The 1,005,606-nt window shown below is 44.0% G+C and overlaps 22 protein-coding genes and 1 long non-coding RNA gene across 42 annotated transcripts; 9 read left to right on the top strand and 14 right to left on the bottom strand.

Moving 5' to 3' along the window:
* Positions 1-62,824: 62,824 nt before the first annotated feature.
* Positions 62,825-103,735, top strand: Tara (SERTA domain-containing protein 2 taranis). Of its 2 annotated transcripts, XR_013101815.1 has the most exons (3): positions 62,825-63,378; positions 100,204-101,862; positions 102,192-103,735. XR_013101815.1 is itself a non-coding variant. In XM_076894603.1 (2 exons), exons 1-2 carry the CDS (start codon positions 63,358-63,360, stop codon positions 101,479-101,481), a joined length of 1,299 nt encoding a protein of 432 aa, XP_076750718.1. In that variant the 5' UTR covers positions 62,825-63,357; the 3' UTR covers positions 101,482-101,922. The 2 variants fall into 2 exon arrangements, 1 of the variants encoding a protein (XP_076750718.1); XM_076894603.1 differs by lacking the exon at positions 102,192-103,735 and having other exon boundaries at positions 100,204-101,922.
* Positions 103,736-110,408: 6,673 nt separating this feature from the next.
* LOC143423062 (uncharacterized) lies at positions 110,409-113,596 on the bottom strand. The gene is made up of 5 exons (XM_076894127.1): positions 113,458-113,596; positions 112,856-113,378; positions 111,755-112,695; positions 111,434-111,659; positions 110,409-111,245 (listed from the first exon to the last, which is right to left on the bottom strand). Exons 1-5 carry the CDS (start codon positions 113,550-113,552, stop codon positions 110,466-110,468), a joined length of 2,565 nt encoding a protein of 854 aa, XP_076750242.1. The 5' UTR covers positions 113,553-113,596; the 3' UTR covers positions 110,409-110,465.
* A 1,756-nt stretch (positions 113,597-115,352) lies between these two features.
* Positions 115,353-118,298, bottom strand: LOC143422653 (fatty acyl-CoA reductase 1-like). Its single transcript, XM_076893455.1, has 6 exons — positions 118,012-118,298; positions 117,031-117,550; positions 116,627-116,819; positions 116,084-116,326; positions 115,547-115,878; positions 115,353-115,375 (listed from the first exon to the last, which is right to left on the bottom strand). The coding sequence occupies exons 1-6, from the start codon at positions 118,261-118,263 to the stop codon at positions 115,353-115,355; spliced, it is 1,563 nt and encodes a 520-aa protein (XP_076749570.1). The 5' UTR covers positions 118,264-118,298.
* Positions 118,299-119,910: 1,612 nt separating this feature from the next.
* LOC143423027 (fatty acyl-CoA reductase 1-like) lies at positions 119,911-122,149 on the bottom strand. The gene is made up of 5 exons (XM_076894070.1): positions 121,891-122,149; positions 121,117-121,636; positions 120,781-120,973; positions 120,371-120,613; positions 119,911-120,275 (listed from the first exon to the last, which is right to left on the bottom strand). The coding sequence occupies exons 1-5, from the start codon at positions 122,137-122,139 to the stop codon at positions 119,930-119,932; spliced, it is 1,551 nt and encodes a 516-aa protein (XP_076750185.1). The 5' UTR covers positions 122,140-122,149; the 3' UTR covers positions 119,911-119,929.
* Positions 122,150-124,376: 2,227 nt separating this feature from the next.
* LOC143422652 (fatty acyl-CoA reductase 1-like) lies at positions 124,377-126,916 on the bottom strand. The gene is made up of 6 exons (XM_076893454.1): positions 126,627-126,916; positions 125,853-126,372; positions 125,517-125,709; positions 125,107-125,349; positions 124,850-125,011; positions 124,377-124,407 (listed from the first exon to the last, which is right to left on the bottom strand). Exons 1-6 carry the CDS (start codon positions 126,873-126,875, stop codon positions 124,377-124,379), a joined length of 1,398 nt encoding a protein of 465 aa, XP_076749569.1. The 5' UTR covers positions 126,876-126,916.
* A 2,542-nt stretch (positions 126,917-129,458) lies between these two features.
* Positions 129,459-136,670, bottom strand: LOC143422651 (fatty acyl-CoA reductase 1-like). Its single transcript, XM_076893453.1, has 6 exons — positions 136,308-136,670; positions 135,534-136,053; positions 135,198-135,390; positions 129,938-130,180; positions 129,581-129,842; positions 129,459-129,470 (listed from the first exon to the last, which is right to left on the bottom strand). Exons 1-6 carry the CDS (start codon positions 136,554-136,556, stop codon positions 129,459-129,461), a joined length of 1,479 nt encoding a protein of 492 aa, XP_076749568.1. The 5' UTR covers positions 136,557-136,670.
* A 4,911-nt stretch (positions 136,671-141,581) lies between these two features.
* Rme-8 (receptor mediated endocytosis 8) lies at positions 141,582-153,870 on the bottom strand. Of its 2 annotated transcripts, none has more exons than XM_076893396.1 (18): positions 153,486-153,870; positions 152,686-152,953; positions 150,255-151,100; positions 149,405-149,845; positions 148,608-149,018; positions 147,944-148,509; positions 146,936-147,851; positions 146,498-146,854; positions 146,224-146,415; positions 145,619-146,131; positions 144,575-145,153; positions 143,903-144,332; positions 143,552-143,834; positions 142,987-143,200; positions 142,723-142,908; positions 142,500-142,640; positions 142,176-142,416; positions 141,582-141,942 (listed from the first exon to the last, which is right to left on the bottom strand). In XM_076893396.1, the coding sequence occupies exons 1-18, from the start codon at positions 153,551-153,553 to the stop codon at positions 141,827-141,829; spliced, it is 6,768 nt and encodes a 2,255-aa protein (XP_076749511.1). In that variant the 5' UTR covers positions 153,554-153,870; the 3' UTR covers positions 141,582-141,826. The 2 variants fall into 2 exon arrangements, with proteins under 2 accessions (XP_076749511.1, XP_076749512.1); XM_076893397.1 differs by having other exon boundaries at positions 149,405-149,773.
* A 151-nt stretch (positions 153,871-154,021) lies between these two features.
* LOC143422625 (angiogenic factor with G patch and FHA domains 1) lies at positions 154,022-182,851 on the top strand. Of its 2 annotated transcripts, none has more exons than XM_076893414.1 (9): positions 154,022-154,089; positions 154,842-155,040; positions 155,115-155,354; positions 155,694-155,846; positions 156,045-156,201; positions 156,426-156,586; positions 156,922-157,364; positions 157,554-157,653; positions 182,518-182,851. In XM_076893414.1, exons 2-9 carry the CDS (start codon positions 154,858-154,860, stop codon positions 182,665-182,667), a joined length of 1,587 nt encoding a protein of 528 aa, XP_076749529.1. In that variant the 5' UTR covers positions 154,022-154,089; positions 154,842-154,857; the 3' UTR covers positions 182,668-182,851. The 2 variants fall into 2 exon arrangements, with proteins under 2 accessions (XP_076749529.1, XP_076749530.1); XM_076893415.1 differs by lacking the exon at positions 156,045-156,201 and adding an exon at positions 155,924-155,999.
* LOC143422636 (uncharacterized) lies at positions 164,014-299,001 on the bottom strand. The gene is made up of 3 exons (XR_013101748.1): positions 298,957-299,001; positions 298,735-298,829; positions 164,014-164,176 (listed from the first exon to the last, which is right to left on the bottom strand). It is a non-coding gene; the product is annotated as an uncharacterized LOC143422636 (long non-coding RNA).
* Positions 232,105-287,923, top strand: LOC143422626 (follistatin-like). 3 transcript variants are annotated; one of them, XM_076893417.1, is made up of 7 exons: positions 232,105-232,214; positions 233,693-234,046; positions 261,662-261,850; positions 262,203-262,421; positions 263,150-263,386; positions 283,099-283,395; positions 287,730-287,923. In XM_076893417.1, exons 2-7 carry the CDS (start codon positions 233,836-233,838, stop codon positions 287,846-287,848), a joined length of 1,272 nt encoding a protein of 423 aa, XP_076749532.1. In that variant the 5' UTR covers positions 232,105-232,214; positions 233,693-233,835; the 3' UTR covers positions 287,849-287,923. The 3 variants fall into 3 exon arrangements, with proteins under 3 accessions (XP_076749532.1, XP_076749531.1, XP_076749533.1); XM_076893416.1 differs by lacking the exon at positions 232,105-232,214 and adding an exon at positions 232,502-232,761; XM_076893418.1 differs by lacking the exons at positions 232,105-232,214; positions 263,150-263,386 and having other exon boundaries at positions 233,064-234,046.
* Positions 296,744-298,349, top strand: LOC143423075 (putative GPI-anchor transamidase). The gene is made up of 4 exons (XM_076894141.1): positions 296,744-297,018; positions 297,122-297,727; positions 297,796-297,906; positions 297,989-298,349. Exons 1-4 carry the CDS (start codon positions 296,962-296,964, stop codon positions 298,265-298,267), a joined length of 1,053 nt encoding a protein of 350 aa, XP_076750256.1. The 5' UTR covers positions 296,744-296,961; the 3' UTR covers positions 298,268-298,349.
* A 21,175-nt stretch (positions 299,002-320,176) lies between the features above and the next one.
* On the bottom strand, positions 320,177-778,551 carry LOC143422621 (uncharacterized). Of its 8 annotated transcripts, none has more exons than XM_076893399.1 (19): positions 778,463-778,551; positions 690,907-691,007; positions 574,072-574,134; positions 510,694-510,952; positions 482,978-483,115; positions 432,704-432,813; positions 420,849-420,967; positions 411,821-412,124; positions 383,679-383,981; positions 341,078-341,359; positions 335,161-335,275; positions 328,461-328,732; positions 327,861-328,196; positions 325,317-326,844; positions 325,126-325,229; positions 324,635-325,015; positions 324,169-324,252; positions 322,720-322,886; positions 320,177-320,643 (listed from the first exon to the last, which is right to left on the bottom strand). In XM_076893399.1, the coding sequence occupies exons 2-19, from the start codon at positions 690,916-690,918 to the stop codon at positions 320,289-320,291; spliced, it is 4,932 nt and encodes a 1,643-aa protein (XP_076749514.1). In that variant the 5' UTR covers positions 690,919-691,007; positions 778,463-778,551; the 3' UTR covers positions 320,177-320,288. The 8 variants fall into 8 exon arrangements, with proteins under 8 accessions (XP_076749514.1, XP_076749513.1, XP_076749517.1 ...); XM_076893398.1 differs by lacking the exon at positions 778,463-778,551 and adding an exon at positions 709,019-709,072; XM_076893402.1 differs by lacking the exons at positions 690,907-691,007; positions 778,463-778,551 and adding an exon at positions 657,430-657,760.
* A 1,626-nt stretch (positions 778,552-780,177) lies between these two features.
* Positions 780,178-800,215, top strand: Atl (atlastin GTPase). Of its 4 annotated transcripts, none has more exons than XM_076893412.1 (8): positions 780,178-780,567; positions 791,114-791,194; positions 796,190-796,449; positions 796,616-797,395; positions 797,561-797,782; positions 797,885-798,099; positions 798,178-798,244; positions 799,736-800,215. In XM_076893412.1, the coding sequence occupies exons 1-8, from the start codon at positions 780,513-780,515 to the stop codon at positions 799,865-799,867; spliced, it is 1,812 nt and encodes a 603-aa protein (XP_076749527.1). In that variant the 5' UTR covers positions 780,178-780,512; the 3' UTR covers positions 799,868-800,215. The 4 variants fall into 4 exon arrangements, with proteins under 4 accessions (XP_076749527.1, XP_076749528.1, XP_076749526.1 ...); XM_076893413.1 differs by lacking the exon at positions 780,178-780,567 and adding an exon at positions 786,461-786,485; XM_076893411.1 differs by lacking the exon at positions 780,178-780,567 and adding an exon at positions 789,818-790,037.
* Positions 800,216-801,300: 1,085 nt separating this feature from the next.
* On the bottom strand, positions 801,301-802,915 carry LOC143422631 (tetratricopeptide repeat protein 9C). The gene is made up of 2 exons (XM_076893427.1): positions 801,929-802,915; positions 801,301-801,441 (listed from the first exon to the last, which is right to left on the bottom strand). The coding sequence occupies exon 1, from the start codon at positions 802,832-802,834 to the stop codon at positions 801,965-801,967; it is 870 nt and encodes a 289-aa protein (XP_076749542.1). The 5' UTR covers positions 802,835-802,915; the 3' UTR covers positions 801,301-801,441; positions 801,929-801,964.
* Positions 802,916-803,666: 751 nt separating this feature from the next.
* On the top strand, positions 803,667-908,304 carry Prosalpha5 (proteasome alpha5 subunit). Of its 2 annotated transcripts, none has more exons than XM_076893429.1 (3): positions 803,667-803,676; positions 907,333-907,917; positions 908,020-908,304. In XM_076893429.1, exons 2-3 carry the CDS (start codon positions 907,357-907,359, stop codon positions 908,185-908,187), a joined length of 729 nt encoding a protein of 242 aa, XP_076749544.1. In that variant the 5' UTR covers positions 803,667-803,676; positions 907,333-907,356; the 3' UTR covers positions 908,188-908,304. The 2 variants fall into 2 exon arrangements, with proteins under 2 accessions (XP_076749544.1, XP_076749543.1); XM_076893428.1 differs by lacking the exon at positions 803,667-803,676 and adding an exon at positions 906,868-906,994 and having other exon boundaries at positions 907,357-907,917.
* On the bottom strand, positions 803,740-805,502 carry LOC143422629 (retinol dehydrogenase 13). The gene is made up of 6 exons (XM_076893424.1): positions 805,297-805,502; positions 804,964-805,129; positions 804,738-804,846; positions 804,275-804,589; positions 803,907-804,114; positions 803,740-803,842 (listed from the first exon to the last, which is right to left on the bottom strand). Exons 1-6 carry the CDS (start codon positions 805,371-805,373, stop codon positions 803,740-803,742), a joined length of 978 nt encoding a protein of 325 aa, XP_076749539.1. The 5' UTR covers positions 805,374-805,502.
* LOC143422630 (regulator of microtubule dynamics protein 1) lies at positions 805,979-807,689 on the top strand. 2 transcript variants are annotated; one of them, XM_076893426.1, is made up of 4 exons: positions 805,979-806,021; positions 806,497-806,694; positions 806,770-807,018; positions 807,293-807,689. In XM_076893426.1, the coding sequence occupies exons 2-4, from the start codon at positions 806,554-806,556 to the stop codon at positions 807,638-807,640; spliced, it is 738 nt and encodes a 245-aa protein (XP_076749541.1). In that variant the 5' UTR covers positions 805,979-806,021; positions 806,497-806,553; the 3' UTR covers positions 807,641-807,689. The 2 variants fall into 2 exon arrangements, with proteins under 2 accessions (XP_076749541.1, XP_076749540.1); XM_076893425.1 differs by lacking the exon at positions 805,979-806,021 and adding an exon at positions 806,029-806,269.
* Positions 810,375-894,735, bottom strand: LOC143422627 (protein Wnt-7b). Of its 3 annotated transcripts, none has more exons than XM_076893422.1 (8): positions 894,418-894,735; positions 843,327-843,547; positions 814,370-814,484; positions 813,944-814,015; positions 813,711-813,798; positions 811,719-811,898; positions 810,874-811,189; positions 810,375-810,625 (listed from the first exon to the last, which is right to left on the bottom strand). In XM_076893422.1, exons 1-8 carry the CDS (start codon positions 894,444-894,446, stop codon positions 810,474-810,476), a joined length of 1,173 nt encoding a protein of 390 aa, XP_076749537.1. In that variant the 5' UTR covers positions 894,447-894,735; the 3' UTR covers positions 810,375-810,473. The 3 variants fall into 3 exon arrangements, with proteins under 3 accessions (XP_076749537.1, XP_076749534.1, XP_076749536.1); XM_076893419.1 differs by lacking the exon at positions 894,418-894,735 and adding an exon at positions 878,805-879,078; XM_076893421.1 differs by lacking the exon at positions 894,418-894,735 and adding an exon at positions 878,805-879,078 and having other exon boundaries at positions 813,711-813,786.
* LOC143422650 (ataxin-10) lies at positions 901,135-905,860 on the bottom strand. The gene is made up of 6 exons (XM_076893452.1): positions 905,745-905,860; positions 905,203-905,361; positions 904,616-905,127; positions 904,274-904,545; positions 901,461-901,524; positions 901,135-901,339 (listed from the first exon to the last, which is right to left on the bottom strand). The coding sequence occupies exons 1-6, from the start codon at positions 905,858-905,860 to the stop codon at positions 901,146-901,148; spliced, it is 1,317 nt and encodes a 438-aa protein (XP_076749567.1). The 3' UTR covers positions 901,135-901,145.
* A 7,376-nt stretch (positions 908,305-915,680) lies between the features above and the next one.
* Positions 915,681-917,713, bottom strand: Vajk4. The gene is made up of 2 exons (XM_076893423.1): positions 917,582-917,713; positions 915,681-916,875 (listed from the first exon to the last, which is right to left on the bottom strand). Exons 1-2 carry the CDS (start codon positions 917,591-917,593, stop codon positions 915,772-915,774), a joined length of 1,116 nt encoding a protein of 371 aa, XP_076749538.1. The 5' UTR covers positions 917,594-917,713; the 3' UTR covers positions 915,681-915,771.
* A 53,637-nt stretch (positions 917,714-971,350) lies between these two features.
* Positions 971,351-993,361, top strand: Poxn (paired box pox-neuro). The gene is made up of 6 exons (XM_076893854.1): positions 971,351-971,430; positions 978,228-978,266; positions 984,183-984,403; positions 991,310-991,556; positions 992,411-992,579; positions 992,819-993,361. Exons 2-6 carry the CDS (start codon positions 978,254-978,256, stop codon positions 993,333-993,335), a joined length of 1,167 nt encoding a protein of 388 aa, XP_076749969.1. The 5' UTR covers positions 971,351-971,430; positions 978,228-978,253; the 3' UTR covers positions 993,336-993,361.
* A 3,509-nt stretch (positions 993,362-996,870) lies between these two features.
* Positions 996,871-999,572, top strand: Ift54 (intraflagellar transport 54). Its single transcript, XM_076894092.1, has 10 exons — positions 996,871-997,039; positions 997,131-997,248; positions 997,330-997,442; positions 997,560-997,832; positions 997,904-998,313; positions 998,414-998,539; positions 998,626-998,869; positions 998,961-999,080; positions 999,147-999,232; positions 999,305-999,572. The coding sequence occupies exons 1-10, from the start codon at positions 996,905-996,907 to the stop codon at positions 999,453-999,455; spliced, it is 1,776 nt and encodes a 591-aa protein (XP_076750207.1). The 5' UTR covers positions 996,871-996,904; the 3' UTR covers positions 999,456-999,572.
* Positions 998,308-1,002,243, bottom strand: Spag (RNA polymerase II-associated protein spaghetti). The gene is made up of 9 exons (XM_076894091.1): positions 1,002,053-1,002,243; positions 1,001,854-1,001,985; positions 1,001,429-1,001,673; positions 1,001,031-1,001,241; positions 1,000,619-1,000,939; positions 1,000,239-1,000,511; positions 999,900-1,000,092; positions 999,672-999,818; positions 998,308-998,493 (listed from the first exon to the last, which is right to left on the bottom strand). Exons 1-8 carry the CDS (start codon positions 1,002,188-1,002,190, stop codon positions 999,730-999,732), a joined length of 1,602 nt encoding a protein of 533 aa, XP_076750206.1. The 5' UTR covers positions 1,002,191-1,002,243; the 3' UTR covers positions 998,308-998,493; positions 999,672-999,729.
* Between the last annotated feature and the right edge of the window lie 3,363 nt (positions 1,002,244-1,005,606).

Raw genomic sequence — 1,005,606 nt, 5'->3', positions numbered from 1 at the left:
TGCCCTATTAATTTCGAGTGTAAAGATGGGCTAGCAAGAATTCAACGTGAAAATGTTCTGCCATGCGCACGTTGCACCCCATAGTGTCCTACTCGCTACCATAAGATACTCTGTATATCGTCTCACCTTCAACCCTTACGCGTGATGAGGATTCGCTATTACATTGTCCAAAACATACTAAACTATATAACGAACCATGAACCTTGCTCTTTATGTCGCTTATAACTCGCACAAGCGGTTCCTAGAATATTGACACTAGAATTACCATAAATATAAAGAGAACTACCCCGAACGAACCCCTCGAATCTGTTCTATCGAACGCGAAAATAGTTATACCGCTGTCGAGCGAGCAGGAAAAGAGTTTGATCCGTCGAACGGCTAATGAAACAACGTTATTCATCGATCATTCTCGACGCGATGCGAAACAGATTTGCAAGGGCAAAAAGTTGGCGCGCGTCGAAGCGTCGCGGGGGTTGGGCGAGGAAACAAGAACAAAACGAGCGCGGCTGACCCGAATTTTCCCTCGTAAAGAGACAGATCGAAGTGACAGGTGCCACGAAACACCATCAAGGTCGACCATGACCCTCTCGAGGCGTTTACTTTCATCCATCGATCGCCCCGGGAAGTGTCGTGTTTTCGGGACGCTGATCGTCCGCGGATGCACGGCTGCGGGAGGAAAAATAGGTGAAGTGGAGGGTACGAGAGTGACGTTAAAGAAATAATTGGCAGCCAGCGAACGTATCGCGGTGCCGTTAAAGGTAAAAAGTGCGCGATTTATTCCCGTCGAATAATCCGGTTAATTCGATGAAATTAAAGGCGAACCGAATAAAAAAGAAGCTTATTCAGCTTTATAATCCGCGCCGGCCATTTTGCTTTCAATTTTGTTATATTTAAACCCGACTAGGGTAAACGAAGTGCGGGTTATTTTAAAAGTGAAACAGGTTTTAAATAACGCGATAGAGATTCGACCGAGCCACACGTAAATTGCTGCTCAAACGGAGTGTTCAGTATTAACATTGAAATCATTGCGGTCGTTCAGCGGGGTGAAATTTCGCTACCCCGTTGTTAAATCGAATTGAACTATGCACTTTCGACTCCCGATGACAGCGTCCGTGCGTGGCCTGTGATTTTTTAAAAAATTGCTAAAAGTAATCGCTTTCAAAAACCATTTATTATAAATTTGAAAAAATGGTACCTTTTCAAAGATTCTCCAACCTTTTCCGACGATCTTCCCCGCGACTAGACAAAATTAACGCCACATACGTGAAAGATTAACGCGCTGTACAATTTTGACAAGTCTCGAAAGCGAACTGGACGCGCGGCGTAGCGGCGCGTTCCTTCGAGCGATCAGAGGCGTGCGAAAAAAATGGCGCGTCGAGAGGAATCCCGTTGGAACGCGGAAAAAGCCAGGAGGATTAACAGAGCCGGAAAGTCGGTCGGTAATCTCGGATGGTAATTGAAATAAAGCTTCTGTTATCTGGACGACGCGAAGCGTTCTCGATGCGTTATTAATGCGCGACGTTTGCGCTGCGCTCACGCGGTTTCCATCCCGCATTATTTATCGCCGGGAATATTAATTTTCGCCGGACACCGCTGCCGCACCGTGCACCGATTAATCGATAACGCACGACGATAACGGCTGCCACGCGGAAGTCTCCTCGATTCTTTCGAATTATTGCCATCCCCAGTTTCACTTTTCATTTCCACCCCTCTCAGCTCTTAGGTAGGTACGCTTGATGGCCAAAGGCTCGCTTCCGCGACGACATTTTTTTCTACGCAATTTTTCTTCTCTTTGCTGTTTAAAGATTAGCGAAGTACGTTTAAGAAGCAGTTCTTGGTGCGATATTGGAAACTACTGTTTAAATGGTATCGTGCGAGGGTGAAAAATTCTTGAGTATCGATATGGACCGTCGATGTAGCTTTCTCTGATTCGTTGAGATAGAGTCATTTGTTCAGGATTAGAATTTCAATACTGAACTATATACATAATTATCTGATAATATATCTTCCTCTGCCATTCTATTTGAAATTGAGATATCGAAATGTTTGCTTTAATTATAATATTCCAATTGAACAAACTGTATTTTCGTATTGTTATTCCAGAGTTTTTCTCAAACTCATTTCTCTTTGCCTAAGATACATAACTGGAAATAGTATCCTTATTAAAAACACGAACAGATGTCTGTATTTCTAATACCTGTTAATAAATGCGAACGAATACTTGACAGAAATTGTGAGATCAAATTATTAGTAAAATCGCTGGATAATGGGACTACTGATAAGCATAATAAAAATATTAAGTTTCTCTTCATAGGATTTAAAAGGTACCACCTTTCGTATGAAAATTATCCAGAATATATTTCTGTTCAAACCACCATCAATCATAACTGCACAAATGTAATGAAAATCTGCCAAACTTCAGCCCCTGTCACTTGTAGATACATAAAGAACGACGATTACCGCTATTCTATAATTCTCCCTTATCGTCATAATGCGGTTATCGCGAATAATTAAAAGGAACATCGTTCGATGAACAGTTAAAGCTGCAAAGAGCTCGTGGCGAAAAGTCGATCGCGAGTAGTTGCAGGTTTTATTCGCGAGGAAGGAAAAGGCGGGCATCCGCGAGCGTCCCATCCGCGCGCGGTCCATTCATCAGGCATTTCCGATGCGATATTAAGCCGATAGCAAATGTTTGGATAACGCGACGCGTGCGCAGACATGATTCCCGTCGACGTAATTTATCCATAGTCCGCGGAATAATTTCGGTCGCGGCGGCTGAATTATGAAATTACTGGTCCCGGGGGTGGACGCGCGCGTTCTACCGCCATCGTCTCGCGGATTTCGCGCGACCCATCGCACCCCTGTGGAAAATGAAAAAAACGCGACATTTCGAAAATTGCCAACCATCCAGACTGCTCGAAAAAATAACATATCCCTCACGCTGGTTAATGAATAAGGGAGTAGAATTGCGAGGAAGCGGAGGGGTCGTAACTCTTAAGAAACGATCGTTCGAAGGAATAATTAGTAACAGAGGGAAGGGTGATAAGTCACGCGTTTAATTTGCTCGTATAGTTTTAATGATATGGGAGTAGTTGGAATTATGTTTTGAATTTAAATTGCTTTTTTACGCGAGGGACGATAAATGTCGCGCGCCGTGTTTTCCGGATCTAATAGAGTCGTAGATTTTATCTCGATTGATCTTTTTCTCGCTTCTATTATTTTTGCCGATTATACATTAACAAGTGGCTTCATCGTGGTTACGGAAAATAGCAGAAAAGTGAAGCTTAAATAATTCATGTATCCGTTGGCAAGTTTAAGAAACGCCGAGGCACAGCGAAGTACGTCTCGTAGCAATTCCTAAGGGTGGATCGTTCGCGTGACAGCTTGAAAAAGGGGAAACTTAGGGACTTTCTGTCGCGGAGAAGAATTCTTAAGATCCACTAGCTTCGCAGGAACGAAAATGTTCCAGGCATCCGTCATCCCGATAACCGCGAGATGTAAAATGAAATTCGGAAAAAATCGTCGAATTCTCGTGGAAAGGGGTGGGAGGGAAGTTTTGCGAACGGTCGGAAAGCCGCGCAATGTTGACGCGGGAATTCGATTAAGAGTAAGTAGCGATCGTCTGTGCGAAAAGGGAAAAGAATTTCGCCCCCGCTGTAGAGACTCGTCAGAGTCCGCCAGGCGGATGAAGACATCGGAGGATTTCACCCTCGTTCGAAATTCCAACGCTCTTAAAACACTTAACGCAGACAGTTCTGTTTCCATCGACGCGGGCCGCGTACACAATTGCCTTTCAACTTTGCGGTCGCTCGGAACGCGACCGGAAAGCACGACGCGGATTGGGTTTGATCCCGACCGTGCTTCCGGTGCCCTGGAACCGACCGCGGGCCTCCATGGAGACCGTGTATTAAATTTCAATGACGCATTGCTAGAAGAAATGACGATAATGCGTGGTAGACATGAATTCTCATTTTCAAAAAAAGAAATGGTATTACATACTAGAATTTTATATTTGAGGCTAGAAGATTGAAGCTACCCCATTCTATACCAAATCATCAATCCGACGATAATAGAACACAATAATACCATTGAATATAATTAATTTAAACGTCCATTTAAATATTATTTCTCGAATTAATCTCAAAACCACCAACTACTAACTACCATAATTAACCTTCCTGATACCACAGCGATTCTATAACAATAGACTACAATTATATAATGCTAGCAGAAACCTGAAACGAATCATAAAAGAGCCGCAGCGCCGTACAAATAAAGTCTTACAATCCCTTAGAAAAAGTTCAGGCGGTAAAGTATACAATTCACTCCCGCATCGTTTCACCCCGCGTAAGAATCCACCCCTTACACTCGCCGCCTCGACCGCACCAGCGTCGCAGCCATCGAAAAACAACAGACAACAAGTCGTGAAAAGTGAAAGCACCTCTTCTCACCTCGATTCTCCGCACGAGAAAAAAGAAAAAAAAACGAAGAGGAGGAGGAAAGAAGGGGAACAGGCCACGGGTTACGTTCGACGAAGAAGAGAGGGGGTGGGCGATACGTCTGAATAAATCCGACCGTGAGAGCGGCTGCATTGTCCGCGACGCGGACATTCTACTCGCGGTGCCGAGGGGTGGGTAAACAGCAGTTAGTTTTGAAACGACGACGCCACGAACGGGACGACGGCACGCGTGTTTGACGAATTACACGGCTGGACGAGATCGAAAGTGAAGTTCCCTCTCGGCCGTCCGTTCGATGGCCCCAATTTTCTTACCCTCCGCACCCACCAACGCCGCGACGTCCCATTTTTCTCCCAGCTGGCAGCTTCCTCCTTGTCGCGGAACTTTATCGACGAAGCTTTAATGGGAGATCCTGTGTACGGTCCGATAGTTGAGTTTAAAATTACGGATTACGTTCCATGGTGGTCGAGAATGTCTCCTGAGCAGCGTTCGACTAACTGTGTTATGGTCTCTGGGTTATTTTCAAGAGAATAGGGGGTTGGAAAATTGTGTGTATAGAAGTTTGATATTTAGAAATTCATATTTTTGCTATTTCCAAGTCGACAGGCTAGCGCAGCGAATTTCCGCGCGGCAGATACAAAAATTCCATGTGAAATTATTCGCGGAACCGGGAATGAAAGCGTGCACATAAAAACGCCAGGAGCACGGGTTTTCCCCGTTGCGCAGGTGGAATTTTTCGGCTGGATAGTACGTGCGGAAGGCGTGCGAAAGTTTGGTCCACGTGGCTGTCGGGTCGAGTGTCCCATTTTCAGGGTCCAACCGACGGGGTAGAATGAGTTACGCGCCGGTAACATGTGTTTATTTAGCCGCGCGAGCCACGTGGGCGGGTAAGATGAATGGCCGTACTCGGATGCGGCTGTCCACGATGCACTTGTGCAATAAGCACGGCCGATTATGCAAAAAATTGCTGGAGCCAACCGTGAAGCTGACTGTGTGTACCCGAGAGTCAGGCTTAACCGAGCCCAGTTTCTCTAAAATTGAGTTCTACGCGTGTGTATCGTCCTACTGTTGTCAAGGGGTTGATTCTAAACGCTTAAACAGGATTATTGGAAAGTGAGAATCTTGCAAATTTATCATTTTGTAATACGCTCAATATTAGCTATAATTTATTAATTTAAAACGAATACTAGCTCGACATTAATGGATATTTATTTTATAGTTCAATTCAGGAAGCTTCAAAAGTAATTATCACAAGCTCTTTTATTCCTACCCTAAATGATACTTAGCGAGTAACAATTTTGCAATAAAAATGTTCCACCTAATTTACAAAAAAAGAAGATCTTGAAACCATTCAACATTCACGAACTTCTCGCCAACAACTTAATCCTCTTACAGTCCTCTGACGGCCTCCAGCGTCATTTTTAATCCAATTGTGTTCTCTCTTTGAGAGACTTCCTAATTTCGAGACAAGCGAACAAAAATTGTCATCCACAATTATATGAATTAAACCACACGTTAATCCTTCTTTTAAGAATAGAATTCTTAAAAAGAAGAACTGAGGGACTGCATTAAAACCGGACAAATTTCAAGTGCCACGGGGGGGTTGAAGCAACCCCTGAAAAGGAACCAGAATATTAGCATTAAAAAAAAGAAAAAAAACTCAACGAACGTTGTCTCTGGCAACAGACATGTTTATCTGGACGTTTCTAACGGAGCATACTTCTAACGGCGCTTCCTGTGAATCGCACAGAGGTCTTGTCGAGACTTATCAATCGATCTGCGACTATTTATCAGCGCGGATAGCAGCTGCACGCGTCTAGAGATGTCAGTTGCCAGTCGGAGAAAGATTTAGAGAGAGGAAGAGACAGAGAGTGGCTGCAGGAGGGGGTTGGAGAGTAGTACGCAATAGTTGTTTTCGAAGTAGACAACATAGCTGGACCAGTCACGGGCATAATGAATCTATTCGAACGGGATGGCGGGGAGGGTTGATGGCAGCCTATCGCTGGTGTACCGTTGCTGGCCCTCGTGTCCTCGAAAATCGTCCATCGGACGAACGGACCACGTTGTATCGCTATATGCGACGTTCCCGACAAAACGTGATTGCTTGATCACTGACTACATACACCTCGCATTATATTGGACAGTGGTCACCCGTTTATTGGTATCGCGTGACAAAGTTTGTCTGCATGGGACATTTGATGATGATTTCTCGAGGAAATTTTAAGGATTCATCTTAGAGAATGAGCTTCATTTTGGAGGGACAGGGCTCTGAAAATTCGAATATGGTAATAACAAAAAAAATTAGTTAGGTAGTGGATAGGAGATATAAAATGAAATTTAATTCACTGCATTTGGTGGACAGAAATTTCTTGTAACATGGCTTACAATCATGTTCACCTGGAGACTGGAGAGTTAGCGAAGTTTCAAGTAGATGATTACCGTATGTAATCAGACGCGGACATTTTGTTGAAAATGTGAAATGTAGGTGTTAAGTGTGATTAATAGCAGCCGTATAATGTATTACGAACGAGTACAAAGCATGAACGAGTATGTAAAATGCGCGTAAGATAAAAGTAATCGATTACTTGCTCGACCTACGTACATTGAGAAAGGGGTAACGCTTATATTTCTTTAATATCACCGTTTAAAATCATAGCATTCTCAATTCGAAACCGTGGAAAATAGCTCACGATACACAATCGAAAGGAGCAATAAAATGATCGATACTCGAAAGAACCACTTTTAATCAAAGCTCCTTTCATCATCCGGGCGCGCGGAATGAATTTAAATACGCGGCGGGTAAAAAAAAAAAGGAAATGAACGAAACGCCCGGTTCGTTCCGGCAAACGCTCGACGGAAAACAAAGAAAGCCCATTTGCAAAATTCACCTTGCGTAGAGCCGAAATCAGCCCGCCTCCATTAGCCGCTTAATTACTTAACATCAAACACGCGCGTCGAGCATCAAACGAATTTAAACGCGGAACAGTCGAACGCACGGCATCGAACGAAAGCGATAGTATCGCGTTCCCTTTTATCCCGCGGCTGATTTTTATCGTCGACCAGTCGCGAATCTCTCCGTTCATGGATTACATTCGTTTTGACAGGACCGCGGGGGACAACGACGGGTGTCCCGCGAGCCGTTGATCGAACGGCCACCCCCAGCGTGCACCGTCCGCGCGAGAAAGTGACGGGAGGTCATTGCGCGGTGGGAGTCGACGAGGAACGGAGGGTGCACTCGAGGGTGGTGCACCCTTCTGTTTCTACCTGGCGTGGACACGCGTGCAACGTTAACAATTCGAACGCGACGTTTCCGCGTAGACGACGTTTCGTTTCGCCGCTGTAATTGCCACCCATTTTTCTCCCACGTGTACGCTTGCCTTATGGATTTATACTATTTCTTTAAATACCCGTGATATTCTCTTTGGAACGAATTGGTACATTTTAATCGTAGCCGTGTTCTAATGTTATATTCTTCGCATGAAATTTTCGACGGTCGACCTATCAAAATATCACTGAACACGCGATCCAGAGTGTTTCAGTTTACGCGGCACCCAGAAGTGCACATCTGACAGATATTACATTCCGTGTAATTAACAAGTTATAATAAGCGATTTAGGTTAAAATGCATCATAATGAATTTGTCGCATATGCATTCCATAATTCCGACGGTGCCTACAAAGAGAAACATATGGATCTAAATTTGGGGGAGTATTGAAATCAGGCGACTGATACATTCAGTTAAATTAGCAAGCTGTTGACAAGTAATTTTAGAAAATATTTGACAACCCAAAATGAAGAGAGAATTAGAAATAGTAATAAAATTGCATTGGAAGTTTCCCTTTTGAAAGAAATGGCTGGACGCTGGACTAGTACGCGTGTATTTATGGTAAACGTACATTACCAGTCCAATTCGCGATGAAGACCCTATATGGCTATGCGTACCCACTCGTAATTAACTCGCGCCATTAGCGAGCGTACGCTTGACGGATTTTCAAAATCCCTTTTCTAGAGAACAGAGAATTAAAGGCACTTTTGTTATTTTTGACTTTTCTGTCTCATATTCACCGTTATATAGGTTTCACAAAAGAGGATACACTTTTAGAGTCTGCACTTATATGGAAAAGTGTTTTACCACTAGTCTTTGAACATCCACACTCGTACAATCGAATCACCCGTTGCTACAAGCTATACATTCACAATTCTATCGCGTTCGTCCACACATAAATTACTATCTTCTCAACGTCCACCAACTTTTCGGGCCGGCCATCCCACGCCAAGCCATTTCCTCGCAGCCCCTAAAATCGAAACATCGACGAGACAGCGGCGTATCGCGATCAACGTGTCGGTAAAAATGGCCGACAACGGGTCCCGCAGAAATTAGATCCGGCTAGAAAATGCGACGCGTCGCTAATTAATCTCGTTTCATCGACAACGCTCGTCAACGGGCTGCTCGCACTTCCCGCCCCTGTTCCCAGCCCCCATCGCCATATATCCCCCTCGTTGCCCGGTGTATCCGTGTTGGCAGCGTTTTACATTTTTCGAGGCGCGCGCCGCGGCAATAATTACGCGCGGGATCTATTTAAAAGCAGAGCGCCGATATCGGCGCACGCACCCCCTGTCCCGTGCACAGTTTATGCACGCGCCGCATCGACGAGGAAATTGAACAATTCCCGTTACCGCAAGGCACACAACGCATTATTTATCCCGGATAATAATGAATTGGTTCGTCAACGGGAATACCTGCTTCCCAGCGCCGGCCACCCATTTGCGTCCCATCGCGTGTACTTCATCCCCCGTCCGACAACCGCGCCTCTACTCTCACTCTCCCTCTCTCTCTCTCTCTCTCTCTCTTTTGCGCGCACTGCTCGCCTGTCCGTCCATTCGTCTCTCCTCTCTCGCTTCGTCCGTCACCCCTTTCGTCCCCCTGTCTCGTTTCCACGCGGTATCGGGACAGCGTGGGTGCGGCAACCCTCGCGACAATTCACCCTCTACCTCCGTCCTCGTCGCTCCGGCTGCCGCGTCTGCGATTGTCAGTGTTTACCACGCGCATATTATCGCGATGACGTTGCGGCGTGATGGGGATCTGCGGAGGAGACCGAAAAATCCCGACGACTTGCGTCCGACTGTTTGCGCGTCTGAACCGACCGGACAACCCGGCTATCCAGCGGATTATAATTATTACTCGCGGGACGTTGCGGTGCACGGCCGCGCGATGAATAGGCGGTCCGTGACGGACCGCGGGAGACGCGGGACCGAATCTTTTGTTCGCGGTTTTCACCGATTTGGGCAATTAACATTCGATACTCGTCAAGTACGTAACGGGATGGGAATGGAATTGACGGACGACGCGGATAAGACCCGTAATGGGGCTGGTTTTGTTTCTTGTTCGGAGCGATTGTGTAATTACGGGGACAGGTGAAATTTACGGATGTGCGAATTTTCGGGTATGAAGCAAGGTTGTTTAATTACGCAAGGAATTTAATTATCCGGACAGCGTATGGTACGATTGCGTTGGACAAACAAGATTCCATCGCGCCTTTGCTTCTGACCTCACCAATAATAAAGAGACAGATAAATTGCAAATATTATATACACGATAGAGAAACCCTGGTAATCTTTCTTACAAAGCTGACTACTTGCTTAACTCTTAACTCGTACCTTCCTGAAAAAATAGTAGTCTTCCGCTCGATCAGCCCCCGTAACCTGCCACCCTAAATCTAAATCCACGTAACAACAGCCACCGTCCGCAATTGCAGTCTAACAAACTTAATTTCCGCGCTGTGCTCGCGAGGAACAGTCGGAAAAATAATGCACCCGCGGTGGAAGTTCGTATTAGGTTAACCAAAGAGAGAGAACAGGGGTGGGCGGTCGGGTGTTGCGGGTGTACGACGGGGAGGAAAGGGGGACGAGGACCGAGCGAAAGGGATGCGCAAAGGGACGGGGGCACAGCGGGAAACAAAAGCAAGACCAATAAACGTCAGAAATGGAATGTCAAAGAGAGGAGCCTGGGCGGCGAGAAAGAGCGGGGCGAGTTGAAAGCGGGCCTGGGCGACGTCTCTCGAATTCGATGCATAAGAACGAGACAGGGAAAGAGGGGATTATAATATAAATGAAGGCACCTTACCTTCGTTTCTACCTGCTCCGTCAGCCGGTTCAACGAGGCTGCCAACCGTGGTCGAACGAGGATATCGTTGGACGGCGAAGGAACGGCTCGAACGAGGGCTTGCGGAGGGGGTGCGGATGGAGAAACAGAGGGTGCGACCGGCGTAGAGTCGCTGGCAAGAAGAGGACCCGACGAAGAGGCGATCAAAGAGGACCGAGCGAGAGGAAACAGGAAAAGAATCGAGGCTAAAAGAGGGACCATGGTTACGAGGGGTGGGGCGAGGGAAATAAAGCCGGGTACACGCTGAACTAAAGAGTTGCTGGATCTCGATCAAATTGATCGATACTGTAGTTGATTCGTTGTTGAGTGCTGTGCGTTTAACTTGGATATATCTAGAAATGATATGGATCGAGAGCCACAGACAGTTGATTCTGCGAATATTTTGCTAACTATTCCGAAAAGTAGATACCGTGCGTTGCCATAGGTTGAAGTGGTTAAAATACGGGGGAGGGATGGAAAATGAACAAAGTTGGTCAAGTAATTTAATTACAGTTATGAGAGATTTTTGAGTTTCAGAGGGAGATATTATGCTCCTAATGAATTCTGCGAGCAATTATAAGTTCGGTAATTCTCGCGAACGATTGAGATAAAACGGGGAATAGAAGAAATTACGAATTGGCATTAGCGCGGTTAAGTGGACGAAAAATTTCATTCGCTCGAGGAAGTATTACTACCGCTGGATAATTTTCGTTTCACCTATCCACTTTTCCGATTGAAATAAATAATCGATAATTGAAGACGTTCTTGCTGGCATCGAGTCGAAGTGGCAGCAAGAAGAAGGTCGGTCTCTACCAACCAGGAATATCGATTTAACGAGTCGAAACGGTCAGACTAGAAGCCTCTCAAACAATGTTACCAATATTTATTACCGCCAATTAACACCCATTGCAAAAACACATTTTTGGATCTTCAATTCTCATTGAACGTTCCCGAAATTTTTCCTAATGTCGAGCACGATAAAGTAATTACCATCGTTCCCCAAAAATAAAAGAACCTACGTCCTCGTCCATACCCTCGTGACGATCCAACAAAGCTCGCAAAGCTCGTTCGATCGTTCGCAACGCGAACGGAGCTTAGAATCGACGTAGACGCGCGGGCATTAGCAAAACCGATACCCACGTCCATGGAGAAAGGAAAGAGAAAGGCCGGCGTCGACAGGCCGCGCGTGAAAGAGGAGCGGACAAAGCGTGGAATAAAGGACGACGCCAGAAAGTGGCATCTGCGAAACGAACCAACCCCTATGCGCGATAAAGGATTGAGCAAGCGGAACGATGGTAGAGAGAGGAACCAGAGGACGAAGGCGAGGAAGATCCACGGGGGTTGTGAACGGAAGAGGAGGAGGTGAAGGAGGACAGGCGAAAAACGCGGAAGGAAGGAAGGAAGGAAGGGAGGAAGGAAGGAAGGAAGGAAGGAAGAGACGACGAGGAGAGGGTTGCAAGCTGACACAGGAGGACGAGTGGTAGCCCAACCTTTGAAACAGGCTGAGGACGGCGAAGGTGGAGGTGGAGTAGGAGGGCAGAGAGAAAAGGGAGATGGTAGGGGTGCAGGTGGAATGGGTGGGTTGGCGAGCGTGGGAAGAGGAAGAAGAGAGAAGGACGGTGTACTGATGAATATGACAGATTATAATTTTACGCTGTGGGTGGTACAAGGTGGAGGCGGTGGTGCGCCGGTCTAGGTTGCCGGAGGAGGTGGTGGTCGTAGCCGATGGAGGTGACGCTGGAGGTGGAAGTCGCCAGGCGGAATGAAGGTGACTGCGAGAAGGAGGAGGGAGAAGGCGAGCAAATGCTGTCAAAGCAAAAAGGACGGGGGACGGAAGGGTGCGCGAGGGGTTAAGTCGCGCTCGTGACTCTCGACGTTTCGACGCCGCGGTGGTCCCCCGCGCCCGCCTTCGCGCGCGTCGCGAGCGTCGCGACGCTCGCCTGCTTCCGTGCCACCGAGCCGCCCGATCGACCTATCATTTTTTATCGCCCCGTAGCGGGAATAGCGACGATCGCGACTACGATACTGTTCCTTGGCTGGATGCTCCATAGAGTTCGGCAAAAATTGAAATTTTTTTACGCTTTCCTTCGGTCCCGTGCAAAGTGCATCAAATTTTCCGAATAGATATAACAGTCGATCGGTAGGAAGCTTTTAATCTAGATGCGACCGTGTACGTTTCGAAGAAATAGATTATCCTGGATATGTTTACGTACACGAATGAGAAACGAAAATTCGGCAGAACATTTTCTTACGCGGATATCAGAAGGAAGTCTGTTTTTCTTCCTTCTGTTTTACACAATGTCGACGAGGAACTTCGATCGCCTATATCCGGATAATTGATAATCTGAAACTCAATTAGAGATGCAGACAATCCACTTGGGATAATTGACGTTCTGCCGTGTACCATATTATGAATAAGTAATTGTTTGCTGTGGCAGTTCCATGCCACGTTCTAAGCGAGATACATCGAACTCTTCGCAGACCTGTATCGAGGCTGTCTCAACACCGTTTTAACCTCCCCACGACAGCCTCTATTACGGTTTCTCCAAAGTACACATAATTACACGTTTACTCTGCAGACATTATAATCGCGCTGGTATATGGAAGTTAATGACAGAAAAAACTTTGCGAATCTACAATTAATCATCCTCGAACTTTACAAATCCAAAATCAATAACGCATAACGTGTTCCTCTTTCGAAAACATCGACAAAAATCGAATACCTCTCACTGAACGATCGTATACGTCCACGACAGAATCGTCAGCCGAATTGAAACGAAGGCATCGCGTTAGAAGAATGAAAATTAAATCGAAACTAAACGTTAACTGTTGATAGTTTCGAGGGGAAATCGGTGGGAAATGGTAAATCGTAAATGCCTCGGTTTAACGACGCAAGGAAACCGGTGACTTCTGCAGCGGCCATTATCGCGGAAGGCCTGAACTGGACGTCTGGCTGGCGAGGAGAGTAGGGACGCCGCTCGAGGAGGGTACGGAGGTCGCGGTCGCGGTCGCGACTTCCGGTTCTTCGAGGCGCGTACGCGCCGGCCCGTAGACGCCGTGGGAACCGACTTCCTCCGCGGTATGCTCGTTTTTTTTTCACTCCCTCTCCCCTCTCTCTCTCTCTCTCTCTCTCCTTCCTGTGCGTGGTGAAAGTAAACCGGGCGAAGGCGTGCGCGCCTCCTCGGTCCCGTATTCTTATACGTGCACGCGAGCCTTCCGCTGGTCCGCTTCTTTCTCTCCTTCCTTTTCAGCGCTCTCGAATGCTACTTTTGCAACCGGAAATCGGCTCGCTTTTAATCCCATACGTTATACTGGATTCCGATCGAACCTCATTTAATCGGCCATACTTCTATCGCTGATTTTTTTCTTACTTATGAGAAGGTACGAGAAGGTACTTGCCGGACTTTTTTGCACTTTTGAGACTCGTCCATATATTTAACAGAGAAATATTTTGCCGAATGTGAGGAGAGAGATAGTTTTGTCACTTTCAGAGCTCGCTACTCTAACTTGGTGATCGTTCGAGATCGATACAGCAGGGTTTCCGAATTTGGATTCGAGTCCGGATAAAAAGTTAAGGGATTCAATGGTTTCTCTCAGAGATTTGTGTTCGATGTTTTATTTCATCATGCTTCCATTGATTAAGATTATTGATTGAATTAATGGTTCTATTTTCAATCTCTTTCAAACCGGTTTTCCCTTTAAATATTTGAACGTATCTAGAGTACCCATTCTTTATCCATATTTGATAATTAATACCAATAGTTATTGTATTTTTATCGCTTTACAAATAGCTCTATTTGTAATTGTTAAATTCTTTCTATATTTTACGAGGTAAAATATATTGTCCCGGTGTTTTAAATCAGCGATAATAGTAACAATAATAGCTACTTTACGCCCATTAACGATAATTTCTTGCCCGCGCTGTAATTAATAACAATCATAATAATATTAATAACGCCTTAAATTAGCTTCATCGACAATACCAGGCACGTTAAAAATCGATACTTCATTGAATGCTTAATGAAGGTGCATTATAATTAACAGGAACAAATGGTTCCTGACTGCTCGGGACTATTCGCCAGTTTGCCGATGAAATGATGGTTTCCATTCGCAAAATGCTGCCAATTCAACTGCTCGAGTTCTCATCGTGTATTTTTGCGGCTACTTGATCCCTGTATTTAGTAATAACAGTGATAACAATGATATTAATAACAATACCGTTCTGTTACGCGGTAACCGGTAGCACAGGATGTACGAATCAATAAACAAGAAAGAGAAACGAGAGAATATAATGACCGTCCAATATAAATAATCGTTGCAACGCGGAACTTTACACGATGAAAATTGCGAGCAATTGGTAGAAAAAAAAAAGAAAAAGAAAAAGGAGACGATCGCTCGGTGTTCTTCGTCCGTGTCGTTAACCGTTCGATACCGACGAAACAACGGAAGTAAACTTTTCAGCGATTACCATGTAAAATTAACCCGTTAATCGCGTTTTCTTAAATCTCGTTGCATGTAAAGCGCGTCAATTATTTTTAACGAGATGCAAATTAGACTCTTGTATACTTTAACTCCTCGCTTTGATTCCCGACGAGGATGAATTTTCATTTGCCCGCAACTCGAACAAATACGCAGCGCGGTCCGAACGGATTTTCAAAAGCGGAACGCAGACGCTGGACGAGAGGAAAGAGAAGATTTTACAATAAAACTGCGTTCTCCGCGAAGAAAATTAAACGGAAATCGAATATGCGACCGCAGAGAAGATGCGAGCATGAAAACGATTCGTTTTTGGTGAATCGACGCATGGTTTCTTTCGTACGCGAAACTGTTTTCATGCCTTCTTGCGCGTAGAATCTACTAATCAGTTGCGAGGGTTATTTCGTGACAGGAAAAGAAGAGAAGTAAACTTGTCGTTTAGATGCATGGTACCTTACTTACTTCGAGAAAGTTGTATGTGGTAGAAGGGTTAAATAAAATAGGGCAAAAGTCTTCACGATACTCAACGAAACCTGATGAAAATTTGAGGGCTGATTCTAGAATTCAAACTGAAGCAAAAATGAAAGATGACAAAATTACGTTCGAAGCTTCGAATTCGAGAAAAGCGGCAGTGAACATACAAGCCTGCGCGCACGCTAGCGGAACAGTGCAATGCACAGCCATAGTGGATCTCAGCATGCGTAGCAAAGTCGTATCGACCAACGTGCGCGCGTACTTAGATTTTCAAGCTCGTTTTTCTCGAAAACGGAGCTTCGAACCTAATTTTGTTCTTCACTATTCTTCTCTTGTTTTACCCTTTAGAATCATACGCTTGCATTTCAAACCACCTATATCTGACCACAACCCTTAAAAATACGCATCTTCTTGAACGAATATACAAAGACACGTAACATCTGGCATTTTTGGTATCCATACATCGTTATTATTAAAATGTTACTTTCCCAATTAGACGTTCTAATTCGTGAGACGGTTGAAACGAAAGATTGGTCGGTGTTCACGTGGCAGCCGTTGCTTAATTCAACCGAAACTCGAGGAACGGAGCCAGCAAATGGATCAATGATTTCCGTGAGAACGTCTGTGCCGGATTACCAACGCGATATCTCGAGTGAGAATATGGTTTTCGCTTAAAAAGACGCCGCCTTTTCCCCGTCGTGGCGTTTATTTTCAAGAACGACGTCGCGACGTTCGCCACGGGAGCGTCGTCACCGCCCTCGTTGCCGTCTACGTCGGGCGGAGGCATCGATTCGTGCAGAACGGCACGCGAAACCGAGGCAAAGCGAGCGCGTTTGAAAAGGCGAGGGAAAATAAAAGCGGCTGCGAGCATCGAGTCGAGCGATCGACGCCGACGCTTAGATCTACGGGGGATGATTAATGATGGAACGTCGCTTCGACCTGTACCGGGTAGTCATTGTCATCCGCTAGATCTACCGGGGCGATAAGCCGACTTTTGTTCTATAAAAGAAAGTACAAATGGAAAAATAGGAGAAGAAAAGGTTGCCCTCCTTTTTCTAACATTCACGATCGTATCAGGTTATTCCACGAGCAGTTTCGTCTGCCATCGCGTGTCGTATGTAGGGTAAAGGATGAAAGAGATCGCCAAGTATCCGTTTTTAGCAATTTTCTATCTTATTGCATAGTTACGTACCGATACAGACAACTATTCGCTACTTTCAACTGTTGCAAAGCAAGCTGCAACGCCTACGAAGTGTCGAACCAGTTCTTCCAAAAAATATAGCAGACGACACCCAAATACTCTGCCGTGGAAGTTAAAGAATTCCTCTAATTCCAAGTCCTACTGATCGTTAGGGGGGCGAACGAGGCGAAAAGAAATCGATGAACAAAGGGGAAACGAGAAAGAATTGCGATTGAAATTGTTCGAAGGTACCGCGGAGCTTTATTATGCGAGCGAAATTGTTTCGTTCATTATACCGGGATTCCGTCGGAATTGCGAGTTAATTAATACTAATTCGGGGCTGATTCGCGAAAATTCTCGCTTAATTGCACAAAGGGTTTTGGCTACTTTCTGCATAATGAATCCGCCAGTTTTGTGAAAAAGGAGGAGGAAAAATATTCGAGCGCCCCAGCGTTTGCTGAATGAATTTTTCTGCGGAAAAAGTACCCCCTTCACATCGGCCGTAACGCTGTTTAAATAATAACGCCTCCATGGGAACGTTCGGGTTATCAGATCGGCCGTTGTACTATCTTCCGGTCTGATTTCCGGTTCTGACTGTTTTCGCGTACTCCTCGCTCGAAAGGGATAATGAGCTTTCCCGTGCAAATATCTACGAATCTCACCCCGTTCGTTCTCCATTTTTGCTCGACCGCTCGACCACTGTATCGACTGTATCCTTCGTCGTGGAAACGTGAAAAGTATCGAATTGGAAATAAAACAACCCTAAACTTTAAAACAAAAAAGAAGGAAATACAATTAATAAAGTATGAACTTCACACTTTAATTTTCATTTAAATCACGCGTCAACGTAGTGGCGCCACCCCCAATCGCCCCACGCATTCTCAAACTGGAAACAACCCTGTTACGTACTTCGACTATCACAGTATCTGTCGAAAAATCTCGCCATAAAAACACTCGAATGATACAGCAACGGCGACGCGAACAAAATCCGCGTTTCGAACAACAGGAAGCGTGCGCGCTGGGATGCTGGCCGCTATGAATAAGGGTGAAACTGGAGCAGATGAAGCTGGAGTTCCGGAATCGCGAGGACGATTATCAATGCGTTGGCTGTAACAGAGAAGAATTACTCGACGATACAACGGCGCGAACATTGGGGGTGGCGTATGACCCAGCGATGAATCGGAAAACGAGCACCCCGGAAACCAAATCGGACAAGGCGCTTCGAGCCTCCGTTCGACGTCTGGATTAGACTGCGATCACATCGAACGACCGTGTTTTACTGCGTTGAAAGTATTCGAAAGGGTAGAAAAACGATTCGATTTTGTGTCTGAATTATTTTTTAAATTACGTTGATCGAGACAGACATCTATATGTGACAACAGCCTTAAAACTCACCCTAGCAGCTACCCTCGCGTCCCGTACGCTCTGAAATAAATATACGCTTACCTGGATCGCGAAACGCGTCGACGTAGAAAGGACGGGTTAATTAATGGAAATCGAGTCCGTCGAAGCTCGATGGGACTCGAAAGACAAACGTAAATCTTTTTCAACCCTCTCGCGTCCCACCCTGCCAGTTCTTTCCTCCGCGACAACGTCCTATTTCGCTACTGCCCCGATCGAATCGTGTTCTTCTCTCCCTTGTTTCATTCTGGTTCGCCCCGTCCCTTTCGAAGACACGCGGGAGATCCTTCCACCCTTCGAGGGAATGAAGGAATATGGAATGGAACGCGGATACGTAGGAATTTACATATTCGTTGATTTGCGCTAATACGAAGATTGACACGCGAATCTTTCGTTTTGATGCGAAACGGTGAAAGGTAATGCGGTTTGTCGATAGGGGTTGGGGTAAGATCGATCCTATGTCGCGATTAAGAGGATCCATTTTTATGAAGCTCGGGGAAGATTGTACGAGCAAATGACATTTCTGTTCGGTTTTGTTTCTCGTTTGATCGTCTGAGTAGAATAGAGGTTATGTATGCGAGACTATTAATTCTATTAAAATCGTAAGTGAAATTGCTGCGCGAAGAAGAAAATCTAGTAGCAAACGTAGGGAAGGTGCTACGATTTATTACCAAATTATCCGTGGAAATTAGCTCTACACTTTAACTTTGGCGGTTTCTCGATTGCTACGTTTGTATAATCGAGAATCAGGAAATTAGAGAGTTTCCCGTGAATCAATAATCCGATCAAATCTCGTCGAAACATTATTTATTTCGATACGCAGAGCCAAGACTGTTTCATCATAACCGAATAAATTTGGAACGATCGTCGAAACGAAAACGCTGGCGTAGATCCTGCGCGAAAATTACGCGGAGGATCCCGTCGGTAGATCGGTTGCGAATCCACTGTGCGGCATCCCCCCTAATCTCGAACCATTTACGCGCATCCCCAGTTTCGCACTCGATTCAACATCAGTCACGGTGTGACCAGCGGAAGGTTGAATTAAACGCGTGTAACAGAGACGGTGGAAAGGAAGAGTCGAAACGAACGGCGGCGCTCGCGGCGCGCACCCCTGCACCGATCGCCACGTGTGTATCGCGAGGACGGCCCTCCGCCACGCGCCGGATACACGTATTCCACGCGGGCACCGGCTCCGCATTAGTGAAATCTCCCTTGCCGCGTGGAATATAGTTGGCCAGGCTAGTACGGTGGCTGGTATACGTCGAAAGCGTTCTCTGACGGGCACGGGCACGTTTCCCGTGTGCACCACCACCACCACCCACGCACCGGTGCCATTAACGCTACGATCGAGTCGTAAAGCATCCCACACAGCGACGGGGCTACGATCCACACACACACACACACACACGCGCGCGCGCGCGCGCGCGCGACCTCTGCGTTCGACTGTACGCGTACACCAAGGGAACTAAATTTCCACGTTGCACGATGGTGCATTGCCCCTCGCGTCACATACACTCGTGTCGTGAAGCTACAGGGTAGACGAGGATGACCAGCTTCGAGGAAAGAGACAAAGTGGAGCAGTGGAGGGTGCGGAGGCAAAGGGGTGCGCGTATATAGAGGTACGTATAGGTGTGCCCGTGGTGCACGCGTACTGGTACCTCCACATGTACGTCTATGTGCTCGAGTATATATACTCTATGTACGTGTGCACATACTGGATGTATGTATATAGGTATATATGTATATATATATAGTAGCCGCGTTAACACGTACGACAACCCTCCCCTGTTTGCACCCGTAGAGGGGAGCCCTGCTAGCACCCCCACCAGCCTGAAATCTACTTGTGCCACCCCTTTGGCCCACCCTACTCTACTGTTCGCTGTCTCGTTCGTCTTGTCGCTCCGTCTCTGTTCACTGCCAGCTATATGGATCGTCTGTTCTCTTCTGGCTGGTGGAATATCGGCGAGCGCCGTCCTTGTCCCTCTTTACGATATCCAACCCTCCTGGCCAGCAGTTTCAATTTGTTATTTTTACATCATTTTGCCCCCTTCCTCTCCGTAGACCGCCGTCCCAACCCCCTCTCGGCTTGGAATCTTCTCTTTTCGTCCGTCTCACTCTTTTCCTCTGCCCTCTGTCCCTTTTTCTCGTACACCACCCACCCCATCACGCCCTCGCCGCGGCGTCCTTCTCCGTTCGCCACCGCCACGCTCGCCGCGTCTCTCTCCGTTTTTTAGAGCTCCCTCGAACCTCTATTCTCTCCTCGTTCCACGGCGTCCCTGACAAGGGAGCGTAGAGTCGGTGGGAGGGGCTTTAATTGTGTAGTTATTATGTTTTCTGGAAGTTTTAATTATGTCGGTCGGCGTGCTTAGATCGTCGACACTTTCCGCGTCCCGTCGATGGGTCGATTACCAAAGAAATCCCGCGCACCCCTGTCTGGCCGCGCTGGTGCACATGGGGGTCGTTTCCCAAAACGTGATTTCCTTCGATCCAATCGGTTGAACGTCCCAACGCGATAAACCACTTCTTCCTTCTTGCCTCGTGGACAACTTTCTCCATGTGACAATTAGTCGCGCGTATGTACAAGTATTTTATACCCGTGTACAACTTGTATCTACGCGTACTCGTGGATAATATTTTCAAAATTCCATGGTGCACGCTATTCCCAGCAATTCCCGGTTTCTACTTGGAGTAATTTTAACTTACCTGCACCATCCCCTAAATGCGACGGCAATTTTAACTCTTGTCCACCGTCCGAGGTAGTTTAAACCAGAACGAAAATTGAACGTGCAATAACTTCTTGATACCGTGCTAAACAGTCTCGATGTACAACATTATCAGAGCGTTGCGACGATGCAAGGATTACGTCAGGATTAAAAATCCATCGTACCCTCGCTCGGTGGTCGGTTTGATTTCTGTCGAAAAATGATCGTCGACACCGCGCGAACTTATTCATGGAATCTTCGCACGGCGTTGGGTCGCTGGACGGTGGAAACGAAGTTGAGGATCGGTCTACCGTTTTTGAAAAAGAAAAAACCGTGGAAAAGGGAGGCTGAAGGAAGCAATGGAGGAAGATAAAAAAAAGTCCGTAGAAATCCAATAGACGCCACCACCTCCCATCCCTTGGAGCACCTTAGGCAGCAGCAACCCTTACCGTACGGGCAGGAGCGAGCGAGCGAGCGAGCGAGCGAGCAAACGAACGAACGAGGGTGGGTTGCGCGCGCACGTATCGATCCATGGCCAGCAATCGATCGATCTATATATACACATGTATATATAACCTGGCGTGTACGTGCACTGGTAGGGCACACGTACACGTCGACGCACACCGTGACACGCGCACCCACGGGTCAGAACGTGGCCGTGCGTGTACGTGTGTGCACGGTGGTTCGAGCGTGTCACGTATATATCGTTAGTTCGATCGATAGTTGGTGCTCAGCCAGTAGCATGGTAGGTGCTAAAGGACGAAGCCAGCACGACCTACGCAAGGTCCTTCGAACACGTTCACTGGAATCATCAATCCTCTCGATCTTATTCCGATCGTTCGCCTCCTGCAGCGAATCGTAATAGCCGAGAGGCCTCGAGACCTGTCCCCCTTTCTCCTTACCTCTCCGTTTTTCCTCGCTGCTCCGGTTCTCTCGCGACTCGGCCCCCCATCCCCCTCATTTCGCCGCGAATTTTTCATCCCCTCCGTCCCATTTTATCGCGGCACCGTTCGTATCGTATTCTCTTTGCAAGGTCCCGCTGTTTTTTCACCCTTTCGTCCGATCCTATTGTTCCCCTAATCCTGTCCGCCGTTACGACTCTCCTTTTTCTCGTCTTCCGACCTTTCGTTTATCTCGATACTCTCCGCCACTTTGCTGAATTTTACATGCCCCCCTTTGGACGCGTTCCTCCTTTTTTTTTCGCCTTCCTTCATCCGCCTCTTCCTCGGACAAACCTCCTCTTTTTTTACCCACCCGCCTGGTCCGCTCTCTTCCGGTTCTCCGTTCGGTTCGGTCTCTCGCTTTAATCCACCCTCGTCCAGTTCGGCTCCTCTCGCTCGCCCTCGCGCCTGCCTTTTCTCCCGCGCAATTTTTCCACCCGCGTCTCTTTGATTCCTGTCGAGTCTTTCCGCGGCGCAGCTTTTCGACACAGACGTTTGTGAAACCCGCCCACCCCGTTCGCGCGTCCCTTTCCGCGTGCCCATCCGCCGTCGTTCTACGCTCTCACAATTAGCAAACCTGTCCCGTCTTTTCGTCGCAACTCTTTTCAACGCACGCCAACTTTCTCTACGGGAATCTTTACGGAATCTTGGCATCGCGATTTTATCCTCCGGATGACACTGGTTGACTTTCTTCGATGGTTCGCGCCATATGTGGTTTTTTATTTTTGGGATCCACTCGAGAATTTATCTTGTCTGCGTACATCCCTTTCAATTTTTACGCGAAGAATAAGTAGTCTCTAATTTTTGCTGAATTTCTCTGCGATCGTTTTAATTGGATTCCCTGGAAACGGTGAAATACACCCCCTCGCTTGATATTAAAGGGAGGGTGAAAATAAACGTTGCGTTGACACACGTCGTTTGCAATTCTTTTTTAAGCAGTTTACATTATTCAATTAAATGAAGTGTCACGTGAACACGAGCTTAACAGGTCGAGACATTTCTCGTCTCGTATGAAGCTGAAATTTCCAGCTTAAATTTCAATGTACTCTCAAGTTTGCGACGATAATCTGGAATTTTTTTGATAGCTTCGTACAGCATCACTCGCTGCGAGAAGCTCGAAATGTTGTCCGTGCGCGATGTCGGTTGTGTTAGTAGTCGAGGGCCTCGCAACATGTTAGCACACCAGGGTTAAACGTGGGCGTAGACGCGCGTAGAAGCGAACCTCCTGAAGGTGTACCGTCGAAAGAAGGACGAAGCAGAAGGCATTTTCCTGTCTCTTCCTCCTTCGAACTCTACTCTGACGACTCGCGCACCTTCTCCAAGCGTGCCCCACCTTCGGCTCCCAATTTAGACACGCTTCCACCGATGTCAAAGCGAGAAGGGGCTCCCACGTGTATTCACGGACATGCGTTTCTCAGCTCCGTTGGTGTAGAGCAACGTAGATTATACTCTACACTATATAGCGACGAGCAACCCGTGGCCCGCCAAACTTGTTTGCGCGACCCACATTCATCACACGTATGTGTGTATGAATCTGTAGAATAATTTTCGAAAAGACCTCGTATGCCTTCGCTGGGAACGATCTGGTAGACGACGTTGCCACCAAGTAAAATAGGATGAAAATCCAAATTTCTAACGACCTTAATAATTCAATTCGTACAGAGTGCACACGCGTGGATAGGAGTCCGCGAGTCGATTCAACGTGCGTACTCACGTGCGGGCACATAGGATTTTGTTACACGTTGCACTGTCTTATGGACGTTATACCATTGGCACACGTGTATTCGATGGGTTTTTAAAACCATCGTTTCGTAGAAGCAAGCATCGTAATTACATCGTGTTTCATTTTCATCTTACAACGACTTTCAAGAGTTCGCTCGCTCTGGAGTATTGACCCACCTGTAGCCGAACATTTTGGGCACGATAAAGTTTGCCTGAGAATTTGTTATGTGCCGCGAGCTTCGATTTCACTTCGAATTCGACAGCTGACGGAGTACCGCGTTAGAGTTCTAACGAGGTTACCGGAACCGCTATGATTCCAGCGTTTCCTGCATTACTCGCGCTTCTGAACGAACAATTATCAAATTCATATATTAGCTTTTCGCGGATTGCATTCGCAGCTGCTCGCGCGGATTATTGGGTTTTCAATTTGATCCGGTTGCAGAAAAAAAAAAAGAGAAATGCCCGTCGATGCTCTATACCATAGAGCTGACAACTAAAGCGCGCGAGCGTGTCACGCACGGTCATATATTTAAATGGATTTATAGGGGCACAGGTACGTGCGCGCGCACGTATTCCCCGCGTGAGTTGGTTGATTTACATCGCGCCGAAAATACACCTTGTCCATTATGGAGCCTCCGCGCGTTTCTGGATAAATACTTATCCGGCGAAATTAAAATCCCTCCGCGGAGTAGCGCGCGATGCACGCGGTGTACAGAGGAACGAAGGAGGAACGGCGTGGACGACGCGGCTAGAAAAGAGGGAAGGGTGAGCCGCGTTAATGCTTGGACACGATTTTGCGCCCTGCGCTCCCTCCGTTCCCTCTCTGTCTCCCTTTTTCACCGCGCCTGCGTTCGTTCCTCCTATCTTAGACTCACGCGGAGAGTATTCTCGCTCTCTCATCCCGGTTCCCTCTTCTTCGTCGCTTTTACCCTCTCACCCTCTCTTCGTCCGTTCGTTCCACCTCTATCTTCGTCCGCCTGTTTTTCCGTCTCCTGAAACCAGCTATTGCTGTACGCGCGCGCGCGCGCGCGCGCACGCGAGCGCGCACTCTCCGTGTGCACAGAGGTCGGAGAGAAATAACGGAGTAAGCGAGAGGGACGAGAAATATTACTGTTGGACCGGTGTGGAGCGACGCAGAGAGAGAAAGATAGAGAGAGAGAGAGAGGGAGAGGGAAGTTGAGGAGCGAGAAGAGCGAGTAATGGACGGGTCGAGGGTACGTGTGTTGGTGCGAGAGCCGAGGGAATGGGACTGGAAGAGGAAGCTTGACGTAAAAGCGGGACAAGGATGAGACGAGGGAGCGAGAGAGCGAGGGGGGTAGGTATTCGTGGCACGAACGATCAAGGAAGAGAGACGGAGCGAACGATCGAGCGAGATGGCCAGATGGAAGCAACGGGGTTGCCGTGGAAGAAGGACAGAGGGATCGTGGAAAACAGCCGGGCGAAAGAGAACGGAGAGAAATGACAGAGGCGAAATGAAGAAGGACAGAGGACATAAATAAACGAGTGGGCGGCGGTGCGAGAAAGATGGGGATAAACTGGATGGAATGGGACTCGATAGAGATAGGAAAGGGAGGAACTGGTTGGACGAGGATCGAGATCGTCCTCTTCTTCTTCGCCTCCTTCTCTTTCTTGCTGCATATTCGAGGCGCACACGAGGTAACTGTGCGTGTCTGTGTGCGCGCGCGCCCATTTTCTCTCTTCCTCTAACCTTCCAGCGTCGTTAGACAGGCTTCGCCGGAGTCCCTCTCTCTGAAATATCTCTCTGAGAATATTATAGAGACGGCGATGGCGGTGTTGCCTGGACTCGACGAGAACGATGCTCTCTCTACCATCGCATCTGTGGATTATTGTATTATACGACGGCTAGAACTTTTTTGGTGCTACGCGCTCCGCCGGCGCGCCTAGTGCCTTCCTAGGGTTTTTTCCTCCGGTTGTAACGGGCGCCACATACGCAATGGCCACGCTCCTCTCTCTCTCTCTCCCACGGATTTCCCTTAAAAGGTCGTCATTCCATGTTCAGCAGGGGAAAAAAGCAATTTCCGAGGCGCTGAAAAATAACTTGGAGACGATATCGAAGAAATGGAATAGCCGTTAAGTCGAGCCCTTACAATATGCACGCGATGAAACCAGGCCGTAACGTAGCGTAATATCAACCACGGCGTAACGTATGTTAAAAAACTTTTCCTCTCCTCTCGGACAGTCTGTGTGAAACATCAAGAGAAAAAATCTTCAAATCGCAAAGATTCAACGTGTTAAATGAAAATCTGAGGAGAAAATTTTGCGAGATGTGCATAGTATTTACGCGAGCGTCGAAAAAATCTGGCGACTCGCATTTTGAGAGGTCGGATTTTTCGCCGGGGATATTCCGTGTTAGAGCGATTGAAAACACGAGCGTTTATGAGAATCGAGGGGAATATCGTATACAGGAGAGAGCTAACGAGAACGCAAGGATACTTCTGGTTCGTGGTTCTTGTGGGGGTTGGTTTTCGTAGGATACGCTGGAAGCACCGAGTGCACCACCACGAGGAATGGACCAGCAGGGGAGCGGAGAGAAAGATAAAGAGAGAGATAGAGAAAGGAAAAGAGAGCCAAATGTATCCACCTAACCTACCTACCGCAGGGCAAGAACAGATGAGCGGAGATCCCTCTCTGCCAGCCATCAGGGAAAGGGAACGAGGCGAGGCTCTCTCCTCGAGTCTTCCTCTTCTCCCTTCAAAGCATCCTTTGTTCGCTTGTTCATGGTCCCGCGGGACCCCGCGTCCATCGCGTTCCCTTCTACCCAGTGCCGTACGTCAAGCCTAGTTACGGCCGATCCGAACTCTTTTTTTCACGTCGAACAATTTACCCCGAATCCAACTTATCAAGTGGTTCCATCTACCTAGGTACGCGCGCGTTTCGACGGTTAATTATTTTTCCTAATAAAATCGAGCGTTTATCATCGCCGATCAACGATGAATTTTATCGCTCGGAAGTAACCATTGTCATAGAACGAAACAAAATTGAATTCAAGGTTTCTCGAGCGGCGCACAGTTCCCGGTAACGAAGTAGCGGCGTCGTAGACGACGATTTCGTCCTGGCGCTCAATAACTTTCACGCCATTTACGTTTCAGTCGAGATAAAAATACATCCTCCGGTATCGACGGTCTCTCCTAATCAACTTCCGGATCCATCCGAGACCAGCCGTTTTTTCTTCGATCGCGACCCCCCCAACACCTTACGGCCCTGCGCTACACTGCTCTCCCTCTCTCTCCTTCTCTCTCTCCACTTTTCCCTCGTCCCGCTGGATTTCCTCCCCACCAGCAGTCCGCTTTCCACGCAGCATCCCTCTGACTGTGTTCCCCGCTCGGCGCGCCGACCAGGCACAGGGATTGGCCAGCCGACCGACCAATCGCGCGTCCCCGTTACGGACCTGGCGCATTCCCCACACACGTGGTTGACGTATGTCCATATATTCCTACAGGGTGGGTGCGCGAAAAACGTCAAAAAGTTTCGTGTCGGGCCGGATCGCGCGTCACGCGAGAGAAACGGCGACGCGTTGGCGAAAAAGGACGGAGCGAGAGAGAGACGGCCGGATCGGAGCCGGACAGGGACGGGTATATAAGTAGAAGAGCAAACGAGACGAACGCGCGCGCGCGCGAGCGCGAACGAAGCTTCGAGAGAGAACCGCGATGAGGAAAAAAGCGAAGGGTGAACCGGTGGTGGACTGTGGAACAGAGACGAGTGGCCGGACAATTACATCAGCGAGAGGAGGAGGAACGGTTAGGGGACGAGGAAAGAAATCGTTGGAAGACGGAGAGGGCGCGCGCTTCTGTTCGGTAGCTAGAAAGGGATGCTCTTATCGAACGTTGAATAGGTACGAGCGGGATCGAGGCAGAGAAAGACGAAGTGAGAATAAAAAGAGCAAGAAAGGAGGTAAAGAGAGACGAATAGGGGAGTGTTTCTCTTTCCTCTGTGTGCGACGACGTTGACGTGGACCGGCAACCACGTGGCTCTCTCCTTTCTCTCTCCCCGTCCGATTTCCACGTCTGTCTTCTTCCTACGGGCTCTGCCGCGTCCTTCTCCCACCGCTTGATTCCCGCGATCCTCTCGCGATGCATACGCCGCGTCCCCTCTGTCTCCTCGTTGAAAAGCGTCTCCCGCTCGCACTCAAGAGAGCTTTCAGGCCTCTGCGGCTGGCGAAACTTCCGACGCCACCTCGCCAGATGCGACGCCGTAGTCCCGCACTGCAGTTGCAGCGTGCCGGTGCACGTGCATCGTTGGCCGATACTCTCGCCGACCGGCGTCCAACGGATCGGTCGGTCAATCGCGACGAGAAGAGATGATCGTTTTCAGCCGGTGACGAGCACGCCTCCTCCTCCTCCTCCTCTTCTCTGCTAGTCACGTCTCTCTTGGTGAATTTTTCCGATGTGATTCAAGAAATAAAATGGAAATTAACCATTTCTTCGATTTCGAGAGAAACGATGAACTCTTATGAGCCATGGATGCGCTATACGATATGATAAGAGTTCGTAAACCAGTGCAACAGGGATGACTCCGGTTTGGGTTGTAGAATTTTGGACACAGAATCGTGTGCAGTCTTTTTCCTTTAGTATTTGCCTATTTAATAGATTGCTAAAGTTATTACTTCTTCCGAAGAGCTCTTCAAACGCCATTTTAGTGTCCTGAATTCTCGTATTTTGCCAGAAATCGTATGATTCTCGCCAATATTGTTCTACTCCATCAATGAGTTGAAATTAGGTCCTGCAAAAACATAACTTGCCGATTAGTATCTGCACTTACGATTGATACGATAAATTCATATTTCTCAACGGTGGTAATTGCATCCCCTCGATCCTAATAAGAGTAGTTTCTGGTCCTCGCGATTTACTTCATCATTAACCCTTTGGCCACTACGTACCATTATAATGTCTTCTTTCTAACCGATGTTACACGTATTGCAACACTCCGCCATGGCATTCTCATCTTTAACCTCGCATTTTTCTTACGATAACCCACTACAAGCCCCTCCATCTCCATTTCGTCATTATTTATTCGTTAAATATCATCACGTCTCTTATTACCGTGCAAACTCGAGGGGATGTCACTCGAATAGCCGACAGCCAATTGTAAGCACGAATCGCATCTAAACATTAGAGTAGACGGTAACAATTAAGTCGTGACTCAAAATTCTTCTGCCGCTGATTACGCATCGCGCGTTAATCAATGTCAATGGAGAGTCTGTAGTCCCTCACGACTTCATCGTATCGCGATCTTGGCTCCACGCGTGTTCATGCACGCGGAACATTCGCGGTGTGGAAACAGTCGCGTCTCGTTCCCTGGCGAACACGGTAGCGATCTATCCACGCGACCGTTCCACCGATCACCCCGGATAATTGCCCGCAATCAGGATGTTTCCTTAAAAAAAAACGTGACTTTTCCGCGATATAATCGCGGCCAATCAGCCCCGCGTCTCGCAATTTACCGCGTTCCTCCTAATCGGCCGTAGGAAAAGCTATGGAATTCGCTAATATCTCAAACGATAGCTACTTTGCCGCTGAATACTGGAGATCCGGCTAATTCTCCAGTTAGCCGGGACTTAACGCTTCTTCTGTGAGATGGCGGCTAACGGCACCGTTTGCGTGAAAAAGAAACGAATTTTTAGCAATTAGACTCGCAGCAAATTGACTCTAAATGAATTCGAAAGAGGGGTACACGTGTATTAATAGAGTATCAGCAGGAAGTACTGTGCAAATGTTTTTCGAGTAATACTGTACATTTAAACTGACCGTTTAACGTCACCGATTATAGCGGAAAAACGCAAGGTGGATCGTGTCTCTGTACACTGATCGAAGAGATTAAAGCGATATCTGTGCCGAGGAAGGGTCCAAAATCAACAGCACAATATTCGCCGCGTTTACTAGGGACATTAATTTGTCTGGCATAGCGTCAGCCCCGTTATTTAATTATCAGACCGCGTAGTATCGATAGGCTGAACAGATTGCGACTAGCCGACAATGCGGATCCATCGTGTTCATTGATACTTGGCCGACCGACAAATATATACGGAACCAATCCCCAAAGAACCGTATATAACCTAGCCACTGAACGACAACAAAAGAGATGTAAAAAAGATTAAATTATACGAGAAACCATTCAATAATGTTCTATGATTTCGAAGACGAAGCAATTTGTGTAGTCGCAAAACAATCGCTGAAGGCGGTATTTATTGCATAAAAAATGGAAAGAAACTTAATTCTAGCAAAATCTCAGACAAACACGATTATTCTGATCCACGGACACTTATAGGATAATATAAATATCAATATAATAGAAAGAAAAAGCTGTCCTAAAAGGAAACTATTAATTCCTTAAAAGCAGCCATTATGGATAACCTGCAGCAGTCCATAGCTATCGCAAAAACGGTGTAAAAAAAAGTCACGTTGTTTCCTCGTTTACTTTTCCCCTGTTGTCTTCGTTTTCTTTCCCTTTTTTTCTTTTTTATCCAACTGAGCATGCGAACTGAAACACTCATATATCATAAGATACCAGAGAGCCGTGCATCTGTGTGGACGTTCGATTAGCGTGGAGCGTATGTACGTACGAACTCGTGGCAGGGCTGACCACTGCCAGGATCGTTCTACTGACCGCGCTACGACCGCCACTAATCAAACGAGTTCCAAGCCGTAGAAGCTTTGCGCGGGAAACTCGTGGAAATTCTGCGATTCATCGTTCAACGACTCGCACGCGCTGCCACTAATGCCCTGCGAAATGAAAGCGCCTTTCGTCGAGTGTACGATCGCCGTTTCTAAACCTTCCGCCGATATTTCGTTGCATATTTTATTCCTAAGAACATGCTACTCTCGCTGAACTAGAAATAGTTCAGAAGAATAGCGTTAAAATAATTTTGTTCCAGCAATCTTCTTATATTCGTGTGGTCTATGAAATTGAAAAAGTTACCACTCTCCGGTACATCCTCGCGAGGCGCGTGAATCAATTAGAAGAACCGCATAGCATTCGTAGATCACCATCAGGTTCGAATATTATGTTTCTCTTAGAAAAGATATTTCTTCTTTTTCTGTATTGGCAATTTAAATGTAGATGTCTATTAGAATTGTCGATGTAAGCCAATTTTACTCCATTTTTATTGCAACTTTAACATTTCTTCCGCGATATCTAATGGCGATTGCAAGTTTACCGTAATCGAATCACGATATTTGTATAATCTTCGTCTCGTAGTGTAATACACACGCAGAAAGCCACGATACATCGACAGCTGTTAGTTACTTAATGAAAAAACAAATTGCCACCGTCCCAGCTGAACAACCGTTGGTGCTATTACGATTTTTCGTTCGAGAGATTAATATTGTAAAATCGATGCTGTTTTTCATCCATTGACTAATAAAAAACCATATTGCGCTCATCTGCATCGCGAGCATACATATTCTCTAATTTAACTCGGCAATAATTTATTTTCACTACTGGAAAGTGGATGCCGTGCAATTATATATATATATATAGAATTAATTCGTAATCAAATTAAATGGAAATAAGTTACATTTTTCCTTTCTACTAATTGTTGCTTCGCTACTACATTGTAGAACTACACATATTTCCAGCAGTTTGATCAGTCCCTTAGTAATCCATATTATTTGAAAATTACACATGTATCCGCACTCTGCGGTACCATTATCTTGTCTCGTTCAAAATACTTCGTTACTTGTTGAAAAAAGCCTCGCAGCTGTAACCTGTCGTGTAGCCTACGCCAAGAGCTCGCAGAAAATTCGTAACTAGTCGCACGATCGTACGACTACAAGGGTTGAAACATCGCGCGAACCCTTCCCCTCGATCACGCGTACCATTTCCACGGTCATTCACGAGAAGTCCGTTTGTATCGCAGCGAAAGCATGCCAGTTCGCGGAACGTGTTACGCAAATTCGAGTGCACGCGTGCAACTGTCCTCAGCAACCCTTCCTCCGACATTTTCAGTGTTCGATTATCAGAAACGTCCACCACGGCGTTGACCGATCCGAGCAGTGTACGAACCTACTTCCACAGCCCCTTCGACCGATCGTTTAATCCACTTTAATCCACTGATTGACCGCGTCCAGACGCAGATGCGAGAACGCTCGGTTCCGTCGAGTCGGGGCGCGGCTTCGATGGCACGGTTTCGAGATTTCGGGCGCGCCAGCCGTCCTTGGCTCGGCTTCGCCTCGTGCTCGCGACGACGACGGTCCTTGAGGCCGACGAAGGCTGCAGGATTACACGACGCCAAATGCTGACAGTCAATGGGACCTCCTCGCGGCGGGGAACGCCACGGGAATACGCAAGAAATCGCGGCACCGATCGTTTCGAGGGGAGGCGTCCTGGCGATCAGTCATCGAGTCCTTCATTAATGCCTGGCAAATGGCGCGCGTTTCGATTAGATCTCCTCTGTTTCATATCTGTCTTTACAAAGTTTTATTTTCAAATATTTGATCAAGTTCAGGTTGCTTTACGTGGACATTATGCAAATACCCGAGTAGTTTATGACATTAAGGCAATAGAAACGATAGACACTCGTTTACAAAAGAGAAATTATCGTATATATATATCTCCTCTAGATAATAAAATAATAAATCCAAATAACAGTAATAAAATTTTACTGCAATCCAATATTCTCACTATATCTCCATGGAGCATAAATAGCTGTTTCTTTGTAAATTGTATTTGTATAATACCTACGTGTATTTATATTACATTTATATTGCTGCGGAAATTGATCGATCCAACTCAGCGTGGTCACAAATAAAACAACAGAGACGCGAAAAAAGAAAAAAAGAAAAATATTCCAGGAAAACTGTCCGTCCACGAGCAATCTGCAATTTTGGAAACGCTCTCTGTTTACCATCAGCTATCCGCTGGAGTTTGCCGGTTATGCAACTTCGAATGATAATTCAGCAGGTTGGTTCCGTTCGCGGTGAACGCGTCGGGAGGCTAAACGGCCTTGCCCATGCCTAAATAGGTCACTGTGTAGAAAGAGGCTAAGAGAGAAAGGGAGAGCCACTAGCCAAGGTTAAAATATTCGCGCAGAATTCGTCGGGTCCTTCCGCGTTCCTCGACGAAAAAAGAACGTATATTTAACCCTAGAAAAAGAGCGCAGCCATAATTTAATCGTAGAACGCATATACGTTACTCGACGCTCTTTCGACACAGCGGGCTCTACGAATTTACGAGCCCCGCCGGACTTTATTTTTTCCACGCTGTATCGTAATCAGCCTCCCGCAGCCACGCTACACTTTTTTTATTTTCTATTTTCGACAGCGTTTCGGTCGCTGATTTTTATTACCCTTTCTGACGCGTTATCTTTGGACTACGAACTCCGAATCAAGCTATCCGTACGTATCCTTTGGGGCCTCTTGAACTTGACCATTTTTACCAAACTTTCGATTTGTCGCTATTCAAACACATATGATTTATTCTCAACCATTTATTCCATTGAGAAATAACAAATTCGTTGGAGGTAGTTACGACAGGTATGTCAGAAATTTGTATGCCAGGGGGATGTTTTATATCGCGAGAAGCACGAATCCAATCAACGAATCCGAAAATCGCTGTACGACCCTCGACCTCCCAGTGACCAGGCTAAGTTCCTGAAGAGTCAAGGTCGGACCAAGTTATCAGCAATGGTACGGTGTCCCTGGGATCCTAGGTATGCCGAGGCGATCCCCCGATCGCTCTGGCCCTGTCTGCGATCGAATTCCGGAAGTGCCGCGCACGAATTTCCCGCGATTTTCTCATCCCGTTAACCGGGGGCTGCTGACGCGCGTAAATCAAGCGATGTGTCTTTCTCAATTTTCAAAAGTAATCGTTCACGCAACGCAAATTATTTGAAGGAATTTCGATTCTGCTACCGATGGAAACTGGCATCGCTAGTCGTCGTACTTATTTAAACACACAAAGAAAAAGAAGTCTTCTAATGAATATTAATAGCATAGCATTATATATTGTACCACGACAATTTTACAGTATCCCCTTCAGAAAGTCTATTCGAATTTCTTTTTTTACAATTGCTCGATACAAACCCACGGACTGATTTCAAGTTCTGCGATTGCTAATTTGTCCCAGCCAAAAGCGTCCGATTGTCCAGACGACACTCGGACGGCGATCATCACCTCTGAAGATCATCAAACCCATCCCAATCCCGATTTCATTAAAATACCGCGGCCGTTCGACGCGGGAACAGCCAGTCATTTATCAAAGCGCAGACGGAAACTCGCGAGGCAAGACATTAATCGCAGGCACATATCTGCCTACCGATGCACAGCCACACCTCCGATCTCTCTCTCCGCTGGCGGCCTAGCGGACCGTGTCGCTGTCGCCTTTTTTTCCTTCTTTCCCCCCTTTCCTTCTCTTTTTTCTCCCCTCCTTTTTTTTTCCTTCCCCGCGAGTCTCGTCTTTTTTCATTCGAAAAATCGCGCCTGGCCTCTCGGTCGGACCCGCGATTGGTCGACGCGCGAAACGAGGATAAAGAAGAGGACCTCCGCGACGCGGCACGAGGAACAGAGGCGGAGAACGCCGGCTGGCACACTTACGCCGACCGTTCTGAGTCACGACTAGCGATGGGATCAAGTATATTGCAAGTTAGGTCGATTCTGACCGGACAGTTTCGAACGGTACATACGGAACGCTTTGAGAAAAACGACTCGAGCGATGCTTTTCGGGTAAGTGGTAATCTGTAAGCGAGATAAGTCTGCGTCGTTCTCTGTAACGAATAGAAAGCAGTACTTTCCAGGATGATAGAATTTTTTAGAGTTACTTCGAGTAGATTTCTTTTTATTTCATAATCCTCTGCGTTTAGTCTGTGGTTGCTTCTGTCCGCGATAACAGCGGAGTAAACTCGTGCGTAATGCGTGCGGATAGGTCTGGTTAGAGTATTACTTGTCGCAGTATCGCCTCGAAGTCAAGTGACTCGACTGATTCGAATAGCGTTGGGAATCATCGACGAAGCGAATGGTTTGTATCGAAATTGACTGTAATTCGCGAGAGTACGTGTCGAAGTTGCTCCCATCTCTAGTCGCGACGCAGCGTGTTGGATCGGCCGGCATCAGAAAGGAACGAAAGAGGCGGTCGACACACTTCGTCGAGAGAGCAACCGCTTGGCCACAAGGCACTCCCATCGTAAAACACGCTCTATCTTTGCCTCTCCCCACCTTTTTTTCAATTTCGCGTGCTGCTCCAGTGAGCCGGACAGTTTTCAGCCGGGTTTCTTTCGGCCTCCGCCCTTCCACGACTTTTCTCTCCGGGATCATTTGTATCGGTGATCGCTGAAGCTACGTAAGTCCGTGGCCTCTCCACGTTTCTGGGTCTATGGGAGATACCTCCTACGTGATAACGAAAAATTGAGGCAACGGTGTGTTCCACGACACGGCCAAAATGTATTAACAAAGTGGACACGTAATACAGGCTTATGCATTCGAGTTTATATTGCATCAAAAACGATATACCAAGGAATGAGATCTACCAGTTCGCAGTATTACCGCGTGAAATTATATTTCACGAAAATTGGACAATTTTATATAAAATTTGTTGCTCTGGTAGAAGTAAAAGCTTGCAGAAAATAAGCGGCTTCTACATTAAAAAAAAAAACGATTAACCTGGAAATTGAAAATAATTAATTTCTATAAACACAGACATAATGAAAAAACGTAGCAGAGCAATAATGAAGAAACGAAATAAGATTAAAGGACATAATTTCGAAGCGACAGAGAACACTACGTAAGAATCTCGTCATTCGCGAAACAATATAACGATAAAATCCGATAAATCTCTGAGGAATATTCTTCGCGTGCCACACTCCGTGATTTTTAACGATGCTCCTCTCACCGTTCCGTATCTTTTTTGTACAATTAAATTACTCGAGTCCCCGGTAATTCCATCGCAAAAACACAGCCACCACGCTCGTTACCATAATGGCGGTGGTGGTTGACAAACGAAACGCGGCGCCGTTCCGCAACTTTTCCCGCAATTTTCCACCACCACCCACGGCCACATCCAGCCAAGTTTCCCGCGGAACTTTCCTCCCCCGTCCCACCCTGTGTTCGACTATTTTTCTTCGTGGCCACTCCACCCCCTTTCTTTTTCCCCTCCGCGAGATTTCCTTTGTCTATTTGCCGATTCAATGCCACCGGCAGCAGGTGGGCCCGGTTGATAGATGGCGCGTTGTTGGAATCCCCCGTTGTCGCGCACACGTGGAACCGCCGCGTGTGCACGTACGCGACGCCGGCGTCTGTTCTGCATGCATACACGCAAAAACGAACTCTGGGTCAAGATCGGCCGAGTACGTAAATCAACTTTCCACTTCCAGCGTGCACTTCCTCGTGCGGTACGTCGCGCGCGCCTCGCTCGTCCTTTTTCTACCTACCAACCAGCCCTGCCTCGCCCGCGGCCTTTGTTTTCGGAGGCCCTCCCACACCCAGGCGCCAGAGGGACTCTCTTTCCCTCTGCCTCTCTCTCTCTCTCTCTTTTTCTCTCTCTCGCACAGCAGCACACCCTCTCACCCTCTGCATAACACATGCTCCGCAGGAGAGGGAATTCCCCTGCGTTTCCAGCGAGTTACGCCTGTGTAACCCGTTGCCATTGCTCTTCTTTTTTAAACGGACGCCGGATATTAAGGATTAAGGAATTACGCGATCGCTATCGCGAGGTTCGACTACGACGCTTCTAATTCGATTATAGAGATCATTTTCGTGGTGCTCGTAAGGGAGTTATTTTCTCGGATCTGGTTTATTGTTTCTTCTCTGGGGGCAGAAGTGGTTTTTGTGGCTGAGAAGCGTGTTTAAAGGGATGTTTATGATTTTCTGGATTTAGTATTGTTGTAATGAAATGCTTGGGGTGTTTGGACCGGTGACGCGAGAAATTTTAAGGAGCAATTACCTAGAGGCCACGAATAGAAAGTAAGGAGTTGAAGGAACAACGAGAAGTTGAGAAAAAACGACCTTGAAAATCCATTAAAGAACCGCGTGCTATTGTGAAAGTCCATGAGACTGGTACGCGAACCTTGTGACGAAATTCTGTGTGGCTACGCGCGAGCACCCACGTTGTACTGACTCCTGGGCTCTTACCATTAAAACAGGCATAAATCGAAGTAATCATGGGTTGTTTCGTAGATATTCAACTATTTTTTTAGCTGATATTCATCGTTTTTCTCTTAGCAGTATATTCGTATAAAAAATTAATTCGAGGTCCACTAATTATCCCTACAAGCTGATTAATGTTATCCTTCTCTCTTATGGCTTAAGCTTTTTCGTAACGTTCGTTATAACGACGCCATTTCAATCGGAAGACACATATATGAAAAACAATATGTTTTGAACGAAAATTCTGTGAAAAATAACAAGCATTGAAACGGAAGTTTCGATGGATATTTACCTTCGGTACACCTGCGTAAATATTTTTATGAACAATTTTTGAAATGAAATTTAAATAAAGATTCGTTCCACCTTTTTCAGTATCCCAACCTGTGGAACGTAACCCCCAAGGGGATCGCAAAATATTTGTTGGGATATCGATGTGGTATATACATATTTTGTACTTGCAATTACTTGCGCAAACATTTTTAAAGCTTTTCAGTTCAGTGTTCATTTATCGCAATATATGGTCAGACTATGATGAAACAGAACCTGCATTACATCAAATAAAAGAAGAATCAAATCCATCTCAACTTTCTTCAACGCTAAAGGAGTAGTTACATACACATGATATCCCTTCACTTCTTTAACTCTCCGCACACTTCAACCACTTCTCCACTCTCTCGTTCACCCTTAAAGTAACAGGATGTCAATCACCATAAAATGGTGTCTATCGATCGGTAAATCGACCAACCACGCGTCCTTCCAATCAATTCGCGAAGCTTCATCGCAAAGCGCACGGGAACGTGATTAGCGAGCAATTTCAAAGATGACGAAAGGTAACGAGGTTAGACTCGCAACGAGCGTTCGTAAACATCCCCGCGTGGCACTTGAGGGACGCGAGATTCGGCGCGCGCGTCGTCGTCAAACGACGGGGGTGGCTGGAGCGTAGCGCCCTCCGCGCGGGCAATTTTTCACGCGGACATGACCCGTTCGAGAAGACGTCGACACGCTTGCGCCAGGATCTTCGAAATAGCGCGAGCCACTTTGGCTCGATCCGACGTGGCGACGAAAACGTCGTTTACGTGCCGGCTACCACGAGGCATGGCCTACTTTGACCGTCGCCCAGGAACAACCAACCGGCGGGACCACCGATCGGAACGCGATGCGCGTCTCCTTTGTATCGTTCCACGCGATTCGATTACGGCCATCGACGGTCCGCGATCGAACTGTTCATAAACAAATTCTGGGCCATCGGGTGCCCCGGCAAAATGCAGTACGACAGAGCCCCGCCGTTTGACGTGATTACGGGAAATTTACGAGAAATAATGTTCCCCGTTGGTATACGGCCGCTGTTTGGGTTTGTTTGTACGGCGGACGGTTTAAATTGCCAATTTAACGGGGCATCGTATTTTAACGTGTCGTAGACGCCGCACGAACGTGGTGGTGAGCTTCGGCTGTCGAGTGGAGTGTTTTGATTTCGCGGTGCAGCGGCTGGTATCGCGAACGGATTCGAATGCTAGGATAAAGTTGGTTGAAGATTGAAGCACCCTGTGCTCTGTTCGTTGAAGAAAATGGAGATTACCGTTTAAGACACTTTTTTTTCATCAAATTTTATACTCTTGAGGTCACTCGATACTTTCGAAGGGGTAACACGAACTGCTGGGTATGCGCTTCAGGAATGTGACCGGCATCTGGAGGTTTGTCACTCGTATTTAAAGGCATATCTAATGTGCGATATCGTTGCCATTATTTAGAAAGCGAGAAGTAAGAATAAGTAAAATTGTTAAACATTTTTCTGTGCGAAGTATTACATGGTCGAGTAGCAGAAAATTTCGTTAGAAAAGAAGAAACTTTTCTCCGGATAGAAGCGGCAGGAATGTTACAAGTTCGACGCCCTGCCTCCCTCACCCTTCCAACCCTTTGACGTTGCACGCGATAGCGCAGAACTCTCGGTTGGTCATTCCCTGTTCGACCCATTTCCGTCCACCTTCGAGTAGAACGCAAAGGAACACACGCGGGAACGATAAGCGCCAGCCAATCCTCGGCTTCCATTGGCCCAGTTCCGGAAGCGGCTTACGTCCGGTGTTACGGAAAGCCACAGGCTCCGGAACCACACGCGTTCGCTAGAAAATCGTCAGGCTGGACGCACGTGCGCGTATCCGTTGCCTTCATTTCACGCTGTGATTCGAAATGCAAGCACAATTTTATACGGACCGCCCTGTAGGTAGGAGAAGCGAGAGAAAAGGGAAGTTAAGGGCGAGAAAATGATGTTCGCGAAATAACGAGTTTTATGATTCGCTAAATATGTGAGCATTGTTAGGGGAAGCTTGTGAGACGATGCAACGCTTGATGAAATTTTCCGTACAGGTGTGTCTGGTGTACAAGATGGTGCTTTCGTAGCACCCTTTCGCTTTAACATACCCTCGTAAAGTTTAAGAGTGAACTTCAGAAATAATATATATACCTAGCTTGTATTAGAGAATTTATAACGATTTTTTGTTGCTGAATTTACGCAACCAAATGAAAATATTAGATTTTTTTAAGGAAAGATTCTTTTAATAGCTTTTGGTAACTTGTGTAGTCCTCTGCTTCGTACAATGGATTCGTGCAATAACACGACACCCCTCTTAAATTTAACTACCCTCTTATACGAGAGACACTTGTAACTACTCGTAGACCACATTCTACTCTTTCACTTCTCTGTTTTGGACACCCACCGCTGTTTCTCTTCCAGAGAATGAAGCCTCGAACGCGACTTCGATCCTTCGATCGATACGATCATGCCTCTCGTTTCAACCCTCGAGTAAATATCCTCACACCCTTCTATATCGCACCTTGTCTTAATAAGAAGAAATGATCGTTGAAAGACACGAAAGCAAGGAACACAAAGCTCATCAACCCCCTGACACCCTCTGGAAGCCAGTTTCCGATCTAACAGCGGGTCGCAGGCGTCGATCGCGCGCGATGAAAAAGAAACGAACCGCGTGGGCGTACGGAAAGCAAAACAATGGACAGCTGAATGTCGCGGCGGTGGTCGGGGGTGGAGAACGGGCACGGTTCCGCGCCGGTACCTCGCGGCGAGGGTGGGTATGAGGACGAGGAAAAGCAGATTCAACAAGTAGAGGCGACAGCTGTTGATGAGAGTGGCCGAGAGTGGCCAGACTTTTATCTCCTCATTTCGCGGGTACGTGAGCCTCTGTGTTGAGCCCTCTGCGCGCGTGTGTGTATGGACGGCTGAGTGTGGATTTATGCTCTCACGTGTACTAGCCTGCCCGGCTTGGTGTACATAATATAATCTAGTGGCCTGCATCTGCGTGGCTGTACATGGGTGACGCTGTGTTACGTGTGTAGGAGGCCGTTCGTGTGTTTATTGGTAAGCGTGGCGATCCAAAGGTGCGCTGGGATTTGAGGCTGGTTTGGCGGTGGTTTGTTGTTCTTGCGACGTTGATTTCTGCTGGTCAAGTTGGATCGCTACTGATTCTTCGCTCTTAACGTTCGTCACGTGTTGGATCTAGCTATAGATCTCGTTTGATATGACAATCGTGACTTTTACCGTCCTGATAGTGATCTCTAGTGTGACACGACGATGGGAATCGTGTCTTCTCAACAACTTTGAAAGTAATTGCAACACGTCATTTAACAAATTAATAGATTCGTACATCATTAATCGAATAGCACATCAAATTAACTCTGCTCAAAACTCACAAACGAAGCTACAAACGATAACAATCATCGTAATTGACGATCAAATCCACTGTAATTAACCGACATAAAAGTCTATCAAAATCATGAAACACGATCGTATATATAAGACAAACAAAATGCTATTCGTGTTAAATTAATTTTTACAAGAATTCACGTTCCCCCGAACGTTCCCACAAAGACACCCCCTCGCGACGCAAAACCTAGCAAACCAAACACTCGTGTTCATAAAATAACGGGAGTCCCGAAATCTCGTACGAGAGAAACGCGAAAATCCTCGGAGAAGCCACTAATTGCACGTCCGTAGAATAAAACCAAAGGCAAAAAACGCGTCGTAACGTGGCAATAGGAATTAAGGGTGGAAACCAACCGGCGGCGTGGAATCGAATCCACAGACAGGTCGCATTAACTTCTTCCAGAAACCCGCAAGAAACACATTACCCGTGACATGATCCGATACAGAGGGCATGAATATGCACCGGCGTGCTCGCGCGCGCGTTTCACCTCCCACACACACACACGTGGAACATCCCCGCGCACACATGTCCTCCGTAATCCATCCGGGCATACGTCCATGGATACACGCGTACATACATAATATAACATAGCGAGGATACCACGTGTGCCAGGATCTACACGCACGCCGTATATCTACGATTATTGGGGTGTTGCGTCAGGGGTGCGCGCGCGCGGCCGCGTTAGGGTTTAATCCACCAAGACACGCGTCAGAGGATATATACGGCTGGATATAATGTAGCTGGGATGAGTATAATCGCGCATAGGTGTGGGTACGCGAGTATTCGAGCAGACTATAGCGACGAACTTGGTCAAAATTCTTAGTCCGTGGGATTCGCTTGTTTGCGGCGAACTTTGCCCGTTCGTTGGCTTACTGAAAAATCGATGGAAGGTTCGGTCTTAAGTTTTGATGAAGTGTATTTCATTATGATTTCGGCACAAATTTAGAGGGTCGCTCCTTGCGATGGTGTTCGAGTTTTCGCTTTTAGTTAGGAAACGTTTCTGAGAATTCTTTGCCTATGGATGCACCGATGATAAGAGCCTATGGACAAGTGTAACGCAGACAGCTGTGTTTGGTCAGATATGTAGAATTTGGTTTTGCGTCATACTGGCGTGGACTTTCGTCACTGGTGCGCGTGTATTTTATGAATTTCGAAGCCCTCTTCCTGGAAACCAAATTATTGAACCCAGCATCATTATTCAATTTCCTTAATCATCCTGTATATTTTAATATCTGATTATCTTGTATTTAATCCGTGTTGTTTTGTACTGCGAATTTTGTAGCTCGCAATGGCACGCAGTGCACATCTCGATGGTACGTAGTAGGCGTAACATCGTTAACTCTGTGTTACGCTATGTGACTTGCAAGTTACGCACGTGTACACCTGTTTGTAATTGAAATATTAAGCTCTGTTTGGTTATCACTGCGTGCTACTGTATTGTTTCTGACGGAACGTTCTTGTTTTTAAAGGACTGATTGCTAGAAACTTAGTATTTCTGAAAAGTGGATACACGATGAGTAACGAAACCAGAAAGAACATAGGGCCAGAGTAAGGGGTACACGCCGAGTCATCGAGGAGGGTAAATCCATGCACCAACTCTGAGTGACCCAAGAATAGCAAGATTCTCATTAGAGCCAAGCATAAATGCAAAGCTTACCTGGAAGACCTTCCTGTCCTTGTCGCATTTTTCGAAAAGTACTCATGACGCAAGCGTACACGTCATCCGACATAGCAGAGGACATCCCCATGACGCGTAACCGTGTACAATTGGAAAGTTAGGACCCAAACTCGTTTCCTCATCGAAATCAGAAAGACAATCAACATCGTAGATCGAACCAATGAATTCACCGCATTCTTCGAAGTTTTAAAATCGATACGCTGAAACGCGGCGGCGGGCGCGTGAGCCGCGGCTAGCGATATCGCGGCGTTTGAAAATGGCATACGTGAAATTATACGAATACCCCCGTTTGCCACTGTTCCATCGAGCGTGCCATTTTTTCGACTCTGCGGATTCACGCGATCGACGGTGAAAAGCGTGAAAAAAAATTGATCCGAGAGCCGCGTGAATGGGGGGTGGTGGTAGAGACGGTTGCGTGCGCTGCGTGTGCAAGAACGCGCGGTGTGTGCACGCGGACGTAGCAACGGGCAGGAGGGAAGTGACGCGGTTGGAAAAGTTGGAATGCGACCGAGAGCGGGCAGCCTTGAGCTGCCCAGTAGTGCGAGTCAACCTCCCGTATGTCTGAAGCCGGGTCCACATTGCGCTACGTGCCAGTCGAAACTCGCTGGACGGCCCTGTAGGAAATCGCGGTCACGCACGCTGGGGGGAAACTTTTCTTCTTCGAGGGTCGACGTTCTTCGTTTTCTCTGCTATCGAGCCGACTGAGCAGAGGTATTATCGCGTTAATTAAACAATCGTGATTATCCGGAATGACGACTTGATTACGATAATAGATAGGAGAATTCGGTAATTTATGAAATTAACAATAAATATCGTTACCAAAATTCTGTTGCATAATTAATGCACCAGGCTCCAAGCAATATTACGAGATTAATATTTCAATTAAAACATCTCGTTGCGAGCAATATTTCCCTGTTACTTGATACCATTCCACCCGTTATTTCCACTTAGAACTTTCCCATAAAAATCGAAACAGTAGCGGAAAGTAAAAAAAATAAATGATCCTACCTTGATACGAATTTCTCATTCTTGTACCAACTTGCTTCAAATCGCAAGGAAACGTCAGAGAGACACATTGCACGCGTTACATGCAAGTGTATAAATTTTACTTGTTAATAAAGGAAGGCTATACGTATTTCTTTTTATTCGGTGGGAGCACGCGAAGCGCTGATGTCGCCGTCGCGGCGCGATCGAAGTCCTCTTTCGAAGCGTCGGAAAAAGAAGGAGTCGGGTAGCGGCGCGGCGGAGCACGGAGGGATGAGCCGCGGCGAATTTGATCGATTCACTTGTCAGGTGAAAATGCAACGACCGCGAGTAACGCGGTTGTATTTTCGCGACATGCCCTCTGTCGGCAGGTACGCCAATCGAGGGCTCTTAAGTTCGATCGATACTCTGTCGGTCGATCGTTTTCGAGTCCTCCTCGTCCGTCAATCACGCCGTCGAAAAAAAAAGAACCGCGCGCGCGCGCGCGCCCGCCTCGTTCTCCACCCGGCGACTTCCGGTTCTCGAACCAGCCACGCGCCACGTGACGCGTCCGTGCGGTCGCTAATACAGTAAGCGTTCTAAATACGCTGAACCTTTCGATAATGCGTGTTAATTAGCTAATCTTCTCGTAATATATCTTTAGTTTTATCTAATTTTAATTATTATTATTTAACATTTATTATTAGTATCCATCCAATGTTATTTTATACGACAAATATACTAGATTTTTGTAATTATTCGAAAGAGTGACGAAAGAATAGAGAAACGTTCAATGCTGTCGATTTCAAGGTCGATTTCATGCCGATTTCAAAAGTCGACGAGAATCATACGTGGATAGAATATTGCGTAAATTAAAATTATTTAATTTTCCACTGTTTAGAAATCGAAAGTTTCAACGCATAAACTTTCTTGAATTTATAGAACTAAATAACATTGGAGCCGATATATTGTCTTTGTCGATCAACACCGTTCGATAGTTCAGTGATTTGGTCGTGTTTTATTCGATGTGCACTGCAAAAGGATTATAGTTTTTAATGTAAATTCTAATTATATATCGTGAAACTTTTGTTTTTTTAAATAACGCTGAAGTAACTGATGTGTAACCACAAAAAATCAATGCTTTGAAAGTGTGTTACAAGTGCAAAATTAAAAATAGTCTTAATGACATCGTCGGTGTCAGAGCTGTAATAAAAATTCTTTTATAACTAACGCAAGTTAAAAGTAATCAAGGCATACTTGTTGCCAATATCGTCCAACATTCTTCAATGTTTAATTGCAAACACCATCGAATAAAATTGGTTTTCCGACTCGGCGGGAAATTAATTTTATACTCTCATTAGATGTTGTTAGATATCATCTGTGATGTGTTAAGCGATGATGTTAGCGCGTATGAAATAAAGTTGTACTTTCAACTGAAAAACATTGAAATTTCGTGTGCTTGAACGTTGGATAAATATTAACAATTCCAGCATGAATAAATATTTACAATTTCTGTTAATTATATTTAATCTTCCGTGAATTCTCTATTCGTGCGCGGTGTAGTAATGTTTAAACTGAATCGAAGAGATAAATTACCGCGGAAATGATTAAATACAGAGCTTTTGTTATTCACCTTTCTACGTTTTCATTCACGCGCGCGTACATTAAACTATAAGTACCGTAAATAACATTTAAACGTCATTCAAGAAATCATATATAATTACGTATTTAAATAATTCAAAACCAATATATACAATGATTATAAAAATCGAACATAATTATAAAATCGGACATTATTTAAATATAAAAGTTCACGGAGTTGATGTCTACGAAGAAGCAAGCTTAAAGACCTTTTTACACCCTTGATATGCAGCTAACCTAATCCTGGTGCAATTAAAAAAAACTAGACGCGAGATGATGCGCACTAGTCGACTGGAATCTTGCATAGCCGTTTCGAGTAACGGGAACGCACAGATGTTAACAATTAAAAAAGATCTCAACGTATGTGCGTAACGGTGCCGTTCCCACGCAATACTGCAAGAGTTCTCCCTCTCTCGTGTCTTAAATAAGTATACCGAAGACGCAAAATAATAACGCGTTTCGAACTCTGAAAGGCGAGGCATTTGCACGTTTTAGCTGCAATTACATCTTCGCGGTGCTCGAAACGCGAGACCGTCCGTGCGGATCCGAAAACACAACCCTCTCCGCGAAGGGTGGCTGCCGTACGGTGAAATTACATTCCACGCGATGCATGAATTTAGTGGCATTAAGTTTGTTCCCTTTATTTTTGTGGCTCGCCGACAGAAGCTCCACGGCGGAACTCGCAAAAATCCTCTGTGCCTGTGGTACCGCGTGAAAAAGAGAGTGTTCTTGCTCAGTGTTTCGAAATGAAACACTGGATTTTCTGTATTATCCCTGGGAATGGCGAATTTTGATACGCCATTCTTGTTCATTCTCTAGTCGTTGTGCCATCGGCTGGCTAAAAGGAACTATTGGAAAAAACGATACGCATAATTGAAATGGTGGTAAATTAATTTACAAAAATCAAATACTAATTTCAGAATATATCCGAATATATGGTTATTTGGGAAATTAATTATTAACAGAGAGAAACGGTAACAACGGGTCTACTGTGTTTTATGAAAGCATCATGAGAATCGACAAGACGCAACTCTGATTACAATTTCCTCCATCACACTGAGATTGATCTAATCTGTTATATATTAATAACGAAAAGATACATTTTTTCATTACCATCGCCCGATTCCTGACCGTGTTTCGATACTAAATCCAATCGCAATATATCTCGAGTGGCGCGATTTAAAGTCCACGCAATGAGAGCTAATAGAAAAACCGCGTATCTCGAAAGCGTGCCGTATTATCTTGGCTGAAAAGAGAAATGAAACAAAATCGGCAGTATTCATTTCTTTAGAACGACGGCATTAAAATTACTCTATAGCTGTATTCAATATACTCTGTGAACGAAAACAATCCATCTAACGCTCAGACGCGATTGTACAATACATTTAACGGTATTGAAAAATTGTCGGCCGTGTTTGACGACACGATGCGTTTCGACTGGCCCATATCGAGTATGAAAAGGAAAATTGAATCGCGTCTCGTAAATAAACGCAGGTTCGTGTAGCCACACTTTTCATCGTTTTAACGTAGTTAACACGAGATTCAGGGAAACATTATACATATCTCGTAACGTCTGCCGTATTTGTTCTGGGAGAAGTGTAGCCGACAAACGTTTCAGCTAAATTACGCGAAATGTTAAATAATTTAGAATTTACACGCCCGGGAAATCTACTTTTCCTACTCTTTGCTTACTCTATTTTCTAACACCAGAAAATTAAGTATACGTAATAAAACTACTTGTTCAACGTACGTTATACAAAATATCTCGACTAGTATAACAAATTATTAAGTTATTTTGTAATGATTGCAGTAACTATTTTACATGTCATTTGACCAGAGATACGAGAAAACAAATACAGAGCGAAGTATATTTTTTTGTGGCCTAAATATTACATCTTTCCAAAATTTTTAAAACGCTATTTTCTAAAAAAATAACTAGGTGTCGATAACATCTTTTCGATCGAGTGGAAAAAAGAGCTTATTGATAATAAAAACAAATCGTAGCGTTGAAAGATTATGTGACTGAGATTAATGAGCTTCTTCCCCGGGTTGAAAGTGATTACGCGATTAAGGTTCATAGAGAGGGGTTCGTAGCAATCCAACGAGCGTGTTAATGGTTCTGCTAAAGAACCCGAAGGAGGCACTTTGGCCCTAATAAACGGGTAAACAAGTAGGTAATATCGACAGTAGTAACAGTTCAGCGTGTGGTCAGACGCACGCGTGACTGCAGCGGCATCGCGCTGCGCTAATTCGATGCGAATATAAATTGATCCCGCTCGTTGCCGTCGATCGATCACGCGACGAGAGAAAAAAAAACGACAGCCGTGTCCTTTAATCTGTACCTGTTCGCGATGTGTCACGCGCCAGGAAGAAAACAACGCGCGCAAATTGTTGCGTTAAACCACACGTGCCCTACATTTTTCCTGATTCTCTTCTCCGTTCCTCTTTCTTCGAGCTCTGTGCTTCACGCACAAATAACGAATCGTACTTGCTGTTATACGATAGAATTGGATTCTACGCCGAGAAACAACGGTGATTTCGCAATGATTCGATGAAAAGTCGTCAAGGTTCACCCCTCGAGCTTCCCTCGTCCGCGGCGCCATATTGGTACCGCCGCGCAACTGATTCGTAACGCAACTTCAGCGAGCGAAATCTCGGTTAAATCGGACGCGAGGAGTAAAATCGGAAATCGATCGAATCGGCAGGATCAGTGGACCAGGCGGTAGTGAGACGCATACATGCTTAGAACGTTCTGTCACCGCGGGAAACGCGTGTGCACGCACACGATCTCTACCGTGTGCGCGGTAGAAGGCATCGACCGAGTAACAGCCTCGGATGGTCCCTCTCCGTTGCTCGCGCGACGTCCTCTGTCTCAGTCGCCGATTGAATAAGGAACGCGAGATATTTGGAGATATTTATAATGCATGGACGCGCGCGACATCGGAGCAGAAGGAGAGGAAAGACCGTTGGGACGCGCGAGGATCGGACGGTCGAACCACGGGTTCGAGGGGAATCAGTAGGGAAAGAAGAGCGTGAGGGAAGTAGGGAGGCACAGCAAGAGACATTGAGGTAGGTCGCGGCGCAAACGTGCCGCCACGGAAGCTTGCACAGTGAGGAGGAGGAGGAGGAACGACGCGAAGATAAAGACGGAGGAAACGCGTGGAAACGGGAAGGCTGGTCCAGTAAAGGGTCGAGAAGGGAGCGAGGGAATGAGAAATGGCGGGATAGAGAGGCCTGGAGAGATTAGGTGATTTGTATCGAACACTTATAAGGCAGGGGACGCTTTACTCTCGGCTCGTTGGTGTCGTTGCTTTATCGTAATATATTTTCGTGCACGTCTATACGTTCGCACGATGAATGGGTACAGGGGGATACCTGTTTAATTGTAATACGAAAGTGATCGTGATGTCATCCGTGGATTGCATTAAATGTTTGGTACGTAACGTAGCTTATTGGAGAGCACGTTTAACCAATAACTCAGTAAATATCTGATCGCATTTAAAAACAATTATGTTACATTCGTACTGATTTATAGACTACGTGTGTGGATTGAATAACAATTATATAGATACGCGCCGCGGATGAAAATGAAAATATTGATTTCAATGAAATGTCAGAATTGTCTGATATTCCCTCGTCCGTTAACACTCTAATTTAAATTATTCAAATAGATACCCGTACGCGCGATTTTTATCGCGAGACGTGAGAGATCCATCAATACAAACCCGAGCGTGTACTTAATTCCCATCCGATATTTGATACTAGGCATTGTCATTCAAACACTCAGGCTGACACGAGAAATATATAATTAGTTAAAACATTTGATTAATCGATGACACTACTGACAGTACTACTTAATACTTCTGAACGAAACCGCGTTCTTAATACATTCTCTCTTCTCTTAAATCACCAGTAATTTTACCAAACTACTGCAAATTTATATGTTCCATGCGCGAAGCGCCGAAAATAACACGGTGCAACGTTTAGCGCGGCACTTTTAAATTCCGCCTGATCAATGGCGTCTAAAAATATAGATTCGCGGGTATAAATTTACACCCGCGGTCTACTAATTACCGAGCAGCGCCTTCGTTCTAAAACCGTAACAGAGGCCTCTCTTTATTCTAAATTTATTAAACGCCCCGACGTGTGTTACGTACGCGAAAGTAAAACGCGCGCGTATTGGTGGGATCGATCGCGCGGGCGATAAATAAGGGGCAGGCCATTGTGCAGCCGATTTGGTAATCGCCGTTTAAGGAAGGTGTTAATGCGTTCCAATTAATTGGTGACGTTGTTACACGGTGCGTGCGAACGCGGTATCGTGCAACGATCCGGACGCTGTTGCAGCCGCGGTACCAGCGCCCCGATGATTCGGCGGTTCGCCGCCGCGAGGCGCGAGGTGGTAGAAAAATGGTATTTTAAATGTCGCCGCTGGAAACCGCGTGCGACGCTCTCGTATCGGCGCGTTCGTGTCGGTGGGAAAAAGTGGAAAGGAACGGTGGAACCGTGGACGCGATGTGTCAGAGACGTGTCGCGCGGGAACGTCTAATTCGTACGTCCGCGGTGATATTTATCGGCGAAGGAGTGAGAGGCGTACAGAGGTCGTGACCAAGTGAGGTTAGGAGGGAAGAGAGAGAGGACTGACGGGCGAGGATTATGTAATTTGTATCTGAGAGATTAGTTTTACGACACTTCGGTTCCTGTTACCGGAGCGCCCCCACCAGCCGGGTCGACACACGCGCCTACGACCGCGTGGGCACGCGACGTGAATCATTGTTCGCCGGAATATATTAATGATCCAGTCTGATAGCGGCGCGTGAAGAGCCGCCGGGTATCGTCGAATTTGTCGTAGGTCGTGTTACGCGTCCTGGCGCCGCGCCGTTTAAACGACCGCGCCAAATCGCTCGGTTGTGCGGAATTGGTTTTTCCTTTTTCGGCCATTTTATTAACGAAAAGGCCGCGCGCCACGTGTTACGCGAAAGTTGAACGTCCGTGCGTGTTCGTAGTTTTTAAAGTTTACCCCGTTCGTTTACCACGCGGTAGTGTTGTGCTTCGTTATCGTATCTATAGACTTTGCGGCACCAGCTATTCCGCTCTCGGCAATTACCGATCGCTAACTGTGCTCAATTAAGGAGTTGAAACGGTGGATTGTACACGGTGGCTACGGAAAGTGCTGGCACACGATCCTGTCTTCTGGTAAGATGCTTTTGAATTAGATTCTACGATTTATCTTATAATGTCCAATATTTGCGATCACGCACAAATACTGTTGAGTAGTAGGGAAATTAATATTATGTATATAGGGTTTCTTGATAACTCTATTACAATGAGAATCAATATACACAAAAATGTGTATATATATATACACGTTTCTTAACGTTACTTTCTGAAGGTTGCATTTGGAGTTAAGGTTTCTTAACCCTCTTAGTAACTTTGAAGGGAAAATGAGTTCTACATTTTCAAAAAAATGGTAAAATTTCATTTATAGACTTAGCCATTGAATAATGAACTCTTTATACGAATATATTCATATCGAATAAAAATGGAGAGTAATTTCCATTCAAATATTTTCTTAACCTAAAAAGGCATATGAAAACAGGATCAGGTTCGTATTAAATGATACACACGTATGTATCAAAGAAATAAAATAAACAAAAAATATTTGGAACAAAAGTTAGAAACTTTCACAGCAACTTGTTGCATTTGTCACCATGGGAATTAAATAAACACGAGCGCTTTTCACCCGAATTTCATTACTCTAGTGTTAACTTTTTGTGGCTCGTGTTACTTTCGATATTTTATTTCAAATAATTCATATTTTAGTTACCTTCTCAAATGTGATTAATAATTTTGCTAGATACACTTTTATTAAATAAATAACGCGTTTTATCTTATATGCTAAAACTGAACAGAAGGATTGGAAAGGGTTAATGGGCAATCGTTGCTTTTTGTAGGAAACTTCGATAATAGTGAATAACGTAAATTACTCCTCGAATACCAAGCTACCTTTCTTTCCCTCTATGATTTTTTTAATATAAGGAAAAATGTTTGCAACGGGTAGTAGTAAATTCTTCCGACGATGGGACAAAAGATGAATCGCGTACAGAGCGAGTACAGTATTTAAACATTTTAATTGCTCGTGCACACCACGAGATTTACGCTCGAATTTTATAGAGTAATTAAAATGCACATGCCCTACAGAGTGACAAAAACGTATCTAACACTTTGAAGGTTTCCATAGTGTGTGCGTATATGTTTAAGGTATAGATAAGCTTTTGAATGATACGCAACGATGCAATGCTTGCTATTCTTATTGATATGCAACGATGATACGATAGAGGGATACGCAACAAGTGGAGATGTATTTTTATGCATTTCTTTACAATTTCTGCTCAATCTAAGGAACGCCAGTACATATACCATAGTTATCACCTAAAAATATCTCACGTTCTGACCACCTTCATCACTTTCTCAATACAATTGATCCGTACAAGAAGCACCCCTTTCTATCTGAAAAACAAAAAGATGCAACGACAAACTACACAAGCATCAGCAACGCCATAAAAGAATCCGTTTCCAAAAGTATACGTCGTCCACTTCGACTAGATCGGCTCTGTCTCCACTCTTGTTCCAATTCCAATCAGAAATGGAAGGCGTATGACTAGTCGCAGTCACGTGAGTCACCGTGTATACGCACAACGGCCGTGAAAAGAATCCGTGGAATCTGACGGTAACGACACGGCCCGTATAATTGGGGCCGACTTCTGCCATTAGACTTTTCTAGCGCCGCGACCCTGCTCGTACACGTGCGCGCGCGCTCGTACACGAGGAACGTGTCCGTGTTGTAGCGAGCACAGCAGCCTTGTCCATTGTTCGCGGTGGCATAACGATCCCAAGTGATAGTGCCGCGTGAACGAACTTCCCGTTTCGCGGCCGGCAACCGTGAAATTTGACGTAGGTCACGGCGGATCCTTGCGCGCTGACGCGGCTGAAAAACACACGCCCCCGGATTGAATTAAAACCGGGACGTGACGGTATTCCGCAAGACACCGAATACCTGGGACGCAAGAACGCGACTTCTTGTCCTTTCCTCCATCGCGCGCGTTTTTGTTCCTCCTTCTGCTTTTCTCGTGCCCACCCTCCCTTCTTCTCTCTCTCTCTCCCTTCTTGCTCCCTCTCCTTCACGCTTTTCGCTGGTATTCGAGTTTCGCGCCCGCGTAGAATGCACGGTTGGTATCGGGCGAGACGAGCCCGGGATATTGAATGAACAACGAGCACGAACGAGGCGGGACGGATACGGACGCGGGAATCTCGTGGACTCTCGCCCGTGGAAGGGGCTCCAGCCACGTGCTTACGAGTGTTTACAGGAATTCGTTTTCGAGGGATAAACCGACGCGTCGACACTGTGGAAATCGAAGTTTATGACCGACGATGCCTTCTGCCGTTAGCGGCGCCTCGCTTAGCCCACTTTCGCGGCACTTTAGCTGCGGAATGTGGGCAGAGAGTGGATTCTGGAAGTAGATGCGGTTTCTAGTTGCTCTTTAGAAGGATCCTCGGATAGAAAGTGCAACATAGTGGCGGGGGGCTTGCGACTTTGTCCGATGCGTCGAACGCGATCAGTTCTTTGGGGGATAATTAAGGGTAAATGGGAACGTTGCGTGATATTTCCCGAGGGTAGTCTTTCGCGCGATGACGCAGTGGAACGGTTGCAATTTTGTTCAGGGAGTGTGCGCTTGACGAGCGTAGTATAGAAAGTAACGAGTAAGGATAGTTGACAGATTCGTTCTTAAAAGTGACGGTAGAAAACTGTCGCGGCGCGGTCCCTCCAGCGGCGAACGTAAGATCGCTGTGATATTTTATTAACGCGCAGTGCTCGACTTTAAGCAATCTTTCCGGAGAAATGTTGGAAATAATCTGACAACACTAAACCCTGACTTTAAAAAATTCGCAATGTCCTGCGAGCGACTTAAGTCTAGATTAGAGTGCGCTCGAGACGCGAGACGTTGGGACCAAAATGGACGTCTCCAGAACATTTTGTGGTCTCTACGAACGCGGGAAAAAATTCTACCAACGATATACTAGATAAAATGAACAGGTCCACAGTAGCTACTCGTAATCATTCGAACGATAACACTACACTGAAAAGGGAAGATAAACGAGATATTCCATTTCTAAATACATTAAATATGTTCGTAGGTGTACGATCTATAAATAGAGTTTTGTATACGCGAAACAGTTTAATCGAAATCCGCTCCAAAATTGTCCCTCCCGGAAGAGGAGTGAATCATCGCGGCAAGGCATCGTTCGCCAATGTCGCATCTGGCGGGATAAAAGCGTCGCCGGTCCGTGGCGCATCTGCGGCGGGCACCAAAAGCGGCAAAGCCGGCGAAAGAGTGGCTCGAGACGGCGATAAAAGCAGCAGGTCGCGCGGCTCGTAAATAGAGCCTCGGGTCCATTCATGAGTTCGGCCAGCACGGCCGGCCCGCTCGTGCGTACACGTTGGAAAAGTCTTTTTCTCTGTGTATTTTACGGGAGGTCAGGGTTAAAGAGGCGGAAAGAGGAACGGAAGGAGGTAGGGGGGACGGCGACGGGGAGGAAGGTGCAGCCGTAGGAGGAAGAGGCGCAGCGAGACTCTGTTTTATGGGGTTACAATTCTCTCCTTCCGCGGCGCGTCGACCCCTTCTGCCGGCTGAGAATTAATTTGAAGTAGCATTTAGGTGAACCTGATCCATCTCACGCTCGCGCCGCGTTCCTGGCTATGTAAATTTCCATTCTCGTTCTCGGTATCCTCCCTGCTTTCCGGCTCGTGAAAAATCTCCTACCGCTAATTATGTCGTTTCGCTAACTTACTGATTCTTACGCGTTACTTCTATAATTTCACGATACGAATTATCGATGTACATTTTACTTTTCTCGTTAATCGACAGAAAATCGTACGATTTCACCGATTATATAATTGACATCATCGTTTCGCGAAAGGATTCGGCCCTCAAATTTGCATAATGAGTTTTAACGACGTGGATACGTTGTTAAACTGTCTCGTTGCGCGATTAAAATTATAGTGGTAGACGGGAAACAAGTGTCAATCGAAACAGTCGATATATTTTGCCATATGACAAATATAATTTGCAAACGTCCAATGACTATTATTAAATATACTGGAAGATCTTTATACATAAAATAATTCGTACTCGATATGTTTTATCCAAAACGCCTGATGAATCTTTCACGATTGGAACAAAAATTGCACTGTAGCGATTCTCTGGTGATAGTGAAGGAGAGAGTAAGCGGCGATATATTTAATATTTGAACGATGCAAAAGGTCTATGTAGCTCTATATATCAAAACAAAAGTATAAAGAGATATAGTACAGCTTAATCTTCTAGCTCTTGTGAAGATTGTTTTATATGTATATCGCGAATGACAGCTGCGACGATCTGCTAAATTATGCATACGTTTACTCTTTTGCTCACTGTTACTGCATTCTGCATATTAATCTTACGTGACTAGACAAAAAACTACGATTGCATTACGTGTCCATGATCTTGACCGTCATTATCCTTTTAAACGATTGCAAAGCTTATATTTTTATATCTTAGCCAATCATACCAAATTACTTGTTTGAGAACATTCTTCATGCAGTGGAATTATAATTTACCAAAACAATAGATGTTCTTGCAGAAGCATCGTTAAAAAGAAATTCTTACAAAAGCGTTGGATACATCCTGTATATTTGCAATATGCTTGGTTAAGAGTTTCGATAACGTTTGAGTGGATAATGGTTAAGTAATCTTTGCCTGATCAACATCAACGCGGGTAGATTGATAGAGTTCGCATCGAATGGCCGTCCTGTTAATACGGACAATGCGCTGATACTTAACCTTTTTGCTGGCGCTAGCTGTAGCCGTCAAATTATGCCAGGTCCACACTGCTGTTCGCAAACTACGTACGTTTGCCAGCAGTGTGGACACTTTTGCGAACAGTGGTACATCAAAGGATCTGTTCACGGACCCAAAGTTTCGAACAGTTTGGGATATCCTCGCAAACTGTTCGCCAGCTTCACTGTGGACGCGCTGCTGTTAAAAATCCTTGCGCGTGGTACCATCTATATAAAACAGGAAGACATTGTGCCGTCTTATTATTGGAGGCTTCTAAGTAGAGAGGCTCCCAGCAACTTTAATCCGTAACAATTTATACATAAATTGAATTTCATATTCTACGAGTTTGATTAGTTATTCCAACCGCTTATCGTAAATTCAACCCCTTGATAATAACACGAGAAGCAACCATTTCGCAGTGTAACGTCTTACGATCCATCAAGGAGGACATTACGAAGGTTTTCCGCGTACTAACTTAACACTTAACCTATTGCACGTTTCGCATGGAAACTTATGCGTGCAGCTGGCTACTAGTAAGATAAATCGTTACTTTCGTTCACGTACATTAATATGATCAAAACCGATTTGACTCGTAGCGCTAAAGCGCAGATTATAAGTTGGCTTGTTGAATTGTGCAAATTTCAAATTAGCAGATAACGACTGCAAACGTGAACTCAGGATAAGTTGAATAGGTGACAGAAATTGTAAACTCATTGGTAATGATTGTACATACTCGCGATCTTATGTCGTAAGAGTAGCAAGATGGAATGTTAACCCTTTGCCTTACGATCCGTTCATCCCCTTGAACGCTAACTTTTCTATACTTTCTCTCACTTCAAAATTCCATTTCGTTTATAGTTAAATGGAAATTCTATAAAAAATACGATTATTTTCTTCACTACTCCATACGACTATTTGTTGGAGGAACGTACATAGTGGAATCACAATCGTGCAATCATAGTATCTCATTCTTCTAAAATTTAAACGAGAGCAACCCTTTCGTTTCGACGCTCGAAACCCTTGATTAACCGGTATACTCGAAGGTACACGCATCGCCGCGTGGCCAATCGTTTCGTACGATCTGACGATCGGTTCGCGCGTTCAAACTTAAGATACCATCCGGTCGGATGACTCAGGGACAATCTTATCACCGATAAAGACCGGGCTTATCGTCTTCGTTACGACGATAACGAGCGATGGCCCGACCGCGGATGGAACGCGAGAGGAGGCGTTCCATCCGCGGTCGCGTACCTCATTAACGGGCCGGTGTAAAGAATTAATTAATCGCGGGGCCGTTGACAAGGTTACACAAGCGGCGGATCCGTAGCGGCGTTACGCAGCCGTCCGTGACAATGAGCGATTAATGAATAATAAGCCGCGCCGTTTTATCGACGCGTGTTACTTTGGCGAAACGTATGAATGAACGACGGGGCCGATCGCGGGCGCCTCCGCGAGCCGCGGCCCCCGCCGCGCGGCCCCTTTCAATCGCCATTACGCCGATCGTAAAGAATTAATAAATGTCTCCTATAATTACGTACAAGCCGTCGCTCGTTCACGTTCAATGACACGGTCCCGGCCGTATCGTTTCCGTTCTTCTTTTATTTCCCATTTATCACGCTGACTAATAATAGCGCCGCTCGCTTACGGACAAGCTTCGTCGATTTGCATAAATCTAACACGATCGGGAAACGATTAGCGACGGGATCGAGTACGCTGCCTGGGGTTAGGCCTGGAATCCGTGTGGATAGTTACGAGTGGCTCGCGTTGCGGCTCGATCAAACAATGGGGGACTTGATTGTTTTTTTGTTGTTTCGGATTTGTGTACGTAGGTTCGAGATCACAGGGTGGTTTTTAAGTATTATTTAAGTTTTGAATTTCTACGGTCTTTAATTCGTACCTGAGTTCATTCACGCAGTAATTATGTTTCTATTATGTTCTTGACACAAGTATATAGAAAGATGAGCTAGGATTGATCTATGATCAATTTGAAAGATTGTAACTTACTCTCGTGCCAATCGTAGCAACAATTTTAATACTTGGAAGGGTAGTTTAATTAAATGTAAACCGAATATAAAACTATAAATTAGAAGTCACTGTCTCGACTGAAAAATATGGATTCAATAAGAATGACGGTGGTAAAAAGAATAACGTTTCCGAGCAACTGAATACACAAAGATAACTTTGCACAAAAGTAAAAAGTAACCACAATGGATGGCGTCCCAGTGAAATTATAGTGTACCTTGTTCTTAACACAATTACTGCCACGTGTAACGCCTTGAATGCACACTGAATTTTATTTTCCGGTTAAGCCACAGTTTCATCTTCGATAGGAATAATACGATAAAGCAATTGTTGGTATCATTACTGCAAGCTCTATGATCGCGTTTGCAACTGTTTTGAAACTTCGCGCCGATAATGGTTCACGTGGCACAGCCATGAGTTCTCCGTTTGAGTAATACCATTCCAATTTTATACAGTTTTAAACTATTTCTTTGCCAGATTTTAGCTCCTTTTATTCTTTCGCATCAATATATTTTACTCTAGCGTGATACAATAAATTTGTATTATTTCTCGTGCACAGGAAAATAGTAAACACAGGATAATCCTCTGTTCCATTTCACAGTGCCTTCTCACTCGAGCCTTACTTTGCTTTTACTCACAAAATGAGTAAGCACCGAAGGCCCCTAGCCAAAACTCGAATACCCACACAGAATTGACTCATATACTTCGAGACACACTCACTATTGGACCCAGATCGGCGAGTACGTACTAAACTCGATCCTATCTCTAGAAATCGCAAGCTATCGCGGTTTGTTTACATGTCTCGCGTTCGTTGAACGAGCCTATTATGTAAACACGATATTTGCTGGGTCAGCAGCCGTGGCGAAATTGCCAGGCTTCTTACCGGGCTAATCCGTCGAGAAACGATTCGATCTAAATTAATTCGTGACACTTGCCCGTAAAGAGGCCGGGATACCCGCGTGAAGGATGGGGGATCTTATTGCCGATCTTTATCGTTGCCCACGATCGGAATCCATAATGAAGAACCCCATCGTCGCTGTCGGCGTGTACGCGCTTCTCTGCGGCGCCGCTACCATCGCCGCTCTTCCTCTTGCTTCCGTTCCATCCTTTCGTCTTTCAATCCGACCGGATACGGCCGTACGTAGGATTTATAATTCTTCTAGTGTGCAATTTGTTCGAGGACTTGATACAGCTTCGTAAAAATTTCGCACACAACATCTTCGACCATTACAGGCACGCGTAACGGGTGATTATAGTAGGCTTGGTCGTTAGACTTTCTGTATTTCGAAACCCCGCGAGGTTATGCGGGGAACCCTAGAAATCAATTAACCGCTAAACGGACGGAATAACGAAATGTGAAATGCTTTAGCCAGGTCGGTTTCGAATATTGTATTCGAACGGTAATGCCAGGTCTGCAATTAACGCCAGGCCTAACGACACAGCGGTCTATAGGAACTAAATTGGATAATTGTTTGTTGGTCTTAATGGAGGTCGACCAAGTACCGCGGACAGAATGAATCTGAAATTTTTATAGGTTTTAACGGGTCTGGTGTTAGAAAAGAGTAGGCACGCGAGTTTGAAATCACTGTAGCCTAGTGAAACAGGTAGCTGCGAATCTATTTCGGGAAAGTAAAGTATAACTTGGTTAGTCAGGAGTTGTAGATCTTACCAAGTGTAATAACCTTGGGATTAATCTCGAATGTACGACCGTGAAGCTTGAATCTTTCAAGACGCACTCGAACTTATCGATAATTAACGCGAATGCAGGACAAACGGAAGTCATGTGCACGCGCGAGTTGTCAAATTAGTTGATTAACTTACAGCACCTGTCGATGTCGTCCGGATGTCACTGTAGAACCGAGCACTGTGTTAACAGGTGCTTTTAATTCGGCCCTGCGAGGGACTTCCAGCTGCTGGCTCGCGCTATTGGATAACAACGTGAATTTGAAGGATTATCGATAGGTAGCGGGTGACAGTCTCAGTTGGTCAAACAAGGAGAACCAGAACTCGCAATGAATATAATTCTACGGTATGCAGCGATAAAGAACAATTCCCATTAAACGAAAATCTTCCGCAAACGTGTAAAAAGTAGTGTATATCATTTCCATCAGAAATAACAGTGATTTCTTTTACGATATATTTTACGTTTGACGCGTATCGAAAGGAAGAATTATTAAACGTGAGATGCGACAGAGGTATATAAGAAATACTACGGGGATAACGTCCTGAAAATAAAAGGAGAAATGCATGATTGGGAAAGAATCAAAGAATTTTGCAAAAGAGATTAAGGATGAGAGAAATGCGGGCGAAGAGCAACTTCCGGTTGCAAAGGAACTGCGAGAAAACTGGCTCGACTTTCCAAGCGTCTTCAGTTGCACTACCACCGAAGTAACACGGTTTCCTCGGACGGTTTTGTGAATTTATATCTACTTGGATATTTTCGTAGACTTTTAACGTAAACATCTTTAAGCTTGCGATTTCAGTCAATGTTATATGATAAATAGCGGAAAGGTCTACAAAAATATTAGTCGCTTAATCTGTGATTTCTAATTGCATGAAATTCACTATTTCCATGAAGTTAAACGTGCGAAAGATAAAAACGGAACATCCTATTCGTCGAATGTATAAGGATTATGTTATCACAGTCGGTAATGCGATTTGTAAATGCTTTGCGTGTGGTAACAAAGCAACGATTATTTTTTTAACAAATAATATCAGACAAATCGATGCACCAGGCGGATTATGTGCTGAACGCAGTCGAGATATTTTCAGCGGTTGCTGAATTATCTTTTCGCTTCCGCGAAAAGGAAACCGCCTGAAGGTGCTTCTAGAATCCAGGCCGGAAGTGCACAGGAGTCGCAGCTTTCGAAGACGATCGTAAAACGCCCCGCGAGTTCCTCGATGTTTCCTTATCCCCACCGCAAGTACCTTCGGTGTCTAGTTCCCATCCCGTTTCTAGATGAGAAAGTTTAGTAACCATATCAAACGAAAGTCTAAATCATTTTAACATCATTTCGTCGAAGGGAAATAAAAAAAGGATACAAAGACTAGGGAAGAGCAAAGTGCTCCACAATCGGCAAAAATAAAACAAATATCGCAATCTAGCGGTAGAAAAAAACTATGATACCGCAACAGGATTAAGGATATACGTGTATAGTTCCATAAAACCATATACTCTTCGCTATCAAAGCATCGCGAAGAAATACGAGCGTGATTCTTCTTAAAACATGCCGCGATCGAGCAAGAATCGCATTCTCGTAGATACGTATGCAAGCGATTCATAATGTTCGAATAAGGCTTGCTTACGTCGCCACGGCCTCGTCCAGAGAGCAAGGACATTCATTGGCCACAATTCATCTGTCGCGCAATGCTTAACCAATCGTAAACCCGACTGGCGCTTTACTTCCGTCGCGAAGCCACGCGTTCGTCTGTCCTCGTGTTTTGGTCCCGGTTCTCGCGGCACAGGTATTACGCTTACATATATTCGCATTCGGCTGTGCCCGCGGCTGAGCGGGTTAAATGTTTGGTGTACACGTTTGTTTCCGCTGTCAAAATCATTAGCGCATTCTCGCGTTGACATTATACGGCCAATTAATGCTATTACTTCTCGTTCTTATTCTCCTCTTACCTAACAATATGCAAACAACAGTGAAATTAATTCTCGATCAAATTTTTCTTACCATTATTTTACCTTTTTATTTCCTCTTTTTCTATCCTTTTTGTCCGCTGGAATAAATAGATTAAGTACACAGTCCACAGTTCGATCTCATTGAAAACAACGATCTCTACCTGACCGACACGGTCGTCCTCGTCGTGAATCGCGTAGCGCGAACGACGGGAACGAATTTCTCGAAGTTTGTCGACTTGGCGCTTCGAAAACTCGTGGCTCGATCCTCGCCTCGTATCGAGGGAATCGTGGATCGATCGAAATTCAAGTTATGGACGTAGGGACTTTCACGAGGCAGCAAGAAGCTGAGGTCCCCTCTTTCTCTGTCCAAAGCGCTGCGGACGATAGAATATATACGCACGTACGTATATACGTAAGTAGACACGGTGTGCAACAATGTACATGGAAAGAAGTTGCAAGTTGCCGAGGAGGAGGAAGAAATTTTCACCGCGCCTTCACGGAGAAAACGACTTCGTTTAGAACTGCCTCGCCGACGGCTGTGGCCGTCGCGCGCGATACGCCGCCTCGTACACGCTCCTCTCTCGGAGGCCTCGAGCACGCTCTCCCCTCGAGCTGGCTACGGAATGTCGCGCAAAATTCGCTAAATTAACCGGACTGCCGGCTAGCCACGATCAACGATCGATCCGTCGATTTGCGCGCTGTTGTTTCGCGATCGAAGCGTCCCGATGATGCGATCCGTTTATCCGTTACGGAATAAAAATGTTCGCGGTGAATTTTCTTAGGCTGCTTGCCGTATGGAAGGTGGCGCGCGGTGTATCCGTGCGCGCGGCGTTGTCTGCCGCTCGTTGCTGGCTCGCGAGAGCCGAGGCCTTCGAGCGCTCTTAAGCTGCCTGCCGTATACAGGCTGACAGTCAGTGGCGGGTTTCGAAGCTAACGGCGTTGGGCAGACTCCCTCGTACTCCGGGGGCCCTGGTGTCTACGAGTTCCCCGTTTCGTAGCCTCGAAATCGAAATCCAGTCGCAGTTTCGACCTCTACATCCAGCGCCTTATAATGTCCGTGCTAGGAATATCGCAGCCTTTTTTTTTCAATTTACATATTACGTAAAATGTCTTTCCCGTGTCTATATAATTTTTGTATTATCGTCTGCGATCATATCTCGAGTAGTAAATCGAGTAAGTTAAGTAACGTGGCGAAAAATTGTTAATTTTCAATAGGTCGATGATTTTTTGGTCCACCAAACATTTGTAGTTCAATACGTTATCACGGGTTAGAATGATAGGATAAAGTGTTTATAGTCTCGATTTTATAATATTTGATATGTTTAATTTGGTCGCACGGTGTGAGAAACTTGCTGATAAACGGTATGAGAAATGCGAGGTGCGCGAAATAGTTCTTGGTGGTATCTATCGAATGGCCTAAAGTCATTTTGAGTTTTTTCTGTTGGATCAAATTTTTCATCGTAGCTCCATCCATTCTCCCGCAACTTTCATCGAGCGGGACTAGACTATCGTGCACTTTCTCGCGTAGAACAATTTTTCACGTTGATGTTAGTACAAACACTTCTACGTGAAAAACAACATTGTCGCAACAAATCCTATATCGATGCATTAGTAAAGTGTAACATATCAAATTCGATAGAAAAATATTAAATAATTTAGTAGGATAGGTTTACCCATTTTGGTTAGGCTTTAAATACACGTGCTCTTTCCTAATCCCACGCCCTTTTCGCCTCGAATCCGCCCTATCTATGGTACTTATTTTTGCAGCTTTTTTTTAATGTCACATACGCAACATAAATCAACGTATAAGCCAAGTTGTATAAAAGCATTGATTACATTTCAAAATCATACATTTAAACAATGAATTTCCTTTCTATGAGCAACCTGAATGGCATAAACAATCCGAGGATATTCAATATCAATTATACAATTAATTTACGTGGCGTGAATAGAATTCACCCTTCCGCCCGTACGAAATCTACCACCGTTCGAATGTCGACAATATGCTGTTCGCTTTTCGATGTACAATGGCTTTTAAAAATAATTTATTGAATTTGAAATGCAATCGGTCGGCATAGTAAATCATTGAATCGCAGAACTATTTTAATTCTCACGCGCATGTTTTGATAGATATATAGAAACAATTTAGCTAACGGTCTAATGGATTCATATTGTCGGCGGCCTGTTCCATTACGCAAAAAATTATTCTGTCCAACATCTAAATCACCGGCATGATCGGGCGTCGATACTCATGAAACTAATATTTTTCATGATTTCGTATGAACAAAACGCACACCTCTCAATACCGACATGTTACACGCAGACAAACCGGTGGCGTACAAAAATAAATTCTGAAACTTTCCTGGTGAACATTAAAGTACCCGCCACGCGCCTGTTATTACAATTTTGCAAGCTGGAGAACACCCAGTACCCTTTAATTTACGTTAATTCTAGAAAGTTGAAATCAATCACGAAAGTTACAATGTATGAATTTATATTTAATTCGGCATTAATATAATATATATCATTATACGTAACAGATACGTTATATAACGAACGGTAGGAATAATAATATTCGTAATTTTCGATACGTTTGCGAGTGTTTATCTCGTTGGCAACACGTTTCGCGTAATTTCTAATCTACGCGGATGCAATTTGCTAAGCAGATATTTGAATTTTTCTGTGCGTAGGAAAAAGAAGAGTCTCATGGATGCGGGAAGATGATGGTAAACGATTCGAAGATAGAGGGAAGAGCGAAGGATAGGTTCGAAGTGGCGGTGGTACGGCACTGCGTGCCGTGCCGTCGTGCTAGAGTGCAGGTGGGCCGAGGTCCAACGGAAAGAGCCGAACGCCCGCTCGGGGGAAAACCGAGCGGCGGCACTCGACGAGTACTGTTGTCAGACTATTCAGTAATGCTTTGCATGGCCAGCCAGTCGCTAGTGGGCTCGTCGGTGAGAGTCGTGTCGTTCACTCGAAGTGATCGTGTGGTGTTACCCGACGAGGCAGTCAGGCGGTATTCCGAAACCCAAGGTACAACCATACAGCGACGAATGTACCCGCAATCGTGAGTGTTATTTCGTGAGACTGTGAGAGAGAAAACGAACAGACCGTTTTCACGGAGCGTACACCGTCGGTGGAGCTTCGATTTTACGTACTGTTTTTTCACTGAAAACAAAGAACCATTGCTCTACACTGTGTATGGTACACGAGCGATCCAAGATGCTGTCATCAGTGCCAGCGAAATAATAATGTGGTGCGACGTTAGTCAGGTGAGTGAAAAGTGCAACGTCAGTTTTTTTTTTTTTTTCTTCTTCTCCTCCATGCTTTTTTTTCCCCCTTTCGAAAACTGTGCTCGATCTGTGTTCGCCTGCTTCTCTAATGTTCCTGTACGGCCAGTCGAGAGAGCGTTACGTGAACGCACACCACGGCTACGAGACGGTTGTATGTCGTTTCCTGTGAAGAATAAAAGAGTCCTTTACTCTGGTTCTCGAGTTCGGTGTTCGTACGCGAAAGGACTCCGTCGTCGTTTCTTCCGACGATTTCTCTTACCCCATCGGACGATCGTGTATCTCTTAACCATCAATACGTATATCAAGTGCATCAGTGTGTGATTTTCTTTCTCGTCGACGGATATCTCTGATATACGATTGTTAACCTCACTTCTGACTGCCGAAGTAAACGTCTCGTTTCGAACGACGAGTACAGCTCGGCGATTGTAAGCCTTATCCTCTCGTAACGCCTTGAAAGGCTGGCATACACGAACGGTAGAGACGGCGACGAATCTCGTGGAGATTCCGATCATCTATCCTTTCCGACTCGTGGCGTTTATCGAGTCATCGTACAATCGAGCACGATCGTTGCGTCGACCAGTAAAACGGTGTCTCGAAACTGTACAACGCATCCGTCGGTTGGTCGCAGCCGAGCTCTTCTCTCCGATTGAAAAAATCGTAAACACGAGCTCGCTAATTCTTTCTCGCTCGATGCTCGGTTCGCACGAGCTGTTCGAAAAAGTGTCTTGAATTTTTCGTTGTATTTCGTCATCTATCTCTATCTCCCTTTCGTTCTCTCTGAATAGAGCAGTACCGTTAAAGATACGATAACCACCATCAGAAAACGAAAATTTGCGGAGATTTCGAGCCGCTTTCGCGAGGACGTACCCAACGCCGGCTAGAAAATGATACGGCGGCGAATCGAACGTCGTGGCGAAGTGTCAGATTTGACGCGTGGTAACCTCGTGTTCAGTAGTTTGAATTCGAAGCGATCCCGCGTTTCCTTGGGCTTGGTGACGAGCGGCGGTGGGAGGGGGAGGGCAGGGGCAGCAGCAGCAGCAGCAGGAGGAGGAGGAGGAGAAAGAGGAGGTAGGACCGTGGCCGCGGCTCGGTGGCGGAGTTGGCGAGGCAAGGGGGCGCTCGAGGTGGCTGTGGTAACGATGGTGGGTCGTGGGTCGCCGGTTGGAGGGGGATGGGTGAAACGAACGAGTGAGACGGAGAAAGAAGCAATGATATAGAAGGAGTACGAGTACAGAGGAGGGAGGTATACATGTATATATACGTATATATGTATATATATATATATATACGTATAAGTTTATATGTGTATATATATATATATATAAAATACGAGGGAGATAGAGTGCTTGATAAAGAGAGAGAGAGCGAGATAGAGAAAGGTGACCGAAGGCTCCGTGGCTGCCTCTTCTTTACTTGGCCAGCGCTGTAGAGGAAACCTAGCGTCGCCTGTGCGCCGCGAAGAACGAGGAGAAGGGGGTACGACGTTCACTAAGCGACGAGGAAGGGGCACGGTTATGACCAACCATCAAGGGGGCAACGTCGTCATGGTTACACCGACGACAACAACCCGATTCTGTTCTAAGGGATGTTTTTAAAAGTATATATTTACCTTTGCTCTTTTTCTTCTCGCCGATCGCGTGGACGCGATAGGAACGATTTTTTTGCCCTTCCACGCATTGAGCCGTTTGATGGCCCGGTTTTGTATAAGAACACCCGACTGCTTCCATCGAGTTGCTCGAACGTTTAATTGCTGGAACGGAAATTTAACGAGTATGCCACGATCGTAAGGAATTCGTGCGAAATTCGTACTTTTCACGCGAAGACACCTTCTCCTTCGGTTCTCCACTTATCGTACGGCTGTAGCTTGGAGCTACTTTAACGGGGGGGTATAGAGGGCTGTGCACCATCTTGGCGACGAACTTTCGTATGGTGGTTTCCTCGTTTATCCCGGGGCATCGAATACGCCCTAAAATGCTGCTCCATGTCAGTGAAATGCCAATGCGTGATAGCCGCGTTTTTGTGACGGCCTCAGCGAGCCGACGGTGACAGAGCCGTTCGAGTCTGCGACTCGAGAGTACTACTCTCGACACCTTTATCGTTTTATTATACGGGAAGAAATACGTCATGGACCGCAGGTATTTCTGCACTTCGGATCGCGCAGTGTACCTTTAGACACCTCCTCGGTAACGTGATTTTTTCGCGAATTTCTGTTGTTCATGATTGATATCTCTTACTATCCGAATAGAGAATCTTGCATGGGTTTCAATAATTTATCTATCACACAATTGAACATTTATGCGTAATGTGATAGGGTTTTACTTATTTCTCGCGCTAGTTCTTTTTGCATGCGCGATTTTCGCGTCAGCACAACGTGTACGTCGAATGCAAGCGTTCGAACATGTCCGACGGACAGTGATGCACAGGGGTTCGTGTTCACTTCCGTATTAAATTCGTCTATTTTCTACTGAATACACTGCATTCTTGGAAACATTCACATTTTGTATCGATTAATAATAATAGAAAGAAACCCCGTTCGCTTGTAGAACATGGTTAGAAGTATCTTGGCTAGTGACAGATAGTGCTTGGTACTGTTATGTAAGTGGGATATTTTCTTCCGATACGGCCGACCGATCGATCGACTAAAACCAACGCGTAATCCTATTGACGAACGTGGCCAAGAAATCAATCGATTATTTGCGTCAAAAAGCGACATTTTTATATAATTTTCGTGAATTTTACTCCGAACTAATTAATTTTAGTCGTCTTGCATGAGGTTCGGTGGATTAAAGACATATTTTATTTTAACTTATCTTCGCTCTACAAGTAGAAACGTCTAAATATATAGTTATCAGTTGTTCCAAAGTTATTAGCAGTACGAGTTGCTTCATTACTTATTCATTATACTATGATATTAGAATTCAATTGAATCTTCGAATATCTTTCCTTCAAATTCATAGAAATTAAATTCTCGCTCATCTTTTTATTCGAATACTCTATCTCTAATTCTTAATCTCTTCCGTATCCATGTATGTCTACTCTATAGAATTATTCCTGATCTCTTTTAAATAACTATATATTACAACATTTTTCTCCCTATTATCTTTCAACTATTAGATGAAATAGTTCATTCTTTAAATCGTATTTGAACAAATACTTCTCGCACAAACTCGGCAACTGTAACTCTTGCATTAACATCTAGTTCTGTTACGTCATATCGTAAGTTAAAGAAACGAAATGTATTCAATCTCGTTCTAATCTACCCTCACGAGAACGTCGCGAGCTTTCTCAGGAAGCAAGGTTTACCAAAAAAAAAAAGCATCGTCACACCACCGCGAACGAAGATTCATTTCGATCGGAGCGAGATAGACGGACAGGCGAAACCGTCGCGCGGCAAATTTGTCGAGCGGGCAAAGGACAAAAGAGTGGTTCGCAACGGCGATGGAAACGGCGTGTGCCGCGAGCACCGCCGACGTAAAGAGGAGTCCAAGTATATATCCCCCGTTACCCTCCTTGGCCGGTCTGGCCTCCGGCAGGGCTCTTTCTCCGCGCGCCTCCTCGTCCTCCTGCGGCGCATCGAGCCGCTCACCCACCATCACGGGCCATTAACGAGAGAGTTATCGACGCGCGATCTGTCAATAGGCTTCTCCCATTCATAAATTCGCCCGGCGTGTGGCTGCCGCATAGTTTTGCCGCGAAAACCACGTGGCGGCGGCGGCGCGCAACGTCCTCTCCGCCGTTGCACCGCAACGAGCCAGGCCGGAGCCTCCACTACGTGATTTACGGGCCGCGTCCCCGTTTTAAATGCATGCAGGGCAACCGTGCGTGTGTGCCTGTGTCTCGCTCGCTCTCACGCCGCTCACCCACCGTCTGTCTCTTTCTCTATCTCCGTCCCTCTGTTTCTCCCGCCGCGTCGCGCAACGTGTCGGTTCCTCGTTCTCCTACGTGTGTTACGCGTGTCCGTGCGGGGTACAGCGTGGGAGTCGAATGCCTACGGAGAACCCGGTCGCACGCATTTTTCCGGCCAACTGATAGGGGGTGCGCGATGACGAAAATGTCATCGTCAGCCAACGCGTAGCCTACCCGTTCCTCACTCCTCCACCTGTTTTTTAAACACTTCGGGGACTCCGTTTGAACCCTTTTAACCCTTCGCGGTTACATAAGTTTCTGTATAGTAAATCGTCTTGCAACCGAACTGAACTAATTCTATTCGTTTCTTCCGAATGCCCGAATATGTTACTTCAATTGTATTTCTCTCTATTGGTGGGGTGAAATATTAGTTATATAACCAATGAAGTAGGATCAATTTAGTATTTCGAATTGGTTATTCTAAGAGTATGATGACGGTGGTTGATAAGTGATTCGAGCGAATTATTGAGCGATACGATGAAACCACGCATTCACATCGATCCCCATTTGGTACACCGTTAATTTCACGCGATAAAATTTGGGAAAGTCTCTGAAGCTCGCGTGTAACTTAACGTGATAGGCTGAAATTAGGGACGACGTTAGTAAAAACGCGAGTACAAGAAGCGAGAGAACTGAATTCGAAACAGCGAGCATAAAGATAGTCAACGATCGAGTACACATTTGGAAAAGATACATCGACCTGGTATTCAATCAGACTTTCACGCGACGCGCACGCTTCCCGATGTATGTATGCAGGAAGCTTACGAAGGCCAGATAGAGGTACCCGACCTACGGCACTGTTTGGCGTTCGCTGATAACATCGGTGAATCACGAATTACGATTGTTACGTCGCGTCTGGCATCTCCCACTGTCCCCCTTTCGATGCAAAGACAACCGTAGCACGTGGTGCGTGGCCCGACGATCGCGTACCACGCGCAGAGACAAGCCTGCGTTGCACCCGTGTGTTCCCGTGTTTTGTTTACGTTTCAACGGCGCGCCTCCGGCCGATTGAAAAATTCGCAGCCACCGCGTGCGCCTCCACCCGCCGTAATTCACTCGTCGACACACGGTGAACTTGACGCGGTTTCACGCCGCTACAGACGGTAACTGAGAGACCAGCGTGATTTTTCTACGAATGGTAATTCGAATTCGACTCCAATTTCGCGCCAAGTCGCTCGCGCCGCCATTACTGAAACTCGCCAGTCAGTCTTAACTCGTACGCGCGATCGAGTACACGTTCCTACATTTTATTCCATGATTTTCTTTCGTTTCCTGACAAAAAGTGAGGCTCGAAGGTCTAAAGTATTGTGCAACGTTTTCTGGGAACTTGTGTTGTTTCTATATCCGAAATGTGTGGTACGTTGTTTCACCCTGGTCTCTCTCATGGAGTAGGAAGATGTACAACGAGAGTTGTTAGGTAATTTCAGTCCTTGCTGGTTTCCTATCGCAATTTTTCGTACTCCAAGCACTTCCGTTTGCGAGCTAACAGAAAGCTTAGCACGTTTACGTATCACAAAGGTGGTCCGATTTCCAAGTAACTCCTCGTACACTTTTCGTCGATGACCCTTTATTAACACGGTCCTCCTCTGAAACTTTTTCTACCGCGAATAGAACCCCGCCACGGACACGATAGGGAAAAGTATGATTTATGGAAGATACGGGGCCATAATTCAGAGCCGTCTAATTCGATTGCGCGTTGCGAGGCGTCGAAATAAATCCCGATACCGGCCGTTGCCCATACATAACGCCACGAGAATCAGCGTGCAGAGGAAAAAACCCAAAGCTTCTCCTAGCGGGTGGGCTAAGTTTCGAGGATTCCAGCCACGTGCCGTCTAACGGTATCGGCTAGTCGAAAGCGGCTAACCGACGGCGTTCACGAAAAGTAACCGTTACGAGGCGCCTATCCTCCTCCTTCTCCTCCTCCTCCTCCTCGTTCTCGTTCCCCTCGCGCGTATTAGCTATACACACATGCCCATTGAACCGATCTGTTAGCCCGATCGAAAAGGTGCATCGATAAAACCGTGCCGTACTATTCGAGTTGCACGTCAGGATGAGACAGCTTTGCGGTAGGTTAAGGTTAGACACGGGGAATGTCTTTCTCTCCCTGGATTCCTCCCGCGTCTCGCCCATCCCTACTTCCGCGGCAATGAAGCTTTTGTACGGGCAAATTTCACGCCCACCGCGTTGATGGTTTCGTAATTGCGAAGGGAATACACACCGATAGGCCGAACCGGCGAAGCAACAGTCTTTGCGAGACTTTCGCGTGGACAGGGACACGAGAGGCAATTCTCTCGTTCCTAATCGATCCTCGAGTCCTGTCCATCGTTTTCGTCGATTAGTCGTCCCGCTCGCGTCGAAAGGGTGGGTCGGATTAAACGTTGCTTTCACTGGTCAAAATGGAAATCTTTTATGGCCGTCAATTGGTGGACGAAATATTTAGCTACCGATTTAGTACTCTCGCATTTTATCGAGTAATCACATGCTCCGCGCAATGAGTTCTTTTTAGGTCTGAAACAAGACACAATGATAGTCTCGAAGCGCTAAGAATAAGAGAAGTGTACGTTACAACATATTTGATATACGAGTGATGCAACAAATACTTCCACTGTTGTGCAGGTATTAAATTTGAACCCGTTCGTGCCCGCGCCTAGATGTAGGGATTATATTATGAACAAAAAATAAAAGCTGCAGACTTGTTTCGCAATTGTTTTACCATCGTATCGAGTAATCGGATTGAACTTGGCGATGAGTAATGTCCAAGTACAACCAATCGTTATTTCCCCAGCTTCCAAATAAGTAGGAAAAATTATAAGTTCGATACTTTGGTATTCGATGATTCTATCAGTTATATTGTTCGGTGAACAAACAATTCTAATTCACCGATGAAATATATAACAGTCGAGGAGAGTTTGCGGTAGAGGGAGACATTCAACAGCCATTGAAAAATGTCTCCTTCCCTTTCTGGGTTGTTTAGATGGCACTACCGATATAATGAAAGAGGAATAATGCCACCTGTCCATCAGTGGCCGCACATTGCGGTTTCCTCATAGGATCCTCTCGTATATATGGCTCACGCGATAGCAGGTGTTGCTTTCGAGCCACCGTGACGCTTCTCGACCCTTGTTTCGCCGTCGGCTCTGAATTCTCCTCTCTGACTCCTCTGCGTTTCGTTCACCGAGTGATCTCTTTCTACCCCGCTGTTATTCGGCCTTGAACCTTTTAATCCTCGCTGCGTAACCCTCCGCTGCCTCACTTTTTCCGTCTCTCTTTCACCTTGCCTCTTTTCACTAACCGAGGCCCTTATATTGTACTTTTATTAGCCTTTACCGTTGCCTGCATTGTTTACTCGCCGTTCGAAATTATATCAACGACTCGACTCGTGCTTCCTTTATTGTTCTCCGGATGAATGAGACCCGTCTGCGCGGCGTTCACAGTTTTTACGTTCGCGAATGTTTGTTTCCTTTATGCTCTCGATCGACTTCTTTTCTCTTGTAACACGCGCATCTCTGTGTAGGAAACATCGACAACGCGTAAACGTGGCGCGTCCCTTTTTTACGCAGCTACATGTTGTTACCATTGGAGAACATCAGGGGAAATGAATGTTTCAATAATCGGTAGCGTTCGGTTACCTTCGAACGCGATACTCGAATTAGACGATCAATTGACTTTTCGTTGTTTAAAATGAAATTCTACTTGAATTCAAGCGATTCAAAAGTAAACTAAGTTGTGACTAATATGGGGAAAAGTTAAGCGAGCGTTCGCGCATCTAATTCTGGCGCGTACGCGTTCCAATTCGCAATAGCGTCCCGCGGTGAGCACGTGTCGCGCGCTCCGTTTTCGTATACGATACATTATGCGACGCACCGCTTTCTTCCCGCCAACCGGCCGAAACGAGTCGAGCGTCGTTGTACACACTCTGAATCGGGCACGCATTTAAAACAGAAACGGGTCGTGCGCGCGTCTCGACGCATGCATCGGCCACGATAAGCGTGTGTGCATTCGCACGTGAACCGGCGTGTCCCCGCGAGGCGATGCCGCGCGTGGCCATTTACACGCGGCCCCAAAGTAACCAAACGAAGAGTTTCCCGCGTGGTAAAAGGTACAGACACACGGACGGACGCTCCGCGTACAAGTTCACCGGCAACAGCGAAACGCGGCGCGTTATTTATCGACAGCGGAGCAACGGAACGTTCTGACTGGAAACTGTTCTCTAACTTAACAAGAGTAGAGGGAAACACCTGGACGAGCGTCGGTGCGGAGTACACGCGTGCAACGGTGTACGCAAGCAACAGAGGAAGCAACAGCTGACGATATCGACGAACGAGGACAGTTTATGTACTTTCTACGCGACGAGAGAGGCAGGGGATGGATGATCCACGTGTATGCGTGAGAGGTTCTCGCGTTACAGAGGGCCACGGTTCGCATATAGCGTAATGTACGATGTAAACACACGTGGGCGAGCGGGAGAAAGGGTAAGGGTGAGAGTAAGAGAGAAAGAGAGAGAGCGTGGCGACATACATACAATCTCGTCGGAGTATGCGTCGATGCATTGTGATATCGTCCTCTTCTACTACTATCCGTCGACTCTCCCCCTACACACCGGTACAGACAGTGTGTACCTCCTCCTTCCTCCAACCACTACCACCTCCTTCCATCCATCCCTTTCAACCGCACCGAGATCGCTGTGCACTTCGCCTCGCGCCCCTCGCCCTGTGCACCCTTCTTGTCGTGCAGCCAGCGATACACTTTGTCCTCGTCGACTCTTCGGTTGCTGATACATATTGATCTCTCTCTCTCCCTCTCTTCCTTCCTCCGATTCACTCAACTACAATAGATCACCATTGGACAAAGCGAATTTTCGGGTTTCACGAATAGGATTTTCATTGTCCCCTAATATGCTTAGAATCGTATGCACCGATTTCAATTTGACTATTACTTGATCCTAGAACTGTTGAATATAGAAAAGTGGTGTAATTGTATTGCGTATTAGTTCACGGTTAAATATTAAATAGCCACAACGGCAATAGAAAGTGCGTTCGGTATTATCGGTTTTAGAGTCAGATTTCATACCGATTCCAAAGGGCAATGTTTCTATTTAGAGAGATTAAAACAGAAACCAGAAACTGTTTATTTTCTACAAGATAAGAGGCTGAATGTTCCCCCGCATAGGTTTCCTTGAACCTATAACGCTAAATAAACAATTCTATCATCGATGCCTTATCTGCGTCTGGCTCGAGCCCCGTGCTGTGAAAGGGTTGATCGCATCTACAATTATTAGCTGATTACCTTAGATAGATCATTTTCATTTATCACTCTGTTCTTCTTGGTTTGAACTGTCTTAAACAGGAACGTGCTGAAGCGTACGTATTCAAAGGGTCGCGAAAAGAAATTGCGAAGTCGTCGATGATTGCTGTAGGCGGGCGCATTAGTAGAGCAACACGTGTATCGCGAGTGATCTCTCGGTAAAAATCGCCGGAACAATGTGCCCTTGGCAACTCGTGCCGTAAAGAACGAAACTTGCCACGGCGTTGAACTTGCAATATTTGAACTTGGTTACTCCCGGGCGCGGGGACGCGTGGAGGAAGACTTTCTGTGTCGCGGAGGGAAACTTTGGTGGTGTGTAGGTACGCGGCCACCGCCGCTCGAACTCTCGGGGTACACAATGGGCACGCGAGCGTGTATGAAGGTTGACCGTGAATGAAGCCTATTTGCGTACGAGCAATAACAGGTGACACTCTCCACGGTTGTTTACCTTCCCTATCGGCAAAAAGCCGGACGTGGAAATCCGTGGCGGTGAGGGAACGGCTGGCAGAGAAACAGAGAGAGAGCGAGAGAGAGCGCGAGCGAGAGAGAGGGAGTCGGGGACCCACGTGGGCTGTCGTATTTTAAAGAACGACCAGTCACATGCGCTTTCAATGAACTTGTGCACCGCGTATGATCGACTTTCGAACAGGTCGTTGCACTATCGTAAAGAATATATAGGATAAAGCCTGCGCATGCGAACACGGCTTGCTGCTCGTAAATGTTCTTTATGATCGCTCGATGTACGGTTCTATCGATTCCGATGATTATTAGTTGCATCAATGGGAGACGGTTAGGTCTGCGTGGAATGTCTGTGCTGGTTTACGCAAAAGTTTTCATGCTTCTTTGGTCACGAGTTTGAAAAAGATTCTAATACCAATTCGAGTCTTTCAATGAAAGAAATGGTGTCTCGTACCTTCGTCCGTGGTTCCTCCGTGTTGTCACAACCTTAAAGTATCGATAACGCGGGGGAGAAAGACGGCGAGATAAAAATTGATACTGCTACAATACTGCCAACAATAACAATAACAATTTATCCACGTGATACGGTAAAAATTGGTAAAAATCTCCGTGCGGTAGAAACTTTGAACGGGGATGTGCATTGATACAGATACGTCTCGTGGATCGTGTACCGGTACACGGAACGTGCGCCACGTATGTACGAATACGTATACAGTTTCACTCATTTACCAATACATTCGCATGGTTTACAAGTCCCTTAGACACGTTGCCAGTGTGTGTTTTCTCTTTGTCTCTGTCGCTCAGGTCGTGCACATACACATGCATACACGCGCATATGTACACAGCGAAAAGACGTGCAGGGGATGTGCGAACGTCCCCCCAACGAAGAAACGCTCGGACGGATCTCCGAAGATCACGTGCTGCGCATAACTTACATTCCCACCACTCCTTTCGGTAGCACGTGCCTTCACGGTTCTGTCTCTCCTTCTTTCTCTCTCTCTCTCTCTCTTTCTCTCTCTCTATACATATATATATGTATATATATATATCTCTATCTGCTCGTATCTCTGTCTCGCTTTTCAACGTGCCCTCTCCTCCCCGTCGTCCCACCGTTCGCGTTTGATTCCGCGATTCGGTTCAATCGAATGGTATACGATCTTAGACAGTCAGTCGCCTCCCGCGACGCCGCATCGACGGACTTGCTACCACGCTCCTTCGGTACGAACTGGAGGAAACTGGACTCTCACTGTGAAATCGCGTATGGGCGATATGCTTTCTTAAATAAATGTACTCGTTCGTTATGAAATTGTAATTTAGGTGGGATTCTGTGGGTATCTCTTTATAGAAACAACTGTGCATTTAAACAAATTTTTTTTGTTTGAGTTAATGGTTTAAACTTTTTGAAAATTGTATTCGTAGTGTTTAGTATCCTGGACCATTAGTAGAGATCTTTTAAAAGTCATTCAGATGAAATTTCTACACTAAATGAAGCTTCTTCCATTACGTTATTGTTGAGTTTTCGGTAGACCTCATTATTTTTATGGGTTTTTTAATTCGTGGACAATTGAAATTAGGTATATATCGGATGATACAAAAATCGTGCGCGCGATGTTTTTGCCAAACAGATGAAGATGCATCCGCGAGGTTAACTTGACCCGACGGTGGCTGCTTTCGCGTGACAAATAAATCGCCACGTGGTTCAGGTTATATCCTCCGTTCCCCCTGCGCATCCCTTCGCCACAGCTTCCCCCATCGACGTTCTGGCCAACTGTAAATTCACGCGCCTACACACAGGTGGCACCGCCCTCTTGCCAAGTGCACGTACGAATAGAAACGAGTACTCCCTTTGGAGATATAGATACGTCTCCTCTGTACGTGTAGCGCGCGCGACATAGAGGGGATAAGCGGGACTGAGAGAGAAAAAGAGAGGAAGAGAGGGCTCTGTCTGTTTATCATATGTAAATTTGAGGTGGCCGTGTGGGTGCGCGACGGAGATGGTAAAAAGAGACTGTGCACGGCCAGAGGAGATAGGAACTCTCCATTCAGCAATAAATGCATTCCAACGGGGGCCGTCGTGCCGGCAGCAACGAGCCTCCGCACGACTCTCCGTGCCTTTACGTATTTTACACTATGCAGTTGCGTTTTCTGTGTTAATAAACCACCCGATTTATCGAAATTGGATTTCAGATTAAATATTTTTATATCCGTTCTCAAAAGGACACGTTAGAAATTGTTGCTACTATCAGTATATAATCATTAGAAACGATAGTAAACATTAATTTTCGTGTGTCTGTCGCTGAAACTTCTTTACGTTCTACCGTTTAGGTAATGATTTCTGGTTTTCAAGACAGAAGTCAACTATTCCTATTGCGATACCAAAGATCGTGACCCTTATTGTTACGCGAAAACGAATTCTAATAAGCATGGCGGTACGACTTTCTTTCGTAAAAGGTATTTTCTACCATTACTGGTAGTAGTCTCCTTAATCTCATTGTTTCTGGGTTACGTGTATATATATATATACTCATATCGAAGGCTGTACCAGCAGGATTCGAAACAACCCCTCGCGTTGTAACGCACGCAACTGGATCGCTATCGCGTGCGAAAGGCCAGCCGCATGCGGCAGTTCACGCACTCCCGTGCAGGTGGCAGCACAGTACGGTACCTCGTCACTCACACACACGGCCGTACGTAGAGTCACGAAGCTCACTACCGATGCAGCACCGCGAGCTCTTGTCTCACGCGTAAATACCCGGATACTTGCGCAAGAATTCCTCTCGGCGCACGACTCACGCGCTTATGCTCTCTTTTTGTCTCCCGCGTGCATGCTTAACTACAGTTCCCTCCCTCTTTATTCCCCCGTGGCTTTCTCGCGTTCGCAATGAGACGTCTCAAAAGTCTGTCGCGCGACGTCCAACCACTCCCCTCCCCCCTGTCTCTATCGCGGTAGAATTCCGCCTAGAATTATAGTTAGTTTATATCTATCTAGAATCCATGTTAATAATATATCGGGAAGGGTGGAAATGAAAAATACCCTCCGCGTTACATCGAACATCGTCGAAACGAGCGATACTAAAAAACGATTCGTGGAACATTCCATCGGATATATCGCGAATCTAACCTCGTGCGGCTTCTGCCGAGACACAAAACGTAATCGCGTATATTGCTCGTCGTTTCACCCACACGAGGAACGCCTTATCGCGTAACGAGGCTACGTCCGCGTAGTTTGCGCCGAAGCGCGCCTAGTGGGGGACTATCACGAGCAACATTCTTTCAGCTGTGTGCTCGGAGGTTACGCAATCAGACTTTCCACTTCGCCGTTGACGTTGCCGACTGTACGTCGACGTCGACACGTACTCGTCTCCGTCAGTGTCGTTTTCGAAAGGGCGCTCGGGAGGCTGTCGCAGGTCACTCGTTCGATAACGCTCGGCGAATAGTCCCGCATCGATCCTCGAGGAAACCTGCTGCCACACGAAACGGTCTTTTTTCGAAGTTCGAGTAGCGTGAGCAGCAGTTACGTGGCAGAGGTAGACGGAGAGAGGCACGGGGGAAATGAGATTACGTAACGTCGTCGGACGTGCAAGTGCTTCGAGATTTTTGATGTAAAGGATATTTCTAGACGGTGAAAAATGATCCTAAGGGGTGGATTTGCACGATTGTAACATTTCAAAATTTAGATTTTATCGAACGACTAAGCAGCGTTCATTTCCGTTGTCCTTCACTTATTCAGAATCCCTATGATTTCAATTCTAGAGTTTACTATGAATAAAATTCCATCTGCAACATTCAACACTCAACAGGGACTCGTGTTATTACATTTTAGATTCTTAGCACAGAGATCTTGTGCCGAATCTAACGCCAATGACTATACGCGGACGATACTCCAGAATCCCATGTTAGTACTCGAGGGTTTTAAAAACATGGTATGGCGCATTTCGGGTTTATGTATTAGCAAGTAAAAGAGAAGATGAGTTTCACTTTTACTATGCGTATAGAAGTAGTAAAAAGCTGCGTGAAATTTGTGACGCACATCTTTACGTAATTTGTCTCGTTTTGTTTTTCACGTAATACGTCATACAGGAAGAAAACGCAATAAAATTGCATAATCTGTGCTCGCGGACCGCTGCTGCTTCCCTTCACCGACGAACGATTTATCTCGTTCGTTCGACGCGCGCGTCGCTCCCAATTTTATTCCCTTTCGTGAAACAACCCGCCAATTACTGATGCGCTCTCCTCGATCGTCCGAGTGGTTTACGTGAGCCACGTGTACCATCGATGGAAGGCTTTTCTATAGAAAGACGGCAGCTCCATAATTTGTTGAAATTGAATTACAGGTGGCATTGAACGTAGAAAAGATTCTGAAAACATAAATCGTTGCGGAAAAAGTAGCTCCGAATTCGCTCTTAACTTAAACAACTTTAAGACTTAAGGGTAAAATCGCCAAAGTATTATGAATATATATCTAAAAGTATTGTTTGTTTGTTGTTTCATTAGTCGTTCAAGATTCGGTACATTCGGAGCTGCCTCCTTCATGCTGCAAGCTCGTCGATTCTGCTGGAAAAATTACTCCGCCGGCAATCTACTCGAAACATAAAATCATCAAAATACGTTCATCCACCTTGAAAATGACCAGACATTCTCTCCCCCGGTTGGATGAAACTCTCCCGTAGTAGTACCTCCCGAAATTGTTCAGCGTTATTTTCGCTGATCTCCTCCCGAAAAAAACTGCCCACCCCCACCACAGGCCACCCCGGAGAGAGAGTCAGTGTCCTTTAAGTAAGTTAGACGCCTGCGCGAATCGAGGCTGGAAATTCTCGACCGGCAATGGGTGAGGGTGGCGCATGGTGGTGGTAGTTGGAGCCACGGTGGTGGGGTCGGAAGGAGACAGAAGGGTGTAGATGTCGGTGTGGGCCGCGTGGGCGGACGGGTGGAGGGTTAATAGGACATTGGCGCCACGACGGCGGCTGCGAGAAGCCCGGCCACGTGCGCTCGCTATCGAACGGCCGCCATCCCCAATCCACCCGTCCACTCAGCCCCATCCACCCCTTCTATACCGCACCCCTACCTCTTCCTTATCCGTCACAACCCTCTACACCCTTCTCTCTATTCGAGTCCACCCTCCCAGACCCCCTATTACCCCCATCGCTTCTCTTTCCCCTCTCTCTCTCTCTCCCCCTCTCCATACCACCACGCCCCTATCCCTTATACACGCCGTACCAAACTATGGCTACGTGCTACGTATATACGTACATATATAGAGCCGTGCACATATCTATAGAACGTATATCGTGCTGCATATACCGGGATATTCGTGTGCGCTTCTATGTACCGCGTATATACGTACACACATGAGTGGACTGGCTGCTGGCTATACTTGTGTAGGTGTAATACGTACGTTGCACGTATATACACCCGTCGTACAGCTGTATATTTCAGAATGAGCTGGATATATCGCGCGAGAGAAGTCGCTGAACATGAAGTATACAGTTTATGCCATTACCGACGCTTCAACGAATTTCAGTCTCTTTTCAGACGACAAGATAATCTGATAGGAAGGTCGCAGGGAGATGCGCTGATACGCCCCGCGCTGTCGTATTGTGTTTTCGAATTTTTCAACCAGCCAAACAATGCACCGTTTATCTGGCAACCGTTTTTCCATTGGTAAACACTTAATTCCGCGGTCTCTAATTTTCATCGTGGCCTGTCGACCTCTCAGTTGATCCTCGGCTAGGCTAAAACGGTAGCTTGTTTGCGCGTGTATCTTTCGCGACCTGGTTGCGCCGGTATCTCGGTAGTATGTTTTATGACTTGGATTCTTCGAAACGAACACACGATACGTGTATGCCTCGCATTCAACACCAGATAAGAATGTATTTGAGCAAGTGTACGTTGGCGCCTGAGAAAATCACTCTTCTTACTCGCTATCGCCACCTCGATTATCTATCTGGAATATTTCGGGAGTTTAAACGCTTCTAGTTCCCTCCAATTTTCCATTTTCCTCAATATCGTCGAAAATACGTTTTGCACCTTGAAATCATAATGCACACGAAATTTCAGTCATGACAGTTGTATTGTCACGATGCAAATCGTACGACGCAATCCTACGTGGCTTTTTAGAAATTCTATTTCGAGTATTACCTATCGCAAAAGTTGTACAATTGTAGCCACATTTGTATCCGAGGGTGTTAGTATTTGAAGAAGTATACATGAAAATGAGTCTTCTATAATAAGATCCTTGGAGGCTATTCCTCGTGTGCCAAAGGAATTTTCAAGGTGTACAATCGGCCACGGGTATGCGTGCGTGCGTACACGCGCGTCACATCCTTCCAAACCAGTTTCACACGGACGTAACTGATACCTTCGTCTTCCTCGTGGATCGGACGATCTCTCACTCTCCTCTTTCTCAGTCCCTTTGCCACCATCTTCTCTCTGTCCTTCTTTTTCTAGCCCTATCCCTTTCTCGCGCCCTACCACGCAAGGATATGCCGCGACTCTCTCGCGTTCTAAGGCCATTTTCGAAGTCCCGACTGGCGCGAATTATCGTTGAACTGACTTGGTCACCTCGAACGGGGGAGACGAAAGCGCTATAAGTTTCCGATCTTCTCGAACCTGCTCCCAAGCGTTCGATGATTCCGTCTTACCTCTGTGTCGAAATTCATCGTAGAAAATTTCCTTTCCCCCTTCTTTTTTTTTGCCAAAGTATTAGTTTACCGCAGCTTAGTACGTTTAGAAATTATATTTAGAGCACAATGTAGCTTTTCACCTCAGATTGAATTGTCCATAGAATCGTTACTAATAAAAATTTTGTGTCGAAGCACATGAGATACTTTCGATACGTGTAGAGTATGTTGAACAATTGTTGAATAACACGGGAGGCATAGATGGGACCACTGGAAGCTAAGAAAAGTAGCAGCGCAACAAAGTATGTATATACGTATCGTAGGGAGAGGTCTGCTGACAGTCGAACCGGCAAGTAACGGGTAGGTAACAGGTAGCCTCGCGGTTATTTGCTTAATGGCGCCTGCTGTAGGATCCACCGCGACTAGAGGTGGTCCCTCTAATTGCCGACATGATCCCTACACTTACCGGTAATAATTACCCTGAAGATATCGCGCGGCGCCGCGCCATTCATCTGAACATCAGCAACGTTTCTCCCGAACTAAAATTGTTTCCGAACTGGAACACTGTGGAAAATAGTAAAAGACCCTAATAGAAATTACGGCCGGCGAAATGAAGTGCAAGTTCCCCCGTTTATTGCGCGAAAGTGGAGTTTTAGAAAACGACGCGTGGTACGCCTCTTACCCTTTACATGTTCAAACCAGTTGAAAAGGACGCGTGGTTATTAACGTTATGTTATAAAATAAATTAACGCAGGAATTAGCAGCGTTCCGGGAAGAGTTCTTTAACGAGATTCAGTCCCCATTTATCCTACGGGTAAAGCAAACTTTTACGAAATACACCTACGCAACGCGTTACATGAGCGCCGCGCTCGCCTCTGCTCTCTCTCTCTCTTCTCCACCGCGGCTATCGGCGCCCGCTGTCTTTTTCACCATCGTGACGCGTCTTCTCGCCCTTTCCTAGCGTTCTGAAAGGTGCGGTTTCAGAAAGGTGCGTTTTTCAGGGCTCTCTCTCCCCTCTCCCCCGGCTGAAGTTCTCTGAAAACCCAACTGTGTGCTTCAGCCACAACGGAAAATCTATACGTCGAGGGGAACCCGGAGCGCAGCGCTGCCCTCTACCGCATCGTTCAAAACCTGTCGTTCCTGATCTTCCAAGTGTACTCGTTTGTTACATTGTGTCCGACGGACCACCAAAAATTGTACTCTGCCAATAATGGTGCAATATTAGTGAAAGAAAAGTGTCAAAGATATCTGTAGTTTAAATGTTGAATAAAGAAAAACTCCAGGATACGATAAATAATTTGTATATATATGTATGTGTATGTATATATACACGCACATGAGTATCATTACTGTGGCATTAAGAATTCTGATTAATTGTTATCTGTTTAAACGAAGCTACCAAAAAGAAATATTGCCACGCCCAGTTGATCGGCGAGGTAGAAAAGATCGTGGCCACAGATCGTTGTTATATCTTGCTATTGCGTTCGTTGCTATACAATCCATTAACATCCTTCTGTCATTTTCTGCAATTTTGCATGCGGCAACCGGCGACGATTTCGCCCATCGCGAAATCCTCGTTTCGAGAGCGCCCGTTATTCGTCCTCCTCGAGAAGCCTCGATATCGTACGGACTCTCGCCGGTCGTGTGTGAACGAACCTGTACGCAGAACGCGATAGAGCAACGAAGACGACGAAACTGTGCATGTACATCGAGTATGTGTGCCGTGTGCGTGTGTGTGTGGACGTACGCGCGCGCGCGCGTGTAGTAGAAGAGAGAAAATGAACGAAAGAAGGATGACGCGAGGTAGAGTGAGCGGTAGTCGCGCAACAGAGAGCGCGAGAGAGTCAGGGGAGAGTAAAGCTTGAAGGGAGAAGATAGATGCAGTATGTGTTGGATGAAGAGAGACGCATTGCTGGCGCGCATGGGGCGTTGCCATGGAAACGTCAGCTCAACCCACCCCCTCGTCGCCCTATTGGTGAGAAGGAGAGAGAAATAGAGTGAAAGAGCGAAGTAAAAGACTGACAGAGAGAAAGAGCGAGGGAAAAAGAAGGAATTACAGAAATAGAGGGAGTGAAAGGACGGTCAGAAGAGAGAGAGAGAGAGAGCGAGAGAGAGAGAGAGGGAGAGAGAGAGTGAGCGAGTGAGTGAGAGGGAGTAAAAGATAAAAACTGGAGTGAGATAGAGCGAGAAAGAAGGATAGAGCAGGGAGAACTAGGAGTGTGACGAAAAGAGGAAGAGAGAAAACGGGAGCGGGACCAGAGAGTAAAACAGGAAGGAATAGGGTAAGGGAAGTGAGAGGGTGATCATCGGTGGAAGAGGGAGAAATGAGCAAGGGAGAGAGCTGCCAAACGCGGGGCCGCCAGTGCAATCAACCCGTTGCCCGTCCGCGAGGGTAAAACTACCCCAAAGTCAAACGAGGATACGTATATTGCGGAAAGAGCACCATCGCTCTATGTTTGATACATACGTATAGCATGAAATGTATGCAGCAACGTATACATAGAGGGAGGGGAGAGATATAAAGAGGAAAGTTATAAAATGATAATATGTAAAAAAAGGAATGTTTTCCTATTAAACGCTTGATAATAGAGGAGAAACTCCGTCAGTAAAACAGTCGTATCTATTAAACTTGCTGTGGGGGGGCGATCTTAATTTATGTGCACCAGGATATCGTACTCGATGATTCCGAAAAAAATTTTCTAAAATATATCTATTTCTCAGGAGAATATAAATCTGTGCGGAATAACTCCGAAATTTAAATTTCATTACGAAGTGCTATGGGAAGAAAATCAACACCTATTTGTAATTTAATTTTTACACTGTTAACCAGTCGAGTCAATACCAACGGACATACAGCTTAAATATTTTGTTTGGAATTTGCCAATCGTTCCGGAGTTCAGAATATTTACTGCACACAATAAGTAATTATATAACGTGTTTCTTTCGCGAGACTGGGAACTCGAAATGAGAGAAACACCCAGAAGTAGCTGTTGCTAGGAAGTTCAGCTGCGACCCGTTGTTGAAAGGCACCTTGCGGTACGTCCTTGTAGACGTTCCAAATATTCACGAGTGGAAAGGATCATGGTATATACAGGTACGAGGTTAAACTCGCGCGCGAGGGTGTCGAGGCTTTCGTTCTTCGTACTGTTGCTGGTAAGGCGTAGTTGCTCTATTCTCCTGGAACCAGTTTTCCTCCACACGCTCGAAAGAGTATGCGCGCGCGCGGAGGAGAGAAAAAGGAACACATACTCAGACAGCGGACACGCATACACGATTCCACGCACATGTTCCTATATACAACCATGCAAACCGCACACGCGCGTACATACACATATGCGTCAGCTAAACTAGAAAGTTGCTCCAACCAACGTCGAAGAAACGACGGTACGCGCCGGGTTAGAATTTTCCAAATTTTAACTATACTCCTCGAGAACAGCATTATCATAGATTTTACAATATAAATTATGTTCAGGAGATGTAAAATTTGAAAATGGAAAATGTAAAAATTTGCCCAATCGGTTGCTTTTTACTAAAATAATGTTGGTAATACTTTAGTTAAGATATGCGTCTGAGACATGAGAAGTAGAAAATAAAACAGTATTAACGATATGTACAGTTTTGTCAAATTAGAAATTGTGCTTGAGTTTGCTCTTTAAATATTTTCAAATATTACTTCATCAATCTCTCCTTGGTTATTTGTACCAAATTGCAGCATTGGATTTTCTGCTAAATAGGAGGAAAAAATCCACCCTTGATACGTTGCACGATTGTTGCGCCGACAACCCCATTCTTGCGAGTAGAAAGTTCGTCTAGAGGTATTTTGCTCAGCGCAAGAGCGACATCGCGCGAGACCTCAGAGCGTGGGTATCAGTACGGAACCGAGTCTACAACGCATTGGTGCTGCGTTGCCACGTTTCGAGGTCTCTCTTTCTGGTCCCCTCTCTTTCTTGCCTGCTGTCGGTATCGCAACGTCTTCTTCTTTCTTGATTTTCTCTGGTTACGCGGCGTTGCCAGTTCGACTGGCGGGAAATCTGGGTTTCGAAACAGATTTTTCTTCATTTACAGCACTTTTATGTGTGGTAAATATTACTGAAACTTTTTCATTAAATTCTTTTGAACGTAGCTACTTTAGACGCTAATTCTCGTTATTGTATTTACATTATATTATGCGAATCAAGGAGTTGAGTGAAATCAATAACGAATACTCTTCGTACAGAGTATATATTCAAGTAGAAATTGTTCGAATAATTAGAATCGTTCAAAATGCAAGAACTTTGGTCGAAATAGAAATCAGTAGTATATTTTGTGCAACAGTTAACATCATTGTTCTAAACTTTGTGACTACGTAGTTGGGAGATAGAATTTAATCTGCGGTTCAATAATGGATTTTTCCACTAAATACTTGTTATTAGATACATGAATTTCCCTTAAAGATAGAAAATTCAGGATGATTAAAAATACCATTTGGAGCATCTACTCCACCGATCATTTCTATCTTATGGGTTAAGTAGAAGATGACGAAGAGGTAAGGAAGAGAAGCTCGTTGCTCGATCTGGCGGTGTATAGGGACGAAGGAGGGTAGACGGTTTTAGACTACGGACTCGACGCGTCGGCGTCGAGTTAAAAATAACAGTAACAGCAGCGGGACACAGCCAATCCTCGACGTCTACGTCGTCTACGTTGCTTGCTCGTTTACTGCTGCCTCTTTGTCGTTGCTGTTCTAGTGCTGGTCGGATCATCGAGTGTCGAGCTGCATCGGCGATATCGACAACGGCATAGCTCTCTTTCGATACAGCCTTGAGCGTAAACACTACTATCAAAAACTCGAGACTCGAGCGCAGATGTGATATCTGTGCGCGCTTCTTAGAATAATTCTACCACCATATGAATACGTATATTCGCCACGAATCAATGCTATTTAGATTTGCATTTGTATACTCTACTATCGATATTTCTTACTGACACGCCTTATTGCGCGATACTTCACCGTATCGATACGCAACATTATCGAGCACGATAAGAACCGGAGCACGGTATTCGTCGTGTGAACGTCGTGCCTAATTTTATTCTCGAAGCTACCCCTTCCGCTGCGAATGAAAATTAATTTTCCAACGATTATTAGAAAAGCGTAGAAATGAAACGTGCCTGATGAACGTTATATATCTCTGCAAAGATGTTCACCGCATAGACGCTGCAATAGATCGATATTGCCGCTAGAGACCGTTAATGTAAACAGTTAAATTCAACGTTTGACATGCGTTCATTATAGCATGCGGTACTTAACTATCGATCATCTATCAAGAATGAAAGCTCAAAGCGACTACTCCAACTCGGAAAGTAACTAGAAATTCCTATACCAGTCTCTAACCGGCGAATAAGTCTCGGCGTGGTACACAGAAATCACGCGATTTATGTTCCTGGCGTCACTCGTACGAGCTCCATCGCTAATTGCCATCCAGCGTTGGGATCGAGTAATCTGCAAGCAGCAGGCGAGAGACGAGACGTCAGCCGTAACGGTGCAGCCTTGAAGGAACGGCGGCGCGCGTTACTTGGTCGCATGGCGCGGCGTCGAAAAAACGAAGGTACGCTCACGGGCCGCCAGTTGGCGTACGCGTTCGCTCCAACAGAATGAGCACGCGCGCGCACGCTCGTTCTCATACGTTCTCTCGCGGTGTACACGCTTTACAAATTTGACTTTCACGAGGAGACTCGTTGTTCCGTCGCATGTAACCTTGGCTACGTCGTCGGAACGGGCAGCGGCGGGACGGATTTTATTTTTGTATCGCCGTCGCCTCGTTTTGCTTGCCCCCTAGTTTTTCGCCAGCGCGCGCACGCGTGCGCTCGCCTGACACTCGTCCATTCGGGATGCTCGATCGTCTCCTCTAATTCTGCCGATACGATCTTTCGACAATATTCGATGATGGATTTGACTGCGCGACTCGCCCGTCAAATGATATACCAATCGAGAGTAGCGAATGGCGCGCGGCTTGTTTCATAAAACCGGCGAAATCGGCCCTAAGGCGCGTCCGGCGCCGCTACTCTCGGTGAAAGCGATCGAGAGGGTAGCGCTGCTAGCTAGGATCTGCATTTCAGTAACGATTCTCGCTTCGCCAAGCAAAAAGTATTAACAACCGTTACGAATAAATATTTTAATTCGTTTATTATCATAATATTTATTAAACAACCGTGGTAGACTCTGCTACTAGTTAAATCCTATCGTTAAACACAGTCATTACATCAGTTTGACCCGATGTAGGGTATACGAAACTGCCTCGATACGCGAATTCCACTAGTAATTATGAAGCCTCTTTGGAAAAGACAATAGAAATTGTTTACTACAAATTATAAACCTCCTCCGATACACTCGTCGTTAAATGGCGCTAAAGCTGGAAAGTTTTAGAAATTCAATTCCGTAGAACGATCGCTCAGTCCGTCTGTCGGTCGTGCATTTCGGAGTCGCGCGCCGCGTTAACAAGCATCTTTTAATTCCCGCAACGACCATCAGTTTTTTGCACGACGTCCACCGGCTATTGTAGACATGCTGACAACGAACACTCGCCCGGGTGTCGTGTTCCTCGGCCCGCTCATGTCGAGTGTCCGCCTTATGCAAGCGATTTTAGCCGTAGTCGAGCTTCATTACATCGGTCTTCGGTCGATTCTGCACCGTCGGTCATTCGTCGTTGTAAAACGTGCAGCAGAAGCTTCGACATCCTATCTTGAACTTCAAACGCTATATTTCGTTTTTTTCTTTTCATTTTTGCGCACCGTCGACGAAACGTCCGAGAATGAAAGCGTACAACGCGCGACTACTGTGCGTCGTCAAGATGCTTTCTCTTCTGCTCGATGAAATTTTGACGAGACTCTATGAAACTTTGCGTTATTGACATATACGCTGTTATCTGTACGCCGATTCTTCACGCACGTCGTGACAGCACGTCGACGGCTTTGTGTACGCGTGCAAAGACAAGAACAGGCTTGTACACTTGTCGTAAATCAATATGCAGCGGGATCTGCTCGATCTGCCGCGATCGATCTTTATCTGAGATTTGTTGACTACTGCAGTTAGACAAATATTTATTTCTATAAAACAACATTTTGAATTAGGATATTTGTAATAGAGCTCGAGAAGGGAATCGTACAATTTTTGGTACCCTTTAAATTATTTGGCGTAATAGAATTATCGAATTTTTAAGTCATGCATTGTGCAGTCAGTTTCACCGTAATCTTGAATATCTCATAATTTCCTTAATGTGGCTGCTCGACACCGAGCCAGGAATATCCAAGACAGGATACAGGAACAGTTACGACTGGAGCCAGTATTGCCCGAGGCGATCGTGCAAGGACAGTACCGCTACAGGCGAATATCTTCCATTGCCGTTCTTCCTTCTTTCATAGAGATTTACCATGCGAAAAGCCCGCCTGTCTATAAAAGTGACGCACGGAGCAATATGAATCGTTCAAATATTTTCTTAAATTTGAACGTTGCCTACTTTTTGGAATAAGACACACAAATCATGTGTACCTTCAACACGTTCTAACATGCACCTAACCCTATATCAATATTCGAAACATACGTACATTCGTACAGTCAGGAATTCTTATGCATAGAAGAATACTCTGCTCTAATCAATCGAAACAAGTCGCTACCATATTAAAAGTATCATCGATACTTAACGCAACGACCATCCCCTCGGTACACCTCGCGAGGATAAGAGACCCAAACCAAGGGTATCCTCTCGCAAGGATCAACAGAATGACACTCGACCGTTTGTACACGGGCATGAGAGGTCGTTGAATCCCTTAAGCGGTACTCCTTGGATCGTTTTCGCCTCGACCACCTGTACGCCCACCCAATCGTTGTTCTTTTCAAGCAACGTATTTCCCAACCTGTCGTGCCGCAATCGGTTCCGTTTTTTTCTCCGTACGAGCCGTGTGCTCGAGCATCGACACCAAGAGAAGAGAGTAGCAGCAATCAGGCAAGCAGGATGAGAACGATTACACCCGTAGCCAGTCGGTTCTCCGTGTTTCTCCGGGCTGCGTATTTACCGGTGAATATCGTGTGTACGAGCAGCCCGGAATATTGCATTCTCGTTTTCTTGTGTAGCCAACGCGGCCACACCTTTCACCAACACCCAGCCGACTGCCGTTGGCCTAGCTCGCCTCCTAGCCTGGCGAACGCTGGCTGCGATGGCTGCTTCGCTGTGTGTTGCTGGTTGGTTGGCTGGCTGGGCCGCTCGTACGACCGGCTAGCACGCCGATATACATCCTGTACACAGCTTTTACGCTTAGACGCTAGTTTATGTATACGTGTACCGGCTAACAGTAAACTCTTCCACTTGGCTCCTTCAGCATCGGCCTCGGAGGAGACGCGGTGCGGCGTTGATGAGCCGCCGGCCGCGGGTTCGCGCCTTGTTTCACGTCCACCATTTTCTAAGATCTCTCCCTGCGTCCAAGTTACACTATTCTTCGCGCTCGCGGCTCTCTTGCGTAATCACGATTCGGACTTGCGAAGAGTACTTGGTTGCTACGCTACCAATAGTTTTACAGGCATACAATTTACATCCATTTACTATCTCAGAATTAAACTATGCGAAACCGCTGCTAAATTAAAATCCCCATTTCTTCTAAGCGATAGAGAGACAAGTATCTTAATTTCCAATCGTTCGTTCATCCCTCATAGCAACCCCTTCGTAGACCATCGAACAACCAGTTCTCAAAACTGGCACAATTACGGGATTTCTGTTCGGATCATTCCATTCTCCTATACCGACAGTCACTTCCTAGTAGCAAGGTCGGTAAAAGTTAGTTTCCGTTCGTCGAGGACACGAGATACTACGCGTTGGCCTGCTGTTGTCAGTCATAGGACGGGCAGGCAAGCAAGCAGGCAGGCAGGCAGGCAGGCAGGCAGGCAGGCATGCTGTACGGTTGTCCGTCTGCCTGACGAGGGGGATTTCTCCGTTGTCGCTTCGTCGAGCCAGACAAAAGGAACCGGGGCCGATAGCCGACTGGCGACCCTTCGCCTTATAAAAGGTTCCAACCCTCGTTTCTCTGCCAGCGAGGGTATATACGGGCTGTGCCTTACCCTGAACCTAACAATACGGGGCCGAAACCCCGTCTGCGGGACTCTCCCGGATAGACCCGGGGCCCCGAAGCCCCCCCTGACACGCTACGCTGAAGCTTTTATTTTATTGTTGAAACTGTCGCCGATCACATTTTCCTTTTTCTTTCCGTTTCTCTTTGGAAATTAACGCTCAGCGATTATTGGGTCCGCGGAAGCTTAAGCGAAAGGGTAGATTTTGTAACTGCTAATTATTTGCTTTTTATGGCCCCGAGGATGGTCGTTTAGTATATTCCTTCCCTTACCTACGTTTTATCAACGTTATTTGAGTAGTATTCATTTTTATTTTCCTTTAGAAATAGTTTGCATATCTAGAAAAATGGGGATTCAAAGTGTTTTTGAAATATTAGAGACACGAAGGGATTGTTAAAGGCTATGTAGGAATTAGTATCAAGGGAATCTAGCTTGTTTAAGGGTTGAAAACTATTCAGAAATGATTGTGAATACTTTGGATGGACGATAGGCTATCGCACAAGATGTTGGATAGATTATGAAGTTTCGCTTTCGTCAGGTTCTGCGAAGATAAAGTCATTGTTTGTATTTCGATGACGCGGTCGGTCATCGGTTCTTCGTTACCATGTGACGAATACGTGACTGGTCATGGTCCCAAGTTCTTAGAGCCCCGGTCTATTCACCGTTTCCGCGGCCTGTTATACCTACGGCTATAGCAATTCGTCTCAGACAGAAATGTAATAATCCAAACATAGTTTTAGAGCTCCAAATCGGGACCACGAAATTCGTGACGCACTCATTAACGAACCCCTGAATTGCATGCCTCCTCACCAGATCCTTTCGCAAAACCATTCTAGCTTATCGTACAGTAGCAACGCCATAAACCTCACCCGAAAACCACAGCAATAAAGCCATTATTTGGAAAACCTCTACCCCCTTTACCACCAAAGAATTCAACCAACTCGAACTAACATCAATGAACCACGCGAAGTCGGATCCCTTTTTCTCCACGCGTTACTAGACAACAGACAACAGAGTCAGCAGTAGTACCGTACCCGGACCGTGACTCATCCTCGCGTTATCAGCGAATTGAGTTACCTCTCAGGAGTCGTTGGCTTGCTCAGATGGATCGATAGGATTTCAAGGAAGAAAAAGCCGAATCCGCTCCTCTTCACGCGTTCGTTCCTCCTAAGAGGTTAAAGAACTCCATCCTCCCTCCCCTGTGGATAACCTAGCTGGGCATCGCGAAAAAGAAACAAAATCACGGTCTCAAATTATCGATCGTTTACGCGACCGTATTCTAATAGGCGGGCCAGACTGAGGATTTTGAGAATCACTGGGCTTCCCGGCGAAAGGTCGAAGCGGAGGAAGAACCCTTCGCGGAGCGGATTCGTCCCTACGTCCGACCCTCGTCAAGGAACAACGCCTGAGCCGCGCGCAGGACGAGGATCGGCCGTTTTCTACCTGGCCCCAGGTATCTACGGGTCCTCTCGCAAATGCCGGGACGTTCCCTGGGCGATGGACACATTTTTGTCGGGGTTTCTCGCAGGATCGCGTGTAACGGGGATGAAGAGGTGCCAGGAACGCCTCCTGGAAAGAGTTGCATCGCAAATTCCGGCAGGCTGTGCGGGGTACTCGAGGTTTTCGGGGTTACCAAGTTTCCTTATGGATTAAGAAGTCTTCGTGGGTGGGTGGGTTGTGCGCTCGATTAATATCGAACGTCGCCTGGCCAGCAACAGGTCCGATCGAGCCCTCGCTGTGAGCTATGCGTTCACGCGATCGAGGTGGTTTCCTTTAGGAGGAAGGTTGCGCAACGCGTCGTCTTTGTCGATCGGTCAGTTAGTCAGACCGAGATATTACAACAGAGAACGGATAAGCGGTGTGACTCAAGTCGAATTATGAACCGTATCTTATCGACGGATGGGTATTCGTTGACTTCCGCCACTTGCCTCTCGCACGAATTCTGCCGCGCTTCCATCTGATGGTAGAGAGGTAGTACGGGGTTAGTCGCGTGCTCTCGCGACGGTCAGAGGATTGGGACAATGGCGTTTGTTGCGCGATCATCGATGTATCCCTCGTCGGATCACGGGGCAAGGTGGATCGATCGAGGAATCAGGTGCTCCTTGCCACGTTGTAAACGGAATTCTCTTCGGTACCCAGCGTTTCCTAGCATGAAACATTGACGACGCGCCGACACCTGCTTCCAATGCCCGCGATAGCCTCGTTCGATAGAATTCTATGAACGTGATTGTTCTGTAATTTTATAGAAATTGTATCATATATAACTACCCTCGATTCAGACTTCTAAACACTTGAAGTGAATCTTTAAATTTGTCAGGCGTTTAAATCTCTTAAAGACTCACTAAGGACACCCTACTGCGTTACTTCGATTTAATTTAACGGCATAATTACTCAATGCTATATTTATTTATAATTGAATACTAAAAGCTGGCTGTAAACTGGTTGCATCAACGCAAATGTTGATACTTAGCACGGTAACTAATATAACGGGCAAACAAATAATAACAGCTTCCACCGCGCGTCCTCTCTTTCAACGAGTTCTTCCAACCCCTTAAGCTTTCGGTACATCCACGGCTTACATTTACAATGTGCACATATAGCGGCGTCCAAGCGCGTGTGTGCGTGCAGGATTCGTCACGCAAAACCTACCTGTTTGCCTCTCGAGTCGAATGCACCTTGCGACCGTCCCACTCGTCAGTGGTCCCGGATGCACGGCACAAGTCAGCACGCGTATTATTTAGCATGGCCTGCGGAGGCACCTGCGTCTCTGTAACCATCTCATTCTCTCCTCCTTCGACTGTCCTACGATGGCCACCTCGTAAACTTCACCGAACTCGCCCACTCGTCACCGCGAACAGGTTCCCACCCATGCCTCCTGCTTCTTCTCTACCAACAACCGCACACCTCGCCCTTATTTCGCCACGTCCGTATAATTATTGCCATTAGTTTCGACCGTGCGTCACACGCCCGCGTGGAAATCCGTTTGCGTTAATAAAATGCTTGTTAATAATAGAATGATTGCGAAAGGGTTGGTTTGCATCACCAGGGCATCGTCTTTTGCGGCAAGGGGATCGTGCCGCGTTGTAGTCTGGAAAATGACAAAGGAAAGCTTTGCAATACGGCACTCGAAACGAAATAGTTAGAACAAATTAAAGCATTAGAAATGAACGTTCAAGATATTCCATCTAAATGATCTTAATCATTAGAGCTCACGAAGGGTAAACGAAAATCAGACTTTCCAACTTCCAATTCGAAGCAATTATCTCGGTGCAGAATTTCACGTAAAAAGGGGAAAAAAGGCGATTTTTAAACGCGTGTCATACGTTCGACATCGCGTAAACGTGCATGTCACCCGTTTCGTATCGGCCGGAGAATGGAAAAGCGGCGCTGGACAATTGGCGATCAGTCAAGCGCCCTCGACGCCGCTGAAACTGATTAGGAACAAAACGAAACCCTGCGTACGCGGAAGGAAAATGTTCCGTTTCATCTCTTTGCATTCGATTTTCGTCGGTCGGAGCGATCGTTTGCACGCGGGAACCTCATTAATTTCCCATTTTTTAAGATGCAATCGAATATTGTATTTCAACCTTCTTCATTCGTCAAGCAAAGCTAGTTTGCCTTACGCGTAATAGAGATCTCATTAATTTTAATTTACTCTATCGATCTGTAAAAAAGTAGAGAATACACAAATACTTTAGACGAATACGATAGAATCGTCTCGACGCATAAAGGTATGACTTCGTGCAAAAATTTGCTGCCAAGTCGTGACAGTGCGTCGCATTGTTGCATCGCGTTGCGTACACGTGCAAGCCGGAAGATGCTGCGCGGTAAAAAAGCCTAGGAGAGGCGAAAAAAAAAAAATGAAGCGCATGAGAAAGGGAGGGCTCCCACACATAGGGGTGCCGTCCGTTGTCTGCCATATGGCCCCTCTTTTTTAGCTACCCCTGTACGGCTTTCTTCCCACACGACAAAGGTAGAGCCACCCACGTGTGCGTGCACGTGCGTGTTTACAGCTGTGCGCTTCCTCGAAAGTGAACAATCTTTTTGTTGCAACTTGTCAGAAAAGTGAGCAACGAGTCGGGGGTGATCATACCGCGGTTTCCTTCGCTGTCTCTCGGTGGCGTCTGGAGAAAAATCTAGCTCGATGTCTACTGTTGATCGGAGCAAGTTTAGCGTTCTCGAGTAATTTAAATTCGAGGCTGGTCCGAAAATTGCAATTTCAGCTTTTAGACACCGCGTTCGACGCTTCGATTTCTATTTCTGCCAGGCAAGGGGTTGTGCGGTTTCCACGGGGGGCGTCCGGGGTGATGGCCGCGCAATGGGAATAGTTTTGCCGATTTAAATGAAGTTCTGCGAACAGAACTCGGTGTCCGACTATATCGATTTATCGTGGACCTGTTTCGCGTGGAACCAGAAAACGTGCAATTCGAGTACTTTTATTTGACACGCAGAAATGAAGTACATAGGTACTTCATAGCTTACTTGCGAATTATTAAAATTATTTTAGAAAAGGAGAGCTGAAATATCGTATCTTGATTTCCTTTTATGTTCGCATTTAACATTGCAAATGCATTAAGCATCGGGGGAAGATTTTTAGAAGATTAAAACGTATGATCCTCTGGTAATTGAAATTGAAGATAAAATTTGTGTAATAAATATACAATGACTGGGCTCGTAGTGACTTAAAACAAAAATTCCCGGGGAATGCTCACTTCTCGACCGTCGAGGCCAGAGAAACCTCCCCTTAAGAAGCCAACTACATTTCCGCTTCTCCGTCCGTTCCTTCCCTCTCCCCTCTTTCTTCCAATTTACCACCCCTGATCCGCCCTCCATTCTCTCTTTTTTTCCCCTGACGATCCCTAGTGGAGTACTCGGGGTGCGGGACCCTTCGTTTAGGGCACCGCAGATGCCGCGCGCCCTACTAGATTACGTGCCAGTAGTTCTCAACCGAACCCTCGTCGAACGTGCCATATCAGCGAACCTCTCGCCTTTTAAAGCAGGAAATATCCCTCCGATTCCGTATGCCGTTGTTCCCGTGCGCGAGCTACAACTGGCAGAGGGTCCTGAGAACCGTTTTCTACCCGGGGGGAAGCGACCCTACCCGTTTCGGAAACCTTCCTTTATTCATCCCCTAATGTAGGACCGACCAGCGCGCGTAGATTCTCCTCGACAGGGTGGACGGGTATATAGGCTAGTGTATTTATCGTGAAAGTTGTACATCGCGCGAAATACGCGTACGTTTGTACAAAGGACACGCTGGATCTGCCGGCTGCGCGTACAAGTATGGCGACGCGTTTATTGCGCGTTTCTGCATGGCATACGAATACCCGTGGCGCGCTCGTTGCACTGCCACTCGTATTTTCGCGGTTGCAAATGTTGCACCGCGTGCCACGGAATTGGGTCGACAATCGCGGCCGTTTTCGTTTGGGTATCAATCCAGGGTACGAGGAAAGTTCCGTCGCGCCTGACCATGCGGGGGATATGGGTTGGCTGTGCGCATTGTTGTTCCGATAGAAAAAGATTTCCTTGTATTCGCTGGAAGATAGTCGTTAAACAATCATGTTTATCTGTGCATTAGCTCGATGGAAAAGCGAGTACAATTATATGGAGATCACAGACTCTTCGAGATATCGGTGTAGTAGCCAGGTACGCGAGTTACAATGGATACAAACAGTATTTGCAAATACTCGGTTATTTAACGATTAAGTGCATCTTTGCATTTGTTAACATATGCTACTGTCCTGTATATAAACTACATATAACACTGAACATTGTAGGAATTATTAATAAGGACTTACACGTCTTGAAACGAAGAACATGAACGTAAAACACGATTCACTATAAGTAGGTAACACGGTGTTAGCAGAAATGTATAATGTTTATGCATATATTTTATCGGAATTGTTCTGTCGCGTAAACATATGTATGTAAATCTTGTTCGAGTAAGGCCTTCAACCGTAGTTCCATTAAAATTTGTATTTGATGGGTGATAGGCGAATGAACGAAGCAGACCGTTGCTTATAGGTACAGACATGAATTAGGGGTTGGTTCTCATCTGTTCTTTTCTCTGATACGCTCTACTGTCTATGAATCGAATGCGTGGCCAAAGTAGTATAGATGTTTGCCCGTGCATGATCATTTTCACGAAGGATAACGTTCATTGGACGTTTTTTTTTTCAACAAGCTATTCAATAGCGTAATATAGATCGCCGGCTCTTGCGTTTGTTTCTTCGTTTAAAGGTCGTAAACACGCACTGACCCCTTACGTGGTCGGTTTCATTAGACTCGATACTAGCTTTCGGTTTTCCGTCTGTTGCGACACGCGAACGGATGTAAAATTTAATTCTTTCCTTTTCCTCTGCATTTTTAAATCGCTAATTTATTTGGTCTCACTATAATAGATTATTCTCACAATTTTATAAGTATAGTATGTTCATATTTATGTTGGTAATTGATAGTAATTGATATTATATAGAAATTTTAGATAGTGTACCCCATAATTGTTTGAAATGATTGAAAAAATTGTGCTCGCTTTAGGGAAGAAATAGCGCCACGGCAGGTTTTTGAAAGTTCGCGACGATGAGCGCGATTTACGAGTCCTTGAGACCTAAGTCTAACTGGCTGCTCCCCGGCAATCTTATCCGTTCGACGAGATAGCGCACCACACTAATCTGCCGCGGACTTTATACTGTTAATGCTAGCATTCAAACCAGCTTCCAGGATCGTAAGCGCGAAACTTGAAGTTAGATTCGAAGAAAAGTCGTTGTTCCATGACGATCTTACGTCATTACGTGAAACGAAATTCGACGGTTGCATAATTCATGGCCGAACTGGAAATATTTCTGGCCTTTGAGAAATTTTCTTGTCACGGCTGTGTTAGAGGAAAACCACGCGAAGTCAAACCGCACCCTTGAATCTCAAGGATAAAATATATTACGATTATCTTTACCTATTACTTTCAAAACGATATATTTTATCTAACGATCCTCAAGTTCGGAGCGCATAGAAAAATTTGTTTCGCCACGAACTGTGCAACGTGACATTGGGACTTTTTTCTAACTTTCCGTTTAATTTGAATTAATTCAAGAAATCGGTCGATTATATTTGTCGTGGAAAATTATCTAGGATATATCGTATCTATAAATAATACAGAACATTGCAGATAAATGGTCGGATAAAAATTGGACAATATCTGACGATAATATTATCTGTCGGAGAAACATATTTCTCAAGTGGAATTTCCGTGCGAAGGAACGAAAATTTTTTTATCCGTGAGAACGGTCGCCGGTTTCTCATTTATTTAAATATTCCCGACGGAATTGCGCTCAATAATCATAACACCGCAGACTGTATCGTGCGCGTTGTTATTTCTTGGCCTGATAGCGTAGCGCGCGACGCTGTTGTCGAGCTGTTTCCCGCAGTTGACGATCTCACCGCTATGCGGCGCGCCGCTCGAGTCCCCTTTCGAAAATAACACACGGCCGGTTGACGTCATGTTGTCATGACTGCAGACCGCCGGCACCAACGTCGCCTTGATGTCGTTCTTCTGGTGCCTGAGCAGCGCAGAAAATTCGCACTAACACGGCTCGATTGCATTTACCCACTGCGCAGTTTCGAGTTCGACGCGAAGTAAATTTCCATAGATTTCACGGCACAGAGTAGACTGTTGACCCATGAAATCGATACTGCTTAAACAAAACCTAAAGATAATATTACCGACTCGTTTCATTTTTTTTCCTTTTTTCTAACACTTTGCTCGTCTCATTATCTTTCTGCTTTTTGCATTCGAATTTATAATGCATTAAAGACCATTCAATTCTTTCCTTTTTTACACCTCCTCGAGACGTTCGCCGAGTCGAACGTGTTCTCATGTTGGTACCACTGAGTTATTGAGCTAACCTTCATAGGAGTAGCGGTTTAGGTATTTTCGGTTGCTGAATACGTAGAGTTCACGCTACCGAAAATACTGGAGTATTTGAATTCAAAAATGGATTCTAAAATTCGATGTTGTACAGCATTATGTCGACCTATCCGCGCATGCCCAGCACACATGCATATAGCTGAGGAATGTACGACGCCATACATTGGCTGGTTTTATCTACGGGGCTCCAACTGGCTCGGGCAGAACTTCGTGTGTGTTCGTTCTTTGGCTGACTAGATAGCTTTGACTCGTGTAGCAAACATTACCTCATCGTCAGGCATAGCCGGATCCACCACAAACCTTCTCTACTTTTGATTCTTCTCTCGCATCCTTCGAGCTCGCTACTGGTTCTAACGAATCAAATAGAACATGATTTCCTTTAAAATATTTTGCTATATATATATTTTTTTCTTTAATATTCGTGTACATTTATTGGTCAAATATGAATTAACATATTCCAATTGTTTTATGTATGCTTGAAATTGATTGAAAATTTCTTATATCATTAAGCAATTTTATGCTTTCACTTATCCTTTATTTCTGTTAGCCGTCATTTGTTCGTGCTAAATATAATTTCGTCTCATTTTGCACAAAGTGACGTAAAAGCTGAACATTATTAATCTTCTCATGCGTATGCTGTAGTATGTCTAGATAGGCCTCACGCGGTGAACATTATCTTATTGCGAGCATAGTCGTCATGAATCTTTTCTAGTTCTGCTACTTCTCTCACGTTTATTCCATTGACCCATATTTCTGATGATAAAACAGGAATTCGGGTAAATTTGTTTAGAGAAATTCGGTCAACAATTTTTTTGCACAACTTATCTTCTTAATGAAAATTGCTTTAACAAACACTAGTTTCATTTCTTTCGTCAAGTTAAATTAAATCTAAAAGATCGCATGCAATTTACTCGTACTTCTATAAATATTTTACTTAATAATATCAACACTAATACACTTCCAACTTTTTAACTTATCAAACGAAATATTAATACATCCATATAATATTTAATATCTAATACTCATGTATCCCCTGAAGACTAGCTTCGTTAGCGTAGCTTCATAGAATTCCGTTCTTTGTTAGTATGATTTATATAAAAGAAACGATAGCAATTTCTGAGCACTTCACCCCGGAATCAGTGTCAGGAGTCCCTAACTCAGATGAGGTTCAAGATTCGTCGGTTAAAAGAGTACCCGTGCGAGCCGCATCCCTCGAAGTTTTCGCGAGGGAAAGAGTGGGATGGGCATGCTTCTTGACTTTGATTTATGGGCAGTTAAGAGCCGTGCATTTCTGCCACACACAGCTAATCCGTTACGCGGTAACCCCCCGCAGCAACCATCCGGTGGCCGTCTCGATTCAACAAGTGCCCGGGCCATGTTTCGCAAACATTGCTTGTATGGATGCCCGCTGAATTCTCGAGCGCATTCACTGAAGTCTTCGCTTTAAGACTTCGATAAAACCGTCGCTGCTAGTTAGTCTTTTGATACTGGACTTAGGCATACGCGGAATTTGATAACAGCTTGGATAACTCGGTTGGTAAAGTAGAACTTGTTGAGTAAAACACGTATGCTCAAATTCTACAACGTTTCCTTTGTATATCTGACGTTGAATGGTGCCACAGTTTTATGTTAAGTCATTATAACGTATAAGGACAAGTATCGGGGAAACCGATATTGGCTGCTAAAACTAGAAGTACTTAGACAGTACTGAGAAAATGGTGTTTTCACCATGATGGAAGGCGAAATCAAGCTCGCGGATACGATCCGTCATTGTTTTCCCCGTAATTCCACGAATCGTCTCTCGAAGAGCTCCGGGACTGGTCGACCCTGTTGGAAGGAGAACCTTCGCGAGCGAGTCGTATTCCAAGTAGGCCGCTGCGGCGGATGTACACTGTCGAGTCGAGATTGAGTCGTTGGCTGCTGTTGCTGCTACCACCATAGCCACTATATAGTTACTCCTAGAGTAACTAAATCGCGTTTCTAAAAGCGCGTGCTTTCTATTCTTTTCAAGAACTCTTGTTGAAGTTGTATCGATAAAAGGTAATCTACTTGGATTGGCAACATTATCATTGACGAAAATATATATATATATATATATACGTGTAATTTCCACTTGAAATTTCAATTTTCCTTGGTGTTACCAGCTAAGTGGCAATCGCTTATTTTGCCACGCGACGGATATCATGAGGGCGCGGTATCGTCTCTGATGGCATTGCTCGTTTCCTCGAAACTTTTTTCCCCCCCTTTTCTCACCGTTCTTGCCACTTGCACACACGGCTCTTCGTATTGGTCGAACAACGTAACGCATCGATTATCTGTTAAATGACGTTCACGCCACTATACATCCCCTACCCGTAGTTTAGCTCCTCGCGCCTCCGGTTTCCTCCATTTCTGTTTTTTTCTTTTTTTTTTATGAAATTAAATGTCATGTGCAGACCACGTGGTTCCGAGAAAACGACGAACGCGTCGGTAATGACACCTCACGGCAAATCGCTCAACTATCTGTTGTGCCAATGATTCCCAACCGAATACGTATATTTTTGCCTTTCGATTTGTTCCTTTCTACCTTCTTTCTCTTTGCCCGTTTGGAAGCTTGCTCTGGCAAAGTAAAAGTTGGAGGGAGGCATGATTATTTACTTTCACTTGCACAGTCGTTGGATCGTACACGCACGGATGTAAATCATCGATGTCCACGTGTTTTATCATTTGTTTGGGTTTTCATCGCTTGGATCCAGTCACGTTTCATAATTGGTACCACTATGGGTCAAACAAACTATCGTTTGTGTATACAAATGCTGCATTTTATCTTAATTAAGAAAACAGGAAATGTAAATCTATGACCTCTTTAATATCGGAACACGTTAGTGCAAATTATTATTTCGTGTTTAATGCTAGAAGAAAGATCATTCCCAAAGTTTACGATAGTATGATTTTCGTGGATTCTAAGGTATAATTCCAAATGAAGAGAAGGGAAGAATAGAAAGGAAAATAAAGACAGAGGGAAAGATAAAATGGAGAGGAGTATTTTACAAGGGGCCCGCATGCTTGCTGATTGAACCCATGAGTAACAACACTCCTCTGTCCCCCTCGCCATTTGTGTCCCCCTTCTCTTCCATACCCACTCGATCATCCATTCCAACGATGACTTCTTCCAGGCTAGAGTAGGGAGACGCCTGACGTCATTCTCCAACGTCTGTCAGCGAGCCTACCCTCTGAGTCACGCCGTTTTGCGTACTCTGCTGTCCATGGCAGAGTATCGAGACTCTTTCACGACCATGTCGCTAAATCATCGTACAGAAAAGATTCCTAACTTATCGTACGAATCTTTCCTTATTCTCATAAATTTCGAAGTTTCGTTTTCATACCTCCTTGAACGAATCATATTTTGCACTAATCGTATACCAAATTTAAAAGCGAAATATAAAAATGCTTGATTTATCCTGCTGTAAGAGCGAATCTATAAAGAGAGTCTCTAACATATTGTGTATTCTATCAATTTTCAGAGTTGTGCAATGATGGGTCTGCAGGCCACGGCAGGAAAACGTAAATTGGAGGGAGGTGTGGGCTGCATGGAGTTCGACATGGATATGGGCGAGAGCCCAACGAAGTTAGGTCGGGTGGAGGGTAGCTGGTGGGCGATGGAGGATAGTTACACGGCCCCTTTGAGCCAGACGACAGCCTCTTATTATGATATGGAAGTGAGTTCGCCTTGCCTGCAGACAAATCCTTGTCAGCCGTCATCGACAAGTCCTCAGCAACAACAGCAGCAGCAGCAGCAGCAGCAACATCAGTCGGCGCAGCAGCAGCAGCAGCAGCAGCAACAGCAGCAGCAACAACAGCAGCAATCATCGGCGCCGACGTCATCACCGCCCTCGTCTACGGTGGCGCACCTGCATCATCATCCGCAGCACTACTACCATCACCAGCGTAGCCCTGTCGGTAACAACGGTTACAGTCAATTGTCGAGGCCGCAGCCGCAGTGGGGCGCTCCTCATCATTACGAGCCGCCAACGATACGGCGAGAGGAGAACGGAAAGAGTTATCTAGAACTCGGCTCGAGTTACCGAGCGAACGAGAGGTGCTGCGAGGGTTCGAGGTCAAGTTGGTGCCGGCGTGGCAGAGCCTGTTACAGGCAAAGGCGGCTAGCCGTTTTAAATATCTCGATGTGCAAACTGGCGAGGTACCGCCAATTTCCGGACCCGAGCCTTCACCGATCGGTCCTAATTTGCAATACGCTAAGGCACCTCGAACGCGAGATGGAGAGGGACAGAAGTCCACCGCCCATGGAGCCGGTTATACCGGCACCGATTGCTCAACTGCAACCTCCCGAGCAGGGCAGGCTAACGCCGTTCCCGATGCCACCAACGTCTTCGAACGAGACCGACGCTGATTCCGGGATCGGCGACAGCGACGACAGTCGTTCGATCAACTGGGGTAGCGTGCTGTCGCTCTCGAGTCAGTCGCCCCTAGACCCATTGAACAACAACGAGCTACTGGACGTCGATATAGGTCCGGACCTAGATTTAGACTTTATGCCTGGATGGAAGCTGACACCCCTGTCCGCGGATGATATCCTCAGGAGTACGACGGCGCAGGAGCAGCAGCATCAGCAACACCAACATCATCATCATCATCAGCAGCAACAGCAGCAGCAGCAGCAACAGCAGCAGCACTTGGCGGCAGCTAGCGGTAGTTGCGCTAGCAGCAACGTAGGCAGTGCCTGCGTTAGTACCGGAAGTAGCAGTAGTACGCACGAATCGTTGATGTGCGTTGGATCATAGCCCCCGTTCTTGACATCGTTGAGTCATCTCATCGATTTCTACCCGTTGATGCCGCAGAGCAAGTAAATGTGGCGGCACCCACCATGGACCGCAATGTCGGGACGCAGTGACGACACAGTCGCCCAGCTCTCGAATGCGCGCAACGCCTGGTCGGCGACTCTTCAGGAGGTCTTCTTTTTCTTATTTATTACCGTTCGTGTCAATTACGCACCGATCGATTATCTCGGTTACGTTCTGCTTCTCTACCGCACCTGGTAACCGGCACGGGTCTACTCCCTGCAGGAGTGAACGCGGGGTACGCATCGTGATACGCCGTGCTCGCAGGTGCAGACATTGCGGGATTCGCAGCGCATCGGAAGTATAGATTTCGAAGCAAGCGAGGTGATTACAACTTTCTGATCGACGAGTAAACCGAGTTCACGTTGCTTCAAAAATACGTTATTGATTGTAAACGATTCTATTCGATGTGATTACTTTTTAATTACATATTACGAAATTACTGGGAATCGTTTAGAAATTTCTACTTTATGTATATGCATACGCATATTTTTGCAATGCTTATACATATATATGCATGGGAGAGATCAACAAAATTCTCTGATCTTTATACAACGAACTACGTGAGACCGGGTTCTTCTGCGAATTATCATCCACGACCACCTCAATTTATGAACATGGCCATACTATATCGAAACGATCTGTTTTTGCAGCTGCACCTGCGAATTCAACGGCACACGTATAAGTTCCCAAGTTGCTCGAAAATGTCGCCACCGGCACGTCAGAAAAGAGATTGAGGGAGAAAGGGGAGGGGGGAGAGCTGGAAAGAGAGAGAGGGAGAGAGTGAGAGAGAGTCTCAGAGATTTCAACGTTCATGCCCCCGGGCCTGCGATACGGTAGATGAGTTATAGAATGTGTGTGTAGCCTCCTCCTCTTGAACTCACTAAAACAATGATGACAACGACATGAAACCTGACAGACCTACATATGTACGCATGTGGTATATTCGACAGAAAAGCGTTCCTCTTCTCCTTTCTACGTTTCTACGTCCTACCCCTCCTACTTCTTTTTTTTTTTTTTTTTTTTTTGTAATGTTATTCAATTAACACGGTATCGCTTGCCTAGCTGGCCGACGTTGAGAACTCTTCGGCGATGTCCCGGCGTCGATCGCGACAGCCAATCGAATCGGAAGTGTCCGTCATCATCGATCGATGTTTCCTCATTGGATTAAAATGAAGTATCCAGGCGGCAATTAAATAATGCCATACACCTTGACACATTTAACGATACACTACACGCGTAAGACATAACCGCCGTGGCCTATACTGTACAATGATACACGCGTACACATCCACACGAATGCATACATACCTACACTCGGACAATACACGCCCACGCATGTTACGTACATCAGAAATATAGGTTCGTGCACAGAAATGTCGATATGGTGCTAGGACGATCACACCCTGGTGCTTAATTCTGCATATACAGAGAGCCATGCGCGCAAATTCGCACGGATCGCCTGCAGTCTTCGTCGAGGAGTCTAGATACGTCCTGACGTCGTGAACAGGACACACCGCGGTCGAGCGTATTTCCATCGTTGCCACTCGATGCGACGAGGTGTTAGATGTAGATACGTATCATGCTCGTTCCCCCCGAGTTGGTGGATTTTAATGGGACGGTACCATCCCGAGAATCGCCGTAGGCCGGAGGATGTGCAGGGGAGGGGTGACGACACCATGTAATCGTGAATGGAAATACGTTGGACAAGACGCGTATCGTGTTCTGGCGCACGATGCTAACAAATGTACCTGCATTTTAGAGATCGGGATAAAATATCGGTCCCCCTTCGTGTCGTCGCACGGAGGCCACTGTGCGCTACTGATCTCCCGTTAATAATATGTACCATAATACTATTGTAAAATAGAGTGGCCGACGAGCAGAGAACGAAGGCGACCAATAATTCACTTGGGGTGTGAAACGGAGAGATAATCGAGGGAAAAGAAGAAAAAAAAAGAAAAAAAAGAAAGAAAGAAAAGAGAAGTAAAATAAAACTCGACGAGACGCACTTCACGAAGAGGAACGGCGATCCGGGCGCGATCTCGTCCTCAACGTCCATTTAACTGAACCCAAGAGAGCAGCTATACTTAAATCGAAGTTAAGCGTTTTAAATGCGAGTCTAACGAATGATAAAGCGATATAAATAATTTATAAATCGACTGATTACTTATGCGAGTGAAGGAAGCGAGGGGGAAAACGAGAAAAGGAAGCTCTACCGGTAATAATTCGAGTTCATTTAAACTATAATTAATTGAATGTTAAGCCGATATGTGTATACACGTACACTGACAAGCAAGCACACTGAGAGACAGACAACATACGTACATACACGTTGACATTTGTATACAGAGAAACAAATGATACGTTTGTATATCAGAGAATACACTAGATACTTCGATGTATATAGGTATACACTACGTGCTAAATCTAATAATTGTTAACGCGAACCATGAATTCTCTTGGTTGTTTTCATTTTGTTGTACCTCTCTCACATTTTTCTTTTCTCTATCGTCATACTAACAACTTCAGTGTCTCCGATTTTTCTCTCATCTACGCGCCATCATTCTTCTCGTGTTCGATTTGATGTCGTCGCACTCTTATTTCTGTTGCACTGGCCCCGCCTATAGTCTTTTCAATTTATATTCGTTCTTTCCTCATTTCGTACAAAACAACGAGCAATATTACTTTAAAGATGTGGAGAATTTAGGGAAAGTACGTATGTACATTGATCTTCGATGATCTGCGAGCCTTGAAACCATTACCAAGAACAGCTCCATTTTCTGAACAACGTATTTCACTACGTTTGATCACACGTTGCACTCTGTACGTTCCTTACTATTTTTAGTACGATTACGTTTCAGTAAAATGTTATTGGCGTAACATTAACGAAAGTTAATAGGAAACTGTTGCAACGAAAAAGATAGCAAAGTTTCATTTGATCAATCGTATAAAAGACAAAGGGAGACATTCTTACCGTGTTTCACAGGCGTGCATGTCATTCGAGTTCTATGTACGATTCTACCTATGGCCGCGCGAAAGTGTTAGAACACTGAACTCGAATCATACTCAAACATGGACACACATACACACACACACACACACAAACACACATACACGCGCACGAACGAAACGTTGTATAAAATATAATTATATACGCGCTCGATGCAAATGTACGGGGCGTTTTTAGAAAATTCAATGTTGTTTTCTTGCATGGTGTACCAATGAAACAGCGTGGAACGTTAAAGCACATGGCACACGCGAGGCGCACTCAGCGTACGTTAGATTGTTAAAAAATTCGTCCATCGCGTTGATGCGTCTCGCAAGTGTGCCATTTCGTGTTTTCCTGAATCGTGACACAGAGATGGCGGCCTCAAATTTTTTTTTTTTCTTTTCAATCAAATCAACTCGCCAATCGAGTTTTCAAATGGAAGAGAAAGTCTAATGACCGACGTATCGAATTTTCCTGATACAGAGAGGAAGGAACGTAACAGCGTATCTATAGAAAGAAATACTCATGTCCCACGGTCGATATTTTCCGTAAACAAAAATTGCTCGAGCCGTTTGTCAAATGGGATGTCGTACACCGTGTTCGCGACGATACAATTTCGTACTTTTTACACGAACGTACGTTCGCCTTGTTAAAACGCGTATTAGCACAGCAGAGGCGAAACGCCACGATGCACGCTCGTACACGCACGGTACCGACGAAGCACCTGCGAATTTGTATCGAGAGGAGGGCGAGTTCGTTGTTGGATCACGTGTGGATGCAATTTGGAAAACGTAACCGTGCGAGAGAACGACAGATGAGTTCTAGATACGCGTGTGCCTCGGCATTGCGCGCGTATTATAACGTAAACGTGAAAGAAAGAAATGGGTGTGTAATGAACACTTCTTCGGGGACTACGATTTAAACGAGGAAAATGAAAAAAAAAGAAAAGAAAGAAAAGATGGATGGATACATTGTAAATAGTATAAATAGCACACGCGCAGAAGTACGTTTAAGCGGAAATAAAAGATGATATAATAGGTATAATGTGAAGAAAATATACATATAAGATATTATTATATATTATATATAAACAAGAATTATATATATAAGATTATATATATAAATATAAATATATATATACATATATATATATATTTACCACGGTAAGTGATATACAAAGCGGTGGCGGGGACTCGCGCAATCTCGTTGCCGTACGGACGATGTCGCTGTGATTCGCGGCTGGCCCACAGAACGATTTCCATTCAAATTCCGTTTCTTAAAACCCGCAACACGCGATGTATCGCGGAGGATATCGCGTCCTTCTTGTCATTCTGTTACCGTCATCCGATTTCCATGTACGCTCTTCCAAGTTGCTTTCGTGTATACGCCATCGAATGTAGATAATCGTACGATCACCACAGACGCGTTCGCATTTGTTTTACACACGTAAAATTTTCCATCCTCGATGGAGGGATCGGTTGCGCGTAACAGAAATGAAGGACAACGCGAAGATGGAGGCGATAGTCCCGCAAGATCGCGTCTCTTAACTCCTTACGGGACAGAAGTTTGATAGGTGAAACGTTTTTTGTTTTTCCTTTCTTTTTTTTTTTACAAATTATTTATACTCACGGTCGGTCGAGAAGTTCGGCAATCCTTCAGCCCGCCCGTTCGTTAATTAGCGCGAAATAATTGAGCAATACGTACGTTTTTTGTTACATCTATTATAATTGATATTATTTCGAAGATAAACGAGGGAGAGAGAGAGAGAAAGAGAGAGTGTGTAAATTTTATTGTCCTATGAAGAGTTAATTGAATCGGGCTGCCGCGAAGATGTACGATTAAGTTCCTATTACCATGATAAATAACCAAGAATTAGAATTACAAGCAAGCTGAAACAAGGCTGGTACCGTAATTCCCGTATCATTCTAACGTTGCATATATAGCATTTTTCTTTTTTTTTTGTCTGCTAGAACGTTTACTTCCGATTGGCATTATCGATTTAATTGGTTGCGATCGATAGTTGACGTTAAAAAATTTCCCATCTTTCACTTTTTCTACTCCAAACTGTCTGAACGGTGCCACTTTTGCTCGGTCAAGCTGGAAGGAATCAGCGGCGACAGCACTCGCGTGGGCAGCCTGGCGAACGCAACAACGTCCTCGAATCTACAACCTTTTTTTCTTTTTTGTACGAATTACTATTATTACTATTAGCGTTATTATTATTATTAATATCGATGGTATTCAGTTGAACGCCTTAATGGACGCGTCCAGACGGTTCCGTTCATTCGACGAACGCGATTGAACGAGACCGTACAACCTCGTGTCGGGTGCGAGTAGTAGTATCATTGCCGGAAAACAAAACGAGAGGATACGAGGACGAGTGGCGAATGATTAGTTAGACCCGGAACTATCTCTCGGAGAGCTTACGGGAGTCCCGTCGTGACCGCGAACCTAGGACAGAAGGAAAGAACACACGACACTGTACATTGTAAATAGTAGCGCGGAGAAGACGGTTACAGAAAGACAGAGTTAATTAATTACAAAAAAAAAATGAAAAAAAGAAAAAAAAAGAAAAAAAAGAACATAAAAATGATGACACGCGAGAGAGAGAGGGAGAGAGAGAGAGAGCGAGAGAGAGAGAGAGGAAGGGAGAAAGAGAGAGAGAGAGAGAGAGAGAGAGAGAGAGAAAGAGATGAAGAAAACACGAAGTTGCATCGAAATCGCGCCGGGCACGTGAAGCGAATGCACGCTCCCGAGGGACGTACGATTCCGAGGCGAGTCGATAATAGAAAAACGATTATCGAGAGATCATCACCCACTCAGCCAGAAGCGATTTTATCAACAAATGTTTCTCTGCGATCGCGTCGATCGATAGCTTGCTCGAAATTAATTAGCCCCGCTGGTCGCCTTGAATCGATGCGTCTTCATGGGTTACGTTCGCCGTACGAGCCGCGTGTGCGGCAATTTTAATAGAGCTAGGACAAATTTTAAGATGCACGACTGTATCTACTAGGACGTGTGCCGATCACTCGACTGTAGTCCGTATCGTGTCGCAGGACCGCGTGTCTAAAACGAATGAAAATATGCTAAGGAATGAGAACCAGCGAAAATGTCTTATCGGAGAATGTCGGGGCAAAAGTTGTGCGTTGTCCAGGATCGATCGATTCGAAATGAAGTCGAAGAATAGGGCTCGGGACACGGTTGTCGATTTAACGCGCGTTTGCGACTCGTTAACCCCGCAGACGCATTTGCTAATTGGTATAAAAACAAACAGAAGCAAAATTAAAGAAAGAAAAGAAGCATGACTCGCAATTACTCTAGTCGTAAGTGGTCCGCGTATACGTACGTCACGAGAGATGCACGGTTCTCGAGTGGTTGGACACGTTTGCGTTCTCTTTTGTTTTTCTTCGTTTGTTTCTCGAGTTTTGTTTGAAAAAGTTGTGACGTTGTATCGCATACCGTTTTACCAAAATATCAAGCAGCAAAGAAAGAGCAAGCAGCAACAGAGAATGTGTGGAGGCAACAAATGCAGCGCAACAAAAAAAAAAACAATTAACCTGAGGAATCGTAAGAGAATAACGCACGATATGGACAACAACAACAACAAAAACTATCAAAAACAATAAAGAGTATTATTCTATATATAATAATAGTGTTGTGATATTTTCTATTCCATCAATCCTCTGGCCTGTGAGTCATACTCGTATGTTCCTACGAAAGTTATTGCAAAGTAAATGTTATTTGCAGAAAACATTTCAGAGAAAGTTGCACATTACTTCATAGAGAAGAAAAAGTGAAGGGAGTATAAATGAACCACAAACAGTGTAATGTAGAACCATTAATCTTCGATACTTCCTCTTTGCGGCAGGAACCGTGTCTGGTCTATGTTTCGAGTTGGATTCAGATGTAATGTCACGTGTTTACACCAATCGAGTTTTTCTAAGTCAAACTGAGATCCTTAAAAAATCGATATTGTTCATACGCTATAAGTGAAGTGATGTAACATACAGAAGCTTTCCCTGGTTTCAGCGATATACTTAGCGCACTATAAAAGGAAATGCACAATTTTTAAATATTCATTCGAATAATACTTGAAGGAATCTACTTTTAACTTAATTCGCCTTTTTCCTTTGGGCGATACGAATTAAATCGACGCCGAGCATAGCGGGATGGAACACGCGATACAGCGTGTGAAGAGTAACAAAAATGTAAAAGTTGTCGCTGTAGACCACGAAGGGGTACCAGACAATATCTATTGCTGGCAATTCACGGTTCACGGTTTATTATTCTCTACTGGTTTTACAAATTAGTCTTTTATAGCCAGGAGATAGCGTTTGCGAACAGAGCGCTACGCGTTTTGACTTCCTATCTTTTTTTCTTTTCTACGCATCCCTACATACACACATTTCGCATTTAATATCCTTGCATACATTGTTCTTCTTCTTAACTAAAATTCGTTACTCTTTCCTACATCTTCGTCAACCATTTCCTCCCTCTATTAGTCGCCTCTTACGACAAGCAGAGGATACTGTGGGTGTATTTTGATCCCCACCGCACAGGGATTGCTGGTAATTTGACAATTGCTCTTGAAAATGCATCTTACATTACTCCGAAGATAATGGAACTCCATTCGGATGATGCATAATTATATATCGGTGGTTTATTCGATTGTACTGAGTAGAATGATAAAACAACCGAAACTTCGTTAGGTTTCACTTGTATACCTATAAGCAGCACAAAACTAGATATGTTATTTCAATAACGATCATAAATCTGTACCTATCCCCCCAAAACGTAGTCCCAGATCACTGCCAGCAAATTGTTACCACAGAAATCAAACTGGAATTATATCTATACGGGTATTTCCGGATGACGTTACAAGATGCACATAAAAAAGTTCAACCCAGGGGACTTTGACTCCATTTCGAAAACGAGCGTCGAAGAGATCATGCTGCCTTAACAACAGTACATTCTGTCATGTTATCATGAAGCAATGCAACTTCGTGATGTTTTACGGCAGACACCTGGACGGCTGATATTAAATGCCGGACTTGAATAACTTAATTGTTGGATACAATTCTCCTATAAGTTTCTGACACGTCTGCATAAAATATAAAAATCCAACTAATGAATATCGAAAGAAAAATAGTATTTACTTTCCTGAAGATAAAGCAATCAAAGTTTAAGCTTATCTCGGGAGGCAAAATTAGTAAATTGCGAAAACTTTGATTTCCTATTTAGGTAATTATTTTTAGACGCGAAGGGCAGCAAATTTCACACAAAATTCATTATTCACTAAGCTTTCCGATGATATAATCAGTTTTTTATTTCGTCACACGGAAGCAAAGAAATTTTCTGTGAAATGTTGAAACTTGCTGGTGAACGGAGAAGTCGGATAAATTATATCTCCCGCATTAGAGGTAAGAGAGAGAAAGATATATAAGAAAGCTATAGGAAAGAGTGAGACAGATGTTGCCCACCCTGCTGTCGAACCCCTGGCGCCATCTCTGTGAAAAGTGCTCAAACTGGTCGCTCAGCGTTATCGACAGCGAAGTGAACTACTGAAACACTTGCGCCATCTCTGCGGAAAGTACTGAAACTAATGACCGAATAGTTTCAGCGCTCCTCCAAGAGATGATGCTAGTAGTTCTTGAGTATATGTTTCTCTCTCCTACATCTAATGCGGGAGATATAATTTATCCGACTTCTCCGTTCACCAGCAGATTTCAACATTTCACACAAAATTTCTTTGCTTCTGTGCGACGGAATAAAAATCTGATTATATCATCAGAAAGCTTAGTGAATAGAGAAGTTTTTGTGAAATTTGCTGCCCTCCACGTCTAAAAATAATTACCTATATAAGAGATCAAATTTACATATTTAATCGGATTTCTTTCATTTATTATCTAGCTATTATTTTCTTTTATGTAGAAAATAATTATTCAAATTGAGAACAGAGTATATCCATAGTGTACGGTGTGATTTCTTGTTGCACTTCTACATACTCCTGTGTCGTAGGATCGTTGAGTTCGTGGGACTCCATGTGCTTCAGGATATCTTTTTTCTTCGCGAAAACTTCGTCGCACTGTTCGCAACGCAATGATTTCGCGACGTGGGTTCTGGTGTGCTTGATCATGTCATTCTTCTGCGAGAATGTTCTGCCACAAGTTACACAGGTGAACGGTTTTTCACCGGTGTGTATCCTCTCGTGCACATTGAGGGCTCCTTTCCGCGTGAACCTTTTGTTGCAGTGGTTGCATCTATAAGGTTTAAGCCCTGAATGAGTCTTCGTGTGTTGGTTGAGATTGCTCGAGTACTTGTATCCCCTTTTGCATATTTTGCAAACGTAAGGGCGTTCTCCAGTGTGCACCCTTTCGTGTACCAGCCATGCCTCTTTGGACACGAACGACACTCCGCAGTATTGGCACATGTGCGGTCTCACTGATGAGTGAATCGAGTTTCGATGATACGTCAAGGAATTTTTGCCCGCCAATTTCTTTCCACAAATATTGCACTCAACGCCCAGTCTCTCTTCGTTATGTATGCGTTCATGATTTAGTAGCACAGATCGCGTAGAACATACTCGATTGCAGGTTTTACATTGCCATATCGTTTTGTTCAGGCTCTTCTTCCGTATGCTTTCGATAATGTCTTCCTCCGTGTGTACTTTCCTATGCAGCTTCAACTCGCTCATGGATTTACATTTATGCATGCACACCTAGAAATAGGAAGAACGGTTCGTACGTATTTTAACAGGGTTTTTCTTTTTAGGACTGAGGTTGTAATCGAGGATTTGACTCTTGAATGTAGTTTTTTGTAACGCACTGAGTAGGTTTCGGTCGGGAGGTGCAGTGTGCATCGATGGGATCCGAAGAATTAAATTGTTTGTTTCACTGTAACACTTACGCTACACGTGTACGCATCGTTTCCGTTGTTATGTCGTTTAAGGTGCGCGTTCATGTTTCCTTTACGATTAAAAGCGGTACTGCATATTGGGCAGACATGTTTATTCGAACCATGAGATAGTTTATGCTGTCTCAGTTGTATTCTTTTATAAAATGCTTTGCCACATGTCTCGCAGGAGTATGGTTTCCTTCCGTTGTGTTGGTTCATATGCTCTCCCAAATGAAATCTGAGTTACGTAGAAACAAAAGAAATATCTCTTTACTTATAAAAAACTTATACTTTCGTTGACTCGATCATAATTCACCGCCAAAAAGTGCCTACCTAGATCTGAACGCGGTTCCACAAATTTCGCAAACGTGCCGTTTCTTCCTCGAATCATCCAAGTGAGTTCTTTTATGACCGCGCAGATTATTTGAATGTTTGAAACTTTTCCCGCATAAATCGCACAAATAAGGCTTATCTATTCTGTGAGTGGCTTCGTGTACATCTAAACTAGACCACTTCTCGTAAGACTTATCGCACGTAATACACTTAAATAGGAGTTCACCTCTATGGCATTCTGTAATGTGATTTAGAAGTTCTTTTTTGGTATTATAAACTAAATCACAGTGACCGCATCTTTTATTACTCTCTGTTGGTGCAATATTATTGACGATGTGGGGATCTTTACAAACGTTACACGACTCTTCATTTTCAATTCTTTTATTAGAAACGTTTAAAAGTTGTTCTTGCCGAAACTTACAATGTGTAAGTTTATGCTCAGCAAAATGTTCCTCACTTCCAAAATGTTCATGACAAATACTACAAGATTTTGTAACAAATTGGAAGTTCAGTACTGTTACATTATTAGCCTCCTCACCACTCTTATTACTTTTGGTTTCACTTACTTTCTGTATTTTTATTTCCCCTTCATCACACAGTATTTTGTGAGCTTCAAATATTTCTTGAGTTTTAAATGTACCTTTGCAATGGATACATTGTATTTCATTATTTGTTAATTCATTAGCTGGATAATTCCTTGTTCTACTTGCTATATATTCATCTCCTTTACTTTCTTTACTAGGTGTTTCAATGAGATTCTCATGTGTATTTTCAAAGTGCCCAAATTTTTGAATCATTTCTTGATTTATAGAAATTTCTTCAGTTTTGTTAGATGATAACTCCGTGGATGTAGTTTTAGAAGCTTTGCTAATATTCATTATCTTATCTATTTCTCTGGAACATTTTTCCACCATATTACTATATCTCTCATCATAACTTAACTGAAAAAGAAAACATTAATTTACTTTTAGTATTAAGATGCATACCATTTGTCATATCTATGTTTTATTGTAAGTCTTTTATGTGAGTGTTGCTCTTTCATTACTCTTTAATGTTACCTATAATTTACTTTTATTTTAATTTTCTCTATACAATATTTACCTTATCATCAATGTTTAAAAATTTCTTCAGTCTCATGTCTGTCCTTAGAGAAATTATAGCCAGTGAATGAGCAATTTCTAATTTACTGTAACAATTAGTGCATAATTTTTTTGGCATTAAATCTTCCGCATCAATTGTGATTGGCAGATGTAAACTAATCTTTTCTTTTAGCTTTAATGTTACTCCTTTTGGTGAGAATATGTTTATGCTATTCAAAGGTGGCTCACCACATATTCTGCATGAATGTGAAAATTTATTATTGATACAATATGATGATACAACATTGTCATCTATTTCTGTACATTCATTTCTGTTATAGGTACTGTTTGAATTCTTTTCAATGATATTTTGCGAGTCAAATAATGTTGGGATCGCATTTTGATCAATCAGTACAGGATCTGTTTTACTAATATAATAACGATCCTCTATGTGATGAGAGCATATATAGTAATTTGAGTGTAGCTCTTCGTTAGATTTCATCAGAAGATCTGACCTGCCGCAGTGGTGTGCCCATATTTTTGAACTGTCATAGAATAAATGTTTTGTAAGTCAATAAAGATGAAATATTTAATCTTTGTAATATAAAATTTGTCATTACTTACAAATCATCGTTTGGAAAATTAATAAACATGATATGCTTCGAATCTTCGTTATCCGTGGAGTATTTACAATTTTTTACAGCGCACACTATTGTCATTTTTATGTTGAATATTTTAGTTCAGAATCTATAACAAGTCCTACTTCTTTACTCCTTTTTGTTTTATTCGTATGAATGTAGCTAGACATGAAGTAGAGGTCTTTCGAATAATTATAAATCGAGCAGAATAATAAATCTATTTTGTCCCCGTAATTACGAAAAGAAAATACGATCCAAACATTGATTAAACATGGAATTTGCAAGTAGAAAGAGTATGTTCGTCTCCAGGATTAAGTTGTCCCATGGCAAGTGCTGCACCATGCGATCATTTTTGACGAAAGTAGGGATCTACCTTGTTCAGTTTCACTCTAGCACATACAAAAACCTATTTAGTAGAGATCTACCCTATTTAGTTTCATTTCGTTTCAAACGATTCTGGTAGGTAGAGGATTATTTCTTTACGACGAATGGTAATTTGCTGTGTGGTCTTTTTAATTTTGTTTGAATTACTTCAAGAACTTTGGTTGTAGCGTGACCGCCACAAAATGCAAGATTAGATTAAACTCATCAATTTGATAAAAAATCTAATGTTTTATATTATACAATTTAGTCATGAGAATTGAACATTTTATCCAAATTATTTAATGAATTTTTTACAATTTCATTATAGATGATCGTGCTACGAGTATATAATTAAGATAGTATAAACCTTGCGCTTGTTTGAAAACAGAAACATCTGATGTGTTTAACGCTTATCCACGTGTTAATACACAGTATAAAAAACGATGATGGACATATTAGTGAACAATAGCAATTAAATTCTTAATTAATGTGTACATAATTATTATAAGATTTGCTTATCTTACTATCAAGTACTAGTTGCTTCCAGTTGCAATTATTTTAAACCTGTATCTGCGAATTAATGTCTTAATCGATTTACAATAAAATTTTGAAGCGATCAATAGCAAGCCCCTCAATACCAAAAATAAATGATAGAATGAATTCTCAAATCATGGAGTTATCGCCTAACGAAACCAAAGGGATCTCTAGGAATTAAGAGACCACAGTATAGGATCCACTTTGGAAAATATAAAATAATTGCAAAATTGTAAATCTCTAGATATTGGTTCTCTTATATTATAATCGCGGAACTACTGTCTTGAACTTCGTCCATTCATGATACCGAATTCACCATTATTGAACGTTTCTTCTATCAATAGGTCAATCGTAACCGATTTGCATTGAATAATACCATTGTTTAACGCTTCCTATAATTATAATTGTAAATAACGAACAGAGACTTTTACATGAGAAACTATACCTACAGTTAGGTATAAAGTTGTCGTGAAAATATAATTTGGATCGTGAACTCTTTTCATTTTGCCAACAGAATATGTATTAATGACCGTACCTCACGCGGATAATATATTCATTTCCTGGAAATATTAATTTAAAATTATTGTAAAATGTATTTGATGCGAGTATGAATTATTAAAATGAAGGTTGTAACGATGACTCTCGATTTCTGGACGAACATCTGCCATCGCGTTATCTTTATATTTCTTTAATGCTTCTATCTTTTTTTTTTAATAAAGTCAAGTCTGCGGTTAAAATCGAAGTTTATTTCATTTACATATGCATACAGTAGACCCTTCCATAACGCGATTTTCACATAGCGTATTATTAATGGGTCAATTGGATATTCTTATACATTTCTGCTTTCCGTATCGGTTATATTAAATAATCGACGCTCGTGAAAGACTTTGTTCAAAGTTAAGCTTAATTACCATAGAATTGTGGCAGCAGGTAATATAGCTTCAGCGGTGGGACGTAAAGAAACCATAAGATATGATTCTTTACCTAGTAAAATTCGACGCAACGACCTGTTTTTATCCATCAATTTAATTTTACAGGAGTGAAACAACGAATCGATTGTTCGCCGACATCGCGCCGACAGAACAGCAGACAGACTTGAAATCTCACAAGAGTGAGAAGAGATCGGTCTCAAGGAATCATCCAAACGATTCCTTAAACTGAAGTCGAGAAAATGTTACCTGTCAATCTGTAGAGATAGTACAAGAAAAGGATCACAATTAAACTGCAAGATGTGTAATGCGCTATCTTCAATCTTTGATACTTTCTCCTCGCGGCGGGGAGCGTCTCGATGGGATCCTTTACAGCCTCTCGACAAGTGATAAGCAAACCCCATCTTATCTCTTCGTACCAATTGATTAGGCCCAAATCAAGTAGGAATTGATTCGAGTCGGCGGCGGTCATATTATCTTTTATATGTCTTATTTTATCCGCTTTTATGGTCCAATCGCCGTTCATGAAGCGAAGTAGTACATGGTGGTTTTTCGCTAACGCGAATAGTACTTTCATTGCTCTGAAAAAGAAGAAAAAGAATATAAACTAGCAGCTACAAACAAAATTACGCGCAACTTGCTTCTGACTGATAATAATCCTCTCGGGCCAATCCAGTGTATCTTTAAGCACCTCGAGGGTATAATTGCATCGTTCGAAGTTGTCCAAATTAATACGAACTCTTACTTACTAATAATTATTTCATGTTTGTTTCTAAACGAACTTACACTGCGCTTTTCCCTTGGATGATAAGGTACAAATCAACGAGCATACCAGGAATAACGTGGAATAAGGTGTGAAGAACAACAAACACGAAGAAATTGGTTACGAAGAACGCAAATGGGTACCAGACTATTTTTTGCGACGGATACTTCTCTGCCACTGTCGAATATCCCTCGTATATCATCTTTAAGTTGACAGGATTCCAGTCGGACGATGCGTAATTGTATACCTGTGGCTCGTTCGATTCCCTGAGTGGAACGACACAATAATTATGCTCTGCTTTGAATGTTTTATTAGGCAAATTTAAAAACGGCGCAACGAAATATTGAAGTTCTTTAAAGAGGACGGATTCTACGGCGAACTTTGTTTCGGTTCGATGTCGCGCAATCAATAATTTGTAAATTTCCTTTCCGTTTTGGCTGAATTATAAATGTTAAAGCTGTGCTGCGATTTAAACGGTGCACACGAACAGTTTTCTCATTCATTCTACTATCAATAATATCTTCAGAATTTCGTTGCATACTTGATACGAAAGAGAATTAAGGTACCTATTCACGGCATAGTTGTGGATTATTGCCAATAGACTGTTAGTCGCCATGTCAACCGGAACCGTGTCTAGGCGACAGGTACTGCGGGCGTGCACAACGTGCAATATGCCCAGTGAGATTGATAGCATTATTTTTATGGGCCCGTTTTGGTTTCCGACCCATTGGGGAACCGGTTCTTTGTACGACGGTACAACTGTTTAAATAATTAATTTTTTATTAAAGTGAATCTCGATGACAGAGTAACTAACGATGTGCTGAAAAATAGCGGAAAATGGCAAAAAAGACAAACTTCTGTTAACTATTAAAGCACATCGTCTTTATCGCGTGTTAACAGAGTAACACGTGGAGGACGCGGCGAAAGTTTATTCAAATATTAAAATGTAAATGAAAGGTAATCAACGTACTTATCGAGGGCCTATAAACAATGCAAGGAAGCGATGTTTTCCTACTAAATCTTTCTACGACATGCTCGGCCATGGCTTTGCTGAAGGCGTATATGTTAGTCCATTTTCCAACGATTGCGTCGACCACTGTCTTGCTAAGCCCAGTTTCGTTCTCTTCGTCGGCTCGTATCATGTCCTCGATCACGTCCAAATAAACCGGTGGTGGATAAAAAATTTCCTCGATCGTCTTGACGTAGTGATGCGAGTATGCCGTCGAAACGTACGTGAATACCTCCAAATGAGAGCACTCCAATCCCAGCTCGAGCATCTTTTGCGTACCGATAACGTTTATCCGTAAAAGACAGGATATTTTCGCTTCGAAGTACACCATCGACGCGTTATGAATTATTATGTTCACGGTCTCAACTATATTCCGTCGAATCTCCGGCGAGAAGCCTAAATCGGCTTTTTGAAGATCACCGTAAATGGGCACTACTTTCTCCATAAAGTTTGGATTCGCTTCCCGCAATTTATCGAATATCTGAAAATGCGAATTTCAATTCGATAAGGAATCGTCCGATGAAATTTTACGATAGTAAGTTGCTGGTTTTAAATTCGAGGATTGACGTCCATTTAAAAGTATCGGAAATTCTAAATCTAAATACTCTTATACTAATTTTGTTTCGTGCAGTAACAGCTTAGAAAAGATATGCGGTACGTGTTTGTTTGCTTGATGATATCCACGTTCAACGAGAAGAGAATGGCTCTCGAGGTTTCAGAACATCCCTAATACTTAAGGGTTAAGAACGTGTTTAGTGAAATATCGTCGAGACTACGTTCTGATGGCGAAACATCTTTCAAAAACCTAATTCATTCGTGTAAACGGTATTTGAAAGGTACATCTTTCCTATAAATTTAAGGGATGATTTTTACTTGCATAGGAGGAGTTCTAATTTTCTACCGACTTCTGACGATTATGGTTCTTGATATTGCGATACGTACGGTATTTTTAAAGTATTTGCTCAGCCGTTCCTCGATTGCCATACCCCTCTTCTCCCGAATCATGACATAAATTCTGGTGACTTCGGTACACGTGCGTAGGAGTTTCTCCAAAATGATGGTGCCCAAAAAACCCGTGAACCCCGTCAGCAGTATTACTTTGCCGGCGTAATACTTTCGAATTTGACTATCTTCATTGTTTCCCAAATTACTACTCTCATCGGGGAATTTCAAATTCTTCTCCATCTCGTTCATTTTTAAATAGCTCCCTGTTCTTCCTTGTAACGATTATATAATACGATTACCTTCACTTGGTAGTTATTATACTTTCAATCAGTGTTTCATATTTTCGAATACAAACTTTCGTTATTTGTTTACACGAGCAACTATCGTACGAGTCAGTTTTCTTCGTCCGGCAAACTGAAGTTCAGCGCTAGGCTGACGCACCGATTCACATAGAACACAATTGTTCGACGGACACTTGTACACCGGCAAATGTAAATGTTCTAATTTATAAGCCGTTTATAAAGCACCGCTCGTCTAGAATTAAAAGAGTGTGACTTGTCGATGATTTTCACAAATTTATCCGCATAAATAAACCATTGCTGACGTTGGTAGAAAGACATCGACAATGTCTTGATTAACGTCAAGAACGGCTTATTTACGCAGGTAGATTGCGGAAATTGTATAAGTTCACATACGGGCAAAGTTCGCGGACACTATAATATATATGGTTTATACAAAAATACAGACGTATTGTTGCATTTGAGACAATGATTGCGCCACACTTGACTACCTTGAACTCAGATTTCTTTACATTCTTCCACGTTTCACGTTTGATGTGAAGAGGTACACAGAGATCTGTGCATTCAGATTCGCCACCCCTATGCAATCCGTGATCTAAAAATTACGATCTCTATCTCACTCATATTTATAGAGGTAATAAGCATTAACCCGGGATTCTTATAGTTGTTTTATATCAGTGGCGTGCTGTGACATTTTCTGATAGGAAAGTTGTGAGTCCATCAAAATGACAAAAATAAATAGTTTATTTATTTTTATTCTAAAATAAATACCACAAATATTCTGACAAAAATAATCGGACAATTTGCATTTATTATTTATGTTTTAGAAAATACAAGCGGTCGTTCCACAGCTTCCATGGACTGCATGCCACTGTTTTATACTTATTAATCGAAAAATTTTACGTTTCCTAAGTATGTTATTTCTTAAACGAAAGTAAATGCCTTAATTGGTTAATTATTAATTTGACCATAAAACTTTTCCCAACCGCAAGCATCACCTTAAGCTCTGAATGTATAAAAGCAATCGAATATATGTAAAAATTTGGATTTAAATTGCAAATAGTTGGTGCTAGTGGCACGTGTGGTTTATGTAATCACACGCCATAATTTAACCTTTGTAATTATTTACGAAATTCTATTTTGCATTATATGTCGAACATTGTTTTATACTTGCACTACAACTATACCTACGCAAGGTTAACGCTATGATCTTTGTAAGTTTATTAATTTTACTGTAATTTATTGTACACTTCAATAGTTTTATTGTAAGTTCGTGTATATTTCAGTAGTTCGTGTATATCACAGCAGTTTTATTTCAATTTCTAGTATATTTTCCGCTTTAGAGGTAAGAGAGAGAAAGATATATAAGAAAGCTATAGAGCAGGGTCGGCAACATCTGTTTCACTCTTTCTTATAACTCTTTTATATATCTTTCTCTCTCTCTTACCTATAATACGGTGAAAATACGACGAAAAAGAAGAAGCCGTTGATCGTTTTTGCTTTAATAGTTTGCTGATTAATAGGATTAAATAATAACGTGAACATAATTTTTACTCTTGAAAATTGAAAAGGAAGGTTTTTTGAGACAATTAATGCTAATTATTATTTTCTATTCATTAATTGAAAATAATATATGCTATTCTGTACAAAAAAAATAATATAAAAAATATAAAGACACCACAAACAATATAATGAAGCACCATGAATCTCTGATATTTTCTCCTTGCAGCAGGGATCGTCTCTAACGGATCGTGTAAAATTTGTCGGACAAGAATTATACATAATGTAGAAAATCTGTACCAGTCGACCGTTTTCAGATCAAAGGGAAATTCCTTCAAATCGGCAGCATTCATATAATTTTGGATGCTTTTGAGTTTATCCGTTTTTATGATCCAATTCCCATTTATGAACCGAAATAACGCATCGTAGTTTTTTACCAGCAGCAACAACATTTTCACCGCTCTATACCATGAAATGGATAATTTTAAACGATAATATAACGACATATCATTTCTCAAGCGATTCACTTGATTATCTATTTTTACGGTGAAACTTACAACGGCTTTTTCCTCCGAATAACAAGGATTAAATCCACGATAATAGCAGGAAGGACATGAAACAGCACGTGAAGGCCCAAAAACGCATAAAAATTGGTAACAAAGATCACGAACGGGTACCATACCATCTTCAATGGTGGCTGTTCCTTCCATGCTATTTGAAATGCCTCGTATCCTACTCTATAGCTATATGGATTCCAGTCGGACGATCCATAATTGAACACTTGTGGTTCTTTCGATTGCCTGAATGGAATGATAAAAATGATTAAAGTTTCGCATTGAACGTTTTGTCAGATAAGTGTCTTTGTGTCCGCTGTTTAATGTAACTTCTTAGTTACGTGATTCTAAAGCAATGAGAAACGAAGTTCATTTATTTCATTGCATTTTTGTAACGATTAGAACTATAATACCTATGTACGACATAATCCCAAATCAGTGCTAGAAGACCATTGGTCGCTAAATCAACTGGAATCACATCTATAACACCATCTATAGATGACGGTACTATGTGCATAAAACCCAACGTGCTTGACGTAACCATTTGCATAGGACCATTTTTATTTCCAACCCACCCTGGAATCGGTTCTTCCATCGACAACATAACTATTTCAGAAATAAAATTACACGTTTGCATCGTATATTCTATTCTAACAACGGTGTGACCAAGGCCATGGTTAAAAACGATATAACGCTAGTCATATCTCTAGCAACCAATAAGAATATAAATAAAATATAGAACGTCATACTTATGGAAGGTCTGTAGATTATACAAGGTAGCGATGTTTTTCTGCTGAAAGTTTCGACTAAACCCTCAGTGGTGGCTTTACTGAAGGCATACAAATTGGACCATTTTCCAACGATTTCGTTTGTCGCGGTTTGACTAAGGCCAGTTGCGTTCTCCTCATCAGCCTGTATCATGTCCTTAATCACTTTCAAATCAACCGGTGGTGGATAAAAATTTTCCTCGATCGTTTTGTTGTAGTGATGCGAGTACGCCGTCGAAACGTACACAAATGCTTCCAATCGGGGGCATTCCAACCCTAGTTCCAGCATCTTTTGCGTGCCAATAACGTTTGTTCGTAGGATTTTGGACACTTTTGCGTTAAAGTATACCATCGAGGCGTTGTGAATTATAATATTTACATTTTCTATCAAACAACGACGATCCTCTTTCGAGAGACCTAAGTCGATTTCTATAAGGTCACCGTGAAAAGGAACAACTTTCTGCATGAAATGTGGATTGGCATCGCGTAGTGTATTGAATATCTGAAAATAATGTATCAATTAATATTTTGCTTTAACGAGCGTCATACAGAAATTCTTTATTCTTAAACCTGGAAATCAACTATGCAGTAATTTAAAAAATCCATTTGTTTAAAATAGTATAGGTTTAGTACATTTTGTTGCAAATGTTAATTTTTACTTGAGAAATGTCTTAGATTTGAACAAGGCTATCATTTTTTAAATTCAAGTACTGATTTCATTTTCATTTCTATTACGCCTAATATTGTGATACTTACAGGATTTTCAAAGTACTTCTTTATACGTTCATCGATTTTTACACCCTTTTTCTCTCGAATCATGATATAGATTTTGCCAATTTCAGTACACGTACGCAATAGTTTCTCCAAAATGATGGTGCCCAAAAAACCCGTGAACCCCGTGAGCAATATTACTTTGCCGGCGTAGAACCTTTTAATTTGACTATTGTCATTGTTCTTTGAATTACTCTTACTGTCGAGTTTCAAACTTTCGCACACCTCGTTCATTTCTAAGTAGCTTTCTATTCGTCGTTGTAATAATTATACGTCTCTACTATTTCCACTTAGTTAATCACAAACTGGTATTCGTTTTTGTTAATATTCCATGTTGTGTTATATTTCTGCACAAACAACTTTGTTCGAATTACTGTTCCATGTACGACATGGCAAGCCATGAAGGTATTGTATAAGAGACTTATAATAACTAAGTCCAGCAATGATTTACATTCGAAAATGGTCAGTCTGCTTTTCGGTTCGCTTATAAAGTACCGTTGATTTATAATAATACCTATGTATGATATGATAATGATTTTCATTATTTAATTACATGTATAAGTATGTTGTTACTAATGTTGACAGAAAGACATGATATTGCTAAAATTGTACTAGTTTATGTGCAGTTAATGTTTTTGATCATTTTACTATACAGTCTACATAAAGATATTTCATTTTGTTTAAAATATGTTGTAGAAGATTTTATGCAATTAATAGGTAATACTTGTTTTATGATATTGAATATCTTTGGTAGGATTCCATAATCGTTTGTAATAGTTGTTATTATGTTCCTTCGGTGTGGACAGAATGTTCTTACAAGTGAACACTTATTAAATACATTTTGGAACAAAGAATAATTAAATAAATTGAAATAGTAACTTAGTAGGTGACGCGGTGAAATGCCAAATGAAGAAAATTTAACTTCCTAATTAAGAGATCAATTAAACGGGTCACGATTCATGATAAATATGCGTACTCATTTTTTGTTCTTGTTTCGGAACGATTTTACAGGATTTTCTGTGATAAATGAGTATTTCATATCTCATAATATTACTTATCATGATCTCTATATTTCGTGATCAACTATAACAAAATTTATTATAAATATTTTTTATATTTTAATTCGATAAACGATCTAAGCGAGTCTCAGTTTCTTTCTCTTAGCAATAAATGAACCTAATAGACTCTAATCAGACATAAATGCAGAACGTGCGCACAGAAAAATTCTGATCTGAATTTTAAGTGATAAATATATAAATAGTACATAAAAGAAGAGATAGAAACAAAAATAAAGATAACAATTTACATATTACAATAAAATAATGAATCTAAGTTATAAAATATAATTTCGAAATTAAGCAATTATTGTAACAACATATGTCGAGCAAGCAATTAAATGTGGTATGTAATTTCCATCATGCTAATTAAATTATTACTATTTATCCGACAAGTTTGAATTACAACCATTTCATTTCTATTTTCGGGAATTAATAAAGCCTTGGGACTAACGAAATATGACAATCTTCAGATTAATTCTGGGAACGTTTGCGTTAATTTTATATACAAATTCCGAAAAGCGTAACGAGAGATATATATTTGTACCTACTTTTCTTGATTAAAGAAATTAATATTTGTGTACTTTATAATGCAACTGTTTTCGCAAGAGTCCAAATTCAGCTTAAAACACTTTGCGAGTAATAACGGTCACGGAGTTCGATACGGTGGCCATTGGTTTTCTGAATTTATTTTATCACAAGTTTAAGATAAGAATGCTACAGCAGAGAGTGAAAAGTTATTTTACACAACGAATTACAACAGATTATTGGCGCACATGTAGTTCAATCATACGTTTTGACTAAACGTGCCAATGCTCGCTCGTTCTCCATTTCGACTATGTTCGTATTTGATAAACGAGCACATTTGATTTAAATACACGATAAGGAGCTGGGGGTTGATCGATCTAAACACGAAAATATTATTAAAAAATAGTATGATAATATCAATGATAACACTGTTCGTATTTTTTTAACACAATATTTCGTCAATTCTCTACCCTAGATTACCATGCAAGGTGTTTAAATATTTCGATGTAACTAAAATAAACTAGTATCTATTCTATCAAATTACTCAAATTCGATGGAGTTACAATTATAATGCCCGCATTAATTTAGTAAATATGATATCGAAGCGGAGTAAATGAACATTCGTTTGTTTCGTCTGGATGCATCATCAGTATATTTAGGTAAGCTGCTCAAAGTTTCTTGCAAGGTAATGAATTTTAGAAAAAAACAATAAAATTTGCCAGCCTTTGTAAAAGTTTGTTAATCGCAATGATATTTTTACATTTCAAGGGCAGCTTGGAATCGTTGCTTTGTTATTATTTTGATATTAATTATTATATAGAAAAGAGTTTTTAAGTGACACTTAAGAAAAGAGTCACACACTCGTAAAATACAACTTTTAAAAATTGGTCAATTAATTTTCGAGGACACTATAAGCAAGCTGAACAATAAACCTTATTTTACAGTTAAAGTCCGTTAATAATTAAACGTACAATAATCTGTGATATAATTTATTCCATATATATGCATATTTATGTACAATATCTTATCCTCGATCTATAACGTCAAAATTAACTACCAACAAAATGGAAAATTAAGAGAACCATTCCAACTGCTTTGTATTAATTGATGAGATAATTATTATCGAAATATCCTTTATACTACTGCGAAGCCTTTAAAAACATAATTTCCATTCTTAAAAATTGAAAATAATATACGCTATTCTGTACAAAAAAAATAATATAAAAGATATAAAGACACCGCAAACAGTATAATGAAGCACCATTAATCTCTGATATTTTCTCCTTGCAGCAGGGATCGTTTCTAACGGATCGTGTAAAAATTGTCGGATAGTAATAATAAACAATGAAGTGAGTCTGTACCAGTCGACTGTTTCCACATTAAAGGGAAATTCCTCCAAATCGGCAGCATTCATATAATTTTGGATGTTTTTGAGTTTATCCGTTTTTATGATCCATTTCTCATTTATGAACCGAAATAACGCATCGTAATGTTTTCCCAGTAGTAACAACATCTTCACCGCGCTATACCATGAAATGCATAATTTTAAACGATAATATAACGACATATCATTTCTCAAGCGATTCACTTAATTAACTATTTTTACGACAAAACTTACAACGGCTTTTTCCTCCGAATAACAAGGATTAAATCCACGATACTAGCAGGAAGGACATGAAACAGCACGTGAAGGCTGAGAAACGTATAAAAATTGGTAACAAAGATTATGAACGGGTACCATACCATCTTCAATGGTGGCTGTTCCTTCCATGCTATTCGAAATGCTTTGTATCCTTCTCCATAGTTGTATGGATACCAGTCGGATGATCCATAATTGTACACTTGTGGTTCTTTCGATTGCCTGAATGGAATGATAAAAATCATTAAAGTTTCGCTTTGAACGTTTTGTCAGATAAGTGTGTTTGTGTCGGCTGTTTAATGTAACTTCTTAGTTACGTGATTCTAAAACAATGAGAAACGAAGTTCATTTATTTCATTGCATATTTGTAACGATTAGAACTATAATACCTATGTACGACATAATCCCAAATCAGTGCTAGAAGTCCATTGGTCGTTAAATCAACTGGAATCACATCTAGAATACCATCTTTGGATGTCGGTAGTAAATGCATAAAACCCAACGTGCTTGACATAACCATTTGTAGAGGTCCATTTTTATTTCCAACCCACCCTGGAATCGGTTCTTCCATCGACAACGTAACTATTTCAGAAATAAAATTACACGTTTGCATTGTATATTCTATTCTAACAACGGTGTGACCAAGGCCATGGTTAAAAACGATGTAACACTAGCCATATTTCTAGCAGCCAATAAGAATATGAATAAAGTAATGAATGTCATACTTATGGAAGGTCTGTAGATTATACAAGGTAGCGATGTTTTTCTGCTGAAAGTTTCGACTAAACCCTCAGTGGTGGCTTTACTGAAGGCATACAAATTGGACCATTTTCCAACGATTTCGTTTGTCGCGGTTTGACTAAGGCCAGTTGCGTTCTCCTCATCAGCCTGTATCATGTCCTTAATCACATTCAAATCAACCGGTGGTGGATAAAAATTTTCCTCGATCGTTTTGTTGTAGTGATGCGAGTACGCCGTCGAAACGTACACAAATGCTTCCAATCGGGGGCATTCCAACCCTAGTTCCAGCATCTTTTGCGTGCCAATAACGTTTGTTCGTAGGATTTTGGACACTTTTGCGTTAAAGTATACCATCGAGGCGTTGTGAATTATAATATTTACATTTTCTATCAAACAACGACGATCCTCTTCCGAGAGACCTAAGTCGGTTTCTATAAGGTCACCGTGAAAAGGAACAACTTTCTGCATGAAATGTGGATTGGCATCGCGTAGTGTATTGAATATCTGAAAATAATGTATCAATTAATATTTTGCTTTAACGAGCGTCATACAGAAATTCTTTATTCTTAAACCTGGAAATCAACTATGCAGTAATTTAAAAAATCCATTTGTTTAAAATAGTATAGGTTTAGTACATTTTGTTGCAAATGTTAATTTTTACTTGAGAAATGTTTCAAATTTGAACAAGGCTATCATTTTTTAAATTCAAGTACTGACTTCATTTTCATTTCTATTACGCCTAATATTGTGATACTTACAGGATTTTCAAAGTACTTCTTTATCCGTTCATCAATTTTTACACCCTTTTTCTCTCGAATCATGATATAGATTTTGCCAATTTCAGTACACGTGCGCAATAGTTTCTCCAAAATGATGGTGCCCAAAAAACCCGTGAACCCCGTGAGCAATATTACTTTGCCGGCGTAGAACCTTCTAATTTGACTATTGTCATTGTTCTTTGAATTACTCTTACTGTCGAGTTTCAATCTTTCGCACACCTCGTTCATTTCTAAGTAGTTTTCTATTCTTCTTCGTAACAATTATACGTTTCTACTATTTCCACTTAGTTAAACAGAAAATGGTATTCGCATTTGTTAATGCTCTATATTTTTTTGTATTTCTGCCCAAACAACTTCATTCGGATTAATGTTTTACGACATGGCAAACCGTGAAGATATTATATAAGTAATTTGTATAATTACTTAGTCTAGCAATGATTTACATTCGAAAATGGTCAGTCTTCTTTTCGGGTCGCTTATAAAGTACCGTTGATTTATAATAATACCTATGTATGATATGATAATGATTTTCATTATTTAGTTACATGTATAAGTATGTTGTTACTTGTGTTGACAGAAAGACATGATATTGCTAAAATTGTACTAGTTTATGTGCAGTTAATGTTTTTGATAATTTTACTATACAGTCTACATAAAGATATTTCATTTTGTTTAAAATATGTTGTAGAAGATTTTATGCATTTAATAGGCAATACTTGTTTTATGATATTGAATATCTTTGGTAAGATTCCATAATCGTTTCTAATAGTTGTTATTATGTTCCTTCGGTGTGGACAGAATGTTCTTACAAGTGAACACTTATTAAATACATTTTGGAACAAAGAATAATTAAATAAATTGAAATAATAACTTAGTAGGTGACGCGGTGAAATGCCAAATGAAGAAAATTTAACTTCCTAATTAAGGGATCAATTAAGAGGGTCATAATTCATGATGAACATGCGTTCATTTTCTGTTCTTGTTTCGGAACGATTTCACAGGATTTTCTGTGACAAATGAGTATTTCATATCTAATAATATTACTTATCATGATCGCTATATTTCGTGATCAACTATAACAAAATTTATTATAAATATTTTTTATATTTTAATTCGATAAACGATCTAAGCGAGTCTCAGTTTCTTTCTCTTATTATAAATGAACCTAACAGACTCTAATCAGACATAAATGCAGAACGTGCGCACAGAAAAATTCTGATCTGAATTTTAAGTGATAAATATATAAACAGTACATAAAAGAAGAGATAGAAACAAAAATAAAGATAACAATTTACATATTACAGTAAAATAATAAATCTAAATTATAAAATTTACATTTCAAAATTAAGCAATTATTGTAACAACATAAGTCGAGCAGGCAGTTCTCACTCATTGCTACATCTGACATTAAGGTAAACTATGCTACGCAGTTGTAAATAGGGTATATCATTTCCACTATGCTAATTAACAAGACGATTATGATCCATATGTCTTTCATTATTTGTGTTGTATGCAAACTAATTACTATTTATCCGACAATCTTAAATCACAACCATTATATTTCTATTTTCAGGAATTAATAAAGCCTTGGGAGTAACGAAATATGACAATCTTCAGATTAATTGTGGGAACGTTTGCGTTAATTTTATATACAAATTCCGAAAAGCGTAACGAGAGATATATATTTGTACCTACTTTTCTTGATTAAAGAAATTAATATTTGTGTACTTTATAATGCAACTGTTTTCGCAAGAGTCGAAATTCAGCTTAAAACACTTTGCGAGTAATAACGGTCACGGAGTTCGATACGGTGGCCATTGGTTTTCTGAATTTGTTTTATCATAAGTTTAAGATAAGAATGCTACAGCAGAGAGTGAAAAGTTATTTTACACAACGAATTACAACAGATTATTGGCGCACATGTAGTTCAATCATACGTTTTGACTAAACGTGCCAATGCTCGCTCGTTCTCCATTTCGACTATATTCGTATTTGATAAACGAGCACATTTGATTTAAATACACGATAAGGAGCTGGGGGTTGATCGATCTAAACACGAAAATATTATTAAAAAATAGTATGATAATATCAATGATAACACTGTTCGTATTTTTTTAACACAATATTTCGTCAATTCTCTACCCTAGATTACCATGTAAGGTGTTTAAATATTTCGATGTAACTAAAATAAACTAGTATCTATTCTATCAAATTACTCAAATTCGATGGAGTTACAATTATAATGCCCGCATTAATTTAGTAAATATGATATCGGAGCGGAGTAAATGAACATTCGTTTGTTTCATCTGGATACATCATCAGTATATTTAGGTAAGCTGCTCAAAATTTCTTGCAAGGTAATGAATTTTAGAAAAATACAATAAAATTTGCCAGCCTTTGTAAAAGTTCGTTAATCGCAAAGATATTTTTACATTTCAAGGGCAGCTTGGAATCGTTGCTTTGTTATTATTTTAATATTAATTATTATATAGAAAAGAGTTTTTAAGTGACACTTAAGAAAAGAGTCACACACTCGTAAAATACAACTTTTAAAAATTGGTCAATTAATTTTCGAGGACACTATAAGCAAGCTGAACAATAAACCTTATTTTACAGTTAAAGTCCGTTAATAATTAAACGTACAATAATCTGTGATATAATTTATTCCATATATATGCATATTTATGTACAATATCTTACCCTCGATCTATAACGTCAAAATTAACTACCAACAAAATGGAAAATTAAGAGAACCATTCTAACTGCTTTGTATTAATTGATGAGATAATTATTTTCGAAATATCTTTTATACTACTGCGATGCCTTTAAAAACATAATTTCCATTCTTAAAAATTGAAAATAATGTACGCTATTCTGTACAAAAAAAATAATATAAAAGATATAAAGACACCGCAAACAGTATAATGAAGCACCTTTAATTTCTGATATTTTCTCCTTGCAGCAGGGATCGTTTCTAACGGATCGTGTAAAAATTGTCGGATAGCAATCTCATATAATGAACAAATTCTGAACCAGTCGACTGTTTTCAGATCAAAGGGAAATTCCTTCAAATCGGCAGCATTCATGTAATTTTGAATGCTTTTGAGTTTATCCGTTCTTATGATCCAACCTCCATTTATGAACCGATATAACGCATCATAGTTTTTTCCCACCAGCAACAACATCTTCACAGCTCTATACCATGAAATGGATAATTTTAAACGGTAATATAACGACATATTATTTCTCTAGTGATTCACTTGATTACCTATTTTTACGGCAGAACTTACAACGGCTTTTTCCTCCAAATAACAAGGATTAAATCCACGATGATAGCAGGAAGGACATGAAACAGCACGTGAAGGCAGAGAAATGCATAATAATTGGGAACAAAGATTCCGAACGGGTACCATACCATTTTTAATGGTGGCTGTTCTGTCCATGCTATTTGAAATGCTTTATATCCTATTCTATAGGTAAATGGATTCCAGTCGGACGATCCATAATTGTACACTTGTGGTTCTTTCGATTGCCTGAAGGGAATGATAAAAATCATTAAAGTTTCGCTTTGAACGATTTGTTAGACAGGTGTCTTTGTGCCGGCTGTTTAATATAACTTATTAGTTACGTGATTCTAAAACAATGAGAAACGAAATTTATTTATTTGGTTGCGTATTTGTAACGATTAGAACTACAATACCTATGAACGACATAATCCCAAATTAGTGCCAGAAGACTATTGGTCGTGAAATCAACTGGAATCACATCTAGAATACCATCTATAGATGCCGGTACTACGTGCATAAAACCCAACGTGCCTAACGTAACCATTTGTAAAGGTCCATTTTTATTTCCAACCCATCCTGGAATCGGTTCTTCAGTCGACGCCGCAACTATTTCAGAAATACAATTACATGTTTGCATCGTATATTGAATTCTAACAACAGTGTGGCGAAGCCATTGTTAAAAACGATGTAACACGAGCCATATTTCTAGGCGCCAATAAGAATATAAATAAAGTAATGAATGTCATACTTATGGAAGGTCTGTAGATTATACAAGGTAGCGATGTTCTTCTGCTGAAAGTTTCGACTAAACCCTCAGTGGTGGCTTTACTAAAGGCATACAAATTGGTCCATTTTCCAACGATTTCGTCTACCACGGTCTGACTAAGGCCAGTTGCATTCTCCTCATCGGCTTGTATCATGTCCTTAATCACTGTCAAATCAACAGGTGGTGGATAAAAATTTTCCTCGATCGTTTTGTTGTAATGATGCGAGTACGCCGTCGAAACGTACACGAATGCTTCCAATTGGGAGCATTCCGACCCTAGTTCCAGCATCTTTTGCGTGCCAATAACGTTTGCTCGTAGGATTTTGGACACTTTTGCTTTAAAGTATACCATTGAGGCGTTGTGAATTATAATATTTACATTTTCTATCAAACAACGACGATCCTCTTCCGAGAGACCTAAGTCGGTTTCTATAAGGTCACCGTGAAAAGGAACAACTTTCTGCATGAAATGTGGGTTCGCATCGCGTAGTGTATTGAATATCTGAAAATAATGTATCAATTAATATTTTGCTTTAACGAGCGTCATACAGAAATTCTTTATTCTTAAACCTGGAAATCAGCTATGCAGTAATTTAAAAAATCCATTTGTTTAAAACAGTATAGGTTTAGTACTTTTTGTTGCAAATGTTAATTTTTACTTGAGAAATGTCTTAGATTTGAACAAGGCTATCATTTTTTAAATTCAAGTACTGATTTCATTTTCATTTCTACTATGCTTAGTATTGTGGTACTTACAGGATTTTCAAAGTACTTCTTTATCCGTTCATCGATTTTCACACCCTTTTTCTCTCGAATCATGATATAGATTTTGCCAATTTCAGTACACGTGCGCAATAGTTTCTCCAAAATGATGGTGCCCAAAAAACCCGTGAACCCCGTGAGCAATATTACTTTGCCGGCGTAGAACCTTTTAATTTGACTATTGTCATTGTTCTTTGAATTACTCTTACCGTCGAGTTTCAAACTTTCGCACACCTCGTTCATTTCTAAGTAGCTTTCTATTCTTCTTCGTAACAATTATACGTTTCTACTATTTCCACTTAGTTAAACAGAAAATGGTATTCGCCTTTGTTAATATTCCATGTTGTGTTATATTTTTGCACAAACAACTTCATTCGGATTAATGTTTTACGATATGGCAAACCGTGAAGATATTGTATAAGTGGTTTGTATAATTACTTAGTCTAGCGATCATTAGATTCGAAAATGGCTGTTCTGCTTTCCGTGTCTCTTATAAAGTATTGTTGATTTACAATAATAACTATGTATGATATGTTAATGATTATCATTAGTTAATTACATGCAGAAGTACGTCGTTGCTAACGTTAGCAGAAAGAGGCAATATTGCGCAAATTGTACTACTTTATGTGCAGTTAATGTTTTTGATAATTTTACTATAGAGTCTTCATAAAAATATCTCATTTTGTTTAAAATATGTTATAGAAGATTTTATGCAATTAATAGGTAATATTTGTTTTATGATATTGAATATCTTTGGTGAGGTTGCATAATCGTTTGTAATAGTTGTTATTATGTTCCTTCGGTGTGGACAGAATGTTCTTACAAGTAAACACTTATTAAATACATTTTGGAACAAAGAATAATGAAATAAATTGCAATACTAAGTAGGTGACGCGATGACATACCACATGAAAAAAATTTAACTTCATAATTAAGAGACCAATTAAGAGGGTCATAATTCATGATGAACATGCGTACTCATTTTCTGTTCTTGTTTCGGAACGATTTTACAGGATTTTCTGTGACAAATAAGTATTTCATATCTAATAATATTACTTATCATGATCTCTATATTTTGTGATCAACTATAACAAAATTTATTATAAATATTTTTTATATTTTAATTCGATAAACGATCTAAGCGAGTCTCAGTTTCTTTCTCTTAGCAATAAATGAATCTAACAGACTCTAATCAGACATAAGTGAAAAACGGGCGCACAGAAAAATTCTGATCTGAATTTTAAGTGATAAATATATAAGCTTTGTACGCACGAGTGTGTAAACAGTACATAAAAGAAGAGATAGAAACAAAAATAAAGATAACAATTTACATATTACAGTAAAATAATAAATCTAAATTGTAAAATTTACATTTCAAAATTAAGCAATTATTGTAACAACATAAGTCGAGCAGGCAGTTCTCACTCTTTGCTACATCTGACATTAAGGTAAACTATGCTACGCAGTTGTAAATAGGGTATATCATTTCCACTATGCTAATTAACAAGACGATTATGATCCATATGTCTTTCATTACTTGTGTTGTATGCAAACTAATTACTATTTATCCGACAATCTTAAATCACAACCATTTTATTTCTATTTTCGGGAATTAATAAAGCCTTGGGAGTAACGAAATATGACAATCTTCAGATTAATTGTGTGAATGTTTGCGTTAATTTTATATACAAATTCCGAAAAGCGTAACGAGAGATATATATTTGTACCTACTTTTCTTGATTAAAAAAATTAATATTTGTGTACTTTATAATGCAACTGTTTTCGCAAGAGTCGAAATTCAGCTTAAAACACTTTGCAAGTAATAGCAGTCACGGAGTTCGATACGGTGGCCATTGGTTTTCTGAATTTGTTTTATCATAAGTTTAAGATAAGAATGCTACAGCAGAGAGTGAAAAGTTATTTTACACAACGAATTACAACAGATTATTGGCGCACATGTAGTTCAATCATACGTTTTGACTAAACGTGCCAATGCTCGCTCGTTCTCCATTTCGACTATATTCGTATTTGATAAACGAGCACATTTGATTTAAATACACGATAAGGAGCTGGGGGTTGATCGATCTAAACACGAAAATATTATTAAAAAATAGTATGATAATATCAATGATAACACTGTTCGTATTTTTTTAACACAATATTTCGTCAATTCTCTACCCTAGATTACCATGTAAGGTGTTTAAATATTTCGATGTAACTAAAATAAACTAGTATCTATTCTATCAAATTACTCAAATCCGCTCGAGTTACGATTATAATGCCGGCTTTAATTTAGTAAATATGATATCGGAGCGGAGTAAATGAACATTCGTTTGTTTCCTCTGGGTACATCATCAGTGTATTTAGGTAAGCTGCTCAGACAATTTTTTTTTTGCAAGATAATGAATTTTAGAAAAATACAAGGAAACTTGTCTGCCTCTATAAAAGTTTGTAGATTGTAATGATATTTTTACTGTTCAAGTCTGGACCCGTTATTTTGTTATTATTCTGATATTAATTAATGACGGTCAAGAGTTTGTAAGTGACACTTAAAAACAGAGTCACACACTCGTAAAATACAACTTTTAAAAATTGGTCAATTAATTTTCGAGGACACTATAAGCAAGCTGAACAATAAACCTTATTTTACAGTTAAAGTCCGTTAATAATTAAACGTACAATAATCTGTGATATAATTTATTCCATATATATGCATATTTATGTACAATATCTTACCCTCGATCTATAACGTCAAAATTAACTACCAACAAAATGGAAAATTAAGAGAACCATTCCAACTGCTTTGTATTAATTGATGAGATAATTATTTTCGAAGTATCTTTTATACTACTACGATGCCTTGAAAAACATAATTTCCATTCTTAAAAATTGAAAATAGTATACGCTATTCTGTACAAAAAAAGTAATATAAAAGATATAAAGACACCGCAAACAGCATAATGAAGCACCTTTAATCTCTGATATTTTCTCCTTGCAGCAGGGATCGTCTCTAACGGATCGCGTAAAAGTTGTCGAACAGGAATAATAAACAATGAAGAGTATCTGTACCAGTCAACCGTTTTCAGATCAAAGGGAAATTCCTCCAAATCGGCAGTATTCATATAATTTTGGATGTTTTTGAGTTTATTCGTTTTTATGATCCATTTCCCATTTATGAACCGAAATAACGCATCGTAGTGTTTTTCCAGCAGCAACAACATCTTCATCGCTCTATACCATGAAATGGATAATTTTAAACGATAATATAACGACATATCACTTCCCAAGCGGTTCACTTGATTATCTATTTTTACGGCAACACTTACAACGGCTTTTTCCTCCGAATAACAAAGATTAAATCCACGATGACAGCAGGAAGGACATGAAACAGCACGTGAAGGCCGTGAAACGCATAAAAATTGGAAACAAAAATTATGAACGGGTACCATACCATTTTCAATGGTGGCTGTTCTTTCCATCCCATTTGAGATCCTTTGTATGCTGCTTCATATCCACATGGATTCCATTCCGACGATCCGTAATTATACACTTGTGGTTCTTTCGATTGCCTGAATGGAATGATAAAAATCATTAAAGTTTCGCTTTGAACGTTTTGTCAAACAAGTGTCTTTGTGTCGACTGTTTAATGTAACTTCTTAGTTACGTGATTCTAAAACAATGAAACACGAAGTTCATTTATTTCATTGCATTTTTTAACGATTAGAACGATAATACCTATGTACGACATAATCCCAAATCAGTGCTAGAAGACCATTGGCCGTTAAATCAACTGGAATCATATCTATATTACCATCTATAGATGCCGGTACTACGTGCATGAAACCCAGCGCGTTTGCTGTAAGCAGGTGTATAGGTCCATTTTTATTTCCAACCCACCCTGGAATCGGTTCTTCCATCGACAACGTAACTATTTTAGAAATAAAATTACACGTTTGCATTGTATATTCTATTCTAACAACGGTGTGACCAAGGCCATGGTTAAAAACGATGTAACACTAGCCATATTTCTAGCAGCCAATAAGAATATAAATAAAGTAATGAATGTCATACTTATGGAAGGTCTGTAGATTATACAAGGTAGCGATGTTTTTCTGCTGAAAGTTTCGACTAAACCCTCAGTGGTGGCTTTACTGAAGGCATACAAATTGGACCATTTTCCAACGATTTCGTTTGTCGCGGTTTGACTAAGGCCAGTTGCGTTCTCCTCATCAGCCTGTATCATGTCCTTAATCACTTTCAAATCAACCGGTGGTGGATAAAAATTTTCCTCGATCGTTTTGTTGTAGTGATGCGAGTACGCCGTCGAAACGTACACAAATGCTTCCAATCGGGAGCATTCCAACCCTAGTTCCAGCATCTTTTGCGTGCCAATAACGTTTGTTCGTAGGATTTTGGACACTTTTGCGTTAAAGTATACCATCGAGGCGTTGTGAATTATAATATTTACATTTTCTATCAAACAACGACGATCCTCTTTCGAGAGACCTAAGTCGGTTTCTATAAGGTCACCGTGAAAAGGAACAACTTTCTGCATGAAATGTGGATTGGCATCGCGTAGTGTATTGAATATCTGAAAATAATGTATCAATTAATATTTTGCTTTAACGAGCGTCATACAGAAATTCTTTATTCTTAAACCTGGAAATCAACTATGCAGTAATTTAAAAAATCCATTTGTTTAAAATAGTATAGGTTTAGTACATTTTGTTGCAAATGTTAATTTTTACTTGAGAAATGTTTCAAATTTGAACAAGGCTATCATTTTTTAAATTCAAGTACTGACTTCATTTTCATTTCTATTACGCCTAATATTGTGATACTTACAGGATTTTCAAAGTACTTCTTTATCCGTTCATCAATTTTTACACCCTTTTTCTCTCGAATCATGATATAGATTTTGCCAATTTCAGTACACGTACGCAATAGTTTCTCCAAAATGATGGTGCCCAAAAAACCCGTGAACCCCGTGAGCAATATTACTTTGCCGGCGTAGAACCTTTTAATTTGACTATTTTCATTGTTCTTTGAATTACTCTTACCGTCGAGTTTCAAACTTTCGCACACCTCGTTCATTTCTAAGTAGCTTTCTATTCTTCTTCGTAACAATTATACGTTTCTACTATTTCCACTAAGTTAAACAGAAAATGGTATTCGCCTTTGTTAATGCTCGATATTTTTTTGTATTTCTGCACAAACAACTTCATTTGGATTAATGTTTTACGACATGGCAAGCCGTGAAGATATTGTATAAGTGATTTGTATAATTACTTAGTCTAGCGATCATTAGATTCGAAAGTGGCTGGTCTGCTTTCCGTGTCTCTTATAAAGTATTGTTGATTTACAATAATAACTATGTATGATATGTTAATGATTATCATTAGTTAATTACATGTAGAAGTACGTCGTTGCTAACGTTAGCAGAAAGAGACAATATTGCGCAAATTGTACTACTTTATGTGCAGTTAATGTTTTTGATAATTTTACTATAGAGTCTACATAAAGATATCTCATTTTGTTTAAAATATGTTGTAGAAGATTTTATGCAATTAATAGGTAATACTTGTTTTATGATATTGAATATCTTTGGTGAGGTTGCATAATCGTTTGTAATAGTTGTTATTATGTTCCTTCGGTGTGGACAGAATGTTCTTACAAGTAAACACTTATTAAATACATTTTGGAACAAAGAATAATGAAATAAATTGCAATACTAAGTAGGTGACGCGATGACATACCACATGAAAAAAATTTAACTTCATAATTAAGAGACCAATTAAGAGGGTCATAATTCATGATGAACATGCGTACTCATTTTCTGTTCTTGTTTCGGAACGATTTTACAGGATTTTCTGTGACAAATAAGTATTTCATATCTAATAATATTACTTATCATGATCTCTATATTTTGTGATCAACTATAACAAAATTTGTTATAAATATTTTTTATATTTTAATTCAGTTTCTTTCTCTTAGCAATAAATGAACCTAATAGACTCTAATCAGACATAAATGCAGAACGTGGGCACAGAAAAATTCTGATCTGAATTTTAAGTGATAAATATATAAGCTGCGTACGCACGAGTGGTGTACATTTGATTTCCGTAATGGAGAACGAAATTGTTGAAGCAGGCAAGTGTAAACAATATATGAAAGAAGAGATAGAAACAAAAATAAAGATAACAATTTACATATTACAATAAAATAATGAATCTAAGTTATAAAATATAATTTCGAAATTAAGCAATTATTGTAACAACGTATGTCGAGCAAGCAATTAAATGTGGTATGTAATTTCCATCATGCTAATTAAATTATTACTATTTATTCGACAAGTTTGAATCACAACCATTTCATTTCTATTTTCGGGAATTAGTAAAGCCTTGGGACTAACGAAATATGACAATCTTCAGATTAATTGAGGGAACGTTTGCGTTGATTTTATATAGAAATTCTGAAAAGCCTAACGAAAGATATATATTTGTACCTACTTTTCTTGATTAAAGAAATTAATATTTGTGTACTTTATAATGCAACTTTGTTCGCAAGAATCGAAATTCAGCTTAAATCACTTTGCAAGTAATAACAGTCACGGAGTTCGATACGGTGGCCATTGGTTTTCTGAATTTGTTTTATCACAAGTTTAAGATAAGAATGCTACAGCAGAGAGTGAAAAGTTATTTTACACAACGAATTACAACAGATTATTGGCGCACATGTAGTTCAATCATACGTTTTGACTAAACGTGCCAATGCTCGCTCGTTCTCCATTTCGACTATATTCGTATTTGATAAACGAGCACATTTGATTTAAATGCACGATAAGGAGCTGGGGGTTGATCGATCTAAACACGAAAATATTATTAAAAAATAGTATGATAATATCAATGATAACACTGTTCGTATTTTTTTAACACAATATTTCGTCAATTCTCTACCCTAGATTACCATGTAAGGTGTTTAAATATTTCGATGTAACTAAAATAAACTAGTATCTATTCTATCAAATTACTCAAATTCGATGGAGTTACAATTATAATGCCCGCTTTAATTTAGTAAATATGATTGGAGTGGAGTAAAAGAACATTCGTTTATCGCATCTGAATGCATCGTAAGTACATTTAAACTAAGTCGCTCTGACGATTACGATCTGCCTAGCTGTGCCTACTTACAGTTAGTTGAATAATGCGTACATCGATAATTTTGTATATTTGATACTATGGTCATAATTTTAGACTGGCTACAAATTAAAAAATGAAAATCAATTTTCTAATTGATATTGATTGACATTAATTTGCCACAAGTGCTTGAAATTTCTTGCGTATTTCTTCTATAAAAACATTTACTTCCTTACTCTTGAAACACTAAGTACATTAACACACACACAGATACTCATTTCTTTTCGTATCAGTGTCTGTTTCCGCATGAATTCTTATATGAAAATTCCACAATAGAATGGAATATCTTGTCACGGCAGGAAGTGATACTGCATCTTATATAATACACAGATTATTTTATAGAACAGGGGAAGTTATTTAATACTTTACTACCAACTTGATGTCAAAGAAACTGAGAGTTAAAAGTGTTTGGAATTAAATTGAATTGGGCTACTTTTACCTACCTTTGTAAAAGCTTGTAAATTATAATGGTGTTTTTACCTTTACTCAGTTTAAGGAGAGTTTGGACTGGATTTCTTATTATTCTGAAAATAATTATTTATGGACGAAATATTAAGTGGCACATAGAAACAGTCATACGTTCGAAAAATACGACTTTTAACAACTAGTCGATTAATTTTCGTGAACATGATAGATAAGTTAAACAATGAACGTTACTTTACAATCGACTCCCGTTAATTGTACCTTGTGCAAAATCGTTTATTTTCTAATTATACGTACAATAATCTGTGGTATAATTTCTTTCATATGTATATATATATATGTTTATGTACAATATCTTACTCTCAATCTTAAGAACTCAACCGCAAATACATAAAAATAACTAAGGCTCTCCCATATTTGTTCACATAGTTATTCTAGACTGTCGATAACAATATTTCACTCAGCATACCAAGATCATGGCAATTATTTCTCATTTTAGCTTTTGTATTTCGGTACGATCAACGATATGATCGTTTCTTTATTTCACTTTAACTAATCGATACGCTTTTCATTTCCTTCGTCGTGAAGAAAGTCCGACCAACGAGTCGAGCATATAATCGTTGACAAAGTGTGTCCACGTGAATTCTTCGTGCGAAGAATGTTAGAAACGAAGATTTGGAGTTTAAGAGGAACTCAGCCGGTCGCCTTTGCTATAGAATTTTAAGTATAGAAACATCTACACTACATCGAACAATCTGTAGACTAGCGTGGTCCTCATTTGTAAATGATCGACAAGTTTCTGTCCAACCTTTTTTACTTCAGCTAGTGAAATGAGTTATAAAAGCTCGCAAATTAACGAAATTCTTTAAGTATCAACTTGTTTCTTCTTGTACTTGTTAACAATTAGTGTAACTTTCAATATTATTATCAGTAAAGGTCAACGTTCAATTACAGTAGCCCTTGCAACCATTATTTAAAATCTCCTCCGAATCTGAATAGATCAATATAATATTCCTGATATGATCTGAAATATATTAGAATCTGTAGATATGAATACCCAAAAATGAAGTTTTATCCATTCTTTTGACAAAATTACTTTTTATTCGTCACCTTTTAATTGCAAAAATGTGTCTTTTTCATGTTCATAAAGTTTGCGACGATAGTTTCTTACAAAGTACACTGAAAACGAATAAATATTCAAGACAAAAATGCAAATAGTAGAATAGCTTGCAAAATTACTATTTCTCAGTATACGTTCGTGTTGATTGTTTTTTTACTTGTTTGACACAGCGAATGCTCGACTCGTCGATATCGAGCAACGATCCAGGGTAAAAGTGTATTACAATGTTGGTGAATGGTAAGTAATGAAGAACGGATAGCGTGTTTTCATGCCGTAAATTTTTGTTTCGTATCTCTAAATTCTACGGATGTTCGCTCGTACTCATTGAATTATCGCTTTGTTAGAATACTAGAAATTGATATGAAAAAGAGGAACTTATCTACCCATGGAACCTACTCCATACGATAGATCCTCGTGTAGTATCACCGAGAAGTTTTAGCGCTTTTTTCGGTCTTAAGCGTACATAAAACGACCTATATAACAAAGTACAATTGTATGTACAAAGTATAAAACAAAGTACAATATGTAACTACCAGAAGAAAGATGGTACATTACATCGAAATAATTAATTAATTACGTTTTAAAATATGCATTCAACACTTTAGTATCTCTTTAATAGGTGTTTTCTTTTTGTATAACTTATTCAGCGTAAAATTAGTACGAACAAATTGAATTAAATGATGAATTGCTTTTTACATTATGATTTCGTAATTTTTTAAATATGAAAGAAAACAGTAATGTATTGATGATGTTGTTATAAACTTAAACGTTCATGAACATCTTAATGTTACTGAAAAGAAAGTGAAAGCATCTTGCCATATCGTGAAATGCGATTAGTTCGCGAAGGTACATTATCAGGTATGCATTTAAGATTTTTATGTAAAAGTGATTGTGGCGTGTGAGATAATAAAACTTTGTTGATACACGAGTCTCTGAAAGGCCGAAAGTTGGACCAAGTATATGGTACATTTATTTGTATTTAAAAACCCTACCAAGCAATACTAATCACACTCACATACAGCAACAGTGCTAAACATCGAACATATTATTATCCCTTTGTTGTTCGTCAGGAATGTGAGTTCGTACCGTTATAATAATATGAAAAATGATGTATCAGAAGATTTTCCTTACAGTATAAAATGAAACTTTCCCTAGAAAAATCCTTTAGAATCGACGAGGGAGATCTTTGTTCGTAGGGGGACTTTTTCTAGAAAAATTTAGTTTAGTAATAGACTTTCATTGAATACTATCTTTTGCCACACTCTGACGTCGCTGTAAAGAATGACATACCTTACGTAATTATATATATATTTATATGTATGTATATATATATATATATATATATATATATATATATATATATATATATATATATATATATATATAATCTATATAGCATAATAAAAAGTATCATTGTATTGTGTGACATTCTTAATATAAATGTAAATTCAACAAAAAGACATTATTCAATTCATAAATTCCTTATTTTAAAGAGCCAAAAATCACAGGCAATGTAGTCTTTATATCGGTACTATGGGGTACCGACAAGAATTTTCAGAGTTGGCATTCTTGCTGCCTATCATCTTGTTTCATTTCTTTTTTATTTAATTATGATGCTACCTATATCAGATACTATCGTTCCTATTAATTAAACTATCTTCTTTGTCAACTGGTGGCGGGCCGGTGGTTAAAGTGGTACTCGGACCAGCCGTTAAATAACCAGCAGATACCGGCGTTCCAGCTGTGTTGCAATTAACATTACAGTGATTAGTTTCATTAAACGTTTAACACCAGAACAACCAGATTCGCTAAAATGACAGACTCTTAATTGGTTATTGGAAATATAGAAATTATGGAAGTGTGTAAAATGTGTTTACTTCTGACATATCAAGCGTTAATATGCTAAAGCTATTGGTTGTTCTAGTGTTAGTATAGAAATATTAGATAGTGAGTATATAATTATGTATATATTACCAGTAAGATAACCAGAATTATTTGTATTAGAAATAAATAGATCATGTCGTTGATCTTTGTATTCCGCCCACACACTTGATTTCTCCAGTATTGCATTTACTTTTTCACCTAATAATAAGCTCCTAGTCATTGCTTTTAGAGCTTTGACTATTTGAGCTTTGGTTGTTGCAGGATTTTCAATTATATCCAGTCGTCCTTCTAATATATTTAATAGATAAGGTACCATTTCAGCGTCCAGTGCCTATCCAGAGCAAATAACACACAGCTTAGTGGTATTTTTAATCTATAACGCTATTAGGATTAACATTCCTAAGTACCATTTACCTGTTTTATAAGTCTATCCTCGTTAGTTGAAAATAGCCTATTTAACGTTTCACACGCTACCGCTATCATATCTCGTCTAGATTGCATGGCATGTTTCAATGGACTTATACATTCTGTTTGACAGATAGATGATATACAAATCTGAAAGGCGTTACAGAATTTAGCATTAATAGCATTAAAGGCAAAATACTATTTTGTGTAAACGGAAGATCAATGAACTCACTTCACTTGTCGCTAATTGATGAAGGATTAATATCGCAGTTTTGTACACAGATGGTTGATTATTTTGCATCGCCATTTGCCGACAAAGTCTTGGTATGTGACCTAATGACGGAACTTGATCCGCTAAAGTGGGTTGTGCTTGGAGTAAACATACTAGTGCTTGTGTTGTTAATTCCAACATGTCCGGCTATTTACAAGTGTCACCAAGTAAACACAATAAGCTTTTTATTCGCAAACGAAAATGAAAAATAAATTTTACACTTACGTCAGTTTTTTCCTTGGACATAAGCGTTAATGTCGTATCCATAAGTTCGCTTAAAAATTCTTTAGGTTTCCGAAGAGCCCACGCAGGACTGGCTACGAATAATCTAAGATATACACCACCAACTACAGGTTCGTTTGTTGCGATATCGACATTAGTTTGAGTATCAGGTAATTTTAACGTTGCATTAGGATTTCGCCTTTGTAACGCGTAATACCTAAAGAAGATATTACATTTTCATAAGTAGACGTGATTTTAGAAAACCGTAAACATTTTGAAACAGGACTGTGCAACTGAAGGCGGCATGTTGTTAGGGCCTCGTAGTGGGACAATCTTTATCTACTAAATACATTTATAAAAGGCAACAGAGTCACGCATGCATGAGCTTTTCGTATCTAGAAAAGTAGCAATGTCTTATAGAGTGAATACTTGGAACCACAAACATTTTAAATCAGTCAAATATAACATATATCTGCAACGTACATCAATTCTACCAACGTTCTCGATAAAAAGCGTTCCGATGTAAGTACCAGTTGCAGAGACCTGTCCTAAAAACACATTTACATACTCATCTTTTAATTCTCCAATGATTCTCGACACCCTAGCTTTGGCCTCATCGTCCCAGATTAATTCGGGATTCTCGTGTTTCGTTTCAAACATATGCACGCATTGTTTCGGAGCATCTCTAATAGCCTCGCTAAATAATCTGGGAAGAAATTTCGACAAGTCCAGTTTCACCTTCGGCCCAGCTAGCTTGTCGGATGACATTTTGCCAAGTAACTCTGCAGCTGCCTCGCGTGTTTGAGTATTATTCGAATTACAAAATAGATCGAGAACGTATACAACAGCTCCTAAGATGCGCAGAATTTTTGTTTAAAAATGATAATGCGAATGATACATGGCTCAGTATTATCTTTACCTTTAGATAGGGCATCTTTTACAATTCTCGTGGAACTCATCAAAGCATACAAAGTTTCCAATATAAGTAGCTGACATTCTTTTAACGTATTCAGAGGTAATAACAAATGCACTATAACGTCATTCGCCGCGATATCGTCTACGCACTCCTGATTTTTAGTAACATTACTGATAACCTCAAGCGCGCTTTTCTGAATCGATTTGAAATAATTGCAATTCAAGAGACCAAATAATAATCTGAAGTATCCTATGCATTGTAGTTCGATTCCAGGGTTATTTTTAATCACATTCTTCAAAGCTTCTAAGGACATGACAATATGTTCCAATTTATCTTGGTCTTTCTTAACTAACGTTACATTCCCCACTGACGCCAAATACTTGGAGGATTCGGATAACGAGTCGAGTAAATTAATTGTAAAACTCTTGGGATTCTGTAAATGTTCAACTGCTTAATTTGTTGATAGCAAACAGATGTTAAGTGTTGATGCAAATCCATATTTCTATAGTCACAACTATGTGTAACAATATAGCTCGTGGACGAGACAATGACGTACGTTATACAATGTAATGTATATTATGTTGACCTTTCTTGAATATTCAAATTTCTTATGACTGTATAAACATCCGGAGCTTACTGATTACATTACAAAAATATAATACGGTATCAACTTACCTCGATAGGAAAATTAGGCTGTTCATTGTACACTTTTACAAATATCTCCCCAATGATAAGCTCACCGGCATGCGCGCTGTACTTAAAGTCACTGAAATCGTGCTCGAAACTATCGTTGCCGTTTAATCGTTCCTGTCGTTTGGCTTCCAAATATTCGATCAATTCAGCCCTCGTTCCGTTGTCCCAAATCAGGTACGGATTCGAGCAATTCGAGTTCAGAATTTTCAATATCTCTTCCGGCTTGTCCTTCGCCAGTTGACGGGAGAGATAAGGTGTTAATAAACTTTCTAACGCGGCAACGGTTACAGGATTGACAGGTGTTTCATTCTCCCCTGTCATGTAACCACCTAATCTGGCACAGGCTCTCACAGCCAGTTTCGCTAAATTATTCGCCACTTCTTGACGATTCTCGTCTTGATTTCTCTCAACGCCACCTTCTTCCAATGTATAATCGTAATTAAACATAAACAACAATAAATGCCATAACGCGCCGGACTGTAGCAATTGCATTTGTAGCACGCTGTCCGTGGCAAGAGAGGAAACACATTCTGTAGCCACTGAACATAACTTTGTTAAATGCTGTATGTGAATGTAAATCAGAATAATTTTATTGTTTACGATTTTTTTTAAATATCTTTGAAATAATTGAAAAATTTAGGCCTCCTTAAGCCACGGACGATCGTGACTGGGTTTGTATTGAAAAGTAAAAGTGGAGATTAAACCGATACGGAGGAGAAAGTAAGAGTGGAGATTAAGTGGATGAAGAAGGAAAAGTAAAAGTGAAAATATAATGAATTTACTTATATTTTGTTATATTGAGTTTCGAAATGTTAATTTAGATAGGAAAAAAGAATTATGATTTTATTTGGTGGAAGCAGAAGAGATAAATTATATATTTAAGTTTAAACTGATTCAGTCACGATCGCTAGAAACCTTTGGCCTTTCGAACGTTAATAACGTGCGATTATTATTTATAAATTTCAATTTCATTTTTACATTGAAAAATAAAACAAAATGTAAATAAAATTTGCAATATGCACTAACCTTGAAATGTAATATTCTACAGAGGTCCTTGACTAATTGCGGTAGTTCGATAATTCTGTCTTTACAGCCTCTGAATGATCCAGCAACGGAGAAACACCTAGTAATATGCATGCACACCTGCACGGCTATATCAATGGGTTTGCTTGATTTATTTAATACAGAAACGCATCGTGTGTAAGCCTCTAATAGAACGTCTAATCCTCCTTCTCTGCGAAGTTCCTCCGCGTTTAATGCAGAGCAATGTACCGTATGATACGCAAGCTCGCTAGCAGCAGCTAATAGTGGTGCAGATTTTGAGAATAACTGCTCATCATCCGTTTCTAATTTGATTGTTTTGATTAACTGCGGATATCCTGCGTACTTGTACGGTCTAAGTTCATCAGAATATCTATGGAAAAGAATGCTCTGCGTTCTCAAAATAAGCACTATATTATCCGGATTTGGACCGTCGGTCGACCAACAACTTCGACTGCACAAAAATTCGTACGCCTGATTGACAGCTTCGAATTTATCCTACGAGCAGAAAAGATTTTTGTTAACATTGAAGATATAAAGAAACACAAAGAACATATAAAATAGACGCGTGTAAGCAAAATTCAATTTACCCTGCCCTGCGGGTTTTTATCGGGGTGATACATTTGTGCGAGTTTGTAGTATGACTTTCTGACTTCAGCCTCATTATGTTGTTTCCCACTAGTTAATTGAAGAACTTTATAAGCTTCGTCTACTGTCATCAGCGGTGGTTTCTTTTCAACTTCTTTTTTCCATGCGTCTAACACATCTTTCAACAAACGTACCTGCGTATTAAATGTTACCATATCAGATGTAGCTGAGGAATTCACAAATAATTGTATTAAAGATATTCTTCAATTAACTTACTGGTTCAGGAATGGGCCACTGTGGAAATTTAACGGTATCACAAAGATGCCTCAAATAGAATATCTGACAGAACAACTCCTTCTCTAATTGCGGGTATCTTATGGCAGGTATAGCGATGTATTGATATCTAGCCATAGTGTGGCTTCTTAATTTCGGGGAGAAATCCGCAATATGTGTTGCTACTTTTTCGATAAGCATTCTTCTCATCTCAGCATTCCAAATTGCCTCTGGCGTATCGTAATCACCAAGAAATATTTGCGCAAATTTTTCTGCGCCATGATTTTCTAAGTAACTGACCATTGCGTCGGGTAATAGCTGTCCAAGAATGCTTCGTTGCATAATGTCGGACGATACATTCTGCAATATATTAAAATGTCATTATATAATGTAATTGTTTTATTTCGCTATTGAGCATAGGGATAAAAGTCTCACGCTTACATCGTCGCTTCTAAAAGCCTGCTTCGTGTGTGTTAATTGTAAAAATCTCGCTATCGGTAGAACGTTCGAACCAGTGTACATTAATATGAAATAAAAGACGCCAGTGAGATAAATTTTCGACACGTCCGCGTTATCCCGCATTATTTCGCACAATAAAGTAGCTACCTTCTCAACTAAAACCGGATCGAATGTTAATAAAAGTTGTACGATATGAGGTAGGCACTGGAGATCAGATAATAACCGCTTCATACGCGGCAGAGGTCTGATTACCGCGTCATCGACATCTCTACTTGGAAAATATTCGCACATTTTGATTAAAATATTTAGTATCAACGTCGCTAGTTCGCTCTCGTTTATTACTGGTGTCCCCCTTGCGACTAACGTCCATTTTAATTGCGGAACCTGCGAGATCATTCGCCAACCGTCTAATCCTTGCGCCCAAACTTTCGTTTTGTGCGTAATTTGATTTGTTAAATACAGCTCCTTTAAATCACTTAAGCTTATAGGGCCTTTTCGGTGATCTCCATCATTATAATACCATTCTTTCTCCATAATTTGTTGCTGTTGCGGTCCTGCCTCTATCACATTAGTCTGCGCAGGCACGACCGCTCTAGATGTGTGCAAGTGGGCTAAAGTTAAAAGATCGACTAATGCGCGTACTCCGTTTTGATCCATTATATCCTTTACGTTCCTTCTATGTAATATAAGTTTATTTATAAACATGACGAGCCTATCGCGTTCCATTCTATCCGTACAACGTTCCAGCATCCCTACAATATATTTTGTATCCGAAAATGGACCAATATCTTCATAATATCGCTCATATACTATAGTCATTGCTTGTAAGCAAAGGCACTTCATTTCAACTTTTGTAGTTAATATGAATCTATGGTACAAGTCGTTAAAAAATTCATACCTATGACAAAAATAACAATTTATCATTGAATAGGAATAATCCATTTATATAAGTGAAGAAAAGGAATCTGAACATTTTTGTATTATACATACGATTTTCTTATTGGACTGTCTGGACTATCTTTTTCTAATAGAAGTCTCAAGTAATAGTCGCCGATTTTCACTTCGTCTAACAGGCACTGGTACTGCACTTCAAATTCTCGATGATTCCAAGCGATCAGCGTTCCGCCTGCCAAATCTTTGTCAGAAGTGAATGCACGAATTTCGTTCTCGAGCGCGGTTCTCAATTCCTCCCGCGTTTTGTGGTTCCAAATTAAATTCGGCAGTGAATGGTCCTGGTTGAATTTATAATAAAACAAACTCCAATTTGCCTCCGACTTGATTCTCTCTCTGCGCTTTCTCAATACTATTGGACGCTCTTTGATCTTCTCTTTACGCTCGATCCCAATTCTAGCGCCCCAATGTTGTAGCGCGTGTTCGACGTGTTTCTCGACGACGCGCATTTGACGTTCGATTGCGATCCATTGCGGGCTTTTTCTGTTCCTCGACGCATGATCTATAGCTATCTTTAAATTGTCACGGTTGTTTAATTGTTCTTTCTCGAGAAACGACTCGGGTACTTTCTCGTCGGAGTCTAAGTAATTTAATAAACCAATTGGCTGTACAAACGCACAATGAACACAAACTTAGATACTTTCATTTTTTGCTAATTAAATGAAAATGATATTATAAGCTCAATCAATAATGTCAAATTTACCATAATCCTTTTCAATAAGCCCATTGCCGTAGGATATCCCGTCACCCAAAGTCCTACGAGGTGCCTGCATAATTGCCTGTGCGTTAACAGTCTACCATCGGTACCAATGGTAAAAAGACTGTTTAACAGATGTCTCGGTAAAGCTCCCTCAGCAAGTGCAAGTTCTTGCATTTTTGCTGCGATTTCCGGGGCACCTTCCTCAATAATCGCTCTCATTATTAACCCAGCACCCTTGACAATAGCTAGTGACGGATGTTGGAACAGTTTAAACAGTGACCTTCCTCTTGCCGCGACCATTTCTAAAAGATTGTCGAAATGTTTGCCGTCGGTCGTTTCACTATACGGTACGCACAGAGCGAAAGTTAAAAGGTCAAGCATGGCGGAAACCACTAGTGCACCTGTGCCATGATTCTGAAATGGTTATAATAACGATGGTATCTGATATTGATTTAACTACACGCATTGGTATACGAAATACACCATTTGCACTAAACATGGAACTTGTATTTTGGTTTCAATCAGTGCTTGTAACAAACAGTTATTATTTCTAACTGTTTCTGGAATGCTATTGATGATGATGCATAAAATCTACTATGTGCGTGTACTGAAAATATTTATTGCATTATCTAAATTGTTAAAGATACTGGTCTGTCACCTATCTCTTCTATTATTAATAGAATATATAATATAAATTGTAAAGCAATAAATATTTTCAATTGGTGTATGTTATAATTTAAGGCACGTATAGTTAAATGTTAAAAAACTGAAAATGCCGACATCATTTTTTGTTTACTTACGATATGGTTAATCCACATATCGAGTAAGCTTTCCAAAAACTTATTACTACTGAGAAGACTACTTTTATTTAACTGTTCCTGTCTTAGATCACAATCATCGTGCATCGGTTGCATGAGTGCGCAAATGCAATCTATAGCAGCTTGTGTCACGCCGTTATCCTGCCTTTTCAGAGCTTTCACAACTTTATGTCCGATAGCTTCTCTAAATCCCGGAAGAGTTGTAAACGCAGTGAAACCAATTTTGCTAGCAACCAATCTCCTCAGAGCATGGAACTGCGCTTCTATTTCCATGTTTGTCTCTAACTCTTTATTGACCAACGTGTTCAAGGCGCCAAGGATAATTTTATCTTTATTCTCAGTGAAAAGACCCTGTAAGTAGTTATTCATCACATGATACATTTGAAGCTGTAATGTTGTGACAGTCCATTCAAGCGATATATCCTGGACAAAAAAAAAAGAAATATCCATTCAGGTGATTATATTATCTATTCGTTACTATAAACAGATCTACAACTCAATTTTATAAAGTAAAACATATAGTCATTTTATGAAATGTTTAGCAATAAATGGAATAAAAAATACCAAACAAGATCCATGAAAATATAAAAAAATCTAGGAATATTTCTTTATGTAAATTAAAATAAGTAAAAGCGAGAGCGAATATAATATTAGAATATAATATATAATTTAATGTTAATTTCATGAATTATTACCGCTTCAATGTACTGTGTGTCAATGCTTATTTTTATACGTTAAATTTCCATATGATTAATTATATGCAAATTTAACATTGTATGCGTTCGTGTATGTATGTTATGTGTGTACATTATATAAATTGAATATATCTTACATCTTGTGTAACAGAATAATTAAGACCACTGTAGGGAATGTTTGCGTTAAATCTGTCCAAAATTTCGGCGAAGCTACGTCCGCTAGGTGGTTGCTGAAGAAACTTAACATGAGATGTTTCAACTTCTTCATCGACGGGTAAGTTAAGAGGTCCGAGTCTTTTCCCTCTAGCTATCGGATACATTCTAACATGTACATCTCTATTACCAGATGCTCTGACACCATCCAATAAAGAGGCTAATAATGAATCTCTATCCGTCGCAGTGTAACTACGCGTTTGACCATTAAGGTATTGTATCGTGAATAATTGCGGATTTTCATTATCACGAATCAAAGAGAAAATATCTGACAAAGGTCTAAGAGTACAAATATTATATGTCTGAGGGTCTCTCTCAAGGAGGCAAGTATCCGAGAGACAAAGAGTTCTTCTTTGAGGATCTATATGTCTAGATGAATATTTATGAACAGTGAATTCCGATACACTTGTTATATGTTCGTCGCCACTAAATTTGCCCAATCTCTGGGCAATGAAATCATCCAGTTTGATTGGTTCCTTTAAAACTTTTATGCTGATACCTAAATTGTTCATAGCTGATTCGAGCAGCTTTTTTTTAATCTCTTCCATATATGAAGAAGCAAAAAGATGTAAACGTCCGAATCCACCGCAGACAATTACAAATCCATTCGGATAATCTTTCATAGTAAGAATTCCCTCAAAGTCTTTATAACAATAGCTGGCTAATACCATATTGGTTGCTGGGTCTAGCTGATCGAGACTGCATGGTGTCACTTCCAATACAACAGGCAATCTCGTGTCAGACCAGTGATGCTTATAAGCTTGATATCTCTAGAGAAAATAAAAATATTAATTTAATGAAGGTAAAATACATCAAACTCAACTCCTCCCTCTATTTACAGCTATTTTCGCGTTTTACGTGATAACAATTTTACGCGGTCAGAAAATTATCCTCCTACAGCATTTTGTTTGAACTATTCAAGACCACTGTTGATTTAAATATTTCTATTAAGGAGGATAATGGCTTCGAGTAAATCGAAGAGACGAGCTCGATGGCTTTAGTCTACAAGTGAAGAGTGATAGGAAAGAAAATTTATTTTTGTGTTTCTATTACTATATTTTTATTCAAGTGTGTGAAATTAATAGTTTTGAAACATATAAGAGCCATTTAGCTTTCGTTACAAGAGGACTTGATAGCAGGGGAAACCGATAGACACTCGAGGGTATCAGATTATACTCTTCTCAGTAGTGGAGGCTCAACTATTTTATGATAGCGATGCTGAAATGTTCGCTATATGCATACTCGTCAACAGGAATGAATGTCTCCAGAATACATATATCGCTTATTTTCTTGGAAAATATAGAGTCTAAATAGTCATCGTCCCATAAGAGTATTATATCAATCTTTCAAACTTGTGTAATAAAATATAGAACAGATAACTTATAATTACTAATAACTTACAAAAATTGCAAAGGATGTAGCTAGATAAGGGAGTTAAAAGCGCTTATGAAAAATGTTTATATAAAGAAGCATTATTTATATTGTTATATCTAATTAAAAATTGAAAATACATAAATGTAGAAAATAATTAACCACGATGGGACTTGAATCCAATTACAGATCGGACTGGTTGAAGTTTAAAACTTTGATAAAAAATTTTATAAGGTTTTTCATTTTTTGCAAAAAACACTTTTAACGAAAGAATTTAAAAAAATTTCTAATCGTGTGACTGTATATTCCAGATATTCAGAATTTTGTTCAGAACTTCTTTCATTCGACTTAATAAACAAAATAGAAAAATTCGGAAATCGGAAATTCCTTTATAACTTCCTTCCTGATCATAAAACGTTGGAACTAGGTATAAAAAAATGTTTCTTTGATATCTTATTAAACGGTACAAATCAAATCTAATTTGATCTAAGGGCACTTTAAGGCTGGACTATAGTTGTTTCAATATTGTAGTAAACGAGCGATACTATCTCCAGTACACTTAACGTAACATTTAAATTATATTACACTTTCCTCCTGCATTTTTTTGTTCCGAGAAATTCTAGTTATGTGAAGTTCAACCGCGTGAAAAGAAAACACGCGAAACGCATTTCGCGTAAATTGAGGGACGAGTGTGTTTCACAGTATGAAGAAAATTGTATTTTATTTCTTATTTTAATTCGTAAAAGCTATTCTAATTTTAATTAAGCTATAATTCAATTGAAAGTAGTCGATAGGAAAATATGCTACTGTATTAATCATTATATAGATATACATGTATTAGTGGTTGGGTAACTAAGAATAGCCAACTACTAATACAATGCAAGCTATTACATATTGACCATATGGCTAGGTTGATAAGAGGTCTGATTAAACTGTACTAATATTAATTCTTCAAACCATTGTAGAAAGAAGTATGCAACTCACCAAAATTTCTTTAGGTTTCTCAAAGAATTGATTTCTATATTTAAGAGCCTCCGTTAATAGATGTGCTCTATATTCTGAACTAAATTTCATATTGTCAACTTTACGTTCTTTGCGCATTGTTATACTAAATTCATGCGATCCCAATTGATTTCTGTTCGTTGGTTGTACGCTTATAAAATCTGAGTACTCCCACCTGTTTGTCACTTCTAATGTAGTAGGATTATATGTTGTTATACCCATGGATCCAATTGAAAAGATACGTTTATACCTGTGTGCGTTATACAATTACAATTAAATAATATTCTCAATGGTAATTAACATTAATTAATAATACTGATATTTGTTTTAGACATGATATATGATACATTTTTGAAACATAAAAATATATTAAATTTGTATTAGATTTCACATGTAGCTATAAAACGTATATGTTTTTTAAACAAATAATCAATCTCGGTATTACATTAACTGTGTTGTTACAATTCATATAATTGAATATTTTAACATATAAGTTCAAGATAGGTTTGAAGGTATTTAGATCTTCTCGTGGGAAGATACAAGTACAGAAATAATTTTTGCTTTACGTATTAGCTTATGCAGTTTGCATGTATACACGAAACAAACATGTACATCTTATAATGGCCATTTATTGCTTTGTTATAAATATTCAACAATACTTCGAATTGTATGTAATTACTTGGTTGCTCATCGCGAGATTAATTGTGGGACCGTCGTATCGCGTTGTTCAAGTTTATGAAAAGTTCTTGACAAAGAACCAATACTAAAGAAATCGTACTTACTTTCCCTTCCACGAGTGTTTGGTGACCAGAAAGCATGCCACATCCTGGTTATCCTTTATCGGCATCATTGTAACATGTCCTGACAATACCACGTGCGTATTATTCTCAATAATGGTTTAACAAAACACTGGCTACTGTTTGTGAGAGACGTGCAGCGTAGGAGGAACATTCGCATGCGAATTTAAAATGAAAATCACACGAAAGTCATTTTCGATACGACAAACACGAGATACACGGATGTACGTTTCAGTCGCGTATGCAATGTTTACGTTCGACGTAGAAACCGATGATATTTAGGCACTGTTTGTCCGCGTTTCACCCGACAAATGTCATTTTCAACGGCTCCATTGGACTGGGAGCGGCCATGATGCACGGGGGTGTTAACAAACAGCTGTTTCCAGATGGCAGAATGATCAGTGTAGAGTACTTCACTTATTTTGTGTAGTTGTGGAATGTACACTATTACGTGCGTGTGTATTTTTGTGTTCAACTTGTGTGTTAAAATACTTTCTTCGCGAACAACTTTTGTGTTTACTACACAAAGGAAGGGTTATTTATCTCCGAACTGCGCGAACGGTGGAGTTGCAGCGTTTTAAGTGGAAATGTAAGTACAATCGTTAATATTGTTTATCGTTAATCTAACCTAACTAATATTTCGAACTGTAAGCTTGTTTCTAGATGAATTTGTGAATTTAATATTAATGTTTATGTGTATATAGCTACGTTGTAATTCGAAATATATGGAAAAACACTTGTTTGTAGGCGAATTTAAAGCGTGCTCGGTTCGTTTTAGAATCTGAAGTGAAATGAGTACTCCGTACCGCGTATACTTATATATGTATGCGTGTAATTGTATTTCATGTCATTCTTACTTTTATTTGTATAACACTGGACTACTGAACACCTTCGTTTTACTTTATTAATAAAATTGATAATTATGCTTAGATATACAAACTTCGTGCGTTAATCAGAGGTTACAAATTGAAGTTTAATTTGTTTGTTTATAAAATGTCAGAAGACATCAAAATTCATAATCTGCGTATACTTCATATTATTCAGGTTTTATTGTAAGAATAAAATATAAATTAATTTACCAGTAAATCGAATTTTGAAATTTTGTTAAATTAACCTTCAAATGACAATGTATAAGTGTTCGGAAAGATTTTATTCTTTTTCTTCAAAATATCTTAAACGTCGATAGCTTTTGTTATATCGATAGTTATTCCAAATAAATTATTAAAAAATCATCGCGGCAAAATTATGTAGCTATTGTAATATGGTGTTCCAAATAATATAGGAATATAAATAATTAATCTAAAAAGTAAATAATTTTGACTGTTACTTTATTAATTTCAGATTATAAAATTTTAAAATGATAGAAAATAATGTACCTAGTGAAAGTGATGAAGGAGAAATACAGTCAGACTTTGATGAGGATTTCCAACAAGATCTATATAATCTTCCTCATGTCTTAAAATTTATACAAAGAATGCGTGATCATATTAAGAAACAAAATAAAAAGATTACTAAACTACGAAATAAACTTAACAAACATGTAAGTGTTGCAACCAATACATTTTTTATTCAAATCTTTTTTATCTCTTATATCATGTCTTTATTTGTTTGCAGAAAGCTCAGTTATCACAAAATAAAATCTTAGTCGACTATGGAACCCAAACAAATCCTTTGGAGTACGAAAAAGACTTACATCTTTCACAAGATTGGAATGTTAATAATGATAAGGCATCAGTCAATATTATGCAACAAGTGAAAGAAGTAGCAGAATCTGCTTTATTGCAAACTGGTTTTGTTTACGAAGAAACCTCTGGTTTATATTATGATTATAATAGTGGATATTATTATGACGCAGTAAGTATTTATTAATTTAAATATATGTAAGTATCTATCTATAGAAGTTTTAGTATCTCTTCAGTGTTCTGATACAATCATACAAGGGAATCTCTTAGTCTAAAATTTTAAACAAAAATAATTCGTATATTTTTTTGGACTCTGATATTTTAAAAATATGTTTTTACAATATTCAAATTAAAAATACTGATATATTTATCTGATTTGAAGTTCTAATTTATTCTTACTTTCTTGAATTTTTCAAAGGTTAATTCATGAAAAAAAGACTAAAGCTTTTGCACGTTTAACTGATAACATTTATAACATAACGTTTACATAAAATATAAACATATATTTCAGAAACAAGGTTTATATTATGATGGTAATACAGGTACTTATTACTATTATGATGAAACTAGTGGGACGTATCAGTTTCATAGTCAGGCGCAAGTTACTGTGAATGAAGCAGCTGCACAAAGCAAGAAGGAGCAGAAGACTAGAAAGGCAATTAAGGTTGAAATTTAGATTATTTCCATGCAATATATATGTTTGATGAAAAAATGATCACAGAAGAGAATTTTTGATTGCAGGTTTCGGATGACATAAATGAATTAATAAATGGCCTTTCAAACATATCAATTGAAAAATACAGGCGTCAAGCATTAGGTAATTATCCTATGCTCTTAATATGCACACGTGTCTCTCTTGTAGGATGAGGGGAAAAAACGCAAACTCGCGAAAAGGGAAGAACAGTCGGAACATGAACTTGAGGAGGGTGAATGTTCAAGCAACGATAACGACAGCGATTCTAATGACATTACTCCAGAATTATGTACTAGTAGTGACAGTGACCATGAAGATGATCAAGGTTTATTTTTAGTTTGTTTTTCGCAATATTAATTTGCTGTAAAAAGAAAAATATATCCGGTTGACTAACAATACAGCATTGCATAAAAGAAATATGCAGTGATTGTTTATAGTACTTCATTATTTATCATGACTTGAATCATTATGAATAGTTTTGTCTTATAAAGAAATGATTGGGCGAATATTGGTTAATTTCCAATCATAACAGTACAATTTCTATTTCAGATTTAGCGAAAACTTATCCACCATGTATGAGAATCATAGTTAAAGAAACCAACTTGTCAAAATTGCGAAGGGGAAGCCTTTTTCTTATTGCGTATACAGGCGGTTCAGTTGGCCGAGAAGGTGATCATTCTGTGATTATACCGGATATAAACATTAGTAAAGTGAGTAATTTATAATTAATTTTAATTTATAAGTAATTTTTTCATACTTTTTTTTTATATAATTGACTACATTTCGATTGATTTACAAATTTACAAGAGACTACTTTAAATCTGCATAATATAGTTCATAAAATGCTTGGACTGTGAAAATTTTTGATCAAATGTAGTCGATTCTATGAGAGAAATATAAAAAAATATTGTTGAATATGTCCATTTAGGATTAGAAGAAAGGAACAAAAATGTAGAAAGCGGAACGTTATTAACGTGTCTGCAGTTATATCCTTTTAAAAAGAGTCATATATTAAAGGGGTTAATAAAACGTTTAAATGTTTTAGCATCACGCACGGTTTATGTATAACGAGGATAAGAAAGTGTACGAGATCACGGACATGGGATCAAGAAATGGTACGTTTCTGAATGGTAAAAGATTGTCCGTGGCTAAACAAGAATCCGACCCTCATGAAGTCTTGCACGGTTCGGTGGTACAAGTTGGTACCACGAAGTTGTTGTGTCACATTCATAACGGCAACGAAACTTGTGGTCATTGCGAGCCAGGACTTGTTCAACAAGGCAATAACGCGGAGGAGAGCAAAGCTACCAAAAAGGAGCAGCACAAACAAGAGTTAAAACGGTTGAAATATAAATTTGGCGTTGAGAAAGATAATGTTGCATTTGCTAGTCAGTTGGCATCTGGATATCAAGATAGAGCGCAGACTCGAAGACAATGCATTGGTTCTTTGAATCATCATGCTAAAACTCAACAAAGTTCAATCGATACGTGAGTAAGCTATTTGTTACATTACGTTTAAAAAAATTTTTTCATTGCAGATAAAAGCCGTCTTATATTTATATATTGTGATTTAATAACACTTTTTATTGTACATTTAATTTTTTCACTATGGTAAACAAAATTCTTCCACATTTTTTGGCAATGTTTATATTTACGTGTTACGTGTTATATTTATAGATCTATTGCAAAAGATAACAGGGGGTTCAAATTGTTGTCGAAAATGGGCTGGTCTGAAGGGCAATCGTTGGGAAAGGAAGGAGATGGACCGACAGAACCGGTAAGTCTTAGATTTTTTCAGCATTTTTACTTAATTTAATTACAAACAAGTTTTACTCCAATTAATAATTTTAGTTTATTATCGGTGGATGTATTATCATCCGCGAACCATTTTTGAATAGTTCGCGTTCGTAATAGTATAGATTCAGTATTAACCGAGAACGATAGAAGTCATTTTATAAATGTCATGTGGGATATGTTTTTTCTTTAATGAAGAATCTTTAAAATTTCTGTTCGATATAATAAAACTTGTACATGAAACGCGGATCTAAAACTGTTCAAAACAAGAAACGGGCATGTCCGTGACGATCAATTCGAAGTCTGTTCGCTTGCCGTCTTCTCGTTTTCATAGCTCGCACAAGTGGACGAGCAAACATCAATGCTGGTTGTATGTAAATGGTATGTCGACGGAAAACACTGGTCTCCGCATACGTACAATAATATGTTATAGTTAAATTAAATAGACGACTGGAGAACAGTACTATAACATATATCGTTCATTTGCTACAATAATGATTGACACTAAAATTACAATTTTCCGGAAAATAAGTTCCTATTTCTTTCCATAGGAATAATTAAAAACTGATAAAGTAACATTGTTACGTATTGTATAGCTGTAAAAATTTGTCACACGAGTAGTGATACACTCTGTATATATACATATTCTATATACAATCTACGATATTGAAAAGCTCCTACAAATGAATACGTACGTTAGCAAAATCTCTTAAGGAGAAACGCGACAGTTGTACTGTTAGGCGGAGGCACAACCCTCGGTGTGGTCGCGACGATGTGCACGGGACGTTCCTCGTTTCGTCGGACCGGGTCGGTCCGTCGCATCGGTCGAGTGCAGCACATGTGCCCAATGCAAGAGGTGCACACAGACGTGTAGCGCTCATTAGTCGAACAGTCGTGCCGCTGCGACTCGCAATTCGGCCTCGTTCGCCTTTTTCACGCGGCGTGCTAAAAACTACGAGCTACTGCTGTTGCTGCTGCTGTTGTTGCTCACCCTCTGGCGCGCTTCCTCCCTGTTGTGTCTACACTACTACCCTCTGACTGACCCGTCCGATCCAACTGTACTTCATCTCTCCCTCCCTTCCCCCCTCTCTCTCTCTCTCTTTCTCTCTCTTTCTATCTATCTATCTCTCTCTGTATATATGCGCGTATGTATATCTGCTACGTGTAGCATAAGCGTGCAAAAGCCAGACAAGGGGCAAGCTCTGGTCCTGGCTGCGGCCGGTGCTACTTACCCGTCCGGCCGCATCGCATTTCGACGGTGGCGATGAAACGAGCGCCGACGGCACGAGCAGAGCATTCGTATGATAACGAGCGTAACTCTGCGAGACATGAAACGGAATAGTAGAGGGGACGGCGTCGCGACGGGGCAGGGACGAAAACGGGAGCAGGCACCGGCCGAGGGGGAGCGACAGAAAGAGGTGGCCCCGGGTAATGAATGCAAATGTATTGAAATCCAAATCATTATTTTGTCTAGACGCATCGTATGCTCTATTGCACGCTCCGGAAGAGCTTAAGGAGGGGTCACATACCCCAGCTCCCCGTTGGGGGTGGATTAAGGGAGAAAGGGTAACGTAGAAGGGGTGGTATGGCCTGGGTGAGGCGGAGGTGAGGGACCGTTGTTTTCTCTCGTCTCTGTGTACCTTGACGCGCGTCTGCTAATTTTGCTTGTACCTTTATCCCTGTGATGTCCGACGTTTTTCTGGCGAATTTGTCTGCAATCCTCCCCCGCGTCGCGATCCTCGCCGTCCGCGGATGTCGTTTCTCTTCAGCGCCACGTTTTTTCTCCTTTCTTTTTTCTTTCCTTCTTTTTTTTTTGCTCGTAAAACACCTTCGACCCCCATCACTGTTGTACGATCGCGATGCATGCCGCGCCTCGCGCATATACGCGTACTGTGTATCAGAGACGGTGTTTCCGGCGTTAACGAGTGCGACGGAATTAATATATTTTACTGCGCCGGCCGGCTTTGTCTTTGCCGCTTGTAAATGCAGGAAGCAATTTTACTGATGGTAAACGTTGGTATTTACAGAGGTTCGTGACGCGGAAAAGGGAGTCGATTTTTATTGCACCATCGTTACGGGAGGAAATGTACAGTTTTAAGTATAGCTGTTGCGATTGCATGCGTTTACTTAATATTCGAGTGGTTACAAATACGTACGGTGTCTCGATTTTTTTCATCAAGTTATTTCTTTTATTTGCTTATGTTTTTCACATGGATATTGCAAAGATATAGGAATACTAATATAATAACAGATTAGAAGCAGGTTGGTTATTCACATATATATTATTTGGTTATTCTTATATATATTACAAGGAAATTAATAATATGTGTTAGGAAAGTGCAATGGCAAAAATGTTATGAATAATATTATAACAAGGTACTAACAAACACGTCTGAACGTTTATACCTTTTATGTTGCATCGTAAAATGATGGCAAAGCCCGTCAGTATTCCCTCGCTTTACGATACGCCAACGTTGCTCACCGAAAAAAAGCTGCATTCCCGTGGATAAAATAAAAAACGGAATCAAACTTGCGATTCGTTCTACCCTTCGTCTAGCCGTTTTACATCGCAGCCGGCTGTTACAATTTTACATCGACCGTCTGTGTTTACGCGCGCCTATATATCTTGCGGGCTCTCTTTGTCGGGTCTGTATGACCTACATCGTAAACTAGAAACACGCTCGCGATCCTGGAAGGGACGAAGAACGCGGGAGAAGAAAGGCGTAACGGAGACGGGGATGGCCCTACTCGAGGGTGGATCCGTGCGTTCGCTTCTACAGTCCGTAAACCAGACATTGTAAAGTCCTCGAATAGCGATTGCCAGTAAACCACGGGCATGCGATAAAGCATAAAATTGTCGCTAGGTATGAAACTGCCGTTAGCAGGTGTAGGCGGGTGCGTGTCCTATCTGACCGAATGAAATCTCGGTAGGTTCGTTTATTTGAGTGCTTCCACCGGTCGAGCCGCTACTTTTTATTATTAGCTCGTTCAGGGAGGGAACGAACTCGATTCCTAATAAGATATATTCGATAGAACGGGTAGATACACATTTTATTGCACTCCGTGTTTGACGTAGGATTTTAGTAGTTAGGCCAGGTTAAGTTTCATTATGGTGTCATTTGCATAAAGTTACTGTATTGGTATATATATTGGTACTGGGGGATTATTAGAGATGGTTTAACTCGTGCAATACCTAGTTCTTTTTTACGTGAACCATTGGAAATATTTTAATCTTTGCAGTATTTCTAGTTATTCTGGCGGGAATATTCCCACTGTTAATTTAATGGACTAATATTCAGTTTGTTTGAAGTTTCGTTTAATGGAAACTTCGCGATTTCTAGTAAGATAGTGATAAGTAAAATAGTTGAAATGCAACATTTTCTTTCTATCGGCTTTTTTCCAGAGGATTTGAGTGATCTGTCGAATACTTATAAATAATGCAGGAGGCTTACGATTTATTTGGAACTATAAAGTTCAGTCGTAACGGCGATCGTTAAGCAATTGCAACCGAAGCGCGATCGATGTAACGCGTTACAATTCGCGCGCTTCTGAGGGCACCCTTAAAGCGCATCCGGAGGCTGCAACAATTTCATTTTATGGACTTTCGCGTATACCGGCTGTTGCGAGCCATTTCACGGTTACAGCGTGAACATCCACCGGTAGTGCCTTTTACGATTTACATTCATTTCCATATTGCATCTGCTTGCGCTTTACAGTACCGTGTGGAAAAACCTGATTGATTAATGACGTAATAAATAATCCAACACAGTCTCGTGAGGGAACGAAGACTCGTGGTGCTTCCATAAAATCTTTCGTTGAAAGTGCTCACTACGATTTCTCTTTGAAAAGTATAAATATCCAGTCTGCACTAAAACAGCTCGTTTTTCTTTTTCTATTAAGATGTATCACGATTGCACGATTCTCGAAAGTAGCATTTACAAATATTTTGTACAAGTATCATTTTTTAAATAATCCAACTTATAAATAAGGCAATGTGTTGTATTATTAAAAGTAGAATGGTAGGGGTTGTTCACAGCATAGCTGTAATTTTTAGAAAATTATATGAAGGTCTTGCGACTAGATAAATTTGAGAATCACTGCTTCAATGTAACTAAATTCATTAGATTCAGAATTTAACAAATATTCTCGGCCAGCAAAAACTGTAGCAGTTCGATATCGACGTGTTTTCCATATCACTGTTCTTTATTTCTTAAATTCCTGAGTAGAAACTGTTACATAAAACCGGCAATGAAACCATGGATCACGATAAAACGGTTCGATCCAACGATAATGGAGGGTGTCGCATGAAAAGCACCCTAGGCTGCGACAAATATCCGCGCGTCACGCTGAAAGCAACTTTCTAAATGTGAATCAAAGATTTAGGTCGCCGTGGATAACGACGATCGCGTGACAGCGTGTATCGTTGATTAATTATATTTCCTGGATTGAAAATGTGCAGATTTCGAATTCTTTAAGCGGATTCCGGTTATTTCGATCCGGCCGTTATTCTGTCTGACAGAAATGTGCATATTTTGCCATCTTAACGGGCAGCAAATGCAGTACAGTTTGTTTCGCGTATAATAAATGCGATATGCCCGGTTAAATGGGCCGTGTCTTGCCAGAAAGGAACCAGTCCAAAAAGAAAAGTAAAAATTTCAAATTTGACGTATAGAATTGGTTTTTGCACACTTTGAACGAACGTTCGCTCGAAAATGTACGAAAAGCGTGCAGTATCCGTGAATTTTATTCCTCTATACCAAAGCTGTACTGCGTCCATGTCATTTCGTTTGATATGTGCAAATGTCGTTTACTTCCACTAATAAGATAAACGAATGAAAGTCCCCGAAACTTTAAACATAGCTCGTTTCTAAGTAATCCGGTTTTCGGTTCCGTTTTCAATTGGCGTCGATTCCCATCGCAAGGAATGTATCTCCGTCATCCAACAGCCTTCGTCCTTCCCCGCGATAATCGACTAGATCGAAAGTGTTTTGATTCGCGCCACGTCCAACAGTCGTCTGGAACAAAAAGTGAAAAAGAAAAAGAGGAACGGAGAGCCGGATAAAAGTGAATCGTAGGTCTTGACTCGCGACTCTCCCGTCTCTCCTGTTTGTCCGCCAAAACCTGTTGCTAGCGTCCTCCTCCAGCTCGTTCCGGTGCGCCGTGTGCGCGTCTTTTATTCATCCACCGGCCCCTTTTTCTCCTGGGCGAAAGCAAAAATAGTGGTAAAAGAAGGGAAAAGGTGGTACGGGGGCTGAATACCCGCGCGAGCGTGGAATGGAGACGGATACGGTGGAAAAGAAAGCGAAAGAGGTCCGCGGAACGTACGGGGCCGAGGGGGGTGGAGGAAGGACGGGGTGAGAGAAAGGGAGAGGGTTCCGAGCGGAAGTCGTGCACCAAGTGTACGTGTGCAGTCCTGCCGCAGGTGGTACGACGGAACGCAAGGTCGTTTCGATATTATGTAATGCAGGGAGGTAGCAGAGTGCAAGGATACGCCGAGGATCAGCCTCTCGACCTCCCTCGGTTGCCCCAGAGGGGCCCCATTGTCTTTGGAATTCGGAACAACGCATGGGAGATCATCGAGAACCGAGAGAAAAAAAGCTTCCCGGCTACGTCGGGGATGTTTCCTCGAACCCGTACTCCTTTTTATGCATTTACCACGGAAAAGATTGTTTTTTAAAGAAAAACTTGTAACGGCACTTTTAGCTTTCATTCTTTAATGTTTATACAGTTATATTTGTAGATTCAGATAGTATCGGGAAATAGCGTGCTTATGTGTAGATCTTTAAAAGTACGCGTCGAATACTAGATAGTAAGAAATTGTTATCGCTCTTTATCGCTGTTTTCTGCCTGATTAGATATGTACATGTTCATTTCTCCTTCGTCGCTTTCAGGCTTCACTTTTGATCGATTCATACTTGATAAATTACTACATGTCATTTCACTTTAAGTAGTGCACATTTAAAATGGCGGCGACATTTGGGCGCGTCACATTCTTTCATATCACGATCGTTATGCTTTATCTCAGACAAAATTTAATTTACATAGAACTGCGATAATTAATAAATGTGTTACGATGTGATAAATAATTTTTTTAGATCTCTTTAAGTTGTAGCCGTGGTTTCGAAGAATTCCGCCCCTTCAGGGGTGCCATGGTTAATTAATTTCAATTTCTTACAAAGTAGTTTCACCTCCTGCAATCCAAGATCTAAACGACTTTCCGCTACTTACCGAAGAGTAGCAAATAACCGACCTTCCAACCCGCCCCTTTCTCGATACCGTAGATTTCACCGCAAAGCGAGTCGTTTCTCCGCCATAAGCCATCGGTTTATCAGATGTTGCTCGGGGGGACTATTCAACGACCTGTAAATCGCTTCCACTCTTCATACTATGTGCAGGTCAAATATATTGACGGGTTAAAACTTTTTCTCCTTTGCTGCTTTTCGATTCCATCCTTTCTCTTGAGCAGTCAACAGTTGTGCCATAGAAGACGAGGGTTGAAACTATTACTGTAAAAGAAGAAAACAGTGCACTTTTGTGGTGAAATAGAGAGGACATTTTAATGTAAGATATAGAGGAAAGATTAGGTTATCAGAATAAGCATTTCTCATAAGCTGATGGTGTTAACGACGATTTTAAAAACATTCTGGTACAATTTCAGATATCGGTTGATTTAATGCACCACTTCTAGGATTGTACATTATCATAGTAACGAAAAATCACGAAAAACAGAAGATCTGATTATTATTTAAGCACTGACACACAATCCAACGACTTTATATAAAGCTTTTCGAAATGAAGCAAGGTATAAAGGGGAGTCGAACTCCATCTGTCGCGTAGAAATTCGTCCATCCACATCGATTTGTAGAAAAAGGAACGGATTCTCCTACTCGTCGTTGTCATCCTACATACTGGCCGCGTTGGCCACGGCTGAACGGTACAAAGTTATGCGAAAAAGTGCGTAATCTTTATCTACGATCTTCGTTCATTGCCATGCAGGTTTATGCAGATATGCCGATTTTTGCCGGCTCCGATCGGCCTCCGCCTGGCTTCAACGGCAACATGGCGTACTCATCTCCATGCTCGAGCGATCCTTAGGGCTCTCCTCCGCGTTCCGTTCGCGATCCAGGGAAAAAGTTATTCCGGCTCTCTTCACGCTTGTTCGCTCCTGGAAATTCTCGTTCACGCATTCGGACACTTTCATTACGCCCAGCTAATAAACCCCTCGGAGCGTGATGGCCCCCGATGCCCACGGATAAAGCGGCGGGAGAGCCTTCCACGCGATTATAAGTCACAAACGTGAGCAATTAATACATCAACCGCGATAGATTAAAAGTATTCGCGAGCCTGCCCGAGAGATCGAACGTTACACGCATTATCGTTTATGGCAAAGATCAACGGCGATAAATCCTGACCGTGTTCTGCTAACGTACGCGCTTATTCGCCAATTTTCTGACGGCTTTCCTAGTCTCTTTATAGGGTGGTTGTTATTCAGTCCTTTCGGTCCTTTTACGGGTCATTTAGTTGTTACGTAGTTTCTGCACCGCGTCTGAATGGTATCCGTTTTGTGCGTACTATAAGTGCATCGCCTTTAATCAGCGTATCTTTTTTTTCTTTTCGCGATGATATGTATTGCAAAAAATTAAATATCAATTTGTTTTCCTTTATCACGTGTATATTTACCTTGGGAAATATACATGACAGAAATAAACGCGAGGTACAAGGATAATTTCCCATCATGGTGTGTACCTTGACTTATTCTAATGCCCACAGCGTGATTTTCATTCAAAGTGCAATAAGATAGCACGAAGGAAGAACTACCTTCATTTTCGCGTCATGCTTTCTAGTTTACATAAAGGTATATTTGAGGGGAAAATGAATATAACGAGGTGATCGGATTATCGTCTTTACGAAGTTATAATAGTTGAATGACTGACAATTTTTTATTCAGGTGTCACTTATAATTACAAATTGGAAACATCTGATTATCTCTTGTACCCATTACTTGTAACCACGAGAGAGACATTAAAATGACGATTATTGATGGAGGGGGAAGACAAAAAAACAGTTTCATATTCTTGTCTGGTAGGGTATAAGATAGGTTCGGGTACCTGGTGGAAGCGGTGGTAAAAGACGAGCGAAAGAGCCGTCGCCAGTCACTTAGTGAAATTTATACATCGATCTGTGTCTACCCTGTAAATTATGAAAATTACGGGACAACATTTTTAACGCTCTTCCGTAACTTTAATGTTATACACTTGTGCCCATAAAGTTACTTCGGTTACCATTTTTAACGGGCTCGTAATTGTGCCTTTTTGTGTACGGAGTTCCTGGGCGTACACCGCGCCATATATCCGCAGCATTCTTTATATAAACTGGTTTTGTTTATTTCGTACCGTTAACATTAAGTATTAAACCGAGCCTATTATTTAGCTATCGCTGCCTTTTTGCCGTGATTTGTCGTGATTATAAATTTAAATCTGAAAGCAATATTTTACGACGGTTACGCCGTCCTGATATTTGTTTATAAGGGGTTATTTAATGTTAATTTAAAAGAAACTTTGATGAAAGAAACCCCCGTCCGACTATACAATTTATCCGTATTTGATTTACATCCAACCAGAAAATTGCCGATATCTATCATGCTCGCGGCGAAGGGAACGGAGTAAATTAAGTAATTCTGACGTACGCGGGGTCTCGGTAATTTTCTTCTTAGTAATCCGATTTCCTTCAATATTTTAACCCGAATCGATGGAAAAACGTCGCGTTCACCAATCAAACATAAATATCGGTACTTTTATAAAATAACTAAAATAGCAAAAATACCAAAGCGATGAAATCAATCGAAGGCAAGATCAGATCGTTCTTGAACGATCTAAGTTCAATAATTCACCAAGCGTGGACGCGTTTCGCAATCACGGCCGTTCAACGTGGCGAAAAATAATTGACCGACACGCACCGGATTTTTTCAATTACCTCTAAAAATAGGCATGATACACGGTTTTACATAGTACACGCAACTACGAGCGGAGCGAGCGCAAATAAAGGAACGGATCGAAAAAGAAAATAGGGTGTATCAAGGTCGGGCCTGGCTATCTCTCCACCCGACGGAACTAGCAAGAAAATGTACGTAACCGAGCCGCGGTGCAAAAGCTTCGTATTCTTTTAATTGCGAGAGTCCAGGCCATAAACACCGTGTAGACATCAAATCCAATTACTATCAACGGTGATAAAATCGATGAATGTGGTATGCCGAGCAACTCCCTTGAAAATTCAGCTCGATGATGAAAGAACGGATCAGCCGAGGACAAACGGATATAGGCTGTAAGAAGGAAAAATGAAAGGACCGGGGAGGACGAGCAGGCCACGGCGCCTTTGGCATTGGTTCTGGCTTTTTGTTATCTCATTGCGACGGGGCGCATCTAAACCATGGCCAGACTCAGCTCAGACAGAAGGCATCCGCGGCATGCACCAGCCCCGTGTACGCATGAACGCGCACGAACGCGTGCGTACGGGTTTTTAATCTGCGGACTCATTGCGCGGCGACTTATGCATGGGCGAAGGTATGACATCATCGAAATCAATCTTCCGCTAAGCCGGTGCCGATCGAGTCCAATGCTGCTGGCCGTGCACCCGAGATTCATGTTAAATTTATACATCGTAGCCGTAAAAATCGTAATGCGCTTGATTATAATTATCGTTCGCGATATGGGAGTAACGGTCAACGAGCGTGGAATATAAATTAGCATTATTAGATCGTAACGCATGAAAATGTCCGTATCGCGTGGTTGAAATAAATAGGTATCCGTTTCTGTCGTAATTAACATAACTTCATCAATCAACGTATACCACTTAGGTCGAGGTGTACAATAGCGTGGAAAAGTCACGGGCTACCGAGAAATAAGTCATTGATTTTCTGGTGACAGCTGAACGGTTCTCGTTCGGATCGGACCGCCGTGTAGACCTGGAAAGCTGACTGTTCGATGGAATGCGAGTTTAATTGATTCTGGGTATTATAGAGCCACTTTCCGTGGCGCAATTAAAAAGATCCGAGACGCGAGCATTATCATCGACCGCAGCATCCACCGGTCGAGTCGTACCCAGCATCGTTCATCCGACGAGGATCAAAGCAATGCCGCAGCATTGCCGTGCGCGTTGCAGAACTCGGGCAAATATTACGCGCGGTGTACAATTTGAAATCCCGTAGCTTAGTTCATTTCACGGATTTCGGAGAATCCTTTCGCGGGAATTCATTATAAACTCGAAAGATGCAAACGATTCCGAAGGAGACGTCGCTTTTCTGGTCCATGGTCTAGAATCGCCCCTTAAAATTAAATCCCGCTGCGTCAGTCAGACGTCGAAAATTTCCAAAGTCACTGACGAGGCATTCTTTAATCTCCCCGGGGCGAGCCTCCCCCTCACTGTTCCATAGTCTCTCCCCTTCTCTCCCTTTATCTCTTTTTTTTATTTATTTCCTTCTTCCCTTCTCTCTCTCTCTCTCTCTCTCTCTCTCTCTCTCTCTCTCTCGCGGTACAGGCTAATTCTCCGGGGCAGCATGAATGCGTGCCTCACCGTGACGGCTCAACGTGGGCGGCAGGGTAGAAGGGTGGGATATTCGACGAGGGGGAAGGAAACGGGTGTCCTCCTTTGCGCGCGTTGTTTTGTAACACGCGGAGGGAATGCTAGGCAGGACTGGCTGGAGTGAATGGAGAATGCATAGGATTTATGGTGCGCTAACGGATTCAGAATATGGAACGAGAAAGAGGGGGATGGCATCCTCCTTGTCCTCAATGCCATCAATAAACGATTCGTAATGCGCTTCGTCAAAGTGCACAATTGAACGTGTAACGTGATCAGGTAATTCTCGAGATAGAAATCGAGGTATAATCGGAGGGTATCGAGATTAGCGTTGAACTTAAATTCTGTTGCGAACTGTTATTTTGTTGTTGTAGCGTAAAGTTAGGGAGTGAAGATGCACGATCGCTTCCTTTTTCTTAAAATGGATTTACAGTCTTGGTACGTGGGGAATGGAAGAAAGGGGACGATGCTGAGTTGATAGGAAATTAGGGGATGATTTATACTTTCGTTTAATCGAGCAATTAATGGATGATAGGACGACAGAATACTTATAAACTATAACTATAATGGAATATAATAAGCCTCTATAATAGTGGAACATTACAAGGGAATATTATAACAAAGTACACGTAAATTCAAGAAAATGTGAATGGCGATCGATCATTTGCATAATGGCATATGGACAGAGGGACATGCGACAGCAAGTATGAAAATAGCGAGGGAAAGAGAAGGCGGCGAGGACGACGGGGAAGGTGAAAGAGAGGAGGAAGGAAAAAGGGCAAAAAGGGAAATTGTAGCGGTGCGTTTCGTAAGGGGCGCGGGAGGCAACAGGTGGGAACCCACTGTCACAAATAAATCCAACACAAACGTCCCTGCCGTCTAGACGCCGATCCGCTGACTAACCATGGGTACCCGATTATCGTGCAGCTCTCTCTCTCTTTCTCTCTCTTCCTCTCTCTAACCCCCTTTTTCACGGTCCCTTCGCCACTTCCCCTTTCTCTTTCCTTTTGCTCCTGTATCTCTTTTTCCTCGTGGTACCTCTGAGACAGTAGGCGATTGAGAAAGAGCAGAAGCGAGAGACCGCTGGGGATGATGATGCACGAACTTGCGTACGTAGAACAGCGATAGCAAGGGATGAGAGAAGCGTGAGAAAGATAAGAAAGCGGCGCGATAGGGGCGGACAGGGACGCCGCGTCCGCACTACGGGATCAGAGATTGTGCAGGTGTCGTTACACACGCTCTCGAACGTAAACTCTGCTAGTGATGGGATCAAGCATATTGCAAGTACGTAGACTCGAGTTTAGCTGGATTATTTCGAATTGTTTCGTAGTTCTAGAAGGGAAATCGATGGAGGAGAGATCAGGGATATGGGATATCTGTTCTGTTTCTTAATTCGAGACTAGGGAGCCTTGAAAAGCTAAAAGATGAATATTATTCTTGCTGTATTTGAAAGACCTCAGCAGTGTCGAAGTCTTGTAAATACATCTTAAACAAATTCGCAATGGTTACTAAATTCCTAATTTATTACAACCACCTCTTTAAATTTCTCCTGGAATTGATCGAATATCCCGTACAACCAGAGATGACCAAGTTTCATTTATGTTTGCCTACAATATTGAATTCAAATGAACATCGCAATCTAGATTATGAGCAACATCCACGATTATTTCAAATCTCGGCTCGATTGCCTTAAAGATATCCAATGCTCTCAAGCTTGATAGCACTCGGAGGTACAAATGCGAGTGATAAGCGATTACGTTTATTAGCCCTTCGGTATTTACCAGCGCAGACATCCGTTTAATGAGAAGTCAGTTTCAGTTGTACAGTCATGTTACGCGTTTCGCATTAGCGAGACAATTATTCTGGTATCCCCTGTTTTACGCTTTGGAAATACGTATGTTGAAGAACGTTATCTGTTACGAGTAGTAATGAAATATCATAAAATGAAACTTTTGTACTGGAATTGAACGTATTGAACTTGATCCCATCTCTGAAACGGCTCGCATATGACGCATCACTGCGCTGAGGAGATAGGTGCATCGCTTGGCATGCGGGCGCATCGTCAGATTGCTCAGCCATTGATGTCTGCTGTGTGTGCACAATGTTGTAAACCAATGAAAAAAGGGGCAGACATTCAAGAAACGATCGTGTGCTTAATATTTCTATTTTTACGGACTCTTTTCTTTTTTTTTTTTAAATAAGTTATACAGAAAAGTAATTATTTTGTTAGTTTTATTAAATTACATTCTTCGACAAAGAATTTCCTTGAAATTGAAATTTGTATTATTTTTGACGGGTTTTGGCCAGTGCGCATCTATTGTATAATGATTCCATTACACATGGTTTCCCATCGCCTTTGACGAATACACCAGCACATCCGGTTCCTCGCGAATTCACGCAAATCTGTCATTTTATTGGCTTTTGTTCGTGTTTGTATTCTGTTGCGTCGTTCGGTTGGAACGTGGAATTTAAGTAGATTGTGCATGTCCGATCAGTTCAGTGAGTATTTGTTCCAATACTAAAGTTTTATTTAATCAGCTGTTGAATATTATTTAGAAGAGATATCAGAATAATTAACCAGAAGGAATATCAAATAATTTTATTGTGACACAAATATTGAATTGAACAGAACGAAGATTAATATAAAATGACTAATCTAGCTTACTAAAACTAAGAATTACCGATACATTTGATATCCCACAGGTATTTAAAACAGTTAACATGATCTTTTATGCATAAAATCTTTGACATGGTTAAGAAGCATTGATCCATTGTACTTTGAAGCGCGCTCTTAATTGCAACGAACACGATACGTGCATCGCAAAAGATTCTGCACAGTGGAATTTCTGCAGCTTGATTTAACCGGCCTGTGAATGATTTTGTATAACTGAAACGTTTCCTGGTTATTGTTCGGTATTTAAATTCGTGGCGGGTATCGCGAAGGAGTTTTCCTGTTAGACGTGCATCGAATCCCCGTTCGGTACGTGAACGTAATGCAGCCCTAAGTGGTTGTGAAATGAACGGGGATCGTATCGCGTTATAACGCAATATTCTCACGTTGCAAATATTTTAATCGGAGCGGCGGAACGATACTGTCGAGCGAAACGTTCATTGCATTCTATGAATGGATTACGCCCGTGTAATTCAACGTATTTCCTGTGCGGAACGAAAGTACGTTCGTGAAACAGAAATGAAACTCGTGTCAAGCGAGACACGCGCACTCTCGGCTACGAAATTATCGGGACATTTATTTCCTGTCTTCGGAGAGGGCTTGTGAAAAAAAAATGCCACGAATTCCAACCGTATGAGAAATCCATTCTACGTGGAATCGAAGAAAATGCAATTGATGCTAATCACCCCATTGTCGTACTGCTAAGGTGCTAATAGAAAGTTCGCTGTACGATAATATGCACATTCTAAAGTGACTTACACCGTTAAATTTGGATAATCAAGTTCAGTTGTTGCATAAAATCATGTGTCACCATTGTAGTCAGTAATCGTAGTCGTTCGCAACCAACAGTCAATATCATTATCCTTGATCCTTTCACGCTCATTTATCAATACCAAACACCAATGAAAATTCCACGGTAACGATAATAAAATTCTATCAAGTACCCGTAACTACCCCTAAAGACGGACCAGAAGTCGAGGTCCAGAAAATCGTCACTCTAAACGGTTCCATAAAAATCCTGTCGGCAAGATCCGCGGCTCGCGCAGGACGACAGGCTGAAGACGCGGGCTGGATCCCGTTGGGGGCAAAAACCAGCGGAGATTAGCGAAGAAATGCGGGGGTAAAAAGCGAGTAATAGAGGAGCCGGGAGCCGCGAGTCCCGGAACGGAGCGCGGAGGGACGATACCCCAGGGAGACACGTAGAGACGGAACGAAATTAACCGGAGCTCAGCGAGGAGGAACCGGACGCGAGCGCATAATGCTGTGCACACAGGAGGGCCGGGCACACGTGCGCGCGTAACCACGTCGTCGGGTTTAACAGTCTCTGTACGATCTGTGTGTGTACAGGGCCGAGTGTTCTCTGTACGTGTGCGTGGATGCGTGCACGTGATACGTCCGTGTCGTCGGCTGTCCGTAACCGTTGCCCTGGCTAGGAATCCGGCAGCCAGGAGCGGTCGATCGGTCTAGACGAGGTGTGCGTCCACGCCGTCCGACGCAGAGCCGTACGCTGTCCGGACAATCGGCCCAGACACGACATACAAATATGTGCGACGAGAGATCTATTAATTACAACCAGCGGCAGCCGGCTCTGACTCGCATCGACGAGCGCGAACCGACCCGCCTCGTCGGCGATCCGGTGAAACGGGACGCAACCGGAACTCGGGGCCCCGGCAAGAAGAATGGGTTTCGCTGCGCGATCGAAAGTGCCTTTTCGCTTCTTTGATGGAATAATTGATTGAACGCCGCCGATGTTCACCGAGGGCAATTAGAGGGCGGGTTTCAGAGGCCGCCTTAAGTATTTCGTTGAGGATCAATGGGTCACCGAGGGGGATGTTATTTAATTCGCGGCGCTTAGTTGTGGGTGGTGTTGCGCTGTGGGAGGTGCGTGATTATTCGATTAATTGCCGGAGGAGAGTTTCTTCTTGAGGGTTACATGTGGATTATTGTTTTATATGTTTCTATAGGTTTGTCTGAGAGGCTTTAATGCGCTCGCGATGGGTAGATTCCTCTCATATGCTAAATTCTAGCACGGTATGAAAAATGGAGATAATGCGTAAGAATTTTTATATATAAGTAGCAATGGGTCGAGATAATTATTGAAGACTTGTGTCGTAGTTCTCTTTGAAAATATATTGAAGAGTGTTTAAATTTTTATAATACTGTACATTAAACTTTTGAGAATTTAAAATCAAGCTTCGACGCAACTCTATATATCACATTTGAATAATGCTTAAAAAATGTGGGAAGAACGCCTTTTCACGGCGATATCATAATAAACGAAGTCGTTCTTATGGAGTCCGTGCATGCAGCTCTGAACGAGGACTCGTTGTTAATAAATACTTTTATTGGGATACGTATCGATGAGGAATAAATTTGAATATTTATAGCGAGTTCAAATTAGCGAAACAGGAATCCTCGGTTAATCTGGATTTCCGATCATCCGGATCAGATACGGTCCCATTAAACCCCGGATATGAGTTTCCACTGTACATGCAAGATCCGCCGCGTGTCTCGACTTAACGAGCCTTCATACACAAAGTACATGGTCGAGCCTATTTTCGAACAAAAATCTCCGGATCAAACTAAAATATTTTATGTCGTGTACACAATTTTTTATAATACTTAATTGATGTAACAGAAGGTCAGAAATTGGGAACTGAAAGCTTGCTCCATTGCTTCCACAATCTTCCATTATCCAGATAATTTTTATAACTCCTCATTCCCCCCTAATTCTTACATTTCTTCGGCGTACTCAACGTGACGCGACAAAATCAACAAAACAGAACCCTAATTTCCACACTCTCCAACACCCTCTTCTCCGAATTCTCCCTCTTCCAGCGCGACAAATATGTAGCACATCGTTTTCTTCACCAGTGTAAGAACATCTCCACAAATCAGCTTTCCGTCAGCGTGTCCGCCTCCCAGACTGTCGGACGTAAAACACCGTGTACCCGTCGGTGCATCCCATCGCGCGGATGATCGTCGCGATCAATCAGATCGCAACCACGGGAAAAAGTGCCCGTCCTCTCCCTCTCTCTCTCTCTCTCTCTCTCTCTCTCTCTCTCTCTCTCTCTCTCTCTCTCTCTCTCTCTCACACTCTCCTCACCCCGTTGTCCGGGTCTGGTGCCGTCGCGATTATTCCCGGCTAGATACGCCGTTGAAACGCCGTCTCGTCGGAGGTGCATATCCTAGTGGTGGTCGAAGTAGAAGCGACGTATCGCCCGCACACACAGCACGCGATGGGTCGGTCCTCCTATCGCCGCCAGACGGCTTCCGTCTGGGTAAACACACCGACGTGGTGAGCAGCCTGGCTGGCAGGGCTTACCGACTACCTAGGGACATCCATCACAGGATTATCGCGCGACCATGCCCGCGCGCGGTCAGGACGTGCGGGCCTCTCCACTATACGCGTCCTCTCTCTCACCGTTTCACCCTCCGTGTTCCTCCCTTGCTCCTCGTCGAGCCGCCAAAGAGCGCGCGTGTGCGAGCGTCCGAGCGCAGGTATGTAAGACTACGTGTCCGCTCGTCTGTCTGTACGCCACCCTCGACGATTCCTCGGCGGTACGCGTCTAACTCGCCTGGAAATTGACCGATAAAGTGCTCGAAGAGCGATTCAGAGGAGAGAAGACGGGATGAGGGTAGCCGGGACGGTGCGAGGAGGGGAAGGAGTTGTAAAATTGTCGAAGAACGTGTACAGGTCAGGGGAGCAAGGGGTTAGTCGAGGGGGCGAAGTGGCGAGCGATGTAAATCCTAAAGTGAGGAGTTCTGGTGTAAACGATGAACATGTGGTTAGGGTCAGCCGCTTTGATGTGGAATGTACGGCTAAAATGGTACAGCATAATATTTGGGGCTTCTAATGTTGCCTATTGCCGTTTAACGGTTATTAGTGTAACGAGTTGCGTTACAGTTTCTTCTTTCTCGTTTGTAACAGAGGCGCGAAGAGGATGTGTTCGTTGGTAGTAAACGAATCTGATCGAGTTTTTATAGTGTCTGTCGCAATTAGTTGAATGTTTTATATTTAATAACAAAATTGTCCAAGAAAAGTTAAAAAGAAACAATTCTACAGGAAGGAATGAAACGGTAGAAATTTGGCTGACTACGGACGTCTGGATCGACTGCATTAGCAGTCGCGGTCATTTCAATTCACGCGTCTGTACAAGCATAAATTAATTAAACTTTCAGAGAGACGTAATACTATTTAACAAGTTACAATTATTTAAAATTGCATACATCTTTATAAAACGCATCACTAATAGTTACACGAATGCAGTTGACGCAAGAAATGTAATACGAATAGCAGATTAAAAAAATCGAATCTAGAGAAAAATAGAAGTGCAACGAGTACTGGAATAAAAATAATCGATTTGGAGAACGTAAGAAAGAGAGAAACGTGAAGAAGGACAGGACGGTGTGGCGGGAGGTGAAGTGGAGAGTAAAGAGGTAATAGGGCAGGACATCGCAGAAACGTCGCGTCGAGTTTGGTCAGGATATGCGGCATCCCTGTGTCTGCTCTCCATAAAGCCGCCGAAGTGTGTATGTGCAAGCGTCTGAATGCTGCATGTAAGACTACGTCTGGCCATTTGTCTATATGCTTGTCTAGGACGGATGCACATGCACGTGTATGCATTCTGCAAACGAGACATATGAACGAGCAAGCGACAGGCGACGATCTGTTACCTTGTTTCACGAGCGAAAGCTTCGGCTGTGGTTCCTTGTTCCGTGGCATTAATTCCGCATAGCTTCACTTTTTGAGATCAATATTAATTAGATTTACATATTATATTAACTGCATCGAGTTTGATCGTTTCATACGTTTTTTAGAAAATTTATTAGCGTACGATATTCACTTATAATAATACTTTAATTTTACTTTGTTTTGGTGCTTGTATTATGTTATACAATTACCAACATATTTTTTATTATAGTAGTATTAGATATTTCAGTCATGGTACATAAGTGAAATTAAGTTTTAAGTGACATAGTCTACGAAGTATAGCGTTAAAATTCTATTTGAACTCGTCAGAACGAAAATAATTAAGAATATCGAAAATCGTAATTTTTTGATTACCGTGTCGGAAAAATGCCGTCGAGTAATTCCATCATTTAAATGAGTCTTAACACGGATACGTACACGTACACGCGAGGTATACACGTACGTACGAATACACGAAGAAGTTGAAGCGCGACGAGAACCGGCGGTGGTGACGAGGACGAAGGTACCTGCGCCTTAGTTTATCTAGTTTAGTCTAGCAAGTCCAGAGTCTATAGACGACCAAACACTAATTAATTCTGTGCAAACATGCCGCGGCTCAGCGACCAAGAGATCGTTGGCTCCGATGGCTGCGCAAGAACGTTCCTCCAAGAGTGGAGGATTCGTGGAGTTCGTGCCGTTTCATTTTGGACTTGCTTTTCGAGTATTTGCCAGGGTAAACATTGACCGAAAGTAATTGGCCCACATTTTCCGAGTACACGGCTTCCGCTCCCGCTGCTTTAAGTTATTTCGGTGCACGCTTCACGATCAACGTCGCTTTTAATTCGATCTACTCGAGGGGGACCCCGGATATTCTCTTATTTCTTTTGTAGGCACAGCATCCTCCTTGAATAATTGCAGAGGAAGTAATTCCGATGAAGTTTCCATTCTTAGCATCACTTTCATGTATTTCAGTTTTTCATTTTAATATTACTTCTACAGTTTTTAATTATTTGCTATATGTAACATAAAATATTTTAAATGGCTAATATTTTATAGGCAATTTCGCTTGTTTCATAATCGTTTGAGATCGTAATATATGCCACAAAAATCGATACTGTTCCATTAACGATTTTCCATACATATGTACCTATATCGTTGCAAAAACTTTAGAGCGAGGGATGAAGGGGTTGAAATTATTCCACAAATCCTACCAATCGATCCCACCCCAAAAAATCCACGCTCTTACTATCGCGTCTGTCGCAGCTAATCCACTTGAAGCATTCCGCGAAGGAACAAGGTAATCAGAACACGGGGTGCACTCTTCCATAGTCGAGACACGTTCCCGCGTTGTTCATTCAATTTTCGCCGTTGTCGCTTCGACAGCCGCGCGTCAGACCGCGACTCTCAGGAGTAGGGGGTCCTCTCAGTGTAGGAAAAGAAAAGGGACGCCGTTTGAAAGCCGTCGTGGGAAAAGCGCGAAAAGACAGAGACAGAGAGAGGGTAGACGTGGGCCGCGACGTTTATTTCCACAGGTAACACAGAGCGTCGCCTCCACCACCGCCATCGACGCCGCCGCCGCCGCCGCCGCTGGCAGACATAGTGGCGACGTTGTAAACGAGCAAAGTTTCGAACCCAATATGCTGTCTCCGCGCTCCGTAGAGCCCATATTCAACCTGTCAAGGTGCGGTGCACGTGCGTCCGCGTCGCTTCCCGGCATGCCAGACGGGCAAACCGGGACAAACTTTCTGAACTGGCACAGACCGTCTGGCACCCTACCACCTACCGCCGGCGGACCCGCGAATTCTCAATATGTTATTGTACCACCGGCACCGTTTTATCTGGATGCCTCTCCCGACTAGCATCGAACGACCGACTGCTGCCGGTGTCTGGCTCTCCTCTAGCCCCGGAATTTCCTTCCGGAAAGTTCAAAGGTGCACATGCACCGCGCGCCGCCCCGATTTCGCTCGAGACGTCTCCTTTCTCTCTGGGGAACCCACCCCCTCCGTGTATTAACGTAATACGGATGAACGACGGCAGCCTTTTGTGTTTCGTTGCTTCTGATTAGTAGACGATGATTAAATGCTTTTCGATTTTTATCGTATTTTACAATTACTTTGTGGTTTGATGCGTATTTAAATTTTACATAAATCCACGTACATTTAGTGTTTGACAATTTGTTCATGGTACAATCGTCATTCGTGTGGAAAAGAAGAATTGTTGAACCATCGATGGTCGGGGAAAGGGTTCTTGTACCGCAGAGAGAAATGGGTGGAATGCGACGCGGCAGGGTAAATACAATAGAATGCAAAGCGTACGAGCTAAATGGAATGGCGTGCAGAGTACAAAAGCTGAGGGAAAGTATGTGGGTAGAAAAAATACGTAACAGGTCGTAGACATTCCAGACGCGACGACGAGTTTGTGTCGCCTAATTGGTAATCACGGTACATTGCCTCCGCTTGCCTGTGTCACTCATCCAACCGGTTTGACCTATTTGCCTATTTTCCACCCTCTTAGTTCGCGTCTCGGCTCTGCATAACGATTTTCCCGTGTCTATCCTCCCTAGACGGTTTATCATCCATTTTACGATGAGTTTTGTTACGAAATGGAGGAAGCTTGTTTATATCGGGAAAATTTTTACAAATTTTGTGTAACGAAATTATTAAATCAAGCTGTTATTTGAAGTGGCATAGTGTAAAAATAAGGTGGATAATTCTAACACTATTATAACATCACAATTGATCGATTTAGTTCAATTTAATCGATTGAGATTATCGATTGGAACGTTTTAACCCTGTTGAAGCCATTGGGTCATTTTCAACTTAGTCGTGTTCTCTTTTTTTTCTTTAAACAGCTGCATTGCTTCGACATTAATATAAAGAGGTTTTAAAGTGCACAATTTTATATTTTATCCTATATATGAATACTTTCAGTTTTGAATGAATTTTTGAGAATTAGTAAAATTGAAGGAAACTGATGTAATTTCAGGCACCTACGGTTGCATTTCGAGTGGTCGACGTTGAAGATTTGCATACGATTATTACAAGATCATTATATCATTACAAGCGTTGGTAAAATTTATTCCGCGATTTTTATTTTAATCACACAGACCGATTTGATCAATCTAATTACTTGAATATTTTACGTACACTCAAAGAGTCGGTGGAAAATAAATTCCGAGTTTCCATTAAATAATTGTCTGATCAGACTTATTTAAAGTCTCACGACCGACGTCGTCTGACGCGAGCTAAATTTTTTATTCATAAACCGAGCAGTTTTCCGACGAGGCAGCCGCGATATCTGGGTCGCGACATTCGAGTGACGATCGATCAGTCCCGATGGGAATAATTCAATGATCGAACGAATTGTTCGGCTCGCTTGGCCGTCTATAGTTGATATTGCCAGGCTGGTGCTCGGTTCAGCCACCGATTTATGTCCGTCTGCATCGTACATAAGAAAGCGGTCGCGCCGCACGATCTGCGTCTGCCCACAGACACTTTTAATCCGTTTTTAATAAGTAATCCGAGTATCATTGTCCCGACCATCTGTCCATTGTGAGGCAGCTGTGATAAGTTTAGATCGGCACGGTCGATGGCCCACGTACACTCTCCTCTTTGAAGGATCGGGCCGGGGCGCGCGATCGTCTCGTACTTTCTGCTCTCACGACGAGATCAACGAGAATTTTATTAATTTATGGTGAAAAATTGACAGGGACTTGTTGTTAATAGCAATTGCCGGTGATTTTCGAGCAATAGTAGTAATGTATGTATACACATACGTAATGTATAAGTACAAGTATATTCATATGTGTAATATATGAATGAATTTAATAATAATAATAATAATAAAAGGCAATATCTGTCTCTGAGAAGCAATAAAAGAGACGCGACTCGACTCGACGTGGCGTTATATCAACGTTAGGTAACCGTCAAAAATTCACCGTGCGATGACTCGACGATGAACCAACAGAAAAACTAACTCCGTTCCGCGATAACGTTTCGACCGAGAGAGATTAATCATGCTCGTGACATAAATCAGGTAAAATATGTATATTCGCGGGGTTTCATTGGCCGCGGCTGGAGCGTGAGGCCGTCGAGGGGAGGGATGGTAACCGGGAGGATGGAAAAGAAATAGAGACGAAGAGGAGAGGTCGTGGTGGTCGTCTTTTGCCAGCAACGGGATGAGAGGATGGACGAGCGAGCGCCAGTTATAATATATATAAGTGGTCTAGACAGGCCAGACGGATGCATCATCGCCATCATCGCCGAGCGAGAAAGCGAAACTCGAGTCGAGCCGTTTTGCTCCTGAACGTCTCGCGAGCTCGTCAATCGAGTAACGAGCGCTCATTTTACGCGCACGATAACGCGTCTGTCGCTCGATCATGGCCCGTTCTCGTCTTTCCATCGTCTTCGCTCTCTCTAACCCTTTTCCGCGGATTTCACTGTCGTCCGCCGTTGCTTTCTCGCCTCCTGCCTCGGGAGATCGAGCACGACGACGGGCTGAGCTGGAAAGCTGGCTAGGTACGGTCAATGGGTGAATTCCTTGGCTGCCTGTTCAAGTGGTTTCTCGAGCTGTTGCAAGGGTGCAATATTTAGGAACGTTGGGAATGCCTGATGGTAACTGAATTAGACGAATCGGATACGCCAGGTTGTTGGAAATAGAACCAATTAAGTTTCGCTTTATATCATTTTGGTTGACCAAAGTCGGTATGAAAAGGTACGCTGCCTTTAATCTCATTAAACTGTTCTGCTTTTGCAAATTTCGATAATCAACGCTGTTTTTATTCAATATTTTTACACGTAAGATATTAGAGTTCTGAAACTGTAAACATGTACACACATGTGCTGTAGTTAATCTATTTTTGCACTTTTTACGAGTACTTTACTGTGAGAATGGCCTCCGAGCCAGAAACGAAACAGTCTCATATATCGATCGGGAATTAATTCAGCAGAAATGTTCGAAAAATCTGTCGGTTATTAAAGCAACATTTTTGCGGCGACGAACAGTGAGAGATCGATGCAGCGACCCAATATTTATCAAAACCGTGTTAATTATTATATACTTCGTCATTCCTTACCTTACCGTTTCTTTAATGAGTTATTTCTGCCGGTTTTGCTGAATTCCACGTAGGCGAAAGTAAGAACACTCGACTTGGTTAAAGGCTGAAAACCATTCGCCTGTGTTGCATTTTGCAGCTACTTGAAACTTATAAACGAGGTTCTTTTAAGACACAGCAGATGAGCAAAGGAACTTTACGAAATGCATCTCGAGACTTTCCGCGGTACTTGGCTCTTCGTCAAACGACCGAAATTCCTCCCCTACTCCGGTTAATATTAAAATACAATAAATACTAGTTCTCTGCATTCTGAATAACCCGTACTTCGCCATTTTAAATACAAAAATCTGGCAATAATTATACGTACCTCGTTCAGTTCTGCTATCGCACAGAGTTAATTAATCTTGAATCCAACTTCTACAAGAGCATCTCGTTCGCACACGTCAGAGAAACCCCGGTCCACCTCTCGACTTCATCTTCTGCCTCGAACGACAAACCTCCATCGAACGTTCAGACGGTATCCATCCCCGTGTTATTTATCAATTTTATCGCCGTGTCGTTCGTCTCTCGGTAAGGCACGCTTTTCCCAGATATTTTTACCTCCGACCAGATCGGACGTTGTTTTCGCGTTCCAGAGCAGCCGGGACCCTTCCCCCGCGTTTCCTTTTTACGCTCTTTCCATTCTTTCGTTTTCGTCTCTTTTCCTTTCAACCAAGTAAGTCAAGTGTCGACGGAGCTAGATAGGGCCTCATTTACAAGCCAGACGGGGGAGTCCACTTGGCCCAAATACGAGCCGAGAGAGGGTGTTCCGCCCAGTTGGTCGCGACTCAAAACTTCAAGTAACCCTCCCCACCCGATAAGAGTTGCCAGCCGAATAATCTTTCGCCTCGTTCTTCGATCTTGTTTCTTCTTTCTTTTTTTTCTTTCTTTTTGCTTCTTTTTTTTCGGAGGGGGACAGAGATGTCGGGAATTAAGTATGCAGCGAACAATGCGACGATTCAGTGGGCAGACAATCGTATTTGAAAGTAGAATCGCTCCTTGTAATTGGAACGACGCGATTGTGTTTCTGATAACGGGGGCGAGGGGGATTAATTTACATTGTTGCTGACCAAACTAAAGTTCACCTGATACGCGAGCACGTTCCGTGTTTCAGTGGTTGATTAGCTTGTTTGGTAATTTGTTCTGTTATTTTAACGTTCACCGAGTGTATGGAAAATATTTCCTTTTTACAATCGTTGTATCATATTTGTCGTTTATTAGTCATCAACTTTCACTGTTACTCATGTTGGAATATTTCATCGTTCATCGTTCAGCTCTTCTCTCGATTCTCTTACACAGTCAGAATCCAAAGTTTCTTCTAAACTTTTAGGTAGATAAATTTTCCATCTCTGAAGTTTGTGAACCAAGTAACATACGATCTTCTCTTGAATTTGCGCTTTAACTTGGTGTCACACGAACGACACAATACTCAGAAGCGCATTAGACGCGTGACATTTGAAGCGCAGCACGGTGGCTGTTTTACATATTTCCTACCATTTTTAAACACCTTTCACAATACACATCTCGTAGGCGAAAACCGAGCGAATACATCAACGTTATTTATAATAGGGAACCAGTTTTTCTATCCACGTCTACCACAAAAATATCGCGTCAACGTACCAGCTACGCTACTTCGTAGTACGTCCGATCGCGCGACATACATTCATTTACCATAATTAAATGAATGGATAAGCAAACAGAAAAAAAGGGGAACGGGAATGGGGGGAAAAAAAGGCGCGTTTATGTAAAGCAGGGCGAAGCATTACGCTTGGGCAAAAATCTGCTTATCTCGTATTCATTTATGCTCTGCTTGCAGGTATCTTTGACGAATAATCCGTGCAAAACCGGTCTCGGGGCAACGAGCGAATTTCCTACAATCGAACTAGATTCAACGACGGAAAAGAAGCAGGCGTTGTGGCGAAAGACTCAGCTACGGTACAAAGAAATAACCGACCAAGCGAAATAATTGCACCGTGAACGGTCCGCCCGTGGAATAACGCTCGATTTGCATTGCACGCGCTTTTTCATCGGCCCGACACGGTAAGCGATGACAATTACGTTCTCCCGTAGGAATCTTATTACCGTGACACGGATACGACCATTTTCGCTAAACGCTACGTCGTTTATTGTACTGTTGGACGCAAGGGTGCTCCTCTGGCTCGCTTGGGTTACATTTTACCGAAACGCGAATGTCTAATTTCAAATCTCAACAAATTAATCGAAGCTCTTCCTTCGATTCGATGAATTTTACGGATTTTATCTCGATGGAAATTGAATAGAATGTAAGAGGGGAAGAAAGAAGTATTCTGAATGTTAATAAGAACATTGTTTTGCATATGTGATCAACATTTTTTTAATTGTTAGATATAATTTACTCACGGTTAGTTTCGTATGATACACATTTTTGTGTAATTCTCTTCTTCATATTGAACATCTATATTCGAATTGGTTAACATAAAGGAAATTTAAAAGAAAACTATTCTTTCTTCTTAAATAATGTCTTAATGTTACTCTAATTATTCTAGTTAATCAATTATACGTTTATGATTAGTTTTTAATAATATTCAGGTTTAGAAATAATAAAGAATTGTTGAACTTCGAATACGATCTGAAAAAGCTATAATTGAAATTGTTTTATTAATTCATTTTGCAAATTTTTAAAGGTAATAATGAAAATATACGAGAGAAGAATTTTAAATTTTTCATATCATAGATATTTTTAACTCACATTCGTGAATGTTTGGTGGCGTTTTTCTCAAAGCTTACTACTGGCAACGAAGCCCTTCTCGTATGCAACAGTACAATTGCTAGCAAACTGTAAGCAGCATAGAATCATCGCAACGTGCAGTTTTGCTTAAACTAATACATACAGGAATCGTGCGAGCTGTACGAATGGAGAAAAATTGTCTAGCTTCAAGTACAAACTAACGTAAGAATAAATAAGAGAATGTAAAAGTTCGGCGGTACACGCAGTTCATCTAATCATTGCAATTTAACTTCCCATATATTTATTCGTCATTTTCGTGTGCTATGAATTGTGAATATTTTTTCAATAAACAACCAACCTCCTATGTACTTCGTGTATGTAAACGAGCAAGCGTAATTAGTAAATTTCACGCTTTTTATTTTACGTGAAATACTAGTTTGGGGATTGTGGATAGCCGTTGCGTCTCTCATTATTTTACGCTGTAGATAGTACGAAGTAGTTATGCACTTATCTTATTTATATTACCACCATTGTTCTTACAAATTTCGTCGAGGTTCGTTATTAGATTGTTGGTAAGAATTAAACCTCGACTTTGGCTGCTGTCAAATACACGCTGTTTGCTCAAATTATTCGAAAATGTGCATTCAACACATCTCCTTAAGACGTTGCCGCAACCATTAATCGGATCGACTATTTGTCAGAATAAAACAAACGATTGTTACTGTTGTACGATGTCTTTTAATTGCGATGTAGCGTTGATAAAAATATTCGACAGAATGAAACGCAGAACGCTATCATTGATACAATATCGATCAGGTAAAGAACTTTATACTTTTAGTACACGACACGTTTGGAGAACAGCATGACTTAATATTAATTACTATTTTTTAAATCCTTTTTCTATATGCACACAGATATGTATTAATATATTCGTGCGTATAAAATGTTGCAATAAACCTTGACATGCATGATGACAAGCACTTGCACGATAAATCCTCGGCTATAATACAAAAATAAATATCGACAGTTTATAAAAGTCAGATGCTTTATAGAAAACATTAATCGTGACAAGCTTCGCGTCTAAACGTTAATTATAATTACCACGGCGATTTAGTAGAAGTTTCACAAAATTGTGGAATGAAACTAACGAAGGAAAGCTACAGATGGATGAAATCGAGGAAGAGCGATCGCGTGCTCTCCCCGTCCGTTCGAAGCGAGCAACAATCATTCGAGGTTGCTATTTCCCGGCGTCATTAAGCCGTTAATATCACCGCGGGGAGAGTAATGAGGGGTAGAGGAGCAACAGGAAAGTAATGTTAGGCGGATCGAAAACGGGGCCCCGTTGCAATTGAAGCAGAGAGAGAGAGAGAGAGAGAGAGAGAGAGAGAGAGAGAGAGAAAGAGATGAGGCTTAGAGACCGTTCGTTCGTTTAATTCGTGGCGAGGTTCGCTCCTCTCTGGACACTCGGTTGCACCGGCGATATTTATAAAGCAAACCTCTCGGTGCAAAGACCCCGGGGGCGCGTAGCGCGGCCGTAAGTTTAGGCCAAGCCCTTAACTCCTTCGGCACGTCGTAAGGTTTTCATAATAAACTACTTCCAGACGACGCTCGATCTTCATTATTTTTACGGGAACCCACCGCGGCGACGTCTGTCGCGATGGCCAGGCAGCCGCGCGCGTCCCCGTCCCCAAACGATTCCTGCGATCGGTCTGTTAACATTCGAACCGCGATTCGAACCGCGCACCCCGTGTTTTCGTTCGCCCGTTACGCGGGTGCAACGAGCTCCCCGACAGGCTGTTATTAGGTCTTAATACGTGAAATTTGTGAAACGAACGAGATCCCAACGTTACGCTCTTCGAGAACGTATACATATTATAATTATTCCAAGTGGGAGAAAATTGAAATCTGCTTGAGAATTTGTTTGAGAAAATAGTTTGGGGGATCAGCAAGCGGTCGCAGCGAAACGGTTGAGTTGCACACCAGTTGCCATCCACCCTTGCAATAGTTTCAATCAACGAACTATAATAATTGAATTTTACGATTCAACACCGTTGGACTACATAAAATATATAGTGTATATAGTAGTTTATAATTTTCAATCTGCAAATATGCCTGCCTATCTCTTCGAATGGAGCTTAATTAATGTTTAATTCCTATCGACACTCGACACGTTGCATCGCGGAACAGAACGCTGTCGCTCAGCGATCGCTCAAAAGAAGTTCCACTCGACATAAGACCGCGAGGGGTTAACAGTCCTCTAATTCGCTGTTTAAATAATTTACAAATATAGGGCAGTACCGATTTGATCGTTAGACTGACAATTAGCGAGGAAGAATTCATTGGTGGCCTGGATAGCTCAATTGGTTAGATCGATCATTGAACGATGAAAGTTCGTGTCCTGCTTCTGTAAATGCAATTAATCGATATACTTTCTCCTCTTATAGATCCAAATCGAAACTAATTATCCTTCGTGTACATAAATCGCGGGATAACAATAGTAACAATGATAATCTTCGTGGCTTTATTATTATCGCGTTACTTAAAATCCGTTGAGATCGTCTCCCTGGTTTTTACTGGGACGCATAGACGAAAGGTGGTAGTAGTTATTTTTGTAAAGAATTGCCGATGGCCTGAATAGCTTAATTGGTTAAAACAGTCGTTCAACGAAGAAAGGTCTAGAGTCAAGTCTTGGTTCAACTGATTCAGCAAATCCAATCAGCAGAATTTTTTTACTTCTTACCCCGTTCAGATGTTTAAATGAGAACTAGTTCAGTTTATAACGCCAATTATCAGACTATAAAGATAACTATAATTCGATTGCGACTGTAAAAATGTGATCGTCAGTTATTATTTTTCTGCGTTCAAGTCGGGAACTCGTGCGAACGAATCGAAGAAGTCGACGATTAATGTTAATTTTAATAAACTAATTCGCAACAAGTTCGATACACCTACTTTCAGAACGTGGCAAAGGATATCCGATTCACCAACGATCCTCGAAAGTTCGTCGACACTGAAAATAATTTCACGACATAGGAACCCCTAAATCAAAATTAGTTTTACTGCTCAGCCAGAGCAGTTGATCAACCCCGCAGCGCAGCTTTACAAGCAAATTAGTGTCACAAACGGTTTCCACGTCCCATAACATTATCTCTATTATATCCGCGCCTCCTCTCATATGCAGTCCTCTAAATCTCGCCAGTGTTGCACTGTGTTTCAGTTTCTCCGATTCTGAGAACGGAGTAAACATTTCAATCCGTATAATAAAGTTGGCAATCTCGAAAGGGGATAAAGCCTGGGCGGTTAGTTAGCGAGCGGGCAGAACCGCGTACGAGTGAGTTACCGTCGCTTCTGAATCACCCAGGGATCCACAGCTGTATTAACTTTGGCGATACCATACTCTTTTTTCCTTTTTCTTTTTTTTTAATGAACTACCAATGGCGAGAAGGGTGCATCACACACGCACACACACGTTTGTCAAATAAAACTCTATAGTGATTTGCGATTGCGCTACCCTCTGTTTTCTCAATTTTTTCTTGATGATTTCTGTAATTTATATGAAACGATATTTGTGTATTCGTATATGGAGATGTTGTTGCACGATGTTTAATTTTTTCAGAATTTTTCAGCAATCATTTTAGCAGGAATTTAAGCTGGAGTGATATGGTGATGAGCATGAAACAACCCCTTGTTTCTCCTTCTTAGTTTGTTTGTAAAATTTTCTTTGAAACTTAATATACAAATCTGTGATAGGCAAAATGCTAATTAATTTAATTAGCTAGAGATATTTTTACGACAGATTGTGGGTCGGATATGAAAAATGGTGGTTAATATCACAGGATACACCTTGCACATTTATAATTATGCATCGGTTTCGTAACGCAGAACTCGATTCGTGATGCTAAGCAAATGCTAATTAAATCAGTATTTAAATATTCACCAAGTTATTGAGATAATTAGCTGAATAAATCATTTGTCCGTTACTATTTCACGATTGCTCGCTTCAGCTTCCATCGTCAGTATTAACTGTCATTAATGCTACTTTGAAATGTAGCTCAAAATCTGAACCAATATCATTATTTCTTTACCAATCACGCTCTTTCATAACGACATAGTACAATTTCTTATCAATCAATCATAAAATTATATTTCTGCCCTAATTCTATCGCGACGTAAAGTCTTTCGAAGCACGAAGTCGCTTCTTCGATGGAAGATCACCCTCTTTCGATCCGATTTATCCACAACGAACGGAATACATAATTCGTAAAGTTTCCCAACGAGAGTTTCCCCATCACGGCCCAGTTAACACCGGATCGCGAACAGCAATCGGTTACCACAAGCAAGTGTTAATGGCAGTCTCGTTCGCGCGGCAGCCACCCCTCGCGGCGGCTTACTTTCCGCGGAAGCTGACGCGAATTTACGAGGTGCACAATGGGCCACAAATCCGCGTTAATAACCGCGCGTACGAATCGGCCCCGTATATCCATCAGCCGCTTGATACAGCCCCGCGAGAGAAGCTGCTGCCTCGTGTTTGCTCGTCGGGGCAACAGCCGACTTTTCGACGAACTCATCGCGCAAACGTGCTTCCACGTGTTCCGAGTATTGGCGGAGTTTGGGGTTGCGCGAGGACGTCGAGCGTCTTCGAACTGGTGGCACGAGAAGGGTTGCAAAAATTCATCGCTCCTAAAAATGGCGTGGATGCGCGAGAGTACTACTTCAAAGACGACAATGGTAATTCGTTAGATATATAAGAAAATCGCACTGCAACGAAGCAGAAAGTTTCTTGTCTTTCGACAAATCCTGATTAAAGCCGCGCAAGATTAAATTTTACTTTCAAAAGTAAAAGTGAGACGAGAACTGGAGCGCGACACGAATTGACGTAACATCCCTCGGAGGTGGCCGTGCCTTATCGGACTGTTGGCAACGAGCTACCCCGTAATCTTCGAATTATCGAAAAATACGCGGTGGCAGCGCCGTTGACAGGCACACGGCTCAATCTAGCCGCGCTACGCAACGTTTAATTAACGTGCGCCGAGTTTTACGGCGGGCTCGAACAAAGTATTGTTCCGAAACGAGTGATTTATCCCGCCACGGTTAATAATTAAACGCCGTATCCTTCGAGCGTAATACCAAACGCTACACCGTAATTTACGAGAACGCGCGGTACGTATGGCGAGAATATTACTGGGTGTAATGCCGTGTCTCCTAGGGTGATACGAGCAAGATCGCGTTACCGCTCACTAATTCTTGGGTGAAAAAATTTGAGCGTAATGTAGGATTGTCGAGTGAAAAGTCTACCCTTGGGTTTACGCGAAATCGTAAACCATAGGAACGCTACGAACCATTGCTAGAGTACTGTAATCATTTGGCGCGATGGTGTCACGCGTGATCGTGAGTTTCTGCTTTCAATGTACGCACTTTGACAAAGTTTTGAGAAGCCAAATTGCGGGCGAAGCAGTATCGCGCATGTTGGGATGAATGCTTACAATTTTATATTAATATTATGTACATATAAGATTCCTTCTAAGTAGTTTGAAAAGGTGCTCTCTGAGTTCTCCAAAGATCTACCAATGAGAACTGTGAACCGTTTCGCCGGTAGGTACGCGAATGAATAAAGAATAAAAGTATTCGGAGCACCTGCCTTTGCAATTCGTTTCTCGAGAGCATCCTCGAAATTGGGCGAGCACGTAACCGTCAATCGGTGCTTCTCAGTACAAAGTAGTAAAGTCGCTCGAAAATAACCCCGGGCGCAATTATCCCGCGACAAAAAGTACGCTTTATGGGACGATTTCTCGAAACGTATTAACGTTGACGAACACGAACGACCGTTTCATCTTTCGCGTGCCCCCTCGCACCCTTTCTTCCTCTGTTATTTGTTGCGCGCTTCAGGATCGATCTCTTTAATTGGCCGGTGAATTCGTTCGATTTCGTTTCACGGCACGATGATTAACGCCGAGCTGAAGACGATGTTCCCCGAGGAGTCGCTCCCACGTTACTGTCGCAAGTTTAGTGTTCTGCCCCTAGAGTTCTCTGAAATTTACGTTTCGAGACCCTAAAACTCTAGAGAGCACTGTCAGGTAAGCTTAAGGGTGGAGTACTTGGTCGAGAAGCGCACGAGAGCTATTTCGCGACGTAAAGCAGAAAATCTTGTATATTTTACTCTCTTTTAGACGTGCTCTCGGATACTTCCGCGGAAAAAAAGAATGGAATACTTTAAAAAAAGATATACTTTAAGCGTATAATACATTCGACATTTATCATGTCAATGTTCAGAAATAATTAAAGTAGACGTGGTAATTTTGTCAATGAAAAAGTATTTTATTCTGAAACTTCCTATTTGTACATTTTAACTTAGCATTAAAGAGAATATCAGCATCGATATCTTCGCGTTATTACTTTACTTTAAAACAACATTTCGTTAATATCTTAGAAATATTTTATTTCGTATTGCATTTTGACGAACATTACATAGAAGCTAATTTCACGATCGACGGATAACAATAATGTTTGCGTATTTTAAATCCTGGATTGGTAAGCGATCGTGGTAGGAGAAAACGCGAACGATCGGTTGCCAATGATCGTTGGGACGCGTGGTACGCGAGTGGAGACCGTCCGCGCGCACCCCAAGTCGAGAATTACACGTCCGCTCGGAAAAGCGATCCGCTTGATAGAGCCCTTGCTGCCTCTTCAACGCGGTAGTTCACGGGACAAGAAGTCCCGTGGTTGGCCGAGAGACTGGAAGAAAAATGAACGAGCGACGGCGACGGAGAAACCGGAAATAAAGGGGGTGGATAAGTATGGTAATAAAGGTAGGGAGAGAAATGCGCGAGTATGCAGCGTCCGATGGAGACTTAAAGGTATTTTGTTAATATATTAAAGAAGTGGTTTCGTAATCTTGACAAAGTTTCGATGCGATAATACGTTAAATATTTACGTGTGTGTTAATCAAATTAGTGATTCGACGATTTCGTGCGTACTTTGCGGAGGAACTACCCCCTAGAAGTAAGTATATCAGATTTACCTATCTGTTCCTAGAATAAGAATTCTCTCAGAAAATTTCAGCTTCATCAGTATCTCGATATCTGTTTAAATTTGCAGTTTAAAAAGACTTCAGCGTAATGGGGTGTTCTTCAGACGACCAATGTCTGACGATTCTCAACGTGACTCCCTCAGAGCGCTAGAGAGCAATAGAGCTTCGTACGAACGCTTCGCAACCCTTTTCGTCTGCCATCAACTCTTCGTATTAATCTAAATTTTCCACGCGTACGGAAAATATATTTGGAAAATGGTACGACAGTTGAACTAAAAGGAGGGCAGCGTGGTACGTTCGAGGGACACCCGGGTCGACGCATCCGCGGATAGAATGGTATTTCTGACTCCGCTGAGAGGAGAAGAAAAAAGAAATACGTCTGAGGAATCTTCGAAATCGTCGCTGACTAATTTTCAGACGGTTCTCCAACCCCCTCCGTCCGCCTGTCCCGTCCTCCGCCTCGTTCCCCCTTTCTCTTTTCACCAAACCACCTCTCCGCACCCTCTTCTTCTTCTTCTTCCTTTTTTTTTTATCCTCTCTCTCTCGCCCCCGGTTCACCCGTTCCGCTTGCTCTCGTGCTCGCCGCGATAAAAAGTCAATTTTATACCGGTGGGTAGCCGGAGCTAATAGCGTCTACCCGCGGGGCACCGCTCGAGTGGACGCCAGGAAACTATGTTTCGACGGCCGTTCGCGGACTTTACGAGCCTTATAAAAATGGCACCGTGCAACCGCGCCGCAGGAGCAGGGCCACGACGAGTAGCAGGGGGATCCTGGGAGAGCGGCAGCGACGGCCACGATTCGGGGATCTCGACGAGGACGAGACCGTGACTCACGGAGACGACCGTCTCGACGCGATCCTCTCGTTCAAATAGAAATCGTCGCTTTCGAGGAATCCCGTCTCCTTGTCCGCGTTCCTCGCCTCCCTTCGTCTTTTTTCTTCTCGCGCATTTTTCTCTTTGCAGTTCCTGTCGCTTTCAGTAGAATCCTCCTCCTCCGTTTTGACTGTCCGTCGTCCCTTTGTCTCTTGCTCTACTGTACCGTGGCTGATTCGGGGAGTTTGGCGAGGTTCAGGATCGCTGGCGGTGGTCAGGTCGTTTATTAGGTTTCGTTGTTAATGCGAGTCGTGGACATGGTGGTACTTGGTTCGTAGTTAGTGGTTTGTCGCGTGATTTTCCTTGGCTAATAGATTTTCCCTTTTGCGTGGTAACGTGTTGAGGGAAACTTGTGATTTTTAAATCTTGATTAGTTAATCACTTTCCTATCACCATTGTAAACAAAATCGTTTTTTACTCTGTATATACAAATGTTTCAAAGGTGAACTTAGAAATTTATTATATTTCTAATTTAATACCGAGAGCTTAGTTTCGTGCGGCAAAAAATGAATTTTATTATTCTCTTGAAGAGTGAAGTTTATCCGGATTCGCAAGAGTAACGTTTATTCGAGATAGCTAAATTTCTGAACGTTGCAATTCGACGAATGGTACATTCCAGCGTCCCGGTCGGGTACTTGGGCCTCTGTCAGTGACCAGCGCGTAACTATACCTTCGCGCGGAGCGATACATATGTGAAGGGGTTTCTAAGGGAAATAAAAGCAGAAAAAAAAAAGAAGTAAAACGTGAACGAGAGGAAAAGAGGAAGGGAGGCAAGAAGAGAAAAAAAAAGCAGAGAGAAGGAGTCACCTGCGTACACGTTCGTAGCAGGTACTCAAATTGCATAGCAACAGCACTCGCTCAATCACTTTCTCCCCTCTCTTTTACCTTTCCTTCCCTCTTGTGGCATACCTGTCCCTTTCTCCCTCTCGTAAATTCTCCCCTTCGAAAGGTTTCGCGGTACGTGCAGATGCGCGCCTACTCGTGAAATCAGTCAAGGTCCTCCTGCGAACGACGAGAAGGAAAAGCGCCCCTAACCATTCTGGGACGCGCGCAAGGGGGATGCTTCCGGATGCTTTGACTCGCCACAAATCGCGGCTGCTACCCGCCGCGCTTTTCTACGGGGCTCGCGAGGAAGTTGGTTTTCCGCTTTCTCGCTGACGGACAGAGCTTGTTTCGAGACGGGGATCACGCGTCGGTTAATTGTAGACGCTCGCGTAAACCCGTGAAAGTGACTCTTGGTGTCTCTTCTTTTCTATCTTCTAAATTCTTCTTCGATGGTCAGGGTGGTTTTTTTTTCTATTTAGTTTTCTTATATGGCGGTACAAAGAAGGTGTCCAGTCTTCGTTTTTAACGGTATCGAATTTATACGTCTACTATATATTTGTTTAATTGTTGTACAAATGTATTTTCTTTAATTTTGAGCATTGCGATTGAGTAGCATCTTTCTTTCGTTTTCGGAAAAAGGAGCAAAATACATTGCTAAAATTTATCGGTGTACCAGTTAACGTAACAGTATTTCTTTCAGATAGTATCAAATTTACGGTTGCGTTAAAGCGATTAATTAACTTCCGCGAAGCTCATTGAATTGCAAAGATCTTTGGCGAGCGCAGGGAACAGGAAGCTTGCAGTTATTAGATTCGTATCAAGCGTCGCTTCAGTTTTGTACAGTTTAATTTTTCATTAAAAACTACCACTTTCCGGTGAAATTAACACGCGTTTTTCAAATAAAATGAGGAGATATCATTTTGATTACGGTAGACCGCGCGGACGGTAATTAAAAATTTCACCGGACAGGAAATAAAAAGTTATTCACGGAACTGGCAGTCGATGTTCATTTACCATAACTAACACAGATACTTCAAGCGAGTAATTTATTGCACTTAATTGAGCAAACGAGTTTTGTACCAAGTTATAATAATTACGCGTTACGTTCTTCGTGGAAGCGCAATTTCTTTATTACTCATCCCAAAGAAACGTATTCTTACTTTCTTTCTTTTTTACTGTTGTTAACAACGCGTTATAGTATTTACAGACTGATGTAAATTTATTCAAAGAGGATACTTGTTACTAAAATTAATTGAAAATCATTTTGAAAATTCAATATCTTCCAATAGCTTAGAATTTAATACGATAAAACGAAGTAAACGTACCTTAATTTATAAACGGAAAAAATTATGCAAAGGATCGAAAAAACTGCACAGTTTATTTAACCAACAAAGAACTCCTCCTAGTGTATTGCGTCACGAATGTATACGGTTCATTGAAAATGCCAGCGCAGCTGAATAATTCAACGGGGTCAATCTTCTTAAAGGATTAGCGGGGCTTAGGGTGGAATAAGGGTGCAAAGAGCAACCGATTAATCGATTATCGAAGACAATAGCGTGGACAGACCTCTCTTCGTGGCGATCTCCTTTTCTGTCAAAGGTGTGCCAATGAACAATCCACTCGTCAAATTCCACGTTTCTTTTCCATCGAATCCAACACTTACTCGGCTCAAATTTATTGTCATTCCGCAATGCATTAAGTTACGCGCCCGGTAAATTGTAAATTCTTATTCGAAAGTAAATTTAAATTCTAAAATAAACGATGGTAGTCTGGAATAATTGCATCTGTATAGTGCGGTAGTTCGCCTGCACAATTTTACTAGCCAATTTCCTTTATGCACAGTTGATCGTTTTCGTTCTTCGCTCAGACGGTGTGTAATTGGTGACTGTGCGTAGCCAATCTGTTGCAGTTCTTTCAACAGATTCGAAAACGGTTCATACGCGGTACGGTTCACTTGGTATCCTCTGGAATACGTTAAATAATCGCATCGTGATTCTTTTAATAATATCCGTTCCCTTCTAATCGTTATTTATCTTATTTGATTATTAATGTAATAAAGGTTTGCTGATTTCAAGGAGAATGGGCTATCGCGCGTAATAGCAGGTGGAATTTTTTACATTTGCCACGGAGAGAAAGGCAGAGGCGGTGGGGTTGGACCGAAAACGACTTAATAGTCGAAAGAGGGTTGATACGAGGGACGCGTGACGCTGTTCAGAAGCGAACCGAGTGAAGACAGCGGCTTCTCTGGTGTCTATACCCGTGTATATATCGTTCCACGTTCATTTCCACGCCCGGAAATGCATAATTGAAAGGCGAGGAGAGCATCGTAAATAACCGCACTAATTGTTTCTAGCCAATTTCCTGCCTTCTCGCACGTCCGTTTCCCCCGTTCGTGTTTGCCCTGCTGCTCCTCTTTTGTCTTCTTCGTTCCTTTTTTTCCCCTCCATCGGCTTCTTCTTCTTCGTCGTGTTCTTCTTCTTCTTCTTCTTCTTCTTCTTCGTCGGTATACGCACGCAGGTCGCTGAAGCCACTTCGCGTCCCTCGTTCTTTTGCTCGTGCCTTTCTCTCCCTGCGACTCCTCTGCAGGGATTAGCCTACTCGTATCGCGTACGTTGTCATCGTCTCGTCGCGAACAATCGCGTTGCTCAACGCTGGAAGATGATTAAAGAGCCATCCCACGACGTGTTTCCGACGACTTTTGCCGACGAGAGCCACTGAAAAATTGTGCGTAAACTGCGCAGACATCCTCGTCTAATTGCAATATTCTAGTATACGATGATGATCTAGTATATAAAATGTACAATCGTCCATACAAGAAAATTTGTGATTGCAAAAGACAAAGTGGGAGAGGAAAATCGAGGCTTACAGGATTGAGAGGATCAGATGATAAGCTATTTTGGCAATTTTTTGCAACTTCTAATTTATTTCTACCAAGTGTATTTTCCAGAAATGACCAAGAAGATCATCGTACACAAAGTTCCAGGGCGAGCGCAGGTGCTTCGAATCCGTTTCGGAGATGTCTCCTAGGCGACTGGCGAACGCACGCGTCCGGTTGTCTCAAGGCTCGAAGAAGGAGACGGCTTAATGGCGGCGCGGAAGCGTGGAGTGACAAGATGTCATTATTAAGTAAAGGCGAGAACGGAAACGAACGATTGAGGGTTGTTGGATCGGTATCGAGGCAACGGGCCGCGTTTTTACGACCGATAAACAGTGTAATTGTAACTGGCTGATCCGACAATTAGCCGCGCGGCGACTTCGCGTCGCGGGGTAAAAGAATTCCTATCGTTTCCTGCAATTCCCCGGTGTCCCCCTTGTTTTTCTTGTTCCGGGGGAAACGACGCCCCGGGATGACGCTTACGTGACGCGTAACCAGGTAATTTCCAACGGCCGACTGTGTTTTAAAAATAGCGGAGAAGAGGTATTGCCAGAGCCGCTCTGGTAATGATAATTGCGTTATTAGTAAGTTTAGAGGATCTAATGGTACCGAACGGTTTTAGTATGTGAGAGATGCTCGATTTTTTGCCGCTCCTACTCGGTACTCGTACGTGTTGCAATTTTCGCGTGACGAGGATTTACGGTAATTCCAACGTCCGAACACTCGAACAAGTCAGGCCGACACTGCAAGATTACGGGAGTGGAAATCAGTCTTGTATGTTACAATTGCACGGGTAGACGATCTTCCTGCTGGTTCTCTCATTATTGCCGACTTTTCCAGGTACCCGGTAACGCGAGTAATAGGCTATCATTTGGTTTAAGTATCGACTGTTCCACCGTCCATTGCTCGGTACAAAGTCAAACTTTCTCACGACGACACGAGTGGAGTAAAGCGAGAGGCTCGTCGATGGACTGTTGTATCCGCTACCACTCTTCTGATGGAACTCTCGTACATCCTATACTCTCCAACTTAATGCTTAAAGCCAGAAATGGGTGCAACGTTAATATTTCATGCACTGTCCTCGAAACTTATTCTACTTAATTATCCGCAACAACCCGATTCATCTCTAAATGATCGAGAACCGACAGAAGGGGTTGAAACTACAGAACAACGCTCGATAAGGTACCAAAATGTCTTCCACGAGCAACCTTTCAACCCTCAGCTGTTTCTCGAACGCAACGAACCCCGATTGCTCCTGAGATCGGTACAGGAAAACGGAGCAGAACCACCGCTTGGCGTGCGCTCGCTTCGCTGTTAGCGGGCAGTCGCTCGCAGGAAACCGGATGGCGATCGTGGCGTTGCCCGTTAGCCGGGTGCCCCTCTCCGTTGGTCACCAACAAAGCGGGCATTTCTGGCTGAATAATAACCGCCGCTCGCGTTTGTCCAGCCGCGTTCGCGCGCTGGCTCTAAGCGGCGCAAGTCCCCCGGTACGTATGTAAGCCTAACGTAATTGAAGGCTAGGAATGCGGACGCACGCATGAGGTAGCAGAGAGCGGTGTAGACGGGCCGCGCGCGGAAAGGGGACGGGATAGCCACGGTTTTGCCGCGCGGCTCGCGAGCATTTAACGCGCCTGTCCCTCTGGTTAACGGCGAGCGTGCGTGTCCCGCGTTTACGCGTTAATTAAGCGGACGAAAACAGGGTACACTGTCGGGGGGGCTGGGTCAAGTTTGCTCTCGAGAAAGAATCGTCGAGCGTTGGCGGAAGCTGTTTTATTCGATACTGATAACAGAGTGGCTGTTCTTTGAAAATAACATAGGAGAGATATAAATATGATAAGCTCTGTTCAAATGATTATTATTCAAATTTCTCGTTCTGCTTCGATAAGAAGTAATTACAAGCATCCAGGTTGTTGGTTTTTCTATTTCTCGATGGAACTGACGTTTGTGCGTACAACTGTACGATCATTTCTTTTGGATAGGAAGTAGAATTACGATTTCAATTCTGAAATTGACGCAAGTGTTAACGATAATCGCATTTCGTACGATGGATAAAAGCAATCGAGTCAGTACACGATGGTCGCGTGAAGCCTCGAGATGTTCTCCAAGTCCGTCTGTGCGCGCCAGACGCGCGTCGTCTTCCGCTAGGAAGATCCGTGTAAGCTCCACGTACGAATCTCGACTTTAATTGAGGCCGTTAGGGTATTAATTAGCAGGAGTAATCGGCGATGTCAAGGGATACAGCTGTCAGCGTGAAACGGGTGGCTCGATGATAAGCGGAATAAGACGTCGGCTCGTTTCCATCTCCTTTCCTCGTCTCGTCCCTTCCCTCGTTTATTGCACGGGTGCTGCGTACCGTTCGAAGTCGCGGAATGCGATCGCGATACGTTTACACGGGCATCGGCATCAATTAACGTTACCGCGGGTATTAATTAGCATTAGCGGAGGACTGTGTCGCGCAATGCATACCTGCGTCCACGTTCTAGATGCGTATTGATTCACGCTGCGTTTCGAGGACCTCATCACCAAGCTTAGTTTTATTCCACATGAAAAAGAAACACAGCTGAGCTACGATATAGTTTTTCAATGTGCACTTTGCGACAATTTTTTGTTCTCGTATAAACTGAATTATCATTCCAAATGGAGTTGGACTAGTTTAAATTGAGAATATCTAATCGATCAATTTGTCAGAGTAATTCTTTTGGTCGATATATAAAATTGGATAGGGCGGAGAAGCTCGACTATTTTCCTGAACCGTTTAAATGGGCCAAGGCTCATGGGTGCTGAAAAGGGTCGCTTCGCCTCGTTCCGTTCAGATGTATAAATCTCTCGATTAGAGCTGACGTTCCTTCTTCCTGCCCAGTTGGCCGCGTCTTGGACGCGTGTTCACACGACGTCAATCTTCCTCGTGGCCGGTCGTACACGTGTCCCTTTTGCGTCGAAGGTGTTGGCCGATATGTAGGCTGGCCTGAGGTTAGCCGGACTAGGGCCACGCGTGTCCACGAAAGGGCCGCCCAATCTATGACAAGTGGCTCTTCCTGTTTTGCACGTTAATTTAGCGTAGGAGGAAAAGCCAACGAGGGAAGACGTGGACATTGGGCCAAGTATCCGGAATAAACAGTGCTCCCGAGTTCTGATGTTGTTAAGCGTTCCACGTCGCTCGATTGACGCTCTGACATAAGAGTTTGCGTTTCGTCCGTCGTTGGATCTTGTACGGGGTGTTTGCAAGGGATGGAGTCGAGCAAAACTTTGCTTTCTCAGATGACGAGAGAGTGTTCTCTCTTCTTTGTTTCACTTTCATTTTCTATTTTTTGTTAGCTTTGGATATGGCTGTGGTTGATTTAACTTGTCATTTCCTACAATTTTTCACGCGAAACTGTCCAACTTCTTTTTATCTTTTAGATATGTTTCAGTGTAATTAATAATTTTGTAGATATTCAGAATTTTAGCCAAAGGAGACTTTTATTCCGGAGGAATAAAACTTCTGTATTTCTATTTCCTTTGAAATATGCTGTACGTATCGATAAATTTAAGCATATTATCGATGGTGGACTCGTTTTGAAAGTGATAACCAGCATTTGTCACACGACACTCTCCAGGAAATATGACAAAACGTTCTGTTCGTTTTATACCTGACACAATACACCAACAAGTGGTTCATTATAATTTACGTTTGTACTTCTTACTAGTAACTAATAGCTAATCTTATCGGTTTCGTGTTCGACGTTGTGTACACGTACCATTGTAGATATCAGAACCCACGCAACGATCTGAAAAATATGTGTTCGATAAAACTGGTTCCAGATCGCAGAGCGTGGTATCACCTTTGTGTACGAAAGCAGAAAGAAAGGTGTGTTTCGTTCATTTTTTGTTTCACATAAGGTGCGCGTTGCATCAATGGAATTCGCGAAGAAACAAATAGTCTTAAAAGAAATATAATAACTTAAAATAAACCAAGAGTTTAATGAAAAATTTTGGAGAAAAAAGTAGCGATCGTTAAGAGTTAGTGGGACGATTTTCTTGACGCGATTGGCAACACGTGCTAGTGGGTAGAAAACGAACGAGACGCCTGGCGGTACGTTATAGTTCTGCTCTTTACATTAGATCGTTTAACGTGTAATCTGAGCGCAGTAGTAATTATGCCAGGAGAATAATTGTGGCGACTGGAACGAGTTCCACGACCGATTAAACGACCGATTAAACAGAACCGTAAGGGCTAGGGACGCCGATCTTTAATGGATTCTCCAAAAGGTAGACGTTTTTGCGCGGAGAAATCGATTTCTCGTATCAATCTTATCATCAATCGATGTTTCGTGAGAAAATAGAATCGACCAAAAAGGACGTAAACGATCTTTCGAAAACTGACAATGCTTCTTCCATTTAAATTTTCAGAAACGAGTCGAAATTTAATCATTTGCGACGATTGCGTAAGTTGAGATGAAACAATTTTTTCGTATTTAAATCGATTCGTTATGGGATAAGTTGATTTTTAACCGAGGAATCGGCGCTCTTCAGCGAAGATCGATGGTTAAACGGAGAGCGAAACGCGCGATCGCAGCCGATTATTCCTTCCACGACGCGGTCCCGTTCGCGATCGATTGCGGCTGGCTTGGTTGATCGAGGCTGACGGGATTTTAATGCGTTCCACCGCGTGATCTATAATTGTTCGATGAAACGGCCCTTTCAGACGTCGACGATTGAGCGATCCAGCTCGCCTCGGACGCTGGGAATCGGCTTGCTAGTAAGTGCTCGTTGGTTTGGTCACTTGCCAGCTAATGGCATCCTGGGACCGTGTAATAACACGTTATTACGTTTTATTGATGTGTTTACGCATTTGTTGTCGCGGGTATGTTTTGGTAAATGTGACTATTCGCCATTTGTCTTGGAGGCAGCGGCGGTACGGATTGTAATTGAAGGGGATGGCGCGGTAAAAAGATATAGGCCAGGAGTAAATATATATGGTTGAAATAAATTTATTTGCTCGGGATGACTATTCTCCTTAGTTCGATCAAATTATTTTTAATTCCACGGGATGTTTGTTTAATCGAGACCATTTACTGTACATCAAAATCTTCTCACCAGTCAAATAATATATTTTCTTAAATGTAACGAATCATTCGCATCCAGTTGAGTCCATTCATTTTCTTTTTTAAGTAGTAGATGATTCGATAAAAAGTAATTTCGGTTGAGCAAATATTATTTTATGTACAAGAAACATTGATGCATCGATTTAAATAAATTTCTTCGGTATTATTGAAAGAAAAATAATTTCCTTTAATCAAATACCAATAAAAGTTTATCAATACCAGAGAATTTACATTCATGCCATCTTGATAGAAACAGAAACGAGGTGCAACACCTTCTTCCTCTGTTTCTTCGTTTCGTTAATGCATTCTATTCTTGTTCTCTGCAAAAAAACAAATCAAGCGTCTCCAGTATTAAAAAAAATATTCAAACGTACATTACACGCGGAGATTAAGAGAAAATTGTCAAAGACAAAGTTGGTGGCCTCGAGAGACGACACTGGTAATCTGATTCCAGAAGACTAAAAGTGATTTAAATAATAATGGAAATTAATTTAAGCAACAGAAGAGACGGGCAGCAAACGGAAGGGTAAAAAGTTCTTTCAAGTCACGTAGCAGTAATACACGTATTACCAAACGAGAAGCTAATCAAGATTAGTAATGGTAGCAGCCGCGAAACGGAAGTCGGAGGCGCAGAAAAAGCACAACCAATCGGCCTTGCTACACCTCCTCTCAGGCCACTGTCTCGATTTCCTGCGTTTATCTCTGGAAAAGCATTGCGATTATGCAAATGTCCGCCGTTATGAGCCACATTCGACTCCGCGTCCGATAATCGCTCACGTTCCATCGATTTCTTCACCGGTCGCGCGGTGAATCGACATGCAATCGGAGCCGGCGCGCGACGTCTCGGTACCCTTAACGATCGATGGGCGGAACGCGAATGGGAGAACAGGTTATGATAGATGTCTGAATCGTAATCTAAAGGCGATCCAAAACTATCCAACTCTGAAAAAATGATGTCGTACGAAACTCTCGAACGTCTCGAGTGCTCTGAGGCTTTCCAAAATTCTATCATCATTAACATTATTAATTAGATATCTACAAAAACTTGAACACCACTTGTTAAAAGAATACGTATATGCATGCATATGCGCGAAGGAATCCGAAGCGTTTCAGCGTGTATCATTGGGAAGCATGAACGGGAACTTGATCGATACCACTATCAAAATCCTGGCGGCGGTTCGAGTGTAATATCAGTTATAGTTGTGTCTTTGGCTTGCATCGAGAGACAAAACACGAGAGTATCCATGCCATAAGCGGCACCGGGAGACGGCGACGCTGGCCTCTGCACCAGACGCGTCGAGATAAGCAGATTAGCGCCGGTACCATGATTATCAAAAGGGGACGAGGCTGTTGCCTCATGGAGAACCGAGAACAGGGCGCTTGTAGCTCCTCGGTACGCTTCGCTGTGCTCAATCCTTGGCGAACCGTCTTTACTATGCACGCGTAGTTTTACAAGTAAACCGCTTAACAGAAAAGATGAATTCGAATATTTGAAGAGTGCATTCGTATCCACAAATAATATACCATACCACGCGAAACACAAGGGATAATCGAAATGTTCAAATGAACACGAATGCGGTGAAGTAAAAATCAGTTGGAGACGATAAACGCTCTGATCCTGTTAAATCAACCAGAAAATGGCGGCACCGTCGAAACACGCGACTGCATCGGGACCGTAGCCTATTGCACTCTAAACGCAACCGGTGGCCTTCTTCCGGCTGAACGGTTTCCTGTTCTGGGAACAGGAAAACGCGATGATCGATCACGCGAAATGATTTCAGCCGCAGATGCGTAACCGTTCATTCAGCTGGACGGCGGTCGTGTCGGTCTCGTCCGCCCCGCTGCCGTTCCCACCTATAAATAGGTAGGCTCATTGAGACTGGTTCCAGAAAGACGAGCCACGGTCCCGCTTCGGGCGATCCTTGCCTCTTCCTGGGGACAAAAATACAGCGTAGGTGCACGCGATACTACCTTCGCGGGAAAGGCGAAAGCGGTGGCGGCGTGGTTTCTAATTAGAGCACCGCGGCCAACGGAAACAGACACGGAGGCGCTTGCCAGGAATCTTCGCGGTATAATTTCGTGGACGTATGATGTCATCCAGGTTGCTTCGTATCGAGAGGAGCTGTTAAACCCGACCACTCTGTACTTTAGTCAAGGTCGTCCTTTAAGAACGTCCTCTGCGGATATTCCACGATCGAAGAATCGTTGGAAGAAATAATAACTTTCAATTAATCGTCAACTAATTAAAGAGATCGCCTTCGTCGTTCGCCATCGAATTCGGAGCCAGCCTGAACGCGTTCGAGCTACGCGAAGTCGAACGGATTCGCGCTAAATAGATCTTCGACTGGTCGACAAGTCGATGGCCGATCGGTACCAACGAGCAGGACGACACAGTCAGCCACTGCCGCGGCGTTCGCAACTCGAGGATCGTGTGTACGCGACGCGTGTTTCCACGAAGTCATTATTATTGCATTAGCCGGCGGCCGAGCGACGATTTGAATTACATATAAGTTTGCAAATTGGAGGAACGGATAATTACGGGCGTGCACGGGCTGCCCGCCGCGATCGACCTCGTCCTCGACGTTGACGTTTTAACGACGTTTTTACTCGCGCGTGTTCCGCGTCGCGGGACTTTTACGTGCGCCGTCCGTCCATTTTGTGTGCGCCGCGGAATCGGCCGCCGCTCGGTGCCGTTCGACCTCGTTCAATGAGGGACCGGACACTTCGCGTGTTCCTGTTGCGCGCGGCTTAAACAGCGGTGTCGGATGAGAAAATGATGATACGTTTCGCAAATTAATCATGAATTAATCATAAACCCGGTGTAATTTATACGCGCGTCCAGCACGTTTCGAGAGATACGCTTCTTTTCGTGGAATGTCCCGGGCACGGTGTTCCACACGGGCAGCGGCCGGGTTGAGACCGTGGCGCGGGAAAAGGCCGCGTTACCCGCGTGATATATGAATTTATAATTCGACGAGGACTCGTTGACGCCTTTAATAACGGAGCTGTTCAAGTTCAACGATGTTATTTCTTCGTCATTATCGGGATTTTTATTTTCCACCTGTGGTATTACGTACCGTGGGTACAAGTTAAGTTGATTTTGCCAGACGAGGAACTGCCTCGGGGCAAAGCGAGAGAGGCAGAGGTATAGTCGAGAGAGCCGACAAATATTCTATTATAAAAAACGTTCTATCGCCTCGATCTTAATGAAAAAATTGCCGATCACTTTGAAAATAATAGCTATCAGTTCAGTGTGCGTATTAAGGCACATTCTCTTATTTTACCGATGATACTTCTTTATCCTTAGAACTGCGAACTCTTTTCATTGCCATCTCCACGTTTGAGGCACACTGGAAAATTCGACCATTTGTCAATGTTTTAATAAACGATTTCAAGCAAATCGATTTCAAGAATCTATAGTTTCGAACAGTATAAAATTCCGGTACATATCATTAAAGAAGATTCGCCGTGGAATTGATTTCAGGTTAAAATTGAACGTTAAGGTTTCTAAAGATAGCCTCGAAATAGCCGGGTTTCTTCGTCTGTGGAAGACGAGGAGGCTCGCGTTGCAATCGAGGATGCAATTGGTCGTACACGTGGATAACGTCGAGCGTACACATCGCACGCACGTTAGCGCGCCGGTGCATATGACACGCACACGGGCGCGCGTAGGCCCGTGTGGAAGACGCATCGTGCCGATTAAGCGAGGCAATCAGGTCGGACTGGTAATTAGCGACGGTTATGTCAGCTGAAACTCGTTGAGCTTTCGTGTGTCTACAATGCTGTTCACGAACAGTGTCCAATTGCTGATTGGTACAATAATTACAGACCCTCGTGCGATTCATATCCTTCTAACCGAATCTTAACCATATATTTGCAATTACTTACACCATTTTTCACTTAATTCCAAACCATAAATTCAAACTATTTTTAATCAATCAGTACGTTTCTCAATTACTAAAAGCTATTTAAAAATAGCGAATCCCAGCCAATTAAGTAACGAAGTTAACAAAGTCACCCTTAAAAAACGAACCCCTCAAATCTCATACGCTTTCGAAACATTCCAAGTCCCTTCCACGGTGCTTGAACAGACACGAACGATATCGCACGTGAAATACATCCTATCGACGACGCAACGGCGACCTAAGCTCGCAAGCTTCAAGCGTCCTTGCGTATCGCGCGTGTACCGTTCATGAATGACGCTGTAGACGTAACGAGCGTGTACCAGCGCTCGCGCGCACCCTCTTGCGCTCGCGACCGAGGACATACACGTGTAACGCGATAGCTACGTAGCATAGAGTTACGCGAGCCCAATAATACGTCTGACGGCTGTCTAGACGGGGCCACGAACGATCGCCGGTGCGGCTGTGTAATCCGGCGGCCGCGACGCGCGCGCGAGCCTCTCGCACACTCGCGCGTTTTAATGCCCGCCGGAGAGAGAACGAGCGAGGGCTGCGCGGACAAGGACGAACCGTGCGTCCGTGCGTGCGTGCGTGCGTGTCGGCTGGACGCGTATCCTGCGCGTATCCTGCGCGCCTCCCGAACCTGTTCGACGCAAAAGGATTACACCACCTCTCGCGGGGAGTAACTGGACTGGCCGCGGGATGGGGCGTGCTTCTTTTGATTCGGTTACGGTCGCGCGGCTGCCAGACGGGGTTAATCGAGTTTCATGTTTCGAGTGTCTTGGGGATGCACGAAAGGGGTGAACCAGAAGCGAGATGTTTTCAAGAATTTTTTTTTTTTTTTTGTCTTCCCTCGAGTTAGCGAATGGGTCTTGTGGTTTTAGGGATGATTCTTGGTGGTGGTTGGGCTTTTTCGTTGCGAGCTTGGTTTTTGTTAATCGTTATTGGTAACGTGAATGGTAATTTTTGATCGTTGCAGCTCCGTGTGCGTTGAGATTCTTTGGGTCTCTTGGTAATTTAAAAATCCATCGTGCCTGGTGTTAGACGTGTACGTTACCAGTGTTCACTTCGTTCTTTTCCTTTTTCGAACCGTAAGAGCGCAGTTGACGAGTTACACGATCGACGCGATAATCGCGGCGCGTTCATCTCTCTTACGGCTAGAGAGATCGTAATTAGTTTTCAAAGGGGGTACAAGAGCCGAGATTCTTTCCGTTCCAACTAATCAAGCCGAGGTATTCCCCTTTTGTTAGATCATCTCGGATAGGGCACGGCGAAACAAATAATAAAACCGCGGCCTCATCAGAGAGCGTTATTGCAGTATAAAACCTGAAAATCAGTTTAAGGTATCGCATTTACGTGATTTAACGCGTTATCTTTTATTATTAATCTCGCGACGTGTAATTCATTCACCGCTCCGCGAGGTCTAATCAATTGCATCTGCTATGCTCATCGAACAAATTATTTCCCTATCGTTGCCCCCTCCCCCCCCCCCTTCCGTCCCGTTTTCCACCGTTCCTTTTTCATTTTCCTCTTTTCGTTTCTTACCGAACATTTCGCGTGTTACACGTCTCTACCTTAGCCTGTCCACTTATACAGGGTGAGCCGCTCGATTGGCTCTCGATTTGCGCGGCTCGAGTTTCGACACGGATCGGTTGAAATTCTGGGCGAAACATTTGGGACGGTCATCCGTTCCGACGGAATTTTAATTCTCCTGCAACTGCAACGATGCGAATGCAATTTTCTGATTCGCCGTTCTGAGAACTTTTTAAAGTATTACCGCCTCGAAGAGTATCGGTTGCAAAGCGACTGATAATCGTGTCTGATTTATCGCGCCACTTATTACTTTGAATATTTTTCACTCGGAATCGAATTTATTTAGTCGTGGCTGTAACTGAACACAGTATCGCGATATCAGTCGACGAGTATCACGCTTTTTAACGAAGCACTTTTTCATTAGAGCCGAAAGAATGTTTCACAGCAGAAATAAAATAATTGACTCACTTTTGAAAAATGGTACCGGGCGAACCCGCTGATGTTCAAATAAGTCGACTAATACGTGCCGAACAGAGACACGCGCTAAAATGATTTTTCACGAGCCTGCAACAATGATAATTAAAATTCTTCTTTCTTTTTCTTGGCCAATCTCGTGCGAACTGAAGCTGGTCCAATCGCGTGGACACACCCTGTATAGGCGGATACGAATACGAATCTGCTGCGTGAGCCCGGCAGATTTACGCAGATAAATCGATTGAAAATGCATGATCTATGGCCGCGTGTTACTTCATGTGCTCATTCCAATCATTCGTTCAATTATCGATGATAGATCTGCACGCGTTTGACTGTAAATTACGCCAGGAGGGAGCTTCATTATGGCGCAGCACAATCGGACGGGTATTTTTAAGCACTTGTTAATTATTTTTGACAGCGGGGCAGATGGGCGGCTTGTAGATCGCTCGATAACCGTTAGCTCCACTTTTACCCCGATTAATCGCGTTAAGCGTGTCCCGCTTCTCCATTTTCGTTTTGCAGTTAGACGGTTAAAAGCGTGCTAGTTCAATAGTGAAATTAATTTCACGCGGTTGGTACGTTTGTTCCAAATTGACTGTCAACGTGACTGTCATTAATCTCGTCTCGCGAGAGGAAAAACAATCTCTATACCCCTTCGTCTCTTTCGACGCAACGAGTTGTTAAGTCTAATTAAAATTTGCAGTAACAGCAACCAGATTCGTCAACGATTATTGTTGCATGTAATCATTTATCAGTAGCCTACGATTAATCGTGGATTTCTGCTCGAACCCTGGTTGCAGTTTAAAGGTTCCTTCGGAAGCTTTTCAACGATTCTATTTATTCCACGCTTGATAAATCTCCGTTTATACGTATATCTGGATACTGTTCCACTAGAGAAACTAAAAAATATTCCCCGCTTAATTATCCATTACTCGTACCTCGCTAGATCTTAAATTAAAACAAATAACGACGACTAACATCCATCATTAAATTGCCCTGTCCAGACCACCCATAAAAAAGGAGAAAAGGAGAGTGGAAAAGCTCAGTCGATATCTAACAGACCATCAATTTCGACGCGCGGTATAAACTACATTCCCTCCCCCTTTCCCTCGCCCTAATATTATATTATAACTCGCAATAATAATACTCATGAGTCCCAAGGCGATGCGATGCCCAGCCTGACCTGATAATAAAGCCTGGTCTCGCATTCGCGTGTTTACGGCAATTTACGTAAATTTATAATGCAAGGCACACAGAGACCGCTCTCAGGGAGGGAAAACGATACGGCGTGTAAGTAATATTGATGGAAATAAATCAGGCCCGATGATCGACCGTGGGCACGAATATGGCCGACTGGTGAACGCGTCAGGAGGGAAGTACGCACTCCCTGCGGGATGAATCACGGCGTCGTCGTCGTCGTCGTCGTCGTCGTCGTCGCCTGACGACGCGTGTAAACGAAATCCAGGAAGGTACGAAAAATCGCGCGACGATAGAGACCGCGAGAGAGCCGGGAACCGCGGTACGCCTACTTCCTCCCGGGGTGATCCTTATTGTATATGAAGCTGTACGCGCGGGAGAACAGGAAGAAATAGAAAATGCGGAGAAGAAATGGAAAGAAAAGGAGGAAGACCGTGGAACCAGTTCGCAGGATGAACCTCGACGGGTCCTCTTCTCACGCTACTGAACACGTCGCTAGCCGTTGATACTAATCGTAATTACACAACCACGGACGCGGCTGATTCCACGCATAAAACCTGACGTCTCTTTACGTTTCATTCACCGTCCTCTTATTACGTCCTAGCCCGCTCAGCCTCCGTTTTCTGTCTTCCTCCACGTCCTCGTGACATCTTCTTCTACCCTCGTTTTCCATTCACGCGTCGCATTGCTTTATCTTGCCGCTGGTTTCTTTTTTTTTAAATATAATTCCGTGGTTCGGATGCTGTGAACGACCGTGATAAATGGTATCGGAAAGCTGTTGGAGAGACAATTCTATTAATCATTTGGTTAAGCGCGATCAACTAGGATGCGTGGTTTCTGCTTAGATGGATTGTTTTATTATCAACCTGTACATAGATACTCGAAACGAAGAAATTTGCTGAAGTTGCAAGAGTTCTTTACGAAGAATTCACGTGACTTTATTTTTAATCAAATAATGAAAAACTAAAAGGGTGGAACGTGGCTTGAAACGTTTTTAAACACGACATTTGGATCAAAGGAGACGGTAGGTCTCGAAAATTCGAGATCTCGAATTCGAGCGTAAAAAAATAAAAATTGCAAACGATATTAAAAAAATATCGTACGAAAGCGCAGGAGAAAATCAGGAGGATTCCGCGGTGCTGAACCAGCGTACGTGTCGGAGCAAAGGCAACAACAATGGGTGGTCCCGTGCGGCGCAAAAATACTCGACTTGAGCGTCCCCCAGGCTAGGAAGCAACGAGGATCGCCAGTGCGCTGTAGGATATCGCCCTTCCCGATCTCCGATTGCGAGGAGTTTGGCTTGAGCGCGGGCTCGGTATCCCGGCACGTTCATCGAGTGTACTTCGCCTCCCGTCAGGGATGCCGGCCCGTGCTCCGTGTGCCCGTGGACCAATCATTCCGTCTGAGTGGGAAATTGACCACTAAGGGCGGTGAAAACCTTCGGCCGGTGGCCGAGAGCAGGCAGGGACGAGCTTGGCCCATTGTCCCGCTGGCCTTTAGTGGCTTTCAGTTTTTCAACTGCGCTTTACGCGGAACCTCGAGAAAGCATCTTCCGGTTGACGGCAAGCGGGAACGTCTCTTCACCCTTTCGCCACCCTGACGGCGGCTGCAGCCGCCTACCGTTGAATACGAACAGTGATTAGAGTCGCTTGTCCTCGAGCTTCGACTCTATGGGTACGAACGCTGATTTTTCCTGGCTGCTCGCAAAACCGTCCATTGCTACGAAAGTTTACGACGCGGGTGCTACTTTCGAGGACGACTACTTTCACGGTAGACTAGGTATAGAAAAATTATTTTACTTTCGGCACTTAGAAGTTACAAATAGCTTGCACGGTTCCATTTTTTCCTGCATTCTTATCCTTACTCTTTATCTTGTTGCGGATGGGAACTTAGCGACAGCTTGGAACGAATCGCGCGGAATATCAAGTAACCTCTGCACGCGCTATGTCATCCATCATGTCCAACGAAACCGTCAAGAGGCATGTCATAAGTTTGCGATCCGAGGAAAGCGACGATATCATCACGGATACATAGCAATCAGCGGTGTTACGATTTTGTTGCCGAGTTCACCTCTACAGTAGAATACGAAGAGACGCATTCCAAGTCTTTCCTGGTTCTATTCATCGTACCCGTTTCAGTGAGGACCAACGAAACTCTGCCATTCCCCGCATCAAAATTGAAAAACCCATATAAAACAAAACATTAAGTATACCAGAATTACCATCAGAAAGAGCAGTGCAATTTCTTCGATCCTCGAACGAGGAGGGCCTTGGTGGCGAGAAAAAGGGGGGTAATTTATGCGATCGTGCGGCTCGGAAGCGGAAACGTGAGGCTCAGGCTCGCGTAAACCGTGGTCCATCGCGGGAAATCATATTTATTGTGACAACGCTGGCATTGTTATCGAACAGGCTATTAATTACGCTCTGGCGGGGTTATGATTAATAGCCGGGGCGAAGATAAAATGTGGGTAATTGGGGTCCTAAGTTCAGCGCGCGGCGCCGTGATGAATAGTAGAATTCACCGTAATTTATAGTCCCCTAACGCTCTGCCCGCACAATGCCCACGACCGTGAAATAATGGCCAAGATCTAGCCGAGTGGCGGATCAGCCCGGAAAAGTGCGGCTGTATCGGGTTGTTTTAAATACAGATTGGCCATCGTAACGAATGACGGACCGGTTGGCGCGTAAAACATAAACAAGTCGTAAATCACTGGGCCTCGTGAACCGCGCCTCTGCTCCATCGTCGTCGTCGTCGTCGTCGTCTCTCTCTCTCTCTCGAAACCGTGCAAATATAATTAGCCATCTAGAGGAATTCCACGTGTTTGGGACATTTATTTCAGTCCGCAGTTTTCTCGAGTCTCTAAATCATTTTCGTCTGTTTGCCCGAGCGTCGGAACAGCGGTAGCCAGGTACAATCTCGTAGCTCGATCTTAAAAGCAGGAATTAATGATTGCCGCAGATAAATAGCTCGGTGTCCGGGGCAACGATACGGGAATGGAATACAGTAGCGTGGTAGCAGCGCGGCAAAGTAATGGCCGCTAGTCAGAAACGCAATTATGCGACTTACAACGTACACGTGGGATTATGAATGATTCGTATCTTTCGATGATTCATTGATACGGTCGGCAAATGAGTTATATCAACGTGGGATCGTGACAGAAAGGGAACGTACCGCGTAGTCGAGGCGTTAGGCGACCAGGCCGCTGGCAACTCCATCGCTCGCGGTCCCGCAACTCTGTCGCAAGTTGGATTTGCAAATCCGTCGTGGAGTCTCCTCTCCCCGCGAACATCTCACTTCCCCGTCGCCTCTAACGAAAGCAATCTACGTATTCTACCAGGAGACGTTCTCCCATTATCCGACAGAAGCGGTTCTCTCTCATAATCCGGCATCCGTTTCACGTTCCCGGGGCAAGCGTACAAAGTGGCAGCGGTTTTCTAAGCGTCGAAGCGCAACTTAACGAACGACCTCGTCCTCGAGTCCCGTCACGGGTCCCGGCTGCCTTTCGCGGATCCATCGATCCGCTGGTTGCAGAAAAGCGAAAGAAACGCGGTCCTGAGACGGGGATGGAAAGGGGAGGCACGTACGTGGACACGTCCGAGGGATCCAACGTATGCGCATCGTTAGAGAGCCGGGGCTGTCAAGTTGCGCAGGTGGCCAAGCTGGACGTGGATAGATGGTCGACGGCGTGGGCAGCAACGAGCGTAGCCCCTGGAGGCAGTCGGCCAAGTCTCTCCCTTGCACGGCCGCCTTCTGTTCCTGTTCCTGGCCAGCCTTCTCCTCCGCGGCCGGAGAGAACTCGAAAAGGCCATTCCACTTCGGTCCAAGCCCCGGAAGACTCACTCCCGGCACACGTCACGTCACTCACTCGGGTCACCGTCGTCTCCCCTTCGTCCCAGCCCACCGCTGGTGCTCGGTTTATTGCATACATCGCGGTCCCCCTCCGTCTCGTTCGCGCGCAACACGGCCGACTTAACTAGTGCTCTCCAATCACCTGCACGCACGGCCACGCATACAGGATGCGGACGTTACGTGCGTGGCGGCGGGGTAACGAGAGGAGGACGCCGAAGGGAGGAAAAAGGGATCCGGAGGATGGAGAACGGTCGCGCGAGGGCAGCGTCCCGACGTCTGACGCGTATCGCGCCTGCCGGTAATCATCGGTTTGCGATCGCGTGTTCGACTCGCGATGCCTGCGATGTTGCACGCGCACCGTGGATTACGCCGCGGATATCCACCGCCCCGGGCGAAAAAAGGGGTTGATGCGTTTATTTTTTCTGGCTCCCGGGTTGTTGAGTTCATCCCGACGCGGGCACCGTTCTCCTTTTTTCCTCCGCTTCCTTCTCCTCTCGCGCCATCGCTACGCTCCTTCGTTTTTGCTTACGGTCTCTCGTCTTTCGTTTTTCTTCGACTCTCGCGTCGTTTGCTTTTTGCGTAAGAAAGTTGTTTCGCGGATGTGTAATGGCTGGGTACGTCAAAGGTGAAATCGGTTTTGGTGGGCAACAAATTTTCGCGGGGTTGGCAGTTTTTCGTAGTACCCTCGGTTGGACGAATTTTAATAAACGAGAGAATGCGATCTTATAGAATACTAGGAATTTATGCAAACACTCAGTCGTTTATATATTCGAAAGGGTTTAAAACAGTTTCGAGACCTCTGTCGAATAGAATCTCGCGTTCTGCAATTTTGAAGTACTTTCGTTCTTATCGTGACGAAACGTGATCAGGAATCGGCAAGCTCGTCCGTCGCGGGGTACACCCCGTTTCTCGCCCTTGGTACGCAATAAGCGCGTCGCCACAAAGGGGCGCTGAGGAAGAGATCCCACGGAAAGCCGCATTTGCGCGGGGCTAATTAAGCCCATGGAACGGGTGTACGATCAGCCCACAGCGACGGCGATGAGTCAAGAAGTTTAACGGCGGCTTTCCATCCCTTCCAACCCCTTCTCCCTTTCTCTTTTTTTTTTACGTGTCTCGTTCTGGCCCCGTGGGTGCGTACAAACATCAGCCACCGCCGCGCGGAGCGAAAGAAAGGCTTGCGGGCGGACAAAAACCGAGCGAGATGGTCGAAAGCACGCGTAGGCAAGGAAGTGCGCGCAGACAAGCAGCACGGGGCCACAGTCAGTCAACCAGCCAGCCGGGAGCAACCCAGCCGGGACATATATCGAGAACATCCACGGGGGTAGGGAGACGGGGGTGGATGCGGTTCAGGGGTCCAGCCGCGCTTGAAACAGGGTAGAAACAATGCAGATTTGAAGGGTTGACTCGGGCGGGGGGATCAAAGGTTGAACGAAGGGGTGCACGGTTTCAACAGCCCCACTGAGTGGCTATTAGGCACCCCCAAGCCAAGCAAGAGCAATTTGCTATAATCATTACCATTCAGCATCTCCGAGCCGGAGAGGGTCCGTTTCTCCGTTGCGTCTCGCGCGCCCTCCTTGACGAAGAACACCGGCGTGTCGTTGCAACGCTACCGTCCTCAATGCCCGGATAATATCTAGCCGCGGAGAACGCGCTAACCTCGCGTTTGCCTGTTTCGCTCCGGGTTGGAACTGTCGGTTGGAATTCTTTTGCTTTTGCATTTACGGTGTTAATACAATTCTGTACTCAAATGTTTCTTCGCAACTGAAGTCTGGTTTTTCACCGATTGCGTTATGTATCGTGTTACTCGTTTTCCTTTTTATCATTGGCAATAAAAGATTGATATTACTCGTTTTTAAACATAAAATTACTAACAATAAGGTTCAACTATACGAGTCTTTGGCTTGAAATTAATTGAACATTTTGCATTGAAAAGAGGAAAGCAATCGATAGGAATCACCGCGGAAGCTCCTCTCCATCGAGCGGATGATCAGCGATACGAGATGGGCTGACAAGCTGGTTGCGCATCGGAACCTCACGGTTCAAGAAAATGAAAGGAAAAGGAAGAAAGGGTAGAGAGAAGGAGGCGTGAGAAAGCGCGGATAGGAGGCAGATAAAGGGAGGACGATGGTGGTGGTGGTGGTGGTGGTGGCGGTGCGTATGATAAAGGAGTCGAACAGCGGCGCGAAGGGGCGGGGAGGGTGCATGAATGTGCTGGGAAGAACAATTGATGAAAAACGGTGCGAGAGTGGTTGGGTTTCTTGGAAAGTCTCTCCGCGAGAGGCGCGGCGCAAAATGAAGGGAGGCAGGTGCATCGCGGGTGCAGCTGGGAGGCTGCACGCAGCAGCGTCGTTGCGAGATACTCCGGCGTCCTCTCCTCTCTCCTCTTCTTCTGGCCCGCCGCTCCCCTCGGCACCTTAATCCGTACCCTCGTCCCATTCCGGGGGCAAAACTGTCGAGACAAAAGCAGCCACGGGGGAGAAACGTCGTATCGCGGATACGTAAATCGGTTTATACGCGGCAACCATACGGGGACACGTTCCTCGTGCAACGGAAAGCGTCCTCGAGCGCTACCACCTCGCTAGTCGTTGTCCGGAGATTTCGTCAATTTTTCGCCGAGCAAAAACTGGTTTGCCGCGCGAACCGATCTTTTCTCTTTGCAGCGATTTCGACTGGCCGACGCCGGCCGTTCCCTTGCGAATTTTCTGCCACCGAAAGGTGCTAGCGGTTGATGGATCGAATCTATGCCGTTTTCGATCCTTTCGCGTGATTATCTTTTACATCATCGAGTCTTACTTACATTCAAATAACAAGATTGCACACGGTATATCGATGTTCCCTTTTTTTACCGTTTTTTAACGTTCCTCCAAAAATGATTAATGTTTCATTGCCATCGTTGTTCGTATTAGTTAAAATACTAACAAATATGATTTCGAGAAAGATATCTTCTTCGATGCTTATGGTAATTATCCTATGACCCGAACATCCTCATTTCCACACACATCTTCTTATTACCAATTTCTGACGACTCAAGCTCTATATATATTCCACATACGTACCACAAAATTCTGCCAAAAAAAAGAAACAAAATACAGAATTACATATACAACAGCTTTAGAATAAAAACTTTCGATATTGGTTGGGCACGAGTCCAACGAGCGGCGCTCGTTCAATTTTCCTCGCGAGATACGCAGGCTCTCGGAGGGCCGCTGTCCGGCAGCGGGCATCTCACCCCGGGCCGTCCGATCGGAGCGTTCACCGGCGTAAAACGCGGCGAGGTGGGCATCGAAGCGTCGAGGAGAAAAACAAACAGCCCTTGCCGACGTTTCGAAGGCGAGCCTCGAGCCCGAGAGAGCCTCGAAGACGGTTTAGCTGCAACAGGAAGAAATCGAGGCGGCGTCGCCGGAGCGTCCGCGAAGTTCGAAGCAAAGGGCGCGGAGGGGCCCCAGCGGTGGATGGAGGACGCGAACGGCAGGGGCCGTGGACGGCCGCGAGAGAAACAGAAGGAAAAAAGGGAGGGAAACGGACGGGTGGAGAGAAGAACGAATCGGTTGGCCGAAGCGGGGCAGGTTACACGTGGACGCGAGATCGCCGCGTTCTAAGGGGAAGCAATCAAGGTCTGGTTGGCTACCTGGCGCGGGCACGGTTATAAAACACAGCCGTGCCGGTGACGTTTATCGCCGCCCTAAAGGTGAATTCACTCGGTGACTTCGCGACCGGACTCGAGGAACTCGCGCAGAGTCTAGACTGCTGGCAGACGTGGCAAAACGACGATATACAATACGCTCGGGCCCAACCGTGTTCTCCTCTGGCTCTCCCTCTCGCCCTTACCCCGTCTCTCTCTCTCTCTCTCTCCGTCTAAGGCCTGGGTACCGTGATTGGCTGCCTTTACACGAGAACGACCAGATACCATGCTACCAGCGGGCTCCTCACGGTCGGTGATGCTCTCGTGGAAGGGGTTAAACCGGACTGATAGTCCGGTTAGTTATCATGCGCCCGCGAATGTACGGATGTGTACATTGTCGTTCCCAATTTAATTGTCCCGGCCGACGCTTCGATCGTCGCAGAAGAATCACGTCGGACCGTTCTTCGTTTAACGGGTTAGGGTAAATTAATTTCTGCGTTTCCAGGACACGCTGTCGAATCTCTAATTTTGCTCACTTGGATGTAAAACGAGAAATATTCCGAGAATATTTCTATGCTAGATAGTATTCATTTGTCACAGTCAGCACTGTTTGTAGTAGTTCTGTTTTGAATTCGAAGAAATGATTAAATATGCTTTCAAAGAGTGCCGAAAGCGTTCGCGATTTCGATAATTTCCGATCTTAAACTAGAAGCGGATGGTCGTAGATATTTCGTCAGGCGAAGTTCGTTCGTAAACCCGTGCACTTAATGGACGGATATCTCTTCGATTTCCCATTCGCTTGTTCGAAGTTCGCGTTGATATCTCTTCCGCGGGATAATGTGCACACTTTTAACGCGGCTGCGATAATAAATAATTACCACCATCAATTTCGATCGGCGCGGAGAGAAAATTGCAAACGCAAGCGACGTCGTCGACATAAACGTCGACGAAATTGAAACGAACGGGGACACCGAAGTTTCTGAAATCGGCGCGGCGGTCAAGAACCGCTTGGTTGCAACTTAGCGTCGGGGATTTACAACACGGCCCGCGTGCCCGAGGAACTCTAAACGCGAGCCGTCCCATAAATCCACGGCCGGGAATCGTGTTAAACGATAGCATCGTCGCGGCGAACGAAATAATTCCGCGACGGACAAAGTTGCACGAGCCCTCATTATGTAAATCGACGCGCGACAAACCACGGGGAGAGATCCTCGCCCTCCCCGCCTCGTCACGGGACGCCCTTGACTCACATCGGACGGGGCGAGAGAGATCGGTTCGCGGGGGCTAATAGAAAAGGAGACAACGCGCGGGGGCATTGATTTTAAGCTAACGCGACGTTCGATCTGATACTGGAAATTACGAACCTTCGTTTTCGCATGCATAATGCATACCGCGCGACTGCCCGACGAGGGAAGGTGCTGGACGCAGGGGGCGCAAACGCAAGAGAAGAACCCGTGGAAGGCCAAGAATAAGGGGAATCCAGGTAAGAAGAAAAAGTATAGGCAGCAGTAACGAGCGAACTTCGTCGGCACTTTCCCGTTTCACTTTTCTTTTCTTCCCTTTGCGGTTCTCTTTGAATTTTTCTTCTTGCCCGCCGATTTATTGCACAGCCAATCAATGCATTCTTTCCGCCGTGCCACGGAAACGGTTACACGGTTGCACGTTCCTGGTTGCTGCGCTCTCTCGCCCGTGACACTTGCTGGCACGCTCGCATGTAAATGAGGGGGAAGGGGGGTCCGGAGAAGTTTGCAGGGGGATCGAAGTTGCGGATCGGGACCGGGGGACGGTTTTCGAGGGCACGTTTCAGGTCGCGCGGAGACCGATACATTATATATTAATCGTCGTACGAAAGTCCTCTGGTAGGGCTGTTACATCGGTCGCCGAACGTTAATGGCTGCCGGAGGAAAACTTTATAGGTTTCCAAGTGAGTTGTACGATCGCTGAGTCTTCTGGGGGATAAAAGAATGCAAAAAGACTTTCCTCTCTTCGATTCTTCTTCGCCGGACCCTTCTCGCTTGGAATTCTTACGCAATGTTGCATTTTGCTGCACGCTGCGGTTCAAGGTATGGGGTATTTACTTTGAAAATCATGGTGTATTAAAGCGTTCCTTCTCGAAGCACACGTAGGTGACTCGTAGAGATATACGCGAGATACGCAATTTACGAATTTTTACGAGCTTTGCGTTTACCCAACCGGTGTAAGTGAATCCTTTAGGGAGGGAAGTTATGTCGAATTATTTACAGTATTTCTGTTGCAACATTATTCGCACCACGCACGCGTGCAAAGTTATAAAATCTATATAAGAAACGTATAAATGTGTATTAGGCAGGAAACAGTTTAATAAAAACTAGAACAGCTGACACACGCCATTGACCAAACTCTGCTGTCGGACTTCCGTAATCGAGTTAACGATTATACCACAAGTTGTTCGGGTTTTCATTATCTCGCATAAATATTGAAGATGGAAGAACAAGAAACGTTCACGGTGTACAAAACTACATCTATGCAGCAGCAGCAACCAGCAACTTTTTGCCGATGTTCCACGGCAGAGCTCGAAAAAGTCGCTACTTGTTGCCGAACGTTTCTTCGAGTTTCTTCCTGTGCCTGCTGCCAACAATAAAACTCACCGCTTACTGCCTGTTACCATTTCAGCCGGCAACGATCAAAGACAAAATGTCGCTAGTAACGAACAAGAGACAGCAAGAAGTTCCTCATTGTGCTTCGATAGCAACTTCGTTTACGTTCTTCGAATAGCAAAGCAAGGACTTCGTATGCAGACGCACATCGTAAGAATTGGTGCAATTAATTCACGCGATAGATCTTTACCTTTCTATATATCCATCTCTTCAGTTTCTTCTGACACTTGTACGGCACCTTTACTGGTAATCTGTTCCATTGTCGCGTCAGATTTGTTCAACGAAAGCAAACGATCTCATATATCGACTTCTACGACAGAATGGTACCTTTCTCCTAACTTCTCTTTCAGAAAGGACAAGTAACGTTTAACGCGCAGGTTGGTCCCCGTTATCAACCCACCTCGAGCGTCCCTTAACTCCGATATGATATTCTCAGCGCGACGTACAATATCGCGTCCTCTCGCGCGGGGACGGGGGCCTAGGCACGGTGAAAAATTAAAACGGCATTCCGTGCCTTATAAAGAGTTCTGTTGTCTCGTTACGCGGGATGCACGAGAACGTGCATCGCGGATGCTGTTGGTGCACGTGTGCAACGTAAATCTCTTAACCTTACTGATGCGACCGTGTATAGAGGAAAGAGCGGAGAGCACCGCGCGGACATAAACTCAGGAATGGGAACAAACACGGCCGAGACAAGGTTCGTTCCAGCGAGAGCGAACTCGCAACATTGTTCGCGGGGCCGGAAATTATCGAGGAGCCGGGGCGATCATCGATGGAATCGGCCACCCCGGATGTACTCAAATATTTAGCGTCCGTTGACGCACGCGACGCGGATGTTGCACGCGGACCAGCCGCTTTCCGGGCCGAGAAAAATGGAACTGTTGCGCGGATCTTGTTGCTTTCTGCAACCTTTCCTCCGGTTTATCTTCACTCTCGGCGTACGCGCAGAGGAGAGTCGCAGTTTTACCTGGCCGCGCATATATTTGCAACTTTAACGGAAAGAGATATGCGTGCACATTAAAGAGTGACTTATACAGAAGTTACGGTATATTTATTGTAACCATGATCGCTGATAAGCGGTAAAGGTATTTGAATGCGCGTGCCTTCTTTATTGCCGCGTTCTACGTTACATTATTAATATCAGAAGTGCCGATAATTCACGTTGCTGCGAAATTTATTGCCCAAGTAATTTTTTATTTTATTGACGCGATATTGAAGTTTACTCTTCGACGCGGCTATCGCGCCGTCTCGAGTGGTAAATTTCTTTGAACCAAGCTAATTTCCATACTTACATTCTCTGCTGATATTCGGTTAATTATGGATATCCGCGAAAGCGTTTACTCGATTGCGGTGAGTAGTTTTGTTGATATCGAAACCGCTAGTGGATGCGAGCACGCGATTTATCGCCCCAGTTTTGAAGAAACAAACGTCGGCGAGAGATTTCGCGGTACCCGGCCGATGGGTTAAAAATATGCGGGTATCTTCACTTTTCAGAGCTTACGCAAGCATTTACATCACCCGGAGTCAACTTTGACGCGCGGAGTGTATGGTTACGCGAGTTGTTTTCGCGAACCGTCTCGACAAACAAGAATAGCGGAGGTGCGCTGGCGGAACGAAAAAAAGCACAGACAGTGGAACAATAAACGAATGAAGAATCGAAGGTGAACGCATTAATTCCCTTCGACGCTATCCAGCTCTGTGCACCCGGTAAATCCGGATGGCGGAAAGATTTAGACCGTTCCGCGGCGAACGTTCTAGTATTTTGCAGTGAATACCAAGAGCTCTCGGAAAAAAATGTTTTCCACCGTCTTTTTCAAGTCGAGAAAATAATCTCTCGCGATATAATTCAGTACCAGAGGTAAACAGTCATTCGCTCTCATATTTCAGCTAATTCAATGGCTTGATCTTTGGTGCTGCTGTTCTTCAAATTATGCGAAGCGTTAAATATCATTCACCCTTTGCAACAATTATACTCCGCCTTTGTAACAAATTACCATCCAACCAAACTGTTAAACGGAATCTCACCACGCGATCGTAGCTCAACCAAAATTCGGTTCGTTTTGTCGCGCGACGAAGAGCGGTTGAAAACGCGGAAGAGACGTGCAGAGGAGGCTTGGGTTGGGACGAGGGTGAAAGAGGGAAGTGTCGAATATAGTTATTCGATTCAGTCGGGCTGAAATGTTGTTCGCGCATATGGCTAGCCACGGTCCCCTCGGGGATCGCGTAATTACGCAACGCTGTTGCCGCCACGGTAGCATAATGTCCGCCCGGGGCTGCTCACGAGTCTCGGCACAGATTTGCCGATTATCCGCCGACAATTCCGCGTCCAGAGAGAGAGAGAGAGAGAGACAGAGAGAGAGAACGTCGGTCGTGTACTTGCATAAGTATATACCGGCGGGCGTATGTACACGGTCCGTCGAGAGTTCTTGTCGAAGGGGCAATCGAACGCGCCAAAATACGACGCGATCCGACAAGTTGCCGATCCCATTCGACACGCGTGGAATTAAAATTGATTCCACGGATGGCCCCCCTCCGCGTTCTACACGGAAGATGCTTTTTTTTATAACGCTGTTCACGAGATTTTTTGCTATTTTCTCGTCTTCTCATCCTGGCGGTGGTAACGCAAGCGGAAGGTACGTTTGGCGTATCCGTCGGCCATTTTAGCATTGCGATGAACGCGAAAGATGTTTCTTAATTTCAGTATCGCGACGTGATATTAACAAATATTTACGCTTATTCGTACCTCGTCTGTCTTTCTCGCTTGCTTTTAACCTTTCGTATCGAGGTATCTCTTCAAATTTTGCGCCTAGATTGTACAATTATGACAACGCAGAAGACAGATGTACCTATTGTTGTTCCACTGTTTCCTAGTGACAGTCTCTTGAACCACACAGAAAGAGTTCGAACAGATTTATTACATAATTGCTAGGCGATAACAATTGGAGAACAAGAATGATTTTCTTCGCGGCTGCCATTGTTCCTAAAAGCTCTCTGATTTACGAAATCCAGTGGAACAAGGGGTTAAATTATTGTTCTACTTGGTAGTTACTTTTTAGTATTTGTTGCTGTCTTGGCGAGAAATGAAAAAATGTCGTTCACTTCGACTCCGTTTAAACTCCAGCGATGCTCGATTGTAGGAGAGGCTGTCGGAGGAAGCGTACTCGCAGCGTTCACCAGGCCATCGGCTGCGCTGGCGTGGCACCTTCCTATTGCCACGGAGCGGATGAATGCCCGTATTTTTAATCGAAACTCAAAAGAGTCCCCGTGCGCCCCGCGAGGCTGCCACGGTGAAACGAGATATCGTTGAATTCAATCCGCGGCAAATACCACAGCTTTTCCCCTCCGTAGTAAAGACATTCGAAGGGCATTAAAATGCATCGGGCGCAATTGCTGCGCCGCTAGTGCGCCGTTCCCGGTCTTAGGCAACAAGAGTAAAGCGGAGATCGACGAGGAGAGCGTAGGAGCGTGGCGGAGGGCGAAAGAGGGAAAAGGGAGCGAGCAGGAGGAGGAGGAGGAGGAGGAGGAGGGCGAGGACGAAGGTGCAGCTGCAGCGTGCACACGCTCTCCTCCGACAGTTCGTGCAACGGCAATAAAGTCTAGGAAGTTGCCTAGGCCGGCGAGTCGGGCGTTCTTAGCGACCGCTTCCGGTGCACGCGGGCCCTGCTCGCTTCCGCGCCGGGGCACCGTGAGAGCCTACACGCTACGTGCCAAATCTGCTGGCCCCTCAAGGCCATCCACCCCACAGTCAACGACGTGTCTCGAGCTACTCCTTTCGCTCGTTTCCAATAATATTTTTCACTCCTCTCTGCAAGGTTACCATCACCGCGAACGCGCATCATCGATTCGTCGTTAAGTTCTTTCGTGCAGCTTTTAAGTGAGTAATTTCTTCTTTTTTTTTTTTCATCGTATAGTTAGTTATTCCGTTACTGCTGGCGCTTAGTACGAGCTTGAGACGTTCATTTGTCAAGTAAAATGGCGCTTGTCCGCTGTCTCCTCGATCCGTCCGTTCGGTAATCGTCGACCTATTCCCCCGCGGATATTTTCGGGGGAACGCAACGGAACAATTTCGAAGCCATCGCGCGGCTAACTATTTATATAGGTGATTTCGCGATGCGACAGAGAGAAATTGAAGTTCCGCGCTATTCTTGTTGCCGGTGCTTCTAAAACAAGAGTAAAGTCAGAGTCCTGCGATATTCGCGTCTTCCCGTTTACAGCAAAAATAGAACGAGACTAGCTTTCGATGCCTCGGCTCGCGCACCTTCTATGATATTAAATATGTCCTTGTAAATTCATATTTCGTATGTACCGGGTACGTGGAGGGAAGCATAATTATACGGCGGTTACGCGTATACGACGGAATAAATCTGTCACGAAGGTATAATCCATAGCCGCGCGGTAGCCTTGGGCGAGCAATTCAGTCCCAATGTTTAGAGTATGTAGTTCTTTGACGATCCATCCTTTCAACGGTGCTTTTTCCATCGAGTAATCATAATAATCCTCGAATCATACGTAAGCCTTGAAAGGTAGGTGCCAATCTCTCCGCGACCACAGCAACGCATTCTGCGGTTTCTCTGCGATCGAGTGTTTCATTTTTTTTTTTTATTCCTACCAATTACAGCTGTCCGTTTCGAATAACGACCGTTGTTATTTTTACGACCAAGTTTGATGCCACTTCGCGGAGGGCGCAGCTGATTTTTCGCGCCGAGATTGTGCGATGAAACTCGATTCGAGAGAGAGGGACGCGAAGCTTACAAAAATTTTGGACGAATATAAGAATAAACGAAGATTTTATACATCGATAGGATAAATATGTCTTTTAACGTGTAATTCGACACGGGAAAATTGCTATAAGCAACTTTTCTGTCTTTCTATTTGTTCGATTTAATTCAAATTTGAGAGAGCTTGCAAAGGCTTTAATCGATGGCGTTTACAACCCCTACGGAACATCAGAGAGATCTAGATCAGTCAAATAACTTATTACATTCGAGATAAAGTGACGTAGAGTTAATTTTCTAACACGTTCCTCTCGTTTTATTAGATTTGAAATATCTCCTCGAATGTCAGATAAAAATTATAGGTTTCTCCAACGAACAATTCTTTTTAAACGCTTTTTAATTAATACAAATTGTATACCGCGTGTAATGAACTTAAAATAAGTTGACACAAGTACCAATCACGTATGATGAATGAGATTATAATTAGAAAGTACGAATAAAAATCGATGTTACTTCGGATACTCGTTTCCTCGCGTCAAATTAATCGCATTCATGCCGCTTCGATCGAATAACTTGATTAATCTCCTACGTACGAATAGAACGGTGAATAGTGAAATCGAACGAACATAAATAATTCAACGTACTTTCCTCTGGTTCAATTTTAAGCAATGGTATCGCGGCCGTGTTGCCTTAAATGGTCGCCTTTATCCTCGAAAATCAATTTCACCCTGAATACCTCGCTCTATGGTTTCTCCTGCGGACGACGCCCAAATCGTCGCGAGGCCGTTTCGTCGGTCTGTCTCCCCGTTCTGTCAAGTTTTTCCAGTTTCGCACGGATTGACAGAGACCGACCTGCTACCATATAGAGCATCCGGCCAGACACAGTGGCAGAGGCATGAATGGAGCGCTGTTCGGCTGTCGCATCGGCTCCCGAGAATTCTCTCGATCGACGTCAGAAAATCGCAAGAACGCGACAGGGAAATTCAACAAGCTGTGTTTAATTGCCTTGGCGAACGTTTCACAGATTTAGAAAAAAAATGAATAGAATAATCTGTGAAACGTTCAAACGAAAAGATCATTCGAAAGATCAAGCGAAAGATCATTCGATTCCAGCCGGTGTTCCTCGCGTTTCACAATTGCGTGTCGTCTGCCACTTCTCGATTTAGTTGTTTACGGACGGGGAAAACGCGAAATTCGAATTAACACTTGAAGAATTTTATGGCAATTTACATGTCGTAAACCGAATGGAACATCAAATTTGAAACAGGAATCACGGAATGTCAAGCCGGTTTCTTCTGTTAACACAGGTATACCTGCGATGCACCAAGGAATTTAAAAAGTAAGAAAAGATACGCGCCGAAAGATTGTTGCAGTTCTATGATACTTTCTATTAAACGAGACGGATTTGAACGCGCAAAAAAATCACACTCGACTATCGACATCGATATCTATCCAAGCAATCGTAGAAATAAAAAAAGTGGCTTACTTCGAACGGAAATGTCGTTTCGAAAAACAATTTCCACCGCGCACGAACTCGTTCCATTAGCAGGCATCGGCTCGCGAAATGGCAAAGGCGTCGCGCGTTCAAGGATCAAATGATGCCCAACCCTGGCTCGCGGTCTATCTTCATCGCTTCCTCCCCTCGCGAGCCGCTCTTCCCTCTCGCTCGTTCTTACTTACGTTTGTCTGTCTCTCGGATTCCGTCGGCGGACAGTGAATCACGTCCATTGACTGGACGCTGGCTGGCCAGACGGACCGGGCCCGACCATATACAGACTAGATTCACTCGCGTGGTGGTTCTCGCGCGAGCGGGAAGTCGATGCTCTCTGTGCACCGCGAACGGTGGAAAAGGGAGAGACGGGACACGGTCAGAGCGAGAGGAGGCTGCCGCATAGACTCTCTTCACTCTGGCCACTTCCTGTCCCAGCGTCAACCGACGCCATTTGCGCGGCATAATGGTCCGGTCGATCGTACAGGTGTTCGATCATACGGACGCTGCCGTTTTCCATTTCGTTTTTCGCTTCGCCTTAATAACAGCTACACCGTCCCACCACCCCTTTCTCCCTTCGCCAGCCCTCGTTCCTCGAGTTAATGATACGGACCGAGGACCAATTAGAGGGTCGCGCGTATTGAAATGACTTTATTGCTCCACCGTCGAGCGGGACGGTTTTCGGTGCCGTCCAGTCGCCTCTTGTCGTCGCTGGATTTCGCTAGGACGCTGGCAGGAAGTTTCGTTACGATAATGCATGGTAAGTAGGTACTGGTCGACGAACAAATGAGAGAGCGAATCGTTTAAATGGACGCTGCTCTTCGCGGCAGTGATTCGAAAGGGGTGATTAGTGGGCTGGGCTGATGAGTAAGTTTCTCTGATACTCCACTGGGAGTCGTCGTGCCCTTTTTCTTCCTCGTTTTTACGCGGGCATTTAAGTAGACAGCGCTGTCCTCGTTTTTTGTTTCCGTAACAGTGGATACTAGAGTCCGTGACGATTAAAACGGCATGGCTGCGCGTCGTTTAAAGGATACGTGTACACGTGTTTGAGAATTATCTGTAATTCGATCCGTGTCATTTGTAATACACGATTAACTGTGTTTCTGTTCTATGCGTGCACGGGGTGTTCGTGTTTTAATTCCCGTGTCCCTCGTAGCTGGGTACTTGAGCGCATTTACTTGGAGTCATTTGCGGAATGACGGGTGGGATTCAAGTTTTTACGGAGTCGCGGGGAATTAATGTTCATTGGAAGGCAAGGCGGAGATGTAATTAAAGAAATTCGGGATAGAAACAGCGTTAGAGTTAATGTAGCGTTCAGGCAAAAGTTTCTTAATACCGATTTCTAGAACATTTATTGCAAACATACTTTACTTACAATTCTCGGTAGCTTTTAAACGCGCAGCTCGTCCTACCTTGCGCACGCTTGATACTTTTTAAACAATTCCCCGGATGCCCTTCGATGCACGAAACGAACGGGCGAAAAATGATCAAAAGATAGCTCATACGTCATAAAATTGGAATACCAAAGTATTCCAATCTGCTCGTTGGAGGATTGTAAAATTTAACGATCCATCGATCGTGACCGACGAAATTATACCGCGGGTTATGGTTCTCGTTCACCCTTCGATACTTAAGGTCCACTTTTGGTTTCAACCAACGGGAAAGAAAAAAGAAAACAGAAACGAAGAAGGAGTCAAGCACGATGGGAATCGCAGAAACATCGGTGTTCGAGAGATCAAACGATACACCCGAGCGGCGTAACACTTTCTCCCGTTTCTAAGAAACGGGCGATAAAAGAAGATGGCGGTTGGCGCGCGATCCGCGGCGGGTACGAGGGCTCGAATAATTGGAGAATCGAGCTACCAGGGAGGATAAGAGTCATGAAAGGGGACGATCGTTCGCGTAATTCGAACCTACGTTCTGCTTGGCTCTCGTGGCACTGATCGATGCAACCGTGATATACAGGATGCGGCGAAAATTGTGCCGCAGCCGGGATCAAGGCGACGCCTTTTGATCCGCGTACGAGATTCCTGCGCATAATTTCGAAGAAGTATAGCCGGTTTTAACGCGATCGTGTATCGCGATATTTCTCTCTGCCTTTATCGATACATATTGATTCGAGGTACTCCCCTCACCCTTCCACCCCTAAATTCTGCCTTAACGTAGCATTCTATCGATACGTACAGGTATTAATCTGATACCGTGTTCTGTTTAATTCAACAATTTTCTATCGCTATCGAATTACACGTCACAGCTATGCTATTAATTTTAGAATAAATCGATTCGTTGCTTTCCATGATAAGTATTCGAAACGAGCGTCTTTACAGTAGAAGTCACAAAAAGTACTCTTTTCCTTTTCAGAACAGCAACCTCTGTTCAAGACGTCGTTTCTCTCTGCAGACAACCGCTCTATCGATAATACTTTCATTGAAATGTTCACTTTGAGAAAATTCATTCGTACAAGGACATACAACGGAAGCACAGAAACGGAAGTCGTATTAAAAATCTAGGGTGTACACGAGCGTTTCGAAATCGACGAACAAGAAACTCCATTAAACACCAAGCAGCATAAAGAAGAGTAGACTCCGAGAGGGCAGGAAGAGTTCGAAAGATCGCATAATTCACCACTCGATGGCCAGGAAACAGGACCAGCTGGACGCGCGAAGGTATCGTGGAAGCGAGAGAAACGATCCGTATTTTCATCGTCCGAGAGAGCTAACTGGCTTCATTGAAGCGTATCGGGATCGGTTGGCGTAAAAGCGAGGATGCACAAAGGAAAGAGAGGACCAGAACGAGGCTAGGCCGCTGCATCCGGTCGTACGGCTGACCTTGGCTTGTTCGCTCTATTCTTTAACGATCGACGGAGTGATCAACGAACGGGTTGGTTATTTAGATATTCGCCACCTGTACCGATTATACCGTGTCGTGAACCACATTTTTTTTCACCCACAGTTTTCTACCCCTTCAAACGGTTTTTATCCCTCAAAATGATAGGGCGCGGGGGTGGTAGCGGATGCTTCCGCCGCTCACGGTATTGAATTAACGTGGCTAATCGATAAATCGATTTGCTACCAGTTCCTTTTAGCATCGTGTGCAACAACAATGGTAATATTTGATAAAGTAAAACAGGCTGTTTATAGTTTCCATTAGATATTTAATTGTCGCAAGAATTTTTTGGCATTCAATGTTTAATTAAAATGCTTTGATAAAGTTATTCAATTCCAACAAGACTTCTGAGTAATTTGAAGTCTGTTGTTTTAACAGATTGAACAGTTTTACTATTTAATACTTTGTTTAAATCATTATGATGAAAGGAGAACGTACACTTTGCTGAAAACTGATATTGATTTAAGCGAACGAGGAAACATTGAAGCGTATAATTTTCTCGCTCCAACCGTGCGTTTCGCGTAAAACGCATTATATAATCGAGGAATCTGGTGAATTAAAAAGAGGGACCAGTCTAGACAGAAGATCTTAAAAGGAACGTTTGTTTTCCTCCGCGGCGACGAGTTCTTCTCGAGGAATGCGCGCGGTTAGTAGAAGAAGAAGGCGAAAAAAAGAACGAGAAGGGAAGGAAGAACGGAAGAGACGGGATCGTATTGAGATTTCTCGAGTTCCGCTATAAAAGACAGGTCGTCATGGAAGAAATTCGGTTCGACTCGCGAGAATTTCACGGTGCATTAAAATGATGGGTTCGTTCAACTGTGTATTTACTTTCCTTGGCAACTTTGTGACATGGTCCATGTTTTATGCCCACCTTTTATTTGTACGTTTCAACCGGGACGATACCCTGTTGAAAAGAAACGAATCCCGTCGCGGATTCAATCTTTTGTCACGAGATCGTTTCTTGGATACCAGTCTTAAAGGTGATTCTCGAATTTTTACGACGATCAGACTTCACTTAGCGCGCGAGACCGTATACAAGTTTTTAGTTTCGTGCGAATTAATTAGATTTTTTAACAAACAAGCACTCTTCTCCCAAACGATATTATTTTATAATAAATAAACGCATATTTCGATATTTAATACACAAATGTAATTACTTCTTAAAACAGAGAAAGCGTAAGAATTTTCCAAAAACAAATATCCCAGCAAAGTACAGTTCTTAAATAAACCGTGTACACCCCCTTCTACCGATCGCTCACACGTACGAAATTAATTACGGCACGGTATTAACACCATTAAATATCTGGATCAAAGTTAACGTACCACGGTCCAACTAGCGCGCACAGCCAATCAATCCAGAAAGTTTCTGCACAATTTCCACCTCGTCGCCGAACAAGACCGCCCCAGTAACACATTCCCCGAATTCCATCGTAACCCTTCGCCCATTCAATCCAGCTCTTTCACTCGTCAACCTCTCGATTCACCGCGAGATCCCATTCGCCTCCATTTTGGTCAAAGAAACCACCACCAGGTCCGCCGCCCCTTTTCACTTTCTTTTCCCCAACATTATCCAACGAAGTGCATCATCAAGACGGTGGCAAGAAGCACGGTAGGAAAAAGGAAACAGATGACGGAAGGACTGACGGAAGGAAGGAAGGAAGGAAGGAAGGAAGGAAGGGTGCAGGTCCTCCTGGTGGGGGTTCTGGTTGTACCGTTTGAAGGGGATGCGCTGCAAGAAGCGCGTGGTAGGTCCGGCTGCAAAGGTATCGTCACGTGGCCAAGGGGGCGGCACCGTTTTCTCGTGGCCGCCCGGTATAAAAGAGAGACGTAGCACCGGTGCATCCACCAATTACTATTGCACTTTGCCACCGGGACGGAGGCAAGGTCGCCGCTCTGCGCGACCCTCTATCGAATCGAAAATCGTCGTCCGGCGTCGTCGTGCCTGTGTCACGCTGTCCGTTCCGATATCCCAGCAAAACCGCGCTCCATGGACTAAGCCCACCTTCGCGTCCACCTTCACGCTCGTCGTCCCTTAAAAAGATAACCAGCCACGGTGACCGGTGATCGTGACGTACGTTGCTACCATATTTATTTATCTTAATACACGGAAGACGTACAGTGCGAAGCGAGACCAAAGGCTAGAACGAATGCACGCGTCGTCTTTCGTCGTCATCCGTCGTCGTTGCACGCGTGGCGAGGTCCTGGCGATATTGCAAATAACCGCGAAACGGATCACTCGATTCTCGAAGGACCTCGCTCGTCCTGTCTGCCTGAAATTATTCCGTATTCTCGTACTCGCGCAGCGGCCGGTTTGCCGGTTTCGAGAGTGCTCGGCAAGCGTTAACCCTTCGTTGGAAAGGGCGACACGACCGGGGGGATGACTCTCCGCTGCCTTGGTCCTTGTAGCTCATCCGTTTGCTGTGTCGCGCTCCCGGTGCGTTTTCATTCGTTGCTTTTACGCAGTGGTTTAGCTGGTAGTTGGTTCTCGTTTAGTTTGTTCGAGAGAGAGAGAGAGAGAGAGAGAGAGAGAGAGAGAGAGAGAGAGAGAGAGAGAGAGAGAGAGAGAGAGTAGAGGACTGTATGTGCGTTGGTCGAGTTATTTTCTTTTTTTTTTTGTAGGGGGGTTGTAGAGGGAATTATTGTTGGCTCGATGAGAATGCTTGTTTAAGTTTATTTCCACATCAAATGGAAAAACTTGTTCTTGTTTTTTAATATCCTTTTCTAGAGGACTTCGTTTATCGTTTTCGTTATATTCATTTTGGATTGGAGAAAACAATTGTTTAATTCAGAAGAAGTTGGAAGACTGGCTTCTCTTAACACTTTTTTTTTGGGTGGTATCACCAGTGAAGTGATAGAACGTTCTATTCTTTGTAGAAAACTGTGGCAAGTAAAAAGAATTGTGAGATCATTTGTGCCGCGTCTCAGAAACACTTATCGATATTATAAAAAGGTGAATACTAAGAAAGTAAAATTTAGATTCCATTTCTTCTCTTACTTCGTTTTCCTCGTACTCGTCGCTTCTAAAGTGGTACATTCGTACTCCCGTTCTTTCAGATTTCAGTTCCCTCGTTAAAAGAAATTATCCACAAGCAATCGAATTGAAAATTGCTTACAGCTATTTACATGCACGAAAGAGATCTATTTTCGACTAGCGGTTCGTTGCAAGAATTTCCAAATACATTTCGAATGCAGTCAGTTCTATAAAAATTCGATCGTTGCATCTTCCTCGGAGCGACGTGACGTTTAAAAGAATTTTCGGAACAGTGATTCGATCGACGAGCATCGCGAGCAAAACAACCGGACAATGGCGATCATAAATTCGAGGAGAGATGCAAAGAGAAACGGAGGAGGAATGTTGCGACTCGTTGATATCGGCGTAGACGGAGAAGTGGTTGGACGTAAAATCGACGGGGCTAAGACGGCCGCTAAAACTGGACGAACCGTAAGGGACGAGGCGCGGCCGAAAAGTTCTCGACACGCTCGCGCGCGATTTTTCAACGCTGCGTCGGGATTCTATCGCGCACTATAAAAGTAATCCACCGGGTAAAAATAGTAACGACCGTCATTAAACCGTTACACGGGACGAAGAAACAAGAATGGACCCATTCAGCGAGACGGAAAACAAAAAAAAAAAAAAAAAAAAAAGAAAACGCGAAACCGTGGCGAGTGAAAGTAGAAACGTGGTTTCCACCGTCGACTCCATCGTTTCTTGGCTATGACTGTTAACATTCGCGGGTAAAAAGGATTCACGAGGGGCTGGGAGGTTCGAATGGCATCGAAGATCGAGTGGAAGACGATTCTTTGCCCGGGAAATTAGTTCACAGTACGTATAGTCGCAATTATATTTCTTCGAAACAAATTTTCTTACTCATCGAATCGAATATCGTATGAAAACGTTGGAGGAATCGTGTCGGATGGTCGCAATTGATCCCTAACCACCTGTAGCTTTTCGTAAACGCGATACGTTACGCAAAAATGAAGGAGAGTAAAGTTTAAAACGGTAAATGTGAAATTAAAAGAGGTCTGTGGGGAAAACGAAAAAAATCTTCAAAAATTCTGAACATTTTGATAAAAGTATCTATCGCGTGGAATGATTTCCCGTTGCACTGTCGGACGTCAGCCTCGACGGGGTCCGCGCGAGAAGAATCCGAAAAATCCGTCATCGGTGAAACGAGAGTTAACGACCCTCGACTGTGGAACAAAGAAGAAACCTCTCCTGGCCACATTTCTTTCCCTGTTGCCCGGCTGGCCGGCGAGGAGGAGGCCTTACACAATTTATGCATCCGAAACAAACAGAAACGCGGCTGTACTATAAATATCGTGGAACGGGCAAAAAATATCTGGACGCGCGTAAGGGGCCCTCGATCCTCTCCGTCCGACCGGCGGAATCGAATCTCGCGCGCGGCGTGTGCACGGCGCTCCTCCCCGTGGCGTCCAGAAACGAATACCGGAAGTAAACCGCGGCTGTGGGAGGGGCGCGCCGCGGTGCCCGACAAAGGGGCGCGCATCGCGTTCGCAAAAAAAAAAAAGAGAGTAAAAACGGGAATACGAAAAAGCGAGCGTGTCGCGGAAAGGGGGGAAGAAGCTGCGCGACGGAGAGGAAGAGACAGGAGAAGCGGAAGAACCGAGGACGGAGAGAAGAAAGGAAGAAGAAGGGGGACCGAAGCAGAACGAAACGGAGGAAGAGAAAGAGAGACAGGAGTGAAAAGGCCAACGCGCGGTAAAAAAGAAGACGAGCGAGAGAGAGAAAGAGAAAGAGGGAGGACGAGGGTGAAACCCTAAGATAACGAGAAGAAGAAAAGAGGAGAGAAGATTTCGGAAGAGTTTCTGCGCGCCGCTGGAGCGAAAGAGGAGGAAGGCGAACGGAAGAAAAAGAAGAAAAGAGGAAAGAAAGATTTCAGGAGAACACACGAAGGGAAGAAGAGGGAAAGCGTAGGAGGAGCGGCGCAGGGAGAGCGGAGAAAAGAACGCGTTGGGTGCACGAGGAGGAAGGAAGAAAGGTTGTTCGTAGAAGGGTGGCGGGAGGAGGTGGGAGGAGGGGGGTGGTGTGCGGTGGCGGAGGGTGGCGGTGGGTGAAGGGCAGGAGGACGCGATAAGTACGAGGAGAAGGAGAAAAGAAGGAAGAGGAGTAGGAGGTGGGCAGAGGAGAAGGAGTAGTAGTAGAAGGAAGGTGGTGGAGACGGAGACGGAGACGAGCATGCATGCATGCATGCATGAGAGACAGGCTGGCGGACAAACAGGCAGGCGTATACAGGCGGACATAGAGGAGGCCAGCCAGGCAAAGGCATACAGGCAGATAGGCGAGAGGAGCCCGCGTTGCCTCTGCCTCTGCCGCAGCCGCAGCCGCGATCGCGCGCTCCAAGAAGGGAAGTGGGGACAGCATAACAGAGCGCGGCCGCGTGTGCAGACCGCTTTTGCAGAGCTTCGCTCGGCACACGGGGAAACGTTCCGCCTTGTACCGCGGCTGCTGGCCGCTGCTGCTGCTGCTGCCTGCTTCTGCTGGCCGCTGCTGCTGCTGCTGCTGCTGCTGCTGCTGCTGCCTGCCGACTGTCTACTGTCGACTGCTACTCTCAGTCTGCCGGGCGGCCTCGTGCGCGCTTGGTTATCCATACGACGAATTCGCGCGCCACAGAGAGAAAACTACCCGCGGCCGCTCCGTTCAGCGCGCGGCGGGACGATCGCGAGAGTCGGACGGACCGGACGAGCGAAACGAAAGAAGCGGTCCGTCGTAGCTCGTCCGTGGTCGAAACCGCAGGTCTATCTCGGCAGGGAAATCGTGCGGGAGCTGGTCACTCCTCGCCGGGCGATCGAGAGGGATCCGTGAGTAAGGCAGGTCGAGGTGCCGCGGCCGTTGGTCGCGCGAGCGCGCGCGCGCGCGCCCGCACGCGATACGTTTCCATAGGTCCACGTGTCCGGCCGCGGTATAATATATCGCGAATCGAAAAACTTCGTCGCTGGTCGGACGTGGGAAGAGAAATTGGGGAAGAACGAGAAGGAGGAGAAGGAGGTGGAGGAGGAGGAGGAGGAGGAGGAGGAGGAGGCGGAGGAGGTGGTGGTGGAGGAGGAGGATGGTAACGGGCGCGGGTGGTGCACCGTGGTGACGTGTCTGGGCTCGATGATGGGACGATCCTCGGCGAACGGCGAGCGGCGAACGCGCGGCGATTGAAGAAGAAACGGAGACGACACGGGTGACAGGACGCTCGGTGTGCTCCGGGCACTGGTGGAACGCTCGCCGGAACGAAACGGAACGGAAACACGTCGCTCTTCTACAGGTGTTTCGAATCGATTGCCCGGCTTCAACCGGGCCTCCCTTCCCCCTGTCGCGTCGCTCGCGCCGCGGCTCTCCTCGTGGACGGTGTGATGTTCAGTGAGTTTCCTTCGCCGGACACGTGATTCGCTGCTCTGGACGGGCCCTGTCTCTCGCTCGTCTGCATCAGCCTGGCCAGTTTCTCCTCGGACTCGCGTTCACCGGACGTGAAATTTCACGTGGGACTCGTTCGATGTATATCCAGCCGCGAGGACTACCGATCCATCGTTGATCATCGCGGAGTGTCACCGTTGTTGTCGCGCGCGCGTTTTTATCCATCGCGAAATCGAATAGATCGGGTCCCCTCTGTTTTTCGCCTGCTCGTTTCTCGTACACGTTGCCCGTCGAAAGGGAAAGTATTGGTGAATTTGCTCCGGCGGTCTGAATCGGAGATCGTGCGGGATCTCGATGATCGTTGACAGGCGGACAGTGCGTCGTGTCGCAGATACGTGAGACTTTCTCGCGGAAATGCGAGCGATATTCTTCGCGTGCGATCACGCGTGGCACGTATAGTTGCGTGACACCGATTCCGCAGCACTGTCGGGCGTAGAATCGGCCCCGTCACCGGCACCCTAACCGAATTTCTCAGGTGGCATGCATAGGCAGATGGGACGATACGTGAAACGATAAAAAAGGAAAACGAGAAGCGAAGAGAGCGGAAGAAATAAGAGAGAAAGGGGGAGAGAGAGTGAGAGAGGGAGAGAGAGAGAGAGTGGGAGAGAGAGAGAGAGAGAGAGAGAGAGAGAGAGAGAGAGAGAGAGAGAGAGAAGGAACCTTCCGTCAGGGTTCGAAAGTCGAGTTCTCAGTTTGGTGGTCGATTCGCGGGTACGCATACGTCTCGAGTCACACGTCTCTACGTCTACGTAATATATAAATACGTGCCGCGTAGACGTAGGAGTTAGAGCGGCCTGGTCGGCTCGGTTCGAAAGGAGCCGGGCACACGCGTCTCTCGTGGCTGGGGATCGGCGAGTAAAGCGATCGAACGTTTCAGCGAAACGGTGTGTTAAATGACGAGGTGGCCGACGAGAAGGTGGTGGTGGCGGCCCGATACGTGGCTTTAAACGTTCCGGACGACGATACGGGGGAAAAACACGGTCGCCACCGCACGGAGTAGAAGAGACAGCGGCGTGGCAGATGAGATGTGAAGCACGAGGACTACGCGGCGTGGAGCTGGCGGGAGCGAAGAAGGCGGAAGTCGTGAAGAAGCCGAAGCTGCCGAAGGCGGGCACCTGGCGGGGGCCGCCTGAGATGACGACCCTGCGACGGGGTATCGCGGCACCCCGATACAACACCTACGTCCTGGTTTCGCTGATAGGACTCTTGCTCCAAACTCAGTCCGCGACGGGTAAGTGCAATTTCCTATTTCTTTTCCAAGCAATTTTCCTTATTGTTTAACTCCACTGTTATTCACAGCGGAGTAAGCAGTGAAGATGGTATAATCATGTGGATGGAAAGATTTAAGGGTGGCATGCTTGGTTGTTAGGTGGATTTTAGAAGCCGTCGAGTGGTTCTCTGATAAATTGAGATTAAATGATTGTGTATATAGCATTTTGCCAGTTTCTTAATTTTCTTGAAAACTTGATATCACTAGATTATAATAAATATTATTTTTATTCTTTTATCGCATCTATAGAAGTTGAATAATATATTGCAAAGGTTAAATAACTTTCGACAAAATTCATAGCGATACTTTAGGTACATGAAATACATCTGGAAATTGATGGAAATGATTCCGAAGAAGCAAAATTTAAATTCGAATAAAGTTCTTAATACACAAAGCTAATATCTATACATATTTGCAAGATTTGCGTTAATTTTCACCTCTTATTTTATACGATATCGAATGTACGAGGAACAATTTTATTGCATTTATATTTTAGCGTGGACCAACTTCTTTTTCCATAAGCAATGATGTACAATCTAATATATAAATAATATTGCCAAAACACGCAACAATCTATTGGCATTTTCATAAAACGATGCACTTTATCCTTTCGAAGCATTCATTTTTTCACCGCTATTTCGACGTCCACTTTAACACTGATTAATTTGCGCGCGACTAGTTTAAGGATTTAATTTTATGACTAATTACCGGGAGACGTCTACAAATATTCCGTCTAAGCCTCTTGTGCAATGCAAATCTTAGTATATGATAATTAATTTACAAAAAGAGGAAACTATTTGTCACAGAATACCTAATAGAATAGTTCCCCAACAGTTTTATCTTGTTTTCGTAATCGTCGATGAATTAATCATAATTGGCGATGGTCGTTAGCTTTTCTATTTATCTAGAAATAAAATTAATCGTTTATGGATGTTCTACGAAGAATGTACGGTGTACGATTAAGAAATCGACTAATTGTTTTAAATCAAATTGGATGCTGATCGTACGCTGAATCCATAAAGGCAGACGTGGATATTGGTTATTTTCGAAGATGCTAGTTCTTCGAAATCGAACGATTTGTATCTTGTCAGAACACGGATAGAATAAAAAGCCCAGGTATGCGGGAAGAGATAAGGTTATTAATTTGGGCCATTACATAATCTGAATGTTCTAAAATTAGTGGCACTCGAAAATACTTTTATTTGATTCCGCAGCCGCGGAATTCATATATATTCGCAAGCGAGCTAATCTACTTTTAAAATTAACGCAAGCCGATTAATTCGACAGTCTCGCATCGTATCGTATCGAAATCTCATTTACTTTTTGCAGAAATTTGCAGTGCTTTCGCGAGCGGTAAGAAAACGATTATGGGAGATTGCTCGTTGAAGTTTTTCGGCCGCGTGAGATTTTTGTACAAAGTTTAGCCGAAAACGCGCCGTTTGAAATTAACAACCCGAGGACGTCCATGGGGAACATCGGCTCTGATTAATCGATAAAAATCAACGTCCGAAATTGCTCGGCTCGGGTGTGTTAAAATTCAGCCGCTCGGTGCCATAAAGATGTCGCGGTGTTTCGAAAAAGTAGACCATTTTACGCGTTGTATACTTATACCTTTCATTTTTGGACGCGAGAGGCCTTAATTATTGGAGTTTTACCTTAATAATAATTATCGTATACCGCGCGGGAGCCGCAACAAAATACCGTTCTGATTAAATACATGTACGTACACACGATATTAAAAACACCGTGCCCTACGTTTTTTACGTCCCTTAAATTCGCTATTAATTACGGACAGCTATCGATATCCTCAATAAACGTCACATAACAATCACGTATATTTATTGGCAATACTTTGAGCCACTTTAAGCGGCGCGGTTTTAACAGCTCGCGTGTACGCCGCGCAAATTTATGCACGCGGAACACGTATCAGGATTATTAATCACCGTGTTTTTTGCAATTACCATCGAGACTATTTGCCACTTGCGTTTTTCGTATTGCGCGCGGTTATCGGCCGGCACGTTCCTTCAATTATTTTCGCAAAAATCTTAATGCCCGGGAATCGGACGCGTCGCTCAATTTATTGTCGACAGACCTGGAAAAAAAGTTGCGAAACGTTTTTAACGAGAGCAAAAAATACCCCGTCACAGCCTTGAGGATAGGCAGGACACGTTCGTATTATTTTTCCATCGATCCTGTCTCGTTTCTCTATTCCCCTTTGCCGGTGGGTAATGCGAATGCATTTCGGCAAAACTCACTCGACGCTGTAATTTCTACTAAATCTAGTGATTTTCCGTGATTTTCGAAATATTTCATTGCTCTGCTCAGTGTGCAATGTACTACTGTACAGACTTTAACACCACTCAATAACCAATAACCAACGGATAGAATATTAATCCAACAGAATAATAGAATACGAATCCAACAGAGACACTCGAGATTCTCTCGCAGAAGTAGACGCGCGTGAAATTCATTCGTTTCTCAGATTTCTGTATCGCAGTAGGACTCGTTCGCATCTAATAAGTCCGTCAAGGCGACGTCGTTGCTCGGCGGATACGATTTTTATCGCGGGGACCCAATTTACCAACAGGGCTGGCAGGCTCGCGCAATTTTTCCGCCTAATCGAACCATTGGTAATCACCGGGTACGTAGCAGCGCGTCAGAGATCGATCCGGTTTATCGATTCGCCGTCCCATTCGTCGCAATCCATTAGCTAACGCTTTATGCTCACGACAATGGTCAATGTCTAACCGACAATCGTCGTTGACGTAACCCCCGGGACAAGGTGTGTTTCGAGCCGCGCTGCAATTCACGTTACGCAAACAACGGGGACAATCGATCAATTGAACTGTTTATTTATCGCGTTTAGAAACGAACTGTGTCACGTCGTCGTGCTCGGGGATAGGCGGACGGCTGGGGAACGCGCGCATCGATTCGCCTCGAACGCGTCGCCCGTTCCGAATTAATTCAATCGTTCCGCGGGGTTTCCGCTTAAAACGTAACAGGTAGAAGAGGTTACTTATTTTCGTACGAGTCGTTTATTTTAGCTACTTCCCGCCGTCCGGTTACGAAGAACTTTCGCGGGAAGTTTCGTTGAATATTTATGCGAACGCGTTACGCTGTAAAGCGAGCCGGCGCTCGCGTGGAATTACGCGCGCCGTATTTGTTGATTACTATCTTAAACAAACGGGACCGCTCGCTTTTTTTTTCGACGTATCCCCGCGTTTTTTAACAATTCAAAGAAACGCCCGCCTGTCTAACTGTAATTTTCGTTCGTTTGTTATGTCTGGGCCTTGCGTCTCGTCGACGTTGAACAACTTCTCGATACAACGCATTACGTATACGATTAATTGTAACTCGTAAGTTATCGCGAGTTGAGAAGCTTTTCTGATTGATACGCTCTTGAGAAATTGTAGCTACTGTAATACGTTCGAATTTTAGCAGCACGTGAAATTTGAAAAGAGGAATCAGTGGAGATCAGAATTTTTCGTTAAGACTGCGATATCTAAATGGTTCAGCTTCCAGATAATAGGGAGTGTAGATGCTCTGTCAAATTGTTAGCCACGTAACCCAGTCGAAGCCCCATCGCGAAAGCGTTAAATGTTTTTACCTCGCTGCAAGCCGCATGGCCAGTGTTCTCGTTCTATTATTGTCTACTTTGCACGTAATTTAAAACGGTCACTAAACTTCCAACTGTCGCGCATTACGAGATCGTGGTCTTTACGCGTGAGAGAAATCGTGCCCATCTTCTGTTCCTCGTCTCTTCTCTTCTTTTTCTTTTTTTTTTTTCGTTTTCGAACCCGACTTACGACTACGAGTCGCTGAAGTCTCGAGGCTGCCCGCTCTATCCGGTTAACAATAACTCGAGGAGTGCACACGATGGGCATAGTTGGCGGCAATGGTACGGGGGAATGCGCGAATAAGTTAGGAATTGTCATAATTGAAAAGGACGCCTTGGCGAGCCGACTGTACTAAACAATTTGTTCTTACCGTGGCGTGGCATGAAAATCGTGACCCCGTTTTGGAAAGTTGGTCGAACGGTCTTTTCGCGAGTGCGTTCCTCTGTGATTCGCGAACGATGGATTTTTTTCAATTTGCTGAAATTGTTACCAAAGTATCGAAACCGATTTAAGAATCGATGCGAAATAAGTCTATAACGAATAATAAAAATGATAGACATCAGATACTAATAATAATAGAATGTATAATGTGGAATTTGTGCTTTAGGATAGTTAAGATTGATGAATAATTAAGAAAAAGTACAGCGTGTGCATAGTGAAAATATTGCCGTACCATATGCGCGACTATGTCTTCGAACTGACATTTTCTTCACGTCTTAATAAAATGTTGATAAATTGTTTATTGCACAACTGGCCTCAATTAGTGGAGTACCGTAATTATTCTTCGGCTGGTTTTTCTCTTCCAACGAGGATAGTTCTTCCAACGAGGGCGATTAGCTCATAGCCAATGATAGCTCGTGAAATCGAACTTAATCATCTAACGCAATTAATTGGATTTGATTCGACAGTGCTTAATAGATCGTGTAATTCGATGCAGCGCTTACGTCATCGCGGTTAACCCCATTTTTCTCCGCTGCAAGAAGACGCGAGCATTTTTACCCGCTTGTGCATGTACCCCGTAAAAAAAGAATCTATAAAACCGCTTTTGCTTATTTTACGTCTCCGTACTCTCTCCTTCGACCCGCGTTTCCGAGAGCTTCGTTTAGTGTTCTATATTTTTGGCTTCGCAAATAAAAGGAAGCTGCATCGCGTCGCTGGAAATTGTTCGAAGAAAGCTACGGGGTTGCACTTTTTATCGCCGAGGATCTTCGAACAAACATACGTCGGAGATATACAGAAGGCAAATAGAAATGAAACACTGAATCTGCATTTCATACGAAATTTCTACTTCAATTAACCAATAACTTATTTATTATTTTAGTAAACTTCATTAATTCTTGCCTAGAGATTACTAAAATCGACTCTAACCCTTAAAATTCCCACGACTCGAAAAGTTAGCGCTTATCATTGGCAAAACAACATCGAACGAGAGCCTCGAAACATGGTACCAAACGAGCCATCGATAGAGATCGACGAAGCGATCGCACAGTTTCTCGCGATAAAAAGTAAATTGAATTTGATCCACCGATACCAAAAATAGCAGACCCGCTAGCTGACCGTTCCCGAAGACTTATCGATCGCGCGTCACGCGAGTGTAACGCGCGGCAGCGACACAATCGCGAGTCGCGATCGGCCATTATCCGCGCGCGTTGCCAGCGAAATTAGTGGCGTCGATGCACGCCCTGGCCCGGGTATGGAAACGCGTGGTCGCTCGCCTTTGGACAGGCGATACAGTGCGAATTAATTCAGCGCTAATTCCACGTCTGCCGGCTAAGCGCCGCGGGGGATACGCGAGGAACAAGCGGGACACGGTTCAACAAGAGACTCTCTAAACGTTCATTAGCGTATTTCGAGGATCCCCAGAGATCGCCAGGCCCGGCTGTTCTGCTCGCGACTCGACTTCGCATCGTTCGAGACGCTTGCAGATCCGACGAATCGATCGACCTGACGAAAATAGCGGAGAAAATCGAAAAAGTTGCTCACGAAATGGAGCTATTGGTAATGGGGATGATTTTTCGACCCCCTCGTGTCTGATTCTAATTGTACAAGCGATTTTTCTACCCTTAAAAGCTATTGCTTTCTTCGTGTGTTGATTTCTAGTTCGAGAGAATCGACGTAGTGGACGAAACGAAGAAAAATTTAAAGGTCCCTGTTTTTTTTTTTTTAAGAGAATACGTGCAAGGCAAATAGAAACAAGTCGAGGAGAACGTTGGACGTTGATAATACCGATGACAGTACTGACAGTACTTCTAATGGGCAGTCTAAACTCAATTTAAGTTGCCGCGCAACAAATAGAAAAACAAGAGTCCATCACGGGATATAAGAGATACTAGTTGATCTTAGAACTTTTAATAGTACAATTGTTGTCTAACCAGCGGTGAACTTTTTTCTAGACCAATTAAACCGTCGCGTCCCGGCGTAGAGATAGAGATTAATGGTTTCAGGATTCGTTGGAGCGGGTAAGAAATTGATTTTCATTTTGATAACAACGACGCAATCAACAACGAAGGAGAGAACTCGTGCTATATCAAGCCGCGTCTAGCGCGATAGCGCCGCAACGTGCGAGTCTTACAAGAAGTGTTCTCTTAACGAGAGAACACTTGGACCTCTAATTACCGCCAAACCTTGAAATTATTACCCAGACGTCCGTTTAAGAAGGAGACTCGCCCTTAAAAAACAAAAAAGAAGAAGAAGAATAAAAAAAAGAAAGAAAAAAGAAAGAGCGAGAAGACCACGCGAGAAAGAAGGAACGAGATAGAGAGTCTGGTCGCGGAGGGACCAACCTTGAGGGGTATCAGTGTCGAGTGAGTTGGTGCGGTTTTACCGAATCCGCGGCGGGCTTGAGACGATCGTTCCGCAGGGGGTTGCAGAAGCTGACACGGACGTGGGACGGCTAATTGTAAGTAAAAGAGGCGGGGCAGAGAAAGGGAAACGGCGCGAGAGAGAAGAAATTGGGTAGGAAAGGAAAAAAGGAGAGCGATCGAGGGAGAGCGGGAGCGACTAGAGGGAATCGAAGTGATCCGAGACGACGAAATAGAGGGACGAAAGGGGGAGAAAGAAGAAGTCGAGGGGGCAGCCATTGGAAAGGGAGTACGTGGCGCGAGACGTGAACAGGGAAGAGGAGCGAGCGAGACAGAGGAAAAGAGGGTTGGAGGGGGAGAAAGCCTGGTGTAATGGTGGAACCAGTTTGCGGGTCAGTGCTCCGCATCAGCGAGTGGAGCTTCAGAGGTTGTAGACGCGAGGACGATGCCACCGGGCGAAAGAAGGACGGCGACGGGGCCAGAGGGACCCAGGTTGGTCCTCGAACAGGGACGCGAGGGAGGAAGAACGAAGGGCCGGGAGAGAGGCAGATAGAGGGGCCAGAAGGGCCCTGGCGAGTCGCGAAGCCGCTCCCGCTCGACCGAGAGACCGGAGAGCGTAGGGCCAGCCTGACCAGCGTGAACTACGCGCGAGGGAGAGGACTCTCCACTTGGCCAGGCTTGCCTTCCTTCCTTCCTTCCTTCCTTCCTTCCTTTCTTCCTTCCTTCCTACCTTCCTTCCTTCCATCTCTCTTCATCGCCGTCGTCTCTTTGCTCTGGCGCCATTTTCCCGGCGACCGAAACCGACATCCTTGGCTGGCTTTCGAAAAAGGGGAGGCTTTGCGCCCTTGTCGCGGCGAACGACGAGGGAGAGCCTCCTCCTTGGCCCTGGCGGAGAGGGAGGAGTGCCAGCAGGCCTTTTCGTCGCTCGTCTCTGCGGCCACGACTCGTAGACGCCGGCGACCGATGATGGTGCTCTTCGTGTACTCGGGACAGAGGGACGTTCGCGACGGCTATGGGGGATTACAGTGATCTCGAGACCCGACGCGACTGACTACGCCGTACTCCATTATGGTTTACGGGGATTGAACAACGGCAATTGCCTCGAGAGTGTACATATGCAGGTTGAGGGGGTTGGGTGGCGAGGGGGTTTCAATTCTATCGATGCTCTGGGTGATACCGCTCTACCTAACTGATTTAACCCTCTCTGCTGCTTTATGTAACTTGGAGGTTACGTTACGTACGCTCCTCCTGTATTTATTTATTTATTTTTTTCTTTTTTGTTCTATCCGTACGAAATATTGTACGACTACTCGTAGTAATTCTCAAGGCGAAGCTGTAAAAATTTGTTTCTTTCGAGGAAATCGAAATTGTGATTACAGAAGATAAGAACTATAGGGGAGTGTGTATGTATGTTTGAGTTCTAATTTTATAATAATTTCTGATTGATGTAGACTTAAAAATAGAATTCAATAGACGTTACAGATGTTACCCACACCGTCTAGATATTAAAGCGGCGAAGAATTAAAGAGACAGATTGAGAACGTATAACGTGGGTGAGCCACCGTAATCTGTTACATAAAGTACGCAAATGAGACGATTGTTACGTGTAATTTATTTTGTTCCTGGCGAAACGTAGAAACGTGTGCCTTAGTTTTCTTTTCCTCTTTTTTTTTTCTTCTCGGAAGTGTCTAATTTTGCTGGAATTCGAAGGTGTATTTGGCATTAATAAGTACTGACAGTTAAAAGAAACGCTGGGGAAGAAAAATGGCGCGCGTTACATAAACACACACGTACATGTGTGCATTCCATAACTGTTTTTTTATAAAGTTTAGACACGAGTAGGTTGCGAAGTAAAACGGAACAGACGTGTTCGACCGTTGTACAAAGCAATATTCAGTTTCCTCGTTAACTCCTTTCGCTCCAAATGACAAATAGGTTGGCGTTAAAACTGCTCAAGGTATCGACCTGGTTTTTGCACTATTGTAACGTCATTTTAGATGTATAGGAATTAAAGCACTATCGAGCTGCGATCGGAAAGAAGCGTTGCGCAACCGAACAAAGGCTCTATATTTGCACGCGATTTTTTTCCTCTTATTTTAATATCGCATTCGTAAATTTCATCGTGAAATTAGATCGACGGAGCACAGAGAAACGAATCGATCGGCGAAATTATCGAATCGAAGCATCGAGAATCTAGCGCGTCCCTCTAACTGCGCATTTAATGAAAACTTAAAAGCGACAACGGCGGAATAATTAGCAACAATCGAGGAACACGAACTGGTCGCAGGAACCGGCGTATTTAATTCGCCTCGAAAACGATTTATATCTCCTCGTAAACCTCTACAACCGTTCACGGTCTTAACACCATAAAATTACTCCGACCGCAACATCTCCCATAAGCGGCGTAAGAAAGTATCGTCACAGTCGAGTAATTCCTCGATCATTCCAATACGTTAATTCGAATCCGGAATGGGGGGATCAGAGATGGAGGGAGTGGTAGGGGCGGGAGGGGTATAAAAAAAGGGAAAGAAAAATTTCCCGATCTGTGCGTGTTACAGGCAACGTGACGGAACGCGCCGCTTCGGGTAGCACCTTGATCGAGCCAATCGGCCGCATCACGTTGCAATTACCCGACCGCATTTGCACGTCGTAAATATGGCTCTGGTCAGCGTTCGCGTGCACGCTGTCGATCTTATTGATCGTGCCGGGCCACACGGAGCAGCCGGAACGGACGCGTTGCCCGTCCGTTAAACATTTTTGCCAAACCTGCTCGCTGCCAACCTTGCCCTCGGTGAGGACTTACCAGCTGCGAATGTAGTCGGACGTTCATGGAATCTAATCCGTCCCAGTTCGACGTTTTTGGTCGATCCTTACCACCCGTTCGATGCGACGCCTCTGCAAGTGCGCGAGCCGCGCGGCTTTTCCACTTTCGCGACCGGTTGGCTAGTCGTCGAGTTTTCTTCTGGGAATGTTCGGATAAATGTGGATAATATATGGAGAGGAAATGCTGCAGTGATTCAAGATCGCTCGAGAGTAGTTTTAAATCGGAATCTCTGTAACCTTTCTCTTGGAAACGAGCGAGAAGTACAATAGGTTGCGCGCGAAACCCCGATTTCTTCGATCGCTGAAACAGCACGGGAAGTGTTCGAACACGAGCGTCACGTGTCGGGCATGAATAAATCATAAACTCGAAATCAATTATGTCTCAGGGGAGCCGGGCGGCGTTATCCGTAGATCGAATCGAGCGATCGCGAAAAATGACGGATATATCGCGCGTTGAAAAGGCGTTACGTAAAATTATGCTACCGCGAGGTCGGCGAGCACTTTTGCCTGCGCTTTGCGCCTTGCAGTGGGCGGGCGCGCGGTCTGTTTGTACAGTTTCGCGGGCCAGAAACGCGCCGCTTTCTTGAATCGATGCCCCGGCACTTTCCTCCTTTCTGTTCCAATCTGGAGAACGTCGCGCGCTCTTGGAACGTTACCAAATATTTCGCGTGAAATATCGGATGTGACGTGAACGAGTGATCGGGGGACACGCGAGACGAGCAATTTTTCATATGGCCCGGAACGGTGTCGCGGAGGCAGGCGCGTGTCTACTTATTACCTTGGCGATGGAATATAATTGCTGGGCGTACATCTTCAGGAGTGTATCGAGTTGAATTCATGTTCAGGAAATATATGTGCTATTCGAGATACATTTCGTGGCAACGACTGTTGATATACCTCTAAATCGAAGCGCTAATGGCGAGAAAGAATGTTTATGAAATTTGTATAAGTATCAGCTTTACGTAAAAAGAATGTTTTTTTTGTTGCAAAAATTGCTGATACATTAATCTGAATGAATATCTCTTTAATGCCATCGAACGATATTCACTTAACTTATTCAAATATAATTTCTCCGATACTAGTAAATTTCGTTCAGTCTAACATTCTGCAGATGCTATGCATAAACATGCCTGCGTTCAAATCTATTTGGCCAGGGTTCAACTTGAAAGCGCCTCCTTATATCTTCGCATACCGACTTATTCACCATTCAACCGAGTGTCACAATAAAATTATTAACACCGAATCGATGAATACTTTTCTGTTCATTATTTCAAAGAGCCCAACTTGTACATTCCTCGCGTAAGAAATCACACGTGCATCTTGGTATCTCAATAAACGTTCCCCAACAAACTCTGAATCCTCCATTCAAGCTGAAAACAACATCATTATGTTCTCGAAAGGACTTCGAAAACCTACTAAAAAATAATCATCCCCTATTTCTAAAGCATTCGCAGGGTAGCCAAATTCGAAGCTACTCGCTGTACCTCTTTTCAGTTCATTTTTACAGGGAAGAACGTACGTGATTCGAGGTTGGGAAGAACGAGAGCAGGGCGAGACAATAACGCGGGCATCCGAAAGTTGGTCGTACGTAAAAGCGGGGTGTTTGAACGGAGACGCCGCCGCCGCCGCCGCCGCGACTGGTTCTCCGTACGGTGCTCGTATGCACACGCTCCGGCGTACACACGTATCGGATTAGCACTTTGACTCTCTTGGAGGCCTTTAATATGAGTAGCGTAGCAAAAACAGACCGACGTGCATGGCCGAAGGCGCAGTCTGCGGTGATGATGAGGTTGCGATAAAACACTCGAGTTATGTGCGCGCGTGCGGTTAGTTTCAAGTTCCCAGCAACGAGAGTGATTACTCGAAAACCGGCACGATAAAACCGACGTTATCGCCGCCAGTCGGAGAAATGGCCTCCCGTTATGGGCTACGAAGATCCCGTTCGATCGTTGATTGGGCGCGAGCAAAAATGTCGGACGCGACGGGAAAGTGACGAAACGTTCTGTGTTGTTCGAGGGGGTTGGGAATCGGTTACAAGTTTCTCGAGGGTAGTTCAGCGTGGAAATTAAAGAGATTCGTCCACAATATTGGCACAGAATTTCTGATTACAATATTGATCTATGAACACGTATAACTTATGAATATTATACATCGCATACTGAATTTGATAATAGAAACTATGTCATACATATCGCAATACGAATGCAACTGAGTGGTTCTTAGAACAACGTCCTGGTACTCTGGCTTTTAAACTGACTTGGATGTTTTCTAGCTACCCTCCTTCTGAAGGTCTTTTAAATTGCAAAAGCTATCAGAAATGACTAGAATCCATTCTCGAAGCGTTCCTCTAACCGTTCACCACCGCTCGAGCGCAGCGTCGCTGCGCGCCCCACGAATCTCGACGGTCCCGCGTCCCCGGAGGGTTGCGCGCGTAGTCTTCGCGGTCCCCCAATGAAACATGAATAAATCGCGAGAGGAGTAAAAAGGCGGCCGACAGAATCGCGTGAAAGTTGCGCGATGGCTGAGCCCAGACGGTCTCAGCGGGGACGTTCAACAATGTAGTCATCAATACCCGATACCCAGTTGACTTTCTAAGATTACCCGATCTCGGTTGAGACCGGACGCGCAGGGGACTCGAGACGGTGGCGACCGCGACCACGACACGCGGAGGGAAACGCGGTGCGTCCCGACGACCGAGCGAAACGGAACGAGGGGGTACGTGGTAGAAGCGAGGAGGAGGAAGAGGAGAGAGAGAGTCGAGCGAGGGTGAAAGAGGGAGAAGGAGAGTAACATGAGGCCTGGCAAAACAGCCGGGAAAAGGGGGAAGAAGGAGAGCGCGAGGTGCATACAACGAACTGAACGAACAGGGGGAGAGAAGCTTGTGGTTTTGGTCAACCGGTCGGATCGCCGTCCGCGGGAACAATCTCCGGGCTTTGATGACTAACCGCGTGGCCGTCTCCGTCGAGGCAAGAACTCGCCTCCCTGCGGCACGTCGCGAATACCTGCGCACCGTTTGCTCCGTCGAGGTACCGATCTTTTTATCACCTGCTGTCGCCCGATCACGCGATACTCTCCTCTCTCGTGTTATTTCATCGGGGCCACGCCGGGATCGCCGCACCGGAAAAGGCTCGCGGGTATATACGCGGCTCGGGGTTGCGCGCCTCGCTTCGAGCGCACGCTGCGTCGTCGAGACGGAACGGGATCAAGTTTAACGAATGCGTCCGTGGATCGGAGTCAATGGCGATTTGAAAAGGAAAAAAGCGAGTACCTCGCATACGATACGATGAACGCGAATCGATGCGAGAACCTTGCTTGGCGCGTTCGTTCGTGGACGCGCGTCATACGTGGTAACCGGGATTAGGCTAGCGGAATGGACAGAAAGGGTAGAGAAGTAGATTTTGTTGGGAATGTAATGGTGCCAGGGTAAATGCTGAATCAAGGGATTTTCGCGTGATTTACAATTTTTGTTCAAATTATCCGAGGAGAAGGGACACAGAGTTGGAACTATAGTTGAACGTTAAAGGAACAAGCATAGAGAATGCATCAGCACAATCCACTTTCTATTGTTATTCCAAACGTTAATTTGGTTAATTAGTTTGTAATAGATTATCTTTCATTTTTCGAGGTTGACGTTAGTCGATTCAATGCTCACTGATTTAACAAATATCATTCGCAGCTATGAATTCTCCAGAACAGATTATCTTTGGGGTGTGAACTTGGGATCGTCTTACTATTACAACGAATGAGCCATACAAGATACATCGCATACATCAAACGTGATATTATCACCTCTTATCGTTAATTCTTCCCGAGCAATACATCAACGAACACCTCGGGCCTATTTTAAATCAATAACCTACGTTCACGAACGATAATGATACGAGTAACTAAAATTGAATACCCCGACAAGTACTAAAATGAAATTAAGTGTATAATTCAGCAATCAGTTCGAGCAACGCGTATCGCTTCCTGATACAGTTTCGTACCGTTTCCTGACATCATCGCCGATCCAATTATCCCTTTCACGATCTAGATACGCCTAGACTCTAAACTCGCGGTACGTAATAAATTGATACCGCGATCCAGGACGCAGAGCGAAGCATATAGTAATTACGGATTAATTAGCCGGTATAAAATTAAGCCGAACTCGTGCAGGATTAACGATGCCACGTGGAGGAGCAGCGACGAAGTAGACTGGACTTAAACTGACTCGATCGGTGTCCATTAAGGTAACCATTCAGAGACGTTAATCGCGCGGCCCTTTCTTGCGTACGTCCTCACCGCTCGATCCGCAAGAAACGGAAAGAAATCCGCGCAGCGCTCGATGATGAAAATAAAATAGCCACGATATTATAATATAATTAGAGCCGCGACGTGGTGGACGCGGAGACAGCCCAGTTAATTAATAGTTAAGTAAAATGATCTGTTTTTATTTTTCAGCGGTGAAAAACGCGGCGCGACCGCGACGGCGAGACGCGCAGAAAAACTCGTCGATTAAATCGAGGCTTCATCGGATTACCGTTAATCGATGTCGGATACGAAAATTGATCCGCGTGGTACGCCGTTCAGACTCAGAAGAATGAATTCGTTCTTAATGACCATGGCGTGATTGGTGCTGGTGTGCAAAAAAGAGAACGGGAGGAAAAACGGGAAAAATCACTGCGGTGCTCGAGGATTTATATGTTTTATCGTTGATGCCTCGCGTAATCCCTTCGGTCAGGGCAGTAACTTCTGCTGGGATTATGTTACGTATCATTAATTCAGAATTTTTTTTAACCAGAATCGAAAGAATGATATACCTATTAAATATTAATAGAAATTTCCTTCGTTTGGTATATATCATAAAGTGTATTACATACATTTCTATATATTTTATGCACACTTGTGTACTTGCATTATTTTATATTTTAGATATATTCGTATATGATTTTATACTTTTTGGAGGCATCTGAATTTCCCACGAAAGCGCTTAACCATTCGCTGTAAATTATTTAAAGTAATTATTCTTTTAAAAGGGTAATTATCGCAACGATATAGAAATAGCTTCGCGTGTGAATATTTCCAAGAAAATTGTGCAGTCGAGCAATGTTGAAAAAGAAACACTTGCCGCTTTAGTTAATGAACTTTCCAAGCTATTACGGGCAAATGCTAATTAATGTAGAGATAAGCAAGTTCAACCTTGTTTTCAATTATTCTAAATATCGTATACGTTACACACATATTTCATAGCCCGATATGAACGCGAACTCCAAGTAGCAGACCAGTTCTCCGGTTGATTTACATACGTCAATAATTAAGTGTTAGGTGTGAAATGTATTAAAAATCGATTTTTCCCTGCGTAAGTAACAGCTCGTTTACCATTTCAAATGGTATCATTCTGCAACAACATTTAACCACTATGCTCACATTTTAATTGATATAGATTATACGATTGCGGATATTTATGCGAAAATTCACGTTCTCATAACCGAAGAATATATACAAAGTGTTTCTTCACTTTTCAGATCAGAGCCGTCAGTTTCTCTCGATCAATTCTCTTCTACTAGAAATTTACCTAAAATTATAGGGGGAAAAAAAGTGGAATATTTCAAATATTCTACGTCTTCTTCGAATATGAAATAAAACAATTCCCACTTTCAACATCGCAAACATTTTTCGCAGAGCATATTTGCTGTATATTTGCAGTCAGACGAAAATTTCCACGATTCGACAACCAAATGCGAGAAGCGCGTCGATCCTCCGCAGTCGGCGAAAATGTCAAACGAAACGATCTTTCTCCTCGTGCGAGACAGACGCGCTCATAACGATAGGGTTCACGAGAGAATAGAAAGCCGCGCTTTCGAGCAATCCGTCTTCGGAGAGCACATTCCACGGCTATCAAGATATTCGTGCGGACCTTTCGTAACGACGTAACGGCATTAAACGAGGGAACGAAGCCGAGGCGAGCCGTTCGGGACACCCTGTACACTATAATATGTCGGCCGTGGCTGGCCGCGTTCGCGAAAGTCGCGCTTCCTGAAACGCATAATGATCGACGCGCGATCGGAACCGAGATACCCGGCTTCCGTTCTTGTCCCGCATAATGGGAAGAGCTAAACGTGCGAACGTACAGCCAGAACAATGAGACACCCGGTTCCTGCGGATCCAGTGAACGTAACGCGCATGAAATTGCGAATCGGAAAACCCGACCGAGTGCGGACCGTGAAAAATTCGCATTTCCGTGGGACTTTCGCACAGCCTGTATTGTCTCGAGCGGTACCAGGAGTTCGAGGAGTCGTTAACGGAGACATCCTGCGTGGATTTTTGTCCATCTTCAACTTCAGACGCGTCTCTCGAACTTTCCACTTTGCACGGTGGATTTACGAGAGCTTCCGTTCAAAACAATTAACAAATCTTTACCAGAATCTCTACCAGTTGATGATTAAATTTACGCGTTCAATCGACTTCACTCCTCGCTACCAGCAGATCGACGCAACGCGAGCTATGGTTTAGAAGTATAGAAGGTTTAGAAGGTTTAGAAGGTGCAACGCACTCGAGGACGCTCTACGAGGGTCCGCTTGATAGGGGCTCTCGTTACCCCTTTCCTCGACGGCGCAGACACGCTGGCGAGGGGCTACCGTTGGAAATCTGGCCAGTTTTCGATAGGCGATGGAACGGCGCATCCTCGAGGAGAAGCCGGAGCAACGACGACGGGGCGTATGTACACAGACCGGCGAGCGGATAGGAAGTTTAATCGGCACCGGGAATCTCGCATACCGACGTGCCCGCGCTCTGGCTAGAGGGCCGAGCCTAGAACCACCGCGAGTCTAGACCCATAAGTCTTCCGCGATTTTTCCCGGCTCGATCGCATTATCCTCCTGTTTACGATAAAACCGTCCGACAAGCGAACTCGGCTGCTCAACCGAGCGGATCCTCCACTTTGCGAAAATCTCCTTCCCCGTTTCGTGCAATGAGAAACGTGATGTAGATGGGACGTTTTTATCGCCTGCCACGGTTCAACTTCCTTTTTGCTCGTGCCACCAAATTACAGGATACACGTGTGTCGGTATGTAGATGCCGGATAACTGTCGTACAACCGGAATACACTCGGAAGATTTCAGATTTAGATTTCAGATTGCCAGCGGCGCACGGTGGGATATTGTTTCCACTGTTGGTTATTTCGAATTAATAACGTTTTGTCGGTTTCCACGATGGCTATCGATGGGATTTTTATCGATTCGTATAAATATCCTTCTCGTCCAAGTGTTACTTAACGTTTGCGTATAGAAATAGAAGGGTTCATGCGGTGGCGGCTGATTTAATTTGTTTTTTCCTTTTGTTTTAATTCACAGCGTGTACGAATTGCAGTTTATAATACAGCAGGTATCGAGTTTGCTCGTAGGGAATGTGTTGTTTAATTTGAAACTTTCGATTTCTGTGCTCCGTTTGAAAACGCCACGTCCGCTCGGCGCCATCGGCTTTAAGCAACTTTAAAGCCACTGCACGCCGCCGTAATAAATACCAATGCGAATCGTGGTTATGTGCAACCGAATCTCGGCGGTCGTTTCGATCAGACGCTTCGATCGCCTCGAATCGCGGCTGAAAATTATGAAACGAAAGACAGCTGGATAATTATTGGATTTCGGTGGAAATTTCTGAGCAAACGGTGGATGCATAATTCCTGACGCGTCCGATTTTAGACCGCGCGAATTCGCTTTCGATAAAGACTTTAACGGAGCGCGAACGTCAGCATGGGAAATTCAATTAGTTCAGTTAAATTTAGTGGCTGAATTCGTCGAAAGTGTCTACCAGAAAAGCAACGTAACATTTGAGAAAGAGGTTACAATGTTACCATTAACCTGGTGAACGTCGGTCACGAAGACGCTAAGGGATGGAGCGATTTAAATTTAGAATTCCTTCGAGACGAACGATTCTATCAGTCTGACAAACCGAGCTACGTAACATTTCGAAAAGGCGTCGTTTCGTTTAAACAAGCCTCGATTTAGCAAATCTTCACCAACATTCGTACTACTCTTGCCATTCAATTTGCCATTCCACATGAAATCCTTCAAATTTCCAGACTCTCCATTCCCGTTTCTTAAATAAATTTACCATGGATAGAAATAGAAATCCGAGAATCGAACAGCTATCTTCTACGCTACGTTCATCACAGTGTCGTCCATCGCAAAAGTTGCATGCACTTCGCTACACAAGACCAACTCAAAATAGCCCTAGCAGCAAAAAAAACGATCGAACTCCAACTCGACTTGACAAAATCTCATCTGTCGGAGCAAAGTCGGTCAGAAGGTGCCACGAGGGTCCTCCATAACCTAAAGAAAAAGAGTAGAAGAAGGAAAAGAAAGCAGAAAAACGAGAAAAGACAAATCCTCTATAGGCATCGATTACAAGTGACACAGAAAGGCTCTGGCCAAGAGGCGCGTCGGTGTTCTGGGAGACCTCTGTCTCTAGCAAACGGGCGGAACAACAAAGCTGGGCGAAGAGAAAAAGGGCAGCAGCCGCGGAGTCGCGTGCAGGGCGCGGGCTGTGAAAGCCACTCGCTCCAGCGGCGCGGTTCGAGCTGCCACGAAGAGTCACCGAGTTGACCCGGCGAACGGGAGCCATCGTGGTTCGCCGTGCGCGAAAAATACTCGCCGAGGTGCCAAAGTCAGCTCGCGGCGGGGGGGCCGCGGCGGGGCAGGTAGACGGGTGACGTAAGCGCAGAGAAGCGGAAGGACTCGAGAGTGAAAGAAGACTTGGCTCAAAGTTCCCGTTCATCTGGGCCAAGCTCGCAAATAACAAACTCTAGAGGCTGACGGGGGGCCGCGGACGCGCGTTACAATCCGCGCCGCGCGGAGGGAATGGCCGCGACCGAGTGTGCATTACGCGAAGGGAAGGAAACCGACAGGGGCGAAAGGTGGAACGACGGCGTGAGGGAATGGTAACGGGCGTAGAGGCCGGGGGGCGAGGGCCAGGGTGAGAGGAAGAAGAAGGGCGTAACTGGGCCAAACGGTGGCTGTGTCGCGCGGTCTAGACACCGCGCGCGGTTGCTCGGAATTAATGCACCCGGTTCCCCAGACCTTCCTGTTAAGGACACTTTCCGGGGAAGGTTTATGGATATGGACGAAAAATTCTGCTGTTTCCTTGGAGTCGCGTTATCCAACGGTTCTCCTTGGTATAGGCTGTGATACGCCAGTGGGGGTACCATTTTACAAAACTGACCCAAAACGATTCGAAATTGTTTCTAACATGTTTAGAAAAGGTTTCAAAGCAGAACAGTGTTTGATTCACGGTTGCACACGTTTTTTCTGTACTTGGAACAGATGATGGCTACGATGGTAACGGGTTAAAGGGGCCATGGGCCTTGGCCATGGGATATCGAAGTACTGCGCGCGAAGGGCAGTCCTCGAGTTTGGACAAGTGTTCCACGTGCGATACTCGGTGACGAATAGACAGCATCTTTAGAATGCAGACGGTGCGAAATTAGCTGCGCCCAGAACTTGAATAGTTGGACATGGACCGTGCTATTTGTACTAATCACCATACAGAGAAACGTCTACCAGAGTCATTTGTATTCTCATTTTCGTAAAAGCTCTTAATGGTGCCTAGCAAACGCCTAAGTACACGAATAAGAAATTCTAGTCGATTACAGTGTGAGATTTAATACTTGATGTTACATCGCTTCATTATCAAGGGAAGAGTGTCTTCAACAACTGTAAATTATAGCGTAAGCGGTTATTTTTGTCAAGTAAAAGTTCCTCTGGTTCCAAATTTTGAGTTCCACGAACCTAGTGCGAGTCCTACTTGTCTCTGGTTTCGTAACACGCAGTTGGTCCCGACATCGGTGAATCATAATCCGTGGCGTTTAATAATCTTGACGAATTACTAATTATAATGGCCACGCGACACTTGTCGCGGAACCGGGTCACAAGAGAGACCAATAGCTATTCTGGGATACACATGGTGTCTCTCTTTGGCATATACGTTGACGTGCTTCAGCAGGTAACGCTGTTTCTGTCTCTCTACGAGAGAGATAGGCTTTTGGATCGGGGGTAGCTTCATTCGATGGAACTTGAGGTGGAAGATAAATGGTGTGTCAAAATTAAAATAATTCATAAGACGTCTGATTCTTCGACAATAGTACTTAATAAAACGGAGAACGAAAAAGAGAAAGAGGAGGAACGAAAGGGGCTGAGGAGGATCTAATTTCTGTGATTGACTGTATTATGCCGCACGGATTATTTTAATTCAATTTTTTAATAGTTTTGAGTAGGAAATTGGTCGGGGAGGGGATTACGGACGCACAGCCAGGCAATGAAATAATGGCGTGAGTAGATCTGAGAGGAGATGGTGATAGTAGATATAGTAATGAACTGTTTAAAAGGGGTGAGATAACTGTGGTGCTCGATAATTCCACTGAAGAATTATTTGCTTCGTATATACGTGGTCAACTCGTGAAGTTTATTAAGCTCCTTTGACTCTTTTAATACTTCTGTTACTGCATATATTAGATCCTAAGAGATCGCATATTTTCTCAAGATTAAAAAAGAATTAAAAAAAGACGACGTCGCGCACATCATTCCCATTTCAATCGAATTGGAACACGCGAGTAACGCTCGCAATAGAGCTTATGGAAGCTGCAAACGTTTCTCAGCGGTAATACATTAAATAGTGCCGCACATGGTAGCAGACGATAGATCAAGCGTATGCGGTTCCTGTGGTTACGATCGTATCGATTATTATGTAAGCGAGATATGCACGAGCAATAAGGTTCAACGCGTAACGAGAACCATCGCTAATAATTCCTGTCGCGAAAAATAGCGCGCGATATTGTGATACAACATCGACTTGTGGTGATCGCGGGCGCCATCGCTGGATTCTTCTTCGACCGTCGTAAAAACGTCGCGCTTTTCGTTACGCTCGTGCGAGCAACGAACGTGTTCATTCGAAACGCTCTACCGTTAATTTTGTACACGGAACAATTTCTGTTCGTATGTTCGTATCGTCACTTTAAGAGACACCGCGTACGTTGCTTTCCTGAAATTCCTGCTGTACCTCGTAACAGATGGCTACTCTCGAGACGCTCGCTACGTTCTATTTCATTGTCAAATTATTACGCAACTCGAGGAATGATAAAATGAAAAAATCGCGCGAACGCGCGAAGAACGGCACTCGGCTCGATATGGTTATTATTTTTAGACGAAGGGAGCAGGATCGTCGTGTCCAGTTATTATTAGACGTTACAGTGTTACTTAACATCCTAACAGAACTCCGCGCGATTAAAATGCTAATACGATACTTCACCGCACGTTTCTGTACAAATATACGTACTGCGAGGCTGAGCAAATAAAATTAAACGCTACAATACCCGCGCGTTTCCACGCGTATCTTCTGTACAACCGTCTTTATTATCGTTTTATTATTCGACATTACTTTATATCGTGCATTCCCAACCCGCGGAATGGATTTCACAGCGTGCCTCGGCTGGTTGATAAAAATCTTTCGACGGGAGATACAGGCCGGAGCAAAATTAATCGAACGCTTCGCATTCTCGGATATCGTTCGCTCAGAAAGGTTTATAGCGGTGCCACTTTCTCGGGACTTGTTTATAATCGAAAGGGAAATTTTTCGCGCCGTTTTTTAAACCCCACCGCCCGATACATTTTTCTCCACCCTCTGAACGGAATAATTTCGAACGAAAAGTGACCAAGCGACGAAGGAAAAGTTAATAAACGAGGAACATACATATTTAAATGTATGAATAATAAACGTTACCGCATAATAAACAAAATCGAAGCGCCAAAAAATATTAAAACAACAATAAAGAATTAGTTCGAACTAAGAAACAGTCGTTTGCGTCGAATCTGTGGATCGACACGGAGGTGCCTCGGTTGTTTTTTTCACCGAAACTGAAACAGACGCTGTTCGATTCTAGTCTCTGTAGAGGAGAGAGGCATTCAGCGCGACGTTAAGGGAGGTCAGCGGCAAAGACGAGGCTGCGAACGGGGGGTGGGTGTCGTCTGAGAAGATTCTCAGACCACACGGCCTTTGATCTTAATCCCTCGACGCGCGAACTGCTCGTTTCTAATTAACTTTCTGATCGTTAAAGAGCTTCTGCGAGGTTCTCTCGTCGCTTCCGTTTTTCATTTTTATTTATTTCTCGGATGGAAGAACTGTAATCCTAGGCGCTCGTTGCGTTTCAAGAATGCACAATGACAGTCTTTTAAAGGATCCGATTAAGTACACTTTTTAGATATTAGTATTTGGTCTGATTATTATTTAAGTAAAATTGGTTTTTGTTATGTTTGCACGAGCATCTTTCAGTAGACTAAATTTAGAAATATATCTGGCGTTTTCTAGGCCACGACTGTTCACCGTGTGCTAAATTACTTGATTATAAAACTATTCTGGTTCTTGTCGGAATATAAACCATTCGAACCAAAATTGTACTGCTTTTGTTACCCCATTCCTGCTGCGATTAATAAGATCCGAATTAGATCGGTTTGTTTTCGTTGTGCAGGAAAAAATGTTGCTTCTCTGTCTTTGAAAAACATACACGTATAAAATATATAGATTACAATTATTAGCTAAAAATTTTTATTATTTTTCCGCCACATGGTAGGAATAACTGCCTCATAGATTTTTTTAATTTCCACAATTTTATACTCGTCTCAAGCACCGAACAATTTTCTCAGCGAGTTCGAACGAAACGAAAGAAGAGGACGAGCGGACAGTGGACAAAGTTCAATACACTCGATAGCTTCGTACAGTTAAACATCGTAATTTCACAGCTTTTGCTTTGAGGCTGGTGAATCTCGAGTTTCGCCATGGCGCGATGAAAAAGTACAAGCGAAAGTCGGTTACCAGAAAGCTTAGTAACGAATATCGCTTGGCACGCCGCGTTTACCTCAGCTGGCAACGCGTGTCACTCTATGGCGGCGACCGTAGCGACGGCCATAGCTGTTCTTTTCTTTTTTTATCCGCGCCGTATGAATATTTCATTCGTTTGATCGGTTATACATTTTTATAATACCAACATCGACTTATCAACAACACCTTTCAATATATTATGAAATTTGACTTGCGAATGTTATGCAAACGGCGTACACGGAACACAGCTGAGAGTGGTTGCAAAAAATATTTACACGCGTGCATGTCTTTCAATGCGCGAAAGACAGACGGCCTTTACGTGTCTCATTCTTACTGTAAATTTTCGTAATAACACCAAGTACTATTAAATCGCAATAAATGTAGAAGATTTATACACTCGGGTACAGTTAATCGGTATGTGTAATAACCATAATTAATGCTGTAACCTATCGATATTCCTGTATCTCAGAATATAAATAATTCATCTTCGATCATTTTGTTTGAAATATAATTTAGAAAAAAAAAAAAAGAAATACACGTACTATAAAATCCTTTCTTATAAAATCACGACTCGTAAGAATTCCATGCCTCGCATCTGAAAGACGCCAAAGGTCCGAAGAGAGGGTGCGTGCAAGGTGCATCCTAGTCGCGAGAGTTAACGGGAGTCCTCATCGGCAGACGAGGAATCGATTCTGCGGGATGACTCGTCTCGTCGTCGCCGAGACGAGCGACGTCCTTTCGGCGCGCGGTCTTCGCGAAGGACGAGGGACCAGAGGGAAAGGAAATGGCGACTGACACGTGCTAAACGATCCTGCACGCTCGCGAGTCGACTGCTCTTAGTCATTGCCTGTTGCAGTCGCTCGTCGTTTCTTTCGTTCAGCTTGGGGGAAGAACAGGTCGTGAGACAGTCTGGGGCACGAGAAAATCGGGAAACAGATATATCCTCGACGAATTAGCGGTGGAGACGACAGAAAGAGGGGGAGAGGGTGGAAATGGAAGGTCGTGGTAGCAGGTTGATGGGAAAAAGCGAACGGGGGTTGCGACGGGGCAAAAAGATACGAAAATCGGGTGACTCGTTAGCAACGACGCTGAGGCCCAGAGGAAGGAGGAAACGGAAAACCGGAAGTTCCCAATTGCGCTATCATGGATGATTAATGGACGTCTGAAGCGTTCCATTGTCTATGGAAGGAACGAGTTTATGCCGCTGCTTGGTTCCGCGATACGTGCAGACGTGAAAAATGCGTAAGAGTAAACTTCCTCGCGATAGAGCAGTTAACTTTCACGGCCATATTGTATACTAATGGCGTGCACTCGGTGCCGTTAACTTGTGCGAGCGAATCTCTGTTGAATGCCGCGCATTTATTCATGTAATTATCAATGATTTTTATGAAACGTGGTTTACGATAGTAGGGTGGTAATCGCAGACATTGATCGCTGATGTTTATGTGGAAACTCTTTTTTTTTATATATATAGAAATGAAGGAAATGAAGCGGAACTCGAATATAGATTTATTTCATTTCCTTAATTATTCATTTGGACATTATACTTATATCCATCAGACGTACTTGTGTGGCATTGCACGTGTCTTGTTAATGTCTGATAAATCAAACAAAAAAAAAAGTAGGTAATAGTACGTGTATAACTGTCTTTGATTAACAGCTTTCATTAAAGAAAAAAGAGGTGTGTAATATTTCAGTTTAACACCAAATACGGAATACGACTTCACTGACCGCAAAAGTATCAAAGCCACATTGAGGTTAGTCAAGTTACTTGACTTTAAGTCACTCGTTATTAATGCGAACCTGTAGTTTATTTGACAGTAACTGTCCCTTCAAATTTCAAGCAAAGCTAATAGTTTTTTTTCAATTGCTCCACGACTTGGCGCACGTTTCACGACTCTAGCGAAAGAAAAGAAGAAGACGACATTATTTATCTGACGTTCGAAAAAACCTACGTCCTGTTATTATTTGACCAGCGCCAAAGGCAGTGCAAAGATTTCCATGTTGCGCAGGGAACGTCCGCGCGGAACGTTGGGGCAACAATTTCAGGAAATTTCCACACCGCTAAAAGAAAATGATCGCGCGCAATCAGCCGGCGTTGCGCGGCGTAACAAAGCCTGATTGCGGCTAATAAATATCAAGCCGCGTGCATACGGGCGTAATGAACAGACGTGCATAAATCGCACGTTTAAATAAACGTCTACGCGCGGCGTCGACCGCCCTCCGCGAGCCATAACGAACATTCCCGCGATTCCTCGACGACAACCCCCGTCGTATTTATCCGGTAACCGCCATTTATCGCCACGATGAATCAGTGTCGAATCATTTTATTCAACGTTCACCCCCGATCGTAACCGATGGCTATCAACCGATCCACCGGACCGTCCCGTTCGACGACGTTTATCGCTGCCATCGCTCACGAGCGCGATCGCCTTTAGGAGTTGGCCGTCTTAAAACGCACCCCTTTTGTTCGAGACGTCCGTTTCTGCGGCGGTCGAAGAGAACCGGAGGACGTCGAGCGGAACAGATCGCGTTGCCGATCCGTTGATCCACGAGCGTCGACAGTTTAAACACGCAATTGAGATTCCACCACGAGCGTGCACAGTTTGTACCTGTTAGAGTTTCCTTTATTAGCATGATTCATTCGGTATGCCGCCGTTATGTTTCCTTACGGGTTCGACGAGCGGAATTGTTAACGCCGCAAAAGTTACGGTAATCGATATGTATTCCACGAATACGTTGTCCTCGCGGTCGTTTAACCGCGTCGCTAGTTTGACCGCGCGTTCGTAAATTCCGCCCCACAATGGCCGCTAATTTGGTAATTGAACTTTACGAGATGCAGCCGGGTTTACCCGCGATCGTGCGCTCGCGCGTCACCTCCCGGTCGCGCATAATTGGACACGCGAGATCGGATTCCCCGTGGAATCGAGGACTGATCGAGAGGAGCGTTGGCGTATCTACTTCAGCAGGAGACGACGTTTCACGCGATCTCCTCTCGAATCGTTTCTGATCGGTTCTAACTGCTTTGATCTATTGTCCGCCGTCAGCTGCGCGACTTCCTATTTGCAATTCTAATTTCGAAGACTGGGCTCTCCGGTCTGCAGAGATGAGACGCGCGTCGTTAGAGCGGACTGGCGAGTTTCGCGATCGTTCGTTTTTCGTCGAGCTCTACCTCGCTGCTACACTTTTACAGTTATATTCAAATCGTGGAAACTGCTTTGTATGCGATACCGTGGCGTATCTCTGGAAAATATTTGTATGCTTAGAGGGTATTTATTATGCCGCTAACGTGTCTGAGAAGGAGTGTCTCGAATTATTTTTAGAACCTACTCTACATATTATCGTGGCAGAAAATTAGAATTAATTTATGGAACGCAGTCAACCCCTCTGCAATGCGATTAATTCGTTCAGCGTTATATGAAAATTACATTGATCAGAGCGCCAAAGGATTTCAGTGCTACAGTCAGCAATCTTCTTCTATTAAAGAGCTGGCGAAAATTATTATTATTATTCGATCTCGAAATCAAGGTGAATATCGAGGCAGATGGAGTCCCGCGATTTTTCCGAAGCCCGTTAAAGGCAATCGCGGCGCGCGTCGATGAAACGCTTAAACCTGAAGGGAACGCGGACCCGTCTAGGCGCGCTTTAAATGCAACGCGTGCAAGCGCTATTTAAATACACACAATCGAAAGTGGAAGTAATTAGTACGTCGGGTTGCGCGAGGCGCATTGTGCCGCAGACGTTAGCATAGCCGCTAACTCGCCGTCTTCGAGGAATTTTATCCTAAGTCAATGGAGAGTTCGGCAAACAATGTCGACTATTCCTAACTTGTAACCAGGAATTGGACGAGGCCCCGTGTGTGCTGACCACACAAGCCAAAGTACTCGCGCCGGTGAGTTCACGCGGTGCGTTTCCTTTATGAATTCATAGTGCAGGAAAGTACTTTACTTTCCCGCTTCGAGGGACCACCGGCCGCGAAACCGCCATCTTCGTCCGCGCCTCTCACGTGAACGATATTCTAACGAGCCTCTTCCCTATGATGTGCATTTTTTCAACTATCCTTTGGAGGAACAAACTGGGAATTTATTAATTATTATCCTATTTACCACGCGTCCGCAATATTCAGAGAAATTTGCGAGAGATGCTAGTTTCAGAGTATCCCAAGCGTGACGCTTGCGGTTTTAATCGTCATCGATGAATTTTAATAATGTCCACACGCAATAATTAGCAATGTTTCAGCGATAAAAGTAAAAGATTTGAAATGCAGAACCGCTGAAACTCTAAATGGTATTCATCTGTTCAATAAACATTTATGTACATGCTTAATGCTATTGCGAGTAACAAAAAAGAGCATTCATATTCATGGAAATCCCTTAGACGGAGAATGAGAGTGTTTAATCATATTACAGAAACTTCGCGACGATCGAATTCGAAACAGATTCGATCTTGTGTTAGTATTTAATTGTTTCATGCGTGGAGAGTACTTTAGTTTCATCTCTCGCGCCACGGTCATGGTGTACATCAACTGGTCATGTTTCCCGGGAAATGAAAGATCGTACTTACTTTCTGTTGTGTGCACACGCTGCAACCTCGCGGGCAACGCGTTTCTTTCGCAACTTTATGACACGTCCGTCGAGCTTTCTAACGAATGTCCGGCGATTTCGCGCCGGGCCTTGTTCCACTTTTTTCCTTTCTCCCCCTCTCCCTCTCTCACTCTCTCTCTCTCCCTCTTGATAACGCTCGTGTCAATTAAAAGTCCTCGAAGGAATTTCCACCGCGAACGCGTCTCATTAACGCGACGTTCCGGGAATACTAACGCGAGCCGGTTGTCTTTCATTAAGAAAGGGACGCGCGGACCGCGAGTACCGCACACTGTGCACACGGCATGACTATGGCAGCGATTAGGCGCGACGTGGAACAGGAAAAGTATCCTGTCGACGATTATCCTTCGGTTTGACGGACATTTCGCGGTTTCGTTCTATCACGGATGGAGTTTCGTGTAATTCCCGTTGCGGAATAGTTTGTTTTACTTTCCAAAAGTCATTTATGGTGCCCACTTTTCTATTTTATTCCATTGGTTAGAGATACAATGGAGGTTAAATAGTTGTAGCCGAAAAAATTGTGCATTATTTTTGACAGAAAATTGATATTTGTCTAGTTTTTGGTCTACCATCTTACTTTCTAGATTTGTGCCCTTTAATTTTTCTATTCGAGGCATTCGAAGCCATTCTCCTGGTCTCGATTTTGAAATATTATCCCTCTAATATCTTATCTACGCGTTACGCGTCGCGTTAGAAGAGGAGAAGCGAGCAGAAAATGGCGGTCTACGCAACAATCGTTTGGCACGATTTGAATTGCAAAACGTGCCGGCTAATAGCCGAGTGCCGTCGCGTCGCGGACTCCGTCTCATTATCAAAGCTTAAATAATCAATTCGTTCGCGAACAATTCAGCGAGAACTAATTTTTCCGTTGGTAATAACATGTTACAGGCGGCATATGCTGGTCCTCTATCAGCAACGGTCGCTGCAAAGAATTGCTGTCGGAGAAAGTGACGAAGGAGAACTGTTGCGCGTCGAACGCGGCGGCGGCGACCGCGTACTCCGAGGAAGACCTCGACAGCGGGAGCCTCTTTTTCTGGAGAGTGCTCGGCGGAGGTGTGCAGTGTCGACCCTGCAGAGGTAAACGAACGTTCGATCTTGGTTTTATCGTATCTTTCGTCGGACACTTTTTTTTTTCGAGACCTGGAAATTCCTGCCGAACAAGTAGTGGAATGTCCGTATACCCTTATTATATCATAATGTAAGAATGATTATTATAATTATTTATCTTCAGCTTGTAATCATCCTGCAACGGTTCCTCGCCAGTTTCTTTCCCGTAAAAGTATCTCTGGCTTCGACTCTTTAATTATTTTTATTAACTGTCATATATTATTCTTGTTGTTCTTGAACATTTTTCTTCAACATCGCGGATGATTAAGCGATTGAGGCGAAAAATAATAATATCGAGCGATCGAATTGTCTGTTGGGATAGAGAGTTGTGCGGAAGTGAGGTGCGAAGAGGGGAAGAAGTGCGTGGTGCGCAAAGGGAGGCCAAGGTGCGTCTGCAGCCCGGAGTGCAAAGCACCGAGGGGTGGTGGTCCAGTCTGCGGGACGGACGGCAAAAGCTACAAGAATCTCTGCAGACTGAAGAAGCGTGCTTGCAAGAAAGGAAGCCACGAGCTAGCGGTTGCCTATAACGGCCACTGCCAAAGTGAGTATGTATGAAAGAGATGGAATCATTATCACAATAGCCATTGGATACCTATCGACTGAATCATTTTGGGTACCAGGTTATATTTTCGAATTAAGTCCGGATTAACTCGAGTCAGCAAAAATTAGAAAACTTCCAATGGACCCCTTGAATTTGATTCTCTTTTTAATCCGACGAATGGAGAATAAACGCCTGAAGTGGAATTTTCGAAGGTATTCAATTGCAAGCATTAAACTACTTCAACATAATATCATTTTCGATATGTTTCACAGAACAGTTAGAAGTTCATTGATATCTCTAGATCGAATTAAAAATATAGTATCTGTATGAACAGATAGAATCACTGATACAAAATTGTACTAATTAGCTTGCTATTTGCTATTGACACGTTGAAACATAGAAAAGGCTGTGATTTCTGACCACTTCGGTAATCAAATAACTTCGTTACGATCAAACTTAACGAGTCAAATCGCTCGCGATGAAATTTCGATTACCACCGGGGCCCAAGATTACTCTCGAACCCTCGTCAAATCTCTCGAAACCTCGAAGTAGAGAAAGAAACGGCCGCGGTTGTCAGAAGTCGCGCGTAGCCTAACGTAAACGCGGAAGTCGGTCGCGCGCGTTCGAGGCAGCTCGCGTCCGCGCGCGAAAGACAAACAGGGAAGGCGACGCATCTATCACGGGGGCGGTTTACGACTGTGCGTAATAACGTGTAAAGTGTCGAGCAGGTTCGTGCGCACGGGTCCGTTGTGGCCAAGGCCGAAGCTGCCTTCTGGACCAGAACCTGAGCCCGCACTGCGTGAGGTGCGCCCGCAGGTGCCCCCAACCGCCCCCGCAACAGCGAGCTGCCGCACGCCCCGTCTGCGGGGCCGACGGAAACACCTACAAGAGTGCCTGCCACCTGCGACTCGCCGCCTGCCGCGCAGGTCGCGCCATTCCCGTCGCCTATAAGGGCCACTGCAAACGTGAGTCTTCTCTTTCTTGCGTTTTCTTTCCTGCGAACCACCTTTCGCCCGCGACACTTGCATCGAGAATTACCCGCAACATTTTTTCGGATACAAGGTGAACGTTCTTCGCTTCCATCGCAAGCATTAAAATCGGTTCCATCGGTGCTTTTTACGTAATTTACACAAGTGTTGGAAGTTCGTTCATGTTGCTTGTAAATTCATTCGTTTCTTAATTGTATATCTGCAATTGCATCGTTTTAATGCTTGCGTATTTGTGTACTTGAAATGTTATGGACACTTTTGAATTTAATATACTATATCTTGTTGCTATATTCATTTTTTCTTCAATGTTTGTTATGTAGAAACTAAGCGGACCTTATAAGTCGAGTCTTCTTTAGAGCGATTATAAGATTCCTTTGCGATGATTTGGTTCAATTTACAGGTCACAGAAAATATTTCACGGCTTTAACTCCTCTCAGTTTGCTGTTCCCTTATTTTTAAACCTCCTTTGGAAAATCTTTTCACACTGATCACAATATTGCACCTTTCGTTTCGTTTCCATTAGCACATTTTGTTTGTACAAGCTAAAGTTTGACGTTCAATTATTTGAAGAAAGTTGCAAGATCCGTACGAATATTGTATTGGGAAGTATATTTTTTTTTTATAAATAATGGTCTCGTGTTGCGTTTCCGTCTCGCCGTGAAGTGCGGGTAATTTCGAACGATTAGTCCGATTGGCATCGGTTGAATTCCTTCCTGAGAGAGCTTCCGTGCATTTCGCGCTTTCTTTAGAAGGCACAACCTGTTGCTTCTCACGTGAAAGAGCGATTAAACGCAGGAAAATGGGAGTAAACCGCAGGGTGTCTTTTATATAGCCCGATGCAACTGGTGAATAACATTTTTTTTCAACGTAATCTGAAGTAGTCGGCTCCAAGGAGCTACATAATTGAGTTTCTCTACTTATTCAATTCTTTACAGTTATCTAATAAATTCAAGAGTTTCAATATAAATAAAACTGCTAATTATTTTCGAAAATATTATAAATGTATACGCTAAAATTACGAGAAAACATCCAAAACCCATAAAAAATTACGAACCAGTTACACAGACCGCTTTCGACTGGTTTGCCCAAAATACTGTTACGTCTACTCCAGAATTGCGCAACTTAAAAGAAGATCAAAACGAAACATCGAGGGAGTCGAAGGGTTGATTCGCGTCGAAAGCGAAGCGACATTAAAATCGGAATTAAAAAACAGAAACGGATGCCTCGTTTTGATTGTCCGTCCGGGTGGGGGGGGAAGAAAAAAGAGGAGGAACAGCACGACAGAAGAGGCGAGCAGGAAAGGGTGAAGCACGGGGACGAAGTAAAGGAATAAACCAGGGGGGAGGAGGGAAAGTTCAGTTCATTGGCGAGCGAGCGAGTAGCCAGACTGCCGCTGCTTTGCATCGGAATGTACCTTATTGTTGTCTGGTTTGCACAGTGCCGAATTCTTCTGGCAGGTGCCATAAAGTCACCGAGCGAAGTTATGTCCAAACAAGAGTTCGCAGGGAATAATAAAATCCTGCGCCCGTACCAGCGTTTCAACCGAGTCCCCTTTCGACCTCCTTTTTCTACTTCAGCCGCCTGTCCGCAACTTATTCTTCGCCAACTTACGTTATTCGTATTCCTCTCCGTTCTTACGAAGAAACGTCGCGAAATTGGTAATTAAATTCCGCTTCGCAGTCCTACTTTATAAACAATCTAGACGCGCGCGTATAACTTCCATTCTGTGATCGTAATTTATTTAAATTAGCTTGCGTGGAAACTTCGCTTACGGTATTCGTTCTGTCTTAAAATCAACTGTTCTTAACGTGTAGTCGATTTATTTAGACGCTGTGGCTACCTTATGCATGGTGGGCCACGCAACCCCCGTGTCACGAGGCATTTTTACCACGCGACTATATCCTATCCTTCGTTACGATTTTCACGCTAGATTAGAAGTGAAAAAATATTGAAAAAAAAAGTAAATTGCAATCGTGTTGAAATCGTGTCGCTCTTACGAGAGGCATTGGGCAGAGTTCGATAATTCAGTCAGAGTTAGCCGAATTCTTATTTCCTGGCTGCATTACTCAGGCCTGTATTCCAAGTTGCTTCTTTTTCGTCACTGTCTGTGGTTTTATAAGGTTTCCTTCCAAGAATGAAGAGTGAGATCTTCCTTCTCGGAAGATAAACTCCACTTTATTGTTCTCTTTCCACGGCATTCTTTCCCCGCTTGTTCTCCTAGCCGCTTGATCTTTCAACCGTTACATTATCCTTCTTCCAGGGATGCAACAGATCCTGCCCGTGTACACGTATTCCGCGAATCGCTTTCAACCTCCTCCAACCTCGCTCTCATTGTCTTTAACTCCGCGGCTGGTACCCTTTTTCTTACCATCGTGCTGCGGTAATTGATTTCGTTATCGTCGGACGACTTTAAAAGTCGACGGGGCGAGAAGGAACCGCGGACGCTCGTTCGTCTTGCTCTCCGCGCGAAATTCGGACGGTCGTTCCCGTCGTTCCTTAAGATTCAGTTCGTTCACCAGGAGTCTCTCGAATTGCGCTAATTGGTCCGCGCGTACGTGCAAACAACGCAGCACAGGTCGCGAGTTTCGACGGAGACGAGGCTCCTTTTTAAGAGAGGCGCCTTTGTGTATATCAGCACGTTCCGTACGAACTCAGTTCGTCGTCGCCAATTATCAATCGTCTCTAACGAGCTGCTTAATAGCCGGTCCATAACGCGAGCATATTCAATTAACATTAATGCCAGCAATTAGAGCGCTCTGTGTTTAGAGACGGTGTTACTTTCGCGGTAGACATGTGTAAAGAATAGACATAGTTGCGTGTTCGAGGGTGCTTCATACATTTTCAGTAAACTGGCTGTCGTATTTCTTAATTCTGGATAAACATGTTCTTGAAATTCATTCGAGGTTTTTTCTATGATATCGTTGTTCTAAAAGTCGAACAAATCGACGTGACAGTACAATTACTGTACGAGAAGACACGAGAAGACACGAGCGCGCGTGTAGGCGCGTTAGCGAGCGCCTCGTTTAAAACGACGCCCTCGATTCCGCAGGGTGGAGGGAAAAATAAAAGAGCCGCGAGGTAGGTAATAATCAGGCCGTTCGCGGGTTCCTCTCGCGGAGCGGGCGAGGCGAACGCGTGTCGCAGGAACGCACGATTTTTCGCCGGTTGCACCTCGGCTCGAGTGTCCGACATTGCGTGGATTCGAGAAGAAAAGGAGAAGGAAAGAAACGTAAAAGGTAGAAAAAAGAAAGGCATCGGGAGGCAATCGCAAGATCGTTCCAGGAAGTTCATCGACCGAGACGCGATCTGGCTGACTGTGAGAGGGAGCGAAGAAAAACAGAAACAAAAAGAAAAACAAAAAGAAAAAAAAATGATAAAAAGAAGGAAGACGGCGAGAGCGCGAGCGAGAAGGTCGCATAAAGCGGAGGGAAGAGGAGAAAGAATGAGGTGGTGCAAACAGGGGGTTATGAGGAAGGGGAGAGAAGTATCGTTTTCTGCGTATTCCCGCGGAGAAGTCGTAATAAAGCGTTGTAACATTGGACGTAAGATCGGTATGATTGCACGACAGCACGGACGATATCCTTTTTCGTTCGACGGACGCCGTCACCATCCCTTCGGAAATGGTCACGCGATCCGTTCCGATCGTTTCGTCTGCTAATTATCCAGGATGTCTAGAACCCCCACCGTCGAAGCGATGCGCGACACTCGCTGGGCCGCGACTGACGATCGATCGTTCGATACTCCTCCGAGAGAGAATCACGATGGCTGAAGAAAGTGCCTATTCAGACGTCTGGGACTCGCGAATTCCTTCGACGATATCTTTTTCTGTCGCGTTTAGAACTGGCTATCCGGTACATCGATTCGAAGTGGCGGAGTCAGGTTTTTGCGCCGTGTCGATGTCAAAACAGCGTGTTCGACAGGGAGATAGGATTATTTAACTTCATCGAGATTAGAAAGGAACGAAAGTCTGACAAAGGAGCGATTGTTCGAAGTAGTACGGCGTACGAGCGATTTACCAGCGGCGAAACTGAGGCCGTCCTTTCGCAGGACGGTTTTTCTCGCGATCAACGCGAGGATCTCTCTCCCCTTCTGATCGTTCCTTCGATTAGCGACGTCGATTGCCAGCGGCACGCGTTCCGATAATGTATAAACATTGAATCAAAACACTCGTTAAGGGAATCAACGTTAAGGGCAGGGCCGCGGGAAGGGTTGAGGCGCAGCGCATAACTCGGGGCCGTTCGAGGATAATCCACGGTTTCGTCGTTGATTTACGACCCACGGAATGCCGTGGACTCGTCAGCGGCGTCTTTCCTGTAATATTATCCCTTTACAGTCGAAGAGCGAAGATATAATTTTCCAAGTAACACCGGGACCGTGGCAGAAAAAGCGCATCACGCGTTTAAAAAATGACCCCACGAGAAATATCATTTATCCAGCGAGAACACGTTGGCCTCATGATGACAGGGTGCAGTGTCTGCTGCACGCGGGAACAGCCGCGGCAATGGACCCGGGACAGAAATGTGATTAAAATGTCATATGGGACGTGCGGTATTATTTGCGTTTCAGCTTCCTTTTTTCGCGTCCCTTCCTGCCGCGAACGAACGTTTCCGTTTACAGGCGCTGCGTAATTGAATGCTGGCTCGAACGTGATCTGGGAAATGTAAGGTACGATCGTTCGATCAGCCATGATTTGTTAATATTACCGGGTACTCGTGCGTAATATGAATAGAACGGAACGCGCAGGCCACGTAGATTGTTTTTTTTTTTTAAATGGAAACTAGATATCTTTACTTCAATGGTACCTGCACAGTTTAAGTAACACTGAATATATTATTGAAATAACGAGGGGTCGTTTCATCGTTAAATCATACTAAAAATTTTCAGTAGTAATATTTACTAAAAGATTCTACTTATAGTTTAAACGATTAGAGAATAAAAAACTTAAGGTGATTCTAAAAATAAAAGGGTTGCAATTATCCGAACGATCTGTTTCCTATAATTTTACTAAGTCGCAAGGAGGATTAATTAATCCAGTAGGAAAAAAATTCGAACGCGAAATGGACACGGCTGATCGTATAATTGACGACGCGTTCATCGAGTCGAAGAGGCGTAAAGAAGTGCGCCGTCCAGCCGACTTCTCCGGCTGGTCTCGGGCTAATTACGCTCCGACTTCCGGTGGCTCGGTCGGTCGCACGTTAGTCCTTCCTGTGGCGAAAGCGGCCACGCGTGCATAGTTTATCGCGATATAATAGACGAGAAGAAGGAAGAAGTCGCATAAGGAGAGGCAGAGGAAGCAGAAGAAGCAGAAGAAGCAGAAGAAGAAGAAGACGAAGAAGAAGAAGCAGCAGAAGAAGAAGCAGCAGAAGAAGAAGGAGAAGGAGGAGCAGGAGGAGGAAGAGGTGGAAGCAGAAGAAGCGCTGGCGACGGCGGTCGTCGGTTGGAAAAGGGTTGACACGCGTGCACGTGCACGTGAGCGCGCGCGTGGAGGCGCGCGGACGTGTGTAAGGGCGTGTCCTTGTGGCGTCCTTGCCCTCCGGTCGTTCACCGTACGCACGCACGCACGCAGGCTCGCACGCATGCAGCCGTAGCGCGCCCACGCAACGCGCGTGCATGTTTGGAAGCCGGGACACGCGGTCTTTTACGTTTACGGCACTTATGGTGCCCCTTCCACGTTGCTGCGTCGACTAAAAATAACTGCCGGCTCGAGGAATTCGGCGTGCATCGATCAGCGTTCGCCACCAGCCACCACGAAAATCTAGCAGAATTTTAATTGTCACGACCTTGCCGCTACGATCCTGACTATATGCGGTAGTCCTCGCAGAGAGGACGTCGTAGGAATCGCTACTGAGATCGCTTTGGGGATGCTGATGGATCGGAATGTTCTTCGATGGCGCAAGTGTAATTTGGGGTTGCAAAATGGAGCACGGGAGTTAGCGAGAATCTGTATCTTAATGTCAGAGTGATTTATGTAGATTTTTTCAAAGTCAAGTATATATAAGTCTACATTATTTCTTTCCAAACTACCTATTTATGTATACGCATAGAGGGATTATTCAGCAAATTTTTAAACATCCGTCACGTCAAAACTCAATTCAACGGCGCCCGCCTTCCGGGAAAGGATTACCTCAGAACACTTTTTGCTCTATCCCTGAATTTGATAAAACTCGAGTGTGCGTGGCAAGCAGGTTTCACGCAGGGAGAGACACTGAAATTGGGGGGTGATCGTGTTGTTCCGCGAACGTGAGCAAGCAGAATTACACGAGGAGTTTAATCCGCAATGACGTAACGTCGTTCGCCGGTTTTTTCTAGAAAAAGATATGACTAACATTTGACGTGACTAATCCTTCCCGTGGGCGGAGGGAGAGAAAGTGGGAGAATGTGGAAAAAACAAACGTATCTCGACTGGAAAATTTCGTATCTTTGAAGCTGTTCAACAAATCCTTAGCAGCCCTTCGAGGGTGCGATTTATCTGTGTTCGAGGAACTTACGTGGACGGATAATAAATCGATCGCGTAACTATTTTGAGGAAGCCGCGCGATATTCGTACGATATATATATATTTATTTGCGTCCATTGACGAAATGGTACTTCGCCTCGCGCGAATTGCCGCTTTAAAAACTAGAAACACAAACTTCTCCGAATTCGTAATTCTATACGAACATTTTATAGTTCGAATAATATTAGGTTTTATCGTCAGCTGATAGTTCGATAACCGTAGCAATTTCGGTTCATAAAATCGGCAGTATCGTTCGACTTGTTTTTTCAATTTTTCGATATACCTCTAGATATATTTTGGTTCTATGGACATCAACTTGGAAATTCGATAGCTTCAAATCATTCGTGTGGTTATCTCATAAAATCGGAGAACCATCAAATTTTTTTATATCTTAACAATTCGTATATGTAAGTTTATTAGAACATCTGCAAATAATATTATATCGAGTATTTGAAAAATTATTCTCACGTTCTCTCTTTATTTCTTCAAGTAAAAATCACATAGCTACTGTCATAAGTTATCTATTCCACCCTTAATACGATTTTGCGTCCTATTAAAGCAGAAATGAAAATATAAGTAAATTCAAATCGCAAGCTAGAAAAATCCAGCCACTCCAATCGATCTCGAGACACTCCAGGTAGATTCTCGCAGCGTTCGAGACGCTCGTCGCGTGAAACCGGGGGCCGAGGAACTGTCAAAACACAAAATGGCAGCGCGGAACAATCGAGCGACGATCGCAGTAGGCCAGATCCATCGGCGTTCTCGAAAATCCCGCGAGACGGAGGGAAAAATTTCGGAAGCGAGACGAGGATCGATCCACGGATTACGCTGGCGATACCCTAGATCGCTTCTAAAATAACAAACGCGGCGGAGACTTATTTTCATTCCTGGCCGATAACTCGCCCTCGCGCGAGCTCTTTCGAATTTCAGAGAGTCGGTCGCGAGTCCGGCGTTGCCGCGATGGAACGTTACGACCATCTAAATCGGGACCTCGCGAAACAACAAACTATTCCCATCCCGATTTGAAGCCCGAAATTTTATCCGCGGCACCCGTGCATCGCAGATCTCCGCGGACCTAAACGATGCAGAGGCAGTCGAGGATGAAGAGGGGGCTGCGAGAATAAACTTTAATAAAGATCATCACGGATGAGGTTGCTTTGTATTCTAACGTTTTACTCTCCGTGGAAGAAGACGCCAGCTTTAGATAAAAAAAGAAAAAAAGGAGAATGATGGAACACCTTCGATTAAGAATTTGTGTATTAATTTTGGCTACAAAGTAGAGATACCTTTGAACCAATGAACTACTACTGATACACCAAAATTGTTAAAGTCTGCCAGCGGAGCCAAACGAAAAGCTCGTACAGAAGAGGCAGTTACACACAGCGACAAGGAAGTTTCGACCACTAGCACCAACTATTTAAACAGAAGAAACAAAAGTCCGGTACAGCTGAACCAAACGAGAGGAGTCTAACCAGAAACCACTGAGGACATCGAGAAGAACGCAACCCCAATTCGAAGCGTCTTATCCTCGAACTAGAAACCAGAGGCAACCCGGGGAATACCTTTGACCAATTTCACGTTTCATTTCCGAAGCGACTTCCGTGATCCAGCACCGCGGAGAGCAAAAGGAGCGACTCTATTGGTGGGCTAGAGGCGACGCGCGGTGGAACGCGGATCGTTTGTTTCGCGATTCCATCTGAACGTTCTCCTAGGGCCATTCCGTCCTCTTCGTCCTTCCTCTTGCCCCCTGCTGTTCGCGTCTGCTCCGCCGTGGCTGCTGCCTCTTCCTCCTTCTCGTTCGCGGCCCGTCGCGGCTCACCTCTCCGCTTCGGCGGAACAGGTGGGTCGCACGAGGTCAGACGTTTACCCGTCTGAGAAGAAGGCAGGAGAGGCGAGCCGGTAGATGCAAAGAAGGTTGAGTGCCCCGTGCGAGAAGGCCTCGTGGCACGACTCCGCGCGAGGTATGCCATACGTACCGTCGTTTTTCGACTGCGCCGGAGGGAAAGAGAGAGAGAGAGAGAGAGAGAGAGAGAGAGAGAGAGAGAGAGAGGGAGGATCGAACGGGGTGAAGAGGAGGACGGGCGCAGGGTACACACGCTGACAAAGAAAGAGAAAGAGAAGGGGACGTCGACGACCGGGAAACCAGAAGAGAGTCCTGCATATGCAGGGAGGGAAAAAGGAGGAAGAGAAACGCTGGGAGAGGAGGGACAAGAAGATGAAGCCGAAGAGAAGTTGGAAGAGGAACGGAGCTGATGGAAAAGACAGAGGGGACCAGGTGGACGAGTGAGACGCGGACATATTTATCCGGGATTCCGCGAGCAACAGATCTCGCGGATACCCTCCCGCTCTGCGAATGGCGTCGCGAGACGACACGTCTTGGATTTCAATCAGAAAAATATCAGTCCTGCTCTATGAGGCGCGCGTTCGAGCTTCGAAATTGATTGAAGCGTTACTCCGGTTTAAAAGCCTGATCCGAGGGGTTGGATTACGCCGCGGATGGCACCGGTTGTCTATCATTGTGTGACGAGGTAATAACGGTGATGCGGATCTAACGGTATTACTGTGTTTATCTACGCGTATAATCACTACCCTCGCGTATCATCTCCGCCTTCCACTTTTTTCCCGCGCGTTTAAATTTCCCGTAAACGCCTAATCTAATGATACTGATCGTGCGCTCTGCGTTTCGCGAGACTGATGACGCGACTGATAACGCAATCTAATGATTGCGTTTTAACGTGGCCTGGCGATGGTCGCCTAAGAATATGCAGTTTTCGTATTACCCCTTAATCGCTGGTTACGCGGGATTACATCTCTTTGATACAGGGTGAATCTGTCTTGCGATTAGACACATGTCTTAGTCGGCAGTGGGCTACTATTATCATATCAGCTATCGGATGTCTATTGTAGCCACTTGGGAGCGCCGCGACCCATCCAAGTGAAGTGAACCGGATCCTGAAAGGTGATAAAATAGCAGGTGATTCGAAGAAAATGTTGGTCAAAAGAGTAGAAGACGACGTACGTACCAAAGGGGTAAAACAGAAGCACGATAATCTAAGAAATGTAAAACAAATAGTAATCTTGGAACTCGTTGGAAACCATTGTCTATTTTCTTGAAACTATACTTTGGAAATATAAAAAAAAGTAGCAAATTTAAATGATAAAATATATAATTATGCGCCAAGCGAGGTGTTTCTAGCTAGAAAACTGCATATCCGGAACGTCTGTCTCCCTAATTCAACCCTATCGCTGGCACAGCTGAGCGAGCACGATCCGGGCCGGTCCCCAGTCGAATTTCAGCCGTGGTCCCGCTAAAAAGACGAAGCCCGGTTGACACGAGAGCGGCCCGGGGCCCTTTTCGAAAGTCGATGTTTTTCTCGTGGTCGGAGGCGCGTTGCGCAGCCTTTCCTCGTCAGTAACACCGTGCACGGTGTGGCATGGTGTCTGGTCACCGGCGAACGGCGTGGCGTTCGTGCCAAGCTCTTCTTTTTTCGCCTGACTTGTGCAAGATCTGCCCTCCTCGTTTTATCCGCCAGCCCGAAACCTTCCTCTCTCTCCCTCTCTCCCTCTCTGTCTCTCTCCACATCTTTCTCTCACCCCGTGGCATCAGCCACGTTCGTTCGTTGGGAGTTCCTCGCAACCATATCAACGTCCACGTCTCGACATCGACATTCACCGGCGCATGCCTCCGCTCGAACGCTCCTACCCCTCTTGGGGCCCGCGAGCCGAGCCCTCCTTCCCTCGCACGCACGCTTCTATCGCTTGACAGAGCAAAAGCGAAGCTCCCAGCGCGCATGCCCGAGCAAACAAGCGGAAAGAAGGCCGGCACGCCGGTCCCCACCATCCCGTGGTCCCACGTACGATTTTCGGTCCTCGCCGCTTATCTCCGGTCCCCCTTATCGGCCTAATTGGCCGCGACCGCACAAGTGTCACGTCACAATTGGCCGATCGACGCTCGAACTTACATCACACGTGTCCCTACATCCTCCCCACCTCGTCGACCTAACTCCTCCCAGAAACTTCGCTTTTCCTCTGTCCACCACCTACCAACAACCCTGGTGCACACCTCGAGCTCCCCTTTCTCGACACGCGCGACCTTCTCTCTAAGTCCGCGGGGCCGCGACGCACGTCCTCCGTCTCAGCCGCTGTAAACAACCGGCTGGAACCGCCGCGTCTCGCCCGTATGCAAACCGCGCGCTCCCGTGAACGCCCGTGACTGCGTTTTACATATATCGCTGTGGTAACGGGCCGATGCGAGCCGCATTCGACCGCGACCGCCGCGAAATCCGCCCGGATCCCGCCGTCCCGTGGACGACGCGCGGCCGCGACCCGACGCGGCGACGACACCCAGACTACGAGAACGTTCTGAACGCCGGTGGCTGAATATTCCGATTGGATAACTGTATACATACATTCGACGCACGCCGCGACGTCGCGCCCATCGCCGCGGGGAATTCTCCACGAATTTGCCTTTTAGCTAACGGGGATGCGACGGGCAGATGCGCGGGGATGTATATTGATGCAACGTATCGACGGCAGGAATTCGTATGAGATCCTGCGCGCCTCCCGCGGTACCAGCTGTTCGACGCGTCGAATGTATGAATGTGTATTGTACTCGCGAAAGAAATGATGTTTCGAAGGGTATTCATAGTATCTCGTCCATGGCGGATGTTATATCTGACGTATTCCATTAATCGTAGCTTCCATTTAACGCAAATTCAGTAGCGTACTCCTAGGACACACGAGGCATTAAGACCGCGACTTATCGCTTAATCTTCCTAGCAATTAAACGGTCGAGAAGCGTTGCTACGAGTTCATTGTACTGTAATAGAGCGAGTAGAACTTTGAGTATGACACACCAGAGAGATAACACTTTGAATAATTATTTCTAGGATTGGAGGAGTAAGATGGACACGGAGAAGGGAAGAGAAACTTCTATCTAGCCTTAAGGGGTGTTTTCATTAGGGACAACCGAATTGTAAGCGAATAAAAAATTGTTCCTTGCAGGGTATCGAGAAGATCGAGCTCTCTTGTAGAAACGATGAAGTTTAATCGGTTTCGTTTTTCATGCGACTCGTGTGTGGTTGATCGAAGAGGCGAACCGTTGACGAGACGCTGTCGATGCTATGTGGTAGGTGGGAAAGTGTCGTGATTGCAATGTGCGACTCTTAACGTTTGACCCGTCGCGGTTTAACGCTTAACTGGCGGGACGCGTAGAATTGCGCTTTACATATGTAAAGCGTCGAACGAGGAACATGTCGATCCGTCTTTATGGACGGAATGCGTATCAGTTCAGATAAATACATCCGCGATCGGATACATGCATGTATAAATGTACTTTTCCTAGCAATTAGTGGCCATTGTTTCGATGGCTGGTCGTATTTCGTGCGCGTGCCTCGCATTAAGCGTCCACCAGGGTATCTGTACTTGGTATTTAACTGAAGAATTTTTCGAAAAATTGTCGTACGAACGTATCGCAATTTTCATTCCTGGTTGGCGATGGTAAATTCGTTCTGATTGTTCTCGTTTTGATTCGGTCGGTTTGGTTGTTCGATGCAAAATGACGTGAGAATCGAAGGTCGCATTTAAAGCGAAAACCAGAGGCGTGATTATAAGGTAGAGAAGGTCGTGTTTTGCACGCAGATCCGACACATTTTTACGTTAAGTAAATAAGTACCTGCTAAATGGAAAGGATGTTACTCTTGTTTCGCACGGAAAACGATCTGTAACGTGTTCTTATCGTTCGGAAACTGCCTTTTATGTGCGCGAAACGAAAAGCATAGAAACGTTCTAATTATACCCCTCGATACTTAGGCTCGAAACTTTGTTGCGAATAATTCATTATTCTTCGGAGGAAACACGTAGCTACATTGTACGAGCGATAATTCTTGTTTCTGCACTCTTAATGTGCTGGCTAAACCGTTTTCTACTGTTGGTCAGAGACCTCTTTCGCATATTAACTCTTATCGAGGTGATTTCATTTTAGTTAAGATGACAGTCGAGTGAATATAAATCAAAGTACACACAATATTGTCAAATCTTTTCGCTACTAACAGACATCAATACCTTTTCTACTTTTATAAATGAACATGTATATACTTCTTCACGAACCACGAGACGCATCGTACGACTCGAAACTGAAAAACAGAATCAACATCGAATGAAACACTCGGAAAGCTCTGCCACAAAGGTACTCGAGTACTCGTACTCTTTCTTACACCGACGTCCTAACAATGGCCGAGTGGAGGACGAAATCCTCGCTTGGAGTGTCCCCAAAAAATCATAAAAGAGTCCAGCCACAGTCTCCGTCGTCTCCTTTCCTCTCTATTTTCTCGTTGCGCCGAAGTTTCGATGGCTCGTCTCCCCGCGATCTGTCGTCCCGGGTGTTCGACGCGTCGAGGCTTCTCCGCGCTCGATGGAAGCCTCGAAAAATGGCGAGAAGACAGGCGAACGGGGGAAAAAGGAGCGGCGAAAGAGGCGCGCGGACAGCCGCGAAGTCGTGGAAGAGAGGGTGCGCGCGAGGGACAGGGAAGTAAATAAGTAAATAAACCAGCCGGCTTAGCGAGGAGGTGTCGCGATGCAAATAATCGTCTTCCTCGAGGATCCGAGGCGCGAAAGCGCACGTGTCTGTAAATATGCATACGGTAATACGTGCGAGCTTTTCCCAGTCCCTCTCTTTTCTTCGTCGCCGCAGCCCCCGGGCCCCGCCGGTCCGGATTCTTTGATATTCTCGGACTTCTCTCGCGCACACACGCGCTGCCATCTTCTCCACCGAGCCAGCACAGGCGTTAAGTAATTTGCTTATTTCGTTTTGCTCGCCGCTAATAGCTCCTCTATACAGCGCCACGATTTCCGCGCGCATCGATGTCTGGCCGTTTTCTTCTTCCTTCGTTCTTCCCTCCGCCGCTACCATCGGTCGAGACCCGATGACACCAAGGGAAATTGTCCGTTTCCACTGGGCAGCGGAGAGATTGCGGTCGACGGACACGGTTCGAGGTGGGACGACGAGATTTCGTCGTTCGTTGTTCCTGTGGTTTCCTGTCTTTCGAATGATAGACGTCGTATTCTTGCTCTCGAGAGGGAACGTAAGAAGGTGCTGTCTAGGGTTGTCTCCTGTGTTGCCTTAATTTTTTTCGTTTTTTAAGTAGTACACTTGCGTTCGAAAGTAGTGGAACGTTTCGATTTAACTGTAATCGTATCCATTATGGACTTTGCAGGTGTTACGGTACGTTGACGGTAGAAAATGGCTGGTCTACGAACTTCCCTTGAAAACCCATCGAGGAAGCGATTATGACACATCGAAAACCGTTTAACCGCGCCGATTTAGCGAATCACGATTATAATTGAACAAGTGCAGCTGGTAGGAAGGAAATATAGCGTAGTAACGAACAAAGGAGAATGATTTTATCCCCGGATCGTTAATTACGGGGCTAAAAACTGGTTCCTCCTGCTGACGTGTCCATTTAATGCCGTTGCTAATTAATTATGTCGGATCCCTAAGAGAGAACTCTAGCCACGGATCCGAGGAACGGTTCTATCCGTCGCTTTGTTGCGACTGGTAAAACGAGTTCCGAAAAGGATATCCTTTGAGCCCCGCCATGTTTCCCTCGGATCATCAATAACCGTGTCCCATTAATTACGATTGACGCGCGTGTCTCTACGGATGTTGCCGCGACATGCGCAAAATCGATCCTTTTACCGTTTGTCGGAGTAATCGTATAAAGGATTTCGACGCGTTTCAAGTGAAATGATATGCCTTTTAAACGTAGAACAGCTGAATTATAGAATTGAACATTGATACGGATAATTGTCAGAGATGGAATTGAAGTTGTGCGAAAAACGAGTATCAACGCTTCGAAGGACATTGTTCGATCGAACAGAGCCGAAGGTTCGGGTATTCTTTTCGCTGGCATACTTAACGGAATGCGATTTCAACTCTCTAGCAAGGGGACCGTTTTAAATCGCACGAATAACGGCGTAGGCGTGCAAAATACACCACCGTAAATTACGCTTAATTTATGGAGGAAAACAAATAAATTTCGCCGAAAGAATTTGTTCGGTACAGGGTTATTACGTGTTCCTTAACTTAATCGCCTAATAAACGGTTCATTCGTCTGCCGGCCATTTCTCATTTCCCCGCTCTTTTTCTTCTTGTTCTTTTTCCGTTCATCCACTCCGTTTCTCTGTCATCGCAATTAACATACCGCCATCGCGCGGTATTTATAGCCTGTTGAAAAAAAAAAACATCCGACGCGCGGGCATTAAAGATTATTTAAAATTCAATTAACCGCAATTGAAATAATTCCAGTGCAGACACTCAATCTGTATGTCGGGCCATTTTCTCGATAGCTAATGAACAGGTGACTTTTATGCGCTCGAACTATAGAAATTCGCTCGTTTTAATTGCAATCAGAGAGTTAATCGATTAATTGTTTGTTTGCGTCTCGCGCTAAACGTTGTACAAGATGTTTTAACCATCTGATCGTCGTCGAACGAGAATGGCGATTCTTCGTGTAAAAATAAATAAAGAATATCGAATGACGATTACGAATGAACCGAACGATTTAGAAAATTTCTCAAGCACACGTGTCACTTGTAAGTTTCGAGTTGTCAGACATCCGATGTTCCCGCGATAAATGGTAAATGAAAAATACTCCAAGCGCCAAACGGCCGTTCGCAATTTAACAAATGTCCACGATTTAATTTACATTATAAAAGCAATATTTTACGATAATTGTCTAAATCGCTTTGAAACGACACTGACGCAAATGGTATTTCACAATACCATTAACTCGTCGTTTATCGCCGTTCACTCCGCGCGGCGAACACCGTCTGCCGAGTAAATAAATGCATGAATAAGACAATGTAACGTATGAAAGACGAAGCGTAATTCTCTTTAACGAGCACGTGCTACACGAACATATGCCCGTTCAGCGGACTACAATGCTTCTACGTATACGTAATGGCCGGCCGCGTGCATTCCTTTTTGCGTTGACCCTCGTCGCGCACGTGAATCATAAATCATAACCGCGTTATATCGCGGATTCGCGAACAGCCGAGCATTCGTCGAAGGCGTCGTTGGGTCCTTTGCAAATTTACAGCTCTATTCAAGGGTTCCCGAGTGGCGAGCCGCGGTATTTGCTTAGAAGACGATCTCCACGACTCGACGCGATACGTCTGCGGGACTCGCGAGTTCGAGGCGCGTCTTCGGGTAGATCGCAAAAGGAAATTCGATTAACTGCGATTTTACTTTCTTTTGGACTACGTTTCAGTGGTGCATTACCTTTGAATAGTAATCGCACTGTTCCCAAAAGATAATTTCTTCTCTCGAGCAAACAGAGCTAACGATTTCCACAAAAATGGTAAATAGCCCGCTGGAATTAAATTTCTATCGTAACAGTCGCTAGATTCTACTTTGCACTTCGCGCACTATAAAACGAAGGTATTATCGCTGAGTAAAAGTGGAACGAATTGTTTTTAAAAGAGTTCTTCAATCTTCCGAGAGAGCATAGAAATTCGCGGCAATCGTCCGTTCCGGGAACCGCAAGTCGTAATCGATTCTCTTGAAAGGAAGCGTAATGCAAACATCGCTAAACAGACTTGATAAACACTCTTTCTTTTATTTTTTTTTTTTCACCTCCTTTTTATTTCCTCGAGCGTCTCTCATTATATAATTACGAGTACCGTGAATGATTCGCCTTAAATGTCAAAAGCGGCGACGCGTCGCGATTTGCCGTATCGCCGTTTGACGCGTAATGACTAATGGCTGAGAAACGGAGTGTAACGTTATGCAACGCCGTGCGCCGAGGGTCATTGGTCATTTAACTTGGCGCAGCATTGACACGATGTAGGTGCTGATTGATGCACGGAAACGTGGGGGAATCGACGTGATCACCTTGATATCTCTTTACCGGTACGAGCACCTTACCAGGTGACAGGTAAGATATTTTACTTAAGCAGCGTATCCTTTCACGCTGTCACTCCGTTTCGTTGACTCGCAACACCCCTTTTTACGGCGATTTGCATCGCGACACTGCGCTGCTATCTTTCGTCATAGAAAAAGAACGTGAAACATTTTTCGGATATTACACGAGATTTTCAGAAAAGCTGTAAAATTCGTAAAAAGAAATTCGTTTCGTACAAGAACAGAGAGGTCCGTCAACCTGAATCTTACAGTCAACGCACGTGCACCCGACAGATTTGCAGAACTATTCTTTGTCTAAAAAATACAGCCTCGCATTATGCAAAATCTCTATTCCACGAATGGATACTTTCAACTTATTCTCACGCGAACTCCCACTCCCCGTCAGATCGTATCATCATCAGACTAAACAGCATTTAATTAAAAACGTGGAATGCGTTGAAGATTTTCCAACAATTCCGCGAACAGCCAGAGCGTATGAAAGAAATAGATAATATCGAACGTAAAGGGAAGAAATATCGAACGACCGGCATTGTTCACCGCGCTCTCCCATACACGCGTTCCCATATATTTTTCTAATAAAGATGTAACGGTGTGTTCTCATTAGCGTAATGCTCTCCGTAGTACAATTTGCGTAATGTGTCCTGATAAATTCAATTGCTCTGGCTAGGCGTGTTCGTGCGTCCCTCGATGCGTGCATAAACTAACAACGTAACGCCGGGGCAGCGCGTAACACGGGCAGCAAGATCCAACGTCGGCCGGGGTTCCATATACATAAAAGTATACGCCCGCAGCCTAAGCGTCTTGTCTAACCGCAAGGATCGCGTTACGGAGCGTGAATCACTTAATATTAATCTAGTACAGCCACGTGGTACGGGAGTCGCACAGACTACAACTACAAACGCTGGGGTGATACGATGATTGCCTCCGATCGTGGCTTACGCGTGCACTAGGAACCCTAGACCAGACAAAGAATGTACGTCCGCCATTTTCTACGTCAGACGTCCGGCAGACACAAACAAATATATCTTCGACGATGCTCGAGGATAATTGATATTCAACCGTGATGCGTGGTAGACGTACAGGGTGTTCTATAACTGTCCAAGTGTGTACAGGATGTTGTTCTTCTGCTCGACGGAACGAACGAAAAGCCTCGGGACTACGCTCGGCTGGCTTACAGCTGAACTTCACTTGAGAATCTTTCGCTTCGAAGTCGAGTGATTATTTAGTTGATCTTGTGTTGGGTATTTTCTTCTATGGTATAAATCTGAGCTCAGGGTGAATTGAGCACCTTGTACCATTCGTCTTTAATATAATTTAATTTGCAAATATGGTATTAATATTTTTATCGGTAAGAAAAATGTGATTTATGATACGAACGATCGAAGAATTTACTCGTATTGTATTCCTAGTTCCTAAGGGATGCTACATTTTAAATAAGATGGCTGAGATAAACTATTTCCTCTTTAAGTTTCAATGAAAATTTGAATTAGATTAGAAGAGAGAGAGCTTTCAGAGCGAACTGAAATTCCTAGTGAAACTTTGTCAAGGTTCGAGCGAGGAAATTCCAGAGTAGTCCTGTCGGGCCATTAGGCGCGCGAATTATTCGGCGGAAGGTGGACGGGCGAATGCACGAATTGCGTAACGTTTCATCGGGTCGCGTACGCGTCGACGACTGGCAGGATGAAAAATGAGCAATATATTACGCGATTCCCCCCCGTGAGAAGTGGGCCATTGACCCAAGTAGGTGTAACGACATATTATTGCAGTAATCGCGTCTGCGAACGAGTCACCGCGGCGAAACTGTCGGCCGGACGAAGATAGAGCGTGTCTAATTCGACGATTGAACCTGTCTCTCGTTTTTGTCCCGTCGCAGTTGCCTTCTACCATTAGCCCGTTCCTTTTAAGTGCCACTCGTTATTACATAACGTCCACGTTCCCTGGCAATGGTGCGCGTACGCGAAAATCAATCCGACATCCGTGACTTCGGCCGCCGCTCGATCTTCCGCGATCGGCTCGATCCATCCGCCGTTCGCCAAGGTCGCGGCACAAGGAGGAATCGTGAACTCGCGTTTTTCAGTCGGCCAGACTTTACGCTTCGAGAAAGGAACGTCTCCTCGTCCGCGTGTGAATCTTTTACATATTAATCTTGCAACGATAGTTTTTTAAAACTAAATGTGTAATCGAAATTTATTGAAACACCTTCGTCTAGTTTAATTTACAGCTATGAAATATTGCGTTTCCTTAGCTTTCCTTTTTCCTGCATATTGCAAATACGTCATGTTTGTACGTATCGAACAAATAGTCGTTTGTTTTTACGTTCAATGAAAAACGTATGTTTTTCTATATTCTTGAAGAATTCCTCCTACTTTGGATTTCGCAAGTGCTTTTCTTCTATGAGACGTTTGTGCAATATAATCGCACAGCCTTTATGGCGACTAAATGCTATCTGCAATTAGCTTTTGAGTGCTCTTTGATAGCGGCGTATAAAATGAACCACGCATATACTTATTTTACGATTTAAGGCGCGCAGCAATTAAAGATCGAGCTTCGATAGAAGGTTTCTTGATTGCGCGAACATATTTTTTCCCCCACAGTTTTTACGCCGAGTAATCACGTGAAGCGCAGCGCGAGCGGCTAAAAAGAAAAGCAGAGGTTGACTTAATTCACTTCCGGTTCGTATTTTCTCGACGGAAAAAAGAGAAACGAGAAGGATCCTTCGATGTTCGAGTTACATCATCAGACCGAAAGAAAAACAAAAAGGAGGAACAGGAACAGTTATGCAAACAAACCGATTCGCTAACTCGAATTAATACCACATAAACAAGTTCGCAAAACACACATCTCCAGACACATCAGCATACATCAAACTTACAATCTCATCCATCAAAAAACCCAACCAGGACCAAAAAGAATACGAATTTGCTCGCGGGATTATCGGAATGAATCACCAGAAAAAATTCCATGCTCCCGTTGTTTAACCCTTAAGCACTCGCGCCATTACTTCGCGTGGCACTTCTAGGACTCTCCAGGACTTTAAAATTAATTAAAGAATATTTAATTAATCGCTACTTTCCGACACGAATAATTTCCTCGTCAAATAATAAAATATCTCCAAAAACAACAATATTTATACAATTAAATAACACGCGTCGCTTTTCCACGGTTATGCAAAACTTCCAAAGTGAAATCAGAAGTGGCAAAAGCTTGTCGCGTTCGACGAAACTATTCCGACCAACGTAATGAGAACTGTTTCTTTGCTCGTTTTTGCAGCGAACGCGGACTGCACGACGATTCGTTGCCGCGAGGGGCAGACGTGTCTGTCGGAGATGAAGTCGGGGCGGCCGCGTTGCGTGACCTGCACCTATCGTTGCCCCCGGAAGCGGGAGCGCGTCCGGAACCGGACGCACCGTGATCGGGACCTATCCGCGACCATGTTGTGCGCCACGAACAACATCACCTATCCCAGCTGGTGTCACATCGTCAAGGACGCCTGCGTTACTGGCTTCGTCCTCGAGACGCGACACGCCGGCCCCTGCAACGCCTACGACACTTCTCCTCTCTATATCGGTAAGTCCTCGACACGCGATTACGTAGATAACGCGCGCTGTTGGTCAATGAATACCGCATCTGGACCCGGTTCGTTCAAAGTAACGTCTAATCGAGTGGCCATCCTCGACACCTCCTGCGTACGGAGGGGACCGTTAATGGAGTTCGATTATTTAGCACAGGAATTCTGTATCCTGTATATTTTACAGTTTTGTCGTCGTCGCTGAGAGTCCAAAAATTAGCGTCTACGAGTGAATTCTCTTGAACGTTGAAACAGTTCGACATTTTTAGCCTGATAAGCTTTCTAATCGCGGAGAGTCATCTTCTGATTTTTTCTAACAATTTTCATGTGTATGTATTGCGGTGTTCTTATGTGGAATATTCGAACAGAAATTCGAGATTAATAAACTTTCGTAGTATATACGTACACTGAATCGCATGAGCACCAATTACGGTTACACTTTGCATACTGCTTTTTTATTAACTGGTTTCTGTCCGTGAAACGCGACTCAGGTGAAAAGTCACCACACCGTGCCGAATCACTGCAACCATAAACTTAAAAAAAGAGGTTACGTGAAATCGAAACGATGGTAAAGCAAGCCTTCTTATGTGCGTCACGCAGACAGTCCGCTGTCACAAAATTCCTTCTTTGGGGCTGGCGGGTTTCGAATTTTCGCTCGGACAAGCCAATGTTTGCGTTTCAGACAACTGTAAATAATTTCGTTCATCCTACTACAAAATTCGAGTTGTCTGTTGAATTTAAATGGTACAAATTATCGATTAATCCTCAATTAAGTTCAGAAATACACGACTGGCTCTTAAATCGACATTAAAATTCTCGAATCCAAACTAAACGCTCCTGTACATCATTCAAAAAATGATGGACAATTATCCCCCAAATTCAATTGAATTAGAATGTACCCCCCAAAAAAAAACGTTCGCGTTTTCAAGTATTTCTCCAAAAACCAATCAAACGAGTCGATCTTTGGACGTACGATCGACGTAACCTACTGCGAACAGTCGGACAGCAGAAAATAAACGAGGCGAGAGAAGAGGCGACCCGAAAAGAGGTTAAAAAAAAAGAAAAAAAAAGGAGGAAAGGGATGAAAACGCGACGCGTCGACTCGTTTTTCATCGAGGATCGGTCCTCGTCTAGCGGACGGTAACAGCTCGGCCGTCGGCACTTCCATTCCGATTTGATTTCGCGTTCAGCGGAGGATCGCCGATGCCGAGGTGCCGCGTCGAGGTTTCCCATGCAGTGATAAAGCGGGATACGCGTCTGGTCATTTATCTATTTCTCTCGGAGGCGTGGGCCATTCACGAGCCGTCTGCGGACCGAGCGATCGTCGTAATCCAGCCTGGAATTCGCCTTGTCCGAGTCGCCTCTGAGAATATACGCGCCCACGCGGCCGCCCGTTAAACACAGTCAATCGCGAAAACCCGGAGGAGAGCTAGCCGTGGAATTCTAAAGTTCCGCTTGGCGATGCCTCCGCGTCGCGCTTCCTATTGTTGTCGCGTTGCCACACCGGTCTCCGCGGAATTTCACGAATCCTCCACCAATGCATTACACGTCGATACGTTTTCTGTTCTAAAGAATAAGGGAAACTTGGATTGTTCCTATCATAGTCTGTTCGATTAAAAAAGAATTAATCTGTTAACGATCACAAGGAAGAATGTAATAAGTCACGGGTTCCATGCTTTTTTTTGTGGGAAAGAAATAATGAAGTTCTTCTACGAAGCTTGTATTATCCAAGTAGTGCTTTTATTTATTTTTCAGATCAATAAAGAAAAGCGTGAATTCAATATTCATTAGTTTGGGATTTTCGTGTTCGTACAACAGACTTCAGAAGCGATCGCAGAAATTCGCTGAGAAATTAACGAAGCTTGATTTCAGCAGCAATCCTTTCGCTTCTTTCAGCCGATGAAAAGCTCGGCTATTCTTTTGCCCATGCGTGCACGTTTCTGTAGAAGTAGAAACCTGTTGCACGTCGCGCATAAACGGGAAGCTTTACGCATCGGCCTCTATCATCCTGAATTATTCTGACTTTTATTTCAGGCACGGTCCACGATTTTTTCAAGCTCCGATAGAATTTATGAAATGTGAATTTATTGCTGTGTACTCTACGCTTGAAATCGCTTCGTCCTAGCACGAATATATTCTAACATCAGTTACTATCTCGTTAACGTTGCAGATACATATTATTTATAACTTTGTTGGTATTTCGTATCTCGAACTTTGTCGTTTTATATAAAATCGCACTTTTATAGAATAAAATTCACTCAGCGAGCGTTTCTGTGTTTGAATGTGCCAAGTTTAAATGGTTTTATAATTTTCAAATTGCGATACTTTGATCATTTGTGTCGCGCATAGAAATTTATACAAAGGGACCCACGAGGGTGCTCTAACACTGCTTTGAACGGCAATTCGAAAAGAATAATCGCGATCGTATTTTCATATATGGCATTTTGTACGTGTATCATATCATATGTCACATTTGCCACGCATTTACACATTCAACGATTGTTCCTGCGCACAATAAACGCGTAGAGTACGTTCCTTTCTCTGAATTATAATGGACGCCGTTGGACGCGAGGTTCTTTCATGCCGCGTACGGGTATATATCGTAATTACACCAGGAAACGATACAATGACGGTTCACTGTTACGCAAATTATAAGTAGAGATCGTAATACGTACGCGTGAACGGTAGCTTTTGAATAATTTACATTGTCTTTACGTAGCAAACCATAAAGACGGTCTAACGGTACCGCGTTTGGGTTTTGCCGGACTGAACGCCTGGATAATTTCAGTATGTACTTCGGTAACATCGTGCGAATAAAAAGAACGTGTAAAATGTGGATTATTCGTGATGATAAATCAATCAAAGATATATTCATTGCAATTGTTACAACTACTATTTTCATTTCTCAATATATCATCACTCTAAGAACCAATGGTGACTTTCTACCCCTTTATCAGGCTGTATTGCTTGTCTTGTGGCAATAATACGAACGTACGATTCGATATGTTGCAAGTAAGTTCCAAGAACTACTTCGTGTCGATAGCTTGACAGTAATGTCACATGGCGGTGCTTGACAGCATCGTCAGGTGACAAGACCAAGAAAAAGAAGGACGAAAAAGACTAGTAACAATGTGGGTAACGAATCGATCGTGGGCTTAACTAAAAGAACACCGTTTAAAGGTCAAATGCAACCATCGATTTAGCATGATTCACTCTTATTTCTTATGTTATAAACTGCAGAGAATGTGTATCCGTAATCGAGTGCAGAGTATACCTACTCGAACGATTCGTAAACTCTTCAGCCATTTTACCATCACATCTCTCTCCCTCTCGACTTCCGCGTCGACAATCGCGGACATGCTTTTTCTTTTTCACAGCAACCTGAACTCAGCCAGTATATCCTCCGATCGTAGAAAAGAATGCCGTGATGAAATTAATCGACGCGTGTCATTTACATTTGAATTCCTCGTCCGCTCACGCGTCACGTCATCGATCAACTCGATTGATATAACAGCGAGCTTAAAGGTAGAGGAAGAGAAGAAACGTACGAAACCAAAGTGTAACCAGTTTAACGGTATTCATTATCGCCCACGATGCAACGGATCGTGTGTCGCGACGTAAAAAAAAAAAAAGGGCCCGAGAGGTAAAAAAAGAAGAAAGCTCGCGTAGCGCGATTCGCTACGGCCGCTCGGGGTACTCGCCAGCGACGGGGTCAGGTTCGATACGTGCTCGTGAATCCGAGTCAATTCCAATACAAAACTGTTTCACTTTATTGGATTCGAATGCTACTCGTGAAAGGTGATATTTTGTGCTTTATATTTGCGGAATACTCGGATTATATTATACAAGCCGATCTCGAATCCCGGAACGAGCATCCGCAGGGTTCGAGTATTCACTTGCTGGTATTTCTTTAAATTTCTGACGATCGAATCTTTGGTAAAAGTAGCAGTGCTCGAATCTTGGAAAATAGCACGCTGCTCGTCGCATATCGCAATCCTACAGAGCGATTCCTGTTAATATCGCACAAAATATCGACTTCGATCTACTTACAGGAGACTCGAGCGATAGCTGTTTTTTCTTTTGTTAGACACCAAGTCCGTTACCATAAATAACTAAAATAACATCACGGACAACTGGCTGCGATGTTGAGGAATGCTCGCAATGTACTCGATCCCGGGTCTAACTGTTCGCAATCGTCAGGCGAAGATAGCATCGGTTTCCGCGGCAGTTCGCAGAGATCGAGCCGATACCGAATCGGGCAGCGGGCGCCGTAGGCGGTGGATCCGCCGCGCTGGCTTTAATTTAATAACCACCCTTCCGCCCTTTGTTGCAGAGGAGGACAACACCTCGAGCAACTACGGCGTCGATCTGGCGGACGAGGATGCGAGATTCGAGGACGGCGAATCGTTAACGTACAACGGTCAGACGCACCGTACCCTGGCGTTGTCGTAGCGCGCGATCGATCGGTACGGTCGATTCTGTTCGCCGGGGCGCGAGCCGTAAACAGGTCTCTCTTCCACGGTGCTCGGCGAAACGCGTCGCGGAACCGACTCCCCGATCCCTCTTTCGTCGATCTCACGGCCGATCGGGAGGATGTTCGACGCGGATCACTCGACGATCGCCCCGTCTGATTTCAGCGTAGCCAACGCTGGCTTTGGCAACTCTCGTCGCGACTTTTCCATCGCGCCGATATACTTCCGTCTCGAGCTTCCTCCGCGAAGGGCGCGTCACACGCGGCCCAAAAAGGGGGTGCAACGGGGCCGTTTCGAACGGCACTGGATTCGTGCCGGCTAATCGTAGATTAAGGGCAGATCAGTATTCTTTTTCTCCGTTTCCAGGTGGGTTCTGAGAGGAGACCCCTTGGAACGAAGCGCGCGCAGCGTTCTTCGAAACTCGAAAGGAAGCGGAAAGCTGGCGAATCGAGACTAATTAACACTTTCGCGATTTTCCTCTTCTGCTACCCGGTCGGGAGCCATTCTGGCAGGTTTCTACCAATTGTCGCCTCGATGTATATATACTTGACGCAGTTTCACGCAGTCAGCCGGAGGAAATTGATCTCCCGCGTCGGTGGGGGTGTTTCTCTTGTTCGTTTCAAAGTTCGTTTGTATATATATATATCTTCCGTGAAAGAATTGCTAGAGAAAGCGCGCTGATATTAACGAATCTCTTAGTATGTTGTAGGTAGCTCTGGTCGATCAAATGAAATTACGAATATAGACTCTGCTATATGAATTTAAGTAATGTCGTAAATTGCTGTAAGTATATTGTTTCGTCGTCTGCTTTCTTTCTTCTGCCTTATTAGCGTTATTTCTATTCGCATCAGTTTTAATGGATAATGTACCACAGTGTTCTTTTGTATTAATTTATTATAATGTTAATTAATTTATTGTTCGAAATAATATGAATAAACGAAGTCTGATTGGAGGAACCGTGTAAGCTTCACACGACACCAGCTTTTTCTTTTATTTTTCACGTTTACTTCCGATGGGACACACGGCGAATGGTTCGCCAACGCGCGTAAACGTGTGTACCACGTACACGGTGGCTACAAAATTGATAACGGTACGCGCGCGAGGCGTATGAAACGTAAGCTTCTCGGATATTTTATTGTACTTTTTCTTTCTTTTATACGCGCCGTCTCACTTTAGATCCCAGCGCCCCTCACTGTTTCATAGAATTCTGTACATAGCACGCTCGCCTCGCGTACACAAGCGTTACTTTGTAACATAAATCTCTTTCGTTGGCATTGAGGGATAACATTTGCTAACCTGCGGCATTAATTCACTAATCGAAACGCTGCACGCATCTGTCATTGTTGCAACTATAATCAAACCTAGCCTATCACAGCCATGAGATTGCAATGGCTCCTGGCGGTTAACCAACCTCCGTATCTCTGCCGGCTCTGTTCGCTCGAGACATTATCAATCGCGAAAGTGTTAATGACGGCTCGGAACAACGTCTCACGATCTTTCCGTTGGAATCCTCGAATCAATTAATCCACGTGCTTATTACCATTCGTGTAGAGGCGTTAGATCGTTAACCTAGGACCCGAAGCGAATGCGGCGACACTCGCGGTTACCAATCGGAATTCGCGGCCACGCTCACCAATATTTCGCTTCACGATCTTAATTCGCACAACAACTGACTATCGTTCCATCATCGAAGCTAATTTCGTTCGCATGAAAAGACTGCTCCCTCGTTAACATACTGCGTACAGTTGCACGCGATTCGGTACACCGTGTCCGTCAGGCGGAATGTTTAGGTTGAATCGCGCGGAACGATGCTCGCGTCGTGTGAATGTTATTATCGAAGCTTCGAGTATGGCTGAAGGTAAGCAAATAACCATTGGGAACTCAATTCCGCGACATTTAATCCTGTCACAGTGCAATTTAACGGGGACAAGTGATTTTATGGTTAAAAAGAATGCATCGTTTCAGGTGTACGTGTACGATGAGTGGTATTAACCCTTTCAGACAGTGAATTATAAAATGAATATCAAGTAACGGTGAAAGTACGCAGAAATGCCGCTAGCGAGAATATCGATGCATCGATAGTATCGTTGACATATCGGGAATGAAATTTAATTTGAAGAATTCGAATACAGTAGACTCTCGATAGAACGCGAAATCGTGGAACGCGATTTCTCGTACGATATGGTGAATAACAAAAATGAGATTTGCTATAGAGTCGAGAATTACGCAGCATTGCTGGTTCAATGATTAATATTTGCAAATTTCGGAGCGCATAGCACTAAATGTATTCGTCGCACAGCATTCCTATTGCGAGCGACGCGACGTCAAATCCAGCGCAGCAATCTTCGCTCGCGGATACTGTTTCAAGCAGAAAGGGCTAATAAACACGTAATGTATAGTAGTACGGTTCGAGATACGAGTGTGCTTCGTAACACTGTGAAAGGGTTAATGGCGGCCGAATAAAACTCCGGACGGCAAAAGTGTGCGCAATAAGGAAGTGGCGGACGTCGTATACGGGAAACGTCGGGCGAGGAAATATTTGCCCGCGGCGAGGCTCGACAGGTAGTCGTATAGTTCTTTCAGGAAACCAGCAGGGACTTTCGCGGTGAAATTCTGCCCTTCGAGCGGAAGGAGGAAAATGAAAAACCGGTGCGAGGACGCGCGTTCCACGCGAGTATTCGGTTGCCAGAATCGGATATATCGATAAAACGGATAAGAATCGATGGCAATTTCGAAGATGGAAACGGAAAGACTGAAGCATAAGACAGAGATTAGGATGTAAAGGATTTTATGGCCTTTAATGGCGGATTTTAGAGGCACAGCCGTACGCAATGTGTTGGCATTGTAGATTCTATTCGAAAGGAGTTTCAATTCGACGAGGGAAAAAAACAGGCGGGAACGTTCGTTCGTGAACTGTTAGTTAAGAAATTCTCTCTATCGTATTTATTTATTTATTGTAAATGTCTCTATATGGTTATTGCTTTGTGAAATTTATAATTTGTTATCATCTCGTCGAACACGCGTGCCTGTTCTTCTCGAGCGTACGATCATCAATTCTCTTTATAGTTCCGGGCAATTTCAATTAAGAACCGAACGCTACGCAATTTAACTACATTTTAAAAACAGATATCGATACTCTTATATTTCTTCCATTTTGAAATGCATTAGGCGAATCCGGTATTATGCAACTTCAGTTTAAATTGGTGATCGAGTCTGATGTGAAATGTGTGATTACATCGATCTACTTGTTACGCAACCAATACTCAAACAGGAGGCACGAAAAATGTACGGTCACTTAAAACGCTCATTCGCCAGTTTTTACTAAAAAAATAATCAGAATCCAGTTTTCAACCCCGTCGAATCTACAGACGACGTACCCCGTATTCAAATTTCTAGCCAAGCAGACTCATCGAACCAAGACAGACATTTTGCAATAGAATGTCGTTCAGCTAACTTCTCAGACGAGGAGATTTCGCGTATCTGTTCTCCAATCTTAAAAACCGAACGTTATCATAAAGTAAACATAAATAAGTATACTAATTATTACAAAACCCATCTACTGAAACCTTTTCAAACGCGCACACAGAACTTTATCTTTCATATTTGCTTGAAATTAGATGTTTCAGCTTTTTCTCTAACGAAAGTGGAGACGGCAGATACGCGGAATGCTTCGTGCAAAGCATGGAATTGGAAAGTGAAAATCTGCATTCGAGAATACTCGTTCATCGATGCAAGAGGATCAATCAAACACAATTATCGTAAACGGCTCTACTCGAACGTAACATGTCGTTACTCGCGAGCGATGTCTTTTAAATAACTAGAATTCCACGGCAGCAACGTCGACGTGTATTCGTTATCGGATACCGTGCCCGAGGAATTTTATTCGCCACGAGGTGAAAACGATTTGTACCCAGAAACGGCGGCGAACGATCGCGACTTATGCATTCTTAAAACGCCTGCGGAATATTAGACAGGTCCATATCTTCGATATCGGTCGAGCAACAGTTCGGATCGTTTCAGCGCGTCCAGCCTGGCGCCAGTTCAATTCCAGTATGTATTCGCTCCAAATTTATGTTACCTTCACGACTCGCGTTAACACCGAGGCTTGTTCGCGTGCGTTTTATCGGTCGTAGTCACCGTATCACGAATTTTTCCGCGACACAAGCTGCTTACACTCGACGCGTGTGCCACCTCCATCGCCGTCTCGCGAGCTGGTTAATTAATAATCACCGTGCTATTCTATTAAGCCCGCGGAACGAGATAGTTTATTGGAAAATTATAAAGCAACGTATCGATTCGTTAATTTGTTCGCTGTGCGCGGTGTTGCGTTGCACAATCTCGTTGAAAGGTACAGTTTAATTAGAATTGATCGGTTCTCGTTATTTTCGACGTGGACATTTTCTTTCTCTACTAAATGTTCCTTTTTTTTTGTTCGTGGAACGGATGACACTTTTGACGAAATGCTCCGACTCTTTTAGGAGGCTGCTAGTCTCTCGTTTCGTTTGCCTTTTTTGCTCGACGAACTCTGGTTCCGAGACTGTAATTTTGCGGAATGCAAACTTCCCGTGGCCACCATCCCAGCGGAACAATTAACGTTCTTGACAGGAGCAAAAGTGTTCCAAGAAACGGGGAAACGTCGCGACACCCCGTGTTGCAAAAATACGAGATTGGAATTACTTAGCAATAACGTCGAACGCAGCTTAAAAACGGGCGGAATTATTTCCGTGGTATCCGTACAAGGATACGTGATTCTTCGGCATCTCGAATACTCGTTGATGTGTTAAAATTTCGTTTATTTCTATTGACTTTAATGAAACGATTCAGAGGCATGATACTTTAACTACGTACGCAGTTTTTCTTCTCTGAGCGGAGAAAAATTGTAGAATGTTTACTTTATGTTGCAAGCACGATAATAAATAATTCTTCGTGTGGGAATTTCAGGTTGTGCGAAATTTTCCAATATTTCCCAAGTATCGTTCCTCGTGTTTTGTAACATATAGATTATAAATCAGACAACATGTGCTGTGTAATTTTGCATATTTTAGGAATTTTTTCGAATAAGAGGTGACCTTTCGCTCACCTCGTGCATAAACTACATTTGAACTACATTGCCGCATGGGATGAACGTATTCCACGATTTCGTAAATGCACTTTCGCTTCTAAACAGTTTGAAAATGTACAAAATGTCTACGTCCCGGGAAAGAAGAAGCGGGAATCACAGCGAGCAAAAGCTCGAAGAAACGTTGTCTCGTATTATATTTAAATACCGATAATTTACTCGAGTTTCTGGAACGACCGAAGGGAAACCCATTTTGATCGGTCGCGCGCGCGCATACCTGAAACTGGTGGCGAATTCAAAAATGCCGGCTGGGTAATCTCATTCCTGAACGGTGACGCGCGCACGATGACGTTACGAATTCGAACGGCAATAAATTCGCGCCGATTCCGCCGTGCACGCGGCCGCTTGTACGCAATCCGGTTACTCGATATTTCTGGCCAACCTTTGTCTCGCGCGTTCTGCTCGCCTATTCTGAGATTATGCAAATCAGAGCGGGCGGTTTATCCGACGAGATCAGTCTATCGTCGCTGGAAACAAGGCGCGATACGAAAAGAGAGGAAAAATCAGCCGGCCGCGGCCGGGACGACGAACGGAAAACGCGAACGCTCGAATTGAACGCCGGTGACCACGGCCCGTGAACGTTGAAATCGATTCTAGATGGAAATGCAATTGTATGCGATAAATATAGTTCCTGTATTATATATACATACATAACGTATATAAATTTAATATAAATTATTCTATTAGTAGCTTTATATCATTCTACCTATAGTAGTACACTGTGCGAACCAAAAATCACACGTCACGTTGCTATCTGTCGTAATTGTTCGTCGATATCGGATCGAGCTTAGTAGCTTGCACAAAATTTCATTTTCCACGCGGATATTTCTAATCGATATTCGTTACATATTTAGAACCATCGAAACGAGGGGAAAAAAGGAACGTTGTACCGAAGTCATGGTAAAGGCGTGTTCTGTATAGGTCGCTCATTTTCTACAATATGAACGCAGTTAATTATGTAAGTAATTATCGTTGTCGCTAGAAAGGAATTCGTGACACGTCGTATCGATTTGGAATTTTAATACGATACGCTTGCAAAAATTGATAATGATTTTTAAGTGGTGTAATCGTTTCGTAGCAAATGAGCGATTCCTTTGACGAACATAACCGATAAATTTAAGTGACAGTAGCGAAAATGATCAATGGAAATTCATGGAAACGATAAGAACCTGTTACGAAAACTATTTCTGTTCATTTTTCTCTGTAGAACATATACAGGCCATCGCATATCCTATGTAGCGGAATATGGTTCTACGTGGTGCAAATAAACCGAAAATGTACCATAAAATTTCTTCGTAAGAGGCTTAGACTTAAAAAGAAACGAATTAAAAAATTCTTCCAATACGTTCGGTTACCTCCAGGCTTTATGTTTGTAGAAACGCGAGCAGCAATTCTGATCTTGTTGGTACGGCTCGCAGGATCGTATGGCGCGGACGTCCTATTCGAACTGGCTTTATCTACTGTGCAGCCAACCATTTAGAAATGGCTGTATCTACTGTCATCACTTTTCACCGGACGATCGTACCACACATTTTTGTTTACAGGGTTACTACGACCAGAATCGTTACTCGTATTTCTATAAGTAGTGCTAATAAACAAAAACTTTACGTGTCCGCCTTTCTTGCAGCTGCAGAAGATATTTAATTGTTATTTAGAACATTCTTTAACGCATCGAGCAATTATTTGTGTTCAAAAACTGACGCCGTCGTTTCGAAAGATTCATTCGGTAATGTAAATGTAAATTAACGAGAACGTTAATGAATCTTCGATAGTATAATTAACTCGAACGAGCGTGAAACCGGAAGTAGTCAAGTGGATGAGTATTTGACAAATTTCCTTAATTCGATTTTCCACGAAAACTAAGCTTCTTATAAAATAATTTTATTGTATATGTTTCAGTTTGCCCCAAGTCTGTCAAGTCCCCAGTCTGTCCCAACTTTTATGTTTACACGTAACACGTTAGTAAAAGTAATGTTACAGAATGTTTAAGGCGTAATATGCGGTATTAAACTTGTGATATAATGTAAACGAAGAATATGTATTCCAATACCTGTATCCTTGCTAAAATACAGAAGAAGGCAAAGAGAACGTTTTCTTCAGAAAAAAGAAAAAAAAAAAAAAATACCAGAATCATAGAATGATAAAATCTTTCTCTCCCGCGAAAACTCGAATCTTGAACTCATGTATCTAGACATTAATAAAGTAAAAGTAACGAAGCGAAATCGTAAAGGAAGTTAGGAAACGACGACTTCTAAAACTATATACACTTTAGTCTATATCGATATTTCTGCGATTCTAGCGTAAGTTCAACAAATTCGTACGACTTTTCACAGCACGTGTTTGACATATCGCACGACTCACGTTCAAAAATTTCTATAACTAAGACAAGATAGATCGACGATACAATTAGGTGATAAAATAGGAAGCCTCTGTAAATTAAGATTAAGCGTCTCTTAGCTTCCAGATAATTTAAAACACGCAAACTTGCCAAGCGGCCAGGCGGAGGGTAGAGAAATTCGCGAGATGTGCGAATAAAACGGAACGATTTCAGAGATGGAATCCATGCACGCCTATGTACCTAAAGTAATCGACAGAAATCGTTGTAAAGAGTGTATACAGGCGAGAGTGCAGTCGTTCCCGCGACAGACGCGAACAGGATAGTCTAGATGATCATCGATTAATTTCTTAAGTTTCGAGAATGCTTTATCTAGGCGGTAAACGAAGTGGGTTAACTTATAAATAAATGAAACGAGCAAATAAATGAATTTATATATGTATACATATTATATGTATTTACGAGAACGATCTATCTGTATATACGTATACCCAGTGTATACGTATATATAATACGTATGTGTCTGTATGTGTGTATGTGGATGTATATACATACATATACATATAATATCGGTTAGCAACTACTTTCAAGACTGTGGAACATCATAGGTGTATAAATGTTTAAATAAATTATTATAACGTGGCAAAAAGATTCAACGATTGTTGTAATTATTTATTCAATTACCCTGATTTTATCTTTTACTGTTAGTTTAATGATATGTTATCTATAATTCATTGATTATTAGCGTAAATTGCATTCTATCGCGAAGTATGTAACACGATACATTTTCAGTAGTCATTTGTTGAAGGAAATAATGGTAAAGTAGCGAGTTCATTATTATGTCTGATAGTGTATGTACATTTACATTCGTGTATAAAAATGTAAGGAAATTGTATTGGAATACTCAAAAGGAAAGCTACCTCATTTGTACGTATGTTACATTAAGCTGTTGACATAGCGTTACCAGTATAATTGCTTAAAAATCGATAAGTCCAGTGATAACAACGAAAACATGTTTTCGCACTTCGTAGAAGCGTAACTTCGTGACATACAGAAGGAAAATTCCATTAATTCATTTCCTAACGTAACACGAACAATATTTTTTTATATCCTTGACCTATATCAACTCTATCAATTAAATTATACGATGTGTTTATCTATATCTAAACTATTCCAAATATTAACGATTGCAATAAGAATCTAGATTTTGCTTTCGACCACTACAACCGGTTCATACTACACGAAGTTATCACATTTTATTTATATCAAATGTAATTTACAATTAAACTTTTTGTTACCTCGAACTTTTGAATACTCAAAAACTGTTTCTCTCTCTTTTTATTAAGTTTACGCGGCCAACATCGAGGCAGCACTTGTCGTTGCGACTGCACAGACATCTATTAGATGATATACCTTCCTGCACTACATAATCTACATTTTAGAGGTTATGTTCATTACTATCGTTTGTAAACAATAACGACCACTGTGATACAAAATTAAATATTCGTAAACAATGATATCTTGCCAAATAAAATGATTTATTTTAAACTTATAAGTTTCGTCGTAGCAAGCTGTCATTATTGATAAACCAGAATACGTTGATTTTATATGAATTAATGTAATACGATATTTCATCGAAATGTATTTAAAATTTGTCATTACTTTGTGCATTTTTCACTTGAACTATGCTTGGGAGGTTCGTATTGTACTTGAGGATTATAAATTCGTTAGATATTTATCACTGTTACAAAACAGAAGACACGAGCGAAATAAAAAACTAACCTAATCTATCGTTACAGATACCAGAGAACTTTACTAAGACAGGACACTCAAATAATTGGGCAGTGCTGGTCGATACTTCACGATTTTGGTTTAATTATCGACACGTAGCAAACGTGTTATCCATTTACAGAAGTGTTAAACGTTTAGGTATACCAGATTCACAAATTATCTTAATGATAGCAGACGACATGGCATGCAATCCTAGAAATCCTAGACCAGCCACTGTCTTCAATAACATCAAGCAACATATTAACGTTTACGGAGATGATGTAGAGGTTGACTACAGAGGTTACGAAGTTACAGTAGAAAATTTTGTCAGATTGTTAACTGGCCGGTTAGCACCGGAAACACCGAGATCTAAGAGGCTGTTAACAGACGAAGGGTCTAACATCTTGATTTATCTCACTGGTCATGGTGGGAATGGATTTCTAAAGTTTCAAGATTCCGAGGAAATCACAAGCAAAGAGCTCGGGGAGTCTTTGGAACAAATGTGGCAAAAGAGAAGATATCATGAAATTTTGTTTATTGTCGATACTTGCCAAGCAAGTTCAATGTACGAGAAGTTTTATTCTCCAAACATTCTAGCAGTTGCTTCCAGTCTAGTAGGCGAGGAATCACTTTCTGTGAGTGTCAAGTTTAATTTCTTGTTATTAATATTTTTTAACCTAGTGCTAACTTATTGTGTTTACAGCATCACTTGGATCCTGCCATTGGTGTTTATGTTATAGATAGATACACATATTATGCATTAGACTTCCTAGAAACAGTAGAACCATCTAGTACCAAAACTTTGGGAGAATTTGTAAGTTCTACACCAAGTGGAAATCTCTTTCAATCAGAATGAATTATTGCGTTAATAAATTAATCTATTAATCTTATTGCAGCTCAAAGTGTGCCCTAAACATTATTGTTTATCAACGGTGGGTGTAAGAACGGATTTGTTCAGAAGAAATCCTGACAAAGTACCTGTCACAGATTTCTTTGGATCATTAAGGCCTATAGAATTAACAACAAACGTAATGAATGTTTTGCCTGTGAAAATAAATAGGACAAAAACTATCGAACCGGAAAGAAGATACTTTTACGTTTCACAGTTCCCCAATGTGTCGAAGCTCATGGAAGCCAGAGAAACAAATGTACATGAACTTCTTAAAAGGAAATAATATATTTGCTTTCCAAATATTCAAATAAAAGAATGTAAAGCAATGAAATATTTAATGTTAATAAAAAAAAGGTATTTCCTGATGTGCCTGGACTAATTCTTAAATCACCGTATACAGAAGAATTTTAAAGAAGTCAAGAGAAATATATCAACCGAAGAAGCGAACAAATGTTTTCGCAACAACAAGATAGCAAGACCTATCGATATGTTACAACTAACGCAATAGTTATACGTAACATAACATAATAGTTATATGTACACAGTTATATGTAAATTGATATTACAATTCGAAATATTTACTAACTTAAAAATAGCGCATATATATGATCGAATTTTATTCTTAAATCAACCATCAATAAATGATAATTGAAACTAAGACAGGTTGATTACGCGAGAACGCAGCAAACGAAATGAAGCATTCTATAACCTGTCAATTTCTACTAGAGAAACAGTCAAAGTAACACTTACCTCTCTCAACCTTCACATGCGTCTGACACTCGAGGACAAAGAGCCTACGCCGTCGAAGTTACACCGGAGAAGACGTCACAAGATTTCTGCAACACCTGTGTTTAGATCGAATGAAAACAAGTTTATTATTATTCGAATCTATAACACGTTTATTCTAGTCTTATATTATGGTACAGAAAGTAGAGAAACGCGAAGAATAGAAAGATGTAAAGAATAAAATACCTTCGTGTTAGTTCGTTTTAAAGTTCGCAGGAAGTTACTCTCGCGATCACTGTCGTAGGACGCACGGACGTAAAGGGGAAGTGGTAACTGCGTAAGACCTGCGGAAAAGGCGGAAGGGTATTAATATTTACTTTTAAAGTTATTAATGAAATGTTGAATGTTTAATAGTTTCGAATGATCTAAATTTAATGCATTTAATTTATATTCAAAATAAATTAGATTTAATGTTAAATATAATACAAAAGTTAGTACATTACTGATTTATGTTTTAAAAAGGCGGATCATATATAAATTCAAAATAGAGTTCATAAAACGAGAAGAATTTTCTACTCAGGAATGCAATTGCATAATGAATCATTACAAATTATCTTATCCATTATTTGTCTTTTGCTTCTTCACATCTATTAGGCATGTGTATAATGAAAAAAACATAAAAATTTCTCTGCCACGAGCATAAAACGATAACTACCGATATGAAACAGACTTAGGATAAAAATTTTAGAATCTTACACAATTGTTTGATACTTTCCACTTGATGTGACATATTTCTGTATTATTAGAATACTAGAATTTGAACGTTCAACTCTGCGAGCGCCACAATTTGATTCTGTGCTCCGTTGGTAACGCCGTGAGCTACACGAGAATGGTAATGGTACCTTAGAGATCTGGGAAATAGGGCTACGAAAATACATCGGGTGACAGATCTGCACCTTGTTTTTTTTTTTAAGTCTGTACTATATATATATTGCGATCTAGAACGGTTACACAGCGGCAGTTCTGAGCCGATTATTTTCCTAGACGGCATCACGCTGAGGCAAATTTTCATTTCACATTGCCAGCGATTTTACTCGGTCTATTTTTACCCGGTTGCGTATATAAATGGATTTTCCTCGTACTAATTCACTTTAAACTGTTCGCAATACCGGACGCAGTGAAACGATTAACTGTGCCAACATTTCTTCTGATCACATCTTCTCTCTATTACTGCCGTTACTGTCGTTCTTATCACTAAATGAGTGTTCCGTATGCTCGATGGAATATGCATACAGTTAGTCGCAAAGGTATATCGACATCAATATAATTCTGATTTCTACTTTCGGATAAATATATAGCGAGCTACGAAAATGTGTGCCACTATATCACGATGCGACGTACAGACGCCAAAGAGATTGTTGATTAATTACATAATGTTATTTGAATATTAGTGCCGAAAGTGTAATGTTAAAAGAATGTATTGCAAACGTAAGCTGCGAAATTAAAGAGATATGATCATCTGTCTATAATAAAATAGACTGAAAAATTGAAAAGCAGTGAGAATGGCAATCAGTGTTGATTACTTACAAAAAATAATGTTTGATATACGAAAGCTTCACAAATATGTTATTAAAGAGGTCAATAGAATATCCAACCAAGCACTGGAATTTCGTAAAAAAAGATCGATAGTTTAATTTGATCATTTAAATTAATGACACTAATGTTTCTCTAATATCGTAATTCGACCGTGGAATAATAATTTTTTAATTTTTTTACATATATACCCACCGTAATAACGTGTTATATATTTCTGTTTCTCGTTGCATATCGAAAGTCTAAATTTATAATGTTGTTCGCATATTTTCCCGACTGACTGTACATACCGTGCATCGCAATCGTCATTGAATTACGAGGAACTTCACCTTGACCTAGAAATATAAAAGTGATCGTCACAGAATTACGTTTCTGGAAATGATCTATTAGTGATCGCGTATGATCGCGGGAGAAAAATAGTCTGACAGCCAGAGTGTCAGCGATTGAAATACCAGACGTTTCTCCGTATCATTCGCATGACGATAGTTCTACGTATGATGTTTCCAAACGAGATAGACGAAAATCTATAGAACGATTCCGCATATATAAGTCTGATATTAGTCATTGTAAACGGCAGTCAGTGAATCGCGACTGATACCGCGTCCTATGAAATACTGAAACCGATCCAAGCGTAGAAATATCATCGAAATCTGTGAAGTTGCGTGACATTTTTCAACGTGAGTACCTAATACATTTAAATCTAACACTAACAAATATACTTTTCATCATTTTCCATTCATAATTTCCCTTTTAAACTCTCGTAGCGTCTCTTTTCTTCTATAAAAACATAGTGTTCTGTTCAATTATCACGAGAACGATACATCCACTTGCAGTTAATTACAGGTGTCTCAATGTCATCTGTCAAATTGCATGCTTTCAGCACGAGAGGTGTATTTTCTCATATCTTTTTTTTTTTCTTTAATCTACCCGCTCTCGTAACCTGTTCTTTCAGATGCACTTCTCGAATATCAACCTGGCATTCATTATCACATTCTGCACGGTGTCGTTCGCGTACAGGCTAGACGGTAACTACGTGGAGGTACACGATATCAATGATACGCTGAGGAAGCCGGATCGGCTACCACCCTTAGATCCTGCTATCCATTATTTCCCAACGATGCCAACGGTTCCCTTGATCCCCGTCTGCACGAAGGAAGGATACTTTAGGGATCCCTTCAACTGCAGCAAATTTTATTACTGCCAATATCGGACGGCTGTTCCTAAGGCGTTCTACTGCCAGCATGGATTAATATTCAACATGTACACCAATTCCTGCGATGATTTGCAACGGGTGGATTGTTGACCGGACGTTTGTTTCGATCTAGCGACGTCGAGATCGTCGATATCCCTCTGACTGTGCGACTATATTTGCCGATTCTCGTGTATGACTGAATTGTTCAGGGATCGTAAACAATAGGTTGCATTAGCGGTTCTGCCAATATTTATTAATGCATAACGGGTATGTTGATCCGTCGTTGGATCAATTGTGCCAGTTATTTATTTTAGTAATTGATGTGTATTGTATCATTTCCGAGGAATAACTCGCATAGATGGAGGCCACTCTAGTAAAAATTGATATTTCTGAACGAAACAAATTCTTAGAAGGCATCATTCAGAGTTTCTTCATTCACGAGTTGCTGGTTGGATAACATGCGTAGGAAGTATTTATAAATATGTGACAAAAATAGAGTAAAATTTATTGGGGAGTATTTGAGTGAACAGAAAGTGGAACGAGGTGTTTGAATCGTTTTAATTTTTGGATAATCATTTGTGCGACGTAAGGTTTGGCGTTATCGCTAATTATAGGAAAATAATCCTTGGGTTCGTTAATGTAACTATAATACATTTGTTTTATTTCTTCTTACATTTAGGTAAAATATATTTTTCCACGCTGTTAAACGTCCAGTAATTATTTATATAAAAATTATAATAAACTCGTGTAGAGTATATATCATAGTTCCCAAAATGTGGGTACTTCTATTCTATTTCTGATTGACAATATCATCGCGCACAAGCTTAATAATACATCATGTATCCATATAGGATCTATGTATAAAATAGATGTTAGTTGCATTACGTATCTGTGATTAATGTCAATTGAAATCCGTAGATTATACCTTGTAAATAAAATTATGTACAGTGAATTGTGTTCCTTTAAAAGTAAGAGCAAGTAATTAAATAATTAAACAGACAAATAATGGATATATCAATAAAAGTGAGTAAACGACCGGTACAATGAATCATGATTTTATTTGTTATATAATAATATCTACAATAAAAATACCACATCGTTTGAAAAACAATTTTCGTTACAATTATACAGTGATTTTATATAATAATATAATATTTAGGTTTTCGTTCCAAATAAGATGTAGCGATGCGATACACCTCGCAGTGGGAGTGAGAAAATACATTTTTTTTTCTTGCAAATTCCACATTGATTTCTTCACTCAGTGTTATTTATTTATCTTTTTTTTTTTTGCAATACGCAACGAACACACTCGAAACGACACCACGAGACGCGTCGTCTTTTTAATTACTACCGTGCTATCCCGTTCATTTGTCGTTCGTGTTAATTCATAAGGTGTAACGATACCTCCGTCTCCGTTCATGGTGCAAAGGAACCCGTTTCGAGTATCTCGTTCTTATTGTTTTCTATTTTTTCTAGTTTTTGTCTGTTTTTTAAATATCCTCGCGTCGCGCGCACGCGCTGGCCCGCCTTCTCCGCCTCGGTTTTCCCGTTTTTCTTTTTTTTGGTTATTTTTATTCTATTTTTTCTTCTTCTCCTTCTATCCCTTTGCATTATCAGCGAGACTCATAGAAATATTGGACTAGAGCAATCCAACCTATTTTTTCCCCATCTCTTTCCTGTAACGTGAGCGTCCGCCCGTCTAATTTTTTTTTTCGTTTAACTACACTTAGTCAATAGTATCGTAATGTCATCTTAATATATATATATATGTATATATATATATCATTGTATTAGTTGTCATAATATATAGAAAATACATATAACAATTATTTAAATGACTCACAATCAATCATTTGTTAGAATGTACATATATGTGTATACATACATACGTGCAGGTACGTATACATATATAGATACACGCATACACACATGTATACATACATATATTTATATATATATATATATTTTCATTTGTTTATATTTATATATTTATTCATTTATTTATAATATTTATATTTATATTTATATTAACCGGTGTTTTTAATTTTACATGATATTTTCTTTTTTATACACTCGTCGTAGAGAGGGAGGAAAAGGATGCCGAGGAAGGATTCTGCGAAAGGCGGAGGAGAATATCTCCGGCGTAGGGTAGGAACGGTTAGGGATCGAGGGGTTAAAAGATCTTTCACACATTTACATTGTCTTCTTCGTACCGCTATTTTAAGGTGAAACTTCTCAGTACTTAGTCGATATCTTACAAACATTTGTTCTTTTTCTTTTTTTGCTTTTCGTCGTCTCGCCTTCTCTACCTGTTGTACGTCATGTACCTTCGCGCCGTAATGAGCAGATGGAATTTATAACATCTCTTTAAAATTAATTATTCCTTCTCGATTTCTCGCGAACCCTATCCGATGTCTTCGTTTCGAACCTCGCAGACGAATCGCAGCCTCTCGCGCTCCCAACACACCCCTGGCGATTCTTTCTTCCCGCTTTTTATAAACATCTATTCGCATCTCGCACTGTATATTTGTAACACGTTCGCGTATCGATACTTCAGGTTCTCCACCCTGCGTTATTTAACCGATCCTATTCCGTTTCCTCGTCGAAGGTACCCGCGAACCACGACATCTTCGTTTCGACTTCGCACGGTACAAAATGGACGACAGGGCGATGCTTGGTTTCTTGAGAAACGGTCGCGATTAGTAACATTACAACGCGATTGAACGCGTTCTGTCGTGACTCGCCTCTGCTCGATCCTAGCAAACAAATTATGGGAAAGCAACATTTCCAGGATTCGCTCGTAGGCGTTTGCGTTCGTATCGATCCATCGTGTACGAACGATGCACGTTTAGAAACTTTAGAATCATCACGCAATATGAATATGTGATTTGTTTTGTTATGCGAAGCAGCCATTCCGAGAAATGATCGTTTAAACCTATCAACAAGAAAAAGGACGACGGTCCTTGGCTTATATATTTTTTTTTTTTCGTTTTTCTTCGTTTATCGTTAAAATTTCGAAATTTTCCCGCTGCTTCTACGTGAACGTGACGAATACTGTTAAATCGATCGATTAAAACATCGTTAGAGGTTTCACTTTCCTAATTATCCATATTGAGCGGAATGGTATTGCTGTGTGGTTTCTCGTCAAGAAGAATTCTGTCTTTTGATATGTCAGTCGTCTTAGCTCGCGCATTCTCGCAACCTCGCACCCTCTGCTCTCGACGAACCATCTCGCGCGCTTCACTTCTATCGGATCGTAAGGGATGAACGAAGTTCGTTAAATGTCCTCCAACGATCTTACATCCTTTCTACATAAATTTCTTTTACACTGTACAAAGATAACACGGCAGAGGTTAGTCGATATTGAACCATTCCCTCGAATTCTCACGTTTCTCATCTGTGAATCGTAACATACACGGCATCGAAATCTGGAACGACGATTCTCAATTCTTCGTCCAACGTTACATTTAATTCTGACGATTTTCGTAAAATTTTTCGCTGGATTGAAATTGTTTTAAACTGTCTGCGATAATAAGTCATAGTTTCGAGATGGTTGAGAATTTCTGAGCCAGAGAAATAGGGCTGGACTTACTCGCATTCTCGTCTACGATTTACACGTTTAGACCCATATAGCTTCTATCAATTTTTCAAATATAAAACAGCGTAGAAAGATTCGGTGGAAAAGCGGAACACTCTCTAATCGATCTTTACAAACTTTTGTATCATAGAAATGCTAACGAATGGCATTCGTAAACGCGCTAGAGCTCTATGTACACGCAAAAAGCTAAGGAGAGTAAATGAATGCGCGACAAATTTACGGAATTACTTTATAAGAAGTGTCCAGTCCTATCGTTTGATTATTTCGTTAACCCTCGAACACAGTGTCGAATACAAGCCGCTCTATTCCATCGTAAATTGGTTATCGGTTACGTTTGTACCTCCTAATCGAATGTATACACTAATCTTTTAATATTTCTTTTCAATTGACACGTCACAGAGTATATTTCCATTAGAAAGTCATATAAAATTCTCGAGAACGGAAAGTTTCTAGCCGTAATCCATTACAGTGTTCGAGGGTTAAAGCGTACGCCCGATTTCCCGCTTAACTTTTCGCAAACCGACAACCCAGTCGATGAAGACTCAAAATCATGTCAATTTTCGTTCCATTCGTAAAAAGTGTTTGATTTGAGATCCGTTCGAGTTAATTTTGATCCTTCATCAACGCTTTCGCTTCGCAACGGTCGTCTAAAAGTATGCGCAATTCATCGAAGTTCGTCTCTGAAGATCTGTGCATTTTGATTTGTAGCTTCAGCCATGATTATTGTGCACACTGTATAATACACGTATATCGTTCACATAAATACAACACTAAGGCCATTGAAATATGACACACGAATCATAGAAGTAAAGACTCTTCTTGCGCATTTCGGTGGCTATCGATCGCCAAACCAAGAAGTAGACGCGATCAGTGAGAAAGGAATGACGGAAGGGTGAAAGATAGCTCGTAAATCCATGCACCGACTTCCAATGACCCGAGAATAGCGGCTGGCACGAAACGATCCACGTTCTCCACGCACGAAACTGCTCTCGAGAGTAAAATAATTAACGATGAGCTGCAAAACTGCTCCCAATGGCCTTCTAATCGTTCCTTTCAATTGTGCTTTTCATTATTTCGTGCGTCGAAGAAACGACCGCGATTGTGATTGTCAATTTTGATTCTTCCGCAGTTTGTTCGAACAGTTCCGACCTCTCGAGGGCAGTCAGCGTTCTGCGAGGTGCTCGAAGGGGTGGATCGAGAGGGTTCAGATCGCGTCTCGTGGCTCTCCTTCCGCGCAATTGCTCGTGACACTCATAAAATCCAGACTCTTTGTACAGAATATTATTGCATACTACACGTTCGCCGGTTTTTTAGGCTGTGACGCACCCCGTTTGCTCGTTAATAAATACTGATAGCGCGTAGAGACGAGTGGAAGAGGGTTCGTTTCGAGAAACGGAAGATTCGCAAGTCGACCCACTCGAGATTCTTCGCTCTTCGATCGCATACAGCGTTTCTCACGCTTAATCGATTACAACGACAGTATTTGGCACGGTATTTATTGTTAAGCGTTTCGATTCTCGCACTGGACACAGATCTCCTTCTGTAAACGATTATTCTCGCGAAGATATTCGTACGATCTCTTTAGCCGAACTTTGTCCTACTTTTGATTTTTCGTAAACTGTGTGTGTAAATAAATTGTATCGAGGTGTCGCTAAAGAAATTTTGTACGAATTTTGATGATCGTTGAAATTAACATTACATTTTGATCGGCGTCGATGATGTAAATATTCTTTTACAGTTTGATTATTAATTATTGTTCGTTAATTTTTTGATTCTTCGTGAATAGTTACAACGAATGAAATTTCTTCTTTTGCGAACCGTAATACTCGTACGCAACTTTATACGTTCCGTTACACGTAACGAAACGAATAAATTGTTTCGCAGAACAACTATCGATCTATCGTTTGTGGATACGACTAGATACGAGAAGCAGCATCGAGTCGTTTGTTTCTAACTTTCGAAAAAGTTCCGAGCTGATGTCCCTCGAACAACGAGCCTCGTTCTTCGCCGATCGGATATTCCTCGCACCGGCTAACATTGCCCCGTTAAATGCGGCGATCTCTAACTACAATCTTAAATTTACACGAATAAACGTAAATGTTACAAAATATTGTATATTCTCGAGTAAATCGAAGTTCTTCTAAAACACGTGCACGTGTACAGATAATTACAAAGACCGCGCGACGCGACTGGCGAACGTTCGTCTCCTGGTCAGAGACAGGAATCGTCGAGGAAACGTGCCGTTTCCGCGATATCGGAACGTACAAACGAGCCAGTGTCTACGAGAGATTCGATAGGAGGAGGAAAAATTCTTCGCGAAGTGAACGCGCTAACAAAGCGGACACGAAGGTCTGTTTCAACGCACGTCGAAAAATTCAATGGTTGGCACTCGTTTGATTCACGAACAGGAATCGAATCTAATTTCGTTGAAAAATTGTCGCTAGAAAACGTCTAATGTGTTCGCGCACCCGTTCGACCACCCAGTGGAAAGCGCCGTGCCTCGTATCCGCTTCCCCTAGGAATTAGGTACACCCGTGTCTCTACCTACAGAGCGAGAAAACACATGAGGGGAGGGTGCTAAAACGTGACGAAGAGGCGCAATTACGATCAGCTCCTTACGAATTAATACTTTCCGTACTTCGTCCATACATAGGGATACGACACGCCATATTTAAGGACTAACTAACAGAGGATTGTCTGCTTGATGGGTTTCTCATCCGATTCATTGCATCCATGAGGCAGCCGATCGCTGTTTCACCCCTCGGTGAGGCTCTCGAGTTCCACTCGAACAAGGTGTTAAACAAATACGCTTCTCTCGCTGTAACGTCATCGATGACTGTGTTCTTACTTGTTAATTACAAAAAATTCCCCTTACAATTAGTTATAGACGACTACGCGTTTCTCTGGCTAAAATAGTTTCAATCTAGAAAATATTGAATTCGATGGAATAAGAGATCTTGAAATTTTGCGTGTGAAATCTCGTTAAGTAAAATCATTTATTTAAACAGTAGAATTGTTCGTGTCTCTCTCTTGAATTTATAATAGTGTTTGCTATATATAATCGAATCAGCACTTCTAATTATAATTTTGAAGACTATTTTGGCTTCTCCTAACCTTGCGTTCAGTTCATTCAGTTGCAGGCATTAATTTGGGTTAGTGGCTGCACTTGTAAGATGTCCACATAAAATTTCAGGTTCCTTGGGGTGCGTTTCGTTAACCAATCGAGCCATGTCGTTCATTTACGAGATCTTCTCACGAATTAGAACAATTTTACGGGCTGAGGTGGAAAAAATACGGAGGTCGAAAAATAAAGAGCACACCACGGTGCACGCGATTGCACTCAGTGCGTCATGAATGCAGAACTCCCTCGGCCACGACACATTTGCTATCTACCGAGATCTACTATGTACATCAATTCCTTTTAGACATAGCTAATGTGTTTCGTTCCTCGTCATAGTTGAGTGATTATACGTTAAAGTGTAGACTCGTCGGAAAGAAACGACTTCCATACATTCCTCGCGTACTTTGCAAACCTAGCACGCGTGCACACACGCACACACAAAGACACATCTCACTCGCACCTCATTCTGCTCTAACACTTTTTCTCTTTTTGCCGTCTATCGCAACACCAAACGATTCCCGCCTACAAATGAAAGTGTACCTATTTTTTCTTTGAATGTTCGGTTTATTTGGTTTCCTTTTTTTTTTTTTTGCTAACGAGGGAATTCGGGGTGGGGGTGCCCAATAGTGCACTGCGGCAGGGGTGTCATTCCGTCAACTCTCCTCAACATCCCGTTCTCTTCGCTTCAGCTCTTCGAACGCGATATCGGACGCTCGCCTCGCTTCTGGCCAACTTTCGTGAGAACGCACGCGGTCTACCGACCGCTTGCTACCGCTACAAGGGTGGGAATAGCTAATCGAGGGGTTGCTTGAGGCTTCCGGAAATGTGCAATGGCTGAAACTTCGAGCTACCCTTGTAACGGTGCTGCATAACGCGGTGCAGTGTACGTATATATGGTATAAATGAAATTTTTGAGGTTCTTCGCGGTCAACACCTTGACTCTGACGATGACGATATTCTTTCCTTTTTAAACATTCGAATTCTTTAAGATGAAGAACTTTTTTTTACTTCAATCGATAATTTAGGGCATAGTGGTTGTGATAAGTAATTCAATTATTAGAGTGCTAGTATAATGCAGTAGGTATTGTAATAAATTTATTCTTGATAGAGTCATCATCAAATCCAAAGTGTTAATTAATTGGCGAGAGGATAGTACAGAGTAATAGAAATGAAATTCTGTGCAAGATGAATCAACTTGAAGGCTTGTATATAATTAAATACTATAAAACAAGAGAATAAGGCAGAGAGAGTACGCAAACGATAATTATTTTTAACGTACAATGCAGTTGATTAAAGGAATCTACTTTTATCAATTTGATAGATAGGCGATTTTAAACCTTCTAACAATTTTTCTTCAAAGCACCACTTGAACCTTCAGTGAAATTAAAAGTGAATATAAATAAAATGTATGTAGCACCATTTTCGCTTTCAAGCTGATCTCATCGAGCATCATCATTAACTTAATAACGTTTACAATCAATCTTCATCTCTGTCTACTCGAGCGTAACTATTATAATATATTATATAGTCCAACTAACATCGAAATAGAGGACGAATAGGCTGCAGAATTAACGACACATCATTATTCATAGATTTGAGATCAATTACTTTTTTTTAGGCAGTGGAAGTACAGAGAAAATGAGCAATTATTATAAAACGAACGTTCCTGTTCGTTACGCGTAAAAAATGTCAAGTTATTAAGTAAACTTATTAAGTGCACAGTGGTAATACCACCATGCTTTGGCACAACGTTTTATTCTCTAAATCTACCCATTCACGTCGAAATAATCAAACAGGAGGATGTCATGAAAAATTTACATTTAAAATATAAAATAAATAGACACGTCTGTCGAGTAGCATCCAAGGGTTAACAAACATTATTTTTTTTAATAAAAGCATCATCAAAATCGTTGGAAAAATTACGTGTTAGATAATGTACGTGTCGTTAAGCCTGCAACGTGACTGCGTACCTGAAATGTTTTAGTAACAGGTATAAATTCAGCGGCGAGCGCTTAGCACTACTTAGTAAAAGAAGAGAAAGAAGAAATATTCCCCTCGAGACGAAGAACACGGTCTATTCTCCGTTCGAACCAATACCAAAAAGGTCTCGATCTCGTATCTCCCTTATCCATCGCTTTCTCTAATCTCTGTGTCTCTTTCTCTCGCTCGTTCTCTCGTTTCCTCACTTCCCCTAATATTGTAGTTTAAAAGTCAACGATTAGTTACCAGAACACAAGGCACTTGGCTTACACATCATACATATTTTTATTCTCCTTCTTCGTCTTTCCTCTTTTTTTTGTATTCTCTTTTTAAATCTCTTTTGTGTGTTAGTCGCTTGCTTTTGGTATAGCTCGGTGTTGGGATAGCTTGCGCAAGACGCTCCGCGTGTACGCGGGACGAACGACACGAGACGTCGACTGGCACGATTCTCTACCACTGGAGACCATTTTATCCGTCGAATTCAATTTCGCGTAGCGTTCGAGTCGAGGATCGAAAGATCGATTGCGAGAAATACCGATTTCGAAGCAATGAAAATTACGAAAAATTAGCTCGCTGATTGAATAACAAATTTTTAGTACTTTCGTGGTGACTTTAAATGTCACAACCAAAAAACAGTGGTAGCGAATCGTGGCATTAAAGAAGATTTACGCTACATAAGAAATTCTATTATTTACATACACATTTGTGCCTCGTTTTCCTCGTACGAAAGTTTAGAAACAGATACATGAACAGTGGTTAGCTTATCCTCTCGTAACTGTACGTTCAAACGAAATTCCATTTAACGCTACATCACATCGATTCGTATATTACCAGCTAAACTATTAGTAATAAACTAGTAATAGAGAGTACAGGCTAAAATCGTTCGTTTCGCGTCCCGACATCGATTGCGGGGTGCTTTGCAGCGTATGATGGAAATAACACGCAGCAATCACTCACAATATCAATAGAAGAAAATATTCCATATGTGTATATATATTTATATAATATATATCGCCGTGCATATACGTGTACGTGTAAACTTATAAACACACGCGTGTATTTACATTTATATACGTACACTGTATATGCATCCACTGTTCATCATATATATCCATTTATAAACGATGGTTGGATTATACATTACATCTGAGTATTAAAACATCTTTCCTTCTGTCCGTTTCACGCTCGTTTCCATTTCTTGCGATAGCGTTGTTCGCTCGTTACATTTTTAATACTCTCGTGCACTCGTGAGCCAGGGTTTCCGGTAGTTTTCAATCGTAACGAAAGGACAAACGCCAAGATTGTTGGTCAGAAAATTATCGACTTCCTCTCGCGATTCGTTGATCCGTGATTAATTCAAATTTAATTGGAAATCCAATGACTTCGCGCAGAATTTATCAAAGAACTTTGGCGATTGTAACATGAAAGAAATCGACCAACGTTTCGATGAGATTGAGTTACGAAAATCGATCGACGTTCGATGAAATACGAAAATATCTTGAAAATTGAATAATATACCCACATTTCAGCAGAAAAATTCAACGTGGATGATTACGAACGCGAGAAGTCGTCTCATAACCCAAAGATCGGTCGCGCGTTTCCGACGATACAAGTTAAAAGTTCCGCATTCGCAGCTGAAGAACTAAATATCTAAAGACGCAAGTGATCGCCTCGTTTCCAACATCCCTTCTACCCTTGTATCCCTTTAATTCACCGCGGTAACGAAGCCCCATCGATTTCGAAACGTGGGCTGTTCCTACCCGCCACTCTCCTCAACCTCCAGTTTTCATTCGAACAAACAACATCGAGATTCAAACCGCGAACAATCGCGAAGCGCGTCGTCGCTTCTCACCGCCTGCACATAATAATCGCTCGTATATGTAATTATACGTATACAGATATGCACCCGTATGCATATATCCATATAAATACATACACACCCCCACACATATCTATGTATATAATAATTAATAATTAATAATAATATCGCTTTTTCATATTCAATATGTAAATATATAATATATATATATATATGTATATTAAATAAAATGTATAATCACTAGACCAATGTATATTAGTATCGCTTTTTCGAACGTAATACTGATGCGCAGACGCTCATCGCCCCGGCTAAGCGAACGTATTACACCACTTCATCCCCGTTTTTCACCCTCGTCGTCGCCGGTTTACCATTCACCCCATGCTTTCGCCGGGCCTTGAGCTCTTTGATTCTCGTCGACTGCCCTTCGTAATCGCACACGGGCGCGCACGCGACATAAAATTTGTTCTTGTCACCGGCCCGCTGTCGGCTTCTAAACGCTCGCGTCGACGTATATCACGCAGGAACACCGATAGAGCACCTCGGTCGAAGACCTCGTTAAAACTTCGTTAAAGTGACGAAAGCAAGCGGATTTACATCGTGGCTAGCGACGCGGACTAAAGAGAGGTACTAACACAGTGATTAATCGAAATTTTCACGAGCCCGTGTAATTGGACAAAATCAATCGTCGCCCACGCCCTCGGCTCCTGTGCGTCCCCATCCCCTCACGCGATTTCCGATTCGGAAACTCTTCAACAAGAATCACGTGCGCCCACGTGTCGAACTCCAGAGGACCAGCAACGACGTTTGTGCCGCCTTGGACGAAGTGCAATGTGGTCGAGCCGCTCGTTCCGGGGGTTTCGAGGCCTCCTATTTGGGGTCCTTCGTTCACACCCTCCTCGTGGACCGCGAGGAGGGCCCGTTTGATAGGCCTGTCGATCTCTCGACACCAGTTTTCGTCCGCGACTCGACGCCACATCGCGCTTCAAATTGACTGAACTGTGTGTAAGTAAGTGTGCGGAAAAGCCTCGCCACGCGATCGTTCCTCGTGAGCTGCTCGCTTAGCACACAAGTTTTTTAAGCTACCGGAAAGTACCACGCAATGGCGACAAACGGAGAGTGGAATTCGTAGAATCGGAGACGCTACAGAATTATAAGCGGTTCGAGTAGCCAATTGCGTTGACGAGAAATTCGATGAGAATCACAACAGCTGGAAGTAAGTCGCACATTTATTTGAATGTCCAAAGCAGAGGGTGGCGAGATGGCCGCTCACGAGGGACAACCGCGCGGCGATTCGTCCTCGGGTTCGTTAAAACGGAACCTCTCACTCGGCCAGCTGTAGTTAGCGCACACGTCATCTAACACAATTAATAATATATTGTCCATATTGCTTATATGGCACCAACATTTTGAGCGATATCATTGCACAATTTTTCTTCGTTTCGTCGGAGGGTCACGGGGGGGGGGGGGGGGGGGCCTTTTCCCGCGAGTGTTTCTTTTCTTTTTTTTTCCTTTTTTTTGTTTGTTCATTTGAGCAAAATGACAATAGAAGAGCACGGATAGAGAACAGCGTTTTCGTTTCCTTCTCGTTCGTTACATTTCTTTTTCCCTTGTTGGTTCGCGTTTAAAAGACGAGGATACTCTTTAAATGTATACAGGCTACGCTTACAGGTAAAAACTAGTTGAGCATAGAAGTGGAAAAAACAACGACAGCGCGGACACGCGTCCAGCGCCGATATTGCTACCGAGCACACGTTTACTTCTTTCACTCTATCGTAATTATTGCGATAATTAACCGTTGCGATCGAAAATGTCCGTGTCACATGAATACTCTGGACCGTGGCTGCGTCGCGTTCTGCGGCAGCGGAACCGGTAACGTATTTAAGAATTGTCCGGAACAAGGATTTCCTTCAATCATAGTTCGTATCGAGCGTGAACGTAATCGGATAGTTTTGGATTCGAAATTCGAATGAATCTTAATGTTACAAGTCACTGGGGGGTAGAAGACAGAGAAATCATGACGGTTTTGTGCGAACGAGATCCGAAAGATTCACAATGTTTCGCGTTTTACAAATTTTTCATCTTTATTTCCGTTTGTTTTTCTTGAGTTGTTTTCCTCGATTGCTTCGAATCGAACCGATCAGTTCTCATGTGAAACGCGACATTACGTTGTCCGTGGCTCCCCTACAGCTGACCATGCTTCGAATACATTTAAAAACACTATTAACAATACATTTCTCGTTTGTTTCACCGCCGTAGTAAAAGTTATAATAGAGAATAGTATTAACATCAAATAGAAGAGTATAAAGAACCATGCTGGCGTATAGAGATAGACATTAAAGTAGGTAATAGGTAAGAGGACAATAGATTACGATATCAATATAATCCAATAAATAACTTTTCACTTGTTTAAGAGTAGTTTTTTTTTTCTTGCATAAACGTTGATGATCATTTACTAGACTTTTTTTCTCTTTAATACAGTATTTTGAGCACATTCCTCAGGTGTATAACCACGCTACACTTTCTTCGCCGAGTTGTACCAATATATTTCGCAACGTAAACCTCACCATTGCTTCGATTCGATTACCAAGACGATTCCCTCGTTTCTTCCCTCTTTCCCCTCGTTTTCGCAACACACGAGTCATGGCGTGACATTAAGTACAATAAATAATCTACGATGGCATCTTCGTCTGATAGAACGTTTAAAAATTAATCAAATTTACGATAAACAATGGTAACGACAGAACCGTGGACACCTCGCGTCGCCTCGCTCTTCTTAACGCTTCACCATTGGCTAAAAACGTAATCTATTAACACGTCGATAAACAATCTTGTACCTTCTCAATTTCGTCGAAGCTTCGAAGCATTAAACTAGCGTGTGACCAACGAATTCGGACACGTTTAATCAACTTTTTTTCTTCTTTTTGTTTTTTTTTTTGGGAACAAGCTTAGGTAGGTATCGATAACAACTGAAACGACATTTAAATAAACGGCCAACGATTTCGTGTTCTATTAAAACTAAATTACGTTTCGCAGCGTCCTTAAACGAAACGCTCGCTGGAAACCAATTTCGCCCGGTACGGGATAGAATTAAAATTAATCTACGAATTCGAATCCGCTGCGCGTTTCGTTCACCCGCGCGGTCTTTTTCTCCTTTTTTCCATTTTTTTTTTCATTTTTCCATTGGCGAAACAAAAATTTCATCCCGAGAACGTAATCCGTTCCGCCGTTAATTTCTCTCCATTCAACTCGATGTTATCCGCTAATTCGACTAATGGCAGTACAATATCGGTACAACTCACTAGTTGATGGCACGGGTCCGCATATGTACAAATATGTAATACCATATACCACATACCATTTAAATACATCACATATTTATCATTTTTTTTTTTTGTTATATATATATTCTCCATATAGATATATATATATCATTCTTTTTTTTGTGACGTGGAGGGACTCGTTTGTACAATTCATGCATATCTTCGTTACTGTTTCATTGCTTCGTTTTATCGTGCCTTTCCCTAAGTTCTGAGTAAACAGCCTCCAGCGGTGCATCTCACGCTCACCATTTTGCTTCAAATCCAGAGCCTCGGAAGCTTTAAAGCTTTGCGTCGTGGGCTTTAAGTACAGAATCGGCTCTAAGTACAGAATTTTCTCCGAGAAGGTTAAGTAAAGTGTAAGCAATCGTAGATATATCGTTATTTCGTTTTTTTGTTAAATATATATACATGTCTGTATCCATAGATACACTCGATAAGAATCATTAACCCTCGAGACTCTAAAAACACATTTAATTAAGTTACGTCAGTAACGTTCGATGACTAAGTACATCGATATATCGTAACGTAATCAGAAAGAAAATTGTTAATCTGGAGATAGGTTAAATTATATTTTCATAATATTCTCTGGATTTAAACGACTCGATTTCCAATGGTTATTACTCGAACGCTCGCGTCTCTTCTTTACCGCTAATTACGTCACGTTTCACCTCGAATCTCCTAAGTCTGATTAAGAGTTAGATTACATACATATAATAAGAATTACATTAGTAGAAACTTAGTTTCTGTAACAAGTGTATTGTCTTAAATGATATGTCTGCTAATTTTTTTTGCGGCATTCGACTCATGCCCCGAACCTGTGGTCGGAATTCATATATAACAGTTTTACACCTTAAATGAACTTAGTTTAAGATTCGAACCGTCTACGATCTTAGTTAGTACAATAGTTAATTATAGATTTCTAGGATTACGTTCGTTTTATTCGCTCTATCTCTCGTTCATCTCCCGTTACTGTCTCGCATCGACCGGGGGGCCGTTTACTCAGAGTCCACAAAATCGTGTGTTCTTCTATGATCGTAAAAGAAGTATACCCACGGGCCGCAAATATCTGTGTGCTGTTCGTGATTTCGAAAAAAATAAACACACGCGAAACGCGTCGAACGTTCGATGGCAAAGTACTGGTTCTACTTTCTTCGTTTTCTCTCACTGTCGATAGTGATGTGGTCAATGAAATATATTAAAAATATCCCTCTCGAAAGAATAATAATGTGGCCGGGGAAACGAAAATCGATCCCTCGTGTGCAGTTTTCATCTGTGTTCGACGGGTGGTTTTCGAATTGTAGATATTATATAACGGTGCCCCTGGCCATACGTCTTTTTTTCTTTTTCTTTTTTTTTTTTTTGTCGCCTATCGATACGCAATTCTTGTCTGTGAAATGAACGAATGGTGTGTGGCCGGAACGTTTGTCGTTTGAACAGCGCGTTACACAGTTTCATTTTCGATGGATTCAGGGTGCGTAGAAGGGGTTGGAAAAGGGGAGAGCGGAGGAAACACAAGACACACACGCGTAAAGGACAGACGATCCTCTCGTAAGCTTAAAATCAAACGAACCTCCTCGAATGCCGAACGTCAAACGAAAAATGTACACCTTTCCGTCGGATTCCCGCCGTTTCGCCCTTTCGTTCTCCGTTCTCTCCGCGTGTTCGCGCGCCATCGCTGGTTACAACGTTACGACATTCTCGCTCGCGTACATATCACGGACTAAAAACAAGATTGGAAGATTTAAAGCCATCGTTTACGTGGATTACCTATCATTTTGTTCATTCATTTTCTTTCTTTTTTTTTTCGTTTTCTCTCGTTTAGTCTCGTTTAAAACTTGGCAGATTCTTTTAAAAGCATCCTCAGTCACTTGCATATCTCTTTTTTTCGCTTTTCTCCCTTTTTACACGTGAAAAGTTTAAAAAGTTAAAATGTATATCGTGATTTTTTTTTCTTTTCGTTTAAATTCCTTTTAATGGTAAAAGTTAATAAGAAGAAGAGTGTTAACAATAACAATATCTTTAGGTAGAGTTAGAGCAGCTACGATATGGCGGACGCGCTCTTGAGGAACAACATCGTGCGTCGACCGATCAGGACCGTCACAAACCGTAAAACATCGTCGACCATTATCCCGTCATCTTGTCACGTTTTTAGAGCGTTAAAAATTTTGCTGGGGACGATGTTCCTACATATATACACTCAAGAAGAAAAAAAGAGAAAAAAAAAACGAAAAAAGCAAACAACGTAATACGAAACAAGTGGAACAAGCGACATCGAATACCTGCCGTCCGGCAGGATTCTATGGCAACGTAAACGATAACTAACCGTTACAATCGTTATAATAATAGTTAACATAATTAATCATTTAATTTAAATTACGTTTGTACTTACTTGTCAAACAAGGTTCCAAATATAAACTAGAGACAACGCGCAACAACGTGATGGTAACAATTTACAAATACAATTAACGCAAACAATTATCCAAGGCACCTTACATATAGGAACATCGCCGCCTGTCTTCGAATGAACAAGTTATCGTTGGAACGTGTCCAGGTGCGACTCACCACCGTTGTTCCTTCAAGAGGTCCTCGCTCCGTAGTCCCTAGCAAGGTAGAAAATCAAGCCAAGTATATATATACTTTATTTATAATATATAGATCCCTCCTAAAACAACCTAAAACCTAGCCTACGTATTATTATTATTATTATTATTATTATTATTATTATATTATTATTATTATTAATATTATTATTATTAATATTATTATTATTATTATTATTATTATTAATATTATTATTATTAATTTTTTTTGCGTTAAAATTCATTCGAATTGTACATACAGACACTGACGTTTAGAATTTATGTACAGACATGTACACGGATTATGTACACATAGAGCGGATGATCTAGCGTGATCACGTTAGTCGACTAATAATCCTTCCCTTTCTTCCCGTCGTCTTTTTCTCTTCACCTCCCTTTGTCCACCGCGGCTCATTTCTTTTTTCTTTTCTTTTAAATAAACCGCCGTCTCCTACCGCGTATCGGCGCGCGTATGTATAATGTACTCATGGCTGTATGTATAATCAATATATATGTTACAGTCCGACCGCGATCCCACGATCGATCGCCAGTCCGAAGTGAAACTTGAACAACGTGTGTCTCTCTCTCTCTCTTCTTTCCTCTATAGAGAACTATATTTCGCCTAGGCTACGAGTCATCTTCAAATTACATCGATCTGTTTATACATATGTATAATCGTGTATATATATAATATATATTAAAATTTATTCTGACACATAAATATAGTTAATATATATATTATATATATATTAAGTAACAGAGAGAGGCAACAAAAATCCATGGGGGAGTTATCAACAAATATCTACGAACGTCCCTCGGACAAGTGAACCGTTTACTCATCGACATTTAAATACCCTAAATGTAATTTAAAACTTAAGTATGAACTAGAGCGAACGTGCAACAAGTCGCATCGGTTCCTCGGACCGCAGGATCCGCTCGCGAACCGTTCAACAGGGATCGTGGCTACGCGCTAACTCTAAACTGAAACGAATTTCGATCACGTTTTATTCGTTACTCGATGAATTTGAAATTTACCTACGACTCGAATTTTCATCCCCACAATCCCGCGTTTGCAGTCGAAACATTTAAGAAAGTGTCTGTCGATCGTCAGTAAGTAAGTGTTTCATCCCTTCTGCAAGTCGAACGATTTGACACGTAAACCGATCTTGTCGCACAATAAATAAAAAAAAGAAAACAGAAAAGAGAAACCGTAAAAAGAAAAGAGATGAAAAGGAGAATAATCTAAAACGTTAGAAAAAAAAAAAAAAAAAAATGAGAAAGAGGCAACAGGTAACAGTTAATGTCTTGTGGCACAATTCTGGGAACATTTCACGTGCATATAGCCATATTAGGTACATCGAGAGCCGCGAATAATCGTTAGAGCGCACTAATTCGTGGCTAATTTCTTATCTAACTCGTCCAGTGAAGCTTCAGCCCCTGCTAGTCGCTAGTTTAGAAAAATGAAACTTAAAAACGCTATCCGGCGTGGTTGGCGCCCTGCAAGGAGCTCCCCGTTCTAGGCCATTATTTTTCTTCTTCGCCGACGACGCTTGTCACGCGCAATGTCCTCTCCCGTTAATCGAACGAAACGGTAATTAAATAAACAGACGGAAAAACTTGCACGTTCGATTATCATCGTGTCGACGATGCCGTTGCTGGACCGTCGCGACGTTCCGTCCGTCCCACGTGACACGAAAGGGGACTTCCGTTACCCTGTCTCCTCGTTGAACAGAGCTTCGACTACGGCTGCGAAGTGACATCCCCGAAGTGCCTCTACCCTCGTTTCGTCGTTCGATTTCGAGCCTAGATTTCCATTGAAAACTAGCGTGCGTTCTGGCTGTTTCGTTCCATTTTTCCTATTTTTCCTTTTTTAAATAAACGACGATAGAGGCGCCGCGCGAACTGTTCCTCTATATTTTCAATGCACGCATCTATCGGTATGATCGCGTTACGTTAACTTACGGTATTGGCTGGCCTGGCAGAGAACACGCGGGGGTTTTCGTATCGCTCAGGTCCATAGCGCGTATAAGAGGTATTCTCGTTTCCTTTCTCAACTCGTTTCATTCATCTCGGAACTATATATCTATCTCGTGGAAGGTGTTCTGTGTTTCTACCTCGTCTCGAACGTTGATCAACGTCCCAGTGGCGCGCGAGGCTTCAGACGTGACGCTGCGGTTCGACACTCTAACAGCCCGCTGTCTCATTTCTTTTTTCCCACGCGCTCGCACCGTACTTCGACGATCGCTATTCGACTCGCGGTTTCCCTTAGTAGCGTCTGCCTATGCGTATGTAGCTCGCGCGACCGTAAAATACTTTCCTACCGTACCGTTACAGCCTTCGTTAAGGTAACTTTAGTTGAACCGGTTGGGCATCGTCCTATGGTGGCCTGAGCCGTGTCGGGTTGTGCCATAAATGCGCTGGATTCTGTGTGCCGGTGTCGCCATTGCTTGGAGGCAGTTGCTGCTGATTGTAGTCTTGGGCCTGCGATGAAACGTTGCTCGATTGCTGCTGCTGTTGCTGCTGCTGCTGTGGTTGCTGCTGCTGCTGCTGCTGTTGTTGTTGTTGTTGTTGTTGTTGTTGTTGACGCTGTTGCTGGGTGGTTTGTTGGGATTGCTGCACCTTCGATTGCTGCTGGACAGGCCTCTTAGATTCCTGACCCGTTGAATCGGGCGAGGGTACCGGCCTGTGGGATTTCATGTGCGCGCTTCTGCTTTTCACTTTGTTGAAAACTCTGCAAGATAAGTCGAACGTGCGCGTTAGACGGATGCTCCCTTCTTGGGGAGGCATTTCAGGTTGGATTAGGTCTGGTCGGTGCAACTGGTACTCGTGTGGAACAAGATCTCGGGGTAAGACCGTTGATGGGATCGCTGGACTAGTGCGCCGTGCAGGTCCTAAACTACTGATCGAAGTCAGACAGTGGAGGGTTGCTCTCGAGGCCACCATCCTCTTTGCGTTTATAGAGGCTCGAATTCTTTCAGCATCGACGGGTCGCGTTTAAATTAATGCAAAGTATCTGTCGCACCCTGTGGCAGTGATAGATGTGCGCGACAGCTATTGTATTTTAATGACAAATGGCTCTGTGGAGAGAGTGTCATCCAGAGTCATCTCGACAGAGGCAGATTTGATTTGATGGTACAGGGCGTGATAGAATTGTTGGTACTGTCTATAAGTGAATGTTTAATATAAATATACCAAAAGTATTTTTGTGTGTGTACGATATACACGGAATTTAAGAGGTTGGTGGACTTAAATGTTCATTCTATACGCTTCTATGTAGAGGACTTAACCGCATCCCATTTCTAGACGGTTTTACACTATTTTTCGTAGCGTGTATAGGTTGCCAGTGCACGAGTTCTAGTTGCACGGGCCTGGATTAAATCGTTGATATAGGTGAACACGATGCTTGGAATGGATAAGTAGCATACAGACTATGCGTGTGAAAGAAACTGGAGCTAATTCGATGGCATTACGATAACAGGGGATTGTTTTTGGATCGCTATTGCTCTGTATAATTTTGATGATTTGTAACTTTCGTGGGATATATTCGGAACGATGCATTTGGTGTTTACAACAATGACAACGACGTATTAACATCGAGTTAATTAATGACAGGTCATGCGTATGATGCGTTGCAACATTAATTATCAATTCTATGGTAATGCAAACGTTCTAAATATTTATCGTCGGAATTATTCATCTTGATGCGTACTGTGCAACTGTACTGGAACGATTGCAATTCAAATGAAGGAGAAAGGCTGGTTCGCAACGAAAGGAACGTAAAGGAGCGATAGCAACGTAAATGTAATTTATCTGCTGTGACAAGAGTAAGAGAAAAATCATATTCTCCTCGCAATGCATGTGTAAAAGGCGATTAAAGAGGAAACGAAAATTATCTTTATGTGACATAGTCATATGCTACTAAATACGTGTAATTAAACAATGCACTACGTTTTGTGTGTCTATTTTATATGTACATCGATGACATCGCAACATTCTCTTGAGGCCTCTCAATGTGCACGTTCGAACAATCATATCGATGTAGCTATAAGACACGAATTATTTTCGAGAAACGATTTAATAAATTATAACGTAGAAAAAATGCAAAACAGCGATAAGCACTTAGTAGTAACACTGTTTCAATGAGTTCGATGTACATCGCACAGAGAATAGTGCAGGTCTTCATAAACATATCCGACTTGCTGCCATAAAATCTCCTGCACAACTGCTGTCTCCATGTTCAGACATTCGCAAGCGGCGTGAATATTGGCTAGCAGCAAATAGGATACAAGCATCGTAACGAGTCATTCTGTGTATGTTTGTAGTATAGAGCGTTAATAAATATCAAAGACATAATTAATTTTCTATTTAAACATCTAATCTTAATACACATGAATTTCGAAACCATTTTATTCTTCGAAAGAAAAAAAGAGATAGAAATGATCAACCCTCCTGATATTTATCAACCCTCCGTCTGCAAGTATGCAACCTGTAATTGAAATTGTAATCTACAAAAATGGACACTGAGTATTCAGCTACGTGATTCAAGAATAAATAAATATATGCAGTAAGGCTCCCCATCTCTCTCTCTCTCTCTCCCTCTTTGTCTATCCTCCCTCTCTCCCTTTCTGTCTCTGTCTAAAAGGAAGCATGGTGTACTTTATATTTGTGCTTGTGCCGATACTTGCCGCTCCGTACCCGCCGTGTAATTAAGTCGCTTGTGTCAGTGGCTGACCCGTCGTTTATTTATTTCGAACGGACACAATATTTGTCTCTTTTTCTTTTAGATTAGAGATTATTGGAGACTTACTTCCCGCAAATCTTGCAGGGGTAGTGAAGTGGGGTGGGCACGGGTAGTTGTTGCTCAGAACTAGTGTGAGTTTGTGAGTTGGTGTCGACTGTGGCGTGGCCGGTATTGCCGGTTTGGGCGGTTTGGGTGCTCCCGGCCATCGTTACTGTTACACTTCCGCTAAAGCTCTGACAACACAAAGAAACACAAAGCCAAAATAAACAACACAAACAAACAACAACGACGTACGACGGCGACGACGACGACGATGACGACGACGACGACGACGACGACAATCGACGGACAGAGATAAGTGAACGCAGTGAGAACGGTGGTATTCACGCAACGCACAACGCGTTTGTAACCTTGTGAGAAGAAAGCGTGAGAGAAAAGTAGAAACGACAGGTTCAACAACAAGTCAACATGCGACATTTAAACGTTCACGCGTATATATTAGAATCTACGCGTGTCGTGTGGTTCACGCGCTGCGCGTATTTAATCCCTTGCCTTTCTGACCGCGGTGGCCGCCATCGCGGTACCAATTCTTCTGGATCCAAGCGAAACGAAGACGCGTCGACGTATGCGACAAGGTCTCGATTTAATTGAACGTGGACCACGTGTTGTATTCGTATTTTGCGAAACCTGTGCGACACGTTAGTGCACGCAATTAAAGTGGTGAATTAACGTGACGCGTGTGGTTAATGAAAAAAATCGCAAGGCAAGGGATTAGTCGAGTACGAATCGATCACTTGCTGTTTTTGTGTCCGAGCTAGAATGTGTGTAAACGTTTCGTTGTTTTCTGTATCGCATAAATCTAATTGTTTCTTTCATATACGGACATACGAGAACTTGCTATAGGCATTCCAATTTTTAATTTGCAGAGTAACGATTAATGTTCAGCAACTGATAATTAAACAAATAGTACGTGAACGATTTTAATATTTAAATCTAATGAAACCTTTGTATTCGCTCAAGAAAAAGTTTATAATGTCACATAGAGTTATAGTATTTCTAACGCTTGAAGTCGTTAGCTGTTTTGTATTCGCTTATTTAAATTTCATCGAAAATCTCGATGACCTAAAAATGTCAGAAGCAGGTTGTTTGAACGATTCATACTCGATGCTTGACGAATAATTATGCTCGATGGAAAATACAATAACAGTCTCGATAATCGTCTAGACATTTAACCATCGATCTACGCTTGTCGTTAAAGGAAAAATAAAAAGAGGGACATCGGTATATGCTCGATGTCGCATCGTATATATTCATATGTAGTCAAAAAAGAAGCAGTGAATATTTAGTTATGTTTAGCGGCTAGTAAACTCTGTTACTCTGTTTGCTTTGTTCTCTGGTAAGTAAATTCGCAGTACTCGTTACCGTATGGAATTATTCGTATTTCGTATTGTATTAAGTAAAGCTTGTAGGTAAAATATAGAATACATGGAGAGCGGTACGAGTTCTGGTACTCACATCGGGGCAGTCGTATGCGAATAATCTCAGCTCTCCGTCGCTGGTGGTCAGAGTAGCCGAGTTTTCTCTCTCGTTTGTCTGTAACTGACGAAGGAACCCGGCGTGAAACGAAAATTGGATTACGCGACTAATTGTAAATATTACACAAACACCATGGTAGAATACGTCTCTCGTACAATACGGATTTGTATGACGCGATAAATGCACGGAATTTTCCAGGCATGAATAAATACCAAACAGTATTAAGGAAGAGCGATTTTATCAAAAACTTGTGGAAGGTAAATTGATAATCAAGCAATTTTAAAATTTCACTTTACTTCAAACGTACGAAATTAAAAGAAAGAGAATGAACGTCGATTTCGTGCTTAAAAATAAGATGATAACATAGAGTAAACGCGCGTTCACTCGACGGAATAGAATTTGATGGAATAAGTAGACGATCGGTTTTAAACGGAACTGGACTCACCAGAGTACGATGGAGGATCGATTTGTCGTCGCTGAAGTCCATCTCCGTGACGGACGCGATGGCGTCGCGCAGCTCCCTGGTGTCCTTGCAATCCTTGCTCTCCGCCTTGATCTTTGGTTTACCGTGGCGGACACGCAGTCTCTTGTACTCGTCCGGGCAGAGCCTCTTCCACAGGTAATAGAATTGCACGCACTGTTTCGCGGACTTGCCACCCACGTCTCGCGAGATCGCAGAGAAGTCCTTGTTGTACTTCAACAGGCCCTGATAGAACGCGTCCATTTCCTGCGACGTCCAGCGGTCGGACTCGTGGCACTCGTAACTGAGCAATGGGTGTTCCGCTGGTAGTGGAGGCGTTGGTCTCATCAGCTTCAGCATCGCTTCCTGAAAACGAACGTAGAACCACGTTGACGCAATCGATAAACATACAATTTTGCCGCATGATCGATAAACACGATTCGGTACGCATGGTAATTAAATAGAAAGTATCGTACACGAATATTCCCTTTGCACATGTGCAGCAAATGAAGCGCGTACTCTTTGTTTCTTCCTCCACCTGGTACCGCGGCGCAGCATGCAAATTGCAGATACATTTCCACTGCAAAAACGAAAAGTTCTTGCATCAGACGGAAACAAATCTAACGAGAAACAAGGGAAACAAGTCCTCTCACTCTCTACTACTCACATTCGTTATTCGTCAGCACGTTATTTATACCAGGATCCCAGAGCAGATGATCAGCCTCAGGTTCGCCCTTCCCTCTGTCCCCGTCACTGCCAATGGGCGGTATCGTCGCCTGGTACCTCGTCCCAATGTTGATTCTGGGCGGAGGACCATCGTTCCCTTGCGAATCGTCCGAACTGAAGTCGGAGTCCCTCTCGTACTGATGGAGCCTTGCGTACAGGCCTGGTCCAGGACGCGAGGGATCCAAAATGGGCGGTGGCGTGTAACTGCTGTCCCAGTGTCGATCGCAGGCTTTCCTCAATCGCGACGGGTACGAGTGTGACGCGGTCGCGTACAATCCCCCGTCCATTCGTGGCCTCTTCCTGCACTGTCTGACAGGACTGCCCGTTGGCACGTTACTGGGGTTCAGAAACACGTCCTCGTCCATAAGCTCTTCCTTGATCTGCTCGACGGGAACCGGCAAGTTCCCGCAAGGCGTCTTCTGTCTGAGATTGTTGCTCTTAGCGACGTTCGTCTGTATGAGAAACTTGGTCGGGTTCACCACCTGCTGTTGATTGAACTGGCCAGCGTTGTACTGATGGTTGGTCTGCACGTTCAGGCCAAGGTTCACGGTGACAGGTTCCATCTTAGGTGTCGCCAATCGCACTTCCTTCTTGAAGGTCAACGCCGGGCTCAGGGAGCCAGTTTGCACCAACACATTCGTCTTCTGCAGCCCCGCTGTCTGGATCAGCTTGAACTCCCCGTTGTTGTCCACCACGATGCCCGCCAAACTACCGTTGCCCAGTCCAAAGTCCACCAAGTTCTGGCTGCTGATGAACTTGTACGATTGTATCTCGAATCGCCTGCGGCTGGCGGTGGTGAAGTCCTTTGGGGTCGACGACAGTAGCGGGTCCTCCGAGTTTGGCATCATCTGGTTCTGCAGAGCGTGATGTGGCGACACTGGGAAGCTGGTACCAGTGAAGGACACTGGTCCTGGCGACGAGACAGAAGATGGCGGTAAAGAGGACAACGGTGATGGCGCTGGTGTCGCGGACAACGGGCTTGGCAGTGGCGAGTGCGGGTTCGGTGAACCGGAACCGTAGAGGTCCGCGTCCGCTTCGGATTCGCCTGGCAATACCTCGCTCAGAGCTTCTTCGACCGCCGCCGCGGAGGACATGGTGGTCGCGTAGAAGGCCGCGGACAGAGGCGACGACACTTGCCTCACGTTCTCCGGGTCCTCCTGCGGACTGAGCAGGGGGAAGCTTCCGGTCAGGAGACCCTCCTGGCTCGCTGGCGGCGTTGGATATGTGAAACTTGGACTGTCGTGTCTGGTCAGAGGCGACGGCAGCGGCGACTGCGTGGGCAACGTGTGAGGACTTTCCGTGTACTGAGCACCGTAGGTGCTGAATTCTGCCAATGAATCAGGCAATGGCGAGTTCACCAGTGCCTGCAGGTCTGGGTTCACTGTGTGCTGAGAGGGATATCGGTCCTCCAGGGTGATGTCTTGCAGTTGCTCGGTGGGCTGTTCTTGCAGCAGGCTTGCTGTCTGAAACTGAACGATTTTCGTTCTTATTAATTTACTTAGACGAGAGTATTCTCTTGTAACTTGTATCTGAGTATATAAAAATATAGAATATGTAAACTAACTAAAAAAATACGCAATATTCAGTTGCATCTCAATATTAAAAATGTTTGCCTAAATCCAAACAGTCTAACCACGATTGCTCGACCATAAAAATTTTAGTTCGAAGAACAACAGTGGAGCGCCTTCTCGATTCCTATCGACGATATCGGTCAAATTCGAAGAGCTCTCGTAAAAAAAGGAAAATTGAACTCGTAAAAAAAATATCGAACTCTCCAACGAACGGACGCGAAAAGTTCGAGGAATAAAACCGTACCATCTGCGCAGTGGTGGATGGAGGCATTACACTGGAATCTCTGGTATCCGTGGATCAGATATTAACGAGGCTGCTCGATGGGAAGTTTGGGAGACGGCGAAGAGCCGGGCAGGGAGTAAAATATTCGGTGGATAGGTAAAGGACGCGAGCGATTTCAGCTGCTTTTCAAACGGTACAAAGCGGTGTCGTCGTTGTCGTTGTAGTCGACGCCAACTACTTAGATAATTCGCCTTATTAAATTCTGCGTCCGGGGCGGGACAGCACCCCCTGGCCCATCGCGTAATTGAAACTAAAGCGTTTTCGACGCTTGGCACGGAACGAAGAACGGGACGCCTGGACTAATTAGCCCGTCAAAGGATCCGGGATATTGTATCCTTGCATGAACTACGAAGACAGGAACGTTCTTCTCAATTTCCTTCGAGCACCCCAATCTTCAGCGATCTTGCAGTCTCACCTCTTTGACTGAGTAAAAATTGCCAACTAGAGGGTTGTCTATGTGTGACTTTAGAGAGGGCGCGTGCAAGAGGATTGTTTTATTGTGATTTTTTCATTTATATTTAGTGTTATATAATATAAAGCAAATATAGAGGAACGAGTTAACATCGCTTGCAATGATTATATTATAAAAAAAACAACTTGATAAAAAATTCAAGGGAAAATAATTACTCACCTGAAGAGAATCAAGTTGGGTAGCGTGAAGCAGAACGCTGTCAGGAACTGCTGTGACTTGTTGGAACACTTCATCTTGAAGGCTGGGACTAAAGTAACCGCCGTCTTCAGAGTAACCTGTCATAGAGAAACTGTCCGTAACACTAGGCTGAGCTTGAGGTTGATTATTTTGCTGTTGTTGTTGCTGCTGTTGTTGCTGCTGCTGCTGCTGCTGTTGTTGTTGCTGCTGCTGCTGTTGCTGTTGATTGGTCGTTGGTTGAACTGACGTTTGATACGTCAGGTGCAATCGCTGCCCCGGATCGGAGGTCGTCCTCTTCACAGCCATTTTGGTGGTACCCTACAAGATAAAAATTTCAATTTCAGCATTGTTGCCGAATTTATGTTCCATTAAATAAACATATTTTATATATATATTAAGGAGGAAAGTACATATTTTCTTTTCTCTGTCCAGAAGTACTCTTACTTATTATTTTTCCAAGGCAATCTTTTCTCGCACCTTTACACGAAGAAAAATTGAAATGTAAACTGAAGTACTGAAGGATGAACCAGAGATGTAGATAAATGGAGAATGGCAATAAAAGAGTAGACAAAGAATGAATACCTTTAGAATCATGTCAGCCAACGCCTGCGCCTGAGCCTGGGTCTGCGCTTCTTGCAGCTGTTTCTGCACGGTCGCGTGCCCGGAAACGGTGATGTTGGGCTGCCGGAAGTGTTCGCCATCGGAGAGTCTGCGGACCTTCTCCGCGGAGGCCAATGGTGGCGGCGCTGGTACCGCGAAGCTCGTCTTACCGGAAATCTGCGACGCACTGTCGGCTTGTGTTGTAAAAACTGTCGCGTTCGTACGAGGCTGTTGGTTCGTGCTCGAATCTGCTGCTGTAAAATTATTATTTATTAATAATAAACGAATAAAATTAATTTTCTAAAAATCTACGATATAATATTGCAATACAAACACTATTCTATGTTGTAATTTTTATTCTATGTACTTGAATGTACGATTAATGTTTCAAACAATTATTGCGTTTGTTATATTCTTCGTGACGTGAATTGTACTGTATATTGAAAGGTATTCCAACAATTTCTGTTGTTTCAAACAAATACAGGAGAAGCCAAAAAAAGAATCGAATCCGTGGTAATTAAAATTTCCATTGAAATACAAATATTAATTCTGAGCGTAGTTGGTACAGGATGTTTGACCGATCCATTAAACTCCGCTGTCCATTTCCGCCGTCATTAAACAGTGTTTCGATAAATTCCAATTCGAAAAACTTCACTGTTTACTTCATCTCGGTAGTTTAATTTTCTCAAGAAGAGCGCGTCTGTTTGCATGTAGCTTTTCTGAATTTCGTTCGTCGATAAAGCGTGCAATCAGGGCGCATGCCTGTCAAAACCGGTACCCTCCCCTTTGAAACCAATCAACGGACATGTTTTATGTCTTGTTTATTTATCGAAGTACCTGGGCGAATTGTACTTGCGTGCAGTGTAATTGTGGCTCGTTCGCCCTTACAGAGAGCAGTTCACCCGATATTTACTGGTTCGTACTCTTAAATATGGCCGGGTTGTAACAGTGAAATTTATCCGTGGTACCGATTTCCACGTCCAGGACGAGCATCGACAGCAAACGTATCCGCGAAAGGCACAGCCCTGGCTGAAAAATACGTCTCCCGGCGCAAAACGTCGTTTACGGCGGCAACGATGCCCGACAGATATAAACGGGAGCGCATCCAGGGTGCAGCGCGAGAAGGAAATGGGATCCAGCGAGCGTGCAGCTGTGTATCGCGGGAGGAAACTTTTTCACGACGATTTCCATGAATATCTGGCGACCGCGTTCTGGCTAGCAGCCCGATGCTCCCTCGACCTGCCCTTTTTACATCGCATTATACACCGCGGCCATGCTCGCCAGGCGTTCTTGCTCGCCCTTGACCAGCGTCGCGCAAATAAATCAACGGGAACAAATTAATATCCGTCTTTGACTATTGCCTCCCCCGGGTGGGGGGATAAATTGAAATGGTTGTAAACGGTTTTGTTCGAACGACGGAGATGGGAATTGTAACGGCGGGGCCGCGATCGATCCTGATGCAATCCGTCGTGCGTAATATCGTCAACGTTTCGACGAATTTCCTTTATATTCATTCTTCATTCGATCGTTCCTGCTACATTTTTCCTGAGTTACGGAATGGTATTTCCGCGTGATTCGTTGCGCGGGTCCCATTTAATTAGCAGTTAAAGTACATGTAACTAAATAACGGTTACCAGCGTCACTGGCTTCGTTTCGTCGCGCATTCTGTTTTACAAAAAAAATGGAAAGTTATTAAAGTGGCGTATCGCGCATACCGGAAATTTATTGGAACGGAAGAAACGGTCGACGCGCGAACGAATTTAAAAACGTAGTATTTTAATCAATTGTTTAAATGAAAAAGCTTCGAAATAGTAGAAAGAAAAAAGGAGAACAGCTACAAGCAAATTGACGAAATGGCGTAGTACCTTCTATATTCTAACCCAACCAAACAATTTGTAAAAAGAAACTACAGTTGTACTAAAAATTCAACTCGCTATTTTTCTAATCTCTGACGAATCTGATCTTCGCGTTTCTCGTCCGTTCCTCCTTGCAACGAACGCCTGTAGGAGCTCGCGTCCCGATTTACAATAAAACTTACGGAGTCGCGGCGATCGATAAATGAATATTTCATATTAACTCGTCGACGAAAATTCATGCAGCGCGCGCCGACGAGGAGCCCGTCGTTGCATTTTTCAACCGGTTCTACACACATAACTTTATGCGGACCGCAAATCCATTTGATGGCCACGCATTTGTACGGCCCTCCGCGGCGACGTAAATCCGCGCGGGCGAAACCGCCGGGGATTTTTGCAAATTGCCAAGCATTGATCGCGGCGAAGCAGATTGTCCAAGTGGACCCAGGCTCCCTCTCCGCGGATGTTGTTTTTACTTCCACGCGTCGAAATCGTCGCGGTTTTTACCGCGTCCGGGGACAGCTTGCGGAAAAGCCGGGTGATCAATATTTTTTCAAGGTCTCCACGGCGGAGAACCGCCGTTGGACGAATAAAGGACAGGCTGCGCGGCCTTTGAACCGAGTACGATCGTTAAGCAGCACGGTGGGAAACGCATTAAAGAATTTTTCGCCAACTACCCTCTTCTATTCTGCGCGAATATCTTTCACGTACGATTTTTAAATTTACAGAGTTTGCATAGTTTTTAATAGCAATACGATCTATGAAAAGGTTTGTATTTCATTTAGTTTCAAAGAGGGGTACTTTTCGTTCTTCAATGTGAACTAGTATTGACAATTTTATGGAACGATAATAACTAACTATAACAAGATTTGTAGGTGTGTTTAATTTTTATATTATCTACGAATAATTCCATATTCCTATCGTAGTTTTCTATCCAGAGGCAATTTTATTCGACTCAATTATACGTCGGAAGGTGGTACGCGTTCTCGAGGAGCTCCTAAACTCTTGATGGCACATATTCTTTATCCATTTGCCAAAGTTTCGCAACGATCAGCAGATAACCGTGATATTTTCCCGTACCGCCATAACCAGCGCCGTCATCTTATCGTACTTTTCGTCGAATTGCACCGATGCACCCGGCAACGAGTAATGCATCGTCAGCACCGGGTCGTACTCCGGCAGGAACCCTCGGAAGTTTTGTGTAAATCGTCGTTCCTACTTCTAGAATTATCGCGTCGGTATTACTTTCAAGTTATGACTCGGTTCGAGCGTTTTGCAGAAACGGTGGATTCCTAATTAGAATCTTCTGCGCTCTTTAAATGTCCACGTATCGTGAAACTCTAATTTACAATAAATATCATTACTATTTCGATAAGTTGTTGCGTGTTTTTAACAAATCTGTTTGTTAAAATTATTAAGACGACTATGCTTCGATTGTTTTACGAAGCCGGTAACGTTAATTCGTGATTACACGATGTCCTAAGCCCTCGTTAAAATCACTCGTTACTAACTGTCGAGTTGTAATTCATTACGTTCCGGGGAATTATTTAGTTTTAATAAATGAACGATCCCGCGGTTGACGTTCCACAGATTTTAAGTATTTACGATGGCGTTATCGCGGTAATTGTTGGAAAATTCGCGTTATTTCTGGGGACGGGCATCGTTACTCCTGGCGTACGTCATACTTCGAGCCAGCTCGCGTCGCGCCCCCAACCGCCCGCCCCTCTGTAATCATTTATTCATTTACAATCAATTTATCTGCTTATGAATGTTTCGTTCGGCGAGCATGCAGCTTCCCTAAATATGCAATGAATATTTATGCCGCGTTTGCCGCAACGCATGCGGCGTTCGCATCAAAGCGCACGAACGTGGGAACCGTTCCTGTTTTTTCGCCTGTCCTCCGTGTTCACGTTCGCTCGCTCCTCTCTCGTCGCCAGTTATTAAAATGAACAATCGTCTCGCGTGAAGGTGAATCGAGGTTAGAATAGAGCGCGCTTTCGAGCGAGGAGTAAAAAGTGATTGCTTCGAAGTTGCGCGAGAGCTTTGTTCGAATGAAAATATCACGCAAGTGCAAGTGTTCCCGATGTGAAATGGAATTAATTGTGTTTTCGAAGTTAATCGTTTATTAAAATACAGACGAGACTATTTTTCGAGTAAATGGTTTTTTTTTTCTACGAGAAAAAAGGAATTATGCGAGCATGAACGGTTCGATAAGTTAAAAGTAATATTTGTTGCAAATTTATGCGCAATTGTTACCAATAGAGAAATAATATTAATCTACCCCGGTAATTAACATTCTGTAACTGCAATTAATTCGAAAATTTATGGCTCTATTAATTCAGTACGCATCCTTTAATATTAATCAGGAGATTCGGTTTTTATTGGTTTACGTATGGTCAAACAATAGTGGAAATAAGATTTAAGAAATGTTCAAATACATTGACAGTGCTTGAAATTCCTATAAACGAATCAATTTGTGCAGAATGCTCGCTTTAAATAGAAAACTATTATTTCTTATTCCCAACTACGAAATCAAACGCAAGTAGAACATATCAATGCATAGTCAGACAAGGCATTACAATTGGAACAAAGTGTCCAAAACCATTAATTCCCGTTTCTTAAAAGTACTTAATTTCATTTTTAAACAAAAATGTTCAACAGCGTATGGAAGTATTTATTTTTGTTTCAAATTTGAGAGATACACTTCAATACGGAAATCGTCGCATCGAACTCGCAAGTCGGTGAAGCGTCGTCAAGCTCTTCAGCGACGTTCGTCCCGAGACTACGACCAAACATTGAACCGTTTGGTCATCGACAAGCAGCACGACTAGTGACCATTCCCTCTAATTGCATCGATACGTTGACGACGGATGGCGCGACGCGATGCGTCGTCAGCAGGTGAATTGTAATCATCGGCTGATCATGGGATAAATTGCTCGTCGATCGATCGCGTGGTTCCGCGCCACGCTCTCGACCAATTCCATCGATTCTTCATTTTAAACAACCGATCACTGCGACGCACCTTTCGCGTCATTCGTCGATACGCGATTAACGCGTTCGCTATTTCATATTTATTCTTTATTTACTTGCTTTTAGCCGGCATATTGGTTTTCGCGATCGCGTATGTATTTCTCTTTCGATTGAAAACGTTTCGTACCGAACGCGCGTCAGATCTCTCTATCCATCGACGATGGATACAATCTATTCGTTGTACTCTATCCAAGACAATCAAGAACCATCCACGGAGCATGATAATTACATTACAATTTAAAATGGCATCAGACGTTTCCCAGTGGGATCTTCTCGGGAAAAAGCGACGGCCCCGTCTCCCGTAGCTCTTGGCAGCGGTTGGGCCGTGGTGGAATGGCGCATAAATCGCTAACGACGCGCACTTTGTTACAAAAGCGCAGCCCCACCGGCAGCCTCGCGCCACCAGCCAGGGCCATCGCTGCCGCGGGTTGATTTATCGCTCGAACGTGGACAATGCGAGAAATATTCTGGCGTGCTCGCTTCGTAAATCACAATTCTTCGGCAGTCTATAGAGCCTCGGGGTTAGTAGAAGGGGGTAGAACGGGGGTAGGTGTTCACCCCGCCGGCTGGGATATCGCGCGAGCTTCTGGCGAACGTACGCGGCGGCCCTCGCGGACGGACAGACGCGGGCAGGGTGGAATACGGATGCAACGGGAGACGGAGGGTGGCTGTGATACGGTTCGATTGAGATGCGCGCGTCGTGGATCGCATGAATCATCGGAATCGCGGGCGCGAATTTTGTGCCCTCAGCGGGCACCATGATTGGATTAATATTTCGCGTTTTGCCGGGAACGATGATTGAGGGCGGCGCGGAAACCCAGCCTCGCCTTTCGATGCTGTCCCGGGAGTGCTCTCGCGTTTTGTCTTCGACTCTGTCGTTAAATCTATTGTTTCTGCGTTTACAAGACAGTATTTAAATTACTTCCATTTTTGTCTGGTATTTTGAAAATGAATTTTGTGTATTCAACCCCTGTTCGAAATAAGTAACAGTCTTTTCACCACCACCAACGATTCGCTATCGTTGCACTTCACAATCTTTTACGATCACGCAAAACTTTACTACGCCCACGTTACAACGTTCGTACCAATTTCAGTTGATGCTCCGTTATTATAGTTTACCAGGGAATTCGGCGAGCATCCGAGTTACGTTAGTTCCGGCGTTAAGCATCCGCGGGTGTACACAGAGTAGTTCGACGACAGATTCTGTGTAACCAGATGTCACGTCAGACTCTTGGATCTGTCTAAGGGAAAGTTAATGCAACTCGACAGTTAATATAACTCGGTACGCTCCTTATGATTACAGTTCGCGAAGCGTATCTACGACGGGTAGAGAGACAAAGAGGAACGTCGGCTGCCAGGGAGAATCGAGATACGTTCCAGGGCACATAAATCATCGAAATCGTATTCGTATTCCGCGGGCTCTTTGGATTCCCACGTTACTTAACGTTATATCAATGTCATTATTCAACATCCCGATACGAATACGAGTCACGCGAACAGGAAATGTACATTTCGACTCTTTCCTCTTATAGCTAGTTCTGTACTCGTGCACGTCGTCGATTCTGTTCTTTGATGATTGATTAAGCCATTGTAACTTAAAAGAAATTGCATTTTTTTTCTTTTAGTTTCTGACAGTCTATGGACTTGGAAGTTACTTTTTTAAAGTATTCCCTTCTTATTCGTAACAAAATTAAGTCTTCCGTGTCTTAAACAATGCTAACTGCTTCTGTATGAAATGAATGTATTTATCAAAATTCATTTTTGTTTGAAAGATACGTTTAATAATTAATACAACTTACCAGTTGTTCTTTTCTGTATGATCTTCTCTTCGATAAGCGCCCTCACACTGACGGACGCAGTTTGTAACGGCGGTCCGACGACCTCTTTCTTCTCACTCTTCTTGTTCTCAGCATCCTGAAACAATCGCAAGTGCTACGTGTTAGTAAACTGAAAAATATAACACGACTATCATCCCTACTAAAAACCTTGTCTAAAACTAAAAAGATATTCGACGCGAATCGATTCTCCTTCATCAGTTTTCATCGCACACCCGTTATCAGTCCACCCCAAGGATCTTATTAAAAATTTTAGCCAATTATCGAAGACAGAGCAACGTCCGTCGAGTAACGCGATCCCACTCGACCCGATTATCCGTAGTTCACCGGTCGTTCGAAGTCTAATATTTCTTTTTTCAAGCAAGGCTTGCTACGAACGGATCGATTAGAATGTTAGAAGCGCTTAAGCGAGGAAAAAGAAAGAAAGGGAGGAAATCCAGCGAAGAAGTAACGTGAAAAAGGGTCGGAGAAGAAACGAGGATCCTCGTGGAATGAGATTGAAGAGATCAGGCGTTTCAGGGACGGATTATAATGGAGAACGGATGGAAGATAAAGATGACAGATGTAGAAGAGGAAACTATAGAAAAGAAATAACCGTGGAACATTATCTCATATCATTACTTATTCCCAGATTGTCTTTCCCACCGAAATTCTTCAAAAATTACAATTAATTAACACCAATATAATCTGCAATCGTTGAAACCTCATCTACATGAATTCCACACTTTCACGTTTCGCATCTTTCCTTATTCATCCGATAAAAAAGAACAGAGCACGTAAAAAAAGGGTCCATTCGAAGCTACACACAAAAGCTAGCCTGGCGAGACCGGAAACCATTAATCACCGATACATCGGCAGCCTGGTGGTCACTGGCGCTTTGGCCGTTTCCTCGACAAATCTTAGCCAAGCGAACGCATCTCGCGTCGAATACCACACCGTGTGACCTATAACCCGTGGCTCGTTAATCACGGCGCGAGCGGTTAATCGGAAACGCATCCCCATCGCCGAGTGATACTTCGATCGGCGCGGCCGGATCGCAGATTAGTGGTCCCGATGAAACGAAGGGTTAATTGTGCCGGTCCTTCAGCCGCAGCGTCGGCAATTAGCATACGTCCACGTCGGACGTGCATATATCTTCGTCCCGTTTCACGCGGGCCCAGTCCCTTTCGAGGAGCCATGCATCACCCCGATACGCGGCGGCTCCGCGTCGTCATCTTGATGAAACCCAAATGACGCACGTAGAGGGAGATGGAGACAGCTGGGGGTTGGATACAGGGCGAGCTTGGTAATCGCTGATCGTCATCGTGCTCCTCAATTTCCTATCCGCTACTTATCGATACGCGCCCACGATTCTCTGTGTCCTTTACACGTAATTGTACGCGCGTTTGTATAGGATGTTTGTGTGGAGTTTTGGATCGAAGGTGTTTGTCGATGTTGATCAGTCTGTCCTTTTTATAACTATCTATCGTGCGTTATGTATCCGTGGATGAAAATTCTGTGAGATTTTGTATAAATTGCAGCTGGTTGACATTGTCGAATGGTATGATTGAAAATTGAATTTTCTAAATATGTCAGTTACCAGGGAAGGTTGTTAATAGTTGATATCTGATGAGGTACTTTTTATTAATTATAAATAGAATTGGAAATATATATATATAATATATAAGCTGCGACGAAATTGAACTCTGTCTTTGACGTGGCGGTACCGCGCTCGCTTCATGAATATTGATCGGTGGTCGTTAATGCGCGGAATTGATTGCGGAACGTTCGCTGGCTCCGACTCATCAATTCGATCCGTGTCGATTCCAGTCCCGAACGCGAGTTCTCCTGTGTGTACCGTAATGTACACACGTTCCGCTCTTTTTTTTTTTACCCTTCTACTCTTTCCCTCTTTTACCTCTTTCACCCTTTTTTTTTATCTCCCCAGAGCTCGAACGTGGAGTGCTTCGTTGCGTTCGAGGGACACCTTTTTTTATGATTTTCCATTTTCTTGCATGTTTTTTCTTCTACTTTCTCTCTTTCCCTTTCTCTCTTGCGCACGCGCGTTTTGTTTTGTTTCGAGCAAGGATGAAAAAAGAATAGCACGGATAGATGATCGAGAGCGTGATTGTTGTGCGGAATAGTGGATTTCAAGTAGTGGCTGTGTTCTTTTAGAAGTGCATTGGGTGATGGTACTTCTGTGAAATTGTACCATCGTGTGATTTAGTTCTATGCTTCCACTTTTGCTGCAAATATATGCTCGCGGAATTTTGATGTACTCAAACATTTCACTAGGTTTAAAAATTGTATCTTTTGTGATGCATTTTCAATGCTTCACCGTTTGTCTGTCAAACGGAACCAGCCAGATTCCACTCGACCGAGGATTACTCTTTAATCATAGAGGAACGTAGAGCATTGTCAGAGTAGATTCGCAGGTGTGAGAAATACGAAACCACGAGGTTGAGTTCAGTCAGTCGAGCATTTTCGTATTACTTAAAATCCGGTAATCCCGTTCACTGTGCAACGCGTCCGCCTGACAAAGCCTTAAACCGTTTCGAGCGGACTATTCTCGCGCCAATTTCGCCCCATATTCCGGGAAGCACGTGATTCTCCAGCGAGAGAATGCGTAGCCGTGTCCAGTTTTTTTCGTTTCGTCGTTCTTGAGAATGGAACGCGTGCTAAGCCGAATCTATCCGAGTGAAAATCCGCTGAAACTGTTCGAGCACACTCGCGACCACCGATTCTGTAGCAATTTATAAATCAGCGCCACGTGCAATCTGTTTCGCCGTCGAACAAATTTTCAAAGTCTTGTACTTGAAATATAGCGCGATATTCCGTATTAATTCCTTTAAGATTTAACGAATGAAACGTTAACGATTACGAGCTATCCGATGGTACTCGATGCAGTTGTAAGATTACGTAAGCTTTGAATGGTACTCTGAATTAACTCTCAGAGTTCAACTAGACTGGAGTAAGAAACAGATGAACGAGAAGTCTCGAAAACTTTGGTGATGATACAGTTTACTCTTCTGGAATATTAATCTTTTAGAGTGGAGATCAGTTTTGACGATACTTCTCGTTCCGTCGAATATATATTTCAAAATTACTTTTTCTTCTATCATAGACTTGCATAGCAAGAGATTACAGGTTACGAAATCCCATACACGAAAGACTACTCCGTTTAATCGTTTCGAAAGCTCGCCCGTTAATTTCACGTCCTCCAACAGGTACACCTTGCGAGCAAGTAACAATCCGACCCCGCGAGCCGTAAGAACATCCCCGGAGGCGCAGCCGGGAACCCATTAACGACACAAAGTGCGCGAACGCCGAGCATCCACGGGCCCGCAACGAATATCCGAATGCACTCACGCCTCTCTGTCCTCCGCTCGCGAACCATGAACGCTCGAAGCGCGTGGCCCTGAACGACCGCTAATGCTCGATCGTGAACAGGGCCACGGCGGGCATAAAGGGCCGAGGCCGCGGTCATGAATATGAATGTATGTACACACAGATCAGAATGAATGGATCCGGACGTGGTCGCATGAACGGAAGGCTGGACGCGGGACTGGATACGGATGGGTGCGCGTGGGCGAGGCGCACCCTCCTCGGGGACGCGTCCGGGGCGGTGGCGAGTTGAAAACTCGGGAGCAGCCCCGTTGAAAATCCGGCTGGTAACCGGTTCAGATTCAATCTGCATAATGGAGAAAGCCCGAGACAATGTTTGCACGGCCCTCCTCCGACCGCGCGGTCCCCTCGGCCCCTCGATCTTTCCGCCGGCAGCCGCCACCACCGTCGAAGCAAAGAGCTTGTTAATGGGTTCATTTGGATTCGATCATCGCCTTACCTTTCGAACCACCCTCGCGGCTTTCCCTCTCGTTCCGATCTCAGCTCGTTTACTCGTTTCACCTCTTTGTTCCCTCGAACGGTTTCTAAGTTTTGTTTCCTCCGGTTTCCTCCGGTTTCCTCCGGTTCGTTCCTGCTTCCGCGAGCCCTTTGTGCGCGCGTGGCGCGAAGGCGCGAGATGGGACGGGGGATTGGAGAACGGTAGCGTTGACGATAGTGGGAAGCACGAATAAAGGTCTTCAGATGTCGCGCGAATGAGAGGTGAATTTTTTAGCAGTTTCAGCTGGAGTACTGTGGTAATTATCGTATGGGTGACTGGGGTGGGGTTGCTGCGTGTGGAATATCGGATAAGTACGACTGTGTGATATTCAGCACGCGTTCTCTGTGAAGTCCTGTTTCATTCCTGAGATGTTTCCGACTTTTCTTCGCAAAGTTGCCTTCTGTGTCTGTTACTTTAAGAATTATTCGGATATTGGTACAGTTGAACTATTTTTAAGTTCTGAATTTTGTACCTGAACAGTACTACTTCTCAAACCGGTTCTTACACATTTTTTTTGGCTGTAGAGCCGTCGATTTTCGAAATGTATTTCCAGAAACACAGTGGAGGCAACAGAGAGATTCGACACGGATTTCTTTGGCGCGCGGTTAGAAATCGAATTTTCCATTTCGCGGTGCAGGTGGTGACGAGAGAGTCGTCAGAGGGCGAGGAAAAAATCGGTAAGAAATCGCGAACGGGATCGCTGCGAGGGTGGCTCGAGTTCGCATTCCTTTTCCTTTTCCACTTCTCCGCGCGAGCAGAAAGTTCGAACAGACGAACTCTTAATAAGGTCAAGGGAGAGGACCTGGGCTGTTGCAGTCTTCGGAATAGAAAGATCAGCGATTCTCCCGCCTTCTTCTACCAACTTCCCCCGATTCGCTTCGTCGCCTCTCTCCGCGCTGATTAAAAATGTCTTTACGAACGCCGTGTCGTTTATAAGGAAACGCTGAAAGGGATTCGTCCGTGGAAACTTTCTTCCCGCGACCTGGATACAGCGAAATTGAACCTGGAAATGTTCCCCAGCTCCGATGGGACGATAACGGAATTGGGCCATCGAGCATGGATCAAATTTAATATCTCCTTCCATTAAGCGCGCTTTACGTCGCGTGTTTCCGAGTGTTTCACAATTGAACGCGGAACTCGTTGCTTCTTTTACTCTTCCCTAACACTTTCACGATATTCGTACGGGTGATTTTACGTGGAAATTGTTCACAGTGATTTCTTGCGACGGAAATCGAGTCCTCTCAGCGCTGTCGAGCAACAGCCTCTCTCTCTCTCTCTCTCTCTCTCTCTCTCTCTCTCTCTCTCTCTATCTCTCTGTCTGCTTCGCCAACGATTATCGTCTGACGAATCGAGAAGAAAGGAAACACCGTGCAAGCTAAACGATCGTGATTCCCGTGAAATCACCGGGTGATTGCGTTTCGGTCGGCGAGATTCCCGCGGAATCACCGGCTGATTACACGGGGCTCTCCGTGCGGGTTTCTGGGATTGCGAATTCATATGGTAATGCCCGTGAACCTTGCACACCGCCGTGGTGGTGGCCTTTGGTAAACTTCGTGAGATTCTTCTTCTTGAAAATTCAATTCTGCCCTCGCGGAGATGAAATGCGGTTCGCGCGGAAGAGGTAAGCAAAGCCAGATTTCGTGTAATTCTCATCTCGAGACCGTCTCGAGGAGAATTGATGAAGCGAGGACAAACGGCTGGACCGGAACCGACGCCTCGTTTCACGGGACGACTCTATAACTTTCTCTTTGCTCTTTCATTTTCAATCGCTTTAACATAAACATTACTCGTGCCACATAGTTCCTTCGAACTGAAATACGACAGTTATTTTGTTATTTATGGAGCGTTGAATTTTAAGCTAGATTATTGTCAGGTGTGAATGTAGATTTAAGGTTTTCTTCTTGTAGCGCGGCGGGATAAGTCGACGAACCATCTCGCAGGGACGCGCAACGAAGTTACCACGTTCAGATTATGCAGAGGCAAGTGTTTTGAAAGTCAGAGGAGGCGTAATAAGCTTACCTTCTTGAAGTAACCACCGTGGAGTCTCATGTGGCCATTGAGTGCCGGTATATTTTTGAATTTCCGATGGCACAAATTGCATTCGACCGGTTTCGGCTCGGTCTGCGACTTGTTGGACGCCGCCACGGCGCCAGGGGACGCTGAATTTCCCGGCGAGGGGCTGCTCTTCCCCACGTTTCCGCTACCAGGCGAGTTAGCCTGCGGCTGTTGCTGTTGCTGCTGCTGTTGAGGCTGCTGTTGTTGCTGTTGCTGGGCTTGCTGCTGCGCTTGCTGCTGTTGTTGCTGAAACGAACAACGAACCTCTTGCTGTAAGTTATGCAAGATCAAGGTTGCGAGACTTTGTAAAATCAAAATACATTACATTTTGTGTAAAATTGGGAAATTTTTATAAATCAACGTAGTTGATATTGCTGCTGGTCTCAGATATGCAAAATTCAATCACTGGTTTTATAATCGTTCGGTTGTAAAGCGCCTTTGAGCGTGATATTTCATTCCACAACGCAAAGCCCTTTTTTCTCGCCTAACAAAGGCGAACGAAGAATTCTTTTCACACCTGTGCCTCGACAATTAAATGGAAACATCTTGCGATTCGAGGGGGCCCTTCGCTCTCTGGCTTTGAGACGTCGAGTGCTCTCGAAGATGCGATTACCATGAAATTAAATATTCAATTCCAATCTCCTCGATTGTTTGTTACCACTCTGACAGTCATGGTTGATGCTACAATTTTTTTTTCCCTATGTTTCCTCACCGTTCTCATGAATATTTATGGATTCGATGCGCGATACTCTTTAAACCGTAGTCGAACCTGATAAAAAATGACACGTAGAAATGTACAGGCCAATAATTATTCGAACGAGTTCGTTTATTCCGTGGTATTTCTTTAAATGTCTCTTAACATATTATTTATTACGTATTTCATAACCAAGAAAAACTGGAATACCTTTGTACGAAAGAAGAAGAACGAAATTTACAGTGATACTCTGTACACGCGGAACCAAACGGCGTCCTTGTTTCTATCGTTATGCAGCAAGAACATTGAAATTCTTCGTGTTGTCGAGCAAACATATTCGTGTCTCGACTGACAAGAATTTATCGCGTGATGTAATAAAAATTGCAATAAAAACGAGTGTTCGCTCGTTTCTTCGTTTACTCCATTCGAGACGCGCGCCGTTCTCTTCTTCACCTTCCCCAGAGAAAAGAGAGAGACGCGCAGACCAAAAATATGACTTTCTTCAGTTGTTTCTCTCAGTTGTTTCTTACACTCCCTACGAAAATTACGCGTTCTATTTCTTCGAGGAAATTTTGCAACTCGATGAAAGAAGCGTTAAAGAAGAAGCGAGCAAGTTGGAAGGTGGTTAAACACGGATCGAGATCGATGCAACTTGTTACGTACACAACGTAGCGTTCGTTCTGTGACTTTTCTTTTGTTCCGTGGCACGCAGTGAATCATTTATTTCGTTCTAGGGGGAGAGAGTGTGAGAAGCAAATGGTCGTCACTTTCTGCAGGTACTTGGAACAGAAATTTCATTCAACGATGTATCTGAGCAAGTTCAAGTAGAACAAGGCTGCGTTTGGTCATACGTAATGCGAAACGCGTGTATATTACCGCGTAATGTCAAAGTTACGAGTTCAGAATTTTATATAGTATTATTTTAAACTGAAAAATCCATTCAGAGCAACGCGATATTATTTCCCCACCGATTTTCATTCCCCAGAAATATTTCAATCAACTTTCTCCATCCACATTCCAGCTAAACAGCGTCCACTTTGACTTTCGCCAAGCCGCCTTGATTACAATTTTCGAAGCGCTGCGAAACACGGAACAGTCGCCACGATTGGTCCCCGATCCGACGAGGAGCGCGCGGCTCAAACGAAGATTAATTCTCATTTAATTGCACTCTAATTCTGGGCGGCGTTAATTTTACGCCAACGTCCGCGAGCCAGGGCCAGGTTGATCGATTCTGAAAGTGGACACGGGATTCATTAACCGACGAATCAACGCGACGAATTCGAAACGCGCGCGCTGCTCGATCTCGCTCGACCAGGCGGAAGCGGCGAGTGGATGCCGCGACCGGTCACGGGTCACCGACGAGATCGAACATCAAAGATCCGAGCCCCGATGGAGACTACTCGAAATCGAATTGAATCGCCTGATCGCCAGGGAAACTCGTTGTTCCCGCGACGAGTTTGAAGCTGCGATAAATCGCGTGGCCTTCGGTTCTCCGCCATCCACCTCAAGCGAACGTGCGGTTTCCGGCTCGCGCGAGCGTGTCAGAAAATTGATTGAAAATTACTCGTTGGTGAACGACTTTCTGTGTGTTGGAAGAAGAGAATCATTAACGACGAGGGAAAAAGTTGAAACAGAAATGAAATTAGGGAGATTATCTGGAGGCGAAGGTCTTGGAACGGAAACGTTAGTCTAGACGCGACGGTTAGCGTTGCGATTATAACAAGTTGGAGCGTCAAAGTGAACAAGTTAGGACCCGCTAAAGGAACTCGCCGGAACTTTGCTAAACTAACGAACTCCGCGCGAATTAGAAGTTGCAGCTTCGCAATGTTTCAAGTTGCCAAGGTAGACGCGGACCTTGCGAGACGTTTCTACATTTGGCTCGCGAGGAACTTCTTCCGCTGAGGGGTGGCGATATTCGTATTTACCTGCTACTCAGGCTAGACATTTTGATAAATTGTACGAAAGCAACGAGGGTGGGAAACTGAGACGAATTCAAGTAAAAAAATGGACAAAATTAAAGCTTGATATCGTAGAACAATAATATGGGGGACTACAATGGAAGTTTTAACATTTTTCCACCCCTTTAAAACAGAAACGAGTTCCTGCAGACGCTCTGTCAAAAAGCCAACAATGCTTCTTCGTGACTTCAAACGATCGATTCGACTAAAAAAAGGGAAAAGCTACAATATCCTCCTTTGCGTTAACAACAAAGGGGCGCACAGCGAACTGGACGAAACAAAGTTCTAAGAGAACGTAAACTTCGTTAAGGAACAATACAGAGCAAACGTTTATTATTATTTCCCCTGCATTTAGAGCCGCCCCGGGGGACATTCAGCGACGAAAACATTCCGTTCGATTGCCCCACCTCCCCTTTCGCCTCGTCAAATACGTAATCCAGTTGATCGACGATGATCGCGGCTCGTTTGCAGCGGCGGTGCATCGGTTAGGTACGAGCGAGTTTAATTTAAGAGCCGAGCGCCGATAAAATCCGTTTAATTCGTCGAGCTCGACGGATTATACCCCCAGCTAGGCTCTCTCTCTCTCTCTCTCCCTCTCTCTCCCTCTCTCTTCCTCTCTCTCGACGTTCGAGAAGTCTCCGCGATGGGACGACGGTCAAGTATCGATCCGTGGCCTGGATGGATTCCTTTCGAGACGACATCCGTTCGCTCTTTTTCCCATCCACGGTTCCCTTTGATCGTTAACGACGCTACGGGTCTCGAAATCGATAACTCGAACTGGCTAGCGAGCTCGCGAAAAGGGGCGAAGTTAACCGGGACGCGGTTGGCTGCGTCGGTTGGACCGTGCCGTTTCGCGCGTTTGTCGCGACCGCGGCGCGTGTGCGTGTAAATCCACGCGGAGAGGATCCAATGTCACATGTGCGCGAAACGTGATTGCGGACGTGTTAAAATTAACATTACGGGTACGTGATAGAGTGCACGCGTGAATCAGAATGCGCCGCGGGACACGCGGCGGCCAGGGTGAGCGACCTGCGAATGCACCGTAGATGACGCGCTGTTCGAGGCTCGATGGGGTGGCGCGCCCCGTCTTTGCTGAAAGGAAGCCATTCTAAAGGAAACTGACAATAATACCGCTCTCTGGACACAAAAGGGGACGGCAGAATTTATACTGGGGATTTGCTTGCAGAATTGGTCGACCTCGGATCGAAGAAGTGATATTTGAGACGCGAAATAATCATGATCGAAGATATTTTTATTAAAGGAGAATAGTCGTGGAAATTTGCAATGCTGTACGAAATCACACGACGCGTGATACAATCATGATACGCGGACACAAGATGAACGTTCCGTCGCTGCACACATCGGCGTGACAAATGCGTGACAAAGGGAATCGAGGGAATTCATTTCTAGGATTTCAACGCTCTTAATACCCGGTTTAAATTTTCCGCATTAAATTCTACGATTTAACATTTCTAATGCCTAATTTGAATTTCGTCCCTGCGATTTCGCCTCGCTAATACCTGCTCTAAATCATGCAGCTTTATGACTGCGATTCAACGTCTCTAATGCCTAGTTTCAACCCCTGCCTTAGAGTCTCTACAACGATATTCTTAAAATCAAATCGTGCTCTTTATAATATATTACATAGAAACGTATAGAAGACTTTAAAAGACAAAAAAGAAAATCGATCACAATTCCACGCGTGTCTACTCTTCCCAGAAACACTCAGCTGATCCGCCAGCATCCTCGAAAGTAACAAAAAGGAAGCATCCGCGACAGTGGTAGGTTTATTGCCGCTCGAACGGAAGGGTGTTCGCTAGATTCCGTTCGCGGAGGAGCCATCGACCCGTCGACGTAATCGTCCGCGGAGCAGCGACAAGCTGAGCTTCAGTTTCCCGTCGCGAACGACTCGACTCGACTCGTTAAAGTGCAAAATTACGGGGCGTTTCCGGGACACGGGTGGCCCTACGAGCAGAGGGAAATTCGGTGCCGTCGCCATAGTTGTCGCCTGGCGAGCGTTAAACGCGACGAGAACGTCCATCGACGTACTCGAAGTGGGGATCACGGTGGAATTAACGAAGGAGAGAGGCGATCGAGGAAATTTATACGGTCGTGGAAAGGCGGGGTACAAGGGAGAGAGATGCGGTTGGATAACGAGGAAGAAATACGCGCATGTCGAAGATGACGTCGGGAATAAGCGTTGGGATAAAGGGGTAAAGCGAGAGGAAGGAAGAAGCGGTTGGAGCTCGAGAGAGCAGGGGAAGAAATGGCGGGCAGGGATGAATGCCAGGGAGAAGATTCCTCGGTGTAAGCATTGTGCTGTTTGGTAAATGGCGGCATGATTGTTGAAGCAATTTCGTCTGAATTCCTTGCCGGAATTATTCTTTAATTTAAGACTGTTGTACATGTTATTTAATTTTTTTTTCACTTCTTAAATTTACAAGAGTGCATTTCTGTATCGTACAGTTTGCGAAATTGTTGCTTGGAAATATTTTTAAGCAATTTCTTTCAACCTTAAAAAAGAATTTAATAAATGAAGTACTCGAGGAATTTAAATATGTAGAGATTAAACGAAAATGAAGTACGTGTACGATATTAAAAATGGACGTGCAATCTGAGTGCAGAATAATTTTTGGAATCAGACGAAAATGCAGTGCGCGAGGACAGTACGGTTAACAGGGCAAAGATGTTGAAACTAAGAAGGGAAGGGGAGTGGGTAAGAATCCCAGTGTTGGAGATAGTGGATTGCTCGGGGGTCGCTACAGGATTGGGCCACTATCTTGGCTGTTTCTGGCATGTGTGATTAAATTAGAACAATGCTGGCATAACTTCTAGTGCCCGTTTTGCTCCGCCTGGTACTCCCTGCATCCTACCAGTTTACCACTTAGTAAGATGCTAGAATCTAGAGACGCTTGTAGTTCTGCAACTCCCAATCCCTTCCTGTCGTTTGCCCTCTCCTTTCTAATTCGAATTTTTCTATTTTATAAATGCGTTTCACAGTGATTTGCATTCGAGATTTATTTGTCGCAAATAATCAGAAACGCCAATCGCAAGTATTTGCTAAACATCAAGAGAGCACTTGTATTTAACCGTCCTCGGTATCGCAGAGTCCACTAAGAATCATTTCAACTTCAGCAGAGTCTGTAGGAACATACAACTTACTTAAACCCTCGGTCTGAACTTATCCTCGCGTTTTACGACCGCTGCCTCCGGCAGCTTCCCAGCGAGAAGGGCTTTCGTAAAAATTTCACAAACAAGTAGCCGGAGAAACCGCGATCAGCGTTAAACTTGGCCTGGCAACCGACGAGTTGCCCGCTTCGCGAGGTTTTCTACTACTTTTTCAATTATGCGGCTGACTGTTGGGACAAGCTGGTAGCTGGCAAGCGTTAGACTCGATTAAAAGGAGACATCGCCTCGATGGGGTGCGTGTGGTTCTCGCACACCTCGCGACTGCCTCGTTTCGCGGGAACATGGCGGCGATATTGAGATCGTTCGATTTTATGTATGCACACGTGTGTATAGAAAATGTTCAATTAATCGTGGGGGAAATTTTAGGTTTGGTTTCGAACGTGTTCTCAACTATTAGCTAGATTCCATAACTAATCTTGAAATGCGTGCACGGTACATGATTTTTCACGATAAAAATCCACGTAGCTCACCAGTCCGCATAGATATTCCAAGTTCGAGTAATCAAATAGATCAGAGGAACCCCGTGGCTGGCAGGACGTTCGCCTAATCCGAGCCAGAAGCAGCCCGCGCGAAAAAACTCCTCTACGCGTCTTTGACCGTACGTAAACCGAATCACACCGGTAGGTTGTCGCCAAAAAACGAAGGGTGCACGAGGGATTCAATTACAAAGCCTTCGAGATTTCTTTCCTCTCTTTCTCGTCGTCAGCGTGGCCTCGGCTCGTTAAAGATTAACGTCGCCCGCCTGGCGTCGCGTTCGCGGTCCCCAGGGTACGGCTAATGTAACAAAGGAAATCCGGGCGACGAGGGACGAAACCTAATTACACGACCGCCTCTATCTCTCTCTCTCTCTCTCTCTCTCTCTCTCTCTCTCTCTCTCTCTCTCTCTTTCTCTTTCTCTTCCAGAATTGCGATTTTTACGAAACGATTCGGTTTTCAGTTTAGGTACTTTCTTCTTCTGTTACCTGGTTTTAAACGATCGACTAACAAATGAACCTAACCTAACTTAACCTAACCCTAACTATCTAATTAAACAACCATTCCTGTTCAGAAAATGTCCAACAATCGACATTGCAATTATTGATAAACGTAGGTATCAATCTCTAAAAATGAACCCGCAATGACCAAAGTTAGTAAAATCGCGCAGACCAGGAAACAAAACGTACCGCGCGTACACTCGCGCCGTCGTTTTCAATAAACCAGCCTATCCTCGCAAATCCGTCTCGTCACCCCGTGAAAATGATATCCGCGTCACCGCGAATTTCGTCGTTCCTCGCGCCATCTTACGTCGCAGCAGCCCTGGTGCCGCGCGTATTCACGTGCACGGTCGTGGCCACGGGATTGAACACAGGCAGGAATGACGGGAACCAGTAATGGAAACAGAATGGGATAATTCCGCGAACCGCGGACGGACGCGGTAATTGCGAATAATTGCATTGTCTTCGAGTCGTTCGCTCGAGTCCCACCGCTCCTTCTCCACCTTCATCCCCGTCATCCCTTTTCCGCACGGTGCGTTACCCCGGCCCTCTGCCGCCGGCTCGCCCGTCGAATTGCTTCGGTACGAATTCAGAGTCGGCTGGTGGAAACTTTCATACCGATTAGGATATACCCCGCCGCGCCATCCCGCCCGTCCCATCCGCCGCTTTACGTCCGGTCTAACTAGCCGGGGCCCAGTTCCAGCGGCCGTGCAACGGAATTACGTACGGACCAGAGGACACGCGGCTGCCTCCTGAATCTGATCTCATCGGGTGTAATTAATTTTTGCAGACAGAGATTGCCGGTGAATTCCGGCTGGCCGAGTCCTGTCGATTGTTTCGCCGGGCTGAGTGCGCTCGAGGGTACTCGGCGTGGGTTCTGGATGGGCTTAGGGGGATCATCTGCGAAAGAATTGCGACGATGCCGAACGTTTTCGGGAACTCTGACGAGCCCCTGAGGGTTTGTTGAATCATTTTTTTCGGAACGATAATGTTTCTATGCGTTTAGTGTGGAATGATACAAAATCTGAAGACTATGATATATCAATAGAGAAATAGAGAAATAATGAAGACTACGATATGTCGATAGAGTAGACGTTTATGCAGATATGTATGTTGGAAAATATGCGAAGTGTAAAATGTATGAAATATTTAAGTAGGTCATACGAGGGGCAGAGAAGATTTAGATTGACGTGGAGAAGAAATGAATGAGAGAAAGAGGTGTACGGTTTCTAATCTGGTAATTATTATAATCGTGCACGGTTGAGTTGCCATTTCCACAGTGATAGAGGAGAGACATTTCTGCTCTCCCGTCTTTGAATTTAAACTCGTATTAGCGAGCGAACACTCTGCGCGAGCCAACGCGTTAAACAACTTGATTGTGAGCCAGATGGATGACACGAAGAATGGATGACTGTATTTTAAAAGACTTTAAAAGCTTGTCGGACAACGTGGTGTCTGTTAACAATCGACTGCCAGAACGAGGTCGAAATTATCTCGAAATACCTCGCTTGATTGATAGCGTAATAGCAATAGTTTGAAAAAGTGTAAGATAAATTGATGTCAGGGTACTCTGAATGTTTTAGAATAGGCTTCTGGCTATTTCAACGTCCATTAAATTCTATTAAAATAGAATTTGGAGAACAAGGCATTCTAAAGAGTAAGCACACTTTATATATATAGCGAAGTGTCTTGGAAGAAACAGTTAAATTAAATATATAATTAGACACGTTCTTTTCAACCTCCGTCGACGACAAATGAAGAATCACATTCTAAGCAAAAACATAACCTTTACTTTAAATAAAAACTGACTAATTATATTTTTCATAAGATATAATATGAAAATAATTAGACAGAAATGAAACGTTATGTATTAAGAACTAATTACTAACATCTCGGTTAGAAAACGTAAGTAATTCGGATCTGAGAAAATAATTAATCGCTCGCAATTATTGTCAGCCCGATTTCCAAGAAAGCGTAGGCACGTTCAGTCGACGCAACCCTCGTTAATGGAAATCGATCAGTTTCTCTTGGAAAATCGAACGGTAGGCTAGGTAATGACCAGAGGATGAGCAGACCAAGCATAAACGTAAATAATTGCACGATATGCATTAGCTCGTCGGTGCGTCGCGCAACAGCCGCGTCGTTGTTGCTTTATCTCCGTATTTTACGTCGACTTCGCAACGAGTGCTCTTCAGGACAAGAGCCGACACGTCGATGGAGCTTGAGCCCGTGTTGATATAACTCGCGGGAACGAGAGCAAGAACGAAAGGAAAAGTGAGGCATTAAAAAGTGGAACAAGCATCGCATCGAGCTAATTACCATTCTTTCCGCGTTGTTTCTGTTTGCGCTTCGAATAATTAGCGACCCTTCTAAGAAAATTTCGATCGATCTTTCAAAGGAGCACATGGATTCTTTGCGCACGAAGTGAATATCGCGAGCTTGATCATGGTTGAAGAAATTTTATTCAACGTTGAACGAAATTTAAGAAAAAGGTGCATTTTTTTACTTGGTAATACAAATATCTATAATTTTTTAGATTAAGGGCAATTAATATTTTATAACTCTGAAAGGAAGACAAAATTTTACGAACTCAATTATTAGTACGAAAGTTTTCTAAGCAATTTTATACCGTTCTAAACTTCGAAAATTTAACTAACTGTCTTTTAAAAACTGACTGAACTCTTCGCTGTGCATCTGTTCTTATTTTTCCCGAAGCCCGGGGGCGTTTCACGCCTCCACCATTGGAACTGGAACACGTTCATTAACTTTGCTAACCAACTTCAAGACATGGAAAACGTTTTATAGCCCTTGTTACTTTCTTATTCAACGCTAATGATAACTAGCATAATTACTATAAAATATATTTGCCTAAAACTGCACATTTCTGCATTAAAACATTTTAAAACATCTTAATAAAATGGATTAAAATTAACAAAACTTTCAAGAATCGCTGTTCTTATGTTTCAAATTATTTTTTGACGAAATCAGGCTTGTAGGCGGCGGAGAACCTTCCTCTTTAAAATGGTTTTTGTTTCACGTCGATATCTCTTCCCGTTCCCGAGATATCGTCGTGTAAAGACTAAGGTAATTTTTAATAGTTTTCTATCCCTGTCCTTGTCGCGCACTCGGAAGTCTCACTCGCACGTGTCACTGACCTACCTCAAGTGGATCAGCTGTAATCAGCTGATCAGTGTAAACAATAGTTTTACTATTTACTACGAGTTTTTAAAGATGGCCGCCCGCCCATTCATGACTACGAGCATCCAGGCCGCTCAATCTTTAAACGCCTGTATCTCAGGAACCGTTTGAGATATCGGGATGAAACAAAAAGCGTTATACTTGGGATACTTTCTGCTATCTCCTCAGCTGTTATTTGTTAGAAAATTCGCAAGGCTTCTTGGTGTATTTGTCGATAAAATCTAACATTACAGTAAAAATGAAAAGTTTTCTTGGTGTAAGCCTTGTCCTGAAGGTTTTGAACTCCTACATTTCGTTAACATTCTAGTTTGTTGCATTTATGCAGAGATAATCGGAGGGGTATTGGACGTCCAAGAGATTTGGACATAATGATTAAGAATAAAGAACATGTTTCCATTATTCGAGAAAGGAATACGAGATCTATTGTCCGCCGTGTTCCTTAATTCGAATTCATTTCGTCGACATTCATCAGATTTGAAAAAGTACGTTTTAATTATCCGCCCCGCGCCTCGGTCCCTCGTTCGCGGAAAAGTTTGACTTTTATGCGACGGAAACAAATTATGCTGAAAATACGAGGCTCAACGTTAATTTCCGGCCCCGTCGTTTCACGGTCCTCGAATTTCCTTGATAAATAATGCTGCAGGGTTTGTGGAAAGTTTGTGATTGGCACGGGCACGTCTCGAACTTTACGCCGACTCCGCCTCGTGTTTTTCGTTTCTCGCAAAGCTATGAATATTTAAACTTTTATAATTACCGGTTTTATATTTGTGCCCCAGCTAGCCGGCTCGAGATTCCCGACGCGGTGGAAAATCAAGACGAAGGAAAGTACTCTCGCTTTGGCAACGAATCGAACTCGAACTTTCATACGATACGTTAGAAGAAAACACGAGGTGTTGACGTTTCATCCAATTTATCTTCAAACACGTAGACCGCGAAATTATTGCTCAACGATATACTTCTCTTCCTAAGAAACTGTTAAACGTATCGATGTGCACGGTCGATGTAATAATATCTGCATACCGTCATAGTGATCAGAATCAGAAGAATAAACCAACCCCTGTCAGCCATCCCCAACTTCCACGAACAAAGCAACGCCGTTCAGAGATACGAGCGACGTGGCTGGAACGAGTCCTGGGAAAGCCAGCAACCCGTTCGAAACGGACACGGAACAAAGCGGCGCGGAATATCTTGATCGAAGCGCGGCGTCATGATTCATCGCGCGGGTCAAGGATGGCAGCCGCGGGGGTAGTTCGTGCGCTAACTGGAGAAGTAAACACGACCACGGTGAACATAATCGGTCCACGGTGACAAATCCAGCCTCGCGTACGAAGACGCAGAGGCAGAAGCTCGTGCACGCGAGCGAGCGAGCGGGGTTGCGCGTTACGTTCAAGCATGCGCGCGTTACAACGAGCGGGCATAGGAAACGGCACACTCTTCTCTAGTGTGCCGTACTCGAGACACAGGATCCAGTATTCCCCGGTGCAGTTCAGCCAGCGCATAAATTCCTCGAACACATGGCGCCCAAGCTTATGAACAATAACCACGGCTGGCTTCTCCACCCCCGCGACTGTCGACGTTGATGCCAGCGGCGCGTTAGCCGACCTCCTAGCCGGTAATTACGCCAGACCCATAAACATTCGGTTCACGGTTCAATCTCGCCCGGAAGACAAGGGACACGAGTGCCAGGCGTGGCTCCCTGGCACATTCCTTCCACTCCGCGCCGTCTTGGATCATCTGCATAACGTTTTCTGCATCGAAGCCCACCACCCCCTCCCCCATCCCACGTAGGATCTCAGCCGGCTTATTATGCCTCCGTGATCTATGCACCAGGGTGTTGTTACGCGGCAGAAGGCGCTACACGGGGAGTAGATGTAGGTTTTCGATTATAGACAGACTCGTCAGGGAGAGAAGCAGAGTTGTCGATTTTTGTTGACAGTTGTTGATAGTAGTAATTCTTAAAAAACATCGTTAAAAGTATCAATATCCGTGGTTCACCAAATTTAAATCATAAACCAACTCGATTCGTCCATACGCGAACTACCAAACGACATCCGCACAAATCTCCTGAACGCGAAACGCCATCAGTTTGTTCGAGGCGCAGTTGGTAAGGAGGATACTATGAATCAAGCTTGATGTAGAGATACACTTTCAGCCAAAAGTTTCAATCATCTTACACGTCTCGTTCGTACAGCATCATCGCTCGATCGTCCAATAAATTTACAATTAATACCATAGAAATTTATCTAAATTTATCTTTTACTATTTTCGTAGAATTCTTACTAAATACGTTTTCGAACTAACTCGATGTCCGTGCACCATGAAGCACGTGAGAGACCTGAAACTTTTGGCTGGTATTGTACGTGGTCCCGTCCCCGTTCTTCAGCTAGCGGAATCGCGTTACGTCGACGGTAATAAATACGACGGCGTCATAAATATTCGGTCCACGATTTAATCTTGCCGACGAGGCACGAGTGGCAAACGTGGCCTGGTACCAGATGTCCCTTATTTGACCGTGGGCGCACGGGATCATCTGCATAATGTTCCTGGCAGAAGTAAACGATTCTGAGATTAGGTCAGGAGTGCCTCCGGAAACCGTGGCCCCCGCTTCCGGTGACGCCGCGGCGGCGGCGCGCGTCCCCGTCACGTGCGCCGCGTTCTTTTAAATCAAACGATTGCCTCGTAGATCTCCGCGAATGGGATCGTCCCGCGTGTCTCTGCACTTCGAGAACCGTCGAGGCAGCCACCATAAATTCCCATTGTTCTCGGCTCAGCCTCGAACCGGCCGATTTAATTCGACGCCCGGGCGGGGCTTCGGGCGATCCGTTTCGCTTACTTTCGAAAAGTCGACGTGTCACTGGGATTCACCCTTCGTTCTGTTTGCTGTAGTTCGTAGAACCAAATCCTGTCGCCATTTTCTATAGTCGAGTAGGATATTATACGAGTTCATTTAAAATCTCTTTACTCGCGTACTATTTCTTTGCATTCCATTATCGTATCAGTACGTCGTACATATATTTGTCAAACGTTCAACCTTTTCCTATTATACACATTCACTCCATCCTCTGCCTTTTATTCACACAACAAAACCAGAAACCACGCGCGTAACATTTTTCATTCATTCGACTACACTTCAGCACTCTGACCACGGCACCGCCCCACGCCCAAGCGACCGCGCCAACAAAGTCTACGTATGTCCACCATTTTCGCCGGCCATTCTGCCCTTAGCGAAATAAAACACGCTCGCACACTTTCAGGGGTAGGAGGCACCTTGTACAAGTTTATTCAGGGAGGTCGAGCAGAGGCGAGCCTTAAACCGGGTAACGTTTGCGTGGCTCGTTAATTCCGAGTCGCCGTTGAACCCCTCTGGCTTCCTCGCATCGGCCCTTCGCGGTGAAACGACGCTGCACAGGCAGGAAAACTGTAGCCGGCCAGGAGCATCCGTAGCCGCGCATTTCGCATGCAGTGCGCGCGGAAATCGCGCTACGTGGATACGTTACGCCGTTTTAACGCCACGGGCCGAGGAGGGCGAGCTGCTGGTCGACGAGCAGCCCGGAAGAGGACCGTTCAATTTAGCCGGGACGAACCTTCATTCCCAGCGAATGGACGACGCTCCCCGTCAGGGCTCGAGGACGCTGAAAGGGCTGACCTCTTTATCTGCCGTCTCGAGCTCCAGTTTAACGTCTCCGCGTAAACTGGATGACGTGTCTAATTACGCGCTGCAACAGCCACCCCTAACGTTCACCATGTTACGGGTGATACTTGTTCTTTACTAAGTGGTGCATGTATCAAATATGTACACGCGTGTACGTGTGTTCTTTGACCCTTTCGTTACCTCTGACGAGACCTCGCGATTTTACACTTTCTTAAGTTTGTACGCGAACTTTGCAGAAATTCAGTGAGTAATGATTATGATAATACGATTTATTGGGCTTTGTGCTTTCAACTATATTTAGTATATTAGTTGGAGCAACGTTTTACCTCATGAATATCTTTTCGTTGTACCGACACTCTCCTGTTCAGCGAAAATACCTTCAGAAATACTTGGGCCGAGATTTTCCCGGCAATTTTACCATTCCAACGAGATTTACCGGGTGCCGCGCGGCGCGCTGTTCACAAAGCGGGCAAAATCTCGTTACGGGAAAAATTCTGTTATTCGCGTAATTCGAAGCGTGTCGCGGCGTCGTCGAATCAATAGCCGGATCGGTGAAACGCGTGAAAAAAACGCAAGGGATCCCGCGCTGACGTTCGAATAATGCATACCGTGTATGACGGTGAATATAAAATGGGTCGCCGCACTTGAATCATTTCCCTGGTGCGCGGGCGCGCGATTTATGCCAGCCTATTTTGACAAGGGAGAAACGCACGCACAAAAGGGAGCCGCTACGCGAATATTTGATACACGCCGAAAATACGCGTGCACCGAGCCACGTGGGGGGAAAAAATGTAATTTCGCAGAGAGCTTTCTTCGTCCCGCGATCCTTTGAGCACACCCCCCGCATCTCTCCTGCAACGCGCCACGCGCGACGATCTCGCGCTGCGCTCAGGACGATTTTATTTCCCGGTATCGAGCTAAATTCTTCCGTATTTCCCTTCAGTTTCCGCGACGAGGCATCCAACAACGATAAACAGAGATGTAATTTCAGTTCCAGTTTCGATCGTAATCGTGTTTCGAATTAAACGAACGCCTTGTTTTGTAATATGGTTCGAGACTCGTATGGCTTGCGCTGAAAATATAAAGGACACGTCTCATCGGCTGGAAAAGGTACTGATTTATGGACACACTTATTTACACTTTGAGAAAACGACTCGTAGTCAGTGATTTCAATCATTGTTTTAGAATGTTCCAAGTGAAAAGGGTTCAGGGCGAAGTAACAAGTCGACCGCGTGGCATAACGACAAGGGTGATCGCGCAAACAGCTGAGAGAAATTCTAGAGGACGCGATAGCTGTTGGAGGATAAAGTAAGACGATATTGAAAAATAACAAAATCGAGTTTGGAGTTTCGTGCTCGTGAACAGCGACTTCAAAAGTCCATTAAGTACGCGGGGGTTGATGTAAAAATCTATAAAGGACTTATTGACTTTCGCTGTTAATGCACGCCTGCGCGAGCCAATTTTAAAACTGTGCGCCCTCCAAAATGGAGTCTCGCAGAGCAGCTTTGTTAAGGATCTTGATTTTCCTTGATTCGATTCGCGCGTTGAATTACGAAACGCGACGGTGCACGTTACGAATAGTCGGGCGCAAATTAGCAAACACCGAACGGGAAATAAACGACTGCGAGGCGCGGTCGAAATGGCTGGCGGATCGGTCGGTATTTGAAACAACTAGCAATGAATAGCAACAGGAAACTAGGCGATAACTTGCTAATGAGGAGCATATATCACTTTTCCGATACTGCAACGAACGCGGAACGGCCGCGATGAATGGTACGAATTGCAATGTGGAAACGCTGAATCGGCCGCGCGAAGCAATGTACTGTGAACCGTCCTGTAAATCACAACATAGTCTTGGCAAGGAAGTTAGTTGTTGAGCTGGCGCGTTTGACGAATAGTGGAAAACATTAATCTCCGAAGGAGACGCTGGGTTTGTCGCAGCGTTCTCTTTTCCAATCGGGCAGTTCGAATGTTTCGTTCACCTGTAACGAGTTTCGAATTACAGCTACGATTGTTCCCAATAAATCGACAGATCGAGCAACTTTATAATTGATCGTTTTCGCGTCCACTTCCAGTTTCATCTCGCACCGACTGACTTGAAAAGTTGTACACCCGCCATTTCCCGGTGAAGGCGGACATTTTCATAGAGACGATCCAAGGTTTTAGTAATAAAGTAAATTAATATAATTAAAATGAGAATTAAATGAGAAAGGGTTGAAAAATTGATTCAGCTGTGGCTTCGTTCGAAAAATTCGTTTTATAGATATCGAATGAAGTTTAGAACGTTTTTCGATTAATAATAATAATACAATGGAAGTTAAATATCGAGCAGAATTGAGACATCGAACGACTGTTCCACGCTTTGTTATTCGAGGTCCGTTAAATAGGTGGTTGTTTAGATGCGACCACGATAAACTGACAATACTCCGTAATAACTGCTGCGCTGCGCGCGTATAAATCTTGATCAAGAATAGAACAAACGGACCTTGTAATCCGTGACATTTGTCGCTATCCATAAATTGTATCGCGTTCAGCAATAAATGAAACGGTGCGAGACACGATTTATAAGTAGGTATATATACGATATCTCAGCTTTTCGCGAGAGAAGAAATTAGAATCAATTTTCTACGATATTTATCGAATTTAAAAAAAAACACTTTCGTCTGAAATATCTGACCTGCTACAAAATAGAAAGAAAGGATATCCAACAAGATAAAACTATCCGTGCTCGATAAAATCATCCACTATCCGGCCACAAAGCCTTCCAGCAGGAGCCATCGCTAATATCCACTTCTACCGCGACCACACGCACGACCTCCCCATTCATTTCCATCGAGAGCAGCCAACAAAGAAGTAGCGCACGCTGATACAAAGCGACAGTTACCCTCCGCGTTTCTCCCTCATTTTCCAACGAGGCCACGACGAGTGCTCGGCCGGTTGGATCGATCTAAACGCTATCCCAACAAACGGGAAAACCCGATGAAAAGCGCGGCGCTACGAAAACCAGCACTGGCCGGGCACACGCGGTCAGAATGCGCGCGTCATTGTTCCAACCAGGCCTTTTGTCAGCGAACGAATTACTGTTGCTGTTTAGAAGCCCCTCGCCCCCTCCCCGGTGACCCTTTTTACCCCGTCAACGCTGCATCCATCGTGCAACATCAACCTGTCTACCCTTATCACCCCTTTCATCCTCCTTTTTCCCGACCTTTTCTCCGGTTGCTCGCGCCCCTTCTTCCGTTTTCCTTTCTTCGCCGCTACCAATCACTCTCCGCGCCTTCCATCTTGTTTTTCTTCTTACCTTTCCATCCATTTTATCGCGACCTACCGACTAATTTTTCTTTTCACCACACCCCCCCTCCGGTCTCGCAATTCTATTCTGTCCATTCTCTCCAGTCGTTGACGTCTCGCGTCTCGTTCGCAGTTTCATCTGATTTCTGTCGAGCGCTTCTTTGACTCGATCGCTTCGTTACGCCTCGCTCTTGGCGCGCAGCTCGCTTCGAAGACTCCCGTTCTTTGGCCAGGAATTTATTTAACCCCGAACGCGTTCAATCGAGTTCGTTCTCGAGCGGTGGAGTTTCCTCTCGAGGTCCTTTTGTCTTTGCTCGTCGTATCGTAAGTCGCAGACACGAAAGACATCGAGTGTTTGATCTGCGCGAGCACGTCGATAGGACGAAGCAAGGGTGGAAGAAGTAAACCCAAGATTCTAAGTGGGAATTTCTTTCATCCTCTGGTGATAAATGCTTAAATATATTCAACTCAGTTCGATATCACAGCTCCGTTACAAGTAAACAACTGCGAAGAACAGAAAGTACTCTGCAACTGTGTAGAATCGAACGAGTCGAGGATACGTATCGAGGGCGCCATTTCTGTACCGCGACACGCAGCCGTACCATCCACCATCCCCTCGATGGCAAACGCGGCCAGTGGCTATCGGACGGGCGCGTTGTCGATACGAAAATTGCACGCTGATTATCACGAACGAGCGATCTAGCGCGCGCAGTTTCGCGCTTTTGGCCGCGACGCCTAACGCGGCTGATCATTATCGTCCGCATCGACTGCCGCGGTGCTGGTTCCGCTTTATTGTTACCGTGGCGCAGCGCCTGTTCCGCGAGCCTCGCCACGTTATTGCAGTCGTTACCGTTATCAGCCCCGCGGCCGACTTTGTTTCCGAGCGACGTTCGCATTTTTTTTTGTAGGGGGTGGAGGAGGGGGCAGAATCGCGATAAAATCGCGCGTCCCCTCTGGTAGCAGCGCAGACAAATGATGGACGCGCGGATAATCGAATGGCGGCGGATGGATGGCGCGCGAAACGCGTACTTCCCTCTGCGGTCGTTGGTTCATCAGGTTATCGACTGCTGTTCCGGGTTAATGGTATTAATATTGCAGATAGCGGTGATGTTTACGTTGGGTCGTTAGGCTGTTGGCGAACCGTTTTGGATTTAAGATCGAACGATTATGTTTTGAATGATTACAGTTGTTTTAAATCGTACTAGGGGATATCGATATGTTAAGGGTGAAATCATTCATTGGACAAGTGTCGAAAGCATTAATCCATCATTGGCAACGTAGAGTTAGACCTCTACATAGAGTGAGGTTTATATAAAATTCCTTAAAGGCCACTTCAGTGGGCGAGGGTTATTAATTTTTATAATTGGCTATAATTTGGGTTTCTTGCCTTCTGGCTCGATTAAAAAGACTGGCCATCTTTTAAGAATAAACCATTGTGCAGAGCCGGAAAGAAGTTCCGTGGAAGAAATGAGAATCTAATTGGACAGAGTGGAAGGGGCACGTCTCTTCTGAGTTAATGCGAAGCGAGTGCTCCTCTTGCCTCTGTATCGTCTCGCGAGACTCTTTTCCACCCCTTTTATAGCGTACGCGTCAACAGAGTAAGTGAAAAAAGTATTATTCTTTGGATTCAGCTGTCCATGAAATCGATCTGCAATCGCGAATAGTAGTATCATCTTTTCTGTGATATAACGTATAGAGGACACTTCCAATTAACGCAGTTGTGAACACATCGCAAGCTTACAAGCAAAAGAGGGTGCAACAGAAATCGATTCTGTTCAAGAATTCCCAGTTTATAGCGAGAGGCGTGGTATAAACTCATGGGACTTGAAATTTACAATCAGATAGAAATCAGACATAAATCTTGATCAGACGCGGAACGCGTGTCGTTAAACGACACATTTGTCAGCGTAAAAGTACCTTCCAAGCTGGCTCGGTTATAGACGCGTATCGGTTTACGCGGACCTTCTTCGATCGCGCGAGCAGGCGCGACCGTGCGCGCGGATGCGCCCCCTTTTCTGGAGGCTGGTGCAATTTCGGTTGACAGTTTAACGACCGCGAGCGTTTCGGGTCTGATTTTTCCGCGCTCTTCTGACGAGTCGTAAATCGGACGCGGCGCGCAGATAGCTGGCCTGCGCTCGTTCGCCACGGACAAGGGGTGCGTAAACTCCGCGCGCATACGACGCGCGTAATTCACCGCGTATCTATACGCGGCGGCCGATACGCGTTGCGCGCGCCTCTTTATTAGGGCTCTTTGTCCGAATTTTTACGATTGTTGCCCCGCACGCTGCCGAATCGAGCATTGCGAACGACGCGGACCATCGCGAGCGTTTGTAACTGTTGGCACTGAGCAAATGGACCGCGAGGATTTTAGGGGAGAGATTGGAAATTAGGGGTAGATTTTTAGCGACGCTTTCCTCGTTGCGATTACACACTTGAGAGTACTGTTTAAATTAATATTTTGTTTTTAATCGTTCTATTCGTTAACTCCTCTCGTCAATGCGAATAGCAACGTTAGATTTCATCGTTGGTCTCGTCGTGTAATTTCATAATGTGTATTTTCATAACAGAGCGGCTCATGCGTCGTTATATGGTCGCGAAACTTCAGCCACAAATAACAGTGTTAATATCATAACCATTATATTCACGTGACAAGAACTTTCGTGACTGTCCTCCACTTTTAACGATGAAAGCAACCATAAAAGCACAGCAATTCGAAACTATCGAAGATATAAAATGGAACTCGCTGAACTGGCTGAACGCTGTAAAAGAAAACGTTGAAGAGGGCAGTTTCGATTGGAAACTCTCTTGTCCTCGAATTGAAAAACACCAAATCGATTCGAATCAAGAGAGTTCTAATTACCTGTACCAATCTAACCACTCACCACTGACCACGATTGCTCGTCAATTATTTCGACAAATTCCAACGTAACTCACTCAAAGTCCGTCGTCGAGTGAACCTCGAAAGGCAACGAGATCGAGTTCACAAACTGGATGGAATGGTGTGTACCAGGACGATGAAATAAAGCTACGAGCACACTGACCGACGTCGTCGAGACGAAGCACGTAGCATCGAATGCGACGGAAGACAAATTCGAACGTTCTCGTGTGACAGAAATTCGCGACAAGCTGTGGGGATCCGTGGCATTTCGAACGGAAATTCCGGCTCGAGTCGTCCACTGGTTGCCCCTTTAACGACAACCATAACTTAGCGGATGACACGGCTACGATAGAGGCGCGCTCTTCGCTCTCGTCGTCGAGCTGCACCACTGGAACGATCATAGGGGATAACGCTGGCATAATTCGGACGGAGCGACGTGTAAGTTTGCTTCAGGGCGTCTGTCAGATAAAGGAAGGTTCCGTTTGGTTAATCCACGTCGGATAACGAATTCTATCGTCGTCTCGGTTTGCGATTCAGCAGTTGAAACGACGAATACTCGAAACATCCCTTGAAATCGCGCGGAAATTTTCTCCAATGAAAATTAAAATATACATGTTAAGCGAAACGCGTAGTGTTTGACGATGGAATTAATGGTAATCGATTTGGGGAGCTGATCGAACCGCGTCGTCGAACGATCGCGAGGAGTCCTTGAAAATCGGTTTCGTTTAAATCACGCTTTCACGCCGTGCGACGACACGGTTAAATAATTTGGCGAGCAGAATCGTGACACGAGCGAATGTATCCGCCCTCGCGTTCCCCTCATTTGCCCCGCTCGATACGCGGTTCCTCGTGGCGAACGAAACGTTGCAAAATTGCGGGCCGCCGCCGCCGCTCGCGGACGTTGCATCGTTCCTGAGTTTGATTAATTTCCGGCCGCCGCTACCGCGGCTGATAAGGGATATATATTGAGGCGGATCTTGGGAATCGTTTACGGTGTTTCGTAAGAAATATCGTTCGTCGTGATAAATGGCCGTTCAGATTCGAAAATGCCGATTCCAGTTATCGAGAATACCGCCGCGGCTCTTAAAGGAAACCCCTCGCGCGCGGCGAGAATGCTCCCGATCATTGTTCTTCCTGTAGATCTCCCGACAGTTCCTGATGGCCGCCAGAACGATAAAGTTTGATATATTATCGCGATACTTGACGTTTCGAAGCTTTCCACGATTGCTCTCAAAGGTATTCCTTGAACGTACCCTGCGTTGGAAAAATGATGTTTCTCCTCTAACAATTAGAATTTCACTGCGTTTCTAACCGTCTCTGGTATATATCGTATATTAGAAATGTATAGTTTTACGATTAATAAAAGATTAACGCAAAATTTCAATGTATCCCAAACTATACTAAATATATTTTAAACAGTTTAAAGTTTCGCGTCGTGTATAGACTTGGTAAAACAAGCGAAAAGAATCCCCACGACGAGATCACCGTAAAACAAAACCAGACTGAACGTTATTTACCTGCAACGAGAACCGATACAGATAATCCGGCGGGTACTGTTGCGGATAATGGTGGTGAGCATGATGCTGATAGAGCTGCTGCTGCCCGTACTGTTGCACCCCTTGCTGCGGCTGAAACTGTTGCTGGTGCTGTTGTTGCTGGTGCAGCTGCTGGTATTGCTGCGTATCCGCGTGCGTCTGATGTTGCCGATGATGATGATGATGATGATGATGCTGGTGATACCAGGCATGATTATAACCATCCATATCACAACGAAGTCACGTTCCCGGCCCACTGCCTCGGACGTATCCTCCTCGATGCGGGGTGAAAAAGGGTGGCTCGCGCAAATGGCAAACATATCAATCACCTGCCAGCAGGCCACGGACGCTCGATCCTCGTATTCCGAATTCTCTTTCGCGCGGAATAACCGACATCACATCTGCGAGAGAGCCGGGACCCGCGTGTCTCTCTATTGTTCCCCGATTCCTTTGTGTCCCGAATGACGGACACTGGCGGCGGGAAAAAATTATTGCGCGCCGCGCTAGACACTCCCGAGTTACCCGAAAACGAAACGGGACGCGGACTGTTCGAACCGCGTTACGATCGAGGGCTCTTAATTTCCCCTTTCTCCGTTCACGTCGATGGAGTTTCGAATGTAGATATATGGACGACGAGTGATGTACCCTGTGCGCGCACTGAACAGTTCGATCGTTAATTGGCGAACGGTGCGCGTAAACGGTTCAGAGAAGGATGGATTGTTATTTCTACGGCTATTTCATGTCGCGAAATGTGTACCACGTGATAAACGCGATGCTTGGAAGCTTGAACGAACCCTGTTTTGAATTCTCGCACTGTTCACGCGGACGAGAAACTTGGTACGACAGCGACGATCGCAAAGTCAGCGCTCGCGAGCTCTTACGTGTCCTTCGGACTCTGGTCACTTGATCGAGACACTGACCGTGTCGATCGTTGAACGATGAAGCTTACACGCCTGAAGGACCTCGAGAAAGTTCCGAGTAAAAGGTCGATGGCTGCTTTTATTACTGTCCCATACTACGGGGGTGGAAATCCTCGTTTCCAATCTCCACACGGGGACACGAAACTTGGCTCTCTCTAACTACTCCGCTTGCACTTCCGCCGGATCCCGTATTGCACTCTACCAGGTGATGATTGCTGGTCAACTAACTCGCGTCGAAATCGACGAAATCGCGGTGAGCCGCTGGTGGTCGTTCCCCACTCTGGTTGACCCCCACGGACTATTATTCTTCGGCCCTCGGAGGATCCTCTTCCTCTCTGTCTCTCTCCAGCAGCCAGCGATCGGCTGGACCGGTCGGAGTCTTCCAGTTCTCGTTTCCGCTGGGGGTCGTCTTTGGGAAAACGGTGGCGCGCATCAGGAAGAGAAGGGGTTGCGACGGCCGCGAACACGTCGACCTGGAATTTCTGTTCGAATCGAAAACCTGCCGGAACGGATGGTTCCTGATGGCTGCCGCTTCCTTAACAGCGTCTTCTTCCTCTTTCGACCGCCATGCGACTCGATCGCAGAGGAGAAACGTGGACTTCTTTTGTTTGGTTCTGTTCTGTCGTGGCTGTTGCTTCTTGCTTGAGAATTCTTCTCTCGTGTTTGTTGTTGTACGAAGGAAATGTGGATACTTGCTTGTGGAGGGATGTTTGTAACTTTTTACAGAATTATGGAGTTGATTCGTTCGAAGATAATTTGCGGAGGATGTCTGTGTATGATTACGACTAAGAGTACTTTGTGGATACTATTTGTAATTGTTTTTTCTTCAGTTTACCTTTGTATTTTTATTATTTTTTAAAAGTTTCATATATTATTTCATATGTCCATCGCGAGTCTTCTATCGATTAAATGTTTTTTCAGTCGCATGAATCATATTTCGTTATTATTTGTTGTAAAGTGAACAAAAATGAAACCACGTGGGAAATAAATATTTTTTAATTCCTTGTTCCACCGTCGAATAAATGGGAGTAAAATCAAGATGAAACGTGTTTCCATTGAATTCCCATTTAAAACTGATTTAAACAGCCAATTAACACTCGTACCACGGCTGCCGCGTTATCAGTTGCTGGGCCACGAATCCGTTAACGATTATACACTTCTAACACTCACTCGCTTCGTTTTATCGCGTCCTGATAGTCATTAACTCGAATTAATTCTAGTCGTGAGGATCGATCGCGGAAGCGCAATTGCAACGCCACGATTCCCATTACTACCTGCTGAGATTGCATCACGAGCGATTAAAACGATTCAGATGGGAATATTCTAATTAACCACGTCAATAAAATCTGTTGAAAAATTCCTCTGTATTTACGTTCCCACGGGGAAAGATACGTTGTCAAACGAATTGGACCAAACGCGTATCGTATCAAAGGCGCGGAATCGCTGGTATTAAAAACGCGTGAATAAGTTTGAAAAATACCAACCAGAAATACAGTGTTCACGGAAGATAAAGATACAAATGCAAGTTTTAATTTGTCAAATTGAAGCAACTGCGTTGGACTCCACGGGCTAACATTCAGTTCGGTTCTCATGTTTTTTTAATCTCTGTAATTTGAAATTGATATCGCGGATGTGTTTGAACTTTTCATATCGGGAAAAATTTTTATTAACACTGGACCAGGTATTTCGTTTATTCGCTACGATAAATGTAACACGAACGGAATACGAGTAGTACGTATATGTTATGACAAAGCTTTTTACATATCATTTTTTCAACCTCGTATATATATATGGATACATAATATAATGCATATATTTTTGAAAAGATATTGCGTAGATGTTAAACAATTTAATTCACAAAATTATTTTTGCTCCTTCCCATCCGCCATTGTGGTTCCACGGAACCAATAAACAACAGACCACCCCATTCTTTCCTGCCAACAAACAAACCCTCCACGCTGCGCAACTTCCGAATTCTGGAAGCCCCCAGACCGATCCTCTACCTCGCAAGCATCGAACTAGTTTCCAAAACAACCCTCGAAACTCCACCCCTGCGGTCCGTCCTACTTAATTTTCAACTCAATCAGCGTATACACGCGCAATCTCGCCGCTCCTTCCTATCGATACGGGATCCATTATCGCCGCTTTTAAATCCTCCCGATTTTCCCTCTGCTCGCGCGCGTCCTCTTCGTCCTCGAGCAAACAGGTTAGACGGGGCTGCGCCAGTGGGTCCCTCGCTGCTAAAAAGGCGATTGTTGCTCGAAGGGAAAGAGCTAAGCGGAGGGTCCGCGCGCTCGTCCAACCCTTCTCTCGCGAGTTTCGAACGGGTAAATCTAATAATGCACGGCCCACGACACCCTGCGAAACGTCGCTGGCGACAAGTGTCCGATGGGATTTCCACGGCCTCGAGCCAAAGGGTTGGCGCGGAGGGACGAAAAAGAAAAAGGAGGAAAAGAATTCGAAACGAGGCGAAATTTCGGTATGGCTCGAACGTTTTATCTTCCCTCGTCCCTTTCGTTTTTCTATACACTTTTCCACGGGAACAATAGGGGATGCCGTAATAACGAGCTTCCATTTTGGAAGACGTTACACCGGGTAGAAACAAATCGTCGGCGAAACAATGAGATCGAGCACGCCGCTTGGCAACCGCGATATGGTAATTCGAGCGCGGCGAGTAAATTTCTTTTTTTATCATCAATGCTGGATTACTAGAGATCGTAATCTTTTGTTTCTTTAATAACCACGGTTCTGGGGAATATCGTGGGTCCGGTTGCTTGAAGCTTCGAGTTGGACTAAGCGATCGAAAATCGTGAATTATTCATACTCTGTTTATTTTCGAAAGATTTCGTTGCTCTGTTCTTTGAACACAGATATGCGCACGATCCGACAGAATCTCGTCGTGCCAAAAAGTCTGTGCCGCCATTCACGGACGTACGCGCCATTATTAATATCGGCATCAGCTAGATACACGCGAGCGCGCTGAAAAGACACGCGAAACCATCTGACATAATTAAATCGCAACAGAGCGAACGAACGAGGCTCGCATTTACGATTCCCTAATGATCCGTATAATAAAACCGAGCGTAATTATAACCGATCCACGCGTATCTTCTCGTGTTCCCTTTGTACGGTTCTGCCAGGAGCAATTAAAAAAAAAAAAAAAAAAAAAAGAGAAAACAGGAAATAAAAGACGAGAGAGGAAAAAATGGAAAAAGAGCACGGCTGATACGAGCGCCTATAACATCAATTCAAAAAATTGACGTCAGTACGCTCGACCTAATTCTCCGTTGGCTTCACGAACGATTCTTCTGGTGTGCTTGTAAAAAATCGAACCGGGATAACACGATTGTAAGTTACACGCGATGGAAGCGCGCCTGCACGATCAATGGGGTGAGCTCAAGCCACTGTAAATGTACGTTTCCATGTGTGTGTGTGTGTGTCTGTGTGTATGTGTGGTTTAAATAGGGAGAAAGAGAGAGAGAGAGAGAGAGAGAGAGAGGGAGGAAAGGAAAGGCAGTGAAAGTCAGGAGAGACGCGATGAAATTCAAAAGGAAGCGAAAGGGTAGAAAGGAAAGGGATGAACGTAGAGTGGAGAAAGTGAACAGAGGGGGATAATTGGGAGAGAAAAAGCGGAGGGAACGAGAAAGGTTAGGATAGATTGCGTTCCCAGCGAATAGTTGGTGAATATATCGTGATTTTCTTTGGGAGATGGACGGGGGTGGCTCATGGTGAAAGAAAATGGATAAAAATTAGGAAGAGGTTTGAGCAATGGTCTCTGTTGAACAGCGTTACGGACAAAAATCTATGCTGGCAATTAACGAATTTAATGCGACTATAATTGCATTTTGTATACTGTAATGCATTGCAACTAAAAGTCGATCCGTTTATTTGTTGCATTTATTTATTACTTTTGTGATAAAATCACACAAAAAAGGCAGTGATAGTCTAAAATTGAACGAAGTATATCTGGACAAGATATGGAAAGATGAAAATCTAAAGGAAGACAATTCGATCGAAGACGAGATCGGAGGGCGGAGATAACTGAAACGAAACTTACGATCAAGCGGTAGAAAAGAAAATGGTCGACGCATTGGACACCAGAAATACGAGGGGAATCGTGGTACACGGAAGTGATGGAAGGTTCGTTTCGCATGCGTTGCGACAAAGAAAAAAAGGAATCGGCCGGTGAAAAATTCAGGACTTTGTATGCGAGCAAAAAGCAGCGTGAGAGCGTGCCTCTTGAATCCCTGTACCGCGAATTTCAACCCCGCTGGACCGAGTATCGCCGATGCGGGACTTTTTGCGCTTCCAATCACCGCGATTCGAGAAGAGAAGCCCATTCACCACCTCGCAAAACAGATATCTCGATAGGAGCGGTCTCCTTTTCCTGCCTACAATTTTACACACGGAATTCACACCGTGAATTACTTATGTATTCTGTTTGCAAGCGTAATTTCACTTGTTTCTATTGTCTCGATACATTATACACGCAGCATGGAAAATGTAGGTATTACGTATACGTATATACGTTGTTCGTCGATACGATTTCATCGAGTAATCGGTTGTACACGGTCCTTTTTAATCTTGAAATATTTTGCTCGGATGTTTTTAATTTTTCTTCCCTTTTATCCAAGTAAATAAATTTTATGTAGCGTCGCAAGTGTAAATACACGTATCGATAAATTTTATTGGACTGAAATCGTTGCAATGGATTGTAAATTTTTCGATATTCCCGTTCGCGCACGTTTGAAACTTTCGCTCCTGCGTTCCAGTAAGTAAACTGTGTACAGTAAAAACCGTAGATAAATGGATATTTTTGAAAAAATCCTTTAATACACAGGTCTCGTTCCCGCGCAATCATCAACTGTGGACACCGGCTTCAATTTTTAAAGCACAGTAAATTCCAATTAATTCACAGTTTCGTTCCCTTCGACCATAAATTCATCCGTCTTTCGCATCGTTTCTCTTTTTGGTCCGGTATTTTTATTTCTCCTGGGAAAAATTCCTTCGCGAACGTTCAGCAACCGTACAGTTCGCTCTTGCATGAATGTCTCTGATGGAAAAAAACGGTCGCTCGTGAAATATTGGTTTGGTTACTTCCACCCTTTAATTTTAGCTTCGTTCTAATCGATACCGCGCCTCGAAATTGAAACGTTCTGGGTCGAGTGGTGAAAAATTACGAAAAGGAATAATTTCTTTAAAGAGAAAGAGCAGCATACGATTACTATTACAAAACTGTGTGAAAATCTATTTTCTAACCTGGAGAAAGGATAGTAATGTCAATAAGTATCAATCTTTGTAATGATCGAATTTTCAAAAGAGAATATTCCATTTCTGGAGTCTTCACGAATATTTTTAAACAGTTAAAATACCATAGATAGTTGCAATTCGATCAGTTATACTTTTTACGGATATATAGAAATGATAGTTACAGCAATTCGACTAAGCAGCAGAGAAGTATCGAAGGCACGTTAAGCCTTTCGCGAGGCACTTTAAACGTTCATTTACGGTCTGAGCATGGGCTGTGTACCGATCGATAATTGTTTTATCATTCTTACGGCTCCCAAACACTGAACTCAAAGTCAGGTATATTAGCTCGATTAATGAGAAACGACCGTATGTTTCAAATAACTCGACTTATTTAACCTTACAATATCGATTAAATCGAGTCGCGTTCAAACTGTTCGCACATCAAATAATTCCTTGACATCGCCAGCCGCATCACGCGAGGATAGCTCGTCGAAACGGTGTCTCAGATTCCCATAAAACTTGTACGCAGAAGCTGCAGAGTGTGCACGAATTAACCCTGTTGCCGCGAGTTAATAACGCGGCGTCGCGGTATGTAATACGTCGCCGGACGCGCGCGGCCGACGAGATTAAAGGATCCGCGCGGGAGTACGTATAAATTCGCAATGGAGATAATTACGATAGCAGTCGTATAACGAGTCCATAAAGCGCCGGTTGGAATTGGTTAAATTTATCGATCGCGTCCCGGCGATACGCGGCCGCTTTTTATCCGCGTCCGATCCCCTGGTAATTCCATTCCACCAGCGAGCGCGTACGCGTGCCCGTCGAACGTGTGGGTGCATGCACACCGGGGCGAGCTGTTGCTTGCATTCTCGACCACGATGCCGTTTAACGTTGTTCCCGGCTCGAAAACACCCGGTGACGCGAGATCGATCTGAGCACAGTTTGAGAAAACGATCGTGTTCGCTTTTATAGTAATTCTGTTCCTGTACGTTTGCTATGGTGAACATTCGTCGAGATACGGTTTCGATGACGAGGAATGTTCTCGATCTCTGTGCACGTGGAGTTTCGAATGAAAAATACATGTTTCAAATTTTTATGCACACTTGAAGAATATTTCGAACGGTACGAAATAGTTTCCAAACGAAATCCTTGTAGACTGATTAGCACGAGATTTTCTTTCCTCAACCCCTTTGACATATCGACACAATTTCCTGCGCTGAAAGGATTAATCACGAAGACATTCTCGAATGCATCGCCCGGCAGAATCCGCTCGAGCACCGTGCATCGTCCAAATCGATACATCTTTATCCACGTTATCCAATATTCTCGCGTTCACCGGTGGTTCGGCAAAAATGGCAGGCTTCAAAGCCTGCGAGGCACTTCGTCATCCCGTGGCAACGAGAGACTCCCCGGAGGCTCTCTCTTCCGCCTCGTCTCTAAAAGCCAACGATCCACCCCCTCTAACCCCTTAGCGAACCCCGCCTCGCCTATCATCCCTCTTCCATCGCTCCACGATCCTCTCGCCTCGTATTTATGTTCTTGAGAGCAACCTGCCAATTAGTTCCTACCCTTACCCGGCTGTTATGCACACTTTGAACAACTAGAGACGCGGCCCCGGTACTTGCAATTGGATACCAGTATTCACTTTCAAGAGTATTCTCGACGAGCTTTGTAGCCCACGTGCGACTCGCCCCGTAACCAACCCCCGCGCGCCACCCTCCGTTACGCTCGCGATCCCCTTTTCCGTGTCTCGTTCGCTCACGCTCTCCTCCCAATTACGCGTCCGTCTCTGAAGATCGTTTTCTCTTTAGACATCCAACTCTGGAGGAATCGAATCCGCCATCGAGAGATTCCGAAACGCCACGAAGCCGCGGAACGAAATCCCACCTGCTTGGGGATTCGCGATCGTCGGCACGTAGTTTAAACGAGGCTACCATCCTGCGCGAAGTTCATCGGCGAATTGCTAATTTATGGTAGTTCAGCGACGTTAATAATGGCTGGATAAGTTCGCGCTACGGGATACAACATGGCGGCGTCTGATGGGAGTAGCGAGGGCGTTGGTGTCGCGAGCCACGCTTTGTGTTTAGAGTTACAGGAAATGTTGGAAAGAAGGAAACGAGGGTGTTAATTGTTGAGCAAGAAGAGGTGGTGGTTTCGTTGATTTTAAGAGCGCACCGCGGAACTGGCTGGAAAGGCTGCCTGAAGGATTGACGAAGTTCGAGGGATAATGGCTTTTAAAGGTATTTAACGATGTTCGCGGCCGTAATGGGGGTGGAACAATGGCTGGACTCCGCGAACGAATTTGAGAAGTTCAATTTTTAGTCTGGAATAGGCGCCTCTTTGTCGACTCGCTTAAATCTCGCGGTTTTTAAAGCTCTCTTTACTTCCTGCGATTCGTTCCCCCGCTCTTAGGTATTCTTCTGGATTTTTTTTTTATCACGACGATCCATATTTTTTCTAGATTAGTTGCTGGAGAAACTGGGAAATAATTGAACTGCACGTTGCAGTGTTTAATTTTACTTTTCAACTTTTTCGTATCGCTTCCCGCGTAACACCCGCGTGAATTACTGTGCACAGGATAAGACACTCGACTTCGCTATCTGAAATATTTCTCCTATTTGCATAGATAAATTTAAATATTCCGTGCGTGTCCACCGCGACTTCGCTGGGTTTACCGAGTGACTCCGATGTATCTTTTGTCTGCCGCATTTTTTAATATATCTCACGTGTAACGTGGTAGTTACTTTTATTGTGATAGTGTTCTGTAAAATATACAGTTTCCAAATAAAGAACATTTCAAGTGAAAATGTAATGATTTCTAAATTAAACGTGTATAAATATTTGAGGACACTTGATCCAGCCTGCTGAGACTGATCGATTGATAACGATTGGAAAATACAACAGTGAGTGTAAATTACGATACGAGAAAACAAAATCGTAAGGTAGATCATAAGGGGTGAGATCAAATAATAACAATTACGGAAATGAGAGAAGGAACAAAAGTATATTGGAATCGAAATGAGGAAAATGCATGCAGAATGTGCAAATCGAAACTGGAAATACTAGAACACCATCCGAAGAAATGCCAGTCTCTAAGGGAAATGATAAAATAACAAAGTTTGCAAAGGACATGGAAGAAAGTCCAAACGAAAGCATTGACTCTGGCATAACTTTACTCTTAATACAAGCGCGTGGTAGTTCAGTTACAAATTACTCTATTTAGCGCCACTTCTCACTGATCCACTACGTTCACGTTTGTACACAATTCAACCCCTAAATCTGATCCTACATATCATTTATCTCCACCTAGTATTAACATCAATAAACAACCATAAAAATCCCTCTCTCTAACGAAACAACGAAATTCATTTACTATAAAAAATCGAACAGTTTACAATATACGTTAAACCACCCTTCTAAAATAGCAAGGGTCAGAAATAAAGATCCACCGCTATCGCGACGTACAGGGGGGGAACGGAGAAGAGGAGCGAAGCACCGTCGTCAGAGATCGTCTCGTAAAAAGGAGGGCGGTATTTATATTGGATATTCCCGCTTTAAAGTAACCCTGCGTGGCTCGCTAGGCTCGCAGGGGGCGGAAGGAAATGATTTTTTCGCAGGCCATGAGAACGCATATTTCGCGGGGCCGATCGGCTGTCGAGTATCCGGCGCGCATCGATCTCTGTTCAGAAGACGACGTCGACGGTAAAAGCGTACACAGGAGGACGCCTAGGCGGGGGTGCAGGGTGTTTATATAGCGCGGCAGGATTATGGCGGCGGGTAGTAGCAGGATTCTTGCAATAACTCGCCGCAGCTTGGCACGGTATCGCGAACAAACACGGAGGTGAATTGAACGGAGGCGCGCCAAGTATTTTCCAATTACATCTTCCATTAACGATCATTCCTCGTGTACACGAACCGCCCCTCCATCCACGCTCGCGAACGGATCGATCCCAAGGAACAGGACGCGCTCCTTCGCCGTAACGCGTGCCTCGCGCGAACTTCTCAAATAATTTGCTCGATCGACGGAAACGAGTCGGATCGCGGGAACAGGCTCGACGAGTGTTGCTCGTGGTACACGCAGCTTGCCTTTGAAAGCGGTGGAACGCTTGGTCGAATGTTCGAGATGTTTGAAAAAGTTGCGATATCGATCGAGAATCTTAACTTGGATCGTGGATATTTTGTTGGAGAACGTATCTGAATTTGTATTTGATGAAATGTCTCGTTAATGAGTTTGCGCAACGATTTTATAGCCGCGTTGTATAAATTTAAAAGTTATTTTCAGTCGAAATTACAAAATGGGTATAGTGATTTGTCTAGTGACGTTGAATAACGCTATACCAAAAAAGACCTACGAATCAATATTATCGATGAAAACCGCGCTCTTAAAGTACCATTTGCGCCAACCGCGTCCTGGAAATGGAGATTATTTCCAGCCAATATATTTCGACGTAACATCGACCGATAGAAATTCCGTGGGCGGCGTCGAGAACGATGAAACGGAACGATCGAGGCCACGTACGTACGTGTACCTCGACGGAAGGAAGCCTCGAGACGAACGCTGCCAGTCCATCGTGCGCGAGAAAGAGAGGACCCAACATGGAGCAAGAATATCGTGGAACGAGCCACGAGGGGCCATTAGCATGTTCGTTTCGGTTTAAAATTTAAATCGTCGCGATTCATCGGGGGAGACACCCAGATCGGAACAGGAAGCGTCGAGCGCATCCCTTTAAAGCTCTCCAACGTATCGCGATTAACCACCAGAAACAACGAGCGAAGATCGTCCGGGGATAGCGTCGAACAATGAGCGGGTAAAAGCGCGAAGGCAAGAGGAAGAAAATAATAAAGGAGGAAAAGGCGCGAAGCCAGCAGCTGTCGGTCCAGATTTTCGAGTTCGACGGCAGCAATAAAGATCGGAAAGGAGAAACACACGTGCTTCGCATTTTTCAAGGCCGTCCAAGCGATCGGCCAACGTACTCGAAATGGTAAAGAGGGTAAAGTACCGCGCGATTGGTTGGGAATCAAGATTTTTCCGCGGCTAAATTGCCAGCTGGTCCGTTCATTGGTTATCATCCGGTCCGAGGGGGGTCTTCCCTCTGGAGGGAAAGAGAGGCGCGTAGAACGACGCTAGGGGTGCCTCACGGGTCCCTCGCGGTTCACTGGGGGTCCTCGTCTCCTTCTGGGGTGGACGGAGAAATTCTTTCGTCTAACGGGGTGTCCACGTGACACCGGTCCGACCAGGTCCAACTGTGAGAAGATACGTTGCGCGGGTCTTGCGCGAAACCGAAGGAGTAGTCGGGTTGGCCAGGTTTCACGCCGTTCTCTTCCTCGTCGTTGGTGGCGAACGAGCGCCACCCCTTTCGTCCCCCTGCGAAGCGACTCGTTCCTGCGAAGCGACTCGTTTTTTTTCGGACAGTGGGTTATTTAAAGGGAACGATCGCTTTCACTTCCGGTCGGCGAGACAGTTTCAAGTTCCGAAAACGTACTTGGGAATCTTGTCACTTGCGCGCGGCTTCGATTTTACGAGGGAGGGAGATATCGGCGGGCATTTGGCAGACGGTTCGCACCGACCTTTCGAATTTGGAGCAAACATAACTACACCGACTATTTTCGTAGGTTCTTTCGGTAATTTGGCCAGATCTTCGGAGGTATTTATAAGAACGTGCTCCCGAAAATGTGCTCGTTGCGACGCTTCAACAGTTATTAAGTAGGGATTTCGATTTAATTTAGTGATTAATGATGCATTTACGCGGACTGTTGTAACGAGTAGAAATAAGTACAATGTAGAGTGTTTTCGACGGGTAATAATTAACGATACCCGGTGAGAATTCACGCTACCGATTCGCAAGCATTTCCTTGGCATCGTGCAACCAATGTTTACAATTAAATAACGTTCAAGATACACGATTAATAATCAATAGTTGTATTCTCCTTCTTTGATTTCTACTTACATTTTTCAATTTCTCTGACATAAATATGAGGAACGACGAAGGAGAGAGTCCCGAAAAAGGGATGACGAACCATACGAGAGCAGCGCGAGGGGGGAGGGAAATGAACGAAGAGGGAAATAAGAGGAAAAAAGAAGGTCGAGACGGGGGGAAAGAAAACGGGGCGAGAGAGATGGGGAAATTGAGAGCGCACTCGAGTTTACCGGCCGGCAAATGGGCTGATATACGTTCGCACGGTAATGGGAAAGGCAACAGATGCGAGCGCTGGCTGTTTCGCGATGAAACTATCGTGTCGTATAAAAGGGCGCGAGAGCCTGGCAGAGGTTAGCCTGCAACCGACGACATAAACTTACGATAGTGCAAACGACCGCGACACACAACGGAACCGCTCCTATTCCCTTTCCGTTTCCCTCTATCGTCTGGCGGTTGTACGCGCGCAACCGAACGTCCCCGCTCGTCCTCCGCGGCCCCCGCGGTACGCCCGCGAACCTAACGACCCCTCGTAATTCTTATTCGCCCTCGAGACTCTCCAGCCGTGTTCCGTTTCCGGATGATCGTGGTACGCGCGAGAGATCGTTCGACGCTTCGCGAGAATATCGCGCTCGCAATCTGCGCGCACGGAACGTTCTGCTCCGAGAACGCGTTCCCTCGACGTGGAACTCTGATCTGCATGGTCTCCCTGCGGGTTTATATCCAACGGATGAAATTGGATTCCTTTTTCTTCCGTTCGCTAGGTTTTCACCCTTTCAAACGGTTGCCGAGCGAGTCCTCCAAGTCTGCGTCCGCCATCGTGCTTCTGCTCGTGCTGTTCAACGAGCGGACCAAGAGTTTCTCGGGTGTTTGGTTAAAATTTGAGTTACTCGATAGTTGTCCAGCTGTTTAACGCGATATGCGACAGTCTTTTTCCGGGGGAATATCTTTTTGTGGAAGTTGGAATTTCTAATGGAGTGTTAGAGTAGTGTTTCAATTTTGAATGTGTTGCAAGATTTTTGCGAGACACTATAAATTGGACGTATTTAACTGAGAATACTTTTAAGCTAACAGTGTTCCACAAATACCTGAGAAGCTTCGTAATTCCATCTCGTTATAACAGTTGTACAGCAACAGGCGAAGCAAAACACGGGGCAATTCTAAATGTAGTTCATTGAAGCAACATCCACGAACGTTACGTCACGAAGTTTCGCGTTCACAAATTTGCAACCCGGTAGACGTATCATTTCAACTGTGCATTTGGCATTATTTCAACTTCGGATTGAAATTACATCCCCTTTTTGCGCGCACACGCCAGTTTCGCACAGTTTGATCAATGGAAAACATTGTAGTTACAGCAGGGATCCTTAATTAACTACGTAATATAATATTTCGCAATTCACATTAACAGATCAACTGCATCATTTTTCTCGTTAGAACGAATTAATCAAAATCCAATTCTTAGGTATAAATACATGTACGCATTGAATTGAGTTGTACTTTAAATAAATGGCGTACGTAAATTATTTAGTTGAAGAATGCAGGGACATTTGATTACGTTACAGGAAGAGCTGATGGAATTTCCTTTTTGCAACAAAGCTAACGTAATATCGCAACAGTTCGTGCAAATTGGCCCGTATCGACGTGGGCCCACGACTTGACAATTTCCTCGGAATTTTTATACACTCTGCCGTAGCGGGAGCTCGTAAAATGTACGCGTACATAAAGTTACAGTTCATTCGCAGCTGACTGCCCTCTTTCCGCGGAACAAACTCGCCCCGTATCGCGGGGAACGTGCTTTATAACTGTAACTGTTCCTGACTATTCGCGAGGAAGCTCGCGGAATACATTTATATTTATTTCGTTTTCTTTTTTTTCCCCTCCGTATCTATTTCTCCGAGAGGTATCCAGGATTTTATATTTCTCGCTATGTTTTATTTCCCTGATCGCAACGCAATTTCACTCGAAAATAACTGTAGCGCTGCTACAGTCTCGTTGCGAGAAAATCATCGCGAAGCTTTTAATCGCAACGCCTCCCAGTTTGAAGACGCATCTACGCGCGCGGAATAACTCGTAAGAACCATTAAAACCCTCTCGGTCGAATACCATATCCACCCAAAATTATCCACAAACGTTTCAACGAACAAGAACCAATCCAGCTAACATAAAACCCGGAAATGCATTTAAACGCGTCAACCAGTCCACATATTGTAACATCACGAAACCCGTTATAAACGAGGCTCTGGAGTACAAAACATTTCCCGCTCTGTCCGCTACGCCAAAATCATTAGGATGCATTAAAACCTTTGAATCTTTCAGTACGACACGGTTCGTATCGCGGACGAAATTGGTCGCGAACGTTCCGCTGTAAATAATCGCGTGTACAGCCGAAAAGCGGGAAAACCCGGAAACGCATTTGGACGCGGCAGCCGGCTAGCCGATGGCGGCGCAAAACCAGCCAGACGAGCCTCGCAAATACGAATCTCGGCTCCATAAAGATAAAGCCGTCGGGCGTACAGGTCGAATCCCCTCGATCCCTTCATTACTATGCCAGGGCGTATCCAAGACCGTGTACCAGATCATATTAATTTAATCCACGCTCTCGTTACGAACTCTACCTTATAGCCCTGGCTAGGTAAAACGACGACCGGTGGCAACCGTCTCCGTTGGGCTACCGATCCTGGCGACGATTCGTTCCACGAGTTTATTCGCGCGCACGTTCGCGAACGCTCCACCGCCACGCAAACCCGCGAGATATTTATTATCATCGCAGCCGGTCTATTTAGAACTGGAACCCACCCCTCCGCCTATCCTGGACGATGCCCGACCGGAGGCGCATACATATTAATGCAATCGAACGATCGTCAACCTGCGTCACGTTTCCGCCTCTACGGGGTTGCTCTGGCATTCTCCTTCCAGCTATCGACGATCGAGCCACAAAATATCTTAGCTGCGCTGGAGATTTTTCATTACTGTGGTTCGTATTCAGGGTGGTTTCATTGCGACGCGTGGTAATCGAGATGAAGAGGTAAAGTAGTTGATAATTTTGCTCGCACACGATATATTATCACGTAGCACAGCTTTCTGCGTCGTTATTAACGATTATCGATGCAGAACAATTTCAGAGAAGACTCCATTCCGATCTTCCATCGAAGGCAATCGCCGCGAAGCTCGCGAGCTCGGCTATCAAACATAACGCCGCGACATCTAACGAAGATAATCAAACTCAGCCGACACGTTGGTATAATATTCGAACGGGGTGGAGGCGAGCTGGCGCTCGTTCCAGAGTCGTAACTGTTATTGCCTCGTATCGATCGGAGATCGCCGCCCGGAAGCCTTGCCGGGGAAAACGATTTAAGATAATCGAGGAAACCCCCGACCCTTCCCCCGTTCGTCCCAGCGAGAGCCGCCACCGATGGAATAATTTTCGAGCGACCGTTCTCCTCTCTCCCGACCCGGGGTTCTTTATTAATATTCCTCGACGTCCAAGAGTTAGGTTCGCAGCTGTGCCGTCCGCGACGCGATTGAAAAGAGTCGGGGCAGGTGGTTTTCGGATTCGAACTCCAAGGGTAGGGGTCGAAGCCGGCGGAGCGGGTTACTTGTGATTGCAAATCCTTCCCGATTCGATCTCGTTTCCTTCTCTTCTCGCTTTCGCGGGTCATTGCGCCTGGAACTGTGTCGGGGAATTGCCAGCCCGTGCCCTGTGCACCGCACGGATTTATAAAATTCGCCCCCCCACCCGCTTCCCTGATCCCGACAGCAGTTGCTCGAACAAATTTTGCGGTTTCGCGTGTTCGAGATTAGGTGCCAAGGGATGGGACACGCGGGAGACGCGAATATATCCTCGCGTTACGGATTGATGAAACTTTTTTATTCGCGGGCAAAGGAATTTTGTTCTCGTCCGCGGAAATGTTACGGTTTAGATGTATATTTTGAAGTAAACAGTCTTATTTTGTTTGGATCGAGACGCGGTTCGAGTATGCGCAAGATTTCTCTGCTTGAAGAAATGAGAATTATCAAGTCTGTTGTTAACATTTTAATTAGGGTATAATATTCAGAACAGCGAGTTACCTTTCATCTCTACATCTACGTAATATCAATTTCATTTTGCACATTTCAGCAAAAATATTTGGAAATATACCACGATTCTCGATAAAGATATTTCGTTTTCAACACCTACGTGTATATCTACTAAGCAGCTTTTACTGTGTATATACTTTAAAATAAAAGATTCAAATATATCATTTTTCTGTCACCTATGCAAAGTTTCAAGACACTGTAAGATTGCAAATCACTTTCTACAAGAGTGTTGCTTTACAAGCAGGCTCAAATGATTATAATATTTAGTCAAAAATATATATAATCTTTTTTTCAATTACCATATGATCCCTGAAAAACAGAATGCCATCGCCTTGAAACGGCTAGAGTAAAATGGACGACGAAGGTGTCGCGACGCGAGAAGGAACGTGCACGGATTTGTCGTTGACACGCGTCGTGTGAATGAGAGCCGGTTAAACCGAGCGTGTAAAGCTGAAAACGTTGCGCGACAGCAGCTGTTGTACGGTACAACATGTGCCCACATGTGTTTACGATATATCTATATAATAAAATATGTAAAATAAGAAGACAGACAATGAGTAACCCTCTGATACCTTACTTTATACGAAAACATTTATGGTATGAACTCTGAGGTAACCAAGTCGTAAAAGAAACACTAAAAATGTATGCTCTGCAATTGGCATAAACAAGAAACTAAGTACATCGAACGAAATGTAACGAAATATCGAGACTGATGCGCATAATTTCTCGAATCCATCCAAACGAGCAAGAAAAAAAAAAAGGAAAAGAAAACAGGAAAAAATCGAAAAATCTTTTCTCATTCTCTTACTATTTCATACACTTGTCACACGATCTATGTGTGAATAAATTGGTCGCCACGCTGCATACGCGGTTGTCCCATCGCGACGCGAACAGGCTAACACCCCGTTGGACAGGGAAAGGCACTATTTGCAGCGAAAAGTTCAGCTGCCAGAACGGTGACTAAGAACAGATCGTTACCTTCGCAATTTGTGGCCGTCGTGTTTACTCTTTCACTTTCCCTACCGGCCGGCTAAATGTTTTAGGCAGGCCGGTTTAAATCACCGCCTCTCGTCTCGGCCACCGGCTATTTCCGGCGGAATTGGAGCGCGCGATTGGTCCGCGCGTTTCTTTCCCATCTACGCGGGCCGATTCCGCGTCCCTGTAATTTACGTTGATTGATCCTTTTGGATTTCGCAACGTCAACGGGACCAGAGAGGTGAAATATGCTTTTTCGAAATTAATGGGAACGATAGACGCCACGGAGATTGGACGGTGGTAGCCTTTGTCGATGGCGATGGCAGTGTCACGCTGTCATTTTCTTTTTTTAATCGGAAGTACCTTTCTCTTGAAAATTTGCGCCAAGTAGATGTACATTTATAGCCTAATACAAGAAAAAGATTAGAATATTTCAACTATCTCACGGAATTTCTCCGTCAAGAAACCACAAGGTTCCCTTCGCGAGCTCTCAGTAGACGCGAACGCCAACAATCGATCTGTACGCGAAATTATTTATCCCCTCCGTGCGACAGGGTCATCCTTTGATCTCGCGGAATGGAATAAAACCGGAAGGGATACCAGCCGCGTCGATTGTTCCTCCGTCTCGCGTACGAAGGCGACTGGAAAGTCCCTGGGAATCCCAGTTCGTCCACGAATTCCTTGCCAATTACGATCAGTTTCCCATCTCGACCCTTCCCGGGGTAACGAAGATTCCAACGATTTCTTCCTTCTCGTCTGCTTTCGCGCGGGGCTGAGAGGGAGAGGGTGCGCTCATCCACCCCCTCCCGTCGTTTCCTCGGTAAAGATCTCATACATATTAATGGCGATTCGATCGATTTCGAAGGAGAGCTCGGTTCTTGCTCTGTTTAGAGATGTCGACGTTTCGGCGGGTAAGCTCTTCCGCCGGCCACAATGGTTATTATGCCATTAACGTAATGAAGTTAGCGCCGGTGGTAAAGGTTCCGGCGCTAGTGGTCAGACTTGAACCGCCGTTCCAACTACGAAGAAGGTGATAAAACGGGAAAGTTCGGTTTCCCTCTACAGCCTGCCCCGCGGGTCGATGATGGAAAATTTAAGGGATGATTTGGCGCGCCAAAGGACAGCGTAATGAGAAAATTGCGCTCGAGGTTTACATTTTGGGAACAATAGTTTCGAGATCGCTTCGAGTTAGTATTAGTTTAGGTAGAAGGAGTATCTTGAAGTGTACGATACGATCCATTTACTTGCTATTGTTGAAGATTTAGATATGATTTAGGTAGCTTCAGATGTTATTGATTTTTCTAAATGAAAGCACGCAAAGGTTCAACTGCTATTTTAGTGTTAGACGTCTTCTATGTAATGAAGAGAAAATTAAGAGATGAATAAAATGGAGGATACAGAGTTTAGGAAAATCATGATACGATAATCCAACGTCAGTTCAGATTTCGAAATCTTATAGCGTGCACATGCGAGCTACCTTTACCCTTCTGGAATCGTAACGAACCAGTTTTAAAAGTAAATGGAACTTCACCGCCAGCAGTTCTGAACGAGTTCTAGAAAAACAAGTACGCTACAAGCGTATTGCGCATGACAGGAACTGTTCCGTGGGGCGGTGAAATAAGGAACTAAAATAAATCTATAAATTTCATTCACTCGGAAATTAGATGACCTCGACAGTGGAACCGAAGGATTTCGAAATTCGAACAACCTTGGCACATGGCGCCAGATTTTACTTGCGTTTAATGGCATGGACCGAAGGCTGCTCGACAACGATTGGACATTACAATTTCACGCTTAAATAGAATTTCGAATTAGGATACATCACTGGGAGGATAAACCAGTGTGTGGAAATGGGACGTTTAGAATATTTAAGGATTACTTGAATATTTCGAACGAATCTGTTAATTATAGAGATTTCAAAGGAATTTGGCAAGAATTCGAGTTGCAATTACTACTTCAAACAGATCTCGTAATCAACTAGGGTGTATAAAATAGTTGCAGAAGTTTATTTGAAGAGACTAGGTTAAATGTAACGAAAGAGAAGAAATTGTTCCTTTCGCATTCTCTCAGATCGATCGTTGCGTTTGGAAATCTCTGAACAGTTGAACAGTATTGGAATGTACATGCTGTATGATAAAAAATGAATGCAAAGGCGCGCGAGGATTATGTGTTGATCCTGGCTAATGCATCGCGATTGGCGTTTATTGTTCTTATGTATAGATTGGAGGAAACGGGTAAACAATTTGTCTCCAGGGTGGACTGAGTAACCACTATTAGATCGATTAAGTCGACGTGCAAGACGTACAGCTGATACGTTTAGGTGGGCTAGCAACTGAATACCTCGCGGCAGCAACGTTCTCGTTTGCTGATCGTATTTCTTGCATCAACAATTCAGGAGCGTAGAAACCGAGTCAGTGACCGAGATTGCTTTTCTTTCAGAATTCCAAATTAATTCGAATGAAACGCCGTCGAGCATTCAAATTTCCACAGAGCTTTAACGAGTTTCTATTTTGTTAAGCAAAGTACATTGTAATGACTAAATTCCTATGAAAAAAGAGCACACACGTGTATATTGCAGTCCAATTAGCTTCCTCTCCAACTTCTGACTAATTCTAACTAGCAATCGCGAACGATCTTTTATCCCAGAGAAATACAAATAATTTCCACGAGTGTTCTCCTCTATTAGAAGCGCAATTAAAAACGAGAGTGCGTTCCAATAACGCTTCTATCTAACACCACTGTACTCGAAACCAGATAAATCCCATTTAACGCCCGCAAATACCTGCAGCTATTCTTTATAATTTGAGGAAGCAATTTGCAACCAAAGATCGAATTCGTTGCGGCGATAACGTATAAAAATTACGACCCAACGTAGCAGCTAGGCAAATTCTCGAAAACCGATCTTAACCCTTTGCGCTCGACGACTTTATCAACAAAATTTTCTATAAATTCATCACATCGTATTCAGGACTACAGTCGTAGACGAATTTTATCTTAATCCCTATTCTACAATGTCAGTTTCCAACCCAAGACATAAACCAGCCTAAGGGACCTATTCCCGAACCAACACTTCGCTTCTATCAACTGGAGATAACGAAATTCAGCATAAACAGAGACAGTCGCCTCTTGCTCGCCCCTCGAGTTGCCAAACGAAACATCGTGGCGAATAAGAATCACCGTTCGAGCGCAAAAGGTTAAAAAACCCCGTCGAATTTTCCCCAAACGTTGTTTCAGGACATCCTCCTTTAAAACGGAACGATGAAAAACATCTGATCAACGCGTACGTATATCCGACAGATGAAACGTGTTTCTCAGTTCGACTAATAAAAAGCGTTCGTTCCAATTTCAATCGAATTTTTTCGCCAGCCGCGTAGTCAAAGAGGAGCCTTAACGAGGTTACGGTGATTCACGTTAATCGAGCTCTCAGGGGCGAAGCGGGCGCAAAACCGAAACGACCTAATTTTCCGAGCGGGAATAACAGATTAATTATCGCGTTCGAAAAGGGAGCCGATGCAAATTGGCGAATTATCGTCCGGTGACGGGGAAAAAGAGCCACCGGAGGACGAATCGAGCAACGCGAATGTGGCTGCCCCCTGTCCATGATTTAAGTGGACACCGATCCACCGGCACTTTAACGGCCGCCGCTGATCAGTTGTAATGACAAAATATATCATTAGACGCGATGCCAGCCCCATGTCTCGTTAAAATGCTTTCGCGACCGACGCGCAACATCCCTGGTAATATATGCGTGCACTTTGCCGCGGCGCAATGATCAGTCGCTATTAAGTAATGGTCGACGAGATATTTCTTTGTCGCTGGGGACATTCCGCCAGTGCAGGAATTCCGTTGTGGAATGCCACGAAACGCTGTGGCCATCGCGCGATACGTTCAGCCGTTTAAATCGTGTCGCTTAAACGATAAATAATATACACGCAAGTGGATAAAAAATCGTTGATTCGTTCGTATCGACGGTTCATCGCGAGTAGCAGCAATATCGACTTTATGAGTTAGTCTAGTTTAGATAGTTAGACGTGATTAATTAAGCATGACACTACTTACCTGTACATGACTCCAGACTTTCGGCTTCGGGCTGGATCTCGCGTTGTTCGTCGCGCTCGAACTTCCAGAATTATTCGACACGTTCCCGGACGAGGTTGTGGACTTGACGGACGGCTTTTGCGTTTTCTGTATCTGCGCTGTGACTGTCGTCGTGGAATTGTTGCGTTGCTGTTGCGGCTGTTGCGCGGATGTTTGTTGCTGTTGCTGTTGCTGCTGTTGTTGGGTTTGCTGCATAATCTGTTGGATCAGCTCCAGTTGCTGTTTCGTTAGGCCATCGTTGCTGGCACCGGGAGACGTGGCGCTCTGTAAAATGCAACGAAGAAAATGGGCTGGATTTTTGTTATCGTTCCATGCATTCTATAACGTGAGTTGTTGGATATTTTTCAGTTACAGTCATTTATTTTAATTTCTGCCAACGATTATTTACTAATCACTCGATCCTTGAGAAATGCACCTTTCATCGTGAATTAAAAGTTTGCAAGCTAAAACACCAGTTTCTTCTCGTAAAACACGAACACCTTTGCCGCGCCAATATTTCCTTTCCAATCGCAAACTCAGAGGGAATAATATCCAGATGATAAATTCAGGTGGAACGTTGCGCGTAAAATAAAACGAAGTTAGAGAAGAATGGGGAAGGATGAGGAAGACAATAAAAGAGAAAAAAAAATGTGCGATGCGTGCGGACAGAAAGGGAGGAAAGGGTGCTGGCGCGCGCGCGCGCGTGAACGCGTGCGAGCGAAAGGATGGCGGACGCGAGCAATGATTGTCCCGCTCCGCTGATCGTTTTTCGACGACACGCTATGGAAAATCCGTGGGCGGACGCGCGGCCTTTTTTCTACACGGACGAAACGATGGATGACGAAAGCGGTAACAAAGGGACACGACGGGGGCCGGATTTCACGATTTTTAATTAAGAGAGACTCGTTCCGTTGGGTTACCAACGACACGCCATTCGTGTCATCGTTTCCCGATCCGTCATTGGAGAGCGGAAAACAGAGGAACTGGTCAATTATTTTTACCTATCGGTCGGATAATTCTAATACAGCACTCCTGTAGTCGTAGTCAATTACGTTGATGAGAACAGTAAGTGAAACCATGAAACTATGATATCGATGTGGAAGACCAATAAATAGCACCTACGATGACCGAAAGGATCGCCATTTTGAGAACAGACCAGCAGCGCCGTCTAAAGAATTTGTACAATGTACATTTACCTTTCAGATGCGTCGTGCAAAGTAGTTTCTGAATAAATTGCAAGCACTGTAGATTGATCCTAACTAGAATTCCAACGTTGTTGCATTTAAAAATGTTATCCAAATTTTTAGAAGTCCTTAGAGGAATGAAAGATAGCGATATGGATAAAAGGATACAAAAAAAGAGACCGCTTATCCGTTCATAAGAACTCTCTCTTTCAATTTTAGCTGTTAACTATGCGTTTACGATGCAAATAACATTCGAGACTGATCCTCTCCCGTAAGCACATTTTTCAAATCCAACAAGAAGGAAAAAACCAGCGACGATCCAGCTGACGCGAAATAATTTCGCCGCTGGGGGGGAGGTGGCCGCTAATCACTTTTACGCGGGCGCAACGAGCACGGACCGTGGGACACCTACGGTGGACGGCAAGCGCGAATTGGAGCGTCGATTAAAATTGGATTTGTTAATTAGTGCAGGAAATGTGGCGGCGACCGTTCCCGATCCGACTCATACCTTATTAAACCTTCATTTCGTAATTCCCACGCTGCCATTTGTCATCGCTGTAATCAGTAGTCGGTTGTTCTCCGTGCGTGCACCCGCGCCGTGCACTTTTCTCACCCCCTCGCGTCGACGCGAAAAGAATGCTCGACTCCGAGGTACACGTATTTCGAACTATCTCCCTTCGCTATTTGCCACCTATTGTCGCGTCCCATGATTGCAATGCGTTTAAAACAATGCCTTTAGATTTTCAAACACTTGTTAAGACTCTCGCGAATAATTTGTAACGCTTCATTCGACACATTTTGCACGTGTGCATATTCGTGTATTTTATATTTCGAAAGGTAGATATTTTTTGATTACGAAGAAAAATTTCCTCATCTTCAATACTTTTTCCATCGAGCTGGCAATTTTTCTCCGATCATCCCCTCTGTAACGACACTGACGAGTGTCGGTAGCGAACGTTTCCTGCAATTTTTTTCTTCTCCATATGAAAAAGCAAGTGAATGAAACGTGCAGTTAACTAATGCAACCGAGTCAATATCGAATAACTGTAATTAAATATTCAGGGGAGAACGCAGAGCCGAGTGAACAGCAGCCAGCTCGTTCCCCATAAAGAATTAAACGGGCGAGATTGCACGGCAGCGCTATCGTATGATATTTGTCGTCTAAATATGCCCGGACGATTTTTCGATCCGTTTAATTTTGTAGCCGGCATAGAAATGGCCGGAACACGTTCGCGTATTATTAATACCTGGACGCATTGGCCGCGCGTTGGTAAAAGACAGGTGAAACAACGAGCGCCGTTTCAGATTAATAACAAAGGGTCGCATTACCGCGTTTCGAAACGCTATTGACTTTTTTTCCTACGATCACGAGAGGTCGTATTGCGATTTCGAGCGTGCTTCGAACGGGGTGCAACGATATTGTATTATTTCAATGCGCGGCGCCGCGCGTGTTGCGGGGGATAAAAATAAAAACCGCCCCGAACGATCGCGATTGTTCCCGTTCGAGCGATCGTCGCGTATGAATTTTTTAGGATTCCGTTAATTTGAATTTTCAACGCGGTTTGCCTTTCAAAAAAGTGTGATACTGCGGTGTTACAACAGCGAGCAGGTTTTTCTATGGTTACTGAACATTGGAATAGTTAGCAATGGCGGCTTTTGGATTTCCGCGGTTTATTTCCGCATTGATTCTAGAAACCGGGAAAAATTTTATTTCCCACCGAAACATATGAATTGTTGATTATTAATCTGTAAACTGGTAATTCCCATGTCCGTATTTAATAAAAAGCTATTTAAAGTATTTTATAAATAACAGAAAGAATTTAATATACTTCTACTTGAAAATTTTTGATATTTCGGTAATTTAGCTCTGGACATTTATAAATTTCATTTTTTAGCTCTCAACGTCGACGCTTGCCGCGTCTTCTATCCAACTCGCACCTGCCCTGCACACCTTCATCGAGCAAACCGACAATTTGTAATCGTAACAAAGTGGCCCCCAGACAGTGTCCACGAGGAGAATGCATTTGTTAGCCGGCAGCTCATGATATTCGTTTCGTCGGACGTTCGTTCTTCAAAACGTCTCTGAAAGTTTGGTGTTATCTCTTGTTGGACGAACAAGCCCCTCTGACAAATGGTCGTATCCCGGCGATAGGAGTCTGTCGACGCACGGAAACCACTTGGACTCGCCTCCACCATCTTGGCATCTTCGTTCACCTCCCCGTCCATTCTCCATGTCCGTATCCAGACACGAGCACTTTTTTATTCTCGCCTTTTCGCTCGTCGTATCATTAACAAAACGCGAGGAATATTCGTGCAATTAATCTCGACGTTGAATGCAGTAATAATTCTTTCTATACGTGGGATTGTCGAACGGATTTAAAATTAAGGTAACGTTTACGTTTATTAGTGACAAAAGAAGATGCTGTGAAATGGAATTTAATAACACGGTGGTTAAAAAAGATTCTCGATTCAAAGCTTCCACTGTTTAAGCATTCAACTTTTCGATTCCAACGCACAGTCACATTCTGAGACTCCATTCTCGTATTCTTTCTACGTCTCCGCGCGACGGTAATGTTCTTCGTCATCATTGGTACGGGTGTCTCGCGTCATCTTATACTCCTTAATTCCATCCTTCCTACCCTCGTTCGACACTTTTCAGCGGCACGAGCACCCAGGGCCCTCGCGATTTCAGAATCCATCGCGCTCACGCGAGAATCGCATTATTTTTCTGCCAGGTACTCACCATCCCTCACGTCGCAACCCCGCTCGTTTATCATCCGGCTTTTCTCGACGGCGACCCACTTTTCTCTTTCTGCCCACACCCGCTCACTCATGCCACCCCGTACCACCGTTTTATTATTTATAATCACATACACCGGTGCTCCTTCCGTCCGTTTCCGGTGTCTGTTCCGGTCTACCCCCGGAAGAGGGTGGAGGAGCGTTGCTCTCGCGTTTCAATTGTCGAAAAAAGGGATGATGAATTCGCGGGAATTCTAATTATTCGGCTAAACATCGTAGATCCTTTACACGCCGGGACCGTACTTTTCTCGCGTGTCACTTTTGCTATCGTAATTTTGCATGCGATTAAGCGACGTCATTGTTATCGTCGTGTTTCACTAAACGTTTCCATGTTGATCAGCGATACGTACGAACGATTGTAACTTAACGATACGGGGTAAACGTTTGTGGAGGATGCAGCTAAATTAATTGTCGCGATTAAAATATTTAATAGCCTGGCTGATAATGAATCGCGTTGATTAATCACAGCACTATCTATTGATGCATTCAGGGCGTGCAGATGGACGAATATTGATACGCGTCGTCTGGGATGGGGGTGGATTTTGATTCCCATTTGCAAGTGCGTTTCTCGTTCTCCGAGGAGTGTCGCGAGCGTTACGTCGTTGGCACTTGTGGATCTTGCAATTTCTTCAACGGTAACGGTGCTTTCGCAGGGTAACCGAACGACTGCGAGGAATTTCTCGCTTCCATATCTGTTTCTTCCTCGCGTTGCAGTTTCAATAAACAGCGGTGCAGATGTTAAAATCCCTGAAGGCGGCACGTGGCGCGCGTTTTATCCATCTCGCGCGCGAACGTCGTTCAAGATGTACAGGATGATTCATGTATCGCGTTGTACAAGATCTTTAACGAGTAAATTCGTCGTAGTTTTGCGATGAGCGATTAAAGAGAGCCATAATATACGGCTAGCACAAGTCTACCGAACTTAATTTATAATTACACAGAATATAAATTATTGCGAATACAGTTGCGAAGCGTATGTATCGAATTTAACAATTTAACGAGCTTCATTATTCTATCGAAACAACACGAGCTAGACTAAATCATTAGATATAATTACGCTAGGCATTAATATTAATTTAATAGCAATAATTGAATTTAGTTTAAGCTGCGATTAATATTATCTGATATTGTAATAATTTACACCAATTAATTCATTTCTTTTCAACCTATTTAATACAGTTTCCCAATTTCCAACTGAGATACTCGACCTCTTTCGAAATAACCGCGTTTTCTGCGGGATCGTAAAAAAATCGCTCGCGTTTCATACGTCAGGGCGAAAATTTTACTTGGTAACCGAGAGACATCGAAACAAAACAGACAGGAGAATTCACGACTACGTCAGTGGCGCGTTTTCGTGCTACAATTCCCCGTGAAATGCGAGCAGTGAAACGAGCTGTAGTCGCGAGGGATATCCTAGATCGAACGGAAAGTTCAACACGGGCCGCGGGAGGTTGAAACGATCGAGGGGCTTCCACGAGACGGGAAATGGGAGTTTGAAAATGTATTCCAACGTGAGTGACGCGTGCGTTATTGTTGGAAGGCTGGTGAACGAGCATCCGACGTAGAGGTGAACGAGCACTGGGAGGCGGAGACGCGTGGAAGATGATTGCACGTACGTTGGTTCTATGAAAAATTTCACGGGAGACAGTGAAGTGCTTAACGATACCGTTGGCTGGGAAGAAACATGAAATTATATACGAGTCGAGTAAGCGAGATTAGAGGAAGGTGGAGTATAATTATTGCATTTTTCATTTGGAAGCAGAATGATAGACACGTGCGAGCTTTTAATTGGTATCCGTGTGGTACGTGTCATTTTTCCTCTGTTTAGTAGTTTTCTATCTGTCTCGAGTTATATAGGCTTGGTAATGATTACAATGATAAATCGTTTAACTCATGTTCACCACCATCGCGCAATTTTTTTTTTTCTATGAAGATAAAAGAATGTCGTGGAAGACGATTGTCGATACACTGATAATTAATAGCAAGAAGAGCTACTATTTTACAATGAACGTCGATATTAACAAGATATCTCCACGAAAATAACGCGTTTTCCTACGAAGCAACAACGTTCAGTCAAAGTAAAAAGAACAGAAAAGAAAGCGAACGAGGGACAAAAATTAGCGCTAAGCTTGTCGCTCTGGCAACAAGTGGGTGACGCCAGTCGCCACTCGAGGGAGGACAGAAAAGACGCGTGCCAGCCGAACTTCCAAATGAAAATTGACGGTGAACAGTGAAAATATGTGGCCACGGACGGATCTCGACGACACGGCCCCCGAGATGCTTCGCGACGGACTTAAACGAAATTAAAAGTAGGAGGAGCACCCTTTCCCACGGCGCGCACCCCTCGACGAGCTGCCAAGCGAAACTTGTCAGTCCACGCGGCCGCTATCGAGCCTCTTTTTATATCCGTCGAGATAATCTAGCTTAATTAATTTAATTCCGGAGAGGAAAGGCGCAGCCAGCGCCCAGTGTGCCCTCCTCCTCCTCATCCTCGACCTGATTCCCGCCACGGAACTACGGCGACCGGTTCGTTAACGAACGTTTTATTACGAGAGGCTCACCTTCGAGCGGACCTGTCGAACTCCGTTGTCGATACGCCCGGCATGCACCGTATCTACGTCTTGCAATTAGGTGATCCGCGCTTCGGCGCTTTTGAATCTTCGATTGGATCGGAATCCGGTGCTTGTTGCGAGGAGGATCGATGGGAGATTGAATGTCGACGCGAACTCGCTTTGACGAGCAAAGTGTTCCTCCGATGGTTGAAAGATTCTTTTCATCGCGAGGGTCGCTCGAGAGAATGTTTCGTCGTAATTGTTGGTATTCGATTATTCCGTTTTTTTTTTGGAGCAATATTATTTTTTAATAATAATGTGTTTCTTCGATATGGAGTCCGGTTTGTTTAAGGGCTGACGTTAATTAGAATTGTTTTTTAAGGGTCTTGCTTTTGTTGTGATTCGTTCTGGTTATTATGAGCGAGTAACTGAATATTTTGTTTTCATCTTGTCGTCTTGTTTAAATTGTAATTACCTTTAATAAATATTAAATATGAACGAGGTATGAGTGTTTTTAGGAAGGACGATGGAGGATGGTACATAGGTTCGAGTGTTTTCTATCGTTTTAGGGCATTGCTTGCGTGTATCGTTTATGTTTCGAGTGATTAAAATAAATATCAGATACTATCTTCGTTTGTCTCGTGCGCTTTTACTTTGAAATGGTATTGGGAATTATTAAATAATTAAATGATAGTACTGTAAGAAGAAAGTGGTAAATTGAACGCTTTGATTTTATTGAATTGAATTGCAACGAACTGGAAAAATCGATAGAAATTAATCGCACAACTAAGGGGACACCCTATAAACGCGGTGCAACAGGGTACGCTCTGTTCGATCGACTGTCACAAGCCTAATTGCAATATCGTCCGGGGGTTGGCATTCGGGGCTGGCATTAAAGTGGAATTCCGTTTCGATTGGCTACGACGCTGAAGTGACATTTATAGATACGCGCATGCACGTCTCCTTTTCGCTTTCACTTCCAATCAAACACCCTTTAATCTTCCCGATTCCAGTTTACCTCTAAACTACTTTGTGAAATGGAAATCACTTGTTATTTAAATATTTATTATTCTTATTTATTTAATATATTTCCTGGTTTTTCATAAATTACGCGATGTTCCGTGCTTTAAAAATACTAATCTCATAACCAGTTAAATCCTGGAAGAATAAAACATAGTTTCCAACTGGCAAAATGCCGTCGTGCACAAAAAGAGCACCTATTCAGAGGATAAAATAAAATCGTAATTTATAGTTTGAATGACGTATACATTTATGTGCATGGATGTACATGCTCTACGAGAATATGACTATCAATAAATTAACGAAAAATGAGAGTTATTCGTAAAAATCATTTCTTTGAATGGTAAACTATAGTATATAATACACCCCTGCACAGAATGGGCTTCATAAATCCAAAAGTAGAACAGAAATAAAATCGCATACTTTAAGAACTTTCGATCGTCTATATCCATATTCACTTTTTTAAATTTTTGATACGAAAAGGACGGTTCCTGAAAATTTCTCATCCACAATCGAACATTTTTCAATAGTCACCTGCTACTAAAAGGGTTAAATACCCCTCGCATCCAATTTTTATCGTTCATTGAAATTATACTTAATCGAACTAATACAAAGATTCGTTATACCAAAACACGGAAGCCAGAAACCCAAAATCTGCTGTTTCGTTACAATGTTAAGCGAGTACGCAGAAATGAAGGAGCGAACCCTCTGACAAGGGGAGATAAAATTCATATCCTGGCTGCGAAACAGAGGGAACAATGAAAATCGCATTAAACGAAACCAGTTTCCGGCCGTCTTTGTTCATCAACGTCCAGATACTGCATATTTGAAGGGAAAATTTCGTGTTATTCGTCTACGATTTTCATTGTTCCACCCCTGGAAATAAAAAGCGCCCGGAGAGCCTAATAAGATTTTAACCTCGTTATGCATCACGTTGAGCCCTCGAAAAAAAAAAAGGAAAAAACGGAAGATTACCTCCATGGCAAATGAATACGCGTTTTCAAACTTTGAAATACACAAATTTTTCTCTTTAATCCATTTAATGACCCTGCATGCACGAAATGAAAGAATTTACAGGTTGAAGAAAATTTCTTTAACGTTTGTTGGTTTAAGAAACTATACGTATCGCGTGAGTGTTTAATGTCCCCCAAATAGTCGAGAAAATATTGTAAGAAACTAGCAAAATGAGGTATTTCAAAGGGATTGAAAGGAAACGTTTAAAGATTTATTATTACAAAACTCTTGGAACGTTTCATCCGATTAAGCGAGAGGTATTCGCTCGTAGCGCCGTTTCAAAGGAGCATTAAGTGCCTTGATTCAGACCAATTTTTAACATCGACCAATACCATTTAACAGCAGCGAAGGGTCGACGTTAATTGAGGCGGGCTTTCGTGTTAAGGGCGCGGAGCGAATTTCGAGAAATCGATACTTTTGTTGCTGGTTCTCGTAACGAGCCCGCGCAGAGAGAACGAGGAACGAGCAAGAATAATCCCTTTACAGTCGTGTCTCCTTTGAGGAGCAAAGTAAAATGTCTTTACATTATAAACGCACGTAAATACCGGAGAGGCATATTAAATGCCAGAGAAGAGCCTCAGCTGGTTCGATGCAGAGAAATTTTCATTTCCTCGTCGAGCGTGAATCGTGATCGAACGAATCTATTATCTTGTTGATGGAAAAATTTCATTATTTATTTATACACTCGGAACGTGTTTCGTAAAAAAGGAAAAATTGCAACCCATTCACAAGGTATAATTAAAATCCTTTAACACACGCTTCTGTTAGAAAATCGGTTCTTCTTTTGCAAAACATTTCTCTTCTGTAACATTCATGCTTTTAATAAAGTTACTGTTAAAAACAGTTGAGATTAAAATTGTATTCGATGCAATAGTTGTCGCTTTTAGTTTGAACTCTTTATAATCGCTAAGGGTTGGTTGTTTGAGAAACATTGGAATGCGATTCGGATGTTTTGTTAGATGTCTTGAGATGTAATTATTTCATCTGTTGAAATTCAGTTCAACCAAAAATTCTACCGTTCCCAAACAGTTTCGAAGGCGGATTTCTTCAGGCGGAGTTGCTATTGAAATGGCACGCAAGAAAGCGCGACGATTCGAGCGGCAAGAGTGAAATCCGTCCGAACGTAGGAAAAGTTGCCCATTGAGCGGGAAACTGGCAAGGTGGAAAGCAAATTTTGCGGTATGCCCCGCGTTCCGGCAGGTGGAATTCGAAAGTACGAAAACTCGATAAGGTCTCGACCCGATTACACACCGCATCGGCTAGAACTTTTAGGACACGGCCTTTTGTGGCTGGCTCGCGTTCCCCCGGGTACGAAATCCACGCTCGAAACCGTACTCCCCTTTTTCGATGACCCCACTTTCCCACGACAACGAAACTTTCGATCTTCCTTTCGTACAGAGGTCGAAGATCTTCTCTGTCAAATCGTGACGGATATTTCCAAGTCGAAAAACCGGTTAAGGAAAGTTTCCTTGTGCTCTGCGCGATCCAGCCTTGGCTGGAAGAAAATTGCAACCTAATTTATTCGATTGGAAATGAAAACTGTGGCATTCTCTACCATTTTTATAGAATTTTTTCAAAGAAGGTAATTTTATTTTGATATTTCTTTCGTTATCGCGACAGAGGTTTAATCTATAACTTAGTCGGTAAGTTTCTTTTACTCTTAGTGTTTCTAAAATACTCAACATCCACAGCTGAAATTTAGCACTGCAGTGTCATAAACAAAGAACACTAGTCTGCTACTTTAAATCATATCCAACTCAAAACAAAGAAGTGCTATTCGAAATACATTTTCCAAAGTACACAAATACATCCAAACGCCATTACGTAAATTGATTAAAACGAGGCACCTCGTGTATCTCTGATCCCTCTACTCGCGATCAGAAATAAAAATTGCAAAACACGCGCCCAAGACTCGAACGCGAGAAATAACATTGTCCGCTTCCTTGCGTTAGTATTAGACTGGTAAACGAGCTGAAAAATCGAATCCATCGGTTGAACGTTCGACCCCTCGTTTCACCGTGGCACATGGCGAAACTGGGTTAGCTAAACAGAAAGCTACTAGACGCGATAAAAGGTAAATTTTATTTCTGAAAGCGAAAATATTGTTTCAAGATCCCCGAGCGAGCCGCTATTTTTAGTTTCGATATAAGTCTTAGCCTCCAGATGGGATTCCGGCGCGATATCAAATATTCTCCTCCTTCCTTTATTGATTACGTTCGCGATAAGCCCCACGTGTCTAATAATAACGTCTCGCATTTCTTGTTAAGTTATTCGAAATGAAAAAATGCAAAAGTTACGTTCATTACAGATCTCTTCGACAATGAGGAATAAAAAACGTCGTATGACAGCACTGACAATATTTCTATCCTCTTGCTGGCTCAGCGAATCGAGTAGTCAGAGAATATCGGTGCGGACGAGAAGGTGAACGCGCGACGAAACAGCGTAGAAACGAAGACATCGTTGGCTCGACTGTGTCGCGATACTACATAGGCATTTTTGATCTTGCATTTTACGAGCTACAGCCATTCGTCGAGCCATAAAGGTATAGAGGTGAACGCCAGTCCAAAAACCGGTCGTAAATTTCCCGCGTCGAATTCGCGCGCCACTCTCGCTGGGTGCAGCTATGGGAGATCGTATTTAAATCACGGACAGGCAGCCGGCTTGATATAGGGCTAATTGAAGATCGGAATCTCGGCGCGTCTGCAGCATACTAGGCACGCGTGAAATCCGTGTTAAAATCGAGTCCCTCCTGCACCCCCCAACCGCCCTTATTCCTACGTAGACGGAGCTTCTCGAAACCGTGAAACGCGAGGAGAGAAACGTGGAGGTTGAAATTTCCGATCGATATTTCTGTTCGGTTGCGATAAAGAAATTTTACTTCTGTCGCTGCTGTTAACTCTTTACTATCTGCTGGTCCCACTGGGAAATTATGGGCTCAAGTTATTGCTCCTAACGATTCGAATCCAACGACCGCAGTCAAATTTATCGTCTTGCAGAAATCGTGTGATATTAGCTTTGTATTTTGGGGTAGTTCCCTTTTAGGTACTGCAAAAATATTACCGTACGTTTGTTGCTAATTATTGCAGGAATGAGAGTATTAGAATGCACGGTCATTAAGCGCGTCCACATTTCGGATGGACGGAAGATTATCGACGTCCTGATTTCATTTGTTTCAACTTGCGGTTGGACAACTATTTCGACGCGTCTCTGTGTGTATCCGTGCGATATAACCGGGTACCTCATTTATCCAATTACGGTATTCTACGATGAAATTCGCAAACTATCCAGGAATAGCGATTAGTGTAAATGCTCCTGCAGAGTAATCCGAGAAATGCATGCGCGGTTGCACGTTCGTCGACATTGAATTATAGGCACGCGCATCAGTCGCGAACGCGAAACTGCTGCAACTTTCCGCGGAACTCTGATATCTACCCTTTTTTATCTTTCACAGGGATTTTCAACCTCTAGTTCGCTATGATTTATACGCGCACACGTCGTTTGTTTCGCAATTGGCGCATGGCGATTATCATCGCCGACAAATTTCTCGGGAATGAGTAATTAAAATTTTGGAAAACTCGCCGACTGTAGCTGTATTTTTTAAAATTTCGATTGACACATTTACGAAAATGAAATAGAAATTGCTTCCTTTGAAACTCGATGGAATTGATTTACCAAATTCAATAAAATAGCGCAACGAGCAGTCGAGTGTACAATTTATGAAATATTTTTTTCGAAATCCAGCAGATTACAGGGTTAAAAGTTTTTGTCATTTATAATACACCTGTATTACGATACGATGAACATGACCAACTTTATCCGAGCTTATTTCTAATTCTCGTTCTGCGTTAGCAATGGATTAAATTAGTGACTCTATAATTTATCGCCAGTGTTTGTCCTACATAAGCTGCTTATCCGAGGAAGATAAAAGTGCCTCGACAAATTCATATTTTAACGTAGCAAAGTCGCTGTGCAGTTTTATCGTTTGTATCTCTATATTTCATTCGTTTTTTATGCGCACAGCTAATAGCAGGGGATGAAGAGGACAAAAGAAACGGTGGGAATTTGTGCAGCAGAACTTTTTAAATAATTAAATTAAATGTATTTGAAATATCCTCCGAGCCTTTCATATAGGATCGATGAAAATTAATTAATCTATTAAAAATTAATATACTATTGTTCGATTGTGTAATTGAAATGTTACAATTGGCTACTCTGGTATACCATCTGGTGGAGCATTTCGTACGTTAAAGGATAATAAAAGCAAGATTTAAAGAATATACTCTCCTACTTGCGATACATTTCTACACACCAGATACAGATTTAACGTATCAAACTTAGAGGTACGCCCGATTAATTTTACAAACTGCCTACACACGCGCAGTGCCGCGATTACCATGCAAATGAGAACGAAATAGATCCGATCGTGAATTATCATATACAAACGTCGAAGGGGCAGGAACGATGAAAACGATTAATCGAATCGCGGCTGAAAAATACAGCGACCGCGTGACGTCGAATAAATTATTTATTTCTCTACGCGGCGGGCACTTAACGCGACGCGGGAATTATCACGTTCGATGATGAAATTAAATTTCGCCCGACGGATTGCGAATTTTCGTTACGCGGCCCGCTTGAATTTTAATCAAACGGACGTTGTTTTATTTATTTTTTTATTTTTTTATTTTTCTCCAGATAATCAGCCTCGCTCCTCGTCAAAGGTGAACGAAAAGAATAGTTCGCTGATAATCAAAGGACAAAGAGCTAATAAACGGTGGAAATTCAAAGTATTCGATTGCATGGAATTTAATCGGAAAAATAAATTCCTTGGAAAATCCAGGCGATCATGATTTCGGGACAGAGCGATGGACAACCTTTTATTTATAGATTTCAAGGGAATTAAACAGTATACAGAACAGTCTGTATTACGTATAGGGGTGGAATTAAAAATTCGTGGACTAATATCGAAACTGGTAATTTTTTTTTAAATATTTCAATCCACGTTCGCAGTAATTGCATCCAGAATGTTATTTACGGAATGTCCTATATTTTCAAAAGAGTGACGGGCCCTTTCAAATCTGAAAAACACGTGGCAACCAATTTACATTGTTGAAAGGTGCGTAATGAAACGAACATCGAAAAAGGCGACGCTACGTCGAAATTGAATTTTAATCGTACTTAAATGGGAAATTTCCATCTACCTTAAAAAATGAAATGCTAAAAGAATTTTAATTAAAAAACTCGGCAAGCGATGACGAATGAACCGTTGACTCGTGACTAATAATATGCCAATATTAGACTCCCAAACAGTATTCGTAAAAGGTTAAATTGCAAACGTAACAGACAAATATACTAATTGGATGTTTAGCCAAACGATTATTTAAAGCTGATGTTTGGTTAAACGATTACTCGGACAACAGAACCAGATTTTGCCGCCTGTGCACCACTATTTTATGTTATTAAGCAACGAAAATATAAATCGATGCGCTGTGCATCTATAATTCACCAAAAATGCACGAAAATCGATTTGCCGTATTTTATATGTATTTGTCTTCATCGGGAGTGCTCCTTTGGCTCGAATATCTACAATTAAACGTATTACCATGGACGTGCTGACCTATTTAAAACGACCACGTGCTGTTCCAATTCCCTGGCAGCTCTTTTCGATATAGCACCGGCGATTTGTACGTTATGTACTGCTGCGCAAATAGAAGTCCAGAAGATTTAAGACCAGTGATCGAGGTGACCAACTAATTGGCCATTTATTCGGAAATTCATTAGTAAATCGGTGTCGTGGCGGGCAACTAGCGTAACACGGTTACAATGTGGAAATAAGGTCAGATCGGACACGTGTTTACACGAAATTTCCCATTTTCTTGCCCTTCCTGCCTCCCCTTCAATCTATCATTGATGTTTCACGCGCATAATTCAGTTAAACTAGAACATCTCTTATTTTGTAAAGATCCGTCTGTCTGTCAACATGTAAACCCCTAGAATACTCGAGATTTACAGCTTAAATTTGGCAGCGAAGTGTCGCAGTTGAAGTACTCGTTCGATATCGAATTCAGGTTAAATCAGAAGATACTTCTGCAAGACAGAAAACCGTTTCCCATCGCGCATCGAACAGAGACCGATATGAAACAGATATTCACCAGAGATTACCCCGAAACCAACCCTTATCCAACGCAGTGACGCCACCGCGACTCTCCCGCGGTCCATCTCAACGATTGTCCGAAGAGGGTGAGTTACAACGCTGGCCGCGCGGTTGAACCGGAGGCCAACGTCGCTCCTCCCAGCGAATCTCGTTCTAGCGACGCGAGATTTCGATCTCTAATTAGCTGTATATCAAATGAACCCTGGCCCGCGAATCCAGTGTACCAAAGTGTACAACTACGTTACAACCACGGAACGCAGATCCGAGGCTCTCTCGCTGTTTTGCATCCACCCTATCTCCCTCTCCATCTCTCTTTCTTGCCGCTTTATAAGATCGCGCTCTATATATGCAGGCGTGCAGACTCGAGGCGCGCAATCACAAAGTACACGGTCCCCACCGCCTGTCCCCGCGTGGCTTGCTCCCCTGTGCGTGTGTTTGCGTTAATATCGCCGGCGCATTAATGTGTTGGTTCTGCGCCACCGTATGAATATGTATGCGTCGACGTTGCGTAGGATTTATGCGAGGACGCCGCCACCACCGCCGCCGCCGCCGTCGCTCTCTTTCATCCCCGTCCCATTCGCCCCGTTCGGTCGCTGGCGCCCGCTGTCTTTGTCCCTTTACGCGCGTATCCCTGCTCTACGTGTCTGTCTGCGCGCGCTCGTGCTCTCCGTGAACGTGCGGGGTTGTTGCATCCCCGTCGCAGCTCGTGCTCCTGCATCTTCATCGAATAGCGTCGGGGCTGGCAGTATCCGCGCGGAATGGCGACTTTGATTTGTAACTGGCGCTCGCTCGTTCGCTCGCCCCTGCGATCAATGCCAGACCAAGGGACAGGGTCGGGTGGAAGCATCGACGTCCCGTGATCGCTGGATGATTAACAGTTTTCGACCGAACGAGATTCAGAGTCTCTCTCTCTCTCTCTTTCTCTCTCTCTCTCTCTCTCTCTCTCATCCCCTCGCACACACGCCAGTTTCGACAGAGTTGTTCAATAGCGAGGTGAATTCTGGGAGGAAGACGATTGGGTTGATATTTCTGATCGGACCCGTGCGCGTGTGTACGCCCGTGAATGGGATTTCGGGGGTGGATTAGGACGCCTGGAATTGGTTCGGACGGATTTTGGGATCGCGAAAGGCGAATGGGCCGATATTTTCCGTGGAATATTTGTACGATGGTGGAGAGAGTTTAAAAATTTGCAAATTTCTCTGCCTCGCGGCCTTCTGTTCTGCGGTGGGAATACGTTAATGAAAGATGGATGCGCGCGGCTACGGAAATCTTACGCGCGCGTAACAATAATTACGTTTTCAAAAATTTTCAGAGAACTGTTTCCAAAGTATTATCACACCGTTCGATTTTCATAGATACACAAAAAAAAAACGAGATAAAAATGCCTAAAAGCTCGTATCTTTCAACGATATACTAATTGAGCGAAGCCTCGTAAACTACTCCACGTCCACAGCAGCGATTCTTCCTCCAGCCGAAATAAATCAATCAACCTTTCGAAATTCAAACAATCCACGATTAATCTTCCTAAAATAATCAACTCTATCAAAAACGAGCAGTCTATCCGTCCATCCTAATAGATAATAATTCCTACGCGCTGTTTCGAAACACTGAACAGCTGGAGCCCAATTTTCTCCTTTTTTTTTTCTACAAATTTTGTAACGCAATTAAAACAGCTGCAGAGCAAAAATGCAACACGCGGCACGGGTACGAGGCATTTGTATTAATCAGAAAACGATCGCGTGGACGGGCGCGGTCGCGTACACAGCTGTACGAGGCACTTTGGATTAAAGCTCTCGTCGAGTACTTTGTCTGTTGGGACGCAACGGGAAACTCGATTAGTTCCGCGGCTCGAAAGGGATACACGCGACTTTTGCGATGCTTCCGCCAAAGATAAAGCCAATGACGAAAGCGAGATTCCGCGCGGCCGTTTGATTAAAGCACAGCACGAACCGGATTAGTTTTTTGCGATACCGCTGAACGGCTGCGGATAACAGTGTCGTCCTAACGGAAGCGGCTCCGCGGATCGCGTTTATCCTCTGTTACAGGAAGAATCGTGGAACGCCACTGATGAGAATTGTTCGTACTATGCGCATCGACCTTTCGCTCTGTGAACCCGACTTTGAATCGAGGATCGAAGATCGTAATGGGAAATTGGAGCTTCCAGTTTTTTTTGTCCTTAGTCGTTTCACGTAATTAGCTATCGCTGAAGAATACGCTTGTTTTATACAGAAAAGATAACGAATCGAATTTTATCTTAAGTCTGTTCTTAAGATTGAAGGTTGAAGGTTGAAGAGAGTAATGAATTAATTACGGTAAATGAAACATTCAAATAGGACGAGCAATAATTTCTACAGCAATGGTAATTCACAATTTACAAATGGGCGGAAAACTTCTGAAACATTTCAAATTACGTGAAACCGTACAACATTCGTTACGACCATTGCGTTTTGAAACAGTGCTCCACGAATTCCTCCACTTTCGCGGATGAACATCGCGATCGTTGAAAATCGTCAGCCACTTGGCGAATACAGTCGGCGAAGATATTTTTTCGAAAAGGTTACGAACGTAGCGACGGCACTCGATCGCCTCGATTACAAATCGTTCGAAAGCGCAGTCGCCCACTCGAATGAAACGCAACGCGATAAGTGCACTTCTGCTGGCTGATTATTCCCCTAATGATTAAAATCATCCGCGTGCAGTAAAACATCGGGAACGGCCGATTTCGAGCGTTTCACGTTCTGCTAAACATGTCATCGTCAGAGTCGGACAATAATACCTGTGCTCGTTAAATCGCGTACACTGGATGGCTTATAATTTGCGAATTAATTCAGAATGACTAGAAGAATTTCCACGTTCTGATAAAAAAAATCGTTAATGCATTTTCGCGTAACTAAATCTTTCTCTATCCTCTCTCAAATATTTTCGTTAAAATCTCAACAAGAAGATAGTTATAAAAATTAGAAAATTAAAATGATTACACATGTCTCCATGACTTTGATAAAGAAAGCTGCACAGTCCACGTTTCTTCATTTTCGCAGACGCAAATAAAATAAAATTCGAGACTACGCGAACACTTTTCCACCCTCCCATTGAACATCCCCCGGCTGAAACAGATGAAGTCCTGCTAAGAAAAAGAGAAATCGAGAAATAGTAACGAAAAAAAGGGAGGGGTATTCGACGAGTGAATCGACTTCTCGTTGAGAGACGTCGTCGATTCGACCAGTCACGAAGTACGCTCATTCGCTGTGCCTCCCTCTCGTCTCGTCAAAGGGCGCGTATAATTTCTCTTCCTTTTCTTTTTTTCTCCCGCAGCGTCGAATTATTCTCCTCCATCGAGAGCCGCGGACGATACCAATTTGCCTGGGAATTTACTTTCCGGCGAACAAAAAGGCTCCCTTTCAGCCGCGTTCGACGCGAATAAGAGAATACGGGCGCTCCATAAAAATCGTACGTGAACTCCCGCGCAATCGATGGACTCCCCTCGTTCGAGTGGGTACTTCGTTTTAAAAGCTCCGCGGGGCGAAATTAGAACACGTCGACTCGGCCGCACGGGGGAAGGGGCGAGAGCGGAACCAGACGAGGAATTTCGTTGCTCGTTCCGTCTGAATCACCGGTTATTATGGACCTGCATCGTTACTCCTCGATTTCGCGGCCTACTCGATCCAAAGAGTCGATCGTGACTCGAACGGGTCTCTATATTTCCTTTCACTCCTTTCTTCGTTCGCCTATCGAGTCGATGGATGGTCGATGCGCTCTGTTAGAATTTCCATCCGCGATATTCATACGCGCGAGATTATTCGAGTCAATTTGAGGTTGATTAGAAACGACGATCGAGCAGCAGGCTTTCGCAGTTTTCGTTTTGTACCTTTCATGCTTTATGCGAGTTGAAAGGCACGTACCATTTCTAAAATTTTGTTTATTATTATTTTGACTTTTAAATGGAGAGTCAGTTTGTCGTCAGAAGGACGTGAATATAGTACGATAGAGATTATGGTAAAAATTACTGTTATCTCAGCCTCAGCGCAATTACAACATCGAGAAATGATATATCGCCGAATTGGAGGGCTTTATGGATCCAACTAATAATTCAATTTCCATCCGAAAGGATAGAATTCTCCCTGGGCGCGGTTAGAAGCAATCGATACGGCTACTTGACGCTTTAATTCACGTGGTAGCTCTAACACAGCCCGCTATAAATATCGAGCATCGGTATCTAGGAAAATAGACGATCAACGAAATTTCATTTGGTTATCCTTTCGCGCTAGGTCGCCCGTATTAACATAAATTTCCATTGTCGACCGTTATTTACGACTCGATGCCGCTTCTGGCGTCCACGATTTATCCCTGTATCGAGCGAGCCGTTTGATAAATTTCGCCGCGCCGCTCGAACGACCGCCCGTTCGCCTAAACGCGGCGTTGTATCCGTGAAAAGCGGACCAGGACTGTTCTCTTTGATAACGAACGATCTATTTAGGGCGGCGAAAGGGCTGAATTTGTAATAGAATTCGCGAACGGAAGTGTCGCTGCGCGCGGCTTCCGTAGCGTTCCGCTTTCATCCGGAAATTCCGCGGCGACGATGATTTATCGTCGATTAATTGACGCGTTGTGGCGCGAATTGAACGTTATTGGAAAATTTCGAGTCATCTCAAAGAAGGTACGTTACGTTCCTTCGTTCGAGGCGGAAATAAGAATCTCGAAACAGAAAATTAGAGCGAGATTGGATCCTGTCATCGGTGGATTAAGATTTAATGTAGATACATCGGAAACGGTCAGAAACTTGCGCGATGTGTTATCAGGTTATTTACGAGAGTCTACATTGACAGGTAGAACGAGGGAATCAAAGGTTCCCGGGGTAATAAAATGGCGGAATTAAGATTTATAGCGGGAGAAGAAAGTTTCTTTCGTATCAGACTGAAAACTTGATGCAAGGGATGTCAAAAACTTTTCTATTAAACGTTAATAATATTTTATGCATCGCGAGGTACAATTGGCTCTCTCGTCTAGATAAGACATTTTTTTCATCCCGCGTAGCCCGTCGACTCGTCGAGTATATAACATCCCCTACTATTTTCTCCCCCTTTCCGGGATGTAAATTATGTCCTTCAATTTTACAAACTTTCCAGCGTTTCCAATTTTCAATTACAATTCCTGCGTCAGCTATGACGAACATTTTCATGGAAAATATGACGATTCCCGTGCTTTTCAGTCACGCGGAGGAGAAAAAAAAAAACCCACCCCCGTACTCCGCATAAATTTCGCGTCACCGTCGCCAGGATCCGCCCGATTATTTTCGTCCCGGGAGCTAATAGAACGCGAATAAAGTTCCCCGCGAAAGTCACCCCCGAACAAAATTTCATTTCACAGTCCGTCGTCCGGGTCAGGCAAATATTATCGTAAATTTCCAACCCCCGACCCCATCGTCGCACGTATCACCTGTCTTCGCCTGCTATCCAGCCTTGTCTCGTCCATTCTCTCGAAAATATTTTTTCCCACGCGACGATAAATCAACCTGTGCCGTTCGACACGTTGCTCTTCGATAACTAGAACGTTTACCATATTCTTCTCGGACGCTTTAATGACAGAATATCAATGGCAACGATACCTCTCCATTAACGCGAGTAGACGCGGTTAGGAACGAAAAGGGGTTGCGAAGTTCGCTACTAAAATATAAGTTACGCTCTCCTTCTTCCGTACTTTCGTGAACAGCATAAATTCGCGTTAGCGCGAATGCCATGTTTCATTTTTCGGACGCAGCTATACACCGGGACGGTGTTGTTGCGCAACATCGAATAGTCATGCGGGAAGATGCGCGCAATCCCCGATAAACTCGCGAGCCAGCACCGTTTAATGACCCGGAACAACATCGCGGCCGGTTGCGGCTGGCTCGTTTATTTTCCACCAGCGAGGGAAACGAAACAGCGCTTCCAGTTCTCGTTTCCGCGCGGGCCATCGAAGGAAAAGCTTGCGCGAATCGTGCCCGCGGAATTTCCAGCGATACCAGCCACGCTCGGTTTGAACGTAATTATTTGCAAACTTCCCACGTATCCAGCGTTTTCATTCTATTTCGACCGTTGCAACGCGGTGGGCGCCGCGAATTTTTCAACGTTGAAATAATAATGGGGGGCAAAATTAGACAGTTCGCCGGATTTTTCTGTCCTCCCTCTATGCTTCTCGTGCGTACCAGATTGCATTACATCTTCCGCTCTGACGCTCCGAGTGCAATTGCTTTTTTCTAGACGAATTCTGTCCACGCTAATTATATTAAAAAGTTGTTACAATATATATGGGTACCAATGGATCCTCTCGTTCATTTTATGTCGCATGTGCGCAGGCATTACGGTAGCTTGACTTAACAAATTTTAAATATCAACCTTCCGCAACGAACATGGGGTGAAGGGTAATTTCCTTACACTGGAGAATTTTACTATTTTTGATTAGAAGTAGAAGAAAAGTAGTGGAACCACTACCCAGGAACTTTCCAACAAGGTTTATCGACCACCCTCTCCACACGATTTATCCAGTTCGCGTTTTCGGGGTGTGTAAATTTTAATTCCCCTTAACAAAGCCCCAACAAACTCTCCCTGTACGAGCGCACCAGCAACGACAAGGGTGAACCGAGGACCGGGTAACGCTGTTAGCACAACGAAGGAAGCAAAGAGCTTCCCCCCGGCCGAGCCGACCGAATTGTCGCTAATCGGATACACTTTCAGGAGCAGAGAGCCGATATCGAGTCGAGCTCGCCTCCCTCGCAGACAGCTCCCGCGGGAAAGCACGTCAATTTCCGCTCGCGATGGCGATTCGTCGAAATCCCGCGCGCCGCTGCTTAGAAACTGCTGCAGCCACGTTCGATGCCCGGAAATTTATCGTCTACCTCCGTTTCTTCTCCTTCGTTTATCTACCCTGTCCCGGACACCCAAACCCTCCTCCACCTCGTCCCTGTATCGTTCGCGAGCGTCTCCTCTGGATGTTATAGATATTTTCAGACACAACACGACGAGCTTCTCGCGGCGGATGAGACGGAGCCCGAGTTAAGTGGAGGAGGAGTGGCGTTTCGAGGGGAGAGGTTTACGATCGTCGAAATTAGGTGGAAGTGTCTTCGATGCTGGAATTAACGTGTACAGTTTGTTACTTTCGTATTTGCCGCTTTCCTTTCCTTTGTATCCTGTGTCTTGCCCTGTGCATTTTGTCTGGATTAATGGTTCAAACAGATACATAATATATGAATTCTCCAACGTGTATTTTTCGAATAAATACTTCTATATTTTTCCATATCGAATAACATATACGACCATTACGAGAAGCGCGTCTATAGTATTTAATTTCGTCCACCACTCTTCGCCATCTGCATTTTCATTAACCTCAATATACCTGCACAATCAATCATTTCAACCTAACTTTCTCTACTCCCTCTCAAAACTCCCAAACTTCTCGAGAGCCGAAACTAGGAATACCATCTCGGGAAGTGCATTTGAAAGCAGATACCTGCCCGATAAAACGCGAAATAACGCGTCGGAAGTACAAGCATTCTCACGGCCGAGTTCCTAAAGATTCATTAAAACTTACCAAGCGTATCTCTCGCCCCTCCCCTAGGAAAGTTCGTCCCGCTTAAAGTAGGCGATAATTACGATTAGAATCGTTGGTTTCGATCAGTGAAGGGGGGATATAGAGATTTGGAGTCGCGAAAGAAACGCGAAGAAGCTACCCTTGTTCGCGCGTTGGATGCCATTAGGGTGTAATTCCGTTAAGACCGTCGCGGACGGGGACGCGATGTATCCAGGACGGCGAGACGATAGCGTTGGGCGACCATTTTGTGGACGAGATCGAGGGAAACTCGAAGACGAGAGCAGCGCGCGGGAATTACGAGAGATTAATCAACGACATCGCCGCCTCGACGCGATTATGCGGTCCAAAGAAGCCGAACAAACTCATCCCGATGCCCACCTCGACCGATTCGCGCGGGGAACTCATCTCGCCTCGCCCTTTGTGCGGCGAAACTGGATTCCGCGGCGCACAGAGACGCTTGGTTCCTCTTCTTCCTGCTGCCAACTATGGACTTGATAGATTTCTACGAATGTCCTCGAAAGGTGCATTGGTAAATGATTTATCTCTCGTCTCTCTGCTGTTTGCTACCGCTTCTTTTGCTACTCTGATTTTTTAATTGGTTTTATAATAACAACATATTTTGTTCGCGCGCATGAATTTATGACACGCACGGCTTTCCGGTATGGTCGAAACGTCTAAATTATTTGCGAACGTATCCGTTCCGTGTATCGAAATAAAAAAAAGTTTGTGTATGGAAAACGGGATTTAATAATAATTGATTTATGCCTCCCTTGTTATGCAAATGTTCTTTGTGCGATGAATATCAAATACGAACAATTAAGAGCCCGAGCGGTATTTTAAAAGTATGAAAAGCCTTTCGATTTAAATAAAACGAATGAAAAATGTATGTTTGCGAAATTTGAATAAAAGAATTTGCAAAATGGTGGCATTAACTAGCCCAACTCTTTTCAGGGGGATGAAACATTATCGTTTATTGCTGAACGTCGCCGAATTATTCCGCCAGCGGAGGGAAGCAAGGATTTAATCAGAATAATAAAAAGTTAATTAACCGAGGATGTGTTCCACCAAGTATAATACGTTCACTCTTTTGATACCATCTTTTTAATCCTATTTTAGAGAATTCTGTATTCATTAATTCGCGTCGGTGGATATTATTAGGGTCGTCGAGAACTGTGCGCAACGAGAGATAAGAAGAAAAGATTTACTCGTAAAATGTCACAGTTATATATATCACTAATGGTGCTCTACGATGCTAATCAGTAGTACTCTGCAGCATTTCAAAAATCTCCAACATCAGCGACTCACTCTCTCTCATTCGATAGATCTTTCACCCTCTGCTCTACTCAAGCGCGTCACCTTGCCATACAGAACTGCCCTATTCGCGAATTATTTAATCTCCTCCCTCGATAACCCAAGGCTACAATCGACACCAACAACTCCATATCTCGGTTCACTAATTCACCAACGAACCCCATCGAGCGCTATCTCGCTTGGGTCCATCGCCATCCCCTAATTGCGCCTAGGTCGGTACACAAAAGACAAACGGATTGCACCGTTAACTTTGTGAATCGTGAGTTCCACGATCGACACACCGCGTACCCCGACGTGCATACACACACCTTTATGCACGGTTTGCGCGCTCGCGAGAAGACGTACGCGTGTGCGCGCAGCCAACCGCAACCCTGGAATCCGGTCGAACGTAATTTGCAAACTTCGAGACACCCCGGTTCCGATTTCGATCGTGGTTCCAAAGCCAGGCTGCGCACACGTGTACACCGTGTCCCCGGCTGTCGTTCGACCCAGTTTGCGATGTTTCCACGCTAAGAAGATAATTCCGGGGCGAGCGAGCGCGGAACCAACCCCTGAAACGGTAATCACGACCGTACCGAATCATGGCCGAGCGGGACACCCCCTCAGGTAGCACGCGCCTCGTGTAATTAAAGGCGCCGCAGGAACCGAGGGAAACTTTGCGCGTACACGTTTTAACAAACAGCCAGGATTTTTGTCGCTAAGTGATTTTTGTTGTTCAATGCGTTCGGGAGATGTTTTCTGTGCCTCGAAATGTTTTCTTCACGATTTACGCTGACTTTCAATTCATGCTGAGATCCTACAATTTTGTTCACGAATTATTCGATGAACTGGCACGTCATACACCAAACGATGAAAGGTCTATAACAATTGACAAAAAAGGGAATCACGTGCAGTGTACGAACAATAAAATATTTGTCCGCGTTAACCGGCTCAAAGGAGCCCGCGCAGGAGCATCCTTTGTACCTGTATTAATTTAGTTCGCGTCCAACTAATTCTTTCCGCTCTGAAAAACGCCGGACGAATGGAAAAATGAATTAAAAGAAATGTGTACATCAATAGATCGATCGACGGGTATTCATCTGCAAATTAAGAATACCATCGACTTCCGGGTATAAAGTGCATGCACGCGTGCCGCATCGGTCCGTGATTAAAGGCAATTCATGGAATTCGACCGATTCGCTTGATTCCAACTAATTGCAGCGCCGAAATTCCACCGGGCGCGTATCCTCCGCGCGGCGAAAATGTTTTTCATGCATTTCTCCGCGTGTTTTATCGCGAACCGCGCGGTACTTCTGGCGCGATTTTAATCATATTAAACTCGAAGTCAGCGGGGGGGGGGGGGGGGGGGGGCTCTTTCGGCCGTAATATCGACAAAGAGTCCCGGAATTTCATATTGCGCGGACCTGTTTCCACGGTGTATATTCATCCCCCGTGAATATCGCTGTCGCGCCATAGAATCGGGCACGGCCGTGTAAATACGCCTGTTGTACGCATTGCTTAATACTCACCGTCCAATTGTACCTGTGTTCGAGCGTTGGCTCGCATCGCGCGTTCCGCTTACCAGAATGATTACTTCTTTTCGAGCGGTAGAATTTTCGTACAGCGATTCCATTTTGAAGTACTCGCAATCGAGATTAACATTAAGCTTCATTACATTCGATGCCATTTGATTCGACTGTATTATACACTGTCTTGTCGTTATTCGATTTCTTATTTGAATTTCAGCAAACGAGAAAGTGATTTTCCTACCTACTGGCTCATCTTTTCGATACCCTCGAGTAGATTTCGCGACAAAACACTTCTCTCATCTACACGTTACGTTCAGGCATTGATTTCGTCTTTGAGATCTTTGAAAGAGATTAACGTTGAACGAAAGTATTTTGTTTCAAGATTATTCGCGCAGCAGGAAAGACGCGATAATAAACGTGAAGCCGAGGAACGCGAAGCTCGCGTAACGTCCGATGAAATATCGTAAATCGCAAGACTCACCGCGTCTGAGAAGTTTGCATAGACCGGCGATTCCCTCCGCCAATCCCCTACACCGCCCTACCCCCCCGACTCTAGTCCCACCTCTTTCCGCGTCTCATTCTCATTACGAAGTTCCCGGTTATCAAATTTTATTAGCCCCCGCTTCAAGGGCTCGCCTTACTTCTAACTCAATATCGTAGATTTGTAGTCTCGATTTAACTACCCTCGCCCTTAACGCTCCTACCTCACCCCTGCTGCTCCACCTCTTCTCTTTCTTACACGGTCCCGCGCGCCGCGCCACCACCCCTCCTCCCCCCTTCTTTTTCCCTTGTACTCCCTCAGAGAAGACCAGATGTAAGCGCGCGCTCGAGCTCCAGCGACTTTGAAAGCAGCAATAATTCCGTGCTCCACGGCCGAAAACTAATTTCCACGAGCTCTGAAGACGGCCCCGGTGGACGGGGGATCAAGGAAGACGAACAAGGGATGGTCTTCGCCGTCTCCTCCCGCGTCCCCCTTTTCCCTTCGCCCTCTTCTTCTTTTTCTCCTCGCTGGTTTCACGATTCCTTGCGAGTATCCGGCACCCTCTCGCACCCCTTTATCGCCCGACAATAGCCAAGCGGCTCGATCCGCTGTACCATTGCCGGTCGTCGCAACCAATAAAGCTGGCTGGGATACGACAGGGTTGCTTGGTTCCGCGAAAAGGCGCTGGGGCGCACGGAACGACTAAGTCCCGGCATTTCCAGTTGTAGGATCAGCTGACGACTTGATTAGGGGATGGAGGATTCTTGTCATCACTCGAGATATCATCGAGACGGTGAACATTGGTATTACAGTATAATTAACACATGTTAAGCTTCGACGAAAATGAAATCATATCGTATCGATATTTGATCCCTCGATTTTAACTTGAAATTTTTTATATTAATTGAAGAGAAACATTTTAGTAGCAGTAACATTATTTATAGATGCAAGTTTATCTTCGGTTAATCGCTTACACCGACCATTATTGCCAGCACCTAATTTCTGACATCTAACGTCGTCAACACGCGATCAGTAACTATTACTGACGGAGTTTCTACAAACTCGTGCTACTGTCACGGTTGGCTGATTACACGCTAACCACTGTTAGTAGCGTCCATCGCGGCGTTGTATGCCAGTGTAAACGATGGCTCACTGATAAGACCAGTTTCTGTGCTGCGTTGGTAATGGTCCCCAATATTAACACCCCTGTTTGTCTAGGACCCAGAACGGAATGTTACTATATTCTGGGTAATTATGTGCTGTTATTTGCGTTGCATTATCTCTGTGATGCGCGATGTAAAATCGATCTTCTTGCTCGAGATATCGCCGTTTCTTTGAATTTTATTCGCTGGAAATGGATTCGAAGGTTACATTTCCATCGAGTTAGATAATATTACGAAATCATTGGCTTTTTAGTAATTATTTATCAAATATCATTGAGAATAAATTGTATTCGTGCCTTTGTATGGAAACTTATAATTACCAATTAAATCAAAGCTATTAATCTCGATTGTAAATGAATAAAAGTATTAAAAACAAACTAAAGCGGAACATAACTTTTGCATCATCCTGTTGTCGAGAATTCTCGAATCAAAAGAGCCGAATACTCTGGTAACCCGTACCATCAATAGAGATCATCCTACGCCGTTCTGGGTCCCCGATCCTGCTTTCCAATAATTACAATCGCCAACAGATTAACGAAGAAACGTTCCTGGACCATGTTATTAAAGAATTTTCCGCAACGATAGCAACGGTTCCCGGAATGAAGCTATCGAGCGACGAGCAGCAGCCAGCCTGGACAAATTGAAGACCACGAATGACGTATAAAAATTAATGAGGCCGCAGTTAGAGGTCGCGTAACATGCTCGCCGATCAGGTAGATCAATGTAATCCTCTTACGTTGCTGGATCTTCGGATCCGCATTGACCGGTCTCATCCGAGAGAGCCGCTCCTCTAAGCCCTTAAACCTATCTCAGACGAACCAATATCGGACCAATTTCGAGAAAACGGTGTCACGATATCTATATATATATATATATATATATATATATATATATATATATATATATATATATATATATATATATATAAATAGATAGAGTGAGAGAAGGAGAGCCCAGCGCGTACACCAAGCTTTTGGATTAAATTACCTCCGGTAAATGCATTGACAGATAGAGATGTTTCCCGTGAGACCTCCTTTTTTTCGTTTCTTTGATGTTTCACAATTGAGCAGACGATGCATCGTGTTGCGCTCGTCGATCGTTGACTCAGTGCAGATAGAAAATTTGAAAGACAAATTTATTCCTTGTTTTTCATTAGTCGTGTGTTTTTCTTCTAAAGTAATGGAAAAGGAGAACATGGAAACCTAGTTGCATCGAAAGAGTATGGTGAATATTTTCCACAAGTTCATCCATTCGAACTAATTTATCGTTTTAGTCGTCTTAGTTCCTCCACCATCACGCGCACATTAGATTCTACGCTATAAAGTGACCATCACACAACAGAAACGCGAGGAAAACCGCTTAGCAGGTTGTCACTTACCTTTTGCTGTTGCGTTTGCGTGGGTTCTGTGGCGAGCAATTGCTTCAAGGCCGGATGTCCGTGGCCGTTCGGCGTCGACGTGGCACCCGGCGTGCTTGGGGTGCTGGGGTTGCTTCCTGGTGTATTTGGTGTGTGAGGGCCGGTGGTTGGACTGCTAGGACTGACGCTTTCGTTCACCTTGCTACCAGCGTGATGGTTCTCCGTGTGCCTCCTCAGGCTCCTCGCGTCGCAGTACGACTTGCCACATCCTTCCGCTTTGCATTCGTACGGCTTCTTGTTTCGATGCGTCAGCATGTGCCCGTTCCTGCGAATTTTTATAAAAAACAAATCGTCTATAAATGAAACGTTGGTCCATAAATCCATCTGAGTTTAATACGTTTCAGTTGGTATCTCTTGCCACATAGGCTGTTACAAAAAAATGCCTCGAATTTTAATTGGATTCCTCGTCCCTCGAGTGTTTAATGGAAAAAAAAGGGAAATTAGTCAAACAACATTTTAGTTAAGGAGGACAGTGTACATCAAAGGCGACGTTGCTTGCTCTCGTTCTCGCCATCGATACGAGAACCCAGCTTGGCGGATCCGATTTCTCTGGACAAACATTTGCCTAGAATATCACCGTGCCGACCGAGTCGAGAGGGAAACGGCTATGACGGTGAGTTTTTCGGATTACTCGATTAATTTGCGACGTCGTTGCCTGGAAAACGTGATTTTGGACAAGGATCGAACGTTTTGTCTCGCGTGGAATCCATTTGAAAATTTTGTCAATTTTTTTCTTGTCCAAAGGGACCACCTTGGATCAATTACCATTAATTATTTAAATTTAGGGAAAAATGTTATCTTCGATACTTTTCGTGGAGAATATCTTAGCCTTGAATATCCGGAGACATTTAATTAGAATTAAAAGGCAGGTAACGTTCTCTCGAAAGTTGTTTGATGTTTCTGAGTAAATGTAACCTTCGACATTTCGCCTACGCGTTGACCTTTAATTTTTAAGAGCGAGGCACTTGCTTTGTACATCGAGTGAAAACGGGAACGACCGAATTTTTGCAAATAAAGAAAGGGAACTCAAAGTTTGATTAAACATTCGATGTAAATATGTAACGATTAAATAGAGAGATGTAAATTACTATTTTTGATATGTCTGACGAATAACTATTCGTAATCATTAGAAAATTATACAATTTTTAAAGTAGAAACGAATCAACGAAGATCAGTAGTTTGTCGGTTTAGAATAAACTCAGATTTTCGCACGGAGTAGATGAGAATGCTAAAGACAGAGGGTGTTTATACCCTCGCAATTTCTTTCGTTCCACTTTCTTTTCTCTTGGATCTGCAGCGAAACGTTTTTAGCGCATCGAGGAGACGGAAAATGGCGCGGACAAAGACCGTATTGAAGACGTCGAAGCGGGAAAGGAAAACTTCGTTGTTAAAAGAGAAACAAAAGAACTAAAGTACCGCGGATCCTTTTTTCCTTTAAAGACGCTGTATCCTTTAAGGGACCGCTCTGAAAATATATTTCTAAAGTAGAATCGATCGGGCCACCAGTGAGAGACTAATGGGGTTCCTGAATAATTAGCGCAAGTCTTGAAAGTGAAATATTCCGTCTACGGTGCCAAAATAGAATAAATGAACATCCGCACCTCTCGTTTAAGTCGCATAAAATAGCAAATAATCTATATACATCGCCTAATTTGTCATATATTTCAAACACAACACATAGATTTTAAGGATCTTACGAATATTAATTTATTTGCTAGTCGAAATTAAACGTGGGCTGCAAAATAACGTTTCGCGAACTTTGTTAAGAGGAAACGGTAGGTACAATTTTATAGAAGTCTACACGCAGATACCAAAAATATAAAGCAGCGCAGAATTTGATATGATAATTAGACTGCAAATGTTTATGCATTTATGGAAAATTTTCATGAGCAGAAAATACAGAAAGCGTGTAATGTGCGAAAAAAGAAAAAAAGCAAATAACTGGAGCACGTTATACGTTGTAATACTTTGGGGGGTAAAACAAGCCTCTATTTAGATTCTATTTCTTTAGTTACGTTTGTGAAAATATTCATGGTATAATGCGCATACCTTGTAAAGCCTTTGAGGTACCTGTGCCATCCTACAATATATTTTATATAATACCACATCCTTCTCGCACTTCTATGGGTAATCTTATCCATTTGATCAATAATACTTTCTTTACGAAAAACCCTACAGAGTTACCTCGCATAAAATATTCAGAAGCCGTTGTTCCTTAAACCTTAACATTTCCATTGTACATACATTTATGTAGACTTTTCTAATTAATCATACAATAATTACTGTGCCATTTTCTTCCTACGCATTAGTAGAAAACCATAAAATATCGTCATAAACCAGATTCATATCTTTCCGCAGTTCAAACCCCAATGCAACGCCACCACCAGTCGAATCGCCCAACAAAATCTCTTGCTCGAAAGCTTCAGGAGCCGAAGAAATTTTCCACGCGACAATTTCGTTCCCCCACCTCCAGCGAACTGCCACGGTCGAAGATTAAATTCGCGCCAATTATTAACTCTCCATTAATTCCAGCAGCGGCGGCGGGCTACGTTGGGCGCTGGAGCTGGTTGCAACCGAGAGGCGCTATCGGCTTCGAGGAGGCCGCTCGCTCCGCCCTATTTTCTTTCATTTCACGGGGTCAGAGCATCCTTAATGCGAGGCGGACGAGACGGAAGCCGAGGAACAAAGGGGGTATCGACGATATCGAGGTGGGAAAGCAAGCCCTCTTTACAAGCGGAAGGCCGAAGGAACGACCAAGCTCCCCCGTTGGTTGCATCGCCAACGACTCTTTCTGGATCCCACCCCCACTTCCGCCCCTCTTTTCCTTACCGCTCCAGCACACTCTCTATATTCTCCACCGCAAAGTTGTCGCAAATCCCTTTTGGACCAAGAGACACTACCCTGCCTGCCGCGCACCAACCCCTTCTCTCTATACAGGGTGGCACAACCAACTTGCGCTAGTTAATTAAACGCCTAAATTGTAGGTCCCATGAAATACTGTTGTTATACGCGAAAGTTGTGGTTGTACGACGTGCAGGTGTAGTTTTGGATATGGTTACTTTTCGAGTATCTTCTGCCGGTTTTAGTTTCAAACGAGGATTACTTCAGAGTACAGATACTGGTAATATTGAATTACAAACAGTACTTCTTGTCGATACGATAATATTTCACCTGATACACATAGTGTTCGAATCGATGATGGAACGAGATATTTCAGACGATCACTCTTACCGTCTCACCCTGTACAATTCTCCTTTCTCTCTCTCTTTATATACTCAGGTACAGCTTCACCCTCGAAGAGAATACCTCTCGAGTTATAAGCGTTTCCTTTCGTCCTTCCTTACTTGAAGCGGCACCGTCGCCCGTTCGAACACGGGCAAAGGACTCGGTGGATTTACTTCGATAACAGAGATAGAGCGTGAAAGTTAGAATGGCGGGCCGCTTGCTCGCTAGAGAAGAAAGGGGTGAACAGGAGCGGAGAGGACGGGTGGAGAGGTTCAAGATAGAGGCGCAGCTTCCTTCCCGAGAGGCATTGCAATTTCGAGCGGCTTTTTTAGATTTCAATTAAGCGACCCTGAAACGTCTTCCTTCTTTTCAATGGGGAAGTGGAGGCTAAGGGTTGTTGCGAACGCTCGTCCGTTCAGACGGTTGTCCTTCTCGATGACTTAGGGGTGGAATTCGTCCACTCGAAACGTTCCAACTACATTAAATGACAATAACATGGTTTCTTGTTATAGTTCTTCAGGCTTGAATTGTTGAAATCGATTTTCAGATAACAGATCTGTGCTACAAAAAAATTTGTATTTCTTATCACGAATAAATTGAAATGTTAAATAAAGAGGAGATTATTTATACTGACCCGCGCTGTTTGTTTTAATGCGCAAGCTAACAAACGAATTACATTCATCCCGATAACAATCGGTTCACCGATGAGAAAGGGAGAATTAATCGAAGATGAAGGGTATTCTCATCGTTCCCTGGTGAAAAATTTCCGATAGCTAAACAAACTCGCTACGTGATCGAGAACCCGCTTTTCTCTCCATTATATAATGATGAGAGGGGAAAAAAGGAAAGTTCTCTCTCGAAGAGCTAACTGGATATCAGAAAATACCGGCGAAAGGTGTAATTCGACGCTTATTACTTTGCGCAAACAGAATTAAATTACGCTCGATCATGCCGGAGTTACTTTTATTTCCTGATCGGCCGTCAAACTTCCCCAGGAACGATGGGAAGCCCTAATCGCGTTTATCCGAGGATACCTATCGCTGCTAATAATTTCAGGCTCGCGAAGAACGTCACGGAGAATTTCAGGAGAACGAAAGCTACAAATTATTTAATAATTCAAGCGTTCATTCATTGAGTAAATAAAGAGAGAGAAAAGATAAATATAATAACAAATAACCCCATTGAAATAAAGTAAGTTTCGTTTTACATATCTCTCTGTATGAAATAAATAGCTTACGAGTGATTTGTATTCGAGGAATAATTAATAGACAAATTTTAAACAGTAGGATTCTTTCATTGAATAAAAAAATTCTAGTCGTTTCCATTGGCCAAATAATAGAACAATTATGCGCAACAAATTGAATTTCCAAAGACATCAAAGGAGAAGTATCAAGAATTCTTGCAGACAAGAGACACCAAAGACGAAAAGAGAGAAGGAAAGCAGAGGAGCGTCCTTTGTCGCTCAATTAATTAGTTGATTTTCCCCATGCAACGGTACCCTCTCATAGAGTCGCAGAAAATTCCTTGCTAAATACTCGAAAGGCAAAGAACTTCAAAGAAATATTCCAGTCGCGACGGTTACGATATTACATTTGCCTGGGTAGAATACCTCATGAAAAACAGAGAGAGGACACTATTTTTTTTTTCTTCTCACTGAATGTTTAAAAATGTACAACTCGATAGACACGAATTGAACATCATACAGAAAGCTAATTATATCTAATTTTATGAAATGAACTGGGCGAGATGAATATATGCTACACTTCTCAGTAGCATAAATATTGGCGAAGGTTATGACGAAGAGTACGTTGCAATTTTATGCTCACCAATGGACGTGTATTTCTATGGAAGATTCTAAATTAATTGTTACTGCGGACACTGAAATCCGTAAAGTAGACAAGTTTGTTAAATTATGGCTTTCTTGAATAGGAAATGTTCGAACCAAGAATTTTGTAAAATATAGGTCATCCCTTGCCACCCCTTTCAAGATACTTGTAATTGAAAACTTTCGAACAATGTCGCATTCACAGTTAATATTGTTAGTCAAAAGTGTAACATCGCTACATCGCGGAGAGAAAATCGTTTGAAAATTGTATCAAGTGCCATAGTTTAGAAACAATTTAAATGAGAATCTGTCGAAGTAAGAAGAATTCTTGCAAGCACCCGCAGCATTCATCACGAGATAATAATAAACTAGTTGAAGAGATTGAGAAAATAGTTCGAGATGTTTTGTATTTTCTTGCGATCGTAAAACACGGCGGATCCCAAAATAAGGAAAATAGTTTAACGACGTTGCTTCACTTGCGAACTCCGTCGATACGTTTAATACCGACTTTATCGACACGGAATACTGTCAGAGTTCACTTTTCGCCGTCCTTTTAAAGCTGGAATCATGGACCAGCGATAATACTCCAGCTTTAAAAGGATTCGTTGGAAGAAAACACAATTCTTTACGACCACATACGTACATACAGAGTTAGATAGTTTGCTCGCGGTATTCGCGGTTAAAAGGATTTCAATAAAAACAGGAAGCATACCGGGCGAGGAGTTTTTCGCTGATCGGATAAAGTCATCCACGTCGTTTACTCGAATCTCGGCATATGCTTTCTTGAAAACGAGTTTTCAAGTAACCGACCGGGAAATTTTATGGACGAAGGCCAAATGGAATGCCCGCATGACCAGCGGAACAATGTTTTTCGCTACCCTCTTCTTCCAGGCTGAGCAATTTGTTAGACCGGTTAGGAAATCGTACATTTCGTGGCGTATCAAGCTAGATGTACAAGTTATCCGAAAAGGGAGGTCAATCATCAATGTGTTCCCAAAAGGAAATTGTTCTTTTTCTGCAAATATGAAGCTAGGTTTCCACATGCATTGGTAACTGTTTGCGTCTCTACAGTTGCAGTTGTTAAAGTTGATTGTCTCACTCGTTTAATTGTACTATAAACCCTTATTTTAGATTTAATCAACTACAAAATCTCATCCCATACCACACATTGAATTTAGAGTTTGCTATATATATAACAAGCATCTAACGTCTTTCAGCGTGTAAAGAAAATCGTCTACACCCTCGGATAATGCTTGCAGATGCCCACTAACTCATTTTTCCAACCTTTACAGGATAGCTTATCGAGCCAAGTGCAACAACATTTTCAGAAAAACTAACAACCAACACCCCCATCGAATTCTCGCGCCAGCAGTTCCGACGTGTACTAAATTCGCAGAGAATCGATGTGTCGCGATGAAAATCGAAACGGTGCAATCAGCGAGACGGCGAATTCGGACAAAAGAAGAAGGACAAGAGGCAGATCGAAGCCCCGCGAGAGCAGAGACGTAACGAAAGTAATTCCTGGGGCTGTTCGTCAGCTGGCATTGAGCTGAGCGTCGAGCGACCCCATCGAGTGGAATACGGTACGTGAAACGAACGCGACGCTGTGGAAAGGTCAAGGAAAAGAAAAATGAACCAACCTCGATGCACACCCAGCGCACGTACCACCTACGAGACCGAGCACAAAAGAGGGTTGCGGGAGTTTCCACGCGAGCACAGAGACAGATTTTTCGTTCGTCCCGAATGCTACGATTTTCCATCCTAGCGAGCCAATAGAAAATACGCGGCGTTCTTGCTAGAGGTTTTGGTTACTAGACTGTTGAGAAAGTGACAAGTGAACGGAGATTTGTTTTCCTCCTCTAAATGTTACGACGTTGGATCTTCTGCGTACGTACAAGAAATAATTATTACAATTATGACAAAATGTATTATACGACACAAAATATGTAATCGTGAAGCTAAATCCAAATAACATGTAAAATGTGAATGAAAAATGTATCGAAGTACGAAGAACGAGCCTTTCGATTTAACACCCATTAAGCCGAAGAAGTAACCGCTCCGCAAATTATTGGCCATGTTGATGTAAATAATTTGCAGAGGGTGGAAAATTTCTAGGAATTTCCATGGAATTATCAGGAAGAACCTTGAGGAACCGGAACGTCGCGAGAGGGAGAGATATCGCCGGGGTACTTACCTTGGGGGATTTAAAGAAACTCTTTAGAAAAATTTCTCGGAACGATATTTCTTCGGCCGGTTGGATCGCTAAAGGCACGATATAAATTTCTGCGCGCAAGCGGAGAAAAAGAAGAAGCGCCGGGGCATTGAAGAAACGAAAGGAGGACGTTCGCGAGAGGGAAAGAGGAAGCCGCGTTGTAAAGCGCCCGTGAACGGAATTTCATAAAATGGAAAATAGAAGCTAATGATTGACGCTCGGGTGGTTCTTGGTACAATGGTTCAAACTAAGGGGAATAATACGTCTGAATATGTCTAATCTTTCGAAGAAATGTATAATTAAACTTCCACGTTATTGACAGGAGTAATTGCTACATTAATGTTCACACACTTTCACTAGCATACGAAACTAAAGAAGAAAACGTGAATGAAATTTAGAAAACAAAATCGTGAAGCGTTCACAAATAAGAAATATGACAAATTACGATACAGTGCATCGTAATTAAAAAGCTCGTTGTCGCGCCACGTAGACAGTTGAAGAGAAAAAGTTCCACGAGAAGAGACCCGTAATAGGATCCCTATTCACCAGACCAAAACGAATTAATAAACACTCTAAGCACAGGAAGCAAGGGTTTCATGCGGTATCAATAAGTTCCTGACAAAGCATTCAACGAATCGCGAGTAATACCGCAAAGCCGGGTCGAACGTGACAGAGGGAATTCACCGGAGGCTGTCGGGAAGGAAAACTACCGTCCGAGAGGGGACGTGGCCAGAGTACCTAGCGAGTCCCGAACAAGGCGAAGAGAGAAGAGCCGTCGAGAACGTGGAAGAAGCGGCCCGTGGATTTCTCTGTAGATCCCTTTACGGAAAAGAAATACAAGTCTAACCTCGGTCGACCGGCCAACAAGTCTGACCAGGACTAGCAACCGTCACTGCCGCTATTGATTCTCCCTTATTCCTTTCCTCGAGAAGAATTCAATCCTCGATTCTCACAATCCCCGCCGAAGGTATTTCTCTTTTCACGCCCCCGGACTCTCCCTCGCCTCATCCGCCGGCTGCTCGGAATTTTCGTACACCGATCGTTGCCTCGGCTCGAGGGATGACAGGAAGCGAACAATAGTTGCGCTTGTCGTTTCTAGTTTAGCCTCTCTCGTCTGAAGAAATTTCACGCTCGTCGATTCGAACATATGTAAAGAATATACAGAAGAGAAATTATTAAGTGCATCTAATCTAAGAAACCATCTTGTCACGTATCGCAGAAATAGAAGTTTTCAAAATTTCTGTGTCCGTATAAGAAGTTTCTAAAAGAAGAAAGGGAAATAGAGAGAAGTTCTTTACATCTCGCTCGAGCGATTACCGTATTCCCAAGTCTGAACTCAAAACAGCTATTCCCTTCTATTCTACAACGAAATCTAATCCTTTCAGAATGCGTGCAAGCTACCGATACAACCATCGCGTAATACCATGCAGTGCACGAGCCTTAAGAAGCTCGTACCCAACAAGAGTCGCGTATACCCGACGAGAGACTTGAACGAGAGCTCAAACGAGAAAGCGTTCTCGAACGCTCGAGGTGCATCCGGCATTAACACGAAAGGGAAGCGCGGTAGCCATTCTCGCGTTCGAGCGATGGAAAAAGGGAGCGGGCGGAGCAACGTTTTTTGGTAATTACCACAGGGTGAACGAGTGGGACGGGGTTTGGGCAACAGCGGCGGTGGTGGTTAATCGATGGTGGAAAAGGGTAAACCGTGTGCGTGTCTCTCTACTCACAAGTGGTCCTGCCGCTTGAACGCCTTGCCGCACATCGTGCACACGTACTTCCTCTCGTCGCTGTGCGTCAGCTTGTGCTTCGTGAGCGCCGATGCGTTGTTGAACACCTTCCCGCAGACCTGCAGACAGAAACCGTGTTACGTGTCAGCGCGTCTTTGTACCGATGTGCCCTGACAATTGACTTAATTGGCTATCTATGGTCGCGGGACCACGCAACGCTTCGGGGTTGGAGGGTTACTCAGTTGACGCGAGGGTTGCAGGGGATGCTCGGTGACGGATGTGCCTGGTTTCTCGAGTTTTTGGTAGAGAAAATGAAATTTGTTTTTCTTTTATTTTTGAGTGTGCAAAGTTGAGAGACGCGCAATTGTCTTTCGCTTTGGTTGATTTTTTTTATCGCAAATGACAGTAAAGAAGGAAAGTTGAACCGAGCTCTAACGAAACGATTTTCCGGCGTGCATTGAAAATAGTTGACACACGAGTAAAACGCAGTTTCAGCGAACCTACAATTCGGCCATTAGCAACCCATGGCGCGCACACTTTCAGCGGTGGCTAACATTTGACATATGTTACTGCCAACAGTGCGAATGTGCTTGACGTAGACAGCGCTGTTGCGTGTTCGCGTACACGCATTTCCTAGCATCCATTAATGACTGCGTTCCAAAAATACCCTCCGCTTCCTGTGTTTTTTACGCACCAAGATAAATATGCAGAGTCACGCTTCTATTCCCCTCCCTGGGCCGCTGTTCGCGCAAACGTCGCTTTGCGCGAAATATTACAGAAACGCTCGAACGTAAAAAGCGCAGGACGCGCGATCGTGACGGAATTTGGTAAAATAACACCGGCACGTTTGAGAGCCACTTGGATGATTCGAATTTTCCGCTGTGCTCGTGCATAGCGTGACATGTAAAACGCGTTTACACGAATGCGCCATAAAATGTATGTATTGTTCGTGTTTCGTTCAAAAATTCATTACGTATTAATGAAGAGCAGAGAATTTCGCAAGCACGTCTTGGTCCGACTTGTGCTCTCGATAAAACACAAACGTGCGGATTTACGAATTCGAAAATAGCTAGATAAAAGTTACAAATATTCCTTTTGTAACTTGGATTTTTACGAAAGCATGTACGTTCTACTTTGTCTACTTGGTGTAACACTGCATTATGTATATTAAGATTGCTGTTCCTCTAGTGGCGAGTATCCAAGAAGCCTCACATTACTACTGTAGAATAAAAGATCCTCCTCTGTCATCTTCCAGCTGAATCACGAATAATTCTCAGCATAAAAGTGTAACAACAGGAATAATCACGCGAGACATGATCGATTGAACGAACTTTCGCTCGAGAACGAGCTAGACAGAAGGACAGACGCCGCTGTAATGGCGTCGCGATCGACGAACGACGACGAATCAAGTGTAACGGGCTCCGATCGAGCCCCGTGTTTTTAATGCACGGTAATCGTGACCCGTATCGCGCGAGTGTTCGCAATTCGCCACGGGCTGTCCTGCATTCCGAACGGTTCATTACGAGCGCGTGAAACAGGCCGGAGACTGGACATGGTTTTCAATTACCACGCGTGCCCGTCGTAAACCGGCCCGGACGCGCTTTACGACGGACATTAGGACGTCGATAAAGATACCATTGCGCCACGTTCTACGCGGCGTTTCCACGACCACGTTTACCATACGTCAGGGTGGTCCACATCGCCCAACATCTGTTATTGCGATCTCTTTCTCGCGTCTCCTCCCTTGTTTCGATGGATACGTCGCTATCTTCATCACTGTTCGCGCACTTGTTCTACCACCAATTTCATCGCAGATAGATAAGCTTCCGATCAATTCGAAATCAAACTCACCTTCGTTCGGGTTAATCTCATTGCTGCTTTCCATTTTGTATAAGACTTTGAAATTTTAATACGAGCAATGCAGAACTACGCGGCACGTGTACTCGCTACGGTCGTCGAAACTATACCAACGCTAGACGTGTCAGGACCACGGTCGTCGAGGAACTTTATCTTAATCCCCTTTCGACGTATTCGTTTCGATAATAATAGAAATCGCATTAGATAACAGAGGAACTCGTACGTATGCTCGGATCATCAACATTTCGACAGAGAAACAAGAAACCTTCGACCCTTTCGACCGCGGTGGAACATTCAACGAAACACAATTCCACAATCGAGAGCATCGGTTTCGAAAGTAATTCCTCGAAACGAAATCCACGGTCCGCGGGGCGAGCACAAAAGGCTGGCGCCTGTTCAACGAAAATTCCTAATTAACGCGGGACGCCGGGCACGGCATTTCGCGTGTTAACAGCGGAGCCACGACGAAGACGCGGTCGAGGGTGTCGACGATGGTATGCCTGTTAAGTATGTGGAATTGGGTTTATTACTCGCGCAGGGGCGTATACTATTTCAGCAACTATTTCAGGAAGCCGGAGGCTGAGGGGGATGGGGCCCCCGCGCGCGTACACGGCCGCTGTTCCATTTGAAAGTCCCACGGGCCGCGCAAGAATAGCCGGAATTGGCGTCGAATTTGCCGCCGTGCGAATATCGTGCGAAATTCCGCGGCTCAAATTCGCCGTGGAACGAACGGCGTTTCTGATCAAATTCATCCGTGTCCCCAAACCCGCCTTCCGAGCTTTTCTTTATGCCCGTTGTCGCGCTCCAACTTTCGCGGCCACCCCTCCTCTGGGGGTGAATTCTGAATTTTCGTGAATTCTGAATGATCGCGGAGTCCACTGCGGTGGCGAGTTGTTCAAGAGAAACAAGTAGATGTGCGATAAGCATGATATTTATTTTATTTGGACTTGGACAGTGATGGACTTTTATTTCACTTTTATATATTTGCATTCTAGGAAAAACTGTTTGTTTTATTTAATGAAGATTACTTGCAGTTACTTGTAGACGTTTGCGCGTTTGCAATAGAATGTTAGCATGCTCTGATGAAGCAAAATCAAGAAATGTTTACGCTAGCCACGTAACGAGTTACTTCATACGCATCGACGTGATGTTATAAAGTAGCTGAATATTTGCATATTCGGTTGTTCTGTACCAATGAAGCCTGTATAATTCATACTTCTAAAGCAGATTCAGCGAAAGGGTTTGAAAGGAAATATGTGAAAAATAATTTGCACGTGAATAGGACTGTACTTATGGATGTAAATGAATGCACGTTTAGATGAATGGTCAGGAATATTTATGTCAAGCTTATCTAGAGCGACCCGTAAAATACCAACTAAAGAGCGGTTTCCATTGAGGAAAAGTAGCGCATGTAATTGTATCGTAATTATGCTACCGAAAGAGCAACTATTCGACTTGCATTTCTACTTTCGTTATCATACAATATTTCGTCCTTGTAATTATATTATCAGATGCAAGCGAACGCTCAATTGCAAAAATAAATTTTCCATAAACTCAGTTCGTTTTAAACTTGCTACGTTACTTAAAACTGTCATATTTTTCATTTATAGTTAATAAGGTGAAAGTTATGTAATACATTAGTGAAATAAATCTGTTTTAATCGTAGCTTTCAGATCTTTCTTACACAAGACATTCGTAACACCATATGTGATAATAAGCATTTTCCATCGAAAGTTTACTAATAATACTAATAAATTGTAATCGCGAAATTCCAGCGTGTGAAAGCTCACCGCTCGAATTCCGGCGATTCGCCTTATTCTTTCCCGTTGGAAAGCCGCGGGCATCAAAAGCTCGTAACGCATCGGGAATCCGCGCATACGCCGACGCGGGGTTTCGCGTCGTTAAGTTGAAATTAATTTCCAATGCAGCTGCGGCGAGCACGTGGCGTCGCGAGCCGGATTCCCGCGATTCTCGGCCCCATTATCGGAAAAATTCTTCCCGCTTTTCGTCCCGGTGTTATTTTCGTCGGCTTCGACTCGGCTCGATCGAGCAACCCCAGCTAAGGGTGGGACGGGGACGCAAATAAGTCGCGCGCGCCCCCCCAGTTCGACCTCGACTCAACTTTTCCCACCCTCTTTAGCCGTTCCGAGCCGGAAACTTCCGTTTTCCTAATGGAACGGGAAGAAAGGATAAACTGTCGACTCAGCGATCGCTGATACTTCAGCCGTGAAATTTACTGGTTTTCCGCGAGCCAGCAACGGAGAACCAGACGACTAGTGGAGTTCTGATACTCCGCGGAAGTACGCCACCCCCTGATAAATATCCAGACGCTTAGCTCCGTTTCTAACTACGGTAGCTAGCAAACATTAACGACACGTATAAATTAACGATCGATCGGTATTCGATGATTATACTTGTAGACAATTATACGAGGATGACCAATATATGACTCTGGACCACGTATTATAAAATGATCAAACTGTAATTGGAGCATCCTTGACTAATTATCGCATCCATATTACTCGTCACATTTTCCCCACGTTCTTACGTAAACGAGTACAGAGGGAAGAGGGGATAGCCGTGAGGATCGTGCTCCCTGCCCCGAAGCAGAAAATCTAATTTGCCTAGCCCAACTCGTAAGAAGCTGCAGATCCACGGACTCAAACACACTGGAGTTTCAATTTACGAAGCGAGAGAGCACGGTCGGAAGATACAGTCGAGCGAAAAAGAGGGACAGAGAGGGCGGGAGCAAGAACGTGGGGGACGACGGACGCGGGAGCAAGAAGAACGGAGTAACGTTTCAACGGGCCACCTACACCGACTGGTCGTTCCGTCCCTTAGCCATCATCTTCGCGCCAAAACCCGTATCTTCCAGCCCCGTTAACGGTCCTTCCTCGAGAGCTAAACAAACATCATTACTCCTGGCCTTTCTGGATCCCTCTGCCGCCACCAGCAGCCACGCCACCCACACCCCTCTCGCCGCCCAGACCGCTATCTACACCAAGTCCCCGTATCAACCCTGCACGTCTGCTGCAGCAGGCTCTTCCGTGTCCGCGTTGCCAAACCCGCCAATGTACACCGAGCACCGCCGCTCCTGAATACGTAATCCGTCGGTGGTAACATTGATACTTCGTTAGGGGTGAAGCTTCATGGCTAACAAGGAGCGAGGGACGAGGCGAAGGGAGAAAGAGAGAGAGAGAGAGTCGATGGATGAAGTTAGATGACGGTAACGAAAACCGGCGATTCGTGGTCTGAGAGGCACATTGTCTGACGATCGATTCGGTTAACGTTTGTTCCCGCCACCCTCGAAATAGGCGGCTGAAACGGGGATGAAGATTCTTTTGGGATTTCTATTGTCGTTCTTTTGGTTGATCGGCTCGATTAATATTTCGTGCGTTTGGGAAAAATGATATTCGTGTATTTTAAAGTATTATATTTAAAACACGTTTCTGTTCAAACAACAATCGCTGCACCTTTTTAAATCGTATCGTGGAATACTTGGCAAACCCCCGGCGGCGTCGAGCAGAGCTAACGAAAATCTCTGTCAGAATTTCCATTCCATTCCCTTTCCGACAAACTGACACGCGTATCCCCCCAAAAAAAATCCTTTAGCCAAACCACCCCCGCAGCCTCGACTCTCCGCGTGTTCGACCACCCTATTCCATTCTCTGCTTCAGCAGAGACCGGTTCCAGCGAAATCCAAAAAGCAAACAGAAAAAAAACAACAAAAGGGTCAACACGCAGCCTCGAAACATCGATACATCCCCCGAAAGCAAGGTTTACCTTGTTAATCCGAAACCACCCCTCCCTGGTTGCCGCGCAAAACGCGGCCACAGCTCCATCCGGTTAACGTTTGTTCCGGTTAACCACGGTCGTCTCGACGAGCGTCCCTCTGAGTCGCTGGGAACGTAAAGGAGGACTGGTGGGTGGCGGAGGGTGAGTGGCGCGGGGTATGGGCGACGCAATTTGTTGCTTCCGGGCAGACGAAGTCCTTTAAAGAAGTGCATCTTATTACTAGCAGCCGGCAAGCAGACGAGAAACTCGCGCCCCCGTAAATAATGACCGAGTCAGCCTCGGCTGGTTGGTTGGTTGGTTGCTCGCTGCTTGCTGTTGTTGCTGCGGAGACACAGAAGTGAGCCGCCTTGGCGTCGTTTTAGAATATTATTCGCGAGTGGAGCGCCTCGAGTCGACGTCGGGGCCGCGAACGGGATACGCTCCTCGAGTAAAAGGAGACGGCCGACGTCGCGACGCTACTTGAAGCCCTTATTGTGAGGACGTACGACAATCGCGTCGAGTCACTCGCGTTCGCTCGGGCTACGTTTCGAGTTCCTTTTCAAATGGGGAATTATGGAATTACCGGCGCGGGAATGCGAGTCTGTGTCACTTAAGACTGGCTCGAGGGACGGGGATGGCGCGCGTGCAGGAGAGAAAGGAATCGTTGATGCCTCCGTTTTTGGTTAGGCGAGGGACGTACGGGAGGGAGCGACGAAAATTTCGGGTTCAAACGTGATCACGTAACACAGTGAACGTTACCTACCTAATATTAGTAATATAGTAATTTCTGTTGTAATAGTCTTGTCGATGAAAGCGTCGAACAGTCGATGATCTAAACAGTTGCATTCATACAATATAAGCAAACGTACGGCATTAGATCAAAGAAACTGGAATTCAAGTAATCCAACTAATCCAAACGATGCATTTAAGATGCGAACGGCGCAAGAATAGTTAAATCAAATGAAAATTCTTTTCTCACAGCGACTGTTTAATCAGATATAAATTTGTAGACGAGGAAGTCGTACTCTTACGCTCTCTTCGGTCGCCAGTACGGGAGGGTGGCTGAAATCTCCATAAATTCAGATGGGCCAGTTCATCGATCAGCCAGGAGTAGCCTCCTTCCATCTTACCGGTCGACCATCGGTGGATCGAGCTCGCGAGTGTTCTCCCCAGAAGCCACGTAACGCGTAGCAGGCGAGACAACCGGTAAGCCTCCGGCCAATTAATTAACTTAACGACCCGCATGGCCCACGCGCAGCACGCTTCAACGTCCCATAACTCGTGAAACGGATCGCTGATGCCCGGTGAAAGAGCTGCTCGGTTATCAGCCGATCGTCGGGGCTAACACGTCCCGTGGCAGCCTCCAAGAGCTTCGATTCCGACGTGCTCGAATCGCGAAAGGATAATCGCAGGACGGGGTCAACGACCCTCGAAAACCCTTCCACGATGTTATTGGATTGAAGGGTGGTTGCGCGCTGGAGGGGTGCATGCACGAGGGAAAAGAGGGAAATACCCGAGGAAAATGAGATACAGAGGGAACGAGAAGAGAGAGACTGGCGGGCTGGGCGCACGAGAAGGAATGCCATCAGATTTCGCCCCGGTTCAATCGGTTTAGCCCCATTGTGCCCCGTGTTCCTCGCTTTCAGATTACCAAGAGTCGACCACCGGAACACGTGCGCGCGCTGGCTCTCGATGCGATCGCTCGAATTATCTTCGACTCGCCTGTGATCTTCGCGCACCCTGTTCGAGGATTCGTTACATTGTCCCTTCGACAATGAACGCGGGGGGCTGCCGCGCAAACAAGAATTTGTACGCTTCCTTGTGCGCGATAATTACGCGGCGTGGAACAACGGAGGCCAAGAACGCTTGCGTTGCCTCGTAGAAATTTTCAGCAATTTCTCGCAACGATTAAAAAGTTATTACGAGGCATGAATTCTCGAAACTTGCTAATCGATAAAACCGTAGGATCTCGAGGATGGAGAAGTTTCACGAACATCGTCCGAAACGAGCCGTCAATTAAAAGTATCAAAACGTTGAACGACGAGTTGCCGATAATTTACGGATAAAGCCGGTTACGAGGAAGCGAGTCGCCAGTTTTCACGATCCCCGTGCAACCAGTAACTATTAATTTCCCGTAAAATTACGGGACCCCCGGCGTCTCGAAGCAGGAAGCAGGAGCCGTGGCCACTTCTCTTGGGGGCCGCCATCTCCTTCTCCTTGGCGGATCTTTGTGCCGATATCCGAGCCATAATCGAGCCTTGGAGGACCGGCTTAATTCGTCGCTAACTCGATACATCGCCGGGGCTTGTCAACAAGTCGGCCAGGCCATCATTTAATTACGTAACAAGGCATGCCCGTAATTTCGTGGCCTCTTCGTTTCCCGGCTATCGAAGACGGTAACGGAGCCGAAGATGCCAGATGGAGGACACAGGAGGGTTGAACTCTCGATTCTACTGACTTTTTATAGTTCGAGGGGCAAAAGAAGAGATGGCGATGCGTCAATTTGTTTCAAACGATTGAACGTGAATTTATTTTGTTTTCAAACTTTTAAAGAATGATAATTTCCACTTTGCATTGCTACTCTCTTCTCTCACTTTAAATTCATTATATTTTAATGTACGCTTCGAAGCTTAACCCTTTGTGCTCGACGACTTTTTTGGTCAAGCGGCTCTGCAACTCGAGACAATTTTAAAGTTTACATTTTGAAAAAGATAATTATCGAAATTCAAGTTCTGTAGTGGTGATTGGTGGGATATTATACAAAACACTTACCAGGGCATTCTGAGTTGCCAGGACCTTGTGGGTCATCGCTGCTACTTCCGAATTCACTGTCTATTACACTAATTTTTCGATTTCTCACACCCGATACGTCATTACTGTTTACACTTGCTCTACCACCAATTTAATCATGATCAATTCAAAATCAAACTCGCCTTGAAACTTTCGAACGAGTGGTGCAAAATTTCGCGACAAATGTGCTCGCTACGACCATCGAAACTGTACTAACGCTCGACACATCGTATTCAGGACTACAGTCGTAGAGGAATTTTACGTCACAATGTCACTTTCCAACCGAAGACATAAACAGCCTAAGGGATCTATTCACGAACCAATACTTCGTATTTATCAACTGGAGATAACGAAATTCAGCGTAAATACAGCTGCTCGAATTGCCACGCGAAATATTATGGCACGTGAGAGTCGCCGTTCGAGCGCAAAGTGTTAATTTAAGAAGATGAGGATTCTTATTCTTTTAGTAATAACAATTTCAAAAGATGTATTAATTGCGTGTGGTATTCGTGTTAGATTCTGGATATATTTCTAAACGAATGGATCTCACGATTGCCTGAAGCTACGCTCGCGACGCGTCATCCCCCGAAACAAACCCTCTCTGCTAATAAAAGACAGTAACCCTGTGACACGCGTGTGATGTAACCGAAGCGTTGCGAGATGAAAAAGGAAAAAGTAACCCCATACGCAGCCCTTAAATGGTCCTCGACGCAACCACGCCGCTCGGTTACGCGAAGAGATATTGCGTTCGTGTGTTACGCTCGACAAGGCGGCGTGTTCCCATGGTTGCTCGAGGATCGCGCCGCCTGAATATTCAACAGCCTTTCCAAGTAACACATTGTCCACGGTGTTGGTGGAGCGCGGTTGTGTGCGCACCTACACGCGTTCGCGTGGCCACGTGTGTGCGGAGTGCAGTTTGGCCGAACTGCAAGCTCGCCTGCATAAACAGTCCAGTATCGATAGAGGAACGTGGGTCCGTCGTTCTCCGACTACCTGGGTCACGCGTGCACACGCGCATCGCGCGTCCCGATCACGCGGAAGCGTAGAAACGAATGCTCTCGGCGTGCAACAGCGTTACATCGTTTTTCGAGCGAAAGATAATTTCGATCTTTCGTAATAATTCATGCATTCGTTCCTTTATCGCGACCAAATTGACGATTCCGGTTAATGAAATAAATTCCCATGTAATTTACAATATTATTGTACAAATGACATTCTCTTTCTCGCAATGTGATTGATAAAAATGAGCGATTAAATATGCTTCTTGGTCAAAGTGAGTGATAAATATGGTATAATATTGTGAAACAATAACTATTTCCAATAATGTATGTAGTTAAACGATGTCGATGTTAAGTATTTATTAAAAAAATTGGTATCGATTTGGAGCACTATTTCCATTTAAGTAATTATAGTCAATCTAAAACGGTAATTGAAATGTTCAGGGGATGGTTCCACGAAACGTTACATCTACTATGCGTATTCGCGTTAAAATCAGTCCACGTTTAAGAAACAACGTTTAATTGGATGTATAGCGTACTCCGAGTTCCCGTTTTAACATCACGTAAATATCTTGCTTCAGAAGGTAAAATGAAATGCTTTGGCCGGGATAGCTGCGTTTGAAAATCAGTTTACGTTACCCGCTTCGTACGCAGCGAGCGTATTTTAATTATTAACGTGCACGAGACGTGGAACACGAACGCATGAAATATTTGTCCTGGAGTCGCATCCGTGAATTGAAACATTCAAGAATTTAACAATTTATGCCAAGCTTTTGCGACATTAACAGACTTAATTAAATTATCTCGTAGTCGCGGCGTAATTATTTTTGGCGTTCGATGTTGAAAGGCAAAATTTTAGCGACTGCAATTTTTAATTACCGCGTGCTTGTGTACAAACGAAAATCCGTCCCTTTAAAGAGTTCTAATATTTCGTAGTTCATGAATTATTTCGAAAATTATCGAACAATTGCGATAAAATATATGCAATTACAAATTTCCATTTTATGTAGAAATTATTAAAATTAGAGATAATAAATTCGTATAATATTCATTTGGTGATATAGCAAAGTTAAGTATGTATGGTTCTTGTGCACAAACGAATAGCAAGAGAATGAATCATTCCGATCGATATTAATCGAAGTTGGAAGCAATAAATAGAACTGAATTGCAGATTATGAGATCTCTCGATTCAATATTTCTCTTAACTTTGTTCTCGAATTGCGAACAGAAATTAAATCGGATGTGACTAACGATGTAGATGGTACTGAAGCGGCCTTGAACTTCTGACCTAATTCGGTTATTATACAGATACGTATATCTCCAACCCCGAAATACCACAGCTGCGTTCCGTTTTACAAAATACAAGAATGTATAGTAATAATTAGTACTAGGAACGAGTATCGCGTTCTGCAATTATTATCTAGAAAATAAAAATACCTTAAACTTGTATTTAGAATAATATCGAAAACGTAACGTACAAAAGTGCGTAGAGACTCTGTGACAGTGTACAATTCGCGCAAAACTGCGTGATAGCGTATAATTCGAACCACCTTCCACGCTGGAGTTAAACGAGGACAGCGCGCGGTTGTTCGAATTATTGGACTATCGGTATGAAAATGTTTCACGACGAAAAAAGAGCGTAGCATTGTTTCGTACGTTTGCACAGACGCATTAAGAATCGCTACCTCGTATTGTGTGCGAACCAGAAAAACTGCAAACTTGGAATAACAAGCGCACCGAGATACTAAAACCACAGAGAAGGTAAAAAAAGGAAGGAGAAAAAGAAGATGGCATCGCAGAACGCGGGAGTACTGTAAGTATCGTAAACGGGAGAAAAAAGAAGGAAGGATACAATACCAAGGGAAATAAGAACGATAAAAACCGAGGAGCCGGTGGAACAATGGCGGAGTAAAAAAAAAAAAAAAGGACAAAACCGTGGAACGAGAAGAATAAAGGGCAGGGGCGCGGTAAGCTAGATTTTGTGGACTTGTGGTTCCGTGAGCACACTTCGCTGGCTATCGATCGAGCTTCTAATTCGATCGTCCGCGTGTCGCTAATGAACTGTTCCTCCGTGCTCCGTGATTTCACTGAAAATTCACTTTGCGGACGGCCCTGACGAGTTAATAAAATTGCCAAACGAGCGTCGCATCGGGGACGTTCATCGGACCGGGCGTCGATTCAACTCTGGCGTTAAAGCCCGTTTCGAGCTCTCGTCCCCCCTTATCCCTACCCCGCCGCGTCAGTTCGACCGTGGAACGACATCTTTTACGCTCGAGACATCGAAACAAAACTGTGATCGTTATTTCGACTTCGAAGCATTCTGCGATTCCAGTACTCGTTCGAAGGACAGGTTAACAGGTATTTTGCTGGACCGATGTCTTTTCTCTTTCTAGGTTAACTAGAAATTAGTCTACATCGCAGGTGTTAGAATTTTACCTGGCATTGCTGTGGTCCCTGTCGGTTGGGCGACGAAGCCTTCGGTCTTGGTTTCTTCACTCCCAACTTTCCAGGATCCCCTCCGCCAGGTCTTGACTCCTCGCTGCTACCTGAAACCACAGAGCAGATCTATAAGCCACCATCGTTACTCCACGCGCATCGTCGCATCCTGATAAATCGAGACATGCCCTGGCGCGACGAAAAACCACATAATGCCAAAGCGGCGCAAGAAACCCGTTCACTCTCCTCTTCTCGTCCACCGACGATGGAGCTATTACGCGCGCGTCGATCTCGATGTTTCGAGATTCCCGATCGACGATTTCTTGCGACGCACCGCGAGACATCTCGCCTCCACGCGAGCCATCCTCCTCGCACGATAGTGTTTGTCAGAGGCTTCGACTTACGGAAGATTGATCGTCTGTCGCGTCCTTTTTTGCGATTACCGACCGACGGATAGGACAGAGGAGAGACTGGGGATAGAAGTAACGCGAGACGAGCGTAATGAACGGTGTAAAACAAAAACTGTATTTTTATTCTTCACCGTTTGAGTGACACGATGACGCTTCTCCTGTTCGAGAACCAAAAACATCGCAATCTTTTTCAACATCGAACCTCTGACAAAGTCGCAATGCTCGCAACGAGCACCCCCGCGTCGAGAGCTACAATAATCGCCATCGAGAAGAAGAATACGTTTCCGTTGAGGACAACAGGTAATTCGGGCATAGCCACGAGTAGATAGATTTGCATGGAACCGCGACGAACCGCGTGGCACGCCAACTATAAACGCGAGTTTTCCCTCGACTGTGACCATTCACGGGACCATTGTATCCAACGAGACAATAAGGTTGGAGAATGGACATTTTCAATTATGGCGGACACATCGCAAAGAACAAAACGGAGAGGGCCCCGTCCGACCGGAGATTGTGCTTGGCAAGCCTCATTTCCGGCCGAGGAGCAGACCTACTCCTCCGATTTACTTTCAAGGAGATACGTCCCCTTCTCTCCTATCCTGCTCGTTTCCCTGGCCGGCGCTCAATGGCCGTCGCTGGCCCAACACCACCTGCGCTCGTCTTCCACCGTATCTGGCCAGCTTCCTCTTTCATCCTTGTTTCATGGCGTATCTAATTAATGATTGTTCCAAGAACACCGGTCGTCCGGAGTCTTCTGCTAGGCGCGGAGAGTTCTGCTTTATTTTTAGATGCCAAGGGAGAGGAGGGCTCGCCTCGTTTAGGATTTAATTATCACCGACACCGGCCCGGTGTCGGAGACGTCTCTGGCTATTTGTATGGACGTCGTTCCTTTTTTTTTTTCTCTCTTTCTCTACCTTTACCTCGAGATAGGAGGTACAGCTTGAAACGGAAGGAACTGCGCGGAGTAATTGTTAGGCTCGAAGAACGAAGCGGATAGTCGGTAATTTTGTCGAATAAATGAATCGGGGTAATTTCCGGGCAGGTTCAATTTAAGATGGGGTATTAATGAATGTTCGCTGTTGTTTATGCTCTAAACTAAATTGCGTAGATGGGATTAGATGTTAAAAATGCATAGATTCACGTTTTGCGTTTTATTGCGAGACATAAATGTGTTCACTGAATTCTCTCGCTTATTATATATTACATTTAAACGGAAGCAAATAAAAAAAGCATGAAACACGTTTCCAAATGAGAAAAAAGGTCGACGAAACTAGTAACTAAATAATTCTGGACGTAAAGGACACGCTAATAACTTCAAGAGAAGAGAACCGAGTAAATAATTGAACAACTTCGCCAGATAATTTGAAGTAGCGACAGAGCTGTACTTATGGGATTTTACATTTAAAACTTCAACCCCCGAGGGGCACGTTTCCCCGTTATCTGATCGAGCTCATCCTCCGCGCGTATTATTTTTTCTTTTTTTTCCACGCTGAAGCCATTCCAGAAGATGAGGCTGAAAAAGAATCCGACAAAAACTTTCTTTTTTTTGTCATCCATTGTTAAGGATCCTAATCCCCATATCCCGCAGGATACTCCCACACGCGGGAAGATCTCACGTAAGCCCAAGACCACCAACCAGGAGAAATCCAATTTCACGTTCTCTCAACAATCAACGCGACGAGCGTCTACGTTGATCGTACTCTCTGTACCAGCGCAAACATCCCGCAACGGATGCCCGTTTCGGTGCTCGGACGAACGAACGAAGGGGTGAGTTTGGATCGTGGCGAAACTTTCCGCGCTTTAAAATAAAAGAACCCTCTCGCGGAGAAGGTAAGTGCACGCGGCTCTACCTTTTACCTCCAACTTCTTTCTTTTTTGTCCTGGAAGTTAGTGACACACGGCGATGAGGTAAACAAGTCGGTTTTCATCAACTTCGACGGACAGCGACACACTTGGTGCGCGCGTACTCGCGTTTTACTTTTGGTGTTGCGGAAATTCGATGAAGGATCACGAGATACGTTGCAAAATTTGCGCTACTTTATTTCAAAAGAATATTAGGATGACTCGATCTAACAATTACTCTGTATAATCGTTGTTTGCGTCTCGTTCTCAAGGGTCGCAGTATGAAAACTCGAAATTCGAGTCTCTCGAGGACGTGAACCATAAATTTTGCCAATGAAATTTTCGACCGCAACGGAAACCAAATATCCGGTTGGCGAACTTTCCGTACAGATGCGAACAATTGTCTCGAGACGGGACACCGTTGTTACCACCGTAACCAGTTGTTTACCAGATCCGAGCTGTCTTAATGGTAAGCCTTGTTTAACCGCCACGTTCGAAAACATTTTAATTCAAGCATGGCCAACCGGAACCCGCACACAGGCAAACTTGTCCAGTCGCTCGCAGATCCGTAATGGGACAATTTGTGTAGGCAGAAGCCACACGTCTCGTGGAAGTTTGGATATACGGGCTTGTAACGCATACCATTACGACGTCTCCACCAGGGTTCTCGACTAAAACTTTACTCGTACGCTCGATCGTTGGCTATATGTATATCTTTCAGTTACTCAGTTACATCGTTGACTATCCTTTTAAAAATTCGAATTTTTGGTCGTCTACTTTCGTGACCTACTGGTCTTTCTCGTTATTTCTTATTTAATTGTCAGAACTGCAAATTGAACCCATAATAGTCATTGCACAGAGCTAAAAATAACAGAGCCTACAGTCAATCAGAGCTGCAACCATTCTCCTACCCCTCACTTCTCAACTCCGCATGGCACCAAAACGGTAGTCAGTGGTACCAGCGTGGTAGCGCTCGAAGAGATAAATAAGTCTCTTTTCATTAGCCTCGACAGAAGGGGTCGTATTTATCGGAAGAAGTCGCAGACATCGGACGGAAGATAAATGTGTACACACCGAAGTTTAATAATTTTGTCCCGCGAGCGAACTTGGGTAACGGCGACGGCGTCTGACGACGCAGACGGCGTCGCTCGCGACGTCGAATCCGCCGTTAATATAATAGATTCCTCTTTCCGCGGCGAGGAGGTGCAGCCACGGTTTCATCCGGCCGCAATTTAATAAATCAACGGCTCTGTCTTTGATGCGGCGCATACCGAGAGAGAATTTGATAAACGAGCCGCGCCTCGCGTCCCACGCGGATAATTCGCTCGACCGGGGCTCTGAATTCAGCCCTGGCGCCGCGGAATTTTCATTCCCAACCCTCGCGGCGGTGGCTCCTCCGCGCCATCCTCGCTCACCAATTATAGTTCGTTTCGCCAACTATGGGGCCAACTTTCGATCGCTGACAGACGCATGAATTCGTGATCCAATCGGGCTTCTAGTCGAATATTGGGTCGCCTGGTACCAAAACTCCTTCTCTCCGAGGTTGCAATAGATTATGGAAATTTATCAGTTATTCAGAGTGGTAATTGTTTACGAGTGTAAATATTTAAATGACGAAGTTTATAGTTTCGTTGAATGAAAATCTAGAATCACTTCGCTCTGATTTTCTCCATCTCTATCGACAGTAACTCCCACGAAACCCCGTCGTAATCGTTCAAGGACCTCAACTCGCTCGTTTCGCGTGAACGCGTCGAGGAATTTCACGCGAGACTGCGACGCAACGCCAGCAAACGCACAGAGGAGACACAGAGCCGTAACGTCTCCGCGATCGTTGATTCAACGCATGCACGCGTAAGCCGCGCGGAAGGTGTCAACTTCAGGGTCCTCGGGATCGGCGGGTGGATGCGTTTGTAATTCCATTTACCGCGTAAATGGATGCTGCAACGCACAGACGGCATGCTTAATAAAGTGTACTTAACCGAGCACGGGGGCTGCTACGCGACCTCGTCACGTATCCCCCTCGGAAGGGGTGGCTGGCGGAGTTTCACAGTTTCCTCCTTAACCCTCTGTACCTCAGAAAGCGAAACTTCTCGACGGCTACCACGGCGGCCATGTCGCTGACGAGTGCGCATAATTGCATCGTTGATCGTGGCACGCGCACGATTCTCCGCGTAACCACCAGAGCGTTCTGTGCGCTCGATTGGGGTGGTTTCGTGTTAACGCGGAAGAGGTTCGAGGAATACCTTCATACTGCCTCAGTCGCAGTACAGAGCAACTGAGTACGCCAACTGATTTCCAACTGATGATAAAAAACATCTGGATTCTCAAATACATGCAATGATTCTTAAGTTTCTTAAAGATCACAGACAAATCTCGAAAATACTAATCGCCTTTAAAACTAGAATTCTGTGGCATTCATATCGATTCCACGCGTTGAAGTTTACTATCTGCTTTTTGGTCGATCGTGCGATTAAATCGAAAAGAAAATTCGGTGCTCCAATTGTTCTGGAATTACAATCAAACTCGAAACGATGCGTTCTCTCGGTAACATCGAGCGCTAGTGGCGAGCCAGTAACTCCTACCTATTTTTGTATCGCTCATCTTCGTTCCATTGCGCCGTTAAAAGTTTAACGAGAACACCGCGGCCGGTTTTAATGGTTGTATCGCGTTCGTCGCCCGGGGAGCGGTTAATTGGTAACAATACTCGCGCACGATACTGCACTCGCGATTGGCCGGCCGGTTGCATTTCGCCCGCGTCCCTTTGGGCTTCCCCACTGTCTCAGAAAGCGAACCGTCACTCCTCGGCTGGCGTGCATAATTGCAACGCTAATTATACTAGACAAGCACACGGTTTCCTGGCAGCGTGTACACTTAACAGCCCGCAGAGGACGCGGCAATTGTACAACAGCTCAAAAACCGTTTAATATTCATACAGCCGGGTTAACGGGGTGTTGTTGCGATTAGTTTGCCAGGGTATACCGTGGAACGCGCTGGGCGAGACCGTTTTCGAAATGCGCGTAATTTCATGTGTCTTGTATGACACGTGTTCCATCGCGTCTCCAATGGAACGAAATAAAATTCTCCGCCATTTAGAACTAATTGCAATCGTACATATTAAACCTGTAAATTGTTTTACACGCAAGCTATTCATTTTTCTCTTACAACCACCTTTGATCTTACACGCGAAAACGAATTTATTCTTTCTGAAAGATAATATTGTTCGCAAAATCGAGAGATCTCGTTAGTGGAAATAGAGAAAGTAGTGAAATTGATTAAAACTGCCAGGAAGGGGCGGTGGGCGGTTCCAGCGCGAAGTTCCGGTATTTCGCAATAATCATATTGTTTGTCGCGCAAACAACGCGCGCATCTCGATGCAACGCCGGCTGCTTCCGTCGTCCGTGCATTCTGCAAATCCGCGAATTGTAAACACCAACGATATTTGGAAAGCCGGATATTTATAGATCCGTTTGTTTAACGTCGAAACATATTCCGGTCGGGAATTCAATCGACCGTCCGCGGTGGGATCGAGCTGTCGTACTTACAAATATTATTTCAAGCAACCTTAGTGCGTAATTATCACTCGTTAGTAACTCACGCGTCTTTCAGTTCTTCTTTACTCGCGCTGGTTCATATCACCCTTGAATATTCTTAAGTAAAGCGCATCGAAGCGGAACGAGGTGTGTCGCGTTTCCTCCTCGCCCTCTTTCGTCGACGATTCTCCCTGAACGAGGGTGAAAAGCGGGACGTGGGGTCGTACGGATAAAACGCGCGACTTTTTGCGCTGCTTTTCGAGCAGGCTCGTTGATATTGTAGTTGGTTAGACGGTGGGCAACGTGCCGGCGAAATCGATTTTGGCTTTAGGGATTTAACATGGCAAGGCCAGGCCGCTGCTGCTGGAGACCACTGTCCGTCAGTGATCAGATTTAACGATAATGCCAGATAATTAGATTCCACCTCTAATTCCCGTTACCAATCAAGGAATTATCAGCGGTGGGTAATTACTGGTCGAAATTACCTATTCTCTACAAATATCTTCATCTCCGCTCCGCTTACGTTTGCGGCGGCTCGAACTGGTCATTCTTCGCGAAGGGATAATTAATGGCCGCGATTCAGTCTCTGCGGATCGAATGTCTGCATTCGGATCTCTGCATTGGTTTGTTCGTTTTCTTAGGAAACATCTCGCAAGGGACGCGATTTCGTCGAGCTCGTTGTAGAGTGTAAAGGATTATCGGAATTGAAAGTTGTCCTGGTCGATTAAACATTAATTGTTGTAACCTGCGACGACGAGACGAGAGTTTCGGTTTCGCAGCGAAAAATAAAGGAAATTAAACGCACAGTGGGAAAGCAGAAAACTTGCGAGAACCTTAACCGAGGCGAAAAGTTTCGCCGCGCGAGTACACGCGCGGTTTATACGAGGACCTGTAAAAGGCTGCAGTGAACCTTAACGACTGCATAATGAAAACGATGCGTAAACCGGGGAAAGAGGCTATACGGGTCCCTTGACCCGTTTTCCGAACGGAAAAACTACCCCTTCGCTTTAAGTGGTCCCTGCCGTGAAAAAACGTAAACAGATGTACAAAACGGAACGGTTGTACGAAACGACTCGTAGGTGCTTCCTTTTACGATTGAAGCTTGAATGGCGGCTACTGTTTGGTGCGTTCTTTAATACGATATCGCTGCGTGAACTCTGAATCGAGGGATATGAATTGCACGTAACGTTCTACGTGTGTAGATGGATAAAGGGATTTCTAACCATTGTTTCGCTCTTTATTCTTCTATTTATTCACGTTCGCGTATTTTGTGCTTTAAAAGATTTGATTAACAATCTTCACTGATGATCTTTACGCTTCGAATATTATCTGAACTTGCGAAAAATATTTTTTATTATTCCTCGGTGTATTTGAAAAGGTTTCAAGTCGAAAATGACAAGACCGGAGATACGATTCTTAGCATGTATAAAAAGCAAAGCTCTATCTCTAATCGATAAAAAAAAAAGAGTAGAGCTTCTTTGTTCGATTTTTCCTTTCCCTCTGTTCGAATGTGTACCGACGCGCGTGGATTTATCCGCGATTACCTTCGAAACCACTGGACCGATCTGAACGAAACTTTTTTCGTCCGATTCCGCATCAAACGGAGCAGGTTTTAGGTGTATTTACTTTATCCGGATTATTACCGATTATCCGGATAACCGAGGAGAAACGCTCGCCTCCCAGAAAGTTTTACTCGGGTCCGATCGTCGACCATGGACGGGCCTCGAAGCGCGAAATTTCCGTTCCGGGGAATTGAAAATAATACGAGAAGGGGGGAGAAAAAATGGGAAATTCGCCGCGCAAACAAGCGCTGTTACCACCGTCAAACGTCGTTCGCTGAAAATTCCTGACGCGATACTCGCTTATTCGCGATCGCAACAAAGTTTCGGAAAATTTTTTATAGTTTCCCGTAGCGAGGGAAATCAAATTACAACTTATGATCAAAATAGCGGCGGCGCTGGCTCCTGCCCGCGCGAAACCTAATATCCCCGGGAAAAAGCTCGCGGTGTAACAAATTTTAATCGATACACGTATATCGCGTATAAAATTTCACGGTGAAACTCGAAATGGGATAATGAAATATTCGACTGTAGAATGTACATTTTAATAGCACCACGCGGGGATATCGCGTGTCGCGGTGGCCGGAATGAATGATTCTCTATTCCGCGTTACGCGGGAACATCCATTCGTTGCTACTATTCGATATTTTTGCTGGCGGACGGACAGGTAATTTTCTTCGGTAAAATGGATCGTGAAATAACGAGGAAGGTGAAAATACGTGAAAGGACACTGTCGAAATATCGACACTTTTCGATATTACTTTGATGTACAAAATTGGCCGTCGAAGCAGTTTTGTGTTCCATTTTTGAAAATAACATCGCTGTTACAAATGGACGCGGAATTTTAAAATGTTTTTTAAAAGCTCGGATGATATTAGAAGCGTTAATAGTGTTAGCGAAGATCCTTAACGATATCTAAAGTTTTGAGAATTTTTTTAAAAAGTTTCGGACATTACTTCAAAATCTCGATCTCCAAAATTCAACTAACTCTCTTCTAAAAACTAACTGGACGCTTCACCAGGAATCAGATCCTATTTTCCCTGAAGACCAGGGGCGTTTCGCGCCTTCACCATTCGGATTGAAGCACATTCATTAACTTCTGCTAATCAACTTCAGATATGGAAGATGTTTTACAGCCCTTGTTACTTACTTATTCAACTCCAATGATAACTAACATAATTATTATAAAATATATTTGCCTAAAACTGCACATTTCTGCATTAAAACATTTTAAAACATCTTAATAAAGTGGATTAAAATTAATGAAACTTTCAAGAACCACTGTTCCTATGCTTCAAGTTATTTTTTGACGAAACCAGGCTTGTAGGCAGCGGAGAACCTTCCCCTTTAAAATGGTTTTTGTTTCACGTCGATATCTCTTCCCGTTCCCGAGATATCGTCGTGTAAAGACTAAGGTAATTTTTAATAGTTTTCTATTGTCGTCCTTGTCGCACACTCGGAAGTCTCACTCGCACGTGTCACTGACCTACCTCAAGCGGATCAGCTGCGATCAGCTGATCAGTGTAAACAATAGTTTTACTATTTACTACGAGTTTTTAAAGATGGCCGCCCGCCCATTCATGACTTCGAGCGCCCAGGCCGCTCAATCTTTAAACGCCTGTATCTCAGGAACCGTTTGTGATATCTGGATGAAACAAAAAGCGTTATAATTAGGACACTTTCTGCTATATCCTCAGCTGTTATTTGTTAAAAAATTCGCAAGCCTTCTTGGTGTATTTGTCGATAAAATGTAATGTTACATTGAAAATGAAAAGTTTTCTGGGTGGAAGCCTTGTCCCGAAGCTTTCAAATCCCTATGTTTCGTTAACTTTGAAGTTAGTTTCATCAGAGGGTCTGACGACACGCTGATAGTGAATAGATTAGTATTGCATCGTTATATTGTTAACAATTGCTATCGTTGGGAAATATAGTAATGATTGAAACTTTTCAGAAGTAAAGACAGTAGTGTACGTAAAAAGTCAGTGTAAAAAATATAAAAACGATTAATTCTAAAATAACAATAATAAAAATTGAAAAGTAGCACTGCAAGATATTCGAAAATACACGTCTTCGGATAGCTAACGTAAAAATCGTTATTCCACCGCATAGATTAGAACGTTGCATCTCTCAGGTCTCTCGACATCGCCATCTCCATACGTATACGCGGTGCGCATCGATCGTCTCGGCGTCGAGTATCTCGAGCGACTCCATTCACGATGCATCTATGCAATTAAACGTACAAAAAGGCACGTGCACGGAAGAGGCTCTCCGTGAATGAATGCGCGGGTAGACACGCGAGCGGCTCGAGCAGCGAACAGGCGTACTCCTGAAGTGGGCCATCGTTCCGCGTTCCAGATGCGCGCCGGCACACGGCCACCGTAACGCGTGTTGCAATAAACATGAATATACGATCCCGCGCGTGTGGAAACGGTGGATTCCGCGCGCGATATGCATTCCTGCGAGGCATCGCGAGAAGAATCTTTCCATTCCACCGCGCTAACGCGTTCCTAATCAACGGACCGGCCGTTGTCTGGTCCCATTCAACGGTGAAACGATCATCGCCACGGCTCAGCCAACGATTTTTATTCTCTTATCTTGACGCAATCATTTTTTCGGATTTCAGATCGGTGGCTGTAGTCGAGCCGCGGAACGATTCGAAAGAATGTTCGATGGAGACGATATTTCGAATCGATTTGGAGTTGGGCGTCTGGTTTGATTTCGTTGCCAGAATTTGGGTTGCAGATTTCGAACTTCTTAAAAAAAAAAACATCCACCAACGATGCGTTCTGTTCGAATACGTTCCTCATCGGGATATTATTTTGCGATAACAGTCAGGACGGGTGGGATGGTATTTAGACTTTCTGCAACGGAATAAAAGAGCTCCGTTGCAGAGGTATTCCTTTTATCAGGGCGTTAGCGGTGCAATTTAAAACTGTTCAGGCTGTTCCATTGAGAGACACGGCGTTCTTTGTGGAGACGCGCGAAAACGTATTTTCGGTGCGTCCCGCGTATTTATTCGCGGTAACCCCTTCTGCACCCGTCCCACTCCCACGACCGCGGCTTACCTTTACCCGCGATCCCGACTTTCTTTTATAGAGAGCACTTATATTTTTAATTCCCCTTTGCGTTTTCATCGCCGCCGTCCTCTTCGCCCTCTCCACCTGCCGTCCCCTGCCCAGAACCCCGCTTTTTTATTACCGCGACCGGGCTCTCGCGTTTAATTTTTAATCCACGCTGATTCCGAAATACCCGGGGAACAAAAATTTCAAAGTTCCTCGCTGGGAGCACCACGCGATGCTTTTTAGGATCTGTAAAATAAGCAGAGGGAGCGACGTGCTCGCGCAGGACGCGGATTCGAAACGAATTCAAGGTGGAGGACAGTGAACGAGGGAAGTTATGACGATATTTTTACTTATGGTAATTGTGTGGATCGTTGAATAATATATGCGCGTAAAAATAAGTAAGAATGAACTTCGAGAGTCGACATTTAACGCATTGATGCTGATCCTGAATTTTTTCTAATCGATGGACGTCTGTAGTTGTCATTTGCGTCTACGATTCCAACCATTGGACGTCTGTGGACAGCATTTACGTCGATATGTTAAGAACAACAAGCGTCCCCGGTTTCCAGCTCCGATACTCCGTTATAAAATTGCCAATCTCTTTTTCAATAAGAGCAGAAAGTCGTGGTTGTGAAAGCTAAATTTTGTCACTTGCATCGAGCGGTATCGTTTCACGCAGGAAGTAGATGCCCTCAAAAATGTTACTTCCATCGGTCGAGCGCGAGGCAATATCGCTACTTCCGCAGTGTTGCTTGTACAAGCAAATGCGTCTTCTGCGACGAGTATATTGCGCGGAGCGTCCTAGGCTAACGCATCCCTTCGCGTTGAAATGGAAATAATGCCAAGTCCCGATTTTCCTCGTAACCCTTACTCGCGGTTTACCAACGCAGTGGTCAAAATGGGGTACGCAAAACGTTTCTCGCCTTTCCTTGAAACGCGTCGACGTAAATGGCCACAAATGAAATCGAAACATACGATTCGTTATCATTTGGAGAATTCGATATTTTGCGAATACTTTTAACATATTTGAGACAGTGTCGCTTCGCTGTTGTCTTTACGGCACACACGTATCCCCCCGCCACTACCACGCGACCGTGGATCGTTATGTTATACCAAGAATCCTTTTCACTTGAGCAAACAACGAAACGTTTATTTGCTCCGATTCAATTTCAAATCGCTGTTTATTTTCAATACATTCTGTCAAAACAGGAAGGCTTGAGCATACAATAAAAATAACATCTAAAAATACATTCCCATTGTTGGCTGCATACCGAGAGGTAGATATTTCTACAAATTCCTTAAATATTATAACACTCTACTGTGATCCTCTCGATTGTGAAATTTGTTATAAAACAAATCGAACGTTGCCCAACTGTTGTTTCGATTCAAGTGGAAAATTACAGCCAATTACTATTTTAGACGAATTTTGATAAATAATTCTTGATTATTGATTATTTCGCTCTAAAGGGTTGCAACGCAATATCTTAGCCAGAGGATCGATTACCCGAGGAATTGGTAAAGATCGGTTCAGTGGGAGACTAAGATTGAAAACGGTGCTTTAACGACGTGCAATTGGAGTATCTTAGAATTGGGTTTACCTGAATTTAATTCTGCTTAGTGCCTGAATTAGAGAAACAGTTGTATGTTGCAGCTGCGAGATACAGGATACCAATTACGATCATTGAAAATCTCAGGAAAATGCTATTCGCAATCGGGGCCATAATAAAGATTAATCATTTCACGAAACACTTGCGAGACAAAATACCAAAAAGGGTGAAACGCATCACCCAAAAATTGTTTTCTCGACTTTACGTAACGCTTAGAAGTCAGTGAATTAACAATTGCGCGCGCTCGCCGCAAGAAACAATCCGTAGTCATAAACGTGTGTTTGCGTTTGTAGCAAGTAAAAAGCGACGCTAACGTTCCATGGCGGAGGTAATGGATACGGGGCCAGGGCGCAGCGCCGCAAAATCGAGGATCGAGGCCAGCTCTGGGCAATAGATAGTTCAGCTTTTTATCAACGCTCTCCGGAATATATTGCTGGAAGATGGAGAGAATCGTTAACGTCCACTATCGTTCCCTTCCACGACGCTATCAATCAACCGGGGGGTAAAATAAGTATCGCGAGGCTGGCTGCGCTTAATTCATCGCCGTCGATACTCTCGGATAAAAGCGAGACGTGGCGCGAGGACCACGATGGAGTCTTTATAAACTCGAATAATCCCTCCGGGATACGATATAGCGGACATGTTTACAGCCGTTTTTCAAGATAAATGACTTCAGAGTTGCTGGAAATATTTGTCCATCACTCTTCGCTTGACGTAGCGTGTAATTTTTAGTGATATGTAATTGATAAATTATTCGCATTCCATGTGGCCCCGCCAAGATAAAATAGAACACGAGAGTCATAAATGATGCGATCATCGTTCTACCGTTGCGCTAAATACTTTTAATATTAATAGATATAGTTAATTACTTTTGCCAGTGAATTGTAAACCATTCAAATTAAAATATTTCTTATTTCATTTAATTCAACCATTGTATACTAACCATAAGAGATAAGACGATTTAAAAGTTACTCATCCACTATGAAAAATGATTTCTAATCACAACTGTAAATCAATTAAGAAAAAAATATTTCAACATAAAATTACAACTTCCAATTACGTGAAAAAAAAACGAAGAAAAAAGTGAGACGACTACAGGAAGCTTTACGTCACAATTGTAATAATTAACGGATGGATATCGACAGTCTCAGCAACGCCGAGAGATATTTCGTTAATTCGAAAAACACGACGAGCGAAAGCTGGCTTCTTGACAAAGATTTCTATCTTGATTTAATCCCAGTTTCAACGCTAATTAAATTAATTAATATAGCGGGACAATACGGTACGTTGGATGGTCTTTTGTTCCTGCAGCAGCTTTGATTAAGAATTTCCCTTTGCAGAATCAAACCTGCAATTGTACGTGACGTTTGATATTCAATTTCGCGTTCCCATTTTTAGTTGGGCTCCACGCGAAGAAGCTCGCGCGTACAATGCTTTCCTTTTTCCCTTTTTTCCTTTTTTCGGACGTTTCGTTCTCGCGAACAATTCCATTTTTCTGCGGCTCTGACGCATGAGGTATTGTTAAACAAGATTATCCGCCGCTTTTGTCCTCTCACTATTTCGAGTTACGAGATAGCGGCGGGCATGATAACACGCGGGATGTTATAGTAGATTATTGTTGCGAGGAATACCATAAAATCAGGTACTTCGTACTGATTTACTTCTGCATCGAATTCAAAATGTTCGCCTGCGATCTTTCCTCATCTTTAATCACACGCCACTTATAATTTCACTTTTGTTCGAAAAATTTATCTTCACCCATTATACTTGACTCGTAGAACAATCGTACGACGTAATAAATACTTAGATAGCTACCGTTAAATGTTTTCGAACTATTTGAAAACCTCGAGGAACGAAAGAATTCAGGCTGGATGTAAATGACGCAAATTGCGGGCAACGTTAAGGAAATCTCCACGAAATCGTTTGTTAACATGATTTAGAGATAACACACCACAGTGTTTATATCACCGCACCATCGTAATCCGTTTAGAAGAATTATTAATTCTCGTCCTTCGAACAGAGCTAGAAATTATTAACGACCTCTTTCCCCTTAGCGCAAACAAAATTCCATTAAAAAATATCGGACCAATAAATTACAATAAAACGTAATTAAACTTAGCAGACTGGATCCGAACGCGTTCTATTCCTATTTTTAATCGGAGTGATTTAAGGTTCGAGAGGTCTGCGTTGCTTCCTCCTAGAAAATAGCTTGAGGCTGACTCCAGCCATAAATTATCGTGCCTATCCAGTAACAAACGTTTCCCTGAGCGACTGGGAAAACCTCGAAGACTTCGATCCACGATTCTCCACCGCGCGCGATAAAGGAGCCCCAAAGCCTAACTTCAGCGACGAACGCTCCCTTTTACTGTCGCGGGAGCTTCGCATCCGCGCGCCAGAAACCATCAAATACGAACGAAACCGCTCGACGAGGGTTCGTTCCTCCGTCGTTATCATCAAAGCGTTTCAAGCTGACGCTCGCCTATTTCCGCGGAGGCTGCGTCGCGTCCGCGGGCTGCCACGAGGCGTCTCCTCGTCCTCCGCAGGAACGCTGCACCCCCAGCGCGGTTTCGCGAGTCGAACGCGAACAAGGGAGGCGAAGGAAAATGCGAGAAGGAGGGGGAGGCGGGTACGGGGCACGAAAATCGTGGAATGGAAGGCAGAATCGAACGGGCAGGGGGTTGGATGGGGGGGTTCGGAAGAAATAGAGCGGCGGCGTCGCGATACCGGCGGCCAATAACGTTCGCGGACCATCCCCGCTGTTAAAATCGCTTAAACCATCCCCACCGTGGGCTAGATTTATCGCGGAAGGGCTTTAAAAAAGGAACCCAGGCGAAAGGGTGGGTGGGGCGGGCGAAGGACGATGTATACTGGGTGCGCACCACGTACGTAGTACAGCCTGTTGGAACGCTCGCTTAATTCTGTATAACGAATGCCCGGAAACGGTTACTTTACGACGAGAAAGAATTTCACTCCGTCGAGGCGAATATATCTTCGTGCAGTTAACTTAATTCTATTCTTAATCCGCATAAGTGTTCCTTTTTCGAACGTATATAATATCTGCTTAAATTGTACAACCTGCAATTTGCTTGTGTATACGTCTATACATACACGTGTGTTTCTTAAAACCATCTCAGCTGTAGTTCGAAAAGTACGAGGTTCCTTTAACACGATTAGTAATAGTATTTAAGGGATGCTAGGAAACGAGAACCTAGCTTGGGACACCCTGTACGTACGCCAGCCTAGTAAAGTCCTCCTCGCGGGTGGTGGGTTTGTGAGCGTGCACAGAAAGAACGTCAGACGCGGAGGACGCGATGGCAAAGGGGTGTGCGGGGAGGGTGAAAAATAGGAGCGGATAAAGAAAGGGAAGAGGAAGAGGGTAGGTGGGGGCGGTGGTGTTTCGTGTAGCCGGCGGGAGGCCAGGGCGAAGGAAAACGACAGCGACCACCCCAATTTATAATATTTATCGCCGCTAGCCGATAATGGAATTTCGCCTGGCGCGTTTATGCGCGTATATATACGGCCTTGGCCGACCCCTCTTAAATCCTGAATCGGGACGTATGGCCGGCTTCCACCCTCCCGTAATATTCCTCGTAAATACGCGCTACAGGATACCGGATATATTTTTCCGTTGTTTTTTATTTATCCGTTCCATTTTTGCTTCCTTTTCTTCGTGGATTTCTTCTCTTTCCTCGTCGCGAGTTGAATGTTTGATGGAAATCGGGGTGGAATTCGGTCGTAAGAGGAATGTTTCATTGCCCCATCATCGGGGGTGGTGAAACGGTTATAGCCGACTGATAAATCAAGCGTGAGAAGCGTATGCATCGCGGAATTTATGATTTATTCATTCAAAATATTAGCACTGCGTGTGCCATATTTATTCAGTTCGCATTGAAATTTGCAGAAATAAGTTACTCAAGCTTGAATAAATGAAAATTACCTCTTAATTCACCTGTGCGAATTTTTAAATACTTCGGTACTCGATGAGTTGGTACTCATCTAAGAACACGATAGAATCTCGATAATCTATCGATATGTCTCTGTTCACCGGTTTCAGATGTTGAAAACCAACCTCTGCAAAGTGGGTTGCCCACGTATTCCAAAGCAGTAACCAGTAACTCTCACGCGGTAGAGAAAGATCCGTTCGACGACATTAATTAGTCGATAGATCCCAGGATCGCAGCGATTCAGCGGGGCGCGTATTGTCCGCTCGATCGCCGGAGCGAAATCAGCGGCTGGGCCGTAAATCCTGCGGCGAGAGGCTTATCGATCCGCGCGAACGAAACGGAAAGCGGGCCGAGGGAATGACGCGTAACGAGCGGCTCGTAAATACGTTTCATCGCGTATCATCTATCCCGTTTGTCCGGCCGCAGGCTACATGCGCGGCCATGTTTACGCCCGCGCGGATAATGCGTTCCGTTATAAATTCTAGCCCACAATGTAACGCGATCCACGTGTCTATTTGCGACACGTATACGCGGCCCAGAGCCCCCTCGGTTCCGCCTCCCTCCGGCTGGCAATCCGCGCGGCCGCCACGCGAGAAATCCACGCCGCAAACTGGACACGTCGCAGCGTCACCGGCTCGCTAATTAACCCTTTTCAATTTTCTCGCAAATATTGACACGCGTGCGCTCTCCGGGCCGCTCGCAAGTTTCATCGGGGCCGCAGCGCCGCGAAATTGCGAGATTCCCGCGTGGCCGCTTCCGAATCGAATCGTCGATCCCCTTTTTATTCATCGACGGCGAACGGGGCCGCCCTCTGGGACAGGGTTCGTTCCGCGAGCACGCCCGCGCGAATCTGGGACAACCGGACCCTCGTTTTCGACGCACGCGCGCGCGCGCACCGCTGCTTTTGTTGCCTCCCTGGACGCTTCTTAATTGTGTATTTAGCGGGCACCGCTGGGAGTACGGCTGTGCGAACTCGGGAGCTCGAGCGTATAGCCATTGGTAGATTTTTCGGTTCCCTTTCGTGTATTTGAACTAGTACATTTTAGCGGTAAATATATTTTTCAAATAGGAGTGGAAACGCAGTTTTGCAAGACTCGTTGGTATTAACCCTATCTACATTTATATACACCCTATTCGAGGCTGTACAGCAGTCGAAGCGTTAAACATACACGAGTAGAAGAGACACGTCGAGCTCAAATCACAGCTGAAAGGACAAAAACTGGTCCACGCTACCCAGCACCCCTTCTCTCACCCCCAATCCCGTCATCGACATCAGGCACCCTCAATTACCAATTTTCTGCGGTGAACTCGAGAGGTGTCTAGCTGAAATCACGTCGAAGGCAGCTATTAATCGTTGAATACCTCGCACCCCCGCACAGAGCGGCGAGGATTGTTCAGGATTCTTGCAAGGTCGCGGCCCACGATGGGGACGGAGCTAGTCAAGGCGAATTTCTCGATAACCCAAGTTATTAACTCATAAAGGCCGAGTTAAAGCCGGGCTGGGGGATAGGGAGCATCTCCCGCTATTATCGCGAATTTACATACCCCGGGAGCAACGGGGATGAAGACACAACCGCTCACGCCTGCACACAACCGTCGCGCCCTCCCGACAATAAAAGCTCGCGCCCTCAAGTATGATGGTTTAATGTAGACGCGGCCGTCGTCGAGCGACGGGGCCGCGCGTGATACTCCGGGACCGGTTGATTAATGGATATTGCCGAACATCGATTATTTTCCCGCGTTCGACGGGGAATAATATTTGTCGAGAATTTTTTAAGAGCAGGGTGACGCAGGGTGGCGCAGCGAAGGCATTAGGAAATTGGTACCGCTGTGTCGGCGGTGTTTGACAACTTTATGTAAAGTACAATGGGGTGCATAATCGTCTAAAAGTGTTACCGTACCGAATGAATCTTTATTATACGTGTACGCTTTGTGGTAATGAATTGTCAGTCGAACATATTGGATATTGAACAATAGTAATATAAAATTTGATGAATCTGAATCGCTTAGAAAAATGCAAAGTGTTTCTGACATTTGCGACACAAGGGAGGATGAGCGATCCTTTATGAGAGCGTAAATTAGCAAAGTGTACGATATTTTTCGTACACGGTTTTGTTTTCGAAAGAAGCGAATTTACCGAGTGGTCGATAAATCGCCAAATGCATTCAAGATGCACTTGAACCCCAGGCACATTTCTGTTGCGTGATAAATTCGCGATTATGACGGACGCTTAACATTTCTCAGGGAACCAAGGACGGTTCACTTTCGAAACAATTACGTTGCAAAAGGGGGGTAACTTTTTAACAACACTTTCCTCTTTATAGTCGTTATGGTGGCAAAGTAACGCGGCTACGCTCGCGTAAACAAGTGCGCTTTACGGCTTAGGTTTAAGACGCAAGTTTTTAATGACCGTCAGTGGCCCCCTAACTGGATTGCATTAACGCTTTCAGGTGTGTATTGCCATAAGTTAATGGATCTTGTGGAATATACCCGACATTTAGACGCGCCAGCACCTTCTACGTTCTAGCAGAACGACCTCGTTCGAGAGTTAAATGAAACAAAGATCCTTCAACTGAATTCAAGAGGGTTGTCTTTTCATAACTCCTGTACTTTACTATAATGCATTCAAGTAACTGATTTAGCGATACAATAAGTTTATTTTAGATGGGCTAAAAGGATAAGGTTCGTACGAAGAGATTTTATCTAAGAATTATAGCAAAATGTTCAAAAACAATTGCGCCAATTTCCATTTCTACTTTCTCTCGAAAACCTTTCCTAGCTCTAAATTTGTTGCAACATTTTTTATTTATACTCGACCTACGAACAGCAAGCGCAATATTTCGTAGAAATCGTAAGCGAGAAAAGTGGACCGGTTGAAGGAGAAGGGGTGAAAGAAAATAGGGGAAGAATCGTCAGGACAATAAGAAGAATAGCTCAGGGCACAATCGGAATAAGGACAAAGAATGAACAAGATAAGGGGGCGGTAGGAGGGCGAGTGGGGGGATGAAAAGGGATAGAGCGATAAAGGGAGGGTGAGTCCGTCGAGATGTGAAATGGGTTTAATTAATCTCCGCCTAATTGTGTCAGGGACCTGAGATTTCCAGGGACGTATTAATTTATGCCGCCAAATTATGCAGCCCCAGCAGGTGAACGCTTCCGCCATTTCAGGACTTCGCCGGATCCGCGCTGTAATTGCGCCGAGTGTTCAAATAACTCAGTCTTCAATGTGCCCTCTTTTTGCCACCGTATATTCTAGCTACCGCGATGTTTTGTACAAGTTTTACAACCGGCAGTGTGTCTAAGTATCTCGCGTCGATTCGAATAACTCGACGGAACTTTAAATAGTCGAAGAAAATTGTAACGTACTATTCAAGACCTTTATGGACAGAATTTCGTGTTAATTTCGTGTTAACTGTGGAAATAAGAAAATGTAATTTCTTACATCCCCCTTATTTTTTTATTTCAACTTGAAATATAATAGTCGCGATAAAATTGAAATTTTGTTAAGCAACAACTAGAATGTGAGATCTTTCGATACTTTGAACCCAGTGCCTTTGATTACGCAATTTATTATGTAGAATTGGAAAGAATATTCAAACTACCCCTGTTAATGGCGCCACGCTCGTATCACTAGCAGCAGCGGCCCTATCCCAAATTCAGCATCAGGAAGTTTTAGCCTACAATGCTCCGTAAGCCGACCAGCGATCAATAATTCCCTTTACAGTATCAGCGATGTTTAATACCTTCTCTCACCCCGCGCTTCTTATCTCGTTCAAAAAGGACTTCCATTTACTCGATCGTGATGTTAACAAGATCCGGCGGCTCGTAATCGCCGTTAAATGAGACTTCGTTCGAAAAGAAGAGGCCACTATTAGCCATTAGAGGGTTCGTGAAAATTTCACGCGAAGCGAAATCCTTGGCGTTAATACGCTAGATCGCGATACGCTTGCTTGACACGCCACGAATACATCCTCGATGCGATCGAAGTGATCGAAAAAATTCAGAGGAGAATCGATTTGTGCGTGGCGTCGAAACGCGTGTCGAAGAGAGCGGAGAGCTCGGAGCAACCGCGACGCGGGGGATGCGCAGAGCGACAGGATGAAAATGGCGAAAGCGTGCGTGTCGATCGGTGGCTAGACGTGTGAGTAAACTCGCGCTCTTATCGTGGACCAGTGTGTGCAGCCAAGAGATAGCGGGTGGCACGTCAAAGAGAATAAGCGATCGATACTCGATGGCCCCTTTGTCGAGGGATTAGCTCGCGGCTTCCGCGTGCACACGAACGTGGCGGCCGAAAGGGAGGAGAACGCGAGTCAACAGGGACCAGAGAAATCCTTGCATCGAGCGTAAGCTGCGGCCACTCGGCCACCAGGAACCGCATTACACGGCTGATCCGAGGAAAAATTGTTTCCGTTCGAATAGTATCGAATGTACAGCTCGATCGAGATCGAGCGAATCGTCGTCGCGCGTGGAAGATTAAGGGAAACCACTTTCCCTTCCACGCTTGCTTACCTTTTCGAAGCAATGAGAACACTCGACCGTTTCATTTTCCATCGAGACGTTCGTCGTTTCGTTTCGTTTCAACACGTTTGTTATTTATCGTTGAGGTATTCCTGTCTGGGAAAATTATTTCCGCGTTTTTACGTCATCCCCGGGAGAAGGCGCGTCGTTGAAACGAATTCTTGCACTTTTAACGCGCAAACGGCACGATAAGTATCCAGAAAGGAACGAAGTTAAGCCAGCAATGCGCCGTGCCGTTCCGTTATTTCATGATGAAGGCACTTGCAGTTAAATGGAACGAAGAAATGGTATCTCGAGTTGTTTCTTCATTTCTACCCCCCGTCCCGCCTCGCCCTCCTTCCGCCAGGGTTACACCGAACCGTTCCGCTCTCCTTTCCGGCACTCTTGTCTTTGTGAGAAACGCGTTTTTAATTAACCGTTAAAGAAAATCCATTACTGTGCGTTTCGTCGAGTTCTAGGTTAGGTTGAGTTTGCAAGCTAGCAAAAGAAATAGAGATGGGACCAGTTATGTTTATCGATGCAGGAAGAAGTGTAATAATTATTGAATGATGATTCGACACCCTTAAATTATTTCTTATAGAGCCTACCAGATTCAACTGAAGTATTTAATTGTATTTTCCGTATGCTTTGCGCACCATCGCCGAAGGCACGTTTATTTTCATTCCTTCAGGTGGACGTCTCCACGTGACGTAAAGGATATAACCCGAAGATGGAAGCAAAAGATAACAAGATTGAAAAGAAACGAGAATCCTTCAATACGGTTCTCAGAAATGGAAAGGACTAACGTTCGTATTGCCCGCGAAGAGACCAGGTCAGGTTGACACATGGACGCACACCGCCACCCCCTTATAGCGTTCCGTTTTTGTCGTGGTTTTCATTTTATAGATGGATCGCGTCGTGGTTTACGTTCTCGCGCAAAACGAACAAGACACAGATCCACGTTCTCTATTTACCTTCAGAACCAATCCGCTTTTGCTGATCCGGCATAGTTCGATTTTTACCACATCGCGTGTGACTCGGTAATATTTTTTATGTTACCATCTCCCAAATAAATATGATTTTTTTCTAACCTTATTGTCTCAACGTTGCACGTGTGTCGATTTATGGAGACAATTTTTTTTAATGGATTAATAAACAATTTTATCGATATTTCATTGTTCGAATGAAATGAAACAAGTGGTTTCCAGATTGCTAAACGCTTTTTGCGAATTAGAGGTTTTCCAACTTCACTTTTAACCGAAAGTAATGTTTCATTTTTCAGTTGGTATCTTTACAGTGTTCACGGAGCACGTTTTCATTATAAACTTCTGAAGAATTTCCAATATCGTCTCAAAGTAAGGACACACGAAGTACATAAAACAGGATTATAACTAATACCTAGATACATAATTTTTCGCATAGCGTTCTGGTACAAGCAGACCATGTGTCTCTTCTTACGATATAGAATAATTAATTTATAGTAATAATAGTAACGAAAATGTGCGTAGAATAAATAAAGCTTTAATAGTTCGCGAATACGTCGTCGAGCCGTGATATCGAGCCGGGTCTGAATTTAGTTTCATTTCATTTTTTCATCTGAAAACCCGAGCACGAAGAGCGGAGAATAACGCTTCCACGGTCCACCCACGTCTATTTCAAACAAATCAACGAATCTCCATCGGTCGTAAAGATCGTTCGTTCGTTCGTTATTAACTCAGCAAACACCGAGTATCACGGAAGACCAATATTTTACGCCGAGAATACTCTCTCCAGAACGTCGATCGTATCCGTTTAGAGTTTGCCTTCCGAGCTCGATCGTTCAACGTCGAATGTGTATTTACACCCTGCTCCGCGCGGAATTATTGCGTAACGTTTCATTCGTAATGACCATCGACTCTTTAACTACCTCAAAGACCGGCGTACCACGCGAAACCGAACAAACCGTGTTTTCGAAACGCGTGAAATCACTCTGAAAGGGGAAATCGGACTTTCGAAGCTACTTTTTTCGAGAAATCAAAGCCGTGAATGGAGTTTCCTTGCTTTTCAGCTTTGTCATATTTTGATCGATGAACGGACTCGATCGCGTCTACAGCGATCGAAAAGATTCGATAATTTCTATTTTCGCTTCGTGGAAACGTTTAGATTGCGCAGAGAAAAAAGTACAATAACAGTTTACATCGATTTAGCAACGTTTTTGGAATCAGTAATTCTCATCGTGATTTACAACTTTACCGTTCTCGATATTTCAAGCTTGTTTTCTAAAAGCGCGGTAAAGGTTTCTGGAAATAATAATTTCGTTCGTGATTTATGACTTCACCGGTAGTAGACATTCCAAACTTCAACTCCTGTACAATATTCGAGCCGAAATCTAATTCTGTGAATCGCTTAAAATCGTCGAGAAATGTTCAAAAACTTGAACACATTTGAAATCAGATGTAATTATTACAATTGTAATATCAGCATTTCGCCAGGAGATATCGAAATATATAAGAACCGTAAAGACGAGACTTTGTATCGTGAAATAATAGGTGAAAAGAAATACGAGTTCCAGGACGCATCCAACCCCTATTCCTCTCGTTTCCGCCGATACCATTTAACCCTCCCTCGCGCGTACAAAGCACCGACGGGAGCGTAGCCGCGCGTGGCCCGCGCAAAATTCCCAATTACAACGAGAGGAACCGTTCTCTGTCCCTGTGAGCGCGTGTACACGCGTCCACGATCGTTCGTGGAGCCGAACGCGGAGCTGGTCGATCATTTTCGACTGGAGAAGTTCGAGCACCCTCGCAGTTTCGAGGGCTGGATTAACGAGTTTCCTCAAAGCGGTTCCCGGCGCAGGGAACCGAAAGGGGAGGATGAGACAGGCACTGTCAGAGATTCCGGGGAATGACAAAGTCTCGAGACGATCGTTAAATCCATTCGTAACTCGGGGAACTGGTCGCTTTGACTGATGGGAGACGTCGCGGTTAGAACAAATCACTTTCCTCGCTAATGCCTTCGACGTCATTCCCGCGTCTGCCTCGAACTTCGCTTCGCGCTCCAAGAGGGTAGCTCTTGCTGCGTGTTAAATGATTTATATCGTCATACAGGATGGGATCGATCGTATTTACTTGATAATATAATAGTGATACACTTAATTAATGAGGTGCTATAGTGTCTGATAAAAATAGAACTTCATGTTTGGATTGTAGTGTCAAGTAAGTCCTCGTGTATCTTCTTCATTTTAATTTTCCATTACTTTATATATATGTACTTTTTTTTTGAGTGCACTCTATGTGAATGAAATGGACACCTCTATGGTAGTTGCTGCATTTTTTATGCGTTCAACTGATGTGTTGATCTCTTTTGTAATAAGAGCATCGTCCTCTCCTGAACGGAAAGTTGAAAAAGTATATAGGAAGCTACATCAGGAGTCAGTTAAAAGTTACTGACGGCGAAAACGGAGGAAGCCGTTCTTCTCAACTTTTTCTATTAAAACGCTATCGAATACTCTTGTTAGTGAATTAAGTTCGTCAACAGTCCATCTTGATCGTTAATAAGATGGTAATTGGTATATTGCTCCTTTTAGAAGAAATTTGAATTCCTAATTGTACAATTTCCACTTTCCATTATTTGTTACATTTAATTCTGTACGTGTATTACAAATAGAACGGTTCATCCCTCTAAAAGAAAGTTGAAATACTTTGTTCGAGGGAGCACCAATTTAATATTTCCTTAATCGACCGAAAATATCGATTATAAAATACGATTTTCTAGATACACCCTTGCAGCAAATAAACGCCATAGCATCACTTCCACTCGTTCATAAACCACGACGAACGAAGCAACGCGGATACCCAACACTTTGATCTCGATCCTCCAGCACCGCGCAACGCGCGATTCTTCCTAGAAACAATTCTATTTCACAACCACGGCGCACTTCAGAAACGTGCGCTCGCAGTTTCTCGAACTCTCGAGCGTAAAGATTTCCGCGTAACGTCCAATTCATCATCCCTTGGGCCGCCGCCCCCCACGTGAAAACCGCCTAACGAATACGTCGTTTCGCGGAACGATTTCGCGGCAACGGCCAGATTACCGTCGCCAGCCTATCGCCACTTGTTGCTGCGACATGTCTCGAATGCCTGCTCCGCGGCGAGAAGCCGCCATCGTGTTCCTACCCCTACGCCCCGGTGTCCATCGGACGCCCATCGCGAGCGCTCACCCTCGGCTACGTCAGATTCTTCGGACGTGCTTGGCCGCGCGCCAACGCGCGCTCAGCTACCCGCTAGACAATTATACCGTATTGTTATCTTGGCAGAAATCGCCGGGTATTTTTGGATAATTAAGCTCAGCTGCTGATGCGGCGTGGATGATATGTAGGGGCGCGAGCGCGCGGAGGATGCGTCACGTTTCTGGGAACCGTTTTATGGATGCGTGTACTGATGACCAGAATGCGAGTGCAACAGCGGGAAAAAGAAGGCTTCAATTTGGTGTTTGTGTAACGTACGAGGAAATATTTTTGTGTTATGGAGCAAGTGTGATTTTTCTTTTGGTTGCGATAAATATGTGACGAGGGTAGGTATTAGATTATGGATGCGAAAAATAGAAATAGACGGTTGATCTGTATTTTATGTATAATTATTTAAATAGTGGAATCGTTATTCGATGATTAATTCTTAATCGAATAGTTTTTCAACTGACAACAATTGGAAATTCTGTTTTTAATTCCCGCATTCCTTGGAACACCCAGTGTTCTCAAATCTCTTGGCTGCTAACTGTATATACATCGGTTTGTTTGTTTTAAGACAACGATCCAAGTCGGGAGATTGGATAGTGGATGATAGTTTGTCTCAGTCTGCCAGATGGTTTTCAGTGGAAATGGACCGGTTCGAAACGGCCCTGTCTCGGACACGAGGTTGTTTTCGAGGATCGCAGTTTTTCGTCGGAGGTTATTTGTCAAGGCGTCTTAATTAGGGCAATAAATTAAAAATAATTGTGCGACCTGAAATACGGAAACGAAAAGGGACTCTATTATTTGTCTCAAAGGTTTTGGGAAAATATCTAACGGAACGTTCTGATACCATTTTAACTGTTACACATACCTTGCTATTTCTCATAGAAGAGTCTTCGTCACCAAGATTTCGCCACAATTGACGCGAACGCATTCCATGCTCCCTAAATTCGCCAAAACTTTGCATTATAGCGCTACATGAAATTCATCCCTCCTGAGTTTCGCCCCTTTAGACGTAATTGCCACTGGCACAAGCGGTCCCTTAACAGTCCTACCCGTTACAACGCCCAAGAAACTTCTCACTTTTTATCTCGCAACTCGCATTGCGCTCCTACATTTCGTGGAAGATATTTGAAAAATTTTTTTACGCAAGTTCCTCTGCTACGTACCCGAAAGATAAATTTCATTGCGAACACAAGCTTGTAATAAAACCGAGTCTCGGTTAGCAAAAAAATCCATCGAAAAACATAGCTAAAAAACTCGTCCTCTTGAATTAAAAAAATTTGTAAATCACATTCAGCACGGTAAATCAGTAATCGAAAAATAATATTTGATTCCATTACGAAAATCCATTTCAGCACGGACACTCGTCGAACCCATTAGACTCACAATAACCCACCCCCTCGAGCGTGAAGCGTTCGGCCCAATTTCCACTTTCGGAATTCCTCCGGACGAAAACAAATTCCTGGGCGGCGGTCCTCGAGCCGGAAGCTCAATCAGAGCGAGCCGAAGGAGATCGGCTATCAGGAGGAATCGGGCGTTGCACGGTTGACCGGCTCGAAATCGTTTCTCGCGGCGGCGCGCCGCTCGAGACGAACGGAGAAAGAGTGGATAACAGTCGGACTAACCGGGTGAGAGAATCGGTTCGCGGGACGGGGTAAAGGTTCGCGCGGGTGGTGGCACCCTTGGCGTGTACATGCAGCGCAGCGGGGCCAGGCGGCGCTTGCACTTGGCGTGAAAGGCTGTTAGCATAGGAATGGTTCGGCCTCGAGTGGAGTGGTCCATTGTCGGGTCAGCCGTTCGTAGAAGTGCCATCGGGCTCCGAGTGTCGTATATACTCGGGTAAAGAACACCTAGTCGCGCTCCTCTCCCTAGCCTAGTCGTCGAATCGAGAGAACGGGACAACAATGGACGAGGAGCACGGTGTCCCGGCCGGCTGCTGCTCGATTCTCCTTGTTACACAACCACCCCGTACTCCCCCATTGTGACGGCTGTTTGCTCTTTGCCGCGCCCGTGCGCGACGCCCACGCTTCTTTCAACGGCCACTCGTGAAATGGTTATCCGCTACGGTTTAGAAATCGCACGGAATATCTCCACGTTTAAACGACCCGCTTCTTCTCTCTCTCTCTCTCTCTTTATTCGCCAGCCATCAGTTTTTATCCCCTTCTTGCGCGAGATCCACGCGTTTCGATTGTGAACCAAAGAGAGAAACGGTGCCTTTTTGATTTTAAGTGTTGGGAGTTTTGGAAAATGTGATTACGAAATTGTGAGAGATTATGGAAACTTTGTCTAAGGAACTGATTACGAATTCGTTGCTTAAATTTACTGCTTTAAAGTGACCGCATTCTACACATCAGCGCACGTTCGCGACACGTGGAGGAACGAAAATTCCGCACGTGTGCACCGCACGAGTCGAGCGAGCCGTTTTAAAATAAGCAAAATTCGCAACGAGTTGACTGTGCACCAGAACCGAGAATAAATGAGCATCGCTAGCCTTAAACGAATCGACGATAAAATTGTTCTTCCGGTCCCGCGGTAATAGATTGACCGATTGCTTGGCCAAAGCTGAAGCATGTCGGTGTTGCGTGAAGCTCGCCCACTCGAACTCGTCAGCGCGTTTATCTTCGTAATCGACGAGAGATTCCTTTGTCGCTGTACATCAAACTGCCCTCCGTTCGCGTGTGCTTCTGTTCCCATATTTTTTTCCACGCGAAACAATGAAATTATAAACGGAGTCGGACGAAACCACTGGCTTCGTTGATCGACCACTGTGCTCTGTGCCGCTTCCGGTCCATCTTCTTGCAATGGTTCATTATCGAGTAATTTTAGAAAATAAGCCAACACGGAACATTACACGTCACCCTAACCATAATTGTTTCCACGTTCGACGCCATCTTGTATTATTCATCGTTCGATTACTGAGCGTCGTTTATAGAATTCAAAGGTTGTTTTAGTTTGCTGCTTGCGTTTGATGAGATTTATTACGTATGAATATTTATAAATGGCGGTTTAAACAATTACAGATTTGAAAATGCAAATTTTAAGTGAATTTAATCTAAACTACTCTCGTGTCTTTTAAGTTACTAGAAGAGTTGAAAGCTAGAAATTTGTACGGTAAAGAATAGTTGCGACAGATATGAGGCGCAGGAAGCCTCGAACCGTAGGGTCGGTTGCATCTTCGTTCACCCCCGGAAAAAGCCTGGTATCGTTCTATCGACAAGTGTGGCCCGTCTTCGTTCGAGCTCGCCAATCGATCACTTTGTCTGCCCTATCGTCGTGTCCTACCACTGCGACACTACCGTCGGCTCTATCGCGGGCTGCTATCATCCCCGTGCGCCATCATTGCTATAACCATCGCAGACAGACACCGTCCCGGCTCGTATGTCACTATTACCAGCGCCATTTCTCTTTTTGACTCGCCTCGCGCGCAGCGAGCCCACCGTTCTTTCGACCCCTATCGTTCGACCAGACAAACCGGGAGAGAATTCTGTTTTTCCGTCGCGGACCGACCGACTCGAATAAATCAAAGTGCTATCGACAGGTGTAATGTAATGTGTAACGAGATGGAGCGGGGCCTCGTCTACGAAAGAGAGAGAGAGAGAGAAATCGTTCTCGCGTGTACCTTGATAGGACGAACCAGACGGCGATGCTGGTAAGTATAAAGTTCTCCAGCATTGCGACTCTGTCGCGTCTGTCGATTCGTCTCAACGCGATGCCTGGTTCAAGTGTCGTGTAACGATTGGATTATTTGCCATCTCTCTATCTCTCGTTTTTGCATTCTTCTAGCTTTTAAAATAAAGTATTAACAACATTTATTACTAGCGTTACATAGACAAATAATTGTAAAAGTAACAATAGTCCTCGCAGAGTCGACGAAATAACATGATACGTATCGCTCGCAGCACTCCGCTTAAAATAAGTAACGTACACCAGCGGCGATATTTAACTCTTGCCAAGATCGCGACACGGTGGCAAAACACACAACGGATGGGGGATTAATTACAGCTGTGTCGCGGGAAGCCGCTGAAATTCCTCCGGACAAATAGCGGACGAGAAAAGGGGGGTAGAATAAAACGGAAGTTCGGTTCGTTTGGACGTTCAGCGCACCGCGAGAGCAAGGATAGATATTTTTACGGAATTTTTCGTGGTTTTTCGAGAGGAAATAAAGGAGGAAGGGAGAGGGCGCTAGAAAGAATTTAACGCCAGCGGGAGAAATTCGCTGGCGCGTGCTTAAAGGGGGCATTCGACGCTCCTAACCCCTTGGGCCCGTTGTTTGTGGGGGCGAAATATTAATTATAACTTTCTTTATTAAAGAGCCGTGTGTTTAACGACAATGTTTGAGTTTATTATGACAACGCCGGAAGATGATTTACTCGATCGATCCACGGCGACGGATTTTATCAGGGACGCGGGAAATTTGCAGCCACGGCCGCGGGTGGTGCGTGCGATAAATTAAACTGGCATGATTAAAAGCTGGCTGAAGTATTCAGAACTCTTGAGGGTAAAGCCCCGCTCGGATTAGTCAAGTTACACCGATTCGGCTAGATTGATTCGAGTAACTTGGCTTCGAGTTTACGTTCGCCCAAGTCAAGTTACTTTTAGCAACGGATACTTGAGATGGCGTCGATTTTCAGGCATTTTTCGTGGTTTATATTTGCGTCAGCTTGCTCGTTCGTGGATAATGTATAACTGAGGATGAAGTGAATTTTGAAATCTATGCTTTCGCGATCGCTTTACTAGCTACAGACAATTAAAGTAATTGTCTTTATTAGGGTTGAAAGAGTTCTAAACGACAAGTGAACTGAAGTGTGTAACGTTTCGAAACAGACGAAGAAAGTTCTTCTGAGAAACGGTATTACAACCGAATCGAAGAATCACTATTGCATTAAGGTCACGTAGCGAGCCTGTGACGAGATTGAGTTTTAATTAATAAGAAGCAGCCCAATCTGCCCTCAAGTTCTAAAGAATATCGAACTCCCGAAGTAGTTCAAGAATAATGAAGAGACCTGGATGGGCAAAAAATTTAATTGGCTCCTCTGAAGCGGTATTATGAAGACTTTTTGCCTGATTGGATATCTTACTTTAACGTTTAAATACAACCCGAGCTATGATTACAAAAAACGTTAATTAATCCATTAGAGAAAATACTTTCCTCTAATGAATTCCCTTTTTATTGCGAAATATATTTATCTCGCTTGCGGTTTTATAGATTTAGCAATATATGTGTGCATATAAATCTATTCTCAAAGATGGCAGCTATATTAATCGACACGGAGACAACAGACCTACACCAATGCGTCCAGTTATAGAAATCACTGTTTTTAAAAAGTCAAGTTACATTTTTCTCTTACAATATCGAGAGCAAGTAGTAGGTAAATTAATTCCTCGCTACGCCATCAGTTTATTAATGGGGTGGCGTGACGAGGGATCGAGCGGGATAAGGGTTGCTCCTGGTGAACAGCGACGCTTTCGAGGATTTTCCCTGTACGCCTACGATATACTTTCCAGTTCGCGCTAGGGAACGACTACCACCTACATCCGGCCGAGAGATGAGCCTTCTTTCAGGTAGCAAAAGCCTACTTAACGGGGCGCATAAATTCCGGAAACTAGTTAGTACACGTCTCGATATCTTCCACGAAGGAGTTTATGACGAGTAATAAACCGGGTAACGCCTACAGGTTCTGCAAACAGGAGCCGACTTAATAGCGGGGAAAGATTTTTTCGTTTCCAGGAGGATCGTCACGTTGCATCCGCTGTAGCGAGCAGTAAAACGAACGCGGAAGGTCCACGAATGATGTCATCAGGGCGAGAACGTTAAATTTTATTTTCTCCCATCGCGACGTATCTGGATTCTTTTTATTACTGTTCTTCGATCGGTTCCAATGGGACGGACAAATCAGATGGTACGGTTCCGAAGTTCTTTTACGTTTAAATCTTACGATTTACGTTTCAATGAATCTCGTCATTTGGGATCGCGTGCAGAAATTAATTTCGTTCGATAACACGTGTAATTATTCTCCGATTAGACGTGACAGATTGAGCTTGGAGTTAAAATTGTTAAATATTTAGAAGATGACGTATTCGATAATATTTCATTCGTTGGAGGACGTCAAAAAATATTGCATCTTTCAGAAAAACTTACAATCTCGGATTAATCGGATTCCTTGACGTCGGACCGTTCGAATTCAAACAACTCGACTTCAAGTTTGCGTTCACCCAAGTTAAATTACTTATCCTGACGTCATTTCAACTCAAGTAACTCGACTTCGAGTGATCGATAATTAGCGTGACGTCGACGGGCTCGTCTGTCGGTCCTAATGCCGCTACGACGACATCCTGTAAAATATGTATCGCGCGATGTGATTCGCGTTTCGACTTCATCATTCTCGATGGAATAGAAACAACGGCAAGAAACAAAACCGAGGGAAAGGTACGGGAAACGGTGTCACCGGAATGCAGACATTAAATTTCCCTTTATTTCCCGTGAAACGAGTCGAAGCCCCCTCTATTAATATCCCCGATTGGCGGCGGCGAACCGAGCAGAGCCACGGTGGAAAAGAAAAGGTGGAACAATGACGGGCGGACAATCGAGGAATGGAAATACATCGGCGCGTGGCCACGGGCCGCGGCGACAGGTAATTGAGTCGCGTGAATCGCTGAGAATTGATTACGCTGCCGCTACGTATCCGGCTTTCCTTTCCCTTTTTATCATCCCCCATTCCTCTTCTATCCGGCGTGATCCCGTGGAAAAGAGATTCCACGCTCTATCTGCCGTTGCGCCGCTGTCTCCGCAAATCTTTGTGACGTTTTCATTAACCCGCTACAGCGAACGCTGCTGGAAACGCCGCTGCGTTTCGCTACGCGGAAACGAACGAAAGGGGTGAGATGAAAAGAGAGAGAGAGAGAGTGGAAAAGAACGAAGACCGCAAAGTCTAGCACGGAATAATTAAATATGCTCCCGCGGAAATTCATATTTATACTCGAATCCGTTATGCGCGAGAGCTTTCACGTTTTTCTCTCACCCCCCGTTCGTTGGTGGTTCTCGAGGCACCCTGCAACGTTCACGGTCAGCGTCTTCGCCCGTCCATGTTCCCTGGCGTTCTCTGTTCTCGTTTTGGTCCTCGAGCATGGTGTAATTGGAACGCGGCGTGGTAAACGAGTTCCTTGAAAATTAACTGAATAACGTTTATATCGTGCAGAACGAAGATCGCGTGGGTGGTTGGGTGAAAGGGTGGTGGCCTGTTGGAGAACGCTGCGGAAGGGTGCTGCGAGCGACAACGGAGTTTGTACTAATTTTACCGCGTTTCATGCGGGAATAGGTGTTCGAAGTTAATTATGATTATGGAAAAATCTCTTTTTAGGATTTTAGGAGGATGAATATGACTGTGGAACTTCGAACGGATTTGAATGAAATCTATTTGCTGCTACTTTTCGAGCGAATTATCACAAACCTCGTTAGCAAAAATACGTTTCGCTATTCAATAATTAAATTGACCGTTTGTGGCACGCGAGTACGAATTCAACCTAATTGCGAGAGGATCCTGAGGATTCTGGGAATAGTGGAAATGATATTTTATAAAGGAATGAATTTAGTGCAAAGTGGAAAGCATTGTGCAAACCGTACTAAGTTAACATTGCTAATTGAAACTTAATGCTTGAATGCATTAAGAGAATGAAAAAATGCAAATAATTGCATTGTTAAATTAGCATACAGCTAGAAAAATCGTATCTTTTTTATATTTTTCACTTCTATGTTATTTTATATTAGATCCTCCACTTCTTTACGTGCGCTAATAAGAAAAAATTAAATGTAAGTACGAGTTTTAGCAATTTGATAGACAGATACGTGCACGTAACGTGAGACTGAAACGTAAAGCATTCGCGTGGAATTCCTCTGACAACCGGAATACATTTTATGTGATTTAATTTCCCTTTTCTGGCTCCTTGACCCGGCTGCAGTGTTCCGGTTCTTCCAGGTACCAAACGTTTAATAGAACATCTCGAGCTGACGCGAAGTATTTTCATTATCCGGGCATAATTACTTTAGTTTTAGCTTAATTATACAAAATATGCGAGAGCGTTTAGATTTTATCAAAAGATATGAAAACTGTAACCTGCGCGAGATTTTGAAGAACAAGTGAGAAATTAACTTTCTCAATTTTGCAAACAAAATTCCGGCGAGTAAGTCGTTACTAAATGTTGTAAGATTTTATTATCGAGAAGATATATTCGTAGTATTAATATTATCACTGTGGCAACCCCTAAAAGGCGCGAGTCAAATTGCAGCGAACTACTTCGGGATGATTGCTTCACGCATATCAGGTAATTACGCCACTCGAGTCTATGACCTTATTAATGCCATTCGCTGCGAGTATTCCGGTACTATTGGTGAATCGATATCGAGAACGATTCACGAGGCCGTACACTTCTCCGTCAAGTACTTCTCGGAGTAAATTACGATCCGTGTGGTGCAGTTCTACGACAAATTAATATTTCGTCAATTTTCATTTGCAACTATCTCACTTTTATTGAAACAGGATTATTTTAACCCCTTAAATTCCTTCTTCTTAATCGAATAAAATTTGTATCTGTTGCTATTCAGAAGCAGGAACACACTTTAAACGCGTTTCATCGTAGCCAAAAATAATATAAAACGAACAGAAAATTCAGTTGATCGACGAAACACGTAACCGCATTTCATTAAATACGCTCACCGCTCACCCCTGCTTCAGTCCGTGTATTGTGCCTCAGCTCATTTAATCGCTCGCGTACGTCTAATTGGAAAGAATTATTCCATTTAGCCAGCGCGTTCGATGCGTGCAGGACTAATAAAAATTCATCGTCGCGTGCGCGAGCCTTGCTAAATTGCCGCCACCCCGTCTGTTTCACCCCTTTGCGCGTGCACGCGTCTCCATCGGCGGCGAACGCGCCCCGAATGCGGCGCGTCGCGACGCATAATAGAAACCGTGAATATCACGGGGAAAGGTGGAACACGTAGAGAAGGAGAGAGAGGGAGGGAGAGAGAGAGAGCGAGTGACTCGGTCCGTGGTCGAATTTCAGCCGTCTCGATCAATTTACTTCTCGCTCGCGGCTGCATATCAATGCAGCGCGGCATCGTGCATCCGTCACGGGCGAAATCGTCCGGCGAAACGCCGCGTAATTAGGTATTCCTGCCGATGCTCGTCTCGCGGGGACGTCCCCGTTTGCGATTTAAATCCTATTAATGCGTTCACCGACGGGGATGACGGGGATGACGGGGACGCCACCTCCCCCCAAGCTCGCTGGATATTTAGCGTTTACGAGAGCACGGTTGGAGACTGTCTGTTTCGAAAGCCACCATTCGAGATGCGGCGTTTTCGAAATTTCAGGAGGTTTGCTAGGTTTTCTCGCGAAGCAGATCGTGTTAAAGAGTTGACGATCGTACCATGTATAGATTCGCGATTAAATTGTAAAATATGTAAAGTATAGTTAGAAAATAAATTATTGCTTTAGAATAATGTGAACTGTTCGCATGTATAAAATGTATTCTTCGTTTATTGTATTTTATTGAATTTTAATTTATACGAACTTAATTCTAGCTTGGTTTATTGAAAAAAAAAAACGTAATCAACTTGATTCGTGGAACGATACTATTAAAACGAGAACGGGAAATGTAGTACGCGAACGGCGAAGCATTCCAAATTTGCAATATTCGCGGCACTGTTTATTTAACCAGTTTTCCCTTTTGATACTGCGAAATCATATTCGGTTGCACGTTAAAAATATCCAATTATACCCAATATTGGACTTCCTAAGAGTTATTTGCATACTATGCGGTGTGTAATAATATGAAATCGGAACCGCCCCAATTACCAACCCCAATTTCGACGTTTTCGCGATATCGCCCTGTTTATTTTACCCCTCGTCAATCGAAAACGACGAACTGGTAAACTGAACCTTTGAACGTCAAAAAACTGCATAACGAAACATTAATTCCAAGTTAAATACACTTTCTCAAAATACGTTTATTAATGAGATTAATCGCGTCCTGGAGACGAGCTGGGATCACTTTGCAATATAGGCTTTAAAGTCGGATACACGTTCGTCCATTTTCAATCTGCTAATTCCTCTTCCCTCCTTTTAAAATAGATTACTCTAAATTTATGCGCATGAAATTGGAAAGAGATTGCTTTCTATCTAACAAGTATTATATTTAAACAAATTACCTATGCACAATCTCCTTGTTATCTACATATGAAAAAGATAATAATTGTTCTGTCATCCAAAAAGTCCTCTATTGGGACGCGTGTGCAACTTAGTCTTATTGGTTCCTAAACGAGAGTTTACAGTATTTGTCAAACGGTTACCAATAAAAAGAGGAAAGGAAAGAACTTGCAATAATAGAAAAAAGGGGGGAAAAAAGAAATCGTTGATACAGCGAATAGTAGTAACATGGGCCAACGGAATGGGACAGCCAGTACACACGGAGCATTCGGAAAGTAAGCTTTACTAGCGACGTCGTTCCGCTGCCGCCATGTAACATCCCCTTCGTACACGCTAACCAGCGACCTTACTATTGCAAATTGCTATCCCGACGTTTTTATTTGGCTATTCTCTCCCCGTGTAACGCTCGCCCGAACCCCCAACCCCTTGCAACCTAATCGGCGCGAGTCGTTCCGGGCTAACGTTACGTTCCCGGATTAAATTTCTACGGGTTGCTTTTCGAGCGGCTGCCTCAGTTTCCCTCGCGCGAACGCGCCCCTGCGAGGCAGCCCCGACGTTCTCCAGGAGGATATCCTATCCGTTGACGTTTCGAACGCTTTGTTTGCTTTGCTTTTTATAACTGTTCGACTTTCTTCAGCGATACACCTTGTTTTTTCCTTTTTTTTTCTTTTTATTTGAAAATGCGCGTCGAGGGACACCGTAGAGGTAGAGAATGTTTGGTGTTAGTAACGTGTTAATCGTGGAGTCCAGATATATTCAGATTCTCTAGGGGATGGAATTTTGTGCGATGTTTAAACTTTAGTTTAGATCACTTCTATGTGTAATGTTAGAGTTTTATGGTTTCCTGTCGACCTGCTATATTGTTTTAGCTTTAGTAATCGTTGTGAGAAGTGCTGAAAGGAAGAGGGAATAGTTGAAGATCGGTGAGCGTTGAAAGAAGTTGATAGATTATTGTAAAAGTGTACCTCAATAATATATACTTGTAATATATTTGAAGTTTATAGCGCACAAAATTGTTATTCGCAAAAGCAAATTAATTAATTGGTGATTACCGCAGTGAGCGTTGATTCAGAAACAAACAGATTGATATAGCCGCCTTTAGTCCACGCTACATCAAAAACATGCAGGTACATGTTATGAGCAACAATTAATCCCACTAATTAGTGCATGTTATGCGTTATGAACTATTCCTAGAAATGTATAATTGTTCACAGGCTTGTAATGTAAGCACGAACGAGAAATGTAAATTTCCAAGTTATCTGTAAGCTGAAATATGTGTGAAATAGAACGAATTTTGTTTTCTTTCTGTCTGTTCGCGAATCCACGCGTACAAAAGAAGAAGGCGAGAGAGAAAAAGGCAGCTGGGCTTCAACACCCCGACACTTCCGGCTGAGAACCGACGCGGTGGCAATTCGCGAGTCTTTGAGCGGGCCGCCGAATGCTCGCCACCCTCTCTCGCCACGATTATTAAAATGCACTTCGTTCGAGCCCCATCTCGATCCCTCGCCACCGTGTTCGCCAACCGGTTGCACTTTCTTCGTCTTCGCTCACGCAGTCGCGCAGTCCTTTCAGCTATTTACCCGTTACACTGGGAGCAAGGGTGGAAAGATAGGATCCCTGGGCGAGAGCATGTGACTCGGTTGCGAGACACACGGGGGAGAAAGGGACCTACCGCCGAGTGCACTCCGCGCGGGCTTCCCCCTACTTTGTCTTCCTTCCTTCTTCGTCCTGGATCGTAAAGGACATTTTCAATTTAAGTTCGCCTTTGCGAGCTTTTCGCCAGACCTGTCCCGGAACGATCAAAGAAAGCCTTTCCTGTATTGATTAACTCTATGGTCCTGCGAGGATGAACCGTCGTGAGATTCTCTACCCCCGCTTTTTTTCTAACTCTTTCCAGTTGGTCTTGGATCGAGGAAACGGAGAATAATCTGATGGAGGGATTAATTGGAGGGATGATACTTGCGCGAGGATCAGAAAATTGTAACGTGGAACAATTTGATTTTTTTTTAATTATTCTTGCATATTTTCTGGTTTTATCGTTGACAAATTTTTGTAGTATATTCTCTAATGGATATTGATAGCTTTTTCATTGAAAATAATTTTTTTTCATGGGTGTTTCTTTTAGATGAAAGTTTGAGAAAACATTGTATTTCTCGTTACTAAACGATATCTACCAAAGAATAAGGAATCCCACGCTTTATCTTTGGATACCTATTCCGTTTACGTTCCACTGTTTCACAAATTCCAATTTCAATATGAATCGCGGAGAGACTGAACGGCGCAACCTCGCGCGAAAAGAAGTTACGTACATACGTGTAACTGGCTCACGGTCATTTTTCTCGGCGAAATAAAACGTTTTCCACGGCCCATTTGCTTTATCCTTGGTGAAATTATTAATTTCGTTCCCGCGCCAAATGGCGGCGATATATTAAGAGTATTTTATTTTCCTGCCAGTACATTTCATAATATTTATCGCCGCGAAAGTAGTACGTGCTCTCAGCGGGCTATTTTTTATTTCCACCTCGATTTCTTGTCCGCGGAAAAATAACGATCGGCGCGTAGTAATGCGATTGCGAGCGCGGTGATGTACGGGGCCCGTGCCTATAAATTCCGGCTCGGTTGAAAAATATTTTACGCATTAACGGGCAACGGACAACGAGCCGCGTCGATACCTGGACACGCGGACGGTATTTTTTTTATCAATCGAACGCAACTTTCAATGGAACGTGATTTTTTACGCGAGTCCCCTTCCCACCGCTGTTTGAATAACGCGGATCGCGACGCCCGTTACGTAGCGCCGTGATGTATTAACGATACAGAGTACTGAAAATATTTATTACGCCCTCTGAATATTAAATATCTACGATCTCGTTCGCACCTATCTCGTCATTAGTGCCACCAATGAAATAGTATCGCGTGATTTTTAACTTGAAACGAATTAGATACGAATTACACTGTTACGATGATAATGGCGTCTAGAATTAAGCAGTGTGCGCATCTCAGTGTGCTTTTCTGGAGACGAAAAATACTCTAAGCAACTCCACGTGTTTAAGGGTTGAATCCTGGCGCTGCTTGATTTTCAACTTGAATCGAGATCTCAAACGTCAAGAGATTTAGATCGAAAACAATAGCAGATACATTAGAATCTCTGAAATACCAGAAAGCTATATGTATAGAAACAGGCAGAGGAGATTTTTCGAAACGCTTCAAACACGGACGCTCGCAGTTACAAGCGTTTAATAAAATATTTCGTTCCGAGTGTTCGACGACATCGACAAATTTCCCACTCCTTCCGCGTTGAGCAAAAACAATGCCAGCGTATGTGCAAATTGTGCGACAAATTAAAACAATCGATGCGACGGTAGCCGCGCGTGTGCAATCCGGCCCGCAGTGTTAAAAAATAGCGATAAAAGTTAATAAATGTCAGGCGAATCGACGGGAAACCAATACGCAAAGCAGACCCGCGAACCTAGAAATCCGACTACCTACCTATCCGACTACGCGCGGGTATAGAGATATATTTCCCGTGAACGTGTACACCCGTACACGCACGAGCCTCAAAGTATTCGATATCCAATAACTCGGTTCATAATTACAAATCGATACTTGGAGGCTCGCTTGGCTCTCGAATAAAGTCTCCGCGTCAACCCCTTCCCACACCTCGATTTTCCTTTATTACAAATTTACTCGCTCGACGGCCATTCCGCCGTAGCGAAACTTCATTTACCGAGCCGACAAATATTTTAATTCGCTCAGATATCCCGCGTACTAGAGAAGAATTAAAATTAGCAAAGTTGTCCGCGAAAAGTCGAGAGGATTTGCGTTGAAAACGGTAATGGTTGATTAATTATGTCAGACGCAATTGTCGAGGTAAAACCAGCCTTTGTCGAATGTATATTTTGCGAAGAATTTATGATAATGCGAGGCATCATTTTAATGCGATAAAAACATAACGCTTTCTTTGGTATTTTTCTTCATCCACGAGTCTCCTTTCTTCTGAAGATTCGAAGGGTATTTTTTCTGAAATCCTTTTCAATTTAATGCCTCGTTAACGTGGATTTTCTCCGCGTTATTGATGTGTATGCCAAAGAAAGGCAAGTTTGCGCGATTCGTATCAATGTTGTAAGGATAAATTGGAAACAGAAAGAGATTTATATCATTATTACTATTAAAAAAAAGGAAATCCTGTATAAAGAAATACTTTCTTCACTGCAAGCAAATTCAATAATCATTTGCAAGAAGAGAAGAGACTGTTTTTAAACTTGTCCTATTTTTAATCATCTGAATGTAGTGTGCTCGCATAAAACATAAATTACACAGCGATCCTCTACTAAAACCAGCAACGACAGAGGAAAAGTTAACGATAAAATCTTCAGCGGTGATGTAACGCATATTTCTAGCGCTGCAGCCTATAAATCCTGCCCGCCATTGCCAGCATTCCGTCTCCCAATCGCAACGCTTTCTACTTCAGAACTGCACGACGGAACAGGTCGACGATAAACTTATCTCGTACGGGTCCTACGCGATCCGATTTTTCGCAACACCGGTAAGAACGTTCGTTTAAAAATCTGCGGGCTGGCGTGTTCGAGCGCGTGTGTTACACGTCGCACACACGCGTGCCAGCAACACCTGCGCCTGTGGACCCGCGCTCGTTGCCTGTCGGAGACGGTGAAATCGTATTACTAGTGCATTGTGGGAGCTGAATAGCCCGCATTAGAGCCAACGAGGTTGTACCATCGACCCTTCGCCCTCTCTGCAACCGCCACTACTCCTCTCTCTCTCTCTCCCTTTCTCGCTCTCTCTCTCTCTTTTCACCCTTCGTCGTTGGTCCCACTCGCGCTTTCCGCGTTCTCCCCGTATCATTACGCCCGACATCGCCTCCTTCCTCTTCAACCTTCCCCGGCGTTCCTTCCGTTCGCCGTGGAACCCCCGCATTCCGGCACCCACGACTACCTTGTTCCCCAACGAGCATTCTACGACGCTGTTTACGGACCAGAAGCGAGATAGGAAACGCGAGGGTGCGGGGAATTCCGGAAGTTTATAGATTACGAGGCGAATTAACGCTCGGGGGGGTACGTAGCCTGGCATCGATAGTGGGAACGGTTCCGTTCGATCGAACTGTTATTAGGTTTTTGATTTTCGACTTTGCGCTGGGTTCGAAATGGGTTTTTAATATCTTGGCGCAGGATAAACGCGAATGATTGGTACATTTGTGTTTTGTTATCGATTTACTGTAAGTTTCTGGTGGATAGTTCTGGGAATGGGTAAGGTACATAGTTGTAAGAAAATATACTCCTGTCAGTGTTATAGTGGCAAAGCGATGTATTGTTCGTTATATGTACACACACAATTTCTAAAATTCATAGACAATATTAATATGTCAAGGAATGTAAGTTAACCACAAGGCAAGTGGATATTTGGAACGTAGCAGAATTTGAAAAACACTCTTCACATCGTTGAAGAAAAGCAAACTCAGAACGGAACGTGCGTCTCAACCCCTTTTCAGGCACTTGTTCACCACCCTCGCGCCAAGTTCATCTATTAACGCGATCCTCGACGCGAGAATCAAACTGCACCGAAACATTCACTCGATTCGTCGCAACAACCAAGCCAGCTTCGTCGTTGCGGAAGCAACGTTGATGCGAACGATCCCGCCTCTCATTACGCTGAAGCTTTTACGAGCCTCGAGAGGAAGCGTCGAGAGGCTGACGGAGACAGAGGCGAAGCAAGGTTGAGTGGTAGTCGCAGAGATTGGATAAGGAATCCATAAGTTCCGGCGTAATCTCGACGCGTTCGAAGGCTCCAATCAGAATCTCCAAGGACCAACCGATGTGATTTCCTTGTTACAATCTTGGGAACGAAACAACTGTAGACAACGTGATGAGCGACAGCAGGAACGATGGTATTAAAGCCTGATCTCTCTAGAATATAAAATAATTATATTAAAAAAAGTTGCGCCATTCTCTTCTTGTCTTCTCTTCTTCCTCTTCTCATCTCTTCTACATTTTTAATATACCTGATATCATCGACGAGAAAAGTCGACCTGTTAAACAGTATGCGTCGCAGGAACCGACGAAAGTATTCATCATTCGTCATTCCAAAAGCAGGAGAGAGACGAGTGTTTCGTTCCAATCATTTTTCGCGCAATAATAGCGCGTTACTTTCGCGTAACACACGTGTACGCTGACCCGGATATTCTCGTTACATTCAGGATCAATTCACCAGTGCTGGTTGCTCGCCTCTGTAAATAACGACCGCCACGCAAAAGCTGCGACAAGTCTCACATTGATATCGTCGTTTCGCGCGGATGTGTCTGCGGACTGACGAAGGGTGGAAAAAAAAAAAGAAATGCGCTGTAACGCGTGACTATCGTTGGAAAACCCGTACCCGTGTTACTGTTGCTCGTTTCTCTGCTACTTCATCGATCTCTGTAAAGATTGCGCAGCAATTCTTCGCATTAAACGCGAAGATAGCAGAGACAGGTTAGAATTCTGCTTATATAGAGAACCAGGGAACGTCACTGTCATCAGTCATTGATCAATGGATATAAATTCGTGAAATGATCAATTTAACTTGGACACAATTTTGTAATAAACCGTGATACGTCTGATCCAGCGAATGTGGCGAGGAACCGCGTATGTTATCCGCGTAAGGAAACAGTTTTCAGGGTGTCGAATGCAGAGCAGAGCGATTCTTGTGATTGAGACCTTGCGAGCGACAGATCGGACGAGAGAGACTATTATGGAGTGTTGCGGAGGGGTAGCAAGAACGGAACGTGCGATTGCTTGCTTTATTACTGAAACATATTATCTTTCAAGTTGCAAGCCCGTTGTTAATTAATTTCAGTGAAAATCGAATAGTTATCCAATGAATCTTCAAAGGAGAAGTACCGCGAATTTGTACGTAGACGATTAATTGCGCCACGAATCTTCAGCAGACGGTATCGAGAGAACTGACCCGCTATCTTCGTAGTTCCACTTGTTTTTTTATCGCGCGACTGTTTACCAGTTATGACACAGATGATAGGCGAAGACGTAACAGCGAATCGGAGGGGTTACTATTCATAAAACGCGTGGGAGTGGCTCCTGATGTAATGTGCCGGAAGAATATCGGTGGATTTCATTGCCAAGGGAGAGTCGGAAGTCGCGTCGTAAAAAGTTGGCACGGGTTCATCTTGGACGGGAAAGTTGAGGAGGATCGGCAACCGAAGGAAGATTTTTACGATTCCATCAAGTGCCTCCTTTGGCACCAGATAGACGGTTATCGGTGGGCTCGATTAATTAATTTTCTGCTTATTCGGCAATCTCGACACCGATATCAGCTACCAATTTTCCCCTTCTCTCTCGATCAACAAAACTTAACGATAAAGAAAACCAAGCAACAGTGGCCGTCTGGAAGTGCATTTGTAAAAACAACAAAAAATTTTCTTAATAAGCATCCAGAAAGCTTTACGTCCACGGAATCGTTAATTAGTCCGAGCCACATCCACTAGAATATTGGTAGCACGTGAATGGGATGTAAAACAGGGTAAAAAAGGAAAAAAACCGTTCCACCGAGAAATGTGCATACGTGCGAACGCGTGTTTCGCAGCCGCTGTACGCCCGTACCTGCGATGCCCATATTTTCAACAGCCGTTAACAATTTTTATAGGCGGCCCCGCGTGAAATTCGAGGCCGCCCTTCGAAATGGAACGAGCCGGTTATCTATCCCGGCACGAGGGTAAGCAAGCTCTCACGCGAATTGCGGCAACAGCACACGCGAATGCCCGCCACGAGATCAATCATATCAAGCAATAAACCGTCGGGCGAAACGATCGCGCCAGCCCCGCGCGGCAACCCCTGTAACACGCAACACGCGCTCGTGATTGGGTTACGCGCGATGTTTACGGCTTCGCGTAATTGATCCTTCGGCCATCGTCTCTAAAATCACCTCAGGGCGAGGAGAACGACGGTGGTTCTCCGTGAGAAATGTTTCGACGTCGGCGGCGAACTCGCGAAACGTGCCCGCCTTTAACCCCCTCCGTTTATACGGCCGGAATTATTGGGGGGTAGTAATTCGGCCCGTTTCATTTCGAGCTGGACGTGTAACGTGTGCGTTTGCAGCTACAATGCGTTCGTTTGAGTGCTCTGGGTGGTGAACGTGACGCCTGATGGAACAGGATGTAATGAAGTTTGAAAGAGCTTCTCGATTACTTTTGCGAATCTTTATTCCGCGGGGGTGGGTTTCCTAATGAGCTACCAGAGAGATCGATTCGAGCTTGATTGATAGAGATTGCGACAGTCAGATGGCGAACAAGTTCGATTGTTCGATGTGCGATATGTTTTTTAAAAACACATGACGGAGGCTAAATAGATAAATTAATATTATGCTACATTGATGAAACCACCCTTAGAGACTGAATCGCGTATCGAACGATTAGCTTCTCAGTTCTACTTTGAAACGAAAACTTCAACAGATACTTGAAGTAAGTTTGGAATAAATAATTGTATGATCTACCCTTTGATTATATCAACCTTGTGTTGTTTAGTTTAATATCGACGCTACGTATAGAGCAGCTGAAATCTATGTACATTTAATTACTCTACCAGAAGGACTGAAATGACTTTATCACTGTTGGATGATCGTGTACGATATTAATTGTCGAGACAAACGATGAGCCTTCTATTTTGACGTGTTGGGTAAATCAGATCGGATTCTGGCGCCTCGTGTGACATTAATACAAGAACCAGCCGGCGCGGCAGACGTCCAACGTGAAGTGCTTTTGCCTATAGTGGAGCATGATTTCTCATTGGTCAACTACGTTTGCGTTGATGTGCTGATCGCCAGGATCGTTGCGAAATCGTCATTTTTATTGAACAAAATCGAACAAATGAAAAATATTAAATCCAATAGTAACGCACGCGTGGACACGTGCGAAACCTCCCTTTTTTAAGTTGACTACAAATTTCACGCACGAAAGTTATCTTTAATTCAGGATCTACGAAACAGAGTCTTCAGATTTAGATGACAGCGATAGTGAAAAAGCTTTTATTATTCCCAGAAGAATTTACTTGTCAATTTCTGATAAAAAAAAAAAGAAATACCAGCGAACGTACGATTCAGTTCCTAACATTAATCCATTTCCAGTTTCGTAACTTTTTCCATCGCGCACGACAATTGATCAATTCGAACGACGCGGTGGAATGCCAGCGAATCTAACGCGGCAGTTGAAAGGGCGAACAAAAGAAAAATCGATTTTCTGCGAAAAGAAATCGAGACGGTACCCAAGATCCATTAAAACCGCTGTTCCGTGTTTCTGAAGCTGACACCTCTTGAAAGGGGTGTCGTTGCAGTTTGGCGCACGGGGGAAACAACGAAACGGCGCGCGAAGGCTGAATCATATGCTACTGTGCGAAGAAAGAGGAAGAGGAAGAAAGTCTGTATTTACTGGTAAAAAAAACTAGCGTAAAAAAAGCAAATTTCGTGTTACACGATCAAACTGACACCTGAAGCACCTAATGCGTAGCATATAGTGCGTTGATCGTTTCGTTGACACTCTAAATAATTAAATAAACATCCTGAACCAATTACAATTGAAACGAAGATTCATTGCTGAGAGCTTGATGGCTCGTTGCAACCACAATTCGGTACACGCGCGCGTAACAAACTTGGCAGGAAACGAAAAAATTGCCATCATGAATCCAAAGGTAGTCGAGGGACACAAATTGCTGCAATTCGAAGCCAGAAATGAAGTCCTTTCGGGAACAAGCGAGACGCGTGTTAAAGACAGAGAGAAACGAGGGTAAAACAGAGCTGGAGGAGGAAAAGGTAAACGAGGAGTGCCAGATACGATCCTTTGCCTCGAGTATTCCATAGTGGTGGAAAAGTGATCTCTCTTTTTCCTTATCTCTCTACCAACCTCCGCCTCTCTGTTCTCTCTCGGGCATTTTTTTTTCCCTCCGTGGAAAGTTTCCGGCGTGCAAAGGCGACAGAAGAACGATACCCCGGCGCGCGAGTAATTGCTTCGACACAAGAATGCAATATTCCTCTGTCTGCAACGATTCTGCCGTATTTCTCTCTTTTTTTCTTCTTCTTCTTCTTCTTCTTCATTCTTTTCCCCTCTCCCCCTTTCTTTTCTACCTCTCGGCCCGAGGTTCATCCCTCTGCTGACGTCCGCGTGCCAGTCTGATGTCTTATTACGAGAACTCGCGTTTCTCGCTGAATTTAATACGAACACCACGGAATACCGTCGTTGCCATTCTGTTTCTCAGCGGATTCGTTTAATAAATTGTGTCTAACGGACGCGCTCAAACGGAGCCACGCGGCATTTTACAGGCACGGTAAAACAGCCTCAACGACTGCGACACGCGAGACCTGACGTTAAACGTGACCGAGTTATAGTTATTAAATGTTTCATGTGACACTAGCCGAGAGAAAAACTGTCCACGCACTCGCTAAAAGTGCGTAGATTTCTGCTTTTTTTCTTATTAATCGATGCTCAGCTTCTTATCTTAAGTGTACTTATTTTTCTCACCGAAGAAAAGTTAAAGTTAAGAATAACAAGTTCCGCGCAAGTGTGAAATTTATCACTATAGAAAATAAACATCGCGAGGAAACATCCTTCGAACAATAATTGGTACAATAAAAATCGACGAACGGCCGCGTAACGTCCAATCGAATGCGGAAGGGGTGCGTCGCGTTGATAATCGAAAAATATATTTCCTTTTACCGGGAGAGAAAATACGCGGGAATTTGCATGTTTCGCGATTTCCATGCAGCTCGTTTGAATTGCAAGTCGACTAAAAATCAGCCAGCCCAAGGATTACCATAACATCGTTTTTACTTTCACGGTCGTTGTAATTCTGAGAATTAATATTCCCCGAACGGCGGCGCGCTTGGACCCTGGTATAAAAAGGGGGCGAAACGGAGGGCGGAAGACGGTCCTGGCGACATTTCACGGGACAATGTCGACGTAACCTCCTTAGGAGATGCGTTTATCGTCGGTAGATGCCGTCTTTCATATGTAGATCGTTTCTAGACGACGTTCATCGTCGTGCACGTCGAACGAATAATTTTCTATCGACGATAGTCCTTTAGCTGGGGGGAAAGGAACGCTGAAAATTCGATGAAAGGGAATTCGATCGCTACGGTGAAAGGAAAATTGAAATTTTTGTTTCACAGGCGGTACGGGTCGGACTTAATCGTTTCTCGTGGACACAGAATCGAACGATGATTCGACAAAACGGAAAATACAAGTGTACGAAAATTGTATTCAATGTTCAAGCGAAGGATATATTCTCGCTGTTAGACGTGAAGTAATCCAATGCCTCAAAGCTATATTTCATCCATAAAACTCGTATTTCACTTAATATTAATTCGAAACGAAACGAACGAGCGTTTCTAAACACCCACGCAGTATTCTGTTTCACCTGTAATTTACAGCTACCAACAATTTGCAGGTTCATATAAAATGGCGATCAGAGATGAGTTGTATCTTGGCAACTGCGCGCGTGTAACCGCATAGTACGTCGGACGGTAAAGCCAAGTCCGCGAGTACACATTCGCAATAACCAAACGAGTACATAATCGAGTGTGGTCCGCGTAACAACGCGTGTAACCTAATTCTCCATAAGTAACTCAACTTATATGAACGCGAACTTGAAATCAAGCTGATTCAATCGAAGCGTTTCGAGTTCAAAGTAAACTGGATGGGGAAACCAAGCTGCGCGAGGTTACAACGCATCCATTTTCCGTGTTCCATTCGAGTAATCCAAGAAAACTCGCAGACGCCTATCGCAGAACGCGTGGTAGATCGATGCGATCGAGAGGAACGCCGCTGGCACAGGTCCCTTTCTCATAATTAACCGGCAGTCGAGCGTTTTCGAACCGAACGCGACGTTCGACGCGTCGGCTCGCCAGTTACGTGCCTGGTAATATGCAAATGACGTATCGTCGCTGGGAAATTTATTCATGGCCGCGACCGACCGCCGCCGCTGCGGCTTCGAAGTTCAACCCTCCGGCACCCTGTCCCCGAAAATTGTCGTAACGAACTTACAAGCTCGCGCGAAAGTTACACGGTGCTCGGCCGCGATCGCGGTCGAGTTTCCCCGGCGCAACAAATCTCCAGCTCTCCTAACCCGTTCGGTTAGACGCGGGTAAATCGCTTCCGTCTTATTTATCGTCGATTCGAATTCAGTTTGCGGTTTAACGGACGACATTTATATACGTTTCAATAAGGATTAGTTGAGAAGAAAAATGTGTCGAGGTAGAAGGACATTGTGAGTTTCGTTCTCCAGTTGCTTAAATACTGAGTGGTAGAGGAAGCTGTAAATTTGGATATTTTTAGGTAAAAGTGTGAGAGACCTTGTCCGTAATTTTAAACATTGTTGGTCGAGAAGTCGAGAAGTGAAGCCACTCGAAGTAGCAATAACACGGAGTAACAGGATGACTGGTACGTTACGGAAGCTCTGACATCATCGGTTCCAATAAACATAAATTATCTTTGTGTCCTCGATTCTCTAGACAGAGGCAAAGTCGGGAAACGTCACATTCTTGAGATCAAAGAACTCGAAGGCAACAAACAACGCTCGTGTCGCGGGGTATTGTGTAAAAAACCAATTACACTTGCGATTTTATTCGTCGGCAGTCCAATTATCTCTGATGGTAATCTGTCATCGTCATACGTCAATTGAACACTGGTTGCTGTCCAATTTCAAATCATGAACAAAGCAAGACACGCCCGCAATTTGTCTGTGTCGTTCAATTTCTAATTTCACACAGTATTCGTTCGTAACTAAAACTTTTTCTTAAGTCTTCAACTATTACCTGTTACAATGTAGATGTGACGTATACCTGGTGCAAATACGATGACTCCTGTCTGAATATTTTTTTTCAAGGGAGACGTCAAATGTAGCTCTTCGCGTGAAAAGCGATATCGTTAAAGATGCAATGTAAATTGCTATATAGAAGACACCACCATGGTTCGACTGCGTTGCAACTTGAAAGTCTTCGATATTCAAATCTCACTTTTTTTTCTATTTAACCGTGAAAATTTTCAATACAATTTCGTACGGCTATCACTCGTGGGGTGATTAATCTCTGGCATGGCTTTTTTCGGGGAAACAACCCCCGAAGGCACGCGACGGGACGCCGCGAAAAAGCGAATCGTACGCGCGGGTCGGCACAGCGAACGCGAATCAAACACGCTTTTGGCATCGAGCACGACACGCTCCGTTGTTGGCTCGATGCTTGAAACCCGATAGTTTTTGGCTTGCACGCTCGTTTCTTTTACCGCTAAGAGCGGTGAATCGCGCTTCGAGAGATGAGAGACTGCGCACTGTCTCTCTGCATTCCCTCGCAATTACGAATCGCGTTACGAACAATTCGTTGCCGCCGCATCTTCGTTCGTCGTGATCGCGTTTTCTTTTTCATACAGCGTTCTCAGCGCGTTCGCGTCTGTGTAAACTTGTAAACATTGCCCTTTAATATTTGCATCCATTTCATCCGACGCCATGATGGATTCTCTGGCTACGGTCGAGTAACGCTCGCTCGAACTTGCCTTGCAGGATCTACGCTAACAGTATCGCGATTTGTCAAACCCTTCACGAACAACTGACGTTTTTCTAAAGCAGAGGGCTGGTGCGTTTGGCGAATTTAATATATTCGCGAAAGTAACGTGCCAACTCATACGGTCATGCTCGCTAGCAATTTTTTGGCCAAGAATATGATTAATATCATCGCAAAGAGACAGACAGGTCAGATTTATTGGCCTCTATAATTTAATAAGCTGGTATACTTTCGAAGTCATAAGATAAACGGTGTTTCCTATAGTTAATAACAAGTTGCATCTCATTACGTACGTATATGTAACGAGACACATCTCTCCTACAAAACTGAAAGCAAATTAACGACACATTTCCTTATACGACAAATAGCAATAATAACATCTTCCTAATTTTTACAATCTCATCACATCGCGAAAAGAAATTTACCACGTACGTTAATTTCCAAAGTGGAGACTAAAAATTGGCTAAAACTCATCTCTACCAACCGTTTCCAATTGTTCGTAAAGTCTCGCGCGCGAAATTTCAACCCCCACGAGGCATACAGCGAAGGTTCCAATCGGAACATTAAGTTGTACCTTCCAGTTCTAGATAGGTGTGTTGATTACCGAGCAACGTGTCCCCAGGAAACAATGGGGACATTTTATAGCCAGTGTACAACCAGCGCAGTCCCCTTATACTTGTTGGGAACAATGGGTATTATGTAGCGTTGTGCACGTACGGAAATGGCCACCCCCGGACTTGTTCGAACTAGCTGTAACTCACTGTTCAACTGCGCCCGTTGACGAGCAGCGCAACAATTACGCTAATGCATTGTCCCCGGTTCCTTCGCCTAACGACTCTAAACGATCGACGCCCCGTGCCCTTTCGGCTGATTCAATTAAGGCAGAACCGGAAGCCCGATCGAAACGCGACGGCTGTCTTCGTGCCTTAACGCGCGACTGACGATCTCTCGATTTATCGGGGGAGTCTCGATTCGTCGAGCGTTTATCAGCGAGATTGAGCAGATACCAGGAGAGGAACCTCTGGCGCTGTCTAACGAATGTCATTGCCTCTTTTATCTAACTTTAGTGTTGCGATATGAAACGAAATTGATGCATCAAGGAATGGGGATAATCGTAGAAATTTGAAACCCTGATAAAATAGATTCGAATTCACGATATGAATTATTATCGTCTGACAACTTTTTAAATTTGAAATTTTCCTCTTGATATATCTTCTTAGTGTTGGTCGACGAGACTTCTCGTTCTTTTACTTTTTTTATGATAATGGTATCTGTTCTGCGAGGTACAAGTAAATATGTTAGCTTTATCATGAAAATGAATAATGTGCGATGATAATATTGTGGACAGTAGAATATGCAAATTTCGACTGGATAAATTTTGCTGGTAATAAGTGACCGAGAAATCTAGAAGTGCTTGGAGATCATCTAAGCGCAAGTTCTTCGTAGAAAAGAGTAAGTAGTTCCTCGAGAATTTATAGTGGGACTGGCTGATAGACGACAGGAGATTATTAAAAAAACTTGCGTGAAACTTGCCTCTAAATTTCCTTAAAAAGTACGGGGGAACTTCTTCGCCGACGTAATATAGGTAGATAAGTGGACGGAAAGTTGGCAACAAGCTTCAAAGATGTCTAATACTATATACTATATGGTAATTTAATGAATTCTCAAACTAGTGCCAGAGTTTTTATCGAATTTTCATAATCTAAAGCCCTCGGAAGTGTCATTTTGAATTTACTAGCGATTTCTCTTCGTAAAAGAGTAAAATGGCGGTTGCCTGGCGCAGTCGCGAGTAGAATAAACGCGGTATGGTCAGACAGCGCATTCGGAGCCTCTCGTGGGAAAAGTGTGTGCTAAAAAACAACACCCACCCGTATCGTTGTCTCCTGGAACACCAAGACTGTCGCTATTGTCATTGATGAAGGCCTCCGCCGTCGACGTGAAAGTCTGAGGTGATAGTGTGAGGTCCGGCCCGCTCTCACTATCGAACAGCTCCAAATTCCCGTTTCCTGTACAAAGAAAAAATTAGAATGAGTAAACTTGACGCAAGATCGAACAAATTAAGAACAGTTTCGGATACGTAAACGTACGAGCGTAATTATTACATGTGTAATCAATTTTAGTTCGAGTGGTTCAATATTAGTGTCCTTGTTATTATTGCGCGGTTCAGAAGTTTGGAACGATTTATTAAGGTTATTTCAAGTGACCAATACATCGAGCATCGGTGTATTAGTTCACACAGTTTCAAAATATACTTTATTTCGATACACGCGTTAAAAATAATTGTGAGTAGAGTGACAAACACCGCGAATATTTTCTGAGTCACTAATATTTTTAGAGAACAGTTTAATAATGTTTCTATCGGTCGACTCCATTCTTTCTAACCAAACTTTTCTCTCTGATAATCTTTGGAAATATGCTTGCGATACAAACAATTTGATTGTTTTTTAAGATATTCCCACGTATCACATTCCACGAAAATGATTTACGTACGCGTTACGTGAAACATCAAAAAAGGTGATGACTCACGCAATTATTTAGAGCAGAATTCCTCGAGTCACTGCCAAGGAGTGAGTTTAATGAATCGAAGCGAAAAATTAGTAGGCATTCGCGTGGTTTCGGGATCATTCTCTTGGTTTCCGCGAGCATGCTCGCTCCCCGTCCTCGTTTTCACAGCCAAGCAACACGCAGAAAACGAAATCTCATTCGTTGTTGATCCTAGTCGATGCCAGCTCGCTCGACCTCGAAGTTGGCAAGCGGTGTTGACAGATGGACAAGATTCTTCGCGCGTTACGAAGGGCATAGCTCGAAAATAATTGGCTACGTTTGTTAAGATATGATCTGCCCCTCTTTGCCTAACGTTATCACGAAAATATTCTCCATTTTCACGGTAGAGGAATGAACTGTTCTATCTTTAATCGAATGCGAGGAACTATGTTCCTTTGGCGAATATTATTGCCAACTTCAACTCTGAATGTTATATTTCAACGATCGTTACGCCAACGAGAATCATTGTGCAGCTTAAATTGAGATAAGAGCGGAGTTTAATTAAAGACTGTCGAAATGGTAATTAAATGCTTTCGTATGTTGATTTTTCTATTGTGATTTACCAGAAAAGAGTTAATCACATTTCATATTTTTAGATAAAAGGCTGCTTTAAACAATAGGCTCTAAGAAGTTATTGAATGAAAATTAATTGAAACTGTTCAAAGACAAAAATTAAATTCACTCACGCAAATCGATCTTTTCATTACGATTTACAATACACAATTTTCTCATTACTCTACACAATGATCCATTTAACATCGTGTTCAAGTCGCAGTTTAACTTAAGAGAATATTCTTCTTTGAAACACTTTCTCAACAAAATCTGAAAACACAATTCCTAACATCGAACGAAAAATAATTACAACGACAAACGACTAAGCTCAGCGGTGAGAAAAGGCGTAAAAGGTGAAGAAGACACCATGAGAAGCCACACGATACAACGAATACGCGGTTCGACGAGCTGATCGATCGTTCTCGTGATCATCGGTTGACGCGCGAGGGGTGAAAGTTCGGTGGCGCACGGCTGGAAGGGTTAAACGTGAACTCCTCGGAGTATGAGACGAGTGTCGCTTTCGCATATTCCTACGGCGCACTGACAACAACGGTGGAGCACTCTTACGAGAACTAGCAGCCAGTCGAGGATCTCTCGAGACCTTAGGTGGCCTTCGCGATCCGAGGACAACTGCTGGCAAGTGGTAGCAAACTTTGACTGTGGATTTTAGGTTACGAACGCTCGTCGCGCTAAGCGACCTAAACTACGTCTCCTCGCTTGTCAGACCCTTGTTACGACCGCCTCGGTTCGCTCGATTATGCCACGCCGTCGAACGTCTAGGGCCGCGTTCGCTTCGAAGGACATCGCGAGACAGCACGTCTGCTCTTTTGTTGCGACTTAACCAGGATAATCGCAGTTTCAGCCGTAACTCCTCGATCTCGCTGATTGCGTTATTTTAGACGTATTTCTACTCGCGGGTCATTTTCTATCAAGATCACTTTCATATAATTCAGCTTGAACTTCATCGCGTTGTTAAAGATATTCAAACATTGCGAATATAACTGCACTCGAGTAGTTTCAATGAGTTAGTATTTACGTGTACTTCAGAACTATATTTCTGCAGTATAAATATTTCACTTGTTTACAGCAAAAGAAATACATATATTTCCATATTTTTGCAGTGAATAAGTGAAATATTGGTATCGCAGAGATACTTTAGAAGTTTAATATCGTTAGATCGAAGTATACGCAAATATTGACTCATTCGAAGTACTCGAGCGTAGTTTTACACAGAAATACTTTCTGCAGTCGATATATCACAGAGACAAGACAAGAATTATCGTACTCGCTAAATAAGATATATCGCGACATTAATGCATATAAACAGCTCGTAAATTACTAGTTAATTAAAACCAGCGAGCATTAAACATAAATGTAGGTCAAGTACCAAATTCGAACAAATTTTAACTACGCTAATAACAACCCAGACACGCTGTCCAGAAAAATAAATACTTGCAGATCGTCGACATCGCAAACAGAATATCCCAGTAACAGTAGAAACGTGGATATTGAAAGTCTCAAATATGTCGCCAAAGCGTATATCGGGGGCCATTTTCAACGACGCGATTACACGTTTCGCGTACGCGTGTCCGAGGGGTATACAAAGCAACGCACTGGATACACACGTTCGATTCGGGCCGCAGCGGAGCGTCCACGTTAATTCGAAGCGACGGAATGCATCTCGCGGCGGATTAACGCATTACAGATTATCCGTGCACGTTTGCGTTAATGCTCGCGTCGTTGGTTTAGTTAAATATGTAAATATAAGCTGCTTACCCACGCTGGACGTTATTCCCGCTTAGGAGGAAGATCGATGAGTTTCACAGGACCGTAGTAGAAGCGTCACGTCGCGATACGCGAGCCACACGGACCGTCGAAAGATGCGCACGCGAGGACGACCGTCGCGGAACTGTCCTCGATCTCTGTTTTCGAAATCGCGAGAACTGGATGCTCGATGCTCCAGTATTTACATCTGAGACGCTCGTACACGCGTTTCGTGTTGTTACACGGACTCGCGTTAACACTTTGAGACGCGCGACTTTTAAGAAAAATAAACTCACGTCGCATGGATATTTTACCACTAGTTCAATGAAACTAATTTGCAACGCGAGAATTGGAATCTAAACGTTATCTACCAAGGATAACAAGATCGTATGTAGTAATAAGATTCGCATTGTCATTTCTTAGTTTCTCATAAGTGGATTCCAAAGAAATTCACACACAATCGGAATAAAAAATTTCAAACTCCATTTACACTGTTTAAATAATTGCAAGGGAACGATGAAACAAAATTTGTTCAGATTTTATTTCTCCTTACACTGGATCCAATTCATTTATTTTCTATCGACTCCGATAGAATTGATCGCCTGCGAGTTACTTCAGAATTAATTACTTCCGATCTATTATGTCCCTTCCTGAGCCCTTCCTGAGAATACAAATATTTGTCACCACCCACGATATCAGAAAACAGGAGCGTTCCGTCTGAATACGAGTCGATCAGCGGCCCCCTGAAAAGGGACCGACGAAGGTCGGGAACAAGAGCGTCCGAAGACAAAGGGTTGATCACCGTTGCCCGGAAGAACTGGCTGCCGACAGAGGAGAGGAACGAACAGCCAGGCAGCGCGTCGAAAGTAAAGGCAACCTGGTTTATTCAACGCGCGAGCCAAGTCCAGATATTAATTTTCTCGGTGTGTATGTGGCGAGTCGAACGTGGATGAGACGGAGGAGAGGCAGAATCGGCGGGTGTTGTTACGATAGCCACGACGGTGACGACGCTTGCTGCAGGTGGACCCAGATCGGACGAGAGTACACAGATGTAGCCCTGGGTGGCGTACGGAACAGCGAAGGGCGGTTAAATTGCTATCGATCCCTCCGTCGTTCGCGAGTATCGTTTACCTTACCCTCGCAACCCTTCTAAAATCCCATCCCCGTCGCCGTTCTCGCTTCGAGCACGATTTCGTTCCACGTATCGTTCTCTCCGTGCCGTTGACTTTTTACGGCAAGTCAACGTCGCCGGTGGATTGTGAAAGTTCTCGCGTGTATGGCTTTCGGACGAGCTTCTTCTCTCTTTCTGCTTTGTCTTTGAAAATCGAGTGGAAATTCGTGCCCTGGGTGGCGAGGTCGGCATCGACGATTTAGATCGGGGCTGCGAGGATCGGGGCCAAGGATATTGTACGGTAAGCTTTTTATCGACGAATTTCTTCGCGCATAGTAGCTTCGAGGCTTGTTTAGCTTCGTCGAGTTGTTTAATCTCGTGTTCTTTTCGATTCGAGTGGCTTGAGATCGATCTGATCAAGTTTATCAGTTATTATCACGCGGTGCTTGATGGGATACGAAACAAAACTAAGCGTTAAGCGAGTAAAGTCTTCTCTTCTGTTCCCTGCAGTCAGCGCTTTCGAAGACCCACGAGTACGTAACGTGCAAACAGAAATTTCAGTCGGATTGAAATTAATGGCGGCAACCGGGTGCCCGAGCTGTAACGGGACCGGAAACATTTTCAGAACCGCGCACTCTCGAGCGACTACGCGCGATCGATCGATTCCAATATTCGAGCTCCGCAAATTTTGTTTACCTTTCAGCAGCTCCGCCGTCAGGATACTATTCTGTCAGACACGTGTTATCAGTTGGACAAAGTGGCACGGAGGCTCTGTGCACCGACAATTACGATCGACGATGTCCCCGTTCCATTATTATTACCCTTTTTTTATTTTTTCCCTTTCAATCTCCATCCAGCCCCACTTTTTGGCCAGCAATTCGTCGGTGTAAACCGTTTTCAACGTTTCTCGCGCGGGCGTAAAATATTATCCTCGACAGCTGGGTTGCAATAACAGTCAATTGCAACTCTGTTAAATATCGACGATCGTACTGTCACGGGGAATTAGGGAATATTTCATCCGACGCCGCGTGTCGGACAGTTCAGAATCGATGACTGACGGGGTGTCTTGTTGGGTCGTTACCTCGTTTCGTCGTCAACTTTTTCTCGCCTCGCGATAAGTCTACCGCTTTGCTTACTTGTTTCGCGTTAATTCCCATTTCGAACGGTCGAAACAAATGACGCTGTTGAAGTGGGAACACGATCGAGCATTTCAAATATCCTGGCGGAAAATAAATTACTGGATAAGACATTTCAAGGAAAGTATCCGTGTAAGTGAAGTTCGAATGTTTTACGTACTTTCTACGGTTTCTTTCAGGGCTCTTTGTAGGACGAAGTTGAAGGAACTTTTAGTTATCTATCTTAACTTTATTGTTCAATAATGTGTCTTTTCTTGGGATCCTCGAAACATAACGTGAGACAACGAAGCTGAAAGGAGTGGTTTTCTGGACATTAATCGTCACAGAAACATGTTTACAAGCAAACTAAGACGTAATCAAAGAAAGAAGTTTGGTATTAGCGCGTCTGAAACTTGAAATCCGAGCGAGATTGCCATTCCTCAGCTGCGAGACGAAATTGGAAGACCAGTGTACGAATGGTCGATTATTGAAAACTATTCGATTCACGATCGATGCTATTACACGGTATTTATAGTAGATATACAGTCGGATCGAATAACAGCGTCCGGTTGAATTTAAAATTTCGCTCTCGTCGTCTATAAAGTCGGAAAACAAACGGGCGCGCATGTAAAGCTAACAAAATATGCGAACGAGAGTACACAATTTACACGCCGGTTTTGTTTGCCCGTTACGCGGGATCGAACGACTTCCACCGTGCGAAAGATATTCGGAATCATGCGCCCGTGATCGACTCGAGATTTTATGAAAAACATCGCGTTCCACCGCTCGATGAACGCCGCTTCCGGCGATGAACGCCGCGCTCGTCGGCCCTGAATGAAATCGTTCGATAAACAGTAGGAATTAAAGTTCGCGAGATACGCGCGAATGAAATATCTCGTTCGATCACTTTCAAAAATCCACGATCACAAAAATGGTCTGGAATTTTGATTAAACACCGTATTACACCTCGTTCAGAGAAACTGTGAAACTTACAAAGTACACCGCAAAATATATTCAATCAAAGACGCATCAGGTCTTTCAATCGAACTCGAGACATTCTCTGCAATTCTCTGCAAAATGCCAATAAACACCTAACCGAGGAGAACCCATGCGCCAAGAGAAACCACGCGACGCGGAACGAAATATCCGAGAGGGTTCGAGCGCTCATCTACCCGCAACCCCCAACAACCACCCACTGTGGCGACGAAAACAAGGGTTGCCCCACTGAAACGCTGGTCCCCTACCGATGCTCGGTTTCTTTAAGCTGGCGATATGCAAATTGCATTAAGTGTCCGCGTACCGTGCATGCGACGTATCACGGCCGCTGCCGGTGGTATTACGAAACTTAAGCCGTAGCGCACAAGTGTCGCGAGCTGCGGCTACGTCGTTCCACCCTTTGTGCGGACTAAGCCCCTCGACCATTATCTCTGGGCCAGGCGAGAGCGGAGGGTAACTTCAAATGACGAGGTGCTCGTCGCGTAGCCTCGTGCCACCTTACCGCGGTCCTTGCGAATTCCCTGCCAGAGGAATCTCACCCGCTGTTCCGTTGATACCCACGACCGGCTCTCCTTTGTCGACGGACGTCTCTCCACGTGAAATATTTCTCGGCCAGGTTGCCACGGATAATTAAACGCCTCAGAGGCGGCGAAGACGTTGGACGGGCTTGATGAACCGAGACACACACACACACCCCGGGACTTCAGGGCTCGGTTTCGGCCGAAGCGGATGCTGACTCGGGCAAATTGTTCGCCGTCAGGATGGGAGACCAGGCTTACCGTCTTCGGTGTCACGATCGCGTATTTTGGGCGTTACGTTGTTTTTATTTAAACGATAGTCTAATTGACGCATCTTTTGCTTCGATACTTAATAAATATCGTTCTTTTTCTGTTTGATCAGGGGTTTGTTTCTTCCTTCCGGAGGATTTTGGTTTCTCGTGAAGGTGGAGGTTCCTCCTTCTGAAGGCATTTTGATTTTTGTGGGTGTGGGGGTTTCTCCTTTTCAGGAGGTGTTGGTTTCATTGTGGGGTGGGGGGTTTCTCCTTTTGAGGAGATGCTGGTTTCTTGTGGGGGGGATTTCTCCTTTTCAGGAGGTGTTGGTTTCATTGTGGGGTGGGGGTTTCTCCTTTTGAGGAGAGGCTGGTTTTTTGGGCGGTTGGGGAACGCAAGGGGTTGGGTTGGGTCGGGTCGCAGGGTTGGGGTAGCCTGGCCAAGGCTCGCAGCGCAGGGAATCGCATCAGGGCTGGAGGGACAGGGCTGGGGCAGGGGCGCATTCGGGTCAGGGCAGGGACGGTCATCAATTAGCTTACGCCTTTGGCGTAGCTCCGTCTTCGACGCGTTACCCAAAAAATGGGGGCCGATGTTCTTCGCTATTGCGATTTCGCATCGACAACATTCATTTTTACGGCTCGCCTTATAAATACTCCCGTGTCAACTGTCTCTTGCGAGAGAAGCTTCTTTGCTTAGACACCTAGCGGCCAAGAAATTAACTTTATAGGGTACACTCCACGATTTTCGGACTAGCAATGTAATTGGGGAGGTTGCCATGCGCTAGGCGCGTGCTTACGTTAAGGGCGTACCGATACAAGTGTATGTATACAGGTTTATTGAATGCTTTCATTTCGATATCGAATATATATTTCTCGAAGGATTATGCAATGGTACAATATACTAGTCGACCACGGTTAATGAGAATTCTCCCTTTCGTTTCCTTTCTGTATTGATAATGCATATTATCGCATCTAATCCGCGCTCGATACTTAGGATATCTCATTTCTTATTTCTGCAGTATCGAAAAGTGAGCCACAAATCTTCACACGGATAGTTTCATCTATGAAAAATGTTTATCACGAATGACAATGGCAATTCAGACTTCCCCTCATTAGAGAAAGTAAAATACATGAAACAGATGGACACGGATCGCATTCAGAGACTCTTCGTCTCTTTGGCTACAATTTTTTCAATTTATCAATTCCGTTCGAGAAGATGCGAAAGTAAGAAAGCGTTTCGTAAACACGCGTGGCTACCATCAGGAGTCGACAGGTGATCCAACAGTGGAATCCAGCAGGCGTCGACATTAGTTACTGGATCGATCCTAGCCGGGCACAAAGACGGCCTAATCGACGCAGATGAGACGGGCAGGGATAATCACGCTCACGGTCCAATAATCATACCATTATAATTAATGTGCCGTAATTAAGGCGGTAATATAGGACCGGCGACAATCGGTCCGTGATTGTCGATTAAACGTTTTCGCAGCGCGACGCGCGTCCCTCGTTTCGCGAGCAACCCCCGCCTCGTTACACGGCGTACTCCGCTGGAAAATGCGGCCTTTTCGACGCTCGGGGTTCCACGGCCGCGTTAAAGTAATGGAAGGGTTTAGATCGTGGCTTAAATTGACGTTTGGCCACCGTTTAACTTCGAATCGCAACATAGAGAGATTTCGTTTCACTTCCGTTGCTTCTTTTCGTTAGTTAAAAGAGGGTGTACAGCAGCTACTGGGTAGGGCGCTTCAAGAATTCGAGGAGTGAAATTTACAATTTGAAAACTGTTTCGAAAACTTACAATTTGAACAAAATGTAATCAGTTTGAAAAGTGTGCACTACTGACTCGTCGGAAGTTTCATTTCTAAAGGGAACAAAAGCCCGCGTTATGGGTCTATATCGTAGGATCAGAGAATTTATTTTTGAGACCGCGCACGATTGTGGCCGGATTCAAATCACAAGCGCAGTTTAATCGCGGAAGTGTACCGGAGAATTCCCGTAGCGTGAAGTTTTCGGAGGTTTCTGCTTGGTCGCTGCTCGTTCGAGCCGCGAGAAACAATGGAAACTCGCGCGCGGTTACAAGCATTTCTCATTTCAGAATCCGCCGCGCTGAATTCTTTTCCCTCGTAATTGTCCACCGAATGGAGAAGTTGACAAAAAAATTGCGCAACCACGCTCGAAACAAATGTTTCGTTTCCGTAACTGGAAATTCAGCTGTTCGAACTTCTAAAAATAATTTCTACATTCCGCCCATCCACCGTATTTCTTAAAAAACAAACGAACCTGGTCGACGACACCAAAAGACAGGCTAGACTCAACCGATCCCTCGAAATCTCTGAAACATCCGCGTACGTCTCACGCGTGAAACAAACCAAAAGAGAAAGGAGAGATACGAAGGAGTGAAAACAGCAGAGAAAAAAAAAAGGATAGCGAGAAACGGGGAATAAATTGGATTCCAACGTCCTCGACAAACGGTGAGGTAGAAAGAAACGTAGGAAGGAGACCGAGGGTAAATAATGGAGCGAAAAAAAGGACAGAGGGAAGACAGAGGAACACGATGGGGGGAGAGGGCTGGGATGGTGGAATGAAGAGAAATGGAGGGAAGGAAGGAAAGGAAAAAAGCGAAACGCGCGAGAGAAGGGTGGTCTCGAGCGGCGTGCGCGTACGTTTAAACAGGGGAAACGGAATGTCCGCGATGGTGGAAGCGGGACGTCGAGCGGACAGAGAGAAAGAATAACCGTAACGAACTTGGTGCAATAAGAATCGCAAGGTAACGGGCTCGCCGGTATTATTTCGGTAGCGAAGTCAATTTGCAATCAGCGGTGCAGCCGCTTCCACCCCTCGTTTCCGCCGGAACGAGTATAGTCCGTATTTACTATAATGCGATAAGAGGCGAGCGGTATCGTACATTTAAATGAGACCTGCCCGCCGTACCGCCCGCTTCCTTTCTTTATTTCCTTCGGCCAGTCCTCGTCGTCGTCGTCGTCGTCGTCGTCGTCCTCGTTCCTTCCTTAATCCGTCGCGAGTCTACGCTTCGTTGGCTGCTAGGGTAAAAATGACGACGACGGCCAGGGGAATTACAAAACCGTGGAGGATGTAACGCGGAGGTGCAAGCGTAGACTCACGGAAGTACGAATGCAGCTTGGTAATTTTAGATGTTCTTCCTTTAAACAAAATTTATTCGTTACTCCATCGTTAACAACTGTCAGCAAATTGTATGGTGTTTCGTATAACTGTTGCTGACGATAGACGAAACGATCTTTGAGTCTTATGCGAATTTTCTGGCGGTTTTGTACATGGAGGCCATCCGGGTATCTTCGAGTAACGATCGTGGAATTCGTAAATTCATTTAATCCCCCCCCAAGTCGATAACCTAATCTCCTTTGTTACACAAACTAAGCGCCAGTGCCCGTAGAGTTTCCCTCGGTTCGTCTTCATTTCTGCGACGCAGAGACGCTAAGTTTCCCACCGCGAGTCGTCACTGGGAGACGGAGAGATCGTTTATCTTTAAACTAGTTCATGAATAATGGCTGTGCGTTGCTGCGGAGGATGGGCGGGGAGACCCTGGTGAGGATGACTGACGTTGTGACTCAACGTAAGCTTAAATTCCTTATTGCTTAGGAATTTAAATGGGAAACGATGCACGACTGACACTAGAAGCCAGGCTAGTCTTCGCCTTTGAACCAAGTTTTTCTTATACGTTTGACACGTTTTCCATTTTCACTTTTTCATTTCCTGCACGCGTGATAGTCTCTCGATTACCACCAGCAGCGCGGAAAATGAAATTACTCGACGGATTTTGACGGTAGAATACAAAGAAAAAGAAAAATTGGAATAGTTCAAGGTGCGAGAATATATTGAAAACGGTATCGAAAATAAATCGGCAGTGCAGGATGCTTAGAAATGGCCGCATGCATGGCAAACACAACCGACGTGCCCGTAAACTTGCGCGTTTACCAAGAGCAGAAATACGAGCGTTGAATATAGAGAGAAATATAAAGTAGCGAGGGCTGGAGAGAAATCGACCGTTCGCCATCTCGAATATTTAAATTCATAAATGCAAGCCCGCTCTTCGAACTCGAGCTTCCGTCTATTCCCATACGAAAAGTCTAACTCGATTCGCTCGATCGCCGTAAAGCATCGCGAACAACTTGATCGTGTAAAGATACGACGGTGCGCGACTTTGATCCTGAACAGTTCTTAAAAGTCCTTACGAGAGTCAACGTTTTCAGGAATTATAATTGTAACATCGTGAAATGCGATTCTGTAACGGAGGAACAAGCATAAGATACTAAACGAAATTTTCAGCACAAGCAGATTAACTGCATATTCATAATCGGTTTTAATCAAAAACTTCGTATTTGTAACGCAATATAATCTGTTCAGCCCTCGATTAAGAAACCTTAAGGTACAGAATGTTGCATTCAATTATTCGTTAAGTATTTACTTAACCTAACCTGGCCCCAACGCAATCCTAGCGCAACGTTTGCTTCTGATTCCGGTAATCCTGACACAGTGTTTATTCATTCTAATTCCAATAATGCTAATGCAGCGCTTGTTAACTGTAATTGTAGAGGCCGCGGGCGCGTGAACTGGATGATTGCTGTCGATGGATTTGCCTTGTAAAACGATGATCAGCGTTTATGTAAATCGTAAACCAGTTGTAAGCCATCGATTACCATATCCTTCGAGATGTGAAAGAAAAACAGCTGTCGCTTATCCACTACCGAAAGTGGCCGTATTATTTGCGAAACGTTGGTCTAATCCTTTCACAAAGACACCGGAAACCCTCGAAAGCTTCAACTGTGAAATGTCGCGCCACGAGAGCCTCAATCTCGCGAGGCAATGAAATTTAACATCCTCAAACATTTGACGCACGAAAATTCGCGGCGTTCAACGCGTCGCCGTCCATTTTAATTTCACCCGGCGCTCTTTACGCTCCCGCTCTGAAGAGTCTCCGAAACAATTACCCGCCGGGGTGTACAGAAGCTAATTAGTGTTTGAGTCGCGTGTACAACGCGGCGTCCTCGGAGTCACGAATCACGGCTTTGGATCGCGACGAGAATAGCAAAGGGATGCGTACTCTCCCGTGGCTTAAGTGGTCAATTTATCCAGAGGACTTTTATCCGTTTCCACGAATAACAACTGCTTGAGGATCATCACCGTGTTCGACGAAGCGTAACAGCAAAATCTCTCAATCGAATTTCTGAAAAAAATCAATAGGGAAATGTGCTGCAACAGAGGTTGCTTTCGTAATCGTCGAGAGTGGCGCCAAAACTTATTTCTGAAAATATTCAACTCTGTATTTAAAAATCAATCTACGTAGAAGCAAGAATAACGTTTAATACCTAAATAAATTAATCCTTACAGTGATACTATTATACGCGCAGATAATTGTTCATCGCGATACCTCATTAAAACATATATAATGTGGAAGGTATCGGTTCATAGTAATTTATACATTAATTAGTTCGGATTAAATTAACGAGTTGATTTAGCTACGATTTAAAAATATCGCGTCTCGCGTAAAATTTGTTTAGTGAAACAAGCAAACGCGTACAATATAACTTACTTTGACCACAAAAATATTACCGCATAACCTAAGCAAACGCAGCCACGTCGTCTCTCTGACAAGAACTTGTCTCGGTTATACTAGATACATATTACTAAGATTTATCATGAAACCTAGCAACAGTCGTGACGATAATTAGAAACAAACATGAGAAAACTCGACAATATCTATCAGAGCAGTCGGTAACCCAGCTTCGTGGCTACTCAGTTCTACCTAAAGACTTGGCGTGCACGCCTCGAAATACACATCTTCGCGTCTCCCATCCACAGCCTAAGTCGATTCAAAGATTGTCTTGTCTGGCACTCGTCGTGTCGTCAGGTGTGCACACTTGTGCAGTTTCCATACTGGTGGCGCACACTGGCGCACATCCAAGTGCGTACATCGCGCGACACGACTAGCGCCAGACGAAACTGTCTTCAGGCCGATCTGAATTGAGGCAAGAGAGCCGAGGGTGTCGCGACATCAGACACAAAACTGTCGGCGGCAGAACATCGGTCAATGGGCGTTCAGTTTAATTCAGTTAAAGGCTAGGAGCAGACGCGTCGCAATGACGGACGTCGCGATGGAAGCTGGCAGAACGCGTTACCGATTCTATGTAAAACAATGTGCGACGCACGTTGCCAGCTGCCATTTTGACGCGCGCCCGCGAGTCGATCTGTAATTAGTAAGCAACTGCAACGAGAGTTTACTTAAATTTCCGCATCGACGCTCGTCTCGCGCAGGAGCGTCCAAATGAAATGGTAAGTGAAACACTTGGAAGAATACGTTAACTCGATATGATGAAAAACAGTCTTTTGGTTATACAGTTTTGTCACGCGCGCCATTACAGCGGAATGTCTTCATCGCTCAGAAAGGGCAACCTAAATCCCAAAGACCCTGCCTGCGAGCTACCCCGAAAAAGGGAGACTTTCCAGATTGCCATCTATCCGCGATACTTAAGCATCTCTGACGAGCCGATTCTGCTCCACGAATTTCAAATATCCATTTATTATTAACAAAATTAAATATAAACACGAGCAGATGTATTTTAAATCGACCAACAAATTCGTAACACGATCCAAACGAATCCAATGAGACAATTGAACCTGAAAAATCTCTGTTTCCTCGATCTCTTAAACTACCAGGCTAAAAACAACACATCCAGACAACCTACCACTTAAATATTTCATCCGTAACCCAGCCCCTGAAAAAAGCGCGGACTGCAGGCGAAATTACGAATCAGGATAGCGTTCGTAACGGAAAAAGCTGGAGAGCCGAGATACGTATCCGTAGGAGGGAAAAAGCGTCGATCCGTCTCCTCGCGCACGGACATCTCATTATGGCATCGTAAAAACGCAATTTCCGGGTGAACGCAATTTCGTTGGTCCGTTCGTTTCGCCCGGCACTTTCACCCCGGGCGAACAGCTGGGAGAGTCGAACGATGTTTCACGAGGAGAGCTCGGGCTGTAGCTACGCGCGGAACATTAATTAAATCGGCTGGCTGGCTGGCTGGCTGGCTGGCTGGCTGGCTCGTGGTCCAAGCAGGAGGGTTCACGGGGTGGAACTCCGGCGGGAGGGTGTCGGAAGCGCGCGGCATCCCTTTGACAGCGCAGTCAGCTTCTATCGCAAATTAAAGTCCCCGCTCGGGCGCGTACCAGCCGCGAAAATAATTTCCCGCGCATAAGTTTCCGCGCGCTGCCACGCGCGGCCCACGATTTTCATGTTAATCCGCGAGCGCACGCGAGCGCCGCCCGCGAATTATCGTTCTTTGACGGGGGGGGATCAGCCGGATTCGAATTGCGAATCGCGAACCTTTGAAGCACCCCCTGGCTTTTTCGAGGGGGAACGCGTTGGTTTTCGCGGTGATTAGGCGATCTTGTTGCTGCACGGTGGCTCTTTGATCGTTTCGAACTCGTTCGTTACGTTTTAATGATAACCGGAGCAGCTTGTGTCAGTGGAAACGCCATGGTCGGTCGCATTCACCGCATCGATGCGAAAACACGGGCACCAACGATACAAATCGTTTCAATATGAGAAGTAAGGAAAGCTTGCATTTCGAACCTTGTTACATCAAAATGGCGGACCAGGTACCAGAGGATTGAGTTGTACGGAAAACGTTTCCTGTTTCCAAACCAAACGGGGCTGGCCATTGAAAGTAACTTGAACAACAGCCAATCCAACGAACACCTCGCGAACAATTGAAAGCTGGGGCTCCGAAAAATCCCGGCGACACCATCGGATACGCATCAATCTAAATACCCGACGTACCGGAACAGCGGCGTACAGCGTAGCTGAAATCGATTACAGAGAAAGAAACGACGTTGACATCGTCGGTTTTATCGCCGGTCCGATTAATACCAGGTCCCCCGCCTACACGTGCTCCTACATCCGTTGAAATGAAAAAAAAAAAAAAAACGGGAAAAAAAGCAGAGGGGTTCGCGTCCAGGACGGAAGCTTCCTCCACCCGATTCGCATTCCCATCGCGCTCGTTTCACGCGGCCTCGTAGTTTGTACTTTTTGCGTGTCCGTGGCCGGCCCGCCCGCACACTTAATCAACTCTCGTTACGGTCTAACGGCTTAATACCGTGGCTAGCTTTGTCCAGGGGTAGGGCCAGCGGGATCTCTCGCCTGTAGGCTAATTCGAATTTAAACCCTGCCACTTGGTTCGCCCGGCCGCCACTCTCTTCGTCCAGGAGTTACGCCGCTGTAGTTTTCCTGAACGCTCCCGGACGCTGCTGCCAACTATTCCCTACCCGCCTCACCCTCTCTCGCTCGCGCGTCCGCAACTCTTGTTACCCTGCCTTCAATTACGGGCTATAACTTTCCGTTGACCGGCGAAATCACGCTTTTAGCTGAATGCGTCCATTACGTCGTAACGCGGAACGAGTTTAGCCGCGGCGCGGGCTCGAATATTTCGTGCACCCCACGGGCCGCCCAGAAGATCCCAACCCTCGGACGCGGCCTCGAAACGTTGCTTCGTATCCATCCGGTCGTTTCGCCTGCGAAGCTGGCTTCCGTGCTCGCGAGATAGAGCCGTCGTTGAATTTCGTAGGAAATCTGTTGCGTTTTAGAGAGAAACGCGATGGGGCGGATGATCGTAAGATCGTACGGATGAAAGTTTAGTTATAGTTTCACGAGTATTCTGTTTATCGTATATTGTACATTTGTTGAAAGAGAGACGCGATCGAGAGTAGACGATTTTCGAGTTCTACGCTTATCCACGTAATTCTTTTAGTTGTATTTTTAAATAAAAATTGCTCGAATACAGGATATAGTATGAAGAAATAAATAGTTTCGAAGCTCCACGATGCTGTCGGACCGAGTAGAAATTCCGTGCGTCGAATGAATGAATTTCGTCTATTTATACGAGAAATGAAAACGTTCGAGGAAGTACAGGGTACGCGCAACAAGCGAGAGCATAGAAAATGCACAGTTGTAATATTCAGAGTTCGAAACCTTATCAAAGCTTCAGAAACAATTATACGAACAGGAATCCGCGCAAGCATTTCCAGTTTAATTATAAAGAACATCAGCGGCTGCCGCATTTCTTGAATGCGTCACGCAGTTAGCAGGAATACTCGCGTACACGCAGGGGCGAAACAGTCACACTGTCAGAGCTCGTAACACGCTCTATTGGATCCAGTAACTAATAGCTGTTCCCGTAGATTAATCCATTGTTACTCCAGTTAATGGTTTCTATGTTAACGCCTTGCCTACGAACGCGATAGAAGTGTCGCGCGTAATTCCCGCTAATCGTAAATATGCACCACCTCTACGTAAAATCGCCCAAGACAATTTCAACTGCTTTCGATGGGGATAGTCGTTAACGTCGAAAAAAATTGCAGTCTCATTCCACTCTATTTTCGCATCGAACGATATCGTGTCGTTAAATCTCGCGCACAGAAATTACTCGTTGCAGCAATTTATCAAATACGCGACTGTACACGGTGTTTCGTAGTATCCGCAAGGACGTGAGCTCTGCTTAATCGATCGATCCATTCCGCACGCTGAATCGATACGTAGATTCTATCTTATACGGAGACAAGCGGCTCGCTGCTGATGTTGTTTGGATTCATCAGCTTAAGCAGATCAAGGATTACGTGTAATTAACGTCTGATTGATGCGATGATCCTCGCCTGGTTTCACATCTATGAGATCGGCCGATAGAGAGACGCGAGGTCTACTGCGGAGGCGTATCACGCTGTGAATGGATCCAATAATCGGAAGATTGCTATCATCTCCGGTGCTGCGGACCTAAAAATCACGTTTATTGTCCTTCTCGTGTACGTTCGAGGCTTTGATCTACTAATTTCTCAGATTCAGTGGCTTCGGCGGTCAATTATTGTGGAAAATGTGACATTTAACCCTTTGACTACGACAGACTTTGAGGACATCGGATGTACGATACGATAGAAATTCATTCGAGATGTACTGACGATCGAAATAAGCGTAACTCGTACTTATTTTGTTTATATTTGTTCTTCAAGGGGAAAGATTGATAGGAATATCGTGTAGACCGATTATTGATCGGAAATTGGAGGTAAAATCGGACGAACGGACGAGATCGAGGGGGCAAACTCGCCAACTGGAATTTCATCCATCTTAAGATTATCTCGAAAGCCATTGTAACAGAAAGTTACCCCTCGGATAAGAGTTTTATCGTTTGTATGTAAAACAGCATTGTGTGCGTGGCGATAAAAGAGGGCGAGATTCTGCTGATTTTATTTTCACAATGGTTAAAGTACTTCGTCATTGGCAGTACTTAAAAGTTCGATCCATGATACGGGACGTGGATTTAAACGAGACTTAAAAATCATTTCAACAAATTCTTCGAGAACCTTCCAGATTCATATCTTAACTAATAATTAATCTGCTAAGATTGAAAACTGGAAGAGACAAGAATTAATCGCATTACAATACAAGACACACCAGCAACCAATTCTTACATTTTCTTCAAACATTTTACATTAAAAGAAAACCCACGTCGTTCCTCCACATAGCATTACGCAATTGCACGATGAAACAAATGAAAAAGGCAGGTAAAACTGTACAAGGTTGCGAACCGTGTATCTCCTATCGTAATTTAGTATCAGAATTCACCAGGGCCGAACACACACGATTATAACCGCCATCGGAAGCATCGGCGATTCGGTGAACGCGAGCTCGTAAGCGGCGCCCGCACGAAATCGATTCGGATCACCCCTATTACCCGTTATCGCGGCGATCCCGGAGCCGAGGGCGCACCGACAGGTAGGGGTGCTCCCAAAGGTGCGCGTCGGCGGTCCCGGTGAAAATATGTATCGCGCGCGGCTCATCTGTTTTAGCCGTGGGGCATGCGGGCGCGCGCTGCCGCCGATTACATCGACGCCACCACGGGGGTTGTAACGGGTCCCGCGGGACGCGCACGGTAAATACGGGGCCGTCTCCCGGATCGTTCGCGCGTCTTTGCTTTGTGTGCACCCCGCTGCGTTCTATCCTCTCTCTCTCTCTCTCTCTCTCTCTCTCTCTGTGTGCATGTGGGCCGACGAGGTCGCGCGTGTGCGCTGAAAGCTGTTTTTAATGACGCTGCCGCGAAATTAGGAGACGCGCTCGGGGGAACAGGGTTGCGACGGCCTTCTGGCCTTCGACAATAACCGTTACCGGTTGTTTTTCAGAGGTATTACTGAGAGGGTGGTGTGACGCGAATTTCGCGTTGCAAAGTGCACGCGCGAGTTAGACGTCGATGCTTCTGAGAATGTATTAGAGACGTTTAATGACGAGTTAAGGGTGCTTTAATTCAGGTTCTAAATTGTACATTTTAAAGTGTAGTTGTTTCCATGCACAGTTGATCTTGTTGATCAACTGTTGTACGATGGAAGGTTCGCAACGAATGATAACAGCCGCTTTGACAAATTTTACACGGTGGCAAATTTCTAAATCAAAGATCGAGACCAAAGTATGCTCGATAGAGAATTTACCAATAATTTTGATGTCACTGCACGATCTAAAGTAGAGATAATTGATGATGATTTTAAAGGATGGTTCGGTGGGATTGAATAATGACTGGAGGGTAGTTGTAGCGGCGTTCGATGACGGGACGCGAGCGATATTTCGAGAGATTTTGTATCGGATAATAGATGCGTCGCGATACGATTTCTAGATTTGGAATTGCGTGCAAGGTATAACGGCGAATTTTGTAATGATTTGAATACTGTTGCGGTCTGACGCGTTGACATTTGGGGAGTGGCAAGCTGATGGACGAGCTTATAATGTTCTAGGTGAGTGGTATTTGATGATCGGCGTTGGCGGTTTGATGTAAAGCTGGTATTATTGGGCCGTTGTACTAATGCAAAAGCGTAACGCGTGGTACGAAAATTTTCCGGTAATATAGATATTGCTACCTATTAATATTGCGGAGGCTAAAATTTGATGGACAATGTCGGTATGTAAAGTGACGTGAAATAGACTGCAGTAAGATTCGGCATTAATTTAGCGCAATGTAAATTACTAATTTTCTGACAATGTTTCGAGGATTATCGCTGTAGATATAATTGGAACGTACAGAGTGCCTACTGGCGTTTATTTGCTGATGCATCTATAATTAAACAACTATAAGGGCGATTCAATATTGTTATACCCAACGCTCGAAATTAATTCAATGCTGGAAGCTGTTAGCCCGATGGTGAACGACGCCGCACACACGATCTATTATCTTACAGTTAAGATAAGCGTTTTCTCTGGTTTCGTCTAATTCAAAGGGAGAGATCGTCTATTCTCTACTCGCAGATTTACATTCTCACTGCGCGCGCGCGTAGCGACTTTAAACAAACGGTTAGGCGAGTAAACAGGAAACGGAAACAAAAAGTGCCAGAGACTATTCACGGTGTGGCAGTCGATCGTTACGAGCCATCGCTACTTTAAATCGATTCAACCCACTTTAGCCCATCGGAAGTTCCCACCCTTAAAATCTGTTTCTAACTCTACCTGTGCACAAATGTTTCTACTGTAAAACATTTCGAGCAAACAACCGACCGTGCAACACACAAAGAAGCTGCCCAAATACAATACGTAGACCGCGTTCTACGGTGTAAAGGTACGGTGTACGCGCAAACAAAACTTGCCCAAACGTGGAGCACGGGGAAGATAAAGATTCGACGTGTACGTTGAACGAGGAAGGAAGCAAACGATGAAGCGTGGAAGCTGTTCCAACAAAGAAAGAAACATCGATCTTGAATATTTAACCGTATCGATAGCTTGATGTCATAAATTGGAAGTTTCGTGCGTTTGTCGAACATAAATACGCGGCATCAATACGGGAGATTAAGAGCAGCCATCTTAATCAGAAACGATAACATGGAACAGCGTGGACATCCAATCTCGCAAGCTACGCTCGTTTTGCCTGAACGTAATTAGCAACGCAACGTGTACCCCTGTGGCGTCCATTCGATTCCTTTGAGTGACTGACGGACGCTCGGCTTGACATTAAACCGCGCGCAGATTGAAGGAAAAAGGGGCGCGCTACGCGGGCAAGAGGGAGCCTTTTTATATGCAGCTCGTTATTTTCGGATTAATCTGGCGGGCGCGCGGCGGAATTCGGCGGGTGAAAAAAGGGGTAGAAAGAATTCGGCCGGATACGATGTGAAACAGTTCGAAAATGGTGGCGCGCGCAAAGGAGGGAGGAAGACCCGGGATGGAAAAGCGCGGGACCAGTCGTCTGTATAAACTTTAATTTACGACGCGATGCCTGGAGAAACGTTTCGAGCTAATTTCGCGTCAGCCACCCCTTGCTCCTCTGATCCCTACATGTTGAATTTATTTTATGCAGTTTGTACACGCTCTCTTTGCTGTCTGGCGAGCTCCTTTGTTGCGGTAGGTTGTTCATTGAAGAGTTCATGCTTTCTTTTCTTTTAGTTGCATGGCCTTTGGAAAGGGAAGATAGGTATGTGTTGCTTGTGACGCTTCCAAGTTTTGTTGAATGTGATGAATTAAAAGCTGGACAAAAGGTGAAAGTAATTGTTTTATCGTAAATATTATTATATATATGTGTATATCACGTATGCTATAGTTAAAAAAAAATAACGAATTAAAATTTCTACCACCTAAAGATCTCTATGAAAATTTGCACAGACATTTGATAGTAAGGGTTGAAAAACTTGGCAAAGGAATTGAGGGTTCGCGTGAAAAAGCACGTCGCTCTGCGACACGATGGCTCGCGATCACGCGAGCATGCACGCATCGTTCTGTGAAAATTTATCCCACGTGTGCGAGGCAGAGATGGTCACCAGTTGCGGGTAGTAGCTGGCACGAAGTTAAACAGCGTTCATAATTTACGCAGCTCCGTCCGTGCCGGGAAATGGTGCTTTTCGCGGCGCAACCAGGTATCGCAATAATTTTTCAGAATACGCGGAGCGTTGCAGCGTTCTCGCGAGCGTTCAACGACATTCTTCATTTCGTTTCATCCGCAATACATGCCGCATCGTTGTTGAAAAATTCCGCTCGTTCGAACGCATTCGTCAACTTTAATGTGTCTGATGAATAATAATACTTTCATATCCCTGAAAAAATCCAAAGATACAAAATCCACTGTATGGCTAACTTAATAATCGCCATCTTCAATGAACATCAAAATTCCACTCCAGCTAACTCGCTGAAAGAACGAACTTGGTCCCGAACAGAGTTCACGATCGATACAGAACGCAGAACACACGACAAACGTGACCACGTTACACGCGCGAGGAACGCGCGAGAAAGCTGAGCGAAAGGGCAACGTAAAAACAGCGAGGGAGGCAGCTTCGATGGGACGCTTTCGAGGATTTCGGGTCGAATCAAACGGCGGCAAGATCACGCGGCAGCTGTGAATAGCTTTAACGAAGCGGGTGGCGTGGTTTCTCGCGGCCTCGTCCACGGTTAAATCTTCCCCAGACCCGTTCGACGGTTTCCTGGCCCTCCGTGGCCAAGGAACACGTGCGAGCCGCACGAACGCCGGGGGTTGAAACTTCGTTTTCGTGCAGGGCGCTACGTGTCCCTCGACTCCTTCTTAAATACGTGATGCCGGGATAACGGCCTCCTCCTGCCCTCCCAGACCGTCTTCAGGGCTTCCGCGTTGCGCACACGTACGCACACGTGCGGGATTAAGATTCGATCGGTGATTAGAGTTCGAAGAAAAACCGCGGCTGCTCCCTGTGGGCGACCTATTAATGGTTATCTGGCCCTAGATAAGAGGAACGAGAGGCACGAGATAGCGGCGTTGGGCTTAAAAGTTCAGATAAGTCGGCTGAGGAATAACGACCGTCGCGCTTTGGGTCTTTTAATGTTGTCTAAGCAGGTAGGCTACCCTGTATGAATCGAGCATTTTATCAGGCGACGTGGATTCTGTGCGCGGTAGTATCGATTTGGAAAGTTTGTTTAGTTTTCGCGGAGGGGTGCTCTTTCGGAGCGCGGCTCGACGAGCGGAGGGAAGTTGACTGTCTTCTGGCGACGATAAGGAAAGAATGAGTAAACGATGTGGGTTACCGTGTCTTCCGGTTCTTAAATTCGTTGTCTTCGTTACTATGAGCGAATGTAGAAAGTTCGAAACGCCGCTTCGTTTCAGATTAAACTTGAAGCTAATGCTGCGTTTGCTTTATTCTAATAAACGATTGATAAGAAATCTAATTTTCGAAAAAATTCTCGAAGCATGCACAGCACCAAGGATCACCAGGACGTTCCGCAACACGTTCTCCATTCCGATCCACCCCTCTCGCTAAAGCCAGTCATTGCATTGTTCCAGAGTACGGCGCATCGAAAGACCGTCACGCGACGTGAACAGAAAAGAAAGAGAGAAGTAGACAGAGAACGAGGGAGGCAAGCAAAGGAGAAAAAGACGAGCAGCGAGGATCGTTCTCTCGCCCCGGTGGTATCCGGCTGAAAGGACAGAGGCGGCAGAGGCGGGACGATTGTCCCGCGAGCAGGAAAACGGCTGAAAGTTCCGTGTGTTCGGGCCGGCAGCAGTTTAAGTTTCCGCAGGGCCGAAGTTATAACGAGAATTGCTCTGCCCGCAAAGTTTTCCGGCCGAGTCTCGCGTGTACACACCCGCCCCGCCCCAATTTTTCGCCGCCACCGCGGGCTCCCGCGTGTGCGTAAGCGCGCGATCCTCCGCAACCCCTTCGCTGCACCCCCGCCGACGTTTCACCCTCTCGCCACGTCCCACGCTGGTATTCACACGGCGCATGCTCCGCGAGAATTGTTTGCGTGCACAGACCAGCCCCCTCCTTTTCCCATGTTCGCCATGTAAACCGCAGACATTTTTTTGCCCAACGCGAAATCCACGCCGCCGCGCGTCCTTCATCCCCGTAGCCGCGCAACCAACCCCCCTGCCAGCGGTGAACCGCTCTTTTTCTCGCTAGCCGCTGTTTCTCGCAAGTATTCGCGCGGCGAGAATAAAACGCTGGCATATTTCAGACTTATTGCCCCGCGCGCGACGAGTATGCAAGCCCGCCTTTATTGCGCCTAGTTTCATCCCCCGCCTCGGGGCTCGCGCCGCGCAACCAGCATCCGTTCCCCGTGCTACCGTCACCGGTTTGTTTCGCGGTGACATTTCGAAGGATTGTGAATTATGGAAACCATCCTGCACTGTTCTGAGACACGATTCTATACGTTGTGGATGAATGCGATCTTCTTCTAATTAGTTCGCCACGGTTTACTGGAACATTGGAGAAGATAATGTTTGGCGAATCAGTTTCAGTTTCTTTTCCTAGATTCATATCGTATAATATTCTTTTTTATACTTTGAAGTTTGACAAAAAATGAATCTGTACGCACTGTAGAAATTGTAATTATCTTTTATATCGATTCTTAAACTTTCTTTTTTAAACCAACGTAATGAGAGTAACAAAAGCCCCACCCCTATCGATAGCCACGAAAACGTGATCGCGCAACGAATAACAACGTTCAATCAAACCGATATATAATGATCGTTACATCAGAATATCCATCAATTATTTTCCAGCACGTAATAAATGTTTTAAATAATACGCGACTAATGAATTCGCGTAATTATAGCTCGTAGCGGCTTGATTGAAATATATTTCCGTATTTACCTTGTTGCCAGAACGTAGATGAAATTAATTCGGCCGATGTAATCACCGCAACCGCAATGTATTCGCGTAGCCGGGTTTTCGCCATTCTTGCGGAAAGTTTGCAGAATTGCGCGATTACAATTCGACCTGCATCCGATCGGGCGCCGATTTCAAGACACGCGTGAAAATTAGAAACGTCGAAAGCCGCGCCCGCGCGAGGACGGAAATTACACGTGTCACGCTTACGGAAGCGATATCCGTGAAATTGTCTGTTCTGCCGCGAATTTCCGGTACGAAGCGGCGGAAGCGACGCGGAATGTTGATGTCAGAAAACGGTGCTTTCCGTACATCGACTTCGTTTCCGGCTCGTCTTTTACGTGACACCGGCTGACCATAAACGTACATCCACTACTGCCGTGCGGTGTCTGTGGACGACTAGTTCAAACTACCGCGCGATTGCTTTTATCGCAAGAAATTGCGCCACGGAAATTGGAGTTTCGCAAAACACAATTCCTGTGTGTAGTTTTCTTTTTTTATCAGAGTTGCTCGACAATTTTTTAATTCAACTGTCTTGAGATTCATTCTCGCGGAACGATTTATGCGACAGACTATGCATATGCTTTCGAGCAATTCGCAACGCATCTCACGACCGCTTATTTTTATTAACCACTCTACTATAAATTAAAGACAGTCGACCATTCACCATTACTTTCAGACAGCGAGACAATAATTCAGTCTTGTCGGGAAGACACGTAGTCTGCACTCAAAATTCAACACATCACCAATAACTACGTTACAGCAATTTATAGTTTCAGTTAAAAGATGTAGCGTGAAACAACAGAGCAGTTGATATTGAAACGATGCCAATGCGGCTTCGTCGGCTAGCAAAGTGTTAATCTCCGCCTCGTAACGCGACGCGTTACGAAAACCCGAGCAATTCGGGTATCCGTGAAAACGGACGGGCTTAAAACGCGGCAGATTATCAACGTAAAACACCAGATCCACGATATCTCGGCGCAGCGTCGGATTAACGCGGAAGTTTCGACGGCAAAAGCAAGGCCCGCACAAAAGAATCCAAGAGCCGTGGCACAGAAGAGGCCTGAAAAGCGGCTTGGATCGGGGGGTCGCGTTTGAAGCAGCGTTTCCTTGGCACGAACGACCCTCTTAATCAATCGCTAGCACCTTTATCGCGGCTCTCAAGCGGCGCCCGCGCCTCAAGCGTAAAGTCCCGGTAACAAGCCGCAACTTCGATAAATCTTCCATCCTCCCCCTCTCGAGCTCGTTCTTTTTCAGCGGAGACCGCGCGAAGAAAGAGAAAAGAGTAACGGCGTCATGCAACGCTCCGCGAAAGTCTCGAGCCACCAGTCTTACTGATTTTATAGTGATTGCGTAAAATGTGGCACAGTGGACCGCTTCTGTTACTCTCGTTGTTGGTATTTTTTGCTTTTCTGAAATCTTCGATCGAACGAAAGGGTTGATTCGCGCTTCGAACTGTTAGAGATAGAACAACAGTAGCCTTATTTGCTCGGTTAAAGAAAAAACCAAAGTAACTACACGTTCGTCTCGAATTCCACACTCTCCCATGCAATAAACCGTCCATAACTAATTTCAACTCGTCAAGTTAGACGAATCGCCCTATAAATACGTTATCTCGCTCGAACCCTCGGTTAGGGTGCAAGCGTGCCACGAGAGACAAGAGGAACAGCTCTCGAAGGCCCTCGTCACTGAACAGGGAGCGCGGAGCGGGTGGAAACTTATGAAAATCCGGGATTTATCGCGGTGCGAGCGCGGCGGGGGCAGCAGTCACCGCGGCAGGCTATGACAAATCGGCCGGAAGTTAACGTTCGATCGTTCGCCGAATCCTCTTTTCAGATGGGGAGCAACGGGGCACCCTCTGTGTCCCGCGGACCAGCTGCCTTTGAAAGCCTTGATAAAAGTTTTAATCCGTTTCCACCGGCCAACGCGGTTCCTCTGTTACCCCCTCGGACCAGCCGATTCCTGGCCAACTCTCGCTTTTATCCGGGAATGTTTCACGGGAGAATAGGGGAAACGGACGAGTGTCTGCTTGGCGACGGTTTAATGAGACCTTTCATACTTTCTCGTCCCATTTTCTACACTGGTTTTGGTCTTCACGCACTTCGTCTTTTTTCTCGATAGATATTACTCGAAGTTGTGAAGAAAGTCGAACCCTCGTGTTTTACGTGTAATAATGAATGAATTGTTTAGGGGACAGACACAACAATGCACTATGCGTGGTGTAGGATGTATCGATGGAAGGAAAAAGGGGCCACGAGATATGACCCTTGCTAAACGTGGGTCCTTAGTCTCGACCTAGTTAATGTTGCCCCTTATAATCCTGGAGGGCTCCATTTAAGGATTCAGCTTTGGGGTAGAGAGTGAAATAATAGAAAAAAACCGAGGACTGTGTGCTTCTCAAGGATGGTTGCGAGACTTTGCGGGTTCCAAAGTACTGAAAACCTGTACTCCAGATGTAATTTATAAAATGTACTAAAGAATATAAATGAATGAGAGGAAAATGGGGAGACGCGAGAAGTGCTCCAAGTCCCGCGTGGTGTGACATGGAACAGTGAATGAAATCGCGAGAGAACGCGAGGGACGAGTAAGAAGTATCGAATCGTTAGCCGTCGAAAAGACGATCCTCGTCGGGGGAAGTTTGTTCAAATAAACAGATCGAACCACGGATTCGGCGGCGCCGGAGAATACACGCCCGAGGAGGCAATAAGAAAACTTTTATCCTCCAGCTGGTGTTTCCGAAACGCGACCCGGCTCGGCTGCAATGGCTGCTTAAAACGATTTATTGAGATCACGCCGCTCAGCGGCCGTTCCGCCGGGCCAACAGAGCTAGACATTCAGTTTCAATGGAAATACACGAAACTGAAGCAATCTGGAAGTTCCGCCTTTCGAGAAAACGGGACCGATGGAGGTTACGCCTCCATTTCCTTCGGGGTTAATCGTTAATGGAATCGATTCTTACGATTGTGCCAGGGGAGACGACGAATACGGCGTTCATTTAAATTTCTAAAGTCGCCCTCGCTCTCTCGTAGTTTCGCAGCGAATCGATTCACTTATGAACAAAATGATCAACGTAACGACGTTTGTTGTTACAATATAAATACAAGAAGAAGTTATTGAGAATTTTATAATCTGGTAAACTTACTTTTAATAAGATTCAAGAATTTTCAATCGTCTCAGAATGAAGTCCTTTCATCACCCAGGAAGCTAACTAATTTCACCTCGATATTCTATGCGAAATGGTCAATCGAGAGACGACTGTGTTCAATCAATGACAAATTAAAGAGTGTTAGGTGGCCGAGGTCGTTACCACGATAAATAACTGGCTTACACGGTGCATAAATTCCGACTAGATCGCAGCCTTCGTGAAACTTACCCCGGAATTTATTATAATGGGGATCGTCCCCTCGTATTTTTGGGATCGCAATTAATTTCCCGGTTTTCGAAGAGTGTACGCGCGGCCCGCGGTGGCTCTGGTCAGATTAGCCGGCGCATTTGCGCGGCCTAATGCAGAATTATTTTACTAAAATACGCCGATCCGCTGTGGCGCGAATTATCGCGGATATTTTTGCGCAACGCATTTTTCGCCGATAAGCCGGCCATTTTCGTTCCATTTTATGGCTGGTCTACGCTGCGTAGGTACAGTGGAATTTGTGGCCGCCATTACTTCGCGAATAATAATTATGCCCTGCTGATACAAGCGGAGTTTATTAAGCATTATGTGTACAATGTAACGCGGAGGATGTTACGTTTTGAAAAACCCGCGCGAGAGGTCATAACCGAGATTAGATTGCGAAATATTGCTTTGTATAATTAAATACCGAAGAAACGTTTCATCATTTTCTCGAGTGTACTTTTACATAGAAAGTTAATACCCCGCAGGATTACTTACGCGTTAATAAAATTATTCTAACATAATCCGACATCTTAGCATTTAGAAAAGGGTTCGAGGAAAAAGTTATCCATTAAACATTCGCACTTCGTTAACTGATTTCCTCGAAAGTTAGAGAACGTTCAGTCATTTTCCGTATATTGTAATTCGATGCAAACTTGATCTAAACGAGAAACGTCATAAGATAACGAAAGAAGAGGTGAGTGGAAGGAGAAAAGGAGACTTACCCGTGCCAGCCGCCCCCAGCCTGAGCACTGCATCGCCTTGAAGAGAGATGGAGAGGGTGGCTGTGTCTTCGAGGCGTGCAAGAACTTCTTCGGGAATGTCCTCGGGTTCGCGGAGGCGGAGGGTCACTTCGCCTCCGCCTCCGCCACCCTGACCACCTCCACCCCCGGGACTCGTCGACGCCGAGTACATGAACACAGATCCGTACCCATGTAATGACTGTAACGGCAGCCTGACGCCGCCCACTTCCCCGACCGGACCCTGAAAAACGATCGAATCGTGTTGAGAATAAGCATCTTCGAGGACCCTTCCGTTTTTTTCAGTATTATCGCGAGTTCAACCCCCCCTGTAGCTGGAATCTTTCTTTCTTTAGGGCGAAAAATAATTGATCCTGCATTTTTTTACGCAATTTATAATCTAATTTTAGTGTCAGTGTATTGAGAAAATTATAGAGAATGTTGGAGACATCGTTGTATGGGTTGTGTATCCTTCAAGTCATGCGAAGTGGGGTAACGATGAGGTAGAGAGACTAGGCTGAGACTCATTTGGAACGTTGCTATCCAGTTAGGTTCATAATCTTTTCAAAATATCGAGATCACTCGTTTGTTTGTTCGCTAGGATAGAAATTGTCAGAATATTATAACGCAAAGCAATCTGAAGAAATAAAAAAAAATCCGCAACGAAACCGATCCGTTGCTACGTTTTATCGCGACGCGAGCGAGTCGTATTTTCCGTTGACCGGAGGCAGCAATGGGAACGCAGAGACGTCGTTCGACTGGTCGACTCGATCGAACGCGTAATATTAAATTTAAAGGATCAGTTTTTCGTCGACCAACGATTGGTATTCCTGGGAGAGAGATACGCCGGCGACGTCGCCTGGTTTTCATTTCTCGCATGCAGGAGCCACGCTGCCCGGCGATAGCCGAACGTTCTTTTACGAGGAGAAATATTTTGCCAATTTCGACGGCCATGCAAATTTCAATTCGCCAGCGTCAATATTTGTCGAATCGCACGGAGAAAGGATTTCGATGTACCGGCACTCGATCTGTCGTCAAATGCTCTGGCCGCGGTTCGCTCCTCTAAACACGGTAATATCGGACGTTAAAATAAAACGACCGAGGTGAAAACAGGAGGAGGCAAAAAATATGTCGATAAACGTTGTATATCCTGTATTTTTTTTTTCTTTTTCAGTAGGGCGCAGCGCAGTGCAGGCAATTAAATTGCAAGCGATTTGATGCGTGTTTGTATAAACAGCGGATATAAAGTTGAAATTTATTGAAATATATGTTTGTGCTTCGTGTATTTTTTACAGCGTGCGATTTCGAATTGGTTCGTACACGTTTAGAATTGCATCTGATCGAGATGGAAAATCGGGATTTTGATGAACAGAAGGGTGCACTTATAGATTCCATTACGCACCCTTAGAGAACGAACAACTGGAAACGCGAGGGTAACAATACGAATGAGCGACGAACGCGACGTTCCGCGTCCGTTTTCAGCGTGTCGCACAACCTCGACGCAGATTTCCTCGGTTGTAACGCAGAAATACGGAGCAGGATCGTAAAAGGGCCGGTCCGTCGCGCCCCTCGCGCAATCGATTTCGTGAATTATCGAGACAGTCCGACGCGGGCTGGTGACGTGCGTGGGTTTCATATTTGGGGATTGTGCAATAAGTTGCGAGGAGGACGCGAGAATCCCTCGAGCATTTTTCGAGACGTGACGAGATTCGCGATGTTGAGCGTATGCGCGATACCTGTTTTACGACTTGGGCAGGGGATGTTTTTAGAGGTCTCGTGAAATAGTAAATTGAACTCGATCAGAAGCGGATCGTTCGCTTCATTAAAGTAAAATGTAATTCACGCAACTTACGTATCCGTACACGTTCCAACTGACAATCGAGAATACAATACGAACGAGCGTCAACGGGCAACCGAATTAATTGCAGTGTTCCGCGCGAAATCAATCCACCGGCGGAAACAAGCGGACCAGCGGAACAACGACCCCCTCCGGCAAATATGACGCTACCGAAAGAAGCATCCCGCGTATCTCGAAAGAGCTCGTTCAGACCGTAATCAAACTCGTCTCCCGCTGGAGGCTGCCGCTGATCATTTTCCATGCATAATAATACGCGACGCGAAGAATTTGAATAATCCACTTTCACGCTATTTTCCCGTCTGATAAGTCATTAATCCGCAGGGTGCGCGGCAGCCGCGAGGAAATTTAGCGCCGCGCGTTGGAGCAATCTGTTTTGTTCCCGCCGCGGGAAAGAAACGGCTGGGCGCGAGCCAAAGGATACGACAAGAGGGTGGGTGTTCGCTCGATCGCTCGCTGGAAAATTCACGGTCCGGCTCGCAAACGAACGAACGCCCCCGCCACCTGACGCCTGCTCCCTTTGCTCGTTGCTTCCTCCCCGTCCGTTCGTTCGAATCGCCACAATTTCCACGTATTACTCGCTGTTACACTTCTGAACGACGTGGCCTAACAATGGCGACAGCCCCTTCGTTCGAACGCGGCATTTTACGCGCGACGAAACTTTTTCCCCGACCATTCCGCCCCCCTCCGCGTCGTTACTGGCGCGCTTCCGGAGTTAATTCGGTTCGTACGTACACTCGATCGTTGATTGTACGGTCGAGAGTTCGAGTGTGCGGGTTACGAGAGAGTTGAAGAGGGTATGCGTGGAACTAGATTATGGTTTACTAGGGTTTTGGTTGAATCGATGACGCTGGAGAGCCCTGGCCAAGTGGGACTTCCTCCAGCAAGTTCCGCGATAATGAAAGAGTTATGGCTTTATGCAAAGGATTCAATATATCGAGGCTTGTCCTAACTCTAGAATCTGAATCAATATCCGGAGCAAATTCTTGTTTCTACGATAACGATGAAACCGTTCACGCGTTTCGAGTTAATTATACATGCATTTATAAAATCGTTCAGCTAAACAGATTAATTTCTGATTTAAGTTCCTTGCCTTTTGAAAGAGAAACTGTAATAATAAAAAATTTCTAGGGGTGGATAAGTGGAAAAGGATAGGTTGAATGGCAACGGCTTTACGTTCGTATTGAACTTTGAGTTTCTATAATGAGAGATAAGACACCATCGCATCGCGTACTCGTTGAAACGAAACGAGCTTCCTAGAACAGCAACGCGAACAGGCTCGTATAATGGATGGTACTTGTGGTCCACTGAAATTTCGAAAATTATTGGTTCCGTAACCGAGAAGAGGAATATTGGGTGGATACGCGATACGTACAGAAGTTGTACGTATGCTGATGTTACGTTGATGTGGTATTTCCTGGTACCGATTGTTCTGTGGCTGATAATGACGTGTAGAAGGGGATCAATATGAAAAGGTCTGGTCTTTGGTAAACCTGGTTCAAAGCGAACCAATTCAATGAACGTAAACTACGAGAAAGTGTTATTAACGAGCGATAGTTGACTATTAATGTATTCCATTTGGCTCATTTAAACAACCGTCTCGTTTACCCCAAAAGTATATTCAAGGGATAGAAGAATTCACAGCGGTTAAAATAGCGCGCCAAGTAAACATTCAGCGATTTAAATCTCTCGACTGGCTGTTCGACAGCCAGAGAAGGATTCGAAACGAAACGAAATCGCGGCGATACGAAAAGAGGGTAAAAAAAGGATCGTTGCTGATCGAGAGGGCCAGAAGAGCAACGGCGATCGACGCGATAAAACATTTTTCAGAAGTACGAGGCGCGATGGTGGAGGGTGGTCGGATATAACGCGACGCGACGCGTAAAAATTGCGCGAGGGGACGCGCACCAGCGCGCATAAATGTTCCCGGCGATGAGTTATGGCCGCGAAATGGCCGTATCCAGTTTGTAACGGCGGGGGTGGCGCGTGCTGGACACATTGTTTACAAAGTATCCGAGCACCGTGACGGCGCGACACACGCGCCCCGGGTTCCCTCATTTTTTTGACGCGCGTAAAGTGCGTTTTGTCGTACCGCTGCAGTGCATTAAAGCTGCTGCGCCCGCGGGGAACAAAAAAAAAAAAAAAGATACACGGCTAACGTGATTCGAACGCGGCCCCGTTACCGTGCGGCAACATTTATATTTTCGCGGTGGTCGCTGCCGGATCCGAAACGCAACCCTCGTTAAGCTTGCAATGCACCCTGTACGGTACGCGCTACGAGAAGTGGTATTCTGGTTCCAGATCTGAGTTACGAAACGAGTGACGAATTCTTCTTTTTGGTTAAGTGATAAAGAATTTGTCAGAAAGCAATTTTTTCAAAGGGTGAATATGTGTTTTAATTTTGTAGCGATATCGTACTCAGACCAGTAATTAAAATTTGAAACAAACTTGTGTGCTTTAAGTAAACTGTATGTATATAATGTACGATGATTTTTCGTGCCTGTTGCAAGGACTAATTTGTAATCACTTGTACGCAATCGTAAAGGTTATTCCGGTATTTTACCCTTCAATTGAGATAAAGCGTAGGTGTACCTGTTCCAAGTTCCTCTTTCAGTTTATCAGTTTAACATTTTATTCCTCTAGCCGTCGATTCGATAAAAATAGCGCATTTAAATTGAAGGAATCCGAGAATCGCCGGCAGAAACGTGGCGATAAAAAATTCAACGTGCCGTTCGAATACTCCCACGGAACACGGCGTAATGCAAATATCCCCGTTCTCGAATAATTCCACCGTTTCAACCCTTTTTACAAACGCATTTCCAGGCCGATTTCCATCGTGGCTAGCACTGTAGCCGTTCGCTAGAAATATCGCGTTACTTTTCATTTAACGGAAAGCACCGGCATCCGCTCGGCTAGCCGAGGCTCCCGTTTCGCGCAAATTAATGGCTTCTCGACGTGGTATCGAAGTGTATCGTCGGTTTCCAGTCGATTAATTGACCTGCACTTGTAAGAATTTCAATCTATACGGTTACACGGGGGAGGGCGATTGAATTTACAGCGATTCGAGCTGAGAATAGCGGCGCACATTGTTCACGAGCCGGGTATAAATGTCACACTAGAAGCTGAGGAAGCAATGCCAGCTACGAGATCAATTTACAAATACAAACGTGTAATTCTTGGTTAGTAATTCACTTTAAACTTCGTTTACTATTCTCTCTACTTTTAGCTGATATTACATGTAAAGTAATGTTGCAATTAATATAAGCAATGAAAAATATATAACGTTTTAAACACAAACGAGATAATCGTTCACAGTTCTGCGTATCGTTCATGACCCTGGATACTTGGATGGAGACTTTACGCGTACCTCGAGATACGATCCGCGACGGGAGGAAAAGGGAGAGAAACGAGGATGAAAAAAAGATGGTGGAGAACGCAGACAGGTCGCGTTCGGGGGATGAATTATTGTTGCAAAATGTTCGAGTCGCAGAGGCAACAAACGCGAGCGGTGTACACACGGGTACAAGTGTAACACGGTTTGCCGGTTAGCTTTTTCGCTCGTGTGACAGCTGTGAACACCGATGCGACTCTTTTTTCCAGCTCGCGTGCGCACAGGGGTTCGTCTCTGCTCGGCCGTGCTCCGCTGTTTGCGCTGTCACGGCCAAACAGAATGTGATTTGGATCGAGTCTATAGATGTGTAAACAACGACGACAAATGGGGGCCGGTTTCTAAGCGGTAATTTTTGCATTGCCCAGCACGTCGATGTGTGTTCTGTCAATCGGTGTGTACTACTTTTTTTTCTTTTTCTTTTTACTACGCCAGCTATTTATTGATTCTTCGACTGAAAAGTAACCAGCAGACAGAGGGGTTCTTTCTAGCGCTCGGTTGAATACAGCGCTGAAATTTGAGAGCAATTTTAGTAGTTTAGATGGATATTCGGTTTGGAACATCGAGGCATACGGAACTGCCGCTTTGAATAGGAATTTTCGAATGAAAAATATAATTCTGGCTCTGCCATTCGATGAAAATAACTTCTATTCACTTGCACGCGTATACGTTTCTCGACAAACAATAAAACTAGTGTTTTTATGCAACAAGAGTCGGCGTTCTTTGATGAAACGAGTTTTTTCAGTGCGTTGTTCGTGGTTCCACTTTTTTTTTTTTTGCAAATTATTGACTCGCTGAAAAATCGTTGGAAACTGCGCGATGTTATATTTCCGTACGATGCAGATCTTGGTAGCAGTTGCGAAGGAAATTTTTCAGATTCTGTACGTTTAAACGGTTCACGTCGAAGCGTCGCATTTCAACAAATTCTCGTAGAACCAACAGATCGATCGACATCGAGTGTGGAAAATACGATTTGGCATAAAAGATGGTTAGGATGGAGCCAAATGCTAGGGGTGACAAGGGACCCAACTCTATTGTACTCGTTGCGAAAACACAGCGCGTTAATGGCAACGCGAAAGTTTCGCGTTCGCTGGCGGTTCATTTGGCAGTCCCACGATCAAACAGTATCGATTGAATCGCGAATTTCCCACGTTAGCGCGCTCTTAGCACCCATGACGAAACAGAGAGACGTAGCCGGCCTCGTGGTCGTTTGTTTTCATTAAAAGTTGCTGCCCGCTACGTGAAACTTTCAACACGGCCAGCCTGCTAACATTTTTAAACCGCCATTGTGCTAGAAACGGTCTTCTTTCGGCTTTTTCCATCGCCACCCCTGTTCCCGGTTTTTATCCGTCGCGCTGTCGTCCCCCTGGTCGCCGGGCACAATTACCGGGAATGACTCCGCGAATTGGTTGTTTCGACGGAATAACGCATCAGCATGAAATTACGATTCGGTATTTCATCGTAACGCCGCTCGTCAGCTGTTTGTTCGCGCGATAAATAACTGCCAAACCGCGTGCACGCGTTCTCGTTGTTTTCATTTCAGATTTTAAAGTATTCTTTTGTTCGGTACTCGCCTGTTCTGAAATGGACTTTTGATAGTGAAAAGCTACATGAAATTCTCCAAATTATTATGCGATATCATACGTCTACCTTTCGACGAAAAATTGCGAAAACTATCTCCGTAAACGAATCGTCTGTCTTTAGGAGAAGGACGCCATCGCACCCCTTTTAAACCGGAGTAATCTATGTACGAAGGAACAACAGAGCGATGTTACAAAATGAGCATTCCGTTTGTCAATAACAGCGACATTAAATGCAGATTTCGCTCGAGGGAGCGGCAAGTCCGGCGGGTAACTTCAGTAATTACGTTTTTCATCAATCTTCGTTCGCCGCGAACGAGTTCGACGGAAGAACCGAGTTACATTTCGCGGAATATTTCGCTGGTGGTTGCATGGCGGCGGCCCCGTTCGCGTTTTCATTCTTTAGTTATTGCCTCGCTCCCCGATCGTGACGTGCGGGAATTACCGTGAACCTGTAATATTGTTTTTTGATAAGATTTGACGTTCTATTGATCGTTCAATCGAAACGAAATTCCAGCCGAACCGGCCATTTTCTTTCCGCGTTTACAACTTTACTTTAACGAAAGTAACGGTCGATTAAAAAACTTTCCTCGCGTAGCGAATTGATTAAACTTTATTTAAATCCTATTATCGCACTTGAAATATTGTTCCTATTGTCCATCTTCCTCTTCAGTTCACAAAATTCAAGGTACTTTTCTCAAAAGGAGTCATTTCATACTGCTCCATTCTAAGTGAAAATACCAAAAAATACGAAAATCCTCCCGACTAGCTACAAAATCGACTTCAATCAGTAGATACCAAAAGAAGCGTCAAACTTTATCCATTATTTCTATTTACAACCCCTACGATTCCTCAGCCAAAACGCGAGCCATTCGCGAACGCACGCGTGACGACTGTTCAGCGATAAATCGCTGACAGCGAGGACATCGCGAAATAATTCAGCGAAACGAACCGCTCGACGGAAGACGGAGCGACGTCAGGAACAGCGGCGGAAGTTTAACCGCGAATTATAGACGCGACTTTTCCGGATGGTCCGCGCCTCGCGAGACCGTGGAGAAGCCCGGGTCGCGGGCTGGCCTGTCTTTCGCGGCTGTTCCGAGTAAAAAGTTGTCTGGCTTCTATCGGGGTAACGTCCTGGCCGCGTATAATAAAACGGGTCGCCTTTCACGGGAACGCTCCCGTCCCTGGGGCGCTTTTCTTTCATTTCTGACGTAATTACGCGGGGGGGTTGGAGGCGGCGCAAAGAAAGGGGAAGAGAACTGCGAAAGGGCAGCAGCAGCAGCAGCAGCAGCAGAGAATGCCACGGCCGGGAGAGAAAGCCACCGACGACCCGGGAATATTTCGCGACCGAGAGCCAACCTTCTGTCCTCCGTGCCCAACCGCGACCTACTACCTCCGTTCTCTAGTTGAACGCGCGCGCGAACCTCCCTTTTGCTTCGCCCTCTACACTTTCGGCGGATCCTCTTCCCTTTGTGCTTGGATGATCATCCACTGGAAGGGAAGTTTAAGTGGGTGCGCGTTTACTTTCGGCAGTTTTTTTCACGCGGTTCTTGATGAACCAGGGGGAGACTTTGTAATGGACTTTGCGTCTATTTGTGGGTGTATGAAACGAGAATCGCTGTTGCGAGCTGTTGGAGTGTACTATGGATTCTTCGAAGCGAAGCATCGTACAGCGTTGTGGAGGTTTGGTCGTACATGCGAGGTTTGGAGGAACGTGTGTAGGATTGGTCGAGTTGGAATGGTAAGGGATGATGAATTTGTGCGATTCGGGGGACACGGTAATTTCTATTTCATTTCTATGCGCGTTGTTCGATGTATTCCAAGCATCGTTGTAATTTATGAGAACGCAAGGCAATCTAAATTATTAACAACGATTGTAACAACGTGCTTCCGGCTTTACACGAATTTATGACTTTGTTTACGACCAGCACGGATATGCCCCATATCATTTGGCGAACACCTACGAATTTGCAGAATTTTTCTCCGAGGAGAACCGTCGCGCGAATAATATCCGCGTTTAATAGAGATGGATTTGTTTTTTGGCAAAAAATCTGGTTAGCGATACGTTTCGCTGAAACTTGATAGAAGACAGATTTTGTTCGCCATAAATATAGCGGATTAATATTTCTTCGTTCCTATGAGATATTAACCCCTTCATTATTTCTGACACGATATCTCTGGCATAACTAATGTCTGTAATTCGAACCGACTGACGTATGGCTAAAGGAAAGTAATAAATGCGGCTTTCATCAATTTTCGAAAATTAATTATATTCTTTTGAAACGTCATCACGTATGTATCGTCAAACAGCCGGTGTTAAATAGTGATGTACCTTATAAAACCACCCAATGGTCAATACCAATATTTCGTCAGAAATAACGATAAGGGATTAACGATAACTGTTACCATGTACGTTTTTAACTCGTGTCCTTTCTATTGTTATGCATAATAAGTGGTAAGATAATTTCCATATCGAAGTTCACCATTTTTATTGCTGTTGACGTTAAAATACTTGTCGTATTACCTCGAATGACAGGAACGGAAAAATAACGAGAAATGCGATAGACTGATAAGAATGAACCAACGTCCACGCGAAGCTTCTTATCGAGGTAATTAAATCAAGATGGAAACGGCGCGAGTTTCAAAGATAACTAGAGTAAGACGGCTCCTATATGCGTGAACACGCTTTCGATTAGTCTATGTCGGGAAAATCTGTGACGTCTTAAACGGATCAGAGGGGTTCTAACTCTTGCTTTCGAGAATTCCGCGCTTGGCTTTGTGTAATAATTATTCAACGTACCAACGCTTAGACGCTGTCTGAAACCATTACCTTCAACTATGCCACCTGCGAAATTTCCATCGAATAAATCGTAGGTCTCAAGTAACATTTACGTGTGTAGAAATGACAAAATTTTGGAGACGAAAGAAATTGTTGTCCCCCTTCTTAAATATATTCAACTATCGAGATAAAGATTTCATTGGTTCTATTTGTAACATAGAAATACAAGAGACAGGATCCGAACGCTTGCAACAGTTCAAACAGTTCCTTCGAAAAAAGAGAATAGAATACACGTCTCAAGTACGACAACGAGCGACTGATTTCCTTCTTCCGCGTTCAAATCGATTGAATCTTCCCTATCGAAGATCTTGCATACTTTACGAGAGCGAAACGAGTTCCTTTCAACAAACGGCCCGATAATTACGACTTATCTCCCGTCTTATTACGAGGAAAGACTCCTTTCATCAATAATACCGAAAAATCGATCGAACTCGTCGATTAAAATTCGATTCAGACGGAGCGTCAGCAGAAGAACGAACGAGACACGCTCGAAGAGAATCCAACTGATTGACATTTCATATTCTCGTAAAATCGAGTCGATCAACTGCAACGAACACGAAGAATACAGAATACACGCTAGAACGAGTAACGCAATCTTAACAAAAAAATTATATTACAGCAAAACAAGTACGAAATGTTGAAAAAGTGTTGGAGAAGAATTTAGAAGACGATGAGTCCAATACGAGTGACAGTGAAAGCTGATCACTTAATAAGAGACGAAGATAAGGCTAAAAGTAAAAAAGTACGACGGTTCAATCGAATATCAAGGAAAACACGTAATCTCGGTTCGTTGCGTTCGTCGATATAAGAAAACAGGGAGAACTGTCACACCGCGGCAACGCCTGTATTTTTCCTTCGTTTTTGTTCCGTTCTGTCGGTGTCTCACCCCTTTGCCCCGTTTCAAAGAGGGAATCGCGTCAGTCTCTCTCTCTCTCTCTCTCTCTCCTCTGTGCGCGTCCATTGTTGGCGCGACGAGAACACGGAAATTACACGGATTTCCTTTCCTTCGTCGGAGGAACGATTGCCGGCGAGCCTTGTAATTAGCTGTCGATTAGCGATTGCCAGGTTCCGAAGTCTGTCGCCGGGATCGTTAGACGCCATTAGAGGGAGGAATTATACCACGGGTGGCCTTGATGAACGCTCGGTTAAGCGCGCTTCGTAACTTTTGCATCGGCACTGTTTTCCTTTTATCACTTTTGGGCGATTTGCGTTCCCAATCTCTGCTTTTCATCGCTATATTCCTCCTTTTCCTGTTTCTCATTAGTTTAGATTATTTATAGTATGCACCAAACGAAGGAATGAGACAAACGTGATGCTTTAGAGTAAATCATTAGCTAAATCTTCGATCAGAACTGTACTGGCAAAGCTTTCTCTCTCTCGTCGCAACCAGGGGACTCAGGACTCGTGCATTTTATTCCGTGGCACTTTTAAGTCTGAAGAGAATTTACGTCACACTGGCCGCGGAAGCCATCGAGGAACCTTACCAGAGGAAACAACGCGAGGATCGGAAAACTGAAACTCTCCGTAGAAGAGTTCAGTTGCAGTGAGCGGAGTTAGCAGTTACGCAGAACCTTCGTCGACTTTTAGTTGCGCACCCCGAGCACCTACGCGCGCGAGCGTGCAACCACCCCTCAGACGATTCCTCGCCTCGCGGTAACGCTCACCCCTTTAATTAGCGGTAATGTTGGGAATAATTCAGCCGCTACGTTTTAATAAACCTTAAATGGAGTTTTCGTTTGGCAGCCAGGTACGTGGATCGTAGTATAATCGCGGTTTTCGTGTGGATTCAAATTGCTTCTGTTGTCGTACAGTTTAATCTTGATTAATGTCGCAGAGACTCGACTTCCTCGTACAGGATCAGATTGTGGCTTGTGGTGTAAAACGAGTCTTCGCGAATGATCGTTTAATCGCTAATTTCTTCTAATTTCCTTTGATTTTTAATCAAAGTATGTGTGTCTTAGCTTAAAGAACGTGACGAAAAATGGAAGAGAGAGAGAGAACCGTTCGATTCTCGAACGTGATCGCATCAATTTTTCCATTTCCAAAGTTACTTTATTTCCGTCGAACAGCATAAACGTACGAAAGCAAACGCGGAACGTAATTTTCCATCCGTCCAAGTTAACACGGAATCGCTGCGGCGCGCTACCCTGTTTATTAAACCAACATGGATTCCCGGTGTAAAACCCGCCTCAAGAGGATAGCATTATGAACGCGCGCGAGCTCTCCCGCAGGAAGACCCGCTCGAACGGGCCGCGAATCAGAGGAGCCAGCTAATAATGGTCAAACGGCAAACAAGGCGTATTATATTGCCGCTATAAATTCCACGGCCATACTTAATTTACGCGGGCGCACGGCGAGCAAGAACCGGGGGAGACGAGGCGCGCGCGAGGGGCGCGGAAATGGGGTTGGCGGCGGGTGGCAAGTTCGCCTTTCCCTCCTTGAAACTTTACCAGTTAGCAGTTACCGATAATTATCCGCGCCGCTCTCCTTTCGCGAGGCGCGAAATTATAACGCTCCGCCGGCCCCAACGAGAAGCTCGCGGCCCCGAAACTTTCCTTGGCCGACGCACGCTTCGACGGGCCCCTCCTGGCTTTCCAGGGGCTACGCGGAGAAAAATCGTTCTCGCGATTTTTTATATGTTCGATTGTTCTCGCGCGTACACACAGAGACGTGGGAATTATCAGAGCAAAGTCGTTAGGGAGAGTGCGCACTGGAAGCTAGTTTTTTTAGATACGTTCCATCGAGAGGGTGCAAAGTCTCTGACGGCGTTGGAGTTTACCATATAGAATTGTCGCGTCGGTTTTTAATTAAAAAACGTGAAATGTATATGGATATTAGTTTTCGAGTGTAGCTGTGGCTTGCTTCTTTTTCATTGAGAATTGAAGCTCAGCCTGCGAAAATATGGGGTAAAAGATAGAAGTATAAATATATTTGTGTATTTTAGAAATTCATTGAAACAAATAGATAATATTATTTGTAACTGATACATAATATTATCTCACAACCGGTTGTATCATTTGGAAAGGAGAGGTGAAAACACCGCGGTCAGTTCCGATCGTTCGCTTTTCAACAAACTTTCGTTACAGCGTACACTCGTCAAATTTTCAAGCGCCTCAGCGTTTTCGTTCGTTTCCCGCTAACATTTCCTCGCGAACGGACGACGTGAACAGAAAATACGAAACCCGGTTGGCCACGGTCCAACGACGTGTAGAAGAAATTCGTGGCCCCGTTAAACATCGACGCCGATAGAAAGAGAGCGCGCGGTAGGCGAGTCTTTCGAAAAAAGAACGAGTGCGAAGAAAGGTAAGAAGATTCTCGTTTATTGTTGTCGTTAGGTCGTTGCACGGCAACTTCCGCTCTAGATCTACGCGACGCAACAATGGGCATCTTGACAATGATATTACACGTCACCGTCTGACTGAAAGATATCGCTATTCTTCTTAATCTTGACAATAGACGCGTCCTTCCCTGGATCTGTTAATTAGAATTTTCGTTCGCTAATGAGAGCAACGTTACACAGAAGTTGGCAAATGACAGAAGCTATTAATAAACACATTTGGCACATTTGGTGTCAATTCAGCGAGTCTAGTAAAAATTACACATTTGCGTTCGAATTCTTTGTGTAATTTTGTATGGCCTTTATCCTTGGTTATATTTATTAATAGAATATAATTTATAGCCTATATGACGTTATACGACATAAATAGACGCGTTGTTAAAAGTTTGCAACTTTTTCCTCGTTCAAAATTATTTCAGAATCCAGTTATTTATTTCCAGGTCAAGGTGGATGGAAATGTTGAATATTTAAAGAGAAGAATCTAGCAAAGATAATGCGAGGTAGAAGTTTGTCGTTGTTATTCAGACCAATAATATGTCTATGTCCACACAATATATCTGAATACCGTAGTTTTATTGATGTCAAATCTGGACGAGTAATTGAGAAATAGAATTTCCTATTACCAGTTTCGTTTCGTTTCGACTGCAAATCACTGCAACACACGCGAAAGAATCCGATAAATATTACGAGTTATCATGCGGCGAGAAACAAGGCGCGAGGAAATTTCAATTCCAGGCGAAATTCACGGAACGAATCCGGTGAAATGGATTCCGTGGACCCGGTGATCGATGCCTCTGTTGCGCGACATCCAATTGACCTGGAGAAATCCGGTAATATATTTACAAGGGGAGCACGTAACGGCGATATTTCAATAAAAGCCTCGCATCGGCAGAATCTTCTTCGCATCGTCAGAAGCGGGACGAAAGAGAAAGGACAGGCCTTTAAGAGCGACCCTTTAGCGTAGCGACAGCACGCTTCTGTAACTTATTAGTCGTACAGGGAAAGAAGACGAAGACTACGAATCTGAAAGAGTTTCTTCGATGAAATGAACGATCCTCTGAACTATTTGCAGAAAAATCGCCAGCGCTACAGTAAATTTGATCTATAAATATGTATCCATGAAGAGAGTAGCGTTTGTATTGGTTGAAGTCTACTTCGCAGCTTATCTCTTCTTCAGCACGAGGTTTCGACGAGCTTAAAGTCTCCTGCAGCAGTGCACACGCGATATACACGAAACTTAGGAAATGACTCAATCCTAATCCAATATCAGTTAGCTTAATGCGCTAATTAAGGCGACTGTAGGTATTGGATTAAGGTTGGGTTATTGTCTGAGTTCCAGTCACCGTAAGACGGCCAATTACGTGAAATATACAGTAACGGACGTTTCTTACAGCTTTGCATGTGCAGCGGTGCGTGAGACTTTGGGCTCGCCAAAATCTAATCGCAAGGCCAGGAATGAACCGTGAAATGGTCGACACTGCCGCGTTAATTCATACACTGTGCGATGTTACTTGAATTCTAGCTTTACCTGAATCGCAATCGTAAGTGGCAATCTAGCTTTCTGGAGACGTTTTAATAGTTGACTCGTATCACTTGTGGCAGTCCTCAGTCGCTCGCTGCTACTTAGACGAACAACTCGCTCTCGCCACAATTTCTCACAAACTCTCACTGTTAACTTCATGATTCTTCATTTAGAATAAAGCATTTACATACTTGTTTACGTTACGAACAAGAATATAAATTATTCCTCTTAAATATGAATCCAGTAAACAGACAAATATACACACTAACTTTCTATCAGTGACATAGCACACGTATGCACGTACGAGAGATTCCTCCTAACGCCAGCAATATCCTAGCCTCGTAACGCAACATACTATTCAAATTTAAAACAGAGGCTATCTAGTGTTACAACTGCCACAGAAATGCATAATGGTTCTATATATAACAGCAATAAGCTATAGAATGTATACTTGGCTATGCTATCCAGATTTCTCTACGTAAACTCTTTGACGTTCGCAGAGCTATGAAATCGTTTAACGATGCAACTCCCAAAATATGTACCAGTCGTTAAGCGATCTCTATACCGAAGAATCTCAGTCTAAGTCGACGACCTTTGATCTTCAATTATAGAAGAATGTATTATACGTACCTGTCACTTGATTTTTAGTTTATTGATATTGAGAGAAGAAGCATGTTCCAGTAGTTCGATAATGCTGATTCTGCTATATAATTTTTGAAAATATCGCCACGCCAGCGTAACACACTTCCATCCACTAGCAAAATTAGGGCATCGAGAACTATTCTAAAGAATCGCGGAAACTCCATTTACCAATGGCACTTTTCCAAAATATACTTTCGCGAATAAAAACTCGAAACGAAAATCGAGAAATTATAAATAAATAACAGGCGCGACACGCGCAAAATGATCGACGGTTCTTTGGTCATGTCTTAGTCGCGATAAAAGGATGCTCGAGAGGACAAAAAAAAAAGAGAAAGATCTGGAAAGCGCTGCGTCACGATGAAAGTCGTGGCAAGTTGCATCTGAATGCAGTTCTCGTTTCGTTTTTTACGACGTGACAATTGGGTTACGCAAGCAGCGTTACGCAACAGCAATTCATTCGCATAAACAACCGAATTCCTCGAGTTTGGCACGATGAACCACGCCGCCATGAAGCAAGATATTTTCAAGTATCCTCCATGGGCGGTATTCGACGGTAGTGAGAGTGAAGCGGTGGGGTAATTACGAATCGATAATATCTGACATCAACTAATCGAGAAAAAGAGTTTTTCAAAGGAAGTAGAGATGTTGCACTTCCATTAACACGACCACATATACTAATAATCCATGCAACACGCAATGTTTTAACCGTGTTAGATAAAAGTCCACTGTACAACTTTACAATTATATTATGGATACATGTGGTCGATTGTTAATTAAGGGTCGACGGTAGTTTGAGAAGAGACACGTGTACAGTTGCGTAGTATTTACGAAGAAAAATGAACGGCGACCTAAATATCCGATGGAACGACTAAAATTTGCTTCTGGATTTCAGTGAATTTCAGGGTTTAAAATGTACTCTGGAAACTCATTACTGAAAGTCAATCTCTCGAAGCTTTCGCGCTTTTTCAAGCTTGTCGTCTGCATTTGTCACTGTCACGTGTTCTTGTCATGTTTCATTCCTACCTCCAACTTTAGTCCGCTGTTATAGTCCGACTGTCCCTCATACATTCTCAAATAAGCCATACCGGAGCCAAACTCGAAATCGATTCGCGCCATGAACATTAATAACTCTTTTCAATCTTGATAAATGGCCATTTTTGTCGCGAACGACTTTTATGAAACGGGATCGAATATCCGCTTTCCTTTGAGTTCTCAGTTTTACGTTTAAAGTGTTCCCGATTCAAAATCTCTCGTCCGCCACGGCGATTCCTCATCGATTCGCGTAACAAAAATCATCGCCTCGACGATTCAGTGTTACAGAAGAATAAGTAATAGCGCGAGAATACAAAACCGTACCATTCAAATTAGTCGGAAACTGAGAGCGTAATAGAAACGAGCGACGAATCCACGCGTCGAGGTCGTAAGACGCTTCCTTCTGCCATCTTGATTCCGTTCGCGGTGGAATCTCTGGACGTGGTTAACAGGATCGCGAGGGGAGAAGGGACGATTGCAGCCGGGTACGTGTCCAGGTACGTACGGAAATAATTGTTGCATATTTAATGAGGCGTAAGGTAACAGGGTCACGCCGGTCGAGCGCCAATTTCCTCGCGGAAAATTTACCATTTTCGCAGCACCGGCCGTGCCACCTAAATAAGGTACGCCCCGAAGCGTCACGGAACGGCTGGGAACGTGCCTGGCTATGCACGGAAATAATTGTTGCATATTTAATGAGACGGAAGGTAACGGGATCACGGGAACCCTCTTTCCTCTCGTTCTGAGCTGCGTCTGAATCGATCTTCCCTGGGAAATGGATCAATTTCAGGGGTCCTGTAACGTAGGCGTCGAATCAAGACTTGGATGTCATCGTTGGGCGAAATCATCGATGTCGATCTCGAATGCTATCAATCTGGGTTAATATATAACGAGAGATTAAACTGATTACTTATTTAAAGTCGAAGTCTCTTTTCACTGCTCGACTTCGCGTTTCTTCGTATCTCTTGGCAAAAATCCCGACGATCGCTCGCATAAAATGAGACACGCAGCCGTCATCGGAATTCGCGAAGGAAATAGAAGCGCGGAGAACAATATTTCCGCAGTTGAAAGAGAGATACGGCACTCGAAAACGCAGCGCAGCAACGGCCATCGTCATCCGCATACCGGTAGACAAAGTGTTTGCACATTGTGTTCGTACTTACTCCGTCCCCCCCCAAGTTTTCTTTCGATCGTTACGTTTGTTGCTCGTTAAAAGAGGATAAAAAACCATTAAAGGGACTCGCGTTCAGCGGCTCGACAAACGGCCCCGGATCGCCGTCGCGGTGAATGTTCTCGGGAACAACGGTACTCGGCCAGCTTTTGTTCCCGAATTAAGAGCAACAACAATTCCTGCAGGCTTTTCGCCGATCGCGGAATAGCGGGGCGAACGATCGAAAGAGCGGGGCCGTCGCGTTTTCAGCGAACTTAATTGTGAAAATAATTGTTGCGCATTTAATGAGCCGGGGGATGAATAGGGTGACCCCCTCGCGACGTTGAGCTACGCGCCTCCGCGCGTTCTATAAGCACCTTAAGTTTTACTCCTTCTTCGCCTTCTTCCTCCATCTCTCCACTGTTCAACCCACTGGTTTTATTATCCCGGTTTTCTCCCGTGTAACTCGCGCGCTCGCGACTTCACGGCTAATTAATTTAGTTCCGCAATTTCATCGGCCGTAGGAACGCTCGCGTCCCTGCGATTTACGTCCGTCCCGGATCCTCGATCCCCGTCGTTCGGACGTGCAGCAGGAAGTCGTCCCAGACTTGTTTACCAGCGTGCTTCCGTGGAAAATTTATCGACCCGGAAACAGGCCGAGTATCGCGATGACGCGTTCGAAAACGCGGCTACGCTCGCGGCTCGTGAAGAAATATCGCGTCGCGCTCGATACGGACGCTCGCATTGGAAAGCATGCGCTCTGTTCGCCCTGTCGAACGAGCCGCGTTATGGACCGCGTTCCAGCCGACGGCTACAATTTTTATCGGCCCTGATACGTTTAAGATCGCCTTCGAATATTTACGGCGGATATTGCCGCCGCAGAGCGCGAACTGATGACACTTAGAAAGCCAGCTGAGCTCGAACAGTGGGACGAGTGTCTGTGCTGGGTTTCGAAACGTATCGCGAAGCTTGGAATCCCGAAGTATGCTGGCAGTTGAACGTGGATATCGTACAGGTTGATGCAAAATTAAGCAAATCTCGTCGAGTACTCGCGAAAGCTTCGAAGGTACTTGGTCAAGGTTTAATTACCGCTTCCTTCCGTCCTAATCTATACAAGAGCTTCAAACTATCTCGTCCAGGTTCGAATCTTCTTGAAACTATCCAACGAAAATCGAGCGTATCCCGAGCAATTTTAGTAACTATCCCAAATACAAGGAATGTTCAATAGTAGGATGAGTTTACGCATCTGAAAGGACGAAAGGGGGTGCAGGGCGCGATCGAGGAGACAGAGACATCGCGTCTTTACGTTTCTTCTTTCCCTCGTCCATAATTACTCTTTCAAACGCGTTATTACTAACTAAATTAGGGATGGTTCATTGCTGCGATGCCCTATCCCGCATACTTGGTTCGCCGCATAAAAGAGAGAGAGAGAGAGAGAGAGGGAGAAGAGAGAGCATCGAACGTCGATCCGAGTTTAAACGCGAATCTCCTCCACGGACTAATCACCAGTAACAAGCCAGCACTCGTGTTCCTGATATGGGAAACGCGTTCATCCCCCTACGAGGGGGGTCGCGAAAGAACACTCGAAATGTAGCGGGCTATAGTAGTCGGAGCCTGAAATTTCATCCGTGTACAAAGGTGTACTAGAGCAGCCTGTGTGTTTGTGCAGGGAACAAGGCTCGAGCGAAGAACGAAGACAGAGGTAGAGAGTAGAAGAGGGAGAGTAGAAGGAAGCAAAACGAACGGACGTCGCATGGGCTGTGTAGCCAGAAACCTGGAAGCTCGCCGGGTGGGGGGTCAAGTGGCAAATATTAGTACGAAAACTGGCGTTGCCGTGCTTGCGAGAGCTCCGCGACGAAAGCTGCTTAAACGTTCCCTTCCTCCGCCTCCGTTCAACCAGCTCCACCTCCCCAAAAAGCCCTCGTCCCACCGGCACCCACGGCAACCAGAGGGAACCAGTCAGCCCTGCAGCCCTCCGAGCTCTCCAACACAATTCCCGCCTCGACGAAGTTCCCTCACCTTCCACTCGGTGGTTAAAGCCCCAAACGGATCCGTTCTGTGTGTGCGTGAGCGAGCAAGACACGGCTGGCGAACGAGACGGGGGTAAGAGAGGGAATTGTAGCAGCGATATGCTCGGGAATATGTACCAGCCCCAATGCCAGGATGCACCCGGGTAGCGATTATAATAGTACCGGTATATATTCCTTTGAGAGTGTGAGAGCGTTCCAGGAAGAAGACTTTCCCTAATCATATATCTACGTAACTGCTTCGCGAGGATCCCCGTGTGTAGCGGCCTAGCCGTGCTAATAATTTCGATGCAGCTTCTAATTACGATAACGACGATGCTGGCTGGGATTCCAACTTTTTCGATTAGCTAAGTCAGCCAGGCAATATTTCATTTAAAGGATCTGAAGGTTTTTCGTATCGTAATTTTGTCAAACATAGCATGAAATTGAAAATTATTAAGAATGTATCAACCATTTTATTCGACCATCATATCTACACAAAATCAGCGACAATTATCTGAATCTGTTATATTTATACCAATCAGTGAATACTACTGTTTCACAGAAATAGCTATTCGTTTCTATTTTCACGATATTCCGTCTGAACGAATTTTTTTCTCGACTCGCAACATCCTCTACCACTGAATCCTGCAGACAAACTAACAACGACACTCCCCAATTTAATCCAGCTAAACAAGATTGTTGCAAAACAAGCACGGGTCCCAGCAGTTTCGTCCCAAAATGCATGGCGAGTGTCACGCCTCGACCGGATACCGTCATTAAGAGGCACTCGCGCTGGTCGAGCCAACGAATCGTCGAAGAAAACTGTCCCAGCAGTATCTTTTACCGAACCGCGGCGGCCATTTTGGTTGCGTGTTTGCGGGTGGTGCGAGCGCGTTTGAATTCATTAAACGGACCACGATGAGGTCCTTTCCACGGGTACGCGCGGCAGGCGTTCGCCGTTACAACCGATTGCACAGAGAACGCCAGGCGCACTTGGCCGATTCGCGGCTAATGCGAACTAATTACCGGTCGACCGGAAGTTAAAAAGCGCGGACAAGCCACCGCTGGCATCCGCTTATACCGCCCCGACCCGTTTTCTAACCCGGCCTGGACAATTCCCAGGGAACGAAAGTTTCCTGGCCACGGTTCCAACGTTCGCCAGCTATCCTCCGCTGTTAACAGCTTCACCCTTCCGCCCCTCGCGTTAACGCACCCTGTCTCTGTTCTGGTTATTGCGATAAGTTATGATCGTGGAAATATTGGGCATCGTTCGTTGGTACCGGTGCGAAATTGTTATTTAAATTCTCAATGGTTCGTTTCATGGTGGAGTGTACATGAGATCAGAGCTTTCCAACCCTTTGACTGCTGCGGACGTGTACGTATGATCGTACGCGATCATTAATATACATGAGGGATGCATTCAGGGTGTTCACTTTAATGTTTCGCATAATTCGTTGAGTATGTTGAGTGTCTCGATAATTTAGTAAAAGATGCTAAACGGAATTTAACGAAGTTTCATGATTAGCGAGGTTGAACTTGTTCCAACGTAACTTTTTGAGAAATGCCTGTTTGTATTAAGCTCTCCGTCGCGAATTCTCTGAGGTAACAAATGAAAATAAAGAAGTGAGAAGAAGCGACGATCCACGCTAGGTAAATGTGAGTTCGAAACTATCCATCCGCCCACGCAGAGCGATCAATTCATCCGACATTACTCGGCGCAGAGGAAGCACGCGTTCGCCGGAAGTTTTATGGCTAATACCAAATAATTACTGACCGCCGGTGAAACAGGCTAAATACGGGCGAACCTCTTCTGGGATCCGCTTATTCCGCTTCGATTCAACCCCGTCGAGCTGACTCGCCTCGCGCACAAATCCCACGGAATAAAAGTTTGCCATCGTATTTGGTCCGATTCCCCGTTTCCATCTCTATTTTAATACCATATCCCGTGCACCTACGCGTTTTAATCCTCTGCATGATATTTACAAAGCACACGGCTAAACGCGATCCGATGCGCTGGACCGCTGTGTTTCTATTCGCTGAAGCGTTCGCGGCGTACCATGAATGTTTTAAAGTAACAGATTATTCCCATTACAAATTCTGTTTTTAATTATCGCGCTGACGAGCGAAAATGTTCAACGATTATCGAATACAAAAGTTCAATGATTCTTAGTTTCTACATACGTACGAATACATATGTATTTGCTTAACTGTATTATAATATTCACTGAGCGTTAATTGTCTTTCAAATATCACTCAATTCTGTCTTTGAAACATTAAATGGAATAATTTTGTTACACCGTAAGAATATAGAATATTGCATAGAAAGCAATTAACTGGAGAACTGATAAAAAGGGTCGCCCTAGGCGAATGGAATAGAAACGTTTCTCGCGCCGTGATGGGAGATCTCGTGGCAGGAGAAATAATTTCAGAACGTTTCGCTGGCAAGCGTTCGCAAGTTCGCGAGAAGACAATGACATAACGGCTCGAAAGAAGAGGCGGAACCGCGCGGCGGAGTTGCAGGTCGATGCGTAACTTTTTCATTTCCCACAGCCTTCCGGTTCCGTGGCAAGCTTCCTCCCAGCGGCGCCCGATGGGAAACCTACGCTTCAGCCCCGGCGATGGTGGTTACGTCACGTTCTCCTCCCGTGGAATATCTTTTGTACGTGAGCCTCTTGAATAAACATAATCGTGGCGAGGTAGCGCGCGCGTCCCACGGCGAGGGTTGAGCGCGCAAAGACGAGGAAGGAAATAGAGGCAGGCGTTAAGGGTGGCAACGAGCACGAGGCGAGCTCTCTTACGGGTAAACGATGAAAAATGTCGGCGCGTCGCTCTTAAGCCGCGTTTCCACGTGCGAAGTTTCCTGGCGCCAGTCGAATCTCTACTTAATTGCTACCAATTGTCGTGTTTCTTTCACTTTTCATTCGATAGTTGCTTTTATGGAATTTTTAACAATTTACGAGATGACACATCTCTGAGTTTCATGAGAGATTGTAGAACAACTTTAACAACCATTCTAAAAAGTACATATTTTCTTTGTCCGTTGATGCAGCGGCTTCATCATCCTCACATTTTTAACTGAACAGGCATACACGTTCACGCGCAAAGAACCAACGTAAACGGAGCTCGCTTGTGAGAACCGAGCTTTACGTTCGCCTGGCAAGAGACAAAAGGACGCCAGCACCGTAAAGAGGCCGCAAATATTTTCAACTTAATTACCCGCGCCGCTTCTTAACGGGCCATTCTGCTTTGAAAGCACGCGCCGCGCGAAAAGATACGTGCGCGCACTTTCTTGCCCCGCGTTCGTAACTGGTAACGGGGTTGAAAGCTAACTAAAGGGGTGACAGGCGTCGCTGGCGCGGAAACGAGATTTCAGCGATGGGGTGATGGAAGTGACGCGACTTTTACCGGAGAGATGAAATTCGGTGGAGCTCGTACCAGGTGGAGAATGGTTTTTGCGCTGGTCATGAGGGATATTTCTGGTAATTATGGTCGTGTCACGCGTACTGAAACGTACCGCGTTCGAATGGATTTGAAAAGCGAAGGTTTCGGGTCTCTCTTTTCGTGCTCCTGCATTATACATTTACCACTGTTGAAGCTGTTGAGCTAATAAGAACAGATAGCGCAATAATAGAAAGAAACATTATATTCCAGCAAATCTAAAATTCATCCTTCTCCAATCCCATCGATTAAAACTAAGGAATGTTCTCGCAACACCTTGAACTGATTAAACTTCGATACGAAAGGACATTGAACCCCGTAACATCTAATTCGGGTCACACGCGAAACAAAATCCTCGTTAATTAATCGAGACCATTATTGCCTTTGAATCAGCGACAGTTATTCAGGCGTTCCGAACAACTCATGTCGCAATAATTCACATTATACACTCCACTTGCAATTCTATACTAATATGAATTATAGCTTCAACGGAAAGCTCAGGTAACCATTTTCGATTCAAACTATAAGTAACACTTTCCTACTTACATAAAGTACGTGAAATCATAAAACACGTCTCCACTAAGAAAGCAATTCGACAGCAATCTAGCTCTAAGCGCACAAGTTTTTTCCTTTCTCCAGTTAACCAAGAACCGTCCTTTATCAAAAATGCTCTCCTCCATATTCCACTCCCACAATCGTAACGTTCATCAGCTCAACGTTAAACGTTCATCTTGGACCGATCGCGGCGGAGAACGAGGGTGCGCAATTATGCCTCGTCCTCCAGCGACCCCAACTAGGAAACGTCGCGGTGGCAACCACGTATCCCGGTAACGAGGGTCCAGCGAACGTAACAGAACCCCGTTGATCGCGGCAAACGAATCGAGATGAGCGGCGGTGGCCACGCGTCGGACCTCCCTTCGCCGGGATTTCGTTAATTCATCGCGTTCGGGAACGGTGGTAGGACGCGGCCCAGCCGCCATTCGGGCCGCGCGTCCGTTGCTCGCTCGTAGCCGCGCGATCGTTCATATTTAACGGGCCATTTGATGGATTGTACCAGCTAGCAGAGATAGGGAGCACAGAAGCGGGAGAAAGAGGTAGGGCGGGGAATGGGACGTATCCGGAGGTTTAAAGCGTAGCCTGGGTCGCGGTCCTCCGGGGACGCTGCATTAGTCACACTCTTGCATCGGTCGGCCTGTCTCCTTCCTTCTTTCCTACCCTGTCTCTCGTGCTCCTCGTGCCACCCTGTCTCTGGGCACGGCCACTGGCCTGCCTCTCTCTTTGCACAGGACGGGCACCATTTTCACGTGGGAATATTTAACTCCGCGGCGGCAAATTACTCTGCGGGCGTTCGGTCACCGGCGTCGCGCGTCTGGTAAAACCCAACCAGGCTCTCTGGCAGGTTGCGCGCCACCGCACCAGGAAACCGTCCTACACCAGACGGAACTTTACGAGCTACGCCTCCCACGGGAACGGATAAGGCAACGTCGTGCTCGGCTGACGTGCCCAACCGCCACCAGTCTTCCCGACAACTTCATGTAGGCGCGCGAGTACGCTTCTGTGTTTACGCGGCCAGCGTCGCGCCCTGGCTTCTACCTGGTGTTGCTAATCCTTTTTAATTCATTCGTTTCGAGGCGTACTCGCGGGCTCACCTCGGTTACAGGTGATCGTGAATCGCGAGCGTGTGATATATTGCGATATGGAACACTGAAATCAGGAGAATAGAGTTGTGCAGTAACTCTATAAAAATAGTTTTCCAGGATTAATAGTATGCAGAGACTATTTGGAATCTCTTCCCTATTTGTGATGATACGTGAAATATCTTTGTTACGGATTATTGAAAATTTCGCGAAATATCAGAAAACTTTGGTATCGAGGAAAAATATTTCTTAACCACAGGATATTCGCACGGATAACACTGATTTGGATTTTCAAAGGGGTTGGTTATTTCCGCGACAGGCGATGGATCACTTGTCCGACAATAAGTGAGATCGATCGTGTTAGGTGTCAGTGGCAGCTTAGCCGACCAGCGGACCGGTATTTCGATGTTTCACGCGGAGGATACGGGTGGCGAAGAAAATGCACGCGAGGGGTGTTTGTCGCGAACTGACGGCTGGCGCGTCGCCAAAGGGGGTGTCCTGTGTCTCTCGCGCGGACGCCGCCGGCGCTACGAAAGTTAATTTGCGTAATGGCGTGTTCAAAATCCGCGGGTCGTTCGCTCACCGGAAACGAGACGGATTTTCGTGCGCGTCTCGTCTGCTCGCGGTGCAACTTCGCTGGATTCTAAGCCCGCACAACGTTCATTTCTAAAACTGAATCGTCCCTAATTTGACAAACTGAACAGCGAATTTTCGAACGAGTTAATCGAAAGAACATCCGTCAGAGACGCATCAATTTCAGACAATAACCACGCGACATCATCCGCCTCGTCAGACGGTCCTTCGGTTCAATCGCATACTCGAACGTAACAGGAATAACAGAATATCGATATCCGGCAAGGAATGAATCATTCATATCGCAGGGGCACTCTATCTCCCTGAGTACAGTCGCTCATACTGAACGCACTCTACTTGATTCGCGTTACATTTCGCGCTGAGAACCGAAAACGAGAATAATATGCATAGCCTTGGAGATCGAGGAAAGATCAGAAAGCACGCGCGAAGGTGAAGAGCTTTGAACGAAGTCGAAAGCGCGACTGAAGATTTCCGCTTTGCGGAGCCACCCCCAAAGAAAGATTCGACCTAGATACCGTGAAAGCGACGCAGTCTGTTGGCTTCCGTAAAAACTTGATTGATCCTTTCTTTTGTGACACATTTCCTGCTCTCGTTTTCTATCAAGAAAAACGGCACAGAATGGATTTTATTGTAAATTCTCTCCTCTCCCTTATTTCGCATCACTCTTTATCGAAGGAACCAGTTCAATTTTTAGGATGCGGTACGATACGAACGCATCTCTGTAATTAGTGTTCAATAAAGATTTGTCGAGACCTAATCGTTGGAATGTAAGTCTGCAATATTTAGAAGGCGCATCGATTAGATTAATCGTCCATCAAAAAACGTAATCAAAATTCTATCGCCTTGCAATTGCTCACGAAGTTCGCAGTAACGCGGTTTAGAAATTTATGGAAGAAGTCGTTTCAATTTACGTGGAAATTCGAGTGGCGCAAACAATTATTTATTACGAATGAAAGCGGGTAACGCGCGATGGCGGAGCGCAGCTGATTATTTCGTCGAGGATACAGTCTTTGTAATTTGCTAATGATACACAACAGCCAGGTGGAGATGCATTTCGCATGGGCAAACAATGCAGCGCAGTGGCAACAATTTTCGTATAATGCAACAACGTAATACACCAGCTGATGTGCAGCGCGCTTCAATTACATATGATCATTGATGATGTTACGGATTTGTCGGCGCGTACCAGCGGGTTAAATTTAATCCGTTCACGACAGAACACGCGCGCAGTGTGCATCGTGCACGGCCTATCATGAAATTAGGAGGATTCGAATAGGCTAGACACTGGTACTCCTCCGTTCGCTTTGACGAGGCGATTTAATTGGAAAGTAATTAATCGTTCGATGCATTCGTCTGATTTGGCTAAGATCTGTTTCGTAGATTATTTGAAATTATATGAACAGGTGTGACCTTTTTTTAAATTTCAGCTTGAAAAAAATGGTAGGTCGAAATCTGGTTAAGCATTAAGTTAACAAAAACGAAGAAAGTAGTAAAACTATAGTTCCATCAAAATTTCATGCTATCTCAAAAGTGTTCTTTAAAGAAATATTCCATTGTTTATAGAATCGTCCAATTACAGTTCGACGAAACAAAATTCGGAATATAGACGAAGGGGACGGTCAAGAGAGACGCATCTGGATGCAAAGCCGGAAGAGACCGCGAAAACCGCCGGATCCTCGAGCAAAGACCAAAGGACGTCGTGATTCGACGGTCGGCCACGGGGCTGGCACACGTGTCGTTTTGCAATTCAACGCGCCCGGACAAGGCGGTGCGCAAATATGCGTTTTTGAGCGCGCACGGACCGAGTTAGATGCTTCGGGAATCACTATAAATGGTAATGGAGAGCTGTGTTCTTCACCTTGAGGCCGTGGTAGAGAGTGGACGGTGCGAGAGGGGTGAGAAAAGAATAGAAGAGACAAGAGAACGTCGCTGGTAGGGGTCTCGATGGGAAAAAGAAGACGAGAAACGGGTGGCCCCCGGGGGTGGTTTGAAAATGTAATATTTCTCCAGCGCCACGGAATAAATAATAGCGTCGTGCTATTATACGATGGTAATAATACACGTTCAATTCAATGCCGCCTTCCGACGCGACCTTCGTCTTGAACTTCGTAAAGTGCTTTCCGATGCTCCATTGCATTTCCATAAATTTCACCTCCGCTACTGCTGACGCGACCCACGGCTCGTTCATCCTTGATGAACTCGAGAAACGCGGATGGTTTGGCGTTAACTGTTGTTGGTAATTTATTCGTGGATATGCGTCGACAAATTGAAAGAAATAGACGGGTCAGAATCAAGAGAGGTTTAGTCTCGTAGAAACCTATACGGAGACGCATTGAGTTTCCATTAACCGTCTATAACGAACATGTTTTCTTGAGAAAATACGAAAGTCTTCTCAAAAACAAAAGATCTACAATATGTCTGGCATAAGAACTCCATCAATTGATATCGCTAATAATTCATTTAACGGCAGAATATGATCCAGGCCCCAGCCAATTTATACTTCATCCTTATTCCCGAGCTCGCCCCTCGGTCACGCGAGCGAAGGGAAAGCCACGCTTAACTCGCGGATTTCCATTTATCTAAGCCCTGTCGAACGACGTCTCGTGCTCTCGCGTTAAAACGATTTTCCTCACCTATCACGTTCCCTCCATCATTTTCCACCAATAATGCTCTGCAGCCTAAGCAGTTGCCCCCCCTTCCAACGAAAACCCGCCGTCTCTCGCGTCGCCGCGACGCGAGGGCGTCAAACGTACCGCGACAGATGCGGTCGCAAACACCACTGCAGGAAATTGCTTCTCGCCTATCTCCGGAATATCCTCCGAGTAGACCTCGTTCGTATTTAAAAAAAAAAAAAGAAGAACAGTACATCGAAATATCTAATAAAAAATTTAACTACAAATTTCTTGAGCACGCCTTTCAAAACAATTGATCAACTATCAAATTATTGTTCGTCGTTTGACGAATAACTGGAACTCGTAAAAAAATCCAAGCATCATCGGGATCGATAAAAGATTCTCAAAGTTCTGAAAATCTGGTTGGGCGTAAAGAATTCAGGAACACCTTCAGAACCTTCGACGGATAGGTCGATTCGAGCGGTAGTCCCCAAACCCCAGCGCAACTGCGCCTCGCGCGAGAAACAACCCCGCGAGGATACGCCGGCGAATACCGCGCGCTCCTCGCGAGGAGCGAAATCGAGACGGTAGACAAGACGGGGGCGAGATATGTTCGAGCCGCGAGAGAGAGTTTCGAAGGCTCGAATTGCAAAGGGAAATAACTTGGTATTCTATTAAAGGAACAAGCAGCCGGGAACGGAGATCGCGGCGGTGGGTTTCTGGGTTTGCTCGCGGTGCCGCAACGTTCGAGAGGGTAAGACGTCTCGCGTTATACCGGGCCGCGTTCGCCGCCATTGGGAATTAGTTGCGCGGAACTGTTTCCGTGAGAAGCTATAAAACTCGCGGTGGATGCAGCCGGGGCGCGTAGACTCGGATGGCTGGTGGCGGTTTGCGGGAAGGGTGGGCGGTGGTAGTTGCACCGCGGAGAAAAGGAGTTCTCGAGGATTCGGGTACGGCGCCGTTCTCGTTAATATCGGCGTTCGTTGCCACCCCACGAGCGCGAACGGCTGCGATGATGAATGCGAAACGCGCGTTACACGGATACGCGAGCGAGCGCAGAGACGGAACTTCGGGGGTTGGGGAAGAAACGAGAGGGAGTATGGAGTTTCTTGATGCGAGCGTCGAAGAAGGAATTACGAAGTTCTGCGTACAGAGCCGTCGAGGATCGAATATCGTTTCGAAGGATTTTGATGCCTCGCGTTATGATCGATTATTCATCTATTATAGGTAATTACTTAAGGGTGTATATAGTGGTATAATAAAAAATGAAATTCACTCGTGCAATGGTCTACGTAATTATTTTACGTGTGCAACTGCTGATACGATTAATTGTAAAACGAAATAAATAAATGATACCTTAGATCAATTTTAAAGTAGAAATTATTGGAATTCCTGTAGGAATTATTAATTGGATTCGTATCGCCTTTTAATTTCTGATACAAATCGATTTCGGCTAATGCGAATGATTCTCATTAAATTAATATATTCATCCATAACAAATGTAACGAATGATGCTGCGCCTAATGGATACGAATTTAAATCGAAATAACGAGAAGAATCTAAGTATGCGTATTACATATTTCTGCGAAATATGATCGAAGCGAGTAAATACTGGATATAAACATGTTTTGAATCTCATTCGAGAGAACTATCGGTGGGATTACAAGAAGTTGATTAAACAGATATATATGTAGGTTACAGTTGAATTAATCGTCGGCAAATATTCCATCGCAGAGATCGTATTTTCGAAACGGAATATCATTTCGAGGAAGATTTAACCAGGAAAACATCGGAACGGGTGCAAATAACTTGCTGCAAAAATATATTTCTGACGTACATCTGATAATCAATATCCACGTTCCGTTTAATATGAACCGTGTCTCGCGGCCAACTGAAATATTTTCCCGTTTAACAACATGATCGCTCATCGCTTGCAAAACGATTGCACAATTGCAAAAATCAATTTCACGGCACAAATACCTCCCGATGGCAACAAAGAAACGAGATCGTTACGTATTCTCACCTCCGCGATTTTCTAATAAAATTACATTCCACGGAGAACAAATAGGCGTTCGAACACCTTCTCGTGACCAGTAATCCATAAATTGACCACAAAAACCGGAATGAAAGAATGTTTCACGCGAACAGTTTCTTACAACACAATTGCGCTATAAATCACAATACGTATTACGAGAAGGAGAGGATAATGGAAAAGAACCATGATGGAGGCACGGTATCCTTGAAGCGAAACGGTTTTGTAGTCTGAATTCTATGCAGGAAGAAACGTAGTGGCATCGTTAGTCACTCTTCACGGTCGACGAAGGGTGGGTTGATGGAGCGAATCTCGTTCCCGCTTTAAGATGCCTCTCGCTTTATCTTTTCGCACGATTTGACAAAAAGCATTTGCTAGAGTGTATTCGGTAAAATAAAGCCAACTAGACACGAGCCCTCGAGCGCGTCCCAACGCCGTTTTGTTATCTAATGGTGCTTCCGCGTACCCTTCACTCTCTTTCGGATTCACGTCGTTTCATCGAATACTGCTTGGATTATTATTCTCAACGTTCGCTCGAGGAAATTTACTTTTCGACGTTTGCGACGGCGCGCTTTCTTTCGCGCGGCTCAAGTAAATTCCAGATCAAACAGAAACTGTTACTTCGATGATGACCAGCGTGCAAAAACGGCTAAACAATGGTAACCATTATATTTATTATTACAATTAATTATTATAATATGTAAGAAGGAAAGGGAAATAAAGAACGTTTCGTCCTGGGCTTGCTAGCGAACTCATCGATAGGGATACCAAAATGGCGGAGTGGTGCCTTAGACGCGCAGAGTAGTAATTTATCAAATCACTGATAAAGTAACTAACTGATAAGTTTAAAATTTTAGCTTGTCTGTCCTCCTCTCCGTAAAAGAAAGAAATAGGGATGTCCCTGTGAAGCTAAGGTTCGTTGCATTTCAAAATTTGTTCCCCAGCACGGCGCACTTTAATTTTCGCGCGACGGTTACGGCTGAATGTCCGGCAAGTTCCCCGGCGAGACTCGAAACTTGTATAACTTTTCGAGAACCCGATAAATTTCAGCAACCTTTCGCCAAAGCTAAACGCAGTCTCCCCCGGATTTAATTACACTTCGCTAAACTTGCGGTGGCTTGTTAACCCTCTAAAAGCTGTGTACTTAATAGACCTTTTTAACAGATCGAAACTTTCGAAACGTTCGTCCCATCCAGTTGAGGACCCCGCGATTTTCCCCTCTTAAAAACAGAATCTCTCGCGACGCTTTTACGCGAGTCGAAATTCGAGGCGGCTGAAAGATATCCGAAATGTCTTTCAAATATTTGAGGTAACAAACTCCAAGTATATCGAGAGACATTTGGAGAGATGTCTTCTTAAAGCAACACGACGCTACAGTCGCTGCTCGCGTTTCAAGATCGTTTATGAGCAGATATAAAAGTGACAAGAGAGTAACTCTGGCAATTTAAAGTTCTCATTGACTAGCTGTCAAGGGTGGAAAGTTGGCAGCAGAAGTCGAGAACAAGTTGGCGTATCGCGCGCTGGTAGAACTGGCTGAGAAACTCGGACGGAGATGAGCACGTGGGGGCCGCATACGCGACCTGCCTTCCCGCGAATAAATTCCCCGTACGTGTCCCGAATCGCGGCGAACGAGATCCCTCCGTCTGGCTTCCGGTCCCCGGCGGAAGGTGAGAGAACCGTTTCAGGAGGGGGCTCGTACGAATTTCGGGTCAGGGAAGACCGTCACGGCTTTCACTCGCGACGGTGCACGTTTCCTTCCCGCGCCACCTGACGGGAATATTATGATCGTGGATCGCGAATGGCGAGAGGGAAGTTCTCGCTGGGCGAGCTTCGAATTCCCACGGTTGTGAATTCCGTGTAACATCGGTGACTGGAAAATCGGGAGGCATCTTGTGCAAAGTTAAATGAAAAAGTTCGTGATTAGAGTGAGAAGTGAGATTATCTCTTGATGGATGATTGTATTTTGACTGTATTGTGTGTGTGGATGCTGAGAAGGAATGTAAATTTAACAAAAAAATAAATACAACATATAGATAATTAGTGGAATGCGAGCAATTAATTCTTGTGAAATGGTGAATCAGAAAATCGCAATCTTTTTTATTGTGCCCGAAGGAATTAAAAAATAGCGGTTGGTTGCGTTTACGTAGAGATCGCCTAACTGCTCTGAGAGACTTTCGAGGATGATTTAGGAGAGTTTTGAGACTCTACTTTGCTACGGATAGACAGTAATGTGCAAAGTCCGTCGATTGAAAGAGATAAGAATTTAACACCCAGCTGAGCTATCCCATAAAAATTGCGAAACTTGATAACTTATCATACTTGACACGCTCTCGAAGTATTTGCATAACGTTTGCGCGATTAGTTCATTTTTCTAAATAATAAATCACCCGCTTTTAAACATCGAACCAATGGAAACATTTCAAAAAGCAAGTTGAATATCCGCGAAACGCTAGTCGAAATTCGAGCGGGGAAACAAAAATTTTACTCAACAAGCTCGAACACGTTTTTTGTACCCACGAACGGCACTATATTACTCAGCCAAAATCCCGCAGCGACACCCAACATTCCGAAACGCGACTTTTTGCAGGTAAACGCGGGGATCCTGTAATCCATGCAGCTGGTGCACTCGATTACAGCTACCACGGCCACCAATATCCAAGGAAATCTGAATATCGCATCTTTTTCCCGCAAACGCACTCCACGTTCTCCACACGGTCGATCGTACGCGCGCGTTAACGTCCCGCCCTTCACCCCTGCCTTTCCCACCCCATTCCTTTCCGTGACCTCCTTCATTTTCCTCCGCTGTTTCACCTCTCCTTCTCGCCATCCACTGCTCTCACTCTCCCTCTCTCTCTCTCTCTCTCCCTCTCTATTTCTCTCGCCGTGAGGATTATTGAATTTCCTGTCATTTCCAGAAGAAATACGCTCTATTTACTTTGCCGTGCTACGAGCACGCTTCCAGCCAGGCTGAATGTGGACGCGAAGTAAGAAATATACGAAGGAGCCGCAACCAAGCACCCCCGTTCGTCCGCGTCTTGGCGAATCAACGCTATGATATTTTTCGCCGCCGCCACGGTCTCGAAATCGTGCGAGGACTACTGTTCTCTGTCGTGTCCAAACATCGAATCAGCCCTGATCCTCGACTGGGATGGGCTCGCAGTATTTGTTGGGAACTGCGACGTCGCGCGTTGGAAACGGTGTATTATTTTGGTGAAACGTTTGAGGAGCGTCGAGGGTGCTAAGCTGGGTGATGAAGCTGCTGGCCTCGCCGATAGAAGGGTGTAAGCGATGTCCAGACTATATTCTGAGCACTGTCTCTATGAGAAAAGTAACGCGAAGCGAGTTGTAGTTCCTGTCTTTGTGGAATTACGGTCATATTTCGAGGGCTTATGTCCACGCTCTATTAGGGTCAGTTGTACTAATATGGAATACGAAACTAACGTGGTCGAAACATGACAGCTTTCGAGAACTCTAACTTTTATTTTTATCCGTTGTTGATGAATGAAATTAGTTGCGGTTTTCTTCAATTAACGAATACACAAAGTACATTAATTACACGTTAGTATGATAATGAAATGTATGAAATGAAAAAGAGAATTCTCAATTTTTAAAATAGTATTATATCCAATACTGTAAATCTGAGTATTACCATGGTCTAATTATTTCCTTCATTACTGCATTCTCGTAATATTCGTTGTAATTAATAACATATCTCGTTAACTTAGTTTTTATGAAAACTGGATACGCTACGAGCATACTAGAAATGAATATTAATAAAAAACTTTTCCTCTATCCGTCGAACGTTCGAGTATCTTCGATCTAGACACAACATTCAACAACGAAGCATCGTTTTAAACATCATTTCCAATGAAATATATAATAAAATACCAGACTCTAGTTAAATGAATAATTCAGAAATGTAACTGCAAGAATTTCATCGAGCACCAAATTTCTGAACGCCATTAAACTCTCCCCTTCATTATACCGCTAACCGCTAATTCGACATCAGCTACCCGGCGCGAATTTCCGTCAATTCTAACAAAATTCCGTTGAAAATCGCCGCTGAGCAGCTACGTGTGCAGTATTGGTCGCGAGCACCCTGAAATGCGCTTCATCGTGAACGAGCCACGTTATCCTGGAGCCCCTCAGGCGGCAGCCTCGTCGAGCAGGTGAAAGGGGGGGACCGAAACGGAAAACACACCGCGTGCATATACGCTCGCACACAAAATGGCGTCAAAGTCCCGACGATCGGGGGTGGAGGGCGTAAATTGACGAAGGTTTAGCTCGCGGGCATAGCGAAAGCCGCGCAAGGGGTGCGGGTTCGCGCGTTTCTCTCGCCCCCGTCTCGCGATGAACGTGATACACGAAAAACCGTGGAGGAGGGAGAGGTTGGCAGAGGTGGAGACAAAGGACGGGGCGCGACAGGGCCAATCGCGTGGCGGGAATAAAAATCTCATACATGTAAAAATATTCAATCGAGTGTCCTCTCTGTTGGCGCTGCGTGGCTGCGTCTCGATACCGCCACCCCTTCCGGCCCGCTCTATCTCGGATTGCCTCGAGAAAAAGGGAAATCCTTTCTCGCCCCGGCAATCCTCTTCTCGGTCCTTGTACCGTCTATCCGGCGAACGGGAGAGAAAGAACGTGCGATTTCCTGCCTTTGCCGCGAGACGCTTTATTAGCGATCGCTGTCGAACACGCTCGACGACGTTCGAGGGGTAGGAGCGAGAGAGAAAGGGGTGAGATCGGGATCCCTGGGAGTATTACTGAATTCGTAAGCCGCGCCACCGCTCTCCGCTCGAAGGAGGTGGGAAGAAAAGATGCGAGATTGGGATATCGATCAAAGGCGGCTGACTTTGATGTAGCCGTAGACGAGCGCGAGTGGTTCAAATTCAGCGCGAGAACGGGGAGTTGTAGTTTAATTATTGCAGTTCCCGTGTAATGTACGTTTAATTATGGAAACGAGGTGCTTGGGGCAATTAGAGGGCCGTTTAGAGCGATGGTTATTGATGAATCAGGCTAAAGACTGTTTTGAATGTTTCATGGGGAAAACAGTGGCGCGGCAATTAGGGTTTCCGCGGGTATTAGATATTGTTCGAGGCGTATTATTCGTTGTTTGATGAAGCAATACGCGTTTCAGACGGTAAGGCGGGAAATGCTTTGCGTCGTGCGTATTTAAATGTGTATTATGCATGTTCGTACTCTAGTTTCTGTGATTCTTATTAAACCCGACGTTATTCGAAATCTGAAATTCACCTCCTTCCAAATGCGATAAATAAAAGTGAACGGAAAACACGCCAACATTTATCGGTACTGAATTACAAGTAAAGGAAGCGAGCCTCAAGCAGACCCAGTAATCCAAATCTATTCCACAAAAGCAAGAGAACTTCCGTTACTTAATATCGATCTTGAAAGAATTCTGTTTTTCTGAAAGCACGGAACGAGCGCCACCGTAAAACTCGAACCTTTGAAAGAACCGTTGAAAACAGCGTCGAAGAGAGAAAGAGAGAGAGAGAGAGAGAAAGAGAGCTGGTCGAGGCGAACGCGACATTAGGTAAACAGGTCTGACGAATGCAAACTGTTCCGGGGTCCAAAGCTGCGTCTGAAGGAACGCGACAAATCTCGAAGACGCAACGAAGGAAAAGCTTCGGCCGGCATTTTCAACGATCACGTCTTCGCTCGTTCGTGTCCAACGAAAATAGATTCTGACCTACAATTGTCGTCCTCGACGACAGAACTTCGCGAAGCCAAACTAAACACACGAACTCTGAATTATTGATTCTGATCGTTACGTAATTTTCTGCTCGATTCGGAGCAAGTCCGAACGCAATTTCACTTTTTTCATCGCGATTCGTATACATCGTGCGATTCTTTGCAAGCTTCTAAATTTACTTGTGAGGCTAATATATAATATATATATACACACAGTGGCGACGAGAAGTATTGGCACATCGACGAATTGATTTTAGAATTCCCTTTAGAAACACATTCTTACGTGGTTGTAAGAATATAGCACTCTGGAAATGAAATGTTCAAGTTGATTAAAAGGCAACTGATTTCGAAACATGGACAGGTGCCAATACTTGGGCACATGTACGCGCACACACGTGTCACAAGAGTACTTAGCAACGTGAAAATGAGTAGTATATACTGAACGTAGATCATTCTTGCAATACGCGAACTATAATAATAGTTCTTTAGGAATATTTTCCTAACAAATATGGCAAATGGAAAGCTTCCAAACTTACACCTTCAAATTTATGCTAAATTAATACACACGAAGACAAAGTAAATTTGCACGTTCACATATTCTAAACGCACGCATACATTTGAAAAATCCAATATCAATAACCACTCAACAAAAGTTTTGAAAGAGAAAACCTCTAAAATATTCTTCTGGTTCGTTCAAAGGTTCCTCACTCAGGGTGAAAAAAATCGATCCCAATTTCTCAACCACCCTCTTAACCATCACGATTGGGTGCGGCGAAGTCGCGAGCAGTGGGTGCAGGGGGTGCTCGCAGAACGCAGGGATGAATGCGTCGGCCGTGGCACAGATTGCGTTACACGTCCAGGCCATGAGAACGGATTTTCGTGGCGCAAGTGGAACGGACGAGGGCTCGTCAGCCCTTCCGTGCGCCTCTTTTAGTCGCGACTTTATTGTAACGAGCGGCCATTTGTCCACGTCGACGGCATTCGGACGGCGCTTGGGGCGAGCGGATCTTCTCAGAAATTCAGCGTGCAAGCCGCGAGCATGTGCTGCGACGACGTACCCTTGCTGCTTTTCACCGATCGAACACCCCCTTTCTCTTCGCAGACAGAGTTCGCAGCGTGGCATAATAGACGGGTATATAAAATACGAGTTTCTTCGAGCTCGTTCCGCCGCGATTGTCCGACAGGCTGGCGGGCTGGACGTTAACTTGACGTTAATTGTGCGACGCGTAGACGGTCTTCGGTTTAGGACGCGCGCGTCTCGTTCGGATTAGATTTAGGTTAGCACCTCGGCTGTTCGTTACGTAAAGGATGGTTTGATTTAGACTGCGAAATCGAGCGGACCGGCGTGGCTTTGATGGAGTGCTCGAAGAAACGCGGAACGTAAGGGTTGTCTCGGATTCGCTGGGAGATTTATCGCCGGACGACTTTTTGCCGCCTCGCTCTTGGAACGCGAAAAACTCGCGTCCACACGCTCGACGACGGTTCCCTGGCCACAATTTTCAATATCGAGCGCCGCGGAACCTCGTCCCTCATTTTTACATTTAAATAACCGCTTGCTGGAAATTCTCCAAAAGGGAAGGGAAAGCGAACGCGGGCGATGGTAAATTAAAATTTCGCGCCACATTCTCGCCAACGTTGCAGACGTTTACGATCGGTATTTCCTGCTTAGTCGAACGTCAGGCTTAACCCTCTCAATTTTGTATCGCGCTTATCCCACGGCGACTCGGATGGGATTAAGACCAGGCGCATCTACAACATCTAGACCGTATTTCTCGATACTTTGCCCCTGCACCCATCGCGGAACTCCGACGAAATCCCCTGCAAAATACAACGTGGAAAGACGCCAGGCGTACCACCTTTCCAGTGCAACGGAGAATATTCCGTGTAAAATAAGATTCCAGCCGTCGAGGCCTCGATTTAACGGAACAGTCGCGTCGAGAAGCGAGAGGAACCATCGAATATCGGTCAGAACCGCTCGTTTTTTCCATCGACCATCCACCTCTCGCTGTGATCACTGTCACGTCGTCGAGAATTCCTCGAAATTAACAAGAGCTGGCAGAGTTCGACTGGCGATCGTGCGCGGCCGTTTACGCGCAGACCGCGAGAGGAAGGGAAGACATATGGCTGTGGAAGAGACAGGCCATAAAGATGGCTGAAGCGGGGCCGAGGAGGTCTCGAGGATGACTCAATTCTTGGCACGACGATCCGCAATGCGCGATTACCGCATAACCACGTAACTCGCTCTGCCTTTCTGCCAGTGTCATCCACACCGCGTGTGCTGGCTTCTCCAGAATACTTTGCTCGAGTGTTCCAAGTGTTTTGGAAGGCAAACACTGTGCGCTGGATAGTCTGACGGTACGTTTGAACAATCGGCTACGAAATGCAAAGATTTCGCAATTCCTTTTTTATTTTATGAATTTTTATTCCGTTAGAACGATCGAGAATATATTTTCAATTAATATTATTACACTTGATGGTTGAAATTGTGTATTTCCCAACGAAATGATACATTTGGAAGAGAATAAGTACAGATTCGAATACGTTCGACCGGAAGCGCCACGTTCTCCAGCGACATCAGAGCTCGCGAAGTTCTCCAGCAACGCGGACTTGGAACATTTCGACGAAAGACACTCGCCTTGCTTTTTCACCGAAGGAAAGCAAACCGAGACGGGCAGTTTCGCACGCGACTTCGAGAGCGAATCGATCAACGTACCCGTAGACGCCGGTCGCCTATCTCTCTAGGCTGGTCCAAGAGAAACACCGTCCCCAACGGATAAATTGATTTAGCGCCGTTGTCTGAAATACCTGACAGCGCTTTGCTCGCAGCTAGACAAGCTGGGCTACAAGGAATTGTACTCTGCCCTTTCCGAGGAGAGAGGGAGCCTTGCCAAATTTATACCGGAGCCGTTGGACCCTTTCGACTTCGCACGCCGTTTTAAAATAGCTAGCCGACAGCGAAAAACTCCGCCGCCTCTTGAAACCGTGTACCACGCTCTTCCTCGTTTCACTGCTCCGCCTCTCCTTTTTCAATGTTGGCCGAGAATTATCCGAAAAGCAATTATCTGGAATCGTGGCGTGAAAAACGAAAACGTGGAGTGTAAAAGGATACGTAGGTGTAATCCTCCTTCGAATAGGATTATATTCGTTGACGATTACGAGCATTTTAAATGGGGATTTACTTAACGTTTTATACGATTTATTGTTCCAAGAAGGTGGAGATTGAAAGCTGTAACGACGCATGGCGGTGTACGCGCGGTCAGGCTGTTCAAAGGGTTGAACGATGCGTTTCTCTTGGATCTAAGATCTTTACGTTGTTCGACGTTCGTTAAAATCAAGCAGAGGGGCTCGCGCGAACCGTAAAACACCGTTTCATTGCTCCTTTGAAGCGACTGATACGACGCGTCCAGCGGCACGATGAAAGAACGAGCTTTATGTAAGACTTAATGACAGCTAAGGTGGGTTCGAGGATCGCTAGTGACGCATAGCTGGAAATGATAACCAAAGGAGCTTGATAGATGATGTGTAAATGAAAATTTTCAATTAGCGTTTCGAGCAAAAATTTGTACAACCACTCGTTGAGTTTGATAATTATAATATTCTGTGATCCCAAAGCTTTCCACAATTATTTTTAAGTTATTTAATAATTAGTGGATTCATTATTTATAGAAAGGGCGTATTAGGTTCAATTAGAGTTAAATAAGTAACAAAGATTTTACCTCTCTTTTCTGTTGCATCGTGAAATTGAAATTTAAATAACTAATTGATTGGTTGAGCGTGATCAATTGGTTCGTGGAATGCGATGTTTAATAAACTTTGTTCGTGATTTCCGAATTAATAATTCGATTTTCAAATATTAATAAATAAATATTTTCCATTTAATTACACGCATCGTAACACGACGCAACATGTAAAATATCCAGTGAACACGTGAAACAACTGTTTCATTTCTTTCAACAATCAATAGCGGAACTAAGATAGAAAGGAAATTCTCTGTATTTTAACGAAACATAAAAAAGGAAGGTCGCATCACATACATTCACGAACGAATGATCCGCAACAAAGCGAAAGGGGTAATCAGGGAATGGAAAAAATTCGTATCGTCGTGAAACGTGGACGAACGAACCGGGCCCGACGTGGGGGATATTCCTTTCGCACGGATCAAATTCGTGCGCGAAGGTTTTATTAATAGGCGCAAGATATGAAGCCACTCGATCGCACTCCGGAATGGCTTCGGGGTCGCGTTTTACCGGGTTCAATCGCAATTTGTCACCGACCGCGCGCCGCGGTGCAAACGACACGGCTCGCGCCGCGACTCTTTTCCATATTTCACCTTCCCGTAATTAAACTGCATTCGATACGCCTTTCACCGTGAACGGAAAATCGAGAAAAACGCTGGCGTGCGCGCGAGCGCGCGCGAGAGCACCCCTGGACGCCCAGCACCCCGACCGCGAGCGAGCGCGCGCGCCCACGCCTCGCGCACCCCTATCAAAGGTAATTACATTTTTATTACGTCTCCCGGGAAACAATTTTGCGGACGTTCCACAGTCGATCGGTCAATTTACGCGCTATTAACGCGAGCTCGACATCGCGCGCTGTCCATTTTCCAGCGGACAAGCCTCGTCAACCCTTCTCTTTTGCGCGACCTGTCGCATCGTGCATGGTCATCGAATACGACGAAACTCGGTCCCTACAGTGACGTGCGCGTTCTCAAATTTTGAAACCAATATAATACAGTGAAACGTCTATTACGTGGACGTCGATTAATTGGAAGACGTCGCGAGATGGTCTTTGTCTCGCCAATTTTATTTTTAATTCACTCTGGAAAAATTGGAACTTCATTTGTTTGTATTAAACGACGTCAAAGAGCGTTTCAAACGGAACGGTCTTTCACGTGGTAATTGCAATTGCGCGGTTTACTTCCAGTTTTTGTTTTTAACTTCCACATCGAAGGATCTAATCACGTTACTGGAAAAATGTAGCGCGTAACGTTGTCGCATCGAGTACCGCTGGAAATTCTGAAACTTCAGAGGTCCACCATTTCATCAAAATTCATTCAAAGCTGTTTCGGGAAAGACTGAATTAGAATTTGAATCTGCTACCCTTTTAAAAACCTTTTGATCTCTGTCACTAATGTCGATTTCCTTCCAAGGGATGAACTATGGAAATTTCTCGTTTTTGGATCAGAGGAACGAAGCGTAAAGTATAATTTTTTCATTTCTTAATTTTTCATCAAAAGTTGAAAAATCATAATGAAAATGAATATTTTATAACAAAGCCATTATTTGTAGTCATGTTAAAAGCGAGAAAGCGAATTCTTCGAATTTTGAAAGTCATATGATAAAGTGAGGTTGGACGAAGCCCAAATTCAAATGTGAATTTCATTAATGCAGGAAAGAACTTGTGTGTGTCGGGAAATTTTCTGGAAATTTTTGACCTTCTTCTCTTCAAATTCTTGCGCAAACAACTTGTTCTACTCTGTTCAATTCGAAAACAAATGAAATTGAAACAGCACTTCCAACGTCTGCCAGATAATCGAATTCTTTGAGAAATTTCTGCCGTATTTTTAGTATGCTATTGGTTACATTATCGAACTATACTTGTACGTGTCTAATCAATATCCTCGTTTCATCTACTCGACCTGAAGCGATCTATAAATAAAATGTATCAAAATATTCCAACTCTTGAACTTATCGATATTACACGTTCCTTGAAGAGTTCACGCAATATCATAATAATTTCAGCGCAACTGAAAGCGTTGAAAAAAAAACTCACTTCCTACGTAGCACTAATTAATCGCACTTTTAGAAACGTATTTCTCATAAAAATGCCAGTTATACGATCCAAATAATTCTGAGGAAGAACGAAGTTTTCCAATTCATTTCTCCCGGCGAACGACGCTCTCTCAGCCCCTCGGTCCGAAAGAAAATAAGAGAATCGCACGCAAACCACCAATTTGCCGAGCTCGTACGAGACGCGGCGTAGCGAAATATCAATATCGTCGATCCATACGGTGACGCGGAACGGAGCTGGCCAATTTCAATCGCGTGAAACTTGAAGTGACCGCAGGCCGCAGAATTCGTTTCGACGGTGCGCACGGAATCGATATCCAATTAACGGTGATACTCGCAAGAACACCGTTGCAACGGCCACGTACGCAAGAACCGCCAACAAATACTTTCTACCTGGCTGATTAGCCGCTGATTGCGACCGACCTAAAAACGGGAATCACGCGCCCCTTTTACCAGTTTCGTTTTCACGGTTTACGGGAACAATAACGAGACGACGCGTCGAATTTTTCTGTCGAATCCCCGATATCCGGCACGGAGGGTTCGATGACAGGGCCGTGCAACTGCACATTAACCGCCATTCATCCAACATTTCCGATAATACGTCGGGGGAATGTTTCGAACAAAAGTCAGTTAGCATCTCATTCGCTGTGCGCTAAAAATTCCTCATTGTTTTCGTAATGTCGAGTGTCCTTTAAATGGTAAAAACAAGTTCAAAAACAGCTCGAATCAAAAATAACTTTAACCAGCTTCCACGTGAAAACTGCTATGCGCATCTATGTTCCATTTCAAGTAAAATAATATTTAACATCAATAACGACGGTACCAGTTTATCTTGACAATTTTCTACCAAAGTTTCTCCCCAGAATTCCGTGAAACATTTAACAAAACTGTTCCCTCGTACTCCGCAGAAGTATATCTACCCGTCGTCTGTCCTTTTTCTGAAAATATTTCACTAGAACCCGACTACGAACTAGCAAACCGAGAGGCAAGGGTGCAGAAACGGCCTCTATCGACCGGCGCACATATTTCGCGTGAACCGTGGCCGGAAAAACGGCCGTTGGAAACGAGGGGGATGAAACAGCCACCGAGAAAGAGGTTATTTCGGAGCCCCTCTGACCGGTCGAACAACGGACGAGAACGTAACTTAATAATCTTCGAACAAACACAGCTTCATCATTAATTATCGCCGGGAATCCGGGTTTAAAACTGTTGGGAAGCTACGCGATATCGGCCGATACTGTGTGCCGTGCAAATACACTTGGCAAACACGCCGGATATATCCGCGTTTCGAGCAGGGCGCCTGTGGCTGGAGCGTTTCCACGGACCGAAATCATAGATGAAGCCTCTCTCCTACGTTCAATTAAACGTAATTTACCTGGGCCGGGCCGTGCCGGGCCCGGATTGATTTGTTCGACGGAATGGCAAATAACAGGATCGCGGGCGAGATTTATTTTAAGTTCGCCCCGTCCTCCCTCATCGCCCCTGCCGTTTCTACCGTTCGGGTGTTCGCGGGCGAGGAGGGCTCGTTTGCGATGTCGGTCGATTACTTGCGGAATAGAATCGGCCCCTCTGGCCCGGCGGCTGTATCGATTTTATTTCACGCGCGAAACACGCGCGGTCGCTTTCACGTTTTCCCTCCGCCGCCGCCCAACCCCCTTCGTTTTCACCCTCGCTCGTTGTTTCGTCCGCTCGCCGCGCGTGGTTGCGAGATACCCGACGAAACGCGGAAAACTCGCTGGGACGAGGCTCGCGAGCGAGCGAGCGAGCGAGTTCGGTGGGATTTGTGTTCTTGGGTTTCATGAAAATCTGAACGCCCGCTTTCTGCCCGCCAAGCCGACACGGGGGCGGGTATGAAATTTTATTGCGCCCCGCTCTGACGAACGGAGACCCGTTTTACGAGCAACAGGTACTGTAAAGGTGGCCTGATTATAAACTTGTTAATTAAAATATATGTGGGTGCTTCTTACGTTAGTGGTTCGCTGTCGTTGCGTGCCGCCATTGCAGTTTAATTGCTCGCCGTGATTTTCGGCTAGCCGTGATTTCAGTAGCGAAATTTGATTTAGTAAAATGGGGACAAGTTTCTGGAAATTATATATTTGTTTGAACGCATGTTATCGCGACATTTACGTTTTTTTCTCTCATTGCCAAGAATTTGATTAGATACGTTTAGGAATGTACAAAAGTACCAACCAGCCACCCAAAATTCCAGCTAGACTCCAGCAACAAGAATTACAAAACGGTTCGCCATTATTACTCCGTCGTTTCGTTACAGCTCGACTGGAAGCGAGCAGCGTCTGACACCGTAGCGCTTCTCACGAAAATTTTCAAGCGGAAGACCGCGTCGTAGTTGCGCTTGAACCTAAAGCAGCGAGTTTAACGACACCCTGGGGGGTGGTTCTCGAGCTGCTGCACCAACCTTACGCGAAAGCTCGACGATGGAAAGGGCGTTGAGGCTGCTGAACCGAACCGAGTGTACAATAATGCAAAGCGTTTGCTACTCGAGAAAACAAAAGAACAAACGGTGGAAGTTACAAAAGTGTTATTATATGATTTGGAGCTACATACTAATATACTGCTTTGACAATTAATCGCTGCTGACGTGAGAAAAGATTCTTGCTCCGTTAAGTATACGAATAAATCAAAAGTTCTTCGTTCACAGAAAAATATGAAACAGACATAATTGCCTAGGAAGGACTATGAACAAACTGGAAGCGGAAAGTAACAGATGAATCGCTTATTTATTCGTTGTGACACGAGTTCGACTTCTTCTTTACAGGCGTCGAGACGCTTGGAATGGCAGCTCATTAAATATACGCCAGGTAGCGATGACGGACACACGCTCGATCCTTTTCAGAATTTTTCATCCCCTACCTTACAAGACGACTCAGGATCGATATGACATCTACATATGCGTGTCTCGTACATTGTGGGTATATAAAAGAACACTCGTTAAGAAATTATATTCGCATCAGAATTATAGAAAGTGTTTGTTCACAAAATATTCTTAAATCGTGTTCGCGCAACACGTAGTTAGGGGTTGAATATTCACTCTAAAAACTTTGCAAACTAAGTTTGCGTGCATTGTTTGCGAGTAGTGTTCGCACGCAGCTTACTCTCGTATAAACAGCTTTAGATTTCAAATAACGAGCACTACAACTTAATCACTTGGAACATTGTTCCAGTTGTATCATACTCAGAAACTTTCTTCCCCGCTTTTCTCTAACTAAAGTCAGCGAACTGGATTCCACGCTATTCGTACAAGCGTTTGAAAAAGTGGAAAGCGAGGGACCCGAAAATACAGCGATCCACAAAGCTCCTCGAGGTCCCTCAAGACCCACAACCGCACGATCCAACCAAAAATCATCCCCCACCACCCGGAAACGATCAATCGGCGCTCGAAAGTTAAAGCGGGTAGACGCGAATCCTCGACGTTTGGCCAGATTCCCGACTACGATCTCGCCCCTCAGCGAGCGTCCCTGCGACGTGGATCTCTATCCGCGAGACTACTCGCAGCGGAGAGAAGCGGCGTTAATTGCGCGCGAACGATAACAACGACGAAGCGGTGTGCGCGTCGCTGGCCTCCGTCGATGTAACCGCGGCGGAATAAATCCGAAGAAACTTTTGGACGCGGTTCAAAAATAGACGGTGATTTACAACCGAGCCGGCGTGTTATTACGAGAGAGGGACGGTAGACGCGCGCGCGCGTTTAGGCGAGGGGCTGCTGCTGTACGCGAGCGCCGCGAGACAATTTCCACGGCGATGCCAATTCCGTCCGCGCGGTACGTTAGGTAGGATCGCACTTAATAACGTCCACCAGCGACGAAGACGAACTTGACGACGAGCGTGCCCGCGGCCGCGAAACATCCGCCAGGCAGATTTACGCGCGGACAGGGTCCACGTGGATGATTTACGGGGGTAGGCGCGTTCGCGCGGATCGATTCGCACCCAGAATGTCCTTGCGCTCGCCATCGTTCGCCGTTTAGGCCGTAAATCAACGCAGGACGGTACAAACTGATACAGTTGGACGCGTTCTATTGGACGTTCTCAGCTTTTCTGCTGTTCTCTCTTCTTCCTCTGCTCCCCCCCGCACGGGCTTTTTTTCAGTTTCGCCTAGGTTTCTCTATTTTTGGAAATACGTGGAACGAAGGGCTGGCGACAATTCCGCGAGCTGATACCAGCGGAGACTCGATTGAACGCGCGAGTGTCGAGGTTCCGCGCGGAGTTGCGCGCTCACGAACGAATACAGTAGCAAGCTTTTGCGAGGATTTTCTTGCGATCTACGCTGGATGTTGCTCTTTGTCACGCGTTGAATTCGTTGTTGCACGTTTTATAGAGGCACGTATTCGCAGTCGGATAACGCGTTCGAATTTCGAGGACGTCCGACTCGTATTGTCTCTGTCGCAACGTTGACGAGTAAAATTGATGGAGATGCAATTATGCGGTATTAAAGCAACAAAAGCGTGCGCTCGATAATGCGCGGACGCGAGTAAAACAGTTCCTCTTCTTTGGTATATGCTGTCTCAGGCGACGCGCGCGCATCGACGAGCATCAGAGAGCATCGTAGACCATCGAGCGGCGTCGAATAAATTTGCATTCGCAGGGATTTCAATTCGCTTCGACCGCGGCTAATTCGAACGATAATACTCGGGCTCGAGCATCCACGGTGAAACAAACCGAAGCCAGAGAGAGGCGAGCAACGCGCGCGCGCGCATACGTCCGGCGACCGCGCATGCAAATCACTGATTACAAATTAAAATTGTGTCCCGAGGGAGCGAGGCCTTGTGACGAGGGTTCGAAGAACGCGGGGGTTCTTCCTGGTATTTCGTTTTAGAAAATTTAAATTCAAACCCGCCGGGACGCGCTCGCGGTTACGCGCGCGTGTATATGCTGATGGCCCGTGACCATGGCGGACGTGCGTGGAACGCGGGATGCAAATGGAGGCTGCTCATCGGATACACGAGGAAGCACGTGGGTGGAAGACGCGTCTCTGGTTGGACAGGCGATGCTTGTCGTTTTTTTTTGCGGTTCTGATAGTTCATTTTGCTTTTATTTATGCGTTCTTTATGCGCAGGGAGATCACTGAGTGATTGATTGGAGACGCTCAGAAGAGGTATGGTAAACACTTGAGCTGAACTATGTAATTATTGAATTACTCAAGAGACATATGTTAAATTTAGAAATTAGGCAGAAGATGGATTGATCTGTCTGATTTCTGAGTGAGTTTATATTATAATTGTTGGATTGTGTTAACGAATGTATATGTCGCAGTTAGCAGCATTTCTTCCTTTTTTTGCATTTGGTTAAGTATTCAGAATCTATGTGTACCCTTGTATATACACATTTTTGACACATTTAGCACGCGCGCGCTCAGATTTCGTACACATTAGCCAGCTGAGCGCGTAATTTAGATTTCATTACCATAAATTTTCCCCTCCGTACCCAACCCCCTCCCTTATTCGCTCACTGCTCTTTACGAGAGAGATCGTATCATCCGCTAATGCAACCGCGACGTCCGGATAATACCGTGGCTTTCCCGGCTTTCCACCGTTGCCTTCTTTTCGCCAGCGTGGACAGACGAAATAGAAGATTTTAATGCTAATAACGAATCGTTACTGGAACGCGGGTCGGCCACAGAAATATGGCCCGAACAAATTAGCCCGTGGATAACTCCTGTTCGCTGACCGAACGTTTATTCTTTTCCCCCTGCGAATTCAGGGGCAGACGTCCAGTAATTTCATTAAAACGCTCGGGGAAACTGACGAGAACTAATATTGGCCGGTAAAAATCCTGTTAACGGTTGCGTTGCGACGTGGCTAACGCGAGTCATGTACACTGTACCTCGCGACGATTCGTTTTCTAAACGTCGCGAAAAGGAACACTTCGGAACTCAAAATACAAGTTTTCATGCAGTTTCAACGCCACAAAGCTCAGAAAAAATTCTTAGCATCGATCGTTCTACCATTCCATCAAATTAAATTCTGTATAATTACAAAAAAAAAAAGAAAAAAACGAGTTTGATCTGCCGTCTGCTTATTTTCGTTAACGAAAGGAAAAATTGCAAATCAGACATTTCCACGCAGAGAGACCAATAACCCGTGAACAGCGCACACGCAAGGAAACCGAAAGGCAGCCGGAGGAAACAGAAAGAAATCGAGCAAATCCTTCTGAAAACCAGTCCCGTATGGAGGAGGGTGCCCGGGGGTGGTGGCGCAAACGGGCACCGTCGTTCCACCTGCCTGGCTACGTTTCAGCAAATGGATATTACCAGCAGGACTTATGTCCTCGCAACCGAGGAGGTCGTACGTTTCAAAGGAGCGGACGACGGAAAGAAACCGCGCTCGAGGAGCTGGATGAAAGGTCGGGTCGAGGGACGACGGGGCACGGCGAAAGGGATGCAGGCACGAGAGCGTGGAACGAGACGGACTTAATGGAGCGGAACGAATTTAAAAAACCCGGCCGTTCGACGGAAACGGGGAAGAGGAGCGCGCGCTGCGCTTCGTATCGCGCGCGGAATACGTGAAACGGCGTATGCATTGTTCCTGAACGCGTTCTTGTTGTTCCACGCTCGAATCAGAGTGCTTGGCTAAATGCATTGGCTGCAAAAAAAGTGGTTTGGGTTCCGTTCGTAACCCATTCTAAGCAGGAAGACTTGCGAGTTAAAGAAGAAGGATAGCACGTGTTGATCATGCGGTCGTACGATGGAAGAGTTATCGTGTAGTTTAGATTAAAATATAGAACGAAAGTCTCCAAATTAAATGAGATTAATATACCTTGTTCAATTTTAAACGTTTCTGCATAAGCACAGTTATAATCTGATTTTTTTCCTGCGACTAAGGTGTGGCTCCGCCATTTTGGTATCATTAACGACTCCACTAGCAGGCCCAAAACGAAACGTTCTTCGAAGAGGCTAGAATAGTGCGTATCGTACCAAGGCAGACTGTTTTTAAGGCTCGTAACAAGCAGAACGTATTGTAAAAAGGCAATAAACAAAACACGTATCACTGAGCAGATCCACGAGCTCGAAACGTAGCTCTTATTATGCAGAATTTATCAGCGTACAGAAGACTTTGACCTGTACTTTAGTTCAGCAGGTTGTACAGTAGAGTTTATAGGAATAGCGCGGTCGTAAAGTTCGGTACTCAACAGAGACATCTTGGCGGAACAGCGACCACGACCATATACCCAAACTGCATTGCATTATAACATTTGTTAGACGTAGAAAAGTACTAATTCCATGTTGACTTTGTGCCCGAACTGGAACGTGGATCGACATTTTTAACTCTCATAAATATGGTTTCGTTTATATTGTAGGAATATAGATGTAGATTCTAAAATTTGAATATTTCCCTCGGATGACCGATATAGAATGTAACCCAGGGGACCACGTAGCAAACTTAATCTGAAAAGAGTTTTCGAAGGGTTTCTTCTTTTATACATACATGAATCTATTTCTGTGTCTGTCTATCTTATAATTTATCATTATTTTAAAATGTAGTATCTACAGAAGTAGATATTTGATTCTTAATTTAGGATATTACTACGTATAATTATTAAAGTCTACCTATTTTTTAACCCCTTGGGCTCGACGATCATTTCGGTCGTGCGGCGCTGCAACTCGAGACGATTTCGTATTTTAATATATTATCTATGTTTACATTTTAAAAAACATAATTATTGGAGTTCAAGTCCTGTAGTTACGTTTGGAGTGATATTTTACAAAAACGCTTACCAAGACATTCTGAATTGTCGGAATCTTGCGGGTCCATGGCTGCTACTTCGAGATTCACCGTCTATAACTCTAATTTTATTATTCCTCACACCCGATACTACATCACTATCACGAATAGATACATTTCTGATCGATTGAAAATCACACTTGCCTTAGAACTTTCAAACGAGTGACGCAAAACTTCGCGATACGCGTGCTTGCTACGATCGCCGAAGCTGTACTAACGCTGGATCTGTATTCAACGTGAGGACTACAGTCGTAGAGGACTTTTATCTTGATCCCCATTTTACGTCACAATGTCACTTTCCAACCAAAATATAAACAGCCTAAGGAACCTATTCCCGCGAGCCAATGCTCCGCTTCTATCAACTGGAGATAACGAAATTCAGCGTAAAGAAAAACTGTCGCCTCTAGAGTTGCCACGCGAAACATCGTGGCGAGTGAGCGTCGCCGTTCGAGCGCGAAAGGTTAATACCGGTTAATTCGTTATTGAAAAAAGTGAAACACGTATTCGCGAAATAAACAAGTCAGAGCCGCTACTCGCGGCACCTTATTTCCTCGACGCGTGGCAGACTTCTTTTTGCAGTAAATTGTATAACCCTGTGGCGGATCGGGCCCGCGAGCGTCGCTTTTACGCGCGGACCGCGCTGTTTCGGAGATTAATCACCGCTCACCGGGGGCGCGTTTCGCCATGCTTGCAACCCTCTTTGACGAATGAGCGTGGAACTTCGACATCGACGTTGTTTATGCGCCCGAGAACCGGAAGCGAAGAACAATTTTCGGAGGATTGTAATGGGCCGGCTTTTAAGGAGGGGAGTGCATTTCGTAATGGGATGGTTGTACCGACTAAAAACTTTTTGGAAGGTTAATTTATCGGCCCTGTCAACCTCGAGAGCTCTGTCCTGTCCGTGCTAGATTAAAGTAACGCGATTCTGCGAACGCTGACAAGTTTCGTTGCGTTGTTACGATCAACAATTGTGACAACATTTTTAATACTACCTTTCCAGGGAAATTTGGATCATTTTCTTTTTCTAAAGAAAAGAAACTGGTACGTATTTTACAGAATGCAGACACGCGCACAGTACGAAATATCAAAGAAAAGTTTGAAATAATTAATCGCTATTTGATAGAATTCCAACGAGGGATTGGAGACTGAACATTTTTGCGACTTGTTCGAAATATTCGAAATTTACTTTGGCGCGTTATAAGGTTCGCATGCGAGCGAAAAGCGGGACGCGGTAAGCAACGCAATCACCGTTTTAATCCCGGATGCAAAATTGCGGTTCGATGCTAGCTGAAGTGCACTTCGATCATGTAAATACACCTCCGGATCGTTTCCTTTTCGAAAGCTCGAATGTTTCATGGAAGTCGGTCGAGTGCGATTCCGTTTTATTTGCTCTTTCGGAATTCCGTTGCGCGACAACAATGCTCTAGGTCCGCGTGCAGCTATGTCGACCGTAGTTTTTAACAACATTTCGAATGCCAACCGGTTCTAGGTACCCTACCCACTCATCCTATCCGCTCTTCGTGCGGCTTTGAAATTATAAACCCAAAGCGAGACGGACACGAGAGTGGTAGCCACGCAGAAATTGGTAAAATTCCGTTTTTCCAATTTCTGTCCTTGTTCCATCGAACGCTGTGCTTGGTCCAACAAAATTGAAAGTACAAATTGTACTTTGATTCGATATCGTTTAATTAATTGCTCATTTCGTTCTCATAGTACAGAAAAACATTACATCCCCGCCTCTGTTCTTCGTTGTTCGATTATAAAAAATATATCGCGTTTTACATTTCAGTTTAACATCAGCGTTCCACGATATTCTCCAAATCCAACTAATCCATAAATCCACAAAGTTCTCGCAGTTCTTTAATTGGACACCAAGTAACCGCGCGATCGCTTCGTCCCATTTGACTACCTTTCGAACGCGCGAATGGTCCTCAGCCACCCCCTCAGTTTATTGCCACGTTCGTTCCTACGTGGCGTTCGTTCTGACTTTCCCCGGGCAAACTCGAGAACACCGCGAACGGCGAAAATTCTCGCGCGCCATTAAGCATTACCGAACGGCACGTGTTCGGTTGATTAAGTCCGGCGCGTGTATGCCAACAGCGGCGCGCCGTGAGGAAAGAAATCATTACGAGGGAGAAAAGGATTTGCCATCGAGCTTTATTCCCACGCGGAGAAACAAATGGGACATGGAAGATGGAGAGAATGGCCGTGGGGGAGTGAAAGGATCACGGGGGATACCGCGCTCGCAACCGAGAGAATGGAAACGGAAGGGATGAGAAACGAGGGAAGCCGATCGAAAAAAATAGGACCATCGAATAAACGATGATAAAACGCTGATGTAGAATTTAATGAAGAAGAACGAGGGTGAATTTTTCTAGATGAGGAAAGAAGCCCGTTAGCGGCATGTATTACAAAGTATTTGGATAATGTTAAGCCTTTCGTTACAGGGTTACGCGAATTATTTATCGTATGACGAGGCATATCAAGCATGACAGGCTATTTTCTCCGAAATGGCACTGGAGAAACGGCTATAAAAATTTGTTATCGTAGAAATCAAGTGTACACGCCTGATTACGGTTGTCACGTTGGAAACGAGGACGCGCTGCTATTTTTTATGCTCGTTGTACATCTGTCTGAATTAGTTTTTTCGAAAAAGTGCGTCGTGTCATGCGGATAGAAAGTGTGAGAAAATGTTGCTACAGTTATATTAATATCGTGTAATAAAGATAGAACGCGCGACGGATCATTACTGTTATACATAGTAATGAATGAGTTAATAATAAATTACGTTATCACTTTTGGCTCGTTATCGTTCAAGTACTGTATATTGTATGTAGTATGAATAATACAATTTGATAAATTGAGACGTGAAAATTAATAATCACCGGTTGAATGATTTATCCGACCGATACAGAGTGATACTCTTTAATATGCCTTCCCCAGTACGCGAACGATAAGGATGTGCCATAAAGTTGGAAAAAAGTGTCGTACATCGCCGGAGATTTGTGTGGGCGATTATTTAAATCTTAACTCCTCCGCCACGTGCGCAGTAACAAGCTTCCCCAAAAGGCACCCTTGAGATCCGACTATCGTTTCGCAATTTCCACAACCCATTTACCTCAAAAACAGATGGCTGGTTATCCTGGCGCGAAACGCGAATCTCGAACAACTTTTCGATGACTCGAGCTTACCATCCAAAACGTTACGCTCACACATTTCGATACGCGTAATTGTACCAAAAGAAAAATACGAAAAATTGCACGATAACTTCGAATTCCATTTATAAAATTTCTCTGGCAAAGAGTGAAGTTTCTGGAGGACCAGGAAAAAAAAGGAAAAAAGAAAATAATGCATCGAGGCGTTCAGAAACCACTATAACCGTCGAAAGTGGATCCATAAAGGAGGAGAGCCCCGTCGTCGCGATAAGGGGTGTTGCGGCCACGCGGGACGAGGCCGTTCGAGGAGAAAAAGGGCTGATCGGTGACCAGCTGGAATGGAGTCGGGGTGTACGACGTCGCGGGATGAGCAAGAACGACGTTACGCGGTAAAAAGGAGCCGGAATGCGAATTGGGAGTGGAGGGACCCGGTTGTTTTGGCGGAGGTTATTTTCCGGATGGACGGCCTCGTCTACTTCGCTATACATCGGGGAGAAATCTCCCTCTCTTGTTTAAGGAGACGTTTTTTTTTTCCACGACTACGGGGACACCGCTTCGGTACTTGACTTCCCCGGACATTTATTAGACAAACACTCGCCGGCGTCTCTTACCCGGCAGCGTTTTTTATTCGCGGGCTACCTTGTTACGTTGTACCGTTACACCCTGGCGAAGTCGCAGTACAACCCAAATCTCGTATTACGGACGTCTGTTTACCCTGCTTCGTTGTTTGCCAAAGGGTATTTAAGTTGAATGTTTGCGCAGGACATTTCTGATGGTTGATAGATCGTCGCTTTGTTTCGTCTTGTGAAATGAGAGATAAGGGATGATTCGAGGGATTCTGACATATTGTATTATACAAATCTGAATAAATATTATTGCGAACGTTATCTTATACCAGTGACATTTATCAAAAGGTTAAATAAAAAAGAATAAACACTCTAGTTTTCCAACTTCGATTATATACTGGTATACAAGTATGCAATTGTACTATTTCTCGAAATCTTGAATGAAGGGAAGAAAATAACGAATGGCTACGGTTGATTTCTGTTTCATTCAGTCTCATTTAAAAGTCGACGCTCTCCTTTATATTGTTCCGATTCGAAAAACTTCTCAGGTTCTTCCCTTCAGGATCGAATAAAATCCAGAGCATGACGAAGTCCACGAGAGAACGATAAACTCTACGCTCGTCCAGTTTCGACAAACAATCTTCCCGCGGAACTTCCACTATCCCGCGATCGAAGGATCCTGAAAGAAATTTCGAGAAGCTTCCGAGGAAGGAACCACCCGATGGTGCCTCGTCGCGTGTTCCGATTTATCGTCAGGATCGAGACGTGGAAAGGGGATGAATCGAGCTGAGCGACCCCCGTGGGAAAAACGCGGAGAGACGACACGGAGGAGGAAATTAGGGTCGTTAGGACGCGCGTCCTACTTTCCTCAAGGAATCCAGCAACGAGCTTTTTGCATGACCAGCCGACCCGACGGTGAAAAGGGAACGAACCTATCGATGGATCAACCGTGGACTATTGTTCGAGCGACGATTTTTTATAACTCGACCATTTTTGTTAACTACGAACAACACTGATAGGTTGTGTTTCAATTTTTCATTCAGTGATGTCAGTGTGAATCGTTTGAAACAGTTGACAAGCATTTCCTACTAAAATTTGAAGTCATATAGATTTTGTGAATGTCCTAATATTTTTCAACAGCCAAATATGTACCTCAGATTTGATACATCTGTCGTTTGGTACCTCAAGATAAGAAATTAACGAATATCGACACGTTCGAGGGTAGAAACGCAAGCTTCATCGTTCGCAAGTTTTTCCATTAACGTGTCTAATATGAAACGAAACGCACAGTTCGATTTGGACGATACGAGAAAAATCTCAGTGAGGTTTCGTGCTCGTGAATAATGCTGTTTACCGAGGAAACATCGAATGCAACGACGAACGACGCTTGCGCCCCGTGAAACGTGACGCGAAATCGTATCGTCATTTTCGTAAACGTAATGGATTCTGAGGTAGTCCTCGACAAGTTCTAACTGTGAACTCACGCACGCATCACATTGAATTCTGCCCATCGATCAGCTTTAACTGATCCGCGTGAAATTAAAGCATATCAGCGATTCCCAACGACGTCCGCCTTCCGCCAGGCAATCGCTCGATGGCGCTCGGGGGTGGCTACGCGGGTTTCAATTAGGAAATGAAGTCTGCGTCGGTGAAACCAGCCGGAGGCAGCGGCCAGAGCGGCGCGGCTGCAGCTTCTAACAATAAATCACGGATTCACTTTCGCTGCCGCCTATCTAATGGCAACAATTGTCCGAAATAACGCGATTACACGCCGCGGCGATGATTTATTATTGGCCGATGCGTCAGGGCATTCCATTAGCAGCGTTAGTCAGCACGGGATTCAACCGACGAACCAACCCCCGTTCCGTGGCGGGGACTGCGCGAACAATTAAGAGGGAGTCGATCGGCGGATAATAATCGCGGACGACGACCGCCACGGCTTTCGGAACAGTCGGACGGCAAGACGCGCGTTTAATTTCCTCTTTGATCCGCGCGCAGCCTGTTATTCCCGTGGTCGATTTTCAGGCCGCCACGCGAGCCGCGAACAGCCTCGTGACTCTTCATATCTCCGCGTCCAAGTTTAACGAGAGAAACAAAAGGCACGCCTCGTGCCTCTTAACGCTGATGGCTCGACGAGATGCAAACAGGGTTGCTTTGCTGGAATTAGTTGGCTTCTGGCGAAAGGCGAGAGATTAGCCAGCCGTTTCAGTGATACGTATGGGTGCTTCGTTCTGATTTAATAAGCGAACGAGAATTGCTTAACTTCGATAATATTGGCGCGTTGGTAGTAAATAGTTAGGGAAATATCTGTTGTAAAGAAATGAAATCGAGCTAGAGCTTTTGTTTCGTATATTAAATATCGTTGCAACGATGTTTGACATATTTTTGCGTATTTAAATGAAAATATTTAAATAAAATGATTCTGTTAACTCATTGGAAACACGTTTGTCTATTATTTTTCGAAATTCAATTATAGTTTCGCGAATTATTTCATCCAATTTTAGCCGCAATATCTCCTGAACGAATCCTTCACGGAAACGGCACCGATTAAACACGCGGAACCCAAGGTGATCCGTAGCGTAATTCCAACGGAGTCGAGGGGAAAAAATCACGCAACACGGCGATTAATTTTGATCGCAGGGGGAAATTAAATTTCGGCTCGCGTGACTCTCGAAACAGCGTCGTAATATGGCAGGCAAACACTGTGTAGCAACGCGGCGTTTAATGTGGGCGCCGATGAAATTGAAATATAATCGAGACTGCAATTAAGGCGGTGTTTGCGCCGTTCATTTTGAACGCGCCGCTGTTCGAGAGGGTTTCGTAAAATCCAGCCGATCGTATTTAGACTGCTATTCACGGATATAGTAGATGCGAGAACACCGCTAGAATTTCTAATAACAATTAAAGAAAAACTATTTTCAGAAATATCCGTATATAATACAACTTCTATATAATACAAAAATTTGAAAAAGAATTGTTTTACATTTTTCTACCCTCAAAATAAATGGATATTGAACAGTAGAACCTTTGAAAATTCAACTGTTCAAGTAATGTGAATAGAACACTCAAACATTGGTGGCCATTTTCGGTATTACAACTGTAAGTCGCATCCACGATTATTAATTAAAATGGAATCTACACGAAAGTCTCCTTTGCAAGCCGCAATTCGTATTCGAACGATACCTGTTGAGAATAGTACGGTAACTTCGATCTGCTCTTTGCAAGTTTCATGGAACAAAGCGCGAACAGCCGAGCTGATAATTAATGGTAAGTATCTTGTAATTGCACGTGAAATATGCTCCAGATAAAGGTGAACGCGTGGGACCGCAATGAAAGACCAGGGAGTTAGAGAGGCAGCAATAAGTATTATACAAGGCACACTTGTTCTCTCAAATCTGAATCGTACCAGCTACAGGTAACCTCTTTCTGTAGTCCACTATTTGAGCGCTATATAAAGTGGACAATTCAATTTTGTCAGCTTACTTATTAAATTACTTTTATTCATCACGCCATTAAGTGGTCATCAGAGATCCTATATTTAACGTTCTCCTGGTTTCGCGGAAATGTAAATAATTCGGATGGATCTGCTAGAGCTTTCGACTCGAACCAAACAGCGGCAACTTGCAATTACTCAGGCTTCATCCTGTGATTTATTCCACGCGCCTTGAAAATAAGAGGAAAAGAGTGGCAACAAAAAAAAAAATCCCGTGGGCGAGGATGAAGAACAACGAAATTTATTGAGCTATTCGTCAGGACACAATTGGCCGGCTCGATAATTGATGGTCCACTCCAAAAGAATTTCAATAAAAGCTGTGAAAACATCTATTTCGTATTGTTGACTTTCAATCTACCCTTTAATTACGCGTTACGCTTTTGTATCAACGGCAGACGACGATCTTGGACGCCTACTCGTCGAAGTGTCTTGCATCCGGCGCAAAAATACAGCCGCCATCTTGGTTGGTCCCGCATTGAACACGTTAAAGGAACCAACGCGTCCATTAATCACCCGAACTTCATAAATATTCTTGGTCCCCGGTATATTTGAGATGATATTGCTTACACAGATTCGCTCTCAACGCGGAACCTTTCACTATCGGCTATTTTTCCGCGAGTAAAATGTTTTTCTGCCCGCGCAACAATGGGAGCGCGGTGCCACCTTCGCAGAATGCAAAGTGCCACGTCATAAATAACGCGGGCATTATTTATGGGGGCTGTGGCGACAATCGTAGAATCGGGAACAGGACATTCTTTCGCGAGGAGCGAGCGGAAAAATGAGCAAAAGTTGGGAGGTGGTGGGAGGGACAGCAGCGACTCTGATGTGGCAGTAAATTTAACTTCGCGGCTCGAACACGAGGATAAACGGTCCTGAGAAGATTGAACATTGAATTTTACTATATTTACTACGACGAGATTGTTCTGCTGGTATTTAAAACTGGAAACGACAAGATGAGTGAAAAGGTGGCGGGAGAAAACATAGAAAATGTTGTGTTGCGAGAAGAGAGGTCAGCAGCACGTAAATATATCTACTTAACCATCGCAAATGCAACCATCAGCGAAGAAATGTCTTCGATTAGACAAATTTGATATCCTCTGCCACAATTCCATTCGATTCGATGATATTAGCCACCTGCTTCCTTCGAATCACGCGATCTCATTTGAAATCGCGTTCGACGGAAGAATCGCTCATCCTCTCCACCCATTCGAAGTGCAGCTCATTCTACTTGTTTCAAGTTCAACGCACGGATAAGATAGGGGATGAAGACCAGAGAACGAGGGATGGACCTGTTAGCACGAAGCACCGAAACAAGAGAAGAAGGAAGAGCGAAGGGTTTTACCTTCACGTAGATCGCAACACCTGAGACCACCCCTGGGGACACTCTGGTCGCCACTGGACCGAACGAGCGACGATTTATGGGGCTTCCAACAACTAACGCCGCTTATCGACTGTACGAAATTATTTCGAGGTAATTTCGGAAGGTCTACCTTCGACTTTCAAGTTCGCCAAAGCGTCTAATCTCGAGTAACTTGGAAACATTTGAATGTAGATTACTTTCTATTCTATTGACATGAGATAAAATAAAATTAACGACAATCATTCATTCCCAAGTTCCAAATTATGTTAAAAAACAAATGTAACTGACTGTAATTGTCTCCATTGAGAATAAATATAATAAAATGTTGGCCAGAGAACCATTGCTATCTAAAGTTCAATGTCCCTTCGAACCGACAACGACGCGAACCGGTTCGAACTGAAAAAGCTCTCGGCGCAACCTGTATTGAGCTAAAGGTAAAACAAAAATACCTCTGCACGCGACCGTACAAACGATTATTTATCGACATCACTTTCACGGTATATAGATAGCCCCTGCGCAAAGTGGAACGCATAATTAAGAGTAATTTACGACAGTAACTTCGTCGAACGGGGATAATTTACGAGTCTATTATACTCAATTTTTCTTAGAAGCATCACTGTGCATTGCCGCCGCGTTCTGCTCGTTTTATTCACCTTTGCGAGCTGGCGACGAGCGCCTAGCAATTTTGAAATCGTAAAAACGGGAATTAAATTCATAAGACCATAAAATCGCATTTACTTTCGTTGATTATTTTAAAAGCCACTTGGACGCAAAAGAAGAAACTGTTATGGAGGCTCGAGCAAAAGTCTGACTAGGCTCGATGCAATCCACTGTCGCGGTTTCAACCACTGTTTGCAGAACTGACGATTGAATTAACATTTGAGATCTCCACAGCTTGACAAAAAAAGAGAAGACTATGCAAGAATTCTAACGACGCGTCTTCTAAATTTTTCCTCGACGTCGCGATTTTCTAGAAATTTTTGTTTCCAACGAAATCGAGAATTTGAATTTAGTTCGCGTTTTTACGGTTTCCCAGCACTGTGTAACGCCCCCATTTCGCGATAGGCTCCAGCCGACTCGCTCGTAAACCTACTCTCTATCTTTACGATGAAAAGGAACGAAAGAAGACGAAGGAAACGTGTCGCGTGGATACGGGCCTCGTCACGTCGCGTCATCTCGAAAAACTGTAACACGACTACCCCTCGTCGCTGGAGAACGCGCTGGTAAATATTTAACCGATCCACGCAGCACGTACCCATTCACAGCTCTCCTTTTTTCTATTCACTGTTCCTCGACACGTTCTCTTAGTTCCGATTTTTATCAGGTACAGAATCGATTCCCCTTGGTCGAAACTGGCAGACGTTTTGCTTCTACGATTTTTCAACTTTCCACTCGGTAAAGCAAGAATCTGAGGTCGCTTGGCGAATAAGAACGCGTAACACAAAATCTATCTCTCGAAAATCAGAGTTTCTCGCATAAATTGTAATTAGATATTAATAGAGAAATTGCTTCGCTATCCACGCGTTTAATTTCCTTTCTACTAACGAAACGACTGAACAACAGAAACAGACGTTCATCTCAGGCATCGTTTATAATTACACGATCGTGGCGCATACGGGTGGCGATAAATTTGGGGAAGTTTTCCAGGCCCATTAGGAGAGCGATCCGGTAAACGCAACACGTGTGCACCGCGGACGCGTCTTAACAAAGCTCGATGCAAGTGATGCGCGGTGGAATCGGCTTGCGTAACGCAGATGCACGATGCACGCCACGCCGGCTGACCCACATGCGCGGTCTTTATTTAAACTGGTTTCCCCCTCAGCGTCCTTTACTACCGTCTTTCGGCTGCAATTTCGTTAAAAGAGTCATCGGTTTCGAGTTCGCGCGACGCGCCTCGGTCCCAGCCTCGCTCGATCTTCGAGCGACGCGCTAATAAGCTGGATTCGCTCGAATTAATTCGTAAAACGCGGAGAGACCGAACGATTGGGCGGTGGAAAAATATTTGCGCGCACGCGAACAAGTTTAGAGCTTGAAAAACAGTATCATTCACGACGAATGACACTGAAAGCGATGATGTTACACTTTTCCTTAAAACGTCGTACAGTTAGAGAGGAACTTTCAACTGGACAGCGAGTATCGTCCAATTTTCTCGAAATTTTATTCGAGCCCCGACATCTGATTCGAAGTACTTGGACGCAGGTCAAGAAACAGATAATATCGCTTAAACAGAACAGATGTGCAGGATGACGGCCAGTATACTCCTAAGACGCCTATTGTTAGACGTGCATTTTATTACCCCAAATAATTGCATTAAAAACGGAATCCAAGTTCCTTTCCACCCTTTTGGAGCACTGTTTAAGAAGAGCCAAGTTAGCGATAGTTTCAGATTATGCTGAAAATAATTCACGATGACAATTATAAATCTACAATTTATCGCGAACGAGGATACATGTGCGAAGCATTACGCGTGATGTACTTTTGTACTGCGCTTCGTAATGCATCAGACGTATAATTCATTCGATTTAGTTACTAATATAAAAACATTTTAAATACACGTGTAATAAATTTCGAATATAAAAATTCATACCACAGTTCTGAAATTAATTTACTGTACACTCGTTATATATTACAGGTAATTTACATTACACGTGATTTATAGAACACATAATTTATATCACACGTAGCGCCCCAAATATTACACTGTTTTTTAATAATTTATGAAAGCGAGGTTTGCCTGCATTTGATTAACTTTACTTTAAAATTGCTTGACTCGAAATCGTTCGAGCTCAAATAATCTGATATCAATTAATAAACATTTTAAATGTGCGTCGATTGTTCTGAATATAATTTATCTTTCCACGCATAGAAAGCAGAAAGATGCGATATTATGTATAACGCAAACAGCGAAAGGATCCCAACTTTCCTCCTAAAACTAGCAGAGATATTTCAAGTGAAGCAAAATAACAGGCTCGCGTTACAGATTCACATTTCTAAACTAGTGTCAAGCTGCCTCGATTCAAACGACTCGAAGGCACCCATAACTTGGCTAATGAAAGCAAGCGTACATAGAAACTCGAAACCTTATTTCAAGTAATTAACAGGCTCGTATTACCAGAACTGTTTAAAATTACCTCGATTCAAGCGGCTCGCCGCGACCGAGTAATTCCACTCTTCTATGCAACACTCTCTGCGAACGTTTACTGATTTGCAAACAGGAACGCGTCTCTAAAAACAGAGCCAATTTCAGACAAATCTATCCGCCGTTAACGACAAGCGATAAAAACAAACTCATATGCGCTTAACGCGCGAGACTTTTTATCAGCCGAAACGGGGCGCTGTGCAGCGCCCAAACGCAGCAGCAATTTAACCAGGTACAATTACGAGGGGGGCCTCGATCCCGCCGCCATTCGAATGTATCGATAGGCCATTAACCTATAAAACTTGCCATGTATCACGACGGTGGATTTTACCGAGCAATTCTAAGAGCAATTGAACAAACTGTTTACTCCATGGCCTTTTCAGAAATAGTTGCGCGCCACCCCCGCGCGCGACAGGGTGCTCGTATAGTTGTATCCCGTTATTTGCGGCACTCTTGGAACTGGGTTACGCGTTAAATCGCGCGTCGAGCCTCGAACAGAGGAAATATTTTCATCGAATCCGGAATGCTGTTCGAAAAGAGAGAAAGAGAGAGAGAGAAAAAAAAACCGCTGATCATCGAATCGTTTTCGAACAATGCGACGCCATTTAATCGGTTTTTAACGCTTCCAGCAAGGGAAATTACCATTTCTCCTAAAATCTGGCGAATTGTTTGATACAGCGTTCAGCGTTGCTGGTCGAGAAAAAGTTTTCTGATTTCTTACACGTACAGCGTTCCTTCCTTTCAGAATCGAAATTATCAACACTTTCAACCTTTTATGTTGGAGACGCTAGAAACGAAGCATAACTGTTGCGTTTACTAATCAACGGCTATTGAAATGAAAGTATAATTAAACTTTCGAGTAAGAAAAATAAGCAACAATGGTCCATAGTCGTCTTCGTTGAACGATACGAATTAAGCCTGGAAATAATCGCGAGCGCAACGATCCATGGACGCCACGTTCGTTCATAATGTATTAAACCCAGAGACGTTATTTATCCATAAAACGTTTCGAGTAAAATATCGAAATAGTGGCTAACAGCGTCGCGTTCGTTGTCTGTTTATCAGTTGAGAATGGATGAACGAAATCGGTAAATCATTTCCGGTAGCGGCGCCACGGGGTAGCGAAAAATAAGCGCGCGGTCGGAACGCGACGGACTTACGGGAACCGTGCGAGACGCCGGCTAAAATACGACCCCCAAAACGTGGATACTCGCCACGCAACGCCGTTTCAACTATTAAAACGGAATTTAGCCGCGACCGCCGGCGTATTTCACTTGGTAACTTACGGCGCTCTTGAAACGGTCGCGTCGCTGCTAAATAACACGGCTGCACTCGTAACAGTCGCGAGGCGGCTTGTCGAATTTCACCCAAGCGCGCGAGGACGTCCACTTGCGTGGAAGGTATGCGCATCAGTGCCATGGCGGTTGGTGCCATCATCGTCTAAGGGTTGTGGATCGAGTGAAATTGGCCATTTGCAATTTTCACATCGAACCACTTGCTTTAACAGACGTGAAAAATTGTTAGGAATTTTTATGAAGAAGTATATGTAAAGGGGAAAGTCGATGGAAAATATCGAAGTCTGGAGCGTATATAAATGCAGCGTACACGGAGGAACGCTGTGCATGGAATTGGAAACGTCGAAATTTCTGTTGCACGCAAACAGTTACAAACCAGTACCGCCGTATCTCGTTTGGCGTGATTAAACTTGTGGCCAACAGCGTACATCTTTCAACTTTAACTGAACCGTTACAAACCCCGAAAAATTGCTGCGAACAAGCGGTTTCATCAATTTCGAACACCAGCCGGCTGCAGAGAGTAAGCCGTCGATGCGTCGAATTCCACGGAACGCGACGAACGAAGAGGAAAAATCGTGGCGAGAGTCGAAAAAGGAGACGGACGAAGGGAATCGGACCTCGACATCGGTCACCAGCGAAATGTCCGCTGGAATTCCCCTCGATCCAATCGTCCATGGACAGGGATTCCAAGACCTCTCTCGTCGTGGCAAAAAGTGGAAAAAGTCACGGTGTAAGCCACCGGACGAGTCGTGTCGCCGTCGATGAGCGATCCCCACGAGGCGCGCCACCTACGAAATCGACGTTTCTCATTTCCATATCTCGTGAACCGTGTCTCCAATGGAGATCCTCTATCGAGGAGGGAAAATTCGATGGATCGGAATTCAATGTGGCGCGCGAATCGCGTCGTACAGTAACCAATTTTGCGAATCCACAACGACCAAATGAAAATATCGGCTTTCGAGATCGCACGAAATTAACCCTGCGCCGCCATTATGGTTCCTCCGTTCTGTGGTCGGATTTCTTATAATTTTAAACTTTAACAAAATCTGAAAAAATCCCAGACACTTATTATTGTCTATTCTTTCAAAGTAGCAGTCGCTTTTAAGTTGTTTTTACTTATGAAAAATGTTTAGTGGGCTTAGTGCGTGCCATTTTTACTTATTCATAACGAGAAGAGATACTGCAACAGGTTTTTCTAACAAATTTTCAAAGTACCTACAATGAAATTGTATAAGTATACCTAATAGAGATAATGTTCGTCATAATTGGTAGAATTGGAGTAAAAGTAAAAATATTGCGTAAAATGTTTTGGAAATCATTCTATTATAAGACTATTAAAAGTGTAGAGAGTGTTAGGAATTATATTAGACTAATTAAAAATGTGATACGTGTGATTGAAGATTATTGCACACCCTTGGTCTGAGTGTACGTCACAGATTCTACGAATTACATACCGAGTTGATGGCTGTCATGCTGCTAACTCGACCTGGATCTGTGTCCACTAGCCCGTTGTCACTCTACAACAAAAAAAAGAAAAAAATTGTCGATTAATAAAAGAGATAGCAGAGCTACTAATTACCAACGAAATTACCGATATCGTGCTCGAATTGTCACGGCAATTACAAAGTGTTCAACGAATAATTAAACGCAGAAACGCGCGATACTCGACTGTAATGAAAAGAAACGCGGAAAGAGTAAACGAATCAATTTGCTCGACGCTTTATTTCTTTTTTTTTTTTTTTAAACGATGCATAAAAATGTGAAACGTATCAGGGGTTAAACGCGACAAGTTCCTTCGTTTCTAAACACTTCAATTACGAATGAAAACAATTAAAAAGGGACGAAGCGCTGATGGGGAGGAAAACGGAAGGGTAACAGGAACATTTCCGCGCCGCGAATTCACCCAAGAACGAAACTAAATGAGGGTTAACACGAGTGCACTAGACGTCGGGTATATGATTTTGTTTTTAATCGCCGGCAGGTCGCAATTAAAATTTCGTCTCGTCGAAAATGTTTCTTATTCGACCCTCGAGACCGCCTCGTTAACCGAGGATATTAATTAGGCGCCGCCGACTGGAATACCGTGGAAAAGTTTAACGCAAGAGAAAATATCGACGTCGTTCAGAAACAATAATTTCTTCTATTAGAAACTAAACTGTTAAATATATCCTTATACAAAATCATCGAGCATTTTATCAAAATCTCTACACACTCCTCTGCTTCCCATCGAATACCAATCGTATATAAGTACGAACAAGCGAACAAACAAGAAACCACAGAGAAAAAAAAACGATTGAACCACGAGGATTCACGAAAACGAACCCTATCGCCGCAAAACAACAAACTCGAAAGCGTGATTCAATCAGAATTGAAATCCATCATGCGCGGCAACCCCTCAAGGCGACGCGTCGCGACCCTGTGGAAACAGTAGCCAGTTGGGAAGTCAAACGCAGCGGTCGAGGGGTCACGCGGGTACAAGTCGGGATCATCCGGATGGAAACTCTGTGCGGAAACGCGCTCGAGGCTCATCGGAGCGTGGCGTGCGCCGGCACGAGGAAGAAAACGGCACAAAGGCGACGACGACGACGGCGTCGTCCGCGGAACCGAGGCGAAAGGGCGGCCCGGGTGCAAGTGTCGTTCCTGAACTTTGATCGTAAAACAGCGCCGGACTTTCTCAGACTAGCTGGAGCGTCCGTCTTGAACGTCTGCCAGATCGGTTATGCTTGAATAAATTTACGTGTCGAACTGCCAGCGAACGAACGGCCACCCTTTCATCTCCGCGCGCCATCGCGCTTCCGCCCGTGACGGGGCCTTTGCGGGCCGCAGTCGCGAGACCATCGCGAAAACGGAGTCGCAAGGTTTTTTTTTTTAACGTTATAGCGTGCGAGGGTTGGAGCTGTTTAAGAACTCGAAGATTCGTTTTGATCATTTCTCTTTGCGAGTTTGTCAAACAAATTAAGAAGGAGCTATCCCTTGATCTTCTCGAACAAGTCTTCGTTCAATCAATATTCTACAATATATGGCGAGGTTTGATTAAATTCTGATAATGATTATTGCATGACGCACTGTCGATCGTCTTTAACATAGAATTTCTAGGTCCTCATCCGAACTGCAGCCATCGAAATTCAAAAGAAACACAATTTCGATTGTCAAAGCATACTCACGCTGATTCAAGACATGGCCTTGGCCATCGACGATTAATTACAATGAGAAGCCCGTAACACGTGACGGATAATAATGGAGGCTGTAACGAAGCGTTAATTAGAGTCAACCGAGGTTGATCGGGGCATCAGTCATTAGAGGCTGCGAGATGAGTCGCGCATGCAGCTTCTAGTTTCAGTTCGTTTCCGATACGGTAATTTATTAACCCTGCCCGGTGGTTTCTTGCGCGCGCGTCGACGAGCATTAGCGAAGATGGATGGGTTGAAAGCGTGCCACGGAAAAATTAACCGAACGCGGGGTTGTCAGCGGTTTAAGCGATTCGAAGACGAGTCTGGTCGCGAATAAGGAAAGAGAACGTCCAAACTTGGCAAGAATCGGGAGCCTTGAACGACGCGTAACTGGGTTGTATTTTGTTTTCGCGCAGCGGCTTCCTACCACCGGAAGTGTCCTCGTCCGCGGCTGTAATGGCGCCATTCGCCTCCTGCGCGCTACCGTTTCTCTACTGACCATATTTCGCGTGGTTCTTGAACGACCGTTCACTTCGAGGCTTCACTCTGGACTTCGCTCGCTTTATACTTGTTTTTCAAGATTCGTTCGCGATTACGAAACGAACGAAACAAGGCCGTGTCATGTTCTTAAACGGTGCTGCAGACGACGTAACTCACGGTAGTTTTACGATGTCTGAAACAGAAGCGCGAGGGAGAGCCAAAAGGGACAGTGAGTTGTCAACTGTCGGATGGTAAATCTTAATGATCAAAATACTGTTCTTAATTTAGATCCTTTGTGCTTCGTGCGACATTAAAACGCGGTTAACCAGTTAATTGCGAGAATATATAAAGACATTTCGCATAATTTACGACAGTTGTGCCCCAAACTACTCGAGAAAGAAGGAACGCTGAGGACCTATGGTCTCAGTTCTGAATAATCAGCATCTCGATCGCAGAGCGCATCGAACAGAACCCATTTCTCTAGTGCAATTCTAAAAACTCGCAGTTTTGTCGTTCCTCTTCAATTGCAGCGTACCATTTCCTCTGACTCGAAAGCGACGAGCTGAAGTTGAACCAACGCGCAACGATATTCAATTTCACGCGTGATCACCGGCACAAAAGCGTGTCCAAAAATGAGCGCCAACGCGTTGCTCGAAATACACGCTGGGTGTCAGTCATTGGTATGATTTAACGATGGTCGCGAGCGCGTTCTGGCTTAACGGAGTATGGGCGCGGCCGTAAAACCGGTGGCAAGATTTAAAGGTGTCGTCTGGGGTAGCCAGGGTACAAAGTTACAGAAGCCGGCCAGAAGTTAAATCGAAACGCGCGGCCCTCGTAAAAGAGTCCGCGGTTAATTTACGAGGGCGCAACGAGGAGGATGCGGCCGCGTTTCGTCCGCGGCGCATTTCCGCGGGCCACGGGACCCGTCCGGCGGCGAATCGCCGATTTACGAGGGCCAATTATCGACCCGCCGCTGACCTATTTACCCGTGAAACGGTCCAGCGTTCCCTTAACGTCCCGAATCCGGTAATCGCGTCCGACATCGCGGCTATGTCCCCGCTGGCGTCTTGCGAACGTGATAAGGGAGAGCTTATACGACTTGAAATGCTCCAGGAAGAAGCTTAACCGCGCGGAGCAACAGACGCGTTCAACATCGAGGATATTGAAGTGATTCAGCTACTCGAGGCGAAACTCTGCGTTCTCCAGATGTCTGGTATTTTTAAGTTGTTTACGTTGTTTTGGGGCTTACTTTCATTAACATAGCTTTGATCCGAGTAAAACTAAAATTGTGGTGGTCGCGTGTCTTGCGTCGTCTTGTAGTAAGGCTCGGTTAAAGTACAGAGGACAGCTTGATCCGTTTCAGTCGAGAACAGAGAAAGTCATAGAGACGTTTAGCTTTTACTTGTTGGTTAGTTGTAGTCTGCCAAGCGTGGAGAGACGAACGCGATATTTGTCGAATTATGTTTTACTACATGTTTGTGGCTTTCTTCCTTTTCCTAAAGTAGTAATTTTCCACGGGTAAATTTTCAAAATTCTATCAGAGAATTTACCTCGCGTATCCACCAGATGGAACCAATGTTAGAACGAAGGGTTACTAGGGTAGCTAATTGCTTAAGGGTATTCATGTCGCTTGATTATCAGAGCATCACGTTTCCAGAGAAATCGGAGCGATATTGTGTAACTGCATATCAGGTGCATGAAGTACGATGCATCTGTTTCCACTGTACATATATTACATATTGAATCACGGTAATTGCGGCACACTCAAGGGAAATTGTTCGAGAAATTGTAAGCTACAATTTATAGAAATATATCAACAGCTTTTTGATCAATCAGAATTGATCATCGAATACATGTTTACTGGAGAGTGGTAAAAATTGAATTGAAAGCGAACAGTTTGTGTAGACTCGATTACATAACAAAACTGTCCTTCCTTTTCTTCTTCTTCTTCTTCAAATCCGCAAGAGAAACCAGCAAATATCTAAATGCTGAATGTATTCGTTTCTCTAACCTGAACTCGCACGTTCTCGTAGAATCGACGAAGTCAAGTTCCAACCAGAGAGAGTCCACTCGATGACACCAGCCGACGCGCTTTGAGCTCGTTACAATGCCTCGCGTGGCGCAAAAGTCGTGCTCCAATATTAAGCAGACCTGGGGGACGGTTTAAATAATTCGAGGTGAAGTTCGGCGGGCGTGTATCCGGAATGGTCCGCAAGGTTCTTCAATTCGTAGGCGGAACGTAGTTGAACTACTGTTTGGCGTCTTTTTACCTTTCAGTCGTTCTCCCGTCACCGTATCTCTTTTTCTGCTACATTTCTCCGCGCTCCATCCACTTGTAGTCCGTCTTTCATTCCCTTTATCGCTTCCCGGGTCTCGGCGAAATCAAAGGACGCGGTCGTAAAAATGGAGATTCCTGCTCGACGACGGAGCGAACGTATCGATAAGAAAAATCAAATTGTAATTCCCCATACGTGCGCGTAGACGGACGCGAGCATTCGATCGATGGAACGAGGACAGTGGAAGGTACTTATGATTCGGACCATAAAAATCTGCTCCACTTTTCCTGGTTTTCGTTCTACGGATAACAGATCCGCGATGTAAAGGCAGAAATGAAAGCTCGGTTGTTTAACTTGGAGAAGATTAGAGGAGATTGCAGTTTGCTCGCGTGGATAAGGGCGGTTGAAGCGGAACGTGTTGTACGCTTGTAAAATTGATACCCGAGGTAAGATTTCGGTCTGAACGCAGGCAACTCGATCGCTTATGCTGCTTGTAAGTCCTGTTAAATTCAGAACTGTATCATTTATTAACGTTACTTCCGATTTCTCAGCAAACTACCATCTCAATAATATATAATTACACACGTAACTTACCCAGACCACGTATACACAAAAACTTAACGAACATCAATTTTCTTCTAAACACTCATTTAGACTTGCGTATATTTACGCGCTCCGTATATCAAAGCATACTTAACATCGACACCTACTTAAACGCCTACCTAAATCCCTCGTCGTTGCGCAACGTACCAAAATGTCAAACGAAAAACCTGGACGCGTTAAGCGCGAACGCGACGAAAGAGAAGGAAGCGCGAGAAAAAAAGGGGGTGAGGGGGTCCTGGTTCGAACGTCCGTCAGGGGCTCTTCCTGTTTCGTATAGTCGTTACGTCGGCGCGAGCTAACGAAAAGAATCGAGTGCATTAAAAACTTGTCACGGGTGCACGGAGGACGGGTGAGCCCCGGAGGCCGCTCTACAAACGGAAGTACGCCGGGTGATTGATGGTCGACCGATTGTCAGTGGAAGCGAACGCGCAGCGGTGCCGGCGATAATTCACCGCCACGTCTTCTCTTCTTCCTTTTCCTCCTTTTCTTCCAGTCCTTCTAGCTCTCTCGCGCTGTCTCCCTCCCTCTCTCACGGTCTCGTACTCTTCCTGGCCCGCGTCTCTCGTTCCGTCTCATAGCCGACACGCGCCAGGGGCTGTTAAAAATAGGGAACGGCGGAGATTAGGTGGGCCAAGAGTTGTCAGACATCGGTGGCGTCGGGTAACAAGGAGCCGCGAGAGAACAAGACGAAAAGTCTTCTCGTGTAGCACGCGTTGCTCCTGTTTCACGTATCCCTCTTCTGCCTCGTTCTACCTTCGTCATCTTCACCGGCTAACCCCCTCGTCCTCCCTCCTTTCTTCCGCGACAGCGTGACGGGGCTCGACGTTTTTTTTACCCCATAACTAGGCAGCCTGGTGTTACTCGTCGCGTGCATTTCGCCGGCTTCTAATTCGAACTTATGATTCATGGCGTTAGAAGAAAAAAGAGTCCACCATACGGAAACGTTGGGGACCGGAATTTCATCCGTGGACTGCTGTGTTTGTTTTTATGTTGGTTCAAACGGAAGGTTTGAACGTCTGACTATGTGGTGGCGAGTCTTCCAACATTCGTCATTAATGAAACGGTAACGTTAACACGCGCGAATACAGTCTTCCGCCTTCGTTTCCATATAATAGAATTCCTGAACTGTCCCCAACAGCACCGCGTCCAAGATACCACTCCGCCATTTTGGTACCGTTGCCTTTCTTAAACGTACGGCTCTGTACGAAGCAACGAGAAACAATGAGGAACGATCCTGATTAAATGAAGTTTTAACGATATCGATATTCGATAAATTGAAGGATGCATAAGAAATACGACTCGACTCGGAAGAAGTTGACTTGGAACTGAGAAGATGGCACGGAAGACCGTCGTATACATGACCACAGCATTTGCTGCCGCCGTGCCACGGAGGAATGAATGGAAATCCAAAGCTGAATAATTCGCGCCTGTCACGACCGGGAAGAAATGGAACGCGATGGAGAGCGAGATTCACGGTCGGACACGACAGTCGGTACGATAAAATATTCTGGAAACGAGTAGGAATGCCAAGAACGACTACATAGTAATATACCTCCGGATACATGTATAGACTTCTTGATCGATAGGTTAAATAATCCGCGATAATAAACGGGCCCGCCGGTCGATTCGATGTTTGCGCTGGTAACGATGAGTCAGTGGGTGCCAGGATGAACCAGCGAAGATAAAGAAACAGAGAAAACGAACCGTGTGGCACGAGACAATATTTAAGAGGACAATTACGAACGTTCGAGGGCTCGATCTTCTCCTGGTTGAGTCGGTATTTTTGACGAGCGGCTGATCGCGACTCGCGAATCGACGCCATTAAACGGGGTAAAATGGTCGTAGGTCAGGGCTGCGAAACTCACCTTGGGAATACGTGGCTTCGATTGATTGGGAAAGTAATCGCGTCGAACGAACGGCAGCGAAGATAAAAATAGAAGAAAATAGAATCGTTTCGTACTTTGTATTCGACTCGCACGACTGAATTAATTGAACGAACGAGCGCAAGAAGAATTACGCTCCATATACCCTAGTTCTTGCGAGAACGCGGGAAACTTATTGCCCGGGCTATAAATTTCTGGAATGTTGTCTCGTTTTCATTCTGCAGTTACGTTCGCAAGTTCGAAGTGAATTTGTGCGTGCATAAATTACGCGGGCTTGGATGCTTGTTTGAAGAAAGTGTATACGACGATCTTGCGGATACGTAGCGCTAAAAATATTAATTACGTTACTGACAAAAGTGAACACGATACGCTGACGTTTTTTTCAACGTGACACGATTTATAATGGCGATTTGTTATTCAATTTATTTCGATGAAAATACCGCGATCGTTTCAATATTTTCTACAAAAATATGTGAAATACGCGGGGAGTGACAAAACGATGATTTTCATCCCACGTTCTGTAACGCAGCACGACGAAATGTCTGATTTTTATGTTAAACCGGGGCAAAATTTATGCACCGCGTGCAGACCAGTTCTTTCGAACGGAATTTACTCGCGTGGATATTTTCGGAGCAGTAAAACTGGAAGATCTGAGATCAGGATCATTGAGGATCCCATCGATTCATCGATTCGTTTTTAAATAACGTTTATTTTTGGCCAAGCGTACCACGCCAGTGATATTATATCAAATTCCACTGATCCTATCCGTTACACACTTCCAGCAGAAAACGTACGATCGTGACGTCCCGTCTGTGTAAAAAAAGATACGACTACCGAGGCATGGACGTTTGAAGTAAGACGAGCATGAAACAGACAGTAGAAACGTTATGCATTAGTCAGCCGGAGCTACAGTTGCGTCATATGTATAGATAGATTTCCTGCTTTTCGAGCTGTAACTCTCTGACGTATAGAGTTCTTTCCTGAAGGAAAAGAAAACGAAAAATAGAATATACTTGCAGTAGGTTTCAGTCATAATATTAGATTTGAAATGCTATACATATTTTTCCTCTTCAAGTTTTCTATAATTTCATTGAAATTTTTAGCGTAGGAAGTATAACGCACCTAAGCATCCAATTTTAGCTTGAAATGCGAGAATACAGAAAACTGGAATGTAAATATAATTGTAAGCGGAATAGACGTTTATGATTCGTCACGATAGTTCGTCAACTCTACAAACGGGGTCCCATAATTTATCGTCCCATAACTAACACCAGTACCCACGGAATCATAAACCATCCACTTTGTACGAACTACTCAATCTTGAACTATATAGGCCAACATCGAATTTATGGCTTCATCGCGCTAAAACGCTTCTACTTAATTCGAATTACCATGAATTCGTGGACTGCTGCATCAAATCAGTGCAATCCAACTAACAAGAGAGTAACGAAGCATTATCTGCTTTTATTTATTTAGTACAATTTAAAACAAATCGTTAAAAAATTATAACTGAAAATCCAAATTTATTCTAGTGTTTCTTAAAAATTGTCTAACTTGAAAAGTGTTCCGTGATAAGAAAAGTATGAGTAGTATCTCTGGTCTAATTCCTCTAATAGCGAATGCAAGAAGCTACAAAGTTACCATACTTATTAAATGCCATAAAAAATGACTATTATTAATATTATGAAATTATATAACAAAAACAGCGTGTCCCACAAACTACCACCAAAGACGCTACTAGAGCCGACATTAAACTAACTCTCCCTCCGGCGTGGTTTCAAGCTGCTCAATATACAAAAGCAACTTGGACGGAACGCAAAACGAAAAGAGGAAAAGATATGAATCGCAGCAGAAAATTTGTTGACCACGCGAAACGCTCAATCCTTCATAGCCAAGGACAGCAGCGTACAGTATGCTCGGCCATTCAAAGAGCAAGCATTAGGCGAGGCGAAACCGTACGCGGGCGTCCGGACAATGAACAACGAAAGACGAGAACGGACTCGCTAGAGGCATTCGCGAGCATTGTCATGCTAATAGCGCGCGTATAGAGTAATCGATCATCGCTGCTTTGCTTGCCGCGCCTCCATCCGCGTCCTCCGCCTCCGTTCGCCCTCTCCTTTTCCTTTTTCTCCGCGTCCGTCCTTTCGAACATTCTCCTCGTTGGCTCTTTTGTCCGGGCATTTTGCCGCCGGTCTTTCCTTAATAACGTAACCTCGCGCACGCGGCTTTTAAGCGCCACGTAATCACGCATTCGTTCCGTTAACGTCCTTTGCGACGCGCGACACGTGGTTCCGCGGCAGCCGCTGGTGAACGGAAATGAGCGGTAGAAACCGAGAGGGACGCGCTGCGGGGCTCGAGCTTGGATTCAATTTTCAACTGACGATGTTTGGGATTGGTAACCTGGGATTTCTAAATATTTTCATAATCGATCTTCCCATAATGTGATTATTCATTATCAAGTTTCGTGGGTACTAAAGTTTTGCATGTTACTTTAGAAATCTTTTTTTCTAGCAACGAATGGATTGAACAAGAATAAGAATGAAACAACTAAACAGAGGATGTACGATTGTAAGTCACTATATATAGCATGTACATCACCGACAATATCGATCGATCCAATTCGACAGTAATGTTATCAACGCTCCTTCCTACTTTTTCCCTCGATTCTTCAATATCGACAGAACACGATTAATAGTATTGTCAATAATTGGTTGGTATTGACAATATCACCAACAGGAACATGCGCGGAGCATTTAAAGGCGTAGAGAAGGTAATCGATAATGAGTTTTGAGGAAGCGTTGAAGTCGAACGAGAAAGAACCATCGTATCTATTATTATGAAATAAATAGATAGCGATAGCCAAACATTCTGCATAGTTTCGGGAAAGAATAACGAGTCTGCAGCGGAGCTCAGACCGACAATTGTTCCTTCGCAATTGGAGCAGAGCGTCGAATAATGAGCAGCGTCAGAGCGAAGAAGAGCAAAAGAAGGGTGACAATGCGGAAACCTAATGGAAGTGACGGTAATCCCCGAGAACGATCACGGTGGCATCGTGTCAAGATGTAATTGCGCGGCCACGGAGTTGGTTGATGCACCCGGAGCTACATAGAGCGACAAGCCCGGATTGGTACGCACACGCGTCGACGAAGAGGCCGGGCTCGGGACGCCTACTCGGCGAACGAGCCGCGATTTATAATTCCTTTTAGCGGGGCGAGTGCGCCGCCGAGCGCAAATTGCCACGGGGAGAATACGCCGGCCTTGATTTGTCGCTTAACACACCACCGACTCCTTGGCAAATTGTGCGGTTACGCGGTCGTGCGTCTACTCCATGCGTCATATTTCCCTGCGCCCTCGAAACTCTCGCCCGCTTCCCGTATCGAGCGGTGAAACATCGCCAGCCGCTTAATTCGCTTTCGTACGCGCGATTCGCGATTAATCGACAGCCGGATTGAAAATATTTCAGCGAGAATAGACGCTCGAACGTTTTGGTAGCAGCGTGGTTCGAAGCTGAGACAGTAAATATGGTAACAGAACGGAATAATGTAAAATTAAAAGCCCAATTAAAAGCTACGAGTGTTACGCTCTTTGGAATTCTGGTTTCGTTACTGTCGCTAAGCACGCGGAAATTTCATTGACACACGATTGTCCGTAATTGTCCATCGTCGACGAAACTGTTCCGCAAAGAGCCGACATTCTTATCGGGACACGACGAAACGATGTAATTAAAGAACGAAATTTTCCGCGTTCCATTCGCTTTATTACGAAATTCCGTCGATAATCGGCCGTTGATCGAATCAACAATCCCTTTCCAGCGCCACGTGCCGACTGAATCAAATTGATCGAATTAATTCGAACGATGCAGGTGACTGGGGAGAAAAGGAGAACGCGGGTAGACGAAGAAACGTCCGATTAAAAAACGTGCCGTTCGATATCAATTTTTCCAAGGGACCGAGTGCTCGTCCACGATACGGTCGATTAATTAAATTAAGCATCTCCTGCGTGGAGTTATGAACCTCCAATTAAAAACAGCCTGGAGATCAACAGCGCTCGGTCGAACTTGTACGAATGGACCAATTAGAAATAAATGAAAGGGGATGGAAAAAATGGCACGCGAGAGTGGCGGAGGAGGGGGACAGAAATGGGATGAAATGGAAAATTGAAGCGATACTTTCCGCTGGACGGCGTCGATCAACCTTGGAAATTCCATGGAACGTATTGTCGAGCGACGTGGCATCCGGCGTGGTTCCATGGAAAATTGTGTAACGTCTGAACCGGAGGGATCGTAAACGTCTATTGCGAGCGCAGGTCCGCGCTCGCGCGTCATTCGTCGAAACGACGAAACGGTACTACACCTGCTCGGTCTATAATTCCAAGGCGTTCGTTTACATTCCGACGACTGTACGAAAGCAATATTTTTACAGAGTCCGAGACACGCGCCTCGTTGGGACCCCGGCTGGCGTGTAACGAGCTAAGCGTGTCTATAAATCTATTAATAAAGCGACAAGACTTCGTTAATTGAACGGGTAACGCGGTTACTTCGCGTAAACGACACGGCCATTACTCGGGAAATATTGAAATAAAATATTCTTGATACTGTTACGCGCGAGAGTTCGTTCGAACTCACGCACGAGGCAATTATGAACGACGATGACAGAAATTTGCTTCGAACGTTTCACGACGAACGCTTGTTACCATTTTCTTCCGTTTGTATCGTGACAGGGTATTTCCATTCGTAACTGATGGCCATGAAAATTAGCATGAGGGAGTCTACGTGATTTCTAATACATTGTTTCCTCGGGCGTGCAACTTTCCTTTTCGAGAAAGCGATCCCATACCAATCATTCTTAATTGCACACATTACCATTATTAAATATACACGCAGCATAGTAATTTGAATCAGCAAAAAACCGAGCTTGCATGCAACCTATAAAAAGTTACAAGAAATGGCTGAAGAAGTGTTGATCAGAACGTTGATTTCGCATAAACATCCCCGGTGCAGTTACGACAGAGCGACTCAGCAGTTTCTACCCTAAACCCTCGCAGAGATTGATAGGGAGAAAGTTGAAAAAAAGGGAGGGGCGAAACGAGAGATGCAAATGCTGAGAACGCGAAACGGTCGCGGGTTGACGAGGAGCTCGCGGAACCCGAACGAGGTCAAGGAAAAGTACCGTGTAACGTAGTCTGTCCCCGCCGCGCGTATCCTCGTGATAACTGCGCGATAGAATGTTCTTTTAAATTTCCCAGGTGGATCCGGGTGTGCTTGGTTTCGCGACGTCTTTATACGGTTTCCAACGAATACCTGTGCGCCTTGCGCCGGGCCGTTCAACCGCTCGCGAGGAGCCACGTCCTCCGAGGGTAAGCGAATATCGAGGATGTCGCGCGAAAGTGGCTGCTTCTACTGTCCGGGCTGTCATTTTTCATGCGCATAACTCGTGCCTGGATTTCGAGCCGCGATGGAACACAGACGACAAGGAACGCCGTGGCTCGGGGTGAAACTGCGGACATCTTTCTTTCAGGTTCCTCGTTCCTCGAGATGGTCCTGGCCAACTGGGTGACGTTTAATTTCGATTCAGAGAACGAGGGGAACCATAAGTATTCTCCTTGAGCGCAACTTGGGTATTTCGCTCTGTTTTCGAATCGTTTTTATGAGATACGATGGATAGAGATGAATCGAATTTAAGGTATAGGCAATTTGAAGTCGACCTACGGTAGCGAAGTTGATTTTCAAATTCATCAGTGGATTTGGGGACAAGAAAGGGAACATTTGAATAGGCTCTTGGAATTCTTTCAAAATGCTCCAACATTTTTCTCAATTGCACGGAATATTTTTTTTCATGTTACATTTATAACCGTATTCATTTTGTTAAGCATGCTCGCAAAGCGTTTAATTAAATATACCAGAAGGTACTTCACAGATGGTTTATTCGACTGTTACTACGAAATCAGTAACGCAACTGACGTAAAACCTTTACACAATACCGTAATAACAATCTTTTCAGTTTGCCACTGTTCCATTGCCGAGCTAGCTCCTAAACTCTGCTCTATAAATAAATAATTCGCATCTGCGTATCACTATAACGGAAACGTTACCATTTCTCCGCAGATTTGTCTGTTCTCGAAACTACCACATAACTAGCTTCCATAATTCCTCCGCCATGAACAACTAATCTCATCGTTCCTATCAATTAAACGCGCATAAAGATTCTTTCTGCCGTAACTAAAATTCAACGATCAATTTCGAAGCGAGCTGGCAAATAACAAAAAAAAAAAAGAAAGGAACCCCGAAAAGAGGAACGAGAGAGCAGCCTCGCGTAACACGCATTACGTGCCCCAGCAGCAAACGTATGTCATTTGTCGTTCGCGGGTCGGCTCGTTATTAGTTTTGACACCGGCGTCCAGGGATGTTCCGGATCGCAATTTGCGGCCGGTTAACGGCAGCAAAAAGCGTGAACTGACACTCGAAAGAGAAAAGAGAGAGAGCAAGAGATGGAGAGGGAAGAAGAAAAAAAGGAAACAAAGAGCCCGGCGAAAAAAGAAGGAACAAGAAGTGACACCGACCAACCGACGAACGTACGTACGTAAGTACGAACGGGAGCAACAAGAAGAAGAGAAATAATGAAGCGTGTCGAGTACGCGGGAAGCGAAGAGGAGAGCTCGCTCGCACATAAACGAGCGCGCCAGCGCCACAGGGACGAGTGGTGACTCCCGGTGGTATTTATATAGAAGCTGGAGTGTCGCCAAAATGCTAGAACCGACCCTATCTATCGTCAAAAACACGACACACATCTCCTCTCTTCCATTCCCTCTCTCTGTCGCGCGCGCACTCCCTCTCGATCGTTCTTGCCGTCTCTCAGCCGTCGTCTCTGCCGCCATTTTGGTCTCCCGGTCGAAGAGGCGACAGCCACGAGCGCTCGACACCGTCCACACGCGCAGCCGTGCGCGTAGCTGGAGATAGCTTCCGCGGGATCCACACCGAGGCCTCGTGCTCCAGAAGGTTTATTTGTCAACCACCACGAACGGTTACAGGCTACTTTGTGGCTACCGGACGAGACGTCCGGCGAAAGCGAAGCCACCGCGGCGAGCCGCGATGACGAAGGTCACCACGCATCGTAATGTCGTCTTAATATCGCTGCTGACATTCGCCGCGAACGACTACCACGCTCGGCTCTGACACTTTGGACTAGCCTCGCGACCGTGGGCGCGAAACTGTAATTTACCGGTACCGCGCGAACGATAGAGCGTTTCGTTCAGTGGTTCTCGAACCGGACCACCGTTTCATCAAAGATATTCTTCCACCTGGGTATTTTTAACGTGACAAACGCGCGGCAAAGTGGGTTGACCGCGCGTCATCAGCGTTAAACGAGGATGATGGAAAATGGCCGGTTTTGGAACTCGCCGACGACGCGAACCGTGTTCGTCACTCGTAGATTAATGTTTCTCTATTTTCAGAGATTCAAGGAACTTTGTCCTTTTTCTGCTTGCTGCGACGATCGCGCAAATATGGACGTATTAATTTTAATCAAGCTTACTCGATACTTACACGTATCGATCTGCACAGCGTCGCGAAATATTTCACCCTACATCGAAAAATATTTCAACCTTTGCGCGCGTGACAGAAGTGCAATTGTTTGTTCGAGCCAACCGAGCCGCCTCTGGCAGCGTTGTCAGTAAGAAGAAAAAAAACGAGGTACGTCGAACGGGGACGATTCAGCAGTCCGAGTAATAGCGCTTGAAGAAGATACAAAAGAGTCGTAAAACAAGATTTATGAATACGCCGCTCGCGGGCGCAGACAACAACCACCAAGACACGGTTTTATTAGGAACTAGAAAATACGAGCGTGTTCAACTTATATTTAGCTAATGAACGGGTGACACGTTCCGCTTGGTAAACGTGGAATCGGCCCATCCAAGAATAATTCATCGAACGTCCTTCGCGCCCGTTCCTCGGATTACAGGCCTTTCCGTCGGTTGTATCTTCGATGATTAAACGAAAGCAATATTTCGCTACATCGAGACTGGTGGCTGCCCGCGTCACGATGATTAATGGCACGATAAGAAACGTCACCGATCCGATACTCGAAGCGCGCCGATTACGCGAGCGGACTTAAGAACAAGCGTTCATTAATTTGCGTCGCATTGAAACGCGGCGTTTTTCGTTGGTACGAGCACGATTCTAGCGGCGTTTTTCTTACGCTAATAATTGCGATCGGAAAAAGTGAACTTTTTGCGACGAGAGTTCGACGAAACGATCCGCGTCAAACGTACCCGACAACACTGGTGATATATTAATGAAACAGTTCATCGTTTACGCGTTCGCGGTTTTCGGAGAACATTTGCATTTCTCGTTTCAAGCAACAACTCAGCGAACGACAATTTTTCTTTTTTTGCTCAACGAATGGGATGATATGTTTATAGTCAGATTCTCTGAATTATTCAGTCTTCCGTTACTAGAATTGATGCGAAAGCTTGGAAGACTATTCTAAATTGCAATATATGGAACAAGCGACTACGAAAAATGGATAGCAAGAATATCATTGCAAAGTTCAGTCTAACGATTTGTTGAACCTACTCCATCAACGAGCGTACTAAACTCTCGAAACCGCAGGAACACACGAGACCCCCACAGAGTGAATCGTGCCAGTCCATTTGATGAAATCAACGAGGCCAGCGTTAAAACATTTTTTCCGAAATGTACACGCGACTCGCATTCGAAATCCTCGACGATATATAACCGCGTACGTTCATCGATCCGCTGCGAGCATGTACAGGCAGGTAGTATATACCTACTACCATCGCGTTATCATCTCGATCGTTGAACGTGGAGGCAAACAAGCAGAAACGGTCCAAGTTTCCCGACAGAAGCATTAAGTAATCAAACGCAACAACGTTTCCGATTGCACTCGCGCGTGTACACACGGGAGCACACAACTGCACGGGCAAACACACGGGTAGAAAGGGAGAGCATCGTAAATTCTCAGCTCTCGCGTATTCGACGAGAGAAAGGAGAGAGAGAGAGAGGAGGAGGTTCAAAGAAAAATCTTCGGAGGGTTTATTCTTAGAGGGTCGCGTATCGACGTGGAGGAATATATCCGTCCGAGTATTCCAGCCGTAAGGATCCGCCATGATGCACCAGATATCCCGTTGACCGCGGCCATTTCAAGGCAATGACTGTCCCTGCAAGACGGTTCCACTCTGCCCGGGTCCTGGCTGGTTATCGAGGAGCAGGATTTTAAAGGCGAACGACCGGACGACGATCTCGGCCTTAGTCAACATCCGCCAATTTTATCGGCTCCATCGTGCTTCCTTGATAATCCGCGGCGTTCCTCGAGGAAGAGGTTAGCTCTGCGTACTTTGATTTCTCGCTCGCGACCGAGGGAACGAGCGTCGAGCGTCGCAGGATCGACTCAAAATGGACGCATTTCGTCTCCGCGTAGGAATAACAACGGTGTTTGATACGACGCGCGTGCAGCAGGAAACGATCAGTCTCGATGGGGAGACTTTGCAGCACTCTTTGATGGAACGCGTTAGATGATTCTCAAGGAATATGTGGACGATGGGTATTCGCGTACGCTTCGTTTATCTGGTGTTTATGTGTATTTCCAGTTGGACTCTTTGAGGATTAAGTTTGAATAAAAATACATATTTTTATATACTTTTTATAATACGAAACGATCGCTACGATCTTTACGCAACGAGATTATGCAACGACTATAAAAGACTTGCATGTATTCTACGTTTCGAAGCAAAAAGAGATGAATTAAGAAGAGCACGCGCGGAAGACGGTTAAAATAGAAGAGGAACAACGTCCTGGGATATTATTTCCGTGAAGAGGTTGCACCGTTGCCCGCGAACTTGCACCACGATCCTCGTATACGAGACAACGGTGTCCTTTTTTTGGAAATTTCCATCCGCGCCGGTTTCACTCGGCGAAGTTCACTTAATTCTCTACGCTGCTCGCGGTCCCGGCTCGTATTCGGATACATTAACGCGAAATTTTCACCGTCTCGTCTCCGATGCGGCGCTAAACGCGCACGAGGAGGCACGAATGGCCTCTGATACGCCGTCTGAACTCGCGAAATGTTCGTTCGTGCGTGTACACGCGCGACGGAACATCTTCGACGGTCTAAGCGTTTGCAAATGCTCGCCCTAGCCCGCGCTCTGAATACAGAGGACGAATTTCGAGTTCGATGAAAAAATCGTGCAATTCGTACGACAGCTTGGAAACCATTCTCATTGGTGCCATTTTTTCGTTGCGTTCCTTTCAATTCGTTATCTCAAAATACGTAACATCTAGTTTATAGGAATGGCAACAGAAAATGGTAATAACTAGACATGATACCACTCGAGCATCTTGTCGCAATAGTTCTCGCGGTTTAAATTAAGGTTTAAACTATTCCCAAGTACAAATGTTTTCTAAACTTTCACTTATTAGCGTCAGCGTGACTAGAATAAAAGCACTGGCAAAGATCAAGTACACGTATTGGTCCAAATGCGCGCAAAGGTGAAACCGTGCTCAGGAATGCGAATTCTACTTCAAACTGTATAATTATACCAAATAAAGTTTCCCCTTACATTTTATCGCGTCCTTGATTATCGATCGACGAGGAAATCTCAAGGAAAACCAATACTCGACTCCAACCTGACACGAACGCGTACGTATCCGCAGACACTTAACTCGTTAACGCAGCGCACGTATATGAACGTTCGAACACCTTCGGCAATTGCGACGAAACACGCACACGCGTAGAGACAGACACGACTCTGCACACGTCGATCCACGCGAATGTCAACGGACAATGTCGCAATTGGCCTCCGCCGTTTAGCGGCTAGCGTGAAACTTTCTCGTGGCTCGCAGCGCGTGATCGTTACACGCGTGAAAACACGGACACGCCGTACGGAAGTACTCTTCATTGGCACGGCGAATTTCCACGATATTATTTCAGCCAGACCGTAACGAGGTATGGCGGCGACGGTGGTGGTGGATAAAACGGTATCCGCCGCGAATTCCCGGCTTAAGTAGCTAACTAGTACACCCGGTAAGGGCGTAGCGAAAAGTTCCAAGTAGCTGGGTGCTCGGCCGAGCAATTAAGGGGATCGTTAAAGCGAAGATACCGCGCACGCTTTAAAGCGATCGTCAACTGGCTGCGTGATAACCGTAAAAGAATACGAGTCGGGGGACGTTAACGAGCGAAGGAACCTCGTCATTTTCCACGCACGATCGAACCCGCTCGCGGATCGAGGTTAGAGGCAAAAAATAGAGGCACGACTGTTATTATTGTTCGCAGAGCGAGATTAGCGGCCTGGCGTGTTTCTTGCGCGTGCAACGCGGTTTGAACGCGCGCGATCGAACGCCTCGACGATGCACCCTCGTGAAAGTGAGTTCTTCGCGCGACGGAGGGATGTTTAGATCGGGGTAATGGACGCGTCCAGAGTATTTAGTCTAGACCGTGGACTGGATCGATTACGGGGACATCTCGAATTGCAAAACTGCCACGGGTGCACTGTAGTCTATTAGACGAGCGTTTAATTATCCAGAGTTAATAATATTCGAGGAATGTTTGCTCTCCGCATCATTTCGCGTGAAAAAGTTCCATCGAATTGAAACTGATGTTCGCGAGAGAAGCTCTAGCGAGCATATATCTCGATCGCTGTATGCAGCACGCAAACATCGTTCACAAACAGGGTTTGCGAACAGTTCGCGAGCAACGTGTACCAGGCGTTAGACGAGCGAATGGAGACTATTTAGTCTAGAACGGTACAAGTGTGCGAAAGAACAATGTTTGGACGAAATGTACGGGGCCAAGGAGCGTATGGCCACCCATGGAACCAGTTGGTAGGCATGTCTGGATTGAATATGAGAGAGAACGGAATACACAACGAGAGATCTTACGAGGCTGTTAGGATATATCCGCGAGTTTGCGTAGAATCGAAAGCTCTTGAAACACGAAGGGTTGCGAGGAAAAGTATGCGTAAATCATTTTCAAGAAATCAGTCTCTGATCCAACCGTCATCCTGAAACATCGAACATCTTCTCGTACACTATCAGCAACAAAATGATCGAGATTGCTTATCCGCGGTGATGCGTGCGCGTTACACCCCATGGAAGTCTGTGAACTGGTGTAATTATCGTCCGGCACGTAAGCGTCCTCCATCCGCTGCACGCGGACTAATGGCCCAATAATTGTTTTACGACACTATTACATTTCTCGACGGCATATTAACAGAGGGGTTATAAGGAATGAAACACCCGTGCGAATACTCAGGCGAAAGTTTTAAGGCTTCCGCCGATGAGAGTCGTAACGACGATACACTGGAATATACTATCGAATGATTAACGAAGGAGCGAGTTTTGGTACGCGAGTTACGTGGACGAAGATAATAAAGCGAGGAATTCTAACCGACTGGATAACGTGGAACGATAAAACCGTTGCCCTGGACTTGGGGTCTCGATGCGGGAAATTTATAGATCCAAGGCACACAGTCTTGTAAATAGGTATAATAAAAGTCCAACTTTCATTTAAAAAAAAAAACGAAGAAAGAAGAAGAGAACATTTCATTACACGTGTCACAATGAAAAACGTCCTCCTTTCGCAGCGTCGTATCTCCTTGTTTGACTGAAACGGTGCGCCACGCGAAAAACAATCGGGACCATGACGGATGCACCAGAATTAGCCGCTTCTCGGTGACGGATTCCGCGGTAATTTGCAATGCAGTTGTCTAATGTCGCGCGCGTTGCCCGTTACGCATTGTTTCGCATCTGCGATTCCTCTGACAGGGGACATTCGTTGGCAGAGCACGAAGACGTCGGGGCCGGTGTCGACGCTGCCCCGCGCGCTAACTTGATTAGGCCAGCAAGCTGGCGCTTTGCGCGATTTTACGTTTTGCGGCCTACGGCGCGTGACGCACCCTGTCCCCGTTGACAGCCGGTGTTTCCGCGAATGATTTACGATCGAGACGCACCGCCGCCCCTAACGGGTGAAATTCCAAAAAATCGAACCGCTTCGTCTCGTTAATTTCTCCTAAACGGCGAACCCGATGGAAATCTTCACGGATAAGGAAGTGGCGGGCAAATTTCGACGATATTCGCTATTTTTAAACTACCTCGAAAATAATCTGTGCATGGATAAGTTGACGCGTGAAGTTAATTAGTACACGATCGATGTTCGCGCGATTATGTGCATTGGTATTTAATTTTTTTACCTGCGCATATAAAAATATGAATGTATGCATTTTCCTTATCTTAACTCGATCTTGTACTTTGAGCAAATTTGAACATCTCCAAATGATAAATGTAAACACACGTACAGCTCGATGCAATATTTTCCAGTTTTAATATTTAAATGGCAATTAGCTAAGTTCAAAGTATGGAATATTTCTCTAGCTTGAAAACGCTGTGCGCGTGTCACACGACACGTACTCGACCGAATATCTGATGCAAAACCGCGAGTGCGAACAAATATTAACTGCACTCGCGACGAACAATTTCAATTCGCAGAAAGCACTGGGCGACGAGTCGACGTTGATCTCGTCGCGATGACATCCGACAAGTTGCTCCAAATGAACGCAAAAGGGATCTTTTAAAACAGGCGGGGCCATCTATAGATTCGACATAAAAATCCTTTTGACTGGAGCTACCGCTTCGATCCACAAAATTCCGATCTCGATGGAAGTCTAACGCTAGCTGAAACTAGGCCGGCCATTTAAACGCGTTAATTAGAGAACCTGAGATACCCGGAGCAACTCCGATATCAATCAGCCTGATTATCGCGTGTGCATCAAATGGTACAGAAATATCCATCCAGAAGACGAGAAATGAGAACAGCTGTCGATGCTTGGCCCCGATGCGCTCGCTATGACGTTCAGCGCACGTGACAGCCGTATGTCACGCACGTATCTGTGCACTTTTCTCCTTTTTTCTATTTCGAACACACGTACGCGCGTACAATCGGATCCCGTATACCTCGATTCAGAGGGGAAAAAAAAGGGGGAAAAAGGAATAACGAAACGGCGCGCATCGAAATCTATTGAATCCAAAAGGATGGATACCGTTGCGCGATATGATAGCGAACAAAAATTGAAGCCAGAACTCGAAAATACTATGAGTGTGTGTGGAGAGCTTCCTTCGTTGGCATTGCCTTCGACGATAAATGAATAGACTCGACATCTCTGCAAATTGTCCTTTGAGGCTAGTTGAAATCTAACTTCTTTAAGGACACTGTTACGTACAAAATCTAATCAATTTATAAATGCGATCTGTGGTATTAGTTTCTTTTCATGAGGAATAATAAATGTACACGTACGTGTCAGCGTCCCTTAAGAAGTTAAACAGCCGACGTTACTCTATTTCGAGCAAAAGTCCACTGCGATTGTTTGGTTAGATCCAGTGCAAATAGAAGCCGTGTAAAGCGTAAGAGCGATAACCGATTCTTATCACCTTCTATCCACCTTTTCCTGTCAAACACCGATTCGTATCGTTGTCTGAGAACAGCCGACAAGGCTCGCGATAGCGTTTTATAAAACACTCGGGGTCATTGCTCCACTTTGTGCAGTCTGTGGAACCAATGATTCACCTAACACGATGTAGAAGACGTTTGTAACGATTATCAGCCCTCAGAAGAACCACTTAACACCAGTCAGCGAACTTGAGGTTAGACAATTTTCGCAGGTGCTACCAAGGTTTTCGGCAGCCACTGTCGCGGCCATTGCTCTTGCTGCTCTCTCTCCGTTTCTCGTTCTTAGACACGAGTTCAACCACCTATTCCCATTAGCGTGACACATTGAAACACAAAAGATGATGTACCGACTGACCCGCAGCTGTTTGTAAAAATCCCTCTTGCTAATCATTTGGCGTCTCGTTAACCTTCGATTAGCATCTCGCGGTCTCGAACCTCCAAGACCTTACTTCTACCTCCTTTCCGCACACCAACTTCCAGTTTCTTCGTATTATATTCGCGTAGCTCTTTGTCAAGTGTACCGTTACACCTTTAAGTCATAGTTCGTTCGCGTCGTTTATTCAAAAATAGCCGTTGATATCGCGGCTGATAGCGAACTGTAACGCAACGAAACGGATAAATTTCCAGGTGCAACAGTGAGTATCGAAAGCAGCCAAAGTCACGTGGAAATATCTCTCGCGAGCCCAGGAAGGAACCGTGAAAAACCGGAAGAAACCGAGCGAGCGGAAAAGCCCTGCTAATCTGAAGCTCGCGCAGCCGGAAATAAATCGCGAGCAAGATTCTCGATATAATGGACAGAGAAACATCGCCGGGATAAGCTGCATCCGTTCGTTTCAATCCCTTTGAACCGGTCTCTATTTTTATATCGGCGAAACGCATCCAGCTCTGAAATTATTTCCGCTCGTTCCATTTTCTTTTGCGAAACCCGTGGACGCAATCAGAAATAAAAGCGCGCAAGTTCGATTACTCGCGATCTGCTATGAAAATCGTTCGTACCGTGTCTAACTGCCACAGTGTCTCTGTCTGAAACGATGTAAGACGACGACTCGAAGATTAGAACTTTCGTTTATCGTTTGTGTAATTAAAAACTGGAATGATTTGATGTTGGCATTTAGCGTTTCTCGCCTTTAACGACTTTCTCTGTTGTAAAACAGGGATTTCTGAAGGAATTCCCCATCATTCTCGAATTTCATTTAACTGCATTACCCCGAGCTAATGGTGGTCACCTTTCCTCAAAACGAAGGTATGCTAACGATGCAGTGGAGGGGTACGCCGACCCTCATTAAGGATCCTGATTGACCGGATAGAATGTTAAATAATAGCCAGTCGACCATAAATACTATTAGAGCCGCATAGAAAAGCTTTGAGACCGTGCAATCAACAGTCAGAACAGAAACAACCACGGTGGAACGCGCATCGAGTCCTGGACACGTTACAGGAATTCATCGTTCGAAGTTCGAACCTAATTTTTGCGACGATCGCGAGTATGGGCAGTGTCAGAGCAATGAACAGGAAAAGTTCAGTGCACGGATACGTGTTCGGATCCGCCAACGATCTTTCTGTTCAGAGGAGACAAGTTAATCTGAGAAAAAATTCGCTGCTATCGCTTCTGGAGTTCCGCAATGAAGACTGGTTCCCGCATAAAGATAAGCCTTCACCCAAAGGTAACGCTACAGCCAGTTATCTTAAAACACTGACGCAGGCTTCAAAGGAAGAGTGGAACTCCCTTACTCTGCTGCAAGTCGCACGGAAATATGTACCAGAGATGGGCTGCGCCAAAACCGCGAGATTATGGAAAACCCTTGGAAGTCGACTGATCATCATGGAGCTGAACCAGATGCAAGACGTGGGCGCTGAGCTGGCGTATCACATGCGGTACAACCCTGAAGGGCTGGGCCCTTTCCTTCGTTGCTTTGACCGAATGTCGAAGTACGTGAAAAGGAAGGAGGATCCAGTGACGGAGGTCGAGAGCTGCATCTCGATGCAACTCGACACGGCAAACGACGCGATTCGAGCAAAGACAGACGAAATCACGAGGTTCGCTGCTCAAATTTCTAATTCCTGTCGGTTGGTAGAAACGTTCAATGAAACCGTAGAGACGTTAGTTTCGAATGTAGACAAATTTCATCTGCTTTCCCCCGAGTCGTCTCATATTTCTCCAGCTGTCTCCGCGGTTCAGTCGTCGAAAGCCAGTTCGTCCGGCCATATCGTGAAGACAGTGAAGCTGACGAATCCTGGCTTTTATTCAGGTAAATACCTCATCGAGATTGATAACGGAGCCATTGTGAACATTGTTGCTCCTAAATCCGTTCCAGAACTTCTGAATTTATCTCGTTTACACCCAACGTTTCAAGCACTCTTTATTAACTTGAATCAGGACACAGTTTTGAACAGCATAGCTGGATCCTCCGAATGGAGAAAAGCGTTTATGTTGGATAGAGGTCCCAAGAGAACCGAGTTACTTAAAGCTTTAGTTAAAGGCATAAAAAAGCAAGAGTATCAATGGTATCATTACCCTAAATACAATTATGTCGAGCACAAACCTTAGTCGCGTATGTATATTCTTTTAATATTGATTCTATCTTTATTTATCCTCGAAAGATGAATTTTAGTCGCGTTTAATTCGTTAATTATTGGCGGATAATTTCAATGGATTTTAATTTCAACGTATAATTCTAAATACGACGGATACATCGTGCCTAAAAGCGACATTTATTGCTCAATTGCTCCGAAACGTGTTGTCCACTTCTGAAAAGTACTGTACACAATGTATTCTGCGTGTACAACGAAATAAGGAAATGGGATAAGTAATTAAAAGGTATCTGATAAATGGAAAACGACCAGTTATAACGAGGAAACGCAGAGATCGTTATGGAGTAAATGAAATTGTCCGATTTATTGAAGAGGAATTAAAAGGATACCTCGTTGCGAACAAAAATAATTACTTACATCTGATGCGATATTTCTAAATGAAAATGTGATCGATGGTCGAATAAATTATTGACAAGTGCGGAAAAGAATGTTCGTGTCGAGAGACAAACGTATTCTATATTAATAGTGATAAATTATTAACCAGATTCAGATAAGATATTAACTCGCTGTCTTAACTACACTATTAAAATAACCAGAAATATATTCAGACAACTAACAATTGATTTTAGCTAAAAGCAACAAATATTCGATATTAGATGTTCATTTAGCGATACACTGGTACCAATCTTGTAAAAATAAGTTAAATATATTATACGTGTGTGTGTGTGTTTATGTATATAAAAGAGAAAGATAGAAAAATAGGACAGAGAGCATGTATATATAACTTAAGGTTCATTTAAAAAACTGTAATTTCGTTTGACCAAATGAGAAAACTAAATATAACAAAAACTACTTCCAAGATTTAATCGTATCCCTCTGACCTTTCCAAGGCACGCAATATACGCCGAGTCAATTATAAATCAGTAACACCTTCTTCAAAAACAACTATACATACATCATACAACCTACCTACTGCAATAGTGCAGTCTGAGATGCCATCGCGCAATGTTTAATCATTACAAATGTAAAAACGATAATTCTTTCTAATTTAAACCCGTTGGCGGTGAAAGAAGAGAACGATGGAGCATCAGGTACAGTAGATTAGACCGTCATGGTCAGACCAGACAGATCGCATCAACCTCCTATGCACCTATTTAATTCTCCTCCAGCTTCGCTACATCCCAGGGTGAAAAAATAATTTTTCCTAAAAATTAATTACGAATTTGCAAGCAAATTCCCAGCAGTCGAACATAAATCTCCAGCCTCCCTTTAAATACAAAAATAACACTTACAGTATGGCTCATAAACGTCCAGAGATTTTGATTGGTTCATAATGACACCGCATGAATATTATTAAGACGTGTGAACTAATGACACATTGGTGACAAATAATTCTTGTTGCCATCTTATGCAACCAATAAATTAGAAGCTTAAGTTATTAATTAACACAATCACCATCAACTTTATCTCCACTGATTCTCCGTTTACGCTTAAACTAAGAAGACTTGTGACACCACCTTCTCTGTAACCATTCTTCAAACTAACATAGAAAGAAACTATTTTCAAACGTACGCTATTCGTTACACCTTTCTAGTATCATTAAAAATACGAGTAATTTCAGAAATCTAAATAACACGATTATATAATACATTGCGTCGCAACACAAGGGTCACCAGTGACCAATCTAACGCAAACAGGAAGTTCCTGTGTTGTTCATCGGTATCTGACGCGGCGTTGAACATGTTAAAATACTTAGTACGTTAACAATGGTACGAAAAGTCGCATAGATAATTCATCAAGATGAACGCAGAGGTGAAGGACACCGATCGATCGCGTAGATTCGGAGTCGTCCACCCCAAACTGCTCCGAAATTAATTCGAAGCGAACGCTGAAATTTTATTAAGACCAAAATCCGCGTACAATCGATACGCGTGTTATTCGAGCACACAGCGCTGTATCTGCATACAACGGTGTATGTTAATATTCATGAGTGTAGGCACGCGCGCAACCAGCTGTAATAATAAGAAAAAGTGAAATCAACTCCAGGTGTCCCCCCCTCCCCCCTCGGGGCAACGGAAATTCGTCGTAAATATTCGGGGACGTTTCGATTCGGTAGCCGTGTGCAGGAACGTTCGAGTGGCCGCAGCTAATGCCCGTCAATCAGAAACGGCACGTAGTAGCCGCGATAAATAAAAGTGTTCCCCACGTCGGTGTGTGTATATTTACCGGTGACTATTTTAAAGCGCCACGCGCGCAAATAAGAGTCCGCCGACGAGGAAGTCGATGATGCGGCTCTCTGAATGAAGAACGCAACGAACACCGCCGATTGCGACACGGGCCACCGATATTCCGTAATAATTGTTCCCTGGTCGGTGATCTCTGTCCAGTTTCAAGTCACGGACAGGCCACAGGTTTTCTCTATTTGCACGCGATAACGCAACCTCGCGACGTTTTCAGAGTCGATTGCCAACTTCCTCCGGAGTTCAAGATGGACGGAAAGGTGTATATCGATAGAATCGTTGGTCGTTACGGATGAGTCGATCGTAACGAACTTAATTATTACTAATAAATTATGGTCTTGCTTTGAAACGTGGCCATTTATTATTTTAACACGGAACTGTGCTATTTTGGAGCATAATTATATTAGTGTTATTTTAGATTCGTTATAATTAACCAATATTAATATGTTCAGTACTTATAGCTCGAATAGCACCTGCTATAATTGCCTAAACCTAACGTTTTCGGCGCTAACTTACGATTTCGAGAGTAAAAAGTGTTTTACGTTCCGTTAAAAAGTGAGGTACACAGAATTTTATGCTTCTCCACTCAGTCGTTCGTTTCTAGACAATTATAAAGTTTTAGAGAATATGAATCCTTTTTGGAAGGATAATTACACTCGTTAACCTTTATCGGACTACTTGAAGGAGATAAATCCAAGATGGATGCCGTAAGGTACCGTTTCCTTTTGGAGAACAACGATCCCGTAATTTCTACGTTCATAATAAATGTTAAACACAAATTTCTAACATTAGACGATGTTCGAAGTACAAGGAACGAAAGTAAAAGCTTGAAAACATTAGTAATGAATCGTATATGATTCGACAGAACAACAAGTGATCCTCGATGTTTACCCAGGACCATGTTTCCTCCAGAAACAACATACCCACTGCCGCTATCTACTTCCATCCATCCGATTCTCAGACAACTATTTATGACCTTTACCCTCCACTACTCCTAGTCCTATCTCTCGACCGGCTGCATAAATATTCATCGGCATTTATCGCCGAATCAATCCCTGGCAGTGGCGCGAAATCAATAAAGACCTATTCCCATATTCATACGATTTGTATCTCGGCCGAGTCGACCTGCTAGCACCAATTTTCCCTCTCACGCACCACGGACGAGGCCAGCCGACGACTCTGCCTCGGAAACGGGAACGCGAGAACCGCGCGAGGCCCGCTGGTGGGCGTCGCGACGCACTCGCGTCGCTGAAACCAGGTGGCAACCTTTAATTAAAACCTTTCGATCCGATGGAACGATCCCCGCCTCTCGACTGAAACGAGGCGGAACGACGCGTGGCGGTTGCGGAGGGTACGCGCGAGTAACATCTCGTTAGGTACAGATTGACCTAATTACGGGAGGAAACGTCTAGCGCGGCCGAGTGCTCGCGTCTCGTCTGCAGTTGGTGCGTTCGCTGCCTCTTCCCGTGTAAAATTGGAAATCGTTCTCTATTTATAGAGCTTTTCCGATAGGGTCACCGAAGCCGGACAAATATGGAACAATGTACGGAGCAACAGGGAGCATGATACTCTCTCTCCCTCTCTCTTCTTTGTTGCCACTTTGTCTCCTCGCCTCCACCCTCCTTCCGTCGATAGAGTCGCGTTATTATTTTTACGTACCGCTTCGCCGACTAACCTTGACTCCCGTATCGACCAGAAAGAAATCCAGAAGTCGCGAGAACTTCCCGCGTTGCCCTCCCCCCGTAAATTTGAACCCGTTTGTTTATGTCAACGGAAACAGCGTGAAACAGTGTAAATCCGGCGGACGCGCGAGACGTACGGCTGCTGTTGCTCCCGTAGTCTCTTTATTGGATCGCGGCTTTGCGCTTTCACGGAACAGCCTCGATGGAAAGCGAGTCGCGTTGTTACGCGTCGTCGAACCGCGCAACGAGCGTTCGATTAATCACTTTCCGGCTCGATATCGACTTTCCAGAAAGGAAAAGCAATTGAATATTCCTGCTGTGTGGAACGGTGGCAATCAAGGGTTGCTTCAGCTCCCTATAATCGAGACCTCATTTGTTTACGAGAGAGAAAAATTTTCATCGATTAAGGTTACTCGCTTCGTCTTTAAGACGAAGCAGTAACAACCGCTGCTGAGACAGCGCTTGGTACCATTAACCTTGCTACGCTCTTCGAGGTTCGCTTTAATGCAACGCGATTTCCTAATTCGTGAGCAATGGAGTATCGCCATGTAGATAAATATTCAAAATATTAATAGATATAAATTAATTAGAACATTCTTCTGTAACTGTCGTATCCCGTTTGATACCTTAAAACAGAATCGATCGATAAGTTGTGAAACATATAGGAAAAACACTGTCGCTGCGGGACCAGTGACAGCCATTTTTAAAGCGACGAGAGTAACAAAACACGTATAATTGCTACGAACAGCGGGACTGGAAAGAGATGGGTGAACTTTCAGAGTTCGACCAGTCTGTCCAGCATCTGTCATCGCGCAACGTATTACGCGTTTCCCACTTTCCAACTGAAACCGTGTCAAACGATATTACGATCGATCATTGTCCGGCACGCGATCGACAGTTACGTTAATCGATGTCAATAGGTTGGCCATTTCGAGGGCCCTGTGCGAAACCACGATGAGAGAGAGGCGGTTTCGTGCACGCGCACGCGATATCGCACACGTCATAAACACGGCTCGCGAAAAAAGGCCTTGACACCAGACGAGGCACAGTCCTCGAGTTGCGTAATTAACGTGCACGCGTTCCGGTGTAATCCGCGACGAGCCGCGTTCGTGCGGGCAACGCGCGCGTAAATCACGCGGGCAAGGGCCGTGCAGCGTTCGCGTTTGGCGCGTAAAAACGGAAGTCCGCTCGCATCGCATTACCTTGTCAACGAAATCGTCCGGTGTCCCGCCAACAACCAGCCAGTAACAACAAGTTTCTCACATTTTCGGCCCTCGACGCGCACTCGTCCTCCTCCACCGGTGGAGCACAGCACAATCCGGAGGCACGCGAGCGTGCTTGCACGCGCCTACGACCGCGCGGCACTGGACTCGCGCGTGAACCAAAAAAAAAAAAAAAACAACGCAACCAACAGAAGCTCCGACGACGCGCGACCGGCTTCGCTCCTTTTCACTTCCTCCTTTTCGTCTTACACTGTGATCGCGTGCGAACGCGCCCCGTTATGGCGCCGCTGTCCGCGATCAGGGTCGCAACGTTCACCGCGACGCGGCACGCGCCTACCAATGCCCATCTCTTCCTTCGCGGACACCGTCGAACTGGTCGTCGATCGTTCACCGCACAGCTGAACAGGAAGTCGAGTCGGTACCACACGCGGAAACGACCGCGGATCAAGTGTAGCCCAAGTGCACCACACGGTGTGTCACCAGGGTCACGAGCACCAAACACGACCGAGTGACAGCTGCCCCAGGGACACTCGAGGTGAATTGAAAGAGACACGGAACCGCGCGGCGATAACACGAGCACTACGGAACGGCGATGACTAGGACCGACGCAACTACGACGACGGCGGCGGCCGGCTCGCGAGGACCTCTTCCGCCGCACGATTCATGACCACCGACGGAGAGCACGTCGCTCTCGTGGCGAACACTGCGCCACTGCGCGGTATCTCGTCGAAACGAACCGACGCGTGGGGTGGCACGCGAGAGGGGTAGGGTAGGAGTAAGAGAGAAGAAGGGGATGCTGGACTGGAAAGGAGACAGGTAGATCTGCGCGCGTGCACGTAGTAATAGTAAACTACGTACAGAAAGAGAGAGAGAGAGAGTTGTGTGTGTGTGTGTGTATGTGTATATATAGATCGTGTGTTACTGTATATGCGGGTGTATGTGTGTGTATATATAGATTGGTACTCGTACGTTCGCTGGGAAGAGAGAAAAGGAGAGTCGCATTGAAAGAGCGCGGGTGCGTGCATCGGAGACGTGGCCAAAACAGACGGTCATTCGTTGCCTTCGACTCGTCGTAACAACGTGTTGTATATACCATCGAAGAATAGATGGATGGACGGATGGACGGACCTGGTATACGAATTTTCGATGGTATACGCGTTTCAGTTGCTTTTCACGTTGCGATGCGACGCTCGCGACGTTCGGACGGCCACCACCTGTGGTGCTCACCCTCTTTCCGGTCGCGATCATCCTTCCGCGCGCGCCACATTCGCGCGCGCACGCGTTACACGTCGTCCTTTTCGCCTCGCTACCCCTTTCGAGATGCGCTGGTTAATCGAGTGGGGGTGCCGCATTTTAAGTTCCCGACTCCGCCATCGCTGTCACCGCGGATGTTCATCTTCATCGCGTATCACGTCACGTAACTCGTCGACTGTCCGTAAGTTAATTTTTTTCCAATTTTTATCGCTGCGTACGTCGAACTCGTGAGTTTTTTAAGGCTCACGGTTTTCGAAATTGGCATCGTACGTCTCGTTTCGATCGATCGACGCAATAATCTTTAAAATTGTTCGTTGCTACGTAAACGCGCGTAGTGATTCTGGTCTCTACTATTGATCTTATACAAGCAGTAGCATGGACGCCCAATGGGAAGCGATAATGTTGTATACTTACAACCATTTCCAATTAGCCGGCCGCGCAGTAGGACCACTGAAACCAGAATCACCACTCGCATTTCTATTTACATGCTTAAAGTGACTATAAAACATGTCGATACGTATTTTTATTTCCCAATGGGGTGCTTCTTAATGGCGTTCTACGTTTCACATTTGGTACCATTATCCCCATACTACCAAATCTTGCTAATCACATGATTCCAGACTAAGTAAATAGATTTCACGCTTAATCTGCCAACGTTGTACACGAGAGAGAAACCGAAAAATTGATTCTAATCACATTCCTATAGAAACAAATTAATCGCCTCGCTTCGAGTCCCACTGCAAGTAATCGGCTTCGCAACCATGCCACACTCATTCAGCCAGTAATATAAACAGAAATAAAATGGATACCAATCAGAGAACAAGATCCTTAAAAACCAACTCCCTCTATAGATCAATTTTTAAGGCAGCGTTTCCATTGACAAATGCAATGAATATATTACTTCGAAACGAGTAATTATTCCTCCGTTAGATAAGGACCAGGCGGGAAAGCTCGAACATAGTTGTTACTAAACCAAGAATATTATCGTGGACTGTCAGCGTAAGGTGCAACATTTTAGCACGGTTTCTTACACACTGCCCGCGCCCCGTCAGCCCCGGCCCGTTTACGAAAAAAATGCAGCGTCTGGTAAGCTTCTCGTTTCTTAACGGAGAGATAGAGGAACGGATATACCGCAGCCCAGGGCCTCCGTAAACACGGATTAAGGGAAATGTTCCGGTGTAACCTTACTAATGGCCGTGGAAAAACAAATCTATTTGACGTAGAGCTTCTGTTAATTGTCAACGCCGCTGTGGAATTTTCGTTATTCCCTGCTTAAATAATCCCAGTCTGGAATCATCCGCGCGTTCCTCCACTTGCTTCTGCGGCGAGCGCTGTGTTGCTGGACGCTGCCCCGCTCTCTGTTATTGCTACGCCTGTTATTGTTTCAACCTGTCTTCGATGTTTCTTTGTGCTGACGCGCAATTTCCATCCCGCTAGAAACGGAAATCAACACAGTTGATCTCGGCCAACTTGTTGCCAACAGTCATCGCCTGGAAGGCGTACGATTCTAATTTAACTGTGTCCCCTTACATAATTCCAAGTCGTCCATGTAATATTTTCTCTCTCTTTATGTTGTTTGTCCAAACGTTCCGTTATTTCTACGAATGAACCAAAGATAAATCTAGAATGAAATTCCAGTTGCAATGCAAAATATTCATTTTGCTCCTGTCCGTATCATAATAATCATACTCTTCGGTACATGACGAGTTCAATGCACGAGGTGCAACGCTACAGACGGATCCATTAATACAAGGAATTAGTGATTGTCTTAACTTTAAGTTTCAACGTAAGTAACTGCGAACTATACTCTCGACGAACCAGACACGTCTTTTCAATTTCTCCATGTTTTAACGCGTACAAGTATCCGCGAGATAAAGCAACTGTGCACGTCAAAGTAAAATAAATTACAAATTCACCACCTGGAACTCGCGGCATTTTTTCCATTTCCTCTGTTCCTCTTTAATACCGCGGAACGTTAAACTCGATTGCAAGATGGCGCATCCGCGCGCACGTACACACAGTTGCACGCTGGAGGCTGCTGATCCCGACGAGACGAGTTCGTATATCGCGCTGGTTGCAAGAGGAAAGAAGCACCGACTGGAGGTAGAAAGTTCTATTTCTGATCGCCGATGGGATCGACGAGACACGTCAATAGGAAAGGCACGGGTTGACGATGCTTAAGCACATTAGTCGGGGGAAATTACGATCGACGAACGTCAGGAGCATAACGACCGTGGAAAAGCGCCGCCGTAAATCGCGGTAATGGCGCCACGGGGATCGTGTCTCTTTTTGCTGAGGCCGTTAGTTCGTAGGGACTTTTTGCAAAAATACACGAAAGCCGCGCGACGGTGTACGCTGGGTGCACGTGACTTAAGGTGCACCCACATAGGGGCACCAGACGTGGGCTGAACGAGCAAATACTGCCGGGGATGCTGACACGATAAACTGTTTGGCTATTTCCTGCGCATAAGTTTAGCATCGACTGCCAACGAGCATTGTACTAATGGGACGCGTAATTGATACGACAAAATAGTACAGCGATATGTGAAGTGTCATATGAAAACCAGAAAATTCTTTCGAATTATTTGCGTAGACATTTAAATGCAAGTAAGAGCAATTTTAATATATGATTTTAGAGATTAAAACAAGATAGAAATCAAGAAAAAAGTACGAGATTTGGTTTGCCAACACATTCGAGGGCAGGAAGTCGAAAGTTGAAGTCAATTTTGCAGACTATAAATATATTTGCTCAGTTTTAATTAATTTAGAAGCAATATCGTAACATCCGGTGTAGAACGATTAAGTTCAAAGTGTTGTCAATCGAAATGACGAGGAAATTAATTTTCCTCCGCCAACGGGTCCAGTAGAATTTTTAATATGGCGTTTAATTAATCGTAGGTAAGTATGTACAATCTTTGTAACTTGTAGGTAGACGTTATGTGTTGATAAATATGTTCTAATAAGATAGGGGACGCGCTTACTCGGTGTCTCGTGGCATCTTTTTGATCATCGCGATACGGGCGCATCTTTTTAATTAATTCTCGAACGTTAAACTTACCCGGTCAGAGGGAGATACTTAAAGAATTTTTAACAGCATCGAATAAACTGCACGTTCCTCGCTATTTACTCGGTCGCGTTTTAGTCTTTCCAAGTACGGTAATAAATCTCCTCAAGGCAGTACACCGCCCGCTGTATATACTTTCTTTCCTTTCGCCGAGATTCTCCGAGGGCTTGAATTTAATTAAAATATTCTATGCGCTTCTTATGCCGACATGAAGTACGCGAGGCACCGTATTCTCTCAAATATAATATTCATTTTACGAAACGCCGTCAGATAAAAAAATTACCCCTCTGCACTACGGTGTTCCGTTCCCGGACGTATAAGTGAATTAAAATTATTCAATTAATGCGAATTAATATCGTGTATATTAAAAAACCGGTTGAAGTAGATAAGAAATAAGAAACGTCGGTGAAGTGGACGGAAATGGATGATCCTTTCAAAGAATACATCGAGTAGAATGGAACTCTGCTCGATAAACGCGCGATGGGAATCGGAATTTTCCAGTTTACTTTGATGTTTAACGCGCGCTAGGTGAAGCCTATAATTTCTTTTTCTCATTTCTGAACAGACTACGAATCGATTCTCCTTTGAAGAACGCAATCGAAATGCGTTTTAAACCTACGTTACCGCGCGAAAACTATTACGCACGTTGTTGTAAAGTACGTGAAACGATTCGTCAAAAGAAGATCAGAGCTTGTCCTCCTCGCGATTAATTAACGTACGCATACGTGCACATCGATTTACTCTAATACGTGTCTAGCTCATCTGTTCCAATATTTCGGTTATTCACTGTAGCGCCAGCGGCGGCTTAACGACAGAAATTCATATACACATTTCACGCTAAAAAACATAATCCTCACTCTACCTTTGGCATACAGATATTGACACTGTGCACACAGATATTATCAAAATTGGTAATCACAGTAGAAAATACACAGAGTGAGAAAGAGGGAGGAGGGTGATGGGGTGGGACGGGGTGTGGGGTATTCCATATACAGAGCATCAAACTGTGCAAATGGTCAGTACAGTGAATGGGATCAGGATGGAAATTCGAATATCGCGATTCGACGTCACACATGATGGCGTCCGAGGCAAAACGCATGAAATGGCAGGACGACGTACACACGGGCACCTGCTCTCTCTCTCTCTCTCTCTCTCTCTCTCTCTCGCGCGCGCGCACGACTGCATATTTATTTCTAGCGAAACGTTACAAGATTCCGTCACGAAATTTCTGGCGAGGACTCAACGTAACCGGACGGCTGCCTCTTTGGCTCCGAATCGACGTATTCGACCGAACGTTCTATAGATGAAATGGCGTTTCATTCATCGTGGATCATTTTGTTAAGCCCAGGTGGCTTATACCCGACGTTCACGTGAATCGCGAGCTTGGAACGCTCCGAAAATCCATCGGAATATCGTGCACTGACCGAAAGGGGCTTACCGGACTATTACTGAGCATTTTCGCTGACGCAAAGGAATACGCTTAATTATGAGGTATTTTCTACGTTTGTTACCATCGAGGCTCAATTAAAATTTCTGTTTGCGGCACAGCGGATAGAATTTGATCTGTGGCTCGTGCAAATTTCGCTTTGAAAAAAAAAAGAAAATAAGCTTGGAAAATGATCGAGAAAGTGAATCGCGAATGTAACGAGTATAACTATATTGACCATGATATCGTTCAAAATGTTACATAAACTTCTTCTGTTCCGTGGATATGAAATTATGCACGATGGACTACTTGCAACGTATTCTTCCTTTTCACTTTTTCAAATGCTAGAATAATCGAGGCCTTAGCGTTCCCAATGTATAGGAGCAGTCACAATAGCGGTCTGCGGTGGAAGCCATTACGCAAAGTATCCTGTCAGGTTCACGTATACTTCATTAATTTTCAAACTTATTCTCCTGCCAAGCAAACCCTCGCACGACAGACATTACGCCGTTGTTTCCTCTTATTCCATCCCATAAAATCTTCCGTACTCCACTCGTACCACGATCTTCACAGCCTACGATGCGCGCTCGCGGTGATTATAAAAAAGGTGTCCAGGTATTTACTGATTTCGTCGACGAAACGAAACTGCACGACTGTTAATTTGCTCGAACGCAGAAATAATACGGGAACTTTCGTCGAATCTGAGTCAGCTAAGCGAACTACGGCGTCTCGTAGTTCCCCATTCACGCACAGTTGCCCGTGTATCATGGCCCATTGTTCCGAATGGGGTAACTTAATGCATCATCTACGGGTTGATGATGCAGCGCGGATAAGTCTAATTTGAGTCGCTCCACGTAGCCAGTTCCACGAAGAAAACTTTCCACGAGATGGAGATAATAGTGGTACATATTATTCCACGTATATCGCGTGTACGAGACGCCAGGCGAAGTCCGTAACAACCACCCGCGCGCGGGGCTCTGCCGGAACCCGAAACGCGACGATTCCGTAGACGACCGTTTCCAGAAGTAACTCCCTCCTGCCCTCTCTTATTACTTCCAACTGCGCTCGAACGTGACATTCGACCGTCTACTCTCGCGTCAATTTCTATTTCGACTTAAACACATTTTTATCATTGACACAGAGAACATATTATGTAGACACCATTGTATTAAGTGCAATGGTGGGTTAATTAGCAACGTCTCTATAGACACATCCTATATATCGTGTCAATATTTTATTATCAATATCTCGAAACTACGAGAAACCGCAGAACTGAATTTCAAATTCAGATTCACCCTCTTACCACGTCGACGCTCCTTTTCTCGCCTACGATGAAACTACCAATCCTCGATCGAACATTTGTTACCCCCTCACTCGTGTTAACTGCGAATATCCTCGAAATTTATTGACACATCGATCGACAAGTTCGTCATTCAAAACTACCGTCTAGACAAGACTAATCCACGCGTACGCTGTCGTTTCTATCCGGTTGGTGTGTACTCGCGCATCCATCTATCGTTGCTATTTCTTTCGACCAGTTTCGAACGTTCCACGGCCCGTCTCTGCCGATAGATGGACGAAGAGGACGAGAAAAAAAAAAACCAACAGCTGACAAATGATCGGGTGTTACCATGGACCCCGTTGGATTATCGAGCACGGCGGTGGAACTTCGGCTTTGACGGACGGCTCTGTTATTACTGTCATCCCCGGCCTCCCTCGAGCTTCTGCCACGTTAATCCTTTCGTCATCGCGTGCGTCCCGTCCATCGAACTGTTTTAATGAGATGCCGGGCGCTTGAACTTGTCCCCCCGGCTCGCAAATGGAATTTTTCATCCGGCTGCTGCCTACGGGCCGTGTGTCTCTGTTCCGTCCGTTATTTTTGTTCGCCTGGCGCACGGCATTTCACCGGTGGCGTTTCGGTAATTACCGGAGGCTTATCGGCGGTTGACGTGTTCCACGACAGTGTGAAATTAGTGGACATCCGCCACGCGATGCCTGAATAATTAGATGCTCACTGCGGCGAGGGGGATGAAACACACCGGCGGGCTCCCCGCGTTTCCACGTTTCTATGCAGATGAGGGGGGGTGAATTTATTCTACATCGTTGCGCGACTCGTTCGATCGGTACTTACTTTACCCGTTGCCCATTTCAGGGACATGCTTGCGCTTTGAATACATAATTCGCCAATTCGCGGATGATGGTGTTAGGATTGGACTCGCTTCGCGTCGCGCTTCAAGCGCCACTTTGCTAATCGAGAGTAAATAATCAGTGTCCATGTTCCTGGTACGGTTATACGTACATTTTATATGAACAATATAAAGTGAAATAAAGCAAGAGGAGCATGGAGGAGCGCATAAATTATCTGCCAACCACGTCATGCAGATCCGCGCGGAAATAGCCGTGACAGAAGAAATAATCCCAGATAAGACGCGTAAAGAGCAAGTTCGTCGAGATAAAAACTCCAAGCGTTCATCACGAGCGAAACGTTCTTTTCGGTAGATTTAAACCATCCAGCCCCCCCGGTTTGATACGATCGAGGCAGGAATTAAGTCGAGGAAAGACAAAGAGTTCCGTCCTAGCACGAAATACATCGTCCACATCTGCAGAGACAGTTTCTCGTACGGTACATTTGGTTGACGAAAGTTTATGCTCTTCCTTGCATAGCATTAATCGTAAAAATGAATCCTTCTTAAAGTATATTTTACGATATATTGTTTTTCAAGCAGTCAGTTAACATCTCGCCTTACGATTTAAGTTCCAATAACGCCTGCCATAAACAAAGTGGTCCACACGTCGAGCCATTTCACAGTTTGGTTCGAAATTGTGTAAATCGCACGTGTCATTGGATATTTTTCGGTTTATTAGCTTTTTCTTTCCAAAACCATACTTGATCGTCGATGAGTACTGCGATCTTCATCATCGGTGCAACCTTCGATAACGAGTGGCTGCCAACGTCCTCGTAAAAGAAGTAAAATATCACTGTTGTCACAGTCACTATTTAAAATATCTATCAAATCACTGTTCGCGATGTTAGCAGAACTTTCACTGTCCTCGTTCATGCTTAATATTCTTTTCGAAGACATTGTTAAGGGTTTCTTTCTTATATTATTCGAGAAAATATATTCGCACGTACGACTGTACGACGACGCGTGTGACTCGCACGACGTACCACGCCTTACTGCTTAGGCGTATTATTTATATTGGGTGAACGACGTACCGTGTCGTTTCTTACACTTCTCTTACACGTGCTGTTTTCGTTTGGTCTGATCGACGTACCGTATTTCTCTCGCGATATTGTGGACCAAGGAGTTACCAGAATTTCGTTCGAATCGGTTTCTGTTTATTAAGGCTATTCCTGTAATTCGTATAATTTACAATTTTAGTATATTAAATATAAATGGTAAGTAATACAAATTACTCTAATACGTTCCCAACTTCTTTTATTAATTACTAATTGACTTGGTAAAATATATTCCAGCGTTGACAGCCTTAATTATAGCTTAAGTTTCTCGGTAACTCCAAGTCTAGCTTACATCAACTTATAAGATCGAAAACTGTTCGATACAAACTTCATAATACTGCAGGAAAAATTAGTCTTCGACATTTCTCATCCATTACAGAAATCTGACGAACGTCGAACAATCTTCGTTAAAAATTTGATCTTGAAAATCAAGTACAGAAGACAGCAATCGTACGCATATTTAACATTCACGATACAGTATCACGTAAAACTTGAAACTCCATCAGATACATTATTTCAATTATTACTAAAACCGCACACAACTCAAATAAATTTTTCGAAACCTAAACCACCGAATAGGAGTCCATAAATTGTAACAGCGAGCACGACGCGGAGCCGAATCGAACGCGACAATCGAACGTTCGCAGTTCGCACGTCAGAGATCGATACGGTATAACTTTCCTTTCGTAGCCGTACCATTTTCCAATTAACGCTTTGATGAAAGGCTCGCAGCCGGGTTCCGTATCGAAAGTAAGGGCGGGCCCATCCCCCAGCGCGCGCGAACACGCTCGGCCAGGAGAGTAATTGGGTTACATCGCGCGAGGATTTATTGCGCGAAGAATACAAGAGGGATTCTGATTCAACCGGCTCTGCTCGCAGACGGCGTGGCTTCGCTCCCGCGGGAGCTTCCGCTGCAAATCGAATTAAAATTCCGTAGCGTCGTTAGAACCAACCCCCTCCCGTGCTGCGGAGGAACGGTTCTCGAGTACTACCCACCAGTGGCGGATGGTTCCGCGTGCTTGCGTGACTGCCGGAGTTTCAGGGTCGTGCCGAACACCCGTACCGTGGAAAGGGTAGGGTTCAATTGCTCTTTCTTCTCTCCTCGTGTTCGCCGCCGTGCTACGAGGCTGCTTGCCCCGGTCAAAAGTCCGTGCTTCGCCTGGCGATTTCGGGAACAGCCGAGGGGGAATGTTGTTTAGCTCATCGGGCACGGTGGAATCCAGCGTTTCAAGAAACGAGAACGGTTATTATACAGGTTGGTTTTAGAACGGTCAGTGGAGCTGGGTAGATCGCTTCTTCCTCCGCTAAACTAGTCGAGTGGAAATTGTAGAACGCGATTTTTTTCCCGTCGTGATTTTGTTCCCGTGAGACTTACGTTCGAACGTTTCTATAGATACGCGTACATTTGGTTAACGTAGATGGATGTAATCGAGAAAAATTAAATATGAAATGTACGTGAAATAATCCGGCTGTTTCATCTAAATTTCACTTGAAATCGAAATTGGTATAGTGACGCAGGGACTGATGGGAATCGAAATTCCGAAGCGCGAAGTAATCGAGGAACAGCACCGTCAATCAAGCGAAGTGAAATGTTTCTCGAGTCGTTCCTCGAGCCGAAAGTCGGGAAGTTCCAACGTCGCTGGAGGAAAAGAGGACAATGGTGGAAGAGGGATGAATCGAATGTTTGTTCCTCCTCGTCGAAGGAGGCCGTCCCGCGAGTTTCGGATCGGTCTTTCTCTTGGCGGAGCTTGGCTGCCCCGGCTAAGAAGAATCGATTCGTCTAAGGACACGGGCTATCCGTTAAACGGGACGGAGTAGCCTCGAGGGAGAGATCCCGAGGCGTACAGGCCGAGCTCACGGCTAGGCGCGGCGTGTCGCGCGCGCCAACTCACCCTCAGATTAATGCTTGTCCCTTGCAGTAACTTATCCGCCAACCCGGTATATTATGGTCCACGGTCCACGGACGCTCGCTGACGAATGCCCGACCATTTTCTTGCGGAGCTTTCGCTACTTCTCTGCCCGTGCTGGCCACCAGCGGAAGTGACCATTACGGATACGTGTTTTAAACAACCATTTGTCGGGGGTTGGCTTTACTGGCCTGGTGGATTAGAAGGTGTCAATGGGCGAAAGTGGAATCGGTGGAAGATCGACGCTCTTTCGACTAGGAGAAGTGGTATTTGCACTTTAACTCGCGTTAAAACTTGAACAGATTTTTTATTTCGTAAAACAGTCTCAAAAAGGATCGATTCTATTAACAGCAACATTCTCGTGAAATCTGAACGGCGCCATCGCATTAAGGTATTAAAAACAATGACGTACGAGCGCGAATACCGACATTATCAATCGTACTTCCGCCAAGGCAACGAAAGAATCGTTCTGTTCATCGCCGTTCCATCAAAGCCCGTTGGCAAAGCCCCGAGATCGATGGTTTTGAAACGCCATTATCGAGACTCATCTCAAACGTCGTCGGGCAATTCATTCTGCACGGCTTCGAAGGTGCCCCGGCCGTTGTATCTTTAGAAACAATTTTGGAAAGTTATCGGCTGTCAAACTGAGACAATCTACGTTCCTCCCGTCAAGTTAACGTCCATCCGGAGCAACAATATATCACCTCGGCTCGGTATAGATATTAAGGTCCACCATTACTGACGCTGAAGGATGGTGGACTATTTTCTTAGCGAGCTTTCGCTATTTCTTGGCCTGTCTGCACCAAGAATGATAGTAAAGCGAGCTTAACGTTGTTGAATTCCGTCCTAAATGACCAGACAGTTTTAAGCCGCCGTAGAACCGTACGTGCTTTCGAACCAGGGCTTACCGTTCGAATCGAACGCAACAATTAATATTCTTCAATATGTTTACACCCTTTACAGAGTATTATTTTTTCTATAACTGTCTCACAGAATGACAAGATAAAAAATTTGTACCTAATCGAACGAAGACCAATGCGATGCAATTAAATAAAAGAAACCATAAAAGAGCTATACAACCAAGCTTCCTCCATAGTTGACATTAGATATGATCGCATAAACGTTTAATTGCGTTCCTAAAATAATTTTTATTATACTACCAAATTATTATTGTCGGTAGTAAAGAGCGCCTCGCGCAATTGATCGCGCGAGCATTAAAAGGAAATCGTCGACGCGGAAGCCGGTTGAGCCGGAGGAAAATTCGTCCGACAGTACCGTAAACGACTCAGCAAGTGTCGTTCGCCGTTTCTTTCTCCCTTAACGGCGGTTTAGGGCTGTTACGATAGGTCCCGGTGGGTATCCGTAACCGCGCGTCTGCATTCCTTGGCCGGTTGCCCGGCGCGGGCTTTTCTATTCGTCGAGTACGTAATTCACGTGGGGCCGTGTCGCCGGAAATGCACTCGATGACCTTCTTCTCGAAACGCGCTCGAGGAAAAGAAAACGCGGCCGTGCGTAAACTCCACGCTGGGCCCAATGGTAGCCCTTTTTCGCTCGACGCTGCGCCGCGATTCGTCCGACGACCACGCGATGAGGCATGGCAGCAACTCGACCTACCCTCCGTGCACTCAAGTTCAATGGGGAACACTCGCGTCTACTTTCGTGCATCTACTTCTGCCACTGCATACGTATTTTTGCTATAGATAGGATTGGCATGCACTCGCGGATGCCAGAGTTTTCTATCGTGGAGGCTACCAAGTGCTCGTTTAAATTACAGAATATATCTTTTATTATTCTTCCCTCTCACTAATTGTATTCTCGTTACAGCTTCTTAATCGATTAACCAACGTGTACACCTATATATTCGAGAATTCTATCGTCGTATCCTCCAAAAGGAGTCGTTCGTAGTGCTATAAGGATAAGAGGGTGCTTTTACCAGGTCCCGATCTCTACATTACACGCATCACTTTTCATTGGCCCATTACTTGACTAAGAATGTTACTGCTCAACTGTATAACTCCTCCAAATTGTTGTAATCATTTTTTTTCAATCACAGCCACTCCAGATTACAGGACAGTCGGTGGGGAAGCTAATCAGCTAACCTCGTTACTCGACTAACCCCGATCTCTCCTACTTGTAATATGCTTGATCCCATTGGTGCTTGTCGTCCACAACTGTGCGTGCAGCCCATTGTACGCGGAAAACACGGCGCCGTTTAAACGGGACTCAATCAAACCGTAGCCGTGCACCCCCGCCGCGAGTGACGACCTCACAAACCAACCGTCCGCATTTAGATTTTTACGAGCGGTTCCGCACGGCTGTGCGCGCACCGCGTTTTACGAATTTTCGACGCGAACACCGTTCGATTCAAAAGGTTGACCGCCGTCGGTTATTTTCGGCCGGTCGAGAGGCGGTCTGTTGAATAATCGGATGGACGCGTTGCGCTCGCGGTACGCTGCTCGTGCGGATGTTACTTTCCTCCTTTTTTTGTTTTTTTGTTTTTTTTTTCTTCTTTTATTTCACCAACGCATTGTGACGCGCGTGTTTGTAAAGGTTTTCTAGAATTTTAATGTGTATTGACGGTACGATTGGTGATAACAGCTGCGGTTGTCCCTACTAGATTTCCGCTAGATCACGGTTGTTGAAGTAAGGGTTGAGACGAGTGGAAGTTGTGGCGATGCAATTACAGCCAAAGGATTTGGATAACCGTAGAATATACTGAACCAATTTGGCATCTGAAACCTGAGCCATCCTCTATATAAAACGTTTAAGTACTGTTAAATCTCCTCGTCTAAAGTAAATCAATAAATTGTGTATTCTTAGGCTAATAGACTTGTCTCCTCGCTATAAAATTAAGGAGACACGCCAGCGTGCAGTAACAGCGCGAATAATTCGATTGAATAACACCCCCTTAAAGTTCCAGTGTAACAGTGTGAAACAAGTGATTGCACGGCCGACCAACTCCTCTGCTCGTTTGCAACTTCTAAATTACAGTTTGCTAAAACGTTAGAAGACTAATTCCACTTTGCTCAAGGAATTCGCCAACAATTTACCCATGTTCTCTTTATAAAAACGAGACACAAAACTATCTTTAAACGAACAACGACAACGCGACGATACGATTGGGTATATTGAACCGATCGCTTGAACGGTCGAGTTCTACGACGGTCACGCGACAGAAGGGGTGTCACGATCGCGCGGCTACCCTGTTCGCTGAAACTTTCAACGAGATTTAATTCCATTCCGCCAAAAAGTTGCCGCGCAACAGTGTCATAAACCAAGCGGTCACCACACCTAGCCATGGTATTCGAATTTAGCCGGAAGTTTAGACGCGATCGAGGAAAGAGTTAAAACTCTCCACCCTCGTAAAGCAGTCGGTGGACGATCAACACGGTTCACCTCGAACTGTTTTGTTGGCCTGCGGAGCATTTGCTTAAGACAAGTCGATTTGAATAAATGCAATCTCCGTGGCTTGCGAAATCTCGATGACAATCGTTTATAAAGGTTTTTAATTATCTGTGCGTGTATTTTACTGAATAGTAATTGTGAATATTGAACGTATCGAAAGAAACATGGTGGAATAGTAAAATAGACATCAGTCGTTATCGCGCTATTTTACGCTGAACAATTTATTAGCAGGGATCGTTGGCTCCTAGGTTTTCAAATGAAACCAGGAAGCTGCAATCGAGAACAGACTTTCCCCCGCGTAAACAAATAAAATTGTGATTATAGGTGGTTAAAGATCGGATGGGATTAAACATTTGGCAGGGGGAGACTGGTAAACAGTTTAGACCTTCCCGATCACTTTGTTACGGCGACGTCGCTGGCCTCGTCTAGTCTGTTCCAGACGTGGCGTTACTTTACAGCTCGGTAATTAACTTGGCCGTGCAAACAAATACAGCGGAGCCTGCGCGAGCAATAGCGCGCGGCTGCTTCTATAAACACGTGAACGAAGTCGATTGACCTAATCGTAATTTCAGCGGGACGAACGACCCCGCCAGGACCAATAATCGTTTCACGGTCACTGTAATCGTGGTAATTGCATACGGGGTTAACCGTAATTACGATACCCCGTTGCGCGCGAATTTCGCCAGTCGTTAACGATCTTCAGGTAAGAAAAACGGGAAGATTTACGCTGCATTCTCCTTCTCGTTCCGTGTCAACGCTATTATCGAACAATTTCAAATATAATTGACTTTCGATGAGGTACGAAGCGGTGTATAACTTTGATGATGTTTGGAGACGACGTTCTTGCGGAGGATCATTCAGTTTTCACTATTTCAGAGTTTTCCTTTTTATTCCTTTGAGATTAATAATAGGATTAGTGAAAAATATTGCCCTCGAGGGAGTGAAGGAATTTAATATTTCGAGTTCGAAATTGAAAAAATTACAAATGTCAAAGGCACGAACACGCAAGTTTTTTGCATCGAAATTTCTCGCAGAGGACGTGACGAACGTAATATAAAATTTCGTTATTTTATACCGTTGCAAATCCTGAAATTAATCTTCGCGTCTCAAAATCCGGCACGAAACAGTATGTAAGCCGTCTTTTCCCGACAATATTACAAACGTCAAAGTAGCTCCGAGGAGCGAGGTGAATTTTGCACACGTGCACAATTAATACCAGTACTGCGAAACAATTTTCATCTAAACTGGAAGTGTATTTTTTTCTCTGGCAACTCTTATTTTCTCATTACAATATAAATTCGAATAAAAGCAAAATTCCTGCGATCAAAAAATATTATTCGCTGTAATCTCTCGCGTGGTATAAGCGATACCGTTTTGCGCTGGGAGGAACGTAATTTTGTAATGAGGAAATAAAACGAGACGCGATGCAAAGTTTCGACATGCGATGTGTAATATTCGCGAAAATGAAGTGCAAATAATGTTAAAAAAAAATCCAATCACCTCTCCCATCATTACATCCAATGCTATCTCAAACATTGCTGTACAGGCACCCATACATAAATTCAGAATAACATCTAACGTATGGTTTGGTACGGAAAAAAATCTGTAAAATACAGTGAAAAACAATTTGAACACCCTAATAATCTTATCGACACTGATCGATATTCTCTTTTTAATCGAATCACAGAGAAAAACACTACCAATCAAGAATCTACAATCGAACCTACCCCCTCGTTGCGTCCATATCAGAAATCCTTGCTACGAAATGTCCTAGCGATAACTTTACACGAGATTATGCGAAGCAGCGATACCAAATATTTACGTCGAAAACGTGGGTGTACATTTTTCTAACCAGTGTCCGGCTCTACCGCCGCGAAGTGAAATTACAAGGGTAGGGGGTGGCTAGGCATTAATTACCGCGAGTTCGACGTAGGTCGCGCGAGGGACGTTCGTAGCTCGCCTAATCAGGACGAAATTTATCGGGAAGCCAGCGTCCGCTCGCCGAATTAATTATAACGCGATCCGTGGAGAACGCGGAGGAAGAGGAAAAAGAGAAAAAAAGGTCTTCCCCGGTAATTTACAATCCGGCGTGGATGCGCGGTCGCGATACGCGCGCGTCCGCGAAATAATTGCTCGCGTAAAAATTTCCCGCGTTTCCCCTCGCGGATGGGGCGTAGAACGGCGGTGAGACGAGGAAGGAGTGGCGGGGAGTGGAAAAAAAGGACAAAGAAAAATGCGGCGGAGGCGAGGCTGGGGAAGAATGGGAAAAAAAGGAACGGGAAAGGGGAGGGAAACAAAAGGAGAATCGGCCGCGTTCTGACCGCGCTTTTTCCACGGCCATTGCGTAGGAAACGCCGTCCGCGGGTAACGGGAACGTATCTCGAGGTAAGTGGGTCACGATGCAAATAGTCGGGCGCAATTTGTGCAGCGTCGTGGCACACGTCGTGACTAGTAGCGATGGGGTCGAGTGTATCGTGAGAGAACTCAAGGAAATTCGAAACAAATTTATATAGGAATATCTGACGATTTTTAATCATTAAAAATGCGATAATTGAAGGGCTTGTCGATCAGTCGATGAAAAAGATTAAGATCCTTTCATTTCAGGCATTATATTTTCAGACAATTCAAATTTCGAACTCTGACAAGTGCATTTGATTAATTGGCAATGAAATGTAATAGGGATGCTAGTGCAATCAATGGGAGATTATTCTATTCTATGGTGAAAATGAAATCGAAAATGTAAAATGGTATTTTATTATACGAAACTTTCATTTCCCGATAAATCGACGTTGAATACCGTCGTTCCTTTTTTAATAGATCCGATGGACCCTTTTTCTCGGAAATTAAACTTCGTCGAAATAAATGCCATTCTACATTTTCGATTTCTTTTTGAATGTAGAATAATCTCCTTTATTGATTACACCAGCCCCGTTATACTTCGTTATCAGCTAATGAAATTCACGTCCAATTTCCAAAGGCAATTTTTTCTAAAACGAAGCCTCGATCGAACACATTTCATCCTTTCCGTCTGACTCGTTTTTCCATAAATAATCATCTTCTTTTGAAGAAGATACCATCATTTTCAGATTCACTCCGCGTTGAACTTAATTCCATCGCTAGTGGTGACGCCGCGGCGCGTCGGTTCTCGTCTATGGAAGAACACGCGGGGAGGGCGGCCGCGCCGAAAATACGCGCGAATTCGCGATGAAACAATGAGCGTTTGCTCGCGAGGTGGAGCGTCGCGACTTCAGCCGGCAAACAGAGAGACTGCGAAATAAAATTTCAATTTTCGCCCCGTTTTCACCCTCGACGTCGCGTCGCGGTCTAACGCAGAGAGAAGACCGCGGGAAAATGGTGGAGGGCGAGAGAGGCGCGTAAGCGGTTCGCGAAACGCGGGAGGACGAGTACAAAGGTGAATTTTTTTCGCGGCGCTCGCCGGAACGGGGGGGTGAGAAAAAAGAAAATTGTTCGCACAAACGTTTGTCTTGTCTGACCTGGTTTCCGAGTTACAGCGGTTTTCGCGTTGCATCAGCCGCTGACTGACCCTTTTCGACGCGAGTGTTGTTTAAAAATTTCCCTGCGCGAGCTCTGTTCCTGACAAGAGCACGGAAATTATCCGCCGAGCTTCGCTCGTGCGTTTGCGAATTGTCAGTGAGATGGAAGAACTGTTTTCGATGCGGTTACTCGGAGCTGGTTGAAGTCCACTCAGTTTTGGCGCGAGTTTCCGAGATTGTTGTTGGTCTTCTATAACGGGCGTTGAACACACCAAAATCGATCTTATATTTCTTCTTTTCGAGATGCCTAACCGGACGCACAGTGAATACTTAACAAATTTATCTATCGTTTGCGAGACATATGATAACCATGACAAGATCGTGACAAAATTTCTGCAACCGACAAATCTAAATAGACTAAATTCATGTTACATCATTTGCATAGCCAGACTTAATAATTTCAGGGTAAAACAGACTAAAAAAATTTCGTACAGTGGAATTGTACGGCTGGCGGAAGTAGAAAATTGTATATACATAGTGGAAGTAGGGCAATTACGAATTAGACCACGACATAATTTTCAAGCTAGTCACGTAATTCTTATCACCACGCAAATGGACATTTTTTGGGGTGGAATTTAAATTCTAGTGCTCGTACCTGGCAGAAAGATTCCTCGGATAAATCGCAAACCATTTATGACGGCGAAATCCTGTTATCCTATTATTTTTACGCGACATTAAATAATTGTTCGTACGCTGTACATTAAACTACACGATTTATTAAATTAAAAATCTTTCTGTCGCCGCTACGTACCAACTTCTTTCATACTTCCATACTACTCGTCACGTCTTATGAAAAAGCGCGATAATCTATCGAAACTCTTGCAGGCGATATTTTATTCGAAACGTAGAGGCTGACCAACGCACGCGACGTCCTCGATCGGTCGCGTTATTGGTCCCAAGGTATTAACGATCGGAATTTACGTTCGAACAGCGTCACCTGCGCACCCTGGCCGAAGAAACTTGCCGCCCAGCACCCCAGCCACTGCACCATTTCGGACACCTTGGTGCCGGTCCATATTATAGATGTACGTGCGCGTGCACTGGCCACCGTCGAAAAGCCGTGCGCGTCTCTCCGCCATTTATCCTGGCCTGCACGGGGCTCGTGCATAATAGAAGAGGGTGGCGGCGAACGGGACAGAGCGGCCGGAAGAGGCTAAGGGCGAAGCGGAGACGATAGGACACGGCCAAGGCACGGGCACGCGACAGTAATGGCCAAGTTACGCCATTGTACGAAGTTTGCTTGCTCCGTGCGTCCTGCGGCCTCGTTGCACCGCGTGCAAATGCAGCAGGAGCGTCGCGGTAATGAGGATTCATGGCCGTGCACGGGCTCGAGGCGCGCGACGGTGGACGAGCGGCTTTAAAGGATTCGACTGTCCTGACCAGTACTTTTTTCCCCATCCCAGGCCAGTAATTGCCGCTTCGTTGTTTTCCAAGTAGAGTGCGATTTTCGTCGGTGCAGAAATTCCAACTGAAAATTAACCGAACCGAAGGAACGTTCGAATCTAAGTCGTGGGGTGTTTTAAAATATATTTAATTAAAGAGAAGTGTTTCCACGTAATTCGACTATTCGTGGATAATCTTATTCTAATTCAAGCAGCACGCGGAAAATATTTAAAGCGAACTGTTCATTGTATTTAGAGGATGGATGAAATGTATACGTGAGAGGCTGCGCACAATGGTCGGGTTTATTTAATCTATGAATTGGCATAAATACCCGTGGTCCAGTGGTGATGGACATATTTAGAATCATTTGCGCGAAGCAAAATTAATTCGCGGAACCCCTTTATCACTAATAACACACATCTCTTGACGCATCTTTAGCATTGAAGTTTCTAATTGAAATAGATTCGAAGGAACACCGTTCTCTTTCGAGACGAGGGCTTTCGTTACTTTGAAATAAATTCTCAAAGAAACGGTACTTTCCAGAGAGAGAGACTAGGATAGTTTAAACCTTTAAGGGACAAGCCATTAGAAACGAACATACATACAGGGTTGGAAGGGACCGGAGAGATAAAGGGGCAGACAGAGTGCGGGGTTGGAGAATCGTGGAGCAAGAGAATGAAAAAGGGGTTATAAAAGGGTGGGGCGAGGGGCGCAGGGGGCGCGGAAGGCACGTGAGTAGGGAGGGACAGCGCAGCGCGACCGGAAACGGAAGCTCGTGCAGGCGCCACCGGAAGTGACCTCGTAATTCTCCCTTCCAACCCCTCTTCACCTAGTGTGCGCCACCGTTCCCTCCGTCCACCGCGTTCTACGTCCACCCTACCCCGTTCGACCATCCAGCCATCAACCCTGAATTATAGGCCGCCTCTAAACCCTTTTGTCTGCGCTTTTCCTGTCGAGGATTTGAGACCCCCCCGACCCATCTCTCCCTCCGCCGCTTGTGATTTTCGGTTCGCTTTTGTTTTGCTTACTGCTGGGACGCCTGTCTCTTTACTCTCCCGCCCGCAAACCCTCCTACCGCTACCCAGTCATCCCTCCTTCTCTCCTTTTCACGAAGAAAGCGCGGCTTTATTGTTGCGAAAACGACGCTTGCTCATTCCCCTCGTTTACTACGGCTTCCACGGAGGTCTCTCGCTTAAATCGTCGGATCTAAAGCGTGGAAACTGTTGTTGCTCCGCTATGATTATCGAGTTGCGACAGGGGTAGCGGCCAAGGGACGACAAATGGACGCCGGGCGCCGGCGATCGATGCCACGCAGATCGATCGAAAACCTTCGAGAACCCTCTCGGTTGGAAAACAGAGGTTGGACCAAAAGTTGGACCAACGTTTCTACCGCTACCGCGTCGCGTTGAGTTCGTTACGTATGATGGAAAACGCGAATGAATTCAGAAGAGTAGACGGAACGTTATTTCGTTCGGGGTCGTGATAAATTCGTTTGCTTCGATTTAAATCGATTAAAAGTGCTGGCACTCGTGCGGTAATTAAGTATTAGTTCGTCCCAGAGGTGTTCGAAACAACTTCGTGCGAATTGAGACGAACGCAGGAGAGTTGATGTATGCGGTGAGGCGTCAAGCGAGTTCGAGTGAATTTACGGGATTTCGATCGTATCGAGGGCGAGGACTGCGCCAGGTTAGGACTGTCCACTTTTAACTTATAGCAATTAATTTTTTTGCAGTCGATGTTCTTGCTTGTTTTAATCGAATGGAAAGTTATGTCGTTGGTATTTTTTTATCATTTTCAAGCTTATATTAACAGGATTTTTCTTCTCTTATTTTTAGCTGTAGAATATACTAGCATCGTTTTGTAGAAAAAGTGGAGATATGGCGTCGAGACTTGCGCGAGCACGTACAGATTTCGTTTCCCCTCAATTTTCTTTTCCCAGTATTTTCACCATTTCTATTTCCACCTATCTTCAGCCTCGTCTCTCGTTTTCTAGCTTTACTTGAAGCTCGCGACTTTTAAAAGTAAGTGATACAGTTTACTCTCAGCATTCCTTTAAGGTCGAAGGTTAACCGAAGGCTACTCTATCACAGATCGTTTCGACGACTGGAAATTTTCTAATTTAAGATATTTATTCTCCAAATTGTGCAGCAGTTTCGCGTGGCATTAATTCGACATTTTTCCGCTCACGAGTTCGAGCACACTGCGACGCTGTGAAACGCGCTGCAAACGAATCGTTAAGGGAAGTTTACGAAATATCCGGGGAAAGGAGACACGCTTACGTGGACGACAAATAAAACTGCAATTACCGAAGTTTGAAGGATCGCGATCGCGCTCCGTTGCGCTGACGTATCAATTACGAGGAGCAACAGTGGGCTGGCATTTAAAGTAGCTCTTTAACGCAAGAATGCCAATGCAGCGGCGCTCCTCCTTCACAGGGCGAGGGCGCCTTCATCGAAAAACTCCCGTTCAGCTCGCGAACTTAATCCTTTGCGACCAAGTTCCCTTTTTGCGCAATTGAAAATGTCTTTCCGGGCTCGTTTACCGCGACCCGGATAAAAAAAAGAGCGCGACGGATCGGAGGGAAGTAACTTCGAGGAAAGGAATAGCAGAGGCGAACAAACCTTTTCCGCTTTATCACTCGATAAACGTTGCTTTTAATAGTAGACGCAGTTTTAACGGTTACAACGAAAAAGATACAGCTCCACTTTATCAGAGTTTACCCAATTCGATCCTTCGCCACTCACCGCGAAGATTAAATCTGTGCTTGTCCTGCAAATTGTACGATTCGATGAAAGCAGTTCGAGCAAGAAGGAAAAACAAATCGGGGGTGTTGAAGAAAATGTTAGTAATTAAAGCGGAGGAGAGCTGGAAAGAGAATTCTTGCTGAAAACATTCAGCTAAATACGATACGACGTTGCGTATCTCAGAAAATTATTCTCTTACACGACAAAATGACTACGTACTCTTCTAAAGAACGACGTTTCTCTTTGCAAAAGTGTTGAAAAATGAAGCTGTTAATACGACAACAAAAAACTAGCGACCATTAATAGTCTAATCGACAGAGCGCAATATTTGACTAACATTGACACAAAATTCTCAGCCTTATCCCACCCGTCGCGCGCAATAGCAATAATAGTCACCTCAGTTTAAAAGCAGCGCGCTGCGGCGACGCGGACGAGCCATTCCAGAGGGGCGCTTCCGGCGACCCCCTTTCATTTCCCCGTTCCGCGTAAATTATTAATTACTCGCGATGGTTCACGGGCGAGCGAGCGGCCCATTGAACGTGCTCAATCGACTCGAAATCCCGGCGAATTCCACGAATTTACAGCGTCCACGGCACGGGCACGCGGAGGAACCCGTTTCCACGCTCGATTCGTCGTCGCCGCCGGACGCTTGGGGTGTCCCGGATCGCGAGGATTCCTCGGGGCAGGGAGTAAATCGCGCGAAGAAAATCCGAACGATCGAGCCAGACGATGGGAACGAGCACGGAGAGGCAACGGGGCGCGAGCGTGGCAGGGCGCTGCGGGGGTTGTAAAAAGGATGAGCGAGCGGTGCCAGGGGGTAGGTGGCTGCCGAGGGCGGTCGAAGATGCAGAAGAACCCACCCGACCGGCGGTGGGAAAAGAAACGAGAATTAATTTCCGTTAATTGCTCCGGACTGAAGTTTGCTGAAAGCGTTTTATCGAATTGAAAGCCTTTCAACTTCGCTCTTTCCAGAGCTTAACCGGCGCGGTGGATGAAATGCCGAATGGGGGTGGCGCACGCGCTGCCCGCCGCTGTCTGTATGCGCGGCGAACGTGACAGGGAAAGAGGGGTTGCGCAGAGAGTAAGAGCTAAACGCCGGCAATTCGGACCACTCTGTTCCCTGATTGCATTTAATTACACGTGCCCGGAGCCCACGGGCCGCTGCAATTGCTGCATTGTACGCCGGGACAGCTAAGCTTCTTAGAGGCACCCACTCGTCGAGCAACGTTACCCGGGTTATCCCGATGGATAGCCGCTGGACGCACGATCGCCCATCGTCTGTAAGTGCGGCGAACATCGACGTACGGCTGTCCGACGTTCCTGGACCCGCGGTCCAGGGAACGTGTCTCTACGTGGATGTTTCTCGACGTTGCTCGATTAACTGCTTCAAGGCCTCTTCGCATAACGTCACTGGCGTATCCGTTTGGGCGCTCGTAACTCGTGAAGTTAGGCTAGAGCGTCGACGATGATGAATTTCTTAGATACGAGATAACGGTAGAATGGAATTTTGTGTATATTCTAATGAATTTTGGTTATTCTCTTTGAGATAGGGAGATTGAAGTATATTTTCTTTTTCTTTGTATAGTAGATTTTTGAATACGCGTCGTTTCTATGGTTCTGACTGATTCGTTCACCGAGTCGCCATCAAAGGTGACGGAAAAAATGTCCAACGAATGCGATAGCTTGGTACAGCTGACAGGAACGTCGAATTACCGGTGAACGAGTGGCAACTTCCTGGAGATATGGGAGACAGAAAGTTTTCGAGGATCAAACGAGGACCGTCGCTCCAACAATCGGAACGTATTCTATGGCGATCTAATTAAGCCTGCGGCGAAGTTTCCCTCGGGTCTTAATGCGCTGGCGTTCAGGAAGTAGTCGCGTTCCGTGCATTCAGCTCGTCCCGTCTGTGTATTAATGTTATCGAGAGCACGGTAGTTTCGCTGAAATTCTGGCTATTTTTGGCCTCGAGTAATCTTCTTACTCGAGCGAACTCGATACGTCTCGCTGTTAATTATCGCGGGCTTTAACGTAATTATTGCGATACAACACTCGATGGAAAAGGAGCAGATGCTCCTTCGGGTAGTCGCGATTTTAAAACTCAGCTTTCGATCTCTCTTGCTTTCCAACATTTTTTACTCGATAAACTAATTCAATTTCTAACTGGTTATCATTCCTTTAATTACTATTATGTACTATTTAATTGTTATCTACAAATCGAGTGTCCCAAAATTCAAATTACGGACTTCGTTCCACTTAAAAAGAAAGAAAACTGTAACATGGTACAAAAATCTGTCTGGTAAGAGGACAATCTGGTTGTACGCGTACAACCCGATAACGAGCCAGCCAGAAAAATGGCGATACGCCTCTGACAGTCGTTGATCTCGTTGAATTACGAACCGATCGGTCCGCGTGTACCTGCGTGCCTGATGGTCGATCGGCCGAATTCCCTCGAGCGTCTACTCAAGGGTCGATGGATAAACGAGCAATGGCAGTGGCGATATAAATGGATGGAACTCGTTTATGGAAAGCTACACGTCCTTATCCGGTTGCGCATAACCAACCGTCTTGCAGCATTGCTTCAGGCATCCTGTAACTGTTCACGTGACAGTGTGCATCGCTAGTAGAATTAACTGCGAGGCGGACGATTCGATTCGATATAATATCCAACATAATGTTAATTCAACGTTCGTTCTCGCTGAAAAGTGAAGCTTTCGGATCGAGTCCGCGACCGCGCGTCCCTACGAGTGCACACCGGATGCATGCAGTTATGTAAAATAGTTGCACCGACATATATTTAGAATGTCGTCCGTCGAAACGCCGAAACGTCGTTCACGGACGGTAGGAGGATCAAAGCTGATGCAAATTTGAATGTCGCGGATATTTGTGCATCCGTTTAATCTAATTTGCGCGTAAAAATAGCGGTGAATGAGTTCTGGTTACGCACTTTGCGGCGAAACACTCGCAAGAGGCGATTGAAAAATCGTGCATACAGATAGAGATAGGAAGAGAGGAAGAGAGAGAAAGAGGAACTATGCGCAAAGTGACTGGCATGTTCCTCAATTATTTATGCTCGCGTTCGAAAATCTGGTCAAGGTCTGCTTCAGAAATGTTCCCGCGTTGATTAACGAAAATCCATTTTAATTAAACGCGAGCGAGAAACTTGAAACTTTTAGGAGAACGGCTCGTCGAGCTGATCGAGAAATCGGTTCATCGAGAATACGAGTGTGCAAAGCGATATTTTCTGAATTTCGATCGTGGCATTTACGGTTCGACTTGGGAGAGTAATTCTGTTTGCAGCGCATAATTCCGTATATTTTTGTAATACGTGGTAAAAACGAGAGTACGGCCGACCTGAGAGTTATGAAAATACAGGAAATTATAACTGAAATGAAACTGGGTCATGCGGAATACGCGTGTTCGCGTTTTTTTCCGTTCACAGTCGCTCGTGCGAGCCACGAGCACGAAATTGAAGGAATTAAAACATGTAATTCGAAGAAAAGCCCATTTAAGCAGTCTACACGGGTGGATATATCGTTCTACATTTCTATTAATGAAACTTCTGCATCTGTACGACCCTATTTATTAATTCAGGTAGAATCAAATATTTCAAAAATCTCTGAACACGGCATTTTCAATAAAACAAACTAAAAACAAAATCTAAAACAGATAAAATCTACGAAACAAGTTTCTCGCTTAAAGGGGGAAAAGAAAGCGGGTTTATTTTAAAAAGGAACTGTGCTATTAATAAGAATAAAGTTACTAATTAAGTCTCGCAATTAGTGTAGCGCTGTTAACAAATCTAGTAATTAAATCTCGCAATTAGCATTGAAGGCGTTTAATACCTCGACTAAATATTCCTCATTCTTTTCGTAGCGGGCCCTCATTATCAACAGGTACACGCTCGGCCAGCGAAGCCTTCCGAATTAATGAAGAAATCGGTAAAATAGACGTAGCTGGCCAGTGAACGTTCCGGGCGTTGAAGTCGCGGATGTCGCGCGGATCCCGAATAGTTCCTAATTAATTCCCGCGGCTAATTGGACGGAAATGAAGATTAAAAAGTTGGCTGGTTCGCTAACAAGAGACAAAGCGGAAAAGAAACAGGCGGGGATAGAGAGGGAGGTCGCGGGAGGTGGCTGCGGGGCGTTGGATAGGGTCGCAGGAACGGAAGGGTGGCGGCGAGGGTGAAGGGTGGCCGCTAGTTTCGAAGGTAAATTGGCAATTTAACAAATTTGCAAAGTTCCAGCGCGCAACTTCCCCGTTTCTGAGCTCGCTCGAAGAGCGCGGAAGCGTTCCGGGGAACGTAAATAAGTATGGACGTATTTATACGCGCGTCCCGCCTTGAAAACGAGCCCCCGTGACTTTCTAGTGAATCGGTTAGAGCGCCCCCGTCGGGTAATCCACTTGTTCGATGCCTCTTTCTTCGAAACTTCAACAAGATCTGTTAACAGGATAATGGCTGATTAATCCACGTGGTGTTCGTTGATTGGAATTGTTCGATGTAACCGAAGGGGTGTAACAGACATTGCGTACAGACTATTTTGTTTCGAAACATTGGTATTTTCATTGACTCGTGCATTCATCCCCGCGTCTGAGGCGCGACTCCGCCATTTTGGTACTTCCGATGCGTTCGCTAGCAGGCCCAGGACGGGACAATTCTTCACACAGCTTTACACGAAGCAACACATGTTTCGTTACTTAAATTTAGCGGAAAAGTCAAATATTTAAAACGATCGATAATTTGACGACACTCGAAACGGAAAAGAAGAAAACGTTCGACGCAAAGTTAAAGAAGAAATGTTTCGAGCACGAAGCACGAAACATCCGCGACAAGTTTATAGAAAATTCCACGGCCAAAGGGCGAACGGCACGATTTGTCGCGGAATTATGCAAACTCCGTAACACGAGGTGGTTGGATTTCGGTAAGACGCGTCTGCTCGACGGAGAGGCGCGAGATTAACGCGAGCCTGGATATCCGGTTGCACAAAGAGAATGCGGCCACCGTCGAAATTCACCGTTGGCTCTCTGTCCGCGTTTGCGAGTAATCGCGTTGACGTTTAATTTGCTGCCCTCCGGGTTAATTCGCCGTCTTGCCTTAACCCTTTGTCACCTGACCATTCCTTCCTCGAGTCAGCCTTCGACCGGCATCCACTAATCGCAGATAACCTTCTTTTCTCAGCCGCAATCCTCGAGACAATCGTACAATTGCTTAATAATTCTTAATAATGTGACATATTATTGTACGACTGGTTTCTAATACCTTTACGAATCATACCAGAACTATACATAATATGACTCAACGATATATTTGAAAATATTTTCTTAGAAAGTTACAGATGCGTTTAAAAATTCTCTGGTACCATTTTCCGACGAGAAACAGCAGCAGCAGCAGCTGCTTTTTAGCACGAGATCAGGAAAGAGATGTACCCTGTATGGATTCCCGTTTTTCTTTCGACCAATCGTTAGATGTTTTCGCTCTTTGCCGGTGCAATAAAGGGATCGTAGTCGAGAATCTTTAGTCCTCGTTTGGGTAAAGCAGCGTGGAGGATCGCGGGGGGATTCGCAAGCGGAGCACGAAACTTGGTACCCGCGCTACTTTAACCACCGAGTGCTCTTATCTTTCTCTTGAACGCAACGAAACAAAGCTCTGCCATTTTTCCCAGCTCCTTTTGTACGTGCCACTATGCAAAACGTCAATCGTTCGGAGGCTCTTATCGACCAGACGTTCCAGTCTTTCGCTTTGTTTCTCGCACTCGAACGATTTACCTGTTGCTCCTCCTACGCGAAATTAGCCGAACGTCTCGCCGTCCGTTCATCCGAATTCATTATCGTCTCCCATACAGCATATAAATAATTTAAACAACTACTGCGATCCGTGGCGGATAAAGATCAATCTGCGTATCGCTGACACGCGCACGGTTTTCCTCGATGAATTTTCTACCTCTCGCGCGAGAGCGTTCCATTGCGCGTCATTTCATTAGCATTTCATTACGATCGAACAGTCACGAACACTCTAAAGAATCTCGATAACCGATAGAATGGATGGTACAAATCCAATTCTTCGTCTTTAGAAAGTTATACAGTAGCAGAGCGATAATAATTTTCATTACAAACGATGTTATTAAAAGGAAGCATGAAGCGAGGAACAGTTCGCGTGAGTTGGTAAAGCAAAGAAGCCACAGGAGGTCGCAGTCCGAGCAGAAACGAAATCGAGGGCCTAGAGGCGAATTAGAAGGCGCGTCGGGAACGTAGGATCAACGAAGACATTTACGAGGGCTTCGAAGATGGCCGAATTTAATCGAAACCTGCAGGGGTTTCTTTGTTCGACGCCGGTGATTTATCCGCCATGCCGTTACCCGGCCCGCAATAAACCACGTTAACGATCAAATAATCGTTATATATAGTTAGCCGAGGAAAGTGGCCGCTTTTTCATCGGCAATGAACCGACGCTTCGTCCGAGATCGACCGTACGTAATTGTAGTTTCGTCCGCGATGGAGTGGCCGAGGAACAGCGGGCCGGGTAAGAACCCGGTGCCGCAGCTGTTTCGCATAAGTCTTTCAGGAAGAATAATATCCTGGCTCGCGCGAACGTTCGGTCCCAGCCACCGCGGAAAGATGCGCGCGGAGCTACCTTAATAGCTCGTGCATCAGCCTGAATGCGCGCAGAATTTCCGCCCGACAATGGACGCGTTATTCCGCGTGACTCCGCTCGAAAAACGACGCGCCATTACGTCACAATGTGGCCCGCGTTACGGCACACTGTCTCGACGAGGTCGCGAACAGTTATTAAGATGAGATCGGTTGAACGGAGTATCTGAGTTATGAAAAAATGTCAACTGGTTCGAATGGAGAGGACCTTGCTTGGGATATGTATCTCGATGGCGCGTATCAATCTCAGGATCCTTAAGTGGATGTTGCAGCAGCTGTTCTTCAGTCACTAATTTGTACTCTATCTCGACAATTTCTCGTTGCTCGTGTTACTCTAGTCGTTCTTGCACTGTTGACAAAGCACAACGGAAGTTGGAATAAATCTGTAGCAACGATAAAGACACCAGGGACTCGCAAAACTGTTGGCGATTTTCATTCAAGATCCAAGGTAACTCAAAGTAAAAAAAATCTCTCACGATTCTATCGAAAGCCAACAACAGCTCGCGTTAATTAAGATGGCACAAAGTGGGGCCATTTAGCGAACATTAACGTGAGGAGTGACCAGTCTCGGACAGCCAATAAAATTCGATGTTTACGAGCGGTGTGAAAGTCACGCGTCCCCGATTCGTGACTGCGAGGGAAGAATAGAAACGAGTCGACGTCGTTTCAGAACGCGAATTGGAGCGAGTCGGTTCGAACGCGCGGCTTCGAACCGGCTGGAGTTAGGCGCGAACAAGTTCGAGCGAGTTGGACCGAGTTCAGGCGAGTTGGCGCACGTTCGTAAAGGTTCCGAGCGAGTTCGAGTAAGTTTGCCTGAGGGCGAGCCTAGCGTGCGTGAAATACGTCTGACTAGAAGCGTCCGCTTCCACTTCCACTGGCAGACCTCGCTTCTTCGCCGTTCTTCCTTGCTGCAATTGGTTAATGACAAATATGGTTAATCATGCGTGAAGGATGTGAGTCTAATGAATTTATTGGCGACTAACAATACGTAAAATTGATTAGAAAAATTTAAGAGGGTAAAATGAAACTGATAGTACAGTTGTGCACGGTAATGTTCGAATAGAATACAGATTTAAGTGCACAGCCCAAAATCAAGAAGAGAGCATTGCGTTCCTTGCATTTCAAAATGAGCTACAACTATAAAAAAAAAAGAAAGAATCACACTTCAGCGCTAAGGTTTCTCAAAGGAGAAAGATCGGCGATCGATCTCCGTGAAATTAATTAGAAAAATCCTCGCATGTCGTTACAGCGTCGTTTGCCTTTCCCGCGGGATACAGCGAAGAAGGACCAGCGCGAAGACGAGTGGTGAAAAAGGAGAAAAACAAAAGGAAGAGCCGGTCCTCGAGCGTATCGTGCACCCTTTCTCCCTTCCCCTTTCATCCACCACTGCGAACGAGACCGATCGTCCCGGGAGGAACGGAAATCCTTAATTGAAAGCGTCCTCGAGCGGGAGCAACTTTTATAATTCCCCGGTCGATGATTAAAATTAAAAGTCCAGCCGTGTCAGAGCCTGGAAATCGTTGCGCTGGAAAAAAGCGAAACGGGAAGAAAATCAGACCGAGAACCAATCGGGCTGCTCCCTTCCGCGTCCATCGGACGAGTTACAAAACCACGAGGGTGGAGCCCACTTCGCTTTTTTTTTTTTTGTCGTGTACACCTTCTTACCCTTTTCGAATGCTACTCTGACAATTTCTACGCTCGAAAAAGGTTTTAATTGTTACTTTGTTTCGTAATTAGCAAAGGTACCAAGTGGAAAACGGTGGTATCGCGATTCGAGTTAATATTATATCACGGAAGTTTGCTTTGGAACATATGTTTCGGGGTATAAATAATTCTCGAATAATTTCGTAGCAAGATTCACGTGGAAGCTTCGCTATTTGCTTTTTGTGGTGGTTGGCAGTTGCATGGGTTGCAGGGTGTAACAGTTGATACAAACATTTGCAATTTTTGTTATAACATGAACATATGGATTATAAAATTACTATAAAATTGTTGCCTAAACAGCGACGTACGATTAAATATTTTTAGTCAAAGTACAAACCATTGGTTAGGTTTATTTTCAATTAATAAAGATCATACTCGAATGGTCGCTTCTTCAGGAAAGTTTTAAATTCTTCCTGACCTTTTACTTGCACGGGGTGAGTCACTTGAAATTACCACCTTGATTTACGTCAATATTATCTCTGGACGAAAATGGGTCAAACGAAGTTGCATAATTTTGAAGGGAATATAAAGTTCTAATGAAATCTTTCCCAGGGAAGATGCTCCAGGGGTTCAAAAATAATATTTTTTCCAACGTAATATAATTGCATTCGAGATTTTTAGACCGTGCTTTTATATTTTTATATTTTTCCACACCTCCACTGAAACATATACAGAATACGACAGAGTATGCGTGCTATAATTGCGTGAAAGGTAACTACAGACGTAAGATCAAATTTCGTAAAAAACTTGAGCTTCCATTTTCAAATATACGTATTAGACAAATTTCTAAGTTCAATTTTCTTTAACCTTAAGATTCTAGTATGCAAATTTTCTCGATTTACAGGAAAAGTACAATTATCCAAATAAATTGAAGGAAACGCAGCAGATAGCTTAGATCTGTAACCTATTACAGTAGTCGTCGCAAAATGAAGTGTCAATGTAACGACGCAAGATACGCCAAACATCGGTGTAATTGTAATAAAAAAAAAGTGAAAAGCAAGGACTAGAAATCTGAAAGCTCTCGTATAGAATAACGTGGAGCCACCTTCGAGGCTGGTGCCAGAAGCTGACATAGTTTGGCACGTAGGCGCTCGCAAATCGCTTCTGGTAGCGACAATAGCGCGACTTAACAAATCGAAAGGAGAAACGATTGTTTGCGCTCCCCGCGCCGGTGCATTCGCAGATTTATCTGTTGGAACGGCACTCGGAATAAATCACGATGGGCCAGCTACGTTTTGATTCGCCCCCAGCGAGAACGCCGGCCCCGTCTAGTCATGTTTCATGTTAATCTCGCAATATTTCTCGGCAAATCAAGCCAAACAAGGCATTAGCCGGGAACGAGACGCTAGATAAGCCTTTGACAGCGTAATGGACGAATGGTTGCGAGGCGGACGCGGAATAAATACGGGGATACTTTCCGATTCGCTCGTGAAAGGGACCGGAGAGTGGTTCGACAAACATCTCCCGACGATTTCGTCGACGTCGAACGTAGGAATCGACTGTTTGAATTTCGAGCCGTTCGTGAATCGTCCCGCTCGCATTTATTTTCCCGAGGCAAATGTGAAATGAGTAAGAGATAGGAGTTCGAGATCGCAGTTCGTATTAGACTTGCAATCCGTAGATTCGAATGGAAATCGGGAACGTTCGCGTTTTGCAACAGTAGTCAGCGTTTAAGGAACGGAGACGGTTTATTTACGAACGGGCGGAGCACAGTTCTCCTCCTCCCTTTTATCTTTGCCAAGTACACGCTCTCGGTACCACGACGATCGTTGATTAGTTCTAAATTATTATCAGATACAAATTCTCTTTAACTCTAAACTAAACGATGTCCTGTCGTTCGAACTCTCGCGTAAATAATTCCAAGCTTCGAACGCGTACGCCACGTGCAACTACAAAAAACAGATTTTATTGTTTCCGCTCGAGGCTGAACAAATAAAACCATCAAACGTCTCTAGAAATTTATGAGAGAACAACCGAGGGTATTATCATTACAAACATAAATTCATAAACAAATACAGCTCGCGGTGCGTCGATCGAAGTCGCGCGCGTGCACCCTCGCCGAAAAGATTTACGAGCTCCTGCAGCCCGGACAATCGATCCCGAAACTTTCAGCCAATCACTCGCACAAAGGGACCAATTGGAGCCAATAAATCACGGAATTCCAAAGGAAAAAAGGAAGACAAACCAGCCGAGGCGAGCAGGAATTCCCTATAAAACCACGCTCACCCTCTCTCGTCAGCGTCGCGTCGATGACTTCGAGGATCTCACCCTCCCCTCCAAGGCTGGCTCGCGGACAGCGGAGTCATCGTATCGTTAACAACCCTTGCGGATTGTCCGTTCGGACGCGCGAGGGAACTTTCTGAATGGTCCAAGTTCGTCGCGGGTGCAACGCGATCGTTCCACGTCGAAAGGACATCCATCTCCCCCGTGACAATCTCTTTTTGCGCCTCTGCTCTCGACGATTCGTCGCGTTTCGCATTTATCATCGGTCGATTAATTTATGCCAAGATTCCTGGCCTCGGCCCCGGGTACGGCAGTCAACTTCAGGCCAGCTGTCTGCTCCAGCGGGACGTTCCCGACGGTGGCAGCCATTCCACTTGGCCGAGCAGAGGCTAATGGCGGGAAGAGAGGATCCCAGAGGGGGATGATTGGTGATATTTGGCAAAAGAGGCCGCGCATTCGCGTGCACCCGCGGCATCGTGCACGAGCGAGTCTGCGAGTGGCGCGCCGCGCGCGCTAATGTTCGCGCGAACACCCGCCGCTCGCACTCGCGGTTACCGCTCGCTGGCTTTTCGTAGCCATTGTGCGCCGATGGTAAGTAGTTTCGGATGCATTCGCACGACAATGGCGCGAATGGTACCGACATTCAACCCGGAGGAATTGACTTTGGGACTATTTGAGCGCGCTGGCAACTTGGCGAGCGAGGGTGAGAGGTGCTGGGCGAAAGGGGTGTTTAAGCATTTCCGCTGATGCTCCAGCGTTATGCTGCCAGGTGTGATTACGCGTCAGGTAATCTGTGAAATTAACAGCGAAAGAGAGGAAGTGGCCGTTTAAATGTTAGTGGCGCTTTACTGATTTCGAATGGATTCTGAAAATGCGAGGGGTTCGAATTCTGAGAATTTTTCTTACTTTGCGTACTGCAAAAATAAAGCAAATGGAGCATCGATCGTGGAGGAGCGAAGGGTAGCGGAGGTAATAATCGATGTTGAATGTTATCGCGTTAAAATGAACATTGTTGGGGAACGTTTCGAAGCATAAGAGGGAGTGAAACGATACAGAAAGTTTTACGATCGCTGAAACTAATTGCGTCTGCGTCTAATTCGTTTCGTCCAAGTTCTTTAATAAGTTGAACAAACCTAAGGCGACCGGGTGAGATAAAGTTTCCACCGAACCAGAAGTATTTCATCGGGAATTCAAAGTGGATCTACTTTTTCTCATGCAAATTGAACATCATCCACTTAATCTAACTGGAAACTTTTTTCCCCCGCGAAATTGCGTAGAACGAATATAATTGGGTCCGCCGTTGATTCAAATAAAGCGCGATAATGAAAGAAAATTTGAAAAAGCTCCGAGATGCGAACATTTTAATGCGCTTTCTTTTAAAAGGAATCCTCGCGAACGTTGAACTTCGATCATGACTGTATCGAAATAAACTAAATTCCTTAACGCTTCGTCTAACGCACTATTATTCTATGTACTACGTATTTGAAATATCAACGCACGAAGAGAAATGACTTAATATATCTTTGAATAACAAAAAATTCATACAACCTTTACCTCGTGTTCCCACCATTATTCTCAACCTCCTCACTGCAAAGAAAAAAATAACCTCAAAATAATCATCATACATTTAATGCGAAATTTAAAAGAAAATTAATCTTCGATAAAAGAACAACTTGTGCTTCGTTTGATTTAAAAACTGACACAGTGGGATTGTAACACGATTAACGTCGATGCTCATAAGCAGTACCACGCGTTCATAACGACGCAAGTCAAACAATCTTAAAGTACTTACATCGTGCTGGTGATGCGTGTACTCCTCCACTGGTTTACAATTTCAGTTTCTCTTGTTATTGATCTAATAGTCTGTATTCACTGTGACTTATACCATTTCAACCCTTCGTTCGTCCCCTTTTCCCTAAAACTCTTTGCTGGCGAAATATCGGCCAACTTTTTACACCCGTATCAGTTCCGTTTAAGGGCCAATCGTCTAGCAAACTCGAAACACCGTGGAGTGGAAACAATCTAGAAATTCGCGTCTTGTGTCAGGCGATTCCGTTGGATTTTACGGGGGTAGTTGCCAAGAGGGGCGGGCGTGCAATTCGAGACGCAATCGGGTAAAGTCAGCACTTATATTACACGAGAGTCCTCTCTGTTTGTCGATCCCAGCCACGCGAAACGGTACCCCGGCTATTGGCCTGTTTGCGTTCTGGAGGAGTTCAATATAATAGTTGCACGGGGGTAAACGACGCGTCGCAATAGCCGGGCGCGTACCTTCTTCCACGGCTACGGGCGAAGAGCAACTGCGGATTGATAAAGTCGAGCGACGAGCGGAAACAACCGAGCTGGACGTTTATCGGAATCGCGAGCTTGTTTTGATACACCACCGTTCTCGTCCCCAGCAGCGACGCGTGTTTACGGTCAAGCCTTCGACGTGGCGCGCATCGAGCGAGCTTTGCGAGTTCCGTTGCTTCGTTGTGTTTGTGGTTTGATTTTCATACCGCCAGGGAGCGGTGAAAGTGAACGAGAAAAAAAAAAAAATGTCAAACAGCGATGTCTCGGTGAAATTATCTCTGGAGATAGAATCGAGCGTGGCGAACAAATTGCAGATGCTATCTCAAAAGGAGAGCCACGAGTGCGAGGGTGAATTGATATGGATTAAAAGAAACGATTCTTTGAAACAATTAGGCATCCAGAACGGTCGATATGTAATGAGACAATATTGATTTGCACGCGCATAAAGTAATAATCGTAATTACCGAAAATTCTCACATAATGTGCACCACGCGAACTAATTACTCATCCCACCCTCCCCTCGCCGGGCTGACATTTAATTTCTCAACAAACCATCAGAACACAAACGTGATCCACAGAACCCACCGAATTACCACAATAAATTAGAATATAATTGTGAATTAATCCGCGTAATTACAATCGACCCGCGCGACATTATCCCGCAGCGTTAATTAAGGTTTCCGCGTGGCTCGATGATCGCGCGTACATTTTATACACCCCGCGTCTGGAGCCCCGAAATTTCCCGGACCGATTATTTAAAAACGTCCCGCGGAGACGACGACACGCGGCCAGGCCGTAACAAAGAGGCGGAACGAGCGCAACGAAGTTTAGCAGCGGGGCGAGTTTCCACAAAGGGGATGCTGCGTGGACGCGAGGGGCGAGGGGCGGCCCAGCGGCGGCGGTTCTTTGAAATTTATTCGTAAAATTAATACGTCGACGCGCGCATCAAATTGATACATTGTAATTTCGCGCCTTTTCAAGCAACAAGTCGTAGCGGTGATTGGGCAAAAGGCTCGCGTGCGCGCGGCCCGATACAATTGCTTTTGAAGTATAATCAAAGCGGCGAAATTGCGCGGCCCCACCCCCGTCGACGATGAAATTCGCATGACGAGGCGTGAACGGGCGAGCGAACGGCCGCTGCCACGAATTTTCGAACCACTTCAATCCCGTTAGGCTGCAAACACACTGTAAAAGGATAATGGCGAGTGTAGCGACGCGCGCGGCCAAATAAATGGCCGCCAACCCCCCAGCCCAACGGTGTTCGCAATACGTGTGATTATCACCGGCGAATAAGGGAAAAAAGTTAAATGAGTTTCCAGAAAAATATGCACGAATTTCCCCGTCAACCGTGCTACTTTTTTCTCTTTCCTCATTCTCTTTTTCCACAGAGCCACGCTCTGTACTCTTGCTATCCTCATTTACAACGGTCTACGCATTAATCTTCATTTTCAGACTTATGTTCCACTTCTCTAGTTTCTAGTTCGTTCTGGCAGGAATATTTCGTATCCCAGTTCGAATTTATCGATTTAAGAAGAATCAGATTCTAATCCACCCCTATCACGTTTAAAAGTAAATTAAATTCTTCGCGATAAAGTAAACTGTAGAGAAAAACGTCGCTCTAATTACCGTTCCGTTAGAATGATTCACGGAATCGTATTAAAGGTACACGAGGAACACGAACGAGCATCTCCTGGAAACGAAGTCAACCCCGATGTCTCTATTAATACGTCCTCCGCGAGGGACGATGTAGAACGGCCCGCTAACTGTATTCCAATCGTAAATTAGATAGTTGGCTCGGGGAACAATGGCCACGATTTAACCGGGCGTACGACGCCGTCACCTCTTGCAACACTCGGCCACCGGCTCTATGTTAGGCATGTACGGTACCAAATATTTTCGCGCTGAATCAAGTTCCTGGCAGCGGCCCTCAAAACACGCGGCTCGAAAATACATCGGATCCCGGTTGATTTATGCCGAAACAAATCGCGTTGCTCAAAATTACAGCGGGGCCACTTGGAACTCGCCGAGGCAAGATAAATGATGCGAAGCCGGGGCCGGGTTGCTTAAATAATCCTCTTAATTAATTCGAGCCGCATTCTACATCCCTGTTTTTCTGTTGAATTTAACTGTCTTAACGGTGAATAATGGTCCGCGTTTCGGACCTCGAGTGCCCTTTACCTACGCGTTTCCAACTCCCCCTTTCTTTCCCGCCGGTTTAACAATGCCCCATAAATAGCGTATGGAATGGGTACCTTCTAATTTTCTGCTCGAATTTAAACGAGAGAACGTTAAGAAACGGTTGCTCGTCGTAAACCTCGTATCGCTGATATTCACGCTGGTATTTAAATACCTGCGGGGATTTAAATGCCAGCGTCAATTCGGTTATTAATAACAGCATGTTTTTTTTTTTGAAGAGCGATCATTTCGCTGGACAGAGTACTCGTATATCGATTCGTTTTTCAAACTTTCAACTCGAAAACGCATGCGTCCGTCACGATCGATAACCGGTGACGTATGACATATTTAAATACCAGAAAATAATGATCGAGTAATCGTTACTGATACGTGATTACGATCGTTAGAGTATGACACAGACAATTGTATATATCAATCACGTTCTTCGAAATATTTCCACCCTAATTCCTCGCTTGCACCCCCTTCATCTTGTTCACCCTACAAGAAGTTCGCGTTCCTTTATATTTCTATCTCAATACGAAAAATATTGTTATTCGCACTGAAGAGAAAGGAGTGGGGTAAAAATCGAAGGGAAAGCAGCTAATCAAACTATCGAAATGGCCGTATCAGTGCCATACGAGCAAATCCGCGAGTCACTGTCGAACTTGATCCCATCGACGCAGAGAGAGGGGTATCGGGTCGGGGCTGCGGCTCTCGATTGGCGAAACGGTCGAAACGAGAGCGGCAGATACAATTACTGCTGGCACATAATTCAAATCGAAGCTGCGATAAAATGGTCTCGCGTTCGGATTTTCGAATCGCTCGAAATCCCGTTACTCGTTCGAACGGTGCACGCATTAATGCGTCCATGTTCATGCATGCGCGTACATATCCCTCTTCGCAAACGCGCGTCCACATAGGACGCTCCGTAATACGTAAAACCTGCCTCGAACGTTGAACTGGCAGAGGGAGGCGAGAGAAACGGTCCAATGTTAATTAAAGTAATTAATTATACATTCCGCATCTACTATCTACGACGGGTTTGCGTTTTGTCACTTTATTCGATCGGAATTTATAATATTCCTAAACGTTCGCGTGTACGATTGTTCGCTCAGAAACGAAGCGTCAAACATAATTACATCCCTTTAATCTCAGCTCGCCCGCGACACCCTACGTAACGTCCAACACACACGCACGGCGAGATGCGTGCACGCGCACAGAAATTCGAACTTCGAAAGTCGAATCGATACGCGAAGAGCCTGCGTTACCGTCGCGAAAGGCACCACTTGACTACGACCCAATGGGACCGCGTGTATTTTCCTCAACCCTTCCTATACTTCCGCTGAACCTTCCCAAGCTACCTCCATCCCGCTCTCTACCTACCCCCTCGCTGTCCCCGTATCGTTTCGGTGCCTCGCTACGTCCGCCTCACCCCGTGAGTTCGCCGTGAACCGCCGCGTCAATCCACCCCCGCCCGTTCTCCAGCCCCCGTCTATTTTTCTCTGTCGCTGCCTGACAAAGCCGCATGCTCGACGTAGCATAGAAAACAGTCTCGCTGCTCTCGACAACGTCCAATTAACGTAATTCCGAACGATAGGTGCATCGATCAGCGTGAAACGAGTTCCGCCGGTTCGCGCACCGCGTCCGCGAGGGCCCGCGACGCGACGCGGCGCCGCGCGCGATGGTAACGAGCGGAAACGTTTTCCGCGAATTAATTAATCGCCGAACGAGACGGGAGAGCGGACGCTCGTTGCGGTTAATTAAGTTCCAGGGGGGTACGGTTTTGTCGAGCGCATTTCGTCCGCGCCGTTGGGCCCGTCGCGCTGCAGTCGTCGCCAAGTTCGCTCGATACGCTCGAGGACTCGTCATTTTCGAGACAGTCCTCTCTGAAACGCACGACAGTTGATTCTCGTCTCGCTTCCCTTCGCGATTTTCTGCTCTCGATACCATTAACCGTCGATGGAAACGACGTTTAGCACGCGCCATGGCTGCAAGTTCGATGAGTTACAGGTAACCCCGTGTGTTACAGGGTAGAAACGATGGCGTTGACGGAAAGTTCATTTCGAAGCGGTATCTTTGATGTCGCTGGTAGGAACTCACATTTTATTCGCGTCAGTGAACCATTCTACGCTCAACGTACAAGGTGCTCGTTTATTAAACGAAGTTACGGTACAGTTATTAGCGAATGTAAGGAGTTCGACGAACCAGTGTACATAGTTTAACCAACGTGCATCGTATCCATGTTTTCCACGGATTTTATCATTGCACTCGCACACAGGAACGTACTCAAACATCCAAGAAAATCGAGAGCACGAAACGGTTGCAATGGAAGGTTGCAGCGAAGATCCGCGGAACGTGGACACGTGTGCGCGTCTAAAACTCGGTTCGCAATTAACGTCTCGAGGTTAATTAATAGGCACGACACGGAGAAAGGAGCCACGTAGCCATATCCAAAGGCAGCGGCGGCAGACATTAGGCAAACGAACGTAAACTGGCAGGTTTCGGGGCTGTTCGGTGCCGCGCGACGCGTACGCGTCTGACGGAGCACACAGGGGTGCTCGGATGGACGAGTGTCGGCTGCTGAGGGGGACGAGAAGAGAGCAGCACCCCCTCCTGGTAATCACCGGTGCGTCGCGGCCCCGACGGCGTACGATGTTAAATGTAAAATTGGCCTCGTTAATTTCGCTCTATGACGAATACAATCCAGGCCCGGGGCTCGTTAGGAGGAAACTAATTAGAGCCGGGCGAGGAGAGCAGGGTGCAGGGCGTCGCGTCTTCGCCGCGCGGAACGCTTATCTTTGAGCTGCCGCTCCAGGCGCGCGCTCGGGTATCTTGGAGTCGCGTGTACAAATAATATTATTCAACGGGAGTCTCTGTCGCGCGGCTTACGTAACACGCGCTTCCGGGTTAAACATTTCGCTTCGAGCGGCCTCGACCTCGCCTTCGCGAATGAGGGATGAAGAGGAGACGAGGGATGAGAGAGAGAGAGTACATTGTGCTTTTTTTCACATGTTTGTCACGATGGAGCAAGCGAGAAAGAGGGAGAGAGAGGGAGAGGGTGCTCGTCGAAACGCGAGGTTTAATTTCAAAGGGTGGATTTTCATAGGTGGTGCGTCGACGTGCTGCTGGTGGTCGTGGTTTCTTTTTTGGCGAGGGGACGAGATTTAAATTTGAAACTCGGGGGATTGCGAGTAGGGTACAGCTCTGAATACGTTCCAAATAACAAAACAGAAATGTTCGGAGACGTTAGAAATTTTTAGGGATTATTAATAGAATAGTTATTTTTTCGTCATGATGAATCTCAATTGTTCGAGTGGAAGTCCTATCGATTCACCAACAGAGAAGTAATTGTGTCTGATCGGATTCGAGTGCGATCGGATAGTAAAGCACACATTCTATGTAAGCAGTACATATTTGCAACGGGAGAAGGCTATTGCTAGGATTACTGTGTTCGGATAACAGAATTGTTGGAAATTAGTACATTCAGCTAGTGATAGGTATGATTCTACTATAATTGAAGAAAAAGATGAACTTATTTAGATGCAAAAATATCATAAACGTAGGTTTCCGTTTTTTTTTTCTCTAAAGTGCAAGAATTACAACTGTAGTATTTCAAATTACATACCAAAATGTCTTACAATCATTCAAACTTTCACCAATACCCACGTAAAGTGTATACATAACCAACTATAGAGCTCCAAAAAGAAAACGAAAAATTTGCTCACCAAAACTCCTCGAATAAATAGAGAAAATTACGCCATTGAAAACAGTTTTTGTTTCATCTCGATATCTCAATCGGTTGCTGAGATATAAGGGTTTAAAGTTTTTACCGCGCGCAAGGCCGTCGCGCTAGTTATGAATGAACTTGACCCAGACTTTTTTCCAGGAAATGCGTACGCACTAATAGTAATAGTAAAAATCCGTCTGGCAGCTGTCTAGACAGACCACGTGACTATTCATTGAGATAGGTCAGTGACCAGGAGCGAGCGAGAGGTCCGAGTCCTTCCGACGAGGACAGACATAATAACCGATTAAAAATTATCCTTCTCTTTATAAAACGATATCTCGGGAACCGGAAGTCGCATCGAGATGATTCGACAACCATTTTCAAGGGGAAGATCTCCAGCTTCGAACAAGCATTGTTTCACTAAACAAAAATTTTTAACTTCGGAGATATAGCGTTTCAAATTTTTGATAATTTTAATACGGGTTAATCGGGGGTTTCAAGAAACTTATTGACCAAAATTTTCAATTTTTTGAAATGTTTTTGCGAACTTTATTTATAGGAATGAGTTCTTGAACTATATGTATAAAATTATACGAAAAAAATTTTCAAGATATAGTCCTACTTATGGTTAAATGAAAGTTTTCAAGCAGAATAATCGTCCGTTCTTCTTTACCTTTTTAAAAACTGTAGATATATCTTTGTGGAATACATATAGACAACTGTTATACAAAATTATTGCATAATTAATACTATAGCTTGTGTTATAAATCCTCTATTACAATATTAGTATAACGTTAGTATCGCAATAATAAGGAACTTTAAGCGTAACGCATGTCTGACCATAGACGGTTCAGTACTACTTGCGTAGTACTCCTTACGCTTTACACATTGTTTCTCTTGTCATCTTGCAATGATTCAAAGAATATAAAATGCAATGAAGCAGCAGGAATCAAGAATGAGAACGAAAATCGCAATTTTTAAACAACAAAGCGAAGAAACTTTTACGAGAGATAACAAATTCGCGTGATTCAATCTCCAAGTATTTTCAAACTCTCAAACTAATCTCCTAAAATTTTGAGACTCATTCAGATTTCGAGACGACGTCGTAAGTTTCTCTGTACATGTTCTGATGCGTGCGTTCGCAAATGCGCGTACGAATTTCATAAACGATTGCTGGGTAAACGAGACGACGAATCGTTAGAAAATACCTCGAATGCTTTTATGTAAACGTCTGAATGGCACTCGTGAGTGTATAAAGTTAAATACAAAATTAGCTTCATTAATTCTTCCAAGAAATAAGGGATTCTTTCAGCCTTCTTCCTCGTTAGTGTGAAACTAATTAGACGACTTCTATGGATGAGCGCCGACAAACGTCTTTGCAGACTGGACGTTGTGTTCCGCGAAATACCAGTCTCCCAGATATATCTTCAGTATAAAAAAAATATAGAAAAAAATGTGTAGCAATACAGAATATATATACTATTTATAAGAAAATCTATTCTCATAAGATACTAAAAATAAACAAAATTTCTTGTCGTTCTCTATAGAATGTAATTCAAGTACCATTTCAATCTCATTTTAAACAAAACTGGACGAAAATATTCCCAAATACTTCCTCTAAAGCGAAAAATTCCGCAACATTCCCAAAACGTATCCAGAAAACCTTGAAAACGACGGAGATCCCACTAGTTTCGTTCCCGGCTCTAATCCCAGCATCGAAAAGCAAACAACGCCTCTGAAGCGGTTCGCAGCTACCCATCGTCCACTAAAAAATTCCATCATCCACAAAACCTATCCAGAATCCAATAAACAAACTCGCTCGTCCACCGCGACTCGAGGAACGCTCGACTCGCGATCGAATCCAACTCCTCCCTCGCTAACTTTCACGTCCTCTGTTCACGAGAACCGAAGTCGAAGGTCCACAGTGCCGAGTGAGCCAGGGCAGTGGCAGTGTCGTCATTTTGAAAAATCGCGTAATTGGCGTCAAAGAGATCCGATAACACGGGGCTGGATCTCTGCCAGGAGATAAGGGGGCCACTCGAGGAGGACTCGTAAGGGAAAGGGTTCCAGAGAATAGACCGTGGCCGGTGGGGTGTTCGAGGTGGGACGGTTGAGATGGGGACGACAGCGGCGTCGGGTATCAAGAGCGTCGAATCGTTATTCCCGATTTTCTCGAACCAGACCCGTACAACTGCAGGCGGCGATAAAAACCGTTCCATCTGACGACGGTTGAATCGTTATTGTCACGCCGTTCTACGCGCGGCTATTTATATAAGGAGGGGTGCTCTTCACCGAACGGAACGGCTGTGTGCCAGCCTAGAAAATGGGGTCGAATGGACGCAACGACGGCCAGGCACAAAAGGGGAAGCCCGATAACGGGTGGAAAATATAAATCTCGCCGCGTCGGAATCGCGGCATGAAAATTCGATGAGAGCGTTCGTGTTCGCAGACAAGTGCCGCGAAGATACGCCCTTGGGCCTGTGTGGGTGTGCATGTACGATGTACTGGTAGTCTGCTGGAAAATCTCATCTCGTTTTTCGATGGAACATTCTAGGATTTAGGAACAGAATACTATCGACTCGATAAGTACGCGTAGAATTTAAGTAACCGTAGATTTATAATTTCGATGGCTGAATGTTGCACAGTTGACGCTGTTGAGCCTTTTAAGGTGCACGTTGCGAAACACTCGGCTAACCTTCGTCAAGTGTTAAATGGCATACTTATAATGGCGTGTTTTGTAGCTCATGGTTGCCCATTTATAAGGTGAGACCAAGTCGTGTTTCGCTTCATTGCTGATATTCTAGTTGATTGCTATAATTCGTTATACGAACGATTAAAAATCCTTGACGATGGTGGCCGCGACGGATGCTTGCCGCGCGGCTTGCGAAATGCTGGAATAATTCTTGCAGAGGAGCACGGCGTTCGCTTGAAAGCCTTAACAGTAACGACCGTGCAATTAAGTAATTTCTCGCTAAAAGTGGACACGCGACGTTTATTGTAGCACGAAATCATTTTTATTTTTTAGTCGCACTCTTTTTTTACCAGCCATTCGTTGTTTTAACAAAAATGCATCGCCTTGGATAGTAAGATTGCAGTTTTAAAAGCACCGTGCCGGAAGGATTAAAGGGAAACGAATTATCGAGGACGTTGAATGGTTCGGTATTTAAAAACAATGGCGCCAGGAATGAAATTTTGTTTCCTTCGAAAATGCATCAACCGGATAAATAGAACGAGTATTAACAATTCGCCCACCCACGAGAACAGGAATCACTAAGAAAGCAGTAACATCACCATTTCCTCGCCGCGCTCCCCGCATCCACCCCTTTCTGGTCGCTTAAAAATAATTTTCCTCGCCGGGACCTGCCCCACCGTGCAATTTGCATACTCGCTCGAGCAATCACCGCGGACTTCGTTCTCTCTCTCTCCCTCCCTCTCTTCTTTCCACCCTGACTCGTCCTTACCGCCCTCGTACACGGCGAACAAAATCACCCTCTACCCCCTGCCACCCTCTCTATCTCCTGTCTGGCCTCTGCAAACGCGCCAAGATAAACTGCGAACTTCCGAAATTCGGTACACTAGCGACCACCCCTTTGTACTTTCACCCACGGTTGTTTTCGCGTCTGTACACGCGAAGACAGATGAAACGCTGAAAGAAGCGACGGAGAATGAATAAGAAGGGTGAACACACGTGTGTCGAGCAGGTAGAATACAGTGGATACAGAGGGTACGGTAATTAAGATAGTTATTTGGCTTGTTTATAGCTGGCTAAAGGATCGATAATTGCATACGAAACGATAAATAAAATATCTCCGTATATTTGTCGGAGGAGTACGCGGCTTTTATGTGCTGGAAAGATTTTATGCATCGATTATACTCTTCATGTAATTTTATAAAAGCACAGAGGCGCGAAGGTGTTCAGTCGGTATTGAAATATTTACATTGGCAAGTTTTCATTTGTCGAATATCCCACAGTAGTACTTCCGACATCAAAACACTTTCAAACTAAAAGCTTGCTCAGAGAAGTATCATATTTGTAATGGACAGTATGGATCGATGGAAAATTTTTAACAATATTTGTTCATCTTCAGTCGGAACATTGCATACATAACTACACTGCAGTTTGTTCATTAACAGGACAAGTGTCATCTATATTTTATACATAATCGAAACATTTCGACTAGATAAGAGGACCTGGATTTACTCGAATACAAAAATTATTTTTTTGGGAACATTACGTATCAGGAATAAACGAGAAAACATCTCCACGCATGCAATTTTACGATAGCACACGGAAAAAGATGCAGTATGCACCCTTCTCACCGCGTTCCCACTTTCACGGACGTTTTCAGCCACGAGTCAGAACCATCGCGCGGTTTAAGCCGAAGTTTATAACTTCTTTCCCCTCTTCTTCTTCTTCTGGCTGGAATTTAAATTGCAGACGCCATTATCTGCTTCATAAAAATCTGCTTCACTTCGTCCCACCCCCCTGCCGTGCCTCTGTGTACCTACCTCCCTGATGATCCAAATTCGTTCAGCCTGAGATAAATACGCGCGAGGAACGAATCCTCGCGGAATGATCGCGTGCATTTTTACGTCTGAGAGAATGCGAGGCGTAAACGAGATTTATGGAGGATTGAAAAATTCATTGTTCTTTTTCTCTGTCTTTTACACCGATCGTTCAGCTGTCGCTGATTATTATTGTTACCAGTGTCATTTTTCGTGCCATTTTTAAAATGAAATTTTTTATTTGTAATACTTTCGAATCTACCTTCAGTTCTACGTTGTTCTCTTTCATGGATTTACTAAAATATCAGCGTTAAAAAATAGAAAGCTTAATAATAATTATTGTGTAGCACATAATGCAAAATATTAATTGAAATTTTGCAATTTCAATTGCCTCTGGATTTAGTCACAAATATTTGCTAATTAGTACGTAACGATTTCAAGAAACTCGTATTACGGCTATCAAATAATTTGGCAACCCTTAATTTCCCAACCGATTTCTCATCGATCGCAAAAACAAAAGCTACACGATTAACCGTCCAATTTCCTAGAACCGCGTATTAATTCCTTCGCTCGCGGCGTCCGCACGATCTCGACCGCGGAGTTCCAGCAACAAAATTATAAAGCTGGAATCAACGAGGAGTTCCGCAGGTTGCGGTACAGAGGGATGGAAGATTACAGGTAAGCGCGCGGCGGACGAACTCGCTCGGAGCGGGGCGCGGCGACGACGCTGCGAGCGAAAAAGTTTCCCCGTTATACGTCCGTCTTTTTCATTGTCTCCCCTCGAAGCGACGGCCATCGTTTCCCTTCTACCTAGGCCGTGGACGCAGTTGTTACCGGACGAGGACCGGAAATACGTCCGCGCTGCTGCGCCGCCCTCCAAACTTTTTATCGCTCGGCTTAAGCCCCGGTTTACAACTTCTTCCTCTTCATCCCCCGACCTGGCTGGTCCGCTTCCGCTAACTCGAAGCACGGGATCGTAAACTCGCGAATCAGATTCCAGGGAATACCGATAGACGACCGTGGTCGTCTTCGAACAATCGAAAGACTTGTTAGAGGGACGCTCGACCATCGAGGGTAACTTCTGTACCCGACGAATCAGTGGTTGTAAATTGTCGAAGTCCCTCTGTCCGCGAGCTAAGGGGACATTTTTTTTGTCGTATTGGCGATTGATACGCCTATCGTTAATTTTTTTTCTGGAAAAATGAGGATTTCAAATAGGTTAACCCTCTTTGTCGAAAGGTTAAATTCTGCCAGCGCTTTTTTAAGAAGGCTAGAAACATCCAGGTTTCTTGCAAAAAGATTAGATCCCCTCGGTCTTTTTGTAAAGCGGTCGAGGTCCCACATACAGGGTTTTCGTAAAAAAGTTAAATCCTTTATCCTTCCTATAAAAAGGTTAAAACCCCTAGCTTTTTTCGGGAAAAAAAGCGGTTGGATTCCTTTAGAACGTTCGTGAAAGGGTTGGATTAATCCAACGTTATAGAAATGAAACATTTATTCGCGCGGCAATTGTATTCTTTGTGAATATTTTACAACCGACGATCTGATTAATCAACTAGATCGACCATGACCGAATTCGAGAATTCTAGATTCAAATTTCAGTGTTAACTATGTTCATTTAATCCTCACGTGTCATTGATCATAACACGTAACGTATTAAAATTAAACAAAGAAATTTTTCCCATCGTAAACTCAATTTTATCACATTCGAACTGCATTACCTCGAAAACATTCGAACTTGCTTCATTTCCTCGCATCCCGTACGAGAAAATGATTAAACGACATAAAACCCAGCGCCTGTGCAAGTATCCAACGAACGAGACGCTATCCTTTTCGCGACTGGGTAACCGGTCCAATTCCATCGTTCCTTCCAACGAGATTAGCCGTTCGATGGTCCTCGCGTGGAGTCCTGACGGTGGTCGAATTAACGAGCTATTTAGCCAGGAACGCGGCCCTCGAAAAGTTTTTAATCGAAACGCGGGACCAGCCCGGAAGCCGCGCGTCCGTTGTTTCAGCCAGCCTCCCTGGCCGTCTCGATTCAGATTTTTTTTCCGTTTCACAACCGATCCTTTGTGCGGCGGTTACAGCGTCGTCGGTGCAGTTTCGCTCGATGCTCCCTAACGAAGGCTCAATAAAAGGATGTTTATGGGTAAGCCCGGATCAAAGGCGAGTGGGCTGACGCGATTAACGGAAAGCCCGCGCAAACCCTCGGTTTCGGAGGATCTCTGGCCGGCGCACAAAGCCACTGGTGAACGTACGAGGGCGTTATCTCCGCGCGAACCCGCGCACACACGTGCAACGACCGCTCGTGGAAGCTGGATGTAGTCTTAGGGTAGGCAGAGAAATTCATCCCCCGGTGCGCGCCCCGGCTCCCTGCAGCTTTAATGTCCGCTGGCTGATTATAATCTCGTCAACGAGTTATGCCATTAGAACCAGGCTACGCCGTAATGCCTCCGCGTTTCTGCAGCGCCATCACCGCGCCGTTACTCCTTATCCGTGCAGCGTGCTTTATTTCCAGCGGCGCGCGTCGGACAGCACCGCGTTGCTTGTTCTTCGCTGGCTTCCTTCGTTCCTGTCGCTGGAAAGACGGAGCGCCGCGAGAACCAGCCAATCACGTGATTAAAGCGCCGATCCCTTTTGCGGACGACGAATGTTTGACGCGTCGCCGACGTCTTTGAACCGCGGGGGCTGATTACGCGGCGTGGAACGCTATCGTGCGGACGCGCAGGCTATTTCGTCCTTTGACGCGCTCCTTCGCGATCACTCGCTTGTTAAATAGTTCCTGCGCTTCCCTGGACGGCTGCTGCCACTTTCTCGCTGCGCTTTACAGCTACGTCTCTACCATTGCGTGGCTACGCGTGCAGTTTTACGCATATTATACAGATTTATAAATATATCTCAATGAAGAGACAGGCATGGCTCGTAATCAAAATTATAACAGCGGAACAAACAGCTTGAACTTTATGCGAGCGATTTTTAGCCTCGACAATTAATACGTAAATTATTAGAGCGCACGGCGTGCTAATACCGCGTCAATAACACCTTCGCATTCGTAAATTGGAGCGTACAGCGCGGCAATCCCGGCGTTCGTAATAACCCCGCCGCGCGGGTGCCATTAGCGGCGTTTAAAATGCAGCTACGAACAAACCGGCTGGGGAGGCGATAAAAAATTTCGGTTACCATCTACGGTAACCCAGATAGATTCTCGAGCATGTAATTACGCGTTAAGGAGCTTACTCGATTCGCGTTTCTGCCTGGCGAAACGGCGAACGGGGTAACGATCGTCCCGACGATCGTCGTCCAGGAACGCGTCACAAAAGAAGATTAATGACGAGGGATGAGAACGGGCCGCAAGACGCTCTCAATTTAATCGCAGAGGGTGGAGGAGGAGGGGGAGGGGGGTGGGGAATTTTAAACGGCCGCTCTCGCGCCAACCGCCCTCCCCGTCCCTGAACTTCTCGACGATAACACCGGAAGTCGAGAGACGCGGCCGACCGCTTTTCGTGGCGGAGAGCCTGGCGGATCCTCAAAGGAGAGCTTCAACGGCCGGAAGGGTGAACGGAGGAACGCTCATTTCGGTTAATCACGCCACTTTCGAGATGTCCCGCGGGGACAGAGGCCGAGGTTTATGTAATTTTTTCGCAACTTTGATAATTAGAATCGGCCCGAGGGCTGCCCGCGCGAACCACTTTGACGGCCGTACAAAGGAACCCTTTTCAACGAACGGCCAGTTTTCGAGTTTCAACCGCTGGAGGTATTCCTATCGGGGACTTGACATGGACGTTACGCTCCTCGCGTCGATATTTCCAGTGCCCCCTTGTGGGAGGAGTATTATTAGTAGTTCTAGTATTTACGTTCGAAATTAATTAATCGAAAATAAAATGATACGATGATAATTGATATTTGAAACTTGAGCGTTTGGTAAGAGAAATGGTTATTCAGATTATTCGTAAATGAAATCTCTTTAAGGAACGTTAGAGAATAATATATTTGATAAGCGATGTACAAATTCAAGGACATCTTGAAGATACTCAAGATGAACGATCGACTACTACGAATGACTCGTAACACATCTCGTTCCACGAGAAGCGAAGAAACACAAGAATTTCCCAAGAAAACTTCGGATCTTGACCTGAACTGGGAAACTTCTTCCGTTTCCTCGTTTCCACTCCGTCACGAGCATTATCACCGCCATCGTATCGCTCTCGATCGGCGTTATCGTCACTGCGATCAACGACGCCCCGTTCCAACCCTTAGTTCGTCGGCCATTAAGCTGACGAGCGGCGTTGAACAAATCGGATCGCAGCGATCGCGTGACGCGCGACATTTTTCAACGTCGCGGACGATACGTTCGAAATGCGTCGGGACGCTTCCACGTTCCAGAGGCCCGAAAATAAGATTCTAATCGGCGCCGTGCGGGACCACCTAAACATAGTACACCGCGAGCGTATTTGCGTAGCGGAACTTCTCGATTAAACGAGCGCTCGTTCGACCTGGAGAACAGCTGCGCGACCGAGTGCAACGCGACGAGAGAAGATAGGAAACGCTACGTCCGATCGGTATCTCGACGATCGACGCCCTCGAGCCGGAAGTGCGACGGATTTCGACTGAAATCCACCGCGAGGAGACTGGGATTTTGAAAATCCAGCGTATCAAGGATAATATCGGTCGAAACGTATTTTATATCGATTAGACCTTTAACTGCGAATACTTTTAGCACAGCTGATCGAAAAATAAGATGAAAAAAGACTTAACAAGTGCGTGCAAACTTTTACAGCCAAGGGGATAGTAAAGGAATATTATGCCTACGATATTAAACTTCTACAAGAGAAGCGAAAGTGGATATAATTAAGAGCCTTCAGATCGCGATTACCTAGTCAAATTTCGCCTTGAAGCATGGACGGAAAAGGATTCGAAGCTAAGATATAAAACTATAATGAAACGTTCCATAACTCGAACGAAGAAAGCAGAATTGACAGGGGTACTATGTCGAGGTCTACACGTTTTATAGCTGATACTTTATATCTTCCTTAACAAGTATGTCACATTTTATGGATCTTTTTGCTTTCTTTCTTATAACCGCGCCAAAATTGAATGTAGAAGATACGAATCGCCATTCTCGTTTCGCTGAGTTGCAGCTGCAGTATACCGCACCCGTATTTTTGCCTCAATATTTCTGATAATATCGACGCTTCAATCAAGAAGATACATACTGTGCACGGTGTGTAGTTTTTCAGTGGGTGTCACGTCGTGTTTGCATGGAAAATACTTTCTGATAGTGTAATTCAATTAATTTTCTTTATTTAAATTCCATCTATATGAGAGACGACGTGGAAACGGGGAAACGTAGAAAAAAATCATTCGTATCGTTAAGCAAATAAAATATAGATACGTATATAAAATGTATTACAAAAGTTAAAATGAAATTCTAATGGAAATAGAAATTAACGAAAAATAAAAGAAATCTGTTCCATAGTCAGTTCCATACATGAAACTAAGAATAATTACGTATAAATCACGTTAAGATAGAAATTTTACTTATTCTAACCGCTGAGTCGGTTGGATCGCACAAGATATTTCCAGCAGTATCCTTAAGAGACGAAAGCGTCGATCCCACGAAGAAGCCACCCCTATCCGTTTCGAAGTTCCGCGGAAGTTTCCGAAAATGAAGCGAACAGGAATTGCTAGACAGCTGTCAGACGCGTCCAGCGGCAAAAACCCGTGGAAAAGAGTATAACGCATGCCGATGACAGTTTCGACGTTTTCCGCAACGCGTCCGAGGGCAACGTTAAAACTTTCGAGTTCCGCAACGTCGAACGAAAGATACCTGAATATCGGCCAGCGTGTAATCGATCGTTGCTCGCGGGTTCACGGTTGCGCGAATCGTTTTTCCGAACAGAACAATACCCCCTACGCACGGAATCCCCGATTTTATCGAACCCTGAAATCGTGCAAATCGTGTAAAACGAACGTTTCGTACCGTAAACAAAACGCTTTCGAAGTTTCTCTACGAATTCACTTCTCCCTATTCTTCGCGAAAGCGTTCAATTCTATAACGATCGGTAACGCTTTGTAGTCGACGAAAAATTTAAAGGGCGACACTGAAACTCGAACTGACAGGAAATCAAGCTTACATAAGTAACAACGTTTTACGTCGCCAGATCGAGGAACAATTCGAATAGTCATTTGGAACGAGAAGCTACAAATTAGAAAAAAAAGCTAACAACAAATGGTAAAACTCGAGAACAATTCCCAGGTACCATTAACAGGGGGGAAAATGTTGGTTAAAAGGAAAGAAAGGAAAAAGCTGGGTTTGAAATTTCAAGCCTCTTGTTGTTTCCGCATAAGGATAACCCGTACACGTTCGCGGTGGCTGCCGGGGGCCAAATGGTTCGTGAGCTAAATTAAAAGCACGAATCGCTGGGAGCCAGCTACCTCCTTTGATCCATCAGGCGACGTGGCCCACGGTTGTGTACGTGACGTTATTACGAAAATCTGACCGCGTTGCGTGCAGAACGCGAAATCGAATGGCACCGATGGCTCGCGCGACACGGTACCATCTCGCGGTGCACGGAACGGCTTGAGCGCACGCGTGCGAATTCGCATGCCCGCCGTTCCGCGATGACGTTCCGATTTTGATTGATTTTCAACCGGGCACAGCTAAGAGCGTGAAACGTCCGTGGCGTCTGACGCGACGCCGGCTGATCGGTGCTGGTTCCTCTGTTTAGTCGCCATTTCTCGAGAACGAGCAGAGAATCGACCTTAGATCTTCCCTAAAATGAAATATCTCGCGACACACGTCATTTGTATTTTAATGTTTCTAGAGAATGTTTTCGAACATTTAGAAATTCTGCTGTAACAAGGTAGCTATAAGATAATTAATTATAATTAGTTACATAAACATTCTTTTGTACTGAAAATGTTATGGTAAAACAACGCACTCGAATTGCCACGGTCGTAATATTCGCGGACGTTACACCAGAAATATCCCAAGTCACAATCCCCTTTTACTTCTTCAACCGGTTCCACGAAGAAGCTTTTTAGGCCAGTCGAAAATGAACGCTAGAGTCGAAGAAACATCGTCGTTTGCACATTGTAGACGTTGTACCTGTCCCTTTGATCGCGTCTGTTTAAAGTAACCAAAGCGTCGCTTGACATTAGGCGTTGCATGCGCATCCGGTTACGAAGTGGCTACTGCCGTTGGTGGTTACCATTATTTTCAGTTTTCGAGCTGCTCTTCAAGATCAACGAATATCAAATCCTTGTTTTCGCATCGTTTGCGTCTTCTATTTAAACCTCTTTTAACGAGAGGTTTTTTTAAAAATTCAACAAATTGAAGAGACCAGAACGATCAACCAAGAAAAATAATATCGAAGTTGAGCTCGATACCATTTGCACCACAATCGAGCGTTACAAATTCCCTTCGATTTCTTGGTTCGCCCCTGCGTGCACTCTGCGTGATGTTCGAATGAAAATGTAGGTCGTAAAGCAGAGCCGAGTAAATGGGACGATTTATGGCTTCTTCTTCGTTTGGGTTAAAAAAGCACGGCGATAAAACTTGGATCGTTTAACGAAATCCGAACTAGAAACTTTCTCGGCCATCTTTTTTTCTGTAACCTGGCGTGAATATAGTGAATACAGTTGTAGTATTTTTTCTTCTTTCAAAATCGCCACAGAAGGTAATTCTTCCTTTTTTATTATTATTAAATTTGAATAAACTCGAAAAGCTGCACTGTACAAATCCTTCAGAATAAATAAGCTAAATTATGGCATCAACAGTTGCAGCGCGTTCGATTTAAAACAGAAAAGCTTCAGCACACCCTCTACGAATCTAACTATTTTCAAAAATTTCTCCACTTAACGATAACTCGCAGATTTTTATGTCTTCCCTTGATCCGTCGCGCAATCTGATTCACCCGTGAAAAATCCGCGCGGGACGAAAAAAAAACGCGAGTATGCGAGTTTCTTAAAACCCGATAACTCGGTCACATTTCTGCGCGGTTAACAACGGACAAAGCGTTTCTATGATTCCGCGCTGTTGGAACTCCGTCTCGATTGTTCCCGTCGCGCCAGCTAATTAAAAGGACGAGAAGAAATTCCAGTTCGACTCGCGCGGACATTAAATTTCGCGGTGTCCGCATTCCACGGGTTGCGTAAGAGATAGAACCGGCCGAAACGAAGCGTCGCGGGGCATTAATCACATCGCCCACCAACCGAGTCGACGTTCAGCTTCTTTGATGGACGGGGTTCGCGGCTCGAAAAGAATCGCGCGTTCCTCGCGGATGACACGTGGCTGCCAAGATGAATTTCGCTGCTGTTGCGTTCGGTCGTGTGAATCGATTTTCCGTGTCGGAGACACGAATTTTACATTTGTTTTCTGAGAGAGAGCGGGGACAGGTATCGCTTTTTATAGTCTAAGAGAAGAATATGAGGATCGAAGAAATTCGGGGTGAACAAAATAAAAAGTGTCCTGATTTCATATTAGTAATCGAGATTAATAATTGAATCTAAAAAAATATACAACGAGTACGTAATCTCACACTTCACAAGACGTACGCGTTTTAAAATTGACGGAAACGCTGAGCCACCGGCTTGTCGTTACCGCGACAATTTGTCTGAACTAAACAGACGCTTAGAACCGCGAAACTGACGTCTTCCCTCGCGATTACATATCCACGCAGCCTTCCAAGAGGCAACGATTCTTTCTGCCTCGTGTCCAACAGTGACGCATTGGACCGGCGCCATAACACGAGCAGGGGTGTCATTAAAATTCACGCGGGAGTCTACGTACGTGGCGGATAGCTCGGCGCCCAAAGGGAGAAATTTATCATTCGTGGCCATCCTGGTGTAAAACGAACCCACGAAGGTGGCAAGCAAGGAGGAACGAAAGAAGAACGAGGATAGAGGGAGGGAAGAAAGTTTTCGTTTCGCGGCGATGGACGACGACGTGGGAGGGGTGGGCGAAGGAAAGTAGACGCGGGGAATGGCCGCGCGCGGGCCCGTAAAGTAGAATATGGTCCTACCTTGAGATGAAGGACGAACAGGATCTCCTCATTTTCCCGTGGGGCACTAATGTTTCGCGGGTTGGTGATTTAACTGCGCCACAAACTACGGACGACAATGATCGCGCGATCAGCCGGCTTGCAAATAGCACTCGTTATCGTTAACGGAGGAGCGGCGGGTCCACGGCGCTCGCACGACCCGCACGGTTTAACAACACACTCGTGGCCACGGGATCTTCGAGCGGTGGTAACATCTGTCGGAGGTGCAAGGGCGCGCACAGCTGACGGACGCGGCGGCGTCTTTAATTGCCGCGCGACCACGGGCATTAACGTTCCCGAGCACTCGTAAAACCGACCCTCGATCATGGACCGTGAGCGCGCCTCGGAACAGGCTTCGTTTCGAGCACCAATCGCGAAATCGAGGAGGGACCCGTCGAGATTCGATGCCACTACGGATTATCGCGGCGCTGTTTCGCTGGACGACGATCGCCGCTGCACGAGACACCCTACTCCTCCTCGCGAGGCTCCTCATGCGTTGACTCGCGAACGAAACGGGTCGAGATCAGTTTCGAGTCGATGTCCCTAACCAGAATCGAGCACCGTACCATCGTGGAAAACGCGCCTCTGAATATATCGACTGGTCACCACCACTGATACATCGCGAAGCACTTGCGAGCATGAAATCTTCTCAGTACGCTGCTACGCTTCGTAGGTTTATCCCGCTCGAACGGATCGCACGTGACGACGGATCAGAAGGGGGGCAGGTCGATTCGAGGGTTGAAGCGGAGTTTCTCACTGGCATCGCGTCGATCGGTTACCAATCACTTTCACACGGTGCTGTTCTGCTGGTCCACGTCCCACTAGCACGGTAACCCTCTCGCAGATCTCTCATCTCCTCGCATCCGTTCGTCAGCATCAACGGTTCGAGACGTTTCGATTCGCGTCAACACAAAAGCTCGCAGACACCCGCGGGATCACTGCTATCGACTCACAATCACGATCCTCTGTCTTCCCCTGTTTCTACCCTCTCGAGGAACTATTTGCACCGATCCCAAGAGATCGCTACCAAAGTGCGCACGAGATCATACTCCTCGATATACCGGTTTCTCGCGCACTCCGTCGATCAACGAAACGCATGAGGACACCAATTCGTGCGAACTTCTACTCACAGCGAAGCACAGAATCGTGCGCCATAAAGAATTTCCACGAGTAACGCGAACGGAGCTAAACGCAGCCGTCAGAAGGTAACCAAGCTCGTTCGAGGAGCGACGCGGGACAACAAAGGCTCTGCGACAACAACCTGTTAATCACCTGGCGGCGTCTCGCGTGCACGGGACACGCGTCGCTCGTAAGAAAGCCGCGACGATTAACCGCGCGACGATCGACGAACACCCGTGTCTCACCAGCACCGTGTACCATCCGCTATCCTACTGCGCGCTGTTCCCTTCCCTCGAACGTCACTGTCGGGCCAGGGAAACGAGAGGAAACGAGGAGGAACGAGCCCTTTCGCGGCCCGTTTGTATTTTAAACACTGAACAAGATCACTAGAACTGGCGGCAGCGTCCGAGAGCCACCTTTTTGGCACCGTCGTCGCGGCGGTTCGACGACGCTTGGCCAGAGAGGGAGAGCGTGACGCGGGTCGACGAGAGGTGACAGCCAGCGTTGGTGGTGTCCGCGTTGACGCTGGCCGTGCCGGTGGCAGGCCTCCTAGTATCACGCGGTGGCGGTGACGATAATAGGCGAGGGTAATAGCGGTGGTCGGAGGCGGGTATGGCGGCGGCGGCGGCGGTCGGTCGGTGCAGGTGGCGGCGAGGCGGCGGATGGATTGTGCCAGAGTGCGGGCTTACGACGGAATGAGAGGAAAGCTCGGCTTAGGAGCGCTACAGCGTGGCACATCGGCGACTCACCGATGAGCGAGAGAGTTGCGCGTTATCGACCCATCCACCACGCTATATTCAACCGGCGGCACACGGGGAGCCGCTTTGCTCTCCGTTCTGGACCGTACTACGCGCGCGGCGACGCGTACTACTCTCGCGGAGGAGAGAGGCGGCGCGTACGCGCTGACACCGGCTGCGCTGCTCTGGGACCGCCGACGGATCCTACGGGATCGCGGCGATCGAAATTTTTCCGCGACGCTACGCGCGCTCCGAAAGTAGACCGTGTTTTCGTGAATGAAGGAGGCGAGCGGAAGTGGGTGACGCTTGTTTCGAACGGCTCGAACGGTTGCTGCCGGGTGGTGGAGCGATCGTTCGAGTATCGCGATCTTGCGTACCGATGTTTCTTTGCGCAGAGAAAACACGTACGTTAGAAATGTAAACGAGGAAGTAGATTTTTCAAATTGTTTGTCTTTGATTATTTTAAAATATCACAGGTCATTATTCAATATAGAGCTCGTTAAGGACGACCATACCAAGCGGCCATATTGGCGCTACCGCGATCAGAACGAAGCAGTCGCCCTTTCCTACCCCTAATTCCTCGGTCCTCTACTTTTCCTCGTTACTTCCCTGGCGAAGCTGTAACTTTAAACTGTTCGCTACGACTCGCGTTCGCAACTTCTACCCTTTCCTACCGTTCTCGCTCGCAAACCTCATCGTCGAAACCTCTCGACCCCCTGAGAGCCGCGCGATACCGGCGCGAACATATTTTTGTCGTTTGGTATTTTCTCTTCCTCTACTCGCATCGATTTACGCGTCGATGTATGCGTACGCCCCCGTACACGAACGTGAATAAAATAGCGCGGAGAGGCGAATATTCGGGACGTAATTCGTTACCAGTTACGCGGCTTTGTGCGGGTGTAACCGCGGGGTAGAATTGAAAAACGGCGGAGGGTTTCTTCTCCGCTCGATTCGTTAAACGGATGAATTTATTCCTGCCCGTTAATCGACTGCAGCTAGAGGCGTTGCGTTTCTCTCGCTGGATAATGAATGGAAACGTTTCTCGAGGAGGAAATGTTCGATCTTTCGCTCGATTTCGTGCTAGCGAGATTTTCAGAACGCGTGGAATGTATCAGAACTGATCGCGATCAGGGAATTTGATTCACATAAATCAGCGTTGGGTATTATTCGAGTCAAATTTTGTTTAGGCAAAAGGGAGAATCGAGAAAAACAAGTTTATTCAAAATGCACCGCGCGTCCACGTTATTGCAGCACGATGTATGCACGCACGTAGCTAAGTCGCGTTTCAGATCGTTTCACGGCTTTGAAAAGTCTATGGTTTTACGGCTCGATGCAGTGGCATTATGGCCGCCATTGTGCTCCGATCGTCCGGCGCGCACAAAGGTGGTGGGTCACCGATAATCGGAAAAGCCCCGATGGAAATGGACGGAAAGAAACGAAGACGGGGCACGGTGAGTTCGGTAGAAAGGTCCTCTGCCTCCGGATCAAAACGAAATCGTCAATTGAAACGTGAATGCACACGCATAGAAATGTCCTCTTCAATGCTCTAACAGCCGCGAGATGGACGCGGTCGCGTTTGATCCTCTTGCATTTTTATGGTTCCATTAAGCGTGCCTAGTTTTTATTTCCCCTGCGTGCTTCTCCGCGCCACGTTCAAGACGAGCAAAGTGATCGATGCTACGAGATGCTAACTAAATAGAGTTAAATTTATATTTAAAAAAAATCAGTGTGGCGGTAATAGAAAATTAAAAATCCGACTGGAAAAGTGGAAACGGAACGGGGGAATAATATTTCCGTGGCGGCGTGTAAAAAGGTGGCACAGGTGCGAACGGGCCGGAAACAGCGGCGAAAGCCGACAACGATATTGACACAAGCTTCAGTTTAATTTCTCCGGCTGGTAAACATTGGTTTTCCAGCCACGCGGAGTTACGCGCCACCCGTCACCCCCGTGTCTTGTCCGATCGATGCCGTTGTTGGAAGAATCGAACCACCCCATCAACGAAACGCGTTCGTTGCCGCGCGACAAATTTCCCTGTCGCCACGCCAATCGTTACGATCGTCTCGGACGATCTCGAGTTTAAACGATAAAACGTTTAAAATCGTGAAATGTCCAATCGCGTGCGCGATAAACATCAGACTCCAGAATTTGTTTCTTCCAATCCCGCGTTGTTGATTCTAACTTTGAGGCTTGTAACACGACGAACGGCTTGTAATTCCATTGCGAAATTCGTTGCCAGAGAAGAGTCTAAAGGTATGGCGTCGGTGTTGGAAGTTTGAAAATTTAATTCTGTTGGAAATACATACCGAGGAGTTCGTATGTTTCCTAAAAGCAAATTTATATTTGTTCTCTGTTAATTATTCGCACGTACGAGGCTCGCTGCCGATGTACTTCGTCGCGATGGCAGCGTAGTTCGCGAAGAAAGCGTGCGTTCGACTCGAACGCGGCTCGTCGAACGGCTGTTGGACTTTCGTTGGAATGAAATTCGGTAACGAGCGTTCGCTGAAAATGCACCCTCGCTGAAATACACGGGGAATTTATTTATTAGCCGGCGTTACGGTGTTTTAAAACAGGACGACGCGTGGCCCGCCGCCGCTACGTACAATTGCACCCCCGGTTAAAGTGTTCGCTGCGTCCGCGTCGATAACGATCGCCCCTCTGCATCGCGTATTATTAATTAATGCACCACGCGGCTGGTCCGACGAACGTAATCGGTGAGTTTGCCTGCGAATTGTCGCGTCCGCTTGGTCCGTGTATGCGTTTGTTCCGGACGAGTCCAAAGTTAAAAGGGTAGTTCTTCCTCGAAGGGGTTGCGTACGAGGAGGACAGTGAAACGATTGAATAATCAGGCTTGTGCATCTATGATGATCGTATGACGATGCATGGCAATATTTTTGACGAGACTTCTGCGATCGGAGTGGACAAATTTCTTCAGGAGAAAAAAATCGCGATCATAGTCGTGAGTGAAGTTAAATCACGATACGTACAAATTTCTGTTTATATAAGAAAAATGGGAAGTGAAAAGCGTATTTTTGTGTCACGAATTAACAGCCAATATCTCAGAGCGATATGACTGACGAAAATTACAGATGATTAATAATACTTGGAATCCAGCGGTATCGCTGGAAATTACAAAATGCACGTCGACCATCCGACGATTTACTAATCAAATTTTTAAAAACGATAATTTGACGTATTTGATAACATTCATTACTGGTCAACGTGATTTTAAGCTTCAATATAATTAACGCTGCGTATCGATGCATCGGTAATTACTCAAAATTACCCTTCCCGCGACGAAACGAAGCTGCATTCACGCAAATTTATTACGAAACCCCGAAACTTGGTTATTTAAACGTACGCAACTCTGTTTCGTTTATTACTTTTACACTTAAAAACCATAAAAGTGAACAACGATCGATATTATTAGCAGATGCCGTGAATTCTCGATTATACAGATACAATCTTGGCATACTCAATTAACAAACACAATTTTATACTAAATTATGAAACGGAGATTAAAGAATAGCGAAACATTTTCTGTTTTTGCGTGTCTAACACAATTTAAAATAACTCTTGAAAGGGAGTGTTTCACAATGAAAAAAGTTTGGGAAACACTACAATACAATTAAAAAATGTTGGGTTTCTATATAAAAATGATTTTCCATGATAAAAAAGAAACTTGAAAATCGTTAACAATCGTATTCATAGCATCGTGTAACGAGAATAACAAGCTGAGCCAATTAGAATAGCTAATCAATCGCTCCGATCGCGCTCTGTTAAACCAATGGACACGCGAGCAGTCGAAACGATTTTCCGCGGACCGTTAAAAAGTCTAGCGCCGGACAATTTTCTATTGTGATTTTCTATTGTACCGGCGTACACGTTCATTGGCAGGCATTGTACAAGTTTATTAACAGTTTGAGCAACTGCCAATCACGCGACTGTCCTACGAACAAAGCATCGTAGCGGCAATTTGTAGAGAAATAATGCAACGAGGTGCATATAATGTTATCTCGGGCGAAAACAATGCGTCCCAGGAAAAGATATAATTAATGGAGCATCCGATTTAATGCTCCGCGCTTTAGAGCAACATCCGTGAACGATCGACGAATAATTTCACCGTTAATGCTCGAGGCGGACGTCTACGTGTCTTGTTCGCATTAATACGCTATTCTTGTCTTCGTTGTTGCCATTAAAATATAATTGAAATCAAATACTTTGAAGCACAGTGAATGCGTTTATGGGTTAGAATCGTCCAGTGAGAAAATATTTCGAGTTTGACCTAATTATCGCAAGCGATTTGTATAAGATCTGAGGAAAGTGGACGATATTCTGAAAATACGAAATGTTCTATATTTTAGCGTATTTCATTTTTTTGCTGCTATTCGTTTAGATAGGATAATAGCTAGATATTTTGTAAATCAATTTTAATACATTGAAGTGTGATTGAATATCCTAACCAAATTGTTTCTATGTTTGTTTAAAAAATTGAAGTAAGTTCCCTATGTCACCACTCGATTCAAATAATGATCATTTTCTCGTTCGAGTTCCTCTCTTCTTTCCCGTTTCATCGAGCATTCTTATTCTCTTATTCCCCCGCGAAAACTTGTTTCGACAAAGGAGGGACACCGAGCACGTATTAAGACGACTCGTCTCGTTTCCCTTTGCAATTCCGAGAAGCTGTATCCACGGATCCCGTTCCGTTGTGTCGTCGACGATGACGGCACCTTCTTCTATTTTCGATCGACGAGTTGCATAACCAGACCCACCGTAGAGAAATAGAAACAGGGTGGGAATAGAGCACTCGAGAGGTACCCGTGTACGTTCTGCGACGAGTACGTTTGCCTTTCGACCAGCTCCACTTTTCGCCATCGCTTGCAGAATATTTTCAATTCACCGGCTATTTTTCTTTTCAATTAACTGGCCGAATAAATAAGTTTACAAAGATGCACGCGTTAACCCCTTTGATTAGACATACGAAGCAACTTAAGTCTCTTAAAAAAATCTCACTTCAACAACTTCTCTCCGTAATAATTTAAATAGCAAAATGAATCCATAAATTAGAGCAGCATTGCTTGCTCAGGCGTAGCCACATAGAACTTGCATCACGCATCGCGTTTACAAGAAATTCTCGCCATTTTCTCACAATCTGAATTTGCATTATTCAATCATTCCATACGTGTGCCACTAACGTTCTTCGAATCACGCGAGACAGTTTAAAAACGATGCGACTTTCAACACTAGATAATAAAAACGTCCAGTTTCGGTTTCGAGTTCGAACGCGTTCCATATTCACCCCAATTAGGACAGGTAGCGCCTTGGCTGCCGCCATCTCGGTTTCTGTTCGAGTGGTCGATGACACGGAACCCCTATCAACGATTCCTGCGACGAGCTTCGATCGCTGCGACGTAGCCGGTGCCTCGAGCGATTCCGCCTGCATTTTGCATAATGCAACACGGCAGTGAATCTCGAGCGAGACGCGATTCTTACCGGGGAACGTGGCCTCGCGGACGTCTCCTTTCCTGTCCAGGAGGAACAACACCCGCGATCGTTCCGTTCTGACGAGTCGAGGACGGATGAAGCGCGGATGGCGTAATCGAATTTCACGCGATGCCACGGGGTCCCCTTTTCCCTCGCGACAACACGACCAGGCTTGGGAACCGACGGGCCGAATAACCAATTCCTTCGTCGACAGCCCCGCTGATCGTCGGAACGACGCGAAGATTTATCGTGACGGGGATCGAACGGGAATCGAGTGATGTACGAGGACGTTCGAGAGAAAAGGGGCCGCGGTGGCAGCTTTTCGAACTCCGATCGACGGTGTTCCTTTCGAATCGTTCCTTTCTAAGGACCCGATATACGCGTTGCTCTCAAAATATTGGCTGGGAAACACGTGTGAAGCTTGAACGGGCGACAGTGCGTTTTCACTTTGCTTTATTTCACGTTCGACGAATTTTAAGCGTACTTTCTTAGTTACGAATGCACGAGGCTGAAATGTATTGCGAAGCTTTGGACTTTTGTTAATTGGGACATTCGTTGATTCGAAACTGTGCTTGTACAAGTGTAGATTGTTGAATAGTAAATCGCTTTGGTCGAAATAAGAATATAATTGGGGGATTGAATAGGTGAAAAGCTTGCAAGCGTTATACTGGGCAAGAGCGCGCGAGCTGCGCCATTATTGTCCGACAAATAACCGAAGACGATAATTTATACGGAAATGGATGACGTCAACCTTTCACGCCGATCGAATAATGCGAATGAAGCAATTTAGAAGCACGAAAAGTAGCAGAAATCGATAGCAATTTCTGCGGAATTATTGGATGATGGGTTTGAGTTCAGCGAAGGTGTCAGTGGAATCGATGCGATCGCTTTTCGGATGAAATGATCAAATAGAATTCGTGTCGATTCTATTATCATTATAGCGTTAAAACGTATAAGGTGCAACTAAAATAGATTGCCACACTCTAACGTATCCTCTGTTCTCTTTAGGTGATAAAGAGAAATACTGAATAAATTTTCAATAGTCTGATAATGTAACAAGAATTTCAAACAGTGTTATTACCTCTGTTTCGTTAGAAATAATCGAGGAATCGTTTAGACGACTTACTTATGCGAACGATCTAGACTTCTGTGGCGACCATCGTAAAAAGATAGGATTTAAAACAAAAATTATGCAGTTACTTGTTTGATACGAATAAGGAACAACAGATTTGCTCGATACGTAGATTGATAAGCGTAAAAAATATTCGTACCAGCACAAATAATATTCCAAGTTGGAAGGAAGATTATACCGTATCAGTACAACTGGCACGTCGAATACAAAGGGTTAATAGTCTGTGAAACGCTGATACCTAGAAGGCATTGCTGTATAAGGAAATCATTTGCAGCAACATCTTAAGCCCCTTAGTTACTATAGATCCGTATATACGTACGCTACAGTATACCCGATCCTTGTACCACGACGAATTTAAATAATATTCAAAGTTAGAAACAAATATTGAAACAGTTGGTAACTATTGAAACAAAATTTTCATTCTGGATCGTATACGGGCGAGGAAGTAAATATGTTTCAAGTTTTACTGGAATACTCGATTGAAACAACTACACTCGTTTTGTTAAGTCAATGTTAGCTTCTAGTAAGTTAATCAAATAACATTCACGCTGAATAAATATTGGAGAGTCTAATATTTAGTCTTTTCGCTGCGGTTAGAGAATGAAGAGTCAGACTATTAGTTACCTTCTACCATAAAACCTTACGTCTACAACAATACTTTCCCCGCTTCGTTCTTCAAACACGAAAACAAGAAAGTTCTGACGAATCTTCAACTGTCCTCGCGTCTAAGCCACCGCTCCGCCATTTTGGTACCCTTACCAACGACTCCAGTACAGCCCCACTACCAAACTGTCCCTCCTTTCTATTCCTTCGCTCCCTTCTCTCGCATACCCTCCTCCATACCAAGTTCGCTACGATCTTTCAAAGATACAATTCTATCGTCGAAACAGCGGAAAAGTGGAACAACGCAAGCATCCACGTGCTCGTCGAACGTAATATTCCCAGATCGTGCCGCGAGTCAGCCAGGCCAGGCATTCGTCAAGCTTATCACTGGCGCCTATCTTTAAATCCAATTACACGAACGAGCCACGTGCCTGACGAGCATCGATAGTCCGCCAGCGTCCGAGTTCGTTGCCGTCGATCACCACAGATCGATCGTTCGCCGATCAATCGTCTCTGAACGATCCAGGGGCCAAACGCGCGCGCGACCTGTAACACCCGCCGAGGGAGAACCGGACGCACGCACTCGTACGAATTATATATGCAGGATATAATAAGCTGCCCGTCCTCGAGATATCGACGAGTTATGGCCGTCCTAATGGGTTCATAGTGGTTGATTTATAACGCGGGGGTCGACTGCGGCTTCCTTCCCCATGAAGGCCGCTTGGAACGACTCGAGGACTCCGCGGCGACGTCCTTCGACCAGTGATGATCCGTGTCAGCTCGCGATTTATTACCAGAGCCCTCAAAAATGTAACGCGACCCGTGACGGATGCTCCGTCGAGAGTCGACCGTGACGGATCCTTGTTTCCGGGTTGCTGGCACAGTTTTGCGCGAATCTGTCCCCCAAGCTCTGTTGTGGCTACTGGTTTCGCGGATCGAAGGGTTTGTTTCGTTTTTTTTCTTTTTTTTTTTGTGATTTTGCGGTTGTTGTTGGGAGGTTCCCATTGAATTCGTTTCGAAGGGCGATGTGATTAATTAGCGTTAGTTTTGCGTGGAGATTGTGGGTTACACGCGCAATGCACAATGTGAAATGATTTTATCTGAAAACTAGCCGAGTGAAGGAAGAAGTGTTTTCTATGTTGATAAAAGTAGAGTTTAGTATTGAAAAGAAAAAGATTAGGGGTCGATGAGATTTACTTGAAGCATCAAGTATGTATAGGAAAGTCGGTCCATTGTTTTTGGAATCGACTTGTGTAGTTGATTGTAGAACATAGGGTTCTTCATTAGTCAGCGATGTTATTCAGTGTTCCCTCGCAAGCTGCAACAACGGTAGTTCCTTCCAGACGAACAACATAGTTGCTGAAACTATTTAGACACTACCGGCATTACCCGCAACTTACGCATTCCGTGCAAATGCAATTTATTATAAAACTAAATGAAGGAGCGTCCTAAGTACAGATTTCATGGCTACCCGTGTTCCTTGACTGAGTGCATTAATATTAACGAAGTACTAATTTGTCACAGCTCGAGTACACGTGGATTGCATATTTATCAGAGTTGGATAATTTGGTGGATGCGTGCTTCGAACAATTTTATTACAGAAGAGCTTGAAGTGGCCTCTACGAACACGAGTATCGTGGAAATAAAAATAGATTCGATTATCCATGAACAAGATGGAGGACAATCAAAAAATGTACAATGTACGTACCTCTGGCTAACCCCGTTATTTTTTAATCTCAAAAGAATATCCTTGCCACAATCATACTTTTTACGATTAAATATAAAAAGACACTAATGGTTCCAGACCATCAATTCTTCATTACAAAAACCTTCGATTTTAAAAGCTACATCGTACACCGCAGTTTTCACTGTAATCCCCACACCACTCTCGTATTCCATATAAAAAGTTCAATATTAACAAAAAAAACATTAGCTTCTCATATTTAATTTCAAACTTCTAAAAAGCCTAGCCACATAGCAACGCTTTAAATCTATAATATACAACTTCTACATCATTTCTGATTTAATATACACGATGACAATCCACATGAAAATTCATTAAAAATCTATCTGTCGTGACGCGAACACCAAAACTGCGATCCAGAGAAAGCACATTTTGCGATTTGCGAAGCGAACCGCAATCGCTTGCCAGAAGTGGAAGTGCCTCCGATTTTCTGAAATTTTCCATGGACGATGAAGTCGTCCCTCAAGTAGACAAACTCATAGGAGACACCATTCGATTCTCGCAAGCCCTCGCAAAAAGCAATACCCACAATCAGGTGGCACATTACGGACATATAAATACTTTCTCTAAGCCTTCGACTATTCTAACACGCGTAAAGACGTCGCAATCGCGTGGGAGCATTGCGCAATCCGACACCATCATGAAATCCTCTTTATACCCAAAATCGAGATTTCCCACGGCTTTAATCGCGAGCCTCGCGGTCCCGAATCACCCCTCGAGCCGTACGAGTGTACACGGGTAATGCGTCATAACGTGTTTCCTGGCGCCGTTTACGAAGCAGCGACAAATTGCGCGCGCGTTGCACAGAGCGCAGCGCGACATCGAGCGTAGCCGGTGGGACGCGCGTATTCATTCCGCGCCACGGGCGATAATCGATAATCGGATGTAGGAACGGATAGACTGTCAGATATCGACGATGAACATCAAAAGGTAAAACGATCAAAGTCGTATTTGCGACGCCGCGTCGCGTCGCCTCGCCTCGCGTCGCTTTCGCTGCGCGCGCGCCCCTTTGCCATGGCGGATGACGGAAGCTCGTTGTTCAAACGTTGCTTATCACGGCCGGACTTTCGATCGTACTTCCGGTCACCGTGAAACGCGTAAACAATTTAAAACTCCCTCGATATCGGGGTTTACGTAAACGTTTCGCGTTAATGACCCTCGGCGCTATTTAAGCGAAAATTCGCATCCGTTTCCGGGCGGGGGTTGGTTTTTCGCGTCGTGCGCAACAAGTAAAATGCGCGTTTCGGGGCGGTCATCGCTGCGCTGTGTTGGTGGCTGATAATATGAAACTCGATTGTCGACTGTTTGCGATATTCAGCCGATCGTTCGTGTGAAATGGGAAATTTCAGTGTTTTTTTTTTCTTTTTTCATCTTCTGAACTGGAACCATATGTATATTAACTCGATGTGCGTATTTTTTGTATTAAACAAAAATTATAAAAAACGTACAACGAATTATCTCGTCCACTTTGGTTCGCTGAAAGAATATGGAAAGCTTTGATGACCTGGAAAGTTATAAAAAATTGCTATTACTCTGATTCTGGTCACAAATCTTCGTTCGCGTGACGCGACGAAATATTCCACGTTGAAGAGGTTACGATTTACGCAAACACCGTTGGCAGCGTTCAAGTCAACGGTTTCCGACCTAGTTTTTCTCGATTTAGCGAACGGTTGAAAGACGACGTCGCGTTAACATATTCGAATCGAAGCAGTCTGGGCTCTCCAGAGGCGACTAATAATCGTTGTCGATGCACGCAGTGTGCGCGTGAATCGTTTCATTTGCAATCTGTAAAACGACGGAGACGCGCGGAGGGCGTGTATTTTGAGCGGATCGAGCAAAAAGGTTGGACAGGAACGCAAACACTGCTCCGGGGGAAAATGGTCGGTTGAGTTGAATAAAAATCCGCGCGCACGGAATCTCCTTCGACGGGTGCTTTTTTTGAGGGAAGTCAATGTGAATTCGCGAGGAAAGAAAATCAAATGCAAACGCGAGGGAATCAGGAATTTACACTTTCGTTCCAAGTGGAATTTGGAATTCCGTGGGAGCCAGAATCTTGATCGCATAATTTTTCAAACTGCCTTCTCCCACGTTAGACACTTTCCTGCTACAAAGACAGATCTCAAGGCGTCACAAAATTTCCATACCAAATCGAACTTTCAATTAAATTCAATCGAAATAAGAAAGCATACAATTTAAAAGGTACACGTACCCAATAGAAACGCGATAACAGCGTATCTTTGCTACCATCGCATCGAGAGCGTTAACCCTGGACGTCTCCCGAAAATTGACTTTCATAACAACGAGAGACAGGTTCGCTTCCATCGTTGGCAAATAGAAGTCCTCGAGCGAAATCACTGATCTACGGTGGATCGAAGCGCAGCGGCCCCGTGTCGAGATCGCGCGGGGTGGTGTGCAAGCGTGGGTAGGCAGGCAAGAAACCGGAGCTCCGAGCGGAAGGAAACGTCCATCCCCCGGTTCCAGTAGCCAGCGGCGATAGAAGCGCTATTCACGTCGTACTCCCATTCGAACGGACTCTTCAGAGTTTAATATAATGGCTAATATCATCGGGAGATCCGCACAATGCAAACAATTTGAACCTGCGGGTTCCGGTCCGCTCCCCGCGCCGTGCACCGTCAACGAGCGACAGGGGAGGCGACCAGCGGGGGTTGGCACGCGATAAGGCGGCCAATGAACAGAAAATAGCGTGGCTCGTGGAGGAAGCTGCGGGCCTTGCCGGCTAAATACGACGGACATCGGTAATCGATAGCGCACAATGGCCCGCGGAAAACACAGACTGACGATGTCGCGTCCCTGCTACGCGTCCAGCTACCACCGCATTGCTCCCGCGTGGGTGTCGTCCAACGGTTATGGGACCGTTCGCCGCGGTCCCCTCTTCCCAGCTGGATTTCGAGCGAGTGATTCGAGAGTGCCGCGAAAAAATTGAATCTTTATTGGGCCACTATTTCGTTCCCGGACGAGCGTGCGTCTGGCGTTCGTTAATCGAATGTCGAAAGGCGAAATCTACGAAGGTACGATTGAATTACGAAAAGGGTGAGTGCAGAGTGCGAGGATGGAACACTGGTGAACACCGTGGCGATTCGATGCGCAAACATTCGCGGTCGAACGAAGTCAAATAGTCGAGTGTAACAGTCGATACTAAAAAGGCACGGGCCAGCGACTATCTCTGATAGAGTAAACCTAGCCTACTCAGCTCCAAGAAGGCTTTACCCTTTAATCTCAGTTGGTACCAGGCTTGCTGCACAGATTAAGCTTGCAGTACACATAGTTCGCGTAAGACCAATAATACTCTGCGGACACCAAGTTCAGGCCGCAGCCGCTAAACACGCGAGAAAAGCTTAAGCAACTCGGATAAATGCCTAAGAGATATCTAAACATCCATCGAATCCACAAAAATCCGTCGATTCTCTCGAACAAGTGTTAGTTTAATTAATATCCTACAATATATGTGACAGTAAATCAGATTTACCCAGTCGAAGTGCATAGATCACACGTGGAAGAAACCGGAAGAGCAAGAGGAGATCAAAGCCAGTTCTCTTAAATAATGTCGATCGCTGAACATTTCTGCTGGCACGTAATCAACATCCTACCTGAATTCAGGTGTTCAAGTAAAATATCAATCAAGTTAAATGTCAAGGTTCTAATATCCGGTGGCGCAACCCCTCCTGAACGCGTTCATCACTCCATGTTATTAACTTAACCCAGAGGACGTAGCTAATACAGGTGGGCACTGGGAACCGGCTACGCGTGTAAAGACTTCATTTTTCCGCGCTAGAACACGTGTTAGCTAACACACCGTGGCTTCCCTCTGGATTTTTCGTGTCTGTCGGTCAAACGGGCCTTGCATCTATCCGAATCTATTTACACTTTAACCGATTCACCGCAGCTTTTGTCGGCCTGCCACGCCGCAGTTTATTCGACAGTGTCCGTAAATTAAAAAACGGGATATCGAGAGAAAAAATCGCCCAAAATAAACACATTTTTTATCCGGATTTTTTTTTTTAATCTTTGATCAGCTCTTTGTAAAAAAAGGAACGATTTTTCTACCGTTTCGAGGGGTTGTTTAACGAGCTCTCGTATCGATCGACGAATGGTTATATTTTTAATGTTCTAGTTCGATCGCAAGTTCGTGAATTCGTATTTGGCAAGAACTGTCAGAAGCTTATATAGTTTGATTTATTGTCCGATCTGAGAGTTCGTCCGGTTCTAACTGGATCTGTCGAAGGTTTAATTTGATCAGAATTCTGAATCGAATTTCGGAACGGTGTCCCAATTTGCGCGACGCCCACTAACTTTCATTTCTGAATTTGGTCACATCGATCATGGCAGAAATATCTTTCCAAAAGTATCAAGTTATATAAATTTATCGCTTTTGAGCTACTGGCTTGCCTATGATATGTCAATTATTATTAAACGTCGCCTATTATTTTCTTCTTCGTGCGGTGTTTAAAAAATAAATGCACGCGTAGGTGGATTGATATCTCGAGATTAAAATCGCATGGTTAACAGGATTCTAACCATTTGTCAGCTTACGCTTAACATGGCTACATTTCGAACAATCAGCATTTATAATTAGACACGTTTGTCCTGCATTATTCATAGAAACCTGATGGATCGAGCCATCATCGTGTCGTTCGCAAATTCAATGATCAATTCCAATGTACTCTTGCTCACAGACGGATGATTTTTTATTGACCAACACCGAATGAAGAAATATACATTCGTTACAAACAATGGATAACGAATGCTAAAAGAAATTCTTCAACTATCGTTGAATGAATAGTTTATAGAGATATAATAAAAAAAACTTCTGTGTAACTCCACAGAAATCACTATATCAAAGTTTAAACAAATGAATGTCAAGTAAATGTCGCTAATAACTAGCTAGTAACACTAGTAACACCATGATACTCAAAGATGAAATTTCTTCAAGCTAACAAACCGTAAAAGGGCAAACTAATATTTCCACGGTGTCAGAAATGAATTTTCCGAGGGGAGTATCGATTATTAGCGGCCAACGGGAACGCAGGGATCGTCGGCTCTATTATTCCTCGTAACTGGGTTAATTTTTCTCGAAGCTCGTTTTCTCTTCGTCCGATCGTAACGAGCGAAAGAGGCAGACAGCATCGCACAGGTGTACCACCCGTTCCTCTCGAGAGCCAGGGAATATATTATCCGCACTTTAATTGTACTTTTATCGTTCGGGCGTCTGACTTCGATAAATCTCGCCCGCTAACCCACCGACCCGGATTAAACCGGCACTCGGACAGATCGTGTTGAATAACACTTGACAAGAACTTCTTTAATCAAACCGCTGACGAAATGAATTTCCAGAACAATGAGTGGTTATTTATACCTTTATGTATCTGCCTAACTTAATGTCAATTTATTCATCAAAAAATCTAAAAGATCTACAGAAATTCTCTGAACGTTCCACTTTTCACTTTTCTCTGATAATAATAACGAAGCATAAAATATATATTAAAAATATAAATTGTACCCACATTAATCGACAATAAAATAAGCATACGATTAATCCCTCTGTGACACGGCAAAGGAACGAGAGGAAAATGGAACGGGGACGATTTTTTACGCGAGGGCGCAAAGAGTTCGCGATGTGTATTAAACAAGTTCTAGCAAACGCCGGTTAAACGTTATCGGCAATAAAGCATGCTTTGCATCGAGCGAACGGTTGCCTTTAGTCTCCATTTGGATTAACGGAGGATTAAAAGTGAAAATAACGCTCTGAATCTCTTTAACGCTAAACGTCACAGCGGAACGGCCTAGGGAAAAGCTGCGAGCGTATTACGCGAATTAGCGTCGTTACCGCCCCCTCGCGTCGCCCCTCGCCACCGTGAATCGCATTAAATTTTAATGCTTAATATATTAATCGGGCTGCTGAATGGGAAACCGGCCGGTTCACCCGGGCTATCCTTTATCCTGGGATTTCGCAACACCGTTTAACGATTCGACGCGATTCAATTCGATTCCGCGTAGCCTCGACGGCGCAACGAGGGAAGACTAAACTCGTTTCTTCCGTTAGCGGCGAAATTATTGACAAATTCGAATTCATTCCGAGGGTGATACTTAAACGCGGTTTCATTCAATTGTTCCGAAAAAATTATTCCGCTCAACTTACTATTCTCACTTCTGAAAGTTACCTCCAACTGTTTCTATGTGTAAACGAAATTTAACGCCGCGTAACATTCTCTTCGTTGTAATTAACTAATTATTTAATAAAAAAAAAGATAATTAGCACGAATTTGCAACAGTTGTAATATAAAAATCTCGACTGAACATATCACTTGTTAAGAGTACTTTGCAAGCAGAGTTTAGCTCCAAAAACATTTAAATACTTCAGAATCGTTTCGTAATCAGTGCAAGAGGTACACTTGAATCTCTCTCTCTCTCTCTCTCTCTCTCTCTCTCTCTCTCTCTCTCTCTCTATAAACTCAAAATGTCGCCTCGCGTCGTTACTGTATCGACTTTCTGATACCAAGAGAAAGAGGTGCCACGTAGGGGGTGAACATTACCATCGAGAAAGGACACTCCGCGTCGCGCGCATCTGGCCAGCGATCGCCACCTCGTTTCAGATTAAGTGGCCCCTGAAATGGGAGCGTACATTTCGGTCGTTCGGGACAGGAACGGGGCGAACTTTCACGGCGATATTGCACGGCACATACGTTATCTAAAGTTCCGCGGGATTATGCCGAGTTCTCCCAGCGCGGGCCGCGTAAAAAATGTATCGCCGTCTGAGGGCGTGTGGCCGCGCGCCTATGTCAGTGTCTGGATTTTATCGTGGATAATATCGTTACGTCGCTGTTAATAATCCGCGTTACTTCTTAAGAACGCGCGGCTGGCCATACGTTATTCAGGCGGCGCACGGTCCCGCGGCAGGAGCCGGAGGGCCGTTCCTTTAAAAAATCATCCCCTGCGAACGAGCGCGAGAGGTTATCGCGCTCAGCCGCGCGATATTTCCCGCGGTTCGCCAGGGATTCTTTTTTTCTCTCCTTTTTATCAGAAAATATGGTATTCCCTTGTGTTTTTGTTGGCTGCCGGAGCGAGAATAAAATATCACGGTGAGCGATGAATGGTCACTGAATACGATATAAGGGTTGTTGAGTTTTAAATTGTAACTCTGCCGTTTAACATATTTCACAGTGGCCAATGCTGTCGTGTGACAAAAGGTTTATTTCTTTTGTTGCGAAATTCTGCTATGAATACCGCTCCAGTAAAGTTTCTCGTTTCTTTCTAATAGAGGAAGAGAAGAGTGCGAAGCGATTTCTAACCAAGTTCCTTTATCACTATCTCATCATCCTGTGAACAGTCACGTTGCAATTTTTTCGCGCAAACACGAACGCCCGTTCATTTTTAATTTCTCCGCCGGTTCACCTTTCTTACTCGCCCCTTCTTCCACGATTTAACGAAGGTGAGAAATTCGACGGGATAATTTTCGTATGCAAATACGCCGTACCGAGCCAGGACCTCTCGTAATCACTTCTGCGCCCATCTAACGAGACTGCATTGAATTTTTATTTGGCCAAGACTCGTTATCCCTCACAGTGCACCCTCCTTTCCCGGTGTCCGATCAATAATGCATATTAGGTTTATTTTTGAAAATTTTATTCAAGTATTTTGTAATTAGGACAGAAACGTGGCAAACTAATTGCAATTTTGAGCAATGAATCACGTCTTCTAATAACACTCGACTTATAAGAATGTATGCTCGCACTGATGTACGAATTAGAGGAATTCGCCATGCGATCGTTTCCATGAGTTTTGCAGGAGGCACACGCAAACGTTGAGGACGAGACTCGGAGAAATGGCGAGAAGAATCCGGAAAGACTGACCTCTTTTCGTGCTCGTGGTCGAATTAAATGTTTGGACTCGGTGGCGTTTGGTGGCGGGCAGCCAACTAGTTTGTCACCGGGGTGGTCTGGGCGAATAGGGAAACCGGCTGACAGGAAAAGGACGAGATAGATTATTTATTTGATTACTGTTCCGCGGAGATTCATTGTTGCCAACGGAAGACAATGGGGATGTAAAGAAGAAACAATGACGGGGAAGAAAAGATTAATCGCTAGGAAATTTACTTTTTGCTTTTTGCTACCACCCTACTTTCTCTTTATTGTGTGAACAACACGGGTAGTCTGGCTGAATGGAATTGTCAACCGAATCTGGCTGAATTTTTTCTCGATATGTACGTTTGCAAAGACAATTGTACAGATAGAATTTACAGAGAAGCAATAAAAATATTTTATACCGCACGATCTGTTTAACTAAAAATACCAGAAACTAAAAATTCCATCAATAATCCAAATTTCATTTACCACTTCTACGATCAGATATAAAATACTACAAATCCATTAAATCCAACCGACGAAACAAAAATATTCAGAGGCTAACACCGAAATTTACCATTCTAAACCTGGTGGAAATGTATTCAAACCGGAGCGACGAAACAACAAAACCGCGGACATCCGCGGTTCCAGCGTTGTCCGACGATCGAAACAGGCCGTTTTTCCAAATTTAGGCAGCCGCGGGACGCGAAATAAATTTATTGAAAAACTAGGCGGTGCACGCGTGTACAGGCGGACAGCGATCCCAGAGCGGACACGGGTACATAAGGCAGAGAATTCTGTTCGAATTGTGCTCCCGAGCGGCATTGTTACTGGGTTGAACGGTTGGACAATGAAATTCGGAAAAATCCGGAAGAAAACGCCGCGGCCAATACGAGTTCCACCGTTCTCCCCCCACCGTCCAGCCGTTTGCTTTTATGGCAATTATATCTATATCCACGGATGTACGAGCATTCCGGTTACAGGCATTCCGGTTCTCCTCCGTCGTCCCTTTTTCTCGTCCGTTCGTGCCGTGACGTAAACCTGGGGGGTTGCTTTAGAAGTTTTCAAGATGCTCCGCGATTGTAATGGCAATTGGGATTCTAGAGGATCAATTAATGTGAATGAGACGACGGTTCGAGGAGGAATGGCTTGTTCCCCTTTCTCGAACCCCAAATGTGGAATGGTATAAGAAAAGGAAAAGAAATAAGGGGAGCGGATGGTGTCTAGTTTTTATAGTTTATGTGGTTGTTAACTACGTATAGTAATGTGAGGTAGGTCAGATTATGTGGCTAATAACGTCTCTAATTATTTGCAGGCATTATTCGCTACAGAATTATGAAATCACACTTTTCGATTCACATTGGCATCGCATGATTAAGGGTGCTACTCTGAGAATTAGTAATTCACGTTCTTTCAACCAGTAACTGAAATTTGTGAAAAACTTCAACGACCATCGGTTCTCGATAGAGGAAGACGGCAAACACGATGAACGGAAGGGACGCAGCAGAGCGAAATTCAATCTTCCGGTTAAAGAAAAGTTGAAGCGGCTATCGGGTTATCGGGGAGGACGCCGCGCGCGCGCGTGAAAAAGGATCTCGGTTCCACGGACATATTTAAATACCCGCCGAGGGTGGCCTAAAATTACAAGGGTTGAGGCAGCACGCGCTGCTAAACTTCGACGCGGAGGGACGAAAGCGTTCGTTGCGACGACTAAACGAGCCCCGATCGGTCGTTGATCATCAGCCGTGACGATTAAGGGTTGCGCGGTAATGAAAACCGCCTCCGTCGATCCTGTACGCGATGCACGCGCAGGGGTGAACGGTGGCTCGCTCTTAATGGTGTCGCTGAGCGTTTTTGGGGATGGTTCACTTGCGTTTCGAAGCGATTCTTTTTTGCATCGATTATTAAGAGCTTCTAATAAGTATTGACGAGTAAAAAAGGTATTCCATATCAAGGTGAAACATCCTATGCAATAGCGTACGATAATAAATCCCGTTTTTAAAAATCGGAAGCATTTGAGCCAACAATTCGGTTCATAAATATTATTTTCCACTCGCGAGAAAATTGCACGGTACAGGAAAAATAGGCGTTCGAACTGTTAGGTTTCGAGGAGGGTCGGTTCATTCGACGGGGTAACTAAAAGTGCAACGTCAGGTGCGTGAACGCGCGACTTCGCGCGTACCCGAGGCGAGTAACCGGCGACGACGTATGAATGATACATGAACGAGTCTCCGGATCCTCTCGCGTCCCATTACCGCCAGTAAATCGTCCCTCGGAAAACCTTCGAACAGGAGTGCGCCCGGCCCGAGTTTGCATAACGCTCGCCCAAGAGCGCGGTCGAAAAACGCTGGGGAAAGATTTCGCGACGCTCCACGAGATCCAACGTCCGTTGTTGAAATCATGATCGAACATCGAACAGCCGAATAAATGTATTTTACCAGTGAGTTCCATTAAACATCGAACCAGTTGTTCGTCAGACCTCTTTCAACGAACATCCTGGTCACAAACAAGTTTCATATCAATTAACATCCTACATATCTAAATTTCCAAACTCCATTAATAGGTGTGTTTTGATCTTAAGCAAATTATCAATTACCAACATGTTGGGTAGTACGCGGAAAAAAGCCAGCAATTACTCGTTCAGATTAATTAATCGAAAAGGGAATTTGTTTTCTTCGAACGAACGAACGGCAAGCACAATTGGCGAACGGGAATGTACAAATTATTGAAATTAATCATTATATAGTTATCCTTCGAACGCAACAGTTACGTGTAACGGCAACAAATAATGAAGAATAATGGCCCTCGTAATCGGTTCCATTGAATTCACTCGTTCCAGCGGCGGCATGACTCCACGAATAGTGGAAAGCTTGCAAACGGTGCGTTTCATGGTAACAAAGGGCCTACGATAAGTATGCCCGGCCAACAACAATTCACCATCCGATAGACGATATAAATCTTTTGCGTAAATTCGTCGATAATTCTTAAACAGTCTATTGACCAGCAAAGAGGCATTACTTCCGCCTTTAAATAAAGGTGTATTTAGGAACTGCATCGAATGGTCCCGCGAAATTCTTAACAAATCACACTTGTACGACCAAAGAGAAACAATTAGAAAAATGAAAAAAATGTGTGAATTTGCCAATTAAAGGCTTACCATCGCGCGAAATAAAGACATTACGCGACGAGAGACAGACTAAACTCAAAGAGATTCGATTAATGGCCGATCGAGATGGGCCATTTAAAAAAGATCGAGTCAACTCCACGTGCTGAGCCGATTGTCGCGGCGTAATCGAAAGAGTTTATGCAAATCGCTTATTATACGACCGCGGCGTGTATCGTGGAGATTTTATTACGGCTAGAGCGACGGTCGAGAAAAGTGGACGAAGGGATGAGACGGCGAGGCGGCGAGGGTGGTCGGGGCGCGGATGCCGGGGGACGGACTTTAATTGGTATGTAAATCGCGTCTCCCTCGCGTTCGCGGCTCGTACACGAGAGCACGCATACGAGAGACGAGCAGGCCGCTTATCGTTTATGCGTGCTCGTACTCGTTGGCTTTACCATACATTATCCCCTCGCTGATATCGGCCTAAATCAAACGGCTTTCGCGTTATCGATTTTCGAACCGAGAGCGCAACGCGAATGCGCCCACGTAGACGCGGCCATCGAAAGTGATTTTAACCAGTTTCGATCGATACACCGCGCGCATCCCCTTTGACTCGTGCTCGTTTTCGTCTCGATCACCGTTGCGATCAAACACCGTCGCGTGTATACATAATTTTTTACGACTCTTCCACGGGGGTGACTTTATCGGGGAAATTGTTCGTTCGCTGGGTTGCGCTGTGTTTCAGCTGGGAACACGCGAGCACGCGCAGCTTTTGTTTTCGGTTCGTTCGGAACTGTGTGACAGGATTTTTATTCGGTTATGAGAGAAAAGCGGCCGGTTCGAAAGTAGTCCGTTGTTCGAACGAGAGACGCGAGGGTTGAAAATTACTACCGTCGATTAGACCATCAGATTTTGAAACCAAATTAAGGAGCTACTTTTTCCAGCCCTTCTATCATTCTACAAGATATCGAACGCTAAAAGAAAAACGTCCAACTGACATTTATCTAATACGACAGACACGACTGACATCCGTTTAATACCAGCGAACAGCTCAAAGACACGAGACAGCTAAATTACAACACCGCGGGGGTTGCGTTTCCCTCCCTCTTATGAAATTCCTTCCCGTAGAAATTCGCTTAATTTCTCCAAAGAAAAGGCTCGCTGCAAGAACGCGGGATCGACCGAAGCCGAGGAGACAGACGGCGGTACATACGCGGGCAATTTCACTGTCAATTGTCGCGCGAAGTTCACTCGCTCGCGAGGAGCGCGCCCCGTTCTCCGCGGCTGGTTCGACGTCGTCAACTGCGACGAAGGTGAGAGAGACACCTCTCCGCACATTTCCGCGTGACAGCCGCGCGAACGCCGAAAAGGGGCAGGAGCGAACAGGCTCGCCAGGAGTCTGCGTTCCAAGGAAGCGACGCGAGACATAATCAAAAGTTGCCATGGCTACACACTGGATCCCGTGTCACGGCGCGGTCCTTGGGTCGCGGCTTGAACGTAGCGGCGAGGGCGAGCGCAAACAACCCCTTCCGTGCTCCTCGATCACTCGCGAAAACGTCTTTCAATTCCGAGACAGACGGAATGCATTCGGAAAAATATTCGTGGGACGAGCGGTTGCACGATTCGTATTCGTGTAACGCGTACGGTAGAAGTAAATAAAGCTGGTAATTACAGAAAGACTGGGGTGATGAGGGATGATAGTGTGCGAGTCGCATTTCTGGCGATTTTTTTAGGGAATTGAATTTTTGCACAACGATCCTGAAATGAGACAATTGCATAATTGACAGAAATAAATGTTATAATACAATGATTATAAAACAGTCGGAAAGGGGAGATGTTATAAATAAGTAATGCATCTGCTAATTAACTCCGGACAAAAAATTCGCTTTCAATGACACCGGGGTTCCATAGCTTTTTAATTAACTCCTCTACGCCTTTGAAATCTTTTCGACCCAATTATACTCTCATTTCTCCAACATAAAGTTAGAACAAAAAATTATACACGTTAATAGGAACATTCTCGGAAATCTCAGATATCAAGAAATATTTAAAGAAAGAAAATGATCATTGCACAAATTAAACAGAGTAACTTAATAAACTGCAGTCTTGCAAAATACTCAAGAAAAATCTAAAACGAATACTCGAATATTCTGATCCAATTCCTAATGTCTAGGATTTCAGCTTGCAACGAGTGATTCAACTGCACGCGTAGACACTCGAATAGCAGGAACCCCAATGAAAATTAAAATATATTTTACTTACATCACCCGTCTACCACGCCGTCGTGGCATAACCACGAAGTTTGGAAGACCCGCTAACGACGCAATCAGCAAAATCCGAGGATCAAACCAGCGAAAAAGGGAGCAAACGTGCCACTTGTTATTCGTAGTATAACGAAAAGCCGTGGAATCGGGAAGAGCTTGTATTAGCACGGCCGTGGGCAAACGAAATTTGTTTGCCAGTAGCTGGAATTTCGTCTCGTTGTTCTAGCGGATGGATCCAATGAAATCCCGGGAAGATTAAAAAGTTGTCAACTGCTACGTCTCCCACCTCGCCGCCTCCTTTCGCAACCCTCTGCCACCCGCCCGACTGCCTCATTTTCCCCTTGCTATCGCGTCCTCGTCGCAGCCGCCGGGAAACTTTGCTAGTTAGAATTTCGCGCGGTACGTTCCGAAAGGAAATCAACCCTCTGTCGCTGGCGAGGCAAAGAAAAGCCCGGCTAGGGTACACGGTTTATCAAGTAACAAAGCTGTTCGCCACGTGGAACTTTGCCTCTTTTTCGCTTGCGAACTCTCGCGTCGACGAGGGGAAACGGGGTTCCTCTGAAATTAAAGGTATTTTGGAAAATTGGAGCCACACGAGGGTGCGCGTCGGGGTGGCGAGTGTATACCTCATTTCTAAAGATTGTAACTCCGTTATTGCGTTAAATAGTGTTTCGTGTCGTATGATTTGCAGCTCGAGTCGACTGGACTTTGCTGATATATTGTTACAAGTATACATCGTTTGATTTATGTAACGGAGAATGTCTCGTGCTCATTAATAACTCGTTATTCCATCAAGACGTACGTATATATTCAAGTTTTCACAGATAAAGGACTATTAATGATGTTTCACTGGTTAAGAAAACCGCGATCTTGCTGCACCATTAAATTTCCTATTTTAAAACAGAATATCCTTCTCCAAACGAGAATTAGCAATTTAAATAAAGTCCTAACAGTCCTTAAAACGAATAAAAAAAAATAAGCTTCCTCATCCACTGTTAATAAAAAGAAAACCTCAATCCTTTATATCCTACAACAAGGTTACGGAAACAAAACCCCTATATTTCCTTAGCCACCGTCGTAACCCAATTCCAACCGTCCCGTAACTTTCATTCGCTAATTATCAGCCTGAAAGTTCGAACAATGGATCATCGAGGTGTTCGTAATCGCGCGAGCCAGAAACAATGTGTCAATTAAGCGGAAGACAGAGCGTTCGGCGAACGGGACGCTGGAATCCGCGTCGACGGGTCGCGGCCGTTCGAAATAGAATATGACTGCATTTCACGTGACGCGAACTAGAATTGCAAAGGACTTGGAAGACTCTTTGAAGACGCGTGTCGCTCGGTGCCGTCCTACTCGAGACGTGCAGCTTCCGACGGTCGTCGTCGTCGTCGTCGTCGTCGACGAAAAGGACGCGGCAGCGTCAAAGACGTCACGCGAGCCCGTCACCTCCTTCGTCCGCCACCCTTTCCGTTCTCCACCCTTCGACGCTCGATCGATATGTGACGCTTTAAGTTCGCTTAAATCGCGTAATCTCGCGCGTAACCTCGAATCGAGTTTCGAGCAGTTCGTCCAAGTTCCCGCGAGCTAAGAAATTTTTGAAAAAACCAGATTAGACGGTGGATGGGGAACGTGCGCGGGGAAAGGATGCGGGGGGTGGCGGTAGTCGGTTTATTAGCCGGTGATTGATGACGGAGTCATAATTTTCTGTTGAAGTTCGCGGTAGATTAACGACTTTGCTTTTCGAAGGCAACTTTAGATTTTAAAAGCTGGCATTAGTTTGGAAGAATCGTGGCGAGATTTTGGTGGCGTGAGAAAATAGCGGGGGATGGGTTCTAGGAACATTTGGATGGTGAAAAATTCTTCGTAATCGGATTAACGTTTCAATTAGCTACTAGCGAAGAATAATAAATATTTCATTTATAAAATCGTACACGTTACCCTTTTTAATTTTCTTGAATAATTGCTGCACGCGTTAGAAAAATCTAAACTGGTAGAGAAATTTCCAAAAGTATTAGAATGGAAAATACTGGCGATAACATGATTTCGGCCGATACTGGCGATAATGTTTGTAAACGCAATAATTTAGCCTGGTTGTAATTATTTCGTGAATTAATTACGCGGGACAATGCGCTGTGACTAATGCGACAGTGTGTACGCGCAGAAAATTGTACATAATTCATTTGATTAACAGTAGCTGCTAACTTTTCTGTTATCTATCCACCGCTGAGTAATGGATCTCCAAACGTGACAAACGTTTTTACCGTGTAATTTATTACTGTTATTTCAATGAAAACTCCATAATACCGGGGGTGTAAAAATGTATAAAAATAGGAGATTCTGGTGCGAAAGCGTCTCTCGAATTTGTAGATTCAATAAAAAGAAGTGAAAACAGCGAGACGAATAAAAGAAGGAGAAATTATTATTTGTTCATTACGAAAGATAATACGTAATTAATTCAATTCAAGTATGTATATCAAACCTGCTATTATTTAGATTAGAAATATGATACTTACAAATGATACATAAAATCTGAACAAAAACAATCCGCTTTATTGGGAAATGTAGGTGTGCATAAATATCTTTCAGAGCAACCGTATATACTTTTTGTAATATACATATCTTGCATAAACTTGAATACATATGCATATTTTTAACATTCATTCCGTATTTCCCTTATTGCCGGAATGCATTTTTGACACCGTTACGTACATTTTCCATTGCTGGAATTCCTCTCTTTATTTTGAGTAATGCATCTATCTTGCATAAATTTGAGTATATTCGTATTCTAAATATTCTATTTCATATATCCCCTGTTATTAGATTCCTCTTTTGGTGCTAGATCACCATCTCTCTCCGCTATTGCGATCATTCTTTCTCTTATCATTAGTACTTTATTCCAAAGTCATCGAATAAAGCCTCTCGCGAAAGCTCAACAAGTTCACGTGCGCGCGCGATCAAATTTTCAAGACTAAAGCGCGTTCACCGTTGCTGCGAACCTCCCATTTTTTATCCGAGCAAAAGCCGTCGAAGAATCTCTGCATGCCTAACAGCCGTCGCGATTCCCTATACGCCGTGTACGTACTCAAGAAGCTCGTCGCGCAGCATACCATCCACCTACACTCGCGCGCGTGTACACATTAGAAGAAGAAGGAGAGGAGGGTAGGAAAAAATGTATTTGCCGTCCCAGTTTGGCCTGGTTGGCATGGCAGGGCGAAAGCTCTTCAGTAAATCCAGCTTAAAGCAGCTGTGTAAACGTTGACCTATATTACAATCACGCCAGCTCGAGTGCCTCCACGACGCCATCGGCCTCTCCTCGAAGCCGCTACAAAGTAACTACGGGGCTGCCTGGCGCACGTGGCTGGCATGTCGTGTGGTGTGCGTGTCGTTCACTCGAACGCCCACCGGAAACCACCCCACCCCAGCCTCGACCTTTGCCATTCAACCCAATGTATCTTGCCCCAAAATTTCTACTCCCAACCACCCTCTCTGCCTCTTCCTCTCCTCGCCTCGTTGATCATCTCGCGAAACGACGACCGTCGACGCAACCACCCTTCCGCGTGGAATTCGCTTAATTAGTGTTCGCCCGGAAACCTCGTCACGCTCAGCCGGTCTCGTGTGTTTCGCTGAGGAATCGATGAACGTGAGGGTTGACGCTTTAAACGGGAGGTTCTCCTTGCTTTTTTTCTTTTTTGCTATTTTTACTCTCTTTTTCTACATTTGGACTCCTTGAAAGGAGAATCCAGGGAACCCGGTCGAAACGGTTCGCTAGTTTTCGAGGGTTCTCTCCTGTCGCTACGGATTTTTAGGTTCGCGTGACCGAGGTCGCTGTCCTGGTTGCGTGTCGCGAGCGGTGACTTTGTTTCCACGCTTTTTCGGTGGTGGCCGGTGAACTGAATTGGTGTTTGGATTAGTTTTTCATTTTTTACTTGTTTGCTTTTTGGACCGCCAGGAATATTCTGGGTTAGGATTCGTTAGTTTTTCACTCGCGGGAGGCAGGATTTCTAGGAACGGTTTGGTGGGTTGCAATTCCGAAATTTCAATGGTCAATCAGTTTACTCGATTAAAACGCACGTGTATTACAAAAAGGTAGTACGTGTAATTGTATTTATATTAGTGTCTGATCATGTTTTTCCAAATGTTGGAAGCTTTTTCGATACTGTTGGGCGGATTTAGACATAACTATTTAAAATTAATACTGTCATAGTTATAAATATCATGTAATGTACATATGGTTGCTGTTTTAAATCTGTTTTAAATCAGATATTAAACTTAGTATAGATCGTAACGTGGCTCAAGTCTGAAAGGGTTACGACTCCGCCATTTTGGTAGCCTTACAGCGAATCCGCTAACAAGCTCGGGTGCAAAACGTTCCTCCTTCCTTTTCTTCCTCCCCCTTCTCTCACACTTGGAACCGCACGGCGCACGCATACTCGCCTCATTTTCGTTGTTACCAAATAAAACGGTAAGACCAAAAGTGCACGGGAACAACTATCGAGCATTCCTAACAGGGTGTAACGGGAAACCGGGAAGAACGCGAATCGGGCAGCATCGCGCGGGCTTCCTGCTCCAAATTGCCGCGTGTTCTTTGTGTCCGACGCGCAATTACGAGCGAAGGAAACAGTGGTTTCGCCGTGGAACGCGATAACGCGGACGTGGCGCGTGCACCGCGAACAACGCGGCCACAAAACGAGAAAAATTTCATTTCACGCGTTGTAAATAGAGGGTACATGTCGGCGACCACGGTGGTTGGTTGGTTGGTGCTCGTGTCACGTGTCAAAGAATATTCATTTCAACGTTGCCTGCGAAATTACTTCCGAGAGGTGCGCATAAAAAAGAGAGAGAGAGAGAGAGAGGGAGGGGGAGAGAGAAAAAAAGAAAAGTGGCGCGCAACGGCGTGCAGACGCGCGCAAAGAAAAATGGCACAACCGCAGCAAGTACTCCGCTTTACTCCTCCTCACTCTGTTATCTACACTCCAAGGGTTAAGTGGTAAAAGCGGAGGGGTTGGAGGGGAGACACTTAAAGGATTTACGGGTCTGAGAACTCTAGACCGCTCTTGGATTGGCTCGAAAGTACGAACTTGAGACCGAGTGCATGCTCGCCCGGGGTGGAGGGTGCGGGAAACGGAACGAAAGCGGAGGGAGAAAAAAAATAGAGTCATGCTGCTGACACGATCGAGTTAATTCTAATTACGCGAAGTGCTCTGTGTCTTCGTTTTGCAAACGGTTTTTGGAGCAAGAGAAACGATCGTGTATTCTTTAAATCGTCTGCTAATATAAGATTAAGGGTTGGAAACGACATCGTACATCGTGCGTTATAAATTACAGCGGAGCCTGTCGTATCCGCACATCCATTATCTGAATATCTTCTAATATTGGACTGTTCCGTTATGCAGGGTGGTTCGTAAGTTATGGTGCAAATGGCGTCAGATAAATTCTATGGCTCAAAATAAAACGGGACTCGAGAATATAGAACGCTGTTAAAAGTTTCGTGTCGTAACGTCCATAAAAATGGATTCAAGGTACCATTAGATGGTGCACTTCTAATTGAAACTTTATAACAATCAAAAATCAAGTGTTTGCATCGTCATCGATGATGTGTCATTTAAGTGCTGTTGCCTCGAAAGTGAAATTGTAAAAAACCGATCAACAGCGACCCATTGTCAGAGCAGCTTGACTACCGTCCAAGAGAGCAACAGCCCCTACATCGTTGGCATTGTTGTGGGCTCGAACACAACACTGTTCCCCTTCCATCTTTCTTGCTGCCCCTATATTTCCCTTTCGTTCTTGTCCACCCTGTTGTCAGACCTTCCGCGATGGGGATGAATCGTTTTTACGCGAGGAAAAAAGCGGCTCGCGATCGAAAACGAAGAAATAACCGAGCTACCAAGACGAGGGCAAGAAGAGGACAAGAGAGATTTAATAAATTTTTCATTGATCAGAATTCGAGAAAGGGAGAGGGATGGAAATTTGTGAGATTTTTATTCCAAACATTTTACTTTGGGAATGACTGAATTTTCGAGATGGAAATCATTAGGAGCCGCTGGCGAAAGAAACGTACACGTCGGTGCTTAATTAATCGATGCAGTTTGAAGGGACGCGCGCAGCGTTCAGACGCGGAAGTGAAGTTAAGCAGGGAAAAAGGGTCAACTTCTTTGGTCGATCTCGGTAGCGGGAGAAAAAAAATTACTTCGTACCCCGTGTTAGGTAGATGGGAGAAAAAAGAAGTGAAATTAATGACTCGGTTTAAAGCGCAAATATGTGTTTGACGTTGGCATCGCTTAGCTGGTATACGTGCGCGATACGTAATTCGTGAGGGTAAAGGAAAGGGAAATGTTTCAATGAAAAGTGGAACAATGAGACTGGAGAAATATTATGGCAGCTTAATGGGACAGAATGAAATGTAACCGAATGAAATGGTATGAAGTATAAAAAAAAGGGTTCGCACAACAGCTTTTGGTTCTCAATTGGAATTTGAAGAGATATTTTCGATGCGACATAATCGATCGCGAAACCGACAAATCACCGTTCCACGTAGCCGCGCGGCAATTACGCGTTCTAACCGACGCGCGTGATATTTTATTATGGATGGGGCGGGCGTTGGCAGAAGGTCGATGGAAGTATGAAAAGCTGGGCGCTTAGAGGGGTAGCCGGCGAACAGCGGCGGAGGTGAATGCTAAACACGGCTAGTCAGTTACGTGTGGTTGCAGTTTGGTTTCTAAATGAAAACCAGCGGCATGGAAACGTCAGGTTTGGTTTACCTTGAAATTGGAGGCACGTCTCCGGCAAGACAGCCGTTACCGCCGCGAAGAGGAACGACGATGAAAGATATGGATTCGGCTTCCCTAATTTCCGCCACTTTAACCCACCGCTTAACGCGACCTAGCCTTCCGTACGTCGCTCTTAGCCTCGAAAGTTGTTTAACAAATAGAAGATCGTTCCAAAAAAGCCATTGATTGATTCCTAGACGCGTGTATAGCAACGATAAATCGACGGAAGTAACAGATGTCGTAGAAATTTTGAGACTAACTTTCGATTGGTATCGTGGAATTATTAATAGCTCATTGTTTTTTTATATAACGGAAAGATTTAAATAAAAAACACTGTAAACGTCATATTTTTGTGATAATAAACATGTCATATGTTAAGACAGGAATGTCTGATTTATATTGGCATATACTACTGCGCGCAACGTCTAACATCGTACACTGATTTGCATTGCTATTACAAATAAGCTACATCGTACTATATGTTCAGACGAAGTACAATAATAAAATAGCTGCTTTCTCGCACTTATCGAACGCCATTGGAACGTGTTCCTCAATCAGCTTTAAACATTTTCTCAAATGGAAGAAGCACTCGAACTTCGAAAATAGGTTAAATCGATCAGATATGTGTACGGCGGAAGAGATTTCCCCTAAATCCCGGCCAAATCTGGACTTCAGATTTGAACCTAAGTCGATTTGGAGCAGACTTTGATACCTCCTCGCAAAGCTACCCCTTTTAGATTTAACTCACGGCCAACACGAAACAAATGTCCTAAAGAGATTCTCAATCGAAGTAAAGTGTACATCGACTTACTACACACTAATTACAACGATACAATTCTCGTTCTGTTCTCGTTGTCTAAAATACTCTACTATCTACAGAAAAAGAACCCTCTCCTAATCCAGAAAAATAAGACAGTTCGAAAAACTCAAATATCTTGCTCGAAAGGGGACGACCACTCATATCCTTCGGCTAATCCACCCCAAATACCTAACAAACCAGCCTAACCACCCTCGTAATCTCTTCTTCCGCAGTTCTTACATCCGAAGCGTCACATCCAATACTCGAGCGACTAGCAGTCGTCACACAGCCAGCCCTCACGAGTCCTCGACATCCAGAGAACGAAACGTGAACCGGCAGCGACCTCGACAACGCAACCCCACGTAGGATCCTGGCGCAGGTGCGTGTCGCGTGTTATCGACCAGCGATAAACGGTCGGCCAATACATCGATGGGACGTGCGCTCTAGCCAGCATAAGGGGTAAGTCGGTGGTGGCGCGGCTGCGGCCGTCAACGATCGAAATGTATGTTCGCGTCGATAGCGCAACCCTCCGCGCTCTAGCCGGCCAATTAGCTACCTCGCCGGCCAGCATCCATCCCCTTGCCACAGCTACCAATGGGATCAAGTGCATTGCGAGAGGGTTCGCATGTGACCGGATTGTTTCGAACGGTTCATAAATAGTTCGACCGGGAGTAGCAATACTTTGGACGTGGACAAGATGGACTTTTCGTTTGAAGCTGCGTTTCTACGGGATTTTATCTCGTTGCTGTTTTTGTTGGAAAATTTTTCTGTGTCAGGTTTTATATATCAGGAGCGTACGCAATGCTCACTGGGTTAAAGTTAAGAATTTCGCGCACGAGTAATCAGAACCCGGCCACTACGTCCACGGCCACTAAAGTTGCGAGGGGCTGAAAGAAACGGACTCCAACGTTTGGCAGACACTCAAGGATAACGTGCTTGCATTTCTCTGCGCACGTAGCTCCACGGTAGTTTCTCCTTTTTGATCCAGCGAGCCACGTTCGTGGCTGGTCGGGCTGGAGATATACGAGGAACGAATATCCGGAAGGGGCGGTCTGGAACTCTGGACTCTGTCCGTCCAGAAGGGAGAACGACACCGTTCTCTCCCTCTCTTCCCCCCTTTGTAACGCGCGCCTGCACATGCACGCTGACAAACAGGCCTTCCTCTAGGGCCTACTGACCGATGGGGCTCGAGGTATAAACTACGAGATCGAGGAAGGACTACTCTCCAGAGGGATAAGTGACAATGGCCTAAATCGTAACGTTTTATAGCGAAGATCGATAAAAGCGTATTTCCCGTTATATTCGTGAACATTTCTAGGATTTCCAGAGTTAGAATTTATGGCACGGTCCAGAGAAAGTTACCTGCAAACCGCAGATACACGAAAGTACGTTTCAGCCAAACTATACTAATTTTTTCAAACATATCCAAATGTGCGATAAATCAAGAGTGTCGTAGCGTCGATTCGCAACATTAGAAACCCACCCAGAAGAACTGTACGTTATTATTGTAAATTGTTAGTTACCAAATTGAAAGACGACGCAGGATTTTCATCGACGACGCGATAACTATGATATTCGAATCCACAGCGGAAGAAGCGTTGACGAGGGTTAACGCGGGGGTAGCACAAAGGCGTTGGATAAAGGAACGGCTGTTACCCGAAAACGGAAGAGATTCGAGGGAAACGTGAGATTTCCACGCTAACGAAACTAATTTCAATGCCGTCCACTCATTAAGATTAAGACGGGGTACCCGTGCTCGACGGACAGGCCGTTGGCATAGAGTTGCATAAGGAGCAACGAACGCGTCTCCGGCATAACTGACAATGTTTTAGCGTTGGTTTACTCACCGTGGCTGCCATGGAGAGACGAGAGGCGGTTGGGGCGGTGGGATCAGAAGCCTCACTAAGCGAGCCATTGCCAACCGGAATCCGTACTGCCTCTTGACATTCTGAAACAGAAATTGCTACGATTGTACGACTCTTCCGTTCAATATCGCGATCGATATCACATCCACAAGGAGACTCGTGCGTAGGGGTTACTTTTCGACTTGCAGTCTTTTTCTATTCTTGACTACTGACTCTAGAATGTAGCCATCAATCTACAAATGCAACCACACAGTCGTACATAGTACTCAAGTTGTAGGCAATTTGTTATTCCCTAAATGATTTCAAAATTTAGAAAAAGTATTCGAAGATTTAAAGTGATTTAGAGAACTGAAACTAAAAAGTAGCGAGAATAAAGAAAGTAAAAACCACCCCTAATGGCGTTGTACGCACGTCCCGCGAACAGAGGTGGAAAACAATTTCGAAAATTTGGCTAGCGAGCAAAGCGGGACAGAACGGGGGCGAGTTGAAAGGTAATCGTAAACTAATTGGAACTAAATTCGCCCAGGGTAACTACACGTTTTAATTTGAAGCTTCACGGAAGTGCTCCTTCTTCATCCCCCTTTCTTCGTCTCTCGTCGCGATCCTAGCGTAACCAGTTCCCTTTTCGTTCCACGCGCGCTTTAAAAGAGGCTGTATTTTAAGGTAGCTAGTAATTAAAAGAATTACGTCTTCGTTTAACAAGGTGACAAAGTGGCGCGTCTCGACAACGAGCGAGACGAGACGCCACCGAATTATAGCCCCTATTTTGTTGGCTTTAATTGTCTCGTGATCCGCGCGTAAAAATTGTGATTAATGAATTTCAAATTTGAATAATAGAGAGAGGTCTTCCTTATTTCTCGTAAAAGGAAAGTAATACTTTTATTGGAAATTTTATTTAGCAAAAGAATTCTTGCCGCGTCGCGCTTGGTACGAGCTGGTCGAGAAAACGTTTCAGCCATCAGCCAATAACATACAAGCGGATTATTTAGCTCGAGGATTACCAGAGCTCAAAGTTTGATTGGCCGTGAACGGCGTATCAAGTTTTGACGAGGCAGACAGAACTTCATCTTGTACGAGAACATCCACAGGAAGCCGCAACTTCGGGAAGTCACAGACAAATTGGATTTAAGGCCGCATCTTTTCGGCAAATACGCGCGTCGATATTTACCCTTGTCAGTGACTAGACCAAACAGTAATTAATTGCCTCTGACAACTTTCCGGCTGACATCGAATCCAGCAAGCAGATATAAATTTATTACAGCGTGTGCGTTATAATTTAAAAAAAAGGAGGCTGTTAAAATGAAATCGCAAATAAATTAATAAACGAGCTTTGTATCGCATTTAGGAAACCATACGGAACATACATGTTCGATTAATTTTGAATTAATTACAACGTGTTTAGTACAGTTGCCAAGCCTGACTCTAAAATAATAGAATTTTATGGGCCAGACGGTGAATGTAATCCCTTTATGGCCGCCATTGTAATTTGGTTCCACCCGTGTGGAAGTTCCAAAATTAAAAGGCTGCGTTCAGTAGGATCACTGATGTAGATGAAATAATAGCTCACTGAAAAAGTGATTAAAACACAGGATTACATAGAAAATATAGAAACGAAGTATCAAAATCCACCGTGTAGATACAGCAATTTCTACACCCTCTACACCATCCCTATCTCTCGTTGCATCAAAAAATTTGAAATTCCAAGTTTAAGTTTCCTTAGCAAAGCTGCTCTATAATGTTTCTCGCAATAAAACGCAATGAAAGAAAAAATATCACACAGAGGATACCACCATAAAATTGCCCTTCCTCCGGCACTGTGCAGCTAACTTCGTGCACCCGCAGCACCCAAAGCTTGATCACCGTCTAGCGTCCACCGAATCACCTGGTCATTCCACATTCGACAGCCCTCTGTATCGGCCACAACCGGTCGGAACGACACGGCATTATCCTGGCAGTGGGATTCGCGCGACACCGCGATCGTGCTCACCCCCAAAACGCTCGAGAACGCTGGTCACAGCGGTGAGTTCGATTTCGAGGGAAAGCATCGGTGTTCCAGTCTGCTTCTTCCCCGCAGGAACCCTCCCTTTGTCCCTCTTTGCCCGGCTGCAGCAACGCGGCGTAACATGCATATGCAAATTTATTCTGCTCGCGCGTCTGTGTGCGAACTGTTCGCCAACGGCGAAGAGTACGCGCGCGCGCGCGCGCGCTCGTCTACACGCACGAGGCCTCCTCGCGCTCGTTGTCCGCGCAGCGGAGAGGGTCATAAATTAAATGATGTAAATGCTCTGTCCACCCTCTGTCGGGGCGAGAAGAGACGACACACCGAGTTCTCTTCCTCCCTCTCTCTCTCTCTCTCTCTCTCTCTCTCTCTTTCTCTCTCTGTTCTGCTTGCTCTCGCTCTCCCTCCTCGTTCCTCTTCCTCCTGGTTACATCAGCCCCCGAGTGACCCCGACGATCCGCACCAACCCCTGACCAGACCCCTTCTGACTGATTATAATTATCGGGGCGTACCCTGCGGCTCGCCTCGCATGGATGAAGAGGAAAGATAATGCCGGAGTGCCATTGATTCGGATGCGCCTAACTGCCGTCGAATTGCCGTAAGTGTTCGCAACGTGGGTGAATCCTCCTCGCGATTCTGATTGAATGCTAGTTTTGTGAGAGGGGAGGAGAATAACGGAGCACTGAACATTGCGAGTTCGAGTAGTTTGGCGTTTCTTTTTTTTTTCTCGTTACGTTGAATGAAAAATAGCTACTGTTCAAGGAGTCTTCTTCAAATGTCCGACTTTTCCAGAGGAATTGCACTGCGCGTTCTTCACAATTTTATAGCTGAACATTCTGGATACGTATCGGGAAAGAGTCGTCGATGCTGTCTCGTTTCTATCTCATCGCGATGCGCCTCTTATTTTCCTGCCCGCGCGATCCTTGCCAGCATCCCTCGCAACCCTTTCGTCGGGCTCGCTCGCTCTCGCGGGACTTTAATCGCGCGATTAAATTACATCTCGCGAGGAAGACGTACCGCCGCGTGGCGGTTCATGGCAGAACGAATTTACTCTGTCTTTTACATTCGTTAAGCTTGTTCCGCCGTGAAGACTTAATTAAACGACTCGACGAGTTGCCCCGTGGCCGTGGACCGTGTGTATTTATCCTTTGAAAGGAGGGACAATTTTATGAATTAACTTCAACAATTTCCACCGGCGCCTGTGGAAAGTGCGCGGACATCGTCTCTTCGTGATGGACGTCCCTCGAATGGAATACGATCGATTTCTCGACGCTCATTCATAATTCGTGAAAATTTGCCAGTTTTATTAATCCGCGTAGGCAAAATACAAACGTAAGCCTCTTTGACGAACATTTAAAATCATTCCGTCGAACTCGAAACCACTATCTCACCTCGTAATAGCCCCCCAACCAAACCGCGTTCCATCACGCAACACCGTCCCTCCCAAACAAACCGCCCCTATTAACGCATCACCCTCCACGATCCGCCATCAGCGGCATGCATCGTTATTAGCGTCACGCGTGCTCCGAGAAGAAGCTCCTCAGAAATCCAATCGAGAAGGAAACGACAGCGTGAAGAGGAAGCCGAGTGGCGGTAGCAGGAGGCGGGCTGGATCGAGACGTAACTCCCACCCTCTCGTCTCTCGACGGAACTAAAATATCCCCGCGAATAACTCGAATTCTACCTGGATTTCCATCGAGCGGATCGAACTGCACGCGATGGCGGCGCGAGGTGGGCGCGCGCGGAGCCGTGGAATTCGCTGGTAAAAGAACGGGGAAAGCCGGCTGCTTGCGTATTCGATCACGTACGTACACACGGGAGAGGGAAAAGAGAAGCAAGCAAACGATAATCGTGCACGTCCGTAGGAGACGTGGTGGCACCCTCTTCGGAGGATATCGTTGGGCGCGGCCGTTCGCGCGCGCAACAGCGTATTGGTTCCCGCTAAGCGGCGTCGAACGGCGAGAATCAAAATCCTGGATCGCGGCGGGCAGGCTCGCGGCCGGAATTTTAAACGGCCACGGAGACAGGGATACGCGACTGGAGCCGGAAGCGGGGACAATTTGTACAGACCTCTCGAAATATACGAATAATCGCGAGCGGCATGCCAATGCTCGGGGATACAGGGTGTAACGAATGCGATCGGACTCTCAGTTTAAATCGTTTACCCCACCTGTTCAGGGTGGGAGGCATTAATTTCGATATTATTCAGAAACAGCTCTCTGAATCTACGATTCCATTTTCCACGCTCATCTCGTTCTTATTACTTTCCAAAGCTCTAACTGTGGCTGCGAGCGTCTCTTGCACAATTTCTTTTTCTAAATATTTCGTCGTAAACATTACTTTACGTTCTACTTCCGGACTCAGACAATCAGATGATGCTGCGTCATCATTTAGCAGGTTTACCAGCTTTAAGAAGGCAGCATGCTTTCCTTTTTAGCGTCCTCCACTTCGCCACAATAAATTATTAAAGTTTGACTAGAGGAACTTTCGTTACACCCTGTATTTCCGGCGAAATCCCCGAGCTCTCACCCGCTTACCGCCCCTGTTGGTCCCCTTGATCCTGTTTCCCTTCCGCCTTCCTTTCCTCTTTTTTTCGGATTCCTCTTCCTTCCTTCCTTCCTTCTTCCTTCCTCTTCTTTTCGTCTCCACCCCACGCGACTGTCGACGATTTTTGCGCGGCGCTCCCGGCAAACGGCACCGGGGAATTGAATTTTAAAATTCGACACCTCCGAGAATTTTATTGTTCCACGGGAAATCGCGCGAATTGATTTAACCCTTGCGTCCTCTTTCACGGGTGCGCTTTTCTGGCTGCGCGGCCGGAATGCTAATTGCCCGTGATGGAACTGGGGATTTGGTAAGTGATAATTAGAGCAAGGCGGAATTTGCGACCGCTGGTGTCTTAATGGGATTTCAGCTGTAATTTCTTACGGGATAATGGTCAAGAATTTTTGCATAATTATTCGAGGGCGTAGAGCGGATGGATCGAGCGAATGGTCACTTTACAATCAACGCCACTTAACGTTTCAACTTTCTTGCTGATTTCAATTTCGGTGACTGTTCAATTAAAATTAAAAGATATCACTCGGAAAAGAAAAACAATATGTAGCGAAACTCCAAGAAGAGAAAAAGTTGAAAGGGATGGAAATATAAACTATATCGTAGCTACAAGTCTTGAAATGGAACAAGCCACATATCTCAGTGCTTCTTCTGAGCGCAGTGGACAGCCAGCAATTACCGAATACGCGGTTGGAAATGCCTTGAGCGATCCAAAACTCCATTATCATCCGTGACGTGGCGTCATAAGACGGGAAGTCAGCGAGAGAGAGAGAGATAGAGAGTGGGAGAGGGAGGAATAGAGGGGTTGTTGGGAGAGGATAATGCCGAAGGGAGTAAGTCGTAGTTTACACGTGAAATCCAACCGGTATGCCGACGTAATCGAAATGAGACGGGGACCCCCATGTACCCCATGGATAGGATTGATGGACAGCCGGTGGTCCGTGACGTGACCACCTGACATTCTTGTCCGATCGGGCTGACATGCCCCTGGGATCATGCATGCGAGTTTCGTGCTCACGTAGCAAAACGTCTACTCCGATTTTCCACCATCCGACTGGTCTACAGTCGAATCCCGCGAGCTGCTGTTCTCTATCCAATGTCCGTCCACCTCGCTGATCTAAGGTCTCTGGGCAATATCTCGAATAAGTATTCTATTCATTCAAATTCAATTCTGATATTATTTAGAAGAAACACTTGAAAAGTCAAAGCAGAAATTTGGAACATCGCACTGAATAGGATTTATTTCAGAAATCAAGCTTCGATCATTTAATTCGTATATGTAAACTAGTAAAATGTAATCAATTTAAGTGTATCAATAAAACACTGATCGTTCATAGCAATTTAATATTTTCTCAAATTTGATACTACACGATGAAACATTTTCTTCCTTTTTTCATCCCCTGCGCGGGACTAAGAATCTACGAAAACACAGATCACTCGAAGCGGCAATCAAAAAACGCATTACCATCGCCGAGCAGGTCCTTCTTCCACCTTTTACCCCGGCAAATTGCTATTTCCCAGCGGCGTGTTCCACACTTTTTACCCGCAGCGAAGCATGCACGGACCGTCATCCACCCCCGCGAGCGCACGGCCGTACGCGGGCGCATTTAGTCACGCAGAATCTCAGCACGGCTCGCACGTGCCCCGCGCGCACGTTCACACGTGCCAGGCAATTTTGCCATAACGCGAGCGAGAAGTATGCGCCGGATACGACGCGGAGCCAAGCGTAAATCCAGCCGAGGGACCGCTGCGAGGCTTGATTTCACCTGCGCGCCTCGAACAACTCGGAACTCTGTCGAGAGGAAGGGAGAGAACGGGTGATACGATACTTTCGTGTGGAACGTCAACGAAATTGCACCCTTCCTGTCTGCAGCGATCGAAACGCCTTGCGAAGGGGCCACTTTGACTATGAATTCGAGGATTGTTCGTTATTCAGAAGCGTTATTCTACAATTGCAAAGTGTCTACAATCAAATGTTATTAAAGATTTTCTTCCTACAAACGAACATACTAATTTGTCCAGAAATTGTACGCGTTGCGAGTACCGTAATCTCGATGCAATAAACTTTTTCCCTATAAATTGTTCCCAGCGTAAGGATCGCACGCGTGGGATAAACGCTCGTGTCTAGTTACACGAATACACGCTGGTTCACGAGGTTGCGACCCGGGGTACGTACGTATATTACGATCACACTGACCAGCCACGGAATTCCGCAGGGACGGAGGTCGCATCTGCGAATACGCACGTACAAGCACTTACGCGTGTTTGTACGTAAATGGAGCTATAAGCGACGATAACACTAAATTCGCCGCCGCTTCTGCAACATCTGAAACGGGGGGATACCGTCTTGATTAATGGCGCGTTCGTAAATACTTCAAACGCGCGCGTCCCGAGCATTGAATCTAAAAGCGGCGGGCAAAAATTGCCGCCGCTATTTACGCGCGAATAAACGTAACAGATATTTTGGAAACGTTCTAATTCATCGGAAAACCGTTTCCACGTGAAATGGAGGACGGATAATTTTGATATTTGTAACTGGGAATTTTCGTCAATAATTTCTAAATAATTAACGACAACATGAACGTAGAATATAACTCCAACTAAAAACCTCACTTGAGCGCGACAAGTAAGTCAACTATTCGAAATCTGACACTTAAAACAGCCAATCGAAACGCTATTAAAGCCAATTAAAGGGGACAATGGTCAAAGTTATGTTCGAAGGCACGTTGAACAGGTCCAATTCCGAATTGCAATTTCTCGCGGAAAGTCCTTAAACGGGACGCGCGTGTGGATCGAAAAGGGCAGAGGATCCAGTGCAGCAATGTATCATCGAGCGAGCAAACAAGGCATCGCATCGGTCTGAGCGAACGTTCCCATCCATGGGCCAACGCCGACACCGCTCCGCGTCCGTACAATTCGTCCGTGCCCGTCGGCTGTCAACGTAATTACACGTACGGGAACCATTAGACACGCGCGACGCTTACAAACGACTCAAACCACCTGCGAAATCGTCACTTTGTTTCGCAGCTAAATCATGTCGAACTCGAACAGGCGCGCGCGCGTACAGATGCGTTCCACCCCATTGCGAGCGACGCGTCCTTCGCGACCACGATGACCCTCATGGAACGGTCCTTGAGGAAGGTAAGGGACACATCGTAACAACTGTTTCTCGCTGTCACAGCTGACGAAAAAATGCTAGACGTGTGCAAAAGAATGTGAGCTTCGTCTACGTTTGAAAACGACTTCCGCGTGGCACAGAATCAGCTGAATTAGAGTTTTTCTAAAAAGAGACTATTCGTTCGTGTAAACTGAATGTTCAAACACTAGTTTAGAAAAAGATTAAATCACGCTTATTAGAGAAGTGAATTTAATTTAGGACTTTCTTTAATTAAAAGTCTTCTCGGTTCTAGAACAGGACGAAGCTTTTAATATCCACCAGTGCACCTGATGAAATTTTCACCCTCTCTCTTTTAGTCTACCTCGACCGCAAATATAATTATTATTGTACCTAAATTGCGTTCGTTTCACCGCAAAAAGGTTATATTAAAACTTTTTATTTAGAGGTAGGTTAACGATTTTCCTCGAAAACGGAAATTTCGAGGAAACGTACATCTCGAGAATTTGATATTTCTCGGCTGGCGCGAGAATCAGTCGCCTACAGTCCCCTTCGAGATCAAAATAAAAGTCTGTAAAACGTTCCGTTTCCCATGGCGACACACGGCCGTACAAGAAATCCATTTCCCTCGTGTGGAACACTCTCTGTGTTTCAATGAAAGGAACTGGAGATTAATTTACCGATCAACGGCTGAAAGTTTATACGGCGGCTTGCGCCTGACAGGAACATTTTCTAAGAGCGATTCTCACGAATCGCTTGAAAGCGGCTACCTCGTATGTAGAATTGAAATTCTACAGGAAAACCGTACCGCCTCGTGACATGGCAGAAAAAGAAGAAGAGTTTCGAAGAGCAACAATCCGTGTAGCTGTCTGCAATTTACAGTCTGCAGTCAAATATTTCTCTTAATTCCCAACTAAAATCTATCTACGCAATCGTATAACATCCTAATTCGATGTAAACTCGTAACAATCCCCAAATTCTCTATCCTTTTTTCTCTCACCCCCTACACGATTCGTTCCACGAATCGCTGTTTACTTTCTCGCCACGAGAGTTAAGTTAATATTCGTTCGCAGGCAGCAATTCCAAGTAGCAAAGTTTTCCGAATTTTCACGCTGGCCAAAAGTGTCTCGGTGGGCTGGTACAGATGTAGCTAACTGCGCTACGAGGCGTATTCATTATCGGGCCGCCGGAACCCAGGTTGCTGAGACGATTAAACAGGGAATGGGAGGATCCTCCAATGATTGGCTACACGAGACCGATTCAATGTCTACGGCTCTATCACTCTCCGGCTGTGTTTCCCATCTCCGACGCTTTATTTTATCGCGTTGCAAAGTTGTACACCACCAGCGTTCCCAGCGAAAAGTTTCCACGTCTGTTGGAAGCTAGCGAAAAATAATATCGGGGACCAGGATTTCCGATTAGTCTCGTTCCACGGCCGCTTTTCCTATTTCCAACGGCTGTTCTCGTGCTCGACTGTGTACTTGGTTCGGTAGATGTAAAGGTAGAATTTAGGTATACTTGAATATATTGCCAAGAAATATCTAGTTCTTTCATAGTCTTGCAGACACAGAGTTTGGTTACTCTTTCTTATATTGAATATTGTATTTTATTGAGTTTCATTTGCATTTTCTTCGTGTAGACGTTTGTTACAACGATAATAAAAAACATCGAAATATTGGTCGTTGTAATTGAAAGGCGACAGCTAATTAAGGACAAAGCTGCTGGAATGGGTTGTCTGATATCGCGAGCTAGTGCGCTGGCTGAAACGCGAAAGCTATCGCGCATTGAGAACGGATAATCCAACACAATTCGCCCAAAGTGTATCCACACGTCACTAGGAATGCAATTACAAGCTGACGTCAGTCGGGTACCTCTGAAGCGTGTTCATCGTGCCTCAGTTTATAACCAACAGCTTACAGACTGACGGATCGTACGGCTGCGGCTAGAAATTTCATTTCGGCCGGCTAAGGTGCGCGTTCGTGTAAAAATTCAAATCACCTAATAAAGATCGCGCAGATTTCGCGAAATATCGACGTTGTATCAAATGAAAACGATGAAATAAGCGCAAAAACAGATGAAATCGTACCTCCTTGAAACAGATTTCTCTATTAATCTATCTCCAAGTATCTCGAATCGCGATTACCATTTCGAACAGAGGAATGTTCGGAAAGGGGCAACGTAACGGAGCACGAAACGTGTCGGTTCACGTTCGTTAAAAAACTTACGGAACACGTATACTTCCGCGTCGACACGTCAACAACACGTAGAGTATTGTTCGCACGCGCGCATTCAGTGAAAACCGTTCGTGACTTATAGTTCCACACGTGGCCCGTTGCCTTCGCTTAAGCCAACAGACCCGTACCTACACGCAAGTTTCTGCATTGCATAAATCCTGTCCCGATGATATACGAGCGCAAGGCTTCCAACTATTTGCCGGACGAGTCTGGCTTGGCACTCGCGTGCGCCTAATGCGCGCACACGCGTGCCCGCGCCTCGCGTCGGTCCTCCATTTTCGATTTCCAACCTGCGACTCGCTCTAAAAACGGTCATGAACTTTAGACCCTATTTCTGACGATGGCGACTGCAATTGAACGGAGATTCGGATAAAAGAACGAACTTGGAACCGAATATAGCGAAGATGGATACGTTCTAGCGATGTTTTAATCAACAAAATCTAATTTCTTTCTTTCCTAAGTTAACGCAACTAAATTAGTTGGTGGAAGTTGAAAGTAAGAGAGTTTCAAGTGAAATAATGTGCATGCGTAATGAAAAGGTAAACACGTTAATTGCAATTCGAAGAACATTTGATATTGTACGATGTAATTACTTTTAGAATAGTGATTCGCTGTCGCAACACGTTAAACGCAAAGCTAATTCTGTCTTACATTGCACTTAAGCGGAAAATGCATCCGCGTACAAACAAAAGTAACCTACAGCCGGTCCACGGAGACCAACATCGTCTAAACGGAAAGTTTAATATCGTCGGCCCTTTGGGATCGATTTAACGTTTAACGTGTTAATCATTTCTCGCGCGAAGTACATCCACTAAAATTCCAACCGGTCACACTTATCTCGTTCGTGAAGCGCGTAAAAGAACTCACGAAATTCCTTCCCTCGACCATTCCGCTTATCTAAAAGCAACCAACCTCGTCTACAAACGAACAACCGTACAATTCACCAACGTGACATTCGTTTCTCGCATTTTATGATAATAATAAAAAGTACAGAAATAGTTCACAGTGAGTTGGACTCGCAATTTCAGTGCGACGAGTTAGTCGAGTTAGAACGAGCCATCTCTCGTACAATATGACGACGTAACGACGAAAGGATGAACAGCACCAGAGCGAGTATCTCGCCAGTATTGGCCAAGGGCGCGGGTGTAGAAGGAATCAGGGTTGTTCCAGGCGCGAAGCGCGCAAGAACAACGGAAGCGGAGGAAGACTCGAGCAATGTTAACGACAGACGAAAGTCCGAACCGAAACGGAACGGAACGGAACGGAACGGAAGATATCCCCTCTCGGCCGCTCGATGGCGCAGCCGTTTTTTCCGTCTGGCAGCCGTTTTCTTTCTCCCAGCTCGCGATCGAGCCTCGTTAACTTCGCTCTCCTCGTCCCACTCGACGAGACTTTCGTAACCATGGGGCCATTTACATGTAAATGCCTCTTGCCATCGGACATTTCCTCGAGCCTTTTCCACCATTGGTATCAACGCGGTGTCTCCCGTCTCTTTTCTCCACCGTCCCTCCATTTTTCTCTCTCCTTTTTATATATACATAGATATACATATATATATACGTATACATATTCGCCTCTCTGTCTTCGATGCTCTTTCTCGAGCACTTACTTCGTTTCGCTTACAAAAGCTTCGGTAATTAAGTAGATATCGCGCTTGGACCGTTCTCCGGGAGAAAAGGGAACCTGCAGAGAGAAATCGTACTTGAATGGTAAAAGAAGAAAAAAGAGAGGAAAAAGAGAGAAAAAAGTAGGAGGACGGAGACGGAGGAAAGGAGCAGCGCCTACAAAAGTGCTCTCCGTTGAAACAATCGCTTTAATCAAGATGTAGACCGGCGGCCCGTTCGATTCCGAAAGAAATCTTTTGCAGGATCCCCTCGAGAGGCCCGGCAGCTGCCGGTAAAAGTCAAGGGTTCGCGTCGATTCGATGAAATATGCATTCGACGGAACGGACGTAACGCGGCTTTTTTCACCTCCGCGCGCCTCCGCTTTTATTTATCTTCCCTTTGGTTCGCCGTGTGATGCGATTAAGGTGTCCGTGGATACCGTGCAAGCGTCCTTTGATGGGGACCGTGAACGTTTACTGCGAGGTCGAACGGCACACTCCACCGAAAGGTTAGATAAGCTTTCGAAGATAAATCTTTGCTAAGGTGCTACTCGAAAGAGTGAAGTCCGTCGTTTTCGAAAATTCAAACAAATCCGCGAAACTCGCGCAGATTATCAACTCGAAGATTTACACTGGCGCGTTCACCCGAAATCGTTGAGAATGAAACGTGAAATCAGCAGAGATCGCGTCTCGCGCGCGGACCTTTCCAGTGGCCCTTTCATCGCCGCCCGCGCAAGATCCGAGCCGGTGGATAAGGAGCGTGCACGCGGTGTTCGTTCGATAGATTCTATTAATCGCGGGAGAGGGGGGCCGGGGCGACGATCGCAATAAATTTGCCGCGCGGAACCGTGGCGTGCGCGGAAAACGTGAGAGAAAAGGGCGACGCCAGGCTGAGCACGCGTTCCCCTCTCGATATTGATGCCCGATTTATGAAGTCTCGCTGGGGTCACGTAGCGTACGCTCGACTCGCGTGGCCAGCCCGTGTGCAACCCGCCCCGAGAGAAGCCGGTTCATTTTTCACCGAATCGCCCTGATCGTAGATCGTCCGCGCCACGAAATCGGCCCGGGCATGATCACGCGGACCGTTCTATCGATAACACGTAGAGCCCGCCACGTTCTCCATCAGTGCCGCGAGATACGAACGGCCGATACGGAACCGAAGAAACCACGGGGAAAGGGAGAAGGTATTGCGAATGCCTTCCGCGAACTAGTTCACCGGGTATGAGAACTGAGCCGGGTATACGGTATTATACGGGCTATTCGGCAACTGTTCGTGGAGAATACGCGGTGAGAGAAATCTACAGGTTGAAATAAGACGATGATCTATTTCAGACGAAGAAATTCTATTTGAAGCTTCGTTTTTTGAGCAACGTGAGTTTCTGGAAATAATTAACTGGCTCACTGGCCTGGATATCTGTCGCGCGATAATCTGAACGTATTGTACTTGTATAAATTGCGAATAAATATTTTCTCGCTTCTATGCCATGGAAACGTCGATATTCGATGGATCCGATCCCCCTGTTTCTCTATCTTCCGCGTTTTATTTTATTCCGTTTGCATACGGAGGAGGTTGGTACGTCCTCCATCAATGCCGCGAGATACGAACGGCAGATACTGAATGGAGAAACCATGGGGAAAGGGTGAACGTATTGGCGAACGCCTCCCGCGAAGTGGTCGGCGAGGTATGATTCGTGAAACGGGTATACAGCGTTATAGATTCGATGGCCGATTTTCGGCTAAGGAACGGCCCGCCATCGCGGTGAACCGATGCGAAACGGAACTGAGAGGTCTCTGATCGACGTACGGGATACGTGACTGGGCAAGGGGAATTGTAAGTAACCGAGGTATGCTCGTTTCAAATTGGCGTGCGTGTGGCGAACGATGTGGGTATCGATCTTCGCGTTTAGGGGTGAGATTTCGATTAAGGACGAAGAAAGTTATCGCGTTCTACGTACAAGCGAACTGTTAGTCTCTGACACTATTCCTGTGCACTTTTTAGTGTCAGTGAATATCGAAATTCTTATCATTTCATAATCTTCAGTCTCCTCAAATTTACGTAATTATGTGGAATACTTTTGTTAATATACAAAAACATAAAACTAAATAAAGCTACTCGTTCAGTGGAAATAAAAATTTAAAACATTATTCGGTTAAAGCGCAACGATACGTATTATATAATTTCTCGTATTCTTCGTCGACTTGAGAACGAATAACATCCATCTCCCGAGTGAACAGAAATGTTCCGGTCGGTGGTTCCGAAGCGCGAAGACGCGAGAAAATATCGAAGGTGGGGTGAATTGGAATGTCAATTCGACTTATACGAAAACGAATAGAACAGAGGCACGTTCGGCTATCTCCACATAAAACCTTATGAATGACAAGTAACGAGCAAAGGTATTTGTTACCGCGTTCGAGCCCGCGAAGCCGAATCCTGAAAAGGGACTGACGGCATTTGCGATTGACGTGAACGTTTCGAGGCATTATCCTTCTGATTTATTTCCTACGCGCGCCCTCTCAACTCGCCCTGAATCGTCTTTTATCAAACAACACGTGGAACAAAGAACGATATTTATCGACGTTATTCCCACCATTTATTATTATCGTTATTGCATCGTGTTAGAGGCAGAGAAATTACAGCAGAATACGGAAAAATCGAAGCTTCTTTTACAATTTTAACAACCCTCCCCAGTACTTCTATCACGAAAGCCTATCCAAAGAATAAAAATAAATCTCTATCGTTACTTGCTCGCCCACGCCAGCGAAAGCATGAATTTACATCCCCAATTTGATAACCAGAGAATTGAAGAAATAGATACTAACACAATAAAGGATCAACGCAATTTGCAACCATCCGAAGTAAAGAGTTCTCCTTTCCGCAACAAAGAGATGACAAACCAGCCTCGTTAAGCGGTCTTACGTAGCCAGTTTCCCAGAGATTTCGAGGCGATCCTCCCCGAGAACGAGTCTAACTTTTCACGAGCGAGATACGAAGAAAAGAAAACGCCTCGTGACGCGTGTAAGTCGCCCGGACGTAACGTCGAAAGCAAATAGCGATGTGGAACTAATTAAACTAATTACGGCTTTCGAATGGCAATTTCCAACGAGAGAGACACGTCAACCAACCGTGCGTGTAACGCGCCGCGCGTGGGTGTGCGCCACCGTGTACGTGTTAGGGTGGTACGCGTCCCCTGAACTAAAGTTGTTCGCTCCTCGAGTTATCGTGCTCACGTGCTGAACAAACTCGGGGGATGCGCCAGAAGATTTCAGGTCGTTGCGATTACCTCGATAAATTCAAAAGCATTTAACTACGAGCACTTTGTGCATCCGTGCCTCCGCGATTACGGGGGACGAAGCGATGGATTAAACGGCGGATAAATTATTCGTAATATTTTTCTCAACGATTTTCTCCTGGCGTAGGAAAAATTAGAGGAAACGAGGAGTAGAAATTATTTTAATGCAGGTACGTAGAGTATGTTTTTACTTCGAACGGTGGAAGATTTTTTCCTTACTTTAAAGTGGAACAGACTTAGGAAGCTTATTCGATAATTATCGTTAAAAAGTGAAGCGCGTTGCTTCGTGTAGAACTGTGAATGTGCGAAAGAATAGAGAGAACGTTCGAGTTCCTGAGACTCCTCAGAATTATTTAATTCTCCGCTGTTCTGCGTAGCATCGAGAAGCTAAACCCTCCATTTCCTCTAAAGAGGAACCATCATAAGGCAATGTCTTCTATTTCAGAATACTCCGTCCGAGAATGTACGCGTTGCTTTTCGCCGGGGCCCTCCTTTTTCCAGTTTGCTCGCCATTTCGGCGCGCGCTTTTAAAAGCGCGGAGGGTAAACGGTTCCGAAAGCACCGGAAAACTGATTTCGGTATTACTGTCGAGGAAGAAAGACTTCAGAGACACGGAGTATCCGAAAAATATCTCATATCTTTGAGACTAGTTCCGTGCAACTTACATATAAATTTTTCAACATGAAACCTGTGCTTCTCACGTATATTGTTAATTTAAAAAATCAGAAAATTGCTAAGAAAAATAATGTTGTCTAATAATGTCGATATTCTCATCGACCAATCATTGAAAAGAAAGCAATGAAAATTGAATATTCACTTTTCCTAAAAGGAACACTCGTACTATATTATTTTTCATTATCTTTTTAGTACTATTTTATTCCTTTCGATTCGATATTAAACGAAAAGTTGCATAAACTCGGCTTCACAGAAATATCGTACTACTAAAAATCAAATGGAAGAAAAGAAAAGAATTCTCTTTGATAGACCAGCACTATATTCTCTACATGAACCCATCCCTCAAAGAGAGAGAGAAAGAGTAAACTTTCTATAAACGAAAAATTAAAAGCAAGAATAAAGTATTCAAGTTTGCTAAAGAAACGTCTTATTCATAAATATATTATATCATTTTCTATTCCTTTTAACACTTACCAGAACTTCGTTCGCTTATGACGGAACAAATCGTACAGGCATTATCACGGGCTTTCACTTTCATCTGAGATCTAATGTTAAATAACTTTATAAATATTTTTATACAACTTTTATAAAATCTCTGTAACATCGTTTTCTCGCTAGAAGAGAAAATGAGAAACGTAATAAACTAAAGTAGCCCAGCACTTTCGAAGCACGAGTGTACACAAGTTCCAAGTCGCGTTACAGAGGGCTAACATCGTCCTCTCTCTCCTACGCGCCATATTTCAGCCGTTACAAATCATTCCTTGACGGCCAACGAAAGAGAAATCGCGCATCAACAGAAACAACGCGTCGCGGAACGGCGCCGACACAGACCGGGGCGTTCATCAAATAGCCGTGACACCCTCGTAGGTGATAACCGTGAACAGGTTCTCTCGCCCACCTTTCCCATCCATCGCGTTTCCCGATTCAAACTTAAGACGCGACACGCGTTCGAGCTCCTTTTCAGGATGATTAAAAAACACGGACGCGGATCGTCGTTCACCTCCTTTCACCGTTAACTCTCGCGAAAGAGGAAAATGGAAAAAAGAAAGGACAGGAGAAAGGAGAAAAGGGGGAGAGAAAAGAAAACGGGGCCCCTCGCAGCGGACGCGACGGATTCAAGGGTGTCTGTGCCGCTCGCTACGCCGCGGCGCGCCGTGGAGGCGCGCGATCAGCCAGAAATCCGATACTCGATGAGAAAGCTCGAGGGAGATGACTTCGCCCGCTAGAAAAGTTTCTCCCATTAAAGAGATGAGATTTCATCGAAGGACCAAGCGCGCTCGCTCTCTGTATACCTTTCTCCTTCGCTGTCTGTCCCACCGCCCCTTTTCACTGCGCCCACGTCCGCACCCCCGTCGCGCGCACCCTCTGCCCGGTCTTACTTTTTAATATGCCTTTTTAGCTGTCCCGCGTTTCATTCTAACGGCGAGAAACCGCGGACGAGATTAAATACCAACGTTAATCCGGTTCCCTGTAAATGTTTTCGGGCCACTCTCGCTCGGCGCAGCCACCGCCACCCTTGCGTCCGCGTCGCTCGCGTAGATTAGTCCCGCTCCGCAATTTACCAGTTTTACGCAGATGGACGCGATGATGTTTACGGTGAACGTTGATTACGTTATCGTTAAATAATTCTTTCGACTGCAATTTCACTCGACATCGACCAAAACTAATCGTTCGATAAATTTGGAAGCCTCGATGGCGCGTGCACCCTTTAAACTTTCCCCTGTAAACGCACGCAAGTGCACGGAAAAATGTTTCAAACGACGAAGAATATTTTTCGCCCCTGTACACACGCATTCCAGGCTCATTTCACGCGATGGAGGTTGCTTTGCTCGATAACGTCTATGGGTTGGCGGGGGTGTAAGGGTTGCGCCTCTTCTCGCGCACATTATTACTTGACCGGCCTCGTAATCTCGGTCGCCGTGCTAAATTTATTCATGGCTCCGCTAACTACGTTAAGGTGTGTTTTACCTACCGCCGCGGGGGTGTTCTTGGTCCGTACGAAGATTATTTTTTTTGTTTTTTTTACGCCTCGTACTCGAGCCGCTTCGCTTTGAAGCCGGGGAAGGGTTTACGTATGGTTAGTAAAGTATTACGAAGCAGAGCGAGTAGAAGTGATTTGTGAAGAACGAGAGTGTAGAATCCCGCGAATGAAGCGGGTAGAGAATTAATTTCATACGGAGGGAAGTATTGCTCGGAATGGTAGAGTTTTTTTGTAACGTACGAACGAGGGTAGTAACTTACAATCACTCTGATGAAACCATAACTCTGTTTAAAGGGATTTCTCTAGCGTACTTTAATATTACATACCGTGTAAGCAGTCAGTACCAAGATAAATCTAACTTCGAACAGCTACACGTAATTTTCAATGTAATCGAAATATGTAACGATGCACTAAAGAAGCAGATACGTGAAATAATCGATAGAGTTGAAGAAGTGTCGAGAAACGCAGCACGCGCTTTGTGAAAGCGTCGTTCGGAAGCGAGGAAACGCGAACGGGACGAGGCAAACACTCGAATCGGTTCGGTTCGAGAAAATTTAAAACGCCTCGCGCAGCCTACACCGTCGAGCTATCCGTCGACAACCGTACGCGTTCAGCTCGCGTCGTTGCGCAAGTGTACTCACCGTGTAGCGAACTCCAGGTGACGTCACTGCATCCAATTCACGTCGAAGGCAATCCCTGGAACACACAGACGTACAGGGTTACAAGGGATGAAACATTAACCGAGTTGTTGACGATCGGGACGACACGGGAAATCCGTGCCAAGGTTTGCCTTAGTCTTCCATCGCTACGTGTTCAGCGAACTCGCTCACGATAAATTATGTACGCGTGAACATTGTCGACTCTGCGTCGACGGACACTTGCGGGCTTTCGAAGAAATATTTCGACAACAAGTGACGTATTCATCGTTACTTAGAGATAAATTAGAAACGAACGATTAAAAGGAGAAATGTAAAATCCAATCGTGAAAATAAACATCCTGCTCTGATAAAAACTTGTCGATCCTCGCGCGAGCTCCGTCATAAAGATCGAGACGAGAGCAGAGCAGCGACCGCGCGGACTCGAGCAGCTTTTCGCAGGACAAATAACGTCAAGCTGAACGTTCCGCGGCCGCGTACATGTATTATTCAAGCTGACAGTAGCGCAAAGCTTAGCGAGGGGTGAATTCTCTTCGGGCAAGAATGCTTGACGAGAAACAAAAATACGGAGGGACAAGGATCCCTGCGCTCGCCACGATGTCCTGCAGCTCGAGGGTGAAACTGTCCAACGGAGACGAGACGGACAACGAACGCCACGACGACGACGACGCGGACGACGACAATGTCTCGCGCTGATGCTGAAGAACGAAATGTTATTTCTTTCGCGACGCTAAGTGACAGCCCGACGGACATTCGCAGATACTCACGCCAGAACGTCGCGAACACGGGCGGACGTATCTGGTGAACGAACGAAGAATCGCTACAGAAGTTAGAACGCACTTTTGTCGAACAGAGAGGAGACAACGATGAAAGTGGTCACGCGGAATCACGCAGACTGCGTGCTGGATAAGTACGATAGTTCGAGATAGTCTCTCGATGTTTCTGTCAGAGTTTGTTACGCAAGCTGAGACTCGAAGAGCGTCCTTACGTATTTTCAGTAATATCTCGTTGAAAATGGTACCGATGTGTCTCTGAGAACCGCGACATCAGGCGCGAGGGAAGGAAAGAAAACGGGTATCCATCGATTACTATCGAATTACCCATTCGAACGATTGCAGCGGCGTAAAAAATACTTTTATTCCGCAGGAACGATCGTTCACCGATTATTGCATTCTCCCACGCGAAGAGTAATGCTCTCTCTCTCTCCCCCGGCATCGTTTGCTTCGCGCGGCCCTCTAAACTATGCCGGCAGAAAAATGGTGAAACGAGCTTGGCCCGAAGGAACGGGCGGGGGGATGAAGAGCGCAAAGCCCGTTGCGGGCGAAAGAAAGGGAAAGAACGAGAATGGGGCGAGGAGGCGAGGGTGGGTATAAAGTAAGAGGAGCGGAAGCATTAGTGGTATTGCCATACTATTACTCGCGCCCCTCTTAATAGCCCGCCCATTAACGATAATGAACGTAAATTATGCGTAACGGGGCACGGTTAAAAAGGTCGCCTCTATCCACCGCAAAAGGTACGGCCATTCTAAATTGACTGTACAACTGGACGGTTCCACGCGGCGGGACACGGCCTCGTGAAGAATTGGATCGCAATGAGGAATTTATCGTCAAGACGGATACACCTGCCGCTGCATCGTCGCCATCTTGCGAAACGGGGTGCATATGGAAGATCCATCCCTTAACGTGGAACAGATATGCTGGCCATTTACATACGTAAGAAATGCGATCGGAGATGTAGGTCGTTGCGTCTTCAGTTTCGCCTCGCGTGGTCGCTCGTGGTTGTAACGTCGAGGACGATCTTTGCGATGACAGTTCAAAGGACTATCGTTAAACGATACCCCATAAAAACGTGCGCTCGCGCGAAGCGCACGGTTTAGTCATTAGCAAAAGGAAGCTGCTGCGTTCGCCTCCCGAAAGGAATGAACGATCGTCCCGCGACGAGGCAATATCGCGGCGCTGTGCATAAAGTTCATAACGCGCATATGCTTTGGTAACTCCCCATTCAGCCGGCGTTCGCATGATGGGAGCACGTCAAAGGGTAAACTTTATTCCGCGGCATTCCTTGCGCAGTGGCTCCGACCGAGTCGGATAATCGAGACTCTATTGTGCCGGTAATACCATTAGCTCTCGAGACAGACCGCGTTTCGCGTCGTTCCATACCGGTAATTCGCAAACGTTAACATTAACAAACACGTCCCTCCCCAGGACTAATTACGGGGAGAAGTTCGCAATCTTCGTGATACATCGCCCAAGCCATCCTATTTCGTCCCTTAAATTCTTCACCTTTGGGATTAGGAATTACGAGAAAATGGTGGTCGACGCCTCGAACTGTTTCGAGAGTTCAGAGACACAGGAAGTGGAAATGGAAATGGAAATCTTTTAAATTTGTCGAATAAATCGATTTAATACTTCTAGATTATCAATAAAGAAACTTATGTGTCACATAAGAGGAACTTGGAACGCTAATAAATTTACACATCCTTCTCGCAATACAAACGTTATGCCTCTAAATATTCATCAAAAGCAATTCCTTAAGAGCGACTCGATAGCATCTCTCCAAATATTTGTCAATTGATCCGTCGTTCAAAGGATTCTCCTCCTGTCCCTGGAACCCATCGCGCCTGCGAATAAACCGCACCATTCATTAAGGAGGACATCTTCTACCAATTCGTAGCTATCCGCGTAACTAATTCCAATAGGACCAGCCATAATGGACAATCAATTGTCCACCATTCTGTATCCAACGGCTATCCTTTCGGTCATGCTCTAACTCGAAAAAACTCGTCGAACCACAATAATCGACAATGGATTTAAGCACTGCTCGCAAACGCATCGTCGATGCAGCGAGAAATATTCGAAGCTCGCCATTATCCCACGAAAGACCATTAGATGCTCGCCACCTGACTCACTGTCCGGCAGCAATCGCTCTCGCTGGCTTCTTTAGCGTGACGCGGACCCATTACCATTTAGATACGAGGTTGCTCGGCCCTGGGCAGGAATTCTAATTCGAGGCCAACCCGAGTAAATTACGCGCGGACCGTTTAACGGGCAACGATATTTCACGATCGGTCGCGAGGACGCGGGAATGACCGCGCGTCCGTTCGAAACGTCGATGCCCATTGGTCGACTGAACGAAGGCCTGCCATTGTGATCGCGAAATGATTTACCGCGTCTGTCCGTTTGTTCGTCGTTCGCGTCGTTTTTCACTAACTCTCCTCACCTAACTATCATGTCATTCGATAAAAAACAATTAACTACGATTTGAACGGCAAATTTATTACCGCAATTTCGAGATAGAACAATGAAATTTCGAGGCTGCATAAATTTGACGGGTTTATGGCGCGAGCGAAGGTTGCCAACGTTAATCCAACTCTACTTGGAATACAGTTTATGGACACGGAGCTGAGTGTTAACAAGCAAACGAGCAGATCGGGCTTGACCTGAATTTCGAGATTAAAATGGAAAGTGAACGTAATAGTATATATATAGATATCTTAGAAGACATCTGCAACTACTAAGTAATTACTCTATAATAATTGCTGTAAATAATAAAATAAAGGCACTTGAATGAAAAATATTGCTAGAGAAACACGATGGCCTTTGCCATTGAATCAAACTGAATTATAATTCAAAGCGTCTCCCATCGCGAGATAACAGTGCTGAGACTCAACATCCGAAAGACAGTTTACCCGGAAACTATGTTAGACATATTCACACAGACCCCCATATTACGCTCCAACAAACACATTCTAGCTTACACTGGAACAATATTCGTCAAATGAGTCCAGTCTAACCCAGATGTAAGAACAGTTTAATCGCATCGCGCGAATCCCTTAAAGCATTCCACCCTTCCTCTATATATGCAGAAGATGTAACTGTGCACGAAGCCTGATGAGGACCTGTTTTCTTTAAAACCAATGCAGAGATATCGATCTGAATTTTATTCTTTTTAGGGAATACATATTTCCTTCCACGTAGAACCAAGTTTCGTCGAGGAATTCTAAATTAGTGTTCCATCCCCTCTAAATACAAGACCAGGCTCTCCTCTTTGCATTTCGACGGATACTCGCCTCGATTCCAGTCTCCGCGCGCGAAGTAAGGGCGACCGGGAAGAAAGACCGTCGAATAAATTCGTAGCTGGCCGCGTTTAAGAAACGATCGGCCGCTATACAACGGATCGGCTCGTCCATAAACATTAGATAACGGAAATACGGGAGGGAAACGCGGGCGGAGATAAAGAGAGGAGCCGCGCGAGACGGTGCGAATGCGAGGGGCGGCAGGGCGCCGGTAATAGGCGGTTCCATGAGAAATATCGACGAGGGGCGGAATTCCGGAGATCTTATCGGCCCTTAACCTTTGCGGCCCTCGTTCACTTTCGCCCCGAGAGGCGAAACGACCGCTCGCACCGGCGGCGATCGTATCGCTTGCTCGCGAGCCTCCGTGAATCCGGCTTTAATCCCGCGGATCGCTTGTTAGCAGCGCGAAAAACCGCCGGCCGGCTCCGGCTATCGACCGCGGAAACTTCCAAGGGGGGGGAAACGAAGGCGAAGGGCTCGATCGTGCCGGAGATATCGCGGTAGGTAACGCGCGATGTAATTGACTGATAATGGCAGATAGCTTAATAACCCAGCGCGTGTTCGCTGGAAAAATGGATCTCGCGATTGTTCGATGGTATCTGTCGTGAGGGGTGGAATACATTTTGGGGTGGAACGTTGGAATTGCTTTCGAATGTTTCATATTATATCGAAAATGTTTCGTACGTGTTCTGTTTCTAATTGGACAACACGTTTGATCGATCGTTCTGCAAATAGTTCATCGATAACATTAAAGAATAATTATGCTTGCCATGGACGGTTGATAATAAATTGAAAGAAGGTAAACGGTATCCGAGAGAACGCGGCGTGTTTCACGGCACGGAAAAGATTAGGAAAATCACGTCGCCAACCACCGCTCCCATTTAAACCGTCAGGAAGAAAGTTGGATGGCGTTGGCGGGCTTGCGAGTAAATAACAAGCAAGAAGAGATATAGTCGCGCGACGGAGGCCGTAATTAAAATCGGCCAGTGTTTACTGGAGGGTAATGAAGAGGCAAACACACAGTTTGTCTCCGTAGCTAGCCACCGTCACGCGATTTCCCCATACGTATAACAGCGACCATCCCCTGGAATACGAACGGCCATTGCCCAACGAAGATTAGATTTACGACGGCCACGCGAAGACGCGTCGCGCTAAAACTGCGCCTTTTTCAGATTTTCTGTACGTCAAAAATTGCACTTTTCATAGCGCTTTTAACGGATACGATTATCAAGCAATTTTTATGTCTAATTTCATTGGATGTACCGCTTAAAATATTGTATTTCTTCTTAATTCCATTTGATCAAGGTTAGAGATTTTTTATTTGAAATTCTCCGTTTTTCAGATATCGTTAGATCTTCTTCTTTTGAGACGTCTCGAGATTGATAGAATCGTGCTTATAGTATTGCGTGATTGTTACGTATTTTTACTGTCAAGCAACGTGGAGCCATCGCAGTTGCCAAATTGTCAACAGCCCAGCGATTTTAGATCTTCCTAAATTTATTACTCCCAGAAAGACTCTGTTCGAAATAACAATCTTTTCCGTGTTGCACCATACCGAATCACATTACGTAAGATAGTATAAATAAGTAATACGTAATTGCTAACTGTTCTTTGTTCAAACAGAACGCAAAGTACTGATAAACCAAAATCGAACATTTCCTGTGTTACAACCTAATAATTATGCAAAATAAACACTTGTATCATACTTGAAAATTGCAATAGCAATGGATAATCGCCTTGAACATAAAAAAATCTGTAACTCACTAATGAAACGTCAGCACGCAACAGATATTCTACAAAGCAGTTACATCATTACGCAGGAAGTTTTCAAGTTAAACTAGCAGCTACGTCGTGACGTAACGATCGACAGCTTTCAACCCTGTCCTGAAAGAAGACGTCGATCACGACGGTAACAAGAGCAAGGCATCGACCAGAGACTGCACGTGCTCGTAATTTCGCGCGCGAAACCGCGTTTCTGCGATGCACAGCGGCGATTACAATTCCCGTGGAACGTAACTCCTTCGAATCTCTAATTACCGCATTCATTCTCGCCCGAACCCTGGTTTCCAGACGTCCGTGCGTGCACGCACGTGCGCGATCCTCGCTCGCCAACCCCCTGTAAACGAAACAACCGCGCTTCACCTGATCCCTTATCGATGCTGAATTCGATTCCACCCGTATGAGCTATCGTTGCGTTTTGTTCCTGTTTCTTGGGCTAAAGCGAAGATGATGCTAACGATTATCGATTAGCTTGCGTGTAATTTGTTGATAGTTATCGATGCGCAGGTATATAAGACTGATTGGTCTAGCAATAATTCATTCGCATAAATGCAATGGGTATTTATAAACGATCGATGTGTAGGTGGTGTGCTCTGTTGAACGACTTGATCTGTGACTGATCTATTATTATTCACTTCATCGATAAGTTAAATCAAATTTATCCGCAGTATCGAATTACCCAATAACGTTTCAATATTGCCACCACTTATCGATAAGACTAGCGTTAGCACCATTTTCAGCCCGGGGAGGGAAGAACGCCGGCGGGTATGCTATAAATCTTCCATCTCGAATCACCATGAGCCACCCTCTATCGCTTTCAGTAGGACAATAACGCGAAAGTCTCGAAAGAAATTCGTCCCACGCTAGAGGGGAATAAATGTGACAGTCGATAATGAGGATACGAATTTGTCGAGGCTGATAAAGTGCCGGCTCACTGTGCCGTATTTGTCCCGCGTAGGGAGAACGCTGGATTTTCAGCCGACTGCGCTAACCGTGGCACAGATTTCACCCGTGAATTTCTTTGAATTTATGTTTCGCACGTTCTACGCAAAATTACTTATAAAAAGTTGGTATTTAAACATATAAGGATTAAATTGAACTCGAAGATAAAATTGTACGCGAAGAAATTTATGCGAATCTAACTGCAAACTTACGTATCGATAAGATGAAAATACACGCGAAAAGATGCGAAGAGGGGCGGCAGGCGAAGCTTCAAAGAAACTGGTTAACAAACGAGCGTTAAGTTTCGACCTTAGCGCGCAAATGTGGCGCGAAAGTCCGAACGAGTTAAATTCATACTCGATTTGTAGCCACGAGGAGAGATTCAGGCGTAGATCTCGCGCGACAAAGATCGACGACGCGTTCCGCGTGGATCGTACACGTGTATCCGCGTGGTGGTCCGCGTACGGACGACCGAGACGGAATTTCGAGCAACCGCGGCCAAATTCGACGACTCGAACCGAGAGCCGAAATTGGCTGTTAGACGCCTTCGTAAGGAGACAATTGGACATCGGCCATTCCGTTGAGCGACAGCGCAGATGCGACAAAAATATGCACAATTACGCTCGCCGCGACGACGTTACGTCGTGAATAATGGCCGATCGTTTCTCTCCGCGCCGTCTCGATCCTTCGCTCGTGACTGGTCCTCTAGCGGTTCTGGCCAATCTAGAAATTGGCCCAGCCTCGCGAGCGACCGTTTTATGGCACCGTTGTCACGACGTGACTGCTCTCCTTTTCGTTTTTTCACCCGACAAAGTGTTGTAATCGCGATTGTTCTGCTTTTAACGCGGATCCTCTTCTAAATCCGTCAAGATTTTCGACTCTGGCTATTTCGCAAGAAGAGAACCTGAAACGTCTAAAATATCATTACTCTGAGTGCTGCAATAATTATTGTCATGGTATTCCTGTACGATTTTCGAAAAATCATCGCACCATAATTCTCACAAATATATGAACTTGATTTAAAGAACTACTATGCATTCAGAAACGCTACACCAAACGATTCACAGCATCGTCCTTAACGAAAGGAACAAAAAAATCAAGTGCAAACATCAATCCACGCTCTCCAAGTGAAATTCCAAGAGAGCCAAATACCGAACGAGAAACCTACCCCGCCTACGCGGCGCACCCCCAGCAGCCAGCGGGTATAATAAAATCAGGGCGCAGCAGCGCGCACGGCGAAGCATTGCCGGCGTTGTTCGCGTTTACCGTATGAAACAACGCGAGCGTAAAATTGGGAAACAAGTGCTTTTTTTTCTTTTTTTTTCCGAGTTTCCGCGACGCGACCAACCCTCTCCGTCCACTCGCAGCGTCCACCGCCGCCCCCCCCCCCCTGCTACTTTTTCCTGGCCGCGCGTTTCGCTCGAGAGCGTAGCCGGGGCCGGGTGTGCTCCCGCGGCGAGACGCTACCCGCGCGAGTATCCGCGCCGATGAAATTCCGGGGTCCGAAGCTATTATCGGGAAGCACTCGTTTTAAAATATACCCCCGGCGCGGTAGCATTTGCAATTCCGACGAGAAGCGGCGCGTTTGCAATTCGTGCGGGAGGAGGCGAGCGCGTACCTAGCCAGACAGCGGGCAGCTCCGCCGGAGCGTGCGGAGGCTCGCATAAACACGCTTCAAGTATCGAGCCCGGCTGGACCAGGAACCGGCTGGCCAGGGGCCCCGTGTTCCGACGGACGTATAATATGACTTCGTGTCACGCGCTTGTTAAACGCCCCTCTGGATGGAACGTTATTTATGTACCTTCGGACGAGCCACGCCAACGATCGAGTCCACGGAGGTGGACGGACGTCAGGATACCCGTGTACCCGGGTTCTCGTTGATGGTCTGCGGTCGGTGGTATACGTACGCGGGTGGACGCGATATGCCCGCGGTTCTATGGCGAAGTCTGTGGTCGGCTGGACTTTGGAGTCGGTTTTTGCGTACGGACGAGGCTTGATGTAAAGTCAGGAGAGACAAGGGTGGTTGGTGAGCGTGTGGCAGTCGCGGTTGCTTCTCTAGACTAGTGCGATGCCTTTTTACGAGTTTATTTTGGCAACTGTGTCGTAGATTTTGCGGTCGATGAGTGGATGGTGGGTGATTGCGGTTGAATGTTCTTTGAGATCGCTTGAACTTCTATCGATACGAGCTTGGAAGTGTATATATAACCAGCTGTAGAAAAATTTGCTCACCAAAACTCCTCGAATAAATAGAGAAAATTACGCCATTGAAAACAGTTTTTGTTTCATCTCGATATCTCAATCGGTTGCTGAGATATAAGGGTTCAAAGTTTTTACCGCGCGCAAGGACGTCGCGGTAGTTATGAATGAACTTGACCCAGCTGTTTTTCCAGGAAATGCGTACGCACTAATAGTAATAGTAAAAATCCGTCTGGCAGCTGTCTAGACAGACCACGTGACACATGAATGAGATAGGTCAGTGACCAGGAGCGAGCGAGAGGTCCGAGTCCTTCCGACGAGGACAGACATAATAACCGATTAAAAATTATCCTTCTCTTTACACGACGATATCTCGGGAACCGGAAGTCGGATCGAGATGATCCAAAAACCGTTTTCAAGAGAAAGATCTCCAGCTTTTAACAAGCTGCACTTCGTTGAATAAAAGTTTTTATCTTCGGAGATATAGCGTTTCCAATTTTTTCTAATTTTAATACGGGTTAATTGGGGTTTCAAGTAGACTTTTTTTGAAAATATTTAACTTTTTTCATGATTAAATTTTAGTAAACATTGGGAACCAATGTCCATTAACTTGTTTAATGTGTAAAATGAAGAAAAAATATAGTTTACTATACAAATTGTCTTCGTAAAGACAATCTGGACTGCCGCAGGATTAAAGAACATAGATTTTAAACCGTAATCAAGTGTAAATTGGACCTCGTTTCACAAGAAAGGACCGATCCACGAATATAAAGAAGTTTATGGTTCCACCACAATGCTAATTTTCCCTTAGCTTAGTCTTCCCGATCGACGTTTATAAATATTCCCGAAGTAAAAGGTTTCGCAATCTTCCCCGCGCCACCCCTTTTTCCGTTGGTCTACTAAACGGTAAGAAACTTCACCGTGTTACCCTAAAAATGTAGAGAATAAATAGCGGTAAAAGCTGGCGGCGTCTACAAAAGAGGCGGCGGCTCGACGGAACAAGATAAAACACGCAACACCCACTCGAATCGGTCGCGTCGCTTGCAGAGCGAGCGAGACAATCCTCGAGGCGACAAGGGTTATTTAGCCCATCTACGGCGAATCAGTCTTTTCTCCGTGAATTATACCAGTTGAATGTTTATCCACTTCTGACGAGAGGCCCTCCACGCGACCGACTCTTCAAAGTGGTACCGTTAATTTTAATGAAGAACCCACGCTCCCTTCGGGAGGACGCGCACCCTTCAAAGCGCGGCCTCGCTTTTACTCAGCCGACGTAACTCTTTTTTCGTGGCTCCGTCCCCTTTTCCTTCGCCGTTCGTCTCTCTCTCTCTCTCTCTTTTCTCGCGTAACGGTGTACACACGTGTATGCAGAGCCAGGTGTGAACGCCAGCCTGAATTTTCTCCATTTTCGTCGGGCCCGCTCGCCGCGTCTTCTTTACTCTCGACAGCGAAACGGTCGAAATTGGACGACAGCCAAAACCGAGCTCGCAGCACGCGAAAAGCCCTGTCCCTTCCTCGTCTTTCCGCCGGCGAGATAAGCTCGACCGCGCGTCCTCCTCGTCTCGGACTCGGAACGGAAACGTCTACGGTTCCTCTTTGTCCCCGGCTATCAATTTATCCAGCCATTTCTGGCTCCTCCTACGGCCGCCGCTTCTTCCGGTTATTCTTTTTGCGGCGTTTCGTCGCCGCGAGCAACCGACCGCGGATAAATTATTGTTTACTCCGTACAGAGCTGCGCTCTGCTTCTGGCTCGGTTATCATTTGTTGTTAACAATATTTAGGCAGGTGCGCGCGCCAAATGGAGGAAACGGGGCGAGTGATGCGCGGGGTGTCGACGAGATTCGATGAATCGTGAGGGGGCCATTTGTTAGCTCGAGTCCGCGGGCTTTCGGTTCTTTATAGTTCGAGGTGGAAATAGTATGCTTGCATAAGACGCGATATTTTAGAGGGAGGTTTTATTCTGGTAATAAAAAGAAGAATCGCTGACTCCACGCCAACGGCCGTATGTCATCCGAGGAGGGTGTTCTAGCGTTGGCGTCTGTTCTCCATGCGATTTGTGAGAATTAAATTAAGAAAAACGGTTTATGAAGATGGTGCTTTAGATACGTGTGTACACGCGTGTTTCTTTCTTCTCTAATTTATAAACATACGAAGCCTATCGTTGAATGGTATTTGTTTATTCTTACTTATTTATTATCGAGCGATATTTAAATTTGTTTGCTTCGCGTAAACACGTTCAAACGGAATCATTCGCCGCACAGAAACTTTTATTACCAACGTGCAAAGAATTCATTATAAAGTCCGTTCGGAGTGTTGAAGACAGATATCAATAATTCGCAGGGGTAGGATAAAGGACCGATGTAAATTTCAAACGCCGCGTATCCCCCGCGCGGTTTTTTCCGCCGCGAATCGACGAGCTGCGTTCAAATTTATACGACACGCGTTTTCATGCGAGAATATCGAACGATCTCTGACACGGACCGCCCAGTTTCCTCTATTTTTTTTTTTTTTTTCCTCGCTTCCACCCCCTCAACCGTGACACTTTATTTTTGATAGAAAATTTAATGCCTAGTGCTGCTGACGCGTGCATCGAGACAAAGCGAATTTTAATTGCGATATCGAGCACCAGGACTTAATATCGAGTGCAAATAACGTTAAACACAGGATTCGTCGCCATAGGCGCGACATTAACGCGTTGGGCGAACGTTAAACTCGGTACACGTTGTTTCTCGTCGTCTCGCTTTCCGCGACGATTTCTCACGGAAATTGCGCGGCAACGTCGACCACGATGCGGTGAATGGTCGTGTGTTTTTATGCGATGCAAACGCGAAAGATTAAGTACACAAGCTTTTACTACGCTCGATCGATCGATGCTGCGCTTTAACGAGACCGTGACATAAATCAGAAAATAATACTTTGCAGAAGTACCGGGGTGGGGAAATGTTGAAGCGTGGGAAAATGCGGATTTTACGAGCAGCGAAATTTCGACTCGACTCGCGAGCACGTTCGCGTGGCAAAAAATTGGCTTCGATAATGGAAAACCCGAATCTGCAACAAATTTTTTCATCCGATCTTTATGTTTGCAGGTTAAAGTGATTCGCGATGGTTTAGCGCGCCTGTTAGCATAAGGATATATTGCACATGTGGTGCAATTTTGATTACTCGGGTATTAATTACAGTAAAATTATTTAAACTTGCAAATTTACGAATTCATCAAAAGAAAAGAAGAAACACAATCTCATCCACGAGATCTACATCCGCCTGCGCGAGGGATAGACAATAAAAATCGAGTAAAAGTCGAAGCAACGTTCCACCTTAATCCCTTATCATCATATTTTCCATCCTCGATCCAGACAGCTGGTTCGCACGCGGCCAATAAGGATTAAACGAAATGAAAGGAGGGATTTGTTGCGGGCGGAAAGCGCGAAGAACACGCGCATCGGCACGATGGTACAAAGAGAGGCTCGAAAAAGGGGGAGACTATACAGTTGTCGCAGATCAGACGCGAGAGGCGAGGTGCGTTTCCAATAAAATTCTTCATATATATTCGGGATCGAGGCAGGATTTATGCGAAACCGAGTCGCTGAAAAGGTGCGCCAGCGTCGGACCGGCGAGTCGGGGGTATAAAACCTGGCCCGTTCCTGTTTCCGCGGTCCTCCAACGATATATACTCGCGCCCAACGCGCGAACAATACACGCTCGCGAAAGGTAAAAGTACTCACCGTCGCGGAAAATAGGATTTCCAATACGTCACCCTGTGTCGCTTCAATCACGCAAAACGCCGCCCCTGGAGCATCGATCCGCTGTTCCTTTGCTCCCAGCCCCTCCGTAACCCGTTATTCCATCTTCTCAGGGTGGGATTTAATAAGGTTGCTTCTTCGAAAGCTCGCTATTTTTATTTTTATTGATAATCGCGAAGCTTGTCCTGTTTGATGTTCGATTTTGTTCGAGGTTCGATATTTTTGGTTCTATTATCGATTAACTGTGTTAGATAACGGTTACAGTTGGAATATCGCGACGATAATCCAGCTGAATTTTATATTCAACGTGAAAAATTTTTTGAAATATTCTACCGCACTTCCACTGTCCATTTCATCTATCACTCGCGGATAAGGCCATTATTACGAAAAGCTGGAATACAGAAAGATATTACTCCGCTTCATTCTTGAAATTTAAAAAATCTGCAATCTTTACACCTTATTTCCGCTAGAAATGATCCTCATTTTTAGGTTCAGAGACTTTAAAAACCCATAGAAGGTCTCGCTCCAGCCGAATACTTTACAGTCCGGATATTACAGCAAAGCCTAAAAATGGCACGAGACTCTGCAAAGTCGCAATAAAATCTTTCCTTAAATTCTTAATAAATTGACACTTAGAACTTGTAACGTCTCACGCTTTGCAATTAAATAATTCCTCTTCTGGCGTATATCGTACAATTTTTACCCTAGTTTAAAGACCATAGTTATCAAGAAAAGGGTGCAGAGTTGAAGCTGCGTAATACGATGCATACGCTGCAGCGTGTTAGTAACCGAACGGAAACGCGATGAAAAATATGAAAAGAAAAAGAAGGGCAGAAAAAACCGAAACTCGGGATGGTAGCCGGTCGGAAGTGTATTCCAGTGCAAACAGTCGGCGCGATTAGGGGGTGGTGAAAAACAGAAGACGACGCGAATGGAGGTGGTGAGTGTGTAATACACGTATTCCTGCATGAGGGCTGAGATGGAACCGGGGCCGCAACTTCCCGGAAACAGCTTCGCCTCGGCTTACGCGCGGCCGTTACAGCCGTTATAGATAGCACCTGTTACCTTTACTCAACCTCCGCCAACCCCTAGCTCTTTCGCCCCGGTTCAATTCGACGCTGGTCTAACTACCCGAGCCAACGCTTTTACATATCACGCGACCGTTCCCTCGTTTCTCCTATGGATTCTCTCGTAGACGCGCGTGCCTGTGGTTACAGCCGTGATTTACTGGACGCATACGCGAAATAATAGAGAGCAGCCGCCTTTTTTCTGCATTAAAACCGAACGTAATCGAGGAAAAGTGAAATCCAACAGCGCAACCTTGGCTAAGCATATAGAGCGGGGACATTCTCGATCGGACACGTAGAACTAGGCCGCTTTCTGGCACCAAAATGCAGACTGCTTCTATTTTCAAATTGACAAAGTAGAATAGAACTGTCCATGATCAAACGGGAATTTCAGCGGGGTGTACTCGAGAGAATAACATACTTGCAAACGCGACTGTTCTTGGCCCTACTTGTTAACTTTGCAGACAGTCGCGATTAATTGACCGCCACCTGGTGAACGAAATTTTCTACAGACATTCTGAGTCGTACTTTGGGCGATGAATTATTTCTGAAATTTTTTTAGAAAACGGTTCATTCATTTCAGAAGCTAAATGACAATCTATTGAGAAATATCCAGCCTCGGACAGATTTCAATATTCTTAGTAATCGACGAAATACCATCGATTTTAGGCGATGACGAAGGATAGTATTATCTTAATCCCTATTTTACGTCACAATGCCACTTTCCAACCCAAAGTATAAACAGCCTAAGAGACCTATTCCCGAACCAATGCTTCGCTTCTATCAACTGGAGATAACGAAATTCAGCATAAAGAAAGACTGTCGCCTGTCGCTCGAATTACGAGTGAGAATCGCCGTTCGAGCGCAAAAGGTTAAACGACTCGAAAAACATTAATTTCCAAGTAACTTTCATTAAAAACGTTCTCGACGTTTTCGATCGATTCTGTCGCGGAACGATGCGTCGCTAGTATAACCGCAAACTCCCTCATCGACGGAAGGAAATTGGTTCGAAAAGAAGCGGCTCTAAAGAACGTAACGACTTGTCCTTTCTTTGGGAGGTCTTGCCGCGCGACAGGAAATTGATTTACCCGCACGCGCAGATTTATCTTTACGCTAGAAAACAGGCTCGTCTCCTCGTTCACCCTGCTATATCGATCAACGTGGCCTCGCTTGCCTCCCCCATCGCGAATACCATATTTCTCCATAGTTCAAAGTAACGTTCGATAAATTCAGGGAAATTTCGTTACCGTCGCGTTCAACGATTCGTCGTTCGATACTTAAGGTGACTGGATCTATTGTTAGGCTGATCCATATAGGTGAACAAAAGGAGTTCGCATCGCGCGACAGTGCAAGTAAGTAAAAAAGAAAGTTCGCGCGGTATCCGAACGCAAATAACACCGCGCCATAGCTGAAACCGAGAAACTTGGTCTTTGATCTTCTAGAATCTCCGGTTTCGTCAGAGTAATAAGTTATTACCATTGTGCGAGAGATCCCGAGGCCTCGTCGAGGGATCAGATTATTCACCGATGTTCCCTTAATCTTAACAGAATTACTCCTGAACCGAGAGCCTCCCGCAATCCACTCGTAATCCCGTTGAGTATCACTTGGTGGACAAGCCGGATACCGCGGGGAACGCGACCAAAATGGCGCGGACGGCTGCGTGCGCCATTTTTAATCAGGCTAATCCCGGTGGCCGCGACGCGCGATGGATCCATGGAATTCAACTTATTACGGCGTGCGTGTAAAGTGCACGCTGCGTCCGCTCTTAGGTTACAATCAGTTCGACAAGTAGCAACGTGCCGCGGACTGATTGTGCCAATATACCTCACCGTTTTCGCCCGACCGCTACATCCAATCGGTTCCCAGTCCCTCTGTGCTCTCTCTCTTTCTCTCTCTCTCTCCTTCTATCTTTGTTCCATGTACCCCGTTGGATATGGCGCACCGTTTCTGCCAGTCTGCTCCCCAATTTCTCTTTTATCCATGCAACGTGATTCTGACTCGGGACAACTCTTTCACGCGTGGGTTTTCTAATATTCGTGGTTAAAAAGTTAGGAAAGTTTGCGAGTACGCAACGTGAACCAACGGTAAACGTTCAGTTACTAATGTAACAATCCCTTAATCGACCCAACTATTTCGAACGAACTTCACTCTCTACGACAATAGTAAGCGCGAACGATCCGTCATCTAATAGCGATCCCGTGTAACTGGAAAGATTGGACGCCACGGGAAATATAATGAAACAGAGTTTAATAGAAAGAAAAAATGTTTCCCTGGAAAAAATACGGGCGAAAAAGACTGGCAAAAGACTTTTTGCAGCCGCTGTACCTATCCCGTCGTTCCATCTACGTCCCTCTGGTTCTCCAGCCTCGCAGCGGCCGCTCCTTTCATCCCCGGTGACTGAGCGTCTGTTCGCAAACTTAGCTTCAAAGACCGGATGCAATTAGCGAGGAAAAAAGATCGACGCTGGGAAGAAGAGGCTGGAGGAAGGCTCCTCTGGTGGGCCAGGCGAGAGAGGACGAGGACGAGATAGAGGGGTTGGAAAGCACGACAGGCGACTCGTTCACCAGCGAACATTTTCGCGGAATCACGATCACGTCCATCATCGGCTCCGACGAGAGTAATTGGTACTACTGCGAATTCGCGTAATTGATCCGAAAACCGTTTCCACGAGGACGCGGCGGGCCCGTCGTTCTCTAAAAGATCCCCAGCCGCACGCCATCCCCCTCAGCCGTTCCGCCATCTTCGTTCGAAGGCAATCGCCTGGTGATTACGCCGCGTACGTATACACGGGGGCACTGAAAAAGAAAGTCAGCCCGCTCGTTACAGAACTCCTTTCGATATCCCCAGACTCAGAGGGGGCGTGGGACGGCGAGGCTACGATAATTAATTAGCCCGGCTAGCAGACTTCCTGCTCGCGAAATAGCAAGGAACGCGACCTTTGATCCCCCGATTTTGATCGAGATTAACGTCCTGCCCGTTACGCGACCGCCGCAGCTTCGACTTTGATTCGAGACGGTGGAGAAGAAAGTGAAAGAAAAAAGAGGAGTACGAGAAAGAAGCGACCAAAAGAGGAGAGCGATAGAGAGGGAGAGAGAGAGAGGAAGAACAGGGGTAGAAAGGAGAAGAAATCTAGGAAGAAAGAAGAAGAGAGAGGGAGGGAGGGTTGGCATGGCGCGTAGAAAAGTTGCATCGGTGCCGCGGCCTGGTTGGCTGGTACCACCACTAACAGAGCTCCCAGAGCCGCAAGTAATTAGAGAAAAAGTCGCGACCCAGATGTGGGCGAGCGTGTCGATCGATTACAGAACGCGGCCGCCCATTCCCGCGACCAAGAAAATGTTCCCTTCCTCGGGAGAGCTCGTTTCGGCACGTCAAAAAGATGGATGGAATCTTTCGCTGCGAGACGTCGCGTCCCTCGTACCGCCTTTCCATTCGCGTCGTTCGCTGCTAACCGGAACGCGGAAATTTACGACGGCGTTTCGCGTTCCACGATGCTTTCGCGCCGCTACCGGAAACGGCCAGGGGCGCGAGATCATCGGTTATCGAGACAATTAAGGGTGAAGCGAGTTGCTTCGTGTCGAGTGCTGTAAATGTACGTCTGTAAGAAAGTAAAGAAGGAAACAAGAGGGAAGAACGAATTTTTTCTGGACTCATTGGTAAGGGTACCAAAATGGCGGAGTGGTACCTCGAGTCGAAAAGTATTATGTAGACACGAGTGGTTGCGAGAAAGTCTTAAGTCCAACCTCGTCGCATCGGTCAAGTAGAACAGCTCGCGCTTCTCTGTTCTACTCGCATAAAGAATCCCATCCAGGGGTTCCCCCATTATCTCGTAAAAATACGGCTCTGTTCAGGTTCGCGGAAAAAAGGTCGCGATCATTTATACCGCGATTTAATAGCAGATTAACGAGGCAATTTGCGTCAAAGGAGGGTACCAGCCTCGTTTAATCGCCGGAGACGGCTAATTTGTCATCGACATCGATACCCATCTACTCGTAATTTCGTGCCGGATAATTCGTGCGGCTCGTAGATCGAGCCGGGAGCCACTTCGCCTCTCTCCGCGGCGATCTATAAAACTAATTGATCTCGTTCCCCGCGTTTTTCATTCGGCCTTTTCCACTTGAAAATCGATCTTACCCCTTCCGCGCGGCAAAGCGCGGCACACTCCGCCCGCGGTAATTAACGGCGAAATATTTTTAAACGTGCATCCGTCGACGGGCCAATTGATAATTAACGGGCGTGTAATTAGTTCAAATTCTGCGCGGGTACAGTTTCTTCGTGCTCGCGATGTTACACGTTCACGGGGAATTAATTAGCCCCGATACATTTATCACGAACGGTCGGTACGTGATAAATTTAAAAGGCCTTTACCCAGTCGCCAATCGCCTCCCGCGAGTTTACCATTATCGAAATTGTCTATAGAAGGCTCGCTAAACGATTGTGATTAATTTACTGTGAAATGGATACTGGCCACGCTGTTGTCTCGGCCAATTAGCCCAACGAGGGCTTCGAATTCGTTCTGCCCACGGTTTTACGCCTTCTGTTGCAAAGAACACCCATCATTTCCTCTATAGTACCGCTTCGATACCTCGATATTCAAGCCAAGTTTCTAGCAATTAACCTATCGACTACTGTTGCCACCTAAAGAATCCTAGAAACTGTACACTTGTGATACTTCATTTCTAGAAACACGAAAATCATGTACTCCCACCCCGGAAGTCACGCTAATCCATTCACCCAGCTCCAATTCCAAGGAATACACACTTCTACGCGATACCTCGAACGACCAACGCGACATTTTTACCAACATCGCGCTCGAATTCAATTTCAAAGAGGAACTTCTCCGCGAGTCGACTCGCAGCGAAACGATTGAACGTTCCAACCCCCAGCAAAGCGCGTTACAACGTCGAACCGCAAGAAACGCCTGAGAAATCCGTACGACGTATCCCTTACCCTGCAAACCCGCCACCTTAACCCTTGAAACGCCTAAACGTATCCTCTCATCAAAGAGGAATCGGCCGACGTAGGAGCGTCCCAGCAGACTGCACCAAGCCAAAGCACCCTCCTCTCGCCCGGTTGGGTCAATTCTCAGCCGAGGGAGGAAGATTCTTCCTGCAAATTCATGCACGGGGTGGTCGTTCGTTCTGTCGGCGACGACGCGGCGCTGGCTGGCTCGTCCCTTTACGAGCGGCTTCTGGCTCCCGCTCGGGGTGGGTTTTCGGACGAGCGTCGCTCCCTTGCGGCCGGTCAGCGGGGAGTTTTACGCGCGTACGTGCGGTATTGATCGTAACGCGCGGGGCACGCCGCTTTTTACCGGTCATGAAATTTTCCCTGGATTACCGTTGGATTGGCCGTGCGCGCGGCTGCACGCGCCGCCGCCCGGCCCGTATTTAATGGATAGTTAAGCGGAGGTTTCCTACGTGGCACGAATATGCCCGCGATGGAGAACCGCGTCGCATGTGCCGCGAATACGCGCGCGACACCCCTGCCAAAAGCCAACCTGAGGACACGAACGGACGAGGTCTCGTTTGCGACCAGCTTCCGGACTCCGTTCGGTGGTTGTTGCGGCGTTTTACGGGCTGAACGATACTGGATCCTACCCTGGTGCCACGGCGTGGGCAAGTTTCGAGCACGACTCGAGAGTGTTTTGCTTGCGGGCAGTAGATACGATTTACTCGGCCGAGTTTCCGAATTCTCATTTATCAGGGTGCTCTCGGTCGCTTTGGATGTGGGTACTTCGGTTCTCGTTGCTACGCGGGGATGGAGTTTTGCCGATTGACGTGGAATGGATCGATGCGAGTGCGTTTTAGGTACGTGTTTGGTTTCACAGAAAGATGATTGATAGGGGAGTACATTCTCGAACTCTTAAGTCACCAAGAGGATTGATATCGAGTAAAGAAATGAAGCTACTGACAGTTACTTCGTAGATTCTCCATATGTTGTTTGATAAAATGTCAAGAATAAAATTCACCCGTACGTAAAAGCATCGAGCACCCCTTAAAACCCTGCCACGGGAAATGTATATCCCATCGAGGCACCCTGGACGTCACACGAAAAGCCTAGTCGAGTCAGGATTACAAAGCGCGCGCGGGGGCGAAAACACAGCGATACTGATGGCCGCGGAATTACGGAAACAGGAGGGAGGGCCCTCACGGAAGGATCGATCACCGGCTGGTTTTTTATCTCCGGCGAAAAATCGCTTATCCGCCGCTTGCGGCCGTAATTGCGGAGCGGGCGTAGCATAGAAACGATCCGCGTATTCGGGCCGTAGCAGCATAACCACACCAAACACGTATACCGGGGGCAGGACCGTTTCCGGAGGCAGCGGGGCCACGGCCGCGGGATGGAAACGGGAGCGTTCGCCATAGACGCTTTTACGGCCCGCTTTAGATTATACGCCTGAGATAACGGCCGAAAGGAGCGGGCGTGCGAGCGTTTATTTGCAGTCGGCGAAGGAGGTATGCGAATCCGCCCCGCTCTGGCCTTTTCCCGTAATGCGGCTACCCTGGTCTCCGGTTTAGCCCCTTTCTCTTCCGGGACTGCGACTTCTTCCTCTACTTCTTCTTCCTCATCCCTTATTTCCTCCTCTCTCTTACTCTCTCTCTCTCTCTCCCTCTCTCTCAGTAACCCTCGCTCTGTTTCTCGTTTTCTCTGCACTCTCAAGATCCGCACTCGAGGTAGAACTTAAGTTCCTGGATAGAGCGGCGATTTATTCTCCAAGCGAGCTGGGCCTGGTTGAAATTGCTGGTTTTTGGTTGTCCGTTTTATAACCTCTTCTGCCACTTTCGGCTGGAGAGCGAGGAGTCTGTGATTCGGGTTCAGCTGGCGAGCAGGAAAACGGGCGAGTGTCTGACTGTGTTAACGATAGGCCGACTTCTTCGTGAGGCGAACTGTGCTGATGATGGGGCCACTTCTTGATTAAGTGATATCAAGCGGTTCGAGGGAGTACGCTTCCGTGAATTTCGCTGAGAACGATCGAAAGCTGGGGTAGTTCGAATATCGTACGGGGGGGTGTTCAAGATGACGACGAGAGAAGTGAAATCTACAAACTTTGTATGTGTTTGTTAGAAATTTTTGATTAAAAATTATTATTATTCGCTGTCTAGCTACTTCATCGGCTTATCAAGTGTTGATTATTCCAAATCTGAACTGGCAATGATTCGTATGCGCGTTTTCTAATAAGAAATTCCGTTTTCCTATCGGATAGATTCCATCGATGAAATTCTTTCGTTACTCTCTCCCTTTTTCTCCTGAGAATCGTAACTTCCCTCTGCTTCTACGCTAGGGAATCGTGGTCACGATTGTGCGACACAGTCGTTCGTGCGAAACGGTGATTTATCTCAACGATGCAAATATTCAGATCTTCCTCCTCGAAATAATTTTCAACTCCGTTGCGTGAAATTGTTACGTTTCCAAAAGCACGTGTAAATGCCAATCTATTCATTCAAAGAATAACATAATCACTAAGACGTTGAAAAAGATATTTCTAGTGTGCTATATATTATTTAACCATCAGAAAATGATTTTTATATTTAAAACCACCCTCGCGCGATGAATGTATGGGCGATTAGCTGGCGACTTCGTGCCGCGTACATACGTTAACGTACATACCGCTGAAACTTAAGGTCGCTCGTACGAAAGAGCCCGGCGAGCTCGTAAAAACGAGCCTGATCCCTTTATCGCCAACACCCTTACTGGCCCACTGCGGATTACGCTCGCGAAATTCACCCTGGTCAGTATCAATAACGGTTTCATCGTGCAGCCGTATTAGTCGCCATCGTAATGGCCCGTTTGTTCCTGCGCCCCAAATGGGCTGCGTCCGGTATAAATATTTCCGGAGGAACGCTAACTCTCTGCGGCCATTTTCCGAAAAAGCACGATAGTCGAGAGCAAACTTAAAGCTTTCTTTCTTTCTCGATTAATGCCAGCTTTGCTTGGATAAAAACTAGGAATTTATGCTTCTTTAATTGTCGTCTGAGAGGAGTCGTAGAAGGTACAAGATAACATCGACGTTTCAACGTTCGCGTGAATTATATTTTCGATTTGCATCGTGAGTCTGTGGGTTATATTCGTAGCGAGAGGAGGCTTACGTGACATTCGGTCCACGTAATTCGTTTACCCTGTAAGAACATGAGAAATGACGGGACACTTTCACCCTTCACTGCTTACTTTGCATTATACGAGTATCCAGAATTCTGGTTTAAAGGGCGAGCCTCAAAGAAATGCTTTTACGTGTAAGGCCGACGTGAAAGCCGGCTTCCAGTCGTATACATTCGTCTATGGATATTCATAAACTACATAGCGTTTTCAAGTTCCCGCTGAGTCATAGTGTTAAGTCACGACACAGAGCGTACAGCTTGCTAAGAAATTGTGACTGTGAAAATCTTGTTTCTCGTTGAATAATTGAAAGCATTGCAATGTTCATCGATTTAATTGATATTCATTTAAAAGACGCGAAGAGAATCTGAGATACATCTCGTGAAAAATCGTGCACCGTAAAAGCGAAAAGCGCCATCCTTAACTTCTAACCGTACCACCAACGCCGTTCTCCATTTCCCCGATTTCACTCGAATCTTTCTATCGCTCGATCTGTTTCCCCTCGAGTTCGCGCCCGCCTCCGCCCCGTGTTTTTATCTCTCCTCGTTGGTGGTTGTTGCTCCGAATTCACCAGCCATTCTTCTCCCGGCCGATGGAGTCGGAGTTCGAGGCCGGGTATCGATTTGCCGCGTTGGCACCTCCGGATCCACCTCAAGTCTCATACTTCATACGCATCGAGAAATTGAAAGATATCGCATCCCTTGTTCAAAGAGAACGCTCGCAATACATCTCGCTGAGAATCGATAGCCGCGCACGCGTGTGTCAAAGGGTTCGTCGAATAGAACGATCCGCTCTGTAGATTAGTAGTATCTTCGATTCAAATTTTCGCTCCATTCCCGTCGCGAATTTAAATTTCACAAGTAAAACTATTTATCCAGAGAAATGTAAGATAACAAGTTCTATCGTAAAGAACCAGTCGTTCGATTCTCTCTAAAAAAAGTTTTAAATGAATTACGCGAACTGCGCCGGTAGAAATAAAAAGAATCACTTACCACCGCGTCGAATAATTAATTTATTCCCTTCCGAGGCGAAGCTCGGCGAGGCATCCAATTCGAGTTACACCGATGATGTAAACAGACCGTGGCGTACCCGATCCGTACCAACCAACCAACCAACCAACCAGCCAGCCAACCACGCGGAAACTCTGTTCAGGATATTTTTTTCATTCCGCGCAGCACGCACCGCGAGCTCGCCTTTTCCACCGCATGAAACTTTCATGCGCGTCGTAACGGCTCGCGACGGGTACACAGAGAATCAAAAATTCGCTTGCGTAATAGTTTGAAATGCGCGGGCGGCCGGCCGAGGGATTTCGCCCCGGCAGTTTGCCTCCCGTCGATCGCCGGTGTTTCTAGAAAATTCCATCCACCCCTTCCGCCCGCGACCCGCGCCGCCTGCGCGACTATTTTTTCGTCGAATAAACGCGCTACGTGCTCCGCGGAAGTTCGTGGAAACTTTTTTCCGCTCTAATAGCCACGTTTCAACCAGCCTGGTTCGCAATCTAAACGCGACGCGTACGCGTATATACCCGCGCGAGGGGTGGCTCGCTCGCCGCTGCGCCTCGAACCAACCCCCGACACGCGCCTGATAACCCCGATTATTCACGGGACTAGAGAAAGTACTAATTTTCGACGAGCAGACCGCTCGCGAGGGACGAACGTCGCGACCGCACACCCCGTGCGAGTAACTCGGTTCGCGCTGACTGACTCAAACTTTCCTCCGCGTCCTCAACAGTTGCGGCCGTACGCGGATGTCAGCGACCGTCAAACGGATGGAAAACTGTTCAACGAACGAACGGATGGTCTTGGTACAAGTTTGGATCTCGCGTCTGTTTGTTTGATCGTGGACGAGATTGTTCTTGCTTGTTGGACAGTTGGAATAATGGTATTATTGTGTGGGTCCAGCATGAAGGGGTAGGTTTGTTTGACCGTTCTTTTGATTAAAGTTAGTTTTTATTGATTTATTTAGGTAGGAAAGAGTAAGCTGGATAAAGTTCGTTGCAGAGAAGGATTAATTTGTTTGATTCAAAAGGAAGGCGGAAGTGATTTGCTTTTACTTTGTTGGGGAGAGACTGTCTGACCAGTGATAGCTCTACTCTACTTGTATGCTTAATGCGGACACATTGGATAGGCGCTGGTTCGTTTCGCTTTCTCAGCTTAATTTTTCATGTAATTTAACTAAACATAAACATTATCCTCCATACTTTTCCTCGATAAAAATGATGCGTACAAACACAGAAAGGAACGCATCCGCAAATCTTCGAAAAACATGCACGATAGATGTTTCATCGCAATAGCGAAGCCTGTAGCGGGAGAAGAAAGCGTGGAAAAATGAAGTTTCCTCGTAGAACGTTTCGCGTCGCGGAGAAAAGACAGATAGCGCCATAACTCAGTGCGTTTCTTTTTTTTTTGTCCAGCCAAAAACGACCCAACGCGAACGCGTCAGCCGGCGCGAAAATTGCGCAGCCCCCGCGAGTTCCACGAAAGAACGGAAGCGTCCGGACGAGCGTCGAATTCATCCAGTTCGAGTGCGAACAATCGCTGTCCGCGGCGCGTCCGTCATGTACGTCGAGAACGCGACGGATATCGATGGCCTCTCGATGCTCGAACGCAGCCGAACGAACGCGGAAACGCGAGGCGCGTGTACCAGCGCCGGGGGGTCAGACAGACGAGGGCGAAGGCTCGGGGGCCCAACCCTGACACGCGACAACGCGCCGTGTCCCGAGCAGCGACACGCGGACACGCCGCGATCGTCGAGTGCGACTCCGCGACGCATTGTTCGACGTAGACGCGCGGAGTTCCGCATGACCAATCGGAGAGCGATAACACGACATTCGGATGCAACGGGGCCACTGTTACGCTATTTGTGCTGCTCGCGGGAATGGGAGGCTTCCGACGATCGCGGATGTTCCTGGCTCATAACGCGGAGCTCTGAACGGTGTAATGGAGCCTCGAATTAGTTGGACCGTTCGATGTCTACGGGGCTTGAACTAGTCGGTGAGTTTCGGGTTTGTACACCCTCGCCTTTTTAAGTCCGTCTCGGGACTTTGAAACTTGAAATCGAGCTGCGTTTACTGTAATTATCGAATAACTATGTAGAGAGTGAACGTGTAAAATGAGTATTTTAATATAATATTTTCAGGTTAATTAGATTATCATATTTGATAGCTAGTTAATTTTTACGAGGACCGAGTCAAACAATTTTCGGTAAAATACTCGATGACTGATGGAAAATTACCTTGTAACAGTATAAATGCAGGTTGAACTTGTAAAAAATTTGTAAAAAATTATGTACACTACTGCAGCAAGTAGCACAGATCATGAATTTACAAGAAAAATATGAAAATTAATGAATTATGAGCTTCAGTAATAAGAAACTTGATTTTATCAACTCGTGAACTTCAGAAGAGTGGGAGGTTGACAGTAGTGGGGCTGGGTGTATAAAAGCAGTGCTAAGGGAGTTAGAGGCCTTTTGGCCGTTTGAACGTTGAGGTGAGAAGGTCAGGGTGAGGATGAGGGTGGTGGTCGCTGATGGCTAGCTGTGGACGAGCCACGAATAGTGGACACTGGTGGATGACTGTGGACAGTGATGATTGACAGTGGACAGTGGTGACTGACAGTGGACAGTGGTGGAGTAGCCAAGGCTAGTGGATACTGGTGGATGATTATGGGTGGCGGTGGATGATTGTGGACGGTGGTGGATGACAGTGGACAGTGGTGACTGACAGTGGACAGTGGTGGAGTAGCCAAGGCTAGTGGATACTGGTGGATGATTATGGGTGGCGGTGGATGATTGTGGACGGTGGTGGATGACAGTGGACAGTGGTGGAGTAGCCAAGGCTAGTGGATACTGGTGGATGATTATGGGTGGCGGTGGATGATTGTGGACGGTGGTGGATGACAGTGGATGGCAGTGGAGTAGCCAACGCTAGTGGACACTGGTGGATGATTATGGGTGGCGGTGGATGATTGTGGACGGTGGTGGATGACAGTGGATGGCAGTGGAGTAGCCAACGCTGGTGGACACTGCTGGGTGATTGTGGACAGTGATGGATGACGATGAACGGCAGTGAAATGGCCAACGATAGTGGGTACTAGTGGATGATTATGGATGACGGTGGACGCTGATGACAACTTTCGCCTCTCAATTGGTAAGTGAACAAACTAAAGATTTAACTATTACGGTATGCATTATTGGGTCCCTGCGTAGTCACCTCCACGGGGTGGGCCTGGGTCCTTGGTAACGTTTTCGAGAGATTGCCCTCTCGAAAACGGTACCATGCTAAGGACTACGCACGTAGACATAAGTACAGTTGTAAACTTGATACCAAAAGTACCAGAATTAGTTAAAAGATTACGATTTATTACTTCTGTTTTGTATAAAGATTTCATGGATTTACTTTCATTATATCATTTATTCATTTGATTATCCAACTATTATTTCTTTAATTTTGCAGTAGATTAGAATAATTCAATAACTGGTACTTTTAGTATCGAGTCCTTTGCAGTACAATTTAAATCTCTCAAGTCCTTTTCAGGACTTTGAAACTTTAAGTTGGATTGCAAATAGTTTAAGTTAATTTTAAGGAACATATCTGTATATTCACATAATGTAATTTTATAACTGTAACCTAAATCCCTTCTATCCTGACTTCCCTAATTTATCTCAATCGAGCATAATTATGTCGATGTTAATCAGTTCATTGGATATCAATCTCATTACTTTTTTTATAAACTCCGTTGGTTGGAATTAGAGAGGTTTAAAACAATCCTGCGTAATCTATAGTAATTTCTATCTATCTGTGATGTTTGTTCTTAACGGAGGATTGTATGATGACTGGAAATCGACTTAATCTCTACTTTATTTTAATTTCTGCATTTCTAAGTTTCTGTATTGACAAGAACTCGCTTTAAATTATCGTGGAGGTTGATCAATGATTTCATATTCATCGCTTCTGTCATCGTAAAGTAGTTTCACTATTCTCTTTGTATTTGGAAATGAGAAAATGGTATTTCTGATGAATACAGTGTTAAAGTTCCACCTTTTCCAAGATTCTTTCCAACTGTTTCACTTGAAAAGATTGTCTCGAATTATAATCAAGGAAAGCTATTAAGAGAATCCTAAAATTTATATTGTTTTCGTCATTTAATGGTTGGAAATCCATTTCCTTCCATCTTCACTTCAATTTCTACGTTCGACGCTGGATCACCATTGGATCACCGTGCTGGATCATCATTGAATCGCCGTGGGATGCGTGCGTCCTTAGTTATAAGCACTTAGATTTAAGTAATTTAATTGTAACTCAATTGTAACAAAATTGTAAAGAAATCCATTCTCTTATCCGAAGTGAGAAATAGCCATTTCTATAATCGCGTTTAGTCAGTACCGATAAGCATGCGTTACATTCTCCCTTGAGCATTCTAAGTTTATACTACGTGAAATCGATTCACGTAGCTTTTCGTTTCTTTTCTATTAGTTCGAGATTTCGTCTTCCATCGTCACGCAACGAAATAGTCGATACTCAATCAAACTGATGTGGTTTTCGGAGCCCATTGAGATTTTGCAGCCCTTTTCGATTGGTACGCCCGTTGGGTACTCGATCTGGGTATAGGCTTAGTACATTGGACGCGCTCACGCGGGTTCGTTCCGAGTAGCTCCTACCCCGTGTCGCTGGGGTCTTCGGACCTGCTGTAAGACGACTTGGGGCGGTCTACGGAGTTCGTTCTTGTCGTTGGGCAATGCGTCCTACTGCTAAGTCTCGCTGAGATCTTGATGGTAGCCGCATTCACCATTGGGGAGAGCGTGGTATCAACTGTTTCGTCGTAAGACGTGACATAACTTGTTCGCGATTCGCGTCGGGTATGGTTCGCCTAGTGACTAGTGTCGAGCCATCGGGTTAGAATGCTCTCGTGAGAATCTAACGCAGGTTTATTTGGTACTTGTTCGTTTTGCTCGCGTCGCGAATTTCATTTTGCTTCAGATTAGTTTCTTTTCTTAACTTTTTTGTATCCATTCTTACTAACAGTCATCATCTTATATATCGTACCGTAGAACACTTTAATTTTTCTAAAGTGTCAGTAGAGTCACTTTACAAATATCACTTCAGGTAAGATAATGGCATTCCTCGTCATCCCTTTCGTAAAGTCCATACTGCAATCTCTAGAATCTATGTTAGATTTTGGAGAATGTACTATGGATTCCGGTTGTTTGAAATTTACAAGTAGAGTCAGTCCTCGGTACCTTCTGTACCGAGAACACATGGATGTAATGGAGGGTGGATGGGATTAGGGAAATAGGGATGGGTCCCTGCGTAGTCACCTCCACGGGGTGGGCCTGGGCCCTTGGTAACGTTTTCGAGAGATTGCGCTCTCGAAAACGATATCAAGCTAAGGACTACGCACGTAGGCTTAAGTACAGATGTAAATTCGATACTAGAACTACCAAAGCATTTAAACTGATTTCATTTTGCAACTTGTGGATTGTCAGTAACTTTCTATATAAATCTCATAGAGTAATTTTCATAAATTATCTATAGTTTTCCATCAATTAAAATTTTCTTTCAACTGTTTATTTGCTACCTTTTGCTTTTCGTTTCGAGTATTCTTTCTTTTCAATTTAACCAAAATACTTTTATTGCTGGCAGTTCTAGTGTTGAGTTAGTTAACTTTAAATTGGATTGTTAATTGTATAATTAGTTAAGCTGTAGTTTAAGTTAAGTTAAGTTTAGATTAAGAATTTTAGTTATAGATATTTTTAATAATTATATATGTATGTAAACTTCCTTATGTATAATAAAATTGTAAAGGAATACATCTTCTTATCCGAAGTGAGAGATCCATTACTATAAACCCTTACCGCCCGCTCATAAAAACTGAACATATTGTTCTTTCGGTTCGCGTTTAGTCAGTACTGATGAAAATGCATTACAAACTCCCTCGAGCATTCTATTTTTCTACTGCGTGAAATCGCTTCACGTAGTTCTTTTTTTCTTTATTCACTCGAAATTCCGTCTTCCATTGTCACGCAGTGAGGCAGTCGAAACTCAATCAAACTGATGTGGTTTTCGGAGGCCATCGAGATTTTGCAGCTCTGTTCGAATACGCCCGGGGTACTCGATCAGGGTATGGGCTTAGCACAGTGGACGTACCTCTTGATGAAGTCGCGACGTTGTATTCCTACCCCGTGCCGCTGGGGCTTCGGCCTGCTGTAAGTCGGTGCGGATGGTCTACTCGGTTCGTTCGTCATCGAGAGCAATGCGTCCACTTGCTAAGCCTTGCTAGGATCTCGATGGTACCCGAATATACCATCGGGGAGAGCGTGGTTTCGATCGTCTCATCGTAAGACGTGGCATAACTTGTTCGCGATTCGCGTCGGGTATGGTTCGCATAGTGATTAGTGTCGAGCCATCGGGTTAGAATGCTCTCGCGAGATTGTAACGCAGGTTCATTGGTACCTGTTCGTTTCGGTCGCGTCGCGAATTTTATCTATCTTTGATTCAACTTAGTTTCAATTTAGTTTTAATTTTAGTTTGACTTAACTTTGTTTCCATTTTCATCAAGATTCTTATAATAGAATATAGAATATCGTATCGTATTCCCTTTTAATAAGAACACTTGAATTTTTCTAAAGTGTTAGTAGAATCACTTTAAAAATTTCACTTCTGGTAAGATAGTGGCATTTCTTGTCGTCCGCCTTTCAAAGTCCATACTGCAATTTCTGAAAATCATTTGTAGATTTTCAAAAATGCATTATGGATTCCGCGTTTGAATGATTAAAGTAGAGTCAGTCCTCGGTACCTTCTGTACCGAGAACACACAGATGTAATGGAGGGTGGATGGGATTAGGGTTGTAAGGATGGGTCCCTGCGTAGTCACCTCCCCGTTGGTGGACCTGGGCCCTTGGTAACGTTTTCGACAGATCGATCTCTCGAAAACGATATCAAGCTAAGGACTACGCGCGTAGATTTAAGTGTCCAGTCATTTGTAATTCAGCATAAATTTTCCAAGTCCTTCTATCCACTTTGAAACTTTATGTTGAATAGCAAATAACTAATATATTATAAATTTACGTGTTTCAAATGGTTACGTTCTTTGTGTTTTGAAGGCTCGATAGAAGGAAAAAAACGAATTAGTTAGTCGCAAAAGACCATCGTCGACTAATACTCTTTCTTTTGCACTGTATTCGTATAAAATTCTAATTAAACAAAATGAAAGAGAAGAGAGAGACCATCGCGATACCATCCTGCGGGGCTCGACGATGAAATCTTGCGGCTGAAAAAGGAGGCACGGAAAACAATTAATCGGTGGAAAATACTCTTCACGTCACTCGACGTTACCCAAGCAGGGTAACACGCATAGGTGCTCGTGTGCCAGGCGGTAGCCATTGCCGCAGGGGGTTGAAACGGTCGGGGCTCGGCGGGGGTGGACGATGTACCGGACAATGGAAGAGCTAACAATGCCCAGCACGAGGCGAGCGTCGAGACAATGCGCCGCGGTTGCTTGCTGCTCCCCGCCGCGATCCCTAAATCAACGTTCAACATATAATAAAACGGCGGGTAGCGGGCCGGGGACTTTAATGAATCGCGATTTTCTTTCACCCCGGCGCTCTTTTCGTGCGCGGCGGCGGCGGTGGCGCCAACAACCCTCTGTGTCGTGGCACCGCGCGCGTCTTTTGACAGTGTCAAAGGCACACGAGGCCCGTGCGAAACGATCGCCCACCCCGATAATTGCGGACCCGTGAAAGAGACGCCGCGCCGATTTTCGCCAACACCCGTGGATTATGACAACGAGTATCTTGCCCCGTGGTTTGCACGAACGATACCACCTCGCCTAGCTGGTTTATGCAAAATTGATTTATGCAAATGCAACGCGATGGTCCGACGCGAGCGATTTTTCGAGTGCCTCGAATGTATGTCTAAGGCAGCGGTTTTCAACGGAGAGGGAGACGCGACATTTTTCTAACAAAACATCAACCCCTTAAGTGGAGTTTTCCTACAAATAGGAAAACCTTGCAATATGGGCTTGCTGTTCGTGTTCTATTCGCTACAGTTTCATAATTTTATCGAGTCGTACTCTATGTTGTACAGTTTGTAGCCGTAGCTTTCCAGGCGCGAGAATTGTAAACTAATAGTTAGGAACAAGGGACGAGCAAGGATATACGAATCGTTTTCCTTTGACCGGTGAAATAATTCTGGTACGTTTCGAAATAGAATGAACGTTGGCCAGGAACAAGGAAATTCGTAGTTGAACGACGGGGCTTGTACGTAACGATCGAACAAGGAATACATAGGAGAGAGCAGCTATCGATCGAGAACCGCGCAAGACTTATGCCCGCGCGGAGGATTTGCTCCTCCGCGAATAGACGTTCCACGGGATTAATTCGCGCAACATAATCACATTACAGCATCGTCGAAACGTGAATGCTTAGTTACAATAGCTTAACCGGTTGATTTGAGGTAGACTGGAAATGGATTTTGACTGGCTTTGCACGTGGCCCCCGTCTACCCACTGCTTGCTCGATACGTCGGATGAGGTGCAATTTCAACCCTTTGCGCTCGACGGCTTTTTCGATTAGGCAAAGTAAAAGCTCGACATGTATCGCGAGACGTTCATTTTGAATCATTTGAGTCTAATATTGTATTCACTATGTCCATCGTCTCCATCCATACGAAAGGTTACGGTGACCAAATTTTTCGTATTCCTCTTGGAGCTGTTTTTGTAACACGGTGGTCTCGGCTATACGCGAGTTTTTTACAATTCTCGTTTTTGCGTTGTAACGTGAACTGTGCGCACGATTGTAAGTTACAGAGTTATTCATCCTGCGTAATGGAACAAAAACTCGTTGCTCTTTAGCCTTTTTCAGCGATCGTTCCATAAGGACGGACGCAGCGTCCAATTTTTTGTGACATAAATCATATTCAGACGCATGATTAATTGTACGGTGGGTATGATAACGATGACTGTCGCCGTGCGAACGATAACTCACAACGTTGGTCACATTTTTTCCATCTGGAAACTAATTCGCTTCGATCGGCTCGGGTAACAAGAAGCAGATGATGACAGGCGTGCCGGTAGTAAATAATGAATAATTTATACGACTATTTTTCATTGATATTACAAATTCTTTGAAGCGAGGGGACATCATTTTTGTTCGCGATGAATTATGCGGTGACGGAAACGTTAAAAAAAGAAAAGTAAGAAATAAAATGCGAAGATGTCACGGTTTTAAACTGTAATCAACGTGTAAATAAGAAGTAAGGTACTTGATTACTGATGAAGCGGTCAGATGGCTTGCAATTTCTCATTTTAATAAGGGACGTGCAAGCAAAATAGAAATTTTATCTCGTCGATGTCCGCGTTAAAGCTACATCGATCGAAAATCGTAAGATCGATATTTCATAACTCCATAAAGAAGTGTGCCATCGAGCTAACAGTCGAGATTGCCGCCTCTGCTCGATCGAGCACAGACGAACGAGAGGAAACACTCTCTGCACGTCGACTAAAGAGGAAACATCGCGGATAGAAGCGGGGTTGCGAGATCGCAGGGTCGAAGGCGCTAGTGGTAAAGTCAGCGGTGCAGTCAGACTAGAAGACCAAGGCGGAGTTTCGCCATTCTATCGGTGAACGAGTAGCCTGGCCAAGAAAGGAGGAACGAAAGGAAGGAAGGAAGGAAAGAAAGAAAGGCAGGAGGAAGGAACGAGGAAGAATAGAAGGTGAAACGAGATGGACAGAGTCGAGCGAGGGTAGCAAGGGGCGGTTAGGGCGCGGAGAACACCGAACAAGTACGCGGCGGCACCCGCAAGTTTCGTCCCGTTCTCGATTTTCCTTTTTCACCGTGGCACCGTTGCTACCGGTTCACCAGCGCCTTTACAGAGCGAGCAGTAGCCGCCAACGTAGCTGGAACTTTTCAGCCACCTTTGAACTGCGCCTCGTTCGTACGCGTGCAGCTCGCCGGGAGAATAAGGGCGGATTGGCTTCGCGGAAAGGATTTCATGGAATTCGAATTAGAAACGAAATGTCACGAGGGCTTCCAGCCACGATTCCCAGTGCTATTGACTCTATCGAGAGGTGCACGGGTGGCTGGAAAGGTCCAAGACGGGGGATGAAAGCGTGCGCGGGGGGTTGAAGCTTTTGCAATGAGTGACGTACCAGGAATATTAATGCCCCCGTGGCGTTATGACGTCGCGCGAGCCTGAGCAAATTACGGTAATACGACGGAAACGTTGCCTGCGCTTTGTAGACGCGTGACAAATAGAAAACGTGCCCGGTTCCTCTCTCATTTTACACCTCGCACGCGCCCTTTTCGTCGGCCCTCCGCGCCGCGTCCTAGCCGCGTCGAGTCTCGATTTTAGTCGAGTGCATCGCTCATTTTTCTCCTCGAAAGGAAAAGTGTGTACGAGGCACCCTCTTTCGCTATTGGTGTACACGCGCACGCACGTCCCTTAGCCTGGCTACGGGCGAAGGAAAACGGCTTAAAAGAAACGTCTCTCGTTTTCTCCACCCCTCGTCCTCCACCCGCTTCTCTTTTTTCCTTCATCCCTCCGTGTATCTTTTTTCTTTTTTTGCTCGCAGAGCGAATGAAAAGCATCGCACGCCGAGGGATTCAAGGTCCGGGATAATTTTAGCGCATTTTCAGGTCGGCTTGCTTTAATTCAGAGCGGGGTATGAAAAGGCTGGTGTGGAAATTCCAACGGAATCTCCGCGCGCGATGTAAGACAATTTTTCACGCGAACAAAAGAATCACGTTGGATCGCGCGGAAAATGTGTTGTACGCGTGCAGCGTCTCCTTGCTATTTTTTTAATCGAAATGGGTCGTTCATCCGTGAAGTACTCGAGCGATTATCGCACCCTTCACGCAGGGAGGAATATTTCACACTCGTCGTAATAGATTCTGAACGTCGTTACTTCGATAACTCGTTTCTTAATGCAAGCTAAAGAACCGAAAGCAGGAAGAGACAACAGTTACACCTTCTACTTTAAGAAAATACGAATCACCGCTTCGATAAAACAGTCACAAGTTCGAGGATCCGAAAGAGCGCGGAGAACGCAGCCTGTTCTGTTAATGGCGAGCTAGAACTTCGAACTCGCACGTGCCTTCAACGTTCTCGAGAAGAGACGAGCTGAAAAGCGACGAGGATCCATACGCAACGAACGAATTGAAAACTAGGAACGCGGCTGAACGAGGAGAGGTGAACAGTCTTGAGAAAACGTGAAAAACGAAAACCAAAGGAGCGGAGAAAAAAAGAGCGGACGGGAATCGAGGTCAGAGGATGCTCTTCTGCATTGACGATATTTCATCTTGCTGAGATCTCCGTGCGGGGATTTATTCGTTCCTCGAGCGACGAGCTGCGTAATAATTTCCGTGATCGAGGAGATCAAAAACCGGCGGAACGATTTTGAGAAGAGGGTGGGGATGGTGGGAGTTGAAAAGTAAGGGTCGAAGCGGAAGGGTGGCTCTCGGGAGCTTCTCGACGTGAACGTGCGTGCAAACACCGGAATATTTCCTCGCTGCTAATTACATTTCCCCGATATCGAAAACGCTGACTGCTCGTCGGGCAAATACGATCTTTAATTAACCATATTGCGAACGTCAAATAATTATACCAAATAATCAGCGAAATTTTACCATCCGTTTACGGAGCAGTTAATTAAACTTCGATATCTCAATTATTGGAATTGTACGGCGGTATGGATCGTTACATGCTCGTAGAAAGAAAGTAAATATTAATAAACATTTCGATTTCCCGATGACCAGGAATGGATATGGAGCGTAATAGGGTTTTCTTAATATAAAACAGCTCACAGTGGCGTGCGGTGATACCCGGTGTAATACACGTCTGTACTCTCTGTCCGCGTCTAAATGGTATTTAATCTACATCGCGATCGAGGCGTGATCGAAAGATCATGAATGAAACTTACTACTAACAATAAGTGAACGTCAGGGAATGCGGGAGAGTCGTAAACAAAGAAAAATGCCGAGCTCGGGCCACAGGTGTCCTCGAGAACACGACTAATACCGCATTCCCGTGTTCGTGGTCGTCGAGTGGCCCACGAGACAAAGCGGGAAGCGAACGATCGAGCTGCGAGCGAGAAAAACTGAGAGCAACTCGTCGAGTTTGCCAGACTTAGGCCAAATGCTTCCATTCTGCATTCGGAATATTTCGACTCTCACTCCCAGGCTCCCTTTAAATGTCTCCCTATTTACCCAGCTATGCGAATCGCTCGATAATTATCAACACAACTCGAAACCACTGCAAGACGAACATTTCCATCGTTCCTTTCTCTGCTTGACTGTAAAAACTTGTATAATTCGAGACGAAACGTACCACAAGTCGAATTTATACTGAAATTAAATCTCTCTTACTCGAGACCTCAGTGACTGGCAAAACTTTCTTCCCTTCCGTTGAAAATCGAGTTGTGGAAGTAACGATCGCGAAGGAAAGTAATTTTTGTGGAGAAGAAACGATTCGCAGTGCGATACACGAACGAAGCCGAGATAGTAGACGTTTAACTGGCGAATCCTCTACGATTCCGTAGTTTGCAGTAGCGGAAGCTTACGGAACGGCATGGCCAACACGATTTTCTAAGCCCTCCTCGCTATTTGACTTGTTGGGCCAGTAATAATACAAGTTGAACCTGGCTGCGGAATTCCCGCTGAGATCCGGCTGACACCGTGTCTATGTAGCACTCGACAACTGTAAATTTATCGATTCGAAGCAGAGGAACGGATCGAACCGGGGCTACGTGCAACACGGATCCGTCGATGAGTCGCTCTTTGGGAACCGTGTCGCTTCGTTCGCGGCAATTACGAAAATTAAACGAGCTGCCACGATGAATTACGGACGGCTATTTATAAACGGCGGACCGTAAAGATAACTCTGTAACGGCTCTATTTAACGGAAGCTTAGGATATTTAGGATCTCCTATTAATTTCGCTTGGATGTTATATTAATATAGAGCGTCGACGAAGAAGAGGGCTTTAAGAGGAGGAGTTGCAAGTAATGTGCACACATTTGGCGTTTTGTTGTAAATATATAAATATTTCCTAGTAATTTTTATGATGAACAATTCGAAGTAATTATTAATAAAAGCTACGCGATATCGAATTAATTGTCGTTAATTAAATCGATGAATATCATGGTATACATGCGGTGTAGAATAGTGGCTCTACTGTGTAAAACTTGAATTTCATTGGGTATAAATTTCGCGAGCGATACAATACGGTAGCGAAACGTTTCCAAGAGCGTCGAACATTAATTTTCAAGCGGAGTTTAATCGTTAAACTTCCAAACAGATGACCACCCTATTGTAAGAACCATCGCCCAACTCTCGCGATATTTATAAACTACCATACACAGTTCAAGCAGTTCCAGCAATTCCTACGATAGCGAAAAATCCAGCAGTGCTGGAGAAATAAATATCTCTCACCGAACGAAGTCTACACGCTCCATTTAGTTAACAGATATTTATTGAAATGAAATTTATCATCCCCTACATACTTTTAACTATAAATACAATTAATCGTTCCTCTATAGTTATTTAAAGTTAAGTTTCAACTTTTTTTAAACCAACTGAACACGGTTTTAACCCTTTTGCGATAAAGAAATACATTTAATTTCTCAACAAGTATCTAACCATCCATTTTGCTGATATCACCATTTCTAAAATAGCACGATACGCGTAATCAATCGAACCAGCTGGCTGACTTTCGCGGCACGCTCTCGCGCCACCCCGATATTGTATTTCGCGTCCAGCCCGCCGCCCTTTAATTACTCGTTAGTCGCGGAGGGCGCGCGAAATATCGGGCAGCACTCGGAAATGTTTACGCTCCTCGATAGGCGAAAATTAAATATCATCGGTGACGCGAACGAGCGCCGTTCGATAATTCGAACGGCAAACTTCGACAGGCGGCACACCGTCCGATACGTTTTCCGAGCCGCAGCCCCGATCGCCGAGGTCGAATTTACGAGCGGCAGAACGGATAACCGGTAATACGGATAGAGACGGATGTAGCTTGTTAGGGGATGAATGAAAGTTGTCAAGACGGTCCAATTAATGTCAACTCTTCGAGCCGAGTTTACCAGTGGCTTACAACCGACCACCCCGTTCACCCCTCTGCGCCGTTTCAACCCTCGCGCACGCTCTCGAGTATTATAAGCTTTTACCACATTTCACTGAAACTACGATCCTTCGTTTGTTTTAGTCCCTCTATTACGTAGCTTTTTTTAATCATTGGAGTCATTGCAAAAGGTGTGAAATTGGTATCAGAAATTGCCTTCGAATACCGCTTTCCGAATTACTGAACTTCATTTTTTCAAAGATCGCTTTTTATTGCACAGCGAAGTGGAAGACTAAAGTGTCTTCTACCCTTTCGAATTTCGCGAACTCAAACGACTCCACGGTTTGACAAATTTTTTGCGGAATTCGTTCTGAACTGGAACTCCGCAAAGGGAGATCTCCCCTTTACAACGACCCTTGAAAAGTTGACGTACGGTTTTTTGTCACCGTTTTATCGCACTTTAAATGGAAACTGGGCCGCCGGCGTTGCCCAAGGTTAACCTCGAAGAGGCTACACCCCCGAAAAAGCGATCTTCAACAAAGAAAGTTGAAGGCTGTTAAAGTAGAAGCTTCACGCTCTAAAACGAGCGTGGATTCGCTAACACGCGATATCCTCTTCGCAAAACAATTTCTACCGTCGCGTTGGCAGTTTTCGCGAATGTTCCTAACAACGATATATCGTTGCCCAGCACCGAAAGGGTTAAAAACCAAGCACTCTGACACCGTGCACGAACTTCCCAGCAACTAGCAAATTTATCGTCGAGTAAAATAAAACGATATAAACTAAGGCTAGAACTTACGACTCCGTCCAGTACCTCGCCAGTTGGTAATAGCCACGAAACGGGCGCAAAAATTCTCCGACAAGAAGATCAACAAGAAGATCGACTGTCCGGGTATAAACTGAACCACCCTGAACGCGTATTAGCGCGTGTTAACAGCGCGTATACGCGTTGGCGCCGCGCGATTACGGACGAGTGGCCGATATAAAAAAGTGGCGAGTGTACGGGCGCAGACTTACGGGCGACTTCATAAAAGCAACGGGGGAACGACGTTATTAAAGAACACGCTTTGTATTATCCAGGACAGTGGGCGGAAGGAACGGGTCTAGGTTCTTTATCGGTGAAAAGTTCGCAAGCGCGGTGGACAGGAACCGTGACGGCGGACAAAGGATAATGCGAAAGTAACTTCGTCATGGCGCGTGCTAACTTTCCCATGGGCCACGGACAACTTTGGCCCGCCGCCTCGAATAATATTATTTTTTCGCCGCCACCGCTGGATTACGTTAAAGTAGTCGGTATAGTCGACTCGCACCCCCTCCGATAGGTTATCGCGGGCTGCCACGATTCGTTGACGCTCGGTTTGCTTTCGATAGGAGATAGATCGACGCGAAAGAACGCGGTTTCGAACTATTGCATCGCTCTTCTCTTTTGTTGCGCAGCTGTGAACAAGCGCGATACGAAGGGTATCAAAGTGATGGATCCATGTCAGAAATGCAAAGTCAGTGGATAATGCAAAGGAAACCGTGATTGGTATGACTCTTCGCATTAAGACCACGATTTAGATACCATTTGATACACACTTAAGGTTAATTAGTTCATCATTCATGGCTCCAACACACGTGCACCTACCCTTACCTTAGAGAAGCTATCGAAACCGTTTCGATTCGGCGACGCGTTTCATACCGCATCGAGGAATCCAAGGTAGACAGTCGACGGAGAGATTTGATAGGAATGATATTGGCAGCAAACAGGATCCTTCGCGAGAAATCGTTTTTCGCGAATAAGAAGGGCTTTTATGGGGTTGCTGAGTCAGCCAGGGCGCATAAACGAGATGGGCGGTACCTGGCAGGCAAATATACTACCTTCCTCCCTTAAATCCTGTACCAGCTCGGGGAGACGGAGAACGTTCACCAGAGATATACACGCTCGTGTCCAATCCGCGTGTGTACGTGTTAAACCGACTAGGCTCACACGCGAGCGACGGTACGCTTGTCCGTGACACGTTTGTATAGACAGAGACGATCGTGCGCGTGTACAGGACCCGGCCAAAATACGATCACTAATCAACGGGACCGACATTTCCGGACATAGTTTCCGGTGGCGCTCGAACAACATCTTGGAGGCGGCATCGATCCGTACGTGAACCAACGATCCACGAAATAACTTCCAACGGTAGAACAACAAATAAATACAGGCTTTGGCTTGTGTTCCGTGGACCGGCGTAAACATTTCGTTACGCTTTGCCCGCTTTTCGATAGGGGAAAAAGGAGAAAAATGGAAATGAAACCGGCGGAACGATCGAATGGTAAATCTCGCGGCAGGAAGCGCGCGCTGTGATTCTGCTCCGCTTTGATCTTTGCGTAATGATTCGTTCGGAAGACGAGAAATTCAATTCAATTTGCTAAATAATTAGTACGTCTAATTATTTTAATTGTCTAAAAACTAACCTGAATACTTTAATTGTCTATCTGTAAAACTTGACGTAGGTCATTAGGTTTATGATCAACTATTCATAGAAGTTTATGAATATTGCCTCCTTCTTCGTAAAAATATTTTTGATGATATTTTCGCGTTCCAAAATGTTTGAAAGATCTACTACTTGTTAACGACACGTTCAACCGCTATTGATATAATTATTAATCAAAGACATTTACATAGCAATTAAATGTGATTCGAAAAAATTTCCACTTCAATTTCTTCGCTGAAATATTCGTAGCAATTAAATTAAAAGGTATTCGAAAGAATTCCGCTAACAAAGCGAACAACAAATAACGAACGGCCTTTGTATAATGAAACTTCAATTAAATCGTCGGCTAGTACGGTAACTGCGTAAACTTTTATTTCCAGTAAAAGCCTCGATGTAAAGAACACAAAGGAATAAAAAAAAAGAGAGAGAGAGAAAGAAAAAACAGAAAATAAGTAGAATACCCAACGACAAGTTTGCAAACGCGAGGGGACAATTTCTATTTCAATTCGCGAGCGCGTTCCATTAAGCCAACGCACCGTTCAACCGATCTCCCAACGCGGCCGCGATGTTTTTCCTTAAAATTATGTTAGCATTATTAATTAATTAAACGACGCGGTTTCGGTTAGCTTCATTATCATCAGAGACAGTCTCCACCCAGGGCCTGGCGGCCGTGCCCTCCTAAATGCACACGTGCTCGCGCTCCTCTCTATTATACATTCTTTTCCATTATGCAAATTCCCAACTATTATGCAAATTCCTGGCCCTCCTTTGGCGGGACCGGCAAGAAAGATATGTATTTAAACAGGAGGACCACGGCACCGTGTTACCGAACTCTCCGTTGCACCAACGACGCCTCGTCTCGCTGCGTGGAAAAGGGACCGAATTTCGTGAAAAAGGGTACACTTTCGAAGGATACATCTGTGTTACCGTCAAACTACGAAATTTAGAAGTACGCATCTGAAGAAGTGTGCACAAGTGTCCTATCCTATTCTAAAAAATATCTTTACGTACGTTCTTCAATTAAATCAAATGACAAACATAACCGGTTGTACTCGTTATTAATTTACAGTACCGTCAGGTTTCGTTAATATCATAGTATTTCTTAATGATTGGCAAACGCAACAGGCCGCTAATTGCACGCTCTGCCATTTTAATATACACCATCGAAAGATTCGATCTTTGGCTTTCATCGCAAAAAAGGAATACATAAAAAAGTATGCTTTTTTATCGAATATATGGTTGCTTAAAAAGACTCCTACATTTCGACTAGCTAACATTGCTGATAGATGAACAAGAATTCTAATTAATCAATCAGAACACCAGTAACCATTCATTATCGACGTGTAGTTGAAAGCTATTGCGTTGTCGGTATGAAAACTTGTTTTTGCCATCGACTTCACGGTTTTAAACGATTCAGATATTGCTAAGAAACGTTTTGCATGTTGTGGGAATGAATGAGCGAGAGTGTGTGCGATGCGAGCGTGACTGACTTAGAAACGTATGACGAGAGTAAGAAAAGAAACACGAAGGAGGTGGATGTGATTCGAAAATATATTTTCTAAGAGGGATGCCTGCATTATTAATAAAATAGAAATCATCTATTTATCGACGGTCAATTTTACATGCACAATCTAGACTTGAAGCTTCTTCAATAAAATACCTACTCTTTGGCCCCTTAAAAACGAGGCATACCGAGGAAAGAGCATTTCCGAGTAATAACCAGCAAAGCGGAATAAAAGGACACGGAACGAAGCATCGATATTAATCCGTGGAAGTTGGATGGAAGTTACCGGTTAAAAACTCATCGTCGATGGACGAATATCATTCCATTTTTAATGAACACGGTAACTGGCCGTGAAGCGAATTTCGAGGCGTAAAAACCTTTTAAAAGAGTGATTACCGCGGAAAGGCGGTGCCTCGTGATTCGCAGCGATGCGATGGAACAGGAGATCGCAAATAAAAAATTCACCCACGTCTGCATAAATACTTACTTGCTACCTCAGTTTCAGCGATCTTTTTTCCTCACGGTTTATCGGTAGGCCGAGAACATTCACGGAACGATTAGAAAAATTTCGAAGAATTTACAAAAATACAAAGTAAGCATTAAACGAAAGTATTAGATAAGAAATTCTCAAAATACACTCGTAAAGATTACCAAACGAGTCAAATTCGAGTCTCGTCAACCACCTCCAACTGACATCATTCAGAAATCTTTACGCGCCTCTAATCCCTTCGCTATTTTTATTCCCGCGACAATTTTATTCTCCTTTCCGGCACACTTTTTTTTCCCCCAATCGTTTAATCGAGCATACAGATACGTCGATTCCGCTTGCGTGTAGCGATCGGTGTGTCGCGGTGAAAGAATTTATCGGTCCACCGCGATGGCCGCAACTAAATTTGCGTTCACGGTTGGCCAGATAAATGCGGTGCCGTCGCCGCTTTTGTTAACCGACGGAATAATATAGGCGGCCGTGTATATGCATATGCGTGAGCGTACGTGCATCATTTATATGTATAATATACGGGCGGAGAAGAGAGCGTGTGTATCCACCTGTACAGCCGGCCCGCAAACTACTGGATGATTGACCAGCGAGGGGTGGACAATAGGCTGTCGCGCGCCGTCGCTGAAATACTGCTCGAACGAGCCAGCGACGAGCCAGCTACGAGGGTGCAACCGGGAACGACGCGAAAAAGAGGAAAAAGAGGAACGACGCGAAGGAAAAAAAAGTAGGAAGAAATCGTACCACGGGATGGAGCTTTTCGCGATATAAAAAGAGGGTGGAAAGAAGGAGAAGGGGAAAGGGAAGAGGGTGACGCGTGCGCGACAATACGTAATATCGATATTGGAGCGTTGTTTCGACTATGGTTCGAATCGAAGAAATAGGAGATAATTCGATTAATTTGTAAATTCATCATTTCGTAGTTCTCCAACGAGAAAGAAGAGGCGAGATCTTAATTACTTGGTTAAGTTTCATCGCGTACAGTTCTGTTCCAAGTATCAATTGAACGTCGAATTATTTTCAAGTCGATCCACTCACGAATTCTCAGCTTGAGAGAGAAATTGAGGATGGCACCATCGCGCGGCGAAGAGATCGCGTGACGTGGAGCGAAATAAGCTATCGCGCGTCCTCGTGTACTCTTAGGAGGTAGACGCTCGCGCGGGTGCACGGAAAAGCGCATCCAGCGTCGATGTACGCACGCAAATTCGGCAACCGTGAAATCCGAGAGCAGCGAGGCGCTCTCGAGGCTTTCGTCCTCGAGCATCTCAGAAATCCGTGCCTTTATTTAACATTTATCTCTGGAATTAGGTTAGCGAAGGCCTCTCCCTGTTTTTCACCGCTGCGAGGCTTCGAGCCGCTGTTGCCTGGGGTGAACGCCACCCAACGCGAGGGAATTTCAACGAAAGGCTCCTCGTACAATTCTCACCACTTCGGTTCAGTCGGTGGAACGGAAATTTTCGGTGAAATCGTTGGCTTGCGAAATGAAAACGAACCAATTTTTTAGATACGTGAAAAATCCAACTCTTCTTTCTTAAAAAAAAACCATAGGAAAGCGTTGAAAGCAAGATGATCGTAGGATCGCCTGCCGTTAGAGCCACGCGAAGATATCAACGACGATTAATTAGAAATGCAACAGGTGAACGTCGCTACGCGAAACTAATTGAATCCCCCGCGAGATCGCTCGGAAAAATTGCATTACTTCCGGCGTGGCGCCTATTCTAGTCCCGGCCGGTATTAGAGGACGCCGTTTCCTCTTGGCGCACCCGACGTCGGAGAATTTGCTCCGCTCGTACTTATACTAAGCGCCTCGTTCGGCTAACCAACTACGTGCAAAGCTACGCTCGTGGGAAAGCGACGGGGCGGCGACACGGCGGATCTAGGAATAGAAAGGAAGCGGGTACGCTCTCGGTAGGGGTTGCTTCCTCGCGCCCGAGGGGCCAAAGTTTAATCTCGTGAACGTAGAAAAAGTTTTGCGAGCCACCCCTTCTCCGCCAGGATAATATTGCGCGGTTGAAAGTTAGGATAAAGACGATGCAAATTGAAGAGGCGAGCCGGATGAATTCCTTGGTCGGGAACCAGCACGAATGCGTGATAAAGATTAACGTGTATCCTTCGAGGCGCGATACAAGTTCGTAGTCGTCGCATTTCTCGTTTCTGGCTACTTGTAACTTCTCGTTCGGTTTAACGACGGTGTTCACGAATTGAAATTGAACTGGTTAATTCTCTCAGAATCGTATTTTTTCTAATGAAAAACGCTTGTTCAAAAGCAATCTACGTAGAAATAAATAAGTAAAATAAAAGCTAGCATGTTTTCTATATAGAAAGAAAAATGTGAGACAGAGGAAATATTAATCCATTATTTATTCCATACGCGGCAACTTAAAGAGCACATGGCAGAACCTATGGAATCCTCTTAAAACCAACCCCTGGGTCAAAGAAAAAAAAGGGTCACGTTATTTATGTAGGAATGTATCCGCGCGTGAAAACGTGCACCCCGATCCGAATAATCGGCTTCGTCATTGGTTACAGCTGTTCCACAGAAGTAGAGCCAAGAGGAGTTTCGTGTTTAGTGTCGGCTGTACTTTATGCCCCCGCATTAACATAGAGACTACGAATCGTCTGGGACGCTGCGGCATCGCGCGCCCTCTCCTTCTTCCATCGAGTACCTTAACGGCCATGGTATCGTTCCTCCGCGTCCGCGGTGATAGAAAATTCCGCCGTTTACCCCGTAACCGTAACACTGTTTCCTTATTTTCCGACCAACGTAGATCTCTGCCGCGATGGAGCAGAGGCGGAACAGAAGCGTCGAGAGTGATAACCAAGTAGTTCGTAGGGTGTTTCCTTCGACCTCTGAGTTGAACCGTGGAAAGGACACGACGCGCACGCGAGGCGTAAGCAGATGCAAAGTACCGCGGCAATATCTTGCCACCGCTTTCCAAGCCTTTGCCCGCCGTAATATCGGCTGGCCTTTGGTCCGAGAAAGTGGAAATTTGCAAAGAAACGATCGTTTTCGTGGATGCTGGGATTCCCTTCGAGAGAGGGTACCTATGGATTTCCTATTGAGATTTTATCGGTGTTAATTGTGCGACTCTGTTTCTTTCGAATAGGGAAGTTAAGTTACTAGAGAAGTTCTAATTACACGCAAAATAAATGATCAAAAATGAGCATCGAATAGACGCTTTCAAGGGAGCTCTCAAAGAACAAAAGCAGCAGAGAATGCAAATTAAGTTCCCGAACGCAAACACCCAGAATTTGAAACAATTGAATCGGCAAATAATTCTTCATCCACCTCCTCGATGCCTAAAATAACAGCATCCACAGCTCGCGGCGGTAGACAACTAATTACTGGCTAGAATTAATTCGCGTCGCCTTCAGGCCGCAAAATAGAAAACAAATGTAAGTAAATATCGCCGCGTGAGACGGCGGTTGCTCCGCGAAGAGGACGAGAGAGCAGCATCCCGACAGAGGTTTCGCAAACGGAGAACACGATGATTAAGACATTCAATTTCTCACCCGTTCTAACGTCGCGAGGGAGGATGGTAATAACAACGGCGGTGGTAACGGTAAACTTGGACCGTTCTCTCTATCCAACGCGAATCCAGGGCTCCTCCTTTCATCTCGCGGATAGTGGAGTAACAGCGAACGAGCCGACCTTAATGCCTGCCTAACTTTAATATCATGGCCCGCCATTTACCTTCCCCCGTTAATGATTCACCCATTAAAACCAATTCCCGACAAAGAGACAGGAGAAACTTCAAAGCGGCGGGGATCAGACAACGACGGGGCGGTGATTACGTAACAACTAACGTCCTCGAGCTTCTTTTCTTCGTGCCCCAGCAGCGTGGATTCGGATTCAACCCCGTCTTAGGCGTCCTCGTCTCGACGGCATCTTTGTTTCGACCGGTAACGAGGCAGAGTTCCGTTTCGCCTTTGTACAACGCGAAGCAAAGCAACGGATTTTCGAGTCAACGCCAGCTAGAATCGTTTTATTCGCGTATTCGGAGAATAGTTGGAACGTTGTAACGATCGATGATTACGCGATGCGCTAACGAAAGGGAGAATCGAATTTATTGCACTGGGTTGGCAAGAAAGTGTGCTCTATTCTATCTAAATATATATTTTTTCCTTTTTTTATTTTACTTATTATTCGGAAAGTTTGGAAATGAAAGCTTATCTTAATAAATATGCTTTCATTTCTGTTGGAACATCGGCGTAAGAGGAGCAGTACGAAATAATATAGAGATATAAACTGTGTATTTTAACACAGATGGAAACGCGTTGAGCTACACCTAATCGACTCGATACGAAATTCTCGAGTTGTCCCTTCACCGCGTGTGCGAAACTTAATTTACTTTTATATACTCGTTACATACCGCGAAGTTGATACACCGGCACACGGACACAACAAAACTTCGGTATCTTTATCAGCCCTCCGCGAACTTTCGATGATACCATGCTCGAAACTAAATTATCCAGTACATCTACAGCATTAAACTTTTCACTGCTCAGAATTCATATGAAATAGCGTTATCGCGGTGAAGTTCATTCATGGCAACCGGTGTTATCCCATTAAGAAATTCTGAAATACGAATTTAAATAATGTTATAGCATGTTATACATTTAGCAGGCAATTTTCTCGAAAAGAAAAGCAAAAAATTACTAGCATGCAACAGTTATGCAACAAAATTAATATCAGCATAATATGCCTTTATGCAAGGTTCAAACAAATTCCGAAAGTATTCCTAACAACCGTTCTGAAAATATTTGTTTCCACGAAAGTTTTATTCTGAAATATCTGTATATAGAACAAAAGCTTTTTTTCTGAAAAAGTTCCCAAAACGTACCAATTCTGGTCTGTAAAAATTCCACGGGAACAATATATTTTTTTTAAGGACGAAAAATAACTGTTTGTTTCTAGGTCAGCTTTTATTAAATAGCTATACGCTTTCACATATATTTTTTGAGCCGGGTGCGTGGAAAAAAAGTACGATATTGTTAAAAATTCAATAGTTAAATGTTACTTCTCTACATGCTACACTTCTATTGTCGAGCGGAATATTTTTTAATATATCGTAACAGGCAGGACACAGGAAAAAGATACAATTGTTCGAAACTCAATAGAGCCCATTATTTTTGGTAAAAATCAAACATTTCACTTTGAAAGCGAATAGATCTAACGAAACGTACCGAAATCGAGATTGCGCGTATGCCTGCGTTATTGTCAAAAAAAAAGTATATCACAAAGGAACGTTCAGGTTATATAGATTGGCTTCGACGATCGAATTCTTTCCTACGACTAATCGCGGCTAACCTAAATATCCGAAACAAAAATCAGAGTCTCGCAAGAAAGGAAGACATATCGTTATTTTCACTTACAACGAAGCTTAACCGAAATCCTTCTAACGAACGTGGAAATTCCGACAGATTCCGCAGGGAACGCGGATAAGCGGCGAAACGATAAGGATTTTTGTCCGCGCGGCTTTTACCGCGCGGCTCTATCTCTTGCGGAGCATTTAGTCGGCGAGGAGAAAAAGTTTGCGGGAAAAATGGAGGGAGATAAAGGAGTTTGGGGGTAGAGCCACGATGAAGAGGAGAAGAGAATGGGAATCGATGAGAGATCGTGGCTCCGAATATTTGTGCATTTCCGTGCAATTTTCGGCGCGCAACGCGCGAACGAGGGCAAGGAGTCCGGCTGGAAAGTGGTGCCGCGACTTCCGGAATCTTGCGCGTCATCCACGACGAGGAATTAATTTAGGTCGTCGAAATACGCTCGATCGTCCACGTCCGTCGCGTTATCCAATCAATTATCGATGCTGTAACACGCGTGCAGATTCGATCTAATTAATAAATGAATATTCCCCGATAATTATTACGGCTATTGTTATCCCTGAGAATCGCGCATGGATAATTAATTAATGCGTTACGGGAATTCGTGCGCGATGATTTTAGTGGATCGTAGGAAAATTTTCAATGGAAATGTAATATCCAGTTGGTTGTTTGCGGATATATTTGAAAGAGTGTGGGAGTAACAGCAGGGTGAGCTACCCTTATATGAAATACGTTGGTTAATGTGGAACACCGCGATATTAAAAGGGACATTGATGCATGGCGGTTCTGCAACACTCGCCGCTACAGGAAGCAAACTTAACACAGAATACAGTTTCTCGAAAGTAGTTTCTATTGACATAATAGCATTTTTTACCTGTCTTCAACATCCCAGCTTTTAATTTCATCGAAGAAGAAACTAATACTAGAAATTGTGGTTTGTTTCCTAACTAGAAATGGTTTCAGTTCGCAAAAAGAAGTTTTTATACAATCTCGTATAACACACGTATCGTTGTGATCGGTTCTATGGTGATTCGATCATTTTTGAAATAAGATTTCCCTGTCTTTCAGAAAGAAAAGAGGATGTCCGATGCTTCGATCGTTTTGGAAAGTTCTTAGTAGACGTCGCCATCGCGCGAGTTGCGATTCCTGGAAATGAAGTTGGTTCCTGTTGGACGTGCAACAGATTAAATTACTCGTCCGCCAATCAAATTATACGGTAGAAACGCATACTGTTTGTCGTTAACTTTGATGTTAGAGCATGGCAGTCTATGCGAGAGTAATACTAGCTGGTACGGCCAGAAATGGATCTCGTCGATACCTTTGTCACTATTAACCTGCCATTGGATTACAACTCGATACAGCGGGCACAGACCGTTTATTACCGTATTCCTCTTTCAGTGGATTCGAAGCTGGCGTAATTGAAATAAAAGCTCGGATCGAAATTAATACACGCCAGAAATCTAGTACATTAGTAAACAAATAAAAACTCTATTAATTCACAAAAAAACAGAATGATATAATTTCAAACTGGTTCTTCCTCAAAGTTCAAATTCCTCTCCAAAAAAAAAAAGTAAAAGTATGCTAGACTCTTAGTCGTTTACGAACAATTGAATAAAAATTATTGTCACAAAGTTTAAGAACGACCGAAACACTCTCAATGTTAAACACACAGTCGCATCGTACCTTCGCGTTTGCAACGTTAATCGTAAATCGAATACCGCCTCGAAGAACACGGAAACGGAGTAACAATAAAAGAAGTAGTCGCGCGAAGGCAACGGCGACCACTGGTCACTGCGGCGTTCTCCAACAAAAATCGCGCAGCTCGTGCGCACTTTTAATTCCGCGAGCCAGCAGGGGCTGGCGTGTCGCGCTCGCGAGGATCGCCCCGGTAGAAAAACGCGACGTCACAGCCGGTTCTACATGCCAACGCACGAGACAAAGGACAGGGCGAAACAAAAGGGCAAGGATTCCGGCGGCGAGGCCGCGGATAAAAGTCGGCGATTGCGGCTCTAGGAAGAATGGCCGGGCGAAGAAGCTGGAGGTGGTGAAAGAGGAGGAAGAAAAACCGGTGACGACGCGGGAAAAAAAAAAGGTGGGAAGAGAAACGAAGAGCGGAGGGTGGGAGGAGAATAAAGGGAGAAGAAAAGTGGGAAGAGTTTCTTCCGCGCGGGATCGATCCGCGAAAGTTTCTGGCTTGGTAACGATCGCAGGTGGCCCTGTATTCAGCGTAGGTGCACGGGTCAAGCCGTAGGGAGAGGGTACGTCGAAGGAAACTGGAATAGAAGAGAGGAGCCGGAAGGGTGGATTGGAGGGTAAGGCAAAACGAACGATCGGGACGAAAGGGGTGGAGGGTAACGAGGAATTGGAGTCCGCGCAAACTTGACCGTACCGAAAAATTGGACGGCTTGTTCCGAACACTTACGAGTTCTGGACGTGTGCGGATTACGGAAATCTTTCCTCGTGCACGGCCCGTGCACCGTTTCCCACGGACGCGTGTACACGCGCGCACCCGGAGAACGTCTGACCGGGGATCAATGAAAAGGAACACGGGAAACACGGAAAATCGGATCCGATGGACAGAGAAGGGTTGCGGAGGTGATCAATTTTGATTGGTTGCAGCTGAAATTACGCCGGTCGACTCTCGCGTTCCCTCTTTGGGAAGAAGAAGGGTGGTAATTTTGAGAAAAGTGGGAAACATGGTACAGAGATTTGAACACGTTTGATGACGGTGAACGTTTCATTCTACTGGTTCAATTCGAAACTAGTATGCTTTGATTTATTGTAGATATCAGTTAGATATAAAAAAATCATAGTTAAACTAGTTAGACTACCTGTCCCTCGGTAGTTTTAACTAAATAACACTACTGTAGAGATTCCCAACGGAGTTCGTGTGGATTTCTTGAGGATAGATGTTTGAGGAGTGTATTTTGAGTATATATATGTAATGGAACACTAATTTCACTGGATTCTTTTGAGATTAAACGATGCGTAAATGAATGTGCATCGAGGAAGAATCGATGTTTATAATATCCTATTGTCTTAACCTGGCGTACTCGTTAGGATCCTCTCGAACAATGAAACCCGTAAATGTCGTGGCCCATTATTACTCCGTTTGGATTCATTAATAGAATAAAATTTCATCTGCCCGACGCGCGATTCTAAAGGGAACAAAATAAATCAATGAATGCTTTAATACGTGGCACTGAATTCAGATTCTTATTGTCCACCGGTGACCCCGTTCGTTTCATTTAATTTACATAATTCCTCGCAGAAATTCCTTTCTACGATTTCACGGTTCCAGAAACAAGCAGACGCACACTGTGCAATTACTAATACACGGGAATGGACTGATATTTAATTAGCTGGAATTAAAAGCCTCTGGAAATTATTTTCAATTAAATCGTTTCTTAATTACTCGCATATATCCATCTCTAAAAAAAAGAAGAAAAAACAGAACGCAACTCATTACGGAGATCAGAGATTAATTCAACTTCTCTAACAGTTAACTCTTTCAACCTACCGTTGCAATATTAACTTAACTTTCAATTCAAACTACCTATACGCACACAATTTTTAAAAGATATAACAAAATTCCAATTAATATCAATACACTCTCGCTTGAATACTCTAGTACACGCTTGTTGAGTCCTTCCTGTTCCTCGCCGGAAGAACAAATCACGTAATCATTCGCGTGCAGCGCAGCTAAGGGTGATGTTAATCCGTACATCCAAGATACATAGCTCGATACGAGTGGAATAGCGATGGAAGACAGCGGCTTAACCGTAAGCTCGAGAGATCGACCGGGCCGCCCCTTCGGCTCGCCGAAGACGGGACAAGGCGAGGCCACCCACCCCTCGATCGCAGACAGAGCGAGTGTCAAATGATTGGAAACTCTAATCGGGGACTGAGCAATCAATTATCGTAATGCGCGTCGCTAAACCGTTTAAGCGTGCTTCGGATTACCGCGTGCGATTGGCATCCCGAAAACCAGCGGAGAAATTGTATTCGATTCGGCGAGAATCTTGCAAAGCCGAGGAAACTCGACTACCTACCCCCGTCGTCGCCACGCTCCCCAACAGCCACACATGCCGAGGCTTACGCGGTTCACGAGCACAGTCGACTGTAATTTACACGAGCTGACAACGAGGGACCGGTTGACTAATTACAATTAGCTCGAGTGTAATTTACCGGCTCCTTTAAGACGCGGCACAAAAAACAGCGTCTAGAAATACAAGTAGAAAAGTGTTTCGTTTTCTGTGTACTCTGTGCGGTTGACTCTTTAAAACTGAACTGTTTAGAGAAGTTTATAAAGTCAGAATTTTTATCTTGAAGCAAGACTTATGAAAATATCCTCGACCAACAATGCGTTAAATTGCGAAAATATTAGAACTAATCTCTCCATCTCGCCTGTCGAAAATGGAAAGATAATAAGAAAATTGTAGCGTAATTCGCGAAACAACCCCGATAACAGTTCCACTGAACAACTACGATCCCACAGTTTACCATGAGAAGGAAGAAAAAAAGTCGAGACACAGAGAGGACGTAATCAAGTAGGAAAAGAAGAGACGAGAAACAAAGGCAAGACGGACCATCGAAGGACCGGTCGACGAGCACAGAATCCAAAGAAAGTGAATCCCGTCTAAGCCGTCCTGCTTTCCCCTCGTTTGCTTCCTGTGCTACTCCTTGACTCGTGTGGTCGGCTACCTTTTTTTTCCTTCCCTGATCAGACTCCTTCTTTCCCGTTTAGCCATTTCTCTATTTTTTTTTTCTTTTTTTTTTCCTTTCTTTCTTCGACTCGGACTTGCGTGGGGTTCGCTTTTCGTGTCCCGCACCACCGAACTAAGTTCGTCCGGCTACGAGACGGACCCTTCCATCCTCCTCCTGCCCTTACGCCCGTCCACTTCCACGTACAGCCTTTTACCACGCGCGCCCACCCCTCGACGGCCCTGCTGTACCTTCCGACAACGACGACGCTCGCCGAGACGCGGGTGCACGGAACGAGGATTATGGAAGTTTTCTCGGCGAAGGTAAAGTTGTCGAGGTAAAGCTTAAAGTCCCGCCCTACGGCCCTCCTCTTTTCTTTCCTCGTCGCCCCTTTCAGATGTCGCGGGAAAGGGAGAACTCGGCTGGAACCTACCGTAGGCGAGGCTCAACTACGCGAATCCATTATTCCCTTTAGATTTTAGTTCCTCCCGCCAAATGCGACGTGCACACAAACCGTGCCTCCTCGCAGCACGTAATGCACCAACGTGCACGCGCGCCCACCCTCTCGAGCACACGCGTCTCCACGGTACGTATAGAAGATATCTGTCGTAGACAGAAAAACCGGGAGGAGGCTGGGGGATACGTTTTTATTTTTCACCGGTTCGCAGCCACCCCGCCCTTCCTGCACCGCCGTCTCTAATCGCGCTTTCCTTTCTTACCCTTTAGCCTGCCTTCCCACGTAATGATCCTCTTACCGTACGCCTTCGCTACCTTACATCCATTCCCTCCTCTCGACCCGCCACTCGCAGCTACCTTGCAAGCTCTCTCCCGTAGCGCGCCTATGCGACCCGCTGCCAGCGAAAACGACCACAATTATGGAAGTTTCCTTGCCGCTGACGCAAAGCCTCGAACCCACCCCCCGACTGGTGGTGGTTCCGCTCTCTGTGCCCGTCCTCCGATGGTACGTACCCGAAGAGAGCTTCGCCGGCTGCGATTACGATGATTCATTATTCCGTTAGAATTTTTGCCCTTTTCCCAGAACGCGTTCTATTTACAGGGATCCTTTAACAATGCGGTCGTTACGTGCATGCTTGGCTGTGCCAAACGAAAATTACGTTCAACGTCTCTTTTCCTCGTTACTGTAAGAAAGTATTCATATTTCACGTAACACGGTTGTTCAAACTATTGTACGAATTAATTGCTACCGTCTAAAGAATTCCCTCTCCCCTCGAGGTGAATTTCGAAGAAAGATGTTTGCACGTCCGACGACTTCTGTTTCTTATACCGAGGATACACTCGTTTTTGCTGGATTAACGTCTGTCTGGAACTTGGACTAACGCATCGATTATGCATTGCGCGAATGACTAATGCATTGAAATGAATGCCACGCGCTGTGCAGAGAAAGCAAAAGAAATAAAGAGCGGCATCGCGACGGACGAATGCGATCGCGGAGTTGACTTACGGTAATAAAAGTGGTAAAGTACCGAGGCGTTATGTGCGACTCTTATATTAGCGTTCGGTGCATTGCAACAAGTGGCGTGGAAGTTACTTTGGCCGTACCAGCAGGACACGTCGGGGATAATCTGGGACTCGACGTGCACGATACAGGTGTCTCTGGATCCGTGGGACGTAACACAGATGACACCGTGCACATGGAGTCGGGCCAGTAAATACGACGGTGACTATCTCGGCCTCATGAGACGCGATACAAACGAGACTGGATTTGTAAAATCCACCTAGCAGGACCTTAAATATGTACAAGTCCATTGTACAGTAGCTGCGAAATGTACGACGGCCATCGCTGTGTTTATTTTAAGACACGCGTATCTAATCTGCAATATTAGAATCACCCTTAACTATCTTATTATCCACGAACATTCTATCCTCGTTTCTTTCACCCCTTTTCAAGGTACAACGCTGCTCGCCACGCGACAGTCAGCTGTCTCGTTATTATTCTACAATGTTATAGACTACCAAGCTCAATAAATTAAATTGAGCAGCGATGGCTATTCTTTATTTTACCTGCCGCTTGAATAAAATGGACGCGCTCAACTCGGGACTTTTCAATACCGATACAATTACACGGCACGGAACGGATGTCCCTGGTGGAAGTGAACGCGGAAGCGAGGGGCCACTGTGTTTGAATGTAACGACGGAACTTGAAGTGCTCGGACGTTTCCGAGCGGGGCCGGATGTTATTGACCAGTCGGTAAGTACAGAAGCGTTGGTAGTTGCCAGCGTGTTGTTCCAGATATCGAAGACGCTACCGGAGATGGCACGGGGATACAGATGTCTATCGGGGAGTAAAAAGAATCGTAGAAGAGCGGTAAAAGGGGCGAACGAGGCGGGGTAGGAGGCTCGAACGCTTTCGGTGGATGATGGCCCGCGGATAGGGTTGCTCGACGTTGCCACCCTCGCCCCCTTTTTCACCGCGGCGAACGAACGCAGCCAGAGGATGGAGGGCCATAATTTTCCAAAACAATAACAGTTTCCGCTGACGACGTCTAAATGGAAAGATGCGAAAGCAATATTTCCTTCGTCGCGAATGTGTTCGCTATTGACCTCGTCGAATAAATACATACCTGCGCGGGGTTGTAGAAGGATCAGGCGAATTTTCTCGATACGCTACCGTCAGACATTAAAGAGGAGAGATCGTGCGAATAAGATGTTCGACGTTACAACACCCTGGATACTTTTCATTTGTTCGTTCGATACTGCGGCCCCGTAAGAAATAAAAGAAAGATTTTCAAGCGAACAAAATCTGCGAGTCGAATGAAAATAGAATGACAGAGGAAGAAGGGAAACAGAGAGGAAAGAGGAAAAAACAAACGGTGCGAGTATTAGAAAAAAATGGGATGCGATAGAAGAAGAGAAGAATTGTACACTTTTTAGGTTAATCGTAGCTCGGTAAACGAGGCATCGAGGCGCTTCTCGCTTCTAAAAAAGAAAGCTTTCCATCTTCTCTCTCCCCGGCCGCTTCGTCATACTGTCTTATCCTGAGGGATTAATTTCTCGAGGTTTATGTACGTCGCTGTTGGAGGGACGGCACCAGGTAAATCCTTCGCCGTGGAACGTATTTCAAGAAGAAAAATAAGGCCTGCAAGAATCGGACAAGTACGATCTCTTTTTCTTTTCTGTCCTGGTGGTTCACATTTTAAATTGCCGTCCACGATTCTAAACTATTTAATTCGTCGGAGATGTGGAGCAGGTCGAGTACAGCATTTGTAAACAGCTACAATGATAGCAGCGCTAACTTTCATCGAGCATCGAAAGTGGAATCTTATTATCTATGTAACGATAATAATTAGACAAAACTCTATAAGATAACACAAAAGTTGTACGGTTTCAAATGAAGACGTACACAAGAAATAAGCATCGCTCCTAAATTCAACATTTTTCATGCTCAAAGATGACTCGTAGCTCAGTATTCACGTGTTTAAGGAAGATCCCGGACAGAAGCCGGAATTCCTGCCAGGCAATCTATTTATTTCCCGATTCGCAGTGTGGATATGCACGTAAACTGGAAGAATCGACGTTGAGAAGTGGAAACGGACGAGGGGAGCGGGAAAAAAAATAGGCAAATACGCGAGAAGAACGAGCACCAGTTTCTGTCCCCGTGGAATAAACCGCGTCGATATTGAGTTATTCGCTCGGAGGTGGGATCCTTCGTTTTTCAGAAGCTCGACTGGCACCATTGCCTCCGCACTTGCCTCCACCTACGTCCCTGGCCGTCGGCCAAATGAATATTAGTGGCACCCTGGAGACGGAATTAATAACAATCGTTCTCCGTGCCCCTCGTGTCCATGGCCGCAGACAAAACACACCGACGCGCACACGTACACCACCTATGACCCTGCGAAAGCAACTGAAATTTATACCCAACGACTAGTCCGTTCGACCGGTGAAATCGCCTGGAAATACGAAAGTAAGCTACCCTCGACTAAGCTCGAAATCGTATGACCGAAGAGAAACCGATATCTCTCGATATCGGCCGGTTGTGTAGTTTTGCGTGAACTCTGAACGGGCGAGCAGCCAGCTGGACTCCATGATGCATCTTTAATTTATCGTTCAAATCGAGGTGTGCTTCCGCCTTGTCTCAACCCTTGAACATCGCACGATAGTGTCGATTGGCAGTTTTTAATTCCGTATCATTAGAAACCGTCATAATTGAAACCAAGTTGATGACATAGGGATTAAGGTCTTAAAGGTTGGTCACTTCTTTATTTTCTTTATCGATGACGAACGTGAAATAGAATAGTTGACGTGAAATATCTATCCAACAACGTTCTATGCGATGGGATTAAACAACTTTAACAGCGATACGATAAAGATACATTTGAATTAAAATCAATACAATAGGCAACGCCATACAATAGGCAATAACTCACAATAATACTGCTCGATAAATTATTCCACGCGATAAAGTCTCTTAATAAAATAAAATAAAATGAAATGAAATAAAATAAAATGAAATAATGGACGATAACTCAGAATATAGTAACGCCGAATAAATCATTACGCGCGATAAAATCTCTTATTAAAATGAAAGAAAGATCTCGTTGTCACTCTGCTATGTTAAAATCTTTTTGTTGGGTTACTTTAAAAACTGGATGTAATAATAAACATTTCAGGGTATCCAAAAATTCCATAAAAGAAACCAAACATTTTCATGTAAAATTACAGAGAATTATTGTAATATCTGCACACGGTACGTTTAACCACAATTAGAGGAGCAGTAACGCAGCTGGTCTAAGAGTAACTCACGGTGCAGCATCCGGTGCACGATTTGCAACAATAGGACGCGTGCCACACGGTTACCAGGGTGCGCGTCTCGTTGGAAACTCGACCGATACACGATGCAATCTAACGGCTGATCGCGGACAGGATGAATGTATTAAATATGTATGCAGCACGGAAAGACGGATGCGCGGAGATGCATCGCATTCAGGATAATCCTCGTCGAAAGGTAAAGCGCAATATTCGCGTTTTGTGCCCTCGTACGCGCTTTTCCAGCTGCATCTCCTTTTCATATCGTAGTTACGGCGCACTCGAGAGGGAGCATTTTCCCGCTTGACAAATCCTTCGGGTCTTAACTTATTAAAAAAGGTTAGAAAGATACGAGCGATGACGGTTTCAGCGGATATTACAAAATGGTCGTGTATGCAGCGGTCAAAGAGCGAACTCTCGCTTGATGTTTTAAGCTGCTGATTTAGCGATAAGCGAAATTGAAAGAAGCGATAAAGCGAAGAGGAAACACGGTGACTACGTGGCTTTGAAAGAGCGGTGCTGAGAGATGGAAATTTTTCAGTACGACGAATCAAACACGCGTGATCCAAGCGTGTAGACATTATTAGCCGACGATGATCAGCTCTGCAAATGAAATGCAGCGAGAGATCGAACCGTTGCGAATGTTTGAGACGACATCGAAACGGGAACAGCCGCGGAAAAGAAAACGGGGCTGTTATCCGAAGTTGCTTATAACAGAGAAGTTACTTCACATTCGAATGTTAAACCTCGTGCAGAGCATAGAGCTAAAAATAAAGAGAAGTGGAATAAAGTATGAGCAGATGCAACAAGGCAATGTCGTGGTCCGTAAAACTTTTATGCAGCAATTTTACTTCTCCCCCCGTCAGTTTTCTCCTCTATCCGTCTTCAAGACGACTACCGGTGTACCCGCGTTTTTTGTCGTTTTATGGCTGTTCGATTATTAACGTAACACTGTCCTGCTTTCTAACAGACATAACAAAACTGTCTGAGGACCAAGCTACGACAGCAGGAAATCGTGGAACGTTAAACTTTCTAAATCTATAAAAACGAGTCGTTTCTTCTTTAATAAAAGGTTGAATTTCGTTTATTACTATTCAGTCACATGTACGGCCGACAGAGAATATTAAATTAGGTTATCGTAAAAAAATGAGTGAACAACGTTCGAATAAAGTATTTTCGAGCGTCAACCAATGGACTGGAATTCCAATAACGCGGATTCTACCTGCAAAAAGGCACCCCTTCGCGGAGCGAACAGACGAACCGTGGACGGGAACACGGGGGAGTCGGGCATGTTACGATGCGAGTTCGGATCCGCGTGGCTTTTGTATCAAAAAGCGGAGTAAATGATCTGGGAATAATGAGGAAGTCGGTGGAGGAAAAATGAGAACCAGTCGAAAAGGTGAACGCCGGCTGGCGTCTTCCGCTTTCAAATCCATCGAGTCATTATCGCGCTTCGACGATCGATGCTTCGATCCGTTCTGTGTCCTACTTTTTCCCATCCCCGTGTACAGGGTGATTCACTTGACTCGATTACCTGGAATTATTTATTAACTGTTCGTCGTACGAAACGAACATGGCGCGATTTTGTCAGGTGATTTAAAAAAAAAAGAAAACCATTATATTTACTAAGCATTGGGATTTAATGGGGAAGGTGAAGAATTGAATCGAAGGAATCGACGCGAAAATGAGGAATTGTTTGAGAAACGTGTTGCAGGAAATCCTGTTGTGTCAAGAAACGGTGGTACAGCGAGTTATTACGTGGAAAATTCTACCGGTTTGAGTTAATGCTCGGTGCAAAGTATTCGTGACTCATTAGCCAAGGCGTTGCTCCATTGGACGACGATTGGGATCGATATGTCGAAAGACCGGTTGAAATTGATTTATGCGGTAATGAATATGTACGTCAGATAGCAGCGCAATGGATTTGTATAATTTTCTATCTTGGAATCATTTCGAAATTAAATAAGTGAAGACTAGATCTTTAATCGTTGAATATGTAACAAAATCATGGGATCCCAGAAGTTGCTTGTAATATATTTCGTGTGTATGTATTGTGTTGTTGCGATATTTGATGACGAAAGGCTGCTCTTTCGTTTTGCGAGTGAGAAATAGAAAAATAGGGTCGTTCAAAGGTATAGCAGGAATGAACTCTAGGCTGTGACTATGTAGAATAGTAGAGAAACGAGAGGAGTTCGAAGGTAAAGAGTTCGATATGAATAATGGTGAAAAACTGATGACTAGCTACGGATTAAAGTGTAGCTAAGATTAAACAAATGGAAATATTTGAGAATACAACGATATCTCATGTGTACTACGAACAGGATGCTATGTACTGCTGACATTCTGATCAAGATATTAGTCAATTAATGATTCTACGTCACTGTGTTTATATCATCCGTATTATCAATGCGAATAGAATAATTAATTGTGTACCAATTCCTCGATATTATTCACTTCAGCATTATCGATAATTAATATCGTACCATGCAAATTGTAATAGATACGCTGAGAATATAATACTGTAGCAATGCAAAGCAAAATTGTAGATATTCTAACTTTATAATAATCATTACTGGACTATGAATAATCATGTAAATTAACATTCTGAACGCTAAAAGTTACTAAAGAAACAGCATCGAGATGAATTAAATTTTTTCTAGTTCACACGCGAGAAAGATAATTCCCCGAGACACGCGCCTGCTAAAATACCAAATACAGCCTGACGAAGCTTTAGATAACTAACGCTCCGCTATACATCGTTTCATCTTCTTTTCGTTCAGCTGTCCCGAAAAACTAGTCCTCGATCTTGTCTCCCGGGTAGCGTGACACCGCGCGGCGTTCACGCACGCGAGCTACGCTCGAACAGGTCTATTAACGTGATTGATGCGCGGAGCAAGCCAGAACAGGGTTGGTCGAATAAAGATCGGGAAACCGCGAACGCCCTCGCTGGTACACGCGAGACTTTCGCGACTTTCACGTTCGTCCGTCTTTTCTTTGTTGGCGGTGGGCACGCGAGGCCCACCGTTCTATCACTTTCAGAGCACGCGTCCGAGCGTTGCACTTTCACGAGCGTCACACGGCGAACGCCTTTGCTTATTCACGACACGACCACCCACCCTCGCAGCTGTTCGGAACAATGGGATGCGAGGGAATTCTCGTGCCTCTGCTTCACGGGATGCACAGCTTTTTCGCGGGGGTAAACCAAAAGATGGGAACACGCGAAAACGGTGCCGTTGCGCGGGCTTACTTTAAACCGGCGAAAGCGATAAGGAATACGATGATTAGATCGGGGAGCGAGTTAAGTAGACGCGGATTACGGAGTTGCTGAAGATCGCAGATAGTAATGGATTTCTACTGTTAGACCGTGATCAACAGTATATAATCGCACTTCGCTAACAAACTTCTGAATGACTCGCGTAACTTTCACGGGGGAACTTCTGTATTCACCGCTCTGTCGCCGGTTCTGGTTGTTGTTTCCAATTTCAGCGATATTTATACCTCCATTCTACTTTCGATCGTGCGATGAATTATAGAATCGTCAATTTCCTTGTGTAATTTATAAAAAGTACATTAATTACCAATATCGTCCGTTTCTCGCAAGATGGATACCGCTCCAAGGGAAATTATCCCTTATTCCAAGCCGGAATTTAACTGGCATTTGCATATTAATCGTAAATTCATCCAGAAGTTACATTGTGGCTGAAAGTTACGCGTTGCAGATTCTCGTAATCGTGTTACCTTCAACGCACTGTTAAGCTTGCTGGCCCGTGGATCTCGAGGGAATACTTGAAGCAACCGTATCGATGATACGGTAACTCCGCGGCGCGAGAAGGCGCGAGAACGAGGCACTCGAGGAGAGAATAAAAAAAGAAAGAGGGAAAGAAAAAAACGTGATACAGCCAGGGCGCGGCGCCCCATACCGAAACGCAATTATCTCGCTCACGGCGAAGTAAGGAAAGGATAGCGTGCTAAACGTTCACGAGGAGTGCGAGGAAAAATAATTGGCTGGGCTGCTTTGCATCGGAATCGCGATCCGCGCGAATTTCGGGCCACGATTCGGGGAAAATCATTTGCAATTGAAAGTAATGCAATTTCGACCTGCTGATAGAAAGATCCGAGTGAGAATAGTTTAATTCCTTTCATTTTAGAATCGTTCCGTTAGAAACACTGGGATGGTAATTAAAAAAAGGGGCTGATTTAACCCTTATGAGGGACGCTATTAAACTGATGACGGAATTGTATAAAAAAATCACGGAAACGTTAGTTAAAAATGTTACACGTAAGTAGAAATCTTCTTCGTTGCAAACTTAGATGTCTCTATAGACACTGTTGATCGAACAATTCTATCAACTCGTAATCCTTCTTACACTTCAAACGAAAAGTGTGTCACAGAACCTGATACACCACAATGAGATTGCACAGTCCAAGTATTACCCTCGTTTTATCAATTCTTGCATCGTTTTTGCATATTGAGTGCGCATACCTTCTGGCGTCGTACGATAAGATTTTTCCCTTTTATAAGATAAATAAGTTTTACGCAGACACTCCGCATACCGAGAATATTAATTTTTAGTACTGTACATACACAATCTCTCGCGTAGAATCGACATGCACACATCCTTCGAGTCCGCGAGAAAACTTAAAAGTTTCTTATCTTTCTAAAGAATTCCAACCACGAATGGAACTAATAAAAAGATAATGCGATGTTGGGTGCAATATACGAGTTCTATAAGAGAATTCGATATAGAATCGTGATAAACAACACTGCAAAGTAATACTGGTGATCGATTTCTGTTGCAAACTAATGCGAGTATATGTGTGCATATCTTGAAGGATCACTGGTCACGACTTTTCAGTACGATCAGCCGCAGTTATAGTCGGTCCAGTACATGGCCAATCGAGATAATGCTTACTCGTACGAACTCAGAAAAGAAATAAATGGTACTTAAGTAATTGTACAGGAAAAGTTGTATAAATACTACTACTGCAATAATAGTTTGCCTGCTATTCTATTTTATATCAATTAGAATTGATTAAATATTAATATAAAGATATTACAAATTTCCGCACAATTTAAATTTCTTTTATTGAAAAAAAGATGCGGTAATTATTATTGAGACATTCTAGAGCAACAGTATCTAGAGCATTCTTTCAATTAGAACGTTTAATCTACACGTAATCAGATAAGAATGCTAAATACAATGATGCGTTACTTAATCAGAACAATTCTATCTTCCATTATCTGTTTCACTGATGACAGATAATCAGCAATATCGGTAAACGTGGATATTTACAACTTATAGGTATAATTGCAGATTGACATGTTCATCTAAATATACTGAAAAAGACTTTAGTCTGTATTGCCAAAATATTGTTCAAGTAAAATAGCACGTAACCAAGTACCTTGATCATTAATAAATTTATAGATATTATATTTTAAGCTTGTTCCCATTACATTATTGTTGTTTATTAAATACTATTTAGAGACCTAAATGAATGTTGAATACGATATACGAATATCCTTTCGACTAACTATATATATACAAACACCCCCGTTATTCGCGTCAACCCTGTTTGCTTGCCAAAATTGCATAAAACGGGGACGATCTGGCAACCAACAGGGCGGCTGGTGCCCTAAAATTCGGTAAACAACACGAACCACCCCATACGGATCGAGCACGTATCCGGGCGAAGCTGGGCTGTTCGTGTAACACGGTTTTTCACGGTTCATAAGAAAAACCGGCAGTGGAAGACAGAAAACGTATTCGCTCGCGAGAAGGATGCATTTACGCTTTACGAAGCTTTCAAGAAAATTGAAAATTCTACGGGACGCGATATAATGTTTCTCACACTGTGCCAGCCGCGTTCCTTCTCGCGCCTCGCAGGCGGATGTTGGTAATCGTCCTCGCGGAATGTAAAAGTAGGCGGTGGGACACCTCTGGCACGAAAGTTGATGCGAAAAAAGGGTGATTGCGCCCGGGAAACAAGGGCAGAAAGACGGAAGAGGTAAAGGAAAAAGAGAAAAGGAACGGTGATGAAAGGAAGAGGGACGAAACGAAACGAAATCGGTGAACGTTCTGCGAGGGTGGTCTTTGATAGAAATTACGGGTAAATCACGGGTCGACGTGGATGGAAAAACGGAAATCAAGAGAACAAGCCGTTCCATCAACACCGCGTGATATATAACGGCGCGAAACTCAAATTAAATATCTCATAATGCCGTGGTCATGTGTTTCTCGAGTATAGGTGGGCACATCTGTACGTGTATTTGGCCGCACTCGAGAGCCCGGCTGGCTGCGAGCCAAACTTCCCCGACACGCCAGATTTGATGCCTAAAAAGGATCGTAAATTTATCTCATCGCGCGTTCGCCCCACATTCCCTCTGAAATTCGCGAAATAAATAGAATTTTCAAGGTTTACGACGGCCCTCCGTGAATTCTTATAAATTTCGCTGGCGTACGCTACGCTCTAGGACCTGGAATCTAGACCATTACGTCCAATTCATTGTACATGTTTAATTGCACACACATTTTCATCGACTTTAAAACGGAAGGTATTATTCCGCGTAAATCTAATATATTTCTACGTCGATGAAGTAGTAAAAATATCATGGAAATTTTACCGCTAACAGCGCACAGAGGGATTAAAATGCACGATGTTGTACTTGTCCGTTGCCTTAACTGTATCGTTAAATGATATCAACTTTTTAAACTACTTTACATCGACAAAAATCATGCTCTATGAGTAGCAGTATGAATATTAAGCGGAAAAGGGTGCTTTGTGTCGCCGTGCACTAGTCTAGAGGAAAAAAAAAGATATTAACCATTTTTCATGGCTGCGACATTAATCGCCCCCCAAGGCGACCACTTTCCGTTGTTATTACGCCCCTGAGAAATTTACTATTCTTACGAAGGCGATAGCTGGAATTGCAACGTTTTATTATAATTTATTATGACCATCTTGCTAAAGGTCCAGTGTTCAAGAAATTATGGTTAACGCGTATAAACATCTGGCGCATCCATATTCAACGTTTATCGGAATTACCATAGACAAACTGTGTGTATGTTACTTTTTTTCCCAGAAAATTTCAATAAATTCTATTATAAAATAAAATAAATTCTATTTTGTTCGTATCGTAAAACCTTCGCGTAACTTTTTATTCGATCAACTCAAAAGGGAAAGAAGTTATTAATACATGAGGAAAGACTGATTGTTATTTACACTGTTCGCTGGTGATTTAACCGGTTTTTTTTGTTCATCTATTCAAATATTCATTCAAAACAGGATAATTTGTACGGTCATCCACTTAAAATTCTGTTAGATTGCGTAAGCTCCCGAATAAAAAAAGTCTTAACGGTGAATAGCAACGTTCACGTTTAAAAATGACAAGATTGGATCTGTACATAGGAAAAAAATAGTTCTAATAGTTTAAATAGGGAATAATAAAGACACGAGAATCTCTCAAATTGGAAATAACAACACGAATACTTGCATCGTACTGTCTTATAGATTTTGGATACTCGAGCGTTAATCATATTCGTGCAATTTTAAGAGAAGATCCATTTATTCGATCCAATGAAAAATTTTCGCGAAGAAACCTAGCCGAACAAACGAACGCCCATCAAACTTTTTTAAACGAATCTCTAACAATAAAGTCTCTCGCGGCGCGTTTCCACCGATTCACCCTCATCTTCAGTTTCCAACGCAGGGGCACGATATTCTGAGTAGATCCGCGAAATTCCCAAAAGACGCGATAAATATCGGGACGAGCCCGAACGGTTCGCATTGAATTTCAAATGGCGGAAAACTGGGGCCGTATGTGCTCGCGTTTGTGTCGCGAATTCGTTTTCGATCATTTAACCACGCGAGAACTCGCGACGCCCGCAGCCAGAAAATAAAGGAACGAGCCTTCTCGACGTCGAATTTGCAATTACTCGTCACACATCCCGCGTGACGTATTATCGAGCATCGCGTAACGTGCCATTGCGAATCGACTGTTAACTCCGGGCCACGGTTCGTTCATTAATAATAGAAACATTATTAACGATCGGTCGCGCGGGAAATATTGGTTACAATCAGTGCACGGTTCCCACTGTTTCAATAGAAACCAAACCATTAACGGAGGAACGTCACGTTTTTCCTTCGTCCCCTTTGGGCCATCATCGATCGGAAGTTAACCTGATTCGTTAGCGTAACGGCTCAATCGGAAGGCATATTTCTAACACGAAAGATATGACCATCGATTTTCATCGAAGGCAGAAGACTTCTGTACCAGACAATGTACGATACGTAACGACAGGTGTTCTATGATTGCAATAGAGGCGAATATCATTCGCAGGTAAAAGATTGGTCTGCTGCGAAATTTTAATCGCTTCGAATGATCACTTTTGCTGCTTTGGACGCTCCAATTGCATACATTCATACTAATTAATTCAAATGTCTCTCGACCGCCATCAAGTGTGTCACTGAACTATCCCGTATCCAAGCCGTGGATATGTTTACTCTGTATCTTTTTAAATTCGCAAACCAGTTAACTGATATACATACATTTACATAAAGCCAGCTGAATATGCATGAAACGCTCCAATTCGCGTGATTGAAAAATTAAATGAAGAATAGCGGGCTGAAATTTGTCCGCTCTCAGAGTTTACCACGGGGCTCTCCTCGTACGCGATCGTTAAAGTTCGAAGTTCGTTGAGAAACGGGAAAAACCGTGTCTCCGTCGAAACAATGACGCCGCGATATGAAAGAGCAACCTCCGCGTTATGTGCCTTCGTTCCGTTCGAGTCCGGCAAATTTCGTTCCACGCAAGCTTCGTTAAAATCAACCGCTATATATATATATATATATATATCTCGCGACGCGGTTCGATCGAGCATTTTACATTTCAATTAAAACGCTCTCCAGTCGAGGAAAAAACGAATCGAAATGGAACGAAAGCAGCGAGGCCGACCTGAAATGCTCCTACGCCCGCGAACTTTTAAATCGAGCCGGACAGAGTGCGTAACAGGGACAATAGACGCACAATTATCAACGACGCTCTGCGACGCTCTAATTACAGCCACCGCGGGGAATAGGGTGCGGGACGAAAATGAGTCGCGTGAACGAGCTACTAATTACGATTTTCGATCTACCGGAAGAGAGTAATAAATAGAAAACAAGTGCGCGCTAAAGGGCTCGAGGCTGATGGACAGCAGAGAAGACAGGGGCGTGGGATGTGGGTAACCAATTTCACGAAACAAATTTTAATTGCAATTACTTCAACGCTACCGCCAGTAGAGCGTGAACTACCACCCTCCCGCCCTTTCTCTTTCGCTCACTGCCGCAGCGTGTCCCACCCCCTCGTCGCGTCGTTCCCATAGCGAAGATACACATCGAAACAAAAGGTATCTCCTGGGACAAAGGTGTCCACTTGGTAATCAACGCGGCCACTATTGTTTATCGTGCATGTTGTACATCGAATGCATTTGTTTACGGCGAATTATTAATGGAACCACGGGAAAATCGACTAACCGCGTGTACTCGATTAATTATAGTACCCGTCTATTTTTAAATTTATAGTCCCATCAGGCAATTTTCACGCGTAGATCGCAGATACGTATACGAAAATCAAGTGGAATACGTATTTAGAACAAATTCTGTACAATTGTAACACTGTTTCGATTCGTCAAACTTTTGAATCTGACGATTATTGATCTCTTCAAAACATAATTATTTCTGAAAGTAAACGAGTACTACTACAATTTTGAGACGACCGCTATGAAACGTTACGCTTAATATCATCAGTTCGAAACTGGGCAAAGTTCTAAATGGAGCGCTTAAAGCGAGAGATTTCGAGAGAGAGAAAAAAATCTCAGAACCCGCGCCGTGTTTCCTGTTATCTGAGATAAGAGGCAGATCGACGATAACCCTCTCCTCGAGTCTGCCGAGTCGGGGAACTCTAACGGGAGAATCGCGGAGGCCGCGGCGATCGTATCGGGAACAGCTGAACCTCTCACGAGCCGCGCGTCGGAAAAATTTCGCAGCCCCTTTCCCTCGCGATGAATGAAGAGCAGAGATTACGCGTGCACGCTCGAAATAAGATAGCAGCCGCGGAACAATAGCAAGTACGAGCCAGTGGGAAGCTTCTTTAAAAGTCAGTCGTGGCTCCGATCGACGTAACCGAGGCTTTTGTCTCGGAGCATAGTAGACGATTGTGGAGATGCGTAAACGTTAACACCAAGTTAAACGCCATACCCGAATACCATGGCGTTGCGCGCAGACGAGAGAAAAACATAATCGAACGATGCGAGAGAGTACTTCGAACCTGTCTAAGTAAGAAGGGATCGAAACGATACATTATTACTGTGTCGTAAAGTTTGCCGATGGGTGGTCCGAAACACAGCGGTGTTCTATCGAAACGGTTTTCTTACAGGCCCGCACGCGCTCCTACTGTTTGGTCTAACGAAACGTTCCATTCGCTTCGTAGAAGCTGCCGTCGTTTAATTATACATTTTCACGTTTCGTTCATTTGGCCTTGCCTCGCTCTGCGCTTGAAGAGAAATTACGTTCGAAACAAACCAAACGTGATAACGAACGATTAAACGAGGCGAACTGGCCGCAAAGGGTTAATGTGACGGGGCAACTTCATGAATAAGTATGAAACTACGGTTTATTAAACGCAATAGTACGTTCGACGGCGGTCTGTTTATTGCAACGCGTGCAGCCGGATCGTCTACGGTAATACACCGTGTTTCGAGCAAAAACTTTGACCCGACTTTGTCCATAAAGCGATAACGCAATCGTACGACAGCAATAGGAACGCGTTTTGTAACGGACCCGGCGATGCAATTAAATTCGTGCCGAAGAAGACGATAACTGGACAGAAATTGCGGGACATTCGCGTTTGCATTTACATAGGTTCGTGCAAATATAAACTCTCCTAGGTAACGTACAATCAGACCCCGACTGGTCCAGCATCGCGTTTGCCTATTCAATCCGTGCAGCGGCCACGCCACGCCACGCCACGCCACCCCATGGTCAGAGTCACCTCTCGTGAAATCGTTTATAGAAACTGCGAATCACGGTGAAATCAAACGAGCGATCCCCTTTGAAAAAGTTTGCGTGTCGCCGGTTAAAGGTAACGTTGATTAAAGCGGTATCGACCGGAAATTATCGGCCGCAGAAATGAACTCGTTGTCTCGAACGCAGCCTACACTTTGAAATTAGCTTTTATATTAAAAAAAAAGAAAAAAAACGGCTAGCACTCTTTTTAAACTATGTACTTTTCGAACTGTGTAAGCAGATTTATAAAGTAACGCTGTTAAAACGCGTTATACACTCTGAATATGTGAATTCCTTCTACAAGTTAAGATAGCAACCCCAAACTCTTTCCTGTCGTAATGTAGATAATATATACCATAATATACGTCTCTATCGACTAACCCATTTAAGCCAACTGAATCGTCTTTTCACTTGCACTTTTCAAACAACCGTCCATTGATACCGACCACGTGAGCGAAGCAAAACACGCCGCGGCGTTCAAACGGGGACAGAGCTTCGGAAAAAGTTGAACGCATTCTCTTTCCCGGGACCCTCGATACTATGCGCGCGGGATATGATAATGAAAAGTTGCGCAACCTAACCGGGAAAGCTTGAGAAAGAAAGGGAAAGAGAAACGACGAGGTGACGAGGGTTCGTAGACTGCATATACGTGCCCCTATAGGTAAGTATGTAACACTGACACGTCGGGGAACCTAGCGGGAGATTGATGAGTTCGTAAGTGAAAGGGCCGACCGTTGAAAAACGAGACACTCCGCGAGAATTCCTTTCCCGACGGACGGCTTAAAAGATAAAGGACCCTCGCCGCCATCGCGGAAATTTCGGCGGTGTAATTAAGCTTCGATTCTGAAATACCAATTCGAAATCTATTATTTGCAACTTGCTCGCGAAACAACTTCGCGCAAAGGAGTTTCGTACAAGTTATAATATGGTAATAAAGTACAATTTAGTAACAATGAAAATGATAATAAGAACAATTAAAGGGCAATAATAACGAGAGTAATTAGATGCAAGGAAAGTAACGAAAGTAATTAGCTTTGAAACGAATCGAACAATCGGAAACCGGACTAGTTGATTATACATGTGCCATGATTTGTAGGTACCGACTTATCGGCAATGTTCAGCGCTTACAGGCACACCATATCTACATTTGTAATATTGACTTGCTGTGACAAATTGTATTGGGATAGTTGCAGTAATACGTATACCACAATTGCATGTAAATTCTACAAGCTCGTCAAATTAAATAGAAATTCCATGTTCTGATTACGTGTAGATATTGTTGGTATTTTTCGATAACTCGAGACTCACTCTCATTACGATCTTCCGAAATAGCTTTTTCAGTTAATGATTTCTGTGGTCGAATAGCACGAGTAGTATGACTAACCATTATAACACGCTGATTTCGGACACACCAGTAATTTGCATGTGAGATTCGAATATGTTAGTCAAACTGGTAGTCCCCTAAAATTAACTTCCCTTTACCGACACATTTACAAATATCGCTTGACTGTAATCTAATCTAATAATTCTCGGATATAAGCGGAGAATTGTGTTCATTACTTGCAACGATGTTCGAGTGCTTGCAAAAGCTTTGATAATATAACGGTAAGTTTGATTTTCTATGCTCGATAGATCAATACCAACTTTATGCTTTTTTAATTGCAAAGGTAACCATTAATTCTTGCACATATATAATCTTTCAAGAATTCCCACGCAAAGAGAAATCTTTTACTTTAACATGAAGACAATAATGGAAAGATAAATTTATTTGCTAAAAATCCGTTTCGCAACCGATAATTGTATACGGAAAAATTGAATTAATCCGCGTCCATAAAAATCCGTCTCGTAGTCGACGCTGCGTACGGAAGAATTCAATTAATCCGCATTGACAATTACAAAATGTACCTCGTTACTATGCACTTCCAGACGTGACACAACATGCGCTACGCGAAAATTAAATCGCATCGAATTTCATGGTTGCCGGAGCAAACATTGCTCCAAAGCAAAAGAGCCACACACACACATGCACACACAAATAATACTATTTACCATAACAAAATTTTCCAATAACCAGTTCACGCAATGTGGTTAAAAACAAACATAAATTTAACAAATCTTTCTCGTGTTTCCTTAATACTATCTTCGCTTAATTGCTGACTGTAAGATGGTACTACTCACCAAATGAAATACGTCTCGTTGAATGCTGCAAACAATTCCCACATTCCGAGCCAGGCAAGTTCGATGGTTGTCCGATGTTACATATTTTTCTTCCAGCCTCGAGAGCACGAGCAAAGCCGGTGAAATATAAACGAAACAGCACTGGTAACACAGCGCGGGAGAAAAACGATGGTTTCACTGGAAACTTGCGATCACGGTCCCATCGCTGAGGGTGATACGAACGCGATTGCACGCCGTCGACATTGAGAATGAAATGAGTTCGATACGCTAAACGGAACGAATAGTACGAGCGCGAAGGGCGTTCAAGTGAAACTGAAACGTCGCGAGAAAGAAATCATAGCCTGTCAAGGTTTAAATGTCTCTCAGTAGCCGGCGGCGGCGACACGGGGAGGTCGTCGTGCGCGTCTGTATATGTTGTGTTTAAACGTAGTTGCCCTCTACCACTTCGATTTAAAGGAGACCCGGGTATACAAGTTCCACTCGTGTTTTCATTCGCGCGAACGTGTTTTCGTGCGCTCTTATGCGTGTTCTTATACTAGGAAGAGGCACTGCGAAATTCGCGCACAATTTACATCGGCGTGTCGTGCGCGTTTAAACAGTTCCCGGAACGACGATGAATTCGACGGACCTCGTCGAAAGGAACGAAAGCAAAGTTGACAGGCTGGATATGCAGCTGGCACGCAGCTGATGCACGGCACTTGGCAAAACACTGGCTCGTGACACTTGACGTCACGACGACAACGCTCGGATACGTTCCACGCGTGTCAACCGGCCGAAAAACGCGTGCGCCCCGGTCCTCTTAACGATAGAGGAGAATCGAACAACGCGGATCGAAAGGCATAATGTTGCGCCACTATTTTGCGCTGCTACGGTGTGGTAGTGTTTCGTTTCCCTCCGTTCTTCTTGCCTCCCTCTCGACAGCCGTTCTGTCATTTGTTTACTGGCCCGTACTAGACTACTGTATGCTGGTTCGCGCGTAATTGTCAACTCGCGCGTACGTTCTGTCAAGCTGCATCGTTACACAGGACGGTCGTCTGTTTACAGGAACAATCCGCTAGACGGGTCAGGAGGCTCGTGCACCGATAAAACAGACGTGAATTCGCGTGACGAAACAAACCACCGCGCACAGCATCCACATTCCACCATAGGGAATCTGCGACCGCGCAACCGCCGGGATCAAATCACATCCGCCGGCGAAAGTAGTGCCGCGCTTCGCCGAAACCGCGAATCAGATCGCGAAAGAACGGCTGCGCAGCCCGAAACTAACGAGCGCCAAGTTGAACGCTCGTTTCTAACGTGTTCCCATCGAATCGTAATATTCTCGGTGCTATTACGTGCTGTGATCTATCGAACAATTTTTTCCTCAGTCGTTACTGCCTGTTACTGTCAGAGCGGATGTTACGCGTGATATCGGTGGTATTTAAATTCGTACGAAGGTATGTTAACGCTGCGAACTGCGGTAATACGGTCATTCTTTTTGTACCATCGCGTGCAAGTAGTTAATTCGAATACACGCCACTCTTGTGAAATTAATTCCTAAATTCTATATTTCTATTGTCATTTCATATGTATCTGATTGGCGTGCTTTTGCATATCGTGGTCGTCTGTATTTAAACGGAACGTGAAATCGGCTGAGATTAGTGAAAGTTGAAATAATACAAAGTTTCACCTAGAAGAATAAAACTAACGATCGAACGTTCTGTAACACCTGAAAGAACACGGTCTATAAAAAGCGGCCTTCGGAGGAAATTTATCTCCTTAGATACGCATCTAATCTGACTGATTACCCATTTGAAATTTCAAATCTGCTAGTATTGTTTCGCGTGATGAGAGTAAAAGTACTCCTGGGAAGAAGTTACCGTTCTTTCCCACGGCAGCCGGTTCACTTTCGTTAATATTATTCTCTGCATTTACATTCAATAAACGTCTCACTATCAAACATATCGCGTGATTGTCACGAGCAAGTAAAAGTTAGCAACGAAGTTCGTTTTAACCTACGTAGTGAAACAGTTGCACGCAGTTACGGAAGTGGCGTCATTCCTATCCCAATATGGCGGACATTGAGCAGCGTAAACAGAGTGGCAATTACAGCAGTTCGTATGTGGGTAAGTACTGCTGCTATTTTATCCCGTTTTATAACAGTATAGAAACAGAAGTACAACAAACGGTGGTGTTACTAGAAAATATACTTAACAATAACCGAAATGTGGTCTAGACTGCTTATGCCAGCTGTAACCGCACACCGTTATACCTTGTGCTTTTTTTTCTGTTTTGTCAACAGTTCGGGTACATTTTCAGTCTACTAGAACGAACATTATTATATTTTCCTGATTTAAATTAATTTCGTTTGAGTGAAGAATCGTTGTAAAATTGTGATATTGATGTGATTTACGAAAAGTGCTGCCAAAAGTGTTGTAAATTGTTCTTGAGAATTCTGTGCATCTGACTGCGTGAATCATAACGTGTACGCATTACAAACAGATACATCACTTGATAACTGTTACATCGGGAATGCAAACGTGCTGGAAGTATGTAAATTTCAATGAAACTGGCGGACAACGTTCGTGGTTGTAGAGGTTATACACACTCATAAGTAATTTTTTGTCCGAGATGTGTGCGACATTTTTATTTTACGTATTAATAATACGACGAACTATAAATAGCGTAATAGTCTGTTATGCATTCGTAATTATGTGTAGTAACGTGATATTCTGTCAAAGGAGGATGACGTAGCCTCAAAGCATGGCACGTAAGTGCTGCCACCTTCGGGAAAAGTTTCCAACTGTATTTCTTAAAACGGGGGAATTTCAAATTATGCTGGTTAAGTGGCTCGCTCGGCCTTGGTTGTTACTAGTCAGCAAAACTTGTTACTGCATTCTATTACGTTCATTGTGTTGTTTGGCTCTAGTTAAAGATCGTCCAAAACATATTTCCATTATTATTTATTTTTTAATTTTTAATTATTCCTTCGCGTGTATAATATGGCCTTTAAAATTGAAACGATTATTAGTATTACAAAGCAGTGTTTTTTATTGTGAGACTCTTAAGAGTTTACGAGGCACGCGATAGCGATATACACTTGCAGTATCTATACAAGAAAGGAGAAAGTGTGTATAACAGGAGTAGAATGCAACAATAGGATTTCCATCGTTTAATACGTGAGTTTTATTGGAAACTACGAGATTGTATTTTACTTGCTTACTAAGAAATCTGTACTTCTTCCTTTTCAAACCAGCACGACAAATCACTTCAGCCATTATTTCTCGTTATTCCAACACCGAAATTATATAAGTTTTCCGTTGATATGTGTCGACAAACATTACTGTTGTGTTTCATAAGTGCCCTTCAGATTTCAAACTCGACTTCTTCACGTTTCACTCAGCTTGATAAGTGCCCGTGCTTTATCGTGGTTTGCCCGTACTTTACATTTCTTAACGCAACGCTTTTGTTATTGATCATTCAAAGATTCTTCGTACGACGAGCAAAAGTGTTACAAAATATATTCCTTTGAATGCAAAATACATTCGCGATAAAATAATACCGAAACCAGCGACTGTAAGCTGACGGCGGGTATAACATAGTGTGCGCATAAAACACATGCTCAGGTATCAGCGTTCGTTTGAATATTAATCTTACGTTCCATTTATCTTATATTCTATTTACGACCAGTTTTTGTTGTTTAACGGTGACTGCAGCATCTTTACGGTCAACGTTCACTATCGTGCTGATTTTTCATAAATATTTTTATGATACACGCTCCAAGTCATGTCGTGATCACTCGCTGAAGTCAGTATACAACAGATGCATAACAGAATTTTCTTTTAGATTCCTTCGTTCCATTTGCACAACTTATATACAATTACCCAGCTCTTGTTTATTTGAGATTATAAAACATGTAATTCATTTATTCCAAATTCAATTCCTTAGAGGATCTCGTTACTTCATTCGCTTTAAATACAACTATTTCTACACTTTCACGTTTCGACATACACTTTATATGTATAAATCCCCAATAACGATCGATCATCTTTTACATTCGCTGCAAAGGTTGGAAGAAATGTTATCCATCTGAACGGAGGGGCTAAATTACGACTAAGAGCAGCGATACATTGCGCGAGGGGGAGGCTATAACATTATTTCGCGTTAAATGAAATCCGCGACAATGAAACAGGTGAAACACGCAGGTAGGAGTTCGAAAGCAATTGCGTTATGCAGAGCCACGATATTCAGAATCGGAATGAGGGCCGTGTATTGGCGTACCTATTCAGCCTGACGCAGGCAAGTGTTTTATTGAATTCCATCGATAGGTTTGCGTGCCACGTGTCCAATGAAACCGAGTCCTTTCTCGATAGTTTACCGCGTTCGTTCGTTTTCGAGACGGGAAACAATAACCGGCGGTGCATTTTTTTTTCCTTTAACTGGGTCGTAGAAACGATAAATCGGTGATGAATCCTTTGTACGACTAGGTAATAATTACCGGTTGCATTCGTAGTAGAAGAGCTTAAATTGTGGCGAGTTATGAATTATTTAGGATGAAAGTAGATCCGATTTTTTAAGACGGAGAGTTTCTTCATTTATCTATACTGGATACTAACTCTATGACTGACTATCGTCTAAAAACCTCCAAAGGGTAAAACTCTGAGTTCACTAAATGTGTCTCAGACCATTCAGCTTGCTACGTCTTCCTCCTCCCGAGTTATAAATTAAAATAGAAAAGGTAAAATCAGAATTGAACAATAGTTGTGTCGATGTAGGATAAAACTTACATGTATATCTAATAGTAGGGACGTGTGTCGTTCCTCTTGTGCCAAAACCATAGATACACGAATACGCTTTTTGAATAAGGAACCTGGCCAGGTTCCTCCTTTTATTTCTCTTAACTTATATGACAAACAACGAAACGAAATTTCCTAGTCATGTATCGGTACTTGTACGAATCTAATCCAATACTCGCAAGTCGAGTCACAATAATATATACGTACACGCGTTCACCATAATCAGTATATCTTTTAGTAGACAGCGAAAGGATAGAAAGTTTACGTTTAACTTTCATAAGTTATTACACCTTCATAATATAGCGACACAAAGTAGAAGATCGGCACGATACTTCCAAGACGTATGTTCCAAAGAGTCATTCACTGGTACCTCGAACAACGTTCATACTCTCTTGAGAACAAAAGCGTTCTACATATCCCAACGCTGCTTAGATCTCATCGACTAATAATTATGAAAAGACCAGAGCTGGTAACGAATGGGAACTATGTCAATTGCTCCGCGAGGACTCCGCGATTCTGTCTGTCGCAATCCAATAAGACTAATACCAAGAGTTTCTCCTCTCGAGTGTACAAATACACACGGCTTGGGCACATGCACGCGTGCTCCACATCGCGATAGATCCGTCCAATTCGCTTCATCGGCAGTTCACGTATTTCCGTAGCTCGTTAATTAAACTCGCATTATTCAACCGAACGAGTTCGAAGACAATTTATAGCGGATGGCCAATACGATTTCTCCGAGTAAAACGTCCCCTCCTTTCTTTCCTCCCTTTTTTTTCTCCTGTTTGTTAGTTGTCGAATCCCATGTCAGTATGAGCGATTGAGAACGGTCTGCCCCGGCGGAATTGCGACCAGTCCATAAAAGACTTTTATGTGGACGAGATAATGCCGTTCAGCGTTTCGAATAGCGACGCGCATTTGCGCCGTAAAATAAAAGTGCCGGTCCCCGTTGTACCCGACCACGTAAGACGAGCAACGAGTTGGGACTTGAGCATCCGGAACGTTTCGCGCGATCTCGTCTCCAACCGCGTACAGCCGTTCTTTAGCCGCGGCCATAGTTTTCTTATGCGCCTCGTGGTAACGGCGAGATTGAATTTATCCGGGTAAAATGTACGCCGCAGTAAAGTGTAAGGGCAGTCACACGCAGCGACCGATCTATCCTCGATTACGTACGACGCGCGATCGATGGAAGAAATCTAGCACCGATATGTTATAGGGTTTGCAAATTTTTCTGTCTTTTTATGTTATCTATTGCAAATTTTTCACGAAACTTTTCACAACTAACAGAACATTTCATTCCGCTGGAGATAGATAATGTGAATACCTTGAAACCGCTACCAATTTTACGATTTCACCAGATTTCTTTCACCGTCCGCGCGTACACGTCCATTTTTCTTCTCGACTCCTCGAGCGAGCTATGATTATCGCAAGAAAAAACGCGGACCATGATATCCTGTTTTTTCCTCTTCGTATTTCGTTGCTTAGAAATCTCTCCTTCAACCTGGATTGTTCGCCGCGATAGTAAAAATTGACACGTTACTTTGCAACTTTCTATCGTCTATGGATAAATAGTTGGAAGCAAGTACGGAGAAAAGCGGAACTGGCGAATTCGCCGCTGTTTCGTCAGGTTTTATTCTTACGCGTCTTTCACTTTGCTTTCTTAAATATCGACGTCTATTGAATCCGTAGTTCCTGCGTGTTTGTTCGCAGAGGCTGGGAAAATTGAACTTCCATTGAACCAAAACCACAATACTATCTAAACGTTCATCGACGCACACTGAACTACAAATTTCCCATCGTTTAAGAAACTTCCACTAAATATTATTAATCAGTTTCTTACTCGCATTGTTAACCTGATTTTCTTATTGAGAATTTAATCTACTAGCCTGTACTGTCCTTTAGTCAAAGATTTCTAACTTAACAGTAAGTTGATAATAAATTATTACGTACAGAAGAGGTGCAATCCAAGTGGTGGTTAGAGGAATCCAATTAGATAGAAGTCCAAAATATTGCGCAAGCTTATGGAATCTTATTACGCATTTTCGAAGTTGCTTCTCTTTAAAAAGAATTCGGAAACACAATTCTAGAATTACTCGTTTCATTCTTTACTGAATACACTATGATCGGAACGGCAAATATGTGGCATGCGTAAGTGGCGTGGCTTGGCACGTGAGAGACTTTCGACGGCATCCTAACGAATTCTGTTCCATAATCTTTTTCTATTTTAAGCTTTATCTATCTTAACAAAGCGCGATAAATGATTTTATCTCAAAACTATCGCATATGTGACTACTCATTTGAGATCCATAAAATTTGAGAAGAGAGCGGGTATCCATTCCAATTTTTTTCACTGGCACGTGCTATTTCTTCTTCTAAACAAATTTTGTCAACTAATATTACTCAACCAATATTAATCAAATTACACCCCATTTGCTCGCACCGATCGAATTCTGTTTGTCATCCCTGCTTTATGAAATAGACTCATAGTTTGAATGTGGTCAGTAGCGTAGAAGCTCGTGACGTGACTAGGAAATACCGTTTCCCTTTTTCCGTTCTTCTACTCGACGTCCGCCTGTAGGCGAAGGGCTGGAAGCGTGTGTGCCCGCGACGGGTGCAAGTATTCGGACGGCGTACGTTGGAGATGGCCTAGCTCGTAGAGATTAACGATAGTCCAGGTAGCTGCAGGATCCATAATAATATCTCGAGCCGCTCGTTGGAGTAAGACCCTGTCCCGTTCCTCTCGTTCGTTTCTTGCCGATCCACCTCGACGCAGCACCACCAGCTTTTTCCCCCCATAAACCTCATTTGCCGTAAAACATTTGCGTTCACGCGGCACACGGGGATATCACGCAACGAGCGTGTACAGGAGTAGCAGAGGCCGAGGAGGACACGGCCGAGGGATGGTTTCTTAAATAAATATCTCGCCGCGGAAGCACGTCGTAACCCCCCGAGCGACGCGGGTTCGATCGTTAACTCCGCGGTTTTACAGCCGCCGCTAACCGCGCGCCGATCTAAAAGCCCTGCAGTGGTAACAGGCCACGCTGACGCGTCTCGTCGCGCCGCGTCTCTTTGATTACGCTTTCTTCCTGTTCCGCGAGGCTCGTAAATCGGTAACGTCCGCGGAAACGCGAGCAAACGCCAAAACACCGGAAACGGGGATGCATATCGTGAATAATGAAGTATCACGAATAGGCCAGACGCGTGTATTAGAAAGGAGAGCGCGTCAGTTTTTTCGACGTTGCCTCCTGGTTAAGTGCTGTTCGGCTTTTTCGTTTTTTTTTGTTTCAAGCTCGTGCCACGTTCTGCTTTCCCAGTTTAGGTAGGTCCGCTATTCTTAGATTGAGTTTTGAGCACTTTTCGGGAAACTGGTTGCGAAAGGTTAGAACGAATTGTTTTGTGGATCCAGTGACGTCTTTTTGGGTGCTTGCGTTTCGTTCGAATACGTGTGCACAGTGATTAGCGTTCTGTGTATTCTGGTCTTGAGTTGATAAATCTGTTGAATGGAACCAATTTTCAAGCTATCGCATGTGTTGCTTCGAACAGTTTAAGACTGGAGATTTTATCATGTGCTTATAAATTTCAATGAGTTGAACAACGAAGTTGCATTGTCGTTAAATTTAATTTCGTAAGTTAAAGTCTGTGCTCTTTGACATTAGTCTTCTTTCGAATCCATCGTGGACGCTTTGGTTTGTTACACGTGCAGAAGACAGGGAAATAAAATAAAGTTTTACAAATACTACTATCGGTATGTAACATCCAAGTCCAGTCGCGTTAAAAAAAAATTAATGTCTTTCGATTAAATAAATTTCGAATTCCGTTTCTCCACAACATATCCCCGCCTGCGCTTTATAAATATGTTGCCGTCACACCGTGAATGTGTACAAAATTCAATGATGTAAAACAAAACGGTTCAAAGGTCGATTGCGTATAACAGTTGAACATTATACGTTTTCCACACAGAATATGTACATTAATATATATATATATGCTTAAAGAAGATAGTTGTATTTACAACAAAACTAAATTATTTACCAGTAGTTGAGGAACTGTCCTCTCAAATAAATTTCATATAAAACACTTAAAATTGTAGGGAGTTGTTGGCAACAAAATTGAAAAGTAATTCGAAGTGTAGTGGATTGAAATCCTTTTAACTAAACTTTAAACATCGACAGTGTCGTGTCAATAACATTTACCTGCACTTTTCTATTTTGTACAAATATTTGCCTCTGTGTAGTAATCTCGGTTCTTAAATTCTTGTTTACCACGACGTAATCCGTGACATAAATTGCAGCGTTTTGCACTCGTTTCCTCGCTTACGAAGCGAACGATACAACGATAAGCGTATTTGTAAACACACCAATGAAAAATCGTGCACCGAAATCGTTTATCGAATTACTTTTTCCCACACTCTTGTCGATTGATAATTATTACCGTTATCACTGACATCACACTCTCTTTTCTGTACATTATTCTTAGCTTCTGGTAGCTCGTTTATGCAATCGAGTCGAGAAGAAGACTTTGAATCCTCCTCGCTGTTACCGTCTCTCTTTTTATATTTCACTTTTGCAAACCACTACTCATACCACTTTCCTGTCTATGACTATGCACCAAAGGTATATTCCACTTTACTTTGAAACGCATTAACCTGTTACTCAATGAGTTTGTAACGTGAATTAGTGACTCACCTGTCCCATCAAACCATACGCGAGAAGAAAAAACAGTGGTACTCGACGTTCGAGTCTTTTTTTTCTGTTTCGTTAGTTGCATAAAGTCGAAGTGCAAATATTAAGAAAAAATTCAAAGTAGATGCGTAAGATTTCGACATGTTTTTACTTCTAGGAGATTGTCAACGTGTAGCGAGTAGTCATTAATGTGCTTTCATAGTAAAGTCGGACCGTAATAATTGCTCGTCAAAGCGAGCAGTGAAATTTTCTAAACGATATCGCGATGCTACTTTTAATAGTCTTTAGATAACTTTGGATAACCAGTATATAAAAAAATATAATTATTGCAAGATATGATAAGTTTTGAATAATCTTTAATGGCCTTTGATAATCACCGTGTCATAGATCAATAAACTCGTCACGGAGTTGCCTGCACTCAATTAAAACAAAGTGCATATGTACTTCCGTTCAAATGTACCGAGGGCACCTTGAATTCACGAAGACGTTTAGACTTGGACTAAAAATAATTCTCCCAATAAGATACTTTCTCGAAATATAATAAATTCAATTAAAACATTTTTGTGGAATAACGACCAACGCGATGACTGTCAGTATTCTAAATTATAAGCTACAAAAAAAAATGGTAATTATACCAAAAGCGTACATTCCATCAAGTTCAATGACCTTGAAATATATAGTCAAGATCAACGCACAAATTTTAGTAAATTGAGAAGTATAAACCAAAGCTAACATAATCTAAGTAAACCTATTCTGAGCGTTACATATAGTACTAAAAATACTTTTAGGTTGCACTTCTAAAGTAAGGTCGAGCGGCGGTTATATGTGCATTAGTGAAATTACTCTGAGGACGTTGACCTTGACAATATATTTCAATGTAACTGAAATTGTACATTGTATAAATTGGGTATTTCGTAAAAGTGATATTCACCAAGTCTCGCCTATATTTTCATCTACATACCATTACGAGGTGCAATATCTGCACGATGGCTGGTTCACATTCCAATAAAAAATACAATTATCTCGAATTCATTTACAATAACTATATATTAACCCCTTAAGCTGTAAGTCCGTGACGTTCACCGGCCGTAAAATTAGTACTCTTTTACAAAACCTATTATCGAATGAAGTAGGGCACGTGTGTGTAATGAATAATCTATTTCAATGAGCCAGACATCGCCAGAATGTGATAAAAATAAAGTAACAAACTGTGTAGATTACTCTTAAATTTACTCAAAAATCGGTATAAGAACACGATTCTTAAATGATCAATACCACTCGCTTATTTTCTACGTTAAACAAATAAAAACCATGGAATTTTTATTCCAAAACTACGAAAGAACCAAAAATATAGATGACCGTTCCTTGCATCGAAGTTTCCATTTCACTGCTCCGGCATTAAACGCACGGCGTTTAAGTCGGTTTATTCCTGGATATCGGCATCGAAGTGAATCTCCGCTCGCGCGGATTCATTAATCGTCTTCCGCGGCGCGCGGAATATCAGGCTATATACGCGGTGACGGGATACAAGGTGACACGCCGCAACCCGTCACCCATGTTTCGCCGGTATTCGCCGATTGTGGGATACTGCCAACTCGCGGATACTGCCATCTCCGCCGTTCCTCTGGCCACTGCTCGTCCACCACCACATACGCAACAGGATATTTCTAGTCGGTTGCAGTATTCGAGTTAGTGCTCAGCCGTATGTACACCGGGCACCTGTACGTGTCGGCCGTCGCTTGTCTCGTTTCCTCGTTCGACCCGTGATCCGCGTTCGCGTTCCCTTTTAAGGTCTATTTACGCGAGTCGCATACACGCGTCTGCCAAGTGTGTTGGTACCAGTGTCGGTCCCTAAAACTTGTTTAAAACCCGCATGCTCACACTGACGCGGAACGGTGGTCGTGGTCGCTCGTACGTGTAAATAGACCTTCGCGGGGCCGATTTCGTGTGACGAATGTGAGCGAGAGCAAGCAAGAGACATGAGCGAGAGGAGAAAGACGACGCCGAGCATGAAACGGTCCGAGGAGCAGCTGAACAGGCCCAAGGGACCGATCAGACCGCCAAGGACGAGGACGCAACAGGCTCGCGGCAATGGAACTATCGATCGCCGAGAGAAACGTGGTGCGCCGTGGGGCTTAATGTACTACGTGAAAGCGGCTTAAATAGCAGACCTGGCTGCGTTTAACTTTAATCGCTATTCGAAAGTTTTTTTCCTTCTTGTTTTTGTCTTTTTTTTTTCGTCGCCGCGAGGAAAAAATTGGTATTTCGTTCGATACTTAAGAACGACGACGAGAGAGCACCGATCGAAAGGCCGAGGCCACGGGAATTAATTGCGAGACGGGATGAGATTGAAGACGTGCGGTCGGTTGAGAAGTTTGAGAAGTTTTCGAGGAGAGATCCGAAACGAAAGCTCGGTTTGTTGGAACGAGAATTGGCCGGCTGTCAAATATTCGCGGGCGCAACAGATTCGGGATTATGCAGGCGGGGTTGATATTAAGGTTACGGTGGACCTGGAGTTGTGTAAAACGTGGTGACGCGGCTCGAATGCGGGAGTACGATCTCGGATTAAGTAGAGTACTTGTGTAGAAATTAATAGCATTTCAAAGAGAACAACGTGTAGTTGATGACAATGTAATTTTAATGCACAAGTGAGAATCGAACACGACTTGAATGGAGAAAATTTTGCGATTCAGTGCGCCGTGTTCGAGGTGATAAATATCGTCGATGAAAATACGAATCTCGAAATACAGCTATTACGCGGAACGAGTTTTTGAGAGCGGCTTGAATTTAGGTTCAATCGAATGTGAAGGTTCGGTCACGATATTGGCGGGTTCCCAAAAACTCGTCAACGCAACAGTTCCGCGGCAATGAAATCGCCTATCGAAATGTAGGCTTCAAAGTCCGTAGTATCGTAGCTAACGCATCGAGTTTAAACCTACACATAAATTAAGTTTCGACGAATGTTAGTCTACGTTATGAAATATTTCCGATGTATTGTCTTTTATTCAACTTACGAATCTTATAATATTTCATAGCAATCGTAGCTTTTGACAGAATTTCATAATCTTCGGTTTGGATTTGGATTATTTCGTTTCTATTACGGTTTATTACGCTGGTTGCGTATAGAAAATATTCGTCATCGAAACGTATGAAAGAAATAAATATGTTAAATGTGTCTTTAAATTTGTTTTCAGTCGAGAAAGCACCGATGACGACTCTCGACGAGAACGTGAACCGTGTTCCACGGGTATATCCAAACGACAGAGAGGAATCAGGTGAGTGTGCATTTTTTTTTTTTAATTTATTCATTGGTATATTTTATACTTTGTCTGTCATCTTGCAAAGTAGCCGGTGATCACTTCTTTATAGGACGACCTTACTCAAAAATATAAATGGTCATAAAAACATCGAACCTTTGAGATCTACTGTTAATATATTCCGTATACTAGAAAATAAATCTCTAAATATATATCTGTACATTCTTAATTTGAAGACAAAAATCGATATGGATAAGATTAAGTTAACTTAGGTCAGGACGGTAACCTTGTCTGCACATTTCAAGATCAGCAAAATCGGTTAAGTTGTACCGTATTTTAAACAAATATTTTAAATAAATATCAACGCTTCCTTATATAACATTTTCTAATTAGTGACATATGGTAATTTTCCACTAACTTAATATTCTTGACTTACAACGTGTTTTTTTAAACTTCGCGTTTTTATATCAAGATAAAAAAAGCGACGTCACCTTAGGTATTTAAACACGTGACAAAAAACAAAGGCTGTCATTGTATTGGTAGTGATCACGCGTTGCCCTCGTAATCATAGAAATGATTTGCAATTTTTTGTGAATAACATCTGTAGATTTACTTTTCCGCACATCCGGCTTGAACGGCCTTTACTCGTACGTGCTCGCACTGCTTTTCTAGAAAATCGAACTTATTAACACAGATTATCTCTTTAATAGTTACTTTCTAATTATTTTCACCCATTTATTTAAGTAGAAGCACTTGCTATGAATTCTTGTCAAATTTTCACCACATTGTAAAGCATGCATTTTCTGCATCCTTTACTTCTTTTCTAAAACTTCAGAGGCGCTTGTTAAATCTGGAACTGTGTTCTAAGCTAACAAAATCAATGCGTATAAATTTCTCTGACATTTTTTAGGGCAAGTTACAGCTGCGCAGAGGTAAATTAAAAATATTCAAGACAACTCATTTACATCGGAACGGTTACTAGGTGCCCTTAAAATTTGGCGCAACGTTTCTGAAGGGTATCCTATGGGAACAGGTCGAGAGCACATTTTCTCGTTAGGCCAATCGCGTTAGTCGACAGAATTTCGCAGAAATTTCCTTCTTCTTTTCAATTCTGTCCAAGCTTCCGCCGCGTCTGTTAATTAAATTCACGTACCCCGCTTTTTCCTGGCAAGGTCTCTCAATGGTTCCAGGTGAGAAATTCGACGCGCTGTATTCGTGAGTTTAATGCGGTAATGATTCGTGTAAACGCGAGATTGCAAGGTACCGGTGCGACTGTGTGGATGGCAGTCTGTGCCATCGCGCGGCGCTCGTATTTTGCCATTTCGGTGACGATGTCGACGATGACGAGGAGCTGGCGTTAAAGTAGAGAAGTGGGATGGAGGGCGAACCGGTTGAATTAGCGTTCGCGCGAGTAATAATTGGCTGTTCGCTCGCAATAAGTAATCGCTCGAGGCTCCTTCGGAGACGCTACGTTACATAAAATTGAAACGCTCCGGCTGACGTGTGCTGTATTCCGAATTTCCCTTTGCTTTCAATCCACCATTTGTTTCAAACACATCGCGTTTCACTGTTTCAACCCCTTCTTGTCTAGGACATGACGCTTTGCTTTTTTATCTGTCATTTATAGCGCAAATTTTCAATGCAGGACTGATGAAAATCAATTGGTTTTTGAGTAAAAGGGGTGCGATATCGAGCGAGTATGTTAGGTGAGATATAGTACTTCCCACCCCAATTCATTAATTTTTTCCAGGGTTTGTCTTGCACAGTGCGGTCTTGCATTGTTGCGTTGTCTAATGTTTTTAGTCTTCCTGATGATCGATAAGAGTCAGAGAGATCAAAATTACCGGATCTGAACTTAGAAAACCATCTTTGGTATTTACAAACGTTTAATGCACTTGGATAAACATTGCAAATGTTTTTAGCCGCAACTGTTGCGTCATTCCCCCTGCGAAACTTAAAAAGCAGACAATGCCTCCCAATTACTATCCGGTCTCCGTTATTTTTTACACAATCAAAGATTACATAAATAGAAGTAATTATAAAATAATTACTCAATGATTATTTACGTAGTATTTTCGTACTCCATATTCAGTAATTAACGTGTACAACATAAATTTCTAAACTATCAGGTCTGTGATCGAAGTAGCAAGTTGGAATGCGCGCGGCCGTTTCACGCGAATGGAAACGCGCAAGCAGTTATTCATTAATCATAAAAACAGCTTGGATAGCGAGTCGTGAAAAATTTCTACGTCACGAGGAGCAGTCACGTAAATACTGTGGCAACTATGTTGAAAAACGAAAGTGTACGTGACTCTCAAAGTCTACGAGCTGTATATCCATTTATCATAACACGGGTTATACTAATATTTGAAAATAGAATGCCGTCAAAGTTTCAGTTGCATGTGTAGCTGACTTTTCTCTACAAATTATGATCTTTCGAAAGAACTTTGGATTCTTTTACCTTTGGACCTATACAGTGTCCCACCTGAATGAAATTACAAGCAATATTGGTTGGACTATGGTATATGTTTTTTGATAGTCGCTGAAAATTATCAAGTAGATTGATAATAAATCGATATTCTGTTACTTTGAACACACAATCTATATTTTAATAGATGATAAAGTATAATCGATTTTATGTTCGACCTCTTACAGATTATAGATAAAATGATTACTACTCAAACGAAAGTAACACGCGTATATGGAACGTTTTGCGCACTGTACGGATAGTATTTGGCTCGGAAACTAATAAAAACCCATAACTAAAATTCTGAATTTGGAATACCCTCCATCGTCTTTAAAATTTCATGTCGATCGGTTTTCAAAAGGACATCTAGATGTTATTCGATGAAACTGCATTCTAATGACTTTTCCTTATTTTAGTATTTGGTTCCCGTTGTTCTTTTAAACGGTTTATCTCGTTACTTGAAAAAGAGGTAAGTCGAAGAAGGTCGAAAAAATAATACAGTTCTTGTCGTTTAGAAAAACAAGCCTGAATAATTGTCTAGAGCGATAGCGGTACCGATGACTTTAGTATGTTGTCGGGGACATGGTCTTGAATAACTTTTCCTTATACATACAACCACTGACCTCTTTTAGTTCTGGAGGTATTTAGAAAAGCTAATAGAATAACAATGGGATTTAAAAAAAGAATAGTCGTCATTCATTTTTCAATCGTTCCTAACATAAATTACATCGTCGATGTAAATTCTTCGAATCACTGTTACAAAGAGGACTGCCTTAGTTTTCCTCTATCAATTAAATCATATCACGTGGCACAGGTCACCGTGTTGCACGCGTAAGCAACGATGATAATTAAACGTAGATCAGCTTATTTCCTCACCACGTGCAAGAGCATATTACGTCTACTCACGTAAGTGTACATGGTTGAACGATGTATTGTGTCAAGACCTTCGAGCGTTATACTTTTCTTCTTTTCGCTTAGCATTAACAATGTTATCCTTAACACTAAGGTAGAAAATCTTGGAGCCTCTCGCTTAAGAAAAGTGATAACGCACAGTCTGCACGTGTTTTTCTTTCAGGCCCTTAGGTATAAACAGTTGGAGGCCCGCTAGAGTCGATAAATTTCACTGTTTACGTATAGTACTCTTTCTTAACACAAGGTTCATTTTCGTTTCTACGTTGACATGTTGAAATAATCCAACGGTGTTCTATTTAAAGTCCATCGGACTTCTTTTAAGATAACGTTACATCTTAATTTGGGTAACCTAAGAATATTGGTTTATAATGCGCCACTCTCAGCTAATTATAAGCAACTAGATCGTACTCGTCTAATTATAGGTATAATTTTGATTCGTGTTTGCGATGAGAGTTACTGGCTGTTTAGAGACGCCCAGTGGGTTACTGGCCCCGAAAACCTGGCTAATAATACCTTAGTTAATTAACTGGTATGCTTTGAATTATTATAACGTTTTATTGCATTTTACGGTAATATAATGTATATTAAAAATCTGTTAATTATATTAATTACACGTGTTAAGATTTAAATCTGAATATGCAAAGATTCTTTTGATAGTGCTTTACAGAGGCAATAACCCACTGTTCAGTAGCTGGTAACTCTTCGATAATAAATTTAATCTGATTGCAATCTCTTTCGCAACTTCTTACATTTACACTAGTGTTGCTATTCTATAGCGGAATCCCAATCGATGGTCAAGGCGCTAAGGGTAACGTAGCCCTGGGCCTGAAGACCATCGTGGGGTGGATGATGGAGCGCCTTCGAAGGACGCAAGGATTTTGGAGTTCAGTTCAAAGAGAGATCTCGTGACGATTAGAAAATGAAAACAGTTCTCTTTGGAATTACAATCTTCTAATTCATTTGCCCTCACGCGATGGCTAGTGATTAGTCAAGAATAATAATTAGAGGGTGTGCCAGATAATTGAGAGATGAGCGCGATCGTCCACTGGTCTCTTTCGGAACAGCATTGCATTGTACATGCGAATTATAAGGAAGAAACGAAATCGTATACGTTCGAGAGGGTCGTCTGTTCTTCGTCACCTCGAGGCCGAAGGGAAAAGAAAAACGATAGACGCTAAGGGGGTGTCATAAATTAGGTCCTCCTCGATATCGAGTCCCGGAAGGGGGAGTCTGACTGTTTTGCGATTGCGATGCAGAGGATGGGCATTCACTCTGAGAACGTCCAAGCGAAGATACACTTAAACAGCTGAGGATACCCAACCATATTTTGTACCTCGTAGTTTTGTAGTTTGTACGGGGAACTCGTCTACAGTGACTATTTCGAACTTACACATATTCGATTAGTAGACTCAGTGTGTTAGGAAATAATCAATAGCATTATGATGTATTTCAATTCCTCCAATATTTCACGAAATCAACAAGTTGATCGGAAAAATAAACGCAGAAGAATAGAGCTCGCACAAAAAATCTATCGTAAGGCTAAAGTTAAAAATGAACGATATTCCTATTGGCAAGGGCTAGTTAATGATCATTTCTGCATTATTTCAACTGTGACTTATTTTGATTTTCGTTAGATCAATTGGGCTGGCAGGAAAGAATAGAACGCCTCTCGATGGACAGTCAGGATAACGACAATTCGGATTTGGGACAACCGGTACAAATTGTACTCGCTCATCCAGATCACACTTTTGAGTTGAACGAGGAAGCCCTGGCGAAAATTCTCCTTCAAGATGATATTAAAAACAGGAGTGCAGTGGTGGTGTCGGTAGCGGGTGCTTTCAGAAAAGGGAAAAGCTTCCTACTCGACTTTTTCTTACGCTACATGAACAGCAAGGTACGTTATTTGTAAAAGTGGAATCTCGCAACGAAATGTATTTCTATCAGTCACGTTCGATAATAATGTATCTAAATTTTATCATAGTGGATAAACGAAATTGCAATTGTTCTGTTTCTTTCTTGCTCGCGTTCACCGTTGGTTGCCCGATTAACATCGTGAACAGTACAACAAGAACAACCAGACCGACTCCTGGTTAGGTAAAGAAGACGAACCTCTGCGCGGATTTTCATGGAAAGGGGGTTCTGAAAGGGACACGACAGGCATATTAATGTGGTCAAAGGTTTTCCGCGGTACATTGCCAGACGGTGAAAAAGTTGCTGTGATTTTAATCGATACACAAGGTGCTTTCGACAGCCAGTCAACGGTGAAAGACTGCGCGACTGTATTTGCTCTAAGTACGATGTTGTCGTCTGTGCAAATCTACAATCTCTCGCAAAACATTCAAGAGGACGATCTTCAGCATCTGCAACTGTTCACGGAATATGGAAGACTGGCATTGCGTAAGTCCGGACGCACACCGTTTCAGAAGTTACAATTCTTAGTGAGAGATTGGAGTTATCCTTACGAGGCGCCGTACGGCGCGGTTGGTGGTGCGATGATACTAAGCAGGAGATTAGAAATTTCTGATTCACAACACCCAGAATTGCAGAGTTTAAGAAAGCATATAAAGTCGTGCTTCTCGGATATATCCTGCTTCCTCATGCCGCATCCGGGCCTGAATATTGCCACTAATCCTCATTTCGATGGTAGATTAGCGGAAATACAATCAGAATTCAAAGAACAACTCAAGGTGCTAATACCAATGCTGTTAGCCCCGGAGCACTTAGTTACGAAGAAAATTGATGGCCAAATTGTTAAAGCAGGAGATTTGTTAGAATATTTTAAAAGCTACATAAAAATTTACAAAGGAAACGAACTTCCCGAACCGAAAAGTATGCTAGTGGTGAGTTTTCATTTTCTAATTATTTCATTCGATCATCATAATCTGTATTTCGTGTATAATACACAACATCGGAAAAAGTTATTAAATCACCAGAATCTAAGGTGCCGTCTGCCTTCTAAATAATTGTCAGTGTATATTTACTTGCTACGTATTATACATTTTTAGGCAACAGCAGAGGCAAATAATCTAGCTGCGGTAACAGAGGCGAGGGAATTTTATATACAACTAATGGATGAGGTTTGCGGGACACAGAAACCGTACTTAAACACAGCACGTTTAGAGGCAGAACATAAGCGCTGTGCGGAGAAAGCAGCCAGTTTGTTTCAAAACAAAAGAAAAATGGGTGGTGATGCATTTAGTAAAACCTATATGATAAAATTGGGAGAGGTAACAGTTATTTATACAATGCATAGCTTAAGAGTTATTTGCGGTGTGCAAATTATATGCCTCGTTACATATATATATAAAATATAATCATATTAATTGCAGGATATGGAAAACGCTTTTGTTAATTTCAAAATGAAAAACGAAAGTAAAAATGTTTTCAAATCATGGCGACCTAGTGCAGTGTATGGCGTGGTTGTTGCAATTATGTACATTTTATCAACGATATTTGGTTTCTTTGGCTTTTACGTAGTAGCAAATATTTGTAACACCATCGGCTGCATCTGTATAATAGCCATTATTACATTGTTATACATTAAGTATGTAAATTTATTTTATGTAATAATGCTTTACAATTTTTATTCAACTGTAATTACCTCTTGATTTTACTTTTATAGGTACAGTGGTAATTACAACACAACTGGAGCAATGATAGAAGAGGTGGCCAACTTTTTATGGAATAATGTAAGTAATATGTATTTATTTATTTATTATATAAGTATAGATATTCGAATTCCCTGACTGCACTCCCTATTTAATACTAACGACAATTAAAATTAAAATAAAATATTACGTACACTAAAAAGATACATACTTTTTTATAATAATGTTGTATATAACACAAAATCTTAACTGAGTGATGTAAATAATTGCTTGTCGTTACTTCACTTCGTAATTCTTGTTTCATCTTTGCCATATGTGATTTCTACAGGTCCAACTGGTCCGTGTGAGTCTAGCATTCTCTTTATTTGTTCTGCTTGCTGTTGCTATATCATACGCTATATACCTTATAGTAGACGCTAGATACGTTATATACGCTACATCACATTTTACTTCTACACCATCAAACGTGAACATATCATATTCGTCTTCTTTTTGTTCTTACTTTACTTCTTCATTCATATCTGAGTGGTGTAATTCCGTCTCCCAAAGCTATTCTGATATTTTGCATAATTGCTTGCATTACATAAACATCAATGTCGATGGCATTTCTAACTTATATGATTATTGCTTAAATCACTATTTTCTTCCCTTCATTGATTATTCTCACCATTCACTAAAGAGAACTTCAAAAACTATTTATGATTCATTTCTCAAGTATTACATGCCCAATTCTGCGGGCTATTTATACGATCGAACACAAATCAGCATCGATTCTATTTCTAAATTATATGGTTCTTTTTATAAGTATTACATGCTTAATTCCGCAAGATATTTATACAATCGAATACAAATCACTATCGATTTTATTTCTAAATTATATGATTCTTTTACAAATTACTACTTCTAAGTTATATGATTCTTTTATAAATCATTAATATTTACGTTACTTAACAAACACCACATTTAACAGTATTCAAGTTATACAATTCTTATCTCAATTACTACGCATTCCTTTGTTTAGAATATTTACATTACCTAACAGCCATTAGTTTTGATAATACTTTGATTTTATGTAACTACTGCCTAGATTACTGCAAATCGTTTTGAGCATAGTCAGGTCATTGTATAACAATATTTGCGCACATCGTTTCTCATATACACGCATTTGTTACTCATTAAATTTCGTTAGTTATATAAATACACCCTTTAATATTATGTTAAAATGTTTTTCCTCTTTAATGTAAGCTGAATACTAACAGGAGCTAATGTACAAAAGGTATGGCGTTTGCTTCTAATTAATCTCTAAATAACAATCATTATTATTCCATACATTTCGGTCTGAAAAAAGCGATTGTTCGTTCATATGTAAAATTTATGTTTCGTGCAAATATTCGTGAAAAAGATACGATTGTCTTTCCTAATTAACTAATAACTTTTATCATCAAACATCATACTATTTGCACTTATAAATATAGTAGAATATAACATAAACATTTTCATTCATTCATCAATTTTAGTTAATTTATATTTTAATGAAGTTATCAATAAACATTCACTTTGGTTTTTGTTCAGTTAATTAAACCAGCCTACCAACAATTTGTGGAGAAGTCAGTGTCTGTGGCAGTGGCTCAAGCTGCTGATATGGCCACAAACACAACAATGAATGCCACTGTCACTGCCAATGGCAAGCCTAAGTTATCATGATGGTCATTCCCCTTGTGTCCCAATTTCTCAAGTGCATTAGAACCATACATCAATGTATTAAAGCCAGTAAGTGACATAACAAAATTTCATTGTTTTTCTTCGTTTAATATGAGGCCATAAAAATAGCTTTCTGTTTGTTAAGTCACGAGAAGGGACAATGCATTGAATATATTAATTTAAAGTGACTGTGAATGTATATAAAATACACATATTTTGATTATAATTCCTTACTAGATTGTTGAAAATCGAATCGTTATTAGTATTGTCTAAGGTCATTGATATTACATTGTTAAAAAAAATTGAAATTTCACAATTACTGATAAAGAATATAGTTTGAATATAAAAGAACTATTGTTTTGGGGTTGTTAATGTTTATAATGAGTTTTAATCTTTTTGTATTACAATATATAGATAGATATATACATACATAAAAGACAAAGTGTAAACAAGTTTTTAGAGAAAAAGTACTTCTACATTTTTTGATAATATTGAATTCATATTCAACTTTTTGATTAGGAGAGAATATACTTAGTAAGCACATCTTGAGGTCACAAAATAAAACGTATTAAAAATATTTTTGAAACGAAATTTTAATACTACACACTTTGTATATTTATGCATTATTCTATGCATTAACTAACATACTTAAATTATATCTGTGCCAGATTTATTCTACATCAGTTACTATTGTATCGATTAATTTTTTTAATAAACTGAAATGTAAATATACTCAGTGGTCTTCAAATTTAATAAATTTTAATGTATCAATAATTACAATGAATTAAATAAGAATATATGCCATGTATTTTATATTTTTGCCAAACTCATTGTCGAGTATTTAAAATTTAGAAAATAATATAATTATGTTGATTTATATTTAACGTTTTATGGAACATAAATTGTATAGTAACAAATTTATAACTCATTGTGGAATAGATTTTCCTCTTCCTTTATTATAAGAATATTGCTTTCATAAGAGCAATAAAAATGAGCCAAGATTGTCTATAGACTTTAATATTCCGTTTAAGACTTGCTTCTATAAAATGTTATTACATATTTCAATATATAGAAATATTTTATATATTTCCTTATAATACAAGTGAGAAAAATATTGCTAAAGGTTTTATATTCAAATATATTAATATGGGAATAACATAATTTTATGGTGGTGGTTCAAAATACAAAGATTATCACAGTTCTTGATCACTTTTACTCTGATTCAAAAACAGAAACATCTAGGTGCATTCTATAAATATATTTATATAGTTCCACACCTTTGTTAAATAGAAATAACAATTTCTATTGTAATAATTAACAAACTATTTGTAATTTTATTTAACTTGTGAAACTTATTGTTATATTTCAAAATAGTATTTATATGGTTCTTTCCTTAAAACAATTGTAGGATCAGTAATGTTCTACTTGAGAAGAGTGCCATTACATACATTTCAAAGTATATAACTTCTGCACTAAGCTAATTTACTGTATTTTTAAATTATAGTGACTGAATAAATTTTTCACACTAATTATCACATATTCTTGTATTTAAACGTCCAATTAATTTGATAGTAGGACTGTAATTGTTAAAGATAATTTCTTCTCTGTATGCATATTTTTTAATAAATTGAACTTAATGTAAAAGTGATTTGTGGTTTATATGCAATTATTGAATTATAAAATACAAGAAGAAGAAGGTACATAGAAAAATAATTTTTTTACAAATTTTATTTGAAATTAATGTCTGTTATATGTTTGTTATGTAACTTCTAAATACGGGCCAAAAAAAATATCAATTTAAAACAAATGCTAGTTTCAAAAAGTAAATTGTTTAACATAAACTCCTATTTGTTTATCATGTATAATTACCAACAAATTTGCAATATATTTTAAGAACTTAATTGTAACTTAATATTGACATGAATACATATATATAATTGTGTAGTTACATATTGTAACAAACTTTTCTTCAGTATAATATACGAATATTAAACTGTACTTATGATGTACACTGTTATGAATGGAAATAAATGCTTATTTTTTTATTTATAAAATGAGAAATACCTTATAACTTTCCTTAGTCCTCGACAGGATCATATTTTATGCTTTGAACATCCTCCTCACCATACATTCAAATTTTTGATTCGCCTCTTGTAATTTTCCATTATATATTAAAAATTGGTCTTTTATCGTTTGATTATGTGGTTCTAAGTTGGCAGCCTTTTTAAGATCAGCAACAGCTTTCTCCAAATCTTTTAAATTTCCGTGTGCCACCCCCCTTCTATACAATGCTTTAACATTGTTATCCTCTTTATTTAAGATTTTATTACACAAAGATACCGCGTGCTCGTAATTCTTACGATTCAACTGGCATCCGGCCATATTATTGTATAGTACAAGCCGCAAATTGTTAATGTTATTTTCTAATTCTCTGTTTAACTCCAAATCTTGTATTGGTTCTAATGTTATAAGAATTTTACAGGCTTTGCTAAATCTATGAAATGCATCTATACATCTGCAATCCTTGTATAAAATCACGCCGGCTTCTTTGTATTTCAATGCTACTGCATATTTCTCTTCCGGTGTCCATTCCCAAATCGGATCGTGAGGGTGCATTTTAATTAACGTTATCTCAAACTCGATCACTAAACATTCGTGAATGTCTTCCAACAGAATGTTTATTGTAATCAAACTTTTTTCTAAAATCATCATCATTTGAACTGCTCTTTCTACTTGACGGTCTACTTCGCAGTTTGCTTCCCCAATAATTAATGTTTTCTTACTTATGCCATCAAGAATTTCAGAGTTGAATTTTCGTTTCAAGTCCTGTACAGACGTGTTGACAACATCTATATTTTCAATAACCACTTCACAACTGGCACGTTCGGTCGGCTTTTTAGAAAATATTCCAGGCTTCATTATATGTTTCTTCACCACTTTATCCGCCGATTCCCACGTTTCAAGTAACATCGTTTTACTTTATTCAATGCTGCCTGTATACAATGGTAAACACTAATGCGTGTTTCGATTCGTGTTAGCGAACGCTGCGACGTGTTTCGTATTACATTATCGTGAAGTATTTATATTAATAAGTACACACGCACATACACTTTTACATAGATAAAACGTTATATCCAGCAAAGACAATAATTACTTATAGCATTGTCATTACTTTAACCCCGCAACAAAGAAAGTATATCCTGAGTGTGACTCGCGTCGAATGTCAGGTAAACTAAACTATACATGTAGACAACTGTTTGTATCGAAAAGAAAGAGAAAATACATTTTAAAGAATATACGAATTGAAATTCCATGAAAATAATATTAAAGATAATAAAAGAAATATATTTAAACCATTTGTCGTGGTAATTGTTGGTCCTTCGATATCTGATTTGAACTGCGCAGTAGCTGGCGCGCAACATATTTGAACTATTCTTCAGTGTCGACATTGGTAACCGCGCGGTACGTGGATTTTTATAAACGTGTGATTAATTTGTATTAAGAAATTGATAATTTCATCTGTTTACGTGTTTTTGTAATTCGAGTGAACCTGTGAAACGAGTGAACCTGTTGGAAAGTCTTTTGGTAAGTTTTTCTTAAGTAAAAAAGTATTTATTTTCTCTTCCAAGGTTATCGGGATCGAATCGCTCGTTTTTATTACTTCTCTTATTGCACGTATGTCAGATATATCTCTTCGTCTCTATAATAGGAAAAATAAATGTAGAATAGCAAAAATATACTAGGCTGACGAATATTTACGAATGGTAAATAAATATAATAATAATGACCAAGTTCCATTAAGCAATTTTGTTGTTTAAACAATAAATAATTTTAATATTGCTAGTGACGAGATAAATTCTTATATTCGTATCAATTTATACATAATTCAATTTAGTCCATTTTTCACTGACTGCCCATAGCCATTTTGCAAGTTTATCATCTTGGGCTTCACCAGAAACTTCTCTTATCTTATTATTACTGTAACAAAAGATGTTTAACATTAAATTTATTATTATATTTAATTACCTGTAGTAAAACTTACACCAGATATGCTCCGGTCACATCTGCCAAAGATGGATCTATCGCAGCAAATAAAACTGGTTGCGCTCCCTTTGTCGGTGACTTAACAAATAGCCACATCAATGAATTTACAAGTAATCTACCTAAATAGTATTGGTAAATTCCCATGTGTCGCGTTATGTCTGTTCTTACCACACCTGGGTGTACTGCGTTTACTGTAACACCAGTTCCTGAAAAATAAGAAAAAAATATATGTTGGCTAATAGTATTATGTATTATATATTACCAATTAAAAATTTTGAAACTTTATTTAGGTAAAGTTCTAATAGAGATAGCTAGTCGTACATCTACCAAAAATTATAGTTTTGATTTATGCAAAGGCAAGCATACCTTTTAATTTGTTTGCCAATTCCCTTGTAAATAAAACATTAGCTAGTTTACTCTGGGCATATGCTGCACCAGGATCATAAGTTTTATCACTGTTTAAGTCTTTTAACTTAATTTTGCCACGTTTGTGTGCGCTACTAGAAAGATTTATGATCCTTGATGGCGCAGAATCTTTCAATACATCTAGCAATAAATTTGTTAGTAGAAAGTGTCCTAGATGGTTTACACCAAGTTGCAATTCAATTCCTTCTGCAGTATGGCTTTTGGGACATCTCATTACTCCAGCATTATTTATAAGGAGATGAAGCTTATTATATTCTAAAATAGAAATTAAAAACCTGAATTCAATATTTAATATTTTAATACACTTTAAATTTATATATCTGTTTGCTATTAAGTGACAGATATATAAAAAAGTATTTTACTTAATTTCATTTTATAATCTATTGTAAAATATTATATATACCCTTTTTAAACTGATCTACAAATGCACGTATACTTTCTTGAGATGCTAGATCGCATTTTCTACAATAAATATATTTATTCTGAGTCTCAATTACTATTTCACGACGTGCCTAAAAGAGAAAGGAATCTTCAATTAGAATAAGTATGAACATTGTTCACTTATTGAATAAAATTATTATCAGCACTTTAGAATACTTCATATGCAACGTTAATAGTAGTATTAATACAATTTCACATTTGTCCATATCTCTGCAAGCCATTATAACTTTAGCTTCTCGTTTGGCTAAGTCACGTGTTACTTCTTTACCAATTCCAGTATTTGCTCCTGTTACAATAGCTATTTTATTTGTTAATTTGTCAGGCACTTCATACATATTCCCACTGAAGTAATCTCTAAAAATAACAAAACGCATGGAACTATCTATTTGAAGAAAAATTTTACATCTATCTTAGACCTTTTATATACTTAATTAAAATTTACAAAAAGGCCAAAAACAAACTAGCATAGAGTATCATAAAAAAAAAATAATATTTTGATTAAGGAAATGTAAGTGCATTACTTCATTAAGTAACCTCCACCAACGGTAGCTATTCCCGTTGTATAATAATAAAAAGGTTTCGGAATAGAGAATTTCATATTCACAGATGTAATAATAATGCAACAGTAAAGGTTATTATAGATATTTAACAGGATCTTAGCATAGAACACTGTAGAAATCTGTTTTTTATAAAAACTCAAGACTTTCGTTTATCCTATGGTACACGTGCGCATCTACCTATATAATCATATGAATAATAAAACTGAATTTACAGTAATTCTAGTGAAACAAGTTTGTAACAAACTTTAGATAATAAGTAGATTGAAGTATGTTCTTTTACTTTTTATCAATATTCAAAACACGTTATTAATAAACGAAAGCAAATTTATACATGCTACATGGAAATGTACCTTTCGTTTTTTGCGTGCACATGTATGCATACATTTTAGTCCTCATGAGAATGAAAAAAGCTGTGTAAAAATTTTAATTCAAAAAAAATTTTAATCAACATATTTCGGTTTATTATAATTTTGCAGCAGTTTACAGTAGTGTATAGATATTTCTTTATAACAAATTTCTAAAGTTAAATGACGAATAATACATTTAAACATGTACATATATGTACATTTATTAATGCTATTAAATAGTTTATAAACTAAGGATTTTTAAAATATACAAATTATCCGTACGATAGATCAAATCGAAAATATCGACTATTTAATATCGATATTTGTCAGTGCATATTGGTAAATTCTGTTTGTTATGTTACGGCGCATCTACCTATAAACTATACTTTCAATCTGACGTGGAACTTTTATATTTATTCATAAAGTTCTAAAAAGCTGTTTATTAATTAAATTAGTGCATAAATATTTTATATTTTTCTGTAGATACATAATTTAATATGTCGTTACGGAAAATATTGTCTGTTGTTAACGATACAAAAATATTGCAAAGAACGTTTGTTCATAGAAGTTTCCAATTTGCTCGAAAGGTTTGCAATCATATTTAACTCTGAATTTATCTTTTATTAATTTTTCTTTATGTGGCATGTGATACTTAGAACTCATCAATATTCAAAGAAATGTTCTATTTTAAGTCACAATTGTAATTTCGTAATTTGACCATTTTTTTACAAATTATAAGTGCATTGAATGAATGTCATAATTTCTTATAAAATTTAATGATATTCCAAAATATTTAATTAGCTTATGTTATCAGAGAAACAATCATCATACGTTCACATCAAAATTCTTTACTCTATCGTCATTTACTGCTATGGGTATGTGGGGCCTAACAAAAAAAAAAGGTGAAAATGATATGGTTATAACTACTAAAGAAGTTTTAGTAGCTAAAGCCGATGCTTTATACGAGCAAGAACAATACCAGGAAATTTATAATCTTTTAACAAATTACAAAGTAATTATATAGTCTTTGTTAATTTAAATGAGCATATATATGTAAGAAAGGTTGTAGTACCACTAATTATTATAGGATAGTGGAGATATTGAAATCATATGGCGTTTGTGTAGAGCAATGTATAATATGTCTAAAACAGCTAGTGAAGTTGATGCGAAGAAACTGATCTCTGATGCTTATAATTTAATATTTGATGCTCTCAAACTAAATGAGGATCATTGGGCAGCACATAAGTGGGCATCAATTCTTCTTAATTCAAAGACTCTTTACGAAGGAATAAAATCCCAAATAAAAGAATCTTATAATATCAAGAAACATATGCTGGTACATTTAATGTTATATCTATTAGGTCATAAAATAGATATGAAATGTTTATTTGTTATATGATTTAAATGAGTATACTTTTATTTCCAGTTAATATATTACAGATATATATTAGTTAGAAATGAAAGTATACTGATTTGAATCACATAGCAGATGAACAGTACATACGTTTATTAAATGAACATTTCATATGTTATGACCTAATTCAATTAATATTTTATTCAATAATATGTAGTACAGTAAAAAGTTATATACTGTCTGTGCAACATTGCAGAGAGCAATAGAATTAAATCCAAAGGAACCAACGCTTATGTATATGCTTGGTTCTTGGTGCTATCAAGTTGCCGATTTAACATGGTATCAACGAAAAATTGCATCTATAATATTTGGGCAACCACCAACTTCATCCTTCGAGGAAGCTTTAAAATATTTTGAAAATGCAGAAAAAATTGATCCTAACTTCTATAGTCATAATTTATTGATGTTGGGAAAAACTTACTTAAAGTTAAATCAGAAGGATCTAGCTTTAAAATATTTAAAAATGACTGTTGAATATCCTGCAAAAAATGAAGATGACCGTAATGCTAAACAAGAAGCACAAAAATTGTTGAAGCAACTTTAACAAAAGGCAAAGAAATGAAAAATTTTCATTTATATCACAACCAATTACAACATATATTACTGCATTTTAAATTTTGAAAGACATTTTAATTAAAATGGTAAAATAAATTTTGCAATTAATGTAAATGATCATTTGATCAGCACAACTTGTTTAGAGTAATATTTTTTTACACTGATATTATATTAAGTATATATATATACAATAACAAATGCATAATAATGAACATAAATGTATGTTTTTATACTGAAGACAAATAGTTGGTTTATAATGTTTTCTGGAGATTATTACATTATTTTAAGAAATACAAATGCAACATAAGTAATGCAATTTTAATTATTCCAAGATGTGTATGGAAGGTGTATTTGAAGACTGGCATATATTTTACAAAACTTTGTTATACTAATTTTACATATCTACCTTATATCAATGTATGAAATATATCTTGTATATTTGTACAATTTGAGTGATTCTTATTAGATTTAAGAATATCCATCAATTGTACCTTGTGCAATTTTCATAAAAATTGTACACAGAGTACAATTCGTTAATTTCTATTACCATTTCCTAGTACAATTTAACTAAATAGCTACTACATTAAGTTAGTTGATACTATTCACAATTTAATGATCTTTTAGAACAGTATCACTAGTAACTACGATTACACAATAATAATGTTCACGAATAATAAATTTATCGATCGACAAACTCTTCTTGGTCATCGTCTATTTGCATCAGATCATGTTCCTTACGATTAACATACCGGCGACGCCTCGCCTGCAATTGTATTTCTGCCAGTCTCTGGAGATGTGGTTGCGCTTGAACATTGTGTGTTATCGGATGATTTCTCCCCAAGTGATTCAACAGAACGTTGCGATGTACAACAAAATGCGTTCTGTGCATGCCGCACGGGCAAAAGCTGTAGAGTACAACGTGATTTGGGGGCACTGGTAACTGATGTGATTGCGCGATCCGAAACAGTGAAGGGCCGTACGGACAAGGATTTGGCGGGACTGGAACCATTGCTGATATTCGATTGTAAAGTACAATCTGAAACAAAAGAAGCAATTGCAATAAAGTATTGAATAAAACAGAACACTCGGCCGTAGAATGTTAGTAACGTAGCAAATAATGTAGAAAAGCGATTCTTACAACTCCAAGCGTAGTCAAGGTGTCTGCTGCTGTGTAACGCTCCGATACGCACTGCTCCGCGTTTGCTCCGAAAATAATAGTTTTGGGTAGTTCACGATCTTATATAGTCCCCAAGTTTGTCTTATTGTTACCAATGACGTGTCCATCATTGCTAGTGTTTAAAAGCTTATTCTACGCTTACCTGGGTCACGCGCCCTTCTTACCCTAGATACCTGGTCGAGCGAAGGTACCTGGCTCACTTCCATTGATCTGTTTGTTTTTGAGAATGCTATGCAATGGATGCATAGGTCGATTTACATGACGTACATCACGTATCCCTTCGTGTTCGATTCCCTGGTTGCAGGGAACACGGAAATACGGAAGTTGGTGAATGATGACGGCGATGGCCGAGAGTAATGCGATCCCAATTTATTAGTCGCCGAGTAAAAAGCGATATAGACAATACACTTGCTTACATATCTAAAGTTTCGCTCTTTAATAAATAATAATTTACGTGTTACTTCTATCTAAGCCTGGATACCACTGGGCTATTAGAACAGTAATCGTCTCGAGCGGTAGTTTATACGTGTATGCACTGATAGGAGTTCGTTAACGTTTATAACTATCTTACGTGCTATACGGAGTATATCGTCTACATATATTTAAACGGATCATATACTTTATACAGAATTATGTACTGAAACGTTGAACGATACGTTGATCATCGCTTTGTTATCTCTTATCGTGTTATTGCCACGTACGTACGTTAATTGTAATCGTTGAATTCGGTACAATGAATATTCGATTATTGTGTATCGTGTATCGTTGTGACGTTTTAAAAGGTGGGTTGTTAACATCGTTTTGATTGCGAGTATTTGCCTCTAAAGAAGGACAGCTTAGGAGGGTAAAGATAACGAATCACGAATCGCTTTTAGGGAAACCCAAATAGAGAATATAGCTTAAGATTTGCGTTTCTTCCAGTTTAAAAGAATGAATCATATGGTAGGGATGACGGAACCATTAAGTACTTACTACAAGTATACTTTAGCTTTTTAATAAACAATGCATAGGTAAATGATGAATCACCAACTGTTGTGTCCGATGAAAGCAGTTGAAACGATTTAGTTTTGCAAAGTGCTGGAAAAGTAATTGGTTCATCCATATTTTCTTTTGAGTAACACGTATATAATAAGTTCCTCCAATCTATCGAAGCTACATTTTATCAAATATTTCGCTGGTCGTCACAGATCGTTCGGTTTTTACTATCTAGTATCATGAGTATGTACTTTACAGACGAAATACTGCCTCTACAATTACATACAGTATTATCATTCGTCACGTTAAAGAACGTGAATCTTTACGAAACGTCTCAGAATATGATTCGATCTTGTATCTACAGGATGGACAATTTTTCGTTTCATTAAATGAAACAATTTATTAATTTTGCTGTTGTATGAATAGCTTGTAACATTTCATGTTGTCCAGCCTGTACATACATCGGCATAAATGTGTAAGTCGATTAAATAAAGCAGAAGGAACGCGTTGACGATGATCGTTACTCGATTGCGCTCGTCAATTATGGAGAAACGTTAGTTCTCGAAATTACGCTGATTTATCGATGTCGAGTAGTTCTCTTCGCCGCTTGTTAGATCTACTAAATATTTACATAAATCACGTCGCCGAGGTTACAAGCACGTTCGAACGTTTATTTGCACGTGTACTCCTCGGTGCGCTCGGTGCACGTTTCACAATGCACACGGCAGCACCACTGAAATTTGCATCTGCACTGCCACGTTCTCGTGAATTGGTGCGTGTTGTAGCCACGTCCGCAGCACATCAGATCACACCCGTCTGTACCTGAAAAGTTAGCCAGTTTTAATGGTCGACGTCGGACAATAGGAAAGGTGAAGGATTTCGCGACGCGGTACAATGGCTGACGGTTTTAAGGGTCGTTTCGTTGTAATGAAAAGGAGGACGCGGATTAGCGTCTGTCTTTCAGGTCTCTTCCGTTTTAATTCAAAGGCTGAACTTTGCTTTTTTCGACAGAACGAAAGATGCAGAATATGAAGCGTGCAGGTTTTTTAAGTATGATTATTTAAATTTACCTTTACTGGTACGATTACAATATCTGCCTTGCGTTCCCAGACTGCCTTGCGCCAAATCCGGCTCGCAGTAATTCGGGGATGGTTGGAGAAAAACGAGCTCGCTTCTCTTCGGAATTCTTTTTTGCCCAACGCTCGAACCACCGAGCGATTTCGTTCTTTTCAATACCAAATGCGGCCTCCTCGGTTTGTTGGCTTTCTTTGGGGGTTGTCGGTCGTGCCGCGACTTTCCTACGTCGTTTGGTTTCCCTTGAGTTTTCGCATCGTTTCCCAAAATTGGCACCATTTCAGCCGATGTCGGGTGCAACACGTCTAGACTCTGTACGTGAAACAGTCTTGTTATCTTCAGAAAGATCTTTTTAAAGATAGTGAATGAACATTAAAATGTAATAGCGTAGTGAGTCGTAGAAAAGGTTACAGCGTACAAGGTGAAAAAATTGAAATTAACACTGGAAACATAACATTACTTTGCAGACCCAGTCATTAATCGCTTAACGAGCTTAACAAGCTATTTTCCGCGTTTACATTTCTGCGGATAATTTTTTCCTGCCACGTATTACAGGCACGCATTATTTCTTTGCACACATGCAACCCGGTGAAAAAGTACGAGCGTATAATTTAAGTACACTGCTGCTCAAAAGTATGAGAACACGAAACTATCGACATGAAATTCTCGATTCACGTTCTACCGTTTGTTGAACAGTCACTACAACTAAACAACCGTTCTCATCGTTTTGACTGGCAATGTATGCACCGATACAAGCACGTTGCACTACGATCTTGAGTAACACGATCGTTCCCTGCGTCGTTTGTAGTTAGTAACGTTGACCCACTTTTATGGAAATTACCTGCATCGTCGGGGGTGGCGGCGGCGTAATCGCAATGACGGGTCTGGCTCTGTAATACTTTTTCATCAGAGCATCGCCGATCTGACGAAAACTAGGCAAGGTTCGCCAGCAGGTTCTCACGGTGCAAGAGCCGGACACGCCGTGACATTTGCATTCCGTTTGCAACAGTGCTTTAACTATCTGCAAAGGAACAATATTTACATAATCTGTCGGGAAATCGTGCCATTTATTGCAATGTAATTTTCCATCTTCATTTTTCATCGTACGTTAGCAATCTGTCGAGTGTAATCGACGTCAATTGTTCGATCGTAAACCTCATTAAGCGACTCTGTGTGTGTGTGTGTGTGTCTAGTACTATGAACGGTTAAAGAGTTATAATATTAGCCACTGCTGTTGCTAACGAGAAATTCGTCAAATGGAAATTTTCAGAAAGCTCAAGAATTACTTAGCGAAAAGGGTGTTCACAAATGCGTTTGAAAGAAATTTTTTGAGTTGGAAACAACATAATTATCCTACGAAATGTATCGGCGCGATCGTCGTGCGGTTCGAAACGCGAGTTTCTCCATCTCTTCGCTCATTGTGCGTCAGGCTGTGTGCTCAGGAAACTGGTTTACATTTCGAATTATCGTGAGCCGCGAAGGGGCGGGGGCAGCGGTGGGTTGGAAAAAAATGGTCCAGGGCATAAAGTATGCGGTGCGGCGAGGCGATCGACGTTAAGAATAAATCGTTAGCCAGACGCGTCTATACGCGCGTGCACAGATCGCACGTGCACGTGAGGGCAGCCCCGACGATATACGCGCGTTTTTATTGCCGGCTCGATAATAAAGCCCATCGAGGAAGAGGAAAGCTCCGAGAACTTTCCCCAATTAAGTCGCCGTCATTTCTGCCACCTACCTGCACTGCAGCGTGAACCTTTCTCACAATGAACATTTGTTTCGGTGGTCGACTCTATTCGATTTCTCAATTACGGTATTCCCCAGTTTCGAAGTAATTCATTTCGAACTCCAGAAAATAGAATGGTTTCGTTTATGGCTGTCGAAGCAATGGGAATATTTTTGGGTTACTTTAAGATTGAGAGAGAAAAGCTTTGTGAATTCGATCGTGTATTGTAGGAAGTTATTGTAGGAAGGCTCTGAAGTAATTTTTGTTGATATTATTAATAATTTTGCGTTGACGAACTTCAGTTAATGTACTTCTGAATTAACTTTTTTGTTTAGATTCAGCGAAAAAATTCACTCTCAGGACATGGAACGTTGATTTCATATCGAAAGGATCGATTGCAGGGCCTCTACGTTGATTCGACATTTTCTGCTTCATTTGGTGAGTACTACAAGCCCTAAAGTACTAAATCTCGTCTCAGTTCTTAGTAATACAAATTATAAGATATTTTTTGAAAGCTTATAAATATAAAAAAGATATCTGGTACAAGTTCGTATCGTGTAGCGTGATGAAATGAACTGAACATAATTACGCGTATGACAAGTAAATGAAAAATGAAAGGTACTCGAAGGAAAAGCACGTGTTGCAAGTTTTATTGTCAGAATCGATAAAATCAATAATGCCTCCCATTTTCGCGACGGCGAACTATAATTTAGCGCGAAGAATTCCGTGATAGGGAACAGTTAAGCTATTATTAAAGACACCCCATATAAGTTCCAGGAATGAAGCCTGTATTTAGCAATTCTTAGCGGTCATTCGTACCCCTGTTCACGTATACCTGTTATTACCGAAAGTAATCGATTTATGGTGCAATTTAACGAAATCAATAGGTACAGAACGAGTCGCATTATGTATCGCGAAACGCTTTGTATGAAATTCAGGAGACGACGAAATTACTGTAGACAGGCACGGTTGCACACCCTTCTCTACCTGATTGGATTCAAAAATTTGTATAGCTGGTCGATTTCAATGGAACTCGGTAATAGCCAATTTATTGTTCGATTTCCAAGTTTTACGGTACAGTTACACCTATCTGTTAATGGTATTACTCACCTTTCGTCCAGCCTTGTTATTATGAAGGTTCATCAGGCTCCTCGCGTCACCCTCGACTTCCCTCGCGTCCAGAAACCTACGCGCGAACCTAACATTAAATTGTAATATTAAAATTCATGCGTGTATAACGACTGTCGTGACGTACGTCGTCATTGAGGTTTTACACGCACAACGCGACACGTGCAGAGGAAACTGTTTGGAAATTCGTTACTGATTAGATCAGTGATCTCTACCTCATTCCATATGTGACGTCCGCGCTGCAGCCACCCCATTCCCAGCCATTTGGTGGCAATTCCTTTTTCGTCCTGTAAAAGAAATAGTCAATTAAACGAGCTATATGTAAGAAATTAACGTTCTATGGCAAAGTCCAAATACAAGTAAAAAAGTACAAATACTCGAATAATTAAAACCTCAAATCTGGTCTCTACTGCATATAATTATCTGATACCTAATAATTATACCAAAGAATCTCAGTAAAACCGTTTTGCTACTCCTTCCGTACAATTACCCTTCGATCGACCACACTTCTCCATCACCCGTCAGTACATCAGATGCGAATTTGGATCGAGTCATTGAACACGTCTCGAGCACACGGCTAAGCTAGTGACCATCGTTTAACCGAGCAGAGGCGAAACACAAAAGCGGAGAGGAGAGTTTACCTTACGGTCGGTTCACAACCGCAGGCGGTGATGTTGCCCCTGCTGCAAGCTGCGGTCACGGCGTACGTTACACCCGCTGAACTTATCGCGTACGTGAAAGCTGCTTCCCTGCTTCCTGAAACAGATCAATGAGAAATTTCCTGTTAGCTCTAGCGTTAGAGCAGGTCTGGCCAGTTTCGTGCAGTGGGTAGGGGATGCGCATAGGGATTTCCAGGTATGAAAAAGCATGGCGCGGCGCGGGTATGCGACAGATAGGGTTACGATAGACGGAACCTCAACGGAACAATGCGGCGAAGAATGGGGATTTTCTGAAAGAAAGTGTTAATTGCCAGTGCGGTGCACCTGGACGGTACTCTTTTGTTGCCGGAACGCGGGCAGTTTCGTAATTTCCTTATTAAGGGTTGCTCTTAATGAGGCGCTAAATGTTCTCCTCAAAATATCCACGTTTACATAGTAACTTTTCAATTTGCTTTTGGGTAATTAAACAACTATTTCTCACTTGTTTCTCTACCAATTTATAAAAATACTTGAATACTAAAAATAAGGTTACTCGTGGACGGCGAGAAATTCTTCGATCTTTAAGATTTCAAATGAACTCTAGTAGTCAATTGTACGAGCTTTCCATACATGGTTATAACACAGTTCAATCATCGATAATTCTTGGATCAAGATATTTGTGGTACAAGACTTTTTGCCAAGGCGTAGATTTTTGGGGTTGCGTTACTCCCGCGTCGTTCTTCATCAGCAAAGGCAACGTGAATATTTTTTTTCACCGCGCGATTCAAAGGAGGCGCTTATTAAAATCCGAGGCTGCGCTTTCATCCGATTCGTCAGCGCGGCGCACGTTTTAATCCACGTCAACCGATCCGATCTACTTCATTTCGTCGACAAGCATGATACATCAACGGCGCAAGCCCACACTGTCCCCTGGCGTTTCCGTCACGCTAATTTACAACTATCCAACACACGTAGGGCTCGCGCGAAGCGCGAGCACAATTAATTACCCGCGGAGCTCTTTCAGCTCGTTTGCCATACTGAATGAGTTACCGCCGCGTTCCTTTCTTCTCTCGATGTTGCTCCTTTTTTTTCTTTTTCTCTCTCTCTCTCTCATTCTCTCCCCCGCCACCCTTCGCCGTCGCGCGTTCCTCGTTCCAGACACCTACGCGATGCTGCACCGCGTCCAAGTTGATTTCGCGTTCGCCTGGCAGCCATCAACCTCGGCCGACTTTAATTCGAACGTCAGCTTCGCCTTTTACCCGGACGCCTAATTATCGCGTGCAATAAAACAGGAAAAGCCGCTGGCTTCGGCTCCAAAGTATGCTTACACGATTCGACAACGCAATTTTCACGCCAGATCGAATTTTATCGTCGGCATTCATCTGTAACGTTTAATCTATGCTTTCGGATCTTTTCCCGTCATGTTTCAATTTGTCGATCGGGAGACATGCTCGCGATCGACCGACGAATAAAATTGATCGCGCGTTGGTGTATAAATTGTTTGCGTTGGGTACTTGTGGGACAAGTGTTAACGTCCCGTCAGTGTTAATACTTTCAAAGATCTTTCGATTCGAATGAACTTTCAGTTTTTGAATGTTGCTATAATCAATTAAATTTTTGCAACTGTTAAAAGAACAGTCCATTTACAATTATAAATATGTAATATTCAGGTCCCGTTCTTCCATTCCGTTGAAAACTATGTCAACGATTCAATCGCTTATGATACAATAAATCAAAGTTGGAATCACCACAAATTACCGCGTTGCAAATCGATCGTAAAAAGATGTTCCACTCAGACTTTGAATGATCATCAACCGTAACGCAATATTAGATGATGACTGCCTATTGCGACATAGCAGCAAAGTCGACCGTAAAACAATTTCGCTACGAGGCGAGAAATTTTTTCTCGCGAATTTCGAAATGGATTCTCACCTTTAACCCTCCTATTCGAACGAGCATACATCATCGCGTTGAGTAGACACATCGAGGGATTGAAAAGATCCGGTTAAGATCGTGTAATTATGGCGGATCTTCCTACACGCGGTTGTACGATAACGTTGCCCGATGTTTGTTATATCCACGGGATTATAATTCATAGTCACCGACACGTACTTATGCATATTGTGAAAGTGAATATACATGGTTATATACGTCATGATACCTGTTCATCAGAAAGGAAAATCATTGCAAGTAGCAACGGTTTCTGAAACGAGTCGAATCGCTTCGCATCTAAGTATGTGCTAAAGAATTCGATATTTAAAAGTATGAATTAAAAGTATGAAAATTCTGAAACTTCTTGAATAAGTTGAAAATTGTTCAACTCTTGAAGAGATTGATTTTCGCGTTTTATTAGCTTAAAGCTCCTTAACTTTTCTTAACTTTTGCTGGTTATAAATGTCGGTCGTATATTATAAAAGGTACCAACATATTATTTACTGTAGCATTTACGAATTAATTACTCACTTAATAGAATGTAAAACTAGATTAAGACATGCTTCGTAGGAAAATCTGCGTGTCCACCAATACTTTTTATAGCTACTGTATCTCTAGGGACCCTGATAAATTTTACTTTCGACGGTAACTCGTAGGTTTTATTCTCACCATCGACTGGACATGTACTCTCACAATGGTTTCGCGTCTCGTTGCTTTCATTTTCGCTGGCCATCGCAATCGAATGCAATCCGCGTAGCAATTACCTTGAAAGTCCCGCTAAGCGCTCGATTTCTTGTCCTCGGGGTCGAAATTGCTTCTGGACAAAAACTGGTAAAATATCGCGCATTCCGTCTGCCGCGTGCTTATTAGCTGGACACTTTCTTTGCCAGGCTGTGGTTCTTCATTTCGAGTTAATTATACTGCCTGCATATTTGGCAGAAGAACTGGTAGTAGTGGTTTGAAATAACGAATGGTAGCTTTTCTTTTTTATTGGAGATATTATATTGTTTACTGAAATATTTAAATTTGTGTGTATTTAGGATATTAAATAGCGAAGAAATTTTTTTAGAATATTGCACTAGTAGTTCGTTTAGTATCGTTAACAACTTGATTATTGAATTTATATTTGCTAATTTTTGACGGCATTTTTATCTCTGATTTCATGCTTATTTTAGTCTAGAATTTTATATATAATTAAATAAATTTAAATAAATTAGTATATGTGAATTATATTGATACAGTAGCTTTGGATAAGGATATAAGTGACTTGCGCGCTTGGTGATTTCAACGCCCGCACAAGCGACTAACAGTGCGAACTCTCGAGTAGCAGTCGAGTTTAAACACTTTTTTAATATCTTTTCACAATCAAAACATACTCAAAACATATCTATGTCTTTTCCATGATACGAAGAAATTAAAAAGTACACATAAATTCAGTTGCTAATCTAATAAATCTCATAATTTCAAAATACATTTAATTCGGATACTTTGCTTGCGTAATTTAAATTACGTGACGTATATATCGTTATAAATTAAACTCGCCATTGAATACATGCGTCTTCCGGTACATATACATATCGTATCAGAGAAATAAATTTCAGGTGTAAGATCTTAACGATCCCGGCCGGAATAGAATAGAAATTATGACAGGATAGAATATAAGCGTTGTCAGCGAGCCTTATGAAACTACATGACACATACTTCTACAGAGATGAAAACATCTATTTGGAACGTATGAATAATTCATGTCTGGTAATAATGTAAAAACGTTTGCTCGATGATAGATATGAGTACATATTATACGTATCCTTATTTTATGCGTGACCAGGGCATAACAGGAGTATATTTGAATTCAATTTAATATGTTTATTTTATCAATGTAAATTGCTTTAGTTACGTTTCACATTTCGGCGTTTAACCTTAGATTTGAATATTACACGGTGTCACACTTGTAGTAGCTAATCAAATTAATACATGTATAAACTGTGGAGCAGGAACAAGTGGATAACAGGTTTAGCTGATTGATACAAGACACATTTATTTATGTCGAACTCCTTTACGCGAACTTATTATCGATCAATGAATTTAGATATTATAATATAAAGTGGACAATCCACACTTCCCATTTCTTATTTTGTACGACAACATCAATCTTCATAAATATAAAACTATTGCCACATACTCGTACATTCAACGGTTTCTTAATTAAATTTTATATATCACTTCTCGGATGTCGCCTCTAAGGGGACTTCAGCATTGATTAGCGATCACGGTGGTTAAACTTAATCGACCGCAGCTTTTTAGGAAATGCACGTCTCCCTGAAGTTTTCTATTTCAATAATGAAAATTTTCTATTGCCAACGCTCGCGAAGGAGCCGAGTGCAAAGGGTTAATACAAACCTCCAGGGAGAAACTTAGAGAGTTCCATTAATTAACACGTCCCCCAGGTCGGTTTTACCTGTTCGCGCGAAAATGACGCGGTTCGAGACACGTACGTCCAGGACTGTTAAGTAGATGAAGTACATCGCGTGCGAGCAACCTACGCGGCCGTGCACGAACCGCCCTTTAATACTCTTATTGTCGGGAAACGGGCCGTTCGGCCTCATCCTCGCCTCTCTGATCGTCGATAGACGAAGAAGAAGAAAAGAAGACTCGAATGCGTTCACACTGGGCGCCATGATCGTCCGGGTAACTCGTAGTCACGGGTTATAGCGCGGCTGAGATCCGTATCTCTTCGCGATCGGCTCGTTGATTTATAAGACGGCAACGAGCAGATCGGTATCTGCCGCTCGTTCCCGCGTGTCCCTGTGCATCCAATTTATGTAGCACGCGACATCGAGTCGAAAACGCATCGGAGGATTCGTGTTTGCTGGAATTACTGTAACACACGTTCCACGTTAGGAATGTTGTTTTTTTCTCCGTTCGATTTTCGTTTGGAGAAAGCGATGCTCTACAGTGGTCTGGTTTTATTATTTTTTTATTATAGTCTTGTTTCGCCTTGCGAAATTATTTCTTGCAATTTCTATCGCGCGTCAAGTCGAAGCTAAGGTTTAAGGATACGTGTTGCAGCGACTACGTTAAAGGAAGATAGTGTTACAGTGCGACAGTATCGACTACTGTTCGTCGTTAAGAGCAAGATTACTTATGTACACTAGCGTCGTAATGTTGTAACCAACGGTTTCGAGGATCGTTTCACCACGTGCGTGGCGTCGATTTATCAAGCAGCCAGTCGTTTTTCCGCGAGCGGACGTCGAATCGTATGCGTGGCGACACGGTGGACGTTGCGGACAGTTAGGCGAGCGGATCGGTCGAGGGTCTGATGAATTTATGCGGTGCGTTTATGTCAAAGGACGGCAGCGCGTACATCTATTTAGTGTCGGAAGAGGGTTACAGGGAAATTTATCGTTCCGTTGCCGGCTGCTGAAACCGTCGGCGAAAACGCAGAGACGCGCGTCTTTCCGTAAATTTATTTCAGCTGTAAATTGTGAACGCGCGAAATTAATGCCGTTTCCATATTAGGCTAGGTTTCACGGTAAATCCGAGGAGTAGGTCTCGATCTGCTCGTCCGTTGGGATAAAAGGCTTTCCAGTTGCAAAAATAAATATGTATTCTGAAAAGAAACATTGTATAGCTTCAAGAATTTTCACAATAATTGTCAAATGGTGATGCGTCATATGAATTGAACACTGAACGAAAATGAATGTCGTACTCATAAATCAAGAGGTATTAACATAGATATTAAGAATTCATCAAAATTCTTCGACACTCGCGACAGATGACATAAATTCTGAATGCGTGAACGCCGGTACCAAGAATCTTCCTGCGTCCAACGTACGAGCAACTATCGTCGGCACGAAACGTTTCTAAATTAACTCATAACCGGTGGTATGCTAAGTCGAGGCAATAAAGCACGCTGTAAAGCCGAAAAAGGAACGGCTCGATCGGTGTTTCGCGATCAATCGGTGGGGCACGGACTTCTTTTAATTTATATCATCGCGTTTTAAGTGGCCCGCGCGCGCGTAATGACCTCGAGAAATTTATAAGCGACAGTGTCGTGCACGTGGGCGATTGTTTACGATGATTGAGGAGCACCAAATGAAATTTAATGACGAATTTCATTTCACCGTGGTGTCGGCTATTCAATTATCCTCTGTTCTTCGGCTGTGGACGTGTATGATAGGTATGTTAATGAGGATACATTCGCCGCTCGTTCGTTAACGGCTCGACTCATTAAATCAGATTTTGCGTAGACGAAGAAAAAACATATTTTTAATGATCACTGGCTTTGAACATGTAAAAATGTTACTTATATCTCGAAAAATAGGGAAGGTATAAATCGCAGCCTGTGATTATTTATTTTTCTCAATTATGTTAGCTTCGAGCTATAATTTAAGATGGTGCAACAACACTATTGGTAATTCGAAACAGTTCGACACGCCTCGACGAATTATTTGTCACTGTCACTGTCGTCTTTATTTCGTGGCGCGTTTATAGGTTCACAAAGCACTTTCGAGCGGAGTGTAGTAGGCCGCGAGCATACGAAGTGTTCGCCCGCGAACGATCTTGTAATAGGTTCACGCGTGGGTATAGGTACAATTTGTTCTTGGTTAAAGAGCAACTTGTATTCTTTTGGTGACTCAGAAGCAGCTTGTATCGGTTATTGGTAAGGGTACTCCTCTTTCTTCGCACTAGAACTTGTTATAAAGGGTGGTCCTAGAAATTCACAGAACTTGGACAACTAATGTCAAGTATCAGCTTCATCCCTAAGAAAGCCAATCTATATTCCTATTAGACACAGCCCATATCCTGCAGCCTCGATCCTTATCAAATTTAATAAATTAATACAATCTGTTTAATAGGTATGCCTTATTAGAAATTCGAATAAGAAGTGTAGTGCTAGCATGTTTTCGAATATCATAATTTCGCCAGTCATATTCAACAGTGATTTCCATTGAATTGCCATATTCAACGAACAATGAGTTTAAAATCGCTTCGCTTCCTTCGAAAGGGCTTCAACCAGCTGTCCGATCAGTTTGCGTTACAAGCTGCTGGCAAATGGATCCACTTTCACGCGTGAACCGATACAGAATCGTGGCGAGCCGAACGCGCGCCTGCACCGACTTAACCGATGATTTACGCTGTCGTGCGAGCGTTAGTTTATTATACTTCGCATTTATGGAGCTACGCTTGATAATCATGAGATCTTTCTCTCTCTCTCTCTCTCTCTCTTTGACCGGAAGACAAGTCCTGTCCATGCTCGCCATTTAATTTATCTTCTGTTCTATTTGTATCTTGCCTCACTGACGAACACGAAAAAGCTTCCATGTTCGGAATCGAATCGAATTGAATTCATACTCTTTTGAAAGTTATACGTTTGGGAAATACGTCTTCCTTAGAAATACTGACGGTTCTCTTTAACCATTCACTAAATTATCAGAGATGAAAAGTTTATGCTACTTTTAATATTCTTCCAAGGTTTTAGTCTGCACATTTCGCAGAGTAAATCTGGTTATAGCAGTTATGTAGAATCACCGCTTTAGATTGTTCGAATAATGGAAATTTCCTTGGGGACACCTTTCCTTCGGCCAGATCGTAACAACATATCCGTCGCGACGATTGAGCCGCAACGGCGGTCGCGCATGCTAATTAGCTGTCGGCTAATTAGCGCCGGGCGATATACGGCCGATTCGAGACGCTCGCGGCGGTAAAACTGGAACGAAACGGTCCTGACAAGCGCTAAATCTCCCGCGTCCGGGATCCACGGCGATTGCGTCCGCGATCATTCCGGTACGTGACGTTGATAGCAGTATTTCAAAACGGTGATGCGTCACACATCCACCTACAACAACATTGTCCACGGGCCAGCGTTGCGCTCGCGGGACGTTGTTATTATGCCCTCGCGATTTTATGCCTCGCGAGCGATCTTATTAAAGGTAACGAGCACGATCGTATCGCGCCCAGCAATAAAATACTGACGTCTTCTCCCCCGTTCCGTGTCTCGAGCCGCGATAGCCCCGAGGGGCAAACAATTCGCAAAGGGGTTTGTAGTTCAACTCCGCTTATCGCGGTCAAGATCACAAAGGAAGATGTCCATGATTCGCGATTTAATTTCTTCCTCTGGTTCCTAAGCAATTTTTTATGCATGTGAAATGTGCACGCTGTACGTGCCAATAATCATGATACACCGAGTCGCATCGATACTGACGCCACGCGTGACATTAACATGCAGTCTGACCAGAGGGCATGTAAGTTTATTAAGTTAAATATAGCAGAGCGGTTGATTTTGTAAATGTAAATATCTATGTTTTCTTTTTTGTTTGGTTGGTGAATTGGTATGTGGGAAAAGAAAAAAATACGAGACAGAGAATGAAGATTAGAGAGTCGGACATAATGGTCCATAATTCTATATTTCCTTCTATTTCTATTTGGTAAGAATTTGAGACTTAACAAGAAATAGAACGAACCCATTCGTTACCTTTTCTCGTTTATCAAGCGGTATACCATTTTGGACAATTTCACTTAAAAGGGTGACTTAAAGTGCCCTTTCAAACTTGACGAATTTAAACACTTTCTCAAACGTTATCGCGTTCTTCAAGAACTCACTGTTCCAGTTTAGAAGGGAACGTTTACATAATGCGTCACGTTAAAACGTCGTCACGTGTCAGAATGCATGGACGAATCTTTAGTTTATCAATGATTGAACCTTATAAAGTAAATAGGATATTTTGTTCAAAAAATTGTAAATATTTCCGAATAGTCGTTTGATATTTTTTTAACGTTTAAAGATTAAGATTCGAATTGAGATATTTTTATCGATTGTACTAAATTTGTGTAGAAGATAATAGAAAATCAAGGGAGAGAGACGAACAATTTCTTCATTAACGCGAAATATTTTTTTCTCCAAGGGACGAGCTCTTCTAAGAAGCGGTTGGTAAAAAATCCGGCCTGTGATTAAGCACTGTTAGTCATTAGCCTCTCGCTGCTTCGGTTGTGCAGTGACTCACCGGTGTACCAAATTTAAAATTAAATTCGTTCGGTCTGCACGCGAGCATTGCGCCCCTAAATAGTCATTAACGTAAAACTCATTGCCGCTGGACGTGCCAACGCGAAACGCCGCTTCCTTTTCGGCTTGATCAGACGATACATTGGCTCGATTATTCGTGAGAAAGCCACTAATCGCAAAAAGTCTGACAATTCGTTTTTATGGCTGCTCAGAATGTACAATCTCCGACTCAGATGTACGTATAAAATAATCGCGCGCGCACTAAGTGGACCCCTTTATTCGGTTCCATTTTAATTGGATAATGCATTTGCGATATTCAGAGTTTATTATATATTCCGCGACGCGTTCAACCATGTGCAGAAAAATGCATATATGCATATATTTCGCGATGCGTTGCATCGGTTGCAATTTGCAGGCTAGGCATCGAATCCTTCAAAAATTTGAATACTCGTACGATTTATAGTAATTGCGTCAAGTTCACTGTAAGCAATATAAATTCTTTCTGCAGCAGTGTTAATCAGTTTCCGAGTAGCACCTAGAACAAGTTCTCAGTTGCTGGAAGGTTCTTTCGCTTAGCTTAACGAACTTTTGTTTAACTCAAGAACAGGATTCGTATCCGCATACAAATCGAATGCAATTCAGAGAATGGTACCCGCGGTCGTTTCGCAATTATTTATGGATTTTGCTACTTTATTAAAATTTATATGCAAACTTCCCGGTCGAACCTAACACAGAAACAATTTTGCTACCTTTTTTTGCCTAAGAAACCACGGCGGAGCTAATGAAGCTTTTGTAGCCAATAACTTTGCATTAACACGAAGCCTTGTTTCCCCTTGAATGGAAGAGAGATGTCTGCCTTTAAGGTAGGATATAATCTGACTAAGAGAATCTGAACCTAGTCGTGGAACGAGATCTTCATTAGCATAATCATCTCGTTACAACTCGAAGATCTGCTATTCGATTTTTCTTAACACAATATTCAAAAGTAACTGAGAGGTGTAAACAGAAATATACACTAGGTTTTACATATACCAATCAAAATACCACTTATGAAGGAAATTAATCGTAAAAATGAAATGATAAATGAAACCAAATCGTTTAAAAATCGAAAGCTGCCACAATTTTGAACTGCGAGCATACCGTTTAGTAACAAACCTAACTTAAAACCGGTCTAGTAATTCTATCTGTTCCTTGGTCAGCCTTTTCTTTGGATATTCCGAATGAAATTCAATATTCCGTATAATCGACGGCTGTTAATTCGATTTGCGCTTTTCCTTTGTTTAATGCAACCGAAGTTTTAATTGCATGGAACGGATTCGCGTAATTCATCAGTTTCGCGAAAACGGCACCAGGCGAGCGTCTCTTTTTTCCTTTCCATTCGAATTGCCTAACCGATGACAGCCACGGCAAGATGGAGTGGTACTCCACTTCATTAAAGAGCACTTAAGCGTCGTGACGCTGGGAAGGTGTGCATTTGAATAGATAACATCGTGTTGACATCTGTATAATGACCTTTGTGAAATGTCAGCATAATGCGAAACACTAACACGTGGCCCTCACACGTGTACATCACCGCCAGGAAAGTCTGAAATCGGTGGTTTTTCATCATGTTGAGAAACTCCGTTCTTCTATTAAATTGCTTACGATTTGAATGGCGTTTTTCGACATTTTCGGGCATGTTCCCTGATGGAGAATAAAATAAAAGAACCCTTAATATTTTTAGACAGGGGTGTACGTTCTTCGGAAAGCTATTATCCTCCATTTGGAAACTAATTCGGCAATAAAGTTCGAAATTAACACCTTTCTCCTAATATCCAATCTCAGATGTCCACGTGCGAGCAAATACAATAGTGGCACACGAGTTCTCACCTCTCTAAGCACTCTAACACATTCGACCTTAGCCTTTAGTTGTCAAAATGACTAAGCCAAACTCGTGCGATTAAGAACCTTCCGGTAGAAAGTGAGACTACTGTGACAAACAACGCTGCTGGAGAAATGATTACCTTCCATGTTACCTTTCTTACCAAAAAGATATAGTTACGGAAAATCTGAATTGAAAAAAATTATTCGGGAAAGATCACACGATTTGTCAATCTCGAGTGTCGAACTCTCGAACTCTCGAACCTCGTAAATTCAAGCCAAATGTTCTCTCAATTTACGATGCACACCGTTTCGATGACAACTGCAAGATAGTTCGCGTTACGAGATAGTTCGCGATAGCGAAGCTAACCTCAACAAATTCGCAAAGTGGGCACGCGCGGACAGCGGCTGGTTTACGAGCGATTCAGGAGGAAATCCTTTTCCGTGGAGGAGCGTGGAGCCTGTAACGGATACTTTGTAAGCGAGATCGCCATGAATTGAAACTGACTCTCGTAGTAAGACGCGTTGAGTGGCTTGTCTCCTCGGCCTCTCCTGGTGCCGAATCCGGCGTGTGGGTGCACCGGCACCACGGAAATTTATCGACGAGCATTCGTTCTCGCGAATGGCTCGCGATAAACTTGTAAGGGGAGAGTACGTGGCCGGTGATGCCTCGCGTAATCGACGTGTTCCCAGTTGCGTCACGTCCCCAGAGGAAATTTCACCACCTAATAACGATCATTCTAGACGGCTGACAACGATTACTGGGGATTTCTATGCGACGTGGTTTTAGACGCGGGCGCAACTGGTATTCCCTGTGATGTACCGGTATATGGTGTTTCATCGGAAGTGTCGCATTAGCCGTAAACGACTTCGATACGGTTGCAGCGGGAAACGTAGAGTGTAGACAACCGAAGAGACGTTTCGAATATTCTGAATCACGTCCGCTTCTTTTCTCCTTCTCGTCTCGCTTCGAGAGTGTCCACACTTTCCAATGTAACACGCCTTGTTACGAATGAATAATGAAAATTTCGTCTGCATAAAATTTCGTACGATACAAAGCAATCCCCCTTTTTCCGTGGCTCTGGGTAAAGTATCAACGACGACTCTCCCCGCAGAGGAGAAGCAACGCGTACGGTTTCGCGAGTCGAGGGGCGAATCGCGCGTGTGGGTGCCGAAAAAAGGAGGGAAACCTAGAGGGAAGGCCGCGTGGAGGAAGGCGAGGAGAGGCGGCCGTTGAAACCCGAGGTTATCTCGGTGAACAGGCATGTCCTGCCACCACGCAGCAAATGTTTCCGTCTTGTACTCTCCCGTGTCGGACAAGATCTTTATTTCGCCGTGAGAAAAATTTATCTCGCGCCCAGCAACACCTGGCATCACCACCCGCAATAGCTATCCCCTTGTTCGTTCTCCCCTTGCCAGCCGTGTTTCGCCGCGAGGTTGAAAGTTCGTACGCGCCACGCCGGCGTTTGTCACCGATCATTCGAGCTGCACCCACGCGGGGCTAAATCGACGCCCAGGATCCATTGAACCGCGTATCCACACTCGCGTAACGAACGAGCCTGTACGTACCGTCACCTTTTGTACGTCTCTATGACGGAACGATCCTTTCTTTCGCGCCGTGCTTTCCTATCCTTCTTTCTTCCTGTTGCAGTTGACCGATCCCAAGCTCGCTGATCATTTCGAGTATAGTTATGAGTAGGCTTATGCAAATTTCTATTTTTACAGACAGAATTATGTAAGAAATGAAACTTAAACTGTGGGATTTGTTGGGCTCTCGGGATACTGTGACTAGGATACTGTATCATAACACTTTGGATTTCAGAAGTTAACCGACATCAATATTTTGAACCGCGTCTGCTCCAGAAACTCGATTTCCTGTCCGCGACGAGTTCCCCACGGTAACCTAAGGGCACCAGTGCTCCATCCTTCTTTCGCCACTCTCTACTTAACACTTGTTGCTATTCATATGTAAATACAGAGTATCTTTCAACGTCGTTAAATCTCGAATTAATGCGGGACTTTTGATTCACAAGTATCCGGCAGCAGACCGCTCGTTAAACGCGATGCATATTAATGGCCCTCCACTTCGATACGCGTTAATGCGCGATGCAAACAGAAACGCGAATCAGGGTAATAAACGGGATGAAAAATAAGGAACGACCGTGCGCTTATAAATAAACGACGCACGTACGGTTACTGAAAGCGAAAGGTAATATTAATAATGGGACGCTATTATAACCTTCGCGTCGTTAATTTCGCGATAGCAGCCGTTCGCGGCCACGTTGGATCTACCTTTCGCGCATTTGCGATCGAACGCGTACGCGAGCGTGCATTTTCATCTCTGAATAATGATAGTTATCTGCCGGATGATAACGTCGACGCGATACCATCTTCCGAAAGAACAAAGCCAGACGAGAGAGTGATCGAATCGAATCGGATAGGTGTAATTCTTGGGTACGTTCGGAATACCGATTTGGAGAAGATAAAACAGATTGCGCCAAATGAGTGGTAATGTGGAAGCATGGCGTATCGTAGAACGTATAAAAATTCAGATTTCACGCGCGTTCAGTTCTAGTTGTTGCAATTTTTCGTCGTCCTTTTATTTATGATTGGGAAAGCCTGTAGGAGGTCCGAGGGTAAACGAGGTCCCGAAGTTAATTATAAACATTAAGAACAGTCGAGAGATTAACACACAATACTATATCAAGCTCAGGTTTGTTATCGCGTGCATATTTTAAAGCGTTAATTGAAGTTCATACAGTATCATGCTGTGCAATTAATTCTCAAGTGGTAGGGTGAAATATACCTTCCTCGGGGAACTGGTAGGTCCAATTTAATTTCGTCCGAAGAAATAACTAAAGCATATGCATATTTTCGCAAGTCAAATACACACGTGTCAATATTATAAAATAGCCTCTCGAAATTTACAAACATCGTTAAGGTACTTTAAAAGCTTTTTGTTCGCAAGATTTGCTTTTTTTTGTTAAAAATCTTGAATCAAATTTGAAGAAACCTTAAGAAAATAAATTTTACACTCTTAAAATAACAGCATTTGAGAAGAACTGTGATACAGAATGACATGCATTATACGTAGAAGTAAATTTTCTTTACTCGTATCGCATGCGCGTGTAAAATCTTGGACTGCGCGATTACTTCAACTAAAGTTGGTTCGCAACGATGTAAAGGTACCAACGGTATGACTTTCGTCCGCGAAACAAGTGGACAACCGACTTTTACGTTCTCTGATTTACGTTCTTATTACGGTCTTCTGCGATTAATTCAATGAATAATCATTATTCGATCATCGTAAATGCCTCCGATCATTGCCTCGAACAAATTGGTATCTGTGCTATTATTAAGGCCTGAAACGAAATTTATTATTTTTTAAATGTCCGCCAATATACGAACGAATTTTTACCTCCAAGAGTACTTTATGATTTCGAATCGAAGATAAGGTTAGCAATCTTAGTCTTCAAGCGTGGAGAAATGAAAGTTGTGAAAGTATATTGTGCAAAAGTTTCGATAATAATATTTCATTATTAATGCACGTTCGAGCTGAGTATCGATTTTTTGCGTTTCGGTGGTAGCAGAGTTTCCGTCTACCCTTTTCTACATTCAAATTCCGCCTCTCTTATCGTCGTAACACGCGTTCCGCATTTTTCTTCAAGCGTCATTAACTGGTCACTGTGAAATTATTAATGTTGTCTGTCGTCTACGTTGCATAATACTCGATGTATCGATCGCGACGCTTGTGTTACGGTATCCACGAAATAAGTAGTGAATTTGCAAAAGAGAAAAGGAAAAATGGCGAACGGAGCGTTGCGCAATTAGCACCAATCAAAGCCCACGAATCGTCGGGGCTTAACGAAAAGCTTGTTCGCCGTGTCGTGGTGTGGCCCATAAATAATTTGATACGCTCCTAATGAGGACCACCAAAGTTCATAATGAATTCACGATCAACAAGTTTATTCGAGTTTAACGAATTGTAATTCTCTTTCTCTCTCCCTCTTGTTTCTTCCGTTATTTTTTCTCCTCGCTTTTATATCGTCTCAATTCGGCGATCTCCCGTTATATAACGAATGTTTGGGCGTCCAGAAAAATTTGACGAAACACGAATACGGACCCTGATACGTCGGTTCGAACAGGTTGAATCTCGATCAGATAGCGAGACAATTAACCAATTACTATAATCAAGACACACGCCTCCACTTAGCATTTGTCTGATCCAGTCTCGCTCGTTGGATTTGCATTCGAATCGACTGCGAACCATGGTTCCTTTTCTGCGTGGTCTGGCTCCTTGATGATCTGGGAGGTTGGATTAATTTTTCTCTTAACTGATCCAGCTCACGACACAAATCTGATCCATGATACACTGCGCCTATGGCTCACTAGGTTCATTCTTTCGGATCAAGGTACTCGAGTTCGTTCTTGAGGACCTAATGAGACTTAATGAGGACCACACTCCTAATCCACTGCTTTTTTATATCTATAAGAGAAATGCAGTGATTTCCATATTCGATTTGTGACGATGTATCATTGGACGATAACTTGCTTTGAAAATTTCAGTAAAGAATATTTGGAGGACCGTTGAGACGTCCTCACACATTTCTGAAGATTGTAACTTCGCAAGACGATAAATTCACCTGAAATAATCCATCGTGTCCAGAGAATAGCCTCTAAACGTCTTAAGATCGAAATATAGCACCGTTCCCTCGCGCCCCATCGTTATCGATCTATCCTCTAACAAAAGTAGAATACAGTACGGTCCTTTCTCAGAGCCATCATCATAGTTCTCGCACACGGCGTCACTCCATCCACGTTGGTCACGCGTTCACGCAATAAATCGCGTAATTGGTCACAGTGGATCGGTGATCGAGGAAGCCCATCCACGTTCCTCGGATGCCTGGATCCCTGTGGCAGGTGCGGCTGTCCAGCGATATTAAATGATACAGTCCTGCGAGGGGTCTGTATAAGGCGCGTAATACGATTAACCGCGTCACCGTAGGATCCCTTGTAGCCACGCTGTCGCAACGACGGGGGGTCGCCTAGCATTAGATCCATGATCTACGGTCGTGGCTCGTTTACAGCGTTCGTTATGCAGCCCCGTATGATTTACGGCTCCTCGGATGCGTTTAACGGCCGGCGCTGTTCTCTGGTGTCGCGCGTGGTGCTTCAACCGAGGAGCGTCGCGAAACGCGACAATGTCTTTTCTCTCGTCACTCTCTGTCAGGCTCTTTCTGTTCGCCACGGAACGAGGGTACGCTTCGTGGTTGCCTCCAGTCAACAGTCGACCTTTGCTTCCCCACAACTCGATAAGTATCCGACGATGGATCCCGACGTAGTTCTTACTTAACTTACTTCATTGTTCCTCGCGGCGATTCTTTCTCGTTCGGTCTCGTCGGATAGTTCTCGAGGGACTTTATTGGTGCACTTCTATCGGCGACCTTCGATGTCGATGGCGAAGTGGACTGTCGGATCGCGGTATGTCGGTCTGAATGGTCGTTCGAGCTTTTTGTCCATCGTTCTCTCGTTCTAGCTCGCATAGTTGTATAGGTCACGTCGAATACCGATCGCTGCAGCAGATCGACCTTTCGTATTCGCTGAATTGTTTCAGGTGGTTCCGTGGCCTGCTTTCAGATCGTTAAATGCGAAGGATTGAATAAATTTCTTTTTGCCCATGGGAGATACGATTCGAATCTTGTTAACGTGCCATTGGTGTACAGAAAATCGATCTCGTGTCCGTTAAGTTTCTCAATTCTAAGTGAGAGCATAGAAACGATGATACGGATTGTTGTCTCCGGTGCAACCAATGTTGGATGCTGAAATTTCCGATTCGCTATCGACTTCGCTTAGGATCCACCAACGTTGCCCACCGTTTCTCAAGCTAAGCCCAATTTACTCCAACGCACCACCCACGCCGCGAACTCTCAAAGTTCCCTGGCGAACCGTATCATAACTGGACCGGCGATATAAATCACGCCACGACTCGTTCGGGTCGCTGCAACGGTACAGTGACAAAAAATCGCCCCGAGCTGCGGCCGGGAGAGCCAGGAGAACCCGTGGCACTTTCCTGAATCGCACGCTTATCGGCCCAGTCGATGAGTGGTTACATCTTAATAAGGAGGCCAGGGAACCGAAGCGGCGCGAATTCATCGCCTTGCCCCGGCCCATTATTAATGGCCCCGGTCTTGTTAGCGATTTTCGCAGGGGCACCCGGCTGCCACGGGGGGAAAAAAAGCTACGCCAGTGATATATTAATTTATTAACTAGTTTATTTATACGGCTTAAAGAGGCCCTGCGCGCTCGGTCAAGAAGGGCCCCAGAGGGCCTCCACTCGGGCAGACCGTCGCCCATAACTCAATCCACGGATCTTCCAGTCCCCGTTGGCAGTTTTCTACCCTAAACTACTGCACCCATATCGATCGTATCTGCTCGTCTGCACGCGTTCGCCAGCCATCGCCGCTAGGTTAGCCCATCGCGAGATTGTATCCAGTAATGGCGCAGCGGTTGCTCGTAAATGGAAATTTGTCTCCGGGCTCTCTTTCTTCCGTGCCCTTTATCGACGTCCGGCGTATCGAAGATGGTCCGTGAATACGCGATCGTGTACTGGGTGTTCGATAATCGTCGGTCGAGAGCTTTACGCCATCGGTTTTCAGTAGTTTTAAAGAAAGATAGCAACGAAGAGTAACGTAATTGCGTTTAAATGAGAGGAAAGTATTTTGAAACCATGTCGAATAGGAATTGATTCGCGTAGACACCCGCAACGAACTCTTGCCGACGGTACACGCTTTCTCGATGCGATTCGAAGTGATTTCCTTGGAAAACCAATCCTCGAATCCAATTGCGTTGCCCCTCGCTTCCAATCTTATTCGCCACGTACCCGAACACCCGATGTATAACTAAATGTACTATGTTTCGTACCTGTGGCTACCAGCCTTGAGACTGGCTTGCCAATTTACCTGGCACACGTACAGCGATCGCCCCAAGACGGTGCATCGACGTGTGCAAATAACACGGAGAACGCGATACGGGATACCGCGGCCACGACAGGCCGAATCTGATTCGAGCAATTGCTGTTATTACGATTGCGATCGAAGTCATTAGGGTCAACGGGAGAGAACGGCTGCAGGTGTAACCGCGGTGGTAACCGCGTGTTGCGTCCGTTCGCCAGCCCGGAGCCATTCGGCTAGGATGCCATTCGGCTTGTGATTTCGGAAAATGATACAGGAAGCTGGGAAGTGCACGTGAAATACGTCTGCAGGCAATAGAGTGGAGATGTTTCCAGGCATATCTGCTTTTTAATATCCACGCGAATCATGATAGGATACAAGTAGTTTTTTATTCGTATACAGTCGCTCTCAAAAATATTCCATCTCCTTAAGCATTGAATAGATTTTGTATGAAATTATAGGTTCGCGAGTAAGTTAGGTAGTTTTTAAATAAAATAGAATATAAAGAGCCTATTAATGTTGAGAATAGTTAATACATTCCCTGAGATAAGCTTCTCTCTAACCCACCTCAACGTCTCTAAACGCCACACCGATTTAAATCCGCGATCGACCAGTCCCTGGCCGTCCGGTCCGTCCGGATTCCCATTAACCAAGCCAATTAATCCTAATTTTTCGAAAAAAGATTCAAAGTGGACCCAGACGGAGGCAGAAATCGGGGTAAAAGCGTCCAGGAGGATATTTATGAACGTCCCGGTTATCTGGGCCCGTTCTAAATTCATTCCCGTTGTTATCTAAACAGAGACCGGATCATAATTTACGTTCGAAGGAATATCAGCGCTGGCCAGGACGAGGAGGAAAGATCCTGGCCCGCGGGACACCGCCAGTGGTAATTTCCGCCGTCTGACTATAAATTCTTAAGCTCCGTTTTCACGTAACGACAGTAAATCGCAACTTTTACCTTTCTCGTCGATACGTCGTGACTTTTGTGGTCGTTGAAACTAGTAGTCGTGTTATCGAACGCGTTTTAATGTCACGTAATCGAATCGTTTTGATTGCTAAACGACACTTAGAAAACAGTGTCGCGGCTGTTGGTAGTAGAAGATTTATCGTATTACCGCGGCCATGTTCGGATTGCTTACAGTGTTGGTGAGTAGAAAAAATATTTACTACTTCATAAAAAAATACAAACTACATCGAATTAATATATTAATAGAGTTCAATGCCACGTGAGAAGGTACCTTTAGACACGATTAAAAATGGTGGTATGTTAGAGCATCGTCATACGTGTCCATTATCGTCCGTTCTAGTTACGCTCGCGAAGTCGAAGATACGCAAGTCTTACTCGCATTCGATTCACAATGTTAGAGTTTCGTGGCTGTTCCACAACGTATCGAACAAATTAGCGTCGAGATAAAGTCGACAGAGACGGATCGTCCTGCGCGCGATACAATTATCTCCGAATCTCGCAGCACTGCCTGGACTTCTCAAGATTCTGCTACGTTGCCTCTTGTATTACTGGCGATTTGATACGGAATACAGATCGTTTAGCTACAGATGAGCTCAATCGAAGGGAATAAAATAGGACGAAAATCAGGAGTAATGAAACTGTATTTGAGAGAAACAAGTTTAGATAGCTCTAGCGAACGCGTACGTTGATAGCAAGAGAGAAAGAGAGAGAGAGTACAACAAAGGATTTCAACATAAAATTCTGGGAATAACTTTGTATTCATTTGGAAAGTATAGAGTCGGTACGATAAACGAACGAAAGTAATAAATTCCGTATACCCTTCTTCCATTTCTCACTTAGGCTAATATCGTATCTCCCGCGCGTCATTGTAACTTTTCCTCAAATCTTCGTCCAATTACATCCAAGAGAACGTTACCGCATACCCCGAGGCTCGCTCTGAAAGAAGCGGCCGTTTCGTATCAACTTCATACCGGAGCCTGGAAATTACAGAAACATCACCGGATACCGGAGTCATTAAGAAGCCGGTCCCTCTAAAAAGGTCTCAAGCTGCGAATTTAGATACTACGTCCACCTAATGACCGCGGAACGTATAAATTCAGGCACCCACGTGGCACGAGAATTCCATTCGCAAGGGTATCTCGTTAAACGGAGGGGAATTAAACTAAAAAAGAAACGATGGAGAACAGGAAATTAAAAGAAAAAGGACTGTTTCTCTCTCTCTCTCTCGTTAAATCGTGTACTGATATTCCGTCGTCGGAGTTTCCTCGAACCGGTCAAGTCACTCGTCTGACTTGCGAATATCCCACACGCGCGCGAGCCCGATATCTGATCGATTTGGACGCGAGTTGTCACTGCTTAAACATAAGCTAGTCAAAACCAACCGGCGTATCGATAGCGACTTTTTCCTCTTAAACGATGGGTTAATATCGCTTCGACTACATGGTTAGGTATCTATTACCGGTAATTATTAGAGGTTACGAGATGAGGGAAAAGTTTGATCGATACGTTACGTATGCATTAATTTCTTTGATAGTTTCTAATCGCAAACGTGGGAGGAAAACCGAGGTGTTAACGTTTCGAATGTTACATATTCTAATGTATGTATATCCTTAGTCTAGATTAAATTCCGAAATTTAATAATCAAAATTGGTAACTCGTGAAAGATCAGAGATAGAAACCCATAGATGCAGAGTACCACGGAGTACGAATACCTTTTTTCCGTCACGGTAGACATTCGCAACTGTTCATAAATTTCCACCTTCTGGTATCTCCTCGTTTCCTTCTTTCTCAAGTGCAAAGAGCTCTATCTATATATATGTATATATATAACGAAACCGCGAACCATTTTTTCTCGCAGACCAGAGCATCTTCCCATCTGGAAACGCGTACACCGGCCTTTTTCTCCTCATACCGGTTCTCCAGTTTCTCGTCGTGGTTGCTCGGTTTCGCGGGGCGACGCGCGTATCTTCGACTCGCGCGTAATTTAATCCGTGGACACCGCTCGATTACGAGAACTGGGAAATTTTCATAATCGACTCAATCATCTAGATCGGCGCTTTCGCGGTGTCCCTCTGCGAGTACAGGTTTTTCTGATAAGTTCGTCTCGCCGATTAAGCGGCGGATACAAGCGATTTTTCAGTCGAGCTGAACGTCGGCGACTGTTTGAACCGACTGCCTCCTCCTGGTTCTTATCAGACGCTTCCGCCTGTTTGCGCGTCTCGTACGCGGCCTGGCAAGATTTCGAGACGATTATGTGCGTCGGGAAACGATCACGACGCGAAGCGACCATGAGAAATGTAATTGCTACTTTTAATTGAGCTGTGAATAACGAAGCAGGAGATCGAGGCTTTCGTATGCGGAATACTTGCGATTTACGCCAGCGAGGAAATATCGTGTGTAGAGTGTCTTCAACTCAACGAGTAATGTTTAAGGACTGATCGAGCTTTGCCAAATTTTCAGACTTTAACTACCAAAAGCGAAAGACGAAATAAAACTACGATGTTGAGAAATCTAATATTAAAGGAAGTAATAACGTTTATAGGATTTTATAGCGAAGAAAACAAAGTGAAAATTTAAACAGTACTATGAATTATGTTGATAAATTACGACGGCACGAATTGAAAAACGATTTATATTTCCCATTTCAATGTAGGAATAGATACTTTTAATATATTGCATATGGGAATGCATTTCTATTACCAGTTCGGTGCGATCGAATTTACGACCGGTACCACCATGGAAATCGTGTGCAATAAGGAATACTCTCGCGTTTCACGAGCCTATTTACTACTCGAGTACACAAATTCGTTAGAATATTTTGTATCTTCCTTTAGCAGGCCGTTCGATTTAACATTCAATTCCATCGTATCCTTGAACGCAAATCGATTCTACCTGAGAATTCGAGGCGCACAGAAACCTATCACGAGCATCGGATTCACGCTTCCAGCCCCGGACATAAAGTCATCGCGAGCAACGACTCCGTCCGGGCATAGGAGCACCCAAAGCTTGATTTACGCCAGCGATCCACTGAGATCTCACTCACGATTCAGTTACAATCCATTGAAATACCATCCCGATGCTCTTCAAACACGCGGCAGCATTCGCGCTTCGAGACGTCCGATAACATTTCCAGCCGATCGTAACCGGATCGTGACCGTGTCGTTGCTCGATCGCCGTTGTAAATCAGCACCGAACGATCGTGCATGCCTCCCGAGCGGCTTGCTTCGCGTTGCTTTCAATACGTCTCGTCGAATCTGGACTACGTGCGCTAATGAGGATCGAAACGGCGCGTCGAGTACGCTGGTTAAGGCCTCTTCGAAATCGTTTGGCTACTTGGGCATCTTCAACGGACATGGAGAGAGCTGGAGATCATTATTTTATCTTCTTCTGTTCTTGTTACTTTTCAGTTTCAATTCTCTAACTGTAGAATCGAGATTTGCGTTTTATTGAATTTCGAGCACTCGAAATGATAGAAGTTAAATGGTGATTGCCTCGATTAACCTCGTGCAAGAAATTGATTTCGCACCGGTTCGTAGGTAGACGGTCGCGAAAGCGCCAAGTGTGGGCCAGTCCAGTTATTCGAAACGGATAAGGGGGCCAAAGTGGAATGAAAAAAAGTGGCGAGGGGATAGGTGTGTTCGAAAGGGCGCGAAGGTGGAGGGCTTTCCATTGGGTTCAGCAGAAATTGATAAGGCTCCGCATTAACTCGCGTCGCGGTTCGTTGACGTTATCCGAGGGCAGAGGATACACACTTTCCTTGTCTCGACAAGAAAACCCTTCTTTTTTCTCCCTTCTCTGCCTTCTCATACCCCTGTCGCCTCTCTCTTTCTCTCTGTGTCGCACCTACTCTTGTCTTTTCCCTTGCAATTTTTCTTTTTTATCTGTCCACCGGTGTGCGGTCTGGATTACTTTGTCAACCGTGAAATAAAATTAGCACCATCCCACGAGCGTGCGCACGCGGATTTATAGGATGATAAAGTCGATATTATCGTCGGATAAGCCTCGAGCGAGATACGTCGGGATTTTTAAAGGAGTCTCCTGCCCGATGGGGACCAGGGACATGTCCGTGGACGCGTCCGTCCTCCGATCCTGTCACCAGATAAAGTTTCCCTTAAACGATTCGTTTTCTTCGCAGATTCCATGTTCCCAGGGCAATCGAGAGGCTTATCGCGAGCGTTCTCCGTTTTCCGCGAACTCGTTGCCCGGGTTATGGACGGGCTTAAAGCGCGTGTACGCTCGAGAAGAAGATCTTGATCCGATTTACATATTGCCGATGCTTCGCGATTTCATGTAGATATCTCGACCGTGCGAATTTGTATGCTGTCGCGCGAATAGTTCCCGAAGAATTAACGTCCGTCGCATATACGCGAATAGTTCGTTGCCTATCTGAAAATTGAAAAAGTCTCAGTCGCATTGTACAGTATGCCAAACGACTGTTTGAAAAAGTTATCACATTTTATTTTTAATCTTTCGATATTCTTTATTCTTTACCAATCCATTTTTTTATTCGCCAATCAATTACGAGTTAATGGTCGGCATCGTCAAATAATCGACGTCTTACTCTCGACCAGAACATTGTTAAATGATAATAGCATTCGCGATAAAAAGCCATGAAATCTGTACGAAGATCGAGAAAAATGATGACACGAGTCGTTTAAAAATGTCTGTCCTCCCTCGGCGATAAATCCCGCGGGATTGACTTCCAAATACGCGGTCGCGAGCGCAAGTAGGCAGGTAGTCAAAACGAGGTAGAGGAGATACGAACGAGACGTGGAATATAAAAATAACGACGCATCATTAGAGCGAGTTGATCAACAGGGAATCCCACGAGGAGGCTTTTTGTGCGATCCACGGGCCACTCGAGAATATTCCTGGAACCCGTTGATCTTCTTAACATGGAGCCAGGAATGAAAGCCGCGCCGGATCCGTAATTAAGAGTATCGGACCACGTCGATTGAATTAATAATAGATAATATTCCGACGGATCGAGTGGCCCGTGTAATGGGCCTCTTAATTATGCCGTTTTGTGCGGCCGATTAGGGGGGCCAATCCGCCCACAACGTCGCCTGAAATCGACACGGTGCTCGCGTGAAGAATCCTAATTTATGAAAATATATTCAATCAGCGAGTATTCGCCCGCAGCTGATCCTGCCGTGGCTTCGATTAATATTACGTGTCGCTAACTCCGCCGCTGCGATCGTGGATCGAACAGAAGTGGATCGTTCCAGACGATCGCGGACGGAGACGTGATTATTTACGATCACCATCGAATCCTTCGCCCTCGACGCGATATTCGAATCGTTTTACTCGCACGCCTCCCTTATCTTTCGACGGGAGATTCTTTAATTTCGTACCTCGCGCGTGGAATCCATTATGAGTTTGCCTTCCTTCCATTTTGTCGAGCACCAATCTCCTCTTATATCGTACAGCAGAGTTGCTGGAATTAAGATTGACAGAGGACGTTAATCATTACAGATATCCGTGCGATTCAGAGGCTATCGTCTCATATGTTTTGTTAGTATTATAATTCAGTAACCTACGAAAATAGATATATTTGGAAACGTCAATAATTTGGTTAGCCTCGATCTGAGAACTTGAGAGACTTTCCACAGTATTTCCTCCGGCGCAGCGGCGATAGCCTCATTTATGCTCCTAGACGACGCGACGCGACGCGCCAGCTGCGGAGACTTCAACGCCGGGATAAGCATTACAAGTGGAAGCGCGCGCCGTGTTTTCGCGAGACGTGTTAATCGCGCGTTTAATTCGAATCCACGCACTCCTACGTGCACGGATTATATTATCGGGCGCATAATGTGAGCGTTTTAAGAGCCGGGAAATATCTCGGCCGCATATATTGCCGCATTTAGCGTTCAACATGTTGAGCGGCTCCGTTAATTTCACTAATTAAGTTAGCAACTGATTCACCGCTCCCCTGCCTTATGAGCGTTATTTCTGGTATTTTTTTCTCGCATTAATTCCTCGTCTTCTTGTTACCCGCGCGATTTCCTTCGACTTACAACCGCCCCTTTTTGTTCTGTCTCAACCCTAGCGTTCTTACTCGTTCGTAGCTCGTTCCACGTCTTCGAACATTCCTCCTCGTCATTCATTATTCAAAATCAAGACGATACGCATAATGAGATCGTGAATAAAAAGGGCTGATCATGAGAGGATAATTTTGGAAGAACAGAAGCTACCAAAAAATTTCTCTCATCTTCTCTTCATCTTCTTTTGTATAAATAAAATAGTACACGTTCGATTTGTGAAATGCATTTGAAAGCAGAATGTACATATATAGAACCGACGCTATTGAAAATATTATTGATAAGATAATATTTCGCGTCCTCGTTACGCCAATCGTCTCAATCACCACTGACGCTCTTCTCCTCGATTTTATGCCTCGTCCACGTCGTTCGGCTTTACGACGACACTCGGAGCCCCGTTGGTTTCTTAATAAATGTTTGCTTTTCTATATTACGGACCAACGGAATTCATAACTCGTTAATGGCGGAACGACGTGCATGTGAGTAACCGGATGAACAGTCAAGTTTTTGCGCGTTAACCATTGGCGCGAGTGCACCGTCCTCGTCTAGGATCTTTATTACAGGCTGTGCCATTAGAAGGTAGGATTGTTGGGTAGTACAGCTTAGAAACGCGAAGGGAAGTAACACCAGAGATTTTTAATATCGGGGGTTAAAGGAGGAGCACGGTTTGGAAAACTACGATAACTTTATTCGCGCTAGAATTATTTCCATTGGACATTTATGCAGTATCTTCGTTTTCGAAAAATTTCGAACAAATTCGACTTCACGAATGAAAACGTGAAATAAATCACAGGGGACAAAAGCATTCTTCGGCATCGAGTCACGGTAATCCAGTATAACTTCAATTATTTCACGAATAAAAATCTGAGACAGATGACCAAGCGCAAGAATAGCCTTAAACCAACCAACCACCGTAATCCGCGAGTGGTAGCAATCCTCTTTCACTTTTTCAATTTCGTATCCTTCCACCTTTGTTACGAAGCCGTGCAACTTCGACTCTTCCGCCAATAAAAGCACGCGAGAGGAAATCCATCGCGAGCGTACCTCGACCATCGATTCCTATCACGCGGCAAGGAAATCCTTCAAAAATGGTACGTCGTTCAAAAATCGACCCGAAGCGATTCACCCGTGGAGTTGAAGGAGCGCGGGGGGAGTCCAATTGTGCCACGCTCAATGGAAACACGCCACGTGACAAACTACCGTTCGCCTTGTCCCTGCTCGTAAATCAGCTTCTGAATTTTACTCTCTCGATTTTTCCCACGTTCAGGCTTCTTAATCCGGCGCGTTAATCATGAGAAATCGCGGTTCATGCTCGCCTACCTGTTTCCTATGACCGCCATCGAGACTATGGCGAATGCAGGTACAGCCGTATGGCCTCGTGCTCGTCATTTTTAATACCGAGATGACAAATACGTCGCATTTAGCGATATTTATACGAGCGAATCACGTCAGCTTCCGCTGACTGGATTGCACGGATTAGCTCCTCGCTGAGAAATATTGCTTTTGTTGTTTGTCGTTATGCGAACGTCCTGTCGCGTAATATGAAGTTACTTCCATGCCGTGGAAGGTAATACAGGGAATAATACGGGATACTTAGTATTCTTTGAGTTACGTTGAGACTTTAATCTAATTGTTTAAAGAAAAAAAGACACCACCTACCTATGTACCAACGCTGGAGCGTCCGCGACACCCATACCTATCTCTCGAGCGACGCGGAGGGCGCAGAAATCGAAACCTTTCTCACGTGTCCGACTGAAATTTGTTAAGTCCTCGCGTGGGCGACTACCGAGGCATCCAGCGCGCCGCGTTTTCGATGGCCTTTTTATTTCGCGAGCACATCAGGGGAGAGACAGAGAGGAGACCGTTGGCGCAAGGTTGCGTCGACGTCCCTTCTGCGGGCCAGGCATAAGTTATACGCGTATTATGCGGCTGCCGTGCAGCAGGCAACATCACGAAACGGTAACACGAGAAACCGGACTCGCTTCTAACGCATACGCGCCCGCGCGTCTACGCTTGTGGGTGTAGGAAGCGAACCGCTTCGTGGTCGTGACCGTCGTTTCGTCGATTTCCACGCCGATAAAATCCACGCTACCGCGAGCCACCGTTCCTCCATCCGGACCCGTCGTCCTCTCTGTGCGCCTAATCCTCGTAAAAATGTTCGCGATCCTGGTCCAGGGCAGCCGACGTTTCACGGAGACGGGTCGTTACACGATGGCTCCCTAATTTGGAGCTACAGGCTAGGGATTTTAGCCTCGCCGCAGGGGGCGACACGGTTTCGACGCGACCGTTGTTATCGCGCATCGCGAACCAGTGATAAAAGACGATGGAATCTCGAACGGAAGAGACACGAGGTTCTTGGGATGAGAGTCATTTCGTGGACTGTTCTTTGGCTCAAATGGGAGGAGAGATGGTTTTTATGCGGCGATGCTTGGAATTGGAGTTACGAGGTCGGGTGGCGCGAGTGTGTTGGAGCGCGTTCAGAGCACTTTGAGATTCTAGGGGTGTCGTTACGATTTTCGGTTCATGGAGGAGTCTATAATTACGCGGAGGAGCGAAATATAAAAAGATAGACAGATTAGAAAAAAAATAAATGGTAACTTCTTTTTCGTGCAACGTCACGCGAAGTCGATTATAGTTCGCGTCGGGACAGAGAAATGCGTCGAGTCATTCAGTTTTCTGAAAAGACGGAAACAAATTACAATTATGCCCGACGGAGGAAGCTACATATTACGGGGGGCGTTCGTGATAAAGAATTTCGAATTTACACCGCAGGATATGGGGCTTTCTAATTTATCTTCCCTTCACAAGGATCGCAGCGGGATTCGAGGTAAACCTGACATCGTAAAGAACGGAGAAACGTCGATTTAACAGGCATAAACATATTTCGTCATGGCTTCCCCGTTACATTAAACCCACCTCATTGTTCGAAATCCTATAGTCAATAAAAGCGTGGCGCGAACGAAATGGTATGACATGGTACTTTTGAAACTTTGGGATTAAATTAATCCCGTGGAGATTGATATAAAAAGATATTATAAGACAGTTTTATTTATTTTATCAAATATATTACCCCATCACTTCTTAGTACTCCTTGTTAAACCTTCAAAAACTGACGCAAAGCGGGGTAATAATAGAAAATAAGGGTAATAATAAAAAGGAAATAGAATTATACAGTTACGCATAAATTATTCCCATTATTATTTCTGTGCCCCGATGTAGAATGTGTTTCGATGGTAATCTGACGAACTAAAAAATATTTCGAATTATTTTCGTGTTCAACCACTTCCCTTAAAATTCTTTCCCTCGTCAAATCTAAAAACCCTACGAAACCTACATCGAATCCTAATAATTCCTCTACTAAGACGCATGGCTGCCCAACGACTATTAATTCGATTCCAATAGGGAATGATTAACTGCTGAACAAGCGGTCCTAAAGTAAAACGTACGATGTATTAATAGTTCCATGATAGAGTTTAGAAACTCTTAATGAAGTGCCCATTAGTATAATACAGGCACGACCCGCCTAACAAAACACGGATCCAGACGTCCTATTCATTTATCTTCTTCGATTTTACAAGTAACTAATCCCTTTCTCTCTTGATCCGCGCGTAAATTAAACAGTTTAACGCCAATAATCGAAGATTATCGGAAACAGCCGGCTGATTCCATTGAAGGCAATAAATAATCGATCCTCTGAATCTCATTTCACGCGCACGATACGTATGCAAACGAACCTGATAAGGAAATAACCGAATGGGAATTGTTTCGTTAGAAATTAGAAATCTAGCTTGTTACTTGTAATTTCTTCGACCCAAGAGTGTTCGTGGAGTCGTGAAATTTAATAGAAAATTCTGCTTCCACCTATTTCGTTGGTAAGATCAGTCGATGGTAGCCGCAGATTTTATTTTAAAGTAGCCTTCGTTTAATTAATATCCCCCGTATCTAACATTGAGAAGCCACTCGCGAAACCAGTTGTGCTTGTACCGTTCGTTTTTCGTTTTAAGCTTCAAATCAGCCGCATTGTTCGAGCAAAGTGAGAACCGTGTACGCAGTTTCGCCTTGGCCGCGCGCGTACGGCCCTTTTAGAGCGCGTTATTGGAACGCGGCGGAGGGCCACGGGGGTAAAGAGGAACGCGGCGTTAAACGCGGCTGGCCCCGCGTGTATAATAAATAGCGGGCCGGCCCCTGGTGACAGGACAATCCTTACCTACTACAACCACGTGGCCGAAGACCTGATCGTTCGCCACGTGGGAACAGTTCCACCGGTGATGTCTGAACTGATGTCGGCACTCGCGAAGTCCCAGCTCCGCGCCCTCGCCCACAGCTGGCATCGCGTGCGGCGCTTTCCTGCACTGCTCCCGTTGACTCTTCGCCAGGCCAGGAATACGACCGCAAACGGCCGCGCCGACCACCACTGCTCCGACCACCCTGCAACCAACCGGGTATCAACCCTTCTTCAATCTATTCTTATTGCTCCTTAAGCTGACTTCGTTCTTCTCATTAGAAATAAAGGAAAGAAACGATTAGAGTGGGAGGAAAGCAAAATCGTATGCGAGCAGCAGTCCGGGAACTGTCTCTGAGCAGTGTAGAATTTAAGTAAGAAAGCTAGATGCTAGAAAACTTGGAAAGGAATAAGATTGAATTAATTTCGTTCCACCGTAATCCATCTTCTTAATCAACGTTACAAAATGCTAGAAATTGATTTCTCAAATCCAGCTATTAAATTAAAAATCGAAATAGTTATTTATTCGCACATATTAAATCTCGCATAAATTTTACATATATTAAGCTCGTTTTCCTATAATGTAGTCATCGAGGTTAATAAGTAATGTATCTTCATTTCAAGTATCTTATTAGAACGCTGCGAGTCTATTCGCGTTAGAATTCATGTTAAATAATTATAAGTGCTAATATATCATAGTATACTCATGCATATGCAATACGAAGAAATGCGAGTGTTTCGATAGCCTTGTTCTTCCGTTAATAAATCCTGCAAAAATCGTTTTTTGCTGAATATTATTCAGTACTAGACGTATATCCTCGTTTCGAGAAACTCATTAACCTCGTATTAAAAAAAATATATACATACGTTCGCAATAATTTTCGCCAATTCAATGGGTCATCAGAAAAAAGACGTATCTTTCATTAACGTCCCCGCTATAAATCAATCGAGGGAGATTTTCAAAACGACTCGCCGCCATCGGCAAAAATATCGTAACAACCACTCGACGATTTCTCGCATGGATGCTCTAAATCAATTTCCTGAAAGTTATCTCGGAGGTAGCCGAGAGCTGGGCTTCGGTTTCGAGCGGACCCGGGGCGTACCGTTTAGCGTGACAGCAACATTGAGAGATCCAGAAACGGGGGCCGGTAGTGGGCCCACCTGATCGTACGACGAATTAAATCCCGATAAATTCGAACGTGTGAAAGTACGGAACGAGCGTGTCGACGAGGAATCAGCGACGTGGCCGAGCGGAGCGGCTCGTTCATTAGCATTTTAAGCTCTCTCGTCGTTGCCGTCCTGTTGCTTCGATTCCGGTGGTATATACGTTATACTTCGTCCTGCGTGCTACCATGGCGGTAAGAAATTAACGACGCCAACATTTTTTTATCCCACGTCCCGAGCGTATCTTTCTCTCCCCCTCTCTCTCTCTCTCTCTCTCTCTCTCTCTCTCTCTCTTTTCGTTCCTTTCTCTCGTCGTTCGACGTTTCCCTGCAATCTCCTGCAAAAAACTCGCGGATTCTCGACAGTTACGGTCTTGCATGATTCATCGCGGCTGAAGAAGTAGCCGAAGAAGTCTTCTTGGAAAATGTGGGTGAACGTTCGTGAAGCTTTTACGGAATCGTGCATTTGATTGACAGATGTTGGATGCTCGATGAAATTTCGCGTGGTACGGATTTTTTGATCACCCGCCTCCTATGAGCGAACGTAACATCCTATTATGAATTCAGATTGCGTTACCGTTTTAGATTGGAGAACGTGAAGTCAGTCGCGGTCGGGGATTTCCCTCGATTACGAAATGTAACGAGTAAACTTCTTTGCGCTCGCCGTTGCAATCAATTATATTGAAACAATATAAGTTCATCAGAACGTCGCTTATATCTCGCCTCTAACTCGAAATCACGCATACGTTGAAAGATTAGCCAGGACGTTTATCCGGCTTCTCGCCACAGAACGTAACTGTCAATCCTCCAAACTACCCGACAATCATAGTTTCGAGTTAAACAGTTTACCGTCGGAACAGAGCCTAATCCAATTTAACCGATCTCCGAACCGAAATGCCCCGCCACGCATTACGTAATCCGTCGGTTAGCCGGTGGTTTCGTATTTAAAAAGAAGTTCTTACGACCATCCGTCATCCCGATTCTTATTTCGACATATTCACGAGTAACCTGCGAGGCGCGGTTGATCACGGCACGCTAAAAACGATTACCTGCCGACAAGCTGAAACGCGATACCCTCAACCTCCTACTGGTCCATTGCGTAATTTACATCCCATAAGTCAACCTTTTTTCCTCCCCCCCTCCCTTCTTGTCCTGGTAAACGCCGTTTCCAGAAACCCGTGGACGAACACGCGAGGCATCTCGTCGTGGAATCCTCTTCCATCCGCGCTGGCCACAAATTTATGTAACGGCGAATAACAGGAGTTGTACAAACGGTGATGCGACCTGGTTTAAACGTGGCGTCTAACAGGTTATTCCTGGTTTATTGTAATCTTGGAACTTATTTCGATACAGCTGGACATTTGTCTGTCCACTGTTTTATATTTATGCTTCAAGTGTTGTAGTTGTCCATCGTTTTTGTAATTAATGTGATTATTGAGCACGCGTCAGTGTCGTATATCGCGTCAGAAACGATGAGACTCGGTGTACAATTCGGTCTTCCATATATTTCTCCATTGTGTAACTAAAAATTAGAATACATTTAAAGTTTCGTACCATTTCCTGAATCATTCGTTAGGCCACCCCCAAAAGGAGTAAAATGAAATGAAACCTATATTAAAAATCCCGTTCATCGTGCAGCACACACAGTTGCACGATCGCTCGAACTCATCAGACATTTATTCAAACTCCCCCCCACACCTTTTGAAACCCGGCTTCAAATTAGCCTTAAACATAGTCCTCTCGCCGCCCGTTGAAACCGACCGCTCCTGACGATCCATCACGGCGATCGCTGGAGAACCAGCCACGAAAAAGACCGCCGAATTCAAACAGGCCCGCGGCGCAGCGCGGCGTTGCGCTTCATCGATCCAGAAGGAAGGCCTCGCCTTCACAAACAGTCATAAATAAATGTCGTAAGTCGAATCGTGTATTTACACGTTTCCTTTTTCGCCGTCGTGTCACGGGTGTGTGTACAGTGTAGTAAAGTATGATTTTATCTCGACTTGTTGTTCCACGGAAAACAGGACTCGCGTTTCTCCTCTGATTATCGATAATCGAGTTACTTGTACAGTTAGCACTTCGTATTTATCCATGCAGTACACTCTCGTTCAATAATATCGGAATACAGTTGGAACAATTCTCATTTATAGAAGCAGATTCTAAAAGAAAAAAGTAACTACTACTTATAAGACCTTCGAATGGTGAATTTATCAGATTCCTACACTCTGTATATCTTGGCGATCGTATACGTTTCAATCTGCTCCAACAATGACGTAGAGGAAATCCACGTTGGCAGCCGCGATAAAATATAAGTAAAATCCGTATCGATCCGATAATTAGGAGCGATGCCCATAAATAGGAGGCAGAACACAGGTGGATGGGCAACGTTACCGGTTGTCATCTCGCCGCTGGTTAACGGCGAATAACGTATCGACGCGCAACCACCGTGCCCGGGGGGTGGTTTATCGACAGCGACACAGAGGCAGCGGCCGTGGCGGATCGGCGGGGGCCCAGGGGATGCTCCGAGCAGGTTGCATTTCTGAGAACCATGAAATTGCGACGATTACGCCGCGTCCTCGGGGCGAGTGTTATTTGCATTGGAATGCATCGCGCGGCTCGGTGGCCGAAACTCACCACGTGGAACGATCTACAGGGTGTCCTGACGAACGTGAGAAGCCGGCATGGACAGCGGCCGCGTGCCGTGCGAAAACGAGTCGAGGGGGAGAGATATCGCCCGAGGTGCGCGTCCGTCGCTTCGTCCTCCTCTTTCGCGACCTTCTTTCGTCCCTGTTGGTGGACGCGCGAGGAACACGGGTCGACGCGATGGGCGGTGAAGAAATGACGCGCGTGTTCCGTGATTTTCGCCGGCCTGGAAGACATAATCGCGCGGCCCGTCCCGGTGAAGACGTTCCGCGTCAACCGTACCGACGTTGCGGCTCTCGCATACGCTTGGGCGTCGGGTGTCCTTCATTTTTGCGTTGAGTTTCGTTTGTTCTCTCGCGTGGCTTCGAAAGGATCCGCAAAGTTAATTATTTGACGGATGTATGTATGTAGAGCACCGTTTCCCAAATTTTGTTCTTCGTGTTTCCTGTTTGTACACTATTTTGGGGATGGTTATGGGTTTGGTTAGTCAGATGACTAACAGATTTTGTATCTGTACAATAAAAGGGTAGAGATCGTATTATATACATGTGGCTTGAAATAAAAAAAGAGGCATAGTGTCTGAAAAACCTATTTTAGGGTTTTTATTACCGAAGAGGGTAGTCTCTAAACCGTAAAAATGTAGTAAAAATAGAGGAACAATATAATATAACAGGGAAGGGACGGGAAATGAAATAACGTCAGTTTAAACAGCTGTTTGGGAACTACTTTTTCGGATATTAGGTACTTCTTTCATTCCAGGTCACATATGGGACAGTGGATTTTAAACGTGTTAAGCAAAATTTTTTGTGCCTAAATTTCGTAAGTTGTGGAATGGAAAACTTGTAGAAAATTATTGGGTGTTTCTCTCTCGCTATCATAAATTAAATTCTTGAAAAAATCTAATTACCTAAACTAACAAATGTAATCTAAATTCTCAAAAGTGTCACGATATGCGAAGATATTAAAAATCAGTGGAATATGATAGCTTATAAGATGAAAAATTGTAGAATTATAGTTTACGAGAACACACGGGGGCGTGAAAACCAACTGGAATGTGCATCTACGCGTACTTTATTACACGTTCATTACGTCATTCGTTACCCCTAATTAGAAACGCTTAATGCTGCAGCGCCTTTAGGGCACGTCGTCAGCAAGAAAATCTCGCTGATACTAATTATTCATTTGTCTTACCCGCGAGCCGAGTAATTACTGTCTGCTCTAATGTAATTACTCGAAAGCTCTTACGCTTCCATTTAAAGTCGCGGGGCGGTGTCATTAAATATCTCGCGCGGAGAAACTGCACGCTATTGGCTTGTAAATATTCCTTTCAATTACTATTACATAGCTGAAATTATTTCGATTTTAATGATTTGGTTAGTTTCTTCAAACTTATATTTTGTTCTTATTTATTTAAGATTATTCAATTATTTGTTTGCTATTGTATATATAATTACTAAATGGTATGATCGAGGAACACGAAAGTTGCAACAATATAATAAATGGTAATCAATACTTTACGCCAGCGACATTACCATAAAATATTTATCAATACCATTAACTCCGCCAATTCTATTTCTGGCGAACATTCCAAATACGGTATTCCACATTCCTCGCCTGTCGACCTACGAATTTCCTGTACCGCGAAACGAACGAGAATTTACAAGTTAGATCCTTTTACGAAGCAGAATTTCGCACGAACAGATGCAGTGACACAGATTTCGCATCTGGCGCGGCTAGTCGAGTCCTCTTTTAGAGAATTTCGTGCCCGTGCAGACCGCGGTTAGTATGCCAATCAGGTGGCCCGAGAACAACGGTTGCGCACATGTGAGCTACGGCAATACTTACGTACGCGCCTAACCATTAACGCGTAATGTATAACATTACAGGCTGCTTATACGGAGGCTAATGCTGCGTTATTCGCAAGAAGCTACCACGGCAACGCGGGCCATCGTCTTTTGAAACTACCCTCGTAATCATTTTCAACCACCAACTCATTCTCGAAGCATTCGCCAAATGTAAAGGAACAATTAGAAATAAAATATTCAATCCTGAACAGTTTCTCGTACGTAGTAACGACGGATTCGCGTACCATAAGTGGCTGCTTTTCAAGAAAACTTAATCCGAGCCCCTTCGTATCGCAACAATCACCGGCACTATAATTTCAATAAGACCATAGCTACCAATGATTCCACGTTACCTAGACCGCGAGCATGTGCGTAGCTCGCAAATCATTATCACGGTTCCCTTAATCAGATAGAGTGGAGGCACAAGTGCCGATCACGTGTAATTCCAAGGAGAATGCTAAGCGGAGCGTGCAACAGCACGGAAAATCGCGGGAAATAATCAGAGTTGGGCTACTTTGCATAATACCCTCTTTACATGCTACCGTTAAAATACCTTTCACAGTGTCGCGTGTATCCTCGAATGTCCGTGCGTGATTCGACGCCCCTTCTCGCCTCTGAACGGTCATTATAGGCGGCTTTCCCCTCGTCCTGTGCGCCAACAGCACCGCCCAGAGCGGAACCTTTTCCACTGACACTTTAAGTGGACCAACCGACCAACTGCTCTCGCAATAATCTTTATTATCTCTGGTTTCCGCTCAGCTGCTATTTCGCCAGCATCCCCCCTCTGCCTCGTCTTACTCTTTCTTTTTTTTTTTGCTCGTCGTCCCTCGCAGCCGCTGCTTCTTCCGCGGTCACGCTCCGCAACTTCCGCCTTCCCTCTGAATACCTTCAGCGGTCTCTGAAAGCCTGCGGTTCCTCGTCCAGGCTGCGGGACGTAATTACGCGCGACACGTTTTTATATGACGGTAACGTTGGTGCTTTTGTGAATTTGTTTGGGGAGGTCCTCTCGAGGCAGTCGTTAGGAGTCGCGGAGGCTGCTGATTATTGGGTAGCCGTCATTCTGGTGCGCCTTTTTCGTCACATGTCTTTATGTCGGTTTTTGGACACTGTTTTTGTGTCCTTCGGCCTGCTCGAGTGTCGCTCCTCGCATTCTTTCGTGAGTGCTTTTTCATGGACTCTTCGGTTCTGAGTTTTATATTTATCTTGCATATTCGTAAGATCTCTCGTTTGCTCGTGGGTTCGTGGAAATCGTTTACACGTTGTCCTACGCAATTTTATTAAACCTTACTTCTATCTTCTAATTTCACTTAATCTACGATTCACTAAAGCTGGCTAACACACCGTCGCAAGAATAACGATGGAATGTAGCTGGTTGAGAGAATTTAAAAGGAATACCTTAGGGTATGTGCCTGGCAGGTACATCGTGTACGATACGCAACGCCACGCTGCCAACTATTGCCCTTTCCCGAGATACATCGTAATTACATTGAGAGTTAAACCCCTATTAGCTGGCTGCTCTGACTGAGATTCGTTGTAATTTGTGATCGTAAAGCCCGGATCGGACGATCTTAATATGATTTATATTTAAATCAGCTTTCTCTGTTCCGGGGAATTCAATGGCCGCGGCAAACCACGACGGACCGAACGCGTAAATAAAATAAGTGAACGGAGGAACCGCGGGGTGGCCTTTACAATCCTGTAACCTGCAACATACATGTACGCACTTACTTATTTGTTGCAATTATCCGTAAACATTGTAATCTTGTTACCTGGCTACTTTGTCGTAAGGAATCTTCCAGAACTTCTATCCAGTAAGCAGCCTTTTAATTCAAGGGGTGTTGTCGTTCGTTTCTGCTGGTACTTCTACGATGTAATTTTACTTGCTCCTTGTTTCGATACATATCTACAGTTTTTTTTTACGATTTATTATTTTTTATTGTCTCATAGAGGAATAATATCACGTGTTAGTAAAAAAAAGTACACGTAGACAACAATATTTCGTCCCTCTGCCATAACTGCCTGTATTACAAATGGATTCTAAATCACGATTCCTCACCGCGAGGCTTTCAGTACGTCATTAATCACGAGCCTCCGTTTCACGAAAATTCCATGGCGACGATCGATTCAGAGAATTTTTATGCGGCTTCCAGCAGCGATTCCCTCGTCTCCTCTCCATCTACTCCTCTCGTTTTAATCTATGGAGCACGCGTCTACGCACAGTCGCTAACTGGTACTCGTTAGAGTAATGGAATGATCTACGGGGAGCCATTTTTTTTGTCCACCAAATTATACAGTAGTTCCTGCCCGACCAGTTGCTCTTCGGCAACCAGGTTTTTGCCGTGTAGCTCGCTGGGAAATTGATTCCGTCAACTAGGATCGTTTGGCTCGGTTCAGATTGAGAGCTTCTCGTTGAAATGAATTTTTCTCTTTTTAAAAACCATGTCGTCACGTTCGAATATTATGATATTTCGTCTATTTTATAGCCTGTAATTAAAGCATTAAAAATATTGGAATACTCGACGGAAGAATTATCCGACGTGGAAAAGAAACATTCGAGTGGTAGTTAATAGGATCAAAATACAAATGGATACAAATCTACGTTTTTAAAGCGATCTCTCGTACTCTTAATCCGTGTCACGTCCGTTTAATGCTTAAGCGGGTGACAGGAAACTGTAAGGATTTTCAGATAACTCGTATAACGTTTGTTCGGACGGAAATCACTGGCATCCTCGCCATCGACAAGGGAATTCGTTGCGCTTGACGTAAATCCCCGGAGTGATGCATGATACTGCCAGGACGTTAATGCCTGATACATGTAGGTGCAATCTGATGTGTTACAAAGCGGTTCTAAAGTACGTCGCATTCACTTGCGACGATACAGTGAACGATTGAAACATTTTTTCTCTTCCTTGACCCACTTGCGACAATTATTTATTTTACCAATAAAAGTATCAACCAAACAACGGTGTTGATGATTAAAAAGTTTTTATGTTTTCGTCAAAAGATACTTTGTATCGATCGGTTAAATAAAACGAAACGGTATCTCTGACTGGCGCGAAGTGCACGAGCAAACGAGGATAGAGTTTAGCTAAGTTTCCTTAAATTCCGGTGAGAGTTTCTTGGAACGCGACTAAATTTCACAATCATTTCGAAAATGGACACAGCTTGCACCCGGAAGACCCGATTATTGACGATACAGCAAGCACGCCAGTCGCCATTCGCGTCACGGACTATTACTATAAAATCGGAGATTACCGTCGTTAGCCAACTATTCACGTGCACATCCTGCTTACCAAAGGTTACCAGTTAACTGTTTGCATTAGGGTGCATTCGCATTATCCTCGCTATCTCCGTTATATCGTCGACTATAACCATCCGGAGGTATTTACACACGCACGTTCGTCGACTACCGGCTGATTCGCAAGACTACCAAGCGAAGATAAGTTGAACGCTGTGGATCCAACGCGAATTCTTCTAAAGTCGATTATCAAAAATATTTTAACGTATCCACTTTCGATCTCTTTTTCTTCTAATAAGTGCCAGTAAATTTTTCGAATTACTTCTCGCAGAAATTTTTAGAAGTCGTGTTACGCGTATCAATTATAAATTATTCATGCCCGAACGTTTAGCTGAGAGCCAGCAAAGGTGTATATTACTAACTAACTCTACAATCGCAACTCTGATTTTTCTAACCATTATTACTACCCAACTCCATTCGCTCCAAAGTATTGCTTAATCAATTACCATTTATACCTTCACTGGGATCAGTATCAATTACCTAATTATCTAGTGGAAGCTATATACTACATTTCTTGCATTATACTTACACGCAGTCAAGAGTCGCAAAAAATAACGCTGTTTTTCGAAGCAAAACAATTACGCCTACCAATTTTCACATTCAATTATATAATGATAACATTAAACACTGCACCCAGACGAAGTCCTTTCCGTTCCGGCTAAGCAGCAACTAAGTGGCGCATGTTACGCGTAAGGATCTCCGCGTTTCTAAAGCGTTCACCATAGAACGTAGGTACATGCAACCGCGACGAAGAAAGATCGAGAAACCAGTAGCAACACTGTTAATTATAGCATTCGATACGGGCTCGCCAATGATTCAATGCCTCGATACAATCTTGCCAGTTAGCTAGCCTATAAGTAGCGTAAGCAACAGCGCTCGTGTAGATCGTCGTCGTCGTCCGTTCGTTCGTTCGTTTCGTTCATTTTTTCCCAGTTTAATGAAACATTTCGCGAGAGCTCGCGTAACGGAACGACCACGCACAGGAATGTCGAATTCTAGGTAATTGCGGTGCACGTGGAAAAACCATGCGGTACACACGCGCGTGTGCTCTCGCAATTCCATTAAAACAGTGTTTCCCAGACTTTCGTAACACTGAGCAGCCCTTATCGGAAAAAAATCGAAAAAAAGTAAGCTGCTTGTCGCGCCAAGCACAATCGAAAGCTCAGCGCAGCGCGTATATACCTACCAAACGTTTCTCGTCCCCCAGTGGGCAACTTTTGCAATGAAATGTACAAAATTTAACGCGCTACGCGAAATTCGTTGGTAACTCTCGTCTGTCGCGCGGGAAATATTCGTAAAGAACGTACGAAAATGGCTCCGTGCACGTGGGCCGTTTCAGGCGAAAGAAAACAATGGGGAGACGCGCGTTGGAGAGTACGCGTTACCGTTTCCACGGCGCAGCGTTTCGTCATCGTCGCGGAGCGAACCGGTTGCCGTTCTAACAACGAAGCTATGCATCATCCCCTTATCTAGCCCGCAGATTCACGACTCGCGATCTCTGCTCCGAGATACGCGGAGAGCCGAGGCCTTCCGCAGACGCACGTGTGCGTCCACGCGCATGCAAACGACGCGACGGGGAAATCGCGGCGCGAGCATGCACTCGGCTCGCCACCGTACCATTTAATGCTATTCAGGAGGATTCATTTTTCTGTCACCGGGTGTCACTTTAACGGCCCGGATAAAGAATCATTAAACACCGGCGCACGCGACGATAAGATTGCGACACAGTTTTCACCGTTGATTTATCGCCGCCGTTACAGTTTCCGATCGTTACGGGATTTTCTGCCCGTTTCGCAGGGATTTACTAACGCGTTCCGAGTCTTCCTTTAGCAAGTGCCATTATCCTACCCGCGTGTCGCGAGTATGATTCGCGTTTCCCACTTTTAGCTTCTCTTCTCAGCTGCGCGTTCATTTATTACTAAAATAATAGCAAAGTCACAAGTAAAGTGCAATAAGCTTGTGAAAGAACAATTTTGCTCCAACCAAACGTGATGATAATTGTTTTCTTCCTTCGTTTGTTAATATTCCAACAGTATCGTATAGTTTCGGTGTAGAACGATCGGCTGGCGCATTCCTGAGGGACGTCTCGGGAAGCACAAAACTTTGGAGCACGCGCACGTAGAACGCGCGTGTCCCTATAAGCACCTGTTGCTTCGATTACGTCACTGGTTCGTCGCGCGCGTTCGCAGGCCCGGCTCGAAGTGGAAAACCGTTCCCGACGGGAGATTCATTGTCCGTGGCCCCGACGACGTAAAAGTACGCAGCCACCAGGAGATATACAGCGTACAGGTGTAGCGGGCATTAACTGGTGCGCAGGTATTCAGACTATCCGGCCGTGACGCCGTCGGTAAATTTACCGTCCCCGAGAGGCTCTTATCTCGCGTTACTTTATTGCCGCTTATCGTCGCGGTCGATTTCGTTCCTCGAGCATCGTTCATCGTGTTCTCCTCCCCGGACCGTCGCCCTCTCCCGCGTGCATCCTCATCGACGCTCCTGTCAAGGCCATCCTCCGGCGTCCGTCCGCCAGACATCGTTTCCCTACTCTCTGGAATGTAGGCTAACCGGTAGAATATGGAACAGTTGATCTTCAAAGTTCGTCAAATGTAGAGGAATTTTTTCTTTTTAACAAAAGAAACGAATAGTCTGCCTTGACGAAAATGTATTACAATATTTCTACTAAGAAGAAGTGAAATTTGAGTAATTTAAGACGAACAACTGTTTCGACTCGTCCTTTAGAAATATGTGCTCGCAGTGAAACTTCGTTAACAACGAAGTTCCATTAACAATAAATTTCTAGGGCCCCGCAGATAAAACCGCGCTCGTCCTTGAACGCTAACGATCTCGACAAAATCCCGTCAGAGGAAACAAGATCCATTTCAGTCGTTCAAAAGCAGCTTCCACTGTTCGTCCATCCCAGTACTCCACGATCCTGCTCAAGGACGTGGTTATCCCGGGCCAGGATCTACGAGGCTTGTAACTCCTCGACGCGACAACGAAAGAGATCTTTGCATTCGGTCCACCCTCGCTCGGAAGAATTTTAACTTGACAGGCCATGGCGAATGGATATCCGCCGCTCGATACACCGTGACTAATCGGGGTAGGTGTCCAAGGAAGTTCTTGGGATAGGTCTCGACCATCGCCTCGCGGCGTTTCGTACAGCACAATGCTCCCCACCTCGATTACATCTGAGACTCCTTTCGCTCTGGTTACGATAACTACTCCTGGATTCGACACGGCCATTTTCGTTACTGGTCGAGGATTAAAACGCGTCTCGAACGAGATCTCGCTTGGTTACCGTGGCAAGATCGGCAGAGTGATCGATGATTTATCGATGATAATCGAGCCACGTTGGTGAGATTCGGTTTCGTCTGGATCTATCTTTATAGTCGTCAAATGAACGAAACCGGACTACGTGAAACGTGATACGTATCAGTCCACTTGAAAGGCATCTTCTCTCCAGCATCTTCCGGGAGACGCGGAGAAACCGATAAAAACCGAGGCTCTCTCGAATTCGCGTTGAATCGGCTCGAGTGCGCGGCGAGAGAGGCGCGAGGGTCGCGATACAGGAAAGCCGAGGGGATTCAATAAACCTCGTCGTAAATACGGGAATTAGATATGAAGTGATACAGTTTGCGCGCGTGCAAGGTACCTGCGGGCTGCTCACTAAATAACGCGGCTCGGTGGGAACAGGCCGGCCCACGTATCACACGCACGCACGAGACCACTTAGTAAGTCCTTAATCCTTATCTATGCGTATCGCACGTATGCGATGCAAAGTGGACACGCATATTGGCCGCGCGAGAGAGGGATCAGTCGACTTATCGGTCGAGATAAATGCGGCTTCGCGTGGTGGCCGACTGCTCGAAAAAGCACGTGCTTGCGACACGGGCACCGCTGCGCTCGGAGACACCCTTCCCTCACCGCGAGTCCCGTTTAATTTCGCCTCGAGAGAGAGAGATCGGTCGCGTGGGCGTTCGCCATCGTCGTGTGCGATCGCTAACACCGATGCTAAGCTAGACTTACTGTGCGCAGTGGGTGTCGAACTGTCCATCTGAATTTTCGTGGCTCCCGCGATGGTTTGCGATATGGTTGCATATCGGCGTCCATCGTATGACTACGTGGGGGATTTCAGGGATACGGAACTGCTCGATATCGTCGAGGTAAATTGTTCGATTTCTTGTTAAATTCACCCTCCGTGGGCGAACTTATGGTTAGATGCAAAGAGAGCGTTCAAATGATTTCTATACAGAGAGGAAAAATCGTGTTGAACGCGAATGGTCGCTTTAGCACGCAAGGGTATGAAAGAATTTGGTGTTATAAATATATTCCAGCGAACCAGAAACGTTTCCGTCCTTTTTCGAAAACTCGGTCGAGGAACTCACCGAATTCCTGCATGGACAGTTCGGTTATTTATGCCTACGGTCCGACTATCCTCGAGGTTCGAGCGTAGAATGGGAGAAACTTGTCGAACGTCCGCGTTACGATCTTCGACAAATTTCGACGAGGGAACAGCGGAGTTATTACCAGGCGAGAACGATTCGTAAGGGGTCCCACGGAGGGACCGAGGGCTCCCACAGCTCGTCCGGCGCTAATTAAAAGGATCCAACGGCCACCTTGGCCAGGGACAGATAAGATCGGCGTTGACGCGACGGGAAGGAAAGCACCTACGAAAGGTTTCGCCCGCTTTCTCGCTGGCAGGTGAGATATTTTGCACTGACTGCCACTCGCCCCGTCTCGACTCGACACCACCTCGAACGGTCTATTAGTTACGATAAGGGTGGCTTTGAGTTACGCGCGAGAGCAAAGGAGATGTGAACGCGCGGAACGCGATTCATTTGGCGACCCTAATTGCTCGACCATTAACCGTACGATTATTTATGACAACGGATGGTAGTTTGGATGTCTGGTTAAGATATCGTATCGTAAATGCAGGTATAACACAAAGCTTCACCGTTCACGGTGTACTATTATAATCAAAGGGTTGAAAAACCAACTCTAAATTCTCATTAGACGCTCCACAAAAAAATCTCTTAAAAAGAGTCTGTTGGAACCAAAGCCATTTCTCAGAAAAAAGTATCTTCGTCTTCTTCCCAACAAGAGTAATGACGAAAAGAAGAAAGAGCATTCTCAGTGAAGGTTGCCAAGAAAGAGGTGGAAAGCCGGGAACAGGTGAAGCTGACGTTCCATGAAGGAACAAGGGGGGATCGTAACTGGTCCCAGGGAGAGGAAGCGGTTCGCATAAATTCGCGATATTATCTGCGCACCGCGAGGGGGGTATCCTTCATCCCGCATGGAACGCAGGCCCGCGGATTCTCACGCAACGGGCAGCTCGTCCAATTTCGAAATTTCGGGGTCGACCGGGTTAAATGTTAACACGGGAATTATGCTAATTTTCGGCAGCGGCCCCGGTCATCGGGACATTCGTCATCCGCCGCAGGCCGCGGTTTTCTGCCCGCTTTTTGCGGCCTGCCGCGATTATGCGAACATACGAAGGTGGTCCACGCCGGACATGGACGTATTTGAAAGTATAATTCCCTTTTTTCTTTCCTTTTCTCCATTTCTTTCCTTCTTTTTTTTTATTCTTTTTCTTTATTTCTTTACCGTCCCTTTTTGTTTGCAAACTTAAACGATCCTTACCGATGTTCAACATTCCATACAATAATGCGTGTATTCTAGTATTTTATTTGTAGTTTATGGTGTTATGTCCCGAGTGTTAGAGGAGAGAATTATTTACATTACATTTAAAAACTGCTCGTCAGAACCACCAGTAAGGAAGTATCCATCGATGAATCAATGTTCGACAATTCTTGCATTATTTATCTTGCATTTCGAATTCCCGTTCCCGCTATAAATTCGATTTATCGAACAGCAAATTCGTACAGTAATCGCTACCTTTAAAAACAGCCGAGAATTGGCTCAACCCACGAGGAATTATTCATAAAGCGCAACATTCGGAAACCTATCGCGTCCAACTTCTGTCGAACGTGGAGGCAACGATTAATTATACAAAATCACCTCCCCGAATTACGTAATCACGAAATAAACGAGTGACATAACCGCAGTTTCCCCCAGCACCCTCGAACATCCTCCGCGAGGTCCGCGAAACGGCAGGCGAGGACTTAGGAAACCGGCGAAGTCATTAACGCGAATCGGAGGACCCACCCACGCGTCCTCTAAATCCGATCGCTAGCCACGTCGTGGAGGTGAGAGTCGGAGCCCAGCGGAATAGAGAAATTCTACAAAAGACGTACAACACTCCCACTCGCGGTCGCCGCGTTGGCCCGTTCGCCGGAAATTCATAACTTAGCATCAACCGGCCGAAAGAGGGTTAATCGGCAAAAATACGAGACGAGCTTTGTCACGGTTGGCCCGGGCAAGGCTGGGCCGTAGCTGAAATATAATTTCGTGGATTAGCACGGGGGAACGGGTTTGGAAATTTACGTCGGAAATCGCGCAAGCACAATAACGCCCGCCACGCCCCCGGACGCCGACCTGACGCTTCGGACGACCTGTAAATTACGATACTTTGGAAAGTTTCGTTCGAAGGTTGTCCCTTGACAATGCCAGTCGGTCGACTATTAATACCATACGCGATTCTGGTAATTACCTGATTAGTATATTGCTTTCTTTACGATGGAAAAGTTATAATTGGTTGCGATCTTTTATCTCAATCTTGGGAATCCATTGACATCTTGCGTTTTATTTTCCACAGATGTCTTTGAAAAATTGCAGGACGCAAAATGCGTTCCGCGACGAGAAATGTTTGGGGAACGCTGCTCTAAGGACTAGGCGTCCCTCTCGATCGGGCACAAGTGGCGGTGGGTGGGTGGTTGCTCCAGGCATCCAGGGACGGGGGGGACGCAGCGATTCAATTTATGTCCCGACAATGCGGCTTTGTCTCGCCAAATTATCATACATGAACCTACATGCATAATCCTTTTCTGCCCGTGGCGCATTATCATATCATAGACGCGCATTAAAGTACCGGTTCCCTGCCCCGTCACCCTGGTATTAACAGGCGGAGAGGCGCCTGTGTTTATGCGGCTGGTAAAAAGAACTTCGCCTTCGACGCATCGTTTCGCCGATTAAACGGCTGAATGGGACGATTTCGCGGTCTGTCTGGCTCGCCGTCTGCCGAGCGGCCGCATCCCGATCGCGGGACAACCGGCGAGTATCCGTTTCTCCTGTGCACGTTTCGTCACGGGGTAACCGAGGGTGTGCATACAGCGTCGCGCGCGTTAAGTACTCCGTTCATGGCCCATTTCGAGGTTGCTCGTCGAGTTCGAATGATTTATGTCCGTGGTGAATTATGTCCACCATCTGAAGAAGCTACGATAGTTCGGTAGCGGAATAAAATTCAATTTAATATGTGATATATTTTATAATACCTAATCCAGCTATTTTTTGTCGTAGATCTGTTTTAATCTGAATCTTATAGTATTTTATAAAAGTTAACCTGTGAAAAACTACTCTATGACATGTAAATTGTTGTTACACCACGCGGATTAATATCACTTGTAACACCTTATATGATTATGTTTTGTCGATACACGTGATATTTTAGATTCTGTCGATTGAACGAAGGAGGGCAAAGTTGCGTGAGAGGTCTTATATGCGAACAGCATCGGTTTCGATGCAAGTCGCTTCGAAACACCGGATTACTACCCGCGAGGTATTACCGGTCTGGTCACGCTCGAGAATAATGTTTTATGCGAGCGAAACCGATTCAGGATACCACAATGATCCCTGCTAACACGCGCATGCAGATTTATTGCTTGTCTAATCGTCCTTAAAACGTGTAACGAGATAAATACTCATTGTCCCACTCCCTTTTCTTCTCCTCGCTACTAGAGCGATAAATTTCGCGATTCCTATTAATTCGAAACGAACCAAGTATCGCATTTGTTACAGGGGGGAGAAACGAAAGGTTAAAGAACGTTTCGATTGTCAAGTAAAATCAATGGTGGTAGCGAGCGATCAATCGTACCTTTCAATGTCTCGTTCTATACTGGATCGTAATCATTTTTTCTAGTTGCAATTAGCCGTTTTCTTTCAGCAATGTCATACTAATTTACATCAATTTTACTACCCCCTGAGTTTATAAACTGAAACGCGACTTATACTTTCCGCTTTATAATATAAGAAAAAGAAGCGATGCACACATAAATCACAAAAGCAGAATAGAAAAAATCAATTTCTCAAATCAATTACGACCCCTACTTCACGACCACTTACAAATCTCTCGTTAATCCGGTTGATCGCACTTTTCGTGGCAATACCCAAAGGGAAAAAGAGGCAAAATGAGAGAAGCGGCTGCGGAGCAACGTAGGGGATCATTTATCACCTCGAGCGTTCCCACATACCGGTGGAACGCGGAGGAACATAATGTTAACAAGTCGCGCTTTAATGTTCCATTACGTTCCTCGCACGCGATCAAGCGTACCCCATCGGACGGTATTAACGTCTCGTCACCGCGGACAAAACGCGAACGACACGCCGCGACGTTCGAGGGTATAAATTTCTATTAAAGAACAGTGCCGGGTCAAGATAATTACGAGCGTCGGCGGCGTGCAAACAAGATAAGTTACAAGCCTGCCGACCGATCTCGATCGATCAATCATCGTGAAATACCGCGTTGGCTGTGCGCTCGTTGCGAAGAAGCTCCCCCTGTTAAATAGAATCGTTGTCACGGGTTAACCAATAGAATAGAGCTATGGACGCTCGAGCATTGTTCGCGATGGACACGTTGAACAATTGCATAGCATTTCATGTTTCGTGAACTATCATAACCACTGTACACGACTACTTCTAACATGTTTAAAGAGGGTAGTTTCGCAATCTCAGAGATCTTTAATAGCACGAGCTAATTATCTAGACGAAAATATTATTTTATTACAGTAAATTCCCGTCTAAAGAGAATTCCTATGACACGCAACAAGGTAAATGGTAAAAATTAATTCTGCTATAAATAAGCAGTACAAAAAAAACCCTGAATTGATAGAGGAAATGACGCCAGTGAAATCAGTTTTTGTTTCATCTCGATAGCTCAATCCGTTGCTGAGATATAAGGGTTGAAAGTTTTCACGGCGCGCAAGGTGGTGGGGGTATTTATGAATGAACTTGACCCAGCTGTTTTTCCAGGAAATGCGTACGCACTAATAGTAATAGTAAAAAACTGTCTGGCAGCTGTCTGGCACTGACCAGCCCACGTGACAGACGATTGTGGTAGGTCAGTGACCAGGAGCGAGCGAGAGGTCCGAGTCCTTCCGACGAGGACAGACATAGTAACCGATTAAAAATTACCCCTCTCTTTACACGACGATATCTCGGGAACCGGAAGTCGGATCGTGATGATTCGAAAATCGTTTTCAAGGGGAAGATTCCCAGCTTCCGACGAGCTCAATTTTATTGACGGAAAATTCTTATCTTCGGAGATATAGCTTCTTAAATTTTTTATAATTTTAATACGGGTCAATCGGAGTTTCAAGTAGTTTCCCATCGAAAATATGCAACTTTTTCGTGATCAAATTCTATCGAACATTGAGAAGGAATTGTTTAGCTTGTCTTTCTTCAAATCCGTGAAAAAACAAAATCTTTCCTAACAAAAGGTGGCCAGTAAAAGTCGTGTATTTCCGCGAGGAACAATCATTCCGCAACAGGAAGCGTAAAAAGGGACGCGTGACTGCGAAGAGTTAATTGCACAACTCTGTAATTATTGCACCTCGAGTGTGCATTAGCGCTCATCAGATGACTCTTCCCGCCACCGTTCTCGTGTCGAATGCTCCTCGCGCTTAATTACTTCTCTTTATCTTTACCGCAAACAATTTCACCACCGCGAATCGCCGAAAAATACCACTTGCACGAATCCCATCAACCGTCCTCCGCGTCCGACAAGAGGAAAGACACGTACGCGTCCCACACTGTCCTCTAAGCCTGCTCGTGGAGGTGGCGTGCGTATGAAACACCGTGCGGGACGGGACACGTCTCGAAATCGTGGTGCGATTTGCATATAGGCAGTTTCCGTGCCGGTTCCGCGGTGGATCGCGTGCTGCGTGACGCGGCACGTCGACGGAAAGGAGATTTCTCAATCGAAGCGGGTCGTATCGCGGCGAGGACGACGAGAGGCTTGAAAATCCGACGCATTGACAGGATAATTACACGAACGTAGGCAGGCCGCTTGTCTGTTCGTCCCGTCCGCGTCACGTTCGTTCCTCTGTCAGCCGTGGAGAACGGAGCCGTCGAGAAGGCGAAAGAAAGCGAGGAGGAAGAGACGGTGGTGAAGAGATTGCGTATAGCGAACGGGAAGAAGAAAAAGAAGAGTAGGAGGAGGAGGAAAAGGAAGAAGGGGGAGAGATGACGAGGATGAGAAGGAAAGGGCGAAGAGACGGGGGCGCGTTTGTGGTAGCTTCGACTCTCCAGCTACCGATGGATCAGCCAACGACCACCCACGATGTTGATCATCGCCGAAGATCGAGCGAACCTCGCGCCGACGTTCGCCAGTATTTTCATTTGCATAATGGAAACTGCGGGGCCCGCCACCAGGCCTGAACGTTTCCGCGGGACGCGATAATTTACGGATATTTCACGGCGTTCCATCCGATGAGTTTATCTTCGCCGCATCGTTGCCGCGTCTCAAGCTAACAAACACCGACGGAGATCATCCGCCACGGATGGATTCTGGATGCGTCGATGCGTCAGTTCAATGGCACGGCCAGTACTGGAGATCTACGCTTCCGCGAGGACATTTTACTTGTCAGATGGACTCGTCGAGAGCTAACTCTAAGATTGTGTTTAACTTCTCTAGCCATTTTCAGTTTTGGCTTTGGTCATTCTCTTATTATCGTAGCATTATTTTTATTGATTCGAATTATGGGATAATCATAAACCCTTCGTCGTACTTAAAAAAGGCAATTTATAAAAATTCAATTATCCATATTATTTCATTCTTCCTTCCCCAATCAAAGATCCGCGAGTACAGAAGAAACGCGGAACCTTAACTTCCCCGAGCATTGTCAGGTTGCGATATTTGGCGAGGATCGACGGATTAGCTGACAGTTTACTGCTTATTGAGCTAGGCGGGTCGTTTTTTACGAAACTAATCGGCATGAATCAACGTTACGTCCGGGGCGTAATAACTTAGCTTTATCATCGGTGGTAGGAGCGCGTGGATAATGCCCGGGGGGATGGAGTTAATGCGAATTTATCGCGACTGATCTGACTATTAACTCGGAACATTATGGGACGTAAGTGGCCGGCCGTATGGGAACTGTGTACTGGCCGTTGTTGGCGAACGTTGTGGGCAAAGAAAAGGGAAACAACCGTGCAGTCGCGGTCCTAACACGATCGACAGTATGTAATACGCGATTTTTCGCGCGCCTCCTATTTATTGTCGTATAAAATACTCCTAGAGGGATTTTCGAACGCGAATATGGCCGCTGCGAGGAAGTCCGTAGGATCCCTGATGAGTTTTAATGACGCAAAAGAAAGTACTCGATGGTTTGACGATGAACGTTGCGTGTAAAGGAAGCGATCGAGCTCCGTGATTGCGTGGACGTGTTGCTTTTTCGATACAATGTTGAAGTAGGTGAAAAAGTTTGCAGTGGCCAGTAGTAGCTTTTTATTATTTCTATAGCTAGGATTTGTAAGAAAGAAGCGAGATTGAAAGCACGACCGCCATTACGCGTTGTGAATTTTATCGATATTCTAATTCCAAGTCTCTGAAATCCATATTTCGCCACCAGAAAATCCCAATACCAAGAACCTCGCGATTCTCTCCTAACTTCCAAAGTTTACCTTGTCCCAGAGCACTAAAAAACGATACACTCGATACACCTGGAGCCGCCAAATCCGAATCTCTCTCTCGACACTAATGTCCAACGAGATCGCCTAATCCACCATAAGCGGGGGGCTCGATCAAGTTCGGGAACCAGGCTATTCCGGTGAGTCGAACACGTGGACACGTGTACGACGACGGTGGCCCTTCCAGGTGGCGCGAACCGTGAGAAGATCGGAGCTCGTGGAACACGGAACTATTCGTGGCGCGGCATAAATTCGGACTGGGACACGAGACGGGTCGATCCCGTCCGCGCGGTGGGCCCCGCGATTCCGTGTTTAACCGCGGGCTCGCGGACATCGACGGGTCCGCGCCCTATAAATACGCATAAATATTCCCATAAATCCCGTGGCGGCGGTCGCGTTACACGCGTGTACGCGAGTGTGTCCGCGGGCCCGCGGACGCTGTCGAATCGATGAAAAGGGTTGAGAGCGCGCGGACCGACGGCCCAGCGAGGTGGTGGCGCGCCGCGTGTATATCATACGCGGAATAAATTACGGTTAACGTACGTACTCGCTCGGACGAGGGCCACGGATTTATACACTCGGACGGGTTTCTGTATATATTCCGATGTAATCGGGCGTTTAGCGGGCAATTCATGGCTCCCATTGATCGGTATTCAAACGGCGCGCGTAAAATTTGCATTTTTATAGGGGAGACGCGGGGCTTGCCGCATTTAAATCCTAAACGAGAGAACGATCGTGGTAATGGAAGTGACTTGGGGCGCATGGTAGCGGCACCGTTCGCTAGTTGGCTATGATTGCTAAGGTTGTGGTGCGTACCAGCCGTTTATTTCGAAAGTGGCCCAAGTCCACTTTTGGCAAAATCAAACCAGCTATTTTATATGTATTATTCTGATTTTATGAAACGGAGATTAACTTGATAATAGAATGATAATCCTGAAAGATTATTTCCTGTAACTAGAAATGTTAACGTCAAGTATCGTATGATATTGTAGATTGTGTTATCTCTGGCTGATTTTTGAAGCCCATTTGTCATCCAGAACTCAGAATCGCCGAGTCAAATCTCGAGTTACCTTACAATTGATTTTCATTCCGATATCGACGGTCTCGCGTGGCGCACACAACCTAATAACGCGCGAAATATGTCGTTATTAATTCGTGCAACGTTCCATGAAAACGAGACGCGGGACAGTTGGCCCTGTCCGTTCCGTAGAAGTGACTCACGTGAATAACTCTGCAGGTCGTGATAGCGATCAGCTCGTTAAAGTCCTGTAGCGAAGGCCGAAACTACGGTTTCACTGAACAATGCGAGCTGTGCACCGGGGAAACGTGCAAACCAACCGTGAACGAGAGTGAACCGGTCAGAGGTGAACTAGTAGAGCAGACTGTCATAGGACCGCGTTTCATTCGGCTCTGCGATCGATCTTTCGAAAATAATTAATTTGTATTAGAAGCTGCGCGCGTTCTACGTCAACCCAACCTAAAGCCCTCTTTATAGCAGAAAATTATTTTAGTACAACAGTAGAGCACAGTTCATATTTGAAATTCATAAGACGCGAGTGCTATAAAACTCTACAAGAATACACTTTGTACAGGAAAAAATACGTAAGGAATTTGATTAGAAATGTAACAGATTAGTTATTGTTCAGTGGTTGAAGGGAATTTTGAAGCTTCCTGAAACGAAATCCCAAGTTGGAAGCCAGAGGAGGTGCGTTGAAAGTAACGCCTCGTTGCGGAACACCCGATTCGTCCCGGTGTCAGCCTCTTTCGGCGCGCAACGACGGGACTATCGGGCTCGTAAATCATTAGCCGCGCCTCCCAGTACCGGGACGCGCGTTTATCCGCGTTTCACGCCACCAGCACCGGTGTCATTAACCATAATTAAACGCTATCGTCCGGCGACTTTTGATATCGCGGTGGCGACCGAGTGAGCCAGAGATCCGAACCCTGTCGTCGAACGGACGGCCCCCGTGGGCGAACTTTCAGCGTTTTTCCGTGGTTATCGAAGCCGACTCGCCAGCCAGATATCCCAGGTGTCACTAATTACTCTGATAACCGGCTATCGGTCGCTTATCGTCTGCGAAATTAAACGGTTCACATTTTTTTTCGCCGCCAATTCTGATAGATTCGACGCGAACAGAGGACAAACGCGTGGCCCTTGCTGATTATTTCAAAGTTATGGTTTCAGCTTTCCGTTTAACGATAGGAGAGTAGTAGCTACTGATTTATAGTGGATGTACTGTTAGGCTTAATTAGGGTTGATCATTAAATTGCAGAAAATTTATAACGACCAATTTTACTACCCTCTTCCTCTTTATCATCCCAAGCTGCCTCCGCGGTTAATTGTTTAGCGGTATCTTGCGTTAAAAATTTAATTTTGAAGTTTACCGCGTGAATGAAAAGTTGAGTGAAACCTACAACCTTCAAAGAGTTAAGCTAACTTAAATTAATTATTTTTTTTTTTGCAATAATTCTGTTGCACTCATACCTCCAAATCCCAACGTTCTGATTTGTTACAATGGGATTAGAGAATTCACAGAATAGATCAAGGAAAAGTGTTCGATCGTTTAAGAAGGAGAACAGGCTCATTTATTACCCGATCGGAGGCGCGTACCACATCGAACCACAAATTAACATTATTTTATGGACGAGGAGGAAATAGAAGAAGCGCTCGTTCGTAGAACGAAGAGCTCGTTAAGCCAGGTATCTTCAGGATCTGATCCTCGGCCGGATAATACCGAAAATATCTCTGTAGGAAGGTTCTGACAAGAGGAGAGGTGGCGAAAATTTCAACCCTGGCGCCTGAAGATTTATTGAACGGCTTCCCTCATTCACGTCCGACTTTGTGTGTGCGCGCGCGTTCGTGCGCCTGCTGGATACAGGGGACCCCGGTAAGGTACGGTGGAAAACAAAAACGTAGAACAGGACATGGACGAAAAGTAACACGGTCAGAGAATTTTTTTTTACCAACGACCGTGACAAGTGCGACGCCACCGTGACCAAACTCGATTACGCCTCCCTGAACAATTTTTAATTCTCCATTTCGCCCCGTTTCTGAATACGTTTCCTATCTCTTCACAGTTTTAGCGCATAATTCGGTAGCTTCTCACGAATCGTGATTACTATTAAAATTTGATACTTCAATCGTTAATAAGAATTTATCTTATTGCGGACTTACAATCATCGCATCGCATGTTGCTGAAAATTTTCGATAAGTTACAGAGTGATATCAGGAATATAAAAAAGAACCATTTATCCGTGTAATTACGAGGGATTAAAGTTAATTAGATTTGGTTATCGGCTGGGCGGACGCGTACCATCAACGATCGTTTAATCGCCTACCAGGGAACAGGGCCTGTCTCGATAGACAGTGATAATTATAACGGGCGCGAAGATTATAGTGATTATCTAAACGCGCGAGCATTCTTCAACATGGTTGGTAATTGGGATAAGCAGGCAGCTCATCAGGGAGCGGAGCTGTTCGAATACATTAAGGCTGACTTTTGTCTCCATCCATTGGAGGTTCGCGACCAGCAGACACCTTTTTCTCTTCGAAAAGGAACAAGGGACCCCTCGCGCGTCTCGTTTGTTCTCATTTCCTTTCGACGCATAATGAATTCGTTCGACGTCAGGAGCTGTTGGTCCCGTTGTTTAAAAACCGTGCGAGCGATTTTGTATGAATTTCTAACGAGTTGCAAAGCGACGCTTCTCGATGAACGAATACTTGACATGTCTTTGGACGCGCCTACATTTGTTTAAACTCAGTTATGCCGTGAAACAAGATTCTAATTTTGCAATTGTTCGCGTCACCTGTTATAAAAATTAAAAAGCAGTCGTCTCGAGTAGGGAAAAAATTATATTTCAAACAGGAGAAAAATACATGTCTCATTTAAGATTCTACTCTCGGGTAAATCGAGTTTCAAAATTCAAAGGCTATGCTTGATTAATGGGTGCATTATAGATTAGGTTATAAAAAGTAGAGCGAAAATCATTGAGAAGCCGATTGAATTAATTGAATAAATAAATTGAATGTTCAATATCAATTTATTTGAAAATGAAATTTTGTCCTCTTTCTGATTACATCGCGATATTGAAAATACTTTGTACACCGACTTCCAACAAGGTTACTTTATAAATTAGTTAGTGCAAACGTAATTTTACCCGTAATTATGGACAATTCAGTAATTTTTAAAGCATCAGCCTTTCAAAATAATCAATTGCAAAATGTTAAATACGTGCATAATAAATATTTCCATCCCGTTCGAGTGGGACAATCTCATTTGCCATAATATTTTATTACAGGCGCTAAAAAAACCGCACGTCAACTGATATATATATAAACATTATACTTGATCATATCTGATACCGTGCAATCATATTTAATAACATTCTGGGAATCATATCAAAAGTTATAATCATGTTCAAATTAATCAATATAAATTCCAGCCTGTTTTAAAATGCTTACAAAAATGGCCACGCCTGTTAGAGTTAATTTCATAAACGGAACATTCTTTCCGTACAGTTTCCACCACCACTTAAGTACACTATCAATCAAGTTATCAACTCGCTGGTTTCGTTTCATTTCGATCATCATCCCCATGCATTTTCTTCTTCCCTGCTATAATTGCTATTATAGAATGATAATCGATACACTGTCTCGAACCGTTGATTTTCAACGATAGATTCCACGTTCCGTGTCGTACGCTTTCCCCCCTCGCGTTCTTCTTCTCTTTCCCCATAGCAATTTCAGGCAGAGGGTGCAATCTCTCATTCTCGCTGGCAATCCGCTCGCGATCGTCGTTTAATTATACGCAATCATCTTCTATCTTTGGCCGTTAGCGAGCACGGCTAAACGGTTTTTTCCCGCGACGGATATTTGCCTCTCTTTCAACCTGATCGCGAAATTACACCGTTTCGAGATCGATCTTATAAATAACGCCATTTACTTTTCAATCTCATTAAGGACGTTCCATTCGCGTGGATCATCGTTCGCTATAGTCACCCGTTATTATTTCGATATCATTTAGCGCACGCAAATAACTGCTCCTCGTTCTCCGATATTATTTTCAATAAAAACGTTCGAGTGCTGCCCCATATTTTTCGCTATATTAAAAGTTGTCTTTTTCTGTCCTTTAATGTAAATTATTTTTTACGATCTTATTCTCCCTAACAATCAAAAATAGTTAACTACAGCATATTTAATATCTTAAAGCAGCGCGATATAATTTATAGGACGGTCGATAGAAATAATATCAGTACAAATTAACAGGCATTACCACGATCACGAGCAGCATCGCGCGCGCCAGAAGAAGACTCCGCTAAAGAAAGCACACTTCGATTCTTCGCGGCCTCAAGGTAAGCGAGTCTTCAGCAACGTTGCTGCTCGCCGTGGCCAGGAGCGCGACGCGACGCCTCGGAAGCGTATCGACGCGAAGGCGATTAAACGCGAATCATCGCGTCCGATCAGCGGCCGTTAGAACCCCGGACAAGAGAGCCCGTAGCAATTTACGGTCTCGTATCTGGTGGTGATCGTCGCTGAACGACACCGCGGCTCGCGCGATCATGATCTATGTCTTTATTAACTGGTCCACGCGCCAAGGAGGATTAACGAGTGGAAAACGCGTCGATTCAACCATGATTCGTAGGTTCGTTCCGTTCTGCAGGCTCGAGCAAGAAACGGTTCAACGGATAAAGACGAATGGTCGTGATGGGTCGTGATTGTCAATGGTGAAAAAGGATGCGATGGGAGATACGAATCCAGTTCGCTTTGCCGTCTCGGGTCTTTTAGATGATTTGAATAGTTTAAAGAATAAGTTTTGTTTACTAGATTTTAATGGATGCGGTTTTCGAAGGAGAACTGTACGGAAATGGTATATTATTTTAATTCGTTCAAAAGTCTACGATATTCGTGAACAATTAGCAAAGAAAATCGGAAATCTCCATCTGAATCCGTACAAAAGTACCAGGTAATCGGGCCTGAGAAAGCAGCGAGAACATTGCCGTACAACCTGCGCATAGTTTAAACCTCGTCCCATTTCAAAACCACGCGACGTTATCACCGTGAGCCATCGAGCAAGTAAAGCGAGCCAATAAAAACGACACCCCTCGAACGATCTTACGAGCCGTCGTGAAAGAGACGCGAGGAATTCAACCCGCTGGTAGCCACCGTCCTTAACCCGACGTTCGAAAACTCTCAACGAAACATAGCACACTCCTCTCCTTGCGCGTTTAATCAATTCGAATCGCAGGGACGACGACGCTTAGGCGAACATATCTCATGACCACGGGTGCCTGTATCTCTCCCTCTCTTACGGGGCGCTTAGGGGTATTTTAATGGCGCTTTGTGTCCCGTCTCTTTCTGCCAGGCGACGGTAAAAGGGGTACCCTTTATTCGAAACGCGACCGCGTTTCGTCTCGCCCTTTGTCTTTCCCCCTCCTTCACCTATCCCACTTCGAACCATCTCCCTCCGCTTCTCTCATTATACTTCTTTCAGGCGACGTCCGCTGACCACTGGTTATTTTAATTGGATCTTCGCGGAGGCTTTTTTCGCCCGTCCTCGCCCATCTTTCCGTGAGCATCGCGTGCTTCGACCGCCTCTTTTTTCTGCCTCCTTGCCGCCCCACGTTCTCTCTCAACCCCCTGTCTCGCGCGCGCGCGCGCGGTTCCCTCAGGCGTCTTCCAGTTCTACGGATACCCCGTCGGATCCCCGGGGCCGGGGCATCGGTTTTTGTGCGCGACGCGACGGCGACGCGACGGCGACGACGCACGGAATCCGATATACACAAACGCTCGCGTGGAACACCGTCAAGGACCAGGGACCGCTTTGTTCTCCAAAGCGGCGCTGCGACCGCGATGATTCGCGACTTTTAGGGCAACCGTCGACTGGTTACCCGCGCGCGTTGGGGATGCCCCCGCTGTCGTAGAATAGTTATAGTCGCGCAGAGAAGTATAACGAGGTCGTAAAATACATTAGGCATCAAAGATTCGACCATGATTGCCTATGTCCGGACGGAATGCGCTAACGAGAGACGCGTTTTCGTTCGATTATCGTGATTCACATTGAGAGAAACGCGAAGGCTCGCATTAAAATAATTTAAGGCAGCTACAAAGTTCGTGATGTATTCGTATGATTTTGACAAACTGGATTTGTAAAGGGACAATGAAGTTACATTCGTAAATCGGGGTGGAGGCCATGATCGATGATAGTTAACAGTCTGCGTAGGACACAAAAGTAGTCGTGCGTGTAATCTAACAGGTACCTTAAAAATATTTAATTGCACCGCTTGGCTTTGCAAACGTATCAAGCGAGCTCACAGCGGACAATCTTCGAGGCGTATTAACAAACTGCTTTCAAACATTGCACACGACATGAAATATCGTTCTCATTTCACGTCCACCTTAAAATGCGAGAGGCTGCCGTCGGTTTTCCGCGAAGTAAACGCCGCGAGGGTCACGCGACTTTTAATCATCGTTACGTTTAATAAATTTGCGAGCCGATCGAGCTGCCCCCGTTACCAGTAACGCCCGGCTTTCGCGTGAATCTTAATTAATCCCATTCGCGTCGATCGCATAAATATTAATTACACCGGCGTGAAAGTGTGATGCGTGAGTAATAACCGTCCGTATATACCCCCTGGATTAATTTCTCGTTTTCCTTCGAACCGCTCGTAACGTCGCGACCGCTCATTTGCGGCTGTGTGGTCACTCTCGAAGCGGTGTAAACCCAGCCCCGCAAAAGCGAGTAAAAACTTTCGCGTCCATCCTTCACGTAAGCGGTGCGAATTCTCAGGGAACTTTCGCGATAAAAATCTCCGAAGAATACCCGCGCTAATTAAACGATTACCTCGGTTGGATGATCCTCACAAGATAAATGGGGCATCGAAACTTGGACGATGTTGCTTCAGTTGCAAGGTTGCTCGATTATCCTCTTCCTCGCGGAAGCTTTCGATTCCAAACTTTTTATTTGTTTCCACTTGAAACTTTCGTTCGAGTTCTCAGGCCGGTAGCCGTTCCTCGGGCAAGAGTGAAGGCGCGCGGCAATCCTCGAGAAACGGCCTGCCATAGGCGATGAAGACACGAACTCTACTACCGAAGCGAACTCACTGAATGGTATTACTACTCCTCGCGGCGGGAGGGCCGAGTCGGGCTTACTTTACACCGTCGGGTCTTAATTTAATGCCCGGGACCCGCCGCGACATCGACGACTCGCGTTCGAATTGTGTCCCACTGCGACTTTCTTTGGAAACGCACGCTCTAGGGGGTTTCGCCGTGAGTTACGTTGTTTCAACGCGAGTATATAAAATTCGCGATTGCGCGCCTTTGACAAGATCGTTTTCAACGGTGATCCGGTGGAGAGGTTAACGGACGCTGTTTTAACGACGGCCGAAGAAATTTGGTTGCTGCTCGAGAGCGAGTTTCAAAAGATTTTCTTGTTATACTACTCTATAATTTATGAAAACGACTGAGTTATTTTGTTTAACGAGAGAAATTTTTGAAATAAATTTTCAGGGACTCGTCAAGTAACATCTAATTTTTTTTCAGGAATATCTCTCTGTGATGGAGTACCTACTGGAGTACTGATGATAATCGTGTGTGATATCACTTTTCTGTGAGTACAACAGAGAACATTTTAATCGATTATTCAATAAGAAAATCTCATTAATGCCAACAGTTTTACCTAAATGAAATTACAAGCTTGACGAATCGACTGATCACAATTTTAAACGATACCTTCGTTCAACAACGAGACAAATTTTCCATTCACGTTACCACGTTCCCCCTCTCGATCAGGCTCGACAAACTTAATTTAGATAAATATGCAAGATATCGTTAAATACCTTACGTTTCGGTCAATTTACCGGGTTTATTAATGGGCCCCGGAACCGCGACGGATTATGATCGATCGTCGCGAGCACGGAACGCTATTATTTCGGAAACTCCTGCCAGACCCCTCGTTAATTCAAAGGGTTTACGGTTCCCCGTAGCACACAGCAATCGTCGGACATTGTGTCTGAGGAATGCGTTGGACATTCCACAACCCGCCTGGAAACGGTCTCCTTGTGTCCTTTCGCTCGTAGACTGTAATCGATCGGCAGGCGTATAACGCGAGGTTTTTCCGTTCGACCAACGAATCCGTATTCGAAACATTCGGGACGCATTTGGTAATTGAATATTGGTGCGTCGTGAACGTGGTAAGTGGCGGAGGTGCAAACGGGTCGAGTGGATCGAGTGAATCAGGCGAGTTTCGCGAACTTTACCGAGCTTGCAGAGTTACGATAAGTGGCTCGAAGTGGTTAGGTTGAATTTATGCGAATGGAGACGTTGCGTCCGTTTTCCTAAACCTTTCTCATAGCTGAACACTTTTTAGAGCAAATTTCGGTGTTTAAATATAATTTTATTTTAGTTATTTTGAGTATGTGAAAGCAGAAAACAAAAATTTTCATTTTATTCAGTGCTAAAAGCACTCCCGGTTAAATGGTTAAATATTATGCACTTTTCAGACGTCGCGAATTTTTCAATGCAACTTTGTACAAACCAGTTCCAGTTTGACCAGATTGCAAACTACTAAAACGAACAACCGAAGAGTGAAACGGCGTGCAAAAAGTGCAGCGCGCACTTCGCCGTGAAGTTCAATTAAGTGTTAAAGCGTGATACAGTTATCAGCCATCGAAGTCGAATATTATCGTTTATTTTCGGCATCGCGGCGCTGCGCCGCGATCTATCGAGCGAAGTCGATCGATGATGGATCGATGGACACGCGGACGCTTTCCAAGCACGTGTAACACCTTGTTAGAGGTTGTCAGTGAACGCTAACGTGACCGATGACATTGGCATCGAGCGGAATGACGAGACCAACATTCTCTTTAATCTTAACTCTCATCCAAATCTAGATTTAAATCGTAGTCGGTTATCGATCGAACAAATACTCGGATAGAACATGAAGATTAATTACCGCACTGATCGCGGACTTCTGTCGTGAAAAATTCACAATATGAATATTGACAGGTTCGTGTCGAGTAAGAAGCTTTTGAAATTAGAAAGGAAGAAACGAGCAAACAGAAGAGACTTGTTTCGCTCTCTAAATATTAATAAGTCTTCGACTTTCGATCGTAGCTTCCATGTTTAAGATGTCTGGATACTTGCTTTTGCGAAAATTAAAGAAAAAAAAAAAAAAAAATAGTGCCATTCACGCGTGTCGAATGCGAATTGTAATAGTCGTAGAAAAATGCTCGAACTCTTGGAAAATGGTCAAGAAATGGTAAAAATCTATGGAATGGAGTCCTACATTCGCATCGTGCATACTATCTGAATGCATCAAACGCATTCATCGTGCAATGCGAATATAATTACTCGAGCGTGCAAAAAAAAAAGTCAAGTAACATTCCAGCAATTCTCCCTTTCACGTTATGCAGTTTTGCAATGCCCGGATCGCGTTCATCAATCTCTTCATTCAATTGGCAAGAGCGTTTGCATTGCGAATGCGAAAATGTTCGGTTAATATCAATTCGTTGTACATACTTGCTTACTCCGAGCATTAATTATTATTATTAATTATACCGTGCACCATAATGACGTTCAGGCATTATGTAACCGTGGTTCCAAAGCATTGAATCGAAGCACGACGAAGGAAAGAAAGTATCGCCTATGCGAAAAATAGTGGGAGTAGAAGATTAGATGGTTAGCGATAAATATCAGTGGAAAAAAATAGGGAATATGATATAAAGATGTGTGCATTATTCTTTGAAAAAAGAGTAGAGAACGAAAGGATGCGAGAAGAGTCGCAGGCGGCAAGCGGAAGCCAATAACGAGAGACTCGTAAAGCTGCGCGAACCTCGTCCAGGGCAACCGCGAAATAATTAAATTCGACCACGACCGGTTACGCGAAAGATCTCCAGTTGGCCGCTTTGTAATTAGCGTCGAGCGCGCGAACTCGATCGGGCCAAAATCGATCTGGGGACCCGCAGCCCATTCTTTTTTCGCGTCAGCCTGCACCTTTTTGCGTCCGTCTTTTAATTATTCTCCGTGGAAAATACGTACGTTTGCAATCGACAGTAATTTTCTTCTCCCAGTGAAAGAAGAAAAGAAATTACATTACCATGCGTAATTAAAAAAAATCACAATTTATATTGATTTACTACCATCTCGTTTAAAAATTATTAACTATACGACATTCGAACGGAAAAGAATAATGTTGATTAGACTGTTAGAGTTGTTAGAGGACTGTTTAATATTTGTACGTGCCAAGATAGCGCAGAGAGCAAAAGAAGAAAAGAAGATGGAAAGACGAAGACCATCGAGGGAAGCGATTCAAGCCCGGGTGCGTGTCTTTACGTAAGCACGCAAGAAATTACACGGACGGTGTTTAATCGCCGCGGCGGCGTACTGTCACAATCGATGATAATTATCTCTGTTAATGATTTAAGAGCCGAGCCGTAATTCGCGCGACTTTGGGAGCCGGTTTGGTGCGCGGCGGCCGCTAAAAAACCCGCGGAAACTCGGTTACTTCTATCTTAACCCCATTACGATCAGTGATAAAGCGGTGAAACGTGCCTCTCGATTAGACGGTAACGATTTTTCGCTCGGCACCTGTGATCTCACGGAATGTTTTTCCTTGTCGAAAATCAGCGACGCGATACGCATTATTGATGTAATTTACGAACGCGAACAGCCGAAAAGTACGATAAGACGAAGGGGAACGAGATTGAAATGTACCGTGGCGTCTAAGCGGACGGAGCGAGGGAAAGTTCGATGCAACGTACGCGGGGAATTTCGTATTTAGTTTAATATTTCAATTTGCATTGCACGGGAAGACGGACTTCGATGTGACGACGTGAATGCCGTATGAGTCGTTCAAGAATGAAATGCACGTTGCCTTGCCGAGAGAATTTGGGAGGACCTTTTGTTCCAGTTCGTAGCAATGAGATTTGAAGATACGGAATGTAGAGTGGGTACAGGGAATCTGAATTATCAGGGTATACCGAGTAAAATAAGAAACGAGATACCCGTGGAAAGTAATTTTGGAACAATGTCAGGCTTTGCTTACGGCAATTTTTTATTTGCAACTCGTGAAAGAAGGCGAGTTTTGTTTTTGACAGACAGAAAATGGCGAATGGATATCGTAACGACGATTTAAAAAAGTTTTTAATATTCCGTACGCGTGTGTGTTCGTATTGTGTTTAAAGTGAAGTTCGAAATTAATTAAAAACTATAAAAATGCAGGCACGTTCGTAAAGGTCAGAGTGGTTTAATGATCTTAAGACGAACAAGATTTACGACAAAATCGGTGTCAACCATATAAAGTGGTCGCAAATGGGTATATCCTGCAGACCTGGAGATTTTCACGCGGCCAACGCTTTGAGAACGCCGCAAAATTAATACGCGCGGATGGTTGGTCGCGAACACGTGTAAACGTCAGGAGGATGCGCTCGAGAAGAGCGTAATTCACTGCACGATTTTCAAGGAGCTGTCTGAATTTATCATACGCAAGAACACTGGGTTGTGCATCAAATTTCATTGCACGGCTATGGAAGTTTGACAAGGTGTGACGAGCCTCCAGCACGTGTCGACACGATGCGGCGCCCTCGCCGCAACCCTTTACGTGACCTTGAAGGCATTTTGCCCGGTAGACAGGAATTTGCCTCTTTTTTTTCTTAAGAAACAAAAGAAGAAAGAAACGGAATAAAAGTTTCATTCTCTGTACGAAACAAGATTTCTTATTGGTGCTCGCAACAATATTGTATAATTGTTGCGTTTATACATTTTCCCATAAAGAGAAAGATATAATTTATGAATATAATATATTATTTATGAATAATGGATCCAGTGTCAGGAATAAATCATGAACGTCTAGACTAATTAGTAGATTAATTGCGGGTTAGACTTCAAGTGGTATTCTGTCACACTTCGTTTCTGGAAGATGAAGTTGTCGAACAACTTCCCTTACGTAGAGTTGTATCTCTTTGAATACTCAAGAAATGTACGCCTACCTACAATCGAGCAAAAACAAGATTTGCTCAAAGCAAAGAAAAATTCCTTTACAGAGTAACTTCGAAAGGTCCCAGAAACTAACGTCAGGAAATAAAAGAAGATTTACGAATACCTCAAAACGTTCTTTGACTCAAGGACTGCTACTTCCTGTTAGCCTTCGAACGTGCTCAACGCATCGGAGAAAAATCGAAATGGTTTGCAAGATTTCTCGCTTTGGTTCGGTAGGTGTACCGATAATAAAAATCAGAAACACCTCAGAGAATGGTGGACTTCTACCCATAAATATCGAGCAAAGTTCAACATTTTATCTGCGTTTTCGAGGGAACACCAAAATGGCTAACAATTGAAGAGCTTGAGCTTCGCATATCACACATATCTTCAGCAAACAGTATAAAAATTTCTGAAAAAAATCCCTTCTCGCGTTTAACTCTTCCGATACCTTCGCAGAGACCCAGAAAACCTACAAACCGCCCCTGGAAACCGAAAACATCGAAAACAATAGGAAAATTTCACCAAAGAGCTGCGTGTCAAATTTAACGCGTCGTTGTTTCTCCTTTGAAAGAGAAGTCGACGGGGACCAGAGCGTTACTCGAAACACAACGGCGAAATTTCGCCAAAGAGAAAAAAAAGCCCCGCGTGAACGCGTTCACGCTGCGACGCTGTTGACGAGAACGCGCGAGCAAAGAAAGCCGGGAAGAAAAGGGGGCGAGGAAAAGAAAGGTTTACCGTGCGTACCCCCGTAGGGTGCCGGTCGATTTTTACAGCAGCCTCCGGGGATAGGTCGTTTACCCTTATCTCAGGTTGGGATCTACCGGTGAAGTGCGAACGATTGAGTCCCCGCGACGAAACCGAATCTCGATCGAGGTGGTCCCTTCGTCGTTCCGGATCCCTTCGGGGTCCAAGCGCGATCACCTCGCTCCGTTGAGCCCCGTTGCGTGCTGGCGAGGCGGTCGTTCTCTTTTCCTAACTGTCGTCGATCGAGTCCTCGTCGTCTTTGTCTCCCTCGCACGAAACTGGGGGCACGCCTTTGTGAATATTGTTGCCCGACGACACAGAAAGCTACTTTGCCCCTTCGTTTCCCGTTCGCGCCATCGAAGGGGCCGAGGGTGCGTGTAGGGGGAGGTAATGCGAATCAGGAACGCGACGATAAACCTACAATCTCTTTCACGAAACGCGATCACTGGCTAAGGGATGGAAACACGCGGCGCAAGGGTAGCCGCGCTCGTTTCCTGAATGCAAATTAACGAGTTTGCCGACGGGTGGCAATGTTAATTTCGTAGTTGGCCTTTGGTTCAAGCGTGTGGATTGGGGGTTTCTTTTTTCAGATTAGCCCTGGTTGATATAACCGTTTTTTTTTGTGTGTCGAACAGAGTCGGTAGCAGTTCTTAGATTTTGCTTCACCAGATGGTAATGTTGAATATTGCTTGCTAATTTGGTGGATATGTAAGCGAGCAATTGGTTGAACCGATGGTGGTTGTCGGAAAATAATTAAAATACGAACGTTGATGGCATAGCAAAATTGATGTAATCGAAAAGGAATTTATAAATGGACAACGCGTTGACAAATTTCGATTGATGGTTTATTATTTTCTAATGTAAAAAAAATTGAAAATTTCCAAACACTGAAATGTCCGTTCTATTAAAAAAAAAAACCTATAGCGCTTAACTAGAAGATTCGATGGCTCCCGTGATCGAGTTTCCGTGTTACGTTTCCGGTGAGTGAATATGTCTTACCTCGTTTGCCGTGGTCCCTGGATCTGCCCAAGAATCAGAAGGGCTATCGCGGTTGCCGCGATGTCACCACGACGCATCTCTTACATCACAATCCCCTTGTTTATTGAATTCATAAAACGGATGCACACGGGACGGAGATTCTACGCTTCCGCAGTCAGACAACCGGATGCACGTCGGAGGTTCGCCGTTTCAGTGGCATGGCACGCGTTTCACGGTCCTTTCGCGCGGCATCGCACGACTTCTCGCACAAATCACAATCGTGATCAACCGTGGGTTTCGATTTCCTTACAGACAAAATAAATCACAGCTTTCGATCCAGCGTGAGGTACAATTTTTCTCAACAAAATTCGATCATCGAAAAACAAATCTCTCGTACGAAATTTGAATGGTGCACATTTTCCTTCCGCGAGATTGTACAAGTTCAAAAGTTCATCGTCGTTCGTCGAGCGTCTATAAAAACTCCACTTATTAGCTCCAGCAATGACGCCTCGAACGGGTCCCGGTTCCATCGACGAGGAGCCTCGTTAAAGTCACCGCGCGCGGTGTTCCTTCGCGGTGCTGTCGAAACGAAGCCGCACGCTCCGGGCGAGCGCGAAACAGCTAAACTGCACTGCCAACATTTAGACAGTGTAAAGTGTTTGCGCCGCTTAACTGGTCCGGCGAGAGTGTTTGCAATCGCCAAATACTCGAGAGTCGTTCCCTTTAACGGTGACTAAGCGCGAACAGCGCGTCCTCCGGCTGATATTTCTATACCAGGATCGATCGCTTTCTCTCTTTCTCTTCGAATATCGTCCTGTCCTCGACGTTTTTCCGATTGCTCGAAATCGTACTCATAGAGCAGTCACCGCGTACAGAGACTTTATGCAGGGTCTGAGCGTGGACGTGCAACGCAGTTGCCAGGTCGTTAGCGGACGGGCACTAATTAAAAAAGCCAGCTAAGCAACGCGATCATCCGGGCGCAGCGCTTTATGGTCGAGCTTTCCGATGGCAGATATCCGGCTCACGCGACGTATTATTGTCGTCGAATCGGTCACGCGAGGATATTGTCTTATTGTCCCGATGTGGCTAACGATTCCGTAGCGTCGAGTTATCGAACGGCTCATCGTCGCCGTGTTAAAAGTCCGTCGAGATCGCGCGTGATCGATCGACGGTCCGTTTTACGCGGCCGCACACGATCACGAGAACCGATGGAAGAAGACGAACCAGAAGTAAACGCTCGTTTGCCCGCGTTCCTCTCCTCTTCCCATCGAGCCGCGAACAGAGTTTCTCTCCTCTAACTTAACGAAGAAGAATTCCTTTTCAACGAGCACCCCTCCAATGCCACCGGTTCTTATTGTCCCACTCCGTTTCTTTATTCTTCCCTTTTGTCGCTCCTTTTTTTTTTCTCTCTGGAACTCGTCGCTGGTCCGCAATAGCCTCGCAGTCTCCGCGAGCGACGCTTTACTTCAGCCACGGGAATTTGTATGCCGCGGCTGGACGAGCGTCATTAGTTTCCACCGCGATGCAACGAACGCCGGCAGGGACGGTTTAAATCGCGTCTACAGCGCGCGCGGCCCTTTCTACCGATTCGATGCACACCGTCAGGGTCGATCGACGATTAACAGAGCATCGTTCACCTGCCTGGCTTGCCTACCTTGGCGAACGCTGCGCCCCAAGGTGACGCGTGTCATCCGATCGGTCCCCGCCTCCCTTTCTTCCTCGGATTATTATCTTATTGGTGTTGTAATTAAAATTTCATGATCGATTTCCCCTGTCCACCTTAGGGACACTCGAACGGGACAGGTGTAAGGGGTTGTCGCCTCCTATCTCGAATACCGGAGAGGTTGCCTCTGCGCCAATATCGTATCTCACGGTTCGTTAGTCATCGCAGATCGGCCGATCGAACTGTCCCCGTGACACGGGCTCGTTTCTCTCCCGATAAAACGAATCTCGATCGAATCGCCGCGACGCTCGTGAATGTAATCGCTGTTGCGTTACATGGAAATTGTTGCTCGGGGATACTCTCTCGTCTCGGTGACACACTGTCTCCTCGGACGTTCTCGATCTCATCGAACGTACCGAAACCGTCGCTACGATCGCCGATCGGCCCGTTAAGCCCTGTCACTCCGGCAACAATGTACCTTTCGCAAACTCACCAGATGTAATTAAACGAGATCGCGTACGAGTACGAGATCCGAGCGATCGAGCCGGAACGCGATCGACTGATAAATCGACGGATAAAACGGCGATCCTGCGATCGCGAGGAACGATAGCCCCGAGTAGCGGCGCGGAACTGGAGCAGAGGGTAACTGTGCAAGGTGTGCGCGGTGCAACCCGCTGTTCAAGGTAACCATAAGGCGACCACCACCATCAGACACGCGGAGTGACAAGCACCACCGGGACGACCACCACCACCACCACCACCATCGGCAGCAGCAGCAGCACCACCACCACCACCACCACCGGCACCGGAACCACCACCACCAGCACCTAACCCACTACCACCACTACTATCGGCAGCAACAGCAGCAGAAGCAGAGTCATCGAGGAGAACACCGTGGACGGGAAAGGTAGGAGAGCACCGGCGGCAGGTCCGAGGGGTTAGCCGGCATGGGAGGACGGGAACGCGGCGACCACATGGGAATTTGAACGAGCGGGCAGAAAGTAAAGCGCGTTCGGTCGAGAGGAGGGCCCGCGATGGACTGGCCTCGCCAGCCCAAGTCCTCCTACCTTTGGGATCAGGTCCCAGCCTCTACGATGTTACCTCTACGATCCTACCTCGCCTCCGTCGCTCTCTCCCTCTCTCTCTCTCTCTCTCTCTCTCTCCGTCTCTTCGTTTCCCTCCGTCCTTCTTTCGCGTCGCTCCTCCGTCTCCTTCCTTCTCTCCCTCTTCGTTCTTTTCCTCGTCCTCCTGTTACACGTCCGGCTTTCTCTGTTCCTCCTCCCGTCCTCTTTCTCGGCCGCTTTCCTCCCTCTCGGTCGGGTACGCGCGCTCTCCGTCCTCCTCGCGCTTTTTCCACACCGTGGCCAGCTTAATCTCGCCGCTCTTCTTATCCCGTCCCTGTTTCAGCGGCGTTCCCGCGGCCGATCCGCCCGTACCCTCGCTTTGCTTTACTTTCGAACCTCTACCTGTTGCCCAATGCTCGAACCCGATCTCTGTATACGTCTATATTCGCCACCGGCCGCGTCAATTTCGCTCGCGCTACCGTCCGCCAGCAACCGCGTCGCCCCGCGGACGCCCAACGTTTCCGACGGTCATTCCAGTTTCCCTCTCGCGGTGTCCGCTTTCCTCTGCGGTCGACAGAGTTATGCACGGTCTGGACTAGCTGCACGAAGGATAGTCAAAGGTCTCCCAGATCTGACACCTCGATATGGAAGACACAGCGAAAGGTGTCGACAGAGGGAAGGTTTCTATTCGATCTCGATTTACAGTTTTTTTCGGTTCCTCAACTTTGTAGGATATCGCTTCTAACGGGCTCTTTTGCGCGTTCCGTGTGTGATCCTCATTGGTGGCTATTTATTTACGAATACTAATTCCCATAGAATTTCAGTGAATTTTTCACTTCTTTTTTGTGAATTCAGGGTGGACATTAACACGTGTTAGAGTTCTTGCGTTCCATATCTGTTGCACTCAGGAGGAGATGGTTGAGAAAAATTGCACCCTCGCGTAATATATATTTTATCGAGTCGTGCGCGCCTAGTCGAACGCGATTAAAAACAATGAAGCCTAGGAATGATTCAGATAAGTTCCACGAAGTGTTACAAGGTATGCGCGTCATGTTGCCGCGGGACCGCAACAGCGAACATGAATGAGTTATAATTCATTGTGCTGGATCAATGAATTTCCGAACGCTATTCCCTTCCCCGCATCGAACATTCTTTTCCTCCTTTTAAACAGAACTCATTTAACATACCGGGACTGCGAAGCGTTCGGGCTCAATTAAACTCGCATTCCATACATTATTCAAATCGTCTCCACGCGAATTTTGTATTACAAAACATATAAATTTTCTAAATCTATTTAGAATATATCTCGCATCACTTTCGTTTTATTTTACTAAAAATTTATAGATTAAACGTGATAATTTCCGTATTTTTGTAAATTTGTTCTATGAAAGTATGAAAATCGTGATTGAAATATATATGTTTAAGAAACGAGAGAGATACTATTCGAAAAAGTCAGGGAAATTGAATAGAGATTATGTAACGTAATTTTTGTTACCACTTTTGCAACTCTTTCCGTGAAACGCTGCGCGGGACATCTAACCTGATTCAGAATCCCGTAAAGCTCAACCGTGGCCCTTAAATAACGCGGTTTAAACATCGAAACAATACTCCGGACGGCAAAGACGCAATAAACAATACGATTTCGCAGTCTCACGTTATTCAGATAGGAAACAAATACAATGTCGAATGAATCAGTAGCCTAGCGTTGGAATTACGTTCTGCTCCTAGCTCGACTCCATTTATCTTTACGCGCGTTCGTACAACACACCACCGCCGCACTGGCCGTTCCCGCCGTAAAATGCAAATATATATAGCGTTCCGTTTTAGATCGGCTATCGGCTATTTATTACTTATTTCGCCTGCCGCTGTCGAACAGAAAATGCCGGAACTTATTAATCTTTACGGATGTCTGTGTTCGAGATGTGTACCATGAATCCGCGACGCCGTAGCTATATTCCTTTGTCGCGGTTCTATCGCAATGTATCGTGTTTATTGCGTAACGTGGATAATATATTAAGAATACGAGACAAGTTGCGATGTTACGTTCCGAACTGAATTCTTTGTTTAGCTGTACGATGGTTGTAGGTTGCCAGCGACGCGATTCGATAATGCGAGGCATTTAAAAATCTCTTTTATCGATCAGAAACCCAGCCTTTGGTAGTCGACGCTCGATAGCTGATCGTTCTCGTTAAAACTTAACGTAAATTCATTATTCGCCGCTGTCGCTGTATTTTCACCCCGTTTTCCGGTACGCTCTCTCGAACGTGCGTACTCGAATGACTGATACTACACGTATTCCAGGCGTGAATTTTCGATCGTATCGGTTCACGGCCGTGATTCATTTCGTGGGTGGATCGGTCGATCTACTCGTTTCGACGTGATGTACGAGGGGTGTGCCCTGGCTCTCGATCCTGAACAGTGAACGTCCGCGTAGTTGAGAACGTCCGAGCTATTCGCCGGGACCTGGGATCTCTGTGATCGGTAACACGGATCGGCAACAGGATCTTATCCAGCTTCGACGCGTCGTATATTTTCTTGGAACGATGAAAAACGACGAATGATTAACGTTAGCCCGCCAAAATTGCAGGGCTATTAACCCTCGTACGGTGAATTGGCCTACGATCGAGTCCTTGACGAAGGGGGCACCGGTGTATCCACGAGACTGGAACTTCGCCTAAGAGGTTATGAATCTATCAGCCTGGCTATCGGCTCTGAGTTATTGGTGTTCTTAAAGGAATTCTGAGGTCGAGGATACCTCTTGCCCCGAGAAATGTTTATTACTGAATAGGTGGGCAGTTGTTAATTGCGTGGTTAGCGTTCGGTCCTTCGCGTGATTTTATTTCAAACGAGGAAGGCAGCTGTTAGTACTAATACGAAGTAATACAAACGTAATATACTCTTCATATTTTAACTGAGGATATCTTGAAACTACCATTTTCGTCGAGGCTTTTATATAGACTTCGTATACTGTACAATGTCGTGTATAAGTACAATTTGTCGTGTTAAGAACAATTTTAAGTGCTATTTTAAATAATAATTAGTAAAATGTAAGTAATGATTGTATCGTAAAAATTTTCCAATCACAAAAGAGGATTGGGAATAGCACAGTTCAATATATGTGTATATATATATTAAAAAAAAAAGAAAATCGTATAACAATCTATTAATAAAAAATGTATACCTTTTTTTGAGAAAATTGTTTTACTCTTTATTGAACCCACTGTTCCATTCTCATCGCGAGTATACAGTCTTTGAAGTACGTCCGTCTGATCTACGCGAGGAGAGGCTGGTGACTTCAACGCCCGATGAGAGAGATTCACAGGTCGCGCGTCTCCGCGTAATTTGATTGAACTCACTGATACGCGTTCCGGCTAGCTTGTGGCCAATAAAATCTCCGTCAAGTAATAAAGAAGCGATCCAGTTCGCGAGTAACAAATTTTTCTCGTGAACAGCAATCGAGCCGATTGTTTTTCGTGGTAAAACCGGCGCTCGTAAAGCGGCGCCGCTTGTTACAATCGCGAGAATTTCTTCGCCCTGTCCATTTATCTTACAACTGAATCTAGGGCGCGGAAAATGTGGCTGTCAGATAGAACGCATTACGCGTCAAACAATTTCTACGATCTTCTTATATAATTTGATAGTGGAAGCGTATTTTAATGACCCGTCGAATCACTTTTCCATTAACTGTTTTTATTACACGGATAGAACGCATCTGCAAGCGGGTTTTTTTTCTACCGAGCATTAAATTGCCTATCAAGAAGAGCGTAGCGTCTCCTTGGTTTATGGCAACGACGCCACTCGTCTGTGATAATGTCAGACCTTGTATTGCACACATAATTATCCAGAAATTACAGAAATACAGATGCCTCTCGCACAATTTTACCTTTCACTCGACTTATCTCCAACAAATTCCACCTTTTTACATTTGAGAATATATAAAGAAGTTCTTAAGCATTGAATGTATGAATTTTCAATGTAAATCAATTTGTTTTACCATAAAATATATATATTATAACAAAAATAACTGTAAATGAGTTTGATATTTTAAAGAAAATTCATTTCGGTTCGAACTTCGTCTTAAAGAGATATTCATATGTGCATACACCAATTCAATGTATAAGATTTAAAGAGATTCAACTTTCTATTATTAATTTAGATGAAATTCGTGTCAAAGATACAGTGAGAAACAAACGAATAACTGGACACCTTTTGTGGCCACTGTACAGAAGTGAAAGAAGAAATGCTATAAAGATAATATAAAGCTAATATAATTGTTCAATTAAAAATTAGAGTCCTGGATAGTACCTAATTAAAAAAATATATGAGATGTCCTTTCCAACATCCAGTATATTTCGAGTTTAATGGATCTCGTTTTCTTTACGAGGCAACCAGAGAAATTATAACGCGTACACTCCCTATTTCTTGTCGAGTCTAGTTAAAAGTTTCACACCAACTCTCAGAAAAAATTCCAGAAACCCTAAACATCCAACAAACACCTAACAAACACCAACACCCAATATCTCATAAAAACCAGCCACCTTTCTAATACTACACGTTCCTGAATAATTTTCAAATCCACTCCCTCTGAATCACTCCCTTTTTCAGGAACACATTTTCATAATTCATTCCCACCCTTTCTATCCGCCATAACATAAAACGCAATCGATTCCCAACCCGCTGTACAGTAAAGAAAAAGAACATTTTCAGACGTGCGCTATTAGAAGTATCTCTATTAATTTTAATAATAAAGAAAAAAAGAAATAATCGTTACCTCTTTAAATCCATCGCAGTCTGATATGTGCATATCTATTCTCGAATTGCATGATAAATAATTGATAAGTAACAACTTGAATTTCAATAAAATTTTGCGAGTATCGTTAAATAACATTTGTAACTAACTTGATAAATTTTTCCAAGAAACCACATCATTTTTTAGCAATCAAATCACTGAGCGACATTTTTTATGTCGAACAGTCTCAGGGGAAGTCTCGTGGCGGGCCGCAGCGACATTGAAAATTGCCGGGTTGCCCGCGGTGGCAATTTTCTGGCCCTTATGGTCGGCGAGCATGCGAGGAAACGTGGACGGACACGCGGAAAGCGCACGTGGACGATTTTTATTTAAAAAAGGACGAGGGACTTCCCTCTGATTTTCGAGGAAACAGGCGTGCGCCGCGTGTAACGAGCACCACGGCCGGATTCCATTAATTATATACCATTACACGATAACTGTGTCCAACACATGTTTTCAGTTTTAAAGGGTTCCACGGACAGGCGGACCCCTCGCGAGGAACACGCGTACGTGTATTTCGTATGTTTTCGAGGGAATATCTGTCGAACTCCACTGTTATTATCCTCCGAAATTCTGCGAATCCGGGAAGATTATTGAATTTAGAAACGGAGACAATAGTAGCCTTCGATGGATGGTCATTTCGACGATTCGAGGGTACTTGGTTGTTGAAATTATAATAAGCTCGTTTTTCTCGATACATGATTTTTGTTTCGAGGTTCCTCGATCTAGAAAAAGAAAGTTGTCCCTGTTGGTGGTCTTTTAAGGAAATAGTTTCAATGTCTGCAACAACATTTTTCATCATGCTTGTCGTTCGATATATCTTTTGTTTCGATGACTGGCTCGCCGAGGGGCAAGGACATGAGTTCATACGTATAAGCGTCACGCCACGTGACTCAGGCCTGGATTAAAAAAGCTTAACAACATGTTCCGTAAGCCGGATGCAATAAGTCCTAAATAACGGCGCGTAATTTGGGGTTCGGCTATGTATACAGTGATAATTATTTAGATATGAATCTTCACTCTTAATTAATCATTTTAAACCAAACTTCAGAGTTTTGTTCTGCGATCGCGACAGGAAAATTTGTGTGTTATTTTTTGTCTTTCTGTCATTTTCTGTTAAAAGTCTCATAGATATGCTAACAAAATTTTCATTAACAAAAGATCACCAATAAGAAGGTTGCACCCTTGCACCACTTAGCGCTGTCACACCGGCGCGCAGACATTTTATCTCTCTTACCTCGCGAAAAAAAACGGCAGTTAGCGAATTACATTACACGCTTGACTGAGTCAAAGGGTAAGCCTCTCAAACAGTGGCGATAACTCAGTCGAATTTAACGTAAATAGGTCTTACGTGTCGCAATTAATCAGGATTTACCGTGCTGCGACAAAATTAGCGTAGATAAACGAAGTTTTACCGCGGTGTATACTTCGCGGCAAACCTGTTCGTTGATTCCGAAAATGTCGAACAATGTGGAGGGAAAGCTGTGCGCTTAAGTACCACTGGCGATATTAAATCGGTCTTATAAATCAGTTGCACGATTTACGATCTAAATGACACGATCGAAACGGCCGCGTGAAATTTGCCGACAATCAGTCTGCGATAGAAAGGGAGAAATTGAATTTTATCCGGGCATTCAGCAGTTTGATTGCCAGCACAATGGGGATCAGGTTCGCGGCGGGCGTCACGATCGGAGCTATTCCGTCATTTTATTGGAATGACTCGAACAAAACGGCAGGAATCATGTCTGGCTGCGCAGCCTGTCGCTTCAGACACTCGGCTGGCTTATACAGGATATCCCGTAATGCAGCGTTTCCCAAACCGTGTACCGCAAACAGTCGCTAAATGTTCACCGAGGAATTATACATTCGTTTCATTGTATCATCCACACGTGTCGTTTCTTGTCAAATTAAAAGTAAAAAAAATTGAATCGTCGAATTACACGAAAATAAGAGAACAACATTTAACAAGAGAAAGGAATTGAAGAAAACCTGGAGAAGGAAGAACCAGTGTTCCTTCCAAAGACAACTTCTAAAATAAAAAAAAAGGAAAAACAAGGGAATTCTTATAAAATCACCAAGTAGAATCAACTTGGTCTCCAGTTCGTCGCAGAACCATCAAGACCTATACATACTCCAATTCACTCACCGCAAATGTTGTCCTTGCACGCGATAAGAGATCTGACGCTCATCCACGGTTCTCGGACCGGAAGTCAGGCGTATTGCGCAACCTCTTGCTCGCGCAGGACCCGCTCGTACAATGTGCAGATTTCCCGTTTTATGGTCGCTTGCGCGCTCATGTAGCCGGCAGCATCCCACCCCGTTCAAACTCCCTCCCGCGGACGCGCAAAACGCGCTCATCGTAAAAATGTTTACAGCCCACCGTGAATTTTCGTGCCCGCAGATTCCGCGTGGCGACGCTTTAATGGGACGTCATTAGCTTTATGATATCGCGTTATTTATACCGCGAGACCGCGCGCCCGCGGCTTTATGGACAACCACGCGTAATAATGCTGTCATCGGGGGTTCACGCGCGCATAAACGGCCCAGGGGCCCATTCACCAATTCCCCGGGGCGGCCCCCAGACGCTGTTGTAAATCGGCCATCGACGGTTGACCGTGACGGTTCAGTAACACCTGGCGGTGCTAATTCGATGCCATTGTAGTAAATCGCGTCGTTGCCTCTTCCTTCGGCTTTTTGTAGGTGCACCGAGTGCCCAGAAGATCGTGGCTCGGGCTTCGTGGTGACACCCCCGTCCGAGGGGTACCGCCAATTTACGACTTTAGATAGTTCTGGAAATGGGACGGAAAGGTGATCCTCATTGGTGAAAAAGTTCTTCAAAGTGTGAACGTTCTTACTTTTTCGTCGTCGAGAATAAAGTAATCATGCCTGGGACAGTGGGGCTGTGGATTGTCCCTTCTTTTGTGTTTATTGGATGGACAACTTGTAAATTGTTCCCTCAATGTGTAATCGCTTTTTGGAATTTATCGTTAAAGACGGTTAAGACGTTACCACGGCTTCGAAGTCGTGTTACAAGACGAGAATAACGAATATTCTTTGTAATTAACGAATGTCGGATCAGGTGACTCGTACATGGGAGTCAGAGATGTACGTGTATACATCGAGTTCAAGTTCGTCGACCATTGAGAGATTAATTTGAATTACACGTATTGAATAACCAAGTTACAAAAAAGTATAGTGATTTTTGTTATAGATAAATCAATTAAGCAAGCTGATAGATTATTGAAAGAAGAACAATTTTTGTTAAGATTAATGTTTAGTTAGGTATACCGTAGGTACGTAAGTTGTCGAAACAAGATATACGGTTACTTAATGAACATTCTCCGCTCTATGATTATCTAGTCATCGAGGCATGATCATAGTGTTTCGAATGTTCACTGAACTTTAAATGGTAAGTGCACTAATAGACTCAGGTATCAATTATGTCAGATAACCATTAGTAGAAGGTATTCAATCAAAAATGCTCGCAGTTAAATTTATATCAAAGCAAAACCATCTAATTGTGAGTAAGAGCAAGAACGTGTCTCTTATCGTTTTCTCAAAAGTTGCCCACCTACGAGACTTTGGTTCTATAAAAACTTCCATCCTGAAGCTCTATCTGCTCGCGTAAACGCAGAGTCGAAATAAAATCCTTCAGGTATACGGCCTCTAAGAAGATGGACGCGTTTACGAGGCTGGTCGGATCAGGTTCGGGCACTCCCTTAAATAAGTTATTTCTCTGTCTCTAATTCCGCTCCTATGACGTCCTTAAATCCGTAGTTCGTTCCCGTTTTACGATTATGAGATGTTTCCACGGACGTATCGTTAAAGCCCCCTAAAAGTGTGACGAGCAACCATTTTCTTGCTACCGACGATACTACCGATCTTATCATATTATCTATACCCATTGAAGCCGCGCGATTTCCGTCGAAAATAAAAATGCTGCAATTCGCAAGTTTAATTAACACGGGTAGTGCAGATAATTTCAATCAGCTGCGAATCGTCGATCGCAAAAATGTAAACTGGTGTCGCCCAGCGTTAAGAGTATCATCTCGAGGTAAAACTTTTTTACAGCATCGTCGTTCCGTGATATACCCAATAGTTTCTCGCTTCATCTGACAGTTTTATCGGGCAACAAAACTCGCCAGTATACGTCCAACGTTATACGCGGCGATTGCAACCCGTTACGATCCGATGGTTCGAAAGATACGAGCTTTTCGACGACGCTCCTCATTGTTATACCGTGTAATTAAGCCGGAATGTGTTGTCCGCCGACGCGACCAGCGGATATGACAGCGCCTTTATTCCGGCACGTGTGAGGTAAACCGAGCGGAGCAGTGATTTAATCGGTGGAACGAAACCTGCAGATCCTCACCATTTAATGCATTGTATACACGGAAGGGAATTTGTATCGAAGTGTCCTTTTTTTCCTCGTATTGCAATTTAGAGACGCGGACGTCAATGTACCAATGCATCGCGTTTACTCAGATTCGAGTATTTTTTTGTACTCGAAAAAGCTTTGTCACGTGTAGAATGCTACGTTATTGAAAAGTACAATGTAAAATTTACTATAAAAAGATTCATTGAACATTAAGCAAATATATCAACATGGTTGTGATTGTGATTGTGTTTACCAGTTGAAAGGGGATCTATCCCGTGTTTGAAGTTAGATATTCAATAGGGACGAAGAGATTATACAACGCCATTATAATGTAAATTTGATAAGCTTCGAACATAGTTAACACTGTCGGAAACTTCCAGGTGTAAACTACGTTCTATTTCGAAGGCTGCTTTGATATTTAAAGTTGTAAATGGTCAGGTCCATTCAATGATCCCAGAATATATTTCTGTAATTACTAATGATATCAATCTCTAACTTTCTGTTAATCATACAAAATTATATAATAATTTTCACAAAGCTTTACACTTGTTAAATGAATAAAAAATCTCAAAAAATTATAAAATGTCTCAAACAACTTCGTTCGAGCAACACGATATAAATTTCTCCAACAGCTCTCAACCGTTAAACACGAAAAGATCGAAATCAACAAAAAATACTTGCGTTTCCAGACTTAAAAGAAAAAGAAGAAAGGGAAAGAAAAGGGGAGAGAAGAGTAGCTGCCTCTGTAATTCCATAGGTATCGCGTATCATACGAATTCTACCCTTGTTTCTCTATTATGCCCGGCTTTTCACACAATTTCGATGTTGCTCCCCGTGGCTCGTTCCTCTTTCTGTTACGCGTTACTTTCAACGGCCGGCATTCCACCAACGATTCCTTTCTCCGCGTTTCTATTAGCGGTTTGTATTACGAGCAGATGTTCCGCTGGCACAATGGCCGCAACACGGGTTAGCCAGTTTCAGCCACGTAACGGCATTGTTGCGCGGAGATATAAAAGATCGGAGCCAGGACCCTCGAGGCTCCTCGGCAGCCCGAAGAAAAAGTGTTTATACGCGGTGTTTGGGACGGATCACTCGCGGCCCACCGGATCGATCCCCTTTCCGAGGTGAAAGGACTTCGAATGAACGAAGCTCGATCCAACTGGGTACATAATCGGAGCTGATTTCGTGCTGTACAATTGGGAGAAAACGGGGCTTCGTTATTTCGCTTAATTATCGTTATCAGAGCTAAACGAATGTGTGCCATTAGCCCTTTGCGCTCGTCGTCTTCCTGGATGTTAGCTACCAGCGATAGAAAATTTCCGTTTCAATAGAAAATGTCAGATCTACTAAATATTCCAGCGAATTGTAAATCAAAATTTGATGATCCATATGAAGACGCTATGGACGTCTGATGGTGTCGTCGAGACGTCCGGTCAGAGGCGCGCGCGGCTATAACTTCCATCGATGTGACGGGCCCGGAGACGAAGCACTCGCGTCGAGAAAAAGAGAAAGAAGGTACGGAGAAAGAAGTAAACGAAGGGTGAAAGAGAGCCTCGCCACACCGTTAGTCATTGGCTGCTAACACGGCAAAACCAACTCCTTTCCAGCGTGGGTCGTACGAGTATTTAATAGGAAGCAATGAGCAACAGGTCCAGCCGAGGCTCGCCTGGGTTACGCCCATTCGAACGTGTTCCCGGTCTTGGAACCGCTATTTTCTCTTTATCGGCGTGGCTTTTCTCCCTTCTACATACGAATCGGACGCCTGACCGGAAGCCAACGTCTTGATCTACGGTTAAGGAGCTGGCGTGAGTGGACCGACGTTCGTTATATCGTTGCGTTCGTCGATTACCTTCCAACGCATTTTTCCTCTCTCATACGCAAAATATGTAATGGATAACAATTTTTGCTTAAATCATTATACCTTCAGTTAAACAATTTTTCGCTTGATAACCACTGATAATTTCAAACCATACGACGGAAAGCACTAAAATTACTTTCTATACGAATTCATTTTACACGCATAGTTGCAAGGATGCGCGTTGTACTTGCGAGGCGAAAATTAATTTTCCAAAAGCGATGCGATCGTGTTGTTCATCGTTTTGGTACCGTTTGGCTATCCTTCTTGCGCTGCTCCAGCATCCACGAGCGACGCGGTATGAACGCGGTCAACGGAACCAGGAGGGGAACGGGAAGAAGTTTTAAGAAGCGAACGAAACGAAGTACCGGTGATGGGCTCTCTCGGGGGATCTCTTTAAAGTGCCGCGGCCTTTCGATAATTAGAGGGCAGCCATTGTTACACCGGGCTTCGCGGAGTGCTGGGGACCAAAGTGAGAAAGGAGCGAAAAGGGGGTTGGGGAGCGAAGCCAGGTTCGCAGACGGCGAAACGAGCGTAGCTCCGTTCCCTTCTCTTCCTCTTCCCTTTCATTCGTTCTCTCTTTCGCGATCGCTGCTGCTCGCGGAGTCCATCCGAGAGAAAAAGTCCCTGCCCACGGAAATACGTGATTTTAAGGCCCGCCACGCGATACCGCGTCGAATGAAATCAAAGCAAGGTCGTGAGAACTCCGGGAAGCTGAGGGAGTTTACGCGGTCGTGTCGACTTGCGTTCGTCATTTTTGTTTCCGTTCTTACGTTAGTTCCGTTGTGGATAAATAGATTCTTTGTTTCAAAATCTGAATAAGTTTTTCTTATATTACAACTACGAAACGAATGTTGTCTATGGTTGTGCATCCGTGACAGCGTGTTGCGTCAGTATTGTTTGCTGATTGTTTAACAGCTTATCTTTTGTTTATAGTTTACTTAGCTTCGATGCTCCACTTCGCTCAGGACTCAGATTCTGATTTTATCTGCCCTATATTGTAATACTTTTTTCATAACGCCGAAAAGGGAGGATTGAATAAGCTGAAAATGAACAGATGGAAATGTCTGTCAAATTCTATCTCTCAAATACTAGCAAATTAAGAATTTAAAAGAAACGTCACATGCGGTGATCCTCATATTTCTGTTTTCTATCTATCCAGCTACAAAAAAACTAAGTAATTATCTGACATTATGCCCCCCTCGAAACCGTTCAACTTTACCTCAACCATATTTTGATACCACACGTAATTTATGCGAGTAATTTACAATAATATATTAAAATGGGACATCCTGTATAACTTATCGATACTATTACAGCCACAGGAAGCCGCACTGAATATTAATATAAGATGATATTTAAAAATAACGCATGCTTTCGAATACTTTTGTAACCCGCTGATAAATGCACCAGATGTCCTTTAATTATTTATGTCCTGTAATTATCTTCCGATTTTAGTGGCACGATCTTAAGATTTACGTCCCGCCGCAGATATCTCACGTATTGTTCCGAACATTTCAGCTTAACGTGCATATTTCACCTGTTAAAATTAACAAACGCACGCGTTCGAGTACTCGCGAGCGCGAGTCTCTATAAATAAACATGTTCCACCATACCAACCAATATAATATCGTCATACGGAAGAAAAAGGACCCAGAGTCGAACCAGAGGCCGCACTTTTTCAGGCGCCATTTTAACTAACCGTGAAACTGCTTGTTCAGCTAGCAATTACGCTCGATATTACCTACATTTATCGCGCCGACTGAGTTATCGAACCTTTCAGAAGAGCGCAAGAACTGCCACTACTAAATCTCGCGGTCGTAATTAAATTACCAAGCGAGCGTTTTCAGGAAAGCATCGATTAACTGGTGGAAACGGAACTCACCCGAGCAACAGGCGTCCGATCTCGTTCATCCTCGCAGGATATCGAGCTACCACCACAGGCCGACGATTCTCATGGCGGTGCTGAAAAACCGGCAACCGGTCGCGGATAAGGGTTCTTCTGGATCAGCGGTCGCCTTATTCACGATCCTCGTCCCACGATGTATCACACGATCGAGAGTAATTAGTGTGTCCTCGGTTTTCATAAATCATCGGGACCCGCCCGATAAAACCTGGCGACGCTTTCACCGGACCGAAAGAATGCCGTCGATCGAGCCAACCACGCGATTTTCAACCGCTCCCTCGCGTCTTCGGATGAAGCGGTAGCTCTGGTTAATGGCGGAGGGTATATTGGTATTTGATAATGATTCTTTGTTTCTCCGAACCGTGACTGAAATCCATGAATAGAAGCGTTGTTTTTTAATGGCCGTGATGGTATTTCGAGTGTCTTCTTCTTGCGTACGTGTAATTGTTCTTGATACCGGTCCGGAGAAGTTTAGGTTCGAGGAATGTTTAGTAGATGATCCGAGGTTCCTCTTCGACAATGTCTTTCTCCTTTTTGCGCGCTTGCGGTTAATTTTTAGATTGGCTAATTGAGTTCTGAGAATTCTGAGGTACTTCGAGAGAAGTCTTTTCTTTCGATGAGAACATCATGTTGTAAACCTGGATTTTTCTTAATACTTTACAAAGAAAATCTTTAGCTAATATTTCGTATTTTAAGTAATTCTTAATTATATTCGACAGATCGCGATATTGTAAAAGTGTAATCTTCTTTGAAACTGCTTTTAAAGAATTTAATTACGCGATCGATGCTCAGAAGGCCCAACTCTCGAAGCTAGAACTCTGTTCCTTTAATCTTCTACTTAAGGTTGCCGCGAAAAACTCGCTGATTGACTTTCCAACGACTTGACATTAAAAGGAGCTAGTCTCTCGTTCCTTTGAATGTTACCGAGTGCCTGATCGATGTTCCAGAGATTTAAGTACCGCCCGTAAGCCTCTCTTCTTTCGTAAGCTTCTCTTCTTTTCGCCTTAAAAGTATAACCGCCATCGACTATGCAATAGACATTTCAGGCCTCAAACATTAAAATACATGAGCTTCTTGCTTTCGATCGCCTCGCTTCGAGGAAGAGACGATTCAACGCGATCGATTTGATTTTGAAAAACAGCTAAATCTATTTGCTCTAAAAGGTTTCAGAGCTGTTTCTCAGAAGTCGATGAACACGTGAATGATGGTAGAATTGTTGAGAATCTCGTGGTTTTTAAAACGCTCCCGTTCCGTTTATTAAATCTTCGTCTCTTAAAATGTAAGAAACCACTCAAAATACACGGTACTTGCGATTAAATCAAACCAGTAAAAAAAGAAGGCCAACATCAAAGACCGAATCGAACGTTCCGCGTTAATTGATGTTCGGTTCGTGCCCAAAGCGCGAGTCACGAGATAAATCGTACTGGCTTTTTTCATGTAACCGGTGATTACAAGCACGCAGCCACGCGATTACTACAATTTACCGAAGTTCCGGTTCTCTCGTTTTGCCCCTGTTTTCACGGGGGTTGAGCCAAGGGGGGACGAGCGACCAGCCGTTCCGTTCTGCGAACGTTTAAGACAGTGAACCACGGTGATGACCTAACAGCTTCGAATATCGTTATCCAGAATCAGGCTACTCGATCCGAGAACAGCTTCATTATTGTCCGAGACTGACGTTAAAACTGTCAGTTCGCGTTTCAAAGTACGTGCGATTGCTATGAATTACAAAATTTGCATTTGATTGTAAACGGTGAATTAAGGTATTAATAAGAATGTCAGAATTCCCGTTTCACGAGCTCGAGAAACGATCATTAACAATGATCAACCTCCAATTATCTCAAGACTATTAGACTTTTTAGAGTCGAAAAGTTCCAAGCCACAGCACTCATTGATAACTCGTTAGTGAGTCACTTAGAACCAACTGTCCAAGCTAATAAGATCCTCAAACACCGGCTTTCAGTTGTCAATTAGTATCACCTATTCCAAACGAGAATTCATCCAAAAAAAAGAGATACAAATCACAGTAATCATTTCACTTCCATAAACTTCGCAATCGCCCCAGCGCAGTCAACCAAACTGTAACCCCCAGCCAGCTCGTTTCGTTCCTCCGTTCTACGTAACACCTACTTTCACAATCGCCCAATTTCTCGCGACGATAACTCAACAATCACCACACACTATCACAATCACCAGCTACCCCAACTCGACACAATCCTCCATCGTGTCAAGTGAAAACGTCCCCTAAAAACCCGGGAAACGGTCCCCGATCCAAAGTCGTTCGATCAACCGTCACTGTTACTCCTCTCTCGTCCGTCACTGTCCAATCCACCGGAAATTTTCGTCTAATCGAGCCTCCTGGTGATCCACGAAGCCAAGCACCGTTTATTCGATTCCCTGGTTCCCGCGATGAAATTAAGAACGAGGTTATCCACGGCAGCGATCGGGACGGCGCTCGCACCGAGTCGCCCGGATGATAATTGGTCCGGCTCGGCAGCCACCGTTTCTTTGATAACAGGTTCTCCGGTTTCGGTGTTCGCCGTGTTTTCGGCCCCGCGTATCGCGCATGCGTTCGTCCTTTCGCGTCTCCGCCGCGGCGCGGTTAGGTCGTAAAGATAATGCCCACATGCCAACCGCTAGCCAAGCCAAGCCAGGTCGAAACATCTATCGGGAGTATCTCCGCGTTTAAGAGCGGCCGATCGTTCGCGACGATTAATCCGTTTCGTTAATTCGAGCGGGTCCGCCGCGTTTGATCGGCCTGGGACGCGAACGGGGCGAACAGGGCGAACGCCACCCCTTCGAGCGGCCCCAGCGAGCCAGCATGTTCCCGTCGCACGCTGGTTCCCGTTCCGTTTCGCTCCTCCGTTTCGTGTTTATACGCGATTAACACGGTTCACGTGATGCTGTTTATTTGCGCCCGTTTATCGCAACGGTGGTTCGCGTTTTACGCACCGCCGTTCAATCTCGCAGAGCTACTGTGCGAGGTACGTACACCGCGCTTTAGAAATATCCGTACACCTCGATCGATTTGTGATAACAGTATGCGAATATTACCGAGATATTGTACATGATATCTTTTCAGTGACTTAACAAAAATTATAAATTTAATATCGCGCATTGAGTATATTATACGCGAACCGAATGTAAAGTAAGAATTGTGGTCCAAATATTTTGCTTGTAATATCGATCATGGCCGGGTGACTTGCACTTCAATTTTTTCAAAATTTAATTAATATTCCAAAACATCAGGGAACATGGAAATTGATACGTTTAATATCGTATAAATCAAAAGATTCGTGACACAGCCATGTAATTGGCGGCTCATTAACGATGTTAATTTATCGCCCTACTTGTCGGAAAGCGACTCAGTACCAGTCGCATACTTTCGCCTCATACTTTCTTGGTGAGCGATTACGTACCGGCAGTTTTTCTAATTCGGATACAAATGTCTCTGATTTTGTTATCTAAACCAATATACAGAATTTCTGTTTAGTACGTATATCGTAAATGCTTTTTTTATTTTAATCGTTGCATTCCTTGATACCTCAAGCTTTCCTCCGATAGTGAATACTAACCACTCAACATAATAATTTCCAGTTAAAACCACTCCATTATTACCTTAAGCGCACAATCAAGAGTCTCTAAATCCCATTTTCCAGCATTTTAACGATCTAAAATGCCCTCTCCTGTGACCGTCGATCGTTAAAAAATTATCTCAATACCGCGCCCTTCCCCACAATGTAAAGGACGAGAGGAAGAAACCTCTCTTTTCGCGGTGACACTCATTCCGCTGAGACTTTACATAACGGCTCATTTAAAATTTCTTAACATTTAAGGAACCAGATTTATCAAACTAAATGAAAATACTACTCAGTATATAATAATTACAAGATAATAATATTACAGAGTCCTACGAGGATATCGCTTGTACCAAAACCCTAATTCGATGGAACTAAATAAATAGTAAAAATCCCAACTGATCGGATAAAGTAGCGATGAGAGAAACTTGTTCGCTGACAGTGACTGTCCCGAAGAAAATAGCCGCCCTCGTCCAGGACGATCTCGCGCAGCTCGCTCCGCTCAAGTTTTAAGCGACGGTTTCCCCGTTCCAAATATCCGAGCTTTTACGGTCCATAAAGGGACGAGGGCTGCTTTTAGTGGCTATTACACGGATCCCCGGGCCGGCGCAACATTTATGGCTCATGCGCCGTGTGCGGCAGTCGTTAAAACACATTTTCGTGGCCCATGCGAGTGGCTGGATGCAAGTTCTGTTTACGTTCACGATTAGACGCACGACATCTCACCGTGGCTCGACTCCCTTTTCCACGATCCCGTCGCATCCGTCGACGATCCGCGTCTAGGAGGCGGCGGACGTCGACGCAGAAAAGCAAAATGTTTTATGACCGCTGAACCGCTGACCGTCCGTGGTAACTCGCTCCTCGGTAAATATACAAGAGCCTCCTTCGCCTCCCTTTTTCTTCCGTTCTGTTTAGCGCGTTGGCATTTAAAGATCTGGCCAGTTTGTTTAATGGAGACCTGGCGGGAGAAATGCGCGCGGGGTGTACGTTAATGCCACGGAGTTGGCGTTAGTAGGCATTTTCCGAGGTTACGCCGGAGTTTATAGTTTGAACCGGTTGTAATAATGGATTATGTTGGGATTTAGTGTAATGGGGGAGAATGGAAGATGTTTTGCGGGTGACTGGAGCCGTGGGAAATTCTGTGGACAATTTTTTACGGTTCACCCTCCTCCTAGAACGCGGTGCTCTCGTCAAGAGAATAATGTGATCATTCTCCGATTAAAAATGACAGTGTTAAAATAAGATTGCGAACGCTATTCAAACTGTCATCGATAATTAACATCCGCGATATCGACGCGCAATTAAGTATCACCCTGTATAACGATTTGACTCTTTGGTACCCGATTCGGTGTGTACGCGAGGCGTACGAGGGCGCAGCAAATATATTACCCTGTCGGCTCTTTCAGAGAAGTTTCGCGTAGGCGCACAAGTCCGTACGAGGCAGGGATCGTTTAAAAGGGGATCCACGACTTATTAGGCACCGACATGGGCTCAATTCGCGGCCTCTATTAATACGTATTGGCCGATTTACTTTTCCGGCTGTTTACACCTTGTCCGCACCGGTTGCTTTCGCGCGTTTCATTCGATTTCCGGTCGCCCGCGTTAATTGAATCGCGGCCGCGTACCAGCCGCGCAATTTGCATCCTAATATTGTATTTTCTTATCGGCGCCCAACGTCGGCTACTCGTTAAAACCGTTTACTTAAAGGAATAGCCGCATTAGAATGGCAAATCCGGGCAATTATCATATTTAGATTTGTAAAAGATATTGGGCGGTTCGACTGCTCGATTTATTTAAACAAAATCGATACAGATTTCCTCCGAGCTAACACTTTTTCCGTACGTTCCGTCGATCGAGTCTTGAATCGCGGGAATAATTTAAATAAAGACCGTGTTGTAACTGGATAATGAATAGTAATGAAACACGAAAACGAAGGAACACGATGCAGTTCTTTATGGACAATGGACTATAAATCAACGAACGGTCGGTTAGGCGCGATTAGATCGCGAATCACGTCCGCGTATATTGATAGAAACCTATCATTACATTTTGTAAAGCGTTTACACAACGTGGCTCACGTACAACGGATTTCCATCGCGATAACGATCTAATTACCCGATCCTCGATTTCTATTCGAATTTAAAACAGTACGGCTCCGAGTATTTGACTGACGTCGGTACTATTTTAGTAGAGAGAGAAAACGTATCGTATGTTTGGGATCGAATTTGGGGATATTTCGAACTTTGAAATGTAGAAATTGAGAAGCGCCATCGCGCTGCTTGGAACTTTGGGACGTAGCACTTTCAAACGTAGAAATTCAAAAGCGCTACCGCGCTCCATGACGGTTCTCGATTCGATTTCTCCAAAAGTCCGTGGAACGACACTCGAAAACGGTTAAGAACCGCTGATCTATCCGGCACGGATGCATATACCCGCGGCTCGTGTTAATTATATTACTATTTATTGGCGTGTGTACCGATAGCCTACCGGATAAGGTATCGGTGATCTCTTTATCGGGAGTTGGGTCGCAATAATTATTCGAGAGTTAGGCCGACTGCAGAGCGTATCTCTCGTGGCGTGTGTCGACTGTAAAATAAGCCTACAATTATAGTACACGATAGGTACCATTACATGAAATATGATATCGTATTGCGCAAGGAGACATTATATCTGCATTCGCGGCCGGCTGATTTACGGTACAATAAAAGCCGCCACGGGTCCACGGTCTATTAGCAGTTGCTAATGCAACTGTACAACTGTGCGCATGCATCTGTCATACCGACTTCGTTTCCGAATGAACGTTTGTTTAACATCTTACTGTTGCTAGACGATTTCTTTCCAAACCTGGAAATTTATGCAACCGATTGCTTCTACCTCTTCTCTCGACGGATTTCTTTAAAACGAACTCGTTAAATCGTAAAGCGCGAATTTTGATGCATCGCATAGGACAGTAAACGGAGAATCTTTACGCGACAATCGTTCCAGGTCGCGGTATATTTATTCCTTCTTATTCGTCGCTGAAAAAATACCAGAACCAACACTTATCCTTTACTATGTAACGACTCTCGCGTCCCGCCGGTGAAATGAGAGGAGAATAAAAAAAAAATCGCTGTTAAAAAGGCTCGAACGTCGTTACATTCGTTCACGTGACAAAGGGACGATCCCGATCTTCGTTCCCTGTTCGTCCTCGTGCAGAGTGACACCCATCTCCCTCAGCGTTCCGCTCGCCACGACGCCGACCCTGGTGCAATTCCGGATGATCTCTTGATTCGCCGGATTATCCTCGCATAAATTCCGTAGCGCGAGGATCGTCCATTGCATTATAACTGGAAGGAGCGTAAAATTTAACACGGGCATTAATTAGTACGGGCAAGGGGAAATATGAACGGGGGGGGCAGGCAACAGCCCGCACGACGGTGGATGGAAGGTGTTTCTTCGATTACTTACGCGGATTTCTCGCGTCTATATTGCAGCAGTCCAGGAGCAGAGGAATGGCGTCCGTTTCACGGATCTGAAATGGTTTCAGCGTCGTTGAGAACACGAGCGTGTACACGGTACGGCCTGGTGTGCGTGTGAACCTGCTTATGTGATATCGCGCGTAAAACTGCGAGCCGCGGCGTAAAATTACGATTCGCCGGGAAGGATAAAGTGCGCGCGCATACGAGCCTCACTTTTCCATCGCCTATAAAAAAGGCACAACCCGCGCGGGGCTAAGAGGGATGAGAGATAGTTGAGGAAAGTGGTATTATATGTTGTCCTGGGACGACTGGCGAATGAGACGAGAGGTGCGCGCGAGGAGATTACTTGATTCCGTTGTCTTTATTAGTTTTAGCTTTTAGGCGATATATGTACGACGCATGAAGGCTGAGGCCTTCCTCGCACCCCCTAATTTATGTTATAGTTTCTTCTACTCTGCGAGCAGTGGGAACGCGCGTCCAACTTTTTGCAACGTCCTCCGCCACTAATGATAAACTCTTGATACGACACTCCTTTTCGCACGTGTTAATAATACTTTTATCACGCGCACGCGAGCAAAGTTACACTCTGTTGTATTTAGAAAAAAAAAGTCAAAAGTATACGATTGGATGGTAACAGGAAGCAACCGAATGAAAAGGAATTTATTTCAAGATGGCGTTTATCGTTTGGATAACGAAGAGAAGCGAATTAAAAATTTGTAATTCGAAATTCTGCTGCGCCTACCTACGTTCGACTCGAAATCGGCATTCGAGTATAAATTTAATAATATCTTCGCGGCGACTGAAACGCGCCAGCGAGGTTACGCAAAGAGCATTACACCGTCGCATCATCGCGGACGTTAATTTATTTTTATAGCAACCGCGTGGACTCTGATTTATCGCATTCGCCGTACGCGGGGCCATAAAAAAATATTATTTTTGCACGGCTCGTCGCATTACAGGCCGCGCGGCCCACGGGCTCTCGTCGCGCGAGAAACGAGCCGCCGCTCAAAATCGTACGGAGCGTAATTGAATCGCATGTCGGGACGACGATACGTGTTATCGACGAGTCCCTAAATCTATACACCTCGAGCGACCGTGCGCGCATATGCATACGAATTAACGAACGCCCGAAATTGAAGACGACAGACGGAAAAGGTATTTTACAAGGAATTCTTCTTAAGCGCGGCACCTCTCGAGAAGCCATCGCGATGCCCGTCGTAAACAGGCTCGTACGCGCGCAAATTTTTCATTACGAACCCCGCAGCCACCGCTGAACTGCATATTTAACGGCATAAAGCAAGAGTCCCATAATTTTACGAGCAATCGCGACGAAAAGCTGTACACGCGCTCTCCGATTGCTCGCGATGGATCAAAAGCACCGCGATGTACGCGTATTTGCAGAACGAAATTTAAGAACACGATCGCCTTCGACACTTTTCTCCTCCCTGCTGATGACACGGAGACAAAGATGAAGTAAAAGAGCAGTTTCGCTGCCTCTCGACTCATGCGATACACTCATGAGTATGAGTCAAATAGATCATTCTAAAGAAATTGATGTGGTGCCAATTTATATCGTTGGTATCGAGAGCTCATTAAAAATTATATAGTACTACATCAAAAATTCTTCAGAAATGATAAAAACGTATTTAAGATCCGAATATGACCAATGTGAAACTGTTCTGAAAATGAAAATGAAAAAGAGAATCGAAGCCTCCGGTATTCGCGCTCCTGTGTAGTGCAGATGCGCGTCGTTAAAACGATTCGAACGCATCGGGAAGAGCGTACACCGTGGCGTCGATCTCGTTAATATATTAACACGGTATCCGATGCTGGCTAAATTGCCGCGTCTTCGGCTCGGACAGGATACTTAATTTTCCTTTGTTCGGTGAACAGTGCGCGCCGCGTTGGTTCCGTTCTCGTTCGTTTTGCAGAGATGAAATCAATAAGGGGCAATAACGATCACTCGAAAACCCGTGCGCGCATAAAGGGGCTAAATAAAAACCGGGCAATCCGGAGAGTTGTTACGAACTTAACTCGCTCGCAGCGTCCAACGCGCCTACTCTCCATCCCCTTTACCCGACACCTCCGACGCCTTTTGTTTTTCCTTGTTTTTCGTTTCGCGTGTCAGGGAATGATCTATGGCGCAAAACGTCTTTGTACACGGATGCGCGTTTGATAAATGAACCTTGAGTACTGCAAGTTCGGGCGGAGGAGAGGAACGGTACCGTTGTAAAAATTGTTAGATCGGTGATTAATTAGGTGGAATCGTTGCGCTTTTTGTCCGGCATTGTATGGAATTTTTGTAATTTACTCGACGCAATGTTCTTACGACTGTTACTGTAAAGGATTCCGAGTCGCTGCCACGTATAGATTTATCATACCCTGTAAAATTCGTGTTACACAGTCTACTTGCATAGATCACCTTACTGTTCTTATGTCACGTGCCATAATAGCGATTTATAATAGAATAATGTATAATGTATAGAATAATAATTTTATTGTTAACGTATTTAAAATCAGGATTGATTTCATTCATCGAGTTTAAAGAATTTATTTTAAATTTAAATATTTAAATTAATTTCCGGAAGTGTACTACCAAAGACAGACTAATCCTTCGTTACGCGGTTGGTATTTTAGTTTATGAGACAGTTTTGATAAGATAGAATTACACTGTTTCTCGCTTAGTGGCGCTACCTTGCAGATGGTTGGTAGCGGATGAGAAATTTATACTCTTTACTTTACCGATAAAAGGTAAAATATGCGAAATACTAAATTGAAATAAAATTAAGCAATATTACTTACGATATCTTGACATTCCTTATTTCTATACGACATATTTCCAATAACCCTTATCAAACCAGCTTTAAAACCAAATGCTGGATGACTATGAATATCATTTTTTGCCGAAGTTATTTTTCCTTTCGCTTTCTCCGTTTCGGAATTTCCATTTGGATTTTCCTCAAATGGACTACCTGTTGTTTGTGGCATTGCGGAAGCTACGTCACTTAGCTTTTGTAGAGGCGTAAAACAATTGTCAGATTGTTTGCCAATCATTTGAATAGATTTTAATAAATCTGTGAAAAATATAACATTGTATGTGTATAAGCATCAAACTAAATATGCCACAAACAAATGGATACTTACAAATGCAATTAATAAGTAAACTTTTGTGATCCTTTATAAAATTATATTCTTTGCAAGATCCCGAGGTTAAAGTTCCAAGAATATCAAGAAGAATAACAACTTCTGTAGGTTCTATTTCATCTAAACATGCATCCACTGTTTTCAAAATTAAGTCACTTCTTCTACAGAACTTTTCAATCAAAAATTCAATTGTATTCATTGTAAACATATATCCCTCCTTAGGATCCTCCACTGAATTTGAGAGTCTTTTATAAATTATTTCTAATAAACATAATTTATCCTCAAGAGTCATATTATTATATGCAGTCTGCAATACATTTGTGTGATACAATAAAAGCATCAATGATTCCATTGCACTTGTGAAACCATCTTTAATTGGTTTCAACAACTGTATGCATAGACGACTTTTCTCTGTATCTATGAAAGTTTCTCCCTCGAATTCTTTTAAAGCATTGTGTATAAACACACACGAAGCTCTAACAAGCAGAGTACATTCAGAATGCATTGCATTCCTAAAAGCAAATGAAAGACTTAATAGGTAATAGTACTGTAGATACTTCTAATATAAAGAAGCATTTAGTACTTACATTATCGCATCCTTTACATTGGTATCATATAAATACTGTGGTATGTTATACTGATCTGGAAAATTGCTATCTTTGTATGCAAATGTAAATAGATTACACAAGAATTGGATACTTAATCTCAGAATATCTAACTTTTCATCTGACAAATCTCCATCATCTCTATAAGATTTAATGAAATTTGTTGTCCATTCGATTACACCTTCATAAGGAAAATGAGAATCAAATGGATAAAAACTAGAGATTTCTATTTCTTTAAAATTTTCATTATTTGCTAGAGAGGTGTATAATTTGTGGCAGTATTTTCCTTGTTCAATACAGGTTGAAACATATTCTTTGTGTACGTAACTGTTGAAACAAGAATTTCCCAAGCATTTTAAACATGCAATTTTTACATTATCTGGGATAGGATCTTCTGTTGTAAGAATCTGTGCTACTTTTGCTAAAATTGGAAAAGCAATTAGTTCCCTGAAATTTAACCATGTATTGTATTAACTGTACGCTACACATTTATAAGATGTATAATTATTTCTTTCAATTCATACTCCGACTCTAGCCTCCTAAATAATTTCGGGTCAAGGAGGTTCAGTAATTCATCCCAATTTTCCTGAGCATAAACAGATTCAAATTTTGATAGTAAACTCAAATTTTTGGTGTTCATTGTATAATCACTTATCCGTTATAATTTATTAAACTTTCTCGTCTGTACTCTGCAAAATAACCAAGTAGTAAGTAAACATTGGCGAGAACCATTTTTAAATGGATAACCCAATTAACCAATGCCAGTACAAGTTTAAAAAGTTCAATATATACCCCAACAACAGAACTTTGTCACAGTAAGAGCACTGTGATGTTTCTTGCGCCGCCTGACATCACTTCCATAGCAATTTACGTCTGTACTCATCGATGGTTGTGATGGCACGCAGTAACATCACATTCTGGACCTACCTTACAAATAAGAGAGAGAAAGATATATAAGAAAGCTATGAGAAAGAGTGAGACAGATATTACCTACTTTACTGAAGAACCCCTGGCGCCATCTCTGTAAAAAGTGCTCAAACTGGTCGCTCAGCGGTATCGACAGCGAAGTAAACTCCTGAAGACTACTAGCGCCATCTATTGGAGCAGAGCTGAAACAAGGTCGGTAATTAGTTTCACTACTTTCTCCAGAGATGGCGCTAGTAGTTCTTGAGGGTTCACTTCGCTGTTGATAATGCTGAGCGACCAGTTTGAGCACTTTTTACAGAGATGGCGCCAGGGGTTTTTCAGTAAAGCAGGTAACATCTGTCTCACTCTTTCTTACAGCAATCTTATATATCTTTCTCTCTCCTACCTCTAAAGCGGGAAATATACAATAAATTAGAATAAAACTATTGAAATATATATCCTGACGACAGATATTTGTCACAGTGAGAGTACTGTGATTAAAATATAAAGTATATATTTAATATTTAAACGAAATTGAAATATACTTTATACATGCGTGAAATGTTCGAAATGTTATTATTTATATCAAGTCAATTATAAATTTTGTATTACTTTTGTATGTGTTTTTGGCATTATTGGCTTAAGTTATATTGAGAAAGAGAGAGAGAGAAAGAGAGCATAAATATTTGTATGCTCTGAAATTAGCAATAAAAACTTAGTCTAAATGTAGGGTATCAAAAAGTAAAGATACATGACTGTGTTTATCCCTCGTCATCGAATTCAAGTCTCTCCGTGACTAGCGTTTGTGACAGTCGGCTTAAACCTATTATTAAGCAGTTTTTGTTCAAGTACCAAAACTATCTTGAAGGTAATTGTTTTTAGTTCTTAAAAACTAATTGAATTGAAGATCTGGTTAAACTTCTTCTTTTCATACATCTGTAGAATGAATCGGTTTTGCTATGTCATTCTGAGTTAACCTCACTTCGCTAGAAATTTCTTCGATCGTTTAAATTATTATTGAATTAAGTTAGGAATAACAAATTTATCATAATTATGTTCGAAGTTCATCGTTTACATGTATCATTGCTAAAGTAATGTCAAATATAATAGTATTTAACGTGCTACGATATAACCTCAAAGTTTCGTTAAAAGTGCAGTTACATTGTGTTTATGTTTTCAAATATTTTATCAAATTGTCATTCTAAGTATCGCACGTATTTTCATTTCCAGATGTTCTTAACACGTTCCGAGTACGATCACGGTGTTAACACTTTCTCACCGGAAGGGAGGTTATTCCAAGTTGAATACGCTATAGAAGCTATAAAGCTTGGTTCCACTGCCATTGGAATTGCAACATCAGAGGGTGTTGTGTTAGTGGTGGAGAAACGTATCACCTCTAGTTTAATGGAGCCTACAACTGTAGAAAAAATTGTAGAAATCGATAAGCATATTGGATGCGCCGCATCGGGCTTAATAGCCGACTCTAGGACAATGATCGATCGTGCTAGGGTCGAATGCCAAAATCATTGGTTCGTTTACAATGAGAGAATGTCCGTAGAGTCAACAGCACAGGCTGTATCCAATTTAGCTATACAATTTGGAGATAGCGACAATGATGGCAGCGCTATGTCGAGACCATTTGGCGTGGCAATGTTATTCGCCGGTATTGATGAAAAAGGGCCTCAATTGTATCACATGGATCCTTCTGGCACCTTTGTTCAATTCGATGCTAAAGCCATTGGTTCGGGAAGCGAAGGTGCACAACAAAACCTTCAAGAAGTCTACCACAAGGTAAGATACATGTACACGGACTGTAATATACCGATACTATATGTAAGTTCTATATGTAAGTTCACTGAGTAATTTTAAAAATTGTTTATAATATTCTTTCAGTCTATGACACTTAAGGAAGCGATAAAAGCAGCTTTGGTGATATTGAAGCAGGTCATGGAAGAAAAACTGAGTGATAATAACATAGAAGTAATGACAATGACACCTGAGAAACTGTTTCATATGTTTACAAAAGCTGAATTGCAGGAGGTGATTAAAGATATTGCTTAAAATCTAGAGTATTTAAAACATGTTAATTTTATCAACATGAATACATAAATTTATGAACAGAAGTGTGCTATGCGAATGTTGTATATCTGCAAATTACACATACATTTTTCACTTAAAGCGTATGTAATTTTTACATGATGAACGGTTTTATATATTTTTATTTTTTGTTTTCCTTTTTCCGTAAAAACATGCACGAAAATAGTGAATTATATATTATGTCTTTAATTTTGTAACAAAAATCCTTGACATTTTCCTATTCTTAGGTATTACACATTTCATAATCACCTCCCTCTTATCCTTTTAATTTAGTTAATCGAGAATTTACCACTGTCCAGAGAAGATTCGATAAGGTCAAGATCCAATAACTCCGGTCCACTTCCAGCTCTCCCCACTGCATCCAATTAATTGTATTAAAAAAACTCAGAACTTTCAAATTAGTGTTTGTGCTTCTTATCCTACAATTGTTCCTTTATCCTATGTAATTGTATATTATTAATTTTATCATAGTCATACGACACTTACTGTTTCAAACACATCTATAATTATATTTACAAATTCTTATTTCCTATCTATATTTTGCTAATTAAAATAATTATTTGTAAATTAAATAAATCGTTTTAAAATCCTTACTTGCACCTTCGAGTATACAAGTCCACTATGCATCAGTAGCACAGGTTGCATAACTACAGGTGCATTCGTACCGATTTTACGAGTGCATCAAAATTGAGTAGTTTTTTTTCAATATCGGACATTACAAGATGAGGAACGTATCAAAAAGTGTGATATATCATATTTTCATTTTTGATTGACAAAACTAAAAGCATAGAATAACCATTCTAAGAGTTAGATGCATTTTCAACCGATACCTATCCCGTCTAAATCGATACTATGGACATAAAATCGAAGAATACACGGTTTTACAGAAATCGAAAATGAAAAAGGAGAGAGAAAGGCAAGAACCGATACATTTTTCTGCGTCCTCATTTTATCTGCACAACAGCCGTCTCTCTGAAAGAGTAGAACTGCAATGATGGCGTAACACGGGCTCTCCTAGAGCGGATCGCTGTTGGATTTGCGTCGAACGGAAACGAACGGGACGGATGGTTCGTTTTCGATTAAAAGCTCTCCGGGCCTATGAATGCCCGTATCCGAAATCAATAATTAATTTTGCTCGGTTGCTGGGCGAGGGCGGGTCAAACGGGGAGCGAGCCCAGCCGGAAATGGTTCGGGAACTCGCTCGGTTACTGCGATGTTCCGATAAAACGTCCCTTTTTATCCCGTTCTCTCAGCTGCCAGATTATTGGATATTATTCCATTTCAAGCGTTCAATCCCGCTACGATTCGCTCGCTCGAATTCCCACGGGGGATCCTCTCTGTCGTCCGTTGATTGTTGAAGCCACTTATACGCGTGCACCTGTACGTTTGGTCTCGATTCGAGGTGTTGCATTTCGTTCGCAAGTATAGCAAGATTTTTTTTCCTTCAAAATAACATTACACTTTTCCAAACGCTATCTACTAGCATTTAAAAAATCCAGTGGTAACCATTAAACCGTAACTATATAACATCAACTTCCTCGTTTTCATCAGCCAAAAAATCAGAAAAAGCTGTTGCGATTCGATAAAAAAAAGCTGCGAAATAAGGTCGCGTACCTGAAAGAAAGGTCAGCGACCAATAATCGGAGGGAAGGTTCCTCGATGGCGATACGGGTGCTCAAGGAGCAAGAGCGGGAGGGTTGAACGGGGTAAGGGAGACGGTGTAGACGGAGAACGAGGAGGACTTCGTAATTAACTGCGATGAGAGCGGCGGGATAGTCCCGTTTGAGTCGGTGAGAATCCCCCGGGACCTGACCCATCGTATCAGACGCCAAACACTCGACTCCCACACCCGAGCACGGGTCTCGTCGCCGCGCTTCGCCCGGCCACGTTCAAGTTTCGCTACGATAATTGCCTTCGCTTCACAGTTGCGCCCCCGACACCCGCGGCATTGGATGAAAGGGATCCCACCCTCCTCTTCGCCGGGGGTATTGCGGACGAACGAACGTTCCGAGCGGATGCCGCGGGGGAAACTCAATAATAGCTTTCAGCCTCTGAATTTACGCGATTCAGATCTCCCCGTCACGGAAACTCCTCGATGCTCTCCTTTCATCGGTGCAACCCCCTACCTCCCCCCTTCGCTACCACCCCCGTTACCCTCTTTTCTGCTGATGGTTACCGAGTTTCGAGAACACCGTCCTGTTTCAATTTCAACGACGACAATCAGAGGTGTTTTGCTCGTTCGCGTGTTCCTCAATTGGAACGGGGAGAGTGTCTCCTCAAGGTTACTTTGTTTGACTTTTTGGTTTTTTTCTTTATTTTTAGTTAACTGGTTTGACGATTTCTTGCGAGTCTGCACTGAGAATAACCGTGGCAACGATAGCTACGTAATATAGAAATTGAAATTTGCATTAGAAATTTAATTTTGCTAAATTTAATTTGGAAGTTAGAAATGTATTTTTTTAAGACTTTCGTTATATAATTTATGACACGACGAATTTGACTACGTCTGCTTGCACGAGGGAAATTTGAATACTTCGCTCTAGGAAGTTACAGCGACATAAAGCGTGGACTACATCTCGTGCGAGAAAGTAGTCGGTCACTTGAAAAAACGCATACGTCCATTAATTTCAAAGTCATTGCGGAAGAGATCAGGCTGGTGACATAAATATATTTATATCGACATGAAACGTCTTCGTACCAACGTTCTATCGAAAAAAAACCTAACATAAATCTCAGCTCGCTTTCTATTAAAATAAATAGCACAATACCAAACATGGTTGCACGAACAATCCATGAAAGATTCATTAACAGTGTCCAAACCTGGTTGTCTCATTCGCTAATAAGAAAACGAGCAAAATGTCGCTCGTGTACATTTTCTAAGAAACGTGTCCGAGTGAGAGCGAGTGACTTGCCTTGGAACGGCCGTTTCCGGTACCAGATCCGAAGACTCGTAACACCGCGTTACGTTCTTCCGTTCTTTTTATTACCAAATGAAATTAGCGCGGCAGTGGCGCCTCGAAGCGAGAAGAAAGTTACCGCAGTAATTACGTGCCGTGGAGGACGGTGATTTTATTTGTCCTTGCGGAGGTGAAATAAAAACCGATCTAAACACACGCCTGCGCGACGATCGTTTTCCACTGAAAGCGACGCTCGCTCGAGTCGCGTTTGCTTTCACCGTGATTCAGTCGAGAAACTACGCTACACTGAAATAAATATGGGATGGTAAACAACCATGGACTGACGTTGTCATACCAGCGAGCGCAAAAAGTATTTACGTAACCGTTCCTTTAATTCTGTTTAGTATTCTGCAATGATGTCATCGTGTTCTTTCTTGCAAGGTCTGACGCGTGTGTATAATATTCAGATGAGGAGTAGGAGAGGAGTTGGGGTGTAAAATCGATGGTCGCGTTCAATGTTTAACATTATTTCCATCTGTGGGAAATTCACTGTTCAGTGGTCGATGACGTTAACATTGACGTCATTTGAATATCAACCGCTGCATAATGCTCGATGACTTCACGTCTTACGTCAATCGCATCGATGCTGATTCTGTTTTAGTACCTTTTTTTCTCAGACACGTCGAAGCTTATTTTAAATAGTCGAAGTGATTTAAGTAAATATAATAACGATGACATAAGAGCCGTTGCAACAACTTGGACGATAGACCTTTCGTACGTATACTCGCTTCAGAACATAATGCTTACGCGAATAATAACCGTGTTGCTCGGTGCTCCATTTTTTTAAATCACTTCTATTATACTCTGCATAACGACAGTACCGTTCAGAGTTTCATCGTTGTGTTTTATAACATCCGACGCAACTCGATTATCAAAAGACCACGAAGACAACGATATATAACAACGTATAGTAAGAAAATAGTGGTTCGATTTGACTAGTGACAATAGAAAATCGAAACTCTGACGATAAAGAGAGGAAAGGACGAAGGAACTTTCCTTCTATTACCAAAGCGCCGATAGAAAACCGGAAGCGCGCGTGATCTCGATGCAGGAAGGAGTCGATGGCAACCTGTACGGCTGTAATTCACGCACGGTGGAATCGTCGCGATTTTTTTCACTTTCACAAAAGCGTCGACCGCCGCTCGTCCGGTATCTAACGAGACCAGCCGTTTACACACTTTCATATTCGGTTATGCATCCTTTGTAATTCCAAGTTCCCGCGCGGCATAACTTTTTACGTAACCCGAAAACGAAAAAGCAATCACCAACGGCTGGCGTTAGTTATTCGACGAGCAAACGCGCAACCCATTATTTATTCGCGGTTGTGTGTACGCTCGAGCGTTAATTAAATCAAAACCTATCCCCTTTCGTAGGTTCCTTTCTCTGGTTTTGTTCCGTAAGCCGTTGGCATTTGCCAGATCGATCACAATACGTTTTTCAGTCGAGTGCGACTCCTTTTACCGTGCGGGTTAGGTAAGAGTCGATCCTTAGGCCCAAGTTATACATGTCTGCACACGAGTAAGTAAATCTAGGATCGGTGGTGGTAACGAAGAATAAATTTTAGCGGCCGTTGTGCAATTGTTTGAAATTCCTGTTCAATTAAGAACGTGTATAACCCTAATAGTTGATATCGATACCTCGATTAACACGTAACATTGTTCTTCTTCTAATATTTTCACCTTTCAGCTTAAATATCGCAAACTAATCGCGTTAAATTCTTCTTTTCAGCCAGTTCAAATAACGTAACCATCGAAACACCGTTCGATCTAAAAGATCGATCGAGTCTCGTTCAGCGCAATTAACGTAGTTCGATATTTTAACGATACACACGCGATGTCTATGCAAAACAACAGAAACTGAAACCGAACGAGAGAAAAAGGAAAGGGACTCCATGGAGCATGAAAACATCCATCAGGTGTATAAGCCGTTATCAGATCCGAAGGAAATTGAACGACGCTCGCAGACGCGCACTTACACGCGCGCAAATCGAAACCAGAAGAGTCCGTACGTGTCTGGACTGTGCTGCGCAGCAGCCGCGGAGAAAGTAATGCTTTCTTGAGCCGGTATATACACACAGGCCCCGTTAATTGCACCATGAAACGATTAAGATTGGTACGAGATCGAAAGCCAGCCCGGAAGCGGTCTCCGAATGTCGAATATATTCATCTTCTCTTTTTCCCTCTCTCCATCGCGACCTTTCCGCGTCTATCCGGTGGACAGAGATTTCTCGCGACTGCATAATCACTTGCTTCACAACCGTACCAATGCATAACGAGCTACCTGCAGTGCAATTACCCATTCATTGCTCAATATTACCGTTGTACATTTTACTCTACCGTTGATGTATACGCAAACAAATATTAATTTAGATACCGTATTCATTTAAATACTACGCAAATTTAAATACCATACTGTATTTCGGTTTATTTTTACACGTCACGTGTTTTGTTTTTCCACGCCTGTCAATTGCATATAAATACATAAATGCTATGGAGTCTGGTTGTTACGTGTTTCGTACACTGCTGCCACTGCTTTCACTGTCACTCTGCGTATATTATAAAATCTGCACGACAAAGAAAAAGAACGAACGAGCAAATCATTTTCCTTGAAAAAATGTGTACACGTTACAGCCAGACTCTCGTTCCTATTTTTCTTTCTGTTACTTTTAACGCGAATGTTGATTCAGAAAACCAAACGACAGTTTCGTTTTCTATTGTAGCGTGGTCTCGACGAGACAGTCTGTCGAAATCGTTGAACGCGGAAATAAACGGTACGTGCATTAATCCTTTTCAACGATCAGACATTTCTGGTCGTACTCTTTCGCGAGGTGAAAGATGTATTCACGTAACAACGCGTTCCTTCTTGCTTGGCCCTCGCCGGTTTCTGTATCGTCTTCGTCTGGCTGGCCGTGTGGGGCGGCAACGCGAAAAGGGAAATTTTGCAAAAGTGAAACTCACCGGGAGGACGAGATTTCCGGCCGATCCGATCCGGATCGAGAAAGCGCCCGTACCTCGCCAGCTCGTTAATGCGCTCACGCGGAATTTTTATCATATTTCTTGGGGAAACGCGTGAAAATTCCACGTATCGTAGTAAATTAACGAAGACGAAGAGACTAACAGTCTCTTGTTAGATAAATGAAAATTTTGCTAATTCTCGCGAACTCTACGTAGGTTAATAATATTGAGATATTATTTCTTAGCACAAGTTGGAAAGCTCTGATTTTTTAAATAACTATTAGCTTTTCTAAAAGAATCTTTTTCGGACAACGCGAGCTAATTTTGAGACACGCGAGACGCTCGGCCTAACTTCGAATTCAATTTCTTAACCCGTAATTAATGTTACTAAACAATATTTCAGTAATTTAGTTACGCAATTAAGTACTATTGCATCGCGTAGGACTGAATAAATTATACCGATCTGAATCACTATATTAAACTGCGTAAGAAAGCGTAGAAGCAGATAGAAAGAATGTTTAGAATGGTTTCGTGAAATTTTATGGGCTGTGACTAATAGTTACCAGCAGAAAGGAAAAGTTTTTAATTATTTTACAGTAGGAAACGGAAGGGTCGCATATAGTTTTCTAATTAAATCGATAGCGATCTGTAGAAATGAATATCAGTAACAGAAAGAAAAATAGGATTCGCTTGTATTACATGACAGACGATTATTTATTAAAAATCTTTGATACAAAAAGACACTGCATTTCGTTCGAGAATCTTAACTTAAATTAGGTACAAGAGTGCTTAATCGGGGCGAAATTGATATTCCGCCACGATGCATAACATCGGCTAACTTACGCTCGTAAAGCTCGCTTAAACGCCGGTGTTAGTGTTTTCTTTGGAACAGCTTAAGAAAAAAAAATAGGTGTACAACGCGTAGCTTCTCGTATTAGCGACAATTCGACAGTTTCGAAAAATTCAGTAATAACGTAGAGGAAATGTTACGAGTAGATATGCTCCATCTTAGTTGTTTTGAATTATTTGAAGCAAGAAAAAATTAGCTAATTCTTTCGAAGATTGATAGTTCAATGCTCAGAAATTTAAATCGATAGATGCGAAACATCAATGAAAGCTGCATAAAAGAGATTGTCCCTTACACCTACTTAAAATCCACTCCTACGGTCTGAAGGCAATGATGCATCGAAATGGTATTAATTTAAGTGGGCTGCAATGCGGGGTAACCACGAAGGGAAAAAGACGCTGTCACCAAGAAATCGCTAATATCATCCAGTTGCTCGAGCAGCTTCCTACTAAATTACATTAAAAAAAAAAAAAAAAATTGAAAGACACATTACGCTTGAGAGAAGCATTAAACTAAGAGAGAACCGAGGACCCCCGTTCTCCCCTCGAACGTACACGCGACCATGTTCCCGCGGGACAACGAGGCGCTCTCGGTACCTGTGTATATTCCTCTGCGAAAGACAACAAAAAAAGGATGAACTTAGAGAAAGACAATGGAAACGTTTACTTTCGTCGACGGCGTTTCTTCGGATTCACGTACGGGAATAGAGAGACGATTGCCCAGAGATCTAACACCGAGTGTATGAAAAATCTTAATACGTTAAAGAAACCGTCTCGATCGCCGTTTAAAATCAACGATGGTGAGAATAATATCCACCACCGCCGCCGCCTCCTCCGAACCCGGAATAACCACCCTCGTAACCGCCTCCGCCTCCGCCACCTCCACCGTGGCTCTCGTATACCGGAACTGCGACAGGCACTTTGACTGGTACCGGTACCTCTTTCTCCACCGGTACAGGTATCTCCTTCTCGACTATATAAGGTTTGTCTACGGGTACCTTGACAGGATAGGGCACAGGTTTAGGGACCGCGACTGGTACCGGCTTTTGAACAGTGTACGGCTGGGGGATGGGCACCTTGACAGGGACGGGGTAAGGCTTCTCAACTGGCACGGGGTACGGCTTGTCCACGGGCACCTTGACTTCGTAGGGTACCGGCTTTTCGTAGGGCACTGGGTATGGTTTCTCGACTGTGACAGGGTATGGCTTGGGCACAGAGACTGGGTACGGTTTGTCCACTGGTATCTTAACCTCGTACGGTATAGGCTTCTCAACCGGGTAGGGCTGTGGTAGCGGAACTTTGACCTTCACTGGGTAGGGCACCTGCTTCTCGACGGTGTATGGCTGGGGTACTGCTACTTTGACCGGCACTGGTATGTGCTTCTCGACGGTGTAGGGCTGCGGCACCAGCACTTTTACCTCGTACGGTTTATCGACCGGTACTTTGACCTCGTACGGAACCTTCTTCTCGACGGTGTACGGCTGCGGGATGTGCACTGGCACCTTCACGAACACCTTCACGGGATAGGGGACGTGTTTCTCGACCGTGTACGGCTGCGGCACGCCGACCTTCACCTCGTACGGGACGTGTTTCTCCACTAGGTAGGGCACGTGTTTGGTCACCTCGTAAGGGACCGGTACCTTCTTCACTACGGTGACCGCTTTCACGTGCTCGTGTTGGTCGTAGCTAGAACCACCGCCGCCGCCGCCATAGTCGCCGCCCCCGCCGCCACCACCGCCCAGGTCGCCGTAGCTACCATGCAAACCCCGTTTCTCGGTCTTCTTCTCGGTCGTCTCGACCGCGGAGTCCTTCGTCGTCGCGCTTTCCTCTGCCGCCTTCTTCGACTCCTCCGCGCAGCTGGCCAGCGTGGCCAATGCCACCAGGGCGATGGCGAACTGCGAGTGAAAGTTCGAATCAACCGATCAAACAATTTGCAATTCGATGGGCTGATTTTATCGAGGGAAGTTTTATTTATCTGCAGTGTGCAGTTGAACAACCGATCGTATTTTCAAAATGAAATCGCTTTTTTCCATATAGAAATATTATTAATTAGTTAGTTTGTACACAACGGATGTTATAGCTGACTCGGATGATCGAGGTTCTGTTGCATTTGCTGGATGACTATTTTTATGATTAAAAGAAAATTATGTAAAATAAAATAGAGTCAGTGATATGGTTCACAGTCACTTGGAATGGATTGCTTTGATGTTTCATACAAATTTCTTGATTCTACATCTAACATTCGACTGAATTAAAGATAATAAAAGGAAATCTCGAATAATTTGTACTTCCGTATACATTTTCCGAGTTACACTTGTTTCGACAAAACGATACTGGTCTTCACTCTGTACGAAGCCACTCGAAATGCAGATTACAAAAACAGGTCTAATAAAAGTAAGAAAAATTCAACACTCGACTCAAGGATGTATACTTGCGATAGAAAGCAGATTCTACTTTACTGAAAATAATGTGTAGCCCACGAATTCACTCGGCTAGCTCGCGTGAAACTAGCACTTACACTTGCCAAAGTATAGTACTTGAAGAAACGCGGCGGACATTTCCACGGGTGTTGAATTTTCGCGGAAAGCCAGGTTCGCTTACCTTAATATTCATCGTCGAGTTCGCGTATGTTTTGAGGTGGCGTATAACCACTAACTGAACCGCTTCGTTTTCTAGACCGAGCCTTATATACTCCACGGTATAATAGCTCAGTTACTTTCGCTGCACTTCATCGTCCGTACTATACTTGCGCGTCTCGTTTTGCATTTGCAAAAACGTGCTCGCGCCAGTGCCGGGATAACGTACGGGAAATTGTGCGCTTCGCGCATGAGGTCGCCTCTAATCGCGCTATGATCTATATAAGTGATACTCAATCAGGATCTACGAGGATTCGTTTTGTTATATGCTGCTTTTAAGATAACGCCAATTTAACGGAATACACCGTTTGATATATTGTTTTGAGATCGACTAATTATTAACGAGATCATTGAAACCTTGCGGATATTCAGGTATACTTTAAGTAAGTAGTAATGTTCGAATATGAGAAATTTTTGATTGGTTCAATGTATTGTTCAGTGAAAGAATTTTTTTAAGCGATTAAATCGAGTTCAGGTCCACCAAATAATATTCCTATTAATAATTTTATGATTCGAGTGTTGTTTTCAGTAACTAAAGATTCTTATCAATTTTCTCATACAATCTATGAAAAATTTAAGGATTTCCTAGCTGTTAAAAAACAGTAAGGAGCACGATCGAGAGTCCATAGAGATTATATCCGGCACGTGATCATTTGAGTAGTATCTTATACTTTCAACGAAGATCAGAGAATCGTGATTCATTTTCCTGAAACGTTTCGCCGGTTTGCATTTAATGCATTTTTGATTAGCTAAGGTGAACAATGCACTGTAAACTAGGCGTCGTTATTATTACCCCGGAGACACCGGTGCGAGACAAATTGGAGGAAGTTGATGTTCACGCAACCGTGATTCTCACGACGTGATACCAGCTGCGTGGTTCCTTCGTCTATGGTCGCCGTGAAAATCTGGCACGCGTCACGTCCTCGCCCGTTTTTTCCTGATCGGTTACTCAAATAAATTTTGTACTCATAAACTACCTAAGATAGACGAACACTTCGCTACTTTCATTTGAGAATATCATCCCTTATACCGTTTACATAATTGAAGCCACGATTTCTGAAGCCACGATGATCGAAATCCATCGATCAGTATTTTCAGACGATCAATGAAACAATATTCACTTCTCTGAGACTGTGCATGACTCTTTCCATTATGACATCGGAGTAAATTATAATTTATTTATACATTTTCACAAAAATCATGTTGTTCAGTGCTGTAGAAGTACAGTGTCGCGCAAAGATTTTCGGAATTTTCTTATCATGTCTTCAATTCTATCTTTTCGATACGATTTAAGAAGCAACCCTATCTCTCTCCTTTGACTTCAATTGATTACCCAGTATTAAATTGCCAGAAACGGTAATTGCATGAAATCTCGAAAGTGGTCGTCTGTGTGTACACGTGCGCGCTCGTTAATCCGCATAACCCTTTATCACCGGACAGCGTTAATTCCGAGCGTGGTCGCGCGCACGCGTTTCGCCGCTGCACCTCCGCGAGGAGCGGCCATTAGCTGCGTGTAATTGCCGCAGAAATCCAAGTAAAGCTCGCTGGTCGCTTCGCATGTGGAATACCTAATGCCCTATGTTAATACGCTCGGTCGCATGCGTGGCAACCATTTTGATCTGGCCGCGCGATATACCAGCAATTTTTTACGATTAATACGCTGCGCAACCATCCACCTGACTCGTATTACCGTGAATATGCCCGTTACGCGACCCTGTCTCCTTATTACCGCCATTTCCAATTAATATCACCAATAACCCCCCATCCCACCCTCGATGGATCGTTTGTAACATTTTCATTTGGAATGCGCGTGCTTCGAAACGCGTCGATCGAACGGTTAGTGGGCTGACCGAGTTTCGTCTCTCGATTCTGATCATCGAAGTGTTCCGTGATTTCTGCATCATCTGTGAATGAAAGATTAAGTGGACAAATAATCACTTAGGCATTATCCGCTCGGTTGCTTGACCCCGAACCATCTTTTCCTCGATGGCTTTCCATTTTCTACCCCCACGACAGCCGTAGCGATCACCACCACTCCAGAGAAGAACGCATCGAGTATACTCTGCGATGATTGCAAAAAATTAATTCGCGTGGATGATAGAACATTACTTTCACGATTCTCAATCGAAGAAGGTGTGCCGTGATATCACGTGTGGCATAATTAGAAACTTGGACGAACACGCAGAAGCGTAATCCCGTGGCGTGTGTATCGAGGGTGTAGATTCGCGGATAAATGTGCTTTTTCTACGCGACTATGAGAACAGAAAGAAGGGACTCTGCACCCTTCGGGAAAATGTCGTTCGATAGCAGTTACGTAGGTGCCCAAGGTGGTTGCGTTTATCCTTTCTGCGTGTCTAATTACATATCCTGGTAGTTTTGCGAACGCATATCACTTTCACATGTTGCATAAGTGGGTTGTGTGTGTGTGTGTGTACAACTAGTGTAACAGCTGGGAAGAAGATTAGGTTCTTTAATTATTGAAGGATATGATGTAACGTGCGTTGGGATGGTACGTGGATATTAAGAACGTTAGGTTTACCCTTTACGGTGATGATTTTATTAGACTGGAATTTTATTCTTGTAGATTAGATCTTGAAACAATTAATAATACCGAGATTGTATGTTTATAGAAGATGTATGATATTATTTCATTACAGTACGAGCTTATCGCGCATGCCTTTAAATTGCAATAAACAAATTCTGTACATGTCGAAAGGTATAGTTTTGAAATTTGATTCTGCTATCAGTTACTATGATTAGAAGCATAATTATATTCTAATTCTCGAAATAACGATAGGGTCCCTAAATGCAGTAACGCACGCGTAGAATTCGGAAGAAAAAGCGTAAGTCAAGAAGCTATCGAGTATATCCAATAAATGATTCGAGACTATTACATAAAAGATGCATTTTTCACGGTTTACGATAAACTACGACCACCTAATGAAGAGAAATTCTCAATTATTATCGCATGTCACCGTCGTCGTTTGATGAATTTACTAGAAGATGAAACACAGCATGTTACGCAAAGATACAAACATAAAATGAGCAATGCCGTTTCAAAAAATCGGTAGGGAGAGTTACAACGGATGTTGATTCGTCGTTTTTATAAAAAGCACAGAAAGCAACAACGCTGTAGCATTCTTCGATCTTACTAAACATTGCGTTAAATTCGACAGACGTTGCTCCTGTGACCGATTCTATATAAAACGATGCAACTTTGAGACGTCTGTTACGATCATCGTTTCAACACTAGCGTTCCACACAGCCAGAGCCAATGGAGAGTCGTAGAATATGCAACTACTTAGCATCCTCGTAGCGTGGCTAATGAAGTGCAAAGGATTAGTAATTACAGTAGACTCGCGCATAATGTGATTAATGCGTTACGCGTTATACGGATTCGCATTATAGAAAATCATGCTGTCGTGAAATCGTTATAATCGTTAAGGGTGGTCACGCGCAGAAATGAATTATGAAACAAAACGAGTCGATAACGATGAGGAAAACAATGCAATTTCTCAATGTAATTATAGCAGATTTAATTGTAATGCAGTAATCGCGCAACCTCTGCCATGTCATAGAGATTTGCTTTATACGAGCCTCCACTTTACTGGAATTTTAATGTTCCTATATTTGCAAAATGAACATTTGTTCTATTTTAATGAAACAAGTACAGCTATACATTTTTTAACACATCGTTGCAATATAATTTTCTTGATTTCAATCAGTCGATTTTGACATTACCGCGACAACCAGCTACTAATGACGTTTTTGAACTGTTAGCATAACTGCTACAAAAGTGTTAACAGCGGTTAAGAGTTCGCAACATGCGAATAACTATTTTCAGTAACTGTATAATGTTACAGGAAACGCTCGCATGGAGCAGCACGTAACGTTCTCTGAAATTCCTGCGTTTCCACGGTCCGTTCGCCAGCTGTTCTCCGCGGCGCGGAATCATTTCCAACGGCTAGGCCTCGCGACGAAAGTGAAAGGACTCCGGCGACTTTCCCCGAAAAACGGCGTGCTCGCAGCCGCGATCATCATCCCCGTCGCCGTTTCCGAGGCTAATGTCCCACCGACACGAACTTCGTGAATTTGGTGGGAAGCGCCGGCGTGTGACCGGATCCTGCGAGCGTAATCGCGCCGCCTCGCTCCACCTCGTTGTTAATCGCGCTTATTGCTGCCGAGAGATCCTGAAACGGCAGGAGCACGATGCAGGAGCCATCGAGCTCGGATCGATCAGAATGTTCCACACCAATTTTACCTTCTCCCGCTCTCCACATTTTGTTAACCCTTTGCGTGCTTCCAGCGTATAGATTTATGGGAATATAGTAAAAGTTACGATTACTCTTTTCATAGGGATTGTACTTGGAAAAACTAAAAGACTGAAATTTCGAAAAGAAATAACTTTGAGGTTTATGGCTCACGTAACTGTTCTTTTCGTCGTTTTCTGATATCGCGACGATAGCTATAGATGTAGAAAAATAGAAAGGTCTTGCATACGAATGGGAGATTCTGTATATCGATAAAATTAATTGTTTTTCTTTTTCTTGTAGAATACGAACGTATTATTATTATTGCACAAAACTGGCGTGTTTCCATTGCAACTCGTATATTGTGGTACCATTCCGTTTGCCGTTGCTCGCGAACGGTTCATTTCCTGGATTACGCGAATTCGTTAACTCTGCACTCCACATATGCATTATTCAAATAAAACATTTTTTTCAGGCAACGTTCAATTTTTCGCGTAGCTGTTGCGTACAGGTTTTCAACGCAATTCGTTCGTTTCCGCTTTGTCCACAATATAATAGGAAAGCAAGTAGAAATAAATCGCTTCCCTCGCAACACTTTCAAAACTCTTTTTTAATTCTTCGAAGGTTCTAAAAATTTAAATAAATGTATTTAGAATATCCTCAGTGTATTCTGCATACACTGGAAGAATATATCAAGAGATCGAAAGGAACGAAAAAGAAAAGAAATAATCGATTCAGAAAACAACCACCGATCACGGTGCGTAATTTCAATTTCAACTCTGATTTACATAAACGCGTACAACGTGGCAACACGAGAGGGAGGTTTCCGTCGTAAAACGAGTGATTTCCATGGGCGCATCTGCCTGTGCCCCGTTTCAAGTGACTCGAGCGATCAGAACTAATGCATTACTGATGGTCGATGCCGCGGACCCTTGGGGCCCTTAAAAACGAGCGGGCAACGCGCGATTATGTAACTTTAATTGCGTTCTAACTACCGTGCGATTCGAAGGTAGAACGCAACCGGCGGTTTCGGTAGTGTCCCATTAAGACATTTACCACGTTGATGCCCGAGACGCGGGCCCTCGTGGAACGACGATTACTTAAGATTCATGGACTGCGAACAGTTTTCGAGCAGAAAACCGCTCGGTCGTTTACATGTTGCAGCGTTGCGAACGTACACGTCGCGACACGGAACGGCCAAGTTTTTTTAATCACTTTGAACGAGAGATGGCGTTTGCGGTGTTTCGAAAGGAGGCAAATTTACTTAAACAGTAGCGCGTACAAAAATTTCGAGAAATTCAAACGCGATAAAATAATAGAAAACGTAGATAAAAAAAATAGATGCACCACGTAATAGCATTAGAAAGGACTAGAAACGTATATAATAATATAATGTGAAATTTCATTAAATGTTATATAACCACGTAAACGAGACTTGATTTCCAGTATAAAGTCTTTCAGCCGATTCCATGTGCAACATTTACCAGTTACACAGTGAAAATAAATTTCCTACTCCCGTAAGAGAAACGATTATTGAAATAGAAAGCGTTGGATGTGACAAAGGAAAAAAGGCGATCGATTCGTTCGAATGACTTATTCGAGAATTATCGTGCATTAACTTATTTGCATATCCTGATGTGTGAATGTGTAATATCCGTACGATGTGAGAGCTACGGAGATTTCACTTGGACGCGTATGCGCCTCGCATGTGCGCTCGCCTCAAAGATTTTTTTCTACCCCCTCCCGTAGCTTTAGCAAGTAGATGAAAGTAAAGCTCACTTCGAATCGCGATGATCCCTGGCAATTTCACGTCGGATGCATCGCGTATTCGTGTTTCCCGCTCTCGCGTCCGCTGATATCGTTTTACACGCCCCATTAAATTCCTTAACATCTCCAATCTATTAGCGCTTATAAAGAAGTTAACACGCCGAGCGACTGAACTGATAAAATTAACATCTCGAGCAATTTATCAGGCTTCTATCTATCGGGAGTTGGTATTTCTCAAATATAATCCAAGTTTTTAATTCGAGGAGAGGTAAATCATTCGGAATAGATATGAGAGGATCGAGAACTTCCGGTTTCCAATTTACGAGAGATAAACGGTTTAGTAAAAAAGACAAGATACTAAATGCTAGATGATTGAAATCGAAGTCATGAAGCAGTTTAATGGTATATCGAAACTGAATCATGAAATCTAATCTCGAACGTGATGCCAACTTTCACTGAACGTTATCCTAACTGTGAAGAATGCGTACCGGGAAATTCTTTCCTACGAAAGGGAAACTCTATTCTTTTTGCTGCTATCGAAACAATTCGTGTGAAATCACGAAACTTCCGTTGCTCGGCACAAATGACCAGCTGGAAAGCTGATCAAACGAAACGACTCGGAGCAGCATCGAACGGAAGCTCGCGACACTTGCGCGCGTGTTTCGAGCGTGGCAGCTCGATAAAAGAGGGAACACAAGGACAGGTGAAGAGAATAGGGACAAGTCCCCAGGAGCTACATCAGCCTAAGATCGACCAGTAACGATCTATACGATCGAACGGCTCCCGTGTCGATGGTGTAGGTATACGAGGACATCGTTGGACGTCGTGTTCTTCGTAATTGGCTATTGGATCGGACGTGGCGATCGTTGGTCGATCATTGAACGTGTGTACACACGACGCGGAGATACGTGTCCTGGCTGGAAGCAGAGGCGGCGAACATAATCGCGACACGTTGTCTCGTACGCGTAATACGGGCCAAATTACATGTGCCGATAATCGTGGCTTCAACAAATAACGGGCCGGCGTTGTTGGCCCGGTCGTGGAAACGGTGCCTCGAACGATCCTCCGAGACGGGAACGAGCGCGTGGAGAACGCCGCGTAACGGGACCAAAATGAACGGTGCGACCACCGAGTTCGAAGGTGATTTTAAGCGAATGCGATAATTGACGACGAATGGCCAATCTACTAGCGGTTAGGATCTGATGAATTTATTAAAAATTGTCACACGGATTCGTTTTATATTTGTTTCTTCACTTAATGTCGAGCGGTTTAGTTACTTTCAGCAACCACTGTGAACGACGACTTTTGAGGAACTGGTAGCTTTGAATCAGTACGTGGAAAGAAACTTGAAATAGCATGAAAACATAGCGCGACTCGTGTTCTGTCATTCCTTTCTTTTGTTTTATGAGTCTCGTCGTGCTGGGTATCGATGGGACTCGGTGCACGCGAAATGAAACGTCTGAAAATTAATGTCTCGTTAGACAATCAAAAGTAATCAAACAATCAACGTTCCTACGGAGATAATAATTACGGAGGGAACCTTCTAATTAATTAAACTCAGAAATAAATGATACCCCAAGTATCTTAAACATCACCTCGAACAATAATTTCAGACAAAAAGTTGGAAGACAACGATCTAATATCCAAGTCAATGGTTAAAATCTCCATACGCATTCCAGTCACGTATTAAGTATGATGTTACAACAATTAGCCGATGAACAGAGCACGCGCGCTTAATAATAGTTACCGCATAGCCCGTCTCATTGAAATTGCAGTGATTCAATGGATTTTCGCAAATTAACAGCGTCTAGCCACGACGATGCGTTCCTCCGAGCGTCCAGAGATACCGATCGAAAATTGCCATAGCTTGCTCGATCGCGAACTCACCCCCTTTCGATAGAACACTACGCGACCCTATAATTTTCGACTTTAATACGGATAGTGGAGCTAGCTCCCTTCAAACAAAAGCTACTCTGTAATTCCAAACTGGGAGACATTCTATCTACAGAAGGAATGTAGAGAATATATCATTTGCTGGATAATAGAATTTTTGTTTGATTTAGAAAGAACCAGTGATCGTACTTAGATGAAAGAAAAATCATGACTAATTTCTTTATGCATATTTAGTCTCGCGCCAAAGTTCATTTTTTATCTCACGCGTACATCCATTTAGGACGTTACAGGTGAACAAATGTTTGTAAGTAACAGCGCATAAATTCGTTTCTCACTAAAGTACCCTCTTATTACCGAGTAATTTTTACCAGACCGCTTCGACGCGCACGTCGATCCGTATTACTCAACGTGATTTAACGTTAACGAACTCCAGCCTCGATTTCAGCCGTATCTGCGCTCTGATTCTCGCGAAAAGCGAGAACGGTTAAAATCCTAAGGGAGTAATTTTGTAATTAACCCATAAACCCCTGTGGATGCTGGCAACGGTAGCAAGCAGCGCCATCAAGTAATCTGGTTCGGGTTAGCGTCATTAGGGGAACTCGCGAAGATGAGGAACGTCTTTAATCTTAATTTGCAACGTGCAGCGACACGTCTGCGTAGCTGCGAAACATTCGAAGGTACTCGTTCTCCGTGAAGCGGCATGTAATCGATTATTTTCGAGGTTACTTTGGGAATTTAACATCTAACTCGCTGCTACGCGGTTCGACGAAACCGAAAAGTGAGATTAATGCGAAACGAAGTGAGAATTCGTCGTGAAGCGGGCAAAAGTGAGCAAAAATTATGAAAAGAGAAACAAGTGGAGGAAATGCTCATTTAAATGTACAGGGTGGTCTAAAATTCAGTCCTCGTGATTTTTAATCTTTCAATAATCGAACACGAAAACGCTCCGAACAAAATTTAATCGACTTTCGAAAGAAATACGTAAAGCCATTTACAAAATCGCGGTATCACTTTTTTCAGTTGTTCATTGAAATAAAAGTTTTTTTTTTAAATTTACAACATTACAATTTACAAACAACTGTAAACCAATTAAGTTTTGTTCGAAATATTTCTTTGTCCACCGTTGAAAGTGCCTGAAAAAATGCGATCACTGCGCTTTAGACCACCCTGTATAGGCACATAAGTACAGACGTAGGTAATGGAAAGACTAAAATTTGCTCTTTCGTACATTGATTGATTGATTTCGAATGTTTCTTGTAAACCTTATGTTTAAAAATTTGTTGCCAATGTTACGCCATTTCTAGTTTAAAATAGTTTAATAGTTATTACTATATTTTTTAACATACGAACAGTAATCCCTACGACGCAAGTTTAAACCCTTAACAGACGCAAGGTATTACAATTTTATTTAACGAATCTGCATCTCAAAGTGATTATTCAAAAATCTCTGTCCACTGTACAGAGTGATTCGTTTGAGGGAGGAACTGGACGAGCGTCGATCGTGCGACAACGCTCCGAAGGGGCGTCGGTTCGTCGCCGTATCCGCAGCAATTTCTTAATTAGAGCACGGGCCAGCCATAGTTCATACGTATGAAATTAAGGGGGCCTGCCCATCGAGAATGAATTTCCAATACGCTCGTCGAAGCCGGCCTTAAATCAAGCCGCTGGCTAATTGCCATCGATATTTCATACGTCGAAGAAGTAGTCGCGCGCGGTGTTCTTGCGTTCGCAGCACGCGCCATAGTGACCAAAAAGGCGACGGAAATATTATCAGCAAAAAATCGGCTCGATGAAAAAAGGAAAAAGGGCAGTGTTGGGGAGGGTGGACGAGATTCGAGACGATCCAGCAGCTGATCGCGGCGACCACGCTCACCTTTCTCATCTTTTTCTCTTTCCGTCCCTTCCAGCGTTTCGTGTCTTTTTTTTCTGACGACCTCGACGTTATCGAAAATTCATATCCCTCCTTCGTAGATGGCCACCGAACCAGTGAATAAAAAGTCACGTGGCATAACACCGACTGCGCTGCGCGAGCTCTGCAATCAATTAGCACATCGACAACTTGCGGATCGATCAATCCATTTTAGGTTTCTATTTTGGTTTTTTATTCATCTCGATTTTGTACGCGTATAAACGAATATTTTGTTCTAAACCATCGATCCTCTCAGAAGTACTAGTCAAATCGTGAGAGTCAAATGCAAAATTTTGTATTAAAATTTGTATAGTATTAATTATTAGCCTTGGAAGAATATCGAGAAAAAGAAGAAGTCGACCGATTCGCAAAATTTATTTGCGTTCGTAATTATACAGTTGATATAATTAAATTGGGGTGCGGCGTGGGTCTTGATATGGTAAAATATGATTTCTTCTGGGTGACGCAGACGTATTTAATTTAAAGTAGATACAATTTCAGGACGAATTATGACGCCATTAAATACTTTATGCACCGACAATAAATCAAAGATAATACACCTGCCTTCAAGAGGTCATAATTTTAACTAATTACCCTTGTCAAAGTAATCGTGATTATATATCGACACTGAAAATTGATGCTGTGTACTTTCCAACATTCCAAATGTAGTGCTGATGTGAAGAACAGATGGTGTTTCACTTTTAATTTTATTTCGCCGGGTATGAATTTTGTTCTCCGCGGTGTTTCGCTAGATCCATCACATAGCGTTCATTCTGAATTACTAGAATCTTATGGGGTATCACTGTTATTTTCGGATTCGTTGTCCATTACCCTAATTTTCCACTTTCTTACACCTAAAACCATGTCACTATCTCCTTCGTTCCTCGTATGAAACTACTTAAACCTCCGATTAACACCTATTAAAATTATAAAAAATTGGAAGCGCTATATCTCCGAAGATAAATATCTTTCGTTGACGAAGTTGAGCTCGTCGGAAGCTGGGGACCTTCCTCTTGAAAACGGTTTCCGAATCATCTCGATCCGACTTCCGGTTCCCGAGATATCGTCGTGTAAAGAGAGGGGTAATTTTTAATCGTTTACTATGTCTGTCCTCGTCGAAAGGACTCGGACCTCTCGCTCGCTCCTGGTCACTGACCTATCTCAATGAATAGTCACGTGGGCTGGTCAGTGCCAGACAGCTGCCAGACGGATTTTTACTATTACTATTAGTGCGTACTCATTTCCTGGAAAAAATCTGGGTCAAGTTCATTCATAAGTACCCCCACCATCTCGCGCGCCGTGAAAACTTTCAGCCCTTATATCTCAGCAACCGATTGAGATATCGAGATGAAACAAAAACTGATTTCAATGGTATCATTTTCTCTATTTATTCGACCAAATTTTTCGTTTCCTTTTCAGAATTGTTTTCGAGTGATTTTAAGTGTTTCAAAGCCGATTATCTCGTTATTCGATGTGTGAAATAATACGAAGGGAATGTGTTATGTAAATATACGTGTGTAAGTGTGGCGGAAAAAGGGAAGTAGTGAGAGAAAAGAAAGGAGGAACATCTCGTCCTGGAGCTGTTGGTAATCTCATTGGTAAGACTACCCATATAGGCTTAAATGGGGATGGTAGAAACAGGACAGAGTTTCTCTTATATAGGAACTGGAAGCGGAAGTGAGGCTTGTGAAAGACTGTTACGAATGTTACTGTCTACCTAGTGGCGAGTGTTCAACATAACTGTTCTGCATTTACTAGTATCAGTTTTATTCCGGTGGTTATAGCAATAGTTATGCCAGTATTAGGAAACAACCTTTCGCCGGACACTTAATGCGGCTGAAATCGTGAGATAACGGCCTTGCTGTTCCTGTCAATATAGGAAATTGTGTTACATTTCACTTCCACTAAATCCGTTACAGCACCTTTTCCTGAAGTAACGTTCTCTGAGAAGTAAATTTCTATTCTTCATTTATGTAAGAAGCGGATGGCGAGCTTTTTTACTGCTTCGACATTGTTTAAAGTTGTATAAAGAAACTTCTGCGTAAGTTAGAAATGGATACGTATTAACGATTAATGAAAATAGTGTTGTTAAAAAATATCCTCATTGTTCTAACCCAAAGAGAATCTATTTTCGAGTACGACTAAAGTATTAGCTGCACCGAAATTTCCCCTTCCGGCACGAGCAAATTCAGACAAAATGATAGTCGACCCGTTTGTTTTGACGCGTGTTGTCGGTTAATGGCGCTAAGTCGATACTAATTACACTGATAACAGGCCTCATTGCGCTCGCGCGCGATCCGACAGAGATAATTTTCGTTGTAATTAATAACAGCAGAGATCCGTATCAGGGATAAGATATTACGATGGAGGGGACGCATGAACCACAGGTGATTCGCGTCGCCAAAGAGAGGTGTTAATATTCATACGGCGATTAATTCCGCTACAGCCAGAATCTCCTGTTGTTCCATGTCCAACGCGTACCTACGCTCATCCGAAATCAATTTCATTCCGCGAATAAAGTATTATGAATGCGTACCGTTCGCGATCGCCGCGCAAAAAAAAGAGGAAGGAACATCGCTTATGAATTTTTAAATGGAGTCGAATAAATTAAGAAACTCGAGCGGGTGCTCCTTTGATCTTCTAATTTATATGCTCGCGAAAATCAATTGTATTAATTATTCATTCGATATGCGTGATAATAATTAAGTATCGTTATCAACAATTTCTTGCCTTCTTTTTGTAGGGTAGCTTGTCCGTTGGTCTTACTGGGGAATACAAGAATCGTCTAACTTAACAAAATGCAGTGTTAGTAATCGAATTTACATTTCATTTCTTCGCGTTTCCCCTCTATTAATTAAAAACAACTATTGTGCAAGCACAGAATCAATAATACATTCGTCGAGTTAATATACTTCTTCACTGCTATCCTGGAAACACGACTTACAAAATTGTCAAGGGGGATCTTAGATTCCCAATCGAATCAGCCCCTTAATTATTCGAATCTTTCCATATTGACCAATCCAGAGTCACGTGAGACGCGTAGAACGTCTGAATTATGAGGCCATAAACCAAGATCCTATCTGATGGTAGGTAAGTTCACTATCTACTCGAGGCAAAAACAGGTGGCTAACCGACGTCTCAAAGGTAATCTACCAAAGTGACGTTGTTTTAATTTACGAAAATTATGGTATCGTGTGAATAGCGGAGGGAAACTTGTACGATGTTGGTCACTGGCGGGCCGGTTTAATTAACCGTCTACTTTGCTGCTCGTCGAGATCGGGAATACGGCGAAACGACGACGAGAAGTGAAGGGAGCGTGCATCTAAAGGGCGTCCCGATAAGTCTCCGTCCACGAACAGTGAACCGTGATTTTGGACATTCCTGGTTGCAATTTAATGCCGAATTTATGTAATATCTTCAACTGTCCGGTGTTAATGAGCCACATCATTTAGCCGTCCATTAATTGTTATGACCCGACGATAAAAAGACTCGGATAGCATCTGAAGGCTTACCATAATTGAATCGCATATTTTTTAATGTCGCTGCGAGCAGCTCGCTTGATTTTAAATTGGGGTTCAAGCGACGTGTTCGCCCAGTGGAATAATTTTCACTTTCTGCCTCGCGCCTCTGTTGAAGTTCCGATGTAAGAGGCCCAGATCAAATTAAACGAGCAATAATATATCGGTCTGATTTTTCCTCCTTGAAACGATACGTGTTTTTCATTTGGTTTCAGAGAAATAAGTATGATAAATGAAAGTTCTTAAAATTGATATTGATCGATGAACGGCCCTCTGTACTTTGTAAGTGAAATTTTCTTATTTTTTTCCACTCCCCGATACTCTGTTACGCGATACGGAATGTTAATATTTACGCGTGAAACAAGGTTAAACGAAACCTCATCGTATCCACTTGACGTTGTATTCCTCCTCCAGCGGACAAATGAGCTACGTAAAATACAGGACCTCTTTCACAAACTCGGCATTCGTATTACGGTTACAGTGTTTCTTATTTCATAAACACCGTGCACAGAGAAAATTACAGGTCTCGAGAGAGGATCGAGAGCAAGAATGCCATTCAATCCGTCGTAGGTTCGAGTCAACAGCAGGAGCAGAAGCGGGACGGGTACGAGGCAGAACTTGGGCAAGAATTACGAGGTATCGCGAGGGGCGAGCCCGCTGTAGCTCTTCTCTCTAAGGAGATCCGGTCGGAATTACGAATTCAGGAATCGCTCGACGCCAGGGCGCCGGGTGAACGTTTAATCTGGCAAATTGCGCCGGGCCAGCGGCCAGCCAGAATCAATCGGGGGCTGCCTTGTAATCGAGTCGCGCATTAATGCGTCCTGTAACCCAGTTACACCGGCGGCGCGCGCCCGCGTCCCTCGATCCGAAGAAGAGATACCAGCGGCTGGTTTGCTCGATCGATCGGATAGACCACGGTCCGTTTTCGAGCATCGTGTCGCGTGGCCGCCACACGACGCGTCGCGCGCCCAGATAACGCCTTCGGATCCCGGAATCGCCAATTGGACGGCGGTGATCGCGAAGATCGCGAGTCAGCTTACGGTACGAGACTCGAGGCGAACGACGAGACGACGAACAGAAAGAAGAAGAAGCGAAAGAGCAGACGAAAAATATCAAAAGAGAAGGTTGGGGAAGAAAGAACAAGACAAATGGAGGACGAAAGACGAATGGGGCTAAAAGAAGAAACAGAGGGATGGAGGATATAGAAAGAAGTAGAGACGAAGAAGAACACGGGGAAAGGGAAATATACAAGTAGCGATAAAAAAGGAATGGACGAGGGAAAGGAAGGTGGATAAGAAGGGGACGTAATTAGGAATAGAAAAGGAACGCGGTGAAGAAAGGAAATAAATGGGAACGGAAGAAGAAAGATGAGAGTTGGGGGTATAAAAAAGTAGGGGGGGGGGCCAGAGGAAAGAAAGGGCGAAAGGTGGTGACCAGAGGACGTTCAGTTTCTGTCGCATCTGCCTAAATGTACGTTAGCCTATGATTATCGTTGGGCACTGTGCTTATATTATATGTCCGGGGAGACTAAGTATCGTTTGATTGCGATTTTCGGGCAGGCATTATCCCGTACGTGTCACGATACAAGAAAGATGATCGCGCGCGCCATCGGGCCCCGGCCATTATCGATCTTACTCGCAGAGAAATTGTTTCCCCGCATTTAGGCCCGACCCGGGGAATAATTGATACGACACAAGGCGCGTGCGTTGCATTCGCGAACGGAATCGTGGGACAGCCGTCCTCGAAGATGTTACCTGCCCCCGTGGCGTGTAAGTAGATGCTGCGCGTTCCAACGGTGTTCGACGTGCGCGAATTTGTCGATCAAACTGATTTATCATCGATCATCGGGGAACACGGGATTTATGGCTGCCCGGACTAACATCGCAGCGAAGTAACGCGATATAGAATCGCAAAACTGTTGCTCGAGACGACCCTTGATTAATCGCTGCCTTTTTCCTTTTAATTCTTCGAATTCTATGCGCGTTGCATATGTAGAAATTAACGGATATAAAAAAAAACGAACGTTGTTTATCGTTAGCAAGTGCCAGTGCGACCTAGCGACCGAAAAATGAAATGGTAGTCTCGAGATTAGAATTTATATATCGTTTGAGAGAACAACTGGATAAGAACTATATTTATAAAAGGAAGATCACTTCATCTACCTTCATTATACGAATCGTTATTTATGCTCCTTCGTATTAATTCGGAGCTTAAGAATTACTCAAGAATTTGTGGGATGCCTATAAGGTCGATATTAACTGCGCGTCTCTTTGATCTGAATGATAATGATATTTGTTATGCAGAACATGCAGTGACAGTCTGATCACGATGCAAAGGGGTGTCGTCAAAATGCCCGGTATTCCGTGGCCGACATTTTAAAACCGCCTATATTACACAGCAGCTGGGAATATCGCGATTTTTAATCATGCAGCGTTGTACGTCATATATTATCGCCCGTGGAACAAGTATTATTTCGCTAATATTCCGAGCATCGGGCCACTTAATGCTGAAATATGACGGCGCGCACAGTGGACAACTTTATACCGGGTGTTTCACGGCGCACCCAGCCATTCGCGATCGCGTTCTTCTTATAAACTAATTTTTAATGTCGCGTCGAGCCGTGAGAGGCCGATTATTACTTAGCGAGCTCTCGCGCGCACGCACACGCTCGTACCTACGCGCCACGGACGAAAGCGGACCAATTTTTTTTTCCCCCCCTCTCGTAATAACCGTCGGTTAGCTGTTCATGAAGACATAAATATTCTTTCGTTTCGTTTCTCGGAGATCGGCCGTGTCAGTTGAATATTCAGCAATTTTATTCTCGCACGAGGCGATACAGATGCACCGACTAGTAGGATCGCGATTACGTGATAACAAATGAGAAATCTGTTTCTGCTGATTAATTGCTGCGATACGTTTTCACTTATTTCTTTCTCGATGCGCGTACATACGTATGCCTGGGCTAAGTGAAACCGTGCAAACGGTAAGTTCGACATTCATTATTCCAATCTTAGCGTAGCTATGTCTGAAGATATATACCGATCGTTGATTTATTATTAATCGCGCCAAATCAGAAGAATCGCGCTGTCTACCTGGAATTAAATAAACACGTGCCGCGATCTTCATCGTAATCGAATTTTCCCTCTGTAATTAGACCCCGATAATTTCCTGCAACGCGCATATGAGAACACTTGATTAAATTTAAAGTAAAAATTATTCAGGTAAGCGGTATTTAGAAAAATGACGGTGAATCGCATCAGTACGATCGGGGAATAAATTTCCTATGCTTATCCGAGCGTAAATAAAAATTCCCCGCATCATTCCTCATTTGCTTATTATTACACTCTGTTCGCCTATGATGTTATTACCGGTTCCCGGTAGGGATGCAGAAATTTTAATGCGACAGGCTAGAAAAAGGAGGTTTACGTTTAAGCCACGCTGTATAAGTACCCGGGCATCATGGAAATTAGGGCTACGATCTGAAGATTCCAAAATGTGCCAGCGGTGGTGGAGGGGCGGAGGTGGCCTGTGATTACGAATGATGTTGCTTTTTCTCCCGCTTTACTGTATACCACCGAAGCCGAGAACTTTCGCATCTTATTGCACGCGCGAAGTAGCGATGGCCGTTGAAAACGTTCACGAGGACCAAATCCGATTGCCTATGCCAATTCGCTTTGTGCGACTATCTATATATACAAAAATACGCTAATATCCATTTCTCGTTACCACTGTATCTCCACAGGCACAGCCCATCGTATTGCACCCAACGCAATACGAATTGGCTCTGCACGAAGTTATCTAAAAGTATCTCTGAAAGCCTGAGATAAAAAATTCCCCTGTACTTATTCCTTTCCACGAATCACGTCCTCGACCAGCGGATGTCGGTAAGGAACGCTGTGAATAATTAACGCGTACGAGCACCTGTAGCGAACGGTATCGTAATTCTCCCCCGGTTCGAGATGCGATCTCGCGCCCATCGCTACGTCGTCTATGTAGGACTATTTCCAGGGCATCGAGACAAAGCCGCGGTAAGGTGGTTAATAGGCGTTCGTGATTTCGCGTGCTTAGATTTTTAAGGGCAGGTGAGAGCTGGCTCCAACAACTGTCCCCTCGGAGGCAAAGATCGAACACTCCTCCGGCCCGGCACCCGTTTCACCATCGCATAGTGTCCACGGGGAAACGACTGGGGATGAGTGGAGGGTAGAAGAGGCGTATTGAGGGAATAATGTTCGAACACGCACCGCGGTGTCTCGGTTGGCCTACGGTGTTGCATTCGACTCTGGACCCGAAACCATAAGTGGGCGGCGCTTGAAAATTTCGCATTGACTTTCTACGAGCACCGTATACCCGGTGGCATTCACAAATCGCTCGAACGGCCTGTTGAGAAGAGGGTTGACGTGGCGTACGAGCCGGCGAACACGTGCCCCCTTTCGTGCTCGTGCCGCGGGAGCTGAATCTTGATAGGAAGACGTACACACCGTGGACACTCGTGGGTAGCCAGCAAGCAAATTGATTCCCGGTGGTAGCAGTGCACGAACGTTGCTCGAATGTAGAAATTACGTAACGACGAAATCGTAAATGATTCCGTAAGCACTGCGGTGCAGGATAATTTTAGATGAGAAGTATGTCGAACGTATGCGGCGGTATTAATCCTTTGCAGTACCATTTAACTTGATATTATCGTATTTAACCCGAGATTAATGTCACGAATCAAGTCGTATTCACCCTTTTGTAAATCATATTCATCCCTTGCGAATAAAACATTTCTGCTTAGAACTGCTGCATAATTCTCCTCGTGCGCACAGAATAGAAAGTAATGCATTTTCAATCCACTCTATTACCCACTTGTCTTTCGAAGCACCCAGGTTAACGATCTCTCCGCTTCGTTTACGTACGAAACACGAAATCGAAACCAGCTCCAAAGATTCGCCATGCTCCTCTGATCGGGTGATTACAGTTCGCGCTAGAAAATTGAAAGCGAGAACGGATCGCGGCGTCCAGTTTCCATATAAACGCGGAATCGGTACACTTCTTCTTGTCGTCGTTAATTGAAACGACGTCGAGAGAGCACCGTCCCGGCATTCCGTCATTCAAGGGCACAAATTATCGCAACGCGTCCATGCCCGTCTGCGTCGATCGGCTCAAAGGATCGGCAGGACGGCTTCTTGCCTCGACCGCGACGCGGATTTGTCCGCGAAATATCATCAGGCCGACGTTACCGGTCGCGTAACTATGTACGTCGGCCCCGGAGAATCTCGGTTTCCCTTTGACGAGCGGCTTTTTCCGCGTTACGTGTCACGGTTACAACGATTCGACTTGCTGTAGCTAGTCGATCGAGCGAAAATAATAGATGAAGATCGTGAAAATGTTACGCGGTAGGATATACGATTACTGCTCCTTGGTTAACTCTCTGTATCGATAAGTTACTTCGCTCAGGCTTTATTGGACAATGTCTACACTGCTATCTGAAATTGATATCCGTAATCAGTACATAGTATCCGAGCTTGGATTTCTTAATTTCGCGTGCACGAACGGGATGTTGGAAGAAACAGACTTCAGGTCTTGATAAGTACTGAAATTTCGGGAAAACAAGTCACACAGTTCTTAAATTCCCCTCCATTTTTACCCGCAATATTAATTTCAAAATACCTCTTTACATTTTCAACATCGGAATAAAGATTCCCATTTTTTAGCCTCGTGTCACGCACCCAAAAGGAAGATAAAATAGAAAATTGACAAAACTGCCAGGAATGTATCACACGCGCAAACGAAGGTTACGTTCCTTCGTTCTTTTTCTCGTACCGGAAATACGCCGGTGCTTACGTCAGCCTCTGATGAGCCGCGTCCTTCGAATCGGCTCCTGTTTCTCGACAAACGTTCGATTTTCCTGTAATCGAGTTCTACTCGTCGGGTAGTAAACGCAGGGTGGGTCCTGGCAATGGTTACGTGTGACGTGCGTGGGCTATGGTTAACTTCAAAAATTGCCCATCGACATCGCCTACTTTCTGCCTACTTTTAAACGCGAGGCCGGCCTGCTTATTAAAACGACCGATGAGCGTTACGACACACGGAATTCGGAGAAACGCCGTCCGAAGAAGCTTTTCCTAATTCCATTATTTTTAGCTTCGTATACTGCTGTTACTGTGTGCATCACAGTTTACATGGGTATTTTTTTACATGGATAACTTTTGAGAATTGCTAAATGAGATTAGTGGTATTTATATAAATATATTGGTAGAACAATTATGAGTGCAGAAAGAAGAAAAGAAGAAAATGGAAAACGAGCATAAAGTTATAAGCATCAGCAAGTATGACACAATTGTTAGAATTTCAGAAATGTTACTAGATGATAACGATATCGTTCTACTAAAATTCGTTACTAGCACTTTGTTGTAATTTCATTTTTATTTATTATCAGCCACGGATAATCGCCGGAGCCTCTCTCGCAGCGATGTGTTATCAACTTACCACGGTGCCAACTTTAATTTGACGCAAAACAAGCAATTAATCTTTTTCAAAGCGCCCTACCTCCCTTCTTAATTGCGATGTTATAAATTGCTTTGGCGTTTCATTTGTCAATTTTCGTAACTCCTCGCTAATTACACAGTCGTATGGTGCGCGAATGAACATTCAGCCATGATTAATCTCTCGGTCTTGGGACTTTCATTCGGGGAAAAAATAAATTGGCCGAGCTTTAATTTGACAATAGTAATAATAACATTTAGACGTTTCGTATAACACATCTCAAACAGCAGCTCGGTAATATCAGATTGTACGATACGATTATAAAAATACTTTAAACAATTATGTATTGCATTTTAATCTTCCATTTCACCGAGGCTGCATTCGCAGTGATTTCTTTTCTTTTCCGGATTTCTATAAAATTATTCAACATTCGAAATGGTCTTGGCAATAATTTCTATGGTTTGCTTACGATCCCGTTTAGTCGATGTTTGAAAGTTGAAGTTGAATTAAATTTAATTTACTTCGTGATATATTCGATCGGACAAGAAATCAGCTCTGAATTTTTCAGACTGCCCAACGGATCGATTCTTACAGCATCCCACAGTGGCGCAAGGTGCAAAAGAGGGGTAATGCGCAATGAAGGAGGCGTTAAAGCGATTGACCTCTCGCCCGTAAGGTGAGTACGATCGTTCGATCGCGATCCTCCGGTGTTCAGAGGCGGTGCGCGAGCCGAAATCGCCGTGCCGCGTCCAGGTAGCGCGATCGCTTTGTTTAGAGCGTGCAATTTCGAAGGTTGCGCCCAGGTTTCTTGTCTTTTAAAGGGTCTGCGTGGCCGGTACCTCCAGGCAGGAACAATTTACCGTGGATCCGCCTAAATGGTTCGCGCACGAAGTGTCATTACGCTTCCAAAAAATGCTCCCCGGCACGGTCGCGAAGGGTGGTCCTAATGATACGGTCACAACACACGTGCCTCCTTCTACCGGGCATCGTTTCCTCTCAATCGGCCACTTGCTCGACTTACGCTCGATACAATGGAATTCCTATTGTTCCCAAAGAGTCGAGTAATTCGAGGGTGTACCTTGCCTTCTTCTTTTAGGCGAATCAACCTTCGACCGATTTCTTACTGCCTCTTTGTAACATTCGCGTGAATCGTCGATTCTAGAATGCTTTATTTTATTTATTGACTCGTTCGAATAGTCAGATACATAATTGTGTAAGGTTTAGCGTTTTTTTAAGTAGCCAATGATGCTTTTTACCAAGTACATTAAAGTATTTCGAGACTGCTCGTGAACTATCCTCTATACTTTTAAATCTTATGTAGTTTGGTAAATTAATGATCGAGTGAACTAATTTTTATGTGATTTTCAACATTTACTCCCTAGCTGCATCGTTTTTAATTTGCATTATGATTGATGTTGGTTGAAACGTTTACGCGATATAGTAACTTCCCGGTTGCCCAATTAGTTTGGTTTATAGGTTCGTTAGGTCGTTAATGTTTAGTGAGTTTCGAAGGAAGAGGTAGCAAACCAGACCTAATACCACGATGCAATTAACAACTTTTCCTTAGTTTCACTGACCCAACCCTTTCACTGACGTGCACTTTGAAGAACACTCTCGCCACGTGAACGAACGCGCTAAGAAACGCTTCCGCGCGATGATTTGCTGGTTTCGTCGGAAATGAACGACGCTCGTAGACGAGCATCGATCACGATTGTCGAACGGATGATGATCGATCTTGACAATCAATGCTGCCTTATTGGTGGCTTGAAATATGATGGCCATTTCAATAAGCATTTCCGTGCACAATTTCAAACCCCACGCGAAAGATAATGGCTATGAAATCGTAGTTCGCTTCAACTACTATTGAATTACTTGTAAATTTCATTCAATCACGTCGAGCAGATTCGCATACAGAAGTGCTAACATTCGTAATATGGAATATTTATTAGGGAAACGTTTGGTACCTTAGCTCTGAGAAATTTGCTAAGTTGACCAGTTCGTTACTCTACCATCTTTTGTTCCATATTCCACCCTATTTTCTCCCTGAAATTTTTACTCGTAAACAGAACTCCGAGACACATCCGTCGAGGATCAGTTTCAAGCATTCGAGGTAAATTAAGAAGAATCGCGTTGAGCCAGTCCGGCCCGACACCAGCTGTCCTAATTACTGCCTTCCTTTGGAACGCATCAACACGCTACAAAATACACGGTCCCACGAGGTAGCCCAGTTGTCGATAAGCATGCGAAAGTGTCGAGGGACAGTTTTGGCAAGTTGAAAATCACAAGGCAGTTTGGTGGAAAGGGTGCGTTTTCGCCCTTGGTTGACGTATGTACGTGCGACACCTGTGTCGAGCGTGCCCCGTCCAGCCGCGATAAGCACAGCTGTGCGCTCTTCCTTTCGTCGTTTCGTATCCTGCCGCGACTATGCGGCCGCTCTCGATTTCGACGATGTCGCAATTGCCATCGCGCCACGAACAGGGCTCGTGTCCGGTGCCCGCATACGAAATGACTCAATCGATGCCAGCCACGTCCGAACGCCGGCCAAAAACCGTGCTTGAGGACGCTTCTTCTTCGCTTCCCTCCCCTCTCGTTTCACCAGCCTTGATCGTTGTCCCCTCGCGAATGGAATCTCGCGTGGCCCATTATCATCGCTCGTTCCAGCTTTTGTACAATTTTGTTGCAGCGGCCGCGCGCTGCCTGCATGCATGCCGTCGATGATCGCGAGCGGATCCTCGGAACCGGAGGGATTTCTCGAAACGAACGGGGCAAAGGACCTTGCGAGTCGAGACTGTTGCGAGCTCTTTCGGGCCCCTTTCGGATGAACGCATGAACCGTCAACGATTTCCATTGCTCCTCTTTCACGTATCCCTCTGCGATGCTACCTTTTTCCCCCTCGGGTGTTTAGACCAATGAACGATGAGCATCGAAGAATTCGTGGCAGGGATTTTGCGTGTCTGACGGATCGACTTTCACTTCGCTCTAATGATTCGTAATTGCGTTGGTTGAAATTGCATTTTATATACGGCCGTACCGAATTCTTTGCGGTAGTCGACTTTATTTTTTAGGCAAGTTGAACATGTCGCGGAGCAATTCTCAAACAGAAATGAAATTATTCGCGCGAGAGTAGAATTGTTGGTTTAACTTCTGGTTTAGCCCAAGATTCAAGTTGGCATTGCTTATATAATATCTATCGATGTACGTTATCTAAAAATGAAAGCCGCGATGTAATAACTAACTTTCAAAGGAAAAGCCGCGCGGCGATCGTCGCAGCAACAAAAATATGTGCCGTGCGAATGCGATCAAGCGAGATGTAACCGTTCAGAATCGTACACACGTCGAATTTCCAAACACCTGTGGCTTTATAATTGCATCCTCTCACCTCGAGTCTATACTTTGGGGCTGACCGATTATCGCACACGTAGAAAGTGTCTGGGACCACAGGACCTATCGTTCGCCTCCATCTGCAGAGAAAACAAACACATCGTTCTCGAACAGATATCAAAATTTGCTTTTTTTCCATGGTAAACTGTAATTATTATTAGATAGCATTGATTTGTACGCTAGATAGTACTTATCTACCGAAAATTGATACTGAAACGTTTGATGAGCCAAATACGGGAGGTTTGATGCGAGGGTTAGCTAAGAGGTTTGTTTCGAACGTTGCTTGACTTTTATGGAACAGTAGATCGCATTAAGAAAGATTTCCTGATGAAGATTATATGTTTCTCAGAGAGATTTAAGAGAAAATTATTGGTGGTGTTAAGTCTGGGCTTCTTGTATCATTGGTTAACAGAGATAATAGCGAGGCTGCAATCAAATCTTGCTGAGATTGTACAACATTTCGATAATTTAGAAAGTAGTTCTATCATTTCAAGCTTCTACATTTCTTCCTTTCTCTCCCACTCCCTTTCGTAGATATTTGTTATACAGGGTGGGGCAGTAACTATTAGCACCTCAAATATCTTCGAAACTATAAGTATCCCAGAAATTTTTGCTGATACAAAATTACACAGTATAATTTAGCAGCTAGATCAAAAATTCCAAAGGCATATATCTCAAATATTTCATTAATTCTTTGATGAACAATAATTTTTCGGTCGTGAAGTTCGAAGTCCGTACTCATTGCGATGGAATCGATTATTCTCAAGTGTGTAAACATACTAAATCTGTTTTCTATAGGCGAGGTTAACAGACACCCGTCAGAATTATCACCTATCCACGCGTTAGGGTGGCTACCCTCTTCGCACGCGTCCCCTTCATTCTCTCCTCGTCAATGAATACACTCCACTTTGGGGTTGTGTTCATTTCACCGTCACGATTATTCATTCGTCGTTATTGAATACATAACGCTTCTAGTAGCTTATTTCGAGAAGGCACGATCAAACGATACGATCAAGTTTCCAAAAAAGAATTGCGAACATCCTACAAGCATGTGCGTTAGAAAAAGGTTAGACAATTTTCGCGTTTTACGATTAAGAAGCTCTAGTGAACTCCTCTCCTCGAAGGACCGCGATGATCGCGATTCGCGGGCGACTGTTCGCGCTATCTTTCTCCGCGGCTGCACACCGCTCACCCCTTGCATTTCTCCGCTTTCCCGTTCGCCATCAAGTTTGGTAAGCCGTCGAGGTGTATCGTACGTCACGTGGCACGTGGATCCTGGATCAGCGGGGGCTTAGCGGCGGATTACCGGTGTATTCTGCCACTACCAGATAACACTGTGTAAGTTGTCAACCGTTCACACCAGTTTTCGGGAGCGTGCCAGTCCACTCTCGCATACTCTCTCCATCTCTCTCCCGTTTTCTCCCCGTGCTGCGCGAATAATTGAACCGCTCCTGCGTCATCTTCACCCCGACCGGTCCAGGTTAACCAGCCGATTCGAGAGATCGAAGATACCGTCCAGTTGGTAATTGGATGATTTTCATGGGGAACGGTTCTCAGCTGAAAGTGATCGATAAAACCGCGGGTCGACATGGCGATTCTCACGATTTTCGTACGCGTTTTCCCTCTATAGTCCTTTCCAATCCCCGCTTCGAACGCGGCTAGGATGATCGGTTACGTAAGGGTGAACGGCCTCCTCGGATTTTTTAATGGCGTTGCGCAAGACAGCGTTCTGGCATACAATAAGAAATTGTTCGCGATTGTGTGCTAGGAATTCTTGGGTTATATTTTTTCTTCGGTATACAGACTCCCCTCGCTTTGTTGTAAATTGAAAGTTTCCACTTTCCGGTCGGTACGCGGACTGTGAGAACCAATATCCGCGTGCATTGTTGAAAATTGCACCAGTTTGCTATTCAAGTGTAGTCACTTTTAGGATTATTTAAACCCTTCGAATCAGAATGCGTACAATTAAATACGCTACTATTTTTTAGTATTTTCTAATAGGTTAGAGAACGAAGTGCACGATAGGCACAACTATTTTCAGGCACTTGCAGTTATGCAACTGGCTTAATGTATTTACACGCTGGTATACGTGATCGTGCGATCACGCAACAAGAAAGAGGATAACGGATACTTAATACAGGCCATCCGTGAATCTGGCTCTTCCTATCTGTTCAGTCATTAACCGTGTCCGAGCCATCAATTAAGCTTACGAGCTTAATACACGAACGATTTTAAAAGGCGTCTCGAAACTGATGGAACCAACGGACCGATTTCTCGCGAACCCTCCCCCGTCCCTTCAATTTTCTTACACCGTTCATTCCGTTTGTACGAAAATCGAGACGCGAAACGATTGTTGAGTAAAATAAAAGATAACACGTATGTGCGTGCTGCCCTGGACAAAAACGTTCCGAGTATCCAATTAAAGGGCAACGGCTTTCCTTTAGCTCTTCATGGGGTACCATGTATTCGCACGACGAGAAAAGAAGTTCTTTACAAATTTGGTGGAAAGAACGAATAAGTAACTGCTACTCGATGAAAACTGATTTCATTTATCTTATTTAAAATAGAGTAGATATAATTTTTACGTATTCAACACTAATATACGATTATTAACGAATAGTCGTGAACAGTGAAGGGAAATATCGAACAGAACGCGAAACAACACCTTTCATATCGCTGGTACTTAATGTCGCGTTAAAAGAATTCGCGGGCTCGTCTCCTCGCGCGTCGCCACCAATAACAGCCATCCAAAAGGGCGAAAACGAACCCAGGCCCACGAGAGGAGGATAAGTAAAGTCACGTGCACGCACGTCGGGATCGCGTCTCTCCGCGAAAGGGGCAATCAAAGGGCGGCGGTTCTTTCGTAGCCTAATTGGGTGATTTTCGCGAGAACGTGGCTTCCGCGGCGATCCTGACGTGGAATCGTTTCCGATATAGGAATCGGGTACGCTCGAGGACGCTCCCCGGTTCTGCGTGCCCGAAACCGACGAGGGAGAGCCGAGGGATCGGGGAAAGATAACCGCGCGGGAGCTCGCGACGGTTTCTTTTTCACCGTAGATGTCGCGCGAGCGTCCTTTCTTTCCTTCCGCTGAAAACATTCGGGGCACCGTAAGCGAGCTCGAACAATTTTAATTCCTTAATCGTGGCCCGGCTCTGCTCCAGAAGGGAACGACGACCGTCGGGCGGAGGGACGAAAAAGAGAGGCTGGGACGGGCCGCGGGAAGAGACAAGGAGGGCCCGTTGCGCCCCACAAATAATTGGGCAAAACTGCTTCTGGCGAATAATTACTCGAATGATTGAAGGCGCACAGGACTTCCCTCCGTCTCGTCTCCCGTCCGCTTCCACGGTCCCGACACGACCGATCTCTAACGAAAGGCCAACGAAATCCAAGAAATAAGCGGAAGCAAAAAGGCCGATGCACTTTGCGGTTTGCGGCTAGCGACAGGTTCGATATAAACGAGGAATTGATCCGGTTTACGCGAACGATGCGAGCCAAGTTGAGAATGATTCGAGGACCAAGTAATTCCGCGGTTAAGTAATATGTATGGAACTTTGTGCGATTTCTCGTTATTGAATAAATAACTAAAATACTGCGTTATATATCTTACACGCGAATCTTTAGATAGTAACTACTCGTACCTAGAATTACAGGTAATTTTCCAAATCAAATCGAAAAAGTATCCGTGGTTAAAGAGTTAACATTTTGGTACTCCCTGTTTACTCTCGACTTGTAAAACTCTTCTTAATTAATTTCATTCGCTGAGTATTTGTTTCGAGCATCGTTAACAAACCATGAAACTGCTCCCTTTTTGTTTTCCTAACAGAAGAATATGTAGAATACATCTGATATCGAAGGAACGATTCGTCTCGATGTTAAACTTGGCGATTCTCAGGGCCAGTTCGAAGCTGTCGCTAGGCGGAGTCTCGAGGTTCTTCTTTTCCGTGGATGTTGCGGGGAACGATCAAGGATTTTTTGCCCCACGAAAGGACGAATCCCCACGATGCGGCGGCGGCCCTTCCAATCCAACCGGCGAACGGATTTAATTGATATTGCCCCGGCCCGTCGACTTTTAATTCGTAATAAATTTCGATCATGCGCCGCGAGATTTATGAAGTCACATCGCCCAGCCGACTGTCCATCTTTCTAGCCCCGCGCCAGAAAAATTCGCCGGGCCAGGAGAGACTTTGGCGACTTTATGGCAACTGTCACTCGACCTCGATTTACGATTCGACCGCGAGTGACACGGGGGCCGATCTAAATTTGGCGTTGAACGCCGGCCAACAACCTGAAAAACGTAATGACTTTCATGCGCCCGAAGGAATTAACTCGAGCCAGGAATAATAATTACGGTGATGATAAGTTACGTGAAACTGGACTCCTATTGAGGTTTCAGGAGCGCTCTGGGTTTAACTTTTTCGCGAGTCGTTCCGATCGAAGTGTCGTTAACCCTCCCCTATCCATGTCACTAACCGAACTCACATTCTCAGGGATGTTTATACCATTTATCGTAACGCATTATCGCTCGATATATACGATCTTTAACTGACAAGATCTAAGTAGTTTTTTATAACATTTCATTTACGTAGTACAAGAGGAGGATATAGACGGAATAGTAATTATTAATTTTTGTAATTGACATTGAATTGAACCGTACGAGTTAACTCTGCGAGCTATATGAAGGACCAAATGAAATCACGAGAACAATTAAAGACAGATAAGAATGAGAGCAACGAACATTCGAACGCAAAGTATCTACCCAGAAATGCTTGCGATACCTTATCGACCGTAGCGAGGAGGACGTCGGTTCCAGTGTCGAACAGATTTTCCAGGGGCCGCGGCGCGTTCTCCAGAGCGACAAACGACCCTCCGGTCTCAGCTGCACGCGGCGAGCACCTGTGCACGGCCAATCAGGCCGAATTCACTCGCGTTGCCGCATATATCTCCGTTAACGCGAGCACCAAGCCGTGCTCGAGCGTGCAAGAGGGAAGCTGCGGTGCCGAGGACGAGGGGAGAGAAAAGGGAACGGAGGCGAGAGCTCGAGGCGACTAACGAGAGAGCAAGAAGACACCGACGCTCCGAGGGCCCAGAGGCAGCAGACACCGGCAAATTGGCCCGACATATTTCAGCTCCCGATCCATTTGCAGTTTCGACGTAAAACCAGTCGTTGGAATCCGGCCGCGGACGCGAAATTTTTACGAAACGCCTTAGGAACACGATCCGCCCGTTTCGGACGAAAATGTCCGTCGGCTCTGCCACCGTCGAACGGAAGGCGAATTTTTCAACGTGAAAGAAGGAAACGCGATGGTTTGGGATTTTCTCAACTTGGCGAAGCTGGATTGATTTTTGTACCTGTGAAAAAAAAATGAGATGAATTAGATAGATCAATGATAACAAGAAGATGTGACTTTTGATTCACTTCGAACACTAGCAATTGTCGCTCAGGAATTTTCTTTCGCTCGTAACCGACGCAATTATACCAGCGGGAGATGTTTGCGGTCTCCGCATAAAAGCGGATGACACACAATAACGCGATCGGTTTTCGCAGTATAATGGAGAGAAGATGGTAGTTTGTGATCCCTGAAGAACGGGGTGCAAACGTGCCGCGATGGGACCCCATGGCGCGCCATGGTGGCTGACCTATGGAGTGTGACATTACTGCATCTGTCAGTGCTTCGAAACACTATTACATTCGTGTCAACGTGATAATGTATTAACTACGGTCCCGTATTGTATCTACGATGTCGTGGTTCAGTTTTACAAATAGCATGCTAGGGTGAACTATAGGACAAACTTTGGAATAAAGATTGCACTATTTATACGTGGAAATTGTTCGTTCCAGAAATGTCATATACGGAACATTAACTCAACATCGAATGTTTAATTGGATTTAATTTGAAAGAACCGAACGTACTTTAAATTCCCTGCGCCAGCGATATGAACGCAACGCGACACTCCCTTAAATAGTCCCAATCGAGCAACCGGCAGCGCAAAAAGATACATGCTCGCATCGACTAATGTACTCGAAAAAGTGCTGGTCAAAAACCAACCGCAATTTCAAGAACTCCGTCTCACCGCGGTCCGATCGCTACTTTTCGTCACATTAACAAACTGGTTCGTTACGAACGCCCCGGTCCGTAAGCGCCCGCTTCGTCCGAAGACAATTGCACCTTGCCGATAGTATCAGCTACGCTCGTCGTTTCGCTAATTTAATTAAATTCTTCGAGCCGTCGCCCCTCTACGCGCGCTCGCGCGATTAAGTTAGACCACATAAATCCAGCTCGTGCATCACGGTGACGTCCACTCGCGTACACGCATCGCCATCGGGGGAAGAAAAAAAAAAATGAAGAAGAGGAGGAAGAAGAAAAAAAAGGAGTACAACGGAAGCTCACCTGCTACGAGGAACATTGTCCGTGGGCAGAGCGCGATGATCGGCGAGATATCGTGCAGAAAGCGCGTCTATAGCGCAATGAAATCGGAATCTGGACGATGGCCTTAAGGGGGCCGCGGACCAGAGGGAAAAACACGCAGAGAAATCGATGTTATCCGCATGTCGGAGGGCCCTCGAACCGACAAAAACCGAGAATCCTACGGCATACCGGTCGAACCAGCATAGGCACACCGATGGCTCTCGTTCGGTCTACAGATGATCGGTTGGCCTGCACGTGATTTCAAGTGACTAAAATGCAATTAACGGCAATTAAGCTGGTCCCTTAAAGAATGGATCGAACGAGACAATTTCGCTCGATCCTGACTGACGAGCTGCTCGTGTTTATCGTTTCCTCTTTGTTTCACACTTTTTATTCGGCCGTTTCTCGATGCGTTTCGTCCCTCCGCTTCGTTTTTGCCCGTTCTCTCCCCTTTCCTTCGATTTTTCTGTTCCACGGTTTTTTCTGGACGTTCACCCTTAAAAAAAGGTTCGAACAGGACGATTTCATTTGATCCTGACAAACGAATTCAACGTTATCGTCTCTCTTCTGTTCCGTACTTCTTTTTCTCGACCAGTTGTCGCCCTTCTTTTCTTCGTTTCGTTTTTCCTCTTTAGACATTATGTAATCGCTTGGGTGTTACGTTTAAGGGGTTGTGATTTAAGTTTGTAGGGTGGGATAAAGATAGTAGGTGTGGCGAGGTACGATTACGCACGGCAATGAAATCATTATTATTATACCGTTACAGGCGATTTTTTAAAGGCGATTATTTATAAATCACAACCCCTTAAACGCAACACTTAAGCGATTACATAAATAGAAAACTGGTTAATATAACTAATATACAGTATAAAAGTGGTTGATCGATGTGCAGTGTAATATCTTAATAAATCATGTATAAAATTAATCAAAACGATGGGAGATTTACTCGAGAGAGTGTACACAAGAATATCAAAAGGTTTTCATAAAGATCCATGACAACGTGCTATTTAGGGAATCAAATTTCTCGCTTATAACCTCCGTCTAAACCTCTAAACGCACCGATCGATAAAGGAGGTGTCGGTAACGTGCAATTAACGATGATTAAAACGATCCACCCAACCTGTCCGAGAGGTTTACCTTTTAATGAAATGGCCACGGACGGTTTCTTCATTTTTACCCCGGCCTTATCTCCTCGTCGTGCATCTTTCCCATTCTCTGCTCTCGTCCACGAGAGTTACAATTAGAAATTAAACACTGACAACCAATGCGGAGGGATCACCTGCCGATTCCGAGCGCGCGCGCACCTTGAACGCGACGCGTGAAAAAAAAAAAAAAAGAAATAAGGAGACCGTGTACCTACGTTTTGAGTAATCGACCAGACGCGTTGCTCTCGGGTATGTCAGCATTCCGCTTCTTTTTTAACGAGCCGTTCGCGTGGTCTTTTGTGCATTTCGAGCAGCCTTTCGACGTTTTACGATTGACTTGTTGCGACGATGATTTTAAAGGGCGAGGAGAGCAAGTGGCGAGAGAAGTGTCGGAAAAATTTCGAGATAAGTGTTATGTGTGTATAATCGAAGTTTTCTTTGAATAATCGTATTGGGCTGTATTGGAATCTGCGGTTATTAAATTATTTATTACGTTACGATTAATGTATTGTCGGTAAAATAATGAGTAATTGCAATTGATAGTAGCAGTAACAGATAAAGCAAATAAAACTGTTAAAACGAGAATTAATTAGGGATCGTATATATTTATAAAAGATATGTCGGTACGTCGCGCTTAACAGAGGCACAGTCAATTCGAACGTGGGCCGAATCGCGATTCTCGCCGCGGCTGGGCGCGGCGTGTTAAAAATAAAAAAAACGTACCGATTATTCCTGTCACGGTGAATGTTTCGCAATCAACGCTAATTAAAAGCGATTAAAATCGGATGTAATTGAATAACGTGGCCTGAATTTATTGCGGAACATGCGATAATTCGATCAGAGATGTCGAGATTCGTCCCACGGTAAGACGCGCGTATCTCTCGCTTTTTCGGCCGTGCTACGCGAAAGCAACAGGTGCAGGACACACGAAATTAAAAACGACACTCTCCTCGGTTCGTTTTGTTTCACGTTCCAAGCAAATGCCAAATCTCGATGCGTTCGTCACGGGGATCGAGTAATCCAAAAACGTCCTCAACGGATATAAACTTCCGAACAGTATCGGAAAATTCGAAAAACAGTAGATCCTAGAAAAATCCCACCGTCGCCAACATCGATCAGAGTCTCTCTTCAACGATTCGAGCGCAACTCTCTGCAAAGTTGTGCGAACTTGCCAGAACGGCACCAGGCGTCCGTACGCGCGACTTCTCCTCGCAGCAGCCTCGAAAATGGTGACGCGTCGACGTGGCCTGGACAACGGGGCACGATAGCCGGTTACGTTCCAATTAAAGTCACCGGTTATCATACATTCAATTAGCATAACTCATACTCGCTGGCACCCATAACGAAGGTTGTTGGCGTAGAGCAAAAAGCTCCGCGACGGAGGAGCTGGTGCATAAAACCAGGGCCGCGCTGTTACGCGCGAGCTCTACGGGGAAGGTACGAGGCGTCAAGGCGGTGGCAAGAAGAGGGGACGCGAAACGGCGAAGAAATAAATGAGAAGAACGGGAGGGGCCCCGGGGTGGAGAGAGAGTGGCACCGTTTTACTGTCGCGCGCTCCCGCTCGTTACGAATGCCCGACGAGGCACGAAGAAAACGAGCGCGGAACCACCGCGCTCACCGACGCCGCGGATTCGAGCCCGCGAAGAGGAGGATTGATGTCTTCTTTTCGTCTCGCCGGTGAAACAGGCGCGCGTCACGCGCGCTGGACCCTGTTGCGCGCCACCGAACCGATCCTGTTCATTAGCATTCGGGCCGGAACACGCTTCTGCCGGCTGCTGCGAGGATGCTGTACTTAACCGCGTACAAAATTGCTCACGATTTTTTAACTTAAGAGAGCTATCTGCTTTTTCACAGTGTCTTGCATTAGGCGCGACTGATTTGCGGATTTGAAAGCAATTTAGGTAAAAGTTTCACTTTAGTGTTAATTTTTTCATTAGAATTTCGGTTCGATCTTGTAGAATTCTTACTGTATAATAATGCAAACTTAATAGAAAGTTAATTTTGGTCGAATTACGTACAAAGTAATAATTATATTATTGTCAGTTAAAGAACAAACTGATCGTTTCAATAATGCAACAATACCTTTGGCAGAAGCATCTTGCATTCCTAAGCAAATCGAATTCTCCGAGCAACCGAATACTTCCTGTATTGTAAAACGCTACTGTAGCCCCCATAACACAGCCCTATACCAGTATAGAAGACTGTACGAGTGTATTACCATACGACCATTCGCGTATCCCCCTTTTCGAAAACGGTGTAGTGTAACGTCTGCTTTTAAAAAGGGCGATATCAACGTGGTATCAACCTGAGCTTTTTCATCTGAAAAAGGCTTTCAAAGGCTTGACCACGATCTCATTTACATCGATATCTATATAAGCTCGAGCTCGACTTCGGCGTAAAAACGAGCCGCTGAATGCCAGAGGGAGGAAACGTTTACGAGGCTAGTAATCATAATAATTACTATTCGCGGAAAAACCAAAGATCACGTACCGAGGAAGCGGTTGGTTATAGTGTACGGTCTGATATCTGGACGGATAGGCGCACGGCTAATCCTCGGATGGCTCATTAATATTGATGGCTTATTTTGTGCCACGCATGACACGCGTGTAAGAAAAAGCGAGCAACGATACGCGCGTACATCCAGTTATGCCCAATAATTAGCATCTCAGAAATATTCAGAACCGAAGAACGCGCCGCGGACTTATTTACATTAATATTACTTTATCATTTTACGACGGAACGTTCGTTCCCCTCTGCGCGGCTCTTTTTATTCTCCTGCTCTCTCCTGGTCGTTCTGTCGCCTTTATGGCTGTTTGACGGCAGCAGCAGGAATATCGAGACGGATGAACCTATTGCTTTTAGAGTTGCTCGATATTCCGAATGATCGTGAGAACATATTCTATATCCTTAACTGAATTTGCAAGCTCGAACAATTGAAATATTTTCTTTTGTAAAAATCTACGTAAAAAGCTTATTATGATTGCTCCATCGAAGTTATTTACTTCAAGCTAGATAGATGAAAATGAAGAATTTGGTGACCAAACACCCTCGAATGGCTAGAGGAAATGATGCCATTGAAATCAGTTTTTGTTTCATCTCGATATCTCAATCGGTTGCTGAGATATAAGAGCTTAAAGTTTTTGCCGCGCGCAAGATGACCGCCGTAGTTATGAATGAACTTGACCCAGATTTTTTCCAGGAAATGCGTACGCACTAATAGTAATAGTAAAAATCCGTCTGACAGCTGTCTAGACAGACCACGTGACACATGAATGAGATAGGTCAGTGACCAGGAGCGAGCGAGAGGTCCGAGTCCTTCCGACGAGGACAGACATAGTAAACGATTAAAAATTACCCTTCTCTTTACACGACGATATCTCGGGAACCGGAAGTGGGATCGAGATGATTCGAAAACCGTTTTCAAGGGAAAGGACTCTAGCTTCTAACGAGCTCAACTTCGTCAACGAAAGACATTTATTCTCGGAGATATAGCGCTCGCAAATTTTTATGATTTTAATATGAGTTAACTGGAATTTTAAGTAGTTTCTTGTCGAAAATGTTCAACTTTCCAAGATACAATTCTACCTATGGTTGATCCAAAGTATTCGAGCACAATAATGGTTCATTCTTCTTTACCTTTTCAACCCTTTGCTCTCGAGGGACAATTCTCTGAAAAAGTCGTCGAGCGCAAAGTGTTCGCATCTATCATTCGACGCATATTCTGGTCTCAACAGGACCAAGGATGTTTATAATGTTATGTCACGACTGACAAACGCCTGTAATTACCCTGCAATCGTTACGATGAAATCGAGCTCGTCCGATCAGCGACGCGCACTGCTCAGCACAGATGATTCGACGCGACAAACGGTCTCTACGTCTTCTTTCCGATCGCGTTAACGAATTACCGCGAAGTTAAGCTCTCTGGTAACACTGCATCGTTAATTCGTTGTTAGAGGAGAGCAGCAAGACCGCGGTGTGCCTCACGCGCGCCTCTCGCGTATGATCGATAACGATTTTCCACTGGCTAGCCCACGGATGGACAGACCAACCAATAATTAACTATGCGTGTACCTGCACTTTTGCGCTACTCCGTGCACGGAGAGATTCTCGCACGCATATCGCCGATTTTTTGCACCAAAGCACTTCGCTACCGACTGACATGAGCTGCGTCACGTATCCACCGTGTAATTACGATTGTAACATTCTACGCTCGAATTCATCGGCCCTCAGGCTCGCCCGCGAATGTAGACTTGGCCGTGGTATATAATGCGCGATTAAAGTATCATTTGCACGTTAACTTCGGGGTAAATATAACTTGTGTGTATAGCGTGGAAAAATTGGCGGGCTGTATAAACGTGGTGGTACGCTTGTTTGGTTTATTTCGACATCACGTGGGAAAGTATGAGCGTAAATAAGTGTGTCCTGGATGAGACGATTAAGGTTTAATCGCGATCGTATAGAGCGATCAGCTTTACGCGTTCGTAATAAAAGTTGATTTCGCTTCTGCGAGTTTTACTTACTGTTTTAATGTTTTAATGGTTTCAGGGATTAGTCGTGCGTTAGATTACATCAGATATCGCTTTTTCTTAAGTTAATCTTTCGTGCCTATGTTTAATAACCCTTTAAAGAGGTTCTTTTTCGTTCGCGATAATAATTCAAAGAAGTTGTATCGCGATGGCAATATAATGCCTCCAAATTGCCACGGTAGTATTCGCAGAAAATCTACTATTTTGGTAATAAAATCAATAATGATAATACTTGAGTGATAAGAAACAAAGAAACCCTTATTGCGAGCTCGCGGTTATATTATTTGTAAAAATCCCCAACTTTCATGAGCAATTTCTCCATCGGTGCTATAGAATTTTAGCTTAATAGCAGAAAATGAAGTATAAAACGCCGTTCGAGTAACAAAACCAATGGTGAGTCACGGTAATAAAAATGTTTTCGAAATGGCCCTTATGGGGGAAGAAAATTAACAGAACGCCGCGCCGCTACCGTTACAAGCGTAAATCCAATGAATGATCGGAAGGCGGTAAGAAAACAGGAGAACGCGAAACAAGTGGCTATTTATATTTTCCCATTAAAAATCGCCGTCTATAAAGCACGGTCACATAAAGTGGCATTTCGCGCGGTAATTAGCGCGAAAGTATGGCCGCGCCTATAAAGGTAAATTCGATCCCGTGGATGATGATAGTTTACCGGAAAAAGAAGTAAAAAGGGAATGGAAAAAGGAAAATTATACAGGAAACAGGTAATAAGGAATTAACTTGGAAAAAAATTGACATAAAAAAATTAGATAAAAATATAAAATATCGTATTTCTCGTGCCAGACCTTGCTTTCGAGAGAGTCAAATACGATTTGACTAATATATATGCATTTTCGTAGAAGGCTTCACACTTCCGAATAAATTCTTTCGGCATCGATTTCTCCAAAAATGAAACTTCATACGAAAAAATCTCGTTTAATATTGTCCCACAAATTTAAAGGTAAAAGAATATTCGCATTCCGCTTCTTCTTCGTTCAAAAAGTGAATACAGACGTTCATGCGTTCGCGTTACGACCGACGTTAAACCCTGCAGAAATCAAACAATTAACCTTTATAAATTTCAACAATTTTGTTTCTAACAACTTGGTTGTATTAGAGAAGAGGCATCTAGGGACTGTAATCAAGTAGACCCACGTTCTTTCCGCTAGTCAACTTCTTATCTCTGTACAGTAATATCGTCTAGGATCGCGTGCCGTGGCCCATCGTGGAAATATGTTAAATATAGTGAATCCAACGTAAATACCATATAATACGTATGTGCGCCGCGCAATGTCTGAACGTGAACGCGCAACATTCCCAATGTTGGACGTAACACGTTTTTGGGAAGAAGTAAAAACCTCTTTTTAAAAGACTGAGCTTCGCAAATTTGTCGAATATAAATACGATGTGAAGGAGGACAATCTCTCAACAGAAATTGATCGATCGAAGCAGAAATTCCAATACTCCATGCATATCTCGAGTGACCTAAGAACACCCCAAATGGCTTTCTCGGATGCGTTCGTGGATGGCATCCAAGGTCCATCATTCGACGACAGATACTATGCACATACGTTAACCTTGCCAATGGATCGACAATGGTCGAACGACTAGAGCGAGAATAGTAAAAGGCGCAGAAACAAGAGCGCAGACACGGGCAGAGCTGCGAGCTGGTATTGACTAAGGCTATGCATGGGTAATGCAATAATCGAGTGAGTGAGTCGTCTCGACCAAGCTCGTCTCGGTCGTCGAGGATTCGCCTATAAAATGCGAATGCGCGCCAGCCCCGTAATTACTGTGGAAGTGACTGGTTACTGGTTAACGCTTCGCATGGACGAGCGTTCGCGTTCGTCCGCAAGGCTCGACTGGCTGCCACCTAACGGGCGTCGAAACAGGCGCGAGAAATACACCTCGAAGCCGGGAGTGGAAATCGAGAGGCTATTACGCGGCGTGGCAAAAATTTAATGAGATATTGCGCCGCCACGGCGGTTCCTTTTAACAAGCGAACAGCCAGAGAGGGCTACAGCTATCCGGCAGCTTGTCCTCGCGCGACTCTGTCCTTCCCTGTCGCCGAAAACCAATCGCTGGAAATTCTGCACGCTGTCAGACGGCCAGTCAACCACGTGCCGATGCCTCGCCAAATAGGGAACGGAGGAAGTTCTGCGTTAAATGGGCTATGCCTTCCAAGAGACAAAAATTTCGAAATTTCTTCGATACACCGTAGACGATTGCCTTCGCCGCTAGAACGACGCAGAAGTTTTCTGTTCCTTTGTAGTGTAGTTTCGCGCGAACGTGATCCGATGTGCCAAAGTACTTTTCATTTTTTTCGATAGATTGTTAATGGTGTAATTTGGAATGAACCGTGCAAGCGAATAAGTGAAGGTACACTGGCAGGAATCGGATTTGTGCTGTCCATTTGGCGAACTAACATTCTATGTCTAGAGCCTCTTCTCGATTTCGTCCTTATTGTTTTGATTAACTATCGACGATAGAAAACCTTGATTGAATGCAGTAGTAGAGTTCGAAATAATTAAGAAGGTTTAATAACGGGATATGTGAAAATAATAAGAAAAAGAAATAGTACACGAGTGCGGCAGACTGCTGTCTCAGCGAATGGTCGATTTCAGACTGCCGATTTCAACGGCTGGCCTGGTCTCCCTACTTTTGGACATTCACAGTTCGCAGCTCTTGTTTTTTCTACCGTTCTTGTTTTTCCTCCCGACGCCGCGCCGGCACGCGCCTCTGTATTTGATCACACATGCACTTTTAGGTATCCCGCATTTAATGCCCAGGATATGTTTGTAACTTCGGAACATCTGGTGATCTGGTTTCGAAATATGAATTAAAAACGGTTGAATGCCGTTCTTTCAGACGAATAAGGAACGTTTTTCTGAAAAAAAACCCACTGACCTGGTGTCGCGAGACTTCAGACGCGCAGATGGAAATTGGGTGAAAAACGAACAATGTAGAGTACAACGCGCGGAACATAAAATATTGCCCCATCGATATGCCATGGTTCACCTTAAACCATCTCTCAAAAACCATGAACCCATCTGAAACGCTGCCTTGTTACACGGTTTTCAGGTTGAGATCAGCGATGGGAGTCAATGTCACGGATGGAAAATCCGTGTACCGATCGATACCGCTTAAACGATTCCCGCAATTAAGAAATTAACCGATAATCAGGCATCGATCGTGATCGCCACGCGAGGGAACGGTCGTACGAGGACGAAGCGTTCGGCAGCTCGTCCCGTGTGCGGGCTCTCGTAATTGATTGCTCCATAATTAGCCGGCTCCTTTCGTCCTTCGGGAGCAACAGGTGCAACCAGGCCGCAACCAAGCCGGCAAAAATGTATTAAGAAAGAGGCAAACACCTTCTACACCAATTGAGAATCAAGATTACAAGGTGCGCGCGCGGTACGCACGAGTCTAACGAAGATCCACGGGGCGTGTGTCTTTTGGCTACCCTACCTTTTGGGTACCTCCGGCTTATTTGCCTTGGGCCGCGTTATTGAGAGCCGATCACCGCCTGCATTGAATTTAGTACGTGTCAATTAACTTGCAGATTCGGTTTAGAAGGCGTTGCCCAGCCACCGCGACCACTTCGATTATTTATCGCGACGGCTGTTCGTGTTAGAGATTCGAACCACCCGATACCCTGTATACTTTGTACCGACCCGATTTATTTAACGGGCTTTTCGACGTAATACGCGTCGCCCGTTGATCTCAACAGCAGATCGCAGCGCGTGGTTAATTATTAACGTCCGGTTAATGTTGCGACGCAATTTCTAATGAGATTAAGCAAATTTCCGGAGAAATTGATGCGTGTAAAATTACGATTCCTCGAGTCATTTTTCAAGGATTAAGTTCTAGACGTACTCGTGGCGCTATAATCAAGATTCGAAGAGTTGTATGACTCGTGTCTGCGTGCAAATACTTGGAAATCTCCGCGAGATCGTTTCTCGAAAGGATCCGCGATTGCTCGCGAGCAATTAGAATCTACGAAATTGCACTGATTTTCAAACTTTCACCTCGCAACCGCATCGGTTTGGCACACCTGGTCGTCGGATTTCATTCTGTTCTCCATCGATCAACCGACGATAATTCCGCACCAATACGCGATCAGCGTTCGCGCAACACGACGATCGATTTAAACGCTGCATAATAAACGCGGAGGACCATTCCAGATGCTCGAGGATTTCGCAATGTGGGACAGTTCGGCGAACGAAATTGGCCACGAGCGTGGTGGAGGGACGTGAGTAATGAAACTCGATAAAAAGGAGTGTCACGGGACCCAATTAAGTGGCGATAATGACAAAACTGGCTGTATCCACGTATTAAGCAGAATTATTGTCCAGCACAATCACGGGACACCGACCAAATGGTAATTGAAAGCGCACGCCTCGCGTATGGAGCGCCGCGATTATAGATCTCATCTGGAGATACGAGCACCCTTTTCGCGGTAACTGTAAATGTAAAAAAAAAATAAATAAAAAACATGGGACGTATAAAAGCACAGTAAGCGAGAATACTGAAAATATGAAAGAAATTTCAATAGACAATTGTAAAAGACAACATTGAATTGTAAAATTACGCTTGAGGCTTTGTTTCTGAGAAAAACGATACGGTAGTGGTAAAATGCTGTAAATCAGCGAGACGCGTGACGAAATCTTATGCGGCTGCGTGCAGGCTCGTTTCACACTGGCTTACGTACTTTTAATATTGATGATATTAATGCCTTTTAGAAATTTTCATCTTATTTTTATATTTCTTTCTCTCGTTCTCGAATAAAATCAGATCCAGTGCTGTCAAACGAATTAAAATTACACGAAGAAACTAATCATTTTTGTATAAAGGAAAAACGCGAAAATTTCTGTTGATTCCACTATCCAGCTCAATTTAATTGAAAATAAATCGCGTTTAATATCAACATACGCGAAAACGCCGCGCGTCGTTACGAACTTCGAGTCGTTTAAGCTAACGAGTGCTGCAAATAGCAAAATCGCAGATAAGTATGGGCGTGTCACGCCGGGGAAGTCAGATCAGATCGCGAGGCCTCGCATGATTTCGCTTGTTTACGTATATCTTGTTAATGACACCATCACCTGGAAGCAGCCAGATAAATATCCGCTAAACGATGCAATTCCAAACAATTATCTACCGATGATTATCAACAATATTGCGTCTAAAGCCGCTGATGGGCTTTTCGACTAGCGTGTGTGTGCGTGCGTGCGTGAAAAAAAATTCAATAATTAATTTTACTGTCAAAGAGAAAAGAAAGAAACGGACACGCGCGCAGGAACATTTGCCTCGAGGAACGTATATTACAGTCGCGCATTAATTTGTACCGATTACTTGGATTATCTTGCCGATACAAGGTGTTGCGCAAGGTGTGGTAATGCAACCAATGAATGGGGTGTGTTTAATTCGTGCGCGGGATATGCTACTACGTTTTCATCAGTTTGTTAAAGGATAACGATAAAATATAATTTACGAGTAGTTTACACAGACATTTTTCAGCCATTTCACAGACATTTCACAGTCTTTTCGTTATTAAAATTTTGTCCTAAAATTCAGCACGATGAGAATAATAAATATTCGCTGTTATCCACATTTTTGCATCGTCTTTCAGAATTTCCCGTAATTTCTTTACAATTTCACCGTAATCGTTTAATTTCTCTGGGAATGTCCTCTACCAAGCGAGTCAGCCATTATACTCTTGCAGCTAGGAGGGACGCGAATTTCTCGCGGTTTATCGCCGCAGTGTAAACGCGGCTTTACGACGGTACCGTGTTAGAACATTTATCGGCCGGGCGGAAAGACGCAGTAAAGCGGCACGCTTGATAACGCTTAAGGGTCCCGCGTGACCGTGATTCGTCTTTAAATCAGAAACGAGTGCCACGCGGTTATGGCATTAACGTGTCAATTACGAAGACGCCGCGACTCCCAGTCTCCCACCTCTTGGTGCAATAAAACGATAAAATGCGAATCGGCGCTCGTCCATTTTCTCGCGGACCGCTCGTCGAGAGGAGCTTCGCGAGCCTTCGTTATTCAACGCAGATGCCAAACGCACCTTTCCCTTATCTCGCATCCTTTCTTCGAATACACGGGGTGTTCTATGGAACCGTAACGCGTTGTATGGAAACCGTGTTATAAGAGTGCTGCGGTAACGCAACTTGAAAATCGATAACGACAACACGTGTGTCAGAGCGTGGCACGCGTAGGTTTGCCACCAGGTCTAACCTCGTCTCGTCTCTTCAGTCTTGTAACTCCCAGTCGAGATTCGTAAAACGCCCCTCCGCGCGGCAAGCCACTCTTTAATGAATTTCTGCGCGGACGAAGAGCAGCCGAGATAATGCGGTCAGATAGATAATTGGGGTAGATCGAGTCCCAGGCATGTCCAGGAGGACTCGATTCGCCGCGGCACGCCCAGGGTTGGCAGAAATTTCATTTGCTGCTCCCATTTTTACTTTTATCGTAGAATCTGATGATTCGTCGCCGCGGGACGGGCCACGGGTTTCAGCGAACACTTTTCGAGTGACAACGGGCCACTTGTCACTTACGAGCCTCCCTTTTTTTCGGTTTTTTCCTCTCTCTTGCTCTCTCTCTCTCTGTCGTTCCTTTTGAGGAATCCACGCTGAAACAATGCACGTTAGCATTCGGAAACGAAACGACCCCTGAGCACGTACGAAATACGTCGTGCTATTCTTGTTGCACCTTCGTAATTAGTTTTTAGAGGACATTAATCATTATTACTCGACTATGTAACTTCAGTTTTGCTCGAGTACCGCTTGGTACTCATTAATTCAGCCTGCCAAGCGATACCGTGGCGGTTGTGCACGTGGTGGATTGCATTCTTCGCTTTTGTTCTTCTCACGGGTGTATGTAATTTTCGTGGTAGTTTTTATGGTTATTTCTAATTAATTTCGATTTCTTCTTGCCCAATTTTTTGCCCAGTATTAGTTGCAAATTGCTGCAATGGACGCCTGCTTGCTCGGAGTTTCTGTAGAATTGAATTCCCCTTGTAACGAGACTCCTTTATTAATATCGTCACTTAATTATTCTATAATTTTATTATTTCCTAGCACTAATAGTTAACGATATTCAAGTATACAAAAAATATCAAGAGGGAAACCTTTAGTCTTATCGATAAATATATTAATTTGGATAAACGCTCGTAGCTTAGAGATAAGGGATGATTGCGCACCTCCATGTTGGGTAGAAACTTTTCTAAACCACCATTTATTCTCCATTTACTGAAATCTAAGTAATAATATCACCCAATATGCAGGGGAGCGTGCAGCTGCCCAGAAAAGATACTTCTGTCGCGATCTGTCAACCTGTACACCCTGAAAAATTATTGCAGCCCGGTCAAAGTCATTAAGAACTCTGCCCGTGATTGCCGAAAAGATGCTAAATTACCTATCATTAGATACGGCCAACAAAAACGACTTATGGATCGTTGCCCTTTTTGGTCTCGTTTCCGAAGAAAGACAGATTCGCGCGTCGCACGACCAAAACGAACGAGATGTAGGACAGATAAATTATTAGGCTGCTCGAAAACTCCTCCTTTTTTTATTCATCTTCTTTCTTTTATTTCCGTAGTAGCGACATAGCCGCTGTCGCGTTCGTCCCGTGACGCATAAGAAAGTGTAACAAGAATTTTATGAAAATACACTCAACCCTTCTCTAACTTGACTAATCGTGTTATAAGATTACCGCGTTAGGAGGGTTGACTGTACCATAGCATTTCCACGTATCACTTAAATAAAAGGATTGATTTCTCCTTTAAAATAAGAAACTAAAAAACAGCTTAAGTTTAAGAAAAAACGACGCGTCTCGAGTTTGGGGCTAAAATGGTAGAAGAAACGAAGGAGATGATCCTAGGCGGTCAATTATCGACCGTATGCCAGAAAACGCCTGTAAAAAGCATCGCGCGACCTTCTGCTCGCGACTAAGCTCGACCAGATACCCTCGTTAAGGCTCCCATCGAAATTGTTGAAAGGTCGAACGAAACGCGTTTATCGCACGAAATTATATCGTTGTTACCGCGCTGCAAACCGCTAGGGTGTCAAAATGCACGAGCAGACCGTGTCTCGCCTCGGGACACGACGGAAAAAAGGGCACAAATGTTCTTCGTCGTTCAGATGCTTCCCCCAAATTGGTATAGAGCTTCAAACCTGTGGTTCTGCGGATTTTCTACGGATTTCTTTGGATTTCAGGAAGAAATCCTTTCCCAATTCAACTTGGAGCTGTTTTTCAAACTTCGCAAGATTTTTTTTCCATTATCAGTTGTCTCGTGAGACGAACACGCTTGTAATTTCACTTCACACAAAGATAAATTTATTCGTGTTGTTGCAAAGGTGAATCGCGTAAAACTTCAGTCATTGGCGCGCTCGTGGTCGAAATCTGTTTTTTGTTCGAATACAGCTGGCTACGTGGTTACGAGGTTCACGCCCGACAATTTGCAGGGTACGAAGGTAGGACGGGTTAAAAAGTTATTTCAAATGTTTGTATAACGAAACTCTAAAGCATCAGGAGTCCGAGGCACCGCCCATTATTGGCACCTGCCCGGGATAATAAAGCAATTGCTGGCGATTATCGAAATTCACGGTTTGTAGGAAGACTTTCCTCGAACGCAAGCTCTCGGAAACCAAACCCTTCCTCTGCTGGTTTGCACATGTATTTTAAATAGAAGAAAACGATTAATCCAAACCATATAATAATATTCTGGAAATTATGAAAAATTTTAACTTTCTTAATCAGTAATCGATACTTCAAAGTGAACATAAAAAAATAGAGGAAAATTTGGTAATCTGTATACACATGTAGTAATGCGTTTACGTGTGACTAGTAGACTTCCTGTCGTGTACAGAACAATACGTAAACGGAAATTGGCTGCTCGTGTAATTACACGCACGTGTGTTTATCGAAATCACCTAGCTGGTTAAGTATCGGTGGATTTGTAATTGCATTTTTGCATTCCGACAGTAACGAGATGTTCGCTTTCGGTAAGCTTGGCGTGTTTACTAATTTCCATTTAACAGTGTTCTTCATAAATAACAATTATAAATCCGAGTTACCGTTTGGAAGAAATTACAGTATGCGGCAAATGGTAATGTGCCCAAGAAATGAACGCGCATTACATGCAGAGCGTATCGATAAATCTTAACGTTAACCAGCAAAACGTGTTAATGTATTTTTAATTACGAGAAGGGACGAGAAAAATGAACGCGAAATGTATAGCGTAATTCGGGACGATTTACAATGTAAATTATATCGCACCTCCGAAACAAAATACTAACTGTGTGTAATAATGTAAAATTACCACGATACTAAATAATTTGTACAAATGCATACATAATATATATGCACAGAGGTCGCACGTTCCCCAATTATGATACATAAATAGTAATATAAATGCAATATTACAAATAAATGAATATAATTCTTCCTGATATCGATTTAAAATAACGTTAGGTAGGAAATTGTAGGTATTTGTTGCATTTTACCTTAGGCGCCATTTTCAGATAGTTGCGAATGGACACGATCGTGAAGATATTCGACGGATCCGAAACTAATGGAATTCCGTTGCGCAAACTTCAACGTCGTGTTTCAATCTCGATGCTCGCCTCAATTAAGCTACACGATAATGAGCGTTAATTCGTGGGGTAGTTTATAGTCGGTTGGCATGTCACGCTGACATTTGTCTTGGGAACCGCGTGTAGACCAGAAAAGCCCGGTGTACGTGAACGCGATCCATCGATTCTTTCGATTCCCCAGACCCGAGCCATCGTAATTTTCCCAATACCCAGATCGCTCATGGTAATATCTATCGCGACCAATGAGAGTTACGAACCGTGATTACATTTAACGACGCTGAGTGAATTCAGGGAACGAGGTGGCAAAAAAGTTTCACAGCGCACAGATTCGAGTAGCTTCCGATGAAATGTAATTTCTGTAATTACATATTCGGGAACGGATTTTTCGAAGTATAACTTTGTGAGCTGTAAATTGTATACGTGTTAATTCGAAGCAGTTCATTGTGTGTGTGATGAAAAAGTTTCGTAATATAAATTACATCGATTAATACGTGTAAGTGTATATGTATATGCATGGTGTAAGGCATCGATTTAAATCGTGGTATTTGAATAAATGATCGAGAATGGGAACGAATGGCGACCGTGATCGAAGTATATATATTGTTATAAAAAGAGGAAAAATATGACGCAGATAAAGACTTCGTGGAAATAGTCATCGTATGGCATTTACGCTGTCTACAATCTGAGAAATGTGTTACTATTTTTTGTAACCACTAAACATGTACACTACTGTCGCTGGATCAGATGTAATAATGATCATATAAAATAGGAAAGATTATCTTGGTAATTTTTTTAAGTCTTTCGAAGATCGAAAGATCTACACGCAAAATATTATAATAGATTATGCCCTGTACCCTTCACGCGATTTCTCAGTCTTCAACTTCTCAAATCTACGAACTAACGTATCCAAAAGAGAACTTTCAAGTTCAATACTGGCATCTATTTCAAGCGTTGCGACTTAAACTAAGTGGTACACATTTTAAAACGTTCCCGACTCTCGTCGTTCTAAATTACCTTCTGGCTGCTTCGACGGCGCCTCGATCCTCGAGCGTACGTAACCGTAAAGGGCGGAAAACGGTGATCATGGGCGTCGAGACAGCCCCATCCGATCGCCCGTACGGATCACGGGGCGTCCGCGTCGGTGCGACGGCATTAGAAGAGGAACGATGGAGGCGACGCGGAAATGGTCGTCGCTCGTCGGCCAGTCGAAAGGTCTGAACGTCGATCAGCCGTCGGATTACGCATGTCCTGGCAGCTGCGCATCCTTCCTGGGCGTTCCAAACAGCCGCCAATCGGTGAAACTCTCCGATATTAACCACCCGTTGGCCCAGCCAATGGGGACGCCGGGCTCTATCAGCGAGGGTGTCATCGGCCAGTTGGGCTGCGCGATATTATCATTTTCACGAACGAAGGTGGAAGAGAGGACGGAAACTAGCCGCGGTCATCAATCCTACGCTCGGCTCTGGGAATCAACGCCGCCTTCGAGCCATCGACGTGGGACGGTAAGCTTCCGCTGGCTGACGGGGTAAGCACGCGGAAAAGCGCGAGCTCGAAGTAACGATTTAATCCTCCTTCCTGTACCCGTCCGCTCGTGGGTTAATCCTTCGCGCAGTTTCAGCTGGATTTGCGGACGGCTGTCGATAGACCGTTTAAGCTCGGAAAATTATATCGACCGGTACGTCGGAGGCTGCATCGAGCCTCTTTCAATGAATATTCCTGGAGAATGGAACGGAAGAACGGGAGGAACGACGCGAGATAGTAATTAATTCTGTTAATCTTTTCGGGGTTGATAAGCTCGCGTTAGAATACGAAGTGACTACTTTTTTTTATCGAAAAGTGTTAAGTATTAAAAGTATTACTGCATTTGAGTTAACACTTTTTCTATTTGATTTTATAAGATTATTGCATGTTTTTTATTCCCAAGATTTATTTAAGTATTTAGATCACGTTTCGTGAATTTTTCTCTATTTTTTCAAGTTTCTTCTCGAGCAACGTCATAGAAATCGTCATACGAGGATAATTGTTGTATCGTGCAACAAACGCAAGCTGATTAAGATGCAGCCCAGCCTTTTCAGGATCATTCGACCAAACTTACGTATGGTAATCGCACCGGCCTGATTATTTCATCAAACTCGTGTGAACACCTTGCGCGACTAGCTTTCCTTTTTTGCTCCAATTGCCATGGTGCACGCCACCAATCCTCCGTTCTCCACGTCGATACACTCTGCCCTGTCCTGCTCTATCTTGGCCGAGCGGTCGGTTCGTTTGCAAAATTAATGTTTGATCACGGCAGCCCGTGAAGTCCTGACGGGCAGAAAAAAAGCGCGCCAATTCCTAAGCCTAAAAAATAATAGGAAACCCCGGCTCCTAATATCGTCGGTGGTTACTCGAGGAGGAGCAGCTGCATGCTTCCGACGAAATTGCCGTCGATGAAATTGCATCGGGGAAATAGGAGTCTTTCTCGCAAGACTATCCCTCCTCTCCTCTACCTTCACTCCCTCCTGCGACCAACCTAGCGTTCCATTCTATCTATCTTCTCATCCTCCTCCTTCTCTTCCGATCCCCTTTTCGCGGGTAGTTAATAGTTCCAACCGGTTTTATTTGCACGTCGAATCCTCTTCTCGTTCCGCTGTTGCCCTTTTTTCGATGCATCCCTGCCCGGAATACTTTTTCACGCCTCTCCGCATAGAACGAATCGCTTGCAAATTGGACCTCCAGCCAATTTAGTTAGGCTAAATCTCGTCTTCCAGGCACGAGTAAAGTTGAGATTTCTCGTTAATTACTGTTTTGCGAATAATCGAAATTAATCGGTTCGTAACTTGTACTCTGTTTTATGGTACGCTTCGAAGCGACTGTATTACAACTGTGCAAAACCAATATCGCTAAAAAGGACATTCGTTGATGGTTGATCGGTAATATAAAACGAGAGAATTAGAGGAATATTTGAAATTTTTCTTCCCAACAGTAATCCGAAATTCCAGCTATATTTTCGTCGAAAAAAATAACGGAGAGTCGAGCACAAATTCCAGAGGCGTGCCGCAGAGGATGATCGTTCGGAATCGTTCACCTGTCCTTATTTCCGCGATGAGACATGGTCAAAAAGGGCAGAACACACAGGCATTCTATCGTAATCTTGCTGGTGTTCCCCCAGCGTGGCACACCGGCTCGCACAGGGCATAGATTAATCTATTCGAACCATCTGATCCTCTCCTCGTTAGGGGTTGTTCCGTTGCTATTACAAGCCCAACCCTCTGGCTGGCATTGCGCACGATCTGATAACAAGACGCCACGCAATTTTTACCCTAGTTTCGACGACACTATATTTACGTGTACACGTGGGAAATGTTGTTCGAATTCGAAGGATGATTCGTCGAATCGAGGGATTAATCGAAGCGCGATTATCAATGACAAATACGTAATAGGCGGTTGGTACGGTTTGTTGCAAGCTAGGCATATGGCATGGCGAATAGCGCGAATCGTGGATATCATATATTCTTCTCCAACCTGGAATATTGAAACATTGAAGTATTTCAATGGTTTATACACGTACGATATGTGTTTTACGTTTAATTACACAATTTCTAATCGTCAGCTTCTCTGTCGACATTAACGGGTTAATCTACGGATCTTGATCTGACCATGACAAACATCGAACACGAAAAAAAAAAGAATAAAAAAGAAGTCGCATCAGATCGGATCGTTAGTCCACCGACAAGCTTCTTCCCGTACGAAGCCTACTTATCTTCCGCTTCTGCGCCAGATGCTAAACATTCGAACCCCAAATTTCAACATCGTGTTCGGAGTCGAACCTCGAGCAGCATACCATTTGGAGAAACCGCAACGAGTCCGAGGCACCGGTTAATCGGCGATGATCCGTGAACGAGCGCAACCTGCGTCGACAAACAGACAAAAGCGGACGGGGCGGACAGAGGGGTGCAAGAGGAGGATGGTGAGAAAGGGCAAGTTTTGCGGTCGTGCCGCGTTCGAGAGTCGAGAGTTCGACAGTTACTCTATGGGGGGTCGTTACAGGCGCCAAGGGTGCTCTGCTCGTCCCTCTGTTTATTTGTCATCGAGCCACCGATCCATTAAATAAGACCATACGTCAAGATGGAAAAGACGAGCGTCGTTCGACTTCTTAAAAGGGATTCCAATTATAACGAAATGACTCGATTAAAAAATATCTCGATCAGGAATAGGTATTCGAATAATTTGAGTATCACGGAAAGGCACGATAGAAAATATCTAACCGATAACGTATCTAACCGCGATGCACAGTTTCCCTTGGACACGTGCTCCTCAATAACAGCCCGTGGGCATTATCAGAGAGTTAAAAATGTCACCGGCTCCTTTTCTTCCGAGCGGCGCGCACCTGTTCGCAATAGAATAATAATTTCGAAGGAGGCACGCTTTCGTAAAAGCTCGTCGAAGATCGATTCGAAATGCGGAGGGGCAGAGGGACGAGAGTTGTCGCGATAACCGGGCAGATAGAGTGGCTAGGGCAAAGGAGGCGAGCAGCCTCGATTTTTATCTCCTAAATCGTCCCTTCGAGGCAACGGACCGGCCATCCGCTGAAAACGGTAGCGACGCTACTCGAAATGGGCGGCCCTAGCTTCAGCGTTTTCAGCCCTGGTGACTTATTATACGCGCACCGGATAGAACGGGCGCTGTCGCCTTTTTTATCGAACTCATCGAACAGGTTTAATTACCGCCGGTTGTAAATTTCTTTGCGATGTCCCTGCTTGCCCTTGGAACCGTGCCCCGCGGCTCCTCGCCAGCGCCATTTCGCGTCCAACCATTCGGAGTTTGACGTCTTATTCGGGATGTTTTACCTACCGGTTCGATACCCCGGCCTCGAATTGATCCAAGCGAGAAACCAAGAGCTTTCTGCGTTTTTCGTAATTTTTTTGAATAGAAAAATAGGAGAAAACGAAATGGAGAATAGTAATGCCAGAAATATAAATTATCGAAAATTCGCTTCGCGATTAAAATTTGTTCACAGGCTATTAGATTTGTTTTACATATAAAATGTTCGATTACTCTTAACACGTACCGTGCAGAAGAACAAAGGATCAGAATCAACTCTGCTGAATCGCTCTTACGCAACGACAGTAAACTGATCGCGTTACAAAGCGCAATTTACGCGAATAAAGACGAAGAGAGAGGGAGAGAAAGAGAGCAGAGCAATCGAGACCAACCGAAAGTAGAAATTTGAGTCGTTGCGTAATACACTGGCGCTTCCTCTTTGAGAAAGATGTAATAATCGTTCCACTCGTGGCACGCGAGTACCTCAGAGACGCTCCACCAAAGATCCTCCGGTGCGTTCCAGGAAAATCGAAGAATCTCGATCGCGAGCCATCCCTGTAGCGGTCCTTCGACCCAACCGTTTTCGCTTGAATTCTTGCGCAACAAAGAGCCCAACGAACAGTATCTTTCGCTCGACAATTATATAGGACCTGGAACTGGCGTTTTTCTGGCCAGCCCAAACCTCGGATTAAAATGGCGGGTTAAACGGGCCGCGCGTGTCCGCGAATCGTCGGTTCGTGCTCGATCACGAAGGCCGCCGCGATCCGAAAAGATGAAATCCATCAGTCATCTGGACGCGACCGAATGATCGTTCGCCGTGGGCGCACGCGTCAACGTTAGACGTCCAGTTTTTGCACGCTTCGTTCAACCCTTCCTTTATTCTTCTTCTCTCTCTCGATGAATCATACTTTGTGTATGTATTTTGGCTCCTACCAAGCAATTTTCTTAAGGAACGAGAAATTATCTCTGCTACGTGAGACAGGTTCCAATCCAAGTCAATCGACTTCTACTTCTACCTCTTAATTTATAGGAATTTGTATTTCAAATTTATACAAACTATAGAGATATTTAAAACTATTGAAACGAATCGCTTACTCGATTCAAGTAAAATTTCTTTGATAGCCAACCAGTAAATCTGTCAATGTATTTATTCTTTTGAACCGTCGTAAAAGACGTTCGCATAAAGTTTCTTATGTTACACAGTAAAACTCCGGGGAACGTAGAATCGATTTCAATGAGAGTACGCTATACACGTCGTCATAACGCGGCGGAGTTTACTGTCTCGTTGAGCACGGGTAGAAGAGCGCAAAAGAGAATCGCGTGAGTGTCAGGAAAAGTTTCCAGGCGTTAAAAAAGTTTCGACATGCCGCAATACACGGCCAGGCTGGCAGGAGACGTGCGCAATTGTCACGCACAAAAATCTACCAACGGATGTACGGAAAGCACCGTTGAGAAGTAAGAAACGATGATTCGAATCGGATTAGCGAACGCGGACGAAAATGCCAAGGTAATTATCCTCGTATGAGACGGAGAAATTAATTGATCACCAGATTGCGGTAAATCGTGGAGCCCCTAGGAAAATTCCCGTTCTGCTTTGCAGCAATTACCCGGAACTGCATGGTAAAACTTCAAACAAACTTTGACTAAATTGAACCTCCGAGTTCCTTCAATTATAGCGAAATGATACCTAACGAGAGAAAAAGTATCGCAAATTTTTTATGCAACTAACGAAAAATTTATCAAATAACTATCCTTCTAAGTCAAGTAAATTAGTTTCTAGCTAACCTAAACTAATCTACATAATCTCTTTAGAAATAATAGAGTATTGCGCTATAAAAAATAGAATTTTACCAATATAAATCTGACAATAAGATAGAAATAGAAACAGTTAACTAGCATTTCACCCCGTCGTTCCCATCAACTGACATCGAGGCATCAATTCGCAGCGTGCGAAATCAATCCTGATTCACCTCGTCGTTCCACCACCATCACCATCACCACCACCCCAAACGTCGTCTCTAGTGAATCGGAGTGCGAGCTAGCAAGTAGCGTGTACCAAGAAGTAGGAGTGGAGGATCGCCGGCTTACTCTTGGAGGAGGGAAGGCAACTGTGCAGAAGAGACATTCAGACCGCCCACCCTCGTATCTCCGTCTCCGTTCGATCTTCCCTCTTCCGTCAAGGCATCGACTGAATGGCTCGCGTGGAAACGGTAACGCTCGCGAGATACGGAGTGGGTGTCGATTAGAGTGAAAGAAAGAGAGAGAGAGAGAGAGAGGGAGAGAAGAGATAGTGGAAGAAAGCAGGGATCGGGAGAGAGAAGTAGGAACGTTTCAGTCCGCCGGGACCAGAACCGTGGGCAAGCCGTGGGCCACGGGCCATAAGGGCAGCCGAAACGTGTTCAGCACGCGACGACACGCTACCGCCACCGTTCTCCCCTCTATATTTTCTGCCCTCTTCTTCCATCCGCGTGAAAACCCTTCACCCAGCTCCGTTCTTCGTACGCGTTCACGCATACGCGGACGTTTCTGCATGAATAGCCACCACGACCCGAGCGTGGATCGCTCGTGGCGCAGAAGGTACGGGGGACCAAATCGAAAGCAAAGCCCGTAACCCCCGTTCGCGGGCCGAGACCACTTCAGACACGTCCTGTCCACCGCGTGGTCCGCATCATTCCTGGTCATCTACCTCTATCTAACGTTTCCCCGTCCTCCTCGTTCTTGGAGAACGCTCGCATCATCTTGGTCCCTCGTCTTCCCTCCTCGTTCTCCCTCTGTCTTCTCTCGCCAAAAAGTTCCTCCTATTCCCCTCTTCATCGTTCCCGCATCCCCTCCCGCCCCGCCCCTGTCCTGTCCTGTCCTGTCCCACCCTGTACACGTCCAAGTCTCTCTCTGTCCCGTTCGCACCTCTTCGATCCCGCCTTCGTCTCGCGTCTTCCCTATGGTACGTGTTTCCCTCCTGCTCCCTCCTTTCGGTCGTCCTTCTCACCGCACGCTCGCCGGCCAACCGCAGTCGTCCAGCGCCGCGTTTGCCCTCGTCGCGGCGGACCTGCCACTCCGACGGCTACCAGGAGTAGGTGCACGCGCGCACGAGGTGCCCAAGTGCCTGGAGGAGGTCCAGGAAGAGACGGCGGAGGACACCGGTAACCGGCAACGTGTGAAGTGAACGTTACATTTGTCGATCGAGGGTTCGAAGCTTACTCGATTTCTCTCACGGACAGATCATCGAAATCGATTCGTACGATTATGATACCGATATGGTGAACTGACTGGTTCCGTGGACACGCTCCAGGGAGATCGTTTCGTTGGCGGGAACGTCTCGAACACCGTTGACAGTTGAACCGAAGGGGTGACGCGTGAAACAGATGCATGTAGTGTACATTCATTAATTGATGAAACAAGCTGATCGAGCGAATCGATGAAGAAGTGTACTGTCACACGGTGAGATTAGGCTTGCCAACAGTGGTTCCCCTTGGTGAATGAACTATCTCGATGTTTTGTGTCATCTATCGATCTCATTGTATCGTATACACCCGTAAACGATCGAGACGCAACTAGAGATTTCTGAGTGAATATAATTGAACAGAACGCAAAGAGAGATACTTCGAAGTGAGTAACAATCGTCCTCGAAGATTCGAGTGTCCCGTTCAGAAATGAGGGACGAGGAATGATGACCGTTAGCCACGGGAACAGGAAGGAAGCGTCCTGATGATATCCCGAATGAGTACCTGCTCGGGGATGACATTTAGCGCGCGTCCTACGGACGGATCGCGTTGATTGCAAGTCATTAACGAGACAATCGACGTGTCAGCCTTTGGCGACGCGCGCGCACACACACAGGATCCGAGTGAAACTCCTCGTGGTCGTCACACGTCGTAGGTGTATCATTATAGAGTCGGGTTTCACCTTGTTCCTGGCGCACGGCGCATCTCAACGTCGTGAAAGCGGAATAGCTTCCTACGACGATAAGTGTCACGGGAGATCGGTGTCTGAACGGGCGAGAATTATGGTGTCACTCCGGATCGAAGGAATAGAGGATTAGAGCGTTTCCGGAGCAGCGATTTTGCCGCCCAGAGAAGAGAGACCATCGGAAGATTCGACGTCCACCAAACAAGAGGCGGAGAAGGTGGTCCTTGCTGAGAAAAATCAACAGGTATGTGTGTGTATATGTGTTTTTACTCCTTTTTATGTAGAAAGGGCATTTTTTTATAGCTCGTATTCAAATCTTCTACAGCTTAATTGTATGCAATTTGTTGCTTCGGTTCGATTTTAACAGTGATTGCTGCATTTATCTACAAATGTCATTTCGAAAATTCCGAAGGAAATTATTGCCAATTCTTTCATTAAGGATTTCAATCTTTTGAATCGTGATTGTAATACTTGAAGGCTCCATATAAAATTTAGTTTAGAAATTGCATTTCCATGAAACTGAGCTGTCACTCTAGTATATATAAACTATGGGAACAAAAGTTATGTCCACAGTTCAACAATAAATAGGGTTACTATCATTAGGAAGTAAAATATTGAAAATTCTTCTGAAAAAGATAAGACAAGAGTGCAAAGTTAATGTTACGAGATACGAAAACACTGAAAAACGTACAACGCGATTGTGGACAAATGAAATTCTACTATCGCTCGATTCTCAGGAATAATCCTGAATGAAAAAAGGGAAGGAAGCGCGTGCAACCGCAAAATATGTACGTCCCTGCGGTTCCTCCTGCAGCGAGTCGCCTCTTCCCACTGCGGCGGCACTCGATAACCCAAAATGAAGGGTATCATCGTGCGCCCGTATGCGTGTCAATGACATAACACGAAAATCAGCGGCGCTAATTACGCGATAACGATCCACCGTTAGGGGTCCCAGCATGGCGGAGAGTAGCAGCCGCGCCGGTTCTTTCCGTCAGCGAAAGAAGAAAGGCAGAACGCCAAGCATGAACGATCGAACATTGCCCGTGTGACTACCGTCCAAAGGAGGAAGTCATGAATAACTTTATATATATAATACATATATATATTACTTATATGTAATTTATATGTGGACACACACCCTTTCGAGGTGTGTCTGTTTGTCTATGACTGAACGGCATGTCTGTGTACAGATATTTACACGTGCATATACATCAACGCATATAAATAAATACGAATACACGTTTATTCGGTTTGGATATAACGCGATAAATATTAAAGTTCCTTATAAAACACAAAGTTCTGCCGCTCTGCTTGGCCGGCGCACCGGGGGCCTCTGACACGCCATTGCTTCATTTAAAATGCAAATTCGTCCGTGTGGCGTGAACCACAGCGGCCCGAATTATTCTAATTACCCCCCTCCAGTACCTTGTCCGCCCTTTTTGCTCGTTGCTTCGCCGCGCTCTCGAAAGCTCGCACACACGCCTTCGATATATATTACGGGGAGAAAAATCGAGATTCCGCTAAATCCGTGCTTGCCCGGGCGTTGTCGATAAACCGACAAACCAAGTCGGTTGCTCCGAGTAACCTTGAGCAGCATGGCCACGAAAATGTTCACCGTACACCTCGATATTAGACGGCCGTTCGGCAAATGTCAGCCACGATACGAATTCTTTCGATGGCAATAACGAAAGATCGCATCGTATACATTTTTAATACACGTACATGTGACCCTTTAGAACGATATCTGATCAGAAGTTATACCTAACTACGTGGATATGTGTACACGGTTTAATTCCTATTTTAGTTGCCTCTTTCACTGCGCTATTCCGTATCTTAGAACTAGACCGAACATAAATTTATTTTTTCTCCCCACATCAATCTCGCACCTCTTTTTCCCCTTATTCCGCCACGGTTCTGATCACTATCGAATTTTATATTTTACAGAAAATAATGTTACATAAAGCAAATATTTTCCAGCTAAATTAAACTTAGATCTGTCCTTCTTTCCTTTTTGTTTTAGTAGTTTCGACATATCGCTTAAATACGGAACTTAAATTGATCTGGCTTCGAGATACGGTATTATATTCCAGTGGTACCAGTCAGGTTAAAATTAGAAAATTCTTCATTGTTCCAGCAAACGAAATTCTAGTTATCGCTTCTTAAACCTCGATACTTCCAAGCGCAATATCATTCATCGCGCGTTATTTGTATCTGTGTCCCCGATTTTTTTTACCCCCGTTTACAATCGAACGCGGTATTATCCCCAATCCGGGAAAGAGGAGAGGAGAAGGATATTTCTGAAAGTTGGACAAAGGAAGAGGCCAAGCCAGCAAGTAACCGCGGTAGCCATTAGCCGGTGGGTACGCAGAAACGTGTTAAAGTGTGCTAGAAACGAGCATAGATTATCGTGGGTAACGTGTTCACGATCCGAGCGAGATGTCGTGTGCATGTAGGTCTAATATATTCAGATTTTTATGGCTGGTGGCATATCGGAGATACGGCGGTCCACCCCCGTACCCCTGTCAACCCCTCGCCCACCCTGGCCACGGCATAGCGTTGGCCATGCCGGGGCAAGCCTTCGTCACACACACACACACATACACGTGCCACTTAAAGCGCGGGGTAACCTAATGAATAAACAAAAACTAGATTTCGCTTAGGGCTTACACGTAAAAGCGTGACCTTACCGTCGATTTGCCGCTGTGGTTCTCAAATCGAGCCTTTTCCGCAGCTGGACAAACTGGAGGAAAAAAGGCGCAAACTAAGATAACTATTCTAATCTTCTACTCTCGAAGCATTTCGATTGCTATTAATGCGTTTAGAATTGAAAGAAGCGTAGGTTTGCGAACTAGTATCGCTGTGAACTGGAAAGTTGGCTAACTGCATGGCCCAGAGGCGAGAGGAGTGTTCGTGTCACTCCATTTGTATTATTTTGAGATGCTGGCGGCATTGCTTTAAAACTGGTCGAATCGACGCGACGCTGCTGTATGATTCGATTCGTGAATGTTAAACCTTCGTTCGGATTAGCGAGGCTATTTGAATTCAAGTCGCTCAAGTTCGAGTAATTTGAAACTGCGCTTAGTACAGCGAAAGAAATGTATATCAATTGATCACTAAAAATTATATTGGCTCATGAATATTTTGTAAATGTGTCGATAAATAAATAATTGATCGCGAGTGAAAAAAGTAAGTTGTATCGCGTATATGATCGATGCGGTTCGAAGCTGAGCACTGTCTTCTGCAGGCGTTAATGTCACCGCAACCATTTGGTATTCCTATGCTTCCAAATCGTTGGAATCTGTTATTTCGTACTTCAACTTCGTTGAATGTTATAAATTAATTGTAAAAAATTTTTGGCTTATAAAAATGGAAATAAAACATATTTCAATAGGAAAAGTTACCAAGAATAATACTCAACAATGTTTAAGACACACTGTCAGGGATAGAGTAAAGTAATATTCACAAGCATGCATATTCGTAAAATAATTCTATCAAGAATGAATGTAACTATCAAGTTGCAAAGCGAAACATAAAAGATTTAACCAATTCTTTTACGTTATATAACACGTTTCTCCCCATTCCATCTAAAAGGAAACGATTCGAGATTTTTTTCGTACGCAGCACGAAAGGGATTGGATTCGATTGGAAAAAATTCCAACCGGTGAGTTTCTCATCGAACAGCGGCCAGGGCACAATAAAATATCCCCGTAATGAGGATTGAACGATTATTATAAATCAAACAGGGCCGGCGACGCGGATCGTTCGCCGCATTTCTCGCGCGCCACGTGTTTTGCCGGTGTTACCCTCTCGTGAACACGTGTCCCGCCTCCTGACTTTACTTCTTTCGCTCCTCGGCTGTCCTTCTCCCCGTCCGCGCGCGGTACGTGCAAAAGTGACATACGAACCGAACGCCGCGGACTCTCCGACACGCTGAATTTTTCTCCTCTTCGCAAGGGGGCCGTGGTGAATTTCTTTCGGCCGCGCTATGATACCGATGTTTCAATTACCGCTGCCTTGCCCGAAACTCGTACCCAACGGCTTGTCGAACGCCTCTGCAAAAAAATAACCGGGAGGCTGGGCGCGTGTAAAAGTTTCAGAAACAATAAAATTGAACGGGTGGCTAGCGGAATTTTAATCTGGGCGGAAAGTCTGTTCGAATTTCAAAAAATGAAAAAAAGAAATAGTCAAAGAGATTAAATTAATTATTACATATGTATCGAAAATTATATTTTCGGACATAAACATCGCTGATTCGATTTCGTGATCGGTGTATGGAAATTAGAAGAGTTATTCGTTCTAGGAAATTGGAAATTCTGTTAGTAAATGAATAATGTCATCGTAGTGAAAACTGAGATGAAAATAGTGTGGGTTGTGGCTTTTGAAAAGGATTTTGCAAGAAAGTCAGTCTAATTAAATTAATACGTATCGTTTTGCGCCGTCCTTTACGGACGTCCCCGTGTCGCGGAGGGAAATAAAAAGGACCGTTGTTTCGTCCAACTGCGAACCGCAACTACTGCTTTAACGAGTACCGCTTGACACCTTGAAATCTCTCCGTGATGGAATTTAGTACCCGCGAACTTTACAAACACCATATACGTAGGATCGGGTTTTTCGACGGTGATCGTCGACGCCGTAATAACTTTGTACCGTCAATTTTCCAGGTCTTTGCGTGGACGCCGGACAAAAATGTTCAGCCCGTTTTTTCGTCGGACGGCAACCCGTATACGACATTCTCGATTTCTTGCCAATCTCGAATTTTCGCCGATACTTACGCGGTACTGGTTTCGCGTGCACTTTTCTTCTCTCTAGATATATGTACGTATGATAATTTAGATTCGAGAGACAAACGGTGAGATTATGAAAATGTTCAAAGGTTGCTGCAATTATCAGATTGTTGAAATTTTTTAAAAATAACAAATATATAAAACCAGTAGATGGACAGAAAAAAAAGAAGTGTAGTCGAACGGCTCAAAAAGAAACGAGACACAAACGAAAAAAATCGGGGACACAACTCGGCTCTATAACAAGACTCATTCAGACGAATAACCGATATGATATGTATATCCTGAATAGAAAAAAGAGAGATGAAGAACATAACACGCATAGCATATAAAATTCATTGTCGGCATCGACAGTCGGCCGTAATCAATTACGTTCCTGAAGAACATGCATCAAGCTGACACGTGAAGCGGCGACACGACGCCTACGTTAACCCTGGAACGATTCGTTCCTCGATATCCTTCGAAACTAATCTAGCGGCGAATTTCGCGACAAATCAAAATCAGCATCTTCTCGAGGAAACCACAGTAACCATAATAAAAATGAGCAGCAAAATTGTAGAGACTATTCGTAGACATTCTTGCTGATAAATAAAAATGAAAAGGCTACTTACGAACTAAGAACTCGGCACGTTATCCACGGACTCATAAATCTATGCCAACACGTGTTTGTAGACAAGTCTATAAATCTGCAGGTACCATTAATATAACTGACATAATTTCTAAAATCCCCCTTATTTCGTTAATTCAGTACTCGATTGACAAATGGCAAAAATGGAACGCATTACCTTTGCAAAGAAGCCCTGGCGTGGAACGACTGAGACGGCTAGCCCAGTGACAGTAGGAAATAGCGCGGCGTTCGGAGAGTTTCCATAAGAAAAGTTCCATAACAGAGCAAGAAGAATAAATCCGTCGATAGCGCGACCGTGCAGCCGCGTAACGTGTAATAGTTACATCAGATTAGGGTAGCCGGAGCGAGCGTGTAAGCAGGCTTAATGCGTGGGTAGGCATCGAGTGGTTGGTTGGGGTGAGGTTGGTGTTCGTTGCACGTAGCCGTGCGGAATACACCTGAAATTGTTGTGCGCGGTTCACAGACACAGCTACCTGGCCATTTGCTCCGCTACCTCGACGGAGACCTCGACACGAACAAGGCGAGGGTAACGACGAGGAAGCAATGGGGGAGAAGGACGGAACCGGCGGGGGTAGGGGTGGTTTGGTAATCGCGCATTAATTTGCATCACAAAGTACACGCCACCCGCTACGCTACGCACGCATTCCACGTAGTTTTCCGCTACCGTTCGATCTCTTTAGAGTTCTCAAACCGTCGCCGCGGCTTGTCACACCCACCCGTTTACTCTCTCAATATCAAATCACCGCAGATTTCCTCCTCCAAGTGAAATATCTTTCTTTCAACGACTACCCACTGATGATTTGCGTTAACCGCTCGGTGGTTCGATGCTCGTCGTTTCGCGAATATCAGATACCGAAATGATACATACTTAATTTTATTTCAATTACTTAAATAACCCTATCAGTATCTAAATGAAAGATTTCAGTGTACGCGTTCAATGCATCGAGAGTGTGTAGAGTGGTTATGATTCATGGGATATCCAAATGGCAGATTCTTATTGTGGATGGATTGTTCGATTAGAGACAGCCACGTATCTTTGATACGTGTTCGAATGGTACAATTTTAGAGGAATTTTTTAAGTATAATGATGGGGGCAGAGAGGGAGGAAAATTTCTTTAGGGGTGGTAATAGAAAATTTACACGAACTACCACGAATTAATTATAAACGCTACAAGATTCACTTAGAAATTCCTCGATGACTTTCGCATCGAATTTCACGGTGACTTCGCGAGGCTGTCGTCGCATAAAATCGGCGATACGTGCACCGATTGCGAATTATCGAGAGTTCAGGAGGGGGTTCAATTTCAACCGCGATTACGGTATTTTCATGGAATGAGAGTCACGGCCCGGTAGCGATAATAATTCGCCGCGTGGTACGGTTGCATATTTAAGGGTTGCCATGTCAAGCGTCAAGCGCGCCCTTTGAATACATTTAAATTCATTAACAGTAAAGGCTATGTTCCCGTAAACCGCGCCGCACACATGCGAGCCCAAGTATCGTACGAAAATGTATGGGCATCGTTGTGCTGTAAAACGGACCAACCTGCCCGCTATTTAATTGCGTGCCGTAAAGAATCGATCGATGATTGCAATGATCTACATTATAATGAACCGCTCTCCTTTCTGTTGCAGATTATCACGAAAATCCCTGGATCAATATGCCGCATACAGGTGAGTGCGATCATGCCCGTTTCTGTCTCTTTTGCACGTACGCAGATCATTTGGAAAAGAAATTACCTAATTCTCTTGGCAATCTCTTTACCTGTACAATATCTATTAAAACTTTGTCAAAATCGTCAAACATTACTCAGCGATTAATTTGAAAACTCCACGTTCGTAAAAATCTACTCGAAGCAATGAACTCGCGAGGAGATCACGATCACACGTGTCCTCTCCATCAACCACTCGAGAACGCTTCCTGATTATCCGAACGTGACATTAACAAAAGTCATCTACGCCGACCAAAGAGCGTTTCTTACAGTCTCATTAAAATTCAAAATCCACGGCAAACAAGAAACGAGCATCGACCGAACGAGTCGGAGCGGAGAGTATTAGCGGACATATAAGCCGGACATATTAGCGGCACTGATACGACACGCTACTTACACATAGACCCCAGCTCTCTCTGGTTTATGCAACGGCTCCTGTCAGCCTCCCGTCGTTATCGTTTCTTGGACATTTAGCACGAGGTCAGCCACCGTCGGCGAGATCAGAAGACGAACCGATCCGTCCTGGGCGAACGTTAGTCAAAATTAAAATCGCTCCCTCTCCCTGGTCTTTCCATCGCCTTGCGCGTCTTTCGACTCGAGGTTCTCCACGCGAACGATTGCTGGGCTCCAGGCAATCGGATAAATTACGATTTGGAAGCCAGTTTGACAGTAATTCACCAAGAATTTTATGCGGCAGATCGAGAGCCAAGATCTATGGACCCGTTATTAAACAACTTTAATTACATCGCGATGTCCAGATCTTCTGGTCTCTTTGGGTACATCTTGGTCAACGGTGAACCTCTTAGTTTCGTTGGCGAACCGTTTAAGTAGATTGGCTTGTTAGAATCTTTAAGTAGGTTAGCGAGGTATTCAGGTTAAAACCTTCGAATGGTTTCAGAATTGTTTGGAATTCTATCGTTAAGTGAATTTTTGGAGGGAAGGAAGAGCGCGTACGTATCAGTGATTAGACAGACCAGATGTCCCACATTCCATTGTAAAACATCAGACCATTTGATTATACGTTAACTTATTTCGATCGTAGCCCTAATTCCTATTAACACCCTATTAGTCAATACAGGTGCAATCGACCGACATCCTCGTTCAGTCCTCAAACATCCTTGCACGTTACCAAGTCAACTATCCTATTCGTCAACGAGACGAGCAGCTCAACAGCTCTGAAGAGAGTCGTACCAAAAACCGGTAGGCATCGCACGTACATTTCAATTACGAGATCCGCGACGTACGATCTAGAATCCGCTTCGGACAGAATCGCATCGCGTGTCCCTCGTATGCGACGAAGAGAGGAAGAGGAAGGGAGAAAAAAAATCTGTTAGCGTGGATAGATCGTGATTACAGGTAGGCAGGTGTATAGTTTGGTTAAGGCCTAAATGGCAAGCGTGATAGCGATCGGACGCTGGTCCGCATTAGTCCGCTAATTCCACACTAACCATTACTACGTATCCAAAGATACAACCCCTCAGCTCTCCCGCGTAGAAGCCATTGTATGAATATTTCCTTACTCCAGTCGCTTGCTTACAACGTTACGTGTTGACACGCGCAGACAACATTTTGGATATTCCATTTTTTCTTCTTCCTACCCGCTCCTCTTCCTCTCGCAATTAGTACCTATTATCTCTGTCTTGGTCTTATCTATCATATTCAGCTTCTCATCAGGGATTTTCGCCCTCAGCGTAGCATACGAGCAATTAACGTTGTATACCAGTGATTCTTGGTTATCACGATTCGCGTCTATGCAGTTTCCTTGAATATTTTTTTAACATGAAGCATATAATGTTTGCTAGTTGTTTTCTGACTTCTGTGAGGGATCTGCCCCACAACTTCACGCGACTAAGAGAACCAGCTGCACAAAAAATCATGATTAAATTACGGTAGATCTTTTTGTTCCAAACAAGAAGAATCGTAGAGAAGAACCTCGCGTTAATTGTTCGAATATTGAATGTTACGCCTCTTCTTGTACCCCAGTTTTTGCATCCGGATCGAGCGCGGCTCCGTTGGACGATCTTCACGCTCGATAAATTCGCACCTTTGCCGGCGGTGGGGACGCGAGCGAGCCGCGGGAATCCGACATTTATTCGCGCAATTTCGCGTTTCGCCCTGAGATTTTTATAAAGATAAGGAGAACAACTTCCTGCTCGGTTTTTGCCGTAATAATAATTTGGCCCGCACTCGGTCGTGTCGGTTTGTCGCTGTTTCTGGTCCCTGCGTAATTTCTGTCCGATCCGCGCGGCGTGGAACAGGAAGCGACGATCTTTTTATCTTTTTATCGCGTAGCGCCGAAATTAAAGAGGGGCGAAAGAAAAAAGAAACAGAAAACGAAAGGAGAGAGAAGATGCGCGGGGAATGCGTGCGAGAAAAGGGTAAAAAGAGTGACAGGGTGAAGCGAGGGGGGGTCGTACATGCGACATGGTTTTTAAGGAGGTGAAATAATAATTGCCGATAAGGCAAAATAAATCGTTAACCCGAACTGTCGGATACCGTCGATGAATAACGAAGCATCGACACGCGAGAATTTTTCCCCTACCTCGCACCCTACTTTTTTTACTGTAATTTCTTCGTAATAACGTGCTGAAAAGTTTGTCGCCGCTGTTAAAGGGGCCATCTTAAATCATCCTCCAAGGAGAGCTTCTTCGGCATGCGTGTTTCTCTTATTACTATCGAGCCGATTTTTGGACGTTTTTCTTCTTCGTAATTACCGATCCGGATCATTGGACGGGGACGTCGACGAACGTGTAATTTACGTAACTGTAAAGGACGATACTTTGAGCGGGTGATTTTTTTCTTTTCGTCATTCTTTTCCCCCGCGAGAATTGATTGGTATAAAGCACCGGTTATAATTTATTCCTATGGCTATAATTTATTATGCGACACTTATCGGTTGCTATTAATAATCGTCAATCGCTATATGACGTTGATTTCCATAAACAGACTAGATCATTTATATCCACTAAGAAGTTACCTTTTATCTTAATTTTAGAAAAATATTTTTGGTTAAATTAAAATCTTAATTCCTCGAATTATTGGCAATATTATTAGCAATTGAGTTATTAATTTATTACAAAGGAGGATTAAACTTTGAACAATACACCTGCATGAGTTGAACTATCTTTAGTGTTCAGAGTATCACGCGTGTACTTTACGTTCATCAAAAGAGTAAACAGAGCACAGCATATCATTAGTTCATTCAGGGATCGATTATCGGAATCTGCACAAAATTTCAGGCTCCGCTGACAATTATGCCGTTAAGCCATCGTCGGCTACCGAAAATGGCCGGAGAATTAGGGAGCTCCCGTGGCTTGGTAAGCCGCAACAAATTTATAGGGACTTTAATATCGCGAAACTGTTTAGCCTTTTCCTTCGTTTGCACGATTCAAAAGAAAAAGAGAAAGATAGGAGAGAAACTTTATTCCGCTTGTGGTTTCATGGATACCGGCCACGGTCCGCTTGTGATCCTTAACGCGTAGATATAAAATTGATGATCGATTGACACTTTTATTTCGATCATCGGCGATTTTACGATCTATTTTATGATCGTCCAACGGGGACAGTTGTGTGGCTCACTGCGATTATATTCTCGCATGCTCCGTTTCGTATTTTCTTGGTGAAAGTGTCAAAAGAATCAGCCACATCGAATTATTATCGAAGTTTACTTGGTTGTGTTCAAAATTTAAATACTGAAAAGGACCAGAAACTTTGTTCATTTCGATTGAAGATTTTTTTGTGACAAGATGTATCAAATTAATAATTTAATTGTAACGTTACTTAATTATGTTATATATCCGATGGCAGAAAGTGTCCAAACTCCAAATTCCTACTTTCGTAATAAGACACTTAAAGCACCACAAACGACGCGACCAGCCACGATAACGCTATTACGTCTCCGCTTTGCTTTAATTATTCAAAATCTTCACGCGTAACAACCTTCACTTCGAACCTGCGACGCGGTTGTAAAGATAAAAATTACGAGTAGCGAAGGATCACGCGAAACAGTTGCTCGAAACGTCGACTAGGTCGGTTTCATTCTCCTCCAATCGAAGGTTTCAGCAGCTGCCTGACCGTGAAATCTTAAACTGTGTCCTTAGCCGAACTCTGTTTCAGCCGCGAAACAAATTATGATAATTCCATCTGGAGGGCGATAATTTTATCTACCGTCGGATTGCCTCGTTTTTCACTCTTGACACTAGGCAGCGAAACAACGCAGTGGCCTATAAAATGCTTCGAGGATATAAAAATGAACGGAGATTAAGCAACTTTGAAAATTCCCGGCTATGAGGATCCATCGATTCGCCTATCATTTCTGCGCATATTAAAAGTCCCCAGGATCCGTCCATTTGTTCCTAACGATTATAAGGTAACTGCTTTACTTCCGGTACTAAATGATGCCGTTCAAAAGCAGTTTAATATTTTATACCGCAGATGCGTTCTGGAAATTAATCGAACGACCGCAGACTGATTCGCCATGGATGTGCTTAGAGGAGATTATCATTTATTCGACTAGAAGGTATAGCATTATTAAGCTTTAACCGTCGACAGGTTAGCTTTATGTTTCGCAATAAAACGTCTCACAGTAAAATCGAAATTCTTGTGATGGAAACAGACAAAAATAATAGTAATAATTTATTTCGGCTATTATTGTGAAAAACGTTAGTTCAGAAAAATTCGTCCTGTCGTAATTCAGAAAGAAATTAAAATCAGCGCGCGATAATTTATCCTATGTTCGTATTCACTTAGTACATGTATAGTCGAAGAAAGGCCCATCGCTCGAGATGAACTTCGCAGGAAGCATCTTCCGTTCCCTGCAATTAAATAAGAAAATACCACGTGAAAATCGTAACCGCCCGAGGAAAGCCTACTTTGTAGCAATTAAAACGAACAGAATCTCCACCGTGAGAGTAACAATTACACCACGCCTTTGGCGGATGTTAATGGTATCAAAAATCCAACGCGCTTTATCTTGTCGGGCATCGAGTGGTTAGTAACCGCGAAACAGTGCAAAATGAACGGTGTGCGTTTATGAAGCAACGACGGGACGCGTTACAGGGACGAGGCAAGGGGAGGGTACGCGTTATCCCCGTGCAGTAATTTTATTTCGCGTTGAACGCGTGAAAAATTGTTAAGAACAGTAATTCGAGGGACCGATCGAGGGGACGGTTTGAAAATTAGCGGAAAACAATTTCGATGAGCATCGGCGTTCCTTTTTCTACTTCTTGCCTTCTTGCTGAACATCCGCCGGCGGAACAGGAGATAATTATACGCGTCTCCGTCTGGCCTTTTCAGGCGCATGTAAGAATGTCGGAATGACGATTCGCCTCCTTTTCCCCGTTTTTTCTTCCTCTGTGTTTGTCCTCGACATCCGACATGCCAATATTATTAGAGGGCCAGGGAAAGAGCATCTGCCCGGCGCTCCACCCAAACTCGTGTACGCGCTATTAGCAGATTATTGCTGTTCCACGTGCTTTCGGAAGGCAAAAATTCGGCCGGGCACACCTGCGTCTTCGAAATACCTTCAATCTTTTCGTTCCGTTGACGGCTAATGATTTAATTCGATCGATACCACTGGAAATTCCTTTCGTTAATTCCTCGAATACCATCGCTGCGGTAAAAACGTGTAAACGTCCTCTTATAAACACATTTAACCAGATACGGAGCGATATACGCGATGGTGATTAGTATTTGCATTACGGTGGAGTGATTAATTAAAATTTTATATAGTTTCAACGGAAATCAGGAAGCGTTACTTTACGAGCTAATTCTATTTTATATTATAGAATAACTATTTAAAAATTCGTTATGCATGCGCGTAAGAAATAAAGATAGCTGGGTTGAACTGCATTAAATGAAAGCATTTAATTATTTTCAGGTCAAGCGGGGGTTAATCAATTGGGCGGTGTATTTGTTAACGGAAGGCCATTGCCCGACTGCGTTCGACAAAGAATCGTGCAACTCGCTTTAGTCGGCGTGAGACCTTGCGACATTTCACGGCAACTCCTCGTCTCCCATGGGTGTGTCTCGAAAATCCTCACGAGATTCTATGAAACAGGAAGCATTCGACCCGGAAGCATCGGAGGAAGCAAAACGAAAGTGAGTAGTTGAACAATTCTTATCGACAATGTAGTTGCATCCGTTTTATTAACCCTCTAACTGGGGGATATCCGAATGATACTTGCATCTTATTTAAATTACCCCTAACATCACCAGTATCGCGCATAAACGCGTCAAGATATAGCTTCAAAGTTCGCGTGACGTCGAACAATACCGAAACACCTCACGATCGGTCGTCGATGGTAAAAATGAAAATTCCATCGCTACAGAAATATTCACGATTCGTTTCAACCCCTTTGCTGGTGCGCTGCAAGACTTTACCACGCAATTACACGATACCACCGCGTAAACGAGAAAGGAAGAAAGAGAGTAGGGGTACAAAAAGCGTAATAAACGGAGGATGTGTGCGTTATGGGGCGGTGACACTGATGAGAGGAGGCGAGAGACGCGAGCGCGCAAAAGTCGTCGGCCGGGAGCACGGCGCTGATGTGATTTTAAGTAAGGGCTGCGTTCGCCCGACAGTGCTCGCAATTATCCAAACACCTTGCAGCGGCGTGCATTTGCATAATTTCATGGGTTTGCACGGTCGCTCTTCTTGCGCTCGCGCCACAAACCGCGTGTCGCCTCAGAATTATCGGCGCACGGTGTACGATCCCGGACACCGCGCAGTAATCATTCGGAGAACGCTCAGGGAATCGCGGGACGATCGTAAAACCGATCGTTTCGACGAAAAAACGAGTCGAATTAGACGCACTTAGCGATCCTTTTAGGGGCCGTTTTCGAGCGCGAAAATTGAATTCCGCTGGCCCTGTGCACACAGTCGCGTCGTCCCCGTGCCAGATATGCCGAGGCGCGTACAATTTGAATTTTAAATTCTTTGTTTACGAGACGGTCGATGGACTCCCTCGATTCGCGATATTAACGAGCTACCCTCAGGCCAAATCGATCTGTCGTTTATAATAGAATCGGTGACACGAGAGCAAGTCGAGTCCGAGCATTTATATTCCGATGAGTACCATCCGACCAGACGGATGTCTTAATGACGGAATTTCGCTAATGGCTTTCCTTGCATACAGGTACCTGTGTAACCGCTCGTTTTTATCATTGCGTTGCACCAGCATCTGTGGTGCCGCTATTACACGTGAATTTAACATACGGAGGAAAAAAAAAGGAACATCGCTCGCGTTCCTATATTTACTTTAATTAGTATACGCGTGTTCTTTGAACATTTTGAGGTATTAACTTTTCAATGAGTGTTGGTAATGTTTTGGAGAATTAATAAACGATGTTTCTACATAGATGAAGAGCAATGCGATAGGGAAAATGACGGATTAACGATTTCCGATGGGACGCGTTCGACGAGCAGAGATTGCGAGGGGTGGGTGGTGATCTTCGACCAGACGGATCCTTCGCGATGGTACCCCGTGCGAACGCCATCGAGAGCCCGCCGGTGGGCACTCGTGAAAAAAGACAAGAAGCGACAGAAAAAAGAAAGGATCCGCGTTGTATTACACGCGTGACGTCACTAATGACAATATAATTGCACGCTACCAACATGGTGAACGTTCGTACGATGCGCCCGTGCGGGAACTCGCGCGATCCCCGCGCGTTTCAGCTTAATGAATTTATTTTAATAACGGCCAGGCCTGCTCGTGCATCGACCTCCTCGCGGGGAATTGCGCTGCTTCTTCTGCTTCTCCGCCTTGCGCCGCCGCGTAGAAACCTGAAGAGGATATTTAAATTCTGACTGTGCCCGAGGACGATTACGAGCGCATGTAAACGATCGTCATCAGCGGCCATTATCGTGGCGTGTTCGTTTTGGTACCGCGGCGACGCCAAAATAGTCGAGCCGCCGGATATTGCGTTTCTCCAGTTTCCATCGCAACCCTCGGCTTCCCGACGACTCACTTCCTCGCGAGTAATGCAGAGAATAAGTTGGATGCGTTGCTCTTATAAAAGATGTTTGCGCTTGCGACGAAACCGATTCAGAGGCACCTGGTTACCTCCTTCCCAAATGGGAACGAGTGCTCTGCTTGGTGATTTCAATGCTTGTAGAAACGGCCTTTTGCTAGGATGTGCTACAGAACGAGTATATATGAGATTGTGGTTTCGCATGCAACTTTTTTCTTCGTATCCAAGATTTTGGTTTTCTAATGAAAATTATTTAAAATCTACACTTATCCCGATATTATGTCGTTTAATTCTTTAAAAATGTGTATATATTAATTCGATCATCATGGGAAACTGAAAAACTCAAGGGTGTTGGAAAATCTTCATTGAATATTAACTACGCTTATAAAAGACTTGCACAACTGAAATCTCTTGAAACTTTTAATTGTAGGAGAGTGTTCATAATTGATCGTAATGAATACGAGCCGGGGAACTCTTAATTACACGGTGGCTTTAATCTGATTGCCCCCTCCCGAAAGCTACTTTGAACTTTGCCCGCGCCGAACGTCCATTAAAAGTTGTCGAACATTTTTGCAAAGTAACGGAAAATAAGTGTAGACCGTCGATTAAAAACCGCGGACGCCCGTTTCGGGCGTGCAGTCTCTTTAAAGGAGAATCCGGCAGATTTAATCTTGCCGCACGAAGTAGTTCGAGTCGTTGATATGTCAGACGTGTCTCGCGTTAAGCTCCGCTTGGAACGTAAGCGGTATTCAACTGTGAAGAATGAACATTTTTCTTTAACATTCGAACCTGAGAGCCAGGAGAATACGATAGTGTTAGCTTTTTTAGAAAAGGAAGTTTAGCAACTAAATTTTACATAATTTTAATTTAATTGAGTAATATTTTGTCGCAGCGATACGAACGAAGCGTACTCGATAAGTTGGGATTCAAAAAAGGAAAAGGAAATGATCGATGAACCTGCAGATTATAAATAGTCTCTACGAATTACAAATTACGAGCAAAAATTATATATCAGCCAAGCGTAGTTCGATTAAATTGATCGACCGTGGTCGCAGCAGTGAGTTCCAAGAAATCCGTCACGGTTGTTAGTCGGGGCCCAATTATTTTCCAATCGACCGGTTAATTCGCGAATTAATTGTCGAACTATCCGTCGATCTACACGTGTTCTCGGGGTAAGTCAACGGGAGGTGTGCGGCGTTTTCGAGTACCGTGTCCCAGGTAAGTACTTTCGTCCTCGTGCTCGTTATCTCCGGCTGGTGTATACGCGCTCGAAGCGGCGCGATACGCGTCAGATAATAGCGTCGCATCACGGCAGAGGAAATTGTCTCATGAAAAATGTACGCCCCGTCGAAAGTTCCGATAATAAAGTGGAACGTCGAGGAACGCGAAGAAAATCGCCGCTCGCGATCTCTCCGCTCTGACGATCCTCCCTTTCTCTTTTTTTTCCCCCCTTTCTCTGTGTTTGTTTATAACGAACGGGCCACGACTGCGCCGCCGCGTGAAATTTCTGATTACTGTTCATTTAGAGGAGGAAAACCGTACTACTCTCTCTCGTGGAATTACAAACGCGCTGTTCCTCGTCGAAGACACGCGTCGACGGAATTAATTTGCCAACCCGCGCCAGACGGTTCTACTATGATATTAGATATATGATGAAAATATAAAAATTGAAATTTATTTCTGGTTTATAGCTACAATCCATATTTTACTATAGAATAGATAGAATGGTTCCCTTTCAACACGTTTGTTCGACGGTAATGGTACACTGAATTCCATAAAATCAGCGAATACATTCGAAAGACTTCCCTCCAAGAAAACGTCATAAATATTCTCGCATGCGGACACTCATTTTCTCTTAGCGATCCCTGCTCATCGATCAAAAGCTTTTCCGTTTATCTAGTAATTAAGATCTTGCGCGACCGCGGCGATGAGTCGTGACCGTGCTTTCTGACGGATGGGTATTTATTTCCCGATGCATGATTTAGTAATAGCCGATAAAACGTCACGAGACGACGAAAACAAATAGCGAGCAATTGCACGCGCTCTCCCGCTCATCTTGTTTGCACATCGAGGCGCTAATTAATGTACCGTGTACGCGCATCGGAAACTTTCTTTCAATTACAATAAAATGAGAACCAAGAAGGCAGAACGATCACAGTCCTAAATACTTGTACACGTGTAACACTGTTAACTCTATTGTAAAATTCCGCTAAAATTGAACGAAATAAACATTCTATCAAAAGAATACAGAGTTGATAAAGTCAAACGAGATTTTGTATAACGAATCAAAATTTAAGCAACGTTATTCAATTTTCATCTGGTTCGTTTCTTTAATAAGCCAACGCGTCCGACTCTAGCGTATCTCAATATAAAAAATAATACCAACTCTGTATGCACCTCGCGATACCATCAACCTCCGGTTGATGAACAACCTCAGCGACAAATTCGTTGAAACGAAAGTGCAGCCGTCCGCCAAGAAGGAAGTCGTGGAGCGTTAACCATCGAAACGCAGCCAGCGGCCAAAATGGCGATGGTAGGCCCCGGAAAGACGTCATTACCCGTGGATCCTTCTGGTACGTCGTCTTATCATCGGGAACAATTGGAGTGACGGGTAACAGGAGCGACATCGCGCACCCCTTCGAGCGGTAATTACCGAGTTGGTCAACCTGTTCGATAGTTTACGTTATCTAACGTTTAAAGCCAGATGTCCGTACGGGGCGGTCAATTTCCTCGATGGTGTGGGCACGCACTGGTAAAAGCAGCGACGCCAACTTCGACCGGGTACCATGTGCGCGTGTATACGTGCCGGGTCGCTGAAGGGTCGGCGCGGTACGACGCGAGAGGGTAGGCATTAGGACACGTATATCGTGGGCCAGGGGTAATTGTGGCAATGACGACGGAAGTGTCAGATTAGAATCTGAGATGCTCCCGGGAGCACGCGATGCTTGTCCTAACCCCTGAAACTATTAGGCGGTCGGCCCGACGGCTGCCTCCCCTTAAACGTTCTATCCACCAGTGGTGCTCTCGTATCGGTGCCGTTCGATGAATGGGAACCAGCCACTCCTGCGATCGTGGGATATACTACGGCTCTTGATATCACGGGATGAATCGAGTTTAGACTCAAGGTTTAAAGGACGAGCAACCTCTTCCTTATAACCGGACTACCTACGAATTTAGAAACGTTGTACGAATTAATCGCGTTACAAGAGGGTTGACCGTATTTCATACTTAATTACAGCTGGTTATAGAATTATTCGAACGCTTATCTTGTATATGTATACACCGAACAACAAAATGATATTGCAAAGTCAACAATCAACGCCCGTTATTTGCAAAAAGGAATTTCTAACATGCGAAATATCAGGAGATCTTTAAAACTAGAACTTGGTAGAGACAATTAAAATTACTTGAAGAATATAAAAAAAACCTAATCGTTCGATATCGTGGACATTGAAAAAGTTTCAAAGGATCAACTCGTGCCCCCTGCGCAGAAAATGGCCCTTTCACCTACCCCACCACACCGTATCACTCTTTCCGTGTCGATGGCGTGGCAAACCCTACAGGAATCGGTGATCTCGGAAATCTGTGCACGAATAACATTTCCATCCCGTTAGCATAAAATTATCCGGGGCCCGGGCGTAACTTCATTAGCAAGTCAAATGGGACGGCGGCCAGATTGAGCACCACTGAGCCCCGCTTGTAGCCATTCAGAAAGGCCGCCGAAAAGAAACGGGACGCGTCTGCGAGGAGCAGATGAGCCCGCCTCCCTGGTAAACCGGGGCTAAACTGTAATAAAGTGCTATGCGCATTACCCACCTACCTTTTCGAACCTTCCCCCGTTATCTGATTCACCAACGCGCACCGACGAGCTTCACCTGTGAACGACATATGGCCGCCCCTGTTGCCCCTTTCGACGACACTGTGACCACTTTCGCGTTAATTTGTCGATGAGATAGCACTAACTCCCGACCGGAAGGAAAAATGACCGGGCTAATGATCGACAACGGTCATGACCACGGAACCGTTGCACCATCGAACGGTCCCTTGGGGATATGTCAACTGGCCGTGGTTTTCGGCGTTTTTAATATATTTCGCGTTCCTCCATTTTCTCACGAACGATCGCAAATACCAATTTATTTCTTATTACCGTAGCTTGTTGCGGTCTCAACTGTTTCCTAGGTTCCTTGGAAACTAAGAAGATTATTGCTCCAAATAATGGTAAAAATATTTTGCCGTATTTTAGCAACGAAAATAAGTTTACTGCTCATAAAAAAAACTAATGGACACGGCTTTTACACCGTGCAGATTTACACCTTTGGATCGGTTGGGACATAAAGATGCATGCTAACTAAAAAAAAAAGCGATCGAAGTGGAAAGTATGCTCGCAAAAAGTGGTAATAAGTATCTTTATGCGTTTTCGTATGCAACGTACGATCTCGCAGGTGTTACATTTTTCTTTCGGAAACCGTTCTTCACTTATGGTGAAGAAATCAAACACACCTCTATATTTAACCACAGGACTGTTTATCGTCAACTTATCATCGGTAAAAGTATTTAACAGTCGAGCTGAAGGAAACCAAAAAAACGCCATCGTAAAGGGGTAGAATTGATATTGGATCGATAACATCGCGTTGTATCTTCACAAGTGTCGTAGCCGTACTCAAGTTTTAAAAGTAACCGCGATATAGATCACCCCTTTTTCGAATATCAGGTGCTACATTGTAACGTAACATCTTCCACGCAATTGATTCCTTTACTTTATGTTTAATTCTCAACTTTATCTCCCTTAATTAGCTATTACTACACCAACACACAACTTTAAACTTTATTTATGATCGTTTAGCCAAACAATTATCTCTGCGAAGGCGTTGCATAACACATGTACATGTGCAGTAATTAATTCGAGGTGCCCAACTACGAAAGAACACTTAAGAATTTGATTCGAAACGTGAAGAGTTCTCGCAATTTAACTAGATTATACACTTTGAATAAAAAAGTAAAAATAAACGAGGAACATCTGCTTTTTTTTTGCAGCAAGTAGCCACCCCCACAGTGGTGAAAAAAATTCTGCGCATGAAGCAAGAACAGCCGACAATGTTCGCCTGGGAGATTCGAGAACAGCTAGCTCGTCAAGGAGCTTGCGACCCTCAAAGCTTACCCTCTGTTTCCTCCGTAAATCGGATTCTTCGAGGCGGTGGGCTTCACACCGATCACACTGGGATCGAGAATGGTTCCTCGAGCACGTACGCGTCGCAAGTTTCTTCGAACGTCGCCAACAGAGGTGAGAATGAATGATTATATCGTGTTACTTCGTAAGAGCCCCGATTACATTGTTACTTCAAAGAAGTCTCGAACCAGTTCAAGCGTCGACTCTTGCAATCGCAGAGTGTAAATGCTTGAAAACCAGCATGCAATTGTGTGTAACACGTAATCGCGTCGAAGTGTCAGTCGATCGTCAGATCTCGAACGGTCGCATCCACCGCTGAAATCGATTCGCGTCCCTGCATGTCAAACCCGGCTCATTATGCGGAGGAAAGCTGCGCTGCGAGTGCGCCATTACCGGCTAATGATCCCCTAAACATCTGTCTGTATCTCAGAATCACTGTCGGAATCTTTTGCATTATTTCTGTCTCTTTTTACGGCTCGATTCTCTGTAGGTGAAGGAAAGAGAGGAGAAACGTTGCAACGATCAGAGAGAAACAAACCGAAGGAAAAGAAGGGGAGAAGAGGAGGGCAGGGGGGGATATTGTTGGGGAAAAAAAGAAAAGGAGTTCGTAAAATACCCTGTGGCCGATTGACTCGTCAGCGATCTGCGGCCCCGGATCACCGACACGCAATCCCTTAAAGAAACTCGAAATTTGCCTCACAATTTACCTCGTTTATTCCGCAAATTGTCTAGAACGCTGCGCCCCTTTTTTCACTCTCCGAGAGGAGTTTGTGTCACGGAATTTGTGTCAGTCAGCCGTGAGACGTTCGTCAAGCTGCACGAGTTCCGCTCTTTTTAATTTTAATGCCGGCTATCGTTTTTTACACTGAAAGCGTTTCTTTGGTTTTCGATAGTACTAAATTTACTTACACCGCAACGTTGAAATTGTTAATCAAATTTACATTCAAATATTTCATTCTCGCCCCTAGATGCGCTCATGAGAACGGATTACCAACTATTTTATCCAGGAACTCTGGGACCACTGCACATTTCCACAACTTCTGGCAATACCAGCGCACCATCTTGGAACCCGAGTTTTTACTCGTCCCTTTACCAAGCAACCACGCTGCATTTGCATCACGGAATGCAATCATTCACGTAAGTTTTACCTACTTTTACTTTTGTGTATCTCTTAATTAAATTCCTCAATTTCAAATCACAGAAAGAACGAACAGCTACCAAAAGTGTCATTCGTGATCTCTGTTGGAAAACAGTACTTGTTCATTACTGTTGATAAAGAGAAACAATATTGTCAAGAGAGCAAAGAAGCAATAGCTACTTCGTTCAACTGATAGAAGCATTAGAGTGATGAAACTAATCGAAACTACCAATTCTAGATCATTAGACGTGGAACGTCTATCGGAACAGAGTGGACCAACGAACCAGGTTGACCTGAAATCCAGCTCGAGCTCAATGGCAGGCAGTGACGATTCCCTCGACAAGAGCGATCTGGACGAGAACACGGAATCGCAGGATCACTACAAAACGTTCCAGAATTCGCCGATTATTATGGAAATCGGGCAGAAGATCGGCAGCGACCGCAGCGCATTCGTGAGACACAGTATGACAGGATGCACGGGAAGCCTCGAGAATCGACAGAGTCCAACGCTAGCCACTGGCGACAAACGAAAGATACCGTCCCCGCGGATCGTGGAAACGGCAAATGAGCAGAGCAGCATGGCCAAAGAAGCGTCGGTCGAAGGAAGACCGGCGCAACCCCAGCGGAAGAAGAACCCCTATTCAATAGAGGAGCTTCTGAAGAAGGACGAGGGCAAAAGTACCCCGAACAGACCGAAATTGAGCAACATCGGTGTGGTTCAACCTTGTGGGATCATCGTGACCAAGGAAATCTGAATAACTGGGTCGGTAGACGATACTACGATGAATCGAAAGGTGGGATCTGGCGATAGTACGCGTATACTACACGTATAAAGTCGATGCACTGGATGTGTATGGAATAAACAAGATGATATTGTTCTTGGAGACAAGGGACAAAAGTTAAGAAGATAATTGCTGTATAATTGAAGATTAGAGAACGGTTAGAGAAATGATCTGGTGGATGTGAAATATGTGTGTATATCTGATACCTGTGGCTCCGTATTTTTAACTTATTGATATGTAGAAAATTTTAACTTTCCTCTTCGTTATTAATAATTTCATAGCATTTACTGCGAATACCAAATACGGCACTTTATATCTATCGTTCTTTTCAATTTTGCGAAAATATTTGATTACAGTAAAAGTATTTATAGCTTCAATATTCATCTGCAATACAATTTCCTTACTTGAACATTAAAATAAATCGCAGTAAATGTAAACGTCTTTTCTAGTTGCGCAATTATTTATATCTATATTTTATATAAGAGGCAGGGAGAGTGAGAGAGAAAGAGAGTGAGAGAGAGAGAGAAATAGAAATTCTGGAGATAAAAAATTATGAACGACATGGTTGACATGTATAAAACAAATATCAATGGATGGAAATATGGTTCCATCAAGTAGAATCAGTTATGAAAATATTTGGATTCTTTTGTAGCCAACTGCATATCAAATATAAACCCAGTGGTCAGACTTATTTATTTGCGGAAAACGACCGATGAACAGTATTTTTAAATACTGTTGTACACCTTTAATCCTTTAACTTCAAGATTAATTATAGATTTCTATGTACACGCATAAAAATGTATTTACGTAATACAATATATTTGCAAATCTACTGTAAAAAGGATAGAATTTTCTTTTTATTATTCAATTAATTATTCTGTAAAATTGAATTAATAGACTTTAAAAGGATTAAAGTGTACTCAGGAAATACACATCTGAAACGATCTATATAAGCCACACTCCTACTTCCTAAACGGAAAATGTAACATAATTTACCAAAAAACATAAACATACCGAGGCTCAGTACTTGAAGGATCGAACTTTGTAAAAGAATAAAAAGCGGGGAATATAACTAAAACAGCTTTGTGGATGTTCGAAAATCTCGAAACTTAAAGCAATCGTCGTTTCACTATCAACACAGAGGAAAGCATGAATTGTATGTAACATTTAATAGTATGAATCGTCGATCATGTATTATTGAATGCAATATCGTAGGTTAAACGTAAGCCTGTTAAGCTAATTTATAATTAAATTATTTTCACCCATTTTATCCCACGTCCGACACCACCGGTGATTTATTTTTTCAAAACGTAAGAATAACACGCCCGATAAACTGTACGATATAAAACGTATCGATGTAGGTGTTTTACGAGTGTCGACGATTTTCAGCAGGGATCAGTTTTGTGACCTTTGAATAGATAATTACTTTTTGCCGTGTAATATGTGTGCTGAACGATTTCGTTTTACAAACGAGACGATGCCATATTATCGTGTACGATATTTAATTTTAATTTAGTCGAAGGAACTTTGACGTATTCTAATAAAGTAAATTGGCTAATAACCTTGAAAAAAGTGTCTCTTCTTTTAATTTTATTATACTAAAATGGAATTCTATCGCATGCTCACGCCATGCATTCTATTTGCACACTTTTTGCGTTTAATATCTTTGCATACTACTCGTTTTCTTAACTAAAATTCATTACTCTTCTCTGCATCTTTGCTAACCCTTTCCTGCCCCTATTAGTCGCCTCTTACGACAAGCAGGGGATACTGTGGGTGTATTCTGATCCCCACCGCACAGGGATTAACAGAAATTTCATCGACCTAACTGGATAGAATGCTAATACGACTTAAAAATCGCAACGGCACAAGGAAAAACTGTACTCTCGAACGCTGCAGCACACAAGCGACTCTAATGCTGAAGAAAAGTTTGGAGAATGCATTAAAACAAGAGCCAAGCTCGTTAGTATGCGAGATTAACGATAATCCTGCACAAAAGTATGACAAGCTTGGTCGACATAGCAGCGCAATTAAAAACGACAGCCTAATAAAGCGATGGTAATAAAGCAGAGCCGAGGCGCAAGGATGTAGTAAAGCCATAAACGATTTAGCCCAAGAGTGTCATACGTGGACACGCCGCGTGTAAAATACGACGTCCACAGGAGATAGCCTGAGTAAAAGGAAAGTGGAATTAAATGGCAGCCACGTCCAGCGAGCGCGAACCTTTTCCCCCGTTAACATTTACAACGTTATAAAACTTTTTATCCACCTCCTCATCGCGGACTAATTAATGCACTATAAAACCTTAACTCCTCGATGTCCGCCGATTCATCAGGTTCTCTTCAGGCTCCGCGAGCACGCAAGAGCACCAAAATTTCGGGGTGTTGTTTCTGAAAATCATCGTCTCCGATTTGTGGCTGCAAGCTGCAAAAAGAAATCAGGATATCAAACCCAAGATTACCATTATTATAAGTAAAAGATTAATTAATCCTTTAAACGCTATGAATGCACATATGGGTTGACATCGCACAACTCAGCGTTCAAAGGGTTAATATCATGGCTATGTGTGTATATGTTTCTTATACACATTTATAGAGTATTTCATAATTTGAGAGATAACGCTAAGGGGTGATTTCTGAAATAATTTCCAGTAACTTTCCCCATCGTCAAAATTTTCGTCCTGACTTCATTAAATTCCAGTTCGTCTTACACCAAATATACTGCACCCTAAAAGTAACAAAAAAGTTCATATAAACCTACACCTTTCTGACTTCGTTTCCGCTTCTCTTTCGTTCTCTCTGCTTCTCCCTCTCGTCTTAGTTATAGGATTTTAAAGTACTGTTGATTAAATAAAGAAATTCTTTAATTTTCATTGAACAGGAAGAGTCAGATGAATTATATCTCCCGCTTTAGAGGTAAGAGAGAGAAGGATATATAAGAAACCTATAGGAAAGAGTGAGACAGGTGTTACCTACCCTACTCTACAACCCTTGGCGTCATCTCTGTAAAAAGTGCTCAAACTGGTCGCACAGCGTTATCAACAGCGAAGTGAACTACTGCAGCACTAGTGCCATCTCGTAAAGAAGTGCTGAAATTAATAGAGCATTAGTTCTAGTTTTTTAAGCAGAGATGGCGATAGTAGTCCTTGAGTAGTTCACTTCGCTGTCGATAACGCTGAGCGACCAGTTTGAGCACTTTTTACAGAGATGGCGCCATGGGTTCTAAAGCAGAGTCGCAACATCTGTCTCACTCTTTCCTATAGCTTTCTTATATATCTTTCTCTCTCTTACCTCTAAAGCGCGAGATATAATTCATTTGGCTAATGTTTAATACAATTTATCTCCATCTTCTACAGTTTCAATTTTATAGTTTCCTGTTCACAATTAATGCAATCGTTCGATGTAGGTATTTAACTCTATGTCTGTACTACATGTGTTGATCATATGTTAGTTGCCAAGCAACCACTTAATGCTACAAAAACGGGACCAAAATCCCATGGAAGGTACGTTAGAGTTTATGCTATGTTTTACATGTGAATAATAATGGCAGATGAGGTGAAACCAGAAGTAATTAAAAGAACTCAAGATTTACTCGGAAAATACTTCAAGAAACCACCGCTCACCGAGAAATTATTAAGGAAACCACCGTTTCGATTTCTTCATGACATCGTATCAGCTGTAACGTATCTTTGTTCGCTTATTATCTAGTTGGTAATAGAACACGAACACAATTAACACTTTTTAAACTAATATATGAATGATATTGTAGGTGATAAATAATACTGGTTTCCTAGAGGGTTTATATACAGATGAGGAGCTAAACTCGGAAAATATAAAAAACAAAGAGGCAAAACTTGCTTATTTAACGAAACTGATCGATGTAGTTAGTGAGTTATAAGTCCCTTTTCTATTAGTGTAGATATAAAAATTGTTTAAATATACTTAAATGTATTGTACAATAATTTTAGAATTAGCCACTGGAATTAGTTTAACTGTAAGAGCCAGTAAGATAATATCAGGTCAGGAACCAACAAAAACAAATGAGTTACTGCAAGCAATTGGAAAAGCTTTAGATAAGAAGGTAATAGAAATTAATTACAAATGAATGATTAAGTGAAAAAATGATTACCAAGTTCCTGTTATATTTTACCTGTTATTTTACCTCTCAGCTAATAGTAGTAAATTGTTTGTTAAATAGATAAACAGCACAGAAGCTATCGAACAATACAAAAAAGGTCCTGTAAAAGGCAAATCTACTTCAAGCAGTAAATTATCTGCAGTAAAAAATGAAAGAAAAACATTATCAAAAGAAGCAACTCAAAAAAGAGTTGCAACAGATAGGGAAAAATCTACAGAACCCAAAAGAAGAGTTGCTAATGAAAACAATGCACCAGCACATGTGGGAACACATAAAAATGAAAATCAAGAAGTTAAAAAAAATAATAAGATTACGGAAGATCAACAAGTTGAAGTAATTTAATACATTGTCTACTAAAATTATAAAGATAAAAAAAAGACAATGCTTATCCTTGTATTTTTCAGCCATTTCAAGAGAAAGTTTCATCATCTGCACATCACAGAAGAAAATCTTCATCTGCTAAACCTAAACAGAATGTATCCCCTGCAGCTCTAGCTGAAACAACTTCTTTGCAGTTGGACAAGAAAGCAGATGAAAGCAAAAGACAAAAAGATTCTGAAAATAAGTCAAAACGTGTAGCACACACTGAAAGTAGTGAATCACAAAATCAAATGTTTCATACAACAGATACCATGATTTCAGAATCTAAACCACCGATAAATGTAACAAATAATACAATAAATGAAAGTCCAGAGGAAATAGAGTATAAAAATAATAGTATAACAAATAATGCAGCTCCTGTGCAGTATACAGAAAAATCTGATCAATCAACATCGGAAATTCAAAAATTCCAGTCAGAAAATAACGATGCTAGGTAATGTTAATTATTATATAACTAATACAAAATTCAAATTGTATTAGTTATTATAATAATAGTAACTTCATAAAATATAACATCTGAATGAAACTTGCAGTATTTCACAGTCAAATGATAGACCAAAAACTTCTTTACGTCCACCTAGTGCAAGACCAGTTAGTGCTAGACCTGCAGCACCTAGAATACGAGGTAAAGCAGAATTAATGGTTAACGAAGAGATAATGTAAGAATCATTTTAACATTATTCTTATGTGAAAGACTTTATATGTATCCGAAAAATATAAATTGTAATCAGTTTTATTTTTCTAGAACACCTATGGGGAATATTAGTGTCATTGTAGAAAACTCTGATCTTAAAGATGACGATGCTGAAGACATGGTAGTTATGGAAACTAGAGGTAGTGGAAGTGATTCTTTGGAGGACATTGGTACTTACAAGATCGACGAACAATTAACTCAAGAACACGGGCATCTTGTTGCTCAAATATTAGAAACGCAAAAAGAATTAGTTAATAACGATAACGTAGATGTGATACCCAAAAAAACCAATATTGTAAGGAAAATTTTTTACTCATATTATTGTATTAAACGATACAATAGAAGTATACAATTTTATACTAAATAAAATACAAATTTATTATTAGTCTTGGGATACAAGTTCAAAACGTGATGTAGTGGTAAAGGAAATTGACAAGTTACGAAACACGATACAAACTTTAACTCGTGCAACAAATCCACTTGGAAAGTTATTGGACTATTTCCAGGTATTGTTTATTAAGTTAGGAAATTACGTGTTACCACATTTGTAAGATGAAAAATATTTTTGATAGGAAGATGTAGAGATTATGCAAAAAGAATTACTAGATTGGAGAAATCAGTATCAGCAAGTAAATGAACAATTAGAAATGGAGAAAATGTAAGAATATTTAAATTTATTTGCTATCATTTCAAATTTTAAATATAATATGTACAGTATATTTCTTTGCAGGAAAACTCAAGAATTAATAGAACCTATGAAGGAAACACTAAAGGAAATCGATTATAACATGAAAATACAATTGGATAAAATATGTCAAACAAAATTGCAGATTATGAAAAATGACCATAGGATACAAACGTTATTAAATGGTCGTGTTTGAAATACGTTTTACTGCGATTATATTTCTTGGTAGTCTTTAGTATAATTGATGTGAATATAGAATTTTCTTTAACTTTGTATTTCTAGATATTGTACATATGTAAAACAATGAGATATATAGCACAAAGTGTAATATAATATAAATAACTAAATAATTCTCTAGTTCTCATACTTATGCAAATAGGAACATTTGTAAAAAAAGAAATGTATGACTTACTCATATTACAGAATTTAAAAAAATATTTTTGTTGCAGCAAATCATCGTTAACTTATTTCTAAATTTCGTATTTATCTTGCAAAACCGAAACTTCAACTTCAGGAATATTTTCAACAATTTTGCAATATTCAAAAAGTGTTTTTAAACCTATAAATTAATAAAAAATCAATTTGAAAAGATACTATTACTAATCCTTTGCAATATTTTAAATTTCAAAATAATACATACTTTCTTTATCACTCTTGCTAGTAAACATGATAAGGGTTTTAAACCGCTTAACTTGACTAAGATCTTTCAAGTATTGAAATATGACATCCTTATTTTTTAAAAATTCTATCCTTAAAACCTCCAATATCTCACTAAAAATATCAGAGTCCATTGAATCTTGAAATATTGTGGGTAAGCTGTTCACAGGTAATTGCTGAAATTTTATTGGTTACTAATATTAAAATGTCTACCCTTAAAATTATGAAAATAATAAATGTATGTTAATGTAAATAAGATTCTGTATCATTGTCTTTTCTATTTGATAAAACTTATAATCAATTTGTTAAAAATTATTCTTACCTTTAAATATTTATACCTAAATTCTGATGATTTATTTTTCCAATTCATTACAAACTGTACAGCCGTTTTAGGAACTGGTGGTATAATAATACTAATATTTTCTAAGGGTTCAGAAACTTTGATACAATTGTTATCTTTCATAGAATTACTATTCTCACTAACTTTTTCTTTCTCCTTGAACTGTTCACTTTTGCTATTTAGTGCGTGATCATCATGTTTATAATAAATGGTATTAAAGTCTACTTCTTCAACAGGTATTTTCGTCAATGATTTCTATAAATTGCAAATACTTTAATGAAAGACAAAAATGATGGGGGAAGGGAGAAGGGGATGTTTGAAATTTTCAATTTATCCCTAATTTTAAAACTATGTAATCTTACCTTTGAGCGTAAATGAGGAGGTTTTTTAATTGGTTCTATTATGATTACATTATCTTTTTCTGGTAACCAGTCAGGAATACGTAAATTCCTTTTACCATCTGCAATAACATCTGCTACATTACTTTTTTTATCATCTATAGTACTTATAACATTTTTAACGCCTTTAATATCTTTATCTGTCTTGATACACTTAGTGTCTTTAATATCTCCAGTACTTGTTTCTATATTTGTTTTAGTATTACCCCATATTTTTTCAGCAATTTTTTTTTCAATTGGTTTTTTAGACAAATTCTCTGTGTCTTCTTTGACCACAGTACTTGTCTGCATAAAATAGTATTATTAAACAGCATACATAAATTATGTCAACCAAGTATTAAATTTTCACATTTTCTTTTTTTCTATCATAAGTTACCTCTAAGATTTTCATTTTGTTTTCTATCTGATTAAGGAGTAATTTAGCTTCCTTGTTAGAAGGTTCTAATTTTAAAACTTTTTCCAAGTCTTTCTTAGCTTCTTTATATTGTTTTAAATTCATTCTCGCTGTTGCTCTTCTGTGATATGCTTTTACATAAGTTTCATCCAATTGTATGGCTGCAGAACAATCTGATTCGGCAGAATAAAAGCTGTACAAAAAGAATATATAACATATTTCAAAATATTTTATGCCAAAATGCCAACATGTTTATTGATTTGGTTTAAAAATTTTGCCACTCGAATGAAAGAAATATTACATACTAATGTTGCATCTTAACTGAAAACGGGTTGTTTTGCAAATTGAAATATGGAAATGCGATAATGTTATGTACATACTTGTCTAGTTTTAATTGGCAGAGTGCACGATTTGCATAAAATATTGCATCATATGGAAATAGTTTTATAGCCTCGTTGTAGCAGCCAACTGCCTTAGACCATTTCTGTTGTTGTACAAAAATATTTCCCTCATTCTTATGTTTTGTAGCTTCCTGATGTGCTTTTTCTAATTCTTCTTTGGACATAGGTTCACCTTCAGAATCATCTGACTGTTTGTTTTTATCTAGTTCTTCGCATGCTTTATCCTTTTATACAACATTACAAGTAATATTGCTACTCTTAGATTTTATTAAACTTTATGCAATAATATACTTAACACGTTCACACCGGGGTGACCCACCGATCCCCGTCTCACGCAAAGAAACGTAGATATTCGCCCTGGCGTCAACGCGTTAACTCAATTTTTCCAGTACAACGAAGCTTACCACATCAAATTTATCCCAAGCAGAGTAATCGTGCGATTTAATTCTTTTTGATTTAATATCATTTCCATTTTGTTTCACAGAACCATTAGTCACTTTACCTTTATGCTTACTTCTAACTGGCGGTAAAGACACCTGCCAAAAAGGGTATCCCCATAAATTTGAACATTCTTACACATAAAATATCAGTGAAAATTTATACCTCATCATTTGCTTCCTTTTTCAATTCATCATCTTTAAGTTTCATTTGTTTTTCCCAATTTTTCATATCAAGGAATTCTTTCTGTAAATCATCTGCATTATTCTTCACTTGCTGTTGCACTAAAATTGATTTATCCATTTCGTACGGATAATTTTCAGTGACAAACAAATAACGAATTTTAGGTTATGTCATACAACTACCAGAAGAACGTAAATAAACTATGATTGCCAAAATTTGTACACTCTTGGATTAAAATGTTCAGTTATCGAACAAATAAACTTTGCATTAATAATAGTATCAACGCTGTCAGAAGTTATAAGATTCGTAGCACAGAAATTATATTCTGTCTTTTCTCAATATATTTGTGTCGACGATAATTATTTCTTCTTTTTATTAATTTTGACACTGAAAGTTTTAATAATACAAGTTATATTAACAAAAAACCAAGTTCAGTTTGGTGCAGAACAATTATAGAAAATTTCAAAATACGGATATTTGTCAACACTAGTGCTGCGTATCGGAGATTCTTTGAATCAACTAATATTGATAGCAATTTTAAATGTTTATACATTATTACTACATTATTATTAGTGAGTTACATAAATACTTATATCTCTGCATCTCAAGAATATAAAAGCAAATGATGATAAACTATAAATATTAATGAATGTGCTTCTATCTCTTATATTAATTACAGAATTTTAGAGTACTGCTGATTAAATACAGAAATTCCCTACTTTTCATTGAATAGAAAGAGTCAGATGAATTATATCTCGCGCTTTAGAGGTAAGAGAGAGAAAGGTATATAAAAAAGCTATAGGAAAGAGTGAGACAGATGTTACCAACCCTGCTCTAGAACCCCTAGCGTCATCTCTATAAAAAGTGCTTAAACTGGTCGCACACAATTATCGACAGCGAAGTAAACTATTGAAAATGCGCTAGTAGTCGTATAGATCATAATTGATCTATAAAAATTCTATTCTGATTATTTGGTATCAGAATTTAAAGTATATTCAATATTCCTAATTAATAAGCTATATTCTATGTTATAAATATTGTAAATTGCTTACGAAAGTGACGATTAAACAAATAAATTATTACTTGTCATATATACATCATGTTCATCAAGAATTATATATCAAATGATACCAAATAAACGATAAAAAGGTAATACAAATTTATACGATACGATTTGAACGTTCTTACAGTCTTTGGGTTATACTTTTCAGTAATAAATGCAACATTACTCACTCTTTATAGAAGATATCATTCGCTGTTGTTGTACTGTTGATTATGATGTTCATTAGTCATTATAGTCATCGTTTGCAAGATGTAGCTGATTGAAATCTGTAACAGAATGAAACAAAACGATTAGAATAAATATACAAAGGTAAAATTAATTATATTAACGTTTTATAATAAACAAATTCATAAATCATATTTCCAAAGTTCAAACAAAGTCTACAGACAACTACGAACAATGAAACGCATAATACAAGGAAAAGCAAAAAGATAATTCAAAGATATATTCATATTTATAATGATAATATTCAATAAGTAATTACTCAAATATGCAATGATTAAACAAAGTTTATAATAGAATAGTAATTAAGGATCCTATGAAGTTGATAAACAAGCTTGTGAACGTACCTCGAAAGTAGAAACGTGTCTCGAAAAATTTTATCAACGGCAGAGGACAGCACACACGTCTTACCACTAGTCGACGACGACGCGAACTGACTGTCGGTGCCACTCTCCGCATGCGCCATAGGCGTCCGAGCGAGCGCGATGGCGTCCGAACGAGCGCGATGGCGTCCGAGCGAGTTCGAAGGCGCTCGAACATAACTTTCCAACTACGCTTTTACGTTTCATTCCGTGGCCTTAATATTTCGCTATCTGCTTCAACTGTAAACAAACCAGCTAATTGAAATTCTACAACAAAAGGCACGTCTCGAGAATATGAGTTCCAGGAAAATCTTCGTGCGTATTTTTCTCAGAAAAGTACACACTGTTGTGTTATGATACACATTCTCCTAAATAATTTGTACAGAAAAATTTCTATTGTCCTATATGTATATATCTTCGTATATACACGTATAACATATATAATATTTCACTCTACATATTATTTTATTATATATACGATGTTAATTGACATATTGCAGTACATTATGTACTGGAATACTCGAATTCTTGCCGTAAGATCGAAATTATTGCAATAGATCTCTTTCGAAGCAAAATTTGATCATCGGAAGAAAGAAATATTATCTATGAAATATTAATTACGAATATTACAGTACATTATGTACTGAAATAGTCGAATTCTTGTCGTAAGATCGAAATTATTGCAATAAATCTCTTTCGAAGCAAAATCCAACTATCAGAAGAAAGAAGTATAAGAGTAACGCGGCTTTCCATACAGAATTTGTAACCACCAATTGTATTACCAATTTTAATTTTACGACCAATTTTACTAAATGGAAATAATTCAATTCCCACCAAAACCGGTGGAAAAACTATCTTTTTTGTACATTAAGGTTTGGAATAGGTCGAGGAGTTCTCTTGAATGTCAGAAAAAGATTGTACATGTACGTAGAGGTGACAAAAACATTTCAAAAGCTTATTAACATTATTTTTTAGTAGAATTATATTTCTTTCCTTAGGTACAAATAGAAAATGTATATCATATTATGTTAGGAATATAGAAACCATTAGAGATTACTTTGTTAAAAGAAGTTCCTTATTAAAACAGATTGCTCCAATTCTACAGACTTCGTTAGTGCTTAGTCTCCTTTAATTCTTATGTATTTAATTATTTTTCTCTTTTACGATTAGTTCGATACTTTACATAAACTGTATACACAATTCCAAATGGTACACCAGCATCTCATACAGGAGAGACTTGTGAAAGAAAGCAATGTTATCGTACATTTGAACAATATGTATTTCAAGTACCAAATATTCGATACATCTTCTTAACATTACGTCGGGGAAGAGGGAGGGAGTCATGGTGAAGGAATCGTATTCAGGATTTATTAATTATTATTGCTTTTAACGAAAATTGTCATTGGAACGACGGTGACTCTTTTCATATCTCGATCTAACGAATTGGCTGGTTGAAAAATTGATTCTTCGATGCGCACAGTAGAATGACTAGCACTCAGGATCGATCGGGGCTAAAATGCTGCTGCACCTAACGTTATCGACTAGCTGTAGACAAGAGTAGGATGAACCAGTTCGAGGAAACAATATATTGAGAACGAATTAATTTTCAATCATATACATCGACATATTTTGATCGTGTACTTTTATCTTCCTGTTCATTTTAATATATCGTTTGTTCAACACTTTAAGTAACGGACGCGCGCGCCACTGATCGCTCTCTTACTTCCATTATATTTAGCGTCATTATACGTCACGAGAATATATACACCTAAACAAAATTTACAGTATGAAGAATAATGGGGCTGAGCACGTTGATTTCCCATCGATTTCACGGGTACCCTTTCTCTCTCTCTCTCTCTCTCTCTCTCTCTCTCTTTCTTCCGCTAGAT

Source organism: Xylocopa sonorina, chromosome 4, assembly GCF_050948175.1.
Source record: "Xylocopa sonorina isolate GNS202 chromosome 4, iyXylSono1_principal, whole genome shotgun sequence".
Taxonomy (NCBI): Eukaryota; Metazoa; Arthropoda; class Insecta; order Hymenoptera; family Apidae; genus Xylocopa; species Xylocopa sonorina.
This window is presented reverse-complemented; position numbering and strand designations above follow the sequence as displayed.

Excerpts from the sequence above, each read along its gene's own strand:
- LOC143422630 (XM_076893425.1), top strand. The coding sequence starts at position 806,180 with ATGTCGTTACGGAAAATATTGTCTGTTGTTAACGATACAAAAATATTG. Across the intron at positions 806,270-806,496 it reads GTTTCCAATTTGCTCGAAAG|AGAAACAATCATCATACGTT; the intron begins GTTTGCAATCAT and ends TTATGTTATCAG. Across the intron at positions 807,019-807,292 it reads ATATCAAGAAACATATGCTG|AGAGCAATAGAATTAAATCC; the intron begins GTACATTTAATG and ends GCAACATTGCAG.
- Rme-8 (XM_076893396.1), bottom strand. The coding sequence starts at position 153,553 with ATGATGCCGATAAAGGATAACCAGGATGTGGCATGCTTTCTGGTCACC. Across the intron at positions 152,954-153,485 it reads AAACACTCGTGGAAGGGAAA|GTATAAACGTATCTTTTCAA; the intron begins GTAAGTACGATT and ends TAACGCACACAG. Across the intron at positions 142,909-142,986 it reads TGTCCAAGGAAAAAACTGAC|CCGGACATGTTGGAATTAAC; the intron begins GTAAGTGTAAAA and ends ACTTGTAAATAG.
- LOC143422631 (XM_076893427.1), bottom strand. The coding sequence starts at position 802,834 with ATGTTACTTGAAACGTGGGAATCGGCGGATAAAGTGGTGAAGAAACAT.
- LOC143422625 (XM_076893414.1), top strand. The coding sequence starts at position 154,858 with ATGATAGAAAATAATGTACCTAGTGAAAGTGATGAAGGAGAAATACAG. Across the intron at positions 155,355-155,693 it reads GTGGATATTATTATGACGCA|AAACAAGGTTTATATTATGA; the intron begins GTAAGTATTTAT and ends CATATATTTCAG. Across the intron at positions 156,202-156,425 it reads TGACCATGAAGATGATCAAG|ATTTAGCGAAAACTTATCCA; the intron begins GTTTATTTTTAG and ends TTTCTATTTCAG.
- LOC143422652 (XM_076893454.1), bottom strand. The coding sequence starts at position 126,875 with ATGAACGAGGTGTGCGAAAGATTGAAACTCGACAGTAAGAGTAATTCA. Across the intron at positions 126,373-126,626 it reads AGAAGTACTTTGAAAATCCT|ATATTCAATACACTACGCGA; the intron begins GTAAGTATCACA and ends CATTATTTTCAG. Across the intron at positions 125,710-125,852 it reads AATCTACAGACCTTCCATAA|TTACGTTGTCGATGGAAGAA; the intron begins GTATGACATTCA and ends TTTCTGAAATAG.
- Spag (XM_076894091.1), bottom strand. The coding sequence starts at position 1,002,190 with ATGGATAAATCAATTTTAGTGCAACAGCAAGTGAAGAATAATGCAGAT. Across the intron at positions 1,001,242-1,001,428 it reads TGCCAATTAAAACTAGACAA|CTTTTATTCTGCCGAATCAG; the intron begins GTATGTACATAA and ends CTTTTTGTACAG. Across the intron at positions 1,000,512-1,000,618 it reads CTCCTCATTTACGCTCAAAG|AAATCATTGACGAAAATACC; the intron begins GTAAGATTACAT and ends TGCAATTTATAG.
- Prosalpha5 (XM_076893429.1), top strand. The coding sequence starts at position 907,357 with ATGTTCTTAACACGTTCCGAGTACGATCACGGTGTTAACACTTTCTCA. Across the intron at positions 907,918-908,019 it reads TTCAAGAAGTCTACCACAAG|TCTATGACACTTAAGGAAGC; the intron begins GTAAGATACATG and ends ATATTCTTTCAG.
- LOC143422629 (XM_076893424.1), bottom strand. The coding sequence starts at position 805,373 with ATGAAATTCTCTATTCCGAAACCTTTTTATTATTATACAACGGGAATA. Across the intron at positions 805,130-805,296 it reads GGTGGAGGTTACTTAATGAA|AGATTACTTCAGTGGGAATA; the intron begins GTAATGCACTTA and ends TGTTATTTTTAG. Across the intron at positions 804,847-804,963 it reads ATATGGACAAATGTGAAATT|GCACGTCGTGAAATAGTAAT; the intron begins GTATTAATACTA and ends TTTCTCTTTTAG.
- LOC143423062 (XM_076894127.1), bottom strand. The coding sequence starts at position 113,552 with ATGACAATAGTGTGCGCTGTAAAAAATTGTAAATACTCCACGGATAAC. Across the intron at positions 112,696-112,855 it reads TTTTAAACATTGATGATAAG|TTAAGTTATGATGAGAGATA; the intron begins GTAAATATTGTA and ends TTTCTTTTTCAG. Across the intron at positions 111,246-111,433 it reads ACGATGCGTACACGTGTAGC|GTGTGCATGCATAAATGTAA; the intron begins GTAAGTGTTACA and ends TCCTATTTCTAG.
- LOC143422621 (XM_076893399.1), bottom strand. Across the intron at positions 326,845-327,860 it reads CCCAACTTGATTCTCTTCAG|TTTCAGACAGCAAGCCTGCT; the intron begins GTGAGTAATTAT and ends AAAATCGTTCAG. Across the intron at positions 322,887-324,168 it reads TCGCATACGACTGCCCCGAT|AGCTTTAGCGGAAGTGTAAC; the intron begins GTGAGTACCAGA and ends TTGTGTTGTCAG.
- Atl (XM_076893409.1), top strand. The coding sequence starts at position 789,899 with ATGAGCGAGAGGAGAAAGACGACGCCGAGCATGAAACGGTCCGAGGAG. Across the intron at positions 796,450-796,615 it reads TACGCTACATGAACAGCAAG|TACAACAAGAACAACCAGAC; the intron begins GTACGTTATTTG and ends CATCGTGAACAG. Across the intron at positions 798,100-798,177 it reads ATTACATTGTTATACATTAA|GTACAGTGGTAATTACAACA; the intron begins GTATGTAAATTT and ends TTACTTTTATAG.
- Poxn (XM_076893854.1), top strand. Across the intron at positions 991,557-992,410 it reads TTCGAACGTCGCCAACAGAG|ATGCGCTCATGAGAACGGAT; the intron begins GTGAGAATGAAT and ends TCTCGCCCCTAG. Across the intron at positions 992,580-992,818 it reads CACGGAATGCAATCATTCAC|ATCATTAGACGTGGAACGTC; the intron begins GTAAGTTTTACC and ends TACCAATTCTAG.
- LOC143422651 (XM_076893453.1), bottom strand. The coding sequence starts at position 136,556 with ATGAACGAGGTGTGCGAAAGTTTGAAACTCGACGGTAAGAGTAATTCA. Across the intron at positions 135,391-135,533 it reads AATCTACAGACCTTCCATAA|TTACGTTGTCGATGGAAGAA; the intron begins GTATGACATTCA and ends TTTCTAAAATAG. Across the intron at positions 129,843-129,937 it reads ATTTGGAGGAAAAAGCCGTT|AGCTGTGAAGATGTTGTTGC; the intron begins GTAAGTTCTGCC and ends TTCATGGTATAG.
- LOC143423075 (XM_076894141.1), top strand. The coding sequence starts at position 296,962 with ATGTATTTAAAATTTGTCATTACTTTGTGCATTTTTCACTTGAACTAT. Across the intron at positions 297,019-297,121 it reads ACTTGAACTATGCTTGGGAG|ATACCAGAGAACTTTACTAA; the intron begins GTTCGTATTGTA and ends CTATCGTTACAG. Across the intron at positions 297,907-297,988 it reads CCAAAACTTTGGGAGAATTT|CTCAAAGTGTGCCCTAAACA; the intron begins GTAAGTTCTACA and ends ATCTTATTGCAG.
- Ift54 (XM_076894092.1), top strand. The coding sequence starts at position 996,905 with ATGGCAGATGAGGTGAAACCAGAAGTAATTAAAAGAACTCAAGATTTA. Across the intron at positions 998,314-998,413 it reads TCAGAAAATAACGATGCTAG|TATTTCACAGTCAAATGATA; the intron begins GTAATGTTAATT and ends TGAAACTTGCAG. Across the intron at positions 998,540-998,625 it reads ATGGTTAACGAAGAGATAAT|AACACCTATGGGGAATATTA; the intron begins GTAAGAATCATT and ends TTATTTTTCTAG.
- Tara (XM_076894603.1), top strand. The coding sequence starts at position 63,358 with ATGTGGTGCGACGTTAGTCAG. Across the intron at positions 63,379-100,203 it reads TGTGGTGCGACGTTAGTCAG|AGTTGTGCAATGATGGGTCT; the intron begins GTGAGTGAAAAG and ends ATCAATTTTCAG.
- LOC143422653 (XM_076893455.1), bottom strand. The coding sequence starts at position 118,263 with ATGAACGAGATGGAGAAGAATTTGAAATTCCCCGATGAGAGTAGTAAT. Across the intron at positions 116,820-117,030 it reads TGTTTATAGGCCCTCGATAA|TTGTACCGTCGTACAAAGAA; the intron begins GTACGTTGATTA and ends TTATTTAAACAG. Across the intron at positions 116,327-116,626 it reads CACAACTATGCCGTGAATAG|GGAATCGAACGAGCCACAGG; the intron begins GTACCTTAATTC and ends CGTTCCACTCAG.
- LOC143422626 (XM_076893417.1), top strand. The coding sequence starts at position 233,836 with ATGAGATGTGAAGCACGAGGACTACGCGGCGTGGAGCTGGCGGGAGCG. Across the intron at positions 234,047-261,661 it reads CCAAACTCAGTCCGCGACGG|GCGGCATATGCTGGTCCTCT; the intron begins GTAAGTGCAATT and ends AACATGTTACAG. Across the intron at positions 261,851-262,202 it reads GCAGTGTCGACCCTGCAGAG|AGAGTTGTGCGGAAGTGAGG; the intron begins GTAAACGAACGT and ends CTGTTGGGATAG.
- LOC143422627 (XM_076893419.1), bottom strand. The coding sequence starts at position 878,881 with ATGCGTCGTGGTGACATCGCGGCAACCGCGATAGCCCTTCTGATTCTT. Across the intron at positions 843,548-878,804 it reads CAGGGACCACGGCAAACGAG|GGTGGTCGGAGCAGTGGTGG; the intron begins GTAAGACATATT and ends GGTTGGTTGCAG. Across the intron at positions 811,899-813,710 it reads ATAACAAGGCTGGACGAAAG|ATAGTTAAAGCACTGTTGCA; the intron begins GTGAGTAATACC and ends GTTCCTTTGCAG.
- LOC143422650 (XM_076893452.1), bottom strand. The coding sequence starts at position 905,860 with ATGAACACCAAAAATTTGAGTTTACTATCAAAATTTGAATCTGTTTAT. Across the intron at positions 905,128-905,202 it reads AATGTAAAGGATGCGATAAT|GAATGCAATGCATTCTGAAT; the intron begins GTAAGTACTAAA and ends ATTTGCTTTTAG. Across the intron at positions 901,525-904,273 it reads ATAAGGAATGTCAAGATATC|ATCCGTGAAACGGACGCCAT; the intron begins GTAAGTAATATT and ends AAACCATTTCAG.
- LOC143423027 (XM_076894070.1), bottom strand. The coding sequence starts at position 122,139 with ATGAACGAGGTGTGCGAAAGTTTGAAACTCGACAGTAAGAGTAATTCA. Across the intron at positions 120,974-121,116 it reads AATCTACAGACCTTCCATAA|TTATGTTGTCGATGGAAGAA; the intron begins GTATGACGTTCT and ends TTTCTGAAATAG. Across the intron at positions 120,614-120,780 it reads TGGGATTATGTCGTACATAG|GCAATCGAAAGAACCACAAG; the intron begins GTATTATAGTTC and ends CATTCCATTCAG.